General features: G+C 38.1%; 117 protein-coding genes and 2 long non-coding RNA genes across 208 annotated transcripts; 50 read left to right on the plus strand and 69 right to left on the minus strand.

Moving 5' to 3' along the window:
- Nucleotides 1–8,299: 8,299 nt before the first annotated feature.
- LOC6566570 (kunitz-type serine protease inhibitor 2) lies at nucleotides 8,300–8,916 on the minus strand. The gene is made up of 2 exons (XM_001993077.2): nucleotides 8,825–8,916; nucleotides 8,300–8,772 (listed from the first exon to the last, which is right to left on the minus strand). Exons 1-2 carry the CDS (start codon nucleotides 8,898–8,900, stop codon nucleotides 8,540–8,542), a joined length of 309 nt encoding a protein of 102 aa, XP_001993113.1. The 5' UTR covers nucleotides 8,901–8,916; the 3' UTR covers nucleotides 8,300–8,539.
- A 27,657-nt stretch (nucleotides 8,917–36,573) lies between these two features.
- On the minus strand, nucleotides 36,574–37,188 carry LOC6566571. Its single transcript, XM_001993078.1, has one exon. The coding sequence runs from the start codon at nucleotides 37,186–37,188 to the stop codon at nucleotides 36,574–36,576; it is 615 nt and encodes a 204-aa protein (XP_001993114.1).
- Nucleotides 37,189–57,903: 20,715 nt separating this feature from the next.
- LOC6566572 (lachesin) lies at nucleotides 57,904–81,721 on the plus strand. 2 transcript variants are annotated; one of them, XM_001993079.3, is made up of 9 exons: nucleotides 57,904–58,505; nucleotides 64,205–64,311; nucleotides 67,171–67,387; nucleotides 70,089–70,247; nucleotides 70,381–70,509; nucleotides 76,932–77,082; nucleotides 77,869–78,011; nucleotides 80,879–81,007; nucleotides 81,239–81,721. In XM_001993079.3, exons 1-9 carry the CDS (start codon nucleotides 58,208–58,210, stop codon nucleotides 81,460–81,462), a joined length of 1,557 nt encoding a protein of 518 aa, XP_001993115.1. In that variant the 5' UTR covers nucleotides 57,904–58,207; the 3' UTR covers nucleotides 81,463–81,721. The 2 variants fall into 2 exon arrangements, with proteins under 2 accessions (XP_001993115.1, XP_032595269.1); XM_032739378.2 differs by having other exon boundaries at nucleotides 57,905–58,505; nucleotides 81,299–81,721.
- A 20,775-nt stretch (nucleotides 81,722–102,496) lies between these two features.
- LOC6570697 (membrane metallo-endopeptidase-like 1) lies at nucleotides 102,497–104,844 on the minus strand. Its single transcript, XM_001996876.3, has one exon. It carries the CDS (start codon nucleotides 104,833–104,835, stop codon nucleotides 102,874–102,876), a length of 1,962 nt encoding a protein of 653 aa, XP_001996912.2. The 5' UTR covers nucleotides 104,836–104,844; the 3' UTR covers nucleotides 102,497–102,873.
- Nucleotides 104,845–117,950: 13,106 nt separating this feature from the next.
- On the minus strand, nucleotides 117,951–119,206 carry LOC116805684 (mitogen-activated protein kinase kinase kinase 7-like). The gene is made up of 6 exons (XM_032739266.2): nucleotides 119,143–119,206; nucleotides 119,071–119,072; nucleotides 118,698–119,003; nucleotides 118,464–118,643; nucleotides 118,256–118,403; nucleotides 117,951–118,186 (listed from the first exon to the last, which is right to left on the minus strand). Exons 1-6 carry the CDS (start codon nucleotides 119,204–119,206, stop codon nucleotides 118,035–118,037), a joined length of 852 nt encoding a protein of 283 aa, XP_032595157.2. The 3' UTR covers nucleotides 117,951–118,034.
- A 7,230-nt stretch (nucleotides 119,207–126,436) lies between these two features.
- LOC6566574 (mitochondrial 2-oxodicarboxylate carrier) lies at nucleotides 126,437–127,505 on the plus strand. Its single transcript, XM_001993081.3, has one exon. It carries the CDS (start codon nucleotides 126,526–126,528, stop codon nucleotides 127,465–127,467), a length of 942 nt encoding a protein of 313 aa, XP_001993117.1. The 5' UTR covers nucleotides 126,437–126,525; the 3' UTR covers nucleotides 127,468–127,505.
- Nucleotides 127,506–141,437: 13,932 nt separating this feature from the next.
- LOC116805734 lies at nucleotides 141,438–142,307 on the plus strand. The gene is made up of 4 exons (XM_032739597.1): nucleotides 141,438–141,522; nucleotides 141,587–141,769; nucleotides 141,835–142,158; nucleotides 142,229–142,307. The coding sequence occupies exons 1-3, from the start codon at nucleotides 141,465–141,467 to the stop codon at nucleotides 142,122–142,124; spliced, it is 531 nt and encodes a 176-aa protein (XP_032595488.1). The 5' UTR covers nucleotides 141,438–141,464; the 3' UTR covers nucleotides 142,125–142,158; nucleotides 142,229–142,307.
- Nucleotides 142,308–143,424: 1,117 nt separating this feature from the next.
- LOC6566451 lies at nucleotides 143,425–144,294 on the minus strand. The gene is made up of 3 exons (XM_001993083.2): nucleotides 144,143–144,294; nucleotides 143,883–144,065; nucleotides 143,425–143,813 (listed from the first exon to the last, which is right to left on the minus strand). Exons 1-3 carry the CDS (start codon nucleotides 144,198–144,200, stop codon nucleotides 143,596–143,598), a joined length of 459 nt encoding a protein of 152 aa, XP_001993119.1. The 5' UTR covers nucleotides 144,201–144,294; the 3' UTR covers nucleotides 143,425–143,595.
- Nucleotides 144,295–145,819: 1,525 nt separating this feature from the next.
- LOC6566452 lies at nucleotides 145,820–146,577 on the minus strand. 2 transcript variants are annotated; one of them, XM_032739226.2, is made up of 3 exons: nucleotides 146,473–146,577; nucleotides 146,216–146,395; nucleotides 145,820–146,155 (listed from the first exon to the last, which is right to left on the minus strand). In XM_032739226.2, the coding sequence occupies exons 1-3, from the start codon at nucleotides 146,525–146,527 to the stop codon at nucleotides 145,941–145,943; spliced, it is 450 nt and encodes a 149-aa protein (XP_032595117.1). In that variant the 5' UTR covers nucleotides 146,528–146,577; the 3' UTR covers nucleotides 145,820–145,940. The 2 variants fall into 2 exon arrangements, with proteins under 2 accessions (XP_032595117.1, XP_001993120.1); XM_001993084.2 differs by having other exon boundaries at nucleotides 146,216–146,398; nucleotides 146,473–146,574.
- Nucleotides 146,578–152,801: 6,224 nt separating this feature from the next.
- On the minus strand, nucleotides 152,802–154,002 carry LOC6566453 (trypsin-1). Its single transcript, XM_001993085.2, has one exon. The coding sequence runs from the start codon at nucleotides 153,766–153,768 to the stop codon at nucleotides 153,004–153,006; it is 765 nt and encodes a 254-aa protein (XP_001993121.1). The 5' UTR covers nucleotides 153,769–154,002; the 3' UTR covers nucleotides 152,802–153,003.
- A 10-nt stretch (nucleotides 154,003–154,012) lies between these two features.
- Nucleotides 154,013–155,324, minus strand: LOC6566454 (UPF0585 protein CG18661). Of its 3 annotated transcripts, none has more exons than XR_004365332.1 (3): nucleotides 154,556–155,285; nucleotides 154,224–154,353; nucleotides 154,013–154,156 (listed from the first exon to the last, which is right to left on the minus strand). XR_004365332.1 is itself a non-coding variant. In XM_001993086.3 (3 exons), the coding sequence occupies exons 1-2, from the start codon at nucleotides 155,303–155,305 to the stop codon at nucleotides 154,559–154,561; spliced, it is 648 nt and encodes a 215-aa protein (XP_001993122.2). In that variant the 5' UTR covers nucleotides 155,306–155,324; the 3' UTR covers nucleotides 154,013–154,156; nucleotides 154,556–154,558. The 3 variants fall into 3 exon arrangements, 2 of the variants coding, with proteins under 2 accessions (XP_001993122.2, XP_032595118.1); XM_001993086.3 differs by lacking the exon at nucleotides 154,224–154,353 and adding an exon at nucleotides 155,301–155,324 and having other exon boundaries at nucleotides 154,556–155,201; XM_032739227.2 differs by lacking the exon at nucleotides 154,224–154,353.
- Nucleotides 155,325–157,079: 1,755 nt separating this feature from the next.
- Nucleotides 157,080–160,787, minus strand: LOC6566455 (inhibin beta A chain). Its single transcript, XM_001993087.3, has 4 exons — nucleotides 159,758–160,787; nucleotides 159,284–159,553; nucleotides 157,472–157,851; nucleotides 157,080–157,398 (listed from the first exon to the last, which is right to left on the minus strand). Exons 1-4 carry the CDS (start codon nucleotides 160,563–160,565, stop codon nucleotides 157,237–157,239), a joined length of 1,620 nt encoding a protein of 539 aa, XP_001993123.1. The 5' UTR covers nucleotides 160,566–160,787; the 3' UTR covers nucleotides 157,080–157,236.
- Nucleotides 160,788–174,278: 13,491 nt separating this feature from the next.
- LOC6566456 (voltage-dependent calcium channel subunit alpha-2/delta-3) lies at nucleotides 174,279–215,428 on the minus strand. Of its 2 annotated transcripts, XM_032739560.1 has the most exons (16): nucleotides 215,097–215,428; nucleotides 208,654–208,735; nucleotides 195,789–195,899; nucleotides 182,381–182,857; nucleotides 182,032–182,313; nucleotides 180,933–181,640; nucleotides 180,654–180,867; nucleotides 179,787–179,992; nucleotides 179,487–179,704; nucleotides 178,383–178,415; nucleotides 178,039–178,143; nucleotides 176,939–177,200; nucleotides 176,390–176,878; nucleotides 176,156–176,311; nucleotides 175,495–175,651; nucleotides 174,279–175,420 (listed from the first exon to the last, which is right to left on the minus strand). In XM_032739560.1, exons 1-16 carry the CDS (start codon nucleotides 215,207–215,209, stop codon nucleotides 175,227–175,229), a joined length of 3,807 nt encoding a protein of 1,268 aa, XP_032595451.1. In that variant the 5' UTR covers nucleotides 215,210–215,428; the 3' UTR covers nucleotides 174,279–175,226. The 2 variants fall into 2 exon arrangements, with proteins under 2 accessions (XP_032595451.1, XP_032595452.1); XM_032739561.1 differs by lacking the exon at nucleotides 178,383–178,415.
- Nucleotides 215,429–222,969: 7,541 nt separating this feature from the next.
- On the minus strand, nucleotides 222,970–244,758 carry LOC6566457 (G1/S-specific cyclin-E). The gene is made up of 6 exons (XM_032739523.2): nucleotides 244,643–244,758; nucleotides 238,164–238,296; nucleotides 234,023–234,329; nucleotides 224,809–226,106; nucleotides 224,337–224,562; nucleotides 222,970–224,262 (listed from the first exon to the last, which is right to left on the minus strand). Exons 2-6 carry the CDS (start codon nucleotides 238,181–238,183, stop codon nucleotides 223,861–223,863), a joined length of 2,253 nt encoding a protein of 750 aa, XP_032595414.1. The 5' UTR covers nucleotides 238,184–238,296; nucleotides 244,643–244,758; the 3' UTR covers nucleotides 222,970–223,860.
- A 2,605-nt stretch (nucleotides 244,759–247,363) lies between these two features.
- LOC6566534 lies at nucleotides 247,364–248,218 on the minus strand. The gene is made up of 3 exons (XM_001993090.2): nucleotides 247,841–248,218; nucleotides 247,674–247,775; nucleotides 247,364–247,603 (listed from the first exon to the last, which is right to left on the minus strand). The coding sequence occupies exons 1-3, from the start codon at nucleotides 248,093–248,095 to the stop codon at nucleotides 247,463–247,465; spliced, it is 498 nt and encodes a 165-aa protein (XP_001993126.1). The 5' UTR covers nucleotides 248,096–248,218; the 3' UTR covers nucleotides 247,364–247,462.
- Nucleotides 248,219–248,646: 428 nt separating this feature from the next.
- On the plus strand, nucleotides 248,647–251,086 carry LOC6566535 (ATP-dependent RNA helicase DHX33). The gene is made up of 2 exons (XM_001993091.2): nucleotides 248,647–248,814; nucleotides 248,939–251,086. Exon 2 carries the CDS (start codon nucleotides 248,954–248,956, stop codon nucleotides 251,048–251,050), a length of 2,097 nt encoding a protein of 698 aa, XP_001993127.1. The 5' UTR covers nucleotides 248,647–248,814; nucleotides 248,939–248,953; the 3' UTR covers nucleotides 251,051–251,086.
- Nucleotides 251,087–251,997: 911 nt separating this feature from the next.
- Nucleotides 251,998–259,701, minus strand: LOC6566536 (UDP-N-acetylhexosamine pyrophosphorylase). The gene is made up of 3 exons (XM_001993092.2): nucleotides 259,409–259,701; nucleotides 256,242–256,610; nucleotides 251,998–253,411 (listed from the first exon to the last, which is right to left on the minus strand). The coding sequence occupies exons 1-3, from the start codon at nucleotides 259,506–259,508 to the stop codon at nucleotides 252,306–252,308; spliced, it is 1,575 nt and encodes a 524-aa protein (XP_001993128.2). The 5' UTR covers nucleotides 259,509–259,701; the 3' UTR covers nucleotides 251,998–252,305.
- Nucleotides 259,702–260,270: 569 nt separating this feature from the next.
- Nucleotides 260,271–262,602, minus strand: LOC6566537 (transmembrane protein 115). The gene is made up of 3 exons (XM_001993093.2): nucleotides 261,774–262,602; nucleotides 261,274–261,630; nucleotides 260,271–260,856 (listed from the first exon to the last, which is right to left on the minus strand). The coding sequence occupies exons 1-3, from the start codon at nucleotides 262,295–262,297 to the stop codon at nucleotides 260,364–260,366; spliced, it is 1,374 nt and encodes a 457-aa protein (XP_001993129.1). The 5' UTR covers nucleotides 262,298–262,602; the 3' UTR covers nucleotides 260,271–260,363.
- A 333-nt stretch (nucleotides 262,603–262,935) lies between these two features.
- On the minus strand, nucleotides 262,936–266,632 carry LOC6566538 (protein transport protein Sec61 subunit alpha). The gene is made up of 4 exons (XM_001993094.2): nucleotides 266,440–266,632; nucleotides 266,137–266,204; nucleotides 263,742–264,833; nucleotides 262,936–263,673 (listed from the first exon to the last, which is right to left on the minus strand). Exons 1-4 carry the CDS (start codon nucleotides 266,444–266,446, stop codon nucleotides 263,410–263,412), a joined length of 1,431 nt encoding a protein of 476 aa, XP_001993130.1. The 5' UTR covers nucleotides 266,447–266,632; the 3' UTR covers nucleotides 262,936–263,409.
- A 288-nt stretch (nucleotides 266,633–266,920) lies between these two features.
- LOC6566539 (daxx-like protein) lies at nucleotides 266,921–272,183 on the plus strand. Its single transcript, XM_001993095.2, has 5 exons — nucleotides 266,921–267,193; nucleotides 267,885–268,069; nucleotides 268,253–270,717; nucleotides 270,802–270,982; nucleotides 271,043–272,183. The coding sequence occupies exons 1-5, from the start codon at nucleotides 267,146–267,148 to the stop codon at nucleotides 271,821–271,823; spliced, it is 3,660 nt and encodes a 1,219-aa protein (XP_001993131.2). The 5' UTR covers nucleotides 266,921–267,145; the 3' UTR covers nucleotides 271,824–272,183.
- Nucleotides 272,184–272,187: 4 nt separating this feature from the next.
- On the minus strand, nucleotides 272,188–273,824 carry LOC6566540 (kynurenine formamidase). Its single transcript, XM_001993096.2, has 2 exons — nucleotides 273,518–273,824; nucleotides 272,188–273,454 (listed from the first exon to the last, which is right to left on the minus strand). Exons 1-2 carry the CDS (start codon nucleotides 273,648–273,650, stop codon nucleotides 272,664–272,666), a joined length of 924 nt encoding a protein of 307 aa, XP_001993132.1. The 5' UTR covers nucleotides 273,651–273,824; the 3' UTR covers nucleotides 272,188–272,663.
- A 78-nt stretch (nucleotides 273,825–273,902) lies between these two features.
- LOC6566541 (coatomer subunit epsilon) lies at nucleotides 273,903–274,993 on the plus strand. Its single transcript, XM_001993097.3, has one exon. The coding sequence runs from the start codon at nucleotides 273,978–273,980 to the stop codon at nucleotides 274,896–274,898; it is 921 nt and encodes a 306-aa protein (XP_001993133.1). The 5' UTR covers nucleotides 273,903–273,977; the 3' UTR covers nucleotides 274,899–274,993.
- Nucleotides 274,925–275,788, minus strand: LOC6566542 (PHD finger-like domain-containing protein 5A). The gene is made up of 4 exons (XM_001993098.2): nucleotides 275,702–275,788; nucleotides 275,440–275,630; nucleotides 275,276–275,361; nucleotides 274,925–275,022 (listed from the first exon to the last, which is right to left on the minus strand). The coding sequence occupies exons 1-4, from the start codon at nucleotides 275,751–275,753 to the stop codon at nucleotides 275,016–275,018; spliced, it is 336 nt and encodes a 111-aa protein (XP_001993134.2). The 5' UTR covers nucleotides 275,754–275,788; the 3' UTR covers nucleotides 274,925–275,015.
- A 141-nt stretch (nucleotides 275,789–275,929) lies between these two features.
- Nucleotides 275,930–286,773, plus strand: LOC6566466 (coiled-coil domain-containing protein 102A). Of its 2 annotated transcripts, XM_001993099.3 has the most exons (10): nucleotides 275,999–276,205; nucleotides 276,261–276,331; nucleotides 277,905–277,944; nucleotides 278,634–279,154; nucleotides 279,787–279,910; nucleotides 279,985–280,064; nucleotides 280,132–280,468; nucleotides 284,034–284,200; nucleotides 284,332–285,025; nucleotides 285,145–285,213. In XM_001993099.3, the coding sequence occupies exons 1-10, from the start codon at nucleotides 276,065–276,067 to the stop codon at nucleotides 285,151–285,153; spliced, it is 2,184 nt and encodes a 727-aa protein (XP_001993135.1). In that variant the 5' UTR covers nucleotides 275,999–276,064; the 3' UTR covers nucleotides 285,154–285,213. The 2 variants fall into 2 exon arrangements, with proteins under 2 accessions (XP_032595419.1, XP_001993135.1); XM_032739528.2 differs by lacking the exon at nucleotides 284,332–285,025 and having other exon boundaries at nucleotides 275,930–276,205; nucleotides 285,145–286,773.
- On the minus strand, nucleotides 276,460–277,803 carry LOC6566467 (mitochondrial carrier homolog 2). The gene has a single exon (XM_001993100.3). The coding sequence runs from the start codon at nucleotides 277,726–277,728 to the stop codon at nucleotides 276,781–276,783; it is 948 nt and encodes a 315-aa protein (XP_001993136.1). The 5' UTR covers nucleotides 277,729–277,803; the 3' UTR covers nucleotides 276,460–276,780.
- Nucleotides 280,717–283,196, minus strand: LOC6566468 (glutaryl-CoA dehydrogenase, mitochondrial). Its single transcript, XM_001993101.2, has 2 exons — nucleotides 282,657–283,196; nucleotides 280,717–281,663 (listed from the first exon to the last, which is right to left on the minus strand). Exons 1-2 carry the CDS (start codon nucleotides 283,123–283,125, stop codon nucleotides 280,870–280,872), a joined length of 1,263 nt encoding a protein of 420 aa, XP_001993137.1. The 5' UTR covers nucleotides 283,126–283,196; the 3' UTR covers nucleotides 280,717–280,869.
- Nucleotides 286,774–287,228: 455 nt separating the features above from the next.
- LOC6566469 lies at nucleotides 287,229–288,954 on the plus strand. Of its 2 annotated transcripts, none has more exons than XM_001993102.2 (4): nucleotides 287,229–287,827; nucleotides 288,042–288,218; nucleotides 288,279–288,672; nucleotides 288,770–288,954. In XM_001993102.2, the coding sequence occupies exons 1-3, from the start codon at nucleotides 287,244–287,246 to the stop codon at nucleotides 288,577–288,579; spliced, it is 1,062 nt and encodes a 353-aa protein (XP_001993138.1). In that variant the 5' UTR covers nucleotides 287,229–287,243; the 3' UTR covers nucleotides 288,580–288,672; nucleotides 288,770–288,954. The 2 variants fall into 2 exon arrangements, with proteins under 2 accessions (XP_001993138.1, XP_043070470.1); XM_043214535.1 differs by having other exon boundaries at nucleotides 288,279–288,662.
- A 52-nt stretch (nucleotides 288,955–289,006) lies between these two features.
- On the plus strand, nucleotides 289,007–321,929 carry LOC6566470 (carbohydrate sulfotransferase 4). Its single transcript, XM_001993103.3, has 4 exons — nucleotides 289,007–290,118; nucleotides 320,942–321,124; nucleotides 321,293–321,494; nucleotides 321,555–321,929. Exons 1-4 carry the CDS (start codon nucleotides 289,151–289,153, stop codon nucleotides 321,684–321,686), a joined length of 1,485 nt encoding a protein of 494 aa, XP_001993139.1. The 5' UTR covers nucleotides 289,007–289,150; the 3' UTR covers nucleotides 321,687–321,929.
- Nucleotides 321,930–363,787: 41,858 nt separating this feature from the next.
- On the plus strand, nucleotides 363,788–365,483 carry LOC6566471 (short neuropeptide F). Its single transcript, XM_001993104.3, has 4 exons — nucleotides 363,788–363,922; nucleotides 363,984–364,432; nucleotides 365,080–365,340; nucleotides 365,432–365,483. The coding sequence occupies exons 1-4, from the start codon at nucleotides 363,817–363,819 to the stop codon at nucleotides 365,480–365,482; spliced, it is 867 nt and encodes a 288-aa protein (XP_001993140.1). The 5' UTR covers nucleotides 363,788–363,816; the 3' UTR covers nucleotide 365,483.
- A 4,397-nt stretch (nucleotides 365,484–369,880) lies between these two features.
- On the minus strand, nucleotides 369,881–373,408 carry LOC6566472 (condensin complex subunit 2). 3 transcript variants are annotated; one of them, XM_001993105.3, is made up of 4 exons: nucleotides 373,162–373,408; nucleotides 372,715–373,073; nucleotides 371,058–372,641; nucleotides 369,881–370,556 (listed from the first exon to the last, which is right to left on the minus strand). In XM_001993105.3, exons 2-4 carry the CDS (start codon nucleotides 373,036–373,038, stop codon nucleotides 370,212–370,214), a joined length of 2,253 nt encoding a protein of 750 aa, XP_001993141.1. In that variant the 5' UTR covers nucleotides 373,039–373,073; nucleotides 373,162–373,408; the 3' UTR covers nucleotides 369,881–370,211. The 3 variants fall into 3 exon arrangements, with proteins under 3 accessions (XP_001993141.1, XP_032595364.1, XP_032595365.1); XM_032739473.2 differs by having other exon boundaries at nucleotides 372,715–373,083; XM_032739474.2 differs by having other exon boundaries at nucleotides 372,715–373,111.
- Nucleotides 373,409–373,724: 316 nt separating this feature from the next.
- Nucleotides 373,725–376,780, plus strand: LOC6566473 (ovarian-specific serine/threonine-protein kinase Lok). 2 transcript variants are annotated; one of them, XM_001993106.2, is made up of 6 exons: nucleotides 373,725–374,170; nucleotides 374,844–375,001; nucleotides 375,070–375,178; nucleotides 375,244–375,684; nucleotides 375,828–376,062; nucleotides 376,127–376,780. In XM_001993106.2, exons 1-6 carry the CDS (start codon nucleotides 374,035–374,037, stop codon nucleotides 376,434–376,436), a joined length of 1,389 nt encoding a protein of 462 aa, XP_001993142.1. In that variant the 5' UTR covers nucleotides 373,725–374,034; the 3' UTR covers nucleotides 376,437–376,780. The 2 variants fall into 2 exon arrangements, with proteins under 2 accessions (XP_001993142.1, XP_032595136.1); XM_032739245.2 differs by having other exon boundaries at nucleotides 373,756–374,224.
- A 253-nt stretch (nucleotides 376,781–377,033) lies between these two features.
- On the minus strand, nucleotides 377,034–378,569 carry LOC6566525 (protein valois). Its single transcript, XM_001993107.2, has 3 exons — nucleotides 377,963–378,569; nucleotides 377,531–377,907; nucleotides 377,034–377,476 (listed from the first exon to the last, which is right to left on the minus strand). Exons 1-3 carry the CDS (start codon nucleotides 378,494–378,496, stop codon nucleotides 377,290–377,292), a joined length of 1,098 nt encoding a protein of 365 aa, XP_001993143.1. The 5' UTR covers nucleotides 378,497–378,569; the 3' UTR covers nucleotides 377,034–377,289.
- A 1,050-nt stretch (nucleotides 378,570–379,619) lies between these two features.
- On the plus strand, nucleotides 379,620–385,037 carry LOC6566526 (alkaline ceramidase). Of its 2 annotated transcripts, XM_001993108.2 has the most exons (5): nucleotides 379,620–379,822; nucleotides 381,842–382,098; nucleotides 382,165–382,302; nucleotides 383,774–384,066; nucleotides 384,744–385,020. In XM_001993108.2, exons 1-5 carry the CDS (start codon nucleotides 379,700–379,702, stop codon nucleotides 384,803–384,805), a joined length of 873 nt encoding a protein of 290 aa, XP_001993144.2. In that variant the 5' UTR covers nucleotides 379,620–379,699; the 3' UTR covers nucleotides 384,806–385,020. The 2 variants fall into 2 exon arrangements, with proteins under 2 accessions (XP_001993144.2, XP_032595559.1); XM_032739668.1 differs by lacking the exon at nucleotides 383,774–384,066 and having other exon boundaries at nucleotides 384,744–385,037.
- Nucleotides 385,038–385,164: 127 nt separating this feature from the next.
- LOC6566527 (6-pyruvoyl tetrahydrobiopterin synthase) lies at nucleotides 385,165–387,364 on the minus strand. Its single transcript, XM_001993109.2, has 4 exons — nucleotides 386,959–387,364; nucleotides 386,543–386,622; nucleotides 386,028–386,173; nucleotides 385,165–385,967 (listed from the first exon to the last, which is right to left on the minus strand). Exons 1-4 carry the CDS (start codon nucleotides 387,024–387,026, stop codon nucleotides 385,755–385,757), a joined length of 507 nt encoding a protein of 168 aa, XP_001993145.1. The 5' UTR covers nucleotides 387,027–387,364; the 3' UTR covers nucleotides 385,165–385,754.
- A 236-nt stretch (nucleotides 387,365–387,600) lies between these two features.
- LOC6566528 (kinesin-like protein KIF14) lies at nucleotides 387,601–404,481 on the plus strand. The gene is made up of 3 exons (XM_001993110.3): nucleotides 387,601–388,586; nucleotides 388,644–389,240; nucleotides 402,486–404,481. The coding sequence occupies exons 1-3, from the start codon at nucleotides 387,750–387,752 to the stop codon at nucleotides 404,385–404,387; spliced, it is 3,336 nt and encodes a 1,111-aa protein (XP_001993146.1). The 5' UTR covers nucleotides 387,601–387,749; the 3' UTR covers nucleotides 404,388–404,481.
- On the minus strand, nucleotides 392,069–398,387 carry LOC6566529 (stress response protein NST1). 3 transcript variants are annotated; one of them, XM_032739670.2, is made up of 2 exons: nucleotides 397,837–398,316; nucleotides 392,069–392,260 (listed from the first exon to the last, which is right to left on the minus strand). In XM_032739670.2, exons 1-2 carry the CDS (start codon nucleotides 397,997–397,999, stop codon nucleotides 392,106–392,108), a joined length of 318 nt encoding a protein of 105 aa, XP_032595561.1. In that variant the 5' UTR covers nucleotides 398,000–398,316; the 3' UTR covers nucleotides 392,069–392,105. The 3 variants fall into 3 exon arrangements, with proteins under 3 accessions (XP_032595561.1, XP_032595560.1, XP_001993147.1); XM_032739669.2 differs by lacking the exon at nucleotides 397,837–398,316 and adding an exon at nucleotides 392,988–393,156; XM_001993111.3 differs by lacking the exon at nucleotides 392,069–392,260 and adding an exon at nucleotides 394,566–396,230 and having other exon boundaries at nucleotides 397,837–398,387.
- Nucleotides 404,482–405,921: 1,440 nt separating the features above from the next.
- On the minus strand, nucleotides 405,922–407,369 carry LOC6566530 (PI-PLC X domain-containing protein 2). Its single transcript, XM_001993112.2, has 2 exons — nucleotides 407,193–407,369; nucleotides 405,922–407,110 (listed from the first exon to the last, which is right to left on the minus strand). Exons 1-2 carry the CDS (start codon nucleotides 407,266–407,268, stop codon nucleotides 406,230–406,232), a joined length of 957 nt encoding a protein of 318 aa, XP_001993148.1. The 5' UTR covers nucleotides 407,269–407,369; the 3' UTR covers nucleotides 405,922–406,229.
- A 388-nt stretch (nucleotides 407,370–407,757) lies between these two features.
- On the minus strand, nucleotides 407,758–410,109 carry LOC6566531 (protein nessun dorma). The gene is made up of 4 exons (XM_001993113.2): nucleotides 409,898–410,109; nucleotides 408,952–409,826; nucleotides 408,067–408,698; nucleotides 407,758–408,006 (listed from the first exon to the last, which is right to left on the minus strand). The coding sequence occupies exons 1-4, from the start codon at nucleotides 410,040–410,042 to the stop codon at nucleotides 407,850–407,852; spliced, it is 1,809 nt and encodes a 602-aa protein (XP_001993149.1). The 5' UTR covers nucleotides 410,043–410,109; the 3' UTR covers nucleotides 407,758–407,849.
- A 242-nt stretch (nucleotides 410,110–410,351) lies between these two features.
- LOC6566532 (transcription initiation factor TFIID subunit 13) lies at nucleotides 410,352–411,311 on the plus strand. Its single transcript, XM_001993114.2, has 3 exons — nucleotides 410,352–410,464; nucleotides 410,526–410,862; nucleotides 410,929–411,311. Exons 1-3 carry the CDS (start codon nucleotides 410,420–410,422, stop codon nucleotides 410,949–410,951), a joined length of 405 nt encoding a protein of 134 aa, XP_001993150.1. The 5' UTR covers nucleotides 410,352–410,419; the 3' UTR covers nucleotides 410,952–411,311.
- Nucleotides 411,312–411,379: 68 nt separating this feature from the next.
- Nucleotides 411,380–412,957, minus strand: LOC6566533 (pyridine nucleotide-disulfide oxidoreductase domain-containing protein 1). The gene has a single exon (XM_001993115.2). It carries the CDS (start codon nucleotides 412,919–412,921, stop codon nucleotides 411,488–411,490), a length of 1,434 nt encoding a protein of 477 aa, XP_001993151.2. The 5' UTR covers nucleotides 412,922–412,957; the 3' UTR covers nucleotides 411,380–411,487.
- Nucleotides 412,958–413,126: 169 nt separating this feature from the next.
- Nucleotides 413,127–413,945, minus strand: LOC6566543 (28S ribosomal protein S18b, mitochondrial). Its single transcript, XM_001993116.2, has 2 exons — nucleotides 413,571–413,945; nucleotides 413,127–413,511 (listed from the first exon to the last, which is right to left on the minus strand). The coding sequence occupies exons 1-2, from the start codon at nucleotides 413,846–413,848 to the stop codon at nucleotides 413,172–413,174; spliced, it is 618 nt and encodes a 205-aa protein (XP_001993152.1). The 5' UTR covers nucleotides 413,849–413,945; the 3' UTR covers nucleotides 413,127–413,171.
- Nucleotides 413,946–414,099: 154 nt separating this feature from the next.
- Nucleotides 414,100–421,854, plus strand: LOC6566544 (plasmanylethanolamine desaturase). 3 transcript variants are annotated; one of them, XM_032739602.2, is made up of 7 exons: nucleotides 414,100–414,171; nucleotides 414,692–414,830; nucleotides 418,016–418,235; nucleotides 418,850–419,061; nucleotides 419,120–419,338; nucleotides 419,428–419,597; nucleotides 419,667–420,154. In XM_032739602.2, exons 3-7 carry the CDS (start codon nucleotides 418,019–418,021, stop codon nucleotides 419,755–419,757), a joined length of 909 nt encoding a protein of 302 aa, XP_032595493.1. In that variant the 5' UTR covers nucleotides 414,100–414,171; nucleotides 414,692–414,830; nucleotides 418,016–418,018; the 3' UTR covers nucleotides 419,758–420,154. The 3 variants fall into 3 exon arrangements, with proteins under 3 accessions (XP_032595493.1, XP_032595492.1, XP_001993153.1); XM_032739601.2 differs by lacking the exon at nucleotides 414,100–414,171 and adding an exon at nucleotides 414,294–414,470 and having other exon boundaries at nucleotides 419,667–421,854; XM_001993117.3 differs by lacking the exon at nucleotides 414,100–414,171 and adding an exon at nucleotides 414,315–414,411.
- Nucleotides 421,855–421,866: 12 nt separating this feature from the next.
- LOC6566545 lies at nucleotides 421,867–422,591 on the minus strand. Its single transcript, XM_001993118.2, has one exon. The coding sequence runs from the start codon at nucleotides 422,540–422,542 to the stop codon at nucleotides 421,880–421,882; it is 663 nt and encodes a 220-aa protein (XP_001993154.1). The 5' UTR covers nucleotides 422,543–422,591; the 3' UTR covers nucleotides 421,867–421,879.
- A 767-nt stretch (nucleotides 422,592–423,358) lies between these two features.
- On the plus strand, nucleotides 423,359–427,290 carry LOC6566546 (intraflagellar transport protein 88 homolog). The gene is made up of 8 exons (XM_001993119.3): nucleotides 423,359–423,687; nucleotides 423,744–423,943; nucleotides 423,996–424,239; nucleotides 424,655–425,399; nucleotides 425,722–425,921; nucleotides 425,976–426,879; nucleotides 426,948–427,067; nucleotides 427,131–427,290. Exons 1-8 carry the CDS (start codon nucleotides 423,571–423,573, stop codon nucleotides 427,256–427,258), a joined length of 2,658 nt encoding a protein of 885 aa, XP_001993155.1. The 5' UTR covers nucleotides 423,359–423,570; the 3' UTR covers nucleotides 427,259–427,290.
- Nucleotides 427,291–427,919: 629 nt separating this feature from the next.
- Nucleotides 427,920–433,360, minus strand: LOC6566547 (lysosome-associated membrane glycoprotein 1). Its single transcript, XM_001993120.3, has 4 exons — nucleotides 433,080–433,360; nucleotides 429,711–430,067; nucleotides 429,424–429,645; nucleotides 427,920–429,027 (listed from the first exon to the last, which is right to left on the minus strand). The coding sequence occupies exons 1-4, from the start codon at nucleotides 433,132–433,134 to the stop codon at nucleotides 428,684–428,686; spliced, it is 978 nt and encodes a 325-aa protein (XP_001993156.1). The 5' UTR covers nucleotides 433,135–433,360; the 3' UTR covers nucleotides 427,920–428,683.
- Nucleotides 433,361–433,897: 537 nt separating this feature from the next.
- LOC6566548 (transcription factor HNF-4 homolog) lies at nucleotides 433,898–465,644 on the minus strand. 3 transcript variants are annotated; one of them, XM_032739572.2, is made up of 8 exons: nucleotides 465,619–465,644; nucleotides 460,560–460,709; nucleotides 438,249–438,693; nucleotides 436,731–437,227; nucleotides 436,523–436,660; nucleotides 435,971–436,207; nucleotides 435,329–435,907; nucleotides 433,898–434,615 (listed from the first exon to the last, which is right to left on the minus strand). In XM_032739572.2, exons 2-8 carry the CDS (start codon nucleotides 460,642–460,644, stop codon nucleotides 434,569–434,571), a joined length of 2,028 nt encoding a protein of 675 aa, XP_032595463.1. In that variant the 5' UTR covers nucleotides 460,645–460,709; nucleotides 465,619–465,644; the 3' UTR covers nucleotides 433,898–434,568. The 3 variants fall into 3 exon arrangements, with proteins under 3 accessions (XP_032595463.1, XP_032595461.1, XP_032595462.1); XM_032739571.2 differs by lacking the exon at nucleotides 465,619–465,644 and adding an exon at nucleotides 464,607–464,939 and having other exon boundaries at nucleotides 434,156–434,615; XM_032739570.1 differs by lacking the exons at nucleotides 460,560–460,709; nucleotides 465,619–465,644 and adding an exon at nucleotides 439,531–439,824.
- LOC6566549 (catalase) lies at nucleotides 461,997–463,863 on the minus strand. Its single transcript, XM_001993122.2, has one exon. The coding sequence runs from the start codon at nucleotides 463,666–463,668 to the stop codon at nucleotides 462,148–462,150; it is 1,521 nt and encodes a 506-aa protein (XP_001993158.1). The 5' UTR covers nucleotides 463,669–463,863; the 3' UTR covers nucleotides 461,997–462,147.
- Nucleotides 465,645–466,167: 523 nt separating the features above from the next.
- On the minus strand, nucleotides 466,168–493,594 carry LOC6566638 (homeobox protein 5). 4 transcript variants are annotated; one of them, XM_043214451.1, is made up of 11 exons: nucleotides 493,401–493,519; nucleotides 485,003–485,807; nucleotides 472,374–472,480; nucleotides 472,197–472,308; nucleotides 471,769–472,132; nucleotides 471,038–471,252; nucleotides 470,817–470,975; nucleotides 469,857–470,290; nucleotides 468,307–468,522; nucleotides 467,561–468,228; nucleotides 466,168–466,868 (listed from the first exon to the last, which is right to left on the minus strand). In XM_043214451.1, the coding sequence occupies exons 2-11, from the start codon at nucleotides 485,590–485,592 to the stop codon at nucleotides 466,713–466,715; spliced, it is 3,021 nt and encodes a 1,006-aa protein (XP_043070386.1). In that variant the 5' UTR covers nucleotides 485,593–485,807; nucleotides 493,401–493,519; the 3' UTR covers nucleotides 466,168–466,712. The 4 variants fall into 4 exon arrangements, with proteins under 4 accessions (XP_043070386.1, XP_032595106.2, XP_043070388.1 ...); XM_032739215.2 differs by having other exon boundaries at nucleotides 467,561–468,522; nucleotides 493,401–493,594; XM_043214453.1 differs by lacking the exons at nucleotides 485,003–485,807; nucleotides 493,401–493,519 and adding an exon at nucleotides 473,741–473,877.
- Nucleotides 493,595–494,340: 746 nt separating this feature from the next.
- On the minus strand, nucleotides 494,341–496,549 carry LOC6566639 (serine/threonine-protein kinase RIO3). Its single transcript, XM_001993124.3, has 3 exons — nucleotides 496,418–496,549; nucleotides 495,631–496,361; nucleotides 494,341–495,567 (listed from the first exon to the last, which is right to left on the minus strand). Exons 2-3 carry the CDS (start codon nucleotides 496,342–496,344, stop codon nucleotides 494,482–494,484), a joined length of 1,800 nt encoding a protein of 599 aa, XP_001993160.1. The 5' UTR covers nucleotides 496,345–496,361; nucleotides 496,418–496,549; the 3' UTR covers nucleotides 494,341–494,481.
- A 419-nt stretch (nucleotides 496,550–496,968) lies between these two features.
- LOC6566640 (chorion transcription factor Cf2) lies at nucleotides 496,969–503,733 on the plus strand. Of its 2 annotated transcripts, none has more exons than XM_032739398.2 (5): nucleotides 496,969–497,144; nucleotides 498,409–499,671; nucleotides 499,736–500,001; nucleotides 500,955–501,133; nucleotides 502,584–503,733. In XM_032739398.2, exons 2-5 carry the CDS (start codon nucleotides 498,580–498,582, stop codon nucleotides 502,757–502,759), a joined length of 1,713 nt encoding a protein of 570 aa, XP_032595289.1. In that variant the 5' UTR covers nucleotides 496,969–497,144; nucleotides 498,409–498,579; the 3' UTR covers nucleotides 502,760–503,733. The 2 variants fall into 2 exon arrangements, with proteins under 2 accessions (XP_032595289.1, XP_001993161.1); XM_001993125.3 differs by having other exon boundaries at nucleotides 496,994–497,144; nucleotides 500,955–501,049.
- Nucleotides 503,734–507,380: 3,647 nt separating this feature from the next.
- LOC6566641 (probable G-protein coupled receptor 158) lies at nucleotides 507,381–538,266 on the minus strand. Of its 3 annotated transcripts, none has more exons than XM_032739574.1 (14): nucleotides 538,029–538,266; nucleotides 521,349–522,181; nucleotides 513,252–513,491; nucleotides 513,120–513,178; nucleotides 512,682–512,801; nucleotides 512,399–512,479; nucleotides 511,979–512,327; nucleotides 511,781–511,849; nucleotides 511,288–511,689; nucleotides 510,383–510,577; nucleotides 508,804–508,931; nucleotides 508,561–508,672; nucleotides 508,105–508,125; nucleotides 507,381–507,612 (listed from the first exon to the last, which is right to left on the minus strand). In XM_032739574.1, the coding sequence occupies exons 2-14, from the start codon at nucleotides 522,042–522,044 to the stop codon at nucleotides 507,415–507,417; spliced, it is 2,670 nt and encodes an 889-aa protein (XP_032595465.1). In that variant the 5' UTR covers nucleotides 522,045–522,181; nucleotides 538,029–538,266; the 3' UTR covers nucleotides 507,381–507,414. The 3 variants fall into 3 exon arrangements, with proteins under 3 accessions (XP_032595465.1, XP_032595464.1, XP_001993162.2); XM_032739573.1 differs by having other exon boundaries at nucleotides 508,804–508,985; XM_001993126.2 differs by lacking the exon at nucleotides 508,105–508,125 and having other exon boundaries at nucleotides 508,804–508,985.
- On the minus strand, nucleotides 522,803–524,620 carry LOC6566642 (aldehyde dehydrogenase, mitochondrial). The gene has a single exon (XM_001993127.2). The coding sequence runs from the start codon at nucleotides 524,539–524,541 to the stop codon at nucleotides 522,985–522,987; it is 1,557 nt and encodes a 518-aa protein (XP_001993163.1). The 5' UTR covers nucleotides 524,542–524,620; the 3' UTR covers nucleotides 522,803–522,984.
- A 2,179-nt stretch (nucleotides 538,267–540,445) lies between the features above and the next one.
- LOC6566643 (vacuolar fusion protein MON1 homolog A) lies at nucleotides 540,446–542,475 on the minus strand. The gene is made up of 3 exons (XM_001993128.2): nucleotides 541,828–542,475; nucleotides 541,613–541,764; nucleotides 540,446–541,374 (listed from the first exon to the last, which is right to left on the minus strand). The coding sequence occupies exons 1-3, from the start codon at nucleotides 542,400–542,402 to the stop codon at nucleotides 540,533–540,535; spliced, it is 1,569 nt and encodes a 522-aa protein (XP_001993164.1). The 5' UTR covers nucleotides 542,403–542,475; the 3' UTR covers nucleotides 540,446–540,532.
- Nucleotides 542,476–542,513: 38 nt separating this feature from the next.
- On the plus strand, nucleotides 542,514–543,501 carry LOC6566644 (28S ribosomal protein S2, mitochondrial). The gene is made up of 2 exons (XM_001993129.2): nucleotides 542,514–542,609; nucleotides 542,678–543,501. The coding sequence occupies exons 1-2, from the start codon at nucleotides 542,585–542,587 to the stop codon at nucleotides 543,454–543,456; spliced, it is 804 nt and encodes a 267-aa protein (XP_001993165.1). The 5' UTR covers nucleotides 542,514–542,584; the 3' UTR covers nucleotides 543,457–543,501.
- A 1,103-nt stretch (nucleotides 543,502–544,604) lies between these two features.
- On the minus strand, nucleotides 544,605–545,865 carry LOC6566645 (GATA zinc finger domain-containing protein 14). Its single transcript, XM_001993130.3, has one exon. The coding sequence runs from the start codon at nucleotides 545,770–545,772 to the stop codon at nucleotides 544,654–544,656; it is 1,119 nt and encodes a 372-aa protein (XP_001993166.1). The 5' UTR covers nucleotides 545,773–545,865; the 3' UTR covers nucleotides 544,605–544,653.
- Nucleotides 545,866–546,130: 265 nt separating this feature from the next.
- On the plus strand, nucleotides 546,131–552,056 carry LOC6566575 (eukaryotic translation initiation factor 4E-binding protein Mextli). 8 transcript variants are annotated; one of them, XM_043214575.1, is made up of 10 exons: nucleotides 546,168–546,188; nucleotides 547,441–548,060; nucleotides 548,134–548,470; nucleotides 548,561–548,632; nucleotides 548,933–548,993; nucleotides 549,098–549,450; nucleotides 549,517–549,590; nucleotides 549,663–550,056; nucleotides 550,130–550,248; nucleotides 551,617–552,056. In XM_043214575.1, the coding sequence occupies exons 2-10, from the start codon at nucleotides 547,659–547,661 to the stop codon at nucleotides 551,728–551,730; spliced, it is 1,926 nt and encodes a 641-aa protein (XP_043070510.1). In that variant the 5' UTR covers nucleotides 546,168–546,188; nucleotides 547,441–547,658; the 3' UTR covers nucleotides 551,731–552,056. The 8 variants fall into 8 exon arrangements, with proteins under 8 accessions (XP_032595297.1, XP_032595302.1, XP_043070510.1 ...); XM_032739406.2 differs by having other exon boundaries at nucleotides 546,131–546,188; nucleotides 549,098–549,590; XM_032739405.2 differs by having other exon boundaries at nucleotides 548,131–548,470; nucleotides 549,098–549,590.
- A 711-nt stretch (nucleotides 552,057–552,767) lies between these two features.
- On the minus strand, nucleotides 552,768–556,156 carry LOC6566576 (major facilitator superfamily domain-containing protein 1). Of its 4 annotated transcripts, none has more exons than XM_032739412.1 (7): nucleotides 556,115–556,156; nucleotides 555,001–555,542; nucleotides 554,338–554,865; nucleotides 553,789–554,266; nucleotides 553,422–553,540; nucleotides 553,260–553,359; nucleotides 552,768–553,100 (listed from the first exon to the last, which is right to left on the minus strand). In XM_032739412.1, exons 2-7 carry the CDS (start codon nucleotides 555,200–555,202, stop codon nucleotides 553,052–553,054), a joined length of 1,476 nt encoding a protein of 491 aa, XP_032595303.1. In that variant the 5' UTR covers nucleotides 555,203–555,542; nucleotides 556,115–556,156; the 3' UTR covers nucleotides 552,768–553,051. The 4 variants fall into 4 exon arrangements, with proteins under 4 accessions (XP_032595303.1, XP_001993168.2, XP_032595304.1 ...); XM_001993132.2 differs by having other exon boundaries at nucleotides 552,768–553,103; XM_032739413.1 differs by having other exon boundaries at nucleotides 553,045–553,100; nucleotides 553,189–553,359; nucleotides 556,115–556,154.
- A 260-nt stretch (nucleotides 556,157–556,416) lies between these two features.
- On the plus strand, nucleotides 556,417–558,932 carry LOC6566577 (etoposide-induced protein 2.4). The gene is made up of 4 exons (XM_001993133.2): nucleotides 556,417–556,686; nucleotides 556,787–557,088; nucleotides 557,319–557,993; nucleotides 558,053–558,932. Exons 1-4 carry the CDS (start codon nucleotides 556,672–556,674, stop codon nucleotides 558,546–558,548), a joined length of 1,488 nt encoding a protein of 495 aa, XP_001993169.1. The 5' UTR covers nucleotides 556,417–556,671; the 3' UTR covers nucleotides 558,549–558,932.
- A 541-nt stretch (nucleotides 558,933–559,473) lies between these two features.
- Nucleotides 559,474–564,344, plus strand: LOC6566578 (ionotropic receptor 25a). Its single transcript, XM_001993134.2, has 9 exons — nucleotides 559,474–559,576; nucleotides 559,756–559,905; nucleotides 560,029–560,304; nucleotides 560,407–560,845; nucleotides 561,730–561,844; nucleotides 561,933–562,178; nucleotides 562,629–563,221; nucleotides 563,292–563,807; nucleotides 563,865–564,344. The coding sequence occupies exons 1-9, from the start codon at nucleotides 559,474–559,476 to the stop codon at nucleotides 564,253–564,255; spliced, it is 2,829 nt and encodes a 942-aa protein (XP_001993170.2). The 3' UTR covers nucleotides 564,256–564,344.
- Nucleotides 564,345–564,567: 223 nt separating this feature from the next.
- LOC6566579 (THO complex subunit 2) lies at nucleotides 564,568–572,698 on the plus strand. The gene is made up of 16 exons (XM_001993135.3): nucleotides 564,568–564,872; nucleotides 564,932–565,100; nucleotides 565,163–565,410; nucleotides 565,518–565,651; nucleotides 565,709–566,109; nucleotides 566,172–566,921; nucleotides 566,991–567,380; nucleotides 567,446–567,793; nucleotides 567,864–568,148; nucleotides 568,203–568,511; nucleotides 568,574–569,291; nucleotides 569,483–570,187; nucleotides 570,264–570,307; nucleotides 572,113–572,287; nucleotides 572,347–572,390; nucleotides 572,477–572,698. The coding sequence occupies exons 1-16, from the start codon at nucleotides 564,643–564,645 to the stop codon at nucleotides 572,594–572,596; spliced, it is 5,070 nt and encodes a 1,689-aa protein (XP_001993171.1). The 5' UTR covers nucleotides 564,568–564,642; the 3' UTR covers nucleotides 572,597–572,698.
- A 320-nt stretch (nucleotides 572,699–573,018) lies between these two features.
- Nucleotides 573,019–573,575, plus strand: LOC116805743. The gene has a single exon (XM_032739707.1). It carries the CDS (start codon nucleotides 573,115–573,117, stop codon nucleotides 573,247–573,249), a length of 135 nt encoding a protein of 44 aa, XP_032595598.1. The 5' UTR covers nucleotides 573,019–573,114; the 3' UTR covers nucleotides 573,250–573,575.
- A 12,422-nt stretch (nucleotides 573,576–585,997) lies between these two features.
- On the plus strand, nucleotides 585,998–607,604 carry LOC6566580 (sodium/hydrogen exchanger 3). 12 transcript variants are annotated; one of them, XM_032739696.1, is made up of 20 exons: nucleotides 585,998–586,472; nucleotides 588,507–588,768; nucleotides 591,045–591,308; nucleotides 592,673–592,869; nucleotides 592,970–593,090; nucleotides 593,192–593,330; nucleotides 593,401–593,618; nucleotides 593,685–593,977; nucleotides 594,073–594,198; nucleotides 594,342–594,529; nucleotides 594,865–595,003; nucleotides 595,628–595,642; nucleotides 597,198–597,254; nucleotides 597,386–597,472; nucleotides 597,551–597,632; nucleotides 598,493–598,615; nucleotides 599,472–599,684; nucleotides 601,787–601,999; nucleotides 603,204–603,555; nucleotides 606,814–607,604. In XM_032739696.1, exons 1-20 carry the CDS (start codon nucleotides 586,005–586,007, stop codon nucleotides 607,334–607,336), a joined length of 4,080 nt encoding a protein of 1,359 aa, XP_032595587.1. In that variant the 5' UTR covers nucleotides 585,998–586,004; the 3' UTR covers nucleotides 607,337–607,604. The 12 variants fall into 12 exon arrangements, with proteins under 12 accessions (XP_032595587.1, XP_032595589.1, XP_032595585.1 ...); XM_032739698.1 differs by having other exon boundaries at nucleotides 598,523–598,615; XM_032739694.1 differs by lacking the exons at nucleotides 595,628–595,642; nucleotides 599,472–599,684 and adding an exon at nucleotides 604,534–604,848.
- Nucleotides 607,605–609,719: 2,115 nt separating this feature from the next.
- On the minus strand, nucleotides 609,720–619,645 carry LOC6566674 (intersectin-1). Of its 4 annotated transcripts, none has more exons than XM_001993137.2 (12): nucleotides 619,555–619,645; nucleotides 618,670–619,312; nucleotides 617,895–618,296; nucleotides 617,387–617,820; nucleotides 617,052–617,325; nucleotides 616,840–616,987; nucleotides 616,501–616,764; nucleotides 614,901–615,845; nucleotides 614,166–614,405; nucleotides 613,826–614,099; nucleotides 613,591–613,764; nucleotides 609,720–610,199 (listed from the first exon to the last, which is right to left on the minus strand). In XM_001993137.2, exons 2-12 carry the CDS (start codon nucleotides 618,831–618,833, stop codon nucleotides 609,874–609,876), a joined length of 3,645 nt encoding a protein of 1,214 aa, XP_001993173.1. In that variant the 5' UTR covers nucleotides 618,834–619,312; nucleotides 619,555–619,645; the 3' UTR covers nucleotides 609,720–609,873. The 4 variants fall into 4 exon arrangements, with proteins under 4 accessions (XP_001993173.1, XP_032595565.1, XP_032595566.1 ...); XM_032739675.2 differs by having other exon boundaries at nucleotides 610,140–610,224; XM_032739676.1 differs by lacking the exon at nucleotides 609,720–610,199 and adding an exon at nucleotides 612,270–612,968.
- A 312-nt stretch (nucleotides 619,646–619,957) lies between these two features.
- Nucleotides 619,958–621,955, plus strand: LOC6566675 (probable ATP-dependent RNA helicase DDX47). Its single transcript, XM_001993138.3, has 3 exons — nucleotides 619,958–620,223; nucleotides 620,287–620,545; nucleotides 620,764–621,955. Exons 1-3 carry the CDS (start codon nucleotides 620,038–620,040, stop codon nucleotides 621,873–621,875), a joined length of 1,557 nt encoding a protein of 518 aa, XP_001993174.1. The 5' UTR covers nucleotides 619,958–620,037; the 3' UTR covers nucleotides 621,876–621,955.
- Nucleotides 621,956–622,024: 69 nt separating this feature from the next.
- On the minus strand, nucleotides 622,025–626,039 carry LOC6566677. Its single transcript, XM_032739330.1, has 5 exons — nucleotides 625,821–626,039; nucleotides 625,408–625,749; nucleotides 624,111–624,389; nucleotides 622,332–624,053; nucleotides 622,025–622,134 (listed from the first exon to the last, which is right to left on the minus strand). Exons 1-4 carry the CDS (start codon nucleotides 625,968–625,970, stop codon nucleotides 622,374–622,376), a joined length of 2,451 nt encoding a protein of 816 aa, XP_032595221.1. The 5' UTR covers nucleotides 625,971–626,039; the 3' UTR covers nucleotides 622,025–622,134; nucleotides 622,332–622,373.
- A 429-nt stretch (nucleotides 626,040–626,468) lies between these two features.
- LOC6566678 (transcription factor E2F2) lies at nucleotides 626,469–628,538 on the minus strand. Its single transcript, XM_001993140.2, has 5 exons — nucleotides 628,008–628,538; nucleotides 627,830–627,939; nucleotides 627,225–627,483; nucleotides 626,822–627,155; nucleotides 626,469–626,759 (listed from the first exon to the last, which is right to left on the minus strand). The coding sequence occupies exons 1-5, from the start codon at nucleotides 628,335–628,337 to the stop codon at nucleotides 626,659–626,661; spliced, it is 1,134 nt and encodes a 377-aa protein (XP_001993176.1). The 5' UTR covers nucleotides 628,338–628,538; the 3' UTR covers nucleotides 626,469–626,658.
- Nucleotides 628,539–629,392: 854 nt separating this feature from the next.
- LOC6566679 (M-phase phosphoprotein 6) lies at nucleotides 629,393–629,984 on the plus strand. Its single transcript, XM_001993141.2, has one exon. It carries the CDS (start codon nucleotides 629,448–629,450, stop codon nucleotides 629,916–629,918), a length of 471 nt encoding a protein of 156 aa, XP_001993177.1. The 5' UTR covers nucleotides 629,393–629,447; the 3' UTR covers nucleotides 629,919–629,984.
- On the minus strand, nucleotides 629,916–631,275 carry LOC6566680 (ubiquinone biosynthesis O-methyltransferase). The gene is made up of 4 exons (XM_001993142.2): nucleotides 631,195–631,275; nucleotides 630,962–631,141; nucleotides 630,377–630,909; nucleotides 629,916–630,315 (listed from the first exon to the last, which is right to left on the minus strand). The coding sequence occupies exons 1-4, from the start codon at nucleotides 631,227–631,229 to the stop codon at nucleotides 630,176–630,178; spliced, it is 888 nt and encodes a 295-aa protein (XP_001993178.1). The 5' UTR covers nucleotides 631,230–631,275; the 3' UTR covers nucleotides 629,916–630,175.
- A 162-nt stretch (nucleotides 631,276–631,437) lies between these two features.
- LOC6566824 (NTF2-related export protein) lies at nucleotides 631,438–631,986 on the minus strand. The gene has a single exon (XM_001993143.2). It carries the CDS (start codon nucleotides 631,886–631,888, stop codon nucleotides 631,484–631,486), a length of 405 nt encoding a protein of 134 aa, XP_001993179.1. The 5' UTR covers nucleotides 631,889–631,986; the 3' UTR covers nucleotides 631,438–631,483.
- An 18-nt stretch (nucleotides 631,987–632,004) lies between these two features.
- Nucleotides 632,005–633,883, plus strand: LOC6566825 (5'-3' exonuclease PLD3). Its single transcript, XM_001993144.2, has 2 exons — nucleotides 632,005–633,387; nucleotides 633,453–633,883. The coding sequence occupies exons 1-2, from the start codon at nucleotides 632,206–632,208 to the stop codon at nucleotides 633,708–633,710; spliced, it is 1,440 nt and encodes a 479-aa protein (XP_001993180.1). The 5' UTR covers nucleotides 632,005–632,205; the 3' UTR covers nucleotides 633,711–633,883.
- Nucleotides 633,884–633,941: 58 nt separating this feature from the next.
- Nucleotides 633,942–636,627, minus strand: LOC6566826 (exonuclease mut-7 homolog). The gene is made up of 4 exons (XM_001993145.2): nucleotides 636,389–636,627; nucleotides 635,626–636,277; nucleotides 634,562–635,568; nucleotides 633,942–634,248 (listed from the first exon to the last, which is right to left on the minus strand). The coding sequence occupies exons 1-4, from the start codon at nucleotides 636,495–636,497 to the stop codon at nucleotides 634,118–634,120; spliced, it is 1,899 nt and encodes a 632-aa protein (XP_001993181.1). The 5' UTR covers nucleotides 636,498–636,627; the 3' UTR covers nucleotides 633,942–634,117.
- A 1,412-nt stretch (nucleotides 636,628–638,039) lies between these two features.
- Nucleotides 638,040–638,884, minus strand: LOC6566827 (adult cuticle protein 1). The gene is made up of 2 exons (XM_001993146.2): nucleotides 638,809–638,884; nucleotides 638,040–638,729 (listed from the first exon to the last, which is right to left on the minus strand). The coding sequence occupies exons 1-2, from the start codon at nucleotides 638,860–638,862 to the stop codon at nucleotides 638,346–638,348; spliced, it is 438 nt and encodes a 145-aa protein (XP_001993182.2). The 5' UTR covers nucleotides 638,863–638,884; the 3' UTR covers nucleotides 638,040–638,345.
- Nucleotides 638,885–640,188: 1,304 nt separating this feature from the next.
- LOC6566828 lies at nucleotides 640,189–655,248 on the plus strand. Its single transcript, XM_001993147.2, has 8 exons — nucleotides 640,189–640,312; nucleotides 640,380–640,468; nucleotides 651,440–651,590; nucleotides 653,186–653,320; nucleotides 653,396–653,586; nucleotides 654,103–654,249; nucleotides 654,311–654,698; nucleotides 654,778–655,248. The coding sequence occupies exons 1-8, from the start codon at nucleotides 640,253–640,255 to the stop codon at nucleotides 654,901–654,903; spliced, it is 1,287 nt and encodes a 428-aa protein (XP_001993183.1). The 5' UTR covers nucleotides 640,189–640,252; the 3' UTR covers nucleotides 654,904–655,248.
- A 2,277-nt stretch (nucleotides 655,249–657,525) lies between these two features.
- On the plus strand, nucleotides 657,526–667,584 carry LOC6566829. Of its 2 annotated transcripts, none has more exons than XM_032739325.1 (5): nucleotides 657,526–657,605; nucleotides 662,683–663,030; nucleotides 664,841–665,034; nucleotides 665,727–665,911; nucleotides 666,632–667,584. In XM_032739325.1, the coding sequence occupies exons 2-5, from the start codon at nucleotides 662,769–662,771 to the stop codon at nucleotides 666,801–666,803; spliced, it is 813 nt and encodes a 270-aa protein (XP_032595216.1). In that variant the 5' UTR covers nucleotides 657,526–657,605; nucleotides 662,683–662,768; the 3' UTR covers nucleotides 666,804–667,584. The 2 variants fall into 2 exon arrangements, with proteins under 2 accessions (XP_032595216.1, XP_001993184.1); XM_001993148.2 differs by having other exon boundaries at nucleotides 666,608–667,580.
- Nucleotides 667,585–668,960: 1,376 nt separating this feature from the next.
- On the minus strand, nucleotides 668,961–671,396 carry LOC6566830 (histone-lysine N-methyltransferase 2D). The gene has a single exon (XM_001993149.2). It carries the CDS (start codon nucleotides 671,344–671,346, stop codon nucleotides 669,025–669,027), a length of 2,322 nt encoding a protein of 773 aa, XP_001993185.1. The 5' UTR covers nucleotides 671,347–671,396; the 3' UTR covers nucleotides 668,961–669,024.
- Nucleotides 671,397–673,034: 1,638 nt separating this feature from the next.
- Nucleotides 673,035–674,062, plus strand: LOC6566831. The gene is made up of 2 exons (XM_001993150.3): nucleotides 673,035–673,396; nucleotides 673,455–674,062. The coding sequence occupies exons 1-2, from the start codon at nucleotides 673,192–673,194 to the stop codon at nucleotides 674,060–674,062; spliced, it is 813 nt and encodes a 270-aa protein (XP_001993186.1). The 5' UTR covers nucleotides 673,035–673,191.
- Nucleotides 674,063–674,135: 73 nt separating this feature from the next.
- LOC6566832 (bromodomain-containing protein 7) lies at nucleotides 674,136–677,442 on the plus strand. Its single transcript, XM_001993151.3, has 4 exons — nucleotides 674,136–674,415; nucleotides 674,498–675,195; nucleotides 675,271–676,981; nucleotides 677,048–677,442. The coding sequence occupies exons 1-4, from the start codon at nucleotides 674,136–674,138 to the stop codon at nucleotides 677,290–677,292; spliced, it is 2,934 nt and encodes a 977-aa protein (XP_001993187.2). The 3' UTR covers nucleotides 677,293–677,442.
- Nucleotides 677,443–677,460: 18 nt separating this feature from the next.
- LOC6566789 (multidrug resistance-associated protein 1) lies at nucleotides 677,461–695,570 on the minus strand. 26 transcript variants are annotated; one of them, XM_032739491.2, is made up of 14 exons: nucleotides 695,554–695,570; nucleotides 692,682–692,783; nucleotides 692,304–692,615; nucleotides 691,017–692,225; nucleotides 690,747–690,884; nucleotides 690,144–690,290; nucleotides 689,130–689,214; nucleotides 688,249–689,068; nucleotides 687,812–688,176; nucleotides 683,460–683,683; nucleotides 680,068–680,285; nucleotides 679,423–679,929; nucleotides 678,791–679,172; nucleotides 677,461–678,728 (listed from the first exon to the last, which is right to left on the minus strand). In XM_032739491.2, the coding sequence occupies exons 2-14, from the start codon at nucleotides 692,730–692,732 to the stop codon at nucleotides 678,537–678,539; spliced, it is 4,650 nt and encodes a 1,549-aa protein (XP_032595382.1). In that variant the 5' UTR covers nucleotides 692,733–692,783; nucleotides 695,554–695,570; the 3' UTR covers nucleotides 677,461–678,536. The 26 variants fall into 26 exon arrangements, with proteins under 26 accessions (XP_032595382.1, XP_032595389.1, XP_032595387.1 ...); XM_032739498.2 differs by lacking the exons at nucleotides 683,460–683,683; nucleotides 695,554–695,570 and adding an exon at nucleotides 681,244–681,464 and having other exon boundaries at nucleotides 692,682–692,800; XM_032739496.2 differs by lacking the exons at nucleotides 683,460–683,683; nucleotides 695,554–695,570 and adding an exon at nucleotides 681,788–682,008 and having other exon boundaries at nucleotides 692,682–692,800.
- LOC6566790 (PIH1 domain-containing protein 1) lies at nucleotides 692,969–702,078 on the plus strand. Of its 2 annotated transcripts, none has more exons than XM_032739518.1 (5): nucleotides 692,969–693,179; nucleotides 693,242–693,368; nucleotides 700,819–701,465; nucleotides 701,724–701,867; nucleotides 701,933–702,078. In XM_032739518.1, exons 1-5 carry the CDS (start codon nucleotides 693,111–693,113, stop codon nucleotides 701,966–701,968), a joined length of 1,023 nt encoding a protein of 340 aa, XP_032595409.1. In that variant the 5' UTR covers nucleotides 692,969–693,110; the 3' UTR covers nucleotides 701,969–702,078. The 2 variants fall into 2 exon arrangements, with proteins under 2 accessions (XP_032595409.1, XP_032595408.1); XM_032739517.1 differs by lacking the exons at nucleotides 700,819–701,465; nucleotides 701,724–701,867; nucleotides 701,933–702,078 and adding exons at nucleotides 696,551–698,572; nucleotides 699,058–699,920; nucleotides 699,988–700,157 and having other exon boundaries at nucleotides 693,000–693,179.
- A 427-nt stretch (nucleotides 702,079–702,505) lies between these two features.
- LOC6566791 (GATA zinc finger domain-containing protein 14) lies at nucleotides 702,506–706,106 on the plus strand. The gene is made up of 3 exons (XM_032739519.1): nucleotides 702,506–704,449; nucleotides 704,937–705,763; nucleotides 705,835–706,106. The coding sequence occupies exons 1-3, from the start codon at nucleotides 702,706–702,708 to the stop codon at nucleotides 705,910–705,912; spliced, it is 2,649 nt and encodes an 882-aa protein (XP_032595410.1). The 5' UTR covers nucleotides 702,506–702,705; the 3' UTR covers nucleotides 705,913–706,106.
- A 270-nt stretch (nucleotides 706,107–706,376) lies between these two features.
- LOC6566792 (phosphatidylethanolamine-binding protein homolog F40A3.3) lies at nucleotides 706,377–707,370 on the minus strand. Its single transcript, XM_001993155.3, has one exon. It carries the CDS (start codon nucleotides 707,275–707,277, stop codon nucleotides 706,510–706,512), a length of 768 nt encoding a protein of 255 aa, XP_001993191.2. The 5' UTR covers nucleotides 707,278–707,370; the 3' UTR covers nucleotides 706,377–706,509.
- A 138-nt stretch (nucleotides 707,371–707,508) lies between these two features.
- On the minus strand, nucleotides 707,509–709,456 carry LOC6566793 (magnesium transporter NIPA2). Its single transcript, XM_001993156.2, has 3 exons — nucleotides 709,339–709,456; nucleotides 708,798–709,143; nucleotides 707,509–708,644 (listed from the first exon to the last, which is right to left on the minus strand). Exons 2-3 carry the CDS (start codon nucleotides 709,087–709,089, stop codon nucleotides 707,785–707,787), a joined length of 1,152 nt encoding a protein of 383 aa, XP_001993192.1. The 5' UTR covers nucleotides 709,090–709,143; nucleotides 709,339–709,456; the 3' UTR covers nucleotides 707,509–707,784.
- A 261-nt stretch (nucleotides 709,457–709,717) lies between these two features.
- Nucleotides 709,718–711,030, plus strand: LOC6566794 (zinc finger protein 691). Its single transcript, XM_001993157.2, has one exon. The coding sequence runs from the start codon at nucleotides 709,794–709,796 to the stop codon at nucleotides 710,946–710,948; it is 1,155 nt and encodes a 384-aa protein (XP_001993193.1). The 5' UTR covers nucleotides 709,718–709,793; the 3' UTR covers nucleotides 710,949–711,030.
- A 297-nt stretch (nucleotides 711,031–711,327) lies between these two features.
- Nucleotides 711,328–712,559, plus strand: LOC6566795 (protein YIPF6). The gene is made up of 5 exons (XM_001993158.3): nucleotides 711,328–711,532; nucleotides 711,594–711,813; nucleotides 711,894–712,065; nucleotides 712,128–712,285; nucleotides 712,344–712,559. Exons 1-5 carry the CDS (start codon nucleotides 711,515–711,517, stop codon nucleotides 712,454–712,456), a joined length of 681 nt encoding a protein of 226 aa, XP_001993194.1. The 5' UTR covers nucleotides 711,328–711,514; the 3' UTR covers nucleotides 712,457–712,559.
- Nucleotides 712,554–718,304, minus strand: LOC6566742 (alpha,alpha-trehalose-phosphate synthase [UDP-forming] 56 kDa subunit). Of its 3 annotated transcripts, none has more exons than XM_032739521.2 (5): nucleotides 718,084–718,304; nucleotides 717,492–717,718; nucleotides 713,927–715,360; nucleotides 712,947–713,568; nucleotides 712,554–712,877 (listed from the first exon to the last, which is right to left on the minus strand). In XM_032739521.2, exons 2-5 carry the CDS (start codon nucleotides 717,656–717,658, stop codon nucleotides 712,638–712,640), a joined length of 2,463 nt encoding a protein of 820 aa, XP_032595412.1. In that variant the 5' UTR covers nucleotides 717,659–717,718; nucleotides 718,084–718,304; the 3' UTR covers nucleotides 712,554–712,637. The 3 variants fall into 3 exon arrangements, with proteins under 3 accessions (XP_032595412.1, XP_032595411.1, XP_001993195.2); XM_032739520.2 differs by having other exon boundaries at nucleotides 712,556–712,877; nucleotides 718,079–718,266; XM_001993159.3 differs by having other exon boundaries at nucleotides 712,556–712,877; nucleotides 718,041–718,266.
- A 264-nt stretch (nucleotides 718,305–718,568) lies between these two features.
- On the plus strand, nucleotides 718,569–720,594 carry LOC6566743 (probable DNA replication complex GINS protein PSF2). Its single transcript, XM_001993160.3, has 3 exons — nucleotides 718,569–718,684; nucleotides 719,638–720,027; nucleotides 720,094–720,594. Exons 2-3 carry the CDS (start codon nucleotides 719,783–719,785, stop codon nucleotides 720,458–720,460), a joined length of 612 nt encoding a protein of 203 aa, XP_001993196.1. The 5' UTR covers nucleotides 718,569–718,684; nucleotides 719,638–719,782; the 3' UTR covers nucleotides 720,461–720,594.
- Nucleotides 720,595–720,749: 155 nt separating this feature from the next.
- On the minus strand, nucleotides 720,750–722,087 carry LOC6566744 (transcription elongation factor spt5). The gene is made up of 2 exons (XM_001993161.3): nucleotides 721,111–722,087; nucleotides 720,750–720,981 (listed from the first exon to the last, which is right to left on the minus strand). The coding sequence occupies exons 1-2, from the start codon at nucleotides 721,884–721,886 to the stop codon at nucleotides 720,750–720,752; spliced, it is 1,008 nt and encodes a 335-aa protein (XP_001993197.1). The 5' UTR covers nucleotides 721,887–722,087.
- A 305-nt stretch (nucleotides 722,088–722,392) lies between these two features.
- LOC6566745 (vacuolar protein sorting-associated protein 53 homolog) lies at nucleotides 722,393–726,327 on the plus strand. Its single transcript, XM_001993162.3, has 4 exons — nucleotides 722,393–722,596; nucleotides 722,665–723,177; nucleotides 723,238–724,406; nucleotides 724,466–726,327. Exons 1-4 carry the CDS (start codon nucleotides 722,492–722,494, stop codon nucleotides 725,358–725,360), a joined length of 2,682 nt encoding a protein of 893 aa, XP_001993198.1. The 5' UTR covers nucleotides 722,393–722,491; the 3' UTR covers nucleotides 725,361–726,327.
- LOC6566746 (TNF receptor-associated factor 4) lies at nucleotides 726,273–735,284 on the minus strand. Its single transcript, XM_001993163.2, has 2 exons — nucleotides 734,750–735,284; nucleotides 726,273–727,862 (listed from the first exon to the last, which is right to left on the minus strand). Exons 1-2 carry the CDS (start codon nucleotides 735,023–735,025, stop codon nucleotides 726,666–726,668), a joined length of 1,473 nt encoding a protein of 490 aa, XP_001993199.1. The 5' UTR covers nucleotides 735,026–735,284; the 3' UTR covers nucleotides 726,273–726,665.
- Nucleotides 732,320–732,973, plus strand: LOC122322430. Its single transcript, XR_006246596.1, has 3 exons — nucleotides 732,320–732,475; nucleotides 732,535–732,625; nucleotides 732,685–732,973. It is a non-coding gene; the product is annotated as an uncharacterized LOC122322430 (long non-coding RNA).
- A 23,427-nt stretch (nucleotides 735,285–758,711) lies between the features above and the next one.
- On the minus strand, nucleotides 758,712–759,779 carry LOC6566748 (cytochrome b5 domain-containing protein 1). The gene is made up of 3 exons (XM_001993165.3): nucleotides 759,629–759,779; nucleotides 759,207–759,572; nucleotides 758,712–759,148 (listed from the first exon to the last, which is right to left on the minus strand). Exons 1-3 carry the CDS (start codon nucleotides 759,773–759,775, stop codon nucleotides 759,014–759,016), a joined length of 648 nt encoding a protein of 215 aa, XP_001993201.1. The 5' UTR covers nucleotides 759,776–759,779; the 3' UTR covers nucleotides 758,712–759,013.
- A 16,666-nt stretch (nucleotides 759,780–776,445) lies between these two features.
- On the minus strand, nucleotides 776,446–825,602 carry LOC6566749 (receptor-type tyrosine-protein phosphatase-like N). Of its 2 annotated transcripts, XM_032739721.2 has the most exons (12): nucleotides 825,533–825,602; nucleotides 824,112–824,250; nucleotides 799,246–799,713; nucleotides 782,900–782,953; nucleotides 781,015–781,072; nucleotides 779,533–780,930; nucleotides 779,371–779,454; nucleotides 778,599–779,223; nucleotides 778,324–778,545; nucleotides 778,005–778,202; nucleotides 777,778–777,944; nucleotides 776,446–777,706 (listed from the first exon to the last, which is right to left on the minus strand). In XM_032739721.2, the coding sequence occupies exons 3-12, from the start codon at nucleotides 799,697–799,699 to the stop codon at nucleotides 777,220–777,222; spliced, it is 3,747 nt and encodes a 1,248-aa protein (XP_032595612.1). In that variant the 5' UTR covers nucleotides 799,700–799,713; nucleotides 824,112–824,250; nucleotides 825,533–825,602; the 3' UTR covers nucleotides 776,446–777,219. The 2 variants fall into 2 exon arrangements, with proteins under 2 accessions (XP_032595612.1, XP_032595611.1); XM_032739720.1 differs by lacking the exons at nucleotides 824,112–824,250; nucleotides 825,533–825,602 and adding an exon at nucleotides 819,511–819,796.
- Nucleotides 815,598–816,715, plus strand: LOC6566766 (nascent polypeptide-associated complex subunit alpha). Its single transcript, XM_001993167.3, has 2 exons — nucleotides 815,598–815,644; nucleotides 815,730–816,715. Exon 2 carries the CDS (start codon nucleotides 815,778–815,780, stop codon nucleotides 816,585–816,587), a length of 810 nt encoding a protein of 269 aa, XP_001993203.2. The 5' UTR covers nucleotides 815,598–815,644; nucleotides 815,730–815,777; the 3' UTR covers nucleotides 816,588–816,715.
- Nucleotides 825,603–829,938: 4,336 nt separating the features above from the next.
- Nucleotides 829,939–862,424, minus strand: LOC6566767 (protein Star). Its single transcript, XM_001993168.3, has 5 exons — nucleotides 861,118–862,424; nucleotides 842,760–843,917; nucleotides 831,198–831,691; nucleotides 830,964–831,128; nucleotides 829,939–830,433 (listed from the first exon to the last, which is right to left on the minus strand). The coding sequence occupies exons 2-5, from the start codon at nucleotides 843,766–843,768 to the stop codon at nucleotides 830,200–830,202; spliced, it is 1,902 nt and encodes a 633-aa protein (XP_001993204.1). The 5' UTR covers nucleotides 843,769–843,917; nucleotides 861,118–862,424; the 3' UTR covers nucleotides 829,939–830,199.
- Nucleotides 862,425–862,616: 192 nt separating this feature from the next.
- On the minus strand, nucleotides 862,617–863,698 carry LOC116805716. Its single transcript, XR_004365354.2, has 2 exons — nucleotides 863,371–863,698; nucleotides 862,617–863,314 (listed from the first exon to the last, which is right to left on the minus strand). It is a non-coding gene; the product is annotated as an uncharacterized LOC116805716 (long non-coding RNA).
- LOC6566768 (protein asteroid) lies at nucleotides 862,860–865,806 on the plus strand. Its single transcript, XM_001993169.3, has 3 exons — nucleotides 862,860–863,668; nucleotides 863,835–863,991; nucleotides 864,058–865,806. Exons 1-3 carry the CDS (start codon nucleotides 862,860–862,862, stop codon nucleotides 865,627–865,629), a joined length of 2,538 nt encoding a protein of 845 aa, XP_001993205.1. The 3' UTR covers nucleotides 865,630–865,806.
- A 533-nt stretch (nucleotides 865,807–866,339) lies between these two features.
- Nucleotides 866,340–868,582, plus strand: LOC6566769 (cysteine protease ATG4B). Its single transcript, XM_001993170.2, has 5 exons — nucleotides 866,340–866,713; nucleotides 866,849–867,191; nucleotides 867,263–867,342; nucleotides 867,453–868,001; nucleotides 868,080–868,582. The coding sequence occupies exons 1-5, from the start codon at nucleotides 866,530–866,532 to the stop codon at nucleotides 868,124–868,126; spliced, it is 1,203 nt and encodes a 400-aa protein (XP_001993206.2). The 5' UTR covers nucleotides 866,340–866,529; the 3' UTR covers nucleotides 868,127–868,582.
- A 176-nt stretch (nucleotides 868,583–868,758) lies between these two features.
- LOC6566770 (serine/threonine-protein kinase SIK3) lies at nucleotides 868,759–873,510 on the minus strand. The gene is made up of 7 exons (XM_032739232.1): nucleotides 873,301–873,510; nucleotides 871,803–871,902; nucleotides 871,620–871,737; nucleotides 871,337–871,493; nucleotides 871,158–871,266; nucleotides 870,843–871,085; nucleotides 868,759–870,514 (listed from the first exon to the last, which is right to left on the minus strand). The coding sequence occupies exons 3-7, from the start codon at nucleotides 871,673–871,675 to the stop codon at nucleotides 869,709–869,711; spliced, it is 1,371 nt and encodes a 456-aa protein (XP_032595123.1). The 5' UTR covers nucleotides 871,676–871,737; nucleotides 871,803–871,902; nucleotides 873,301–873,510; the 3' UTR covers nucleotides 868,759–869,708.
- Nucleotides 873,511–890,031: 16,521 nt separating this feature from the next.
- On the minus strand, nucleotides 890,032–895,096 carry LOC6566771 (DNA-directed RNA polymerase, mitochondrial). The gene is made up of 8 exons (XM_001993172.3): nucleotides 894,827–895,096; nucleotides 894,640–894,765; nucleotides 894,170–894,578; nucleotides 893,918–894,070; nucleotides 893,089–893,851; nucleotides 891,878–893,026; nucleotides 890,560–891,785; nucleotides 890,032–890,493 (listed from the first exon to the last, which is right to left on the minus strand). The coding sequence occupies exons 1-8, from the start codon at nucleotides 895,008–895,010 to the stop codon at nucleotides 890,364–890,366; spliced, it is 4,140 nt and encodes a 1,379-aa protein (XP_001993208.1). The 5' UTR covers nucleotides 895,011–895,096; the 3' UTR covers nucleotides 890,032–890,363.
- Nucleotides 895,097–895,288: 192 nt separating this feature from the next.
- On the plus strand, nucleotides 895,289–899,033 carry LOC6566772. Its single transcript, XM_001993173.2, has 7 exons — nucleotides 895,289–896,486; nucleotides 896,649–897,145; nucleotides 897,211–897,405; nucleotides 897,578–897,726; nucleotides 897,780–898,296; nucleotides 898,353–898,769; nucleotides 898,835–899,033. Exons 1-7 carry the CDS (start codon nucleotides 895,289–895,291, stop codon nucleotides 898,970–898,972), a joined length of 3,111 nt encoding a protein of 1,036 aa, XP_001993209.1. The 3' UTR covers nucleotides 898,973–899,033.
- A 270-nt stretch (nucleotides 899,034–899,303) lies between these two features.
- On the plus strand, nucleotides 899,304–900,683 carry LOC6566720. The gene is made up of 4 exons (XM_001993174.3): nucleotides 899,304–900,191; nucleotides 900,331–900,466; nucleotides 900,521–900,601; nucleotides 900,655–900,683. Exons 1-3 carry the CDS (start codon nucleotides 899,347–899,349, stop codon nucleotides 900,554–900,556), a joined length of 1,017 nt encoding a protein of 338 aa, XP_001993210.2. The 5' UTR covers nucleotides 899,304–899,346; the 3' UTR covers nucleotides 900,557–900,601; nucleotides 900,655–900,683.
- Nucleotides 900,684–901,485: 802 nt separating this feature from the next.
- LOC6566723 (dedicator of cytokinesis protein 9) lies at nucleotides 901,486–928,103 on the minus strand. Of its 8 annotated transcripts, none has more exons than XM_032739132.2 (14): nucleotides 927,463–928,103; nucleotides 922,534–922,575; nucleotides 913,059–913,175; nucleotides 912,121–912,632; nucleotides 911,754–912,057; nucleotides 910,230–911,690; nucleotides 909,814–910,149; nucleotides 908,114–909,586; nucleotides 906,305–907,915; nucleotides 906,089–906,235; nucleotides 902,847–903,057; nucleotides 902,493–902,781; nucleotides 902,185–902,417; nucleotides 901,486–901,707 (listed from the first exon to the last, which is right to left on the minus strand). In XM_032739132.2, the coding sequence occupies exons 1-14, from the start codon at nucleotides 927,556–927,558 to the stop codon at nucleotides 901,685–901,687; spliced, it is 6,855 nt and encodes a 2,284-aa protein (XP_032595023.2). In that variant the 5' UTR covers nucleotides 927,559–928,103; the 3' UTR covers nucleotides 901,486–901,684. The 8 variants fall into 8 exon arrangements, with proteins under 8 accessions (XP_032595023.2, XP_032595030.2, XP_032595022.2 ...); XM_032739139.2 differs by having other exon boundaries at nucleotides 902,299–902,417; nucleotides 908,114–909,589; XM_032739131.2 differs by having other exon boundaries at nucleotides 908,114–909,589.
- LOC6566722 lies at nucleotides 903,195–905,932 on the plus strand. Its single transcript, XM_001993176.3, has 3 exons — nucleotides 903,195–904,774; nucleotides 905,430–905,577; nucleotides 905,646–905,932. The coding sequence occupies exons 1-3, from the start codon at nucleotides 903,363–903,365 to the stop codon at nucleotides 905,709–905,711; spliced, it is 1,626 nt and encodes a 541-aa protein (XP_001993212.2). The 5' UTR covers nucleotides 903,195–903,362; the 3' UTR covers nucleotides 905,712–905,932.
- A 613-nt stretch (nucleotides 928,104–928,716) lies between the features above and the next one.
- LOC6566724 lies at nucleotides 928,717–942,098 on the minus strand. Of its 2 annotated transcripts, none has more exons than XM_001993178.2 (3): nucleotides 941,964–942,096; nucleotides 941,707–941,781; nucleotides 928,717–929,930 (listed from the first exon to the last, which is right to left on the minus strand). In XM_001993178.2, the coding sequence occupies exon 3, from the start codon at nucleotides 929,928–929,930 to the stop codon at nucleotides 928,920–928,922; it is 1,011 nt and encodes a 336-aa protein (XP_001993214.2). In that variant the 5' UTR covers nucleotides 941,707–941,781; nucleotides 941,964–942,096; the 3' UTR covers nucleotides 928,717–928,919. The 2 variants fall into 2 exon arrangements, 1 of the variants encoding a protein (XP_001993214.2); XR_004365348.1 differs by lacking the exon at nucleotides 928,717–929,930 and adding an exon at nucleotides 933,236–933,278 and having other exon boundaries at nucleotides 941,964–942,098.
- Nucleotides 942,099–945,675: 3,577 nt separating this feature from the next.
- On the minus strand, nucleotides 945,676–957,388 carry LOC6566725 (protein timeless). The gene is made up of 13 exons (XM_032739599.2): nucleotides 957,136–957,388; nucleotides 955,495–957,070; nucleotides 954,928–955,069; nucleotides 954,351–954,856; nucleotides 954,080–954,278; nucleotides 953,888–954,015; nucleotides 952,885–953,038; nucleotides 952,674–952,826; nucleotides 952,233–952,593; nucleotides 951,586–951,841; nucleotides 951,417–951,518; nucleotides 947,221–947,598; nucleotides 945,676–946,687 (listed from the first exon to the last, which is right to left on the minus strand). Exons 1-13 carry the CDS (start codon nucleotides 957,230–957,232, stop codon nucleotides 946,588–946,590), a joined length of 4,152 nt encoding a protein of 1,383 aa, XP_032595490.1. The 5' UTR covers nucleotides 957,233–957,388; the 3' UTR covers nucleotides 945,676–946,587.
- Nucleotides 957,389–963,830: 6,442 nt separating this feature from the next.
- On the minus strand, nucleotides 963,831–964,732 carry LOC6566726 (trypsin-1). The gene is made up of 2 exons (XM_001993180.2): nucleotides 964,458–964,732; nucleotides 963,831–964,391 (listed from the first exon to the last, which is right to left on the minus strand). The coding sequence occupies exons 1-2, from the start codon at nucleotides 964,730–964,732 to the stop codon at nucleotides 963,836–963,838; spliced, it is 831 nt and encodes a 276-aa protein (XP_001993216.1). The 3' UTR covers nucleotides 963,831–963,835.
- A 329-nt stretch (nucleotides 964,733–965,061) lies between these two features.
- LOC6566815 (leucine--tRNA ligase, cytoplasmic) lies at nucleotides 965,062–969,350 on the minus strand. Its single transcript, XM_001993181.2, has 6 exons — nucleotides 969,233–969,350; nucleotides 968,248–969,083; nucleotides 967,620–968,191; nucleotides 967,097–967,555; nucleotides 965,706–966,955; nucleotides 965,062–965,637 (listed from the first exon to the last, which is right to left on the minus strand). The coding sequence occupies exons 1-6, from the start codon at nucleotides 969,233–969,235 to the stop codon at nucleotides 965,200–965,202; spliced, it is 3,558 nt and encodes a 1,185-aa protein (XP_001993217.1). The 5' UTR covers nucleotides 969,236–969,350; the 3' UTR covers nucleotides 965,062–965,199.
- A 134-nt stretch (nucleotides 969,351–969,484) lies between these two features.
- LOC6566816 (PAT complex subunit CCDC47) lies at nucleotides 969,485–971,327 on the plus strand. The gene is made up of 3 exons (XM_001993182.2): nucleotides 969,485–970,472; nucleotides 970,533–970,880; nucleotides 970,951–971,327. Exons 1-3 carry the CDS (start codon nucleotides 969,624–969,626, stop codon nucleotides 971,188–971,190), a joined length of 1,437 nt encoding a protein of 478 aa, XP_001993218.1. The 5' UTR covers nucleotides 969,485–969,623; the 3' UTR covers nucleotides 971,191–971,327.
- Nucleotides 971,328–971,587: 260 nt separating this feature from the next.
- LOC6566817 lies at nucleotides 971,588–974,314 on the minus strand. Its single transcript, XM_001993183.2, has 2 exons — nucleotides 972,968–974,314; nucleotides 971,588–972,607 (listed from the first exon to the last, which is right to left on the minus strand). The coding sequence occupies exons 1-2, from the start codon at nucleotides 974,128–974,130 to the stop codon at nucleotides 971,746–971,748; spliced, it is 2,025 nt and encodes a 674-aa protein (XP_001993219.1). The 5' UTR covers nucleotides 974,131–974,314; the 3' UTR covers nucleotides 971,588–971,745.
- A 467-nt stretch (nucleotides 974,315–974,781) lies between these two features.
- Nucleotides 974,782–976,749, plus strand: LOC6566818. The gene has a single exon (XM_001993184.3). The coding sequence runs from the start codon at nucleotides 974,849–974,851 to the stop codon at nucleotides 976,526–976,528; it is 1,680 nt and encodes a 559-aa protein (XP_001993220.2). The 5' UTR covers nucleotides 974,782–974,848; the 3' UTR covers nucleotides 976,529–976,749.
- Nucleotides 976,750–977,915: 1,166 nt separating this feature from the next.
- Nucleotides 977,916–980,557, plus strand: LOC6566819. The gene is made up of 2 exons (XM_001993185.3): nucleotides 977,916–980,078; nucleotides 980,400–980,557. The coding sequence occupies exon 1, from the start codon at nucleotides 978,082–978,084 to the stop codon at nucleotides 980,038–980,040; it is 1,959 nt and encodes a 652-aa protein (XP_001993221.1). The 5' UTR covers nucleotides 977,916–978,081; the 3' UTR covers nucleotides 980,041–980,078; nucleotides 980,400–980,557.
- Nucleotides 980,558–980,591: 34 nt separating this feature from the next.
- LOC6566820 (protein Spindly) lies at nucleotides 980,592–983,172 on the minus strand. The gene is made up of 6 exons (XM_001993186.2): nucleotides 982,630–983,172; nucleotides 982,407–982,572; nucleotides 982,128–982,343; nucleotides 981,918–982,059; nucleotides 981,664–981,762; nucleotides 980,592–981,602 (listed from the first exon to the last, which is right to left on the minus strand). Exons 1-6 carry the CDS (start codon nucleotides 983,155–983,157, stop codon nucleotides 980,612–980,614), a joined length of 2,142 nt encoding a protein of 713 aa, XP_001993222.1. The 5' UTR covers nucleotides 983,158–983,172; the 3' UTR covers nucleotides 980,592–980,611.
- A 437-nt stretch (nucleotides 983,173–983,609) lies between these two features.
- On the plus strand, nucleotides 983,610–985,700 carry LOC6566821 (intraflagellar transport protein 57 homolog). The gene is made up of 3 exons (XM_001993187.2): nucleotides 983,610–983,903; nucleotides 983,968–984,730; nucleotides 985,375–985,700. The coding sequence occupies exons 1-3, from the start codon at nucleotides 983,610–983,612 to the stop codon at nucleotides 985,518–985,520; spliced, it is 1,203 nt and encodes a 400-aa protein (XP_001993223.1). The 3' UTR covers nucleotides 985,521–985,700.
- An 8,700-nt stretch (nucleotides 985,701–994,400) lies between these two features.
- LOC6566822 (protein drumstick) lies at nucleotides 994,401–1,003,474 on the plus strand. Of its 3 annotated transcripts, XM_043214616.1 has the most exons (4): nucleotides 994,401–994,718; nucleotides 1,000,554–1,001,434; nucleotides 1,002,390–1,002,394; nucleotides 1,003,132–1,003,474. In XM_043214616.1, the coding sequence occupies exons 2-4, from the start codon at nucleotides 1,001,214–1,001,216 to the stop codon at nucleotides 1,003,233–1,003,235; spliced, it is 330 nt and encodes a 109-aa protein (XP_043070551.1). In that variant the 5' UTR covers nucleotides 994,401–994,718; nucleotides 1,000,554–1,001,213; the 3' UTR covers nucleotides 1,003,236–1,003,474. The 3 variants fall into 3 exon arrangements, with proteins under 3 accessions (XP_043070551.1, XP_032595460.1, XP_001993224.1); XM_032739569.1 differs by lacking the exon at nucleotides 1,002,390–1,002,394; XM_001993188.2 differs by lacking the exon at nucleotides 1,003,132–1,003,474 and having other exon boundaries at nucleotides 1,002,390–1,002,834.
- A 34,302-nt stretch (nucleotides 1,003,475–1,037,776) lies between these two features.
- On the minus strand, nucleotides 1,037,777–1,040,006 carry LOC6566823 (protein sister of odd and bowel). Its single transcript, XM_001993189.3, has 2 exons — nucleotides 1,038,754–1,040,006; nucleotides 1,037,777–1,038,411 (listed from the first exon to the last, which is right to left on the minus strand). Exons 1-2 carry the CDS (start codon nucleotides 1,040,004–1,040,006, stop codon nucleotides 1,037,979–1,037,981), a joined length of 1,686 nt encoding a protein of 561 aa, XP_001993225.3. The 3' UTR covers nucleotides 1,037,777–1,037,978.
- Nucleotides 1,040,007–1,070,520: 30,514 nt separating this feature from the next.
- LOC6566751 (protein odd-skipped) lies at nucleotides 1,070,521–1,073,340 on the minus strand. Its single transcript, XM_001993191.2, has 2 exons — nucleotides 1,072,665–1,073,340; nucleotides 1,070,521–1,072,522 (listed from the first exon to the last, which is right to left on the minus strand). Exons 1-2 carry the CDS (start codon nucleotides 1,072,735–1,072,737, stop codon nucleotides 1,071,345–1,071,347), a joined length of 1,251 nt encoding a protein of 416 aa, XP_001993227.1. The 5' UTR covers nucleotides 1,072,738–1,073,340; the 3' UTR covers nucleotides 1,070,521–1,071,344.
- A 13,761-nt stretch (nucleotides 1,073,341–1,087,101) lies between these two features.
- LOC6566752 (UDP-glucosyltransferase 2) lies at nucleotides 1,087,102–1,089,125 on the plus strand. 2 transcript variants are annotated; one of them, XM_043214582.1, is made up of 4 exons: nucleotides 1,087,102–1,087,254; nucleotides 1,087,291–1,088,358; nucleotides 1,088,420–1,088,636; nucleotides 1,088,761–1,089,125. In XM_043214582.1, the coding sequence occupies exons 1-4, from the start codon at nucleotides 1,087,179–1,087,181 to the stop codon at nucleotides 1,089,059–1,089,061; spliced, it is 1,662 nt and encodes a 553-aa protein (XP_043070517.1). In that variant the 5' UTR covers nucleotides 1,087,102–1,087,178; the 3' UTR covers nucleotides 1,089,062–1,089,125. The 2 variants fall into 2 exon arrangements, with proteins under 2 accessions (XP_043070517.1, XP_001993228.1); XM_001993192.2 differs by having other exon boundaries at nucleotides 1,087,102–1,088,358.
- Nucleotides 1,088,992–1,089,652, minus strand: LOC6566753 (PI-actitoxin-Aeq3a). The gene is made up of 2 exons (XM_001993193.3): nucleotides 1,089,362–1,089,652; nucleotides 1,088,992–1,089,297 (listed from the first exon to the last, which is right to left on the minus strand). The coding sequence occupies exons 1-2, from the start codon at nucleotides 1,089,468–1,089,470 to the stop codon at nucleotides 1,089,122–1,089,124; spliced, it is 285 nt and encodes a 94-aa protein (XP_001993229.1). The 5' UTR covers nucleotides 1,089,471–1,089,652; the 3' UTR covers nucleotides 1,088,992–1,089,121.
- Nucleotides 1,089,653–1,090,030: 378 nt separating this feature from the next.
- LOC6566754 (cGMP-dependent protein kinase, isozyme 2 forms cD5/T2) lies at nucleotides 1,090,031–1,127,832 on the minus strand. Of its 2 annotated transcripts, XM_032739631.1 has the most exons (9): nucleotides 1,127,470–1,127,832; nucleotides 1,111,823–1,113,398; nucleotides 1,105,219–1,105,385; nucleotides 1,094,088–1,094,307; nucleotides 1,092,339–1,092,575; nucleotides 1,092,126–1,092,275; nucleotides 1,091,437–1,092,056; nucleotides 1,091,182–1,091,371; nucleotides 1,090,031–1,091,106 (listed from the first exon to the last, which is right to left on the minus strand). In XM_032739631.1, the coding sequence occupies exons 2-9, from the start codon at nucleotides 1,113,334–1,113,336 to the stop codon at nucleotides 1,090,941–1,090,943; spliced, it is 3,264 nt and encodes a 1,087-aa protein (XP_032595522.1). In that variant the 5' UTR covers nucleotides 1,113,337–1,113,398; nucleotides 1,127,470–1,127,832; the 3' UTR covers nucleotides 1,090,031–1,090,940. The 2 variants fall into 2 exon arrangements, with proteins under 2 accessions (XP_032595522.1, XP_001993230.1); XM_001993194.2 differs by lacking the exons at nucleotides 1,105,219–1,105,385; nucleotides 1,111,823–1,113,398; nucleotides 1,127,470–1,127,832 and adding an exon at nucleotides 1,094,891–1,096,384.
- Nucleotides 1,127,833–1,134,784: the final 6,952 nt, after the last annotated feature.

Below are 1,134,784 nucleotides of genomic sequence, written 5' to 3' on the forward strand. Positions count from 1 at the left end.
ACTGCTTATTTTTTATCAGTACATTCTCCTAGAATACTAGGAGTATGTATTAAACACTTTAATATTCAAGAGTTTTGATTTGAACACACGAGCATACCCTGCTCATACTTGGGGTATAGGGTATAGGGAAAGAAATTACGCCCAAGTCATGCGTGTGGCACATAAACAAGTGACGCGTGCGTGTGATTGTGAATGTATATGTATATGTATTCACACACACACACTCACACACACAGACACACACACACAGACTCCCAGACACTCATACTCATATGTGTGTGAGTGCGTGCCCAGCCGGAGCTGTGTGTCAGTGTTATTTGCTTACGCTGTGGTTTCTGTGTGAGGGTGTGCCACGTCTGGTGGTGCCTCTTGGCTTTGCTGTGGCAGAAGGCCCCGCCAATCAATCTTTATAAAGTGCGCTAATTATACGCATTAATAATGACAGGCAGTGAGCCAAATATGGCAGGGGATGCCCCACAAAGGAAAAGGGCCACGAACTGTGGCAACAACACAAACAACAAATTGCTAACGCACAACACGACTTTTATTGTGGCTTAAAGTGCCAGAAAGTGCTGCAAGTTGTTCAATTTAAATGCCAATTGATTTGCATTGTTTTCCCTTTTTCATTTGTGAGTCTGAGTCTGAGTCTGCGTCTGAGTCTGGCTTATTTATTATTTAGAAAGCAATCTTGCAGGCGACAGATTTGTATGTGTATGTGATATATGCATCGCAGTCCTTTGTAGCCTTAAGTGCTTCGTGCTCAAGCGCAAAAATTATAAATAACTCTCGACCAGTTTTTAATTTCTTTTTTGGATGCCAGCGTCGTGCAGCGATGACAGCAAATTATTCGTACCACACGCAAGGATGTGGCAAGGATAAAGCAGGTGAAAGGCTCCGCAGAATAGATCAGAGCACGCCAGGAGCCTGGCATGAAATGGTATACAATTTCAGCAGAAGCATGCAAAGGACCAAAGGAGCAAGCCACAAACTGAAAAAGCTGGAAAGTAAGTTGTAATTAGTTGCTGTCAGTTGCCGACTGAAAACTGTGAAAATAATTTGGTCAAATTTAAAGCAAGCCAACCACAAAAAGTAGAAAGTTCAGCTTAGACTTATAAATATAAATGATTTTACGGTCTACGTGTTTGCAGCTCGTGTTGCAGTTGCACTTGAACTTCAATCTGGCACAACAACATTTTGCGTCCCTGACATTGGACAAACGTGCAGCAACAAAGCCGCAATCAAGGGGCGGGTAGAGGAGGTTTTTTTTTTTTGAGGGGGTTTGGGTTTTGAATTGAAAAGGAAACGGAAATGTTGTTGAATTGTCGGTTGACTCGCAAGCAGAGATTGCCTTTGAGTAATGAAAATCAATGAAATTGTATTAAAGAAATGTGTCTGGCTCGAAATTGAGTCATGAAATATATGGGAAAACGTGCTTGGCAAGCCAGTAACAAGTGCACAAAGGGGAAGCCCATTTCATTTTAAATATGCGTTGCCTGTATAAAATAAGTACCCAAGTCGCTTAAAAAATAATCATTATTTTGCCATGATGAAGTACTCAAATGGTTTATTGTTTAATGCTCATTGTTAATATACTTTTGGGCGACATTAGAAAATAATAAGAAGAATTTTTAATATTTTTAAAGTATATTTTTAGGCTGGAGGAAGCTGTGTCTGCCCCAAGTTTCTCACTTCTTTTACTTACAATATTTTACATCGAGTCTCGTTTGTTTTAATAATTTACGTTAAATTTATATTCTATAAGCTACCAAATCATCGATTAATATTGAGATATAGGTATAATATGAATATGAATTGATAAAAAAGGCTTAGAATTGCTAGCAAAAAAATAAAAATAAAAGAAACCTCAGCACACATCCTCAACCTCAATTTGTGGCCCGACCTCAGACGAAGAGCATCTCATTATTATGCGTAAGCTGTGCGCCAGCCGAAAATTACATTTTGATGTCGTCTTTGGCGACATCGTTGAGTTTTGTTGATATTTTAATGGATTTTGTATTGAGTCAATTTTTGGGCTCCAACTCCAACTCCGACATTCCCTTAGGCGCCAGTCTGTTGTCACATTGAATTCTACTGCTGAACGAGTTGAGATCCGGCAAAAGTTTCGCCAAGGCTCGTTAATGCTAACCGCAGGTGAAAAGACCCCCAAAGTCGGCTTTTGTGGCGAGGTAATCGGCAAAATGCGAATTAGCATATCTGCATGTGAAAGGGCCAAAGATGGAAATTCCTAGACAAAAAGTGCCGAAGGGCGCAGAACTTTTCTGTGTGGATAATGTTAATGGAATAAGAATAATATTTGACAAACGACTGAATTTAAGTAATGGACAGAAATCCTTTAAGACAAGCAAATGCTCTAACTCAACATGTGTCTGCCCGAAGATCCACTCTAATTGTTGACTAATGCCGTCTTTATTTGCTGGCCTTGGACAACCCACCCTGAAGCGGCCCCATTTGGCACCCTTAGCTTTACACGTCTCTGAGCTATAAATTTCAATTCATTTGTCGCATTTTATTTGAAATGACATTTTTTTTGCTGTTGTTGATGTTATTGTTGTATCTCATTCGTGACCCAGAAAAATAAGCAAATCATTCCCTTATGGCAATTTAATTTGTCCTTTTTTTTTTGGGTTAAGATGCGCAATAAATATTTAAAACAAGAGAGAAAACTTAATTCAAGTTTGAAGAATATTAAACACCCTCACAGGTGTCTGTGGTATACTGGAGACTTATGCTAGAATCAGAAGCAACAACAGATATTTTTATATAATTTATTATAAAATGATTTTTTTCATATAGCAAAATCTTCAAATATATTTAGATCGATGGAGATGATCAGCTTTTCTTAATTGTTTAATAAAGGGAAAAGGAAACTTACAAACTGGGATACATATTTATATAGCTTGTGAATATGGTGGGTAACATTTTGGGAGAACTTTCTAACAAGCCTCGCCATAGCAGTCATAAAGAGTGTTAAATTTATTGTTTAAAAAAGGGGAAACTAAATTTGAGACTCACATTTTTTATTCATTGCAAATGGCTAGATTATATGAGACTGTTTTCATTTAACGATGGCAAATGAAATGCTTTTGAAATATTTAAGAACAAGGAACTGGGGATTTCTTGGAAAATTCTATTAAATTTGTGTCAAAAATTGCAATAATGGTCAAGTAGTATTGGGTTATGTAGTCAAAAGGGGCACATAACAGATTCCCCCTTGTGCACTAAGCATGGCCATTTTGCCAGTTGCAGGTCGAAAACTATCCACAAATATAGCGCCAACTGCTACCAGCCATAAAATGCAACCAGACAATGCAAATTGCCAGCGAGACTGAGGCTGAAGGACCATCTATTGCTCTTCCTGTGGCCAAGCATCGTTGGGATCTGGATTGTGGCTCCTTGTGGTCTTATTGCATGCAAATATACAGCAACAACACACAGACATTTGGCCGAGACACGTGAAATGATGTGCAAATCTTATTAACAATTGCTGCCAACAGCAGCAGAAGCAGAAGCTGAAGCTGAAGCAGTTGCTGCATCCGTCGGTCGAGTGCAGTTCAGTTGAGTGGACAGAAGGGACTGGGGGAGTCCATTGGGGTCGCTCTTTTGTTGCTCCCTTCTGCCCAACTCCTGCCCAGGCTGTGCTCTTACTGCAATTGCAAAACTAAAGCGCCATTCAGCATAGTGTGTTCGAGTCCTTTGAGGGTTTGTTTGAAGGTTTTAGTCTTTAGTTTAAGGTGTGTCATAGACTTGAATAAGGCTTAACAAATACGAAAATCTTCAATTTAATATATTAGTTATTATAATTATCATTTCTATTATTATTATTATCCCTTTTATTATTATTATTTAACCTTTCTTGATCCGTCCATGAGAAAAGATTAATTGACGGATTGAAATGTACATTTTAATTTAGATTTCAAATAAATTGATAATATCAATCAAATTCATCTCACAAAATCAATAAAAGTAGGGAAATAAAAAACTCATTTTATATGAAAAGTGCTGACAACTTTTCCAAAGTTAAGTTTAAAAATTATTCACACAAAGTTAAAACATTGAAATCATTTAACTTTAAAGCCATGCTTAAGTCTTAGTCGATGCATTTTATTAATGACACTCCTTCCTTGGTATCTATGACATAATTGAGGAATATACTTAAAGATACTAAATTGTTCAAGTCATATAATGTGCTTAATTATGCTTTCCATTAAGTTTTGCATATATATCTTAGCTGTTCAGTGACATCTCCCAAAAAGGGATAACCCAAATTTCTTTATGGTTCCCCATTACTCAGCAGCCAAAAACAATTTTGGATGCCCAACTGTTCGCCTGTTTTTCCATTAAAGTCAACTAATAAATATCCAAGTCGTTTAGAGTGGAGCAGACCGGAGCTGAAGTCTCAGACGGATATTAAACACTTAAATGCTGGCATAATTTTTACTATTCCAGCGGCTAAGTATTTAATTTAATGCGTACACCCCCCAAAAAGCTAAGCTCAGAACAAATAAATTGAGTCGGGGGCGAGGCAAGGAGCTGCCAGTCGACATTTGGATAGACAGGCAGTCTGAAGGGGTGGTCTGGGTGGAGAGGGAGCACGTTGGAGTACGAGGGGAGCCACACAGTAGTGGGCAAATTAAAGATTAAACGCTGGCAAAAATATGCTATGGGGTCAGTGAGGGGAAGGAGTGAGGTGGGTGAGTCCAAAAACAATGCCCAGCTAGACAGACATAGAAATGGGGAGTCAGAGCCGGAGATGGAGAAGGATATGGAGCTGGAGCTGGAGCTGGTTGGGGCCAAGTCAAACAAAAGCCAAACGAAATGAACGCACGCGTGTCTGCGGAGCTGCCACCAGTCGAGTCTGTCCGAGAGTCAATGGTTGGGGAATGAAGCAGTCAAAAGGACCAAGGGGTCCGCCAATTTATGCGCATTATTAAAGCGAATGCATGAAATGTTTCACATGCCAAAGGTGGGCAAGTCTGGTCTCGTCTGGTCTCCCTCTTCCTTGCCCTGCCCTGCTCTGCTCTGGGCCTGTCCATTTCTTTCCATTCCATTACTGACTGGTGATGGCCACGTTCGTAGGTGTTGTAAACGGACATTTATTTATTTAGATTTTAGTTGAAGGCAACAGAGTGTTCCTTTTGGGGGAGAGTGTTCCAATGTTGTTGCCTTGCGTCTTATTAGAATTATTAAATCAAGTTGGGCTTGTGTCTTTGATAAGAAGCTGTTGGGTAATTGGGTCAGCAACGAACTTCTGATAATGGAATGAAAGAAAAGAGAGAATAGTTTTGGGAAAAGTATAGTCATAGGACAATATTTATTAGGTCTTGAAAAGAATAATAAAAATACAATGAAGATACCTGACAATATTTAATTTTTATCTTTAATATGCCCAAGAAATCTATTTTTATTACAAATATCACCAACTTATTTAGATAATATTTATTTTAACAAATTAGTTTCTTCAAGCGTAGTCGCTCAGTTTTGTTACAGAATCATAATATATTTTCAATCGCGTTGTGATTAGGTATTAGAAAACTTATCTTTGATTAATCTCAACAGATTTCAGATTTAAAGAACAATATTTTACAAATGGTTGAGACAATTAGTATTTATATATTTTAGTTACATTATTACATATTACATTAGCACTCATATTAACTTACAAAGATTAAATAACACTCGAGACTATTTTTGTATTTTTAAAAAGGCTTCAGGCCTAATATTAACTTACATATATTAAATTACTTAGCACAATGACATCATATGTTGTGTGATATTCAATTATTTTCCTCTTCATAAATTCATATTCCGAATTATTTAACATTTCAATTCGATCCGTTGGCCATTCGCAGCTGCATCATTAAACGCAAGTTTTTGTGGCATTAAAATTAATTTATGCACACTTCAAATGTGGCCGAAATTATAAGATTTTAATACAGAGAGGCAACTGCTGCACTGCGTCGCATTAGCAACGCGCCATTTAAAGGGGCCAGGGCCAACAATAGGCATAAAATCAATTATGAGCCATTAGCCAGGCACAACGGGAGGGGGAGAAGGAGGAGGAGATCCGACCTCTCCCCGGGCACAAGTGGAGCTCATAAATCATCTGGCAGGCTGTTGCGCTCCAGTCCAGTCCCAGGCAGTCAGTATATTTTCGTGGCAACTCCTCGATTTCCCAGTTGTTCACGCATTAAATATTTATTTAGCAAGATTTTAATGGAGCCGAATAAGTTAAGTGTGCAAATGTCGAGCAAACAGCAGGTGGGCCACCGAATCATTCACCCAGCCTCCTCCGACTCACGTGTCCTTTGTGGGCGTGTAGTAGGCGTATCTCCGTCTGTGTTTGCGTGTTTTCCATGTAGACGACAGCTGTAGGAGCCGTAGAAGCTGTGCCGTGGAGCCGAGAGCAGCAGACAAACTCATTTTATTTGTGCGGAAATTAAATGCACGTTTGACCTATTTAAATTTTGAGCGACGCCTGAAGAGCCTATGAAAATGAATTTATGGTGAAATTTAATTCAATGGTTTATTGAGTCCAAGTGTAAGTGGATGAAAGTTTAATTCAGACATACATTGGTCTATAAGTATGTGAATAAATTGGATTGGATCTTGTGACTGACATAGGATACGTTTAAGCTCATGAGACAGCTCAAGTCAAGTTAATGCCTAGAGGTTTCTTAGTAAATTTAAGAAGAGAAAGTCCGGAAATGTTCATAAAAATACTCGGATGGGATTATCATAATATATCAGATTGGTAAAGCTTGTTTTTAAATCTTTTTTTGCTGTTAGTTCTTCGCACAAATGAGTTGATTAAATAGTTTAATTTGTTAAATTTTTAAAATTCTACATTACTGTAAATATGTAAAGTCTACATTAAAAATTAGCTTTCGTAAATACATATCCTCAGTAAACTGTTTGCAGTTGTATTACCCATAACTTAAACCACAATATTTATGTGAATTTTCAAAGGATGCCCGTATTTTAAAATTGTTTGGAATGTATCCCTCATACCCAACATCATCGTTACAACTCGCAACACGCTTCCGCCCATTTGGGCAACTTTAACCATCCATTCACTTTAATTTATCTCAATTTTAACAACCCGAACATAACCTTATGCAGTTTATTGGACAGTTCGCACGCAGACAAGGGACCTTTCACGATGTTATTTACCCACACCAAAGATTTTAATACCACCTGATACACCTGATGCTGGGTGAATGGGCCAAGAATTTACCTCAAGCTGCTCATTAGCCATAAAAATAGTCACATCCACACGCAGGCCAAGTGGCAATTAAATGCCGAAAAACAACATAATCAGTCATAAAAGTAAACCCCAATCCCCAATCCCCGATCACAAAACCAGCAACGTGAGCGGCAAGTTAAGTAGCAGAGGGAGAGCCTCTTCCTGGCAGAAGTGTCAAATGACCAGATGCTGAAGGGGAAGGGGAAGGGGGGCGGCGGAAAGGGGGAATGGAATTGTGGACCGCAGTTAACTAGGTGTATGGGTGTGAGGAGGTTTTATGTCGCTAATTAAGCCACAAATGCCCTACGAGTCTCTAATGAGCGAACACTCTGAAAAGGCGCCCGAATGTAGGCAACAAAACACTTTTTGCATAGCTGGTTCAGCTTTAATATGGTGAACATGGCGACATCTGCGAAAATTGATTCTAATTAGCAGTAAATTTGAGCAACTGCCGCATTGCTCTATAAAAATCAAGAAAGCTGCCAGCTGCCAGTTGCCAGGTTGTGGCCTAGATTTATTCAGAGTTGGGAACAGTCTCTAGGAGCCAGGAGTTAACTTATTTAGCGTCTGCGTCGCAAATTGCATGTCAAAAATTGTCAAGAGTCTCGGAGTAAAATAAAATGCTGGAAACATGCCACGGCGTTGAATGCAGCGAAAGCTCAGCTATGTGCAACGGCTAAATTACTCGAGCTGTTTGACTTAATGGTCGCTCAGATTGGCAGCAAACAGACGTCTACACAGTTATACATCCTTGTACACAGACAGAGACAGGAACAGGCAGATAGAGAGAGAGAGAGAGAGAGGGGTGGAGACTGTAGATGGCATTAAGCGACACAGACATGCAGACAGTTAGCGTCAAAAGAAAAAGCATTACTTGCAACTTGACGGGGCAAAAAGACGAATGCAGAAATTTCAGCTAAAATTATGCGTTTTCACAAGGCAAAAAGAGTCGTAAAATATGAAATATGACAACGCAGCGATACCCTAAAAGTCAAAAGAAAATAGAATGATAATTATAAAAATATTGCATACAAATTAAAGATAAACATTTTTTTTTATTCTACCAATCATTAAAGTTTGCCAGTTATATTTAAAGCAGGTTTTGAAATTGTGGAAGCTTTGGATTTTTGTGGACGAGTTGATGGAAAGCCAAAGCCAATGAATTCCAGCCTTTTAAAGTCTAATGCAGTTTAGTTAATGTTTAGTTTAGTTAATCGTTTAATGCTATATTTGACTGCCTGCCGCTTCTCGAACCCGTGTTTAATTTTCCTTTTTTCACAGCTCATCCTTGTAGTAAAGATCAAATTTGGCGTCTTCCACCTCATCCCCACCCTCTGCATTCTCCACATAGCAGGTCTTCATGCATTCTGATCTTGTGGCAAAACGATTTGGATTTCCACCACAACCACCATAAAAGTAGTGCACACAACGATTGGTCAGGTAGTCGTAGCCAAAAACTCGAATACTTCCATTGCATGGACCGATATCAGCCATAAACAGACATTGTGCTAATCAATCATTGGTCATTAATAATAGATTTGCTGATGTGATTTTACTTACGTGCCCGAATAACTTTGTTGTAGGCAGCTATTGTGCCCGCAATGAGAATCACAAAGCCAAGTAACGAGTACTTCATGTTCTCATAAATGTATTGTTAAATGAAGCCTTTGAGATTGATATTTAACACAAGTTGCCAGCTTGGGGCAACTGTTGCTGACTATTTAATCATAGCTTACTCGATAGAATTGTAGTGTAGCTCGCATGAGGAGGAAAGAGAGTCAGAGATCAGAGTCAAGAAACTCACATGATACACCTGAACAGCTTCATAGTGTCATATCTTTTTTTTTAGAAAAGGATAACAGAAATGATGATTTTTTTTAATGTTCAACAAGCCTTCAATAGAGTTTGGCATGATGTCCTCATTTCGAAAATGAATGAAAAAGAAAATCATATTTTGCTGGGAATAATCACAATTTTTATCTTTTTTTTAATACAAAATATTGATACATTTATCCGCGTCGAATTCTTGCAACGACGTTTTTTCTTTCTAATACTCACTTTAATAACAATAATAATTAATAATAATAATCATAATATGAATAAAATTCGTTCGCAAAATCCCTGAAAAAATCAGAATACTCTATGCTCTTGCCCACTTCGAAGCGGGACTAACTTGAGGCAATGCTTACATTTATAGTCTCGAACTCAGCAGATTCTCGGTAAGTATGTAAGCTGCGATGCACTTTGCAGTACTCACGCAGTACTTCATCATTTTTATTGCCATGAGACCATCCCCAAGATCCCCTCACCACACTCTTTCGCTATAAAACTAGATTTTTTTGCGTATTTGACTAACGATTTGACGATGTTGATGGGGCTTTGAAATGCATTGGTAGGTGGGAAGAAAAAAACAAGCCAGAAAACGAAGTTGTCGCCGCATATTTCACACGAAAGTGCAGCGGACTTAAAGTTGGCGAAACGGATGTGGCTGTGGAAGTGGCAACGGAAACGGATATGAGACGCCATAATGTAAATGTTAAGTGCGGCGTATGCGTAACTTTTGCCAAAGATTCGTATCTCGCTTTAAGTGTCTGTCTGAAAAATCGATTTAATTTCATTTGTAAAACGATTTTCACTTAAAATGTGATTACGCAAATTTTCAATTTGAAAACGATAACGAAAATTGGCAGCGCAGCTAACTGAAAATGGGGCATCTAATAAGACCCTATCCCAGCCGCAGCTCCCGCTCCCCAGCCCCAACTGACATGCGTTGTCCCAGGGGATGCCATTCGAAATTGTTGTACACGAGATAAGACGGCTTTGTGTCTCGCGGGTCTTTCAACGGCACACTCTTAACAAGCATAATTATATCCCTTATTCATAAAAAGAATTGTGTAAGGAGCGTGGAAATTATTTTAAATAATGGCAAAATAAAATAATATAAAATAAAAAGTATATTTGAGAGGGAGCACCTGGCACCTAGATGATTCTATATTACTTGAATATAAATGTTTTATTTGTCTAGTGCTTTCTACAAGTTCTCTAAAATCAGGTCAATTTTTTTCAGAGCGTAACTGTCAAAGAATATGATAAAAATTAAATCTTTATATAATCACCAATGACCAGTCCTGTGTAACTATGTATTAAACAACTGAGAAATTTTTGGAAAATTAAAAATTGTTGCCTTTTGATTATCTAAGAGGTTCATAGATGTTAATACTCAAATTTAAGATAAATATAACTAGACTATTTCTACTTCCGAATTTGTATATTCATTGGCTTTTAAAACTATTTCTCCATCTCTTCTTGTATTTATCTAACAGATAGATCAGATTCCCAGGGGCCTGATTGAATGTATATTGAATACATATATTTTGAAATCAAATTACTAAAAGCAATTCCCTGCAGATGAAGTATCTTTAAAATTGCATTGAAATCAACTGCAATCCGCAAAAACCAAAACCGTTAACGTTTATCGACGGCCACCGAACAACATTTGCGAAACTTGAAAACTGGCCCAAAGGGCCTTCAACCAACACTTAATTAAGTTTCAGTTGCTGCCCCGTTAACAGTTTGCAGTTACCAACTCCAACTCCAACTCCACCCGGCTGCCCCCCGCACTTGCAACATGGCACGAGGCCACAGCAAAGCTTAGTGGCGACCGCTAATGCGGTTTGGCTTTGACCCCTCCACAAATCCAAGCCGGCCATTTCGCAATTGCAGTTGGCACCGCAAAATGTAACAAAATTCTGACAGTCGCTGATTTCAGTTCGTTGATTATCGTTGACCATTGCACCTGAGCAGGCGGGAAACAGGTGGATAAAGGTTACAGTTGCAAATTGCTACAAATTTGGGACACAAGCGATTTTATTTTTAAACTTTAAATAAATAAAGTGTAGTCGTAGTTGTGTGTGTGTGTGTGTGCATGTCTGCTTGTGGCCAATGCGGAAATGAACCCTCATCAAGTTCCATTAGATTGTCAAAGTTCAGTGTTGGTTGGCGTCGGTGTCGGCGAATGCGGCTCAACCGTGCGCAAAAGTGTCAAAATGTTTAACATATGCCCACATGAGACGTGTCCAATCCCCCTCCACTTCCGGCCTCTATTTGTTATTGTTGTAGTTGCTGCTGTTTATGCTGACATTGTTGATAACACTGACAATAACAAGCAGGCAGCCCACACCCCCAAAGTGGGATGCTCTGATAGAAGACCTGTTCTCATCGCCCTTGTATTGTGATTAGATACATCCCTGAGCTGCTTCTTGTGAGTAATCACATGAAATGGGCTGTTGACCCAGAAGGCAGCCGTTTTTTTTTTCGACTATGTTGTCACTTGACTTATATGTTTAATTTGTACAAAAAAAAGTTGTACTAAAGGCAAATAAGGGTGTTCAAAGTTACCATAGACTACTCGGAAATGTGGCATGAGTATCCCCAGAAAGAAATTTTAAAATATAAAATAATAAATAAATGCCAACGTTATTTTAAAAAATAAAGTTTTTATAATTGTTAATTTATTCAAGAACCAACTGCTGTCTTAGATTTGCCGCAGATAAGATATCCTTGCAAGCATTGGCATCGAAGCGGACAGACAGACATGGACATGTCTATAACGAGTTGACTGATTGAAAATATCAGTCTGTTTGTATGGATAAATCAGTTCCAACGAGCTTACTTGAGCTGGACTAAAGTAAAACATTTAATTTATCTATCAAAATCATCAGAAACTAAGCTTATAATATTAAATAAATAAATCGGGTGTAATTGACAGCTTTATTTACTTTTATTTTATGTATTCTTACATTGCAATATTGTTAATTAATTAAGTTTCATCTCATTGGTAGACATGTAAAGCCTATTTTATCGATCATTGATCTTTTGAATTAGACTTGATTTAAAATCTTTGGTACAAATTATTAGCTTTGGCTTTGCATTTGCTTGCATCCATTATGAAATTGGATTCAGATTGGCTCTACACATTTGTTGCAGGCATATATTTGAACTTGCCACACAGCGTAGCAGTTTCAGCGCACCTCGCACGCTGTCTAACTGTCTGATTGAATATCTTTTCGTATTATTTTTTGCTGTCGCTCGCACTTTTTTTTGCCAACCGACACTTGAACGCCTTTTTCTACGTTATGTTTTCAACTTTATGCATATTTTTTGCATTTATTGTGGCCAAAACATGAGAACGAGCTGTGGGTCTATGCCGGCTAATGTATGCTTGTCACGTTTCGCCACTTGTGTCCTGCGGGCTCCTGTCTCCTGCCTTCGTGTCTTTACATTCACTTAGTGGCAGGTCTTGGGTAAACCTCTTTTGCATATTGATATGCTTGCATATGAAATCCACTTGGTGGCATCCTGGCTCGCATCAGCCTTTTGCTTTGTAATGGAAATTAACAGCAGTTTACGTGTTGCCAGCACTGCAAGTTGCCAGCACAGATATGAGCTAATAATACGCATAGCATAAATTACATGCAGGTCAAATAAAGAAAACATTGAAGTTATTTGCTAACAACTAAATTTTGGTGCAACAAAACAATTCAAAATGCTTTTCAGCTCAAAATTTGTGCACTGCTTGAAATAAATGCAGTACGTGTTCAAGTGCAGTTTTGCACTGCTTGCGAGCGAATCAAATTAAAAGTGGCGCCCAAAAGAATGCAATAAAAAATGTAACTTTATTTTATGGTCGCTAAAACTGACCAACCCCAACAATAGACAGGGCGCAAACTGTGTGTTTTTTTGTATAGAACTTTGTAGTTAAATTTTTTGCCCGTGGACTATTAAAATGCACATAAAGGCCAAAGCGAACTGTTCTAAAATACTCCAACTCGCATATTCAGACAGCACGCAAAGCAATTAGAGCAACAACACTGCATGTGGAAAAACTTTTGGCGCCCAAATGGCGCACGAAAGGCGCCTCAATGCCAGCTCATTAAAGTTTATTGGGTGATTTTGCATATATAGCCAAAACACGCCAGACAAGTGCAGCCAACTGAGGGGTGTGCCGAAGTGGTAGCTGACAGACGAGCAACATGGCTGAAGAAATGGAAACTTTTTCGGTTGCGATAAATCAGATTTTTACTCGTTAAATTGTTCGTTAAAATTAAGCACAGCCTTAAAGAAAGCCCACACAAAAATCATATTCAAATTGTGTTTGCTTCAAAGTATTTTCTGGCATTTGGAAAGGGATAGGTTCTCTCTAAGAAATGCCCAAAATGCGGCGACGGCGTCCTTGCTGACAGCTAATGAACATTCTTGGCAACCTTGGCTCAAACGGTTAGCTGGGTAATTAGCGTAGTGCATATTCCGGGGCGTTTATTTTATCGCCATAAAATATGTCAAAGTGAGCGAAAAGTGATATGCTTGAAGCGAAACAAGAAGTGTGTCCGACTATGAAATACCCTGTGCACAGCCCCAGCAAAGTATTTGACTCTAACAGGACCAGAACCGTTTTGTGACACAAAAAGACATATCCGGAGAAGGACACACAAATAAATAATAAAAATTAATAATAATAAATAAAATAAAAATATTTCAATTGTACGATGACAGGCGAGTTATGAAATTAAATGAGCTTGATCTGCATATGGAGCTTATATTCCACTCATCTAATAAGACTTGGCTAAATCTAATCTAATCCACCTTATTATTGCACAGTTTTACATTCGTACAGGGTATTCAAAGTATCACTCTCTCTTTGATACGCCAATTAAAATTATTATTACAAATATGCTTGAAATATTCTAATCAGTTTTGCTTATTTTAAAACAAAAATCTAAATATATATAAATAAAAGTTTATAATTTTTGTAACATCATTTATTAATACTTTTGCAAAATTGTGTAGTCAAAAATTAAATACAAAAATATACTATAAATATTTATTTAAATTTGTATATACCACTTACACTTTAAGCGTTTAGTCAAGTATTCGGATAATGTTCTGCAATATTTGCTTAAATTCAAATATCCTTTAAAATTGCACTATTTAATATTCAGACTTAAGGCCATTCAGCATGTCCTGAGACACTAATGCCATTACTGATAAATGAGCGCCTGACCAGTCCCAATAAATTGCCGTCCAAGTCGAATCCAAGCCATAAGTTATTACCACATTTTCGCTCTAAATTGTTATTGACAGACACGCAAATGGAAAAGAGCCAACAAACATTTAATTATAACGATAAAGAAAAATAAAGGCGTGGCCCAGCAGGGCAAGCGAGTAAATCATATAAACCGCGAAATCGGGGCAACTTTATGAGTGGGTTGCTGATTATTTGGTTGTTGCCAAAAAAAAACATGTTTACGATGTCAGTTGCCAGTTTGGTGGTTGGCAGAGCCATCAAAGGGGCTATAAATTCAATAAAGCATTTTATATAATGCATAGACTGGACTAGAAGTCAATTCACAAAGCGGACTCTTGAGATTAATTTTTTTATTTTATGTATACATTTTATATTTTTCTTTTTACTTATATTTGTAATGCATATATTAATAATCTGATGCTTATTTCGTTTGAATGAAGTTAAGAGGCAGCTGGTAGAAGCAAAGCAAAAACCTTTGGCAAAATCCATTTGTTGTAAAAAATTCAATTTATATTCGATTACGCGACGATGTCTAAGTAGAAGTCGGAAAAATCTGAAGCACTTTTTTTTATATTTTTCTTTCCTTTTTTGTTGTTGTTGTTGCCTCAGGAGCGCATTGAAAATGCGCCGTCATGCGTTAAAATTGCAATTTTTCTCAACGCGCTCTCAAAGCAAAGGCGAAGCCATCTTCAAGATGGCAAAAAATGTTAAGCAAATTGATAAATGAAAAAAAGGCTGGCGAGAAACCACCCAAATCGCACCGCCCGATATTACTCTAATTGTAAAATGTGGATCCAATGCTGTCGAGGACTGAGCAACAAACATAACAATCATAGTCAATTGTAGCTAGTTAAATATTCATGGCCGACTTTCGAGGGCGAGAAATAAAACGGAACAGAAACAGTTGAACCCTCCACACACACACACACACAAACACACACACACATATAGATTTAGGATGGAAATGACACCCGGACACGGAAGCGGGCCGTTGATTGCCGATTGCCGATTGCCCACATGCCGTGTGCATAGAAAATGCTCATCGAGAGGCGTTCCGGTGTATTGGAAAACGATTTGAGTCTCAGCTTCGCAGAGACAAACAAACAAACAAATAGAGAGGGGCAATAGATAAAAAAAAAAGAGAGAGAGAGATAAAAATAAAGAGAGAGTGTGTAAAAATAGCAATGGCAGAACAAGGGCAGCACTTGCGAATTTCATTGCAAATGAAACGAAAAACGTTTTATTTTGATTTTCTGCACGCGTTCAAAACATTTCCAAAAAGGAACAGGAGACGGCACTTCAAAGACACACTTTTTTTTACCATAATATGCCCTGCTTGTGAGCGCAGGCAGGGTATGCTGAACTCATCGAGACATCGAGTTTCATATGTAAATGCGAATATTGAAAATATACTTTAGAGTTTATAGTTATAGTAGTTTTCTGAATATATAAAGAACAAGTTGTTTTGTCTTTATTTGCCGAACGGGGGATTTCTAGTTGTTTGTGTTTTCACGTGGCCAATTTGCGGGGAGGTGAGACAAAAAGAGAGAGCGACAGACACGAATAAAGACAAAAAACAAAGGAAAACGTGGCGCAGTTGGAGGCGCCACATGCTGACAGCCTGCCAGACCCGCCACATGGCGAAAATAAAATTAATTCATTTCAAATAGACTAAATGCAGGCCCCAAGCCTTAAAAGATTTAAATAAAAAAAATATTTAGAAATGTAATGAGAAAATTAAGTAAATTAAAATTAAGGATTTTAAATAGACAAGAATATTTTAAATGTAAAATATAAAATATCTGCCATATAATTAGGTAAAGGTATGCAAAATTAAGTGCAATTTTATATATATATATATATAATTTTTTATTTTATTACATTTAAAAATTCCATTTAATTATTTCTTTCTAATTTGATTACAAGCAAATTGTTTATTTTAACTACCTTTTTTTTTTATATATTTTATATCTTTTTATATTAAAAAATACTGCAGATAATATTTTGAGTTAAAACAACATATTCAAATATATAAAGTGATATGAAATTTTTTTAAAATTTTTAGAGAACAATGCGATTTACTCTATCGACTGCTGCATCTCTTTGAAATAGATATATTCCTTTGGACAACAAATGAACACAGCTGCTCCAACAATCGAAAACTCAAAGCCTTGCAACATAGACAATTGGCAAGTCCTTGCATTTCTCTGCCACAAACTCTAACGATGTAAGTGCAGACCACGGTTGGCAGAGGGCGGGAGGGTTGTCAAAGGGAAAATGTTGCCAATGTCGATTTATGTCATTCGCATCGATGCAGTTAAAATGCTTTCCATGTAAACTGCTCAGAACGCTGCTCAAGAACTTTGCTCAAGCGGACAAATAGCTGAACATCGAGCGAGAAGATGAGCACCAAGAAGGTGGAGAGTGGGGAGGGGCTGTGGTTGGGGTAGTTCTAAGGAGACATGTCGAAAAATATCAACTGCCTGGTATCAACTTATGTAAATTGTAATGTGAGGGATAGCTGTAAGAACTTTGAATTGCTCTCACTCACTCAGCCCATCCCCCTCTCTCTCTCTCTCTCTGGCTGCATAGTTGACACTATATAGGGGGGCGAGTCTGGTCCTTTAGTTGTCCTTAAGGAATTGCGGGCATGTTTGCTTCTGCTGAAATGAGCAAAAATAATTGCAAATCGTAAAAGAAAAAAATTTGTTCAGGCTGTCGTCGCTACTCAGTACTCGACTCCCAGGGCACAGTACTCATGTGTGTTGCCAGACATCAATGCAGACAGACAGACAGACAGACAGAGAGAGAGAGAGAGAGAGAGAGAGAGAGAGTCTGACAGACAGACAGACAGACAAACACGGACGGAAACGGAAATATGCAATGAAGCAGAAGTTGGCAGGAAATTGTTAAGACGCCGCGCCTCCGTTCATTCTACCACTCAGTCTCCCTCTCTCTCTCTCTCTCCCTCCCTCTCTCTCTCTGTGTCTCACTCACTCTTGCTCTGTTGTATTTTTCTATTTTTACGGCTGTACTTTATTTTGCATCATCGAAAGGGTTTCCCCCAAAAAGCGTTCCTTTGCCCGTTTTATGTTCTTAGACGAATTGAAAAGCCGCATGCAAATAAAATTTGCCTGTTTTTAGTGTTGTCCTTTGAACCCCGAACCCACAGTCTGCATTATTTTGCTATTGTTGTTGTTGTTGTTGTTGCTTTTGCCTGTTTTGTGGCTTTTATATTTCAATCGAGCTTGTTCTCTTGTTTCCACTTCTTTTTCATTTTTTATGCTGCTCCATTTTAAAGTACATATTTGCAGTTGTTTTTTTTTGTGGGTTTTCTTTTGAACGATTTCGACATTTCTATAACATTTATAAGCTACATAAATGATGATGTATTGTTGCAGTTGTACCCGAGAGGACAGCTCCAAGTACGACTTCGAGCATGTAATGGACTTGCGTGTGTAAACAAAATGTAATAGGACTCAAGATAAGAAAGAAGGGTTGTGACTTGGACAAGTCGAAGATTTCGTATTCCTGTGGAAACTATTTGATAGACTAGTCCCATGTTGATGATTTAATGCCTAGATATCTGTTGCATAATATTTAGATATTTATGTGCGCGATAAGGTTCTAACTTTAAAACTTAGCTGTAAAATGGCGGAAATATGCCAGAAAAATTAAAAATATTCAATAAATATGCGAAAGAAAGATTATTAAAATGTTTATTTTATTTTAGTTTTTTTTTTATTGTATTGTTCATTTGATGCCTTTACTTTTAAAAAGTGAATTTATATCTACAATTAATTTATATAATTACATTTTATGCGAAATTATTTTAGACATGTGAACATTTGATACACAGCACTTGCATCTTTAAAAATATTGCACACCATTTAGGAGCAGTTAACAATTCACTTTTTGGATTTGTATTAAATGAAAATTAACAAAAATTTAAAAGCAAACCAAAAACAGATAAAGGTTAATAATTTAAGGATGGAGTTCTTGTTCGATCAGTTTCTTCAGTGTTTTGCTTCTTTGCATTGAAATAAGGATAAAAAACATTCCTTAAAAATATAAAATACAGATTTAAGCATATCACATTATTTTCTATATTGTTTGCATATATAAAAAATATTCTTTTAAGTACTTGGTAGTTCTTTTAAAAATCCTTACTTTTGAAAGTATGTAATCCTAATGAATAAACGAATTTTATGTGTTATTATGGTTTAGCTGTGAGCTCAGTTTTCAGCCAATAAAACGCCAAAAAGGCCTTTACACAAAACGAAAAAAAAACAACGAACAATTTGCATAATTTTTACAACTGTCAGCATAAATTTGCTTAACCAAAAAAATAAAATCCACATAAAATTGTCGGCCAAATGCGAAAAGTTTTCAATGCGCCACTGCCAAAAAAAAAACACAATAAACTGGAAAAAAAAGAAGAAAACTCCATCAGACTGCAGAGATGCTGCCAAAAATAAGGATAAGGCATAAGTTTCGACATAAAGTAAACAATAAAATGCTGCAATTGTAATTATGTGTCGGTGCCATAAGCCTAATTAGCTACAGTCTTGCCTGCGTGGAACGCACACATAAAATGTACAATTTATGCCAAGACCGTTCTGCCGGTTATATCAGCAATTATTTATCCATTTAATTATAGGCTCGAGAATTAAACTGTTTCGCATAGCCAGTCTTCGCTGTAGTTGTGGCACATGATTTATTTATTGAATAAAATCCAACTGAGCGCTTTAAGCGACTAAAAAATAACATAAAATGTATAAAAAAATATTTAAAATTTGAAACTGCGCTTGAAAATATCGACAGATTTCGTATGCCCTGTCTCCGAAAGGAACAGGGCATATTGATTTTGTGCAATTTTCGCTTTGCTCCATGGAATGAAAGGAGTATATTTGGTATATATGTTTTATTAATATAACCAAATCGAATTTATACTCCGATTACGTAGCTTCAGAATAGCTTTAATATATTTAATGAAATTGAGCAGTCAGCAGGTAGGTCGAGGACTGGTATGGTATTTATTAAAAGTATTATAGTCGAAACCCGTTAGAAATCAGTGCTGAGTTTCCCCGAGAGTCCCAAGTTTACTTTCACTTCCGATACACTCTTTTCAAGTATCAAAAAGAAATTGCAAAATGATTGGCTCGCTGTTGATAAACATTATTACACTGACATTAGAGTATTTTCTCGTCGATCATGTCTGACTTACTCTTAGGAGTAGGAGGAGTAGGAGGGTTTTGGGTTAGTGCTGGGGTAAGGGAGGGGGTTTGTTGCACTTACACATGCACACACGTGCGTCGTTTTAGAATTTTGTCTGCACGCGATTCGCGAGTCGTCCCAAAAAGTGGCTAAAAACGTGATGAGCATTTCGAATTTGGGTTGACGCCGCCCTCTGTCTGCCCCCACTACCCAACCCACACCCCTCACCCTTCACTTATCAGTTATCAGTCCCCTGGCAGCTGTGCACCTGACCGTCCCCTCGGGCCACTCTTCGCCAAGGCATTTGCATTGCGTCGACATGAAACGCTTGCACTTTTCCTTTGGCGAGGCGGGGAGAGGCCTTTGAAATTGAAAAAGTGCCTGCCCCAAGAGGCAAGCATATGGACTGTTGGGGAAGATCCTTGGAGCTTGGAGCGTTAAGTGGCTGGCAGAGACAGCATTTGCATCAGGTTACATGGAGCATTTCACACGTCATTAGCTCGCTGACAGGCTGATGGGGAATGCGATGCTGTAACAGAGCTGAAGTTGGCAATAAGTTAACGTATAATATAAATGGGCGTGGATTGGCATGTTTTTCGTTACGTTCTGGTCTGTATGGTATGGTAGGTGCTCAAAAAGCATGAGATTAAATAATTTTAAGAGTTCGTTTTTAGTCATAGCAAGTGAATGCTTTGTTTAAAATTTGGAGGCCATTCTTTAATATTGTCTACATCATCAATGGAAATTGGTAAAAGTTCTTTAATGTGCAATTAAATACTAATTGGCAGTTACGAACGGGCATGGTTCGTACTGAGCTTTGATCAAAACAAAGGCCTTTTAATATAAGTGATTAATTAAAGGTAAAATAAAAGGTCCTCGGGTTAAAAACATACATTTTGACCAATCCAAAAAAGCCGACAGTTGAAACATATTTAAATTATTTTTTTCATTAATTTTTGAACAAGCTATTCAATACTTAATATTTAGAGTTCTAACTAAAATGCCTACAACTTTATGTTAAAATTAAATTCACTCAAAAATTCGTAACTTCCATTTGCCAAAATTGAACAGCAGTAACAAGCAGTTCTGTGCACTGCTTTAAGCAATGCATGTTCACTGCTTGAAGCTATACCAGTGCACTGCTTCAACAATGTTAAACTTGTTAAAAGGCGTCAATATAGATTCACACAGGGTTACTGCTTTAAGCCAAGCAGGTGAAAATATAAATTACGTCGACTTGTTTGGTAAATTAACCATGCCAATCATCAACACTGCTTTACAAAGTTTACAGCTTGCAACAGGAAATCTGCTTGCACCGAAAAATACTGCTAAGTAAAAGTTTAGTAAAAATAGGGAATTAAAGCATCAACTAGCAATTGACGCAGATAACTTTTTTGAAAGCATTCGAAATGCTTTTTTCAGAGGTTCTTATCAAGTCTTAACAAATATCGAGTTTCACACAATTTAACCTTTCAGAGTTGTTACCAGGTTATTATTATAAAAAATGTAACTTTTGGCTTCAATGAATTTTTCATACCACTCTAATCTGTTCTTTACCAGGCTGTCTGCCTGTCTCTTTCTAACCTCAGTTTTTAAAAATGTATTGCTGCAGTCAGTACTTACTGCAGTCAGCAACCTTATCGCATATAGATCCCCTAGTAACAATCGACCCGTCTTTCAAATTAGTTTGCAAACTTACAGGTGAATTAGACTCTGCTCTGCAAATTTATATAATCTTCGGCATGCCAGAGAAAGTTAATATTAAAATATTATTATTTTGAATCCATCAAACCCAACATTGATGTACACTATGTTTTAAATAAATGATTTCGAGAAACATATACATATATTATTATATTGTAAATAAAAATACAAATTTTTGATTGTATTGAAGAGTTAATAGTGTAGATAATATAATATTTTCTAGAAAAGCAATATGATTCTGTTAATAAACAAAATGAAGCTGTACAAAAGGGTGTAACAGGCAGAAGGAATCATCTCTGACCCCATAAAAGATACGTATTCTTGATACACATTCAACAGTCGAGTCGATATAGCCAAGTCCGTCTGCCCATCTGTAGGAACACATACATTTCAGGCACTTTAAGAGCTAGAGACTTCAAATGTAGGATATAAATATATTTGAATACTCGGTGCAGTTCAGGTCTATTTTGTTTGATCGATAGCTTCCCTGTTTCGCGAATATCTTAATCTTAAAGGAATGCCTTTCCAATTGTTGTATACATAATTTACACCAATTTATAATATCCCAGATCAACATATTTCCTATAAAGCAAACTTGCTTGTTTCACTCTATTTTTCTTCTCAAATATTTTGTTTGATTTCATAGGGTCTTTTAATATTATTTGTATCTTTAATTTATTTATAAAATATTTTGATAATTTTAAAAAACATTTTTTGCAAATTTCTGGACTGTTTAAATAATGTAAATTTTGAAGTGGCATACTGCAGAATTGAATACAATGTATATATGTTTTTATCTTTTATTTTACTTATATATGTTATGAAAATACATATTATACATTCATTGTGCTTCACTTATCTTGGACATGCAAAAACCACTGCCTCCAGTTGGGTTCAGTGTCCTTTGCTGCTCGCACGCTGCGCCAAATTGGTGTCAAATTTATGACCGACAAATACAACAAAGCTGGCACTGCACACACAAGACGGTCCTGGTTCAATCCACTGTAAATGTGAAGGAACACAGGAACACACGTTAACTACGCCCCCCCCCCCCCCCACCCTTTCGTGTTACCACCGTCTGATTTCAGGAGCACACTTCAGTTAGTACGTGAAATGGACTGTTTGTTCACTTTTCGAGCATCATTATTGCTTTTTGATTTTGGTGGGAATTTGCAGAGCGAATGTTTCACTACGTGTGTGAGCCAGTTTGGCTATGCTTACATATATATATATATATATATATGTGTGTGTGTGTGTGTCTGTTTGTGGCCGAGATGAGTTATGGGCCCTGGCCCAGGCAGAGTCGCTGCCTGTGCTGTCTGAGTGTGCCTTCGGTTGCATTTGTCTGCCTGCAGTTTGCAAGAACACTTGAATGCAATTTTATTTAAATTACTCAACATTTATGCTTTTTGGTGGTTTATTATTCATTTGTTTTACAAGCAGCGTCCGGGCAATCCATCGATATCAGCGCCAGCTAAAGCCATGTTGCAATGTCCTTGTCCTTGTTGTCCTTTTTTATCCTCCTCCCATAGGCTGAATTTATTATGTATTTATCAAACAATTGATGTTGGCGTGATAGTTTTAAATGTTCATTACACTTAGTGTTGCCAATTAAAACATTAAACAGTTGACATAAGTGCCTCGTTATGCAATTTAATTCACGCACTTTAAATAAAATGTGCAATTGGTAAGATGTAAAATTGTGTGCTCTCAAATGGGTTAAGTTATTAACTTTGCAATTGTAAACAAGTACAGTCTCTGGCAGAAAGTATCGGGGAATTAGCAATCGTTGCTAGGCGTATTGACTGGCTTTTGTTTGTGTATTAAAGGCTTTTCCGTCATCACAAGCTCACTTCAAGTATTTTTGACATTTTGCAAATATGTCTAATTCTTCTGTGGCTATAAATAATCTTCCATTCGTAATAAACAAATAAATAATCGTTGTTCTTCTTGATCTAATTACGGAAAGGTGCGCATTGTAGTGCGCTTGCCCAAGTTAATAGAATTTAATGCCTACGATTATGCCTTGGTTTATTTTAATACCAAGCCGAGCTATTGCCAACGCCCTCTATGAGACAGAGTACAATGTCAAACCCCTTTTGGTTAGTTGATTAAAAATTGTTCTGAGAGCTGCCCTTGAGTTTTTGTCTGCCGAAAGGGATAGTCAGAAAGTTTATAATTGACCAACAAATAAATAGAAGATATTAAACTATTTTGTGTTTGTAACATAATAAGCTTGGTCAGCCTAATTTTTAACTAAATTCTATGGATATTCTTCTCTTTCGATGGAAACTTTGCTGACACCTTAGAAAATATGTGATGTGATGATATATAGAACGATTGAGTAAATGATAAATATCTTTTTAGAAATTATATAAAAAATGTGGAGAAATTGTTGTACAAAACTGGTAATTAACAAGCCCAACTTGCTCAATATCCAGTCCCACTGAATTGATATGTTAAACATATTAAATACGTGTTAACTTTATAGCCGACTTTCATACTGAAATTTAAGCGCTTCACACTTTTACCTAAAAGTTGTTCTGGTAATTATTCTCTGCATGAATCGTTTCGACAACATACTTAATCAATTCACAGTTTTCTATTTCCATCATCAGCTCAATTTGCATCTTAACTAATTCATATCAACTGCTCTTTATTCTTGGCCCTATTTTCTGCAAGCCACGTTGCACCAATTTTGCACTAAGAAGACTCCCAGACAATTGTTTAAATGCCTAAAAATCAAAATCTATATATATATATCTATATATACCTTTCTCTATATCTATATCTATTTCTATGTATCTGTATATATATATCTATATCTATATCTATATCTATATCTATATCTATATCTATATCTATATCTATATCTATATCTATATCTATTTCTATGTATCTGTATATATATATCTATATCTATATCTATATCTATATCTATATCTATATCTATATCTATATCTATATCTATATCTATGTCTATAAATATATTTATCCACTGACTATTTAAATAAATTTGGCTATCGCACTCGCATTTAAATTTCAGGTTGAAATCCATTCATTGCAGCCAATAGAAAATATGGAAAGTGTTAAGCGAATTGCTGAAATTGAAAACGCTTAATTTGTTTGACATTTATTTGCATTGAAAATCAAGCGAAATCGCATTAAATTGGATAAACACATGAACACACTTGGAACTGGGCCAGAGGACGAGTCTCAATTGTGGCACATCAAAACCGAAAATGGTAAAGTGGCAAGCAGGAAACAAAAATGCAGATTTATATTAAAAATAATCGTCTACTTGTTTGGTCAAAAAGGGAAAGAAAAGAAAGCAAAGCAATCAGGGAAAAAAGGAAGCAAAAATGTTTCTTGAACTGCGCCAGAATTTTGCACGTGAGTCGTTTGTCTGAGCTGAATCCAGGCTGAATCCACTTGAAAGCACGCCACCCACTTGGGGCACGGCACCACAGACGTTAAGGGCGCATGGGGAGAGGGAGAGGCGGGGGCACTTCAAGTGTGGCGTCTGGCGTAAAGTTTATTTATGTTTTTTTTTTTGCATGCAACTTTGTTCCTTTTTTGAGCAAGCACAATAAATAAGAGGCATCTATACAAGATATATACAAAAATACAAACATGCAGTTCGCAAAGGTAAAGATGAGTTCAAATATTTTTTATAGATGGCAAACTATTTAATATTTTTTAATTGCACAAGTTTCACTTTTATTTTATATTTTTTGGAATACATCTATAAATGCATTTGCTATTCATATATGGAATATGGCTGTCTGCCCACAAAGAGCTGAGCTGAATCAGCTCAAATGTCAAAAACAGCCAAGCCCAAAAATGCATTACACAAAGGCTTGCCAATCCTTGTGTCTGTGCGAGTGGTTGCACAGGTGAAAAGTCAGAGGTTGCCGCATTAATTCCACTTAATTAGTTTTAACCATAGAAACCAAGAGAACCAAGAACTAACAAGCCAAATATTCATTTAATGTTGTGGCGAATGTTAAACGCATTCAAAAGCTGTTAAAGTTTCATTCAGTTTCAGATGCTTTTATAATTTAACAGCCGAAGTAAATTAGCAAGTGGTTTTAGTTAAAAGTCGAAGAGAATTAAGAATTAAATAATAGAACATGCAATATAATTCTCTTTGAACTTATCCTGTTGCCAAAATCTGTAAAGTAAATGTTAAGTGGTCATGTTATTGTTAAGTAAAACATTTTCTTTAAATCTTGGGCTAGCATTAACATACCCTGAAAGCAGACAAATTCAGACAAATTCAGTTAGCAGTTGGTTTCAGTTAGCAGCGATTGTTGTGAACATGTTATATTAGCAGGTAGTTTTAGTTAACAGTCAAAGAGAATAAAATAATAGAATATTTCATTTAATTCTCTTTCGACTTCTCCTGTTGCCTTAAACTGTAAGGTCAGTGTTAACTGGCCATGTTAATGTTAAGTACAAACTTTCTTTAAATCTTATGCTAAAACTAACATACTCTGAAAGCAGACGAATTCAGTTAGCAGTTGGTTTTAGTTAACATCAATTCTTGTTAACATGTTAATCTGTTAACAGCTATGTAAATGTAGTAACATTTATATTTTAATTCCTTATGCTTCTATGTTAACTCTTCTGCTGCCTCAAACTGTGAAGCCACTGTTATGTGGACATGTTAAAGGAGTTCCCCAGCTCACTGTTAAGCACAAACTCTCTTTAACTATCATGTTAAGCTTTACCTAACTGTTATGTAGCTTAACAGCTGCGATTCTATTACTCTTAGGCGCACATGTTAATAAACTTCCCCAATTTGACTGTTAAATAACAGTCGATTAACGCTAAAGTTTCACCCTCAATTACCCTTAAAATATTGGTAAATTTATCCCTTCGAAAAGCTCTTTTCCTGTTAAGCTTGCAAGCTCTGTTGCCAAGCTTTTGCTGGCATGAACGCAGCTTTCGCTCTCAAATCACGCTGAGAGCGCCCACGCCAATCCTGTGCTGCTTAGAAATTGGACGCGTTTTTCTTATTGGCTGAGCGGTGCTTATAAAAGTCCGGGCAGCACCCAATTAAAGTTCAGTTGGGGTCTGCACTTTGTCGATGAATGCCGCTTTTTTGTACTTAGGGTTCTTTTGTGGTGGTGTGGAACTTATGCGTTTGCCAGGCGTTGATTGATAGAAAGTTGTATGTCCTGGAGACAGTATTGGAATCGGTAAAATTTCTCATTTCATTTAATGCTTCTTATTTAAATGGATATTAAAATGTTTATGGGATACATGCTCAAAGTTGTAGAGAGCAATGGAGAACTTAAAAATCATATTTTGTATGTAAATGTTTGCAGATAATTAAGCATTCCCTAAAAAATTATTTTGAATTATTTCTCAAAAAAATCTATAATTCTTAAATTTTATTTATATATTGAATTCTTGAACTAATATTAGTCGACCCAGAAGAGTAAAAAATTATTCAAAGTAGACTTGAAATAAAATTAAATATTTAAATTTAAATGTCCTAAAATTTAAGGCATTGATTAAGGAAAACATATGAAAAAATAAATAATTATCTTAAGTGTCGTCAAAAAAAAAAAATATATAATCATAGATAATTTTTGTTATTGACTTTTTTTGTTACTTAGTTACAATCAAAGTAAAATAATATTTTTTGTTCAGTTGCATTTTTACATACATATTTAATTTTAATCTTGATTTAAGCCATGTAAATGTGTTTATTATTTGTATTCCATAAAAAATATTGATCCATTTTTTGCAATTTGTCTTACAGCAACAATAAATTTCAAAATTATATCTGGAAAGTTAAACCATTTTTTCAAACATATGTAAATATATATAGGGGTCATTTAGAACAATAATCTACTCTGTAAATATGATCTTGCTGGTAGTAATTTAGCTAAATACTGTGACTATGAATGCTTAAATACAATTAAAACAATTACACAATTTCAACAGTAAAATAAGAAGAAGTAATGTTAATTAAAGCATCAATTCATTAGTTGCTCAAATGGAGCTTAGCCAATTATTATATTCCCAGTAATATGCTTGAAGTTAGCAGCCAAATGCAATTTTTCCTTTGCTCAGCAAAATAAGCACTCGGAATGATTAATGCAATCATCATCATTGATTTGGTGGCACTGGCCTAATTGCAGACAATTAACCAGGTCAAATTACCGCAATCCCGTTGTAGTAATTCATGTCCAAAATACACGGCCAAAGTTCAACAAATACATGGGAAATGAAATGCTGCACTCTTCCAGATGGCTCTGCAGCAAATTGGAGAGGCACAGACCAAAATATATAAAATGCAATTGAAAATGCAGCCAGCGTGGCCATTTGCCGGAAAGAAATAAAATGCTTCACGCCAAAATGGTTTGAACTTGCGGCAATAAATTCATTTTATTGCTGGCCAAAAAGAAATAAAAACCCTAATGAAGAGGGCACAGCCTACAAATTGTATTATGGTTTTTCTACACAATTTGCCCTATTTTCTATTGCACAGCACTCAAAAATGTCGAGCGATGGTTATGCCCTAGAGAAAATCTCTATAAGATATCAGCTGCATCAGCTGAAGTTACTATTTAAATATTAAATATACTAGAAATATGCACTAAACAGTTCAAAAATTAAGAAAGAAATAAGTCAATAAGATATAGTTGGGCTGCTGTTGACAGATTCTTCGACACACAAGATTTTACATATATAAACTGGATCTGTTAAGAAGCTAGGATATTTAATAAAAATATTATATAAAAATTCGAAATTAAAAAAAAACAACATTCTTTAATATTGAATACATAATTTTATTTTTAAATAAATTGAATTAATATATATATAAGATATCAGTAAGAATTAGAAGATAACAATTTTTAATAACAAGTTTAATAAAGAGTCAACAAATAAATAAAACAACTAAACTATTTGAAGTTAATTTGTTTTTGGCAGATTCTTGAATAAATCAAGATGTATATAATTAAATACATACAATTATATTCTTCGCTACCAATGCTTATAGAAATATACAAATTACTAAACAATTTATTTATTTTTTTTTAAATCTGTTAAAACAGTATTTTAATTAGAGATAAAATTGATATTTGCAAATACCGTTGACATAATTTATATTATTGTTTGGCACGTATACAAAGTAGATATTATCTAAAAATAATAACAGGGTATTTAATAGTTGCAAAATACTTAACAGCAGCCATTGCTCTTTAGCATTTCTTTTCATTTCCGACTTCATAACGATTGGCAGCCATACATATAAATACATATGTATATATGTGTGTGTGAGAGAGTGTATGTGTGTGTGTCTGTGCAGATGAATGCTTTGAAAAATTACTCACGTATCAGAGAGCGCAGAGAGCCTTTCTCTAATCCCCGCAAGCGTAACAGGCGCTGCCCGCAATCGAAACGAGCAGAGAAAAAAAAACAAGTAAGAGTGCTGTAGTCGAGTGAGCTCGCTACGATATACCCTGAAGCCAATTGTTAAATATATTCTAGTTTTATTGGCAAATTTCCCTCTAAAAAGTTTTGCACCAAAATGTGAGCAGGTCTGCAAGCGCGCTCTGACGGCAAACACGTGAATAATCATACATATATATGTACACGCAATCGTAACGGGATAACGGGGCTTTGCAGAACACACACAAAAACATATTGACAGCGTCGATTATCATGCCATCTCTTTCTTGCTCGCATATTTAGGCATACAGAAAATGCTTGCAGCTGCTGATTGACATGTTGTTCGACTGTAACTTGGGTGTTTCTTATTCGATCTTGATGCAATTTGGCAAGTTGATCAATAATATGCAGATGTATTTTCAGTATAAGTTAGAAGATTCTGCCTTTAGAATTATAGCATTCATTGCTATCGGAAATCGAAATGCATCGATATTCGAGAAACGAAGACAGTTATCGATAAAACAAAGCAAACTGAACTATACAAGAATTTATATTCCAAACTTGAAGTCAATAAGTCTTATAGTCTCCGAGATCTGTGTGTGCACACAGACAGACGGACATGGCTATATCGACCCAGCTGTTGACCCTGATCAAGAAGATCAGCGTTGCATGTAGCGGCATTTTTCGCAAGGTGACGTTTTGTGGGTGAGGGAGATTTAGCACATGTGAAAAAAGCGCAAAATGAGGCAGGTCATGTTCCGTGGCGCGTAGATTTTTGTGCCGCGCAAGCAAAGGTTGGAGTGCCTTTTGGAGTGCACTAACCCTCCGTTATACTTTAGGCTTTGTATAATTTATGTTATGTAGTCTGAAGTTGACGCAACGACGACTTTGCCGGGAGTAAAATTGCTGGATACGGCCTCGTCACTACTGCGAGGGGATCACTGGGCAAATCCACCATCTTCTAATATTGGGAGCGCGCATGCGCACCGACGGCGTATCTTTTCAGCCGGTGAGTGCGCTCCAGTATGGAATAAGTGCCATCAGGATAGGATAAGCCTTCAGTAACCGAAGTCGCATAGTTCGAGCGCATTAAATTTAATCGAACCCAAAATTTAAATTCAAACGCATGAACGGAAGAAAATTATTGTCACGCTCAAACGTTAAATTGCGTACTTTATATTAAAACACAAATTGTATAAAAAAGAAAAGAAAAACACATGTAAAAAAAATAAAAAATCAAATACATGCCCTGTTGAGTGCAAGTCGACTGTGCGCATGTGATCAGAGCCAAACAATTGTGCCGAACCCAAGTTCAGCGCCCAGGCCGCAATGCTCCAGCGCATCCATTCCTCATTCAGAATATTTATGTAAATGTTATATGTAGGCATAGCTATAGACTGCCTACAAAGGCTCAAAGTTAGCCCTAGCCCCTATATATAAACATATATATTGACAGTCAGGCAGCAATTAAATCCATCAGCTCGATATCTTCAAATTCAATATCAGTAACAAGCTGTCTCAAGCAAATCTCTACACGAGATGGCTAAACAGCATGTTATTAGCCTAATATGGCTCCCCGGCTACCAGGACATTGAAGGCAACTGTAAAGCCGATGAGCTAGCTAGGAAAGGTACTATCTACTACCACTCCTCGCGGACAAGGAAGGTATAAGTATGCCTCTAGCTACCTGTAAGCTCAACATCAAGAAGGAGTACAGGCGCAGGTCATGCAGAAAATGGCAGAGTGCCACCTGTGCCCGGATAGCACACCAGACATGGCCAATTATCAACTCCAAGCGCAGCAAAGAGCTGTGCAGTTTAAGTCGGACCAACTGTTCTGCAGTGATCCGGGCTCCAACTGGGCACTGGCTGGTCGGCATTCATGGCAACAGACTCCAGGTGCCATACAATGACTTTTGCAGAAGCTGCAAATACGATAAGGAAGTGGAATCTACGGAACATTTCTTCTGCCACTGCCCAGAACTTGCCAGGAAAAGGCTGAAAATCCTGGGAAACTACTCCCTAATTGATTTATCGGAGCTCCGACACATGAGACCAGCTAAGATAGCGAAATTCATAAACGCATCTGGCTGGTCAAATGTTTGAATGTTAGAAATGCTTTGAAGGCACGACTGCAGGAGGAAACCCCCCTAGATCCCTTTCGGTATCACAACGGGCCAAATATGACCTAAGTGTGTCAGCCCATCAGGCTGACAGCCCATATAACCTAACCTAACCTAACCTAACCTGTGTGTAGGCAATTATCTATGTATTATGTTAAGTAATTTGTATATCTATTCGTTATTCATGTTCATATATTTATTTATTCACATATTTATTATTAATTTAAATATCTAAGTACCATTGTTCTTCAACAAAATCCGGCGTCCGGATTTTTGCCCAATTGGGGAAACAATTTTTGCACATGCAGTGTTGTGTAAGTAGTTTTTGTTTTGGAGTCTGTACCGTGCACGGGCGGGGTTGGAGCTACCCACCTCTGGGAATACTGAGCTAGCCGAGGTTGCCCACTGTGAAACACTGGACGTGTTACACTTTTTACCCATTTTTGATGGGTTCAGGGTATAAAAATAAGGAAATGGCTAAAACTTTAACCAAAGGGATGTAGCATATAACCTGGTATTTGACGAGCAGATGTTAATGTAGCCCACAAGAAGTGGTGCACGCGCTGGTTCCGGCTGTATGATCGGTAGTTGGTCGGGGTTCCTTAAAACTTCTTGCGCTACGTGCTCGTTGTATATAATACTAATTAAAAGATATCGCGTGCGCCCTCCTAGAGGGCGTCGAAAGAAACCAAGGCATAATCGTAGGCATAAAATTCTATTAACTTGGGCAAGCGCACGACAGGGAAACCGCATTTATATATAGAAATTAAATCGAGAGCTCAGCTCAGATACTCAATATCAACGGTAATTGGGCTATTTAACTATTCCTCAATTCAGTTAACTTTGATCTTTAACTTTCTGACGGCCCTCAAGAAAACTATCCAGTGTTAACTAACCATTTAACGATTCGCCCATTAACGTTATGCTTGACTTCATTCGAGTGTTGTTGTTGTGGCTGTTGTTGGGTGTTGGCGGCAAGTTGTGTTAAGGCCCCTAAACATATGACGCAAATAATTTGTTATTCAATACGAAACACAAAAAGTACACAAAGCGGCAAACGAGCTAAACACACACACACACACACATACAGTCAGACACACACACATTGGACATTTTTAGTAAATTGGCCAACAACTTTTTGCTGGGGACTCCTTTAACTTTTTGTTGTGCCTTGAATGCGGCTGTCTTTGGTTACTGGTTGCTGTTGTCCCGTTGTTGGCCAGCCTGTTGTCCTGTGTTGTGTTCTATTGTCTTGTGTCCTGTTAAATATGCTTGACCGCAAAGCAAAAACCGGATACATGCCAAATAATGGATTAAACAACAGTCGACACAGCCCGTTGCGACATATTTATTGCAGTGGAATCAACTAAATAAAATAATAATAAGCATATTAATATTTTTATTAAATTAAATTAGATGGAAATAATAAAATATTAATCATAATAATATTACTATTAGAGCTTATAGTAAGTCCTTTATAACTTTGACAAACACTTTTGAAAGTTAACTCTGAATAAAAGCGCGCTTCCTTGCACACATCAGGCCATACTCAGGATGGGCAGATGCTTCCTTCAGTCATCAGTTCCAACTATTGCTTACCAAGCAATTCTTGAATAGTCGCCGCATTCGAGGCTGGCCACCTGGTTAAGGACATGTTGCCGCTGCTCAGTTTCCGCTTGACCATCTCCGACATGAAGATCGAAGACGCATCGAGATCGGGTCGATTTTGCTGGAAATCTTTCGATTCAGTGAGTTCACGTTGACTTTACGTCCGGCAGCCTCTTAATGCTCTTATGATCCCTGCAAACTTTAGTGGTATTTATTTTATTTATTGGGAGTATCAGTGGTGCTGACCCGGTAGCACATCTCAAAAATTTGAGAAATACTTGTTATAAACAACTTGTTATATACAATCTGCATCATCTCATCTACGCATTGTATGAGACGAGATTGAGATGAGGGCAATATAGGCAGAAAAAATTTCAATCAATCAATCAATCAACAAGAGCCGTAATATAGTCTCGAAGCTAGAACCATTTGGGAATTATTTTAAGCCACACGTTGAATGAAGCGCGACATTTTATGCAACACTTTTTTCCATAAGTTGACATTCAGTTTGACAAATTTGAATTGTAAATTGTAAGCCATACCTCTAGGCAAATAATAGTGTATAATATATATATAATACTATCTGACTATATAATATGTATATATATTCTTGATAACCACATACAATTGCAATATTACCATTCATATCGTCAGACAATTAGAGTCAAAGGCATAGCTGGCACTTTTTCTTCTCGATATTAAGAACTGCTGCAGTATAAGTAAGGTATTAAAATATCTGATATATAAATATACCTACTTAGGTATATAACATCAGAGATTTTAATTATTCGCAATGGCAACTCTCAGTGTATTAGTTCACTGGGCTACTGTCAGGGGTAAAAGAAATATGCGTTTGTTCCCCTCTCCCTTCCCCTATCGGGATGCACATTTTGTAATGTATTTGTGTCAGGGCGTAGTCGTGACTGCAGTAAATTCTTGGTAACAAAACACCCGCAGATCCGAAGCAGCCGAACAGGAAATGCAACAGCAACGGAAATGCACATTTCAACAATATCAAGTATGTCTGCAATTTTTTAAGCAAACATTTTATTTGCAGAGTTGCCGAAAAGAAAAACAAACGAGACTTGAGACAACTGCACAATCCACATGAAAAAGCAAGAGAGCAGCTCCTTTGCCATTCTGCTCGCATTTCCTTGCTGCTGTGCGAGTTGCTCTTGTTGTTGTTGTTGACATAGGTTGCTGTTGACATTCTGATACAAATCTTCAATAAAAGAAAAGCAGCTCAAGTAGCCACAGCAACAGCAACAGCAACAGCAACAACAACGGCAACAACAATGGAGCAGGCGAAATATCTCAAATAAGCAAAACAATAACAAGTTGATGGATATCTGCTGCTTACAGAATGTGGCAAAGACCAAAAGTTAAGAGGAAAATAGCTGAATGTTAAATCATTCCATAAGTGCCACTACAGCATTGTCCGCCATTCCACTGGATGAGCCAGTTACGTGCAGTCAGTTTTTAATTGTAATCTTGATATTATTGTTATTAGGTTTTAATTATTATTGATATGCATTTGATAAACGTTCCCAACTAGTTTAGAGTAATTTGGTCGCCTTTATAAATGACATCTGACTAGCTTTTGTTTCAGAGCACATATATTGTATAATAGTTACTTATAATATATTATTATTTATTTATATTTAAACATAGTACTGCAATACTTTCATTTGTTTGTTCTATTGTTAACAAAAAATCAGAACTGTTTGCTTTAAGCTAATTTATATATATATACAGTACAGTATACTCAGATAAGAAATCTCCTAGAATTTTAGAAAGTATATTTCTAAAAATCATAAAATATTTCTAGAGTTTTCTGAGCTTAGTTTAATTTGCAACAGCTTCTGCAAGTAAGGTGTTTTTACCTGCTTCGAAAGAGACAAGCTGTTAATTCAACTATTCCTTATAGATAATTTATTTCTTTCCTTCAAATAATAATTGTTATTTTCTTCGCACCTTAACTTTCCGTCATTATTTTTCCAATTACATTTATCCTTTTGCTTTGAACATTCCGAGTTATACGCAAACCGAATTAGCTTTGTCTCAAATTTCAACCGTGCACAAGAATGAATTTTATTTGAAGAACAACAACAGCAGTAAGAATATATATTGTGCGACTCACAATACTCGACTCCTTGAGGCAAGTGGAGTTAGGATTATTTTACATAAAGCATACGCCATGTTGCCTAGATGAGGAGATCTGTATGCAGTTTGTAGTTAATCAAATTGCCAGCAAAAGAAACGACAAACATTGAAACAAATGTCTTGAAACAAAAAAACACACAGTATCTGATGGAATGCCGAGCTCCCCTCCCATTTAAGTGGCCCCCCCTCAGATCGTGACTGTTGGGTTTGTTTTGCGGGGGGGAGCGGGTAGGGGAATAGCATTTGTTGGCCATGTGTGCTTGGGCATAGCTGATATATTAAATGTACTGTTTCCACATTGACTTTGAGCAGGTTACATCAAATCAACACAAACACAAATTCAATTACTCAACAACAAGCAGCAGCAGCAGCAGCAGCAGCAGCAGCAGCAAAACAGAAAAAGCAAAATGGAAACTGGCACACGCGGCGTATGAGTGACATTAATGCGATTTGGGCAACTGTCAATCATTTTTGTTTGCCATCACCTAAAAATAATGTTGTTCTGCATTGTTTTTTGAGGGTTGCCTTTTGATGTCTGTTGGCTCTCAATTTGCAATTAAATTGATCTCTTTTAAACCTACAAAATAAATACAGATATGTTTTCTTATTGCACAGTTGCGTGGGCTACGATTCGTTTTCGCTTAGTTTTTGCAGCGAAATATGTTGAATATTTTCATTCAAACTTAATTTAAGTTTCAAAAGGAGAGGATTAATAAAAATATTACATTTAATTCGCTTTGACGAAATACATTAGTGCATTTTAGCTAGCACAGGGAGCTAAGAGCTTTTTATTGCATTTAAAAAAGATTTTAATTTATTTAATGTCAACTAAGATAAGTGCACACAAAAAAAATATATATAAAAAGTTTAAAATAAATTAAATTTGAGGTTTATATATATATTATATATTTTCAGAATAAATAATAAATAAAAAGCTGGACTGAAACCACCGAAACACATATTTAAATTATAAAAAGATGTCACCAAACAATAAGCAATTAAATTATAAATATTATTTAATATTTATGCTTTTGGTTTTAAGCTAAAGAAAAAAAAATATATTTAAAATTTCTGGATATAAATATATATTTAAAAACGCTCAGAAGCTGTTTGATGTCTAAATATATTCACTAAAATTGAGATATATTCTATTTTTTAAAGCTTTTAAATAATACACAACATTTCGGGCTATTCAACACATGACTATTGGTGAAAAAATCATACATTTCTTAACAGTATATCAAATATGTTTTAAAGAAAATAGCGATAGGTTCTTAAAATTATAATTAAATTATTTATCACTTAAAATTTGTATTTTTTTAAACTTTAGATTTAGTAATTTTCTTCGGTAACTTCCAGTAACTTGCATAGTTATTAACAACGTTTATTATTAACTGCTTTAGCGAAATTGTGGAAATTGGGTCGAAATCGTTTTGGCAATTGCTCCAATGTTGTTCAGTGTTCTTATCTTGATGCAGTGTGTGGGCTAATGAATAAATAACATGCTGGCACACTCATTAAGACCACAATCGGAAGGAAAAATAAACGACAACAAATACAAATAGAATGATAAATAGAATAGTAAAGGCAGAACAACAACATGCGAATTAAAGGTAACAATGTGAAACGCCTGTCGCAGATTAAAAATACAATTTACGGCAAATCAATTGCGGCTAACATGGCGACGACAGCCAACGAAAATTAAAATGGCCAACGGAGAACAGAGGCAAGATAAAAGACAAAGAGAGAGGGAGAAGGAGCAGCAGCTCGAGCAAAAAATTAAAAACAAACAGCAAAGTTGGCAACACAAAAAAAAAAGCAGCGGAGCAGAGCAAAGTGAAAACAACAAAAAAAAAACCTACCCCGCACCCCGCCCCCCGTGAAGCCAAAGGAAACACTGTGAATTGTGGTGGGCACCAGGATACTAACAACAACAGATGTTGGCATAAATTTGTGTGCATAATAAACAATTTACGACTTCGACTCCGACTTTGACTCCATTTATGGCTGTCGCTCCTCGTGCCGACTGCTTCGCTCCGCCTGCAACTGGAAGAGGCGCAGGGCACGCAGCCGATCCTCGCGCCTCAGCTGACAGAAGCAGAGCAGTCCGCGGGCATAGTTGGACAGTTCACGGGCACACGACAGCAGGCACTCGTCCGCCTCCGGTCGGGGCAGCTGCCACAGCAGCTGCACCAGAAACTCACGCCACTGGGCCGGCGCCAGGGTGAACAGCAGCAGACCCGAGGGCAGCAGCGTGAGCATGCCCAGCGTGAAGTACTCGCACCAGCGACAGTTCAGGTTCAGGTTCAGGCAGATCAGATGGCTCAGCTGGTGGACTAGTCGCTCGTAGCTGCACCAGCCGATCAGCATGGCCAGCTCCGAGACGAAGACGCTGCCCAGCAGCTCCACGCATGTGTGGATGCGTGGATAGACGCTCGCATAGCGTTTGGGCAACAGCTCACATCTCCAGAGCAGCAGCACCAGGCTGAGCCCGAACAGCCACTTCGCCTGGCAGGGAGCTGGCGAGCATGGCGTCTCCGCCGGCTGCCGGATGAACAGCGAGACGCCGCAGATCTGCAGCAGCGTTGCGGCCACTATCGAGGGCGGGGAAACCATCTCTGACGGCGAGCTGAAGCGGAAGACTATCGTGCAAATTGAATATTCCTCACTCTTTGCGTTGCGCTCGTCTTTTTTGGTGCCTTTTTTTATTTTTCTTTTGGAATTTGGCTTAGTTTCAAAATCATTTCAAAAATATATGTTCGAGCAGCAAGCGCCTGCTCCAAGCTGCCCCTTTTTAAAGTGACTTTTAAGAGTCGATATTTTTTAATTAGTAAAAGAATTAAAATATTTTGTGAGATGGCTTAACTTGCGTACTTTAGATGGAACCAGCTCAAGTTAATTATCACCAAATTAAGCACTCATCTGCTGATTCTTGGCAAGTCAAACAAATCTTAATTATAAAAGAAAAAGTTAAGATTTTTTGTCAAATTCCTACCTTTTATGCACTTATGGCATTGCTATTTGAGGCCTTTCCCCACAATCTAACTAAATAATATTCAACAAAAACTGAATGCAATAATTAAAATCATATTTTGGAACCTGCCACAATTGAGCAGAGACACCTCAATGTTGAACCTTAATAAAAATAGTAATAAATAAATTAAATTAAGTAAAATCTAATATCTTAACTTAAATGAACAAAATACTTCCGTTAAAATTTGTAAAATTTCTAACATAGCAAAATAAATAAAAAAGAAAATATGTGCAATATGTGTAACCAATAATATTTGTTTTCCATATTATTTTAGATATATCATTAAAATGTAAATATAATCAAGCAGCAGAATATCCCGTTATCCGTCAGTCTACATTAACAATTTTATAATAAGAATTGACTACTTAGATCAACAAAGTACACAATATATTGGGGTGGGAAATGTCTTCTTCTGATTGTTTTTGATTATTGTCTATGATTTAATTGCAATCCTGAATTAATACAAATATTTTATTTCATTAAACTACCCAATCCAATATTCTTAATATCAATTCTATAATCTTAAAAGAACATATAATTAATAATTAAATAACAATAATCTTAAATTATACCAAATGTTCCAAAAAATACATATATTATTGAACTTATTATTTCAATACTCCTGAAGAGGGTTTCAAACTGAAGTTGTCTTTTGCAATGCGTTCCACACTTAGCACCAAAGTTTTAAAAATAATATAAAATGAAAATGCGTATTAAACAAATGCAAAAGAGTGTTGAAAATCGTTGTCTACGCTTTACTTGGGTCTTTGTCCGTTTAAGCATTATCATTGTGGAAAATCTTATAAAGTGTTAGACACAATCACACTCAGACATACACACGCACAAATACATACATAATCGCACATTGCTTCAACACCTTTGAAACTGCTTCAGTCCAATCTGTCTGGGCTCAGTTTCACGCTTCACTGACTGTCATACACACGCAAGCACTCACACACATATATATATATATATACACACACACACACACATACTCACCTACGCACTCAACTACCTTCTGCAACATCTCGACTTTTACTTGGAGCTGTCGCTTTGCTTTTAACCACCTTATAAGCCAGCTTGTGGGAGGCCGCAATTGCTTGGCCTTAACATTTATAGCATACTTTTCAGAGCGCTTCAAATTACGAGTAGTTTGTGTGCCTGTTTTTGTGGCTTTGCCCATGAAATCAAATAGAATGTGCTTAAAGTGAGGTATGTGATGGATTGAGTAGCGTCTGTCATCAGCAGGGAAACAGCAAACAAAATTTAAAATATGAACTTGCAGTTGACCCCTAAGAAGCATGTTGGTTATTCATATAAAACATGTATTAATAATACAATTAATAATTATTTTTTGCTAACAAGTTGATAAAATAGGTGGTTGCCAAAACGAGGGCTGAGTTGCATATTCAAACTGACATTATTTCTTAATAGTTTATTTTTTATTTATTTATTTATTTATTCATACCATGAATTTAAGTTATCCCTGCTGCTGTTTGAGTTTCTTTCTTCAAAATTCTTAGCACGATTTGCAAAAAGTCAGATATAATCTGAGGGATGGAAATGATAAACTGAATTAATATTTGGTTACCAAAATAGAAACTTAGAGAATTACATTTTTAACATTTTCTTAATTATATGTTTTTAATATAAATTTAAGTAGTTACTCTAGGACCTCATTTAATTTAAATTATTTAAGCAAATTACTCAATAATTTTTTAAATTTAATTTGTATTTCAATTCCAATAATACACTCAGAAAAAAGTGCAAAGTAAAACACTTTATTTCAGATAGATACAATCTTTTAGAAACATACCTTCTAAAGTTAAGAAGGTTGGTTAAGAAATGGAAGTGCGATTAATTTTCAACTCTTACATTAACTTACTTATAGTTGATTGCCCTCAAAGTACGTCAAATTATTCCCAGCGTCTCAAGCAGACCATTTCAAAGTCACAATTCACTCAGAATGTCCTTTTAAGTTTTGCCGCAGAGCATTTCAATGTCGCAATGCGCTCAGAATGTCCTGTTAAGTTGTTCCGCAATTAATGTCCGGAATGTGTGTCTAAGCTTGTGGCTTTTGATTTTCATTGGTTTCAATAAAATAATTTGTGGCACTCAAATTTGAGATTGTTGCAATTTTAGTGCACACTTTGAGGAGCTTTGAGTGAGCAATCAAACAATTTGATGGCCCACATAAAGTTGAATAGTCGAAGGCCAGACTTTATCGGAAAGGCAACATTCGGCAGCAGACAGCACTTTAAACGGACAGAAATTGATTTGCATAGAGGCTAGAAAGTCAAGTTGGTTCACGCCCTAATTAGGCATTGGCCGAGTCAATGACAAAACTTTTTGGCAAGCAATAAAAATCAACATTATTATGTTAATTGGCCTGGATGGCCGCTGCGTAAGGATAGAGTGAGGGAGTGGGGGTTGATAGGGAATATGAGGCAGCCTCTGGCGTTTGAGGTGCACGGCGGCGGAAGCAGCTGCTTCGCAGATTTTAATCACTAAATTAGTTTACAAAAATAAAATGTGTGCCGTAGCCGTAGCCGGAGCTGGAAAGCGCCTAAAAGCATGCGGCCTTTATTTGTGTAACGGTTTCGGTTTTTCCACAGCGATGGAAAAAAAAGGTACACAAAGCTTTTGTTAACTGCGTAAACTTTGCGCCCCTCAAAATAATAAGTAAACATTATTTATTTTAAAAGAAGAAAAGCCGTTGCATAGCTCCAGGCGCCCCTCAACTCCGAGGAGGTCAGATGGCTTATGCTGAGGCGGGAGCGGGGGCGTGGGCGTGGTCTGAGTCGTGGGCTGGGGCAAAACGTCAAAGTAATTAAACAAAAGTAATTAAGATTAGCGCGCTTGGAGTAGCTGCAAGTCATCAAGAAGCTAGCGGTCCACGCTCGTCCATTATCATCATTATCATTATCATACTCATAGTGGCGCTGAGAACAGGTAACAAGGGCAAGTTGAGCTAACGGGCTGCTTGGATAACGGCAACAATATGAGTAAAAGTGCTGCCAAGTTTGACGTCATTATAGCCGGCACAGCTACGAGTCTGATATTGTTGGCCCCTCGTTATGGTCGCTTCCGAAAGTGTTGCTGCTGCTAATATACCCTGTAACTGTAGACAATGAGCAGAAGGGTAAGAGATACACAGTTAATCAGCTCTTATTTATTTTAGCTTGTTTTATTTATTTGTTTATTAGTAAATTAAAATTAAAGTTACAAATTAAAAGTTAATAATTAAATTTAAGTTCGAAATTAACAAACAAAAAAACTTAAATTAAGCTAGAGGTAACAATATGTCAAATGGTGCAACATTCATTGCAAGATTAAATTATAAAACATTAGTAGCTTTATAAGGAAAGTTGAAAGTTAAGAAGGTATAGATAAAGAATGTTAGAGAAAATATAGAAAATATAGCAGATCTCTGAAGATAAATTTACCGCAGTAAAGATGCATCCCAGAGATATTTTAGAATTTCAAATTTAATTCTGGTAAGAGAGATTTCCACCGAGAATACATTAGAAAAGGCATTATAAGATGTACAAATGGAACGAACAGGTTGGTGTAAAGCGTAATTAGTTGTATATGAAGGCAATACCAGGAGTACAAATTTCATGGTATTTCTACTAGGAATAAATAAAGTTACGACGAACTACTGAAAAACGGTATTCGATCTTGTTTGTTTTTATACGAATCGATCTAATTGTTTGCTTTATTCATTTGTTCAACTTGCCCTGCACATATTTCGAATTGTGGAAAGCAGACACACGAATATTCTAGCAGGATTTGCTATAGTCCTTAGATATATACAGCTTCTATATCTGAATCGATCTAGCCTTATCTCTTATTAATTTGCTCCACATTTTCTTTCACAAAAGATGCATACAAAAATATTTTCCTGGGTAATACATTTACCGCATATCGTCAGTCAGCCATATCTTCTATTAATATATTTATTTATATATCTTCGTTTAATATATTCCATATATCTCCTAATTTTATTTCCCAGTATTGACACACTGTCTACTGGGCGGAGCACATTTTTCAGCTTATCAAGTTCTACAGGGTATCTATAAGTCACGTATCTATCAGTTACTAATTCCAATTGTTGTTTTTGGTTTTTTGCAGCTCCTTTGGGCTATTTTCTGAATTATTATTGTTCGACAGCGAAGTTTCCCGCGTTGCTGAAACTTTCGAGCAACGCCTTTGGCCTTCAGGTGTTCGCATTTTTTTCTTCTGTTTTTTCTCTTTTTTTTGTTTTATTTTATTTTTTTTACGTACTTGTCAGAATAAAGTTTGGGTTAAACTCGCTTGCGCTGATCAACTGCAATGGGAATGGGAAGGAAAAAATTCGTTGCGCAACCAATCAGCAAGAGATCATAACCTCGCACGAGCCGTTGACTCACACACACAAAGACACACACACTCACACACACACACACACACTCTCACACACACACACACTCGCACACACACCCGCTGTGAATCCCATAAGACCCTTGGCTTATGTGGCAGCCAAAAAGAAATGCCGAGATTCGAGTGGAGCATTAACACTAAATAAAACTCTCTCATGGACACTTGTAGACAAGTTTCTCATGCATTGATTTTGGCTTGCCTTAAATTATGTTTGGCAATGGCAAAGGTTAAGTTTAAGCCTCCAAATGAGATTTATTAGCATTCAAAGCGGCATTTTAGCCGCATTCGGCTGGGCCTATTGGCTATTTTTCATCCCGGCCAACTTTTGTTTTGATTAAACGAAGCTTAACGAGCAGACCAGGCAGAAAGCAAAAAGCAGAAGGCACGTGTCAGGTAACAATGACTATGGAAGAGACGAGGCTGAAGGGGGGCTTCTGCCAACTTAACTAATGAGCTGATTTACTGCCCAACAACACGTCGGGGCCAGGGCCACAACTGCAGTTCAACTTCTGGCCTGGCCAGTACTATGCCAGTGTCGTATGACAAATGCGCTTTGCGTTATTTATGGTCACCGCAGGACAAGATGGCCTACGTGTGCTCATTAGGCGTTTCTCCGGTGTTTCTCATACTTTCTCTGGCGTTTCGCAAGCGTTTTGCAGGCTTTTTACCCAACTTTAAACTTGCAATACAATCACACAATGATAAAAGCAAATTTGACAAATACCCAATTCTGGAAAGTTTTAGCAAATGTATAATATACTACTTAAAAGTGTGCAAACAACTACTTTTGAGAAGGTAAGGCGACTATCTTTTAAGCCGATACAAAAAGCATGAATTTAGAGATTCGACGTAAAATGAAAATCGACCTGAAAACTAGAAAGAGTTTCTTACTTTTGTAAATTATTTTTAAAATAGACGTTCAATAATTAGAAAACTTTTGCATATTTTTGAGAATAGTGTCATTTATTAGGAAATATATTTCAAACAAAGTTAAAATTATCATGCCAAATACATATTTTGAGAAAAACTTTTTTCTGAAATTCAGTAGATAATAATTAAATAAAAACCATTGTTTTTAAAAATAGTTTCTAAATATACGATACAAATTAAAATGGTTGTTTTCTATTTCAAAAATATTTTCTATTAACAAGAAAAATATTTTCTAAAATGGTATAAGAGATATCAAATTAGTTATCTCGATTTCTATTTCCATTGCGAAGTCATTTAACTCGCTAAGAAAGCGTTAAGCGTTAATTATACATAAAATGTGTGAGGTCTTAAAGCATTAATGCTTAATAACTAATGATGTAAGTAACAAAAATGTGTACACAAATAAATAAAACTACGACAATTGCTTATTTAAATAATATGTAATGGGAAATAAAATTACCTTTTCAAAAAGTATAGCCTTATATGTGTAGTCATTCTCTAAATATAAATAAAAACTACAAAAGAATCATCGAGTTTAGAAATCTTCTATCTAAATTTTGCACAAATCTGTTCTTGAATTGGGAAAAAATAGATACTGGTTGCTTGAAATATAAATTCCATTTATTAAGGAAACTATTCTTCGCTGCAAAAGTAAGGCGATTTTTCCAATTTCAGATCGATTTCTGATTTAAGTGTACAAATAGCACAATATCAAATAAAAAGCAATAACTGTGTAATAAATTTAATAAAGTTGTATTTGTCAACAAATACAACTTTCTTATTGAACAGCAATCAATTTTCAATTACCAAAATATTTAAATTGTGAATTGGGCTTGTGAGCATTCTAATTTGTGTTGCGTAAGCAGTTTAGGCAGAGTTATGGTTAAAATCGGAAATTTGATAGGCTTTGACAATTTGGCAATTGGCAAAATGAAGTCTCAAATCCTGACAGACAAAGTGTCAATGTGACACTGCCACCGCCCGGCCGTCCTGTCGTCCTCCATTCTTAAGTCTTTTGTGTCCTTTGTGTTGTGTTCCATCCGCCATAATCCCTAATTAGGCATTTGATATATATGCGCCGCAGTTGGCAGTCGACGAGGCCAAGAGACAACCTGAGCCGCAAGCTGACAAATTGTAATTGCGTGGCAAACAAGCGGAAATCGGCTTAGCTGGCGAGGAAGTGAGCTGCTGACACATGGCTAGGGGGACGGGTGAGGGTTGGGTTGATTCTTTTATTGAGTTATTAGCCGCTGAAATGCGGCTGCATACTTTCAGGCGCCACGCGACTCAATCTTGGCCAAACGCTTAGTCACGGCGCCAAATAAAGCGTTGCCTACTTTTGGGGGCAATGCAAATTTTGTTGAATGACAAAACACATTCTAATCACAATTTCACTTTATTTTTAAAAGCATCATTTTACGCATGGCTTCGCCCGGATGTGTTTTTGGCGTAAGTTGCTGCTGTGGGGGCGTGGCATTACGAACCTCTTTTCGACACAAAATATACATGCAACTATATCTTTTGGAAGCTGGCAATTTTCGTCATGTCATTTTATTAAATTCGTGGAAAAAAAACGCGTTTCCTTTTTCCTTTTCTTGTCAGTTGCAAGGTGGTTGGGGGGTGGTGGGGGGGGGGGGGTGTTGTGGAGGTGTATGGCAATGATGTGGTGCAGTTATGCGTAGCATTGCGTAAGTGCAGCTGTCAACCAAAGCAGCGGCAAGTAGAAGACGAAGAAGAAGAGTGCATGTGTGGCATATGCATTGCATGGCAGCTTGACTCTGAAAATTGCTGATGAATATGCAGCGAAACTTGATTTTTTTGCCATTGCAGCAAATATGCGAGATTTTTGAGAGATTTTCTTTCATATGGCAGCGATAGTTGCGACTTGCACCACATTTTTGAAATGAAATTATATTTAAGTGGTGCAACAGAAAATATTTCTTTTTGCTTATTTTTGGCTGTAAAAATCATTTTTGAAGTGCCATTAAATTATTTCCCCTCACCAAAAAAAATTGTTTTGAAATTCATGTTACATAAAAACCAAATAATTATTATTCTTTATATATTTTATGAAACCGATGAGTAAAAATTGCTGTAAGCTAATAACATTCTTATTATCAGTTCTAGTTTGAATTTATATTTTATATAGACGACAATCAGGGTTGTTGATGAACTGATATGTGAATTAGAACAATTAAAATCTAACAATTTTTACATTATCAATCAAAATCAAATACAAGCTGCGAAAACATTATAAATATTTTTTCTTTAATATTATAATAATAATACATTTAAAGAATAAGATGTGAAATCATATCAGAAGACTGTTTGCAGCCGAAATAAATTTGCTACAAATATTATTGCCAACAATACTTTCCTCAGTTGAATAAATGATGTTTATATTTCTGCTATGCGGATGAAAACTTCATGACAGGAGTTTCTATTTCGCTTCTATTCACTCGAATACTACTTACTCATACACCTGAGAAATCTCAGGTTTTTCTACTGCTTGTTTTTTTTTGTGGCACAAAGTAACTTGAATATCTGCCGCATAAATCTTTATATTGCTGAACAAAAGTTTGCCCGTTCGTACAAGGCGATTTCCCAAACTATTTTACCTGATTTGCTGAAAGCTGCGACTAGACACATATTTAAGAGTAGCATACAAGTGTGCGAGAGACGGATAGAGAGCGAGAGACAGACAGAGAGAGAGAGAGAAAAAAACCAAGTTTTATATAAAGTTGCAAAAGTCGAAGCGCAACTGCAAAACAAAAAACTTTCCATTTTCAATTTCCTGCAAGTTTATTTTCATTTTTTTGCTAAGTATACTAACTGAATTTTTTCTAGGCACCGGCTGCTTTAAGCCAAGAGCAACAACAATAACCGTGCTGAACCGGAAGAATAAAATTGAACACCAAACAATCAGCAGTCAAAATTTTCATTGTCGAGCCAAACTGAAAGCAACAACAAAAACAACAACGGAAAGTAAAACTTTCAACAAGGCGTGAAAAATACAAAGAGGCTGCAAAAAAAATAAAGGAAAATCAAGCAAGAAGATAAAATACTCTATCAGAAGAGAGTTCAACTGCGCACATCCAAAATGCAGACTTAAGATTTGCTTGAGAAACAGATAGATGGACCCAAAGATCAGGCATATGTATCTAAAGGGAGTCAGAGGCTTCATCGTTATTGATTTTTAACCTGATACCATTGTCAACATTTATTATATTCCCGAGTGTATATAGAACTTAAAGTTGTTGACTGTTCTTTTTCCGATAAGGAACAACATTCTGTACATTCAACATTCGTAAAGTATGTTGCCCATTTTATTTTGGTATGATTTATTGAATTATGGCAATTTAATTGTCAGAAACAATTAATATTTCAAGAGAGGTAAGCGCTTATTAAGAATTCAATTATAATTAAATTAAAGTGATTAATTTTTATAGTTTATAATGATCTAATTCGATTAGCAACATTGAAATTAATTACTAAATTTGTTTTTTTTTTTTTCATTCAGTTCGCACATGAATCATATTGCCACTCACACGTTAACGGCAAAGGAGTATCTTAGTGGAATCGCGTAATATTGAGAATGTGAATGTTAGAAATGTTGGGCATGGTGGAATCTGGCTATTCTTCATGTTGTGACAAAGTTCAAATACCTTTTCCAAGAGTGTGGAAAAACAACTTTTTTTTTGCCGGGGCCAAACAACTTAACAAAGCAGCCAACAAAATGTTGTAATGGCCGGCCAAGGAGCTGCCCCCAATCATAGCAACCCCACTCCTCCCCGCTCCTCATCACTCCTCTCCTGGCCACTCCTTAAACACTCGACTTTTGGCGTCACAATAGCAACAAGAAAATGTGTTGCAAGAACCTTTGTGGCCTCTGCGCCGCATGCTGCACACACACACACACACACACACAGCAGACGCAACAGTCGGCAGTATGCCACGCCCACACACCCACATGTTGAAACCCATACCACCCCCCACCTTCCCCTTCCCCCTTCGCCTTGGGAAAAGGCCTTACATAATGAAGATGCCAAGTGGCGACTGAGTTTCTTCTTGTTGTTTTTGTTGTTGCTGACTGTGGCACGTTCTCTCATGTTTGACTGTTCCAACTACCACCCACCCCTGCCCCCACCCCTCCCCGCACTCCTTACTGGGTGTGTCTAGCCTTGTCAGTTTTAATGTTGTTGGCATTGAGCGATGCCTGTGATTTGAAAGAGTTCATTAAGCTTGTTATTTAGTTTGTGCCCCCCCTCCCCCAACCACCCCCAACTCCAATGAATTCCTTCTGGTTTTTTTCTATTTGCCACTCTTCTTCATCTTCTTCTTATTCTGCTTCTTCCTGATATTTCCACAGTTCAACGACAGCTGGCGATTGTCTGAGGAATTCAGGTTTTAAAGTTTGGCTAAGCTCATTTTGTGGCAGGAACTTAATTAAGATCAAATAAAAATATTGCTTGTGTTTTAAAGAGATTGAAAATCGAACTTGTCAGAAATGGGTAGAAAACTATTAATACGATGTCGATATGGAAAGATTGGATTTAAACATATTTGTATGTGGGTTTCATTATACAGATAATGATATAGTAATAGTAATTTAACAACTTTATATTGTGTTATATCGTCTTTGTTTCCGGGGATCGTCGTTGTTGTTAGGATTGGCCTCAGAAGCCACACACCATCCAACATATTATATATATGGATATATATTTTATAATAAAGATATATTTATAATAAAGAAATAGGTCATCAGAACAATACTCGATATAAATATTGGATAAAATATAAGTAAAGTAAAAGGTTAATAATCCGAACAAGAAACGATACAAACAAAGATTATTTAGCAGATTAACTCTGGTCTACAAGTGTATTTGATCTTTTATATATTTATTTACGATAAATGTGATTCATGAATTCGATAAAATTGTGCATAATCAATTAAATTTTAATGAAAGCATTGAGAACTTTTATTCAAATGGTATAATAAGAAATTTATTTATTTTAAAGTGATATGCATATTTAAGCGAAAATTTAAAATGTGAAAAATAAAATAAAATGCATAATTTAAATAATGTAAATTTAAAATATGCAGGATGAAATTCAATTTATCTAAAAATAATTGGCTTAAAATGAAGAGAAATGCTTACTTGAAATTTAAAGTGCACAACTGAAATAAAATCAAATTTAAAATATTTTAGCTTAGCAGTTTTCAGGTAATTTTTCATATTTTGTAAAATCAACATCACAATTTCAATGAGCCTTTTGAATACCAATTAATACAATTTTATTAGCTTTGAGCAAGAACAATTATTTTCAAATTTGCCACCCGAAAGGCATATTAAATGAATTTCACAGTTGACCACACACATCATGCGAAATGAAATAAAAGGCAAATAAATTAAATTAATTAACTTGCTTAATTAAATGCACCATATGTAGAGATGCAAAATCAGACGAACTTTGTTGCATTTTTGTTTTTTTTTATTTGCATTCATTCAATTAAACCGAAAATGGACAAATGGCCAAATGCACTGCCCCAAAACAGTAACAGAGCTGGCCAGCGACATGTCAACTTGTTGCAAGTTGGCATTGGTTTGGGTTCGAAGCTAACCAGGCGCAAGCACACACAACTCAAACCCAGCATCGACGCTCAACAGTCCGGAAGTCATTTACATGCCATGTAAAATGGTAACGGTATGTTTTTTGGGTGACGGTGATGGCTGCCAACGCAGTCGGGGAGCGGTATGTAATGCGGTCTGGCTCGGTATGGGAGCTCAGTTAACATTTTTGTCGCGTGTTTTGCGGTCTGTTGTTGCGGTTGCGGTTGCACGCAGACTACAAGCCGACCGACACGACACGGCTTGTGCCGGCTATCACAACAACAATAGCACCAGCAACCACAACGAACACAACGAACAGCGTTTCACACGATGCCAGCCGAAGCCACTTCGTGTTTGGCGCACTCGGCTTTTCGCCTGTTATCATTCGTTTGCCATGGCGCCGCTTATGTGTTTTTTTTTTCTCTCGCCCATTCGTCGGTTATTCTTTTTGCTGTTGGTCTTTGCCTATGACATTTTCTTATCGTTGTTGTTGTTGCTGCCGTTGTTGTTGTTGTTATACGACAGCCGGCTTAGCGTGTTGTGTGCGTATTGCGTCTGTCGACGAATCAGTTTCGCTACGGATTCTGCACGAAGCGGACGCGTCGAGTTGTAAGTCGCATTCACTTGCCGGAGGATCCTTTAACGAAATCTCGTCTTTTGACTGTTTCCACTGACTCTTCTCTCGAATGTGTTGTGCTTGTGATTTGAGTTGAAACTAAGAAACTACGAAAGAAAAAATATCAAATTCAGCCTTAAAATAGACGATAAATAATAATTTTTGCTCAGGTTAAAAACAATATGGCATATATAAATCCTACGTGAATAATCTGTGTTCTCTATATTTAGAAAAAAAAAGATTTAGAAAAAAAAATTCAACAATTATTTCAAATAATATACTAGGAACATTACATTCGTCATGAACCAAGAGGATTTCATTTTGGCTATTTTTCAAATATTTATTTAAAAAATAACATGTTTTAAATAACTTGGCCTTTGAGTTATTGATTTGAGTTTTTTTTAATAGCAGTTGATAAATTGTGATAAAGAATGAAATTCGTGCTCTATTTTTGATTATTGATTAGTATATTTCTTTAATGTAAGATTGATCGTTGATTGCCGATTACAATAAAATAATGGAGAATTATTTCATATAATATAAGGACCTTTGCACTCATTTCAAAACACTTAGAATGTAGTGCAATTTTAAACTAATTGTAATCCCGCTTTTCCTTCACTTGAGGCACAGTTCATAAATTTAAATATCGATCAGAGAAAATCTACAAAGTTTCATGCCAATTTTAAACACACTTTAAACTTGTATTTGCCTAAATATATAATTTGTAATTTATATGCCAGACTGTGATTTACATGCGAAAATTCAATTAATTAGGAATCGAAGAAGTCAAAGAATTAAATTAGCATTTAAAAATACAAAACTAGCTGATTTGTGAGTAAACTAAAATATACAAAACTTTACCCATGTATTCAGGGTCATATATATTTTTGAATTAAGAAAGCAAAATCTTGAATCGAATCAAGGCTCAACACTAACATGAAATTTGGCAACACTACAAAGTTCTTCGGCTGTGTTTTTAGTGCTTTGCATGTGCAAACAATTAACAGTTCTCTCAGCTAATGCACATTTCATGCCATAAAAGCAAACAGCAACAGCAACAGCAAAAACAACAACAGCAATCAGAAGAGCAACAAGAAGCACAAAAAACTTGAGAGAAACTTATGAGCGTCGTCTAAATGAATAAACCAAAGTTAATGGAGACTTGACTTCAAGCCCTACAATACACACACACACACACACACGAGAAGTTGTGAGTTTGAGAGAGAGAGAGATAGAGAGAGAGACAGGGAGAGAAGTGCAACTGGCAAACACAAACGAAAACAGCAAAGCAAATATAAACATAGAATTTAGCTTAAAAATACATTAAACCAACACAAACACACGCACACTCAGCCACAAACACACACACACACGCACACAAAGAGAGCTGCAGAAAATGAGCACACAAAAAGAGAGCTCAGTCGCAGCAATCAGCTTCAACTGCATACGTAATGTAGTCTCTGTGTGTGTGTGTCTCTGTTTGTCTGTCTATTCGTATGCGTATATGTATAGGTGTGTGCGTGTCTCTGCTGGCATCGATGCAGATCAATGACAGATGGCGCCACGCACAACAACAAAAAAAGAGGAAGAAAAAGTTTTTTTACAGCCAGCGTCCATTGAAGCTTATTGTTTTCTCTTTGGTTTTGCGACTCTTGCGTGCTGAGCTTTAGTTTTTGTGTCTCTCTTTTGACGTAACGAATTTACAAAATGTGCAGAGCAAGGCAAACAAATTGCAAAAATATGATGCCATTGCCTGCCAGGATGATGATGATGATGATGATGAGGTGAATGAGGATGAGGAGGAGGAGGATGCAGAGACAGAACTTTTGGTGCGATTGCCGGATTGCCTTTTGAACACTGCGACAAATTGTGTGAATTTGTTTTGTTGAGTGGGGGAAGCGGGGAGCGGTGAGCGGTGGGCGACACAAGTGGAAAGTTATTGATGCAACTCAATGGGGCACAATAGCTGTATTTGTTTTTTGTATAGATATTCCAGAATCTGTCGGCATCGGCATCATTGGCATTGATATGCTGGTTGCTACCAACTACAAATTGACAGCAATTTGTAAGGAGTGTTTTTTTTTTCCTCATCAGCTTACGATTTAAGACGCTTTTTATTCAGTCAGCAAAGGCAAATCAAATAAATACACATTTTAACGTAAAACAAAGATTGACAATTCAGAATTCCAAATCCAAAATGTGATTCTCAAAATTCGTCTTAGTTGGAGAAAGTTGTAAATTCAATTTAACTCAAATTCTAAAAAGCTAACATTTAATGTAGATTAAAGAAAAGTATTGCAATCAATCAGTCTGCAGATTTAATTATGATAATAAAGTACTAAATGATTAATTATTTATAATTTGCAACTTATAAAATTAGATGCCAGAAGAAGTGAATTAAACAAATTCGATTCAAAATAGTTCACAGAGAATTTTCGTAATAATCGGACTCCAATCTTTATTATTTAAATATAATATTTCAGAATAATTGAAGTGAATCTGGGAATTTACATTTGAATTTAGATTTTTTTTATTTACCTTTATTTATTTACATTTATTACCTCGAAGGGAGAATATAATTTAATTTATGATTGAATTACCAGACTTCAATTAATAATATATTATATGCTTATATTATGTAATATATTCTCGAGTTTTGCCGCTTTATTTCCTTTGTTTTGATACGAGTAGAACCATTATAAGAAATAAAGTCGATTTTTCCGTATGTGTAAAAAATAAAGTCGATTTTTCCGTATGTGTAAAATATACAATAGGGCAGTCTTGGTTATGAGCGTATATAAAAATGTTGTTTGTGCAGTTAAAAACACAGCGAAGAAAATGCCACAAAAGGCTAAAAAATACAGTGATTGTTAACTTTTAATAATTAAAAAAGAAACTCAACAAGTATATTCTCTTCATCCTCTGGATCACTTGGGTTTCACGTTATCGATGAAATCCAAATCGAATAATAAAAAAAATAGAATGTTGCATTGCATGCATAAAAATTTAATTTAAAAACAAAGTATAAAATTCTAATCAATTTTTGTTTTTTCAGTCGGTTTCGCAACTTTGCGTTCGCCAAAGATAATTAAATGAAGATAACAATTGTTGGGCAAATTTGCTATCTCAAAAAATAGTTGTTTTGCCTCTGTTAAAATCGCTTATATATAAAACTTTTCAACTTTGTGATAATACTTTATCAATTTGAGCTACAATATCTCAAAAATGTCAAAAATGGGATCTTTAGTGTTGTACAAAAATATGCTATATTTTATCAAATATTAAGGCTTGTGCATATTTTATGATTAATTAATATAATATTGATCAATAACCAAAGTGTCAAGCTCGGATTGAAATCAGATTCAGAAGTGAATTTTACCCAAATGAATTTCAGTATTTTTCAATTCCGAATACTTCATCTAATATTATTTGTATCGGACTGAGTGTAACGTAAAAATCAAGATACCAAAAGAGTAAAAAACAACTAGGAATCACTAGCTGTATTTGTATACTTTAGGCATTTGGTATTTGCTTCAGTTTGACATTCTTTTTTTAATACGTAAAGAATTGTGTTAAACAAATTTTCCAGCCAATACATGAATAAAACTAACACCCAGCTCGATCAGAATAAATAAACCTATATTTTAATCGGTTCTCCATCTGGGTTACAGAAAAAGGGATATTTAAAAGAAATACACACCCTATATTAAAAACAAAAAACAGCTGTAAAATATTTCATGTGCATTACAAATCAGCTAATTCATTAAGGCTTTAACGAATTGTTGTCATTGAGGGCAGCTCCAAAAGCCCAAAAATATTTGCTGGCACCTGAAATACTCGTCGAGCTTGAGGCACATTAAAGTAGAGCACACTTTGCCAAATGATAATTTGTTCTGTGGCGGCTTTTCATTGTAAACATGGCAGGACAACAATGAACCTTGTGTTATCCTCGACCTCTCTCATCCCACATCCAGCTCCCCCTTATAGTCCCTGGCCCTCTTCAACCGACAAATTCTATTACCCGCAGCAAATGTCGCAGCGCTGAAAGCCAAAAGCTGTCAGCATTTAGCGGCTGTGGCTTAGGCCAAAAAACAAATATATATATATATAAAAAAATGGGTGGGTTGGGGGATGTCGTTGGAGGGGGTGTATTACACTTAGGCTGGTGATTTTACATGTCCAGGAGGGAGCTCAGCTGCCCCAGCTTATTATTATCATTATTTCATTTTTCCTTTTCTGCCCTTGTTTACAATTTAAGCAATTTATGCACTCATTCTGCTGATTGAGAAGCTCTTTAAAAATATAAATCTTTAAATAAATTGCGGTTATATGCCATCCATCCACTCAACATTCTGTTAGCAAATGTGTCACACATTCTTTTAATTAGGCTGGCAAAAAAGGAAGTGCTGAAAGAGGAACGTGTGCCTGGCATGACTAACTAATGTCAGCCAATGCGACAATCGCTTTTCTGTTTGTCTTCTCTGAATCCATTTTTTGTCTCCCTGAAGAATTTGCCAGCTTGCCATCCTTTGGATCCGCCTCTCCAAATAGTCCTTCAGCATTTTGGCGCTAATTGGTCACATGTCTGGTTTTGTCTAGGTCGCAGTACCGAGCTACCCTCCCCCTTACTCATACCTGGCTTTATTTTATTTCATTTTGGGTTTGGGGTCAGTCGGTGCATTGATTTGATTGTCCTTTGCATTTCTGATGAGCATGGGAAAACTCGGCGCTGATGTAATTTCAGCTTACATAAGCATTGATTGCGAAACAATGACTTAAGCTAACATCGAGTTAATTAAAATAAATTGCCTATAATTTTCCATGCAGAAATTTAATGAAGTAACATAATCAATTATTACGAATTTATAAAAACTGCCAAAAAATATAATAATGAAGTAGGTCAAAGAATATATAAAAAAAAAGACCATCAATTTGATTTTCATGTTGAAATATCTATTTAATTATACAATTTTTTGTTTATATATATTATATGTTGTCAATAGAACAATTGTTTAAGGATTAATTTCTTAGTAGCCAGAACAGTGAATTAGTTTTTAGTTTTCCATATTAATAAGTTGGCTTCATTCAAAAGTTATTAATAATAAATATTAATTACTTATTTTCTATTTATTTTATATATCGTAGCGCTACAAGTTTCGAACTTACAATTGATTGTTATTTAAACAATATGAAGTTATAAATAATAATAATGCTTCAATCGAATTAATAAACAATGAGTTATTCGCAACATTAATTTAATTAAATTGTCAATATGTTGTACATTTATTCAAGAGAGCAATTGTGCGGCTTATCAAATTCAGCATTTTTACTTGCCTACTTTGAAGCGATGATAACAATTTTTTTTATAATTTAAATATGTTTTTTGCTGGCTTCAGGTGGCAAATCAACTAAATCAGAAATTAACCTAAATTAAATAATTAAATTAATAAAATACTGATTGAAATGCGTGACGCTAAATATGGATGTCAGGTCTGAGAAAAGAGCAACTGCCTCTTCAATCTAAATAAAATACGATATCGACAACTGATTTCAATTATGTGTTCTTCTAAAATGTGCAAACTTGAGTTTTTCTGCGTTGGCTCTTTGGTTGTGTTTACTAATTTGCATATATGCATATATATGTTAAGATTTTCAGTGACTTATTAACTCCGACATCAATGCCCTTTTTCGGTTCAATTTCAAGCCATATCCAAAGCATACTTTTTTGGCCCACAGCCTTCAATTTGAATATAATAAAATTTCAAAAACATCCCATAGTTTCTGTAGGACATTGATTGCTTAAGCTTATGATTGACTATAATATATTTTTAGATTGGGAATATATTTGATATTCCATAACTATGCAAGACTTTTATACTGTGATCTGTATGCATGCTCTGCAAGGAATGACTTTCTGTCAAGTTCTGATATCTGATTCAGCAATCGATTCTCCTTCTTATTTAGACTAGTAAATTCTAGTGCAATATGCTAGTCCCAGCCTTAAAAGATTTTTCCATAGCTTCAGGCAACATGTTCCTCAGTTTCCATGTTCTCTTGTGCATTGAGTAACTCACTGTTTAGCTGCATGTTTTTTTATATCCCTGGTTTCGGTAGTTTTTGCTCACTTCCCAGTAAATCCGAATAACAAGTTTCCCATTTCTTTAACCCCCCCTCCACCCTCTTGAAGAAAAAATTGTAAAAGAAATGCAAACCAAAAAGCCAGAAAGTATGCACGCAGAAATTGCTTAATTCTCGACTTTTCCATATGACTTTGGTGCCCATAAATTTGGTTTCAATGCACTACTCTGCCCTTGTCCCCGCCCTTCTCCCCAGCCCTTGCCATCTAACTGTGCCATGTCAATTGTTTGCTGTCTAGCAAGTTGTGCGTTCAGTTTCCCGACCATGCCGAGCCGGGCCGGGCCGGGTTGGGTAGGGCTAACCTTACAGATGCCACGCAGATTTGCCTGGGAATTCAATAAAGTTTGACAAAATATTATGGCGGGTAAGCCGCCATATTCCAGATACAGATGCCACGCCCATTTTTGCAGTTACTTCTGCTACTGCTACTGCTACTGCTGCTGCTGCTGCACGTACCACACAAAAGTTTTTGGCCATTTGCAGAAAAAAGCGAAAGAAAACCCTTTCGCCAGACCGAGACTCAGAAAGCCATAAAGATTTGCCTCTTAGTTTGTTGGCAAAGGCTGCAGCGCCCTCTGGCGGCCAATTGATATATGGTCGGGGTTATCTGGTCGCAAGGTATTCGAGTTTGTGGATACAATGCTGCTCCAGTTTCCAGATAACACAATTACTCGGCAGCAGGCACAAGGCTTGCCACACTATTTGCATTCGTTGTGGCAAATGGAATGGGAAAGTTTCTAATTCTCTGCATAGAAAACATTGTTTGAGCGGAGCCAAAGATTGGAGATGGGCATTGGAAGTCTACTTTTACTGTTAATTGTGGTATGTCTCTGCATATCACACCAAAATCAAGCACTAAGAGAAAAACTTATGAAAGAAGTATTCCCAAATCGAATACGTAAAATGTCCTTTATTTTATACGGATTATTTTGCGAAGCTTGTCAAAATAGGAATCGGAATTGGAACTGCATTTCGAACGATTAAAATTCAGAATCGGAATCGGAGTAAGAACCCAGATTCTAAATTTGTTTATATATTCTACATACCGAAGCAGATTATGTTTGTTTCGAAGATATGGTATCTGAATATCATTATAGTCTATCCCGTTGTTTAAGTGTATGTATTTGCACGTGGCTTTGTTCAAGTTGATATAAACGAATTTATATTCAAAATTTGAAGTTTGTAGCTGCAATAGTTTCTAAGATCCCCAACTTCATATCAAATTAAAACTATTTGAGGGTTAGCGAAGGTGCACATAGATAACTCAGCTGACAGGTAATTAATTTAAGAGATGTTTTCACTTATGTTTTTCTTAAGTTGGTCAGCAGCCTGCGCTTAACTCGGTCAACACACTTAGCTATTCAGCTCCTTCCGAACATAACTTTCTCTGCGCTTAGCAAAAATATGAAAAATTCTGTGTGTCATGCGTGTTGTTGGCAATTTGCCCATATTAAAAACAGAAAACAAAAAAAAAAAAATGAATAAACTTTCTCTGTGGCATTCATACTTTTTTATGGCTTTTAAGCATGCCGGGGGAGGGACTTATATCCATCCACAGCTTGCGGTACGAGGCAAAGCGCACAAAACTTTTTCCCTTATGACTCGCTTATGAAATTAAGCAAAATTTCTACCGGCATCCCCCATCTCTCACCCTCTTCCCCTTCCCCTTTCTCTAATCTCATGCATGATGACGTTTTGGCTTAGACAAAAACAGATTTACAAACAAAATTTGAAGAAAAAGTGTAGCATAAAGTAGGTATAACAAATTTTATGCACTTTTTATGAGTTTGGCAAGTGTTTGTAATTAAATTAATAAATTCTGCTTGGCTGCAAACACTTTTTATGTGACTGCAAATTCAAATTTAATTGCTGAGCTTAATTTGCTCTTTATGCGGTCATTTTGTAGATGTTTTATTGCTTCTAATCGCTTAAGTTTGATGTGTGGCAGCTTTGTAGATTAGAGCAAAGTGGTTGCCTCTAAATGAATTTGAATAGTCAATTGGGACTCAATGAAGTTTATCAAAAAGCATCAATAAAGCAAATCAAAATGTAATGTTTCTATTGCGAGTCTTCGTTGCTGTGACTGATTAAATTACTCTTTGGTTGTTAATAAAACCGATATGTGACCCAATTTGTTTTTGCGAAGTCAATGATAAAATCATAAGTAATTTAAATATAAGTTAAGCTATTACCACATTCTGTACACATTTCTTAAGACACGAGCCGCTGGTGATATTGAGATACTTCGATAAATCACCGCAGAAAACACGAAATCCTCGGGTCGAATTTTTAGTTTATTTTATAAATTCATTTAATTTATTATTTGACAATAAATAACAATTTTAAGGGAATACGTATAAGTCTGCATTTCTCTATTAATTTTATTAAATTCTTATTAAGAATTCTTATGGCGAAAATATTTTCATGAAGAAACAGCATATTTCAAATATAATGAAAAATTAAAGCATATATGTTCTTGATCAGTATCAAAAAATGAACAAATTAGAATGAAAAGACGATTCGAGATGGAGGCACTAAATGTTATATGATATCTGAGTTGTTCCTTTCCTATTTATAGCAGTGAAAAGTTCTCACACTCAAAAGGAATTTAAATTAATACGTTTTAAAACTGCTGAGTCAAAAATGATGTGAAAAAAAAGTTACGAAAATAGACCGTGTGAAAAGCTAAGCTAAAAAAAAAAGCGAAAATAAAGTACGAACAATATTTAATCGCACCGCTGGCCAAATTTGAGAGGCGGAGGGGAAGAGAAGCTAAATTGGGCGGCTCGCGGAGTGCTCGCGTGGAGAGATGCACTTAGGCCAGGCGAGGAGGCCAACGTTAGTGCTCCTGGCTGGGGAAAGTGGCAAGGCAACGGCAAGTTGATGTTGCTGCCGTCTTGGCATCTGATTGGGGCCCTCCTAGTGCTCATGGCAACAGCGGGGGACTCCACCAATAAGATCATCTTGCCGCAGATACTCAACGGTAACGTCGACAGCGGCAGCAACAGCGGCTTTGGTGCCTCCGGCACCAGCAGTGCCAAGCATAACAGTGGCACCAACAAGTCAGCGGCACCAGCAACTGGCAACGGTGGCGCCACCGCCAACGGCAACACCGTCCTCGGCAGCAACGGCATAATTGTCGCCGGCGGTGTGCCCAATGTGCCAACATCGAATTTAAATGGTAAGCACGCCCCACAATCAACTCTCAATAGCTACTTCAAGACATCAAATAAATATTGCATTTTTAGAATATACAATAGTTGATAATATCAAAAAGAGAACAGAGTTTATTATTTTTAAATTATAACTACTTTAAATATATGCATATCTGTTTAATTTATCGGAAGTAATATTTGTTTAGATCAGATGTGTCAGCATCAGATTATTTAGCATAGTTAGAGGTGTAAATTAAAATCATTTTTTTCCGTTTGGTAAATATAAATATTTGACTATGCATGATAAAACTAAAATTCCAAAACAAAATAAAAAATATATAAACAACTTTTAATGGTAATTTAATTACAATAATTGGTTCAAAATTCAATGCAGAGATTCGGGAAATCCCAATCAGACACAAAACAAAAAAGAGTTTGTAATCCTCCAGTGCTCATTGCCACCATTTGTTGGGCAAAGTTTTTTTTTCGCGTTAATTCCCTTTCAAATTTCGTGGAATTTGTTGTTTTGTCTGACATGAGCAACATAAAAAATGATTTTACGGCGTTTTTTGCTTTTGATTAGATTAATTATCGAATATGTGTTTTATAATTAGTGAAATTTGCAAAAAATATTTATTTTGCAAGAAGTGGAAATTTCAAAATTAACTAATACAAATATTCCTATGGACCTAGTGAAAGTTATCAATTTGCTTCCATTTTGTGGTAAAATTCAACTTACTTAAACATAAAAAAAAACACTTATTTTTAAGAGCTTTTCGCGTTATCCTTTCAAGCCTAGCAAATCAATGATAATTTTAACTAATTCGTGAAGAGGCAAAATTCAGTCATTGGGTAAACGAGCGTTGAAGGTCCTGAAAAAGAAAACCGCAAACAAGAGGTTCGCTATAAAAAAATGAGTACAACAAATTCAATTTTAAAATTTAAGAAACAAAATATAAACAAAGACAAAATTGATTTGTTGTTATCAATTTGACTGCTATTTAATTCGTTTTCTAAAAACATTAAATAAACTTAAACCATCCAGTAGCCAATTTTTTTTTTAATTTTATTTTGAGCAGCATTTATGTTTTAAATAATTTCTGTTTTTTTCTAGTCTAAGTCTAGGAAAAAATGCCTTGGGAAGGAATGTGCCAAAAAATGTAAAGAACTTAATTGTTTCGCACGAATGCTCTGTTTATTAGGCTGATAACAAGTATTTTTTATAGAAATTTATGAAAAAGTCACGTTTTCCTTTTATTAGGAATAGGATTGAAAAAAAGCTGATGAACATTTTCAATATTTGTGTAAGAAATATAAATATAATTTAAATATACATATAAATTTCTGCGATTTATTTGTGTTTTAAGTCGTTAGAGAAAGGCACAGGTTAAAACTAAACTTCGTCATACAATTTAAGTTTCGGATTGTGATATTTAGCAGAATTGTACGGAAAATAGTCGACGGCGATATCGTCTTCAAGAGGTATAAGATAATTTGCTGTATAATATAAATATATTGAACATAATATAGAAAAGATTATAAGGATTATATTAAATAGATCTGGTTAATGGTATATTTGATAAATAGGAACAGATCCTGTTGATTATTCTGTCTTTATTTCAATCCAATGACAGATTTTCCTGTTGGCTAGTTTTAATATCAATCCGAGTCCCTTGAACCTTTCTTGCTTTATTCGTTCGAGGCCATACGCAGTGTATTTGATAGCCAGGTAGTTGCTATGAAGCAATCCAATTGCTTGGGACTTTGCAATTTTGTGTAATATGGCATACTTATCTTGGTTATCTTTATGCCAGCTCTGCCTGTGGGTCTGACATGAGTGTCTGATGCTATCAATGGCACTCGGCTCGTAGGCGCCATACCTCGGGCAATCATATTTACACACTGACAGCGAGACAGACAGGCAGCCAACCAGCCAGACAGACAGACAGACAGACAGCCAGACGCAGATACAGAGAGAGAGAGGGAGAGAGAGAGAGAGAGAGAGAGAGGCGAGTGAAGTGCGACAGGGCGGGATAAAATGTCGCCGTGGGTCATAAGTGAAACACGGCTATATGCCAAAAATTGAAAGCTAGCTGCTGCTGCACAGAGACGACGCGTGAAAAAAGAAAATCCCAGACACAAAAAGGGATAGATAGAGATAGAGGCAGAGAGATATACAAAGAGAAAGGGAAAGAGATAGCCCATGCCGGCTGTCATTGTTCTCAGGTGCAGCCAGAGTCAGGAGTGGCAAAAAAACAACAACAACAACAACAGCAACAAATATCGCTTAACTGTGCGCAAAATTCATTCAGGCAATGCAATTTATGTCGCAACAGGCGACATCAACCATATCAACAAAGACTCCCCTCCCACCACCCTCCCAGCAGTCACCAACCATCAACCACATCCCACCACTCGTTGCTGTTCCGTTCTTTTCTTCCAATTACCATTCAAACTTGTCTCCCGCTCTGGCATCAATTGCTGCTGGCCAATATCATTGCCAACTTTTTTCTGCCAAGCCAGACGTAAAAACCTGCCAAAAGTGGGTATATTGCATAATGGAAAGAGACTGAACAGTTTTGGATATTATTTATAGCCCACACATATATTAACTGGCAAATATTTGGCTCTTATCGATCTATCTAACATAATGATAGGTACTTGTTTTGCCAGCTTTTTAGTGTAAACCAGAATAAATTTCAAGTTTCAAGGGTGTCAACCAATCAAGGCATAAATCTTTTAATACCTTTAAAAATAATATGTGTGAATAAATAAATTTGAATATTTGTTTATGGCGCAAGTTATTGGTTTATTTTCAAACAGTTTGAGCTTGAAATCCATTGCTGACTAGAAGACGAATCCCTACGGCCTCATTACTTTATATATAAGAAATAAAATACACACTTCTCTTAGAGAAAGCAACAACTATTTTTAAGCAAGAAAATTAAAATATTTGGCTGGAAAAAGGCTTCAAAAAGCATTGGACAACAGCATTTTTACAATTTTCTCCACTTAAACTTTGTTTAGTTTTAACTTAGTTGTGATGCATATTCAGCTTAATAATGAATGCTCTAAAACTCTTTTCTAATTTAAATATGTTTTTAAATAGTTTGCTCTTTTATAATTGACCAAACTTCAAGATAAACAGGCTGTTTCAATTAATCTAATTTAGACTTTCCAATCACTTTCACTTTTTCATTCTTTACACTTTAAATTTAAATGTTTTTAAGAAAATTCGTCAACTTAAAGCAAAATAAAGTTCCTTGTTGAATTTACATTGAGCAGGACATCAGTAAGTCGCTTTACTCTATTTTTTAGGCCTTGAGTTGTTGTAGTTTGCCAAGTGGGCGAAGAGGCGGGGCAGACAGGTGAGGGGTGTGGGTGGGCTGACAAAAATTTATATGCAGACACGCGCTCTGGCGCGAAAATTGCAGCTGGATGAAATCCCATGATTATGCAGAGAATTTGACGCTGCTGCAAAAAGGTTGCACGCTTGAGCTGCAACAGCATTTACAATTTCTTCTTTTTTTTTTGTCTGTTCGCTTTTCCTTGTTGCTATTGCTGTTGTTGTTCTATGCTTTATGTTTTTCAATTCAATTCAAGTGCATGCGGCACTGGATGAAAAAGAGTCGACATGAATGTCATGGTTACATTTGCCTTAGCTGCTACTAATTTATGCAACATTTTCCCTTCCATCCACTAACCATTCCTCTGCCTCGGCCAGCTGTTGTTTCATAATTAGATGGTTTCACTCATGTTGTGGGCGTGGCAAATACAATGCTCTATGTCAAATGCCAGAAGGCTGCATTAGTGCGCTTATAGACGAGTGTGTACATGTGTGTATGTGTGTGTTTGTGTGTGTTTGTGTGTGTGTGTGTGTATGTGTGTGTGTGTGTGTGTATGTTTGGGTGTGTTTAGACCCCAGGGTCCAGTGGAATTGGCAACGCTAACCAAATTGTATTGACTTTTGCCTTATGCACTATGCCATATTACATGAATTTCTTTGTATGTGTGTGGTGTGTGTGAGTGTGTGTATGTGTGTGTGTGTGTGTGTGAGTGTATGTTTTCGTGTGAGATTGAGTGTGAGGCTGCCGGGCATTATAAATATCTAATTAGGCCCAAAACTGTTGCATACAAGCGGGCTGCGTGAATCGCAGCCACAGAAAATTAAGTTAAGCACACACAAAAGTTTACATAAATAACAATAGAAATTGAATTCATTAGTGAGCTAGAGTTATATAAGCAAAATCGATACTCAATAATAATGTTATGTATTTCAAATTTAAAATGATGTGACAAAAAGCGAACATTTTATGAATGCATATTCGAAGTGTTAAAAATTATATAAATATTTAGATTATAGTTATGTACACAGACAGATACAATAAAAACGTGACAAAAAACACAACTAGTATATGCATATGTGAACTATAAAATATTACAGAGTTACGAACAATACATTTACTAAAATCTATGTATTTATCCATAAAACTTCTCATTTTTTGCAAACATAGCATTTTCTGAGATGATTGACTTTGTAGAATATAAACTTGTTTAAATATTTAACATATTTTAAATTAATTAATAAATATACGAATCGAAGTTAAGAATTATAATATATATTTGCCACACATTCTGCATAACTAATAAAATTCAAATGAATTTAGTAAAATCATCTAGAAGTACGAAGAAAGAAAATTGTCTTTAGTATATTTGACAACTTTGTAAATAAATTTATTATTTATTTTATTTGTTAATTAAGTAAAATGATTTTCAGAATTTGCACTGTTTTCATAATTATGCACATTTCACAATTTAGCTCGCTGATTAAAGCAATTTTGAGCCTTCTAAGCTTCATTTCTGCCTTTCGGCCATGTGATTCAATAACATTTCTGCTAAACAGTTAATTGAATTGCAACGGTATTTTATTAGTACACGGCTCAAAGCGATTGAATTCAATTAAACAAACATTCTTAAGCCGCACAAAGCAAAGCAAAGTATCTAATGAGTATTTATAATTTGCAGAAAATCAGAAATTACCCTGAATTATTGAAATTCACCATACTCTTGGCGCCTATTTTAGTAATTGTTGATGAATGGATACAAATCGATAGCTTATAAAATTATTTGAAAACTTTTATTGAATTGTATTATTTCGATTTGTGTATTTTTTACATCTTTTAAAACAGATTTTATATGGTAAACTTAACAAATCATTTTCATTGTATAAACATAAGTTCATCCCTGATTGCTTTTAAAATTGATTTTCTTTGTATTCCATATTACGGTAAACATCAAGCTTACTTATTTATTTTAAATTAAAACAAGAACTCAAACGTCAGCAAAAATTCGCAAGAGAAACAAACTGTTTGTTCATTAATTAAATATTAATGAAAGTTGTGATGACAAAGAAGAGAAATTTTAACTGATTGTGAGCAGAAAAATTCGAAGAGTAAAAATTGTTTAACTTGTTGATATTTAAAGTAAATAATTCGAGTCTGAGTGTATTTATTTATATGATTATGTTGACTTTCGTTTGAATACAACTTAATTATTTTACACTGATATTTTGTTTAATAATTGTTATTTGCCTATGAAAATTATGCGCATGCTTTTTTCATAATTCTAAAATTAAAATTAGAGAAAAACAATTTAATTATCAAAATATATATACTTAATTGTTGGAAATACATAATTGGTGTTCTATTTCTATTCATTGTTGCAGTTGTTGTTGAAGAACCCGAATTTACCGAATACATCGAAAACGTAACTGTACCTGCTGGACGTAATGTCAAATTGGGTTGCTCCGTTAAAAATCTTGGCTCCTACAAGGTGGGTACTACGAAAATCTAATTTTGATACATAGGTTAAGTTGCAGAAGTTTTAAGTTTTCGTTTTTGCTAATTGGAAACAGATCAAAATCTCGCAGGTTAAGATTGAATTACTTTCTGCTTAGACCTTAACTGACTAAAAGGAAGCCAAACTGGCACTTATTTTACGATAGCTAGGATCAGCTAAATAGCATTGAAATCCATAACAATTCCGACTGCAAGTCCACTATTCCAATATTTGGTTAAGAAGCTCACTTCACGAAATGCCAAGCCACATTTTTGCATACCTGTGCAGCGGGCATAAACACGTTTAGTGGTTTTCGCCCGGTTGTCCCTTTAAAAACTATTTAATAACATCTAACGACATGCAACATACCACGCTGCATACACCCAGTGTTGCAAGGAGCAGCGCAATGTGCACACGTAGACGACTGCAATTTCACAGCTCAGCATCAGCATCAGGATCACACACAAAAACCCAAAAAAAAAAAGAGAACAAAAATGAGAAAAGTAGGTGAAAAGTAAAAAAGAGAAAAGAATTGGTAAACCCAGAAGCGATGGTAAAAAGCGGAAGCGAGAAAATTGCATCATAGTGTCGCATATAAAAATAAACTCGACTGGTTTCATGAGCGGGCCAAAACTGTTTGTCTGTGTGTGTGTGTGTGTGTGTGTGTGTCTGATAGCTATGAATAACACGCATGCAATACATGTAACCGAGAAGCTGCCTGTCAACGGTTTGGCAATGGAAGGGGCTGGAAGGGTGGGTGAATGGGCAGACGGGTAGTCTTGCTCACCAGCACACAGACACAGCTACTTAAACATGCCATCAGTCGGTCTACGCTTTTTGCCACCTGTTTACCCCCCCCCCCCCTCCCTTACCGTTTTGGCCATTTCATTTACTTGATGCGGTGCACGTTTCTGGTGTGTGAAAAAAGACGCTTTGTCGTCAGTGCTCGTTTTCTTGTTGCTCGCATTTACACCTCAATTTGATTCTATTTCCTGGATATGGCAAGCCAAAAATACATCTAAGATATCAGCTGGCACAGCCACACCCCTCTCTCTCTCTCACTCTGTTTCTCCCTCTCTCTTTCCTTCTCTCTCTCTCTGTCAGTAAGTTGGGCTTAGCTCCTTGAGCCAGCTTTTAGAGTGCTCAGTAATGATGCTCGGAGGCGCCGCTACAGCAATTGAAGTGCTATTCACATTCATAGCATTGCTCCCCATTTTCCATGCTAATGATGTCTTTGGGGTTCAGCTGCAACTTGCCGTGATCCTTGCATTTGTGGTGCAACCATCGAAAAGCTGATTTTTGTGGCATTTAGTTGAAATGCTTATTTGGCTCTTGGGTCACAATGTGGGTCACCAATTAGTTGACTTCTGCTATCGTCATCACTTTGGCCTTTATTCAATCTGCCATCCAATGCATTTCCCTCACTTCATCATTTTCTGCTTCACATTTTATCTAGCCTCGTCAATCGGTTTTCTTTTGCCATTTCTGCCGAGTAATCAAATCATTAGCACTCATTACACGCTGATTTCTTGCAAGCTGCTTAATTAATAAATCATTTTGCGTTTTTTCTCTTTGCTTTTTTCACTTGCCGGACCTCAAGAAAAACAGCTAATAAAATTATTGACGTTTGAATTTGCCGACTGGAAAATACTTTGAAAGCACTGCAAAAAAAATAATAATTGTCTGAGCGGGTTTATCTATCAATTAATCATCACAAAGAAATCTCATCTTAAAAGGAAATCATTAATAAAATGAAAACAAATATAAACTTACATATATGTTGCTTGTATTCATTATTATTTAAGCTAGCTTTATTATCACTTGAGAAAAGCAACTAATAATTGATCATTATTAATACTAAAGCCTCTATCGATTCGAAAAGTGTTCATTGCTCAAATCTAATCCAACCTTCATCATAAAGTGAACAGTGTATAAATATGCTAATGGTGCATGAAAGGAAGAGGCGACTTGTTTTTTGTTTTGGCCCCTTGCTCTTTCTGCTTCATTGCACTTCCACAGAAGTTTTCCAAAGGAAGCGTGAGTTATTTGAATAAAAGAGAAAGCAGCTTGTTTATTAATCAGTTTCCGCAACGTTTGAATAGCTGGTCGAGTCTGTTAGCAGTAAGATTAACATGGAGATTGGTCTGGCAAAACAACTTGTTTACAGCAGATGCAGCTAGAAGAGAACTGTGATACTTGATTTGTTTATTTATTTAACCAGTTTTGTTAAATCAAGTATTGTATGGCACTAGCCTGAGCATTAGTTGCTTAAATGCATACGAATTGAATTTATAATTAGGATAAGACGATTGTTGATATTCGTTCTACTTGACTAATTATTTATTGTCGCTGCTGAATGCATCATTTGTACATTTCTATATTTATTTTCAATTAAGTAAGTGTTGTCTTCTCTTTCGAGAGATGGCTAATAAATGGATTTTGTAAAAACAAATGACAATAACTTTTGATCTTATCTGTGGAGGTGGATCGACTTTTTGATCTCTGAAAGATCTTACCAGAAAATGTATAGGTCAAAATTGAGAAAAAAGGTTACCAGCAATCTAGCTTCAAAATATGTTGACAGTTTGAGCTTTATAAAGCAGCTAAACTCTAATTTTGCAATCGAGAAGCCAAATTTCTGAATTTTATAAGCGAATTTCGAAAATCAAGTGTATTTATTCTGACTAAGAACCAATATAATTTATTAGCCCGTATTTCACTTTTATTATCTATCTCTGTTGCTATTCCTGACTGATGACTGATCGATTACTTTCCACATCTTCCCATCTATGCAAATATTAATATCGCATTTGCAAATAACGTCGAATTTACACAATTATTTTGATTTTGCAGGTCGCTTGGATGCACTTTGAGCAATCGGCCATTCTCACGGTGCACAATCACGTGATCACGCGCAACCCGCGCATCAGTGTCACGCACGACAAGCACGACAGACATCGGACCTGGTATCTGCACATCAACAATGTGCACGAGGAGGACAAGGGTCGCTACATGTGCCAGATCAATACGGTGACGGCCAAAACGCAGTTTGGCTATCTGAATGTTGTTGGTGAGTTGGGTCGGGTAAGGGAAAGGGAAAGGGAAAGGGAAAGGGGAAGGGGTCTAGCAAAATCAACAAGTAAGCGTGGCCAGCTCTAATCAGCAATCGGCCAGCCCCAAAGGTGGGCGCAAAAAACATACGAAAATCCTGTACAAATACTCTCCGTATTAAAAAAATTAATTCATTAGGCTTTCAGAGAGCTCCAACAAAAACAGGTAAAACAAGTAAGGATGCCCGACTATGGCATACCCTGCTAATAGAAATCAGATCAATGTAACAATACATTTTCGATTATAACTCGGGTGTTTCTTGTCCGATCTTAATGAAATTTTATCATTAATATGACTATGTATATAATGAGATATACGGGAGCTTGTATTCGAAATTTGTCTCTATTTCTTATAATCTCTGAGTTGGAAATGGCTAGATCGACTCGGCTTTCGATCCTCATCAATAATACACTTTATGGGGTCGGAGATGCTTCCTTCTGCCTGTTTCATTCTTTTGGACACAATCGTTATACTCTTTTTTATCCATTTTTAATGGGTTAAGGGAATAAAAACAATAACAATGGGAGTGGAAACGGGAACGGGAACAGAACTTCAAACCAGAGGAAGCCAAAAGCAAAAGCAAAAGCAAATTTTGGTGCGTTTTTTAATTTGTGTGTGTGTGTGTGTGCAGCGCACAGTTCAGTGATTCTTTTGGTCAGACGAAATTGTTTTCCTGGATGGCAAACAAAACAAATTATTAAAAATGCATGCGAGATTCGGTCAAAAGGGAGCGCATATTTTTAATGAAAAAATTATGTGCTGCAATAAAAGAAATTAAACAAAACAGCTTACTGTGAAATTGTGCAAAGCCTGTTTCACTGCCAAATATTTGCATTTGTTCTGGCCAAAATCATTTGCACTAATCAGAGCCCGTTACAATACAAATAAAAATAAAATAAAGACATGAAAACGCATTAATTACGTGAGCAGGTAAAAAGTTTATAATTTCATAGCGTTAAAAGGGTATTTTTTAATTTAATGACAGAATATATTTGCAAATGCGTTCGATTCATAAATAAATCAATTGTCAAACGTAAATTGAGCTATATTTGGATAGATAAAAGATAAGAGGATCAAGCTGCCCAGTATAAGGGATAGTAAATATAAAATAAAATAAACGAGAGGAATAATAAATGGAAATCTGAATGACAGCTTCAATTCCATTCGATAGCTCTTAAGCGATATTGGATGGAATGAATATTAGATTTTCTGAATATTGCAATAGCTTTTAAAGTTGTCTCCTAATTGGCCCTAACAAATCAATTAAAATAACGCGGATATTCTGCATTTGAATCAACTGCAAAATAATTATAAAATGCATATTCAATGCTGGAAAAATTGAAATTGAAAACATTTCAATTGCAATTTCCTGTTGCACACAAAACTGACACCAACAAACAATGAAATTTATTACCTATGTATTTTAGCTGAGGGACGCTTAAAATTCAGCTTATTTGGACAGAGTGGGTGGTGATTTATATATGTGTCTAAATGCAGCTGGCACATGCATTTATTACGGAATGCATTCTCTTTAATCTTAAATGGTTTTCATGATTACCACTTGCATTATTTCTACTTAAGCGGATTATGAATATAACAATTTACAGATGGTAACAACTAACTCTCAAACACAGTTGCGCCCTGTTGTTTGGCATTTAATTTGTGGCAGGTTGTCAAACCAAAACAAATTTATGTTCCTTTTTCCCTTTTTGGTACGTTAGATATAAGAAATCCGATTTGATTACGAATTGTCATCTTGATTTTTACCAGAAGTTACTGGTACAATATAGAAGTTTGAAGTGGGAACGTTCTACTCGGGCGTAACTCGGATACTATTTAAGCAAAAAAATTACTAACATTAAACAAATACATATAGTATATCATATAGGTCAGTCAGTTTTATCTTATTATAGGCTAAGCCCATTAGAAATGGGTGTGCAAAGATATTTAAAAAACAGACGCTAACATTTCCGACCCCACAAGGCATATGTATGTATTTATGTATATAGCCAGATCGCTTTGATCCTATATATATATATAAATATATATGGGATTTAGAATAGGTGATAAACAAACAAGAAGCGGTCAAAGCGTTCTGGCAACCTTGTTGCCATTGTCCCGATACTATTGTGAGCAAGTAATTGAGTCAATAACGATATCAGTGAAGTATCAATATCTGATTGGTATCGACATCGGTTGAAGCACTAAGCAGACAACAGTGGCTGCTGCCAGCGATGGAAGAAAGGAGCACGAATAATACATATCGCTAAGTCACCCATTATAATACAACAAATACAATGCATAGCATATTATCTACAAAAATATTCTCACTCACGGGCAAGAGCCGAGAACAAGCGCATCTCTGAGCCTATAAGAGCTAATGACTTGAAATTTTGAATACACATAAGTTCTCGTATTCCAGCTTGAAAAAAGACATTCACATTCAGCTGAGTTGTATTTCAGTCTGATACAGTCTGTTCCGATTTGTGGCTTTTAAAAAATTGTTTCGCTTAGGCTCTGATTTGAGATTCCGATGCTGAATTTCCATCAGTAAACATTCAGTTTTCTATCTCGATTTCAATTCCGGTTCGACTTCTTGATGCGTAGTGAATTTAGTAAAAATTCGACATACCTTTAACGTAACCAACACAATTTTGCAGTGCCACCAAATATCGATGATTCACTGAGCTCCAGCGACGTCATCGTTCGCGAGGGCGCCAACATTTCCCTGAGGTGTCGGGCGAGCGGCAGTCCCCGGCCCATCATCAAATGGAAAAGGGATGATAATTCGCGCATAGCCATCAATAAGAATCACATAGGTAAGTGCAAAAGCAAACGCAGTGGACATCGGCAGGTGCATCAATCATTTAAGCGACTTCAAACGACTCTGACTCTCGTTCTCTCTCTCACTCTCTCTCTCTCTCTCTCTCTCTCTGTCTCTTTCGATTACAGTGAACGAGTGGGAAGGCGATACGCTGGAGATAACTCGCATTTCTCGCCTGGATATGGGCGCCTATCTCTGCATTGCATCCAACGGCGTGCCCCCAACGGTTTCCAAGCGCATCAAAGTCAGCGTGGACTGTGAGTATACATCAAAGGGGGGTAGCTGGGGTATGGGATGGGTGCTTATCAGATTTTACTTTTTGACTGTTTGTCAGGACGAAAATGATAAAGTGATTCTTCCGTTCTACTGACCAAAATTCTGTATTTCATACTATTTGCCCAGCACTTGATGCGTTTACAGATTTGTTCGCACAAACCAATATTGAAATGTTTCAAAAAATTGAAAACATTTGCCTAAATTGTAGAAATTGACCAAAAAAGTAAACACAGCTTTATAGTTTTGGGCCTGGTACAATGATTTTCAATTTATTTTTTGTTACGTGTCAGCCAACATCGTTTGATGGCTAAAAACAACCTTTATGAATTCGTGGAGTGGCCGCTTTTTAGTTTGCTGCTGCTGTTTGCTTTGCTGTTCCGCAGCAACTCATATTTCCATTTCGCGGCTGAGGATTAAACTTGATCTGATAGCCACATTGTAAATGTGCACAGTGGTGGAACTCGATAAATTTTTTTATTTTTTTTGTGGTTAATTTGAATTTGTGAAACGGGAATTGAGTACACATCTTAGTAACTGTTTGTACTTTCGGCGATTTGTTTGCCAGTTTATAAATTGAGAATATATATATATATATATATAACAATTTTAACACTGTATTTTATATTTTACATTCCCTTTTGTTTGATACCTTTCAAATTGTAGCTTAACTGATCTTTTTAATTTGAAACAAATTATTTATTTCCAATTTTATAAATATATTTTTTTAAGTATTTATAAATGTATTTAACAATATTTTATTTGAATACCCACATTTTCTTTTATTTGTTACATTTTAAGTTTTATCTCAACCATTCCTTTCAAGTCCAACCAATTATTTTATGAGTAATTTCTTTTATTTAGGATCATATCTACTTATTTCACCCAATCAGTAAATATACATTTGTCCACTGTTCTTGGCTGATCGTAATTCAAGGCGCCACTTCTGGATGTTGCCGCAATTTTGAAAACAAAAAACTCAGCAAAATAAACGCAAGAAAAAAGGGGACAACTTCAAATCAGTGTGCAGTTGTTTTTAAGATTTATTACAAGCGACAGTCACATCAGATGTTGACCGTGTGCTGTCATGTCAGCAGCCAACAATCGAGGGGCGTGGCCGTCAGGTAGGCGGGTGGTCGCAGAAAATTTGCTCGTTGGCTGTCACTTAAAAATGCCGCAAGCATAAATCTATTTTTGTTTCGTGCTCGACATTCGCTTGGCAGCTAACAAAACAAACTAAACGACAGCCAAACAAACCCCGAGGCCACAGGCCAACACCAGTAGCCAGTATGCAGTAACTGGTACCTAGTACTTACCACCCACTAGGAGGTCACTCCCCAACAGCAACAGCAATAGCAAAAAGTGCAACACGAGTTGCACGCGTGCGAAGCGAAGCCATTAAAAAAGAAGTGGAAATGCCTGATTGCCACAGACGAACCCGGGAACAAATGTGCATTGGCATTGAGTGGGGCACTCAAAGACTGGGAAAATATGAAAACATGAAAAATACGAACAAAAACTAAACAGATTTGATGCACATGAGATTGTTTGAACAAATTATACAAAACTCAAATGGAATAGCATAATCTTGAAGAATGGTTAGCTTAAAAACGCCGAAGATTAAATACCCTTGCAGACCGGAGTCCAAATATCAAAATTTAATTCAACTTATCAAAATTAATGATCATCATTACTTTTTTGTTAATATATTTGTTTACGTTATATCTAAGAAAACAAATTAATACAATCTGTCAACCGCAAGTTCAGGTTTTCCGGCAGAAATATATCTTTTTCAAAAGGTAGTTTTCTAACAAAAATTAATACTCCTTAAATGTGTTGAGATTTTTGTTCTTGGATTTATCTTTTAATAAATAAACTGCTGAAAATATTTTTTTTATCGAATTTATGAAATATGAATTAATCTATATTATTTAGTATTTGTTTATCATGCAGATCTTTCTCTCCAAAAAGAAAAAAGTGCATAAGACCCGTTCAGATTTCAGAAAAATCTGAAAATAATATTTTAGTTATTAAGTAAACATGAATCCTTCGAGACTTGAGTACATTTTTATTCTAAGTGTGACAATATTTAGCAATTTTAAATTCTGATTGGTCTTCAAATTGCAAATATCCCAAAACCAGTGCTCGATTGCAATAGTTTGTATTGAGACCAGGCATATTTACTTAAGCATGGATTTGATTTTTAAATATGGTTGAGACAAATTTGAAAGTCATGTCTGTCAAAGAAAAAAAAAAATAGAATAAAATAAAATAAAGTGTGCAGCAGCTCCCCAAACAATTTGTTAAAACAACTGTGACAGCTTGCATATGTCCTTTAGCCAGGAAACACACACACACACACACATACATACACTGCTCCTTCTTCCTCTATTTTTTATTTCTCTTTTACTTTATTTTGCTGTGTGCTTCTGGCGTGCGTTGCTTAACAAACAGGAAGCAACAAATTCAGCTACTGTTTCCGGTTTGAGTGTGCGTCTGTGTGTGTGTGTGTGTATCGAATTTGTTTCTTACTTTTGTGACTGCATACTGATTTGTTTGCTTTGTGCAGCACCAGCAGCAGCAGCAGCAGAACATAAGGACGACATATGCTGCAAACGACCCTTAACCTGAGCCACTCCAGCAACAAAAAAACACACAATTTCTAGCCTTTTGGTTTTCTGAATCGTTAACTTAAGCAGCTAATTTGGTATGCAATCCAGATATTCAGCATTTATATAATTTCTTGGGACTTTTTATACAATTTGTCGACGCTTAGCAGAGCTTTAAAACACCGACAACTGACTGAGCTCAACTGGCTTACATTTCACCCAGTGCACAATATCTCATAACGGCACAGAAGAGGTGAAAGCTGAAAGTTGAATCTGATATGAGAATGGAAAATTATATACAAACTGTCGACTATTAAATATTATAGCTCACTTAATCATATGATCTGGGGTTAAATATATAAAGCTGTTTTAAAATTTGCGATTCATGATAGGATATGTAAAAATAAGGAACAAATTATGGAAATGCAATTATATTATTTTTTAAATGCTTATTATTATATATGGCGTTTTAACTTAAATAATCTCTTAATCACTTGTTGTATTTTCACTATCGATATTAATGCGATAAGGAATAACTCATGTATATATAAAATTTACTACTTATATTCGAAGATATTTTGGCGTCGGTGTCCAAAATGATTCCTTCTGCTTGTTGCATAATTTTGCTAAGCTGCATTACAACATTTTTATCAATCTTTAATTTAGATACGATTTATTATGTATTTACTTTTATTTATTTATTAATTTTAAATTAAACTAAAATTTTTATTTTGAATAAATTGCTTTTTTAGGCCATATTAAATAAATAAATCAATTTAATAAATATTAATTCCAAATAGTAAATTATCACTAGAATCACATGTTTATCGTAATTTTGTATGTAAGAGTAAAAAATAAATTTATTTAATACTTCAATATATATATAGATATATATACGATGACTGGCAAAATGATAATGCCCAGTGTAAGAGAATAGATGAGAAAATACTGAAGTACTTAACGACAGGACAAACATTTTCAGCATTTCCTGTCCAGTCCTTGGCGGTGATTTAAATTACAATTGAGTGGCGACAATATTGTAAGAGCTGAACTCAAGAAAGCAGCCAACGAAGTTGCTAAGTGGCCAGCCAGTCAGCCAGTCAAGTAGCTGCAAAAAAAGGTCCTGAGTCAACAATAATTTAGAATGGCAGTAGGCGGATGAGTGGCGGAGTGGTGGGTGGTGCGAGATGGGTGGTTGCGCTGAGTGGTTTGGTGCTTGCGCCTCAGTAGTCAGTGGACAGTTGAGTGGCAGTTTTGTCTAGCAGCTCCGAGAAAACTGCAAGGTGCCATTGCTGAGTGTAAACAACTTGAAAATTAGCAGTTAATGAAGCCTCGTTACGGCTGAAAGGAGGAGGATACAGCCAGAGATTGCCGTTAAAATACACCGGCATTGTTTGGCGTAAAGGTAGAGTTGATTGCACCAAGGCATGTTAGTGCAATATTTGCGGAATTAGTGTAATGGCAAGTGGACAAGATGATGGCAACGAGCTGATTGTACTGCGATTGACCGAAAGGGGTCGACAAAAAGGGGGTGCAGGAGAGAAAGTAGAGAGTAGACAATAAAAATGGACAAGGGAATTGGCCACTGCACGTGCCATTTGAGGAGAGTATGATAACAAATACAAATTGGAATTGAAAATCAGTTGACAAGCGTTGAAAAGAAAAAAGGATAATTCAAACATTTGATTCTCAATCAAATTAATGGGTTCTCTTAAAGCTTGCTGTTCTGTGACTTTGAGACTTCTGCTCTCTGTATCAATTCATATTTTAAAACGTATTTCAAGTTTCGTCTTTCTTGTCTAATTTAGAAACAATTATCATTATTTTTGCAATTTATGCAATTCGATTAAGGCATCAAAATGGCAGCTTTCATTTTGCTCTCAATTTGAATCAGATTATTCTATCATAACGACGGGAACTTCAATGACCATACAATCTCTTTAATCCATTTCGGTAACTTTATAAGTTGCTCCTTGCTGCATATTGACTAGCAAAGTTTCAAGCCAAATTTATGCATGCATTCTATTCATTTCGCTCGTCCAGCATTTATATATGTATCTGTGAGTATATAAAGAAATATATATATATATATATATATGGCAAATGCATGTATATAGTGGTTTTTTTCTGGCTTTGGTTTATGCAAATGCAAGTCGAGCAAGATCTTAAGTATAATTTTTTATGCAACTGATTTTCATTTAAATTGAGAGCCAAGACAAGTCAGAACTATACGAGGCTGCGCCTTTTCTTTGCCCGGTAGGAAAAGTTCGCCTTACCTCACACACACACACACACACACACACACACACACACACACAAACACACACACACACACACAAACACACACACAAGTCATATTCAAAGTGAGTATAAATAGGAAAAAGAGAAGAAAAAAAAAAACTATTTTTCTTTCAGCGAGCGCAGCTCATGAAAAATCTTATGAATAGCATTATTCAGTATTTTGCTTGGCTTGTTTTTTTCCTCAACGACTTGGAGTCTATTTGTTATTTGTTATTTGTGTGCATCTGTTGAGCTTCTGCGCCTCGTCGGTAATTTCTATAAAAGGACACCTATACAAAAATATGTCAATGTGCACCGAAAATCCCTAAAGGTATACAAGACATACTTAGTATCCCAAACAGAACTTTTGCCACACTTCAGGTGCACTACCGCGCACATTTTTAATTAAGAGATTAAATGCGAGTCGTATTTTCCACCTACTTTTTTCCTCAATGGGCACTAATGAACATTTTTTTTGTATTTCTTTGCATTTTGCATTTGCCACAGCTATTGTCAGAGAGATACAGAAAGAGATATAGAGAGAGATAGAGAGAAGTAGAGCATAAAAGAGAGGATCCCGAGTCTGTCATCATCATTAGACTGAGCAGAATGGCTTCTCCATTCATTCATCGGTTTTACCTTGTCATTTTGCGGCTGTTTTACCTTTTGTTGATTTATGCGACAGGCCATGAGCTGGCAATTAAGCTGCGGCTCAATTCTGAAGGGTTCTCCAGCCTTCCCCTCTTTTTCTGAGTCGTAATTCCCTTCTGCCCCAAGCCAATTGAAATTTTAATCAGCTTGAACACAAATTAGCGTCGTTTTTATGTTTACGAAAAGTAGCCTTAAGTATCTCTGCCTTTTGACGGTTTGGCTGGTCACCTTTTAGTTGTCTTTTTTTTTAATATCCTTAATCAAAAGGATATTAAGTGTCACGCGGCTTAAGTGTGACAAAATGCGCAACTTAATTAACTTGTCAACGGGTTAAGTGACGTGACTGGATATTGTGGACGCTGTAGTGCTTTGCAGCAAAGAAGAGCCTTGAAACCTGAAAGTTATTTGGATTAATGCCGAAACTTCACAGTGCTGATGATATCAGCCTAATTAGTTAAGTGAAAATTACTCAAGTATAGCATAGTAAAAGTACTATTATATTTGATAGCTGTTCTGCTATTGAAACCGATGTGCTCTCAAAGCAAATTGAAGTTGAATCACTAAGCAGACAATATGGATTGTATTAAAAGCTAAGGAATTGCTGATAATCTCAGTAATTTACATTGAAAATTGTTAGCCCTATTTCTAAAATAATAATTTGTTTGACATAAACAAGTATTTCAAGTGTTTGAAGTCTGAATTTTTAATAGTATCTAAAACATTTCAGTACAAAAACTCTTCAAAAATTATACACTTCAATAATACAACGCGCATAAGCATTTTGTTAATGCTTTTAAACATTTGTTTTAATAATTGCTTCTTTAAATAAATACTTCTATTTTTTTCTTATTCAACATCAATTTTAGTTCCGCCCATGTTGCTCATACCACATCAATTGGTTGGCGCACCCGAAGGTTTCAACGTTACCATCGAATGTTTTACGGAGGCGCATCCAACATCCTTGAATTATTGGACACGCGGCGAGGGACCAATCATACATGACTCGTATAAATACAAGTAAGTTGAAAGCACAAATTTGTAGTACGATCTTAGTAATCTGCCTTCCAAGTTTGGTAGCTGTAGCTCTTAAATTGAAGGAAGATATGGGCTTAGAGGTTACCAGCAAGTTACCTTTCAAGTTACCTTCCAAGTTTGGTTAATCTATCTTTAGAATTGTTGGAAATATGCTGGCTTATTGATTTATACTTTTCGAAATATCGGCATTAACGATTATGGGCGTAGGTGTGGGCGTGACCATAAAAAATATGTTATCGGTTCTTAAACGCGCCTACCAGTAACATACCTACCTAATTTGACGGCTCTAGCTCAAAAACTGCGGAATTTATAGCCACTTGAAATTTATTTCGGCGAGGGGCGTGGGCGCGGTGGAGGTGGGCGTGGCATATGCCGATCTTTGAAGGATATTGCCAACAACCTACCAACCAAATTTTGTGACTGTAGTCTTAAAATTGTGGGAGATATCTGGCTTTATCGATTTGCGAATATCGATTTTTATCGATTTCTTATAAAAATACTTATTGTGAAATAATCCCAACCATAAGTGAATGCTAAAATTTTATTCTTTATTGCCACAAGTAAGAAATTAGTTCACAATGGTTATTGGCTGGTTAAATTAACCGTGTATTTTCCAGATTAGTTTTATATGTGTGGCTCTAATTTAAGTTTTGATTGGTTAAATCATCAAGAGCAATTCAGTATAAATCGATAAACTTTTGTTTAATGTGTCTGCATACCAGAAAAGGTGATTTTAACCATAATCTTTTACTGTTCTGCTTTTTCTAGAGTCGAATCGAGCGTCGGCGTGCCCGCTTATAAGACCCACATGAAGCTGACAATTATCAATGTTGGCAGCGGCGATGATGGCATTTATAAATGCGTAGCCAAGAATCCGAGAGGCGAAACGGACGGCATTATACGATTATATGGTAAGTAAATAAGTTATAATCGCAAAAATGCTGACAGCAGACATTCAGCACACGTCGTGCAATTCGTCAGCTTGTTCAAAAAGTTGCCATCAAATGCATTTTGAGTTGTTTGACAAACAAAAGTTGAAAGAACTAAATAGCAAATGCATAGTGGAAGGCAGTTAAGGAAAGTATGTTGCGTATACGCAGCATGGAACATTAGTGTTCTGGAAATGAAAAGTCAGCATTTGAGTAAGTTGTTTGTGTTTTTATTTTAATGGAAATTGCCTTTTTCGTGAAATGTGTGTGCAGAGAGTAAATAAGTGCGTCTTGGGGATGTGTTCAAATTAAGAAATATGTGGAACAAGCAATTTTTAAAACAATATTTACACAAGTCGCACGCTGAAATGCGAGGCGTAAAGAAACTTTGAATAGCTATTATAATATTTAAGAAATATTTAAAACTTTATCATTTGGCTATTAAATCAAGACTCCAACTAACTTATGAAATCTTGTATCTTTTGTTATTTGTGTGAATTGTTTGTGTCTCAATTGCCGTTTTGATCACAATCAAATGTTTGTCTGTGTTTGTGTTTATCTTGGAATTAACCCATACAATTTCATGTTGTGGCTTTTAGCACTTCATAAAATAATTTGGGTATAACCACACATTGTGGCTGGTTGTGGTTGGTTAACTAATTAAGCAATTTAAATGTGCAATGATTCCTTCGACAAGCTGCCTGCTTACAAACAACTCTGTTGCTGTCTTCATAGATTATTCTACACGATAAAATAAAATATATTAAATAAATTCCTAAACAGAAGAAGAATCTAAAAACAGTATTGGAAAATGTGTTATCAAATATTCCCTTTTCACCGCACTGGCTAATTAACGGCGACGTAGATTACTATTTTTTAACCTAACATTCCTGTTCCCACTAGAAAGTAATCCTCTTCCGATATGCACGACTAACTACGCTCTGCGAGTTATTTGTTCATCTTGTAAATCCTTTTTGCACGGTGAAAGCATTTTTATTTAGCACAACTCTGGTAAATATCTGACCAAGCGTATCTGTGCTGAATATTTACATTAATGTTTTGATATAATGCTTAGCGACTACATTTAAATATGCTGAAAAGTGTTCAGATTTCGGTCAAGAAATATAAATTTAAGCAACTGAAGCTGAAGTGCATTAATTCAATCCCAATAAAATCGTAAAGTTACGTAACGAGCTCTGGCTACAGCTGGCTAATTAAGAGATCCATGTCCGGAGGTGAAAAAACCTCACCCACATATTGAAAAAGTGCCGCATTGGCCCTAACGCGAATTGACAAATTTCAACCAATTAGCCATTGAGGCGAAAAGCAGAACAAAGAAAATCTCAACCGCAATAGCCCAGAAATGGTCGGACTTAATTGCCTGGCGCTCTGATGACCAGCGTTCCGACCTTCTCCTTCCAAAGAGGGAGAGGGAATAAGACGGATGCCCAACACCTTGCAATGTGGAGCGGGGGTTGGTGTTGGCATTAGGGTTCGGGTTTAGGGCGAAACGAAACGGAACGGAACGAAATGCCCTAAAGAAAGTGGGGTAAGGCAGCTGAGCTGAGGCATTATCAGGCCACTGAAAATCAAGTCACGTGCACTCTGCCTGAGGTGTGGAATTGGTTGGGCAGGGTTTGCCGAATTGTCCTGACGGAAGTTTCAAGTCGATGCGTTGGGAAGAGATTGGCAATGGCTGGCCTGAGTTGGGCGGGAATATGCTGTATTTTTACTCACATGTGCTACGAACTTAAATTTTCTTTTGCATCGATGGCAAGGAAAGTGTGTAACTTTTCTTTTTGCAACTCTCTTGAATTTTGTAGTTCAAGCTGGGAGTTAATATCACGTTTTTAGTTTAATTACGTGATGGATTTGCTGAGGGCAGCTTAAAGTTGCCAAATGTGGTTTGGACTGGCTTCAACTACAAACTAAATTATACATCAGAGTCGGATTATAAATAATTGTGGAATGAAAAATAATAGGTCATCCATTTGTGAAGAAGGAAATTGGAACTAAATCAAGTCTGGCTAAAGTTCTGAGTATTGTTTAATTAAAGTCAAAATGATTTTAAGCATCATCCTTCAAAATATCGCAAAGTAAAATCAATGTTTTAATTATTTTCTAATGAGATTCGCACAATGAGCGTTCAATATTTAATTTAATAAGTACTATCGTGACCAATAGCCGTTTGACAATCAAAATGATTATGCATATTTAAAATAGTGGAAAGTGCAGAATCCTTTTTAGGCAAATGAGCAGAAAAATGGTAGGGGTGGCATAATTAAAACGTGTTTTCATTGAAAATATCTATGATGTTGTCGGGGAAGCTGCGAGCTTTAATATTAATGGGCAAATGCAATTTGCTGATGATGGGCAACAGGAGGACAGGAAAGGGGCGGAGCTGAGAACTGTGCATATTGTCACATAATGAAAACCCAAAATAATTAGCATTTTGTTATATCTACTCGGGCGTATGAAATAAATGGCGTGAGAGATGCCAAAGAGACAGTCAAAACAAAAACAGGCAGCACGAGTTTTAAATAAATCGCATAGCAAATCAAATGGAATGAAACTGGCTAAAAATGGCAAATTTGATAAATTTACATGCCAACTTGGAGGAAAGCAGCACGAATAAAAATAAATGTATGCAAATGAATCATAAACAATAAACGCAAAAGCAAAAACAATAAGACAAACTCGGCACCTACTGCTATTTTGACAGAGTAACCAGAGCATATGGCTGTTGTATCAACAAATTGAATACAGTATAATATCGGGGAATATTTACATTACTTGAACACAATAAATAAGAGGCTTTATTTGACCAGATCACAAATTCTCTTCAACAGTCTCTTATCCCCCAACAACTGCCTCTTCGGGTCTCTACACAAGCGAGTCGCATTGGAACGAGAACGGCAATAATATTCTCGGCTATGGCAACTCGGACTCGACGCGTTCGATTTACGGCCAGGATAAAAGTGAGTAGTTGGGCAGCTGATCGTCAGCTGATCATCAGAACAATTCGAGATACTCGCTGGCATCTTGTTCATTTTACCACAACATATTTTCTTTTTGTTCTCTCTCTTTCGTTCCCTCTGTTTATATTCCCTTCTTACTCACTCTCACTCTCTCTCTCTCTCTCTCTCTCTCTTTCTGTGTTTTTGTCTCTTGTGCTCTCATCATCATAAACAAACCAAACAAACAAAAAGATACGCGCTATCAATCGAACTTGAATGAAATCGGTTTATCAGAACAAAAATCCTTCCTAGATAAATCGCAGACTGCGATAAGCGGAAATGGCAATTCTCCGGGCGTCGCCGTCGACGGCAGCAGCGACAGCGCCAACTGCGCTGTGGCAATAGCGTGGCTGGCACTGTTACCAACATTAATGTTAATGACGTCACTTGGCGCGGTTGGCTCTGGACCTAGTTAAGTGTGAGTGTGTGTGTGTTAACTGAGAGCTACATATCCGTAAGGCTTGAGGCAAACAACTAGCGCAAAACAATATCTACATACTAATTATAAACAACGAGTACTCATATAGGCCCTAGTTATGACCTAACCAGACCCTAGTTATGATCCGCCCCCAGAAAACAAACGTATGCAACTAAGCCAAACAGAGCTTGCTGCACTGATATTGTGACAACCCTAAGAGTAACCTTAGCAAACATAATAGCTTAGCATTTATCTATATACACATCTATATATATATATACATATATATATACAAATATTTAAACATAATTACGTGTATAGTTAAAATTTATTAACTTTCATAAGAGCAAACAATTGCAATTTAATTTTGCATTAACGCTTTTGGGCTTAAAGAAGAAGCAGATTAAAAATGGATAATTAAACCTTTTAATGCACTCAAGTTGAGTAATGCTTAAATAATTATATGATGACATATATATACACACACACATATATATATATATATATATTTCTGCGTTAAACGCTAATGGCATTTGTTTACCCATATACGCACACAAACACACATACATGCAGACTTAAATGGACAAACGCCTTGAGGTATGCAAAATTAAATTGCGAAAATAGTAAAAGCAAACAACAACAACAACACATATCGAGTATAAAAATCATTTAAATTAAATAGCATATAGATACGTATATAAATACACATGTGAATATGCAACTGTGTGTGTTTATTATTAATTTGTAGAGTCCTCTGTGTTAAAAGTATTCGTCGGTATTATTAATAGCTCTCTAAGACGGTATATGGTCAAGCGCTTTATAGCTAATGCTGCTCTCAAATTGTAAGTACTTAACTGAGTTGACGAGTTGTTAATGTGCTTCAAGCCTAAGATTTTCAATAGAAAGTAGTACACATAATCATAGCTGCCACACTTGACTTAGTTCTAAATATACATATTTCCAGACTTTGAACAAATAAATCCAATCAGAAGCACAATATTTTGTATTGCCAGCAGTTTTCCAGTTTTTCTCATTTATCTGTTGAAATATTTAAGCATAAACTTAAGTAAATTGTAACTAAAGCTTATACATTATTGTAAAAAATACTTCATGCAAATGTTAAACATTTAAGAGTTGTGTTGCTTTCAATGCAAAACAAGAAGTGTTAATTATACATATAAATACATATATATATATATATATACATATACATGAATGAGTTACGAGTAAATGCAAAGCTAACGGCACACAAGAATACGCATATAAAAATACATATATGCATATCCATATATATATATATATACATATATATATGTACGAGTTTATACATAAGCCCATATAGACATACATATATATACAATATAACTATGTAACTTGTATTTAAGAATACGAAATGAGCTGTAATTGCAATGGCAATGGCGTTGATATAAGCCCAAATCCAAATGAGCAAATTAAAATAAAAATCAACAACAACAACAAACAAATAATAAGTGTATATGTGTGAAATGCTTGATTATCAACCAAATTAAACAACACCAAGAACTCAAACAGCCACCACAACAACAACAATCAGCACATATTTGCAATACGTAATGAAACAAATACGAAGGTTCTGGTCTGTTCTACTATTGGACCAAAGAATACCCTGTTTCTATGCAGATCTGAGAAATACTAAAAAATGTTGCTCCTTTCTAAGGTAAGTGCATTTAAATAATAAATATTTATTGTCGGTAGATCAAGCACTACTCATTGTCCTGCTTTTGCTTTTGAAAAGATAATTAAGATTGGATAAAGTTGAAGGATTCCACGTTGAATATATATTCTTGAAGCTGATAAAAATCTTTTTTGCTTACCAAGATTACCAGTCCAAGATTAGTCAATATAAATGTTGCCTCTCGCAATCGTGCGGGTTTTGAAATGTGTAAGAAAATTAGGAAGTAATCAGTCTGATACTGCTAGGCAAATATATTTTGCACACACGCTTCTCACTATATGCATACCCTTCTGTTTCGCATTTACAGGGTATACGAAATACATCACATTAATAAACAATTAGTTGTTTCGCAAAGTGTGAGGTAACTTCGAACCTATTGAACCGCAATTATTTTTTATGCAATTTAATTTATTCATTTTTTATCACGCAATTTTTTCAAGAGAATGCAAACATTAAAAAAAATGTGTAATAATAATAATAATAAATTTGTCATATTCAATTTAATTATCGTGCACGTAGTTTGACAGAAATTCGAATTTTTCATTGCAGTTTTTCAATATTTATTAATAAATTTAAGTGCAAATCTTTTGATATTGCTAATGGGAAAAGTGGATTCGGTTTGTAGCGGATAAATGGGAAATATGTAGGAACTGAGAGATATGTCAATTAAAGTGAAAATCGATGGACTTGGCAGTGAAAAGTGCCTTTTAATGGTCAAATTACATAAAAAACTTTCGATGTTCTGAATTTATGTAATTCCAGTTTTGCTGGACACACAAAATCATCATGTGATCTTTACATACACTCAGAAAATATCAACCCGATTTTTTTTTTAAATCGCCAATGGATACTCACCTTATTATTCAGAGAGTATATCGAAGACGGAGGTATTTTTACAATTTAAAGAAAGGAAAAGTTTCTAAGTTTCAGTGTGATTTTTTTAATGTTTTTTTTTAAAGTAAAGTTAAATCATTTGTGGAATTGTGTTAGCAGCAGCCGCTGACAAGTGCAACAAGGCCATTAATGCGCTTCAGCATAGACTTTCATGTTTAATTATTGTTTCTTTAAATATCATTATATTATTTAATTTCAATCAACATGCTTTTATTAATTACACTGAACATTTGTAAAAATTTATTAAATATCGTTAGACAATGTAAAATTTTAACTAAAATTTTCATGCAAACAAATTTTTTAACGTTTGCCATGGCTCCCATTCCACTAATGTTTTCTCTTAATAATTTACTTACTAAGAAGAGTCCTTCAAATTATTTAATATAATTAAATTGTAGGAAAACAAAACATAGTTATGAGAATGTTGCCATGAAATTATGTCAACAGTAACTCTATTCTGTCTACAGTCATCTCAGGCGTCACAGCAATTTAATAACATGCAAGTCGTAATTTTCTTTTCGAATTTTCTTATCTGCCAATTAAAATATTACATTTGATTTTAAAAAGTAACGATTCAATTAAGCTTTCAGTTTTTTTTATTTTTGCATACTTATTAAGAGGTCTGGCCAAGAAGCCAAACAAGCCGGAAATTGAATTGCAAGGCGTGCAAGAGTAAATGTTCAAATTCGGATGTTTGTGTTTGCCTCCTTCGATTCCGTTCTGATGATGATGGGAGTGCAGGGACCACAGAAAGCGCAGCAAGATAAATAAGGAAAAGAAAGCGAAGAACGAAATCAGCTTGAAATCGCGACACAAGATGTCAATTTCATTACGAGAGAGGACGTTGGCCATGACAGTGTGCAGAACTCATCTGCATAAGGGGGAAATTACTTTTGCTACCAACTGCCAACAACTACAGCAACAACTAAATGGCAAAAGCAATCGCAGCTGCTTGGACAAAGTTTTGTACGCCAAAAAATACGGGAAAAAAATTACAAAACGGCAAAAATAAATCCAGGCAAAAAGTAAAATGCTGAAATGAACTATTCACGACAATTTCCGCAGTGCAAGAAAAAAGCAACCAACTGAAATTTATGTAAAGCAACAACAAATACAAAGTCAACAAACAAATACAAATGAAGCCAAGTACGGAAAAAATAAATTACCCCCAAAAGGAAATAACAAGAAGAACAAGTCAAAAATAAAGAAACATTTGCAATTGGGTACTTGGAAAAAATGCAATTATACTTATGAAAAATGCATTTTACAACAACTATTTTCTATTAACCGAAAAAATACCCCGTGACCTCCTTAAAATATGCTACGAAATAGCTGCATACTTTTGAACCAACCAACCAGTTATTTGTGCCTTCCTCACAAGCCTAAAACAGTCACGAGAAAGAGGAGGACGAGGCAGAATTTTGATAAAGGACCTGTATGTGTATGTGGCAAAGTTTGTGCGGAACATGTTTGCCATACTTTTTATCTGCACCCAATTCCTTATGCGAGCAGTTTATTAAAGGATGCGAACAACAGCCAAGGAGTCCTGCATGGTAGTGCGTGTATGTGTGGGTGTGTGTGTGTGGGTCTAGAAAGTTGTAAGTGCATTTCGCATAAATGGAAAATTGTTCAATTTATCGACGCACAAAGGAACACACGATCTGGGAACGAGGCCAAGAAATAACTTGTAAAACTTTATGCAATTGAATAGATAAATGTTTATGTTGGTCAACTCGGGTAACTATTGTAACTAAGCCTCAGAATTATGAATATCATGACCATATCTCTAACCGCCCTCTACAAAGTACTCGCCTCAAGTAATTGCCACAAATGAGGCGCATCAAATTTGATTTGATTTGAGCTTTTAAACCACAACAACAATTGAAGAACAACATTTAAAGTGCTGTAAGCAGCCATAAGCAGGATAAAGAGCTGTGTAAGGAGGATGATAAAAATATCAACAAGCCAGCAATAAAACATTCAACATTCAAGGAGTGCACCGAACAGAGCAGCCAAGTGAACATTGGACCATTGTCGAAATGACATCAATAAAATATTTAAGGCGACAACAAAGAGAAGCTTCCACCAGCACCACATTCACATCGAGGAATGGCCTTCAAGCTTCAACTACCTCATCCACATGCCCCTGCCTCTGCCCCAACACCTACCCCCGCCCCTGCCACGCCCCACAGTTGGCAAAACAAACTCAAGGAGGGCGCTGAATGGATAACTCCACTCGACTAGCGCCGTGGCAAACGAGCTTAACAGGATAAACCGATGAGAACTGACGAAGGCAATGTGCAATGTGAAGCAACTTGAGATTGGGGAGGAGGACGAGTTTGAGTTTAAAATGGAAGACGAGGATGAGGATGGAGATGAAGTCGAGCAACTCACTTGGAACCAGCTTCAGGTTTTCACTCGTCTCGGTTTCAACTCGACTTTGAAGTGCAATAGCGGAATTTGAATTCAATCGCAATTGCAATCGCTTCCCTTTCAGCAACAGTCCTCCAACCAATCCCCCAACTTCATCCCCTGCCTTGAAAGCAACTCCATAACTGGCTTTTTATTGTGGCTCCCCCTTCTGTTCCATTCACTGTGTGTTATTTGTGGCTGCCTCGTGGCAAGCGGCTTAGACTTGTTAGCAACGTCTTCCAACTGTTTACGGGTCTTAGACTCTCACAGAGTGTGGTAGCAGGGATGGGCTTTAAAGGGGACTATGTTTTTGGTCTGGAAATCACAGCTGACAATCAGGGATAGCCCCAAGATGGGTTGCCACAGATAGGCGGAAGACAGCAATTGGAATTGGAATTGGAATCAGAATTGGGCAGTTGTTGACCAAATAGGCCATTGAGTGGATGTTCCCCCGGTTCGGTTTCGGTTTCGATTTCGATTTCTCATAATTTGCATCGTTATTTTAGTGGCTGCCTCCGGTTCAACAGAATTCTTATCTTTAGTATTTGTGCATTTTTTTTTATTTTACATTTACATATTTTAATCAGCTAGCGTCGATTTCCCAGCGGCAATCAATTTGCTGGCAACGAACGCTTCGCTTCATCTTTCTACTCAACAATCAGTTGAGATTTTCGCTTTAGATTTTCTTTGATCTAATTTCGCTGGGTAGTTGCAATTTGTAAGGCATACTTTATGGCTTCTGCTTTAATATTTGAAGCGAAACTTCTGTCCTCACCTTGGCACGTTCTAGGTATTATCTGATATGGATTTGCCGGGCTGTCAAGCGACTGTGGCCAGATATGATAAATGACGGTTTCCGTTCACGCACTCGATTGTCGCTGGTTGTGGCAAATTTGCATTTCATTTTAAAGTGTAGTGGACTATTAATATGCAGACAATTTGAGGGGTCGTGCTTCTGTGGGGTCAATAAAGTATCAAATTACCATTTCGGTCCGAAGGCTATTCGTCTAATGGGTTAACGCTTTTGAAGTAGTTGGCCGCTGGCGAATATTAGAATGGAAGCAATAAATTAGTTAAGACTTAATGGCCATCATTCCATTTAATGATAATTAAATATGGGTTTTCCATTAGTACACTAACGTAGTCTAGATATAGTAAAGATAATAATAATTATATTTTATTGTTTCTGATGTTTGTTTTGAAACGAGTCCTTGATAAATATGGGAGGCTGAGTTTCCATTTTCATTTATTTTATTTTTAATATAAGTTTAAGCTATTGCTTAGGCTTTTTTGGAATTAATACTACAACTTTTGCGCATTACAAAAAAAATCCTTTCCTTTTGCCAGGTCGAATATTTATACAACTTAAGCTGCAGTTTATGCCATTACTTTAATTTAAAAATGATCAGCTTAGCATACACAAAACAGAGTAGAATAACAATAAGTTCCAAAGTAATGATGAACAATCCAACTACAAAATAATTCCCAATGAATTGTATATATGTATGTATTTAAATATATGTATTTGATAAATAAATGGAAATGGAACGGATCACTATATCATATAAAAATATATTTTACAGATTTTCATATTTGGACAAAAAATCAACATCTGTTTTCCGGTAGCTGTTTTAACTTATGAAATTTAAATGTCCGCTGACTCCAAGTGAATAAACTTCGCCGATCCTGATTGATTTATTTAAAAGTTTAATTTTAATTTTAAATCTATAATTTTTTCACTTATTACTTGACCTCATTTGTAGCTTTCTAAATTTTTTTCTGACTGAATATGCTCATTTCAACGAAATGCATATGTATGAGGTGCTCTATAACATAAAGGATATCATTCGTGGAAGCACTTAAGCTTCATCTTGAGTGATTGACACTGACAAAGATAATAATGCTTACTGAATAATTATTTTATATGCATTGTTAGTCCACTGAGATATAAACTTGAAATGCCTTTCTTTTGAGTATTCTCGAATTATTTCTAATAATTAAATCATATTGCTGGCATTTTAACAGTTGTGTTTTCTGAGCATCTCTCAGCTATAATTTTTGCAGCTTGGCAAACAATATTTCACACAGGCGGCAATTAATACAATTATTATATTTAATGCCATGCCACAATGCATATGAAATTTCCTGCAGCCGGAAGCGGCTCATACACACACACACACTCGCACACACCCACACATGCACACACACGTTCATTTATGTAGCTCGTCGTCGTTGCTCACTTGAAATCTCGTGCCAAAAATGAAAACCCCGTTGGGAGTTTTGTAGGCAGGCGCCGGGGAGGATTGTCGGGGAAGCCCATTCAATTACACCTGCTTACGAGCATTACAACGCCATTATGCTCTGTGTCTGTGTGTGTGTGTGTGTGTGTGTAGCTATGTGTTGCCGTGTGTATGTGTGTGTGTGTGTGTGTGTTGGCATTCTTTTGACGTCGGGCACTTGGCAGCCAAAGCGTCGGCAGCTTGACTACGTTCTCTACCTTGTGCTTCAGACTTGGCAACAATTTTATTACATTTTCGGCTGTCGACACTTTTGTTCTGTTGTTGTTGATGTGGTTGCTTATTACTTAGTTACAATAGCAACAACAGCAACAACAATGCGGGCACAACTCGAGCCCAAAGTGCCAACAATAATAATTACAACGGCAACAACAATCACAGCTGCAACTGTCTGCCAAAAAGTTTCTCTGTCTTCGTTGCCGTGTGCCAAAAAATAAAAAAGAAGCAGTCGACGGCAAATGCCACATAAAACATAAATAAATAACAACAACAACTAGTAGAGAAATGTTTTATTTTCAACAACTACTGAATATCCTGCTTAAAATTGCGTTAAGAATCAATTATATTTTCCTAAATTAACAGATAAATCGTTTAATTAGTGTTATATTTAAATGCTTTGCTAGTAAAAAAAAAAACATAAAAAATGTTTTGATCAAATTTGCATAATATTAATTTTTTTAAAAATTCCTGCATTAATTAAAGTATTATTAAAAATTTTATTTAGCTAATCAAGTAATTGTAAAGTGAATAAGCTAGAAAAGAAAATAGTTCATACTTTCGATATTTTGCACGCTGATGTAGGGTATCTAGTGAGTACAACAATTAGAAACAGTTCCATAAATGCAAAGTGAAGGCGAGGACAGAGCCACAGAGATAAGGAGATGAAAGGGGGATAAGTGCAGGAGGGAGCGGAACTCACTGCAATTTGGCTCCTCATGAGAAGAGGGTAAGCAAAAAACAGCTGTTTTTAGCACTCCGTGGATTAAATGCTCATGCAGACTAGGGCAGTTGAATAATAAATAGAATATGTTTGCAATGTTAATTTTTTGTCAAAAATCAGATTTAGCCAGAGAGGAATTGTGGAAAAGAAAATAAAATATATCCATTAAAGAAGTCCTCTTTTTGTCCTATAGTATAGTAGTCAGATAAGGCTAACTCGTTAAGAGAAATACATTCAAATTATCTACAAGTTAGCTTCAAACCCAAATCGTACAGTTGGACAAAATTACAAACATAAATATTTATGTCAAATATTGATGACAAAATTAATATAATACCCTTGCCAAGGGTAAAAAAGAAGAATAACTGAAGCGAAACTCTGCTGCAAATTTTTAGTTATTAAATTTTCAATATGGATTTGAATTCGCGCTTGCAGCCCAAAGCCCAAAGTTTTTGGCCCCAAACCCAGACGCAAAGTGTTGAAACATGTTACACACTGAACACAGCAGCAACAATTACAACAATTACAACAATTACAACAACAAGGAGCTGCTGCTTGTTGGCGTGTTTTTCGTGAAGATTTAATTAGTTTTTATTGCCACAAAAAGAAAATGTGCCGCGTTTTGTTGTTATTGTTATTGTTGCCGTTGCTGCATTGCATAGCTGCATTTCATAGCTGTTGTTAGTGATTGCTGTTGCTGCTACTGCTACTGTTGTTGTTGCAGGCAGGCTGTGTATGTCTCTCTCTCTCTCTGTCTCTCTCTGTCTCTCTTCTTATACTCCTCTCTTTCTGCAGTGCTCGTTGTGCTGCATGCGATTTGGCGTTGGTGTCGCTGTTTAATAGTTTCATTTTATGTTGCATGCTGTCTGTATTTGCACAGTGTGTGTGTGTGAAATTGTTTGTTTTTATGCACAGCAAAAGAGAGAGAGAGAGAGAGAGAGAAAGAGAGAGAAATAGACGAGAGGTGTGTGAGAAAGCGAGAACTCTGCAAAGAGTAGAAAGCGTTTAGTGGACACCTTGTTGGTAGTTGTCAAGGACATGACGCTATATTTTCAACAGGGTAAACTTTGAATCGTTACGTGTTCCTTAAAAAATAGGTGCAACATTAGCACATGAATTCGACATAATCACCTCCACTTTTCACTCAATTTATTTGATCATCAATTTGAAATACATTAAGCAACATTTTTCATCTGAGAACTTTAAAATAATATACGGTTTTTTTTAAATTGATTTGTATTTATTAAATTCAAGTTTAAATTTACAATTTGTAAGCAAAATTTGCTATAATGCATTTTATAATGACTATTTCATAATAACTATTTTTCTAAATAATTATAAGGTATTGTATTCCTTTATTTTCAAAGTCAGCAGGTGAATGTTGAAATGATCGGGGCATGATTAGTCTTATCGTGCTCAAAATTCCTGTTTGAATTGCCAACAATCCAATCTAATCTTATTCAAATTATTATTAATATTATTATTACTATGATGAGGATGATTATTATTATTATTATTATTATTATTATTGTTATTATTATTATTATTATTATTATTATTATTATTATTATTATTATTATTATTATTATTATTATTATTAATGTAATTGCTATGCTTATTATTATTCTATTCTAAGTCTGTTTTTCCCATGAATATTAATCGCTTAATTTTATTCAGCTTAACGTTGCCTAAGGGAACTGAACGATTGTCGCAGATTTATTTGCCAATCCAAGTCTTTTTATCAATTTATAAGAATATTTTCACGACAATTCCACCGTGCTCAAGTTTATTAAATGTATTGCAACTTCAAAACAAATAATTATAATATATCTCCAAGCAGTTAATCTTTTTCCCGTCCGCTGCTCAACAATCTGAACAGTCCCAATTTGGCCAACAGCAGCAGCAATAACGAGGTGAATCGAAATAGAGTCGGGAATTCTGACGGCCAACAACAGCAAACGATAATGAAAAAGTGGAGAAACAAACTAGAGCCAAAGTTTGGCACTAAATTCACAAATTGCTCAAGTTTTAAAGTTTCGACAGCCCCATGAAGGGTGGATGAAGAGAGAGCATTACTGGTTTGGGGAAACTATTCAAAACAGAGATTTACGCCGCTCATGAAGGAGGAGCGAGCAGGAGGTGTGGTTGTTGGGGGGAACTATGAAGTTGGAATAGCATTGGGTGAGGATAGTTAACAGATTTGCTTGCATAGTTTGTGGGTTGTTGCCTTCATTTAACTACCAGCTGGTAAATTGAAATAGTAGCAAAGATTGTTGTTGTTCTTCTAGTTGTTGCTAGTTCAACTTGGCTTAGTTGAGTTATTAAAAAGCAATTTGTGGCCGTCAAGGCAAGTCTGTAGCAGATTGAGCGTAAATGCAGCTGAGCTCCAACAAACAACGCAAAACTTGCGCTGCAATTGGGGGCCGCCAATGGGTTAAATACCTTACGAGCCATGGCAAGCCAATCTTTAGCTTAGCCAAATCAATTAGAAATATGAAAGCAGATAACTTGTAATCGCCATCAAAAACATTCATGCATCCTTATCAAATTTCCTTTACAAAGCTTTGCATATTCAAGTGAAAGCATGCGTGGAAGAGTTCTAATTTCTTATAGAAAGCACATGCACTGACTTGGACAGACGGACATGGCTAAATCGATTTTATTGATCCTGATCAAAACTGGAATCCGAGATTGATTGCCAATATCTATAAGAGCTACACACTTATAGATATTGCCGCCCAACTTTTATCTCTGAAAATTAGAGTTTTACACAAGGCCCCCTTAAATGTCTGTTCGACAACATAACGGCTTCAAACTTATCTTGAAAAGTACTTATCAGATTTCATTAAATATTCGAAACACTTCTCTAATAATAAATATAATATATAAATTATAATATAACAACTTACAATATTAATAAAAATAATATAATCCTATTAACTTTCCACGCAGCTCAACAATAATAAAATTCACAAGTAAGTGTTTTTAAAATAACTTGTGAAAACAACTTTCCAAAGTTTTTTAACACACATCTGGGCAATAAATTATGAACTAAGCCGCGACTGAACCACAAAAATAAGGTAAAAATCCTTAGAAAGGGAAGGCAACTTCTACAGTATGGAAAAATCACATTCAAATAAAGCGAAAATCATTATCTGAGCATGAAAATCTGGTTAACTTCGTTTAGAGAATGCTAAAAATAGTAACGAAAGAAGTGTTTACTTAAGAGTGTCCGACTAGCAGATACCCCTTAACCACACACAAATTTATTTACATTATTTTCTGATGAATTTAAAATCACACGAATGACATTTAAAGTGTGATTACGTCAAGTTGCTGATCGTATATTAGAAATATATAAATAATAAATGTTCGCCTGATCAGTTGATAAATACAATGAGTATTTCCTGCATTTCACATGTAAAATCTGTATGTTTTATGCACTTGCCCAACATCATTTGAATGGGTACAGGGTGTAAATAGAAAACAAAATGGATGGCAACATTTTATCAAATGCAGTCGAAAAGCCAACAAGCAAACTCACGTAAGGAACTGTGGAGAAATGCAAATGCGCCGTCTGAAAAGTGCTGCCAAGTGGCGAAAGTGCGCCACGGCAACCAACCAGAGTTGGGCCAAGGGTGCCCGGAAGCAAGGAGGAGGTGCCAACAAGTTTGCGGCGTTAAAAGTTGTTGAAAGCGCCCAGCTTAGGCAGGTGGTGTGAAGGAGAGCGGTGGTGTTGGAGCCGGGACAATGTCATATATTATGTTAGTCAAGGCAGCTGGCAGCGGAACCTCCAACAACAGCAACAATGCAACTTGCATTAAATAACGGAAATGAAAACAAAAGACTTCAACTTCCGGCCAAGGCGCGAAGCAAAGAGAAACCAAAGCCACCAAATTGCACTCGAGTGAAAATGGAAAGTGGCAATGTGGCTTTTGTTCTCTCTCTCTCTCACTCTCTCTCTCTCTCTGTCTGCTCCGCCCTTTCTTCTTTACCTGTCTCACTCTTGCACTCTCTCTCTCTCTATGTCTTTTTTGATATCTGCTGTTGCTTACTTTGATTGCATTGCCAGCTTGTGAGTTTGTGTTTGCGGTGCAGGTGTGCTAGCAACCCCGCATGTGGCATAAATAATTTGCACTCAACGGGGAAAACAAACGACGCCAAAAGTCGGCACTTGTAGAGCCACCCAACGACAAAGGAAGCGGGCACAGAATGTGCAACTCCAAACCGGCAAACATTTCCCGCAGGAAACGTCCTCGGTTCTTTGTTCGTTTGTTATTCTCCCCGTGGCCCCCTACAATTTTTATTACAATTGCCACTGTTGCTCAAGTGCAAGGCCACGAGGGGGATCCTCCTTTTGTGGATGCGGTTCAACGCAATTCCTCTAGCTTTGACTGGAAAATGTGTGCGCCGTAGTCATTATTTAACACTATCTACTTTAAAGTAATTACAAGCTACTTTTCTTTATCCATTACAAATCCACATATCATTTTTACTCATCACTAGATTATCTAATTACTTAACTACTAATATCTTTTGAATATCTTTAAATTATTCTCTCTTTAGTGGAATAGTTAAAGTGACTGTTTCCATAATTGTTTTGAGTCAAAAATTAAGTAAACATATTTTTTAAATAATATTAATATAATATAATATTAATATACGAATATAATATTATATTAATATTTAATTTATTCCATTATTTTTTATTAATTTTAAATTTAATAACTTCATATAATTTGTTCTTAAATTCAGTTTTGCACTTTTCTTTTTAATTGTGTCTAAGTGTTTTAGTCCACATTAAATAATAAAATTAAATTTAAATTTAAAATGCAAAAAAACATTAAATAAATAAATAAAATGTAAATTTAAAATGCAAAAAAAAAGCGAGCACAAAAGCAAATGCTTTCCACATTATTTTTATCCTTGGTTAGTTTTATGTGCTACTAAAAATATGCTAAGTAATGGTAGCCGAGTAGCAGACCCCGGTCCAGGCCCAGTCCCAGTCCCAGTCTTAGTCTCAGTCTCAGTTATAACAGTCGCAGTACAGAACGGGGCTGTTTCCGCTTCCGCTTCTATGGCTGCTGTGTTGCACTCGATGCAGCAGCTGGTGGCACGTGTATGAATAAGTGGACTAGCTGGCTTGATAACAGCTACAATTTATTGGCAATTGAGAGTCAGGCAAGTGGTGTAAAAAAAAGGCCAGAGCTAGAGTGTTGCTTGTGGCTTGGCTGGGTTAATAGAATTGCAGCCGGAACAAAGGATTTAAGCAGCAAACAGAACAACGAAGAATGAAGTTCAAGCTCAAGTAAAAAGCAACTGCAAAAGTCTTTCAGCGCGTTGAATTTGTATTTATGATGACATTAAATTGCCGCCAAAATAGGAAAAGGACAAAACAAAGGGGGCTAACCAGGCCAAGATAAATAGCAAAACAAAAACCACTCAAAGCCGCGTAAATTGAGGCGCCACCCGTTACCCCTTCAGCCCCGCAGCAGTCTACAAAAAAAAACTTTTGTCCATTTTAGTTTTTGCGGTCAGCAGCGGGCCCAAATGGAACAAGACAGGAGCAAGCAGGACACAAAACGCAGCACAGAGCGGGACAGCAACACACTTAGTGGCAAGTTGCTTTTCTCATTTCTTGCTCGCGACTCGCTTCCTCCTCTTCCTATTCTTATTCAGCATGTTTACTATTTTATTTTATTGCGACGCGTCGAGAAGAAAAGATACAAAAATAACAGAACCAAAAAGCAAAAAAATAAAAAAAACTTAGCGTTAAATTACTGCGAGCTCTCGAGGGCATAAAACCGAAAATGGAAATTTATGTCCCAATTGCATTTCGCATGCCTTGTCGAGGGCACCACGCCCCAAAGTGGGTACCCAGCCAGATTATTGGTCTTTTTTTTTTTTGGCAGGCACCCCTTAAAGGTTTGCTAATTATATTAAATTTGCATTAAAATTGTAAATTTCATGCATCGATTAACACTCTGCTTCAAATTCTATTGCGGTTCTCCCTGTGGCCTGACAGCTCATTAAAACGTAATTTGATATCTTATTGACTTTTGACCCGTGCGGGGGCTGACAGCACTGCAGCTATTCGCTTAAAAACGCCTTAAGCGAAATGCCAACGCGAAGCAACAGTAAAGCGACCCATTTATCATTTCCTGTCGCACTTCTAAGCCGCAGTCGCGACAAACACCCCGTCACGCCCCCGCCCGCGCCCACGCCCACGACACGCCTGATAGCCCGGCGTACTCGCTGTCCGGCATTATTTAATGCTGGCTTCAAGCTCTGGCATCGTACAGGCAATTCTCATAAAAGGTAAGCTGCCCACAGAGAGCAGATCAAAGAAAATCGAAACAGAGTCTCTCAACTGATTTATAAGTTGAAAGACAATTTTGCCAGCAAATTGATTGCCGCTGGGAAATCGACGCTAGCTGATTAAAATATGTAAATGTAAAATAAAAATCAAATGCACAAATACTAAAGATAAGAATTCTGTTGAACCGGAGGCAGTTACTAAAATAACGATGCAAATTATGAGAAATCGAAATCGAAGCCGAAACCGAACCGGGGGAACATCCACTCAATGGCCTATTTGGTCAACAACTGCCCAATTCTGATTCCAATTCCAATTGCTGTCTTCCGCCTATCTGTGGCAACCCATCTTGGGGCTATCCCTGATTGTCAGCTGTGATTTCCAGACCAAACTTAGTCCCCTTTAAAGCCCATCCCTGCTCCCACACTCTGTGAGAGTCTAAGACCCGTAAACAGTTGGAAGACGTTACTAACAAGTCTAAGCCGCTTGCCACGAGGCAGCTACAAATAACACACAGTGAATGGAACAGAAGGGGGAGCCACAATAAAAAGCCAGTTATGGAGTTGCTTTCAAGACAGGGGATGAAGTTGGGGGATTGGTTGGAGGACTGTTGCTGAAAGGGAAGCGATTGCAATTGCGATTGAATTCAAATTCCGCTATTGCACTTCAAAGTCGAGTTGAAACCGAGACGAGTGAAAACCTGAAGCTGGTTCCAAGTGAGTTGCTCGTCTTCATCTCCATCCTCATCCTCGTCTTCCATCTTAAACTCAAACTCGTCCTCCTCCCCAATCTCAAGTTGCTTCACATTGCACATTGCCTTCGTCAGTTCTCATCGGTTTATCCTGTTAAGCTCGTTTGCCACGGCGCTAGTCGAGTGGAGTTATCCATTCAGCGCCCTCCTTGAGTTTGTTTTGCCAACTGTGGGGCGTGGCAGGGGCGGGGGTAGGTGTTGGGGCAGAGGCAGGGGCATGTGGATGAGGTAGTTGAAGCTTGAAGGCCATTCCTCGATTCCTCGATGCGAATGTGGTGCTGGTGGAAGCTTCTCTTTGTTGTCGCCTTAAATATTTTATTGATGTCATTTCGACAATGGTCCAATGTTCACTTGGCTGCTCTGTTCGGTGCACTCCTTGAATGTTGAATGTTTTATTGCTGGCTTGTTGATATTTTTATCATCCTCCTTACACAGCTCTTTATCCTGCTTATGGCTGCTTACAGCACTTTAAATGTTGTTCTTCAATTGTTGTTGTGGTTTAAAAGCTCAAATCAAATCAAATTTGATGCGCCTCATTTGTGGCAATTACTTGAGGCGAGTACTTTGTAGAGGGCGGTTAGAGATATGGTCATGATATTCATAATTCTGAGGCTTAGTTACAAGAGTTACCCGAGTTGACCAACATAAACATTTATCTATTCAATTGCATAAAGTTTTACAAGTTATTTCTTGGCCTCGTTCCCAGATGGTGTGTTCCTTTGTGCGCCGATAAATTGAACAATTTTCCATTTATGCGAAATGCACTTACAACTTTCTAGACCCACACACACACACACACACTCACATGCAGGACTGCTTTTGTTCAGGACACTACTTGGCTGTTGTTCGCATCCTTTAATAAACTGCTCGCATAAGGAATTTGGTGCAGATAAAAAGTATGGCAAACATGTTCCGCCCAAAACTTTGCCACACACGAACACATGGAATTTTTTGTGGCATGCCTCATTTAGCATTCCCTTAAGACTCTTGTTAGGCATGAACAAAGAAATTTTGTTTATTTTGATCAATAGTTTTTTTGTTTTCGCACGGAGGATAAAACTATGAAACTGTTTTTGATATTGGCCAGCAATTTGTCGCACAAATATGCAAAACTTTGAAAATGCCAACTATGGCAACTATATATTGCTTGCTACATGCCACATAGGACTATATATAGTGTGCTTCTTTAATTGAATATGTGAGCTTATTATTATTAAGGGCTAATCTGAGATTTAAATTATAATTGTTATTTAATCCTAACAGAAATGATCTTAATAGCTTCAGCTAACATCTCAGCATTAATATCAACCAATAACAAATATTATGTTTTAAATCGAAAGGCAGAACCCTTAACAGAAATTATACAAATATAAATTAAGCTACTTACAAATTTAAATATTTGTAGATACTCATCAGAAAGGAAGATTTTATTGAGTTGAAAGCAAACCCTTCTAAACAATAAACTCAGCACAAAAACTTATTTATTTCCTTTTTCCTAAGCAACCTTTATATTATATATAAAATATGAAATACAACATTAATAATGTACTTCAGCGATATTTTTCTTTACTACTTACTACTCTATCTTTGAAGGAGGTTCTTTATAATCTATTAAGTTTGGAAATTTTAATTATACCGTCGATATCAGAGTATAAAAATATCAAGTACAATTCAAGGCTGTACGTATCTTTAATAATTTAATTAAATCAGAAACACATGTGGCTATTTTCTGTTTCTGTTGAACCTCTTTAAATGGTATTGCTTTAAGAGGCGGCCCCGCTGCTCACTTTCGATAATCGAAAGCTATTATGCCCACATAAGTCTGTCGCCCCCCAATTTTTGGTCTTGTTGTTGCCGAGGTTTTTATGCAAATATTTACATATGCGCGACGACACACTTTTCACGCCCAATGTCCTTGGGGGCGGGCGGTGAGGTTTGAGGACACCCCGAAGGCGGCTATATTTATTTTTCGACTGTTTGCCAACGCTGGGTGGATTCTGGTTACTGTCTTGTTGTCCTGCTGCCTCCTGCCTCGTGCCTCCTGCCTCGTGCCTGCTTCCTGGCTGCCTTCCTGCTTTGTGCCTGCCAGTCTGTCTGTCTCGTATTTTATTGTTATTTTTGCTATTAAATTGCGTCGGCTTATCGCACGTTTAAATAGCAACAGCAACAATAACAACAATGATGATGTGCCACGCCCCCACCCGAAGCAGCCGTTTGAATTGTAACTTTTAACTCCATTTATTGTAAATTGTTGTCGCTCGCTTTGCCGCAGGCGTCGCGTTGCGTGTGTGGGCGTGGCATCTATCATTACAGATAAGACACCAAAAAAAAAAAAAACACAAGACAAGAAAAGAAAAGAAAAGAAAAAGAAAATCGCGCGTGTTCTCCTTGTCTTTAAAATTTCCAGTTGCCCCTCAGTCGATAGCCCCCACGAAGAGAATTCGCTGGCGGCACGTTCTTTATTTCTGGTTCAGCGTAGATGACGTTGATATGTTGACTCTGCCGTCCTGTCGTCCTGTCGTTTATCTTTTATTCTGGGAAATGAATATGCCAGCACCAGTTTGTAAAATATGAAATTGCTTCGAATTTTAGTTTGAATACGTGCATTCTATTGAATATTATTGGTATCAGTCAGAAAATATTAATAGCTATTTTAAAATCTGAAATAATAAATAATAATTGTAAAATTACAATTTTTAAATTAATTTAAATGTTAATTAAAATTATATTGAAGATAATAATACGCATTGCACATTTTTAAGCTTAAGAACCTTCTCTTTCAAGTCTTTCTTTTATAGCATTTCAATAGGTTGATCAATATTCTCAATATAAATGTTACTGAAAATCCAACCGACTTAGAAGTTACTTATAGAAGATATGTTTTTTTGTCTTTGTCTTTTTAGATATCAATCTTCTTTATCTACTGCTTAAATACATTCAGCTTGGTTGCTATTTTAATTTCATGAAATATTTTCTTCTTCTTTGTATTATATTGATTCAGTCCTTTATTCTTTTGATTATAGCATTATAGATAATTTGCGGTAATATATGTATTTATTATTATTTATTGTACACATAAATCGCGTATGTAACTTGTTCTTTGGAGGTGATGTTAATCGAAATACTTTAATTATGAAGAATGGATGTAAGTCTTGTTTACTGTTTATGGTTTAATTGTTAGATTTAAAAGCTGCCTTAACAGATACTATTAAAACCGCTGAGAGTATTTTTTTTGCAAATAGATATATGTTATTTATTATATTTATTGAATTAAAATGGATATACATTTATATGTTTGTGCTTATTGATAATGAGTTGGCTGCAACTGAGTGTATCGATGCTGCTCAGATATCGATACTTAACTTTGACCGCTTCTTGTTCGTTTATGCCCCATAAGAAATCCCATTAGCATATATTAATATATAATTCATATTACGACAATTACAACACCTCAATTAGTGTGATTAAATTTATTACACTTTTATTAATTCATGAAAAACGAATAAAAAGATTTCTTTGCATTTAAAATGTTTACAAATATAAATCGACAATGTATCATATAAATCTCAATTTGATTTATTTATTCGTTTTATACTGTTTCTTCGTTACTCTACACGGATACACTTATAATCTGTTTACATTTTTATTTACACTTGTCGAATCCATCAATTAATTATGACAGCGACTTCCCTGTAATCCATTTATTTTTCTGTTTATTTTCTGAATATCAGATGAAAATAGTAATCAACAAACAAGCAACTTTAAACATTTCTTTCGTATGTATTTTGTGTGATCCTTCGTAGATATAAAATAAGCTCATCGAGTTTGGTTGGTTGAAGGGAGCGGGTTTCATGAGTAGAATAATAGTTTACAATTGTTAGGTCAAGAGGCATAAGCAAGTTGTTTACTTCTTTGCGAGTCACCTGGCAACCGCTAAAGACAATATTTATAATAAAAAGCAAGGATACAAATGAAAGTGGCCGAGAACAAAAACGCAAACAAAATGAATGGGCTGCCTCGCAACTCTATCACTCTATGCTACACAGACCTGAACTAACTCAACTCAACTCGAGTCTGTCTGTCGACTTCTTGACTGACTTTGACAGCCCGTCGAGGCTTTTCAAATTGAATCAACATAATTTTCTTTGCCAGAGTTGTCGTCGTCTTCTTTTTGTGCATATACAAGTGACCGTGTAGGGTGGCAGCGGAGGGAGGGGGCGTAGAGATACGCTCGTCATGGCCGCACTTGGCAAGCCACTTAATTACAAAATAATAAAGATTCTTGTGGCAGACACTGACGCCTTCATTAACACAATTCTGGTGATGGGCCTACAACCCCAGTGTTGCCAACCCCGAAAACTTATTCTAATTTTCTGCGTTCTCCACAATGACCTGGTTACTTGTGTTGCCGCACACCCACACCCCCTTCACCATCCCCTTCCACGTCCCACGACACGATGTTAATTTCAATTTGTAAAGTCGTCAACGTTGTCGGCATGGAAGTGGGTGAGGCGGGCAGCTCGACGGTGTTGGGGCCTCTGGGATCCATGCAGGTGTGGGCGTGGTCGCAGCAGTGGCTCGTGTCCGGTTTGCCGATTTGATTATTAATTGAAATTATGCTTGTCGGGGCAACGCGCATTGAATTTCGGACAGTTTTGGCAGCCAGCCACTAATTTGCCAAACCCCAAATCGCAGCAATGGTGTCAATTAATTTGGGCCACTTTGGGCCACTGGGAGGCAACTATTGAGGTTGCCACAGCTTTGCTAAACTAAATTTTGTTTGCCGGATTTTTAATGTTTTTTTTTTTCATTTGCAGTCTGCCATTTGTAAGCAGCATAAACAGATTATGGCTGATAATTGTAATGAATGGCAAGCAAGTGTTAAATTTCTCAAGGACATTTAATGGATTTTGATTGCGAGACATTTGTTTTGCATATTTTGTATATTTTTGACGCTGCTAAAAGAAGATTCGATTAAAATGTTCGATTATCTTTATACTAAAATATATTTGACATTAAGTTTGACATAACTCTTAATATCTCTATAATCTTTTCATCCAACAAATTTTTGTATTATCAATATTTATAGTCTACTTTCTGTTTTATTCATATTTATAATAATATGAATAGTAATAACTGTTAGTTAATATAAATATTATGCTTCAAAATATAATACTTTTACTTCCCTAATTTCACTTCAATTGTTTAAAAAACCTTACTTTGATGAAAATTAAACAAACATAGATGGAACGACAATCTTTGGCACACAGAGGATTACAGAGTAAATCCTATGAGTAAACTATGAGAGCTATAAACCTTATCGGTGATCGGTGTTGTACCCCACTTTAGATTTTATTTGGCTGTAAGTAGCTATGCTGGTTATAAGAAATAATATATGGAGAGATGAATGAAATAAAGAAGACGACTCCGTTGGGCAAGGGTTCCATGATGAAGCTCCTCTTGGGCAATGGCCAGAAGAATCAAGTGGTCCACGAGCTGTCACAGGATGTGTATATAACGTTGAGCGGCACTTTAAAATGACGAGGGTGGTTTCAAAGAGATGAATAATCTGGCATTTGCTGCATAAAGGAGCTGGTTGAGCAGCAGCTGATCACCAATCTATGCAGAGTCAGGAATCTGTTATTGGTGATGAGTTACCAATAATAAATTCAAATAACAATGCTAAGTTAAAAGAACTTTCATTTTTTTAATTACAAAATTATATTTAATGACGTTGGCTTAACAAAAATTATACAAAAATCAAAATGCAATTATAATTTACAACTTAATTGGATTAACAGTTTTAAGTAACGAGTGAAAGAAAATATAATAATTAAATTATTCACTTGTAGAGTTTGAATGAGCTCAATCGCGAAAGAAATGCAAATTATTTACAGTTGTTTTTCAATCATTATATATTGATGGAGAAGAGATCCGCATCCCCTGCACAAAATATAAAATATTCAAAATCTTAACTCTTGTGCAAACTGGCTGCATATTAATAAAATACTTTCCATTCAACTCGTCCAAATTGATGATATTATTTTATTTCTTTAGAATAAACATGGCAACATTTTGCAGCATTTCACCAAAGTCGACACTTTGCGGAAGGATGCATATTATCGTCATCGGGGCGGCAACCGTGTGCCTCGGCAAAGGCTGGTAAGTTGATCAGCATTTGATAGACACGGATATCATCGGAATCGTGTTCTTCATCATCATTTAGCGGTTCCTTGTTGCAAAAGTATTGCATGGAGTTGAGGAAGAAGAGCTGCTTCAGAGACAGGCTCGTGAAACTGGGCTGGGACTGGTTGAATCTTGAGCCAGGGCCAAAATAAGCGTCATATGCCAGACGAATGCCAGCAATGTCCGCCTCACGTTCATCCATTCCCACTGTTTCATATTGATTGAGACAGCTTATTCCCGCCTCATGCAGCCGTAGGCTTGTGATCTTATGAATCTGCGCATTGTAGTTCCCGTCTCTATCGTAGTCCAGTCCAGATGAGTCGAAGCCGTGCATCAGCTCGTGGCTGAGGTGGCCCAGCAAGGTAGTCTTGAATATATCGTGTGCGTCTGGCTGGAAAAAAGGCTCCTCGAGTACACCAAAGGGCATAACGATGGTATTCTGATCTCTAATATAAAACGGTGTCGAAATCATGGACATGTTTGGGTCCGGTAAGAAGAAATCATGCGGCTTATCCAGCTGCTCGAACAGGCGACGAGTGTCGAACTCCAACAAACGCAAGAGATTCTTGGCATAGTCACGATCCTCAAGCAGCTGCAAGTCTTCATAGAAACTCGACACAATGCTGGAATGATTTGTATGCATCGGCATACTGCCAAAGCTGAGTTTCATCATCTTCATCTTGTCCCGCAGCAATTTCAGTTGATTACTCTTCAGACCCAGATGATTAAACTTCAACATCTTGTAGAACTGCTGGCGCAGCACCTCCAACAGCTCCGAAACATCCCTTTGAAGCTTTCGCAATTTGTCCGGGCCAATAAATCGCTGCTCATAAATTAGATTTGTCGCTAGTAACATGTGGCGTCTCAATTCCTGAACGCAATCAATGGGCTCTCTGCTATCCATGGTCGCCTCCTCCAGATACGAGACAAAGCGCAACATAATGTAGCTGGCTAATACCTCGGCATTCCACCTGGCGAGCGTCCGGTTTAGCTGCTTTAAATATGCCACATTCTGAACTTGCAGCACAAAGTCAGCGGACACGGTGCGATTCAGCAAGATTTCAAAATATTTTCGCCAATCTCCGCCAGTTTGCTGCTCCAGCTCGTGCACTGTTATCTCCCCAACCGTTTCACTCGATTGTGAATTCAAAACCAATTTACGCACACCTTGCTCCAGCATGGTGACCTGCCTAGCGAGAGAGTAAGTCTCTCTATCGTTAACGCCCAGCACGAGAAGCTTCTGGCTGAGGACATGAAGATCAGTCGGTAGCTGTGTTGATTCTGTCTTGAGTTTGGGCTTCTCAATGACAACAAGGTATTTGCTGTTGTTTTCTGTTTGCAGATCCAGGTCGAAGAGCACATTCGCCAGCCCGTAGCGTCTGAGGCGAGCCAATGTTTCCATCCACTGGAATTTGCTGCTATCCCAGTCTTCCCATCGGCGCTTGAACTGCGGCCAGAGTATTTGCTCATTTGGTGGCACCAGCTCCAGATAACCTTTGCTCGCACGTGTCGAATTCGCTGCCTGCCGACATGTCTGATAGAAGCTTAACATTTTGGCTTCCACATTACTTCTCTGCTGCTTCTGCTGCAGCTCAGCCATAAGCTTTACCAGATTCCCATTAACCTTTTGATCAATTAGTCCCAAAGGGTCCACAAAGTCATCGTTCTCATGCACTTCAGTCCACTTACCACATGCGTATCTGTAGTAATCATCGCACTCAGAGACACTCTCGTCCACATAGCTAAGTATCTCATTCAGTAGCAGTGTATTGGCATTATTTTCCTGGCTACTCGCTGACAAAATACTCAACAATATTAATATCAGTCGAAAAGTGCGACAAGTTGCTGTTGCTGTCGACATTGTCTTTACCAAACTGTTCTCGGAGCACGGCTGTGTTTTTGATTTTAGCATCAGAGTTGAGCATCTTGCTTATATTCTCAGAGAGATAAGCAGCAAGTAAAAACAAATTAAATCTCATATAGCTAGTAGAAGTGTGATCTTCTCTCATTCATAAAAAATTATCAATGTGATTTTTCAATAATCAAAACAATTAAGAGAACTCTTGCTTCCATTGCTGAGTAATATATTCATAAATTAATTATATTTAATTGTATGTATAATTTAACAAGAGTGTACAGTAATTGAAAAGTTCAAATTCTGATCAATAAATTATTAGTATTAAATACAATTTTAAGCTCATTAAACTCTTAAAAATAAATATTTTGTTATTCTATTAAAAATTTAAAAATATTTTTATGTAAATTGGATTGGATTTCTCATTCTAATTGGCTGTGTGAAATTAATGAAAAATTATAGAAAAGAAGCCAAGACTATAACAATTACTATTCTTGTTTTTAGAAAACGTATCAAGGAGCTTAGAAAACAATAGTCAATCAGTTGTCGACACGTTCTTTATAGTTTTGACAGGTTGCACATAGATCACATTTTACTTTGATATGCAGCAACATGTCAGTGCATGTATCGTCTAGTTGTTCTTCTTATTTTTTGTGTTGCCCCTTTGAACGGACGGTGAACCGCTCTGACATTTATGATGACAGGCGGTCATGTTGTGCGTCGTCCCAGTGCCTCAGCCAGTTGGTGTTGCAGTCTCGGTGGCAGCGCAACTGGCAGTCACAACTGATGTTGACACGTGCTACATCATCATAGCTGGTGATTCTTTTGCGTTTTTGCTCAGCTGTCGTTCTGCTGGGGCACGTACAAAACATAAAAGTAACTGCACTGCGCTTTGTTGAAATAGTTGCAAAGGAAACGAGCGCCAAAGCACCGCAGGACCACAGGATCCGGCACGGGGCACATGCCACTAGAAAAAAAGGCCAGCATGCAACGATGCCCAAATTCAAACTGGACTTCAAAGTGTTAAAATTGCAGCGTCACGGTGCATGTGTGTGTGTGCAATAGAGATTGTGTGTGAGTGATTTCCATTGAGAGCAATGCACCCAAAAAAAATGCAAGAACAAGAGAAAAGGAGCCGTGCAGAAAAATGAACCAGCCATAAGCCAAACAAGAAAAAACTGCATAGCCTAATGACGACCAGGCTGAGAGACCGTATGAAAAAGATAATATATCTCTTTGAGCAGCGAATGCGAATTAAATCGAATAGACAGCCAGCAAACCAAAAATTAGAAAATATACGAAATGAGAGAACGAACGAGAAACCCTCTCTTTGATGTGGCAAACTGGCAGCTCATTAAGCAAGCATAGCTTGAAAATACACGGTTAATAAATAACAAAGCTTCTGTTAACCAATCAGCATTGACTAAGTTCGATTAAAATTGTCAATATTTATATCAAAATAAAACAATCAGGAATATTGTAGCTAAATGAGCTCGATTACGATATACCCAAAACCTGAATATATTAAATATATTCTAGTTTTATTACCAAATGTCACTTAAAAAAAAAAAAAATGCAACATTGAAGAGTAAAAAAAACTATGGCATCGCATATATTTATTCCAATAAGCGAACTGAAATCACTGACTTGCTCTTGTTGTAGAGGAAAAGGTTCCTAGAAACGGTTGCCAACTTACGCATTTTGCACTTAGCTGATAACAAAATATATACATTATATTATATTATAACGGACAGCTTCCATTGGAATAATAGGTCGAAAATTGACAACTCCGTTTATTATGCTCAGAACATTTAGACAAAAAATCCTCAACATGCCTGCAAACGGCATATATTAGTTAACAAATTAAATATATTTGAATTTTTCTGGGTTTCAACATCCTTACAATAAATATTAGATCATTTTGTATTTTTAAATATTTCTAAATCATTTTAATTTGGAAAGTCTTATAAATTATAACTTGCAATAAAATAATTTTGTAGTCCGGCTAGCAAACAATTAAGCAACAAAATCTGCCTTATATATGTGATTGGTCGTGGTTTTGCTGTGCTTTGTCCAGTCATTTTGTCAATTGATATTATTGCGAGTATTTAAAGAATTAAATGAACAAAATAGTTTTTTTTTTTTTTGTTTTGCCCTGTTTGTGTTCTTGTTTATTTATCTGAACGAGCTTTGCATATTATTATTATTTTTATTTTATTTTTATCAATTTTAGCGTATTAATAAATTTTATTATTTAGACAAATATTATCAATATTGGATAAGAAGCATATAAGTTATAGTTGAAAAAGTATAACCACATTGATATCATTCCTATCAGCCGGATCAGATGCGATCAGTTGTTATGGCAATTGTAACAACGTCCTCAGTTCTTTATTTTATCTTAGCAAATTATTGGACGATGTCAGTTCGTCCATATTTCAATATATTTATGACAATACAACAAGGAAGAGCCATCATTTTGCTGGTCAGCTTATGTCAAACACCAAATCCATTTTCAACGTTGATGTTTATCACTGGATAATATTATATATTTTTCATGAGAATCCAGCAGCATTTTTTTAAATGTTCTTTGTTTCTTTGCGCGCTTTTTCTACCCTCTTTTTTGTGCTGTTTTATAATTTATGCAAATTTAAATTTCGCACTTGACGGCACTTGCGGCTTGTGCTTTGGCTCTTTGGCATTTTGTTTTATGAGTTGGTCGCTGCTCATTTGAAGCCACTTGCCTTTTGTCTCTTTACAATGTTTTATTTACAACAGCTCCAACCTCAACAAAAAATGACAGAAAAGAGAAAACATTTTACAGCTTCGTCTCATATAATATGTCAACATATGTTTGTGAACAGTTTCCGTGGCACAGTTTGCGGGGCAGCCAAAAATATTTGAAACATTTTCCGCAATTGGCAATTACGTTGGCCAGCAACACAGGTAATCATAAAAAGGTGCAAACATTAAATTTTCACGAGTAATTTCAAAGGGTTTTAGTGCGGGGGAAGCAGCGCTTTCAATGACAGGAGGAGAAACTCAACAAAATCTGAAACAGCATTGGATGCCGTTAAATTTTGTGATGCTTTTCTGAATTATATTCTCGGCAATAGTTAAACAATCATTTTAGTAAATTGCAGCGAAATCATAGTTGATTCCAAACCGGAACGAGGACAGAAAGCCAGTAATTAAACATTCTTTTATTGGTTGAAAGCATATTTATACAACTTAAATAAGATTTTAAAGTTAACAATGATGAAACTGAGTTTGCCAACTATTGATCAAAATGTGATTCACATTATAATCAATATATATTTGATTGCATACAGAAATAGTGTTTTCTTTATATGTTCTTTTGTTTTTATTTAAGTTTAATTTAAATTATATCAGTGAGAAATTTACTTAATTTTTAAAATGTATTTCATTTTAAACTATTTTGAATTCGACTTTTCAGAGCATTACGAGCTAAGAATTTTCTCGCTTAGTGCTTGACTTTATTTGGTCAAGACACAACACACACACACACACACACAGAGCACGATAAGTAAAGGCAGCTGCCATTTCTAAAGCCATCTGAAATCTCGGAAATGCGAGTTGGTTAGCTCATTTCCTTCTTTAGGATTGTTGGATTCCGTGGTTTCTGGATTGGAGCCTAGGACTGCATCAACGCATCAATCGTGTGGCCAATTAAGCGATTATCGATTGCCAGCGATTTCCTTGGCCGGATTTATCGCAGCTTCTGGGCGGAGCGTCCCTTTTGCGGTGCTCAAATTTCGTGGCACAACTTCAATTAGACGCTTGAGCGAGTGGCAGGGTATCTCATAAGCAGATTTGCAAAGCCCTGACTGTGAAATTCCAACGCTGCATATTCATAAATGGCTCAGTAGCAACCACCCCCCTATACTCCTTCCTTAGGTAGGTAACCCTAGGTAAACTTTAAGCTGCTTGCTTTAAACTAAAACTGGGTATGATTTAATAATTTATTCCCGACCAGGGCCGCTGGTTTTCGCACAGCTCAGTGAGCTGCTGAGCCAGCAAGGAGCGGAGAACGGGGGGTGGAGCGCGCAGGGCAAACAGATGCGCCGGGGGGACGAACGTGGGTAAACACAGCGCTGGAAAATCATTGCAAGGATATAACCGCAACAACAACAAAAACAATAACAACACAAACAAAAACAGCTACAACAGGGTTTGTGCAGCACTGACTGTGGTAATGGCATTGGCAACCTCAGAGGCAGTCCTTCGCAAAGGATCTTTGTTTTTGAGACTGTGTTTGCTTGCCCAGCTTCGCTTCGTTTCGCTGCTTTTCGTTTCGTTACGATTCCGTTTGCTTTTCGCTTTTGGCACTCAGATAGTTGGCACGGCAACCATGAAATCAGTCGGAATCGTCGTCATAAATTCTTAAAGTATCCATCATTGAAAAATTGCCAACAAACGGACGCATATATTCGCGTTAGTTTGTGTGCAACAGCTCAAGAATTGGACAAACGGAGGACAATCTGGATAAAAAGGGACAGAGACTGTGGCAACCTTTACATTGATTTCAACATGAAATGCACTTGCATGCAGCCAAGTGAAAGTTGTCATTGAGTAATCCATGTGTACAACGAATTGAGATTTGTAGAGTGGCTTATAAATATGCTTTTATATATAAAGCTTACTTGATAACATAACTTCCTAAATATGGAATTTTTCATCAGAAAGTTATGGAGAATGAGAGAAGTCAATAAATAAACATAATGATTTAATGCGATTTCAACAAAATCACATTTAAATCTAAAATTGGTTTGTTTCCCTGCACTTTTTAACTGTTTTTCTGCCTTTTCATCAAAAGTTACGCACAAAATACTTTTGTTATTCGTCTTAATAAAGATATTCAAATAAAATTTCAATTAAGTGCCGTCGGAAATCCGTTGCTCTCGAATATTAAGCAACGTTAAGTATTTTGCCCAATCAAATCATATTTTATTCTACCTCGAACAACACACAATTCCAATTGCCACAAGGCAAAGTTCCATTGCCAAATGCCACAATTGTCAAGCATATTGCCAGGCATAATCCTGATAACCTGCCACGTACACATTAATACTTATATGGACCCCATGCAGCCCTTTACTCCATCACGCCCACAAAGCACGGCACTCGCCACATAAATATGTTCAACAACAAAAACTATTAACACAAACACAACGTTGAGTTATTACAAGGACCCCAAACGATAAGGCAATCGGCGAGCCCAAAAACCGCAGCTTGTCATAATAAAGGACATGATGGGACGCACGCTTATATGGGCAGGGCGACCGCAGGACATCCATAAAAGAGTACAAAACGAAGGCAGACATAAACACAGACGGCCAAATGGACGCAAAGGACCAAAAGGAGTTGAGGTCTCCCCCTGTCCTGATGGACATGGGCCAAGGCGTTCCGTACGTGACTTTGTGATTTTATTGGCGTTGAAAATGCCGCACGTATTCGGCAAGGATTTTCCTTTGTGGCCAAAGCACACACACACACTCACACACACACACACACACACTCACACACACACACACACACTCACACACACACACGTACACACTTATACACAGACATTCTTTGCATTAACACTCAACTAGTGGAGAGTCCTGAATGCTTTTTATGGCTGTGTTTAGTGAAAAAAAGGGATTCGAGCTGATTGCTCCCTGAAGAAAAGTCCGACAAACGGAAACCGGAGTTCAACTGGCGATTGTCAAACTTAATTGGCTACTGGCTACTTGCCAGAGTTGTACCAATCAAGACTTTAGACAGATACGACTAATATAAATAATCATGTAAGTAATCAACAACAGAAAGAATATGGGTAATATAAAAAAATCAGCAACACAAAAAATAAAAGAATTATATATATATTATATTTGACAACTTAAAAAACATATTTTAATATTGTATTTGTACTTAACAACAAGGTTTATAAAACTGAAGTCTCAAACTAAAGGGGATGGTTTTCCAGTTATTAAAAACTTCACCGATTTCGATTGATCAATTAAGACTTACATATATGTGCATTTCTTACTCATAGAAATGACATTCCAACTCCATATCCAAATTGGTCAACAATAAAAAACTAAAAATAAGAGATACCCTATACCAAGCTGTATAATATTTTAATTTATGTAAGCACGCAATCATTCATATTGAGCATTGATTGATTCCAAGTTAGTCTCTAGTCGCTACATTAACTCGACTAGTAACGCTTATTAAATAATTATATATATTCGTTTTATTCATAATTTAAAACAAATAAATATTTTAAGTGACTTCTTTCTTCAAAGATTATTCTGAAACTAATTTACAAACGGTTCTCTTATTGATTAAGAAAGCATTTTGAAAGTATGTCATCGTCTCAGCAACAAGTTATCAATTCTTGACAAGATCTTTTGCTTAAGAGCAGAATAACGGCGATTATGATTATGAGGAGAGAATCTCAGTTATGAGAGATATTTCTTAAAAGAAGACAGGACGGCAAAAGGGATATTATTGCGGTATTTTCCTCATTTAAGTTCCTTCTGTGTATTAAGTATGGTACAAAATACCTTCAGGCGTATGTCCTGTCAGCATTTTACAAAATCTTTGCAGATAGTTTAAAATGCGGCTGCTAAGAAAAAGAAATAATTTAATTTGATTTGGCAAAAGGCAAAGACAGGCAATGGCAATGGCAATGGCAAAGGCAAAGGCGCCACTCAGAGACGCCACATCCGACGCTTGAACTATGCAACCAGGGGCAATTTAATGGAAAGTCGTCTGTGAAGTTTCCTTTTTAAAGCTATAGAAATGTTTCAAGTGCGCACAAAAATAAACCCGAACAAGTATAAAAAGAAAGAATACAATTTGACTAAGAGAATGGGAGAAAGAGGCAGGCAAAGCAAAGGCATTTTTTTGCAAAGAGAAGAAATTGAAAGACAGTCGAGTCTGCCACATCTTTTGCTGTTGGTGCTGGTGCTGGTGCTGCTGCTGATGCTATTCGTGTTGCTGTCGCTGTTGGTGTTGGTGTTGCTGTGTGGCAGCTGCAATTCTGGCTGCGGATTTCCTGATGATTTTATTGGGCCGCCAGCAAACATTTTTGAGTGTAGCCAGCGGCGCTCAGGACTGCGGAATGCGCCAAAGTATTTGGTAACTTTGTTTCCTTCCTTTTTTATTCACCCAACCGTTTGCAATTCCTTTTTTTTTCTTTTTTTTTTTTGTTGATGTTGTTGGTGTTTTTGTGTCCAAAGGAACAGGCATAAAGGATTAAGCGTTTGCGCCGCCAGGCCTGCAAATTGTTGGGAAATTTTGTTTTTAAATTTAATTTCCACTTGGTGTACCTCTTGTGGCCAGTCGCCGCTTAAATTGAAGCAGACAAATAAAATGCTACAAAATATTGAATGTAATGGAAATCAACAGAAACATTAGTAGAACACTATGGAACGAAATGGTGATGGGGCTGAGGGGGTGTGGCGGTGGTTGCCTTATATTTACACCCTCGCACATGTGCAACGAGGCATTGCCTACTTTAAGGTTCCAGCTGGCGCTCTGTGGCAGCTCACACAGCAGCTGTAGCTGCATCCTTGCCATTTTCACTTACTGCCACTGCTGCACAATATTACGACAGACAGTCTGCCGGCTACTTATAGCTCCAAAGTCGAACGTAGAAGCCAGACCAAGACCAAGACCAAGACCAAAACCAAGACCAGCATCAAGACCAAGACTATGACTGAGACCTGCAACAGCATACATACGACATACATACATACATACTCTGATAAGTGTATACAATATTTCGCAACAGTTTTTCTTTGCGCATTACGTATCGCTGCTTATAGACTGTGGCAGAGCTCGTGGCACTTACTTAGTGGTGAGTGCAAATGTTGCGGCTCCCCATATGAGTCTGCAAGTGCGAGTGAGTCCTGCTGAGTGCTTGTTTAGCTGCTTGAAACAGCCACTCGAGTGCGAGGCTTCGTTAAATATTTGCTCTACTTGTAACACAACACTTGACAGGTACGAGCTTAAGCCACAAATGCCACAGAGCAATACATAGTTTCTGATATCAGGTCTGGCAAAAGAGCAGGAAAAAACTAAACAAATAATCATTCACTAAAAAGTATATCCAATCACGATTTTGTAAATTGGCTTCAATATCTACTTCAAATACCATATGCCAAGTACACTAACTAACTAATAGTCGTATTATGACAGTTGTAATTTTTGTTGTTAAATTACTACATTTTGAAATTGACTCCGCTGCGCTGATGAGCCAAATTAATTTCTCTCTTCCATCTAGACTCTTCTACTAATCATTTTTTATTGAATCCTTATCATGTTATCAATTCAGAGTCTCTTATTTCTATCATTAAGAATTCAATTATAGATGCATCTTATCTTAGCATCTTGGCTAATTCATACTAACTATATTGCTTATGTTTGATTTTTTTGGGTTCCTCTAAGTTTTCCACAATCCAAGCAATAAAGATTGGACCAATTTTCCATTTATATAGCACCAGATATGTATAACATTTTTCATTATTTTTTTAGTATATGTAATTTTTAGTTTAATTACATTAATTTTGTATTATTTTGTGTCGGCTGACACTAGGCGATTTTAATTAAATAAATATAAAATTGCAGGTCGACATCTCTGCAGAGTTATAGAATTAGTGTAAGAAAAAATAAGTTACACAAATATATGATTTCATTCTTATTCGACATTGGCGTTTCAACTGCACTCAATGTTTAAATATGCAACCATTTAGTAAATCTAAATACTTTTTAAGTCGTACTCGTAAATCAAGTGTTAAACTTGAATTTTCTAACTAACAACTTTGCAACTTTTGCTATTTATTTTGAACTCTGAAACTAAAGTTGAAAGCTACTTTAAGTAGTTGTCAGATAACCAAAAGCCAAATGCTTGCAGGTAATTGGAGCAAGCGAATTCTAGGATAACTAAATTTACACACATGTGTGTGTATATATATATATAGTATATATAGTATGCTCTTTCAACAATTAACCAAGCTATAAGTTGTGTGTCTTTTGGTAAAATGTAGAATAGATTAAATCAATCTTTAGCGGCACTTTAAGAACGCACGGTAAATCAAACGAACTCAATAAACACTTTTCACATATGCTTCGCTTTTTTATGGGCTGCCCCCTAAAACCCCACCACCTCACGAGCTCGGGACTCCCACAACGCATTTACTGGTCTCCCCCGGCGACATTTAAGCGACAGCCGCGCGACACAAGAACACAGACAAACTGGCAAACTGACAGTTAAATGACAACACGGAGCAACAAGAGCAGCATGCAACAGCCAACAGTGGGGCAGACCCACTCGACACCATCCGCCACTGCTCCCACAACATTTTTTTTGCCTAGCTACTTTTTTATTATGCATCGTGTCAGATTTTTGTGCAGTGACTTTGATTTTCAGACAACACGTCGGATGCGCAACATAGCTCGGTGATATTCCCTTGTGAAAAACGTTTGCTGATTTAAGGATAAGGCGGATTCAAGTCAGTTCATTAATTTTGCTTGCCTAATTAACGATTGGCAAACGATACAGTCACGTATCCGACTTAGTCAACGTGCTTGCCAAGTTATTGATTTGGCTTGCCACGTTTGCACTTGAAAAACTAAGGGAAACCATGCACTGCAGCCTGACAAATTGTTGGCTCTTTAGTGGGCGGTCATTTGCATAATTTCACCTTGGCATCCTTGAGATGGGCACGAAGCCAAGTCAGGTGGCTCTGTTAGTCACCTTGAACCGGTTGAATGCTGAAGCTACAATCATTTATCAAATGAAAAGCCCTTTTGTGTTTTGTGCTAGAGAAAAGTGTCACTTAAAACGTTAACCTTGCCCATGCCGCTTATCTGGCCGGTTACATGTGACGTATACGTAATTTCCTGAAGCACATGATTAACGAGTCGAGTGCAAGATGGACGACGACGCCGTCTTGGCTTCTTGACATTGAAATAAAGAGTTGAATATCGGCTTCAGCAGGCAACTGCATAGACTTCACTGAGTTTGAGGGCTTTCACTTAGGATCTCCCTGGACCTGAGATATTATCGAGGTGATATTAAAATCGTCGGAGAAAAATTCTACAACCTTCTACAAGCGATATATATATATATATATATATGTATTTCTTTCCAGTATTTTTAGATAATTTTTCATATACGCTTATACGTATTTCAGTATACACAAAGATTATTAAAATTGTAAAAATTAATCTCAAACGATAAGTGTTTTATTTCGAGAAATTAGAATAAATAGAAAAAACAATTCAAATTGATTAAAGGTATAATTTCAAAAAATTAAAAAAAGAAAGTTAATTGGTTAGAGGTAAAATCTAGGACTTCGTAACCAGCTTTTTGATAACTTTATTTTATTATAAATAATCAAACAAAGTTATTTTTGACAAGCGTATAATTATATAATTGAGAATTGAAGCATTTATTTAGCCCATGATACAACCCCAGATTAAATATTGCAATATATAGAATATTTGATATAATCTTTCAATACAAGCGATTTTTAAAGTAGTATATTGAACTAATCATTCGACAAATCGCTAATTGTTATCTGTGCGTACAAAGGGGCCAGAGTAAAACAATCTGCACGAGTAATTCATTTAAGGGAATCCCGCAGACTTTGTCGTTCATCACTATCAATTTCAATGCACTAAATTAGCGAATTTTTGTTGTGTTCCTTCCTTGTTAATTGATTTCATCGTTCGGCGCTGTTTTACAGCATGCAAGGGAATAGCAATAAAATATTCAGCTGCAACGGCTTGACTGTCAGACAGGGAGCGAAAAGCTAACAGGGCCGTGAATACCCAATTTAGCCATGAAATTTATGCCACAGCACATAAAATGAACCGGCGAGGCCTTTTAAATTGCAACAACACGAACACGACAAAAGCCAGAGGGGGGAGGGGATAGAGGAGGGGGCAATGGCAAACGACAAACACAAACAATGGAGATAATTTAGTTGCCGCGGACAAAGCGAGGACAGACAACAGACTGAGATGCTAACTTGTTTAAAAATAGCAGCTGGTCAGCTGCAGAGCTGCAGAGCTGCTGAGCTGCAACCATTGGCCGCATACACGAATAACAGCAACGTTTAAATTATGCAGCCAAAACAAAACAGTACCCAAATACCTATATATATATATACTAGTCTATTCCATTGTCGGTTTTGTTGGCAAAGCGTCTGCGAAGCTGTTTGCTGTTTGCATTTGTCATTCAAAAAGTTGTGGCAAACACACAAAAATTAAGTTGACTTCGAAGTGGCTTTAATTCTCCAGTCGTGGCAAGTGCAGCTCATTTAAACACATGTCACAATACTTTCACACAGCTGTCACTTTGACAATTTTCTAGATGAGTTTCCTGCGATTCCAACACCCAGCACCACCCAACCCAAAAAAAAGAAAAAAAGACGAAAATAAAATAAAGATCTGAGCTAAGCTGCTGCCTTGCTTTGTCGCCTTGTGCGTAAGTTTGTCAACGTCATCATCATAATGCTGTATAAAGCACACACTCACACACACACACACTCAGACACACTCAGACACAGACCGCAAGGACATCTTGCCATCTTGCCAGCCTGTCTGCCTCTGACTTCTTGTGGCGGGTTTGTCGCCACTCATAATGAAAACTTACATCAATATTACGAGTATTAGAAAAATGTGGAAGCAGCTGCGCTTTTTGGCATCTTTTATATACATTTAAGTACATATGTACATACATATTTTATAGAGCTGTCCCATTTGTGCATAGCGTTAAAGTTATTGCAGAAATTATTCAAGCCTTGCGAATTTTATTGTGGATTATTCAAAATACAAATATATTATATGCTACTCATTTGGTTTTTGAGAACTCCATCTGTCTTGACACATATCCAATTGAAGAAGACTCCCATATCCTTAATAAATATATTTATTTATTTATACTTTTTAAATATTTATGTATATGAAGTATATGGCAAATATTAGTGCAAAAGCATTCAAATTTTAACAGCTTCAGTTTTTTCGATAACTCACCCAGCTTAAAATATTAATCGCCATCGATTTCGATTGAACCTTTTAAATCAACCTTTTACATTGTAATGGTCAACACGCAACTTAATAGTAATATATATAAATATAGAGTTGCAGCGCTAATCGTTTGCCGCAAGTTTGTCGCCTGCGCAGTAACGGAATAGTAAGCAAAGCAGTACATCTGAGCACGCGAAAAGCTGAGCTTCCAAAAAAATGAAACTTTTACGCAAACGGAGCATGCTCAATGTAAGCGATAGATCGCTTAAGGGAGCTTTCGCAACGCAGCCAGTCTCTGCTTGCATCCGGCGGCTTGAGCGAGCAAAACTGGGTACACAAGGGAGCTGATCGCAATAAATGGCGCCAATCGAAAGCTTTTGACTTGAATTAGATTGCAATGCTTACAGGTGCCAACAAAATTACATGCACACTTGACACTCGAAAAATAAAAACAATTTAAAGTCGAACATAGAAACAAATGTAACATTACAAAAATAATAAAAGAAAATAAATCTATAAATTCACTATTTAGCCATGGCACCTAGTAAATAAATAAAACAAAATTAATTATAATAAAAAAAATTACCCTCGGCAAAGAACAATTGAATATTTTCTTATATATTTTTTTTTAATTTGTTGTACTTCAACTATCTTATTCAATTAGGCTTCATTTTTTATAAAATCAAAAGAAAAAAATGTATAAATATATTAAGAAAACAAGACCAAACATTGTAAAAGCCGGGAAAATAATAATAAAATTATAAAAAAAAAAATTTATTAATAAAAATAAATAAATGATAAAAATATGGAAAAACAATTATTGATCCTCACAGCAACCAATCCTATTCCTCCCGAAAGAGCTAGGGTATCAAAGAGTCCCGACCTCCGCTGTGATTCTGTAGCTCCTTAGTAGGTTGTATTGGTTTTTTTTTTAATACCTACTAAAGCTAGTTAGGTAAAACATCAGTTATGACTTTGTTGACAGTTACAACATTTTGTGAACCTCAACTCGCAATTCTTGTATATTAAATACAATTTTAATCATTTAACGACATTCAATTTTGGTAATATAATACAATTTAGGAGCATAATAAATATAGTAAATTTGTATTTCTAGTTTCTTATCTTAACTAATCAAAAATAGCATTTCATCATCAACATTTTAAAATATGTAGCTGCAAAATGTCCACAATACCTTGCAAAGAAGGACGCTTTTTGGGATCTTTATCCCAGCACTTCTGTATTAGTGTCTGAATGTCATCGGGGCATTCGGCATCAGTTAGGTCCTTTAGAGGGGGCCTTAGATCTACACGTATTATTGTTAGTTATTATTATTTTTGTGATTTATTATGATTACTATACTTAGTATACATACCGTTCTCATCGATATCTCTTAAGAGCATAATATTATAAGATTTCTCGACTTGTTCCTCAAATGGTATCTTACGCACCAAAACTTCCCAGATCGTAATGCCCAAGCTGTACACATCAGATTTCTCAGTATATGCATAGCCATTGAAAATCTGTGCGTTGTAAACGATATTAAGTGACTTGAATTAAGCAACAATATTGAGATATATTACTTCTGGTGCCAAATACACGGGAATGCCCCCTTGTCTGCTCATTTCCGTTTGCACTTTTCGCACACAGCCAAAATCACAAATTTTAATTATTTTTCGTTCACCATCAAGTAACATATTTCCTGGTTGCACATCTCGATGGACTGCACCTCTTACTGAATTCGCACGCAAGTAGGCCACTGCCTATAAATAAAGTATGAGTCAGCATTTGCAATATATACATGAATATATATATACCTGTGCTGCTTGGTATAGCCAGTGAATACCTTCCCCAAGTGTATATTTAATATTCGTTTTTTCGTGCAAGAGCTCCGCCAGTGATCCACCCGCCATGTATTCCATAACCAAGTAGCTTTCATTGTCGAAGGTCGAAAAACCAAACAGTTTGACAATGTTCTCATGCCCATTGATATTTGCCAGACTGTCGGATTCCTTCTTAATTTGAGTGTCTATCTCAATATCACCTCTTATTTGCTTAATAGCTACTACATCGCCTTTATAAATGCCCTTCCAGACAACGCCAAAGCTTCCGTAGCCAATTTTCTACAAATTACATTCGCGTTACTTCAAATTAGTCAATTTAACATTTATTATGCATTTATATTCTTACGGCTGTGAAGGCAAGATCTTCATATTTAATATTCATCATTTTTCATCGAGATTCGAATGTCGACTGACTCACCGAATTGTTGCTTCAACATCTGGTTCGCATGAATTGAGTAGTATTTTTCCTCTGTTGTTCTCATTGTGTACGAATGAGACTCGCAATACATATATTTTACAATTACGAAATACAGATACGTGTATACACTGGCAGTTGTTCCATCGTGCCCATTATTGGAGGCACCAATATAGCGGCAAGTAAACACAAAAACCATTATCTCTATCAGTCTAGTCCGCCCGCTATTGGGTTGGCTGTGTGAACATTATGCAACCGTTAAGATTCTCTTTAAATTTTATTTGAGAAATTCGCTTTAATTTATTATTTAATTCTCGTTCGTCAACGACATCATTTCTGATTCGAAACTGGTTTCAGTCATTTAATAAATAATTTTTCATACTTATATTCTAAACAAAACTAAAATACGTTTTCTATACGACAACTTAATAACTCTTCATTTACGTGGTGATTATTTGTGTGTATATATATCATTATTTGTGTGTATATATATCATGCGCAAAACAAACAAAAGATAGTAGTATATGAGGGACAGAGTAGACAAGCTATGTAAACGAAAGACGAGCTTGCAATAACATACAATATTTAGAGATAAGCTTAATTTTTTTATATATTATATATATTTTTATATTTATATAATATACATTTATTTATACTGCCAGTTCTCACTCCTCTGTTGTTCTTTATTTATTTATATAAACTGCGTTTTGTGCACTGCGTCATATTTGTGGCTGATAACACAGATAACACAGATAAAACAAATTCTCTCTTTGAGATCATGTAAGTTATTTGAAGCTGATTGGGCCAACTTCTTGAATTGCCCACTAGGTGGCGTTGAGTACTCTACTATTCTGCCCGAAAGGTGGTGCTAACACATCCGTACCTAAACTTATCGATCTGTTCGCCGACCATTACACAACACACAACGATTCGTTTCTCTGGCAAATGTTTACATGAATCTGATAGCACTTTTGGCGAACATTTGCCAGATTTTCACCGAAATGTAACATATTTGTGGCATATTTTAAATTCATCGACGAATTAAATAGTCTGTACCCTGGAAATAAGAAATATATTAAGAAATATACAAAAAATAAAAGAAATATAACATTTCTCTAAATGGGAACAGTGTATTGCTCTTCAAAAATAACAAAAATGCGGTGTCATAAACCAAATTATAAGCCAAATACTTGGATTATACATATGTATCTGTTCAGAGACACTGTAATAGTCTGGTAGCGTAACATTTCATAAAGAGCAAACGCCGGAAATAAGAAGGATGCGCTTTGTCGCTACATTTTGGAGTCGTGTGTGTTTGTGACTTTCTAGGAAGTAAATTTCGTTATCGTTTATTATTATTATTATTCGCAATGTGTATGTATGTGTGTGTGTATGTATGTGCGCGCGTGCGTATGTGTGTGTGTGTGTGTGTGGTTGCGTGCGCTTCGTGCCTGTGTTGTGACGTGGGAAATAAATTTATATTCATAACACAGGACGAGGGCGATGTAAAAGACGTAGGTGGAGTCGAAGGCGCAGCGCCCACAATTCGACGACATGCATACAAAGTACTTTATGGGCATCACACGATGCTGAAGATGTTGTACCTCTCCAGCTCCAGCTCCAGCTCCATCTCCATCTCCAGCTCCTGTTACTACCTCTGTCAGATACGGCTCTAGCTTGTAGAATTTCATCAACTGGGAAGATTTTTGATTAAACTGAAGTGGATAGAGTCGGTGGTTATTTCCACGCCGTAGACTTATTAAAGCTCTTATTCCAGAGTAGCATGTGCAGTTAATGGGATCAGCATTGACAAGTGCACCAGCTAACAAACTGTATATGTGGACACAAATATTGATTACTAATTTACCTGCCGGTTAAGTTAGAAGCTTTTGATCAAAACTTCAAATATCACGTCTACTCGAATGCAGGTAACTCAATTGCTAATGATGCTAAAAGTTAAAGCCTGCGTCCAGATAAACATGTCCGTTGCAGTTGGCTTTCCCCCATAGCAACTTCGTCTTCATATAAAATGTACAAAGCGTCGGTGCAAAAGTCATTTTGGGATAGCAAGCACCAAGTTCTCGCAGGCACATGCAAACCCAATACGAAGTTCCACTCAAAGTCACTCATGCATAAAGTCAAACGGCAAGTGAAGAACCTCTAAGCTCGAACCTCGAACCTCGACGCTCGAACATCGAATGTGGAGCGACAGTCGCACAACAATCAAAAAGCGTATGGAAGTCAAAGGCGCCACAGGGCACAGGACCAGGCAGCCAGACATCCAGTCATCCAACTGGCAACTGGCAACTGTGCGCCTAAACCTGGTCCCATCAATGACTGGCATTGGGCTTGGGTTCGATGCAATGCAATAACTTGCCAAACTGACGCCATATCCTTGGGGCCCATTTTTTGAATGCGGCACATATGTGCTCGAAAATAGTTTCATTTTTTTTTTTTTTGGATTTGTATCTGTATTAGGAAAGGAAACTTAACGCACGACTTCTCATCATGTGTTTAAATAACACAGTCAGCGAAATATTTGGGTACATTTCCTACAGATAAGCACAACATCTGTAGGAAACTGATAAGAGTATTACTAAAGTCAGAAATAAATTGACCATTAATTATTACATTGAGAAAAGAAACACTAATGAAAATAAAGCAACTTTATTTTATTTAAATTCTTTTTTTGTCATTCATGCTTATTCTAAAAATCATTTCGCTGTCTGTACTTAGAGTCTCAGTGGCAGCAGGGCAATATCATGGGCAAATCGAGCAAATTGCATATGTCTTACGCTGGCGATTAATATTTTATGCGATATGCAAACAGGAAGAGAGAGAGAGAGAGAGAGAGAGAAACAGAGAGATAGAAATATAGAGCCGTATACACTGCAACTCGTGCACCAATTCGGGGCACTTCCATAGGTTTGCACTTGGCGCATTTTTGCTTTCAGCGCCGTTGCAAGTGTGTGACTTTTAAATTTCCCCAGTTGAAGCAGCAGTTCAGCTTCAACAGAAGTAGAGCCAGATGCAGCAGCAGAAGCAGAAGCAGCAGCAGCAGCAGCGCTTGATTGAGCGCACGTTCTGCCGGCTTTGAGGTGGACTGTCAGACAGTCAGCGCTTCACTTGACTTTTTATTTAAAATACACAGACTATGATATAGTGGAGTCGCACCACTCGAAATTAAACAAAAAAGGCAACGGCTAACTCATTTTATTTCCCAAGTGCCACAAGAAGACTTGGCGCAAATTTCGTTTGGTTTTCGAGTCCTGCCTGATGATGGCAGCTTGTACGTGTTTTGATCAATATTTATATATATCTATATACATATATTTATATATATATAGATATAGTTTGTCAGCTTACCATGCTAGTGCGAATATGGTGTTAAATTTTCTGATGACTATCAAGACCATTCGAATTTCTGGCTCCTCGCAACGCTAGTTGCTCTATGCATAGATAAATAGATAAATTTCGTTGTTTTGTTGGCATTAAAGTTAGTTTCATTGAAAACGGCTTGTGCCCGACAACCCATCACAATTTTTGCATGTCATCTCATGAGTATGTAAATTTTTAGCTATTTTCTCCCTTTATCTACACTCCTCACTTTCGCTGTCTCTCTGTTTCCTTCTATCTCCAAACAAAATACAGTATTAATGTGGAAAAGTATAGCGTTGATTTCACATGTCTCTCTGGACGCACTTGGGCACAAGTGACAGAACCCTCCACCATGTGGAGGAGTTGAAAAATGTTGCAAAGATGCAAAACAACTGTTGGCAGTTGGCAGTTTGTCAAATTTGATTTGTCATACATCAAATGACTTTAAAATGACATGAAACACGAGCTGTCAGCCAAACGGCTCTGGCTGACTCTCGAAAAGAGAGCTGGTCCCGCAAATAGATATCAACTGAGGTATGTAAAAATATGTGGTGTGAAAAAAGACCCCAACGCATTATTACAGAAGCAAAATGAAACGAACAAATGCAAATCAGATTCCTTTAGAGCAGAAGTATGTATGCATTATAAGTAAAACATAATTGAGTCTTCTTTAAAGATATCAAGTTCTATTACAAAGGAGGGGAAGGCAGTATACAGACAACTCGTGGTGAATAATAGCTTTTGGTCATTTTCAAATTAAAATTTAGTAGATAAGTCAAGTTGAATGGATTATAATAAGTGGAAATAACTAAATAAATTGGGATTGATTGTAGAATAATGAAGGCTCTACTTGACTGTTAGGTTGGATTATCATAACAAACTTATCATGATTCTTCACTTAGGTCGGATGACTCGGTGAGCTTAGGAAGTCGGTCAAGTGAATCTAAAATCGAACTTCAATATTCTAGTCTGAGCTTGGCCAGAGAAAACTCCACAATGTCCTGTTTGTTTATCAGTTATTCCAGTACTTTCGATGTCACCGCGTTTAGATTTGTGCTTAAGTGAAACAATTTGGACATTGTATAGTTTCTCAAACGTGGTACAAAATTGGTTTTTGTTTTGATAACCAAAGTGCCTTCTTAGTTTTAACGTCATTCTCGATTTCTAATGAGATATTGGCCAGTTCTGTGTTCTCTCTCCCTAGGTCTAGGGAGTCAGGTGAAACACAATACTTAATGCATTCAGGCTTAGACCGTTATTTGCTCCCAGTGAAGGAACAAAACTCAAACAAAGTAAATAAAATAGGTCTCAAATCCTGTGTACTGCCAGTTAACTGCATAAATAATTTAATTTAATTCCTTTTTTTTTGTATTTCTGTGTCGATAATTATTAATCGATAATAAATAAATAAATGAGTATAATATAATAATAATAGTTTCTTTCTTCAGTTTATTGTCCGCGACTCCGATATTATTTTTTCTACAATTTATCATATATTTTCCTTATTTAATTCTTATTCCTCTGCATAGGACAAGAAGACACCTGTCCATTTATACAGTTGAAGGCATAAAGCGCTCCTCAACAACGCCCCAGCTTAGATTGCTTTAATTAGATGACCGTGGAGCTGTAAGTCTATTTGTAACTTAAACTGCAAATATGCACTAGATAGGCACTCCATCATTTTCATTGGCATGATGAGGCATACATTAAGTGAGGTACAAACGCAAAATGTCGCTGCTTCTGTGCACCTAAGTAGCCCATTCATTTACTTAATATTGTAATATAAATTTAACGCACTTCATCATAAGTGCAGCACTCGAAAGAGCTAGCAGGGTCGAGGGGCGACATGGTGGAACGTGGCTGGAATCCCGTCAGGAACTGACGCCAGTCAGGCAAACACTTTGGGCCAACTAAGCCGGCCGCCTGCTGCTGGCTGCCTGCTGCTGGCTGCCTGCTGCCGGCTGCCGGCCGGACAAACACAAGTGCCTGTTTGAAGGACTTGAAATGAAACTCATTTGCCTCATTGGGCCTGGCCTGTGGGCTGGCAAATGCCACAGTTGGTTTCCAATCCGAACCCGTCTGCCTGGCTGGCATTTGTGCAGCGTGACACGCAAATTGCCAGGCTACACACACACGCACACACACAGGTACACACACGCACACACTCAGAGTGCAGCGTGTTAAAGTTTGCCTGCGACAAGTCAAGTGGGAGCATAATGGACTCAGACAGGGCAGACACTCATTTGTAGCTGTTCGAAGCGAACTCTCGGGCCTAGGACAAGGGACCTGGGACCTGGAACATGGAACATGGGACCGGGGACCTGTGACCTGTGACCATGACTAATTTGTTAGCAATTATGTCGGATTGACGTCGCCGGAATGGGCCACATTAGCATTATTGTTGTTTTAAGAGACCGTTCACAGGTGTGCATTTTTGTGAAATTACTCGTGACTACTGAGTGCGTCTCGTTATTCTTCTCTCTTATTCGCAAATTAAAAATTTCTAAAATATTGTGAATAAATCAGGCAAAAAGTTCTCAAACTGAGATTCCTAATGGATGTGACTCGAAAAGGATTTGGTAATAATAATTGAAGAGAGTTGCCAGTAATTTATCTCGCAAATAAATAGAATCGATCAATCTGAAGGACTGTCGTCTCATCTTATTTTAGGTAGGCGTCTTAAAATATATTAGTTTTAATTTTCAATAATAATAAATTAATTATTTTGAAATCTATCGGATTTGAACGATTGCTCACAATGCGATCCGCTTGTGAAAAAAAATGCGATCCGCTTGTGAAAAAAAAAAATATTACCCAAAAATGCCTCTGCTCAAATATTTTATATTCTTCCCTAACAAGAAAGATATTATATATTCATGTCTCTAGTAAATACACTAACATTCGATCTATATACAGCTATATATGACTAGGCAGACTATGCTATTTGCGAACAATGCAAGATAATTTTTTGTCACAGATATATTTTACGAGAAATTCCCTAGGATAAAATTTTTTTTTTTTTTTGCAACTGATGCCACACCAGTAAAAAACTCAACATAACTGCACAGTTGAAGTGACACTAATAACTCTAAGGCTATATTAGAGTTGCATCATATTTAAATAAACTGTCTATTTAAATAGCACAGACTTGCGTAGAAAAGTTGTTGCGTTTTGGGCAACTTGCAGACTTGCAAACTAGTTTACCTTAGCTTGAACAACTTAATCACTTGAACAACTAACTACCGAAAAGAGACTCGCACAAGGTTTTAGCTGTAAAGTCAAACAAACATAAAACCGCAGCTAGTTTTGGGTTTCCTGGTTCAGAGTTAATGAAACCAGACGCAGACAGACTCAGAGAAAGAGCCGTGGAGACGTTGGGATGGATACAAACATACAAACATGGTAACAAACCGCAGCTCTGCATGTTTTACAATTTGCACTTAATTGTTTAGCTCGACAACAGCAACAACAACAGCAACAACAACAATTACGAGACAACTGACAACAGCAACAACAGCAATTATACTGCACATTTACAAGCGTATTATAATTAATTTATGTGAAGTGTTTGGGGAACTGCTTTAAGTGAGCTACTGGATGGTTTCCTCCTTGCTTGTTCCTCTTTGGCTGCTTACTTTTGGCCACTTCTGCCATCTTTTGCCTTTGTGGGAGTTGGTCATTTGACACGACCACTTAATTGCTTAGTAATTGAAGAGCATTGGTCGGTCACGTGGTCACTAAGAGCAATTAGTGTTGGTTAAGGTGAAATAAACATACTTAAACAGTAAAGCGGGAAGAATAGTTATCGATAACAAAGTATACTGGGCATAATGTGCCACTAATCTATATCAGAGATGTCTTCACATTACGTGAATTATGATACTTCCTGCAAGCAAAGAAAAAATAAAGCATTGAAACATGCCTTGGATTTAGAATCAAATTCAAAAAGTGTCAAATAAAAATTATGAAAAAAATATGTGGAAAATAGAACTCGACACACATGGCTAAATGACTAAGTTATACGATACATCAGAGATATCTTATAAGGATCCGCTATCATTCGATATACACCCTTGGAAGAAAGTAGCCTTTCAAGTTGCGTCTAGCAGCATTTCAAGCATCATTGAGGTATTCCTCATGTTGCCGCTGGACGTCGTTAAGACCCGGTTGCAGCTGCAAATGGTTAAAACAACGCAGGAGCCCACATCCTATAAGGGGTTTATTGATGCCCTCTTCAAGATATATCGGCAAGAGGGCTTAGCCGCCTACTGGAGAGGCATAGCACCAGTGATGGTGTCCGATACTCCCAAACGTGCCATCAAATTTCTAATTTTCGAACAATCGAAGCCGTACTTTCAATTCGGGGCACCGCAACCGACTGCATTGACTTATGCGCTGGCTGGTGGATTGGGAGGCACCACTGAGGTTCTGTTTCAGAATCCCTTTGAGGTGATCAAGGTCACCCAGCAGGCGAATCGAAAGAATCAGCTCAGCACAATTCGCTTGGCTCGCCATATCATCAAGAACGATGGCTTTGGGCTGCGTGGTCTCTACAAGGGCGTTACCACAACCATGGCCCGGAACTGCTTATTTCATATCATTTACTTCTCATTCTTTTTCACGGTTCGCGAGGCCATAGCACCCTCGCAGGATTCGACTTGTGAGTTCCTACGAAAGTTTTCCATCGCTTATGCGGCTGGAGCATTGGGTTGCATAAGCAGCCTTCCCCTCGATATGGCAAAGACGCGAATTCAGGGACCACAGCCGGTGGCTGGCGAGATCAAATACGCTTGGGCGTGGAAGACAATTGCAACTGTGTATAAGGAGGAGGGCTTCCAAGCCATCTACAAGGGAATGGTGCCGCAAATACTGCGAGTGGGCCCAGGTGGTGCCATTTTACTGCTGGGCTATGAGTATTTGTACGATTTCTTAATCACAAATTTTAGCTGATCTCGTTTTATAAATCAATAATCAATATTTGGACTCTATTCGATTGCATCAGTATTTATCTTTAAAATAATACAGTCTATGATATTTTTTTGTGTAACACTGGTAATAAACGTAGTTGCAGAAAAAACCAGTTATGAGCCCATATGCGGCGTCGAGATCTAAATAAATTCGATTAATCATATCTTAAACTCCGCACTAGACTCGTTTTCATTTCAAAAACACTGGAAACTAATACAACATTTATTTACTTATGAGAACGTGCCGATCTCAAGGTGTCTTCTTTGTCCGTTATCGATAAAAATCGGTTATCGATATATTTGTAAAAATAATGCTTTTAAATTCGGAGGCACTTCACATTCAGTGCTATTTAATATACAATTTTATTTAACATACAATTTTATGCCATGTCCACTACTGGGATAATTAATTATCAGCCACGCCCGACTTCAACATATTTACTTGCTTTTTTAAGAGCTTCTTTTCCATGTCTAAGAACTCTCTCGACTAAAGCTTTCTCACCTGTTTTTGTGTAAATGTTTGATGAGTGCATTTAGAGCCAAGGTGATATAATAATAGGCTCTCTTCGAATTGTTGCTCTGGCATTATAAATTTATGCTTTTCGTTGTGAATTTTGTACGTCCTGAAGAGATTTAACTTACTTATTGATTGTTCAATATGTTGTTTTCTTTCTATCTCACAATTGACACGCTGCTAAGAGAGCAATCCAAGTGCAATGATTAAGCAATTGAATGGCAAACAACAAATAATAACAACAATAATAACAACAAACACTTCAAGTTGGTAGACAATTAAACAAGCCGAGCACAAATCGAATCGCCGAGCAACAACAACAGGACCAAGGGCAACAATAACAGCAGCAGGAGTAGATCAAACTATAAATGTGTTTTGGCATTTCTGGGCAATGAAAATGTCTCCAGGGTCAATTTCAAATGCATTTGCATAGGCACACACATACAAACAAACACACACACACACACACAACTGCACACACACACACAGATAAAGCTATATATAGATTAGAGTAATTACGAGAACTGCCTCTGCATTGGAATGAAGTCGATGTTTGCTCTAAGGCATTTGACTGTGCTTGCGAATTGCGGCGAGATAGCAACAGAGAAAGAGACAGAGAACGAGAGATTTTTCGCTCAATATTGAGAGAGAAAGAGACAGACAGAGAGAGAGAGAGAGAGAGAGGGACTGATGTGGGAGTAATTGGCATTAAGAACATGATACCAGTTACATATGGCCATATGGTCATATGGCAAAATAAGCTTTTGATTTCATTTCATTACCCATTGCAATTTCAACTATGAATAATTGAAAATGTGAACTGCATACTTTAAGGCTCCGAATTGGGATTGCAATTGATGGCGATGTAGTTGTTGTTGTTGTTTTTGTTGTTGTTGTGTCTGTGCTTTTGACTAATTCAGCTGGAATATGCTTATTACACATTAAAACTAATTAAGCATGAAATTTCTGTTTGCCTTCTCCCTGCTCCCCTCAACAACTAAAGTTGCCAAATATTGTTATTTGTGTTTGATTGATGTCGGTTTTAAATTAACAGACATTTAACATGGTCAGTTGCGATTTGATAAATTTCACGCTAAATAGGTTAACAATTTAGGCTCATATGATTGCAACAGATTCACATTATCCAGTGAGTTCAATAGAAAAATGTGAATTTCAATATATGTAATCAGTTATGCATCTATGCAAAGCTAAACAAGCAAATAAGTGTGTTTATCTATTTAATACGTTTATAATAATTATCATAAAGCAATTAATCTAACAAATTATTAATATCCATCTAGATTAAACGCAGTTTCGCTTGCGATGTATTTATATGCCTCCGGCAACAAAATATATAAATATTTTATGATTGCTTATGTATATTTATTTAGAGATCTTATAGATACTTTTGATTGCTTCGACTCATCAAATTAATTTTACAGACTAATAAGGCACCTAAAGAAAAAGAAAAAAAGTTTGCGCATGCAGAATAAAATACATTTTATTTATTGAATATTGCAAGACTTGGCTTTCAGCGAAAACAGGTGATTATCTCACAAATTTGAATGAACTATTTTCGTGATTTATTTTTATCCACTTTTACCTCTTTTTTATTTTATTTATTTATTTATTTCGACTGATTTTTACATCAAAACCCAGCTTAAATTGAACAATAGCCACATGCTTAATCAATAAAAGCCCAATATATAATCAAAATGCGAATTTCAAAATTGCAATATCAAATTGACTGGGCAGAATTCGATTGTTGTCGTATTCCGTTGCAACTCTATCTGAGGCTATCAGTATTTGGGCGAGACTGTGTATTAATTGTTTACTTTTAGTGCTCTATGCGGCTGTCTAGCTAGTCAATAAAACATGAAATATTTCGAATATTTGAGCGTAAAAAAAAGAACCAAATGCCAACACTCGGCACTTCACATCACAAACAAAATAGATGGAATGGGAAGCAAAATATTCCAGTTGCTGGACACAACATTTTTTATCAGCAAATAGCGCCAAATTTCGTATACGTCATGTTATTGTTGTTGACTGCCAGTTGCTGTTGTGCTTGTCTAAATAAATTTTTTATTGACCATGGTTAACGCTTCAGTGAGCAATAAACAAACGGAGGGCAAGCAGCAGCACTGCGGGTGGCTGAGGAAATTTTTGGTTCACACTCAGTGTGAAAAGCACAAAAACCACATTGAGCATTTTCTGGACTCGGCAACTGCCAGCGTCTGTGTTGGCCAACGCCTCGAAGCATGCCACAAGTTATTTCACACAACATACACACATATATGCCGAGAGCAGTGGAGTGTACGTCATTGTGTTTGCGTGTGAATGAAATAAAATGCTCGAATTACACATGTTATACAATTGTTGGGCGAAAATATGATTAAGCTTTTGGGCAAGGAGGCCCAGAAGCCAATCCAATGCCCAATAACAAGCCGAAACCAAACGAACTCAATGTAAAATGCTCATTGCCAAAGCTGGTATTTGTGATTGTGATTGTGATTGTGCGTCTCTGATATGTGGAAGTATATCTTGGAATGTGGGCTTTCGTAAATTTATTTGCAAATCAATACTTGACGTATTTTAAAGATGCCTGGCAAAGTGAATTTTTCATTAATTAGTTATTTTCAGGCATTTAAGAACTTTTGGAAAATTAACGGCATGTATATTTAATATAATTGACAGCAATTCTTCTTTGTATCTTGAATTTGTAGTTAACTAAAAAGTATGTTTTTTAGAAATATATCTTTACCAAATTCCATTTTACAGCAAGTTTGTATCGCACGAAGCTTATTTTCAAACCATATGAAACATTAAAATTAAGCATGAACTTATAATAATAATAACGAAGATTAAATCATTGGGAAATTCATGACACGTTTCAGGTTTGCAAGTCGATATGGAGGTGTTACACGCATTTTATTTCTTTTGACTTGGCATTCATTTTATTTTTATTTTTATGAGGTCGTTGACTCTGCAACTTTAAAGCCGCCACGTAAAGTGCTACGAAAATGAAATGAAATTAATATGAAGTTTGACTTAACGCCTCATAAATCATTGTCCAATTTTCATGTCGCATACCCTGCAGCAGTCAGCAACAGCAGCAGCAGCAGCAGCAACAACAGGAACAGGAGCGGCAGGAGCAGGGCCAGGACAATCTTGTGCTGCTGTCCTGGCTGCCTGTAACACAAACACACTTAAAGTGATTGAAATATATGTGTGTACGGAGATATATGCGTGTAACATGGTGCTACATTGCAGGAAAATGCGACCATCATAATGTGGAAATATGTTTGTTTGTGTGTGTGCATATGTTTCTCTATATATAAAGTCGGGCCACATATTGGCCCAGAGCGAAGACCTCAACTGGAATGGTAACAGGACCGAAGACTGAAGACTTGCTCATTACACGCTTGTCACGTGCACATTTAACGATTCGCTGCACACACACATACACACACACACACACTCATACTCATAATTACACACACAGACATATACACATCCATAAACTAACACCCCAAGCATGACAGTCATTCATATTTATAATGTTGGTCAAAAAATTCACAGACAATGTCAAAAAACAAAAATGAAACACTGATGCATGACTCAATACATGCATGAAAGAATACCTTTTTTACGTATAACTTTTATTAGTTATTATTTTCTTAGTTGTTTAGTGTAATAAATAAAATGTATTAAAATCAAATATATTTCTATTAAATGTCTACATTTGTCGCTTTTACAATTGTATCGCCTGCAAATTTATATTTATATTGTTTGCAATATATAGAGCTCCCACACAATATCAAGTCTTTTTAATTTATTTTGCAAGTTATGCAAAAGTTTTCGTTTCGTTCCCAAACAATATTAAACAGAAGCCGACTCTATCCTCTTGCAGCCAACCGAATAAAATTGAAGTCGCCGCAATTTATTTTTATCCCATTTAAATGCAAAAAATGCTCGAATAAATAAACTTAAAGTCGAAATTTTTCTTTTATCGTAAAAGACTCGGATATAGTTGCATTACATTTCAGGAAAGGATTTCTGGCTTTAACAAAAAATAAAAAATAAATAAAAATATTTTGTAAAAAATAATAAATAAAAATTATTTTATTTAATTCTATATAAACAACTACCCAAGAAATTCATGGATAAGCAGGATACCATTACTACATATATAAATTAAATTTTAATCAAGCAGATATCAAGAGTGCATGACTAAGAGATACCCTGCACTGGAAAATTCATTAAACAAGAAAACAACATTTGTATTTCATTCGGGAATTCTAGTCTCGTTGGTTTGACTCTAAAATTGTGGAAATTTTGTTGTAAGATCAAATATGATGCCCTTAAAGTACTCGCGTTCCCCAGAGAATGTCCCAAGACAACATTTAGTTTCAATTTAATGCTTAAAATTGGATATGCTTGGTGCCCAAGTTCACAGTACACCGTTGAGGGGCATTAAACTGGCGCTGACCACATACACCACATGACGTCGTGTACTACATACACACACACACACATAAAGCAGACACACATACTCACATACAGAGGCATCTATGATACAGATAATTAAACATGCTGCGCACGTGCAGCGGCTGCTTTCAACATTTTACGTCCCGATGTTGAAGCAAAGACGAATAAAATGCATGGGGCGTGTTTATATGTCTGGCCTGGTCCGGTCTGGTCTGGTCTGGGCCGCAAATTGAACCGCAAGTAGCACCCAACTACTACTAACTTTATGGCGCTGCCGACCAAGGAAATTCCTCCACTAACAACAACAGCAGACACACGAAAAGCGACCAAAAGCTAGCTATGCGACTGCTAGCAATTTTTATATACATATTAATTAAAAGGAATTTTACGTGCTAATGAAATAAAATGTGAAAAGCGTGAGCAAGGAGGACGTGCAAGATGTGTGGGGGGAGTGGAATACAGCTTTATGTATTATCAAAGAAAAGGAGCCGTTAAATGTTGCCGAGCTTTTTGGTTACATTTCACAATTTGTTTGGCAAGCGAAATCAAAATATAAATTCACATCAAGTATACGCCTCATCGTTACGAGCTTTTAATGATCAAATAAAATGTTTAAACGTGCCACATGCGCAACATTGTTGTTGGTTCAACAACAGTTGCAGAGCAACTGAATCAAACACGAGCTCCAATTTAATCAAGAGAGACAACAAGTTGCGTATACGCCGTGTTGCATCAGGCCAACGAACTTGTTGTGGCATGTTAATCAGCTGACAGCTGTAAAGATTTACAGGCATTCTGTTATAGGTATGGATTAAGTTATGCTATTGAAATGAATATCGAATAAAAACAACTATATAACTTTGTAATCGAATCAGAGGAAAACTTTTAATCCCTTGGATCATTTGATGTCTATCTAATTTTATGAATATAACAATTACATTTAAAAGCTATAATACTTGTCAAATATCATATTGCATACTCCCAATGCTTAAGTTCTGCCAAATTTGTGCTTCAATTAATTAATAATTGAAATTGTAAATAGAGGCACAAATTGCAAAATACACATTTTTATAACTTTCATTTTGAACACTTTTATTTTAATGCCGTTAGTATTTTATATCAATTCAAACTGTTTCATTTTTATTTTCGCAAGAATTCTTTTACCTGGCTCAAAAACTACAATTTAAGCACACGTTTATATCTGCACCTGTAACAATAACCAAAAGTCACTCTCGCTTTCACTAAAATGCAATGTTTCTGTCTTTCCTAAAAAATGCAATAGCAATCAAAAATGAATGGGCGAAAAGCAACAAAATTGTTCAGTCACTGAATTTGTTTGCACTCCAGTAAATATTTATCTGGCTCATAAATCCATAAAATTTAATATTAAGCAAATAAATGAAAGAATATATATTCAACCACACAATAATATTAGTCACAACTGTTTTGGGTGCAAAACTTGAAGTGCAGTGTTCACACTTGACAAGAACAATGGCCTTTTTCATAATTTACGAGACTTCTTCAAATGTCAAAAGAATGCGATGAAAAGTGAAAATTGCAAATTGTGCAACAAAGTCAGCAAAATAATAAAAACGTAAATGGCTTGAAAAATCTACAAAATCTCCTAGCCACAAACTATGCAAAAATTAATGTTGAAAGCTATGCAAACAACACTTGTCAAAGTATTATTTTTCAATATTTACCGAAAATATTTATGAAATTGTTACACATATTTTGCAGACACGAGATGACTTGACTTGAGAGGGAGAGAATTAGAAAATGTTGAGGTTTTCCACATAGATAAGCAAAATGTTTGCATAGCTTTAACTTAAAGTCAACTTTAAGCAAATTGCATTTGTTATTGTGGCTTGGCTATAAGCTGATATAAGAAGTTTTGCTGGTAAGTTTTTGGCTTGTTTGCAAGTCATTAGAGAGACTTCATTAAGAACACTTGCCAGTTGGTCAGTTAAAGTGATAAGACAACGTTTACTAATGATTTCCACATTTGCTTAAGGAAATGCGCTTACCAGACGCAAATCACATGCCAAGCAAATATTTGCTCAACGCAATGGCAAAGAAATTTACATATCTACAAAACATAAATAAAACAGTTTCTTCTGACTGGTTGACTGACTCACCAATTGACTGGTAATATGAGACTGGTGACAAGTGGTTAGGGAAATTAGCTTAAGCTTGAAATGAAACATTGGTGAATTGCAATACATAAGAAGTCAATTTGCTTATAAAAATAAATAATTTTTTAGCACTTACCACAGCCTACTCGAAAGGCTTGATGTTTCTATGTTCATCAAAAATTATCCAATTTGAAACCACACTTATTTATATCTTTGGTATTTGCTAATTGACTGACAGAATACAAGATGTATCTGCTGCAGACGTCTTTGTTATTTTGTATACTTGCTACGCTCAGATTCAAAAATTAATATATTAACAATTTCGATGTCAAGTCGACTCACGAACATTTTGCAGATTATTCGTCACTTGAATTTCTTCCATATCGAGTCGAACATGATATACAACCCATGCAGCCACTAATAATTATCATCATCATCATCATCATCATCATCATGATCATCATCGTCATCGTCATCGTCATCGCAGTTGCATAACTTGCACAATTTATGCATGAGAACACCAGAGTTAATCCCACAAGACTCCGACGTGCGTTGCCAGACTTTCGCAGTGGGGGCGAGCTTTGTGATGTGCTGTGGGTTGGGTTGAGTTGCTCTGAGTTGTTATTTTGAAAGCACAGCAGCTGAGCGAGCAATATTATTTACACCAAAATGACAAACTACAACAACAATAACAGGCAAGTGCAACAATCGTAGTCAAATTACTAGAAACACAGAGTTAAAACGAATATCCAAATTATGACTGTGTCCCAAAATTAATAACAGCATGACTTGCTGTTCCGTTGAAATCAACTTAAATCTCTCCCTTATGGCAATGATCCATAAGTGCAATTTTACCTTCAGGTTTATTTTGAATATCAGGCAAATTTAATGGGCCTCAATGAAAAATCAGTGCCGCATATGTCAACCCATAACTGACATTATTGACTGTTAATATCCGAGCAGCTCATAGCAATAATGGATTCTGACTTATTACTAAAGTATCACCGAAGTGTAAATACACTTTAAGTGACATCTTGGATCAAAACACTATAATATCTAGCAAACTTGAGAATATCTTCCCATTCCCATTTAAGTATAAATTAATTTTTTATATTAAAATTCTGAATTTTATACAAAAAAAGATTTGTCGCTGGCTGAACAAATTTCGATTAATTTTGTTGTGTGTTTGACTTGGTTCCTGAGAGTTTTTAGACAAATGTAATTTATTCATATTTTTCAATTTTATATATTATTTATATATAATTTCTTTGCTATTTATATAAAAAACATTTGAAATATTGATTGAATTATAAATTTAACTTAATTCGTTTCTTCCATTCGCAAATCTTCTCAGCTGCTTTCAGAATATCTATGTGGTGATCAAACCATTTAACATACTCAGAACACCCTTGCGGCAGGGGTCTAAAAGCGTTGCACGTGAAACATTTCAATAACTGAAACGCCAATTAAAATTGTACAATGGGTTCACGGTACTTGGTCAGAAAGTTGGCGGATCTGAATCGCGGCCATCGACGAATGTCAGTTAAACGAGCAAATAGCCAAAAACAAACACAAACGCTACATCTGCATCCGCAACCAGATATGAGTACATACATACAACATATATACATATGTAATTACATATACACAAGCAGAAATTATAAAGCTAAAGCTCGTCAACAAATTGAAATACTTTCATATGAAAATACAGTTTATCTATGATGGGATGATAAGGATACATTTTACCGTCTTCAAGTTTATTTTAACAATACCAATCCGACATTTTGTTAACCTTAATCATTTAGATATTTATCTAGTTCAATACACCTGCATAAATAATGTTTTCTTACAAATTGTTAACACATGTTATTGACATATTTAAAAATAATTCATTATTTCTTCAGCTTATTATATTTTTATTACGTAAACATTAACGTACTCTGCAAAGAGTGTTTGCCAAGTGTATGCATATCTATAAACATATGTATATCCGACTGGCGTCGAAAGAGGAAGCGTACACAGAGGGACAACCTCACCTTACGCATCCAGCCATATCCTGATGCATTGCTGATATGCGCTCGTAATTGGTATTGTTTGCCCGAACGCGTGGCCACCGAAACGCAACCATAGCCGGACAGTATTGCCCCACACACAAAACCAAAAAAAACACACGTACACATACTGACAGACAGACATGCACATTTGCACCTTTACGCCAAAAAATACAATAAATAAATAAAAAATAAATACACATGAAATCCAATGTCATGTAAACAGGCGTGAGAGATGTTGCGAGTGGGATGTTTCAGACGTACACAAAGCATCTGGCAACTATTATTTTCCGCTTTAAATTGGAGTACGGAAATGGTAACAACATTTTAAAATGGAATACTATGGAACCAATTTAAGTGCCAAAAATATAATAGAAAAGTGAGACGTAAGTGATAAATCGAAAATTAACTCATGCTCAATTTATTTCATTAAATAAAATAAGACCTAGAAAAATATAGTTTTTTATAAGAATCATGAAAAAGTAATATGAATAATAATATAAATTAGACTTCAATAAGTATTTATTTGTATTATAGTCGGATGTTAAAGTCTAGTTTATAGTTTAAATATATATATATATAGCTTAAATACAATTAAAATATATTACACCAAGATCAATAAATAAAATGTGTCTTTTTATACATTTTATAATTCACGCAATAAAATTCTTACTGCACAGAATTTCATGATTCGAGTTATGTTCAAATTTGTGATGCAGATCCTAAAATTGTTGAATCTTTTATTTTAATTCAACTTTAAAACCATCTTCAAAGAATTTATCTATCTAGGCACAACTTTTGCACACACACCTAAAATTAGCTTTTTAAATTATAACTTTCGATTCTGTCACAATATGTGACTTATGTAGACTTATGAATACTAAGAGCAAACCTTCGAAATATCTACGTTCATATATCGAAGGGAAACAAAATTCAACAAAAATGTAACCACAGGAAAATGCGATAACTGGGAAAAGCTATTCAAGTTTCACGTTCGCATTGTTTGCACAAGCACGAAAAGTTATTAAGATGCATAGACGTGATTTTGCATGTTTCAAAACAAGCAGGGCGAAGACAATGATGCAAATACAGTGTCTCAAACTGTAAGGTACACAGCACCTTCACGGCCTTAAATTTCGAGTGGCACGCATTAAAGAGACGCATCTATAAGGATGCCCAAAAATCGCTCTTCTCTGAATCTAACTCCAGGCCAAACTGAGCAACTGCTCAGAGCCAGCTCATTGACATGCCTGACAACAATTGAATTAAAAGTTTTCTGCGCTGCGCTTTTCACAGCAGCAGATGAGGAAAAAAAAATGGAAAATGCGCCGCTTTTTAATTTTCATTGTGACCAAAAGTTTCAGCTTCACAGCCGCATTTAAATTGATTTGTAATTCGCGGTTAATTCAGTTGCCACCCAAATCCCCAGTCGCCTCAGTCCCACTCCTCACTCCCAACTGCCTCGATGTAGCTGGTCAATGCGAGTGTTTTATTCAGTTTTCACCGTGTTGGTTTTTTCGTGTTCATATTATTAACGTAATTTGACACTGAAAGTGTGACAGCTGTGGCCATTTTGTCCTTTCTTTTTTTTTTTTGTGTTACTTTTGTTGAGTAAATGAGCGCATAATTGATAATCAGTAGGTGGGACATGCTGCCCGTCTGGTATTGTATAAATTAAATATTGATTTAATTGTTAACTTGTCACAAAATCATTCTTTGTGTACTTATTCATGCGGTTTTTCGCTAGATACTGGTATTAAATATTTAAATATAAAATATATCGATGTGATTTTGAACGATTAAAAATTGTATAATTTTTTTACATTGCATAAGCAATGTGATGTGGCATTAGAAAGCTTAACTTATTTAAATCAGATTATTGTTAATACAGCGCAGCTAATAAAGAGATAACCTGAATTGTTTAAATATTCCATTTTATTGTTGACTTCTTCCTACTTTATATTTTAATAATAGGACGTGTACCTCTACATCTGATGATGCAGTGTTTCTTATAGTTGTGGTCTCTTGGGTAGAGCAGTTTAACTTCCTATAATCTCATAGCAGTAAACGCAAATAGTGGTTTTGAGCTACAACTTAAAGCTTGTAATATATATTTGCTTATGTCTATGTTAGACCATGCAAGCTGGAGAGATCTATGAAAAAGATAACTCATCAATATAGCTCGAAGTTCGTCCTATTCTACAATATGATCTCTCAAATGAAAGGTTTATCAGGATATAATAACACCTACGCAGAAAACATTTCTACTATTTGCCCTCAATGGTCTTTACTTGAAAACTTATATTAGATCATCTGCGTACCGACTTACACCTTTATTAATAAATACCAGATCTTATTCGAATCGTAGAATCATGCTTGGTGTATTTTCTGGTAAAACTAATTCTTCAGAATGAATCAGCCAGATTAGCATTGCACTTTCCATCACGAGCTCTAGCAATTTTCTACGTATTTTTATTTAAATAGTAATGCGAACTATCCATAACACATGTCGAATCTTATATTTCAGCTATAATAACATGTTCCCCTTAATAAGTAGTGACACTTCTGTCTGTATTCCTGACATGAAAGTGTTTCTGGAAGCAGCAATTACCAGTTATCGTAATAGATATCGTTAAATTGACAGCAGAATTTGCCGCCACATTAGAAATTATATCTATAGAAACACATTAATCATATTGTATGTACATTGTACTGATATATCGGTATATTGCTTATTCATTTAAATCAGTACCCAATTTAATTATGTCACACTTGTCAGTGAGAGAAGTTTACACAATTAGCAGAGACAAGAACACATTTCAGACCCAATAAAGTATATATTCATATTCTAAGAATATTAATGATATTAAAATTATTATTATTATTTTTAATTTAGTAGGAATAAAGCTAGCTATACAAGCTTATTCTGTACACAAACACTAATATACATTTTCTAAGAAGTATCTCATAGTTGAGATCTCTCAAATACAGATTCCTCTGATTATACACTGAAATCGAAGGCGGAGTATGTTAAATTTGGTAAAATTAATATACGTCTGAAATAGTTTGTACTTTCCACAATTGTAAAGTCACCAAACTGAAAATGTGGGGAGTTATGTTAATGGTAACCGATCATTCATGTATTGGCTACACCCACCACACCCACCGCCCCAATTCAACATGAAATCACAAATATTTGTGATTTTAGCACTAAATGATGTTCTGTCAAGAGTGTGTTTGAAATGATAATCAAAGGCTGTGTCAACTCACTCAAAATAGCCTTAAAGCAGATAAGTCCTTAATATTTTTGCCCATTTTTCCAACACTGGACATCGGCAAACAGTGCTTGCAATGCCTAGCACTATGCTGTTATTGACGTTGTTGTAGTCGCTGTTGCAGTCAGTCATTTAATTGATTGATTGCTGTTCGCCTATGCCAGCTTCGATTTGCTTGCCATGGTGCCACCCAGCAGCACCACCAATCCCAAACCCAACACCACCAACACCACCAACACCACCCACACCTAAACCACATCCCTCAGTCGCTGCAGTCGTTTCATAACCAATGAATTTCCCCTTGGCCTTCCGTCTGTGGGGGGATTCACATAAATGCCATTCTTATTGTTGTTGTTGTTGTTGTTATTGCCAATTAGTGTTGGCGCGTCATGTGTGGGTGTGCGTGTGTATGGGTGTATGGGTGTATGGGTGTGTGTGTTCATGTGAGTGCGTCATCAATTAATTTTTGTATTGTTGTTTTTCTGTCTCGGCACAAAATGATGCATTTTCTGTGAGTCGTGCTGGGGTTGGACAAGAGGACTGCGAGTCATGTGGCATATCGTCAGTGTTTTCAGAGGTAACCATGTTGACTGATTGGTTTTTTGATTCAATTGTTTGCTTGTTTTTGATGGCCATGTGCTCTAAACTAAGTTTGTTATGTGTACCCCAACAGAGCTGCTCAGTTTATATAACAATGCCCACAATACACACAAACAAACTGGGATTTGGTGTCAAAAAAGTTACGTATACGCGTATTATGCTGCTTAACCATTGATTGAAGAGTTCAGCATTAGAGTTCGACTTGCAGATGCCTAAAACATGTTGAAAAATGCCTGTATTTTTAAGCCGGTCAAATGTTTTATTAAGTTTATTAATCTTTGTGGAGATATATTTCTGGCAAATTAAAAGTAATATCTCTAATTTGTTGAATTTTAAGTTAACGTTAACGCTTAACTTAGTTAAACTTAATCCGTTCGTAGTTGACAAGAACATTTGAAAACAAAACTTAATAGTTAATAGCACCGATATAGATTTAATAAGTTGTTGATGCTGATTAAGAATAAGTGCAATCTTTATGTTATACAAGGTTTTGATTTGAACAACTTCATGATAACCAGTTGTAGTCAATTTAAATGGGTGCAGGCAAATATGTTTAATACGTCATTAACCATTAACCATGCCGATATGAGTTGACATACTTCTGTTTAAATTTATTTAATGATTCACAAATTCTTTAATAACGAATCAGCTGTCGATTTCTTGCTTTTAACTCGGTTCTGATAACAGCACGCATTTGAAAACACATTCAACGATTATAGGATTAATAAAAATAAAGAGCTATGGTACTTTTTTACAATTTTGTCATACCCATTTCACAATTTTCATGTAGATAAGATAAGAAAATTGAGTTATAAATCCTTTAAGTCTTTGCATACGATTTTGTTTATTTATTTTATATTCAAATTTAATGGTTATTGGTCAGAATAGTTCAGTTTGTGTTGAACTGCAGAGCAATGGGGAAGTCAGTGCTTTTGGGTCTAGTGCTTGTTGCCCTAATAGGCATACAGTTGGGTAAGAGATGGCAATCCTCCCAAGATGAGTCAAAGTCTGTAATGATTTATTTTGTTTCTATTAGTGAACTCTTTAACCTGTTATAGCTGTAAATCGGAGGCGTCGTGTCGCAACCCTAGCTTCCAAGTCTGCAGCAATGCAACTGTCAGTGCCAACATGGCCTTTTTAAAGACCGTGTACACAGATGTGCCTACACTAATTGACAATTCTCAGTACAAATGCGCCAACCTTTCATCTTCATTTTCCAGTGAGTCACACCTTTTGAATATAATATATTATTTTATTTAATTCTCATGATCACTCGACCTGCAGGTAATATGACGGCCGAATTTCAAGGTTGCATCGACAAATTTTTCAACATCTGCTTTATGGCGTCAAACACTCCCCCATTCAACATTAACATGACCTGCGACATGTGCAATTGGAGCTATTGTAATACTGCGGGTCTCCCCCCTCCACCCAACAGTAACATTCCTGCGAGTCTCTCCCCTCCCCTAAATAAAAATAATCCTGCAGGTGCTCATAGCCAAAGCACTTACACAATTATCGCTACAGCAATAGCTCTCATTATTTTCAAGGCGATACTTTCGGAAATCCTATAAGTAAAGCTGGGTATGCCCCTGGGTTGGCACTTTTGTAAGTACACTCAGAAAAATCAAAAATAAATTGTCACATAATATGTACATTCAATAAATCTTAACTGCAGCTATTATTGGCTTGGCGTTGCCACATCGATAAAAATCTGTACCTTGTGCAGTCTGCACAATGTTGTTTCCTCGTCAAAATAATTTTGATAATGTTGATATGGATATAGTCAAAGTTAGAACAAGGAATATAATCTGCTCAGTTCTGCTAAAGGTAATCTAAAATGTGTACATAAAAATATCTAAGAATTTAACTAAAATATGTATGCTTAAATCCACAATTAAAAGATTTGTTGTTTGATCTAATAAAGTTTCACACAAGTGAAAATCTGTAAATGGCTAATTGTGGCCTAAAAAATGTCATTACAAATCATAAATTTGAAATTAGATCATATTATGCATACACGAGAGTATGACAATAGTTTCTTTCTTTTGTTCTATTCTCGTTAATGAAAAGTATACAAAACACAACTGGGGAAGCGCAGCTAGAGTTTCTATTGAGTGTTCGGTAAAAAACCAAATACGTATAGAGTTGAGCATTAACTGCAGGTTGTCATTAGTTGAAGAGGAATATTTAGATGGGCAACATGCTTAGGCGCGTTTTAATATTTCTTTTAATTATATTCAAAGAAATTTACTTGCTTGGATGCACTGGTAAGTACAGCAGCCATTATTATATTGGAATGTAAAATTGTTTAATTCTTTTAGAGTACAACGGAAAAATTATGAGAAGAGTAAAAGCAATCCGAAAACAATTAATGAATCTGCTTGTAAATTTAAGGCATAAATAATCGATGGAGTTCAAAAATTTCTTGTTGAAAGTAAAAAAATCAAAAAAGATTCGATAAATAGAACATATTAACTAAAAAAAATATTTTTAAAGTTTAATATTATTAATTTAATTTAAATATTTAATTAAATATTTGCCCGCGAAATATATGTACCAATCCTTCACTGAAGTAAGCCGCAATCTAACCTCCAAATAAAGTTTGGTTTTATCAATTTGCACTTATCAATATTCTTGATTTTTCCATTTCCCAGTGTGCATAGCACCCCAATTTGGACACTTTGTCTGACGTGACCAAATATATTTTAAGTTTCGAGTCTTCTTGAGGAAATCAATAGAACTTGCGTTCATTCACAATTATCAGTGAAACTTTTCGCTTATCAATCGTGGGTAGCAATAAATTAGAATTTATAATGTCATAGAAATATTCAGAAGGAATCCGGATTATCTTAAAATTGATAAACAGCTTAGTCACAATTCTAAAATCGTTGAGAAACACCGACTTTTATTTATATGGCCTCAATTCAGTTCGGAGGGGTTTCACTCCATACAATCATATCGGACGTGATAAGCCTGCTAAATGATTATTCAGTTTCAATAATAAAATTATACTTTATGCAATAGGTTAACGTGGTGATTCATTCAGGCATAGATTTTGGACAGCATGACGGCCAATGCGGTTGCTGCAATTGTGAAGACGCTGCTGCTCATCTTGCCAGCTGGACTCTTGTTACAGTTGTTACCAGAGCAGGTGTTGCACTTCGACTTTCTCCAGCTCGAATATTCTGGTTTCAGGTATAGCGAACAGGCTTGCGCGTTTGGATGAACACATCCATAGACTTTGTGAACAACGGAGTTATCTAAACAAAAAAAAAACGAAAGGAATTGAAAATAGTATTTTGACAGTATGCGCTTCCAAATAAACTTACTGGTTGCATAGATATAGTCAAGACCGAGACAATTGTAACTGGTGCTTTTTAGTTCGGGCACAAACTGATGATGAACGCGCAAATAGTTGCTCGTCAAATTGGCTGTAGCATCCGAGCAGGTATGTGTCCTGGGATTCTTGCAATCCGCTGGGCCAGTGCAGGTGTAACAAGTCAAGGAGTTGGCTAGAGTTGATGGGAGATGTATCGGTCAGTTTCATAGATACTCCTTGGTTTGGTTCTACAGCAATTATTACACTCACCCAACGGCAAACAGACGAATGCAATCAGCGCACAGACAACCAACAATTTACTACACATTTTTAGAATTCTATTTAATCGTAGAGCGATGTGCGTTTAAGTTTCCGAACTGAACTGAACTAAACTACTTGTATTTATTATTTCGGTTTATATTAGAGAACGTCGCTGATATTGGCTTATATACAAGCTTATCTGCTTCGAGCTTATCTGCTTCGATAGCAACGCAATGTCGGCGACTCTAGCCCGATAAACATACTAAAAATCTAATCTAATCTCTTTTAACTTCAATTTCATAGCATCAGTTCATATCAATAAGCAACCTTCAGCTGCCCCCCACATTGAAACTTTTGTTTTATATGCATTATTTACTTTTTCCATTTAATATTCGAAATTGATTTAAATTTTCCATAACATAATTTATTTAAATTATATATTTAACCCTTAATTTTATTTGGTGCGAACATAAATTCACCAGATGAAACACCTACTTGTATGTTGAATCGTTGTTTTATTTATTTAATTTATTTTATGTGTTTTTTATACCCTGAAAACATTAAATATGGGTAATGGTTTTGTTCAAATGTATGTAACAGGCAGATGGAAGCGTCACCGACCCCATAAAGTTTATATATTCTTAATCAGGGTCAACAGCCGAGTTGATATAGCCGTGTCCGTCTGTATGAACACGCACATCTCAGAGACTATAAGACTTATAGACTTCAAATGAAATATAGGTTCTCGTATGCCCGGCGCAGATCAAGTTTGCTTTATTTTATCGATAACTGGTTTCCGATAGCAATGAATGCTACAAAATTAAGCTTAATTGAATAAGATAGTTGAAGTACAACAAATTAAAAAAAATTTGCAAGAAAATATTGAATTGTTCTTTGCCGAGGGTAATTTTTTTTATTATAATTAATTTTGTTTTATTTATTTTCTAGGTGCCATGGCTAAGTAGTGAATTTATAGATTTATTTTCTTTTATTATTTTTGTAATGTTACTTTCGACTTTAAATTGTTTTTATTTTTCGAGTGTCAAGTGCATATAATTTTGTTGGCACCTGTAAGCATTGCAATCTGATTCAAGTCAAAAGCTTTCGATTGGCGCCACCTATTGCGCATGCGCCATCGACTTTAAGCTTTCTGTTTGCACCCGCACGTTGCAATAATTTTAAAAAGAAGGAGGGCTTTAGCTGGGATCAGCTCCCTTTTATACCCAGCTTTGCTCGCTCAAGCAGCCGGATGCAAGCGGAGACAACAAAATTGGCTGCGTTGCGAAAGCTCCCTTAAGCGATCTATCGCTAACCTTGAGCATGCTCCGTTTGCGTAAAAGTTTCATTTTTTTGGAAGCTCAGCTTTTCGCGTGCTCAGATGTACTGCTTTGCTTTGCTTTCCGAGTTACAGCGCAGGCGACAAATTTGTCCCAAACGATTAGCGCTGCAACTCTATTTTTTATTTATTTTTATTAAATTGCGTGCTGACCATTACAACATTCCGCCGGGTGCTAAACTAGCAAAATTAACAGACAAAAACAAAGGTGGCTCCAATCAACTTGAGTTGAAGGGTATCTTTATCATTTAAATACCACCCATAAATTGCTCAAAATTGATTAAAACATTAAATGTTCAGTGGTTTCAACTATCTGTATTCGGCACATCCTAAAAAAATGTGTTCTCAAGTACTTTTTACACTCTAATACCGAAGGTATCAGATTATATTGGTTCTATGCACTTTTATTTAAAACCATTTCAATTACTTTCGACTGCAATATTCACACTTGTTTAACATATTTATTACTCGCTAAATAATATCCTTAATGGACAGCTTGACCAGGAGCAGCGCCATAGTTGAGGCCATAATTGTATAAGTGCTTCTGCTATGAGTGCCCGCTGGGTTTCGATTGCAATTGTCCCAATTGCAGGTGCGGCAATTCTGGGTCCACTGGGTGCTCACGGTTAAATTACATACTGGAATTACACTATGAACACAACCCAATATTTCACGCACATTATTGGCTGGAAGCCGAAAGAGTATTAGAAGCAAAACCAAATATTCACTTACAAATTAGAGCTTACATGCATTATAGAATTGTTCCATGCACGTGAAATTGTTACTATTTACATCGGGGACATCACTGTGGATGGTACGCAGCCAGTTGCTGGTTTGATTGGCTACAGCGCTGTTGCAGACTTGGCTGTAGGGTGCATTGCAGCTTATTGTGGGCGAATTGCAGGTATAGCATCTAAGACCATCCACTGCTGAATAATTTTATGGTTAACATTCATTTAGCCAATTTTGTTGAAGTTTTAAAAACAGTGCATTGAGTTCGTACCAAAACTGCCGACAAAGGATGCAAGCACTAATGTAAATACCAGTTTCTTCCCCATTTTGGTTGATCGCGCAACTGAACTTGTCGGTGCCACTGAGGTATTCAGACTGACTGGATTCATAAGTCACTTTTGATTTTATAGTTAGTTAGTTTCCGGTTTGTAATAAAGATAAGGTTTAGTTATCTGAAATTGCAATTGTTTGTTACATAGAACTTCCATTTATTATCAAATGTTCTTCCCCTTACACAACGACTTCATAAACACCCTTCTTAACACGATTTTGATGAGCACGGGATACAAATGGCTTATTCTTTGATAATGTACACTTACGGGCAGCATAAATGAATATGACTTCGTCTCATTTATTCTGCAGAGATCAAAAATAATATTAAACCATATTCTCAGCCTGTAAGCATCATTGAATTGTTATCGTTATCGTTATTAAGATATTATTATTAACAATTATGTAGATGTGCCAAGCAAATAGGTGCACATATAAGGCTTTCTTTCATGTCAAAGCTATCTTGTTGAAACTTGACATATATCCGTCTATTTATTTTAGTCAAGAAGAACGTGGAAGTCGACCAAATCTGACCATTATACCCTAATATCAAAAGCCCGTCGTAAAACAGAAAACGTAACTGTTATCCCAACTTACAAGTGTAAAGGGATCTTTTTTATTAATTTTTCATGTGGTCTGTTTTTCTTATCTTCACTTAATCGATAACATTGTCTGTTTGCATAACTCGATACAAATCGGTAAACCACTTGTCACTTCTTATACCCTGAACCCATTAAAAATGGGGAAAATATTAAAAAAGGGTTTAATGATTTTGTGGAAAATAATGTGACAAGCAGAAGGAAGCATTTCAGATTTCATTTGCAGTATACATTCTCGATCTGGATCAACAGCCGAATCGATAATTCGATTATTAATCGAAATGCATGCTTAAATTGCGTGTGCAGGGAACTTAAACTAAAAAATGAAAACTAAAATATACTTAAAGCCTGGATTGAGGGCATATCGTACTTCAACTCTTACTTCCGAAGACATAGCTTACTAATTTGAAATAGAAACTCAAACACATACCAATGTGCATCAAGCCTATTTCCAACGAGCGCGTACGTATATTAAGTAAGCTGAAGCAAATATTGGAAGAGTACTCAGATACACATAATAAAGATAAGCACACATCGAAACAGATACTGAGAACTGATAGTGAATAAATGCATGGTGTAATTATATATTTGAGACCCACAGTCATCACCTACCTCGAGTCATTGTCATCACTTGATGACAATATCTATAAAACTGTGCGAAATAAGGGTTTCTGCAATTTTGTGTGTTGCCATTAGTAAATCTTTCAAGATTGGTGGTGGATGATGTAAAAGATATGCCCTATTCAGATTTGTATCTGATGGTATTTGTACTACTTAGCAGAAATATATTAGCGTGTGATAAGATACGTCATAAATGTAAATATGATATTGGTATACAAAGCATTCGTAAAATAAACATTTAATTTTAAAGATCACATGAGCTACATAAATGGAAATGTTATTGTAGCTCTTGCAAATATTCCATCAATAATACAAATGGGATACGCAAATATATTTACTATCAAAGATACTCTAACAAACGGAAAATACAACAAAAAAAAAACAAACAGACAATTTGCAATTGCAAACACGTCTTAATGTCTAAACCCAAGTAGAAGTATTTGCCACAACAAATAAACAAAACAAGATTGAGGGGAAAAATATATGTTAGAACGAGGCACAATGCTTCAAAAATTGAAAAGCATATATCAGTATCCTGGCTATTGCCAGGACATGTCACGCATAACTGAATACAAAACAAAAAAAGAGAGAGAGAGCGAGACACACAGAAGTAGATGCAGCACTCAAGAGGAAAAGGAACAGCAAGCATAAGCTTCAGCCAAGGATACGTAGAGGATATTAAATGACAGGACAAATGGCAAACGTCCCTACTTTTGACCTGCATATTCTCCAGAGGAGCAGGTACTCGAAGTTAAACGAAAAGCGCAAATCCTCTGAACAATTCTACCACGAGACAAACAACAAATAGCTGCGGGTTAGATTTATAAATATATATATATATATATAAGTATGTGTGTTGAACAATAGGTAAACAACAGAATTACAATATGCTTTTTTAAAAATTAGAAAAACAACGTGCAATAGACGCGGCGAGGCGAGGCTCTGACAGGACAATAATATTGTGATGGCCATGATAAGCAAACGGGGGGAAGGCAGGCCAAAGATAAACACAAACACAGACACGATGGGGACTGGAAAAAGTCGCAATGGCGCCTCTGTTCGGATGACAGTTGAGTTCTCTTTTCTCATTTGTTATTTTTTTTTTTTTTTTTTGTATTTTTGTGGGTGGGCGTGGCGGATACATGTTGCAACAAACGGAGTGATATGCGAGTCTTGCCGTTGTGCTGAGAAACTAGCTAGATGCCTTGTGCATAGCATTTATTTTCAAGTCACGTATCCTTTTTAATCCTGACAAGAATATTATTTCCATAAAAAATGGCACGCAGCTAGCGAGCGGCCTCCGGCTGCGAAATCGTTTCGAGCATCAAGCATACGCCACGTATAACACAGCCGAATCATAGACATTGAGCAGCAGAAGCAGCGACACATGTATTTAATTTTATTTCATACACACATTCAAACGAATTAAAGCATTAACCATACGGCCTCCTGACAGCTTAAAGCACACACACTAACTTAAGGCAACAACTGTCAGCGTGGCGTATGCATAATATGCGACACTTGCGGCTTAAAGGATCTTATGCTGTGCACATAGCAAACTATTGGTTTTCCGTTCACTTCAATTCAGTTGCAAAACGTTGCTGAAGATTTGGGCGAGCACAGATTTTAACCAGGCTGAAATGCACAGAAAAGCTTGAAAACAAATATATATATATATATATATATAGATATATTAAATTATTATTTCCAATGGTTGAAAATCTATATATTTATTTAATGAAGTCAACTATATATAAATATAAATCCAATCAAATATCGTTATCTCAATTCAAGCTCTATTTTTATAGATTTACTAATTCTAGCAGTTTTTATTCACTTTTAAATTAAATTGAGTCAATAACTTTATGGCACAAATGTTGTACATAGAACTAGTCATCAAATTTGTTTACTTACGTGAGACTGAGACCAAGTCTGAGACTGATAAGGCAAGTGACCCACAGACTAACGACTTGTGGCAGCACTTAAGCCATCGCATGTTGTTGTCTTAGCTTTTAGTAGCCTCTTGTATCCATTCAGCATTGTGCAACGGGTGCAGGGTCTGCACTAATTCTGTACATTCCCTGCTGATACGAGAGGACATTGAAAATGTAAAATTTGTTTGTTTCCCGCATTGATGTTGAAAGTTTTTGCAGCTGCTGCAGACAATGCTTGAGAGTCTGCTTCTCTCGGCGTATCCGTTTCTACTTATATCTATCTGTCTATCTATCTATCTATCTATATATCTGTCCATGGCATGCCATGGGACTGCCTTATTATTACAGTTTGTCGATTTGTTTGCATTGCAGTCTACATTGTTGTTTTGTCGCAACATCCGAGACAACAAACATAAACTTGTTGTCACTTGTTCATTGTATGTGAGCACGCAAGTGCGTGTCTGTGTGTGTGTGTGTCTGTGTGTGTGTGTGTGGATGTGTGTGTGAGTGTTTGTGCTTATACCCAGCTGGCCAAGTGACAGAGAACAGCCAACCAGTCGATTGTAATAAATTATTTGTTGCTATTGTAATTTGTAATGTTGGCAAATGTCTGACAAAAAAGCGAAAATAAAACCCATTTTACAGTTATCTATTCGATGATGCCATGTCAAATATTGCCACTGAATTATATAGTCCCGATATCGAATTCAGATACAAAATATTTCGAAATCGCAATAAGCCTATTTGATTCATAGCCTGATTTAATTCAGAATTGTTAAATTCTAATATTTTCTTAATAAAATAAATAGTCAAAAATTCCAATCGAGTTTGCTTTCAATATTATTAAATCCAATAAGTTTCAATCCGATCCAGTAATTTTTACAACCCTCACTTGAAAGTAATTATTTATGACAACAAAATCGATTTTTCTTTTGCTTTTAATATTATACAAAATGTTTCTTGTAATCTAACTTCCAAGTTTAGTAACTTAAGGGAGTCATGAGATATTTGGAAATTTTATGGAGTGGGCATGGTTAAAAATTTGTTTTACGGATTTTTTAAGGGTCTCATTAGCAATATACCTTTCAGATTTGGTGACTCTAGCTTTCGAATAGTGAGAGATATTTGGATTTATCGATTAATACTAATCTAATCTAATACTAATGTGTATCGATTTTGGGAGGCAAACTGGACGCGGTCATCCATTTTTTTATTGATCTCATAGTAACATACTTTCATAATTTGGTGACTCTAAAAGATCTTACAAATAGAGGAAGATATGTGCATTTTAGATCTTTGAAGGAGGTTACCAGCAAGTTATCTTCCCCGTTTGGTGACTCTATCTTTCAAATTGTGGGAGATAAGCAGTCTTATCGATTTAGACTTTCCGAAAAATCGGCTTTGACGGAAGGCCAGAGGAGGTGGAGATGGGCGCGGCATATGCCGATCTTCGATGACATCGCCAACAACCTACAAATCAAATTTGGTGACTGTAGTCTTAAAATTGTTGGAATATATGTGGCTTTATCGATTTGCGATTATCAATTTTGACACTTTGTCTGTCGCTGGCACAGACCAGTTCCAAAAGTTGTGTTCATATAGACCGACAGACAGCATGACGGACATTGCATTGCATAACCAATATACAATGATACCTTCGTTATCAGAGTATAGAAAAACAGAAGTCAAACAACTTTTCTGGTTTATTTGCATAGAAAACAAACCGAAATTTTGTTGGCCAACTCGAATAGGAAACAGTTGCTGTAATGTTGCGGCCATTCATCATCTGCACCTCGAGATATTTCTGTGCACAACTCGCAACTATCGTAATTGACCCGGAAATAGCTTAAAGCCAAATATTTACACATGGGAAAGGTGCTATCAATAACCGGAATAAAAGTCTCCAAGTGCAAGACACAAAAATAAATATTTGTGAACTAAAAGAGAAACCGAAACTGAAACGAAATTTGCATGAAGCTGTCGGAAAAAGAAGGGTCAAAGTATGGAAAAAATGCAAGTTATCATAAGTTGCTGGTGTCAACTGTCATAGTCCTAGTTTTGCCGTACACTCGTTCAATTCTCTTCTCTTTTTTCCTTCTCCCACACTAATTGCAAATTAAACGCTGCAAATTGACCCAAAGCTGCAGTTGCCACTCCCATTTCCATTTCCATTCCCCCACCCAATCCAGTTCCTGTTTCCATTACCATTCCCCGAGGCGAGCCAATCGATGGGGCGTTTCTCACTCTCACTCTATTTATCTCTCTCTCTCTCTCTCTCTTTCTCTCTCTTTCTCTCTCTCGCTCTCTCTCTCTCTCTCTCTCTCGCTCTATTATCAAAGCAGTTAGCGATGCTGTTCGACATGGACACAGAACAGTGTGTGAAACTGTTTATATATGTGTGTATGTGTGTGTGTGTGTGTGTGTGTGTGTGTGTGTGTGCGTGTGTAATTTTGCACGTGAACTTGTTAACAGCAAAAACCACGTGGACAGGACATGAGACAGCAAATTGAACGGTTGATGGAAAAACAAAGAAACAAGTAAAAAATACTCGAGTCGGGAGAGCTCGACAAGATGGCCAAGAAACCAGCTGGAATGTATCTGTATGTGTGTGTGTGTGTGTGTGTGCGTGTGTATGTATGTGTTAACCGATCTTGAACCGAACTTGATGCTAAGGTCTATTCTTCTTTAGAAATATAAACATATAATATTTATATTTTCGAATCGACGAATCTTTGGCCACAAATATTTACCAATATCTTTAAGATATCCATACTTAAGCTAATAATAATGGTAAGAAGCAAGCGAGACTCAAAAAATATTATTCTCAATAAATTGTTAACTTGATCGTCAATGGAGGCATCTATCTTTTATCTCTGAGATTAAAATATGTAGATATGAAAAAAATATATGTGTAAAAATATGCATTTATTATTCTCAATAAACTCTTAACGTTATCTGAACTGGATTTTATGTCTTTTGATTAGATACATGTAGCTATATCTCATCAAAATGTTGACAAGAATATATAGATACAGTATATCTAATTCGAATCAGAGAAATATAAATTGAAATAGAAATAATAGAAAAGATATAAAATATTTTTAAAAATACGCAATTTAAAATGGTAAACGCAAAAACAGATGGAAAAACAATAAATCGCAATTCATTGTTGACGTTGTTTAAAATGGAATTATCTCTCTTTTGCCTCTGATATAAATAGATAAATATAGATCCATCTTGTCAGATCGTCATGCTGATCATACTTCTGCAGAAATTCATTTAGTCATCAACGAATTAATCATTCTATTGGTATTCATTTTAAATGCCACGAACAGAATCGATCCAATCCCTGACGGCCGCCACTCTGGAATATACGCCCGGATATTCGGGCTTGGCACAGCCAAAGCCCCAGGAGACGACACCCCATAGCTTGCCGTGGGCAACGAGCGGACCACCCGAATCGCCCTGGCACGCATCCTTGCCGCCTGCCCGCAGTCCGGCGCACATCATGCGATCGGTAATGCTGCCAAAGCTATCGTAGTCCAGCTGGCACTGCGTCTGGTTCACCGTGGGCACGGTGACGGCACGCAGCACCTCCGTCGATTCGTGCACACTTTGCGTGTTACCCCAGCCGGTGATGGTGACGAGCGTGCCATCCGCAATATCCTCATTCAGCTTGGGCAGCTTCACAAACGCTTGGGTAACATTTGTGGCATCGTATTCCGCCAGTTGCAGCACAGCAAAATCGTAGTCGATAATGCGTGCATCGTATTTGGGATGCCTATGAACGGTGCGTATCTTCACCAGGATACCGTCGATCTCTTTGCGCGTGGCACCGATGCGCACCCTCAACGCATCCACATCCCGGCTCTCCACACAGTGGGCAGCGGTTAGCACCCAACCCTCGGCTATCAAACTGCCGCCACACATATGATAATGGCGCTGCAGGGAGACCTGATAAGGATATTCCTTAATGGTCGCCTCAACGCCGCCCACAATGCGTCCATCCAGCCGCAGGCAGGCAGTGCAGCCAATGCCTGCCAGGAGCAGCGCCAAAAGCAGCGTCTTATTGTTAATTGCCATGTTTGGTGTCCAAAGGCTGAGTGTCTTCAATTCGACATGCTGCTCAGCTTATATACATACGATAGAACTTTATTTATCAATAATACTTCATTGGTTTTCAGGGTCAATCACTGTCCACTTGGCCTAGTTATGTGGACGCCGATACTCGTTAAATTTATGGCCAGCTCATTGTCAGCGACAACTGTTATCTAACGACAAACATTAAGCGACAACTTTCATAAATCAACTTATTCTATCATTAGAATTATTATCAACTCAACTTGTATTTTATACAATCATCACAAATTTTATGCATGTGTTTCTTGTTCTTTAAATATGAGATTTTAATAGTCATCCAGCTGCCTTCGATTTGGGATAGGTCGGGATTGATCTCCACGTCAGGCTCTCGCTAGAAATAATATAAAATATATAACTGGTTAGTTTGTGCTTCGGAATACAAAATATTACATGAATACCCCTGCAAAGTGCGATATGATTTAATCGAATTTGTCCAATTATAGATGGATGATATAACTTCTTGCCAATATGTAGTTATGAATGCATAGAGGGTATACAATATGTGTGCTTCAATCCGGCCGTATATATCTATATATAATCATGTATATATAATATATATATATATATATATAATATATATATATATATATATAATAACATATTTGTATATATAAAAATATCTTTAAGACTGAGAACAGAATATATTGGCTTTATAAGATCGACGATGTCTCCGTTAATGCATTATTCACGACAAACTGAATAATATTTTAGACATCCTTTTTTAGCATACTTTTTATTTGGAGATCTTGAGCCAAGTCAAAAACTTGTTGTTGGACGGCATATTGGTGATTAGCTCCAGTTGCAGACCGTTTTGTTGGGCCAACACTTTGAGATTGCTGATATCCCTGATGCCCCAGGCGGGATTGCGCTGCCTGAGATTCGCATCGAAGTCCACATTGCTTTGGGGCGTCAGTTGGCCATCCTGGGCATATGGTCCGTAGGTGAAGAGTTTGCCGCCCGCTTTTAGCAGCTGGCCGGCAGCGCGGAAGAGACCCTCGGAGCAGGCCCAGGGGCTGATGTGCATCATGTTGCAGTTGAGCATGTAATCATAGCTGGCCACCTTCACTTCCTCCAGGGTCTTCGCTTCCCACTGCTGCAGCTCCTTGGAAATGTCCACAAAGAGCGGCGAGCGAATGTTGCCCGTCGGACAATCGGCGACGTAGGCACCAATTGAATCAAAGTCCTCCAACGAGTACTCGGTTGGCTGATAAACGACATTTGGAATCAGTGGTGCCAAAAATCCGGCATGTTGACCCGAACCGGATGCGATTTCCAGCAGCCGCATTTCCGGCGTTTTTCTGTCCACCTGCAGCAGGAGAGCTTCAGAAATGGGCTGCGAATTGCGATCGGCCGAGGGATGGGTTCGCTTCATTGCGCTGCGCAGCGTTGTTGCAGATAGAAAACGTTTAAATGGTTGTGAGAATCTGTGTGCAGAGATTAATTTAAATAAAACCATAAAGCAAATGTTTGTTTACCTCATGTTTTTTTAGATTTATTAGTGCTGGACGAAACATCGATTAAGAATCGACACATCGATATACCTATTACTCTCCAGCACGATACATTAGAGCTGTCACGAAATGTTCAATTGATCTACTCATTATTCTCGTTCATCGTCCGTTTTATTCGTTTGAAATATTTATAAGCATATAATTAAATAATGTTAGATTTGTCATTCACTCAAATAAATATAATTGATTTATTTCAATTTCGGAATTTGTTTTAATATTGTTAAGAGCAGATTAAAGGAAATTTAACAGCGCCACCTTGTGTTGAATGTTGCCAACTTAAAGTCAGAACTGCCAACTTATTACTTCTTTGGCAAATTTCCCCCAGTGTGGCGGTGTCCGATAATCTATCGCCACACTAAGGCAATTTTCTAGAGCTGAGCAACACTGCGCATCGAACGTATAAGTGTAGCAGTTGGCAAAGTTCACAATAAGGTAACCACGGTTACCGCAAGGTGGCGCTGCTTAGCTTTAGAAGAAGTCAGAACAAAAACAGACGGATATTAAGGAAATTAAGTGTTATGTTATATGCGCAATTTCTTTATAAATATATTTGGTATTGTCTATGTACCTATTTATTTGTATATTTGACAAAATTTAAAGCCGTTGTACTTTAATCATTTAAATTCAAATCTAAAACTGCCATCTATGGGCAACTTTCTTAAATTAGTTAATGAAAGTTCACTAAATCTCCGACATGTGGCTCCACTGCTGTGCTCATAGTTGAGTTTGCTAGAAAACTAGCAGATATTTGGTCTTATAACCAAATTTTGATGATTCGCTTAAAGTTTTGTTTTAGGAGGACATTTTGTATTTCTTGTGATACGAATTAGCTCCCTTTTTCACATTCAGAAAATATCAGTTTACTGCCGGAAGCAGAGTCTGCGAAATTCAAGTCGGAAAATCTAGGAATAATTTTCATACGGTTGAGTCCAACGAGGCTTTCCATCTAATAATGACACAATAAGTCTTTTCTATATGAGGCTGAAAGCAAATCAGTTTATAGCTTTATGATTCCGTATTTTGTTGGAAACTTATAAGGCTAAAAACTTTGAAACTTTGTCTTTGCTTAAACTAGTATACAAGAAATTAAATTCCAAATTTGAAGTCTGATCAAGACAATATTGTTTCATGTTGTAAAATGAAAGAACGTTTAATTGAGGAATTCCGAACATAACCTACCCATGGAGACCACAATTCACCTGCCGACATCTCAATTTCATTATAAATTTCAAAAACCGACAGTTGATCATTTTTTTATAATACCATAAAGAAGTTTGCCGGAATCGGAATTGGAACTTAAATTCGTTTCCATTTTTGACACCGATTATTTGAGATGTACTAATTATTGTATTTGATTTCACCCACTTGGAGCAGACAGGTTAACTAATTTTGACATTTGTTTTAAAAACCATTGTATTTTTTCTTTTATTGTTGCATTCAACTTGTTGTTGCGTCTTAATAGTTTATTAGGCTACTTAAAAACGAAGAAGCATTAGACAAAACGAACTAAAACTAACTAATAAGATTACTAGATGAATATTTGATGGGCGATTAAGTTAAACTAACTTTAAATGATGGCTTAAGTACACACACTTTAGCTTCAACTACTAATTTAACTAACTAATTGCGATTACGACTAATGGCAGCTTTTTGACGACATTTAGATGACGATTAAATTATGTTCATGTAAATGCATTGAAAATGACATTAAATTAATTGAAAACATCTATCGACATATATATATATATAAATATATATATATGCAGTTATGAAGTGGGCTAGCGATTGTGAGCTATATCTAATTTGTCCGATATTTTTTTGAGGGGGTTTCTCGATGCTGTTTGCAATATATATATACATATACTATATATCTATATATATATATATATATACTGTGGAACTATCTGCAGCCGCACGATTCGACGACCATGTTGGGCAGCGTTTTGACTGTCGCCGAGTTGTTGGAGTCCAGCACGACCAACTGCAACGAGGAATACTGTTTGGCGGTACAGCAGGGCACCAGATCCAATGGCTTCCGTGAACCATTTGTGGAGAGGATTTTCTGTAAGACAAAACCAAAAAAAAAAAAAACATTGAGTAAAAGATGAGTTGAATTAAAATAAAAAAACACCCACCAGCAAGGAGCTGTGATGCGATGCCGCCTGGGCAACACTCGCCACGGAGCTGCAGGAGCCGCGACAGAAATAGGCATCGTAGCCCTTCGGCTGCATTATCCAATTGTCCCAGCCGATGTCGGCGAATGAAATATATAGTTTCTCGCGGCAACATTCCGTCACACCGCTGGAACAGTTAATATTGCGCTTCTGGCGAGACTTGCTGCGGCGATTCTGGGTGTCGATCATGATGAAGGGTCTGTAGTTATTGTTGATGGATATGATCTCCTCCATGCTGCCAATGTCGCACGATTCGCATGATATCTGTATGAGATGACTGAGATCGCGATTTCCGAACCAGCGCTTGATCGGCCATTCAATGTTGATTTTCATCCACTCATCTGTTGAGCAAAATAGAAGATGTCCTGATTAGTATTGGTCCTTGTGAATCTAAATATTCTAGCAACTAACTAAATCCATTAGGGGGATAAAGTAATACTTATTTACTACTCGCAAAATCCTTTGTAGCTTAGTTTATATTACACTCAGAAAAAATATTAATTTTAGGAATTGGACACACTTTTGGCGTTTATCGATTTTCTTTTCTTAATTTCTTTTCGAATTTCATTTAATATAAAAGTTAGGCCAATAAATTTCTTTACTTCTTTCTGCATTTTATGAAAGATTTTTTCCAAAAATGATTGTTTGTATTTCTGTTTTTTAGAAATGCATTTCTTAGGAGTCCAACTCAATTTTTTTTTTAGTTCTTTGAATTTTTTTTCTTTAATTTATAAATGAATTCTAAAAACAATAAATACTTTCTAGTTTCAGGCGTTATTTTTTTCAATTTCTGTGCAATTTTTGTCTGTAAATTCTTTGTTTCCTCACCGAGTTCCACTGAAATTACGAATGAAATTGATTGTAATTTGATTTATTTCGATTAGGCATTATTCGTTGGATTTGATTCGATGTTGAGCTGTGCTTATCTCCAGCTCTCCATCCCCGTGAATAACTCGGCCATTTTTGCTTGCCAGCTGTATGGGGAACAAAGTTCATTTTTTTTTGCGACACACAAATATTTGTCAAGAAGAAAATATTTATAAATATAGATTTTGATCTCGAAGCCAAGTTATTCACCCACAATTCCCGTGCCTGCCTATCAATAACCTTTCGACCAACAAAAATAAAAAAAAGAAAGTACAACAATAAAAATAACAATAACAATAATAATAACAATAACAATGATGAACAATGAACAGTTGCCAATGGCCCTCATCGACACTTATCGGTGTGCTATATTATTATTATAATACCCATATTGTATATAATATAGAGCATGATATGCTGAACAGAAAAAGGACGCTGACTTTGGGTTTTTCCACTAAGGGCAAAGCTGGGCAAAGGTCGGCTGATTGATGGGTTTTGCTTACACTCACAAAAAGTTAGCCTAAAAACTTACAAAAATTGTATTTTTTGCAGAATAAATTTTTAAGTATAAGAAATAATTTTTCTGAAAATTAGAAAGGCTTGTCCAAAATGTAGAATCAAAAATATATAATTTATTTTTCTATTTTTTAGAAATATTTTCTATTATTATGAAATGCATTTCTAAAAAGAAAAAATCCTTAGAAAAAATCCTTTTTGAAATTCAGAAAATGGTAATGAAATGCGCTAATATTCAAATATTTTAATGACCTATATTTTCTTAGAAGAATTCAAACTAACTTGATTTTCTATTTTAGAAATTTACTTTCTAGTTTTCTAGTTTAGTCTTTCAAGTGGATTTTTTTTCTGAGTGTAGTGTAAGTGGGAAAATTCCGTATTTTGGCTTACCTTGCACATTCACCGACTGTATGGCTATCGTCTTGGTCAGCGGCAGATAGCCGGAGTCCAGCTGCTGCTCCACCTCGGAGACAACAATCGTTTGCTTCCTCTGCTCGCTGCTTAACTCGTTCGCATTGCTAGCTTTGGTGTAGTTCTGTTTGTTCTTATAGAGCCACAGCACAGCACTGCTCACATCAAACCCATCCGCATCGGCATCGTCGATCTTGAAGCTGAAACACATCGAGGGATGTCCGCCCAGACGACGGCACTCTCTTTCTTCTGTAGATGATAACAAGAAACAAATCAGGGATTAGATGGGTTGGTGATCTCCACTCTGTACAGAGCTTGCTCGAAACTAAGTTGATTTTTTTTCAATTTCTAAAATTTCCATTTGCGAATTTTAATTTAAGAATTCGAATCGAATTAATTAAGATTTGTAGAGTTCGAGCAGAATACATATTTTAGATGGATAAAAAAACTCACCACGTTGCAGGAGAATAAATTTCTGATTGGTGCGGGCATAGTAATCATCATAGTCCTTATTCTTGCTGGACTCATCCGGATGCTGCTGCAGCGCGATGCCCTCGAAAATGGGGCGGGGCAGCTCCACGCCGGAGACTTTGGGGCTCTCCTTGAGGCGCAGTTTCTCGAGTATTTGCTGCTTGACAAACTCAATGCGCAGATTACGCAATTCCTCCTCGCTGATGTGCTCCTCCTGGCGATGGCTCTCGCATTTGGGGCAACCGCTCGACGCTGTTTTCGTCGTGGCATTTCTGCTCTGTTGCAGCTCGTTCTTCACGTATTGCTCTGCCTCATCCTCTTGCAACATTGAGTCATCCACTTGATCATTGCCAGCTGGTCCATCCAGCCACTCATCGAATTGGTAGCCCTGGCTGAGCAGCTGCCACAGCTTGGGACTGGTCTTCAGTTGCTCGGGTGTGACGCGATGATAGTTGTGCTCCTGTTGCAACAGGCGCTCCTGCTTGCTGCGCAGGTGGCGCCGCATGCGCTGATCATACAACTGCTGCTGCTGTTGTAATTCCTCCTCCTCGCTGCTGCTCGGATCGGGTGCAATGTGCTTGGGCTGGCGATCTCGCTGCTGGCGTGTATGGTGCTGCTGCAGATGTTGCACGTGCTGATGCGGCTGGTGGCGCGGATGCGGATGTGCTCGCATCAGTGGCACGCTGCCCCCTGCCTCATCGGCGGCACTCGGATGCGATCGTGCATAGATGTTGTTGTTCTGCAGCGCCAGGCACAGGAGCAGCATCAGTGTCATATAATATTTCGCCATTTTTCTCGTCTATTTTTGGTTAAATCTTTTTGTTTTTTTATTTGTTGAACAACTTTTGTGGTGTGTTAGAAATTTAGTTATTGCTACAAGTTGTGAAATTGGCTAATTGTTATCTGTTTGGCAGCAGTTGAAACTCAATGTTCGTTGTCTTTTGGCTTACAAAACTCATAGATTTGCAGCGAGGCTCACTTTTTGTTGCCGTTTTGTTCACTTTTTGTTGCACTTTTCAATATTATTTTTATTTTCAATTTAATTTTTATTTTTATTGAACTTCACGCTGCATGGCGTTCAACTTTTTTACATGTGTTTTATTTTAATTTGTATTAATTGGCATCAAGCTGGAATTAAACAAAAAAATCAAAAATTAAATAATATTATCACTATTCGCAATAGAATTCCTTTGAAAAATATATTCCTCAGCAAATGTCAAGAACTTACATCGTAAATAGATCTTATATCTAAGTATCCTTTCATTTACCTTTAGATCTTTAAATATTTATTTATTAAATGGCAATTAAAATATACAAAAACAAAATAAACTTTTCAATTAAAAAGCAATATTAAAATCGGAATTGTCATTGTCAGCGCAGATCGGAAATTGCGCACGATTAAAACTGATTTTTTCCAGATCATCCCGATTAGGCGGAATTTTGAAAGCCATCACGTATACGCCGTATACTATGCGTAGAGGGACCACACGTACCGTAGAGCACACAAAACTGTATTTCGATGACTTGGCACGAACCCGCTAGCTAGTTGCGTTAGTCGCAGGGCCGGGGTCAAGTTGCGAACCCGGACACGAAACACGAATCACGAAATTCAAAATACGAATGTCGAACGGCGAATTGCAAAGCGACGAAGCAGGCGCAATTCTTTATTTTGTTTCTGTTTTTTTTTTTATGGATTTGCCTTCTGTGTGACAACGCAAACGAGTTGTGAATGAATGCGGCGTTCGCCCGATTAGTAGAACAATTTATGTCTGTTAGGCAGTCGCTGCAGTTGATTGATCATTGCCAAGAGAGCGAACACACACACACACACAGAGACAGAGAGACGTAGAGAGTGAGAGCAATGGAAGAGCGAGACTGTGTTGCGAACCCGAACTCTCTTCAAGCCGGTAAACGAACAGAACACGAGCGCTGTTCGCTGTTCGCTGCTCGCTCGTTTTTCCCACAGCCAGCACCCCCCGCACCGCGCAGACACAGACATTTACCCCTCATGGTTCGCTGAAGACAAGACAAATTCATATGCAAATATTCTGCCTCATTGCATCAGCTAAAGAAGACGTTGACGTTGACAGCGACGTCGACGGCGACGACGACGACGACGACGACAACGGTGAAAAAAAAACACAAATTGCATAAATTCCGAGTTAATTTTTTAGCTTAAAATTCGAATTGATTATTTTCTGCACACAACCACACACACACACACACACACACCTGCAAGTGGCAAGCCACGCCTCTTTTGTCAGCTAGTCGCCAGTGGATTTGGCTGCGGGTGATTCAATGCCATAATCGCATTCCCCCAATTCTTGTGATTGTCAATCAATTCGGGTGTCAATCAGTTAACAGCAGCGACTCGTCGCTGATAACGCCACGAATACTGATCAATTCGAGCTATCAAATTATATTTATGAGCTTTAACTTTATATATATTTATATATATATATATATATATATATATATATATATATATATATGTGTGTATGTGAAGGCAATTATTAAATTATCTGCATGATTGATGCTAAATCGCTGTGCACTGATTATGCTGCGATTAAGAAATGAATACAGTAAGAGGCGCAGTAACTAAATGAACCCGTTACAACTAATTGACCTTGTTACGTTCAACATCCACACACATGTATATATTTATATATATATATATTTACATGTAATGTGTACAATGTATAGCTAATTTTCAGTTTTAATTTAAAAGAAAGTTCGCGTGCTTTTGGCGGACTTTTGTAACATAAATATGCGTTTCATCAGCCCAGCCATGAAATTTGAATACGTGAGCCACAAATATATACAAAGAGAAGAGAGAGAGAGAGAACCGGAAATTATATAAGTAGCACTGCTAAAGAAAAGTATTATAAAAAAAATTTAGTTAAAATAGTAAAAATAAATATATAATTAACTCAGCAGAACAATATATCAAAAGTTGTAAATTTTAAAGTGTGTCAAAGATTTGCAGCGAACATTTTCAATATTTTTATAGTAAAATTATATACTACTTTACCAATTAGCAATTCTTTTTAGAAGTGACTTCAAGGCCTGTCACAGAACTCTCTTGCAACAAGACTCAAATTTGTCAATTTTATGGTTTATCTGTATGTAAATTTAATAATATTTTACTTGCTTCAATTATTTACTCACATTTTAGAAAATGTATTGCGTCAGACAAAGTGTTGAAATTTGGGTGCTACGTCCACGAGGAGGCAAGAAAATCGATCAAAATCGATAATCGTATATCGATAAAACCGCAGCTCTCACAATTTGAAAGCTATAGTTACCAAATTTAGTTGGTTGGCTCTTGGCGACGTCCTTCAAAGATCTGAATCTACCACTCCCTCCTAATATACATTTTTGGAGCACGCCCACTCCCACCCACCACCAACGGCAAAAGCCTATATTTTCCGCAATTTGAGAGCTAAAGTTACTAAACTTATAAGGTAGATTATTAGGAGTCTACTCCAACATTTTTGTTGATTATCAGCTGGTTTTACATATTTGCATCAGAGTATTTCACATTTATTTATTCATCTAAATCCAACCAATTTTATTATTTTTTTTGTAAATCACGCAAAATCTCTAAAGCCTATAATTTGCATTCAATGAAAATGATGTCGATTAATTTCTTTTCACATTATGTACGTTTAAAACACATAAATATTATCTGAATATATTTTACAGTCACACGATCTATATACATATATGTAAATAAACGCATTATTTGCTTCAAGGGGTGACACGTGACTTATTATCACTAATCTCAGCTTTGCATAGATTAGCAAAATAAATGCAAATGATGATAGTTTGTGAAAAAATCGCAGATCAATTAAGCGGCTGCCAATCAGCGGCGTGCGACAGAAGTGAACGCCACTTAGCAGGGCTTGGAAAGTGGAAGGTTACGGAGGGAGGTGGGGAGGGCAGCAAGCGAGCCAACACTTCATAAAATGGAGCAGCGCATTCAACGTCAACGTCAACGAATCAAACAAGTTGGCTACGTCACTGAGCACGCAAGCGAAGCGTGATGCGTGATGCGTCGAACAGACACAGTCAGACAGAAGAAGAGGGGAAGAAGCGAAGAAGTCGAAGTTAACGAAGAATACAACGAAGTTCGGTGCGAGAGTTGCGTGGAGAGTTTGCTGCTGGCAGGGTGCAAAGTACAATCGAAGATTGGCAACGCCAACTTCTGGGGGTTTTCCATGCGCTTCGCTGCTCTGCTCTGCGCTGTGCTGCGCTGCATTTGTTAATAGCGCGCAGCGAAGATTATCGCAAGTGCAGCACTTCGAACTGCAGTTGAATGCACTGCAAAAATGTTCTTCTGCTTTTCAATTTGAGTGCTTTATTTTTGGTGATCTTCACTCACTCTCTCTCTCTCTCTCTCTCCCTGCCAGTCTGTCTGTCTCTCAGTCACACATTGTCTTACTCTCTCTCTCTCTCTCTCTCTCTCTCTCTGTCTCTCTCTGTCGCTATGTCTGTCTCTGTCGCTGTTAATGCGCATTGTATTGCGATCAGCATATTGGAGCATGCCTCAGCATGAACTTTGGAATCGCACACGAAGATTGCTCCCATTTATTGGATTAGAGGCAGCAAAATCGAATTAAAACACATTATTTATTCATTTTTTAGCCTCACGCTTTCAATTAAGTGCTTTCGGATAATTAAAATCTAACGAATCTTTTGCAGCGACAAATCAGATGGTAGCCATCCAAATACGCTGAAGGTTGTGTGAGGTTATGTCACCAACATGGCGGTCATTTCAATATGGCGGCCGTCACAAAATTATAGTTGCACACTCATCAATCAATCAATCAATTTTTAAATAGCGTAGCACAGAAGTGATCAGATGTGTTTCCATTTCGGATTTAAAATAATAAAAATAATTTTCATTTAAAATGATATTCGCAAATATTTTTAGTCTTGTGAAATACCAGGAAAATGGTATATAAAATATGAAAGGCACTATTAATTTTAGACAATATTTTATTTTATTGTATCTTAAAATCAAAATTGATTAATTGAGTCTCAGTCATGCGATAGGAAAAGTATGTAATTATTTTGATTCAAAATATTTACATAACATTATTTTTGTATTTGATATTATCATTAGATCATAATAATTAAGTGGTAATTTTTTCCTTTAAATGACTCAATAAAAATTAAAATTAAAATAAAATTAAGATTAACAAATGCAAATGCATAAATGTTTGTCCAAATTTAATTATATTCCAGAAATTTTAGCAGCTTTGAATGGCATTTGATATTATTGATTATCTAATTATTTATTGGCACAAATATTTATTTATTTATTTTATTTGGTTAATAAAAATAAATCGTTTATTTCACAATTTTCTTATAACTCACCTTATCAAAATCGTTTAGAGAATTCAATGTTTATATTATTTTAATTGCTCCTTTGCAATATTTAAAAAAAATAAATCATGCAATTTATTGCAAAATCATTTTCTCAAATTAATTAAAATTGTTAATTTGAACTTGTGCACTTTTGAAGTGGCAATGACCACCGTTTTTATTTTATGTAGTAAACATAAATATATTACTTATTATAATATATATTTGTTTTTGTCTTTTTTTAGTAGCACTTGGATTTTTTTTCTTTATATATAAAAACACTTTGTATTTGTATTTGTATAATTGTGTATGCAATTAGTTGATGGAGCAAACGTTTTGTTCGATGCGATCAGTCCGACTGTCTACGTGTGAATAATTCGATGCTGGGCAGCCAGCGACCGCAAAGGCTGCCTTGCCTCTGGTTCGGGTTGCTTCGCGAGCTCCAATTAGGAGCACAGCTTGTAAAGGTGATTGGGTGCGAGAGAGAGAGAGAGAGAGAGAGAGCGAACATGGGAAGAGATGTTGTGGTTGTGGTTTGATAACAGCGATATCAATGCTTGGCATCGCTGCTCGGACACACTAAATGATGCGCAAATTTGAATGCTAAACTAGGCAAGCAGAGAGCCTGAATAGAAGAATGAGAATGAGAGCGCTTTGAGCTGATAAGAATGCCTGATGCTGCCTCATTGCTGCCGCCGGCTAACTTTCGCCCAACGACGAATTCATCTGCGTGGCCTTTTTCATCATGTGAATTTCAAATCCGGTTGCAACTTGTATGTTGGTTGCTTGTTCGCTGCTCGAATCGAACTCATACAAAACGTGAGCCGGCCATGCGGCTGCTGACGTAGTCACACTATTTGCGACGCCGCGAACATGTTCAAAGATCGACCGTTCAGACTCTTATTGAAACATAAATATTTTGAAAGCGCCTCGCCTCCACTCTGTGAAGCAGTTCTTTAATTTTATTTATATTATTGTTTATTTATTGATAAGCATTTCGCTGTCGGCGCATGTTAAGATTAATATTTCGATGCGATTGCCGAATTATTATTTTTCTGCATTATTGGTACTCCACTTATAATTGGTTGATTAGCATTTTATTGATCCGCTTTACACGTTCCCAATGCATGCCCAATAACATCATTGCAGGAAGTACTATAAAAATTGTCGGGAAACCTGTTAGTTATTAAAAGAGATATATTCCTGATCAAATGAAAAATATGTTGGAAAATCATCGTGAGTTCACCTTACCTTTCTGGAAGTATATTTCTAAAGAATATTTCCAATATTCAAACATAGAGATAGCTTATAAATTGCATATAGTTTAAGTTAAACGAAAACTGCAATTTGAACTCGAAGAACTTTGCTCTCGCATTTCATGATAATCTTTCCGAATTTTTCAAAAATTATTTCACTTCGAAATTATATATATTTCTTTTTTATATGTATGAAAAGCATTCTGGTAAAGATTCAATTTTGCTGCAGGCCTTTACTAAATACTCTTGCAAAGGATAATAAAAATATACAAATATTTCCAATGGCATCGATAAGTTTTAAATTTTATTAAAATATCAGCACTTGTGGAAATTTAGTTATTTTCTCGTAAAGGATGTGAATTTCAGAAGGGAATTCGATCTTCGTCATTTTGAAAAACAATTTTAATGGATTTTTTGTATGTTTTTGACAATCAGCAAAATAAATAACATGAATAAAAATGAGTTAACATAAACATGTGTTCTCAATTAATGTTTTATTATTTTTCCATAAATACATAAACATATATACACATGTATAAAGCAAGATAGAAGGAATGGGGAATGAGTGAGTAAGAAAAAGCAAAGAAATTTGATTATGGATGATTCGTTGTTGACAACCGGAAAGTGCCCAGACATACTTAAAATGAGCAATTGATAACCATTTGATAACACCCACGACTTTCGAATTAATTAACAAATAAATATAAATTAAAAACAAAAGCCCATAATTAAAATCGGCAAGTGGCAAACGCAATAGAAGAATAACAACGGCAACATTGTCCTATTTTAAACTAATCTGATATAACAATAATCAAAAAAAAAAAACTACAAAAGATAACAAAATTAAAATGAGGAGATAATAATTACAACCAGCTAGTGGCAAATAGAATAATGTCTAAATTTAAACTAATCTGATACAACAATATAAATAACAAATGATCTACTTTATATGGGGCATGACAAACAAATTCATATAAAAATATCCTAAAGGACAACAAAAATCGCAGTTATTGGAGCTTAAAACTTTTAAGAATACGAATTACTTAAATATCCATTTGAAATGAGTCTTAAAATAGGTAATAAGTAACGTGCACTTGAGCAGATGTTCAACTGCTCATTGATAGATTGATATACCCGATTTGAGGTAGTGTATGCTCATGAGTAATTAACACATTTAATGATGCTCTATCAGATCAAACGGATCAGGGCCACGATTTCAGGTGACACACGTGCCGAAAAACACTGAATCATTTCGAAGACAGTGGTAGCGGTGGCACCAGTGGAGGTGACCAGGGAGGGGGCTGACTGGGAGGGGGGGTGCCGATGGAGATGTGCATGTGAGCTTGGCGTGAATCCTGAACTCACTAAAAAGATAAATGAATGCTAAATATAATTTAACTGTTAAGCAAATGGGGCAAAGGTTTATTTATTTGAAGAGCGCAGAAATTTTCCCCAATCTGCTCGCGAGTTATTATTGAAAGCGAGAGTAGTCGAGTGCCTCTCTGTGTGTGTGTGTGTGTGTGTATGACGCAGAAAACGATATTGAGAATACGCCACAACTAATCGATTTTTGGACTTTGTAGCCAGCCACTTGGCAGCAGCAACAGCAACAGCAACAGTTGCTGTTGCTGATGCATCGCCAGACGCTCGAGAGACACTCGATTGGCCATGCCCGACAACTAACACATTGAGTTCATTGTTTAATTGAAACGTCTGTGTGTGTGTGCGTGTGTATTATAAGGCTTTTCTTTTTTGCCCGCTTGGTGCCAAAGTCCATTTACGAGTCATGCGGCAGAGTCATGTGAACATGTGAGCAAGCAGCCAACAGCCAGCAGCAAGCAGCAACCCAAAAATACTTCCATCTGAAATGGGTTTGTGCTCAATTTGTGTCAATATCTCAGTCTCAGTCTCAATTTCAATTTCAGTTTCAATTTGTGCTTCAATGCACTGCCTTTCAATTAACTACACTGATCACTTCAAATTTCACGCCTTACATTGACAGATGCGATGCGATTGTCATTCTGGCTAGTTTAGCAGCCAAAAATAAAGCAGCTGCCTAAAAATAGATCGAAATCTGTTGAAATCGCTGAGAAATATTGTATTATGTTGTCAGTTGAGGTGCTAATTGGCAGAGACGAGTGCCGATCTCAGTTGATAGTTGATGTGTTTTGGCCACATTCTGTTTCTGTTTCTTACCACACTAATAAATAATACAAATATTTGCCTGTCATCAGGCCTAAACATAGGCTCTTGTTTTTGTTTTTCTCTTCGCTCGGCTTTGGCAAAAACTATTCAAACTTTTTGTATCACGAGTTTCGGTTCCAGGAAATGGAATCGAGGGGCAGTGTTAGTAAACGATAATTATATATAATATTAATTCTAAACATTATGTGGAATTATTTTGGGTGTGCTACGTCAATAAACAACAAATATTTATTGCAAGAACTATTCTTTCCACTGATCGTGTTTGTGGCAGGTAAAAAATGTATTAATTATTTAATGTCAACTAATATCAGTGCACACAGCAAACAACAGAAAGTAAAAAATAATTTAAATTAAAATAAAACTATAATTTATTATTTACATTTCAATTAAGAAATACATATTTATAAGATTTATATATTCCAAGTCTTATCAGCCTGTAATTCGAAATATATATATATCCCCCATAAGGGTCGGAGACTTGACTTGCAATCCGTTACAAACTTCAAGTCACTTTTTCAAAGGTCACAATGAAATATGAAATGGGCACAATCTTCAAGCTCGAGCTTCTCTCGACTAGAGAAGAATTTTCAACAGGACTAGGCTATTTTCAAGAATCCCTTAAAACTTTTCAACGTGTACAATCCCTGAAAGAAAAGCGACGTAAGCAGTAAGCAATGATACGCATTTAAGGAATAGAAGCTTGCTAAAGACTCATTGTCCTTGGAAAACTTGACAAGAACTCACAGCTGGAATTTGTCTCCAAAAGCTCTAAGAGTTCCTATAGCAAGAAGATATTATAACATATTTTTAGATGCTATAACTCCACACACCCTAATTAATTTAATGAGTACTCCATCTGCACCAATTTTCTCTTCCGGCAAACTCTCAAATAGAACAGACTGGAAACTACAATAAAACTCTCAGGAGATGAGAAAACGCTCTCAAAATATTTATGTGACGTACTGAATCAGTTCTCGACATTTCAGCACGTATACCATACGCAGATCAGGTTTATTGGACCGATAATTGCATTAAATAAAATAATGCGATTCAGTGGGAAATAATTGGACTAATATTGAGCAACTGCGCAAGTTTCATTAGGATCGATTAGAAAACACGAGCATAACAAATACAAACGTATTAAGTGAAAAGATTAGAGTCCAACCAAAGTTAAAACCAAATCTTATTTTTCAGCTTACCGATAAGCAAAACGTGAGATAGTTTTCAGCGCATTTTGGGGGCAGAGTGCCTCGGGGCGGCTAAATTGAACGAGACCAGCCAATTTAAAGGAGATTGCAAGAAACCCACATTTTAGATTTTATGACGCACTTAAAAAAAAAACACCCAATAACTTCGTGTACCCTCAGTATGAACGTGATTTTGCTCAAGGATCTTCTGTAGTGCCTTTTTATTATTCTATTTTATTTCCCAGCACTTCTGTCAATTACATAATTACTCCAATGATGACTCAAAAATTATACTGCTAAATAATCAGTTTCTATATGCACAGCAATTAGCACTATGACTAAAAATTGGAACAGTAATCTACCAAAATTCTTATCAAAAAAAAAAAAACTGAATAATAAACTTAATAGCCTAGAAAATAATAATAATAAAAAAACGAATTAAAAACAAAAGCAAAACAATGTGAAGTGTTAAGACAAATTTGATGCTCGTGTCGCCTAGTCAGATCGATAAGAAAAATTATTAAAAAAGCAAATTGGCAACAACAAATCAAGCGCTGATTGGTCAAATCTAATCGAGCGATGCGACCAATCCCTGATCCGACATGATAAGGCTGCAAAAAAATATAAACAAAGATAACCCACTCCCCATTCGAGTCGGGTTTTTCATCTGTTTTTTTTTTTTTTTTTTGGTTTTTTGTTGTCTGAGGCATGAACGCAATGATGTTCCACCTGGCTCGTGCCAGTCGCTCTTATCAGCAGCAGCACAAGTTCATGCCCAGCCGATAAGAAGTGCGTGCCCAGCTGCATGTTTTGCGATCTCCTCCTCGCACCGATCAGTCTCTTCAGAGGCAACGATATCTCACTTACTGATAACTGGGCCAAGTTTCAAAAGAAAAGGTTGTTAGATAAAATGTAGTTTCTGTTATGCCATTCAACTGCGCAACATTACATTTCGAACGAACATCATGCGTGTCGTGGACGTGATAATCTGAACTTTACTGGAATGAAAGCATGCAGGCCTCATGGAATGACTTGTCATTTCTGGGAATGATAAGATCGATGTGGTCGAGTGAGTCAGCTATAAGATATATATTCTGAAGACAGACGCTGAAGAGTAAAATGAAAGGAAGATGGCAACCAAGATCAGATACTTCTTTCAATCTATCAAAATTGGTAAAACACTTTGTTGATGCTGAAATATGAGATAAATTAAAATTAATTTTTGATTAATTCAGAGAATTTAATAGGCAATTTAAACACACTTGAATTACTTGTAATATTTTTCATTTTATTCTCAATCATCGTTATTTTTTCAATTCTCATCTTATTTTGTTTTGTTTTTTTTTTGTTTTCCTTTTTATACATATGTATGTATGTATATATAATATTTGTAGTACTCCACCTGTTTCTGCGTTATTGTATTAATATAAAGTTGGTTTCATTGTAATTTAGGTATTACCATTTTCATGTTATTTTTGTGTTTATAAGTAGAGTAATGAGCAAGTTTTATTTTAATTATAATTCATTATTTAAGTATGCATTTTAATCTTAATAGTTAGTTTTTTGCCAATTCTTTTTTTGTGTGTTGTGTTTTTGATTCCTTTTTTTTTCTTTTTTCTTTTTAATTTTATATTTTTTTTTAAGTATTAGGTGACATTTTTTGTAGACTGATCATACAAAATAACAAAAGTTTTGTATATTCCTGTGGTCAAATGTATGCAATGTGTGTGTGAGTGATATCTATGTATGTATATGATTTGTGTGTGTGTGTGTGTTGGTGTGTTGTGTGTGTAAGTGTGTCTGTTTGTTGGTGGTCATTAATATTACAGATTTTCTTTTTGTATGAAGTAAATTAAAAGTCATTTTCACTTTATTAATTCGAAGCTTCTCAAATAATTTGGATAGTTAATTGTGTCCTTTCCAATATGTGTTTGTTTGTTTGTTTGTTTGTTGGTATGGTATATATATATATATATATTTTTTATGGATTTATCTATGCATTAAACGTTAATATTTCCTTCTATTAATGACAAATTTAATGAAACAACAATTTCTCTCACATATTAAAAGTTGTTTTTAATGCGTTTTACAACAATAACAAAATTTATGCTTTTATTTTTATATGCGCACTATATTAATTTTCGACTGATTTTCATTTTAGATAACTTTCTGGATTTATTCAATTTTGCATTATGTATCCTAATTATTCGTTTATATGTATGTATGTATGCGTAGTTGCCATTCCATTCCATTAATTAGTTCTTGACAAGTTTGCGATCAAAAGAATGTCAATATAAATAGTTTTGAAATTATAAATGCACTGGAAAATCGAATTGTGTGGATAAAAAATCTTGTCTGTGTTGATTTTGTTTTCATATGGATACGTTCTGTCTGAGGTGTGTTTGAAAAACGGCTTGTTATATGTACGATATAAGTATATTTTTTATAAATGTTTTCGTATAGAAAGTTGCTTGTATATAAGGTTCATAGAGAGCAAAAGTTGGTTTTTATAGCATTACGTGTCATATTCTTTTAAGTATTCTATTATGTTTTTGGGTTTTCTTTTCGTATTTTTCTTTTGTTTTTTTTTTTTAGCAAAAAGCACGATTTTCAAAAAGCAAAAATCGCATTGTCAAAAATTTGATTTAATTCGTAAGTTAATTTTGATAGATGTTATCATATTCGTTTTTGTCCGTGTTTCCATCCACTTAGACCAATAATGTGTGTATTCGCATTATTTAATACCTTTCTTCTTTGTTTTTTGTTGTCAATATAGTCAATATATGCATATGCCTTTAGAAAATTATGGACTACACATACAAACATTTAAATTTGTTTTCTCATTTATAAAAATAAACAAACATAGAAAATTTTTTGCTGAACAACTTATGTATTTTGCTAAAACTTTAAGATTTTATTTATTTTTTGTTTTTAATCTTTTATTTCGTTTTGATATGGAATTTTACAAACATTAGTACAAATACATAAATGTAGGTACTTTATAAGTATTATATTAATTTATTTAGTTGTTATGTGAAGGAATTAAATGCAGTGTTACATTTCAATTTGCAGGGAGGGACAGAGAGAGAGAGAGAGAGAGAGAGAGAGAGAGAGAGATAGAGGAAGATGAAGAGAGTTATCTGAAGTATGTTAATAATGGTGTTCCCCCCCCCCTCGTTAAGGGGATATATGTATCATGTATGCATGTTACGCGCGATTTGGCCTACCAGGTATACTCGTACATTAACTAGGTAAGAATTATATATATATATATATCTATCTCAAAACGCACGCTCGCCGCTCTCCTCTACAAACATCAGTCAATGATCCCACTCTCACACACACACACTCACACGCACATACACGCATACACACACTCATACACACACACACACACACATACACACAAGCACTCACTGTCGAATGTGTGGAACTAAGCTGCATTGAATTTATGTATTCAGACATTACACATACGCATTGTTGTTAAGTGTTACGACTTACAATTGCTAGTATATATTAATATTACAATTATATATATATATATATTTATATTATATATATATATTCGGCTAATATTTTGACTAATGCTTTTTGCATGCGCTTTCTTTTGATGCTGTTTCCATTGTTTTGGTTTCTGCTTTAACTTCGTTCGTATTGGTTTTGTCTGCACATTGCCAAAAGCCCCGACTCCACCATGCCTAACTATATATATTATGTACTATGCATTTAAGTCTATTGGCTTAAGAACTTTTCAAATGAGTTTTGTATTTTTTTTTTTACTTTTAAGTATTAAGTATTTTCTTTTCGTGTTTTTTTTTTTTTGCTATTTCTTGTCAGCTTTTAGCTGCCAGCAAAATGAGCCAAACATTTAAATTCTTTATGCATGGTTAATTATGTTCTTTAAGTTAAATATTAAGTATATTTAGTTAGTTAATTAGTAGTTATTAAGTTATCGATTTTGTTTTTGTTTTTTCTTTAAGTATTTGTAATGGAAGACATTTTTTATACAAGTTTAAGACACAGAAAATATTTTTTCTTTATATTATAGAGGTGTGTGTGTGTGTGTGTGAGTGTGTGTGATGGTATGTAAGTATGTGTTTGTGTGAGATAGTATGCAAGTGTGTGTGTTTAAAAAGTTGTATAAATATTATTGCCAAATTAACGATATGTGAACTTCTATAATTGAAAAATTAAATGCTACGCACATTTCGAATATGTTGCCATGTATATATATATATATATATGTTTTTTTTTGCAAATTAAATATAAATAAATAGTTAAATATTTATGTTAATTGATTTTTAATTGTTTTTATGGCTCTGGGGATTTATATATACATACATGTATTTTATGTATACATACATTTTTTATGCTTGTCAAAATGATGTTGTATAAAAATGTATATAAAATAAATGTCATTTCTTCTGCAAAACTAATTCCTATTCACATACATATATCGACTTTTTTGTTGTTGCTATATATGTACGTATTTATTTGTTCATGTGTTTTTTTTTATTTTATTGTATTTGTTTTGCTTATTGCTGTTCAAAATTGGCTGCCATGCATGTCGTCGATATGAACTGATTTCTGTTGTTTTTCTTTCATTAAATTATTTGTTTAATATGTGTTTTTGTTTTTGTTTTTCGTTTATACATTGCTGTTGGTATTTCAAGTCTTCTGTTTGTTCAGTGAATTTGTCATATAACTTTTGTGGTTTTAAGGTGTACTTTAATTTTATTATATTTGGTTTTTGTCGTAAAATATAATACTCGATATTTGTGCGTACGCAGTTAGTGAAATCATTAATTTTGCTTACATTTTCTTTTCATATGTTTTTGTTTTGAATTATTGAATTAAGTATTTCGGTAGGAATTTTGTTCTGTTAAATACTTTCGCTTGCTATTTACATAAACTGACTAGTATATATTTGATTTTCTTTTAATTCATTGTGAAATAATTAGTGTGCTTTTCGCTTAAATCAATTGCATGCCCTAATCGTAATTTTATAAATTAATAGTTGGAAAATGGAAATAAGTTTCTGTACTACAAATATTTGATTTAAATTGTGTTCCTCTCACAATTACACGTAACTAATATTTAGCTAATATTTACTTTCGTCTAATTGTCAATGGAAATATATAGATTTTTGTTGTTGTTTTTGTTTTTGTTGTTGTTGCAAATTATTGTCTACAAACATATAGATATTACCGTATTACGCGTGAACTTCTGTTTGGCTATGCAATTCAACTGCCCAAAGAAATCAAGAAACGGAAATTGTCTGCAAATTCGCCAGCTCGTTTCTCAATATCGTAAAGCCTTAACTTATCGTATTCGTTCTCGTTCTCGTTCTCGTTTTCCATCTGCTCCTGCTGCTCCTGTTGCTCCTGATGCTCCTGCTGCTTATCATGTCCTTTATTGTATTTAGTGCTCGTATCACGCATTGGCCAGCACGAAGGTGACGCTGACCATCAGCAGGTGCGCAGCTATAAGGGAGGCGGACATGTGCAGTAGCGTGCTGCCACGCCCACACTGCTGTATCTCAATCTCCTCGGGGTGGTAGTTAATACATTTCTTTGGTCGGCGACGCGACTGCTGCTCCTGACTCTGACGACGCGTGCTGCAGGCACCTGTTTGTTTTATATTGTAAATCCATCAAATACTAGCACGGATTTAATGATGAATCTCCATTTGTTTTACTCACCGACAATGCCCGACTCCTCCATGGGCTCAATGTCCAGCTGCTTGGAGCCGCAAGGACACAGCGTGTCCACCACAAGCAGAATCAGATTACTGTGTGGAATCTTCTGCACACTAAACGGCCGCTCACAGCCCGACACATGACAATTGGTTAGTTTACCCTGTAAGCAGAAAACATATATATATCATATATATATATACTTGAAATAGGCATTATTCGTATTATTCCTGCACAAGCTATACGATGAAGTAGTCTAATGTGTAGTTTATATAACTAGTTTTATTTGTTTCAAATATCTTGAAAGGCACTCATCTTTCGATCGTTGGTTTCTTTTGTAGCTTTATGATATAGTAATTCCCGGATTTATTCCCAGTTTCGCTAAGATACCCCAAAAACTGAGTGATTGGCTTTCATTAAAATAGACAGACTGACATATGCAGCTATATAGCTATATATACTATTCAAGATCAATTGGTATCCTATTTTTAATAAGCTAAATTAGACATTTATTCCATGTAAAAATATTAAATTCTATATTTGAAGTATTAATTAAAAATAAGAAAGACATATTTAGAACCACACAAAAGGATTAAAGTCAATTAATAAGGAATAACGCATATTTTTCAAATGATTATAAAATTTCTCAATGATCTATGGGACTCACCTTTAGTGGGTTATTTTGACCGCCTTGATTAAGGCGTTCCGGTTGCAACATATAAAGATCGGTGCGCAGATCACAGCGTCGCGCATTCTGCGGATCGGCCATGAATCTGGGTCCACTGTGGGGTTTATGCTGTTTAGGTGGTGGCGTCGTATAGTCCTAAGAGGAAAACCGATTTCGGATTAGAATAGCTATAGATAACATATGCATAACAACAGAATAGTGTTTGGCACGCACCGCATCGGCTGTGGTAAAGAATTCATCCATTTCCTGATCCACCTGCAGATGATACTCATTATCAAAGTTCTCCTCATACTCGTCCGCGTAGTTGTTCTCCACAAAGACAACATCCTCATTGTCATATGTCTCATAGTCGTCCTGTGGCCAAGCGCGCAGTGAGGTGGGCATCAGCGATAACCAACTGGCGCTGAGGGCCACCAAATGCTTGTAGAACCAGCTGCCAAGGCGATGTGGCTTTAGAATGCCACCAGCTGCCGTGTAGGGGTTATCGGAATCGGAGCAGACGCCCTGATAGTCATTCACCGTGACGCGCTTGTAAATGCGATCCTGGACCAGAGAGTCCATAATGGTTCCATCGATTTGGCCAAAAAACTTGCCCGTATGCTCCATTTCCTCCGAGATGATCACAAACCCACTGTTGTCCAGCACATAGCAGTCGAGATTATCCGAGGCGCAGGTTCGCTTACAGCCCGTCATCCCAGTGCACTGAACAAAGAAGAGAACTTAAGACAAATGCATCCCAAGAATAGCCTAAAGATCACTCACTGCCGATGTGATGTTGATAAAGTGCTTGGCCAGCGAGTCGTGTTGAAATTGCAGACCCACAACTCCAGCTGGGGCCTTGTGTCCGCGATGCTCCACAAAGATCGCATGCGAGGCTGTCACCAAAGTGGCGTTCGATTTGATGGCATATCCGGAACCGAAGGGCACACTATACACAAAGCTATCCGGCTCCACTGTGTGCTGATCCACGGCACGCTTGTACCACGAGGAGTCCATGGCGCGCACATTGTCCTCGCTGAAGTGCCTGTGAAAAGAAAACGATTTATATCGATTAAAAAGACAAGTTATCGATAAAATGAAACACACTTAATCTGCTTTTGCTATACAGTTTAAGTATATTTATTATTAATATTTATGCGCAAATTCAACTCCATTTCCAGGATGTAATAAAAGGACTCTCAGTCAATTATTTTTGCAATTTATTTTTTACCATACAGAACTTTATTATCCATATCTTTACTATTCGTATTGGGGTCAAGTATGTATACTCTGATTCTTTAGGCGTTGATCCTCCAAGCTTTATGTATTTGGTGCTCGCAGTATTACTAATTGCAAGGATCAAATTGAACCAGCTCAGAAGCAGTATTTACTATTTGACTTAAGTATTCTCAACTGGCATCTCAATATACGTTTTTCATCGAACTCAAGAATGCTACCATGCATATAAATATCGATTTTCTGTCGTTAATTATATTTAATTAAAATACATTCTCTGTGTGGAAGCAGAAAGTAACTTATCAGCTAAAAGCTGATACCCTCCGCTCCTCTCCCAGTTTGATGGCGACCTTATGGTGATAGTACCTTCAAGGTATACATTTTATTGCATTTCTATAAATAAATGCAATATTTTTATCACAATGATCGCGACGCTTTAACATTTTTATAAAATATTCTTTTCCATTTTTATAACAATTTGCTCTTTACGAATAACATATACAAAGTGATGAAATAAGTTTGGCCTGTCTGACTAATTGCCAAAACTATGATAAACTCCACAAGAAAATAGTAGGAAATAATTGATTCTCTCTCAGAAATATGCTCAAATTTTACAATCAGTCTTATGTCATCAACTTTCAACTTACGGTTCCGGGGTATCCTCAGGTCTCTTAATATGATCAATCCAGCGTAATAAGCCCGAACGCGTAGCCACAAATGAGGTAGCCACAACAAACTTTTGATAGCCTTGCCTGTGGAAGGGGATTAACAATAGATATCAGCAAGGAGACATAGCAATGTGATCAGCAAGAGATATGGATTAAGCTATTCCAAGCTTTTATCAACTGCCCACAGCAAATCTACAGAGCATTTCAATAAATGCTTAATGGTCATTTTTGGGAACTGGTTCCGAGCGGCTTGAAGTGTGCTGGTTCCTCAAAGCATTTGTAAAAACATTAACTACGTGACCATTAAAATACTTTTCATTTACCTCTTCAAAATGGCCATCAATGTGGCGATTGGACTAAATGTTTATAAAGGTGCATTAAAATAATGTTCAATTTGCATACAAATCAAATTTTGTAATTATTTATTGGTTGTGGAGAGAATGTTTGTTTAATATAATTTATTATATAAAGAAAGTTGGTGGATGCAAAGAAAAGTGTTTGCATTTTTGGAAAATAGAGTGAAGGAAATATATGCAAGAGAAAATTTTTGGTGCTTTAGTGCTTGAAAAAAAATGCTTAAACAAAAATGGTTTAAGTATTAATGAAATCATTTAAGCGTTGTCAAAATAGAATAGAAAGTACAACTAAAAAGAAATTTTGTAACTAAAAATAATTAAATGAAAAACTTGAAATATTGTTTTAAATCATGCTTTAAAGTGCCACAGTCGACAGAGCTCGACTAGAAGAGATCCTGAACCTATTCAACATAGAATCAATGTAATATATATTTTTGACAGCTTCTGTGTTTCTCATTACTTATGATTCTCATTGATTAAATAAATAACAAAAACATTTAGCAGGTAAGCGCGAGTTTTATTTGGTAGGTTGTCAGTAGTTCACCTTTTTAAATTTAAGGACAATTTTTTAATTTTAATTAGGTCAAAGGTCGAAAGCACTCAACAACAATACTTGCAACAATATTTGCCTCAGTCAATCTAAGTAACTAATCGGTATGAGCGTCGATATAAAACCACACTTCAAACTCATTTTGAAATGCAAATGAATAAATTTAGAAATTTAATAAAAAATTCGACGAAGTTTGGTAAATAACTCGAAGATGAAGTACTCCAATCATTTTAAACTAAGTTTAAACTGAGTTCGCTCATATCATAGAAAATTGATTGAAGTTTTTTTTTCAAAACAATAACAATTTGAAATTATATTATTATTATAATACTTTCTAAAACATAAATATGACAAACAGAATTAATAATTATATATCTTAAATAAATAAATAAATTGTAATATGTTCAATGGAGTCCGGTCTTAACGAAATGAATTAATTTCAATTAACAAAACGAAATTTTAAGGAAGAAAATGCACTGAAAAATTGTATAATCAAAATGAAAAACAAAAGCAAAACTTACTGCTTATCCTCCTTGCCATTGGAGGTACTCGTGGTATTGCGGTCAAGTCCATCGGTGACCATTGCATCGCGTACCAAGCTCTGAATGAGGGTTCGATCGCAATAATAGGGCTCTGCCTTGCGAGAACCCTGCACATTCAGATGCTGTGCCCCAAAATGGGAGGCACTTGACGTGGTGCCGTGCAGGTTGTGGTGTGGTTGCGGCGACTTGGGTCGCACCTAAGCAGTGAGATAGATAAAAAAAATGAGATTGTAAGCAAATGCAGTCAAGTTTATAAATACTTTCAGTTGGATTGCTTACCGACATCCACTTCCAGCCTGGACGTCCGGCGCGAGCCAGAAAGTGCAGTACCTGCTCCTCTGGCGACCCAAAGCTGGGCTCTTGATCGCGAGACGTATATTCACCGGAGCTCTCACGCTCCTTCTCCAAATCGCTGACGCTATTGTACTCACAGTAGACCCAATCGGGATGTACGCGCCAGTTGTCCCCCTTAAAGTACTCGGTAACTATAAAAATCAAGGATTGCTTGTCATTAATATTTAACGCTTTGAATAAGATCCACGAACCGTTCAAACTTATACGAATAATTAATAATTATAAAGGGTATATTGCAGCTGTGCAATTATGTGTATATATTGAGGTTTTAAATTTAGATGCCTATCTTTAAAGAAGGCTTCCAGAAATCAACCAACCAACCAACATTTGGTGATTCAATTTTATCACAGTTTTTTTTAGTTGATTAATTATATTTATCTTATCTTATCTTATATTCATTTATATAAAGTTTCCAGTTCTTAAAGGTCGATGACATTGGCATGCTCATTCAGATAGACACACAGAGTGAAATAGCTAGATATATCGACTTTGTTGATATTGATAAAAAAAATATACATTTACTTTATGGGATCGCAGAGGCTCCCACGCTATTTCACAACTTTTTAATGTACTTTGTTTTCAAGAATCGGATTAACTCTTTCTAAGTGGAAGGTGCACAAATCATTTCGAAAACTCAGAGACTGTTCCATCCGAAATTAAATCGAAAATGTATATTATCTATCTATAAGACAAATGTTTGCCTAAATCTGCATAACATATTGATACTCCTTTTAATCAATTTGCCATGAGTACAGAGAACCAACAAATTAATGTATTTCTTTGTTGACTCACCATTGTTACGCGAGTGCCTTATTTCCTGCTGGGAGACCAACTCATGGCTGCCGTACTTCTCTGGCAGCACAATAGCCAGCGTGAAGGGCGTGTCCTCGATGGGGCCATAGAAGTATCGATGTGTACGGGTCGAGACACGCTTCGACTCGTCGTAATGATTAAGCACGGTGAACTCTGTCTCACCCTCCTTGGGGCGAATCATGTCACCGCGCATCTGTCGAGCAAACAGGTATAATTATTAAGTAGTGATAAGCAGGGCTAGGAGAAGGCAGAGCATACCTCATTGAGTAGATTCTTGTTCATTTCGACTAGTTCGTGATCGTTGCCCACTTCCGTTTCCGGCAGTTCCAACTCCGTAATGTCCACTGAGGCGTATTTGGGTCGCAGCTGATCGATGTACTGATTGCCATCGCTTAGCGGCCGCAGATCCGGATGGTAGAGCACCCGCCCATTGTTATCGACGATAAACGAATACCCATTCGGTCCCAGCTTGTGCTGCGGTATCATTTTGCGTATCTCCTCGATGGGTACATCGGTGCCAACGACACCCAACAAATTGGCCACGCGCACCGAATGGTTTCGTCTATCGAAGACCGGAGTTGAAACTGTCGTCACCAAACGTCGCTGGTATTCCGAATCCCTACCCAATCCGCCTGATTTCCCACCAACAAAAACGGGACTCCAATGAACCGGATGATCCGCCTGATACATAATCATGGGTCGCGCCATCACAAGCGCATAGTCAATGACCTTCCGTCGCGCCTCCTCATAATTGTTGATCTGCACAAAGAAGCCCTTGTTGGAGCAGGCCATTTCATGCAGATTGCTGCGACTCCCCGAATCGCTTCCAATCAGATACGTAAAGATGCGGACGGGCATATGCGGCCAGTTGTACTGCTTGATAATCTCCTTGTGCGACTCCGAGGTGCTCTCCGTTATCAGCATTATTGCCTGATTGCACTGGCTGCCCGCTCCACTCTGATTGTACTGCAGAAAGGTCAAAGATAAGAAATCGATTCCAGTTATACGACAAGTATAAAAAATAAAACATCTATTAAAACGGGCACATATCAAATTTAGCATTAATATTCACTCATCTCATGCATAAACATAATCATAAACCGATAAACAATATGGTCTTACTGGAATCCAAGATGTACACTGCCTTCCATATTCTTGGATAGACATTTATTATGCTTATTATTAAATAATTTAACTAAGCTTTAGTATAGATTGAAGTAATTTTAAAAGAAAAAGTCTAGTAAGACACTTGTGAACAACCTTGTCTATTTTTAATCGGATTGAACTTAAATCGATAATTGCATAAAACCCTATAAAAATCATCGCATCCACATCCGCGGATTTTCCAGCCACTTACCTTGTGAAGTAAACTGAAGGCGTATTCCAGGCCTGCCGTAAAGTTCGCCGTATCCTGAAGTTTGATAGCTTTGACAGCCGACTTGATTTCCTGGACATTATCAGGAGTGGCACGCACCATACGATCCTTGAAGCACGGCACTGGCGTCTTGACCACATCCGAGAAGGTTATTAAATTGACATAGTCATCCTCGCCGAGAGTGTCCAGTATATTAAAAGCCGTGGATGTGGCCAGATCAAAGGACTTCTCTGACATGCTGGACGATGCATCCAGTAGAATCATCTAGACACAAGAGGAAAAAGATCATAAGTAAGTGCCAAACAGCAAACATATTTCAATTAAATCTCACAATATCCTTGGGGGAGGAGGCGGCCTGGACAAACCAGTTGTGAGTGCGAAAGTCATGGATTAGCTTGCTGCCCTTAGAGCCCTCGGGTGGCCAGGCAGTGCCGGGGAAGCGGCGTAGAAAGCCAGACGATGAGCCAAAGTACTGCCAGGACAATGCCGGATCTCGCTCCAAGTTGTTCTGGAAGAGTGGATCCAGGTGGGCGCTCCACTGCAATGCCGACTTCACGTCCGTCTCATCCAAATCGACGCCGTGCGGCACCAGAATCGAGCTTAGACTGAGATTCACCGGCAGACGCTCGAAGCGCCGCATGAATCGTATATCCATGTGGCGAGCTCCGTCCGCCAACTTGCCATCGGCATTGTACTCATTGATGCGTCTCGCATCGTAATGCTGCTGCTGCCCCAGTGCACCCCCCTCCGTGCTGCTCTGCCCCTCCAGTTCCGAGAGCGCCGCCTGCTCTGCTGAGTCCATCAAGCGCTGCAAACGAAAATATAAGAAAGGGTATTACAAAGGCATCAGTTTAAGTTTATATGTATAAATGTATGTATGTATGTATGTATGTATGTATGTATGTATGTATGTATGTATGTATGTATGTATGTATGCTATATGTGGTGCCTCCCACACTCATCAATCTGTTTAATCTGGCGCTGGTAAAGTTTCTCGTAGCTATTCTTTATGCAATTTATCAAGGGAGATGCCGTCTTAAATTGCACAAAGAGCTCTCAGTTCGATGAGCAGAGTTTGCTTTTGCTTTTGCTTTTGCTTTTGCACTAACCCCACTCAACTCATTGGAAACTCTCCAATATTGCATGTGTGCGTTGCTCTGTGTATTGAAAGCATTTCAAACTACGTGGAAAATTAGTGCGAAAAATTCCCAATTGCACAGTGGCTGCAAATAACATCAAATAACTCAAATCGAAGTTTGCAATTTATCAAAGAATATGCTTAAAACATTCCGTGTCGGAATGCGTCAAATGCCGAGCTCTGCTTTTGATAGTAATTGAATCTATTTTCAATTTATACTCCATATATATATAGAGTTCACTAATTAACTATATTTTTGGTGAATAAGATTTTAGATATATTTCTCGACATTTTTTATATTTTTTAAATGCAAATTCTGATTAATCTTTTCTTACTTATTGATCACTATAAATTTGGTATAATTTCTAAGATCCTTTAATGAAATTAAACTAAATCGAAGAACAATTATGTTAAAAAAAATATTTGTAATTTATAATTATTTAATATTCATAAAATATATAATATTAAGGTAAATATATTCAATTTCAATATTCCTTTAAATGTTATATATTTGACTATAACTCTTTTGGAGCTTTCTTATTCATTTTATATTTGTTTGCCCAGGTAAAAATAAAGTAAACGGAATTTACGCTGATAATAATTAGTTAATTCTTCTGCAGACCAAAGATTGAGCTCTCTGACAGTCCTTAAACATTTTCAAAACAGCTCGAGACCAGTGTTCGATGTCTGAAGTCAGTGGCGCTTTTGAAACTTGGCGCCCATAAAAATTTCACAAGTTAAACTTTGGCCTGTGTGCACTTTTATAAGAAACAAACAAAAACTTTAGCTGCATTGGAATTAGACGCACCGGAGGATGAGTTCCAGCCCGGAAGAGCTGAATGCAGGGATCATGAAAATAGAGGTTAGCAAATACCTGCAGTCATAGACATTGAGGCCACAAACACGAACTGATGTGAGTTTGGCTTAAGGCGAATAAAACAACATGGAGCGCTCTACTCGAGTTTGACCGACTAGAAGACACCTGGGAAATAGTCTAAGCATAAATAGACAAAATCTCATAAGACCAGTTGGGCTTTGTCAGTGCGGAAATTGATCCTTAACTTCTGTGGTTACTTTCCGAATAAACTGTACCACAAGGAACATATCAAAATTGGGGCCTGTATGTGATCTGTCTTTTGTCTACATGGCTACATTGACCTGGCTTTTGATGTTGATCAAGAATACATATACAGACACTACACATTAACACAAACTTATGCTTGTCTTGCTTATCCATTTGGGTTGTGCACTGGGTATAAAAGAAGAAAAAGACGACTGTCTTTTGATTGCGTGGATGCACCAAAAGACGCTGCAGATTCTAAAGACTAGGCAGAGGAGCACTGTTTCGCCAAATCTCCTATGTGTGGGCGCATTGAATTAGTTTAACTACTGCTGAGCACAATGGGTAAAAACCCAAAGGCACATTAGGTCTTCTGGGGTTCGCAACTCTGATGTTGATTTCAATGTAAATTTGTTGGCTTTTGAGCAAGCGAAGTGCCACAGGAATGTGTCAGCAAGGAGCTGCCATCTCGACTTTAAAAAGTCATGTTCAATTGGAATAAAGTTGAAACTTCAATTAAAAGAAGTCAAGGTAAGCAAGCTGCATAATAGCACAAGAAGGATATTTTCAATATGGTGGTCAGCAGGTGTTTCAATATTCCAACTTGACAGTGGATCTCAAAGGCATTATTTAATGCTGTTTATAATTCAAGAAATTGTTGCGTTATTGTCGATATATGTTGCAAGATGTAAGTTATCTGAGTTGAATATTCTTTTTTGCATTTGCATTGACATTTGAGTGTGTACAATGCTGGACGCTGTATACAACTGCAGGACATGTGTAATCGCAATTCGTCCGACATGTCTGAGAATACAAAAGAACATAAATGGACAAAAGTGATGCAGACAAAACATGGCCGTGTCTCATAACATATTTCTTCTTCTTTTTTCTTTTACAATATTATGCACTTATGACAACAGTTAGGCATTTTGCAAAGGTTGGTCCTGTTGCCAAGCAATGGTTGACCTTTTTTTGGGATGGGGCATGGGAAATGGGGAGACGTCGGTTAGCTGTGCACAATCCCTTGGCACACACACACACACACACACACACAATACCCATTTGACACCAGCTGGTTGTCTGTCGCCGGCGTCAGCATCTCTCGACATCTCTCGACATCTTAACATTCAAAAGCCAAAAGCAAATGCCAACGACAACGAGGAAGAACTGCATCAACGTCAGGCCACTGCCGGAATTGGCAAAATGCAGCTACTTGCACGCAATTCGCTTAACAAAGAGAGCGAGAGAGAGAGAGAGAGAGAGAGAGAGAGAGAGAGAGGGAAACAAAGACAGACAGAGGAAAGAACGTTGAAAAAGAAATCGGGACAAAAAGTTGAAAAGTTAACAAGAAAGCGTCCAAAAGAAAGGCGCAAAGTGCGTCGCCTGAGCAACAGCCTGAAAGTATGCAATGTCCATTTGGCTGAGCAGAATAACAGAATAGGAAAAAAATAATTGTCATTGACCATTTGCCAAGTCAACTGACAGCCGCAGACGACTCTCCTTATACACTTGCTGCAGAACTTATGAATTTATGGGCAACAACAAATATTAAGTATTATTATAGCCTTTTCATTTTAAAGTCACCCTGCGTAATGCTCATATATTAGATGAAAACGAGCATTCTTGCTTGACCTTTGGAAACTCTAACTCTGAAATACAACTGTACACATACGTTATTCCTACATAAGTGTTTTGCTCAAACAGTAAAAACTGTTGGAAAATAACTGTATTTGCCTATGTACACCGCAGCTTGTCTTGTATTCCCGTTTTGTAGTCTTAATCTGTTGTTGCCTGCGAGCAACGGTAATTGTAAGTTCCTTATGATCAAGACCTTCTTCGATGGTATGATTAAGCTACTTTCATGAAGTAAGAGTCAGTCGCTTTTGGTCGCTTGAATCGCGTAGTATATGTCGCATGAAGCGGACATATATTATGTATTAAATACAAAGCTCTGAATAAATATAAACCCCAAGTTATAATATTTACCTTGTAAATTTATATATCAAAAACTAGCAGGAAAAGTTCAATCTTATATTTTGAATTGGGAAAAAAACATTTAACCATAATTTTACATCTTACATGATTACAGTCCCTGGTTGAATATGCAGTCTAATTTTCATGTGTGTTTACTAAAGTTATATTTTAAAAGACAATTTGTTTTTGTATTGAAAAATATAAAATGTTCGTAAGCACAAATTTAAGATTGCTGGATTTCCTCTTTTCATTTCATAGCCATATATTTGCCGACTCAATGCACGTGCCAAATGCTGAGGCAATAACTTGTAGACGAAATTTATATTAACATTTTTTTCAAGACTGGAAGCGAAAAACTTGTTTGCCAGCAGTTCGCAATGGTTTTTTATTTTATTATTTTTAAGGTAGCAAAAACTGTTCTTTTTAGGTTTAAGCTTTGCTACAACAACCCTAACAGCCGCCCACAGTGCATCGGAAAGCAGCAACCGCAATTTTAGAGCTAAAGAGTAACAAACTCAGAAGGCAGTTTACTAGCAGTCGCCAACGAAGATTGCCAGCAAAATCTACCGAAAATCGCTTCCATTTAAAACTCGCACTTCCCGTATATCTCCTACAGCCAAAAGTAACCAAATTTTAACAATAGAGTAAATAGAGGTACGCCAACCCACTGAAGACCCAGGTTGTACTGCAATTTCTCACTTATTTTTCTTTCTAGTAGCAGTTCTTTACTATTTGCTGCTTTAAGGAACAAATAGAAGCCAACTTGTGAGACTCGATTGAAGTGTATTTCATTCCGACTGCACCTGGAGTTGCTGCTTCTGCGACATATTCACAGTTGATGTGGTTTACTTGAGGGTTATTAATACATATGACGAGTTACTGCAACTGCTGTCACAATGGACCCTTTGAATGCTTTAATGCACAGCTTGCAAAAGGTTATCTAAATATATTTCTTGTGTGTTTACCTTATGTCTGGAAAACTTACGCTGTCTTGTTTTTAAATTATACTTAAAAAAATATGTGTCGTCTGTAATTCATTTTTACTTATTAGTCTTTGAGAGCTTGTGAAGACAGTGAAATAACTGTCAAAAAACAACGTTATGCAATACTGAATTCTGCGAATTACATAAATTCACAATTGATTTGTCTTCTTTCTCAATTTGTTAAATTCTAAATTATCCTACATTTTATAGATATCTCGGACCTTCAGGCCAAAACTGAGATTCCAATCGTACTCGAGTAGATTTCTACATATTAACGTTCTTAAGTTGATTAATTCGAGTGCAGTTTAATAAATAATTTTTATATATTTCAAAATTTGTAGACATTCCAATTAATTAATACAATTTAGTATCTATAAATATTCAATATATATTCTTCTGTTGAATATTCAATATAAGAATAAATATGTACTTAAATAATAATTCCCAGATCGGTTGTCTTGTATTTTAAACATATTGGTCCTGTGTGTATACGAAACTTAAGAAAATGGTCAGTTCACACAATAAACATGCTGCAAACCAATTAAGTTTCGATATGTCAACAGTTTCTGGCTGATTGCAGAGTCAGTGAGCTGTGATGGCCACTTAAATGCCCATGCACATCCTCGACCCCAATCACATATACACACACACACACATACTTATATACATACATACATATATGTATGCATATATGTACATATACAGCAAAATCAACAGGAAGCACATCAAAATTGCAGCGAGACAAATGTCAACATTGTGCAATGAGGCTCCGAGTTCCATTCTGGGAGTCGGCTGGTTAGTTTGGGGTTTGTGCCAATACTTTTAGTGTGAAGACATTTGCAGCCTTTTTCCATGTTTCTATTTAAGAAATGCAGGCGAAGAGCGAAAAGAGAGCCACCTTTCAATACAAATACACAAATACACGCACATGCTTTCAATCCATTTGGCCCGAACTCAAACCTCGCACAATGTCAACGTCAAAGTGCAAATGGCACACTATGGAAAAGGAGTCAACAACAACAACACCAACAACAACACCAACAACAACAATAGCAGCAGCAACAAGGATGATGACAGGCAGCCAAGCGTCAGAGTAAAGCAGAGGAGCAAAACAGGGACCCAGAATGACAGCCAGCAAGCGGTTGAGGGAATGACTGAGAAATTGTCCAAAAGTGGGCGCTCATTTGTGTGGGCAATAAAAAAGTGCAATAAAACGAATGGAATTGCTCGTATCTAGAGTGCCCGACAAGGAGATACTCTGTTTAGTTTCCCACAAAAAATAAATATTCTCAAAAACCAAATAGGTGAAAAGGGGAAAGGTGACTGGTATTTTCCAGTCAATATATACAATCCGATCAGATCGAATTGTCCTAATTAGAAAAGTACCTGCTAAGAATTTAGTTAATCCTTCTGGCTTAATAGAAAAAAACTGGGAATAATTCAAAGTTTTGGCACTAATGGGGCTTTAACTGTTAACATATTATTTGTGTCCCAATCAAAAACTCCAAAACAAGTACAAACAAACTAGAGATTTTCCAACAAATTACCTTAACGATGTACATATAAAAAGTATTTTGTACCAGTAAAATGATAAGCTGATATTTAAAGGAATTGGCCAACAACCTCCTCCAGATTTGAATCAGGATGTATCTCGCCAGTAGGCGTGGCATTATAATCCTAAAACATTGTCTGCCGCAGATATGAATGAATGTATATTCCAAGTTTCAAGCCTCTAGTTTCAAAGGCGTCTATATAAATTGGGTACACACAGCATGACGAAAATTGTGCCAAAGCAATAACATTTACTCTAACCTTTGGTGTCAGATCATTAAAATATAAAAAAACATGACTTTTATATTTCGCAAGCTCTCCTTTATGGTGGGAAAATTGATGGAAAACTGTCGTATACAACTTCATTCAAGCGACTTCAAAATTATTTTCAAAGATTAATCACCATCATAAGCGCCTGCAAAATGTGCAGTCAAAGTAGTAAATTCGTAAGGTGCATTTTCCTTAAAAACTGTGAGTTTTTATTACTGATTATTAAACATTTATCACACGGGCGGAAAAATAATTGGAAAAATAGTAATAAATTAAATTCTTTTTATGTGGCTTTTCGTTGGAAAAATGATTTTGCGTCTTAGAACCAGTTCTGATGACATTTTAGTATGACTGTTTTACTCACTCCATTTAAATGCCTATCAAATCGTTAAATGATTTCTCTTTTATAATTGGCATTTGTGTCAGCAAGCAAATAACTCAATTTTTCATTGGTGGCTGTTATCTGGTTATCTGTTGCCTGCTTGACATTCTGGTTTTTCTCAAATTTACATATTTTTTTTTTATTTGCCAACGTCGTCAACGTTAGATTGACCTTTATCTGGGATTCCCCGAAACATGCAACAAATGTCGGACAAATATGGCAGTTAAATACCCACTTTTACAATATGTTTTGTGCCACATTGCTGCTGTTGCATGCAGTTTTATGAACAAGTTGACAGGTTTTCCCCTGATCAAGTTTTGCATCATCATGAATTGAGAAAAGCAAGTAATGCGAGATTTACAATGCACATGTATATATATATATATGTATATATGTTCCTAGTTGCTTCCCATTCTTATTAAGCTATTCATATTACTTGTAGTATTATAATTATAAACCGGATGTGACTAATAACATGCCCCACGCTTATAATTTTTCAACTTAGATATTAATCGATTCGAAGATTTAAGATTCAGGCGTAAGCAAACATAGGGCTTGAAATGTTTTGCACTGAGTGGTGTAATTATTTGTGCAGCAACTGGAACATTCGATAGTTGTGACTAAGAGGTGAACCGGACTTAAGATTAGAAACATGCTCTGCCTTAGATATTCTCTTTTTTTTTACCCTTCAGTAGCCATAAGAAAATGAGAGCATTTTCACAGCTGCTCACACTTGAGCACAATAAGCCGGCAAATTAAACTGCAACCTGTGTTCAAAATAATTAATATAATTAACTGCTGAGTTTAGGGAATCTGAACTGAAGCATTCTTACTTTTTCCATTTAACAAAAACGTAATCAAGTTCAAAATTTTAGAGTCTAATTCAAAATTTATACAGAAAATAATATTTTTTTCAAATATCAAATAATTAATTTATATATGTGTGGCATAATATATAAAAATAAAGAACAAAGCCAAAGCAGCATCTATCAATAGTTGCTGACCAGACAACCACTGAAATCCATTGGGTTACATATTCTGCAAAAGAATCAAGTTAGACTACAGCTCGACTGTTAGATACCCACTATCAAAAAGCTGTAAAACACTCAATGTATATAAATTGATGTGGATGCATTTACATCTGAAAGTATGCCTATGCAAATTGTATGCAGAAAATGATTGCGCTTCTGTAGTCGTTAAATATTAATAAACAATTTTCTCCAGTAATCCGGTTATCTATTCTCGTTGTTGGGGAAAACTGATGAAGCTATCCATGAAGTAAACCTGATCTGCGAGTAATATAAGACAACTGGTATTTCGCCAGTCCACCTCTTATTGTCGGTAGTATAATCATAGATTGGCTTGGCTATGTATATATATATCCATATATATATATATATAAATTCTTCTGCGTATTACATACCTATATTTTCTATCCTATGTTCATGGGTTCAGGGCATAATATTAGAAGTCAATAAATAAAAAAAATCAAATGCCAAAACAACAATAACAAGCTGTAATTTTTTATATATTTTATATATTGCCAGCTTGGGTCAGTTTAGTGTTGTCGTTTCTGTTGTTTTTTGCGCTTACCACCGAACTTCTGGCATGGCCGCATTGTGTATAAACCATTCTGGCCCGGTTAAACTTAAGCTAACGTATGCAAAAAGCATAAAAAATGGCCTGCTGCTTTTTCTTCCACATTCCTTTTACCATTTTTTTACCTTCCACTATTTTTGGTGCGTCATATCAGGCAAGCATTTAGGTATGTAACCTATCGGGAGGAGGACGCGTTTACGTGCCTCACTTTTGCAGCTCGTTGAACTTTAAGAGCTACCAGTTGCCAGTTGCCAGTTGTCGATTGAATGCCAAATGTTTGCTTTAGTATTTGTCTCATGTGTGACTGTGTTTGGTGTGTGAGTGGTTTGGTGTTTTCAGTGAGAACATCAGCTAAAAAATGGCTCAACTTTTAAAAAAGGTTGTCAGCAATTTTCCAATAAAAGTTTTGAATTTTAGATCTAAGACTGTGGAAGATATGGATTGTTAATTGTATAATTTTATTTATGATATGTAAGGAGCTGAGCACAGGGTATCTGCTAGTTGCAATCTATCGCCTTAAGCACTCATAATTGTTTTTCTAAAGATTATTTTCCCAATTTGCAATTGTGAATAAAATGACACCAGCACATTTGTAAATACAAACTTTATTTTATTATTGATTTAAAACTAGAACGCATAATAGCAATACAATTAACACACACTTTCTTCGTATATGTATTATTTTCACAAAGCATATTTGCATTTTTTTCGCTTGAATTAATACAAGAAATACATATTTTATTATTTAACCTTCATGCTCCCGCTTTACGCAACCAAAGAGCTTATTTAAATCGCCCAAATTGATGATCAAGTTGCCATTTTTGTTATAAAATCCATCGTTGCAAGCGCCCAAACATGCGAGAACCATGCAGATGACGTACAGGACCACAAATAGGAGTGAGATGAACTGCATCTTGTTGTAGTGTTTCGCTTGAGATTCCGAATCAAACTGGCAGCTCAAAGCGTGCTGCGGCCAGTATTATATGCTGTTCACAAAGTGACCCCCGAGCGCAATCACATCGGGAGATTCCCCGATTCAAGTTTTATGTAAACACAGAGATTAAGACAAACTCATGTCGCTCTGACAAATGTATATTGTACATATTTAATTATGGAAATATGTACGTATCTATATGTATTTCTATTTATATATATATATATATATATATGTATATAATTGTCTGTGCTCATCGATAGTGAGCCCATTATATTTATTTATATTAATTGACTTAACCCAAGCATTATCGTTTTACTTGATTGCTAAGCAAGAAATGCTTTGCTCTGAGTTTTGTAGCATAGTGTTTAAATTTCTAGTAGAACAGCCACCGTTTAAGTTAGTCATTATAGTTGCTACGCTTCACTTATCTGTGAACATGAATCTACGCTTCACCCATCTTTTAATGATCGAATCTTTAGATATAATTATATGTTATAAGGCTACAATTTAAAGTATTTTATGGTAACTCTTTTGATATGCATAGCACTAACTTTCATAAGCGTTGGTCAGTATACTTTATATAGTTCACAACAGCTTCTGCAACTGCAATTAGGTCATAAAAACAAGTATGTTCTGTAGTCAGGAAGCCTCGACTATAAGATACCCCACAAACAAGTTATTAATGTTTATCAAGACAATATAATTGATCTGCCTATAAATGCAAAATAATATATTTATATTTTAGTTCTGTATTTATGTAATTTTCTTTGTTATTTTAAGATTATCTTAATTGTCCAGTGCTTCCCTTCGACTTATTAAATGCTATACAGGGTATATTATGGCCAATCTTATTAATTGTTCGCGCGTTGCCTGTGGGTTTTATTTTTTTTTTAAATGTATTTTTGGATTTTCCGTTTTTCTGTTTTTGATGTTACTGCTCCTGTTGCTATTGTTGTTGTAAATTGTTGTACATGTGGGATGATTTTTAATTAATGGTGCTTCGTATGCGTTTTGCGTAGCCAAAACTTGCGGACATCGGGACCAAAGGACAACAGGACAGCGAGTAAGTGGCAGCTGTGCTCTCCGCATATGCTTATGTGTGTGTGTGTCTGTGTGTGTGTGTGTGTATCCAGACTGACCATAAGAATAAACCCACAAAAAGCAAACAAGAACTTGCAAGGGAACGTAGCCGACTACGCAATACTCTGATAACTGAGAAAGACAGTCGAAAACTGATCAAGAAAACACATATGGCTGAAAGTGAGCGAAGGAACATTAGTGGAACATTAGTCTTGGCATGGCCAAACACTTTGGTAAAACTTTTGTCGAAAATATGCATTTTTTATGGAGTTACCGCCTCAAGTTTGTGGCTCGAACTCTAAAATTGAGGAAGAAATAAATTTCCATTTTGTGGAGGCGAGTGGGGCGTGGCAATCTACTATTTTACCGGAAGGGAGTTCAATATTAAGTGCCTGTATATTTTATAATATGTTTTTTAGTTCTCTTGTAACTATAAATATTATATAAAAAATTTTCCAATCCTTAGTTTCAATTGAGTACAAAAATAAAGTTTAATTAATACGGACAGACGCATAAAAGGAAATTACACAAAACTAATATACTCTGCAGAGTAGAAAAAAAAGAAGAAAAAAACGAGGAAAAAAATTAAATCGATATTTTGCGGAAATCATAAAAAATTATTTATGTATACCCGCGCACATGAACGGAACATTGACATGGGTTCTCGCCCATAACATGAATCCAACGTGGCCATTCTGCCAGCCCCCAAAAATACAATGCACACATCTGTTTGTATGTATAAACAAACATACATATGTGTGTGTAAATAAATATACATATTAGTAGAACCAGTTGAGTCCACGACTTTGTCAGCTTAACCGCTTTTAGTTGTTACACGAACACACACAAATCCATTATTAACAAAAACACTTTGACGCCAATTACAAATTACGTCAGCATAATTCAACTGGTCGCTTAGAATATATAATAATAAATATTTACCCAATAAAAATTTACCCAATAGTCTGCCTGTCCTCCCGTTGGCAACTGCGCCAAAGCAAGTGTTAGGCATTTTGTGCCACGCCCCCTGGATAACTCGAATTATGATTCAATAAAACCCAATATATTTGCAGAAATCGCTACAGATGAATACATATTGAAGTGAGCAACTTTGAAAGCATTTTCAACACATTTTCACAAGTTTCTTTTGGAGCAGCGGGTGTTCTTTTGTGCAAGCCAAAATCATTAAAGGAAAAACCATGGGTTGTGACATTTACTGATATCAGAGTATTCCGGAGTTGGTTACGTCCATTCCGTGGACCGGAAAGTGGCAGGCAACGATTGTATAAAACTGTTTTGTTTTTCATCTGATTAACTCCAACAGCATTCGTATATGAAAGTTCATTAACGACTGCAAACATTTCTTTTTTTGTCACATTCAGAAAGTGGTTGGAAAACAGTTGTTTAAAGCTGTATGGGAGAAAATTCAATTTTTATGCGAATATTTTTAAGCTGAGCGATTCAAATAAAATTAAAACCGGAATATACCTTTTGGAAAATGTTTATTTAATTAATGATTTATTGTTTCAGCTGCAATGTTAGTTAAGCCTCGGTCAACTAGACATAAGTTAGCTGAATTATTAAACAAATTTAAGCCTTGCGACTTAACTTCTATAATCCTTAAGCAATTGAAGCAAAACAAATTCCTCTGACCTTCCCGGAGCAAGTTATCCCGACAGTAAGCGAAGTCTATTGATACATACACAGGACGGACGCGCGCAGTGGCAAGCCACAAAGAGCAGGGCAAAGACCACAATACCGCAGAGGTTCATTCCACAGGAGAGTTGAAGTCTGGGCGAGCCTGTTAAGCACTGTTAAGCAAAATGGCAGCTGTGCGACGGTTGACGACACCATCAGCATCAGTGGCAGCAACAGCAACAGCAGCAGCAGCTGCGGGCGCCATCCAAACTTGTCCTTGTGGCTTGCGCGCACTTTAATTTCACTTTGTCGACCCCTCAAACTAACTCTCTAACCGCTCACTGCCCAAGATGCTGTTGTTGAAACCTGCACCCATTTAAAATCACTAAAATGGGCGTATTTAAGCTTTGCCTGATTTCTTTTAATGGCGTAAACAAGATATCAATATTAACCAAATATAAATAATTAATAATGATGAACAATAAGCCAAGTTGTAACATATATTATATAATTATATGTCCAGAGCAATAAATAAATATGTATTATTTAGTAATTTGTCACTGTTAAAATACTTATTTAACAAGCTGATTAACACTGATTTTTAATGATTTGAATGTTTAAAATTAAATTTAATATATAAGAAGACCGTTTAAAAGTGATAACGACAGAGCTCAATAAAAAAAGAGCAGCTTGTGAGTGAGATTAAGCTTAAGCTGAGTTCATTTCAAAATGATAATGATAACATTAATAGCATTTCTTTAATGTTGACTGTGTATTTCCCTTAAAGCTGTAGCAGCTATATAACAACATACAAATATTATTTAGTGTACAGCAAAAGTTATCAGAGTATTCCGCAGTCGGATACGTTCGAGTGCAATGTTCTCACTTGTTTTAATTGCTGTTGCTGTGGCAGCTTGGCCCGCGGCCATTTATTGTTTTCCACTTTACGCCAGTTGCCCACAGAGCAGTGTCTCCTAGCAATTATTTTGTGTATCTTTTGTTGTGCGTGAGTGTGTTGTCCTTCAATTGTCAGAGTTTTTGCCATTTATGGCGTGCGCTCTGAGCTATTGAACCACTCGTCGCCTGTGGACGAGGATGGGGATGGGGAATGGGGGACTTTCACTTACCATTACAGCGTTACGCTTGAAGTCCATAAAATTCTTCACCTCGGCCGCTAATTCACGCAGCAGGATAATGCCATCCTTGCGCTTCACCTCGATGTCATTGTCCTTAAAGCGCTGTAAAAAACAAAAACCGAAAACAATTGTCAGTAATTCCTACAGCAAGCAATAAACTATGAAATTTATTTAGACCGCGCCCAACATTTGAGTAGGTCCTTTTCGGGGTAATTTCAAGGGTTAAGGGGTTATAAAACTTTTCCATTTGTCGGCATTGCTTTCATATTATTGCCTGCATACAATTTAAATGTACTGTCGTCTGCTACCCTCAAACTGTTATTAAAATGATTTTAATGTTTCTTATTAATTTAATAAGATTTTCATTTAGAGCGCTTTCGGTCTGCAGAGCAATTATCTAAGTTAACTGGAGACTTTCGCGCAGCAGAAAGGCCATTTGAATACCATTAAAAGCGGTTAGCTTAATCTTAAAACATATCTTAAAAAGTTAGAAATAGTCTCATAAGTCAAAATCGTACTTATCTTTAACATATATGAGTGCTTGCACATGGTTTATTGTATTGTTTGATTTATAGTAAACTTCTAATTACCTGAGGCAAGTTGTTATTTCAGTTTAACTTGGGAAATTTCATATATATAGTGATTTGTAAGCTGAATATTTATATGAAAAACGTAGACTGATTAAATTTAATTATATAGATAATTATTATTTATAAATAAATATTGATTTCATACAAATCATATTAAACAGCTGTTTCCTATCAATTATTGAACTGATTCACACATTTGCGTGAACTTTGAACTTTTTGATTCGAATTTATAAAATAATATTGCAAGTTGGGCAAGCGTCAGCTTAGCAATATTGAATTATTCAATTATTAACTGATTTACAACCTTAATTACTAACGAACCAAAGATTTGCATCTAACAACTTCCGTTTTTGTGCAATAATTTGCAATAGTCAAAGTCTTAGTGCCATTCTGCTAATATCCGGCAAATGTCCGGAAAATGTCTTGCCAAATGCAACCGACATATTTTGGGCGTTTTAAATCCGCATGTTGAATTTATAATGCTCTCAAAGACACATCTACCATTGCATTGGTTCAACTTTTTAGCTGCACTTTACACACAGCCAGCGCCATTTACACATTTACACACAGATTGCATGTGTTTTATATGTATGACAGGATCTTCAGCGAACTAACGAATGCCTCATGCCTCAAAAGACTTTTCCATGCAGTTTCAGTTTTGTGGCCGCACAAGCTGGATTTTGGCTCCAACCACAAATGTATGCACTATCTCTGAGCGAGTGTGTGCACTCCTAGAGATGGGTGAGTATTGAACTCAGACACGAACCACAAATCTGAAGCACCTACAGTCAAAAATTCGACAGGCATTCTCTTTAATTCGGCTCATCTCAAAAAGTATTCATTATATACAACAAATCTGACGTTTATTGCACAAAGTGTGGACTGTTCGACTATTTCGCAATAGTTCAGTTTATGATATTCAGTCTGCTTCGCTGGCGCTTGTCATATTAAATCTCTCAAAACAAAGATTTGGTTGTAGCTAAAAAGAATATTTTTTCTAACTTTTAAAACAATATGGTCAATAAAAATGTTATTTGAAAACGATTAAAAGGAACTGCAAATTGCGTCATAACTCACTTTCCAATACATTTTTAATTTTATTTTTAACCAGGGAGAACGGTCGGATTTGATTTTAATATCAACATACCAAATATCAACATTAATTGAATTGAATTTGAGTGCGGATTTGTAAGCCACTTATGAAAATATTGGTATATAGAAAGTTATATAGAACTTTGAAATTTCCATCGAAGCTCTTATGTAAATATTTTAGATTTATATCCCAACTAGTCAGAACACAATTATATATATAGATATAGATTTTTGCCAGATATTTTGTGCTGCGTTACACGTTTCACGAAATAAAACTTGGCACGCACCCGACTCTAATAGACCTATAAAAAACAGGTTCTGCCAGCTTCTTTAAAGGCGTTTACAACGTCGCAGTCACTGCTGCTCCTGGCACTGAATCAGTTAAGAAAAGTTTTCTAATTAATTCGCTGAGGACATCCACACCCAAAGACACGCACACACACACACATACTGACTGCTGCCACATCGTGGCGTTTGTGATTACAAATTCTGACAAAAATATAATTTAACTGACAGTTTCTCGTTCTGTAAAGTGACAATTGTTAAACGGCTCCAAGTAGGCGTTCATCTACGCCCAAACAGCTATCTGGCATGCAAACGCATGAAAAGTCATTAAATGCATCTGCAGCAATAACGGGGCGGCTACGTAATTCGCAGCTACACATTTAATACAGGCAAATGGATTGAAAATCACATCGCATTTCTACTCCAAAGGCACGAGTCAAAATTCCCAACTATTTGCCATAAATAAAGTGTGCTATATTTAAACTGCTAACAGAGAGTTGTAAGAGAAGAGAGATTAAACAAATGACCACAAATTATAAGTGATATTTTTATTTTTAAAGTTGAAAGAGGTACAAAAGGAACAAAAAAGAGAAACCTCTCTCTTTTGTGTTGGTATTTTTTATCTTTAATGAAAATTGCAAGCTTTTTCCTAGTGTCTCTTTTGCAGAATGTGTTCATATTGTTTGACATATAATGTGTACAACGCAGACCGAACAAGAAAGTTGGAGAGCATTTCTCCAATCTTATATGAAAATTACATTTTTCCAGGCTCTCTCGAACATTAAAACAAACGACGACACGTTCAATGGAAATATAATTATGTTTCGGAGTGAGATGTGTTTGTCTCTCGTCTGCCACAAGCCATCCTCCATCCTCCATCCTCCATCTTGCCCCATTCGAATCAAATCAAAATGTGTCACCCATTAATGTGGCCACTAAATGCGTGTCTCGTAGCATGGGTAAGTGAACATATGTATGTATAGATGTGTGTAGGGAAAAGTTGACTACCAAAAGCTAAGGAAAATTACAACAAAATTTCAGAGTGAGAAAGCGAATGAGGGAGTCAGAGAGCAAGGGCAAGAGGCGGGGCAAACTGTCTGCTGTTCAACGGCATGTGAAATTTAATTAGACACATTAAGCAGTAAAGTGATTTTTTAAGAGGGAAAAATCTACATCAAAATGATGTAGACAAAGTCGATGGCACGTAATGTGTGTCTTGAGCTTCCACCATTTATTAATAGTTACAAATGTAAGTGCCCATCTTAATACACCAAATACGAGCAACAAATATAGCTTAAGCACAAACGGCTTTTATAATATAAATATTATCGACTTGGCTCTTGGAATATCGATTGATTAATTTCTGTGGCCAACAAAGTGAAAAGACGCTGGGAAATTGGTAAATATTTTCCACAATTTTTCCACAAGGAGAATCAATGATGAGATATCATTATTCGCGTCTGCATCATTAAATAACTTCAAATAGTTATTTTATTAAATTAAATATAATTTGTCGTACTCCTTGTAGATGAATCTTTTGTTAAATTAGTATCTATACCATAATAAAAGGGCTTAGGCCATTTTATGAAACTTTTTTGGTATTCATCTGAACGATTGTAATAAGTTGTAGAACCGAATTTGTATCTTATTTTATTTTCAAACTTTAACGAAAAATTTGACTTCTAATTAAGGAAACTACGCTGCTTATAGTCGATAAACGTTTTCAAAAGAAGTTTTTACCCTGGTTAAATATTTTTACCTATCATAACTCACAATCTAATAATTGACTGACATGACTTTACCATCAAATATAAATTGGCAAAGCAAAAAATATATTCAAGATCGTAATTATAGTTTGTCTATTGGGGCGTGAGTTTGTTTATAGCTGCACTAAATCGACTGTTGTAAATCGGTCCGCATGGCCGATAACGTTTCCATTATTTGCGGCGATTGAAAATGATTTATAGCACCTCAAAACCATTAGGGACATTTCACAATCTCAAAAGCGATAATGGCTAATGTGGAGTAGCTGAGGAAATATGTATAGAAAATTAAAAGCATGTCAAACCGGGAAACCGCTGCAGGAATGGCTACAAAATAAAATAAGAAAATCTGGAAAAAGCGACCCCAAGCCTCACACAGCTTGCAACATTTTATAAAGCAATTTCCCCGGCAGCAGCATCGAAATGCAATGCACGCCTGAAGGACATACGAGAACTTGTGCATGCGTGTGTGTGTGGGTGTGTGTGGGTGTGTGTGTGTGTGTGTGTGTGTGAGTGTGAATATGAGTGTGAGTGTGACAGTGTCCTACTAGCAAGAAAAACTATATACAATATGTATACAATATAAAGCGGGTGTGCCAGCAGCAGCAGCAGCAGCCATAGAAACTTTTTCATTTTGCGGTTGACTCTGGAATTCGTAAATGTTGCGCAAGAAGTCGCTCGGCTCAAACGAAGGCTCAAACCCAATCCCCAATGCTAATGCTGCTGCTGCTGCGAATCCTGTTGACTGCTGCATGTGCTGCGTGTGCAGATGGCAGCAGTAAACTTTAAGTGGAGCAAGGACAACGGGTAAGGTGTCACTGCTCCGAGCTCCACCCCGTTACAGCAGACATTCCTGAGCAGCTCTGCTGAACTGCTGCTCCTGGCTGCTGCTGCCTGCCAGCTGCTACCTGCTCCCTGCTCAAATTCCAGCACAAGTTAAGCAGCTTACGCATGCAGCTCACCTGACAGCTCACCTGACAGTTCACCTGGCCACTCACCCTCACCTGGCTGATTATGCACTGCAGTCGCAACGCTCTCACCAAAAAAAAAAAAAAAAAAACAAGTCAAGGACTCCGTTTTCAAGAGGCAGCTCGGCTAGCGTCATCCTTCGTCGCCTCTCCTCGGCTCGCCTTGCCACGCCTCACAATTCGCTAATTAGATTTTAATGAAGATGTCGTCTGGTAACCATAACCTTTCCTACTTTTCTCCCCATCCGCTCATTGTCTGGCAACAATGCTCAGCATCTATGCTCATGTTTCCATATGCATTAAATCACAGATTCGCTTACACGTTCCTCAACTTCACATTTCCTTTACTTTAATTTGGTATAAGCCTTTTGTTAAAGCGCTTTTTATACTTTATTACATTCGCACTTGCTAGTCATGTTAAGGATAAAGTTCTCCATAGAAGTATAATAAAGTGATTACAATGTGAATTGACCTGAGTTTAATACTGATCACTCTTAAAATAAGCAAATGTCTGTAATGACAAAAGCATTTAAATACAGAAGCAAGGAAATGCCTGCCCAAAAAACGCAAAGATCTAATAAGTTTTAGCAATATTCGTATTGATTCCGATAATCACTAAATAGATTTTGCTGCACAGCAATCTGCAGAAATCGGGCCGTCAAATTTTACATAATATTGCTGAGCGGAGTTCGACTATCCACATGCCAATTTTAGGGTAATTTAAAAAAAAACAGTTAATTTTTCCTTTAAAAGCTGTTTGATATAGTGTATTAACTGCAGCAAAAATTTGGATATATTACCAGTTTCATCAAGATGGACCTTTAAGTTACTAGTTCGTATAAAATCATACAGATCATACGGACATAAGGCTATTTGGAACTAATTGCCAATATTTTTGCAGGACATACAATGTCAAGCAAAACTTGTTGTGTAACAAAAACTGGATCAGAATGATGGATTCATAATCGGGTGTGAATAGATGCATAATTTCTGTAGAAACTGTGGGACTAAAGATGAAACAGAGAGCATCCGAATACTCCAGTAAGACTGTATTTTCCTCGGAATAAATTGAAACAATTTGCAAAACTTAACATGCCAGTTTGTACTGCTTAAGAAGCTACTCACGAGTAGAAAATCAGCTAAAAGTAGATGACTAAAATCATAACTGCAGGCGGTAACTTATACCCTTAGCAAAATGAACTTTTCCATGTGGAAATTCGTGTGTGAACAAAATTCTTGTGGGAAATCGATTCCACTTTTTTTTTTGCCGTTAAGCTCGATTAGCCATTGATTGAATTAAATATTTAATTCGCTGTAGATTTACATTAAGAATACATACAGCAGTTGCCCACTGGACCACTCAACCTCTGCAAACTGCCAACAGAGCTTTACTGTTGATCATTTACATTTCCATTTGTTTGTGGGCGGGTTGGGCCCCTCTCTCAACTTCACTGTTGTAGTGTGTCATGCTCGCAATTTTCGCCACCAAATGACAACAACAGACTTTAACATTTGCATAGCCAGCCACTGCATATGCATACACACAAATACACATGCAAATATATATACATATATATATATATATATATGTAGTATATTGTGGGGAGTTTCAGTTGGCGCCAGACCCTGTGTCTCAACTTAAATGCTTTTTGGAGCTCTGGTGGACCACAAAGGGCACTAAACTCATGAACTTGAGTTACCAATTGCTAAAGGGGTCTCCTACCACCCGAAGGAGCCACACTCGACCACCCGTCCCTCAAATAGGGCTAACCATTTGCCTTGGCCCGCCCCTCGAGTCCTTATCCACGTTGTTGTCGTCGTGGTAGGCATGCCTTGATTTACGATTGGTCTCTTTGCAACCCGCAAGACACATACACATATACATACACAACGCCAACGCCAACGCACAGGTCTATCCATTCTTCTGCCCATTTGCCACCCAACGTAACGGTTTTAGCCTTTATCAAACACACTGTGTGTGTGTGTGTTGTGTGTCACCAAAGCCTACACACGGAGTCTGCGGCTGGAAGCGCAGGGGGCACAGATACGGTCGTTGGGAACACTCCAGCTGAAGTTAGCATTGGCACAAACAAATTGCCAGCAATCTGCATTTTGGGTTGCACCCAAAAATTATAATTGCATAGAAACGCAAGCACACACAAACACACACAGTTTAACACACAAACACACACACACACACACAAACACACACACACACACACACACAGACACAACTCACAAACAAACACATAACAAAATTTAATTTTTTGTTTATATTTCGCCAGCACAGACAATTGCCTGCCAGCTCTCATAGCTAATTGCACCCAACAACAAAAAAGATTAAAGCTAAAATTACATAAAATTTATTTAAATTTAATTTTGTCTACTACTTCAATTAAGTAAAATTTTTATTTTTTTTTTTTAATTTCAGTCGCAACTATAGCAGAAGCAACAAGAATTGTTAATTGCAACAATTGACATAATTAAAATTCAACAGCAAAGAAAAGAATGAACAGAAAAAACAATTGGAATTTGATTCAAGCTTTAAAATTGTTGGTAATCTAAATGCTTTGCCAATTTACACTTCGAGGTATATTGATATGATTGATTTGCCAACTGCCTGACAGAGTCTGACGTAGGAAAATAGGAAAATAGGAGAGCGTATAGTGACCACATTTGGGTTAATAACCAATTAATATATTGAGGTAAAAACAACAAGCAATTCGAATCTGCTGCCTACAAAATGATTTATTTTTAATAGCTTAAAAAATCGATGAAATATTTTTGCATTTATTTCACTAATCAGTTAAAACTGCAAAAAGTTGACCAAAAGTGGTCTAAAAATGTGGCGGATATATTTAATTAAAATAATTAATTCTTTACCTCTTGCGTACTGACAGTTCTCAACAAGAGATAACGCTAAGGTATATGCCATATATGTTTAATTTGATCATTCTATTTCTTTTAGAGATATCTGGTTGTAAACAGATTAAATTAGTGGCACTTATTGTTTTTTGAATAATTTTATTTTTTATTTATTTATTGTCTATTCTGAGCTCTTTCGTTTTCACATGATTTTTTTTATGTTTATAATTCTGCTACTTCTTCAAATCGCATTTCGTATATATCACATGCATATATATATTAATTATATATATTAAGCGTTAACATTACTCAATAATTGTTGGGTCTAAATCTATGGCTCTACATGATAATCATAAAGCTTCAACTAGATTCTAAATATTAACCGATATGTAAATTGTTGCCATATGTATGGGTTTTCTTTAACTAATAGATAATATATATATATTATTTTATGTATTTCAACAGATATAATCAGGCACAGGTCTTGTGAACGCTCATCAAATAGTAAATAATTATTGCAACTGGATATTCTGTATGGCGAATAAATTGACTCATATTTTGTGAAGAAATTTACTTATATTTTAGATTGATTTATTGATAATAAATTTTGTAATAAAATTTTTCTACGAAAAATAAGCTAGACATTAAAATAAAAAAAAAACTAATATATAAAGATCAAACACCAATCATCTCCTGTGGCATCTGAGGCCAACCAACTGAATATTGGCACTTTCGCACACACACAAACACACACACACACAGACACACACACACATACACACACACACACACACACACCCTTAGGGCAATTGCAATCAAGACGGCTTACAGTTAGTTTACGTCAATCTTCAATGAGCAAAGAGCGCCGAGTACACAAGTGGAGAGTAATTTGCAAGCTACTTTTGCACTGGCTACCAGTGGCAGTAAGTGAGCCAAAAAAAAAAAACCAAAAAGGAGAAGGAAAACTGTAGGGAAATGGGAAGAAAAACGACAGCACGCGCCGCTTTTCCATTTTGCCAGTAAGCAGTTAAAAAGTTTTGTATTACGTGCAAAATGAGCGCGTGCTTAAATTTATTTGCATGCGAATGCGAGTGATATGAAAAAGAAACCTGAAAATTATCAAGTAGAGAAAGCACGACTAGCAGATGCCCTCACATCAAAGTCTTCACTTATTGGTCGTAAACGGTTTCAAAATTTACAGAGTTTATGCTATCTCTTTAAAATTGTGTATTTTACTGCTATCAGCAATCGACTTTTATCGATATTTGTTCTTTAATTTAAAATTGTTGATCGAGTTAAGCAAACTTGATCAGCTTAAGGTAACTGAAAAATTCTCTCTGAGTCTATAATCTGAGATCTGCATGCTTAAACAGATAGTCGGACGAAATAGTTAGATGAACTCGGCATTTGATGCTGATCAAAAATTTTTCCAAGACTTTTAACTTTTGCACGACTTCATTAGAGCCATTTAACCCATTTTTATTGGGTTCAGGTTATAAAAAGCAACATTTGCTGGCAAATGTTGAAGAAACCAGGACTAATGAGCCGACCCCAAATACGAAAACAAAAACAAGAAATACGAAATGGGAAATGCCATTTCTTTTGCAATTTCGACATGTATTTGACCCATATTTCATTGTACCCAACATCCCGAGATAAAGAGTCGGTGAAATTGTACAAGAAACACGATAAACAAGGCACAAGACATGCTAATAATGATCACAACAATAACAACTAAAGTTGCCGACTGCATAATGCTCTGATACTAAAAGTAATACCAGCCGGAGAGTGAGCAGTTCTGGGTGCGACTTGGTTCGACCTTTAGAAAAGCTAATCCCTTATCTAAATTTCAAAATTGATGACTCCACGAATTTTAGGAGTACTTTGCATAAAATCAATATGCTCTTCCACCTTTTTGTATCAGAGTATAAATACAACAACAACAACAACAAAGAGAAAAACAGTGACAAGGAGCGACTTCATCATCGCCACCATTATCATCATCATCATCATCATCATCGCCATCATCATCATCATCGTTGGCAACACATCATTGTGTGTAATCGATGTCTCGTTTCGTCTCGTTCCATCTCGTCTCGTCTCGTCTCATTACATTTCATTTCGTTGGGTTTCGGCCCATTCGCCGCTCTATTTTTCTTTGAACGTATATGCGCATAATGTATACGCCGCGTTGGCTGTCTGTCATTTTGGGCTACGGCGCTAATGTGTAACACTTTGTACCCTGTCCTTCCACGTCTCGATCTATATGTGTGTGTGTGTGTATGTGTTTATGTTGTTTTGTCGCTCTCGGGAGTTACTAGAACAGTTCATGCGGCTTGTAACACTGCTGAATAAATATATTTCTAATGTAATCCGGGATTACCAATCCCATTAAATGTGTGCAAGTATTCAATACAAATTCATTCAGCTCATCAATTCTAAATGGCAACGCACTTGTGCACATTATATAGCTACACATTTATATAAAACATTGCCAAAAAAAATACTAAACATTTTTATTAATAAATTCTTTAATTAACTTTGTCTTAGCTGTGCTATTTGCATTTACCCTCTAATTGGATAATGATTAAGAAAAGAATTGTATAGTCCAAGCAAATTTCTTAGGGTGCAAACTATGAGCAGCAATGTATATCAATCTTATGAAACAGTTTGTCTTGACTGCCTGACTGACGCATCGGGGACTTCTGAAGAAAGCTAAGACTAAGACAAAAGATTTCTTGTATTTCTTGTGGGTAAAAAAGGGTTTCTATGCATCGGCTGGAAACCAATTTTCAAAGATTTATATTGGTGTTAAAGGAATACAATTTCTGACCGATTAACATCAGACTAATTACTGAAAAAAATGATACAGCTGGTATCTTTTTATAGATTGTGTTCTATATATTTTTACTTCTCGATGTTTACGGAATATTAATTTCGATTCGTTAGGGTATTTGCAGAAAAAGCAATTATTGCCCTGATGTGTGCATGTTTGGTGTGTTTGCAGAGATACCTCTGCCTATGTCTGTCTGAACAAGATACGTACAATATGGCTTGAGTTGTCTTCTTTTCTTTCCCTTTTTTTTTTTTTTTGTTTAGCTAGTCAGCGCAAAACGTAGCGAAAATGAAAATTAATGAATATGCGCCACTCACAGGCATCCAAAATAAGCACACACGCGCACACAGACATATATCAGGGCGAGTGCCTCTCGCTCCGTGGAACATTAAAATGCGTTAGTAATACCTAAAAAGGTGGCAGCCACCACCTACCTGGAGTTGACGTGTAGCCATAAGAGGCTTAATCTGTGAGTTTCTTATTGTCATCGTAAATGCTGCTCTTGAGTGACATCAACTTTTTTAGCTTCCACTTATTTTCACAATGACATAACTCCTGCAAGGGGTTGCCACTGTGGCACAGCAATACAAAAACAACTCAGTGGCAACAAAACCAGAGCAATTGCAGGGCGAGAATTTAGTATTTCTTTTACTTATACATTGAATAATATGGACATATCTCTACTGAAGATATTGTAGAGTGTGGTGTTTAGCACAAGTCCGACTAATATGCCTTTAGTTATATCAACACTAAGTTTTTTCAAATACCATTCAACTAGAAACATAATAAGAACAACTTCACTTGACGAAGGAAATCTTCACATAGACAGCTATCAATTTGACAACAACTTTTTTGAATTCCTTATTTTATGCTCATAAAACTTTAATTGCAAAATTTTGAAGGGCAACTGTCAAACAACGGTTTGCTCCCAATGTAATTAATGTTGAATTAATCTCAGTATAATTGACTAAAAACAAATTTCAATAGCCTTAGGGCAGGTTAGCAAAAGTTAGATAATGAAATAGATTATAAAAAATATATGTTGTTGAAAATCTATTATATTTATATATATATATATATTTGTCTCTCAGCATTTCTCTCTAATGGAATACGTAAATGAACAGTATTGCCTCAGTTTGTAATCAATTTTACTTGAATACATATCGTCTTCACTCGAATGTATTTCAATTTAGCTAAACCTGCTCCCAAACAGATGTTTATATATAAGCTTGAAATTGTGGGAAATAAAAAGCTGATATAAAAAAAGGTTTTGTTTGCTTTTATTTAGAATTCTGGTTTACGTTTTGAAACAAATAAGAACGCTCCAGCAAGAAGGTCAGACTAGGGGCATCCCTGTTACCAGATGTTAAATGAAGTACCACAGGTACTTATTTCATTTTATTAGCACACTTAGCTTTAAGCTGAGCGTCTCAATTTAGTGGTCGACAATTGAAATATCATTAAAGTAGGCTTTCAATTTAGTTAATGGAAGTACTTCTGGTGACAATTATGTGAGATATGTCTTCTCATAGACTTCCACTCATCGATGTTAGCGATTTACCAGCCCCCAGTCAGTCAGTCAGTTGAAGTCCCATTGTGACAGACAAATGAATGTTTCCTTAAGCAAAGCATAATAATTTTGATTGTTATTTTTAAATGAATGCTTATTTTGTGAGAAAATTAAAACCGTTTGAAGTGTGTTTAAAATTCTGAACACTTATTTTAAATTTCCCTACCAACTTGCTTATGCATGCAAAGCAAATGAGGAGTGTGTGTGCCACACATCCTTACACATACACACGCAGACACACACACACACACACACACAGACACACGTATATGCGTAAGAAGTGACTTGCAATAAAAGCAGCCCACTAACTCATGCATGTCTGATTACACGCAGAAATATACGCGTGAAATACACGGAGTGAAGAGCAGCCGCAGATCCGGCAATCAACCAAAGCCAAACAGTCATGCTTATTAACACAGATACACACACACACACACAACACACAACACACACACAACACACACAGAACACACACACAAACAGTCAGTCTCGAGCCCCGCCTCAATTAGCCTCATTTGTGTTTAAATTGTATTAGAGCAGAGCCAGAACAACAAAAGCCACCACAAAATAAAAGCAAGAAAATTCCGTTACACGAACAAAAAATTAACGCATTTGGTGGTAAAGCCAGTCACTAAGCCACTAAGCATCGTCTGGCCATTTATCGATAACCAGGCATACCCCACATTTCCATGTCAACATGAAAACCAAAAAACAATCGCAGCCATTTACAAACGTCACTTAAGCATTTGCCCTTCTTATCTGGGAATGTTGACTTAAATATTTATATGTTATTTGCTTAGGATTGTCTCAGTTATCTGATACCAAATATGTATTTGCACATTTATTCATATATGTATGTATCGTGGCCTTGCTAAGAATTTACTCACACTTTTGATTTCATTCATTTTGGTGAATTGGCGACCAAATTCCCATAAATCAACTCCAAATTTAAGGGCCCAGTTGCGCACTCTGAAATGTAAACGAACAAAATTAATTAATTAATTAATTTGCGTTAGGTGAAAAATGTATAAAAATCAGTCTTAAACTGACATTGTAGACTTAATTTAAAAAAAAGTGTTTCATTTAAGAAAATTACATCAAAGTTCGATACGAATTGATTAATTAATCACAAAGAAAAAGTTGTTAAAAACTGTATTTTCATATTGACAAAAAACAATTGGAAATTGTAATTTGATCTTAAGTGTTTATAGTATTTTATAAAACTAATATTGCTCGACATGAAATATTTGTGAGCCTTCTAGATCAGCTAGAGCACTGTGACTAGTCTTTTTACTAAATTGAGTTATTACTTACACGAATTTAGGTGAAATTAAACTTTTCTCTTGTCTCAGTGGTCTTTCCCTAATACGAAATCTTTATTCAAAATTTCGCTTCACATTTACATTCCCATTTGTGTTTAACTCCCCTTCCTCTCGACTACTTGTCGGTTCATCTCTTTGATATTATTAACACACATTTCGCGATTATTTTCTCATAAACAGACTTCGCTTGGACGCAACTGAAATTTCTGACCATTATCCAATTTCAATCACTTCTTTGCCACTTTATCTCGCCACAATGTTTACGCTTCATTCCCCTCTCCATCAGCATACAACCCCCAATCTGTAGTTCGAAGAACTTTTGTCGCTGGTTTGACGCTGCCATAATAGAATTTTCATATAATTTAAATCATTTTGGGCAACGTCGCTGGCCATAAAACTTTGTCTGCGTCTGCGTCTCTGTGAGCAGGCCACTTCTACTCCAGCTCCGACTCATCCCCCATTCCTTTAAGTTGTCTGACTGCCCCTCCTCTGTATCGGCAAGTTTATATACACATGCGCTTATTTTGTATCTAGATAGAATCCAAAACGTTGACGCTTACGATTAGAGTGTAGCTGCTCGCTCAAGATAATCAAAATTGCGTATACGCAGTGTTGTTGCTGCTGCTGCTGCTGCTGCTCTTGTTACTTGTGTATGGATACTCAAGAATTGGATATTGTTTATGTATCACGAAATGTGTAAAGCGCTGAAGCGGACATCAATGAAGCCGTAAATAATATATATATTCGTAGCCATTTGAGTGGACATGACCAGGTCTGTCTGGAGATCTGCCCACGCTAATATCTAAGTTCTTCAGCTGCATTGATTAAACAAGGCAAGAATTCTATTTTATTCTGGAGGCTATACATAGAGACTAAGAACTAGAAGTATTTTCGTTAATAACTGAATATTAATATTCTTAATATAATTTTAATAATCGGCTAATTTTAATTGAGACATTACACACTTTGTAGTTTTATTTTTACTGTGTGTTAGTTACAAATTGTTGACATTTTTTACGTATTCGAGTCTCATGGAATTTCACAATTATTGCAATAAATATTACAGCATTTGAATTAATTGCGTTATCTAATATTTTAAATTAAATTTCCATTTTATTTGAATTATGCAAGATGCAATTAAAAACACTACAATTTGTAAATTTAATTCTTCCTTTAATTTCTAAATTTTCAACATTTATTCTTAATTTGTGGACAATGCAATATCCACATTAAATAAATAAATAAACAAATATTTATCTTAACTGTTTCTCTGTCCTTACGTCGATATGGTACAAGCTCAACTTTAAATTTCAAAGAAAAACATTTTCCAAATTTAAAGAAAATCATCTGCAGCTTCAACAATTGTACAAATACTTTTATGTAGCACTATATGTATAAATATATAAATATAAGTTTTTATGTCCTTAGCAACGCTTCGACTCGTGTAGAAGGTTTGCTCTTTTTGGATGTGTGGTCCTTCTACGATACTTATTCAATTTTTGTTGCTATTTTTTGCCTTTTTCTCTATCTGCTGTCTGCCGTTTGTCTTATGAGCTCTGCGTTGTGATTTTCCTTTCGAGTTTAGGTAATAAATGTTTGCCAAAAGTTATCACATTGTGCTCTTTTTCTTATATTTGCTCTTTTTCTTATATTTGCTCTTTTTCTGTTGTCTAAATATCCTGCCTACCCAAAGTACTGACTGTATTTGCGAGTCTACTTATTTCTATCTTGATTTAATCTTGTAAAGTTTTCAATGCCAGGATTTTCCATGTGCTCAACTCGGCTGCAATTTTCTCGATTTCTTTTGAATTCTGTTGTTTATATAATAAGTTTACAAATGTCAAATTATACATTACAAAATATAATGACCTGCAAAAATAAGTTCCACGGAATTTCCAGCACTCGCGGAGTTTTAAATAAAATTCCCAAAGAACGTGGGGAGAAATTCAGCTATAATTTCTGAATGGAACGAGTTACTTAAAGAATTGAGTACTTTTGAATGGACTGGGAGATGTCTCCTTATGTCTTGTTGTTGTCTTGTCACTTGAAAAACATTTCTGCCCTTGTTTTATTGGGCATTGGGAAGGAAAAGGAAAGGAAACTCATTTCGATTTCAATTATACAAACTGAAAACTACAACCTGAAAACCTATTGACCTAGTACGTGTATAACGACAGAACGAGTGCCTGTCGCGGAATATAAACTTGGCAGGAAAAGTGAAAACCTAATGCTAAGGACCCGAGAAAAACTAGTTCGATGGCTTTACATATATGACACTCGAGCGTGACGAACGTGGTTCGTGCTTAAAAGGCAGATACACAAGACAATGCAAAACAGCACCTGAGCTGAGCATCAGGACAGGTGAAGCTGATGTGCTGTCATGTAGCCAAAAATCTTGTCCCCATTCCGCCTGCTTCACGTGGTTTTAGCCATTGTCAAGTTTTGTTGTGGTGCACAACTATCAAAATGGGCGGAACAAAATGCGACTTTTTATTTTCAGGGCACGACAAAAACGTCCTTCGAAGGCCAAGAGAGCCAAGATGACGTTGATGGTCTTTCATTGGTGCTTGCGGTATTTATGTTCTGGGTTTTTAGTTTGATTCTGTATTGCCTTGTGTGTGTGTGTGTGTGTGTACTTTATTCTTTTGTCTGCAATAGCTACTTGAATTGTATTTTGGCTTTCCAATTTTTATACTCTGTTAGGGAAGGTCTGTCCATTTATTTATTCGTCAGTCACATCGTTTGTATCGACAATGGTTAGCTGGCAAATCCATAATATCAATAAGTGAAAATCGCTAAAATAACATATGTCTCACATTTTCAAACTAGAGGCACTAAATGGTGAACTCCTTTAAGGATCAGCGAATATATTTCTCGACCATCTATTATCAGCTGCAACGTTCTCATTGGCATTCTTTTAAATTAGAAAAACTGACTATGAGTTCTGAGGATTTCACTAGATGTTGCTTTCTTGAGATAGCCTTAAAATCAATAATCCAATATTCATAGACTATTTTAATTTCGGAATAAAAAAAGTTTACTTTTATTTTACTTAGACGTTTACTTAACACCAATCAAATATTAACAATTGTGAGAGCATACTAAATTAAAGTGTACAAATTACAAAATTCTAATTATAAAATGTATTCTTCTGAAAACTTGGAGCAAGTAATTGTTAATGTCTGCGTTAGACAAAGTTTTAATTTTGGGATGATACTGGGAATCGGGGACGATCACATCGATCGTCGATACAACTCACAGTTCAGTCTTTTCGGACAATTCTAAAATGAGAGTCATAAAATTTAGATGGTAGATTGCTGGTAACGTCCTTCAAAGATAAGCAATTAAATTTCCTGTACATTCTTACATTCTGCGCCACACCCAGACTTAATTACAGAATTAAAAGATCCTATATCTATATCTATATCTATATCTATATCTATATCTATATCTATATATATATATATATATATCTATATCAATATCTTTCACAGCCTTTGAGTTCAGGTAAATTACTAACGAACTTTTCTCTATTGCCGAGTCAGTACTAAAACCAAACATATTTTTAACCCGTATTCTGCTGATATTATTCTGTTTACAGGGTATTTCGCAGTTGTCTCTGGACTCACATTCTCACTTGTTATTTTCTGCTTTTTGGTGTTAGCTGTCAGTTATACTCATTTGCAATTTGTTGTTGTCGCAGAGGCAATTGACACGAATGCTGCTTAAAACAATTAAGCATTCCCAGCACTGACACGGCCAGTGGCAAATATGTCTGTGTCTGTGTGTTTGTGGGCGTGGCAGATCTAATTACAGCCGTGGCAGCTCAAGTGAATAAATAAAAAATCACAATAAAAGCAAGCGTAAAAGGAAGCATAGCGAGGCAAAACAAACAGACAAACAGAGCTCTAACTACTTATGACAAATGACAGTGAAAGTGCATTAAGCGGTAAATGCAATGACTGGGGATAGGCCACAAAGGGGACTGAGCGGGGGGTATGCGGACTAAGAACATTGCGTCTGGGGCAATATATGGTCTTTTTTTTGTTGTTTTGCCTGTGCCTGCCTCGCACTTCTGTTGCAATTAAGTAGATTTTGGATTTGCATAGAACACGACAAGTTAATTTATAAACAGAGCGAAGCGCTGAGAATAAAATGCAGACCAGCAGTAAGCGTGGAAGTGAGCGACTGTGGATTGTGACGCAAATAAATGTACGTAATAGATTAAAGACAAAGTTTGCTAAACCAACACTGGAAAACTGCTAGAAATTCGAGTGTGTATTTTGTGCCTGTGCATTAAGCTCTGAGCAGAAAATATAATGTCATTTGAAAAGTGTATGCAGATTGTATGGAAATTTAGTAAACTTCGTTTTACAGCGGTGCAGAAAATAAAACTATTTTAATTGAAAATAATAATAATCAATTTTTTATTTGCGAAATGCGCTTATCCAACGATCATCCGACTTTCTACGCCTCTTAATTAGTAAATTTGGTGCTCAAATGTGCTCACTTTACTGAAATCTTTGTCCTCCAGTCTGTCCCCTGCTGTACTTTAGATCATCCGTACATCTTACACCTTATGGGATCGGAGACGTCAGCTTCTGTTCTGTATACATTTGAAAAACTTTTCTTATATACTTTTTACCCATTGGAAATCTGTTCTGGGCATAACAAGCACAGATGGTACAACAGCTAGCAGGAGCAATCAGCTGGAATGCGTCCGGGAACAAGGAAAAATCCGTTGAATGACCAAAGCAAAAATAAATAATTCTAGAAACTAGCGAGCATTAACAAAATTTGGGTCAGTTACTATGGGGCAGCTGAAACGTGCACAACTTCATCATCGTCATCATCATTTTGATTACGTGCCTCAAACATAATCGCCAAGGCTGTGCCCCAAAGGCTCCTTTAGTTGTTGTTGTTTATCTCGCAGAGGCAAAAGTTGAAAAAAATTTAATTGAATTTCTGCAGTGACACAGAAGCAAACATACAAAAATATACAAACAAACAAAAAAAATAACAGAAAAAATAAAAGAAAGCCAAACAGAAGTTTATATTTCAAATTAATGAAATTATTTTATACGCATGCGTCTCAAATTGTCAAAGCCATAGAATATAAAATGCTCAAGTCGAGGGAGCTCGACTAGCAGGCAGCTGCAATATCATCACAAGTTGTCAAAAAACAAAAATGTCGTTTGGTATATTTGAGCTTAGGATAGCTTAACAACTTCTGACCCCAACTGAGACAAGTTTTGTATATTTTGATCACATAGAAAATGTGTTGATTATTATTATTATAATTGGGGCTCGTGGACTGCGACCTGCTAGATCTATCAACCCCAGCTCCTTCACAAATGTTAGAATCCTTGTTGGATTGAGGGCTACTACTTCCTGGCAACACTGTGCATTGAGGATTCTTCTTCGCTTTTACAAAACCTGCAGAGCTGGTTAGTACAAATACCTAGTTTAGTTAGGTGACTTCTTTGTCCTACAGTGTCCTGTCAATAGACGGGTGAGTATTTTAAGTCTATTCTAAGTTGATTATTATTAGGCCACGATAAATTCCTTCAAAATCACTCTTATTTTCAAGAAAGTAGCAGATGACAATGTAATTATCATAATAATAAATAAGATAACTGTCAAATTTTACTGCTATGTGCATAAGTCATAGAAGAGTTTAATTTTATGGTTGTCATCAGACATAAGCTGGGAAGTCGTAAACCCAACTCATAAAGCAGCAGTCGTGGAAATTAAAAAATAATATATTTATTTAGCTATTAAGCAATATTTTTTTGCATTATCGATTTCAAAATTTGAAAGATAAATCAGTCTTAGAGTAAAACTACTAACATCCCAAATTTTAATTAATTAATTAATGATTATTTTAATATTGTTGACAAAAGAAGTAAGAGTGCTCTAGTCAAGAAAAAACTTGGTTAGATGAAATAACCTTATCAATTATCAATATCAAAATTATTTAAAAAGTGTTTACTATTTCGATTACTTACTCATTGTGAGGTATATCCTCATCCTGATCGGCGACAGCTGCACCTATCAGCCTGTGCAATAGAAGCACGCCCAGCAACAGGGCCAGATAACAGTTCACCTGTTTGTGCTCCATTTTGATGACGAAATTCGGAGAAATTTAACTCGTTGTGTTTTGATTTTAGTTGGGATTTAAATCTGTGGCTCCGTAACCAACACTCAATAATATATTTTCAATTTACTTGCACAATATTCATATTATTATTGTTTTATGGTTGTGTTCATTATTTTATGTTGCCACAAATTAGTTTACCAAACGAATTTGGAATTGTTTTTGATTTTTGTCGGTTTTTTTTAGAAAAAAATTTAATTTCCGATTTCAGTAAGTACAGTATTTATTTTTATTTTATTTATTTTTTAATTCAAATTTACTTATTTTTTATCGAGATATGAGAATTCCGCATTTTTGTAAATTGCCAACAACACTTTTTATGACATATCTGGCGAATGATTAACATTTTAATTAAAAGTTAATAAATTATCCTTTAGATGTATGTATGAGTGGGATGTGGATGTCCTTCAACTACTGTAAATAAAAGGGACAAATATATATACGTTTTTATTACAACTTTTCATATGTATTTTTTGTTAATAGTTAAAGTCAAGAAACAACGGGTATCTTATACATATCGAAGATTTCATACCCTTGCATTGCTTATTAATTTTGCTTAAAGCATCGAATTTGCTCCGGATTAACAAAATTGTTCATAGAAGAACTCTTCTTAGAAGAATATGTCTATGTAAGAATATGTTTTGGAGGGTCGGAAAGGAGACCTTTCAAAATTATAATACCCTCTATAAATTATAATAAAAATGAACTCGATCTGTCTCTGAAATCAGAAAACTTATACAAATAAATCACACCCATTTGCAAACCATTTTTAATGCGGGTTCAATGGAAAACTTTGTGACGAAAATGTAATTCCGATTGGAGGTGCAATAAAAATATGTTTGCAAGGGCATTTATTGAGCTGCTCGAATCGGAGGTTGAGTTTGACCTAGAAATGAGTTGTCCAACACACATACACACTCATACACACACACACACACACACATACAGACAGGCACAAGCATAAATTTATGCTCTGGTTTCGAAGTCGAAACCTTTTCGCTGAAGCTCGGCGCAGGCGCCTTGACAAAGGCGGCCCATTCAGTTGGGCCAACGAATGTTCTGCCAAGCGATTTTTTTTTTTTGTTGTATGAGCATGCCACCCCTAAAAAGGCGCACATAGCTGTACGTCCTGCGAGTCTCTATGAGTGTGTGTGTGTTGGTGTGTGTGAGAATGTGTGTATCCCCAAGGATATCGCGTAATAATTTTCATTAAACATGGCGCAAGCCTTTGCGGCCCTCACATAACTTCCACCCGAAGCACCCGCAACGACCGCATCCGCATGAAATAAAGACAATTTATTGTGACCGATACGCACACACACACATATGCATTAATACATACATACGTGCATACATACATATATGTATTATACTATACTAAACTGTGGCACGCATTCACACACTTTTTGTGTTGTTGTCTTCGCTTTTCAGTGCACTCGCTGCACATCAAAAACTTTGACAGAATTGGAACGGGGCATCCACGCACAGGATGCGGCCCCAGCGTTCGTTGTCATAGTTCGCAGCAGCAACGCCTAAAAGCCAGCTACACATATTCCAAATGCAAAAGCAACACATGCCAACTTATGTTCCACACACTCACAAACACATGCACATCAATATAGATCCATACATACTTATATATATATATATTTATATACATATGCCAACGAATCTCTCATGCACTTGCAACTGCATGGAAATAATTAATCTGAGTTGCTTTAAAGGCCTATACAAGCAGGGGAAACACGGCTGCCCAATTTTGTATGAACAGATTTAAATTCAGTGGTTTACTATTACAAAAAAATACATTCTCATCATACAACACAAAAGGATCTTTTTATTTTTGTTAGTGAATTTATTTGTCGAGTTCTGGAATATTTATTTAAATTTTCAATTTAAATAAAATGCTTTAATATTACAAATGCAAGCATAAAACTTTAAAAGAATTCGATGAAAAACTTGTGCAACTGCATTTTCATTTTATTGAATCCATGTCAGCAACTAAACTATTTAAATTAAAAAAAAAATACACCAAAAGCAACAGAAAATTATTTTTTAAATACTTGAGTATCGCAGTAAAAATTTAAATACATCAAGTTTACAAATATATTTATATGTGTACCCGTATTTTTATTTTATCTAAACATGTTGCATATGTGAGAGCTAAAAATATTGTAATAGCTGAAAATAATCGTGAAAGCATGTGCAGCATGGCGTATACGCAACGTTGAACTAACGGACACTGCTGAGAAGCGAAAGTTTATAGTTGGCGCACGTTTACAAAGTTTTGCGTGTTTTACAAAAGATTTATTATATCGCATATATCGGTTTTACTTCCACTTTGTTGTTGTTTATTCTCTTTTTATGCTGTGTTTGCTTTTTGCTTCTTTTATTCTTTTTTTTGCCATTTGCCATTTGCCATGGCTCTCGGGCTTGTTGTTTTTAGTGCTGCAATAACAACAACAGCAAATGGCTGTGCAAACATGGCCTTGGGAGTTTTCGTTAAGGAAATAAATGTGATTATCAAAATTTTCAATAGGAAAGTTTTAACTGAATCTGTGTGCATAAATACATATATGTGTGCCTGTGTCTCGATTATTATACAAATTGCTCATAAGTTTCATGTCTGAACAGCCGCAGGATAAGTGTGTATACAAGTATATAAATCCATACTTAAATAATCATGTTATGTCAAGAGGTCTTTCTTATTTCGTTCTGAATTAGATAGTTTCACTGGCATTTTGAACAAAGCGTTTTGTCACGATTCTGATTTGATTTTGTTGTATTTAGACATCGGTAAGATAATAAAACTGCACACAAAAAATGTAGTTTAAAACAGTTTACTTAATTGTGTAAATGTTGATAGTTTTCCCCGGAAACTGCAAAAAATGTTGATGGTAATGAGATTATTTGGAAGAAAGTTCCAATAAACATTTATGGATTAACTACTGATTAACTGACGAAAAATAATCGATAAGCTTGAAAAAATCCGAATTTGGTTATAAAATCAGTTCATTCTCATTTAATTATATTGAATTTCTAAGCTGTTGCTAGTATAGCATTCTCGAAAGTAATGGTTTTAAATATAAATCATTTAATCATTGAGAAGGTTTTTGGTGAATTAAGTTTTGGGAGATATAGGTTTACGCAATTACTTGCATTTGTGAACAAAATTGTGCTTATCCTTGATGTAATCTACATCTTAAGGTAAGCGCGGTAATTATGAGTGTCTGAAGTGTCTGAGTGTGGTAGTTGCCACAACAAAGGCAAACAATTTACTCAACGATTTCACTTAACTTAACAAGTCTTATCATATCTAATAATTGTTAAGCGGTTTGATATCGTATGATATCTTAGAGCCAATTCACTAATGGCTTTCTTTATTTATCTATTTATAGATACTTTGTAGCTGGGGACGACTGGGGAAAAGGTAACCTGCATATTCTCTTATTAGTTTTGTGAAACTTGCTTTAAGATAGTGCGAAATATATAGGTTTATTTCCATCGTGTGTAGGTTTTATCTATTTACTAACTCTCAGTCAATTTGAAATAGAATTTGAAAAATAACTATATTTTCCTAGCTTTTATTGCAATAGCTCACGGCTCTTGTTTAATTTACAGCAGTTAAAAAACAAGGCATTTTTTGTGTGAAATAGACTCAATTGTGGAAAACTGTAATCAACTGTTGCGTTGACTACGACAAACGTCAGTTGACATTGTTACTATATATACATGGTATGTCAACAGTTGCACTCATATTTGCAAAAAAGGCTGCGAGAGAAATAAAAGGTACAGGGTATAATTAAAAAGCGAATGCAGAGTATTCAATAAATTTTGAAGGAGAGTTATACGCGATTCTTTGTTATTGCAATTCGCTTTGTTTGCTATAAGTAGAAAATTTTAAATTTTAATTTCGATTGCGATTAATTTTTGGTGGTCATTTAATGTTTTAAATCTAACCCAAAAACAGATTTGTTTAATCCTTGACATGCACTTGCAATGATCGAAATTAATTTGTTTGGCCAAACAAGAAAATTCGTAGAACCCGAAGACAAATTTGTTTGCTGCAGCTTTTGTGGCCAGAAGCCTCAACTAAAGGGATGCTCTTCATACAGACCAACTTCAGTGACAGTCGACAATTAATTGACTTGCTCTGGGATGCTTTGAAAAGAGGCAAGCAATAAGAGATAAGAACCAAGGACAATGAAAATTGCTTAACCAGCCCAGGAGCACAGTCTTCCCAACCCAACTAGAGCTCGAATTGAATTAAATTAAATATTCCGTGCTCATATTAATAAAATTAGTAAACACGGGCGTCTAATGTATTCAAATTGATCAATTTAATTTCGGAAAAGTGTAATTTGTGAGCGACCTTAGAAAGATTATGCGAGACACACACACGTTTCGTAGGTGAACGGCATATTGAAGCTGCTGTGGGTCAGTTTTTAAAGCAGAGATTTGAGATTGGGTGTAGCCAGGGCGGAAGCTGATGGGGGTTTCGTAGTGCCCGCCTAGGCTAAGGGCATTGGTCAAGCCTTGAGATTTTACGCAGCTGCGTAAGCTGCATGGCTGTGTAGTACACGATAATACCGTTATTATGTATCGCACTATACACCACATGTATATCGCATATACACATATATACAAAGTGTATGCCTCTGTGTGTGTGTGTGTGTTTTTGTAAGCGTGCGTAGTAGTAAATAGTAGAATTCCATAGCATACTTTTTTGGGCGCGCAACAAACACACACACACACGCACACACACTCGCACACACACTCGCACAAAATGCGCACGCACACAACAAACGTATCACAAAATTTTTGATTTATGGCAACGCTTGAAACTTTTGCTAATTTATGTGACTTTGTGCAAAAAAAGAGAGAAAAAAACAACAAGAAAAACAAACTAATGATTTCAAGCGCTGTCCTTTTTGTCTCTGTGTGTGTTTAATTTTATTGTGCAATCAACGACTACAGCTTCACATACATACGCGCATGCAAAGAGAGAGAGAGAGAGAGAAGCTCCTTTCAAGTCGCTTTTTCGAACTCGAACTCGAGTTCGCTCAGTTACACTTACTTACTGCTGCTTACGGCTGCTCAGCGCGCCAAATTCTCAATTTCGAAGTTACAGTGCGAAAAGTGATGCTCGACCAAAAAACACGAAAAGAAGAAAAAAAAATGCTGCTATGTGCAGTGAAGCGCGCAGCGCAGTTGACGGCGGCGATGTTAACGTCAACAGATTTGCCGACAAAAACACACACGCTACGTTTTTACTACGCGACGCAGCAGGACGTGAATGTGTGTGTGTGTGTGTGTGTCTGTGTGTGCTTTCGAAATGCTCGCGACAAGAGACGATTTATATGGCTGCGCGGCGTCGTTGGCGTCGGCGTCGGCGTCTGAGTCGGGATTTGCTCTTCGGCTTTTTGGCGCTCACAAATATTGTACTTCTACATACATACTTATTTATATATAATCAAAATTTTTTCTACATTTGCTTTTGCCAAATTGTAGTGTACAGAGATTTTCACACGACTTTTCTAAATTGCACCCGCGTTTCTATTATTTTTTTTTTTTGTTTCCTTCTTCTTTTCTCTTTGCTAATTTGACAGCTTTTGAATTTTCCGTTGATTGCTGGTCAATTTTGATTGGCTTCTTTTCTTCACTGGTTTTCACACATTGCAATCACTTATGCCATCTTCATTTTTTAATATTGATATTGATGTGCTTTGTCAATTGAATTGTTGCATTTTTTTTTTAGGGATTGCTGCGGTATTATTTTTGTTGTTGTTTTGTATTGGCTTTAGATCCAATTCAATTTCATTTAACTTTTGGCGCTTTGCGAAAAAAACGCATCCACACTCGCCAGGCTCACGCACCGAACTGAAACCGAGAGCGTTGCGCTCTTTGGGGCCAATGCTTTTATGGGAGCATTTTGCTCGCCATTTCGAAAGTCCCATTTCTGGGCAAGCGGTGCGGTGTTGCAGCGGCCAACATTTCACTTGTCAAATACACGCGTGCGTCTTGTTGGGGTTGCAATGATTCTTTTTGTTGTTGTTCTCGCTGTTGTTGTTGTTGTTCTTGTTGTTGTTCCTTTTGGTGATGGACTGACACCCACACTGCATTCACAAACAGCTCGATATATCGCCATGTGTGCGATAGAAACAATGCTCCGTTACAAAAGCTAAGTTCTACGACATCTCGCTCACGAGCTATATTCCCAACATTTAAAAGCTCCAATTGTTGCAATGTTAATTCAAGCAAAATAAGAGTTGGCAGGGCTTTGCCAAAACGTAAATGAAATTCGTTATTAGAAAGAGCTTTTTAGCGTAAATTGAATGATTTTTAACTAGAAATTAATTAGCAAGAAATGTTTTCAAAGGTGTCTTTATTACATTTGTAAGTTTGAGGAACTAATTAAAACGTTTTATGAAGTGGAAGAGTTGAAAAATAATGGAGAAATAACAAAAATAAAATTGTATTCATAATTTTCTATGTATTTAAGACATGTTATGAAAAATTAAGAAAATTATCGAAATCAAAATATAAATAAACACTTAATTACATATTACTAATCGCCTGTTAAACTTTATTTTATATTATAAATTTAGTGTTTAGTTGCGTTCCTTTTGTTGGCATTAAAGTCTAAGCTACGTTTTGTCATTGAAGATGCTTAGAAGCAACAAATAACTCTTTGACATCTGCACACAGATTTTCTGAAACACCAGCGAAATATTTCCGCACTCGGAGTTATATAGAATTCAATTTTGTAGCTCAATTGAAGTCTTAGCTTTTTATTCGAACACCCAAGCAATCCACCGAATTCTCTATAGAATTTTCCATTCAATATAATTTTTTTTTATTAATTCGCGCTTTTGCTTTGATTGTCTTTTGATTAGAAAAATAAAAAAATATCTATATATATATATATATATTTATTTATTTAATTATATATGTGTATTATAAATGTGTTTTTGACCGTACACAGTTTATTTTTTCTGGAAAAAAAGTTTAGCTTTAAGCAAATATAATAAGTATATCTCTTGCTGGATTTACCTTCCTAAGCGATTATTATAATTATATCTATAATTATAATCTTTAAAATTGCATTAGGCTTAAATAAAAATAAAAATAAGAATAATTCAAGTGTCAAAGATAATTTTCAATCCCAAAATGAATAAAACTGATTATATACAAAAATATCAATATATATTTGTTTTATTTAATTTTTTTGTTTCTTTTGTTATTTAGTTGACATCAAATCATGGATAAGCGTACTAGTGAAATTATTTAAAATCAATTCATAACTTTAAAATCATTATTGCTTTAAAAACTAAAAATAAAACTTATTTGTTAATTTATTCTTGTTCTGGTTTTTTTGTGCATTTTTTGTTTGTTTCCATTCTAACCTTAAACATATGAACACTTAAATGTTTAATTTATGCCTTAGCTATGTAAATAATTTTACTATATTTGTTTGTTTGTTTGTTTGTTTGTTGGTTATTGAATTTACATACGTTGCCATTAAGAAATTGTACACTTGTATAATAATATATTATATGCGTTTCAGCTATGTGTGTGTATTTGTAAATGTGTATCTTATTCTTGATATATAAAGTTATATATATATACAGATTTGATTTGCTTAGCAAATTATGGCAAATTAGTCTACAGTAAAATGTTTGCAAATACATGTTAATATATTTATACTTGATTATATTTGTAATTTAATTCATATTACATTTGGCAATATATTGGCCATTGCCAAAACTCATTGTAAATATTATCTTCATGTCAGCTTAGTAATTTATACATAAATATGTCTTTGTTGTAGTCAGTTAGTTAAGTTTTAATTGTTAATTGTTGAATGTTCAGTTGAATGTTGAATTAATGAAATTATTTGCCGCATAAGCATTAGTCGTTGTTAGTTTTGGTGCATTTGCCCTCAACTTATCAGCTAATTTTAGTTTGTTAGTCAAGTATATATTGCGCACAGGCTTTTATTGATAAATATATTAGATTTGTTAATGTCTGAAGCGATGATTGTTTATGAATAAGCTAAATGTGGTTGTGATTGTGAGTGTGAGTGCGTTTTGTTTAGTTTTCTTTTCTTTTTTTTTTACATGTGGACATTCTCTTTAGATGCTAGATGATTTTGTAAAATGCCAACGCCAAGCCAGAAGTTACATAATAAATACACTGCTCCACTTTAAGTTTGCAACAAAACAATGAATTAATCTAATGTAGAATTACATTTTTGCCTTGAATATAAGCATTGCAATATCTCTATATATATGGGGAACAGTAAAATTATATTTTTGTTTATATACATACACAAATTTAAATGGGTATTTTGTTTTCTTTTGTTTTGTTATTTTTTTTTTTTTGTTGTGTTTTTTGTTTGTTTTGTTTTACGACTAAATTCTACAAGGATGCGAGCTGCGCACCAAAAAAATCCTAGGAATTAGGAAAATAATATCTTTTTCACTTAACATAAATAATTTATAATATTAGATAGAAATATATATATATATGTATACTTTTGAAACACTTAGACGTTAAAACTGTTAGGGCGGGCGTGTGTTTTTGAGAGTGACAATGACAAGACTTAAGAGCGCCTAAACTTGACTGCTGCTGCGGCTGCTGCTGCTGCTGCTGCTGCTGCTATTGCTACTGCTGGAGATGCTACTTTTGCTGTTGCGACTGCTACTTTTGGTGCTACTGCTGTTGGCTCCTGCAATCGCAGCATTCTTGTGACTGGCCAGATCCTGTAGTGGCAAAGGATTGCCCAAACTACTGCTGCTCAAAGCTGTGGCCTTAATCGCCGTGGATACGACTGCAACGGTTGATGTGGTTGAGGTGGCCGACACATCCTCCTCATCGCCCAGATACTCGTCCGGCTTGTGACTAGAGGCTGGCGGCGTTAACTGACTCTCTGGAGCGCGCAGTGCCGTCGCCGGCGAGGCCTGAGTGCGAGCGCGCATCGCATGCTGCGCATTTTGTGCCATCAGCAGCTCATCCTAAAAATGACAAGAACAAAAAATACATTTAATATATACAACTCATACAGCATAGATTACCCTTGAATACTTACATACATGTCCATTGTGGTTGTGTGCGTCTGAATGATGTGCGAATCATCGGTGACAATGTTGGGACAGACACTGGCCAGTCCAAACTTATTTGTCACCTGCTCGTTCTGCTCATTCATGTGCAGATAGACCGCCTTATTGGAGATGACACAGAAAAACGGTTGCATCCAGCGTGCGCAGCGCTGCACCACCTGAAAATCCAGGCCGGAGCAACGCAGAGCGGTCTCCCTAAAAAAATAATTAAAACAAATTATGAATATGAAATCAAGATTGGATTAAGTACAACTACTCAAAAGTAATACAAGACGTCTAACTTGAATATAAATTACTATTCAAAAATAATCTTTCCATTATTTTCTGTCTTGTTAACTGATTGACTTGAAACTGTTTATTAATGATCTTAACAAAAATTATTAAAGCGCTAATTTTTTATTAATTTCGAAGAGATATAGATTACAAAAGTGTTCAACTTACATATTGAATGTATGACTAATAGCCGCAGCCGTCAAAACCGAGTATGGATAGTTGGCCATGCCCACATCGAGTGTGCACAGATCGAGCAGCTGCGACGTTTGCACAAACTCAAAGCCCGAGAACTGTGGATAGATGAAGGCATCGTCGAATGCCGACTGATGTTTGCCAACCTGCGAGAATGTGGCCGGTGTGCGATTGTTCACATTGAGCTGCATGTAGACGCCCAACCAGCCGATGACGGTGATGGGGCAGATGTCCCATTCGAGCGCCTGCAGCAGCAGTTTCTCGTGCTGCAGTATGTCGTGCTCGGTGCATGCACCATCTGTGACGTAGGCAAATTCGCAGATTTTGGGCGGATAGATTTCCTCGACCTTGGCGGCGACAAACAGACACGTGATGCCAATCAGCTGCAGATGCGTCTTTTGCACCTTGAGTGCCTTGTGGAGATAGCGATCCAGATAGTCGACGGCCAGATAGAAGGTCTCCCGATGCAGTTTGTACACCTCGCAGACCTCTATCAGCCAGTCGAGGAGTATGGCGCGCATGCGTGGCTGCAATCCCGGATGCTGCTCCAACATGCTGCTGCTGCGCAAATGCGAATCCTCCTCATCCCGTTTGCACATCAGCTTCCACACATCGGCGGCATTGGCCCAGGACAACGCTGGCAGCGGACACTGGCGCTGCGTGAACTCCACGGCCGGGGACATGCACTTGTAGCTGTTGTGCCCAGCGAAGTCATCGAGAGCGCTGAACTTGCTCAACGCATCCTTGTTGACGGGACGAGTGCCGTTGCTCGCCAGCTGTTGGGTTGCCGGGGTGCGTTCACCATCTTGACTACAGTTCGTGGCCGTTGAGGAGGCAGGCGAGGAGCTCGACGAATTGATTTCCTCATCCACATCCTCCTCATCGTCATCTTCATCGTCGTACGAGTACTCATCGCTGCTCTCAGCACCCAGCAACTTCTCCTCCGCCAGCTGCTCATCAGCTTTGGGCTGATCCACTGACGCATAGCGCACCACCACCGCCTGCTGTTTGGTACCACCGCGATCCGGACTAGGCGGACTGTCTGGACTGTCGGGTAGGGGACTATGCGGCTCATCCGGCAGCTCCTCGGCGGGCGAACTGCGTATGCTGAGCAACTCCTGGGCATTCAGTGCATCGGTCGTCGTCGATGTCACCGGCGACGTGTACACCGAGGAGGCCACCGACGACTGATTGCTCTGATCGCAGCCATAAGCCATGCCTGGCAAACGCTGTTGGCGTTTCGCCGATGGCGGCTCGTAGCCAAGTTCAGGATCCTTTAAAGAAACACAATAGAAAGGACAATCCATACATGAGAATCATAACACAACAATTACTAATATATTTAAATAATAAATCAAGGAATTAGAGATGAGATTTCTTAGCAGTATTTATTATTATTATGGAAAATTTCTGAGTGGTTGAATCATAGTTTTACAATTCTATAAATAATGGCTAATATTTAATTGAATTTACAATATTGGAAATGATAATGAATTACTAAAAAATTAAACTTTTTGATCATGCTTGTTTTGGATGATCCTCATCCAAAAACCAACAACAAAATTTGTTTATATCACTTATGAGAAGAAAACTTTTTAGTAATTGAAAATAGTAACTTGGACTCAAGATTTTTTTTTTCTTAATTATATGCGATTTTCCAACCAATATCAAGTTATAAAGCATAACCACCATTCTGGCTAATCTCAACTGGTGAACATCAATTAACAAGAAAAAGATGCTAAAGCTAAACCACTTTGGGAACATGATCTTAAAATATGCGACGAATTAAGGAATTATTACCATTTGAATGAATTTGCGCTTCTGTTCCAACTTCATAGTAACATGAACAGCAATTTTGAGTAAAAGGCCGAAACAAAGATCAAGTTTAAAACAGGATCACAACAGCAAACGCGTTCGCACTGTGCCAGCAAAAACGTGTTTCGAGTTAATTGGCAGACACTGCAGAGGATCCCAAATTGTAAATTTATGTGGGCACGTCTGTCAGGAAGACTTTAATCCTGGTAGTCTTAATATCGGATGCACCCGCACAATAAACCACACACACAGACACACAGAAAATAATTCAAAAGGATATTTTCAGTATGGGTTTGAGTTGAGTTGATAACAATAACACTTTAGTCTCGGCTGATTGGATGCATGGGAGAGTGTTTAAAAGGTGTTGCAGATATAAATGTGAGAAATTTGAGAGAAACGTTTTGTATTGCACTTTTGCTAGAGATGATTTATTGAATATTTAGCAGCAGTCTTTGGTTGATCGTTATCAGAGTGTTCTTTGGTATATGAATTCAAGTGCAGTTGGCACTTAAAACATTTCTTATCGCTGCTGTGGATTTTCTTGACGTTCTCTCGCGAAATCCGGTTCCTAAACTAATTCTTTTTTTAGTTTTTTGCACTCAGTTCACAAAGTTCAGTCTGCGTCTCTCTCTCTCTCTCTCTCAACTGGAGAATGCTTGTGAGTTAATCGTGTTGACTCCTTTCAGCTTCTGCTCAGCAATAGCCAATCATTTTTCTAAATGCTCTTTTATTTTATTTTATTTTTATGTTTATCCGCTGTGCGCTTGCCGTGTACCAAGCGCGTTGACTGGCGCTGCGAAACTGAGCTGATCGCCGCTCGTTCCAGATCGCCGATCCCCGATCCCCGATTCCCGATTGTAGACTTCGGCTCGCTGTCGTTATCCTGCTTAGCGTTGCAACGGCAAATAGGGGTTGCAACGGTGAAACAGGATCGACAAAGGCAACACAGACCTCTCTCTCTCTCTCTCTCTCTCTCTCTCTCGCTCTCGCTACAGCTATCTTTCTCTTTTGCACCTCTATGAAATCTTTGCTTTCGGGGTACTTGTGTTAAATTTCTTGAGACGCTCGTTTCTTGTTGTTGTTTTTGCATTGCATTTTGCGTTTGCTGGGTGTTTATCAGCCAAAGCAGTTACAAATCCCTGTGACGGCTGCTCCTGATCCTTTTTACAATTATTTTTGTCAACTTTTCCAGGTAGACGCAGCTCAAATCTTTACCTACTGCAATTCCGCCCGGCCAGCGGTATTATCGCCTTTGGCTCGAGCTCTTTCGCCCTGGCTAAGGCGCAGCAAGCTGCAGTTTTAGCTCCCGCTTAAGAAACCTATTTTTTTCCATCTTCAATAAATGATCTATTGGCCAGAGGAACTATGAACGGGAGGGGCGTCGCTAAAGCCAACATGTAGAGCGAGGCTAATGCAACCACATTTCACGACAAAGATCGGCGAAGGACGCAAAAGACTTAGTTTTGCACAAACAATGAATAAGGCAAAAAAAAAAAATGGTTAGATTGATGATTTAGACAAAATTACAGTTTGCTTTGCAGCGCTTTAAATGAAGAATCTTACTTCTGTAAATGTATCAAATTATGGAATTAAATCTAAAGATGGAAAAAATAAGATTTTTTTCATTGCATAAAAAGAACATTTTACACAATAAATCAGATATTTTTCTAGAGAGTTTTGAGGAGTAATGTAGAATAGGGTCTACATGCATTTCTCATCTGCATATTGAAAGAAAGAAATCAATAATTATAACTAGAAGCTCTCAATAATAATAATAATAATATCTATAAGCTCTGGTATAATATGAAATAAGCTCTCAATAATAATATCTATAAGCTCTGGCATAATATGATATATGTATGTATGATGTATGATGTATGTCAAAATAATTAAAGGCAGTAGCTTAAAATGATTAGAGTTTGACACAAAACGACGAAAACATTGCTTAATTTAAAATGATTTCTCAACAAGCGACTTCAAGATTTCCCATATTCAAGTATTTTTATTTTAAATCGTAGCTAATTGTAATATAAATATGTGAAGCGTTCTTTGAAAATCATAAACTTAAAACAGTTTCATAAATGGCACATTTTAAACAAATCAAATTTAATAATTGTAAAATTCTATTCTGGGATCGTTTGTAATTTTGTAATGGAATCACACATAATAAAATCAAAATTGTTAATGTCAAATCTGTCTCATGATAAAAGCTTAGCCAATTCGAGATTGTTAAATCGTTAAAGATTTTTCACATAATTTGTACGGAAATAAGTCGCATGAAAATGAGGGGAAAAATTTTAACGATATTTATGTGACACATTTAATTGTTTGAGTAGGTTTGCCAAAACAGGAAGATCAAAAAGATCGAGAAGAGGGAGAATAGATAGAGATAGAGACAGAGATAGGAGAAGACGGAAGGCAAATAAAGAAAATGCACAGAAGTAGGTCCGCTTGTCAAAGTTAATTTCTTATTCTTGGCACACAATGCAACCCTCATCCCTTGGTTTGAGGAGGATGCCTGAAAATGCCAATGGAAATTTGCAATGGAAAATGGACACATGTCATGGTTATGGTTATAGGGTATTTATGCAGTGCTACGTAATTAAAATAAAAGCGTGCAATAGCCAAAAGAAACTGTGGACCAACAACTCCTGCCGAGTCCAGAGTTGTCAACATCTGCCGCTTTGACTGTCTGGTCAAGCGTAGAGAGCGATTTGAGCATTTCTTTGGCAAATCAAAATAAAATACAACATTTTTCTTGTGGATGTGTGAACCCAACTGATTGCATTGATCCCTACGACTATGTGAATTTAGTGAACTGTTAAGTGGGCTGAAAAGCGTCTGGACCACGCAAAAAAAAAAACAAAACAACAACAACAACAAAAAAGGGGTTGCTGCTCAAGTTTAACAAGGGTTAAACTGCGTTGCCCCCTTTTAAGCTGGCTCAAGATTGCCAGTTCTTAAATACACAAATTGTACGCAAGGAACTGCAGCTGCTACCTCAAGAACTTTGCTTGTGCCACAAAACCCAACAGCCCCCTGAGTGCACCCAAAACATCACTCGAAATAACGCCTGGGAGTCAATTCGAACAGTAAACAAAATCGGCAGCAGCAGCAGCAGCAGTAGAAGCAGATGATGTAATCGGCAATTGTCCCCGACAGCGTTGTCAACAACATCAAACCTCATAGTCCTTGTCGCTGTTCCTCGCTCGCTCGTCCTTTGTATTGGTCCCTAAAGTCCTACTATGCCGATGTGCCGTAATCTTTCGTCTACCATTCGCCTTGTAAATACCGAAACACCTTTCTATTTTTTTGTTGTTTTCGTTCGTTCTTTTTTTTCCGTCTGCCCCGTCTTGGTTACCTTGGCGTGGGTCCAGGTGTAACTTTTGATATTGTATTTGTGTGTGTGTGTGTGTGTTTGTGTGTATGTGTGTGTGCAACACACACATTCCATTGTAGTCTGTAGTTTCATTTTGTTGTGTTCGCCGCCCCCGTCCGCTCAACTTCTTTCATAACATTTAATTTCGTATTTTTCTTTCTTTTCTTCATTTGATAATTGTTAATATGTGGCAATGTGGCAAAATAGGCAGCTGTATGTTGCACGAGTGCCATTGGCTTATTTCAGCATTGGAATTTACTCAAAACTGTGTAACTAGCTGATATTGCTTGGGGGGGTTATCAACCATTTGACGTCTATTGAATCATATTCTAGGACAATCTCTATAAATGATTACAGGAAAATTACTTATTTAATTTATAAATTCGATTTTCAACTAGAAGAATGAATTTTTAAAATACCATATTGCAAAAATAAACAGAGTCTACTTTAGAAATTGCTAATCAGTAATCAGTTCTTCATTGAGTTGGATGACTCTGTTCAAGTAGATGTCAAATTGCGTTGACCATCAGTCTAAATTAGCCAGAAGGCTGTCAGATTGTGCCAAAGTTGCAGTTATAAATGATATGCAAACAAGCCGCATATCCGTCCCAAAGGACAAACACTCATATTTCCTCGCAATGATAGCTGTCACAGATGGAAAGTGACCCCTGGTCAACGGCAGCCGGAGAAAGGGGTTAATGGGTGTCATTCGCTTTTGCGCGGTTGTCCGCATGACTTGCAACAAATTAAACATCGTCAAGGAAAAGCGAAATCTTCATTATGTCTGACTGTCCGAGTGCGGTGCTATTGTGCTATTAATCATGCAATTGGTTAGCCTGCATGACAAAATGGATTAAGCAAAGGTCCTGCGGCTGTCTTTGTTGCGGTAGTTACGCAGGATTACGGCACGGATGGCGCGCAACCAGGCAAATGAATTTTAAATATGAATTTTGCCAAGGGATTATCAAGACGAAGAAAGAGATCCTTAAATATTTTAAAATATAAAATTTATTCGAATCACAGATTTTATTTGCAGTTAATTTTTATAAAATGGAAATTATGATATAAATCATAAATTATTATTATTTTATTCCATCAGTTCAATCTTACGAAGACTTAATTTGCGTACAACTTTAAGGATCGTCTTTTGCTAGAGTTTCAGCTAACGGTTCTTAATCTCCAAGAGAGCTTTACACACACTTATTCATATGTGGAAGAATGTTTCTTTTTTTTCTGTAAAATTCTAAACAACTTTTCTGCTTGCATTTGGCTGCTAAGCTAAATGAAATCCACTTAAAATTCGAATAAAGAAAGGAAAACACGTCAAATTACAAGCATTATTCCTTGTCTATCCCAAGATGGGTTGCCACAACAAATGCCTGGGAATCATCGACAGCTAAGCACAAAAAAAATACAAAAACCCAGCCTGAGAATCAAGTTTTCGTCAAACTGTGCCGGTGCTGACTTGACAGAAATCAAGCACAAGTCCTGCACTTGATTGCCGGTACAGAGAACTGAGAAGGACCCGCAGCGATTCAAGAGAGGGAATTCCTCCATCCAAAGGATACGATATTCGGGTGAAAAAATACAAGAAAACAAAGGTTGTGCCGATTTCATGCTTACAGGACACAACAAAAAGAAAGTTTTGGAATCTCTACACATATCACGCACAAAAGGGTTACACTACACTGACAAATTGGTAAAATAATACCATAATTTTGATCCTTTTTGCGCAAGCTAAACAAATATTGTATAATATTTCAAAGACGAAAACATAAGAAACAATATCCCAGCGCATAATTAGGGCTGAGAACCCATAACGTCCCGCAAACAGATGACACAGTCCTGGAGATATGAAAATGGTTTTGCATAAAAGTTTAACGGAAATCTAATGAGCAGCAGTAGACATTTGCATAAGGATAAGGATGGGATAGCTAGATAGATGGGCTACCGTGTCCCGTGTTGTGTTGGGACCGGTATCGGCTCGGATGCAACCATTTTTCATGTGCCCGGAACGCTACTGCTGCAAATGTCGTCTCGATGAATATTTAATTAGATAGAAACACATCGGCAGAGTGCGTTTGCGATCCTTGAGCAAGGATAACGGGCAACCCCGTTCCCCCTTTACTGTTTTTTTCTTCTTTTTTTTTTTTTGAATGCGTTGCGTTCTTGTTGTGGTTAAGGCGTTGTGTCCCATCCCGTCTTGATCTAGTTGCTCTCGCTTCACGCACGACAGAGCAGCGGACGAGTCGGAAGCTAACATAACCTATAATAATAACAATCGTACAACTTCTTCTTCATTTTCTCTTTTTGGACTTAACGGACATTTTGCCAAGGTCTTGACTTTAGGTCCTGAACGACTGCAAAAACCAACCCCTGAAGTTGTCCACGGCTCAGCTCAAGGTGTGCGCGTTGCGCATGCGCAACTTCAACTTCAACTTCCACGTCGTCATCTGTCCTTTGTCCTTTGTCCTACTGCTGTGCATGTGCCCAACATATTGCAAGAGCATTGGAATTCTTAGTTGACTGACTGCTTGGGGGGGCAACATAAATATATATATATATATGCATATATATACATATATACGGAAACAAAATGACATTTGTTTTGCAGCATATTATATAAACTGGGGTAGACGCGTATTTGCAAATACCAACACAGACACAAACTTTGATAAAGCAATTTTCTGCAAGTTCATTGCTCGCAGACTGTCAGTTTTTTTCTTCCTTTTTTAAGCAAGGAGTCAAATAAAAAATTGTATATCTATATATATATATAGAGAGTACACAGCCAGCAAATCCTTTGCACCAATACAGCTGCCAGTAGGCAACAACTGGCGTTGTCTGTGCTGGTCTCAGTCGCTATTGTGCCAGGCTTTGATTGCAGCTACTTGAAAACCCAGCACGCCAAATAGCCCTGACTTAACACGCAGCGAAGGACAAATAGAGATAGAGATAGAGAGAGAAAGGGAGAGTGAGAGAGAGAAAGTAGCGCCTAATGAGCCCTTTCATAAGTAGCATTTATTTTTGGGCTGCATCTTTTGCATTTTGTTTGCTTCTTGCTCCTTGCTTCTGTGTGCAGCCAAGTGGCTGAGAGTTCCTTGTACGTGACTAACGGCTTATTTGGTTAGAGATCTCTGCCAGAACTGCCAAAGATCGAATAGATACGAGAAATCCACACAATTTGTAAAATATACATGTGTGCATTTGAGTATTTCAGATACGCAAACATTAACTAGCTAATGTGGGTAAGTTTGTTGCAGACAGTCGAGCATGAAGGAACATTTCTATTTAGCTGATTAAAAGTACCTTAAAAAACCGATACAATCTACAAACAGAAATCTACCATCTAAATTAATATATTAATATTATCGATTATTGGTTTGTATTGATTTAAACTTTGAGAAGTAAGTACATGAATATAATCCGAGTAAGGATCTCTAGCTTCAAGATCGTTGATTTGACATTCCATTGAACCAGTTTACTCCTATATTTTCATTATTAATCCTAATACAGGACTATTCCAGCCAAAGTTTTAATTTAAAAAAGAAATGATCTTGATCTGCCTCTGGCATAAGAAATCTTCTTTTCCAAATTTAATCTGCATCCGTCAAAAGAAATCTTATTCTAAAATCTTGCCAACTTTTTAGTCTTCATATCACAATATCATAAATTAGTACAATTTGAATAGATATAGGAGGTTTATATTGAGTTGAGAATTTAAGTGGTGTTGTGCAAAGTTCTCTGTCAATTTGGGTAGGTAAACATGCTGATGATCTAATTAAATGAATGAATCAAAGTATCACATATAATATAGGTAGGATCATGAAAGGCATGACCCAAAGTGCAGTTTCAGATTGAAACGTGAGTGCCGTTTGATTGATAAGATTGCCAGTTTTAGTATAGCTATATAGCTAACTGTAGAGTATACGAGCACTGATAATCGCACAAAGAAGACGGATCTATATGTACATATGCAAGTAGATAGATACTAACCCGAGTGGAAGAGCGACGTTTGCGCTTGCAACTGCCGATGATAAGGTTAGTGGAAGTAGATGCATTAGTTGGACCATAGCATGGATCCATGTCCATGGATATGGATTCGTCGCTCCAGAAACATGGCTGATCAGCTCTGGAGGTGGCTTCTGCTGCTGATGATCCACTGTTATTGTTGTTGCTGCTGTTGTTGTTGTTGTTGTTGTTGTTGTTGCTGCTGCTGCTGCTGCTGCTGCTCTGTTTGTTGATGCTGGCAGGGGTGACTACGTGCTCATGATTTTCATTGCTGCTGCTGGTTCTGTTGGCACTGCAAATACAAAATGGAAAGCAACAACATTTATATTATTCGAATTTTGCAATATATGGGGAAATTCAATTCCACCTAATCAAAAATAAAAATTAAAAGGAGAAAGAAAAAGAGAAATGGAAAGAAAGGAATATCCAAGTATATATATAGGGGCGGTACAGAAGATACAAGCATTCGCGCATAAATTCATTGAATTTTGACAGGCACCCATCGGTTACACGAAAATACATATTTAACATCCGGGAAATTGTAATCGAGAGGTTTGTAGACGCCTCTCTAGTGCAAAGTCTTCGACGACCCTCTAAGATTGAAAATTAAGCAATTCGCCCAAATTTGCATGCACATTATGCATAATGCAAGGGCGGGCAAGCAAATGTTTCATTTATTTTCAGGCAGATGTTTATCTCGAGCATCAGACACGCAACTGATAAAAAAAAAGAAAAGAAAAGAAAAGGAAACTGCACTTCAGGCAATTCGATTCGCGAATTTTTTGCAATTGGAGAAGTCTCTCGTTTAACCCTTAACAGTAGATCAACAAAAGCTTGCCAAGGGTTCATTAAAGAAATGTCTATTCTCCGGCAAAATGAAAAGAACAAAATAGAATTCAGAGTACCGAAAAGGAAATACCCTTGCAGAAATCTGGAGCTGTATCATCTTAAAATGGTCGAACTATATTTGATCTAATATCTTAAGAAATTACTACTAGCAAAGTAGATTAGCTTAAGAGATTTCTGAAATGCACACCGCTCTTTATACTATATATTTGTTTATTTTTAATAATAAATAATAAATGTCTCCCGACTTTTTAATTAGCCAAAAATATGTTTCTCAAAATACCTGTACATTTTCTTCATATTTATTAAAAATATGCATAAAAGAAAACAAAATTGTTGATCTTTCTACATATTACTATATAATATATATCCATATTACTATAAATGTCTGTTCTTTAAGACCGCTCTTCATCAAAGTATTACATATTTCGTGATCAAATTGAAATACCCTTTGCAAAGGTATGGGTTAGAAAGGGCCTGCTGCACACACAGTTAGCTGCTAAGCCCTTTTTCCATTCCTTTTGACCAAAGGGGATCGGTGCAGAGGCATCTTTTGCGCGCTGCCTTATCGATCGCGTTTAATGGTTTAATGAACAAGAAAAAGTAATCACGTAGTAAATTACAAGGAAATGGAGTCGCTTAGAAATGAGTTATGGCAACGAGAAGTAAGCAAATAGTGAAGAGAAATGGCTCTACAGACTAATGGCGCGTACGTGCTACACACCGCACTCAAAAGTTTTTCCATTTTCAGGTCAGTAGGGTGCCCCAGTCCTTGGTTAAAGGTTCAAATCAAAGAAAATTTGTCAATGTTGATCGCGGTGAAAGTTCGTATAATATTTTGTTGCCTAAGGAGAAATGCTCTTTCGCAGCGTGGAAAAATTCATGGCTGGTATTTATTTTGTATCCACGACTGGGTGTGAAAATGTAGGTAGAAAGCGGCAGCTGTAGCTTCTTAGCGCAATCAAATCCGTGGAATGAGCAATTATGCCTCCTGGGGTAGCTGCTGTGTCTATGTGACAATCAACTGAGGCTCAGAGAAAGGTAAGAAAATATGAATTTCAAATATGCATTGCATATTGATTGTAAGGCAAGCAGAGAGTAGAGAGAAAATACCTCTAAACTAGAAGCAATAATAGTAGAAACAATGTTAAAAGATCTTTCGCAATTTCTTACTTTTCGCTCACGCATATTGACTCATTTGTAAAGTGATAATTATAAGAATAAATTGTTAAATATATTTCTTTAAAAGCTACATATACGTAAAAATAATATTTTTGACTGTTACACATAATTATGAAAACCATAAAAAAAAAGTTTAAGTCTGTTTAAGAAAATATAGTAAAAATTAATACATTTAATCAAAAAGTATGCGAGAAATAGAAGTGAGCTCTTTTAATCTGTCTAAAAAAAGACATTCAATTCAGAAAGCACTTAGATTTAATTGTTTTTGTGTATATCAATTCAAAAAAAAATATTTGTAATTTCAACAAAATATAAAATGATATTTAATGCTTTTTACAGCAGTAAAAGAGTAGTTAAAAATCGATTTGGCAAGACTTATTTTGAGTAAGTAAGCAGACATATTTGCTTAATGTCTTCTGAATTTTATTTAATTGAATTTTCCAAGTGTGGTTAATGATACCTTATTTTATACACTCAGATATCCCTTTAATTAACTTTGCCTTTTCATTTCCAATCATTTCCTCGCAACAAACTAGAAAGAAGAGAGAATGCGCTTAAAAGTATGCAACAGTATTTCTCGGAAATATAACCTCAAAATGTGTCCGAGTTGATCAGTTGATGATTAAGAGAATTCCGTTATAGTTTGTGTCGCAACACATTCCAATACTATAATAATAATGTCGCACACATGTTTGACCACGAATTATGTCCATAAAATGGACTATCACTTAAGTGATCGAAGGCAGCAGGCAGGAGGAGAGCGGACCCAGTTGCGAGGGTCGCAACTGACGAGACCCAAATGACTGGGCAATTATGCAATTATATTGAAGCGCGCACTGCCTGCAGGGTGGAGGGTGGAGGGTGGTGTCCTTTATCGGCTAGCGGCAGTATTAAACTCAATTAATTTTGAAAGCAACAAAAGCTAAAAAACCACAAAATATAGTCCCTGAGTGTGTCTGTGTGTGTGTGACAATATTATCAACATGCGAGCAACATGATGTGGCAATAAGGGCTGTGCAACCGCCCCTCGCAGAGTCGCCTCAACTGACAGCGACTAAACAGTTTTCTAATGACTTTTTCGCGCGCAATTATTTACTAATCACACGCAGGACCTTTTTATATATATATGTATATTTATATGTCACATGCCTGGCGATTTTTGGTGCAGTGCCGGAATGCGATGCGGATGCGCCACTTGGTTATCAGAGTGCACTTTTATTTTAACACCTACAACCAACAACAGCTGTTCGATTTGCGTCCTTTTTGGGAAAAATAGTTGAGCCTGTCTGTTGTCTGTTGTCTGCAGTTGCCGTTGCAGTGAAAATGCATTTTAGATTATCACACTGAGCTCGGGGCTAGGGGGTACTGCGGGTAGTCACCCATAACCAGTTGGCCCGTCACTTTATAATTACGAAAATGTTATTAGATAAACATCGTTGGTCGCCTTTTTCTTTTTTGGGAGGCCAAGGCGGCTGCGGCTACCAGGATAGTTGTGGTCGTCACTTGGCATAAGGAAGTGCATGTCGTTGTCGCCCCAGGAAGTCAGTTACGAAAGTTAGAATTAGAAACAGTTGGGTTTTAGTTTAGATGTGGTCTCTTAATTGTCTGGATCGGTTTAAAAAGGAAGTCAAAACGATGCAGCCATGCATCCAACCATGAAGTGCCAAGGAACCAGACGGCAAATGTGAAGAACTTTACAAAATATGAAGAAAAGTAATTGATATCTTGTGTACCTAAACCTAAACCAGAACTTTTGTTTATGGATAATAATACTTACAAATTTGATAAGCTTAAGAAAATCCCTCACAAGTTAACAGAAAAGACAATTTAAGATTCATTTATAAATTTTTATCCTAGAAACCTAAACTGCATAAAATACTCCTACAATGTATAAATAAATATAAATATTTGTTTAAACTTTTGTTTCAATATTTATTTAAGTATTTTTGTATGTATCTACAAAACGAAAATGTTAAAGATGAAAAGCAACAAAAAATAAAATAAGATACATCAAATAAATATAAATACATTGACAAATTGGCTTAAAAATAATAGAAATGAAAGGATTAAGTGCATTATAAATAAATGGAAAACTCACCTCTTGGCATTAAAATCCATAATTGTACGGCCTTGAAATGCCGTTGAAGTTTTGAATAGTATATGAATAATTTTTAAAGTGTGTGGAGCTGCTCGATAAAGCAGTAACTGATGGGCAGGTTATAAAAAAGGAACTGAAAATAAATAATCAAATAAATCAAAATAAATAAACTTGAATAATAAAAAAGAAAGAAAAAACTGTGGCAGAAAAAAAGATATTTAAAATGCTGCATATTCTTCGAGTTATCGATTTACAGAACTTATCGATAGCTAGGATCCTTCAACACATCTAATGCGCACAGCATGTGGTCCAAGGCAAAAACAAATTTGTTTACGTGCAGACAACATTTCTCACACATACTTAAAGACATTTTGAATGGTGTATTTCCAGTTTTATTTTAGCAAAGACCAAAATAAATATTTAACAGCATTTTATTATGATGTAAAATGGACGTGCCCAAAAAAGATATTCAAATTACAAGCCGGGAAAACGAAAACCAGGCAGTTGATATCAGGCACACATGGGTCAAGTTTGGATTAGACAGGTAGTCAATAGAATTTCCACGAGTCTCGATTAAGAGTCTAGCTGCCCGTTTTCCTGTTGATGCCAGGTGTTCTTTGGCGGGGGGCAGCGAACAACTCAACGACGCATGCGCAACGTCAACGTGGTGTTTTTCCTTTTACGACAAGCGGCGATGCATAATTATATCGAGCTGTAATATGCTGGAGAGATCAATGCACCTGTTGTTGTGACTGACACTTGGCCTCTTGCCTCTGCGGGCAGGTGAATGCCCGTGGCAGCTGTTGAACATTGGCCCCCTCCGCTCTTCTATCTCTCTCTTCGTCATGCAGGCTGCTGCCAAAGGACAACTCCTATTTTTATACCCTTTACACAAATGTTTCAAATGGGTATCATACAAATGCGCAAACTTATTTTGTAAATTAAAATTCATTTATAAATCTATATAAATTTTATAATTTATTTTTTTCAATTGTTCTTAAGTACAATAAAACCCAAAACATATTTAATATAATTTAGAAAATAAAATGCTTCGAATACAATACAAAAAAAGGGTCCTGTAGGCTGCAGCCAAAGGACTACTTGTGTTCTTATACCCTCTAGCAAAATAGTTGAGGCAGATATTAAGTATGTTACGGCTATGCACAGGGTAACTGCTAGTCGATCACTCTCGAGTTTGTTTTGCACTCTTGTTTTATTATTGTAGTCTTTACTTCTTTTCAATTCGCTGTAGTTGCGCCTTCAATTGACTTTGCCAGTGCTAATTGCTCCGCGTATTCGTATCCTGTCGCGTTTCCCCTGTTTTTTTTCCCCTTTCTTTCTTTTTTTTTTGTGTAGTTTTCTAGTTCCTGTTTTCCTGTTTTCTTCAACTGATGTGTGACATATGGGCTGGCGTTATTTTTGCCACGATTTATGTGCCGCTTTTGTTTGGCATTCCCTGACACCGCTGACACCTCCTCTGGCTCTGGTCTCGGGGCATAACTACCCCATTTGTACTGTTATTTAGTTAACGACTTTCTTTTCGCCTTGCACCTTCTTTTGCCGCCCATCGCCTTTTCTTACACAATTTTCCATTTTGTCGGAGTTTTATTTTATTGTTTTTTATATTTTTCTTGCCTGCTTTGCAACCATCATTTTCACACTAATTGCGGATATGCCTACTAATTAATTGCCGCCTTTCACTTTCCTTCGTTTTATGGTGATATTTTGCTTTTTTGTTACCTTACAAATTTCCAACCCTGCTTTTCTCGTTGGGTTTTTTCTTTTTACAGTTTTGTATAGTTTTTGTTTAAGTTCTTTGTAAAATCGGGTGTTTAAAATTGTTATATGTTATTAAACTATGTTTAAAACTGAAATCTCAAGCTGCAACAGTTAAAAAGATCAGCACAGATCAAGAAAACATATACTTCTTTTGGGTTTAGATTAGATTGCTTACTTTTGCATAACTTTATGAGACTCTTTCTTCTCAAAAATATTTAATATTAATATCTCAAATGTTTAATGTGATTGGAAAACATTCAAAGATATAAAACATTGACTGACTTAAATTTGTATCATTTTGATCACATCTTAATAGGAATAAATTTATGATGATCGCAGCAGCAAACATTGGGGGAGGTCCCCAAGACAAAGATTAAGCAAGAAGCGCTAATGAAGATTAAGTTGTGCTGCGAGAGCTGAATCCGCTCTCTTCCTCTCTCGCTCTGTCTCTCTTTCTCTCTCTCTCTCTCTCTCTCTCTCTCTCTCTCTCTCTGTGTGTCAGTTGTCGCTATCAGTTTGCGAGAATTATGCGGCGACAGGTATGCGCACAAATATTAATACATAAATACACATATACATGGATATACATATATATATATATATGTGTGTGTGTATATGTAAGTCTGAAGGAGGAGGAGTAGAACATGAAAGGCGCTTGCCAGCTTCCCAGGGCCTAATTAGACGACGCATAAGTAAATTGTTTACCTGAAGGCCAAGGTCAACAACAATGAGATGCGAACGGATTTAACTGGAATTATTTTTCAGCGACACTCAGCGAGGAGGAAACAAAAATTTTGGTTGAATGTAGAAATAGATATATATATTTATGTATATATATAAATATGTACATATGTTTGCTGGTGTATGTGTGTGTGTGCAACACACAATTTCCCACAAGGAAATGAAAAAGATACTCAAAACTCGAACTCGCAACTTGAGGTAAAGAGCGAAATTACGAAAAACACGCAAAATGTGCACAGAGAGGGAGATAGAGAGAGGGAAAGAGAGAGGAGAGAAAGATAATAGAGAGAGAGAGAGAGAGAGAGAGAGAGAGAGAGAGCGGGCGAGCAAAACATAAAACAGGTCCATGGTTTCTAGACCCTGGTCTGGTCCCTTGCCGAATTCCGAGACGACTTCTTCAGCTTGTCTGCCGACTAAAAACTGCAATTTTTGTACGTCCTTTTTTGGTGTGCTTGCTATGCGATGTGTGTGTGTGTGTGTGCGAGTGTGTTTGCGTTGTTTGTTGTTGATGCATGCATTTTGGGCTGCGCTTGCACAACGAGCAAAGATACATTCCTAAGATACTCAAGATAAATGCATGCACATAAAATGTACACATATATAAATATATATATATATATATATATATGGCCTTATGTATCTGTTGAATGAATTGCCTGGATTGTCAGTGCCAATGCATCCGCTTTGCTTGTGGTCGATCTGTCGCATGTGCGCCTTTTGCAATTAGTTGGAACTCTAAGTGCCTGCCGCAAAGTCGTCGTCGTCAAATTTATGTAAATAAGTTACAAGATTTTAGCACAAATTTTTATATATACAATAGCATTCCTCAACAATCAAACAAATTGTTAGCTGCTCATTAAACTTACAAATATTTAAAAATTCATTAATCTGCAAATTAAATAAAAATTTATGTAATTCATCTATGACACTCTAAAGTTTCATAGCGATCAGCTTCTGCGAGGGTCGAGATGGAGACAGTACCATCAAATTCTTCAACTGCCCACACATGCATACATACATACATACATACATATATTTCTCTCAGCATTCGCGTGGGTCAATTTACATACATCCCAGCAGCGAAGTAGTGAATGACCCCACATTACGGAATGCATTCTTTATGCACACAATATAATTCATTACCAAGTAATGCATACAAGCAAACAGAGCTGCATTCTGAAGCTTTGGCAAGAAAAGCTGTGCGCTAATCTCTAATATCTATCTCTAATTACATATTTTGTTTGTATAATCTTATCTTATCCGTTTTACTGTTCCTTTTAATTCTTGTAGTTTTTCCATTACAAAACTGTGTGTAGTAGAGCATAAAGTATATGTTATTTGTTTATACTTAAAAATGCAATATTATCTAGAATAAGTCAGCAAATTGTAAACTTTCTATATATTATGAATATATATTTATATAAAGACATTCCGATAGTAAGCCTGTAAAGCGCATAGAAAAGCTGTCAATGCAGCATATAAGTTGATTATTTTATGGAAAAGCGATATGGGTATAGATTACGAGTCGAATACTCGTAATGCGCTCTTTTCGCTGCTGGGATATACATAAACACATACATATACACATACACATACTCATACATATGTACATGTAAATGTGCCTGCCCAGAAATGCGCGTGTGAAAGTAACGCGGCGACCAAATCACAGAACAAAAAAAAAAAAAAAAGTTCTTCAATGGACAGCCGCGTTCCAGGAATTGCCGGCCTTGAAGTAGCCGTTAGGCCAGACACAGCCACAGACACAGAGACAGACACAGATACAACGATGCGCTCAATTGATTATTTAGTTTATATTTAGCAGCAGTCGTGTTTAAAAGGATGCGACTGCTTCAAGTGGCCACATATCCGTATCTATATCGCTCTCCCTTCCTCCCCCTCTCTTTCTCTCTTTCTGTCGCTCGCTCTCTGTTTTTGGCTGCTATCCTTTTGTGCCTTTTGTGTGTTTGCACGAGAATAACTGGAAACTGTTTATCATTGTTGTTTCTGCTGCATTCCCCACTACTACTTGGTCCAGGTCCACACGCATAACACACACACAACACACAACACACACACTGCTAAGGCTTCGTCGTATCATCTTCACTTTTTTCGACAAGACAATAAAAATGCTTTTCGATTTATATGCGATAGTCACGATCCTATTTAATATTTGTAAGCAACTCTCCACCTCCTCCTCGTCCTTCTCTATGCACAAATATTTATAATTGAGAAATTCCTTTACTTGGAATTTTGTCGTTAGGCTAAAATCAGCAGGTGATGTTCAAAATATAATAAATGACTTTAATATATATGAGCATATTCCGTTTGATTATATGCCCCAAGGACGAGTGTCAAATGAAACAGCCAAAAAGTATATATATTTGATAATATAAATACATATCTATAATAATAATAAATTGAACAGAGTAATCAAAATAGAATTTTAATCTGAACTTAAAATTACAATAAAAAGTAATTTTGATGTGCCTTTGCAATTCTTGTATTTTATGAAAGAAACACACAAAAAAGCATAAAAAGCCAAGTCAAATTACGAAAGCAAAAAGCAAAAAGCGCGAAGAAAAAAAAACAACAAACCAGCAATATTAAAAAGAGCGCAATTTATAAACCAGCAAGCAAAAAGAAAGTCGCAAAAAAATCTAATTGTAACAGGTAAATTGAAACCGGAAAAATAGAAGCAAAAAACTAAAACAAAATGCGAAAAGTACACACACACACACACAACAAATACATATTCATGTTTACTCGTATGTATGCGTGTTAATATCAATGAACCCCAAGCGGGAGCAGCTTAAGACCCCCGAGCGATATATGGTCACCTGCCCCATCTCTAGGAGGCAACCACCAAGTCCTATGTACAAATGTACATATGTACAAATGTACCTAAAGATTTTGCGCCACTTTTGACATAATTCAGTTGCTCTGCGCTTCGCTTCTTTTATGAGACTATTACTCATTTTATTTATTTTTGTTTCTCTTCGTTTTCGTCAAGTTTTCAAAAGGTTCGATTCGATGTTTCTTTTTCGCTTTGAACTTTTCACGTCGGCGCATATCTCAAAAGCACGCAGTCAGCGTCGACGTCGACGCCGGCTTCATCATGTACTAAGTTTTTTTTTGTTTCTTGTTATTGTTGTGTGTGTATGTTGCGAGAATGGTGAAAGAAAAAGTGGACGCAGAGAACAAAGCCGGCGTCGACGGCAAACGCTAACAACGACTGCGACTGCAGCGACAGCAACAGCGACGCTTTATGGTTATTCTGATTGGAACTAAAGAGAGGGTTTCGCTGTGCAGCAGCATACGCTCTCCCAGTCGACGTTATGAGTGTGTCACAAAAAAAGCTGGAGAGAGAGAAAGAGAAAGAGAAGCGCACACGTAAAGTAAAGTGGCGCGAATTGGGCGTTTGGTTGGCGCCCAAAATCTATTCGAATGGCGGGAAAGTGCAATCGACGACCGACATCATAAAATATATATACACAAATACACACATATATACAAATATATATTTGAATAAATGCGAATTGATTAGAAAGTGCGTCAAGCAAAAGAAAAACATGTAAAAAGAATGCTGCGAATGCTGACAATTTGAATTGGGTCAACTCCAGTTGGAGTTCCAATTTGATAATGCAGCCAGCGTATTGGTTCACTGAACCGTTCTAATACGCTGCCAATTGGCAAATGCAAGTGTCCATGCTGAACAATCCAATTTCCTTTCCAATAAGATTTTCTGAAAAGCACCGTTTTTTTGTGGGGGTCGCTTGTTGTATTTGTAGCAAAAAATGCAAAGACACAACGACACAGCGACACGACGACGACACACACACACACTCGCACACACACACACACGAGACACACTCGCACACTTGTCACACGCGTAATTTTTTTTTACACAAATCAATTTAATATTTTTCTTGGGTTTCCTGCCCAGCAATCATTTGCGTTACCTTTAAATTGTGCACACTTGTTGCGTTTTATGTGTGCTTTGAATTTCGCAGTTGAATTTTGCACTGGAAAATTGAAATATATAGATTTATTATTTTTTATTCGTCGTCACACGCCGGCCACGAACTTCACCAAGCAGCAGCTGAGCAGTGATCACTGATCGCCAGCAAGTGGCTCGACGGCAACAGAAAGAGAGTGCCAAAGAGCGAGAGAGAGGGTCGACAGCGACGTCTGCGTTGACAGCAGTAGCAGAAACAGCAGGCAGCAGGCAGCAGGCAGCTGTATGTGCGCGTGTGTGTGCAAGTAGATCCAGCGCCAAAAAAAATGCAACAAACACATAAGAACAAGTTGTGCTTGTTGTTGTTGTTGTGGTTGCTGGTTAGCCCAACTGACATTTAAGAGCGCAAAGCAAAGCAAACCAGAGAAAAATCGAAGCTCGCGAGCGCGCGCAAAGAAACAAAAACGTCAGCAAAAAGTTGTGAAATGCGTGTGGCAAGCAGCAGGAGCAGCTTATCCGACTCTCCTTCCCCCTGGATACATTTTATTGAATGAAACGGGCGGCAAGTGACGCTCCTGTTTGAAGCGCCAAACAGGCAGTTGACCTGTCTTTGTGTGTGTGTGCGAGAGTGAAACAGCCGTTCAAGTGGCGCTCACTTAACAGGCGTTGCCGCGCTACAGCTGTTAAGGCTGCCACCTGGGCAGAGAAAGAAACAAAACGTTGCCTAAGCAAAAATTTTTACTTAACATTTTCTTACCATAAGCTGAACAAGGATAATGGAATTTGTCAAAAGTATTTCAAAATACATTTTCATACAACAAAAATTGCATTTCCTACGCTTAAAACTCCCATAAATGTTATTTAATTTAATTGAAATTCACATTTTGAACATTATACAAATAAATTATTTTTGTTTTCTTGCAAATTTATACAAAGACTCCAATTTAGTCGAGTCAGTTAAATGTTTACATTTAGCGACTTTTTAATGACCTGCTGGCAACGCCGCTCAGAACACAAACAAACAACGGCAACTTTGTTGTAGCATTTTGAACGTTTTGGCCCCGACTTTGCTGGCAGCTGGCGTCGCTATTCTAACTGAAACCCTGTACCTATCCATATGCATTGCACAGATAAAAACTCGCAGAATCTAATTTGATTAAGTGCACAAAAATCAGCGCAAAATTGTGCAAGCTATGAATGGACAAAGTTGTGAATTTCCCGCGCGCGGGAAGCAACGTCGACGTCAAGCGCTCACTCACACACAGAAAAGTGACAGCTGACGCAGCACCAGCAACGTTGACAGCGACGCCGACTGCGAATACATTTTTTTTCGTCTTCGTAAAACACAAAGCAAAAAAAAAACGGAAAAAAGGGTGTTACCAAAAAATGAAACGCATCTTATTTGGAATTGGAATTTTGGGAAAAGAAATGTGCGAAAATTGGAACCAGCTCCTGCTTAGCAGCGTTTAATTGGCTACTCACCTGTTCCGGATGAAGACTTTCGTTGTCCAAGTTGTTGTTCTTGTTGTTGTTGCATTTGGGGGTTGCTTGTTGCGCTTAATTTATGCCTGACAGCAGCGAGCCACGCGCGCAGTTAGCAAAATGTGTGTTTCAATACCCAAAATGCGATCCACGCGGATGAAAAAATAAATTGCACACACACACACACACAGCCACACACATTCACACACACTTCGCACAGTTTGTTGGTTTTTTTTGTTTTTACCTTATGCCGGCTTAAGTCAAGGCCAAGTGTGTGTTTCTTAAAATGTTGTGCGTGGTTTTGTGTATGGTTTTAGCTCCGCAATTGGTGCAAAAATCTAATCCCCAAGTTTCCAGAGATGAATTCAAGTGAACTGCGCTGTCGCCGTCGCCGTGTGGAAGAGAGAATAGCGAAACAGAAGAGCATTTTCCACTAGTGACAATCGATACTCGCGAGCTGCACATCGCTTAAGCGATGTTTTCTTTTAGCACACTGTTGAATTGCCATTCACAGCGAACAATGTAAACAATGCATGCCGACGATCAGCGGGCCAATTTAAAGTTATTTATTAGTATAGAACTCTTTTATGCTTCTATCATGCATAAATCACTACTACAACTTTATACTTGTAATCACGTTTTTATTATGTCACTTTATTAGGCAATATACAAAAGCAAACGCATATTGTGAATTATGATCATTTGCCAAAAAAAAGTCTGGTAACGCTTTGTTTTATATATAATTAAATTTTGTATTCGTTAAATTCCCGTTTAAAGCGCATTTTAATTAAAAGCTAATATTCAAATATGAAATGCGGCTCACTTTAATTTAACAATTGAATGCTTAATGAATCAGTAAATTAACACTTCAAATCACAACTTTTATTTTTGTTGAAACTTTTGTGTTTAATTTGTTTTTGTATGCAAATTTATTGATGAAAATTGTCAAATGATTCATTTTGTCAACTAAATTCAAAAATTCTAAAAAATGTTAGACCAAAAGGAAACCACAACAAATATAAAACACAAAATAATTATGCGCTTTGATGATTTAACGTTCCCCAACTCGAATATCACAATAAAAGAAAAGCAACGATTAAAATAATTGAGTTCAGCTGCTGAAAAATGCTTGAAAAGCTTTTTGCAAAACGCTGCATAAAAAAAGAAGAAAATATAAAACAAATTTTTTGCCAAACGCAGCAGAAAAGCGAGCCATGGACAAATTGAGTTGCGACTATTTCGGTTTCTGTTTCTGTTTCTCTTTCCATGTTTATTGCGATTGCGTTTTGCTAACATTATTTTATATTATGAACTTAAGAAAAGGCATCGTTGGCGTCTCCACTTAGATGGGGGACTGCTTGAAGCCACGCGTGGCATAATCGGAGGGCGCGGTGCGATCGGAGACACGGGGATAACCCTCGTCACCGGGCACACAAGCCTTGCGCGAGGAAATCACACGCCAGCCACCCTTGCGAGTCCAATCCTAAAAGCAATACACAAATTATCATTAATTGTTGTGCTACAAATAAATAAATGTTGAATTATTTGCTCACATTCTGGTTGTATTTGAAGTAGTAGGCGCCCGCATAGATGCCCGTCAGCGCAATCAGCGCCTTTCCTGTCCAATAGCGCACGGTGTAGGCCCGTTGGAAGCCCTAAAAATCAGGATTCGTTGAGATTTACAAACATTTTATATGATTACATAATAATTGGGTTCTACCAGCGCCGGCGTCAGAATGTTGCAAATCTTGTCCAAGGGTGCGCGATAGAGGCGCTTAATGGGATTGTTCAGTTCCAGCTCCAAGGCGGGCACCTTGCGCGGTCCGTGATGCAGTTCCTGATCCTTGAGCCACTGTTTGCGCCAGGCGCGTTCGTCCGGCGACATGCCAATTAGACGCTCGCGTTCGCGCACCATGCGACCCGCTATGGCCATGGGCTTTACGCCACCCGTGTCTGTTGCGCCGCCAGCAACCATTTTTTTCTTTTTCTAATATTCTTTCCCGGAAAATGTGGCAAATTCTTTTGGAGGCAGGCAAAAGTGTTGTGAAAAATACGCACAGATGAAAAACAGCTGTTTGATTTGTCAGTCAGCGGGAGACGCGTGCATTGGAGATGTGCGTTGCGAAATTATCGATTACGCGGGTATTTTAACGTAGCTGGGCTCTCAAACTGTACTAAGCGAAATTGTTCCCACTATTTATTTGTGCGCGGCAAGATTTAGTATAAAAATGGAATATTGTGTGGAATATTTACCGACTTACAACGTGTGGAAATGTTGAGAGATATAAAACGTTAATGAAAAATTAGAAAAATACATCAATTTTGCAAATCTTAGAAAATCACTCTAAAACTCAGTTGCAGATTGTGAAATTAAAAAAAAGTAAAGAAAATGCATAAGGAAACATTATGATAATATTAAAATACACAAATACAAACATAATTTACAGATATCATGACATTTATTCAATTTCATATTTATCAATTGAAGCTTACTGTTATCGGAACGAGATGAACATTCACGAATCGATAAATGAGCCCGCTTTTGCACATCACTAAGTCACAAGCGTGGAGCGCCCGTCTCCCCCCACTCCACCCTCAGCCAACACCTGTGATTTGCGCACACATTTTGTGTTAGTTATTTAAAAAGCAATATTTACAACGCGATAAACTTGACAATCGACGACCAATGTGCAGGTAAAGGAATGTGGCCATCAATAGCAGCGCAAATAGCAAATATTGAGGCTGGTCGACAAGACAAAACAAGCTTTTGCTGTTTACACAAAAAGTGCCAACGAATTGATTTGTATTATTTTTGCAGTGGAATTTGCAGAACATGGAGTCCAAATATTTGATCAATAGCAATGGCTCCGCTGGCATCTCAAGTGCATTTGCCGTCAAGCGCAAACTGGAGCCGATGAAGGAGCAGAATGCCATAAAGAAACCGACCAACAACAATTTCAATCAGCAGCAAAAACCGAATCTTTACAAGAATGTTTTGGCTGCCAACAGCAACAAGAGGAGCAGCATTGATCAGGAGCGACGGTCGCTGCCCGTCTACAATTGCCGGCAGCGCATACTCAAGGAGCTGGAGGCGAACGACACCCTGCTAATCATGGGCGAAACGGGCAGTGGCAAAACGACCCAAATACCCCAATTTCTGTTGCAGGCCGGCTATGCGAACGGTGGCATCATTGGCATCACACAGCCACGTCGCGTGGCAGCCATCACCATAGCGAAGCGTGTCGCCCAGGAGCTGGCGACGGGCATTGGCGAGACGGTCGGCTACACGGTCCGCTTCGAGGATGCCACAACGGAACGGACACGCATCCGCTACATGACCGATGGCATCCTGTTGCGCGAAGCGATTGGGGATCGCCTGCTGCGCAAATACTCGGCGATAATGCTGGACGAGGCACACGAGCGGACGGTGAACGCGGATGTGCTGTTTGGCATTGTGAAGCAGGCGCAGCTGGAACGCGCCAAACAGCGACTGCCCAAGCTGAAGATCATCATCACCTCAGCGACGATGGACATTGATCATTTCGGGCAGTATTTTGGGGTGCGCGGCATGTACCTGGAGGGACGCACGCATCCGGTGCGTGTGCTGCACGCGAAGGACAGCCAGGAGGATTACATACACGCTGCACTCGTCACCCTCTTCGATATACATCGCCACGAGCCGATCAATCACGATGTGCTGATCTTTCTCACCGGCCAGGAGGAGATCGAGGCGCTGGCTCAGCAAATACGCCAGCTGGCGAGGATCAACAATACGGGTCCCTCGGATGTGCGCGTCTTCACCTTGTACGCCCAGCTGGCGCAGGGCAAGCAGCTCGAGTGCTTTCTGCCCGTTCCCGCGAATACACGCAAAATTGTGTTGGCCACGAATATAGCGGAGACATCGATTACGATACCGGGCATCCGGTGTGTCATCGATTGCGGCTATGTCAAGGAGAAGTCCTTCAATCCCGGCACCGGCTTGGAGTTGCTGAAAACGGTGCGCATCTCGCAGGCGCAGGCCTGGCAGCGTTGTGGTCGCGCCGGACGAGATGCGCCCGGGAAATGTTATCGCACCTATTCGAAGGCGAGCATGGAACAGTTTCGCAGCACCTCGCTGCCGGAAATCCTGCGCAGCAATTTGACCTCGACCGTGTTGCAGCTGCTCGCGTTGGGCATCGATTGCAGCAATTTTGATTTCATCGATGCGCCGCCGCCGGAGGGCATCAGCAGTGCCCACCGAGCGCTGGAGCAACTGGGCGCCATCAAGCCTGCGCCATTGGTCATCACAACAACGGGCCGTTGGATGGCCCAGTTTCCGCTTGATCCCCGCTATGCCAAGCTGCTGCTGTCGGCGCCCAGCTTTGGCTGCATGGAGGAGATGCTCAGCCTGGTGGCGGCGCTGTCCAGCGACAATGTCTTCATTGGGCACACGGACAAGAGCGAACTGGCCGCCTTGGCGCATGCCAAGTTTCAGTCCAAGCACGGCGATCATCTGACGCTGCTCAACGTTTTCAGCACCTTTCAGAAGACGGAGAAGCCGAAGATTTGGTGCCACGACAACTTCCTCAACATCAGGAATCTAACCTATGCCCGCAATGTGCGCAATCAGCTGGCCGAGATCAGTGGGCGACTCAATTTGGCCATCAATAGCTGCGGCGGCGACAATGTGGACGCGGTCAAGAAGTGCCTGCTGACGGGTCTCTTCGAGAACATCGCCCTGCTGCAGAAGGAGGGACACTATCTGACCGTCAGTGGCCGTGTCAAGGCCAAAATCCATCCATCCAGCGTGCTCCATGGCAAATACAAGCCGCAGTGCATCCTCTTCACGGAAATGGTCCAAACGGAGCACAATTTCCTCCGTCAGGTCACCGAAATCAGCAGCGAATGGGTCGAGGAGGTGCTGCCCGCCATGAAATCGTTTCCCAAATAAAGTCAAACATTTTCTATTTACTTTCTATCATTTGAAGAGCTTTTGGTTTTTCAACATTAATGCGGTGGATACACTCAAAAAAATATTGTACTGAATTTTAGCACAAGTTTTTCTTGTTTTTAAACAATTATTTCTAAAGGCAAGAAATATTTTCTATTATTAAGCAAGGCTCTTCTAAAAAGTAGAATTCTTTTTTAAATTCAGAAATAAGTAAATAAATTTACAGACTCGGATTTCATATTCGAATAAACCAATATCGTCTGTCGGAATCGCGTATTCGAATCGCTGTAAAATTGTACGTTTTTTTAAGTAATATTGTATAAAAACTATCGAAAATGTTTCTATATGTGATATCTTTAAAATACTAATAATAAACGAGTTTTTTGTGCACATATGAAAGATAAATCTTGGAAATTATATGTATTTTATGAAGACAAGAAAAGAACTGATTTTTAGAATTTCCCTTCTGAATGATAAGGTGAGTTATCCTTTGGCGCCAAAAGCATGCAGAAATTCAAAAAATCGAGGCGATTATTTTCAGAGCATGTTTCTTTAAAAAGGGACACAATTCAATGGGAATTGTTGAGTAATTAGAAACGTTTTTTTTTTGAGTGTATATATTTATACCCGAAGCAGAGCAGCTGTAGATATCCGGCATGAGGAAGCATCTTTGATCCCATAAGGAATATATATAATTGATGGGCATCAAAAAGAGTCAATTTCTTGCTTCTGATCTATAAGCGATTTTATCCAATTAGAAACCGATGGCATCAACTTTTTTTGGACTGATTTTAACACATTGCTCCATAAAGATATTTAAAATATTTGCTAATTTGGCAACGTTATTGATAGGGAAGTCATCCAAGCATGTTTACCAATGTTGAGGCTGCAATCTTGTACAAAAATCAACCATTTTGAAGTGAAACGCAGAGCCAAAAAGGCAATCAGTCTAATTAAACACAATTATAATTAAACAAACTTTGTGATATAGTATTTTACAATATTAAAATATGCAAATATTGTATTGTATGCATCGTATATATATATATATATTTAATTCTATTCCGATTGCACAGAGAATGATAACTAAAGATTAAACAAAATGTTCGCGACTAATCAAATATATATCAAAGAGTTGCGCTTAAGTACTGAGAAACTATGGAATTTTTCGATGAACCAAGTTTTGTATACAGAAACTAAACACATTCATCAGTCTATATGTACATTTATATATATATGTAAGTATGTGTGTGGTCTAGAGATGTCCCTGCATGGGATCGCAGAGATGAACGGGACTGGTGAACGATTTGCCACCAACGAGACGAGCGAGATTCTCTCCAGCATAGCTGACAAGCGGCGAAATCTCACAAATCTCACCGTGCACCATGCCACCAGCATCTTTGATATATTTGCGATGCAGGCGATGCAAGTCGGCGCGTGCTGTGCTGGGGCAATCCTTGCCAGCCGCATCGGCATTCTTCAGGGCGCTAAACTCCTCGTCCCGCGGCACTTCCATCACCACAAACTTCTCGGCAAACTCGAACACATCGAAGACGAACTTCTCGATCTTGATGCCATTCGGTTTGTCGGGCGTCAGCCGTTTGCCGGCATTGTCCACAAACGGTATCTTCTTTTTGGCCACGTGCAGCTTCAGTTGCCGCTCATAGGTGCGCCCGATCTTGTTGAGGAACGCGGCCGAAAAGAAATGATTGCATATGTTGCCAGCGCTAAACTTTAGCCGTCCCTTGGCGCTGCGCATCTCGGCCGTCGTGGCCGAGATTTCACTGTACTCCACCACCTGGTATTTGCCATCGACAATGGCAACGACGCCGACAGCCTCGTTGGGTGACGATTTCTCCACCACTTTGGCGGCACAATCGGCCTGCTCCTTCACACAGTAGCCAATGAAGATGGGATCGGCCACCTTAATCAATATGTTGTCGACGCTGTGCGCGTGCAGATAGAGTATGCCCCGCCGTTGTATATCGTCCAGAACACCCGACCGTTCCATGGCACGATAGATGCCACCATTGCCGTCGGGGGAGCGTGAGACGCGATGCTTCTCGTCGAGAATGACGCGTCCGTCGTAGTCAAAGCAGGGCAGCGAACCCTGCTCGAAGAGCACCACTTGATCCTCCCGTAGCCCAAAATAGTTGTTGGCCGCAAAGTAGTCGAGGGTCGGCTGCTTTGTGTGCTCCGATGTCATGATGTACCACACGATATGGCCCCGCTTGCCGACCACCTCCATGGCCAGCTGCTCCACCTTAAGTATGCGCTCCGCCTGTATGCGAAAGAGCGTCTTGTGCGACTGCAGACCCACATCGTACATCCCCTTGGGCTGGTCGAAGCCGAGTCGGGTGCCTGCAACAAGATTAATATTTATATTTAAATTAATTATTAATTTTTAAAATTTATTTAAATTAAAATTAATCAAAATATATACAACAAATAATTATAAGATGGGCTCAAATTTGTTGCATGGATTAAGGAAAGTCTAGAAAAAAACACAGTCCGACAAAAAAAAATAGTTTGTAGGAATATTTAAATAAAATGTTTGTGTACTACAAATTAATAACAATATATATAATAATAAATAATAAAAATAAGTCAAAGTAAAAAACTAAAATAAAGAAAGCTGGAAATTATTTTTCCTAAATTTTAGAAAATTGTACGCTGAAATTAAGTGAAGAAAAACACTGGTTTTAAGAAGTATACTTTCTGAGTAATAATAATTTATATTATTTTCTAAGCATGCACCAATATTACCAATTACCAATTTTTGAGTAATTAGGAATTAGTTTTATTTATTTATTTTTATTATTATTTTTATTTTTTTGAGTGTGAATTACTATTAATTTGAATTTGTAGCTTTTAATCTAATATTGAATATCTTAAACGGCTGCCGAAATCTCAGCTGTCAATTCAAATGATTAGTTTTTTTTATTGCAGTGCTATTAATCAGCAAACATAATTGAGCCAATCTGATATTGCCAAATTTATTGCACAATGCTGTTCATTTACTGATATTGGCCATATTTTGCTAAGGCCAATTTCCAAAGAACAACTTACCCTATATTTAAATTTCGACTTCCTCATTTCGTGCAGCTGATTTTATGTGTCAGAAATGCCAGTATTTCCATAACATAACAATCGAAAATTAAATATCTGTTTTAGCTGAAGTGACAAGTTCTGCCAACATTTCAAATATTTTGTATTGCTAGCGGCATTTATTGTGTTCCCACCAGCCGGTTGACCTTTAAAGCTTGTATTACTTATATACATTTCTTTCTTCTTCTTGTTGTTGCCACTCTTGTAGCTGTTTAACATACAAACCCGTCATAAGGTCACAAACTACATGCATACTACCGGTTTTAAAATAAAAATAATAACTTGTTCAAAGTGTTTTACGTCAGCAGCGCTAAAAGAACACTTAACATTGGGTTATCGATAACAGAAAGCCAAAAACTTTACAACAGCAGCAGCAGCAGCCGCTACCCACAACTTAAGCCAGTCTTCGTTTACGTTACGTGTGCGAAATACGTAATGAGTGTGTACGTTACGCACATACTTACATATGACAAACGTTTACTTTAGTATGTGCTGTGAGTAATGTTTGAAAAAGAAAGAAAAAAAAACACAAACAAACGGGAAATGTCAAATGCTGCGCGCAGCGATCAAAAAAATGAAAGGCGACAAAAAGAGACAGACAGACAGAGACGCAAAGAGTGCGACTGAAACCGAGTAGCGACAAGAATGGCTTAAATTGTTATTGCATGCCGTGTCTTGCGCCCTGAGTTACAAACAACAATGAGTGCGCAGCCTATGTGTGTGTGTGTGTGTGAGAGCTTTACATGTACTTCACTTGCATATGTGTGTGTGTGTGTGTCTGCGTTTGATGGAGCACTTTTATACCAAAGCTAATAAGCTCTTTAACCACACACAAACACACACACACAGATACAATTGCAAAGAGAGGGAGCGGTTTGGAGGGGGGTTAGGAGAGTTATTGCTAAAGTTGTTTTCTCTTTCCTTATTGCATCTCAAGGCAATTGCGAGTATAAATAATTAAAAATAACTCAAGCTCACATCATACACAGTCTGCCAGTGCAACGAGAAATAAATAAAGACTTTTTCGTGTGCCTGGAAGATATGTTTACTCAGTTTCTCTTATCTAAAAGATCATTATCAAGCAAGCGAAAAAAAAAAACAGAAAAAAATACACATTTCTATCTTGAATATTTGTTAATTGTGTCACGCAATTTGAAAATTGTGGAAATATAAGAAATAGAAACAAAGCTGTCTATATGAAAGCCAGAAAGACTCCAGTCTTGAAGGTTACAACAGACCAATACATCATTTATAATTTTGTCGCGAATTAGTCTATATAGTATAAAGTATACTATACTATATACTTCGATATATAGTTCTTCTGTTTCTCTGCGAACTTGTTCTTCAGTAATATTTACTATTTATCAGAATCACTATATAATATCACTATATTTGTAAGGCAGACAGGAACGATCGGTCATAAAATGAGTCGTTTTGTGATAAACCAAACCCACTAGTATTGAGTGTTTTTTATTATTATTCACTCTATGTTTATACTAAATTAAATCATACGAAAATTAAAATGGTTGAAGACCGTAACACAAATCCAATGCTAACATATAGAAATATTGTTGCTTAAAGATAGATTAACTATCGATTAGGCTCCACATTTATTACCAGTTCAGTCAGTTGTCACTGAGTCAGTTAGAAAACAATAGTAAACTTTATATTTAATTGATTTATGTGATAAGAGTCAGTTAGAAAACAATAGATGATAGATATGACTTTCCGAATGTAAATATTGGTTCTAGATAAAAGTGCTTGTAACGTTCTGAGTCAGTTTTCTCAAGCAGATTCCTATTGGCCAAAGCGAGCACAAGAATACATATATCGTTATAGATATATATATATATATATATATATAGAACTATTACAATAGTTTGTACATTTGCAGCAGAATTAATTACAGATAAGACAAAGAAATTGACGCTTGTTTTTTATATTTTTTTTCGATATTGAGTTCCCCAAAATGTGACAAATAACTTGGCTAAAGCGCAATTGGGCTCTAATCGTATATATAGATAATACTCTGATAAATATATACATATATATACATACTTTTATATTTATATATAAAACTCACCTTGACCGCCTGCCATGAGCAGCACAGCGACACGTCCGTTGCCAATCTGTTGGAGTCCCTCCTCCCGATACATGTTCAGTTTGTCCTCGGTGGTGCCAGCAATGGACAGAATTTTGCCATCGGGTATGGGCTGGAGGCGATCATCGAGCTTGACGCTGTTCTCGTTCATTGAAATTGTGGCACGATCGAAATATTGCTTGATTTCATCCAAATTGAGCACCGCGATGTCGCGCGCCAGACACGCACGCTGCTCCGTATTGAGCTCTGGCCAAAACTTTACCAAATGCTCCTGCTTCACCTGGGCGAGTCGCGCTCTTAGCTGATTTTCCATCGTTGGAGTCGGAATCGGAGTCGGAGTCAACCTGACAGCTGTTGCAACACAAACAGAGAGCAAATAGCAAATTGTGGCAATTAGCTGACAAATGTTCAAATTTGTTGTCGTTTCTTTTTTATTTTATTTTATTTTGTGTTTGTTTTGTGTTTTGCTGAGCGCTGAGCGATAAATACTAATTTGATAATGGCAAGAGCGGAAACTCAGCTGGCAGCGACACGAACCGTTATACGTGGTCACCAATGCGCAACTGAGCGCCAATCCAAAGCCCTCAACGGTTTTTCTTGCTCTCGAAAGTGGAGCTGACGTTGGCGTCGCCGTCGGCGTTGGCGTAACATTAACGCTGCCGCTTGAATGGCAGGAGCGCATGTGTGCAAGCGAGCAAGAGTATGCGACTGTGTGTGTGCGTGTCTGTGTGCTTGTGTGCGTGGTTTTATGACGAGATTTTGGACACATATTCTCTGTCTGAAGTGGCCTGATCGTATATATGTATGTGTGTACACACACACACATGCATGGTCTTCATAGAAATAGAAAGATGCATTTCAAACAGTTACAGCAAATATCTTATTAATTGCATCATATTATTTAATATAATATTTCTTTAATACAAGAAATATTTCTCTGAGATTTATATATAAGCTTTATATATATGTATGTATGCACAGTAAAATAGGTGTGAAGCCAAGTAACTTGTGAATTTGTTGAACATCATGTCAAAAATACAATATTTTAATTTATAACAATTAAATATAGCAAATTTGTTAAGTCTCTGGCTTGAAAAAGCATACAGTCAATTTTGTTGGCACATTTCTTTGTTTAAAGTCCATATTAAGCTGGACAGTGAAATAGATGCGAGTTGCATAAAATTAAGAAAACTTTACAATCTCTATTGGATTTTTCACAAAAGCCAAGATTTGCATATATTCATTATAATAAAGTCTTAACAGATCTATCAAATGACATTAAATGGGCCAAGATGCAGTGTAGGCTCTAAGATCAAATAAAATATTAACAAACGCACATCAATCGAAAGGTCTCAGAACCTCTTAACAAATAAATGGCGAGTAGAATTCAAGAAAAGTTTTTCAGCAACCGATGATCGTATAGAGTTATTGGCTAAACGTGATCATTTTGTGTCATCAAAAGCGAAATTTGTCACAAAAACCAAAGCCCCCAACGGTTTTTCTTGCTCTCGAATGTGGAGCTGACGTTGGCGTCGCCATTAACGCTTCCGCTTGAATGGCAGGAGCGCATGTGTGTAAGCGAGCTGTGTGTGTGTGTGTGTCTGTGTGTGTGTGTTTGTGTGTGCGTGGTTTTTTTACGTGCTTTTAGACACATATCTATGTCTGCAGTGGCCTGATCGTATATATGTATGTGTGTACACACACACACATGCATGGTCTTCATAGAAATAGAAAGATGCATATCGAACAGTTACAGCAAATATCCTATGAATTTCATCATATTAAATAATATAATATTTCTTTAATACAAGAAATACTTCTCTGAGATTTATATATATATATATATATATATATATATATATATATATATATAAGCTTAGAGGTTTGGGCTCAGAGGGTGCTAAAGAAATGACACAAAATGCTCTGGAGTGATGAGAAAGAAATATATTTATATATAGACTAATGCATTCCTCAGTAGATCAGCTGTTCAAATGCACTAGTTCAATTAATGATATCTTCTAATATTTTAGCCGAAACTTAATTTTGCCAGTGCTATGAAAACTAGTTGTAATATTTACATTGAATAATTATTAAAATAGTTTCGGGCTTAAATTGATTTACAATTCCGTAATATAATCATTATTTATTATTCCGCATTAATCACGCTATTTTCTTTCGGCGATCGCTTATGTAAAATTAAGATACAATGGGGAAAGAAAGAAGACACGAAATCATTTTGGATTTGCAAGTTTTTTGAGTTATTTTCGATTGCATAAAAATTTATTAATTATCACATGCTACATTTTTGGACATGGGTTAAATTGGCATAAGACAGAAATAAAAATATATAGCTTTTATGACAAAGCAGCGCTGAAAATGATTTTATTAATAATATATATAATACCGCAATTTGTGGCGTAAATTTTTAAGCTAGTTAAACAAATCATTTACATCGATTTGGGGGCTTGGTCAATGGGATTGGAGCATTGCAACTTTTCTGTAGTTGTGGCAATTGCGAGTTCAATCGACCATGAAGTACACTGACTGAAGCGAAAGCAAATACAATCGAATCATATTATTAATAATTAAGGGCGGACCAAGCTAGCCCAGTTTTCCCAGTTTAAGTTCCTGCTACGAAACAAGTTTCATTCAATGCGAACTAGTTTCTGTGCTATAAATAGGAGTGGAATATAATTCGAATTCACTCAAGAATTGTCAAAAGTTGAATTGTGGCCGGTTTGTTTGGTTTTTATGTGACTGTTGTTGCTGCGGCGAACAGTGTTGCCAACGACAGAAATCCGAGATGCTAATATACAAAATATCATTCATCAATTGCATATTTGCAGCAAACGATTCCAGTTATATTTCTGCTGCCAAACGTTCGTCTCAGTATTACTTATGACGTGGAAAATGTCAATCGGCAACACTGGTCGCCTGCCTTACGTTGGCAATAAGCTGCAAAATTCATAGACACACACCCACACACACACAAGATATACATACACACATAAACATGTTGACGTGCATGCGTGTGTGTGGCGATAAGTGGGATTTGTTTATGTATATGCCTTCTTTTTTTCTGGCTTATCGTTCGTCTTGATTTGTATTTTTTTAACTTTCCTGGCGTTATCAGAAAATTGTGAACTTACCATTTGGATGGAGGAGGCCATTTGTGTGCCTGCTTTTGTGTTGTTGCGCACTGCAATTGCCGTTGAGACCCATCGCTGCCAAAGAGCGCCCGTTATGCATCCGCAGCGAATAACCCGTATGTACACAGTGTGTTTCCCACTCGCTATCTGTCGGTATTTAAGGCAACATTTTATTGTGACTTGTGTTGGTTGTTGTTGATTTTGCGCGACATATGTTTGTGTCGACAAACATTCAGTACAAACAAAAAAAGACCTTAGCAAATACAAAGCGCACACGACGGTCAATATCCCCAATGCGAATCCAATTGGTGAATCGATATTAGTGATGTGCGATAACTATCGCATGCACTTGTCGCAGGTATTTTAAAGTAGCGGATCAACTTTTGATGTTTATGCGATTAAGTTTTGCGATATTCCTCAATATTGCAAATGTTGAAATGTAAATCATTCAAATTATTGATGTATGCGTAAATCGGCAACTGTGTTTCTAGCAGATAATTTGAAATTGTATGAGCAGCATAGGAGTCAAATACCTTTTTTCGGGCTTTTAAATATATTTACAGTAATTTTATAAACTAAATAAAGCAATTGTTTGTTTGTTTTTTGTTTTTTTCTCTCTCTCAATACAGGTAAACACTACAACAGAAATTATGCGTGTATATATATATATATATATATATGTGTGTATATATATGTATGTATGTATGTAGGTACTACAAGAGGCGCCTATATTGATGGAAGGTTTCGTGTTTGGTGCTTTTCTGGTGGCATAGCTTGGAGAGCAAGCAATTATTTAAGCGAATAGTAAGTAGTAAATACAGTTAATTAGCGCACGCACTTGTTGCAGTTATACACATAATAATAATAATAATAATAATATTAATCATCGTAATCATCATTAGCAGATCATTGCAAATATCCAAACAAATTCATTTATGTTAAAGTAATAAACTGTCTAGGCTGACTCTCCCCCATCCAGATCGATGAGCGTGTTCCGCGGACTTATCGCAGCTGGCGGCGGCAACAGCAGCAGCTTCTCCTCCTCCTCTTCCTCCTTTGGATCCGCCACCTCCTGCTTGGGCGGCGGCGCCGGCATTGGTATTGCAATGGTGCTCATCGTGCTTATCATGCGCGGTTCCGACCGCGCCGTCGTTATCGGCACCTGCTGCTGCTGCTGCAGTGCGTCTGGTTTGACGAAATCTGGTTGCGCTGCCTGCGCTGCCTGCGCCGCATGACTGCCATGACTGTGTCCATGTCCATGTGCCTGCCCATGGCTATGACTATGTCCATGCCCAGCACCATGGCTGTGACTGTGATGCTTGTGCTGCGACTGCTGATGCTGCTGCTGTTGCTGATGCGGCTGCTGTGGAAACGATTTCGGCAGCGGAGCATGTCGCGTGGAGTCCGTGGCCTTAAGTCGCTCGCTGAGAGCTTTGAGCGCGATTTGTCTAAAAAATAATACAATTTAAATTAGTAAAATATGCAGTACTAAAAGGTAACGAGTACTTATAGGAAAATATAGATAAATATTATTTAAATGATATATAAAACTTATCTATAGATGAGCAGACAATAATTATTTTCTATTTACATAAATCTTACTTCATTCATTCATTCATTAATTCACAAAAGTTTCAAATTAATTGTATTAAAGTTCACTCTAGGCAAGTTAGACTGTAATATGCTAAAAATCTAGTAAAATTCTCTTATTACTTTAATTTATATTTATTTTTAAGTTTTATTTTAAATTGAATTTTAACCATTTTTTAATTTTTGTAATTTTTTGTGTCGATTAATTTTTATCGAGATTAATTAAACAAATGTTCATCAAAGGATATTTCAAAACATTTATATACATTACTCACCGCCTGCGCTCAATATCATGTGGATCCACTCCGGGCATCTGCACGGAGACCGACGTCAAGCTGGCCGTCGAAATGGAACGCAGCGGCGTGGGCGTTTTGACCACGCCCACACGCAGACAACAATTGTAAATGGGATTGACGAGAATGCTGATAAACGGCTGCGACACATTTGGAAAGAAGCTGACGAAGGTGAAACTCTCGGAGCTGTCGCCACGCCCGTTCGGATGGTGCTGATAGAAGCGCAAATAGATCCAGGAGACAATGGCCCCCGATGCGAACATAGCCGGATATGTGCCATCCAGCATGCCAATGGCCCAGCCAATGATGGCCAGGATGAGCACCGTCAGTGGCACATTGCTGAAATGAATCCGAGCAAGAAATTAAAAATGTGTGCGTGGCAATATTCAAATGTGATTAGGATCAACACTAGTCGCATCATTTACTCAATTGGATATTTCCCTAGGAAATCTAGAGGAATAAATATAGATAGACCTACGCACCGATTGGTCAGGCGTCCGTAGCGTGTCTTGAAGATTAGATGATCGGGCATTATTTGCCGCACTGCTACACAGATGCCAGCCACGTAGCCGGCCAAGCCATGGATATGCACATCAAATAGTATTGTTGGATTCCTCGTGACTATATAGTAGAACAGATAGTAAAGGGTCGTCAGCAGCGAGACGCCAAAGTTGCTTAGCGCAAAGAACTTGAACATTTCGAATTGACCCCAGAGGGGCTCCAGCATTTTGCCACACAGCCCAACGGTGACCACATCGACAATAACTTCCCACCAGTGCAGCTCGATGAAGCAGAACGTGAACGCTGTCCATATCCAAAATTTGCCATTGGGCAGAAAGGAGCCGGGCGTAACGCTGAGCAGAAGGACGGCCTTCTCGGAGAAGGAGAGCAGATAGCCAAAGGTGGTCACCAGACAGATGAGCGTTATCACCGGCGATGTGTTGTGCAGCAGGGCCGTTAGCTGCTGCTTCAAATACGGCACATTTCGTATGAGTGGAGCTGACATGGCAACGCAACTCGGGCTCAACTCGTGCTCAACTCGGACTCAACTCAACTCCAGATTTCGATTGGCTGCCGATGATGATGAATTTAGTTTTGTTGTTGTGTTTGTTGTTTGTTGCTGGGCTTGTTTCGCACTGGTCGCTGCAGCGCTACTAAACGTAAGCGTAAACGTTGCTTGGCTCTGTTCGTAAATGCACATTAGTGGGTGTGCGTGCGTTGCGTTTAAACTGTTTTAAACTGCCGTCTCAAATTGCCTATTTTTATTTATGATTACTTTTCCATTTTGTGGCTATGCGCAGTGTGACCAGACTGTGCACAATTACAAATACTGCGCTTTGCTAGAGACGAGAGGCGATTGCTCAATTATCGCATTGCGATTGTTGACAATCGAAATTATCGCAATGCTTAAAGAAAATTTAAATTAAACATCACTTTTCTTCCTCTTTGTTTAAAATTAACTAAAAATATAGAGAACAAAAAATCGATTTTGGAAGAAAATCATATCAATTACATCGATAGTTTCCAGATTTGCTTCAGTGGCAGCATCCAACGTTTTATATATATATTTCTATCGTAAGGATCTTTATCTTGACTCAGCAAAGTTGAAAAATCTCTGGCAATAAAGAAAATGCGCTTGTTGAATTAAAAAAATCTAATTTACGTTTTATTATGATGACAATTTGTATGCATGGTTAATGTTCGTTTTTCATGTAATCATATATTATTCATCGTGTTTAATAGTTTCACGTGTAATCATTCGTGTTCTATTATTTTATATTACACACTCGGCTAAAACAATAATTAATTGCGTTGAAATTCAATCAATTCGGTGAAATATTGAACTTAAGCAATAAAGTCTCACATTTTGAATACAAACTAATAAAACTATTCAAACTAATGTTCTTTTTCGCATTAAACACAAATCAATAATTGTAAGCCCCTTAAAAAAAATGCCTTCAAATTAGGCGATATCGTTTGGAAGTAGTTTTTTCTTCTCTTGGTAAACCATGGGCGGGAGCGGGGAGGCGTGGCGAGCTGACATGTGAGAAAGGTATGATGAAGGATTTTCTTTACTGCTGTTATTGTGATTGTGTTGATTTTGGTGTTTTTGGCTGCTTAGAACAGCAGCGTGCCCATGCCACCCATTTCGGACTGTTCCTTAACGAAAATCTCAAAGTATTGATAGATGATCGTGACGGCGAGCAGGATACCCGTGCCGGAGCCGATGGCACCCAGGAAATCGGCCATAACGGACAATGCGCCAATGCACAGGCCACCAAATGCCGCGGCCGTTGGAATATAACGATTCAGCTCATGAATCATCGAGTTCTCGCGATGACCGCGCATCACCATGTGCTGTTCCTTCAGCTGCTTGGCAACCTGTCAAATTATTGATATACAAAAGATCAGTTGAAGCGTAGCTAGGCAAATTATAATGATCCACTTACATCCTTGGCTGAGCTGCCCGAGACATCGATCCATGTCTTGGAGAAGAACGCACAGGAGCCGAGCATGAAGACGATGTAAAGCAGCGCATGAATAGGATCGGTGAGAATGTGGCCAACGCTCTCCGGCGGCGACAGATAATAGCACAGCCCGCCAATGGGATAGGAGCGGGCGGGACCACCGCCACCAACATCGGCCCAAACACCCAGCAAATTGATGAGGAAATTGCCTTGGAATTTAACGGCCAACATCTGGGAGATGACATACAAATTGGAGACCAGAGCCGATTGCAGAATGATGGGAATGTTGGAGGTGTAGAACAGCTTGATTGGATAGCTGCTGTACTGGCCACGATAACGGGCGCTCTTGATGGGCAAATCGACGCGGAAGCCTTGGAAATAGATGACGACAGCAAAGACGAGAATGGTCGCCAACAGATTCATCAGATTGGGCAGATTCTGGCGATAGAACGCCTCGCGCAGAGCACGCACCTTATCGTTGCGTGTGGCCATCAAATGGAACAGTGCAATGACGGCGCCCTCGAACTCTGTGCCGCGTCCCGTTGTCACCGTCGTCGGTGAGAAGGCCTTCCACACGATCGTCTCGCAGATGTTGGTCGCAATGAACAGCGAGATGCCCGAGCCGAGGCCATAGCCCTTCTGGAGCAGTTCGTCGAGCAGCAGGACAATGAGACCGGCGGCAAACAGCTGAATGATGATCAACAGACAGACGCCGGCGCCAATCTCTGAGGGATCACCGTACATGCCGGTCATCACATAGACGATCGCCTGGCCAATTGTGATGACCATGCCGAACAGTTTCTGAGCGCCATTGAACAGGGCACGATCCTTGGGCGTATCACCGACCTCAATGATCTTGGCGCCAGCCAACAGCTGCATAATCAGACCGGATGTGACAATGGGCGAGATGCCCAACTCCATGAGTGTGCCACGATTCGAGGCGAGGATCACACGTATCCAGTAGAAGGGATCCGCCGAATCGGAGCTCATGATGCCGAACAATGGAATCTGACAGCAGACCAGGAAAATGAACAACGTGATGGCGGTCCATAGTACTTTTTCTCTGAATTGAATCTGCAACAGCACAAAAAATAAAACGCATTTAGAATTTACAAAATACATAAACAATAATATTTATAGTAGAAATATTTATTTAAGTCCAACTGAATGAAAATATTGAAACGTATAGGCGAAGTAAAAAAATAATTATTGTTTCCTTTTAAGATTTAATATAATTATAAATTTATTAAATTCCTTTTTAAGTTAAATAAAAATAAGGATGGAATTTTATAATAACATAATTATTTGTTGCAAGTCTAACTGAATTAACATAAGTAAACAGACAGCTTAAAATTTAATCAAATAATTGTTTTGTTTTTAAACTTCTCAAACGTATAGCAGCCAGAAATGATTATAATAATAGAATAATCTTTTATATGGGCAAAGTAAACACACAGTTTGCCAAACAGTTGTTTATTTTCAAATTTAAAAATAAACATTCAGCTAATGCCAAGCACAATTGTTGTTTATTTGTGTAAAATCACTTGCTGATTCTTTTAAATAAAATTGAAAAATAATAATAATTGAATTTATTAGTGAAGACGAAGACGAAGACAGGTAAGTAAAGCAATTCTCTGACCTAAATCCGAGTGCGTATAAATACGTGTAAATGTTTTAAATCAAGTTTTGCCTATCGTTGTGCTCATCATATGGTTGTCGTCGTCGTTGCGTCGTCAACACAATAACCCGAAGCTGACGTCGCATAGCGGCGAGCTGCTGCTTCGTGCGACCCGAAGTTTGACGTTTCCACGTCGCATACGGTTTCTTCGCATTGTTTGTGTCAAATATCGTGTCAAATAGTAGTATGGCAACAAGTAGCTTGCAAAAAGTACTTGGGCTTTTGATAAGAAAGGTAGTAGCTGATTCTAACTATTCGTTTTATGAATGAAAACTTGTCTAAAAACCAAAATACGAATTGGACACATTAACTTGAGACACAATTGAATAAATATCACAGATCAAACTGATAATATAAACGAACATTTTTCACTCAAGAGATATACAATAATGTTCATTTAAAACACAATTTTCTCCTTTCGGGTAATGAAATATTTCATTTTTTGTTTTCTTTTCGTTTGTTGTGTTCAACTTGCTGGTTCTGTGCCATCTACTACGAAAGCACAAAGTGTTTGCGTGGCGCATTCGGCTGGCAAGTGAAAGCAAAAACGTGCGCGCTGGCAACACTGGCGCCCAGCGTACCAAAAACGACATTGAAATGCACACATTAAACTCAAATTTCACAAGCACAGCATAAATCTTAGGTTTTAGCAACTTTTCATATAAATATTTAACAATATATATATCTGGGTTTACTCACCTTGCGCTCGGGCTTTGCAATTTCCGGCAGTATACTGCAAAAGGGCTTGATGACTTCCAGGAATTTGACTGCAAATTAATGAATGACAAGTAAATAAAATATTAGTCATGTTTGTTGCAATAACTTAGTACTTTTTTATTTGGTACTGCACTTAATATAATTAGTAACGGTTAATCTGATTTTTTTTGTATACGTAAGCAAGTAGTAGGGGGGTGTTGCCGAGGCGGCCGCTGATTTTTAGTATGCGGTTTTCCGGCACGTTCACACACAAATCGTATTTGACGTTTTTGATTTTATACTTACTTCCCATTGTGTTTGACTTAATGTAACGTACGGCAGGGAACTAAACTTCTGTTTTGTATTGCTTCACTTTCTTCCCGAAATTTAGAAAGTTGTACTACTCTTTTAGGAACACTCCAGCGGACAAAGCGACCGCTCCAAATGATGAAAACCGAATGAACGATGCCGAGCAAACGACAATATACGAAGCAGACACGACGTGTCATTTGCACATTTATTTGACGCTGCTTAGCACTGTTTTAGAGAGGGTACGGTATCGATATTGAAATCGATATGATGAATATATTTGACTTATTCGATTTCTATGCTTTTATTAATCACAATATCACTGATATTAAAATTAAGCGAAAACTTTTCAAATACTATATAAAAGTCATATGTAGTCGATAGCTATCGCAATATTCGATTAAAGCATTAAATTCAAAAACAAAACTGTATGGTGCTGCCATTGTTTTGAAACATATATGGCAACACTGTACGCAAAAGAACTCTACAAAACGCAGAGCAACTCAGCCTGCGAAAACAAACGGAAGGCAACAATACAAACACAGTCGAAACAAATTATTAGACACAGACGTAATATATATGCGTAAAAAAAAAACTAACTGGCAACATTAATAGTTGCGTGCGCTAAGGCCAAATGTCAAGAAAAAAAACAACCAAAAAGAGTCGCATCAAATAAAAATTGAGTGTAAAGTGATTTTCGACAATGACATCGGTTATATATGTGGATTTGAGCTCGGATTCGGAGGAAGAGGTAAAAGCGGCAGTAGCCACTAGCAGCGCCAACTATGTTCAGCTGGTGTAGAAAAGTACAGTTGTATTTTTAATAGGTTTTGTGCATTGGTGTGCGCGTATTAGTGTTGGCGTGCGTTTGCTGTGTGTGCGCGTGTGTGTGTGAATTTCTAACTGTGTCTGCGTGTGATGTGTGTGTATATTACAAATTCGTACTACGAATGTCTTTCGCGCTGCTTTTATTGTCGCTCACACATACAGACACACACACAGCGCTCACAACAACTCAACACGCACGCACACTTGCATATTCAATCCGGCCAGTGTTGCCACAGTGCGCGTAGAAATTGCTGCACTTGAGCGAGTAATTGGAAATGTTAAATATTCTAACTGAAATTAGTGGATATGTGTGTGTTGGTGTACTCATGTTCCACTGGTGTACAATTTGCGACGCAATTAATAACTGTTACTCATCAATAATTTGTTGTTTACATGGCTCGTCTGCATATTGTTTGCAACTCTACACTGCATTTAGCGGCGCGCCTTAAAACTCTACACACAGTTTCCACTCACACAGCTGCAGCAGTTTTTGTTTGTTTTCGTTTTTCTGTTTTTTTTCTCTTGTTTTTATTTTCTTTTTCTTGTTTAAATGCAGTTTCAAATAACCAAAGCCAACAGGTCGTTTTTTAATTGAAATTCTTTTAAATTTAAAGGGGCCACCCAATGCGAAGCGGGCGCGAGTGGAACAGACCAAAATGGCCACATCAAAAGTGATTCCAACCAAACTGTTGCACGCCCCAAAAACATTGTCCGCCGTTGGGATCAAATCCACTCCAATTGCAACAACAACAATAACAACAGGAACCACTGTTACTGGGACAGTAGTGGGAACTTACAGGTAACCCAGTGATTCCAATATAACGGCAGTTATTATTCAAACTAGTTCAATAAACTTTTCTAGTTTCCGTTTCCCAAAACTGAATTTGAGTATTTTGTGAGCATAAAATGCAATTCTCGATAAGCTTAAACTAATTCCCTGCATATCGTTTGAGTACGTATTTATAACAAATTTATTTTACAGACCGATGCACATTCCCAGCGGTATAACGGTCACAAAGCACAACAACAGCAACGGCAACTTGAACAACAACAATGACAATAACAACAATAATAATAACAACAACAATATCTTAAAATCAAAACCAATTAAAGTGGCAAGTGTTGGGCAAAATGTGACAATGTGGCCGAAAGCAACGACGACCACACTGGCGACCATAACCAGTGTGCCCAGTCCACAGATGCTTACGTCCAAAGTGGGAAACCAGAAGCCAACTGCCAACCAACATCAACAACAACAAAAATTGCCTGCAAAGCAGAAGCAAACTCAACAGAAAGTTGCAATTTTGCAGCAGCAAAAGCCGGCAATGCTGCAAGAGCAGCAGAAGACGACAGCAATGCTCCAGTTGCAACAACTCGAACAGAAGGCAATAAATTCAGTTTCAACGGTGCACAAGACGACGGCAATGTTGCAGCTGCAACAACTCGAGCAGAAGGCAATAACTTCAATTTCGACGGTGCAGAAGACGACGGCAATGTTGCAGCTGCATGAACTGCAACAGGCCAAGCAGAAGACAACAACGGCCACGTTGCAACAGCAGCAACACAAGACGCAACCACTGCAAAAGCAACTGCAACAGCAGCAGCAAAAGCCGCCAACGTCGACCCTAGTAAATGCCAAGCCCATGTTGATGCAACAACAGATGCAACAGCAAAAGACACAAACCATAATACAAAAATTACCAGTTAAACAGAAGACGCCGCAGATGCCACAGCGTTTGCTGCCCACGCTGCAGAAAATGACAACGTTGCAACCAAAGTCGTCGGTCACTGGTGGCCAGAAGTTTCCGCCACCGGCGCACAGTGCACCCAACACGCACACGTTGCATAAACAGAAGCAGCAGCAGTTGCCGCCGCCGCCAGCGCATCATTCAATGAGCAGTGGAGCAGGCCAGCAGCCACCGTTGCTGGCCAAGCTGACTCCAATGCCAATGCTGAGCAAACAGCAGCAGCCGGCGCAGCCTGCGGTTTTGGTCAGCGCGGCGCGACATTTGCCCTACGAGATGAAGGCCGCAACAAATACAGCAGCAACAACAGCAACAGCAATAGCTAAAAGAAGTGTGCAACATTCATCGACAGCTGCCATTACAACGCCCCTGCAGTCCATAACAGCGGGCGCCACGCCCCCTTTGCGTTTGTTGGCGACGCCGCCGCATTGCGCTGCAGCATTAAATGAGCCTCTGCTGCTCAATTTGCCGCCGACGACGAGCATCACGCCACAGTTGACGCCAACAACAACGCCGCCACCAGCAGCAGCAGCAGCAACGCCCTCCGTGGCAGCTGTTAAAATGTCGTTTCCCGGCGCCAGCATATCGCCAGTGAATAAGCCGCTGGCTAAGCGTGTGCAGCCCATAACGGTGCTGAAGAAATCCGACGAGGAGTGGCGCAGACATCTCGCCCAACAACAGCAGCAGCAACAACAACAGAAGCAGCAACAGCAGCAGCTGCAGCAACAGAAGCCAAAGGAGCAGCCCACAATTGTCCTAGTCGAATCGCCGCCCACAACGCCGCCCACCGAAAAACTGGAATCGGAGCAGGCCAAGAAAAAGGTGGCAAGCGAAACGATTGCAGCAACAGCAGAAGCAGCAACAACAACAACAACAGTAGCTCCCCTCGTCACGGAATATGCGGCACTGTTGCAACTATGCCGTGAGCTGGACAAATCGAAGGATATGGAACGCTTGATTGAGATTAAATTGATGAAATATTATTATAGTGTGCACGAGAGTTTTGTGCGTTCGCGCGGCTTTCGCAAGCAACTGGAGCAGACGATGGTGCGCATGCGCAACGAGCCGGACATGATCTATGTGCATCTCAAGGGTGTCGTCGAGGAGCTCAAAGTGCGACGCAAAGCCAAAGCAGTGCAACTGCCCGACGCAGAGCAGCAGCCGCAGCAGGAGCCACCTGCAGTAACAGTAAAGCAGGATCAGGAGCAGGAGCAAAAACCGAATCTGAAGCAGGAGAAAGATCATAACGAAACAGTTGAGATTGCTGCTGCTGCTGCCCCGGCAGTTACAGCATCCAGCCAACCCACAACAACGGGCAATAAGCGTACGGACGAGCGTATACGGAAACTGAATCGCACATTGTACACGATAACGAAACGTATTGCTGTGCTGGAGGAGGCGGCTGTCGATTGGAATGACGATGATGACTCCAGTTATCTGCAGGTGGAGCGCTACAAGAAGCGCGCCTGTCAAATCTACGAGAAAATCTGTGATCTAACCGGTGAGAGTAAGAGCGCCCATCGCCAGATGAAGCAACCGATTCTGTTTAAGGACACGGCATATCCGCAATTCAATCGCACGCTATCCGCTTTTGTCAATCGAATGCACGAATTTCCCGATTACCACGATGTGCTGCAGCTGCTCGAGCATTGCAACAAGGACAAGAATCTGGGACTGGCCACATTCGAAATGAAGCGCATAGGTAGGAAGAGATTTTAAAATGCTTTTATTTATTATATTATTATAAATTGATTAATTTGAATTTGAATTTGAATTCGTTGCGCAGCTCATGATGCCTTTGTCAAGGTGGGTCGCCTGCTGCAGGCACGGCGCAGGACTGATCTCTATGAGACCGTTACACATTTTACGGCCAATTCAAAGGATCCGGCGGCATCGGATTCCTCACTGCTGGCCAAGCTGAATGACAACAACAAGAAGCAGACCAAGATTAGTGATATCCTGGAAAAGCAAGTCAACCTATTGAAATCGAAAGTTAATCCTAGCTAAACCTTAAACTTCTCACACAGATTTGCGCGCGAACAGGATCTCACGACAGAGGAGCAGCGCGAAGCGCGCTTAAAGGAAAAACTACAACAACAGCAGCAGCAGCAGGTGGCAGCTGCGGAATCGTCAGCGGAAACAGCAGCAGCAGCAACTGATGAAACCACTGATGCCTTCGATGATGATAAGCCCTGCACCAGTGCACAAGCGGCACAAGCAGTAGCCCAAGAGCAGGCACAAACTGCCGTCGATACGGTGATGACCAATGGTCTGAAAATCGAGATCGAGAAACGAGATCTGGACAGCGAAATGGAAGGCGACAGCGATGACGATGAGGATGAGGATGACGACGACGATGATGAAGAATCGGATGAGGATGTCGATGCCTTTGTGGACAGTTTCAAGGCCAATGGCGATTTGAGCGATGCGGAATCGGAAACGGAAGCGAATGCAGCAGCACCAAAGACACCTGCCACTGACGCAGCTGCTCCTGTGATAGTTAATAATGTAACGAGAGTCAAGACTGCTGCTGCGGCGCCCAAATCTAACAAAGATGATGTTCATCTGGAGAATGCAACGGTTGCTGGCAAGGTGCTGTTCAATGGCAGCCTAAAGGATGCACCTGCCGCCCATATACTAAAGGTCATGTCCGTTTCTAGTCTAAATGCCACCATAAACCATCCCAGCAACAGCAATGGAAAGCAAAGTAGTCCAGCGGAGCAGCAGCAGCAACAGCAGCAAAAGAAGCAACAACGACAACAAATTTTAATTGACACGGAAATTGTCATTTCGGATGAGGAGTCATAATTGATGTTTATTCTTTACTCAACAATCAATTGGAGAGAATGTTAGCTTATTCATTCATTCATTATTAGTTAGAACATATTTATTTATCTCATCTATGCGCACACTTTGTTAATTCTTTCATTTACTACACACACACACACTCCATTGACCGATTTGTATGTATTAACTTTCAATTTAATATGTTTTACGCGGCACGTTTTTGGATGCTGTGTTCAATGTATTCTTCTTCTTCATCTTTAATTTTGTGCGCAAAAACTCTTAGATAGTGTACATATGGAATACAAATACTACTACGCTTAAGTGTATGTTTTCAAAAAACACGAACATAACATAAGAAATAAATGGAAAATTGAAAATAAACCCATTTTGTTTATTGATTAAATAGCTTTATTTTTATATCAAATTGCACAATTTGGAGTTTTAAAATTAAGACATAACATCTACTTTTTGACATTTTGTATCTTGTATTTTACAATTTCGATAATTAACGTTTAAAAGTTAGATAAAAACCTATACCTTTTTTGATTATATTTAAAATTTACTTTCATTATTTTAATCAAATTATTAAAATTTTTTTTTTTTTCATTTCGAAAATAACGCTGTAGTCGGACATATCCGACTGCGTTTTACTCTGATACCAAGAAATTTGAAAATCTTTTAAAATGATGGCAAATGTTTTCGGTTGAATTGGCGTGACCCAAAACCCAATTTTATATTCCAAAATTCAAATCAAGTCTCCGGCGGAGACGAATGGATGGATTTAAAATCAATGTACTCTATTGCTTTCGGTATCAAAGTATAATCTTATTTACAATTACAATTTCAAATATTCAAACTCTATTAGTGAGCTTTTTTGAGTCCATCTAACAGGTATTTAGTAATGGGTGAGTTATCGATGACAGTTTCTTCGAAAATATCGAAATGATCGTAGCTATCGAACAGTTTGAATGTAGCGTTAAATCCGCCCTCTTGCAATTTACGGGCAAAAATACGACTTTGCTCAATAAACGTAACACTTTCATGCCCCGCTACTATCACGTGCAACTGCACATTCGACCAGGATGAGCTATCCGCCTGCCAGGGCCAAAACATGGGCGACACTTCCTTGACCGTTTCAGCATTTAAGCCAAAAATATTGTTGGGGTTAACTTCTTCCAGTTGCCACAGTTCACGCAGATCGTAAACACCGCACATGAAAAATAGGGCGCCCACTTTTCTACGTCGCTCCTCCGAAATCAAGGCAGGCACATGGAGCAATTGCGACAGGAGGTGTGCACCAGCTGAATGGCCGGCAAAGTGGATCTGCGTAGTTTGCGTTCGCTCCGCATAATCAAAGGTCCAAAGCAGAAATTCGGTGAACTGCTCAAGCAGTTGTGGAAGTGTTACCGTTGGACATTTATTGTAGTCCATAACGGCAACGCGATAGCCCTGACGAACCAGTGGCGCCACCATCGAACAGGATCCCGATTTATCCAACATTTGCCAGTAGCCGCCATGAACATAGACAAAGAGCGGCGATGGTTCCGAGACACTTTCGTTAAAAAATACATCGACCACCTGCAGATCATCTGAACCGCCATAGCGCAAATTATGAACTTTGATCCCATATTTAGTAATGAGATCTTTGGAATCTGTATTTTGAGACAATGAAAAACAGACCGCAATACATATATTAATTTATTTAATCATCTTACGTTGCTTTGTCAACTGATCGAAATTATCAAGTATAGCGATCCTGGGATCGGGCTGATCCTGAAATCTCACTGTGTTGTAACTGGGAATATATTCCCTTACTAAATCAATGTTTTTCTCCTGAGGATTGTACATGTTGCGGCGACAATGCTGTAATTACAAATAAGACTATTTGCGAGCACAAACCGGTTTTTAACAATTGCAAAACCCTCCTCCGTTTCAAATAGTTTCGAAAGCAGATTAACCAGCTTATGAAATCAAATAATTCTTCGATTCAGACTTGTAATCGCTGATTAGTTCATATGAACTAAAGAACGATTGAGCTGTTTACAAACACATTTTGACAAAAACAGCTGGTAGCATTTTTCAACTAGGTGGCAGCATTGTTAACAAAAAGCCAACTCAGCTTCTAATTTAGACATCGAATATATTGTCACAGATAAATATACAAATTTAATAAAGATGAGCCGTGCCCAGCATAACGATGACGATGTCAATTCGTCGCTATTCGATGCACGCAATGAGTATTACATTGGCAATTTCATGGGCTCAATTAATTTCGTGCTGCCGGAGCAGGGATCAGCAGGTGCCGAGCTGGCTTCCTACATGTATTTATCATATTTGGCCATCGATTCGGGCCGGATCATTGCCTCCGACATAAAGGAGAACAATACGACACCGTTGCTGGCGTTGCGTCTGGTGCACGAGGCATTCGAGCAGCCAGCGAGGTGCGAGGAGCTGCTGGAGAAGCTCACCGACAAAGTGGCTAGCGACGAGGACGAGACAAACATTTGGCACATTGCCACCGCCATTGTCTACTGTTACGATGGCCAGTTTGAGAATGCCCTGAAGATACTGCATGGTTCGAATAATTTGGAATCGATGGCGTTGTCCGTGCAGTGCTTGTTGCGTTTGCAACGCGTCGATCTGGCCAAGCAGCTGGTGGCCAAGATGCAGGAGATTAGTGATGATGCCACGCTCACTCAGTTGGCGCAGGCATGGGTCGCCTTGGCCCAGGGCACCGAACAGATGCAAGACGCCTTTCACATCTATCAGGAGTTCTGCGAGAAGTTCAAGCCAACGCCGGCTTTGCTCAATGGTCAGGCCGTCGTCCATTTGGGCTTGGAGCGTTACGAGGAGGCCGAAGCTGTACTGCGCGAATCGTTGACCAAGAAGCACAATGATTACGACACCCTAATCAATATGATGGTCCTCTCGCACCTCACGGGCAAATCAACGGAGACGATTACACGCTACTGGGAACAACTCCGGCAATTCTATCCGAAAAGTGACTTTATCACCGATCTGGACAAGAAATCCGCAGAATTCGATAGGCTCTGCCTGGAATACGAGCCGAGCAGCGAGCAACTGTTGGCAGTATAAATTTAAATACATTCAATTCCAAAACATTAATTTCCATGAATAAAACTTTATGTGAATATGCATTAAATTACAAATACAAATTTATTAGCATTACACCTGAGGTAGTCTTTCATTCTTCTAATAGCTGCGAATGGAAAAGGAATAAATATATTATTATTATAAGATCAATAATACCATCTTGAAGTTTTTGCAATCTGATCCCGAAGTGAAGTGTAAATTGATTTGTGTAGTCTTTAAAAGCTAGTCATTACAGATTTAAATAATATATGTTTTTAGCAAAATGGAAAATGAGATCACAGGTGAACAAATATTCCCAAAATAATCGCCTGCTTTCAACTGGGATCAGAGTATTACAAAGCCGCTTAAGTCTTACTCACTTCTGTTTGAAGCCATATTTTTTGCGCTCATAGAACAAATCTGTTTTCGAACTGCCCAAATTGACAATCTTGGGACAACCGTCTCGCTGCATGTCAAATAAATAATAATTAATATTAATACCTAAAATTGAATATTGCTATCTAAATTCTCAGTTGCAACTTACATCCTTTTCCTGTATTGTGCAGGATTTGCAGTAGTATGCATCGGAGACGCCGGGACCGCCGCAAATAACGCAGCGTCCCTGATACGAACCATAATTGCACTCATCACAGATGCGCACCAAAGTGCACGGACGCACGTACGAGTCACAAATCACACATTTTCCATCATCCTTTTCGCACAGCCGGCCAATGGCTGCACGTGAAAAATAAACAAATATTTGCAATCGAACTCTATATAAAATAACTGCTCACTGCGGCACTTACCAACACCAGGCTGTTTGCGGCAGAAAATCAAATCGGGATGATGCTTTGCCATGATGAAATAGTTTTAATTTATAATGAATCTTTAATCTGCGCTTATTTTGAGAATTGTTTTTCCAAATGTTTACTTCAGTATGGACGTCAGCCGGGTAAACTAAAAATCCACTAGTTTCTACAAAAAATACTGTCTTCAAAAATATATAACATAACCTTGGCGTTGTCTGGCCACACTGCACGAACAGCTGTTTTCTATATTTTCTGTATACAACTTTATCAAAAAGTGCATAGGCAAAATGCAATTCAGTTAAACGCAGAAATCCAAATAAATATACATTGAAAATAAATACGTGCATAAAAAGCAACGAAATGTCACAAGTGACGTCGTCAACGGCACAAAGTGCAGTTACCGCCCAATCGGTAAGCAGGCGGTTGCCCAACAGCGATGCTGCCGTTTGCGTGGGTGTCGGCGGAGTTGGATATGGCGAAACCGAATGGGAGGCACGCGAGGTGAGCTTGAAACTAAACACAATTCGCATACGAATAATAATTAATGCTGCAACAGTCTCAGCGCCAGCGGGAGTTGCATGAAGCGCGCGCCAGAGCTGCCCAGATGGAAAAAACCATGAAGTGGTGGTAAGTAATCCAAGGAAGGAAGAGGAAAATGAGTGTTTCTATATTGTTCCTTATGCGCATAACGTATTTAATTTGTACCTTAAATTGTTCTCATTTGAAGTGAGGTGTATAAGAAAAAAGTAGTCGCGGCTGGCTAAATGTTAGTTTATTGAAAGCCTCATCCATGCCAAAAAAATAAACATTTTTAAAATTATACAATGCAATGCAATGAATTGGTTATTACTCGATCGATAATCATAATTTAAGCGATCACTTTAACATATTGATTTACAATAACGCTGGCCAATAATAGTTATGTCTTAGGGAGTCCGCGCTCGTCGAGCAAATCATCATCTAATTAAAATTGCAGGCAGACGCGTCTCTCGGTGGGCGTGTTTCCGACTATTATCATTATATATATAGATATATTAGGATCCTAGCCGTTTATCGCGTCTTTATGAACAACTCGTTTATTGATAGCGGGACAAATGTGGTGGGGCAAAGGCTGATGTGGTAATTATGGGCGACTGGATGTCTTGAGAGCGCCAGAAGAGCGAGCTGCCGCGTTTGAGTACTCGACGCGATTGCAAATCATTCCAACAGTCAACCCAATTTTTGTATCGCGGCATTATTGGCGGCTGGCCGGCCATCAGGCGTGCGCCGCTAATTGAGGAGCATGTGGATACCACTTGCAGTGGATACAGTATGCTCGAGAAGGCGAACTGAGCGAAGCCAGCATTATATTGCCGGGTCACCTTATCCTTGATGAGGTATTTGTTCAGTATGAAAACCGTGGAGCTCGATAGCACCAAACAGGTCACATCGCACAGCAGTTTGGGGATCAGGCCAGAAAAGAAGCCTGAAATGCCTTCGGTCTTCCAGATTTCGACAATGGAGCCCAGCATTGAATTGTAGAGCCTCTCACGGCCCACAAACTGGGCCATCATGCGCAACGACATCACATGGAACGGATGCGAGACAACAATTCCGCTCACCGTCAGCACAATGTCGCGTTTCAGATTGTACTTGAATTGCAAATAGTTCTCTTCCTCGGTCAGCTCGGATTCGTCCTTGTCCTCCTGTTGCGAAAGTCCCAGCTTCTGGGCAACGCACTCGCTCACAACCATGCTCATCACGGAGCCAACCAATTTGGGTGCCAGGCCGCGATAGCAACCATAAAAACCATCCACATTTTTGATGTGACCAGCGTACTGGCAAATGTTGGGCAGCCACATAATGGGTCTGCCCATCATCGATTTGCCGGGTCTGGCGCCAATCGGTTCGTAGCCAATCTGTATTAACGTTTTTGAGTATTCAAATGGATGCAGTGCAGCGCTGACAGCCAGGCGCATTCCAAACTTAGCCCAGCGATTTGCTTCGGTCTCCGCATTCGCTGCGTTGTCATTGAAATTTGCCATTTTTGTTAAAGGAGCGATGCGATGTGTGAACAATATTAATCGATCGACCGACTTGTTTGCACGTCTGCCTATTGTTTTTTTTCTCGCTTTATTTCAGTTTATAAAACTTTGACAAAACACGTAACGATAGCTGTACAATATTGTAAGCGATATTAAATTATTTTATCCTGTTGCAGGTCCGATTGCACCGCCAACTGGCGCGAGAAGTGGAGTAAGGTGAGTCTGCTGTCTCAGATAAATTTATAGATGTATGTATATATGTATAGCATATGCCGTTTATAGGTATATTTATTAATACACAACATATTCCGTCTCAGTCCAGGTCTAATCATGTTTTGCCCGTCGGTTCACACAACGTTAATCAGTGAAACAAACAATTTAAATCAATCCGTCGAAGATTAAATTTTCTAAAAATGATTTATGCCTTTTTTATTGAACTTTATTCAATACAATTTTCTTTATTAAATTAAAAAGAAAGGAAATCACAAACTTCTCAAATTCCGATTTGATTGAGGGGCACAAACCAAAAGAAAGTTTTCTTAAATTGCTGAAAATTCAAATTAATAATTTATGTAAGGCTTATGTTGCATTCCACATTTGATGTTGCGAAATTCAATCGGGATTCGAAACATTTTCATCAGTTAGCACTTGCTTAGTTTTGGGTTATTCTATTTGTAAAAATCGTAACCATGTAGGGATCTATAATTATTTGTAACTTTAATATTCAAAAATATCCCTTTTATTCAATTCAATTCTTTTTGTATTCCATTATTCCTCGAAATTCCTATGCCACGTATGATTACTTAATACAAATGCAACTCTTAACTTTGTTCAACTTTAGTTGCTATGGCATCCGTTGAATCAATATTTGTAGTTTGTTTAATCACACAAACTGCATTTTACAGGTGCGCAACGAGCGTAACAAGGCTCGCGAGGAATCCAAACAGTTGAATATCAAACTGGACGTCGCCATGAAGGAGGCATATTCGCTGAAGCGTGAGAAAAATGATCTGGAGCTGCAGATAACGCAGCTGAAGAAGGAAATGGAAAAGGTGCACACGCTGATGATGAAACACGCCGGGCAATTCCATCGTGCCGATACCAATGAGGATGCCGAAGCCAATGGGCGGGATGCCAATTGCTCGCCGGATATCTCATCGGATGGCTTGAAAAATGTGAACAGTGAGGATGGCTTGGTCACCAAGCTGCCCAGCGATGTCAAGGATCTGGACATTGAGGAGTTTGCACTTAAGGGCGCCATGCCCAAGCACTTGACCGATTTGGATGAGGCTGCTGCCGCCGAGGAGAAGCGCCTAATACAACAGCTATCGAAGGATGACTTCGACGAGGACTATTTGCTGCAAAAGATATCCATGCTGCAGCTGCGTTTGGATGAGGCACAAAAAACCCTACAGGCAGAGCGAGAGTGAGTCAAGGCAATGCCTACAAATAATTGTATGCCTGTGTGCAATATGCAATAATTTTTACTATATGTTTAATGGTTCAGCGGAGATACCTGCTATATTATTTAGCATCAAATTTGTTTAAAGTGGGTAATAATTATATATAAACTTGTATAAGCTCTTGGACATATACTCGTATATATTTGATCAGAATCAACTGTTTCGGGTTGTATTGCCTTTTTTGGAATATAAGTTTTCGTTTATCAACAAGAATCTAAATAGAAAATAACCCAATCCCGAAATTGATATTAGTTGTCCCGAAAAGATGGCTAAATCGACTTGGCTATTGATTCTAATCAAGAATATATAATCGAATACCGAAAAAAAAGTTTCGCAGAATACAGAAATCTTTAGCGGAATTTTTATATTTTACCTGATTGCAAGAATTAAGATTGAATGAAAATCGAGTATTCTATTTTACCAAACAAAAATTGATTATTTAAGTTGTGTACGGCTTAGTTACGGAATTGTATTTAAGATTTAGGACTTCTCCTCGTAGAGGAGGTCTTTCAAATAGAGTTTTATACTTCCTATTTTTTTGAATTTTGAATTTCACATTATTAATTTGATTTAAATTGAAAATCTGTATCTGCAGTGAAAAGCACGAGCTGCACAAGAGTATTGAGAAGCTGGCGCTTGAGCTGCAGGATGTGCGTGGACGCCAGGAGGAGTTGCGTTCTGCCAAGCAGGAAGCGGTGCGCGAACTTCTAACATTACAGGTGAGTCACAGCAAACCAAGATCGCTTGATTTCAATCCTGCATATATTATAAGCAAACATTTACTCTCAACCAGGAACAACATCGCGCTGAGATGCGCATTGTGAACAACTCGCTGCAGGAGGAAATAGCAGCACGCGAAAATCTGGAGCGTCGGTATGGCTTACATATATATATATATATATATATATATATTTATAAATAAATAACATGGTAATTTTAGGCTCAGTGAGCTGCGCACAGAGCTGGAGCATTTGCAAGCCGAAAACGCTTCGGAATGGGGTAAACGCGAGCGTTTAGAATCTGAGAAGTTAGCTCTTGAGCGGGATAACAAGAAGTTGCGTGCCGAGCTGCGTGACTATCAGGAGCGTTCGGACCGCAAATGTCGGCCGATGCAGGCCAACGATGTGGAGCTGCGGGCGCTGCAACAGGAGCTGTCGGAGCGCAACAAGGAGATCAGCGAGGTCAAGATGTCCCATGCCAAGCTCAAAAAGTTGCTGGCCGAGACCAACACGGAGCTCGGCCATGCGGTGCGACGTGCGGAGCAATATGAGGCAGAGGTAAGCTGAATTGACTATTAATTAATATGCTTGTTATTATAAATATTTGGATTGGTATTTGAGGAATAGAATTTTTAAAAAGTACCATACTGTCAGGGGGATTTTCTTATCTGAATCAAATATTTTATGCGTTAGCTGCAGGCCACATTATCCATGCTGATTGTTCAGTTTATAACTGATTTTAGCTGCGTTTAATAAAAATGAAAACAATTTCGAGCTTATTGAAATATGTTTAACACTGCATAGACTAAATTTTCGTATATAAACCGCCATTTAATTTACTAGAAAGTATTTAACATTCTTGCTTAAAAACGAATCAGTTTTGTCTAGCTAAAATTATAAAGTGCAAATTATGCATAAATGCCAGCGATGACAGAATCAACAAAACAACAAATAACAAATTAATTGGCAAATGCAGCCAGACCGGTAATGGCACGTCCCAGGATCAGGGCATGAATGTCATGAGTGCCCTCGTAGGTGTTGACCGATTCCAGATTCATGACATGCCTGATGACATGGTACTCATCGCTGATGCCATTGCCGCCCAGCATATCCCTCATCTGGCGGGCAATGTCCAGCGCTTTGCCGGCATTGTTTCGCTTCAGCAGCGAGATCATTTCCGGCGTGTGCAGTTTCTGATCCTTGAGTCGGCCCACGTGCAAGCACGCTTGCATGCCCAACGCTATCTCTGTGATCGCATCCGCCAGCTTCTTTTGTATCAGCTGATTGGCGGCCAGTGGTCGTCCGAATTGCTTACGATCCAGCGTATATTGACGCGCCGTTTCCACACAGGCCTCGGCGGCACCCAAGGCGCCCCAGGCAATGCCATAGCGTGCATTGTTCAGGCAGTTGAACGGACCGCTGAAGCCCAGCGCATTTGGCAGCAGATTCTCTTCGGGCACATGCACATCGTCCATGTGGATCATGCCCGTGGGTGATGCACGCAGCGAGAATTTACCCTCAATTTTGGGCGTGGCTAGGCCCTTACTGGACATTTGGCGGTCCACAATAAATCCACGCACTTTGCCATCCTCGCCCTTGGCCCACACGACAATCACGTCGGCAATGGGTGCACTCGTTATCCAAGTCTTCGATCCATTCAAAATGTATGTCTTCGTTTTGCTGTCGTATTTGGCACGAGTCTCCATGCCGGCCGGATCGCTGCCATGATTAGGTTCGGTTAATCCAAATGCACCTAGAAATGAAATTAAAAAGTAAATTGGATATTAGTTCAATTAGTTAGTTTGTAACAATTTCAAACAATGATTTTGTATTAGTAATACGTATTTATCATTTCCTTTTTATATTAGCACCTAAGTCGTGGTTTTTAACTTTCTTATACCCTGAACCCATTGAAAATGGATAAAAAGGGAACACGCGGATCTCGGAGATTCTAAATGCTAGTTAAATTTTGGATATAAGTTCTCTTTTATCGATAACTGCTTCCTTTTCTCAAATATCGATACATTTAGATATTTTGCTGCTTACATTTGGGTGCGGAACTTTTAAAGCGAAATGGAGAAATAAAACTAGAATACATGTAACAGCTTGGGTTCAGGGCATATCGTAGTCGAGCTCACTCGACTTCTGCATTCTTGTTAAATACCTAATAATCTCTGTTATTTTTACTGCTTGATAACATCGAATTTTTTTATAAGCTGTCAAAATTGTCTATTCATTAATTGTAATCCTTTATACTGTTAATATTTGCGAGAGAGGGAGAGACAGTAACAGTGATAAATATGTAAACTCTTTGTTATTTTTGCTGCTTGACAACATTAAATTTTTTGAAAGCTGTTAAAATATGTAATGTTAATATTAGCAAGAGTATTTTAACTTCGCCATGAATGCAACAGCTGTTTTGTTTCGATTTTCGCTCACTTATCAAACACGCACATACACACACTAATAAACACCCAAGTTGAGAGCGAGCTTTTTCAAAGCTCTGCTGTCGATTTACTTTTAATTTCTTCGGCTTCGCATTTTTCCACTATGTGATATGTTTACATCAGTGTGTTTTGTTGCTAAAGGCAGCCAAGTTTAATCTCAATCTTATCACTTTGCTAGCTGATAAACGGACAAAATCTGTAAATTATTTTTAAGAATCTGAGATACAGGTGAACGCTATGGTGCTGCTGAGAAATGCTGCACAATATAGATTATTTTCTTTTTTGGCAACTCATCTCACCTATTAGTTTGCCCTGCGCCATGCTGGGCAAATATTTCTGCTTCTGCTGATCGGTTCCATAATCGTAAATGGCGCCCATGGCCAGGGAGCTTTGCACGCTGACGGCTGATCGGTAGGCTGAATCGATGCGTTCCACTTCGCGGGTCAGCAGACCGTAGGCAACATTGGAGACGCCAGCGCATCCATAGCCCTGCAGTGTGCAGCCGAGAACGCCCAGGCTGCCTATCTCCTCCATGATCTTCTTATCGAACTGCTCCAAGCGATTGGCGGCAATGACGCGCGGCATCAGCTGCGATTGGCAGTAGCCGCGAAAGGCGTCGCGTATCGACACCTCCTCTTCCGTTAGCTGGCTCTCCAGATTGAGAGGATCCTGCCAGTTGAATTTGGGCGCAGTGCTAATCGCTTTGGTGCCAGTCGCCAGGCGACGGGCACAGGGACGCAGTTTCGCGATTACACTTTGCGCAATCATTTTGTTTTTCTCCTTTGTTGTTGTTTTTGCTTTTAACGCACGCCAAACTCACGCCTTCGATTAACGAGGAGAGACTGAAAATAGCTGGACGTCGACGAAAGCTTTTCGCTGTCATTGGTTGCTATAGGCGGGAATTCGCAACTGTTTAATTGTACACACTCTCTTTCATTTTACTCTCTTATGCTAAAGCTTTTGGGTGTCATTTGTTGCTATCGGCGGAGATTTGCAAGTGTCTCTCTTTTTACTCTCTTATGCTGTTTTGCGCGAGTTTGTTGTTTTTATAGCTGCGGGTTTTTGCCATAATCGCCTTCGCATCGTAATATTATGATTTAATAACACTGATAGTGGGGGAAATCAAAAGTGTTTGTGTGTTTGATAAGTAGCAATTCGTTGCTTAGTAAGCGATCTCATTGTGTGGCTCTTTAGATTTAATGATTAATTACAACAATCATTAAATCGAAAGCATCGGGCAGAGATCCATTTTAAATACAGATGACATGACATTAATTAGTGCACTAATTAATTCCTCGTGAACTGTAGAAGTATTTTTGTTGCGTTGGATTTCTATCGTATGTTTGCACGGTCACATCTTTCAGGAATATGCCGGCAAATCAAAAACTGAATATATTTATTATCATCTACGCGTGTTCCAAATTATCTGATTTTGAATATGTGTACGTCTTTGGCATACTTCGGAGTAATACAAATTGTTTATTGTTCGTTTGGGTCCTCATTTATGATCTCCGTCAGGTCTTTAGATATAAAACATGCTGTTGATTATTGCATTTGTATGTTAATTCTGTCTTGGAGTTTGTTTTTTTCCCATGTTTGAAATCAGACAATCTTTTGAACCGTAGTTTTTAAGTATCTTACAATTTTGTATAATTATTATTCTTATTGTAATGCAGGTAAAACGCTTGCGACAGCGCGTTGAAGAGCTGAAACGTGAATTGGCCGGAGCCGAGGATGAACTGGACTCGGCCGTTAACCAGGTGCGACGTCTGCAGCGCAGCAACGATGAGCTGGTTGGCCAAACTGAGGGTCTGCAGGTGCAGATACAACATTTACAGAACAGGTGAGTAATCGGATCAGTTCACTTTAACCAACTCCTAACACTAACATATCGCGGTGACGGCTTTTGCTTGAATAACCCAACACAACTAACAAAATCTACTAAAAACAAACAACCGACAAAAAACACATAAGACGCGCTCCAAGTCCGCAGCTGCGGGGAATCGGCGGCGTTCAGTTGCGCAACAAAATTGCAGTTGAGCTGCCCAGCGATTGTCTGCCGAATATCAACGATTTGCGGCAGATTTTCGATGATACACAGGCGGGTTTGCGCAACTCGCACAATGGCTGCGATGCGGCAATGGTGCATCATGCCGCTGCTGTTAAGCGTTCCAGCCACACGGAACGGACGCTGTTGCAGCAGCAACAGAGTAACGCAGCGGCAACAGCGGCAGCTGCAACAGCGGCGGCAGCAGCGGCAGCCGCTTTCTACGATGCCAAACAATCGCATTTCGAGGAGAACATTTTTGAGGCGAAATCCAGGAATTTGGAATTCGAGCGGGCCAAACAAAAGTTCGATAATCCACATGGACAGCATCATCATCATCATCAGCACCATCAGGCGAGGCAACAACGCTCGTCGGCAGCGGGACGCTACAACAGCTCCGGCAGCAACAGCAACAGCAACACCAGCACAGGTGGCAATCGCGCAAATCTCGCCTTGCCACTCAAATGCATGACTAATAGTGGCACCACATCCACATCCACATCCAATAAGGATGATATCAATAGGCAGCTGTACGAGACGCATGACAAAGAGCCACAGCCACATTCGGGCTATGCACGGAATAGTATTAATTTAGATGGTCTCAAGGTATCCGACGATGAGGTGAGAACTATCCTAACTAACTTTCCTTAGCTGCTCTAATTATTATTTGGTGTTTATTTCTTATTTTTTGTGATTGCATCTACTGTTTTCCTAGACTGATTTTTAAATATCTTTTACAGACTCCGTAGCTATGGCTCGACAAGTTTGCTGCTCGACGATGAAACTGAGGGAAACAGCGATTGATCTAAACGTAGAAGTTTCGTGCAAACAAACATTCGCTTTTAGTATTCTATTTACTGTTAAGTATTAATTTAAATTCTAAATCTAATTCTAATTTAGTTTAATATCGTTTCGAGGCCGCAATTTGCCACACTCACTTGGCCTTTGAAACTTCATCCTGGGATATGATATATGATATGAATAATGAGCCAGGTTTGTGCATTATACTGGAAGTTCAGGTTTGAAAGCAGTTTAAAAGACCTTTTAAAATTGAAATATTCTGTATTATTTTCATAGAAATCCAGTGCGAATGCAGTAGTTGAGTGAACTCGACTACGATATACCCTGTACCCAGCCAAGTTTCCCTTCAAAAGTTGTCCTTTAAAATTGTGGCTTTTGTTGCAATCGGAAATCGATAAATGTATCGATAATTGAGAAACGGATGCAGTTTTCGATAAAATTAAGCAAACGTGTTCTGTCTAAGTCTGTAGCTCCTATATGTCTGAAGACAAACGGATGTACAGACGGACATGGCTATATCGACTCGGCTGCTGATTCTGATCAAGAATATATATACTTAATGGGGTCGTAGATGCCTTCTTCTCTCTGTTACATACTTTTGCACAAAACCCGTTTAATCTTTTTACCAGAATTTTAATGGGTTCAGTAAATAGAAATCATAATAATAATAATTATAATGTGACCCGAAAATGTTGAATAGATTTTTTAACTTCAACATAATCCATCTATTCTAATCAGCGTAAAAAAGCATAGCATACAACTTAGTGGAAATTAAAAAATTACACTTTTCAAGGATATTCATTAGAATTACACAGTTTGTATTACAAAGTCTTTAAACTAGAGTCAAAAATGTTAATTTTGAAATGAAAATTACTGGTAAAGATTGATTAAAAAATGCCCGAGAATCCCTAAGTTATACACCCCCGTAAAGAGCATTTGTTCCACTTGTTTTTAGATGTTATTTTACTGGTATCGAGAGTATTTTGGAGTCGGTTACGTCTGACTTTTTTCCTCGAATTAGCGCCTCTATTCATTGTATGCCTAGTGCCATAACTCAAGCTAAAACTTCGAAAACATTTCACAGCATTTTAGGGTTTAGTGCGTATTCCATTTACTATACCCAATATTCAGATCTCCTCAACTTTTGTATTGTGCTTATACAAAAAAAAAAAAAAAAATTTACTTACTAAACACACAACCCAAAAACCGATTTTATACCAGAATAAAATGAGTTTCCTGTCCCTCTGTGAAAGTATGAATATTTTCATGACTCCATTTTAATAACTTTTCTACTAATGTGAAAATATCACTTATCTTGCCCTTATGGTCCTGCACCTGCATTCATTGCCAATAACCAATCGACAGCCTAAACTGTTGCATACATATGAAATATACATAAATATATTTGTTGGCCGTAGGAAAGGCTACAGTTTTACGATAAATATTGGGCCAGGAAAACATGAAATATTAAAATTTAAGATTGACTTTATAAACGATTTCGATGTGCTCTTAAATATTTGCGAACTTTTGCTGACTATGTTTGTATTTTCTGAGGGAAGTGGATTAAAAATGTGTAAATTTTTTTCTTCCATATTTGTTCAATTTTGTAGGCGTCTTTCTAGTCTTTATTTATATTTAATTCAGCAAAAGTTCACAATTTAGAGTATATCTTAATATTTTGTAATTATATTAACTGTATAACGTATTAATTTATAGCAATATTAGTGTTTTTATAATAACTTACTGCATTATGATAAAATACTGCAGAAATACAAATAATATGCATATTATAACATCAAATCGACGTCTTTCAATTCGTGGTAAAATGTTGCACAAATCTTCAAATTGCAGATATTATTTTTGAGCAAATTGCATTTTGTTTTAACATAAAAACATCAATATATTTTAAGTTACTACATATATAGTAGCCTTTAGTAAGTAGATTTACTTATTCTTTGAATTTTTCAAAATATTCAACAAAATTTGTAGTACATTAAAACAGAAAAAGTCTTCTTTATAAGCGATATTTTTGGGCAATATGGTTGAGAGTAGCACAAAATTCTCTGGCATTTGCATTGCCATTTATTTGACATATGCGCTTTTTGTTTTCTTTATATTGCCCATACTCTTGCCCGATCCGCTGACCATGTCGCGAACAATACTCGCTCAACAGATCAATCATCTGGGCAATCTGACGGCCAATACGCTGGAGGCCGGTGGACAACCGAAGCGCTCGATATTGGTTACATTCAAGGGTTCGGGGGCAATTAGTCTGCTGGAGTCCTTGACCCACGTGCCGGGCTGTTATCATCACTTTTCGCCTCTAATTGCATACAGGCGTCGTTTAACAAAAAAACCCCAGATTGAGCAGGCTCTGGACGAGCTGAAGGCGCTCCTCAACTGCGATTACAGTCGGTCGCAGTCTATGCTGAACTTGGGCATGAACACGCCAACGTTTCGAAATTTCTATGGGATGCAGTGGAAGACGTGTTTAATGTATAGTCCGGAGGTGTGCTCGGATCCGGAAACTTTGGCTAAGATTTGCAGGATTTTCCCATTTCTAAACATGTCGGTGTATAACTTGAGTCTTCGGAATTTAAGGGCATTGCTAAACCAACAAGAGTAAGTAACTAATTAATTGGTAGTATTGCAGTGGTCGATTGGAAATTAGTTATTATTAGTTATTGTTATTGAGAAGCATTTATTTTTGTTATTTTAGTATGTATTTGAACACATTTAAATATAGCATAGAACGTTGAATACAATAAAATATATATATATTGGCGAGCGACCACTGTATTAAATAAAATACCCTTACTCAATTTGTACCTCGTAGTCTAAATGTTCGAATGCTACTCCTGCTTCGAGATCCTCGTGCTATAATGGGATTGCGGGCCAATCGTCCATGGTGTAAAACCCCGGGCTGCCTTCAGCCGGATGATCTCTGTGAAAATATGGCCGATGATTATGAAGCCGCTCAGATATTATTAAAAGAATATCCGCAACGTTTCGGGTCTGTTATACATCACTTTAAGTAAATATAATATTTTCAGAGACCTTTTTTTAAATTTAGAATAATCCGTTATGAGGAATTGATGAAGAATCCCAATCAGGGCTTAGCATCGATTTTTGATTTCTACGGTATACCAAGCAAGCCAGTTAAGGAAATACTGAAGCCAAATGACGGCATATTGGACATTAAATTTAAAAGAAATATTGATATATCCTTGGAACCGACATTTCAGTGGCAGCATTTATTGTCAGCCAAGGAAATTATGAATATTCAAGCGACCTGTAAAAGGGCCATGAGTGCATGGGGCTATGAGCTCATCAAAGATTTCAAAATGAAAACACTCAACAATACCATTGATTAATTGTTTTTAAATTAAATGCCAAGAAAATATTTTAAGTGTGACCACATTAATCGGTAACGTTCAACAATAATCGCTAAACACAGGTATGCAAAGGTAAACTAGTATTTTTTGTTGGTATTTTAGTATTTTTGATAGTTTATAATTTGGTATTTGGCGACTAAAAGCTATGCGTTCGTCCTTTTGTTCACAGCTGTTCATTCTGTTTTTGCTGCTCTTGGAAAGCTTGCCAGACGTCGCTTCAACATTCCCAATTAAAAAGTCCGTGGGCCATAAAGAAAAAAATCAAATATAGCGCATACAAAATTGCAGCTTGTGCATCAAATTTGCAATGTTAATTTGCCAATAATAAAATGTGACAAATCTCTCGCAAAACGAGCTTACGTTGTGTGTGTGTTGTGTTATTTCGTGCTGTGCTGTGCTCTGCAAGTGTGTGTTGTGTGTGTTTTGTTTATGTAAAATATGTAAACAAATAAAGCGCATTGAGAGAGAAAAGTTTGTAAATAGTTTGTAAGTGCAAAAGTGTTTTTTTGTATTTTGCCAGTTGGTGAATTAAATAAAAAGCAAATAACAAATGAGCACAACCGATTTGGATCTGGAGTCGTGTGCACTGCTGACCGGCGAAGCCGACGAAACTGCTGCAACTGGCGACTGCTCCAATTCCTTGCTTGTCACAGATCCCGCCAACGTCAACGTCAACGCTTCCGCATCCGCATCCGCTTCCGGCACTGTCAGGACACGCACTAAGCAGCGCATCAGTTTAAATTCAAAACGTCGACGCAGCCGCATGTCAAGACGCGCTAATCTCATTGGCATCTGTGGCGTTAGCAGTTTGTGCATACTGCTGCTGATTGCCACCACACAGCACAGACCGCTAACCTCACCATTTGGTAGCAGCTCCAGCTCCAGCAGCGGCGGCAACGGCAATGGAGCTGCCAGCAATCTGCTGACACGCAATGGTGGCGGCTACTATGAGCGACTGCAGCAGCCGTCACAAACTGCCGCCATTATTTACAATATGACAGCGACCATAGTGGATGTCCTGGCGGCGCAACGCGCTCGCATTCTCACCGAAATGGAGAATTTCGAATATCCGCGTGGCGGCGCCGAGAAACTCAACGATATGACGCCGGAAACCCAGGGCACACCCGTGCGCAGCATTGTCGTCACCAGCTGGCGTTCGGGCTCCACATTTCTGGGCGACATTCTGAATGCGATTCCGGGCAATTATTATCACTATGAACCGTTGCTGGACTTTGGCATCAAGCAGGTGCGTGATCCGGACGATCAGCAGTTGGCCGTACAAAATCTGAAGAATCTGCTCAATTGTGATTACGGTGACATGACCGATTACTTGGAATATGGCAAGACGCATACGTATCTCTTCGAACACAATCAGCGGCTGTGGGACGTTTGTCGTGAGTTTCCACGTTTCTGTTGGCGTCCCGCCTTCCTTACGCCCTTCTGCCGACTGTTTCCCATACAGAGCATGAAGACGGTGCGACTGCGTCTCGCTCAGGCCGAGCAGCTGCTGCAGGATAGGTAAGAGATTAACAGCAATTTAAAAGAGTATATTGTCATTCACTACAATCCAATCAAGAAGTAAAATATTGACATATTCAAAATATAAAAATATAAAAAATCTTTAAAAATAACAAAATTATAAACTGTTTTATGTACATATGTATGGATAAAAGAGCTTTTTTGTTTACTTTACATAATTTAATTTATAAATAAATAGATATAAAATAAAAAGTTGCTTAAATTTGCTCGTTTCTAGTTGCTGCTAAACTTGAATACTTTTTATGGTTTGCAGCGCAGTTGGTAACACTTTTTAATAGTTCTTCAGTATTGAGAGGGAAAGAAACAGACAGAGACAAAGAGAAGAAAGAGAGAGAAAGAGTGGGACAGAGAGCGCGAGAGATCAAAGGGGGAGATAAAATCCGATCGTGTCGCGTACAAAGAAAGTGAAAGGCGAGTGCCGCATGCGCAAATTGTGGCGTCTCTTTTGACACGCGTCTTTGGCGCTGCCTGTTTTGCTTGTTATTGCGGTTTCTCGCTATCTTCGCGACGCCCATTGAACTGGTTGCTGGTGCGTCAGTTGTGTATTGCTGCATGTTTTTCCATCCATTTGAGTGTTGGCAATTCGGTTGACTTTTGGTAAATACAAATCCATTTTGTGCAATAATAAAAAAAATGTAATTTTCACTTAGTGTTGGCCTCAATTTTGATTATCGGTTAACGTGTTTATCCACATATATATGTATTTGGTGTTAAGTTAAGTAATCGCTGGTATAAGTATTATAACAAAGTGCAACTAAATATTTTAAGTGCTGAAACTCTTTGGAAATATTAGTGCTAATTACTAAACACATATCGCACTCGATCATCAATAATCTTTTGCAATCGATGTGGAACTAAATGTAACTTGGACTTCACAAAGCATATATATTTTCTTGACCAGCATCAACATTCTTGTCTGGCTATATATAAATTTAATCAAATTCGATTTCCCCATGCAATCAGATTAGTTATTTTTAAACTGCAGGTTTTATTTCAGTGTAATCCGGGTTGTCTTCAAACTGAATTTTAAACTTCCACAAATAAGCAATTAAATATTGCAGTATATTAAAAAATGAGTGAAATTCATTTGTAGAAATTGTGTTTTGTCTCTTTTTAGAATGAAATGAAAAAGTTGTTAATAGACCCATATATATTTGAATAGGCAAATATTCCATTTGGCTTATGGACTCAGTTTCAAATCCTTTGTCAACATAATTGAAGGAAAATGCAAAGCTGCTGGAATTTCATTTGATAATTTTCGATTTTAAATTCATAGACAAACAGAGCAGTCAAGAAAAGAATGAAAAGTAAGTAAAAAATCAATACTAGTTGTGGCTGGTTGTGCTTTGGGGCAATCTGGGCAAACAAACCAATGCGAGAATGTAAACAGAAACCGAAAACGTATTTGATTGATATGCTTTCTATTTTTCGGCAATTCTATTGGCATTTTGGTCTCAGTTACACAAATAATTAAATGACATTAGGGAAATGTTATTGTTGCCGTTACGCAAGGGGAAGCCCAACTGAATTTAGTTCAGCCAACTGATCTGACACGTTGGAGTTGGGTTCAAGATTTGGGTACAACAATGCAAACAAAGCAGCAGATACATATAGAAATCTCAATAGACTATAAACTATTCACATTTGCCATCACACCTTCCCTGAAGCACTTCAACACTTCACACTGCATCTGTGAAAATAAATTAATATATATTTTTTATTATCTTCAATGAAGGCCAAGTATTTAGGCACTTCATATCAGTTAATTAACTGGGCTCCACACTTGCTGTTTTGTCTCTTTGCACTGGCATTTCTCTTCTTTGGCACTGGCAATTTCGTTGTCTTATCTGCTTTCACTACAAAGAGTTCTAAGATGAATATGATTATTATTTGCCATTATTGAAACTATTACAATTCTCAAGTATAATTTACTAAAAGTACTCTTTACTTATTGTAAATCTTTTAAGTCGTTTCCAGAGTTTATTGTGTCGAAGAGTCTTTCTTCTATACTCTATAAAAAATAGTTTAAGAAATTTAAATTAACTTGAAAATAATTTATTCTTATTATTAATGGACAATATCAAACTTTGATCTCATCATCTAAAAGTATTTTTTTAATTAGGAAAACATACAAAAAAGTTAATAACATATTATAGGAAAATGAGCTGGCACTTTTTGTGAGTTGCTTCTTTCAGTACAGTTCAAAGACCCTATTTCTGATTTATTATTCATATATGAGTATTCCAATTTGAACATTTTTCAAGTCTCTAAGTCTCTGGCCTGTTGTGCATTAACACTTTCCACACTCTATTAACGCAACGTAGTTGAATGGCTTGAAGCACCCGTTCGTTGTCCAGTGAAATGCATCAAAATTCCGGAAACGTTGCTCGAGCGAATAGACTTCTGTTGGTCTGTTGCCAGTCGATGTGGTTGCCCCTTCACTTACCACCCCTCCCCACATTAGTTGGCTCTCTCGGACAATTTGGGTCAGTGCGAAGCGTTGGATGATGACTCATTTAACGGCCGCCAACTTGGCTAACATTGTGTCTAATTGTCGGTTGGGTTCTCTGGGTTCTCTGGGTGCGCCCGGCACGAAAATCATTCCTTATAATTATTAATTGCTCATACGCTGCATTGCACAGGCCATTTTAGTAAAGTGACTTTTATTGTGGAAAACTTGTGTGATTTGCTGTTTGTTAATTTACCTGAGATATGTCTAAATGCGAAGCACACAAATGGTCTTCAACAATATTTGTTTATAAAACCATGTGCTCCATTTGTATGTATTTAAGCACATTATTTTTGGTTTATTTTTGGTTTCATATTTACTTATACATAAGAGTGTACATGCTTTTTCCATCGTGCTGATTTGAAAATCTAAGATGTGTACAAGTTATGCTAGATCGACCTTTCTACACTATATTTATGTATTTTTATTATTTATTTATTGATTGTCTAAACGAGGTTTCCAAGTTTTATCTCACAATGAAATAATTATTACTTTTATATATATGTAATTAACTGGCTAGTTGTGCAGTTTTGCACGAAATACTTTTCAATTAGCATAATTACAACTAAAAATCAACATCTCAACCAGTTTTGTAAAATACATCTAAAAGTACAAACAATTTATGATATTTAAATGCTAAAACTTTTAAGGAAAACCAAAAAGCTGTTAATCAACTATTCCAGAACAGTTTTGATTTTAAAAAGTGCACAAGTACACGAATAACAATTTATAGAAAATAAGAATAGTGAACTCCCTAACTGTAATCCTTTGAAAAACTTTTGTCTGAAAGGTAATAGGAGTATTAATGCTCTGAAAATATATAATGATATATTATTGTAGCTGTTATTGTTTGTGTGGCAGCCAGTTGTGTTGCCCTTTATAGCTTCACATTCTCTTTGGAACACTTTTGTTGGCGTTTTAACTTTGAGCGGATTTGACATTAAGTAGATAAAATGTTGTGAAAATTGAAAGCACCCACAGCTCCGGGACAAAAGTGAGGCGCAACTCCGACCGCAGCTGCAGTCTTAGCAGCTGAAAACCAAAAACCGCAACCGCAAAGAGTTTTTGGCTTCAGTCTCTCTTTTAGTTGGCTTATAATGAGCAAAGTGGCCATTAGCCGTAAAAGTTTTGTTAGCTGCGTTTCCAACCCGGTTAGGTAGACAGACAACCGCCAGATAGATGGCCAGACAAATAGATAACAATGAGAAAAGAGTTTTCGCTCAATGCTAGACTGACAAGACCCCATTCAATAATGTTTTAAGTTTTGAGTTAACGAAACAAAAACCAAAAAAAAAAAAACCGTTCTAAAAATGCTTATTGCACAATAGACCTCATTCTCGGACATGGCTGGCATTTAACTCTTTGCTGTGAACTCTTGACTCTCTCAATGAGGGACACTTTTGACAGAGCCAAAGGGAGAGATCGGACTCGAGTTCACTGAACATTCAACTGGCTTTTTGCGCCGTCATTTACAGAAAAAAAACAGGTAAAAATGCTTTAGTCGATAGAGCACGACTAAGAGGTACCTCGAAACACTTGGTGTTTACCCATCAAATTTAAGCACGTTTTGTATAATCGAATCAACACTCTGAAAAACATATTTATACACTTTACGTCCGTGTTTTTTTTTACATTTTTTTTTAAATGAAATTCTTACAGTTAATCAAAGTGCTTCTGTTTAAAATTCGAAAAATATGCATTCAATGTGCAAGCTGATAATGAATATTATATATTAATATCCGTTTCGAATAGGTTAAGGGCATCTGACATAGAAATAATCACATACAACTAATGTTGCCATTTACCCAGATCTGAACTGAAAGTCATCCAATTAAAAATAAACCGCATTTAAAAGAAAGCTCAAAAAGTTAGCTCTTTAATCTCCGAACTGAAGGAGTAATGAAATAATTAAAATAAGTTTAATCGGCTTATATTATAAACTACAATAAAAATGGAACAAATAAATATATAGAGTATATATATATATATATTTATAGGCAATATGAAATCGGATGCGGGCAAAGAGTGTGTGTTACTCATTCAAAATGCATACAGGGTATACAATAAAGTAAATAAACGCATTTTGCATTCGAAAACGAGTTTTACACACCAGCCTAACTAAAACTTTTGGTACGTGTTTTTTTCTTCTATGGCGTAAATAGGTGAAAAGCGCCTATAAAAAAAAAACTAAAAAAAAATATTGTCGACAACGGTGTTGCAGTTGCCAGTGCCTCAAGACCGGACCGAAGCCGAAGCCGAAGCCGCTGTCACACAGAGCGCCTCAGTTCGCTGACAAACTATAGCCGGCAGTGAAAGTAATTGTAATAAATATTTGTTTTTAGCTGTGCTGAAAATTTCGCTTTTTATACTCTAATAACGCAGCTAGATGAGTATATTGGCTTCGAGCAGCTTCTGTCAGGCTGTGCGCTTCCACGTTGACCTTTTCTTGGACACACTTGAAGCTAGAGACTTGAAATTTGTAATATATAATCCCTTATGTCTCTGGTAGTTGAAATCAAAAAACAATTGTCGATACACCTTGAAGTGCACATTAAAAACATTTCTCGGTCATTTAGCGCTTGAGTTCAAAGGTAGCTCTGCTGACAACCTTTGAACCACACAGGTTGAGTCACGCTCCACCCAACTACCAACCCCAACTGAATATCGGAGTATTTCGCAGTCGATTAATTGTTTTTGACAGTTTGTGTGGCAATTGAAAAATTAATTTCTAATGTAACTTGAGTAAAAAATTGGTTTTTATTTCGCTTATTGAGCTATGACTATGGGCTATGAACTAACCTTGCCACCGCCAAGCGATCATAGACGATGTGGCTTTAGGCGGCTCTCAAACCGGTTTCAGAACAAGTATGCACATCCATAAATACTATTTGATGGTTTCTGTTGATCCACTGCATGACCACATGGTTATTGCTATTGATTTATTCGTATTGTTGCAAGTAGCTTGGTGCTTCTATACTCTAATACAGAAGGTAGTAGAGCATATTTGTGCTGTACAACGCAAGTCAGGTTGTCCCCTGAAGGTGGTCTTAATTATATATTCGTTCTGCGTCAGACTGAGTGTTAGGGGTTTTATATCCCTTATAGCCCATAATTTGTCAGATAGTCATCACAGATTGGCATATAAAATATATCCATAAAAATGGGAGAAGCATATATCTTCAACTGATTTTGAACATAAATCACTAAATTTGAAAGGTAGATCACTCGAACCGGCACTTGAATCGCAATCTGGTTTGTATCATTGTAGCAAGAGTTTGTCTACTCAGAAACCATATCTTGCAACCCATCCCAGATATATATTATATACACTTTATTTACATAAATTGTATAGATTCGTTTTCTTGTCATTTGTCAACAACTTCAATTTACATGTCAGCTTTTACCTTTGAATGCTACCGACTTGCAAAATATCTTTCAAGTGATAGAACATTTATCTTATCTCTTATCTCTTAGAAACTGGGAAAAAGCGATACAGATCTGACTATTAACTTGCGCTAAATTAGTTTATTTCTGGCAACTTTAAAATACTCTGTAATAAAAAGTACAAATGAGAAAGGATATTTGTTTGTTCTTGTCTGTCTTTCTCGTCGGTTGAGTAGTTCCGACATTGTATAGTCTCATTAACTAATGTGCCAAGTGTTGGCATTATTACCACACACATAAAACACATAACACACAGTCACCATCTATTTGTGTTAGCAATATAATGCTTATTTTTAAACACTGACGGGCAAAGGCATGGCTAAATACAAAAAAAAAAAAGAGAAGAAAAGCAAACCAAGTACAATACTTATTTTTGAATGCAAAAAGTATATGTTTTTGGCTGGTTCTTTTGTGGAGGTGTTTTCTTAAAGAGCTGCAGAGGCAGAACAACTCTTTGCTAACTACCTTGAGGGAACTTCTTAACTTGTTCTTTATTTTTTAATTTTTTTTCTTTTACTTATACTTGTACTCATGCTGTACAATTACCAAGCAGTATTTATCGTTGACGTGTCGCGTTGTAAATTTTTAAGTAGCATCGCCTAATGCGATTTCCCCAACTGCAACCGGCAATTTTATGACATTCGTTTTGCTTGTTGCTGTTGTTCTTGCTGCTGCTGCCACATGGCCAGTGTCTTCACGGTTCATCTATTCACTGTGCTGAGCTGTGCTGCGACTTTGGGCCCAGTTTATGTTCTTTGTCTGCTGCTGGCTGAAGTTGTATTTTTTTTTTCTTCTATTTTCTGCCTCTTTGTTTTTGGGTGGCTTTGTTGGTTGCGTCAGTTAGATCGATGGAGTGATTGACTGCTACTAAATTATTGCAATTTACATACGCTGCAAAATGTACTAACCAGCTATGATTAGTTGTGATTAGTTAGCTGTACTTTGTTAACGCTTCACTGCGTTTATATTCGTTATTAAAATGGAAATTTCCTGAGGCCAGATTGAATGTTGCCATTAGTTCTGGCCAGCTGATGGCTCGCTCAGACTGAGACGACAATAAGACAATAGAAATCGTAGACTATTTCCGACAAATAAACATATTTGAAGTGAATAACTTTAATTAGTGTTGTTTTTAATAGTTAACGTCTTTTCAAACTACATGCTTAGAAAATAATTGACTTGTTTAGTGTTTAGTTTAGTGATCAGCATAAAATATTTATGCACACAGACAATGCCAGCTGTTAATTATTTTGTTTATTTTATTATAGCTCTGGCCGAAATTCCTGTATGAAAACTAATATTTAATGGCGTTAAATAAGCACACAAAACACAGAATGTATAATTTGTGTAAATAAAAAGATTTTTAATTTATCTGCAGAGCAGCTGGCAACTTTTTCAGTAATAAATACCACATTAAAATTACCATTATTTACGGAAGATGATTTTATACATTTTGTATTCTACACATTCTTACCAGGAAAATAAAATTGTAGATATTATAGTTAATAAGTTAAGCAAATTTCATTTAAAAAAGAAAAACAAGTGATAAATAAGAAGTTGCTGACAATTTGCACGCCTAATTTACAATTTAAAAATATATATTTTTCTGCTAGAAGGCGTGCAAAATCATTAAAAACGCTGCAATACTAATTTTATAAGCTGCTGCAGCAATAATAGAAAAATAGAGAAATAGCTTTTGCTATTTTAGCTATTTGGCCTGGCCTTTTGTTGTTTTGTCTATTTTGAGAATTGCAGTCGCAGGGGCAACAACAGCTGCTGCAAGACGTGTGCAAAGCTCAAATGTCTTTGGTGCATGTGCAACAGAAAACGAGGAAAACAAAAGGTGTAAGTGTGTGTGTGTGTGTGGCAAACAATACAGTTAACCCGCAGTTAGGTTGCAGCAGTAAAAGTGTTTTAATTTACTTTTAATGACCTGTGCAAAAGTTTTCTTTTCTTTTTATTTTCTTTTATTTGTTAGTTGTTGTTTTTGTTTATATATTTTTTTTATTTATTTATTTATTGCATATGCAACGCACATTCGTGGAAAGTCTTTTGTTAGGCTTGTTTCGAATTTCACGGGAAAATACGATCAGCTGCAACAACTGTGAATGCCATTTTCCTTAAAGCTTCCATGCACGATTTTTAATAGCTGTGTGAATCCCAAAGCAACCGGAACTCTTGAATAGATTGCGAGCATCGTTTGTTATGGTTGTTTTAAGTTTCTGCTTTTCTATTTGCTTGTTGTTTTTCTCTCTTTTTTTTTTATACCCCATTAAAAATGGTTTACATCGTTAAAACCAGAAGGAAAAAAAACATCTCCGTCGCCATAATAAGATTATTCTCGATCAGCACCAGCAGTCGAGTTTATCCGCTTAAATCACCAAAACTGACAAAAATTGTGCTGCTGTTTACCAAACGCAGTTCACATTTATTTCATTCCATCGATAACTCTGCGTATCTCCGGGAATATAACAGCACAAGTTGTTTGAGATAAAGTTTTATGGAAAAATTTAGTAGGAAAGTAACTCGGTCAGTCTCGATTAGAGCGCTATTATTCGCTTTATGTGTGGGAAACTTTATCAAGTTGGTCGCCTGGTGTACTTAACATTTAGTTTGATTTTAACTGTCTTAGTTAGCTCCAATTTGGAGCCCTTTGAGTAGCTACAAAGTTAATAATCTGTTCTTATCTGCTGTGATATGACATACAATTATTTGATAAGAAGACGCAGTGCTGGCTGTGATAAGCTTGGGCTGTTATTGTTATTGTTATTGTCGCCGCTGTACATTTTATTTATCAGTTAATAGTTTTGGGAACTTTGCAGATAGCCACATATTTTATACACCTAATTATAATTATTTCGTGTATTTCGTGAATTATTCATATTGTTGATATCAAAAATATGTTGATAGTTTTTGACGTGACTCGGCTGATAAGTTAATTGCCTCATTTGAAAAACGTAACACTTTTGAGTGAAAGTATATTTGCTTCATTTAGAGCAATGCACATTGAGATATATTTAGATATTTATAACATGAGCTTCAAATATGCATAAAACTATTGACCCAAATATAACAAACTGAAACTATTATCATAAAGATGTAAATCTTTTTCTATCATTTACTGCACATTTATCAAACTGCAAATATTCTTCAGTCAATTGCTCCCGAGTACTTTTCAAGCCGTGCGGGGTTCAATTATACTGACACGTATATATTTCACTTGGCTTATGCCCACGGCATGGTAATAAATCTTGGGCTTGCGACCTTCCATCCTCCATGGCCTGAACCTGTGCAACCATTCAATCGGCTCGAAGGAGTCGCCGTAAGAGTAAGAGCGAGCGTGAGTCGCCCACAATATTGGCCGGCAGAAGACTTGCAACAAACACGGCATAGTACATTCATAAATAAATAGTTGCAGGCAGTCTGAAAATACTCGAATGTATACAAAAGCGAAGGGATTTTAAAAACAGCAGCGTCCTTCCGACATTGGCTGCAACTGCCACACCCAGAACTTATGTTGCAATTCCGTGGCCACAGCAGCAACAAAAACAAAATATAACTTCTCAATGTGGGGCAAAAACTGAATAAGGAAAATTTTGCGCGCGGTAAAAACGCTGCCAAAAACAGCTAAAAATGCAAAGCGAAAATCGCTTAGCTGAAATGTAGCGGAAATATTCTGGGAGGCAACCAAAAAAAGAAAGAGAAGTTGAGGTACTGGACAAAGTAAACTGAGAATTATAAGTTTGTAATATAATTCTTGCCACTTTTTATACACTGATAGAGAAGGTAAACGATGATGAAAGAAGTAATGAGAAATACATACGTTTATAATGCTTTTTTCTTTAGGAATTAAATTGGAGAAACAGCAAATAATTTGGAATCGAATTAAAATATTTATCATTAAAAACTTATTAACAGAAAAACTCAGTTAAATCATTAAAATAAATTCAAAATGTAAGTAGCATAATATGAATTTGTTAAGGAATAGATTAAGCTACAAATTAAATTTACATATTACCAACTTTGAATCTTTGAACAGTCTAAGCTAGCTGTTGCCTCTTATAAATTTTGTTTATGTTTTGTTATTCACTTAAGGCAAGTCACTTATCGCTGATTGCGATTAATTTTGCTGGAAAAGGAAACAAAAAAGTTGCCAAAGACAGGCTGCAACAAAATTACCTTAAGGCACAAATTCCAGGGCTCTGTTCGCCCGCACAGACAGACAGACAGGGGCAGGCATTGGCACAAGGTTGATTGTAGTCCACAATCCTAGATGATGGCCTCCATTCCAGCTCAGTCGGTGTTAAACACTGTAATCTGTGCGAGTAGCTGCACTATTTTTACCGCTGCCACAAGAAGAGATATTAGCCTAATTTATGCGCGAAAGTGTTTGGAGAGGACTGGCTTCGCTTGAATGCCTAAGCAATTTGCGTCACGACTGTTAATGATTGAGTGCCGTATGTTGCAGGGTCGACGACTGTCTAACTCTTGCCTCTTGCCTCCAAAATCAAGCGCATTTCATATTCATTTTCAAGTCGTTCACGCATTTCGGAGTCTCCACCACAATGCACTCGGCAGACTTTCTCTTTTTGCGTGGGGGAGTGAAGCAACTCGGGCTAAGCTTCAAGCTAAGAGTCAACTTTGACTCTGACTTCAACTCGATTTGTTGGATGTGACTTGACTAATGAATTCCATTTACACATTGCCAGCCAGCCAGCCTAATGTGTCAGTCAGGCTGGACGACTTGTAAGCACTGCTGCTGCTGCTCTCCATTTAGCCTCTAACTGGGTTATTGAGCATCAACCACTATCTTCTCTCTACCACAATGTGGTAGAGTTGAAGCATCAGGCCTGCTGAGGCTTTTGTTTTAGTTTTCCATTACTGCGGTGTGTGGTCTTTGAGTTTTTGTTGTTATTAACTTTAAAGATTGTCATTTCTTCGTTCGTTTTTGTGTACTAATTTTTCCTCTGTCTTTTTTTTTTTTTTTTTTACAATCATTGTGTATCCGCTTACAAAACACAAACTGCTGCTGCTGTTGCAAAAAAAAAAAAAAGAACAACATTAGAAAACTTCCGTTGCAACGTTTACAGTTGCTCTGATGCCCATTGCAATTATTGTTGCTGTTGCTGTTGCTGTTGCAGTTGCAGTTGCAGTTGTTGCTGTTACTATTTTGTATATGCCCAGTTGATTTGATAGGCCAGTTGTTATTCTTTGCCAGGAACCACCTGATCACTCTTGTCTCTGGTCTTTGCTTTTGAACCGCTGACAGAAAACATTGTCGACAGTTTCTTTCCCAAAGAAATTAAACGAAAACAGTGAAAAAGGTGCATCACTATGAGTAAAGGATTAGAGCAGCTTGAAACTGGTCAAATCTAGACCCTGGATCCATTACAAATGATTAAAATAAGCATAAACATGTGACAGTCGTAATGATGGATTCTCGTCCGTTTGTCGGATCAGAGAGACCAAAAAAGATATATAATTTCTTGTACACCATACAAGAGGAGAGCTTCGGCAATCTGTTAAGGGTATCACTAGAACTCTGCCTACAACATTTGAGGACACTATGTTGTGAGAGATATTCGTTTTCACAATTTACAAGACAGAAATTGAGACGATTTTGAATAAATAGTCTGGGAGTTTAGCTCTCGGTAAATCGAGCTTTAAAATTATGAATTGCTATTTTATATTATATTATTATAAAGCAATATTGCAACTATTTGTTGATTGGGTATTTTTAATTAGCATTTTCTTGGATTCATTTTCTTGGATTAAAAATTAATATAATTATGATAAAAGCCTTTTTTAAAGCAGACTTCATAGCACCTTAACACACACTTTGCTCCTGTCTTAAAATTGTTCGCAATGACCAAATAACCTTCTGCAACTTCCTTTCTGTTACAAAGATAGCAACCAATTTCGAGACAAATTGAATTTATTGCTCTGCGGCAACATTTCCAACTTTCCACCTTGGTTACCTGAGCTACTTGTTTTCCCAGCCCCAAGAAAGTAGCATTGGTATAGACAAAGCAAGTTTATGCAATGTCTTTCTTTGTGGGTCTGTCAACGCCGCCAGTTAGCAATATATTGTTATGATATAATAAAAAAAAATATATTTTTCGGTTTTTTATTTTTTCAGAGTGTTCGTGGAATTTGTGCTCTCTTTGTCTATCTCGCTCTCTCTCTCTCTCTCTCTCTCTCTCTCTCGCTCTGCTTAGTTTTCCTCATTTTTCTTTCTTCTACGTTGGCTTTGGGCCAAAAACATTTTTTCGTTGCTTGATATGTGAAAAATTCCAGTGCGTTCTGGCCTGGGTCTACGCTGGAATTCGTGGACTTGTGTGTAGTGGCCTTCAAAGACTCTACTTCATTCTCTTCCTTGCACAGAGCATAATGATTTTTTATGAAACCTTGTCAACATCCTTGTCGGGAATACTATATAATGTAGCTAATATAGAACGATCGGTTGAAAGACGAATAAATATTTGATATAACTAAATAATCCGACGAAACCCAATATTTGCGATTACTATTATAAAATCTAATAAATCAAATTTACTTGTAAACAAAATGAACTTCTTTCGCTAAGGATGTGCCATCTTCGGCGTGCAAAAGATACCTGATTTTTTTAGACTTTGTTTTTGCTTTTTCTATTTTTCCGCTAACAACTTTGCCGTAGGAGCTTTACGAACGTGTGAGTGCGAAAGAGATGGTATTACTATTTAAAATGGCTACATTTTTACATGGTATAAGATGAGTGTGAAAGGGATGGCAGATGCTTTGTTTTATATTTTTATATAGAAGCAATTATCTGTTTTTCGATTTATTTATTAATTGATTTAAAAGTAAAAAATTGTGAAAGACATCATTAAAAAAAGACAACATTTTATTCCAATTTAATATATACCTTATGGGGCCATAGATGCTTGGATGCTGCCTGTTCATTTTATCCTTGTCAGCTTTTGCAAATGAGTTCAGGGTATAAAAATGCTCATAGGACAAGCGTTGGAAATCGATATCCTGCCCGAAGTTACTAGTAACGAGTGCTATATTGCTTTCAATATGTAATAGCCAAAATATGTCCTCCGGCTAAGCGCAATTTGTAATCAAACCGTATGTATCTATGTGAACCTGCCTTCGGCCATCAAGTGTCGCATCTTATATTAATTTATTTTATGGCTTGATCTTAAGCACATTGCTGCAAACATTTGCACAATTGAATTTAATCCCTTATTGACTCTGCCAGCTTCAGTTCACTGCATTTGTTACATAAGCATTGCATAATGATACAGCAAAGGACTCCGTTGTCAGGTAAATTATGTCTTAAATGTTCGCTGCACTGTCAGCCTTGGTTTTTTTTAGCACGTGTCAGTGTTGCACAATCTGCCAAACGTCCCCTTCTCTATCGACTCTGTTTCTTTCACTTCCTCGAACACTGAGTCACGTCCTTTTGTTGGAGCGGTTGTCAATATAATTTTATCTTGTTAGGCATTACAGTTTGGTGGTAATGTTTCCCATTGAGTATATATATGACAAACCATAGCCTTAAACATTTTTACTAAATGTTATACTAAAATAACGCTTCTATATAATTGAGAGTTACTTGTATCTGTGAGTTAGAAATTTTAGAATTTGGTAGAGGGTAACGTTCTTTTGAGTGCATCAATTTCAATCAATTGTTTCCCATTGTCGAAGGTAGTTAGTGGCACTAAGCAGGCAATTGTTGTTATCATTTGAAATATTATGTGAACATTATTAAAATGATTTTAAATGTTTCAGATATTTCTAGAGAAACATTTAGGTGTATTTGGCATTTTCTATTAAGCTCTTCAGCAATGCTTTTTGTAACTTAAGCTGAACTTGCAGCTGCTGAGGCCCCAGATTTCTTCCATGTGATTAATACAGACACCACATTCACCTTTCTCTAAATATTATATCTAATGTACTCTTGTTAAAACTGAACTTGGTGAGCATCAACTAGAAAGAGGGGAAACCACCGTTGACATTTGCTTGGTCCGTTGAACGCCATCATTGGCTCATTATAATTATTATCAAGCTGGATTTGTTGGTGTGGAGCCAACACTGCATTGATGCCGCTTCGCTAATCACAATTTTCCCTCTTTCTTTTTTTGCCCCCTTTCTTGCCACATGTTTATCTAAGCAATTCACTCTTTGTTAAGTTGGTTCTCGTTTCGAGGTGCGAGCAACGCGTCAGTTTCTTGCTTCAATTGAAAACGGTAAACTGTGTGTTGCCACAATAATCGTAATAATTAAAAGCGCAGTCAGAGCCACAAATCATGAAAGCGCAGCTTGAGAAAATGCTGAGCAGTAATTGAAGAAAATGTAGAGCAATAAGTTTTCCAACAGCTGCCTCTGTTCTCTGTGCCTGGTGCCTGGTGAAAGGGTTAGCAGCTGCAACAACTGATAAAAAGCAATAAATAAGAGGCTTTGGATACGGGCTGCCAACGTTGCTACTTGCCACTTGTGTTATTCTTGACAAGCCAAGTGTAAGATTGGCTTCGTAAAGCTTAAGTCTTTTTCGGATTACATGTATCAAATTAAATTAAAGTAGTTTATAATTAATAAAACTGAACAGCTGTTAATAGTAGGAAAGAGACATGAAATGCTTTTCCCAAATGCATTCAGATTTGTTGAGCAATTTGCAATTGTTAACCAGTTTGCAGGATTAAGGATTATCGTTAATGAATTTTCTTGACAGTTGTAAGTCGCTAAAATCTCAATATAATTTGCTATTTGTTAGTAAATAATTATTTGCTGCTTCTCATAAAATTATTTACTATTTTACAAGAATTTCAAGTATTTCACTTCATACACAACTTCAGTGCTTCAGTTTCCAAATCGAAATCTTTGGTAGGCGAGTATCTTTTAATATTTCAGTTGCCAGGCACATTTTAGTGAACCCGCTTTTAATCTGACTCTTAATAATACAAATAGCTGTTGTGGTGGTGAACAAATATTCGCTTATCTGCCATGCCCACCCCTCCTCCCCCACATTTTTTTTTTATCCAGTAGCTTTTGGTTGTGCAAGTGGCACAGCGGCGTCTCGACCAACGTGACTTTTGCTTAACAACCTGTCTGGACGCGCTGTGGCAGAGGGTACGACAGCGACAGTGTCAACCCATCCGGGTGAAAATCATCTGGTTGCTGGTGGTGATGGTGGTGGTGTCAATGGGGCGTGGTGGGGCAAGCAGAGTCAGGCCATGTGGTCGCGCATAAAAAGCTACGTGCCCCACTTCGCTTTGCTGTGTGTAATTTGTTTGCATATGTAACGCCTGCAGAGTGAAGGCGACTGCTGGTGGTGGGCGTGGTTACGGGACTTACTACGTGCCACGTGCACCGCTGTGTGACGCCGAGCAGTTGTTCCGACTTCCTTGTTGGATAATTAAGGCCCCAATGTCAAGGATTGACATGCAGTTGTTTCAGCTGCTGCGAATACATATATATATATATGTATATATATACTCTCGATTATATGCGTTGTGTGTGCATATAAAATAACATTTACATTTTAAACGTGAAAATATGTTTTCTGTTTGGCATACTTTATGTAAGCTCTTTCTTTTGCATAACAAACTTATATAATAAGCCATGAATTTCATTTCATTATTTCGACTTTAATATTTACAAACATGCTGCGACTGTCTCTGAAGATAATTCGGTCTAAAAAAGACGAGTACAATTTTCTGTGAAATATTCTTTCATATTTTTAGCTTCTTACTCAGAGATTTCTTCTATCTGAAAAGATGAAAAGTGTTGGCTCAGATTGTTTAGCTATAGATTACTCATAATGCTTGACTTTTTTGAGAATAACAATTTGGATGATAGTAAATGTAGCCTGCGTGAATGATAATGGAACCATGTACTCGAGTTTTCTCTCAGATTCTCTGCTTGAGCGGCAATCGAGCTGGTTCCACTCTTTGGATTAAATAGAATTTTCCTTTCATCTGCTAGATCTTTCACAATTCAATTCTAGATTTTCAATTTTCTATTCTGCAGAGACGAACACACGCTCCATTTGATATTTGATGAAACTCATATTATTTTTTAGTGGTTTGTGCTTTTGTGGTTTCACTTCGGATCTGTCCACATCGAGACCAGATGTCCCAAACGTGGCAAATGTGACAGTTGTGCTGAGTGGACGAACAACCGAGCTATATGTTTCTACATAAATTTGATTTCACTGTGAATCATTTATCTTTTAAAGAGCAGCTAAATTGTTCCAGTAGTAAGCTAGCGCCTCCCCTCTTATCGTTAGTCGGAACATCAAAATTATAGCAAAAATACACTGCTCAAAGATTAGAAGGATTTAGTTTGTTTGCTACTTGCCAACTATCTCACTGACTATCGAGAAATTGTGGAACCCGTAAACTCAGTTATATTGCGTCAATATATTCGCCCTATTCCATGCCTGTCCAAGTTGGCTGATAGGTGGGTGCATTTGGTTAATAGCCTTCTTAAGTGCACCTTCACTTTCTCTATCGGACGTAGCCACAAAGGGAGATAAGCGGTTCAAACCACCGTTAATTGCCCGGGGACTTTGTCAATAAAGTTTTGATTTGTTTTTTTTTTTGCTTTGTTGGCAATTGTTTTATTGATACCATTTACAGCCGCCACTTACAGGGGCTTGGCCATTGTTTTTCCTATGCCAGCTAAGTCTGGCGTTGCTTTTCTTGTCGGTCGTTTCCACCAAGTTACTTCATTGTCTTGCTTTTTGGCTTAAGTACCTCTTCTTAGTTCGTCGGCATTTTCGTTCTGTATTTTGGTGACACATTCTTTGTTGCCGAACTCGTCTTTTGCCACATTTTAATTATAATTTTGTGCCAAGGACACACAAGTCACTCAAGTGACGGCTCCAAAACCATATGCTTCTATTATATTTATATTTTTATGTCTCGTAAAATGTGTTCCCCTTTAATGTAGTTTATACATTTTTTTAAATTTTAAATATATATATATATCTATTTTTTATATTGATATATGGGCAAAGATTATTCATTTTACATTTGTATCGATTAATATATGATAAATTGTATTTGAACTTTAATAATAATATTTAGAGCACAGGTATTTGAATAGCTATATCTGATAAAATATATGCATATGTTTCACTATCTCAGTTTTTGAAAACATATATAAATCTATTTACATTTTTGAATGTTTCACTGTCTCAGCTGCCCCAACTTGTTGTTACTCCTAAATAACAATTCGGAACACTCTCATTCATTTCTGGTATGTGTACATCTGTAGTTCTTCCAAATTTTGTACTCTATTTCCAATAACTTCTGCTCCAATATTCGGAAATATTAGCTGCAACTTATTTTGTACATATTACGCTCAGCTCAGTCACTTGCCAGATGCAATCTTAAAGCTTTCAGACTGCAGTTTGCACACAATGCGAGTAAGTGCAGCGAAATACAATACAATCAGCTTTAGTTCGACGTCAATGCATTTATCTACTATTGATAAATTTGGGCGCCTGTGGGGTGGATCACTGCCAATTGTGCCGCCCCTCTTAGCCTCTTTCTGGCCGTGGCCATTGTATAATTTGTATTGGCTTCGCTCGTTGGGCGGTTTTGTTGGTGCAGCTGGTGCTGGTGCTGGTACTGGTGCTGGTGCTGCGGTATCTGCAGGTTGTTTAAATTAGTTATATTCTTATGCAATTTTCTACGTGGCACCTTTGTGTGGCGCTGCGAGTGCCGCGATGCGCCTCTAGCTGCATTCTTCTTCTGTATTCTGTCTTCTAGCTTATTTTCATTGTTTGCCATGCTTTGGCTCTAATCCGGACAATGGCATTCGCACAATACAACTACATGCTGTAGATATATATATATATATATATATCTATATATTATGTGTTCTCGCAACATGGACGTGTGTCTGCGTTCTTATGTAAATTGCGTACATTTTGTAGTCCGTAAGATACGCCAAATGAGTTTTAGTTTTCTTCTTTTTCTTCTGTTTTTTTTTTTTGCACCTCGCGATAGTTGCAATAATACTAATAATAATAATAATCAATGTGCTCAAATTGATTTTATACTCTACGCTTTTGATGCACCACTTTTAGCTGAGTCGAAGTCATTTCTATCTATTGTAATTTGTTAGGCTCGGATTACTATACCATAAACCTGTCAAAGATGAATTCAAGCATTAGCAATTTTCTTGTTTTTCAACGTATTTCATCAAAACTCTCTTCTTACACATTTGCTCTTTAAATTTGATCACATCGCTGTAAGTCAAATACATAGCTTCAAACACAAAGTCATCACTTTTATATTTTTTGCACATTAAAAACATTTATAAAGAGTGTTATGAAGTTGAGGTATATTTGTTTTGTAAGAACTTAAAAGTTGCTAATTAAAACGTATTTTCATATTAAATCAAAGATATTACAACAATCTGTCGACTAGCGTTCTTATTTTTATGTCTGCAAAAGTATTTTGTTCAATTTGATCATCTTATTTTTATAATTAAAAATGAAAAATATCAATTAACTCATCGATTGTTGTATGAAGAACTTAAATATCATTTTCATTTTGATCAAATCGAATAAAGCCAATTGGTTTGCTGGCTCCACTTTCCAATTATCCATCCACTGCCTTTCACTCGCTCGCCATTTGTCACAGGGAGTCGGCTTGCAGGCAGCGGTGCCCTGCAATTTATCGCCTGTCTCGCTCCAAATAACGTGCAACGTGCAACGCGCGTGATGGTGGGCTACCCTTTCACCATGTTGCATTTGCAACTCCATAAACAACAACACAAGCTCCGGTCGTTGCGCTTTGGCTTTGAGGTTCGCTCCCAGACCTGGTCCCGTCCCAGATCAGAGATGGGCACAGTTGCAGATACAATTGCAGCTCTCAATTTGGCCATTCTTTTTTTTTGTTTTTTTGTTTTTTACAAGACCTTCCAATTGAATTTATGATTGTTTTTAATTAATTTGTGGGCGTAATTTAAAACGCAACTTCCCCTCCTTTACTTGTGCAGCAGAGTATACTAGCAAATAATTGCACAATTGAAATATCGAAGATAAGATAACTGAGGGTATTCCCTAGAGTATTCTTACTAATTTTGGTTTTGCTTAGCATGCTATGATAATATCAATCTCTTAATCTTGTTCAGATAACTCGGCAATTGGTTTAAGCATAACAATCAAATATTTAATCTCACACAATCTAATTCCCAGTTCATGTACAATTTAATTCGCATTGGGAAGGGCAGAGAAACTGCTCCGACGCATTTCATAAATAAGTAAATCAGAACCGCTGGGAATAGGAGTGGCAAACAGAGCAAAACCTAACTGAATTCCAGCTAAGTGAACAAAAAGAGAGCTGGCAAATAAAACTTTTTAAGTAAAGTGAAATGAAGTGTCAAAGCGTTGGGTGCGGCTACGCTAGGAACGCATCCGGCTCCTCTCCTGGCCAGGCAGGTCGAATGGCAATTGCAATTGGAGTAATTTGGCTAAGAGCTAAAATAGAGTGCATCGGTTGAAAGGGAGTGGGAGAAAGGCAACTCATAAATTGCACGTACATGACAATCAAATATATAGCAGCTGCATTATGAAGCCATGCGACCCATGCTGCCCCGCACCTTTCCGATATCCGAGAGGTGTGGCAATGACTATATACATGTGCTTGGATTCTGAGTGGAGGCGGCATTATTGTTATTGCTCTGGGCGACATTGATGCCCCCGTTCTGGGAGTCCCAGTCCCCGGTCCCCGGTCCCGGTTCCCCATTCCTGCAGCAGGATGACAGTCTCCTCTTGGGCACTCAAAACTGGTTTTTCTGATAACCAAGCGCTGACTTTAATTATCTTTGCTTTGCATAGCGTTTTCAAGATTCACCGATTAAAACTAAGCATTTTATTATTGATAGACTTGACTTTATGATACTTTATAGACTTGAATATTTATTATTTTAAATGCACAATTTATTAAATTTGATGTAACTCTTTTGAATATATGAATACATTAAATGAAGTTCTTCAATTATAAAATTCAATAGATGAATATTTCGGAGCAATATTTTTTTCTCATAATAAAAAGATTTCGCACATTAAAATTTAAGTTTTGGTATTTCCAGTCTCAAGAATATATGTGTTCTTCAGTTGTTTTATTTAATTTCCGAGAATTTTGCAAAAAAATGATCTCATATGCCTGAGATTTTGTTTAATTACTGAGGATTACTGATCAAATTATTTATGATTTTATCTGGCTAAATGAGCTAAAATTAAATGATGAGGTAAACTATTAAAAAAGATATGTGATGATTTTTGTATAGTTTTTTGTTTATTATTATGATTATTATTAATGTATTGCAGAACGTGTTTTCTTTTTAGTCTTAAAGTTTCAAAAAACCAAAGTAATAATAAACAAAATTAAAAACGTGCAAAACTTACTCACTAAAATATTTAAATATATTTAAAAAAATGTTTGTTTTGTTTTTGCTTAATAAATAATCGAGATAGTAGCAGACAGACGGAAATAGCTAAATCTCGGCTGCTGAGGCTTATCCAGAATTTATATGCTTGCTTCTGCCTGCTACAAACTTTTTACACATTTTTAATGGGTTCACAGAATCACAAGAACAAAATTTCGAAATGTGATGCTCTTTTATGCGCTCAGCTTGCAGTGTGTGAGTTGCTCAGAACTAGTTTTTGGTTATTATACTCTGAATCCATTAAAAATGGGTAACAAGAGTATAATGGTTTTGTGCAAATGTATGTAACAGGTGGAAGGAAGCATCTCCGATATTCTTGATCAGGGTCAACAGCCGAGTCGATATAGCCTTGTCCGTCTGTCGGTCCATCTGTATGAACACGCGGATCTCAGAGACAATAAGAGTTAGAGACTTCAAATTTGGAATATTGGTTCTCATATACCCTGCGCAGATCAAGTTTTCTTCATTTTTATCGATAACTGCCTCCGTTTCTTGAATATCGATGCACTTCGATATCCGATAGCAATAAATGCTACAATTTTAAAGGCAGATTCTTCTAATTCATATATAATGTGCATATGCATATTATTGATCAGTTACTCATTTTTCAACAAGATCGGATAAGAAGGGCCCAAGTTACAGTCACAAGTATATAATATTAAAGCCGCAAGCATTTTCCGTATGCATAAATATGCGATCGCATGTGTGAGAAAGAGATGGCGCGATAATCGACGCGAGCATCAATATATTTTTGTGTGTATTCTGCAAAGTCCCGTTACCTACAATTGCCTGCACATACGTATGTATGTATGCGTGCATAGGATCAGTTCGGGCTTCCTAATAAAAGTATGCGCTGCATTCGTTTTTTTTTGTTCTCTTCAGTGCCTCTTCAATGCACTTGCAGACCTGCTCAGGTTTGTGTGCAAAACATGTTAAGGAGAAATTTACCAATAAAACTAATATGCTTAACAGCTGGGTTCAGGGTATATCGTAGTCGTGCTCACTCCACTACAGCAGTCTTACTTGTTTTTAATTGCATTTTAGTTGTGCATGCAAAGGGAAACGGTTTGCTAAGCATAGCGTGTGTGTGTGTGTGTGTGTGGAGGGGGGAAGGGAAGTCATAGTTCTGGCTGAAAGTGTTATGGGCTGGCCAGAAAGCTGTGCAAAACTCGGGATTGCAAGTAGCATTGCACTTGGCTGGTATCCCTGTGGCACTTGAGCATCTTTCAGTTTAGGCTTTCTTAACTTTAGCCACAACTCAAGCCAGCCCAAAGACAGCAACGAGGCATAATGACTGCGATAAGTCATTAAGTAGCTCAGCCCGCACTCGAAATGCTGAAAAGTCAACAAAAGCTTAAGAGGCGGAGCAAACATTAAGACGCTGCATATTGCAACTGCTCCACTTGGTACTTAGCTGACAAGGGCTTTTGTAAACATTGCAAGTATTGCTGACTTGTGTGTTTAAGTTTAATGGTTTATCAATTTAAATTCGATTTGCACAAATTGTTGCAACAATTTGTCCAATCTCAGAATATGTTGAAATAAAGCCAACTTCTGTTTTGTGTCATATTTATAAATTGTTAAATTTCATTAAGAAATGTTTTATTTTTATACTGCATTTCCGACGAGAGAAACCAAATTTAGAAAGTATATTCTTGGTAACCTTCTGCAGATCGGTTAATGCATTTTTTCATCACGCCCATATTGCAGCTACCACGCCTCCAAAAATCTAAAATTTCTATAAAATCACCACAATCAATAAATGGGATAGTTGGTTGCATATATGTTACTTGTATACAAATGTTGTTTTTAGTATTTGCCAAAAAGTAATAAATCGCACAACAGAAACTAGAAATTTGATGCCATTTAATGCACCTTGAAAAGTGTATCTAATTACTCGGCTCATAACCATTTTAGATAGTATTGCACTCAATAAATGTGAGCTGCTCTTTGATGCCTTTGTTTCATTTATATACTGCTAGCTGCCGGAATAAGTCCATGCTCTATAATAATTTCACATGTCAGCTAAAAGCCCTGATTTCAGCTCTCTTTCTCTTGGCCTCATCAGCTGCCGACAGCACATTCGGTACGGTTCAGTATGATTTGGGTAGCCTGTCAAAAGCCAGGCTCTAAAGGCACAGAGAACAATAAATTTATAGCGTTGGCACAGCTCACAAAGAACGATGGGGAAAACAATGAAAGGAGAGAATAGATAACTTAGGGTATATATTGAAGAAACAATGCCCAATGCCTATTGATCACATAGTGCTGTTATTTTACTAGCCACGATGATAATACAAATAATTACAGTAATTTGAATACTAATAAATAGTAATATGAATAATCAAAAATGTATATTTAATGAATGCTATTAACCCAGTGTATTTTCACATAGCATTCAAGAACTGTACTCATCAGCTCAGCTAGATCATTATATTTTTCCAAAACCTATCATGCAATAAAAAACTTGAAATATCTGAGCCCAAGGACAGGTGACTCTAGCTGAGTGAGTAGAGAATAATACCTAATGCAAGAGTATACCAAATGTTGCCGGCTGAATCTTTGTGGACAGTATAAGATACTTGCTCGCCTTGGGTCAGTTGGGGAGAGGCGTCTGTTCTGGACTTGTTTCGGTTTGTTTTGTCTGATGGAATATGTCAAAGGTGGATTCTCACTTCATTTCAGCGTCGCTTAGTGTGTTATTAATGAAGTTTCCGAGAGGCATTCGAATCTTGGCTGTTCGGTTCGGTTGCTGTTGCCTCCGCAAAGAGACTGTCTGTGTAATGACGTCAAATATTAAAAATTAAATAAACAAACCGAGTAGAAAACTTGAATATTTCTGCAATTCAGTTGCAAATGAAAGCATCTCCCCTGTGGGTCTTTTTGTGTGTGTGTCTTTGCCTTATGTTGCTCTCTGACTTGGCGACTTTCTGCCTTTCTCTTTTGCCACTCAACAATGCTTGTTGCCTTCCCCAGTTGACATTGATTGACATGTTCCATGGCTTGCATTTACCGGCAATTATTCACCTTGATTTGATTTCGCATTTTGGCTATCCCTCGTTGCATTCTGCTTACAAAATGGTTCAAGCTCTTTGTACATGCTAGAACTTTGACCCAGTTTCGGTATTCCCCTAGCATACTATCTTACAAAGTTCCAGTTTAGTTTGGGAATGGGCTCTAAACAGTTATTAGAGTCACGCAATTCACCGCTTTTCTCTATTGCGACTCGACATTTTTTTTGTTTGTTTTTAGTATGTGGGAATTGTGTTTATTGTCAAGTTCAAGGTGTTCCTATAACGTGACAGAAGTTTTGAAAAATCACGAAAAGCCTGCGCTTGTGTTACGTAAATAATTTGAATATTTAAAACTTGCGTGACTTTAAATGAAATACGTAAAAAAAAGATAGAAGCGAGTACTTAATACTCTTGCTGTGTTATGCGAAAAATTATGCAATAATATTTATGGACAGATTATTTATTTTTTTAACATGTGTAAGTCTGCGGAAGACAAGGAATTTCCAGTATTTTACCTCTGAAAGTTACTATTTATTATTATTGTTTAAAAAAGATAAACTGAGTAGCTACCAAATAAATGCATATCAAATTACCACAACTATCTACTAAATAGATATTTATATTTGGTTACATTTGACTCATTATTATTGCATTGTTACCCGACGCATTAGCGGCAGCTGTTTGAGCAGTGAAATTGAACAAAATCCTTGACCCATTTGGCCACATTGAGATGGACAGAATGAGAGATAAGATATTGCATTGTTACATGTTTTATTGTAATTTACATTTTAAGTGGACGATGGAACGTGATAAGGGTTTCACTTTCGACGTTAGTTTCTGGCTCGCATGTCACTTGTAGATAACTAGCTTATATTACATTCAGACGGCCCCAAAAATGGAACCAACTGCATTTGTTGCTTGTTTCTAACATGCCCTTAACTGTGGCATGTTGGTTATTTGGAAATAAAATTTGCTTTCAACTGGCAACAGCCTGTTTTGAGCCTGTTGCGGCATCATTCGCTGTTATTGTATATATATTTTTAGACTTGAGCTCAGCGCCATATGCTTCTTAACTGTGGATGCACATTAAACAAAATTTCTATTTTAGCCTCAGCGTGTAAAGTAGAAAGCACTGATCTGGAATTTATTTTATGTGCCCGATGACTTCATTAAGCTTTTGTCGTAGTTGTGGTTGTGGTTGGGTTATTATTTGTTTGGCTTCAACAACTCGGCATAGTTATTGGGGGCCGTACAAAAATAGTTAAAGTTGCTCCTACTTGGCCATATTGGCCAACTGCTGATGGGGATAGGAACGGGAGCCAGAGCCGGAGCCGGAGCCGGAGCGAGGAGCGTGCACATACGTGTCTGAAATTTGTGTTCGTTAGGCAATTGTTAAATCGATTTTTTAGTTGTTTGGTTTGTTCGGTTCTTGCTCAGTTGCTATTATTGTAATAATAAATTCAAGTACAACTCAGTGAATTAAATGTAAAATAAATTTCGATTCTTAATGGGTTTCGGGTATAAAAATTCTATTTATTTCACCAATTATTCTTCTTTTTGTGTGTAAGTCAAATTTCGTACTTTGGGTACCCCAAGTCAGTTATTCTCGCCAAGAGCACTCTTAATTATTTATCCTGTGTCTTATGCATAATATATTTTTCTGTTGTGCATTCACAGACGACAGCACATAATATGTAAATGTAAATGTATGTATCTTCTGCAATATATTCACTCAGTGTTATTTGCAGTATAAGTGTGTGTTCGCATAAGTATTTATGTATGTTAATCACATTTCTTGAATCACGTTGACTGAGACAAAATTCGTAATGTAAAGAAGGCTTTTTCTACACAAAGGAGGACAGGTTTCATGGCCAAAAGACAGATGTTCTGATGAGTTTTGCCGAGAGCCAGACCCTTATTGGCATCAGTCACGATATCCACGCCATATTCAACAAATCAGAAATTAAGTTGAAATACATGGATACACAATTTAATATTAAATAAGCATTGCAAGCTAAATAAATCGAATCTAATTTAACTAAATAGTTAATCAAACTTATCTAAATAGTTCTTCAAATTATATTTTACTAATTTCCGATCTCCAAGCTTTTAGTGGAAAATAAGAATTCTTTTATAATTTTTTTTTTAATATTCCCGAAATATCATTTGATGCAAAACACTATTTTTAATGTGTATTATTTGCTTTTACATTCCCTCAACACTAGAGTTCTTCATCTATCATGATCATCTTTCTGTTCTTCACTTAATTCAATGGAGAATTAAATTTACCTAATGTCCGCACAATAAATATGTTAATGGGCTTCTTAAACTAGCATTGCCCCAAATTAATTCAGTGCTTAAGATGTGAACAGATGTGATTTTATATTTGTATTTGGATGTGGCAATTTGCGGCATTTTGACATAGTTGCCGAGATCAAAAGGCGAAAAGAAATAAAGAAATAAATTTAAAAAAAAAAAACATACAATGCTAATCTAAAGAAATCAATAGTGTGAGATATTTTGAATGCTTTGATAATGTATGCGTTTAGGTAATAAATACATGTTAAAGAACATTTACAGTTAGCTGAACTAAAATGAACGTCGCCAGTATTCACTTAGCTTCTGTTTTGAGGTCAGATCTAATGAATGCCAACGTCTAACGATTTATCAATTTAATGATATCTAGCACAATACGAAGATGTATATATATATATATATACAAGCTGGTAATATGTCTGCCTTTGTGTTTGCACTCTTAGATACATATTTACATAAATTTTGTGCCGGCTCTGAAAATCGAATAAAAGCAAAAGTGGCTAAGTTTTCTCTTATGTGGCTCACGTGTTGCTTGAGGCCTTGAACCTCACATGTGGACCTTCCACCAATCGATAGACAAAACGACTTTGGTCATTAGAGCTCAGCTCGGCTCAGTTCTGATTTCGGAAACACTACCATAAATCATGCTTACATGTGTATGTATTCACATATTTCTAATATAATTACATTTACATTTACATTAACATACTTACATACATATATACATACATATGCGTGACCCATTGGAACATTTCAGAGCTAAGCAGCCACATATTTATATCATTTGCAGTCTATGCTTAAATTAATTTTTATTTTGTAATAATTTGGTGGCAGCATTTAGGGCTTAACAAAGAGACTTGTATACCTGCTAAATGTAAAATATTTATAAGGTCAAGGGAAAAATATGAAAAAGAGTATTTAAAATTTGTATACAGTTTGCGTATAAAATATTTTAATTTCTATAAGAAACTTAAGGTTCTATTTAAACATTATTTAAAATGGGTTTTTAAGAATGCATTTATTATTTATTTATTATTATCTATTGAAATTATTTAACTATTATAATTAAACGCAGAACATATATAGGTAATTGAATTTTAATTTCTTTCATTTTGACGTTATGGAATCATATTTGTAAATAATTACAAAGGTTTTAGTTTACTTAAGTTATGTGGTTAGCCGAAAACCTAATACAGTTTTTCTATAACTAAAGTAAAGATTGTATTATATTGTAGAAAAAACAATTGCGTTTTTCTATAAGTTAAGATCACTCCAATTTTTATGTGCATTCCAAAGCTGGTTGGAGAACAATATATTTATGTAAAGTCGAGTCGAGTACTTTTAACATGACCAAGCCAATTTGTTAAAAAAAAGTGGCAAATGCGACGTTTATGTTGACTTTGTCAGGCTTTGGCACTGCCACTTTTCAAATGGGTAATTAGCATTTAACTGGATTAGTGGTGAAATTCCATGGATGCAGCTGTGAACCTCAACTTTTCTGAGGCTTTCATGGGTTTAGCTGACATAAGCTGATAAAGTTGATTAATTGCCAGGGGACAGGCAACAACAGAGTGAGCGCTAGTAAAAGTTTTATGGAAATGGAAATTATTTATGACTACTAAAGTCTTTTTATTTCACTGTTAGGGCTAACTGAATTATCATGTTTTCATATTTTTCGTCAAATGTTCTCTGCATCACTGTTTATTGTTAACAAACCCTTCTTGAAATATAACATTTTATTTTGTTACATAGTTCTTGGGTGTTTGAGGCGAGTACTCAATTTTTAATTGGATCTAATGCTTCTGCTTTGGGCTATTTTAATTCTGTCGTCAGGTTTTTAATTTTTACACATTATGTGTTGTTTTTTTTTTATTATTTGTTTTCATGTTGCGAATTTTCATTGCGCATTTTCCCATGTGCATATATTATATATAGTTTTCTCAATTATTTTTTTTTCTTATCCGCAAGCGACAATTATGCACATTTACAAGTATGTATAAATAAACCAAAAGCAGGCACATACATTAACATTTACATACATATGCATATATATATATATATATATATGCACTGCAAGCGCGCGCTTGGTCAGCGAAGCGTAGTTGTTAGAGATGAGCGTTAATAACCTACTCTGCAGTTTAGTTTTGGCCAGGTCTGGCACTGCCCACAATCGGCTTAAAATTTTGGTGCCGAAAAAACAAAAGAGGCACGAGAATGTGACAATTTATAATAGCTTGTAAATATTGCAGTTGGTTCTTGAATAGACATGGAAATATATAGAAGCATACCTTAATTTGCGTACTTAAATTTGCTGTTATGCAAAATGTCTCCCTTTCCATTTGTATTTGGTGCTCCAATTTGTGAAAGCGCAATAATTTTCCATTTTAAAAGCGGTCCTCATGGAACTACCGCTTTCAAAAGTAAATACTAAATTTCATATGAAAAGCAGCAGATTTTTTTTTAAACTAATGCCAACGAGATTATAAAGATATTTTGCGGATAATTTATTACTTCCTTATGGTCTGTGAATCATCACAACAACTGATTAGTTCCATGGCTATAAAATTACTCATTGCTTGTCCCGATTATGGATTGCACAAATAAAATCTTTGAATAAATTAAAATGTATATCGACAATTTATAATAATAAATAATAAATAAATTTTGGTAAATACTGAATTGCCACTGACTCTTCTTGAGAAACTTTAAGCTGGATCGCAATGTTGTTCAAACATTTTTAAGACTTTTTATTTTGATGAAAAATACATTTAAAGCAAGTGTTGATTTGAGTTTTGCATAACTACAAAAAAAAAAAAAAAATAATTAAAAAAACTACTCAAATATATAAACAGCCAAAATGTGAAATCTTCAATACTCTTGTGTGGGCTTTATAAAATACTTTTATATACATAAATATAAAGAGGAACTCAAGTTGGCACTTATGAGTTTTAAGTTGTGGGATCGAGATTGGAGATTGGAAATTGGAGTTTGCTGCAAGACGTGAAATCGAAAACTTAGAAATACTATTTGCGTAAAACTTAAAATCACAAAAAAATATTTTGAACGTCCTAATACAATTTAGTTCTCGGCATTTTATCTCCACACTATAAACGTATTTAATCCTATTTAATCTTATAATAAAGCTTAGATTGCGGATTCGGGTAGCAAAGCTTTCAAAATTTGGCGTGTGCAACAAAGCCGTTTAATCTTCTTTAAATTTACAATTAAATTTTAATATGAGCAAGACTAATTCCCGAGATTGTCCCGTTTTTTTTCTATATTTAAGTTGTGTATAAGGAAGCGGAACATTTATTTAAGAGCTTTGCTTGGAATAAACCAATAAATAAGTAAAGAAAAAAGACAAAAAAAAAAAATATAATAATAATCAAACAGTTTGTCGATAATTGTTTTCAATTTAGTGCATATGAAATAATATTCTCAATGAGCGAAATGAATTAGCCATTACCACTAAAAGTATAGCAATTATAGATTTGTGGTTGGAGTTGCCTTTTTATTAAAGCTTTGGAGGAGCTAGGGAGCAATCAACTTCCCAAGTTGAGTGACTCTAACGCAAAAACTGAGGATGACAGAGGCTTTTCCGATTTTTATGGGTGTACAAATCGATTTCCCAACCCCCCTGCATAGAAGGACCCCAATCTCTGTCTCTAGCTTCAAGGGTGCCAAATAGAAGTTGCGTGCAGGCGGAATGACAAACAGTATTTCGGAATTCTACCTTCGGCATCAGAGTACAAACAATTTGCAGACGAATTCCGTCGAGATGGATTTGTGTTTGTGACGTTTGCTCAAATTGTGGCAATTTGTGGCTTTTGTGGAGATGTAAAAATTAACCAGATTTGTTCGCAGAGGAAGACGTCTTTTGCGATATCATTATTATTAATAAAAAATATCTTGTGATTGTCGAGCATTCCATGTTAAATATAAGAGTATCAAAAATCACAAGAGCTTTGTGCAATTGATTTATAATTTATTATTATATTATGATTATAGTTTTAAATATTATGGCATATAAAAATACAAATATTATCGCTGGTGCTTTATATACGGTTTATCAACACATCAGTATCAATGACATACTTAAATCAAGATACTCTCCAATAAAACATTGCTTTTAATCGATTGGAATCGGAGAAGTAAGACGAAATTAAAAAAAAGTAGTTTTGTAAAAATTGTATACTTTTTATAAGGTTTTTTTCATTTCAACATATTACCTACATGCTTTTACATGTTACTTTATCAAAAGATATCTTTTACGACTTAAGTCACATTCCGTGATGCTAACTATTTGCTTGGAAAATGATGATATATATGTATGTATGTATGTGTTTTTACATAGAAAATAAATTAGTATCTAGATTGTTTGTTCAAGGGTTGACTGTGTTTGCCAATACCGCAAAACCATTAATATTGCGACTGTTGCTCGGAGCGGGCTAATTATGTCAGTTGCAGTTTGCTTTGCTGTGGTTGATTGCTTGCTGACAATAATGTTAGCGATGGCGGTAATGATGCACATGAGCATTGACAATATAAATGGGCCCGATAATTGTGTGGGTGGGGCGAATTTGATACCATTTTCATGTCATATATATAAAGCAAATATATGTTTTGCAGAGCATGTATAGAGCCCGACAATGTAATATAATTTATGGAATATTCACTTAGATAAAACATGTACAAATGCATGTTGCTTAATTATACTGATAGTATCATTATCTACCATACTCAAACCAAGCTATAGTCACAAAATTCAATATCACAAATATGGCTGTCGTTATTAGATTATTAGCTTGAGCAGAATGTTTTTAATTTGATGCATCACGTAGGAGACCATTATTTATTAAAATGATCTGGGATACAATTATCAATTAAATGCCAATTATAATAATTCAGTTGTTTATTTAACTTAATTGAATGCCACTTTAAAGTGACCTCAGCTGTTGATATGGCACAACGAGTTTCACGCTTCATGCACAACAATTATGCTGTTTATTATAGATACTAATGCTAATTAATTTTATAACACTTTCGAACCTTTTTTGTTCTGTTTCAGTGCATCCAATGTGCGAATTGTGCTACTAGTGCGGGATCCGCGGGGCACAATGCAATCGCGTCGCCATCGCGTCTGGTGCGGCGGCAATGAGGACTGCGAGGAACCAGCACTGGTCTGCCAGGATCTCGTTGATGACTACAAGACGGCTGAGAAGCTGCTCAAGACGTATCCAACGCGTTTTAGGTGAGTTTTGTTGTAGCCTCTCCCCATCAAAAATGGATAGTTGATATACTGAATATTACAGTCAAATATATATAGAGTCTTGATCAGTTATGTATTCTATTGATACATTTTATCTTAAAGCACTCTTAAAATAAATAGATTCTTAAATACTTTGTTTTTTTATTATAGAACTTTGCGCTATGAGGATTTGTCACTGAATCCCTATGATATGACCCAGGACATTTTGCAGTTTTATGGCTTGCCTTTTGATCCTGCTGTCGAGGACTTCCTGGACACACATACAAAGGAGAACAAAGGTGGCGTTAGTTCCACATATCGTGATTCCAGATCGGCGCCATTCCACTGGAAGCTGGATCTCAAGGCTGAAGAGGTGAGTCTGTGCAGCAATCCTAAAAATCATTATGCTTTACATTGTCTACATTTTTTATAGATCAAGCAAATTCAGGACGTTTGCGTGGAGGCCATGGATCTGTGGGGTTATCGTCGCATGGCCAATTTCAGCAATTTTGCTATGGTGCAGCAGACCTTCGATCCGATCGTGTTGCCGCCTCCGTTTACGTGAATGGTGTAATTCTGTGCGAACTGATAACGATAACTAATTCTTCTACTTGGTACATTTTGTTGTGATATCGTCGTGTTGAGCGAGCAAAAAGAAATTATATAGAAATGCATTAGCTAACGGTTTTTTGTAGCGGGCACATATTTTTGTTGCTAAACACGCAAAACACACACTTACTGAGCAATAGTTAATGATATACCACATACGATATACTATAAATATACATACACAATATGACTTATACAATATATATATACACACATATATATATATATATATATTTATATATGTTTGCGATAATTTTAGTAATTGGCGAATTTTGTGTAGCGTAAAAGATCGAATATCACATTTTTATATATTTAGGCATAGCATTTAAGCATTTAAGTAACTAACAACTGAGAACATCAACTAATATACTTCTAAAAAGCACCGGCTGGCGTTGTTCTTTACTTGGCTTTATTCTCAGTATAAATTAAACCACTAATATTTTGTAATTTTCTGCTTATAGAAAAAAAAAAAACGAACAAATGCAATCGCAAAAAAAAAAGAAAAATGAAGAGAAATTCAGTGATTTAGCAACTAAATACAAGAAAACGTATCAGCAGTAATTAAAAATACATTTAGAAATTTAGACACATTATCAAGCACAAATATATATACAAAATGTTAAAGCAAAAATACAAGTCTTTGGAAAATGTTGTGCAATAATAAATGAAAGAAAAAGAAAATCAAAATTGATCATTAACTAAAAATGGCAGCTAAAAAAATGTTAACGTGAATTTGGCATAGCAAAATTATCGTATTATGGAAAGTGTAGAGCAATGAGCACTCGACTCCTAAGCATAAGTTTAAGTGTACATTATTTGAATAATATATTTAATAATAATAATTACAATATTTACGGTTATTTATTTGTAATTAAATTGTAATTTAAATGTAATATATTTTTTGTCCATACCTTTTTTTGTAAGTTAAGTTGAACTTGTTTTGAATCAATGTTGAATACAAAGACCAGCAATGTGTGTTAAGGAACAGAAGTTAATTAAATTAATACCAAAACAATGAAATATTATTTAATGAACAAATCCGGCAATATTTGCATAATAATATACAACAAAATGAACTAATTAGCAATGGAATAAAGAGTAAAATATTAAATATTGAATACTAAATTACACACTTGAGTTTTACTCCAATTTTTAGACCATCGACTTCAGAGAATGGCATTAACGATATTTTTAATCTCATACTATATACACTTGCTTCCACTAAAACTGTCTCAATATATGAAGTAATGGAAAAGTTTTGGAATGCAGATTTTTGAGCAACGACCGCATTTGTAATTTGTAGAATGTTGAGCAAAAGATTCTGACAGGCAGAAAGAAGCCCCTTTTATTAGAAAAAATCAAAAGTCGAATCGATTTAGACTTGTCCGAGTGTCATTTCGTTATCGTACACAATAAGCACAAGTACTCGATAGAAATCTATTATCGACATCAATACAATCCACAATTATCAATATATTACTTTGGTATTCGAAAGAAGTATACGTTGGCATAACTTTGATCATCTGTAAACATTTCAATCCTAACTCTGGCCTCATATAGCAGTAACTATAGCAATAATATACAATTCTATTATATTAAGTGAATTATATTGGAGAATCGTAATCGTACAGTCCTTCATTTCAGCAATAATGTCCTTATTAATTCTGTTGGTTATTGATAATAATTTATTTAGATAGAGCTGGTATTAATTGAGTTTATTGTGGATATGGAAGTTTTGTAATAGAAATTGTAAAACTGTATTTTGTATGATAATGCAATCAGAGTGTTATTCACATATACGATCATTGGCACGTCAGGTTGGCCACATTTATGCCTAAAAGCAAAGCCAAAGAGTCCCAAAAATAGAGGTGTGCGTCGCGGGTTGCGATACCAGCTTGCCTCACTAAACATGGGAAGAGGACACGTGTGCCAGTGGTACGAAATCTGTCAGGGTGGCATTAATGGTGAAAAACTGCCCCCCTCAAAGCAGCTATCCAAGCCATGATCGATAATATGTCACTGGGGGAGCGAGCATTTGCGACGATGAGCTAAGCAAATCTAAGATTGAGCGGATCTTTACTAATGAACTGTCAAAAAACGCTCTAACTCTTTTAAAGGGGGATTAAAATGCAGATGTCCTGGATAGAGAATAAGAAACAGGACAACCTCAGATTAAAAGGAAAGAAAGCTGTTTAATGCAGCTTAGAGAAGATGGTACAAAATGAAAGGGAAGGCGATTGCTTAAACTCCAGAGCTGTGCAACGTATTTTTACAATTAAGGATATCCTTAATACCAAATTTAATATCCATATGTCCCCATTTGTTAATGTGACCAAGGGTGTACTCGGCTTTATTAAGTGCTATTGAATCGCGTTTGAAGACCCTTTCGACACCAAACTTTTCTTATGTTTCCTTAGTCTGCCTTATTTGTGAATCCCTCTCAAGTTCGGTTCAGGAGCAATTCAATCTGCCTGAGTTAAATCGGATCCCAATCTTCGTTTGCCAGCGTACTCCAATAGCCATTTTTCTCATTTATCTTGCAACATTCATTATATTGACATTAATAAATGGCGACGTAGGTTCTTCTTCTCCATTGGATTGTCTTAACTTTTGTGTTCCCAGTAGGCCTCTTAAGAACTTTGTGCCTTTTCAATTACTTTCGCATTTACTTTACACAATCCTGTTCGAGTTATTTTAAGTGTGTCACATATTTACCACAGAACGCTTCTTCCATTAATTGAAATTTTAACTTTAAAATATTTCCGGGTAATCTCTGAACAAATTTATTTAATTCAATATGATTAAATATTTTCGTATTTTTCTCTCTTATTGTTTTCTCTCTCTTTATTTCTTCCTTCTCTTTTGACCTAATTATATATGTTTTCGGCAAATTACTAATCTCTAAACATAAACATTTTTTGGGATGATTGGTCTATTTCTGCTTTCTCAATAAATAAATATTGTACCATTTAACAGTTTAAAGTCCAAGATATATTAAATTCCTTATTTATTTTTTTACATTCTAAAACTTTAAGTGAGTTTTTTTTTTATTAATTTAATACAGTTATATTTATTTTTAATTTTCAAAGTATTTTTTTCTAGGTTTTTCAACTGCATATAGTTTACTTTAAATAATAATTTAAATTCATTTCAATAGGTTTTTAAAACTTGAACTCTTCAATTCTTTAATAATATAAGTAGCAAATAAATAAAACAGGCAACTAAGTTAATAACAGGCTTGAGTTGCTTAATGCTACAAGCGGACAGTTAATTTCAGCCACAAGTGTATTTTATCCAACCGCTTAACCACAACACAAAAGCATCGCGAGCTTTTCATTGGTGTCAGCCGAAGGTTTTGCACGAACCGATTACTGCTTTGGCACACAAAAGATGAACATTTTGTTAAATAATATTTCTTTGTTGATATCAAAGCAAAAATAATTAAAACAGGACATACCTATTTCTTAGGAACTGAATTGATTAAAACCAGATTATTTAATTTGAAGCTCTATGAAATTATATAAGCATTTACGTATTTTATTTAATCAAATAGTTGTCACAATATCAAATATATCTTTTGCTATTTGCATTATGTATTAATGTGCACATTGATTTGTTTTTTAAGAGAAGTGTAATAGTTTATGTAATGCATAATGGAGCAAGACAGTGCGTACAAATACAATTTATTAATTTAATGATAAAGTTTATAGTAATTGTGTTAATTCGCCATCTTTAAAGCAGGCAAATTCATAACTTAGTTTCACAGAAATTATAGATTTCTTCTAAGAACAAGACTAAATATTCTTGCACTTTCGGAAATTTTGAAAATAGTTAATGGAATTTGAAATTTTTTTAATTTTACCAATTTGTGACCAAATCAAGAAGGATTTTCTCTAATTTCCTTGGGCTGATATTGCAGTGCGCTCTCTCTTAAATTACAACGATTTGATAAAATATTATTAAATTTTAAGTAGAAGTAAAACGTGAATGAAAATCCTTTAAATTCGATGAATCAAATCATGTTTCTTGTATCCCTAAGACATTCTTTATTGAAATATTATTGGAATTTACATTCAAATCAATTAAACGTATTTTACTCTTTGCATTCTCTCATTCCAAAAGGCGTATGCGTAATAATGAGCCTAATGGTTATTTGTTTTGAAATTACAAAACAGATTATCTTTCGTTTTAAGTGATTAAGCCAAACGTCAAATGTGAAATGTAAATACAGCTGCAAAATGAAATTTGAGCTGCCGTTTGCTGGATGGGATTTAAACATGGGGAACATTTGAAAGGACATAATCGCAACATTAGCGTGGGATTAAATAAAAGAATGTTGAGAGAAAAACTGCCACCGGTTTTTTGGGGCAGAATAAGCGCCGCCTGCAATAGTTTTACCTATTTCATTAGCTGCTAAGCTAAAAGGTGCCCAAAATTCTAAGCGCCGCCTACCACAAGTGAGTGTGTGTGTGTGTTTGTGTGCGTGGGTAGACCAGAATCAGCAGCAACAAGAGCAACAACAACAACATTGACTGGCTAAAACAAACGCCAGCGAATGGCAGGCGACTAGCACAGCTTTAAATCAACGCGACCTCGCATGGGTGACGTCAAAGCGGCCACTGCTGTGTGCTGCGTGGGCGCTGGCAGGAGCTTTTTGCTCAGTCGAGACAGCAACCAAAACAGCCAGTGACGAAGCTTTCATTGAAAGCGCAACAGGAGCCCATCAGCTGAAGTTGAAAGAGTCGGCGTGCGTGCTTGCGTGCGTTCGGCTCCGGTTCGCTATAAAACAAGTGGCCATCGTCGTTAGCGTTGCATTCGTTTCGTGCGCGTCGAACCAAGCAACCCAACCAACAGGCAGCCAGCTGCTCTAAGGGGTTTTAAGAAAACAGTTTTGAAAACAGTTAATTGTGATCACTCTTTGGATTTGCTCTGTCAATTAAGCTTCAGTCAAATTAATCCATTTTTGAATCCAAAAAACAATTTTCCTCTTGTTTGACTTTTATTTGGAAAAGATTTTGAAATACAATTTACGTGAGTTTTTCAACGTGTTTTTATGTTGCACACAAAACACGTCATCGTAATTATTTGTGAAGCCAAATCTGACAGATTTCAACTCTAGCGCTGATAACGAATAAAAAGTTAATAAAATCGCCGTATCGCGCTACAAACAGTTAACGCGAGTTTATCTAATTTGTATTCAATTTAATTGACCCATTGGCTCCCAGCAAAACAACAGAGAGCAAGCACGTGAGTTCAATATATATTCTCATTTTGTTGCCATTCTTTACTATCGAAAAAAATCTGCATTTTATACGTAGTTTGATTTTTATTTAGTTCTTTTAATATTCTTTTATGCAATTGTGTTTAAATAGAATAGGTCGAGACAATTCTTTGGCTTTCAAATTGTACAATTCATGGCAACAATTTCGATTTCAGAAAATTGTCGAAAATTTCGTAAAATGATTTCGCTATCTTGGCTTTGATAATAAGTGAATACACAATTACCCAAGATATAGAGAGAGAAAAATTTCAAATAATATTAATAATAGCAATAAAGCTAACTTCAGTTAAAATTTAGGAATTTCCACAGATGTCCTACAAATCAAACTAGGATCCTAGAACACTAAAATTATTTTAAAACAAAACCGTAATTCTTATTTAAAAACTTGAAAAAGTATAACAATTTTGTCGAGAAATCTGTCTCACCTCATTCTATACTTTTGAATGAGCACGACTCCTTTATTATAAAAAATATAAAAATACATTTTTTTTTAACGTACAAAACTTCAGATTAAAATTTATATCATTTATGGAATCTAATCGAGACAAAGTCAGTCGTTCTTTTTAGCTTATCGATGTATATAGAACGAAGTTAGCTACTTCTCTACTTCCATTGTAATTTGAAGTAATCAAAAAGTAATAACAAACAAGAAATCACTAAACAATTTTTGAGCCATTTCCAAATTGGATAATGTCTGTCGAGAGCCCACATCAAATTTACATCAACGTGTTTTAGGTCATGCTCATAAAATATCAATAATTGTCAATCAATTTTTTTCTGTTTGTCCACGCAGGAAAACCCTTGAGTCTATAGCACTCGAGTCCTTGTGTACTTTTCAAATATTTGGCTAATGTTGAGCCACTTTAACAACGTAATGCAGGATTGCGCTTTTATCGGATTTGTTTAACGAGTGCTGAGACTTAAGGCAATTAATTTCACAAGATATTAAGTCACTAGATAAAGTGAGTTAGTAAACAATAAATAATTTAAAGATGTGGGTTCACCTTACATCTAAAAAAAAGATAATTTTTATCAATTTATGCATACGTTGGCAGAGAATGTTTTAAATTCCCACAGGCAGTTTTATATCTTCTCTCTCCATCTGCAAATTATTATTAAAAAACAAATTACTTCCTTTTATGATTGCAATACCTATGCCAAGACACAGCAAACACTTGAACCCAGATTTGTGTCACTCGATAAGAACACAACGTGGGCGTGTCACCATCTTCGCGCCCCTCTGCCTGTTGTAGTTGCGATATAATAAACGAGGGCTAATAATAAGAGGAAAAAAAAAAACAAAAAACAGAAACAGCTGCAAGTCAAAACGAGAATAGAAACCAAGTGGAATATGTTTCTTAATACGCCCACAAGCACACACATTTACAATCGCATTTAGACACCCACTATCTGATTACTATTTGTGTTTTGCAGCAGGTTGTCAGTTGATTTTTTGCCGTCATTTTAAGAAGAGAAATGAGCATTTGATGGGCAAAAAGCAACTACTAAGATAAGATCTGGATAAATTCCAAGAATGTTTACTGTTCCCAGTTCTAAGTAGCTGCATGTCACTTTGACGGAATTATTTTCACTGCACAGATATTTTCCTAGTGAATAAGTCCAACTTATAAAATAATTGCATACTTATCAGAGCAGATATATAAACTATTGTAGCCAATTACCTTCTACTTCTAAGTCCTGGAAAAATTCCAAGAAAGCTTATTGTACCAAGTTATTGAGAATTGTATGCCCCTCAAATGGAAGTCACTGATTATTTTTCTAGTAGTTTAAACCAGGTTTAAAAATAGAATTGCATATCTTTGCGGGCAAGTGAATATACCAATTTTATTATTTGTCTTGCAATTAGTTGGAATTATCTAGGAAACAACATGTTGACAACATGCTAGTCCAAGTGGTAAACACATCAAGTAAAATAAAATTCGCAGAATATGCGAATATGCTTGATTTTAATTGTTGTTCAACGCTATTGCTTTGAGAGAAAATCACGAATTAGCTTACGGGAAATCTATGTATGTTTGTACTCCTCAGGCACTAAAAACCGGGGGGAAAGTTATTAAGTAAATTCAATGGCAATTGGCATTGTAGTCCTTTACAGACCGGATGTTTGTTTAAGTGGGTTGGTGTTAAAGTGAATTTGACATTTCGTATGCGAAATGGATCGTTAGTCCTTTAAATGCATTCGCGTCAGAGTCCTTCAGCTGTTTGCTGTAATTTAATAATGAATATGCTTCACTTGGGGCGTAAAGGTTATGACCCGAAATAACCAACTATTAAAAGACAAGCTGAAGGTAAAGTTGACAATTATTAATCATTACACTATTTCGGATATAACCTCTGGTTAGCATTTGCATATGACAAATTTATTTGCATATCTGCATATTATGCGAATATCCGTATCCTGTCATTTGTTACGCGATGCCTCGTTGCATCCGGCCACACATTTCCGTTCTTGGAATTACTGTACATATTTGATGAAACAAAGTAATGCATAAATTTGCAATATGATCAATGGTCACCACTGATTCAAATTTGTGTCCTAAATTCACCATTTTTCAGTCAGTCAATCGGACTGTATAAATATATTCAGTGGATTTTGAATAAGCCAAAAACAATCTGCGCATAAACCTAATATTGTATAGAGGCCTTTGGGAATTTACAGACACATTTGCCAGCAATTATCACGTAATTTTGCATATATTATGGGCATGTCAAAAAGTTTAAATTGATTTGCCTGCAAATTGTAAAATATGCGCCAGCGGCGCATTGTGTGTATGCGTAATGTGTGTAATATTGATCTGACGCCGGCAAAAAAAATATAATAAAAATAAAAACAGAAGTGGCCTCAGAAAAAACACAATCAATATTTAAGTGCGAATCACAAAATTCCAGACAATATAAGCAAATCGACGAGGCGACAAAGAAGCCGACGGCAAATGTTTTTCCTTGGCTTCAGGCGAATGTCAATGCCACAAATTTGGGGCAAACAAAATACAAATACAGTCAAGTCGCTTAAGACACAATAATAAGAACGTACTATGTAGTTGAAAGCAAACATCTGCCCAATCCAATGACTCCCCCTGTTTAGTCACATTTAACTCCGGGATGGTGGTCAATTGACAGCGCCACCTGGCGGTCAGATAATTTATCTTGCCTAAAGCTTAATTAGCTTGCCAGTTGCAATTTTCCACCAAATTAAACTGACAGAAAAGGGACAAGGCAAGAAGAAGAGCAGCCAAAGACAGTATAAACACAATAAGGAAATCCATGGACTAGTAAAAACAAGAATTTGTATTTATATAGTTTAATTAAAACAAGCAAAGAATTACATAAATTTGCAGGCAAAAACTAATTGGATATAAAAAAAAAACAAAAACTACTATGTAAATATACTCTTATATGAGTATATTTGGATATATGTATGAAAGCACATTTAAGATTCGGTCGTGAAGAATACCCAGCTCAACGCTTACACACTGACAGCCCAGCTGCACAAAATGTAATATATAATTTTTATAAATTCGAGCATTCAAATATGCACAGGATACACAGGTAAAACAAACAATCAACAGGTGACACTTTGCTTTGGATAGCTGTCAGCCCGAGCCAAGTTGAAATATGAGCTGCGATATAAGCACATATATATATTTGCATACTGCTATAAGTTGCAAGGCAGGCTTGTCACCGGCGGCGAACGGGTAAAGGTTGGCGACAGACACACAAAGAGACAGAAGCTAAAAAGGAGTCGCAGAAGTCGCAGGATCTACGGCTGCTTTTGACGTGTCATAAATTGTGGGCCAAGGAGCACGTGTTGATTCCGAGACGACACATGAGATGTTAGGCCATTAATTAAACTGAACTGAACTATTTAAGTTGACAGAATGTGCATATTATATAAGAACAGCTTTCAATATACAATGTAATTAATGGCATTATATTGGATTATGTTCTCTTATTAATTAAATGGGCACAAGACCAGCATTGTGACTTGGCATTAAACGCAGGCTGTGTGAAAATATAGAATTTGCGGTGTAGACATGACAAAGGAATGGATTTCAAAGGACTAAGCACACTTGTCATTTGGTTAGTTTTGAGCCAAGACCACCACAATAGGTATTAAAAGTAATAAATGAATATTTTAAAAGGTAAATGACTGATATATTGAATCGTCCATGCAGTTAATTTAATGAACATTTTATGATTTCTAGATAAGGCAGCAATATAATGCAATAGTCAGTAGTCAGTTGTTATAAGTTCATCTCTGATAATTGTTCATATCCAAACCTTCATTCGCTCTGCAAGAGAATAATAAGTAAAAGTGTTATTCCATAAATCGAATACATCGTATATATGCAAGCCCAGACGCTAAAATTGCACAAAAGAACATTTTATCATATTTGTCACATTTTGTGAAGCACTTTATTTTCAATCTTTTCAACAAAAATTTCAATTAGATATTTGATCTGGAATGCAAAGAACAATAAATATGAAATTTCAGAACTTGCAAATTAAATTTCTTTCGTGTTTTTTGGCGGTCTTCATATACAGGGTATTCAAGTGACGCACATTAATCTGCAAAAAAGTCAGTCAGTCGGGCAGCTTCATCGTTCATCAGAACGCAGACGCCGTCTAATAATACTTTATCAGGGTCGAGTGCTTGAAATAGCCGAACAGTTGAGCAGCTTAACTATTTATTAACTGCACAATACAAGGCAAATTGGCTTAGACCGCCTCAGACACGCCTGCACTGTTTGCTGGCAAACTAACCACTCTGTCCATAATCAGCAAAGAGCCATGTAATTTTCATCCTCTGCTATTTTTGCCGGTCAATTTCTTTGTTGCGTTGCTTGCGACGCTTCGGAATAAGAGCAACAAATTTGTTTGGAAGCTGGGGAAAGCTGTCATTGAGGCGATGGAGAAGATGTCGTCAAGTGGATTTGATTTGGCGATTGGTAGCCAAGTGTTATCAGTGAACGCTGTTCACGTGCCAGCTTGTGCCGAGATTATAATCTTCTGCTAATTACTTAGCCATTTAATCACAGCTACGCGCTGCCACTTGATGCTGCTAGCCAATTGAACTTGGCTTGTTAACCTGCACCAATGAGGGTCATTAAATCAGTTTGATGAGCTGTCAACAACGCACATCGAATTCCATCCTGCCAACGCAGTCATGCTGCCTGTTGAGTAGTTCCCATTTCCCATGGCGTGTCACGCAGGGCAATTAAGTTTTATCGCTTCCATTCAAAACAACGTCACGATACGCTCGGGTCCAGAAACTAAGCACATTGAGACAGACATGTGTTGGCTGCGTATGTCTGATATCCGAAAACTCAGCCAGCATGTTGTGGTTGCACAGAGAGCACCTAACTGAAATTGATGGGTGCTTACCATCAAGGCCATTAATGACCTCAACAAATGCAGACAGCTACTCGCGGAATGCAATAATGGCAGCAAAGTAAGCAGAATTTAAAGAAGTTAATTTTACTTCTTACTTCTCCTTTTTAAAGGAAGCTGACACCTTATGCATTTAGGAAAGGAAAAACATAATTCATATATAAATAATTTTACAGAAGATTAAGAGTAGTGTAATTATATAATCTTTGTATCCATCCCGTATAAATCAGGATACCAATTCGCAAGCCTCTCATTTGATTTATTTATGTGTTTGGACTGTGTTTTGTCCATTTATACACTGCAATGGCTAAAATATCAATATCTTTCTTTAGATTTTGACAGCTAAATAAAATGATTTCATTTGCCTTATTTGAAACTGTTATTAATTATTTCATATTCATTATATTTAACACGATTATTATTAATTTACTAAATTAATATATATTAGAGGCAGATTGACAGGCCTTAACTTCCTTGGATCTTATTTTAATAGAAGTTCGAGATATTATTTATTTTATTTGCTGTCACGCTTGAATGTCAAATAATGATGGCGAATTCCACTTTGAATAATTGTAATGAATGAATGCTAAAAGCTAACAAAATTAATTTATACGGGTTATTGGGCTAATGCGCTTCCTCGTAATTTATATCATCTTTGCTAATTATATCCTGGGGTAAAAGGGTACCATTAAGTTGTTGAAATCAATGTCTAACGCAGAGAGAAGTATATTCGACCCCATAAAGAACTTGTATTCTTAATTAGCATCAGCAACTGAGTCACTATAGCAATATCCTTTTATCTGACCATTCTTAAGAGATCCTTATAAATTAGAAAATTTAATAAGTATACGCATACCTCCATCGCTCTTCCCCTTAAATTGAAAACCATTAATTTTTAGAGACATGATATAATTTACAAGATGCATTATTTAAATCGGACAATGAACATAGAAATTAATTCATACTTAATTTTTCAGGGGGGAAAAAATGTTAAAAAAGTTGTGTTTAGGGTATTTGCTAGTCGGGCACTCATACCTTTTTCAGCTCAAGATTTATTTACAAATATAAATTATGCCTTTATAATTTTGCGTCACACCAAGTGTTGATGAGACGGCCAATTAATTAGCTAATGAATTTTCATTTTATGCGGCAGGAAAACTCAGAAAACTTTTGTGCTCAGGCACCCTGAAAGCATTTACCTGCAGTCTGTTTCATTTAACGCCAACAGTGCCCTGTCCGCCATGTCGCAGGACAAACACAGGCCTATCAGAGTGCGGCCTTTGGGCCCGACAACGACGGCATTTGACTTCCTCACATTTTTGCCAAGTAATTAAGTCAAGAGCGCTTAAAAAATTCAAATGTTGTGCACGGGTCATAAATTTGCAGCTGGTCTCAACTTGGGGATGCCAGTTTTGTAGTGTAGTGTTGGCATTTAATATTTATGTACTTAGATGGCTCATTAGCACACAGAAAGAGAACAGTCGAAACAATGCGGCCAAACTGGCCAGGCACTGTAGAACTTTCCTTTGTTACCTGTTTTGTGTACCCTTACAAAGGGTGTGATAATTTTGTGTTGAGGTGTGTACGGTGTGTGTTTCCTACGTTCCCATATAATATATATATACTAAACACATTCTGCATTTAAATTTTCGAAAAACTCTTTAGGTTTCTCCACAGTTTTTCGATTTTAAAATATGCCTGATTTATCAGAAATTTCAAAGAAAATCCTTCAATGGGAATAATATTTGTAAGGGGTCTAATTGGAGCCACGAACAGCATCGAATAACAATTGTTGCTCTGATTAAACAGAACAGAAAACAAGTCCGAAAAAATCAATAGAGCGTTGCTGAGTTGCCAGTACCAGCATTCCAGCAAACGACAGCAATCAAAATATGCAGTGCAATGGACAATGTGGTTGTGCAACTGGTCAATTGAGAAGCGCTTGACTGGCCGGGATGTGCTGCTGGGCTCAACAGGTTGGCCATGGCTGTTATATCCTGACTGCACACCCTCGTAAATCAATCAGAGGCATTGCTACATTTTAATAGGAAGCACACAGCAACAGCAGGTCAGGTCAGGTTAGCGCAGCTCAAATGTCGCCATGTGCCAATCGTTTCAGCAGTTTCACCAGCACTTGCCACATTCGAGATGCGGCCTTTTGGGGTCACGGTGAGAACGGCTCCGTTATCCACATGCAACACTTTTAACCTGACAGTTATGCGTAGGTCTGGGTATTCATACTCATACACACTCACATTGTCGATACTCGTCACAAGGTGAGTGTAATTGATGCTTGTTGTTTGCTGGGTCAACGCTGGCCAAATACCACAATCATTCATCACAGCCCACAGTCGCACAGAAAGAGCAAGAGTGGGCGAAACATGAGGAAATTGGCAATAAATCTTCCGCTTGATTTTTAAATAATAAAATTAAACAATAACAATAACGCTCTTAAGCATTCCTGCCGCAGTTTATTGGAAATAAATACCAATCAAATTGACAATCCTCTTGCGCATTTTTATTGAAGTATGTTCAATCAAACTCTGCTTTATTATTCCGGTTAAAAGTGTTGAAGTTTATATGCGTACTATATTTGTACAAATATTTTTTTATGGCACGGCAAATTAAAATCACGTAAATTCCATTACTCAGTTTTATTTCCGTGCGATATGCAAAACAAATAACATTGGACTCAGATACATGGATTTGAACGCATGTGTATGTGGGTGGGTGTATGTGTGTGTGTAGGTGTATATGGGGGTGTGTGTGGTTGTGTGTGCTGTGGAGAGTTACAATCAGCAGCGCACTGCGATAGCCTTGGAAAAAGGACATTAATATGCGACTTTTTATAACTCAAAGATATTAAGACTTGGACTGCTTTATGATAAAAAAAAAGTTACTGTAATAAAAAAGTTAAATAATTGTAAATTACACAAAATATTTTATTTATGCCGCCAACGTTTTGATTGCATTGGAAAATGGTTTGTAAATTGCAATCTTACATAAACCATATTTTATCAAAAGATTTCTTTTTTATTTAACCAATAATGCATTAGCCAAGCACAGACTCGACGCAGACTGTTTAAATATTTGTGAATTTTAAAAAAAAAATACATTTTTGCTGAAAATACAAAGACAAAGACAAGAAAAAGAAAGCCTTTTATTTTACCAATATCGCTAGCCACAACAAATCATGTCTTTGTCTTGCTTCATGTATGACAAAAAATATATGGCCACGCCCACTGCTGCCTAGAGTCACGAGTCCTTAGAGGGTTAAATATTGATAAAAATAACTTGTTGGCCTCACTTCTAACGCAATCTTAGAGACAAAGTCAACAACATCCTCCACTCATACCATTTATCAGCTGATATACTGTTAACAGGGTATTCCGCAGTCGGTCTCGCTCGACTGTAAAGCTTACAAATGTTTTGACTTGATGCGTAAGAAACTCGAAGTTTCCTTTTGTGCTGTATATCTGATTTTCTTTCCATTACCAACCACATGCTTCTATATAAAGTTATGATATGGCTATTGTCCCCTATTGTCCTGTGTGCGGCCTTCAGTGGATCATATAATTTGACTTGCAATCACAGCTTGTTAAGTTCTATTAAGGACATATTTTGCAAATTTTTATTCATTTCCATATACACTTTATCACGTGCTGAACTGCATAAAACACCCAGCCCACAAAACAAGACAATAAATAGATAAAGCTACGCGTTATGAGATAGTCCATCGAATACAATATTCACACTACTATATCTACATAATTGTATGTAATCGCAGCTTTATCTAATTCGACAAAAAAAAAAAAAAAAGTTATGTGAGTGCAAAGACCAGATAAGGCAAGTTTATTACGTGTTTTATGCGAGAACCACTCAAATGCTGCTCATTATTGTTCTTAATGTATCCCCCGCAAACCGCACCAAATTGCTACTTATTACAACAATGTTATATATATTTTTAGATACACGATGCTCGTTCATATTAATGAGCAGCTAGTAGTTGGCTGGTATTATAGTATTTCTAATCAAAACAGTGACGTTAATTTCAGATTAATTATTTCTAAACATTTCCACACAGCTGCCAGCTAATAGACTAACTCAATTAGCGAGCTCTGTAAAACTTCTCATAAGTAAGCATTTGTGTGTGTGTTCAAAAACTTAATTTGCAACCTTGAGCAAAATTCGTTACAATATTTTGAAGTCTTGCTTTAAAGAAAATAAATACATTTACTTCATGCAATATTTCTCAAAACTCAGTGAATGTGATTTGAAGTTGTCTGTGTGGGTTAAATTTAGTTTGGGTTAGGTTTGGTTTGATAGTTAAGAGTAGTTTATTCTAGTCATAGGCCATACAGGATATTTCTAAAACCATTTTTTTATCGTCTCAGTATCAATTTGTAATTTAAAACGATTTCCTAATTAAAAGGTTCAGTGCAGTGGACCACCTGGGTTGTTAAGATTTAATCTGTGTATAAGTGTCCAAATAGTCCTGAGGGCACAGGTTTCAGGTAATAGAATACATTGGCAGATGGTTGCTGTTGCAAGAGTTTCTCATTAGTCGAGCAAGTTGCTCTTCCCAAACGTTTTTATTGGGGAGTATATGGAGATTGTTGTCCAGAGTGTGACTTGGTGTTGTTCCTAGAACGCCTTTGATGGCCAATTCAGCAGCGTGCTGCACTGCCAAGTTTTTGGAGGCCCAGAAAAAACGTCATTAGACATTGAGAAAAGGGGTAAATAGCAATTTTGTATTTGTCTTAAGGCGTTTTACTTACTCTAGAAATTGGGGAAAAGCAAATATTTGCATGGTCTTCATTTTATGCTTGATTGGACGGCTAATTATGGCCTGGTTTTAACGAAGGCCCCAAGTGATTTGGTCTAGCGTTAAAGCAAAAACATTGATGCTTTTACTTTTTATAATGTATAATTTGTGTATAATAATGTAGAATAATAATAATAATTTTTATTTTACGAAACTAATTAGTATCTAATTATTTGTATTTTTAATGCAACAAAAATGTATTAATTTGAAATTAATTTAAAGTTCATATTTTGCCTTTCATAGGAGCACATTATTTTAAATTTTAAATTTCAAATTTAATCAGCGTGTAAATGAGTTCAATGATTTGAAGCCATCTAATTACACATAATTCATCTGTTTTGTATCTCGTTCTGCTTTTCTGCACAAGCGCTCCAAAAATTATGTTGTATTTGCCACAGTTTCATTGAAATATATGTATATATTTTTTTTGAATGCCAGACAGCCAGTGAAGCCAAGAATAAATCAAGCTGGAATGCCTGCTCTCAGCCTCAACCCACATCCTTCTGCTCCCTACCTTGCTTTATTTAGACAGACGCGTCTCACGAGACGTTACATAAATCAAAGAGAGACCTTTGGAAAAAATGTATGAAGCATTTGCTAAGCACTTAACGAGGATTTAGCGGCACGCCCACATTTATATTGTGATGTGATGATTATGGGCTACCATATAAATTGTATCAATTTCATTAGCATTTGTAATTATGGGTTTAACACGGCCAATATTTCGAAGACGCTACCATTAAATCAGTCTCATGAGGGACTTCAATTCAATATGCTTACTGCATGATTTAAGACAAACAAAACAACAGAATCAATATCTTCTGACAAATTTCAATAGCAGACAAAATACAATATATGTATATATCAACAGGTATTTACATGCCAGTTAAGGGTATGCATTTGGCATGGAATGCTCTGATTTACGATGGGCAATTCTTGATAAGCAGACAGTCAATTGGGTCTTGACAAGTTGCCTCCCGTGCTCACTCCTGAATGGAAGACTGCAATTTGCATGATATCAGCATGGGTAACATGCTAATTCCTGAGAATAAAAAGAGAAATGTGTGCACATCTACACAGAAAATGTTTGCTAAATATGAATATGTCATCGTCATCTGTGTTTCTAAATCGATATTAAGAAAGCTTTTACAATTGATCAATGACATACCAAAGTGAATTCCTACCGAAAAGGAAAGACGTATCTTGTAAATTATTTTTTCTTATTATCCGTAATCATCTACGATTATTTGCAATATCTATATTGGAAATAAACACTTAAGATCTACAGTTTTATCTTTGGTACCAGAGTAAATTCAACGTAATATTTATGCTCAAGAGATTCAATGTTTAAATTTAATTTTTGGAATAAAAAGCATCAGTATATATTTCAATTAGAAAATATATATTATTACTATTGAGGGACTGCACTGCAACCTACTCGATCTATTGTGCCCCCTTCTGAGCCTATAGCTCCTCCATCAACCCCAAACTCTCGCACGAATGTGAGAATCTTTGTTGGGTAGAGGGTTTCTATGTCTCTGAAACTCATAAAATGCATCCCTAGGATGCTCTATCTAATTTTTGAAAATATATAAGACACTAATGAATAATCAAGAAGAGTAAAAACCAAATATAATTTGGCGAGCTTAAAAGTAATTAAATACGTTTTCCTTGCTCGAGAAGGAATCAACTTCGCTTCCTCCATAAATCTCTTAATTGCAATAAATAAATTGTAAAACTTAAGGAGCACTTCACAGAGCCACAAAGACTTAAATCACTTTACCATTCACAAGTACATATAAAGTGTCGCAAAAGGTGCATCAAAAAATTGGCAGAACATAAACAAACAGAAAATACCCCAAAGAGCTAAAGTGAGTGCAAAAACATGTGTCAAATGCTATTAAATTAAAAGTGGAAGTGCATAACATATTTTGTGCACTCTTAACCATTATATTTACAGGCAGTCAGATCGAAAGAGGCAGTGTGAAGCGAGTAATGGGTCATATGCACAATGTTGTAAAACTTTTATTTATTTGCATTTACAACGTATTAAGTGTCGTTTTGAATTTATGTCATGTTATGTTAGGTGCAATTTATTTCAAAATGTGTATTATTTTCGATAAGGGGGCGCACAATTCAGTAAAAGCAAATGGAAAAACCATGGTGGAAAATTCGATATGGAGCGTTCTTGCCAATTAAATTGAAACGGAAGCAACAGCCGTCAGCGGCAAACCACAATGATTATTATTTTGAACAAGGAAAGAAGGAACAGGCGAATGTAATACACCGAAGACTACATAACGCAATTACTAAGCGTCATTTCAAAATTGTTTATGGTATGTGTGATATCTGACCTTTGATGATAATTACGCTTAGGGCCCATTTGACCTATTGAAATTCCCAGAAGTTAGTCACGATACCAAAACATTTGTCTGGTCTCATAATCGCCACAATTGAAGTGCCTTTTTGTGACTTGCGAATTGGAAACTCAGTAAATAATTGATATACCTTGAGTGTAATGGACAAGGCTCGTCAATTATTAATTAATTATCAATTAATTACAAAACCATTAAATAGTAAACAGCAACTTAACGAAGATCAGACAATTTTGAAAGAAATGCCCATTGGTTTAAAGGTTTAAAGGTCTTCTTGGTATTGTTGTTTTGCAATCTGTGTTTGTGCTCCGTGCATCTGCTTGTGGCGAGTCTGATTTAGTCTTCTGCGGTTTCCTAATACATTTACACTGCAGTCGATGTAAGCCCCAAGCAGGCGACAAATTTTGAACGTGGTCATTTCCGTGCCGAAATTGAAAGGCAAATCGGAGTTCCCTTCGGCCTTGGCCTTAAGCAAATGCGGCCATCCAATTTTGCCCATGTGATTGAGAGCCTGAATGTTGAAGATGACAAATATTGCAGAAATTTAATGAATGTGTTGCATTGTATTTCACTTACTTAGCTTGCCTTTATTGTTCTTAACAAATTAAACTTGATGCCATTTTAGTTTTAAAGAAAAAATTAATAAATTAATATTAATAATAACAAAAACTGTTCGGCAGTTAAATGAATGATTCATTCATATGTATGTCAGTATTAATAATAAGTGTCCATACTTTGGCCAGCTAGTTAAACTTTCGGAAACACTAAGTGAAAAGTTCTGTGAAAATTTCAGCTTCGTGACTTTTTCGTTGCGTGCGTGTTCGTGGAAAATTAGTTTACAATACATTAACAGTTTTATGTATAAATTGTCAGCTGCCAAAAAAAAGTGGTTCAATGGATTTGTTTATAACAATTTTCTTCATTCTGCCAACTTAATATAAATAAATTATGCGCATTGCTGTTTGCAATTTGCTTCTGTATTTGATACGGGGCTTAAGTTGCACTTCCGAGAAGCAATGCCTGTCACTGCATATTTTACGGATTTGCAACCAACTCAATCTCCATTACGCCATTTGTGCCACATTCCACAAAAAGTAAACATAAACTTTGAGCAAAAAGTTTGCACAGAAAAGCATTTTGTATTGCATTGCTGAAAGGGCGGATGCGTTGACTTCAGAATATCTTTTAACAATCGACTGGCAGCTGCAGCCGCTTTCTAAAAAAATAAACAACCCGTTACTATTGAGCTCATAAAGAGCCCACACACATTGACCCTCGAATTGCACACGCTCCTTTTTTGAAATAAAGTCAGTCAGTTAGTAAAGTCTTTGTGAACTTTTTTAGTATATACTGCTGCTAATTGGATGATTTTTTATATGGCAGCAAGTGATACCAACGAAACGGTTTAAAAAATTCCAGTTAATGCGAAAACTTGCTGAAGAACTTTTCAGAAAAGAATCTTTTTATATTCGCGACATTTACTCTGTAGCCACTTAGTAAATTCGCATTCCAATTAATTGCGCTTAACACAGCGACCGCAGTTTCATATCCAATTAAATAATTAATTGTTAGTCATTAATTTAATCACTCCATTTATCAACTAATTATCAATTGAGTAATGATTGGGGGTAATTAGTATTCTTCATTTTGCCAATTTTACGAGATCAAGATTAATTTGCAGAAATTCAGGAATTTTCAATTTATGAACTGATTTTTAAAGATGGATTGGTAGCCTCCAAATTCGAATAAACAAACATGGCAAATAGGCTCTTCCTGAAAATAAATAGTATAATATTAATAGCGGCAGGAAGGTTCAATTAATTTTATTTTGTTTAACCTCACTTATATATTCTATTTAAATAAATATAAATATGCATTTCATTCAATTTTTATTGCGGCTCAAGGTCGACAAATTATATGAACGTGTGATCAATAATGTACAGTTTTTTCTTGTTGTTAATTAGAAATTTTAATCAATATTTAAATTAGTAATGCTTTAATAAATTCATTTGAAAGTTAGTCATTTACCATTAATATAACTGAAGCGATATTAGTATTAAAATAATCCCTATTAAATGTGTGAATTTACAATTAGAAAATGCGATAGATTCTATCTGAACTTTGGTGTTGGTGATTTTAAATTATCTTTTATTTTTTCGAGATTCTTTTCACATATTTGTAACAATTATGTAATTGTCGAGGTTTGAGTTGCAGTCTGAAATCTTTTTTGGTCACAAATATATTCAATCTCACTAGTTATGAGACTCTTTACGTTCCAAATTTGACAAATAATTATTAGCACAGGACTAAATCATAAAGTCGATATTAATTTGATTTTGAATTTTACGAGCTTCTTAGGCTTAGACTCCGCTATGCAAATGAATGTAATCGTCAGTGTGACAAATATATTTGTTCTTTATTATTTATACATGCGACTTATAAAATATTTTGTATATATTAATCCATTTAAGACATTTCATTCTAATGGTATGATTTATTTCTTCTTTCAGGTCATCTTAAGGTAAGTCCAAGGCTCATAGAAAAATTATTTCAAAAATGTCTAGCTTTGTCTTTCATGGTAATTGCCAAAATGTAAACTGACATTTGGCCATTGGGCAAACTTTAGCAGGAGACTGGTAATTGAAATTGTATAAGCTCAGTTGATCGATGGCCTCTGTCAAGGTAAGAGTTTAATTGATTACCCGCAGCTGACATATGCTCAACATCAAATTTGAAGTCACAACTGAAATGCATATCCGAATGTTCTCCCATTGGAATTGTTAACCAACTGGTATACATTTTGTGTAAAGGGAGCCAAGTGGAGATTAGAAAATATGGTAAATTATGCACAACTTTTAGTCATCTCCAACATTGCGTTGGCTGCATTCATTTTGTGTTTTTGGGTCGCTTCAAGTGAAGGATTTCACACAGTGCCTGTGGAGCCCGCACACACACATATATATATACATATATATATATATATATATATATATACTAACACACACGAGAACTTAACATATTCTTACAGTCATTGTTGCCTGTCGAGTGAGCATTTTAGCACTTGAAGGGGATTTTTCAAAATCGCAAGCATGAGGTAAAAAAAGTCAGAGCGGTTTTCTTGACTATGCAAATATATAAGCCTTGAATAGGATGCAAATATATAAGCCATATTTCTATTTTTATATTGAATTTTTTGTTAAGAAGATGTGTAAAAAATACTAACTAAGAAAAAAACTTCGAAATTTAATAAATATAATTTAATACTAATTAAATAATGATCTTGAGGTGTTTATATCTTAAAAACGTAGCTTATTAATCCGGGAAACATTGAAACTGTTGAAAATTATTTGATTTTCGAACATGCTATTTTTCGAATTATTTTAATGATGCCCTTGTTAATTTGGAAGTATACCTCTGTAAAGATAATTGTTGTATGTTTCGTTGAGAATTTGATTGTAAACAGATAAAAGCAAAGTTTTGATAAATTCCATAATTATAGTAGGACATCCAAAAGCCCCTCACATGAAACACGCAGCACGCTGCACGCAGCACGCGAGAATTACGTGTGGCAACCTTTTAACCGAACTGTGAGCTACTTGTGCGACAGTGTCAAGTCAGGACAATTGGTACTGCTGACGTTCCGCTCAAGCAGGTGGGAGGAGGCAGGCGACAAAAGCATTTTATTATTATTATGACGAGTCCACAGGATGTCAACAAACATGCAACTGCGCTGCGAAATACACACGTGTCTAAGCTCATAATAGAAATTCATTCGCGCCATACACAGCTGTCCTCTTAAGGGGAGCATGGCTTGGAAGTTGTCAGCAGTTTTTAGACTATCTGGATGTCATTTAGAGGCACGTAATTTGTAACTACAAAGCAATAAGCGACGACAGAAACTCGTTCGACCTTGTTAGAAAAAACCTGACAGCTTGGCTACCACCACCAAAATATTTTTGTGGACGACGGACATTTTTTAGGTTGACTAAATAAATTTAAGGTTTATTATAAACTAAATACAAAACACTGCAGTCGGTTCAAGCAAGTTGGATAGGTTTAGAGGAGATTTTACATTTTTCTAATAATTCGAGTTATAATTTTCTCTACAACCAATAAATTGTAATTGTGAAATGTATAAATTTAAATTAATCATATCCATTAATATTCAAATTGGTAAGAAGATATATTTCAGAAAAATTACAGATTAGGTGATCTGGACAGATTTATCTCCTAATTTAATTTTTATATTTTAAAATACTGTAGTCAAACTTGATAATTAATAAAATTTGACTCAATCGAAAAAGCAATACTCTGGCAGCAGTGTAATATTAGCTGAAAACAAATAGAAAACCTTTATAATTATTATTTAAATATACATAAATATATATAAAGGCTCTATATATTTGAATTTCGATGTGTATCCATGTCTAATCGATTTCCCAAACTCCTCTGCGCATGGCTCGCACTTTTCAAGTCGTTTTTAGATGATAAATATCGAAAATAATTTGTGATATAAAATCTAAAACGGTCAGCTGCTTTGGTTTCTTTCTGAGTTAGCCTGGGCGAAATATTAAAGCATATTTTTAGCTTTAACACACACATTCTGCAAAGAGTCTGGGGGTTGTCAGCGAGGTGGTTATTTCGAAAACATGTGTCAAATTTAACAGCTTTAAGGCACGTTTAAGTGAGCAGATATTGGCATTGATTGGCTCCGGTCTGTCCAGCAGGATGCGGAACAGAGAACACCGGACCAACACTAAAACGAGAACATCTCGCCTGACAGCCTTTTTGACTAATTGACCTGTCCTGGCCTGTGTTCGGAACTGGCAACTGATAACCCAACTGAGTAGTTATCCCATGGCTACCATTGGCCCCCAAAGCGTTTCGTTGCTACACAAGGCGAAACCTATTAATACAAATATGCTCACGCTTAATTAACCTATCGATTTGTAGCTGCAGAAACCAACACACAAAAAATGCAAATATAAAAACAAACTGAGGACATGCAAAACCAATTTATAACTTCCAAACTTCCAATATTTTGGTAACACAATATATGAATGCAATATATAATTTGCATCTTAACAGCTAGTCTATTTGGGGTGTGGAATTACTGAGGTTGTCTGTAAAAAAGTAAGAGTGCTACAGTCGAGTGAGCTCGACTACGATATACCCTGAACCCAGTTGTCAAATAAATTCTAGTTTTACTGGCAAATTTCATACAGAATGCATACAGAAAATGCTTGCGGTTGCTGATGGAAATGAGATCAAAATGAGTTTATATTTTCGACTATAACTTAGGTGTTTCTTATCCGATATTGATGAAATTTAGGTCTAAAACTCCCAAAAATTGAATTCGTTGTGCAGTAAGATTTTAATAGCTAACAAAAATCCATTCTAATATGGGATCCCCTGAATTGAAATTTTAATTAAATTAATATAGGCAACCAATTCCAATGAACTTAAATCGTATTTCATGAAAATCAGTTTGAGGTTAATAATTAAAACCAAAATTTGTATTCTTATTCATATTCATTATTTCTATTTTATTTGTACGGTTAGAATTTTTTAAAGACAAAATTCGCGTTGAAGTGAACTTTGCAAGTGCAAGACAGTTTTTCAAATTATTTAAGCATAAAATCACAATAATTTATAACAAAATATGCAACATTTTTGTAGCGATGCAAGTTTTAATTCAATCCATAATTACAACAACTGACTTAATTGTAGCGTTGTGAATATATGGTTATATCGATTGGTATGTTCTCAATCTGCCAGTTTCCAGTGTCTACCGACCATTATTTTTTTGTATCAGAGTATAGAAATATTTTTGATGTCATCCAGTACAGTTATTGAATTATAATCGCTAAGATTTGCTTAAGCAGCACTTGATACAAATTCAAGTTCCAGCTAAGCACTCATAATACCTACTAACAATGATTGAAAAAGCGCACAGGGTAAGTCATTCACTTAACACTCTTCACCAAAAGTACATTCCGAAATTGACTTAACGTTATTTATATGAATGCTACATCTACAGGTGGAACTTGAAGTTATCGACACCTTTGTTAAGAGCGTTAGACTTTATTAAATTAATTTTTGAACAGGTTGATCGATGGGGAATGCTTCAAGGTGCACAGACAGAACGCAGAGCAATACGCACTATACGTAATTAATAACGCTGTCAGTCGCTTTTAAGCCAAAAGCAGCTCGAGACGTTCACAGAGCTATGATATAAGATACATTTCATTAGCGAAATTGCAAATGTGTGCATAGGGGAGAGTTGGAAGCAATGTGGGTTCATTGCGAATATTAAATTGAATTGTGTACATTGACAGCAAAGTAAGCCATAAATTGTATAAGCCATCAACTGAAAAATGAGCGTGCAACACGTTGACAGGACTTACGTAAAATGGGTTTTTTTTCGCCCAACACGTAACGAGTGCAAAATGTCAATAACATTTGCATAAAGTGCTCATGTGTCTCGTAGCTGCAACTTTTGTCACAGACAAAGTGTATCTAAACTTAGCCACAACTCGCTTAAGGCCAATGGCACAACTAGTTATTCACAATGCGCTTCATTTATTGAGCTATTACCTGGCACTTAAATACGAGTACGCTCCAGAACTGGCTAAGAATCTTTTGTGCCAGCGGTTAACAAACTTAACTCTCTGTAACAAAATGGATGAATGGAAAGTGCACAGACCTGCCATCTGATGACAGGTTATTTTCTTTTATTTATTTTTTGTCCAATGCTAATGCCAGCAAATGTCCATTGTTGACTTTGCGCGAGGGAATGTTCCGATATGTTTATATTGAATCGGTTGGCTTGGCTTGCAAAGGGCTTTGGCAAGCGAAAAGTTCGACAAGTGTCTAGACAAAGGAACCCCAACGTAAATGCATGCTGGCTAACAAAATATTATACAACTATTTGAAATCTTTACATACTGGGACCTGTCGTAAATGAAAATCTACTCAATACTTATTATTATTGGTCACAATTGACCAGGCACAGGTTGCAGTGCATGAACTATCCGCAATAATAATAAAATATGATTATCTATATCAATAGCTGTTATGTTATCATTGGGGGCAAATGCGGGTTCAACAAGGGTCATAAAAACCAAAGCTATTCTAAAGACTTCTTTATTGTTCATAAAACATATATACTAACAATAAGCTCAATAAAATTGCATTATAAATATAACATTTCAATATCTCTATAATGGGCGTATCCAAGCCAGCGAAAGCAACGATATCTTTTGCAATGAAAAGCTAAACATTATAAATACTAGCGCCGATTGTTTAGACCCAAAAGATTTCTTTGTCTACAACCCCAATCCTACATCAATTCCCTGATTAATTTTAGCTCATAGAAACACTACCTTATCCAATTCTCGAAAAAAAATACAGATTTAAATTTCGTAACCTGGGGTAATCGTGAGTATAAACTCCGACAACAAATAATTTTAATCGTTGCTGTTATTAGATGAGCAGTATTATGTTTGTAATTAAATTGTAGGTAAATTCGTCATATGGGCTTTCAACGCTCAGTTTCCAGTAGCAGTATTAGCTTTAAGCCGAATGGGCCACTTAACTCATGTGCTATGCATACTGAAACGCAAACTCATAGCTAAAACAGCCAGCAAATGTACACACAACACACACACAACACACACAACACACAAACACGCACACTCGCACATGTAGTTGTAGAGGCAACAGTCGCAGACAAAAAGTGGTACAACAGTTTCAGATTACAACTGAAAGCTGCTCCAACTCCGTTCCAGCTCAGGCGACAGCAGCTTATTACAACGCAAAGTGCCCAGTGTTTAGTACTTAGTGTGAAATTTGCGTTCGAGCAAGTTGGCAGACAACATGTTGGCCGAAACCATTCTCCGACTTGGGCTGGTTTATGTCTCTCCCGCTGTGCGTCGAGTGGCTCAGAATCCCCAGCAATTTGTCGCAACCATTCGCATTACATTACAAAGCGATGTGCAAATAGAAATTGTTCTCTTGCAAACTAAAGGGATTTGACCTTAATGTTCGCCTCAAAGTATGCAACGAGTTTGCAGTTTCGCAAAGTCTTTCATGCGTTCATGAAAACTCAAACACGTAAGTAGTGAGTGCTCAATAGAGAAATATAAATACAGAGAAAGAAAAGTATATACTAAATGGGAAATATTTGTGTCTCCTTGAAGAGAGTTACTCAATCGATATATATATAAATCAGCTAGTTAATTCTAGCCTCCCCATTGATAATTACTATACTGATTTAACTCATCTGTGGGGGACACATTTTGAATAATTAACATTTGAGTATGCAAAGCCTTTTACGGTGTCTTTTGCTTTGCTTCTTGCTCAGTCTTATGATTGTTGACCGATTGCTTGGTTAATTCCAGGACAAGGGACAAGTACTTGTTGAGTAACTGAAAAACCCTTAGAGACATTTTGTTTAATCTCTCACTTTCCATCAATAATCGCCTTGAGGTCGATTGACAATTGTGAGTTGCCTTTTTTTAAATTCTCCAACTGACAAATAATATTCTTCGCTCACGTTTATATTGCAGCTCCTTATTGTCCTATTTATCCTATTTGACTGCTACCTGTCACTTTGTGTCGAATTTTTAGATACGTTTTTCTGTTTTGTCCACAACCAAAATGCAAAGCTACTTAAGTCTTTGGGGACAATGCGCACAGTTATCAATTGGTAACAACTGTTATTATAGATAATACACTAAGGACCGGTCGTAAGCCACTGAATATTTGACTACCATTCAAAAATACCATTAATCTGAAGTGAGATCTTTTAAAGAAAGCATTTGATTTCTTACTCGAAGTCGTTTTACACACTTATAAGTCTCTTTCTTACATCAAATATTAATTCATCTAAATATAGCGAACAAAATGTATTACAGCACTTTAATAATACAGGTAAAACCAATGTGATTTTTTTCTTACCTTGCATTTCTTAAATTCAGCGATATATTAAATTAGTTTGGCATTTGGTTCATCGCAAAATGTTACTATTAGTTACAAAGAAGCACAAGATTTTTGCGCATCTTGTGGAATGTTGAACTGGTTTATATTAGAAATTCTTTCTAACTTTATTTCACAAAAAATATCAAAATAAAGTTGAATTTAAACATTTTTATTAAGTAAACTGCATAAATTATTCTAAAGGTGGCACACTAAATTAGTCCAAGATGCCTATTAGACTCGTTACAAGCCAACATGAAGTGCACCACAAAATTATGGAAAGGCAGATAAGAACAGCCCAGCAACTCTTTGGGGATACCACGAGCGACACATGTTGAGCAAAGACAAAAAAAGCACAACAAATTTGTGTTTGTCTACATAAAAAACACATTTGTGCAAATACAAATGGCAAATGTAAGCGTTGCGTGTTGCACACTCTTCTCATTGTTATACCCTAAAAGGAAATGCTTTTCATTTTTCGCTTGAAGTGTGAAAGGCAGTAAAAAAATACCTCCGCCACTTTACTGAGTATGTGTATGTCAATTCTTAACCAGACGAATTTTGTTTTGTTATTAAAAGTAGAAGAGAATAAGGAATTGTTCGAATTGAAGGGATATATTTATAATGAATTTTCATTTGAATTAATAGTACCTGAGAGCAGGTGGACTCCATTCTGCAAGGGTATGCAGCATTTGGCATACCTCAGAGAGCTGTTTTTTCTTGTCGTTTTTTAGGCAACTTTTTTGTTGTGCATAAGCACGATTCGCAGCACTCTCCTCCGCCCTTTAAGAGCATTGTGCGCTTGCGTTTGTTTGGTTTTGTGTAGTGCCACATTTATGTATCTTAAGGGAGCTGTGCCATTTACGATTCACATCATCAGATTACCACTTAAATATGGTTAAATATACCTTATTTTTTTAATAAAGGAGAATATGACTGTACACATTATTTGCACTTAATGAAATCAAATTGTGTTTTGCTTGTAATGTTTTTATTATTTCTTCTCGGTATGAAATTTTGCAGAAATAATTAATAGAAATAACAGACTTTATTATTTTTCTCGGATATTGCGCTCTCTGATCACGATTCGACTGCAATTCACATTCAAAGTGAGAATTACACATATTTAAATAGTAACAAGTTTGATTTTGCAGTCTGAAACTTGGAAACACAAGAATGCATTGGTCGGGAGTGCTTGACTAGGAGTTACTCTATACCCACCAGTTAAATCTTTAAGATGCTTTTTGTAATTGAATTATTTGATTTCTTTTAATTATTTGATTTCCGGAAACTTTTTGTGAAGGTCGAGCCATAACGAAAGGGCATCTCCCAGTCGATCACTTTGTGTGAATCAGAAATGGAAATTATTCAAAATGAATTGCAATTAAACTCAAAATCTTCGGGAAACGGAAATGGCGGCAGAACGAAAAGCTTTAGCGCAGCTGGAGGAATCCACATTAATTGTCGCGGCATTGTGAGTGATTTGCGAGTTAATAGAGGCAACTTTCTCCGGATATTATCAGAATAAAAGAATGTGCGCTAATTAGGCAAGAACTGTCAGAAGCTATCTAAAAGGGTGCGGCAACTAATTCAAGTGGAAAAATAATTTTAATTTTATATTTGAGTCGGAAGTTGAACAAAAGTGAATTAGAATTAGTCGCTTTAAAGATCCCTATAAAATTTAGCTGTAATAAATTAAAAAGTTCAAACTGCATGCAAAAGTGGGTGACAATTAGTTTAGTTTGCAAACACTTGTGCATATTTTTAAGCGTGACTGACAATGAGTTGACAATAAACCAACTACAACAATATTAACATGAGCAAGTTTAAATTAATTTTAACTTTGATAGTGCTGAAAACTGTCTGCAAAAAATTGTCCTGCAGCTGGAAGAGCTACGAATTTTAGTTACATACCATTTTTTAAATTATAAATGCTGGTGTGTGTTAAGAGTTTTTAATGTCTTAAAAGTGACTGCTTTTATGATGCTATTTATGAATTCTATTTATTGAGGAGAATACTGGAACTGAGCGTGGGCGTGACAGGAATAGTAAAAATTGTGTAAACCTTTGAAGAGGGTCAACCGTAATCTACCTTTCAGATTTAATAACTCTAGCTGTAAGACCTAAGATTCTTTATGCTTTATTTTTTAGTTTAAAAATTTCGAAATGAATTTTAGAGCAATTTAATTATCACAATTTATTCTCCCTTTTTCGAACATAAGCAACAATTCATAACTATTTAAAAATGTAATTATATTTCTACTGACAGAATTCCACAATTTAATGTCAAAATTAATTTAAACATGTTTGAATATAGAATCGTTTGTTTATCAAATGCGGTAAATTCACATTTAAGTCAACATAATCTGAAAACCCATTAATAACTCCGTACTAATTTAATTTGTTAATTTTTGGGATGCGCGAAATGTATGTATATTTAATTAACATAATTGGAACCGCAATAAAAAACTGTCACCAGCTTCACGCTTCATCGTGCAAATAATGTTAATAGGCTTTCAATTATGTTGGTGACCGGCTCAGAGCCCAAACCCCGCTGGACCAAATGTTTTTCACGCAGTACCGCCTCAAAGTAGGCTAACAGCACAGGCCACTGCACAATCAGTCGTAAACAATAACTATGACAACAACAGAAAAGGAAAAAAAATAAAACACGAGTTGAGTTTTTTTCGTCCTATACCCTTCTACTGGTTATCTGAACTATTCCGTGAAGAGCGACACATCTCGTATTTTCGAGAAATATTTATTTATTTATTGGCTAATCAAAAATTGATATTTTTTCTGGTAGATATCTGAATTAATAGTTTAAATAAGTTACTTGAAAATAACAAATTTTAAGCACTAGGTTTCAACTTAAATTCTTGATCTGTGTCCATATCTGAGTCAGTATCTTAATGAAACTGGAGATATAACCAAGCAATCTTGGGCCATACTATATACTTCTTTTGTTACTATCGCTTGAAAAATTGTTTATACTGTGAAAGTAATTTCTTTCATTCAAAAATTTAGTAACGTCAAAATGAAAGCGTATAAAATTGTCGGTGAACCGAAGCTGGGTCTATTTTCTTGTTTAATTTGCCAGCTTTAACAGTTTTGACTGTTCACTTTGCTCATCCTGGTCGCAAGAGTTTGTCAGCCATTCAGTGAGGCAGTCGGCCAGTAAAACCAACTTTTCACTAAACTGTCACTTGGGGTTCTGGCCATGTTATTTCGTGTGTAATTACGGCATTCAGCGACTCGTCTCCCTCGCTGGCTACGTTCAATTTAAAGTTTTCCACGGACTTACAACAAAAGAATACAAAAAAAAAAGTAAATAAAAAAGGTCAAAGGCAGTGAAGGCATTCTGATGGGCTGAAAACTTTCCGGAACGCGTCTTGGACATTGACAAGCTTCTTTGTCGCCCAAAGATTAGCAGTGTGCTATTGAAATTACACTTTGAGTAGCCTTAAACAACGTAAAGTTATAATTGAATACATATTATGAATATAATTATTCGACAGGAAATTCGAGAAAATGTTAAATCAATTGAATGAAATCCCAGAGAATAACTAAAGTCAATTAATAATCTTAATTGCAGACGATATTAAATTTATTTATTGACCTATACGTGTTCTGTTATTTTCAATTATATTATAATACCCATGAGGATTAGTTAAAATTAACAAGTACTTTATTGACTCATCCTCTCCGCAAAGGAAGTGTCAGAAGGCTGCCAACACAGAATCAACAAAAGCAGGGCAAGCTTAACCTGCCTTTCATAAAATTATTCATAATTCTTAAAATAAAAAAAATGTTATCAGTTCAATGAATTTGACATTAAAACCCTTTTTAAGTTTGACACGTAGTAAATAAATCTCAATGGGATTTTTGTTATAAAAATATTGTTTGCATTCTCATTTTCAACACTTTCCGCTAAAATTCCAAAGCTATAAATTCTTAGGAGGAGAAATCAGCTTATATATGATTGGTAAATAACATATTTATCAATAAACATGAGAAAAAGTAAATTATTCTTAACAAATTTTATAAATAACATATTTAACAATAACATGAGAAAACGAAATTTAATTTTAATAGTTTAACAGCTTGAAGTAAAGTATTCTTAAGCAATTTTTGTCTGTTTCATTTCGTGTATTCAGATTTGGAACTTGCTTTAATTTAACGCACATTAACTAGGCTTAATATGCAAAAACCACAAAAGCTATCTTCCCTCAGGACTCACCCACTTGGTGGTAACCATGATTATATCGAGGCAGTCGCATTTGGGCCCAAAGCAGCTTATACAATAATTAAAGTCTACTTTTTGCCGTATTTTCGTAATTAAAGCATTAATTTAAATTTCACGCTTGCCACAACACGGCTCAGCCGACGACTTGAGCAACATTTAACATTTTCATTTTACTTTCGAGGAAAGCATTAGTCCAAACATGCTTGGCATTAATACGAACACCAAATAAACGAAAGAAAGGTTTGGTGTACTAAAAGTGGGATGCCGCATTATCAATGCTTTTCAATAAATTAACATTGTTGATTTATGGCCCACATTTTATAGCAAGATACACAACGCTTTATTGCCTGATAAAGCAGGTATAAGAAAAATGAGAAAAACCGGTAGGTGTACTTTAGTCGAGAGTGCCCGACTACGACTTACTCAGTTCCCAGGCATAACGTAGTTACTGTTTGGTCAAACTAATTTGAATACAACTGATATTGAATGATCAGCTGTTAATTTGTCAATTTATCGCTACTTTACATAACTCTGTTAAATCTTATTCACTTATGTAAACACTACATTGTAATTTTAGTAAATATCGATAGTTTTTACTATCGAAGAGTCCGAGTTGGAGATTCAAGCAAGCCAGACGCGCGCTTTTGTTTCGGTCATAAATAAACTTGCTAAATTAAATAGTTTAAACACCGCCCGGATCTGAAGTTTCATGTTTGCATAAAAAGCGCTTTATGCATCGAACAGTTACTTTATTATATAAGCAATATTATATTATAAAATATTCTTGAGAAAATATGCGTGGTGCTCCACAACTGAAAATTGGGAATTTTATTGCTGCGAAAGTAATAATCGCTAATCGCGATACGTGTCTGATACAGGCTAACTGACACAGAAAGGCTTTTTCACTCGGCTTTTTCACTCGGCTTTTCCACTCGGCTTTCCATGTCAAACAAGAATATTTATATTTTATAAAGTCTGAGATGCTTTCTTCTGCCTCGCTCAAACCCTGATATATATTCTAATGAGTACATGGAATTAATTTATTTGCTTGAAATGCATTTTATGTTAAAGTTGAAAAGCTTTGTTGGGGTAAAATCTCACGTCTGGTTATTGATATAAACATAAACTCTGTCTTAGCTAGAATTTCTTATTCGTCTTTGTGCCATAATGGCAGACTTGTCTTGTGCTTATCAATAATACAATTTTTATCAACAATATCCATGCCGCCAGCAAGTTTCTCTGTCTGCTTTGACAAACCGTAAGTCTCAGTGGCCTACAGCTTAATGAGCTTGCCACGCTGATATGACAACAACCACAGCTGCGTGCTCAAGATGCCAACGGAGTAGCTTCGGTTGTCATTATTAAGACACAGGCACCGCTCAAAGTCAGCAACTAGACCGCTGCAAGGGCTGCTGGTCAATAAACTCTACTAGTTTCTACATGCCCTTTTCCACATTTATCATAATAGAAAATAAAACGATGAAATTGGATAACTGATGACAGCAAAGGCCACCATAACATTGATCAAAAATTCATTCATGATCGCATTAGAAGTTGTTAAGGAAATTGCATATTCATATTTATAAAAATACAGCGCAGCAGTCACCAGCATTTTCCCTATACATTTGCACACACACAAATATACATTCTTATATATATATTTATATACATATGCTGTTGTTAATACCCATCTAGACATTATTAACATTTTCTAGAGAAATTTGTAACGCATTGATGGAGGCGTCTCCGACCAAATAAAATACATATTTTTTGATCTGTATCACTACGCAGGACGGGCAGAGGGAGATGGCTATTTCGACATGTCTATATCGACATGTCCGTCTGTCCTGGCTGTTAAAGTATTTATACATGTGCCTCTTCCTGATACACTATACTTAAATAAATGTGGAAATTAAAAGCCAGTCGGTAAACAGAAAACATATTCATAAAATGTGTTTGCAATGTTATATATATAATGAATAAAAAAATTATACTTCAAACGCTGGACTCACATTTAATTGTCAGGTAGATTAACTACAGGCTACGGGGACATGTTATATTTGGGATGCCTTTTCATTTAATTTATAATAAAATTATGTACGCATTTGGTTTCGGCCTTTTTTGTCTCTTTTTTTTGTAATAAGAAACACATTAAGAAAGACAGTTAGATATAACTATTTTGGTTTTTAATTCAATGATACTCAAATTATATTTGAAGGATGTATGTATATAAATCATTGTACGATTAGCTTCAATCTTTTTGTACAGATGACAAACATTGGACACGTGCGAAACCGGACTCGATCTTCTGGTCATTAGTTATTGAAAATACAAAAAACTCATTCATAACTAATTCAAAAATCAATCTTGACAGATTGGGAGTATTACTATCAGTTGACTTCAGCAACTGTAACCTATAACTTGTCTGCCAAGTAATTTCCTGTCAAAAAAGTTTTCCGAGGATGAGCAAAATAAAATAAATGTGTCTATGTGTTATCAACTACAAATAAGCAGCACAACAATTTTGTGTGCTTTGATAAAGCGAAAAACGCTGAGAGACGGCAAAATAAACTTTTCGACAAGCTGTTCGTTGAAGGATTTACCAACATTTAAGTCCTGTGCATTTTCCGCTTGAAAAGTTAAAAAAGACACCAATTGCTGTGTAATTTGTAGACACATCTCGGCATTCCATGGGACCTTGGGATATATTGTCCAGTGGTTTTCGCTGTCTGTGTATATTGTGAAGTGGATACTAATAAATGGATATTGGATTTGTGTTGAGGCCGCAAATAGCTCTTGGTCTTTGCCAGGGACTCCTAATTCGAGCATTAGTGTTGAGTTCGAGTATTTGCCAGAATAACGAAACTGATGACCCATGTGGTCTGTCGGCTTTCAATTTGCCCTAACCAAAATGCGCTGAAATGACACGTGCCTGGGCATCGAACAAAAGTTTAAATAAAATCAAAGCCTGTCCATGTTAATCTCTTAAAGGGGGGCACTTCAACTGGCTAAAGCTGCTTATGTAAATGATTTTAAGTGGTCCTGCGCCTAACTAAAAGGCTAAGATGTGGTCAAAGAAGTGCCTGGCAAATGCCTTTGAAAGTGAATTTATTTCGCTAATTTTAGAATAAACAAAATAAGCATATGCAGCTTAGAATTTTAAAAAATATTTGTTGTGTGAAAACGAAAAGAAAATGCCCGAAATTATAAATTATTCCATTTAATCGAAATCATAAATTCCACCACATTCGAGCCATTCGCTGCCAGCGTTTTCTACAGCTTCAGTCATGTAAAAATAGATGGCTCACTCGCTTAAGAGGTTTACAACTCCTACTAGGCCACTTTCCACTCCCGTCCAGATTCATGTCTGTGATTAGCTTGCGGCGGCAGAGTTAAAGCAACTAAAGCAACTTTAACTTCGCTTTAAGAACTGCGAACGATGAACACTTGTCTGCAGCATGTACAATTTCTACAATATATATATTTTTCACTAAAAGCATATTACTCTAATATTGTAGCATATTTATGGATCTATTGGCGGTCACTTAAACTTTAAACATAATTTACTTCTGGGGCGTATTAATTGAAGTTAGTGTTAAGTAAAATAATTGAATTTTGTGTGATGAAAACTGATGGCTGCAAACTGATTAGATAGGGCTAACTGGGTTAGACAGTGGCAGATTGTTGAACTGGAAGCGGGTTGGATAAATTAATACCATGTGTACTCTGAAACAGGAGTGGGGTAATTCGTGGTCATCTAGGAAATGTGGTATGTGAATGCAGTGAAATTGGTGTCTAGAAATAGATTTATCTACAAGAACGTATATATGAAATTAGGTGTCTCTAGCTCCTATAGTCACTGCGGTAGATGATGGATAGAAATACGAACAAGACTAATTTGACCCGGCTGCTGGTGCTGACCAAGAATAATTACACATTCTGGCTGGCAAATGAACCATTTCTGAGCCTTCATTTGCCTCTTATATATATTTTCACAGCTTCATAATACACTTTTTACCCATTTTTTATGGATATAAAACAATTTATATATAATAATAATATGTAGAGCTTTTCAGTCTACTCACTTATGAATACACTTATTTGAATACCATTTTGTTGTCCCTGCTCTTTTCTGGTCGCATTCAGAAGAAGATGCAAACAGATTGGGTTTAAACCACTGTTGACGCCAAACGGAGGGAATAAAAGGCTTTTGGAACTGTTTCCCTTGTCACCAAGGGTCTTTTAATCCGATTTCAATTGTATATTTTGGTCTTCATTCAGTCTGGGTATGGCCAATCAGTCAATGCAAATCCTTTGCGTTTTCACAATCAAATTGAGGACAAATTCAAAAAAATTCAACTTTACAAACGTTGAATAACTTTAAATAAACTTCAGGTGGTAGTCAAGATTTGACTAAGCAAAATAGCCACCCGGCAAAAAAGATTAGTAGCAACAACAAAAAAATAAAAATGAAAACAAAACTTAGGACTTTGTAACGCCCTCAGGCCTGTAATAACATAGACAATGCCACAACAATTGGGGCGGGCACATTTTGGTGCTGTATAAAAACAGTAGCAAAATTACATTCATTTCCTTCTTCCGGCGTCACGTAGCCACTGTGTAATTCAACGTAGTCAAACTGTGCACCAAATTCTCAACATCCGGCGTTTACAAATCGTCCAGTTTTTTGAGGATGGCTTTTGTGTCAGTCCGAAATGCGACCGCGTTTGCTTGTTTATAATTTGCCAAGCTGCAGAAGGATAAATTAAACTTAATTATTAATTTCTTGCACTCTAAAATGCCAAACTGGAAAACAAAGTTTTCATTTGGTATTTGCATTTGTTGCATGTTTGTAGTTTTTTATATTAACACCTTGTCTTGTATATTGTATAATTATACGTTAAAGTAAGCAACTACAGGGTATCGCCTATGCTTATCACTTTTGCCAAAAACACTCTAACTTGTTTTAATTTCCTTCTTATTTATTGCTTCTTTGTTGGTGTCTTTTCTTGACTTGCTAATACACTGTTAGCAATTTAATACCATCTGAAAACGGGTGGATGAAAGGATTTTTGCGGGACTTTAACTTTTATTTTCAAGTAAATATTTAAAATGTTGGGAAATATATGTGTTTTTTCGTTTAGAAATGATAAATTTTAACGCTTTCTCAGCCTGCCATTTTGGAATAGTCATTGATGAATTTGTCTTTAAAGTTTCAAGTCTTTAGCTTCAGCGATCACAAAAAAATTAGTGTTCAAACAGACTGATATATATTGCACAAAAATAATATAGTCGTTTACCATTGGTATCGGAATATTGGTTTAAAAAAAAACCTTGAGACGATGCAGTTCGTATTTGATGCTTACACGCTGTCTGAAATTTAAATCTTCTGATAGGTTTTATATTTATGACCTCGTCAGATCGAGATTAATCTAACAAAAATTATTTATGGTCGGACCATCAACAGCTCATCATTAGACGAACAACGCCCCTCACTTCCGCTGGCCAAAGGAATCGAGATCCACGCAAATAATCGAACTGTTCCACATTTTATATTTTTTTTTGTTTTGTCGATGAAATGTTGGCTGGAAATGATTTGTTTGCATTTCAGCAGCGAAAGTATTGCTAGCTTTGGGCCAGTTGTTTGGACTGGTCGGCAAGTATGGAAATTGGCTGTGTGGGTGATGAAATACGCACAACGTCAGGGCGACATTTGTGATGTTTGTCAAAACTGAAAGTGATTTATCATCGTCGTCGTCGTCGTCATTCTGCTCCTCCTACTGCTTGTTGGCTAACGCATAGATGACGAATGAGTTGTGCTATCCTTCGAGATAATGTTGGTCTATGGTCATCTCGAAAGTAAGCTTTAAAAACTGTCAAATAGCCAATCGTGCGCCAAATTGAACATGACGAGGAAATAGGTTATAGAATAGAAAAACTGAAATATGTATACAATAAGCAAGCTATTAACACATCGTTAAATCACGCCTCAGCGAACAGCAAAAAAATAAAGAAAAGAGCAGAGTGTGTTTCTGACAGCAGACTCACACAATCCAACAAATTTTGGGGAATAAGAACAAATTGTAAATTACATTTTTCTACTAATTTGTATAGTTTAGTTAAGACTCAAAAACTGTTGCGCGTTTTTATTATTTCTATTTTAACTACTGACAGTTTATTGTTGTTTATTTTAGTGATATTATTATTTTATTATTATTATTTTTTTATTATTATTTTATTTTTTTATTCAAGGTTATCTATTTTGTTGCCTCGTGTAATACTTTCGCATTTGCTGCTTAAGTGAACGCTTAAATAGCCTTTTGGTCAAGCTAAACTAATACGTTTAACAGCCACGCAGAAACACACATACCCACACACACACACACACCCACACACACACAACAGGTTGCTCCGTGCCTGACATTGGCTTCGTTCTTTTTTTTGTTTTTTGCCCTCTTTTACTTGGTGCGCACATTTTATTTGGCTTTTATTTAACAATTTTTATTCTCGTTGTGCCAAAAGGTCATTTGTGGTCTGTTGGTCAAAAAATGCACAGCCTTAGAGCCGAATCGTTGTTATTGTTGTTGGCGTCTGCTTTATAGCACCCTGGCCATTGGCATTCAAACGTTTTGACAAACACATTAGATGGCCAGCTTTTGGGAAGCCTTTGGCTGAACCGACCCTTTTTGTCACACAAACCTTATTACATTTGCAGGAAGCTGAGCGGCATAATCTTTTGTGTTTTATCAACGTATTTGATTAAACCTTGTTGTTGTTGTTGTCACTGTTGTTGGCTGCCAGACTGCCATTTTGTGTAACTTTTGCGTTTGCCTACTTTGCGGCTTGAGGCGTTAATCATACGCCCCATTGTGTCGGTCGGCAGTCGTGCGAAATATGTGCGTAGTTTTTTATTCATTTATATAACTCCTTTCTAGCGGCTAATTTTTTGGCAACCAAAAAATATTTGACAAAATTAACACATAACTTATTGAGCATTTGGTAAAACAGAACCTTGATATACAATATAATTGCAATTAATAACAACTATAATTGAAGAAGTAAACTTAAACTCAAGTCTATGCCTATCAAAAATCATTGATTCTGCGATGTAATTATTATGGCGATTTTGTACATCAAATTGCCAGAGAAAAAACATAAATTAATTTGCATAATTCAAATGTTTCAAAGTAACAGATAGACAGATATACTTGGCTGCTTTTGACTTTTAAATTAATTTAATGCGATTATGATAGTATTTAAAAATAAAATTATAAGTAAACATATTTTTAAAAAATACTTGCAAACCATTAAATAATCGCTAATTGAAGTGATGGCTTTTATTACTATGGGCAAATGATTTTCTTCGAAATTCGCGAAGCTGAAAAGGTTATCTATAAAATTAAATAAACTTGCTTTGCACTTTCCCTTTTCCTTTAGTTTGCCAGTTTCTATCTTTTGGGTTCAGTGTAAAAAAAAAATATTTTTTTATCAATGACTATTGAAGTTGAAGCGATATTGTTTTCCAAGGCCCACAGTAATTAAACAGAGCTTGGTAACAGCTGCACTGCCTAGATCCATTGCAAAATTGTTTCGCTCTTGTTCAATTTGTATGTAACAAAAACAAAATATTTGCTTTCGCACAATGTGCAAATATTTTCACACTCGACTGAAGGCGGTGTGGGCGTGTCAGTGCCAGTGTCAGCCTGTTGCGTTAGCAAAAGTGAACAAAACCAACTGCACAATTGTGAAATCCAGTTGATTAAATAGTTTTGTTTTTTTTTGTAACTGCTGCTGCATAGCAAAATTCACAAATGGGGCTCCGGTACTCTACTACAAATTTATCGATAATTATTTCGAACATAGACATTTCCAAAGTATTCAAGAAAGAGAAGAAATATTATAGTGAATAACGCACACCAGGGGAAGGAAAGCAGAGAAGAGGGAAGGGGTCTGCTACCCCTCCACATGATAACTTTGCAACCGAAATAATTTTGCATAACTTCAGCAGAGTTTTCCTAAAACTTATATTTTTATTACATTTATTTAGAATGTATAAAACATGATTCAGAATAAAATGTATGAATAAATTACAATTCGGCTTCCATTCAATAAAAAGTTGAGAACGTTTTTTCAGACAACTACTGTGATTCATACTTTGTGCTCTTAATGGCATTTTCAATAGGTCAACTCATCGAAAGGTTAGGAGAACAGTGCACCTGTTCAAGGGATTTTATACACTATTACCGAAGGTAGTAGAGTATATTGCTGTTGTGTAATATTAACTTTGAGTTAATAGAGAGATAAGGGTGAAAGTTGCATTGAAAATGCAAAAATTCATCTTTAGAAATTTAGAAGTTATTTTAACTTGGGGTTTATATTTATTCAGAGCTTTGTATTTACTACAGAATATATGTCCGCTTCATGCGACTTATACCACGCGATTCAAGCGACCAAAAGCGACTGACTCTTACTTCATGAAAATAGCTTAAACATAGCATCGAAGAAGGTCTTGATCATAAGGAACTTACAATTACCGTTGCTCGCAGGCAACAACAGATTAAGACTACAAAACGGGAATGCAAGACATGCTGCGGTGTACATAGGCAAATACAGTTATTTCCAACAGAAGTGATCACCTATAAAACTGTTATATTATCATGAGTTGGCCTCCTTCATAGATTTGTTCTTAAGTTTCCTTGTCATGGCCACAGCCATCTTATGAGTAGATATTATAAACTTAGACTGCTGATAAATCATACAAAACATGTTTCCACTTGTGCAGAGCATAACACATTCGGTTATGCCCGACTGCAACGGTTTAAGTCTATCTTATTTAATTTTTGTACATGATTATATATTGACACCCATTAGTTCGCAAATGATTTATGCATGGGTTAGAAAGCGGAAGGCCTACAAAATGAAGTCATGGTCTAATGGGTGCAACACATACATGCCCCTTACTAAAGGACAGCACTGGAAGCAATCTGCCCTTCAATAAAGCCTAACCGAATCAATAAAATTGCAATTTCAATAGAAGGAGCAATGCACGTGTGTCTCAAGTTAGACACTGCGCAGATTGCTAGCCGTGGCAGGCACTACATATTTAAATTGAAATGCAAAACTTGCGGTGTAAATAAACCTGTGTAAATTTTGCTCAGCTCTTTGATGCAATGTAGTTCATTTCAAACGCTATAAATTCGTTTCACAGTAGCTGGAAAAGGCAACAAAAAGCAGTCAAGTGAATTATTTATAAGATGACGATGCAGATGCGAAAGTACTGCAAAAAACTGTTGAGCATAGACAATTCAAGAGCCCAACACTTTTCCCACTTCCCTTTACCCGAAACAAAAAAAGAATGCAGCACTAATTCTGAAAAGGGCTTGTGAATTATGTGTGTGTGTAAATTTAAGGAGTTGCCTCATGCACCATGGGCTCACTCACCGTGGCAGGTATTTGTTTCAAAAATATATACCTCAATGACAATGGTCGGGTTTAATATAAATAAGTATAATCCGCTGATGGCTAATGAATATATTTTCAATTATAACAACAGATTTTAATAGGGAAATGAAAATGAGCTTTATTTGCTTTGTATTAACAAATTGTAACATTCAATAATAATAAATCTATAATCTTTTATTGGATAAAAAATGCAGCTATCTATAAATTATGCGCAGGAAAAGTTACTGTAAGCATTAAAAAATCCCCCCCCCCCTATAAAAAAAAAAAAACTATTGAACTCGTCTAAAATACAAGGTTCTCACAATTTCAGATATACTTTAAAATTAAGAAAAATAAATTCTTTTTTCCTGACTGTTTTTATCTGTACTCAGAATGGACTTACAAATATTTTACGCTTGTTATAAAATTTAAGATAGCTTAAATATTCAAATAATTGCAACTAACTTATGACTTTGACTGCGATTTGAGCTGATATATGGTATATATGGTATATATATAGATATCACATGTGTTTCTGATACAAATATGATGAAGAAAGAGCGCTGAATAGCAAAATGTGTCAATTTTGCCCCATAGTCTGCAAAAGCACGGCAAAGGAAAATTTTGTAACAACAAAAGAGAGAAGATAAATGCTAAATCCACCCCGGAGCAAACTCTTGAATGCATAAGGATCGACGGCAGGCTCAGCTGAGGGGCGTTAAGTGCATGCGATATATTTTGTTGGGGCGCTGTTGATGCAACGTGTTGTCGACGTGATAGCGGGCGTTTACGTGTTGGCTATGGCAAGCGGAAATTGAGTCGTAAGCATTGAAAAAGGGCGCATGAGGCAATCCGATATTCATGACAAATAATGTGTCGAGTGCTGTTGCCAACGTAAAGATTTTCCGGAAGGAGCTAATTGATACGACTCACAGAAGACTCAATTTCAACGCCAACGTCAACGCTGAGCGACTTGAATATATGTATGAATAAATATATATATATATGAATCAAGCTGACAATCCTGAAAAAAAAACCAAGTGAAAAATTGCAATGCATAATCACTTATTTTGTGTCTAAGTAATAGAGATATGGGGATTCTATGACAAGAAGCTGTTTATTGTTTTTAATATTTAATTGCTTCAGTTGATTTATTGCATTAGCTGCAAAATCTTTTTAAGAAAAATGTCACGTTTTGGGTCAATTATGAAATAGATTTATGATAGAATAATGTAGATTTATGATTAGCTCTTTATGTAATGAAGACATTGTGACCTGTGGCGTGGAATCAGGTGGAGGATCACTCAGCAGCACTTGTGTGAGTGTACCTAATTGTGATTTTTAAAGAGGAGATTGTAACCTGTAACCTAAATGCTTTTTGAGATTCATAGTAATCTTGCAAGTTTGGTAACGCTAGCTCCTAAATGACGAGAGATATATGCTCATCTGAATATTGTTGTCTCCACGAATCTTGACTTACCAATCTTCTCTCTTTCAGTATCTGAATCTACCTGAAGAAAACTAAAAATGATGCAATCCAAACCGCAGAAGATCTTCGGCTGCGCCTTAGTGCTCTTTAGCATAAATCTGTTAATGATTCAGCAGTCCAGTGCTGAGCTATCCACAGTCCAAGGTGAACAACAACTGAATAACAAATGCCCAGCAAGAATCCAATTTGCTCTTCCATTTTGTAGGCGCTCCCATTAACAATCTGTACGACAATCTGCTGCAGCGGGAATATGCCGGACCCATTGTCTTTCCGAATCATCAAGTGGAGCGCAAGGCACAACGATCGCCATCGCTGCGCCTGCGTTTTGGACGCAGTGATCCGGATATGTTGAACAACATTGTGGAGAAACGTTGGTTTGGCGATGTCAACCAGAAGCCAATTAGGTCGCCTTCGTTGCGTCTGCGTTTTGGTCGACGCAGCGATCCCAACTTACCCCAAATGCGACGCACCGCCTACGATGATCTTCTCGAGCGTGAACTGACCCTCAACAGCCAGCAGGTGAATAAGCCAGCCACTGGCAATGACGCAGTGGTATCCGATGACGACGATGCAGCCTTCGAGCGAATGGTCCGCAATCCTCAACGCCTACGCTGGTTACGCAGCATCATGACCAATATTTTGGACCAAGATAAGGTAATTTTAGCTTCAATGTGAGGATTATATTTGACAAACTGCTTGGGTTGATTGTTGCTGCCAACATAATATTACTCCTCACTAAGAAATAAGTTAATTCCTCTTACCAATTTGTCTACACTTAACAAAAGAAATTAAAGTTCAATTCTCGGCCTTTACGATAGAGTATTTATCGCTTCAACTCATGTTAATTATGAGTTTTTAAAAATAACACGTGAATTTCAGAAATTGGGTTCACAGATTTATGCAGTTTAGATAAGATTAATTGTCTGTGAGAATAGTGAAGGGGAAGAAATTTTGGATGGTACTTAAATTTGATATATTGCCATCCAGTTTAATAAAAGAAGAAATAAGAGCTTTGCTAGACACCCAGAAGATTACATACCCAAAGCAGATGTCCACCTGCTGGCATCTAAATTTCATTATAAATTAAAAACAAAAACCAACAAAATTGTAGACCATTTTATTCCTATTAATTTAATATTTGTAATGAATATCATATATAAATGAAAATCGCATAGAAAATAAATACTCAATATAACGAAAAATCGATTGAGAGGAAACTGAATACTGTATACTGAAAGGAAAAACCCAGCAATTTGAGGATATGAAGCGAAAAACTTTTACAATTCTACATTTGTTAACAGAGCGAACGCCATCAATTGGAACGCGATCAATTGGAACGCGAGTGGCTGAACGTGCAAGAGCTGTCTCGCATGCTGTTGGCTCAGAAACAACAATACGAAAAATCGGCCGCCGAACGTGCTGCCATCGATGCCTTCTATGCCATCGACTCCGATGAGGACCAGGATGAAAATAACTCGGAGTATCAGTTCCAGCGGGAGGCTCGTAAGCCAATGCGCTTGCGTTGGGGACGCAGCACCGGCAAGGCGCCAGCCGAGCAGAAGGTGCGTGTAAAAGAGAGAGAGAGAGAGCGAGAGAGAGAAAGGAGTATTTGTCTATTCGGTTGCTCTAATGAGTTTTTTTTGTCCTTCGCAGATGCCGCTGGCTGCTGAGACTGCGTCGGTGGCGCCAAAGTCCCAAAACTAAATAAAAAAAAATATCAACTGTAAAATGGAAAGAAAACGGGACAAAGGACAATGGCAACAAAATAAATTGACCGAAAAAATACACACATAAGCAAACAAGATAATTTATTTTGAACATTTAACAAAGGGAAAGTTGTTTTTTGTTGGCATTTAAGTTAGGCGCAGGAAGCTACGGACACCGGCTAAAGAATACATACATATAAACCATATCTTATATACTGATATATACATAACCAATTTAAATCTTGTGCAGCTATTTACTAACGTGTATTGAAAAGTGCAGGCAAATTACATACCCAAAATAAAACTTAATATATTCAATAAAAATGATTAAATATATATATGTAATTTTTAGTTAAAACAGTAGAGGCTACAATATCTTTGTTTTCAATCATTTATTAAAGAAAACAGAATTGTGTAAATGGTTTTTAAAATGGTTTGATTATAGGCCTCGTTTTTATATGCCTACCCAAAGTCCCTAAGCGATTATCCAAGTCCAAGCTCAAATTAATTGCCTCTCTGACAAGTCAATCGAAATATCAATATTAATGTATATAAATGGCAACTGCAAAAAAAGGTTTTTAAAATGTTTGAAAAACTTATTAAAACAAATTAATCAGATGGAATGAATAAAATGTAACAGTTTAAAACCGATTTATTTTGCTTACATTTTAAGCATATTCAATTAAAATTACGATGAAAATGTTTAGAAAACATTTAAAGGCCCCCGAAAGGTGTATTACTGCAACAATTGTTATATTCTGTGTGCTAAAAAAAATTATATATACATATATCTACCACTATATTAAATGAGTATATAAAATACTACATACACTTAAACATTGCATATATAAAATGAATATTTGTCTACTAAATTTATTGAACTCTATTGATGTATTTTTAAAACTTAAATAAATATTAAAAAATGCTAAAATGATGACAACAGAAAAACTAAAAAAAAAATTGACCGCTAATAATAGAAACGATGTTTTTAAGTACAAATATTTTGTATATTTTATTTACACCATCACTGAAAGTATGACAAACATTTTAATTTGTTTGATTAAAGCCACATTTTATTTAATATCAATTTAAAAATAATATGTTAGGAAATCGGATGCAGGATCAGCAATTTTAAGAAAATTAAAGCTGTTTCTCCACGTCGCAAGCGATATAAATAGAAGTATTATATGAATATATGCATATAGAAAAAAACCTATAATAAAATGTAAATAAAATGCAGAATGCTACACACGAAATATTTTACCCGATATAAAAATACAAACTATATACGACAAAACACAGTATAATAAATGATGCAACTCCGGAAGGAGTTACCAACAATATTGATTTGTGTTATTTTTTGGGATGCCTTGGGACCTGAGATGCTATTGTAGACCAATCTCAGACCAATATCTTAACTGGCATTATACTTTTTCGCTTCAAATGTTCTTATTGTAACTGGGCGAAGTCAACGGGGAAACCACTTGGATGCCTATAATAGTTGTGGTCAATCAGTCACAGGATCTTCATGATATGCATATGGTTATGATATGGATTCACGAAAAATTTTTCACTTTTCAAATACAAATATCTAATTTTATTTGGCGATCTGAAAAATAACTCTTACTTAAGAACATCCAGATAGTTCTATTAGCAGCATATTTACTTCCGATATTTTCATATATTCTATTAATATTATTAGATTATTAGAAAATATATCAACAAATGTTTTAATAGGAGTTGATCTACCATAATAAATCTATCAGCTGGCAATGCATTTAGATAGTAAATATACGTTTTTTAGCTGGATGTCGGAAAATATGCAGACTATACAGAAATTCATTAAATTCTCGTCATCGACTTCATTTCTAGTGATATTATTAACGAAGTTCGTCTATTAAGGATTCTGCTCAATAGAATCATCACAAATGAATACAAATGCAGGCAACTTTACTGAAATTCCCTTCGTTTGAATGTTATCTACATGACTTCCACACGAGCACACTAATTCACTCAAATTCAATGGAGTTTGCATTCTTAATTCAATCATGAAACTTGGGTGTCACTTTGAGTGCATTCCTGCAGAGCTATTTTTACTTTCTATGGTATTTGAAAGTGGAATGGAAAATGGTGAAATATTGTTGAATGAAAATGTTTTTGCATCCCTTATTACCAATGCAACATTTTCCACCTGTAGTGGAAATGGGCACGGATTATAAACATAATCAGAGGCCAAGTTTTACTGCAGAGCTAACTGGTGCGAATGCCACCAAAGAACCCTGTAGAAATGCCAACAATTCCAGCAACTTCGTAAGCCGCCCTGCTTGCGTCACCATCCGTAATACAATTAAGCTACAAATGTAATATGACCATGAAAATTAAGCCAAAAACCAACAGGGTTAAAATGAAATGAGGACTTTCTGCATCATAATGGCTGAGGTAAAGTGCTGCTAACAACATCCTGGAGTGTTACGAGCAAAGACAAACAAGGGCAGGACTCTTGGCTTGTTGTCTACCTGTTGTTACTTGGCTTAACTCCATCACTGCTGATAATTAACCTTTCAACTGTAAATACGTGTAAGCTGTAAATGTGCTTTAACACATTCTGCACACATTTCTGTAATTTTCAAACATGGCTCTCATTTGTTTTAACGCCTGTAATTGCATTTGCTGCTGCCAACATCAAAATGCACTCAATTACAAAGCTAGCGAAAATGTCACTTTCAATTTTTGTAATTATTTTAAAACTCCATTCTATGCTGGAAGCATCAAAAAAGTCGTCATGCATAATTTAAACTACAATTTTCATTGGCGATTATTTCTATATCAAATAAGAATTCTCTTTAATAATAATTTAATACATTTGTGAACTTAATTAATGTATTAAAAGTATATCTAAAAGTTTAATTTGCAGCCAGTTGTAGATTAAAGCTATACAAAAAAATGCATGTAGAAATTATAGTGTGAGAATTAAACGGTGTAAAATGTATTTTCCACAAATGCCATTGAAAATTAATTAACAACTAATTAATTAACAATTAGCTCATCAAAGCGTCAAATGTTTTTGAGTTAAATATACTCAATTGATTAATTCTTTAATCAGATTATAAAAGATGTGTATCTTTTGTAAATAATTGCTTTATAGGACTTGTTAACTTTTCGAATCGAGTCATATCACTGCTTATATTAACTTAGTGTCATTTAAAAATAAATTTAACAAATTTAAAAAGTATAACAAATACAATTAAAACAAACCGACTAAATGCGGGCCTGGGTACAGAAGAGGTTAGAAAATGTAACTTAAAACTTTGCTGCTAATGTCAAAAGTTTGATGAAGCTATTCAAATGTTATGCGACTCTCTTGTTATTGTTGGAGTTGTGTTTTGTACTTTGTACTTAACAAATATTTATGCAAATAATATGCAATTACACACATTCACACACATATATACACACACACACACAAGCACTGAGCAGACGCGTAAAAGCCGCTAAGCAAACTGCAAACTTTTTAGCACACATGCAGCACAAACGTGTCAAAAACACACACAGTGTTCCTGTGTGCGTGTGTATGTGTGCGTGTGTGTGTAGAGAGAGAGAGAGAGAGAGAGAGAGAGAGAGCAAGGAAGCAACAACTTAAGTCTGTAACAGCAACAACAAACAACTGGCAAAATAAACAAAGGCGCGCTTAAAACCGTTATTGAAACGGGACCCGGCATATGCAATGAAAAAGCGACAGCCACAAAACAGAAAAGAGCAGAATCGAGTCAATGATTTCTGTCAAGACACTCCTCACTCAGTAAAAGTATGAAATAATATCATTTTTAAAAAATTTTCTTATCAATTCCGACTATATTCTAATATCAAGAGATTGCGTAGATCCGGCTATTCTCATTATCATCTTTTTAATAAAATGCAGACTAATCGTCTGAACTTTTATCCTTGCCTCTACTTAACACTCCTCCAAGTTAACAATAACATTTCAGTTTACAATCATTTTCATCTTTATTATTATTGACCATTATAATATTGTAATTAAAAAAAACATAACCAAATTAAAGTCTTTATATTATTGCAGTTTCTTGTATTTTTGGTTAGTCAAACATACAATACAAATTCACAAAATATTAATGATAAAATCATTATAAAAAGCAAGCATACACTTTCATCCAGCAACGCAGAGAAAAACAAGGAAACTGACTTCAACAACAGTTTCCGTTTTGTCATCTGCCCCCATCTGTGTCAACAAAATGAACATGGCCGACAAAACTAATGCGCAAGTTTTGCAAAGGCTGAAAACAAGTAGCAACAAAATGCACACTTACAATGGGAGAACAGCTGTAATAAAGGTTGACAGTAATAGAAACCAGCATAGAAACTAAAACGAAATTAGACAATAGATTAAATCGTATCTTATTTAAATCTTCTTTAATTAAATACAGTTAATTTTGTTTTTTTAAAACATAAGCAGAATTTTAAGGTATGATGATTCATTTGGGAGGACTATAACCATAAAAATGACCACAATGCTGACAGTGTAGAACAACTAAATTGAACACGATCTAATTGTTAGATACTTGTTTTGTGGGAATACTGTGATTAAGGAGAATTCAGTGTAGGTGTGTGTGAGTGTACATGTGTGTGTGTGTTGGTGTACATTTATGTGTGTATAGACTGTATTTTAGTCTATGTGTTTGATAATTGTAATGCTAAATAAATTTGCTATCTTATTCAGTTACTTGTCTTATAATAACATTTTCCAGATCATCCTGTTGTAAGAGACGCAATTTCATATCGTTGGCCAAATGTAGAACAGCATAAAACGCCACCGACGGCGACAGCGATTCGGCCATTTTTTGGGTAAGAAGGTTGGGTAGCTCGTTGTAGACCCCCTTAAAAGTGGCCATGCCTTTGGCATAGTGCTCCTGATTCGCTTTCGGGTGTGTAGGTATCTTCTCGTCATCGACGGCATTCAGCAATTGCTTTTGAATTAAGGAATTGCAGCTGCGCTTAAGATTCTTCATGTCAATAACCTTAGCACGTTTGGCAAAAGGCACAATGACTTTGGTAACCTATACGGAATGAGATATCGCAAAGAGATAAGTTAAGTTAAGTTAAGATACGCACAAACATCAGATATTTATACATGAAATAGTTGTTATCAACTACATATTATTAGATTTAGTTACATGATATAATGTACAAACTCTATATATATTTTGCATAGTATTTTTGGTAAAACAATTCAAGTTTTGTATGCCAGTTTTATGCATTCTAGATCGGACAAATTATTATGTCTGTCATATACTCCACAATAGCTACAATAGCCCACCGGAGCAGATGATTATTTTTGTATATTAAAAAGGATTCTTAAATGGATCATTAAAGCCGAACTTAAGGGCAGATGGGCAAATGAACGTAATTAAATTTCAAGATTTTCAAGCTGGACTAAACGAATATGGAACCAGTAATAAAGACCGAAATGCTGGGCGTATAATAATCATAAGCATTTAACTTATTTTGAAATGAGTCGCTAAAATATGCATTTTAATTGCCGAGTTTTAAACACTCACCTGCGTTGGTGCCCCCTCAAATTCGGTGGATATCTCGAGCACCGTATCATTGCAGTGGCGCAGCGTTGCATTCCCCTGGGCTGCAGCCGACTCAGTGTCCAGAAAGGTGTCGCCATTGTCACCACCAACACTTGTCCCTTGCATGGTGCTCACATTCATGTGAGTAGGCGATTGAGGCGTGTCCGCATCAAAATGATCATTGTCAAAGAGCTCAACATCGTCGGCAACATCATCAGCAGCCGCATTCGTATCGATATACATTTCGCCATCATCATCATCCTGGACACCAAATCGTCGACTAACCTTAATGCTCGGTGCATAATCGTATTTGTAGAAATAATTGGGCTCAAAGTCGAATTTGGTGGGCAGCATCAGTTTGCGGGCATCCCAGCGCTTTTGAAAATTGGCCTTGCGCAGTTTCGTATTGGCATCCAGAGTCTGAAACAGACTCTCCGTGTACACGCCAAAGTTGAGCTGTTTGCTGCGTCGCTTTGCCGCTAGCAGAGCAGCGCGACGTGCTCTTGTCGCGGCAGCTGTGGCACCACTGTTGCCACCGGCTGAATTATTGTCCAGCGCATTGCTCTGGCCAATGGTGCTGCGTGCTCGCATCCGCTTGAATTTCCAATGTGAGGGTCCCGCCCAGAACTGTGAGATTTTATCCATGGGTCTGTAGGAGTACTCCAGCTTCGAGCGGCCATCAACGGGTCGCAGATCTTCGACAACCACCGGCTTATTGCGCAAGGCACGACAGCGATTCAATGCTAAAAGTTCTTCGGGTGTTAGCTCCTCGAGCTCCTCATTGTAGTCCACCGGCAGAATGTTTGACTCCGGCTCATCCAGCTGCGGCATGGGCTCGCACTCGGCATTGATGTCAAAGGCCATGGATAGCTCTTTGGGATTGTCATGAAAGTCATCCGCATTATCCACCCCAAAATCATCATCCTCTGGTAACTGGTCAGCAGTCGGTTGTTCGTTCGCATTGGTCGGATTGGGCGCATCGGTAATGATATAACCGGAGTGCAGCGGACGCAACATCAACTGTTGATCGTACCGCCGCAACTTTATGGCCCACTCGGCACTGACCAGCGACTGTGTGTCCAAGTTTTTGATCTCCGGGTCCACTGAGATGTAATCTTTCACTTCCGTCGGTAGCTCCTCTGAGTTCCAAAAGACATAATTTGTACGCAATCGCAGCTCCGAGTCCAATGTGGGCAATACATTATGCATAAGCCGATTCGAGGCATTTATGGAGCCCACCGTCGAGTTGAGCTTACCAAATACCGGATCCTGCAATGGAGCCGTGTCCAAACGTGCATTCAGCGTATCTTTGTTCTTGGTCACCGTGGCTTTGCGTGTACGCTTCTTGGGCTTGGGTGCCGCTGCCTGAGCCGGTTCAATGTCATCAGCTGAACCGCCCTCTGCATTGCCAGCAATGCTATCGTCGCGATCAGCAGCCGCATTCAGCTGCTGTTCTGTCAGAGTGCGCGCACTGAGACCCGCTGCCATTCGCATCGCATCCAGATAAATGGAATCCACACGCAAGCCATAAACCTTTGAAGAGGCCTCCAGCGAAGAGCCAGCCATCTAAAAAATTTAACAAAAACAGGAGCAGGAAGTATCGATTATCCACTGGAAGAAGACTCCTTATTTTGCTTACCTTAAAGTTGCTAAGGGTCTTGTGATGTCGATCGAGCAGCGACGAGAGCGTATCGATCAAGGATAAATTCCATGCATTGTCCCGGCTCAGCTTGTTGCCGTTATAGATCGCCAGGCAATCGCGTATTGTTTCATTCTCCTCGATCGACTCCAAGACCATGCTCTCCCGGGGCCGTGCTTGATTCTGCAACAATGTGCGGCGACGCGCCTCTCGGCGTTCGGCCTCATCGTCGTTCACCTGGGTGGTGAGGTCGCGCAGCATACTCTCGCGGTGGCTGCCCACCGCTGAACGACGCAGTGGCGTCTCCGCACGCGGCAACGTCATGATCTCCAGATCTCTAAATCCCTATATCTCTAAATCTGCAAAGATCTGCAAATTCAAACCAAAATACACAAAACTATTTCGGTTCACTCTTAAGCGAGAATGGTGACTTTTTGCAGTACTCACAAATGCAGCTGAATCCTCTCGTTGAAAGTTAGGTTTTCCGAATGTTGGCGTTTATGAAAGTTAAGTTAATTATTTGCTTGTCTCTTGTTGTTCAGTTTTCTTTTATGCCTCTTCGGTTTCTGTATTATGCTTGTATTGGTAATAGTTTACAGTTGCTTTCAAACGACGCCGCAATCTAGGGCTGCAAGTAATCTATCGATACTTTAGTGTTGAACAACAGAACGCATGGGTAGCGCGTTCAACGTAATCGAAACAAGAACTTTTATCTTATATACGCCTTAAATTACATAAAATTATGCCTATACTTGTACAAATATTGGATAAATTTTTGATTTTTTAGATATTAGACAAAATATGTTAGTCTTGCTCCTAAGCCAATACTCAATAGACTACATTTTTTAAATAGTGACATATAGGTCTACGCCCAACTCTCTTTCCATAAACTTTTCCTGTGGCTGCTTTATGATTGAGATAGATACTCTTATCTAGTTACCATAAACCCGTTCGACGTTTACCAGCACTTGACAGCAACATATCTGTGCAGCCCTCGATGGCGGCAAACCGACGCTGAACACACGGACATGCATACATACATCTGACCGTCGTCGTGCGCAGCTCAGGAACATTGTTGTTTTATGTGTAAAAAATAATAGTTTCAAGTTGATTTGCGATCGCAACAATAATTCAATGTTAAAAATTTGTAAATGTAGTGACGCGCTTATGTATACAATTCAGTTAATTGTCATTCTGTGTGTGTACACGAATATTCATAAATAACTGCACATATGCATTGCGCAGCAAATTTAACGGGCATAGAAACAGTTATACCGAAAATTAACAGGAAGTGGAAGTAAAGATTAAAGAAAAAACAACATGGCCCGCGACACGCAGGGCACACAGGCTACCCAGAGTCAGGCGTCAAACATTTGGACGCAGGTCGAGAGCCAACCGATGGAGAATATCGTTTGGGGCCGACTCTACGGCAAGAATATTAAGATCAAATCCCTCGGTACGAGCCTCAGGCCATACAAAATTATCTATACGCATTCGTCCTTTTGTGTTGGTAACTGTTGCACTAAACTTACCTTTTATGTTAAAAATATGGTTGTTCTTTTGTACTTGCGATTTATTAAAGTTTTGTCAATGTATTTATGTATAAGGCTAAATAGATAAGAGGCCTATGTCAATATTGCCATATTCGTCTATCTCTACCTCATGCAATAAAAAGAAATGCATTGAACAGTTAAATTTGATTCTTAAAACAATTAAGCTTGCAGAAGTTGTTAACAGAGAAAAAGGCTACTTTGAGCTGCATAAACAAACATTTATATAAAATTTAAAACATTTATGTATTTAACTACAAATAGTACATAATGTATGTCAAAAGATATTTGTTCTTCTTTTAAACCACTAATTTCTCTTAATATTTGTTATGTGATTTTACGAAATTTAATTAGCGCTAAAATGTCATAATAAACTTATTATCTGTGTTGTAAAACAAATGTAAATTATAAAAATTATTTTCAGGGTATTGTATACATTGTAAATATTATTATTATTTTTTAATTAAAATTGTATTTTGAATTGAATTTAATATACTTTTTACTTCTATTTTTTGTGTCGACTAAATATATATACGCTAAAATAATCTTTTTTTATAACATTTACTTGTTTCTTTTCAGACTTAAACAACGACGAATTTTCAGCTGGACGTGGAGAAGCAAATGATTTAATATTGACGCTCAATGATTTGCCTGAGAAAATCTTATCGCGCATATCCAAAGTGCATTTTATCATAAAGCGTGCAAACTGTGATCTGACAAATCCGGTTTATATACAGGTAGGCAGCTACAACTGTGCACCCAAAATAATAATACAATAGATGAATTTTTATTTGCAACCCCCTAGGATCTCTCTCGCAATGGTACTTTTGTGAATGGTGAAAAGATTGGCACAAACAAAACGCGCATCCTACAAAATGACGATATCATAGCGCTCTCGCATCCCACCTACAAGGGTAAGTTATGTTCCCGATTCACAATCTGCAGCATTTACATTTCGTACCTGATTTTATTGTTTTAGCTTTTGTCTTCAAGGATCTTAGTCCAAATGAGGCAATTGGCCTGCCTGCGGAAATTACTGCTACCTATTATATAAATCGCAAACTGGGCTCAGGTGCCTATGGATTGGTCAGGCTAGTTTATGAACGACGCACTTGCGAGCAATTCGCCATGAAAATTGTTAAGAAAAACATGCTCGAGGTGAGCGCACATCCCAACAACAATCTCAACGATCCGGAGCGTGTGCTAAATGAGGCTAAGATCATGAAGAATCTTTCACATCCGTGCGTGGTGCGCATGCATGATATTGTCGATAAACCGGACTCCGTTTATATGGTGCTGGAGTTTATGCGCGGCGGCGATTTACTAAACCGCATCATCACCAAAAAACTACTCAACGAGGATACATCCAAATTGTATTTCTATCAAATGTGCCATGCAGTTAAATATTTGCATGATAGAGGTGGGTAAAATCTAAATCGAGCAACATTTCGATTAGGATTTCGATATAATCTTCAGCGGGAAGAAGAACTGTAAAAGTTTTATGTTCCAAATAAGCTTTCAAAAAATTACACTACTAATTAAATAAATTTATTCTATTCGCAGGCATTACACATCGCGATCTGAAGCCGGACAATGTGCTGCTGGAGTCCAACGATGAAGATACGCTGCTTAAGGTATCCGACTTTGGGCTAAGCAAATTTGTGCACAAGGATTCAGTTATGCGTACGCTATGCGGTACGCCCCTTTACGTAGCGCCAGAGGTGCTCATCACTGGCGGACGTGCATCCTACACCCAAAAAGTTGATATTTGGAGTCTGGGTGTGGTCCTCTACACATGGTAAGGCAATGCATTTTGAACAACTTCCAGCTACAAGTGTTTAAAACAAACTGATTATTTGTAGCTTGAGTGGCACCCTGCCCTTTTCGGATGAGTACGGGTCACCGGCTGGCGAGCAAATTAAAAAAGGCCAATTTCGCTTCCGTCATCCCGCCTGGCAGAGTATTTCACAGCGTGCCAAGCTGCTAATCAAACAAATGCTCATTGTGGATCCCGAGAAGAGACCCTCAATCGATGCTGTGCTCAAGTGCAACTGGCTGCGGGATACAACGATTCTGCAAAAGGCTAATCGTCTTATGAAACTGGAGGATATGGAGATCGGTGAAGACGAAAACAATTTCCTGGAGCCGCCCACTAAGCGGCGGCGGCAGTGATAGCGGCTCAGCGCAAGCGAGCTAACGTGAAAAAGTTTTAATTTTCTGGAAAAATTAATCGACCATTTTTTTCCGATCGCAACGAAGCAGGAAAAGCCGCCATATAACTGTAATGCATTCATTCCCCTATTTAAAAGTATTTTCCCTGCGTTTGTTTTTTTTTACATATTGTTTAGTGTAAGTTTTTCAGTTGCGTCTCGTTTAAAGTTGTTAAAAAGAAAAAGCAAATAATTTATATGAATTATTGCATTTATTGACGCAATTATAATATAAATATAATTATAATTAAATAAGATGACTTGAATGGTTGTTGCTTATTTGAAGTAAAGAGATTATTGTTTAAATATTTGTTTATTGACTTTTAATACTAACCCGAGAAAGGGTCATATTTTCTGTTCTCCAAAATAACGTTTCCAGCATACAACACACGCACAAGGAAATGTTCGAATAAATTTTGTAAATTCAGCGAAACACGCAAGGAGTTTAAAACCAATCCTTTGAAAAATACAATTTTTCTTGACTCATTTTGCCAAACAAAAATGGTTTGCAGTCGATCAATTTTTATATAAACACCAAAGTTGCACTTGTTAATTGCAAGTTGCCTGCCAGGTTTAGATATATTTATAAACGTAAATGCAAACACTTCTATGGATCAAAACAATCCTTAACTTAAAACTTATACAACTTTGTTGTCTCTGAACAAAAAAATATATATATATTTCATACAAGGCATTTTTTAAAAATACTTAGTACAATTTTTTTTAAGAATATGTATTTATTTTATGTAGACTAAAAAAGGGCAGAAATGTTGAAAAAAAAAAACAGAAATATATGCAGTTATAAATATTGTATTCTACAGCTTGTGCGTGGCCAATTTGCGGCCGTGTCCAATGGTCAGCAGTGTTTTCTCATCTCGCCAAACTGCATCCGTGAGGCGTGTGTGGGGATTCTCGTTGCTGTAAAGAAATTCGTGCTTGTTGCCAGCCACTTTGACAATCCTAACCCCAGCGGGCTGGTTACTCATGGTTGCCAAATGGGAGCTGGAAAGGATTCAATTTAGTTTAGATTTTACAAGTTAATCAATTATAATTTACCCATTCACGAGCAGCTGCGACACATGCCCCACATTGAAGTAGGCATCTGTTTGCTGCAGCTTGCGTGGCACACGTATATCCACTGTATGCACATTGCCATCGTAGTCGCCCAGATAAATGTAATTGTCGCCCTGAAGCTCACTAGGTGTTGACCAAGCGGCGCAACTGAAACTGAGCATATGTGTCTTGTCATCATAGAGGCAACTGGAAGCGGGCGACGTGGCACGCAAATCCCAGATACGCGCACACCCACCACGATCGCAGGTGATGAGCTGTGCGGCACTTGTGGCCGATGTGGCCAAGCCAGTTAATTTATTTGTATGAGCTGCGCTTGCGCGATACATGCTACGCAAATCAGCGCCGGACAGATCCCAGACCTGCAAAAAGTAAGCAATTTACAATACAATAAGATACCCTGTTTTACCAACTTACATTGAGTGTATTATTCAGGCAGGTGGAGACCGCTTGCTGTGGTCGCGACTTGAAAACGCACAGCTGGTTTATGGGCGCCTTGTGCGCCGCATCCTCACCGACGAGAAACAAACAATACGGCGAGTTGGGATTCCGCACCGAGGAGTACGTCGACCAGGCTTGGAGACGGGCATCACCCAGGGCCACCAGCAGCACATTGTCATCCGCGTAGCGCAATATATTAACGGTATATTCGCATTGCAGCTTGAAATCAGCATTGTCCACCGACATGTGATCAGTTCGGCTGTAGCCAAAGAGCATGCCCCACCACTGGACACCGTCGCGATGATTAGTGGCCAGCGCCACATGTTGCAGCTCATTTATGGATATGCTGTCGAAACAGTCGTGTAGACGAGGCGATAAATCCTCCAGGCGCGCATTCATGTCGGCCACGTTCAGATTCGGATAGTCCAGGTTGCCAGCCAGCTCCTTGGCCGGTGGCGGTTGGTGAGTAGCCGGCGTTTGGTAAGTTACCGAACTTCGTTGTGGAAACATGATTGCCGACCCAAATATTAAATCAGAAAATATCAAACCCAATCTCAATACAAACGCGTGCCGGCAAAAAAGAAATGTGAAAACATCGATTCCAAGCACTTAGCGATTTGTATCATGAGATGTATATCGATATTAAGCACGACCGTGTAATATCAAAACAATATTTGCTTTCCCTCCATATTTGAATGTACGAAATGTCTTGATAATCTGATATCAAATTTATTGTAAAAAATTGCTTAAAATCAAAGATTTTAAGGCATTTATGGAAACTTCGCTAACCGATATTGTTTTTCGGTATAATCGAAATCTGAAGACCTGTCAATGGACACCTTGTTGTCTTAAATAGTGCTAATTCAATATACTATTGATTGCCGGGCATTTTTAAATTTGGTTTGTTTCCATTTTCGTAGTGAATGTCAAATATTCTTAGTGGTGGACCAAATTTATCGAAAGAAATACTGACCGCATATTGCAACAAAATGATTTGAGAATGTCCTTTGGTAATGTAGGAATTATGCTGAATTTTAGGCATGCCAAAATCTTACGGCGCATCGCAAAAATGTATGTTATTTATATTTACAAAAACAAGAGAATACTCCTGGTGTATTACTTATCGCTTTGCCGAATCAATTATTCGTAAACGCGTTGTACAGCACTGGCTTATCGGCCGAAATACTCATTGCCGTAATTCTAGTAGCACTCCGAGAAGAATAACATAACATTAACAGTAAACAAAATGTACGCCAACGCGACAGACGTGCTTGTTCCGCGTTCCTAGCAATAATTTAGTTTTCACTTCTCATGCGGAGAAACCTACGCAAAATATAGCGTACAATGACAAAACATACAATTGAAAACTGAACCAACCATCCTTGAACGGTGTAAAAAGGAGTCGCAAAAGACACTTATATAAGACAAGTTGCATGCAACATTGAAAAGAAACAAGAACAGGCAACATGTAAACACAGAAATCCGATAACAAAACAAATGCATTCAAAATAAATTGCAAATGTATATGTAAATTCAAGCAATTATGCAAACAATTTCTCGAAATAACTGCTCAAATTTTGCTAACAATAATAAAATATAAATATACAAAAAAGTCGGTTCAAAATTTAGCACAAAAAAAACAACAACAAAAGACCAAATCAAAACAAAAGAAAAGCGCACAAATTAATTCTATTAACTTCAAGTGAACTCAACATGGACACGGGCAATGTTATGGACATTTATGCAATTTATTTATTCCGACCCGGAAGTTCTCCCGTTGATTGGTGCGAGGGCAATTATTTAATATCATCGAATATTGCTGAGTTCGTCAACACGGTGCGTATGTGTAATTAACTCTGATACATATATAAATATATATATGTATATAAACATCTGTACATTGCGTTGACAAAGGAATTATGCTGTTAGCCAGCACATGCCATTGCCAGCTGCTGTAGTTACAACGGTTCTTTGTACCGTTTGTTATTGCATTTCATTATCTGCGTTTCGCATTTAATTTCTTAAGCTATCTGCGTAGATTTCTATGTAAATTTTAATGCGTATATTCATTTCGTCATATTTATCACAGATACACCGAAGGCTCTTTTCATATTATATACAAATAGTGAGTAATCGGCTTTGTCATGATTCCTTTGTATAAACCCAAGTACGTGTGCAATCGGGCTTATACCCTGCTCCCATTGAATATGACCAAAAAGGGCATAATTAAGTTGTGCAAAAGTAGGACACATCTGCGGCCCCAAAAAATATATACTTCAGTTCTTCATCAGAATCAAAAGCCGAGTTAATTTTCCATATCCATCGAATATTCTTGAGTACTGGGTATAAGCTAGTCGACTTCTCTCGCCTAAAGAAATCTTACTTGTTTCCATCGTTTTGCTTCTAAATCTTTTGCGCAGTTCTTATCAACTATTTGAAATTACAATACTTAGTATTCTAGAATTTAGGACACCAAACAGTAGCTGCTGAAATAAGCGTGTAACCACTAAAATCGCAAATAATATATGATTGAAAAATTAGTATTATTGAATATTACTGGAATTATTTTGGGCGATTATTACACATTTATTTTTATAGCGAATTCATCGAAAATTCGAATTTTTGCCATGACCTAAATGTAGATGATTTAGCTATTTGGCTAATGGATGAGTTATAAATTAAATAATATCAAACTTGCTAAAAGTACAATGTAAAAAGCGTCTATATAATTTAAGTGCTATAACTGCATTTATATTTAAACATGCGATTTGGAATTCTAATTAGAACAGACTTTTATTATTTTTTCTCATATTTCTGTTGATTGATGACTGCTCTGATTTCACACGATCTATCATAATATGATTGTATGAACCATTTACGTTAATGTAGGCGCTCCATCAAATAGATAAGAAAAGTAATGTTTAGATTAAAAGTAGTTCTCGCGCACCTAAAGTCAAATCGTTATACAAATATAACTTGACTCTTGTTTGTTCACATTTACCTAAATTGGCGTAAAGACTAGGTATTATTTATTTGGTTTATTTAAGTGTGTAAAATAGTAATTGATCAGTGTTTTTCAATATGCTTCTAATGTAATGAATCTCTAATGATGATGATGATACACATTCAATTGTAATTGTTTACACTGTCTAATTGCCAAATTAATTGCCAGCTGCAATTTGTTTATAGCTATAGTGTGAAGGGCGATGAGTTGATGAACTACTTTTAGGTCATTTACTGAATTGCCTTGTTTGCCGACTTTCATTATGACGAGTTGCACTTAAATTTATATTTATTTTTGTTCTCTCTCAACTTGCATACATAAAGTGTATTTAAATATTTTTATTTTGCTTGTCGCACTTATTTTGTCATTATTTTGTTAATTATGTTTTTTCTCGCATATCTTTTGACTCATTCTTTGTTACCCTGTTTCGTGTTGTTTAAATAAAACACAAATTGTACAAAATTGTTTAATGTGCTTTAACAAATGACACGGCAACCCTTTTGACACACACCACATACCTCGCAAAGTGGTTAATTCACTTGGCATGATGCCAAATTATGGCACAAAACTAGTCCCAACATTTAAAAATAAAATAGGCGCCCAGTGGTCAGTGGATGAAGCTCTGCTTATTAAAATATTCTTATACATATGTATATTTCTTGATCTTATTAAAATGCTGCCCAGCTTTCTATTTGTTAGGCCTATTAATTTATACAGTTGAATGTGATTAAAAATTGTATATTCTTTCAGCAAAATAGAATGCTGAATAAAATATTTATATTCTGGTTTATTTATGTTTCTTATATAATCAATAATCGAAATGTGCTAAATTTATCTCTTGGCTTTTGCAGTTCAGCAACTTTCTGTTCATTCTACTGCCGCCAGTATTAATTGTGCTGTTTAAGGAATACGGACGATTTGTCACGCCCGGAATACACTTGCTGTGGGTGCTGCTGATTGTCGTGGGTCTGAGTTCCATGTACTTTCATGCCACGCTCAGCTTGTTGGGTCAACTGCTGGATGAACTGGCCATTCTGTGGGTGTTTCTAGCCGGCTTCGCGCTGTTCTATCCCAAGCGATACTACCCAAAGTTCGTGAAGAACGATCGGTAAGTTCATTTAATTTATTGAAAAATAAAAATGATAAGCCCAAAATACCTTTGTCTACTTTACAGCAAAGCCTTCAGTTGGCTCATGTTACTGTCGGCCATTATCGCAACGGCTTTGTGCTGGTGGAAGCCCATAGTTAATGCCTTTGTTCTTATGCTCATGGGCGTGCCGACAATGATAATGCTCTACACTGAGCTGCAGAGGTATGATATGATTTGGTTGCTTACCCAAAAACGTAACTTTATCAGTTGCACTTGCCTGCACTTGCTGGCTTTGACCGATAAGTCAAACAACAAGCAACTACTGTCGCCCATTATCAAACAATCTATACAATATATATATATATATATATATATATATATATATATATATATATATATATGTGTACATACACATTCATATAAATCATCCAATCCTTATCAAGTTTTGTTTTGCATGTTTAACACTCGGTTCTATCAACTATCAAATATATTGACATTTCCATTCGCAGTATCGTAATTAGTTGAACGAGTCAAAGTTCAGTCAAGTTACCCTTTAATTTATTACGTCGCCTGATTATATCTTATCAAAACTAGGCATCGATCAAATGCTTATAAATGACGGATCGACCGATATTAATAGTGTTGGAGTTGGAGTAAGTTTTCTAATTTGTGCAGCAACTTCTAGAAACAAACTAAAGAGAAAAAATAAGTAAGACTTGCAACTAGTCAGTTTTGGTAAAGAAGAACTTATCTTTCGACAGACAACAGCTGTCAAATAAAATGATCCGACTCAACTCCGATAGCAAACAAGAATAGAGATATTCCAAATTTTTCAATAACTGAATAACTGAACTGACGGATCGGGCAAACAGACAATCGCAACTATATCTAGTCGACAATTAATGCTTATCAAGAATATATAATAAAACTATCTGCACGTGTCTAAAAAGGTATAATAAATGATTGATAATGATTAAGATTATTAAAACAAAAACAAATTACAAGAAAAAATATTGCACAATTATGAGAGTCTCTGAAATTGTAATTGTCTTTTCTGTGCCATATTAAACTCAACTTCGTCGTTGCAGACGTTTTATAAAAACGAAATAAATAGTAGAAAATAATGACTGTAGTATATATAATGGAGTGAATATAAATACTTATGCTTAACTCAAAGATATTCGTGACAATTGAATTTCGAAAACAAAATAAAAATAGATAAAACAAAGTATTTTTTGCTTGTATATTTATGTTCTGCTTGCACTCATATTATTTTATTTATATTTATTCATTTTTCCCATTTAATTATTTCTGTTGCTTTTTGTGCATTGTAAGTTTATCAACGATTCTTTTATTCTATAAATATAGATTTATTTTGTAAACTATTATTTTTTTAAAGTATTTATGTGTGATTTGCAATCTTAAACTGTCAATCAATTGTTTATGTTTAATAGTAAATCACTAAATATGATTGGTATTTTACGGTAACATTCCATTAATTAAAACAATAATGTGCCTAAGTTAGACCTTCTTTCTCGTATTTAATTGGGATGTCTTCTAAATTGTAGATCTCACTTACATAATTAAGCTGAATCATCATTTTCCACGTTTTCATTTTAGGTTCACTAGTTCATCAGCAGTTGTGAACCATAAGCAGATTAAAAAACTATTTAAATTATATTTTCTTTGATAGAGTTCGAGATCAGCGAGTTTATCGCTTGGGCCTGCGTGCCACAACCGTTTGGGGCGTGGCCGTTTTCTGTTGGATCAACGATCGCCTGTTTTGCGAGGCCTGGTCCTCAATCAACTTTCCGTATTTGCACGGTTTTTGGCATATATTAATATTTATAGCCGCCTACACGGTGCTAGTTCTGTTCGCATATTTCTATGTAGAGTCCGAGCTGCCACAGCGCCAGCCGCTGCTCAAGTATTGGCCAAAGAATGAGTTTGAGTTCGGCATACCGTTCATATCTATAGGAAATCCAGGTAAGGCACTGCGGAACACTATTTAAGCTCAACAATGACTACAACCGATAACAATTGCCTTCATAGACCAAAAATATATATTTAACTAAACCAAAAAATAAGACGTAAAACGCTTTAATTAGTTGGTAAAATTGTAATTTAGTTTTTAGTACGCAATCAATTTTTAACTAGTTGTCAAATTATATTTATTATTAAAATCGTAGCTAATTTGTTGCATTGCGGTTAAGTCTGTAAAAGCATTAGGCCTTTGTTAAATTTAGTATTGCTTAGTACTAAAGTATAGGCATATTAGATATATAACATATATGTATATAGTACTACCCCTTAGTTGTGCTGTGAAAACACTCGCATATCCCAATAATTCCAATCCTCTTATATGGGTTCAGTCAAGCCTTCAAAAAAAAATGGTTTTCCAATCTGTACAAACAGACTGTGATATGTTCAATTGACACATGAACCCTGAGATTCCCAATAAATCGAGAATCTTAAACAAATTGCTTTGCTTTCCCATATTTATTTAATTTCTTGACTGCACTCATATGGTAAGCAAACTAATCCAAACCTGTAAAAGATAACTATGCATCCCACTTTACTAATCCACTTACTTTCCGTTGGCCCAATCACAAAAGTTTCCAATTCCTACATTTAAATGCATATTTCATTGCTGATCCCCACAGATTCGAAAGATTGGCATATCTACTGCAGCCTATACATGCAACATATCGACACAACAGACTAAAGCTCAGTTAAAGAATTCTAATTTCTATTTAAATCTATGCTTAATTAATGATAGTTGAAAGTTGATGAGATATTGAGATAGTTTCATATTTGTAATTGGGGGTTATTATTTGCATCAAAAATGCTTGAAACTTGTTTATTGTAAAGTTTCTCAAAAAGTTTATTAAATACACTAACCAATAAATAGGTTTAGTGGTTATTTTGTTGGATTCCCGTTCTATAAAGTTTGTTATAAAGTTTAGCATAAATATCATTATTTGTGTTTGTTTGTGCGAAATGGTTGATAAATATAGCACATATAGCAAATGGATTCCTTTGTATGAAAATTGTTCAATATCTTTAAAAACATGCTCATCTGTCAACTGCGCGTTCACTAAGGAAGTATTGTTAATTGTTTGGAGAGTTTACTATAGACAACGTGATATATATTAGTGTTACAGCTAATGCCTAAGCAATATAAATAATTTATATATGTATCTAAATACATGTGCGTATGAGATAAGTTATGCAGAACTTGAACAACTAATTAGCTTACCTGTCCAACAAACAATTAAATACATTTCAATAGCGTGTTTAAGTATTTAGCTGCCATTTAGAAAGTACATAGGGGCAATATTAATGATATACATATATACTATATAATAAGGACAACATGTACTAATTAAATAAATCACGCAACTGTTAAAATGACTATTTCTGCATAATAAAAATTGTAGGAAACACAAATGGTTTTTGTTACAATATTTATTGCATATAATTCTCATAATTGTAATTTGAATGTAATGAAGGCTATGCATATTTATATATATATTATATATTTAAAATCGTATAACTCACTTGATAATATTTAAATATATATTTATATGCAGTTTCACAGTAAGTGTAAGTATAAAAGTTGTGCTTTACTGAGCATTGGTCCAAATAAAAAATTCATAAGGAAATCCGCCGATTTAGTCTGAATCGGATGAGATATTGGTACAGGAATCACGCGCGATGCGTTTAATAATCGGATTCGATAACCCATTCAATTGATACGGGCCACGATAGGTTACTATATTCTTTGGTGTCTCGAATATTCTCACCTCATAGAGAAGCTCGGGCTTCTTGAGATGAGTGCGTATATTGTCCCAAATATATACGGCCAAATTCTCAGTTGTGCTTGGCTGCAATTATGGAAATATTATAATACATACATATTATATTCTTATTGTGCATTTGTTTACTATTTTGGCAAAATATTCAACATCCTTGTCCAGATTCTTGTGATCCAAACGCTTCATGATGACTGTTTCGATGGCATCTTTTAATTCTGTTATGTTAAGCACCATTCCAGTGCGTTGATCGATTGGTCCGCGAACAGTCAATTCAACTAGGAATAAAAATAAATATAGAATAAATAATCTACATTTGGAATTTAAATCGATTATAGATTCAACACTTAATGCACCGATGTTATTTGCCAGACAGTTCTATTTCCCGATCGACCTCGAAATAACAATAAATTTCAACAACCTTGCCATTTGAGATTCGCTTAATGTTGAACTTGAACATGGGTTGATAAGCGAGCTTATCGGCCAAGGTTTTCTTTCTGTGGTTCCACATTGTTTCGTATCAAATTGCCCATAACCGAGGCGGTTGTGCCACAAGCAAATCGGAATGTAATGCAATATCTCCAGCTAAATCGCAACTAATCACGCATTTAACTGCAACATATTTGTGGAATTATATATCAACTAACCCGTATAGTTGTGGCCGTGTCCGTGAAGATTGTTGCATTTGCCGAATACCTCCAAATTTTCAGCATCGCTTAGTTGAGGACTGCAAATAATAAATAAATAAATGTCGGATTTTAAGTAAATATAAATAACTGTCCATCATAGATATATTTATTAATTTTAAATCAATAAAATTAATTTATTTAGCTTTGGTTTGTAAATTAACAAATTAATTGAAATATTTAATTGTAAATTGTAGATAAACAAATTATTTTAACTGCAGTTTTCACCACTTCGACAAGTAATTTTTTGCAGTAGTGCTATAGCTAAATAAATTTCTTTATGTTTAATAATTAAATATAATAAAAATAAATATAGAATGCACTAAAAATGTCATACGACATTTTTCGAACTATTCTAATTTCCTGGTTTGTATTACCTGTGCAGGCGATGACAAGCGCTGAACGTTTCGCGGCGCGTCAGAAATGCCACAGGTTGTTGAGACATTCTACTCTGACTCAGACTCTGTGTTGCCGTCTTTTTTTTCTTTCTTTTTTGTTACTGGAACCCGACTTTAATTGCGTTGCACGTGTGCCGAGCACTGTTTTGCTTCAAATGCAAAACCTGCTCTCGAAACGCGCTTATTTATATTATATCGCTCGTTGGGTGTGTGGGGGCAAAACTAGGAAGTTGCTAGCGGCTGGCTAAAACGTCTGCTTGCTGATGCACTTACAATAGTAAATTTCTAATTGGTGTTCTGTTAATTAGTGTATTTCTCTACTTTGTGTCGAACATGCAGTGCCAACTGGGATCTATTTAGTTTTTGTCGACGTCGGCTACATGCAGAACTGCAATGCAAAACAACAACAAACATCCAAGAGTATCGATGCTGCACAGGTATCGATAACACGATATCTGAAGTACTTGACATTTACAAGAATAAAAAATTGTTGGTTAAATTGAAGCTTGTGTTTACTAGCACAATTAGTATTTTTAAGTAGACAAATAAAGTAAATTATGAAAATACTGTAAAGTCAAGTCATCGATAGGCATAGCGTTGCCAGATGTCTGTTTGTAGAACACACATGTTGCTCACGCAACGAAAACTCACGCACGCTTGGCTATCGCAACTTGCACATCACTAGCATGAAAAAACTACAAAACAAACGACGCGACGCGCGCTATTTCGAAACATAACAAACATTTTCATTTGAATTGAAAGCTAATAAAATGAGTAACAAAAGCACGCCCGTGCCCGTGCAGCAGCGCATCCATCAATACCAAGCACGTGCAGTGAGCAGTGCCCACAAAACGCCATCCACAGTTGCCGCCGGCCTGCGACGCAAGGTGCTCTGCCGGACGCCCAAGCGGAGCACGGAGAAACCGGAGCAGCAGCTGCTAAATACGGGTTTTACTAGCGGCATACCGACACCACAGCCACGGCCAAAACCGACCGCTTTGAATGCCTGCTACACACCCTCCTCCCTCTATCGCGGCGTAGGCAAAACGACGCCAAGGCGACAAACGCCCAGCAAAACGAAGTCAGCGTGCAAACTCAAGGATAAAGAAAGGGAAAAGGATGCCCTGTTGGAGTCCACTTACAGCCTCGCTGAGGAGAGCAATATGATTGTGGCGGTGCGTGTGCGTCCGCTAAATGCAGTTGAATGCACTCGCAACAGCGTCACCAATGTGGTCCACGTCCATGGCCACAACGAGCTCAGCGTGCAGGCGGGCAGCAGTGCGGATGCCTCGGCTGGAGTCTCGCACTTCTTTAACTACGATCAGGTGTACTATTCCTGTGATCCTCACAGCAAGAACTATGCGGATCAGCTGGCTGTGTTCGCAGGCACAGCTCAACCCCTGATCGACACCGCCTTCGAGGGTTACAATGCCTGCCTATTTGCCTACGGGCAGACGGGATCTGGCAAATCCTACTGCATGATGGGCATTGAGGCGCTCGACGATGCTGCCCTCGATGGCAACGCACCGCATGTGGAGGCCGGAATCATACCACGTTTCTGTCACGATCTCTTTCGGCGCATCGATGCCGTCAAAGATCAACTCCAAGTAGGTCATTATACATGGACATATGTATATGTTGTTACCTAATTCAATTATTTTCAGGTGGAGGTGGAGGTCAGCTACTTTGAGATTTACAATGAGAAAATTCATGATTTGCTGAGCGTGCAGCAGGCTTTGGCCACTGCCACAGAAGCGCCTGTGCAGCGCCAAGCTTTAAAGGTGCGTGAGCATCCCATTTTTGGGCCATATGTGGTGGATTTAAGCGCACATTCGGTGGACTCGTATTCGGCGCTGCGCAACTGGCTGGCGGTGGGCAACTCCCAACGCGCCACCGCCGCAACGGCAATGAATGACAAAAGTTCCCGCTCCCATTCCATATTCAACATCGTGCTCAATCTGACCGATTTAAGTAGCGATGATGGCCAATCTTCGGACACGGACTCGGGCACAGTTGTTTCGCTGCGCCAAACGCGACGCAGCAAGATCAGTCTGGTGGATCTGGCGGGCAGTGAACGCATCAGCGCTTCCGGCTCGAATGGCGAACGGATACGTGAGGGCGTCAGCATCAATAAGAGCCTTCTGACGCTGGGCAAAGTGATTGCAGCGCTGGCGGATGCCCGCAAACCGGCTGGCGGCGGTTCCCTCACACCCAGCACATTTGTGCCCTATCGGGAGAGTGTGCTCACCTGGCTACTACGGGTAAGTGTGCACAACGACAAATTCAGCTTTCGAAACATTTACCCTAGTTTCTTATCAAATCAGACCACGCACTGCATTCACTTCTTGTACCCTATCAATAATAATTTGGTTGTTCCGCTTTATACACTCAGCAGAACAAAAGCGCACTGAATTTTAAAAATACGCTTTTCAATTTTAGCGCCAAGGGTAACTCACCTTAACTCCAGAAAGATTATTATTAAAAATCAGGGTTTTTCTTTTATTAAATTCATGTTTTTTTTTCTTCGATAAATTCGAAAAAAAAATATGTTTAATTTTTACAGGGTTTTTTAATACGTGACTCGTAACATTAGCTTGTTGGTAGCTTATATTATTAATTAACATTAGTGTTTTCAGATGCCGCATATACAAACCATTTAAAAGGCTTATAAAAGTAGACAACAGCTAAAATCTAACATAAAAGTTGAGCCAGAAAATTGCATTAATTGTTTCTGCATTGTAAGAAGGATTTCTGCTAAAAATTAGGGTTTGCACTTGTACTTTTAGAAATGCATATCTTAATAATTTAGGGCACACCGTTCCAGTTTTCGCAAATTTTCTTTCTATATTTAAAAATATTTTCTAAAAACAAGACAAGCAATTTAGTTTTCAGAGCAATTTTCATTTTAGGACCGGTTTTTTCTGAGCAACAGATGAGTCTTACATCAATTTTATTATTGAGCAATCACGTGCAACACACTCATCCCATTTTATTTGAATAGGTGAGAAGGCGAGCAAAAACAAAAAGAACATCAAATGAACTTGATAAATATTTATTGTTTCAGTTAAGCACTCATTGCTGGTTGAGCAATACATCTTAAAATATTATTTCGGAGACTGTGACAAATGCGTTATTTACATACCAAAAAACATACAAATATAAAAGTAATACTTCCTAGTTATTTTTTTTTTAATTTTTGGCCCTATAAAATGCACATTATTTGTATTGATTGTATTTATCAATGCGCAATTCACTTGGTATTTGTTCAGAAATATACTACGTTTAGGTATTTGAGCTCGGGGCAGGTTTAGTTAACAATTTCTGGTAATGGTGTGTGACACACACAGAGGCAAACAATAAATAAAGAAAGAAACAACCTTTTATGAAGGTACTCAAGTATATTTGCGTCTTAAACTGATTTTACCTCACTTTGCAATCCTTCTGCACATATTTAAGAACGCAATAAGCCATTTTTCTTAGCATGATAAATCATTCCGAGTCAACGCGATCTGTGAGATAAAATATATGATAGATAAGAAGCAGTGCTACCTTCTGTGGAAGGTTACACAAATTTCAATTATATTGATAGCCAATGCATGGAATACGTTTTCCGTTTGGTTGGCCTTTTTCTTATCGGTCTACAAAATATTAATTTTATTATTTGACGGGCGCTCGTGTGGCAAAATGAAGTTTTTTATTTTGAATTTTCATAATTGATGGTCGATTGAGCTAGAGAAGTTGCACCGTATATGTATACATATATAATTAAACAATTTATTTTGGCGATGTCAGTTTTTTATTCTACATATTTATATTTCATATTAAAATTCTTTTTGTTGTCTCTCAAGAGAGCTCTGAAAATTAAAACAAAATTCCATATAATTTACCTATATTGAACAACTGGAACATATGCTGGAAAATAGTGTGTTAGTTTCACCAAATACAACCGACAAAATCGGAAAACAAAACTTAACGTTTACATGCAATTTTTAAAGAAACCTTTAATTATTTGATTATAATATATGAAACGTTGTTTAGATGAAATATGTGAAGAAAAAAGTACAAGAGCATATCGACTTTGTTTAACCAGTTAGAAAAATAGCCACAAAATATAGGTATGAATATACCTTGACATACTATTGATCAACTGTAGAAATTTAATTAAGATTGGATAAAATATATTTAAGGGTATCTCTTAGTGCAGTATTCCAGACAAGAGCATTCTTACTTGTTTATCTGCTCTCCGATAAAGCTTACTCATATAGATAAGTGTATATTTGGTTAGTTTTATCCATGGGTACCCAAACTTAAAGTATACTCAATTTATGATGTTGTCATGAACTTTTTGAAGGACACGTCTACAACTATTCCAACCAACTTTCAATATGCGTCTTATTGTGCTTTTCACATGTGGAAAAAAAAAACAGCTTATTAAAATGTAAGTTTCGACTTCGGTCTACAAGAGCATGTAATCTTTTGCGTTTTCCCTAATTTAGCTAATTTGTTTTTTCGTTTACAAAACTTCACACAGGTACTCTAATTCAGAGTGCTAACACATTAATTATTCAAAGTCGCACACCTCTTTTTAGGTTGAGTTACAACTTGCACAATAAAACCAATTGTCTTATTTGTCTGACAGTTGTAAACAAGTTAAGTACAACTGAAGCGCTTTAAAAACAACCACTTAGTTTACTATATGTACTTATTTTACTATATATACTACTGTTTACAAGAACACTTGAAAAATTGAAGGCGTTGTGCAATCAAATTGAAAACAAAAAATATTAACAAGAAGCAGCTCAGTCTTTCGAGAACATATCCCAATTGATTACCAAGAATAATTGTGCAACAGGTTTTGATATGGCGTCATAATCAATTGCGATTCAAATTAAGAAAGTGTATTTCAAAGTATATTTCTTAACAAATCTCTCATTGCACTCTATAGATAAGCTAGGTCGGGAACTTTAACAACCATTTAAATTTAGCTTTTTTATAAGTTAACTTATCTTAGAAGAGCCCAAAGTGTATATGTATTCAAATACCCACCGCGTTTTCAAATAGTTTTTTTACTGTAGTTGTTTATGGTTGTTATTGTTGTTTTTTATTTATATATTGCATAGAGTATACTAGAATAATATAACACTTGATAAGTTATCAGCGCCCCGTCGCCGCAGTTGCGACAACAACAACCTCTGATAGTCCCCTTGCTTCTTTTTGTCACACTTGCAGGCCGTTGGATCACATTTGCAATAAGTTTTGCTCAGCTTTCCATCCGCATGACCTGTAATCAAATAATTACACAATTACACAGTGTCATAAATTTATACACCCAGCCAGATTGTGCACTTTGATTTAATATGCCAATTTAAACAGATTTCAACTACGATTATTTGCATCATCTTCGAAGAGAGATGCACAATAGCCACAGGATGTTTCTACAGCAATAGTAATCTAGGAAAAAATCTACATAAAATGAAAATCGTCTTAAAAATAATAAAAAAAAAATGTAAGAAAGCATTCTTCTTAAAATTAGAAAGACTGACAAAAAATACGTTTTTTTTTCTAGACATATTATTTCAAAATTTTAGAAAAATCTATCCTGAAATGGAAGCCTTGCTTATCAGAAAGCCCCAACTTTCAAAGAAATATATTTTTCTGAATAATCTTTTTTCTTAGTGTACTTTCAAAAATAAATGACATAGTTTCAAATCAGAAATGTAATATATAAACTAGATGAATTAAATCAAGCAATTATATAGAACATTTTAATGAATTATTCACATAATTTGATGTAAATCGCACGGAACTATTTTATTTAGAAACTGACAAAATTTTACACATATTTTTTATCAACTTGAAAAGTTTTTTGTTTTTTTTTTTTGCATGTGCATAGAGTTCAAAACTTTTAAAGCTTCTGCATTCTCTGTCAATTGTTTAAGCACTGATATCTAATGGGTAAACAGAAAAATTCTCTTATATGAGATTAACATATTTACGTGATAACTTACAAAACTGGGATTTTTTCAGCACACCTATATCATGTTGATTGTTTTGTTTGCGTTTCGAATTTTTACCCTTAGCGGTTTCGAGTTTTTCCAGCAGGCGGCGTAACATTTTCTAATTAAATTGGTATAGCCTTGGTACTTAATTTTGTTATTTAATTTATTTTTGATTTTGTGTTCACTCTCCAAATATAACCTTCACATTGCCAACTTTATTTCAAACTGTAGTGAATACTTCTACGCTTCTTTCTAAATAAACTTCCAGTCGTGCGAGTCCAAAATACTTATATACAAAAAACACATACACAAAATATGTATAATTTTTGGGTTCGTGTGAAATGTTCTTAAACCACAGAGCACTTTCTGGTTTCCCCAAGCGAAGTTTACCACAAATTGTTGCTAAGCGAGTCATATTATCTCTCTGGTTTTTGTTAAACTTCGTTCTAGAAAACTCTCTGGAAAAAACGGTGATTCTTAATTCGCTCAAGATCCAATTAGGTTTAATAAGGTACCAGAAAGTTTTTACAATTCTTTTATTGTTTGTCTATTGACTCTTGTTCTCTTATTCAATTTTGATTCGTGCTGATCTATATATATATAGCAACATCTATACTCCTAATGATCGTCTGTTGATATTTTCATATTAAACACGAAATTAAAAATATGTCTGGTAAATGTTTACTTCCTTGATAGCTAATTTCTAAGTAGTTTAGCTAATGAAAAACGCGTGCAGACACATTTTTTTGAGAACATTCATCTTTTTTTAAAAACTTGAGAATTAGTAACACGTTTCACGGCATGACATTATGATTATAACCCGACTAGATATATTTTATATTATTTATGTTCAACAATTATGAGCTATAGCTGAAAATATATATATAATAAGAAGATAAATCCATTATTACCATATATGCATATCTAGTATAAAAATAACTCTGTTGTTGCCACGTGCCCTCAACACCTGCTCAGCTTAAATAGCATTCTGTAATACTTGAGAGACTCGTTTCGTTCCCATGCACAAACTAGTTAACATTGAATTCTAAATGAATCAAATTCATTTTATTCACAAATTGCACATGCCATATTCCTATGGCTTCTCCATGTGCGCCTGTTGCTTTTGTTGTTATTATTGCGATTGACACGGGAGGCATTGAGATTGAATTTTTGAAATTATTTGCGTTCATTTCTGAAATATTTTTAATTCAACATCTTCGAACGGGAGAGAGATAAAAAAAAATAGACAGATGTCTTAGATAATGATAAAAAGTATAAACTGAATTTGAGTTTTGAAATTACCCTTGAGCATCGGATGACAACCAAGCAGATTTACACAACTACATCTCCATTTTCCGAGATTGGGCATAGAAATCCCTTCTCTTCTCGGCACTTCAATTTCTAAGAATTTTTTTTCTAAAAACCATTTCGCAAAAAGTAGAATATTTATACCAAAAATGTACTAATATCTATACCAAAAATGTACTAATATCTGTCCACTTCCGATCGGCCTTAAATTGTATTAATTTAAATATTTCACATCGAATTAAAATTCCCTTCACCCCATTAAATAAAAATTCTTTAGACTTTTTTTTTTTTGTATAAATACCAATAACATATTTTTTATTGATTATTTTGCATGCTTAACATTGTTTTTCTTCAAATATATTAAACGTTAACATAAATACAATGGTATATAATAATAATTTATAAATTGCAAATTTTTTCAATACCCGCAAGCAAACTGTTCAAAAAACATTTCAGTTTCTTAACATTTAACATTTTATTTTGTGTATTTTTAGTTTCATTTTTTGTTTTGAATAATTTTCATAATTTATCAAAGTTAATTGTTTAGTTGAGGGCTTAATATGTATATTTATTCCACTGCTTGCATGGATTGTATTTAATAAAATCAATTCAACCGACAATCGCAGGGGGTATTAATTCTGTTTACAACTTTTACTTGTGTTATAGTATTTTTAGGTTTTAAAATATCTTGTCACAACTGCCAATCAGTATTTGGCCCGAAATATGCCAATATTTTTTTGTGGCACATGGTTGCTTTTTGGACTTCATAAATACTAAAGTGTCTAATATAGACAAGGATCAAAATTGGGGTCAAAACTATATGTTCATATAGCTAAACAAAAGTATGGAATAAATTCAACATATTTTGTTGTTTTCTTGGCGCCAATGGAGCGGTTTTTTTTTAACTTTAAATATAATTTTCCTGTAACTTGCCCAATAAGAGGGAAAATGAAAACCAATGTTTAAAAATATATATATATATATAATAAAATTAATAAAAAAAGACAATGGCATCCTTAGTGAATGCCATTTACTCCCATTTTTACTCAGTCTCGGTATGCAAAATAGAAAACTATTTTCTGGTATTTCTGGCGATTTTGTTGCTCCCTTTGTTCATATATATATATTTTTTTTTGTAATGCTTTTAGCCTGGCTTTGCTACTGTTTGCCTAAAAAGTTATATTTTTGGGTTGGCGGCTGCTTGCGGTTTGTCTCCATGTCAATTAATTACAGTATTTTTATACTTGTATAAAAACTGCGACATGTAATTGTAAAGGGAAAAAATAAAGAAATAGTGAACGGCTTGAATACGTTAGAAGTATTAAGCTAACAGCAAAATCAAAATAAATATGTTTTGCTGTCTTTGTTTTGCTCCTTGGTAGTAAATGGTAGTGTTGTTGTTACGTCATTGCCGGAAATGCACTCAATTGTTCTTTCTTGTTTTATGTAGGTACAGTTGCATTGCATTATTGTTGTTGTTGTTGTTCTTGTTGTTGCACTTGTTGTCTCGCTTTTGCTCTTAATGTCTGACCAGCAGGCGCAAAGCTTTGTGTTGTCTTTATCTAACTTTATATGGCATTGTAAATTGCTGTTGTTGTAGTTTCAAAATTAATTTTCTCTTTTGTGTTTTTGACTATATAATTTTGCCACCTGTCTGTCTGTCTGTTTGTCTCTCCTCTTCTGATTGCTGCCGCTGCGCATTTGTTTACACCTTGCAGCTTTGCTGCGTTGGCACCACAACATTAGTCATCTTTCGCACTTCGTGCTCGTGCTCATGCTCGTGCTCATGTTCGTGCAGCTCTTCGTCGTCCTCGCAGATGCTCTCGTGATGCTTGCGTGATTCACGTTTACGCATGTAATTAATCAATGGCCGCTTCTTGTGCTCCTTGCAAAAGGGACAATCTTTTCGCAGCTGCTTCTCTGATTTTAATTGCCTGCATTTTTCTGTAAATAAATAAATAAAATAGAATACTCTTTATTTATTTATATTTAATTTGCATCTTTTTTAGTTTGCAGAAGGAAATATAAAATCTGGCAGCTATATCTATTAAAATCTGTTAATTTGTTTACTCATACGCATTGTGACTTTTGACATACTAACACACTGTACATATTACATACACACATACTACATATGGCCTCTCTCAGTCTTCCTCTCGTTGGCCTACGTGCCGCTTGCGACGCACACTACCCCTGCTCCCAGCTGCTCATGTTACGTTACGTTACGTCACGTCACGTCAACAATTTTATGTGGCGGCGGCAATCTTTTTTTTATGATTGACCCCGAGACATGTTTTGACACAGGGTGTACATTGTTGATAAAATCCTACCGATTTCTACATATTTCTATTGATTAAATCGCTGCCGGGAAAAAAAAACTAGGTGCAATTTAAGCAATTGATTTGCAACCTTGCTCATTTTTTTTGTTTATTAACAATCTAATCAAGATACAATTGCTGCCGCACCAAAAGAAAAAAAAAACAATCTTCAACCTCACATCTAATCTACGTTTCATTATTTTATTTTAAGAAAACGACCGATTTTTATCAGTAGTCTATCGTGGATCATGTTTTCCAAAAAATTTGTTTATTTCCAACAAATTTGTTTATTAAATTATTATAAATCCCGAGCTAGTTAGTTAGTCATCTGAGCTCTGCTCGAAAATCAAGAATAGCTCTATTTTGTTCTTAGTTATTCAGAAGGGAGCTATTTAACCAAAACAAAAAAAAAAGAGATTGTTAGTACGGTGATATTTTTCCCGTCCCGTAAACAAATAAACAGACGTATATGTGTTGTTGACTTGAATGGCACATGCAAGACCATTTATGTGTTTGTATATATATATATATATATATATATGTACGTTGTTATTGCGCCGTAGTTTTTGTGCTGGTTTTCTTTATTTGGGCACAAACAACACCTGCTTAGAGTTATAAGCGGATGGTATTGTCATCATTAAAGTGTTTGCATATCCCACTAACAGATCTAAACACAAACATACATATATATGCGTATATTCATGGAATATACTTCACGTTGATTAAAATTGCGATAAAAACTTTAATAAAATTAAGCTAAGAATAGCCTCAAATGATATTGCTATCTTTTTTAACACAAAAAAATTCAAAAGAATTTTGCAAATTAAAGGTATGTGACATGGATCACCCTATGATTGCCAATAGCCTTGTTTTTTACAGTGCACACGCAATCCACCCACACATACACATGTATATGTATTTAAGCACATTTGCGCAAATTGAGGCGTGTTCCACACACATATATAACGAATATTCAAAAAAACATCGCGGCTATTTTTAAATGAGTGCAAAAACAACTCACAATGTGGGTAATCAGAATCAAGTGAACATAAACTGAGTGTGTGTGTGTGTGTGCGTGCTTGTGTGTGTATGCGTTTTGTTCACGTATACTTTACACATCTGCATATGCATGACAAAAAGCTAACTGCCATGAATAATGACTGCATTTGCCTGACGCACGCTTGCATTGTGAGTTGCCTTTCACCAGCATTATTTTTTTTTTTTTTAATTACCTTGCACTCTGCTGTATGAATCCTTAGTTGAATACGGACTGGCGCTGCTTGAATGCTCAAGCGTGCCATACGGAAACTGTTCATAGTCACGATAATAGCCGCTACGCATGGAGCCGCCATAAGAAAGCGTTGAATCGCCAGAAAACACGCCCCAAACGTCCATTGTTGTTATTGTTGTTGTTGGTGTTTTTCGATCTAGGTTGCACTAAAAATATTGCTGTCCTGCTTTAGTTCTGGTTGCTTTTTGCGCGCGTACGTTGAGCGAGGTCGTTTCACTTTGCCTTTGTTTTTGCTGTTGTTTGAAAGCTGTACATTCTTTTTTGTAACGTGCAATGAACTTTGTCTGTTCGTCGTTCACGTTGGCAACTTTACATTGCCTATCCAAATAACGCGAATTGTTAATTTCTTAAAGAAACACTTTTAGTACTAAGTCAAGATATAAAACCAGTTTACAAATACATTTGAATTTTAGTGCATTTAGTTAGTGTTTATTTGTTGTATAAAAACACGGATAACTCTTTTCTGCTCTTTACGTATTCAGTTCAAAACTGAAACTGAAAGCCGAACGGCGTATTACTGCATTTTTGTAGCCCTCGCGTAGTATGTTCGCCTCGCTTCGTGTGTTGTTTTCGTCGTCGTCGTCGTCGTTGTGTCTCGTTTCGCTTTGCGTAGAATTGTTTTTGCTTTTGCGTCGCTTTGTTTGCTTACTTTTCTTCTTCTATGACTTTTTCGTCCGTGTGCAAAAACGGGTATATTTGTTCTTCCTCTTGTGTGTGTAACATGTAACATGCAGAATAAGGAATTGGTAAAAGCGGTCATTGTTTGCTTTTCTTGCGTCTTTCGTCGATGAAAATTTGTTTAACAATCCCTTCTAACTTAATTAAATGAATAAATAATAATACAAACAAAACATCAAGTAAGAAGCGAATACAATGGTCGCAAATATTTGGCTATTTTAAGTCGTACTCGTTTCAGATGTTGAAATCTGGACACTGCACACGTGTGCTTGTATGTTTGTATGTGTGTGCACATCTACACTGCTGTGTTCTTTTTACAGTTTATCAATGTAATGCCAAGGTAAACTTATAGCAAATTTGAGAGCTTTTTATTGATATCGGTAAAGGAGCAAGTTGTCAAAGCATAAGCCTCTTATTAAAAAGCTTACTCTAATTATTTGTTGGATCCATATAGTAAATAGTTGCGCTTTTTGCACAATTTTGGGGATTTTGTTAAGAGGAATCGCTTGGTCTATAAGAACTTGTTTTTCATTACGATAGTATGCATGGCGTATTGCTATTTCTCTCAAGCCTATGCAGTTAATACGCACAGTGGGCAACATGTTGTTATTGCAGAAAAATTCCACATATTTTGAAATGTGGAAAATTCGCGTTGTTTTATGAAATTATTAGTTTGTTTGCGAAATGAATAATCGAAATTTAAGTTGAAGCAATTAAATATATGTTAATTTGTTTGAGGAATGGAAAATATTTTTCCATCGGACTAACTTCGGAAGTTTTTCTTATTAACATCGAGTTGCTAAATTAAATGGCTGAAATACAAATTGAGCCCATCAGCAAAAGTCGATGTCATATACTATATACCTAACAAGATGCAATATTAAAAATTTTGGAGTTACTCATTGCGTATGGCTCGAGGCAGTATTACCATTGATGTGATAATCGACGTCTAGACGGTGGGCCCACTATAATCCGTATATCGGAAGGTTGATATACCATGAAATTTTGTTGTCAAGAGAGAAATTTTTTGTCCATGGTTTGTCAATTAAGCAACACAGATTGTATAAAGTGGATGATTGAATTAGGTCAAAAATAGCTTGATGACTCTGGATTAGGCGTAGTAAGCGTACATGCTTAATTTCTACAAAACCTTGAACAATATTTTAAATTCACTTGAAAATACAATTTGTACGAGCAAAAATGTTAGTTTTGTTTGTTTTTTTTTTACTTCAACTTAGCTAAATGTTAAATATCGGCATAATTTGCGTACACAAAGTGTTAATTGATCTACCTACGTCATTTGGATTAATGAAGTTGTTTGCTGTTTTTCACTGTGCTTACCGCCTTTTAGCGACTTTTTGTGGTTTAAGTATTTATCGTACACGATGCTGTGACATTTGTGCGATATCGTGACAATCTTCTATAAGTGGGTGGGCATCCAGCAAATCTATATATAGCCCACAGTTTCATCAGAAACAGGTTTCTAGACACAAATATAGCTGAAAGTTGCATATTCTGCGGTACGAAGAGACTAATTAACCACACTTCCATGACACATTAATTGTTTATTAATATTTCCAGTGACAGCGGTTGAACTGGCACCAACCAACTTCAATACAAACAGTTGATCACTTGATCGAATCTATAACATGTTCAGACCGGCCCCTTGAGGTCAGTCCTCTTTGGGGGTAATCGAGGCGAAGACTGGACCTTGTTGTCCTCCGATTGATATAAAATTAGAGCTTTTTTCTGTTGTGAAAAATGTACAATTTATAGATTATATAAATACTAAATGCGGAAAGATAATCAAATATATTAGACTTAATTTGAGAAGAGCTAGGAAACTTTTAATTAAGCGTTTATAATTATTAATTAATATATATAATATAATTAATAATTAATAATAATAAAAAAAACGGTGTTAGCATTGAAAAATGCGAAAATAATATCTGCAAAAATCTTGTCCCGGCATTGTGAATAAATTTACGCTATTTTTGAGCCATTACAGGTCAGTGTACTCTGTACATTGGCCACACATTCAAACATTCACACATGGACACGCCGTCAGAATCGTTTTTGCAGCTCTCTTTTGGTTGCTCATTCACATGTGCCTACGCCCACGCCGCTGCTGCGCAGTTTATGCAAACACTAACTCTCGTGACTAGTGCCGTGCTTGTTTGCTTTCTCTTTCTATCTCTGTCTTTGAGCTTCCCACTCGTTCTGTTATAGTGATGCTAACGTGCAGCAAAGCGTTAATCAAACAAGTGTCCAGTATGTGTATATGCATACATACACAAGTACACTCACACACATACACCAACGAAATATGTGTACATATGTAAGTAAATATGTATTTTTGTTGTGTTGGTACAACAAACTAGCTTGCCATCTCGCTCTTGATTGCAATCACCGCTGATAACGGCTAACGGTCGCCGTCTTTGTCTTGTTTGAAAGTTTGTCAAAAGCGACTACCCTGCCGACACTGATAAGACATCAGCCCCTATCTTTGGAGGTCACAATTCTTTGTTTGGTCTTAACTCAGGCATGTGAAAAGCATACAAACATATTTACACACAATTCAAATTATTAGCGGAGCGTGTGTCGAGATATACATACCTTATATGTATTCCTTATGTATTACACACACACAAATGTTTAATATTCACATTCACGTGTTTCATTTATGCCAATGGAATCGTTGACTTGTTGTATGAAAATCACTTATATCTTTTATATGTATTTCTTTGTGCCAACACGTCGAAATGAGAAATACTCTCACACTACTTGAATACCAGCTGACTCATAATCTTCTAGTGGAGATGGGTAGGGGTCGATGATCGCTAGTGAGGTCTCTCAAAGATCGATACGGGCAACTCTATTCTAAATCTTCTTACGTTTTTGAGCTAGAGTCAGTTATACAAGAAGTATTACATGTGTACTAACAGAGATATGAGTGTTCTAAATAAAGTATTTTATTTATATAAAAATAATATCATGAGTTAAACATCCTTCATTTTAAGCAATGTCAAATGTGGATTCGCCTCTAGATTAATACTAAATTGAATTCTTTTTTAATCTTATTTCAAATTTACGTCAATAAAACGAATAAACACATGTTAAGGGAGATTTGAACGTTCGATTACTAGTTTATACTATCTTGAATTTCCAAATATTATTTGCGCTTATCTTTTTAAATTGTGACTTCGAATTTTGAATCCGGATCCAGGATAAGGATACTGATTAGATCTAATAAATAGATGATCCATGCAATTTAGACTAGTAAAAACTAATTAAAATGAATTTGAAAATCAAGTTTATCATATCAATTTAAATAAAAAAAAAGAAGAAATATTTACAACAAGAGAATAGTTTTTATACACCATTTATTTCTTGACGATGTCCACAAAGCAACAACCTATAACTCCCATAGTTTTAGAACAAATTGAAAATGTTGATTTAATGATTTATTACATTTAATTTAATTCTAATCTATTAAGGTACTCAGTATATGTTAAGATTATTGCTTGTGTATATTTTAAGGGAAGCAGTCAGCACATAAACTGACTTGACTACAGACTTTTTTGCTTAGGATTAGTTATGTCTTTTGCGGGTTGACCTCAACAATCAATAGTTATCTATGCGTGTACAGATACCATGTCTTGAAATTATCTGGTGTGAACATATTTCTAATCGCAACCCATGGATTGGGTGTATTTTATTTGCTGTGTATCTGTGCTATTTGCAGTCTACAACTGCCTTATGATTTATATGAATCTAAACAATTATAATTCACTGGGAATCTCAAGCATTGCTTTTTGTCTTGATTGTAGCATGTTCTTCTTCCATTCATGCAATAATGAAAATAATGAATTCGATATTATTAATTATTATCCCATTTCTGTTGTTTTGCAGGAAAACCTTGGCGGCAATTCGAAGACGGTAATGCTGGCCACCGTTTCTCCGGCCAGTCTGCATGCGGACGAGACGTTGGCAACCCTGCGATACGCGTGCAAGGCGCGCTCCATTGTGAATCGGGTGAAGGTAAATGAGTCGCCGCATGACAAGATCATTAGGGACCTGCGCGCCGAGGTGGATCGCTTGAAATCGCTACGCAATGAGTACGAGCGACAACGTCGCCTCTCCTCGAACAGCAACAATCCGCCGGCGCCACGCAAAATCATCATTGAGACATCTGTGGATGATGGTGAAGTGGAGGCACTGCGTCAACAGCTCTCGGAACGCGAACGTGAACTGAATCGCGCACAGAAATCATGGATGGAGAAGCTCAAGGAGGCCGAAGATCAACGCAAATCCGAGTTGCGTCTGCTCAAGCGCAAGGGACTCGCCATGGAACTGACTGCCGACCAGAAGCAGGCGTGTCTGGTCAACCTGACCGCCGATCCCATGCTAAGTGGCACGCTCTTTTACGTGCTGCCCGTGGGCACGGTGCACATTGGACGCGGCGGACGCATGCCCGGAGATGCCGCCATGCCAGATATTGTGTTGGATGGTCCGCTGGTGGCGCTGCAGCACTGCAGCATTGAGCACGAGCGCTCGGGCAGATTGTATGTGAGCCCGGGCAGCGAGGACTTTGAGACGTATGTGAATGGCGAGCTGCTGCAGCGCCAACGCCGGCAACTGTTCCATGGCGACCGGTTGGTCATTGGTGGCTCCCACTATTTCCGCATCTCGAATCCGTTTTGCACCCAGCGCGCTGGCACAGCGCAACAGCAACTCGTCGACTTCCAGCTGGCGCATCAGGAGATTATGCAGAAGCAGGAGCAGCAGCTGCGCAACGAACTCGAGGCGGAGAAGCGGGCGGCGCTGACACGCATCGAACTGGAGCGTGAGCAGCATGCCCGTGACTTTGAGGAACGGCTGCAGTGCCTCGAACTGGAGCAGTTCAAGTACAAGTGCAACAGCGAAATGCTCGAGACGGAACGACAGGCACTGGCCGAGCTGCAGCAGCAGGAGGCGAGCAGCAGCAGCCGCTGCCACAGCGCAACGACGCCGGCACAGAAATCCACCCTGGTGGAGGATATACAGCGCATCATGCTGAATCCCAGCGAGGCGAGTCTGCACAAGACTCAGCTCATGGTGAAGGAGGCGACGCAACGCTGTCGCCAGCTGGGCCATCAACTGGAGTTTCGTCAGCTCCAAACACCGGATGAGTTTGGCTTACTGCGCACCGTCATTTTAATTGTGGATCGGCAGCGGTGCCTCAAAGCTGAGTGGCCCATTGCCAGACTGGGCGTCTGGCTGGATCTGCAGCGGGATGCAGCAGCGCCGAGTGACATGTTCCAGAGCGTTGAGGTCGACTGGCAGCCACTCGATGCGGATCTAAACGATACACTAAATGATACGCATAATTCCAGTCGCATTGGCCTGAATCTTAGCTCGCTGAAGCAGCCACTCAAGCGTCTCCTTAGTGGCACCAATACGCCCCGGTTGAGCTCGACGCCGGGCAACGCCACGCCTCAATATACAAAGCGACTGCTCACTTATGACTTGACCGAGGATCACCCGAGCAGCTACAGCAGTAGCGGCAATTTTGAACTCCATGCCCAACAGGAGCTGCAGGTGATGCAGCGGGCTGCGCACCGTTTGCGCCGTCATTGCGAGCAGGCGCTGCGCCAGCGGGAGAATCAACCGGATGCTGGTCTGCTGCCGGAGAGTCTGCAGGAGTCATTGGCACGCCTCGACAACGTACTCCACGGCATGCACACATGCATGCTGCAGTCGGCGGAGGCGGCGTCTTCTTCGATCACCTCGCCAAATAAAGCACAAAAAGCGGTGCGTTTTCTTATCGATTGACGGTCTCCCGGACAAGTGTGCTATTTATATAAATATATATATTTATATATATATGGTGTATTCATGTATGACGTTCAATAAAGTTTCTTATATTTGTTTTTAATCTGTTCAAATATATTTGTATATTTTAAAATATACATGTATATACACATATACTATATTTGTTTATTACTTTGCATTATCGCATTAACTATGGACAAGTGGGCAGGCGGGCTTATTCATTTGTTTTATTACTGATAATATTTCCTTCCATTTTTCTGTGAGATCCACAATTTGAGAAAGATCGGGGATTAATTACATAATTGTAGTAGTTGAATAAATGCGAACTAAATAATAAATAAGACTACGATACAGATTTTCTGAATGTACGTTTTACATATTTTTGAAATCGGGCTTTAGTTTTTAAGTTATCTTTTAATATTTTTGCAAACATTTTTTTAATTTCTGTATATTTGAATTTCGCGCCCTGCGACAAGTAGATAGCATAATGCTAGTTAATCGAATTGTAATTACATTTGCACACTATGTTAACTGCCTTTAAACTGCAGTCGCAAGTGTTAACAGCGCTCTGTCTCTCTCTCTCTCTCTCTGACCGTCATTGTTGTCTGTGGAGGTGACCGCTTTGCAATATCGCCTTGAAGACTTCCGGGAAATCCGAGCTCAGCTGGCCCGTTGCACCATCACAAATCGAAGCGATAACCTATTTTTACAATTTATATTTAAAAAGGTTGATTAATGATAACCTTTTTAACGGGCAGGCCTCTCCCAACCTTTCTCGTATGTGTAACTTATTTGTTTACTAAAATATACAGACCAAAGTCACTGAATATGCATTTTATCATATAACTTTCAAAGGTAGACCAGGAAAGTTGGAAGGATATTTAACCTGCGACTTTTTGATTTATGTTGCTTACATAATTTGAATATAATTTAGGATAATTGTGAAACAGAACATTTAAGATAATTATGAAAATTTACATAAATAATGAATAAGTAATCATTAAATTTAAGTTATAGATTAAGTAGAGCTCTTCAAAATCATCATTGCATAGCTTACACATGTGAAAATTATAAAATGATCATTAATATAATAAATAAATAAATAAAAAGTAAATATATAAAAAGGTAGTAGTTCAAATATAATAGCAATATTACAATAATTATTTCTTATGAGTTGAAGGCTTCGGCAGGTGGGATTTGTTGACTTAGGTTTTAATTTAGGATTGTTATTAAAATTTAAAATCCTTAGTTTATTTTTTTAAGGAAAATTCAAAAAGGCGTTATTTTTTAAATTTGTTGATAATTATGATTGCTACAAAAATCGATGTGTTCCATTTTCATTTATGTGAAAAATAAACATCTATATACAAATTAGTGAACAGAGGCCCGCATTCGATTGCATTTTTCTTATCTTTTGGTTGTTTGTGCTAATTGCATTTTCCAATTTTCGTTCACATTTGCCGACTCCACAATCAGCCGACCATAATTATTAGCATAATTGCAGTTTTAAATTGAGTACAATACATATTTTGTAGTGCATACAAAAATTATAAAAATAATTTAAGCTAACAATTTATTTCGTATATTTTGTAGAGCGTACAAAAATATAAAAATAATTTAAGTTTCCATTTCAATTTGCATTTTTTTTACTCCGTTCAATAAAGCAAATAATAAATCATATAATAATAATAGACTTATAAGAGCAACATAACATACATTCATAATAAAATGTATACTTAAAAAAATATCACCATATAAAATTAATAAAAATATTCGTACAAAAATACAAAAACTTTTTTGTTTTCGTAATGTGCATTATAAAATACAAATAGATATTAGAGATTAGAGAGTCTTCTCCGCAATTAGATCAACCTGTGACGGATCCATTTTATTGTTTAGGCTAATAACCCATTCACAGAACTGACCATCCTTCAAGTGAACAAAATCAGCCAAGAAGACATTTACACGAGGTGCTTCATCGCTAGCGAAGGGTCCTGGAAACTGCTCTAATATCCAGGGCTTTAGTTTCTTATCCACTCGCTTCGCTGTGCGCTTCAGCGTGAAGAAGAAACGCAAGGCAATATAACGCCCCGTGGGCGTGAGAAGGCACTGGGACACATAACCCTGTTTGGGCTGACGTGATAACAACGACGCTGACAAGAACGATTGCAGTTTCTTAATGCTGGCCGTGTTCGGCCAAGGCGTTGGCCACGCATAACTCGGCCAGAATGAGGGGGGCAAGCCAATCGGGCAGCGTCTGCATATGAGCACCACTTGCCACTTGAGTTGAGCACACCGATTAAGGGTGCACTCGAGCAGCGAACCATCTGTTGTCGCATACAAGCGATGATCGAAGAACTCTAACAGCTGCTTCTGCAGCTGCTGGTGCTGCTTAATGTTCATGTCGTAGAAATGCTGCAAATCCAGTATGACCACCTCCTCGGGATGGGTGTCGAGAAAGTGGCGCAGCTCGTGCAACGGCTCAAACACCTCCATGGCAAAGAGTCCATGGCAATAGTAGAATTTGCCCTCATTTTGTGCAATACGCAAATCAAAATAACGCACGCCCAACTGCAGCTGGTCCAAAATGCTAGCCGACTGATTGCGGGACCAGCGACGCACAAAGCAGGGAAAGAAGCGATGCCAACGACGTATGGCGCTATCCGCATCGGGTGCTAGCCGCGAGTTGCTGTCAATTCCATAAGTCATTGAATTGTGGGAACCTTTTGATAGAATCGCATTCCAAGTTAATTAAGTCAAATTAATGCGTCGCTGCTTGTGCTGGATGACCTCATATATATATACCTGGAATGGCTAAATTTACAATTGACAGATCGCGCAGCTCGGCCGGCAGCTCGCGCATCCAGTTCTCCATGGACATGCTGGCAGTGGACAGGTATATTTATGTTGCTTTTATCTCAACGTTTTGAAATCAATTAAACTACCAGCTATTTGTATTGGCCACTAACAGCTGTAATCGTTTGTGTGAACGGTTTGATGTATTTACCTATGTATATCGATAGGTTTGCGTGTGCTCGAAAGCAGCTAATCGATATTTGTGTAGGCAGTTCAATTTGAGCATCAGGCGCAATTTTGGATACAATTAAGAGCAGAAGTCGAAAAGTAAATAAATAAACATTGACTTTGCATTGAATTAACTCTGGCTTGGCCTTCGCTGTAGGGAAGGAAATTCACTTAGTTAATAATATAACTAAATGTGTTGATATGGGACGTGACAGTAGCAGATTTAATGTCAGTGATGCATATTTAACAAGGCGAATAATACAAGGATTCATTCATTCAAGGCTTCTTCGACTTTCTTTGCGGTAGCTAAGCATACAATATAATAAGCATCAAATCGACTAAAAACTGCGTTACATGCTCAGACGTCCTGATATATTGTATCAGGAACAATCCAGGTTCTTTTTATTGTACGATTTACATTGCATACATATACTTATTCTAGTTAATGTTCTCCTTGTTCTCCACATCCAAATCCTCCATCAGGAAATTCTGACGAGCGCGCTTCGCCAGCAGCTGCTGCGATTCATTGAAAATGCGAACATTACGTTGACACTTGTGAAAAGCGCAATTTCCCAGCCAATTGCTCTCATTATAGCTGCAAATACAGAGGATTAGTTTTAATGGCATTTTAAATGATTAATCAAAGTAAACGCACCGCTGTAGCTCACTAAAATGCTTTAGCGCCAATGTCTTTTCACTGCTATTTGGCAAGGCGATGCCATCTGCCAAAATGCCCAGTTGGCAAGTTTGAAAATTGCAATTGTTTCCTTCCAGTTTAAGCTTGGTGGTTTTATCCAGCAATTCCAAACCGGTGTTGCACTTCCTGATGTTGACATTACTCAAAACAGCACTCGTCTCCGGCCGCAACGATAAACCAATGGCAAAGTTCTCGAGCCGGCAATCGTGGAGCTTTAGCTTGGCTTGCGGCATGCACACAATCGCTTCCTGGGTGCTCGAGCTACCATCGCCCAGCAGCCGGCAGCTGCGCAGTGTCAGCGTTCCACACCGCAATAGAATGCCACGGCGCACATGACGACAATCCAGGACCAGATTGGATAACGCGTAATCGCCATCGATGACCAGCAAAGTGCTATCCTCATCACTCGAGCAAATCACGGGCAGCTTTCTCAGCTCGTCATCATTGTCGTTTTCACTGGCCATAACTGACTCGGCATCAATGAGGCCCTGAATGCTGCCATTGTCATTGAGATGTTCCAGAAATTTAATATTGTGTTGCCCGGGCGATAAGAGAATGTCATCGTTTGCTTGGCAAATGCTCAGCACGTCCTGACAGATCATTATAATTATTATTATGATTATATTAATTATGATTTGTATATATAGTATTTATTCTATTTTATTATTAATTATGATTATTATAAATATTATTATTATGATTGTTATACGTATTAATAATAATTATAATTGATATCCAACAAAAATATATTTCGAACTCGACATGTATGATAAGATCAAATGTAAATTTTTCAATTTGTAATTAAATAAGTAATTGATGATCTATCTGTATTATCCACATTACCTGCAAGGTGTTGCCCAACTGGACTTTTGTGTGCGGTTTCACCAATTGCTTGGCTAGCGTCAGCAGATGGATCTGTGTCTGCAGCTCAACTGGCAACGTAACCAAGTGGCACATTTGTGTCTGCTCCACAGCTAACTGGCCCAGGCTGCATGGGCTGCTGCGCTGCAGCAGGTGACGCTTCAGCCCATTGCTCTGGAGTTCGCTGTAGGCGCGTCGCATATCTGGATTTTCCAGAATTTCGAATTCGCTGCGGATGATGGCCAGCCTGAGATGGAGACACATCAGATCCGTCACCGGCAAAATGGACTTATTCAGGTTGTTTGCCGCGGAGCTGCCCAACTGCTTTTTGGGCTTCTCACTTGTCGCATCTGTAGCCAATTCCTCATCATCATCCTCCTCCGCATCGCTCATGTCCAGTTCCAAGTATTCGAGACGCTGTTGTATATAATGGGCCTCCATCAGCAGCGTGCGCATGTGCAGGGTCAGTGGGCGTGGCAAGCGATGCTTGCTCAGTTCACAGGCGAGCTGTATGCGCGACTGTAAATGGATTTGCACCCAATCGCGATCACCATCCGAGTCCTTGTCCCATGGCATCCAAACGTGCGTATAGAAGAAACGCAAGCGGTCAATGCACTCCGCTGTGGTGTCTACATTTAGCGCCGAATTCTCCTGTTGTATGGTGGGCCACAGCTCGATCAGCGCCACCTCGTTGCTCTCGGGCAAATGCATATCCTGATCCTGCACAGCAGTCACCGTAAACACCGCCTTCAGCTCATCGAACATGACCTGATCCACAGTGCCAAATACAATTGTGGGATAGCGCAGCTTTAAATCCTCGCAGATTACGCGCGGTATTTTCCACATTGCCTGCCAGCCTGCCAAAAAATTATATTTGTATTTGCGTGTGTGTGTGATTTCTGTATGTGTGTGTGTGAAATTCGCTTACCTGCTGGCTCAATTTGCAGCTCGACGTACGCTTTCCACTCGGAACAGACTTGCGAGGCGGGCATTGCGGCGCCATCCCATGAGAGCACCGCTTCGGCTTCTTTGAGCCGCTCCAGAAATGATTTTTCGAATGTGTAAACATCCATTTTGGAAGCTTCAAGCAACAGGCGTTTAAATTTGAAAGTGCGTGCAAAGAAGCTGCGCCTACTTCTGCAAAACACAGAGCTGCTGCCGCTCAATCAATCGATAACATCCATTCACAATGACTTCTTTTTTATCGGTTTTGATATGCCCGTATTTTGAACGAGTTACATACTCTTTAACTAATTCATTTTATTCTCTGCTGGAAAATGTTTAAAAGTACATTAATTAAAGTTAATATTAATAGTACAATTCAGCCCTGGTTTAGTGAAAGTATCCAGCTGCTGATTGTGTATCGAGTATTATAATACTTTAGTATCGATACTTGCGGTTGCCGTCTGCAATTATTGTTTTCATCAAGTTAATAAGTAATAAAAACACAATGGCTGCAAATACTTTGCCCGATGAACACTTTGAAGTTGCCGATGTAATTACAACTTGCTAATATACAATATTTATGTCGATAACTAGCTACTATTCCATTTTAGTTCGATGAGGATGCTGATGATGAGCAAATGGTGTCCACCAATTCGGGACGCAAGCGTCTCTTCAGCAAGGAGCTGCGCTGCATGATGTTTGGCTTTGGTGACGACAAGAATCCGTATACGGAAACAGTTGATCTCCTGGAAGATCTGGTCATTGAGTACATTGCAGAGACCACGCACCGAGCCATGGAAATCGGACGCACAGGGCGCGTCCAAGTGGAGGACATAATATTTTTGGTGCGCAAGGATCAGCGCAAATATGCCAGGGTCAAGGATCTACTGACCATGAACGAGGAGCTGAAGAAGGCTCGCAAGGCCTTCGACGAAATTAAATATGTTGGTAAGTACAACTCGCATTGAACTCAAATGCAGCAAAAACTAAATTTCTTTCTTGTGTGTTTTTCAGGCAACGAGGGGAAACTCAAGTGACGAAAGACCAAAAACCATAGCACAAACTAGAATTTACATTTAGGAATAATAATAACAATTGTGGAGCAGCCGAAATCTTATTTAGAAATTGTATAGAGCTTTAGTGTAAGATTATTTTCTTGAAATTAACTATTAAATTATCGCAGATTTTAGTCCTGAGTTGACTGTTCTTCAGAGTTTAGAATGTAATTTTAGAAATTTTAATATAGAAGTCTTTTGTATTCCTGAAAACAACCTTTAAACTATCGCAGATTTGACTCTTCAGCTGTTAGTTCTTTAGAATATAACATTGAAATTCATTTGACAGCTTTAATGTAAAATACTTTGCTTGAAAATAAATTCTAAATTATTCTTTAACAATATGTATCAGCAAAAACTTTGTGAGACATTTATAAAACAATAATTCTAAAATACAGAATTCAACAAAGAACATTTTAAAATTTATTGTGTATAAAAATCTGTGCTCGTAAATTTAAATCTTTTAAATCGAATTGGAACAGTTATATATTATATATACATATGTATTTTATGTTATGTCAATCGAAATAGTCTTCGATGTCTATGTCTGGATTGAGTATATCATCGCCATAGGGTTCTAGATCTGTGCCATTAAGTATCAGGTTCTCGCACGTCTCCGCCAGATCTGTGTCTCCAATTAGGATCGCACCGCGGAGTCGTCCATTTTGCAGCACGAACTTGATGTACTCCTTGTTGCGCGTGCAACGCACGAGCAGCTCATAGTCTCTGCCCAAGCCCTGGCCATTGTAACGGCCCAGCAGAACCACGGGAAAGCCAAACAGCTGCGTCACATGGCCAAAGAGCTCAAAGCAAAAGTCCTGATAGATTGTCTCGTTCTCTAGAGCGGCTGCCATGCTGCGTCCGGCCATGGCGCCCATTTGCCTGGCCTGCGTCCACAGACGCATTTGGAACCAGTGCTTCGATGCGGCTGACCACGCAGCTGTGCAAACATCTCCTGCCGCATAAACATCGCTCAGATTCGTGAGCATCATTTCATCCACCAGCAGACCGCCATCCTCAGCCAGCTGGAGCGGCACATCGCTGGTGTAGTCATGTCGCGGTTGCACGCCCGTCGCCGACACCATAAAATCACAGCTCAGCTGCTCAATACTGTCATCATCATCGTGTTTCAGCGTAATCCTCAAGGCATCTGGCAACTCCTCTAGTTTCTCAATGTGAGTTTTGCTGTAAATTTTGGGTAGACTTCTGACAGAGCTGCCGGCACCGCTCAAGTCGTAGCTTCGATGCCAATCCGGTCCCAAGGCGGCACCTCGCTTGATTTGTTGTTGCTCCTGCGCTCTGGGCAGCATTTCATCATAGCGCATTCTTTTGATGGCTGTGCTGGCCGTCGTCGTGTCCAACAGCCCCGTCTCCTTGTTGGCCAGTTGAAAGAACTCTGCGGCGCCCACATCCACAAAGGTGGCCGAGATGTGATCATCTCTTATCACCCAGTGCACATTGACGGACTGTAGCTCATGAGCCAGTTCGCTGGCAATGCCACCATTGCCCAGAATAACCACATCTTTTGCGCTCGCAAGCCGTCGCTGCAGTTCCAGCACCGAATCCGTGTCACGTATGCCAATAATGCGCTCCTCTTGACCAGGGCCAAACAATTTGGGTGCTCCGCCTGTGCAGAGGCACAAATAGCGATATTTGACTACCAATCCAGACTTGGTGCGCGCCCAATGTTCCTTGCTGGCAATATGCTCCAATTGATCCACAATATGTGCGATGCCGGCACGCAACTCAGTCACATTCTTTTCCCGAACATCGAACTTGTGCAGATAACGTGCGACGGGCACCAAATTTGTGACGCTCTTCACAATGCTGGACTCGGTGAGCAGCAGGACAGATTCGGTGGGGCAACAAATCGCTAATGTCTCGGCGCAAGAAACGCCGGCAATGCCACCACCCACAACTAGAAACGTGCAATCCCGTGTCATCGCCTGCATTTAAAACAACAACAAATACTTCAATCCATTTTCCATATGAGTAATCACATTTATCGATTCGAATATCGAAATTTATCGATTATACGGGGCAATTGGGAAGTTAACAATGAAATGCTGTCCAAATTGGGTCTTTTAATCCCAATAGGAATAATTGCTGAAAAGGCTGAGCGCTACGTAACTTTAAGGAAACAACATTTCCGTTCACTTTTTAACCAGTTTATTTAGTTATTTACATACATATATTTTTGCGTTATGATTTTAATTGTATTGGCTCCTCCTGCTTACCATAGTACTCGCTGTAGTCGTATTCCCGAAAAGGCACATCGTAGGTGAGGAGGCCGCAATCACGAGCCTGCTCCACGGCAACCTTTAAACGTAAATGACTTTTTTGGCATAACCCGGTTTTGGAGTAGCTCAGCACCTGACCGCTATATGGCGAGATGAACTGTTTCAGCAGATCTGTGTTGCGGTAATCCAGCACCAGATACTCATCCCGACAAATAGGACACGGATTCCCTGTGGAGATTTTGCCCTGGCGAACGCACGTTTTACGCGTCTTGCGCGGCGCATACATTCCCTTGTGGTTTCGACTGGGGTACAAGAATCTCTATTAGGACGAACTATTGATAACTAATTGCCAGCTGCTTACCGATATTGTGTCCACACGAACTCCTCGCCATAGGTTGTTCGGTACGCGGCACTCTTGAGATAGCGCATGGAAGTCTCCACGGGAATCACTTTCGTGCGATCCTTTCCATCTGGTGGAGAAGCATCTGAGCCGCTTTCTTCGCTGTTCTCTGCCGGTGCTTCATTGTCTACGACCGTTGCCTCTTTGCACCGAAGCGTGCTGGCCGTGTGCAGCGCAACACGATTGTTGCGCGAAATGCGTGCCACGCTCGAATAAAATGCGCGTGCTAAAGGTAACATTTTAATTTATTAATTTCAGTTTATTTTGTCAGCTAAAAATGCTTGCGGCGACGTAACAATCAGCCGTTCATGTCTCTTAGCACAAGCACAGGGTCACACTGTGCAAACACACACAATGTCACAAAGCTCGTTGATATGCCATCGCCACTGTTATCGATATCGATACGTAATTTTGCACTTATTTTATTTAATAAATTGTAGCTTTTAATGTGCATTTACTGTCAAAATGTTAAGTGTACATTGAATATTTATATTTTTTGTTTATGTAGAAAAAGAGTCACACATCAACTGTGTGTGGCGGACGACAAAATTCGTATTCAATCGTGAGTATTTGCGCACCAATCACAGCGTAACGGTAAAAGCTGTTCAAAAGCACGCACACAACTGCAAATCACAAGGCATGAATGAAAAGCTGCAAATCGTTTGAATCTGTTTGGTTTAGTTGCTTTCGAAATTTACGGGTGCAAAGTAGCCCATGCAGCTGCAGAAGAAGTCGCTGTCGCTTTTCCGGGTCGCATTGCGCTTGTTCACGACACTGACAACATAAAATCACGTGCATAAAAGTCAGCATTATTTAATTTTTACCCATATTGTGGAGTGTAGTGGGCAGAGAGTCGCTGACGTACGTAGTACTTCTTGCCTGTAATTCATGGCGTGCGTCCTTGTCTGCTTGTGTGTGTTTATGTGTGTGTCTGTGCGTGTTTTACTTGCTTCTGCATGCATAAAGTAGCAATAGTAGTAGTATCTACTCTAATTTTAATCAATACTACTAGACGATTAGTGTAAAAATTTACTTGCCACAAGCTGTAAGTGAAACCTAGAAATATCTGTGCTATTTTATAGGTACCGCTGCCACTAGCAACAACAAATACAACAAACGGGGCAAGAAAGTAACACAAACAAAGCACCTTGTTTGCCGTTACTTGCCGCTGCCGCCACCTGCCGACAACAATAACAACAAAACAGGCACACGCATAAAAAGGTGAGTCAAATGATTAAATGTATGAGAGAGCTTTGCTGCGTTATTTCTGTTAGGATTTTTATAAATAGTATGGCGAGTGCAAAGTATGTGCAAAAGCAGCGCCATCCACATTTCTTATCAATCGCAAATGGCTAACAGCACTAAAACTATAAATACAACTGCTGACTGACTGCGGTTCCCAGCCAGGGCAGGGCAGGGCATGGCTGAGGGCTGAGTTTTTTTTTGCACCCCCAAAACGAAAGACAAACTTGTTCGTGCGAATTTTCGCGCATTTCGTGTAATAAATTATATTTTCTTCGTTAGCCTATATCAAGCACACCCACAGGAATATAGGAGTATAGAATTATATAAATGTTTCCCAGCTCTTTTGCGCTAAATTGGCACCTGTTGGCTTCGCGCTCCTTTTTTTCGTCTTGCCTTAACCATAAAATGTGGCAAATGATGCCCAACTGTGCAAATACCCCGTTCTGTTGCTTACTCTGCGCTGTGCTTTTTTAAGTGATGCGATTGCGACATCTACCGGTTGTTGCTTCTTCATTCTTTCGATAAATTTAATTATGGTGCATTTTCGATAAATAATATGGTAAATATTATTATTATTTACATTATTTAATTATGTTTTGTCGTTTCTACTTGGTTTTAATTGCGGTATACAATTTCTTAGTTGCGAGCTAAATATACAAGTAATACAGGGTATTCGCAGGAGTTGTTGCCTTCGCTCAAATTCAGTTGTCGACGTTTTCATATTAATTTTCATTTATAGCTCATATTTCGGGCTATTCCTTTTCTTCCCTCCTCTCATGTGTATTTTCGAAATTTGAATCATCGCTTTTCTTTTATTTTGTTGTTTACTATTTTTTACATGCAAACATTTCGTTTGCTTTTTGAGGGGCGTTACAAGCTTTCAGATTATGGGTTTTGTTTTCTTGACCTCGTGGGTTGTGGGTCACCTCTGGCCATGATAAGCATTAGTATTAAGGGTATGCCCAGGTGCTTTATCAATAGACATCGTTACTTTTTCATTTTTTTAAATTCAATTCCACTAACCCGATTTCCATTTCTGAAAATGACAGGAGAGAGTTCCATACGTGTAATTTATTCAACGCAATCACTACTTACATATATTATTTATTCACATCTAGTTATGCATTAATTGTTTTGTCAATAAACGACATTATGTGCATTCCTCAAACTGCCATATAACGCCTTATTTGTCCTGCCTAACGTTATATATACATAATTATACATACATACATATGAATATAATATTAGCGCAGCTCTGTGGGAGACTTCAACTAATGCATAAATAATAGCCAACTTGTGTTAAAATCCTACAATTAATTGGTTTTTTATGTCCTTGCAGAGAGTATTAGAGAATTGTCGTAAAGTGTGTGACACATTGAGGTAAACAACTTCAATCCCGTAAAGTATGCACTTAATGCTTTTCTTTAATTTTCTATTCATAATTTCATTAGCTATAGTTATTTTTTGTGATGTTTAAACTTTCTGCTCGTTTTTTTAATACAAATAAAGTGAAATTGAAATGTCGCCAAATTGACTCCGGTCTGCAAGGGTATTTAATCGTCTTCATGCCCTATTACTTCTATTTTTTATGAAATACTCGAACTATTATTAACCCTATATCCATGAACTAGTCTTCATTATCTTCCTGACATGGCCGTCTGTCAAAAGCCTCATCTTTGATTACAATCGTGCTTATGGACTTGTCCAAAGAGTTGCACGACTCGAATTAATTATTTCCTATTCCTCTTCCACTATTCAACTCTGCATGACATGATAAAAGAATATATTTCAACCCTTTATTGGGTACCATATAATTAACGACGTGCTACTATCAGATTATGTAAATATAATGTGAAGAAGTATATTTCTTCGATTCAAGCAGAGTCAAAATATAAAATTAAATAAAATTGTGTTATGATGTGTGAATCTCAATAAAGTAAAGTAATAAAGCTTGATTGCAATCAATAGACAGCTCGGTGTTGTCAAGTTTATCCAAAATAACTACAAATGTGATATATAATAATAAGAGCTTATCTGAAGCACAACAAGCTAATCGAACTTGAAACTTGCTTGTGATTGCTTGGCCTCAAATTACATTTGGCTTGGACTCTTTAATTAATTATCATCCTAATATTGGAAAATGATTTTAAATCAAAGCAGATATTAAACAAAAAATAAATCATTCAACAGTTTTGCTGTCACTTTTACGAAATAGGTTCAATTGTCAACAAATTTGAGCATAAAAATAACATTGATTTGTGAGGTAACAATAAATTTCAAGAATGCTTCTTTACAAATATTTTGGGGGATTGGAAGAGGTATCATAAAATTGAGCAAACGTTGCAATTTTATTAATTTACATATTTGAAAATGAGTTGAAAACGCCGAAAATAATCGCAAGTCAATAATCGATTTATATCGATATTGACGATAAAATAAATTTAATGTGTGGTCTACAAAAAATAAGTCGATTGCAATGTCAAAGTCGCTTTTACCCATTTTTAATAGGTGAAGGGTATAAGAATTCCATTGACAAATATATATCTGTGCCTTTAGCCCACCTTATTAACTTAACTTAACTTAAGTTACTTAACTTGGAGATCGCGTTCGCAATAATTTAAATACCAATTTGCTTAATTAAGTCTCTTTTAACCGCTCCTCCCCCCGTCCCAAAAGTGACAGCTCACTCATTCGAGGAGTCAAAATTGCTCCCTGCCCCCACGAGACTAAGAATAAGTCCCAAAATATTGCGTGACACACACGCAGTCCGCACAGTCGAACCAGGATCAGACCAAGAGCTCGGGAGCACGGGGTGTGGGCTGAAAATGCAGGCCACGTAATGACATCAACATGTGGAGAGTTAGCTCAACGTTAACGGTTGTTGCTGAGCTCTTCAACTGGACTTTTAGAAATTCAACAGCGGTTGAAATTGAAAAACCTTTAAATATTTCACGCCCACTCAATGGGACTGTGCTCCTTCCCAAGAAGTCATTAAATAATGCAAAAGAGAGCAACAGCTGCCAGTTTTCCCGGGTTTCTCAAAACGACAGCCGACATTGAAAGTTGCCAAGCTATCATTCATGGCCAGTTTTTGTGGCGCTTCAGTTGTAAATTGAGGTCTAACTCTTATTGCATGCTTCACTATTTTGTTTGCCAAATAGATAATGATGGCCAAAAGCGATAAGGAAATACTGGCCAATTCCATGTATGAAGACGATCCCAATGGCAATTCAGCACCCACGTCAATTGATCAGGAGCAAGGGCAGTTGGCGGCGAGTGAAGCGGCAACGGCGGATCCAACAAATATTGCGGCAGCGATTTCCCCACGATGGGGACCACAAAATAAAGGTGCACAGGAGCTAGCATCACTCTACAGTCCAGGTGAGACAGTGCAGCAGATCCGTTCATAATTATATTTAAAATTCAATAAAATATGTATTTAATCAATGTATTGAAAAGTACACAATTCTAAATGGAATTCATTTGGCTTAAAAATCATACACATAATGTGAAAAATCATATTTTTAAATATATATTGGATTTCAAGATTTAAACTAATATTTAGCATATAAGTTGTAAAAGCCGGACTACAAATAGTTAATGTAAAAAACTTAATATATTAACTTAAGGAATTTTTTATTTTTGAAATAGCTTATCGATAAAGATTAAGAAGAACAGTTGAAATTTTAATTTATGGTATTAAGATAACAATCAATAATCAATAACACCTACTGAAATATAGCAATAAACCATTTACTATCTTATCGGTAATTGGCACAACATTATAAATATTATTATTATTATTATTTTTCTTCTTTCATATTTATATTTAAATATTAGAATTTATTTTTAATTAATTATATACTCTTGGTATTTTTTTGTGTCGACTGATAAAAAAGTAGATAATCATGATTAAAGAGAGTATCTAATTTCGAAGCCGCCTTTCGCACGTCCTAAGAAATAATTGATTGTAATGTAATAAATACAATATCCAGGTAAACGGGCCCAGGAAGTCGTTTGTGTTTACACCTGCATCGGCCTGATGATCATAAATTTGGCATTAATCATGAGTCACATGCGTTGGGAACGCATCAGCGTCACCTTCTTCTCTGCACTGTGTGGCATTCTGACGGCAGACTTCGCATCGGGCCTGGTGCACTGGGCAGCGGATACATGGGGCTCGGTTGACTTGGCTGTAATTGGAAAGGTAAGCGTAAAAACTTACAGATATGAATTAAAACATACAATTTAAAGTCCATGGCCAGAACTTTTTGCGACCGTTTCGTGAACACCATTTGGATCCCACGTCAATAACGCGACACGATTTTATTGAGACAAATGGCGATAACTTTATGGTTGGCATACCCATACTTGGATATTTAGCGCATTATTTTTATATCAAATCGCCGGGCGAGATACAACAGAATTTCGGATGGATAGCGTATGTGTTTCTATGCTCCATTTTTGTGGCTATGACGAATCAGGTGAGCTTACAAACTAACGCAGTTACTAGATTTGTTCTTCAATATAACAATTTATGTATTATTTACTGATAAAATGCACTATTATTTAGATACACAAGTGGTCGCATACATATTGGGGCCTACCCAGATGGGTGCTATTGCTGCAAAGCTGTCATATAATTCTGCCGCGCAAACATCATCGTATACATCATGTGGCGCCGCATGAGACGTACTTTTGCATAACCACCGGCTGGTTAAACTGGCCACTGGAGCTGCTCAGGTGAGTAGCTGAAAAAACTTAAAATCAAAAAACCTTAAACTAATTAATAACTGACATCTTTGCTCTTAGATTTTGGTCATCTTTTGAGTTTATTATTGAGCGTTTGACGGGCTTGAAGCCGCGTGACGATGACCTGAAATGGGCTAAGAAACTCACATAGCTATGCTGTCCAGCGACTGTATATAACTCTTGGACCAAGCAGCGTTTACAAAGCTTACCAATTAAAAAAACAAACCAAAGAAAGCTAGAACAGAAGTCACGTATAATAATTATAAATTATATTTTGCACAACGAAAAATATTGTATGTAAGGTCAACTTATTCATGTAAAAGCTGACAATTAACACAAGGAAAGTGTTTTTGAAGAACACTTTAGTTTAAGTAGAAATGGTTCGTGCATTGTCGTTTTTGTATTTCTTTATAGACTCGCGCAAACCTAAAGACACATTTGATCTCGCTACTTATTACCATATACAACGAGTGAGCCTTATAAACATACAGACTATGTGAAGCTAGCACAGATATATGCTTGTTAAAAATGTTGAGAATATTTTTTACTACTTTACAAATAAAAAAAAACAGCTTGAATAGCAAAAATTTTTATAGAAAATATAAAAACAAAATAATTTTCAATACATTTCAAAGCTTCTGAGGCTATATGAGTAAATAAATAATTATATTTGCTATTTATATATACGTATACAGTGATGGCCATATAATTAGTGACACCAATTATTTATTAGGAGTTTATGTTACCCTTGATACATACATTAAAAAAGCTTTTTAGCACCTTAAGGATGCGAAGGCTTACCCATCTAGTTACAGTTTGTTACAAGTGTTGTTTATAGTTATAGTTTGTGAGCACATTATTTTTTAAACATAATTATTAATAATCATTTTGAGGAATTTTATACTATAACTCTTTCCATGGACCAATTTTAATATTCTTGATAGACTTAAAAACGAAGGTAGTGTGCATAATACCTAAGCAATCGAAATGCATTTGGTAATTTATTGCTTAGAATTTGCCTTATTCCCAACCACGAGCGCATGTTCAATATTTCATATCTAAGAGTTACATTTTACAATCAGGATTAAAAAAAAATAGTCAAGCAAAATAGTAATGGATAAAATAATTTTATTAAGCTGTTCACAATTATATAGCTACCACTGTATATATAAATGATATATATGTATATACTATATACTATATAAAGAGCGCTGAATGCAATCAATAAAGTGACTTAAAAACTTGCCTTATAAGAAATCATTTATGTATGTGTATATGTGTAACTATAATAACAGAACCTAAAAGACAGTCAACATTTTTAAAAGTAGCTAAGCAAATATTTTAGTACGCATATTTTTAAGCAATTAAGTGGCACATGTAAAATTTAGAATTAACAACAAACACAAACTAAACTATGACAGTGTAATGTGAATTACAAGCCTAAGCAACTAAATTTATACATTTTGTAAACAAAAAACACTTTATAAATTTATACATATTCGCGCCTCGCAATGACTTGGACTGCTAAAAAAAATGTTGTTAAAGAAATTAATTCGAAGTGAGCAATATTTATTGTGATTAAAAACCATGAAGCTGATTTTAAAACGTAGTTTTATATTCTATATTAAATATAAATTCGCCCAGCCCTAAATCACAATAAAATAAGCAGAAGATATAGGTTTTTAGCATTTGTAAGGAAAGTAGTTTCAGTGCCTAGTTGCGTTCATACAAATGGATAAGCAGAACTTATTATAAAAGATTTTGTAAATTAAATTCGATAACCATTAAATTGATAAATGCACTTTACACAAAGAATAAGTTCTTGGTTTTTAGTTTTCCGTTAATAATATGAAAGCTTAAATCATCCCTTAGTAATCCTAACTCAATCACCTCGAGATATTTTATTAATTTGCAAAAAATTATTTAGTAATAATTTTTATAAATAAGCTGTAATATGAAGTAGTCCGATAATTATAATATACTGTCCAAATTTGAGGAACATAATAACACAAAATTTGTGGTATTTTGGTGAACAACTTTTTTCCATACAAGAACTTATATATTGAACAATTGTTCCTATAAGCACCAAGCATGAAGCATCCTTTGGGATCTTGTAGAAACATGTATAATTTGGGTTGCGTTCCCTGCTTCTTGTTTTTTTTTTGCAGAATAGACCCCCAACCTTTTGAGTAGTGGTATCAAGAGGTAAACAATATTTTTAAATAAATAAATATCAACATTAAATATATTTGATGACGTTTTATTGTTTACTTTCATCGTCTTTCTTGCTTTTTTTGTTGTTCCATCATCTTGATTGTATCCCTTTGGAACTGCCGCTTTCTTTCCACCTTTTCGCGCGCCTTCGTCCACTTGTCAATGTTCTTCTGCGTATGCTCCTCCCTATTAGCCTCGACCTCCTTGTACTTGGCCTGCTGACGTCTCAGTGCTGCCTCGTTATGGACAAATATGGGGCGACATCTATAGTGCAACCAGGACTTTAAGGACTTTTTGCGCTTCTCGCTCTTCTGGCGTGGCGGTTGGGCCTTTTCGGTAGGCGGTGTCGGCGGTTTGGCGGATTCTTCGTCAAACTGCTGAGCTCCGGCTTGATATGCTTTCCTACAATAACGAAACACGAGCACAAACAGCACAACGATTCCAATATAGACCAAGATTAACAATAACTTTTGCCACCACGTAAAATTCGATAGAATTTCTCGTTTGTGTATTGCAGCCACCTCCAGTTGAAGCAGATGTTTCAGTTTGCTGCAGTCATTGAAAGTCATGTCCAGCACATCCTTGTATACCGCTGGTGTCTCATCGAACAATGTGAATTCGCCGGCATGCCGGTTCAACAGCTTTCTGCAACGGGCACAGACTTCCTTCATCCATGTCTGGCACTCGGGTTTGTTAATGTCCGTCAGGCAAACTGGATTCATGTTGGCAACAGAAAGTGACTTACCCACAATTAGTAAAGAGAAATTTGTTTAAATGCCGATGTGATCACTCTTCGATATCTAATCACAAGTGAATAAAACACAGAATTAGAACTCGAATTACTTTCTGGTTGATTCTTTTTCCTGTTATACTTCTGAGGAATATAAAATGTGCACCGGAACTGAAGAATAAAATAACTGGCATTTATATGCATGCAGAATAAGCTTGCGGCTGTTGGTAGAAATTACATAAATATGAGAATACCTTTTATTATTATGTATAATGTATTGATAAGGAGCCTTTGCCTTTGAAATGTTTATTTTATTAGATTTTGTTTTTTTTTATTTTTTTATCGCCATTGGAAATCCAAAATTGGCGATATTCGAGAATCGGGTGTAAAATCAAAATTTTACTGACTCTCGCTATTAAAAAATCCTAAAAATTCTTTGAATTTACTGTTTCGATTTCTATCTTTTTGGAATATTTTGGGCGTTCGAATTTACATATTTACGACACATTTGCTATTATGGTTTGGAAAGACTTGGGTTGTATTTTATAAAATATTATTTTAGATTTTACATTTATTTAAATAATGTCCTGAATAAATTTGCTAAATTTCAATAGAGTTGACGCAGGTCAAGAAAGTGCATATTTAGTTTTATTAATATTAACATCCATCCGGCCTTTCCTAATATAATAGCAATCTACTTCAACAACAAACATGAAGCAAATTCTGTTGTGGAATTTCAGTGAAACATTTATATATTGTAAAGACTTCAGAGAGCTCATAAAATGTTCTGCTTGGTGCTTACTTTCAGCTATAAACTCAGTTCATATAAACTTATCGATTAGCCAACACTGTGGTCAATTAAAGCCTAGCAACGGGTTTTCCCGATGACAACAACATACTAAAAACCCAATTTCCTAGGCAACGCTGAACCATGTCAAATGATATTTACAGCGAGCTCTGTTAACAAACCTGAGCATAAATTAAATTTACAACTTAAGAAGACATTAGCCAAAATAGACAATGAGTGAAAAGGAAACTGAGGACAATCGAGTTGCCAGCAATGTGGAACCAGCTACATCAGTGCCACCTCCGCCTCCAACAGCTGCCGGTAGACCGCCAACTTCGCAGCTCTTTTCAGTAAGTGCAAAGCTTGAAAATGTTACTCGCCAATTTATGTGTTATATTTTTTATAGCGTGGCAATTTGGTCAGTAGTCGCACTGCCGGCGATCGAACTGCTCTGGCGAGGCCGTCGACAGCAGTGCGGGCTGTGGGATATGCGGCCAGCAGCAGCGGATCGGCGGGTCAGCGTTTCGATCAATTCTTTCTGGAGAAGGTCAAGCAACAGGCGCTGTCGTCGGCCAATGCCGCTGTCGATGCAGCCAAGGATGTCAAGTAAGTGGCACATTCGATTTCTATTAATTTGATACACTAATACGCACAACAGTCCGCAGATCAAGTACAAGAATATGGAAACAAAAATAGTCAAGCTGCTGGAATCATCGATAGTGCTGGCAGCCCGCTGTTCACCAAATCGCCCCAGTGGCCCCAATAATAATACTGAAGTGAAGTCTTCGCTGGCTGAAGCGCTGAACAAGGCAAAGGATGCATCCTCATTGGATCGCATACTGCATCATGAACAGGACAAGCAGGGCGAGAATGTGTTTCACAATTTTGAATTGACTTATGCGGTAAAAACAACTTTTGTTTTTGTGTGAAACTTTTGCTTTGAATCCAATCAGCTTAAAAATCAATTGCGGAAAATAGTTTCCAAACAATTTTTTGTATTTCATTTGAATTCGGATTAGAAAATCATTTCCTATGTGAGAGTTTCTTAAAAGCTACCTACTTAATGTAAAAATTTAACTTTCCTGCTATTACCTTAAAAGTCATGTTCAAATCAGGCAAATAATGCTTACTTAAACATGGTTCTGTATCCAGTGAAAGTTGGTAATCAACCTTTTATAAGATAGATGTAGAATTGATTTGAATTTGGATTTTAACTCTTAAAATTAAATCTCTAAGTCGACCACTCTTTGCTCTTTCACATATTATATATCTGTACATTTATATATTTAATAATTCTGTAATATAATGCTAACTTAGGTATTCTTCAATCTGGCCGAGCAATACGAGCACAATGAGATGCACATTGAGGCCCTAAACACCTATAACATAATGACCAAGAATAAAATGTTTCCCCACGTGAATCAATTGAAGTTGAACATGGGCAACATCTATTTCAAGATGGGAATGCATAAGAAGGCTATTAAAATGTATCGCATGGCATTGGATTCGGTGCCCAACACGCTGAAGCAGCTGCGTCTGAAAATCACCGAGAATATTGGCGTCTTATTCGTACGGATGGGTCAATATTCGGATGCTGCCTCCAGTTTTGAGTTCATCATGTCGGAACGGGCAGATATTCGCAGTGGCATCCACTTGCTACTCTGTTACTATGCCATGGGAGATGTAGACAAGATCAAGAGCACATTTCGCTCCCTGTGCGAAGTGCAGCCCGTTGAAAACGAACGCGACTTGGAGAATGAGAACAATATTATACGACTACAGCAGCAGGCGGAGCATGCCGAAAAATCGGGCACAACTCAGGCGCAAGTTGGAGACACTCATGCGGAGGTGGCCATCATAGATGCAAATGGTGGCAGTTCCTATGAGCAAGTCAATGAGACCAACAAGAGCTCCGCGAATACAAAGAATCGGTATGTTTTGCAGGCCCTCAAGACCGATGAATTGGCCATTTATACCAAACAGCGAAGAAATGTAGAGAAACGCTCCATTACAATGATTGTCGATCTGATATCCCCACTCATTGAGGAGAATTATAATGATGGTAAGTATAACGGGCTATTATGAATTCGATTTATTTAATTTCTTCACACATTCTTTTCGCTTAAAAATGTCGCCAACTCTTATCGATGTTTCCATCTCTCGATCATCATCACTGATAGCTTTTAATATCGATTAATAGAGTTGCCCAACATAATTAGATATATGGTCACACATTGAGTAATTAACGGTTATATTTAAATGAGCTAAGACTAGCTACAGACTATATACTATAAATTATAGATTTAGAACACAGACTAGTATTTCCATAATAGTTGTGACAATAGTAAATAAAATGCATAATTTATATTCGCTTTTCCACACAGGGTATAACTGGTGCATTGAGGTGATAAGGACATCAAATCTATCCTGGCTGGCCAACGAACTGGAGCTGAACAAGGCGCTCGTCTATCTGCGCCAGAACGATGTCAATCAGGCCATCGAGATGCTGCAAATGTACGATCGCAAAAGCGAGAGCTCCATGACTGCCAGTGCACTGACCAATCTCAGTTTTATCTACATAAATGTGCGTTATGTATAGAAATAGATTTTACTATTTACCTGACAATTTCCTTTGTAGCTGGGCAACATGGAGATGGCCACCCATTGCCTGAATCAACTGCAAGAGATCGGAGCACTGCAGACGAGTCCTTTGGCGCTTGTCAATGCCAGCATTGTGGACAAACTGAATCAGAATCTCAGCTCGGCCAGGGAGCGATTGCAGCGTGCATTGCAACTGGACCCGACTAGTTTTGAGGCCAATTACAATTTGGGTCTGATTGCCCTGCAAGAACAAGATTTCGAGCAGGCCGAGGAGCAGTTTGAGCTATTGAAGGCACAACTAATGGAGCCGCATTCGATGCAGCACAGCCATGTCTACTATCAGCTGGCCAAACTGCAGGAGCGCCGCCTGAGCAGTGCATCCGCCTCCTCGTCTGGTGCACTCCAAGCCTATCTGCAGGTGCTGGGCATCTCGGCGTCCGACATTGATTCGCGTCTGTTCGAGAAGGTGGGCAGCATGTACGAGCAGCGACAGGATCACCAGGAGGCGAATCAATACTATAACGAGGCGTATCGTATCAATATGAGTGACATAAGCATTGCCAGCTCCATTGGCTCCTACTACATAAAGCTGCAGGCCACCGAGAAGGCTCTCTATTACTATGAGCGTGCCGTCCTCGCCGATCCCAATGACCCCAATCTGATGCTTCGCATTGCCAGCTGCTTTCGCAACTCGTATCTGCCGCCCAAGCAGTATCTGGGCATGTTTGAGAACATCTATGCCCGCTTTCCCGACAACCTGACCTGTGTGCGCGCCCTGATGCAAGTGACCAAGTCGCTGGGTATGAGCGAATTGCACGAGCGCTATGGCCAGGATTATGTGAGGCTGCAGAAGCAGCAACAGGAGCGTCAGAACGAACAGCGCTATCAGCAGCAGCGCCTATCGTCTGCCACCTCCGGCAGGGCCAACAGTCGCCTCAAAAGTAAGCCATATCCAAAAAAAAGATGATCTTTGTTTTTAGTGTGACAATTGCCTCCATTTCATACACAGCACTGCGTCAGTCAAATGAGGAGCGCCTACAGGAGAACATCGACATCTCGGCCACTCTCATGTCGAGTCCAACGAGCTACAATGGCGAACAGTTCCTGCAAAGCGGCAACTCTTACCTGGGTAAGACACTTCCCCTAATCCAAATGCAAATGCTTAATAGTAATGTCAAATCCAATCATATAGTTAAACAGCATGTGGATCCCCTAGGCCCGCCAGCAGAACGTCCTCGCACAGGAATGTTTCGAGGACAGCAGAGCAACGACTCGGACGATGATGCGGAAATGAATGCAGACAGTTTGCTGCCCATTTAAAGAAAGTTGGCATTATATTGAACTAGTCATAATGTGTGTGAAAATCTGTAAATCAAAATACATTTTAATTGAAATGTTAATTTTTCAGGCAAACAGAATTTGAAGCTTAGCGAATTGACTACTTTCCCTCCAATATACAAGCAGTGCAATTGTCATCAAGCAGTTATCGCTCTCAATAGATTTGACGCGTCTACTGCACTGCTTTCCTTCCAATATTAAATACACAAGCAGCGCATTTGTCTTCAAGCAGTGTTTCGCTCCCAGTAGCAGTTTTTGCATTTTGCACCCATTTAAAATGGTCAAAAAGGTTATAAAATCATGCAATGATTGTGAAAAATAGCTGCACGTTCTAGAAATGCAACGGCACATGCTTACATGCCTGATTCAATTCTATAGTTTCCTTTCGCTTTATTTTGATCGTATGTCGCCCTTTTTCAACTGCTAATTTCCGCGGTCTGCTCGAGCGATAAGCACTGAATTTTAGCCAAATATTCTCGAATTTTAATATAATTTTTGGGATCTACCAATTTTCCAGATATCAAATTTATTTAAGTCATTTTGTATGTATATACGTATGTTTTATTAGGCACACATAAGCAACTGCAAATATATGTTAGGGCTGGCACAGGATAACTAATAGTCGCACACTCTCGGCACTTGCTTGGTTTATCGTTTATTACGTTTTCAAGGCAAATAATACATAAGCTGATTTTGTTTACAATTTAAAATCAATATATTATATTTAAAATTTGACTGTTTTTCTGTTTGCTGTTGCTGTTGTCATTTACGAAACAAGCGTGTCGCCCACTCTGCCGTCTCACCATGTTCTTCCCCCTTTTTTTTCGGTTCGCTTGCCCTCACTTTCACCTTTGCCACACGCCTATTTAATTTAAGCGAACATTTAATTATTAGGTAAGTGGTTTTTCTATTGTTTGAATATGCATGTGATTAAATTTGCGTTTGTCGTCGTGTGTCGTAAAGGTGGTGGTAAAAAGGATTTAGGTTATGATATATAGTAAAAACTGTGTTCTAAGTATTATTCGAATGCCACGCTCTTCCATTTCTGTAGGTCGGTCAGCAGCCAAACATACATCGACACAGATAATTTTGTCCCTCCTTCAAGCGCGTCATCCATTTAGACGAAGAAAAACAATTACAAAAGAAAAACCGAACAATTACAAGAACCGTTTACAAAATATTTATGATACACAACAAATGTCTAAATTTCTTTTCTCCTACAGTGCCTGCCAAATACAAAATCAATCTTACAACTCTCTCGGATTACAACGCACTAGCTATCCACGCCTGGACACACTTTATATCTGGTATCTCTTGTACATCTCCTCATACCTATCCTGCACTTACTGATTTCTTTCCGCTTCTTTATCCCTCTGCCTCCCATTCTAACTATATTTGTTGACTTGCTTAGAAGCTCATGTAGCCACGAGAGGTGGAACGACGACGTGCGCACAGATACGAAATGAGCACAACCATTATCAGTGCAGCCAGGGCAATGCCGACAGCGATGGGCACCACATCGGAGGTCTCTGAACTGTCGCAATCGTGCACCGCCGAGAAGCCGGTGGTATTATTGGGGCGGAACGCCTCCACCTGCACATGACTGAAGCTGATGGTGGCCATGGTCTCATTGTGGTTGAGGGTCTCCGTCATGTTGAACTTCTGGACGCGAGTGCAGTGGTACGACATCTTCTCGGGCGTCTTGAAGTCGCTGTTCTGGCTTGTGCGTATGAAATAAACAGTTTGATTCTCTGCAAAACAATAAAGGTATTATTTATAATTATGAATATAAATTGAATTGATAATAAAACTATGCAACACTACATTTTTTCTATGTCGATAACTATTCTTTTTTTTTCTGGTCGGAGATTACCTGATCGGACCAATATATCATAGAGCTGCCATAGGATAAATTGGTCGAAAGAGGAGCTTTAAGTAACATGACTCATCAGTGAAAACTGAAGAAGAATCATTATCTTGGACACGCCGATGATTAGATAAAATTGTAAATCAAAGTTAATCTGCTGATATCTACATTTTTGATTGGATTTCGAAATAGTCTGCTTTTTACAAACATCAAGGTAGATAAATAAAGTTTACTAATAAAAATGATGTTGCATAGCGTTAATATTATAAGTCAAGCTCACCCTTGGCATCGGGATAATCTTTGGTGGACACCGTTATTTGCATCTGTACTGATGTGAGTGAGATGGATTTATTCTTGTTATCCAGCTGCAAGGCTATAAATTCTGGCAAGGCAGCGGGACCCCAGTTGAGCTGCATGCTCTGCGAGGTCTGGCTATCGCAAATCGAGTGATCCACTTTCGCATCGGTGGGCACATTGAACAAGCCAGTGGTCATGTTGCCGTCTGAAAGGATAGTGAGGAGGAGTAAGAAGTGACTCGGCATTAAGATCATATTAAGCTTAACTTACCAATGGTCTCATAGGTAAAGTTCAGCTGTGCTGCCATATTGAGCAAAATGCAGCTGCTGTTCCATGATCCCATGCTGGGCGCTGGATAAGGTTGTGGCTTATGCGTGGTGGTCGGCACAGGAGCTGGAGTCGTCGAGGTTGTTGGAGCTGCAGTGGTGCTTGTTGTAGGTGGCTTGATGGTTGTCGTCGTTGTTGTTGTTGTTGATGATGATGTAATTGGGGGATTTGGCATGGTAGTCGTGGTAGTAGTTGAAGTTGTGGTCGTCGAAGTGCTGCTGCTGCTGCTGCTCGATGTCAGCGGCTTTTCCTGCTCGGGAATATCTGCATTTTTCAGGCTATATAACTTCTGGGAAAGTACTGTAAGATGTGCAAACAAAACATTAAACACATTTGTTATATAGAAATCTATAAACAAGCCTTAATTACTCTATTACACTTTGTTCAATTTCTGACTTAATTACTTGTTAAGTATGTAAGAAACTGGTTACATTTCAGGTTACATTGAATTTATAACATTCAAACTGGAATATTTTGTTTGTGTTTTAATTAACTTTCTTACAGCCAACAATCAATTTTCTTAAAAACACAAATTAAACAAAAGAACTAATTAATTATATAAATGCAAAATGTTATCAGTGGCTTAAGAAAGCAAAAATTGAGAGCGCAGCTTAAAGGCCTTATATATAATTAAATTTCCCACAAAATCATATAACTTTGAAAAGTATTAATTTCATTATGTTTATTTATTCTACTATATTTATCAGCATTCTTGATTGTGTTCTTTCCTGCACGACTGTTCGAGCAGTATCTGAGTGAGTCATATTGATTCATAATATAAATATTTGCACAGGCGGCAATTGATAAGCAAATATCATGTCAGCGAAACGTTACAAAGTGACGATTTAAGTCGAGTGTAAGCAAAAAATGGATACGATTGGAATTCGCTCCAGAAAAGGCTCAGAACATTTACGAAAATCATAGCTAATTGATACAATTGACAACTTGTGTTTGCAACTTGTAGATTCTCTTTTATCAACTTGTGCTGATGTATTTCCGCTTGTTTACATTGTGAAACGTGATAAATTGCCTTAGGAACGCCCCAAACTAACAAATAAAACAACATCACGCTGACTCCACCGATAATAGATTTTATTATCAGTAGAAGCTACTAGCATTGAACAGGAGACTTTTTCGATTAAATCTCACTTAAGATATATATATATTGTAACAGACCACTAGTGACATAGAGCTGGATTCATAACATCTGTTAAATAACATGAAACACTGTACGCAAATTACGATATCGATATCAATCGATCAATATCGATTATGCGATCAACTGCTTGAGGAAGACGAGTTCAAATCAATACGAATAAAAAGAGGTGAGCAAACGTGTTTGTAAGAACTATTCAACTTAGCTGTGTAAGTCACAATTTGCTTTAGCTAATTATGAATGACTCAAGAAACCTTTGCTATATACTTTGTTCACATACATATGCATATATTGTCAAAGCCTAGCTATTTTCTGCCTCTATCTACTTGCGGTTACGCTTATTCATTCCCCCGTTCTGCCAGTCCGCACTTTTGTATCAGGGCTCAGATATGACCTTTAAACACGAGTTAATCGACAACAATACAGCGAATAATCAGACAGTTGGATACATAACTCGCCTGCTTTTCAGACATGCATAGTATGCACAAGTTTAGAAGATTTATTTGGCACGAGCATGCAAGATGAAAGACGAATTTAAGTTTTCCATTTTCTTTTGCTTTCGCCCCTTGCTATTAATGATACTCCAAAGTTTCCATTTCTATGAACGTCTAGAATGTTTTCTTATTTTCTTCTCGTGTTTCCCTAGTTTTAATGAATGATTAACTTGTACAACTTCATAAAAATAATAAAATACAACATTTTAAATGCTAATATAAAAAACTATTATAAGCTTGAGTTGACTTTTATTATTTTTATAAATTAAAATAATTTCTCGAAAATCTAAACTTGTTAAAATTGTAGATAATAATCATACTTAGTATTCATTTGTGGTGAAATAATTATTTCTGAAAAATACTAGATTTGATTTCACCAGCTTGCTGTTCAGAGCTTGCTTAGCGTCAGTGTTTTGTTGTCTCTCTAGAGAAATCTGCTTCTAAAATTTTGATTCGATAAATCTAAGATGTCTAAAAGCAGACCAGAAATGCTTAATAGGATAGACTCCATGATGTGGAACCATAATTAGTCAAACCTTTCAGAGCTACTTATTGACTTATGCAAAGTAAAATAACATTAACAGACGCGATGCTGCGTGAGTTGATAAATGGGTAATTGACAAACAATCAACAATTTGTTTTTGGGGGTGTTATCGAAGCAGCATATGAAAATACACACATCATACTTATATGATTGAGTTTATATGTGCATCATATGTACATGTGACTTCAGAAATCACAGTTAGGAGAGTAAATGAAGAGAAAGAGAGAGAGAGAGAGAGCGATGGACGTGAGAGCAAATGTGCCTCAGGCGAATAAATAAGTTAAATAAATAACAATTTAAATGTAGTTGTGATTCAGAGATAATTATATATCTGTATATGTGTGTGTGTATATGCAGTTTATGACTGTCACTCAACAGAAGACAACAAAGTGTTGAAAGAGAAGAAAAGCAAATAGGAAAAAAGGCAAGACAGAAAAATTGAATATGCCTGCATTCTTAGTATAGATAGAGAGGAGAGGAGAGGGGTCGATGCTGCCGGCAGAACATGCCGGAGAGAAGAAATACAATTGCTTTATCTGAGCGGCTTCTGAATGCAGGTACAATTGTTGTTGCTTAGAGATAAGGGCATCATGCGATACCCTTCACATATATCCACTCATGTATACATATGTGAATAACTTTCTGTGTGTGTGTGCTATAGTATAAAGTTCAACAAGAGCTGAAAGCGTAGCTCTGACTGCAATTTGCATTTGCCTTCGTCTAAGCCACCATCTTTTTAGATTTGTGGGGTTTTCTTATGCGCCTTGTCCCTACACTTCACAAGCAGTAACAAGAGTGTCACAAGAAAACAAGGGGAAAAAATAAGTGATAAGTGTCAATGCGCTGCAAATACAAATACATACATACACAGATGTGTGCACTCACATACATACGCAATAATTATTCTACATGCGAGTTAGTTTTGTATATTTCCACAGCAAAAACCAAAACAACAATCAGTCCGTCGAACGGATTATTACGTGTGCAAGCGAGATGACAATAGGCGAACAATAAAAAAAACAATATTGAAATTAAATCGCGATGAACAGGCAGAAATAAATTGAACAAAGAGTTGCACAGGTTTTTTTCTTTTTTTTTGCAGTTGAACAGTTACTTACCAGAGGTGCTCAACAGGAGCAAAGTCGTGCATATTATGAACTTATGTGCAAACATATTGATTATGCTAGTTGCTGTCTAGCTAGACCTTCTTGCAATATTAATATTTGATTGGAAACTTTTGAATCTAAAATAGTTAAAAATATTAACAATTATGTTGCTGATTCACCAGTTAATATTGGGTTCAGCTAGTTTACTGGGAGCTCACTTTATTGCGCACAATGAAAAATGAAATGGCATTAAAAAATAGTGTTGGGTTGCTCGTCAGCTGTGAGTATTCTCTAAATATATCGGATCAGCATTTGCTCACGAATCATGCGTATCGATAGTAATATTTGTGGCTGCTCAAATGATCTGTTAAGTTACAGGGGTATATCGATATATGTTAATCAAGTTGCAACTCAGCGATGGCGATAGTATGCGCGGAATTTCGAATTAATAATCAAAAATGTCTCAATTAAAACGTTTTTTCTGTTTGCCCTTACAGAGGGTATTATAATTATGCCCTGAACTTTATAATATCCGACCCCATATTCACACATCATATTTTCTATTTATGTTAGACTGCTAAAATGTAATGAAGATCGGATGTGAATAAAATTGTGCCTCAAAACGATTTCAACATTGACTGACATAAGCGAGCATAAATATAAATACGTGTTTATATAAATACATAATGATGTATATATATTTATGTAAAAATGTAGGAAATGGAGGCACTTGCACAACTGCTTACATTTGTGTATGTAATGCTTTTTAGGGGGAAATTTCGTAATAAACTAGAATAATATATTTAACAGCTGGATTTAACATTCTTACATTTTTGTTGCATATTTCTTTGTGTTTTTTATTCACTCATCCACATTAAATTATTCTGTATTTTATACATACATGTGTATATTTATATTTCCATATAAAAATAGTTCTTCATTATTTATCAGGTAAGGATTAAAAGTACTCATATAAAATATGTCTTATCACTAAACAACACCTTAGCCTAAAACAAAGTATTGCATACATATGTATGAACATGTATAAGCATGCATCATGCATATGTACATAATTTTATCCGAATTCTATATATGTATGTATATATATATATTGTATATTGTATAGATAACAAACAAGATGAAAACAGTACGTATAGAATAATTTGAGCAAAATCCTTTAACTTCAGTTATGTTTTTAAGAAATATATATAATAAAATACAAAAATATATTGCAATTGTGTGATTTACATATTAAGCAACAATTTCCAAAATACCTACTTAAAGTCTAAATAAAAAGGTATCAAAAATTTCAAGGCAATAACAATTAAGTAAGTTTTCTGTGTTTTATTTCTACACTTAGCAGCTAGCAAGTGCGACCTGTCGATGTGATGAAGAGCAGGAATCAGAACAGGTGTACAGTAGTGTATGTGTGTGTTGTGTGTGTAGTGTAGTATGTGTTGTGTGTGTAGTGTAGTGTGTGTAGTTTGCCTTATTGCACCAGTTAATAGCCTGTCTCGGGCTCCTGTTTGAGCGTCATGCGACATGGCTCTGTAAAAAATAGAATATTCAGATAAGTTTAAATTTTCATATTAAGAGATTCTGATAAGAGTTTGTAGTATATTTAAATAAATAAATAAATGAAAAGTTAACTTAATTCGTTCGGTTCTAATTATAATGACAATAATTATCATTAGTTCTGACAATTATAACGCTTACATTTTGATATAAGTTATTCTCGGACTTAATATTTAAAAAGATTAAGATAGTAGTAATATCGTATACCAAAATGGACATAATGGTTATATTTATATTTTGCAATGGGTGCAATTGTTGTGAAGATGGTAAGATGTAGCCAGTTCCATCGCCTTTTTAGAATCAGCGAATAGCGAATAACATTTGTATGCCATAAAATGTAGCTATTTTTTATACAGGTGTGGGAACAGAATTTATTCTTGTGCATTTATGAACAGAATATAATGTTTTAAAGCTATTTTTAAGCGATGCCGACGGGTGATCGGTTCCCACATTCAGAATTCTGGATACGTGCCCACCTCCAGCTTTATTGCACAATCGGATCATTTAACAGTTTCAGTTCGGATAAATTACTTTACTTACAATTATATATTATTTAAATAACACGTAATATATACAAATTTCCAATAATTTTCAATTAGTTGTCAATCCGTGACTTTCGTTCGTTGTTTTTTTACTTGAGTTTATTATTTTATTATTGCATTAATATTATTATTGGTGTTACTCACCCATCACATAGGTAGGTGCTAGCAGTTCGGGAGCACGTATTTTGAGGGGGGTGCGCCGCAGCAGCTCGTCGGCGCTGTTGCCCTCGCTGCGGTTGTATTCATTGAGAGTGATATCCGCCGGATTGCGTATTACGAGTCCGGCATCGACCGGCGATGTTGGCACTCTTTGGTAGGGATGCACGCGTTGACTTTGATTGTGACTGTGCACTATCTGGCTCTTATGCTGGACATTGTATTGGCGTTGGCTTGCATCCATGTAGGCGTTGCTCTCCTGCGATTTTGGACTACAGGCAGCAGTGCTCAGGGGTGGCGTGACTGCGGACGTTGGCATGGCAGCCGTTGCTGCATTGTTGGCCGCATATTCACGGAAAGTGTCCTCCGTATTGTTGGCCTCGATGAGCGCCTGTATGTGCTGCACATCCAAGTCTAGGCCATGGCTGCCGCTAGTCACTGTCGCCAGCGTATCCAGAGCGGTGCTCGCCTGGCTGCTGCCGTCCAGATTTACAGCATGTGTGGGACTCTGATAATCGTTGGACTGATTTGGTGGCGACAAGGGCAGTGTATTGTCCGCGAGTTCACCTACCGGAAGCAATACAAAAAACTATATCAACTGGTTATATTGGATAAAGCGGGTGCACCTACCACCCAGGAGCATCTCCTGCAGCAGCGAATCGATGTGCGCCACGCCAAAGATTTTGGCAAACTGTATTTGTTCGATCATCTGCCAGGTGATTGACTGCAGCACCGGCAAAATAAGCAGAATCTCGCCAAATCGGCCACGTGACTCATACTGCCGATCCGAAATGTAGTCCTCCAGATTGTTGAGTATCTGATGGCGCAAGGATTTGATGCGATGCGGCTCATTGAGACCCTTGGCATCTGCAGGGAAGAAAGATGCGAGCTACTTGAATTGTATGTATAAAACTATAAAATCATATAAATCTCATTTGTCTGGCTATTTTAAAATTAACACGAAAACTAGCAAGTTTATCTTGTTTTTAAAAATGAATTCTAAAAATTACAAACTTTTTCTGAATATTAGAAAAATGTACAATACAATTGAAAGATTAAAAACCCGGGTTTTTAGAAATATACCTTGTGAATAATAAGGAGATTTACCGAAAGTATGGCGAATTTTTTAAATTTAGGGTGAATTTTTTTACTCAGTCCCCAAAAAAAAACTATTTAACTCACTGGGGTCAAAGAAGACCAGCGCCTTGATGCAGGCAAATTCGGTCTCATCAATGCCGACATCCTTCATGACGACCACCAGCTCATCAATGATGCGCGCTCCTATGCGTGATATATCCAAGTTGGGCGAGACGTGAGGATCTGTTGCAAATAAAACTGTGCATTGAGAAACGATGCAACAACAAAAGCTGGTTGAATTGATTGACTTTACCTGGACAATGCCTGGTGATGACACAATTATTGCTAAGTAGCAGCACATCCTTCAGTTGCATGGATCGACGTGAGAGGCCAAGGAGCAGATGCTCACCCGCATGGGCGCGCAGCAGGGCGACCTGATCGTCCAGCTGGAGTTCATTGAAGGCTGGTATTTGTTTGGCCCATTCGACTAGGGTGAGCAACTGCTGTTTCATTGACTCGCAGACATCGTTGATACTGGCAAACTGCTTTGTGGAGAGATCCTCGTGTATGTTGGGCTCCATGGCAGCCCCGGCTTTCGACTGTCTCGATTCGTTCTCAGCCTTGACAAGGGATACCACAGACAGGCCATTGCCGGGATCGGGATCATCGTTGGAGGTGCGACGGCAGCTGATGCGATCACGTTCATTCTGCACCGCCTCCTTCTTCATGCCCGCCTTGAAGCACTTGCGCAGCCGACAGTAACGACATTGATTCCGCTTGTCCTTGTCAACCACGCAGTTGCGCGCGAATCTGTAAAATATTGACAATTATTGCTTATTGTTTGATGATCTCTTTTTTTTAAATTTAAATATTTCGTTCGAAACTTAAATAAACTAGAGCAACTCACAAGACAAGACCTAGACTAACTCACAAATTGCACTTATTGAAGAACAAATTTCGAACGCGTGATGCATGTAAAATATTCACAATTATCTTTTTATTGTTTGGTGACCTCTTTTTATTATTTTAGCTGGCTCAAGGTCAAGTTTATTTTTATTATTTGTGTACTCCAATATATTTTGATTCCCATCAGATAGATAGGCTAGATTTACAGCACCAGTTCAGTCAGCTGTGGAAACTCAACTAGACCAAGAGATTAGTTTTTGTTTTTCAAAATATCTAAATATCTAAATTACAATTGTAATTATATCCATTAAATATACATATATTATTAGTTGATCTAGCAGCTATGGACTGAAAAACCAATTTCACTAAAAAGTATCTTTGTGAAGCTATTTACATTTTACGTAAAAATAATCCGTTTTTTTTTTTTTTTAATTAATAATTAAATTTAATTTCGATGTGCCTTCTTTTCTTTTTAATTTGCTATATACCCATTTTATTTTGCTTTCTGATATTCTATAATTGTGGGGGGCTTAACTAATTCATACTAATTATCTTTTTGGTCTGATTTGTTTTCTACAATTTATGCAACAAATGTTGGACCATTTTGCATTTAAATAACCTCAAAAACCTCATAAATATTTCTTATTTTTTAATGATTAAATATAATTCTAAATTGAATTTAATCAATTTTTTAATTTTTGCATTTTTTGTGTTGACTGACTTTAGTTGACATTAATTAAATAAATAAATAAATAAGCATGAATTAGAATTTTAGATTTGTGACTTCTGCACAATGCAACATATTTAAAATTTGCGTTGCCAACTTGACGATATCTGCGCATTTATTTACTTATACATATGATGTCGGAGATCTTTGGCTATACCTGTCTGATTTCTCTCTGGTCTCTGGTCTGATCACACTCACCGGCAGGTATATTGATGATTTTTGCGCACGCTGCGCCTGAAAAATCCCTTGCAGCCATCACAGCTGGAGGCACCATAATGTTTGCCCGTCGCCCGATCTCCACAAATTGCGCAAACTGTTGGCGATTGTTGTTGCTGTTGTTGCTGCTGTTGTTGTTGCTGCTGCTGCTGTTGCTGTTGTTGCTGATGTTGTTGTTGTTGGTTGTTACTGCCACCGCTGGCAAGATTGTTGATGTTTGGTGAGTACATATTGTTGTTGTTGTTATTATTGTTGTTGCTGGCATTGCTGTTGCCATTGCAGATCGTAAAGTTCTCGCTGCTCTGGTTGCTGCTGTTGCTGAGGCCGAGGCCAACGCCATTGGGGCTCAGGGCATGGTCAATAGGTGAGCCAGCCGGGTGACCCACCGGCAACGCCTCTGCCTGCATTATTGGACTTTCAGCGGATTCTGTGCGAATGATAAAATAAATAGATCAATTAATTCAGTTGATGTTCAAGTGATTTTTTTAATAAGTTACAAAAACAGGCTATAAAATGAAAGAAAACACTTTGGATACCCTTATTGATGGTAGTATCATAGTTTTAACGCATTAAAGGAGATGACTATATTTATTCTTTATGTTTATGTGTACCCAAATGTGAAATATGCAGTTCGCCGCCAGTCGTAAGACAGAAACTCCGAACTAAAATTAAACTAAAAATAACTCCGGTCTACAAGAATATATAATATAAATATATATATTCTTTGGATATAATCAAAGAGAGCATTGTGCTGTGTTTACTTTAAATAAAAAGTTGATCATTTAAATTCAAATAAGCCATTTGAACTGCAAACCTTTGGGATTATTATCGAACTACTTTATAAGATGACATTTTATCCTGGAAATTTGCTTGTATTTAACAGGGATTTGTGTTTAATCTAAAATATAGTGGATTATGTTGAGGCAACGAATATCAAAGTTACAAAATTGTTAAGACTGCCACAAAATACATGTTTAGCAACTTAAAATCTTTTTTTTTTTATTTTGCTTTAAAATGCAATTAATATGCGAATTGTATTTGAGTTGGAAAGCTGGCAGCAATTATATTTGCGTTTGTAAATATGTATGTATGTATGTATGTATATATGTACATGTATTTATGTAACTGGGTTTGCATATTCATATATTTATAATAATTCATAGATAGAAGTAAAAGGTAAATTTATATTTTAATACGACACAAATGAAAACAAGGCAAATACACTAACACTAACACCCACGCACACACATAGATAAACACACACCATCATCACTTGAGAGTGAATTGCTTGCAATGCTGTCCCGTTGTCGCCGTCGCCTGACCATTGCCTCCTCCTCCTGCTCGACATGGTTAACACTCTCACCAACAGCAGCAGATGCAACAGAAGCAGCAGCAACGCGAGCAGCGCCTTTGCTGGTAGCAGCACGCAAAAGAACGCTGCCAACGGCACGACAAGTAGGAATTTTAACTCTAGCGGACTTGCGCACCATTTTAGTGCTACTGATTAATGAAAAACACGAACCGTCGACGACGACGACGACGACGACAAACAAATTATACACTGAGCGCGCGCGCTGACTGCGGCTAACCCTGCATACAGCTAGCTTCTGCTAATGCTTCTGGCGTCGCTCTGCCCCACATACATATACACACACATACACATAAACATATACATATACAAATATATCGTACGTTGTCGCGGCTTTCGCTCTGCGTGTGTCTGTTCATGTCTGTCGTCGCTATGTTCGTTAATCAACGCTTTAATATACTATGTGTGTGTGTGTGTGTATGTGTTTGCATATGTGTACATGCATATTTTTCTGTTGCTGAACTGCGCTCTCTCAAAACCAGACTTGGAGCACTCAAAAATGCATATATACATACATACATGTGTACGTGTGAAGAGAGACAGACACTTGCTCACACTACATTCACACTACACACACACACACACACGTATACAAATTAATTTTGAAGAAAACGTAAGCAAAAGCAAACGAGAAGGCAAGCATATAAACAAATAAATAAATAAAACTAAAAAAGCCGGCATTAAATTGTGTGTGTGTGTGTGTATTGTATATGTGCTAAGGCAAAAGATAGACGTAGACAGATAGAAGAAGAAACAAAGAAAAGTTGCTTTAATAAAAACTAGAAAAAGAAGAAGCAAATAACTTGGGCACGCCGTTGATTCCATTGCATAGCCTGATCGCATATCATTTTTATTAGTAATTTAAAGAATCAAACTTTTCTTATTACAAAACTAAAAATTCATCTATTTCCATTTCATTTGCAGAACAATTTAGTTTATTACAACTCAGTTGAGCTCTTACAACTAGCCTAAAAAAATTAATAAGATATTTTGAAAACCGAAAATTATACATTTTTTAGTCCTGCCCTTCGTTTGTGACCTCGGCAAACACATTCTATTCAAATTTGCCCATGCAAGATCACTTTGCATAAAAACCAACAGCATTTTATATGCCCGTTGGTAGTTTATAACACCCATATTAGTAAAAATTAATATCATATAAAGTAAATAATTACTTATTGTGCATGCTAAGAGGGAGGGGCACACAAACGTGCCTTGCATAAAAAAAGATTTAAAGTATTTTCGCCTTCAGAGAATCATAATGAATCACAACTTTTTATAGATCCGTTCTATGCATGTATAACTAATTAGCAGCCACTTTTATAATTTAAGTAATTCACAGGTATTAACAACACCATTCGAAAGACACATTCAATTAACACCTTGTTTTTTTCTACTTTGTAACTGAACTCCTCCTCCCTTGATTAATGAGCATTTAAATGTACTCATCCTTAATGGTTTACATACACAATTCAAATTCATTGATGGCGTTCGCAATAATATTTTGATAAAAACACACTTAGGACTATAACTTTAAGTTTTACATAAGAAAAAATTAAAACACGGCTTTTGACATCAATAAAAAAACAACATTGCAGATACATTAATATGAATTAATATTAAAATATATTCTGCATAACATTTTAATCATCAAAGGGTTAAGCGCATTACAAAAATTAAAAAAAAAAACTCATTTTATCTTGCTTATTTTTATTTATCCAAAATAAAAAGAAAGAGAAAATAAATGTTATATTATAGCGCATGGTGCTATAAATAACATGGGTTGTGCCATAAACTCATTTGCTTAGTGTGTTTGTCGTCGCTTTATGCGTTGCTGTCAATTCTAGCTAGGAAAGCAGTGGAGAGCGTATATATCTGCACCGTCATCGTTAGGTATCAGTTTTTTTTTTTTGCTGAAATGCCTCATCACCGTTAGTTTCGCAAAATGAGAACTTGTTGCCTGTTTTCTTCTCAGCTTGCTGTTGGGCTTATCGATTCATAGTCTCAGATTAAAAGCATTCACCACTCGACGATTGGATTTTCATGTTCTATTTTGAATTAAATATCTTGTTTTGTATTTTGTTCGCAAATATTTTATAGCCAATGCATACAAAATTCGTTGGAGTCAATGATAAGCGCAAAATGTGTGATTTGTGATATTGTTGTTTGCTTAGCGTGGCCGTTGTTGAACTATTATTTTTATTTTTGTCTGTCAGTCAGTCTGAAACTGAAGCGGACATATTTATAGATATGCAAAGCTTCATTACGTTCACATTATTTACTTATTCAAGCGTTCAAGTCGAGCCCCCGAAATACGCTACACATTTAGACAATTCATGTACATATGTATGTATGCATTATACATAATGTAGTGATGTACGTACGGATGTCATTGAGAATGTGGAATTTATAAAGCGTAATAATTGCTTTGATTATGTGTGCTTTATTTTTAATTTATTGTGTTCTCTTATGGGGGGCATATTAACATTTTTTCTTTTTTTGCTTTATTGGTCGATAAGAAAAAGTGTTTTGGTTTACTTGAAAATTAAGTCGATAATTGGAAATTGCAGGTGTTGATTTTGTTTATTCTATTTTTGTATTCCAACAGTAACCGTAAATATACTATAATTTTATAATTTATGTTGAACATTTATGAACTTTTAAATACATTTGAATATTTTGTGATGCAAATATAAATGGCTTTACGCTTATTTATTTATGCGGTGTCTAGCAAAACTTTTAATTAATTCTGAAGTCTTTTAACAATTCATACTTATTTTATATTCATAAGATAGACGCAAAATATTGTGTTTTCGTATATATATACACACAAATCTTATGTTTATTGTGGTTAAATACAATTACAATTGGTTTGAGCTAAAAGATTTTATTTCCACATTAACTAAAATTATTGCTGAGCATTTGCATTATTTTATTTTGTAGACAGTAATTAAACCAGCAGTAATAAACTATGTTTTTTTATAGCCCGCAATCTGCCTTGCTTTAACCCACCGTAACCCCCACATAACCCCCAGCCTACAATTATAAACTGCTATCGCCGCAACAGCCGTTAAAACTTGCCTAATGCCGCCACTGATAACTAAGAGCAAAAGCGAGAGTGAGTGCGACGCACAATACTTGATTTCAAATCAAATAGCCTGAAATATTGTGGCACAGAAATGCTCAGGGCCTGATATGCACATATTGACTATGTATGAATCGTCTCGTCAACGATAATGCAAACTTAAATAGTGAGTCAACAGTCCGATTTAGAAACAAATATGAAAAGGTGCCACTGTAAAGTCTGCCCGATTAGAAAATACCCTTAAGCCCCTACTTACATTCATAGCTATATTATATAGAATACATGGAATTTCCTGGCTTTGCAGGCAATCAAGTAAAGTTAAAGTATTTACTGTAATGAATTTTAAAGTATTGATCAAAAACATCAAACATTCACATCTTTTATATATAGAAAATTAAACTATTTCTATTTCCATTCAGGGTAAGTTTGAGCTCGAAACGATGTGATTTGAAAATCGATATGTATCGATGTCATCTATGTATATATCAAATTAAAAACTAAGTCTGCCTACTATATATTGTCTGAGATCAGCGTGTTTAACCAGACAGACTCTCCCTTATTTATATTTATTTAAGAGTTTACAATGCCCAAGACACATAATCAGCTCTCGCTTTTCCACATTGCCACATTACTTCTATATTATAAGATGATGTTCTCAGCTATATTCAAAACATTTAATTAACTATCCAATATAAGAAAATCAATCGAAATCAAAAGATACATATTCTTTTATTATGTGTTAGTTAAAAAAATAAAAAATAAGTGACGCAACGAATTTTTCTTCAAGCAAGTAGTCCTTCTTATGCAGCAATAAAATAGTTATATCCAATGAAACTCTTGATAAAATATTTGACATATAATTGTAAAATTATAAAATTGAAATACCTAATCAATTAAGTAAATAATTACAAAGCTAAATATTTCGAGACTATAAATGAATTTTAGTTTATTAAATTATTATTAGCCTCCTTTACTTTACCGCAATTAAAAGATTGGTAAGAAAGTTCTCCCGCACAATTTTCAATATGTTATTTTTATTATTATCTACTTTTTTTAAACATTTTTTTTTCAATTAGATTCGAATGCAAATTGACTGTTAAATAAATAATTAAGTCACCAACTTTTCCGTAGTATTGCCGCATATATATTTACCCAGACTGTTCGACGTATATTGCAATTTTAATAACTTAGAATCAATTCAGACCCCACAGCGATATTTTCAACTCTATTTACTGTCAAGTTATTTATTTTTATAGATGGAGTAAAACCTGAAGCCTGAAGGGTTTTTGTTTATTTATTTAAAATTATATATTGCTAATTTAAGTGTAAATATCGGGCGATCAAAGATATGGCTAATATGTAAATATTAACAATTCGCACCATGTGGTTGTGAAATGGTTAAACCAACTTATAGAACTAGCAAAGTGTAATTTACAATTTCCCATGTACTCACTCAAATATTGGATTGTTTAGCGAGTGGTTTATAAATGAATATACCAGTAGATTCCGAAGGCATCAATAGTATATTGGTTTTGTGCAACGTCCGTTATGCTGTTTGTCTGTCTGTATGAACTCAATTTTTTTCGACACCCTTGGAACACATACTAGTCTGTGCTCTTGTCTTAAAAGTCCTACGTCCACCAGGTGGTTAGGAAATCGATAAAATCGATATTCGCAAATCGATAAAGCCAGATATCTCCCATCATTTTAAGGCTACAGCCACAAAATTTGTTTGGTAGGCTGTTGGCGATGTCATTCAAAGATTGGCATATGCCAAGCCCACCATCGCCGCTTCCACGTCCCTAAAAATCAGATGGCTACATCCTCCGCAGTTTTTGAGTTAGAGCCAGTCGAATTGGGTAGGTATGTTAGTGGTAGCTGCCTTTATGAACCGATAACATATTTTTATGGCCACGCCCACACCTACGCCTATAATCGCTAATGCCGATATTTCAGAAAGTTTAAATCGATAAAGTATGTTACTGGTTGCTCCCCTAAGAGATCGGTTAACAAATTAGATGACCCCGCCCACTCCGCCTCCCTAAATCGATACAGCTGTTTGTGTAAATCGATAAGACCATATATCTCACACAATTTGAAAGCTAGAGTCACAAAATCTGGAAGGTATATTGCCAGTAATACCCTTAAAAAAATGTTGGACCATGCCCACCCCGCCCTAAAAACGTTCAAAGCCTATATCTTGTGCAATTTAACAGTAACCAATCTTGGAATGCAGATTACCAAGATCGTGCTAAAAAATTTTTTTTTGGCCCTGTCGATTCCCGCCTCCCAAATTCTCAGAAGCCAATATCTCCCACAATTTTTCAATTTTGATTTCAAATGTACACTAATGTTTTATCTGGCCGATTTTGGAGCTTGGAAGTATATGCCTATTAAATACTCTGAGCCCATGGAATTTGGGTAAAAAGCATGTTTTAAAGTTGTCCGCTTATTTCAGGTAAAGACCTGAGTTCAGGGTATCTAGTCGAGCTCTCACGACTATTGCATTCGTAGCTTTATTTTTTTTATTACAATTATCATTATCTTTATGACTAATAATTGAGCGCATTTTGTCTGTAATTAAAATACTAAAAACGTCTCAATTAAGTTGTTAATAAAAAAAAGTTAATACATCCAACACAATACACTGTACCAATCATATTTAATTTCTTGTTATTGCTGTTTTTGTTATTGTTAATAACTTGTCTAACGATATGTAATCAGAGTTTTGTAGACGTATGTGTTTTTGTATGTTAGAATCGGTGTGGCGCCTCGTAAGTAAAACCAGATAAAAATCTTGTCAAGTGTAATTTCCATTAACTATGTTCGTTATAGTCTTAGTGTCTGGCCTTTTTAATTGGGAGCTAACGTGTTCCACTCCGAATAGCCGACGTGCAATTAAATAACGTCTTTGCCTTGAACTGCTCTGCCAATGACGGTGACATTTAGAACTTGACTCAGTCTATGCGCTAAGTTGCTCAAAAATAACTAATAAGTAATAGGCTTGCCCATTAAGCCAAGCCTTTTCAACTATTTCACATTTCATATGTGTAAGATATGTATACAAATAGATATTAAAAACAGCCTCTGAATATTATAGTCAACACCTTTGAAGCATAATTTAATTTGACTTCACTCAGTAATCACGTTTATTTTAATTCTCAGCATGCTAAGCATTAATGTAAATAAATACAGACCTACCCCAAAAGTACAAGTTAAGAAAATAACATTAGGTGCAAAGACGCCAAAGCCCTTTTATTACTTCCATTTGTTTTCAGTTGGTATTTCACAGAAATCAGAGTATTTTGCAGTCGGTTCTACATTGTTTAATTTAGGAAGAATATAAGTTTGTCTTTCTATATAATACAATTACATCTATATTTGTACCATCACTTCAGAAACAATTTCTAAATCAGTACTTGACACTACTCCCTTTCCACAAACTCAGACCACATTGCCGCAGTAGCTTATCAATAAGATCGGTTATAGAGTATGATTACTAATTTAGCTATAGCATTCCTTCCGAATCAGTTAAATTGTTATCATTTTAGTTATCGAGCCTTCCTAATTTGGTGGCTTTTCAACAACTTTTTTGACCATTACTGTCAGCAAATAATTACGCGAGTCTGCCAAGTATGTCTTAAGTTCAAGTGCCCTCAATTTAAAATATTAAATGCGCCATTTTATTAATGTGTGTGTGTGTGTGTGTGTGTGTGGTTGTTTGTGTGTAGCTTTGTCTAGTATTTCCGGTTGGATCAAGACAACCTAATTATTATTTTATTGAAAAGCTGAATAATTAAAAGAAATTAACTACGAATAGGTACACAGAACATGTGTAATATAAATAGCAGTTGGGCAGATATAAATCAATAATTTTCACATGTGTATATTGTGTATACGTATATTGATTATGGGTGCTATTACTAATAAAATCATTCGTGTGTGAAATGCCAATGAAAACAAAATAATTAAGCCATAAACGATACACATTCAATGTAAAATACTCTGCACTCTAAATACTCTATATAAGCATAATTTTGTAATTCTAGTTTAATACCAACTGAAACCAGGTAGAAAATATCCTTCTAGCGGCGGACTACGTCTAAGTTTATTTAAATATACCGATATTATCAACAATAAGCTGTAGTTATAAATATGTAAAAGATATTATTTTGACTGTTTTAAAAAATTATAAATTGTATATATTTACGATGGGGTCGACGTAAGAAAATAATAATTCCTTTCAAAAGGTGAAAATGATCTAATAATATACCAAATTCACTATATTATCTTCAAAAAGAATTCAAAAAACAAGGTAAAATAATAGTTTTACTTGTTGCTTTCTTTTTTGTGATTGCTGTCAGCAATATCTAATCACTAATCTTTGATAAGCACTGCAATAAAGCTTAGTCCTATGTGGTCTAAGCCAACAACAAAATCTGATAAAAATGCTTTTATGCTGAAAAAAAGAAGAAGAAAAATAGAAACGATTAACACGAAAATACTAATATTACTCGTTGTAAAGGGCGTGACTGTATTTTTATTGTTAATCTGATCAAAATACATGTGCAAATAGATATAGGATTCTATATGTATTATATTTTTATGACAATAATAAAACTGCATTATCATGGATCCCGTGTATTTTATGCACTAAACCTATACAAAATGGCTAAAGTGCACACATTTCGAACAAATTCATATATATATATATATATGTTCTTGAGTCATCATCTAGACATGTCAAGCTTATAACATTTTATCGATAACTTCCTCCGATTCATTGATTTCATTTTAAAATCATTGACAATACTTTGACGCGGTTTTGACCTACGAGTTGGTTGGGTGTAAGAGTATCTTCTAGTCGAGCGCTCAGACAAAAGCATTCTAACTTGTTTGTGTGTTGTGTTTTATACAATATAATTTAGAAAATTACGCACCATTAAAATGTATCTTATCAGAAGTAAGACTCAGACCACACAAAAAGCAAGAGATTGCCTATAGAAGTATAATCTTCCTTGAATAGAGCAGAACAAGGCTAAATCAACACAATGCTCAAATGAACATGACCTGCGAGGTTAAGTTAAGGTGCATTTCTTTAGAAAAAATCATTAGTATTCAGAAAAAAATCATAAGTATATTTCAAGTAAAGTCTATAAATTTATAAACGAAAAATATTAACGTACAATATTTATATAAGTAACAAAAATTCGAAGGTAAGAATTCTCCCTGAAATTAGGAAATGCTAATACTGGTAGTTAAAAAGCAATTTTAATTTCCATTTTTACTCTCTGAATAACAAGGAAAATGTAGTGAATTTTCTAAATTCAGGGCGATTTGTTTCCGAGTGTACAAGTCTAATGGGACGTGAAAGATACTGCGAGACTCAATAATGTTCTGTCAAAAAGTCATGCATGCCCCAGAAATAAATTAATCATCATGCTATATCAAGAATGCCCACTGGCAATCTTCAGAGGATCAAAGAGCAAAAGATTCGCAACTCACGAGCGGTGGCATGAGTTAAGTCGTCTATGCTGTGGCTGATAAACATGAATCGCCTTCTAATAAAGCTGAATAGAAACAAAGTCAAGGCAGTGAATTACGTGTATGACGTGGTCATGTCTCATTCAGGCATATACAAAGGGGTGATAAGCGAGTTTCCCAACAGGGCGCTGAACTAACTTTGCAATCAGGAACCAGGAAGACCTGTCTCTCCCAAAAACAAATTTTATTGAATTTCTTAACAATGATATCCACCAGAGTGGACTGAGCTTTATTTACTGGACACCAAAAAAAAACTCTCATTAAATGATGTCAGTGGACTGACCAAATACTAACAGGATACGATTAGAAATTGGCTCACAAATAAATAATACTGCAGGTTAAAGCATAGTTAAAGGTTTCATTATTTTATTGCATAAATTGATAAGGTATGCAATGTTTTCGTGAAGGCTTCGGCCAATGTGTTGATATCGAATCTGAACCATACATAAAGATATATGTATAGCTAATGATAAGTTAATTGATTAAAAACTTGAAATTGCACAAGCAATTTTAAATATGTTTATGTGATTCAACTGATAATAAACTACAAACATAGTTGACTCAGCTTCACGATTGCATATTGTGCAAATACCCAAGGAGAAATACGTGCAATATACGATATATATTACAGGAGACCATAACTCACCCATCATTTGTAATAGATTCTCCTCCAATAGAAATGCATCATCGTAGCCCGAATTTGTTATATTTGCAGTATTTTCATATTAACAACTCGGTAAACATGAGGAGTACATTAATTGTTGAATATATTTCCAACTTCCTCAAAAAAAATATTCCCAGAACCGGCAGTTCCTCGTTTGGTTTGTAGACGCAACAATGAGTAAATATTTGGAAGCCCTTCACACTATGTGCAAATTTATTTTCTAACAAATTGCTGTTGTCGTATATTTTTTTCTTAATTTTATTTATTTTACACATATATACACTTAAGTAAAGTTAAATATTTGCACAAATTAAAATTAAAAATAGCAAAGAAAACACTCAAAATCCGGCGGCAAATGCTTTTAACGCTATATATCTATATATATATATATAGAAGCGGTATCGATCATCGGGGATGGTGGGGTGACGGTTCATGAGTGCACCATATAAATAAATAATCCAAAGCGAATTAAGAGTTTTTCGTTTATTTATTTTGTCTATTTGCTATCACAGTCCTTTGCGTACACACATTTGCCCAATATGCTAATCCATAGATTTGAAATTTAAATTGCTATTGGCAATATCTTATTTAGCGTAAATAATATTTTTCTTCTCCAACCGGCACAATACGGTCCGCTTTCTCTTTGGGCGACCCACCGGGAGTCTCTCGGTGCTCTATGTATTATAACCGCACAGTGCGAAACACTGACTAAACCTCAAATAATGTTCTCAGCACGTACTAACTGTCTTAATATTATTTGTTGTAGATATATGTAGAAGTCAACGTCGGGCGGCGACTCAACAGCAACAGCAACAATAAAAACAACAATAACAACAATGACAACAACAACAACGAGAACGCAATCGCAGTCGACGCTGGCATCGATGTCAGCGTCGGCCGGCTTTCTTGTTGCCGGTGCCGATCGAAGCTCGGCTGTTTGCGGGCAGCACAGCAAACACATAAAGTTTATTAAATATTATTACTATGCTTGTCGTTGTTGTTTTAGGTATTATCGTTGTAGTTGTTGTTATTATTGCGGCTGCGCACTTGCCTTAGTAAAATTGTTAACAATTCACTCCGATTACGACTCGGCTCGGATCGGATCGGATCGCCTCGTTCTACGTTAACAGGCCACCGTTCGTGCCTCCCAAACGCTCTCAATGGGGCATGCGCAGATAGACGACACACACGGCGTGCTATCAATCGTGGAGCACAACCACATACGTCTACAGGTTATTGTATACACACTCAGCAAAAAAATAACTCTGAATTTTAGAAATTCGCCATGGGTTCCTCACCTTATTATTCAGAGAGTAAATTACTAAAATTTAAAATTTTAGCTTTCTGAAAACCAGGCTTTGCATATCATAATTTCACGGTGGATTTTTTTTAAATTTAGAAAAATATGACTAATTTGCTGGTTGGTGATTTATATGTAGACATAGAATTATTATAATGTAAGCTTTTTTTTCTACGCATATTATATTATTAAACATCAGAATTTGAAAACAAAAAACATTTCACGTAACTTATAAATTCAGTACTTAATTTGAAAAAAAATAATTTAAAATTTTACGGATTTAATTGACTTCTCGTTGAGCTACTCTGCTCCTAATGCCTACAACAGATAAACTTTAATATAAAAGACGAGCCAGTAAATTTCAATACATCTTTCTGAACTTTAGAAAGGATTTTATCCACAAATGATAGTTAGCATTTTTATTTTTTAGCAATAATTTGTATTATTAAGAAATATATTTCTGATAAATAGAAAAAAACACTATATTTTTTTCGGTTTGCAGTTTTAATGCAAGCATAACTATTTTTACGAAATTTTTTTTCTTATTTTAAGAAATTTTTTGTAAAAAAAAGAAAAACTTTCTATTTTTTGGGGGGACTTTTAAATTTCAGTCTGATTTTTTTTCCTGAGTGTATAATAATTCTAATTTTAAACTGTTATACATACATCTGTTTATGTATACTACATGGAGTATCTCACATAAGTAACAACAAAATAAAGTTGTACAATAAATTAGACTCTTTCTTTTCTGAGTGTCTTAGATTTGCAGAGCGATTATCGCTATAGTACTTAAGATTTACCTACGCACTTTGAAGAATCTTATAGGAAACAAAAGTAAACTGCTTTTTATCATTTTTTCGCGAATTATACATTATCATTGTTTATATGAACAGAACCAACTATCAAAAAATAGAGCTTAGAACTTAAGCTCTATGAGCAAAAGTTCTTTATTTCTTTAGATCAAAGAACTACACAGGATTTTGAAAAATTGGCAATGAACTTTATAATTTGCTTACATGATATTCGAAAACAACTCGAATTCTTCAGATACTGAGAAAGCTGAATAAATGAACGAGTTTTTAATTTTTCATATATTAAGTTCAGGTGTAGAAGCAAATGTTATACCTAAGTAATTTATTAAATTACAAAAGTCATTTTATATAAATTACAAAACGTCATTTTATATAAATTGCTTATCAGCAAGAGAAGTAAAACTGAATAAAAATTACAATATTATACGTTTTACCAATTAAGTCAATATTGTCAATACGTCAATATTCAGTTTATAGGGCCGGTTGCTTTTATAGTCGTTAATCCACTTTTACACCCTGAACGCATTTAAGTAACACAAGTCATAATTTAATGATAGAGCTTTACAATTCGATAGGAATTTAGATTTGCACAACATTCATTATCTACAAATTGTGTATTTATTATTATCTCATTTCTTACATTAGTTGGCTATATTAAACACGTGTTGATATTCTATTCACATTCTCGTAGCAGAACAGAAAACTTGTTATATCAATTAAAAAAAAGTGATATTGAAGGGCGATATTCAAATAACGTCCTGCAGCCTCCAGATTTGTTCTATGTTTTATATATTTTTTTTGTAAATCGATTTGACAACGAATCTTCAACTTTTTGTCCGTATATATCCTTAACTGTAATAAACTTTTGTTTCTTTATTGTTTTGGCCACACTATGAGGAAATTGATTTATAAATAACTAATCAATATAGTGTAAAAAAATTCTAACATTTTTAAAATGGTATTTTCAATTGCATTTTGTGCAATTGCATAATGAAGTCCCCAAAGAGTTAAATAATCTTCATTCTCTGCAAATTGATGTTGGTTTAATTTTTACACACAAATCTCAAAACAAATCAGGTAAATTACAAAATAATATACATATATGTATTTCCAATTTACCAAGACCTTCGTGATAAAAGTTTCAATGTCATCTTAATATTTAATATAATATAATCATAACCAAATATCAATTAAATATAATTAAAAAGTATTAACAAAGCTGAACCCATCGAATTTTGGAGGCTATTTAGAAAACAATATTCAATAACATTTTTTTAAAGGGTAATTGAGGGTAATTATACCTAATAGGCCACCTATAATGCTAACCAAAATCTTATGTTTATTATTTGAATATATCACAAGATATATGTAGTTTCAAATGCATATTATTATGAATAACTTGTAAATAGAACTGGAATTTGGCTGTACGATATCCACACATTTGCTTAGGATTCGAATAAAGATCCTCTGGGTCAGGTTAGATAACTTAACGCGAAAGTATTACAACATAATACGAAATAATATAAATATAATATAATGCTACATATTTAAGTTTATGTTTACTTATTTGTTTTTTGTTGTTTTTTTTTTTTTTTTGCTTTTCTAGGGGCTGTAATCTTTGAGCAGAGCTGCATTTGTTAGTTGTTATTTTTGTGGAGGCACATTCATAATCCTCGTATATGTTAATCTGCTTATTTCAAGATTGGCAAACAGACACAGAACTGCTCGGGGACAACAACGACAACAACAACAGAGCGTCGAGCGTCCATCTTATCAGTGTCTGAATCCCGGAGCTCAGTAGTAACCAGCGACAACAGCAGTTACGACAAGTATATAAAAAATATATATATACATAATATATATAAATATATATATGTACATATGAATATAATAGGTCGCTCTGCTTGTTGATATGGCAGTCAGCCAAGCAGAGCTGTCAAAGGCGCTCGGTTATCAGTCATGAGCCATAAATACATATATACATATATGTATACAAAAACAAGTAAATGTGCTTTAGTCTAAAAAGAGAGAGAGCTCGACTAAAAGATACCCAGGTATGCAACGCAATTCCTATCAACACAAACGTAGATTTTTAAATCTTAAAGCCTTTTTCAGATCGAAAAAATTTGATAAATAATGAAAAACTCGCGAAATGTTTGATTGAGATCCAACCGGTTAACAAAATTGATATATTCTGATGGAGACTCGAAACGCATAAGATTTATTGTGAAAGAAAAAATAAATGAAAAATATATTCATCGTCAAGAAAAAAGTGCTCATATAAAGATCGTAGAGGCGAGAAAATTTATTTATTTATTTTTGGTTCTGAACAGGCCTCTTTGTTTTTATGTTCCACAAATGTGTGCTTCGATTAACCTTATTCAACTTATGAGCAGAGATTTAAATTTGAAAAATACGATGATAAGGTCAAGATCTGTTGTATAACGTTGCTATATTAACTTAAGTGAGAATTTTGCTGTCAGATGTAACCCTGGTGGGAGGGGCAGCAGTGGCTCGGGCGAGGCACGAGTGTGAAAATAGGTTGTCAGTAATCTGCCGTCCGTGCGGTAACTCTGGCACTAATATGTGAGAACTTAGCAGTCGGACGGAACCGACTGCTGAATACTCTGATAACAGAGTAACCCAAGTAGTTGTGGGATTAGTGCATCAGTGGCTGAATAATGAATAATCATTATTCGTTATTCATCATTCTTAATTTAATGTATCTAGATCTAAAATTACGAGAGATAAGGCTTTCCCTGGTTTTTGGGGGCAGACTGAGACATTTTCTTACCAATATTTGGAGGAGGTTTCAAGTAATCTATTTTCCAACCTATGCAACTTTAACTCGAAGATTGCGGGATTTTTATATATATATTTACATTTGGTGTCTCTATAAATGGAAGATATGAATTTGATGGTGCCTGGAGGTCTATTTGTGAAGGAGCATTGGTAGCAACCAAATGAATGGTGGAAGATATGTGGTTTTATTTATTTGTTATCACCAATTTCCTAGTTCCCTAGTTCCACAGCCACTACCGCCCCACAAACCCCTCCAACCTTGATTCATACAATTTTTGATAACCCCTTTTCAGATATGTAAAAATTTCCGTCCAACTCACGCTCTACAAATTGCGAAGACCTATATAAACCTAATGCTCTCTTAAAAAACATTATGTTAACATTTGATTATATTAATTCAAGACAATTCACAATTTGAGCACTCATTTGTGTAAATGCTTGCTGACTAGAGTAAATTCAAAAGTCCTATTCGAAATTTGTTGTCTTTAACTGAAGTTTCTGAGGACCTTGATCAATAACATATTATCCGGTGGGACGACCTTCGATATACTAAATTGATTAATTTTCATTTGGTTAAGGGTAAACAGTTAAAAGAAATTCTAAATGATAGGCAGCAATAGAGCTAAAATCTGGGATAGATGTTACTGCTCAATATAACGATCTTCTTACGCGGTATTTTGCTTATCATAAACTAAATATTTTTGTAAATGTGCTTAGATCCAAGCACGTAACTCATGTGTCAAAAGCAAAGAGGGTATGGCAATGTCTGTCCTAGTTTTAGATAAATCGAAGATCTAGCAACGTTAAATTCCAATAAAAGGAGTTAGAAACTTGTTATTCAACACCGATGCCACATCAATCATGCAATATAATCATGACTGGCCGGATTGAAGCCCAGAGCCCAAGTGACGTCAACGTCGTCGTCAGCGTCGGCGTCTGCTGTACTTTAACCAGTGCGACTATACGGCGGAATTTCCCTGGCGAGACCAACCGGCGGCATATGCGGCATTTGTCTTCCATTGTACTTTGATTTTATTTTAAATACCCGACATACTGCTACGTCACGGCCAGGGAAGAGGTTGTCTGAACTTCTGACGTCGCATCGTTTGGTGAAACTGTCAATTAAGTTTTGCGCTTATCATTCACTTGAACTTCGCTGATATACTATCACGAGAATACTTCAATTACAAACCGAAAATATATATTTACGTATTTATATTTATTTTACAAATAAATAAATTATAGAAGTGCAAATTTATGAACTGGATTATCGAGCCTTTTTTTCTTCTCAAGATATCTCTTTGCCGAATACTGTGCACGGATCGATTTATATGGCCTAAGTTTGATATAAATAATTAGAACTATATAGAAGTTGGTCTACATAATTTGGTAATTAAAAGAATGTTTCGGACAAGAACTGGCTTTTAAAAGATCCTTAGAGCTACGAGACTATTTTAGAGATATTGCTATATTAACTGTTATGTTGGAATGCTGATCAAGAATATTTATACCTTAAGGGGTAGAAGATATAAATGCTTCAATAGTAATACGCTTGGCAAGAATAAAGTTACGGTTCAAATATTTTTCGCTAAGTAAATAAAAATAATTCATAAATAAAATAATAATAATAAAAAAATATATATTCGAAATATATTTTAAATTATTTTTCTAGACCCTTTCTTCAAATCATTATTTTAAAATATCTCAAAATAGCTATCTATCATCTGACACTCCACATTAGTTGTTAATAATATTAAATGTGTAAATATGAGTGAATAATGAAGAAATTAAATTTGTCACAAATTCTCGCCTTGAAATCGGGGCGATGCATGTGTAATTGTAATATGGGGCAGAGATTACATTAATTGCAATTACAAAATATAAGCGCATAAATATGGAAACATACACCCTCGTTTATCATTTGCTTGAAACAAGTTAATGTGCACAGAATATGACGCATTTGTTTTGGTTTGAAATCGAACACCCAGCGCCAAGTGAATCATACGCTAGAGGATTGTCGCCCCGAAGTATCCAAAAGATACAAACAGCATTTCCTGCATGGCTATGTGGTGTGTGTGTGTGTGAGTATGATTGTTAATATGACGAAAGTAATGAAAACAAATAAGGAAAAAGCAACATCAAAATTGCTATGAAGTAAGAGTGCACGACTAAGACATATTCTGTAGTTAGGATGAACCACACAGATAGAATGAAGAAATAATTTCTAAATATAATATACAATTTTTGCTTAAAATTAGAAAAGCCTTAAATAAAAAATTCCTAAAAATATGGTGTTTTCACTTATTTTTTAGATATATTTTATAGCATTGAGAAATGCATTTCAAAAAAATAAAAAAAATCCTTTCAGAAAATAGCAAATACAATTTTATTTAGACTGCTATTTTAGAGTATAGCTGACACAAGTTTCTTAAAATACTAATATTTAATAATAATATAAGTAAAATTCTTCAATGTACATAGAAAAACAGAAGCCTGGCAATTAGATCTTTGCGCAAAAAACTACGAAAAAATTTCTAAAATTCAGGTATTTTTTCTGAACGTAATTGCAATTTTAGAGAAACATTTAAAAACAATTTAATTCCAGCATGATAACAGATGTTGGTACTACCCACAAATCACAGCAAGCCCAAAGTTCTCCTTATCGAATTGCCTTCGGCCGATTGTAGCATATTGTGTCATAACTTTGGCACACCACATTTTTTACTCATTTAAGAGGGTATAATAAAATGCATGTCATGTTCATAATATTGCTATGTGATGTGTTTTGCCTGTCGCACATGTGCACAGCCGAGTGCGAGTCCATTTCCAGCGAAATATGAAAATTACCCAACCTAAAGACACTTCTCAGGCACCCCTCCTCATTGCTTCCCGCCCATCCCGTTAACCTAACCAACACCAGTTTTGCACGCCTCCGTTAACATTTTCAATAGTTCGTTAAGTGAATTTTGTGCGAAAATTTATTATTTTATTTGCATACATTTTTATATTAACCATACAAAGCAATGGAGCTGCGTTTTTTTGCACTTGCTTATGAGTGTGAGTGTGAGTGTGAGTAATGAGTAAGTAGTGAGTGTGAGTAGCGAGTGTGAGTGTAAGTAACACCCATGGATAGTCAGCCATGTGATTTGCATGTGTTGTTCGTCATCAGCGTCATGAACAACATAATCATTGTAATTGTCGTTCATGATTGCCGACTGGTAATAATAATAATGAATAATGATGATATTGTTCATGAAGTTTGATTGCAATTGACTATTTACACTTCATTAGGCGGTGACAATTTTAAATGAAATGTGTCCACATTGTTAAGTGCATTCTGTGCATCTGTATATGTAAAAAGTATCATCTGTATCTTTAAAGTACATTTATACATTTATTTGTATGCATTTAGTATGGAAGACATTCTGAAAGAAACTATGGTTAAATTGGGAAAATATGTGATGGAACGTCTTGGACTTATCATTAAAAATCAGCTACTGCTAATTATTTAAAAATAAATAATAGAATGTTAAAACCAGTGAAAAGAAATGTTTCAAAGTCAATATAATTTCTACGGAGCGGTATTAAAATTGTTGACATATTTGTAGAAATTTACTTCTTGAAGATGACATTTTAGTTTTATACTTTTTGTTGTTTATGTTAAATATTTTCCTTATACTTACTACTTATAAATATACTTATAAGAGAAAAACGCATTATTATTATTGATTATACATGTATATTATACATACACATATATTTATATATATAATTTAATAATCATGCATAGCGATTCCAACTTATAAAATATTTCGGAACAAAACATTTTTTAGGTCGACAAGTAAATAATCATATAAAAAATTTGAAAAATTACTGAATCTTTCGTAAATAATAAAGCTTGTATATGAATGTTGCATTGAGTTAGCCCTTGATTTTGGTTGCTAGTTTATAACTATGCGCAATATGATTAAATACTAATTGCTTGTTATCCTTAATTGCATTGATTATTCAGATTCTGACACTCTAACAGATTTAATTTTATCTATATACTCGTATCTTTTGGGTGGTTATAATCATAAGCGATTCAAGCAGAAGAATAGACTTAGGATTGTTATCGGTCTATTGACAGAACATTGTAGACTAAGAAATCACCTATCTAAACTTGGTATTTATAGTAGCGAACTATGCCGGTTTTGTGAAAACGAGGAAGAATCCTAAAAGCACATCTTAGCAGATTGTGTCGCCTCTACTAGGAAAAGATTCTAGATATTTTAGGGATGCATTCGTTGAGCTCTAAAAACATAGAAGCCCTCAACCCTACACAGATTCTTGTATTCGTGTAGGAACTGGGGCTGATGGAAGAGCTATAAGCTCAGAAGGGGGCACGAAAGGTCACAGTGCATATACCCCAATAATAATAAATATGTTGAAATCTTACATCTGTTATAAACATCCTACAAATATGATTGTGAGGCATTTAATCATATCGGAAATTGTTGCAAGTGTGTATGAACACTTTTATGAAATTGCCGCAATCGCGTTTCAATTATCTTTTTGAAAATTAATGAATATCCAAACCGGAAATCAGAAAAAAGTATGTATGACTCTGGATGTTGATATCTCGAAGGTTTCTTTGTATTCAAGCTGCTAGGAAATACTATCTAGATAGACGCAAAAAAATTAATTATAAATTTAAGCAGTCCAATAAATATAATGAAAGCCAACAATTTTTAAAGAGACCTAGAATATAATATTGTTAAACCAAAACATATCATCTAAATATGTCTGTATATAGAAAGGTATAGTATATATTTATATATATGCACGTGTGTAAAATATATTAAGCATGGGTCAGTCAATTGCCTCAACAACTGGGCATGGGACGGTTTTATTTAGTTATTTTTTTGCATAATACTTTGTTCATTAAATTGTTGGAGCAGAGCTTAAAAATCAAAGTAAGTGCGAGTCCGAGTGCGTTTCAGCTGAAAATGGTTTTTGTCATGTCAGCGTGAGCTAAGGTGACACTAGAGAACCAGCCCAGTCAGGGGCTCTGTTCCGTCGACGTCTGGGTCTGGTCAGGCGGCAGTTATAAATATTCAACAATTAAATGCTGGGCTACGTCTGGGGGCTTGAGCTCAAGCTGTGCTTGGTTTTACTTTTTATTTTTTCTTGTCACTTGTGTGTACTTAAGTAACTTGTGTATGCATATTTAACCCTTTGGGGTTAAGTTAAACATTACGCTTACGTTTTATTTCGTTTTATTTTGTGCGCTTTTTGTTTGTGTTTTTTTTTTTTTTTTTTTGCTATTTATTTAGTTTTACTGTGTTTTTGTTCATATGCATTTCTGTAAAACTTTTGCTTTACGTATTTTTTACATTCGAAAATAGTTGCTTATATCACGACTAATCAATTTTTAATCTGCTCGCCAACAACAAGTTCTTGCTAATCAATAAGCAAATTATAAACATTTACAATTATTGTTCCCCATTTGGCCTATCAAGCGTTCATTCGCAAGCTGGTTTATCAAGGCTAACTCGCTACTATTTATAACACAAAGCCCAAGCATACTTATAAACTATTTGAGCAGCACATTGCAATTTGAGCACCTTTAAAATAAAACGTATTCTGCCCGTCACGTGCCACGTGCATGGAAGCGATTATGTGGAATTCTTTGCCTGAACTTTGTCGACCCATGGAGTTAATGACTTCAACATTTCAGTGGGAATCAAATTTACTTTGAATTGAGTGCTATCACAGCAATTATCATAAAGTGTGTCTCTTAAATTATGCTTCCAATTGTGTTATAGAATGTTGAAGAATATTATATTTAATGATTTACTTATTTTCTTGACTATGCTTAACTTTTTTTTAGTAGTAATTTGAGGGATCTTTTTAATGAGACATTTTGTTGCATTGACTAATTCTGTATAAAGATAAGAAAAGGTTTAAGAATATAAGTATTTATTTTTGTAATTATAATTATTTACTTAAAATACTTAAAGTACCTCTTCTGAACAAAAGTTATTATTAATATTTCGCTCGTTGTAGATGCAAGATTGTTTTTAACAATCTCAATATAAAATTTAATTATGATAGAATGTGCAATTGTGGAATGCAATCACATGAAAAAATCTTCACTACACTTAACCTTAGAATGAACAAATAAAAGATAAGAAAATCAAGTAAGAATGCTGTAGTCAAGTGAGCTCGACTATGACAACATTTTGGATCATTTGGGTGTTTCTCATGTGATCTATATGCAATTTGTAGAGTTGATTAATTAATTAATATGTCAGCGATTAAAATTATATATCTGTCCATAAGTCAGTTTTATAGTGTATTTGCATGGATTACGGTCTAAAATCCCGTCTTTAATTCTGAATGTCGGATGGATCTAGAGACCAACCCATGATCAAAAAGCCCTGAAATCGGATAATTTAATTAATTAATTAGTTCTCAATTTTTTTCTTCTGATTTTTAGGGATGAGAGTTGTGTTTTTCTGACACACACAAGTATTTAATTTGAGAACCACTCATTGAAATTACAAATGTATAATTTCAACCAAAAAATGTCCGTAATATACAAAAACTATTAATGCAATTCAAGATCCTGCAAAAATTATCGTTCCTAAATAATAAAGATTGAAATGAGATTATGCCTTATTTTGGACAGTGTGCATAATATTATTAATTTATATTATTATATGTATCACTTACCTGGCTCATTTAACTCCTGCTCCACTTTTTTGATCTCCATTAGCTGCTGTTCCTCGTCAATTGTCAGATCTTGCGGGTGCTTCATAATAAACGAGTGCAGAAGTGCTTATCACATAGTATTTACGAACATGTGCGAGGCATGCCTAACAACTGTAAATGAACGATTACGATAAGTGGTCAATTTAATTCAGATAATTGAATACGATAGCTGTAATACTAATCGAAGTACGAAGCTTTCAATAATTTTATTTTAATAATAATAATAGGTTTCCGATCTCTAACCAAATATTAGGCATAAAACAATGTGAATAAAAATACGAATCGCTGCTTCTTATTAGTTCTGGTTACATGTCAACGACTTTTCCTAATCCCTCCCCTCCCCCATCCAACACACACACACACACTAAGACAACATCAGGCACTTCATAATTTATGATTTTGCTACAATTTGTCATGTTATCTGTACTTCTACTTGTCCAGTTCAGCTACTCATTAGTCAGGTTATTCTATGACGCACTCCACACTGAAATATATATTATTTATTTTAGCGTTACTAGCCAGAAGTATATATATATGTATATATATATAAATATATATATATATATATATATATATTTATTTATATATTATATAAATTCGTAATCTTTGAAGCTTTATTGACGGCCTCGTCTAGATAAACGCCGGAAATGTGACTATGACAGAAAAGCTTTCGTTCTATCTTCATAAGCGGCAGCTCGTAGAAAGAACAACAAAATTCCCGGCTAGTGATATGGGGGCCCTGATTGTTATCAGCCGTTTATTATTTCTTAGCCATAAGAATTCAAAAGCCAAATGGTAGATAAATTCCTAGTCCCAAATATCAGATCTAGTTAAAATGAAACTTAACCCTCTCAATTCAATTATACAAATTTTGCTTTGGTTTTATTTATTATATTAAAGAAATCGCATAAGTCGAAAGAAATTACATATGTATATATATATATATATATATATATATATATAACTGTACAGTTCCCAAGGAATATTATCAGTAATCTCTTTTAAAGGTCGATAAATTATTTAAGGTCACGCCCACATAATTGAATAAATCGATAAATATAATCGATAAACGAAGGCTTATCAAAACTAGAACATAAATAGCTGGTGACGTCCTGCATTAATATTTCGGGGCAACTCCCACCCAAATAATAATCTATAAATAATAAATTTGAAAAGTTTATTGGTGGGAACTCCCTCCAAAACACATTAAAAAAATTATTAAAAAGAAGCTTTTATCTCCCGCAATATTAGAATTAGAGTAACCAAACTTGGTAGGTGGATTATTAATAACCTAAAACAATTTCAAAGCCGCGCCCACTTTATCAACGAAAATGGAGCAAGCCACTCACGTATTCTTAGAGCTACAACCAGCAGACATAAAAGGCACCTCGATGATCATTCAATGGTAGTCTGCTTTTGTTCTTGTATTTTTTTTTTTTTTGTTGTTTTCTACTCTACAAATTTAAAATGTATGCATATAATCATCGTTAAACTTAATAGACAAAATCAAATTGAAAACAAAAAGACACGATTTGACAGATGCTAGCAATTAAAATTTGGATATTTCAGCGGTATTCAAGGCTTCAGTCATGAGTCGCCCAAAGTCGGCATGGACCATGGTGAAGAGCTTTACGGCACGTTCCTGCAGGCATTTACTGGCATTTGTTAGATGCTCGGATATATTGCGGACAACTCGCTTGCGCCCACAATTGTCCAGGCTATAGGTCCAAAAGTTGGTGACCTGACTGAAATTATCCTCCGTATCGCCGCTCATATAGCGATAAACATCGCCAGAAACGGGACAACAGGTCTGCAGGGCGAGAGCCCTTGAGCTCTCCTTGGGACCACAAAATGAGTTGGGAAAATAATTGGGTGAACCGCTCTGATTATCATTGACCGTCATGGCGCCATCGCGTTGAAAATTCCTCACATTCACCCGATATGGACAATTCACCGGGATTTGCATGTAGTTGGTGCCGAGACGATAGCGCTGCGAATCGCCATAGGCGAAAAGGCGACCTTGGAGCATTTTATCCGGAGATGGTTCGATGCCCGGTACCATGTGGGCAGGGCTAAAGGCCAGTTGCTCGATTTCTGTAAAGTAATTGGTGGGATTGCGATCTAGGACCAGTTTGCCAACCGGTAAGAGGGGATAATCTTTTTGTGGCCACACTTTGGTTATATCGAACGGATTAAATTTGCACTTCTTGGCCTCCTCGTTGAGCATGATCTGGATGAAGACACTCCAGCTTGGATAGTTGCCCTTCTTGATGGCATTGTACAGATCTCGTATGGCATAATCGGGATCATGGGCGGCCAGCTCAGTGCAGCGGCGTGCATCCAAATTCTTGATACCCTGATCCGTTTTCATGTGAAACTTGGCGTAGAATGTCTCCCCGCTGGGATTCACCATGCGATATGCGTGCCCGCCATAGCCATGCATATGCCGATGACCATCCGGAGTGCCGCGATCACTGAAATACATGAGCAGTGCGTGCAGCGTCTCCGGCCGTAGTGACATAAAGTCCCAGAACATGTCCGGATCCCGGAGATGCGTTTGTGGATTGCGCTTCTGGGCGTGTACCAAACTTGGAAATAGTGAAGGATCACGCACATAGAACACGGGCATATTGCAGCCCACCAAATCCCAGATGCCCTCCTCCGTATAGAATTTGACGGCAAAGCCACGCTGTTCCCGCACCGTATCCGCCGAGCCACTCTCGCCACAGGCCACAGAGAAGCGCATGGCAACAGCTGTTCGCTTCTTAATCCGCTCGAACACAGAAGCCGCACAGAACTTGGTAATGTCGTGGGTGCACTCAAAGTAACCAAAAGCCCCAGCTCCCTTGGCATAGACAACTCGCTCGGGTATTCGCTCCGAATCGAAATGCGAGATTTCATCTAGGAATATAAAGTCCTGAAGGAGGGCAGGTCCTCGCGGCCCCACCGTTTGTATGGCATCCTTCACTCCAATTGGCATTCCACCCGAAGTGGTGCATTCCTTCTTCGACTCGGCATCGTTGTTCTTATAATCGATTAGCTGATTGGTGGCCGGATCGCGTGAACACATTTTTGAATTTCGTTTAAACGAATGGATATGTAAAACTATATTTTTTGATTATTGAGGAACAAACTATTTCAGAATTATAAGTCTAAGAAAATTTAAAATATGTTTGAATGATTCTCTGGGTTCAACTGAACGGCGATTTGTGAATATGAACTGAGAGTTTGGTGTAAAACTCAAAGTTGCTTGGGTGGAAAGATTTCAATTGAAAGTGTCTAGGATATATTTCGAATTCAATAGTAATCGAAAAAATAAATGTATCGAACTTAATATGTTATAATACAATTAAAAATCTGTTTATCTTCTACCTTTATCCTTTCAGTATTCAAAATATTTATGAAATATGGAACCATTTTTAAACAATATTATTCTTTATCAAGAATGCTCTAGTCGAAAGAGCTCGACTGATGGAAATGCGTAAATCGACAAACAGTGATGTGTCTATTATGATCCTGACTTTTCTCAAAAAATCAACATCAACATTAATTTATTTAAAATTCATTGATAAATCTCTAAATTATTTTTGTACTATAAGATCATTAATTCTACATTCGATAACAGAGTGAGGCTTACTTTATATATAAGGGGTAGCATCTCCTACATCTCAACAATGCACATACTAATTACAACACTGTAACGCAATTTATATTAACATGTGATTAACATTTTAACTAAACCTCCCATCTATTTACATATTCTAGTAAGATCTTCCCCTGTTAATCGATCTATTTGCTTGCGACACACGAGTCAATAGGCTAAGTAAAGCCTAAACAAAAAGTTGAACAACTAAAATGTTTAGCAAATAGGCAAAAAACATGCGCCGAGAGTTATGTATATACATGTATATATTTGTATATATGGATGTGCGTATAAGTGCAGCTGCATACACACACACACACACACATACATACATGCACAGATGTCTGTATTATATGGAAACTTACTTAAAAGCTCTGAATTGGAAGTTGCTGTCTTTGCCGCAATTACTTTTGTTTTTGCTATTGCTTTTGCTGTTGCTGTTGGTGTTGCTTTTTATGTGGCGGGCTTTTACTGTTGTTATGGCTGTTGACTCTTGTTGACCGCATGAATGAAAGCGAAGAAGAGCGGAAAATCTCACACTTGTTTGGTTTTCTTATATTCCTAAACTGAATCACATGCTTCGATTTTTTTTGTTTTCTTGTTTCTGTTTATTGTTTCTGTTGCACTCAAGTTGTAGTTAACACCTGTCACATTTATTATTTATTTTGTTATTAATATTTTAGTTTTTTTTCTTTTTGCACTTCTGTAAAGTAAATTACTTTTGCTTTGTACATATGCATGTATGTGTGTGTGTGTGTTTGTAGTTTTTGTTGCTGCGCACCAATTAAAGTCGTAACGGCGAACACTTGCACATTAAAGTGATTTTTTCCACTTGCGACTGTTGCTGCATATTCTCATTTATATCAATCAAACGGCATATTTGCTTTGTTATTGTTTTAGTCCCCGCTTTACGTTCTCAGCGAGAGAGAGAGCGAGAGAGAACACGACGTCGTCACTTGAACTCAACTACGGCTTCTGTTGTCTTTAGAGCTTACACAGCAACAAGTACACGCGAGAGAGAGAAACACAGTGAAAAAGAGAGCGGCGGCGTCGTGCAGTTATCACTCGCACCATGCTCGCTGCCTCTTTCTACTGTGTGCTGGTCACAAACACAGATGCAGCAGCAGCGCCGCTGTCGTTGTTACGTATTTGTATTTTTTGCAACAAATCAAACATTTTTAAGACATTTTTTTAAACGCTAAAACAACTTTTGGATTATCTATTTGTTTATTTTTCGCACTGCATTACTTTTATGAGCGCAGATCTGTTGTTAGCTTGATTAAGTTGATTGAACCCAAAACACACAAGCACACACACACACGCACAGGCACAAGCACAGAGACGGACGGGGAGAAACCACACACACAGAATACGTACCACAGACGATTGCGAGCGATGGGCGACGACTAAAATCAAAGCGCCAACGCAACTCGGTCAGAGAATGACGAGGGGAATGCTAAGAATGCAGCAACAGCAAGCAATTCAAATATTGGGAGAGAAATGGCATTTTAAACGGCTCATCAAATCTAGTCTAGTCAAAGAAATTTCAGCACAACAATTTCACAATATTTGTGGAGAGCGTAAAAGTATTACGCTCTTACCCCTCCCCATATTTGTCGGCCCATATCACTTGTCACGTCACACACTACATGCGTCTCAGTGTGAGCGGCTGATCGCGAGTGAAATCTGACAGCTGTTCGATAAAAGTGCCTGCAATTAGAACAAAGTATATCGATATTTGTGCAAGCGATATTTGCACGCGATTTTTGTATGCAAAACTGTAATTCACAATAGTGTGGCTCCAATAAGTCTATGTTAAGCAGATGTTAGTTAACAGAGAAAAATACTTATTGCTCTCTCAGTTGCAGCTGATCGAATGTTATCAGCTGATTTGAAGTATATTCTGTAAAATAAACTTAATTTGGGTTTGTTAGAAAAAGTTGTTTATTGAGATGTTTATGCCTGCTCGCTGGGTACAGTGGCACCACTAAATGTATATATGTATGTAGTTTAAGTATGTACGTATGTGTATATTGTGTATAATGTTGCCTAAATATGAAATATATTTTTGCATTATTTTCTTAAATTTATCGATTCTTTTTTTTTGTTTTGTATATTTACAGTTGTTCATTTAGCACATGGACATTTACAGTTATGGTATGTTAAATAAATAATAAATTATCATAAAAAGCAGAATGCTTTTTGTTGTTGTTGTTTGTGTTTGAAATGCGCTTTCTGGGCGACGACATTTTTTTTACAGTATTTTATGTAAATAAATTTATATATTAACATGATTTTACACATAGAAAAAGAGTTTAGTAGTTTTGCATAGCATCGAATTTGATTTAAATAGTATAGTGTTATAGTTATAGTTATGGTTAGAATTTTAAAAACGAACATAAATTTTACTAGATTGTTAAATATATAGCTTAAAATTGTCACGTGCTGGAACTGAAACAGGTACGAATATTCTAAGAACGCTCGCGATTATTATACGCCTGCACCTTGGCCACAGTGCACTCGAGCGCCCCCTGGATGTCATTAAACACGGGCACACCCTGTCGCTTCGCCAAATCAATGAGATACGACCGCCCACGATTGTAATCCTTGATGGCCGCAACGGTCAGCTGAAAGGATTCAAAATGAATAATTGATTAATTAATAATTGTAGAAAACTTGATAGAATATTTATATATAATATTGTTATTTAATATTAATTTAATATCGCTTACTAAAAGGACTAAACATTTTAATTTTATATATATGCCATGAAAATATCCAGAATTAATTCCAATCACCTCATCATGCTTGAAATTTTAACTTATCGACCAAAAGATATAGTAGATGTAGATAATTAGTAGTTGTGGTTTTTACATATATGCAAACTAAACTATAGCTAGAATCATGAAATAATAGGACAGTAACTCAAAAATTATATAATCTCAAAAATAAAATAAGCAACCAACAATTTTTCATTTTATGAATACGAAAAAAAGAAGACTTAATTTGAATCAGCTCAATAATTTAAATTTTAAAGTCTTCGAAGGATATTAAGTTTTGTAGGATTTTAAGAAAATTACCTCCTCAGGGCGGTTCTAATAACTCTTCATTTTTTGTAAATTACGTAAAAAGTGCAAAATAAATTATCATTTGTAGTTTTCGACACAAAAATTAAGAAGTGGGGCTGCATTTTAGGAAAATAAACTCTTCCCATTCCCATCTATATAAAATATATATATTTTTATACCAATGCTGTTTTTAGATATCCTTACCAGATAACCATATTTTAAATATTTATGCTATTTTTAGATAAACCTACCTTTTCACCACCGAGCACACAATCATCGGGCAGCATTTGCACGGCCAGCACCACGTTGTACATGAGTCCAATGCAGTGGGCGGCCAGGGTCATTGGGGCCAGCGAACGGGTCTCATTGGTGATGACGAAGAGGAGGACGCGACTGGATTCGAGGAGAGCCGGATTGTAGAGGGTCTGACGCATGACCATTTGGGGCAGTGACCAGCTGAGCGACTCCTCGGCAACGGTGAGCTCCTCCTGCTCCTCCAGCTGGAACTGAGAGCCGCGACACTTTCGACGTGTCCGCACAAATGAGCACTGCTGTTGCTGCTGCTGCTGTTGCTGCTCCTGTGGCCGGGATGAGTCCTTCTGCTCCTGCGGCGGCATCTGTTGATTTATGCTCTCGTGCAGTGCTGGATTGTGAAAGCTGACGCCATTCGCCTGCAAATAGGGCGCGGCGAGCTGTTGTCGCCATTTGGTGCGCAGCACACAGCTGCCGCCGAGATAAACATCTCGCAGCTCCAGACTAGAGCAGTACAGTGCATCCCCGGCGCTGGCAATGCTGCTGCTGCTGGAGAAGACCGAGTCATTTGAGTCGCTTTCCTCCTCCTCCTGCGCAGGAGTGGCGGCGGAGGCGGGAGGCATCGTTGTCGTACTGACAGCGCCCAGCAGATTATGCGGTTTGGTTTCTATTGTTTTGGTGGTAATTATTTCGGTTGTCTCAATCGATTCCACATTCAACAGTATCTGTGGCTGTGCCTTTTTACCTATACCCATGGCCGCCGACGACGTCGTGCTCGGCTGCGGCAGCGGCTGCGGCGATGAGGTGCCACTATCCCGACTCCGACTCAGCTGATCGAACAGATTCGGACGCTCCATCGAATCGTGGCCAATGCCGCTGCTGCTGTTCGACGGCACGCTGGCATTGCTTGAGGTGCGCGAAATGTTTTTGCTAGCCGAGAAGTAAATGTCCACATCAGGAGCTGCAATATCGAATATACAAAATGTAAGTAATCAGGAAAAGTTGGCTTGTAAATATCTACGACTTCTTTGAGTAAATATTATGAATTAAATGGTCGTAAAAAAATTAGAATAGATTTGATTTTAGCATTTATTCTAATAAACGAAATGAATTCAAACAATCACACAGCGAGTATAAACATTTTTGATTGTATAACCAAATCCCCACTAAAGTTATATGTTATGGAGTCAAAGATTCTTTCTTCTGCCGTTTAAATGCTATTATTATAATTTATAATAAATATATGCTAATAATAGATATAGGCTATAAAATGAAGTAGTATTCTTGTTGTTTCCAAGAATCTAATGTCTAAATATTATTGTTCAACATCCGCATCAGTCGTGGTCTCAAAATAGTTTTCTTTTGATTTTCAACTATTTTCTACACTCAACTAATTGTTCAGTTTTAAAGCTATATTGAGAAACATTAATGTATCCCCATTGTGCTCATGAACAAATTACACATCCTTCACTTAAAGCCATGTCAAACTATGGATTCACCTCTAGATTATGTGAGCTTAGAACGGTTATCAACCTGAAGGTTGATACACAATGTATACGGCCCATTTTTGGCCCGTTGTGATCCCACATGGGATCTAGTTTGGATTTATGCAACACTCATGTAAAACATAGAATCAAAGATTCAAAGATTTCACCAGAGATTGTGAAGTATTTATAAATTTCGCAATGCTGGCCGGTCTCATGTTCGCTAGCTCTGATAACCTAGGTAGGGAGTGACTTCCCAAGGTTTGGGGTCCTGGCAAGTGCTGGGCAAGACGCAGAAGCAGTGTTCTGGAGATTCTACTTCTTCCACTTCTTTACAGCTTCCGCAGAAGTCATTATACAGCACCTGGAGTCTATTGGCATGAATGCCGACTAACCAGTGTGCAGTTTGCGTTGCGCCATTCATCATTCGACCTGTGTCTACTCTCTTCGTTGATAATGAGCTTGCAGGTAGCTTGAGGCATGAGGATGGGTAATAGAGTTCCTTTCCTAGCAGTTGCCTTCAATGTCCTGGTGAGCAGGAACCCATATCAGGCTAATAACATGCTGTTTAGCCATCTCATGCAGAGACTTGCGACAGCTTGTTACCGATATCGAACTCGACACATCTAGATTAATACTAAATTTAATTTGTTGAATATGATTACAAATTTACGTCAAAAAAGACTATTTTACGTATATAAAGATGAAGCTACACACTACAGCCAAAATCATGCTATACATATATATAAATGTTATAGTATCTGATTCCAACATTAAAGTCAAAACTCTTCAGACATTCAACAGGACTCACCATTTGTAAAATAAACCTGCGGCGGCGGCACATTTGTTCCTTTGATGGGGGAAATGCAGCCACTCTCGTGTATCTCCTGCTGGAGCACCGAGAGATACGCTGATATGACGCAGAATAGATCGAAATCGATGAGCTCATGGTTTGGCATGGTGGATGAGTTGCAATTTTGCTGCGATGGTTGCTGCTGCTGCTGCTGCTGTTGCTGAGTTGAATCCAGCAACTCCTCCTCCTCGGCCAGCTGCTTGCTGCTAGCCTTTGTACTTTGCGTATGTAGCAATTTTAATGATTCGCGTTGATTAATTATTATTTTAGTTAGATTATTTAAATTAACTAAACTCTGAGCATAGCCTAAAAATAAGAGAGCACGTTTACACTGTTCCACAGTGAGTAGTTCGCCTTGCGGATTGACCCGGTCAAATGCGCCGCGAACCGTACTGCAAACAAAAACAAAATCAGAAAATCAGGAATCAGAGTTAGTCAATGCTTTATAGTTTTCTATAGAATTCATATAAATATATATTATATCTAATTATCTAATTCAGTAAATAAAAATTCTTTAATTAATCAACAAAGTTTCATTAGAGATATGCAATTGCCAATAAATCAATAAAGCAACTAATTTCATTATAATCTTAGTGTGTAATTTACGATTTTACAATGCAGATATTAATAACAATTAAATAATTTACGTTTTTTTAATTTATTTTAATATACAATTGATATCGAATTTTTCTTCTTGAAGTTTCAAAATGTTATCCAAATTCAGACTCAAATATTAGATTAGACAACAGACTAAACACTGACGACTGATATATCAATATACGAAAATATACTACAACATATAAGAATTAAGAAAATATCCTTAAATTCTGTTGCTTTAAGGCAATAAATATTTGAAGCCCATATTAAGATATCTAAAATTCCCTCTATTTATCATCATATTAATGCTGCATTACTTACTTTAATATAGACGATATTTTGGACGGTGGATCCCATATGCCGGCTAAAATATCCTTGGTGCGCTGCAGACCAGATGGTATGTTATCCAACACTGGCAGGCCGCGACGGGAGACCAGCTCCTTAAGTATCAACTGATTGCGAATTAAATCGAGGTATTCTCTGTGAAAGTAATTCAATTTGTTATAAATATAAACAATTTTAACTGGATATTGGAAACTCACTGATGTGAAATAGGCTCATTGAGGATATTCTGATTTGGTTTATACGGATGCAAAACCAACACTAGCTGCTTGCAGTTTTGACCCGCTATGTGTGCCGCCTCGATGGCACCAGCAGATGCGCGTGTTTCCGAATCCATAACAAAGAATAATACACGGGCCTTTTCCTTGGCTCGATGCTCGAGCTCGATGAGATCGGGCGTCCAATCGGATACTTGCTGCAGATTAAATAATTATTCATTGTGGTTATTTTGATTATTAAAGATGATTAGAGTGCATTTTGTTAAAAAAAAATAAATAAAATAAAAGAAATATATAAAAATTTAAATTTAAATGAGCTACGTAAAGATTAAATAGGAAATTCTCACAGATGCTTCGATACAGGACTTAAGATCAAGATTTTGAAAACAATAAGTTTGTATGAAAAAAATCGAAGAACTGCAGCGGTGCACCGCAAAAATAAGTATATCGAATATTTAGTCTGCACCTTTCTTATTTTACCATAAACAAATATATTCTTTTCTCATTTATAATAAAAAATCGTTATTTTTTAATTAATTAAATAAATCTAAATAATAAACTTTAAGTTGCTTATCACTTTTGGCCAATGCAGTGTAAATAAAAAAAAAAACTAATCAATTTCAAATGTTTCTAATATTTTAAATACAAAAGTGATTTGAAAAGAAAAGATGTTAAGCGAATTTCCTGTGTATATTTGCGGACTGCGGACTTACCGGATTATAGAATGAAATTCCCAGTTCCTTAAGGGCGGGTATGGCCACATCCGCCCGCCATGTGGTTGGATTGCAGGAGCCACCGAGAAAGACCTCGACCGGCTCATTGCTGACATTCTTTTTCTTTTTTGTGTCATCGACACTACTGAAGGACTTTGTACTGCGCAGCTCGGTGCCATAGTTTTCGGATTTTTTACTATAATGCAAGCCATTACCAGCCTGAAAAAGGTTTTGCATTTTATCCGAGCTGTTCGCCTCGCTGGCATTGTCCTGCTGCTCCTGCTGCTGATGATGCATGAGAGAGCTTGAGACTTGTGGGTACCTTACGTCAGAGTAGTTTATTGAATTCGATATTATTGAAGCGCTACAACACAAAAGCATTTCATTACTAAACTGTCACAAGTTGAATAATCCAAATAAAGACTCACCGAAAGCGCTTCAAATCTGCAGCAAGCACACAAAATTGTCCAAATGTCAAACCATTTGTTTGCCCTCGGCTCTTGCGGGCCACTTTCTTCGCCGTTTGCAGCATTTCGCTGACTGTGTGTAGGACAAACCATCCATTAATATTTACATATTATAGTTTAAGTATTTTAAGTACTTACTCTGCTTTTGGCTGGGATGAAAGCTTAGCTCGTGAAACAGTTCCTCCGTGCGCTCATCAGGCACCACATTGCAGCGCGCCTTAGCTCTCCAGGCGTTCAGCACCTCCCTGTATCGAAAGAAACGAGAAAATATGCAGATCTAGTTAGTGTTGTGAAAATAGTACTATACTGTGTTATTCAATAATATTTAATTAATTAATAAATGAATAGTTTAGCGTTTTTTCAGACTTATGAATATGATTAGAAGATTTATAATAACTAGATCATAATTTTGTATAAGGGCATTAAAGAAAACAACATAAATAATATCCATATGTTTTGGATATATTCCTGATCATTAAAAAAACAAAAACTAAAATACAGGAAATACTATAATTATACTACCTGTTTTCCCCAAAATGTCTCATCATATTTTCCATATTTGTAGATGATACAATGTCAATCAACTAGCGAAGGACGCAAATCAAGCCAAATATAAACAATATTCAACACAATTGTAAACAACGTTGAAAGTTGTATAAAAAAAAAACTGATGGGGTTTTAAGTTTGTTTTTAATGGGTATCGGATGCAAGGCACGTTCCATGTTTTGAGAACACCAAAACGAGTCAAAAGCGCTTCATATTCAATATATATATGCGAATCATTTAAGTGGCAAAACGAGAACTTGGCCATAAACAGAAAAACGAGACAAAAACCAAACATTCAACATAAACGACTCGTGATAAATCATGCAACACATATAAGGTATGTTAAATATAATTCAGACTGATCTACAGATTTAGAGCTCATCCAAAATGTACCCTAAAATTTGATCACATATACAAATAAAAATTATATACAATTTCTGCAGTTACTCAATTTTATGCCAAGGTATATTGCAACCGACTTGAAATGCTTATTTTACAAATCGGAAATCGGTTATTAAATATTGCAATTGGTTGCTTTATAGCTCTATTAGTCGGAGAGTCTAGTAAATCAACATGTTTATACACACGAACATATCAAAAATACACTCAGAAAAACAATTGATTTGAAATTCAGAAAATCACCCTAAAAGTTATATGCTTTTCTTGTAGAATTAATTTCTAAATATATGAATTATTTTCTTGAAATTGGATAGGCTCGACAAACCCATTATTAAGAAATGCCCTTCTAAAAGGTAGAAATTAACTTCCATGGAAATTAAAAATATATATTTTTTTCGAAATTCTAGAAAAATCCACCCTTAAATTAAGAAATTTAAACCTAGGTTTTTAGAATGCCACAATCTTCCATTTTAGAAATTTACTTTCTGAGTGATTATTTTTCCAAGTGTATGTACACTTAATGGGTATAAAAACGATAAACTAAACGCAAAAAGATTTACGTAATTTGTGTTGTGGCTGCTGTTGCAGCCTCTTCCATTGCATCTGTGTCTGCTTCCGCATTTCCTGCCAGCAATTGGCATCGAGACAGCGACAAAAACAACAGCAACAACGAAAACAACAGCAATTGCATCATAACAGCAATCTAAAAAGGCAATAATTTATTTAAAATATTGCGAATTATTTTATTAATATTGTAGTGCTGAAATTAAATGCGTTTTTAGTCGACTCGAGCTGGGAAAATATTTCGCGATGAATTTCATCTTTACACTTTTCAACTTTTAACACACATTCAAAGTATATATTAATTGTTCAATTATAAATTTATATTTTCGTTAAATGGGCACAAATCATCAATCAACCAATTTAAGTTATAAAAACAATTTCATTAACAAAGAAATCAAGGTAAAAAATTATATTTCTTTGTTTCCTTTTCTTGTGACAAAATTAAATTTCATCTTGGTTATAAGACTTTTAATTATAGTTGCTTATTGGTATGTAAATAAATAGAAAGCAAATTTGTGTATACACGATTTTAATTTTATTTTCGTGTTTCAATTTTGATGCTAGCTAATCAAAATATGTTTTGCAACTGATTTTAGATTTTAGTTGAATTTTTTTACGCAGCCCATCTTTGTGCAAAATCCGACTTATCAGTTGTCATTGACAGCAGCCGGAGAAGCTGACGTCAAAGCTACCTTTTCAATCGCTAAGTAATAAAAAATTAAATTAAATGATAACTAGAAAAAAATATGTATTTACTTCTATATATATAAATATATAAATTTATATATAGAAATGTACAGGGCGCCAGCTGATAAACATTGCAATGCAACTGTAATTTGAACAACACTTTCAAGATGCGTAATATTTGAAATATTTGTAACACAAAGTTGAGTTGGCTTGGCTTAAAAGTGTCACACAACATTTCTAAGGCAGAACAAACTTGTTGGTTTGCTTATAGCGCTGCCCACACAAGATAACCAAATATATGTATACTATAAGCTATGCTTAGACATTGCTACGCAAAGGGGAAAAGAACCTCAAATATATGACTAGGCTAATTCAATTGCAAATGCGGCTGAAACAGCAACCGACGGATGGATTATGTCATTGCCAAGAACAGCAACAAATAAACAGTGTGTGGGATCCTTTTGTACAATGAACACATGCAACTGAACTGATAGAAAAAGAGTTGAATTAAAATTAATTTGACAGAAGAATTTTGATTTCTGCCCCATTTAAGAGAGATAAGAGTGTATAAGAGTTTCCGGATTTGATATAGAAGGTTGAAGAAGGAAACTGGAAATATATACAACTACTAAGATGCTGGAAAAAGATTTGATGATTTGTCCGTTGCTATGCAATCAAAGACCAAAATAATTTTAGTATTTAAGATACAAAGCGAATTAGTTAAAGTTTAATTCATATGCGTTTGCGCCTAGGGAATTCTATTTTATATATGTATGCCTATTATACCCCTACTATATTTAGTCACTAATTCGCTATAAATGCACTTTTTAAGTGTGCTACGCAATTCATAAATATTTGTAACTTTCAATGAAATTAACTGTTGACATGTGCCAAATTGATTCTATTACAAACGAATAAAAATAATAATATGAGCGAGAAAATAAAAAAATGCGACTGCAAAAAATAATTTCATTGACCCACGCGCGAGTGCCTTTTATATGAGCAATCCACAATTTCCGAATGCAATAAAGCGGGAGACAAATGTACATTGTACATTGAACTTTAAATGACGCTGATGAGGCAGCAAATGACGGCGATTGTGTGTTTGATGCTGCAAATCATACCAGCCATACCAGAGACACAGTGGGGCGTGATGAGCAAAACAAAACAAAACAACAACATCAAAATATTTGCCTGAACACAAATCGCTGAGTATACATTTGCCTTTAACAGCTTGTAAATTCACAAGTCACACACACGCGCACAAACAAGCGCACACACACACACACACGCACACACCGCTGTCAGCAAAATATTTGCATACAAATCTGCAAAACAACATGCCACTACACATGTCACATAGCGTTGAGCTTTGGTCCGCCTTCTGTAGGATGAAGATTGATCTGCGGGCAACTGTACGCGAATCAAATATCCGCCGCCGCAATACCCTGTAGTACTATTAAGAGTAACTGATTATTATATACTGATTTATTTTCTATTACTAGCTGGTTCACTGATTCCAATCTTCAAATTCAAATTCAAATATGGAATTTTTTTCCAGTCAGTCTGCGCAGACTATTCTATTTATAGAACTTTTTTATAAATATATTTTTGTATATAATTAAATAACAAACAAAGTAACTCTAGCTCTTAAAGTCTCCGTAATTATTCAATGATACAAAAGGTGACAAGTTAACATTTAGTAGTACTTTTTACTAAGAATATTAGCTTTAATATGCCATCATTAAGCATAATTATTTTCAAAGGGTATAAAAAAAGACGCCGCTTCTACAAAAAAACAAGAGGTGTGTTAGATTTCTTTGCACAACACTCATGGCGCCCTGGCTACAGGTAGTCAGCCGCCTGGCCAGTTCCCAACCAGGTTGCAGCTGTTCGGCAACTACACCGACGACTTGTTTCCATTTACACACACACACACACACAAACAGACACACACACACACACAGTTAAAGCAATAATCGATGATGAGGTCATAACTAATAATAAAAATGACGCTGCTTCGTGCTCAGAGAGCAGCCGCTAGCAAAGCACATGGCAAGTCATCAGAGCAAAGAGCACACAATAAAATAAGATGAGGAAATAACTCAAAGAACTTCACTTTGACTCTCGCTCTCCCTTTGTTTGCAAATCCCTCTCTCTCTATTCCTCTCTTGCTCTCTTGCTCTATGCTTGATCTCTCACTCTCTTTTGTCAAACAGCTGTTTTTGGTGGGCCTGTTTTTCAAGTCAAACAATGATTGCTGTTAGCACATTTACTTTAGAATGCCTCAGATATGTACATATATATTTATATATATTAACTATCGCAACTTTATTGTTATCATATTTAATAGCAATTAATGCTCGAGTGAAACTCACTGAATGTCGTTGCTCTTTGAACCTTTGCGAATGCGTCGTTTGGGTCGATATACGACAGGGCTGGCGGCCTATTTAACCGACTCGACACTTTGTCAATAAATCTTAGTCTTAATGACTTAATGGTTACCGCTTGACAAACAACAAAAATATGTACATAGTAATAAAATGGTTAGAAGGTATCTAAGGAATTTCTACCTTAAACGGTTTGCCATTAATATAATACTGGATTACCTTGCATTTTTGTTTCTTTATAAGATTGAAATTCATCTAACATGAACCTTTTTTACAGGAAATGGTGCATTTATAATATAAACAAGTTGGAATGGTCCAGTCTGGATAGTTAGATTAGGATATTCTCTAAACTCAGGTGTTGAATATATTAATCTTGTCTCTTAAGCACAGGTTATATTTTTATTTTTTTGTTAATGAGTTTGCATGTTGATTCAATGTAAACTAATTACAGTTTAAAAAATAGTAAGTTAAAATTCAAATTTAACTTGCAAATTAAATGATTTGCATGTGTTAATTAATAATTAAATTAAAGTTTAAAATGTATTCAAGTGTAAAAGGGTTTAACATTTATTACAAGAATTGGGGAACCCCAGAATAAACCCAATAAACTAAAATTGTAAGACGTCAATTAAATACAAAAAAAAGAGATGCAAATCTCTGGGATTAAGAGTAAGATAAATTAGTCATTGTTAATCACGCTCAGAGATATATTAATCACTGTTAAATTTCCTGAGGCTATGTTAATATTGAATAGCTAATAAAGGGAAGAGAGTTCCAGTAATATATTAATATAATACATCAATTGAAACTCGATATTCTCAGACAATCATCTCTTATTGCCGAACCTTCCCTTAAACATATTTATATAATTATAAAATAGTATAAATACTACACACACTTTCATGGATGTCTAATCTAAGATGCAGTGGTATTCCCTCACTTAATAAATATCTAAACATTGCATTAGCGCATTGTTTTAGCACTTTAAAGCATTAATTAAACCTCTGAAGTTGCGTTGAAAAAAAACCCTACCCCAAGCAAAAAAAATCTATATCTGATTTGTGAGTTGTTTATTTATAACGCTGCTGTAACGCAAAGCACCAATACATACATATATAGTATTTATTAAAAAAAAAATATGTATATACATATATGGTATCAAATGAGCGCATTTCTTTTCCCCAAAGACAGGGAGGTGACACAATAGCTAGCTTTGTGGTTTCCGAGCGATGACTATCGCCCAACACCAAAAACAACAAAAACAGCAAAAATTTGATCATCAGTTTTTCTTTGCTCGTGCGCTTGTTTTGGACCAAGTCGCGAAATGTCGCTGTCCTATAAACTTTTGGCTTTAGTTGAGCAGTGACATCAATAGTTATTTTTAAGTTACATGCTCAATTCTCTTTCACATTTCTTTAACGTTTTTTGTTTTCTTGTTTTCACATTTTGTTTTCATTCATAATTCTATTGTAGCGGATATTTAAATTATGTTTTCAAATTTGCAACGCATTGAAGAAGTCTCCGACCCCATTAAGTATATAAATATATATATATTTTTTTTTTGCGTAGCATCACTAGACGAGCATATATATATATATATATATATCTATAATTGACTGAGCGTTTGACCATTTTTTATGCGCTGAACTAATATTGAATCCAATCAATCAAACGTTTGATTAAATTCATATTTTATCGTGATTCCTTCGTGTTTTCTTTTTAGTTATATATATTATATATCTCCGGTACCGCTGGTATACGAGTAAATTGATTTAGTTCTATTATGTGCCGACCATTGATAAATCGTATCAATATAATCGCGAAATAGTTCGAAGTGTAACTCAATAAGTCGATAATATATCACAATTTCAAGGCTGGGGTCAACAATTTTGAGAGGTTTGAAAGATTTATGGCAGCCCAAATCGACAAAATAGTATCTACAACAATTGCAAAGCGAGGAGTCATCACATTTGGAAAGCAGATTAGTGAAAGCCTTTTGCGTTCTATTGTTCTGTTTTCAGCTGGTCTAAATTTAGTGTTATGCAGTCGATTACGCTTCTATTTGCTTTATTATTTTTGTAGGCATACATATTGGTTATTGGTTATAAGTTGCGCCACAGTTGGAGTTAGTTTTTAATGGCCTATTGGTAATTGTGTTATATGATTCGATTGCTCTGCTTCTTACCTATTTGTCTATCGCAACTACAAATTGAGCTATCGACAAGCCGCAATCTAATCTTAACAATATCGCGAGTTGCTATTTAGCTTTTATGTCAGCTGGTCATGTCATTTTTTTTTTTAAAGGTCTATACTCGACCATGATGATTGTTTTGATTGTTATTTTTATTTATTTTGTGAAACATTGGCTGGCAATCAAGCGTTTCCGTTAGATTCTAGAACTCTATTTTATTTGGAATTGCTAAAGGATAATTGATTAAACAATTTGGCTGCAGTTCATTTTATGCTTTTACTGCATTGATCTGACTTGTTCTCAATTTCAATTATTTTTGTAATATTATTTAAATTTCTTATAAAGTTTATATAAATCAACAACGGTATTGACAAATGAGTAAATGTTGACTGGAGGCTTTGAAAACAATGATGTTCTTACAAAATTAAAACCTACTCTTACCAATAAATCATCAAGAATTTATACGCAGCAAAAGCTTGTTTCAGGTCTATTATTGAGTAATGATTGATAAGTGTTAGTTGAACTTGAACTATGCTTTTAATTACACCACTTATATTTAGATGCATATTATTATTATTCAAAACAATGCCACAAAACCTAAACCGCAGTGGCGTCAACTATCATTTATTAAATAATACTTGGATACTTTGAATTAGTATTACACTTATCAGTATCCGCTTTTTGTTTAACCGCACTGGAAAGGCGCACTCCATCAACTGAATGTTGAATGCGGCTGAAATGTGTGTTTTTTTTGCTTTACCCCAAACTACCAGAAGACTGAATACCTATAAAAAAAATAAAAAAAACAACAACAGCAAAGCATGCAAAATGTGTGTTCAATGAAATGCCGATTAAAGTGAGATGAAGTAATATTTTATTTTCTGAATGGTGCACGAATTTTTATGTCATGGCGAAAAATTGTATGCGATGAGTCTATAAAGCATGGATGGATTATATGTGTAAATATTTATAGGCATTACAAGGCAAAGCACTAGCCGAGGTAGCGTTTCGTTTCGTTTCGTTTATTTATAATTGTGTTAAATTACTAATTAAGCCAGCCACTCGAGCGATTCCACTCACCCAGAGAGTGCCTCTCTTTCGCTCTCTCTTCTCCCCCTCTCTCTCTATCGCTCTCTTTCTCTATCATGTTGCTGATGATGTCATGAATTATCGTTTTCTGATTGAAAGTATCGATAGCGGCAAAGTCAACCATACTGTCGGTTCAGAACAAAGCACCCTGTCAAACCTACAGATTGTCTGTCCGTCACATGCCACGAAATGAAGTTGTCATCGCCACATTTGGACGCTGCCGTTACTCGTTACTCGTTACTCCCCCGTAAATTTAGATTTTAAAGCACGCTATATAGGCTCGACAGACTTTGGCGGCGACTAGTTATGAGGTCAACATTTCAAAAATAAATGGGATTACATATACCACGTAGTCCAAAAACCGACTATTTCCACAATCGCAGCTTTGTCGCTGATGTGTGTGAAAGCATATTCGCGCTGGTCATATGCATTCAAAGTTGGCTCTAATCTTGATCAAATTAAATACTTATTTTCCCAAGTTTAATACAGTTACAATCTACAATCACAATTTCAGTGATTAGTAAAAATCAGCTATTCACAACATCATTTTTCGACGCTCTTGATGCTAGAGACTCGAAACTTGGAATATATATTTCTACATTTCCGCATTAAGCAAAAATAATATATAACTTGAAATGAGTTTTAAAAAAACCGTAGTTAACTTTTAATTATTTTATGGAATTGTAAACCGAATTAAAAACTGTGAGCATTCAAAAATATAATAAAAAACTAATAAAAGTGCTTAAGTAGTTATTCGATTTCAAAGGTTAAATTGCGATTGACATTAATTACCGAATGGAAACAGTTAAATACGCTCGTTCGAAATTTTGAATATCTATCTTGATGAAAAGTATATTCCCATCAAAAAAGCAAGCAATATATTGAAATCGAAGGAAGTTATCGTCAGCTTACACTCAAATTTAAAATAGATATATGAATAGATATTACTAAATCGACTCGACTATCAGAACACAAATATATACTTGTATATATTACAATTGTATGCTTATTTTTATGATTCGATTCATGAAGTTGGGTTTTCAAGTCCGTCAATGCAGGTGTTGAATCGTTGCATGGATCGTACAATTTTGTATACCATATTTCGTGGATAAGCAGAACGATTCTGCTGCGGATTAATTGTTTAACATTATCCACAGATCATGAAAGCAGTCACGCCTCTAAATACATATATATATATATATTTAAAAGATAAATGCTGATAATTAGCATTAGCATGGCTGGAGTCGCGACTCATTGTTATTATATTTAAATTATTATTATCTACATTAGTAGTCGTCATTACTTCTGATTCCCATATGTACATACATTTGTATTTGATTGTACCATGTCATAATCAAGTTAAAAATAAATCATAATATCACGACGCAAAAAGCCATAACAAACGACTGTTTATAAGCTAAAGCGATAAATGCAGCTATATAATGCGAAAAAGCCAATTTTATATACAAAGAAAAGAAGAAGAAATAAACAAGTACAGCTTTTTTATGTGGACACCTTAACTCTCTAGCTTGAAGAGGGCAAACACTTCAGCGCTTGTATCAACAGATGTGCATACAGCATAACGGATACACCCTTGTGGATCAAGAGTATATAAAGAGTATAAGCAATTTATATAACATTTAACAATAAAATGCTGCACTTTGCTTAATCAAAGTTTCGCTGATAGCCATTAAATATTTATATATATGCATGAGTAGACGGCCTTTGCTTTTTTGATTCATAAATACATGAAAGAATTGAATGGAATAGAAACCATAACCATAACCCGTCAGTCAGCGACAATAACCGACGATTGATGTGCGTTGTGACTATACAAATTGAATAAAGGCGACATTAAAAAATAACAAAGATAAACACATCTCTTTTAATTGAGCAGTGCATGCAGACGACATAATTTTTAATCATTGCAACTCTGTGATTTAAGAATTTAAATGAGTTGAGTTGACTTCAGTGAACCGCTTTTACGACATAGTTTCGCAACGCAAAGTCGCCAGTATAAAAAAATATCTACAAAATGTTGCATATTAAAAATCTAACTGTGTCTTTACTGCCTTTAAGAACGCTATAAAAAGCGCGCTTGGCCTTTTACAAAAGAATCCAAGATGTGCGACTTAGAATTCGGATCCGTCACATTATTAACGAAAGATTAGTTTTAAGGTCCCTCATAAAATGGTCTGACATTTGAGAGTTGCTTTGAAGTGAATTTATCACCCCAGTGGAGCAGAAGCTAGATATTCTAAGATAATAAAAAAAACAGTTGCAAACATCTCACATTTAAACTTCACTATACATTTATATAAAACAAAAATGCCTTCTTATCCACATCATATTTTACACACTCTTTCAAATTTAATAAAGTGGATATTATTGTTTTGCATTTATAGATTTTATTGATTGCCTAGCACCCTAGTGGACGTAGCACCCCTATTTTAATACTTTGAAGCTGTTTCGATTTTTTTCTACATATGTATTTCTTAAATAACACAAAGAGCTAATTCTATATTAATTTGTTGTATGGAATTTTAATGCTTAAGGAAATACGTCACGTTTGAGTATACTAAATAAATATATTTCTTATAAACGCTTCAGATTTCGAGTATAATATATAACAATTCGAAAAGCTATACAAATTGAACTAGTCTTGATTTGACTTATATGAACTCCGATTGATCGATTGATTAATTTTGAACGCTGCAGCCACAATAAATATGTTATGAATTTGTCAATTTGTCCTCTGACTTGCGAATATATTATAAGCAAATTGCGCAAAAGAAAAAATAAATAAATAAAACAATTACAGGCTAGAGAAGCTTTTTTTTTTTGTTTACAGAGCTTGACATTTTAATAGATTGTTATTGTTGTTTATTTAAATACAATTTATTTTTGTAAAAAAGCAAAAATAAAACACAAAAACAATTAATGGTCCTCTAGTCGACAGTTCACGACTAGGAGGTACCCTCTACAGACAGACTATAAAGCATATATAAACTGTTTGAAATTTTTTTGGGAATCGTGGAAAGGTTTAAAAAATGGAAATATTCTTGATATACACGATAAACACATGTAAAATTTAGTGATATTATTTGTGATGACCTTCAAGATATGTCAACAGAACTGAGCAGGAGAGCAGGAGAACCTCTATAAAAAATTTGGTGTCTTTAGTCAACAATATGCCTGTTACATATACTGAAAAACTCTTCTTTTTTAATAGGTGCAGAGTACAAAAATGCCTTTGCAATGTGCGACAAATAAAAGCAGTCAAAAGTTCCTTGCCTTGTCATTTAATTCAATATTTTAAGCGTTGTGCGCTGGGAGGAGAATGCGCAAAAATAAAATATATACATTTAATTTTAAAATAGCGATGACAAAATCTTGCTCGCTGTATTTTTGTGCAACGCCAAAGACTAAAACACAAAACACAAAGCGCAAAAGCAAGACAAGAGAAAGATATATTGAATTGTGTAGAATATAAAGAGAATTCATTGTTTTTGTTGGGAAACATCGGCATTCGCCCAGGAAGGCATCGCAATTAGATGGTGAGGCGTGGAAATATTTCAAATGATGCCGCCTACTAAGTGATTAAGCCCGGTTGATGTCATGTCATCAACCCGATGCCGAAAAAAATGTCAACAATAACAAAAACGACAACAAATTTTGGAATTTATCCTCTGAACATGTTTTCCATTGTAGTACATGTAGAATAATATCAAAACAGTATTAAAAGATTTAGAAACAATTCATCTAACTTGCATTCATATTGAGCCTAAAATGTGTAAAAGCCTTGCTTTCTCAAAGCTAACCTTTAAATAATTCTTAACACTATTGAACTCTTGACACGATCAGAATTTTCATAGCTTAGTCGTTTCAGTTGTCTGGCTTAAAAAAATGGCGCTTTGGATATGATATTGCTAACACAGAAATCGTGAGACACTCGTCATAAAACTTTCATTTTGCTCAGACATGATAATTTTCTATGAGTCACCAAAATTAACAATACAATAATTCAAGATTAATAATACTTTACTAATTGACTTATTTTCATATTTTTCGCTACGAAAGAGATAGAAACAAATTGTATTTCGAAATATATAAATTGCAAGCTTTTTTAAATATAAAAATAACATTTTTTTTCAATATATTTCTCTCTTTTTACGGATCGCTTCAAGCGGGAAAATACATTTTAAAAAATGTAACAATTGCATCTGAAACATTTCCTACTCATATTTTCGAATTTAAAATAGTTTATAAAATAGCTGCGAGCACAAGGATTTGATATAAGAAATTTTGAAATATTAATTATATTTTAAACTTTAAGCGAAAATGTACAAGATTATCTCCAATCTACAAGAGTATATAATCTTCACCGTTCTTTCTACGTTTTTTTAATGTGTCCGCAGATTTACATAGAAATATAGCTTCTCAGACTTTTGTTATGATTAGTTTGGACAGTTAGTTTATAGGAATTTATTCAGATAATTATCTTGCACAATCACTGGAACAACAATATAGATAAGACATAATCTAATAAATGTTAATATTTGTTATAATGCAGCTTTGAATTTCACAATATTTGTGTACTCTGAACAGAAAAGCTTTTAAAGCAAATATATCAATTAGATATATTTGCCACACTTATGCATTTAATTTATTTATAGAATATTTTTATGCAATTCCAAAAATTATGGCCGCAAAGGGTTTAACTTGTGTTTGAGTAGTGATTCACTCAGTTAAACTGGTTGGGCTTAACTGGTTTTCACAGCATAAATCTATTTAAAACTAATGTTAGTCACATTTTAAAGCGGGAATCAAATTAGAAACGAAGAATTGAACAATTTTAAGCCAAAACATTGAAATCAAAATAAACTGAAAATAAAACATACCCAAAAAATAATTGCGTTATTTGCGCCGGCGTCTGGCAGACATTGTGCACGTTGAGGGTGCGGGGCCGGGCATATAGTATGCTGGAACCGTTGCCCAGCAGCCCAGGCAACACGGCAGCCTCTGCCAAAATGGCCGATGTGGAGTTGCTGCGCAGGGTGTTATAGGCGCGATAATGCGTATCGTTCTCGCCAGCGCCGCCAGCTGCCGTCGAGCGCAGCTCCACTGCTGTTGTGGTCTCCTCCAGAGTTTCCACAAGCGAGCAATTGTTGTTGCTGCTGTTGTTGATTGTTGTTGTTGTTGCTGTTGTTGCTGTTGTTGCTATTGTTGCCGGAGCTGCTTTTGCAGCACTGCGCAATTTGAGGAAACCGTTGCGATTGCTGTTATTGTTGTTGTTGCTGTTGTTGATGAGATTTTGTATCTTTGCACGCGGATTGTTGAGTCTATTGTTGTTGCTGCTGCTGCTGTTGCTGTTGTTGTTGCTGCTGCCAATTGCATGCGCCGCTTTTGTGCCATTGGCGCTGTTGCTGTTGTTGGCGTTGCTGTTGCTGTAGCGCTGTTGCAAACGCATTTTGGCCAATTTGCTGGTCATTGAACAACGTTTAATCGAATTGTGCTTTAAGGTTTTATGGCTTTTTGTGTGTGGCTTTATTATGTGCACATTTGGATAACATTTCTCAACACATCGCAACTAATACTAGAAATTAGCATAACTTGCCTGCGTTGTTTATTTTTTATTTTTATCTTTTTGTTTGCTTCAACTTGCTAGTGACAACATTTCACAGACGACACAGCTTTCACTTTCAACTAAAGAATTTATATGCCCAAAAGAAAATAAACATTGGTTTTTGTTATACAAATCAAAATGCGAAAAGTAAAAAATATATATGAATATATCTATATAAAATATAGATTTTTAAATTGTTGATGTCGCTTCTAGTTTGTTTTTCGCTCTTTTCAATTTTACTAAGTGTGGGCGTGCCTTAACAAATATTATTTTTTATGTAAATATTTGGCTTTTCATTGTATTATTTTTTGCGCGCGCATTGATTTGATTTCATATATATATTTATATATATCAATATATGTGTGTGTGTATTTTTATTGCTGATTTGGGAGGGGCAGAAGAGCGCACGCCAGCGCAACTTATAGGTATGCGCGTATATTTTGTTTTATAAATTTAGAAATGAACGGAAATCACACACAATACACACAAAGCACTCAAAGCGCTCAACTTTTCTATATATACATACATACATATATCTGTACACATATACACAAACAAACAAACAAACAGACACACACGCACGCACACTCACGGCGAATACGCAACGTTGTGAACGAGTCGAGCCAACGTTGGCGAATGATTCGCTAAGCAGAAAAAAGCGCGCAGAAGTACTTCGCTCAGCGCAATGATTTTGTCTGCCTGCCCTACTGAATGAGAAAAGAGAAAGAGAGAGAGAGACAGAATGAGAGAGCGCACTCTTATCTCTCTCCCCTCTTATGCTTTTGCGCTCTCTCTCGACGAATTTGCTCTGTGAGCGGCGCGGCGTGTTTTATTTATGTATTTATCATAATATTTTTAAGCAAACATTCAATCAAATGCTGTCCATCTTGCGCTTTTGCAGTACGCCCCCTCTACTCTCCCCCTTTAGCATCCAGACAGCCAGCGTGGGCAGCTTTAATTTATTGAACTATTCTGCTGTTATTTTAAATCCTGCATCCATTTAAAATAAGTAAAATTGGTATCGTGTTGCAGAGCGAAGCATCTCCAAACCAAAAAGTTATTTATTTTCTTAATCAAATATCCGTTAGTTTTTCAGTCCATCTTTCATTATTAAAGTCAGAGTTAACAAATTTTCAATCAGATCAAGTTCATTGCATTTTTATTTTTTCTCTAAAAAAATATTTAAAATTATTCTCATTACAATAAAAGTCCCAATTTGGTATATCTTTCCCACTACACTTAAAAATCCATTTCACACAGTTTTAGTTCTAGTGTTACCAAATTTATCACAATATTGTTATCTTACCAACAATTTTTTTTGAAGGTCTAGCCACAACTAACCAGTCTTTGAAATAGCCAGATTCGCACCTGTTGCAGCTGCTATAACACTGGTAAAAAGTATTTCGCAGGTGGTTAAGAACAGTTTTATAAACACAACCCATTAAAAATGGGTTAAAAAAATATTTATTTCTTATTCGTAACAGAATCTAGAAAAAAAACTATGCTTACTTGTAAAAACATGTCCTGAAAAGGACATGCATCAAAAAATAAAATCACATTCATTCATTAACGATTAATTTTAAAACCATTTGAATTTCAACTGCTAAAGCAAGTCTCAGCATCATATCTTCAATATTAATTAAACAGCAATTCTTTGATAGTGAATAACTATTTATATGCTGATACCAAAGGTAGAGTTTGGCCAGATTAAGACAAAGATTAAACTATTCCAAAATGGTGTCAATTTATAAGTGAAATTAGTTTTGTTGAAGAACACAAATCTTCAAGAAGTAATTTTGTTTAATTGGGAAATAACAGTTGATCATGGAAAAGTGCACAATAATGTTAAATTATAATACCATCATTAATTCTTAGAAGTACAACTAGTTACAATTGTGATGACTCATGGTTTTTTTTATTGTTTAGGCAAATGTGACTAACTATCGCCAGATAAGTTACAATGATAAGGGTTCATGTCGTCAGAGCTGAAATTGTTCAAATCAGTCCATTAACTGCTCCTCATCAAATAGGACTTAAAGATAGATGAGTGAATTTCAAGGCATATCCGCAAAACAAAAATATGATTTTTGTGAATGTCAGCCGTGGCTCGTGGGCGACTGGCTGTCCTCTACAAATACATATATTCAAGATAAATACGTATGACAGCAATGTGCCAAAATTAAATACAAACGCAAACGGCAAACGGCAATTTATTGAGGCTGCCTCAAATAATATTATGAGCACGTGCAGGTTAATGAATACATACATATTTAATACATATACACACATTTTTTTTATTTTCAAAATACACAAAAAGAGGGCGTTGTTTTAAATATTATAATGTATGTCAGGGCTTGCTCGTGTCATGCGAAAGCTTAAAAAGATTTGCTCACAAAATTCATAGACTCTTTATACACACACACACACACTCACATGGTTCCAATATTTTTTGACCAAAATTATTTTCGAAACATTATTGATGCTGTCATGTACGCGCCTTAAATGAGCATTTTGCGATGATGCCATTGTGTTGTGGGTTGTTTTTCACTTTTTGATGATCTATTGAAATCACCGAAACGGCTTGATATTAAAAATGATTGGTCCGTAAATAAGGTGAATACGTTTATAAAACGCTTACAAATTGTGAACTCGCATAAGTCATCACAATTATTGCTATTAGTCAGATATGGATAAATTGACATTATGGCTGGGATAAGTCCAGATAATGTGAACGTTTACTAGAATGACTACAAGACTGAACAATTTGTAATATATACTGATCATTTGACAAATATGTGTTTTATTAATATTATTTACCTTGCTTAAATTCAAGCTATTGATTTATCTGAAATTGGTACTCGAGTAGTAGTTAAGATAATACTGTATATCGATAAGAAAGCAATGGATAATCATAGTAATTAAAATTATTAATCAAGATTTAGATAAGAACAAAAATTTATGAATTCATTTCGTATTTTTGAAGTACTTTTTTCACTAAATAAGAATCAATTTACATGAAAGTTTCAACAAACTGGGACAAATTTAGTAACACAACTCTTTGAATAACCAAGATCTCAAAGTCGCTCAAAATAATTGTGATTTTTTCCTTGACCATCAAAATTGATTAGAATATGGCTCTAATACGATATTGGGTTATTTTTAGCATTTTATGTCAGGTCTTTGTTTTCAACAACAGGTGCGAAACACCTTGCCAAAGATTTTGGCAACATTCCACAGGTATGAGTTGCAGGAACGCTTTATTACTACCCAAAATTGGAAAATATTATGCATCGCAAAACAACATTAATTTCGGTATGCGGGAATCTCGATTTGGTAGATTTTATTGGGTGCTTTGGAGGAGCTTCTTCGGGCTTAATGACTTAATCTTAGGATAAGTGTTTGGTGGTTATTCAAAGTATTGATTAAAACCCGTTTTAAATTTCAATGGAATAGTAAGATTAACTATTCCTTGGAAATAGATGGAACCCTATAATTTTTCATAATGTTTCTGCAAGCACTATTTTTATTCTGCTCTGTGAAATCTTTAGAAAAGTGCAACAAAAAAGCTAGAAAAAAATGAAAGATCAAAACTTGTGAACAATAGCAATACGATTAATTTAAGAGCAACTATATAATTAAGAGAGGGAAAATTAAAATAAACGATTAGAGCCAAACGTTTAGTTTAATTCATTTTTTATTCATTGAATGGATTTGCATTTTAGTCCCGGCGAAGAACGAGAGAGACTGACGACTCTCGCTCTCTCTCTATCATTCTCTCTCTCTCACTCTGCTTCTCTTTTGCAGTCACACATGAGCTGGCTGGGGGTAAGCGAGTTGATTGACAGCTGATAGCCAGTTGATTGACAAATTGTGGGTTTGTTTGTGCACACATTCAAAGGTTTGTAACCTTAGTCTGGCATTGCTCTCATTCTGATACCCATTTACTATTGTACATCCGTGCAGAGTATATATGTATGTATTCTTCATCAGATTATGATAAATGGAGTATGATAAAACTGAAGCGGGTCGAATGGTGATTTTTTTGGTATACATAGATATTCCGGTTAAAGTCATCATTTACAAGTTTTATTATACTCCATGCAAATTTGAAAACAAGCACAGAACAAATTAGTCAGTAGAGTATATTATTTTAAATTTAGAATGAATTTTACAATATTGTAGGTGGACTTTAGAGTGAGGGCCTCGGATAGTGTGTTATTATACAATGACCACACCTAAGGTAACCTACACATTTCCGACAAGATAAGGCTAGAAGGAAGGTTAGTATTACAGACAATATCCTTTTAATCATAAAAGATAAATATATCTTTTTACTCCTTTACTACGGTTAATAATTCAATATAATACTGCAAATATATATTTTCATACTCATTTGTGTATATAGCGATAAGTCTAGAAAAGCCTGAATAACAAGGCAAAGACAAAAACCCTGAAACAACCCCCATTATATGTATGCCATTAGACGCAAACAGTTACAATTTTCTTTGACGTTAATTGCTTTAAACAATTCTTTTTGAAAACTGCCTTTCCTTGCAGGCCATTGATTGCGTCTCTAATGCATTCCTCTCTCATTTTATTACATCAGTCAAAATTATGATGGTGACCAATTAATAGAGTCTCGAGAAAGTATACATAATCTTTCAGACCGGAGTCCATTTGTGCTCGCAATTAAGAATCTGGTCAAATATTTATTTATTTAGGAATTTAACAAACTGATCCAAAGTTCCAAATGATGTGGTAGCAGTTAATCGTTGCCGGTGGGTTTGGTTACGATAAAAATAATTTTGTAATACAAAAAGTTATCTTTTGATCGATTGCCCCAATTGAAGTAACATCAACTAGTGGTCCGACATAATAATATTATAACTTGATAAGCAATAATAATAAATATATACAATCTAAGTCTGGGAATTATAGTATAACAATTGAAAACCGAAACAGCAACCATGCTCTAAAGAATTTGTTCGTCTTCCGGAAACCGGAACAGATGTAAATGAGTAGCAATTGTTTTCGAAATTATGGATTCGGAAACAGGAAATGCTTGTGTATGTTTCACAAAGTTGGTGAGTATTCTACAGAATATATTCAGTCATCAATGTATTGTTAATCAGCTCATTGAACATGTGTTTGAAGCTGATAAAGCAGATGAAAACAGAAAAATATTCGTAAAAGAGTTTCTCGACTTTATCGAGTTCTTATTGTGGAACTTTGAAAATAATTGCGCAAGTCACCAGTTAATCGCGTTTTTATTTAGAGTAAAAAATGAGTTTACTCAAATTCATTCATATTCTTAATGATCTTAAATCGCAATGCTTTTATTCATTTGCATAAAGTCTTCGCATATGCATATGATAAGGCATTTTATTTTGCAAACTAGTTGAGATATCTACTTGTATTTGTATTAATATTCCTAGCTAATTTCGTTGACATTTATTAATGGAACTCGTGTTGTTGTCTAAAAATTATCAACTTTACAATTTGTTATTGTTTTCACAGAGCTTCCGTGTTTATCAAATTAGTTGCAAAAGTGGACTATTGTCTCAATGTGACAGCCAACAAAAACAGCCGCATTGCACTGCATTTAAATGAGTGGAATGCAAATGATAAATCGTGGGGGAAGAGTTTAGTGCTGGCTGGGTGCAGTTTCTGGTTTGTTTCGGATACTGCAATTTGTGGGCAAATTGAAATTGATGTGTGTGCATAAATAAAACGCGATATATTGCAAAAGTAATTTATATTGCCTGACTATATATCCATCAGTAATAAACAATCAAGCAAGCCTTAAGCACTGTTCCTGAAGGCAAACTAAATTTTAACAATTTGTTTATACAAAATTTACCTGTGTGCAGAAAATAATTGTATTGATAGACAAATCAAATAAAATAAACTTGATTTATGTATGGAATATATGTATAACTTATATTCCAAAGTTTTCAGTCTCTGAGATCAGCAGAAATTGGCTAGCTCGACTCGCCTATTATTTCTTATAAAGAATATAAATACTTTACGATCGAAGGAGATGCTTCGCTCTGCGTGTTATATAATTTTGCATACTTTCTTAACCGTTTTTATCAGTACCCCTATTTATTTTAATGGGTGCCTGAAAAGTTGAATGAACGTATTTGGGATTTTACGAAAACATACTAGCAGCTCTCCAAGATCTATGAGTAAGAATATATATGTAGGTAGTAGTATATATATGTAAGTAGGAAGAATATATTGTACATATGCGTGGATTAAATTTTATTATTTTGTTGAAATAAGGTTGAACGAGACATTTCCGACAGCAAGAATTATATTTATTAATAGCCGATCAAATACATATATAAGGGTTAAAGATCTCTTGATTTCAGGCCATAATTTGTTTATCCATTTTTAATGGGTACAAAATTATAGCTTCCTGAAGTAAAATATTTTACAAAATTACATCTTTATTTATAGACTCTGCTGGTAATGCTGATCATAAATATATTTACTTTATAGGATTGAAAACGCCTTGTACTTTACAGAACAATATAATATTATAGGATTTACAACTTGAAATAAAACAAATAACCTTTGATTTCATTTTTGCTAAAACTCTTTTTTAATTACATATATATTTAAAGATCGGCCAACAAAATCAATAGCTCGGTTGAAGATTGTTTATTGTTTGTTTTTAGTTTTGATGTGTTTACTTTGTAGATTTCATTGCTGGCAATTCTTTTCGAAGGACGCAACTACTCAAGGTATGCGCAGTGCAATGAGTTGACCTTTAACTATCTTGGCATAGATAATAAACGTAATTTGCGAATTTTATTATGGCTTGCAAAAATATGATCACAAATATAACGAAACTAACAGCATTGTTTAGGTCATTGACCAAAAAAAGAATTTATTATTTATTTGAAAAAAAAAAAGAAGAAAAAAACAGCTCTGTTGTTGTTGCTGGCACGCTCTCGTTCTCGCTCGCTCTTCCATTGAGAGCATGTTTCCCAAGCAACAAAACAAAAAAAAACCAACGACGCCACTTTGAAAGTACGTGTGTATTTGTGTGCATTTTGGGTATCCAGTAGGAATTAAGGTAGTCCAAAGAAATGCCTCCATGGAAGCAATTTTCCGCTACACGCAATAGATTTCCTAAAGTGGCTCGGCAAGTGACACAAATACAAATGAATAATAATAATAACAAATAGTACCATTTTTGTATTACTGTTATACTACTACTGCTACTAAATTGAACACTGGCAAAATGTGTTTTTGGGTTAAATTTTGGAACATTTCGGTTAGATTCCGACTGGGGAGCACACACCGCAAACACGCACACACAAACTACACACACACAGACACACATACACAATACAACACTCGTGTATATTTGTACCTACGGAGAGGGCTTCCTCTGCTTTTTAGGCGAAGCAAATAATAACAAGCAACAGCACCAACAACAACAATAACAGCAACAACCACACAAAGGAAAGTTGTTTTTTTTTTTCGTTTTGTAGCGGCACAGACGTGCGCGCTTACGTCATTCATAAAAATAAAAAGGCAGAGCAAAGAGCAGCGCCAGTCTTTTGTTGTTGTTGTTGTCGCTGTTGTTGTTGTGTTGTTCTTGCAGTTGGTGTTGCTGTTACTGCCTCTGTTTATTTGCTTGCCATGCCAGTTGAATTTACCTGAAGAATATTTTAACCATTTTGTTTGGCATTATTTATACGGCGGCTGTCGCTGTTGTCACTTCCCACGCTTATTTTGCAGATTCATCAATTTGAACTACATTGCTACGGATAGCGTTTGTTTTTTGTTTATTATATTTATTTCTAGCCGCAGGTTTTGTTTTGCACATTCGCTTCGACTTTCATGTAGCACTGAGCTTCTTGTCAACGGAGTGCGTTACGCTCACCGCTGAATGGCATTTATTTATCGACTGGCCACCACAATATTTAATTTACTGGTACCTTTCCCAGTTCAACTGCGTTTGTTTACAGGCTTAGGTTAATTATTTTTTGAAGAATTTAGATTCTCTAAAACAGTTATAGAAGGCGACCAAAATTTCAAGTATCATATAAAGTGAATATAAGCTAAAAGTATGAGCATTTTGTTATGAACCGAGTTATTGGCGCCAGCTAACTTTGAGGGGTAATCTATAGTTCAGAATTAAATTCTGGAAATTTATTTTTCTGAAATATTTGTGGAAAATCGCTGTTTAATCCAATTTATTCAAGTTTAAATTCCAACTCAAATGTCTGCGAAAAAAATGTTACGATATCCGAATTATTGTGACAACCATTGGCATTTAATATCATTTTGATATGCGTATTTCGTCTATTATCTCTTGAAATATCATATTTTCTATATAAGATACTTGTTTTAGATTTTTAGATAATTGATAATTTAGATATTATCAAAATCTATTGTTGCTTATTTTTATGCTGTGATAGTGAATTTTAAAAATCATTATAAATATATAGAAATAGTACGTAGATTTTTGAGAAAAAGCAGAAAGAATGATAAGAAAAAGTTGGATTTCCATTTGTTGTTCTCGGTTTATGAAAAACCCTAAAAAGGTAGTGAATTTAACTTAAAATCAAATGTGTGCAACAAAAAACGTTGTAATTACTTAGTTCTCAAGTCTGTAAATGTTTTAATAGGGATGAATTTTAAAAATTCCAAAACCATTACAGAATCGCAAAAAATATCAATGTGAGAAAATTTCTAATATAATTATAAACTACAGATTAGCTTCGTCTGTTGTTGTCACTGGACACATTTGGCAGTTTGGCTCTTATCCACATCCTTGTTGTCCTTCTGCTGGCCATTTTCCTCTTCCTCTTTCAGCTGCAGTTGCTTTGCCTGTTGGCGATCTAATTGGGACTTCTCCCAGGCGAGCTCAAAAGGATATTCGAGTGGTTTGAGCTCGTCGGGACACTCGAGCTGATTGGGCACCGTCGCCTGATTGATGGAGGCGCCACGCGTATGAATCCGCTCCAGCATCGCCGCATTATGCGTCTCCGCATTTAAGGCAGTGATGAACTCAAATAGCTGCTCCTTGCTGTAGATGTTGGCCAGTCCCCGCTTGTCAAAGAAGTTGACAATGTTGGCGCAATCGCGCATGAGGAACTCCAGCGCACTGGGATGCTCCGGCTCAACGCTCTGGGCGACATCGATGAACCAGCACTTGCCCTCAAACCAGAGTATATTGTATTCACTGAGATCGGCATGCACCAACTTGGCCTCGTTGTACATCTTATGCATGGCGGCCACAATCTCCTCGTAGGCGCAGCTCAGCTCGGCAACGCTGAGCCTGGCATCCTTAAGCTTGGGCGCCGCATTGTGATTGTCGCCGATGAAGCGCATGACAAGTACATGTTTCTTTAGCACCACAACATCGGGCACATTCAGCCCAATGGCCTGCATCCGCATCAAATTATGCATCTCTTTTTCCGCCCACATATTGATGACGGTACGATTATTCTGTTTGCTGAAACGATCCTTAAACCGAAAGTCATCCTTGATGTAACGATCACGCTGCTTGAACTCATTCAGCGTCGTCTTGAACACCTTTATGGCGCACTCCTTGGGCAGCAGTTCGGGCGCCACAAGCAGCGCATTGCCATGTCCATTCTCGTTGTTCCCCGTATAGTTGGCATCCGAATTGGCGTGCAAAATGACCGCCTCCTTGCCGGTGGATATAATGCCATTGATCTGTTCCAATATCTGATTGTTGATCAGCTTGTAGAGCAGCAGACGTGTGGCGGCATCGACGCCCATCTCAGCGGTGGCCATTTTCTCTTTGCGATCGGCGCGTCCTCGTCGCGAATACGCCTTTAGCTGATTGAATACCTGTCAATGGCAATCAATATTGAATAATAATAATATTTAAAGATTGCAGATCAAGCTGCTCACCTTATTGGACAGCTTCATGTCAAAGCAGGCGCCATCTCCCGTGGGGAATTCAGGTGGAAAGGACATCACACGCTGTGCATTTCGCACCTCGCACAATTGTGGATCGTGTTTGGTGATCATTTCCCCATCCTTGTCCAGCTTGGTGAAGCCACATTTGGGTATCGCATCGAGCATCTTTTCATTTGTCTCGAAACGATCCCAGTCATGTTTCTGTCGCTCCAACTCATCCTCATCCTCCGATACCGCTTCGGTGTCGTGCAAAAATTCAGCATCGCCGCTGCGCAGAAATTTATTGAGTGTTATGGTAACTTTGGATTGCTTGTTCTGCTGTCGCTCGATGCGACGCAGTTCCTCATTGTATTCGTGATCGAATTGGGATTGAAGCATTTGGGCAATGACTGCATCTGATTCTGCTTCCTCCTCCTCCGCTTTTGCCTGCTCCTCGAGCAGTATTCTGTAATCCTCCCACTGCTCTTGCTCCCCCTGACTGCCGTCTCTTGATGTACTCGCCACATCCGAGTAGCTGGGCGAAGTGGGCGCGGCTGCCACGGGCGGCGACTGTTGTTGTTGCTGCTGCTGTTTCCTTTTCTCAATTTGCTGCTGCTGTTTCAGCTCCTTGTCGTGCAATTTATGGGCATATTGCTCAGACATTATGTCCGCCAGACTGGCCGTCTGCACGGGCTCATTGCTGCCCTTGGACCAAGGCGACGTCATAACTATTTCAACTTAAACTAAAAGCGAAATTATAACAATAATGTTCCATAGAAAAAGAAAAACTTTTTACCACCTTGCAGTAAATTTGATTTGTTTGCTTGGTCTGCTGCTGTTATGGAATGACTGTTCCACCAAGTCGGCTACTTGGCCGTGTTAATATTGCAATGGCCAGCAATTGCCAACTAAATTGAAATAGTCTTTAAGAATTCTTTGTTTTCAATCACCAAACTTTTTGTGTTTTTGCTTAATTGTGAAATAGCAAAGCACACTAATAAAAGCTCTGTAAGGCGCGGAGCAATTCTGTTAAGTGAGGAGCATGGTTCAAGTAATTAAATAGGTATCGCCTAGACTGTTAAACTGTACACAAATTGTACACTTAAAAAATAAATAAAAATAATTTATAATTATGTGACAGGTGACATGTATTTTTTAAGAAAATCATTAAACTTCACAACCAAACAAAATTTAGAAGTTACATATTTTGAAGTACACATTGTAGAAGAATTTACGTCAGCTGATGTAATGCACTTCTGTTAATCTAATGGCTTAAGTCAGGTGGCAACACCAAATTGCATATATCGATAGTGGAATATGAGCGCAAAGTGAAATATGGAAAAGTATCGATGTCGTCGATACTTTTTGTTGTACTTGTACATTTTTCGCCAAAAATAATAATAAAAGTGAAAAGTTAATGTATTTTTGTTTCACAAATACAAAGAAAATGTTGTTGGATTGATTGGCAATTCCGCCATTAAACGGCCGTAATAAAAAACACCCAAGTGCAATACGTGGATACGCTGGTAAGGGCTAAGTAGCCAAAACGCGCAGCACACACCAAAAAAAAAAAAAAAATCAAAATAGAATTCCGAATTTAGAATATGACAGTGACGGACCGAAAAAAATTTTTTTTTTCAATTCGAACGCATTGTGTGTGGGGGGGAGACTTGGGGGTCAAACTTGAGGGGGAGCACAGAAGTAGAGAAACACAGCAAACAGAGATCGGTAGAAGCAGCAGCAACAGCACCAACAGAAGCAGAACAAGCATCAGCAGCAGCAGCCGCCGCAGCAGCAGCGAACAGTGCCAACTGATTTCCGATTTCGTTTCGGTTTTGCGCGCGAGGCGAGAGCCGCCGCCGCCGTTGTGTTTGCCGTTGCCTTTGCTGTTGCTGTTGCCGCTGGGCTCATCAAATTTCTGATTTTCTGTGCTAATTTACGCTTAATTTACGCCGCCTTTTTTGCTGCTTCTGCTTCTTGCTTCCACTCTTTCACTTACTCTCTTCTCTCTCTCTCTCGCTCTCTATGTGTGTGTTTTCTTCTATTACTTAGCTTTTTTTCTTCTCCATTACACACTTGCTGCTAAAAAGGACAGCGGGCTTTTCATTTTCAGCCTCGAAATCCAATCAGAAGCTCGCTTCGAATTTCGCTTTCTTCGCCTCCTCAGCACGGCGTCCCTCGGGGACACACACACGTGTGTATGCGTGTGTGTGTGTGAGTAATGCAGGAGAAGCGAAAGCAAATTTGCATGCCATACTTTTCAATTCTTAGCTGAGAAGCATATTTTAGTTAAATTCATTAAAGGACATCTACTTTATTGATGAGTGAATTTTGATCTTTGCTCAGGTTCGGCCATTTATATTTTATTTTTATTATATTTCTTATTTTTAAATAAATATAATAATTAAATTTAAAGATCATTTCATTAAATTGAATTTATTAGGCTGTCTTGACTTCAACTTTTGACAAATTGGCTTATTCATTTTTATCACAGTTGTATTTTATCCAATTTAGTTGCTTTTTATCTCATAATCAATCCATAAAATTACTCGAAAATGTTGGTTGATTTATGATTGATTATTCATATCATAAACAATACATAAAATGACCCAACATTTTAGAAAACTAATGAAAAATTGTATTGTTTCTTTATCTGAATTGGTTTATTACACAGGCATTTAAATCTTCATATTAGACTGCAAAATTCAATTATTTTGTTAAGCTTTACAAAAACGATTCATAAAATCAAATTGATTTGACTTACTTTCATTTCAAAATCCATCATTACAGAGTTTGTTCTGCTGAAAACAACACATATAAGCGCCTCATACTAATCAGCTACTAATCAAAAATAAAATAATTATATAAAGAAAAGAAAAAGAGCATCTAAAGCGCTTAAAGCCCGCCTGCCTGCCCGCCCGCCTGCCCACCTGCCTGCCTGCCAGTCTTGATAAAAGAGAAATGTTAAAGTCTAGCACAAATACACAGGAATTGCGTCTGCCACGCCCCGAGGAACATCAAGGAGCAACACATCCGCATCCACATACGCATCCACATCCGCATCCGCATCCGCATACGCATGCGCAACATCAGCAGCAGCAGCAGCAGCCGACACATCAAGTTGCCGCCGTGATAGCCAACAATATAACATCTGCATCAGCCGCAGCAGCAGCAGCAGCCGCCGCAGCAGCAGCAGCCGCAGCAGCAGCAGCAGGAGGAGGAGCAGGAGCAGCAGCAGCAGCAGGAGGAGTTGGCATCAATATGGATACGCTAAAGACAACGTTTCTACCCAATCTCAGCATGGATCCAAATGTACACAGTTCGCACTATTGCCCGATGTGCCCCCAACAATTCGATCGTGCCCAGCATGTTGCCGAGCATATGCAACTCTGTCACGGGATCACCCTAAATGCCCAGGGTGCAATAACAACACTCGGCCAGCATCAGCAACAGCAGCAACAACAGCAGCAGCAACAGCAGCAACAGCAACTGAAATCGCTTAGCTATGCGTGTTCCAACTGTGATGATAAGTTTGGTAGCGCCCTCGAGGTGGATGAACACCATCGGCTGACGCATCAGACGGCATTTCTTGCACGCTGCATTGTCTGCAGCATTTACGGTGTCAATTCTGTGACGCAGAATCCCAACGAATACAAATGCTCTCACTGCGGCGCTGTGTGCAATGCAGCCATGTTGGCCGCCGGCCAGCAAGCGTATATAGAACATCAGGAGGCGCCGGTGACACCCGATGATCTGCCAGCGATTGCGCCGCGTGACATGAGACTGACGCCCGAGGAGCAGCAACACCAACAGCAGCTACAACAGGAGCAACAATTGCAGCAGCAACAACAACAGCAGCAGCAACAGCAGGATCATCATCATCAGCATCTCGAGCAGCAGGAGCAACAACGACAGCGTGAACTACAACAACAACAGCAGCAGCAACAGCAGGAGCATCAGGAAGATTTGAGTGATCCGACAGCGTTGAAGGTGCCGCCGCTGACAGTTAAGCTGCTCAAGAATGGCAATGGTGCAACGGTAACTCATCCCCAGGTAAATGTCCCAATTCCCTTCCACATATACAGTTTCGTAGATAATTCGTATATTGTACATTCAGGTGATCATCAAGGAGGAGCCGCTCAGTTTGAGCGATAGCGGCGATGTTGTCAATGCAGTGCCTGTCTATGCCATACAAGCGAATCCTGGCGTTCAACCGGCTGGCACACCCGGCGCCACAACCAGTGTCCTGGTCAGCACAAATACGCAAACGGTGCCCGCTGATCTGGCGCACAAGATCCGGCACAAATGTCCCGATTGCCCCAAAACGTTCAAGACGCCCGGCACGCTGGCCATGCACCGCAAAATCCACACGGGCGAAGCAGAGTAAATCCATTTTTATATGTTATACACCCATCCTCTATATATACACACACACACACACACGATAGCACACCCACACACACACATACACATCTCCAGACGCTGCTGCCGGTATGCTCTCTATGTAAAGTATGGTGGATCTCTGGGAGCTTGCCCAGAAGTTAGAAAAATGCATTTACAATTTATATTTATTTTATTTTCTTTGTGTACACTTTAGTATTTTGAGAAAGCCCTTTGCAATTTGTTTAACTAATATTATTTAAATATTTATATCTAAGTAGAAGTTGAAATTTCTAGAATTATTCGTGAATTATTCACTGGAAGCATTTAAAATTGAGTTTAGTGTAGCACAAGAAACTAGAGATCTATATTTATATTAACTCTTTTAAAACGACATTGCAAATTCGCTTTGCGCATAAGTTTCCTTAATATGGGTTAATTAATATTATATAATAATATGTAGTTAATGTTCATTTGCTAAATCAGCTATAGCGACCACTGTAATAGGCTTTGAGGCTGGTAGATCTGTAAGATTTTACTGATTTGAGCAACTGGTTGGCGAGCGTCTTTGTTTAACATAACCGATTACCGATTACCGTTTACCGATTGACCGTTAACCATTTATTTATATTTTTGTTTGTTTTCCTTAAGATCAGTCCAGATGGATGAGCGCATGGGCGCGTCCTTCAAGTGCCATGGGGCGTGGCCCATGCGTTCTCAATGTGGTGTACTCTTTATCTCTCTCTATCTATGTCTCTATCTCTCTATTTTTTGCCCTGTTTAAGTGTGCAACGAATATTACTCAATTACGAATGTTACTAATCAATTTATTCTCATCTCTTTTTTCTCTCTCTCTCTCTTGTTCTCTCTTCTTTTTTTTTTTTGTTTCTTTACCCCGCACTGCAATAAATTACTCAATAATAATAATTAAAAAAAAATAAATAAAAAAAATACAGCGCCACGCCCAAAGAACGCCCCTACACGTGCTCCTACTGCGGCAAGTCCTTCACTCAATCGAATACACTAAAACAGCACACTCGCATACATACAGGTGAGAAACCATTTAGATGTGGCTATTGTGACAGGGCGTTCACTGTTAAGGATTACCTGAACAAACATTTAACGACTCACACGGGTGAGAAGCAATATATTTTCAAATCAAATCAATTCAGTCAGTCAATCAATCAATCAATCAATCAATCAACTCTCAAATCAACTCAGTCAATCAATCAATCAACTCAAACTCAATCTCAAATCAACTCGACTCGTTCAAGTGCAAATACACAAAACCAAAAAAAAAAACCAAAAAAAAATAAAATGTATTTAAAAAAATATATTATATATATATCAGTTAAAACTCTTATGCAAAATGCCTTCATATCCATTTGTCATACTCAATACTCAATATTCAATATTAAATACTCGATACTTTCGCTCTCACCGCGCTCGCTCCGCCCACACACACACCAAAACACACACACCAACACACACACCAAAACACACACACGCCGGAATAAGAACATGGCAAAATGAAAGAGAAACTGCGGCCCACAACACACACAGAGTCCACATGATCTAAAAATGTACAGTTGCGATCATTTGCACTTGTGTGCGTCACACTTTATTCAGAATAAGAATTGCTCTTCGTGTTTCGAGCTGATCTTGGTTCACTTTTGCCATAGTCTTCGTTTCGCCAGTGCACAACTGAATTTCGAAATTATAATTCAACATTAAAAAAAATAATAATAATAATTATAAAACAAACTATTTCGATAATTAATTAAACAAACTTGCAGAGGTTCTAATTTTGTGTGAAAATCTTCAAGTATTTGTTCTTCAAACAGCTGAAATGTTTTTATGGTTATGTTCATTTTAAAGAGAATTTAGTTACATAACTTTATAGCTTATAGAGATTTTAAAAAGGATTTCGTAACAAATATTAAAAGAAAATAATAATTTAAAATAATTTCTTATAAATTCAAATATATACAATTTTACTATATTTACACAAAAGTTATTATGGTACTTAGAGGTCACTTTATAAACAACAACTCCAAGTTTTTCAATATCTATACTTGGTTATTGCTAACTTTAAGATTTTTGCAGCTGGTTAATCCAGATCTAAGACTCAGAATTCTATGGCAAAATTAAAGATTCCTCTGCAAGTAAATGATAAAATATGAAAACAAAGAGAAAAAAATAAAGTAAAAAAGGAAAACCAAAAGCAAATACCAGAAACAACGTATCGCCCCGCCTCATCTCATACGTAATAATGTATCTCGTTAATTGCATTTTAACTCACAAACCAAACAACCAAATATATATTATGTTCACGCATATATCAGCATATATACATTTATATATATACATATATATATTTATATATTAGTTTGATAATTACGTGCAAATCGTATCTACATATGCATAACTATATATAATAATAAAAAAAATAATACTGTACCTAAATCTATCAAACGAAACGAAAGTTTTGGTACTGCACGGCATAATATCCAGATGAAATTTGCAGTGCAGGGCGTTTGGTAAATGCTAATCTTGGTGTATTTGTCTCTTGTGCGTTATTGCAGGTGAAAAACCGTTTCATTGTGGCTACTGTGAGAAGTCCTTCAGCGTGAAGGACTATCTCACGAAACACATACGCACACACACCGGCGAAAAGCCGTACACCTGTCCGTACTGTGACAAACGATTTACGCAACGAAGCGCACTCACCGTGCACACGACAAAGCTGCATCCGCTCTAGGATAGGCCCAGCGGTGGGCGCACAATAATAGTTGACCCAAAGAAACCCTAAGTAACGAGAATATTCGATTGTGGACTGGAACTACTACTGGAGTCGAGCAACTGGACGGGACTGACGGAGGAGCGAAGAGCAACTGAAATGAAAGACGTTTTCAAAGACGACACAACTTTAACAAGCATCGGGTGGAGACAAGCACGCAACCAACGACTGGCAAATCTTCAAAGTGCTGCTAGACTTAAAATTAGAATTTTTGCAATCTAAAATGAAAACAAAAATTAGTAAAAAACAAGATGAAAAAGAATAATAATAACAAATAGTAACAAATTGTACTACAACACACTCAAAAACACAAGAGAAAAATGGCGTTTTCTATTTGTTAAGTTAATGCAATCGATATTTGATTTGGTTAATTTGATTTTCCTTTTTATTGTAATTATAATATTTGTCATGTCATGTCATATACAACATTAGTCATAATTTTGTTATTCTCTGAGATTTTAATGCATATTATTTTGTATCGTAACGGATAAACCTTTTTATATACGCACACACATACATATACACCTACACCCATATCCACAATCACACCCATACACACACACACACACACACACAATTTTACACATCTCTACTATTTATACATATAAAGAGAAATATTTTTTATCAAATATTTAAATGATTTAAACTTGTTTCAAGGTAAAACTCATGTTGACGATATTTAACTACGCGCAAAACTTAAATTAATTAATTTGTTTTATAAACATTAAAACACCATTACACGCACACTTTATTCGAACAAGAACTAAAAAAAAAAAGAAAAAGAAAAAAAACAAAACAAACCCCAAGTTATTTATTCTCAAGCTTGAAAAATATGATGAATTTTTCGAAATTTTTTACTCAAACATAGATGAAAACTCTAAACGCTTTTGCTTAATTTGCATACGAGCAGGATCTCGTTTGTTTGGCTTTAAATTTATTTACGATATAAATTATGGAAATCGTTTTAAAACTAATTACATATTAATATTGTTTAGTGATTTCTTTGTAATTTTGTTTGTTTTCTTTTTTAATTTAACTGCTTAACGGTTCGTACATTCTAAATGTTAACCATTGTTTTTATAAATTATTTAAGTTCTTTGAGCGCATTTTGAACGCAAGACAAAAAGTATTTAAGAGCAAATTGAAATCGAAAAACAAAAACAAAAATCTATGCAAAATGCAACACAGCTTTACGCGCCAAACTAGTTTAAAAAACAAAAAAAAAAAAAAAACAAACATACAATATATATATAAATATATTATTAACAATTTTTTATAAATTAAGCTTTTAAAAAACAACAAGGAAAGAGAAAAAAACAAAACAGTCGTAACGTAACAAGCTTATATACATAATAATTATAATTGTTTTTGTAATATACTATAATTTTTTTTAATACAATTAAACGATTTTTAATCAATTAATTTACTTGCAAGTTGTATGTACTAAATCTTAAAACTAAAACTAAAACTAAACTGTAGCAAACAAAAAAAACAAACCAAATCAATTAAAGTGTACATTTTTACAAAAAACGACAAGAAAAACAAACCAGATATATAGTGTTATAGAATTGTATAATATATAACTAATATTACATTATTCTATTATTAATACACTCAAACAAAAAGTCTACCTAAAATGCACACACAGCACAGCAACAAACAAATGCGCAGCGCATGTAAAACCAAAATAATTTCTAAGTAACTACTAATTATTGTAATTTTTTTTAAGTTTTAATAAACCACGTTGACGATCAAAAGCAACCAAAACCAAATGCAAAGCTCGCTTCTCTCTAAACTGCAAGCTAATCTAATTCAAAAACTAATCTTGTTGACAGAAGAGAAAATAAACGATACGTACTATATAAATATATATAAAGTATAAATAATAATAATAATAACAACTGCTAGATCCTAACTAATAAACTAATTGACTAACTAACTACCAAAATGGCGAACAAAGCAAGCAAAGTGAGTAAATAGTGATTAAAACTGTAATTAAAACTAAATTTAAATTTAATTATCTAATAATTTGTATGTATTGAATGTAAACTGCAATTTAACGAAAAGAAAACAAATACTTGAAATCATGTTCAAGCAATATTTCAATTATATTTAAAAACAAAAAATTGAAGAGATAAATAGTATACTATTAATGAATAAAGGTCCGACTTGTAGAAATATAATAAGGACAGTGTTTGTATTAGATTTGTTTATATTCCGGCCTTTTTTTTATTGCATTCTTTAAAAATACTTACCGTGACTTTAGTTTTTTGTGCAGTGCATTGAAGTTCTCTTTAAACAGACTGGGCGACTTTATTGGAGTCATTTTTATAAAAGAAATACACAAAATGCTTTTGATTTAATCATTATTTATGTTTATTAGTACCATTTTTTTTATTTTTATTTTTCGCTCTTGTTTTTGTTTGGTTTTCTGTTTTGTATTTCATTTTGAAAGTATTTGCGTTACAAGTTTGCTTTTGCCCTGCCCCTTAGACTAAACGGGAATACACGTATATATGATGTATATATATATATATATATATATATATATATATAACGCAACGTTTAATGCATTTTAATTGCTATGACACACTTTGCATTATCATCTCATTGTTTAGTTTTATTACCTTTTTGTTTAATTACAATGAACGAATATTATGAACACTATCACACTTGTAAAATGTATTTTGGTTTTGTGTTTTGAATTTCATTTGCAATGAGCAACTAACTTTTAGTTTGCCTCCTTATTTTATTTTGGTTTTATATATTTATTGTAATTCTGATACACACACACATACATATGTCAATTACATACATTCCTATATAATTTATATATATAATATCATTAGTTATATATAATATATATATATCTATATATATATATTATTTTGGTAGAATTCCTTTACTTCAATTTATCAATATTTTTACACATGCCTTTTTGATCAAACGCAATCAAAAAGTTGTATTTTTCTTTATTGGTTTTTTCTTTTTAAATGCTCAACTTGTTGCATGCATGTTGTGTGTGTGTGTGTGTGCGTGTTTCTTTAACTAATTTAATAATTTTTTTATATAAATGCCTATGTACTGTATACTGTTTGTTATATGTTTGAATGGCTTGTATTTTTGTTTGTTTGTCTATTTTCATTTGGACTTATATATTCAGAATATTACGCTTTCATTCATTTCCAACGAGCATCAAAAACGTCTTAAATGGCTACTGAGTAATATATTTCCAATACATTTCAAATGTATGACGGTTTTCGTACAATACTAGAAATTTTCAAAAATACCCTACACCAAAAATCGTAAAACATGCCATAAATTTGTTTTCTTTTCTTTACATATTAATTTTTGGTTTTTTTTTTTTCTGGAATCAAAAGCAATTTTGTTGGAATGTGAAAAATGTTGATGGACAAATTTTCAGCTACTTGACTATTATTCATAAGTATTTGACTACTTACTAAACATTCTGAACGATCTTTATCCCCCCCAAAACATGCCCCCTTCCCGTCCTGTCTCATCTCCTTCTCTATAGTGTAAAATTATACAACAATACTTTTTTGATCGTTCTGTCACAAAGTTAACAAGTGCCTCTCTTTGGTATTGCGTGGCTTTGATCTCTCACAATATCGGAGTATTTAATGCGCATACTTCAGATATGCATACATATTATGCTATACGCTGATTAGTTGGTGTGGTTTTACAATTTATATTAAGTATATATATATATATATAAAGTACATACATATTTTTTAAAGTCTAGGCGTCGATTGTAGTTTAAAGTATGAGGGGAGAGGAATTTCTAGTATGTTTTATAAGTAAGTATTGCCTATAAGCTCAAATTTACAACTGATTTAACTAGCCATCATTCGACCATTAGGAATTGTCCTTTCGAGTTTTCTTTGTTTCAATTTATTGCGGATACAAATGAGTGCCAAATTATTAAGTATTTTTTCTTAGTTACATTTCAAGGAACTCAGTTAAGATTCTAACACATAATTACAAAAAAAAAAAAAAAACGGAAATAGAAATAGAAACAACAACAAATAAGTGTTGAGATATCTTATTTGATAAAACAGTTTAACGTTTACCTACACAGGTGGGCTCTGTTATTTTCTTCTTCCTTCTCATCCTCGCATTTTTTGCTCCTGTCACAAAACAAAAACGAATAAAAAAAAACTTAAACCACACGCACAAAAAACAGCTCTAAAAATTTATCAAAATTGTACAAAAATGTTTTCTTTGCTTACGAGCACATTTTTTATTTGTATTTGTATTTTTTTTGTTGTTGTTACTCAACACTTTTTCTATGCCATCCGTTAAAATAAAGTAATATTTTGTATTGTTTGTATATTTGTGTCTTTTTTTTTTGTTTTTCATATAAGTAATTAACATTTTTCATTTCTCATTGCAAAAATTAAAGTAATTTCTTTTATTGTTTGTGTTGTTGCGCTATTTGTTATAATGCTGCACCTAATTCTCAGTTACATACAATCATATACATATTTTTTTTAGTATATCATATACATATATATATATCAGAGATATATATATATATATCAGATATACATACATAGTTCTCTTGAGTTATATTATATTATGTACAGTTTGTGTTTTTACTTGGAGTGCGAGACAACGGAATGAGAGACCATGGAATGGGATAGCATTGAATGCGATATGCCCGATATTTCAGCATATGTATCTGTCGGCCCCTCCGCACTGCAGACTGAATCCTCGGGGGTGCGAGATGGTTCCGCTTCGGTTATTTCGATATCCTGATGATGCTTATTGCTGCGATGTTTGGCACTTAAAGCCTGCGAAATGGGGGTTTCTTCATATTATATTGGGCCATTTACGATTATTTTTATTAGCAGTGAATTTAGTGCATTTTTATTATTGTTGTTAGTTTTTTGTTTGTTTTTTTTTTTAGATTTCTTAGTTTTAGTTTTTGTTTTTAGTTTAGAGTATTTATGAAGTGCTATTGAGGACATGCGGGGTCAGAGACGCTCGAGTTACAAAAAGGACAAACAGGTTTTAGTTTTTTTTTGATTAGTGGGTTTCTTAGGCCTACATGCTAAGTACAAGGTTGTTATTAGATTTATCGATATGTTACGTAGATTTAGGCGCTACAAGACAAACGTGCGCAATTCTTGTATTTTACTGATTATTCACAACACATAGTTAGGTATTTTTTTGATTTTTTTTTTAGATTTAGGCTTTAGGTTTTTTTAAGGTTAGCTTTACGTGTAGGTGACAGTGAGAGAGAGAGAGAGAGAGACAGATAGAGAGTGACTGACGGTTCTTACCTTATCTTTGCTGCCCTTTTTCTACATTTAGAGTATTGGTTTTTGTTGGTGGGTTTGAGTTTTTTTTTACAAGTCATGACAAGAACAATGATATATATATATAGATATATTTCATATTAATATTTATATATTGACACAGAAAAGATATTACAATTGGAAGTGGTGGAGTTAAAGAGAGACAGTTATAGAAAGAAATTGGGAAGAGCTTAGGCTTTGATAGAGGGGGGCCGGAAGGGGCGGGGCACAAGATCTTGAATTAAGTTTGCAGTTTTTTTATAAAAAACATTCGAGATAACTTTTCGCTTGCTTTGGAAGAAGTAAGAGGTTTTTGTATTTTCTTTTCTTTTGTTTTCTTTTCGTTTCGTTTTCTTTTCACTGGCTGGATTTGGCCTTGATGAAAATGTATTTTACAGTGAACCGTCTGACTTGACGGCCAGTCGGTCTTCAGTCACTTACTTGCAATGAGAAGCGACGATGACCCGCCTTCCGACCGCCGCGTCTTTTACTAATGTGCGGATTATCCTGACGCAGCGTCTTATTCTTCAGTATCTCCAGTTGTGTGTACAGTCTACAAAGGGAAAAACAATGTGAAACGATTGGAATTGGAACACACTGCATAGGTGTTTTTGTATACCATGGAAAGATTGCTTCGTCTTCTCTCTGTGTATGTTATTTTTGGGGGGGTTTGCTGAATCTTACCTTTTGAGTTCGGCACGTATATCCTCGGGAGTCATTTCGGATATGGTCAGCTCACCGATGTCGGGATCGCCCAGGCACAGTCCCGCATAGCCGCCACCCAATCTCTGGCCGGCATCGTGTGACGTACCCTTGAAAGCATCCACAGGTAAACGCATTGATAGATCATACGCAAGCGAACGAACCTGCAAGCTATGAAGATGCAACAAACACCGCAAAACACACACTCAGGAAAGTACACAAAACTAAAACAGACAAAAAACTTAAAAAACGGATAACGGATAAGGGAAACGGAAACGGAAATACAACTGAGAGTCAAGGAATTAATAGAATCGAAAGAATTGAAAGTAAGTATAGTAGAAAGTTCGGTGCTCTTTGTGTCAATTGTGTATTTGAATTTTGATGGATTCTTAAGTAGTATATATGGATTATATATATGTGTATATATATATATATATATGTATGTGTATATTCTCTTATTTATGTGTGCTTGTGGGGGCGTTGTTGTGTCTCTTGTTGTGCTGTAAATGAGATAAACATAGGTCAAATTCTAATCATAAGTGACAACGACTAAACGTTTTTTGGACTTTTAGCTAACACAACTACTTAGTTAGAGAGTTAGGCACGGGTTAACAGAGAGTGAGAGAGAGAGAGAGAGAGAGGTGGACTGAGATAGACATATATAGATATATATATATAAAGATTATAAATTGTTGTGTAAGAAGTTGAAGAAGAAAATACTTTTATATAGTTTTGGTATGCATGTTGGGTTTTAAAAAGGAAACCGATTTTTGTCATTGTTAGCTGTTGTGATTAGAAAAAAAGTACATGCAGACACAATAAAGTTTCATGCAGCCAGTGTTAGTAAACGTCTTAAAGTACAGCTGTGCAACTTAAATGTGAGTGCAGTTAGAAAACACAATGGAAACGAGAACGAAATGGTTTGGTTTGGAATGGTAGATGAGATGAAATCAAATCGAAATACATACAGTAAACATTCTTGTATAAAAATGACACTTGCAGCAACTTCATAGCTTGACTAAAATTCATGAAAAATGTTAGCTTAATACTAAAATTGGATAATTTTCTAAAATTAAAACCAACAAAACCAAAACCAAAAATTCAACGCCACAAACGAAAACCAGAACAATTGACAAATAATTTGGTTTAGCAAAAAGCTTTCTTTAGCAGTTTCAAATTGTTTTTCTTTTTAAAATTTTTTTTGATGTTGTTTACAAAAATCGTTTCCTCAACCAAAATGTGAATACCAAATACAAAGGACGAGTACGTTTACGTTTTACAGTTTCAAATTTACTTTTATGTGGACCAACTACGAAGACGACGACGATGATTGCGGACAAATGAGCACAAATCAAGCCTAAGCTAAGGATTACCTCAACTTTCTAGTATATATCGTATATTTATATATATTTTATATAACTCGTTGTATGCACTCGAACAAACTTTGGACGCACTCTAGTCAGCAAGAAATAAATCTTAATTGGAAAACAAAAGTTAATGGAAAACCATAACCATAACCGAATAACTGAATAAATGAAAAATTGACAACAATTTTTGTTACCTGCTTGTGCTGATACCACAATTTTGGCACAAATATCAAACCCAAGGCGAGGCTATTTGTCAGCTGCGAGCGCACAAAGAGCGCCAACAAAATGGCGCTGGGACTCATTTCCGGCAAATAAACAAAGCGCAGAAAATAGAAACTGGACGATACGAGAAATTCTAGCGTCAACGCTGTAACCAGAAATTGACGCTCCTGCAAAAAAAAAAAAAACAGAGAATAAAGTGGATTTAAATCAAATGATTATTATTACACTCAGAAAAAAATAGTCTACGTTTTAGAAATTCGACATACTTTGGCAGTAAGATTAAATCAGCTTAATATTTATATATATTATAAGTATATTTATATTAACTTATTTTTTTCTTTTCTTAATTTGAGGGTAAATTTTTCTAAAACTTAGAAATATTTGTATTATTTACAAACATTAGAATTGGAGGATTTCACATATATAAACCTTTTAGATAGTCTCTAAAACAGACAACAGCTAAACTCTAATATAAAAGATAAGCCAGTAAATTTCATTGTATTTCTTTCATGTATTTCTTGATAATAGAAAAATTTTTTTTTTTAAATAATAACTCAATCCTTTCTCATTTTTAAGGCATTTTTGTTATATTTGGAAATTATTTCTAAAAACCCGAAAACTTTCTAGATTTCAGGACGATTTTCTGAAATGAAGTCAGAATTTTTTTCTGAGTGTGGTTTAGGTACGTGACTTTTTAGTCTACAGTGTCCTGTTAAGAGACCGGTGAATCTAAAAAATCTATTCTTCCCCGTGGATCTGATTATAGCAGTCCAAAAGACATTTTGGACCTGGTGCCTCTGCTCAGCTCGATTGTGACCAGTGTCCTTCCAGTGTCCTTTAAGTAATTTGTTTTTTTTCCCTCGTTTAGTTGTCTTACCCGAAACTGTGTGTTGGCATTGCGACTGGCAATGGCCAAGTGGAGGCCAAAGCAGAGAATGAATATCTCGCTGGTCTGCGTCACCAGCTCCCATTTGAGGGGACGGCAAGTGTTTGTGCTGGCCTCCCGTAGACTCTCCATTTGCGCGCTCTCCAGCAGATCCAGTGAGGATGCGGTAAATGCGGACATGTAACAGATGACGGCAAAGACCATGGTGCCCAGATACTTGAGCAGATCCACGTCGCGCAGCACCCAGCGATGAGCCTTGCGTGTTCGAAAGTCAACCAGATGGCGATATAGTTTCAATATAATGGCGCCATAGCACGTAATGAAGCCGATCTCACGCAGCCAAGGCTCCAGCAGGCAGCGCTCCGTGGAGGCGGGAAAGAAATGGACGGCAACCTAAAAACAGTTTGAATTAGTAAAATAAAGATATCGACAAGCTTATAAAAAATGGAAATAGTTTTCACTGAGTAAGGAAGAAATTACCCACCGATGCATAAAGTAAAACAATGCCGAGCAATATGGTCTCCAGCACGGTCCACATGCCCGAGGCGATGGCCTAAAAAATATTCCACAATTTATTTATTTATTTAATTAAATATACAGAAAGTAAAAAATAAATTACAAATTAAATGTAATATTTACTTTTAATAATTAAATCTTAATTGGAGCTCAAATATAAACGAACCTTGCATTTACGTTGCCTAAACACAATAACGCTGAGGACCACACAGCACAGAATGCATGCGCCCAGGACAATGGCAACCAGGATGCGCAGGCAGGCATCAACGTTGAGTGCATCATCCACCTGAAAGGTGAGACAAGCGCCATGCAAGTCGCAGTTGCTACATCCGCCCGGACAGGGCACACACGAGTAGTTGTCGAAGCCCTCCGACAGCTCGACGAGATCACCGCGAAATCCCTGCAATGTGGCATTGGGCAGATAATAGGATTCGCGACAGAGGCACGTGTAAAGATCACGAGTCGCCGCCGGCTTATTCTCAGTCAGCAGGCAGAATGTGGTGTTGCGATCACAACTGAAAGTTTAAAATAGTTTTGTAATTTACATTTTATGTTTTATGTTTAATGTATATTGCTATTTTCTAACCCGTGACGTCGACCAAAGACCTCTTCCAGACCATCGTTGCACATATCCTCGTCGGCTGCCACAAATGCAGCAGCAACAATTCTGTAAAATGTAAAGAAGACATCTTATTAAATATATAACACTTTTTTATTTATAATCTCTTATAGATACAATAAATTTGGCAGGATTGATAGTCAATCACTTAACTTCATTCATTTATTATAATTATTTAAAATCCATTTGGATATCGCTTAAGGCGTATATATGATACGTACATATATCGAATTTTTTATATATATCTTACTTGATTCGGTGGTTGGTGAATGATATGCGAAATGGCCACAGCCAGCGCCCCGTCAACAGGTTGCAGTCACGAAAGGGCGCTCCCCACTCCTGGGTGCCATCACTGCTGTTCCAGGCGGCCCTAGAAGTATTTTTTCGATAGGATCAAATCAATTAGAAACCCCAAAACCGCTGCACGCGAACTAAACAAATAATCGTTAAGTAGAAGTAACTAACGTAGTAATGACGAATACCAATAAAACCAATGATAAAAGGCTTAACCATAATTAAGAATTTGATTGGGTTTTTCAATCGGTTTAGTTGGTAAATTTCTATAAGAAAAAAATCTATGAAATTGAACTGTAAACAAAGTAAAACTATCAATTTATAAAACTTAAGTCTCCAACAAATCTAAATCTATATCTAATCTAAGCCTAGGTCATGTTACTCTTCAACTTACCCCAATTCCCGCCAATAGGAGCCCAAGTAATCCTTGTTATGCACCTGATTCGGTGGTATCTGAAGAAAGCATGGAAACACATTCAAATCCATTAGCTAAAATTTGTTTTTTTTTAGTAATTGCAAAACTGACCGTCACATTGTCCCTGAATTTGACAACAACTGCCTGTATGCTGGGCGCCGCAATGGCAAAGGCAAGGAGATTGTCATCCTCGTTGAGGGCATAGCTGGCGATAACATTGGCTCGCCGGCTCACCTCCTCCCTCGTCTGTTTATCGATGGCAACATTTGCGTCCGCATTTGGAAACTTATTCGACAGGTATTCCGTAAATTGGCGTGCGGCTTCCTCGGCGATATCGGTGAAGTCATAATACTGTAATTTTAATGCAATACATAAAAGGTAAATCAGCAACTGTGAGAACTTATGGCTTTTTCAGAGGCAAGTCAATTTATAAAACTTATGCCTTATGACTCCATAAATAATGTAACTATTTATAGACTAGAGCAGTTAAGGTGGGCGGATATTCGACAAAAGTGCTCCGAAAAGCACCTGCCAGATGCCCTCCCGAACAGAAGTTTGAATGGTGAGCTGCTAACCCGCTAGAGACAGTCAGAAAATACAAATTTTTGTCAATTTATAAATATACATGTGTTCATTATTTATATTATATTATGTATATACACATATGCCTACATATGCATAAATTTAAACAAATTCATATTTTTGTTTTAGATACTAATTGTATTTTAGAAAACAGTGTGGCACATTTTCTTGACTTTTACATGCCTTAATAATGCAACCGTTTCAATTATTTGTCGACTCAATTAAAGCAATTATAATTTAATAAATTTTGAGTTACCGGATAGAACAAACATCCCAGATTGGTCTCTGATTGCAATGTAGCAATTAGCTATGCAATTTCTCGAGCCACAGCTTAAATAAATTAAATATGAAGCCCTTCATAATAAGGTTTATTTAAAGTTCAAGACAGCAGCCTGAAAAAATACTTCACAAATGCAATCTATCTTTAGAGATACACTCAATTTAGAGAGTATGTTCAAGAAAGTTTTGCAGCAGAGAGTATGTTATCATAATCATAATTTATTCACGTGAAAAACTAAGTTTGCTTATAATAAGCCTCATATAAGTGTGACTCGGTCAGTAATAGTAGCTATAAAATTATTATTATTCATATATTTTATGCACTAACTATGCTTCAAAATAAAATCTGGCTTGAAATGCGTTCTAACGTTAAGTGTTAGCCATAATTGATGTAAGCGCAAGAAGAGAAACCCGTTCGTAAATAAGATGATCAAGAAAACAACCCCGAACCCCCTTCACCATCCCTACCAAACAAAACCTCTGCAGTCCTTTTTATGGCTTGAGGGATGAGTGTGTTTAGCTATTAATTATTCACATGTCACACGGTTTAGCACGGTCCAACACCTTTGCGTCTGTAAATGCGTACACCTTAAAAATATATTTGCCCTACAATTTAGAATTCACTGAAACAAAAATCACTTAAAAAAATAATAGATGTTGAAATTGTGACAAGGAAAGTTGGCGACAAAAGGAACCATCTTTAATATATAAATATTTATGATTAAATCGCCGAACAGACACTATAAGGCTCTTATATACACATGTATATACTTTGAATATGGAATATAAATTCTCTTCTAAGTGTTAAGTTGATTTCATTTTATCGATGACTCAACTCGTTTCGCGAGTACTGAGAAAAATTGACTTTCGTTGACAGTAAAACTTTAACAAAATATATAAATATATTTAGCTTGAAGTGATGGTGAATTGTAGTCAAAAGCCTTTTTTCTGAGTGTAGATCAAAAAGTTATTGCTGTCGGACTGCGTTGAAAATAATACAATTTAATGTCCAAGCAGAGCGGTGCGCAAAATGTATACTGTGCCAGTGACTGGATGGATCCTAGCACAGATGCGCAAAGGATACGCACTGAGGATATTTTCTGAGGTCGACACATCACAAAACTCCTGATGACATCATTATGCCTTTTGGAAACAAAAGGTAACCGCAGCACATAGAGAAGAAAGAGAGCGGATGGGGGGTGGACAGTGGAAAGTGGAGGATAGGGAGTGGTTGTCAACTGTGTGTGTGTGTGTGTGTGTGGGTGAGTCACCTTTGGCTTTTCTAACAAATATTTCCCATTAGCAATGCTCGAGCCGGTGGGGCGACCACATTGCGTATACGTTATGTGTGTCAGATGAAAAGCCAAATGAATTATTAACAAGAAACAAACATATTTGTGCACAAATAACACATGTATACCGGGGGTAGATTCATTCAGGCGTGTTGCGGTCTACAGCAGAGAAATAAACAAAATAAAAACAACAACGGCAAAAAATAAAAAGAAGAAAAACAGTGAAACACTTGTAAATAGCAAAAACCACAAAACAGAAGCGAGTGTGCAATAAAACATGCATACATTTGCAAGCACTCTCACACATACGGTTTATACACATGTAAATAAAGCCAGCAACTATGCCAAGTGTTGTATCACACACACACGCACACATATATACATATATATATATACACACACAGACCACCACACCAGCAGCAGCTGAAACAAAATCCGTAAAGCGCGTTTTACTGGCTTTTTAATGTCTCATTCCTCGACATCTCGTCGCGCGCTCGGCTATGCCGGCATTTGGCATGTATGTGTGTGTATACATGTGTGTGTGTGTGTATGTGCGTGTCTACACTGTCATAAATATTTGCTGGTGAATATGCGCTGCTTTGGCATTTAGAATTTGTTATTCAATTTAAAGTTTCACTTATTTCATTTGAATCGTTTTTCAAATAGATTTTAATTAAAAATAATATTTTTTCAGTAAAAGTGTTTAAGTTAATTTAAACTATCATCTACCTATTAAAAAAATGGAAATAAAAATATATAATCTAATTATGTCGCACGATTTTAAATTTCATTATATTTCTTATTTTATTTATTTATTTTTTGTTTCATTTTTAATTTTAGTTTATTTACAGTGGAAATAATGTTATATTATTAACATTTAATTAAACAATTAAATAAAAATCACGCAATGCTGAGGACTAAGCTTAAGATTTATTTTTAGAAAATTAAAATGTACGAATTTTAGGCTTATTTAATTCGCCTTAAATAATATTTTTGAAATCAAGCGTAACAAGAAAATGCTTTCAGTGCATGTTTATACTAAATTCTTACTTATGACCATAAAAATATTTACATGCTCATATGGCATTTGCATGTTGTTGTTGTTGTCATTGTCATTTGCATGTTTTGCCATCGTGTTATTCGCTTTGTGCTTAATGAATAAAATATGTCAGCTGCTTTGCTTTGCGTTTTGTTATTTTTTCCGCTGTTGCTGTTGTTGTTGCTGTTGACACTTACAAATCTCATCTGGGCAGCTTAGAAGTATGCAGCACTCCAGAGCACATCTTTCATTATGCAGAGCATCTTCCTGCGCGCCCCGTTTGCCTTCCAGCGAGTCTCGCTGTTTGAGTGTGTTGTGTTTGTGTGTGTGTGTTTTTCAAGTCTGAGCCGCAATGCAATTTAGCAAAACGGTTGCTTATTCAAGCAGCATGCAAATTGCGGGCCACACTTCAACAATTTTGAATGCCGTAAATTGCATAAGACGTGAGAACAGTAATTCATTTGCTTTAATAACCAGCGCATTTCAGCAACTGCCTGCAGCGACGCCATTTTTTTACTTTTGCGAGCATTTCTGGCATGCGCCTTCAGCGTATGCATTAATTATTTCACAGCTTATGATTTACAAGAAAATAGAATAGTTCAATATTAACATGCATTAGATAGCAGCCTAGTGTTACTGGAGGTAACAGGCTCTATGACTGTAATAGGATTGTAATAACATCTGTAACATGCAACACGCTACTTAACATAGGATATCGATATCAAACGATATCGATGATGTACTCATCAGCTCGAAGAAGATGAGTTCAATCGTGGAAGTGAGTTTGGAAAAACAATTTAATTTGAGCTTTGTCTGCTGCAATTTTGACTACAAGCTGTGACCATTTCAATGCAGTATAAATGGAATTCCCCCCTTCCTTAATTGAAGTAAGTTTTCTTTCAAAAATGAATCCGATTTCCGGCTGTGCAGTCAAGTTTAATTCATTTTCGAAACTAATCCAAGTTATTCTCAAAAGTGAGGGCTTACATGATCCGCAAGGTAGCAGCCCTACTCTAGATGCATTCTGCTCGACGGCACCGAAACCGCAAACTAGGTCAGAAGTGCGTTTCACTGGCATTTTTATTAACAACGAGTGGATAGATAGCAACTCGATGGAAACGTGCAGCACCCTTAATCCAGCCACAGAGGAATCTCTTGGTGCGATTGAAAGGGGGAACAACACAGACATCGATCTACCCGTGTCGGCGGCTAAAAATGCATTTAAATTGGGTTCTCCCTGGTATCGTATGGATGCTTGGACGTCTGATAAATCGACTGGCAGATCTCATCGAACGAGATTCATTCTACTTGACCGGTTTGGAGACCGTAAATAATGGGAAACCCTTCGCCGTGTCTTACAAGATGGATTTTCCACTGACTGTGAAGAGCCTGCGATAGTTTCCGGAAGAGCAGATAAGGCTCACGGCAGGACGAATACGGCAGATATGGAATACGCCGTTGAGATGTCCCACTTTGGACTATTTTTCAATATGGGTTAATGCTGTTGTTCAGCTTCGCGAACCTTTGTCGAGGATAAGATCTATGATTAGTTCGTTGAACAAGTTTGTCAGTGATCCCTTTGACGAGAACAGCCAACAGGGTCCAAACAGATGGAAAAGATCTTGGGAATGATTCAGACGGGAGTAAAGAAGGGCGCTACTCTGGTAACTGGCGGTCATCGTAATAACCTGGATGCTTTGTGGAGCCAACCGTATTTGCAGATGTTAAAGATGACATGGCAATTGCACGCGAAGAGATCTTTGGTCCTGTTCAGCAGATTATTCGCTTCAAGAACTCCTGATCTAGCCGAAGTTGGCTCTCGACTCGAAAGTAATTTTAGATATTGCACAGAATAAATTAGTGTTGTAGCAGTCAAAACTAAATTATATCTCTTGTAAACACGTCTGATCATTTTACTTTATTCACAGCGATTGAGCTCTTCTTCTTCAGGCTGGTGATCACACCAATGATATCGATCTACATCGATATCATATGTTAAGTGCATAGTTCCATGTTGTGTTACACTAGTGGCCTGCTACAGTGTGTACATATCGGACGTTTACGTCAGATGCGATTTAAATTCTTTGATTGTTAATTGGTTAATAATTTTATTACGATCTTCTTCAATCATAGATGAAATCTCTCAAAGTCTCATTTCGTAAAGAAGTCCGTGCTAGTTTCAAATCCTGTAAGTCGTTCGCAGTTCGGATAGGTAATTTGACAACTATCTAATCAACACTTTATTAAATGTTCTGATTAATTTTTAAATATCTTCTTACGACGAAAGAAAGGATATCAAATATGATAATTGCTAACTGTTACTGCAATTCATTTTGGGCATTTTGTTGGCAGTTGACAATTGTTTGGGGGGCTGTGAGAAAAATTGCAGCTTGCAATCGACCCCAAAGCGGGCAATTAGCATGAATATTTAAATCTGCTAGCTTGGCAGTTGAGAAAGTGCTTCATGGTCGAAAACTGCCAAGGAGGCGGCACTCTTTTTTCCGGTGTCCTAATCAATAAAGTTGCTGAAGCAGCAACACAGACCACCCATACACCATCCCCACCCCCACAACCAACCACCTAGCGCACTCCGCAAGCATAAGTTGAATCAGACTTTCGCATTTTCATGCTGACGAAAATCTTCCTTTTTTTTTGCGCAATTCGACGCGCATGAAAATTCGAAGGCAAAAACCCGCCCTGCAATGTTGTTGACGGTCGTAAAAAATATTACGCATACGCCATGTCTGACGCACATACTATCTCTAGCTGTGTGGGATGGAGGAAGGGAGAGCTGTGGCAGCTAGGAGGGTTACAGGTATTACATGAGGATTTACTTGACGGCGTGTCACGCGTTTTGCTCTCGCAAGTTAATTAAAAGATACTAAAGAAGTCAGCAACACAGCCACAGAGCCACAGCCTCCGGTTTTCCGCTCCGAGTCTGTCTGCGGGTCGTATCTGGTTTGTGTATCCAGTGTGCGGTCTATCAACGATATTTTAATTGAATTTGCATGACAATTTCAGTAAGGATTTTCAAATTTAAAGATAGCGACAATTCCAACCACGCAGCTCATCAGCCAAGCAACTAGTCACTTCGTGACTTATGAAAAGGTTTGTAAATTTCAAAGTGAACTTAAATATAATTTCTACGAGTACCTGTTTTAAACTAGCTCTTTCTTATTTTCTATATTCAATTTGTCTTAGCTGCATTTTGTATGAGGTGCTTTCATTTATATATTTATAAGAATATTATACACACTACTTGCACTTTTAAATAGGCTATTTCTTTGATTTGATATTTTTATTCCACGTGTGTTTGCTCAATATTCATGTTGATCTTATCTTAATTACAATTGTTATCGATCTCTAGTTGCATTGAGCGCAAGATGCAATCATGTATGCTATATTGGATTGTGTAATTTGCTTAATGCTAAGACTACTTTGCCTATTACAAGTTTACACTCAAGCGATAATAATACTTCGTTCCTTGTCAAACATCTATATATAGCCAACTACGTGTTTCGTATAAATATTCAATGGGACAGCCTGTAAGCAATGTACCACGTACCAGCTGTTCAACCCACTGCCACCCCCTGAATACACACAGATACAGATGCAAATACGTATGGGGTGTGGGAGCGATCGATGAAGCTGGCTGGCTGGCTGGCTGGCTGGCTGGCTGGCTGTCTTTCCAAGCGAGCAGCTGAAGAGCCATAATTAAAAGATACAATTTCAATTGCATTGAACAAAATGGCAAGCAAATTTGTAAATTGCCATTAGGGCGTATCTCCCTGGTATCTATACACACTTGAGTGTGTGCGCAACTTAGCCACGTAGTCCCCATATATACAGCTACTTATACATATATATGCATATATATATATAAGTGTCGTACAATGTAATGAATAAAGTGGAGCGCACAAGGAACAACAGCCGGCAGCTGGGGTAGGCAAAAAAAAAAAAAACATCATCGCTGTGTGTTTGCCTTTTGTTGTGGCTCTGGTCAACAGCGGACGCGTTGTCCAATGCCTGTCAAGAGTTATTGTTGCTGTTTGTTCTTATTGTTATTGTTTGCTGCTGCCCCGCCAGCTGCTGCTCCTTGCCATGCTTGCCTCACTGTCCACTTGCCAGCAACTGCTTTTGTACCGCTTTTCAACAACAGTCGCACAAATTTATATGCTGCTCTGCTTTTTGTTTCAATAACAACATCAACAACAACATTCAAAAAGCAAAAGGAAAAACATAAAAAATAAAATAAAAAATTTAAGTAATTGGATGCCAATGATTCAGCTTTGCCAAATGCATCAGCAAGCACCATATATAAAACTAGTTACCTAATGGTATTCTTTTCGATATGTATTTTATAAAAATCATAGTTTTTGACATATATGGCAAGAGTGGAGTTTTTTAACTTATCATCAATCTTAATGGATGCTTTAAAGCCACACAATAAAGTAGCATGAAATTGTTGGCAATCAGTTTAATTTTGACAAGGGCTTGAGTTTGAACATCAATTTAGATGATAAAAATTCTGTTTCAAATTTAAATGTAGTATAAATCTTTCGACTAAGGCATGATTATTAATGTATATCATTTAGAAAAGTGGCCCGGCTTATTAGAAATTTATAACAGTTGATAATTTTTCGTTTTAATTATTATTGCTGAATTAATTTTATTCTGCTTTTTTTATTTTGTTTAAAATTTAAATGTAGTATATATCTTTAGTCTAATTCATGATTATTAATGTATTTAATTTAGAAAAAATTTTCAGCTTTAAGAAAGTTTTGCAAGTCTACAATTTATATTTTTATAAATTTTGAAATTTCTTTTACTCTATTCATTTATTTGTATTTTTGATGCTTTGATGTTGGCACTGTATTTAGATATTTGATTGTTGCTCGACGCTCATACATCATAAATATTTAGGTTGCTTTCAGTCAGTCAGTCAATCAGTCGTATTAAAATTATTTAATTTATATATGTATAAATGTATATAAAGATAGGAAATTTTTAATTTACCGGTTCATCGGGCAGCGATTCCAGGACTTTGGGTTCACATTTTTCCGACTTTTTGCTGCCCGTAGCAGTGATTGTTGACGTTGCTGCTGTTGTTGTGGGTGGTGTTGTTGTTTGTTTTATTGTTGGTGGTGGTGCTATTGTTGTTGTTGTTGTTGGTTTTGATGTTGTTGAGGCGCTACGCTTACGCAAACGCTCCGCATTACTAAGGGCTGAGACCATGCTGCCAGTGGGCGTCAGTTCATCAAAATCGATTCCTGCGGATTCGCGCAACTGAAACTCCTGGACTCCAAGTGGCAGCATCTCGCGCAGCTGGGCACGCTTGTAGAAGGCGAGTAGAGCATCACGTCTGCTGCTGCCGCCAGGTGATGCAGTCGTGGTATGCTGGGCGAGTGGCAGCATTAGCAGCAGCAGCAGCAGACGCAAATGAAGTCTGTGGCATTGTGGATAACAATTGTTTTTGCTTCGATTTTGTTTATTGCTATTTTGTTGTTGTGTTGCTCGTTGGTTTTGTTGTTGCTTTTTCAGGTGGTCTCGATCTCTGTGTTTCATGTGGCATTTGTGGCTGATTTGTTGAGTATTCATTTGATTTTGGTGGCATCTTTTGTGAATATTAATATTATTTATTATATTTTGATAGTTGCTTTTAACATGCATTGAACTTTGAGCTTTTGACTTTGTTGCTATGCACAGTTCCATATCACTAAAGTTGTTCGGGTTGTTGTATAAAAATTTGTTGCGGTTGCTCCTCCTCCTCGCCAACTTCCTCCAGTTGCAGCACTTTGTGTTTGTTGTCGTTGTAGGCGTGGCTTCAATTTGTTTTTCAACTCGCACATCTGCAAATGAGAAAAGTTTGTCTCTTAGTTTAGCATACTTTAAACCAAAAATAAATATGAATTTTGTGCTCCAATTAAGTACAAGCGTTGTCAAAATCTGGCCATAATCGAAAATCGTAGAAATTGATACAGGAAACACATATACAGATACAGATTGTGAATAGAAAATGGTAGAAATTCTTTTGAAGTGTAAATTTGTATACATTAAATAGACCAAAAGGCAAAACACTCACAAATTTAACATATTGAACATATTTCCCTTCAGCAAAAAGTTGAAAACATCTGAAGAAGTTTCCTAATTAATAAAACTACAATTCCATCGGAGACTGAAAAAGTTTTTTGGCCTCTTTTGCAGTTCTTTTGCAACTTTTTGCTGGAATATGACGCAATCCACTTTGAATGGAACACTTACAACTTTTTGTCCATTAATAATTAAACGGCACTAGTTTTGCAACTTTATCTTTCTTAGCCTAAGAGCTTTTAAATACATTTGCCAATAATATATAATAAAAAATAATATATCGATCAGCAGAGTTGGTCGATTAATTCAGTTGTGTATCTTTGCCAAAGGCTCTTGCATTAAGCTACACTTCTTCTTCGCCATTACTAAACACATACTAATTAAAAGTGTTCGTGGCACCTTTTATTATTACAATTATATTTATAGTTATAGATTGTAAATTGTTTCTGAAGTGCAATTGACTTTTGTACACAATTTTTTTTGCTGTCTAATTACTTAAATTTAAAACACAGATTCAAACCTCGCGGCGGGAGCAAACTCCTGATTGATTTGTAAGCATCATTCAGGAGTTCTTCTCCGTCACCTTCACAATTACACTCTTAATCTCTGTATAGTTCGAGAGAGCGTATTCGCCGTTCTCTCGGCCATGTCCCGACATCTTATAGCCCCCGAATGGATTCTGAGCCCCAAGCACGTTGTAAGTGTTCACCCACACGGTACCAGCTCGCAGACCTCCAATAATATGGTTGGCTTTGTCCAGATCCTTGGTAAATACAGAAGCAGCTAAGCCGTATTGTGAGTCATTTGCTCGCTCGATGACCTCATCTATATTCTTGAAGCGAATAATCTGCTGAACAGGACCAAAGATCTCTTCGCGTGCAATTGCCATGTCATCTTTAACATCTGCAAATACGGTTGGCTCCACAAAGTAACCAGGTCCATCAGCTCGCTTACCACCAGTTACCAGTTTGGCGCCCTCCTTTACTCCCGTCTGAATCATTCCCAATATCTTTTCCATATGTTCTTTACTGATCTGTGGACCCTGTTCGGTGTTCTCGTCAAACGGATCGCCCACACTGCGTTTTTTGGCACGCTGACAACTTTGTTCCACGAATTTATCGTAGATCTTATCCTCGACAAAAGTTCGCGAGGCTGCACAACAGCACTGACCCATATTGAAAAATAGTGCAAAGTGGGACATCTCAACTGCGTAGTCCATATCTGCGTCGGCTAGGACAATGTTTGGAGATTTTCCACCCAGCTCGAGGGTAACTCGTTTCAGATTTGTGTCGCCTGCAGCCGACTTAATCTGACGACCCACTTCGGTTGAGCCCGTGAAGGCGACCTTATCGACTTCGCAGTGCTTAGCCAAATAGGCGCCTATATCCCCATAGCCGGGCACGATGTTCACCACACCCGGCGGAAAGCCAGCTTCCTTCACCAGCTGACCTACAAAGAGGGCCGTAAGCGGTGTCTGCTCGGCAGGCTTCAGTACTATTGTATTTCCAGTGGCCAGGGCTGGACCGAATTTCCAGGCGAGCATCAGGAGGGGGAAGTTCCAGGGTATGATCTGAGCACACACGCCTACCGGCTCGTGTAGTGTGTAGCAGAAGACGTCACCATCAGCGGCTATCGTCCTGCCGTGTATCTTGTCAGCCCATCCGGCAAAGTATCGCAGACTCTTCACAGTCAGTGGCAAATCCACCTTCTTAGACATGGCGAAGGGTTTCCCATTATCCACGGTCTCCAAGCTAGCCAAGTAGAGGGAATCTCGTTCGATGAGATCTGCCAGTCGATTTATCAGACGTCCTCGGTCCGAGGCATCCATGCGGCGCCAAGGAGACCCCAGTTTGAATGCATTTTTAGCCGCCTCCACGGCTAGATCGATTTCTTTCTTCCCTCCTCTTTCAACAGAGCAGATAGCCTCCTCTGTGCTTGGATTAATGGTGCAGAAGGTTTCGCCTGACTTGCTATCAAGCCACTCATTGTTGATGAAAATGCCAGACTGATAGATACTTGGATTTTTATCTGGTGTTATTTTTGCCGAAAATGCAGCTAATGTGATAATCTTTACACTACTTGTATGCAATAGTAAGTTGGCTCTTAACTGACGCAGCATCTTTAAAATTTGGAAAATACAATTTGTTTTATAATTTTGAAGTGTGATGTGTGGCCCGAAATTGTGTTACAATAAATCTAATATTAGTCATAACATGATGTTTTCCTTTTGTAAATGAAATTGTTTACTTTGACTAAGCCTGACTAACATGTTCAATAAAAATATTTATATAATAATATTCCCGAAGTTACATAATTTCAGATTTATAATATAGAGGGTAATTCTGAATTAAGTCTCCGACATTAAAATATATATCAAACTTCATCTAGATATTGCCAAAAACTTTCTGGCGGATTTCGTATAGGAGACACACAAACAGAAAACGGTCACAGCTATCTGGCAACCTTGTTTAAATTGTTCCGATACTATTAAGAGCAGGTAATCGAGTCAGTAGCGATACAAGTAAGATTATCGATAACTGATCGGCATCGAAAGTTCGGTTTCTGGCAGCGAAGTAGGAAGACGCATGAAGCGCAATAAAACATAAGTTTAATTTCATTATCAATAAGCACAAGCCTACCAATGTATATCTTTAAGCCGATCCATCATAATACAAAAAATAAATATAGTTTCTATATTTCCCACCCGAACCTCAGATTTGTAACAATTAAATTAACTCTGATTAATTATAACACACAGTTAACTGGAAATGGAAGCAATTTTAACTTTTCCACACATTTTACGACACATTGTGGTACACCAACAGTGCACCACGTCATGCATGTATATATATATATATATATGTATATAATGATGTATAATTAATTATGTATGGTTTGCTGTCACCGCCGCAGTTTTTACATGCAATTAATTTTAACTGCATTGATCGTTAAAATTATGCTGATTGCCGTTTCATGTGCATTTGCCATTTGAATGCATTTAAAAATGTCAGAAGTACCTCCCAGTAGACCCAATAGACAAACACACACTTGCAGACGCACACACACATACACTTACTCACACATGCAATCGCAATTACATCAATTGCAATTTTATATCAACGCAAATTGCAATTTAATTGAAAGTGCTCGTCCAACCATGAAAGCAGCATAAAATGTGCGATAAACTGACTTTTGTTTCGAATACTGTTTCGAGTGTGTGCTATTAACTATCTAATGCACCGCACAAATATATATGTATATATATATATATAGACAGTGAATTAAGCAATGACTATAAGAAATTACGTATACGCATATAGAAATATTGTACTAGTTTAAGGAACTGTCTTAGTAGATGAATAATGGTTTCTGTTTGGAATAAGTTAGGCGACTTTGAACACTCAGAAAAAATCGACCTGACTAGTAAGTTGTTCTTGTTTTTAAGAATAATTTCTTAATAAGAACGAGAATAAAAATGTCTTAGAATTAGAAAAGTTTGCCGTCAATCGACAATCCCAGTAATTAATTTCTAAAAAGGTCGCGGGTTCCAACCGCCGTATAATGTTAAGTTTTTTTTAGTTAAGTTGTATGAATTTTATAAGCTGTCCAAAATTAAATATTAAAATTCAAATGTTATAAGGCTTATTTTTGCACATAAAAAACAATGAAAATTAGCCATATTTTTTATAAAATGTACACTGTGATTAAGAAAAGAAAAATCTTTCTTTTTTTTATTAAATATACGTTTTGAAAAATAATAAAAATAAGGTGAGTTACCCGTAAATTCAAGCCGATTTTTTCTGAGCGGGACCGAGTGGATCTACAAGGGCTATTACACTTATTTTTAGTTAAAGTTGTTTATTTCAAACTGTTCCTGCTGAGGTTTCTGCACTTGCCAGCTTTTTACTAAGGGCTCATTCTTGAACTGCCTGAGTAGAACGTCAGCAACTTCGCATGCAGGTATCCAGTATTTGGTCATTCTATTGATCTTTCTAAGTTTATTTCGAATCTCTACGCATGCCATCAGTTTTGTGTTATTTTTGTTGGTGCTTAAAGTCAAAGTAATTTGCAGTCGTGTTTTGGCAATCAGTTTGGAATGGTCCCTTAATGGGAACCATCAGTTCCCATCCATTGTAGGGGCATAGTCTTTGGGTAATTACCAAGATTGTTCATATTGCCATTAGCAGCTTTGCTGTATGCATTGGGGACTGCTAGTCCCCTCTCCAGACGAGTGTCACATAAGCAACCAGATGGTAAGAGAAAGAGAAAAGAACAACAAAAAAAAAGCATCAAGCCAAACAAATGCAAATAATATGCGCGCAGAATATAACGGCTCCCAGTGGACGCCAGGAGCCAGGACCTGGTCGTGGATAAGCCACGACGATAACCACCCCGCCCCATCCCATTTGGGGCGTGGCATATGCGTTAAAGCGTTTTTCAAGTGTCGCCCTTTGTATGCCATAATTTTCGCATTTGCCAGAGCCAAACGCAAATGAAATAAGAGTTGTTTTTTTTAATAAATCAAATATAATCGCATTAAATTGTAATAAATGTGATTTTGTTGCAAAAATATTGTGATTGATTAAGGGCGTGGCAATTGGCCAAAATTGACGCTAATTACAATAAATTTCTTACACATTGCACAGAATGATTATTTTTTAATTGTTGTTGGCACATGCGCCATAAACAAGTCGCTGATTACGTGATTTGGCCCGATGCCAGTACCAGATATGGCCCAAGCAGTGCACCAGCTTATCCCGCTCTTGTTGTTGTTGTTTGCTAGTTGCCTGTTTTCTGCCTGGCAGCGTCGCACCTGGCCTCACCTTGACACTCGCTCAACTGCAGCTAATGTGGCTGGGGCCCCATTGCAAATCTTGAATCTGCTTCGCAGCAAATTTCTCCCCGTCTCTCTCTGTCTCTATCTCCCTCTCTCTATTTATATCAAGGTTTGTGTGTGTTCTCGTGCATGGATTGGCTTCACAGTTTTTCACACACGTGCATTGTTTTCAATTAAAATCACAAATGCGAAATCAGAAACATTTTCTGGTACAAATGAATAATTCGGTCGACTGAACTTTTATAAATATTACAATAACAATTTTGCATAAGTTATAGATATTGTTCTAATCAGTTTTTATTGTTATCGAGTGCGTCCTTTTTATTTGGAAAGTGACGGCAACTCTTATCGATATTTTTATCTCTCGATCAACAGAGTTGGTCGCCACACACTTCTAAACATGCTTCTTAATATCGATAAGCACAGTTGATTAACATAATTAGATATATGGTCACACACGCAAATACAAAATTGAGTAAGTAAAGTTATGACGGTTATATTTAAAAAAGCAATGCTTAAGAGTATTAGTATTGTAATAATATTTTGAATTTTTGTGCTTATTGTTAAATAAGAAAAGTATTAAACATCTATATCTTAACATTTCTTAGACGTGTCCTTATATTAGGTGTATTCTACGGTATATTCGAAATTAATGAATGTTTTTATAGAAAAACGTTCATTCATTGCATGGAACTTTCCAAAATTGACTTTCTGTCCGAAAAACTACTTTGCCGACAGTGCTTTGTGCGAAACTTTTGCAGCATACTTTTCTGCACCACTTGCAACAGACACACTCAAATTGAAACCACATCGTTGTTGCTTTGTGTCATCTGCGTGCGATTCGCCTGCACAGAATACTCCACTGTCCCCTCCAATTCACATTGGCCCTAGTCCTCACTAGTAATTGAAATTTTTGCTGCTTGTCCAAGGAACAAGTCCCATATCGTTTGCAGATGCATCAAACCTGGAGGTTTGAGTAAACAAATTTGATTGACGCCGTTTGTTGGAATGCAAAATGAGGTCTGCCATTATATTGATTGAACCAACGGAATTCGGTAGAAAGAGGAATATGCTTACACCTGAAATTATAAATAAATACACGCGTGTTTATACAAGTAGGCCTAGGTCTATTCTTAGTCTGACCTAACCTTAGTCAATTTATGGTTAATAAATATAGATTTATAACGTAGATTTATTTATTTATTTATTATTGCAAGGCTAAAAATAGATTAATTTATATTTGTACACTGAACTTATTCGAAATTGGAAAAAGAGTATAAATAAGTTGTGGAAAACTATGCAACTGGCAAATGTACATATTTTCTAAATCACCACTAATAGCCAAGTCGATGTCGTGTATATCGATATAAATCGAAAGGCACAATTTTCAAGATATAAGCATCCAATTAATAAATAATATAGCCTAACATATTAATGATAGACCGTAATAATGATCGAACAAGAAACACGGAGTTTATTAATTTTAAATGAGTATCTCCTAGTTGAGCTCTCCCGACTAGAGCATTCTAGCTTGTTGAAAATGAATATGAATTCGAAGAATTCGATTTAATATGGCAATAAAATTAAACCAAATTTTAGCTTGTTGAAATTCAAACAAAAATAAATTTTATTTGAGCTTGCTGAAATTGAAGTGTAGTTGAATTCTATTGCAAGGCTAAAGTCGAGTTCGTTTAGCTAATGGAATTTGTAAATAATTTCAGAATGTTTATATTCATATGCGTCGAAGGCTGCTGCTGTCTGCAGTTCGTAATTGGTTTTATTCACTCTATTATTTTGTCTTGTCGTCTTTGTGGTGTGTAAACATTTTGATGGATGTGCACTTATACAGTTACACAATTCGCTTCCGACTGCCGGCAATAATAATGATAATAATAATAATAACAATAATATTAAAACAATATGTAATATGCTTAAAATAGACACTGCGTGAACAGGCAGAAAAAGACAGAGACAAGGAGATGCTGGGCAACATATGGTTAGAATGGGATAGACTGAGCTATGACACTCTTTCATTACACAAATGTTATTTTGCCTGGCTGCACACACACACACACACACATACAAACAATACAGAAGCGTGTTACAATCAGACAATGCAATATGAGGGAGTGAAGGAGACAAAAAATGGTTAACAATTAGACAATGGCAAACAAGCACAAGCAACAAGCAAAAGCGATTGCAGGACAAATTGTGTGCCGGCTGCTGCTCTTCTCTCTCTGCCTCTCTCCCACTCCCTCTCTCTCTATGTCTCTGTCTCTGTCTCTGTCGTTCTTTGTGCTGCGTCCTTTGTGCGTCCAGTGCTCTGCTTAAATAAGCTCAAGCAGCTGCGCTCCAGCGAGCAGCAAACAGTCACCGCCCCCTCCAACCACGCCCCACCCCCATTCATTTTTAACTAAGTCCTGTCGCCAGGACCGAAGCGTACCCTCTTAAAAGCCAACAAATCGGACAACACATTGCCAAAGCATCCAACAATTTTGCCCACTTTATTGTCTGTCTGACATTTGAGCTAAAAGCATCGAGTGGCAGCCCCAAAACACTTTTCCAATTACGGTTTCTATAATGAAAAACTGTAACGCTTGTACCGTTATTGCGCCAAAAAGCCTTTTTTCGGGCATGTCCTTCTCCCATGGCTGAGCTTTGCTTGGAAACCTTCTCCCAAGGACATTAACGAAACGCTGTCAACGCCGCTGCTTCCTCAGCTTGCACACAGAGCTTCTTCCACTTCTTTCCGTTGCCCTACAACAAGTTTTTTTCTTCATGTTTTTTAATCACTTTTTCAGGGTCTAGCACCCGGTATTCCTTTCCCTTCCTATCCATCCCTTTTGTTGTTGTTGTTGTTGCTGTTGTTGCTACTGTTGCTTAACCCACTTGGCAGCGCTTCCTTGGGCTCTGTTTACATGCGCAATTTGCTCAAGTGTTTGCTGTTTATATCATTAAAGCATCGCCGGATGCATTCATTGTCTTCATATAGAGCTTTGCCAGCCCCAAGTTGACTACATAAGCTCATCAGCTCGTCCTAATCGACCATAGATTATCAACAGATATATTTTGAAGAGCTTTAGCTTTAGATTTAATGTGGGTATAACAACTTATTTGGCCATGGGCACGTTTTATGGATGAAGTGTTAACCTCAGCACACATCCAAATTGAAGATTAGAAGTTTATATTATTTATTTGTATTTAAATATTATTAATCGATTAATATCAGTCGACACAAATAATAAATATTATTAAGATTTCTGAGTGTATTTAAATGCGATCCTCTTCTGTCTATTTTTATTTGAAATTATATCGTATCATGCCATCTGATCTTTATCAAAAAAGTTGAGCATTTTAAGGCATAACAATTAAAACGTTATTTAACCCAATTATTGTACTCCCCTGCAACAAAAAAGAAAAATAAACAAAAATAAATAAATAAACTACACATAGTATCTATACTTGTACATATACACACACATATGCTGCATATGCCATCAGCTCTATGGCCGTAATCTACTTGGCCTACTTGGGCTAAGTGCGCTTTTAGATAAAAGTCGCTGGCTAGGCGGCACGGCACGGCACGCATTCGCATGGAGGCAGGGCAGTGCAGGGCAGGGCGGGGAAGAGGCAGAGGTAGGGGTACACATCCTTGAAAAACCCACCCCCGAAACGGAGCTCTTGTGTGGGTGCGTCCAATGTTGTGCTACGGCATAATTTGTTGCTTGAACTCAACTGAAAAATTGTCAAGCACATCTCAATGTTAATGTATACAAAAATTGAACTTTTCAAGCTTTAACAACATTTTATTGACTTTCTATATATATAAATATATATGTGTGTGTGTATGTGAATGTATAAATGTGTGTGTATGTATGTAGATGGGCGCAAATATATATCACATTAAATAGTCGCAAACATTTCCATGTTTATTTCGCTTCGAGGAGCGTAAAAATGTCGCTACAATTTCGCTGCTGGTGCAAAATTTCGAATGTTTTTCGCTTTTAAGTCAAATATACTCTCATACCAAATATCATTCTCATTTCTATATGTCCTAACCAAGAGGGGGTATTATGATTTTGATATAAAATATTTATAGTAAATAAAGTAATAAATAAACCAAAATATTATGCATGTATATTACATTTTGAAGTACGAAAGTGAAACCGAAAAATTTGTCAATGAAAATAATTGATCAGATTAATAATGTAAAATAAACAAAATAAAAGGCAACTGGTAATATTAAATAATTCATTCATTTATTTTACATGGACTAGAAGCAATAAACCAAATTTTAAAAATGCACAATAAATATATATTAAATAAAAAGGAATAATTAAATTAATATTTACAGTGTAAAAGTAAATTATCAAGTATTTATTCGGAAGAGAAATAAGCCATATGAAAATCCCGAAACATCAGATATTATTATTATTTTTTTTGTCGAGCTCACAGATAAACTTCCTATCATATAGAGATATAATAAAAACTCTTTTGCAACATTTTATTCTGTGCAAAAATAAAGCGGCTTAAGGGTATTTAATTCTCAACGCAACAAGGACATGTTTTGCTTTTAGTTTTATATACATATACATATATATATATATATATATATATATATTTTATTTTTGTCGGTGCTGTTGCTGTCACACAGCATGTGCGCTTGCCTCTCCTGTGTACCGTCTCCCGTCGTCCCGGGCGTAACTGTAAAACATGCATACCAAGTACATGTAGAAAATGCAGCCAGGCGGCAATGCCACACGGCGATAGAGACGGCAACAGACAAGCAGACAGAGTGAGGCCGACATTTTGGTTATATAATCAGTGGATGGCATTTAAACTAGAACCTCGACACATTTCTTGCCGCAGACGCAGACGCAGCCAAAGCAAAAGCCAAAGCTATATCTATGTCCATGCCGTGGGCAAACTTCAGTCAAACACTTTAAGTCAAGCTTTTAACCAAGCATGAATAACTCATTAAGTTGGCTTAGTTAAATGCCGCCCAGGGTGTCAAGTGCAACGAGACTTGCGCTTAATTAACGCTGAAGGAGTGCCACAAAAGGCAAATAGCACAGGGGAAATAATCAACGATTATGAAATGATTTGGTAAATGAATGAAATTTTGATTATTATTCAAGTCAGGTCAGGTCAGGTTGTTCGTTCACATTGTGTTCTTGTGGTGTTTTGTTCTTTACCTTAGCCTTTAGAGTCGCTTGAGATAACTTCAATTGGCACTTACAACTTTTCTTAATTTTCACACTTTCCACTTCTCACTCACATAAGCTTCTTCTATTCGAGTAGGTTTCCTTGGCTTTGGCACTTTAATCCAGTTCGAAGCTCTTCCGGTTACATCACATTCTAGACCGCAATTTTCCACTCACTAGCAACAAGCAACAGGCCAAGCAGCGGTGAAGCCAATCTGTGCTCTAGAGTCGAAAGCCATTAGGTCTGCCCTGGCACCACATAAAAAGAAGGCGGCCATAAAAAAAAAGAAAAGGAAGTCGAAGAAGGCAAACGAGAAAGAAGACCAAATGCGAAGTAAGTTAAGACAACAACTGCGAACGAGAGGCGGACACATAAAAACCAAACAATTGCTTAAAATCAAATGTGACAACTTTTACCAAAATTAAAATCAGCAAAAGTAAAAAGCCAAACAGTCAGCAGTCAGCAGTCCACCAGCGGCACATAAAAAGTGGAACTGGGGGAAATGCTTTGCAATCGACAAAAGAGTGCTCGACTATCAGATGCCCTGAGAATATATATATTATAACAGCTATAGAGAATATAGAATATAAACATATTATAAGTCTAGTATGTATAATACATATAACGTTTCGATTAAATGTCCGCTTTTTTTTTGTGATATTTTGAAAGAACAAGTCAAGTTTGTCTATGAATGTCTGGTATTAATAAGTTTCAGCTTTGGAAAATACATACAAGAAATAAGCAAATAAATATTAATATTCAAACAGATTATAAATACGAAAGATTCTCTTTTCCAGGAAAGAAATACAATTAATTAAATCAAATCAGCAAGTTACAAAACGTAAAATATAAATTTTAGCATTAAAAACAGAATGAGAGATTCTGTTTCCCAGAAATAAAATTTGTCATCGAATTTAATTGATTAAATAAAATTAGCAATTTGAAAATTGGGTAATAATCTGTAATCTTGGGTAATAATCTAATCTGGATTTTATACATGTACTTCTAAGAGTCAGTATCAGTTATCATTAAAACTATATTATAACCCACTAATGTCCACTCATATTATGGCTACAGAGCGTTAAAATATAAAAAAAAAATGTAGCAAGAGCAGAAACAGATGAGGAAGTCGAATGTTCTTGGCTGGGTTGTGGACCATGGAGAAAAAAGGGGACGGTGAGCCGTGGGCAGTGGGCGAATCATTGATGCCAAACGGAAATGTGCGCACTTTCGAGAAGTGCACTAAAAATGGCGACGAGCACTTCCGTTGATGGCCCCACCGACCAGAATTGACTTTGACTGGGGCTATGACTGTGGTCTGGCTTGTTTGTCGATAGCTCGACTCGCCTGGATGGCGGCTGTGGCAGCCAACACCCACACAGAAGGCACACACACACACAAAGCACACACACACACAAATAGAAACAGTGCAAATGTGCGCATAAAAGTTGAATGATAGTTTGAAGCGCTGGCAGCTAAAATCACGTAGCCGTAGAGCAAGTCAGAAACAAGTTTGAAAAAGAAAAACAAAAAAGAAAAATTCAAACCAAGATACTTCTTGCAACGTTGAGGCAGGACTGCAATCACAGAAGCTGTCGGCCAGAATAACGTGACAGCCCGCTTGCCCCAACGCTTGTATGGCCATGTAAGCAAGCGACAACATTTCAAATTGCATTTAAAGTGCCTGAAATGCTTTGCATTTATCTGGACGAAGACTGAGCTCGGATCTGCTTCATTAGCGTGCAACTTGAGCATACAACATGGCGTATGATTGATATGATTAGCTCTTTTCTATTGCCAGCTAATTGCTGCTCGCGTAATAACAGCAGCTCTCAGCAGAGAAGAAATTATAAACTGGGTAATACATGAGTGAAAGTTTACCTGAAAAGCACTCAGCGTTAATACAATGCTGAGCGTCAGCGAGGAACACAAGTTTAAACTTCACTTCACTTCAGTTAATTGTGTTTAATATTTGTAAAATTGTTAACTAAATAATGCTATAAATTCTATAACTAAAAATGGTCTTCAGCTTATCAAAATTTAAACTTTCTAAACTTTTCAAAGGCATTGCATTTATATAACCTGAATTCATTTTGAAAGGGAAAATAAATAAAACAGTTCTGGTACAGTATGTAACACGCAGAAGGAAGCCTGCCTGACACTATAAAGAATATATATTCTTGATCAGCATCAACAGCCAAGTCGATTTAGCCATGCTCTGTACTTCTGTATAAGCGAGTCGACCTCCAAGACTATGAGTGCTATAGACTTAAAGTCCTGAATACAAGTCCTCGTATGCTTTCGGCAGATAACGGTTATTTCATCTGATAGATAACTGCCACCGTTTCACGAATATCGATACTAATCGATATCCGATATATTATATTATCTGAAATATTATTGATGAACTGTACAAATTGCATTCAGATAGAATAATAAACATAGTTTTCGCTAACCAAAACGTATTTTCAAATTATTAATTAATTATTCAAAAGCTGTCTTCAGATTATCTTCTTGACTTGTTGAGCAATGCTTAGCCGCAAGATTAATATACATTTAAATATGGTCAAAATGCATGATCATTATTCAGCCAAACTACTATTATTCCACCAGTATATCTATATATATCGCACCCCCCGTCAATTCGCTTAACAGACCAATTTTTGGGTTCACGGCATGGAAAAAGTAACGGAACAAAATGTTTGGCCTGGAAAGAGGCAATAAAATTTTGGTCAAAAGCAGAGGCATAGATAAGCGTCAAACAGTTCACAGCCACCACTCCTACCAACCAACCCCTCCCCGCACCATCCCCTCCCATGTCATTCGCTGAAAATGCGCTCAAGCGTGAATATTAAACGTTTGCTCTGCCGCAGCAACAAAGGGGCGGGCTGGGGGAATTGGGGTGCCTGGAGGAGGAGGTGGCGGGGGACAGGACGATAGGCAAGCGTCCCTTACGCAACCGCAACGCAACGCAACACTGGCGACGATATTGAAAACTTTGATGGAAAACTTTGCGCAAAACTTACGAAATATATATGCAAAGAACACATATCCGCAGCGCTTGAAAAACGATTCCATTTCGCGTTATGAGAGTGACTACTGTAGCAAATGTTCACCGCAAAATAAACACATAAGCAAAATCCAACTAAGCTGGCGAAATCGTTTTTAATGAGTTGTCAAACTGGTAATATAACTTTCAAGGCTGACACACATTTTATTGGCTGGCAAGCCAAATCCCTTCTCGACCAAAACAACAATCAAACCAAAAGCTATTTCAAATGAAAGGTAAACTTGTGGGTCAAGGGTTCAAGGGTTATGCTGTGTATGGTTTTGATCTTTGCAGCGTAATAATTCCCATTTAAAATTTGTTCGGGGCCACATTGCGTGGCTAATCACGAGACCCCAAAAATGATGCTCCCAAATGTGTGTATGTGTGTGTGTGTGCGTGTGTGTGTGTGTAGAAAATCTTAAATGAATCTCGAATGGGGACCAAAAGTTGTAGTGATTAGGCAACAGGCAAGAGAACGCGTCGCTTTAAATCATAAATTGAACCCACAGGAATGCATATTAATATGCAAAGCACGCCAGCTCAAGAGGATGGGTGGCTGTGGCAAGGAGTGGAGTGTGAGTCAACATAATGAATTATGCCACGCCTAACGAGACGACAGCAGAGCAGTCAGCATGGCTATAGAATTACTGCTGCTGCTGCTGCTGCTTTTGCTTCTTCGTCTGCTCGCTGCTATGCAAGAGAAATCCAATAAAAATTCAATAAATTCCGCACAATGCTCGTAATGTTGCCCCGCTTCTAGGTGTGTCTGTGTGTCTGTGTCTCTGTGTGGACGTATGTGGGAGTGTGTGCGTGTGTGTGTGTGCAAAAATTGAGAGAGCACATGGGGTTAAACGAGCTGCCTGCTCGACACAGACACGATTTTGCCATGACTCTTGTTTATATACACACGGAGAAAAAGCGCATAAAATGTAAAAAATAAATAAATAAAAATTAAGTGCATCATTCAACTCAAGTTGAAAATGTTTTTAATATCACAGAGAGAAAATGCTGTTATAAATTCAAGCATAAAAATAAAAATATATATATATATATGAATAAAGTGCATAAGCTTAATCTGAAAATATTTTGAACATCGCGGAGATAAAATTCTGTTGTTAATTCAAGCATTAAATTAAAAAATAAACTGCTCCTTGCTACAACTAAATCTGGAAATATGTAATTAAATTATTTACGCTGATAACTGTGGCCAAACTGAACCGGTTTTCAGAAGCAATACAATTTTTAATATGATTTTAAGTGTAGATAAATTCAGCATGAAATATTGGAAATGATGTACAAAACAGTCCACTTGAGGTTGTTCTATATTTTCCAAACTCATAAATTACTGAAAACTGAACTGATATTCCAAAGCAATACCAAAAATTGATTTCATTGAGTATTTCTATATCTTCTGAGCTTAAGAACATTACATCTTCACAATACACAATCCGATACTTCAAGGATTCCTCGTCATTATCACAAAATCGGCAGATTTCGTTACTTATTAGACTAGCTAGGTGAATACAAAATATGCACATATTTTTCCAAGTGTAAACATACTCACACGCATTTAATTTATGTTCGTTATTTTCTTAACAATTTTCTTATGGCGCCCAAAAACAGGCAATGGCAAAAGGGCAAGAAAGTGACCGGAAGTCGCCGTCGACCCCAAGAAATATGGCGCACAAATAAAAAAATTAAATTTCAACCGAGTGTCGAGTCATTAATTGACGTCAAAAATAGGGTTAATATAGCTAGCAAGCACACACGCACATACTCACACACGCACACACACTTCCGCAAATAGTTAAATATAGAGATGCTGCCGCCTCCTTGCCCCTCTCTCCATCTCACTCTCTCCCCATCTCTATCTGTATCTCCATCTGTGCTCCCCTTTGTCCCTTCTTCCAGCTGCCTTATATCATGTCAACACAGTCATCAACTGACTGTCGTTTGAAATTGCTGTCGACCTTTTTGTGTTGCCTGGCAGGCAAATGATGCCTATTTGATCAGCAGCCGGGCAAAAGGATAAGCAAAATGAAGCGCACACCAACAACAAAAGAAACAACAACAATACAACAACAAAAATAAAAATAAATAAAAATAAACGAACAAAAAGAAAAAGAGTGTAGAAGCAGCATACGCGCCATAATGTTAAACGAATGCAAAGACGAAAGGGACATTTTTCTATGCCCTGGACACAATAATGTCCTCGAACAGGGTATGATTAGGCACAGCCCTTTTTCATCACGGCTAACGTTACAAAATCTTATATAAAATTTGTCATAAAATGCATTTTATTTGTTTTATTTAACAACCTAAGCCTTTATTTATTTCTCATTATCTGTTACAGAATTTTACAAAATATATGACTTACTCAAAAGAAAATAACATTGCAAATCGTATTTTCATTGGCTTGTACATGGTATGTGTTAGTCAAGCAATCTGCATTGTCAGCTGACTTCGCTAGGTTCTTTTTTTTTGCAATAAGTCGAAATGAGAAAGACATACTAACCTAAAGTCGTAGGCTGGCTGGGTCAGCAGTTAACCAGGACCCTCTTCTTGTACTCCTTGTTGCCATTCAGCAGTTGTTCTTGCTGCTGCTTGTTTTGGTGTTGGTTTCTATGTAAATTTTTATGAGCACGCGGCAAAATGTATGCGCAAATAAAATTAATACGAAATTGCCGTTTGTATTAGTCGGTGATAGGCGCTGTTGTTGCTGTTGCTGTTGTTTTTGTTGTTGTGGTAGTTGTTGCTTTTATTGTTGTAGATTGTTGCAGTTGCTTAGGGAGATTGGATTTTCGTTTTATTTTTATCAGGGTGGCTTTTTTTTTTGTTTTGGTTGTGGCAGCAGTTAGATAGTGTTTAGCTTTTGATTGTTAGTTTCAAATTAATTTAGACGCGACATTTTTGCTGTAAATTTAATTAAATTAGGTGCTTAAAATTTAGTTGTAGCATTTCTCAATCGATGAACTGAGACCTAAATTGCTTGTTAATTTTTCTCATTATTTATATGTGTGTTTCCATAGTGTATTTATATATTTATTTAGTTATTTTATTTTTTTTTTTTTTTCATTATTTGCACCCAGCCAAGCAATTTCTTGCATTTGCCTAGAAGTAGGCACCGGAATTTATTTCACCACGGCAGCTTGGCTTGTGTAAATAAAGTGTTGCCTACTATGTCGCGCCTACTATGTATAATAAAAAGAATCCCATGTTGCTTTTTATTCATTTGCGATCGTTGTTGCCATATTTTTACGAGTTGCTCTTTTTTTTTTATTAAAACAACTTATTTCGTTTGGCAAATGCTTGCACACCAAAACTTCCAATTATTAAAAAATTCAAGAATATTGTCTGCACTTAAAAAGTTTACTGCACACACACACACATACACACAGACACGCAGAAGCCATAAAAGCCAAAAAAGACAGGCAAAAAACTTTGTTGACGCAAAAATAGATTCCTACACTTCAGTTTTTGCTTTTCCCTTACACACACACACATACACACACACACCGAAAAACAAAAAAAGCAGCAGCAGCAAAACACGCGCGCAGAGTTTGCTGCTGCTGCTTCTTCTTCTTCGTCTTCTTCTTATTTTGCCTGCTGCTTGCTTTTCAAAAAATAACTCTAGGATACACAAAAAGACATGCCGTGTGCGTATATGTGTGTGTGTGTGCGCGTCTGCTTAGCACAAAGGTGAAACTTTGGATGATGTTGTTGTTGTTGTTGTCGCTTTTGCTGTTGCTGACTGGCTGTTGATATAATCATGAGAATACGAATTTGGCTTAAAAAGCGAACGACAAATTAACGACGAATGGCTGAGCAAACGGTAAACGATAAAACGGTAAAGCGGCAAAATGGAATGAAAGCGAAACGAAAAGTGCACAGAGAAATGTGTATAAAAATACATTTAGTAATAAATTAAATGATTTGCACACTAACCCCAAACACACACACACATACACACGCAGACACACACGCACACACACATAACACGCGCGCAAAACTAACGAAGCGAAGCAGCAGTGACAGCATAAAACACACACACACACACTGAAGCATACGCACACACCCAAAAGGACATGAACATAAATACATAAATAGTAGTAGATTTCCTTTGCTTGATTTCTGCCTATTTTCGTGTACAGTGGGCGCCACTGCCTGCCTGTATGTGTGTGAATATATGTGTAATGGAAGCAGAGGACGTGTATTAATGCCGCCTCTGCCTCTGCCGCGCTTCTGCCCGTCGTAGCTTAGCGCGCAAAAACCGACAGATACACGAACATTTAACACCCAAAAAAATGCGTGGCGCATGTTTCAAAAAATAGGGAGCCAAAGCAGCAGCAGCAGCAGTAGCAGCACGCAGCAGCTAAAAGGTAATAGACAGCTGCATACTCCCAGAAACGATTTTGCCAATTTATTAATTCATTGAAATTTTTGGTTTTGAATTTCGGCACTGGGTTCACTTTTTACTTGTATGTATTTGTGTAAGTGTATATGAATTAATTTTTTTTTGGCTGATGTTTTACCGCACTTTAATTTCCTGCCGCGCTTTTGTGTAACGCACACGCTGATATCCTGTACTCAACTGAGGGAAGCCTTTTTTATGTCAAGTGAGCAGGATAACGACGACAACGACGACGACACCGTTGACGAAGACGCAAAAAGCTTGCACATCGCGCAGCCAACATAAAGTGCGTCACAATTTGCGTGCAGCCAACTTAATATAGATTTTACGCAACAGTTGCACAACGGTGGTTATATTTGGCGCGCAATTTGAAAAAGACTTCAAGCAAAGCCATTTTATTATCAACTTTTTACAATTGAATTTCGAATTGAAAGAGCCAAGCTTGATTTGTATGGTCTGCTTAATATGTAATTTTTTAAACATATATGCGGGCATAATGGGCATACACAAATACACAAATATATGTGTAAGCATGTATTAAAAATATAACATAAGTCATTATTTGCTATAACTATACAAATGCGGGCTGCCTTGTTCTGGGAATCACTTTAGAATGTGGCATGATTACGTATAAAGTAAACATCGTATTCCTTTTCGATCCATTTGATTAGCTTGTCCACATACTTAATAACCGTTGCCTTGTCCACAATCGACTCGAATACCGCATATAACTCATAGGTGGCTGTTACCCAGGCAAGGATAACCTCTCGATCCCTCAGCTCGTAGATCAATTTCAATGGTCGCGACTGATTGTGGATGCGATGTAGCAAACTGCAATAGATCGCCTCCAATCGTTCAAATTCCGACAAGGTCTTGTACGGATGCCGCAGCATGGGGAAGAGCAACTGGGCCGTTGCCTTTGGCTTGTAGAGAAAGTGTCGCAATTCGGGCATGCTGAGCATCTGTTGATACAGTTTGGCATTGTGCGGCTCCTGCAGCTCCTCATTGATCGCCTGCAGGCACTGACTGCGTTCCAGCTTCTCTGTAATGCGCATCTTCACCGACTGCATTATGTCCGATGCATTCTTATCGACGGAGATGAGCAGCAAACAGGCCGGACAATCATTGGTTAAATACGAAATGTGCGCATGCCAAAAGCCATTCATATTGAATTTGGGCAAGCAAATTGGGAGCCAGTGGGGCGAATTCTTGAACGATTCCGTGCACTCAATCAGATTGAATATCAAACGCAAATCGGACGGATGAATCGAATACTTCTTCATGCGCACCAGCGCAATCAGTTTGTTGTCCGCTATCAGCACGGCAAACACCAAATCCTTCACTTTCGAGCAATTGCTCTGAATCGCGCTGATAATATTCGATCTGACAGCCGTTGGTAATGGAAAGACGCGTATCGAGTTGGTCAGAAAGGTGAAAATATTGCTGGAAACTGCAAAGAACAAAAAAAAACATTACAATTAGTTGCAATTGTGAAATTTGCTACAGTGATCGCTCGAAAGTTGTAACTGTTAATAGAAGAATTTAAATGGTAGTTTTGAAAGTGTTATCCTCAAACAAATATTGAAAATTCTTTTAAAAAAAATATGACTATAATTTGTGGACAATTCTGACAGCAGAAGTTCGCATTTGCGAGCGGTCACTGTACACACTTATATGTATTCTTTTACCCCTTGCATTGCTGCTGTCATTGGCAAGCAGATTGAAGATTAGACGCTCGCTGCCGGCAAGTGAACGCCTCAAGTCGAAATTCTTGCGACGTTCGAAAGTCTTCGACAGATGCGAATGAGTTAACAAGGAAAGTATTTGATAGTAGACATCGCTGAAAAATATGCAAATGTGATTAGCTTAGCAGTGGCTCCTACTGAGTAATCATTCAGCTCACCTCAGCTGCAGCTGCAGCTGTTGAATGCTCATATTGGTGCGCGAAGCGGCGACCAAAATCAGCGAATTGCGATGCATAAAAGCGAACTTGATGCCACCCGCATGGATGGATATGATGCCATCCTGGTCGCGCTGCACAATGCTAACCAGCACCTGAATGACACCAAACAGTGCCGCCAGCTTGTCCTCATTGCCGTGCAGCGAATAAATTGGTTTGCCCGCCTCGCTTAGTATGAAAATATGTTTCTTTTGGCCGCGCCAAACGCTGTCGTGCTGATAGTCATCCAGATCCTCTTCAACGGCATTTGTGCTGACGCTATCCTCGGTCTTGGCACTTGTCGATGTGCTCAGCGCCAGCGACTCCACGGATGTGGTCAAATCTTTATTCGTTTGTCCCGAAACTGCCTCCGAAATAATATTGTGGCCCTGATGATGTTGTTGCTCCGCATCCGCATCCGCCTCCTGATAGAGATCGCCAGTTTCGTGCTCGGAATCACCTTCGGCATCCAGGTATTCACATGTGGAATTCGTGTCCGATGTAGCGGTATTTGGAGTGGGCGTTTGTTCAGTTTCCATGATGATGTTCGCTAATTTTGTTTGCAAAATAAAACATTATTATTGCACAGCCAGTGGCGGACATCAATCGATTAAATGCTGTTATCGATATATATGCACACTGTTAGTTTTGTTGTTGTTGGTATTTTCAACTATACGCAGTGCGGTCACTCTAGCATGCATGTTATGAAAACAGCGGAAAAATGTTGAGAAAATCGTTTAATAACTGTGAGTAAATGAATTAAATATTAATTATAGTAACTGGTATATGCAACATGTATATTCAACACTTGCAGTGCCACGGTTTGGTCAGCTGTTCTCACGCCTACAAAGCACACAGAGTGCAGCGACAGCCGTCGAGGAACCGGAAGATATTGATGTGATTGAAGAACGGATTCTCAAACATCCGGATTACTTCCAGGTGAACAATTTGTTCACTGTGCGCGATCTGTTCAATGCCCGCGTGCACTATGGGCACAAGGAGGGCTCCCTCGACGATCGCATGCGACCGTATCTATATGGCAATCGCTTGGGCCACCTGATCTTCGATTTGGACAAGACAGCTACCCATTTGCGGCAGGCACTCAATTTTACGGCACACATTGCATTCCGTGATGGCATCATATTGTTCTTCAATCGGAATGCACTCAACGCACTGCTCGTCGAGCAGAAGGCCATGGAGGCGGGCGAATATTCGCACACGCGCTTCTGGCGCGGCGGCATCTTTACCAATGCGAATGTCCAGTTCGATGCCGTCACCAGGCTGCCCGATCTGTGCATCTTCCTCAACACACAGAACAATGTGATGGCCCAGCATACGGCTGTGCGTGATGCAGCCAAAATGGCCATACCCACAATTGGCATTGTCGACAGCAATTGTAATCCCAATTTGATTACGTATCCGGTGCCCGGCAACGATGATTCCCCCGCCGCAGTCGAACTCTACTGTAATCTGTTCAAGGAGGCCATTTGGCGTGGCAAACGTAAGCGACGAGAAGTGCTCGGCTTGCCTCCCATTAATGAGGCTAATTTTAAAGCCAGTCGCAGTCGCTCCAAATCCAACAAAGTCAATTAAAACTAAGCTATTTTAATTTTGAATATATAAAACCACAATACTTTATTGAACTGCTTAAAAAAAAAAACAAGAACTTTGAATAGCTTTGGCAAATGTACAATATAAAGTTTATGTTAATTAAATTTGTACTTGATGCGTAACTAGAAAAACAATAAGAAATTGAGCCTATTTCTAAATATTTTTTTTTCCGGAATTATACGGTAATTAAAATATACAAAGAATAGAACTCGATGAGCTAAGTGAAGATATTGGAAAAACGAAGGAAGTTGTTCATTTCTATGCTATTCCAAATTTATGGAGATCATCTTATGATCTTATTGTTATCATAATAAATAACCTCAGCAACGTTTCTAAAGAATCAAAAAGAAACAGATAAAGCAATAAAACACATTTAAGCATGCCTGCCAATCATAATATAGTTTACAGGCCACTAACAGACATAGAACTAACAGCTGTAACATAACATACAATATCGATAAGGATCGAACGATATTGATGAAGCGATCAACAGCTTTGAAGACGATCGATTTTATATTGCAAATAAAGTTTTTTGAGAACTATTCAATTTAGCTGTTGTCTGTTAAAGCCTTGGCATAAGTTATATGTATATATATATATATTATAATTAATTCATTTTGTGTGTGTATGTATAGGTATATGTATAAATAGCAGGCTCATAGCGCGATGACAATTTCTCATCTTATAAATAACTAGGTGTAACTCTCGCTCACGCCTTGGTTGTGTTCTAGGGCGGCAGCAGGGTGCCTCCTTTCACAAAGCTGGAGTTGTAGCTGTTGTAGATGGGGGTTGTTGTTGCTGCTGCTGGATGCCATATCCGCTGCATAAAGTTGTTGAGTGCTGTTGAAGCCCTGCTGTTGACCTGGTCCAAAGTAATTTGAATATTGGCCAATCGCTGCTGTTGCTGCAGGAGGTGTCGCTGTCGCTGTACCGGCTGGCAACGGTGGCATGCCACAGCCAGCCACATCGCCAGCGAGACCACCCTTGATGGCGCGACCCGTGCCAAAGATCTGTTTACGCATCGGCGCCCGTTGAAATGAATTCTGCTCGTTATTCTTGTGCCAACCGGCATTGACCATTTTCCTCACGTAAACCTGCCCCGTGACCGGAATTTGACCCGCGAGCGCTTGACCGGTGGCGTTTCCAGTGCCATCGTTCTTTTGGTTAGACTGCTGCTTTTCAATGCTCGGCATGCTTGATCGTCAGCATGGCTTTGTGCGCCCCAATATATTCCTCAGCCTTCTGCAGCCGATCCAATTGCTTCTCGTCCAGCGAATCCCGGGGCAGTTTACTCAGCCGTTGCACGGTTCGTTTCCAATTGTGAAATTCACGATTCTTGAACGGTTTCATAGCCTGTCTGTACTCCTTCCACTGTCGCTGCCGGTCTTCCTTTGTGCCCGGCGGCGCTTCTTCCAGTGGAGGCGGCGCTTCCGGTCTCTGTATCCATTTGCCATCGATTTCGACAAAAGTGCCTCCGCCTTTTTTCTTTTTGATAAGACGATTGTTTGCCGAGGAATTGCTATTGGTGGAGTTGCTGCTACTGCTCCCACTACTGCTGTTGCTGTTGGCTCCCGCTGTAGCTCCGCCAGGTGGTGGTGGTGGCGGCATTAAAGCTGCATCCAGTAAAGCATTGTTATCCGATTTGCTGCTGTTATTGCTGGATTTGTATTTCTTGTTTGGCTGACTGTTTTGCTTGTTGATGTTGTTGTGGTGTCGCTGCTTCTCCTTGGGCACCAGATTCCACAGACTCGGACACTTTGGCATGGGCGGCTGTATGGGCGGCGGTCGCAGCTGTGGCGACATCATATCCTCCCAGAACGGAGGCGGCTGCAATGGTCGATGCTTGCGTCCACCAGATGGTCCCGGACCCATGTTACCCATTTGGCAGGGCGGCATCATTGGCGATGGGCCACAGGGACCTGGCCCAAAATTGCCAAAGCCCATGGACATCAGGGGAAAAGGCAACGGCGGTGGTCGACTCAATGGTTGAAATGAGTTATTGTTGTTGTTGTTGTTATTATTATTGATGTTGTAGACGTGATGATTGTTATAGTTTCGATTGTTGTTGCCGTGCTGCTGCTGTTTGTTGTTGTTCTCGTTTTTATACGGTTTGCGTCCGTTGCGTGTGTTTGTTGTTGCGGAGCCTTCAGGCTGCTCCTTGGCCTCTTTCGTCTTCTTCCAATCGGCGAAGGACATTTGCAGTGGTTTCGCTACGCTATCTTTATTATCAGCATTATCATTGTTTATCGTTTCCGTTGTATCGGCTGTATCGGCCTCTGTGGCTGCATTTTCAGCCATTTTTACCGATTTTAATACAGAGAATATGCGGAAATATTCTCAGCAAAGTAGCGCTCAGAAAAAATGTTGTAGAATTTAGCCGATATTTTATTTGTGTTACCAGGGGTACTTCACAACCCTGTGTCGTCAAAAAATATTGCATGGGTGGCAACGCCACACTGTCAAATTATCGATGTGACCGCCAGTGAAAAGTGTTCATGGATTATCATTATTATTAAATTATTGCCGCAATGCCTCTAGTCGTAATTAAAATTTATTAAATAAGTAGTAGTGAAGTAATAATAAAAAATAGTAATGCATTTCAAACTAAACGATATGTTGTAATTGCGTTGCCCAATCGATTGTGACCCTAGTTTCGGTCACCATCGATAGTATCGATGACTGTTTCACAGATCTAGCAGTCGCAGAGATTTTTGGTAAGCTTGAATAGAGCTACTTCGTTAAAATAAAACAGGCAGAGCTAAAAAAGAAAAAAACGTTGCTCTTCGTTATAAACAAGGCTTTGCATAGTTTATCGGGATCGGGTTATTAGCAAAAGTTTTATTGTGGCAGTTCAGCTGCACAGTGGCCAACAGTTACAACAGCAAGTGGAGCGCTGCTGCGCAGCCAACGCGTAGTTTCTTCCATTGCTGGCATATAATACATAATATTACTTAATTTGCAACAAAATCCAGTGGCATATTTACTTGAAATACTAACAAGTTGCAAAAGCAAACCCAAAATTCTGTGTAAGTTCTACTGAAGTAATTTTTTTGTGGAATCATCGAGGGAGAGTTTTACGCCCAAGGCAACTCGAGCAGCGCTGCCGGCGTCGCAGTCGCAGTCACAGACATATTTGTTGTTGCTATTCTCGACATATGATTCAATAAGTGGGCATGATCGCTACGCGTCTGCCGCTAGTGCTGCAGCAGCGACGCGGCGGCACTGACAGTTTTTTGTGTAATATTTTTGTGTGTGTAAAATGCTATTTAAAATCAGAATCCGCCTCACACCCCTCGCACATAACGGCAATTAGACGCAGCAGTAAATGCTGCGTTTTTTTCTTCTTGTTAATGAAACTTAAATGCCGCGCGGACAAAAAGACGGAAAGAAGCACACATACACAGACATGGCCATTGTGCCCGTTTAATAATGCAAACAGTTTTTTTTTGGAGACGTTCACAATTATCATTCATACTTTGTTCCTAAATGATTCACGGCGGCTCTAAGCATTTTTGGCAAGAAAATGTGAGCAGCACTGAAGCAACTATCATAAATCTAATTTAATCAGCTTTGGCCTACCTCCGAAGCTCTTATCAAAGTTGCAAATGATATGCACACATTTTCATACAATTTAGTTAATTTATATTGTGCGCGTGTGTGTGCGTTCTTGGTATCAACAGCTGCGTCGCAATTCGCAGCAAACACTGCTGGCAGCAGCAGTTACTTGTAACAGTCAATATTTACCGTAATAGCGATAACCGATAAGAAGAAAAAGAACAGCGATAGATCGATTTCTTATCGCTAGTACGTTACATGTATGGATTTAAATTTTGGTGTAAATGCCAATTTACAAAAAAAAACTAAATGAAATTAGTGATATACGAATTAGGAAATTGGAACAGCAATTAGTAATGTAGGGTTTCCACTTGTTTTATACGTATATTTACCCATTTTTTTCTATTGCAGGGGGAGGTGCGGAAACGCTTCTACGACTTCTTTCACACACAAAATTTTCGCAACATTCAATACACACACTCACACACACATACATACATACATATACTGAACAAGCAAAACGAACGAACTCAAAACTAGAGAGAGAAAGAGAGAAAGATAACAAAACGGCAACTTTGTAATCAAATCGAAACGAGGGAAACCAGAAAACCAATCGAATCAGAATCAGAATGGCGCACACACATCTGGGCAGAGCGGTGAAAAATATTGAGGCACCGCGTCCGCTGAAGACACAATCGCGTTCATCGTTGAAGAACAGCTATTTGGTTATTGAGGAGCTGATCCAGTTGATTGACAATGTGACCGTTGGTCTGCAATCGTGCAATACGACATCGGAATCGATAACATTGTTATTGCATAATTTGCGGGTGCATGGGCCGCAGCTGGAGGCGGTATCGAAGGATACGCTGGATCGTGCTTTCGTTGTGTTCCGCAATGCTTCGCAGGACGAACGTCTGAACATAACCACACGACTCAAGCTCCTCGAACTGATCGAATTGCGTGCGCACAGCTGGGAGGACAATGACACAATTGCCTACTACAAGTCCAAGCAGCAAGTGTCCAGCGCTGAGGTGGGCTAAACAGCAATATACAAATTTAAAATATAAATATATAGATTAAATTAAATTAAATTTGTTACATCAGTTGCCCGCTGAATCATATCAACACGATGCTGCCGGCATGGTTGGCAACCAGCAAGCCTTTCTCAGCACCTCCCCCACATTTGGTGTCGGCGTCGGCGTGGGTGCACTTGTTGGCGGCGCTGCTGCCGCAACGGCAGCTGCATTCAATGCGGCCACGGTTGCCGCTGCCGCACAAGCGGCGGCCATTGCAGCGGTCGGCTCACCCAATCAGCAGCATATGCTGTTGCCACCCGGTGAAGTCATCCGCAACTCGGGCAAATTTCCCAAACCGACAAAAATTCCGGGCAAAACCTACTGCAAAGATGAGGTCGTCATACGCAACGCCGACTCGGGCAAGGGTAAGTATTTCTGAATTGTTACTCCTCATATATAGACACACGAGACTCTATTCTTCTGTTTTATATCTGCTGCCTGGCTGCCAATATTAGTTATGGGCATTAAGGGCCGACGCGTACACATGATCGAGGAACTTAGCGAAACAATAATTTCCTTTCAAAGAGGTAAAACCGACAGTAAACAACATTTTTGCACAAATTGAACCTCAGCGACGCATTATTTAAAAACTGTCTTGTCTGAAATTGGCTTGCTTGCATAACTCCCCCACAATTAACATTAATTCTCGCATGTCAAACTTTTATTTTTAATATGTTTCTCTAATTATTTTATTCACTTATTGGATCCAAGGCTCGTTTTTTATTATCATCCATATGTACATATGCATTTCTCATTATTCAAAATAAATAGCTGTTTTATTTATTAAGATTTTCGATTTGTATTAATATATATATTTTTTCGTTTAGTCAATCCTGGCGCCAAAGAACGTCTGGTGCAAATTACCGGACCAGATGAAAACAAAATTAAGTAAGTCAATTAATTAATTTTCAATTTGAATTTCTTCCACTTTGTTATTAACTATTAAGTTCTGATGATATTTCTGACTGACAAATTTATTTTAATTTCTGCAGTTATGCCAAGCAATTGATGGGCGACACCATACGTCGCAACGCCTCACCGGTGCGACTGGAGCCGGCACCATCCGCTGGCGGAGCTGGTGGCTCCTGTTCGTCGCTCAACTCATCCAATTCGGACGATGCTGTCCAGCCACGTACTCCTGGTGCCGGAGGCGTCAGCAGCAGTTTGGCCAATCGCTTGAGCTTCAATTCGGCACAGAATTTCATGACTGCCACAGCAGCAGCAGCGGCGGCACAGCAAATGTCGCAGCAGCAACAGCACCACCACCACCATCAACAGCAACAACATCAGCATCATCAGCAGCACCATCAGCAGCAGGTTGCTGCAGCGGCAACAGCTGCTGCCGGTAAAGTTATGCGACCGAATCAACAGCTGCTTATGCATTCATATTCCACAAATGATGCTTCCGTAGGTGAATACAAATTCACGGTCAATGTGGGCCAGCATCTTATCAAGATCACCGGCGGCTGCTGCGAGCTCGTCCGCGTAAGTGAAACATATAAATTAAATAACTCATCCAGCTCACCTGACTAATTCAAATTCCTCTTCTTGCTGCAGGTGGCCAAACTTGTGTTGGACGACTACTTCAGCAGCTCCGAGTTCTTGGCTTCCATTGAGGCGGGCGCCGCCTTTGATGGAACCTCGCTGGTCAGTCCGGTCACAACGCCTTCCACACCGCTGCCCGGCTCGGGGCCACCACAGTTTATGATGGGCAACGCTTTGCCGTTGGCAGACAGTGGCATCAATCTCAACTATGTCGCTGGGCAGGGCAACAATAATGGCGATGGCGATGATGAAGTGTTTGTCGAGTCCAATGGAAGCAGCAATCAAAATGGTCTGGCGCGCTCGCGACGCAGTCACTTCTCACGCAAGGAGTCCACGCCGGAAGCGAAGGCACTGCGCGAAAAGCTCGAGGAAGAACGCGCCGCCAATCTGCTAAAGACGAATACCTGTAAAAATTCAATCGTATGCCAAATTGTTAAGGATAAATCTAATTTGGTGCCTTGTTTGTTTTCCATTTGCAGCTCGCGTCTCGTATGATATTGAACATTTGATGTACTATTCGAAGAGTCCGCATGCCTGGGCGCTACCCACCGAGTGGGTGAAAATGATGGAAACGGTGCCATCGATTCTACGCAACAAGGTAATTCAACCCGTTGACCAGCACTTTATTGCTACTTCAACAAGCTCGCCCAGTGCCGATATCACCCACCTTGCACATAGCTCGTCATTAACAACAATAATATCCACAAAAACAACAACAACTGCGGAAATGTCAGCTTCCATCAATCAAGATTGTGAACCGAGCAATAATCGAATCGTTAGCAATCAAATTCTAATAACTAACAACAGCAGCAAGCAAGCACCACAATTAAAGACCATAAGTGTAACGCTCGATAGTTTAAGTGCACGAAAGCTAATCTCATGTGAACGTGGTGATAATGCTCAAATCATTAATCGCAAGCCATCTTTAGAATCTGATCGTAAGTTATATAACAAACAATTGCAAATTATAACCAACACAATGGGCGCATCTGTATCGGGCAAATGTCGCAACCCAACAAAAGCTGTTTTCCAGCGCTATAGCGAGATCGATGAGCTCTCCCTAGCCATGTGTGATACATGCTCCAATGAGGAGCTCAATAATAATAATCGTGCGTTTATCTAAATTTTATTCATATTCGTATTTTAATCATATCGTTTACGTAACGCCGACGTAAAGGATTTTTCTTATATATACATTCTTTTTTAATCAAATCATACGCTTAATTAATTCGAATAAGCAATTTTTGCATTTGACATCAATCATTAAGATATTAATCCCAGTATTATTGAATATAAAACAAAACGCAACCATTTTCTGATCTTGGGCTCGAAATATTAAATGTTAAATTGAAAATATACCAAAAAAATTAACTGAAAAGCAAATGAAAATTAATTTGTAATTTGAAAAAGAAGAAGAAAAAAAAGAGGAATCTGTATTTTGGCTGTGAAGCAGATTTAGTGTTCGCTAAGCTTATTCTAAAGTTGCCGGTCAACCTTAATTAGTATCCATATTAACACATACACATTACCACACACACACACACATACATACATACACACCTCTTATATATTTGTTCCAACAAACAAAGCAAAACACACACACACACTGTAATTAATGTTTAACAAAGACTAATTAACAATTGCAATTGCATACTTTTGTAGGCTTAAGTGTAACAAAAACTTAGGTGTAAGCGTTTTTTCAAGCATAACCCATTTAAAAATTTATATATACATTATACACATGCATATGTAAAATAAAAAAAAAAACTGACTTGCAAAGTCGAAATGCTTGGCTTTTAACTATTTGTGCATTTCAAACATAATACACCCCATAACACACTCACAAACACAATTTTGTTTAGTTTTGTATATATATATATATATACAAGGTAAAGCAGAGGTATAGCTTTTTATTTAAAGATTTGCACCCTTTTTTAATTGATGTACATTACTCTACTTTGCACAGGATCTACTTGATGAGAGCCAGCGTTTTGATGGTGAGAAATATCTCGCCAGCATTCAGAGTGCCACCAAACGAAATATTGATGCCGCCGACGACACTGAAAATGTGGATGAATAACAAAAACTGAAAAGGAAATCAAGAAACACGCGAGCGCATTACATTAACATATAAGTGAACGATTTACAGATATTGATTTGTTTTTTTTTTGTTTGTGAATAGGAAAGAAAAAAACAAACAACAGATCTGGCAATAGCTAATGTTAATGTGTGTGTCTCAGATATATAACTCAATTAGGGTTTTATCAAGTCCCTAAATCATATCAAACTACACACACACGAACTATCTTTCTGTTTTTTGTACTATGCTTTTAGCTTTAGCGTGTCGCGTACATTTCTTAATATATTATAAACGACCAAATAAAATCAAATGGAATAAATTCTAAATACTTAGTTAGGAGCTATACAAAAAAAAAGAAGAAAAAAATAACAAAAAAGTACGACGATTTATATATGAAAAAAGAAAACTAAGAATCACACCATCTTTCAATATAACAATGCTTTTAGTTAAACCTAAAAAACGATGAATACATACTAATATAATATGCTTACTATGATAATAACAAAATGCAGCTAATTGATGGAACGCTCGTTGAAAACGGCATTACTCACAATCCGACGAAGAGCGGTTTGAAAATTAACAACAACAAATGAACGTAAATGCATTTTTATTCAAGTAGTAAAAACAAAGAAAAATAATTAAACGAAATTTTTATTTTCTCATATGTATCTAATTTCAATCATCCATCTTTTGAATGTACTAGTTCCACTTCTCAAAAACGAAAGAAAAAAAACGATTGTATTGTTTTCATAATTAATTTTGTTTTGTTTTTAATTTTGTGCAATGATTGTATTTGAATTTTCTCTAGTCCAATGCGTTATGGAAACTTTTGTGTCTTTTTTAGTTTCTATATTTAACACGCCAACATTTTGGAATTTCTGTTTATGTTTTAGCTAATTTATTTAATTTATTATAAATTATATACTTTCGACAAATGGAAATCGTTCACATATGCAAATACACATAAATTGAATAAATATCAATATACCATTTTATTTTACTCACGCAAAAAGAAAAGCTCGATTTTCGCTAGGATATGTATAATTTTTATTTATCTTTGGCAACGGGCACATAACACATTTATACACAAATATCATCAAAATGTTAACACATTATAACAATAGTTTAAATTTTGTAATTTTTTTTTGATATGTTAGCGTCAAATGTTCACTTATAAATCAAACAAAAAATTGTGCGACTATTTCGAATGTGTGCGAAGAGAAACATATTTTGGTAAACAACATCACATTGGTTATCGTACATAGTATATATGTATCTATATATATATATATATATATAATTTGTATATTTTGTATATTCTTTATTTGCCCAATAGAGGCCGTCGATCCAAAGTGCGCCGATGCGTTGAGCTTCTTTCGTTAGCATTTCGGAAAGAAGAATGTAGAGATTAGTTAAATGCTCGAACCAACCGGCGAAAATATAGTTTTAGATACACACACAATATCAATACACCAATACACACACAACATCAATAGCTTGCTCACGAACTAGACTCAATATTCACGTACATTGATGTATGATATGTGGCACGCTGAGCCGGCGACATATTCAGATTGCCCTGATGCTTCCGATCATAGGCCCAGATAGCGCATGTTGCCAACAGTGAAACTGTGTGAACAGAAATATTATTGATTAGAGCAGGTGGTTAATTAAGTGCATTCACTACTTACTAAGCAGAAAGAGCATAAAGAAGAGCTGCAGCCAGAAGTGACTGCCGCCACTGCTATCCACAATGAGGCCAGCAAGAATGGTGACCACAGCTAGGCCCATATTTTGCACCGATTGGCAGCTGTGGTTAAAATATTATAGTATAAATATATAGTGTATATAATCAATTCTAGCTTATATAGTGTGTATTATAAATTATAGTATATACATTATAATTCGCTTAGTTGAAATTGTTAGCGAGAACGTAACAAATTCTATCTACTTAAAAGTGTAGTAACATCTATCAGTATTATCTATCATTTCTAGATCGTCTATACTGTATACAACTGTCTATAATATATATATATATATTTCATTGATTTCACTTACAAGCCATATGCCGTGCCCAGTTGATATTCGGGCACAATGAGCGCCACCAAGGGCCACAAACTGGCAGCCAGCATCGAATAGGATAATCCCATAACCGTCATGGCAATATACGGATTCAAATGACTGAAAGTGAGCAACATGTGCGCCACAAGCGTTGCAATTGTAGCCAGAAATACCCAGGTGACATTGCGTCCCACACGATCGATGATAAAACCAAATAGCGGCGATGCAATCGCTGAGATAAAATACACAATCGAGTTGACATTGTTGGCCTGATCGGGCGTCAGCTGGAAATTGGTTGTAAAGAATGTCTGGCCGAGGGCCACAAATGGAAAGATGGCCACATAGTAGGCGACACAAACGACCGATACCATCCAGAAGTCCAGTTTAAATGACATTACATCGCTGAGCTTGGTAATCTCACCGCCAGGATTATTATTACGCTTTAGTATGCGTTCGGCGCGTTTGTCCATCCAACCTAAAACAGTAATATATATACATCAATAATTGATTAATGGATAAAAATATTTATACAGATTATCCACTTACCCAGTATAAGTGTGCATAGCAATGACATGACGCAGGTGGTCGCGGCCAGAAACAGTGTGATGCCCAGGCCCGTGTAACCGGCATAAAACTTGGACACATAGGCGTAGAGCGGTTGCATAATCCAAAAGTTGACAGTGCTACCGAAACGTGCCACAGACAGCTGCAGGCCAAAGACCATGTTCAGCTCCTTGCCCTTGAACCAGAGCACCGCATAGCTGTTCTGGGCAACGGCCAAAGACTCGGCGCCAATGCCAAACACAAAGCGACCGACAATCATTAGCCAAAACTGACCCATCAGACTGCCAGTGGCGAATATCAATTGACCCAGCAGCACGATGACCATATAGATAATGGTGCCCAATCGTATGCCAAAGACGCGATCGATGAGAAAGCCGCCAACAAAGCAGAGCACAATATTTGGCCACGAGTAGATGGAATAGATGAATGTATATTCGGTGGCATTCAAATGCAGCTCTTTCTGAAAGACATCCTGCAGTGCGCCGGGATTATCATAGCAAAAATAGGAACCTGTGAATAAAATAAAAACATTAGTTTCCACATTTCGCTTATAAAAAGTAAAATAAATATATATATATGTTAACTTCAGAAACCATTACAAACGCAAGACAATATTTCATCTCTAAATCTCCAATTTCAACTCACCAAAGCCCAGCAGGCACATAAAAACCAAGGCCAAAAATCGGTGGGGCGTACTGCTGGGATCACAGCAGCCCGGCTTGTTCAGCGGCACAGCCAGTTGTTCGGTGTCCCTTGTGCTGCGCCTACGCACAACTGGCTTCGCCTCATCCTCCCCACTGCTGCTCGAGGCACATTCTACAATTGGCAGACGTTCCTCCCTCGACATGTTTTTTTTTTTTTGTTTTTTAGGGAAGTGCGTTGAATTAAATTGACTTTTGCAAATGCCAAAGGATGTTTACTATTACACTATTGGAGAGAGCTGTCTCAGGATATTATTTGAGTTCTAGCTAAGGCCAAGAGAGCGGTGCGTGGGACGCGGTGCAGGCGGTGTGGGCAGCTGCCCTTTATTAGTGCTTTTTATTACAGGCCAACATCATGCTAATGTATTTGATGGATGTTGCTGTTGTTTGTTTATTGATTATTTCAGTGCAAGTCGAGACGCACTATCAGGTTTTGGTGGGGGTTGTTTTTGGAGGTTTGCCTCGTCGCAGGTTTCAGTTGTTAATCTGCAATGAAAAGTGATGTAGAAATTTTTCTCATTTCACACAAGCTGCATGTGTTTGTGTGTGTGTGTGGGTTGTGTATGCGTTAGTCAAACAAACAGAATCTTGTCAGCATTTTTGCTAATCAGTTAAGTGCATGCATTGTGCTCTGGTTTAGCGAGGCATTAATTAACCTGACACCTGATTTAAAATTTCACTAAGCTTCGGGTTATTTGCGTATTGGCAAGTCAGGAAATATATACAAACACATATTTGTACATGTTTACATTGGCATTTAGGATACACAAAGCCTTTTATCAATGCACGTCACACACAATAATAAAATAATTAATCAGCGCCTGCTTTGCGTTTGTTTTGAATTTAGAATAAAGCGCGCGCTAGTCACGATTTGAAAAATGTCGCTGATAGCCGTAAAATAAATTAACATATATTATCATTGCTGTTATTGTTACAATTTCAAAACAAACACAATCGATTCACACCCACACACAGGAAAAATGATCAACAAGTAAGCACTGTGTTTCCTTTGGTAAAAAAGCAGCGGTTGTCAAATTTGAGCTGTTGCGGCCTCCTACCTGTTTTCCGCGAGCGGAGAAACTTAACTAACGTTCAATTCTTATTTTTCGTTTGGGCCAGGCTATGCGAACCAGTTCGTTCACTCCAATCACACACTGTGTATATCGATAGACAATGCTCGATTTGTTATCAATCGGTCACTGCAAGTGCACGATTGTTTTGTACTATCATTGGTCAAGCTTTATCATAAATTACATACACATATATATATATATATATATATATATATGGCATAAGGTTCAAAATTTCTGAATCATAAAAAAGATTAAACATTGGCTTACACGCAATAGGAAGTGCAACAAAAGAGCAACAAAAAACTATATTTCTGAACATATGTGCTATGCCTGCTAATGACGTCGGTTTCATCGTATAAACGGAGATTTTGAGTTACTATGAAATAATGTCATCGCAACAGCGCAAATTTATACGGAAACAAAACATTTCAAACATCACTGCAAAACTGTAAATACAAACACGCATCTATTTTTGTAATGCTCACAAAAGTCGTAGTAATATCAATTAGTGTTGGCTAGAAACAAGATTACACACACTGCAGATGGCAGCGATAAAGGTGCGTAACTATGCATATATAAATATATTATATATAAAAAAAAAATTGTAAATTTACATATGTTCGGATTTGCATGTGTGTGTGTGTGTGTTTTTTGTAGAACATAGCGCTGGGCATTATGTATGGGCTGTGGGACAGCATACGCGGTATGACGCTGGTGCTGTACATAGACAATGAGGTTGCCAGACAGAATGCGGAGCTGGAAACAATGCGCCAGCTGCGTCGCATGGACAGGGATCACTTCAAGCAATCACAGCAGACACGTTCAACATCGCCAGTGCCCAGCTCGGCGGCGGCAATGATGCGAGAGGAGTATGCCAAGCGGGCAGAACGAAACTCCGATGAACGAACGCTCGAGAAGATTTTGCAGAAAAAGCCACCGGAGAAGCCGCAGCCGCAAGCGTGAGTATGCCATAGAAAATAAGGGGCACTCCAACAATCGATTATGAATGTTAAATATGGACGATAAATATTGTTCGATAATCTGTTGTCGTTTTTTAAATGTCCAAATGCAGCTGTTTTTTTTAGGCAGAAAAAATGAAAAACTTTACCTTTCACATTTATTTTTCATGATTATTGAGTGCCCCTAACAATAGCGCATTACTAATCCAATTTTTATTACGCATTTGCAGCGAGAAGAAAATCGCCAAGAAATTATTTAAATGCTGCCTGCTAAATGGCGGCTTCACCTGGCTGAGCATTGTGCTCTTCGAGAATGTGCTCCTGCCGACGCTTAAATTCTCGTTAACCATCTTCTATGGTGCACAGTCGGATACACTGCCCTTTGTGTGGAGCTGGCTGCATCCGATATTGTCGCTGATATTTGGCATGATGTGGGTGCTGCCCATTTTCATGCTCTCAAAGGTGGTCAGCTCGCTGTGGTTCGCGGACATTGCCAATGCAGCGTATCGTGTGCGCAAGGGACGACCACAGTTGATACCTGGCATCAGTAAACTGGTCGCTGATTTCCTGTTTAGCATGGTGGTGCAAATGCTGTTCCTGGTGCAAAGCATGCTGGTGAATCTGGTGCCGGTGAAATACGTAGGCTCCTCGCTGTGCTTTATACACTTGTGCCTGCTATATTCTCTGTACTCCTTCGAGTACAAATGGTTCAACATGGGCTGGGAGCTGCATCGTCGCCTCACCTACATTGAGAAGAATTGGCCATATTTCTTTGGCTTCGGCATACCGCTGACAGTACTGACAAATATGTCCAGCTCGCTGATTGTCAGCAGCTGCATCTTTTCCATATTCTTTCCGCTCTTCATACTCAGCGGCAATGAGGCCAAGCCCATTGTGGACACCACGTAAGTACTTAAACGGAAGTAAAGATTCTTTGCTAAAAGTTGTCTTCCTCTTATTTTAGCCAATTTTCGCTGCGTCTCTTCTCGCCGGTGGTATTCATATCGAACATGTGCTTTGGCGGCAATCCGTGGAGCAAAACGAATCGGCAGCTGGCCCAGCAACGAAAGCAGATGGAGCAGCAGCGCCAGCAGCAGCGCGAGGAGCTGTTGCTGAAGAAACAGCAGCATATGCGGCAACAGCAGCGCCAACATGAAATGATGGCACGACGGGAGCAGTCGCATTCGCGTTCCCGGACGCCACAGCCCGGCCAGCAGTCGGGGCAGCATTATCGCTACGCTCAGCCGCCTGCATTCGATGCGGCGCGTGTGCGTGATTCGTCAGCGTCATCGACGCACAGCTCGAATGCAGCGACGCCCACGAGCTTTAGGCCACCGCCATTCTTTGGTGGATCGGGCATGCATAGTAATGTGCCGCTGGTGCCCACACCTGTGCCCGGGGCACCACGCACACCCATCATTGTGCACGAGGAGTCGGGCCCAGATGACTGGAATTTGTGAGATTTTATATGCATATACACAAACATAGCATAGGCTTCTATTATATATGTATATATATATTGATCTATATATATATGTATATGTATATTTATATGTTTACTGCAACCATGTACTGCGATCGAGAACTGTGTATGTTAAAGCTTACTTTAGACCTAAACTTACGCATAATGACAATGCACGCTAGTCGCCAGCAACTAGTAGCTACTTATCTAATGTTTGTATTTAAGATTACGCCCACTAGCTGAATAATTGATTGATAGCGTCAGATATTTGGGGGGGATTCTTTTTTTAAGTGCGCCAATGACAATTATTATTTACGCTGGGCATCAAAAAATGTTTCATATATAAATAAAATGTAATAAAATTTTTTGTATTTTCGTCACGTGAATCGAATTTTCTATATATGCATTGGTTAGTTACATTATATATAAAATGCAAATTGAAATAAAAACCAGCAACGACTTGTTCCATAAATATGAAAAAATATGTTTGATATAACAAGTCGTTTCTAGTTTTTATATTCGCCAGCAAATTTTCCACTGCCATAGCTTGGCTAAAGCTCAACAGATTTTGAAAAACAATATATTTTTGATCATGACTTGGCATATAGATTGAGCAGGATAGATTGGCTATTAATCCCGGAAATAGGATCAGGATAAATACCAAAGTCAAGGACACGTATGTGGTGTACACGTGAAGTCGATGAATCGCTGACCCATATCAAGGGGCGAGGTGTTGCCAATTAGCGCTTATGCATTGGGCACGAACCATACATTAGATTGTGTGGTCAACCAATTGATTATCACCAAGGATACACATATGTCCACACATTGGCTCGTTGAAAGCTCTGCGATGTCTTTTTAAGCGAGTTTTCAGTTGTCATTTGTGGTTCGTGGCGTGTGGTCAATGTGCGGTCCTGGCTATAATGTTGAAGAATTTAAAATATTTATGGTTGCTCTGGACATGGCTGCAAATTGCAAACCATTTGGAAATCGCTAACGCTCAGACAAGTCAAAACATCAATGTGTGTAAGTGTGCTAAATCGATAGATGCGAAAGCAATTCTAATTGATAGGGCCATGGACTTGTGTAAACTCATTAAGCATAAAGTGGTTGGGTGGTTTTTTTTTTTGGGTTGACAGTGCAAACAATCTATTTATATACTATATGTGTATGTATGTGTAATGGTAATGTCGTGTCCTTAACAGTTTTTATAAATGAGGTGGATAATGAGCCAGCCACGAAGGCCATTGAGGTGGTCCTTACCTATCTGAAGAAGAATCCCAGCTATGGTTTATCGGTGCAAATTGAATCCATTGAGGCGAATAAAACGGATGCCAAAATATTGCTGGAAGCAAGTAAGTTTCTTAGAGAAAATTATAATTAAATAATAAATAATAATGAAAATAATAATATAAGCTAAATATAAAAATTCAATTCTCCCAATTCCGTTTCTAATATAAACTGATTGATCTTCTCAGTTTGCATCAAGTATGTGGATAGCATTGAAAAGAAACAAACGCCACATTTAATACTGGATACTACAAAATCTGGAGTCTCCTCGGAAACGGTCAAAAGCTTTACCCAGGCACTGGGTTTGCCCACAATTAGCGCCTCCTATGGCCAGGAGGGCGATTTGAGGCAGTGGCGCGATCTGGATGAGTCCAAGCAAAAGTATCTGCTGCAAGTAATGCCACCAGCCGACATAATACCCGAGGCAGTTAGGAGCATTGTCAAGCGGCTGAACATTACCAATGGTTAGTAATACATACACTCAGATAAAAATTCATATAATTTATTTATTTCTGAGTGTAAATATGTAATTATCAATTCGATATTAATTGGTTGCCATACTTCAGCTGCCATTCTTTATGATGACACTTTTGTCATGGATCACAAATACAAGTCGCTGCTGCAAAACATTCAGACACGGCATGTCATTACGGCCATTGCCAAGGATGGGAAACGGGAGCGCGAGGAGCAAATTGAGAAGCTGCGCAATCTGGATATTAATAACTTTTTCATCCTGGGCAATCTGCAATCCATACGCATGGTCCTCGAGTCCGTGAAACCAGCCTACTTTGAGCGCAATTTCGCCTGGCACGCAATCACCCAGAGCGAGGGTGAAGTCAGCAGTCAGAGGGACAATGCTACGATTATGTTCATGAAACCGATGGCATTCACACAATATCGGGATCGGTTGGGCCTGCTGCGCACCACATTCAATCTGAATGAGGAACCCCAGCTGGCATCAGCCTTCTATTTTGATCTGGCACTCCGCAGCTTTTTGGCTATCAAGTGAGTTGGATTATTATTATTTAAGATCTAAGGATTAGGTTTACTTTTTGGCCTTCATTTGAAATTCGATAGTCATTTTAAATTGACTGACCACACGGCTTTTCAGGCGTCCATTGAATTTTAGGACCCGTATAGGACCCAGATGGAATACGAATCTTGAGTGTTGAGTTGAGTTGAATCCACAATATCCGTATCATAAAAGCAGATTGAAGTCTGTGTAAAAGAATTTATTACTTCCTATTATTTAATACCTCCATAGACACCTCCTTATTGATATTATTAACTATAGTGCTTATGTGTATAGTTGAATTACTAAAAAGTGAAATCGAGTACTGCACTGATAAGCCAAATTAATTTTTATAATAGACTTTATTGTATAATCAATTCAGAGTTCTCTATATCTATCATTAAGTACCAAATTTCAAGGTCTTTCTCACGAATTTGTAATTGGACATCTTAACTAACTTTCACCCAATCAGTCTTATTGGTTTTTTTTTCCTGGATTTTCCCCAACAAATTTTGGACCAGTTTCCTTTTAAATACCCCAAGAAATCTGAAAAATATTTCTTATTTTAAATTGTATTTTTAATTTAATTTAATTTATTTTTGTATTCTTCTGTGTTGACTGATATTAGTGGACAATAAATAAATAAATAAATAAATAAACCATATTTATTTAGTCAGGAAAAGCAACTTCCTTCTCTGGTGACAAATTTAATCGATTATTTACATATGTCCTGAGGACAACTAGCTACACATTAAAGAGTGCTTGTCAAATTTGACAGCAACCACGTTTAATTGACTTTCTTTATTATTATTGGATAATAATACATTGTGTCTTTGGTTTCTTTTTGACACATTAAATATCTAATTAATTATGTTAGAGAAATGCTGCAGTCAGGCGCCTGGCCAAAGGATATGGAGTATCTGAAGTGTGACGACTTTCAAGGTGGCAATACACCTGAACGCAATATTGATTTGAGGCAATTTTTTACACAGGTGTGCACACGGTTTAGAGTTTAAATGGGGAAACCCTTGAGCTCCACCAATTATGAGTAATTATTGTTTACAAAATGTGCTCCCAAAGGTTAGCGAACCAACTTCATATGGGTCTTTCGAGCTGGTCACGCAACCGCGGAAACCATTTAATGGCTTCAGCTATATGAAATTTGAAATGGACATAAATGTGCTCCAGATTCGAGGCGGCAGTTCGGTCAACAGCAAATCGATTGGCACCTGGACAGCTGGCCTCGACTCCCCGCTCCTCGTCAAGGATGAGCAGCAAATGCAGAATCTGACCGCAGATACGGTCTATCGCATATTCACTGTGGTGGTAAGTGTTATCTATTTAAGAGTTTATCGTGAGTAGCTTCTCTGGCTAACCTGATATCCATTGTTGCTAAAGAAAATATATTTGTGGAAAATATTTACTTCTTATAGACAGCATTTGCGATATCAGCTTAGTAGATTAATGGCTTGTTGCTGCTGCTTCCAACTTTTGTAAATTGATTAAATGGCAAATAAATGAATATTCTACAAACTAAATAAGAAATTTTACAAGTTGTAGTCAATTCTATTCGATCAAATATATTTTCTATGAACCAATTAAACACAAATTGTAAACGTTTTCTTCTTTTTAATTAATAAAATATTTATAACTTTGGTTTAAGAAAAATTGTATTTTAGATATCGATTCCTAGTGGAGCTGTTCGTACATGATTCTTATTCGACAAACTAGAATTGAGGGGCCATATTCTAAATTAATAATTGTTCTTAATTACAGCAAGCACCCTTTATAATACGCGATGAGACCGCACCAAAGGGCTACAAAGGATACTGTATCGATTTGATCAATGAGATTGCGGCAATAGTTCACTTTGACTATGAGATTCAGGAGGTGGAAGATGGCAAGTTTGGCAACATGGATGAGAAGGGCGAATGGAATGGGATTGTGAAGAAATTGATTGATAAACAGGCCGACATTGGACTGGGTAGCATGTCCGTTATGGCTGAGCGGGAAATTGTGATTGATTTCACTGTGCCATATTACGATCTGGTTGGCATCACCATTATGATGCAGCGTCCCAGTTCACCCAGTTCGCTGTTCAAGTTTCTCACCGTGCTCGAAACGAATGTCTGGCTGTGCATTCTGGCTGCCTATTTCTTTACCAGCTTTCTAATGTGGGTCTTCGATCGCTGGAGCCCATACAGCTACCAGAACAATCGCGAGAAGTACAAGGACGACGAGGAGAAGCGCGAGTTTAATCTGAAGGAGTGCCTTTGGTTCTGCATGACTTCGTTGACGCCACAGGGTGGTGGTGAGGCTCCCAAGAATCTATCGGGTCGTTTGGTGGCGGCAACTTGGTGGCTTTTTGGGTGGGTAACAGAAAAGAATATCTTAATTATTAGTTGGAATTTTTGTTATTCTTTTAATATTGGCCGGTAGCTTCATCATCATTGCCTCGTATACTGCTAATTTGGCTGCCTTTTTGACGGTATCGCGTTTGGATACTCCTGTGGAGTCACTCGACGATCTGGCCAAGCAGTACAAGATTCTCTATGCTCCCTTAAATGGATCCGCGGCGATGACCTATTTTGATCGCATGGCGAATATTGAGCAAATGTTTTATGAGATCTGGAAAGATTTGTCGTTGAACGATTCACTGACGCCACTGGAGCGTTCCAAGTTGGCCGTCTGGGATTATCCAGTGAGCGATAAGTATACAAAAATGTGGCAGGCTATGCAGGAGGCGGGTCTGCCCGCCAGCCTCGAGGATGCAGTGAAGCGTGTGCGCAATTCCTCCACAGCAACGGGTTTCGCATTTCTCGGAGATGCAACGGATATCCGATATCTGCAGTTAACAAATTGCGATCTGCAGGTGGTCGGAGAGGAGTTCTCTCGCAAACCGTATGCAATTGCCGTCCAACAGGGCTCACATCTTAAGGATCAATTCAATAATGCGTAAGTTATCATCATGATGATTACTAAAGATTCGAAATATTTACATTTACCTCCCAGCATTCTGACATTGCTGAACAAGCGGCAGCTGGAGAAGCTCAAGGAGAAATGGTGGAAGAATGATGAGGCGCAAGCCAACTGTGAGAAGCCCGAGGATCAGTCGGATGGCATATCCATACAAAATATTGGCGGAGTCTTTATTGTCATCTTTGTGGGTATTGGCATGGCTTGCATTACGCTCGTCTTTGAATACTGGTGGTACAGATATCGCAAGAATCCCCGTATTATCGACGTGGCCGAGGCAAACTCATCGCAAGCTAATCTCAAGGATGGCGACAAGATGACTGACGGGGTCATGCTGGGTCAGACGGGCGACAAATTTGAAAAATCAAACGCTGCGCTGCGTCCGCGCTTCAATCAATATCCGGCAACGTTCAAGCCGCGTTTTTAAAGTTATGAAAATAATATCATACCAAGATCTCTGTCTACGTCTATAGCAATTAAGTAAACATGCAATATTCTCTCACATTTGTGTGCACTTTAAAGCAATTTTTAATAAATATATGTGTTTTAAAAGACATTAATTATGTGCCGATTTGCCGATTGAACAGCATACCAAATTGTTTAGCATCCGTTGAAAGTGCAGCCCTGCAGTTTCGTTGCAGCCCTGGCTCGATAGATGCCTATCGATAAACTTGTTCCATACCATACACATCTCTCATACTCAAAAAGGCGGAGAAAAGTGTGAAAATTTGTAAAATCTTTCAATAAACAAATATAGTTCGTAACTAAAAGAAGTAAAGAAAGTGTTACCCGCGTGTGTTCATAAATAGCTTGCATGCGGCGCTTGAAGAAACTGTCCAAAAGTCACAGTGTGACGGGGACGCTAGAAACTGATGCGGCGCCGACGTCGACCGAGACATCGGCAACAACAACAATATTGGGGGGAGATGCAGCAGCGACCACGATGACTGCGAATGGTGGAGCAGGAGCAGGAGCAGGGGGAGGAGAGACTTTATTCAACGTTGATATATTCAAGCATTTCGATAAAACGGGCAGAAGTGAATTGTGTGTACATTATAATTATACAATTTAGTGGGTCTTAATTCTGTGTATTTCTCGCCCAGCATAAAATACCTGAAGCAACAGCTACAGGAGAGCCCGGAAAGTCCCGTCTTTGATAAGCATGGAGCATTTAAACAGGGCATCTCAAATGCCATATATGAGCTGCTGTGGCAAGCACTTCGCTTCAAGCTGAAAAAGGATGTTGTTTTGCATGCGCTTACCGATGTGGTCGTAAGTCTTGGCCAAAAACAAACAAGCTAAATCGAAACTAATTTTGTGTTTTTTTGTTTTAGGCTCTGCACAAGGAATTTCCTAGTCTCATATTGGATGTGGTGAATATATTGGACAGCGAGACATCGCTGATGACCGAGGGACTGCAGGAGGAGCGACATGGATTTGTGCAAATTGTCAAGGATCTGGACAAGGTGCTGCCAGAGGCATTGCTGAAGGAGCGACTGGAAATTGATACGCTCCAAGAAGTGGGCATTGTGAAGAACAAAAGTTTCTACACCAAATTCATCAAAGTGAAAACAAAGCTATAGTAAGTGCGGTGTCTAAAGATGGATAATTTGATAGTTAAGCATTTATATTCAAATTAGGCCATCTATAGTATTTTATTTTTCATTGTATTTAATATATATTTTACAGCTATAAGCAGAGGCGTTTTAATCTCTTTCGCGAGGAGAGCGAGGGCTTTGCCAAGCTGATCACAGAATTGAATCAAGATTTTGAGGAGCACACCACACCCGATGTCATCATGGACATCATCAAATCACTGATAGGTAACTCTTTATATTTCATTTTAATGTGTATATCTGATTTATGTTGTCGATTTGAAGGTTGCTTTAATCTGGATCCGAATCGTGTGCTGGATATTATAATTGAGTCCTTTGAGACGCGGCCCGATCGCTGGAAGCTATTTATACCGTTGCTACGCAGCTATATGCCCACTGGCTCCATAATATGCGAAGTACTCGGCTACAAATTCTGCCATTTTAAGGCGTCGCGCACGCCTCGCTCCTTGCACCATGTCTGTGCACTGCTCCTGAAGCACGGCGTCATCGAGCTAAATGATATTTATGTGTGGCTGGCGCCCAACGATGGCAGCATACGTGCAATTTGGGATGAGGAATTGGCAGAGGCCAGGGAAATGGTGCGCAAACTTCATGTGATCTCCACCAACAAAAAAGATGACGACAAGGAACCACCACCACCACCTACAACTAAGAAATTCGATGAGGTTTGCATGAACTTTTATAAAGAATTATAAAGAATCGTAGTTATCATTTATGTTTTCCACAGGACAAATACAATGCTAATCAAAAGTTTGGTCTATGTGAGGCGCTGCTCAAGGTTGGCGACTGGGAAAATGCGTACAAAATTATACAAAAGCTGCCGGATCAATCGGTTGTGGTGCAAGATCCGATTGCACGTGCCATCGTCGAGCTTGTGCATCTTTCTGTTGAGCATATCTACTACAAGAGATGCTTCAAAGCGCCCGCCGGCCGCAAACCCAGTCGCAATCGTCTGTACGATGATGCCAGCCTGGTGGCCAAGATGCAGGTCCGCGAATTTGCCGATCTACGCAAGTATACGTGGCCCATGGCGAACGTTTTGGGTCCGGCGATGCACTGCGACACGATTCTGATGTACAAACTGGTGCGGATCATGGGCAGCGTATTGCATGACATGGGCGTGGATAGTTTGAATGGTCCGCCGCCGAATACGGATCAGGAGCAGCAGTACTATGACATCATCAGTTGCCTGGATGCGTGCATATTGCCCTCGCTACTCTATTTGGACTGCAATTGTCCCATGTCCGAGGAGATTTGGTCCGTACTCAAATTCTTTCCATATCACTTACGATACAGTCTGTACGGGCGCTGGAAGAACGACAGCTATCAGTTGCATCCGAATCTTATCCGCCGTTGTGGTCTGGCGCAGCGGGACATCAAGGCGCTGATGAAGCGCGTCAGCAAGGAGAATGTCAAACCGCTGGGACGACTTGTCGGCAAATACAGCCATTGTGCGCCTGGACTGCTCTTTGATTATGTAACTATAAATATAAATCCTTGTCAAATGCAACACAAATTATACCCCCGCTCATTATTTTTTTTTAAGATTCTTGTGCAGATCCAAATGTATGATAATTTAATTGGACCCGTTTGCGATATGCTCAAATATTTGACAAATTTATCATTTGACTGCCTCGGATACTGCATCATTGAGTCTCTGACCATGACGGGTCGTGGTCGGTTTAAGGACGATGGCACCTCGCTCTCACTGTGGCTGCAAAGTCTCGCCTCGTTCTGTGGCAACATCTACAAGAAGTATAGCATCGAAATGAGCGGCCTGCTGCAGTATGTCGCCAATCAGCTCAAGTCGCAGAAGAGTCTCGATCTGCTTGTGCTCCGGGAACTCGTCCACAAAATGGCCGGTGTCGAGTCCTGCGAGGAGATGACCAACGATCAGCTGCAGGCGCTCTGCGGCGGCGAGCAATTGCGTGGCGAGGTGATGTACAAATTTGCACCTTTTACACAATAAATATTCACATATTTTGTACTTGTGATTTTTAGGCTGGCTACTTTAGTCAGGTACGCAACACGAAAAAGTCATCGAATCGCTTGAAGGAGGCATTGGCTAACAATGATCTCGCCGTCACACTTTGCCTGCTGATGGCCCAGCAGAAGCACTGTGTCATCTATCGGGAAACGGCAGCGCATAGCCATCTGAAGCTGGTGGGCAGTCTGTATGATCAGTGCCAGGATGCTTTGGTGCAGTTTGGCACATTTCTGGGCTCCACTTATTCGGTGGATGAGTACGTGGAACGCTTGCCATCAATTATCACAATGCTGCGCGAATATCACATCAATACGGATGTCGCATTCTTCCTCGCCCGGCCCATGTTCACGCATCAGATTAACGTAGGTATTAACGAGATTATTCTTGAATGCCATTTAAGCATTTGTATTTGTGTCTATTTTGTGCTTGCAGCAAAAATATGATCAATTACGCAAAGCGGATCCCAATGCTAAGAAGCTGACAACGACACAAAAGCTGCAAAAGTATCTGGATGCCACGCAACTGATTATGAATCCCATTGTGGAGTCGGTGCGTCCGCTGCACAGTGCCAAGGTGTGGGAGGACATCAGTCCACAGTTTCTGGTCACATTCTGGAGCCTGAGCATGTACGATCTGCATGTGCCCAACGAGATCTATCAGCGTGAGATTGGCAAGCTCAAACAGCTTGCTCAGCAAGCTGCCGATGGCAAAGATTCGGTAAAATCAATAACAACAATAAATAATTCTAAATAATTAGCGTATCTTTTGCAGAATCAGTCCAAGAACAAAAAGGAGCAAGAGCGTTACATAGCGCTCATGGAGAAACTGAATGATGAGCGCAAGAAGCAGCATGAGCATGTGGATAAGACGCTGCAACGGCTACAGGAGCAGAAGGATGGTTGGTTCCTGTTGCGTTCGGCCAAATCGGCGAAGAATGATACGATTACACAGTTCCTGCAGTTGTGCCTCTTTCCGCGCTGCACCTTCACTGCCCTGGATGCACTCTATTGTGCCAAGTTTGTTCAAACCATACACAATCTGAAGACTGCGAATTTCTCCACGCTGCTCTGCTACGATCGGGTATGCTTGTCCACCTCCAACTCTGAATGTTATTAATCCCTAACAATAATGTAAATCCCTAGCTCTTTTGCGACATTACGTACTCGGTGACATCCTGCACGGAGGGTGAGGCGACGCGATATGGCCGCTTTCTGTGTGCCATGCTGGAGACGGTGATGCGCTGGCATTCGGATCAGGCCGTGTTCAACAAAGAGTGCGCCAATTATCCTGGCTTTGTGACCAAGTTCCGCGTTAGCAATCAATTCTCGGACACCAACGATCATGTGGGCTACGAGAATTATCGTCATGTGTGCCACAAGTGGCACTATAAAATCACCAAAGCGATTGTGTTCTGTCTGGACTCGAAGGACTTTATGCAGATACGCAATGCGCTCATCATATTGATGCGCATCTTGCCCCACTATCCGGTCCTCTCCAAGCTCGAGCAGATCATTGAGCGCAAGGTAGACAAAGTGCGAGAGGAGGAGAAGACGCAGCGTCCCGATTTGTTTGCCATCGCCACCAGTTACATTGGCCAGCTGAAGCTGAAGACGCCGCACATGTTCAAGGAGAGCGATTTCCATCAGGTGGCTGAGCGTCCGGCCAAGGACAGTGTACCCTCATCGCCCGTTAGTAACGCCAAGGTGCTCTCCACGGAGAAAACAGCAGCAACTGCTGCTGCTGCAACTGCCACAACAACAACGTCCATGACACCAACGAAACCAGCCACTATTTCATCCTCCTTTTACAGCAACGAACAAAAGACAGCTGGTGGCAAAGAGCAGCAGGACGCTAAGGCTGGTAAGTTGATCTACATTTAAGCAGTAGTTTTTTTTTTAGGGGAACTATTGTGTTCCCTTTTTCTAGGTAATCTAGCCTATGGAGTCCTTTGGTTAGTGTTGTTTTTTCTGAGAGATTTATTTTTTAGTTATCTTAAGAGTATAGAAATAAATGTTAGATATACCAACTAATGTCGTGCAACTCTATTCCAGGTGGCGCAGTGCGAGGCGAGGTGAAACTTAGCAAAACGGATGGGAGCAGCACTACAACGGTGACTTCCATCTCAAAGTCCATTTCGGCGCCGGCGACAAGCGAGCGTGAACGCGAGAGTAAACGGGATGCGATCGGAGGAGGAACAGGATCAACGCAATCGCATCGCAGCAACGATGTCAAGGACGAGCTGCAGTCGAGCAGCAGTGGTGCCAACAACAACAACAGCAGCAACAACAACAACACGAGCAGCAGCAATGGCAGCGAGCAGCGACGCAGTCGTGAGCTGGAACGTGAACGCGAACGCGAACGGGATCGGGAGGAGCGTCACAGCTTGAGCAGCACACGCAGCTCGCAGCGTCCAAGCAACAACAAAGAAGGTCGCATCGAGTTGCGCACAGAAGCGGAGTTGCAGCAGCGGGCCCGGGAACGGACGCAGCGGCTTGAGGAGCTGGAGGCGGCCACTCTGCGCGCCCACAAGCGCGAGAAGCTATCGCGTCGCGATGAGCGCAGTCAGCATCGACACGATGGCGTCGAGACGGTGGACCTTGTTACGGGCAGCGGCAGCAGCAGCCAGGAGCATCTACGTAGCCACTACGAAGAGTACGAGGGACGCCAGCGAGATCGTGATCTGAGTTCGGTGTCCAATGAGAGCAACGGTTCCCTGCAGCATCGACGCAGTCACGAGACAATTGAATATGATAAAGGTATGCTTAATGCTAACAACTCTCGCTTCGAGCACATGCAACTAATCCTATTTGCAATATCCATCTATCGGTTTAGATTCTAAACGTCGTAAAATGGAATCGTCGTCGTCAAGTTCAAAGGTTAGTAGCATATGGTTGCATACATAGTACGCTAAGACAACGACCCGACAACGGAGGGCATTAAAACTGACAACAATAAAAAACAAAATGAGTCAAAATGAGCAATCAGCGAAAGACGATTGACAACAACAAATATAAATCACACACATGACTCCTCCACCAAACGAGATGTCAGACGAACTCAACGCAACGCAACTCCACAACCAACCAACCCACCAAAAAATAAAATCAAATTCTACTGGACACATATTGCGGATCTCGTCCTAGTTAAGCAAGTGCAATCTTCCTGGGGAAGGAGTATTCTAGTTTTAATATCTCCACATTTTTAGTTAATAAGCGCACAGTTGAACTGTATTTAGTATTTAAGTATGAATATTTTTAGTGAAATTGAATTTGAGGCAGCTTTTTTTTAGAGAGTAATAGGTTTTTTTTTTCTATGCAATTCAAATTGTTTTGTTATGTAGTTTAAATCTAAGCTAGTTACATAAGTGGCAATGTGGACGACAAAAACCACTACTGAAGGAAGGCAAAGACGAACGGAGCATACTGTCGTGGATGTCGCTGTATACCCTGTAAAGATGCACACCTTCACCAGGAATATCTAAAAAAAAAAAAACAAAGCAGACGAGGCAAAATGAAAATGATCAACAGTTTTCAAATAAATACAAATCATCATTGCATCACTTCCAACTATGAAACCAAGTGAAACACATTTAAAACGAAGCTGAGCCAAGAGGAACACAATCTGAATCTCTAGTTGATCCCAACAAGGAATCGAACAATATCCATCCATATCATTTGATAATGTAACCCAACGAAAGCAGTCGTTATCTTCGAGCACATTCTCCAAGCTCTTGAGGTCAATGCTAATTCAATCGACCACGCAGCGATATAATCCAAGTTTCCAAAATCATCAGAAGATAATCAGAAATCCATAACTGAACAGAAGCGAACAATATGTAATTATTTATCGAAACAACACCAAAATACTTCAAAGGCAGCAGCTAGACGATTTGAAAACCATATCACTACAAAAACGATGAGAACTTCTTCCAAACCATTCATTCAACGAGTAAAAAAAGGATCAAGCGTTCCCCAGAGCATTCCGCCGAAGCAGTATTCAATCCAACATGTTGAATCTTTCGATGACTTGAAAAAATCATCAATTGTTCATCCACCAACATTATTAAAACCAAAAAAAAAAAACAATGAAAAGTTTCGAGAAATGCAACAATAAATCTTCAAAGGCAACAAATACTACAAAAGATTCAACCATAATCCGAGCATAGCCGATGTACAATCTGAAAACAAAAACTGCTGAAGCACTTACGAAAAAGTATCCAGCTTAAATGAAGACCCAACTCAATCAACAAACCCATCTCAATTCCAAGGGACCAACAACTGGCAAAGAAAACACAATCGACAAATTACAAAATGGAAACCTTTTTGATGCTGGATATTTTACTACGACTCTGCAGCTTCTCCAGCTTGGTATGCAGCAGACCAGCGTTTAGTTGTTAAAATCCCGTTGATCTTGATCTCCTCTCGTGTGCGGACGGGTAAGTGATCAGCTCGTTGTGGGGATAAAGGACAATCAACTTTAGGGACAGAAGGGATGGGGCAGGGGCGCAGGACTGTTTAGTGGCTGGTTAACATGGTCTTTTTCTAAACACTTATTTTAATTTTATTTTTGAGTTTTTGTTTTGTTTTTTTTTTTGTTAATTTCTTACACAACAAGAAAAACAATCCGTTTAAATTGCACAAATTGTGAGTTGTTGCCAATTATTAATGTTGTACCATTACAGAAGGTTGAGGAGCTCGTAGATAGTGTGAAGAAGGCGCGAGGCCTCAAGACCAAAGAGCGCAACAAAGACAAGATGTCCGATGAAGAGCGCGATGCGCGCAGGGATCGCAAGATGGGGCGCAAACGGGATCGGAACGAGGAGTCCGGCAGCGGCGATCACAAGCGTCGGCGCGAAGGTGAGGCGAGAACACTGCAAATTTTATGCAGGACATTCAAGAATTAACGCAATTTTCAGCACAAAATGGCGACGACGATTTGCGCGAACGGGAACGCCATAGAGTAAGTTAAATATATATTTATATATTTATATATATATGTACATAAATATATGTTCTGACTAATATGTATCTACTATTTCCACACAGGATAAATCTTCCCGTGAGCGTTCGCATGAGAAATTCGATCGGGAACGCGGCGGCAGCTCGCGTGGAGATGATCGACAGTATGGCTCGAAGTCGTCACGCTTCTCGAGAATTAACTACTGAACTAAAATTCGAGTTTTATTTTCCGTACAGTGGAACGCATTTTGAATTGAGAATAACGAAACAAATAATTAAAATACAATTTTTTTCTATTTTAACGTAAAGTGAAACTAATTTGTGAAAATTGTACAATTTTCTAGTGTGTATTTTAAAAAGTTAAATAATTACAAAATAAAATCAATGTAAATTTAAGCAAAACTACGTTTACCAATTTCTATTGTTTTCATTCGGTTTTGAAAATTGATTTGGCGGTTATTTTCGATAAGCGGTCCGATCATCCTTTCTGCCATTCACACGGTTGCAGGAACCGTTGTGAATGCTATTATAAGAATCGATACTTTTTATAAACCGTTTAAAAAAATAGCAACCCTAATTTCACTTGCCACCGTTATGACAAATTTAGTACATTTTCTTAGCATAAAGGACATATCGCTACCAATGTCCTGTGGCCACACGTGAAGGTGAAGCTCAGAGGCAGAGAAAAAACTTCAGTCTTCAGTGCGTGTCCCATCAAATTGGCAATGGCAATGGCCCGGCGGCAGTTCGACATTAGTAAATACATAATTTTCCACAAAAATCAAATCAAATTGTTTGCTGTTTATATGAAAACGGCAAATCTAATGCAAAACTTCAACGTGCTAAAGCGTTCGCTGTAAGAAATCGCTGCTGCCGGAGGAGGAGGCAGGAGGAAGGAGGAGTTGGGGCGCTCTGTCGCTGCCGCCGCCTAGTTCCCCACCAATACATTCACAACAGTTTTGCTATGTTTGTGGTTGTGTGTGTATGTGTGTGTGCTGAAAGTTCTTAGTGTTACTAAAATTACATCAATTATTATTATGCGATATGCGGCGTCAGCAATAAGCAAGCCAAACAAGTGTTAAACCTCAATAGAAAACGAACAACAAACAAAAGATCTAATTTACAATACACATGTATATGAAATTCAAAATTAATTATTAAATCAAAACGAAATGGGCAGAAATACTGAAACTTTGGGCATATCTGCTAATTGGCACAATAAAAACTTTTTGCAACGGTAAGTTTTATTCATAAGGGAACCCCTACTTTCGAGTCATCTGGTATCTGCTTATTATTATATATATATATGTATAGCTTATATAATAATATACAGTGGTTGCTCGTCAATTAAATTTTTACAAAATCATCAGGTTGCCTTTCAAATTCTTTTGTTTTTTCAAAATTGACAAATATTTATGAGTTGTAACAATCTCTGAAATGTAAACTGTATTACTTTGCTTAAGCTTGATACTGTGCACGGTTTTCTTAAATAAGTACATAATTATAATTGCATAATAAAAAGCCAGGTTTTAATTAACAAATATACTATATAATTTCCTTTGTGATTTTTATGAGCAACACAAGGTTATAAATCTAATGAGCCCGTTTTGGTGCAACTAAAAAGCATTTCCTAGCTTTGATAGTGTTGTAAAAATGAAGCTAATACTTTTGCTGTCTCTCTCACCCTCCCTCTTTCGCTCTCACTCTCTCGATTTGTTTGCTCTCCCACGCCACAAAAGGCAAACATCTGTTTTTGCAGACTAACAGGCAGGCAGGCAGGCGGCGTCAAATAGTGCGCATGTCACATGTAATGCCCACGCTAACGTTACCTACGCTAAACAAAAACAAGTTGTCACAACGACGCCGAAATTGTCTCTATTTTTACGTCACAATGCTTGTAGCTACCGACGCTTCCATAAGGACTGCAAGCCATAATAACAACATACAAAAGCAGCTGCAGCGCTCAAAAGCATGCTAAGTTTTCACTGTGAGAGTTTGTTTGTATGTATATGTGTTTTTTGCTACAGCATTGCAGGCGCCATGTTGGTTGATGATTTTGTTTTGTCATGTGCACAATACAAACACATACATACATACATAAGTATTACGATTTGCTTTGCTGCATTTCACTTTGATCAGTGGAGCTTGACAAGTGTCTATCGATATCGCTTTTAATTATCGAATTGCTTTTCTAATCAATTATGCATGACTGTCATGAAACGTTTACCCACACATAAATATGTATGAAAGCGACACAAACCGTTGTGTGTGTGTGTGTTTTTCTTTCTTTTTGGTCTTTCCGTTTGACCATGCCCAAGGCAATAACTATTGTCTATTTGTCACGCCCCAACCAGTCTTACATATATTTGCCTCTCAACGCCACTGATTTACTAGACGACTATTGCGTGTCTTTCGTCCTTCGTACATAGCCATTGCCAAAGTCTAATAAATTCCTCATCCTTCTTGTTCTTCCTCTTCTCCTTCTTCGTTATTATCTCCATATTTTGCTTGCTACTTTGAACTACTACTGCTGCTGCTGTTTTCTGGCTATTTTCGGTCTTCGTCTCATTGTCAAGCGTCCTTGAGCAGTGCCAGCCCATTACATAACGCATCACAGCCTTGCTTTGTTGCTATTTAGTTGAGTGTGTCTGTGTGTGTGTGTGAGAAATATTACATTTTATTCAACATACTTATTACGATCTCGAACAACAAAAAGTTTGCGTCCACACAATGAAATGTTTAAGCCGATTGAACTCAAAGTTCTTCGCATTTCCCCACTTTTTATTCGACCCGTTTCCAGTAAAACATCTCTTTGAAAAAGTTTTGTGTATTTTGGAGCTATAAATACTGTACGCCAGTGGTTGCTGTTATTGTTATTGCCTAGGCGGTTTGGTTTTGGTAAAATCTTTAACAAGTAGCGGTCAGTCGCTGTAGAAATAGATGGAATGTAACTTTATAAGAAATTTCTTTTCAGAGGTTAAGTTTCTGATGGGTTGATAAGTGTATAACACTCGACTTGTACTTTTAATTTAAAACTCTTACAAAATATGCGTGACATTATTTATTCTTTGGTACTGTAAAATTTATTCAATTTTAAAATAGTTATCATATTCAGTTACCAAATTAAGCATTCACCAATGACTAAGGGTTCAAACTTTGCTTAGTCTTCACTTTATTGCGTCGCAGGATTGCGTCTCGGGATCTCAGTCACGTGTCCTTTGGTATCAGTTATGTGCACCCAAGTGCATGCTGCGTTCAAGTACAAGGATAATGTGTACACACAAAATAATTTGTGTGCATATTACAGATATCTCTCATATCTGTGGTGCAGTTTGAAGGCGCCAGTCAGTTTACCACCACCTTCATCCTTCATCCTTCTTCCTGACAACTGGCTAAACTGCTTGGCTGTCTTTTTTTTGCTTTTTTTTTGTTGCCCAGATATTGATCGATATGGAAATGCCATGAACCTGATATTGAAATACACAAAGCAGCACATTCGTAGACACATTGTGTGCATACATTTTCAATGGCAGGCAGAATGGAATCGCACACATTGGCAGGCATTGTGTACACTGTAATTACAAACGAATTACGTGTGGGTCTCATTATCCTTGCACACAAACACACACACACACAGTAATAATTAATGCAAACTGCATGTCGCAAGAATTCCTTCCTTCTGCTTGTTCACTCAATTATTAATTCCAATTAACAATGAAAATTGCTCAACAAAATAGATACAAAGCGAAATGCAGAAAACAATCGTAATGCATATGTCATAGTCGTTTCCACTATTTATTTATACTATATCTGAATCTGACGTTGAGCTATACGCTTTTCTGGTGTAACTTTATTATCGGTGAGTAATTTTAACAACGGGCATGGATTTATTCATTTTAAATTTTTTGACTTATTTATATTTAGCATTATATTTATAGCAAATCGTTCTGTAATATTCTTCAGCAAGCGTAAATGGCTTGTTTTATTTAAAAGCATTTTCTTTATTTATTCATATTTAATGTATTTTTTTTAAATTTAAATTGAATAGAAACCATCAAAATTTTGGTCTAATAAAATAAATCTGAATATAAAAAATGGTTGTAATATTTAAATTTACACGTTATTTAATATTATATACACACATATAAAAATCAATATATTTTATTTGTTTTTGGTTAGTGGCCCCTTTTTATGATATGATGATATGCAAATGCTTCCTTGAAGATGAATCCCGACTGGAGTCTAAATATATTGGAGTACAAATTAAAATACACTTGACCGGGAACTAGTCAAAATCACTTAATTACATTTTAATTATTTGTAATATTTTCATAATTATTAATATTATTATTATGATTATTATAATTTTCTTATTGCAATAATTATTTGTATTATCATTATTATAACATATCATATATTTATTTCATGTGTAATAATATTGAAATATTAAATAAATCTCTTATATTTAGAGTTCATTCATTATATATTTTATTTGCACATTGTATTTAGCTCAATATGAATTGTAAAATTGTTTGAACTAAGCAAGCCCACTGTGCAGCCGGCGTTTTTTCTCGCTCTCTCTCAACTCTCTCCGTCACTCACGCGCGTCTCGCTCTCTGGCTCTTTCTCTCTGCGTGCGTGTGTGCCTGTGTGTCTGTGTATGTGTGTGTGTTATGAGTTTTCCTGCTGCTGTTTTGTTGTTCTGTTTCAGTTCTCGGCTTTTGAGCGCGCAATGCAGTTTGTTTTTCGTTCGTTCGCAAAATAAATTAAAAAATAAATAAATGTATAAAATATTATAAACACCATGTTCATCTCTATATAAATATTTACAGTTATCTGTGGTTTTGCAAACACGTGTTTTGATTGTGTCAAAATTGCGCCAATTTTGCATATAGAAACTTAAAAACGCAATTGAATTTGTTGATAATATTACATATTTAAGCATGCTGTGCCAATAATTGATGTTATTTATAAACACCACAAAATAACTCAATGTTTGAATATCCAAACAAAAATCGGAAAACACCAGACTAAAGGCACAGCTGCTCTTTGACGTGCTGTCGCGAAAAAGCAAAAGGCAAAAAGTCACTTGAAAATATAAAGCAAAAATACAAAACGTGCGTAAGAAATACAATGTTATAAAATAAATTGTTATATATTTTAAATATACTATATATATTCTGTACAATATATTTAAACTCTGTCTGTATGCGAGTATTTTTAGACATATCTTTTTTTCATAATTTCTTTTCCAAATGCAATGAATTTTCCTCCCAAAAAGGTGTACTTCTCATGTTTATTTTGGCTTTTCAGCTCTGCAGCTCTTCACCCACCCGATCTCTTTAACTCTCTCTCTCTCTCTGTCTCTCTCCCTCTCCCGCTCTCTCTCTCTTTCTCGCTCTATATCTCTCTCGCTGTGTGCCGCTTCTGTTTCTCTTTGCCGCACTGTTTTGGCCTTTGAATGGTGAGCGCGTTACGCATTCCAACATCTTTTTCAGTCCAGTCATTGGCGGGGAACGAACTCTGTGCTACATTGTTGTTCTTCCAGGGTTAAGACAATAAAACTGTCAAAATCACAGAGTCTTTCTACGAAAACTCACCTACAATTATTGCGGGTATATCTTGCGCTGAAAGGTCTTAAAACATTTTTAGGACCACGGCTATTTGGCTCTATTATTCCGACAGTCAGTCAGTTTGAAAGTCTTTTAATCTAGGTCATATTTTCATCAAACGTATCTTTCGTTTCTTTGAAAGTCTTTTAAGCTTGCGCATTTTTTCATCAAAATGTGTCTTTCACATAATGATGGAATCAATTACTTTACCGTTTTATCAAATCTGACTTTGTTATCTGGAATATATTTACCTAATGCCTAAAGACCTTGAGACATTTTCGTTGTAAATTTGCTGACCACATTACTATCTATAAATATGACAAATAATAGATCACAATTAATAACAAAAGCCCAAAAAAAAAAAAAAAAAATTACCGATAATAGTTTCGATAACAACATTATGAACGTTATGTCTGGAATTCTGTGCATAATATCATTTAATTTATAATGAATAGCTTGGACAAAAGTCTACCTATATTATAATTCTATCAATATCTATAATTGTATATTTTTTTAAATGGTTTTTAAAGCTCCCATTTTAATTCAAAGGGTATGTGCTACATTGATATCAGTTTTATCAAGTTTCGGACCAACGTCTAAGCCCAAACAAAACTTCAAAGGTAAAAAAATACTTTGATATAATAAATTGTTTAGATCTTACTAACCGAAAACTCGAGACATCTTAGTTTTATTCGAACCGGTTTCGGTTTATGGGAATGTGAAATAATGAGAAATAACTTCAAATGTTTTTTAAACTTAATAGCGCTGAGAACTGGAACAAAAAATAAATCATAATGCGACGTGTTTTTTCGTGATAAGCATTCTATGAAATCAGAATGCTCGCTTTTGCCAAATGTTTTAATTAATATGTCAATAATGTTAGTTGCCATTGACCTAGTTCAAGGAACCTCCACTACTCATAAATATGTCGAGACTATATGGGGGTGTGAATTGATGGAACTTTAAATATTTTGTTATCTCAACAGCGATGAGAAATGGCACAAAACAAAAAACATCGACTTTTAAAAAGTAATGAAGTGTTTTTTGTGATAAGAATTCTATGAAATCGCAATGCTCGATTCCGCTTGATGTTTTATTCAATATGCCGCACAGTAAAACAAGTTGTCATTGCCTCAGTACAAGAAACCCTCGCCACACATAAATGTGTGTAGGCCACATGCCCCCTTCTTATCAAAGGCAACAACAAACCAATTATGGAGGCGCATGGTTGCCAAATACAAAGGCTACATTTATTTATGGGGGTTTATCCCCGGACCGATAAAACCGTCACACTCTTCCTGCTCTCCCCCTTCTCAAGCCCAGAATTCGCACTTAGCATTTGTCGCCAAAAACCGTAAAATGATTTTGAGGCGATTTGTGATATTGATTTGTTTGTTGTTGATGTTTTTTCCTTGCGGTCTTTTTTAGCCTCCATTTATTTCAGATTTATTTTGGTCATTTTTTTGATTGTGAACTTCGAAAAATTTGCGGGTTGTCTGCGAGGATTGATTGAATTTTGCTTAACGATTTTGTGAGAGCTTGTAATTGGAGAGCTGAGAAAGAAATATGAACGTAATTGGAATACAATATGTTGGACCAAAATATTAATAAATTGGATTGGAGAAAAGATATCAATAAATTGAACATTGATTATAAGTTTCTTAAGCAAGACGAAGATTATATACCCTTGCAGACTGGCGTAAGAAATAATTTTCTTTTTGTGCAAATTTAATTTACATGTTTAAAGTTTTACGAACTGTGAACTGAAAATTCCATATTTGTGTAGCTATGTCAGGCAGGGTGTCTCGGCAAGTGCTGATTGTTAAGAATATTTATTTAATGGGATCGGAGATGCCGTCTTCCATGCAAGCCAAAAATATAATACACTCTGTAAATGTATAAAACAATAATAAATTTAGTTAAAGTGGGAGCATGTACGAGTAGCGATGCACGGAAAAAATACCAATAAATGAGGCGCTCTTAGTTTGACTATTAAACCGTAACAATTATAATGTCTATTTCAAAAAATAATACAAAATATGTAATTAGCTTTTATAAATCATTACCCAAGCGTATCACATCTCTTAAAGTTTTCATTAAAACAGGCATTATATAATATCATATAAGCTCCCCTAGGAGTAGACGCAAAGAATTTTGTTTCCTTAAAAAATACGGTTATTTGGCTAAGGGCATAACTGTATCCTCCATAATGAGCTCCCCTAAGAATAAAAAGTAAGCTCACATAAGTTTGTTGCTTCTCTCTAACATAAAATGCGTAATAAACTTAATAAACTGACTTGTGCCTTTACTTGGCACTTGACTACCTCCTTTCAAGGATAAATGATTTGAAATTGCTTTTTACTACCCCTTTCTCCAAGCCACTGCTTAGCACTTGACACACATTCAGGGCTCAGAATCCGGAAGGCGGGATTGTGAGCGGTGCATTATTCAATTTTGTATTGCCATTGAAATGGAAACGAATGCATTCGAGTACCCACATATATACGTATATATATCTACATATATATATATATAAATATTTGTAGATATGCATTCATATTGTCTGAACATGAGGCAATTGTTTTAAAATTGTTTGGCATAAATAAATTGCATGAGTTGGCAGATGTTTCTCGTTTTGAATAAGTTAAAAGGTTCCCCTTTAGCTGGAACAGGTTAATACGGCTCATTACCGGTTTTAATCAGATGTATTTACAGTATTTTGCAGCTTGTTGCTATTCTCTGTCTGCCATTGATTTTGACTTGCTTAAAAATAAATGTTGTATTTGAGTTTTGTTTTTATTGTGCATCCATAATAAAAACAATTTCTAATTGACTCGGCGCGTGCAGCTATCGATTAAGTCTGTAGCCATGTGTAAGGTCAAAGTTTAAGGACTAGACACAAAAGTGTTGGCCCAAACTGAATTTGAGTACAACGTTGCTTTGCTTGCATAATCATTACCATAAATATATATGTATAAATTGTTATTTGTATATCGATCTGTTGATGTAGTAACAAACACATCTGCCGCGTGTAGTACGCTCCAATGACGGACTGCATTTTCGAAATTTATGTATATTATATATATAGATATACAATTTGAATATCTGCTCGAAAAAGACAAATTTTTTCTTGGTACACGTCCAAAAAATATCCGTCGATTACCCATGACCAAATGGCGTTTTTAATAATTCACATTTGCGTTTCTATGCCCTATAACCTTACTATGAATATCATGGGGTATATATCAATTGGCCTTGGGTCTAAACCAAATGCAAAGCATATAAGCCACTCAATTGAATCTAATCTGTTTGGTCTTTTCGCTATTTGATCTCCAGAACTATAACCTCCACAATATCGAAATATACTGAAAATATCATAATGAACTTAGCCAGACTATCAACCAGTCGACCACTTTTTACTGTAAATTTCTGATTACATAAAGTTTTGAGCCTTGAACAACAATTCCTCTTCAAACTTGAACTTGAATTTTGAATGCGAGTGACGCAGTCTCAACCAGTTTGCCAGCGGCAAAAAAACGACAATGTTCTATACATATAAATATTTGCATTATATTATTATTATAAAAAACAGACTTTCAGCTCAATGGCCAAAGTAAACAGTTAACGGCTGAAAAAATACGTCAACACAATTTGTGTTTAAGTCTAGCCTCAGGTGTCGGAAAAACCGGAAAAACACACAGCCAATAGTTCATAATTTATTGCTGACAGCAGTCAATATTGGGTAAGAGTCAATAAAATTATCAAGTAAATAATTTTCCATCGTATTTGCTATGGGTTCTATTTTTATAACCTGAATTTAATGACCATGGGCAAAAGGGGTCTAATTATGTTGTGCGAAATTATGTAATAGGTTTCCCGGCGTATTCTATCCATAAATGCTGGATCATTTTACAGATACCCCCAGATTTATTATATCCTTTATTTAATTTTGCCTTTAATTACTTTTTTGTAACTTAAAATAATTTAATTTGTAATTTTAACATTATTTTAATTTTATTATATTGTTATATAATTAATTTTTTTGTTTTCATTTCGATCTTTTTTAAAATAATTACTGCATTTAAATTATGTAAGTTAATTAGTAAGTTTTTTTTTAATTTCATTTTTAATTTGTATTTTGGAGCACTGATTTTTTACACATTGTGGGCTTTTTTAGTACACAATAAATTAAATATACATTGTACACCTTTTTTACTATACATTAATCTTTATTGTGTGTACCTTGACACAATATTGATCATCTGTAGAAATTTCATTAAGGTCACCTGAGAAACGCGGAAGACAATTGTGTTTGCACTCCACAAGCATTTCCTGTGTACATGCACACATGCACACACACACACACACACACACACATGTATACACACACAAACATGTGCACACAAAGTGTATGTGCAATTTTTAAAGGTGTTGGTTTGAATATCGGCGAATGTTTATGGGTTGGTAACGACTTGTGCTTAGGTTATCTCCTAGTCGAGCTATTTCGACTCAAGCATTCTTATTTTTTCTGAATAAAACAATTATATAATTTTATTGGGATATTACTTGATTGAAGATACTTTTCCCATTCAATCGGTCTTTGTATTCTAGCACTCATAACTATATTTAGAACTACTTTTCCTTCATTGTCAGTTCATATTTCCATGGCTCTCATTCTTGTGATTGACCTTCAATTGTTCAATTAACTTGTGTGCCCTTTGTTGAGGACACGTTTACTTAGTTGTTATCTATGCCCACCCTAGTAACTTCAGTTGATTTAATGATGACTAATTTAAGTCTTGCCGTTTTAAATTTATTCTATTATTTTTTTTATAGATTTCTTTAATCTATTTTTAAAACCAGACAAATTGGTGTTTCTGCAAATTGTCTATCTTTGCCAGCTGCTATATGAAAAAAGCCTTAAGTCGCTTAACGCCTTCGATTACCGGTTTAATGCGGTTAAGCGATTGGTTAACGATTTTATATCAGAGTCACTGAACTTGAAAATATTTGTAGATAATGTTTGCCCGGTCTGCTCAGTTTGCTGCTCATTTAATCACCTCTTTGGCTTACTGATGGGAAAAAGAATTGCGTTGGGGGGTAAATCAATTTCGAAGGCTATCCAATTGAGAATTGTAGAGTAGAGCATTGAGGTACATAGTTTATAAGAGGGCTGTGACGCAAGAGAATGAATACATTTTCCGATCATTGAGGATGGGTAAATAGAACTTTTGATTTATATTCGAATACAACAGCATATCATTTATCTGAGGCCATCACAACATCAATATGAGAAAAATTCCATTTTCAATTGATTTGAGGGTAAGGCAAAATAATTGAGAAAACGGTCAATAAACGGAGGCTGTTTGCAGTTTTATGGATATCGCGTCTCGGCATTGCACTTGACTGTTGACAAAATATCAACACATCAATTGCTCGAATTACTCGAATGCTCAGCTATAATTTGTATAACGTCTGAGCCCCGGGATCTATATAGATAAGCTGCAGCCGTAATGAGATCATATTGTATATATTAATTGTAATTGGGGTGTGCTATCAGGCGGCGGAATTTGCAGCTTTGCAGCTTTCGCGCCTCCAAATTAAAATCACCTGTTATCTTCAGCGCTGATAGTCCAGCAACAAAAACAGCAGAAATGAGAAAGAAAGACAAATCTTAGGCACGCCGAAGATAATATACCCTATATATTATGCCGACATCTACATTTTGATAGGGATTTCGATATATTATTTTATTTTTATAAGTTCTCAACTAATGCTATTTATTATTATGGAATGTATGTATATTTTGTATATTATATCAGAAATAGTGGCATGTGTGTATAGGTATATATCGGTGCTTTATGTTTTATATTCTTTGTTTATATGGGAGCAATTAGATGATTATGATTTTTTGGCCAAACGTGAGGAGGATAATAAGACGCATATTTTGTGAGTTTGATCTGGTTATCTTGTTAAGCAATAAGATTTTAGTACTAGAACTTTCCTTTTGACCGATTGTTCTTATGACAGCTATATCAAGAGAGCTTTAAATTTGTGTTCTGCTTATGTACAAAAATATATAGTTTATGAGTTCCACACTTCATGACAAAATTCTATTACCCACTAAAAGGGTTTTAAAAAGGAGATGGAATAGCAGAAGATATCGTTTGTGTACTTAACTTTTATTGTAGCCATTATTATAGCAATTAACAAGCGGTATCTAATTTTGTGTGGCGCTAAGTGCACTGGATCTATCCAGTTAAAAGTTAAAATATCGCGTGGTGTCAATATTTACTTGTGTGTGCAAATAATTCGGATACCATTTAAAAGTACTAACAAAAAAAAAAAAAACACTCGACTCTGATTAAATCGATTGCCACTTAACAATGGAAATTAACCAAAAAGTTAAAATGTGTAAGATTTCCAAGTTGGACTATACCAATTCAAATATCATTTTCGTTTTATTTTAGCTATGATTGGAAAAATAACAATTTTTATTAAAGTAAGCAGAGAACTTAGTTATAAAAATATAACAATTTGGAAATTCTTTGGAATTCTATATTATAAGAGATCAGAATACCATATAAATAATATGGAAATTTGCTTTATAGCATCTGTTTTGATAGTTTCTGCTAAATATGTATTTTTCAAGAATTTTTTCGATAGTCTGCTGCATATTGGTAGGCAAAAGTTTTCAAAAATAAGTCGTATCGCTCCAATATTTTGATTAATAACTTACTAGTTCCGTTTAATCGAATTTTTGATTTTCCGCTTCACATTTCAATCGGTTGATTTCGGTTAACGGTTCCGGTTTTATGTCATATTGTTAATAAACATATCGAAAATCTTATCACAAATAGCTTTCTTATTAGTTAAAAGAAATGGTTGAGCAGCATTCACACTCTGCAATTCTAGGAAGACTTATACATATATAAATGAACATTAATTTCACTTCTTCGGATCAACTTCCAATCACAGAAGCACTTTAAAGCAAATTGTAAATGATATGGCTTCAGTTGCAGTCCGATATTTTATTTCAACATCAACAAAGTGGGAGATTCTATTTGTTCGGCTACGCGTGATTTTAGCACATGTACTTATTGTTTACTACTTTTAATATCAATTGATTGCTTTTGATAATCTTTGGGCATACAATTGCTTTGGGTATTAAAGTCATCAAGTGGGAGTGGGAGTCTACAAGCCAAGTGAATTTTCTGGATCTTAACCAGTTTCCGTTGGTTATTGTGGCAGGTCGGTCGTTGAATGTGTGGCCTGATAAGCATTACGATTAGGATAGGTTAGGTTGTAAATGGTGATTATTGTGATCGACATTGAAGCGAAGTGATCAAAAGTGCTGTCGGATATTAAAAGGTTGTTTGCCGTTGATTTTGAGATACATTTGCCTGTTGCCTGTTCTATTCAGTTTCTGTCTGCAAGTCGACCCGGAGTGTACTGAAGTTACCAACCAGGAACCGAAGCGTTTGTTGTTTATAATGAATTACATAAAAATTTTGATTTTTATCTTAAAAATGTTAATGTACAAATTTTTTTTAAATTTCTTTTTGCAAATTTTTCTACTTGCCCCAGGTAAGTTCCAGAGCAGCTCTTCATAGAATTTAATTGCTCGAATGCCTACTCTGCAATCCTAAAATCCTTTTTATTTTTGTCTTCATAGTCCGTAAAAAAGTTTTTTTTTTTTAATGTTAAAGACTAAATTGAGTACTTTTCCTAATTTAGTGTTTCCTTGAGCAGACCCGTCTAAAGTGTTTTTTAATCTTCTGCTTGCAGACACTCGACAAATTGCACCTAAGCATAGAAAGAAAAACAGGACAGCTAAGGACAACACACGAAGTAGAAGGGCAACACACATGCAAACATATATTCGGAAAGTGTATTATGCCCGCAGAAATCGATAACTCAGTTGAGTTGCGAGTCCAAGTCGAAGCGAATACAAACAACATAAATCAACAAGGGGCAGCAGCAACAGCAGCGGCGGCAGCAGAATGAAGAGCCGCACGGAAAAAGATTACGATAGTGCTGCGACGCCGGCGTTGCAGCAACAAATGAATCTTGCCCGCCGCGCCTGCTGGAACAGCACCACAAATCCCAATAACAATCCCAATACAAATCCAAGTCCGAGTCCGAGTTCTCCTTATGCTGCTTTCGAAATTCAGCTGGCTGTGCCTTCAACCTGTCAGCTGGACAGTCCAATAAGTCTTAAGCAAAGTGAGCCCTGCCAGAACCGGGCAAGAACGCCCCCATCACCACCGAGTAAGCAACCAACAGCAACAACAACACCACCAACAACAACAACAACAACAATACACAACAGAAAGAGTCCTGGCTGCGGCTTGCAGCGACAACTGTTGCTGCTTCTATGCGGGATTTGCATGCTGCTGGCCAGCATTGAGGCACGTCCCAATGTTAGTGCCAGCTCCAGCTCCAGTTCCAAGACAACGGAAGCACTTAATGTAAGTATCGCAATTAAATTGATTTCGATCTGGTCGCCAATGTATTAAAAAAAAGAAATAGAGTTGAACAGTCGCAGTTACAATTAAAGTTTATTGATTGACTTTCCCCATTTTTAATCCAGCTAGCAGAGGCTTTGACGCCCTTTGCTTGAAATTGGGAATCATATTAAAAAAAAATTAAATTGTGTGCCTTTATATATCTTTATATATATATATATATGTAATACTTAAATTCAATCGCTCACATCTCTGTTAATATGCATCTACTCGTTTTTTTGACGTAAATTTGGAATCAAATGAAAAAAGATTAAGTGTAGTATTAACCTTGAGTGTAGACTCGGACCGTGCCCTTAGCTCTTTAGCTGATTGCACTTTAACCTTGGCAAGGAGTGGCAGGAAATGTCAATGCATTACAGCCCAGCTGTCGGCCATTGCAGCGTTTAGGACATTGTAACCTGTAATCAAAATAATTGATCTAATTGCTATGCAGCAACAGTTGTCGATTTATCATTGGCAATGACACTTGTCATGAAAAATTGCTAGAAATTTCAACTGACGTCAGCTGCCAGCTCGATCACAAATCAATCAGTTACTGATAGTCATAGCTTTAGACACTTACAGTTAGCCGCTGTGATTTAGAGATAAATTTAGTTTATTAATTATGAATGTTGGCACTATCGCTGGTCTACTTAGAAAAGTGATTAAAAGATAATTGTCGCTGGTTTATGACTTGCTCTACTTAGTTAGACAGTTTTTTATTTATATTTATTAATGACAAGGTTAGCAAATAAATACATAGCATCTACTCATCTAGCATTGGGCAAACAAGATAAATATAGTTTTTTTTTTTTTATTATGACTATTAGAAGAATATTACAAAGTTTGCAATGTTACGTGTTGTCTCAGATATGGAAATCATGGGTTCATATTCATGCACATTCGCTTTTATCTCGCTGTCATTCCTTAAGACTCGGTAATAAATTATACAAAATTGCAGACTAATTTTATATGCACTATGTGTTTATCTTTTTTATCTGCTATAAAATTTATTATGGGTCTAAGCAGTAGCTTTTTAATGAATATAATGTCTTATTATTATTTTATTTAATGTTATCATTGCAGAACACACGAGGAAAATAGATTATATATTCGCAAAAATGTGATTTAAATAAAATAAGGCAATCGAAATTTGTTAGATAGAATTGCTGAGTAATATCAAATTAGAATTCTTTAGTATTATACTTCGTTGTTAAAAATATTGCTTTCTGATTAAAAAGTTTTTGTGTAATATTTTTAGTAATCAAAGAATCTACTTTCTTTTACAATATTACGCTTTTAATGGACAATCAAAAATTTGCTTTATATTATATCCATATCCAATGACGACAACACATTAACCTTAAACAACGTATCGATGTCAACCAGAGTGTTCATTAAATATACATTTGGATTTCATTCATAAAAAAGAACTCAATAAATGCCGAACGACCTTTCATTTAGTCCCTGTTCAATTAATGTGTGTACTCAATCAGCAAAAAAATCGCACTGAACTTTAGAAAATTGCCCTAAAATCAAAATCGTCATGAAAACTAGAATATTTTTATTTATTTTAAAAATAATTTCTAATTTCTAAAAACTAGAAAAGCTTGCCAAAAATATTGTGTTTGCATGCGATGTTTTTCGGAGTGTAGTTTCAACGCATCCATATTTTTCCATATAAAAAAATTCGATTAATCTAATATTCAATACAATAACGACAGCCCATTAAAAGCACTGACCTATAACAATGTATCGATTACAATGTTCATTAAATATGCATTTGGATTTCATTCATTAAAAAAGCCAATAGAGGCTAAAGGATCTTTCCCTCGACACCATGTTCAATTAATATGTGTAATGTAATAAAATGTTTGCTTTACTTTTGTGTAGTAGATTTTTCTGCTCAACTTGTCAATTGTAATATTTTAAGGAAAGGTCAATATTCTCATTAATCATATCCCTTTCCCTTCTCTCTCTCTCTCTTTCTCTCATTAGCTGGCACAAACGACATCGTTGCCCGCCTCAACAGCACAATTTGCGACACCTTCTCTGCCTCCGCCGCTGCCGCATGCGGAATCGTTGACAGCAACCGATGGGGACACTAAGGACCTGTTTGATGTGTCGCTTGATGACGACGACATGCGGGACGGACACCATGAGACGGAGCGTTATCCACTGTCCCAGGTGGACTTTGCCCGGGTTAAGACGCCGTTCATCATTGGTATCTGGATATTATCGGCAAGCATAGCCAAAATCGGTGAGCATTATCAAAAGCGTTGCCAGCTTTTCTTGAAGTGGAACTGAATTTGGTAAAGGGAGGCAGCCGATTTGTAATATTATAGTGGGAGGGTTGCCCCTGCCTCCCCCTGCGTACAACCTACTTTTGTTTAAGTAAAAATTATTTAAGATCTGGCCAGCTGTCATTGGCACAGAAGCGTTTCTTTAGGACGTACTTATAAAACCGCTTTCTGACAAAGATTAGTTTAAAATGCATCATAAAATACGGCTACAAATTTTATGCTTCCATAACTCTTCTAAAAAGCAATAAATTTTAGAAAAGCAATGAATTTTTGATCAAATCTTGATGAATCTAGAAATAAACTGCTTTCATGGAAAAATTTTAGAATAGAAGCAGTATTTTTGGTTAAAATTAAAATTTCCATCAAACATCGACGAATTATTTTCCAACTACCGAGTCATTTTCTTCAGCTCGAGCAACAATATAAAAATATAGAGCTCATAATGTTGGCTGCCGGCTGCCAGTCAGGCAAAATCAATATATTTTATATAACGTCGACTTCGTCGCTGTCACTGACATGCAGATTTGCGTCAAGTCGTAAGAGAACAGAGTCTCTGTGTGTGTGTGTGTGTGTGTGTGTGTGTGGGTGTATAGGAAGCGTGTTTGTAGAGGTGTGCAGCCAGTCCCAACTGAAGGACATTGCATAAGCATCAGCCGAGTGCGCAACAAGCGAGCCTTGACACTGCCCCCTAAAAAAAAACCAAGAACAACCCACACTTGAACCTCCCCTCCAGGGAGCAACAATTGCCAGATTGCATAAGCGATTTGGCAAGCTGCAATGAGATTTGTTCAGCTTACTGCCACTGCCACGGTTGCCTTTTTTTTACTGGCTTTTACTGCTGACTTTGTTATCTTCCCGGCCTGCTGCTTCGGTTAGTTGGTTACCTTGGCTTTCTGCGCAATAATCCATTTTTTCAAGGCCCCAAAAACAGCGCACGCAATAACACCAAATACACCCTCAGGCAGTTGGTTCCTTTTTTTAGCTACCTCCCTCTGCATAACTGTTCCTTTTCGCGTCTGCAATTGAATAAGCCAAGTGAGCCAAGTGACAACTGGCACTTATATAATTATCGGGGCCATTTTGACGCCAGAACAAACTTTTTTTTTTTGGCGCAAAACGAATTAAAATGATACTTCGCCTATCAAATTGAATTATCTCTTTAAGTCTAAGCTTAGATTTGTTAAATGCAATTCTAATCGATATTTAATAAGCCCATATTTATTTGACTTGTTTACTTTTAAAATTTGTGGTAAAAGCACTTTCAAATATTCACAATTCTTAACAATTTTTCAAGTGGTATTTATTGATTTCACTCTCAGATTTTTGTTTTGGGTTTAACTTTTATTTTTTTTATTCTTTGATCGGTTTCTTTCTCACTTTAAAATTTAAAATAAGCTTAAGCGGTATTTTTATTGAATAAAGTTAATGGACTACTTATACACATCGTATTTCTTCACATTCTGAGCGGTCTATATGTACCCATGTAAGTGTAGCCATTGACCCAAATGCAAAAACCAGCCATAATCATGGTACAGTCCCAATGTGGGCTGTCTGGCGGAGTGGAGGTGTTGGAGGGGGAACTTGTTACATTTTCATATAAATGGGCCATAGTTGAAATGGAATTCATTTTTGTTTAGGTTTTTATAGGCACAGAACAAAAGCAAAAACACCAGCAAATGTCGTGTTTTATTTTAGTGAAACTATTTTTATACCCTTGGCCCATTAAAACTGGAAAAGGGCATAATGGAGTTGTGCAAAAATATGTAACAGACAGATGAAAGCAATTCCGATCCGACAAAGTATTTATATTCTAGATCAGCAACGAACATTGATTCTTTCTATATGAACAAATATATCTCAGAGACAATAAGAGTAAGAGAGTTTATTTGAAATATAAGTTCTCAAGGTATACGAGAACGCAGATGAAGTATGTTTAATTTTATCGATTATCAGTAAAAGAAACAATTATAAATATATAGTGTGGATATATAATATAATCAGACATATTAAAATTGTTTTTGTTATTTCATCAGCAAGTCTACCGGGTATTTAAAGTGTATTTCAGGGTATCTCGTAGCATTCTAACTGATTTTTTCATATCGTATGGGCGTGATACCGCCACGCCCCCTGACGCCCATAACTACATGCATATGTAGATTTATATGGAACACAGTTTTAAGCTTCCTTTCAGGTATTTGTGTATTTTATGCTAAATAAGTGATTTTCATTACAGGTTTCCATATGACACCCAAATTGCATCTGATATTTCCGGAATCGTGTCTGCTGATTGTGGTGGGCGTGGTCATAGGCGTTGTGCTCTACTTTTGCACAGATGTTGCCGTCTCCCCGCTGACGCCGAACACCTTCTTCTTCTACATGCTGCCGCCGATAATATTGGACGCGGGCTACTTCATGCCCAATCGGATGTTCTTCGATAATCTGGGTACAATCCTACTGATGGCTGTGGTGGGCACCATCTTCAATGTGGCCACAATTGGTAAGCATAATGAAATTGATTACTTTAATGGGACTCAAACTGCGAACGCTGTCAACGAGCGGAACGTGGCCTTAAAATAAACCGAAAGCTTTTGTGGTTGCTCATTCGAGACCACTGCACCACTTGATGCCTTTGGGACAACCACTCACTCATCCATCAAGTGGTCAATGACATTGCCATTTCGTAGTATCCTCAAAGGGCAATAAACCCTTGACTATTAAAGACAGCTCAAAAGAAGTTTCTTAATTACTCAGTTTTGTAATGCACACAATAATATTTGCCTGAAATAACAGGTGTACGTTAATTTATTTAATCTGCATTGTATAATTGTACATTTATCTATTATCTTAAATCTTATCTTAACTCTCTAATGCACACTTACATTTAACTATTAACACGAACATTACTCAGCAGGGAATTTCTAATCAAAAACAATTTTATCAAACAATATTACAAAGTTAACGCGTTAACCGTTTGGGAATTGTAAAAGAATTTGCGTATTTTGCTCATTAATTTGCATTTTATTTTATTTAATTGAAAAAATAAAGAAATCTTATTTAATTTATTGATTCAATATTCAATACATTTTATTTCGATTGTGATTTTGGCACGCTGGCAATGTAAACAATGTAAACAAAAATTAATGGAAATATGTGATGCATTACACATTATTTAGGACTAATTCCAATGTCGACGCGCTTGTTACACAAAATTTGTGGCACGCGAGCTATATGCATATATATATTTATATATATATGTATAATATAATGTTGTCAAGGGGCATGGTACGCGAAGAGCATTTGTTAACTTGATTTATACAAGTGTAACACACAACAAGCTATTTATGTGATTGTGTATTTGTATATATCAGAATGATACAGATGAGGGCAAGCATGGCTGAAAAACACCCCTTAGAAGACGACCATCTGAGATGTAATTTTGAAAAAAATGAATAAATAAAATTTAAAAAAATTAATTCTTAAAGAGTATAAAAACTACACTTAAAGTTTGGTTAGATTTGTAACAACGATTGCTTAAAACTAATAATCTCTTCGATGCAAAAATTGACTCTACAAATGCAAAAAAATAAAAATAAGAAAATAAAGGGTACAATTATATTTATAGTCTATATAATATAGACTGTATAATACTCATAAGATCTTCACTGTAGATGATATATTTGCAGCACACTTTTCCTTTCATATTAGCCATATTTTATATATAATTAGCATAAGGTATCTAAATATCAAAAACTGTATCAATCTAACTCAAGACAAGTCAATTTAGTTAATTACCAATTTCCATAAATTAAAATTAGTGGCAGTTATGGCAGTTATTTTCATAAAATAATTTCCGCATTGCAGGTGGCTCGCTCTATGCGTGTGGGGTTTTTGGCGTCTTTGGAGATGAGATGCCCAAGTTGCTGGATGTCTTTCTGTTTGCCTCGCTCATATCCGCCGTGGATCCGGTTGCCGTGCTGGCCGTATTCGAGGAGATACACGTCAATGAGATTCTCTACATTGTCGTCTTTGGCGAGTCCTTACTCAACGATGCTGTTACGGTAAGTGCTATTTCCAGACAGTTTTTAATGCGCTGATAAACCAGAGGGAAATCGAGCAATTGAATATACATTTATATACATCTGTGCCATATGCTTTCAGGTTGTCATGTATCATATGATGGAAGTTTATAATGAAATTGGTTTGCCGAACATTGTGGCACAGGACATTGTCAGCGGTGTTGGTTCCTTTTTTGTTGTGGCACTCGGCGGTGTTGCCATAGGTAAGAAAATTATAACAGAAAATATGTATACGTATAGAAGAAGCTCCTTAATGTTACTTTCTGAAATGCAATATGCAATAAATATATTTCACAATTTGCAGGCGTCATTTGGGGAGTCCTAACTGGTCTGGTGACACGCTTTACGGATCATGTGCGCGTCATCGAGCCCATCTTCATATTTGTCATGGCCTATCTGGCGTATCTGAATGCGGAAATCTTTCACATGAGCGGCATACTGGCGTGAGTATGAGCTGTGTACACCGCATGATAGCATTGATATATCTAAATCTATATCTCTTTGCATATTTAGCATCACATTCTGTGGCATTACAATGAAGAACTATGTGGAATCGAATATATCTCAAAAATCGCACACGACCGTTAAGTATGCACTGAAAATGTTATCAAGCTCGGCGGAGACAATTATATTTATGTTCCTTGGTGTCGCCACCGTCAATAATAAACACGTTTGGAATACGTGGTTTGTGGTGCTAACAATTACCTTCTGTTCCGTATTTCGTGTTATCGGTGTGTATAAGTTATACAAGTTCGATCAATTGTGAATTTTAATAAATTTTCTACTTATCGGTTCAGGTGTCATTCTGTTGTCGGCCCTTGCAAATCGTTTTCGATTGCACAAATTGTCGAGAGTGGATCAGTTTGTCATGTCGTATGGTGGTTTACGTGGTGCTGTCGCCTTCGCACTCGTTCTGCTCATCGACGAGAATGTGGTCAAGCATAAGAACATGTATGTAACGACGACAATAGCTGTGATTTATTTTACGGTGTTTCTGCAAGGCATCACCATAAAGCCCCTGGTCAAAATACTTAATGTGAAGCGAGCCAATAAACGAAAACCCACCATGAACGAGCGCATTCACGAACGTGTGAGTATATTAAATTTAAGTTGCTTGTTAAATACTACCTACGAAGGTACAGATTAGATATTGACTGTATTTCTTTCCAATTTAATTCCAATTAGTTTATGGATCACTTGATGGCTGGCATTGAGGACATTGTTGGCAAGACAGGCAATTATAATGTACGTGATAAGTTCAAGCGCTTCGATAATCGCTTCATACGTCCACTGCTAATCAGAGATCTAAAGGTACGAGTCAAATATAATTTATATACAAATTTCCTGTATAACTTCACAATTTATTTTATTGAAACTTCCAACTGTGTGTTCGGTGAACTTTTTACTTTAATTCTCTATGCTCCTCTTTCTTTAATTTCACTGCTGCTTCGTAGGGCGCTGAACCCAAGATTATTGAGACGTACTCAAAGTTAACCATGCGCGATGCCATGGAGGTGATGCGTCGTAATCCTTCGACAATTGGACAGATGACGGGCACTGAGTCGATGAGTGCGCTGTTTAGGAACTATACCAATAATTATATTGGTGGCAGGTGGGCACCGCCAACCATATACACCACCTGGTAAACGAATTTTGGATAATCGTTAATCGATAATCGATAACAATAACCGTACAAATGCATGCAATGCAAGCAATCAAAAAAATGTAGTAACATCTTTGCATGAAAAGCACAAAAGTTTTTCTAACTTACCAAGTTGATCCCCCTTCAATTTGTACACTGATTAATACTTCTCTATAATTTTTCTTACACTCTATATACTTTTTGAGCATATATTTACCTTTTTGTATATCTAAAATTCGTTTATGTGTATTTTTGGTTAATACTCTGTAGTGTATATTTCCAGCCAAGAACTACTTAAACTTTATTTACTTAACCTTAAACTTCAATTTGAATAGCCCCAGTCTAACGAATCTGGATAATACGTGCTCGCACAACTTGGATATGGCTGAGCTGGACTATAATCCATCCAAAAGGGATTTGACTGATGCCAAGATACATCATTTGCTAGCCGAAGAACTAAAGCCTTATAGGCGGGTATGTATCCACAAAAAACTCGAAATCCCTACAAAATAATCGATTTCGGTTTGGTTTTTTATAATATAGCAGTATCAATTTTACCCACTACTTCTATATATATATATATATATATATATATATATATATATATATATATATTTATATATATATCTTAAAGCATATTCACTCACACACAGCCCAAGTTTTGTTGAGTATATGATGTATAGATACTCCGTCACCTTTCTACTCGAACTCACCGAAAATACTTGATGCCTCGTAGTAGTATTCGTATTTTATGCTTTCGTCTGATTTTTCTTTTTGGGCATTTGGTTTGGAGACACGCTTCTCTCTCTCTCTGTCTCTTTCTCTCACTGTCTGTCTTTACCTCTATATATATATATATATACTGACTATATCTTCAACTAGATATATTTGTAATTAATCATTTATTTAATTTCTTCCCGTTGTAACAAACTCAACTCAACTTCAACTTATCGTCAACGTCACGTATCCAACTCAAATATAATTCAAACGCGTTCAAAAAAAAAAACAAAACAAAAAAAACTACTTCAAATTTTTGTGTGCTTTGAACAAAATTTTGCGAAACTGTACAAAATATATTCAAATATTTCGTAATGAAAGGCTTCCATACAAATGGTACGAATAAATTGGTTCATTTGTTGTTAAAAGCATTTTTGATTTGTTTATTTATTTATCTTTCAATTTTCTTAATTAACTAAACGATAATGTTCAACGTTCTTGTGTGTCTATACTCATGACTGCAAAACGTTCTTTGTAATGCATATAATTAATTATATTAATTAATTATCAGTTTCTAGTAAATATCTTAATGTATTTCAATTGGTGTCTAAATACAGTCTTTAAATAATCGTCTCGATAATCAATTAATTCTAAATGGCTAATAAAAACTTTCACATCTATATATTCTTAAATTCAATTGCTAAAACTCAAATTTAAAAATTTCTATTATTTTTCAACATTTTTACATTCATTTTACATCAGACATACCTAATTAGTTATTTTCTTTAGAAATATTTCATTAGCAAACAAGAATTAGATGAAAAAATGTATTGTTTTTATATAGGAAAAGACTATAATAAATAAATGTGCCTTATGTTATGTAAGCTAAAGTGTAAAATTCTAAAAATAAAAAATCGATTTCTTTTCAATTTTTAAAATTATTATCAAATATCTGTAAATGCTTAGAGCAGTTATAGCTTTTCATTTGTACGCTTTCAATTACATTTAGGAGATATTCAAGTAAATTTTAGACTTTATCTAGGAATTTGATAGCGGACAGGCTTGATTTATATTATATTATTCAAATTTATTTCAAAAGACTAAATTTAACACCGAAACTTAAACTTAAAACAACAACTTAAACAACATAACAATTAACTTTAATGTTAAAGCACTTTACAAAATTGTATTTTTTAATCGTTTGACTGCTTTGATAACAAAACACATTTAAACTACTTTCTCTATGTTCTTTATTTGTTACTTACTTATTTTAAATACACTACTCTTTTTGCAAGCTCCACTAAAAACTATATACCCATGATTATCAACATGAAATTATATATCCGTAAATGTTGTGTTACAGTTTTTGCTCCTTAAATTATATACTCTTTCCAAATTTTTTGATTTGTTGTGATAAATCTCGATTATCCGGATAGACGGAACGTCTAACGTCTCGTCAAGTGATATTGATCCGAACTACATATACTTATATATATACACAAATATTCGTGAATTTTTTCCCAATACGATTAAATTCTGACACCCTTTGCAATACCAATAATAAAGTATATTTGAATATAAAAATCGGATAATCGAGGCTTAGCTACTTTTGGATAGAGTATTCCTGCTTCGGTCATGACGAAGTTAACCCTCAGTTGCTGTGCCCAAAATGCACCTTCTCTAATAAGTATATATATTTAATCGTTTATTCAGATCGTATAATCTATATACCTAGCAATAAGCTGTATAAATGTTATGAGACGTCTTTACACCTTATGAATTGATGTTTATGCTAGTTTCGCAGCAATTTCCTGTTAAGCATTAACTAAATGCTACAATCTACCATATATGTATACCTAACAATTACCAATCAAATGACGATATATCACTTAAGAACACCATATATGATTTTTGGCATTTAATGTGCTTTTCGTACTACCATTCCTTACAGCACCGTCGTCTTAGTTATAGCCGACACGCAGTAGATGACAGAGATTTGTCCACACAGGTGAGTTGAATGCATAGACAAATCTCTGAATGCACCTATATATGCATATATACGTGTATACCTAATTAATCATTATGTAGTATAAGTTAACTAATTATATGTGTGCTTTCTATTTATGTGTTTATTTGTAGGTCAATTACAAAATGCAAATGAATTTCCGTCGCATGTTCAACGATCGCAAACATCACAAGCGCAGCAAACGTGGCGCCAACAATAAGGTGAGCACCATCTATAAGGAATACCCCCCTCACACTAATACTAATAATAATAACGATAAATTATCTCTCTTTAACTAGGAGACGAAGGAGAATGTGAAACAAAATCATGTCTCATTCCCCGATTTTCAACAGAACGGCACTACGAAGCAGCTCAGCAATGGTACGAATACGAATTCGAGTTCAAACCAGTCACGCAAAAAATCTTACAGAAAAAGACATACTCACAATTCACTTAACAAATATCGTAGATTAGAAATAGGTAAATGCAAGTAAAAATTCAGTAATGAATTACTTAAACACACAGCAATCTGTAGAAAGCTACTCCAAATCGTTTAGTCTCTAATTATTTGGTTCGTTTTCCTTTTGTTTAATGGACAGCATCCAAAGGATGTCGTCTGAGTTTATCAGTAGTGTTTTCTTTTTGATTTAAATCGACATTTTAAGGTCGCCTCTTATAACATAATAAATATACGTAGTCCACACATCATTTTCATATTTAAGTTTTTCAGCAAGGGCTCGTAAAATATTTTAAGAATCCTTATTATTTATAATATTATATGTCCAAATTTATAGTTCAAATTAAAACTCTATTTATTAAGTATAAGAAAATTTAAAAAACAAATGTATCTTCATTCTTTAATTATTTTCTTTTACGAAGGTTACGAGCCCTTCTTTAATTTTCATTTCATTTTGTTACTAATATTAATTTACAAATATTTTGTAATATTGTTAAATATTTTTAACAACAATTGGTCACTAATTATACAACCCCAATCTTTCTTTCATGTCTCCTTCTTTTACCCGATGCCCACAAAATTGGTTGAACAAACAAATCCTCAACTTCAATTTTTCTATTTCAACACCACCAAAAACTTACTCAAAACCACATCTGCCTTTGCCTAAAAAAACAAAAACATTTTGTGTTTAACAAACGCTTTAATCATGTGCTATTATTATTATATATGCATATGTAAATATACATATATATATAATGAAAACAATATACTATCATATATAAAGACTATATTAACGATGTGCTTAATGAAACAGCCGAGGAGGCGCCACAAAATCCGAATGAGATTAATGTCATTGGACCCAGCGACGATTGGGATGATGGTCTCACATTTACAGCAAAATCATCACGTAAGTTCGATCATCCACTCAATGTATTTTTTACTAACTTTAATCGATCACTAATTTGTAAATGTAAGTGATATTTATGTATCATTAATGGGGCTCCTGGTGGCTGGTCCACGCATTGCCCTATCAGTGTTATGATATTTATGTTTATTATTATTTGTCACGGTAACCTCTAGAGATACATATGATCGGAGGTTATATAGCGATAGCCGACTTGTGTTTACTGTTTCTCAACTCAATTGACTACACAAAAATGCCATCAAGTAATTCATTTGATGCTGAACAGAAATGAGCCTTAAGCGTTAAGTGAATGATGTAGTATGTAATGTATGTATTACACTGTCCGACACAACAGCTCAAAGTAAAGTCATGAATAATTCTTAAACAGGTTGAAACAAATCATTTGGTATAATTATCTATATGTAAATTACTTAGTTACTTATCACATCAAGTAGCCAAAGTTGATTTAACAAAAAGTTTCTAGACTACTAAACTAGAAAATATCTTGTGTGTGTGTGTTTAATCTACATCTATAATTTCTTTATAAACTCATATATTTTAAAAGTCACAGACAATCTGTAACTTTGCCCTTCAGCCAAAGCTTTGCTAGACTTAATAATTATTTATTTTCTTTTGATTTTAATTTAATTTGATTTTTGTTGTTAACAATTCCGTTTTCTAAAAGCGCCTTTAAATGCATAATGCCTACAATTTAAGAAATACCTAAAGTTAAAAAAAAGTTATAACGACAACATTTCTATATATTTTTTTATCCCTATTGTATGCCTATCCAATTTATTTGATTACCATATCAATATATGTTGCTCGATATACCCGATAACTACTGTTACACAATTAGCTGACTCGGATCGCGCCAATAATAACTCCCTGATAGCGCATATACAAAACCTGCCCGGTTTTGATGCATCCAAAGCGCGCATCGTTCAGCATTATGCGCCTAAACTTGAGGACGGTCCTCAGCAAGATCTAGGCTCGCCCGATCCACCAGTTGGACCAACAGCCGCTGAGCTGATCCTGCCCTGGCGACGGGATCGTTCATACCAGAGCATTGGTAAACCAAATCAACAAAAAACAAAAGCTACAACTATCTAAAAACAAAAACAAAAATTATAAAAAGCATTGGCTATAAGAAATATGTACAAGCACATCATATCATCAAATATCAACGATACACATTCACATCTATAGATCATCCGTCTATCTTCTTGATCATCTCGAATACATAGATACTTTAGTGACTTAAAAATTATAATTCATGAAAATATTCTATATAAATGTGTACAAAATAGTAGCAGTTCCTACTTGTACTAACTTCAGTATTATTTTACTATTCTATATATACTATGATCCTTCTAATCTATAACATTCAAATTCCAAAATCCTCAAATTATATATATATATATACAATCTCTTCTGCTTCCAATAAGCTAGTTATAAACTCCAATTTTTTCATATGTAATAAATTCATAGATGCAAGAAAAGTGTGAATATGGGAATAAACTATTGCAATTCTTACATAAATCAAGCAAGAAGCGAGAAGCGACAAGTTGCATTCACTTATCTCTTTTCTATCAACGCTTCTCGCTTCAACTCTATTTTCGTTAGCACCCCAAATCCATTCCACACTCATATCCCATTAGTCACACATACACAAACAAAAAAAAAAAAGATAAAGAAAATTAATTCAACTTACTTGAATCAGAATGTCATAATATTAGAAAAGTACAATTGTAATTTGTGCTAAGCGTTTGGTGCCGCTAATTAAGCTATACCGAGTAAATTTATGTTGCTTTCTTTTATTTATTTTGTACTTCCCAACTGGTTTATACTATACACACATACATATACACATAGATTTTACCAAGGCTCGTTTTCTCAGTTTGCTGTTAAAGTTAAAATGATGTAAAGACTGACCAAATGGACATGTTAACCAACTTTAACATAGACATGTGAAAACGTTCCTGAAAAATGCATACATTTTCAATGTTTTATATCTATCATATATATTTGTCATTAATGTCTATTAAGCGACTGGTTGTTAAATACCTACTTACTTACAAAAAAAAAAAAAAACAAACAAAAAAACACTCGCTGAATTGCTTTCTAGAGGCAAAACTAAAACAAAACAAAAAATCAAAAAACCCATATGAAGAAAAGCTCGTTGTTTCATACAATAGGTGATCATCTGAAAAAGTAATGCCGAAATTCAGTACTTACATGTAACATGTAGAAACGCATTATGATGTTACGCAAATCATTTGAAATTTGATTTGATTTGATTTGATTTGAAGAATTGAAAGCATTCTCAAGCATTTCAAACATTTCGAGCATTTTGAAGTGAATCAAAACAGCAAAAGCAGCATGGCATTTTTGTGCATGACAAAGTTATTTGTTGTTGCCCTCCCATAATCGTATATCGTACTACCTCTTGAGTTGAAACTGACGTTTACACTAACTAAGAAATCCAATCGGGCCAATCGATATTGCTAGCAATAATAAATTTGTCAACTTTTTTTTTTAGTGTAAACGGTTTCGAAAAGAAACTTTGACGTATTATCGGTTTACTCAGGGCATTAATAATAAAGTTGGGACGAATCGAATCGAAGATCACATGCCATTAAATGGAAATCAAACAATAAAAACAAATTAGTGTTATTAAGCAATTATTCAAATTTAAGTTGTAAGTGGTACATAAGTCAATATAAGCTGCTATTGTAATAAATATATTTTAGCTTAATCTTGTTTGTTGTTAAATAAAGTGTAATACTATTAATCTTACCAAATTTTTCTATTTGATATTGGAACCAATAGAATTGAGTAGAGACTTAAGCATTATTATTGAAGGTATTTCATTTTTCAAAATAAAACATACAAAAGAAACTTATTGGTATGTGTACCCAGCTTTAAATAGTTTGCAGTCCTCCGTTCCACTTGGTACTTCGATTCGATTCCGTTTAAGTTTTGTATGATGTTTAAATCGGATTATTATTTGCATTTTGGTTGAGCGCATTTTGTTCTTGTCCACTCCCTTGTTTGTCTTCATTTCCTTTTTTCGATTTCCCGTAGTTATCGATAACTGAGCAGCATGCAAAATTAATTTCGTTACCAAATTGTCAATTCTCTAAAAAGAACTTTGCGATTTATCTCACACAGTGGCCGAGCATCCAATACCCGAAGAGGATCGCAATTTGTCGCGCGACTCGGATGGCGAGAGGCGTGTAGCCACGCCCACCGCGACAGAGTCGCAGTTGCCGTGGAAGCGACAGGGTGACGAATCCACGGATGCAGTGCAGCAGAATGAGTTTCCCGCTTGGGCCTCGAACAAGGAATATTTGGCCTACAACTCGCCCAGTGCCACATTTCTAGGTAAGAAATACACAGAAAAAAAATATGTACATATACACTCAGAAAAGAAATCACCCTGAATTTTAGAAAATTGATCTAAAATTGAAACTAGAAAGTTTTTTTTTGTTTTTAAAACTAACTAAATGTGAAAAAAAATGGTCTAAAAATTAGAGAAGCTTTACCTGAATAGACAATCTCAAAATGATGGGGGTTTTTATACTTTTAAGAAATACTTCCTATTGTTAAAACTTGAATTTTTAGGAAGGCAAAAACTCATTTTTAGAAACAAAGGGTCGCCGGAACAGCGTACGTTTTTCAAAATAAATTATAAAGTATCTAAAATGTTTGTACATGTCAAATCTGAAAATACTATTGTTTATTGGTTATATTAATAATAGCTACAGAAAAGGTTCTGTATTCAGAAATTAAAAAAAAAAGGTCTAAAAATTAAAAATAATTGTATTTTGAGTTTTAGAAAAACTTACGTTGAAATCAAAAAAGAAAAACAATTATTTTTAGAAATATACTTTCTGATTAATAAATAAAATTCAGTGTGAATACTTTTCTGAGTGTATGAGAACGAATTTAGGAGACAACAAACGTTTAGGCACATTTTCAAAATTCTTTGACATATTAAGAAAATCCTTAAACCATTGAGAATAGAACAAATCAGGTCTAGTTTTAAGTGCGAGCGAAAACGAGCAGATTTTCAACACTAATTGTACAGTTTCCGTTTTGGTTTAAGTTTTGATTACAAACTTTTTGCTATTTGAGTTATTTGACTTGTACATTGGAAAGTATTTAAAAGAGAAACATGTGTAAATATCTAAGATTACATATGTATATAAAAATATAAATAACACTATATATGATTTACTCTTATGTTTCTCAAATGCACCAAATCTTTGAAACAATATGAAAAAAAAAGTTAATTGCAGCAAAATTTAAGATAAATGTGAATCACTTGTAGTTGTTATTCTTCTTTTTGAGTTCTTTTTCTGATTTCATGTTAATTTTCCTGAACTTTGTGTTTTCTTCTCTCTTTTTGCCGCATTGCTTTCCTTTTTGGTAACTGTTGCCCACAAAAAAAATAAAATAAAAACAAAAACACAAAAACACCTTCCACAACACACACGACACCCTGTACAATGTTGATGTCTCCTGTGCTTGCAACCTACAACCTACAACCTACAACAACAACAACAACCACGCCTCACATAAACAGGTGGTATAAACAAGCCTAAACAGCCCAAGTCCGTCATAGGTCTGTTCCGTCGCGAGAGTTCCAGCTCCAAGGCAGGCAGCCTCGGCATCGGCAGCAGCAGCAGCGGCACTGTGGATGCCGGCACCAGTCTGGATCCCATGGTCACCAACCCCGTTGGCAACAATCCCATAAATCCCAATCCGATGCCATCGACTTCAACGCATAATCCGCGCCTGGACAATCGATCGCAATCCATTTCGTCCGGCACATTGGGCTCCCATGTCGTCGGTCCGGACGGGCATGCCGGACCCTTTCCGGTCACTGCGAGTCATCGCCGGAATGTGCGACGTGGTTCCATGTTGGAGCTGAGCGGGTAAGTTCTTGCTACACCTGCGGCACATGCCAGAATCTCTATGTTGTCCACAACACACACACACACACACACACTAGTGTGTGTCTGTATGTGTTTGTCTTTGCATGTGTTTGTCTTTTGTATATGTTGCTTGTTCTTAAGTGTAGAACTATTTGTTTACAAGTCTGCTAATATCCTTTAACATTTGACATATTCATTGTGATGTCGCCTCAAATATATGATTTGCTAAAAGACGATATTTTTGTGTAGACTTTCAACATGCGTTTTGCTTTTGATAAACGGTTGAATTTTGACAAAGCTTAAATTGTGGATGATGGTTTAAAATATTATTAAAAATTCTATTTGGTTTACATTTTATATCATAGCCATGGTGAAAATCATATCTAAATGCTTTAAAAAAATAATAATAATAATTATTATGGTTAGTGTTATGTATATTAAATGTTTCTCATGTGTCCTGCAACACATTTCTAAAATTCTGAAATTGGGTAATGTTCGGTTTGACTTCTGCTCCTCAGGCCCAGAAGGTATCATCACGCTTTTAACACCTATTATAACATTTTACGAACAAGAATTAAAACATTATAATACTTTTTTAATCAAAATTCTGTTTAAACAGCATGAAGGATATTGAAAAAGCTGACAACATTAGTGTGTTCAATGTACAAACTGTTTTAAAAATATAAAATTTGATATTGTTTTTGCGCTATATAACTAAAGAACATAAGTTCGAAATTTCCTCGCCCTAATGCTCTTTAGTTTGGATTGATTTTTGTAACACTAAATTTTTAAATCTTGTACATAATTTCTTTCGCATTATAATGTATATATTCTTTATTGCGCGACCTTTGTTCCATTTTTTTTATATTTTGTAACACTCTACTATCTGTGTATTCTCAATCCAATGACCAAATCCCTACCCCGTAAAAAAAAAAAAACCAAATGTTGTCGACTTACTCTGATGGTTCCGATTTGCAGACTTATTGCAACTGGACGCAGGCCCAGTAGAATTTTGCTCTGTAGTCCAGGAGCTAATAATTTACTAGAGAACATAGCAACACCCACAACAACAGCAACAACAACCACAGCAACAACAACAATACCAACAATTACTACTTATATCAAACCAATAACAACAACAACAACAATATCCACTACCAACCCTGCAAATACAACAACAACAACCACAGCAAGTTCAACAGCAGCAACTGAAAATAATTCGCCGAGCAACTCATCGACAACAAACTACAGCTCGCCAACATCGGAAAGTAGCGATGCTACCTACTATTCCAAGTAATCCGAGTGCCCAGTTTAACTAATCCTATACAAAAGGGGACAAATAATGTCATAAAATGCAACCAAAGCCGGCCAATGTCGAATTTCAACTAATCGTATATCGTAAAGCAGACAACAACAAAATACCCAACACTATAACTTAATTGATCTAAGCCGTATAATTTGTATATATTATACATTATACATGATACATATTCGAGATCAGGCAGTGCATATCATTCGTAGCATCAAGTCAGAAGTCTGAATCACTTACAATCAAATTGGAAACTCTTGCAACCCAAAATATATATTTTCAAATTTTCAACATCTCTTAAAATTGGCATTGCTTTACTTTCGCATCATAATTGCAATTGTCCTAGGTAGGAAGTAAATATTTTGCTGAATGTATCAGTTATAATCGTTTTTTTTTTTTTTTGTTCCAATAATAATAATATTATGAATTGTTTTTTTTATTTTATTGTGCTTGCCTTTCAGTTACTCTCTTTGTTAACACACACCTAACACAAACGTATTCAACTAACTGCAATTTCTAACAATTAACTAACATGAAATTCGAAGTATTAACTGAAAACCTGCACATGGTGCTATAAATTATTTATTGCTTTCTTTTGGGTAACATTTTTCGTTTATAATTTTGATTATATTTTTAGCGCCGTTTCAATTGAGTCCCTATAGCCGTAAAGTCCACAGACAAACGCTTCAAATCACTTAGTAAACCCACACAAGCACAAGCACACACACACACACAAATACACACACGCGCACAATAATACTATGCAAATTATATAAACTATGTATTTATAATACGGAAGTAGAGCTGTTGTAAAAGTCTAGTATTTGTTGGCTTTTAGCATTTATATATATATATATAGATATATTCAAAAATAAAAAAATATGTGTAAGTATTTTCGTTCGCTTTATACGATTACCAAAAGTTGTTAACTGTGCTAACCCTCAACTAATACATGTGCAACTAATACGTGTGGAATATTTGGGGTATTCCTGCAACTGGTTAATTGCTTAATTGTTGTCTACTTAGTAGCGGAGAGCATTTAATTTCCACCAAAAATAGGATTTGCAACAAATAATACTAAATATATAGTAAATAATATTAATATTAATACGATAAGCATATGGAGTCCTTTTTGTTGAAGCGTTTCCCAGCTTCCTCCTTATATAATGTGACAATAACTCGATAAATATCAAAAGTGGGTCGGTTCTTTCAGATACAATATACCAAAAGCGATAAATTACATTTTTGCATTCTATTACATTTATAATTCAGCCATATAACTATTCTATGAGGAAAAAGTTTAATCAGTTGCATACAAAGGCCTCAAATATTATTAGTACATTACTTATCTGTCACAAAAATATATAAATAAAAAATATATATGTACATATCTTTCTTACAGTTATAAATACCAAAAAAACAATACCTAGCAGTTAGTTAGGAAATTGTATTATATATATATATTTGTAAAACTGCTTTAATATGTATTGTCTCTATTGTCAAATTATGCTTTAAGCTTTTTTTTCTATTTTTCTATTTTCTACTCTATTTACGCTTACGCTTATTATAATTGATTTACTTTTTCTTTACTTTAAAATATTTTCCCAAAATTTTTCTGCCATTTTGCTTTAAGCCTACTTTTGCTTTTGTAGTGTTTACTCTAATAAAAATACCAAATTATAACCTGGATTTTATTTGTGTTTATATTGTTTCTCTAATTCTTCGTCATCTTTTACTAATACCTATTGAATAATTGAATTTTTAACAACGATCCCCGAGTAAATTAATTAGTAGTATCTAATTTGTGGTTCATGATCATTAGTTCGCTGCATTTCAACAAAAATTATCGCACAATTGACATTTTACTTTCTTCGCCTTCTCTTCACATCCATTGCCCAACCAACCAACCAACAAACCAACCACACACAACAACTACAACACAATCACAGTGACACAATACCCGAGGAGTCAACTTATCAGCATGGACACTCCAAGTCGCTCTGCGAGCCCAACGATGGCGATGACTGGGATTCGGTGCCCCTTGCTGCCGCCTCCTCCTCTTCCGGCGTCAAGAGCGAGAAAATGATGCAGAGTGGCCGGGAACCGCTTCTGCCACCGCGTTTGACATCCACACCGCGTGCTCAAATCCGTCACAAGAACGCCGGAGCGGTAGGCGGGGCATCTGTGGGCGTGCCGGGCCGTAAGAATCAGGTGACAACAGCACTGCTGGACTATGAGGATACGGAGAGCGATTCGGATGAGGAGGACGTGGACGACGATGAGGGCGAGGATTTTGATTTGTATGATGATGAGAATATTGTAGTCACCACATTCACAACGCCAGCAACGCCACGCCTGCACGAGCGTGGCGGCCGTGGTGGGGCAAGCGGTGCAGCTGGAGGGGCGGGTGGAGGCACCACTACCACTACGACGATTCGCCTCACTCGGAATAATGATGAGAGCATCATTTGAGTAAGAGCTGCAGTTCCTTCTCCAGCCAGTTGGAGATCACGTTCCAAGTCAAGGCAACGTTTCCCATACGAAATGTTCTACTGAAATCAGCAACGATTATATATACTTAATATATATAGTTCAATATACACTCAGACAAAAAAAAATAAGGAAGAGAATTTTGTACTTAAACAAAGACAAATGTCGGAAATTCTAGGAACAAAATGCATATTTCAAGACCGTTTTTTTGCTATCCATTTGGGGATATCTTAATGATTTAACTACGTTAATTACGTATTTTTGATTACTTATAGAAAAATATTTAATTCGTATATATAATTCTTAAATCAATCATGATATCATCTTGAAATTAAACAATATCAGATTGAGTAAAGAATTTAAGTTTTTAAATTTAACTAGGACGTTTAACACTTATTCGATGTACAAAATTGATTGTAATTAGTATTCTGGTATTCTGTGCTTGATCGCGGTTTTATTTGAATTCAGAAAAACGTTTTTCTCTGAGTGTATAATATAAGCGAACATTATGAAATAAAAAAGGGTTTAAAACAAAAAAGCTTTACAATTATGATACCAATAACATATTGTATATAAATTGAACAATTATTGTAGGTACGAGTTTTAGTTAACAGACAAACAACAATTATCGCTTGCTTCTTCGATTGTTGACTAACCTATACATATATTATATTTCAACTAGCCTAATGCTAATGTGTTCCAGAAACAATTGTGTTATCATTAACAAATTTAGCCAAACTTCTGATTAAGTCGTAACATTTAGTTCATCGTGTGTAAGTTGTTCTTTTTGCTTTTAGTTTAGGTAAATTTGAAACATAGTATTCGATGCAGATATATGTATGTATATGTATGTGTTTATAATTAATTATAACTGTTTTGCTAACGGTACAGCTACAGTGTTTAGTTCAATTTTAGTCGTACTTACGATAACCATAAAAGGAAACTAGCTGAAACTAAATGAAGCGTGTAAAAAGTAATCCGGAATAAAAAGCCGCCAAGAGTCGAAAAGCTAGATAATAAAAAATAGCCTTAAGCCAACAAATAGTTAAATACAACTAACTATGTATAGCTATTTAGCAAGAGTTATGTAATTTATAAATTATTTTTGTAAACATTTACGAGCCACAACTAATGTGAAAGATAGAACGAGGGTCGTAAAAGGACTCCAAGAGTAAATTTAATCGTATAATAATGCGTGACTGTATAAGAAGGATCAACACTAAAAGATTCATAATTTCAATATGTTATCGAAATCACAAATAACACATAGAACACGACACGACTCCCATACCATAATTTAGCATGAGCGTTAATTATTCATCTTCAAGCTCAATTTGAAGAACCTAACTTTCAACATGAATTGAATACACGTTCAAGGCGCTTAGTAACAGATGATCTGTTTCTAATTTGTATAAATTGTAAGTGAGTCTTTGTGTTAATTTGTCCAAAAATTGCCTTCTAAATTTGCACATTAGCACTGAATTCAAATGCGAAATTTCAGTTACGAATGCGTATAATACCATTTTATTGTGAGCTGCTAAGTAACTATAAAAAATTCTGTGTTTAGTTATTATAATTATTCTTTTAAACGAAAGACAATAAACAGCTACAAGAAATTGCATTTCAAACTATGCACAATTTCTTGTAAATTGTCATTTCACACAAAACAAATGGAAAATCTTGAAAACAAAATAAATAGAAAATTAAAAAACAAAAAACCAGAGCTGTGTTACTTATGAGCGCGTTTTCTATATAAATTTAGCATTATGCACAAAACTATAAGATACAAATTGTGAAATTGGGAACGTTGGTGACATAAACCCTTTATATAAAAACCGACAGCTCATAAACTGAATTGCTTGAAAGCATAAGCTGAAAAAATTAAGATCAAGCTGACCATTGAAAATACTTTGCATTTTCATACAGTAGGACTTAAGTTGTGCATATTTCAAGAAATTAAATTAAAAATTACTAAACCTAAATAGTGAGCGAAAAAAATACAGCTAATTAAACCCAAATTCACAAACAAATATTAAGCAAAACACAAATTAAAACCGTAAAAAAACTTGTAAACTGTTAAACTGATTTTAAATATTGTATAAGAGAATTTTACTAAAAATAAAAGCAAATGAAAATCAAAAAACAGTATTTTTAATTTAAATGTTGCTTGTAGTGAATGCCTTTTTTGTAATCATTTTAGATAAATTGCCTTAACGAAAATTAAATACAACAGTTTGAATAAAAGAAAATGAATTGAAACTGCTTTTAATTGTGTTAAACGTTAAATTGGGGTTTCAGACAATCAATACATAAATACTTTTGCGATGAATCAAAGATGTTAAAATGATTTGTTCACAAAAATAACTCTCGCATCCTGGCAGATTTATTAAGTACAAAGTTCATTCGAGTTACAGGGAGCCTTATGTAAAAATGTCACTATCATTATAATACATTAATAATTATATTTAAGATCAAATTGTTCTATTCCGACGACGGTTCCCAAATATTTGTAAACACATTCAACACCAGCAGCGCCACCTAGTGGAACTGCGCTTCTTGGGCAGTTGCCAGTCCACGATGACGTCACGTCCCAACAGACGATTATCGTTGTCCTGCATCATTGCTCTGGCCATAGCCGGATCGCACCCGAATTTGAAGTAGCCACAGCCCATCAAATGTCCATTGCTACTCTTGGAAATTTGCACCGATTGAATCGTTCCACGCAGCCGCTCATCCGGTCTGGCAACGCGAGTCTTTTGTGCGCTGCGACAGTGTTGCCAGAGTCGTTGAAGAGGACCTTTGATTTCGATTTGATTTTGGGCGGGTTCGCTTTCAATCTGGAGCACTGCGTAAGTACAGAATACGAATATCTAAACAATTGAGAACCAAAGAAATACAAAACATTTATTTTACTTATAAAAAATATAAAATTATGGGGATAGATTTAAGAAAACGCCCAACAAGAAATTATAAACAAATTGCCCAAGTTATTTGTTGTTGCTTTGAAATTCCGTTTATACATTTATTTCACCAAATATGTGTTCAATTTTTTTTGTTTTGTTTTTAATTTCATTATCTTAATTCTTTTGAAACTGATATAGTTAAATATGTTTAATGATTTTTGTTTAATTATTGGTTTTCTTGAAGAACTTTTTATATGTATATATACTATTTGTTTAGTATGTATGTTATGCATGTATTTATGTTAATATGCCGATAACGAGAACCTGTCTCTGGAGACGTCAGGTTCAAGTTCAATATGCATATGTATTTTGTATTTTGTGTATTGTATATATATAGGTATATGTATATGTATGTATGTCGCTATGTATGTAAATATGTATATCGATGGTCATCATTTCGCATTTTGAGTGTGTCTGTTTGTGTGGCTGTGTGTGTGTGTGTGCTAGCTAATGAGTACATAAATTTTTACTATTTTTTTTTTTGTGTTATATGTTTTTAAATATTAAATTTAATAATATATCATTTACTGCTTAGTTAAATTCATGAACTCTTTAACAATACAGAAAACAAATACGCTTATATGAGCATTATATGTATGCAAGTGTGTGTGTGTGTGTGTGTGTGTAGGTGTGTGTGAATATGGGTGTGTTTTGGCTCTATAATAAGTGTGCTCTCATACTTGTAATAAACATAAATTGTTTTGTTTTCATGTTTTTTATTTTATGTTTGCCTCTATTTAACATTTTGCTAAAGAAATTTGTAATATTTACTAAATTTATAATCATATCATTTTTTTATATAGCATTCATCTTATTATAATTTGCCATTTATTTTTTTTTTAATTCATAATCAAACCAACATTAGCCACATATGTAAATATGTATTTTAAGTGCTTACGAAACTCAGCTAAAAACTGGCCGAGTTTAGATTTTAGTCCAGGCAAGTATTAAGCAGAGAATTTTTGACTTTTGGTTACTTGATTCAGTTGATGTATATGTATGTATATATATATATATAGTTATAGGGCCTATAAACGCATATTGTGTATAGCTTTGGTTTTATGCAATAACAAGTTACGAGTAAGTTTCATCATGTTATGTCAAGGTTATCATTTTGAAAGGCAATCATTATGTTTTTCATATAGCATAGATATAATAGATATTTAAGATAGACTATAACTGCAATTAGCATTGAACTGATGCACAGCATAACAGAAAATAACATATATATATATATATATATATATATATATATAAATATATATATATACATATATATATGTATATGGTATTTAGTATGTTAATAAGTTGCTAATTTTAATCGTGTAGCTTTAGTTAATTCCTTCCTCTCCTTCCAATTTACCCAAGTTTTATACAATATTCCTTTTTATACAACTTTATTCCCGCTAAGAACTCAAAAAGAGTTGCAAACCATATAACTAAATTATGGCAGTTAAGATAAGCGCTTAAAGTAGTAGACAATAATTAAAAAAAATAAAAAAATTCTAAATAAAAATACACACTCGAATAAAATGAAGCGATTAAAGATGTTTTTGAGTGTTGCCAAATACTGTTGTTTAAAAGCCTTAATTCCTCATTCAGAATATGACGTGTATCTGTGTAGATGTCTATATAATGTGAAATGGTCATCATGCTTAGTATTTAGTTAACAATTAATATTAAATACTTGTGGCGATATATATATCTATATGTATATACAAATACAATTACATACGCATATTATGGGAAAACACGGAAAACCATCATTATATATGTATGTGTATCATTAGGTAGTTAGTATATGTATATTTCCATCATGTCTAGGTTTTAACGATTTTGTTGGGGAAAAAACACTTTGAATATATAGTATGTATGTATTTTACGCAATTTTGTATTGATTTTAAACACATCTAATACAACAAACTTGTAAATGTCCTTTGATATATTTGATGTTTTGTTTTTCTTTTTCTTCTTTTTTTGCTCATTTTATATATGCATATTATCTAGTGTATACATATATATTTATGTATGTGAATATACTGTTCAATATTTTGTTGTATGTAACTTGATTTCGATTGCGATTTGTATTGCAATGGTAATTTGATTGATTACAATTATAAGAGCTTTAAAATTGCACGTTTGATTCTATGGAAAAGAGAACATATTTAGAAAGATGCCTCAACGGCGGGAATCCCACATCTTGTAGCTTCCGGAATATTATTCATGTTATATGAAATCTAGCTTTCCAAATAAAAACTTCAAAGATAATATCTATTTACGATTGAATTCATAGCATACAGCAATCATCTGTACTTTAAAAGATTACTAAATGTGAGATACGCATAATACAATTTCTTAGGAAACTTCCAAAAAGCTATTAAAACTCATAAGATTTATGGTTTCTGTTAGGATGGATGGCTGCTTTCTGATTGTGGCCAGCTAATTATTTACTCTCAGACAAGCATAGGAAAAAAAAACTAATATTCAAATTTCTCGCTAAATTTCGACTACATTTTTGGGTAATTTTTCTTGTGTACTGCTGCTGATGAACTTGATAAACTAAGAGACGACACTCAAGTCTCCTGGTAGTTGTGTGAGGCGTTATCCTGTCGCCGTTTAGAGACCAAAACCGATGGCTCGTTATACATTTCCTGTGCGCAGCATTGAAAGAGTTGGAAAATTTAAATTACAATTTGATTAGATTTTAGTTTACGTTTTGTTTATGTACAGAATAAATGTATAATAGTAATATTTAAAAAATACAGTAAATAAATACAAAATCGATGGACTACTATAATGGATGTGTACATACATATGCAAATCAATATCAATTAAAGCTGGAGATTGGCTAACAAAGATACAATGTGTTTGGGAGCTGGGAATGAGTACATTTTAACTTAAAATTAAATAATTGCTAAACAACTAAATAATAACAATTAACAATAATTTAGATACATCATCGTGAGGATAGATATTGCAACAAATTGTAACTAAACAGATAAGATAAGATATCAACTAGCGTACAAGTGGGAGGCGTGGCGAGAACAAATTGGCGTTACTTATTCGAAATATAAAGCAAAAATTATAAACAAAGAGAGAGAGAGAGAGGACAAAATACAAAATAAGATTGGAATGTGTATAAGAGAGCGCGTGTTTTCTGGGAAACTACTTAAAAAAGCATCGTCATGGTTGTAGTTGTTGTTGTTGTTGTTGATGTGTTGATTTGTAGTGAGATTCACTTTGCTTTAGTGCCATTCACTTTCGCTGGCTTACCGGACGTTACGAATGGACCCACATAGTTGCTGGGAAACAGTCCGGAGAGGCCACTTAGTTCGCCGCGCCACCATTCCGGCTCGTCGCGTCCAAGGACGCTAATGATGTCGTCCTTCTCGAACGATAGCTCATCATCGTTTTGTGCTTTGTACGGATAAAGAGCAATCACTTTGTCTGCAAAAAAATTGTATATTGAGTATAGACAATTCACAAGATTATTTGCTAGCTAACTAACCCAAAATCTGTTCGGTCATTTCAATGCGACTGCCGGATACGGGTGTATTGCGACCGCTGTTGCGTCCACCTTGGAGCACCTTCACATACGTGGCGGGGAACCAACCAATTTGACGGCGCCTGCCCTTGGCCTGCAGCTCGCCCTCCCACCAGCCGGAGTCGGTCTTCTTACGTATCATGATCAATTGACCGCGTGTCAGCGACAACTGCTCGGCGCTGGTCGCCTCATACGGGGCAATAACTTGTGCAATCTCTGAACGCTTCGCACGCATTCCCTGCAAAATAATTAAGATGCAATTTTGGATTAGGTTTGATATAAATAATATGAGTCAACTATTTACGGGTGTCATGGAAGAAGTTCGTGACATTGGCCGGCTGTAGCTTTCGGCCGGTTCTGTGCTCTGTGTCTTGGACTGTGTATTTATCTGCGATACTTCAGTGTCGAGATCTTCGTGCGACTCCTCCAGCTCAACGGGCTGTGCCTTTGGCTCTGACTCTGACGGCACCTGCTGCACCTGCTCCGGCTGTAATTGGGCCTCTGGTTGAGCAGCATACGCAGTGCTGCCATTGAGAGTGACCTCCTGGTACGAGCACGATGAGTTATGGTATTTGGGGTTGGCGGTCGTTGTTGGTATTGTTTTTTTTTGTTTTTTTAGCAAATGAAAAGCATTGGATTAGTAGATGAGTACATGATGGTTAGCCACGATTTAATTTTGTATACCCTTGCAGAGGATAATTGCATTTTGTCACGAAATGTTGTTAGAAAGATGAGCTACATTAACTACTAAATCAATTACTAAAGTCCTACATTATGTATCTGAATATACAATCAGACTACTGTATCTTAGGTACAAATTTAAGTTATAATATGAACAATTTTTTGTGCTTAAAATATCTATATAAAACTAACAAATTATAAGCTAATAATGCCCCAAATATATTGGCAATATTGTGTTAAGTTTAAATTATGGTATAGTTTGATATATAATTGATCTGCAAGGGTATTCGAAGCTTTGGCAGGCCGAAGCTGAGAGTTATTTGTATAGAGGTTTATGATGCACTCCACTCCCACTCACCTGTTCTGCCGTCTCGGGCTCAATGGCGTTCGCAGCAGGATTGGCGACGACGGATGTTCCCACATCCGCCTTTTGCACATAGTTCGATGGGAACATGCCAGTGCGATTGCCAATGGTGCCCGTCCACCATTCACCCTCCTTTTTGATGACCATGACCATTTCGCCGGCACCGAAGCTAAGGTCACCATCCTCGGCAGATTCATAAGGATATGCGGCTATATAGTATTCGACATCGCCACCAGCAGCAGCAGCAGTTGTAGCATCGACGGAAGCTGCAACCGGCGACTGTGCCGCCTTGGCATTATTGTCCAAGAAGCTATCGGAGACGGCCTCTGGTTGGGGTACAGCTGCCACCGCCGTTGGTTCGTCCTCCAGCTTCTCCACATAGGACTCGGGGAACCAGCCTGTGTGGCCGTTAATCTCGCCAGCCAACCAGCCGGGTTCCGCATTCTGTTCTAAGGGCACAAGGATCATGTCGCCTGGCACAAATGTAATCTCCTCCGCATTGCGGGCATTGAACTCATACACAGCACGATATTTGACGAAACCTTCGGGCGCCGGTCCGCTGAGATCGACAGGCGCTGTCACCGCAGCACCAGCAGCAGCGGCTGTGTCATTACTCAATCCATAGTCGCCATAGGCATCGGCAGCTCCTTCACCTGCTGGCACACTGTCTACAGTGCTGCCCCAGGCGGAGCTGCTCGTCTCCCAAGCGGATGTGGTCCTAGTTGCGGCTGCCTCATTCTTGCGATTGTATTTCAATTCCAGGACCGCAGTTCGCTGCATGTCGTACTCCTTGTACAGATCCTCGCATTTGTTGATCAGCGCCGAAAGTTCAGCTTTCAGCTCCTTCACGCTCTCATCGTTTGAGTTGAGATCCTCCTTCTTGCATTCGATTTCCTTCTTTATGTTCTCCACCTTGTCCATGATTTGCTTGATGAGTAGCTGCAAAGAACGAAGGAAGTTTGGTGTTATAAATATGAAGGATATGAATTTATATATATTATTATAAAAGACACTATCATGTAATCAATTCAGGAACTTAATTTTAAGAGTCTTGTCTCAGAAATAACATCTTAGCATGCATTAACTAATTCTCATTGGGTTTTTTCTGCATTCCCGAAACCATTCAACAAATATTCCACTATTTTACATTTATATACTCCCAAAAATCTTAATAATATTTCTTACTTTTGTAATTTAAATTTCAATATTATTATTTTAAATTTTTAATTGAAATTTTTTATACTTTTCTGTGTCGACTAATATTAGTTGCCATACTATAAATACACAATTTGAATTTGCGAACAATTCATATTTTATATTTACATCTTAAAACCATTTCTATTATTAAATATATTTCTGGTAAACTAAACTATCCAAACATTTAAAAAAATAAATAAATAAATAATGCAAATTTGCATTATTAGAGAGATAGACAAATTCCTATTCTACATCTACATCTTAAAAGCGTTTCTAATACATCCGAAAGATATTTGTGGTAAAGAGCAATGCAAACATTTTTTTCTATTTAGATGATATATGACTTCTTCTACTTCTACGTAATTATTCCTGACGAGGTCTGTATTATATAACTCACCTGCTTGTGGGCAAACGCTGCAGTTAGCTGCTCCTGCTGTGCGGCATCGCCAGCAACTCCACTGTTTGCTTTGGTCTTCGAGTCCCACTTGCCGCGCTCCTGGGTGAGCTGCAGCAGCTTGGCGTTCTGCTCCTTGATGCGCGCCTTCAGCTGAGCCATTTCGCTCATCGAAGTGTCGCGCTGAGTGCGCATGCCATCGATAACGGATTTCACATTGGTCACTCCGGCTCGTGTGTCACATATCTTCTGCGATAGATCCTTGATCTGAAATAGTTCAAATTTCAAGTGAATTATTAAAGTCTGCTTGAGGATTTGATGTAGTGTTGTAGTGTGTGCCACCTTCTCGTTAAGCGTGCTGAGCTCCACATTCAGTTGAGTATTGTGTGCCTTCTGCTTGAGCACGCGCTCCTGTTCCCGCTGCTTCTGTGCATTCATTTCGGCAATGCGTGCCTGTTCCCATTCCTGCTGGCGCTGCTTCTCTAGTTCCCTGAGCGAAACACAAAAGATTAATATAAATGAAACACTTTGTTGTGTTGTAGGTCGCAACTAACTTTCTGGCCACCTCTTTGGCCTCCAGTTCACGTTGACGCTGCTCCTCTTTTTCCTGTTCGATTTCACGCTGACGCTGCAACTGTCTCTCCAATTCCTCCTTCTGCTTTCGCTCGGTTTCGAGGCGCGCCTTCTCTCGCTTGTCCGCTTCCTCGCGTTCCTTGCGCTCGCGCTCCTCTCGCTCCTTGCGCTGCTGATCCTCGATTAGCTTGCGCCTGCGATCAAGTTCCACCTTGCCCTTCTCGTAGTTCTCCTTGCGCTTGTCCTCAAAGGAAGCTGTGTAAGAAACATACAATTATATTTATGTACATAGGAGCACTGTTTTTTTTTTACTTACTCTGAGGTAAGCCCGCTAAGGGATCCGCATCGGACATGACGCCACCTTGGGATGACACCGAGGTGTGTCGCGAGGCGGGCTGCGAGCCGGGACGTGAGCTCACGCCCGAAACGGAGCCCGGTCGTGACTTGATCTTGCGCAAACTTGGAGGCACCCAATCGAGTGGCAGACTGACGGGTATCTTTTCCCCGGCCATGGCCTTCTCGCAAAGGAACATTGCCAAAATGAACTCATCGCAGCTCAGCCGCCCGTCGCCATCAACATCGGCCAGCGTCCAGATCTGTGCCAGGGTCACCTGCGGCAACTTGCTCTGGACGAGCACGCTGCGTGCCTGTGCACCCGTCAAGTATCCAGAGCGCGTACGATCATTGGCATTGAAGACCTGCGTATATTTTCGTTTCTGTGCCGCCTGCACCGCCCACTCTGCTCCTTGGCTGTAAATTGAAGCAGATGAATACAGGTTAACTCAAGAAGCTCAATAAATAATAGAGAATTATGTGAAACTCACGGCGACTCAATGGAGGGCGCACGCTCTGAAATGGACATATGACGACTAGGTGGATTGCTTTGCGGTGGCGACACAATCGCAGCGGCGGGCACAGCGGCAGCAACGGGCACCGGTACCACAATTGGCGCTGCAATTGGAATTGGTGCAGCGACAACAGGTGCGACCATAGGTGCTGCCGGCACAGCAGCCACAATGTTTTTAAGTGGATCTATTGGACTCATCGAACTGGTTGAGCCACGTGGCGTCATCGTGGGCGTCGCTGAATCCGTCAGCGAGCTGAGTAATGTGGGCGGCAGTGTTTTGGGCACTTCCAAGCCGCGCAGCTTCAGATTGATTAGCTTGCATGCTATGCTAAACTCGTTAATATTCATTTTACCATCGGAATCCGTGTCAGCCAGTGCCCTGTATATATAATATATATAAAATACATAAATAATGCATTAGAGATGGGAGCGTCATTCGTGGCTGCAGTATTCTTATTTATGATTTCAATCCTTAAAAGATTCCACATTTAGTACATTTAAATCCGTTGTGTTTCATAATTTTCGTGAGCAAAAATTAGTCGGCATTGCTCAAATGCACACATCTCTAATCCATATCAATTGAAACCAGAACAAAACAGAGCTTCAGCCATATACATATAGATATAGAGTATATATATACTATATATATATATATATATATAGTTGTGTTCTTATCTTTCGTCAAGGCATGATAAGTGCAAGTGAATAACAAAAATAACAATGAGTCAGTCACAGTTAGTTTGAATGCTTACCATATTTGGCCCAAGACCAGTGGCGGCAACTGCGATTGCAGAAAGAATCCTTTCGCCTGGGCTCCGGTTACAAAGCCGCCCTGCGGTTGCAGTGCCTTAAACTGCTCCTGGTACTTGAGCTTCTCGCGCGGTGTCACCGCAGACACATCCACTGCTGGGTTCATTTTATTGGCTCTTTTCTGTGTCGACTTCCTTCGAGTGCGAGCTACTTTTTACTTCTTTGCTTTGCTTTTTCGCAAAGTATCTTCTTGCTGTATATGGATTTATGTATATGAATGTGTATGTGTGTGTGTGAGTTGGTTTTGGTGTTGCTATCGTAAAACGTGTGTATTTTTCGTAACCGACTCCGACTCCCCCACAACAACAACAACACTAAGCTAGCTCACAGCTCTTAGTTATTTGTGTGTGTGTGTGCGTGCGTTTGTGTTTTGTTCTTGTTTAATGCGCTCTCTTCGGCCGCTGCTGAGTACACATCAAATACATGTCATGCTCCTTCCACTGCACACACACACACGCTCGCTTACTCGTTCGCTCACTCACTCGCTCTCTCGCTCGCTCACGCTGGCTTACGCTCTTTTACTATTGAGTATCCGTTTTGCTCCCACCACCCCACAATTTTTCACAATGGATTTTTATGGTTTACCTAAAATGCAATTGTAAATTGTTAGAAATTCATTTCACTATTAGCAACAACTATAGAAGGCAATAAACAACAAATAAACACCTAGTTCTCAATATAAATGTTTTCGTTGTTGTATCGGAATTGTCGCTTGAATATTTTTGTGGGCGTTTTGATAACTCGAAAAATCCACATTCACTGAGAATGCTGGTATTGATTTATTCTTAAACTTTATGCTATAGTTTTGTGCTCGTAGAAATGCTTACTTTTCATTTGTACACGGAAATTTTGGTAAAATTTTACTATTTGTAACTTCTTTTTGTCGTGCAAATTAATTGTTCACGAACTAACCAAAACGAACTGTCCTAACGTGAACGAGCGAAAAGAGTCAACTTTGAACTAGTTTATTCATTCAATGGCTCAGGGTTCTTCAACACTGCTATCGATATGATTTTTTACCAGCCCTCACTACATTGAAATATTGCATTTTAAATAAGAACAAAACCTTCTGGGTAGTAAAATTTAAAATTTAATTTATATATCCAAAGGATGCCACATATGATCATATTTTTCAACAATACTGTAACCCTGGTATATCGATACATCGCTGTCATATCCTCAAAAAACATAAAATATTATCGATAGCGCAGGTCATCCAAGTAATCCATCTCTACGCTCTTTTCTCGCTGAGCACGTGTGACGACTGGTAATGTACGCTAAAACAAGGGCGTAAAAAAATATATAACACAATGTCGGAAACTTCAGAAGACGAACAAGCGCAATTGCAAACAAGTGAAGAAGAGCTAAGCGATGAGGAGGGCCAGGAAGAAAATGCCGAAGACGTGGATGAAGATAACGTAGATGACCAGTCAGCAACTAGTTCTGACGAAGAAGAGACACCCAAGGCGGAACAGCCACTGACATGGAAAGATCTTGTAAATTTACTCAACATAACCAAGTATTCAGCATACTAACAAATTGCGTAAAAAATTAATTAGGGCCTCAGTGAGACGCTGTGCAAGGCGTGCGATGAGCTCAAGTGGAAAGCCCCCTCCAAAATCCAAAAGGAGGCAATTCCCGTTGCGCTGCAGGGCAAAGATGTCATCGGCCTGGCCGAAACGGGTTCTGGCAAAACGGGCGCATTTGCTCTACCCATTTTGCATGCCCTGCTCGAAAATCCGCAGCGCTATTTTGCACTCGTGCTGACGCCCACACGTGAACTGGCCTTCCAAATAGGCGAACAGTTCGAGGCATTGGGTAAGTTATTAATAATATATATATATATATTATACACCCATTATCCAAACCCACTATGATGTGAAAACCCTTTTTGATTTTATGTTCCTAAACGAAAATATGAAATTATAATTTTCTAATTCGTCACTACCTCTGAGTAAATGTTGTATCTCATAAATGCATATACTCGAATCTCTGCATATTTTTCAAGAGTAGCTTTTGTTTTTCTCACACCACAGGCAGTGGGATTGGCATCAAGTGCTGTGTCATTGTGGGCGGCATGGATATGGTTGCCCAGGGTCTGCAGCTGGCCAAGAAACCGCATATTATTATTGCCACGCCCGGCCGTCTGGTGGATCATTTGGAGAACCTCAAAGGTTTCAATCTAAAGGCCATCAAATATTTGGTCATGGATGAGGCGGATCGCATACTCAACATGGATTTCGAGGTGGAGCTAGACAAGATCTTGAAGGTGCTACCACGTGAGCGTCGCACCTTTCTCTTTAGCGCCACAATGACGAAGAAGGTCAAGAAGCTGCAGCGTGCTTCACTCAAAGATCCCGTCAAGGTGGAGGTTTCGAACAAGTATCAAACAGTCGACCAACTGCAGCAGTATTATCTGTTCATACCGGTCAAATACAAGGATGTCTATCTGGTGCACATTCTAAATGAACTGGCCGGCAACAGCTTCATGATTTTCTGTAGCACCTGCAACAACACAGTGAAGACCGCTCTAATGTTGCGTGCCCTGGGATTAGCTGCCATTCCGTTGCATGGCCAAATGTCGCAGAATAAACGTCTGGCGGCTCTCAACAAATTCAAGGCGAAGAATCGTTCCATACTGATATCAACGGATGTTGCCTCGCGTGGATTAGACATACCCCATGTGGATGTGGTGGTCAACTTTGATATACCCACCCATAGCAAGGATTATATTCATCGTGTGGGTCGCACGGCGCGTGCTGGACGTTCCGGTCAGGCCATCACCATTGTTAGTCAGTACGACATTGAGCTGTATCAGCGCATCGAGCAGCTGCTGGGCAAGCAGTTGCCGCTCTACAAGTGCGAGGAGGATGAGGTGATGGCGCTGCAGGAGCGTGTCGCCGAGGCGCAACGCACTGCCAAATTGGAGTTCAAGGATCTGGAAGATAGCAAGGGTTACAAAGGTGGCAGAGGTAATAAGCGTACTGCCGCCAGCGATAATCAGGATGATTCCGAACAATTTACAGGCGCACGAAAACGCATGAAACCGATGGGTGGAAGGGGGGGTGGCAAAGGTGCGGGGGGACGTGGCCTAGGTAGAGGTGGTGCGGCTAAAAAGAATTGGGGCCGGGGCAAAAATAAAAATTAGCCATATAAGATTATAGTTAAGTCATTTTATAAATTGTAATTATATATATAAAAAATAAAAATTAGGTTAAACTAAAAAAACCTTTTTTAAAGTAATTTAATAAATTGTAATATAATAAAAAATTAAATACACATTTCAATTGTGTAAAACTCAAAAAATACACTTTTTCATTAAGTACTTTTATAAAAGAAACAAGTATGCGCTGCTCAACAGCGCTTCAACTGAAATTAATATCAAAATTCTGCAAGGCCTTCATGAGCTGAAACGAAAAGAGAAATTTTGAGAATTATAGAAATTATACTTTAATAAAAATAAATAATATGTTACTATAAATAATATATTTAATGTAATAAATGATATATAAATATATAATATTAATAAAAATAAATAGAATAAAAAACTTTAAATAATATAATAAATAATATTAGTTTAAGCATATCGGAATGAATAACTTACACGTTGTCTTAGGTAAGTCCGATATTCATCTCGACTTGCTTATCAAAACTGTTGATTCTGATGTGACAGAAATCTGTTGTCCGATCTCATAACAATTGGAGGAAAAGAAGGAGCATGTTGCGTGGATGATGATGACTGCCTGATAATGATGCCCGCTATCTGTTGCACCTTTTCAGCCAGAACTATTTGATTCTTGTCGATGGCATCTTTTAAAATAGATTTGAAGAATGCAGTTGGTACAGGGAAACCACTTTTGAACAGATGCTCCAGTTGCTCACTGTAATTAATCCAATTAGCCGAGGCCAATATGCGAAGTAGATGTTCAAATAATGCAGGATGCGTTGCTGCATTGTGTGGCTTCCACAAATGATTCATAAAGTGCGACGCTGCCACGTCCGGAGTCAGCCCACAGCGCACCAGTAGCTGATAAAGCTCCGTGAGAAAGGGCACACTAAACGCCAAATAGAGATCACAATCTTTGACCATTTCAATCAGATTTGACAACATGCCTCGCCTGGCAAATGTCTCGGCGAACAGTGGGAAATAGGCTTTAAAGAGGAGGCCATGTCGCAGCAGGAGGCCATAGTTCTCGCGCACCTTATCCGGCGGCAGATGATTGAGGGTACGTTGCACGTCGCCAATGTTATGGAGCAAATGATTGCAATTGAGTTGCTGGCATCTGCCATCCAAATAGCGCCAGCACTTAATGCCAAAAATTGTTGTTCTATTATCGTCACTTGCATAGATATTGAGTATGCTTGCGGGCATCGTGTTGACAACTGCCCCAGAGTGAGGCTGCAGGCGAAGGGGTGGCGCAAAAATGGGCACAGGCGGTGCAGGTTTAGCTGCTGGAATTGACTGCCTGGGGTTGCTGTTGGTTATCTGATTAGTCTGCTGCTGATGCTGCAGCATTTGTCTATGTTGCAGCAACTGCGGCTGCGCACTTGAAGCCTTAGGTTGCTGCGGCTCCTTTGCTCCTTGGCTCATAGACGACTCAATCACTTTCTTTGGTATGCAAAAGTTGATAAATTCTGTAGAAGCCGCTTTGGGAGTAGCTGGTGATTTTTGCTGCATTACTTTTGGCTCTTCTGTTGTATACTTCAAATCTGATTCAAAGTCATCTTCGCCATTCCAAGATGTGTCCACTGATATAGCATCAATATCATCATTGCCATCATCAAATTCATAATTGAGCACTTTATCTGCTAGTGTATCCTCTTCCAAAGGTGTTTTATCGCTGACAGTGAATGATAGACTGGGCAAATTATTAATGCAATTGACGGTATCACCTATTTCATGTTCAATCTCAATAAGCGTTTGGTCACTGAAGCCGGCCAAGCAGCGTTCGATTTCGGCAACACCAGGAATGTCTTCGGTCAGCGCATTGACTATATCATCCGATAATAGCAGACTGATATCCTGACAACTGGGCAATGGATCGGCCACTCGTATTGAGTCCTCAATGTGAATATCTTGCAGCTCATAATCAGATTTGCTATTTGGTAAAATCGATGATGTGGTTTGATTGATTAGCTCATCAAATATACTTATATTTGGCACACTCAGATTTTCACCCGATTCAACTGTTGGTATCAATTTCGATTGCGATGATAAGCAAACGATACCATCATCATCATTATCAGCTAGATCACCTGTTGCTCCACATGTCAAGTCAAGGGCTGACGGTGGCTTGCCCGCCGGTTCTTTATTGGCAACCTTCATCTGTGGTAACAAAAAAGATTGATTAGGTGGCACATACTCAAGTAAAGTACAACCTACTTTTACTGTTTTTGAACGAAAATTGTTGCGCTTTACTTTCGTATTTAGTTGCGTTGTTTGCTTCGCTATTTTCGCCGACGATTTCATCTTTATTTGCGAACGAGTTTGCCTCTTTTCGATAATGGGCTCCTTCTTTAAGTCAAGCTCTGGTTTTTGCTGCACCACATATTTCGTTATTTTTGATGGATTCCTCTTATTGTTCGGCTTCTTTGCTGCTTTTTGCTTTGGAATAATTTCATTTGGCTGCTCTATCAATTGGATTTCTGTTTTATTATTTATCTAAGGGAACATAAATTTATAAGCTTTAACTGTGTTTGAAGCAAATAGACAATAAACATTTTAATAGTATTGCAGGTGGTATAATAAATCTGTTAAGTTAGCAACGCATTTAAGTGTTTTATATATTATTGACCAGCTTCACTAACCATGTCCCTGTCTGAATTTTTTAGTCGTATATGCGGAGAACTATCTTAGTTTTAATACTATCTAGCTCAAACTTAATATATATTCAAATATTTTGCCTTTGCAGGCGACCGGATCATACAACTCTATTATAGTTGCCATGGAAACAATCGGCCAATGTATTGTTTCACGTATTATAAAATATATATACTTATTACCAATATATCGCAACCCATACTCATAGCTGTTATTAAGTGCCTTATTTTTGGAAATACAGATTCACATGATCGGACCATTATGTCACTTAGCCATAGGAATAATCGGTTGACAGATTGGTTTTAAAGCACAGATAGACATAGACATACAGTGTCTCACAGTTTAAAAGACGCAGTGTCTAGCCAAAAAAAAAAATTCCCCCCCAAAAAAAAAAAATAATATTTTTTAAAAAAAAAAAAAAAAAAAAAAAAAAAAAAAAAAAAAAAAAAAAAAAAAAAAAAAAAAAAAAAAAAAACAGTTTAATTTTTTTTTTTTTTACTTATAGACTTTAAATTTTTGTTTGACATACTATACATATCTGTCAAGCCTGGCTGATACATAAAATATAACTACAAAAATGTATTTATTGAGTTTGTTAAACAAAAAAACAGAAGTATCATTTAATTAAAAAAATTATATTTCAAACCGAATTAAAAATACGGTTTCTTATCAAAAAATTTCATTTGAAATTCAGAACAGATGGTCCAATTAACATAATTTTTTGAAACTTGATCCATACAAAATAAATATAGTCAAGAAGTTGAGTTCTATATATTTTGTATAACAAATGCTACTCACTTATTTGAATGAATAAATATTAAAAAAAAGGCAACCATATGGAATAAGCCCTTACGCTTACCTTGCTTTCCGGTTGCTCTTGTTTTTCTGGTAGTGCAATCTTCACCTGGCTCGAGCGATCTAGATTCAAAGTTGTTATTTTTGTTATTGTCTCCTTTGCTTTTTTTTTGGTATTCTTTGAATTTTTGCTGGTGGAAGCAAGAGATGGATGCTCGTTCACTGCTGCTGTTTTATACTGAGGCAGCATCATGGCATTTATGTCCAGTTTAATGCGTTTTCGCAACATGGAAATTGGCTCCAATTCATTCTCCCCTGTGTGGGAACAAGTTTTGCGATTCGAGCTCGGCGAATGTGGCTGCTCCTGGCCCAGACATGAGGATGCGCTTTTAATTAAACATTCCTCCTACAGGCGTGAGAAATGTAAATCAATTCTTGAAATATATTTCTATTTATACTTATTGAACAAAAATTTACACAATCAATTCGTATAAATGGCTCCGTTCTCGAATGCATGGAATTCCAAAAATTGATGTAGTGCTCCTGCCATTCCTTTGAGCTATATTTGTTTATGCCCACTCTTTTAACTAGTTGCACCCACACTCGTATAAAATCACGCCTACGCATTTCTCAAGGCAATTATTTCGATAAATCTTCAAATTAAATCTTCTACCAAAAAGGTGGACGACGCTGCGTCACAACTAATAAACGTTTCCCTCTTTTGCACAAGTGCCGTTATGACGGTGCTGCATAATTCGCAAAATAAGAAGCGATACCATCGCATTCGCCAATATTAATGATTACTTTGCAAAACCGTTATCGATACAAAGGACACTCACTGTCTTCTAAATGCAAATTTAAACTTAATTTTGAATCCGTAGCGTCTTATCCAATTTTAAAGTTTACTAATTACTAATTAATAATGTGTGAAACTTTAAAAGGCTCGTGCTCAATTATTATTTAATATCGATGATTTGGAGCGACGATAAGACAGATACATGACAAACTTATGTAGTAATACATGTATGCATCGGTTTATTCGGAGAAATACCAGGATTATCCCGAGTCGCGCTCAATATATATGTATAAATATAAATATAAAACATGGAGTCAATTTCAGGTGTGTTTGTATACGAATACGCATCGACGTAATTTATTGGCCCAAAAGTGTACATTACAATTAATCTAATTTAAAATGTCTACAATATAAAACAATATTAAAGGTCAAGAATTTTACTAATCTTAAATATTTGCACAACGCACGCGGCCAATTAAAACTGCGAGCTGCCAATCCAGCCAACAACACATGGTTTGCCTAACACTGTACGTCAAAAAGTTCGCAGATGCCTTCATCGTTTTTCAGCACGAAATTGAAGTCTATTTGTGGCGGATTCAGTTGCACTAAAGGCGGATTTTCTAAAAGCAAAAACGTTATTAGAGCCATAAATTAATTAGTGATATGTATATAAAAGTGCTACCTAAATCTGGATCATCGGGGTAAAATCGCCTCATTGAGTGGCCAGCCATATAATTTTGAAAGATTATCTTTGCCGTCAGTTCATTCTCCAGTGCCTTCATCTCCTCCTTCAGTTCGGGATTACAGGAATACGTATGCTCGTCCTTTATAATGTTGCCAGTGCCTCCACCAGTATCACTGGAATGCGACGGTGACGACATTGGCGACTGCTCATCCGAATATCGATCATCGAAGGGCCCATCTGCATCATTAGGATTCGTAGTGCCCTTACCCTGGTTGGTAACCAAACGGATGTCGATTGTGCTCCCATTGTCCAATGAAACACGCAGCTCATTCTGTCAACGCAATTGCAATTGTTTTTAAATAAAAAATTAGCATTTAATTGTTAAATTTAGATTACATACGTCACTGCGCTGAATTTCGACCTCTTCGTCACAGTTTGGTATGGTAAATACGGAATCATCACCAAACTGATTAAGTAGATCGTCTCGCGTGACATACGCGTACGATTGATTAACTGGATCCTGCATCACATAGTTCAGGTTGCGTTGCGCATAATCCAATTGCCTATCCAAATCCTCCTCTATTGATTTCAGATGATTCGTTTGCTCACAGGCGATGTCATAGTCCTTGCATTCCTTGGCATTGTTAAAGCCGCCGCCGCTATAAAAAGATAGTCATATTGACTTATTTAATTATAAGGTATTAAAAGATAAAATAATGACAAGATTGAGCCCAAACTTTGAGAGCTTCATAATTGAATCAAATATATATTTATATATTTGGTACTTTAAAATTCTGGCTCTGTAGAAAAAATTAGTTTGCTTCCTTTGCATATTTGCAATTGTTCATTAAATTATTGTTTGGGAAAGTTAAATCTGGCGCATTTAATTGCTGCTAGATTAAAGTCATCAAAAAAGCAATAAATAAACAATTTAATTTTGTTTATATACATAGTCATCTATAATAATAATAATAGATCAGCCAAATCAATTGGGTGAGTGCTTACCGCCAACGCACTAGCGAACAGTGTCTCCCCTTGTCAATTAGCCCGATGCCCTCCAGCACATTGGTGATATCATAGATGCGTCTCTTCTGCACGTCCAAGATTTTGGTGGCCTGCAACAATAAATAAATAAATATGTATATATATATATGGAATACAGTAATCAATTGCAAGGTGTTACTTCTTTCAGATCTATGGTGCCGCCATTCCGCTTCATTAGTTCAACGAATTTTTGGGTCAACAATACCAGCGAACCCACAGAGCGCTGCTGCTGTTGTGGACTTGGCTGTGCTTGAGTTGGTAGAGCTTGTGATTGTTGTTGTTGCTGTTTTTGTATTTTGGGCTTTTGTTGTTTCGCATCCAGAGGCAGGTCTATGTGGAAGGTGCCATAGGGCTGTTTGACAGCCTTCAGGTCATCGTGGACACTGGCGGTGTCATCAGTATCGGGACTGCTGCTGCTGGCAGTGATCCGCTGCTTGGTGACTATTGTCGCAGATTTACGCTTGTACATGGCGCGCACTCAAATAAAAGTCTCCGTTCGATGTTTGGTTACTAATTTGTTGGCGTTATCGATTTGCTGCGTGTTTCAACAATGAAAATATTCACGTATTTTTATTATAATTCTCAATTAAATACAAATGTTGGCGCTTGAGCACAATTCCGCCATTTATGTCACTTTTTTTCATTCTCCCAGCACTGCGCACCAGAACTGTACCCAATCAATTTATCGACCAACCGCCACCAATTGTCGTCCAAATGAGGTTGGCGCAATTATTTCCATGCGCGTTTACAAGGCAATAACATTTGCTTATTTTAAGGTTAAGCTCAATTCAACATAAATTTTGGTGCCTATGCAAAATTTTGCTGTCTTTATAGCAATTTAATTGAGTTGCACTGCAATCAATATACCTTTACCACACCTCTACCAATTTATCGAAGAGCACGATTTATCGAACAATTAAACATGACTATTTTTTATTTCAATATACATATTTAAAAAAAAAATATATATATATATAGCTAAGTCATTAGCGTTTATAGTGTTTTTTCAATGTCCGCCTATATGAAATTCTTTTCTACATGAACTAACACATTTCTTATTTACGCGCCACGAGGGGCGCGCTTTCTCAGCTGCTTTAATTGCGTGTCACGCTGTACGACCCATTTTTTCATCATTGTTCCAAAATAACAAATCCACATTTTGTGGTGAGCTTTCTTTTTGTTACTTATAACTTAACTGTTTATTCTTCTTTTTTTCACATGTGTTGGATGTGCTACAAGCTTTTAACCAGCCCTCCATTTAACTCATTGTCTCGAAACGTTGTTGTAAATTGCATTACTTATAACACGTAGACACTTATGCACTATTGATATGGCTTAAATATTATTTTTTTACCTGAAAAACAAATTTTTATAATCTATTCCAAGCAACACAATTCACAAAGTGATAGTTTGAACAAGTCAAGCGCGCCCACATGTCAATGCAGCTTCAATGTTTCCCAACACTATTGCTGTATTGTCCACCACTATAACTCAGTTTGTTTTGCTCCTTTATTCGGAATAAAAAACAACGTGCAAACTTTTCGAATTATTTCTTAAAGAAAAGCGGACAAATATCGAAATGCCTTCGAAAATGAAGCCCAGACTGTCGCGGGGCGTATTGGATATGAAGTTCATGCAACGCACCAAAGCCAAAGTGGAAAAGGAAGATGATGACGAGCAGAGCCGAGCCCTGTACTCGAATGAGCTAAACCAAAAGATGCTCAATAGTAATTCAAATTTTATAATCGAGCCCAGTTATTCGATTTGTGCCGGTCTCAGTGATGGACGACTTAGTTTTCGAGGAATGAATCCTGAACTGGAGCGCCTGCTGGAACTGGAGCGGGCTGAAAAGGAGGGCAAAACGAAACCCGAGCAACCAACCGAGGTTAACGACGAGCAAATGGCAGAAACCTATTATGCCAATCAAGCAACGGCCATAAGCAAAACAATCCAAAAAAAAATGACAGCGAGGAATGATATCAACAAGCGCAAATCCAATCAGAAGAAGATGCAATTTAAAAAGCCACGCCAGGACGATGGCGGTATATAATGTTCACGTTTTACTTTAATAACTAAGTTAATAAAATACATATCAGAGCTCCGACATATAAGACCAGCCAAGATAGCGAAATTCATTAACGCATCTGACTGGGCAAATGTTTGACTTGTTAGAATGATTTGGAGGCACGACTGCAGGAGAAAATCCCTGAATCCCATTCGGTATCACAACGGGGCAATTATGGCCTAAGTGCGTCAGCCCATCAGGCTGACAGCCGATATAACCTAACCTAACCTAATAAAATACAGTCAATGAGATGAGGCATATTCGTCCGGCTTTTGCTTAATCGCTTGCAGCGCATAACACAGCTGTGTGGAGTTTATCCAGCGCCAAGTGTTGTGCCAAAAGTCGTAGGTGCTGCCATTGATGAGCACCGTCTGGCAATTCACTGCAACGAGAGGAGAAATTCAAAAAGATTGCTCGCCTTATATTTATGATCTAATCCTTACTCGTATCCAATATGCGCTGCACATCGAGAGGTGCTATCATTTTATCCCAGTGATGTGTGCCCCTTGGAGCCAAGCTCAGCACATATTCGCCAAGGACAACGCCACCCATCCACATCGGTATTGTTTTATTAAGGGTGGTGATGAAAATGGAGCCGCCTGGCTTTAGTGTTTGCACGCAGGAGTTAAGCAGTGCCACCTTATCGTCGACATGCTCAAGCACTTCGGACACAACAATCGCATCGTAGGATTCACAATTCTGCATTGCATGTTGATTAATTGCTTCCGCTTCATATTGGACTCGCGAGCTGAGTTCTGGGCTGCAGTTGCTCAGGTGAGCACGTGCCGCTTTAACGAGCTCTTCACCCAGATCAATGCCAGTTACTTGAGCCCCTAGGCGAGCCAGTTGCTCCGTCAGCACCCCAGCGCCACAGCCCACATCCAATATGCGTTGGCCATCCAGCACTTTTGTGGTGTTTATATAATGGGATTTAACATTGCCACGAGCCACAATTCCATCGCGTATTAGGGGTACTCTATAAATCAACTTCTATAGTAAATATATCAATTGACTTAACAGCCACTTACCTGATTTCATTTAAAGCATGCAACGCTGCAAGCGGACCATTTTTGTTCCACCAATCGGTGGCATACTTTTCATGATGTTTGACTTCCCGATCAGTTTCTGCGCTCTGTTGTTGCTGTTGTTGGGAGCCATTGTATAAACAGATGTTCCTCGATAGCACGCTGACAAGTGCGTGACTTATCCTAGTTAATAATAAAACAATTATGTGCACCAGATTGTAATATGTTTGGCATACTTGATGCGACTTAAAAGCCCATAATTTTGCAACATCTTGCCTGTATTAGAAACGCTTATGTAAAACAGCTGCTATTATTATAATTATCGATAAGGCGATTATCGATTATGTCTCGCATAATAGCGAAAGGATCGATAATTGGAGGGTTGACACAATCGTAATAAGTTTTTGGCCTAGAAATGGCCTGTTGTTGCTTGCAAATAAAGGAATCGATAGCTAATCGATATTTAAAGAACACATTGATTTTTCTGTAAATCTAATTTATTTATTAACATTAAATTGCTACTAACTAAAATGGCTCCTGTATGCGATAACAATCCGAGAATATTTTCCATTTGTCATTTTCGGCGGTTATCAGAAAGGATTGCTGAAAATTGCGCACGGGGTGATCAGCAAACTTAACCGTTCCACTGGCCAATATCGTATATGTTCTCTGCTCCCCTACTGAGGGATCTAGAATGGGTTGCGCATCCAGCGTTGTCATCTGATGGCGCGACGTTGGCAACTCCTTCAAGAATTTCTCAATTGTCTCACGACCCTGTGCGCCATTGCCGTTCCAGCTTAAGTTTGCGCCGTCTAAATACAAGAGACCCATCTGAGCTCGCCGATTGTCCAAGGTTGCATAGTAGAGTCGAGTAAAGTCTTCAGCCGTGCGACAGCAGGCTTCAATTTTGCTCTTCAGATCGCTGTTCATCGCTTTTGCGTTCGAAGCGATGATGAATGCAAATACCGCAATTTTATAGCTCGTTCGATAACATTAGAAATCGCCAAAATCTACGATGAATCGGTTTAGACACGACACACTAATAAAAAGTTAACATATCACTTGAAAAGTCTTGCAACGGATTGCTAGAAATCGATACTTAAAATATCGCGGCGAAATACTAAATTTTTAACACTTGTCGAATCACAATTGCTGTGAGGCTTGCGATAAGGACACACTTGTGAAATAAAGGTCACGGTAATTGGCAAAACTGGCATAAATATATAGTATTAGATAACTGCAGTAGAATGTACAAAGCCGGTGAACCGCTGCTCAACCACGACGATGACGTTGAAAATGCCCCGGATCGGAATATGCAAAGGGGCAATGTGCATGCACTGCAAATGTTCCTGCTATCCACATTTCTGTTGCTCTTTCTGGCCGGTTCCGCGTTCCATCCCAAACCGTTGATGCTGCGGTCCGCGGAACATCGACGTGACGACCAGCATTACGATTGTAACATAAGCCTGGTCGAGTCCATACCCATTGGCCTGAATTATACACCAAATAGCCCCAAGTTCATGAGCACCTTTGAAGCGTGGCAACGATTGCTGGATCTCGGTAATTCCACCCTGGACATTGGCTCCTTCTACTGGACAATGCGGGGCGAGGATACGGGATTCAATCACAGCAGCGCCGAGCCTGGTGAGCAAATTTTCAACCGTCTGCTAGCTAACGGGCCAGATTTCATTGGCGGGAGTCCAAAGATCAAGATCCGCATTGCACAAAGCGAACCCTCGAGTGTGTCCCCCAATTTGGACACTAAAATACTGGAGAGCTATGGTGCCGCCAAGGTGGTATCACTGGATTTTCGCAAGTATCTGGGCGGTGGCATTCTGCACACAAAGCTCTGGATTGTCGACAATAAGCACTTTTATCTGGGCAGCGCCAACATGGATTGGCGTGCATTGACACAGGTCAAAGAGTTGGGCGTCTTGGCTCAAAATTGTCCGCAGCTAACTAGCGATTTGGCCAAGATATTCAAGGCGTACTGGTATCTGGGCAGTAATGCCGATGCACGCATCCCTTCCTCCTGGTCCTTTGATTACAAAACTGACTACAACAAGGAGCAGCCCATGATATTGAATGTGAACAAGGAGTACACAATGCAGGCATTCGCATCCAGTGCTCCTCCGCCCCTTTCTGCCCCCGGACGTACTCACGATCTAGATGCCATTTTAAATTCGATTAACTCGGCTTTGGAATTTGTGCACATCTCTGTCATGGATTACTATCCGCTCATTGTCTTTGGACAAAAGCTCCAGTTCTGGCCGGCCATTGATAACGCCATACGCTCGGCGGCCATTGAGCGTGGTGTCCACGTTAAGATGCTCATTTCGTGGTGGCAACATTCCGATGCTAGCATGGATCACTATCTACGCTCACTTCAAGATCTCACCATGAGCAATCGTCATGTGAACATTGAAATTGTGAGTAAAAATTGATTACATTATGTTTGTTTATATTTATTTTTATTACTCATTCGTCATTAAAGCGTCGATTTATTGTGCCCGCCGATGAGGATCAGAAGCGAATTCCCTATGGGCGGGTGAATCACAACAAGTATATGGTGACCGATAGAGTGGCGTATATTGGCACCTCCAATTGGTCTGGTGACTATTTCACAGACACCGCTGGCATTGGCCTTGTCTTAAAGGACACTGTGCCCAACATGACGGCTTCGATACGCAATGATTTACAGAACATTTTCGATAGGGACTGGAATAGTACTTATGCACATGCCTTGACATAAGCATTACGTCCAGCATTGTATTATTGTGCGACTGAAAGCTTTATCAATGACCTCATATCATATCAGTTCCATGCTATCTAACCATCTTTTGATAATTACAGTATTTTTACGATGCTTTGTCCTGCACTTTATACGCAGTTTTAATAAAGTTCTGCTCTATCTTTGTTAATGTAGCTTTGTACTTTTTACTTTTTTTATTTTACCTCGAAAATTAGCTTCATTATGATATTTGCACATGTTAAGATAAGAAATACAAATTTCTCGCATTGTTAATAAAGTTCTGCTCTATTTTGTCATTGTGTATATAATTCAAATACTCATTCCATAACATTAACTTTAAACTAATAATATGCGGTGCTTTTTAGAATTCAATACGTTTTTCCGAACTACCATTGAGATTTACACACTTATTTCACGTTATTTCCGCCACGCCTCAGGAAATTGTTGCTGGCAATGCTCTTCTCAATAATCAAATTAATATCAGACACACAGCCTGTTAGACAGTCGTAGATGTGCAGCAGGCAACGTGCATCAATAGCTATAAATAAGTAAAAAGAATTGATTCTTAATATGTTATTCTTTGGCTTAGGAAGTGATTTTAAATTTCAAACATTGACATAGAATAAAGGTTTTAATAACATTTGTAACATAACACGCAGCATTGTACCTAACAGACGTAATCGATATCGATCGATATCGATGATGCGATCGTTACGAATAGAGGAGCCGATGTGTTTAAACTATACAATTTCATTTTGTCTGCTACAATTATTAATCATTGGTAAGCATATTTGTTTAAGAGCATGTCTTGACTATTCTTATTGTAATATTGAAGAGTTCATTTTACTCACCTGCATATAGAATCTGTTCGCGTCGCAGCGGTCGATTTGCCCAATTGGAGCACTGATTGGCTTTGTTTAGCTTTTTGCCCAGACAAAGCATGGTTAAATCTGTGAGTGCATCGCCGGCACGATTTAGATTGCCAAAGGGCAACTCAATGCCATGGCGCTGTTTTTTCAGCTCCAGCCAAACAGTGCGCAGATCGAGATAATGGTGCGGCATGTGGAGACGCAGCTGCAGTGGCAGCGAACGTTGCAGCACCGACAGATCGTTGAGCATGGAGAAGCCCACCTTGAGAATGTTCACATTGTTGAAGACAGTGGCGCCGAGGGCACGCCAGTGATCTTCGTGTAGCGCCTGGTTGGCCAGGCAATCGATGAGGTACACATTGTGCGTGGTAGCAATCTGTAGCAGACAGAGCTGATTCTGTACGCAGACGTTCTGCATCCACTCCGCGTCCATGTAGATGATCTGCTCACGCTGTAGATGCTGCAGCATATGCTCGAATATCGGCGCTGTATCTACAATGATGAGGCATTTATCCGGCAGATCCATGCTCAGGTACACTTCAGACGTTGTCTCTTGGATTTGCTCCATGGATTTTTGATGTCGCTGTTGCTGTTGTTGCTGCTGCGGTTGTTGCTGTTTGTTTTGTGAAATTAGGGATTTGATTTCGTGCGGACAATCCTGAGGAAGCAGCTTGAACTCATTGTGCCAATAGACGGCCTCCGATGCATTCGGACTGAGCACAGTTGCCGCCGCCAGATAGCTGACAAAGTCCACCTGTAGTGCATAGTCATAAGCATGGACGCTCACCAACTCTCGGAAGCTGGCCAGATTGATGCGCGACTTTTCGTATTCGCGGTACAGGTAATGTAAGTAGCTGCAGGTCTTTGTGAATTTGTAGTTAGGCGTAATAGAGTCATCGAATTCGTATTTCTTGGCTAGGCGTGCCACGATCTTTGAGACGGGGCGATAGCTTAGCACATGATGCGACACCTTCAGATTCTTGTAGCCACTACAAAAAACAAAGCAGATTAAATATCATACGCTAAATAAATACAAGTCTGACCACCTTAGGATATTTTCACATAGCTCAATCACGGATTTCTCCTTGTGCAGCAGCGAGTCGAGAAACTTGACGAATGGCAGACGTTGATGGGTCGCCTGTTCCAGGTACTCTTCGGCCAACGGCAGCTTTTCCTGCGCAATCAGCGGAAAGGCCAATTCCATCATATCAAATTGATGCGTTAACTGCAAATTGATTGTCCACTGGGCGACCTCCTTGTAGAAACCGCTGTCGAGCATCTCGCGCAGCTTGGGCACCAGCAATTCGCGTATTTGATGGATGCGATATGCCTGCACCATGGCATTATTTAGCGATTGTAGTCCAGTTGTCTTCACAAAGTGAAAGGCAATCATGCTTGTGTTGTCATCGCAATGATCACTCAACTGGGGCTTATCCGATTGCAGTTGGCACACCGTGTCCAGCACAAAGTGCGACAGACTCTTGTTCTTCACATTGCTGCTGTCGGGACAGTTTGCGAATAGTTTGAGGGCCATTAGCATGGGATTTTGGTGGCGCATCAGTGCATTGATTAGATCCTGTCTCATGTAAGGTGATGATTTGCACTTGCTGTGCATGTTCCACTTTTCGCGGAATACAGTGAAGAATAACTGCGATTCGGAGTCCAGTGTGGCGTCGAAATCACCATTTATGCCAGCACCTATTGGGAAAGATTTTGCATTATATTTATAATGATCATCATTTCAGAGTTTTATTCGATGATCTATGTAAAATAAAAACTATTTTATTCAGCTTTTTTTTTGTTTCATACCTGTTGTAATATCTTCGAGACGTTTGATTTTCATGTTGGCCAGCATGTAATCGAGTTCTTCGTCGTCGGACTCAAAGCCAGCCGGTATAGCGTTGTAGGTTTTAGCCATATTTATTTATTTGTGGGAGCAGAGCCCCACACACAATCGCCAAATATAAGAGCACTTGCAAAATTGATAACTAAATTTCATACGCGGTGTAAAAACATATGTTTTTGGCATCTACGAAACTTTACAGTTTTGTGTACTGTTAATAACAGTGGACACTATTCAGTAAAACTGCTCAGTAGCTGGTTTTGTCAGTGAACAATTCGCTTGACGCTTTTAAAGATAAAAGTGAATGCCAAATGCTTCAAATTACTTGCACCGATGATTTAGCAAGGACAACCTAATAAGTTAGCTTAAGAATTTTAGTGAAATTTAAACTTAACAGATGTTAACTTAGCATAGATTACTCCTATATTTATTTAGATATCGATAGGTGTATATTAATAATATCGATATTTGTTTCTTAATAATTTATATTGAACTAGCGAACTTTATCTGAAAAGTTGCACACGCCGTTAATATTTAAAATGCTTAATTTTTGTATTTAGAATTGTTAATACAAATATTAAGAATGGATTTTTTCACTCATTATTAACAGTCATGCCCTTGCATTAATAATTTAGTTTCTTGAATTAATCGTATTTTAATGATTTAATTGGTTTATTATTTACCCATTTTAATGACTGACAATTATCATAACGTATGGCGAATATATGTCAAGTCGTAAAAGCATCTATCGCAATTCAATTAACTTAACCCTACTACAAATGATTCATTGAATTTTTCTATGAGTTCAAGCTAGTCGTTATGTAAGCTTGAATTCATTACATAAGAAAGCTATTAATATAAAATAGTTATATTATAAAATGCGATTAATATAATATTGTAAATTACGGTTGCAGTTCCAGTTCTAGTTCTATTTATGGACAAGACCGATGGTAGCACGTGTAGACAACCAACACTGGCTTGTCAAGATTTATGGGCTTAAGTGACAACATGACATGTACATATAACACCAACAACAACAACAATGCTGACCTCAGAGTTTGCAAAATTAGCATGCGGCAATATCAAGATTAAAAATAAGGCAAACATTTGCTATAAATTGTACAAGTTGCAATCAAGGTTAACTGGCCCTGCTCTAATTTAGCTTAGATAACTCTCTCTCTCTCTCTCTCTCTCTCTATCAAATATATACTATTTAGTTGGCAACAAGTTAGCTGAAGGTGTATAAATAACGGTATTAAGCTAGTGTTTAACAACGTTGCATATGCTATCTGCTAAACTATAATTCCAATTGATTAATTGATCTTGGTAAAGCAAGATTGCAAATCTTGAATTTACAAGATTTTATACTCTAGACAAAACTTGGCTTAAGATTGTTCAATCGATTAACAATATAGATCAGATCTTTGATAGTAAAAAAGCTCAGTAATTTTATTTAATTCAATCGATTTATGCTGACCAGCTTCCCTTAAATATATATTATACATATATATGTGTATATATTAAAAACGAGATTTTGATTTTAAACATGTTTTATTTAGAAACAATTTTTTATATGACAACAGTGAGGGTGTGTTTGTGTGTGAGAATTTCATTTGGTTAACAGATCGATAGGAATAGATAGATATATTCATAAAGTAGACCAGAATAAGTAGAGAATAGGAAAACCGTTAGGCAGTTACCTAAAGGTGAGAGCGGCTGCTGATTAGAAACGAAGATTGTGACTTAGATTGGCGGCAGTAAGTTGTGTGATATGGGGGAAAGTGGGAAAACCATTCGGGAAATAGAAATAAACAAAGGAATGCATAACTTAAAAATTAGCGTGAACTAAAAACAAATCGATGGCAAGGTCGAAGGCAGGTCTGGTGTTGTTGTAATCCAAATTGTAGCTCCATTGGCTCGTGCTTACAAGGTGCCTGGTGCTGGCTGCAGATTGACGGAGGCGGCGCTCTGAATATGTCCTGGCAGTGGAGCGACATGGACTGCACCCCGGGTCTTCGCCACATACGAGGCAGGTGCAGCGGCGACGGCAATAACAGCCGGTGCTGGGGCTGCAGCCACAACAATGGGAGAGGCATGCGCGATTGCTGGCGCGGATTGGATGAGCACAGGTCCAGCTGGAGAGATAGCAACGGGCACGGCAGCGGGCACAGCGGAGGCGTGCACGGCTACGGAGCCGGCAACAGCGGGTGCACTGAGCACCAAGGGTCCATGAACACCAGCGATCAGTGGCACCACTGAACTGTTGACGCCCCAGGCAAGTGCGAACAAGACTACGACAACTGCGAACTGGAATACAGAAAGGAAGAGGATGGTGGCTTAAGTCTCAGCTCCTTGCTGGCTATCCTCAGCTCTCATTCTCTCTCACCTTCATGTTAGCTTCTGTGAACTGTGCGACGATTGAAACGTTACTAATTGACATCTGTCCCGGTTGGTTGGGTTTTTATAGTGCCAACAGTACGGAGACAAATTCTGGTTCGATTCATGATTCTAGCCCATGCCAAATCCAGTTCTCAGACAATGCTTGCAGCTAATGCGGAAACTGATACAGATACATATGTGGACCCGCCCCTCCCGTCCCCTTGACCTTCGATTGACCACGGCCTACAGACGTAGTGCTTTGAGCCATTGGCAAGACAATTGGCCAAAGCAGTTGACAAGCACCAATGTATAAACGCCACCACAAACGACAAACACCCCGATTTGATTCGGTCAATCAATTCAAACACACATGTGCGAGTTTGCACTCGTAATACATACCTACCAATTGAACCACATACACACTCACACACACCCAAGCAACAATCACAACAGCAGTTCAACACAATTGTTACATGTGGCCAGAAAGATTTCATCAGCATTTTTTCAATGTGTTTGCGCTGAAGCTAAGATTTTGCCAACTCAACGGTTTAGTTAAACTGCCATTAAGCTACACTCAAAAAAAGCTCTTGTTTTGAGAACTAATTTCTAATATAAGAAAACATTTTTATGAATATTAGAAAGGCTTGTCCTAAATCAGCAATACCCAAAATATGGTGTTTTCCCTATATATTTTGTAGATAAATGTTCAATTATTCAGAAATGCATCACTAAAAAAACCCAGATTTAACAAAAAAATTCTTTCTGAAATTAAAAAAATTACAATGAAATTTGCATTCTTGAATGCTATATACAACTGTTCTGCTGCATGGTCTCGAGTTCGAGTCTCTATAGAATCGTAAGTTTTTACAAACTAAGTTATATAAGAATAAGAATTCTTCTATGTATACGAGTACACATAGAAAACAACACCCTGGAAGTTAGACATATTTTTCTCAATTTTAAAAAAATCCACACTGAAATTAAGAAATTCAAACCCTGGTTTTTTCAAACCTTCAATTCTATAAATTTACTTTCTGAATGAGAAGGCAAAGTATGGTGAATTTCTAAAATGCAGGGCGATTTTTTTATGAGTGTAATAAATAGCTAATAAAATATTCTCGGATTTGGATTTGAATGGAAAGACTTGAACGCACTTAAGAAAGAATGCTGGCTGATCTAATGGAAAGATAACTTAATCTGTAGAATATATTTGCATAATATTGATAAAAAAAAAGTTATGGCATATAACGGTTTGGGATAAATATTTATGGTATTTGCTTGATTAGATGAGGAAAAACAATGTTACCTTTAAGAAAGTTGTCAAAACGAAATCTTACGTTAAGATTGAAAAAATACAATTAAAGCATTATATAAATACAATATAAAGCTAAACTTTTTTATCACAACTTTGTGTAGACTTCGTGAGGAGGCTTAGATTAGAAAAACCGAAAATGGCGCGTCTGGTCTTCACCGAAAAGGATCAAAATGCATATGATCCCAAAAAGTATCGGGTATGTGAAATGTTTTATATAATTAAAATGGTTGAAATTAGTAATGAGAGTATCTATCGTCACCCAGGTGGTCCACAAGAATCACTGGCGTCAGGTGAGTTTGCGTTTGGCACCCACGCAAAAGAAATGGTGGGAGGATCCCGATGTAGTTGTTGCGTAAGTATTCAATATATATATATATTTATATACATATATATATTATATTATTACAATATTATATGTGGGCTGCGTTTGGCACGAACTGGCGCTAATGCAAATTTCATTCAATTAAAATTCCATTCGTTCAACAATATATTATTATTTGCCATATGATAGCTTTGAAATTATGACCACGCCGCACCTAGAATTATATATGCCAAGTGTAATTAAAGTTGGGAATGTGCAAGAAATATGCATGGGTCATTGCATCAGTTCATTGAATAGTCTTGAAGCAAACATTTGTTTTTCATAATATCTTCAATTTCGTGAAGTGAGAGAAAGCTTGAGTATAGGCCATAACGATATATATGCCACACAAGTCACGCGATGCTAACGAAGCGTTTAGATTGATGGCAAAAGTTACCCGAAGGTAGCGCAGCCCTTTGGACAGCCTGCCAGCAAAAGTTTGCCAAGTAATTGGCTGGATAGTCTTTACTTCAGATACATATATATATATATCGTATTGTGTTGTATGTGGACAATCTAAAGTGTTATTGTGGTGTTCATATAAAGGTTGGGATTAGAGTTGATGCACCCAACTAATGCACCTCTTAAAGAGCTATTTAATATTACAAAAGTAAACGAAAAGTTATAAAACTATTGTGTTCAACTTGCAGATACCCTTTAGGGTTAAATTATATAAAATCGAGCGAAATCGTGAGAGCCAATGAGGGGTATAGAAGGCATAAAACCCAATATTGACCATTATTCTTATAAATATTTCAAAAAGAGAGCGAAGTGAGGGAAAAAGTGCAAAGCAGTCTAAACTATAATAACATACAAATCTGTAAGTCTCACTTGCATTCACGAAAATCGCTTAGAATGGTGTTTTTTTTATGAAAGGTCTTTCTTCAGTGGTTATAAAATGCTTTGCTCCTTGTAGTTTTCAGTTTTCTCTAATAAGGTTTTATTTTAGTAGCCGAAGAGCAAAACAAAAATGAAATTGTTATTGTGGTAGCACAAGCTGTACAGTTTGGGTGCAACTCTCTTAGCTCTGATCCCGTTCCTTCTAATATGGCTACAACAACAGAGAGCACAATATACATTTTTTGATCTTGATACTGCTATTGTTCTTGTAAATGACAAAAAAGACCAGAGTGAATTTATTTCAGTAATCTGGTTTTGGCTCTGCTATTGCTTTGTAGCAGTAGCAGAACAGTATTTCTATTGCCTTTGCTGCTATGGAGTATTGCTTTATTTTAAAATGAAATTTTATGTCTTAGTACTTTTTTTTTTTATATAAATAACAAATAACTAAAATAACATCGAAATCAGGAAACCTGAATTGAATTCATGAAAATAGAAGAAATCTGTTTATTTTTTATTAAAATGCTTTTTCTTTAATTTGCAATGTACAAATAATAAAACAAAATTAATCTACATATGGTTTAAAAACCACATACTTTTATTTTTTTAGTATTAACGTATATGAAAATATTTTAAATATTCCAATATTTACATCATTGAGAAAACTGTCATTAGGCTAAAACTTACATTTCTATTTATCGAGGTTAAAGACAACTTTACCTCTATGCTGGCACAGTGCCTGAGCGTACTAAATGCCTATGCCGAGCTGTACCATTGAAATGTCGGTACAATGGGGTTGCTTGGTTGCTAGAGGTCTACCCACCATTAGGGGTCTTAGAAATCAAGGCTCCATTGAGCTGCGTAGCCGCATTGCTATCGCTACTAATGGCGATAAATGAAGTTCGGGTTGGGTGCAGACGGCTGCGGGGTTGTGGTTGGGAGGGAATAAGTGTAGCTTTTGAACACTTTGCGTGTTCAATAAAAAGGGAAATCAAAATCAAAAGCGGAAATGGTGTCAGTACCGAGTACGGGACAAAAGAAAGTACTTAAGCGGCGCGTCACTCAATCAGAATGATATTATTTTTAATGGTGCTGAATTGAATAGGTGCCCCCCCGCCCTTCCCCTACACCCAAACACCTCAAATACCACTAAGCCCTCTCTACATATATGGCAACCGTAAACACGATACGCGCCACGCAACTGCAAATTGGAAGAGTGGCTCATCCCTTTACTTTTTTTGCTATTTTTTTAATATTTTTTTTTGGGTAACTTGACTAAGACTCCGACCGGTTTGCAGCTGGCTACGGTCTCAAATGAAGTTTGGCCGTCAGCGGCGTCGCACGCGAGAGTGTCTTCCACCTGACCCCGAAAGCAGGCCTGAAAGTTTTTTAAACGAAACTTAATTACATTTCAATTTACGCTCGCCAAAAAGTAGCAATAACAACAACAACAACAACAACAACTGACATGTGGACGTGAACTCGCTAACCGTAGCCAACAGTGTTGCCAGCATTTGTAGCCAACAATTTTTTTAAGACTTGTTAGATATAAAGTCAAAATTTTGTAACTTCTCTGCACAAAAATTTTAGATTGAGCAAAAGATTTAAATACGATTTGTTTAGTAATCATTTTACATTCACTAAAGATTATCCAAAATTTAAAAGCAAAAAAAGGCTAGAAATGGATACACTTTTTTTAAGAATTGTTAGACATTCGTTCTGTCAATATATTTTAGATTGAAAAAAAGGCAATCATATTTAAATACGGTCTATATAATAATGAACCACTCTCAAAATCGTTTTAAATTCACAAATTTAGTTTCTTAGTTAAAGAAAGAGGAAATAGAAAAATGTAGAAAATCGACGAAAAGTTCGACGATAGTTCTCCAAAATATCCTTTTCTCAGTTCACTAAAAAAAAACGGACTACAAAATTTCAGATATATGCAGATTGGCTTGAAAACGACCCATATCGCAAAGTAAAAACTTGCTATTAAAAAGCCAAATCGGCAGCACTTTTACGCGACTTCAACTAGGTGCTGCTTTCCTGCTGTCTGCTGCGTGGCATAGGAAAACTGTTACAGTTATCCACATGCCACTCACAGCTGCTGCTGCTGCTTCTGCTTTTGCTGCCACTGCTGCTGCTGATGGCACTGTTGCGCGCTGCGACTCCGATGAATGGGCGCTGCCAGCGAATCCGGCGGGCGGAGGTTGTGCGACGGTTACGATGCTCCTGGCCCAGAGGATAGCACGCAACGATTGTTGGTCAGTCGACAACGAACCGCGCTACCGTTCAAACAAGATGAATGTGTGGCAAACTTTGGAGTATCTCTCCGGTTTGAGTTTACGCAAGCGTTACAACTATGAGGGATTTGCGGATACACAGCATCTAATACGGACTCTGACGCCATCGTGGCGCAGGGATAGCTACGCTGAGAGAACCAAAGCGGAGGCAGCCGCCAAAAGCAGTGGAGCTGGGAATGCAGCTGCCAAATATGAGGATCATCGCGTTACGAATAATGTTGCGGCTGTTGTTGCCACTGCAATAGCCACGCGTAGAGCCAGTGTTCTGTCCAATGATAATCTGGCCATGGGAGTGCAGGGTGCCAATTCCATTACGACGGCTGTAAGACGTAAGCGTCGCAGTCGCAATCGCCGGAGGCAACGAAATACACCCGAACAGGATGCAGAGTACGCCCTTACTTCAGATGATCTACAGGATCTGGTCAAGTGCACGTAAGAATAAAAGAATTATATAGTAAGCGATGTGGAGAATAACTTGGGAGAAGATTCTTTCTGAAGAAATTCACTTGTGAAATTTTTCAATTTCAAATGATTGTCAAAACAGAACAGGTTCTTTAAAAGCGTCGGCATTTAAATTGTAAAATACGATTTTTGGTTGGAGCTCATTTAAAAACTCCAAACAAATCATTAGTAATATCTTTTTGGTTTTGCAACTAGATTCCAGATTAATACAGTTTTTATTTATTAATGCAGTTTAATTTCGAAAAAATCGAATTTCGATATCAAAGTTAAAAATAAATCAGCCCTTCAATTTGGACTGATCCAAAAATTGATCTAATAATAAACCGTGAACAATCTCAAAACTAGCTGATAAGTAAAGTTTAGCGATAGCAAGTGCAAAGTAACTTGACTTGCTTGCAGTGTACATCGTTATTCGAGAGCTTTCTAAAGCTTAGCAACTACACAAACCAGCAAAGTGCGAGCTTTCTAAACTGCTACCAGACACTTATAAGAAAATTAAAAAATTCATAAGAAGAATGAAATATGCATTTTTAAAGAAAAGATTTTTCACACCAAATGCACCTTCAACTTATGGTGAACCACATCCGAAATGACCCTGCGCACAGCTCAGTGAACCGTCAAGGCGGTTCTCAAAGCAGCCGGGAGCAGTGCTTCACAAAACAAACACAATCTCGAGGAGAGGAAGCTGCATATTATTGCCACAGAGGAATTGATAAAATGCCGCAAGGCATTGTATAACAAAATGAACAAGAAAACATAGAATTTTAAATTTCAAAGTATCTGAACGGCAAAGACAGTCTATTTGTATTTGAAGTTGACTAGCTGATACATTACATAAATTTTAAAGATATACTTTGATATGACTGTGAAATACTTTGTGAGCAGTACAGAAGAATTTCTTGGATTAGGTGTTTTCTTGAACTCTCTGAAGCAAATACAAAAATGTCCGGCTTATACGAATATGGCAATATAGATGAGTCTTCTCATTATTATTTTGTCTGCAATTATACCCTGTTGGCAATTCAATTATACCCTTTCAACCTTCACAAACAGTGCATTGAATTTGATATTGCTGTGGCTTTCAAGGTGCCAACGGACACGTTTGCCCAATGGAAATGCAACTTTGTGGCCACAAGCTATTTGTTCGGTGTCTGAGGCTGTAATTTAAGCAGGCAGTTGCCATTCTTAAAGTTTAAGAAAAAAAAAACCAACAAAAAAAGAGACAGTTGCAGCACGATAGATTGCCACACGAAAAATATATATTGGCAACGGTAAAAGGCCCCTCACTTCCCCCGGGTATAAACCTTCGACAGTGGCCAACAAGTTTGCATGGCGAACGGAAAGTGTTTGCTCAATTTCTGCGCTCAATGTCGATTAGAGGGAATTATTGTATGACTGACTGGCATGAAACCTGGCCATAAAGTCAAATTGTTATCTGGTTTCAGCGCACGGGCCGTCACAGTTCCACAGCCGTAATGTGAAACTCTTTGCGGCAGGGGCTCGTAATAAAGAGCCACATATGATACATTTCGATAAAATACGGCGATGACAGTCATAAAATCTGGCAGAAAGTAAATGAAAGTCGAGAAACTGCAAATACTATTTCGTACTGCAACGTTTGCCATAGACGAACGATTATAAAAATAGAGTTGTCACCTAAAAAGCCTTCAAGCATTGCCACGTCATGCACTGCCGAAAAGAACTTAAATATTGCATATCTAGTAATAGTTGCCTATTTTGTTTTGATCGTCGTTTAACTCTGATCTATGCTTTTATCCCTGAATCAGCAGAGTTGCACGACGCACTTCCATACATGGTCCTTGATATCGATTAACGCGGTTGCTTAACATAATTATGTTAATTATGTTATGTAAGTAAATACAACTAATGTAATTAACATTATGACGGTTATATTGCAATGATCTATGCTTTTTAGTAAAAACTAGTATTGCTATAGTACTGCTATACATATGTAAAGTTAAGAGAGTGAAAAATATAATATTATCATTGCTTGTTTTGCAATTAATATTTTTTTTATTGGACTGGGTATATGTTGTATGTGAAATCTCTCTCTCATTAGGGCTTAGTCTCTTCTTAAGCTTACAATCATTTTACTTACAATGATCTCACCATTTCTTATGTGGTTTTTTCTCTCTTAAGAGCATTTGATTCTTTCATTGTATTCTCCGAAAGTGTACTTGAAGCTGTTCTTAAAAATAAATGAATACAAATCGGAAATGAGAACTTTTTGTAACATAATGTGAAGAGTAAGTTGAACAATTGTTTCTATTGTGTTGTCTTTGACAGCCGGTAAGTGTTTTTGGTACAGTGTAATATGCGAACTTGTTGACATAGAACGTTGTGTGTTTGTCATAATATTGACATTGGTGTCATGTCATTAAGGCAAACATTAAACGCTTAGCTCAACATGCGATGCCAAAGAGAATAATACGCCCACTTGGCCAATGCGAGAGCTGGAAGAGCTCTTGCCTCGACTTGGGCTCCGTATCAGGCATTATGCAACACGACACGGTTAAAATGTATCGCAGGCCAAACTCGACCCTTCTGTTGCCATATGTGTTGTGCAAAGGTGTGTTTCTGTGTGTGTTTTAGCTTCAAAAAAGAAAGCGAACCCGAAACAAAACAAGAATCCCCCGCATTCACATTCGACAGTCGCCGCTGGCGGTTGCAAGTGCCGCAAGTCGTTGATATTAATGCCGCGCGCTGCAAGCAACAACTTGATCTCCTTCGTTTATTCTAATAGCCTGATAGTCGACATATGCCAAATTATGGGCAATACAAAATGGCCAGCAGCCGCAGCAGCACCTCGAGGCGTCTTAAATCCAAAAATGCTGCACCTCTGGAAATTGAAGACGATTTTCTGTTCGATTTTGTGCAGTGCACACTGGAGCCGCTCGAGAGGTAAATTCTGGGAAATTATTTTGCAGATTGTATGTAAGAAATTTTGCCGATTATATATAAGATATATATGCAACTATATAATTGCATTGGCAAATTACCGACACTTATTGCCCTTTCACTACGTGTTGCAATTATCAATTTTAATGCGCTGCAAACGAGTTGGGGCAAAGACATTAATGTCAAGTGCTCGGAAATTTATGCACGTCTCTCGCATTAATTAACGTTGCATATTTCTAGGCGCTCCACCAGCAGCTCTCTCTCTGTCTTTCTCTCCCCGCCAGCTGCCAGTGTCACTTTTATGGCAGTTCGACTTCGTTTTTCAATTAGGCGCTGCAGTAGAAAAGGACTTCCGTTTTCTTTCCCCTCGATTGTTCCTCAGTAAACTAATATTGTTTGTCATATAGTTAGAGGAAGAGAGAGAAAGAGATAGAGAGATAGACAGAGAGAGAAAGAGAGCGTGCTAATTAAGTCACATTTTGAATATAAATAAGATAGTTTCTGCAGAGAAAATGTGTTTAATTAATAATAAATAGGAAGAAATAAATCGATTAAATCATATATAAAACAAAGGAATATAATATTTTAAAAAAATGGTTAACGTAACGGCAACTTTTTTGTTGTATTTAAAGTTTAGTTGATCGTTGGGAGTTAATAACATCTAAATCGATTAAAGAATAAATAGTCAAGTCGAAGGACCACAGCATTTGTTTAAGTTAGGTATTAGCTACATTCAAAAATATTTTGAGAGATATTATAAGAGAAGAGTTCATCATAGTATATTATAAGAGAAGAGTTCATCATGTATTACGACGATTCCTATTTCTTTCACATTCACCTACAAAATACTTTAATCACATTTCACTATTTTAAGCTTTCCCAGAATCTTCAAATGATTGGTGACAGAAATTTGAGGTTCTACCTTATAAGTTACTTTGCTTAAGAGGTAAATACTTGAGTATGTAAGTGAATAATGACATATATAATCCGAATCGAAGCAGATAGAACAAAGTCGCGTTTATTTGAGACAGCAACAATGTTTTGGGCTTTGATGTCTTAACCCCAACGACACTTTCAATTCGAAACGACATTCAAATTGTGTTCGTGTACTTCAAAGTCATCAAAGTTCAATTCAATCAATTTTCAATATGTGTGTGATAGCCAAAGAAAGCTGTTAGCCAAGTTAAGTGTTGTCTGCGTGGTCGAGACCGTGTTTCGATTGATTGTCGAGTGGTACGCCAGCATTGGCATTGATAATGAAATTCCAAACGTAGGTGTATCAATAAGTCAGCCCACATGCATAAATTATACCCTTCCAGGGCAATCAGTCATGTCATGTGTTGTGTTTGTTGTTCGAAACTGCACTAAATAATTGCAGTAAACGATGAAGGAAAAATCGAAACGAAACGAAACGAATCAAAAAACAATGAATTTGAATGGCAAGGAAACGGAAACATTTCTATGATAGTCAAATTTCCTGCATTGCCTGAGTTGGGGATGTCAGCAATCTTTTTATTACCGCCTTCGCTCCGTGACATTTGAGCATTGACTGCATCCGTTCCTGTGCCTGTCAAGCACGCACAGGCGGGCCATGATTTATAAATGCGCTCCAGCTCCGGGTTATTACTCGAACATACCACACACTCTATATGCGATTTTAATGCCTTGTGACATGTGGGGGTAGAGGTCATACTCGTTTTGTTCATGTGGGACGATTGCGATTGGATGCCAAGCAACGCGGCTAAAGGCTGTGAAAATGCCAACTAACATTTCTGCTAAGTATCTATTAAATAAACAAGGTTTAGGTCGCTAAAATAATAATTATGGCGGTCTAGAAACTTGTGGTTTTTATAGTTGGTGCTATTAAATATATTTTTTTATTTTCCATGTGATAAATGCCGACTGTTGGAACTGGATTTTTTTATTTGTGTATTATGGTGGGCTATGCAGATCTAGTTGTGATTTTTATACTTACGGCTTTTATATACTTTTTTTACTTCCCATAAGAAAAAATATATCATTTCCCCACAATTTCAATAAATACCGTACTGCAATAATTATTTATGGCTTTTGTAGACTATCTTCTAATATTTTTTATACTTTTTTTTTATTTTAATGGCATAAAGCATTCAATTCACTATAAGAAAATATTAACAATAAATATTGTAATATTAGCGATTACTGAAATTGAAAGTTTTTTTTATATTTTCTTTATTTGTATGTTGTGTTGTTATAATTTTAATTATGGCGTATTGCGTAGATAAACCTCTGATTTTTATAGTTACTACTATAATATATATATTTTTTTAAATTTTAATGGAATAAAACATTTAATTCACCCATTAGGAAATAGTAAAAAAATGGCAACTTATTATTGACTGTGAAAACTTAGCTTCTTAAACTTTATTTGATTATAAATTAAATAAATAATACCTGTTTATTAAAAATTTTAACGGTTAATTGTTAATCTTATATTTTTTATTTTATTAAATATTTTAATTTTATTTTATTTTGGATAAATCATTCAAGATTTATCTATAAGGAAATACCTTTGGCTCCCTAATATTAGCGACCGTTGAACTTGCTTTTCATTTGTCTTATATTCGTTTGCTTGTTGCTGATGTTAATCATTTTCAAACAACAATTTATCAAATTTGAAATTCATGTCAGAACAAGTATAAGCATTTATATAATTCAAATGCAAATTTCCTTTTCTCTAGAATTAAAAGTGCATTTAACTTTGGTTCCAATCGCATTAAATTTAATGGCAGCCACAAATCGTTTAACAACAAACTTTTTATTTTGCTCGCTCAGCACCAAAACCAAAAAGTGAAACCACAGTCAAAATCAGAATCAGAGAAATATCCCGTTAGTCAGGCAATGTTGTGGCCTGTGATTATTGTCAGTCATTCAGTCAGGCCATATCATTCAAGTCATTTAGCATTATTTCGCCACAAAGTTGGCCCTGTTTACTATTTCCCCGAATGGCCCATCCCCGCCTGCTGTCAGCTTAAATTTGGCTTCGTGCAGCAAGTGACACAAAAGTCGGCGGCGTGGTAAATACTCGTATTTATGTGCGCCATGTTGCAAATATGCTTATGCGGAAAAAAGGCAAACCGAATTTCGCAGATAAACCCATGATAATACATTACTAATTGCCACCCGCAGTTTCCTCGAGCACAGCAACAATAAAAGTATATAGTAAGTTTCGAAGAAATATACTTGCACACTCAACAAATCAAATGTTAAGCACAGAGCAAGCATATCATGTCTGGCTCCATTTAAAGATATATGGTATCTACTACTATATATCGCATGTATGAGCCCAATATGTTTTTCCAAATAAAAATTGTGGAGCACACATCAAATGGAGCTCTGTCAAATATGTATAACATATGATAGTTGCAAACGACTGTCTGTTGAAAAGCTTGGTAAATATATTTGACTGAGACTAAGACGACCTAGGATATAATATATATTTACCTATAAACATACCGCTCCCACACAGTTCCATTTCCCCGCTGCATGTCTAAAATTACGCTCAATTGTTGGATGTTTTTCTATTGTTCCAAAAGCACCAAAAGTGATATAAAAAAATAAAGTACAAAAATGGGGCAAAAGTTCAAGTCAACTTTTTAAATACACTATACAAATTGTTACAGAATTGCTATAATAAGAATATGAAATAGTATTCTCTTAAATATATTGTGGTTTCTCCAATTTTTAATATTTTTAACTTAGGTTAGAAAAATTAAAAAACTTTTTTTATCTTCTGTTACTACTATTTTAAAATATATTTAACTTTTTCTTTTTTTTTTTTGTGACCTCTTTTAATAAAATAATAAAGTCCCTATGTGATTCGAAATTTAATGGAGTAAAAAATACATATTTTAATATATTTAAGTTAGTTTAGATAAACTCGAAAGTATCTTTCAAATTCTGACATTAAAATTTGTCTGTATTTAAATTAGTTTAAATAAAGTCTTTGGTTAGGGTATTCCCCCGTCTACAGACAGAAATACTTGGACAAATTTGCACATTTAGATGGTGGCACGGAGTGGGTGTTCTTCTTGTCCTTGTGTGCTCGTCGCTTTCGGGTGTTTGGCAACCAAAAACAAAATAGCAAAAAGCAAAGGCAAAAGCCATAAGCCATCAGGCAGTAAAGTCAGTAAAGGCAAGGAACTAGAAGCTCTATAGAAACCAAATATGTGGCCGACCTCATTCGTTACCAACAGTTACAAGCGCGAAAGCGCCATTCGCGGTGTGTTCGTGACCCTTGTGGAAAAAAAGCTAAATAAAATGAATTAAATATTTTATGGATATTAACTATAAGCCAACAACGCAAAGTAATTAAAAAGGCAACCAAATGCGACTAAATTATTGTGTCACATTTTGGGCGCACTGATTAACCGGAGTGTTTTATTAACTTGGCCCACAGCTTCAATTTGCCGCGCATCAGCGCCCGCCTGGAGCGATTGATGGGCACCAATGTGGTCAAGCTAACGGACCGCGCTTACATGAAGGAACTGCGCGAACGCATCGACGAGGATTACCGCAAGCAGCTGCTCGCCCGTATTCGGGCCCGTGAGGTAAGTGTTCAAAAAGATGGCTTAGTCACATAAAAAAAAAAAAAACGGATGGACCACAAACAAATGTGGCCAATTTGTAAGTCGTCTAATTGAATTTTACGAGAACTTCTCGAAAATTGTCACGTAGGCGTCAGTTTTTTTTTTTGTGGTTGCGATTACTTTTGAAAAAGGTTTTCGTATACAATTCTCATCAACTGACAAATGAAAAAAATGAACAGAAAGTAAGAGAATAATCTGCTCGAGTGACGAACAAGTAGATACCCTGTATATACATTCATTTGTGCACCCATTCTAAAACTCGAAAATTACACTGAAAACTAGAAAGTTTTCTGGATTTTACAATATTTTTCTAAACATAAGAAAAAAAATTTCTAGAAAAGCTTGCCCTAAATTGACACTATCAAAAACATGATGATCTTTTCCCATTATTAGAATTATTTTCTTTTATTAAGAAATGCAATTCTAAAATGTTGAAATGTAATCCTTATTTTTAGGATAATTTCTTTCTAAAATTCGGAAACAAATAATGAAATTTACTGGCTAGGCTATTATATTAGAGCTTACCTGTTGTCCGCTTAAGAAATCGAGTATCTCAGTGGGAGTCAATCAACTCGTAGACCAAGATTAAATCGCCGTAAAATCTTAATTAATTTTCAAATAAATTAATTGACTTTTATAAGCTATATACAATTTTTGTATTGAAATTTTACTGTAGTTAAATCTTAAAATATAAACATTTAACCACAAATGAAAGCAATAAAAAAGGTAACACAAGAATTCTTCTTTGTACCCTGTTTTTTTTTACTTTTACTTTGTGAATAATAAGTTGAGGAAACCCTTGGTGCCGAAAGTCAACCCAATTTATAAAATTCAGTCAGATTTATTTCTGAGTGCAGATTCTATGAGATATTAGACAGAAATAATCTAGACAAAATCGAAAATATATATATATATGTAAGGTCGTCGACTGGTACATATATTTATACAACTTTATTATTCACTTTCTCTTTATGCATATTTTAAATGAGTGCAGGGGAAACCAAAACAAAATGAACACCAAGCAAGATACGAAGGAATTGGCAGGAAAACTTTTCAATAACAAAAGTCGCGCCTACTGTGAATTTTCTGGTTCTCCTTCGTCATCAACTTAGTCTAGTTTTTCTTATTTCTTCTTCTTCTGGTTGTTGTTTCTGCAGTGGCAAACAATTGAATTCAATGAGCTCTCGACATGAACAAATGGCAAATCCAAGCCGTCAAAATCATAAAAAATTAGACCATCGCGATAGGCACCAACGACTTGGCTTTATGTCACTGAGACATGCGAACAATATCAGCAAAAACAATAAAAGCAACAACTACAAATAGGTGTTGCCAACTGCAGTTCAAAAAGTGCTCCAAAAACCGGAAATGGCCACTTAGATTTTTGTCTATCTGTAGGCGTTGATATTGGATAACTATTTTTGTTTTTTGCGCAGTGCAGGCACATTTTTAGTAGGTGTCAAATAGAAAGTTTGGACGTATTTAAGATAACAGTGAAAGTGTAATAATTTGAATGCAAAATTGCAATATGCATATAATTGATGTCTTTTCTATAGTTAAAAGAGGTGGAGCGTGAGCGCATCTTGATTATTGAGGGCAAGTCGGATATAATACCCGATGAACTGGCTGACGATCCCATTTTTATGGTTAACAAGGATGCCAACACAGAGATACAAAAGGAGCGCTCCAAGGTACTATCTACTATCTATCTGGAGCAAGCTTGTGCCGAGCATAAAATAAATCAACACATTTACGCTTTTTATTAGCTGAAAACTAGCCGCGAAAAGAATGCAGAACGACTAAAGGTGCAGGGCGTGAAGTGGGAGAGGGAACGACTGCAGCATGCCGCCAAAGAGGCCGAGATGCTGGCCAAGAAGCACGAGCGCCATCGCCAACAGAAACTGCTTGTCGAACAGTACCGAGTCGAGGATGCGGAACGGGGCATGGACCTGCTGCGGTAAGTGAATAAAGCAACCCAATTCAAACCCAGTCAAATGAGATCTAATTAAAATTTATTAAAAAAAGCAAATATGAAAATAGTAAAAGCATCCTAAGGATACATTCTGTGGCCCTTAAAGCGCTTAATCCTTTAAAGAAAAATTCTTATAGTTTGAGTAACAAAAAAGTACTGATTAAATGCCCTACAAGGCATATTCATTTATAAGACTGCTATATTACAAAGCATTACAAGTTCAACACAAATCATATAGAGTAGACAGCTATAAAAATATTAACAGAAATGCAATTTAAAGTATTCGTTTTTGTAATCAAACTATGATTTCAATAATTACATGCTACTGTGTCTTAAATATTTTATAGCTTTGGTAGAGATATAATTAAAAGCAAATATAAATGTTGTTTAATGTTTTAATATCATATTCCGAGCCCATTTAAAATATTAATCTTTGTAAACAAAGAATGACTTAAAAGTTCACTACTCAAATCGAAATCCCTTTCAAAATACCGCCTACAGCATCGACAACGAGGATTGGCGCGAATGCGAACAGAATCTGAAGGAGTTCCTCGAGAATGAACGCTCGAAAATGAAGGAGCGTTCTCTGCGTGTGCCCATGCCATTCTCCTCCGATCCGCAGGATATACAGAACATAGTGCGGGCTCGGTAAGAGGACTTCATTTTTACTTAATATAAACCCATTTTAAATTCTCTTCTTCTTGTTAAGCCAAAAGTTCCGTGAAACGGAGCTACGCATACGTCACCAGCTAGAGGATGACAAGAAGGATGTGACTGCTCTGGTTGCCACAACCGATCTGCCATCCTTCGCCATGGATGAGACAGTGGGTGACACCATTGAACTGCAGCGCGAGGTGTCCCAAGAAGACTATCCGGGCGCCATACAAAGCAAATACATGGACGATGCCTCCGATATATCCGAGGAGTCTGTGAAGAGCGCTAGCCTAATCAGTCTCACTGTGGCCAAGGAGCAATATGCCGAAGTGCTCCAGGCCGAGATGGAGGACGAGTTTAATCGGGGACTGCTCATCTCCAAGCAGCAATACGATCAACTACGCTGCGAGGATGAGAAAATTGTCGCCCTGCGCAATGCCAAAGTAAGTCTCGAAAGTTTCTAATCAAATTATATACAATATTTGTTAAAAATATATAATATATGGTTTATTTCTCATCCAGAACATAATCGAGCTTTATGAGTTGGCGGAGCAGATAATCATGGGTGATCCGGTTGAGGAAGAGCCAAAGGAGGAGGAAAAGGAATCTGAACCGATTGAATACCACTCCGAGCCAGAGGAAGATTGAATAAAAAGCAGTTCGATTATTGTTCGTTGAATTTCGATCGATGGCCATCATCTTTTCCAACGATACAAAATTATTTCCGAAAAATCGATAAACATTTTCTAAGCGTAACATTTGCACAAATTGCGTACAATTTCGAAATTATAGTTAATACAAAAGCTAATATCGATAACGGGACTGTCGCCGTCAAAAAATCAAAACGATTACCTGTCAGTGAGTGTCAATGCATCAAGTTTAATTAAACCTGTAACGAGTTCAAGCTAATAAAACCCACATGCAAACACACACTCATCAAACTCCCATTACGTGGGAGTTTTGCAGTTTGCACAGGGGACGTCGTTAAGTAGACCACAAATATTTGCATTCCCATGCGCCATATGCGATAAGATCATTAGAGCAGCCACGGTTTTTTTTTTCTGAGTGTAGGGTGAATTTGATTTGTGGAATCAGACAGGTAACTAATCACCGTGTAATTAGCCGGGTTAATTTATTTATCTATTGCACGCCGGAAGTTTGGGGGCGCCCACTTGTGTAAATGACGACAATATATGTACATGAATCGCCCACAAGGTTTTGCTTGGGCGTTGAATACGAATCTGACCAACATATATATTTTTTAACTGCTTGAAAAACTACTGCAATCCGCAATTGAACGGTGCTCGAAAAGCGAAAAGTTAAAAATAGTCATATCTATTTGCTTTTGTCTAAAAATACGAATAAGATGTCGCCAGGACACGCCCCTTTCCCATTGCAACCCCACCAAGTCCAGGGGCAACACCTTAAACTTGAACTTTTGAATGTGTCTGTTATTGGTTTCCTTTAGAACACGATTGGGTATTGCTTGCCCCAGGCAACACGCTGGCCACTCTGCCAACCTTATTTGTTGTATTCCAGCCCCTAATCCCGCGCCATTGGATACCCTTCCTCTATACACTCAGAATATAAATCGTATTGAATTTCAGAAAATCGACTTAAATTAAATTAGAAAGTTTTTCTTGTTTTAAAAAATAATTTTTAAGTATACGAACATTTTGTAAAAATTATAAAGGTTTGGCCTTAATCCGATAAATATGGTGTTTGTTTATTTTTCTTATAAATATTTTCTATTATTAAGAAATAAATTTCTAAAATATAAAAATGCAACCGATTTTTTTTAGAAAAAATCATTTCTAAAATTCAGAAACAAGCAATGACATTTCATGACTCGGCTTCCTGTACAATAGGCCGAGTTACCAAAAGTCTGGCCAATTTCTAAAATTTAGAGCGACTTTTTTTTGAGTGTAGAGTCAAGAGACATGCAAATGATGTGCTTACTCACGCATTGCCTTCCACTTATTGACTTTAAAGTGTGGCTTGTGGCCACCAGCGGTGCTTCCCTGCTGCGCTGCAGATTATCTCTCAGAGGGACACTTCGTCCCCCGACCGCCCTTCTCCCATTTCAGTGTCTATCGTAGATTTGCATGGGCGTAATAAAACTTTACACACACAGACAGACTCTGTTTATTATTATGAGCATGGCAAACGATATTTTCCATCATTTTAGTGCCAATTTCTTATTGATAAGCATATGTAAAGTAGAGTATGTGTTTATTGAGGCTTGACTGGCTGGTTAAAGATAGCAGTTGAATTCTCGTTCATTTCCATTTCCAGTTTGGCATAGTCTGTTTTCGGTCTTGATTTGGAATCTAAAATAAAACTACATTAAAATCTAGAAAAATAACTTTTAGTTCGAATTCAAGCACAAAAATACTTTGTAATAATAGTTTATGTTTCGTGTTAAAATTTATTAACTGTATTATTATAATTTACCTTTCTAACTGCTGACAAAATTGTAATACCCCACGGAAGTGTATAAAAAATAGATATGATACTAACTGAAGCTAATTGCTGTGATTAATACGGCTGACAATGCTTGATATATGAGCGTAATGAAATATTATTTAGGACGACAGCTTTGTGATAAAACGAAACAAATAAATGTAAATCTGCGTTGAAATAAAGTTATGCATTGTACGATTGGCAAAAACAATAGACAGAGATAATTTTAAATGCAAAAAATCGCGTTCGCATTGCAAGGATTTCCGCGTCGTCATTTCTGCTGAGACAGTGGGACAACGACACCCACGCCTTAATATTCTAGGAAGTAAATAAAGCGTCAGCGCCTGAATATATATGCATAAAAGTATTGTTAACAATTACAGAACGAAAAACCATCCACATTCCACATCCCACTCACAATTGCGAGTCGTGCTGACTTGTTGCCTACTTAGTGGAGCTCAGTTATCTTGCGGCGTAAATAATGACGGCCACTTTTTATTGTGTCGCCTCCACGCTCCTGTCCAACTTCTGTACGATTTGCCTACCATTTTTCATAAGACAATATCGGACAGCGAAACTTACGCAAATGTGACGAAATTTTTCATTGATAAACACGACGAGAAAAAAAATAAAAAATAAATAAATAAATAAAACCCTCGGTTTGCTCATATGTCGCCCGAAACCGTAAAAGCTCGGGCAGCTTTACACACATTTTGGCGCGTCAGCTTCGTAAGTGTGCCGATTGGGTTCGTATGGACAATCGGGTCTGCACGTCCTTATAAAAGAAGTCGGCGCCCCTAGTCGGTCACGCAGTGTTCAACAAGTAGTAGGAGCAACAGTTGCCAGTCGACCATCCGCTGAATACGGATTCAGAACTGCATCGGAAAGTGAGTTCTTTCGCCTTCAGTTCAAAAAATAAAATAAAATTAAATAAATAAATGCAAAAATTAAAATAACTAATAATTAACTAAAAATGGTTCAAAAGGACTTTTTTTATGTTGAATTGAACAGTTAATAGACGCGGAAATCTTACAAATGCCGTCGCCATCATCAGAGACAATGCGTGCTTAGATAGTTCATTATATATATCTAATAGTGTTTTGGTGTGTGTGCAAATGCTGGCTGGACCTTAAGCAGCTATTAATAGAGAATAACTTCTCTAGCTGTGTAATTATATTTAAAAAAATCCAAATTCCTGAAAAGCACATTGATTCACATACTAAATTTAATTGTGTAACATTAATAACATTAATTGGCTTTAAAAAAAGTTTTGAAAATTAACATTTATGGATTTTTTAGTAAAATATATAATATAATTAAGCATATTTCGGAAATTAGTTTATTTTTCATAAATAAAAATGTTTAAGAAGTGGAAAACTTTAAAGACTAAAAGCACTTAATTTAATAACGAAATCGTGATTAATAAATCATAGACTGATCAATTTTTTTTTTAACAAATTACTTTTTCGTAAAAGAGGTAGACAAAAGTGAAAACTAACTTTACTTCCTGCCAAAAATAAGCATAAATCTAGCAAATATATGCAAATCAATCATCCATAGAAAGGAAAATGGAATTGTAAATTGGAAAACAAAGCAAAAGTTAAACTCAAGCAAAAAAAAAACCATATGTTTTATAAAATATGCAAGCCGCAAGTTAAACGAGAATCAATCAATGTTTTCATGCTTAATATGCATATATATAATATACATATATTGTAGCTAATTTGCAAAATATATACATGTATCAATTTACAATTTGTCTATCATCTAAGTTGAGGGTGAATTAATTTAATATCCAGGAAAGTTTAAAAAGAATCTTTAAGGGTGTTAGACTTAACGTTACAAATTTAATGTAGAGTTACATATGTGTGCAGCTTAGTTGAAATTTCTTAAATACATTTCCAAATATCTTGACAGACTGCTGGCCAGCTGCTGTCCCACCATAAATACCACGCAAGCAAACTCTTTGTGCAATGTAACAAAAAAAAAATACCTATTGTCAAATGCTTTTGTTACAACCTGTGAAAGTCAGCAGAAGAAACGGAAGAAAGAGTGGGGAATACTGTAGAAAAATCTCAGGGACAATCAATGCAATACGCCGGCTATTCAACTAAAAGTCAGGAAAGGAAAATATTCCGAATGTCGAAGATTTAATACCCTTCTTCTTAGCTCAGGTATAAATGCACTATATTATTGCCGTCGGCTCTAAATCAAATGTATTCGAGCATTTATTTAAAGCCGAAAAAGTAGGGCAAATGTTCATCAAAATTAAGCTAAAATCACTGCTGTCGAAAAATATGAAAAAATATTCAATTATAAAAACATAAGAAGACGAAGAGTACACAAAATAAAAGAAGTGTGTGTTTGTGTGTGTATGTGTTATGGGTGTGGATGCCAGGTTGTATCCTTGTAGCTGTAGGTGTATATGTTATTCCACATGGTCATCGAACAGGGATCAAATTTCATGCCGCAAGCATAGACATTCACATCGACCCACACACTCATGCATGATCGGTGTCTGAGTGCTTTTTTGTTTGTGAAAACTGAAAGCAGCGCTACATATCAAATTATTGAGTCCTTGTGTCAAGTACTTGCCAAGTAGACTGCCAAAAGGGAAAACATATTTGGCTTATTTGGTTTATCAATATGGCAGGAGTGAATTTATCAGAGCAAAACAACATTTGATACGAACACTTAAGGTGCTACGCGACCTTTTCAAGCTTAAGGCCAATAATACAGCATTTGACCTATAAGCTAATTATATATAAATAGAGCCTACATATAAAGTAATCATAGCCTTTTGCAACTATTCTTTTTGAATAGCTGATATGCTTCAGTCAAATATTATTATGAAATAACTCAATAGCTTTATTACAATTTTAGTCTTCATATGACTTTCATTAGTATTCTTTCTCAAGACTTGCTCTGCTTCACTTTAATGCTAAATGTATTTTCTGGAATTTATTCGCATACACAAAAAAATGATATATGCTTATAACATTTTAAAAATCACTCAATCGCTGCACTTTCCCTTACAATAATAATGAACCTTTATGTTAAAAGGCTTCCTTTTCCCATGCTCGTAAATATATGAATAGACCAACAGCCAAAAGCTTTCATATAAACTGATTATAGCCTTACGCCATGATTCTTTCTCTTTTCTGGAATTTATTCGCATACACAAAAATATGATACATACTTATAGAATTTTAAAAATCACTCAATAGCTGCACTTACCTTCAGGATCTTAAATAACAATGAACGTTGATGCTAAAGGGCTTCTTATTTCCATGCCTTTAAATCTATCAACAGTCCCAAATTGCTTTGATTTGCCGTTTGAGAAATGGCAAAATGGCGACAGCTGCTCTTCAATCTCATAAGTGCCCAAGTTGTATAAAAATAAAGTATTGAACTTCTGAACTTTTGGCAATAGAAGAAACATAATTCGTTTGCCTAATTGGCTGACAGCAACATGTGCATTTAGTTTGGCCAAGAAAGAAAAAAAATATGCCCAAAAGAGAACCCCATTCAAATAGGGTGCGTTGCGCTAATTAAACAAGTTCAATTTTTTTCATTTAAGCAATTAACTGTCCGTTTATTGCGAAATAGGTGAGCTGGAAGACAAGGTGACAGGGACAAATGCGCTCAGCCAACACACTTCCCCATTCCGCACTTTTGTGGTACATTTTATTTTACCCTCGGGAACGCAGCTATCAACAAGCGCAGCAGGAAAAAAAAACAATAACAACAATTAGGCCAAGTTTTTTCCTTCATTCCTTATTTTTTTTTTGGGTCTCGTACGACTTTGTGTGTATCAACAAGTTAATTAAAACAGTTTAACAACGATTCGTGTTTGTCTTCTAGTTACAGTGCCTATTTAACCCTCCCTCCCTCTCTTAATGTCTGCAGAAACGTCAGCTGTATAATTGCACAAAAGTAACACAAAATATATTCCAAAAGCTGCCTTAAAAAAATGGAATAATTGATAATATTATAGTTCAATTTGTTATTTCATGAGTGTTTTCTTATATGTCTGTATATATTTTCTTATTACTTCTCCTATTTCATACTCCATACCCATAAAATGGCCAAATCAGGTTTTATCCAGTTGTGGTTCAATTTGCTTATTTCTGATCAACTGACAAGTTTAACTTGCAACCACGCAAAGTCAAAAAGCTAACTGTAAATTTGCCCATAATAAATATTGATATAAAAAAAAATTAATTATCATTATTAAATGCAATTATAAATTAACATCTGGTGCATACACAATACTTATTGTCTTTCGCCATTTTAGCTTTTAACAGAATTTATATGCAAATGCTAATTCCCAACGCCTTTCCTCGATGACAACAGAAATAAAATAAAGAAAATATATAATTTGAAATATTTTCTTCACATCCAGAGTTAGACAATAATTTGACAAAATTATTATGTCACATTTAGCCAAAGAAATTTTCCCTGCAGTCCAATCAAAGCGTGCAGCGAACAAAAAAATCTGCTTCAACGTTATTTTAGTTGTTTCGAGACAATTTTAATGAGTTGCCTTGTTGAAAATTTTCTTTTTGGCTTGGCAAATTTGTGGGGCGTGTTTTTTTGTGGTTCATTTGTTGTAGGCGCTGTCGTTGACTCATGGTTCGTTTGGTAATTCCTCAATTGGTTTCACTTCTATATTAAGAATATTAAAGCAAGTCTGTAAAGTTTGTTTGAATTTTCTTTAAGAAAGATTACAAAAAAATCTAAAATAAAATAAGAATTAAGAAGAATCAAGTAAAAAATCTGTAAATATAACATTTTCCAAAGAAGATGAAAATTTAACTAATTTAACTAAAATTGAAATGGTTTTTAGAAAATTCTTAAAATTTCGAAAAATAAGTACATTGGATTATATTTAAAAATACATTTAATGATAATAATAATAATATACCTTTGTCAAAATTCTAGATGTGAGTCAAGATAATTATAAAATTTTGATTGTCAGAATCGGTAAATTGCTTATGCAGAATAGACAAGGTCACAAAAAACAAATTATGTATTTTGATGTGGTGCTCGTTTATTGTTTGTTATTGTCTGCCTTGAGAAATTAAACCGAGCAAACCAGACCCCAAGTGCCAAAAGTTTGAAGCCATCTCATCTATATTGTTCACCAGTGAAAAGTTCTATCCGAACGGAAAGAATAAGCTGAATGAGATGTGGCCAGGCTAATGGGTGCCTTGACATGCACATCGTCGGGGAGGGGCGAGGCGGGGCGCGGAGAAGGTGGTGGCTTAAGATGATGCTAAAGTTGTGCGTAGCAAAGGAGTTAAGCCGTGCTAGTGCCACGCCCACACCTAATTAAATGAAACGATGCGAACGGCAGCCTTAAAATAAAAACAAGCTGTACTACATAAACAACAAGAATAACAGCAATATATCTTTTCAGAACGTCGCACATTAAATACCCTTGCCAAATGGACTGAATTTGTAGTTTGCCTTATTACAAAGTAGATCCAACTTTATGCCTCATAAAAAAAATATTTGTTTTTTGTTAATGCATTTTAATAACTAAAATATGTTTTTTAAATAGCTTTAAAATCTGAAACAGTTGTATACGATTGCTGATCAAGTAAATCTACTTTCTGATGATTGATTAATTAATTCACTGCGTTACATTATTCTTGTTAATATTAGAATACCCCCAAACCAATGATTTAAAACCAACCACAAAGCAAGCAGTGAAAGTTGTCCAAGAAAACACGCTTGTTGATTTAAAACGCCGTTGGGTGTGTGTGTGTGTGTGTGTGTGCGTGAGTGTGTTTGTGTATGAGTGTGTGAGTGTGTGTGTATGTGTGTGTGCGTGTGTGTGTGATTGTTGTTTGCTTAAGCTTGAAAAAGTGCGAACGCCCACACGCAGGAAAGGAGGTTTATCAAAGCGGCAGTGATGGTAATTACCCTCAAACAAATTTCCATTTTTGTGCTTTGCAGATAGAAAGCGACCCGACGCGAAAGGACGCCAAGGAGCTCGCTAATCCCGAGGACAACAGTCAAGTCACACACACATAAGAGCGAACATGAAGCCAGACATATTAACGCTATGCATGCTGGCCATGATGATCTTGGCCAGTACGCGTCACGCTATTGGCTTTTTGACATCCCAGACGTCAACGGGGGTTTCACCAAATGATGGCCATGGAATCGCTTCAGCTGCGGAAAAGCAACGTTTACGTGGAGTAGGAGGAGTGTTTGTAGGCGGTGTTGATGACGAAGGCACAGTGACTCAACTGCGAAGACACTTGGATGCGCAGCAACGTAACGTTTACGATCCTGGCGATGGTGAGTCCTCTGATTAAATGACAGCGGCACTGCCTTTTGTTCTTGCTTGGCCAAGGATTACCGCCTGACATTTGAGCTTTGAGCTGATGATGCGCTGTGTAGGCTTTGTTCTTGTTATCCCTTTGCCTGCCTGTGCACAAAGTGGCCTTACCACATGGGCAAAAAACGGGAGACTAAGCGAAATGAAGATTCATTTCATATTGAGGGCACTAACTTGCAAATTGCAAGAAATTCTTTCTTATTTTAAAATTGACTGGTTACCTTGTCAGAGCAAAATCAATTGGCATTCGATAGAGAACTACTATTTTCGTGAATATTTCACTTTAATGTTAATTCTGCACCCAAAATTGACACCTATTAATTATGCGAATTTAGTTAATTTTTTTTATAGACATTTTTTCATATTATTTTAATTAGATTGTTTGTGATTTTTAGTCAGGCAAAGACATCAGAAATTTATTCATTTATGAGAAGAATATATTTGCGTAATCTGCCTTTATGAATTCAACTTTTTGATGAAGTCTTCTAACCACGTTTGGATGCACACTCAACATGTCCCACTCTTCCTTCACCCTTTATGGTAGCCTGCTTTTAGGCGCCCACTCGCAGCAATTGATTTCAATGGTCGCTGGGCATTTCCGGCCACTGCACAATTTTTGAAGTGCGTTTATCTATGGCCACACTTCAGACACATACACACACACACACACACCCGTGTTCATACACACAAAGGCACAAAGCACTCAAAAAACGCTTACCGAAATTTAAACAATATTTGACGCATTTGATATTTTGATATTTTGTTAATACGACCATATAACCAGTGAGCACACACACACTCGCACACTCACACAGTCGCACACACACACTAATATGGATATGCATAAGGAGTTTGGTTATAAAATTAAAATTTCAATCAAATTTATTGCGGTTTATTGGTCATAAATATGTAATCAAATTAGGTTTTCAATTGATTTGAGTTTCATGTGACGCTTTTGTTTGCAGTCGGAATATTTTACTTTAGTTAATCGATCGATTTTTTAACATGGTTATTTCTAATGTAATATTATTGCTTCAAATCCTAGCATTATATATCTGTGCTCACTTATTATCCACAGTAGATGATCAATGCAATAATCGATTTTTGTTGTTATTTATTCTTATCACGTATTTTTTTCAAGTGGAATAAGTTAAAGATCAGTTAAGGATTTGCTTAAAGTAAAGCACAAATAAAATGCAATTGAAAATATTAAAAAAAAATAAAAATTTAGGCGCTGATCCGCTTTGGCTTAAAAAAAATCAGCTTTATTGCTGAAGGCGGTAGGGCGTGGCTCTTAAGTTATAGATGCTGGTGGGAAGCTGCCAAATGAGACAAAAGGCAAGTCTCATGATAAAAGAGGCAAACGTCAAACACAATGAATGACGAATTGAATTGAATGACTGACTGAGCAGCGCTCAACTGAGCTGAGTTGAGCTGAAATGACGGCTGTCTGAGCTGCTTGTTATGGTGGTTATCGCCGCCGGTCAATTTCCGGCACTTCAGAGAAAATACTTGTACAACAATATACTACATATTTAAATATGTATGAGCTTTGTTCAGTGGCACTGAGCAACAAGCAGCAACAAGCAGTGAGAACTGCGCTAAGATGTCAAACAAACAATTCAAACTTTCAAATGCCTGTTAGCGGAAACTTGACGCCCCTTTTGAGCTACCACAGAGGGAGAGTGGGCGGGGTGCGTTTGTGGCCGGATTAGCGTCAAAGTTGTGCAAATATTCAAACACAAAATACAAGTTGTTTGTTGTTGACAGATCTTCTGCATGCTCTGAATGCGGAGTTGGGCCAGGAGCTGGCCCTGTCGCGGGAGGAGCCAGACTATGCGAATGACGTCTACAATGGGCTCGAGGTGGCCAACAAGTTTGATATGCTCAAAAGGCTCGAGGATGATTTGCGCGCCGAGCAGGAATTAGTCGACAAGTCTGCTATGCTCATGAAAATGCTCGAGGTAAGTCGAGGGGAACACACCGAGAAAAACAGTATCAATCCACAGAGTCTAGTTATGGTTTCAATTATGTTATTTTAGGACCGAAATGCCGAAAGTAGAAACAAAAATATGACTTATACACTCAGAAAAAAATTGTACTGAATTTTAGAAAATCGCGCTGGAAACGGAATGTGTTTCTTGTTTTTAGGAATTAGTTCTAAATAAAGGCAATATATTTCTAAAAGAGCTTTTCATATCGACAATTCCAAAAATATGATTTTTTTTTTGAAATATTTTATATTCTTAGAAAATGTATTTCTAAAAAATTCAAATTCAAACAGTAGTTTTTAAAATTCAGAAACATTTAAACATTTCAGAAACATTTTACTGGTTCGGCATTTATATTAGAGTTTAGATATTGTTTGCCTTAGGCCGAGTATCTCAAATTATACGAATTTATCTATCTAAAATATTTGTACATGTGAAATATTAAAATATTAATTTTTATGAATTTAGAGTTGCTTGTAACATTTAAAAAATATCTTGAAAATTAGACATGTTTATTACAATTTTTAGAAAATATATCTTGAAACTAAGACAAGTAAAAAAATGTTCGCTAAATGTATCGCGAATTTCTAACATTTAATGCGTTTTTTTCTTAGTGTACTTATGTCGAAACATTTAAGAATGAATTTGAAATTTTAATCCTACAGGACCCATCGTTGGATACGCTGCCGCTTGTCTATGTGGAGGAGGAAGATCCGGCAGGCGCAGCTGCTGCTGAGGACTATCCGGACTTGGAGAGTGGCATACAAAGTCTGATACTTGGCCCAAATAAGTCAAAGCGGTCGCGTTACTATCGTCGCTATCCCTGGAAACGTCATAACCGAAACCGCGGGTAAGCATTTGTAGCCCTGACATCTCCCACACACACACCCACACACACCCACACACACACACGCACACTCGAGAGCACATTTGTATTCAGACACACAGCAACCCGTCCAAAAACTATAACAGTTTTGATTTGTAGTTGTAGTGTTAGTTGATAAACTTATTTCAGTTGGAAAATTCAACAACAAAAATACTTGTGGTATGTTCCTGAAATCGCAATCGCATCAATTTCGAATTTGACGAATATCTTATAGCACACAAAATGGGAATTCTTGTGAAACTGAAAGTATCATAAATCGGTTAAATGGAGTTTCTTATGGATGCCTAGCAATTTCAGGAACAAACCCAAAATCACTATACAAATACATATATGCGGTTTGTTTCTGAAATTGATTTCACTCGTTTTTAGATCTAACATTACTACTACGATAATATTCTAAAGATTCACTAGATTCGATTTCAGGAACAAACTCAATGTTGTATATTGAAAATTAAAACCAAAAAACTATACTAAACTGCATTTCCAAGAGTCTCTCTAGGCCGTACACAGAACCCTGAAAACCGATACCGAATACCGCTAGCGAATACGAATCTATCTATCCAATAATTAATGCTTCGCCCCATATATATAAATATATATTTGATAAGTGGGCGTGACTTGTGAATTCTAATTCTAATTGCAAAATATCACTGTTATCAGTTCTTACGTGAATTCTATCAACAGCAAATATGAACCGGAACTGCGCTACGCCTGCACACCCAGCAAGGAGGATATATTCAAGCTTCTGGTCAATCTGCACGAGAATCGAAAGGGCAATCACAGCAAGACGGTCAACTTTTGCAATCGCAAGCGACCCGCCAAGGCTGTTTTTACCAATATACGATTCCTGGGCTAGATCTGGATAGTTATTGCAAGCACACAGATATGGACAACACACACGCAAACACACACACACACTAACAATGACAAGGACATAAACGCACACACACACACATATGTATACCAAGCATCAATTGTAAATTGCTGACAAAAAGCCAAGCGAGAAGCGAGAAACTGGAAAATAACAAGCACTAACAATAAGCCTAACTTAACTAACTAAACTCATGCACTTATTTTAGATACTTCCCTTAAATCTACCACCCATCCACTCCCCCCATCCTTTTCCTCCCCCGCTGCCCCAGCATATCTTCGAGCACCGAGTTCTGCAGTAATTCGCATTTTCCTAACTAAGCTAGCCAATTTACCAGCAACTATTTGCCCAACTCCAGTGTTGGACAATTACAACAAATTTTATGTCTCTTAATGTGTTGTATATACATACTAATCGTATTGAAAAGTTTTAGTAGCTTATGCAATTATCAAGTTAATCCACATTCCAGTAGCTGTTTCAGACATGTCATATCATTAGAACGCGTCAATCGGTGTCGGTAGTTGAGTATTATAATGAATATATATTTCTAAAAATATATACATAATCTAACCTAGAAATTGGGCCAATGCGTTGCCTGAGTTGAGCCTAATTTTAAATGAATATGAAATATGTATGTATGGATTCAAAATTAATGTGTATATATGTACATGTATACTTAACAAATAATTCTTAATATTATGTGCTATCTGTGTATGAAGAATCAGGAGATATAATTGCCAATAAACATATGAAATATATAACTATATATTATGCTTGCGCGCAATGATATTTGTAATTATTCTATTTTATTCATGCTTTCACTGATTGGGTTTACTTTTTGAGTTATTTGGGTATGAATTACAACAAAATTGTGTATTGGGAAGTATCAAACGTCAAGTTTAAATAAATCTGACATCAATGGTTTTAAGATACTCCAGTAAAATCATTTCTAATATAATTTTCATAGAAAAAGAACTCATCTATCGAATATGGCTGATGAAAAAACTGCTTTAAAACATCACTTAAATTTAGTCTTAAGCCAAACATCTTCAGACCGTACATTAAATAATAAAATTCATTTTTTTTTTTCAAATACAGCAATGAATGGACAAAAATATTTTCTTTTCATATTTATTTGGCATAAATATATGTTTATTGTTTATCTATGATCTCTCTCTCTCTCTTTCTCTTGAGTTGACTTTGCTGACGTCATAGGCGATGTGTACGAAAAATAGGTTTTTCTGCTGTCTCACCACTGGATCGAAGTCTAGCTTCATTGTTGTTTTTGTTGTTGATGTTGTTATTGTTGTTGCCATTGTTGCGCCTGCCATTTCCGATGTTGTCAGGCACAGCAGCTCTTCAAATAGATACCCTCAATGCCAAAGGTGTCGTCTGGAAGTATTGACGGTGAAGCCCACCAAAGCTTAAGTAAACAGTATCAAGAACTGGCCAGTCAGGAAACGGAGGGGTGGAGTGGCTTCAATGTCAGAGCGGTATTCTCGCACTTGAAGGTGTTGTGTTGTGGGCGGAGGGGGAGGCAGTGGAGAGGGCACACAATAGTCGCATTTATAACATGTTGTAAACAATGCGTCGCATTTGTATTGAAAATGAAAGTCAGCACTTGGCTGTAATATTCGCGGGTATCTAGTAATTTAGCTGCTTGACAAGTTAGTCTACTACATTTTTTGAAACTAGCCATAGTCATAAAAAAAAAACATGTGCGTGAAAAGTCATAGAATATCAATCAATATAGGTGTTAATTTCTAGATAAAACAAAATTTTAGTCAGAAAATTGTTTCAAAGCTAATATCCAGTTTAACATGTACCCCAAGCTCACATCCATTTTATATTTATATTATTTTTAACTGAGAGATTTTTTAGCCGTCGGGCTTAAGGTTAATCTGAGAAATATTATTTTAGTTTAAATAAAATAAAATACAAGATTAATCATATTTCCAGCATATGCATAAAAGCTGCAGCGTTGCCAACAGATAATAAATAATAGAAATGTCAATTGTGAGTTGATATTCACAATTAAATAAGCAACATTGCCAACATCATCATTGTAGCCTTGCCAACTCAAGGACTGATTTTTAAGTTAAAAGAACTGTTTAAATGTGTATATTATTATTAGAATTTTCTAAAGCACGTAGAACAAGTATTTATTTATTTTTATTTATTTATTTAAATTTAGTACATAGTATAACTAGCCGAAGATATTGCTAAACCAGCTACGCAGAGGTGCAAAGCAAATGGGTTTGGTTAACCACAATGTATCCACTGAGAGACGCAGCACCTCCATGTAGTCAAAGGTGCAGCTACTCTGCTCGAAGGCTTTTGTTATAGGCTTTGGCGTTGTCCTCTTAACAGCATCAGCATCATTATCGTCACCGTCATCGAGGGCGGCGCGTGCAAAAGCCTCGTCGGCATCAAAGTAATAGAATTCCTTGCGCGTGGAATTCGTCTCCACGACCCGAGCTGGCTGCTGGGCGTCCAGGCCGCGGGCATGGGCCCAGGACCGACCCGTGTGCCGCGATTGGCGATAGGGCGTGAAGGGTAAAAGTGGGGAGATTGGAGACTGAGGGAAGCTGGGCAGGCGTCCCGGGTAGAGTGGCGTCTGCGGTTGATAGCCTCCTAATCCTGTCTGGAATCCACCAAATCCTGGCTGATAGCCCAGTTGAGGTTGGTAGCCCAGCTGAGGCTGAAGGCTGCCCAGTTGAGGCTGAAGGCTGCCCAACTGAGGCTGAAGGCTGCCCAGCTGCGGCTGGAGGCTGCCCAGCTGGGGCTGAAGGCTGCCCAGCTGCGGCTGAAGGCTGCCCAGCTGGGGCTGAAGGCTGCCTAGCTGCGGCTGAAGGCTGCCCAGCGGTGGTTGAAGGCCGCCCAGCTGTGGTTGATAACCACCCAGTCCTGGCAGTGTCGGTATGGGATCACTTAGTGGTCCATTGCCAAACAGACCATAGCTAGTCGTATCCGTATCGTGAAAGATCTCCAGCAGAAAACCATTGGTTGAGCCACTGCTGCCCCCATGACCCATACGCAGACGCAGCGCCTTGCGTCCCTGGCGCCAAAATACTTTAAGCACAAACCCAGAGCGACAGCCACAATAACGCCGTCCATCCAGCTCCAGGAAATCCCCACTGCAACCAGTACCACTCGCTATGCCAAAATCAAAGAACTTGAACCGTATGCGCAAACCGGCAACACTTTGCGAACTCTTCTCCAGATAGAAGATGCAATCCCGCTGCTGATTCGGCAGCAACGCATTCAGCACGGTGCGTGGGAAACCCGGACTTGAGAGATAGAAATGTTCCTGATTAAAGCTACTCAGACAGCACAAATCCACCTGACCACCAAACTGTGGATCGTAATCGCGCAGATTGACGGCGGGAGACTGGAAGGAGCTTGTCTGATATTGATCTAAGACGTCGGGTAATTGTTGTTGTTCCTGCTGCTGATCTTGCTTTGGCTGCTGCTGCTGTTGTTGCTGCTGCTGAAGTAGTTGTAATTGTTGTTGCTGTGGCTGTAGTTGCTGCTGCTGCTGCTGCTGCTGTAGTAACTGGAATTGCAGCTGCCGCAACTGCAACTGTTGCTGTGGCTGTAGCTGTTGCTGTTGCTGTAGTAGCAGCAATCGTTGCAGCTGTAATTGCTGTTGCTGCTGCTGTAATTGCTGCTGCTGCTGTAATTGTTGCTGTTGCTGTAATTGTTGCTGTTGCTGTAATTGCTGCTGCTGCTGCTGCAACTGCAACTGTTGCTCGCTTGTACACGGCGGCAAATATAAACCACCGGCAGGGCTGGGCGCATACCAACTACCAGGATAGCCTGGATAGCCAGGAAAATTGGATTGCTGTTGCGGCAAACTGAAATTCAGTGTCGATTGCTGCTGATCTTGTTGTGGCTTCAACTGTTGCATCCCCTGCTGATGATGATGATGGTGGGCCGGGGTGGGCTTCTTGGGCGGCTGTTTGGCATTCACGAGCACCGTATCATCCTGGTCATCCTGATCAAGATCCAGACCGCGTGCTTCGTAATCCTCCCGTTCACAGGCCAAACGCGTGATGAGCAACTTGAATCCGCCACCCGTTGTCCAGGGTGAATCATCGCTGAGGAAACGTAAGCGGAGTATGCCATCCGGCGTTTGATACTTCTTAATACCCAGCACCTGGCCGCAAAGGACATCCATGTCGCGATCGTCGTTCTGCAAGCCAATGGCCAGATAATCACGACTACAATTATCCGACAACTCCAGCTGAAAGTCGAGGAACTGTATGTGGAATGTAGTGGGGCAGCGATATGGCGAACGTATCACATAATCCACACACCGATTGAATGGATATGTATTCGGATAATTGGGTGACTGGATGAGGCTTTGGCGTTCCCGATAAACGCCCTGGAGTTCACACTGCGGCAGCTCATCGTGGATGGATCCGTGAGTGCAGCTGCTCGAGCCAAGTAGGAGTAGCAATGCCAGCAGCCAGCTGCAGCCGCAGTAGGTAACACTTGATCCTGGCATATCCTTGGACCACAACATGTGCCAATTAGCGATGCGGCTTTGTAACCTGTAGAAACGCGCGACAAAACGCAACTAACTCGCAGCGGGTCAATCGTTGTGCTCTTTGGGTCGAAATTAGGTGCGACTTTTCGGTTTCACTTAAGTCAGCCCCATCCCCCCCCTCCCCCTCCGCGCCCTTCTTCTCCATTGGCGCCGACAACAATTTGCACTCTTGTTTATGGCCACAACAAAAGCGTTCATTTGTTTTGGCTTACACCAAAAGACACTCAAAAAAACAATCTCACGAAATATAAAAAAAAGTTTCCCTGAAAATTGGAAATATGTTCTTTTTAGAAATAATTTATAAATACTAGAATATATTTTCATTAAAATAGAAATGATTGGCAATACTAAAAATATTGTGGTTTTTATAAATATTTTACATTATTAAAAAATAAAGATGATGTTGTCTACTTTAAAGGCCAAGACTTATACATATTTTTTCAAGATTTTAGAAAAATACACTCTGAACTTAAGAAATAATTTTGAAAGCCGCAAGCTTAAATTTTAGACATTTTATTTCTGAATAATAAGGTAAGGAATTCTTGGTGCCAAAAAAATGTCTAAAATTAAGATATATTTTTTGGGGAGTGTACATAGTTTGATGATCTTTACCCTGTTCCATTCACAATTGGTCAAGCACTCGCGTTCATTGAACTCCCAATATTATACAAACATTTGGCAAATATTTTACACATATTTTAATTGGCGAAGTAAATACTTCCTACATTAAGTACGTGAAATTACTTGACAATGTGGTGCAAAAAGCTTCACAAAAAAAAAGAGAAGAAAATCTACAACTAGTAACTATGCTGTCAGTCCTAATTACTTGGTTTTCTGTGATTTTCTATGTTTCAAATAAAGACCAGAACTTTGCAAACATTCTAGTATTCTATATGATTATACGTTATCCATTTTTAATATGCACAGGGTATAGAGTAAACCATTTTATTATTAGTGGCTTTAGTGTGTAAATTTAAAATTAAATGTTTGTAATATTGACAAAAAAAAAAAAGAAAAGATTTTCTTTATGGCTATGCCACATAACTCTTCTGTAGTTTTATTACTTTTTCAATCCAATAAATTCAAGGCGGTGCTTCGAAAAGTGCAGCACAACAAATTAGTGCCAGAGTTCAGGGGCAACAAATTATGCTTTTTTTTCAAATATCATTTCACCTTTCATACAAATAAATCGTTGCCATAAAAGCCAATGCGCAAAGTGTTGGTGGTAAGCGCACTCATAAAACCAACAGCAACAAAAAAAGCGAAAGAAAAATATAAAACAGATGAAACAACAACAGAAAACTGGAAACACGAATCCAATAACTGTGTCTATTTACGATGGAGCCAACTTGCATAATACTACATAGTATTTGTCGTGGGAGAGAATGCTGCACTTGGACCACGCCTCAGTAAAAAAGTTGCTTTATCGGTGTCAAACAAACAATTGGGGTTATATCCATAAGATAAGACGTGTGCAAATAGTAGGCAATACCATCTTTCGTTGGGTAACCAATATTTTTTTGAGCCAGTTAGATACAAAAAAATATTTTTATTACTACTTTAATTTCTTGTACTAAAACACTTTCCCTTAAGCTTGTATGAAGATCGTTTTTAAATTTAAGGTTGCTTTATACAATGCTCAAACTATTCAAATGTTTTCTGACAAACGAAATTTTTATTCCGTAAGAAATGAGCTAAGGCCTATATCCTATTAGAAATTCCTACAAATTCAAAATTCCAAACTAACAGCAAACAATTTTGGCCTTTTCTTTCGCGACTTTTCGGTATTGAAATTCATCTATTTGGCTTGTAGTTCTTACAATGACAATGCGACTTAATTTGGGCTCAATTTTAAGGAGCCAAGTAGAGTATCCCATTAACGAGCCCGGCAATCATGATACCAATAAAATGGATGGATGCTCATTAAGATTGGGAGCTGGCGGCGGTCATAATTACTTCCCGGATAAGGTTGACGTGAAGGCTCGGGTGCACAGCATGATGGCCAATATACATAAGCATATGAAGAGTGAGTTTCAGTCTTAGAGCTATGTATGCATATTTATTTTTTCTTACATTGTCCAAAGCAACAATTCCACCGCGCAAGGCTGTGCCAACGATACCGGCTCCCATAGCGGAAATATCCACGTCGTCCACTGCAACCAAAACAACTAATGCAAAGAAGAATCGTCGCATTCGGGGCGGAGGCGTAGGCGCTCTTGCGGCCGGCAAGAACTCAACGTTGCCACTATCGCAGATCAAGGCTCGGTTGAGTCGTCAGTCGCAGCAGGTGATGCGACGAGGCTACACTGAAATTGGGCAAAAGAGTTTTACGAATCAGCGACGCATTCGGGAGGTGTTGCTTCAAAAAACTGTGCTAGAGAATATGTTGTTACAGCACAAGAGATTGCAGCGCGACAGGCAGACAATTGCGCTGGAGATACAGCAAATGCGTCAAGAGCTCGATAAGATCAAGAACAGGCTGGACACATCGCAACAGGCCCTCAACTCCACGCGCACCCTGTATACGGGCTTCATCAAGGGCAAAAAGGGCCTGATGCCGATGACTCTGCCAACGAATGTTGTCAACAGTGGCAAGCCAAAGTCATTTGATACAAAAATGTCTAGTGTATCTGCAAAAAGTCAGCTCTCGGTAATACCAAAGCGTCGCAATCGCCAAGTCAAAACAAAATAAAAAAGAAATAACAAAAACAAAAAAAAGATCAAGCAAAGTAACATACAAAATTGCGCGGCATTGTATTGAAGTGATGCAGCCCTCGCTTTACCGATTCACTCATACGGGTCTATCTTTATTTTGTGGCATCTATCGATTAAGAAACAAAAGTGACATCACTAAATCATGGCGTCTGTCTCGCCCGAAACAAGCAATAATTTTGTTTTCTCCATATATTTCCGTTCATACTCACTTTGTGTGGCACCATCACTGTTCCAATCGTGGTGCATCCATAAATAACAGCGATTGCCCTAAAATGGGCTCGTCGAAAAAGCACAAGAAGAACAAATCGGAGCGGCGCGAAAAATATGAAGGTAAAAAGCCGACACATGCGTGCTAAATATACGGCGGGCATTTTTCATACGTTGTTTACACTTGCATTTGTTGTTGTTGTAGAATATAGCCAACACCAGGATCCCGCACAATTGCAACGCGGCCTGAAGCTAATCCTAAAAGTTGGCTCGAATGCAACGCCCGAATACAGCGCCAATTCACCGCTAACAACTCTGGACGCTGGTCATGGACCCCCAACAGCTGCAGAGGCGATGATGGCGGCGGCTCCGGGCAGTCCCACAGTGCCCGATGAGCTGCAGTGCGACGGTGAGCTGGGCGGCCATCGTGAGCGACACAAGAAGTCCAAGAAGAAGAAGAAAAAGAAGGATCGCGAGAAGAAGCACAAACATCACAAGGAGAAGCGTCATCGCAGCCGGGAGAGACATCGCGACCTATGCTCCGAGGAGCGGCTCAACGATGAGACAACACGAACAACACCCGCACCGGATGACGCCGCCTGCAGTGGCTTCTCCTCGCAACAGCGGAGTCCGCGCAGTCAGGCGCCGGCGTCAGTGGATGCGGATTGCAGTCAGGATGGCTTCAGCTATATGGACGATGATGCGGAGCAGTCGCCATCACAGCCACTCCCCGAGAACATCTTGTACTATGCGGGTATTACCACAGACAATTCGCCTTCCAATTGTCCGGTCACGAAGCCGATAGCTCCGCGTAAACTGGACGATATGCTGCTCAGCTCACCAAACTCTTCATCACTGGGCATGACGGCAGCCGGCAGTAGTCCAACAAAACCGTTGCCCGATGTGAGTGTATTCCAGATTAGGAATCGTTTACAATTTAGATGATTGTTTAGCTAATGAATTGTTTTTGTCCAACAGCTACTTATACCTTCGCCTTCTGGTTCGACGGCTGCGTCCACGCCAGGCGGCGCCAGTTTACTGAATGCGCTGACACCCAAGGCGCTGGAGGCGCCAAAAACGCCCAGCAGCAGCAGTGAATCGGGACGTGAGCCCCGCAGCTGTGTGTTGAAGCTGAAGCAGCAGAAGTCGCCGCTCAATAAACTGCTGGAGCATCTGTTGCGCTTCCTGGAGAAACGGGATCCGCATCAGTTTTTTGCGTGGCCCGTCACCGATGACATTGCGCCCGGCTACTCATCCATCATTAGCAAACCGATGGACTTTTCCACGATGCGCCAGAAGATCGATGATCACGAGTATGCGGCGCTGAGTGAGTTCAGCGACGATTTCCGTTTGATGTGTGAGAATGCCATACGCTACAATCATGTGGACACCGTTTATCACAAGGCGGCCAAGCGATTGCTACAGATGGGCCTCAAGCAGCTGCAGCCGGAGAATCTAATGAGAACGCTAAAGCCGCTCTCTGTCTACATACGGGAACTGACCGCCAAGGAGTTGGGATTCGAGCTCAGTTGCAATGAACTGGCCTTGGGCTATGATCCACACGATTCGGCGGATGAGGGTGCGTCGACGGGTGCCGAGGAGCCCACGCCTGCCCAACTCGAGGAGGAGGAGCGCAAGCGGGCGCTTCGTTTGGAAAATGCACCCAAAACGCACTTTGAGCCGTATGTGGATGATCTGACCAGTGAGGAAATACTCGCTCAGGTCCAAGGTGCCGCACAGCAAGCCAAGCAGAGGATGAGTGCCAAGCAGCGGGCACACAAAATGGGCTTCCTGCGCCAGCACAAGGATGGCAGCACCACGCTCAATCTGCTCATCCGAGATGAGAACGAGGGACCCGAAAAGGTGGTCACAATCGGCGATTTGGTGGGTAAGCTGCCCGCAGGCAGTGTTCACCTGCAAGGCATCCACACGGATCAGCGGAATGCTGTCAAGCCGGTCAAGCCCATGAACTATGGTCCATTTGCCAGTTTTGCGCCCACATTCGATTCACGCTTCTCCACGCTGAGTGCCGAGGAGACGCAGCTGGTGCTGCGCACCTACGGCGATGCGTCCAGCGCCGAATATGCCGAGAGCATACTGCAGTTCACCAGGGACTCCAGCTATGGCACGAACATTGCAAACGGTCTGCTCGACATACTCACCAATGGGGAGCACAGTAAATCCCTCGACGAACTGTACAACATGCAGATACAAAACTACGAGCAGCAGGAGATTGAGAAGTGCTTCAGCAATCATCAGCAGGACCAGCAGCCAGCTGAGGAGGCAACCGCATGCAACGAGCAGACAAGCGAACAGATCGAATTGGAGTATGAGAAGTACAAGGACACTCGACTGGACTTCAAGCGGCTGCGCTCGCTCAAGGATCTGGGCATCGATGTCGGGTTCCTCGACAGCATGGAAACCGATATGAAGAACTTTGAGTTATCGCGTCGCATGCACGAGCACCTAAGCAATAATCTAACCCTTATCGAGAAGCTCCGTGTCATCCAGCACGAGCGGCTCTCGCAAACACTGCCAGCGCACTTGGCTCAGGTACCGCACGCTGGCCAGGAGGAGACGCAAACGGCACAGCAGCTAACGCAGCAGCTGAGTGACTTGGCCAAGAAGCTGCCACCTTCAGCGATTGCCGATCAATATGCCTTGCGCAAGGCAATGGGCATGTCCTTTGGTAGGTCTTCATATCAGTCGATAGTCAATCTAAAATTCCATATTAACCAATTCTGTTCTCTTGCAGCCGGTTTGCCACCACCGCCGGCCTCGCCTCGCGTCCAATTGCCCGAGCTGCTGCAACAACCTGTGTCGCTGCCACAACTGCAACCCGTTGTTGGCCACGTGCCCATGGACATTGATGAGCCGGACGTGCATGCCGGCGGCGATCTGGAGAACGAGCTGCGCGAATTTCTCGAAAGCGGATCGGGCATGCACGCCTCCAATCCGGCGGATGATAATAACATTGTCGCCCAACTGCTGCTCAACTAGACGAACGTACAATCTTCTGGCGAACCCAAAACGCCGCACGCAATGTTAATAATGCTAGATAACAAACTACGCTAAATTATTTTCATATATCCACATCGCTATGGCATTTTCAATAAACAAAAAAAAAAAAAAATTAAAGGAAACTAAGTAAGAAATAATTGCCTTTGATTGTAAAAGATTTAGTTATTTATAATTGAAAACAATGATTTCAATTTGTTGACAATTCTACCTTTTGTTTATTGAGGCTTTGGTATTTCTGATCTTTTTCTGATGTACAAATTTACTAATCCTCCTACGATGTCCGAAAAGTATTATAATAGATGGATGAATCGGATTTGGATTTGGTTAAGAAATAATAAATAAAATAGAAATATACATATATAAATATGAACATACACGTATATAAATATGAACTGTCGATTCACATTGGTTAGTTGAGTTTTATTTCTTTCTTATACACATAATTTCAATTGTTGTTTTTAAGTACACGTTTCAAGTATACACATTTTACAAAAATGTTGCAAAATTTAATTAACTACTGGGCATTATATCTTAGTGATTTAATCATTTGAAGGCAAATTCTTAAGAGGTTGTTTCCTTAGTTTGTTTGTTGTTTGTTTTCTTTTTAAGTACGTATCATATATATATTGCGTAATTAAGAATTTAACAAATGGACTCGTTTTTCGGTAGTTTGTAACATGTAAACTTTGAATAGAAAAATAAACTTGGCATGTAATTCCACATACAAATACATTATACATATGTATGAATTGTCGATGGTTACATACGAATACATTATCATATACACAAATCGAACGTAGGTAAGTACATACACGTACGTACATAAATATATATACACATTCAAATACATTTTAAGCACATTGTACTAATAAAACCGGTTTAACTTTGTTGGCTTAAACTAATGAACATTTTAATGGTATTTACTAATTGCACGCACATACATATTGTGTGTATTGCTATTGTTGTTGTTGTTTTTTTTCTTTGTTGTTGTAGTAATTTCTATTGCTGTAATTGTTGCTTCCGCTGAGGTAGAGCACATTAACTAATTAAGTAATTATTATTTCGTTACCAGTGTTTGTCAAATAATTTTTGTAAAGCTACCGTTGAATTTGGTGCCTAACTATTTCTAGTTTTTAGTTTTATGTTTTTGTTTTAAGTATTATTTGTTTTGTTGGACACACTTGTTGGGTACATGAGTTTCGTCAAATATAAGCATTAAATTACTAAACCAGATTGGCATCCTTCGCCATGCTATAGAACGCCGATTTCGGATTGCCGAGCAGCTCGTCGGGTGAGGCAAACTCGGTAATTTGACCCTTATCCAGCACGATCACCTTATCCGAGTCCAGAATCGTATTCAAGCGATGGGCAATTGTCATCACAGTACATTCCTTAAACTCACTGCGAATTGTTTTCTAAATAAAAAATACAAAATATTGTTTATTAACCTTTCTTGATTGGCAGCTCAAATGCTTACCTGAATGAGGTCGTCGGTTTCCAGATCCACAGCCGCTGTGGCCTCGTCCAGGATGAGCACTTTAGTCTTGCGCAGCAAAGCACGCGCCAAGCAGACCAATTGACGTTGACCCACGGATAGATTTTCGCCACCCTCGGAGATTTCGTGATTCAGACCGGCTGCTAAACTCTTGGCGAATGCCTTCAGATGCGACAATTCCAATGCTTTCCACAGCTCCTCATCGGTTTTAATCTCAAATGGATCGAGATTGGAGCGCAGCGAGCCGGAGAACAGCACGGGATCCTGTGGTATGATGGTTAGGCGCGAGCGCAGCATATGCAGACCCATGCTCGCAATATCCACTCCATCAATGAGAATCTTACCACCAGCCGATTCAATGATTCTGCAAGAGCAAGCAAAAGAAAAGATTTAATTTAGTTAATAATTATTAACAGAGAACTGCCGCAATGTTGTTAACATTTGTATGTTATGTCGGTAATCAGACAGATCTCTTTATGTTATGTTCAAGATGCGTTGCAGTTAATAAAATTTGTAATTTAGGATAGCTGTTATTTAAATGCTTATATTTCAATATTTGCATGGCAAGTCACTGTTACTGGTATGTGGCTTAACATTAGTTGTTTGCAGCTCACCTGAATAGAGCCAATGTTAAACTGGATTTGCCAGCGCCAGTGCGTCCCACGATGCCGACCTTCTCGCCGCCCGTTATGTTGAAGCTGACGCCGCGCAGCACCAGGTCGAGACCCTCGCGATAGCGCACCTGGAAATTCTGAAACTCGACTCGACCATCGGCGGGCCAATTCTTTGGCTTCTGCTTGTCCGACTCCAGCTCCCAGGGAGCCTCCTGTTTCGTCTCGCCATACTCCTTTATGCGCTCCACAGACACAATGTTCGTCTCAATGTCGGAGGACATGCGCACCAGCCAGTTGAGCGTTTGGGTCACCTGCAGCGCATAGCTGACCGACAGACCCACCAGGCCGGGATTCGTTTGGCCACCGAGCACCGCAAAGAGCGAGGCAAACAAAATGATTAGATTGCCAACCATCTCCAGGCGAACGGCGAGCCAACGATTGGCAATCAGAGATGGATATTTGCACACTTGATTCTTGTCCACCTTTCCGTCCGATTCATCAATGAAGCTGCAAGCGAACATAACAATCGATAAATCGTGATCGAATTTAAATTTGCCGCCATGTTTTGGTACGAATTTTATTCATTAAAAGGGCAAATTTGTTGATACAATAGATATTTAATATACCCCGATATTAAATACTCACCGATCTTGTACAGTATAGGCGCGTATCGTCGAAACTCCAGTGACTGTCTCGCCAAAGTGTGAATAGATTGGTGAACGGGAGACGGACTCCAAGCGCATCAGTTGACGCGATGTTGCCACATAGAATCGTTGGGCGAAGTAATAGATGAACGCAATGGGCACAATGACAGCCAGGAAAATTGGCGTTGAAATGCTAATAACCACAATAGTTGCAAGAACCTAACCAAAATATAATTTCATATTAATCTCCATACCTATAAAGTTGACGGTGGTTAAAAAGTGTGCAGAGTGTTGAGAGGAGTTAGTTGAAAATAATAATGATAGGAAACTGAAATTGTTTGTTAAAATTCATGATCCGAGTCGAATTCGATACGATTCAGTTGCATGCCCAAACGCTGTTATTTGATTTGAGTCCAGAAACCTACCTAGCTCAAGGATTTTATCTTAATCTCACTTTCCACTAAATAAATGCATATTTCAACGAAATGCTAACACTGGAGTAGATCAGTGGTATTCGAATTGAACTGGTTACTAAAACTGGAATAAGAATAGGAAGTTTATAAAGGATTGGTGGGAAAGTTTTCAATCATAAATCAGCTTCAGTTTTCTGTTTAGTTGTAGTTGTTTAAATGTATGTCAAATCTGAACTAAAATTGAAATTGAAGTAATTACGTTCGGTGCAATTTGTGTTAAGTTTTACCTCATAAGTCAGCACTGAACAGATCATCAGAAGTGCTGGCAAGTATTGATCAACTACAAGAATATCGTTGGAGAATCTGGTTATAGTACGACCCACCGGAGTGGTTTCAAAGAATTGCACAGGGGCATAAAGCACACCATGCAAGAGACTCCCATGTATCTTTTGAGCAGCACGAATGCCTCCAAGAGCCGGAAACAGGGACAGGAGATTCGATGAAATACCTGGCGGATTAACAATGGAGATAAACAAATTGAACTGGTGCCAAATGTACTGAAAGTACGAGTGCTGTCGGACAGTGCTCCACAAAGTGTGTAAATAATTCAAATATGGATGAAACACAATTAACCTTTTAAGTTGGGTTAGAAAAAGTAGAAAGTATGATCTAGTATGATATTTATAAAAAATTATAATCCACATATATATATATACAACGTGTACAATAATTGAAATCAGGAATATCTCTTCAATTTCTGTTACCTCATGGAGCAGCCACACAAAATTTATTATGAGATGCGGCAGTGCGTGATCAAGCGTTTCAATATCTTTCGAGAATCGCGATATTATGCGACCCACCGGCGTGGTATCGTAGAACTCTACGGGTGCGCACAGCGTACGGCGCAAGAGGAAGGCGTGAAGCAGGCTAGCAGCCCGTAAACCTCCAATTGCGGGCATCACAGCCTTCACAACGGATAAAAAACCTGAAGATTGAGGAATTTAATTTCGAATTTAATTTTAAAAAGTTCGAAGCAACTCGAAGTTAGAATTTGCTGTTTCCATGCTGAATATACGCGGCAAAAGTGCTGGTTGGGTTTAGACTCTCAAACCAAAGCGAAAGAAAGATTAGTTTTGTTTTTCTTTATGTTTTTGGATTAGTGTAACATAGTTGGGGATTATGTGATATACAACAAAAATACGAAAATGCAATATACAGTTGTTAATTTGTTCTGTAGCAATTTTGACCGAATTAAGAAAGGGGTTGGTGGGGGGATGTAGAGTTTCTATTGTTAGTGCTTAAAATTACCTCAAATGCACACCAAAGACAATCGGTCATAACCTCCACAATTTTCTGGTCAACCGTTTCAATATCTTTGGAGAAACGGGACATAATGCGACCCACTGGCGTGGTATCGTATAAGCTCATGGGTGCGCCCAACATACGGGTGAGGAGGAGGGAGTGTAGCACCTGGGCAGCGTGCAAGCCTCCAAGCTGTATACCCAAATCCGAGAAGAACGAGGCAATACCTGCGATTGGGATGGATCAGATGATCAGATCAATGGTCCAATGGAATCGTTAGTGCATACTACAACAAGTATGACGAAACAGTATTATTTGAACACTTTAGACTAAAATGAAGAAGAAATTACAAAGCATTCACGGCGCAGAAACTATAATACGGTATTGTTTACAATTTGGAGATTTTCGAATTTGGTTTTTAGTTTTAAACGGTCCTCAAATTGCTACAATTTGGATTTTTTGTATTTTTTTTTAGTAAAATGTTAGTCGCAGATATTACTTTAGGTTAGTCACGAACATCGCAAAGGCAACATACCCGAAACGCTTGTGAGCAAAAGACTTGAAATATTTGGGGCAATACCGAATCCAATTTGTACACATCATTAGCCAGCCGATCGATAATGCGGCCCCTGGGTTGTATATCGAAAAAGGACTGAGGAGCGCCCAAAATACGCCTAAACAATTGGCGAAAGATTCTCTGCGCACCTCGCAGACCCGCAATATAAACGGTAAGTGTGTTGCCTATTTGGCTACTAACTGCAATTAATAGTTGAGTTAAGTGGGTAGATTTGAGGTTAAAACAAAAACGTGTTAATTTTGTTTTTAGTAACAAGAACAATTTGCGAATAAAACGTTTAAAAATATGTGTAGATATGCATTGAAATTTCACAGAACAAACTTTAGATTGATGCTGTTTGCTAATGAATATGATAATCTGTAAGCCTATCTGAGACAATCAACTATTGGGAGGAACTGACAAACAAAGACTGACACTTCGCAGGAGAGACAACTTTTGTAGCAACCCCGAGGTTTCCATACCAAACTCAAAATAGGACTAATAATAAAAAGTGAAAAGTGCCGCAATAAAAGTGGAAAGTCAAAAGTGAAAGTGAAAAATCAAAATGTTAACTTTGAACTGATAAATGGCATCCTGGATTGGTATTAGTGGACAGGGTTTGTTACCTGAAACGCTGTGGACAGGCACATGCGTATATTTAGCGGCATGACCAGATCCAGGCAGCTGATATCGTTCGAACAGCGATCCAATATGCGCCCCTTGGGCGTCGTATCGAAAAACTCAGATGGGCAGTGCATGATATTATTAAAAAGCTGTCGAAACACTTTGAATGAGGCGTTAAGAGAGCATGTGAAGAGTGTGATGGCGGCGCCGTAATTGCAAAGACCTTCATCATAAAATCAATATGAATATGTGTATGTGTCGAATGCATGAAAAAAGAACGGAATATGGAGTAGAAAAAGAGAGAGACAGACAGAGATTTTGGTACATGGTGTGTAGATTAGATTAGGCAAATCTTAACTTCTAGAAACATAAGTTTTATGTTGTTGTTTTTTTTTTTTGTTGGTGTTTTACAAACCGTAACTCAAGTGGGCTACAAACGTAAGATAATAAAACGCGTGGGGGAGAGAGAGAGTCAAATAAAATGCATAAGAAAAATACCATAAATATAAAGGTCATGAAGGAGTCCACGGTGGCGGGCAACTCTTCGTCGATAACATCCATATCGGCGCTGAAATTGTTCAAGATGCGGCCCAGGGGCGTTACGTCGAAGAAGCGACAGATCGAGCCGCGCATTATGTAATGCAGCAGTTTGTTGTGCAACGTTTTGGCCGCATTGAGGCCGCCGCAGTATACAATCACGACCGCAATGTAGGCAAACACACCTGCATGGAACGGAACGGAATGGAATGGTATCGGCACGACACGAAACGAAACGATAAATCGATCAACATTAAATGTTTGGCATTAAACAGTAAGTAAGGCGAATCTACTTATGTAATGCGAATCAGAAAATGGGCGCGTGTTTATTTCTATGGTAGATATATCTATCCCAAAACCCACCCACCCAGCCAGCCCAGCTCCAATCCAGGGCCCCATAACTAATCAGTATTAATCGGCAAGGACTCTGAGACAAGTGCGTCCTCAGATTAAATATGTGTTGGGTAGTCGTGTGGTTCAAAATGAGAATTAGGCTTTATAATAAATAAGAAAAAAGCAAAAGCATAAGGCATACATAAGGAAACTCAATTATAATTGAGGTTATGACTCAAATCAAGTAAGAGCGTTTAGTTTTTTTGCAATAATGTTGTAAATGTAATAAGAAAATAATGGAATGGATATTGCTTTTTGTAATCTTGTTAGTAGCTTTCGTTTTGGGGGGGTAGAATTTTTTAACCAATTGTAGCCAAGCGAGAGAAAAGTGCTGGATTTGAGTTTTATTTGTTTTGTTTGCGCTTATTCTTAAAGTATCTTTACCGAATAGCATGTCGATAGAAACTGCGACACAATTTGGGGCAGGACGTTGTCAACTGTGTCGACATCCTTCGCAAAGCGACTGAGTATGCGACCCAATGGCGTTGTATCGAACATTTCCATTGGCCATTTAAGCACCATGCTTATCAGCTTGCTAAACACCTCCAGGGAACAATGTAATCCACCCAGGGCCAATGCTAGGCCGGACAAATAACGTGCCACAACTGCATTTGAGCGTTAAGGATATTGAATAACTACCCCAAATTAAATTGCTTATCAGTTATATATACACAAGTATTAGTATAGCTTTATAGCTTAACACAAGAAAGAGATCCCAATAGCGGACATGCTGAGCATGCGAGAACTAAAACTATATACTATACTACGACTATATATATACATAGACATGTTCGGACATGACAGTTCCCAACAGTTAGTCAGTTAAAATCGAGGCCGAATTACGTGGAATATTAGTTAAACTGAACACAGAAGGGGTCTAATCCGGAATTTCAAGTCATACATTTAGTTAAGAATATTACAAATTATCATGTTGACATTTTAAAAATGTTTTTAAAAATGAAAGAGATCATGAAATTTAAAACCGCCACGAGGGTGAAAAAGATCCCCAGAATTCCACAGCTAAGCTGGGAACATCGAGTAAACTCAATTTAGAGTTGGTCTCTATGGATTCTAGGTAATATTTGGCTTAGAAGTATCGTTGTGTACGAAAGGAGTTAAGCAGTTGAGACAACATTTACCGCCATTAAACAAAATAGGACAACTCGAAAGAGCATTGGAAGTGTACTGTCGACAACATTAACATCCTTCGAGAAACGATTCAGAATTCGGCCAACTGGCGTGATTTCAAACATTGCCATGGGCCAGCGGATTACACAAAGGAGCAGGATCCTGTGGAGTATGATGCCGGCGCGGATGCCACCCATGGCCAGCATAAGGGAGGATCCGATAAATGCCAAGACTGTGAGATAGGTAGGCTTATTACGATTATACTCTACAAAACTACAATACAATTGTTAAGACTGCAAAACTGTGGTAGCTACGAAACTAAAGCTTGCTGCAGGGTGCAGCCTATAACCTATTCGGATATGTAAAATGGTAAAGTTATTTGGGTTCGTCGACTAATGAGAGAGATGGTAACGAATTGAAATTACCGCAAACATTTGCATAACGGCTACGCGCAAATTAAGTGGCAGGGTGTTGTCGCATGTATCGACATCCTTGGAGAAACGATTCACAATACGGCCCTGGGGCGTTATGTCAAACAGTTCCATTGGCCAGCGCAGAACGAAATGCACAAGGGTCTCATGCAAATATTCCGCACTATAAATGCAGCCCAGCGAGAGGGCAAGGGTCGATAGGAAACTGGTCACAACTGCATTTATCGGAAGTTCAGAAAGTTAGTTGACTTTAACCAAACGAACAACAAACAGAATATATAATGACAAAAGCAAGGCCAAACGTTCTTATATATATATCCAAATTTCACCATTATGAGAGGGGGGTTGGCAGTATAATGGATATAATGAATCCCAATAGATATGATGAGGGTGCAGGAATAAGTACGTTAGTAGAGATCGTAAGTAGTAGAGGCAAGACTGTCTGTCATCGAAATAGTTTACCATGAAAGCCTGCATCATCACGACACGTATATTGAATGGCAGTACGGTATCGACGACATCGATATCTTTCGAATATCGATTAACAACACGTCCTTGCGGCGTCGTATCGAACAGCTCCATCGGCCAGCGCAAATTCGAATGCAACAGTGCGTTATGCAAGGTGAGGGAGCACTGAAGAGCGCCCAACGAGACCGTTAGTGATGAGAAAAATGTCGATCCGACTGCAAATTTTGTTGGTGGGGTACAGGTCATCGTTTTCGTAATGATTGGATAGAGGAGTTTTTTTTTTTGGATTTTCGTTTTTGGGGCGAAACACAATACACACAAAGCAATTAATTTTGTAAGTTCTGAATATTTTATTACATGCGCACATACACGATATAAAAGATAATAAAAACACACACAGATTATATTATCGAAAGTAATCGAGTGTGGACAGAACTGTATCAATTTCCAGTTTCGAAACCGAAAAATATCAGGCTATCGATAAATTTTAATTTATGCTGGATTCACATAGAGCAACATAAAGCGTCAATCATCACGGTTTTGCCATGCATTATCAAAAGATGATCTAAATCATTTTGTTACACTCAAAATACTTCAGTATTCTTCGGTCCAAAATTGAATTTTTTTTGGCATTCACTGCGAAAATGTAAGCAAAGCCGGCGCAAACAATTTAAATTATAATTTAAAAATTTCAAATGGGGAAACAAAAGAATTTGAATTAGCGTAGCAGGTTGCAAACAAGGTTGTCTTAGTTGTTATTTAAGATACAAACATTTAACTTCTTAAATAACACCCTTCCATTAATTATATAAATTGTAATTAATTATTTATTTGAATTGAGTAGTGGCCAAACGGACAAATGCATTTTCCGCAAATCGTGTGACTATGACAATTGTTTTTTGCGAACAGATTTTGCAAAACTGTGCAGAGTATTAAAAATAGCAACTACATCTAATTTCTCCACAAAATTCAATTTAAATTTGTTTGTCAACTAACAGCTTTGACGGATGCTGATGTGAACAGTGTCGCAGCTCCAATTCGTTCCGCTAGATGTCGCTCTGTGTGATTAGTCTTTAACAGTAAGTTAACAGTGTGGATTTAGCTTTGCCGTCTCAAACTCTAAGCAAAATTAAAAATGTTTCCAAGCGCTTTTACAGCGTTTTTTGGTTTATATGGAGTTTATAATTATCGATAACGTTAATTTTCGATCTGAAAACAGGCCTTGAAGCACAGCATTGTATCCAACAGAAAGTGAATTGTTATTCATATTCGGACCATGCCATAATTACGTGCTGGGCGAAGTGTTAGGTCTGTTTAGCGTGCAGCATTAGCGATTAAGTGCAAATTAAAAGGTGTTACTTGGCATATTGATAGCCGTACACTATATGTTTATATATATTTAAGTGTGCTTTGTAAATATGGGTACAATTGCGGTCGATAGATTGTTGGTCAGTGAGACGGGATGAACGGTTTAGGGTTTGTCCACAGACTAAGCTGTAAGGGGTTTTTTTTTTGCATGAATTAGCGGGTAAACATAAATAGCAACACATAAATAAGAATTAAACATAAATAGCCAGATACCAAATAAATACAATACTTAACTTGCAACCAAGACACAATGTGATAAAGAATAAGATGTTGTCGCTAGTCGCTATAAATCCAGTTTTCTAAAGCATTTACTCAACATAGATATCTATAGCAATATTTACTTTATTCGTTTCGAAAGCGATTTCATCTGATTTTCTATCACATTAGTTAAAAATAATAATTAAAAGCCATTGGAACATTAAACAATAACGGAACGGAAATGAAACGATAACGATTACATAACAATTACGTAAATGCGACAAAAACGAACACAAAATGCTATAAACTGAATCACAATGAACTCACCTTGTCCAACACCGAAGGCTCCGTAGACACCCAAATACATATTCCTCAGTCCCGTATCGTTCTCGACTTCTTTGTCATTTGACCATTTCGTAAGCCACAAATTGGAGCCGATTTGGAAGCCTTGGAACACAAAATTGAGCACTAGCGTTGCAACTGACAGAAAGATGCCGACACTCTTGATATAATGCTTATAGACGGCAAAGTCGACGCCACCCGTCTGCGATTTCTCTGTCTCAATCAGTTTGCCTTCGATCTCCTGTTTCTTCTTCAACGAGGCAGCCGATCCTCCAGAATCATACGAATTTTGTCGCTTACCGCGACGACGCAAACTGCCGCCCATCAAGCTGCTGGCGGAGTTGATGGATCTGAAATATCAATAAAAAAAAGAGCACTTAGTAAATGTTCTCGCTTAGTAAATGGTTGCAAGATCAACTCACATGGAGTCAGAAAGGCTTTCGGTCCGCGCCAGTGCAATCGCTTTCTCAAAGGGAACGACCAATTCGGGATCTGTCTGAGAGAGCTGACGTTTGATTTGATCGATCTCTTCTTCCTCAACATCGCCCTCTTGCAGATGTTGCATAAGGAAGTCGGAGAAGGCGCCCTTGCTCTTCAGCAATTCGCTGTAGGTGCCACTCTCAGTGATCTCGCCCAACTTCATCACATATATATTATTCGTTTGGGGTAGGAACGTAATGCCATGGGTAACAAGGACACGGGTCTTCTTGGCCAGCATGCCCTTCGGTCCGATCACCTCCTCAAAGATGTGTTTGCCTACGTGCGCGTCGACTGCACTCAATGGATCATCCAGCAGATACAGATCCGCATCGCTGTAGACAGCGCGCGCCAATGAGATGCGCTGCTTTTGTCCACCGGATAGATTGATGCCCTTCTCACCAATTTCGGTCTGATCGCCAGCCGAGAGTATTTCAATGTCGGTGCGCAGGGCGCAGGCATCAATGACGCGATTGTAGCGCTTGCGATCGTACGGCTTGCCAAACAATATGTTATCACGTACGGTCGCATTCTGAATCCATGCCTGCTGCGGCACATATGCCATAGTGCCGACGGTGTTTACCGAGCCCGAGATCTTTTCCATTTCACCAAGGAATGCTTGTATCACCGAGGACTTACCGGAACCGACAGTGCCAACAATGGCAACCAGATTATTCTGGCGCACCTCAATGTTGATATTCTTGAGCGTTATCTCATCCTCCTCGCCCCACGAGAAGAAGCCATTCTCAATGGTCATGGGATGTGCTATAAATAAATTGATAAAGATTAATGAATCCAATCCAAAATCTATATTTTATATACTCACGCTTTGAGGCATCATGCTGTACGTTATTGGGGTCCAGCTCTTCACTGTTCAAGAATTTATTTATACGACCAACAGAAACTTGCGTCTATACGAAGAATAAATCGATTAGAAAACTTTGCTCTCAACCCAACATTAGTTTCAACACACAGGAATAGTTATTAGTTAGTATTGTTTGTGGGATGTTTTGGAAAGGATGATGGGCGAAGCTCTTGAATACTAATGAATTGTCTCCAAATGTGGCAAGGTAAGCCCCAAAATTCGGACTTCCGCAATTTTTGTACCCTTGCAGAACTATGAGTATTTAGTGAATTATATCTATAAACTGCGAATAATAGCTTCCAATATGTCCTAAATTTCCTTGGTTCATAACTATTTTTCATTTTTTTTGTTAAGTTTTTCATAAGAAAATTCTTAAATCGGAAAATAGCTTAATGTATTTTTAAATTGTACGGAAATATCTAGCTAGTTTTAATTATAAGCAAATCAAATTCATATTTTTTACGTTATTATAAAAATTTCATAAATACCCTCTGCAAGGGTATGAATTTAGATCTCAATTGAATGAAGATGCTATTAGAAACGAATAGAAAAAGTACCCCAAAACCGGCTGCTAATCTGAGAATCTAATGAAATGTCCGACTAATTGTTAAACTTTCGTTACGTAGGACACCTGGATGATACATAAATGGACTCCTCTAATAACCCGTTAAGTTAACTTGATAATGACAGTGATGTTCGGGAGTTTAAGAAAAAGTATCTTGAGGAATGTTCTGGTGTGAGGTTAGGTAAGGGTTTAAAGTTGCTCTCGTTGCTGTTGCTAAATAAAATAATAATAATACAGTTGAACATAAATTACAATCACAATACGGCACAAGGGAACAATTTCACAGTGTGAACTGTTCTGTGAATGTTCTCCAGTTTCGGCATGTTATACTAATAGATATAGGTGTTAAGATATCATGCCGAAACTGGAGAAACATATGTTGAATTGAAATTGCAATATGATAAACTTACTTGCACCAGGTTGGTGATCAGCATGGGCAACATTGTTAACGGAAAACGAAGAATGTTGAATAATGATAATGAAACAAATGTTTTTTTCGCATCAAGCACATTATTCTCATCGACTAGAACATATGTGGCAAATGTGACTAATGATACCTAGAAAAATACATAAATCATTAAGGGTTAATGCATGTTTTTTTTTTCTTTTTTTGTTTTGTGTTCCATTACTGATGCTGATAGATGCCCATAGCCGAAGTAAATATGAGCGTTGATTATAATGCCAGTAGATCCTTTGTTTGCTGTAGCTTTACCTCGGCTATGTCAACCGTCAGCATTGGTATTATGGTGAGCGGCAATTTCATGATATCGAACAGTGCGAGACTGACAAAGACCTTCTCGACGCTCAGCTGATTCGCCTCACTGGACAACAGGTAAGTGGCAAATGTCACCAGAGATACCTTTTTTTTTGTATTTGTTTTTTTTTTTACATATTCATGTTTTTTTTTTGGGCAAGACAATAGACACAGAATCCACGATTAAAGCTCGTTCCATAAACGTCAAGTGCTGCAAAGAGAGTTCAAAGTGTGGCGCCGATTGGCTGGCAATTCTTACCAAAAACGGAGCACAGGACCACAAGAAGGATGTGCTGGCATTCAAATAGGCAGTAGAGCGTAGTGTGGCAATTTCCTTATCACGTATATCCAAGACTTGCTTCTCAAAACTGGGTTCCCAGGCGTACAACTTGAGCACCTGCAAAAACAAATGTGATTTGAATAATATTGTATTTTGTGAATAAATTCAAATATTCTGTGATGAAATGCTTAAAATAAAAGATGGTTTCTTAAACTATAAATTGAATACCAATAGATTGTTGTCACTCACCTTAATGCCACTGAGGACCTCGTTCATGAGCTTGACACGGTCATCCTTGTACTTCATTTGGCGTATCTGATAAGTCTTGATGCGACTGGCAATGAAGCCGTTCAACGGAATCATGATGATCATCACGGCGAGACCGGCCAGCACAGAGGGGCCCAACTGCTGCCAGAGGAAGTAGAGAGCTAGTGCAATTTGCAGTGGTGCCGACCACAACATATTCAAATAAGTGGTCAGATCCATGAAACGTTGCGCATCCACTGCCATCAGATTGACAATTTCGCCGACTGTCGACTGTTTGCGGGCGGCATTTGAGATGCGCAACGCTTTGCGGTAAATGCAATTGATTAGAGCTGTCCTAATGCGCAGACCGACAATGAACATGCGATGGAAATACTGGGCCAAAATGAAGGTCTGTGCACTGGCCAGGACGAAGAGTGCAACCGAATACAGTATACCCTTCCACTCCGGCTGGGGATTTTTTTCATAGTCCTCCACATAGCTAATGATCAGGCCAAGCACTTGGGGCTGGGCAAAGGTCAGGACATCAGTAATCAGCTTGAAGAACGAGCCGAACAGAAAGATTCCGCCGAAGGATTTGTAAATGGGCGGCATAATGCTGGCCAATCCCTTCTTCTTGCCACTGCTCTCCGGATTCTCGAAGGAAACGCGGCCATTGCTGAATTTAGCCTTTGGCTCATGCTTGGCGTTACTGGTCTGCTTGTGATTCTTGCGCACATTCTGGTTCCAGTAATGAGCAAAGGTGGGCATCACTTCCTTGCAACTATCCTGCGGCCGCAGATCCCACAAATCCTTCTCCTCCAGAGGATTGCGATAACCTTTCAGTGCCATGCCGTCGAACCAACGGTACGTGATGCGAGAGAGAAAACTGGCCGACAGCTCAGGTATCTCGTTGGGTCCACGATGGTATTTGGTCTGCCTGGGCAACTTGTCGGAGAAGCAGTTTAGCACCAACATCACGCACGAGAACGCAAAGAAAATGTAAAAGCTGACAAACTGATATTCCTCCCATGAGAAATCGTTCGGGGAGACCTGTTGCGAGTTGGTTATCTCATTGCGTTGATTATTCAGACGTGCCTCGGTGCGGCATCGTGGTATCGAGAAAATCACCAGCAGGAACCAGAATATGAACTGGCAGCCAGATGTCTGTACGCCGTACTTACGATTCAGTGGTATAAATATCAATAACATCAACTGCAATATGGGGAAAACAGTTATAGATAATTATATATGTGACAAGGTCAACATTGGGTTACCCAAGTTCATACTTACGAAGGTGGCAAATTTTATAATCGGTCCCCAAATGTCAAGGGCATAGAGTGGGCCCGAGCCCATTTCGTCGCCCTTCTTAACCAGTGCCATTATTAGATCCAGTGCGGTAATCACCAAAAGACCAAGATTTACAAATAGTTTTGCTGTGTTTAATTTACCCCATGGTATATTCTTATCTAAGCTGGCCTTCAGATACCAAAAATCGAACAACACAAATAGCCAGAAGAAAGCACAGGGAGTCCAAACAAGCACTGTTTGCTCGAAACAGGGCGTAAAATCAGGATCGGTTGTCCACCAAGTCTCGTTGGCATCCTATAAAAATATATATTTATGTGTAAATTAGAATTTGCCGATTTGTTACAAATAATAATACATTACCCAAAATGTGGAGCCACAAAACTGGTCCATGGCACTCAATTCTTCGGTCATGGTGGAGCTTTGGTTTTAGACTTTTGTGTAACCACTCGTCCACGTGCGACTCTGCAATTAAAACGATGCTGTAAAACATACAAAAATTACTATGCAAAAACAGCTGGTCAATTTCGCAGGAGGAAGCAGCAATAACAAAAATAAAATAAAAATGATGAGCACGAAACGATAACGATAAATTTTGGACAGATTGACAACATTTCACAGCACTGTTACTATTGTTAGTTATCGCACTTATCGCTTAGCAACATTGCACGGCGTTTGTACACTTTGTCATCCGCAGCATAAATAAAACACACTTTTTCTTGTCAAAAAAAAAGTAAATAGCAAAGGCAAGCTGCAAACTTACATTTATATGCTATATAAAAAAGAGCAAAGATGTCGCGCCGCACAAACTTTATCGATGGCAACGACAGCTTTCGCGAGCAAAATCTACGCTTTGTGCGGGTAAGCAAAATAAAATACCTGTACAAAAAAAAACAATAATTAATTTCTGTTGAATCCTGTAGAACGAGTTTGAGGATAACATAAATCAATTCTTTGGCTCTGGCAACGATGCTGGTCCTGCTAATGGTCCTGGTCAATCGGACAGTGGAGCCCCACCACGCGACTCAATAATTGCACAACCAACACCCGGTAAGTGGGTTGCTTCTTAGGGTCCACCTTATCGGGCTATTGTTGGTTACCGGGCATGATAATTGTTTATTTCTTATATATTTTCTAATCGCCTAATGATGCGTAATACACCTGGTGCTTATCTGTCAGAGCAATCTATAAATCGCTGACACATTGTTAAGTCGATCGCCTTCGATTTGGTCAAGAGTGAAGAGTATTGAAAATCGTATCTCGCTATCATTAGGAATTCCTTACACAAAATCAAGTTTCATTAGAGTGTTTATATTTTAGCAATTTCTTCATATACGTACATATATATACCACATATAGCATATTCATGCCATATACTTGTATTCTAAAAATCTGACGAAAACCCGTTCTGGTGTTCCCCACACTTGTTCTTTTTTTTACCAATGTCACATTTTTTGTTAGTATTGATCTAAGCCATATAGAAACAAGAAAACTGGTTTGTTTGTGCTTTTGTATTAATTTTTAGTTAAGACAAGAAATTTAATTAAAAATTAATCTTAAAGCACCGTTGCTTAAATACCCTGCTTAAATACCCTAGCATACCATTTATTCATTCCCCGAGCAAGCAATCAGTTTACATTTTATGCACTGTATTTGCTGCTGAACAATAATATTTTTAGATCGATTTAACAATCGGCTTTGCAACTATTTGCTCGCTATTGTTCATTGTACAAATCAGATAAGATTTGTGTGGGGTTCGTTGCAAATTAACTGACCAAGTAATTATACCCGAGAACAAGGTTAAAGTCAAAACAACAAACGAGTATTTTTGTTCAGACAACCCATCTGTAATTAATGGCAAACCTGTTCCGGACACTATTCATGGGTTATGTAATAAAAAGAAAAAATCTAATTCTGTGCGCGCGCAAATGCCAAAAACTCATTTTTAGAATGAAACCTTTTGTATTCCAATTTTTTTTTAAGAAACTTTCGACTACTGTTTCGATATTGTGTCAAGTCATCGTGAAGCTGCAGCCAAGAAATCACCCGGAAAAGCAGCCTGATAAAACGCCAAAGAGAAGTTCAGTAGCCTTTTATATGTGGTTTACATTTCGAGGTCAAACAAATTGAACTTTACAATTGTTGTCACACATAAGTGTATATATATATATATATATGGCTTGCTTGTCTTTGACGTTATCACTGCACATGTCATCTGTTATCACTTGGCCATCTGTTATCTATATTTCGTCGCTAAAGTTTCCTGATTTGAAAATTGCTTTTATTGCTGATCCTTTTTTGTAAAATTATCTGATCATTATCTTTCAAGATTTTTTTTAATACTAGTGCGTTGTTATCATTATAGTCCAAGTACGTTCTCCTATCAAGTATTCCATATGTATATATTTAACTACAGTGTTCACTGGAAAACTAAAACCTTTCATAAACCAACAATTTGTCATCATAGTTTATGATCTGGTTTCAATTTCACACTATTTTCACTATTTAATTTTGGATTTGTTTTCGAATGATTACTGTATCCTTGTTTTTATTTTATTTACAGTGGTTTTAGTCTCAAATTGCACTTTATAACTTTATTGTTTGTGCTTATCGCGCTTGTTTATAATAATAACTGAATAACTGCCCATGTGTGTGTGCGTGTGTCTGTGTGTGTATGCATGTGCGGGTGTTCTGTTAACAGCATAACAATAATTTCAGGGCCCTTTTTTCTTTTTCTTTTTTTGTTGGCACTCAGTTGGGTTTGAAGTGTACGTTAGTGACGTCATCGTGCTAAGTGTCTTAATGTCACAGCATAAAAACACGTATACGTTTATATGTATATATATATATTTTATGGATAATAATTCAAATAATGGTCGTGTGTCATTTCATTTGCCTTTATCAATTATAAAACCGCATTGAGCATGACCAAACAGAAAATCACACCGCAAATAAAAAAAAAACACACACAAAATTATGTTTGTAATTATCAAATTTTGCCGGCGGTGCCAGATCATTTAAATGATTAATGGAAAATCGTTAGGGGGCAAACCAAACATCGTTCTATGTTGATGTTGGCTGAAACCCTTTCAGAATACACTTATGGGGGGGAGGCGGCAGTATTTCACAATCTGTGTTAAATAACTTTCGCTCGCACTTGTTACGCTTGCGGTCGCGTCCGAATAACAACAGCCAGCATATTGCAACAACAACGATAAAAGTCACTTATAATTACCTCGGCGAATAAACTGCTGCTGCTGTGTGTGTGTGAAGCGACGGCTGGTTTTTATTTTCTTATTCGTTCCTTCGACCGGCTCGTGTCGAGCTAACAGAACCAACTGAATAGCAAACGCACTGCCCAGCAACTCTTATTTGTTTCTAATTGAAACGTGGGCCCTCTCTCTCACTCTCTTTCCACCAATACTAACGCACGCACTTAGTCAGAGCTGGCAATCGTACGACGTGAGCGTCAAACTAACTATTTCTGCCACTCTCTCTATGTTTTATGAATGAAAATCTGTGCTGCACTAAGCCGGACTTAGTATGTTAAAAGCGCACAACTGAGCTTGTCACATTGCAGTGCGCTCGCTTCTCGAGCATAGTTGGTGGTGCTTTTAGTTCTGCGCACACACACCTGCTGCCTTAATTGCCGAGTCATTGCTCATCGGCAATTTATACGCGCGCGCCGAAAGATACCAACAAAGAGAGCTGATAAGCGCTAAAGAGAGAAAGAGAAGGTGCTTATGAGTCGCACAGTCATAAAATAAAAATACATTGTTGCTTGATCAAATACTCGCTTAAGCGTTTTGCAACATAGTGCAGCCGATCAGTTATACCAAGCATACTAACAAGTATATACTTAGTATGGACATATGTATGTTTATGCTTACAACTGTTGTAATGTTAACCAGCTATTGGGAATAACAGTGACGTTCGACTTATGCTGTGTGAATCAAGCATGTGTCAAAATTCACAGTTAATGTTATTTAAATAGCAAGCGTGTTGAGTACTGTTTACAGAGATATAAATCCAGCACAAACAAATGCTCAACTTAAAACAAAAACCAACAAAACAATAAAAATAAACAAACAAATTCGAACGCACTCTTAATATTTTTCCAAAGAGTATTTGCTGTGTGTGTGTGTGTTCGTTGATTTTAATTAAAGTGTCTCAATTTTCTTTACATGTATTTGACACAAATATAAACAAAACGCCTTTCGAAAATTGAATAGGCAATTATAATGAATCGCCGTTCCGCAGCGCGGAGCTGGATCAGCGACGTCAATATCTGCGCCAGCTGGGCATCAGCCGGAATCGGGCTCATATCATGTCCATCGCCTCTTTTAAAGTGCCCGATTTCAATTTGGGCGACATTCGACGGCAAAGATATCGCCTGAGCCTGGAGGCCGGCGACAGTCGCCAGGCCGAGGTGGACGCCATCATTGTGCGCCAAATTACAGCCATGCTTGAGTTGCGGCCCGGTTTAAGGCACAAGGAGCGACCCCGAACTCCGCCGCCACCTCGTGACATCGATTGGCATGGTGAACTCGAGGGCTCACGCGATTTAAGGGATGTTGTGCCAAGGCAACGCGATGCAAGTCCGGAAAATGTTGGACTATTTCGAAGATTCGATGGCGACGATTGTGAACGAATCAATAGTTCTTGGCAGCGAAACGAAAACTTTGATCAGCGAAACGAAAATGTTCGCGATCGAAATGATCCTTTTCGAAATGACAATTTTCAACTTCGAAACGAAAATTGTCGTGGGCGGCATGAAAACTTTGATAGAGATGACAATATTCATGGGCACGTTGCACGATATGATAATGTTCGTGATCGAAACGATGATTATCGGGAAGTGGACAGATTCAATTATAACCATCCAAGATTTATGGATAATAATCGTAATCCAAGCATGGAAGATATTAATCTTAATCGTCGTCAAGAGCGATTCAGAGACGCTGAACCCATTATATATAGCAACCACAACAATCGTCAGATAAGTAATTCCAATTTTGGTTCAGATCGTCGTCAAGCAAGCCCTGAAAATTGTCCTGATGATAATTTTCGTGGCGAGCGTCGAAGAAGTTTCAGTAGAACTTTCGATGATTCAAATAGATTTAGTAGAAATTTCGATGATTCCAACAGTTTCGGTAGAAATTTCGAGAAATCCAACTTGAACGATTACGATGACGATTACCGAGCAGTTCCACGGAAGCTACACGAAGAAAACTATAGCAGAAATAGCCCGGAACACAGAAGGATGGAGACATGCTACCCCGATGACAGAAACGAACCACGATCTTACAATGAACGCAACGAAACTTATCGCGAGGAGGATTTCCGCGAGCAGCAGTCAGATTTGAGATCTCGTGGTTCCATTTTTGGGGAGTCATTTCATAATAATATTAGGAATGATGACGATCGATTTCAACGTATTGAAAATGCTGACAATTTTGCTTGTCGAAGCAATTTCGAAAACGATTTTAACGCAGAGCTATCAAATAGTTTTGATGACAGAAATGAAATTTTACTGTATAATCGAAATCAATATAATGCCGATTATAATGCTCTGTTAAATTTTGATGATCGTCTTGATTTTAATCAAGATTTTCGGGACAGGACGAACGGCAACCATAATAATAGCTCGACTGACTTTCAATCTGGCAATCAGTCCATCAATGATAACTTCAGAAGCTTTGACTTCTCAGAGCCCGACAGAAACATGATGCAAAGTGACAATCTGGATCTGGACGATCGTCATGAATTTAATCAAGATTTTTCGGACAGATCGAATTGCAACTTTATCCAATCTGGCAATCAGTCAGGCAATGATAATTTTAGAAGCTTTGACTTCTCCGGTCCAAGCACAGACCCGATGCAAAGCCAACTTCAAAACCGATATTCCCAACAGTCAATGAAACAGGCTGGAAAAAAATCGCTTAATCGCGCAAATCAAATGAAACAAAAACAGCAACCAAATAAACAATTCGCTGCCAATCTATTTGGCAACAACAGATCTAAAGGCCCAAACCCAAATAAGCCAAGTACAACGCAAACACAGAATTTGCAGCATCCACCAAATCGAGCTGCCAAATGGCCACTGCTGGCTGCCCCAACGGGCCCCAGGAATAGGTTTAATCAATCCAATATTAATGATAATGGCACAAATTTGAACGGGCCATGTACATGGCAAGCTGCTCATCAGATTAGGCAGCAGCAACAGAAGCTGCCATTAAAACCATTCGGAACTGGTAAATTACTTTATAAGTATATTATAAAGTCTTAAGGCACTTGAGCATGTTTTTCATTGATTTCAAGTTCGATATTGACTTTAAAATCGTTTTTCCATCATCGATTCAAAAAATCTTTAAATATGCAAAATCAGTTTTATATTTTCTCAATAAATTTATTTTAAATCGATATTAAATCCCATTTTTCTCGAGCAAAACGTTAACTTTCAGGATTTTACTTCTCAACCTCAACACTTATCCGAATAAAATTCCATTTCAAAAAATCAACTTTTTAATTCATTATTAAATACCAGTTCTCTCGAGCCAAACTTTAACTTTAAAGATTTTACTGCTCAACCGGATATATATCGTATATGTATAGAATTATTATATGTATAGAATTATATTCCATTTAAAAACCCACATAAATGTTTAAGTGCCAGACAAAACCAAAAAAAAAAGTGTAAGAAAAATAGAGTAGGTGTATAGTGCAATTATTTTTGCAGCCCAAAAGCGTAGAGCAGAGTCATCACATCCGGGAGCGCCAACGAAAGCAGAGATCAAGAGACGTAAAATGGCGGAGAAGCGAGGATTCCTCATTGGTGGCCACAAGTTGCCGTACATAAATCGAAGTGGGAAATTATTGCCGCAGCCCGAGGATACATCATATGCGGTCACATTTTTCGAACATGAACCGATCTACAATACATCCATATACGCCATAAACAACGACGAAATGGGCCCAATGACAGACATCGACGACGATGAAGAGGACGAGAATACGGATGAGGAGGCAACGGACAATGGGCCAACGGGCATCCTGAGGGTCGCACTTAGGAAACATCATGCCATCCGAAAGAAAATCAACATGGCCTGGACCAAGCTCTATCGATCGAGCAACTTTAAATGCTGGCCCACCTGGTGGAAGGCCTACAAATGGTGTGAGCCGGAAATGAATCGACAACTGGAGAAGTTCGGTTCACTCAATATCCGTCAGAAATTTCTACCCATTTATCCAAAAAAATCCACTGCTCATGTCATCAATATGGTGATGAAAGCAGCACATTTCGCCCTGGAGGAAAACACAGGATCGCATTATCGCAATGCGAAGGCTCTCTATGTGGTGATGAATGAGACGTTCCTGGAGAATCTCTCATTAGACGCCATGGAGCAGCTGCAGGACATGATACGGGGTGCTCCAAATCATTTGTGGGTGTACAAGATGCGCAGCACGGTCTATCTCTGGGCAGAATACCATAAAATTATAAACGCAAAACCGCGAAATGAACGTAACTTTGTGGCCATCCATGCCCAATGGAAGAGTCCCGTCTTCCATTGGATGTGCAAGCAGGCATTCGATGAACTGAAGGTGGGTCAATTGGCACACATCTATATCTATTCTATATATTATTAATGCTCTGCTTTTTTTGATGCAGGCCATTAGTGCCATTGAGTGGAGCGATCACAGCACAGAGTACCCACATCTGGAATCAACTTTATAGATTTTGGGCTTATCTTTAATATATATGCATTCTGTATTGTAAATTATATATACTTAATTGGAATAAAGCTTCAGGAGATTAATGAAACATTAATCATTAAAATGTTATACAAATATAGGTTAACCAACAGCAACAAATCATTAATTTGTTTGAATTGTTTGTGTATTTGAATTTGGCGCCTGCATAATATAATTATCGTAGTGTTAGTTGATTGAATTGTAACTACATTTTCATAATATGTTAAATGCATTTCAATTGCAGCCGCCAGTGTTAACAGCGCTCTCTTTATGCGGCGCACAACCTCTACAAAGGGCGCTCGCTGATCTACCGGTTACTGTTTATTTGATCTATTTAAATGTTATGCAAATATTTTTGTTGGCAGCAGCAAGCAGCCGACTGTTGCTTATTTAATCTATTTGAATTTAATACAAATATTGTTGGCAGCAGTAGGAGCAACAAACCGTTAATTTGCATAAATTGTTTGTATATTTGAATTTGACGCCCTGCGCATTATGATATAATATAATATATATTATAATATAAGCCGCCAGCGTTAACAGTGCTGTCTCTGTACAAAGCACGCTCGCTGATCTGCTCTCTGTTATGAAAATAAATTGAGGGTATTATTTTGAATTAAAGCTACCAAATGGCTTAAATACTTTGGTGTAAAATTAATATAATTTTATTTATTATTATTATTTGTGTCATGCTTTATTTTATTATATGTATTTAAATTAATTATTTCCTACTCCATTTCGTTGTCAGGCTACTGTGTGAAAAGCTTTAAGCTGAATAGCAATGAGAAGTTCTTCATTAATGTTTGCGTGGCTCCGGAAGTGCCGGCACCGAAAGATGTCACCGATGAGGAGCTCATTGCTATTTTGGAATCGACCAAGCCCGGCTCCTTTCGTGTGCCCATGAGCATCTCCGAGATGCGCACCACCAAGGATCGTTCGGACAACTCGGTTGAAGTTTGCGACATTGCCATTAATCCAAAGTTCTTGGCGAAAACTAAAAAATCGCAACTCTTCAATAATTTCTTTCTGCAAATCGTCGCCGAGGCGCTGAGCGAGAAACACAACATTCAAATATCCATGGAAAATACCATCATATTGACCAATCGCAAATTCATTGGCACCCTTGTCGCCCATCGTGTGCGCAACGATGATGTGAAGCAGGCCGAGAAATTTGATATTGCCATCGATTCCTCGGACTTCCCGCAGGTGCAGCTGAAGCAAGACAAGCAGTCCTCATCCAAGCCGGCCTCATTGGTGCAGGAAATCGATGAGGAGCATGCGGCCAAAATAAGGAATAGCTGGGCCAAAAGCAGGGAACCCATTTACAAGTTGCGTGCCCGAGTTCGTGATGAAATCGTCGATGAAATCCGTGCCGAACTCTATTTGCCCAATTGCGTGAGTGTTTATATTATACCAAAGACTACAGAGATACCTATATACATATATCTCTCTGTACAATTTATATAAAATTTCTCGATATACTCTATATTATATAGATATATATAGGTATATTTATATTCTTTCATTATGCTTACCAAAAATAACAGACTTTGTAGAATAATTTTTAGTAGTTGTTTCATCATCATAAATATATTATATATACATATATACTATAAATAGATATATAACAAGAATACTTACGGTTTTTTTCAGGTTTCCTCCCAAGAATTTAGCCTAGACATTGGCGAAGATCGTATTTTGATCGAGTCACAGAAGCATGGCTATTTTTTTGACAAATTTGTTAGCTATCGTTTGAATCAGGAACGTGCCCAGGCGCTTTTTGATAAAACCAGCAAGGTGCGCAGATTTTAAATTACAATTTCTATCAGTATTCTATAATCTATATATTTGGTTATTTTCAGATGCTTCAAGTACGCATTCCGGTTCTGAGCAATTAATTCCTGGAACTAAAGGCTACCAAAAATTTAAAATTTGGAATTTTAGTATCTTAAAAATAAATATAATAAATAAATAAGCAAACATGATGAGCAATGATCAAAATGTTAAATATTTATCGTTACTATTTTATTGCATTTTTTAAACTGTTGAAGTACTTTTCCAGTTGTAAGTTGCAAGCTACAGCAGCATGTAAACTAATAAGGACGATTCACAATGAATTGTGTGAATTGAAACTATCGAGTGCCAGTAAATTGCATCAGCACAGCCGATATTTGGAACCGATTAACAGCGCTTGGGCATATTTGCAGTGTTAATATACAAGATGCTACATGAAATAGTTTGCAAAATGAACAGGTTTTCAAAAAGGGGTTGCATGGTAATTTTTCCAGCCATTTCAAATAACAAAACCACTCATCTGACCTGCAAAAAGGGCAAAGAGGCTGCACTGCTACTGTGGTGAATTTTCGCCAGTTCACAAGCTGAACGGTACCAGTTCCGACTTACACCATTTTTTTTACGTTTCCCAACCCTTGATCACACATACCTGTGAGCGTTTGCGTGAGCGTGTGTGAGTGCGTGTCTGTCAAATGTGAAAATAAAATAATTCAGAACGGCTTCGAGCAGCAAACGTCGAGTAGAAAACAGAAAAAAAAGTAGAGAAATATAAACTAAACGTGAAAAGCCGTTGCAATTATTGCGTTGTCGTCGCGTAATATTTAGTGGAACGAGCAGCGCCATGGATTATAATAGATACAGCGCCTACGGCATTGGACAGCGTCGCCAGCCCAATGATGCGTTGTCTTTTGCGCCAATTCGTAGTGGTAGTGGTGGAAGCGGCGGTGGTGGTGGCAATGGCAATGGTGGCTCTGCTGCTCTCGATGATAATTTTCGTGGAGCGTCGCTGTCGATGAATTACGGCAAGAACAGCAATGATTTTAACATTAACAGTCAACGCTATGCAGATATTGATGGCAACAACAAATATGGAAGCGTGCAATCAAATAATCATTTTGGCGGCGGTGGTGGTGGTGGCGGTGGCTACTCAAATTTTACCAACAAAAACAATCAACGCTTTGGTAACAACAACAACCACAACACCAAAGTCAACAGTCGCATTGAAAACTACGACGATCATTTTCGTGGAACGCAACAACAACAACAATCGAGTTTTTTAGGACGCAATTTAGATCAGCGTTTTGCATTGAGTGAAAAAATCTCACGCAATGTTGCAAGCAATCTGGATTATATGCCACCACAACAACAGCAAACACAACTGTCAGCTAATATGGGCTTTGTTCGTTCCCTAAGCGATTTAAACAGCTACAGCAGCAACAATAACAATAATAACAGCAACTACAACAACAGCAACAACAACACTGACAACAATCAACGTTTTTACCCAAATAATAATAATGAACGCAACATTGATTCGTTTGTGCGACGTTCCGATAATTTCAATGACAACTTTTGCGGACCGGACTCGAATCTGAGTCAACAATCGAAGCATTTGAGTCGCAACCCTGGCTCTTCCAATTACGTGAAAGAGCGCTCCAACCCTGGCGCCTCCAATTACAAGCTGAATAATTTAAATGAACGTTATAATAATGGAGGCAACTTTGGCTACAACGAGCGTGGCTTTGACTGCGATTTTCGTGGCCAGCAGCAACAATCGAACAACAGTTATGCGACCAACTTTGACAATAAAAGCCACAACAATAATAACAACAACCACAACTATAGTAACAATTCCAACAACAGCAACAACAATCGAAGCAATCCGCAGCAGTTTCGGCGCCTGAACAATACTGGCGATGCGCTGGTCATGCTGGAAACCGTCAAAGCATTGATGATGAAGAACCAATCCAACTCGCAGGTCGGCAACAATAATTGCGGCTTTGGACAGGGCGGTCCGCCGACTGGCGGCATTCGCAAATGGCATCCAGATAATCAGAGCGGACAAAAACCGAATATGCCCATGGCCCATGCGAACAATCGGCCACAGATGCCTAATATGCAATCCAGGCCGCAAAGGCAGTTAAACAACAACAGCAACCACAACAACAACAACAACCATAACAACAGCAACAACAACAACCATAACAACAGCAACAACAACAATGGTAATATGCCACAAGCACCCATTATTGGCGCCCGTAAGCCACCAGCCGGCGCCAATAAGTTTCCGGGGAATAGACTTCAGAATCCACAACAACAGCAACAACAACAAAAACAACATATTAATAATCCAGCAAACAGGATCAACAACAGCAACAACAAGCAGCAACTGGCTGGCAACCAACCAGCTACCAAGAACATTAATGGTGGTAATAATAATGTTAAACCGAAACCAGTCCAAGTGCCGCCCAAAACCGTTTGTCCCCTCTCCTCCGGCGCCGTCGTGTCCCAAAATACTCAAGCAAAAAGCGCCAACAATAAACAGCCGGAGATCAAGAAAGAAACGATCGATGTCAAACCTAAAGGTAAATACGAAAAAGGAACAGATAACTTTGAGCTTAAGGGGAAATTAAAAAAGAGATTTATTTAAAGTCGAGTAATATCAAAAAAATGCAAAAAGCAGAAAATTAAATTTAACAACTAAATTTAAATATAAAAAAAGGGGAAAAATGGGGAGCGATGTGCATTATAAGGATATACTGAAGAAAATTATTTTGTAGAAAGAGTTGTAAATTCTGATCTACTAATTTAAATTTAACTACAATTTTTTTGACTTATTATGTATGGGAAATATAGAAGAAAAGTTGTCCATTTCTATTATTAAAAGCTAAATTTTAATTTTTTTTTGTTCTGATTGTGTTTATTCCTTGGTTCTCCAAAAACCATTCAGCATGAAATTTTGATAAACTTTTGCTTAAATGAAAAGTTGAATGAAGGTAGTTATAGATTAGTTTGCTTTAGATATTATATTAGTTCTTATTTAACTATTGCACTAACAAATCTTGTTTACAGTTGCAGGTCAAAAGCGTGTCGCTGAAATACCCACAGCACCGCTCACCAAGGCGGTCATCAAGCGTCGCAAGCTGGCAATTAAGCGAGGATTTTTACTTGGCGGCTTCAAGTTGCCGTATATACACAATAATAAGATTACCCATCCGCAGCCGGAGGACAAGTCGTATGCCGTCATGTTCTTCGAGCAGGCGCCCAATTATAGCACGAGCGGTGAGGAGCTGGACGACATGGAAATGGCCGAGATTCAGGATAGTGAACGGGATGGCAAAAATGTTGGACGCACCTTAGTTAAACGGATTCGCAAGCGTCTCCACCACGAGTGGACAATTATGGAGGAGGCGAAGACATACAAGAGCTGGCAGACCTGGTGGACGGACTACAAGTGGTGTGAGAATGCGATCAAGGAACAGCTCCAAACATTTGGCAGCATCAATCTGCGCAATTGCTTTATACCCGATTTGCCGCGTTTAACCACCGAACAGGTGGTCGATTTTATCGTTCAGCAGGCCCAATTTGGCTTGGAGAAGAACTCGGATAACTATTATAACAACATGAAGTCCATTTTTACATTGATGAACATAACGTTCTTGGAGAACCTTAAGATGCCCAACACCGAGAAGGTGCAGGAAATGATACGCGCCGTACCCAACGAATTCTGGTCGTACAAGATGCGCAGCATGGTCTATTTGTGGGCACAGTATCTAAAAATCTCAAAGACCTCGTCGCCATCGACGGAAATTGGCGCCAAGGAGCTGCAGGCCATTGAGAGGGACTGGAAGAATCCCCTATTCCATTGGATAGCCAAGCAGGCATTCGACGAGCTCAAGGTGACTATATCAATATTAATTAGATGGGGATTTCATATAAATTAATGCTCAAATCTTATTCATCTTCACAGGCAATTAGCGAGGTGGAATGGCCGGAGCACAATGAGCTTTATGCAAATCTGGAATCATCTGCCCCAACATCTTCCTAGAGAAATACACATGTGTGCTTGTATGCATTTCCCAATCCCCAAAACTGATTTGAATATATATACATAGACAAACTTCTATTTGTTATGTGTTATGTTTTTCAACAATCACAAAAACCAACGTAAACACAAATTGTAATTGAGAATAAAAGAAATCTAAATAAATGCATACATACCATCTAAAATAGAGTCTTGTAGAGATATGTGTTTCATATGATTGGCGAGATTGTCACAGTTACATAATTCACATGTAGATCGGAAAATGTGCATGTGTTTATCTAGATAAATATAATTACTTATAATTATATATTCTCCAATAGTAAAGATTTAATTATTAGTCTGAGAATTGCGAGATTTTTAAAGTTATATAATATATTATTATGTGTTTGTCTAGGCTTAAGTGCACACTCTCCAATAGATCTCGATAAATATTTATTTTTGGTCTGAGAAAGAAAAAACAGAACCCATTCCAAATGCAGATTTTTAGCAATTTTATTGCCTCTTTTACTCAACTATCTTTTTTTCTTCCAATTACAAACGAATTTTTGGATTAACAATCAAAATTATGTATGATTATTTAATCAATACATGTGAAAGGCTTTAAGCACCCAGTTGCTTATAGAGAATGGGCACATAGTCATCATATTCGGCCTGGTAGAAATTGCCGGCAATGGGATCGCCAAGAGCGTATTTCTTGGCAAAGGTGGCAATCTTGAAGCCGCCGCGTCCGTCGCCACTGTTGTTGGGCAAACGCTTCTCATCAAAGTCCAGTTTGCGCCGTTGCTCGTAGACCAGGAAGACGTAGCGATGCAGCCCTGTCTCTGGCGGTGGTCCTGAACCGACGTAGGCGGAGAGAACTTCGCCCTTGGCTACGTCACTGCCAGGAATGTTGCCAACGAGCCAGTGATGCCACTCCCGAAACTGGGGATCCTTGCGACTGGGTGCATCCGGATCGGTCATACAGAGCGTATACAATTTCGAATTGTCGGCTTCCCATTTCACACAGGGTTGATCTTTCACCTGGGTGGGAGTCAGTACCATGCCGGCTTTTACAGAAATACCGCCATCATATTCAACTGAAACGCTGCACTTTGGTGCCTTGGCGATCACATCGGGCACAATGCAATGCTCCTCCATGCTGCTGGCGATAGATTTACTCGAATAGCTGCGAATTGATTTAATTGTCTGAGCAGACAATTGCAAAATGGCGTAAATTTTTCGATCTGGCTTTGTTGTTGCAGTTCGAATGGAGCTTGGGGCATTTCCATTGACAGCTGTCACGTTGGCAGCCCTAGTTATGCGATTCCATTGCGAAGCTGATGGATATTTCAGAATGCAGCGCCCAAGTCCGCAGCGTGCTATATTCATATTGGTTGATTTTGTCTGCTCGGAAACCAAATTATAAGTCTAATTAATATTTAATACTAATTTCTTGCAAATATTTTAAAGTTGGCAGCTCTGCCACTCACGTTATCGATTGTTTTCCGAAAATGTTAAGGTCACACTCAATTTATATTACTCGAAAAAAATTGGCATTAGATTTCGAAATTTGTTAATGTGATTAAAAATACAGAGTACGATAATAAAAAAACAAGTAGATTGGCAAGGATAATGCTTATATTATATACAATTTAATCGAATACCCTTTTCAGAAAAGAACATCAATGTTGGTCAATCTTCCACTACAATGCTAGGGACTTAATTTATGAATGTTTAAATTAACAAAATGAAGCAACAGTCAATGGGAAATATGGTGAATATGGTTCCACACATCATTGTTTTTTTTTTTCTTTTTGGTTGGTTTGGTAATATTGTTCGCTTTGGGTCTCAAGTTAGAGCTATGGGAGATAACTAAACTTGATGACGCTGTTTGCGTCATGCCTTGCGAAAGATATCGCCGGAACCGTAAGAGTAGCGTCGCTGATTCTTCAGACTATTGCTGACTAGGACCTCCTCATCGAACTGAGAGACTCGCTGCATTTTCGGACGCATCAAACCGCGCACATCGTTCAGCGTGATATCAATATCCTTAAACGCATTCAGCATAAATACGGCCGTGATCACAATCAGAAAGCCACAAATATCGCCGAGAATATTTTCGAAACGCATATCCTTGAATTCCTTCAGAAGTATGGCAGATGCCGTGATCACCAACGTAGTGAACATCACATAATAAACGGGTGTAACAATGCTCGTATTGAAGATGTCCAGTGCCTTGTTCAGATAGTTCATCTGTATCGCAATAAAGGTGACAGTGATGACAATCAGAAACCATGGCATCCACGTCGAAAACACATTCGACCCATTGGCAATTGTGCTCCGGATGGCCAGGCCCAGTGCCTTGCACGACATCACCGTTAACGAACCGATGCCGGAGCATAGGAATAAGTAGACACAAACATTGGTGTGTCCATGCTGCGGTGCCACAAAGCAGGCAACGAATGCACTCGAGCCAAATATACAGATGACATAGAGTATAAAGACCGGTTCCTGCAGCATATCGAACAGCACCTGCAGATCCTCAATCTCCTTGTCCTTGGGCGAGTGTATCACTATTATCGTTGAGCCCAAAATGCACAGAAAGCAACCTATTTTGCCCAACAAATTGAGCTTTTCGTTAAGGAATCGGGATGCCATCACAGCCGAAATGATGACACTCAGTGCGCCCAGGGGCGTCACCAGCGAGGCGGGAGCAAACGCATACGCCGTAAAATTGGCTGCCTCGCCAAGACCCACTGCAAAAAACAGATATCAAATGAGTCACTGTTATCAAGGTACGATTTGGGGATTTCAAGTTAAAACGTTAATAATTTTAATTGATAAAAATAAAATATATGTATTTCTAAACGATTTTATAATCTGCAGAAATTTTTTAGTGATTAACTTACTTGTCAAGAGACCCGCCCACCAGATCCATTCACGTAAATAGCCAAATCCACCTGCTGCCGCCCGCACCTCGCCCTGCCTGCTTATACGCAGCAGGGCCTTCTTTTTGATGATAAAACTAGATCCGATGAAGAAGCATGAGGAAATGGCCAAACCGACACCGATGTAAAAATCCGTATACGAATATGGCTCCGTTAATGCTGATGAGGGCGTGTCTACGGCAACTGAGGCGGGGGACATGTTGTGGGCACTTAGCTGTTGGCCCGTAGGCAGTAATGAGGCTTCGTTATTCATTTTTCACTGCTCGTTTTTTGTTTGCTCTTCGTAACCGCAACTCTCTAGAAGAGACTAACCCAAAACACAAACACAATCAAAATACAAGCGTAAAAGTGCACACAAACTCATTCTCTAATCAGCAGAGTCCGCTGTCTGCATGACTCACACTCTCCCAGCGAGTCTGGCATACGGTTCTTAACACATTTGACTTGTGGCACTTTTCGCATTTATTATACGCTTTACTTGACTTCATTTAAGAAAACATACTTGTTTATTGTTGGGCCATGCAAATATTATAGATGCAACAAACACAGAGAAGAGCGTCCCACTTTGTTTTGTTTGCGCTGCGATTACAAAATCGATTGCCTTCCGCTAGGGCTGCAGTGCTACCAATTTGCATATTGAGTTATCGAATTTAATATTTCAATAATCTCGATAGTTGTCTTAAATAGTGCGGTAAGCAATAACTGATTAATTAAAATTAATAAAAATTTATTTTGCCGTTGTCGAAAACATTTCCAAACTGCATTTGATAAATAACTTGTCAAATTCCGTTTAAAATTTAAAAAAAAAAAAACCGCCAACCATTATAATTGCTGAAACATCTTTGTGCGCGCTGTTAATAACATTTCGGCAAATGTTACTGCATTTGGATCCCCAACAGCTGTTCAGTAGTGTCTCAAATAAGTTTGTTTTTGACGGAGGTGCACGAAAAGTTATACATGGAAGAAGTGTGCCGCGCCTGCATGACCAGTACAGTAGCATTGCTGAACATATTCGCCGATCAGCAGCATCCCAGTTTGGCCGACATGCTCAACGAGTGCGTCGCCTGTGCGATCAAGTTGGAGGATGAGCTTCCCAAGAAAATCTGCCTTGCGTGCATCTGCGATGTGAAAGCAGCATTTGAATTCAAGCGCAGATGTGAGAAGAGCCATCAGGTGCTGAGCTCACAATTAAGAAAAGGTGAGATGAAGCTGGAAGCGCCAGAAGAAGACATCCACCCGGAACCGGAGCATTTGATAAATGAGGAATGCGACACAGAAAAAAGCAGTAAAAGGGATGAATTGTCCCATATCCCGGATTCTGAACCAAGGCAAAAAGAAGCTGATGTGCAGTCCGAACTATTGATAACAGAAAACTGGGAGCTGGCTGAGAGCGATATAGATCTGGGCTGTGTCAAGGTTGAACATGATGAAGACATTATCAACGAGCAACAAAAGGAATCAAGTGCAACAGCTCCCCCCAAAGAACTGAGCACTATCGCATCCGATGCCAAAAAGAGTCAGTTTTTGTGTCCACACTGTGCGAAAAGCTTTACGCAGAGTTCACATCTGAATGCTCACATTCGTACGCACACGGGAGAAAGACCCTATAAGTGCCCGCACTGCCCCAAGGCCTTCAGTCAGGCCTCCAATTTGCGCAAACACATATGCATCCATTCGGGAGAGCGTCCCTTCAAGTGTCCACACTGTACGCGAGCATTTACACGGCACACGGATCTTCAGTATCACATTTCCACGCATCCGGGCAAACAGGTGTACAAGTGCACCCACTGCACCAGGTATTTCATCGAGCAGAGTGAACTGGACGAGCACATGCGCTATCATAATGGCGAAAGGACGTACAAGTGCACAGATTGCTCGAGGGAGTTCTCCTCTGCCTGGCAACTCCAGCGACATATTCGCACCCATACCGGCGAACATCCGTTCAAGTGTCCGCACTGCCCGAAGAATTGTATAGACAAAGGCGATCTGGGCAGACACATCCGATCTCATACCGGGGAGCGTCCATATAAGTGTCCACACTGCCCCAAAGCATTCACCCGGGCCGCTTATCTCAAATCACACATTAGCACTCATCCGGAAATTCTCATTTAAGTTAAATACTCTACAGAAATCCCTCCACTTTCAATAATAATAAATGAGATCTGATCTGATTTTCGCAATTTTTTTATACTAAAATAGTTATAATTGTAAACAAAATTTTAAAAAGATTCTTATAGATTATACATTTTCGTAGTATAAAAATGAAATAAGCAATCATCGTAATTTGATATAAATTGTATATTATTAAAAGTGTGTAATAATAAAATAAAATAAACAATCATTGTAATATTAAATTCAATGCGTACTATAAATTAATTGAAATAAATTATTTAAAAATAATATCTATAATAAAAAAAAAATATATATATATCTAATCAAAAATAAATAATACTAAAAAGTGGTGCACACATTTAATAAATTAAACAAAGATACGTTTTAAAACAATTTTAATAAACGATAACACTATTTGAGCTTATTAAAAGTATCGATATAAAACCAGTGTTAGCATCGATGACATTGCAATGATAACATGAGAAGAAAAAGTGTTGGCGATTGACTGCACTTAACAAATTCACTCCTGTTGCCTGCACGTAATCAAAACAAATAATAGCCCCAAAATGGACGCCAGATTAGATGTAAGTAATTGAGAGCAAGTGAAAATGTAGCACTTTAACACGATTGATACACGTTTCACAGATGTTTGAGGACGTCAACACGTCGCCGTCGCTGGAGGGCGATATGTCCATACCCGGAAAACGGAGAACGACAACAACAGCAACCGCCCAGAATGGAGTGCCAGATTACAATACGCTGGACGAACCGATACGCGAAACTGTGCTGAGGGACATACGCGCTGTTGGCGTCAAGTTCTATCATGTGCTCTATCCCAAAGAGAAATCCAGTCTGCTGCGAGATTGTAAGTGTCTGCGTTGAGTTTGTGTGTGCGTCAGCAGTTTAACTTTTGTGTGTCTTTTCTCAATTTCTGCTTGCTTGCAGGGGATTTGTGGGGCCCGCTGGTGCTGTGTACTTTTATGGCGACCATTCTGCAGGGCTCCTCGTCAGCTGACAGCATGTCAGACAATGGCCCAGAATTTGCCCAGGTCTTTGTTATTGTGTGGATCGGTGCCGCCATTGTAACACTCAACTCCAAACTGCTCGGTGGCAATATGTGCGTAGCTTTAGCTCAAATTTGTGAATTTTGTGTTTAAGTAACTCTTTTTTTCTCTTTAGCTCATTCTTCCAGTCAGTTTGTGTGCTTGGCTATTGCCTGACGCCGGTGGCGCTCGCCTTGATCATCTGTCGCATCATTCTGCTGTCCACGCAGACACGCTTTCTTTTCTTCTTGCGCTTTGTGACCACAACGCTGGGATTCTCCTGGGCAACGTATGGTGAGTGATTCTCATTCACGAGTTTAAATTGCCCATTTAAATTACATATTTCTTGCAGCGTCTTTCATCTTTCTGGGTCAAAGTCAGCCGCCACATCGCAAGCCGCTTGCCGTTTATCCGATTTTCTTGTTCTTCTTCGTCATATCGTGGCTGGTTTTGTCGCATAATTAGTACTTCAACTTTCCATAGCATAACCAAAATTGTAAATTTAATATTTAATTTGAAAACTGTGACCACGCCATTTGTTTAAGCTAAACATGTTGTTTCTTTTCAATTTTTGTTTATTTTATTCTTAAGATCTTACAAATTACATATGTATCGAGTGTGTTTGTTTTTGGCTGACTAAGCGGAACTACACGTCCAGGCTATTTGCCGCCGAGGCCACCTCGAGGGACATTTGCATTTGGACGCCATCGCCCTTGGTGGGGCGATACGTCAGCGAATTGGCCCGCGCCTTGCGTCCCATAAAATGCCGTTCCACCCACTTGAGCAGCGTGTAAACGGAATCAGTCGAGGGCAAACGATGATCGGCAGCGGTTTTCACAATATCCGACGTAGTCACACGGAACGTGCGCGCCATGCCTTTAAGAGCCTGTTTAAAAGAGGATTAGAGTTTTATGATTATTAAGTTCCAATTTACGACTCGATTATAACTACTTACCACCATGGCATCCTCATCGGTTAGATCGTCGCCCACGTAGATAATCTTGATGCGCTCATTCCAGTCGACGCCAAACGATGTGCGCAATATATAAATGGAGGCACGACCCTTGTTCCACTGTACCGGTGGACGGGCCTCGAGCGCACAATGTGCTTCCGTTGCCCGGAAACCGTATTTCTCGATCAGGCTGCGCGCCTTTTCGACCATTGCGGGACGCAGCTGCGTCGGCGTCTCTCGATAGTGAAAGGTGAGCAGAGCACCTTTGTTTTCGACCCAGGCGCCGTCACGGCACACTGAATCCTGCAGCGCTTTGAGCAGATGACTGACCTTGTCCTCATACTCGATAGGCATGGGATGCACAAATTTACTGCCATCGGGATGGAGAATCTCTAAGCCATGGTTTCCCGCATAGGTGATGCCCTCGATGCCGACCATTTTCTTCACATTGTCCACGTTGCGACCCGAAATGACGGCCACATACACATCCGAGTGATTGGAGAGCTTGAAGAGCACGTTCTTAATCTCCGGCGGAAGAGTGGCCAAATCCGGATGCGGCGCAATCGGCGCCAGAGTGCCATCATAGTCCAGCAATAACGCCAGCTTGTGATTATAGCCGATGTATCTACAAATATAGATTTAATTTAAGAATTTTTAAGAGACTTCAAATACTTAAGTTGTATATTAAAAACTGATTATTTCTCAATCTATAAATATATATACCTTAAGCATCTTAAGTAGAATTCAAGGTAAACTTAAGTTGGATATAAAAGAGTTATTTGTTTTTGTTTCAAAATAAAATCGAATATTGAGCTTAACAATTGATACATCAATTAATCAAACAATAATAGTAAAATAAGTCAATTTGCAAAAGTACAATAACATTTAAAATAAGAACAAAATTTCTATAATTAAGATCCAACTAAGATTTACTTTATCATAATTTAGAAATTAAGTAAAGATTGGATTCAAGGTAAACTCACTTCAGTAAGTAGTCATCAAAGTCGTCTACGGAGACGGGTTGCATGATGGTGGTTCCGACGTCGTCCATCTCGAGAGCACCCACTGCCTTGAGGAAACAGCGCATCCAGTGGCTGACATCGCACTCGGCCTCGCGACGACGGAGTCGCGCCATGCGCAGGATGCGCTCATCCTCGGGCATGGTCAGAGCACGATGAATGACCTCGGCGGCCTCATTTACCTCGTACGGATTGCAGAGCAGCGCCTCGTGCATCATTTCGCCGGCACCGGCAAAGGGTGAGATGACCAGAACGCCGGGCACCTCATTGATCTGGCAGGCGACAAACTCCTTGGCCACCAGATTCATGCCGTCCCGAAGGGGCGTCACCAGACACACGGCCGCATCCCGATAGAGCGCCGCGAGCTCATCCTGACTGACATAGTCATAGATGTAGCGAATGGGCGCCCAGTTAGCCGTGGTGAAGCGTCCATTAATCCGTCCGACCAGCTGATCCACCTCCTCCTTCAGCTCACGATATTCCTTGACATCGGTGCGCGACGGCACCGAAATCTGCAGCAGACTAACCTTCTCCTTGTGCTGCGGATACTTCAGTAGCAGTGCCTCAAATGCCATCAGGCGATGCACCAAACCCTTCGTGTAATCCAAACGGTCCACACCCAAGATGATCTGTTGTTTGGACGTCTTTAGCACTTTGGGCGCATTCTGTGCCAGATTGACAAACCGCTCGTAGGGTATCCCAATGGGCAGCGGTCGAACGCGAACGGTGCGTCCACCGTGCTCCACCAGCAGATTGTTGCGATCGACGCGACAACCGAGCGTACGCTGACAGCAGTCCACAAAGTTCAGGCAATAGTCCTGAATGTGAAAACCAACCAGATCACAGCCGAGCATGCCCTGCAATATCTCATCGGACCACGGCAATAGCCGGAAGATGTCCCACGGCGGGAAGGGTATGTGCAGGAAGAAGGCCAAACGACATGGTAGATTCTTCTCCTCAGCATGCTCACGCACCCAGTTGGCGGCCAACATTAGATGATAGTCGTGTATCCACACAATTGGTGGATTCTTGTCGCTGCCATTATTCTTAGCCAGGCACTTCTCCAGTGCCTCAATTGTGCGCACGGCGAAAAACTTATTAACCGTCACATAATCGCGCCAATGCTCGCCACCAAAATTGGCGCGTCCCGGCATCGAGTGGAACAAAGGCCAGAAGATCTTATTGCAGCAGCCATTGTAGTAGCTATCAAAGATCTTTGAATCGATGTTCACCGACACGACCTGATCGGATTTGAGGCCAGCTGTTGGCGTCTGATCGTAGGGATTCGATTCGGGTATCGCCTCATTGGGATCCTCCAAGTGGATGCCAGACCAGCCCACCCAGAGACCACTGCCCTTGATAACCACCGGACAGACGGCCGTAACAAGACCGCCAGCACTATAAAAAGACGAAAAAAAACCTTCAAGTTATTTGAAAACAAATGATAATCAAATTGCAAGTATTTGAAAACCGTTTATTCGAATTTGCTTATGCAAAAATTGATAGTTAAGGTATCGAGCGCAGTATCGATATCAATGTTATTAACTACTTTATAGGTTATCGGGATGTTGGACTGCCTTTGTATATTTTCAAAAAGAATAGTGCAAGCTTTTACATTGTTGCAGCAATAATAAGTAAAGATTTTCATTGCATGTTGTTTGATTTTTTGAATGTGTGTGCAAAAAGTGTGCATACCTATTGATACATATATATAATATATATATAAATGTATATATACATACATATAAATATATATTTATGTATATATATATATATATATACAAAAGCTTCTGTGTTCGAGCCCCAGGCCCACTTTACCACAGGGTGCATCACAATGACACTGACACTTAAGGCACTGATAAGCAGGAGCCATAAAAAAATGAGCGCCTGCCTGATACGGCACAAGTGTAAACAACCTCGACTCTGGCCGGCTCTGGCTTAGAGGCCGAAACCAGCAAAAAAATAGAAAGAGCAACCCCATTATGAAATAGCAACAAAGTTAAAAGGCGAATTCCAAAATGGAAACCGTTTCCCGGTCTATTTGTTTTTTGGCTGGGGTCAGTTCAGTTGGTTTTGAAACCCACCCAGCGAGTTAGGTGCACGTGCTCTTGTGTTTGTGTTTTTTCAGTGTCAGGTTCGCAGCTTTGCGATATGAAAAGCGTTAAAGTGACGCCTCTACTATTGACCCCTTTATATGCAACATTTCGTCGTAGTTTTTGTCGTCGTCAGGCGGCAAGGGTCAAAACCGCTTAATGGGCCTCCACTGATAAGGCCGAATTAGTTTATTATTGAATTTGGTTGTCTAATTTTTTTCACAAAATTTACTTCCAGCAAGCTCGAGACAATTTACAATTTGCTCATCTCTCTTGCTCCCTCGCTACACGCCCCTCATCCCATGTATATTTCTTTGTATCACGCTCTCTGTGTGTATTTTGCGCTGATAACAGAATGACAGTCTTAGAAGCGTGTAGAAACATTACTACCTATAGTTCCGTTCCCGCTGACCGCTCTGGTCCGAGACAGCTTATCTTCAAATGCAAATTGTACGTCCAAAATTTGAATTGGGTTAGTTTTCAAAAATGTTGAGAAATTTGACTTAAGCTAAGGCTTAACTTGCACCGATTTCACGACAATCTTGATAAGTTAATTCATGGAGACGTTTGTATTATAATATAATATACACATCTACATTTAAATTTACATTTACATTTAATATAAATATTATTTATATTGAGGATTATGACTTTGTTTTCGGTTCAGCGGACAAGACTGTACTAGTTCAGTGACCTTTTACCGTTGTTGCTTTGTTCGAAGTGTTGGAAACTAATTTGGATGAGAATATGTTTAAATTTTGAATCCTTTTGTTTTATTTCAGTATTTTATCGATTATTATATTATCTAACACAATTGACAATCTTTTAAAACTCAAGCCTTAAACCAAAATATTTGCAAAATAAAAATATAAAAGAATATTTGTTAAAATTATTTGTTCCTGGTCTTCTCAAAAATATTACACAACTTACATCTTATTTTACAATCTTGACTTTCAAATATAAATTCGTTATAAAACCTAGACACAGAATATTTAATTTTTTATTTATGTTTTTATTTAAATTTTTTTAATTTCATTTGTAACTAATACCAACACTCTTAAACGCTAATCAATGATTACCTACAAAATATTGGATTAAATGTGTTTTCTCATCAAAATTTTCATCTCAGCAACATTTGCGTCTATTTTCACATTGAACCCATTAAAAATGTGGAAGAGGGCACAATGAGATTGTGCAAAATCAGGTAACATGCAGTAGGAAGCAACTCCGATCCGAATCGATTTAGTCAAGCCGATCTCAGTGTGTACAAGAAGTAAAGACTTCAAATTTTTAATATTATATCTTGTATACCATAGAAACTTGTGCTGAGAGTATCTCCTAGTCAAGCATTCTAATTAATTGTGTTATGTAATCATTTAAATATGCACTTTTCACAAACTGCTTGCTCACATCTCTCGTTAATTTCTTGAGCTCACCTGGCTTTGCGTTCCAGCTCTTTGGTTTTGGGATTGCGCGTTAAGACAAATGGCAATCGATTGGAGACAACGATCAGACTGGCCTTCGTCGACGGCTCCCCGGCATTGGTCACAATGATCTCCGTGTCGGCCATATTTTGTTTGATTTTTTGTTTTTGCAAGTTCATTTACAATTGCAGTTGCAGTTGCAACAGTTGTCAACAGTCACCGATTTTTGAATGTCCTTTCTAAACGGATTGATTAAAAGAAACAATTCACACTGATTTAAAATCACAATTGGGAATGCAAAAGTCTTAGCACATATTCACAATTTCAAACAGGATGTTTGAGAAATGTTAACGGCGTTGTATTTATTTATTATTTTAGTATTATAAATTTTTTTTTTTTTTGGGGGGGGGGCCTTGGACTTGTGTGCGCTGCGCTGTGTGGCTAACAACTAATAATTGCGCTGGAAATGCACTGGCTCTGAGATGGTGAGAGATGCAATCGTTGTTGACGCCTGTCTGCTGGATTGCTTATCAATGAGCCACCTCTATCGCCTATACTTACTATATACGGACTATATACGGACAAAGCGAATCGCTTACCGCACCTCAAAGGGGCTCGTAGAGCAAGAGAAGGTTCCGCAGATCGAGAGAGGCCGACGCGTTTTCCGAAAAAATAAAACAAACAATTTTAGTTCTGCGTACTCTGGACTTATCAGTCCAAGATGCAATTCGCGAGCGAAGAACTTTTATATTTTCTTTTCTTTGAGCTGTCGACTACGGATTCTCGCGTTAGCCAGCAGGTCCGTACCCTGCCAAAAATAGACAAGTACTAAAGTTAATCTCTCACATAACTCGTACTTTTCTTCGAAAATAAAGCAAACAATTTAATTATTGTGATGCGTTGTCAGGTTCCACAGAGTCCACACTCAAGCGTCGCTTATCAGAACAGTATTGAGCAGTAAATTTCTAGTATTTTCAGCTCATTACGTATATGCGAAAGCGTGCCAAGTGAATCCAGAAAAATTGAGAATTCAATATTTAAATTCCACTTTTCTCTCTTCCATTTTGAGTTCTGTCCCCCATCGCAAAGGAGCTACAAAATCACAGCTGTTCCACTTACAGCAAGTAAAGACTAGTCTTAGATGTGTGGTATTAACTGCCCGCATCTAGTTTCATCAGCTTGGCAAACGTTTGTCTCTTAAGACGGTAAGTCAATAAGTCACTATGTTATTCTTGTTGTTTGTCGCTTCAGTTATTTAAGGGAGAAGTTGTCTATTTTTGGAACTGGAATTGCACTTGACTGCTGCTTATAGATAATTTTGTATGTAATCCTTGCATAACCTTGTCATAACCTTAGATTTATCAATTAATTCAGTTGCGTTGATTGAGAACAATGCTGATAAGAGCGTCTTTCGCTGTGCAACTTAATGCCATTTTGTTTATGCAATGCACTCAAGATTTGGATTTGCCTAATTACATCGCCTACGCATTAGGTATGTGTGCTTAAGGTGTTTTTGAACTTGAACGCGAGATCATGTCGGACATTCATGCGCTTGTCATCGCGACAAACTTACAATTTGCGTGATGCCTGGAATTTGCAATAACACATTCACAATTCAACCTAGCCTAGTCATGTGTAACGATGCACCTGATAACCCGATTCAAGGGTCGGCTGAGAACATTATATATAGTTTTCTTAACAGCTGTGGAGGTTTGTCGTTTGTCGTTTGACGCAAGTCATCATTTGTTGAGGCTGCAATTTAAATTAAATAGTAAAGTAACGGTCTTTTAGCAGCGAATCAGTTGCCATAGCAAGCAGCCTTTGTCAGCATTAGTCGATCGGAGTATTTTGAGTTTGGTATGGTATCGATAATTTTGTGTTTATATCTCGTTTATCTTACTATAAAAAAATTCAAGATTGCACTTGTGCATGATTAGTTGCCAGAATAAAGATACACATCACACTTAATTTAAGTAAATAAATGATAATGTAAAGCGACTGGTGCTTGATGGTATTACAAGGCAGCCATCAGCTGTTAAAATTAATCTCAACCTTTCTTTTCAGCTTATTTGTTTAACTAAATGCCAGCACGCTATAATTAACCTATCATTGTTTATGTAATTTTGCATCTAATAAATAAATACAAATTCCTTTCTAGAATGGAAACCGTGAGCAACAGTTTTTTTTAACAACAAATTTACGGTCGCTGTTAATAACATGTTGCGAAATGTTAGTTTTTGGTTGACAAGAAAATAACAGAGCAAAAAAGAAAGAAGAAGGATTCTCGCTGCGATCAACTTATCATGGATCCCACGATTGTTGAGTTTATTGGAGAGAAGTGCATGATCAGTATAATACCGAACTTCTCCAATGAGCCGCTGCACTTAATTTATGGATCTGTGGGTCCATTTCGTGCCGGTTTTCCCGTTTTCGTGCCATTGTGGCTGGCGGCACATCTGCGAAAACAACAAAAATGTCGCATTGTGCCGCCGGAATGGATGGAAATGGAAACACTGGAAGAGATCAAAGAGGAGGAGAAGCGCTCCAAGTAAGTTTACGTTTGTATGTCTATATAAAAGTTACCCCTTAATTGTTGAGTGTTATTGCTCCTCAGATTCTTTACCAAGATGCCCAGTGAGCATTACATGGTGGTGGCCCAACTGGTCATGAGTACAGCACCAGATGATGTGCCACGTTGCGAAGAGTTGCGTACCATTATCAAGGATATCTTCGACATACGCGAATCAAAGTTGCGCACCTCGATCGATGCATTCATCAAGGGCGAAGGCACATACGCCAAGTTGGACAATTTAACGCTGCTAGAGATGCACAGCGTGCGACCAATTCTGCCCTATTCCCTAGATCACATAGCACGCTACCAAAGAATGGCAACGGCATCGCAGCGAGACACTTCCATGATGAACACAACAGGCGGCGGCACGGGAACAGGCTCAATGAGCAACTCTTTCTTCACACAATAATAAATAATGTTAATAATTTTAGGTTTAGTTAATTGTAAATACTAGAAAATATTATAATAAAATAGAGCTAAGCAATACTCGCCACATTCCTGCAAAGGGGCAGCAATTAAAATTGGCTGGCATGTTAAAAATCAGGCATACAATTTGTACAACTTTATTTATCAAAAATAGTATAGTATAAATGTTTATTGATGTAGTTGCTAAAGTGGACAAATAGCATTAAACAAATAACACAATTCAATCGCGCTTAACATAAGCTTAAACAGTTAATAAAAAGTCGCATGCTGCATTAATCAGGAGCTGGTGAAGCCGATTCCGGATGAACCCTTTTCACATGTCGACATAAGTTGTCCCAACGTGGTGTCACAAATTTGCAGCCAGAGATTATGCACACATGCAGCAGGACTCCCTCAGTGGGCACATGCTTCACAATGTGCCGCTTAATGTTATAGCCACGATTGGTGCGATAATCGCAACTGTTGCACTTATACAATATAATTTTGCCTTGCATGTGGCTTCTTCTGCAATTATAAATATAATTTAAATATTGTATTAGAGGTAATATTTTGATAAAAAGTTTCCATTGTATTGAATATTATGATTGCAATTTGTAAACAAATCTAAAATTTCTTTTCTTTTTATTTCCTTACTTTGGTTTAGCAATATTTTTCTTCTGTGTTTTTGAATCTTTCTCTTTTTGAATAGGTTTGGCTGCTGAAGACGCTTCAGCTGACAGTGCTGTGGACATTTCATCAATTGTCATTGATCTTGTATCCTCATAGTCATCCTCATGCTCCACTCCTGGATATGCTTGATCCTCATCCTCCGCATATGCTTGATCGTCATCCTCCTCATAAACTTGATGTTCATCCTCCGGATATGTTTGATGCCCATCCTCCGGATGTGTTTGATGCCCATCCTCCGGATATACTTTATGCTCATCCTCCGGATATGTTTGATGCTCATCCTCCGGGTATGCTTGATGCTCATCCTCCGGATATGTTTGGTCCACATGCTCCAGATATGTTTGATCCTCATCCTCTGGATATACACGATCCTCATCATCCATATATGTTCGATCCTCATCAGTGGGCTTTGGGCTTGCTGGCTCCTCATCACATGGCTTTATTTCGGAATCCTCACATGTGGGTGGGGGAGTCGTCGAATCCTTAACTGCCGGTTTTTCCACCCGATGCAGTCGCTGAATGTGTCGCGTCAGATTATCCCAGCGCAATGACGAAAACGAGCAGCCCGAAAAGGGACACAAATGTTGCAGTTCCCTGGGAGGTTTCTCATAATGATTGGCGAGGTGCCGTTGAACATTGTAGGCACGATTTGTCTGATAGCTGCATTTTGTGCACCTATATAATTTTTTGGGTTTCGGCATCTTCTTTGGCCCAGTCACCACCACCACATCGTCATCCATTGTGCACAACTTTCAAAACATCTGAAGGCAGCGGCTAAGTTGGATATTTTTTGTTAATCTCTCATCATGCAGAGATGGAGCTAAATGGGCAAAATACTTTTCAAATAATATTATTTCCACAGAACAAGCTGAGAGCAATATGATTGTATATTATTTAATAGCTACAAGTTTTTATGTCCAAATGCATTTATTTTTATTGGCGTTGCCAACTTGCTGTACACCTTGTTAACGTTTCAATGTGAATGGCAGAGAGGAATGGCGCAAAAACTGAAAAGTGCTAAAAATTATTTCAGGAAATATGGAAAGCTTATTAAACTCTAATCCGATCCTTGTAAAATCGTTTATATCGAAAATGAAACAAATGTCTGTATAATAATCAGTTACTCTGTTAAAACCTCCTCAGTTGTAGGTGTACCCACATCTGGATTCACCTTTTTTTGTGTTATTAAATTTAACACATACTTGAGTTAGCAAATCAGCTGTTTGGTAAATACAATTATGTCCGCGTTTCAGTGTGAATGACAAATGTGACGCGGTAGGTGAAAATTGTGGACGAAAAACTGGCGAAAAACTAGAGAACCTAGCGAAAAGCGCAAGAACACAAAATGAGCGAGTCTGTGGCAACAGGAGCGGCAGATGCCGTTGCCGTTCAAGGAATGGGCATCAACAAAATACACTTTTCCAAGGAGGTGAAACAGGTCATCGACAAGGTGAGCTCAACATATGCCACGAACCTAAATAAAAGCAGATTACAACTGAATTTATCACATTTTTGTAGGTGCTGAAAACAGATGAACAGGATCCAATGGATGCACCCGATTTCAATACCGTGGACTACATCAATCAGCTGTTTCCCAACGAGCAATCGCTGGCCACCATCGATGAGACCATTCAACGGATGCAGTGCGAAGTCTCCCTCATCGATGATAATATCCGCTCTGTGGTGCGTGGCCAGACGAATACCGGTCAGGACGGACAATTGGCTCTGTGCGAGGCACAAAAGGTCATCAGTTCCCTATTCACGCACATCATCGATGTGAAGACACGAGCCGAGCGCACCGAGGAAATGGTCAAGGAAATCACACGCGACATCAAACAACTGGATTGCGCCAAGCGGAATCTCACCTCGGCGATCACGACACTGAATCATCTGCATATGCTTGTGGGCGGCATTGAGAGCTTGAACGAGCTGATTGAGCGACGCTCCTACGGTGAGATTCTAAATCCATTGCAGGCCATCACCGAGGTAAATCAACATTTTCAGCAGTATTCGGACATTGAGGAAATTAAGGTAGTCAATGGTTAAATCTGGCTAGTTATAAAATCTAAACTTATCACTCAATTCGCACAGAATCTGTCGCAGAGCGTAGATAAAATCCAAGTGACGCTGGCACAACAAATAACTGAGGACTTTAAAGAGGCATTCGCCAACAAGCCGTCAACGCAGCACAGATTGGGACTCAATCAGCTGGCGGATGCATGCAAGGTGATGTCCGTGCTGGATGCGAAGGTGAAGAAGGAGCTGCTCAAGTGGTTTATAGCCCAACAGCTGGAGGAGTATATGCATCTGTTTCACGAGAACCAGGACATCGCCTGGCTGGACAAGATCGATAAACGCTATGCCTGGCTAAAGCGTCATCTGTTGGACTTTGAGGATAAATATGGCGCCGTCTTTCCGCTGGACTGGGAGGTCTCCGAGCGTATTACGGTCGAATTTTGCCGCCAGACACGGCAACAGCTGGCTCAGATAATGGCCAAGCGCACCAACGAGATCGATGTGCGTTTGCTCCTCTTTGCCATCAATAAAACGCAGGCCTTTGAACAGTTGCTCTCCAAGCGTTTCACGGGCATCACGTTGGGCACCACGCCCGCCGAGCAGACACGTGTGCTCACCTTACCGGCCACAACAGAGGCACCGTTGTCAGTGACCATATTCCATGATCAGATTGGTCAGTGTTTCAAGCCACATTTGGACATTTATATACGCAGTATTGATCGCAATCTCGCCGAGCTGCTGGAGAAGTTCATTGAGATGTCCAAGGAGCCGTACAAATTTGCCGAGGCCAAAACCACGGTTTATCCCAGCTCTGGAGACTTGTTTGTCTTCTATAAGAAGTGCATGGTGCAGTGTAATCAGCTGAGCAACGAGCAGCCCATGTATGATCTGGCGCTAGTCTTCAAGAAATATCTACGTGAATACGCATCCAAGGTGCTCGAGGGCAGCACACCCAAACTGGTGCCGAACAGCACCAGCAGTTCCATTGGCAAAAGCGTCTCGCTGCTGACGCGCGACATGCAAAATCTCTCCACGGCTGCCGGGCAGGTCTTCCACAATTTCCTCAAGGAAGGCGACACGCAGCGTTTCGGTCGCGATGATCTTGTGCGCATCTGTTGTGTGCTGACCACCGGTGAATATTGCCTGGAGACCGTGCAGCAGCTGGAGGATAAGCTGAAGGAGAAGGTGACGCCTGCCTATGTGACCAAGATTGATATGAGCGAGGAGAAGGATGTTTTTCATCGGTTAGTCGAAACTTATGTGATTAAGTTTGATCTTTATTAATTATTTGTTATTCCCCCAGCATCATTTCCAACTGCATACAACTGCTCGTGCAGGATTTGGAGGCCGGTTGTGAGGCGTCGCTGCAGGCAATGGCCAAGGTGCAGTGGCAGCAGATCAGCAACGTGGGAGATCAGAGCGCCTTTATCAGCAGCATTTGCAGCAATTTCAAGCAGACGGTGCCCACAATACGCGACACGCTTGCCAGTTCTCGCAAATACTTTACGCAGTTCTGTCATCGCTTTGTGGCCGCATTTATACCCAAGTTCATTAATGTGCTGTACAGGTGTAAGCTGACGCTGTCGGATGGCTCCAACAATGTGCTGGGCTGTGAGCAGCTGCTGTTGGACACACATTCGCTGAAATCGGCACTGCTCGAGCTGCCGTCGGTCGGTTCGAGTGTGAATCGCAAGGCTCCGACTAGCTACACCAAAGTGGTGGTCAAGGATATGACGCGTGCTGAAATGATAATCAAAGTGGTCATGACGCCCGTACAGCCGCCGGCGCATTTTACGCAACAAGTGCTCAAACTGCTGCCGGACATTACAATAGCCGAATATCAGAAAATACTCGATATGAAGGCGGTTAAGCGCGTGGATCAACTTCAACTGATTGATCTCTTCAAGCATACTGCCTCGGCGGCGGCCGTCAGTGGTCTTTTGGATGCACCCAACAGCGAAGAGGACACGCCAAATCCAAGCGAAACACCAGCAACTGGCACAGAGGAGCCAGATGCAACGACTGCTGCTCCTGCATCGGTTGAAATTCCAACAACTAGTGCCTCCAGTTCCACGCCGAAGCGTGCCTTCATCTTTAGCGTGGGCAGTTTTACGGGCAGTGCGGATAAAAATGCCGATGGCAGCTCTCAGACGGGTATTCGCAAGCTGGAGAGCCTGCTCAAGAAACGTTTCCCCTAGTCAAAGCCACTAACTAGTTTATAAAAATCCACTAACATTCCATTAGTTCGCTGTAATTTCATAAGATGTTCCACATTTCGATAATTTGAAGAATATGTGACTTTTAGCAACAATTGGCAACTCGCGTCCATAAAAGTGTGTAAGATTTAGTAATATTTTATTTTTATACATAGAAAGTCAAGGCTATAAATGGCGGCATTAGTATAAATTTCGAATTGACAAAAACAAGTCTTGATTTACTTTTGATCGAAAATTTTCATTAAAAATGTCGATTCTGATATCTAAATATTATAATTACAAGAGATTCTAATTCTCTGTACTTGTACTTAGCAAATTCTAATTTATTTAATGCAGCAATATTTTAAAAATTGTAAGTTATTTTTAACTGCAATTATGAACGACTCTTATTGTTTATGAGTTTAGTTTATTCGTGTTTAATGACAATTCATTGGATTAATGTATGTTGTACCATTAAAAACATTTTTATTGGATGTTGAATTCCACTTCCAAGTTCCCTTTGGTAATAATGCCTTGAATAATTTTGAAAAGAATTGAAAGACATGTTATCGATTTTGTATTTGCTTTTATTGTAGACTTGACTTGTTAGCTTTAAAACATAAACTTATGTGACTATATTGAACGTTGTATTCTCATCGATTCATTGCTCTGTGTTCATTGTTCATGTTCATGGTACTAATGACTACGAAGTTTACTTTTAAAAGATATTTCTATGTTGAGAGCTCTTAAGTACTAGAGATGCGTTTATGCTATATAGTACATGCAAAACTAAGTAACTAGCGAGAGTTTCAATTTCTTGTTATTCTTGTTCATTTTTTTTGTAACGTACGATCTAAATTGAAGATCTTTTGAAAGTTTTGAAAGTCGCCCGAGGAGCGCACAAAAAAATACAAATCTCTATAACAAAAGACTTAAGACACGAACTAAATTATACAACTAAATACTAAAATAACTTTTGTTTCCGTTTTTGTTTTTTGTTTTGTTTTGTTGATGGATTGGATGTTATGTTAAATATGCTTTGGTTTAATTCCAGCACTGCAAAAAACCTAAAGCTATATATATATATATATATATATATATATGTATATGAGCTATATGACTATTACGCAGTAGGCGTGGCAATCGGCATTCAAAGGCCAGTTAGAACCCAATGGCTAACAACGCCCGAAGCCGACGCTTAACTTATAATACAGTCTAGATTTTTCGTAGATATATATCTCTTCACTCAGACACACAAATACACAGTATTTACGAAAGTCGAGTGAACTGTCCTGGGGTGTTCCATCTCTAGACGGCGACAATCTTGCTGGGATCCACTTTGACGCGCAGAAAGACCGTGTCGCTCTTGATGAACGGCCGACTGTGGAGCAGTTCGTGCGTGATGAACCGTGGAAACCCAAAACCGAGTTGATCTGGCTCATTCGATGGCCGCTGAAAGTTCTCCCATGTGGGATCGGGCACAAAGGATTCGGCCACACCACCTTGACCGCTTTGAGCACCCTGTTCGAACAGCGTGAATGTGATCGAGTGCGAAAATGGCCATTTGAGCAGAGCATCGTATTCACCGGGTAGCACTTTAATGTAGACAGAGACATGGGTATTCTCGCCGGGTCCATTGCCATTGAGGAACATGGATGCCTGCAGCTTGTAGCCATACTGTGAGGTGTAGAATGGTGGGGAGACCAGCTCGAGGCCATCTTTGCCGCGTGCCTCATTCATTTTGGCCGACCAGTCGGTGATCTTCCAGAGCAACGTGCCCGTATAGTTGATCGACAGCTTGGACACGGCCGACTTGAGCATCTGGATCTGTTGGCCCTGTCGCGTGCTCAGGGAAACCATCAGCGACAGATGTGCGGCGGCACTGTTCTCCAGATGGGCCTCGAGCAGTTGGCGCGGACCCTTGAAACGGCAGCCGGCATCCTTAAAGCTGCAGGCAACGGCCAGCGATTGGCATTCGTCGCGCAGATGCGCCTCGAGTTCCCCGCGTGCAATCAGACCCGCATCGCAGCGTTGCGGACAGGCGAGCGGAGTGCGGGGACACTGGGCCGCATGCAGCTGCAAAGTGTCCGCGCAGAATTCACGCTGACAGTGGGCGCAGCGACGCAAACGTTTTGCACAGTCCTTCGACTTGTGCAGCGTCATTCGTCCGCGCAGGATTCGTTGGCCACACTTGGCCTCGCAGTACACCGGCTCCTGGCCACAGCTACCGTTGTGCTCCTCCAGGCCAGCGCCCGAGAATTCACTCTGGCAGAACTCGCAGCGGGTGCGGCGCATGGTGCACGTGTACTGCAAGTGGTCGGTCATCATGATGCGCGGTATCTGTGCGCCACACTTGTTGGGGCACTGTGTGGCATCGTGCTTGCATGTGTTCAGATGACCCTTCAGCTTGCGCAGCTCATCCGACCACTTGCAGCCCTGCTTGTGGTGTATGCAAAACACCAGCGAACCCATTATCGCCTGCTTCGGATCCGGACCGGGATAGATCTGCAAGGAATGAAAAAATCCAGTTCAATTAGTAATTGCTTAAAGTTGTGAAATTATATTTAACTTTTACAAATTCGAGCTATAAAATCTTGGGCTATAATAGTTTAACTTCGAAAAATGTTATCGCCCTAAAACGTTAATCGCCCACAAAAGAGTTTCTTGTTTTTAGAAATAATTCCTAAATATAAGGAAAAAAATCTAAAAGTTAGAAAATCTTGAAATAAAATTGTTGTATATTTTATTACTTAGGAATGTTTTCTATCGTTAAGAAATTTATTTCTAAAAAGTAGAAATTCAAACGTTTATTTTTATAAGAAAATTATATAAACAAATAATGTAATTTTCTGAGTCTAGTTAAAATGCTAAAGTTATATTCAACTTTTAGAACGTCGAGTTACAAAATCATAATTAAAACAAGTTTAACTCTGAAGAATGTATCTCTTAGCTGCAATATCTTTAGCCCTTACTTTGTATTTGATTTTGCCAACACGTTGCCAAAAACCCATCGAACTGAACTGTAACACGCACAAATCTTGACTGTTTGAATTGGTCAGCTATCCGCACACTTTTATAGCTGACTGTAAGGACACTAGATTTGATAATGTGTTCTATTTATCCTACTGATAAGCCTTGTTGAAGGATAATTTGGAGATCTTCTTATCTTTTTAGCCCGCAGAAAAACTGTTTACTGTTTATTGTTTTACTGCTTTTCACGAGTTACCTCAGCAATTTGCTACCTGCCTTTTGCTGCCTCACGCAGCTAAGCCGTCAACTCTGTTTACGCATGACTGATCATGTTCTAAGACGCACAAATACCGACACGAACACAAACACACACATACACATACATACATATTTATATGTGTATAAAAGGCATGCACTTCCTGTCTACCATTTTGGGCTCTGGACAGTTTGGACCGCTTGAGTGCATTTTGTGCATGCGCCTTTGGCAAAGCTGCTCCCCAGTTTCTTTATCGTAATTACCAGAAGAAAAGGGGGAGTTGCACTTTGGGGGCGTGCCTAGCATCCATCAAGATTATAATAATGAATTGTGCGAATATGTTTATGACTAGCTATCAATCTAATTAAAATTCAATATATGAAATGCCATTCAAGTATACCAAAGATGATTTGTGGCTACACTAAAACAGTTAAATGAACATTTTTATGTGTGTGTGTGTGTGCTTGTGTGTGTGTCACACATGTGTGCAATTCCCCCACCAAGTGCCGAGCGTCGCGACATTTCCGGTTGACTCTTTTAATTGACCTTATCTGCAGTTTGGCTTTGCGGCGCCCGCGTCGAGACGAGCGTGGCTTGACTTTTTGATAAATGAACATGTCTCGACTTGTCCACGACTACAATTTGAGCGAGCTCCCAGTGAAAATGACATCAAAATGAAAGATATAATAAGCAATTAACACATAAGCCGGTCCCCGGGTCTCCAACTCTCTGGAATATGGGCGTAAAGCATGAAACCCAAAACAGAACAAATGAAGAATAATAATAATAATACATATGTACATACATACAGAGCTGTACATCTATACATAAATATGTATATACATTTCTATGGAATTGCCTTTTGCTGGTAATTTTATTTAACGTGAAAACAAGTTTTAGCTGTTTTTTTTTTATTTTTTTATGATATCTTTAAATGACAAAAGAGCATTAGAGAATAAAATAGAGCTGAACTGTGGCCAGCTAAAATTTTGAACTCTGGCAACGGGCCATGGACCAATTAGCAGTTATGAATTGGGTGAATAAGTTGTATATATGTACATATGTATGTATATATCATAAGTATACTCAAATTCAGGAAGTGAAGACCACATCTTCATATGTACGATAAACAAAATACAAAATGTTTACCAAATGTTTACATTAATTGAAAATGATGTGCAGGCGGGCGCACCGGTTCCTTCCAACTTCATCCAGTCAAAGATCAAAAAGCCGGCTGCCAACTGATGTTTGTCTGTTTGTCAACGTGGATGCTGTTTACAAGGAAATCAAATACGAGTTCCAGGCAGGGAAAATCTAAAGAAGTTGGGGCAAGTGTTCTCTAGAGATCATTGACTCTTTATTAAGACGATTAGTTTAGAGTTTCATGTACTACTTAAATGGCGGACCACACAGCGTAGCAGAAATTATTATATAATATCTATATAATTATCTAGGTTGAGCACCGGAAAAATACAAAAATCTATCTGGCTAAATATATGTCAATTTAACAAATTTATGCTGCCTTGAGAAGCTCGAAAATATAAAATGTTGGGGCGTCTTTAACTACAATCAACTTAACTTAAGTGCTCAACGAAAAACAGTTTTAAAAACAATTTGATACGCATTGTGCAATAAAACAAAACAAAAACACTAAAAAAAGGAGGTCCAAAAGTCATGTTATATAAAATCAGTTGATTTGAAATTCAATTTGTGCGTGCTATGAAAATGAAAGCGCATAGAAATAAACAAAACCCAAAAAAGCTGATATAATTAAAAAAAAGGCAAAAAAAAAACTAAAACAAAATCAATGAACTGTAAAAAACAACAACAGATTGTTGAGGCGAGTTAAGCAGTGAAGTGCATTGAAAAACAAGGCAATATTTATTTTTATAAGGCCTGCTAAATGCACTTACTCTGCCAGCACTTCAATCATAAGATTGAATTTTAAAAATGAGCAGGAAAGCAAAGATATTTTATAATTATAGACAAGCCATTTGTTTCGATTCGATGCACTGCAGAGTAGTTCGAACTGATCTTGGCATGGGTCTAGCATATTTCCACACGTCCTATACATAAAGATATATATTTTTATACATATATGTATGCAGATGTATCCATAAAGTTCAAGGCGCTCATAGAAATTGTTTTGGGGAGATTGCCGCACTGCTGACATGTCTGTTTTATTTTTGTTGGCTTTTTATGGCTTCGTTGGGTGGGGTTGGGGGCAGGAATTTTGGCCCCAATCAGGCAGCAATTAAAACTCATACCAATCTGGAAGTGGCTGATGCCAACGCATTGTTTATGTTTCTGTTTGTGTTGAAAGTTGCATCCAAGCACCCAATACATTTTTCTGTTTTGGTCATGATCTTTTCTCTTTTTTTTTTGTGTAGTGACTTTATTAATAGGAAAACTTTGGGGGTGCAAGTATAACTTCTACAGCTTCTTTCTTTTATTAAGACTCCATATGTTAATAAGCGATCGATTCGTATGTTTTTAAGATTATTACATGTAAAATTACGCTCATAATTTCTATTCCATTCCATAATGCCTAGAAATTGTTGTCTTTCAAAGTACTAAATTTCTAATAACAAAATAAACTTTATTTGGGCTGTCAATAAGCAAGCACGATTTTCAACATGCTAACTAAAATATCATCAATGGTGGCATTCCAGCTACCCAGTGTGGCAACGATTGATGGGGCAACGTTAGCACCTTGCCACCTATTAGAAGTGCACCGCGGGCAACTTCCGTTTGGTCTGTTAACCAAAAATGCATTATTCAAGTTGATTTTAACAAAAGATCGTTTTTTAAATGGGTCGATACAATGGGCAATGGGCCTGCAACACGCACCAAAAATATGAAGAAAAAAAAAACAACTTGGCATGGCTCTCACAATTCTCCAAATTGTTGTTGTTTTCATTAACAATTTTCGTCGTTCATATGACTGCTGTGACCAGTTCGAGTTTTGGAAACTGTGCTAAATGTTTTCATATCAAATTAGAGCGCCTTGGCGCTATTTGCTTACATATAAAACTTCCCACAGTATTTTTTTGCTTATGGTTTTTTTTTGTATTTGTTTTTTGCTTTCGGCTACCTGTCTCGAAACAGCTGTGCAACAGGTTTAAGCTTTGGTTTATGTTTTTTTTTTTTTTTTTTATTGTGGCTACGTTTGTTATGTTTATGATGATGAAATACAACGCCCCAAAAGGGGCGTAGAATGCGCTTGGCTGACCCAATAAAATGTATGCGGCTAAAATGCAACGCTAGCATAAATGGTACAAAAAAATTAACCAGCTGATGCGCAGTTTAATGAATTTCACAAAGAGCTGCAAATGCTTCAACGTAACAATTACACTAATACATACACACACACACACATAAGTGAAGACAGCTGCAAAAAGAAAAACAAAAACATGAGCAAAGCCACCAAACAGGTTTTGAGACTGTAAAGAGAGCGAGCAGCTGTTTTTTCTCTTCTCTTTTTTGTTTTGTCTTTTGCTTTGTGCTCTGCACCTGCACGCACACTAATAGCAGATATATGTGTTGTTGTTGCTGTATTTGCATGCATAGCTAAAATTGCAAAGATCAAATGTTCTAAATATTGTGCACAGTGTTGCCACACTGCTGTTGTCTGCACTAATGTTGCCCAACTGCACACGTATTGCAGCATCTCGACGCCATGTTGCAATTTATTTTGACCTGCTGCAGGTGAACTTTGTGCTGTGTTAATTTCGGCTATTTTTTGGGAGCAGCTGCTGAGGCTGTTTAGTGTTTTGTAATATATGCTGGTAGTCACAGCTTGGCAGCAGCAGCTGCTTGGACAGGAAGCGCGACAGCGCAACTGCTGACGCTTCGTTTGTTGGCCAAGTTAAGCGACGATCGCTGCTTTTGGGTTCGTCGTCTGGTATTTGGCTCGCCAAAACAACAACAACCAACAAATATGTATTTCAGCTTGTTTTTTCGTTCTTGACAAGGTCCAAGAGAAAACAGTTGACTCAGCTCCAGCAGACACACTCACATAGAAATTATGATTAGCAGCTGGGTGTGAAATGCCAGTGTTGCTAAATGCCAAAACGCTAATCAAAGTCAATTTTTTTACAGCAAGTTCCTCGTCGCGAGAGTGTGGGAAAATGCAATTGGAGCAGCGGCAATTTAAATTGTGGGAAAAGCTGGCGGAAATGCTTTTGCTAGCCGGATGCTGGTCAATACCATAAGCTGGACTAATCCAACAGTTATGCGCGGCAGACGCCTGCGCAAACCGGTTAACTGGTTTACCTTTGGCCAAGGATGTTTGGAAAAGCCGCCTGAACAACTTTTCCAAATGCAAAGCTAAATAAAGAAACTCGTTTGCAAAAAAAAAAACAACGACAAATGGCAAAGCGGCGAGATATTTGTGACTTATATAATCGCATTTTTCTAACGGTATTTGCTGGGCAGACGACGCCTTTAAACTTTGGCATTTCTTGCATGCCACGGCTATTTGTAGTTGATGCAACAACAGTAGCGGCGCCAAAGCAACCAGTCACGATTCCAATGCTGAAAACTGTGGCATGTTGTTATTAGTTGTTATTGCTGCTGTGGCACGTTTTGCGCCAGTTGCCCACTGGTCGTGGTCGTGGTCGGCGGGTGTGGCTCGGTGGCCAACATAACATGGCTAACTATGCGAACCAAAACTAAAATGGAATGCACCACTTGCTGTTCACTCTTAAATAAATAAGGAACTTTGCACTTTCTGCAAATTGTTGCACATTCTTTACTAACATGTAGCATATTGGCAATTTGCGAGTTTTTCAATTAACAAATTACCTTATCTTTGTAGAGAGTTGTAAAATAGTTGGTCTTATAAGATAGGAAAGAGTGTGTTACCTTCATAAATATTTATGCTACTATTTATTTATTTATAGCTAGATATTGATTTGGGTTATTTGAGAAAAGGAATGCAACTGCAAATATGAATTATCAGCATACAAAAGTCAACAATAAAATAAATGTATTCACTTATAGTTATATATTTTATCTAGTACAAAAGTCAACGAAATATTATAAATGTATTTATTTATTGATATAAAATATTTTGTTGACTTTTGTATTCACATAAATAGTGCATATTTGCAGTGGCATTTGTTTCTCTCGAATAACCCAAATCAACAGCAGCTATCAATTGCCTAGATAAACAAATGTAATCGTTAACGGTATTTGGATTGTTTATGTCGCATTTGCAATCATTTTTCCCACAGGCAACAGCACTTGAAGATTTCCAATTTAGCGGCGTTGCATGCAACATGTGCGCTGTGTGTTGCACCGTCAATTGTCAGTTTGCCACGTTGTGCACATGTGTGTGTCGTCTACAACAAAGTGAGCGCCCTTTCAGATTCAGATTCCCATTCCCATTTAAATTCCCATACCCTGTTCAAGCATAGCGACATCCTGTTTGCTTTTCAGCGTTTTCTTTTTTCTTTTTCTTTTTCTTGTATCTATTTTGTGGCACATGTGTCTCTCTAGATTTCTATGTATGTGTGTCTGTGTGCGGTGTACAAACTGGCAATTTGATTTTAAGACATTTAGTTCAAGCGCTCAATTTGGCAAATTGCTCTTAACTTGGACATCGACGGGGCATAGTTGGGTGGTCTCGAAATTGACTCGATAGTTGTTTCTATCATATAAATAAACTCGCTTATCTAGCCTAGAAATCCTAGTGTTATCAGTTAATTGCCGTCAAATGTACAGTGGAAGCTCCATTATAATAATTTTCTCAAAAATATTATTATTCAGCTATTTTTAAAAATAAAAAATGTTGAAATTTTAATATAACAAAATAAATACATTTTTTTTTTGTTAAATAATTTACTTTGAAATTTGAATTATGCATTATTTTGTTGTCTGGCGACTACTGTATTTATAATAATTTATCAGTTGTTTGGTTGATATTTGTTCTATTTGCTTTTGTTACTGATTGATTGTTAATGATAAGTGGCTTATCCGCATTTCGTTGGCTTTCGTAATGCCAATTGCAGTTCCCTTTGAAATGGGTCAATGAGCTTTATCGCTGGCATTTTATTTTATTTATTTTTTATTATGTTATTTTTTTTTATCAGCTTACGCCGTTTGCACAGCTGCTGCTTGGGCCAAACAGGAAGTTGAAGTGCGTTCTACTAATAAAACTTACGATCTGTTCCAGTTCCGTTATGGGCATATTGTTAATATTGTTGTTGTTGCCCGGCGATGGCGAATTGTGTGAAGCGGCCGATGAATGCGATGAGGACACCGTCGATGAGGAGGAACGCGATGTGGCACAATTGCTGTGTCCCTTGGTTTTGTTGCGCGGCGGTGTTGGTGGCGGCACCGGATTGGCCAATGTGGAGCAATCTTTCGAATTGCGATTGGGGGACAGACGTGAGGGAAAACTCAACGTTTTGGTCCACTGTGCCAAGCTGCGTACCATTTTGATTGTTGTTGTTGCTGTGCTTAATTTGATTGAAACTAATCCACAGGGTGTTTCAAATTGTTGTTCTTTGAGTGTCAGGTGTGTGTTGTACAACACTGATTGTTTGTTTTAGTTTTTGGCAGTTTTAAGCACTCATCATTTCACAATTTTGCGTTTATATTTCAACTCGCACAACGCACGCGCGACTTTGTTTAATTTTTATATTTCGTTTGTATCAATTTTAAAACCTGGTGAAACGCACAAAATAACGAACCGTTTGCGTCGCTCGCTCGAAAGCAACTGAAATGACGCAGTCGCTGAGCAAGAGACCTACCCGGTCTCACACACACATCCATGCAAACAAGCGACACTCACGCTCATACACATGCGCAAAGCTGAGTTATTGTGCAAATGAGATGGCAATAGATCAGCAGTTGACTGCATTGCATTTTAGAGCGAGAGAAAAGCAACAACAGAAGCAGTAGGCAGCGACAGAAGCAGCAGCAGCAGCAGCAGAGATAGCAGCAGCGCCTGCTGAAGAGTTTCCCCATATGGAGCGAGTTTCAATTCGTCAGTTGTTCAGTTCAAAAATATGTTGATGAAATGATGAAATTGGCACTGAGCCAGCACAGTTGCGGAACTTGTGTGTGTGTGTAAAAGTATTGAGAGCAAATGCAGGCTGCATGGATGGATTGACAAGAAGTACTCAAGAGGCATTCCGCAGAGGTCAAACTCGAAAAGACAAGCATTTAATAGAAATGGTTGTCAAAACTTTTACGAGCACTATGCAACTATACGAAATTTTTAATGACTTGATTTCAAAATAAAGATATGTGGCTAATAAATTAATTATGATTTAAATGTTGTATGCGATTTACAAAATATTATAGTAAAATTTAAATATTTACTAAAAATGTAGTAAATTTTATTTTCCACTAATTAAAAAGTTTTTTTTTTTTAAGAATTGATGCTTTTGATTTTTGAAATAAGTTTGGAGGATACATAAAATAAAATTTCCAACAGTTGGCTGGCAGTAAATTTAGTGTCTATTGCTAATGGACACAATTCAAGTAACGATCTGGGCACAGTTGTAAATTGCAGTTGGCTATCATTTAGGAAAAATCAACCCTAAATTTCCACTCAATTTGGCAGCAGGACACTCTCCAAACGTATACAGTAATTGCCATGTTGAGCCAATAGTCAGCAACGTGGTCTAATGATGGGCAACAAGCCATTTGCGCTGCAATTACGTAAACCGATCCCAAAGGAAGGCAACAAAAGCAGCTGTTTGGCTCTATGAGGAGAAGGGAGGGGCATTTTATGTTTTTGAATAAAAGGTGGATGCGAATTATAACGAAACGCACTTCCGTTGGCCACATACCAAAGACCCACGCGAACATCAATACACACAACACACACAACATACACAACACACACACACACGCAGATAGTAAAAAAGAAAAAGAAAAAAAAAACCGGCAACAACGGCCTTGCCAAGGTTGACTGAACATGTTGAGTTGGCCTGTTGGCCGTTGCCGAAAAAAAGAGTCATTAAACACAAGCGGCAGCAAGAAAAGTTGTTCAGACCACAGCAAAGAGAGCTGCGGAGAGAGAGCGAGAAAGAGAGAGAGAGAGTCAAAGATCTCTTGACTTGGCCAGGCCAAAACAACTCTCTCTCTCTTTCTGTGTGCCTCTCTCTTGTGGTTAATAGCAGAAGATCCGCTTAGAAGCTTAGCGTTGACAGCGATTTCATCTGGTTAGGAAAATGGGCTCAAACCTCAGCAGAAAGTTTCTGTTTTGTGTGACCAGGCGCTTGATGAACAGATTCGCTCCGTTTGCTTTTTTGGCCAGCTGCTAATTTGTTCCCATTTTTGCCGCCAAATTCCAGACCATCTTGCCGGCATATGTCGGCCATGATAGTTGCAGATGCAGCATACCAATCAGTTCAACTGTTATTGTCCTTACGTCCAGGCAGAGGACATTGTGTGGTCGGCTTGCCTTGGGAAATGGCAGCAAATGGAAACTGAAACTCTGGCAGCTGTTTTATTTAATGCGAACAATGCGCTTATTGACAGTTTGCCAAAGGTGTCGTTTGGGTTGACACAAAGGATCAGCAAAAAAGGATCGTGTGATTGTGCAGACTGTGGAAATGTTTCCGGAACTGTAGTTTTATGTTGCCATTGGAAATTCATTCAAAAAGCGTGAGGATTTTTGATGCAATCCTCATTTTTTGAAGGGTTTTCTATTTAAATGTTTTTGTTTTATTTAGAAAGATTTTGTATTATTTATATTTATTGGGGGTATGATAAGGTATAAATGTAATAATCATAATCCTAATAAAGCCTCAATTTGTATTCATCAGGATAGATTTAATTTAATTTTTTAAATATTTGTCTGAGATTCGAAGGCGCATCTTTGTTTCTTAATTCACTTATAAAATACTAAATATACAATACTTTTTTTTACTGTACCTTTTTTTATCATAATTTTGACTAATAAAAGGTTTTTCTTTTCCTTAAAACAAAATATTCTGAAACATATGCTGTGTGAATTTTTACAATGGCTTTGCAGCAACTATTTTAATAAGCATTCAATCTTTGCACAATAATTCATTAGCTATGCCTCAAATCATTAATTATTATAGAAAAAAGGAATGTAAATGGGTTTTACATTGTCTTAGGTAATTTTTTGTTATTGTTTTCCATTTAACGTTTTAACTAATTCACTCCAAGGCCAACAACTGTCCATTAACATTTAGTCTATGACTAAAAAAATGCCTAATTAATAAACTGAAAACATGGTCTATTTTCACTTTTAAGATGTTAAGTACATCCGCTGGCAATAAAACAGTTTCCTCTTCCACTGCTAATCAAAAGCTGATTTGCTTAATTAAGAGTTTAAGATCACAAAAAATAAATATTCCAAAACGATGATGCAATTCTCTTAAATTAAAGTCCCTCCAAAAATGAGAAGGCGTGCGCCTAACCATTAATCTCTTGCATAAATATTTAATATTTAACATATAAACACAACTAGGAGAAAATATCAAATATTTTCGTGCACAGAGCTGATAAGTTGGTTGGTTTTTTGATAAGCAGTTGAGAAGAGTCAGTAAACCCGCAATCAGTTTGTCAGTCCATCAAATGGACCCACATCAGTTGGAGCTGATCGCTGTGGGTTTTCATTTCTGATTACTCGATATTTTCCCAAATGATTTGCATTGGGCGTGTCCAGTTCGAAATGCCCTACCCTTATTTACTTTCCTATTTTTTTTGTTTTTATCTTTGCTACTTTTTTGCTTCTTCTTTTTTTTTATGTGTTTTGGTCTCTTCAAATGAAAATATTCTGCGGCTTATCTAAATTCCCGAAAATTCAGTTGTTGTTTATTGGTGTTGTGTGCGGCATAACAAGCGCTTTTGTTTACAAGCAAACAGTTTGTTCTTCTCGTTGTTGTTGTTGTTTCTTTTTTATTTTACAAATCAACACCTCGGGTATCAATTACCCAGAGCGAGATGCATAACTACATAAGACAGAAAGAGAGAGAGAGAGAGAGAGAGAGAGAGAGGGAGGGAGGGAGAGAGAGAGAGAGAGAGAGAAAAAGAGAGAGAAAAAGAGAGAGGGAGGGAGAGGTATGGACTGAGCAGCGTGAATCATTCTGAAATGTCTGCACTGTTTGCATTTCTCAGATCCGCTGAGACTCGCTTTATCTACACTAATTAAAGTGTGACCGACCAACTGACAGACCGACACAAGTCCGACAGCAGCAGCAGCAGCATTCCTCATCAAATGTAAATCCTCAATGCTATTTATTTATGATCTTTTAGTATTCTACTGATGACAACGGAGCACAGCCTGAGCAAAACTGAGCAAAATGAGCATCAGGAGGAGAGCCGGGGTAACCGCACACGCCGATCCCAATCCTTAGATGTAGCCCTTGATTTGGAAAGGTCTTGTCTGGCATTAGTTGCGGACGGTTAGCATGGCTAAATACTTCAAGACAGCCTGGGGAGGGGGCAAGCAGTTGAGTGCTTGGTTTTCTGGGAATGCAAATGCCCATTACAAAGGCTGATAAAGTAGCAATAATTAAAATTGTGGGAAATCAGCAATCATTAATTATGATATTTGCTAGTATACTAAACCTGAAAATCTTTAAAGGACATTTTAAATTTTGGTATAATCAGTAGTGGATCTTTAGATTTTGTGACAATGAGGCTGAAGACGGAGTTATATAGTCAGTAGGGGCTCTTAAAGGAAACTAGGTCGCAGTGCATGAAACCCCAATAATAATAATAAATCTTTATAAATTTATTATATGTTATATTACATTCAATTTTTTAATTAAACTTAAACTGTTTACTGTTCACAGACTTTTGATAAATTGAACAAATTCTGGGAATTTGGAAATTAAAGACTAAACTAATTCAAATGGGGGATCAAAATACTTAGAAAATAGTTCATAGTTCATATCTTAATTGAAAAAGTCATAGTATTTAATTTAAGATAGCAGACCTCATTCTTCTCATTTGTGTATTTATTTAGTTTAGTTTTACAATTAAAAGGTGTTTCTCGCTGGTTCCAGAGTATAAAAAAAAAAAACACTTCATCTTACATATTTAAAGTAATTATTTAGAGTAAAGATTGTATCTGCTCGTCGCATAAATGCAGTCGCATAATCTTCACTCAATCTTAGGTATTTTCAACCACCCTAAAATATAGTTGCGTTTCTTGTTAGTCGACCAGATGATCTCATTAGCTGTTAAGTTATGTATCATATGTCTAAATAATTGGAACATGACTGAGTTCAAATGGGGCAACGTCATGAGTTATTTTGTCTATGAGCCGCAGCTGAAATGCACCTGCCACGTTCCCATTAAGAGCCTGGCAACTTCATTAGAATTAGCGCCCCGTATTGTGTTGAACAAGTAAATATTTTGTTGAGCAACTGAAGAAACTATATATGTATAAGATACTTATGCCTATCTGTCTGTCTGTCTGTCAGCATTTCAGTCTATTTGACTGTCTGTCTGTAGCCACCCAAGCGCCGCTTTCAGAACGGAAACAGGTGCGGACACCTGAGTTCAAAACCCATCGATACAAGTGACACCACACGCGTTAATTTTCCAGCGTAGCGCGGGAAACTTTTTTAGAGCCTTGAAAAAATTTGATAGTGACTCAAAAAAAAAAAATAAAATAGACACACACAAAATATACACAAACAGAAAATTCTTGCGGCTGACTAATCGCGCATGACTCAATGCGGCAATTAAGGAATGTTGCACTCGGGGGCAATGGCTAGCAATAAAGTGGAGCAATAGCAATACCACTGTGCAACACTTTGAATTAGATTTCATAGTGCATGGCTGCAGTGTGGGAAAATGCCAGCAGATGTGATGAAAAATTCGCCTCCCCTCGAGCACAGTTTGCATTTGTGGCGCGCTGCGCGATGAAAAACAATTTTCTCCTCAAATCACAGGCGCCGACTCATTTTTGTTATTGTTGTATTTTCTTTTGATTTTTGCACCTTGCTTTTGCTTTTGCAACACTTTCACCTGCAGATTTGGCACGTAAATGGCCAAGATAAGCCAAGTTAAGCCAAGCAAAGCAAAGCGAAGCCAAAACAACATTAGCCAGCGGCAAGCTAAGTATCTATTCGATTTGTATACCCTGTAAATACTCAATATGTATAAATTAGCATAATTAAGTTGTTCCACGGAGGACAGATATCTCTCTGAAATCGTTAGGTAGTAAAAATTGTTATATTAATAACAAATTAGCGGATAAGTATTAATATCAAATGATACTATTGCTATAAATTATTAATTTGTTGTAATGACATTAAGTTATTACTCATATTTAAATAAGTTTGTCAGCGTTAGTATATAAAACAAAATGTTTTATTTGTCATTATATACAAATGTTTACTCCAAATATATTTATGTAATAATATTATATTTTTACGGGGTATCTTTTAGTTGAGCTGGCTTCCTAACAGTCAACTCGTATTTTTTTTAGCATTTAAGATTATTTTTTGCCCATTGAGATTCGAAACTTTTGCCTAGTCCTAAGTCTTTTGTTCAGGTTCTGCCCACTGGCTTTTTTTTTTGTCAACTTTTGCTTGCTGCGCGTTTGGGCCATGTTCGTTGACCTCATTTGTGATCTTTGTGTGTGTTTTGTTTTGTTGAGATTTTCAACTGTCAGTTAATTCACTTTCATTGCTTGTTGTGTTAAGGGTTTTTTTTTTATATATGTTTATATTTAAGATGGCACGGCTCAGTTTTGATTAAGTTGTGTCATGCAACGCTGATTTAATTATCATCAGCTTATTTCCATTGTGAGCAGAGCCCCAAAACTAACTAATGAGGAAGTGCTGTGAGTCTTGAGTGAAAATCTACAATGTAATATGACAGCAATAGAAAGCTTCAACTTGTAACCAAAAACCGTCAAATGGCTGAGTAGGTTGTGCATGGGTTTACCAAATAGTTAAAATGCTATCGATGGATGTTCAAATGATGAGAAACTGACAGCAGATATATATTATATGTTTTCATAAACTCAAATAAAATATTATTCATTTTTATTCAAATTTAATATTGAATATATGTCACACTAAAATGTTGTTCTTTTTTTCTTCTCAATTATAAAATATGAATTTAATGACGAGTGAGTATTAATGTCTTTTAATACAAAACGTTGAATTTAATTTGTTTTCTGAACTTAAGGTAGATAATTCTGTTTGAAAATATTTTTAAAAAATGTACATATATTATATTTAATTATTTTTCAAAGCAGTCTAATAAAATGTTTTGTAGTCACGTTCTTTGAGTACCCCATGCTATGCTCAGCGCATGCCGCATACCGCATGCCACAGGACTAACCCAAGCAGTGTTTTCAACATGCGATTGCTGGCTAATGTCCCGGCAGGACTTTCCCTAAACTCAAGCTGTGTGGCGATAGAGTCAAGTGCTGACCCACAACAAATTCCGGCTAAAAAGCTGTTAATGGCCAACAAAATATTTGGCAAACAGAGAAAAACCCATAGAAGAGATAACCTGGTTCAAATGGGTTTTCAGTGTGGTTCATTCACCAGTTTCACTCAGTCAGGTAGATTTCATTAGATTTGTTGTTGCTGTTGTTATGTCTGCTGTGCTTTTAACCTTTTTGTTTATATTTTTTTTTGGGTTGCGTATTTATTTTTCACTCGTTTCTGTTTTGTATTGTTTTTTGAATGATTTCCGCTGAATGTGATTATGATAAACAACGGCGCAAACTGACTACAGCTGAACGCGGGCATAGAGAAATGCGCAAAAGTTCACGCAAACAAAAGTTTTAGTTGTGAATGAATGTGTCTGATAGGTGTACACTCATACATGTGAGTATTTGAGTGTTTTTGGCTCATTTAAAATGCATTTTCGCATATAAATTTGGACAGTAACCGTTTGAACAAATAAGCAACGCGCGTCTGCCGTTGAGCGGTTGAGCCGTTGATGTTTTTGTGTGGGCTGGCATCGAAAAATTATTTAAATGCCGCACATTTCCTTTTGTTGTGGATTGTGGATAGCAAAAGCGTGGGATCTTTCTGCCGAACGGCCTCTTTTAATTGTTTCGAAACCAGTCTGAAGATTTGTTTTTCAAAAGTGTTGTGCGTGCTGCCAGTCAGCAAATTTTATTGACAATTGTCCGAGCAGCGAAGAATTGGGAATATTATTATCAGTTTCTCGTGCCCCACATGCTAATGAGGGAGCCCGCGCGGATAAGGAAGAATGAAAGAGAGGGGCCGATAAACCGTAAAAAGAAAAACGCATAACACCACAACAAAACAATTCACACAGATCCAGCTGCTCCAACAATGCCAACTCCAACTCCACCCCCTGATTCCAACTTATATTCTGACGTTTTTTTTTTCATGGGGGCTTCTGTCACGTTGCTTGTAGAAAGCCAAGAAGTTTTATGCCTTAAATACCCTAATAGGCTTTGAGTGGATGTCATCTATATATCACTTATACTTATTTACAGAAAATTGCCACTCATTTTCGGGCAAGTTCTCAAAGGCTTAAACAATGTTTTCAACAGTAGTTTTAGGAAAATACAAGTACATTAATTTTTAATACGGTTACAAATTGAGTGGCAATATGAGCATGCCCTCATTGTTAGGGCCAACCTGAACGCTACGTCTATTGTTGTCAAAATATGTTTAGCTATAGTGGCTCACGTTTTTAATTTTTTTATAATGTCACTAATTTATTGTACGTGCTGCACTACAAAGCACACAAACAACTTGAAGACGTAGCTCGAATCGATGCCCTGAGTTTTGCTTGCGACCCATTTAGGTGTTTTTAATAATAACACGAAAATTAAAGGAATGGCAGGGGGAGGTAGGGACAACAAGGAGGGGTCTGGGGCGTATCGCAACTGTTTGAATTTCAATGAGAGGGCGCTCAACCTCAAAAGTTGAAGAGTACTGCAGAGTGCACGGGTTGAACAGGGGGCATGTTGACATATTTTCAAGGCAATTTGTCAATTTGAAAATTAGACAGTTGCTGACTTAAAGCTGTCATTTATTTGGTCTATTGAAATGGGACAGTTTTATGGGCAAACATTTGGTAAAAATAATAATATTACTTACAAATGCAGCCCGTTTTTCACACGATATTGAAAGTGCTTTCTTAATGTATACACAAAGTTCTTTCACATTACAATGCATTGCACAAGTTGGAATTCAATATGATAATGTCTTTGATCTGATGCGAACCAAGTATAAAAACCATGTAATAAATATTGTGTGCATTATTTAAAATAGTGATAGCTGTTGCTTATTTACCTTGTGATTAGCTTGTCAGCAGAGTCTATGTGATTTACCATCTAAAATATGGAAATACTACTGCTTATAAGAAAACTCTTGAAGAAGCTATAGCTAAAATTTACATCTCCACTTATAATTAAAAAAAATAATAAAATTATTCATATTTTTTTCGAAGATTTGGAAAAATGTGCTGGCCAAAAGTAAGGCGAAAAATTCAGTTTGCATTTTTTCTGAGTGTATGAACACACAATTTACAGGGTATGTATTAGTCGACACCTTTACCATTTCATCTTTCGCCACCTCTAATAATATTTAGCACTATCTTTCTCAGGCGTAAATCAAATAATAAAATTCAAATTCAAATTATGCGATCGCCTCAACAGGCTCAAATGCCAAGCACTTCTAATTTATGATACCTCTCAACCTACCCATTCCCCTCTAACAAACAAGTGCGCTGATTAGCGTCTTATCAATGGCCACTGTTTGCAGCCGGGTTCTGCTTGTTGAGCACCCGGTGCATGTCAAATATTTGTGTGCAGCTATCAATTCCCAAAACGGAATCCGAGTTCAATTCCTATTCCGTTGCAGACGAGCGAACCGCAACCATAAAACCCAAGAGGCGTACAAACTACGTACACAAAATATACACATATGTGTTTATATATATATATATATATATATATATTTGATTTCTGATTAGGCGGACAAACAGTCGAATGTTTGACTTGACTTGCACTCACTTGCACTTTCCACATTAGAGATTAGCGAGCTTTGGTTTGGGGAGAGTGGTTTGGGGCGGGGTATGCACTGTAGGGTTCAGTAACTGCAGTCTCACTTGCCACAGCTAATTGCAACATGAGATGCACTGTCAATGCTGCCCCATTAGAGATCGTCGTCGTCTGCTTGCCACACGCTCAACTCAGTTTAGCTCATCTCATGTCATCTTCGTAGCTCCGCATTGAGATCTTTTGCAGCTGCGATTTGCGGTTGCTGCAAATGAAATCGAATCGAAGTAACATCAGTTGTTTTTTGTTGTTGATGCCACATGCATTCAGGCGTCGCAATTTGCAATTTTATGCGTTAAACACGCGCTGACTGCATGTATCCAAGTATCTCTATCTGAGTATCAATGTATCTAAGTCTCTGTAACCGTAGGACAAGCGCATCTCTAAGTTGCATGTGAGGCAGTAGCCTTGTCACATGGCAAGACGGCATATTTGCTGCTTTTGCGGTTGGCCAGTCTCAAATGGCGATTCCCATAGGATATCTAATGGAGTTCACTTAGTGTACATGGAAATAAATGCTGCGCAGTTAATGATCGGTTGGAAAATATCATATGCAAATGACTCTAATGTCTTCAGAGTTCAAAAAACTTTTGAATTAAAAAAAAACAATATTTCTCATGTGAGATACTACGATCCTGGCAAATGGAAGACTGTACTTTCTATATTTAGGATGACAATGACACCTCCTTTGTGCCGGAAACTGCGTCGCAATGAGCCGAACAACTTGGCAAGCAATAAAATTTACCCGGTTATCACCTTGCTGGAATCAAGGAAAATTACTTTCAATTAATGCACAGCCAATGAGAAGGACGCGCCCAAACCGAGGCAGATGTTTTACTAGGTAGAGCCGCAGACAAACCTGTGCCGGCTCCAACAAAAGGACAGGCAGCCTGTCGAACTGTGAGACGAGCGCGCCAAACGAGCGTTGCCTGTAATAACAGACAGCGACAAGGACCTCAAGACAGACGCGCCAATATCCTGATAGGTAGAGACAGAGAAAGAGAGAGAGAGAAACTCGTCGACAGATGTTTTAATAGACATTCCAAAGCAGGTCATTGCCTGCTGCTGCTGTAAGGATGTGTTGCACTGCGTTGGTCCTGCCATCCAGCATACAGAATTTTGTATCTTAAAGATACACACGGCAGCTGCCACACTTGAAGATCGGCATCGTCGTCATTTGGGTGCCTCTTTTGCCTTTTGTCTCGCCCGAGCGTATTCACTGAAAGTGGTTGCCACTGGCTCGGATTACAAGACGCGCACTTCTATACGCAGATACAGATACAAATACAAATACGGCTACAGATAAACAAACGGTACACTCGAAAAAATCGCCCTGAATTTCAGAAATTCACCATACTATCGTCGTCCGAGGTAACTCACCTTACTATTCAACAAGTATATTTCTAAGATCCAGGGTTTTCTTTTCCTAATTTCAGGCTACACTTTTCTTATATTTGAAAAAAAATATGTCAAATTTTCATGTTTTTTCTTTCATATTTGCACAACTTAAAAATTAGCTTTTAATTGTTTATATTAATAGCAATAATTAATATTTTAAGATTTTACATTTTTTATACAAAGATTTTAGAAAGCTTATTTAATTATTTTATTTAGTTTAGTAAAAAAAAAACTTATAATTTATCGGTGATTTGAAAAATTTTTTAAGTATTAAAAAACAAATCATATTTTTGATATTTTCAATTTATTTTATTTTTTATAATATTATTTCCATATTTTTCATATTTTCGATTTGTTGTATTTTTTATAATATTGCATTTTTATAATATACATTAAATACAAGAAAAACTTTCCAGTTTTCAGGGCGATTTTCATTTTAGATCGATTTTTTCAAAATTTAGTGCTATTTTTTTCTGAGTGTAGTCAGTTGCAGACAACCCCAATGCTTCTGTTTTGTTTATAAATAGTTGGCCCTGAATTCGTTTTTCTCTTGATGTGCAATGGGGTTCGCTAAAAGATTTGTGTGCTTGTCGCGAGTCTTGAAAGATTCGACTACTATTTGAAAAGTAAATGAACAAAATGATCGTTGCGTAATTTGAGCAGTTTTCATAGAACGCAACGCAAATTTATTTCTCCCCTTTCTAAATTTTGTTTTTTAAGCTTGGTTTTCCTAATGCCATTCTGTTTGATTAATTAGTTCCATTTTGATGGACAGTTTATAAAAAACGGATTCTATAGCAGGTAGCGTTGATCTACATAGATATTTCAAACAGCAGGGTGGTTGAAAGTCTACTTTTGATCTACTGCAATTCTTAGAAAACACAATGCATCATTTATTATTCAAATATCGGAATGTTCATAATTATATATATACTACGCTACGCTTATTAGGGAGTAATTTGAACTCACCTCCTCGTAGGTATTCTCCCTGGTACTCGACTGTGTGCTGCTGGCGATGGAGCGACGAAACATTTCGCTGTTTGGTAAAAATTAAGGAAAAGGAAATGTGTGTGAATATTTAATGGAATAGTTGGGTATGCATAATGAAATTAGTATAGTTGTTAATGTCGATAATGTCTTGTGAATATTCGAAAGTATATTTGGAGTAAGCAAACAAATTTAATAATTAATTTTAATAATTCAAGTTAATATTGTTATTGTTTTGTCTATCTATCTATCATAGATTTTAATAAACTTAATTTTTATAACGTTTTCAAAATGACAGTTAAACTCATGACCACTGTTTTTGTGGACTCCCCTCAAAATTTCTCGCCCTGCTTCCATTTCGTTCTGCACGACAAATCGGTTATGGCCCCGGCATTCTAATGCGACACGTTTAATACCCATAAATACCAATTAGTCGTCGATTGTATTGTGGAATCCAAGTGCCGTGTCCGATGTAATGCCAAAAGCGACCCACACGAAAAGCGCACGCAAACAATTAGCATAATTTATTAATATGGCAGCGAGCACACACAGACAGACAACACAGAACGCCCAAATTTCAAGCAAATTAAACTTGTTTCAAAACTAAATGAAATAATATAATAATAATAAAAAAATAAATGCGATTTTAGCTGTTAAATTGTTTACCTTAAACGCTGGCAGGCAGTGGGCGTGTTGACAGTGAGATTGGTCCTTGAATCGCTCAGATGGGCGATCGAGTTGCATAAGCTATTGTTAGTGCTGCTGTTAAGCATTATGTTGTTATTGTTGTTGTTGTTGTTATGTTTGTTGTTGTGGTTGTTGTTACTGTTGTTTAGCTTGGTCGTGTGACCGGAGGTAGCAGACAGCACCGTGGCGGGCATCTTGCCAGCTTCAAGCTGCCCAAATATGGCGCCTCTCATTAACCCGTCGATTTGGGGTTGGGTTTAGTTAGAGTTGCTGTTTTTGTTTTTGTTATTGTTGTTGTTTGATTTTTTACGGCCCACACGACAACGGCACACGAACGTCTTGCCCAATTTGGAGTGTTAAGCAGCGGCGGCTGATTGCAAGTTGTTGTGTTTTGGTTTTCTTGTTTGTTTAGTTTTTTTCTCTTTCGATTTTTAATTTATGTGCATCAACCAAAATGTTGCTAATTTTTCGTTGGCTTAGCACCTTATTTGGTGAAAGAATAAAGCTCATAAATCAGCACGAAGCACACGTCGTTTAATTAACTCGTTGCTTAAATCAAAAATGATTCGCAATGGGGGTTGGATTTTTTTGATGGCCTGCAAACATTCGTTTGTCGATTATGACGCAATTTTTGGGTGCTGCACAAGCTTAAGCACAGACACGAACCGGTCGCTTGGTTGCACAGGTGGCAGGCAGCATGTGGCGACTTTGACAACGAGTGCGGCACCGACTTTGACAACAGCTTCGACTTCTTGCTGCGCCGATAACTGAAACAAAACTGATTTATGTCTGTCACAAGGCAGCACTCAACTTCTGCTGCTGCAACTGCTGCAAATACTGCAACTGCAACTGCAACTGCTGCTGCGGCTGCTGTTGCTGCTGCAGTTAACCAATCCCGCTGCCAGTGGACGACAATTAGTTCTACATGTCGTCACACATCGTAAGCCACAGGAAGCCACAACAGAAGTTACATCAACAACAGCAATAAGTCAAGAGTGATCGATTCAAAGATACCCTGCGTGTCTATATATGTCAAATATCAATACGCCAGATATGAATTAAGACAAATTAAATTCAATTTAACATCTCTCGTTCTGCTAGTCTGCTTGAATTTTTATTGGGATTCAAGTGGCTTCCCTCTGCCTGTCACATACATTTTACACAGCTTCATATAACCCGTTTCAACCAATTTGTACAGGGCATAATAACAGCAGCAGCGACCGATAATTTTTTGGGGCGCAGCGGGGGGCGGCGTGCTTTTGTCTGCACTTTCATCTCTCTACTTACTTGCGCATTTTGTTTTGCGCTTGCTCTTCTGCCACACTCGTACTCGAACTCATACTCAAACTCATACTTATTTTATATTGCCCCCGTCCCCTCGCAGCGCCCTGGCCCACTCCATTCGCATTGCCCCTCTGGCCATATCTGTTGCGGTTGTGTAATGCGACAACAAAAAGCGATCAGATGTCCTTCTACGGATGTGCGCTTTGGCTCTTTCTTAATGATCTCCGCTTCAGCTGCGAACAACTCAAAAAAAAAAAAAGGGGCGAATGACTACAAAAGCTGCGACTGAAGCTGAAGCTACCAGAGCTGACAGCGCGAGTGAGAATGTGGCAGTGTTGCACTGCAGAGATATCTTCAGAAGCTGTCATATTCTCAAATTTCCATATATCAAAGTGGCTGAAAACAGCAGGAAAGGATTTGTGATTCTTTTGGTATTTTTTATTTTTTTTTTTATAAAATCTAAAATTAAAATCTATCCCAAGTGGAAGTGTTGTTAAATAATGAGGGAAGGGCTTAAGTTATTGACTTTTTAATGATGTGGGAAGAGAATTTATGAGTGAGCAGATGAGCATGAAACATAGAAGGATTAAATAGCTTAAGTCTGCTGATTATGCATAAGTGGAATAGATACTGTGTAGATATATTTGGTATATGACTTACCTAAATATTAAACTATTTATATATTTTCGTGTACTATTTCGTTGGCATCACTGTTGCCTTTAGTGTTGGCACTGTGTGCGGTGCTAACTAATCAAGAATCGCTGACCATTGCCAATTGCTCGTCCTTGTCATAACATGCCCCGTATGGAGTGCTCGTATCTACCACGGTACTCGGTTGATAAACTACATTAATGCCCCTTAAGTATGCCCATGTATGTTGTGGCAGTGGAATACGTGACGAGGGCCAGCTAAGCAACTACCAACTATCGACAATTGTTGCCAGATGCTGCAACTACCAAACTTGCAACTGAGCAAGTTGCAACTTACAACTGGCAGCTGCTACGGCCATGTAATTGCAGTTGCTCACACTGCCATTTACCATTGAAAGCTGCCGATTGGCAGCTAAATGGATAAAAACTGGCGCTGCTGGCTGCTGGCTGCAGGCTGCTCGCTGTCGATAGTTGCTTGCTGGTTGCATTGCATTGCTTTGGTTTCTGTGCCAACACAGATTCTAAAGGTCATTGGTAATTGCTGAGGCTGTCTACCTTTCTGTCACATTATGTATGTTGCATGTCTGGACACGGCGACACTTCCGTTTCCACTTTGCGGTAGGCCCTAAAGATCTCCTCCTGAAAAGTTGTCTGTCACCTGAAACTCGATAGCTACAGGATGAGTTTCTGGCTACGACAGGCATCAACGGAAGTCAAGCAATTTGTGCAAGTTTTTTAATAATTACACTGTAAACAATTTATAGGAAGCTGCAAGGGATTGATAATTAATTAAAAATAATATACTTATTAATTATTAAAAAAAAAAATGTAAAAATAAATAAAAATAAAAATAATAATAAAAAATAAAAGTTGAAGGTAAATTTGATTTCAGCACAACAAGAAAACGTAATTAATAATTGCCGTTAATTTGCTGTTTCTTGAACACTCAAATTTCTCACTCTGCACATTTGTAAATAACTATTTAAAATTTGTATCCGTGATCTGCAGCGATTGTTGTTGCTGCAGTTTGGCAACAGTACAGCAGCCCACGCGACTGGGTGCGGCGCCGGAGATTGTTGCCAAATATAAAGTTGGCCAAAAGCGCCAGGTTGTTGGCTGTCACACCCAGCCTGACATTTGCTGCACACTTGTTGCCGCTTTTAACTAAGCCAAATTAATTGCGATTGTCTTGAGGTTGAAATTTCTTTATAAACTAGTTGCCAACATGAGACTCTATATTGTCTGCGGTCACTCTGGTCAGGGACACGCTTGGCTGCAGCTCCGGCTAGAGTACATGAAGGAAGGAACCTAGCCAAGTGCGTCCGCATATCCAAAGATATGGAAATCAGTTTTTTTTCTGCCTGACGGTGACACGTGTTATCCAGGGTTCAACTGAGTTCAGTCTATTAATCGATAGACTACTTTGATCTGCTGTCAAGCAGCCAGTACAGTACTTGCTCGAAATGTGTACCCAGCTTTGGAGAAATTTAAATGAAAGTTGGGTAAGTAAGTTTATTATTCAATTATTATTAAGTAAATTATAAAAAAAATTGGTTCCTAACTGCACAGCTGACTGGACAGATGCTGTGAATGTCTGCGCTGAAGTCGAACTTCGACGGGAATGAAAAATATAAACATATTTAAATTATAAAAAGTGTTCACCAAACAATAAACAAAAAATCATTTATTATAGTGCTTACTGTAGCTACTAGCTAGTACCTTTGGCTAGCCCTTTTTGACGCCCAGTTAAATGCAATTTTTTTCGCAAAGGGCCGCGACTGGGGCTGCTTCTGTGCACGAACAACGCATTTTTGTGCTTGTCATGCCGGTAATGACTGCAACAATAATAGCAACAACAAAAGCATCAGCAGTAAAACAACAAGAAAAACAACAACAACTGAAACAACTGCTAAACAAAACATGCTACAAGTTTGGAGCTAGGCTAACTGCCCCAACTGAGCCATGAAAGCCAACCGAGCGCATCCATTACCAAGTTCTACTTGGCCGCGAACTGCGACTGCGACTGCAGCAGCGGCAGCGGCAGCGTTAGCGACGTCAGCGTCGCTGCATATGTTTTTGTTATGCTTTTCAAATTTTTTCGTGGCATTAAATGTAATGAAAAGCGGGCTAAAAAATGCTCGATAAGTACAAAAAATATGCACGTGATAATTATAATGGCCGCAAGACATGAAAACCAACTGCGACCTGTTTGTATGTGTGTGCGTGTGTATAAGTGTGTGTGTGCGTGTATGTGCGTGCGTGTGTATGTTTGCAGCTAATTTGGTATGTTGGGTATGGGGGCATGGTGGGAGTTTAGCTGTAAATTACTTGCTTTGATAATTTGTCTTATTAAAAAGTGCTTATTGCTTTTTGGAAAATGAGAGAAAATAAAACAAAATTGTTAAGTAATAAGGGCCAGCGGATGGGAAGACCTTATTGGCCACTTAAAAGTAGTCAACTTAAGCGAGCTGTCATAATAATAGGGTTGTAATCAAGATGATTAAAAAGAGCAGGACTTGAATTGTTGAAGATTTATAAGCTATATTGTTATAAGTGAACTTTTGTATTAACTCGAATTATTTTGAATACACGAAAATAATATTATATAATATATATATATATATGTGCTATACAAATGAGATTGATTTTAGATTATATGTATACAAGTAATATACATTCCATGTGTGAGTATATATAAGTAAACATATATAATGTATATAATATAAATTAAGTCGGAATTATCAAATTCAATGAGTTGCATACAATAGAGTGACAAAATTATAATACCCCTTGCAAATCAAACTTGTAACTATTTTTGATATAAATTGTAAGCTGATTTAAAGCTGATGATTCTGCGTATATGTGCCACAAATATTTCAAGGTTGAGGTCACGCTGCAAAATCGAAACTCGAACAGACCTTTCACAATTAGTAATGAGTCGTTAGGCAATATTTGAAAGTGTCTGGATCCGTTTCTCCATACCAGTATTCCAAATCGCCGTGTGGGAGCACAGACTAAAGTTATTTCCACTTTCTTGCCGAATAAAATGAAAACCAATTTGCACAGATCTTCTATATGGCAATGGATACTCTGAAATTCCAGACTGAGACTCGTGTAACTCGTTTGCCAACAACAATAACAACAAACAACAACAAAAACTCGCTTCACTTTCTAACATGATTAGATGGCAGCAACTGCTACTCTTTTTTCCTTTATTTTTTTGTATTCCAGCTAGACTCGTATGCTGAGTAATGAGCACTTTTTCTCAAGTTGATAATTACGATGAAATAGCAGAAAAACACACAGAGCAGAACTCATTTGGTTAGATGGCATGGGCAGAGAGAAGGAACCCTATCCATAGATGATTTGCCCTTTTAGAGGGCGCGTAGGGCAGCTTAGGTAAAATATTTGTTTATACATCAAAATACCAGTAGCCGATTTCAATTATATATACAGCTTGCCTGGCAAAGCCCCCAAAAACACCAAGAAGAAGAAAAAGACGAATTGAGGTGAGGTGATAGATTCTGACAGCAGCGTGGGAATCTGTGATGTGAGAGGAGGACTTATGTAACCCATTCGAGGGCATTGTAATTTATGTCTCTCGCACTTATTAAATACAATGAGCTGTTGTAATTTGAAATCAGCTTATTTCCAGCAAGGTCTTTGCAAATCAATCAAATCATTCAAACATGAAGAAGAACTTAGAGCAACGTAGAACATGTCAATTAGAAATGCAAATGCGAATTGGTTTGCAAAATCAGAAAGCACATAAAATAATTAGAATAAGAAGGCTTTGCAATACAGTCACTGGAAGGTTTAAGAAACATTTGAAAAAGACAAAAATTAAATAAACAAATATTAAAACGTAATGTTTTGTGTTCAAGCTATGATCAATTTAACCAAAGCGTCTTTTCCATTTATGATAGACATAAATTATGATCAATTATTGAAATAATATTATATTCTTAACTGTGGCTTACCCTTATGAACCCTTTTCATAATCTCACTTTAAGCCCACATATAACCGAACTCTTATCCGATCATTCACATGCACACGCCTAGCTAAGTACTCTTAATCTGTTTCAATAGAGTAAACCCTCTGAGATCACTTGTCGGCCATAAATCAAATCCAATTTAATGCGCGAGTAAATTTTAAACAATTTAATTTTGGCAAGGCCAGCAACCCATCATTATCAACCCCAAGATGCACACAATTGACAATTTGATAAGCCACATAAGAACACTTGAGTAAAACCAAAATGCATAAAAAAAAAAAATCAATTTGAAGCCCGCAGGCAGAGTTTCACACACATCTCGACATAAATCAATGAAACTTAAGTTGAGCTCATTGAAATGAAAATTCATAAATTCGCTCCCACGGTGCCGGTCAGGAAGGGCAAGGCCAAACTAACGGTGCCCAAGGGAACAGGAAGTTAAAAAAACAACCCAGCTTACTATAAAAAGGATACAAATATGATATATGGGTAGTAAGTTGTATGTCACGTGTGCTTTTTAATTGATTCCTGGCAGGCGATTTGCATGGGAAACAAAAACACCTAAAAATAAACCATACATTAAATGTGAAAATAAAAGGAGTGGAATTTTGCAGAGTTTTCCACGTAAAAGGGCTTGCTCGTTTGGTAATTAACAAACGCGCCCAACAAATATATTGTGGTCATATCCATAAATCTAGATCTAAATGCTAACTTTTAACCCTTTTGTCGCCAGTCAGTTAGTCTGCCTAGCCACTCGTCTATGCGTCCTCAGGCAATTTGCATAGAATATTTCTCAAAAAACCGCCCCATTGTCTGGGACATTCCTTTGACGCACTCGAGCGGAACTCGGACCCCAGGTCCACACCCGAGACGAGTTCTCAATGTAAATAAAAATGTATTTATTTTTATTTTTTCTTCTTCTTAGTTTTATTTGTATTTTTATTTAGGTGCACGCGTTAATTTATGCCAGAGTACATTGGATCGTCTGTGGCTCGCTTCGGTTAGCCGTTAAACCACATCCGAAAATTATACAATAAAATGTAAAATAAACTCGTTGGCAGCAGCAATTTGAAATTGTTATTGCTGTGGTTGTTGTTGTTGTTGTTATTGTTGTTGCTGCTATTTGCTGGAAATTTATACAAACAGCTGCGCTAAACTAACCGCAAGCAAACTGCAGCGCCAGCCCGAGGCCTCAATTCAGTTTTCTGCCTTCTGTTTTTCAACTCCCAATCAACGTATACTAAGTACTTGTAGAAGCTTCTTGTCTTCTGTCCATACCCTGAAGAGCTCAATGTCTGAATGTCAATCGCACAGTCGACAGTCAATCAGACACTGAAGACACTCGCACTCAAAACGGAAGCAGTTAAGCTTTGAATAATTTATGAAATCCATTTTGTTCTTCATGTTGCCAAAGTTGCATATTAATTTTGTCTGGAAACCTTTTTCAATTGTGTGCAACTTGATTTTCACACTTTAAAATTGAATATCTTATATATTTGCAACGCATAATTGTGAATATATTTCAAATGTATATTGCTAACAAAAATATTAAAGTATTTAAATTCGGAGAATTATTTTATAATCATAATATGCAATTTAAAACTTTAATATTATTTGTTACACCTTAGAATATATATAAATTTCAGTGTCAAATTTGTTGTAAATATTTTAAAAAAATCTCAAACAACCAATTAGCCATTTGATATACATTTTATAGTTTTAATACTATATTGTTCCTAACTTTTATCTAAGTTTTAGTCTAAATTTTCTTATCTTTTAAAAATCTTAATTATAGTCAAAAAGTAAGTTTATGTTTCATTCAATTGCTTTTGCCAGGTGAAAAAGATGAAATCCTATTAGATTTGTCCTCTCAAAAACACCAAACCGAAGGGTAATCAAACAGACCCCAACTTACATGTATCATATCATATGGTATTTAATATGCCAATGACAACGTTTTGGGTGGCTAACCACACAAATATCCACTTGGCGTTTGTTGTCGTTATCTGTTGCTGTTGCTGGTGTTGTGTTGTTGTTGTTATTATTGTTCAGTTGTTTGTTGTTTGGGCCCCAAATATGGGCAGACATTCAGGCAGGCAGCTTGTGGCTAGTTGGGTGATTTGTGGCCACTTCCTAATTTGGTTCCGCTATTTGCTGTCGCATACGTTTTCATATGTATTGATTATTTAATTCATTAAATGCGAGTCTTGAATGCCAAACAAACGTTAAGTATTTTGTATGCCAAATGCAAATGTCGGTGGAAGTTACCAGTAAGTGTTAAGAAAAATGCTGTTAAAAAGAAAATGAAATTGACACGCATTACCATTAAGGAAGTTTAGCCAATTTCGGTAGCAGCTTCGGGGTTAGGCTTCCTTATAAACTGAGTCTTAGCTTGACCTTCAGGCCAAACATTTTGAATTTTATTATTTTTTGGCTATACCTGCTTTCTATTTCTAGCAGGAGTCTTTGGCAGATTATGCAAAGCTAGACACAAAATTAAATCGCTTTAGCTGCGATAAGTTCCCAGTGGAACTATCTGCTCGCATACCAGAGACGCTCAACTTCCGGGACTGTGGGCTTTGGGAAAGAATGTGATTGCCGTACAACTTAGTTACGCATAGCTCAGCCTGTGAGAATGGGTCATGGCTTGCAGTTTATTGTTGTTGTTTTTGTTGATGTATCTGTTGGTCGCATACCAGAGCAACTAACTTAACAGAACAAACAATTTGAAGTGGCTTAGTTCTGGGTGCACACAACAATTGCGGGTTGTCGTTGGCATTGCTGCTCAGTGAGAAGTATATATATATATATAAATATATTTATATTGTTCTGCAGTTGATTGTTAGAGCGACAACAGAGTTTGTGGGAGGATTTGTTCTAGCAGTTCCACATTCAGTTGCTCAAGCTATGAGTAGTACAGATACAATTTGTTGTGCGTTATTTGGAATATTTTTTGTAACTCTTACTTAATACAATTATTAACATATATTTGTTATCATTAAATGAACTAATAGCTAATAAAATATTACATTTCTAAGAAAAAATTCATATATTCATGACTCAGTTAAATATCTAAGCTCAAGAATGCCTTTTCCTACTTTTGTAGACAAACGACATAACCATCTGTATATAAAAACGTATATTTAAGTTTATTGATCTTACTTTATGAACCATAAAATGCATGCATAGTACTTACATTTAAATGTCACAATTGATTACTCACAGTTATGTGTGCATTTGTGTGTGTGTGCGTGTTTGAGCAGCCAATGAACTCTATGACTGAATTTTATAGTCTGTGCAAACAAAAGACTTAGACAACGAACTTCGCGCATGCCAAAAAACTGGTTTTTGCCCCAGAGTCAAACGCATTTTGCACCAGTGGACAGTGCAACGGTTGTTTATATGTATCTATACCCTAAGTCAAGTGCGTAATATGCCAATAGTCGTACAACGACACCCACTATAAACATAACAGCCTCCCTTTGTGCTCAATTTAATACAAAACAATATTCTTGATCCATGGGCATGCTCGTCTGTCTGTGTATAACATCGGTCCCAGAGACTATAAGAGTTAGAGAGTTGAAGTTATGAAATTAAGACTGTATTTTTGGGAATGCAAACCCTAATTTTTTTATGATCTGCCTTAATTAAAGTTATTACACATCAATTCTCCACAGTGTTGAAATTAGTAGCTTAGAAAAATCCCAGTCCATGTTTTATTAAAAGGTATCTTCAAGTCTGGCACATTTCATTAAAGGGCACTTGTTTGTTTTTATCGGCACATTGCCTTTTTCAGCAGCACCAGCAGCAGTTCTCAATCCCAGACAGTCTTCCTCAAGGCATTGCTCCTTTTTCCCATGGCCCAAACAGGCATAAACTTGTTCGCTGCGTGACTCATGCTTAAGTCGGTGCCTGTTGTTGCCTGACACCGCTGCAAAGCAGAGCAGAGCAGCACATCTTTTTCTGCCCCAATCGATGGACAGCAACAAGTATTTCACAAGTTTCTGCTTGTCTGCAGCGTTCTGTTCTGTTTTGGTTTGGGCCTTTAGCCTGCCCTTTGCCAGCTGTTAATTTGTAGTTGCGTGGGAATGGCGCTGCTTTAGCTTTAGTACCAACGAGCCAGGCCGCTCTGATGGGCATCGTACACAGAGATTAGTTTTACAAAATATTTCACAACATTTCAGGTGCAAATTAATGGCTGGCCGGCTATTATAGCCATCTAGCTTTTGTTGTCACACGTCGCTTGTTTAATGTAAATTGCGAAAGCAACCGCGTCCATTTATGGAGGGAACTTGGAGCGGACTCCAACAAAAACTGGTTTACAATTAAAGTGTGTTTTTAATTTTTTTTTCATATATTTTTTTTCATCCATTTTATTAAAAAGAATGAGGCTGAAATTAATTATTTATGCGCGCAAGATAGCAAAAGAACAGACAATGGGCGGCTTGGACTTGTAAGTGCTGCTGCTACCAAGAATCTGAATCTGAAACGAAAGACTTAAGACACAAACTTGGCATAGCTCACTAAAAAGCGTTCACAGTTCAGTTGGCACCCCCTCCGGATCCGGTCGGTCAGTCAGTACTCAGTCTGTAATATGTAGTAGGCGCAACTGCTGGCGGGCCATAACGCGTGCCAGCGTCACCTACTACCACGAGGGGTAGCCGGTAGTCACTTGGGCAGCTGGGCAGCTGGGCAGCTGCAGGCGCTGTCTAGCGTCATACACGAGTTAACAGCCCAAAGCCCCTACCTCTTCCCTAAAGTCTAAATATAAAAAACCCGCATATATTAAGCAAGCAGGAGCAGTAAGGCACATTTTAAGCATGCATTACATACACTGAAAAATAAGAATGCCTATACATATAAAAGTGTAGCATCTACCTTATTATGTATATTCTATGCTTGCTCTATAGTTTTTGATTACTTAACTGGTTAAGTTTATTATGCGACTTTATGAGTTTATTAAACCCAATCTTAAGCCGAGAAAAAAATGGTGCATAAATATATATATATACATTAATATAAATTACATAGGAAATGCCAGAAGACAATTAAGTTATTTTACTAGAAACATATCCCCATCAATAATAAATATCGTCCGTATTTAATTTTTGAAGCAAAAGTATTTATTTCAACACCCAAAAATTTATCTCAGTGTGGCCCTGAATAAGTCCGCTGCACTTTTCAGTTTGTTATTATTAGCAGCGCATGTCGACCATGACATTTGTTCAAAATAAAAATAAATACCATATAATACCAGAGCCAGAAGCAGTCCCATGCCCAAGCTTAGTTTTGATGTTTTAATGCCTCTTCGACTCAAACGCAGTGTAGCTTGAAATGTGCCCTTTACTTGCACTATGCACAACCAATTTTCGAATAACCCAAAAAAACGGCAATAATGGTAAACAAATTGCAAAACCCAATCAAGCAATGGTCAGGTCATCAGTGTAGTATAGCCAGATGGATGGCGGCGGCAATTCCACATCACAATCCTCATCATCAGTGAGACCATTCTCATCTAAGGTGCCATTCAAGTTAAGAACACCACAGCACTTGGCCTAAAAAGAGTAATTATAAATAAAATCAGAATAACATCAAATTAATATCGAAACTAACGCCATTTGAGAATTTGCGCCACTCGTAGCTGCCTGCATGATGATTGAAGCGCTGCTTGTACTTCTCCTGTATGTCATAGATGCTATCCTCGTCACACACATTCATGTGCTGAACTTTTGCAGTCAGCGTGTTAATCAGTCGAATGCGCCGAGGTCGTCGCGTTACACGACCTATGTGATAGAAGGGATCCTGACTCCACATGGCATGCTTGGTCTTGGCGAATTCGCTGATGGCCACCTCCAGTATGGGTGGAAAGAGCACACGTGGACGGCCGGTGCTGAGTGAGATCTCAGTGCGTGGCTCGCCATTCTCATGAAACAAGTGGGTGAGATCCTTGCCGGCATGTGCCACCAAGTAATCCATGCTCTGCGGTGGAAAATATACCAAATATCTCAAGTCTTATAATTCAATTTCAGTCTTACGCAATTCCAGTGATCGAGACGATCCTTAATCATTGGCGTCAAATCGAAGACATTTCTGTAAATCACAATCCAGCAGTCCTCCTTTTTATTGTGTATACAAATCTCATCCATGAGATAGTAACGCATTTTTCTTATAGGTTGCGCCATTGCCAGCAAATAAATATTCAATAAAATATAAAATTAAATGATACAATTAATTTTCTTATGTAAGTTTGCTTACTTTTTCTAAGTTTATTTGATTTAAAGATATAAAAAGGCTTGGAAGAAAAATTTAGAGAAATTATACTCTGTTTATATTGAGTACTTATGTATAATGATAGATGGATAGGATTAGATATGTTAAGTATCTTTAATATATTCCATATTTACCGCATTCAATTGGTACTGCGGTAAGTGCGATAGTTGGTTGTAATTGTTCATATCTCTTGGCAGGCCAATTAATCTCGGAAGGCAGTTGCAGTGATGCGTCTTCAAATTTCATTGGAAAAATGAAGGCAGCTGGTTTTTCGTTGGACAATGCATAATTAGCCGGCAATTGTCAAGTCATCAGCGCCTCCCGAAGCCATCAATTCGTGGTTATAAATAGCTAAATAGATTAATGATTGCCAGGCATTTTGTGGTTGAGTTTAGAGTATTTACAAAAGACAGTTTTATTGATGGGCTTCTTACGGAATTCCAATGATAAATGTTCCGTTTCCGAGACGTTGAAGCTTCGGGCGTCAAGCTTCTGGAACGTGTCGAAAACGTGGGAACATTATAAACAAATATTCTTTGCCTCGTGGCTAAAATTTAAAAAAGAATGTTACAGATATGCCAGATGGTTTACTGTAAGCGATTGAAATGCTTACGTAATGCTGTCTAACCTCTGCCACATATGTTGGCAATTTTTGTTTTGTATCTATAATTTTTAGAACAGTTGTGTAGGATCTGCAACCCTCACAGCAGCCACAAACACAATTCTGACAGGACGAACGCCTCCCTAATTTCAGGCATGGTTTTTCGGTTTTCCAGCACAACAGTTGGCAATGCTGTTGGAAGCTATCTACAACAACAAACGAGACGTAAGTCAAACATAATGAGCTATATCTTCATGCATAGATCTGACATGAGCTGCTGATGTTGCTGTTCCTCTGAATTATGCCACACTTCTCAATTGCTTATGCAACCATTATGATCTATACTCCCAGCACCCTCCTGCCATAAGTGATGAACAGCGGGGGGTGGATGTGCGGCGCCCTTTTATAGCTGTTTACGTAGCCATGTGACCACGTCAGCTGTTAGCCAACTCAAATGAATTGCTTAAAGGTGATCGCAGTCTGTGGGGTGTTAACTGTTATGTAGCCTCTGAAAGCACCCTGTGGTTATGTCTAATTGTTTTTTTTACTATTGATAGCGCGTCATTCGAGTGTGTCTCATAAAACAATACAAATAGTTATGACTATCGTTGAAGTTTTCGAGTCAAAATGACGTCAATTAAAAGTCACTTAAGCTATTTAATGTTGGTCGGGAATCAGGCAATGAATTTTAGGTTTAGTTCACAGGCGGATATCGTATCAAAAGTATTAGTTTTTAATAAGTTATTAATTGAACAATTCTTTTTCTTTTTTCTCACAAATATCGAATCCATGAAACCCACTCTTTAATTATTTATATAGCAATTTAGTATTGCAATGTGCATAAATCATTTGTAAGTCAACACAGTATTCATCAGCTGCCAAGTGCTGATCTCGGTCTGCAAATGAAACCCAATGTTGTCCGCCAGCTAAACTCGTATTAGTTAATCTGTGATCGTTCATATATATATATATATATATATATATATATAAATATAGATATCGCTTTTTTATAAAGCTGGCGCCACACTCTGTCTATGTGTCAAGGCAATGAAAATGGAGACCAACATCTCAAATGTCTCAAACTTGTTTAGTTTGTTTTAGCCTACGCGCGAGTCTTTTACGGAGATTGCAATGCAATTTTAATTATTGCACTGCAAAAGAAAAACTAAACTAAAATTAAATAATAAGTAAAAAATGCAAGCAGCTGCTGTTATTCATTTTTTTGTTGTTTGTCACATTTTTTACTGCTGTAAAATCGAATTGTGAATAATGTGTTTTTGCTTTCAGCTATTTTGTTGTTCTTGTAATTTGAAGTTTTTATGCAGCGAAGAGCAATTATTGATGCTGTGTGTGGATGCTGCTGCTGCTGCTGCTGCTGATGATGTTGTTGTTGTTCTTGTTGCTGTCGTTGCTGGCACTCAAGTGCACATTTCCTGCCATTTACAACAATGTACACATGAGTATTTACTGCTAACAATGCCCTTGTTGAGAGCATAACAGTTTTCTCGTGTACTTTGTAATGTATTTTGGAACAGCTATATTCATATAGTTATTTCTTTTTGATAGTCTATTCTTATACTATTCGATAGATGCTATATACAAAATAGACAGAATATTACATTTCTATAGGGTCAGTTGAATTCCCACCTAAAAGTGTATTTAAAATTCGAAGTATCAAAAATAGCATTTCTTTCTTGTTATTATTTATGTTCATAGCACACTTAATGGGTTTTTTTCTGAAAAGCGCTGCCCATTGTTCGATTTGTAACGGGGCCGGGGAGCCCGGATCCCGGTTCCCGAATTGAGTCCCGAGTTCCTGCAAGTGGCTGCGCCTGCGCGTGACGCACGTGGTGCTGAGCGTAGGGGTTGCAATAGCACTAGCTGTGGCAGGAGGTTAGGGTAAATACAAATTTTATTTTTTTTTGGGGTTGCTTATGCAGCCAAGTGACCCGCAGCAGCATGGCTGAGTGCACTGTGTGGTATGCCAGCATTGTTCTACAGCTTCAGGTCTCGCTTGTGCCTGCCACACGCAGTCAACGCCTTGACCCGAGAGCTGCCAGCTGCAAGCTGTGCGCTGTGAGCTGCAACTCCTTGGCCAAAGATCACATAAACAGAACCCTACTTAGTATATCGAATGGCCAACCAGCTGTTGCGATTACTTAAACACTCCGCACATAAATCAAAACACGACGACGAGCAAACAAATTGAGCACTTTCGGTATATTGGAATATTGTTTTCTTTTTCCACAGCGTTTTCCTTAAACATATGTGCAACTTCATAGTTGAATTGCGGACAATTAGTGTTGTCACACCCTCCGGGCTGTCCACAAGTGGCCACATTTCCACTCACAATTCGAAAAAATGCAAATTAGCTTCAAATGTAAAAAACTTGAATCTTTTCATAGACCAGTTGCTGCTTTGCTGGGGTCAATGCAAATGCAGCTGTCCCCTATAGTGAATACTTTTTATTAAGTTTTATTAAGGGTTGACTATTGTTGTGCTGGCTACTCATAAAATGCATACAAAGAAGGGCTAAAAAAAAGTTGTTGTTTGCTGTTGAAGCAAAGAAAAAAGTTAAGAGGCGACTTTAGTTCAACATTCATTCAAAACTGAAACTTGCAATCCATGCGGAATACCCATTTACACATGGCTTATTAATTAGACTTATTTTTTTAATCTAAATTGAATAATTGAATAAGAAGCTAAATTTCATAGATTAATTTTTTTTTACTGTGGAAAGATCACAGTTTTTTTACCGAGAAATATTAACCGCAACGAATATTTTGTAAATGTGATAATATCCTTAATTTTTAGCAACGTCAACATATGTTGAGCCACCCCTAGAATAAGGAATTTAGTCAGTTGACTCTTGTTGCTTTATGTGGTTTTGTGTGATTAATTGCCATTGGACTTGATAGCTTTCATTTGAGTCCTGCTGTTGCCGCTGTGGTTTTGTATTCGTGCAGCCAACAAAAAGGATGTGGCAATTGCTAGCTTTTTGGCAAGGTTGTGCGCACAGCGGCAACTGATGGCTGATGTGTAATTTGGCAACAGCTGCTGCAATCTCGCAGTCAAACAACAACACCCAAAAGACCAATATTAAAATCCACTTAGAGAGAGAGAGAGAGAGAAAGAGAGAGAAGGTGACGCGTGGCGCTGGCAGACAAAGCAATTAAAGTAAACATAAAGTATCTGTAAATCCTTTTAGAGCTGTATCTTAGGTGTGCTTGCACAGTCTGGCAACCAGAGTTCGCCCTCACCCTCGACACATTATCCTTTCCACGCCTCTACCCGGTTGTTATTTGTTTTCCTCTTTGCTGTTGCCATAGCAATTCCAAATCCATCAGCTTCGTTGTCCGCGCATGCGCAACGGCAGCTGCCGGTTTAAAAATTGACCCCAAGAACCCGATATCGACTCCTACTTTGTTTGGTGAACCCGACTCTAGGGCGCTGACTTTGTAATCCTGCGGAAGTTGATTTTATCACGTGTGTCCATTAGTTTCCATTAAGTTACCTTTCTCATTTGCATTTGTACGAGGTGGCCACAACAAAACCAACGGCTCACAGAATGTCAAAAATTTGGAGTTCAAAGTTCACGCCAAAAAACTTAAATTTTGGACCAAATTAAAATTAAAAAATGTAGTTTTAATTGTAATTGTAAAAATTATAAATTAATCAATGAATGAATGATTAATTAATGAAAGCTTTGTCTTTATTTTTCATTTACAGGGTTTCCCAGAGATTTGAAAACTAATTAACCCAACATTTCTATTAATATTGGCTTAAAATTATGTCAGCAATGTTTTAGAGTAATACTAATAACTATACCCAAAATGGCTCATATTTATTCTTTAAATTATGCAGTACATATTTGTAATTTATATGTATATATAACTCTTGTACCCATTATGTTTACATTTCAAACAGTAACTAATTTGCTTGACTAGCAACAAATTGGACGATCTCCCAATGCAATTCAGTTTAAAGCGTCTAAAGAACGGTTGCAAATTGCATTATTATTAGCAATAATTTAATGGCCCTGCAATACTGTTGTTGCCATTCTTGCCACAAAGTGGCATGCAACATGCAGTTAGATAAGTTTATTCACATTTTACCTTGGCGTGTTGGAATGCAGTTGGGGGCGGCCCAAGTCCACACCAGTTAACAGTTAGTCGGCAAAATTATAACAAGCAACGATTGCAACAACACCAAACAGCAACATCATTATTACATATACTCTCATCATCATTATTGGCCTTGTGTTCATTGCGACATTGCAAGGTCGCTTCTCGTGCAGCTCCCCAAACTTCCTGCCTGCCACTCATTGCAGTTAATTGCTTTCATTGTTGTTGTCGCTGTTGCCATTAAATAAATTCCTTTTTGGCATTGCTTATACCCTTTCACAAGGTTGCTTGATTTTTCTAAGAAAACCAACAACTCGATTCTCATAATGTATAAATATGCTCTTTATCAGCATCAGCATCATTAGAATGCTTCTTACAATTTGGCAAAAAAAAACTTACTCATCGAACTTTCATGTTTAATAGTTGGAATTCCATTAAGCGAGGGTATTTAGTATTCGACGTACCAATAATGAAAACTCCTTCTTGCCTTCTCACATTGTCGTCAGCAAAACGCGCATATTTTAATATTATTTAAGCGCATCCGTTGACTTGCCTCAGTCTCAGCTACAACAGCAACATCAACAACCACAACGTTGTTCAGCAGATCGTCTGCACTTTTTGGGCAATTTAATTAAGTTTCATGCCCGCTTAGTTAATATGATTACCGTTACAGTTGTTTTAAAGTGTCTGGCGTGTTTTTTATGAGGATTTGCTTATTGGCTCAGCTTCGGCATTAAAATTGACTTCAACTTAAACACTTGCTTTTGTCGGCTTTTGCGGCTTTTGTTGAAGTTGTTGTCTTCAATTAGCTTCTTAAATATCTGCTCTTCTCTTTTTTGTTTTGTTTATTGATATTTATTGAATTTTTGTGCTTTAGAATGTGATCATTTGCTTGGTTTACTTCAGCGAACTGTTGACTGTATTTTGTGCCGCTTCTTTCTCTGTTGTCGTCTGAAAAGAATGAGTAATGAGTTGTCATTGGAATGTGCAAATAGCTCGATTTGCTTGAAATTTAAGTAAACTCCGACTGATCTTCTTAATGATTGAGAAGCATTTATTTGAATTTAATGATGATACTAAGTAATATTTGTTCTTAATATTTAAAAACATATTTAAAAGGCTTATATCAACAAAATATCAAATACAAATAATTTTTTTTTTGTTTCTTTTTTATATTTAATCTTAATCTTACAAGATTCTATCATATTCTCCATTTTATATAAAAATAAGGAGCACATTTAGTATACATTCAAATAATGTGCCTTTTTTACCACCACATATACACAATACTAAGTATTTTGAAGGCACGTTTCCACAATTCCAGAAAAAAGACCCGGTCCACCCACTTCTTGCAGACGTTTCGTCGCCACTCAGCAAAAGCTAAAAATAATACGAATTTATTTGCGGCACAGCATGCGTTGTTGTTGTCGAAATGATTGTTGCCTTAACCAAACGTGGATTGCAACATTTGTTTAAAATGCCAAAGCAAATTATGTTTCCCCATCCTCCAATTCGCTCTGTCAGCATTTGGCCAGACTAAACAAAGCTGTTGGCCAATGTTTAATTGGGCTGTGAGTTTTCTCATGCGTCTTGGGGCACGCGCCAAATTGAAAGTCCATCACAGTCGAGGCTCGAATGCGAATCTGAATCTGAATGTGAATCTAAATCTTAAATCCATAATGACTATGTTTTCCTGTGCCCTTATAGGTCAGCTGCTACTACAGACGTGCCAAAAGTATACAAATACTTGGGGGATTGGGGGAGGTATCGAATCGTTTGACACTGACATTTATATGAATTTTAAAGTCACGCAGCTGTTTGGAATTTGAAACACTCTGTTTTCTAGGCAAGAGGCAGAAGGGGTATATTGAGTCCTTTGCTTTTGCTGTATCTTAAAATAAAGTCTTATATATTAAAGTATCTACATATTGACTTTTGACTAGCTTTCACTAGCTCCATGCCCATTTTCGGATTTTCAGATGAAAATTCCTTAATTTTCGTACTTAATCATTATATTATCCATACAAAAATTTATTAAAATCTATATATGTTGATATATCTAAATCCCAGTTCTCATATCTTTATATTTCTCACTTAATTTTAGCTCTTCTCCCACATTGAATAGAGTATCTGGCAGTCTGGACATGCGCAACTTGATGTTCGATGCACACACGTGCTATACTCGATTTGGTACACTCATAAAAATCGCATTTTATTCACTTCAAATTTAAACATCAATTTATTGATTGTTTATGAATGAATTGTCCATTCCTCGCCCTGTTTCCCCTTCACGACAATCTATTGTCTACTTTAAACGTTGTCAATTAATGCCGATAGATTTATGAGTCGTCTTCTTTAATAACCATTGTTATGTTTTTTGTCTAAGGTCTTTTTGAATGAATTCGATTACTGATTTTGGATTTTTATGAGCTACCAAAATTGGTAGTATCGAGGCTTAGCGGCTCATAAAAGCTGACTAGTAGAAACTGATAAAACAAAATTCGCCTGTTTGCCGACGACAAGTGCGTTTTTCGCTCGTTGACAAATAATGACATCACTGCGGAAAACATGATGAAAAATCTCCAAATAAAAATACGTCGCTCGCCAAATGGATCGACGTCAGAGCTGACGTCGCAGCATCTCATCGATAAATCACATGTGAGTGTGTGTGTGTGTGAGTGGCACACATGAAAAGCGAATTTTCTCCCCAAGCGAAAAAAAAAACATCTATAACGTCGGAAAATTCATTGGTGTGCTGAGGTCGACTGTGTATATGTGTGTGTTTTTTTTATTTTGTGGCTTTTCTTGGTCAACTTTGCCAGCTGACGCTTGCTGTGCGCCTGCTACAAATATCGGAAAATTCCTTTGAGGATTTTGGCACAAAGGCGAAAACGCCGCTGCGGCAACCTTTGATGATTTTCCACGCACGCTCTCACTGGCAACCTCTCCCTCTCTACCTCTCTCCCTCTCGTTCTCTCTCTACATCTCTTATTTCCCCTATCTATGTTGCTTACTTGCTCACTCGCTCGCTGAACATTAATTTTCCAGATAGTGGCGGTCGAGACATTTGCAACCCCCTTCGTGCCCGTGCCACCCCGTCAGTGGCTATGAAAAATGTTTTATGGCCAACACATTCAGTCTGAGGCAGCAAGCAGCAGCTGCCGAGTTTATCTCTGCCTCAAGTGTTTGCTGACTGCTGCTGCTGCTGCTGCTGCTGCTTCTTCTTTTTCTTTCACATACTTATTACTTTTGACTTTTTTTTGGAGGAAAAGCATTTTCCGGCTACGCCAGCGGAGCGAGTGTGTTCTCGATTGTGTGTGTGTGTGGATGTATTTGTGTGTGTGTGTGTGTGTTTGCGCTCCTAAACGATTCTCAACTTCTGCCTTAGCTGCTTCGACTGCTGGCATCGATTTCTGTTCGCCTGCTACCTAATTCGCGTAATTTATTCAATTTTCAGAATTAATTTTTTACCAACCGCGAGTTTTTCGCTTTGCATATGAATTATTTGAGTTTTATCGAGGTGACACCTTGAATTTTTCTTATATATTTCGTTATATTTCTACTATGCAACCAATTTTATGCATTTTTTCAGAATCAAATAATATCTAAGTATTTTCATACATGATTTGAAATTTTTTTATTTTTTATTAATACGTTTGGCTGTCTAAACATATTATACAATTACTTTTCGACTAAATTGTCACATTTCGTGCTATTTTCATAATGAAAATGTTTGCTATAGATGTTATGCTGGCGCCATCTTTTGAAAAATGTCTGCGGCTTGCTGCTGCTGGCGTCATCTGGGCGCAGGTAAGTGACAGCTGAACCTACTGGTCACTTTATCCAAGTCAGCAACCATAGCAAATGTATTCTCGCTGCGGAAAATCATAAAAATCATCATGAAAATCATAAACTATCCAAAAGGATTTGAAATTATTTGACGAAAGTCCTTCTAAAAACAAGGATCCTCTTTAAAAACAACAAAATTATTGATAACTTGGATCCTGACGAGGCGAAAAGGCATCCAAATCGTCTCCAAGAAAACACGGAAAAGTATGCTTCAACTTTGGTTGCTTGAGGGCAATAAGCTAATACAGACACCTAATTTGTCACTGGTGAGTGTACATGCTTGCCAGAATAGCAACGTGCCAAGAAATCGATGGAAATTAAATAAGTATGGAATAGTTCCCATCCGACAGGAGAGAAAAACGAATCGGTAGACATGAAATTGTGTTTAATTATAACATGATATGTCCTTGTAGCACTTGAGCAATGGCTTAAGTGTTAGACACTGATCCGATTTACGCACTTGATACCAGTCCATAACTCGCAATTGCGAGTATTCTGCATTTGTGGCGCCATCTGGACTTCAATACCTAGTATGGTTTGCCTTTTGTATATGTCGAGGATAGCGACAGTGGGCAAACATATCAAATGCTCACCTAAATATTAGGTTTAAAATTGGAAAATCTTCGGCATATCAAATCTTAAAAGGTAAAATATTAGATATAAGCTAAATAAGTTTTAATTATTCAATATATAAAATATTATCATAATCCCTACGCACACTATGTCTGAAATAGTCTGATTTTTTAATTAAGTTGATCTAATTTGGGGATTCTATATAGATACAATTTATGTAATTGAAAGAGTACTAGCAATGTTGATATATTTACTTACACAACTGATCACAAATTAAATATACCCTCGCATGCCTTTCCGCAACATTGAATGCTATCTTTGAGGAATGGGCGTTGATAAATTAAGCATTAAAAGCGGCTAAGTGAATCAAAACCGCAATCAAAATGCTGCAGCTTGTGTTGTCGACCTAAAAGTCTGCTGCTCCTGTTCCACTTACACTCGTTCTTCCTCCTAGTCTGTCAAGTACCCGACCTCATACTCTTCCTGTTGCTTTTCCTCGGTCTCGGTGCTCCTGTTACTGGAACGCCCAGCTGCACTTGGAACAGCAACAGGAACAACAACAGAAACAATAAAGGAACTTTTGCCGCACACTCAGCAATATGTATGTGGGACATTGGGAATTGGGAGTGTGAGAAGAGTCTATAATCTCGTTCCGTAAGCGTCACGCATGCCACTCCCCTAAATTGATATGTGTGTGCTCATCGGGCCATGGCAAATGCAAACGCAAACACCGACAAACATCATCATCAGCAGGCCAAAATACAAAAAAAAAAAAAAAACTACATAAAAACGCGGTCATCAAAACGTTCCTTGTCGTTGCATGCGCTTGCTGCTGCTGTTGTTGTTCTTGTTGCTGTGGTTGATGGTGGTGGCAACGTTTTGGCGGCATGCGGAAAATCATCAAAGCGTTTGCACGGCGGCTTTTTGCCTTTCATTGCGGCATTTCAAAGAAATGTTCCGACATTCGTAACAGGCGAACAGCAACCATACGAAAGCTGAAATTCTGCCAAAATACCAAATGAAATCGAAAACTCGAAAAAAAAACACGAAAACACACACAGTGAAGGCTGGCACAGATGCGGCTGAACCACCACAACCACAGTCGAGTTGCTAGCATATAAAATTGGCTATGACCCGATTTTATACTAGCATTATTATTATTATTATTATTTTTGTTTTCGTTTTTTTTTTTTGGCGCGGTATTTTTGCTTTGTTCTGAGCGACGTGCTGACGGAGGGTGGCAAGAGCAAAGGGGTGGATTGCAGGGTGTAATTTGTGTGCTACATTTGCAATAGGGCGTGTCAGGGGCGCTAAGAATAAAACATATTGTGTAGGTCGGAAATGTGCGAATAATTCATCTAAACTGAGCTCAATGCTATAATGAATTGAATGATACTATATAAAGCTTATAATTGTCGTTAGAAATATATCATTACCTGACTTTTATAACTGAACCATGATATTACATATATATAAATATATGAATAAAAATTACGCCAAATTTTTTTCTTTTTCAAGAAGGTTTTCCTTTCTTTTATAATTTTTTTTGAATTTTTTTAATGCTTAACACCAATTGATTAAATATATGTGAATATAATAATTAGAGTAATTTGCATAATGAATTTGTTTAGGTTTTTTTTTTCTTCATTTTTTCTTGTTATTAGGAACTCTTTGCAGAGCTCCAAAAAAATTCATCGTCCGACAGGGAGCCTACCAGTTTAACCCGTCGCGTGCACAATTTTATCGCATATGAAAAAATGCAAAAAAGTTTCAATTAAATATAAGAATATGCAAAAATAAATCGCGGTGCACTCATCATCTTTTTATATGTAGATAATGTATGTAACACCAATTGAGTAAATATATGTGAATATAATTAGATTAATTTGCACAATGGATTTGCTTGGATAATTTTTTTGTTGTTTTTTTTTCTTGTGACGAGGAGCTCTTTGTATAGCTCCTAAAAATCCTCCTCCGGCAGGGTTCCTACTAGTTTCACCCGCCGCTTGCATTATTTTATCGCATATGAAAAAGTGCAAGAACGGTTAAAATAAATATAAAAATATGCAAGAAAGGCGCGGTGCACTGATCATTATATATGTAGATTATGTATGTATTTGTAAATACTCATTATTGATTATATAAAGCATTATGCTATGAATATTTGATATTATGGAAATAATTATGTCCTTCTGTCACGCACTACTTGGTCTAAGTGCATTTTTCATTCGATTCTAAGAATTTCACAAAATACAATAAACCAAAACAATTTAGTGCCTTTGCCGTGCGCTTTACTTAGATTTGTTTTCCTTTTTTTTTTTTGGAAGCTTTAATTGATTTACTCAATGCAATTGCATATTTGCATTTGATAAAAGATATGTGAAATAGCCTTCACTATGCATTACAATTAGAATTGCAAAATATTTATTCTAGATATTCGGTGTACTCTGTGTTGAAAAAAAACGAATCAACGTTAATTTACGTATTGCCAATTGGAAAATTAGTACAGGGTAAATTTATTTGGGGTAAAAATTGAATTTCTATCCCAACTTCAGCTATTTCGTATATTAAAGCCGATAAAATTCCTAAATACCAATTTAGAAACGAATTTGTAAAGTATATTATTGTAAACATTTTTGTATAAATTTTCTTATACAAAAATTAAGATAGAGTTTCAAATATAATTAAAAAAAAAAAAAGTTTTACAAACACTTTTTTATAATTACCAATAGATGCATAATAAAGTTTCCTAAAAAGTATTTTCAAAACCAATACCAATAATTTCTGTAATGCCAATTAACAACAAAAATTTTTCCAGTCCCAATTTCGACCCATTTTATTGGAGAATTAAAAAATTCCGCTAAAGCCAAGTTGGAAAAGATTTTAAAAATATAGGTATGGGATTAAAAAGCTTAGAGAAACTTGCCAATTTCAACGAATTTGCATATAAGTTAATCGATTGTCAATAATTTGTAGAAAAGCTGAAACAAAGGTATAATTTCTTTCAATTTTGATGCTGAACCATGTTAAAACTCTAAAAACAAGTGTGAATATGTTCTGATGATGGGTTTGAACAAAATTGTTGGATATATAGAATGTAAATAGTGTTGCAGTGCAGTATTGTAAAATGTATGTTTGCATATGTTGTTTAAGTTTCTTACTCCATTTGTGGAGGGTCGACTAAGCGGAAATTACATCTATTTGATTCCTATACGTCATTGAGTACAACACATTGTATTGGAACTTTGACTGGTGTTTCGTTTTACAGTAGTAGTATATCGGATTAGCTTCGATTACTTTGTTAAGCAGTTAAACCATATAATGGAGAGACATTTAGACTCACTAAAATAATATCGTGCGTTCAATGAGCGGTTGCTGTATGCATTTGTTTTGTTTTTGGGTCTTGGGTTTTTGGTTTTTAAGGGTTTCTTTATTATTTTGTTGTTTGTATTATAATAATAATCATAATTATTACCGGTTCTACATAATTGATGACATTATATCAAACTCAATTGTCTTCGTTTCCTTGCTCTGCTATTTATCAATGTTGTGAATTGTTCGCATTAGTATTTGTAGCGTTTTGATTTACATTTATACATCCAGGTTTATATATAGGTTAATATATATATATATAGATATATATGTATATATACATATATGTATATACATATATGTATATATATATATATATACGTATATATACATATATATAAATATCTGTATATAGCATATATTTATGTAGCGCATATTACACAATGGCGCGTTACATTTAGATATATGTTTTCTCGTTATCTCTAAATTTCTCTTGTGACCTCTGCTAGAGATAATTATACTAAGAATTCAAATCCAAAACTGGTTTTTATTTTTTGTTTGCTGAATAATTAAACCGTTTATATATGTGTTTATATGTATAATTATTTATATGTAGTATATGTATGCTTGTACTTGTCGTAAATAATTGAAGTATACATTTATATAGATTTATATATATCATAGTTATTTTTTTGCACAAAAATCCTCAAATAGGTATGTCCATAAACATGTTGGTTCATGTTTCTGTTAATGTGTGTAGTTTTGTCTCCATCGTATCGCATTTTTTTTTTTTATTTTGCAATGCTTTTTTTTTAATTCAATAAGTTGTTAGTACATTTAAGATTTTAAGTGGCCTCAGCCAGCATAAATTTTTTCTGCTGGATTTTACAATTTTTTTTTGGTAACATTTTTAATTTTGGTTTTTGTATTTTGTATAATCATGTTGCTTAATAACACAAATTGTTGCCAAGTGGCTAAACAGATATTCATATATATGTTTATATTGTACACACCGATAATTGTTAATGTTTTCACTTAAATTATATAATAATATAATTTTTTGCTTTTGTTTTCCAAAAATGTATGAAAGCCTGCGCTTGGTATTTGATTTTGCTTAATTATATTATTCAATTGAAACATACAGCAATAATATAAATGTACTGTTATTTGTTTATATGCATATTTAATTGTATCTGAATAAGTTTTTTTTTTTTTATATACAACACACATACTTTGTAATGTACGATAAATGTATGCTATAGATATATTTTTATGTTATATGTTTTTTGTATTTATTTGTATTTGTATATTATTTGATCAATAAGAAACCGAAACAATAAAATAATCTAAACAAATGTATATAAGTAATTAAGAAGTTGTTGTACGTATGTTCTTAATTGTAGTAGCATTATTTGTTTTTAGTCATGTTGAACGTCATATGTATTTCACACTAATCTATAAGCAATACTGCACCAGTATCGGAACTATAATCGAATCAAATCATTCAACTACGCAATCTTCAAGTATACAAAACTCCAGTAAATCTCATTCTGTAGGCCTAAAACTAAGTGTTGTCCGGTTGTTCGTCTGGGTCCGTCCATTTGTTTTTTTAATTTTTTTTGTTATCGTCAGTATTTGTCAGGTTTAGCTGTTCGAAGTTAAGATGTGCGTATTTACAGCAGGTCCAGCGTTATTTTTTCTTCAACATTTCCTCATTTAGTCAGCTTGCGTTAATCTAGGAACTCAAACCATTTAGTTTCCGGTTCGTCTGTCATTTAATTAGTCCGTATCCGTTTCGTATTATCTGCTCTTCTCTTGAAAGTTGCGTAATGCTAGTTTCCCTATTTGGGATCAAGTACCGAACTGGGCATATTGTTGCTTTTACACTAAATACACACAGCTCTTGTGGCTATGCGCTCCCTTATTTACGTGCATAATATATATATATATTTTTATTTTCTTATTTGTGAATATTACACGATGAACTCCAGCGGGAGTTGTGTTTCGAGTAAAACTCGTGGGTCAAAATGTTCCGTTGCGTCGAGCGCTAAATTTTTAGCTGTCCGTGCAGGTCAAGTTTTGCTGTTTCATTTTCATTTTGTATATCTACACCATCAATGAAATAGTATGTGGAAATAATAAGTTAGTTTCTGACCTTTAATCTCATACGAATGGTATGCATATAGTGTTGACGTAATTTCTAATATATTTATATATATATATATATGTATGTATATATATATATACACATATATATATATTTATATTTATATATATATATATATATATATATACATATTTTTTTTATTATATTTTTTATTATTAGTACTTGTATTATTATATAATTTAGTAGTTTTCATGTTATATGTAAGTTCCGTTCAATTTTCTACGCATGGTTGTTGTTTTTACACAATAAATTATTATTATGTCAAATATACATCAATAATTGTCTTTAATTTGTTTTACGCTTTTTACTACAATACATTTAGAGATTTGTTGTTTCTTCTTCTTTTATATTTTTAGTACACTTATTTAATTTGTTTGTCGAAGAACATTTGGAAATATTTTGCTGTAATTTGTATTTAATTAACACTGAAACTCTCTAATGAAAAAATGCACGCGGAAAAAATTAATTTCCATTTTTTGCGTCAAACTGTATATATTAATATTTAAGTACTTTCTACCACGTTAGTAAATTTTTGTGTTTTTCATTTGTTTTTGGAGTTTTTGCAAGCCCGAAGTTGTTGGTGGGCTTGCCACAGTTATTGTAATATTGTTTTTCATTTGCTTTTGTGTTGTGTGTAGTTTTTCTTTTTAATGAAATTTCATTTTTAACGAAGGAAATGCTAACAAATAAAATTTGCGTCTAGTTAAATTTGTTGGTATTTTCTTAATATTATTTAGTTGACATTTTGTTTTCAAAAAAGTTTATTTCAAACTACAATAACTCATTTTGGTTTTTCTTTTTGTTTGCATTATGTACTTTAACACCAACTGCTACAGAAAATGTTTATTATTCTTACACCGCTATTTTTTTTTAGTTTTTATTGCAGTATTTTTAGTGCCTGCTTTAACTCAATTCAACTTCTTCTTCGTCGTTTTTTGGTTTTTTGTTTGTTTTTTTTTTTAAATTTTTTTTTGGTTTTTGAATAATTTGCACTTATTTAACTAGTTTGTGTAATCTCGAGTCATTATTCTGTATCTTGAAGTCATTTGTATCTTTGTGGCTGTACCTTGTGGTGTATCGTGTAGCGTGTTATGCGGTAATTTGTATAAACCGCATTTAAACCATATGTTCATTTTTTAAGTCCTGTTTTACGTTTGCTATTAGTCCTTTTGAAACATTCAAAGGGTCGTGCCTGAGTATGGATTCATCTTGTTTGATAGTATTTTTTGTTTGTCATGTGTATGTGTGCTTTGTGTTTTTCTGTAATTAGTATATCTGTATGCTTCCAAAAGCATTAATTAAACAATTTTGTTGTTGTTATTCTAAAGCTTCGATTTCTAGATGTTGCTTTACTTAATATGTGTGTTACAATCCCTCCTAAACGCGATCCTTTTCGGGCAGCTCGCGATCCCAAACAATTTGCGACCAACGCTTCTAGCTGCCACAAAATCAGATGAGAAATATATGAGTTTAAAACGAGGCCCAGACATTGTTTGAAATCACTGCTCCTAAATTGATCTGCGTTTTAGAATTATTTTTCGTTTTTCGTTTGTAAATTATAAGTGTTAGGATCGGATTGAATGAACTGAATATAGTATAATTCGCATATGGTTTGGTAAAACAATATTCAAATATGTTTGTTCAAAGATACACGCAGATAGTATAGTTATCGATAAGTCATAAGATATATAAGTATTGACACTCATAATAAATATTATTGTATATGAATAATTTGTATACATATATATATTTGTTTTTATATATAATAATAAACTTGTATAATTAATTGTCATACACATCAATAGCGTCTTGTAGTTATATCTGGCTTCTTTGCGTTTGTAAATAGAACTTTGTGTTGTTTCTGTTTAGGTACAAATATTTCATTCATCCTATATGTATGTAGTTTATTCATATGTGTCATTTTGTATATGTATGTTGTATGTTGTATGTTGTATGTTGTGGATGCATGTATGTTTTTATGTGTGTTTGTGTTTGTGTTTCTGTTGTTTGGCTCTCTTGGCATATGTATACCACTTAGCCAGTTCGTATTTTGTTGTTCTTGTTGTCTTTCTCACTGGTTATTTCAAGCACATCGATTAGTGTAAGTGTATTCAGATGAAGCTTATGCCAACATCGATAAACGCGTAAGGTAAAATGCATTCATAATCGAATTTAAATGCTTAACAGCTACACATGTATAATATACTAGATGTATATAGATATATATAAATATTTCTTGTATATAACACTCAAATATGTTTGTATGTATATATGTTTCATATAATATAATCTGTGCATTAAGTGATGAACACCGCACGAGCAGAAACGCTTTAAAAAACCGCCGCCAGAAACGCATTTCAAATGTCACGGGCTGGTGTGTGCACAGGAAACAGCGTACTGGCCATGTGGCAAGCGATGCTGCAACGTTGCAGGCGTTGTTTAACTCTTGGTGCATTTGTGCGTAACTTAGGCTTTTCAATTTGTATTAGTAACTAAATGTGTATCCAACGCTAGCCGACCATAGTTTGCCTTTTTCGAACCTTCCTTGTGCTTATACCCAAAAATCATAAATTTGTTTAAAATATGTTTTAATCACTAGTTACTAATTAAATAAATCTAGACCCCCGAAACGCTGCAACAAACGTGATTTGAACTAAAAGTTGTTTTGTTTTTGTTATCATTTTTTTTTTTTTTTGGTTTGTTTTGTTTTTTTTATGTATTTGTTTTTGCCTACTTCTTGGCCGGCTGTGGCTCCGTTTTGGCCGGCGTTTTTTGCTCCTTCGGCGGCTCCTTTTCCTTTTTCTTCTCCTTCTCCTTGGCTGCCGCTGCAGCTGCTGCTTTGGTGCTGCTGGTGGGTGGCTCCTCTTCCGCGGCCTCCTGTGCCTTGTCCTCTTTAAGCGGCTCCTTCGCTGCGCCACTCTCCTTGTCCAACTCCCGCTTCTCGCCAGATGTATTCGCTGGCAGGGCCTTGAGTATCGCATGCACCTCCTCCGCGACAGCCATTAGCACAAACTCGAACTGTTGTCGGGTGGCCACCACTCCAGCTCTCTGATCCCTCAGATGCTCCAGAGTGGCGGCAATGTCGATTTCACGCGCTCCTTTGTTCATACGTCCCAGCACCAGATCCAGCAGGATATAGGATCCAGTGCGTCCCGCTCCAGCACTGCCGTGCACCACAATGGGACAGGAACGACCACGATACGACTTGTTCACTTTGCTGTGATATAAACAAAACAGAAATGATTGGTCCGATATAAAAGTTATATTATCAAAGGATCATCAACTGACCGTCTAAAGTCCAGGAGCGCCTTGGCCTGCGCCGGCACGCCCATCTGCGGCCAGGACAGGAAATGGAATTGGGTGACGGTGCGAGTTTCGCTTGTGCGCAGATTTTTCAAGTAGAAAGAACGTACGAGGTAATCATCACACCAAATGTGCTCACTAACCAAATGAACCTGAAATGAAATATGCAAGCTAGTTACTCAGTTTTGGTTAAGAGGTTTAAGGCAGCTCACCTCATAGATATGATAAACCTCGGCACCTTCTTCCGGCCAGTATCGCGCACAAGCAACCTCTCCATTCTCCTGCAGTCGACACAGGGCAACAATAACAACGGCGCCCTGCTCCCAAATCATTTGCCAGAAGTGCGCCAGTGTCGAGGGTAGCGGACCCTGGGCTGCCACATAGGCGGGTGCCCGCGGATCATGATCGGTCTGTTATGAGGGAGAGAGAAGAGATCAGATATCAGAGTCTATAAGAGCAAGAGATCTATAGAAGAGTACACCTTTTGTTACAGATCAACTCTATGAAAATTGTTACACCCGAACTACTCACAATTGTGGATGCATTCACATAATCCAGACCCTCAGCATTGGCCAAATGATTAAGCACAACCCGCGAATGATCATAGGGAAGCGGAGCGCCCGGACGATTGAAATTAGCACATTGCGGCTGGGAGGCGGCATCTCGAGCGCTGGGTTCCGCTTCATAGCGACACAGTGCCTCCCATTCGCGCTGCAATCGTCCCTTGTTGCGCAGATGATCCTCCATGTAGGACTGCAAGACGGGTAATTAGCTGAAGAACGGGAGGAGTGGGGGTCTACACATACCAGCACCATATGTCCAGTGGAGATGTCCATATTCGTCAGTGCTGGCTCCTCGCTCCACGATGAAGTGCTGGAGCGTGAGGATGGTGGTCGTGCTTCGTTCTCCTTGCTCAGCGATGTGATGCGTCCGCTGTGCGACTGGTCGGTAGTACCAGCACCGCCAGCACCAGAACCAGAACCACCATTGCCCGGCGTTGCGTTGCCATTTTTGCCGGCCATCCTTGCGCGACAGAGCTCCTGATAGTCCTTGCTGCAGCTCTCCGCGCCCGTCATACCCGATTGCAATCCACCCAGCTTATCACGCTTGCGATCATGCCGCTTGATCAGTATCAACGTGACAAAGATCACAATCACCGCCGCGGCACCTGCGCCGGCAAACATATAGGCCATAATGTGGGTCACATCCGGTCCCTGTTCGGCCAGCTCAATGTGCGACGCAGTGATGCTCGGATCTCGCAGATCCTTGACACGATCACCGACGCCGGCGTACAGCACATAAAAACCGACGCGCCGCTGGATGTTGTTCTTGACGCCGCGGTTCTCGTTGATGTAGCGTGCCACATCGGCGGCCGTCTTGCGATCGGGGTTGTTTGAGTCCACCCGGAAGCTTACTTCGTGTGGTTGAACGCTGCAACAAGTGTGATATTATTTTTAGCTTTAACAAAACTCTAGAATTCAATTGATTATTAAGGAAAGTCGCAATATTTGAATTAGAAATCAAGTTGGATGAGTCAATAAATTTCAAGGATTTAGATCAGTGCAAGTGGAAACATACGTTAAATAAGAAAAGTATCCCTGCATGTGTAGTATTTGCGCCAGCTCATTCATAATGCGCTGCCCATCGTACCAACTGTCAATGCTGCAAGAGAGAAGCATACAACAATGGATAAGTTAACACGGGATAAATGATTAAGATTTATTTGAAGTATTCGCTTACGGGTTCTTGACGAACACATGAGCATATTCAGTGTCTACGGTGTGCGGCGCATGATCCTCGTCCGAGTGTTGCTCCTTGATGACCTTCTTCTTCTTGTACGGCTCGTTGGAATCGCCGCCCTTGATATGCGCAGGCAGCACCTCCTTGTTGACATTGTCCGTCGGGCGTCGCGGCTTGTCCGTCTCCACTTGATTGCTCAGCTCTGCGGGTGGACCCAGCTGCGGTCCTGGCTTCTTCACATCCAACCGCTCGTGACGGGCAAAACCCAACATGTTGGCCAACAATGTTTGCTTCATGTCCGCTGGCTCATCCGCCTGCGCAGAGTCTTCGGAGAGCTGCTCGGGCAGCTGTGGCATCAGGAGCATGCCACCCTCGGTGTAGACGCGCTGATTGTGTTGGGCGCGCGGGAAGCTATTGGAGGCCAACATGGCCTCCTCCTCCAAGGGTGTCAGCGAATTTCGCCGCAAACTGGACTCCAATGCCAGCTCCTGTGCCTCCATTTGCTGATCCTGCGCTTCGTTGTCGTCTGGACGTCGCTTCACCAATTCGGGTGTTATCTGCTCGTTGGCCAACTCACGGAAGAAGGAGTGTGGAGCTACGCGTCGCTTCAGCGGTGCAAAGTTATCCGGAAAATATAGCTCACTGGACTCGTTCACCTCGTCGGGCATATAGGCTGGTGCTGGCTGCGGCTGATCTTGTTCCTGCTGCTGTTTCTGTTTCTGCTGCTGCTGCTGTTGCTGTTGCTGCTCGACAATCGCTTCCAGTTGATCCATCGCATTCGCTGGCTGCTGGTTGCGCTGATAGGGCTGCGGATCGGGCTCGGAGGCAGCCAAGATCTGATACAATTCCAGGCGATTCTGTTGCTCCGCCTTCTGGCTGGCATCCAGTTCGGCTAGACGCAATTGTTGTTCGCGTTCCATGCGCTGCCGCTCTGTATCGAGGAATGCATCCATTACACTTGGTAGCTCCAGTTGTGTGCTCTTTTCATGCCCCTCCAGCTTGCCAAAATGCTCCAGTTCGAGCGGATCATGACGCAAGCGACGACGTTCCTGCACCTGTAATTGTTGCAAGATGCTATCGAGACCGCCTTTCTGCAATTGTTTCTTGCTCATCGGATAAAGCTGCTCATGCTCCGGCTCATAGTAGTCCAGCTGCGGCTCCTGCTCGGGTGGTATGAAGCGTACGTATGCCAAAGCGCTTGCAGGATCAGCGTATTCGGGAGGCGATGGAGCTAAGTTCGCGCAGAGATTCGGCGGCAACTGTTGTTGTCGTTGCAGCGAGAACAGTGCTCCTTGGATGCGACACTGGACATAATGATGATCCCAGCCTAAGCCGGCGCCCTGAAGCTCCTCCAACATGGTGGCCAACAGTCGAGATTGGTCCTCGGTGAGTGGTGTCCTGTATAATAAATAAGAATTGTATTAACTCCATATGCTATTTACATTTACAATATTATGCATAATTGGCAACAAGGATAATTACTTCTCAATGTCCTCCACGTCGACTCCAGTGGTTGGTATGCACTTGCCAAAGATGTTGTCTGTGGAATGCAAATGATGCACAATTTTAATAGGCCTCGTAACTGTATTAATAGCCCATGTCTTACAATAGCTGCAAACATAACCTTCCGCTCTCTCTCTCTTTCTCTCTCTCTACCCGCTTCCCTACGTCTCCTGAATACATGTCATATCCCCCTCTGGGAACATTTTATTTTCACTCTGATTTACGAGCATTAAAATACATATCCTTGTGGCTTGTCTCGAACATCATTTGCATAATGTAAATGCGGACTGGGAGAAGAAACTGCCACCACAGTTCACTGGCATACAATACCTGTACAAACACTCCCATCTGTCTACATACACTGAGACAAATATTAGCTTTCCTGCCAATAATAGCATAAATAAGCCCTGTTTTCACAGACCTGGTATTAAGTTGTTATTCGCATAAATGAATAAATCAGATTTTCATAAGCATATAAATTTTATAAATTATTGCGCATTTTCTATGAAATTTCAAGCCAACATTTTTTAACAACACAAGTATAAAACACCCTTAATTAATTCCTAATTATGTAGTTAATTTGTTGTATATAAAATGATTTTAAACATATATTTAACATTTAATTTAGTTGAAATACTTAATCGATATGTAATTTGCAAAACTAAATTTATTAGCAATTTATTGCAAGTTATTTTTTAATGTATTCTAATATATTTTACCCATTAGTTTTTACATAAATAATTTCCAAATCAAAACACTAAATATTTTATGTTAAAACTGAAATTAATTTTCTGTTGAGTGTATATTTTTGGGTTTTGTGTGGCTGCGCGCTCATTTTCCCCCTTCTAAGGTCAATATTTCTTTTTCCTTTTTACCAATTTTCAAAACATTTTGCAGGTCTTCTCGTGCAGCAGCTGCAGCTGATGCAATTGTTCTCGCTACTTCTCCCCACAGCAGTAGCAATTCCAAAAATCGCACAGTGCTTGCATAAGTAATTGAGTGTGTTCTCGATAATGCACTGCCGTAGTCAACGCCTGCACTCAAACCATATTTCACTATTTGTTTGGGTCGCCTCCCCCGTTTTTGAATGCACTTGGTGCATTGTAGTGCTCGGCAAATACGCAAATATACTTGGGTTTGGACGGCTGCAAACAGAAATTTAAACCCAATTGTGAGCGTTGCATGTTGACCCACAATTGGAGTTTGTGGTATACCGAATCTAAAGCACATTTTGGCAATTGTATGGCAATCGTTTCCCTTTCCCGACAGGGGAGTGCCACAAGCACAGTTCTGTTTGTATGTGAAATCGTTTTAAATTGCATGGCGAGCCCCATTCGCATGTTACTGAGCACTTAGTGCAATTGAGAACCAGACCAGGTTTGAAAATAAGACCAGCCATTAGTTCAAATGTTCAAAAACAGAAGCGAACTGTACAGAAATGCCACAAGTGTGCTGCACTATGTTGTTCCCTAGCTCGATTGTTGTCTTACATTATTTACTTTGCTTTTAAAAATATCTTCAGTCTTCTTATTTCTCCCAATGATCATTTATTTAAATTTATAGTATCTAAAGCATCACAAGTAATCAGATATTCCTTGAAATTTAAGTACCGTCTCAACTCGTTATTTATTTGTAGTTAGCCAAAAGAAAAAATAAAAGAGCTGCAAATCCATTAACTGCAAGTAACCCTAAATATATGTATCGATTTCCATAAGCTCGCATTACCCATGTTTTATGTCATATTTCACAACTTATCAGTTGACAAAGACAGTCAGCTTACACTTCATAAACACAATCTGATGCTGTGGTTGGCTGTAGTCTATTGAGTTAATCGACTGTTTTCGCAGATAGTATCTTCACTTACCATCGTAGCAGACCTCGGTGTGGGATATGCAAAGCGTCCTAACAAACTGGCAGCCTGAAAGAAAAGAGAAGAAACCCAAAAAAAAAAAGACGACATGAAAGAGTTGTTAGCAAACATCAACAAAAAGAAAGAATGAAAAAAGAGAACAACAACAAGTTTCAGTTAAGACATAATGATGTGGTAAAAGCCAAATCACCATTACCATACTAAGCAAACCCGGGCAGAAACGCCAACCCTCAGACGCTTAAAAGCAGAACCCCTATTTCCAGAGCAGAGTTTTGGCACGTCGCCATTTTGTCGGTGCGTGTTTGTTATTGTTGTTGTTGGTGTCATGTGCCACTTGCCTGGCTCGTGGCTAAATAAACGCTTTTTACGAGCATGTCGCACATGACACACACACACATACACACACACAGACTCACACACACGCATACAAGCCAGCAACATCAACAAACAAGGCACAACTACAACATATTGCTCACACCAAAGATTGATGCTTAGTCAAATGTCTCTTGTCGCCACACGGTTTTATGTGCACAGGGTATTAAAAACCTGAGAAAGACTGCTGGCTCTTAATTAATTTGTAATATATTACTAATATTTTTCACATCGCGCCAAGGCTGTTCTTGAAAAACATTTTTTTTTCTCCAGGTATGCGTGTAATTCTGGGTAACCCATTTTAAACATCAGGTAATTGATATAGGAATGATCACTCAGTTTTTAAATTAATAATTAAAAGTTGATTGACTTTGTAGCTGCAAACCAGTTTGCAAGGGTATTGTAGTAGTCTGTTCACGTTGTGGCTGTTGCTTCTGATGCTGTGACGTCAAAACCCGCAGCTGAGTTTTCGGCAGCGTTGCGTGTGCCTGGAAATTGTGGCACTTTCTAGTCGTCGGCTTTGAGCCAAGCTAAACTCACGTAGGGGATGTCAACGCCTGTCATTACACAGTCCGCACCCCCCAAACAACTTTTTTTTGTTGTCAACAGCTTTGTGTCGTCTTCATTTCTTCTTTTATTTTTTTTGGTTTGGGTAGGCTTTTTCAACTTTTGCTTGTTGACGCACAAACATTTCTTGGCCATTAATTAAGCCGCAGTAATTTGTGTGCGGGTAACCACCAAAACCGTAGTTTCCCAGCAACCCACCATGACCCAAACCGTAAATTTCGCTGTTTCTGCAACGTTCTCAAGCGTTTGTTTTTAATTGTTGTATAATTGCAGCCCGGCCGATGTGAAAACTTAATCTCTATAGGGCCAGTGGTTATACCCTGTAGTATGTTTGCAATTTAAATTAACGAAAGAAAAATCTTTTGAAAGCTATACAAAAATATTTATCATTTAATAAACCTGAAAAGTATCTAAAAAAAAAAACAGTTTACTGTGAGAAAATGAATTATATAGGCTCTTGTAGGCAATAACAACTCACATTTAAAATCATTGAATTGTATGATTAATTGAACAACCAAAATCCTTCACAGGGCATTTTACAGTCGATTTCTCAGCTTCTGGTTCGGTGGGGCTGAACCTTCTCTGATAAGCGACTAAAATTAATATGCATAATTTAGCCATTTTCACACCATCACAATTTATATGTGGCTTCGCGACACAAAAAGTGTTGCCTAATTTGCGGAGCTGGCTAAACGAGTGGTGACATTTGTCAGACGAGTGATGTCAATGAGATAACTTAAGTGGCCGTTAAAAGCAATCAAGCAGATCGTCAAGTACCAGAATATCTTTTGGCACATTCTTTGCTATATTTTTCGCCCGCTTTTAAGGACACTATCAAATGTCAAATTGCGGGCAATTTTATTGTACACCCAACACTAACATTATTTGGTCAAATGACAGCACTAAAGAATCGCACTAGTTTTGTGCATTGTCAACTAGACAGATTGAAGCGTACTCCATTGTTGGGGCAATATTGTCAATAAAGGAAGCTTGTCAATATCTGTCAAATGGGGCCAATGAAGAACGTGGCATGTGGTACGTGACCGACAGTTGCAATGTGGCACGAAGCAAATGTTATGCCACCTCGAAAACCATTTTTTCTCAGTCTAATTGGTTTTTCGTCATAAGCGTCGGACAGTTAACAAAACACAAGCTTTATACTAAACAACCTGTAATTTAAGCTTTATACTCTAAATATTTTGTTTTAGACTTTACTTTATATCCTTTTCAATATTTTGCTCCATGTTTTTTGCGGAACTTCCTACAATTTAAGCCTTATTCACTCCATATTTGCAGGAAATATCTTAAATCCCGCACACGACTCTTAATACCCTTCGCTCTCTCCAGCATGTCTGTCAACATTGTTGCAAGGACTCGAAAAATAAATCACGCCCCACATCAAAGTCCAATAAGCAGTGTCCTTAGCCAAGGCTCATAAATATGCATGCTCATGTCCTGGGCTGTGCATGTGTCTAGCTGCCAATGCTTTTCACGATAAGGCAGCGCCCGCAACGGCGTATGCGCAATATTCAACATTTTCCTCTGCCACCTACGCCATGAAAATGTGCCATGAAAATGGTGCAGTTCACTTGTGGTCGATGGGAGATCTGGTCACAAAATGGCCTAATGCATAGGTGGATAGGCAATAAAACAAAACGAGACTAAAAGCCCTAATGCCCACAGCAAATGCGTTGCAACGACTAGCAAATTGCCCCACTCTGAACCCATTTCAACTTCACTCACTCGCACTCGCATTCTCCCTCTATTTGCCTCTTTTTTATGAGCTGCAACTTTAAGTTTCTATGCGCTCGATTTGTTCGACAAAATGCGTGAATCCTTTGGAAGTGGCGTTTAAAAAAAGTGAAGTGCAGCTCTCGGGGCTGTTACGGCAAGTAAATTGAACTCTTGCTAAAGGACGGTAAGCGTTAAAGAGATACGGTAGAACTTGCCCATATATATTCGTCACTATGACGGGCTTAAATTATAAGCTTCATATAGTTTATATATACATAACTTTTTCAAATGAACTCATTACATAACTAGCCGTTAATTTATCAAATAGAATTGAAATCTTATAATAATATTCATAGTACAGTATTCCATTTAATTTATTTTAATTTGTTTCAAGCTGCAATTAAAGCCAATCTAGCCTAGAATATTCATAGTACAATATGTTTCAATTTAATTTATTTTAATTTGATTCAAGCTGCAATAAAAGCTTTATAGGTACTTTAATATTCAACACATTAAGTGCCTTTTCAATGCCTAACCTGAAAAATTCACAGTATAAAAAACTTTTTTTATAAATGCATACTTTGCGAAAAGTAGAAAGTGGCAAACAAATTTGTTGTTTATCAAAATTCCTTACGAATTTGGGAGATTACTTTCGCAGATTCCCCAGCCAGTCTCAAAGGTTGTATAAGCAATGATTTCTAACTTTTTTAATTAAGCAAAACATTTCCCTTTTATAATCAAATATGATTTGGACTTGTGCTCAAAAGCATTGACCCTTCTTTTAAGGTGTAAATAAATGTTGTTTTCAACAGTTCTTCATCACTGTTGCATATTAATTTAATTTGGTTTTGGTTGAAGTGGCAGAAGCAAAAAGAAATCTTAGCTTTATTGCCTAGTAAATACTCATTTAATAATGGGAAGAATTATGCGAAAAATTCTGAGCACATTAGCGAGACATAAACTTAAATTACAATTGTAGTCATTTTCAAATTTCGACTGCAGCAACAAAAAGCCAGAATAACAAATCAAAATCGGGCATCCCATTCCAATATCAGCATAATGCCACGCCCCCCACCTGCAACGCCCAGTCGATTACGTCACGCCCATCGCTCATTCATTGTGACCGTTGTGGATAGATCTTCCATTTGATTGATACGTTGGCGCCGGGGCTCGAATGCCTGTTAACGAGCTGGAACGAGAAACTGGAGGAAATCAAGGAAGACAGAGAGAAAGAGAGAGAGGAAGAGAGAAAAAGAGAGAGAACGGGAAGGAGATAGAGGGGAGGATTCTGGGTGGCATTTGAAACAGAAGCTGTGAGAGTTGTTCCAGCGGTAACTGTTGCTCTGTGGCTGGAAGCAAGAACGTCTCTATGGAACTGGTCCTGACATTATTTTCTACACATAAATTATGGCAATGGTTCGCAAACAACGAAGCGACCACAACAATTTAATAAATTCTGCCGCAAGACAAAATTGAAAATTCCAACACCCAACACACCCACCACCCCCTGCACCCCCTGCACCCTACCTCAATGAATTGTGAGCAGCGTCAATTGAGGCTGGCAGCATCCACAGGGTGCTCCGCATTTTTGATTGATGTCCACGGCCATGCATATTTTAACACAATCCTGCTAGCGAGGTCCTAGGTCCCAGATCCCAGTTTCTGTTTCTGGTTCAGGTTCAGTTTCTAGGCAGCTTTGCCTGTTTACTCAACCGACCCTCTGTCGGGGACCTGCACCGCTGCTATTTGCTTTCGGGTCAAGGAATTTTTAAAAGATTTTCATTTCATAACAGCATTTTTTTCTGTCCACCCACACGTGTGAGCGGAGGTGCAAGGGTGGCAGGGCTAACGTGTGGTATGTGTGATGTGCAAAATAATAAAAAAAAAATATGAAACCGCGGCATTTCTTATGGGCGGATGAGCGGCACTGTGGTTCCTGTTATAAATTATTCCATATCAATTTTGAGCAAATAAAAATTGTAAAGCAAATATATTGGATCAGAAATTAAATTGAATATTTTGTTGGACAAAATTGAAAATGAAATTCAATCTTTATTCTCCAGTGATTTCATTGATTGCTTTCAAAGGGTTGAAAGAAAGGTATAACTTCCTTTTGCAGAAATTAAGATTAAAAGATTATTTTATTATATTTGTTTTGTAATTTTAACATGAAATTAGGGTGCATTAAGTTATACATTCATTCGCAAACCTTTCCTAAAAAATCACTGTAGCTTAGAACCACTGTGCAGTCGTGCGTGTGCTTTAATGCGAGTTGTTGCTGTAGATGCTTTAATGATGTTGTTCCGGGGGCATTCACATAAAAAAGAAAAACGCTCGACAACGTGTGTCAATGGCTAGGACAAGCAACAAGGCTAACATAACATGGCCAGAAGAGGAAGATCATTGGGGCGAACAACAACTGTCAGGGACGAGCACACAAAGCAAAATAAATAATAATAATAATAATAATAATAACAGGGCGACCATTAATCGTGACAAAGACAAGAGCCGAACCGAACCAAACCAAAGAGGAGCAAATCAGAGCGCGGCCACTGGCAATCTGAGTAAGCCAAAGGCAAGAAGGGAAATGTCAAAGGAGGGGCAACGGACAAAGGAGAGAAGGTAACGAAAACATGCAATACAAGAAATGATAGACACAAAGCTGTGTGCGAGTGGTGCCTAGCTCGTTAAAGGCCCACATAACAAGACATACGAGCCGTCAGTTATGCCACTCCTCCAACATCCCCCGCCCTCAACCCAAACTTACACTGACTACTGCGTACGTATGTGCCTCACTTAGCATTTAATGCTTTGCCGCACACATGCGCCACGCAGCAGCCCAGCTCAAAAGCAAAAGCAAACAAACAAATAGAACATAATGATGCCAGGACGCAGTGGATGGTGGGTGCAGTGCCTCCATCTACGGGCAGCTGTCTAATGCCGTGCAGCTGCTTATGGGCTTAGTTGCAGCAAAACAACGGGAACAACAAGTATAAAAAGTTTTCTTTAATGTGTTAAAGTTTTAATACCCTTATGAAAGTGTTAACAAAATACATGATAAGTCAGTTATACGATGAAATCTTTTCAAAGAGATGATATATACACTTTGAAAAATATCGACATGAATTTTAAGAAATCACAACACGCGGGTTCAAATCGCTGTAAAATCCTTTATGTTTAATAATAATATAGGAAACAAAATAGCTAATTTTGTGTAAAAATTCTCTGTGCACATCTTTTAAAATAAAACACCGAGAAATTTCAGAAATATACTTGCTGAATAATAACAGGAGTTACCCTTTGTGCCAAAAGTATGACGATTTTCTAATATTCAAAATTAAATACATCCAATAATTGCTTTTAGTTTTATTTTAATGAGCTCCCACAGTATAGAATCTTATGTAAGCGAGTGTTCCTTGAATTTGGTTAAGTTCTTTAGACGACAAACCCCTTAGACATATTTTACAACATATTCGTCATGCACCGAACAAGCAAAAAAAAAACTCATGCAGCTTTCTGTTAACTCGGCTTGCGGCATGCTTTTGTAGAGACTTTTTGTTGCAAGCTTATGAAGTGTAAATAAGCAGCGGTATTTCACAGCAGCAACAAATACTGAGACAACACTGACAGAAGGCAAATGCAGCATGACGAGGAGCGGCTAAACGGGCACAATTTTGCCAGTCTTGTTTTCATGACTTTCAGCTTCAACGCTCGCTGGCAATTCCTTTTGGGCTGGCTAAGCACTTTTTCATTTTGTATGCTGATTTATGCGCACTCATTTAATTCATAAATTTTGAAATGTTCAGGACATGCCTGACTGTACTGAATGCTGTCCTGTTGCGGCTGACCCCGCTGGGACACGTCAGCCTTTTGCCTAGCGGCTCTGATTTATCTAGCGGAATTTTGTTGGCCAACAAAAATGTGTTGGCCTAAAACAGCCACAAATTTAGCACGCAATTAGGCGGCCAAGTTGCACACTTCAAATGAACGTGCCGCATAAATATGAACTTTTTTTTATGCTCTGTTCTTTTCCTTTTGTCTGTGGGCCGAAAATATAAATTGAGTGTGGCAGCAACAAGCGGCAGATTAAACACATAAAGCTCGTCCTTGCAGCAGTCTCACAAAAGTGACTAACCACAGTGCACTGAAGTATAAACACCAGGGACCGCATATTCTGCTGACTGCTTTCATTTGTCTTGTGCCTGTTTGCCACAGTGGCCAATGCGACAAGGATGTCCTTAAACTGAAAAGTTGTATGCCTTAAATTAACATTAAAGAGAGTATTAAACTATTGCCAATAAATTTTAAACAGCAACTGAATATATTACTTTAAATCTTGTGAAAAGTTGATATGCAAAATAAAACTCTAAATGAGTTATTTCATTGCTGTTATAAAATTTAAGTTCTCAACAAATCAGTATTAAATAATGATTTTGTCCGGGAGAACAATATTTTCTTCTTCTTTTGCATAAAGGCAAATTGATGAGAAGTTTTTTACGTTCCAAACGAACTTATCAGTTGAATGCATATTCTGGCCAATTTATCGAGCATCTCTTTGGCTGCTATACAATCTTCTATTTTCCTATTGCGTTCTCGGTAAGTAATTGTGTGTAACTTATTTGATATTCGAAGTATTGCATTTTCCCAGAAATGCCTAATGAAAATTTATTACAGCTTGACAAGCATCGTCTATGCTGCTCAAAACTATCCTATGCTATTGCTGGGAAATTACAATTTTCTTGATGAAAGCTGTCATCCACAGTGACTTCTGACCGAAAGTTTGTGGAAATTTCAATTGAAATTAAATGGAAACGCGACGCCAGACGCGTTGCTTGATTGCAATCCAATACGCAGTCAAATACAAATGAAAATGCCAAATGGAAAATCAAAATTCAGATATTATGCTTGATTGTTGGCCGCCAGCCGAGAAGCCAGGAGATAGCTTCAATGTCATCGTGCATTTCGCCAGTCAGCAAAGGATATTAGGCAACGACTTGCTGCATAATACATAGAGAAGAAGATTTATGTCAGAGAGGCAGAAAAGACGAGGCAGGTGGGTGGGGCTGCTGTATTTAACTGGCTGCTTGCATAAGAAGCAGCATTCTCCTTCTTGTGCATGCAAATTTCCAGGCAATTGGCTTTATGAGGCTTTTAAACAAATAAATCCCCGAGATACCTGCATGATCCTAGCTAAGCACTTCCTCTTCTCGAGCCATTTAATTAAATCCAAAAACGCATTTCTTCGCTTAATGTGCAATTAAGTAGTTTGGCAAATTGCCATAAAAAAAATTATACACAAATCTTTATTGCTTATTATTTTGTGCACATTCCTCACCATTGTGCTCTCCTTCTAATTTGTATTTGGATTCTGCTTTTAATTTGCACTCGCTCCTATCCCCTAAAAGCTCTGCTTTCGCTTAAGACAAAAGAATTACTCATGAATTTTCATTAATTTGCACAGCGCGCTTCATCGTTATTTGCTGCCTACACTGCATCCCGCTCCTTCACCTTCTCCCTCTCCCAATCCCTGCCCCTTGCCCTATTTCGGATGTTTTTCTTTTTCGCTTGTGCTTTTCGGCATAAAAATTCATTAGATATTTCTACATAAATTAAAAGCAACAAAAACAACATCGACATTGTACTCAGGGTTAGAATATTTAAGAGCACAAGGTCCTGAAAGATTATTGATTTAAGAATTAAATTTCATCTATATTAATTTCTGAAAATTAACTCGATTATTCAGACTTTTACAATAGACTCAGATCTTCGACTGTTTAGCTTAAGTGCTTTTTAAAAATGGTCATACCAGATGTGGATCCAAAATGGTATGAAATAATTATCAACATTGTCTGATTCTAACAGTCAACAGCTTAATGCAATTTTCACAACATTAACCCTTTTCAATACATTACCCATTAATATATTATGACATTGACTTTGAACTAAAAACAAACTTAAATTGCGGCCATATGGCGACACATTTAGTTAATTGGCTTTCAAATCAAGCTGGCAAACTGAGAAATGTAAGTCAATTTGCGAAAGCAATAAAAGTTGAAAATATACATATATCCAAAATGGATTTTCGTTGTAATTTTTTTATAATGATGTTAACAGTTCTTTGGGCAAGTGTATTAAAAAGCACTAATTATTAAAAATTAACCCTTATTTGAAGTAATTTGAATCAATGCAAATAATTACAGGTGATACAAGATTTTTTTCAATGTTACTCTGATGACCAAATGTAATTTATTTATTTATTTATCGTGGGGCTGTGCAAATAATGGCGTTTGGCTGGATGCAGATAAATCAAATCATTAGCACAAAAGGTGAAGGTCGCCAGAACGAAAGGCAACAGAGATGGGGTTTGGGGTTAATAGAGAAGGGGCTGCTGTTTGAGCTTGTAATGGGTATTTATGCCAAATTAAGGACGCCCCATGGAGAAGGCGCCCACACACTCATTTATGTGCTTGTGTGTGGGTATGTGGGTGTTCACCATATGCCATCTAGTTGCGAAAAACATAAAAATCCAATTCTTATTAAATTTCCAGCACGCCCGAGAAGCCGAGCCTAGGGCCAAAGCAAATACCAAGGCGTGGCACCACAAATACACAAGCATACATACACAGTAAACAATTTGATAATTAATTGGCTCTTATTGTTTACTAAGCAGTAACGTATTTAAAACAAAAATAGAAGCTTACATTTTTTGAATATCGTGAACCAAATAAGTATCTTGTGGTAAAAATAAATGATTCAGAATTTTGTAAAGATTAATGGTTTGATATAGAAATGGCTAGAAAGTTATATTTTAACTAAGCATTTTTTACTGTGTATATACATGTGTGTGTCCCCCTTTACAAGTAAGTTTCCCACATACACAGCTGCTGGTGGCTTCAATGAATTTTACATGTTTTTTGTGTTTTGTTTTTATGCAACAGCCACCGGCTCCCCACAAGCAAGTAGGCAACATGCAAATACAAGTCAAAGCACACACACCCTCTACACACTTATATATATATATATATATATATATATATATATATATATACACATAAGTACCAAGTATATAGAGAGCTGGCATGTACGGAATGTACATCAATACACATTTAGTTGACTTTTGGTTTCTTGTTTGCTTAGTTTTTGCACGAGTTGCTTATGTTTAGGCTGGCAGTGGGGGCAGTTTACTGAGTTTACTTTTTGTTACACCTTGCAGCCGGGTGAACGATATTACCATGAAATTAACATTTATTTGCTTTGGCATGGCATGCCAGAAATCGCCTCATTGCCACCATTGCTTACGTTTTCTGTTGAATACTTTGCGGCGCGGCAATAAATACATTTGCATATATTATGCAACATATGAAAAGTGCTCGTAATTTTTAGTGTGGCTTGTTGTTGTTATTGCGGTGGTTGGCTGTGAGTTTTTGCGCCCGCCAAATGGGCTTGCAACTCGTCCTGTATATTCTCAACTTCTACTGCTGATCCTGGTCCAGAGCCGCCGGCAAATTAAGCAAACAAAAAGATACACTTCAAAAGCGAACCCAAAACAAAGTGCCAACCAGAAAGTAATTGCTCGCATTATGCCAGCGGGCAATGACTAAATTTAAATGTATGTGTGTGTGACTATCACGCCCATAGCAATATGCTAAATATGAACAAGTACACAGACTCAAAAATATGAAAAGAAATTAGAGATGGTCTGATTACCTAATGTGATACCCAGTGAAAATGCTCAAAGGATAGATATGATAGACATTTGATATGACTTGAAGCTTAATCTTCATATATATATATTGATCGCTTTTTCATAATATTCCGTAGTCAAAAATGTTACAACAAAAATGATGTATTATGTGGGGAAGATGTAAATTTAGATTTGTACCATCTGATTTTTAGCAACAGAGCTATGCTGAACTCCCACTGTTGATTGCTTGATATAATAAAATCTTCGTGTTTCCTCTGTTTCTTTTGTTGGTCGCGACATTTCTGTGCTTAATATGCCAAATGTGATTGTGTGCTTGAGTGTGTTTGTGTATGCTTTCCAAGTCTGTGCGCAATATGTGAGCAATTTTACGCATATTTGCACTTCGCTGTGGCATATTCCACACGCATATGGATATATATATGTAATCGTCCTTATATGTGTATTTATGGATATGTATAGCTGCAATATTTACGATGATACGTTAATTTTGATGGCGTGCCCGCTGGCAATTTGGCGGCCAATTTCAAGCTATACTTATTATAACACATATCATTTTTATGCATCTTTATGATGATTACGGATATTAGTCATTAGTCCCGCTTTTGTATCTTCCCCCCCATTATTGATGAGCTCTTCTTACTACCTTGCGGCTGATTGATTCCAATTCTATATTTGAGGCTGCCATTTCAAGGACTATAAAGTAAACTTATTATTAATTCTAGCTGCGACTGTCAGCTCAACTTTTTTTTCTACATCCTTGAGCTGATTGGCCCCATAATGCATGTGGGCGTTCTGCTTGCACACACAAACACACACACACCCACACACATGGACAAAACATTGTTTCGTTTTTATCTCTTAATTACATTTTCATCTTGATGCTTGCCTTTCAATGCCTTCAACTCCACAAGTTTAATTAACGCGCCAGTAGCTGCCACGCTGCTGCTACCCGATACGTCTAAGGAGCATGTCCTTTCAATATAGACACCATTTCATCCTGCTCTAGTGCACAACTTTATGAGGCTACATAATTGAATTGTTATGGCTTTTAACGTGTGCTCGTTTGATAGTTGGCTATTTAAAGACAATGTTTTCTATAAAATAAAGATAGATAATATAGTTCTAATAATCTAAGGACATTTCATTAATATATTTATTAACGATATATCTTTGAGATATGAGAAATAAAACTGACATTGGAGAATGAATGTGTATGAAATTCAATTTAGAAAATATTTCCATGCTTACGGATGAAATATTTTCTTTATTAAGCACAACATTACGACTTCAGATATTTCATAACAAAAAAGTCTCTTTGATCTGTAGGCTTTGTCATTATTTTTTTTTTTTTCATTTTTATTAGACATTTATTTTATCTCTGACTATAAATATTTTCAAAATAATAAAGCTTGGAAGCACTTACTAAAAGACAAAACATTTATATTTGATTAAACTCTTGAGAAAAGTACTTTGCTACATTTGACAGCCGCAAACTAAAATTTGCCATAATAAAATATTCGTACAGCAGTAATTTCCTACTGAATACATTTATCCTTGGCATGCCATTTTAAATTTGCACGAACTTTTAGGCAATAATATCGTCACACTTGGCTTTTATTCGCCACAAACAACGTTTATCAATAAAGGCACAGACAAATACTATTTTGAGAATATTAAGTAGCAAAGTATTCTTACGCGACTACTATCTACAGGAAAACCATGTCCTTGACTTGTCATTTGAGTGCTGGCATGCAAATGTGGCTGATACCTTAAAAACTGAAAGACAAGAATAAGAAATAAAACCTTGCTGACATTTAGCATATGTTGCCACAGTTATTTATTACACTTGCGATTAGTTTAACCTCAATTTCAACTTTGTGCATTTGTTCCACTCCACAAAACTTATCCTATTCTGATACTTGAGTGTCCTTCAAATTTCTGATTTACAGCTAAGTTGCTGACGTTGAGAGTTGGGATTCTGATTGCCGAGTTTTCTTCGTAATAAAAACCGTTTTCTGGCTAAACTGTGAATTTTCTATAGCACATCTTCGATATCTGCAAGGGTGTTAAAACTTCGGCAGACCTCAGAAAACTATACATCCCCTATTTGGCTGCAGGTAGTAAACAACATTGAATATGCGTGGCAAGAACTTTTCAAAAAGCTTTCTTAGTGTTTCCATCAAATGATAGCCGCTGGTTAGCTTGGGCAAAAAAAAAAGAAGAGCTATCTTTTCTCTCGCACACTTTGTGCTGCTCAAGCGAACAAGGATAACTGTCGAATGTGAGCCATGAAAAATAATTGAAACCCAGCAACGCCATGAATTTGAGGCGTCTCTAGTTGCTGCATGTGTCGGCAATTTAATTTATTAAATGCAACAGCTTTTTGTAACTAATGAAAATGTACTTAATTTGAGACTCTCTTCGCTCAAATTACTTGGAACAAGAACGCTTTCTGCTTAACTAACCCCCCCAACCTGCCTGCCACAAGACGTTAAAAGGGGCGTGGCATCCTTGTGCTCTTGTATTTCAGGCGATGCACATACACCATTATTGTTTTCCGCCAATGTTGCTGAAATAGTCGAACAGCATTTCTCATGTTGTAGACAACAATATTTGTTACTTCCGCCAGACCGGGAAACTGCTCGACTTTTCCGCTCGACTGCATTCCAAAAGTGAAACAGCTGCAACTTTTACGCTTTCGCTTTTTTAGCCTGCTGAAAATGGGGCACGGCGAACAAGAGCAAGCTGCCAACAACTGCAACTGGCGTCCACGAAAGTTGCCAAGTTTTGGAGGTGAGCCACGGTGGGCAATTTAACTGTTGCAATTACTAACAATTGCGGCAACTCTTGCCACGCATAAAAGTAAAAGCTGTTGCACTTAGAGGCGGGCACAAAGCTCCACTTAACAGGCACAACACATCAGAACAGCAGATAATGCGGCACTTATCCAAGTTTTAGCCACTCTTTTAACTAACTTTCTGTTGGCAATTTCAGACTGGCTTAGTTGCACAAAAGTTAAATACTTTTTGGTCATGTTTGACTCACGTTAGCACCAAATGGCACATTCAAATATTATTATTATCGAAACATGAACCAAATTACGAGAAAATGTAAATTATGGAATAAAATACGTTTAAATTTTTATTTAATATACAATATCCAATTATTGAAAGTAATAAACAAGTTTGATGAGTTTTATTTGTTTCAACATATTTATTTTGCTTTAGGCCAACAATTTTTCACCAAACCACAATCCGCACTACAATTTCTTATGTGTCTCAATTTTCTCTGTTTGTGCAATCAGTTGAAAATGTAATAAATTGCAAATATGTAGGAAATGAAATGGAAATGCACATTTAGCAATATTTTCTACCCTTGCATCAATAAATTCAAACACACAACACAATAATAGCAATTCAAAGAATGTGAATGTGAATATTTTAGCTCTTTGTATTTAATTATTTTGGGTCTACCTGCCAAACCAACTTTGCAGGTTACCACAACAAAGTCGAAAAGTGCACACTTTTCACTGCATTGTGAAAAGAGTTTGAAATCTGATTTGGTCAGTGTTTGGGTTTGGTTTTCAATTGGTGAGTGAAAAACATATCTGCTAACACTCAAATCGAAATGCAAATGCTATTAGCGCTGCACTGGCTTAAAAACTTTTACATAATTAATAATTCATAATAAATTGATGCAAAAATGCGCCAAATAGAAAATAGTCCTGTATTAGAAATGTAAATTAAATTTGTGCTTGAATTTCATTAGATGTGCCGCAGTGCAAACAAATATGGAGAACACAGCAACAACTAATGCAAAATATGCAAATATTTTTATTTATATTTGTTATATTTGTTTTTCAAATAAGACCAACAATTGCCATAGCAACCAGCTGCAGCAACAATGCTGACAGACACTTTAAGTCTCAGCCTTTGCATTGCTGTCAGTTTAATAAAGTGGTTATTGTTGTTCTTGACTGTCAAAGGAGTAGCAGTTTAATGCATTGGTAGGAAGAAGCATGTCAAACATATACTTTTCAGTTTCTAATTAAATTTTATGGTTGCCGCCAGCAAAAGTTGCAACTTGAGTGCTGCTAATGATGATGTTGCTGCTACAGTTTGCTGATAATGCAAGCTGCTTACTAATTTATACATGACATGCTCCACAACAAAAGTCGTGTAAGTGTGTGGCAGATACAGTCAGCCCATAGCTTCCACAGACAATGCCAGTTCATTTATCTACGAGTCTGCAACACAACAGCAACAGGATGCGTGCGAGACACACGAACGGCCGACAACAGCAGCTGGATGGCAATCAATAAATCCCAGGCCCTAGCTCCTGTTGATGCATAAATGCACAGAAACTCACACACACATATATATATATATATATGTATAGACAGACACACACAGACATCTCTCCACGCATACACACACATTCTGTGTGGGTTGATTGCTGACGTCCGAACTGCAAAATTTTCGCATCAGTAGCAGGCGCAACAGCAACAGTAATGGCACACAGCAACTGGTTGTTGCCATGACGACCGCACCAGGAGCTAAGGGATGCTTTTGGAGTGGTGCGGGGCGGGCCATTGCACCCCATGCGGCTCCAGCTCCAGCACCAGCTCCAGTTTCAGTTTTGAGTTGAAGCTGCTGACGTTTTGCTAATGGAAAAGTACAGTTGAGCCAAAGAGCTCCTCAGGTGGCTCGGGTGTTGCCAGGTTAACACTTGCTAACCGAAGTGCCCTAAACATGCATTATATATGCGATATATAAACCCCAGATGCACAATGCCAGAGTGCGCATTTAGATTGACTGATGAGCATAGTTTGCTACACAAACCAGAGTTTGACTTTTTGTAAAAGTATGTAAATAATAACTGTTTGTTGAGGTTTCTCAGTTAGCCTTACACCTACATACGTTTTAAACTCAGAAAAAATCGTCATCAATTTTAGAAATTCATCATACGTTTGTCGCCAAGGGTAACTCACCTTATTATGTATGAAAGTAAGTTTCTGAAACCCAATTCTTTTTTCACTTTCAGTCTAACTTTTTCTAAAATGTAGATATATATCTCATTTTCAGAAGAACAAATCAAGTAGTTTGTTATCTATATTAAATTAAAAATTTGTATTTTAAGATTCTAAATTTACAGATCAATTTAAGTAGCTTATAAATTTATATAATTGATTTTAAGCCAGCGCCCCATTTGATTAATTTCTTCACAATAACAATATACTTTTAAAAAATAAAAAAAACTTGATAATTATGAGATTTTCGACTTAGGGAACTTTTTTAATTTTTAGACATTTTCTTTATATTTATAAGTTAGTTCTAACAACAAGAACAGCTTTCTAGTTTTCGGGGCGATTTTCATTTTAAATTTTCTAAAATTCTGTGCGATGCAAATCTTGCAACGGAAATTTACATGGCATTAGAAAGAACTGAAAAAGTCAAATGATAATTAAGTTTTCATGTACAAAGCAAGCACAAATATGAATATAATTCAGGATTATAATAAAGTTTTTGTTTCGATGTGTAACGGTAATTTGATTACCTAACTTAAACTCGTTTAGCTTGTCACAGTTTTGTCTGTTTCCGGTCAAACTATCGAGTGACAAAATACAAGCACACACACACACACACACACACACACACACCACACACACAGGCACATGCAAGTTTATATAAGCCTGTAAGAGTTGTGTGTGGTTTTACAATGGGTGCAATTGGTTTATGCTCGACACGAAACTAGTTAAAAACATGGTTGCACTGCAAATCTTGTTAAAAGCTGGCCAGCAAGGCAGATTTGGGATTTGGATTTAGTTTGTCGTGCAAACTTTTTAATTAAACTAGTATATTTGTTGCTGTTGTCGCACGCATCGAGAGTGTCCCCAGAGTGTGTGCAGTGCGTGTGTGGCAGTGTTACAAAGTGGTTTTTTTAATGCCTGTTTGTGACTTACCAACATTGCCCTCCGCCTGCACAAAATCTCCATGCGTGGCCAGCAACAGCAGCAGTAGCAGTAGCGTTGCCCACGAACCAAATTGCAGCTGCCTCGAGGATTTCCTCAGTGCGTCCAGATTGATGCATAGGCGGCTCAGGCCGCTGCCGCTACGCAACGCTGATTTTGACGTTGACGTTAACGTTGCTGCTCTGCTCCTGATCAATAGACGACGGTGCTGCTGCTGCGATGTGGTATGCGTCGTCTGAGTTCGCAATTGTTGTTGTTCAAGCTCAAATTCTTGTTGTTGCTGTTGCCGTTGCAATAGCTGCTTAAACCATGCTCCTTGTTCTTGTTGTTGGCACACGGCTGTTCCTCTACCTGCCACCTGCTGCTGCTGCTGTTGCTGTTGCCCTCTAGTTGTTGTATTGTATTGCTGCCACACTTGTTGCTGTTGCTGTACATTGCTTGCCATGATAATCGGCCCACCTGTAAGAAAATATGGTGGTTGGGGCATTACTTATTTGTCGGTTTTCCCTACGGAAATTGGCAAAAATGTAACTGAATATTTAATATAATTTTTACAGTGGCACAAATATATGTTTTCAGTAGTAAACTTTCAAGCATTCGACCTTTGACCACTTTGCATTGCCAACAAAATGTATTTACTTAAATAAAATGTTTTTTCCACTTCGTGCATTAATCATTTCATCGCATTTGTGGCATAATTTGTAAAGAGAATCCCCGCTGTCTAAAAAATTATCAATTTCCGCAGAGGTTGCAACAAAAAAAAACTTTACAATTTTAATCATTTATCATGCGCACGATAACAGGAAAGACTAGCTGAGTCTTGGAAACACTGTGCGCTCTGCGTGAGTGGGTGTACAAATTTAAGTAAACGTCTTTTTGCTTTCCTGTATTGCTCACAATGTTTAGTTCAATATGTACAATACACAATCAACCTACATCCTTGGCGCCTTGGGGATACACACATTTAAGGTTAGGGGGGCCGTGTGAAGTTGTTCAGTATTGTTGCGCTGCAGTTTCCGGATTTTTCCCAGCGCTCCTTTTGTGCGCCCTTACAAATAATTCTTCCTGTTTATATGGTAATAAATGTCAGGCTTCATTTTCCAAAAGCGCCAGAAACACACTGCCAAAAGGGAAATTGATTTTCCTTGCCGCTTCAGTGGGCAGGCCGTCGTTACCTGCCCCATTCTTTCCCTTCTCCTTCTCCTTCACCATCGATACCTTCTCAGGGGTCCTTTTCTCATTGGCTTACATATTTTCTCGAAACGGAGGTCTTAAACTACGCATTGTATTTCATATTATTGCTAAACACTGGACTGGGCACTGTCTCATCAACTGTCGCCCCGTTACACACAACTCTGCTCAAGCTTAATCCCCGCGTCCCAACCAAAAACAAAACAACAACAACAAAAATGTCCACAAAATGTTGAACAAGGTGTGACGAAGGCCATGGAAAAACAAAAAAAAAAAAAAAACCGATATACAATTACCTGTCAATCTGTCCTAAGTCAAAGGAAAACTATAAAATAAATAAATGCCAAACTTTTATAGCTAGGCGAATAAATATGGGTGTTCGTTTTTTCTTTCTTTCCCTTTATCAAATAATTCTTTTATTTGCTGAGGGAATACACTAAATGCTGACCAATGTGATGAACTGTTTTAATAAAATGCAAAAAGCTTCCCTTAAGATGTTTGACAATAGAGGGGTTAATTTGTTAAAGATTGGGTTAAGTAAAAGTCTTAGGTTTTGCATAATTTATATGGGATTTGGGTCACAAAGCAGTTAATAAAAATGAATAAGAAATAAATGTTCAAAAATTCAAAGTAATCTGGTATTCAAAGTATGCGTCTTATTTAATTCAAATATACATTTTTACATCTTCCAATATGATACCTTTTCAATCCTTTATTCTGATACGAAATGCACAATAGTTCATTTAGTATTCATTTTACAAGGGTTAGATTAGACTTTATTCTTTTTTGACGGCTATCAAGCTAATAAAAGCTTCTTAGCAAAAATGTTTGTGATAAAAAACCATGAAAAAGAACTTAATTAATTTAATTTTTAGTCGATAATGATAATCAATGAAAAGTGCAGATTAGTCAATAATAAACATCTAACTAAAGAAAAGACTAACACATAAAAGATAAGCAAAATAACCATAAAATGGGCAACAATATTAAACCAAAATTTGTATATAGCCTGAGGAATATTCAAGACTTGTTTTAATTTAAAGTTAATTATAAATTTAAATGATGCCAATAAATTACAAGGGAACTCAGTTGTTAGCCTGCTGAACTGTGAAATTGAACGAATGCCGAGTATTGTGAATAAAATGAATATATTCGTAATTACGTATTCTGTTTGCTATGTGCTATTGGCGCAGAAGTTCAACTTTCTTGGAATTAAATCAAGTTTCGGTCGTCCTTTCTTGTTCTACTTGCACACCCACACACAAACACAGAAGTCAAAACCCTTTAGGATACCAGCACATCATATGTTTTCAATCATTTCGCATAAGCTGCATGATTAATGTGCTTACAGATTCGTTCCCACCCAAGCAGGACTTTATTGCCTTGACATAGTTATTCCCAGGACGTAGCGATGGCTATTATTCCTTTTCACTCTCGGATTCGTCTTGGCTCTTTCATTTTTCATGCGTCTCCCTATGCCATTACACTCTGAGAAAAATATGACCTAGAACTAAAAAAACCGAAAATCTTTCGACGCCAAAGCCGGATCATCTTATTATTTTTTATTTCTATGAATTGTAGTAAGAAAGTTTCGAAAAAGGATTTGCTTTGAAAAGGAGCAAAACTACTCTCCTTTCAAGATTTATTTTCATATTTTTTGAGTGTAGATGCGAAAACTAAACTTCACTAAACTGGGCCTCAATAAGTTGAACAAGCCTTCGGCGTCCCATTGCCGCATGACATTGCAACATATGCGGCGGCATAATTAATCATCGCTCGAACGTGCCAGCCTCAAAGTTTTCCCACCCAGCCCACTGAAGCCTACACCCCCCCAAAAGTCCGCAGGCAAAGCCTGGTGCTCGGAAAACTTACATAAGCTCTTTATAATATTATGTACTAATATGAATTTATTGCGCGTAAACGGAATATTTGATTAGCCGACAACTAAAGAATCAAATTAAGTGACGCCGCAAAGCGTTCTACATCATTTTGCTTAGTATCTTTTAGTTCACCATTTTATAATTTATGCAACTCAATTAAAAGCCCACCTAGCGATAAACTTTAATAACTGCAAAATGCTGAGCATTCCACCTTTTATTTAAAGTCCACTTTCCACCTCATGTCCCTCTTTAATTAAAAATGCCGAGCAATTAAAAACGCATCAGTGTCTGCAGGAAGGCAGAAGAAGAAAAAATAAATAAACGGAGCGCAAAAAAAAAAACAAAGTTGCACAGACAAAATGAAAACTACGTAATAAAAACGAGTAAGTGCCGTTCCTGGCTTTGTCCACGACAAAGAAAAACTCTACTAAATTCCCATTCAATTTTCAATTCTTAACGAACGATTTTAAGCAATGGAATAAATTATTAATGGCTTTCAATAACACTCAAATCAGTGGATTATAATCTGGATATTAAAACCCAATTGCCAAATACATTTTCTAATCTTGCTCATTTGATTTAGTCACCCAATTTTTGAAGAAAAAAAGTGAAAATCAATATTATTGTTATCAAATAGTGGCTGTAAACATTTTCAAATACTCTAGCAACAAGTTTATGAGAAAGTTTATATTTAAATTAAGAGCAAACTGCTGCCTTAAGTTGCATATAGACATAAATACGAGTATGTCCTTTAATTGCGCGGCACCGCAAGTGCACTTGTTTCAATGAGTCTGTTGCATGGCTGCATGCCGCAAATGCCACAGCTATGGCCAGAGGAAGCGCCTTTATTTCTTTTGCCATTTTTCGGTTAAGTACACGCAGTTCCAATTCACTGCCCCGCCTCTCCATCCTCTTTGGCAGCCATACGCCTCGTTGCGCGCATAGCTGCAATTAAAATTCTGGAAAATTACTTTAAAATACATTTGTTGCGCTTGTCAACTGGCTGCGTTGCTGTTTTTCTCTGCGCTTTTTGTGCATTGTTCGCTCCACTTCCGCCAAACACATTGCAGCCCTTATTCCCCCATCGTGCCCCCTTTCCATAGCAAAGCCATTGCCTTTCTAGTCACATCCGTTTGGCTTTTGTCAGCACATATTGCGCCCCGAAGCGACAGGCTTTAAATTTGCACTCAACTGCGGTATGACTCCCACAATTCCCCGAACCCCCATCTCCTCTGCACATATTCACTGCTTTGTCACCAGCAGCATTTTCGCTTTCCACACTTTGCAATTGGCTTACTCCTTATCCTTAGCTTGCACATATATAGACATATTTATATATATATAAGTATATATATACATATACATATATGTATATATATTTTTGGGCTTGATGCTTTCAGTCATTGAATTTCAATCAAATTTGCTGCGATAGCCACAAAATGCTATTGGCTTTGGCTATACAAATTTGAAGACTCTGCTGCCAAATGCAGCTACAAATCGTTTAATCCAATTAGGCAACGCAAAGTAAAATGCTGCAAGTGATTACGCTTTGGTCCGATGGACCGGGTTAAGAGCAGATTTTTTTGTTTTTTTTTAATGCACAAGCAGGCGCTCTAAAATGCAAACTTTTGTCGAAAGTCGAATAGTCTTGCAAATAATTCACATTGGCTCAAATAGTACACAAAATATAACATTTTAAGCAGGTCTAAATAAATATACGAGATGGGGGTACCTTTACAGATTATGGATGATAAGGCAGGTGCACAAGTAATTTTACAAGATTTTCTCCTACGTTCGAGGAAACAGGCTATCGGTGATCGCCATCTTCAAGTCTGTAGGCCCCACAAATATCGATAAATTAATCGTGGTTAGATCAAATGTTGCCATATCGCAAAAATTTCGTCATTTATTCATTTACATGAAAACTTCAAAAGTTAGACTAGAGCGTTTTATAGCGCTGTTATTGTCCACAACAATATTACCAAAATAAATCAATCATTAACAAATTGTAACACGTCCAGTGTTTCGCAGTGGGCAACCTTGGCTAGCTCAGTATTCCCAGAGGTGGGTAACTCCAACCCTGCCCGTGGACGGTACAGACAAAAAAAAACTCGACCTGCACAACACTACATAAAGACCTATATGCACACACAAAAACAAACGAAACAGCTGACGGGCCTGGTGTTTATGGCCACGACGTACCCGCCCTTCCTGCAATGGGTTTGCACGGATTCGAATTGCCAATCGCCCTTATTGTAGTTGACGACTAATTTATTCCATGCTCCCGGTGATTCTCCCCTGTATTTAACTTACTCACAGATCATCGTTATTTCCTTACAATTTATTAACAAACATTACATGGTATGAAGTATTAATTACTGAATACGCCGCTAGGTAGCGTTGTATTCTGCAACGGCTATTCAATTTTGAATTTAAATCGGGAATCTTGCCAAATCCGATAAAACCAAAATAAAAAAAAATGGAACAAATATGACTATTACTTTAGGTGGTCCTCAATCCCTATCCTACCCTATTAGAGCTCCAATATAAGTATTCGGTGTATGGGGGGGCTCGTGCAAAAAGAAATGGATTCTGCAATTTGGCAAAAATCCGGACGCCGGATTTTGTTGACGAACACGGTCAACTTAGAAATTTAAATAATTATTAGATGCATGAATAAATAAATACAGTAACGTAAATAACGAATAGCTTAACACAACATTCAACAAATTTGCTTAATCTAACATTCAACATTTACATAAATATACTGGAGTAGGGGTGGGTGTGCTGGAGCACTGCTCACATGCGCGCAGTCGACTCGCACCTTTTTTTTTGACATGTGTTTCTCTTTGTCGTTTTTTTTCTTTTTACAATTTGTAATTTAATTTGGACTCTGGGTCGATTGCGCGTACTGCGCTCGAGCTACGCGGCTGGTTACTAAAGGCTTATCCCGATGGCACTTATTCCACATCGGAACGCACTCACCGGCTGAAGAAATACCGTCGGTGCGCTTGCGCGCTGCCAATATCAGGGTATGGTGTATTCGCCCAGTGTTTCCTCGCAGTAGCTTCGAGGGCGTATCCAGCAATCTTTGCGCGACGGCCAGGTCGTTGTTGCATCAACTTCGGAGCATATGACATAAATTGCACAATTGCGGCGTGACCTGCCGTCGGCCACCTAAGCATAAACCACAAAATTAGCACAGCACAACATTTATTCAAACAGGCACACTTACGCCGAATTTGGCTTCACAAGGTCTATCGAATATGGAGAGTCAAGGCACTCCTGAATGTACTTCAACATTCGATCCGTACGGCACACAAATTTAAGCGCTATGGACCACGACCTGCCTCACTGCGTTTTTTCTCTTTTCCACATGTGTTCTTGTCCCTAACCTTCAACGCGCCACCTTGCGGAGAATGTCCTCACATGTTGCTGACCCTGCCAACTTGTTCCCGCTTTTCCGCAATGTGGACCTTTAAATCTCACTTTTGGTTGTGGCATACGATAATTGAGTATCGATATGTCTGCAAATGCAACACTGCACATGACTGTCGATCTACAACACTTCCTCTTTCTTTCTTCTTGAAACTTTTCTAGGTGAAGACGTCAGAAGGTCTGAGTGCAATTACTTTTTTCCAGACAATACACAAATTAATACACAATATTTTGAACTGAACTTTATGTTAAACAAATTGCAGCTCGTCATCTTTCCAGCGGGAAACTAATTTGGAATTTCTGTGAACACGATGGGTAACAAGAAAAGGATGAAAGAAGCAGCAGCCGCCAAGGCCGCTTCCGCTGCTGCTGCTGCTAACGTTGACGCAAAATCAGTTGCAGGTGCATCTATCAACAACATCAGCAACACTAACGTTGACGATGAAATTTCCAAGAAGTCGGACTTAATTGAAAATGTGGACGATGAGAAGTCCTTGTGCGAAGAATTGCAATCGAATGTCCCGAACTCGGGCAACACCTCACCCTCAACGGACAGCGATGATGAGACCTTGAGACCCATCCAAATATTTATTGATTGGCCTAAGATTGCGTCGATTGACGATATGAGGCGCATTCTGAATATGTCACATGACGAGAGGGAGTGCATTCCGAATCTGTCGAGTGACGAGACGGAGAGCATTCCGAATGTGTCGCATGACGAGAGGAAAATAATTCCGAATGTATCGCGTGGCGAGAGGAAGGCACGACGCCTACTCATGAAACTGGACTTGCAGCGCATTCCGAATGTGTCGCGATGCGTAAGAGCAACAATATGCTGCTGTACATCAATAAGCCGGATGTCTTCCAGTGCCGCAGGAGCAAGACATTCATATTTTTCGGTGAGGTGAGGTCGATCGATAATGCCTCAAATGCAGCCACTTCCCAGGCAGCCGAACGCTATATCAACGATTGGAGATCGTCGCATCAGTCACCGGATGCAATTATTGTGAACAACAGTGATGATGAGGACATTGATGTGCATGCACTTTTTTTTTACTCCGCAGCTCGCGGGATTCCATGAATAAGTTACTAAATATAAAGATACCGCACGATCTCCCTGCGGAACTTGTCGCAAGACAATTAGAGGGTCATACCCCTGACGGAGAACGACCCTTGCGTGTGGTAGACAATCCTCCACACCCTGCTGCTGCAGCAACAAATAGGAGAGTGCCGCAGGCACGAGGAACTCTGGCTGTGAGGCATGGGAGGCCGATGGCTGGTACACCCAGACCCAGAGCGAGGCAAGGCGCTCGGCGCCCAGAGAGGAAGGGAGAGCTCCTGCCACCAAGGGGTCAACCCGGTGGGCTGGATGACCCGAACCGGAGAAATCTCTGCGGTTCAAGGGTCAAGTGGTACCTCCGGTACCTCCAGCGGGGACTCAGCCCCGATGAAGCTCTGAAAAAGGCCAAAGAGCCCAGGGAGGAGGTTGCAGCACCTGCGCCAGCCTCGAAAAGGCGGAGCAGCAGTCTCACACCTCCGGTGGCCACCCCCAAGAGGATGTCCCCGGGGGTTGTGGGCGCTGCCCGCGGCTCGGCAGCGGCAAAGGTGCTGAAGAACAATGGAGCAGGTAATCTGGACCTGCGCCCAAGCACATCGCGTGCAGCGGCAACGAAGCCCAGCTCGCCGACACCCACCGAGCCTCGCCTGTCCTATGCACACATGCCAAAAAAGGTAAAGGTGGCTGTGTTGCCCGTGGGCTTCCCACGGGTCATGCTCAGTCACGGAGATTTATCTGTGTTGGAAGAGGCCATCATTGACGAAGTCATTGCGTCTGATGGAGATGTCGCGGTCTCATTCGTGGGCATTCACTTCCGGGTTGGATTCCTGGTAATTGAATGCTCCGATGAGATCTCAGCCGATTGGCTAAGGATCGCAACTTCGAGGCTACAGTCGTGGAAGGGCGTGCCCCTTGAGTGCAAGGTGGGGGACGACATAACGTCGCCCCACTGCATCACACTGTTCTGCCCCAGGAGTGCAGTTCGGTCTACCGAATCCCTGTTGGTTCTGCTGAGGAACCAGAACAGGATCGAGACCGACACCTGGAAGCTGATCTCCAGGAGGAACGAGGGTGGAGGAGCCCTCCTGGTGATCGGGATAGATGAACTATCCAAGAATGTAATTGTGGAGAAGGGGCACCAGGTCTTCTTCCGTTACGGGACCATCCCCGTAAGCGGACTGAAAAAGAAGAAGACTGGAGAAAGGCCCCAACCTGCTCCAACGGGCAACACCACCACATCGGACAGGGCAGTCCGACTGCGCAGCCCACCGACCCGTCGGAGGACCTCGCAGATGACGAAGAACTAGCAGATGCGACGCTCTGCCAGGCGGAGATGCTGGGGGACGACGATATCCCCATGTCCTCGCAGGAGCTGGAGGAGGAGCTGCAGGATGCAGCTGCAGCTGACGTCACTATGACGAGCAGCGGTGACGGGGACAGCTCCAGGCCCCATTCACCGTGTCAGCTAGCCTCCCAAAAGTAGATGTCAAAGGGCATCAACACAGGGCTAGCTCAGGTAAACATCCACCGAGCTAAGACAGCCTCGGCGGTCTTAGCAAGGATGTTTACCAACAAACACCTTGGGCTGGCCCTAGTACATCAAGGGCCTGTTCACAGTCAACTCAAAGGTAATCTGGGATCGGAGAGATCCAGCACCCAGAGCTTGTATCATGGTAAGGAAAAGTATTAACTTTACTATCCTTTGAGAATTCCTGACTAGAGACTGCGTTCCCATACTGGTGTACACCAAGGGCAGCGCGGTCTCTATTGTTATCGTATCCGCATACTTCGCAGGGGATGCACCCTGCCCACCACCAGAGATCGAGAAGCTGGTGGAGTACTGCAGGAAAGAGAAGATGCCGGTGCTCATCGGATGCGATGCCAATGCGCACCATACTATATGGGGCAGCAGTGACATCAATCTAAGGGGTGAGTGCCTAACTGATTTTATTTTCAAATATAATCTAGAACTAGGTAATGTCGGATCTACACCGACATTTGTCACCAGGATCAGGGAAGAGGTGCTAGACATCACTCTGATCAATCGGTCCCTAAAGCCTCACCTTAGGGACTGGCATGTTTCCCAAGAGGAATCCATATCTGATCATAGGACTATCCTATTTAATGTAAAATTAAATGCGGATAGTAGCACACCAAGTCGCAACCCTAGAAAAACTAACTGGGAAGGGTACAAGTCGACCCAAGGACTTTCCCTAGCCAACGGCCTGTCTGGTAATCCCAGAAGGCCGCTAGAGCTTGACAGGGCTATTGGTGACTTCAATAAATGCATAACCAAGGCATTTGAAGATAACTGCCCGGTAGGGAAAAAGTACATGGAAAAAGATGCCCCATGGTGGAACGACAGCCTAGAAAGGCTGCGCGTGACCACACGTCGCCTCTTCAATAAGGCAAAGAGGGACGGAATATGGGAGCAGTACCGTGAGAGCCTGACCTCCTATAATAAGGAGATAAGGAAGGCCAAACGGAAGAATTACAGAAACTTCTGCGAAGGCATAGTTAGCACAAGCGAAGGCGCCAGGCTCCATAGAGCACTGGCGAAACGAGCGCCTGATGCGAACTTAGCACTGAAGCGTGGGGATAACTCTTTTACGAGCAGTGATCTGCAGAAACTAGCATTACTCTTCGAGACACACTTCCCAGGAAGTACACCCCTGCAGGAAGAGGCTGTCGAGAGGGAAAGTAGATACAGGCCGTCAACTGACGACTAGGCATGCGCCAAGTCGACAGTCTCAAGGGAGAGACTTAATTGGGCAGTTGGAACATTCCAACCCTATAAGTCCCCTGGAATGGACGGCATATCGCCAGCCTTCCTTCAAACGGGACAGGAAATACTTTTCTCCCGTATTAGGAAAGCATTAGTAAGTAGCCTAGCCCTCGGATACATACCGGGCGCATGGAGAAGAGCTAGGGTAGTCTTCATCCCCAAGGCAGGGAAGAAAGACATTACCAGCCCAAAGTCCTTCAGACCCATCAGCTTAACATCGTTTTTACTGAAAACGTTGGAAGAGCTGGTGACTATAAAATCAGAAGCACTTTGCTTAAACAAAGGCCGCTGCACCCAACGCAGCATGCATACAGAGTAGGCAATTGCGGCAATTGATAATAAGGAAGTAGCACTGTGCGCCTTCTTAGATATAGAAGGTGCTTTTGATAACACATCTCACGATGCAATCAATGCTACTCTGGACTGCTAGGCCTGGACCATACCACCAGCAGATGGATACTGGCACTGCTACGGTCCAGACAAGCCACGGCATCATTACATGATAGCACTGTAACAGTCCTAACCACCAAAGGCTGTCCCCAAGGGGAGGTGTTGTCTCCGCTACTCTGGAGTCTGTTAGTAGACGAACTACTAAACAGACTTGCCAACAGTGGTATTCAATGGCAAGGTTATGCCGATGACATTGTTATCACAGCGCTAGGCAAATTTGAAGAATCACTCTGTGACATTGTCCAGTCAGGGATAAGGATAACGTATGACAGGTGTAGGGAGGTTGGACTCAACCTAAATCCTACGAAAACAGTCATCGTCCCCTTTACCAGACGACATAAGTTACAGAGGATGAGACAAATATGGCTCTCAGGGACCCTACTAGAAACAAGTAGGGAGGTCAAATACCTGGGAGTCACTTTTGACAGCAGACTTAACTTTGGCACCCATGTGCAAAACACGATATTAAAGTGCTCCAGGGCGCTTTATACATGTCGTAGTATTGCCGGCAAATCATGGGGTACATCTCCAAAGATATTAAGATGGCTGTACCTGATGGTAGTAAGACCCATGTTAACCTATGGGGTGGTTGCATTGGGTGACAGGGCGCGGATGATCACCGTGAAGAAACAACTACAAAAGTTGCAAAGAATGGCCTGCGTATGCAGCTATGCGCACCTGCGCTACAATGGCCCTTGAAGCCTTAATGGAGCTCACACCACCACACCACCATCAGGGCACCGGCCTTGGAGTGGTGGGTCCTCGGGTATTTTACCATGAATCCCTGGGAACGCACACCAGCATATTTCAGGCTGAGTTCGTTCAAAGCTAGACCTGCTCGGGACTCACAACAGGCTCACCCTACGATGGGTCCCGGCTCATAGCGGGAAACGAGGCGTCTGACAAGCAAGCAAGAATGGGGGCAGAAAGGCCCCTAACAGGACCAGAACCGTATTGTGGCATAGGGAGACACACTATACGACTGGAACTTAGAAACGAGGAGAGACAGTGACGGCATCAGAGCTGGTCAGAGGCAGTAGGACTCCGACAAGCCAGATGCCTCCTTGGTGGTTATAATCTTGTACGTTTTAAATAGATTATAACCATGGGAAAGAACAATCTTAGGATACTTACCGGTCTATTGACAGGACACTGTAGACTAAGGAGTCACCTGAGAAAATTGGGTATACACAGTAGCGATCTCTGCAGGTTTTGTGAAAAAGAGGAGGAATCCTCGATGCACATCCTGACAGAATGTGTCGCCTTAATTAGAAGAAGAAGCAGCATCCTAGGGGCGCATGTTTTGAATTGCAAAGACATAGTAGACCTCAACCCAACAAAGATCCTCACGTTCGTAAGGGAGTTGGGGCTGATGGAAGAGCTATAGGCTCAGAAGGGGGGCACAATAGATCAAATAGGTCTCGGTACAGCTTCCCCCCTAATAATAATAATAATAACATATTTAAGAAATTTATTTACCTCAGTTAAATAAATTTCAAATATTTGATTCGGCCATCTAGCTAAACCGGTTCATGTATTTATTTTTGAAAAGATTCAGTAAATATTGACTTGTCTTATATTAATGCCCACCTTTGAGCATTGAATGAGACTTCGCCGACCCTATGAGTATATATATTCTTAATCAGCATCAGTATCCAAGTTTAACTTTTATGCCATCGGAAAATATGTTAACATAGATATCATTTAGCTACTATAGAAACTCTCAATCATAAGATCAGAGAGATATGTCAAACGTCTTCACAGCTATAACTTTGTCGAAGTGAACCGGTTTTTTAAAAGAATGCTTTTTCTCTTGCCTTTTTTCTTTTCCATTCTTTTGTTTCTTGACAGATGACATTCTTTGCAACTGCCATCTTTGAGCTCCACTGGTAACTTGGTCCTTACACACAATTGCTCAGCCTTAACTCCAGTTTTCCCAGCTATTTTACTATATTAATAAGCTTTTCATGAAAGTGTTTTTGCTGATGTTGTTATTACTGTTGGTTTTTTAGTTGCCAGGTGCTGGTGCCTTTCACTAGAACTTACTGAATAAGTATTCATTCAATTAAAATAGCTTTTGTTGCGCGCGGCTTCTTCTTTTGACGCTCTGTTGTCAAGCAGCCAGTCGTCCTTTCGCAATGCAAAGCCACTTAATAAATGGCGGACTCTAAATTCGGCTTAATTTCATTCAATTTGCAGCTGTCGACGGCAGCCGTAAAAAGGACTTTAGGTTTTGCATTGTGACCGAATTCGCGTCTCCAACAATTTTGTGCGTGAAAATGAGCAAAAATAAAACAGGCTCGAATTTTGTAAAAGAATGGGAGACGGAGCTCCTCAAGGTGATACCCTGTTCTGAAGTGTGATTAAACACAATAGGACCAATACATATACTTTTATTTATTACACATGATTTCTGCAGACAGCTAATTTTTTGTGCTTCACATTACCAAACACACTTTATGGAAATGTGTAATTAATCTACATCTTTGTGTAAAATAATGTGGAAAAATAATATAAATCATACGGCTACAGCGCATTTAGTGTATGCAGCATTATTAAACTCTGATACCGAAAATTTGTGAGTAAATTTGGTTTGTATGATGCCACTGATTGTCCGTCTGGACGAGCGCAACTCTTTTCCAAACCCTTAAAACTAGAGACTTGAAGCTGTGTTCGAGTCGGCCTAACTTTCCAAATGTTACCAGGATATCAATAACATCGATAATCGCAAATCGATAAAAGCGCATATCTCACACAATTTGAAAATGAGAGTCATCAGAATCGAAAGGAATGTTACTTGTAGCAGCCTTTCGAAAGGCGAAAACTATTTTCCTGCCACACCCTCTTCCATAAAAAAAAAAAAACCCAAGAAAAATCTATCGCAATTTTCAACCTAGAGTTTCCAAACTTGAAAGGTAGACTATGAGGAACTTCCTCCTCCCAAAGCACTCCCATAAATTCCAGTTCTCCTTTAATTTTAAAGCAAGGCTAAAAAAACTCGGATAGTAGAAATCACCTGCTAAGATTGGCAAAAATTGCAAATGCATATATCTCTTGCAAATTCAGACCCAAAGTGACAAAATTCACAAAGCACATCACAAGAAGGTTATTTTCCACCTATCTTAAGCTGATATTACACTGGTATAATAGAATACCGCAGACGATGACGACTGACTAAAACGTTCTAACTTGATATATAAACTGAGGTCAGAGATATGTTTGGAAGAACCTTAACCTTGTGATTAGGATTTTCTTTACTTAGAACGTGCACAGCTTGTAAGACACAAATTTTTTTCAAATCTTCTTCAAAGCCACAGGATTTCTATGTACAGCTGGCTGTAGTGAAAATTAAACCGGAAATTGATTAAGTTGTGCGCGCAGAGTTTTAATCGGCGTTCGCTAGACGCGTGCGAAATACAAAATCAACTGACAGGCACAGCCAGAAAAACAGATGCCACAAGCGAAGACACAGTCAGGGGCAGCTGTCAGAGATGGCTGCCATCACCTGGCCACATGGCAAACGCCTTACGCTTGAGTAAACAGCTTAAGTAGCCAGAAACAACTGTGGGGGACGTGCCGTAAACCGTGGGCCACATCACCACTCCCTCTCACCCCCTGCCCAACTTTAACGACTGTAACTTTCTACAAACAATTTCAAGTTTCGTAGCTTTTATGGCCGAAATATTGTGCATTTTAATACACTGCTTCCGAAGGGAAAGAGCTTATTGAATTTATTAGTAAGTGCTGATAAACATTTCTTAAATATCTGTTCCAGCCAAAATTTAAATCTCTCAAAGTAAAAGATAGATTATTCACGATCTTCTTTAAAAATCTTTCATAACTCCTTCTCATCGCAACGGTTTTGGAGTTCTTCTAATACACTTCGAAGCTCATGAATAAGATATCTTTTCTAAAACTGTATTAAGCGATGATTACACTAAGATAAGAGCATCGCACAGTCCGATACATTGCAAAGCAGACTCTGCGTTTTGGAGCAAGTTGTTTCTTGTTTGTTTTAAAATTTTGCTACCTTTGAGACTAAGTTTTGCGTTCGTTCTTCTTGAGTTTTAGGCCAAAAGTTTTGAGCCAGTTTCTAGTTATTTTTTCTTTATTTTTCAAAGGTTTTAAGATGTTTTCTTTGCGAATTTCTTGACCAAAATCCGCAAAGGATTTGTTCTTATGTTTTTTTTTTTTATCCTGCTTGTGGCTGTCAGTTGCTGTCTGTTTGAGCATAAAACCAGCAATGTCAGGGATACAAAGTTGGATGTGGCGAAATAGGCGTTTTATTCGCTTGGCCGACTCAGCACTGCAGGAGGCAGTCCATCACACTTTAAGACGGACTTTGGATATTTCCGTTATGTGTTTTATATTGTTGGTATATTCACAACGTTGGTGCTTGGTCGCATATTTGAGCCGGAAGTGTTGGCTCCCGGTATTCTGCTTGCCTGAGCACTTCGGAGTCCTATTATTGTGAAAATCGAGTGATTTAGGGCTACGTCCAGCTCATAAAGTCTGATGTAACTGACTCGCAAATGCTGCTGCCTAAGCCCCATCAATTGCTTTTATCGGGATTTTATTACTATACACAAATCATCATCATTTCATGGCTGGCGCAGGTAATAAGAAAAGAATCTATGGCAGCAGCACACTTTTTTATTCACAAACTCAAGAAAGAAATCAGTTACTTGCAGAAGCGCATATCTACAACATTTTTGCATATATATATATATATATATTTATATATATATGTAGGTTTATGTGCATTCATAAATCTCAGGACAATGCATTCTTGCTCGCTTCGATTTTCATGCTGCTCGCTTCTTTTTTTATGCATACAGAAAATATTTGCGTCCATTGACAGTAGTTTGTTCAATAAGAAAAGTGGTTTTGGTTATAAAAAGTATATATTCATTCAAGGTATATTCAATATCATTGGGAAGTTGTTGCATTTTTTATTTGTAATCGGTACGTTTCACTAGTACCGAAGGGAGTTCTGCATAAAATTAAGTAAACATGATATCCGGCCAGACCATCCTTTATAATCTCTGATATTTTATTGTACCTGTTAAATACTTTTGCACAACTTCATTTCAGCATTATAACCCATTTTAAATGCGTTAATATAAGTTAATGTAAGACAATTAGATAGGCGTGAAACTGGCCGGAAAAGTCAACGTGGCAATTGGTAATGATATATAATATGATATGATATGATATGATATGATACGATTAAATACGCATATTTTTGTTTCTTCACCAAAACGAACAAGAACAAAAGAATAATGCAATTATGATTCATGATAATCCAAAAGAAATTCGTTAGCAGCAGCCAGACTATCGGTGATCGATTGATAATATTATATACTGAGCTGCAATATGCAATGAAATTAATCGTGGTTAGATCAAGTGTTGCTCTTATTGTCCACAACAATATTACCAAAATAAATCAATCATTAACAAATACTTAACTTAACCAGCACTGCACATGACTGTCGATCTACAACACTGCCGCAATCGCACCCAAGTTCACAAAATTAATTTGGTTTCTTCTTCTTTGTTGAAACTTTTTTAGGTGAAGACGTCAGGAAAGCAAGTTTGCAATTACTTTTTTCCAGACAATACAAAAATTAATAAAGAACATTTTGAACTGAACTTTATGTTAAATAAATTGCAGCTCGTCAACTTTCCAACGGGAAACTAATTTGGAATTTCTGCGAAAACGATGGGTAAAGACCAAAAGATGAAAAAAGCAGCAGCCGCTGCTTCCGCCGCTGCTTCCGCCGCTGCTTCCGCCGCTGCTTCCGCCGCTGCTTCTGCTAACGTTGCCGCAAAATCAGTTGCAGGTACATCTGTCAACAACAGCAACAACACTAACGGTGACGATGCAATTTCCAAGAAGTCTGACTTAATTGAAAATGTAGAGGATCTGAAGACCTTGTGCGAAAAATTGCAATCGCTTGTCCCGAACTCCGGCAGCGCCTCATCCTCAACGGACAGCGATGATGAGCCCTACTCCGAGCAGATGCTACTCTCGGACTTGCGCGCCGGCAACTTCATGTCGAAGCCAAAGTGGTCGCGTGGCGAGAGGAAGGCACGACGCCTACTCATGAAACTGGACTTGCAGCGCATTCCGAATGTGTCGCGTGTCGCGATGCGTAAGAGCAACAATATGCTGCTGTACATCGATAAGCCGGATGTCTTCCAGTGCCCCAGGAGCAAGACATTCATCTTTTTCGGTGAGGTGCAGATCGATAATGCCTCAAATGCAGCCACCTCCCAGGCAGCCGAACGCTATATCAACAATGGGAAATCGTCGCATCAGTCACCGGATGCACTTATTGTGAACAACAATGATGATGAGGACATTGATGTGCATGCACTTGGCGGCGCTTTGGATGAAAAGGATATCGATCTGGTCGAAATGCAGGCGGGCTGTTCCCGCAAGCAAGCCATCAAGGCGCTGGTGAAGCACAATAGCGATGTCGTTAATGCCATCATGGAGCTAACTGTCGGCGCAGAACAAAATGTCTAGTCACACAATTCTAATTCATAGATGAATATATATTACATATACGTCATGAACGCAGCTGATATATTTTCTTTCTTGTAATAGTCACCGTTCTAGATCAAACTCATTATAAAAAAAAAATGTCTTTCCAACTGTTCAGCTGTTGGAAGTCAGTTTCGGTTTGAAGCAAGTTGTGTTTTTTTGTTTACTTAAAAAATGTTCTACGTGAGCTCTTGTTGAGTTTTGGTCGAAAGGGTTTTTGCCAGCTGTTGGTCAGTTTTTCAACGCTTTCAAGTCGATTTCGTTGCGCATTTATTGGGCAAAAGCCGCAAAGGATTTTCTCTGGTGTATATTTTTTTATCCTGCTTGTAGCTGTCAGTTGGTGTCTGTCTGAGCATAAAACCAGCACTGTCAGGAATAAGAAGTTGGTGGTGGGCGGTGAAGTAGGCCCTCTTATGCGCTTGGCCGACTCTCAGCTCAAGAGGAGGCAGTTCATCACACTTTAAGACGGGTTTTTGTTGCTGGATATTTATATTCAACACAATGTTGGGGGTTAAAGGTCGAACACTTGAGCCTGAAGTGTTGGCTCCAGGTCTTCTGCTTGCCTGGGCACTTTAGAGCTCTTAGGAGTACTGTTATTGCGAATATCGAGCAGCTGGGCAAAACAACAAAATTAACGAACAGACAGCTGCAAATCTCGAGTGGAATCGGAAGGTGTTTTGGCCTACGTCTGGCCCATAAAGTCTTATGTAACCGACTCGCAAATGATGCTGCTGCTGCTGCTGCTAAGCCCTGGTTAAGTCAGAACAAATTGTTTTTCGGTCTTTCATTTCTATACACAAATCACAATTTGTGCACAGCGTGCAAAACAAAAAGAAAAGGCATTTCCGCTCAGCGGAAAATGAAAAGCAATTAGATAAGCGCTGGCCGCGAAACTCAATGCGGCAATTGGCTATGATTTGTGCGCTTGACAGGGAATGGCTCCAGCTGTGTAACAGTGAAATTTATCAGTGAGCAGCCATTCGGTGAAAAATAACGTGTTGTCAGTCCACATTTTTTTGTTGACCCCTATAATAATATTATCTCAGACAGCAAAGAATTTTTGGCTTATGTGCGCCATGAAAAGCAACTTATTAATAAATGCTTAGCCCAATTTTGCCTCAACTTGGCAAATATGTAAGCGTTTTTCATTCGGATAAGCATTTCAATTGTTTCTTTAACTTAATTGTAGAAAATACTTTTGTAATTTTTGGTTGATTTATTTGCTGAATTATAAATTTGAAACATTTGGGTGAAAATTCTACCGTTTAATCTTCTCTCATAACTTCGTCAAAAGACTATCGATTTTCAAAGCTGACCAACTATGTTTCGTCTGCAAAAGTTAGTTTGCTTCACTTTCGAAAATAAATTGTAACAAGTCATTATTAGTCTTGACTTTCAGAGAAAACTTATACTGCGGCTTATAGTTTGCTCAACAACTTTTTCAAATGAAAAGGCTTTCGGCCTGGTATTTGGAATCAACGCTGATCTTGGCCAAGCTGACCATTAAGCTGATTAACGAACTTTAACGCTTTGAGCCAAACAACTAAATGGGCTATTCGCAGCTTTTTGAAGCATATATTTAATTTTTGTTGTTTCTTTCTATGCTGTTTGAAGTTGTTATTTTTTTGTCTGGGTACACAATTTCCATATTTCTTGCATCCCTCTATTTAGAAAGCATGTTAGAGGGTAGCATTTTTCCAATTTGAAAGCAAACTACGTGGAAATTGTGCACATCCTGTGCACTGAATAGGATTCAGTGAGAATGCGGTGCTGCCAAAGCGGCTTACGTAGGAGGCACTCAACAAAGCGCAACAACTGCAGCAGCAGCAGCTCCTGTTGCTGTTGCCCAGCACAACAGATGCGAAACGAAGTGAGTCTCATTATGCCAGCTCCCAGCTCCCTCCCAGCTGCATATTGCGAGGGTCATCTGTGCGCTTCCATGGAATTTATGCACAATATTTTATTCATTTCCCGGAGAAAAAATATGCATGATAAAATGCAAGCATAATGAACAGGCTTTGTCAGATTCAAACATCTGTTAATGTGTATGATGAAAGAACTGAGTAATTTTCTATATACTTGAATCAGTATGTGTGTGTGAGTGAGTGTGTGTATGTGTTTGTGTGTGTGTGTGTATCAATATATGTAATCTGTGTGCAGAGAGACAACAGCAAACAGCAAGCAGCAGCAAGAAAATTGCATATCAATTGGAAATCAACATTCGATGCCTTCCAAAAACCAAATGCGCAGTTTTGTAAAGCGCACAACGAGTGGAGGAGGTGAGTGGGGCGTATGAGTGTCAATGTCAGATACAGTTGCACATAGCACCTTTGTGTGTGTATCTGTAGCTGGTTGTGTCTACACATATCTTATCTGTGTCATGAGTTGCTGCCCGTTGACAGGAAATTGATACACATAACAATTTGCAGGGGAATTTTTTTTTGGGTTTTTCTTTTATACATATATAATTATAATGAATATGTAATTTTTATCATTAATTTGTGTATCGCACTTACATTTCGCGAATTTTCCTAACTATTTCATAATGACAATTGACAAACAGACAAAGAATAAAGTGAATTATGTTATAATTGGAATTTATTTGCATTTTAATTGGAATGGACGACAAACGAAGAGCTTCCTTTAATTAAAGTCAATTATTGCATTATATCACGCTCCACGCCTTCGATCGTCACACAAAATGGCGACGCCAGCCACGCGAACAAATTATGCATAGAAATGTAATCGAGACACACAGAAAAGCTAGCATACTTTTCAGAGCAAAAATGCTTTAGGCAAGCGAAAAGAGAAATGGAAAGCAAAAGTTAAGCAGCAAAAAACTTGGGACACATTGTAATGTTGATAAACTTAGTTTTGTAAATTCGAAGTGTTCCAAGTGACTTACCAGGGTGAAAAGTGCGCAAAGTGCTTGTGATAAGTGTGCTGCATTTTGGCATCGATACCAACTGCTGCCATATGTTGAGCTTCATATGCCACGCAAGAGCAGCAGCAACAGCGTCAGCCCATAAGTAACCGAGCTCTGGCCACACTGGACGACAATCGCTGAATTAGCTGGCGCAAAATACTAGCTGGGAATTTATTCCCTACTTTCTGTAGGGAGTCACTTTTCTTATTTAACCGCTCAACACTCTGCCCAGCGTTCACTTCGCTGCGCTCACCAGGTTGAACTGAAATCAAGTCGAAGTGTCGCCTTGCTGCGAATACTCGCCGAGCATCAGGTAGACAGAGGCACGAGCCGACAACCGTTACACGAAGTCCTCTGAAAGCCACCCGACAGCGCGTCACGACACTGCGAAGCTTCACTTTCCAGCCTTCCAGTTGGCGGGCATGGGGTAATGTTGGCATACAGCTTTTACACGGAAAGCTTTTGCTGACGCTGCTGCTGCTGCTGACGGCCGATGACTGCTGGTGCTCCTGTTGCGTCGACAGCGACGCCCACGCTTTGAGCTTTCGTTTTGTGTTCGGTTGCGTGCAGCTTTCAATGCCCACGCACGCACGCAATGCAAAGTTTGCTTCTGAGCTGGTGGCGCCCGTCTAGAGTGTGAGCTCAGCGTTAAGCTTTGACGTTCTCTCTCTCTATCTCTCTCTCTCTCTCTCTCTCTCTCTCTGTCTCTGTCACACACACACATCGACTCACTCCCTCGTTCGTGCGTTACTTTCCAAAAATAACTGCCCTCTCTCCCTACCTCTCCCTAGCTTTCCCACTCTTTTTGCTCTTCTTTACATTTGGCCACATTTTCTTTTACATTTTCAACTAAACGTTACTCGCTACTTTGCCTCCTCAGCTGCCTTAAGACTTTAGTTGTTGTTTTTTTTTTTTTTTTGGCCAAGGCATTTTAAATTTGATATCTTTTTGCATTTGTCCAGCTATTTTTAGACATTTTGTATATGCGCAGTAGGGAACCCCCTATGCACCCCCCACTCCTACCATTGATTATTTTTTCATACATCTATGTTGTGGTTGTTGTTTTTATATTTTGGCTGGCGACGCCTTTTATGAATGAACTTGGCTCACTTAACTTACTATATGAGACTGGCCGACATTGTGCTGCACACCTCTCCCCCCGCCCGCAAGAGAGCTCGGTTAGGGAGCCCTAACTGTGCAGGCACCTCGAGACGAGTTTCAGTTTACAATGTCACTTGCAATCTCATTAAGTAAATGGATTGTCGTCGTTGAGGTTTCGTGATGCGCCATATGACGCCATTGTATTCTACTTCCAATTCGAATTCCAATTTTGACTCGACTCCCCCATGTCCCTAATGAGATCCTAGGGATATATGGCCAGACTTTGGAAACGTGCTCGGATTATGATTGATATTTGCTCAGTTTTAAATTAATTGCTTGCAACAACGGCTGCCGCCCAGAATGTTGATTAATAATCCCAAAGAAGCGGGCCGGGGAAAGAGGAGACGGACAGTATGTGTATGTGTGTGTGTGTGGTAAGTACGGGTAGTTTTGGTAGGGTTTGTAATGTTTCGCTTAGGCACTTGCAGAAGACGGCGACAGATTGAGCCGTTAATCAAGCAATGGACGACTTAATCGATGGCTAAATTTGATAGCTCGGCACACTAAATACTCAGATGTAGAACTTGTGCCTTGGCGATAAGAAAATAATTATGGTATACTTTCAGTGTCTACTTATCAGCGGACATCCAATTGGGCTCCGAGAGTGGTAAATGAATAAATAATGTCAAAGGAAATTCTTACAAATACAAAAGTTGGGTGCAAACAAGTAAGAATACACTTCCATGTTACTCAACCGACATTACGTTGAAATATATATATCTCTAAAGTTCAGGTTATATTTTTTATTATAACGATGTTCGTGAAAGTATACAAACTTGGTTTGTTTATGGTATACGAAAACTTTTCTCGGCATGTTCATAAATGTAGTCTAAAAAGACTCGCCGTTTGCGGCTAATCAAGAATATATTTAATATATACGGGGTCTATATATGGGGTCTCTCTGCCTGCTACATCCTTTTGCACAACTTCAATATACCCTTGTCTCTTTTTTTAATGGGTAATTATTGAGTTTAACAATTGTGTAATATAATGATATTAATAAAGCCGAATAAAATAAAGAAATAAATGCTTTCGAAGTCTGCGTATCATAACATATTTATCTGATTTTATTTGCTTCAATCAAATTGATATAATATAAGATAAATGATATGATAAAAATAACTTGATCGATAATTAATCAAATGACTAAAAGTGAATCACATATGTTGTGAAATACACTCTGCAAAATATACTTTAAATACCCAAAATGCAGTAAGAGCTGTTTAAGCAAAGTTTAAGTTACATTTTGTGTTTTGTTTATGCGCTTTTTATGAGAGCTAAGAGCTAGGAAGGCTCCCAGTTTATGGAGCTATTCAACAATGAAACGAGAGTGCTTTTCACGAGTCCTTTCCTTTCCTTTACTGAACTATGGCTTATGTGGTATTTTATGAATTGGTTTTTTATATGTATATGTAATATATGTATATGTGTGTGCATCCGTATTGTGGACACACAAATATTTGCGTTTCATTTATAATGCGGATTCGGAACGGACGCGGGGAATTAATGCCGCAGCTTCCTTCCGGCTGTTTACGCAAGTCTTAATCAAAACGAATTTCTCGCTGTGTGACAGAATATAAATGCTGTCATTGTTCTTCTTCTTCTTATTATTATTGCTGTTGTTGTTATTTTCGTGGCTACTGGTATTGCTGCTATTTTTAACACATATCCACAGAGATCCACAAATCCACATATCCAGCAGCCATCAGGCGGGACTCGTGTCAACAGCATTCAATCAAAGTAAATGAAGTCGACACAATAGGACCCCATCGACTTGCCACTTGCCACATTGACAGCTGGTGTTCCTGGCGCCTCGTTCAAAGTCATATTTCAAGTGAAATCAAGTCACATGTCCTGCCACCTGATCTGGTTTAAGAAAATAATGAAGGCTACGTGACTTTGGTGTTGTTGCAAATTTATTTCATTACACACTCAATAAAAAAGATCAGATTCTGACAGCTTTCATATTAACATGAACTGATTTTTCGCCATAATTGGCTGAATGGCGATGTTTGCTGAAGTGCTTGAAGTCAATTTGAATATGTTCGCAAACTAAGCATAGTTAGTTAGTTGACCTGAAACCAGCGAAACTCATATTTAAATTCCACAAAGTGCTCACCAAACAGTAAACAATCTTAATTAGTTATTAACACTATAAAATATGTTTGTGACAAGCCTAAATATATATATCAGAAAATGGAAACAGTTTCTTCTACCCTGACGACAATTTTTTCTTATATAACGATGCTTTCCCTCTACTAAAAATTTCGCAAATGCGACCCTCTTTTTAAATGAAGCCAAGGCATATCATGGTCTAAGGACAGATTTACTACCTGCGAATAATGAAACTGGTTATTTATCGCATTAATGTCTTTTATCTAGAGACAATCATTAAATTAATGTTGCTGCTTAGAAACATGTCTCACATAAACATGTTTTCACATTCTATTTGTTGCTGAGTTTTAAAGGTATCTTGATAAACTGAATATATATATATATATATATATGTATCGATTTACTGCAATCCCAAATTAATATTATACAGTTGTCATAAAAACAATCGGTCGAATAATTAATTCTTTGTTGTGGGATCGAGCAGAGGGTAGATATACAATAAAAAGAAAACATAATAAATATAATAAAATCTTCAACATAAAAACATAATAAATATAATAAAATCTTCAACTTCGCACTGAAATTATAAATTGACTGCTGTGTATCTTTGGAGTGCATAAGATAAATGTTTTTACTTTATTTACTGAGTTGCAAATTTCAGACATATACTCAATATTTCTCAATATTTAATTTGATTTAATAATTTCAATATATTTTTTATTTACTTTATTTTATATATATTTCTTTTTGGCTTCATCTCTTAAGCCACCTTTTAAATCAGAAAACTGCTGCTATTCTTTGGTATAGGATTTTTGTGATGCCTGGAAGTATGCTACACAAAATTAACATGAAAAATAAACGGAAGCGGAAACGGAAACGAATTGTGGCTCTTTGAATTTTTGCACCTCTTATGAGCTTCTTCGAAAGATAACTCAAAATTTGCATAATAATATAATCTATTGAATTTGAATAGATGATGATGATAATGGGAGAGCAGCCCCTGCACCTGTACAGTGACTACCACCTGTACACCACCTGAACACATTTTTAAAGAGAGAGAGTAGCACAAATCGCTAATTGGCGCTGTTGGGCAAATTTGCATTTCGCATTTGCTCTTGTGTGTTGCTTGCCTCTTTTATTCTTGGGCGGCAAATATAGAGGTTATTGCGGAGTGGCAAGGGGTAGCAAGTGGCTAGAGGCGAGAGGCGGACGCACCTGTTGCCACACACAGGCGCACACACAAGCGTCAAAGGTCAAATCATTTAACTGCACTCGCAATGTATATATTATATTGTGCGACTTACCTCAGTTTGACATTTATAGCGCTGCTCATGTAGTTTTTTATATCATTTTCAGCCCAATCGAACGAAGACATGCAAATGGTTGTTGTTTGTTTATTGTTGTTGGTGGAGGCTATAGTTTAGTTGCGGACTTCCTGACTAACTGAAAAGAGGCATAACACACAACACACATACATTTACAATATATATATGTATATATATAAATATATGACTTAATTTCACATTACTTTTCCTATTTTCTTTTTTTTACTTTTTTTTTTTGGTTTACTTTATGCTCGTAGGCAGCAACAACTTCTTTTTGACGCAAACAACGTCAGCGACTGACGACAGCAGCAGCAGCGGCCGCTTGATATTACTGTTTTTTTTTTCTGACTGCGGCTCTGAGAGAGAGAGCGCAAATCGAAGAGAGCCACTGAGTGAGCTTGTAAGAGCGCCGGCAATTCGATTTGTGTGTAAATATGTGAGCATATGTGTGTGTGTGTGTGTGTTGTTTGTATTTGTATTTGTGTATTTGTGTATGCGGGCAGGCGGCGAACCGCAGGTGTTTGCAGGCTCACGATGACGTTACTATGAAAAGAGAGATATATAGAGAGAGAGAGAGAGAGGCATAGAGAGACTGAGAGTGAATGTGTTGTGGGCGTGCGAGTGGGTAGCAGATTCCGGGCATCTAATTGCCCAGAGGGCGCCTCACCGTCAATGTTTATGGCCAGCAACAAAGCAACAAAAATAAGGTGAAAAATTGTCGCACGCCCACACACACAGACACACACACACACACATATGCACAGGCAAAGAGTGTGCGAGAGAGAGAGAGAGTATGGCGACGCAATAAGCGCACACACGCACACACACACGCATTTCTTAGATTGTATGTGTGTGCACAAGTCAAGTTTACATTGTTGTTGTTTGCACACATTGTCCGTTATGCTGTCGCCTGCTTGCTTTTGCGCGCACCCACACACACACACACACGCACGCACACATATACATTCTATAATTAACATGTACGTAATTGTTGTTGTTGCAGTTGGTGCTCCTGTAAAAATAGCAACAAGAGCCGCAACTTAAGCTCACCATATGCTTGCGCCATAGATTATGCAGCATTTTCTTTCGCGGCGCTCTTTTTCTTGTTGTTGTTGTTGTCACACATATCAGAATTATATTTATAAACATACATAGATATATACAGTTGGATTATATACATATAAATTTAGCAATTGAAGTTCAGTGTCAATTTTATATCAACTCGCTTTGCATTAAAAATGTGCAAAAAAAAGAGTCGAAAGCTTTGCCCTGTCGCCATATTTGTTCTCTCTCGTTTTTCATACAGTACTTTAATGTTATTAAATATTTGCTTGAATTCATAAATAAAATATAACATACACACTCACACACACACACATTTAGATAGAAACATGCTTTACATTTCTTTTGCTTTTTGTTGTATTTATCACTGTTCTCTGCTGGCTGATTTCATTTGAGTGGCTTTAGTTTTTTGGTGGCTGCTCGCGTTGACCGTCAGTCGAAGGACTGCCTGTCCTACTGAAATTACGTTCGTGTTCGTTATGTGCTGCCAGCGCAGCCTGCGACTCGTCGCTGCCTCTTCGGAGTTTCACACACACACACACACTCGCATATGTACAAAAGCAGTTTGTTGCCTACAAATTCCTACGCACTTTGCCCGCCTGCCAGCATGTGTGTGTGTGAGAGTGTTGCTCTGCTTGTGTGCTGTAGGTTAGGCACACGCGCCATCCAGCGAAAGCTCTGAGCAAGCTTTTTCTATTGCCCAATGTCTTTTATAAGTGGCCAAAATTGCTTATCATTAAGTTAAATTTTTGTATGCAAAGCCAGAACCAGCTGAATGAAATGATATCTGATTTGAGCAGTGAGAAAATCATGTCTAACAGAAGTAATTTCTTTTTAAATTTGTATTTTTTATTTTTATATTTATTGATATAATACTTTATATAAAAATAATAATTAATTAATTAAATAGGACTGACTAAAATTATTTATGGACAAGTTAATCCTTTTAACACTTTAAATTCTAAATTGTCAATTGTGACAGCTGTCGCACAGTGCTGGGCAAAAACATACGCAAAGCAAATTTAAAGGCAATAATAACCATTTCGCCTACTGTGCGCAGCACTAAAAGCTGCAGCAGAAGAAGAAGAAGAAGCGGCAGCAGCAGCAGCATACTTCAGTCTGGTCCGTTTCGTTCTTGTGCTTGTCAGTTGACGTAGGTTGACAGCTGTTTGCTTTAGCCAGCACCTTATTGCTATTGATTTTTAGCTTGAAATGCTTGAGCTTGAGCGCAACAGTTTGAAAGTCGCAGCTTTCACTTTCGTGCGCAGCTGCTCCTCCCACGCCGCCCCACAACTGGCTGCATTTGTGTTAGTGTGTCAGCTCGACGCTTGCGCATTTGAGAGAGAACGCAAGCTAGAAAAGCTCCGTCAACAGCCTGTTGCAGTCGCGAGGGCGGCCAAAAAAAAACAAAAATAAAAAGCTTCCAGGCCATTCTAGGCGCCACAGTGCTGGAAGGCATCTGAAAATCTATGTCCCAGACAATGGTCTTACCCTTACCAACCTCGGCTGCTGCTGCTCTGTTGCTCTCTTAATCCCAATGCGTACAAACTGCGTATAGCGGATGAATTTTAGCACTCGATAAAAGCCAAACTGCATGCTAAGGCCGTTTTAATGAGTTCTCGTCGCTGCTGCTGTTTTGTTGCCTGTCGGCTTTGTGGCCTCTTAAAAAGGGATCAATGCTTTGACTTCCGACCCACCCACTCCAAGCTAAGCCCTGACTAAGTGTTGGTTTAATGGCTTTCGACTTACCACATTTGCTTACAGGCGTACAGGGTGGGCACGTTAACTCGTTGCGTGCAACAGGTTGTTGCTGACAACGAGCTGCTAAAAAGTGTTGCCTACTTTTAGGGATGCGACTGAAGGCACCCGCATTGTAGAAATATAGCAATTAACGTGAGCAGCTTGAGAAACAAACAGATTAAAATCATTTCGATTAATGGTTGCTTGTTAATTACAACTCTTAATATAAAAATAAGAATATGAAGACATGCGAAACAGGCATTAGAACACTGTGGTGGACTACTAATTGTTGGCTTCACAAGTCAATTTGCTCAGTAATCAGAATCGTAATCAGAATCGTAATGCAGGTAAATTAAAAATAGATTATAAGGAATTACCTTTGGAAATGAGGCATTCCCATTTCTTAGCCACGACTGTATACAAAATACTTACACGTTTGCACATCACATCAAACCCATTTTGAACTGTTCACAAAATATGTGCATGACAATAAGAGAAATAAAATAAAAATAAAAATTAATCAAACCGTTTTTTATGGCATTATTCAGAAACTAAGAAGTTTTTTTTTACATTTTATGTAAATCTTTATTTCATTTATTGTGTAAATTTTGTTGGGTTTAGTTAATAAATTTCAGTAATTTCATCCCTTTATTTTTGTTTTGTGTAAGCCTGTTTTCAATTTGTTCGCAAGTGTCTAGCTATATGTTTGATTATTTTTAGCATTTACCGCATTTGGTTTTATTTTCGCATTTTGTATAGTTTGATTCAAAAGTTGTTTTTGTAAGTCATTTCTTTCATAAGATAAACAATTTCCCTTTGTATACGATATATAGTTTATATTTATGTAGTTTTAGTATATGCCTGTTGTGCCAGATAAAGTCAAATTTCTACATAATTCTTTTCATTTTTTTGTTTTTTTTTTTTTTGGAATTTTTCGTTGCTTTATTTATGTATTATTTACTAAAATGTATTCGTTTCTGCTTACTTTTATAAATAATTTCGAGCTTAGCCTTTTTTTCTTGTATGTGTTTCTGTTTGTGTGTGTGTATTTATGTATTGATGTGTGTATGTGTATGAGTGTGATGCCGAATTAAATGTATTGTTTATGTATATATGTAAATTAAGCCTACTTAAAATTTGGTTAAACGCTAAATGTACACAAAAAAATACACAACTAAATAATTAAAACTAGGCTTAAAACAGAAAACCTTCAAATTAGCGCTAAGCTTAACATTTAAACGTGATGTTTTCGTGTGTGTGTGTATTTGTATGTATGTGTGTGTGTAGTTGATTTTTTCTTGATTTTGTACAAAGCGTTTAAATAAATTGTTGTGACGGATTTGTTTAGTAACTGTGCGAGTTTTACACTTGATTAACTGACAGATCTAAATATAGTTATAGTTATATAGATGGGGCCTACTGACAACATCGATAAGGCAAGTTTAAGAGGCGGCAATTGTTGTTGTTTTTCTTCTTTATTTTTTTTTTTATCTAAGTGACGGTTGTTGAGTTGAGTTCTTGAGTGCTTGAGTACTTACACATATCATCATGTTCTATAATCATTTTTTAAGCTTAAACAATTTGGTTTTCATTTGTTTAAAGTCTAAGTAAAAGGCACTGATTTTTTGTTGTATTCATTATAAATAGTATATTCGTTTCCATAAAAAATTGTAAGCTGTGGCGGCTTGAGGGGGTAAGTAGGGGAGTGGTGCTAGTGCGAGGTGCAACGAGTTCACATTGCTGCAGCAACAACAACAACAACAACCGTCAACTGTGTTTGTGTGTTCGTTTGTGTGTGTGTGTGTGCAATGAAATATACAAAATAATAATACATTATGTAATTACTAAAAATGTAATTGAAATACGTGTGTAATTGTGTTTTTTTTTTTTTTTGTTCTCTTTTATATAAATTGTAATTATTATTATATTTGTTTGGAGCTACATTTAATTTACATACATTTATTTGCTAATACATAAAAATGTGCATGTATTTGTTGGTGTGTGATTTTTTTGTTTGTATTATTTTGCTAATTTTAAGTGCAATTCTTTATTTGTTTTGTGATATTTCAAGTTTTATTTTGAATGCTGCCTCATTTATAATTTGTTAATGTTTTTAATATTTATCAATTTCCTTGTTTTGCTTACTTTTAACTATGAGTATGAGATGAGTTTTGAAAGCAGATTTTGCAATGATTTTTGTTTTGTTTGTTTGTTTTTATTTATTTTTATAATCGTGTATAGGTGAGTGTGAGTTGTGTGTGTGTGTGTATGAATGTGCTTGGGCTTGGTTTGGTTCAATAATTTAATATAATTTAAATATTTGTATTTTGTGTTTTGTTTTTAGTGATTTTGATGTATTTTTTACTTATGGTTTACTACATAAAGCATTCAATTTAACATAAACTCGCATAGCTATAGTTAATAATTTATAGTTGTTTATCTATTCCGATATATAATATAGTATGTAGTGTAAGTAGTTTATGAAGTCTAAAGTGATATATATATTTATAGCAAAGCAGTTACAAATAATAGTTGTAAATTTATTAAATTTATACATAAATGATCAAGACAAGTTTAGGGGCGCGCCTAAATTAAATTTCTATATTTATGTAGCATAGCTTATAGCAAAAATCATAATACCTTAGCTAGAGCTTGTTTTCGATTTATATATATATATATATATATATAAAGAATCATAATCGTAATCATAATCATAATCATTGTGTATCGAACTTAGACACAGAAAAAAATGATAATATTAAACAATTTCGACACAAAAAAAAATAGAAAAAGGAAAAACAAAAAAGGTAATCAGTTTTCAAATTTGTTTTTCTGCTTACGACAAAACATAGCAATGAAAATGAAACTAAACTAAACGTACAATGCATATATATGTTGGTGTATGTATATATGTATATCATAATGGGTATACAGTTTTAAGTGTATTTATAATATTTAACATGTATGTATATGAATAGTGTTTGTTTGTTTTGTTGTATGGTATATATATATATATATATATATATATGTAATAATTATCATTATAACATAAACGTTTTTTGAGTTTTTCGAAAGTTGGTTTTTTGTATTGTTATTTAGTACGCGTCGTTGCTCTATGATGTTGCTAATTGCATTCTCTCTACTTTATTATCGAGTCTAACATATCGAGGACTAACATTTAACGCACATTTCTAATAGCTGAATCCTTTCTTCGTTGTTGTTGTTGTGGTTGATGTTGATGTACATGTTGCTGTTGTAGTTGTAGTTACTGTATTGGGGTCTTCAGCAGCAGTATATCTTTCTTGCGCGTACGACTGGCGCTGGCATTGAGGCGTTGATAGAAATAGTTGCGACCGATTTTGCGCTGCAATTTGTAGAATTTGCCCGCTAGGAACTTTGTTATGCTCTGCACATAGTCGCGCACATCCTCGTGATCATCCAGCAAATGTATCGAGATTATATCGATTTTGATCTTGTCAAAGGGCAGCGTCTGCAAGATCTGCAAAGTGGCAAGGAGAGAACGTTTAAATTACATCTAGATTACATTGACATTAATATGAATATATTTGAGCATTTCCACAAGAAATACTTTTCATCTTAATTATTATATATTTAAATAATAAAAGAGCGCGAGTTTCGAAATGTGCTTTGAATAGTTTGAAGAAAGGAAAGAGTTAGAAAATTCCTTGTCCTGCTGATCGGAACTGCAAAACTAGATTGGCTTATTAATTAATGAGGAACACTCAATATCGCCATTTATTGGATTGTGCATGAAGAATAAATCAAGCTTGGTTCTATCAGAAATACAGCAAGATTTGTTAGTAAAAGTCTACTACGATAAGTAGCTAATATGTCATTAGAAGTGTCCTGTTGAGAGCTGTTCTATACCGATAAACCGTCTAATTTGAAGATCCTACTATTCATTTGTAAACTAATCTAATCCAGTATTGAATCCAGTTCAGTGAACGTCTTGGCTTTTTATGTGGAAATGCCCAAATATGTGCAACTGCTGCACGATTGTGCGCTTACCTCCAGCTCATGCCCCTGCACGCCCAGACTGAGCAGATCGTATTCGGTGCGCTCACATGCCAGCATGATTGTGTAGAGCGGAAAGCATTTGACACGCGAATTGAACCACGATGTTTCCTCATCGTGCAAACTGTTTATGCGCACATCCTCATTGTGTATGGTGATCTGGCCAAATGAATAGATGAGTCATTAATATGGATTGATATATGGATGTTTAAAACAATTGGTAATTACCTCTTTGGGAAAGGGATTTGGGGAGACGCAGGCGTGCACCACCTGCATGCGTGGCCGTTGCGCATTCTGTTTGCGCAACGCGAAATACCAGCGTGGCTCCGGCTCAATCAGCACGCCCATCCAGTCGAGTTGCTCGCTCAGCCAGGGCGCCGTTATCAGATGCGCCAGCGGACCGCTTAACGATTGTATAACTGCCCCATTGAGTTTGCCGCCAACCAAATCGGACACATAATGCGCCAGCTGATCGGTGATGCTGTTGCCGCTGCTGCTGCTGCTGCTACTACTGATGTTGCCCGTACCGGCGGGCGGTACAGCTGCTGAGGCGGCCGGCGACTTGCCGCTGGAGCTGGAGACGGTGGCGCTTTTGGCCATATACATATACTTGCGCATGTGAATTTGGCGCAGGAATGCAATGAGTGCGGGATCGTCTTGGGCCACGCTATTCAGCTCGTAGTCGCGCGACATATTCAGCCGAAATTGCTGATGCCGGATTTCTGCAAAACGAAACGAAACGAAAGAGAAATATTATTATTATTATTTTAAACATTGTATCGTTGTGTTGTTGCTCGAGTGGGTAATTGGATTTAATTAAAAGTTGTTGCACCACTGGACACTGGCAAACTAACAGCAGGCAGCAGGCACCAGGCAGCAGCTGAAGCATCCTCCGCTTTTGATAGCGTGCACTGCATCAACTGCGATACGCTTCGCCAACTATTTGCAGATTTGCATTGGCCAACCTCTAATAACAATCGGTCAAGAATGTAATATACATATATATAGGTTCTTGTAATTGTTGCCAGCATTTACATAAACAAGTTTTCAGGTTAAGACACTCTACACTCAAAAAAATATTGCCTGAATTTTAGAAAATCGATCTGAAACTATAAAGTTGTTTTTGTTTTTAGAAATAATTTCTAAATATAAGAAAATCAACATCTAAAAATTAGAAAGGCTTGCGCTAAGTCGAAAATGCCAAAAATGCGTTTCTAAATTTTAGAAAAATCTACCATTAAATTAAGAAATGAAAAAGCTTGTTAGAAATATACCAAAAGTAATGCGAATCTACAATTTAGGGTGATTTTTTCTGAGTGTACACTCTACACTTCAAACACGTGCCTCCAACTGTTTCAATTCCATATTGTTTCACGGCAGAGCAGGCATGTTCCAATCCCAACTTGTTTACGTAGCTACCAAGTTAGTTTCTTTGAGCTTTACAAAACCTACAAATTTCCATAAATTTCATAATGAAATCCGTTTACACTAATGAGATTTGTCATCGCCAAAAAAAAAAAATAATAAATAAAAAAAATAATGCTCTTTTGGCATACAAATTTCGAGTGAAAGTGAAAAGTGTGGCGGTCTCGTATCGAAGGCTAAACGCCTTTGCCAAATGTGGCATAAGCCAGAAGAGAGAACCAGAAAAAATAAAAACGTAGATAACTTGGCAGCGACCTCACCTGACTCGAATGAGCCTTGAAACTATACCGCTGCGGTCGTTTGGGGAACCGGCCGGTAGGCCCATAAAATATAATGAGCCCACCACAACAACCTTTGATATTTAGCTCATGCGCTACTTCCCCAACTCATATATACATACATATATATATATATGCATGTAGTCATGATATATGCCATATATAGAAGTACGATTTGTTGTAGTTTAGTTTTATTTGCTTTTCACACTTTCCTTGCGCCAATTTCCACTTTTTGTTTCGTTTTTAACTGGCCATAGAAAGATAGAAAGAAAGAAAAAACCAACACAAAATGCTCGGTAAAAGTCAAAAGAAATTAAAATATAAAATGTACTCGTAATTGTGGCAATTGTGCAAGTGTTGCGCATATGCATGAATGGATTGGCTAGAGGGCCACAACATACAGCTTGCCTGCCACCAACAACAAAAAAAGCAGCAGAGGCGTGTCCAAGATAACTGCTCGCTTTGATGGCCACATCAATGTGGCATGAAGCATTATGGAAGCATTTTGAAGAAAGGGAAAGGTTTGACTTCAAATTTAAAGACTTTTACATCAATGAGTTACCCAACTGCGAAGGAATCTTTTTTTTTTATTAATATAAAACATGCTAGAATGCTCTAGTTGAGACAGCTCTGCCAGGAGATGAAATGAAATGAATATGAAAACAAGTTTTGCTTAACGAAATCTGCGATCTTAATCAAATTCGCACAGTTGATCAATAATATGTCAGGGTATATTATATATCACCTAAAAGGCTTTATCTTTATTGGAAATCGATTCGCATTGCTATTGACGAAACGGGGGCAGTTATCGATCAAAATAAATAAACACTTTCTGCATACTATAAGCAGATAGACAATATATATATATACGTTTTTAATCTCTAGCTGCTATAGACTTTAATATCGACTTGTTTATGCAGATGTACAGACGGATAAGGTCAGATCGTCTCGTCTGTTGATGTTGATCAAAAGTATATATACTTTATGGCTTCCCTCTGCCCATTACATAATTTTGCACAACTTGATTATACCAATATAAATATTTAAAAACAAAAACCGGCTACAAAGTGGAATGGAACAGTTTCTTTTCTATATTTTTGAGGGTTGCATATAGAAAACCAATCGATAAGTCTGACAAATGCTCAACGCTTCTCGATTCTCGATTGAAGTGCAGAGACCTTCTGTAACTAGTTAAGTTCGGGGCATGCTCAGTTAGCCCGGTTGAAGATCGACCTAGTTAGATTAGACACGCTTTGGGTTCGATACGCTTTGTCTTGGCCAATAAATCAGCGCTGTTCAGTGTAATTTATTAGCTTGTTGGCACATGCACAACACACCAGACAACAGGCACCAACAATTTAGCAATATATATAACAACAATAGCCTCTTATCACACACACATTAACAGACGACATGGAAACAGGCCATTTTGAATAGAGGGGCAGCAATTACACGCAAACAGCGACCCGGACTTGATGCGCGGAGTTGTAGAAATCAATAATAAAAGTGGCATTAGAAATGAATTATACAACAAACTAAATGAGTAGCAGGGAGCAGGGAGCGGACAGCAGAGTACAGGGGCAACATGCAATCCAGGCCATACAAATATTACACAACAAGGGTAAAATTGCCCCGCTTTGTAAAGAAAAGCAAATACAAAAGTTTTTCAACCATTTTTTTTTATATATTCATTTGTAGCTGTTCCTGTTTTTATTGCTCTTTGATTACGCTTTATTCAACAAACTTTAAGCGCTCTTGTAATTGAAAATGCATGGAAAAAAGTTGTGTGTGTGGCTTTTGTTGAGTTATTGAATAGGGCGGAGCACACAACTATATTTTGAGTCAGCAGCTACCCCTGAACAAGTCCTGGCCCTAACCCCGAGGGGGCAACAACATCGGTCTCAGGTTTTGAAGCTTAACGCCGTCGCTTAACCGCAATTAAACGTTGCTTCGAATTATTTTTTGGGCCTTGCCCCGTCATTTGTCTTGCCACCCCGAGACGACGCGACGACCACTGTCGACCCCTTCGCTCTTCCCTTGTCGCTCTAATTAGAAATGTCAGCGTTTATTTCTTCTTGACGCCAAAATTACTGCGCCCGAGGCCCGATTTCACTTTAAGTTCTTCTCCTTCTCCTTTTTTTTTTTTGATTGTGCCAAATGGGGATTTACATATGCGCACATTTAACGGTGCTCTTCAGCGCAGCTGCCACTGTTCCATTCCACTTCATTTCTTTGCCCAATGCAGCTGTTGCTGTTTCATTTCATTTCGGTTTGTTTCTATAAGCTAAAAGTCAGCGATTAAAAATGCTGGGATAACTCGTAGTTTTTCATTTTCTATTGCTACAGCTGTAGTTAAGAAATTTAACAGAGAATTAGCAGCGATCATAGCAAATAACTGAAATGGACTTGTAGCAATAGCAGAAACAACAAGAACAGAGCGAGAGCAATTGCACCGTTTTTAATACTGCTATAACAAGCGTATACTTGATTGCAGCGCGTAGCTGCTAACAGAACTGCTACGGGAATGGCTGCTAGAGCTATTTCGGGTATTGGCTCTGCTGTTGCTCTGTTAAAGTTCGCAGCAGTAGCAAAAGCAGAGCAAATTTCTGTTGCGCTTGCTGCTACGTAGTAGTAAATTCAAAAATAGGTTTCAAAAACTGCTATTTCATTTCATTTTATTTTTTTCCGCTGGCAGATTTGTCTCTAAGCCAGCTACAAATTTGATCAGTTAAGCAGTTTCTAAAGCAGCTGTCGTTATTTTATTTTATTCCCATTCATTTCGTCTTATCACAACAATAGCTATATTGAAATAATCTGCTGGTAGACGAGTCTAGAAACCACACTGTTAACCTCTAATCGCCCAATTGCTGTCGAGCTGATGCAATGCGATACCCGTTCCAAATACTATACAGTCTGTGATATCAGATTTCTGCCACTAATAGTGGGTATACATTTTCTTTCTTTTTTTTTCATAGTTTTCATTGTGGCTGCTGTTGTCTCATAAGCGTGGCGCACTTTCCTTTTAAATTACGGCCGCAGCACTGCGTTAATTAGTCCAAGTTTTCACTTGAGCATTTCATTTCATTGCCGTCGCGTTTCATTTTTTTTAGGCAAGACGGGGGTGGAGGTGTGCCTAGCCAAATTACTAAATTGTCGTCGTTTTGGCCAAAAAAAATTATTGTTGGCATTTTATGAGCCCAGCGCCAGCAACTGTTTCATACGTACAACATTATAATAAACTTTATGGTCATTTTGTGACCGAAAAAGTTTTTTATTATATATTTTATAATATACATTTATATATATATATATATATATATTTTACAATACTGTAGCGAAACTAGCATGAAGCGGAACGCGCAGGGAGGAGAAAATGTTGGGAATCAGCATTGCCTTAAATGATTAACAATAGCTAAAGATTTGGCCAAGAGGAATGCGACTAGTAACTCAAAATGGAGCTGTTAAGTTGATGGCGATTGGATGGTGTTTGATATATGTATAATAAATGCTTAAGGTAATTAAATTTTTATGGTTTTGGCATTGCCATTTATGCCTAACCTCAAAATGAAATGGTTCAAGAGGAACTACTACAGTGAACCCTTCCATCAAATTATTTGTCGTGAAACCTAATTTAATTATAATAAAGATGTCAAATTTGCATTATGGCTGCGTGACTTGAAAGTCTTTTAGCAAACTACTCAGAGAGAGAGACAGAGAGAGACGGGGGCAGGGAACCTCACACGAAGCAGAAGAAAGAGAAGAAATTGCGCAATTGCGCAACGAGGGTTGCTAATAACCTGAAACCCAAATGCGGGTGGCATTGAGCCACGTACCACCAACTACTGCAACCAGTGAAACCACATGGCGCATGCTGTGATAATGCTCGTTGAGCTTTGCTTTTCAAATTGAGCACTCGCTGCGCTTTAGTGCAGCAAGCAGAAGGGGAGCAGCGCAGAGCAGTGCGGGAGAGGAGGGAACGCTTTGGCAAGTCTCTGATCTGTGGCAGAGCGCAGCAGTGGCAACAGCGAGCGAGCTTGCGGGGGTGGCAAGCACTGCTAACATGAAATTATGAATCACTAGGCACAGGGCAAAAGGGCATCAGGGCGGCATCCGGTGGGCAAGGCAGGGGCGAATTGAACCGGCAGGGGGCGGGGGTTGTATTCAACTACAGTGCTTGCTCGAAAGATGGATTTGGAAAAAATTGGATTTTAAATTAAAAATAAATTTACCTGTATAGAAATATTTTCCAAATTTACAACAAATATATAGAAGTTTGACCAAGGAAAAAAAAGTTGTCTAATATTTAAAACTTTACAGAAACACTTAATTCGTTTTCTATAAAAAAAAATCACAATCTCTAAAATGTTAAATATAAATTTCATCATTTCTTGTATGAATTTCTGCAATTCTGCAAAGTTTTTTAGTTAACGGGTGACTACTGTAACAAGTACGTGCTGTAAATACCGCTTAGAAGCGAGTAACGGACACAAAATAATCAAGCATATGGAATTGCAACACAGTTGGGAGGAGGATGAATGGAAGTTGTCGCTGCGTGCGATTTAGCGGGAATTAAGTCATTAGTGTTTGCTAGTGTAAGTGTCAAAATGTGTGTGTGCGTGTGTGTGTGTGTGTGTTGGGTTGTAAATTTCAATTAAGGCGGCAATTTGCAAATTGTCAGAGCCACAGCAACAATGACAGTCGAGAAGTGTGAAGATAATGCCTGATTAGCATGAATGATTAATGCTTCTGATACGATTTGCCGCACTTGGCCCCCAAACAAGTAAACAAGCAAGAGACGCCAAAAGGCAACAACAAAATGTGGCAACGTTTCAAGATTTGGGCTAATGCGATTTATGCGGCTGTTGTTCTGTTTGTTCTTCTTCTTCTTCTTGTTGTTGTTATTGTGGTAGGTGGGGCTAATGACATTTGCCAGACATGAGTGCAACCCGAGCGAAGGCAAACACAAGAATCGTGCAGATGCGCCACGCGATGTCAACAAAATGCGAAATGTGGAAACCTTGTGGAAACGTTGACGCCAGCCCACCCCATCAAAGTGGGGCGGGCCTCTTGCCTCTAGCGCGCTGGCAGGCAACTCAATCTAAAGGTGACACCAAAGGTGTTGATAAGTAGGCTATGTGTGGATTATGGCCAAATCAAATAGGAGCAGAGAAATGAGCGAAACAGAGGGAGACTGAGGCAGCAAAGGGTATATTTGTGGTGAAGCACTGCAATCAAGACAACTTAAGTTAACTTTAAGTTCTTTAGCTCCCTGTATATTTAATAAACATATAAAAAAAAGAGAACTTGTATACCATTCTCTTATTCTTAGAGATCGACTTGTTCATACGAACGATATTTCTCCCATTTTAAATGATTCAGCTTTCAAAGCGTATACTAATAAATGACATCCAACACCAAATACAAACAACAATTGTAGGCTATTTAAACTTATTGCCACAGATTGTGTTAATAAGAAAAATACCTGACTGTAATTAACAACCTCTTATCAGAAAACAATACCGAGCAGAATGACAGATTGTATAGAAAGGAATGTTTATTGTCCAAAGAAAGTTGCAAAATAGTCTAGATTAAGTGGTGCATTCTTTCAATGGATGACTAAGAGCGCACTTTGTGCAAACTCAATTATCTATTTGTTTGCCATAATATTAAAAATAGAAATAAGCTTTTATTGCTCAAGGTTTGTGAAAGATAACGATAAGATAGTCACAGATAGTACAGAAATGCAAAACAAAAGAACGAAAAGAGTTTTGTAACTTTCATTGAACCGCACCGACACTCATCATTTTATCATCATTATCATCTAGATGGATCATGATCAAGTAGCGTCTCAAAGCTGAAACGTGACATTTACAACGAGCTGGGGGATTGTGGATTGGATTGGATTGGTTTGGTTTGGTTTGTGTGACCGGCCATAAAAAGAGGCCGAGGACGCCAGAAGAGAAATGTTGTAACAAAAAAAAAAAAGAAAAAGAAGAGCGTAGGCAAGCATAAAAATAAAAAATAAAGAAGACCAAAACGAAAAGCAGAAAAGTAGAGAAAAAAAAGCCGATGGTTAGTTTTGGAATTTCATTCTGTAAAGTCATGGTCGAGGTTACATTTTTGGTATGAATGAGAAGCCAAAGACTAAACAAAACTAAATGCCAAGAGACGTTGGGAAGCCGCCACAAGAATTTGTCACTTTAATAAGCGCTGTTTGGGGTTCACAATATTTATGTTTTGATCTGGAATGATTTGAAGAATTTTCGAAGCACCAGCCGCAGTCAAGCAACCTTTTGTGCCACACGGCGGAACGTGTTCGAAATTGATGTGACTTAGCGGCTTTTTGTTGCTGTGGCGCATCTAATTTATGCACAGCGTGCTCATTTATATTATTATGGTTTATGAATCCGTATGCTCGTATAAACCTAATAGAGCCATCAATGGAGTCCCATAAAACTGGAGCTGCCAGCCAGCCAGCCATCCAACCGTCCAGCCAAAAGCCACAAGCTGTCAAGCTGTTGCAAGCCAAGTGGCAACTACCACGCCCAACAGCGCAGCGCAGCGAAGCCAAGCCCCGTCTAGTCTACGTGGCGACAGCCAAAAACCAAAAAAAAAAAAAAAAAACATCAGATCTAGCAAAACAGCAGCCGACACTAAAAAGTGGGTGGCAAACAGCTGACTGATTGAATAACTGACTGAATGGCAGACACACAGACTGACTGAGTGACTGACAGACAGTCTGTTTACTGCAAGTTGGCACTCTGTCTTTATCGACTTTTAATTCACTGCACAATTTGCATATATTTCATTTCGTAAGACAAAGGCGGTAGGCGGAAGGAATCGTTTCATGCAAAGGAAGCTCACAGCAACGACAACAACAACAACAACAACGACAAGGAACGGCAGTAAGCAGAGAAAATTACTTGTACTTCAACGGAATTTACAATGCACTCCTTATCCATTAACGCACAGTGGAGTAAACGTATTAAATAATGAACAAACATAAAAATAACATGTAATAAGACAGCGCTTGTCGAGATCTTATCAAAATTCGTATTTAAACTACTAAACAACATATCGGCCTTGTTCGCTTCGGCCCTTGATATATTTTTCACAACTTCTTTATACAATCTTTCACATTTTTCAATGGTAAGTTAATAAAACTGTTAAGTTTAAGTTCTTGGATTAATTTTAATTTCAAGTAAAGCAAAAACTAATTGCCCAATCGGTGTTTATTTTAGTGGTGAGCGTAACTTTTGCCTTGCTTTATTATTTTATTTTAGCGTATGAAAAGAAAGTTTTACTGTTCATGATTATTTTTTAAGGATTTGTGTGATTAATGTTTTAATACTATATGCATATTAAATCCGTTTTTCGTTTCCTTTAGAGAGTGGCTTGCTTTAAGTATATATTTTGATATACTAAATAATTACTCAATTGTTCAATGTGCTTTGAGTCACTGTGCAATGAGATTAAGTGTTGCTTCACAGCTGCACACACACACACACGCACACACATGCACACACACACACACACGCACAATGGATTGCCATTGATTTTTTTGGGTCTCATTGGAGTAGAAAGAAAGAGGAGCGTTTAAGCAAGCAATCAAGCAGCCGCCAAGCAGACGTAGTTCGCCCTTAGTCATTTAGAAAGGGGTATGAGTCAGCGCTGATGATCCAACAGGCACATTTACACCACCACCACAAATCGTAGCCACTTGGCGAACAAGAAGAAGAAGGGCAAAGAAAAGGCCTCTGTTGCTCAGTGTTGCAACAGCAACAACAATTTCGCTTGTCCGCTTTCATTGAGAAACACACAGGGCCACAAATTAAGCAAATTTATTTTCGCCTATATATAACCACATCGTCGTACTATATGCACATATTCCACATTGGAATCGGCGACGTCGCCTCGCAATAACAAAATATTTGAGCGAATTAAAAGAAAATTGCCTCATCCGACTACGACTACGACGACGAGACTGGCTGATCATGGTGTCTGGGACATATAATTTGTATGGATGACATAGTCATAGTCATAGTCCAGTTGTAACTAAATCCACTTATGTATATATACATGTGGGCAAATCAGCGAGCGATGAGTCATCGCATTATAAGTAACTAAGTAAATCAACTAACAAGGTTTCTATGCTTGCACTAAACGACTAACTAGCTGAGAAGAGTGGTGAGGGAGGTGTGTATCAATTAAGACAAGGTTTCTCTCGTCTCTCAATTAAAGCAAGTACATTTCTCTTAATTACACGACACGATCACTTATCAACGGATATGATATTGTATGAATCGGGCAAATGTTGTAAGCTACTTACTAAATTTCATATCTCTAATAGCATTAGCAATATTACATTTAAATTTAAAAACCAAATGCATTTCTACGCATTAAATTGATTAAAATATTTGTTAAGAAATTATAATTTCATTCTAATATTATTAAAGCTTTGCCACAAAAAAATATAGTCCGAATACAATTAAAACGGCTTCACAAACTGAAACCGGAATCGGAACCGCATACCTTTATACACCTTCTAAACAAAATTTTAAAATAAAAAAAACCGGATTTTTTAAACTGTTGGTACCAGAATCGGAATTATAACCTAAATCCGTTTCGGTTTGACACTCTTTAGCGAAAGAACTTGTGACTTCTTTAATGCGTTTGAAGACCAACCAACTGTTGTAAATTTCTGTTAAGTTTCAATAGCTGCCTTTGCAGCTGTTCCTGTCTTACAACAAAGCCAGTTTATTTAAACTTGACATATTCATTAACGTATGCCAAACTTTTGCAATCAAATTAAAAGGTATCTGCGTGGCATGCACTTTTGTGCTGCTCAAACTTGCAACACTTCGGCGACACTTTGTGCCCCATGGCAGTTGGTAAGTGGCTGTTGTTGTCGCTGTTGTAGATGCAGTTGCTGTTGGCCATATCTGTTTGGGGCCACTGCCACTCATCAAATGGCAAATTAGAAATTCTTTTGGCGTTTGCAGCGGTGTCGCCTTTGTAGGCGGCACGTGTCGCCTTGCCCCGCCGCTGACATTATGACAGCAGCTGCTGTTGCCAAGTGAGACGTCATCGGCAAACTTTGCTGCTGCTGCTGCTGGTGTTTGCTTGTTTGTTTTTGTTGCTGTTGTTGTTGTTGACAGGAAGCGCCACTGCGCCAAGCCAAAGAAATAACGAGGCAAAAAAGGAGCCAAAACAGAAAACACACAACAAAAAAAACAAAAAAAAAAAGAAAGAAGAAAGATCTATTGACAAAAGATGCGCTGACAAGCAACTAAGCAGGTCACGTATGAGGTATGTGGGCAACGAGAGCTCGGCTCGTCCGGCTAGTTAGAAGGATGCGTAAACTAATCTGAGAAGTGTGCCCAGGAAAGGACAGCAGGCAGCCAAAGGCAAACACAGCCTACATCCGGTGGAAGTATACAAAAAAAAAAAACTTACAAAAAAGAAATTTAAATGAAGAAAAAAAATGGCAGAAAATAAACAGATGAGACATATGCCAAAGATATCAAATTTATATGAATAATATATGCAGCGAAGAGTGCCGAAGATAAAATACCCTAGTTGACATGAATATAACAAATGTGGCATGTGGCAGCTGAGTTAAGTTTGTTTTAACATAAATCATATGAAAAATATACTTTGAATAGCATAATTAAACTAATGGTAAAGTAAAGTTCCTACAAATGTATATTTTAGACTAAGACTTAATTTTCGTGTGATAACTTTAGACTATATTCTAAACTATTCTCAGTTCGATCTGATCTGATCTGACCAACAACAAATTACCATTTGTGTAAAATTCATTAGGAAAAGCTTCTCAGGCAGATTAGTTCAAATGGGTCAGGGCTATATTTGATATATATTAGCTGTTGATGGTGATAAGGAATATATATATACATGTATATATATATATATTGCTGCTTGCCCTATGCATATGATGACAAATATTCAAAATACCCCAGTGGGGGGAAGACGTTGGCAGGGGGCGGCATTTGCATGTGTGCTTAGAGCGTTTTTAAAATATTTTTTTCTTAATTTTTTCGTTTGCTTTTTTTTTCAGTTTTCTCACCTGTCGTGTCCATGTAAACAATTAACGTGGCAAAGACGAGCGCAAACGAGAGCAGGCACAGGGCAATGGGCAAAAGCTGGCGATACGGTGACGGACTGAAGCGCGGATCAAGTTTCTTGCTCTTGCAGGCTGACGAGGAGTTGGCGCCACAGCCCGCTGCAGCGGCTGCGGCAGAGGCAGCAATAGCAGCAGCAGCCGCATGATGATTTTGATGATGATGATGATGGTGTTGGTGCTGTTGCTGCTGCTGATTTTGCTGCTGGTGCTGTTGATTTTGATGTTTTTGTGGCTGGTGGTGTGATACGGCCGACGCTGCAGCTTTTGACTGCTTGTGGCAACAATGATGATGCTGATGCTGATGGCTGTGCTGCAATTGTAGCTGCAATGGCGCCGTTCGCGTCGGCGTCGACAGCGGCGACGAAACAGTGCTGGCCGATGGTGAGCTAATCACGCTGCTCAAATCGCTCATTGAACCACCTGTCGCCGTGCCAGCCAAACCACCCACTCCACCCGCTCGGCCGCCGCCGCCTCTATCTGACATTTGTCGACTGTGCCGCTTGTGACGCAGCTGCACATGATCCGTCTCATCGTAGCCATTGTCTTTGGTTGGTTGCCTCTGCTGCTGCTGTTGCTGCTGCTGTTGGCCAAAGTTGACATCGTCCACATCTTCGCACTCGATGTCATCATCATCATCCACAGCAGCCAAGTTTGTTCGCGCTGGTTGCGTTTTGCGCGTGTTGCACGACTCCTTGCCACTCGTTGCCGCTGTTGTTGCTGCTGCTGTCGCTGTTGTTGCTGTTTCTGTTGTTGTTGCTGTTGTTGTTGCTTTAGCTGCAGCTGCCGCTGCTAGCGCCGCACAGCTTCTGCTTAATGTATACTTTTTGGGCGTGGTCTTCCGCCTGCTGCTGCTGCCGACGTTGTTGCTGCTGCTGTTGTTGTTGGAGCTGCTTGGCGCTGCCAGCTGCTCAGCGGCCAGCGCTGGATGCGCCGAATACACTTGCTGTGACATGTTGTTCTTCTTGTTGCAATCTAGACTCGCCTCTAGGATAACACACTCACTCCTTCGCTCCTTCCTTCTCGCTTCCCGTCCTCGTTGCTTAGCTGTTGCTGCTCCTGGCTAATGCCGCCTCTTCTGCATCCTGGCAAACCACAACACAACTGAAAAAGTAAAGTAGAGAATCCAATTAGTTTCATGTGCGTGCGTTTTAAATTGTATGAATGGCATTTATGTTTACTTAGCATGACTTTAAGATACCCTATAAATATGCATACTTATTATAATGCTGCTTTCTCAAAGCATTCACATGGACATTAATGCTGCTCTTTCCAATTTTGATAAATATGATTGATTTGAACTTATAGTTGTTTTGGGAAAACTAAATCAATCAAAGCATGATAAATATAATTAAGTGCTTTCTCTCTCAAATACCTTCACATACCCCACTAATAAGACAGGGTATATAAAAACTAATTTAGTAAAGTGCATTGAACTGAATTCACAACTCAACTGAGAATTGAGTTCAGAGCCTGTGTTCAGCATCCTTCGAGCATGCGCTGTGTGTGCGTGTGTCTGTCTGTGTGTGTGTGTGTATAGCTGTGTGTGTGTTTGCCTGTTCTTTGGGTAATCTTTTGTTAGCTGTCGGCTGTCTGAACTCATTTGCTGTTTTATGAATAGGCAAAAATACATTCCAAAAAAAGAATAAGAAACGCACAAGAAGCAGCAGCAGCAGCAGAAGAGAACCCAAAAAACTCAACACAAGAGCCCAAGAGCAAAAGTCGTCGCCGGCGACGACGACGGCCCAAAAGAAATTGAATACAAACTGCACCACCTGTCAAAAATCGAGCCGACAAGCCGACCGACCAGACGGTGCTGCTGAAGAAACAGCGGCAGCAGCAGCAGCTCGAGTCTTTTAAGTGGTAGGGTAGCGCACAGAGAGCGAGAGCGAAGGAGAGCGAGATAGTTGGAGAGCAGAGCAGGGCAACTGAGACGAAACGAGGCGATTGCTAAAGAATTTCAACAACAACGCGCGGTATTTTGTGAACCAAATTAAAAAAGACACAGAGAGAGAGAGAGAGGTGGGCAGGGTATAGGCAGGCAGGGGCAGGGGCAGTGGTAGGGGCAAAGGCAAAGGCATTGCAGCGAGGCATGAGAATTATAAATGGAAAACATTGACGCGCAGCAGGCTGCAGAAGAGGGGCAGCAGCAGCAGCAGCGTGGAGTAAAAGTATGTGGAGGAGTCGATCAACAGGGAAAGGGAGAGGGAGTGGGAGAGGTAGAGACAGGGAGGAAGTGAGGGCAGAAGTAGGTGGAGGAGTAGGCAATTGTCTGCCAATTGTACACGCGCACAAAAACGGCAAATAAAAAATCGTAGATAATTACAATTTCTTAGAAATTATTTACGCAAAAAATAAAAACAAAAAACAGCTAAAAGTTGACAAATACTTGTGTCCAACAAAGTTTCTTAATTAGTTTTTGATAAATAAATTTATGATATAATAAAAAATAATCAAGGCAACTAGAGATTTTGGCAATAAAGCTGGTTTTCGTCCAGATCAAAATGTCAGAACTTTTCAATTCCTTTCCTAAGCACATATTTTTCTGAGTGCAGTTACTCTCGCTACACTCAGTACTCGATACTCTCCGGTACTCGATACTCTCGGGTACTTGCTGTCGCGCCTGCGCAACAGTCAAGCGAGACAGCAGTTGCCAGAATGGACAACAGACAGAGAGAGAGGGAGAGAGTGAAAGAGAGATAGAAAGAGATTGAGAGTAAACCGAATCGAGTTCATCAACTGTGGCAGGCAGCAGATGTTTTTCCAATGTTTGGGCGGCTGTTGCTTGGTCGCGTTTTTTTTCTCTGCTTCTTTTTCTGCCCGCTCGTTTGCGCTGTGTTCTGCTGTTATTCATTGTTTCGTTTCGTTTACTTTTTTTTATTTTTATTTTTTGCTTTATGAACCATAACGTCTTCAGGTTGGATATCTGCTCCTTGTAGCGGCTGCTAGGGGCAAGGCTGACTGGCTGACCATCAGACGTACGTAACCGACGTCGTCCTCATCATTTTCAGCCCGCATTTGCGCATTCATTTCGACCATTACGCGTGCTCTTGGCCAAGACCCATGTGTCTTGCATACATATGTATGTATGGGTGTGCATATGTTTTGATTTGCTGGAATTTATTGAAACATATATATCCAAAGCCCTTGGCAGACCTGTGATTAAATGCAGTTGTTGTGGCAACATTTAATGATACTCTCCTCTTGCAACAGCATCTGTGGCAATATCTTTCAACGATATGTTTCTTGGAATGTGCGGCAATCTCTGAATGAATTCAATCCTTTTTTTTTGAGCAGGTTGTTGTTGAGCACTCTACCCAGTAAAAACGGCTCACAATATCCTTTGAATTTGTGGAAAACTGAACCAATTTTGTTGATAAATCTCTAGAATATTACTTTATTTAAGTTACAAAATTAATGAGAGTAGAGTAAAGTTAATTTTATGAACTTTCCCACATTTAAATTTGGCACATCTCATCTTAATCAATCATACTAAATTACTGGCTTAATTGGCCAAAAATTAATATGTTTGGGGTCTTAATGAACTCACACTGAGATCAATAGACTCTGGCACTTTCACAATCTAAAACTCAAATGCTCATTAATAGGTAATATCACCAGGAGCACCAACAACTTAATAAAAATACCTGCAACAACAACATTCAATTGTTTACATTAATTTTTTATTTTTTGGCTGGTGCAACTTCAACGTTCGTTAATTGTGTGGCGCAAGTCGCATTTCAAATGCATTTTCACAGCTTAACATTTCTCAGTTGATTTTGTCCGTGGGGAGGTGTTAATTTTTTGATTGAAAAAAATAAGAGAAAAATGAAAAACCTTAATGTGCTTTTAATTTAGCAATTAGTTGGCCAGCATTTGACTTGTCCGAGCAAATGTATCTACGCTGTTTGCCCCCCAAAGTATCTCATGGATACAACAAAAGCGGCGTGTGATTTACAGCCATGTCACACAGCGCATAAAATCGATCGATTAAAACTGGAGAGATTCTCGCTGTGTGTATGCGTGTGTTGTTTATGTGTGTGTTGTTCATGTGTATGTTGTTTATGTATGTGTTGTTTATGTGTGTGTGTAGCCTTGTGCGTTTGTTTTTTATATCTGTAGCGTCGCTTTTATTGATGTTGAGTCGCTTTTCTCCCTCCACGTTTGCTTTTTGTCTTGTTGTCTGCCAACTGTCTGGTGAAAATTGTGCGACATGCGAAAGAGATTTCGTGACAGCGGCGCCACCTAAAAGAACGGCGGAAGCTCTATAAGATGATGATTTATTTTTGAACAATTGAAGCAAGTAGCTGGAACTAAAGACATGAGATACACACTAGATACAGGCTGGTTCTATTAAGAGTATTCCGTTGAATTAAAGGATCAGACCAAAAGCTGGAATGCTCTAGTCCAGACAGCTATAAAATTGATGCTGAACTACCAGTTTTTCCATTCTTAATGGGTTCTGGTTACAAATATATATTTAAGAATGGATTGATTAATAATTTGTAAAATTTTTACACTTATAAATTTTATTGATTATAGTTTTCGATATTTAATCTCGATATGTGAATATTTTATATACTCCTATGTAACACTCTTGATACATTATAATCGGTCTACTTTCTATACAAAATTAATACTGTTTTATTCAGATAAAATCGATTAAGATACATTAGCTAGACTTGTATTAAAATAATTATTTTAGGACTTGTTGTTCAGCGCTTTTTATAATCATTTTGTTTTGGGTTCACACTGCAACCAAATCAATTTCTGCATTATGTGTGTGGTGCGACATATTTTGCGCCCTGACTTCCAAGAATTCGCTAACCAAACAAACAGTCAACAGTCAAAGCAAAGGGGATGCAGGGCGGAAAGCGGCAAGGAGTGAGGCAGGCAGGCAGGCAGACAACATGTTGCCGAGTTGAGGATAGAAAGAGCAACCAGCCCAACATACCACAAGAGCAATGTTTTGCGGTTAATGATCGTGCGACGACCATCATTTCAAATGTAACAAAAAAAAAGCAGTAGTAGTAACAACAACAACAACACTAACAGCAAACAAACACACAGGTATACAGAGAGGGTCAGAGGGGGAGGTGGTAAGAACTTAGAGAACGGCACAAGACATTTTGATAAACATTTACAAACGCACTGGGGCAGAAACTTCATAGCCACATCCAAGCTACGACAACAACAACAATGAAGACTACACGAGGTAACCACCAAGTCGAAGAGAACAACAACAACAACAACAACGATGACAGACGGGCAACGCAAGAAAAGCGAAGAAAAAGAAGCAGAAACACAAAAAACCAACAGAAGAAAAAGCCTGGTCGTAGAATATGCTACGCTTTTAACCATATGGTTTATTTATACAACAACAACAGCAACAGCAACAACAACTCGACACACAGTGGTAGTAACAACAAAGTGGCAGACAATAAAAATGCAATTCTGAAAAACCTACAACAAAAACAGAGTGCGACCGACGACTATCGGCCACGAAACGTTGCTCGGAATTTTGCTGCTACATTTTCTTCACTCGCTTGTAAAACGGGGGCCCCCGATACCCGATGCCCGATGCCCGATGCCTCATGTTGATGTTGATGATTGCTGTATAGTTGTATGGTTGCATGGCCAGGGTTGCCAAATGCGAGGGCTACTTGGTGGCTACACAAAATGCAGATCAGCTAATTGGCAATTACAAATTGAAAAATGGGTTTAATTAAGTTGTGCAAAAGTGTGTAACAGGCAGAGGAAACATCTCCGATCTCATCTCATCTCATCTCAAAAGTGGAGTCGATCTATTCTATTATGCACTTCACATTTGGCATATTCGTATTCAAGTTCTCGTATACCATAGGCAGATGAAGTTTATTTAATTTTATAGATAACTGAGCAGGAATCGCGAATATCGATTAGAATCAATTTGCGATAGCAGTAAAAGACTCAATTGTACAGATACAATTGATAAATAATTTTATCTCAATAATCTTAATTTCATTAAGATCGTTTAAGAAACATAGACTTTGTTCACAAAAATGTATTTTCATATTGAAAATACCAATATTAGAAAGCCTACTGTGAATTCAATAGCTATATCTTGTCTAAAGAATTCTAGCGTATTTTTTTAATTTGATGAATATTTAAGCATTACAAATGAGATAAAAGTCTGAAATTGCTAATCACTAATTAAATGTCTAGTTTTTTGTTTGAATAACGATCGCTGCAGGTACAAGTACATACCGCATACTTTCTCTCTTTTTCTGTCTGCTCACGTAGGTAATTTTCGAGCACACCTCGTACCTGACCAGTCACCACTAAAAAGTTGTTGAAATTTACCGATTGTGGCAATTATTTAGTAGACGTTTGCACTCGTACTTGACCCTCGGCTACCAAGCAGGCCAGCAAACAATAAAACAACAAAAAACAAAAACCAACCCAAAACAGCTCAAACGAAGCGCTAATGAAAAAATTGCACTCGACGGTAAGTTAAGAAGGTATTTCGAAAATTTATTGGTAACGAAAAAAAAAGAAACTGAAACTGAATTACAAGTGAAGTGTGTAGTGTGTAGCATATGCTGTTTGTATGCCAACAGGGGAGGGGATGGGGAGGGAGTGAGCTACAAACTTGAAGTACCTTTGTGTGGTCGTCTGCTGCTGCTGCTTCTTCTTCTTCTTCTGCTTCTTGTTATCTGCCTTGTTTATCAGAGCGTCGTTGACGACGCGTCGTTTAATTGTTTGTGCTGGAGGCGTCGTCGCTTTTGTAGGAGTTGCACAAGCGCAAAAAAACCAACACCAACAACAACAGTTATTTTAGCAAGTTGTTTTTTTTTTCTTTTCTTTTAAATTAGCGCGAGTGACTGGCCAGAGTTGCCAGAAGTAAAACGGGTAAAACGAGCGAAACGAATAGCTATGTCGGAATCTAGGGTAACATCAACCACCACCCCCTATCCCCGCCCCTAAAAACTATAGTCAACACATTTCGCAAATTGCAAATGTGTCTACGGCTGCGCTGCTATTTTATAGCCTTTGCATGTTGGCAATTTATTACCAAAAAATAAAAAGAAGAAGGAATAAATATATACATATAAAAAAGGGCATGCGGATAGAATGGAGCATTCTTAGACTAGGCAGGAAAGTGTGCATATATCTACATAAATATATATATATTTTTTACAAGCAGTTGGCGTAGTTCCCGACAGCTGGCGTGTGCCAAAAAAAAAAAAAAACAACTTACAACCGGGACTTCAAGACGTTGCAACTGCAAATTTCATGCTTCTTGTTGCCAGGCGGCGTCACATTGCTTCCAGGTTGCATTTTGCATGCGACAATTGGCTGGTCACACTGAGATTTCTCACCCGAAATACCACCTCCCCTACCAATCGGCTAGTAAATCAGACCTGGCGACTGGCATATCTTAATGAGAAGTTGACGTGTTTGCATGCCAAAACTAAACTGAAAAATTACCGCATTCATAAAAGAGAAATAAAACAAAAATATATATATATATGGTGCAGATGGGCAAATTTATGGCCAGCAATTTGTATGTGGGTGGGCGGATCGAGCCAATAAAAATGTGTGGCCAGTCAATTTGCAAATTGCGTCATAAAGTTTTGCACAAAAAAGGGTAATGCATACTGACGCATTAATAGGCTTGGGGCTTACATATTTTGTGGGGTTATTAAATAGTTTGACAGGAAAGTTGACTTTGTACAAGTTTGTTACGAGATTCTTTTTCATAAGCAAGGATTGCCAGGGTTGCCAGGCTTGTTTATCGTGTAAGCGAGCAACTTTCTTGCACACACAAGTGGCAGAGAAGGGGAAACAGCATTAATTCAATCGGCAATTACGCAACTTGCTCAACTTTGCAAGCATGCCTGCTGCAGCAATTAAATTGAAGCAACATTGTTGAAATGATTGTTGCACACACACACTCACACACACAGAGCGCATAGTGGCTCACTTCCAGGGAAAAAGAACGTTATATTAATTTTACCACCCAGTATAGGCAGCGAGACAACAACAACAACAACATAAATCACGTAGCATTGACGTGACTGCAGCCAAGCAAAGCTCAATGAAGCTGGTCACAGCAACAGCAGCAGTAGCATCAGCAGCGCAGTAGCAGAAACAGCAGCAGCAGCAGCAGCATATGAGAAACAAATACGAAACGATTCAGAGACGCGTAATGAGCAACACGCACAAAATGAATAGAAATGGAAATGGATCAAGAGCAGCGAAATGCAACAGATACAAACAGGCAGGCAGCGAGAGAGTGCAAGACGGGGGAGATAGAGAGAGAGAGAGAGAGAAATTAACAACAACAACTGTGCACAGGTCAAGCAGGTACAAAACAAATGCAACAAGCGTTCGTTCGCTCGGCTGATTAGAAAGAGTGCAGCAATGTGCGTGTCCGCCTCTCTCTCTCGTCGGTCGCCAGCTCTTTCTCTTCTCTATATATGTGTGAGTGATTGAGCATGTGTGTGTGTGTGTTTGTAGCGAGTTCTATTTGTTGAAAACATAAACAATATTTGATGGCTGCGCGATGTGTGTGACTGCGGCGTCAGCGTCGTCGTCGTCGGCGGCTGCTTCTTGTGTGTCTACACATGCATGACGAATGGGAAAAAACAAAGTACAGCATGCGAGAGATAGAATGAGCAAGAGAGAGCGAGTGAGTGAGTAAAAGCAATGGGCGAGCATAATAGTTCACTTAATCAGGCTTGAGCGGATTTACCGACGACGGCACATTTATCAAAAAGACAGCATCAGCGAGCGATCGTGCGAGCGAGCGAGAGGGCAATACGAAAATTGGCCTGGCCAGATAATAGACAAATTGTTGCCTTTCAAAAACACAAGTATGCTCAAGTGTGTGTGTGTCTGTGTGTGTGTGTGTATTTTCTTTTCTTTCTTTTTTTTGTACGCATTTAGTTGGCCGTTTTGCCGCTGATAAGCAGCAGCAAGCAGCAACAGAGGGCTAAGTGCTTGCGGGTGCCGGGCGGGCCATTTGGGCAGGTGAAAAATTTTAAATCGAGATTATGCGGAAAAGAGACGGGTACACAGGGAGAGTGAAAAAGGAGGGGGCTATTCTGGCTCAGACTCCGTCTTGGACCTAAACTCAAACACATGTCGCTGTTTTTTTTTTTTTTTTGGGCAAACGGAAGACGCTTGTTGCTTGATGCATGAATGAGTCGCCGCCTTGAGGGAAAACTCAAGTGGAACAATTTTCCATCCACCAGGATGTGTTTTTTTTTTTTGGTCTCCTCATTCAATGTGTTTTGTTTGCAACACGTTCATATGGCATGCCATTGTTGCCAGACTTTTGGAATTTCTCGAACGAACTCTAGAATGACATGCCGATTTTACATAGATTTTTCTTGTTACTCAAATTGCGGACTGAGAATGGAATTTAGTTAGAATTTTGTAGTAAAAGAAAAGTAAAAAAAAAGAAGTTTGGCAACGTGGCACACACACGCACACAGCAGCAGCAGCTGTTGTTTTGATTTGTATCTGAAGGATACAAACGATCATGTCCTTAATAAGCTCTTGAAACTGTAGGCTGTAGGGCTTGCAGGAATCTCTGGTCTGAAATATTATCCTATTTGCAAATGAGAGATGATTTGGATTTGTAGAAGTGATAAGAAAACCATTTAAAATTTACGACTGTACATAAATTTTAAATATAGTACTATTATTTAAAATTAAGAATTTCTCTATTATGTGGGACAAAGCAAATAACTCTCAAAAACAGTAAAACCTGCTATCAAGTTTAGAACCTCTAGAAAAACTTCTTGTTTACTACATACTCATTTTTTTATTGCACGTCCAAACCTTATAAGACTTTTCCCTTAACGACATTTTTGATTTATTTATTTATTATATTAACAGAGCAGCCTTATTTTTTGGTTGATAATTTTTTAATCTACTCTTACCAAGGACATTCTAATTTTATCATCAAATGTATAAGGCATTAAAGAAGATATCTTTGTATCTTTGTATATATGAGAATGAACTGAATAGATATAGACAGGTATGTACATCTGCCAGATCTATGTGAACTGAACTTTCAGTAACGATCTCTTGCTGAATTTGGGTATAAATGCTGCAGACATCGGATAAGTCTACACGTATATGTTGTCAAAAGAACAATCAGTTGCCCATCAAGAATAAAAATATCAAGGGTATTTAAGTTCGTCAGCTCGAATTTTAACTGTTCTACCGTCTGGAAATGGTCACATAATTCGTAAGAGCGCCAACAAACGCAACCTGGCAACAGACAGAGAATGGCAATAAATGTCAGCCAGGGGAAAAGTCGTGTCAATAAATCGAACTATAAACTCAATTTACAAAATTGAAATTGAAGCAGAACTGAGCTGGGCAGAGTCGAGTCGAGTCGAGGGTTAAACGACGATGACAATATGCACCTGCGCTTCTTCCACAACTCCTGCTGCTGCCCTATGCGAGCCCGTGGGGAAGGCGGGGAAGGGGTTTCTGATTCAACTTTTTTTTTTGGGGGTTACTTAATGCGCAAAAATCAGTGTGAGGGTTGGAACGTGGAACGGTTTGGCAATGGAACGGCGAGCACAATAAAAAGGTGTGTGACCTTTTTTTGCCGTCTTTTTTTAAACGTTGACGTGTGCGAAGAAACATTAAGAAAACAACAGCACAGCAACAACATCAACAACAACAATAGCCATGACTGCGAAATTCGCATAAAAGTCGCAGAAGAAGTGGAACGGTTTTATGTACGGATTACAACAGAGCGCCCTAAATGGACTAAAACTGTGCAGATGCTCTGTGAAATCGAAACTAAGGGGTTAATTGACTAATGCTAACCATTTGACAAAGCAAGGCGAACCTCATCATTTCAATTAGCTTTAACAAGCAACAAATCAAGCAGACTTGTATATTAATAAAGAAAACCCAAATCATTATTGTCAAAAGCAACGCGAATTTCATGATTACATTAAAAACATGAGTGCAACTCATTTTTGATTTTCGACTAATCTTTATAAGTGCCAAGTCTATCCCTTATCCCTATCCCTTTCTGGAAATGTTTCAGAAAAAGGCGATTTTCCAATTTATAATATATATTGAATTGAGAACTCTAACTTTACAGAGCATTGACTAGTTGAGCTATTCAATTAGTTGCAAAGTTTTGGCAACCATTTTGACTTTGGTTAACCCGCTCACAGTGCTGGGGGCAGGCAACGAATCCGCGGCACGTGCGTCTCTGCCGCAGCTTGCTTTGGGTCAATTTGTGGCGTGGGCGTAATTAGTGGGTAGTATAAATTATATATATATACGTATATATATATGTATATACGACGCTGTTGCCACATCCTGGTCGTGTCTGCCACCGGGCGGCACCTTAATTTGCCGAAAAAAAGCAAGCAATGCTGATGTTGGCTTTGATGATGATTTTGTTTATCAATTGTTGTGGCACGCCACACGACGAGCGCATTGAACCCGAAACTGTAACCCAACGAACTGCTATGCCTCCTGTTGCAAAGTTCCGACTATCGCTGTGTGTGTGTGTCTGTGTGTAGCCAAGCGGCGCATGTGCAGCGGCTTGTTGCAGGAAGCCAACAAATTACGCCACAGACAGACACTCATCCTCAGGTGCGAGACGAGACGAGCGCAGTCACAAAATGATTGAGCTGCGGCAATTTCAGTGCCACAAAAACCAAAAAAAAAAAAGAAACAACAAATAAAACTGTGAAACCCATGACACATTTTTTGTCAGTAGTTTTTAGTTGTTATTTTCGGGCGCCTTTTCTGGAGCGCAACGCTCCGTCAACGAGCTGACATCTCCGCTGCCCCTTGCCACACGTAATTGAAAAAACAAGCGACAGCTAAAATGGCGGCTGCATTTTAATTGATTCAAACTGTACTAACGGCACATACATTCTGTCGCCGAGCACTCTCGACTATTTGTCTTAACCGCTCTTAACTATTTTCCGCACTGTTTGCAGCTTGATTTAAATGTCGCACAGTTTGTGCTTAGTCATTGTCATTGTCGTAGACTTTACTAAAATGGTTTTTAGTTTTGTTGTCATTTTTATACCCTGCACTAAAAGTTTCAAGAAATTACAAACGATCATCGTTTCTTTGGATTTTCGGTTACTTTGATAAATACCGATTTCTAACCTTTGTGCTTTCGATAACTTTGACGAAAATCGATTACCAACTCCACTTAAATTCTCGATTTCGTTATGTTCTATTTTTGAATGAATCGGTCAGTCTTAAACATCTAGTTTTTTTTTGTCTTTCGTTTAACACATTTTGAGTTTAATTAATTTAAATTCATAGGTCATCTTTTAGTCGAGCACTCTCGACTAGGGCACTCTTGTTATCGTTATAAACTTGATTTGATCCCCAACTCCCCTTCACACCACACACACACACTCACACACAACTACTCCCCACTCACCTTTCAATTCTTATCCATCTTGGGAAGTTAAAGTTTTTAAGGAAAATAAAAGAGCTGAGAAAAGTTTTGCGCTGTCTGTTTTGGACTGTTGCTTCTTCTTGTTCCGGACTCTATCACACACCCTTTTCTGCTTCTGCTGGCTCTTCTACTTCGTCATGGTTTTTTGTTTTTGTTATGTTTCTGTTTTTGTTTTGGCAGCGTACAAAAAACAAAAAACAAAAAAAAAAAAACAAAACTTCTTTGGCTTTCGGTTGAGAAGTTTTGTGGTCTAGAAAAGTTGTAACCACAAAAGTTTAAATTTCAAAGGCACTCTGATTCTTCTTTAGTTTCTTTCGCTTCTTCGTCTTCTTTCTCTGCTTCTTCTTTTTCTTTGACGAATGTGACGCTTGGATATCATTTCGTTTTTCGGGCTTTGTGGCACCGAGTGGCATTGTTATAATTATGGGAATTCTTATTGTGGTTTTTCACTCTTTGTCGTGTGGTTTTTGGGCAACGCAATTTTTTGGTTAGAGTGGTGCATTGTGGGGGGAGTGGGGATTTGGAAGGGAGGAACACAGAGAAACTGGTTTATTACAGAGGCTGAAGGTAGAAAAATATGTCTGGGAAACGTTGCTCGAGACACACATTTAGATATCAGCCAATCCACAGTTCAAAAACACCAAGCGTGTATATCAATCAAAATAACTGCAAATTGTGCACACAAAATCAAAATCAGAATAAAAAAAAAAGAATAGCGGCAAATGTTTTTTGGTTTTGAACGCAGAAATATTGTTTACATAAGCAAAAGCAAACTGCTTAAATTTGTGGGGCAAGATCGGTCTCTATACGAGGGCAGTTTAACAAGTATTTAGATATAAATATCACAGGTATGTAGATGAGCATGGAAAGATCAGTCGAATCTCAAGGAAGAAATTACGATTGTTGCTTAGAACAAAAGGAGACTGCTCAATTATTCGATACCCTGCAAGCAGCTCTATGTACATAGTAAGCTTTGCTGATATTAGTTTGTTCAATATTAAAATACGTTTTAGTTCACAAATCTGTGTTCTGCTTATCCGATCTTCATAATACTTTTACAATCCAACAAAAATTAGTCAGAAAAGTATAAAAATTATTCAAAATCACTTGCCAAATTATTAAATAAATTTCAATAAATATATTTAAAAAAAAAATTAAAAAGTTACGTTGACAACAATGACATGTGAGTTATCCAACTGGAAAACGATACTAATCATTATCATGGGGAATGGCTTGACGACCAATTGTTTATCGCCATAGAATAATAAGAGACGAAACCCCATCAGGAATGCCATAAGCAGATTCTCCGAAGCCATATCAATAAATAAAAAATAACTTTCTGGCTGAAAGAATCTAAATCTAAATATGCCGAAAGGATTCTACAACAAAAACAGTTTGCATTTTTTAGTTGCTATTTTTTCTTGCGAAACTGTAAATATATTTTTGTTTATTTGCGAAAATAATTCAGAAAATTAGTTCTCAATGTAAACTTATAACAAAATTGCAAAGAACAATAATGACCAAGGGAAATACCGGCAGAAATGCACATAAATGATTTACCTAGGTCCACAATCAGCCGTGCTGGGATCTGGGATCTTGCCAAGGCCTGCTGTTTTATGCGTAATCGAATCGAATAAGCCAAACAAAAGTGAAGTGAATGCATCATAATTTTTTTTGGCTAATCTGAGTTGGCTATAAGCTTTAAAAGGCAAGACGTATCCGTACATATATACATAGATATACATGTATTTATATATAGCTTTAAATGACTGTGGGTGTAGTTTGGGACTCATTCAATACTCATAGTTGTACTCATTCTTCTATTCATAGTTGTACTTATATAGACTGTGCCACTATTTACCCTGCATATTGAACATGTTTGCCTAATTTGTTGAAATTTCTTTGGCTTTCGTCTATTTAAATATCGATACCTTTATTTTGTAGCTATTTATAACTGGCATACTAATTTGTAATTTGTTTAATGATTCACTTAGAGCAACTTCTGACGCATTTTATGAAGTGTGGGAATCGAAGCCAGCTAAAGCCAAACAAGGTTTTTGGTACCCCTATCTATGACAATTGTATCTATGCTATTTGTATTTGTCTTGTCGACTTGTTGACCCAGCTCGTTAGCCAACAGAAACAGCCCCTGATAAGATTATAGACAAGGACAGCATTATTGCCCTGCAGAAGTGACTACATCAATTCCTCTATGCTAAGAACCCTACAAACTGCGGGCTCTATTAATTCGGCATAAAGCAAATAGTTCCCTATAAGTAATATTCATTTGCCGGTGTTTAAGCATTAATCTCCTTAATATGCTTCATTCTTCGGGCATTCCTATCAAATACTAATTATCATAAATTTCCAAGAAATCAGAGGAAAAAAATAAGGAAAAAACATGTGTTAAAAATTGCCCAAACTTTAAATTACAAACACAACAAGTTCGAGATGAACTAAGGTAGAAGAATAAATGATTGAATGCCGAATATTAAATACCCTATAATCTATATAAAAACTATCAGTAGCAGGAGACTGGCCGCTGTAAAAAGAAGTGAATGCGCTTCATTAGAAAACTTTAATACCCCTCACAAATATGTACAAACTTATTCATACACATATTGTTCTTATAGACTGTTTAATGTTTAGAGTATAGCCCCATTTACGAATCCATTCATGGATTATTTCATGAGTTATTTTCAAGCGGCGAATGCTTCACGCTGAAACGTAAACAAATCAAAACAAATATCCACATTATATTCACTTAACGAGCCAATTAATCGAAATTTATTGCATTATGAAAACTGTCTAGCCAAATGTAAATTCTCACGAATTAGAAAATCTAAATTTTTTAGTGCGGATACGCTTTTCGGTTGATAAATAAATAAGCCAAAATACACAAGTGATTGGGGCATTGAAAAATTGAAGACAAAAAAGAAACAGTAAACGATTGCTGTAAATAATTTCGATATATTGAAAAAATATATATATGTTGAACTATATAAATTTTGGTCATGTACTAGAAACTCATCGAAAAAAGTGATGACTCCAAATGTTACCTACTTTCAACAAAAGCCGTATGTGTTGACGCGAGCAGAATGTGTATTTTGGAAGCCCACAAAAAGTGGCCGCAGCAGCCAATTGACAACTGTAAAACATGGCAAAGAATTGTATGAATGTATGAATACGAAATACGAATACGGCGTTACAAATGACGTAAGCACACACACACACATACACACACGGTAGCTGAACGCCATATATGTATGTAAATAATAGCCAAGGCACACAGCACAGGAGGAGGGCCAAAACTATATCAAAACAAAATCAAACAAAAAACAATTTGAACTCACAATTTACAATCGGCTAACAAGAGACGTATGATTTATTAGCGACACAAATTTGCGAAATTACAACTCAACGTTCAAAGCGAACCCACACACACATACACACAAGCAATGAGAGGGAGAGAAAAACCAGATATTAACGTAACGTAGCGCAACGCAAGCTGCGCCGTCATCAATCAAATTGAATTCCGGCTGAGCTTTCAATTGATCAGCGATCAATGCAAAAAAAAAAAAGAAAAAACGTAAGGCAAGCTCGACGTAAGCGGGACAAGGTCGACCCGCGTTTCATTCACAAATCCAATTTCGTTCCGGTTTGAAATACCAGAGAGCGAGAGCGAGCGCGAAAGAGAGAGGGGTGATGGAGGATGATCAATGCAAATTCTCGCCTGCTTTTTTATTGTGTATTAATAGTTTGCCCATTGTTGCTATCAGCTATCACTTCTAATTTTTTTTTTTTTTTCTTCTGTGCTGCACGTGTTATTTACACCCGCAACGGCAACAACGACCATAATTACATACATGTATATTTCCATGTTGCTATTTTTGGAAGGAAATAATTACTTTATTTTTACTTTTTTGGCTTCGTTTTTATGTTTCTGATTAATTTTTGTGTGAGTGAGTGTGTGTGTGCGTGCGTTGCCTTGCCCAATACTTAAATTCTAAACAGTAAATAAAGAAAATGGACAGGAAATGCGAGCGTCGAAAATATAATTAAAGCGACTTGTAGGTCAAGACGTGGGTGAAACAGAGAAAGAAATGGGGGAAGGAGGTGTTGCAATAACGGTAAATGCATATAAACATAATGAGTGGAAAAGCTCAACGGATGAGAAAGTGAGAGGAGGGAACGGAAACGATCGAGAAAGAGAGGGACAAAGAGAGAGAGAGAGAGAGAGAGAAAGAGAGTGGCTGAGGCAGATCAGTGACAAATTACAAGTGGTCGACGATTAAATGCAGCTTTAAATGGCAACTTCCGCGCAAGAACATTAGACAAGTTTGCACATTTAATGAAAAACAATTGAATAATTGCGAGCATAAAAAGACACACACACACACACATAACTGGAGTAGCAGACGAAGACAAGGAATAAACCGACACCTACACACAAACACAGTTACAGTTGCTGTCGCTCTCTTGCCTAAGGCTGGCAGCAGGTGTGAGAGCGAGCGAGACAGAGATAAAGACAATTGTCAAGTGCTGCGTGGCTGTTGTTGTTTTTGGTATTGGTATTGTTATTGCTGCTGCTGCACTTCCTACTAGGAAATTCTATAGAAAAATGTGCAGGCGACAGCAGCAGCAGCAGCGACGCCGTCGGCAAGTGTCATTTGAGACACACACACACACAGACAGATCTTTGCTGCAGCTGTCACGGTTCATGTGCGTATGTGTGTGTGAGTGCATTTTATGCTCTTTTTATTGTATGCAGCAAAGCAAAATTCAGAAAATCAGAGAGAGAACCAGCAGCAGCAGCAGCTGTCGCAACAAACTGTAAAATTTAAACTCAACTTCTTCCAGTCGAGTCATTGTTGGATTTATGGAATGGGTATATGGAATTTATGTGGGGTTAGAAGCAGCAGCAGCGCCCCATGAACTTTTGTGCTCGATATTCCACTTGCCAAAAGTGCCTGGACAACAGCGAGAGCACAATAATATGAAGAAGAATAGATAATTGCATAATGATGCCAAAACTCAATTTGGCAGCAAGTCGCAATTCAATTTCGCTTGATTAATGCACAACAGCAACAAAAGCGCCCTTTGAAGTTTGACAAATCTCAAACTGTGCCAAATTGCCAACGGCAATGATAATCACCGTTATTTATTTTCCATTTTATATTCTATAGCCATTTAAAATAGGGTATACTAAATATTGATGGAAGTGTAAGAAAAGCCGAATTATATATTGAATGAAGCTGAAGATCTCAGCAGAGACTAGCAGACTTAACTCAAATAAATAAATATATATGTAAATCAGTTAGTTTATAGAGGAATAGTTCAAGTACAGACTAACTTTTAGCCGTGCATACCCGACTGGAGTAGCCTTGTTATTTTCACGATCTGCTGGAAACTGCGGGTGGCTAATTTTGCGCATTTTCAGTCACACACATGTGCAAGCAAGCATGCATGTGTGTGTGAGTCTAATTTTTCCACACTGCGCTGGAAGAACATTTCAATCGCCCACCTATGGAGGCATTCAACGAATTTTGTTCAATTTTGGTAATGCGAGAATTTTTGTTCCTTTTTTTTGCAGTGTTACCTGCCTGAGTTTGTCTGCGTGGTAGGCGTGGGAAATGCAACTTGTGCGAACAGAAAAAATTGCAATTGTCGCTAAGGGACGACGAGGACGTGTGAAAATTGTGTGCGAAGGAAGACAGGAAACGTGAGCGAGAAGAAAACCCGTTGCTTTATTGCACTCTTCCTGAAAATATTGCCGATTTCCATGCGCTACTTCCATTCGAGCAATATCAATAAGGAATAACTGTTAATGTCAAAAACCATTTGTCTACGTACCTTTTTGAGTACTCTCTCTCTCTCTCTCTCGCTCTCCCTCTCGGTGTGTATTCCTAAAGCAGCTTCCCGATGCGATGACAAATTTGATCGAAAAACTTTCGACTGACAACCGACAAGCGACAAGAACAACAACAACAAGACACGAAATTGTCAAAATTCCACTCAAAAACTCGCGAATCGGACGACGAAAGAAACGAAACACTTTTTTTCGGATGGGCAGCTTGAGAGCTTTTTTTCTTGTGTTGCTTTTGCTCTTAAGTCGTAACTCGTACTATTATTTGATCTTAATTTGTATTTTTTTGTAAGTCGACGACGATTTTTCACACTTTTTTGTTACGTTTTTGCCGTTTTTCTTGTGTGCAGCAGCATAATTATTTATTTGCTTGACGAGTGGCAACACAATTTATTTATTATAAATGCTTTGGGCTCCCACACACACACAGACACAGACGCACACATGGACACGCAACACGCACGCACACACTGAAACACGTACGCACCGCGCGCTCTTCTCTCGCTCACTCTCTCTCTCTCAAAACACACATAGACAAAATATTCATTCACGATACGTTTACGATACGTATAAATGATCTGCGCGCTCGCTCACACCCATTGGGGCGCGAAAGCATTTGTTGTTGTTTCTGCTTTTTTTTGTGTCTGGCGGCCGTTGATGGCTGTGGCTGCCTGAAGAAAATCCAAGAAAAAAATAATACTAGTATATGAAATGAATGCGACCGCAAAGCAAAGACGCACAAAAGTAATTAACACGAAAAAATAAGTGCTGTTTTTGTTGTTTTTCTGTTGTTGTTGGCGTTTTTTGATGCGCTTCTCGCAGTCGAAATTCTTATTCTATACTTTTTCGCTAAAGATTTTTTTATTTTGTTTTTAATCTTTGATCGTTTTATGGTGTCTGAGACGTTGTCTACCTGTGCTGCTGCTGCTGTTGTTTGACGTTAAACAAGCACAAAAACAACACACACACACGCACACGGACACAGGCACACACACGAGAAACGTAAGAGGGAAAAATACGATACGCTGCTTTGCTGCTTGCGGAACGAACGGAACCCGTATATATGCAACGCGTACGCGCTCGCATTTGGGAAAGGCACTTGATTTACATTAACTACATTTGTAGCATGCCGCTAATTTTCTATATTTGTATATTATTTGTTTATCGCCTTTTCTTCGTGGAGCATTTGACTTCGAATTTTAATTGCTCGCTGGGCACAGCAGAAAAGCCACTCGCGTTACGCGTTACGTTACGGACGAAAGACAAGCGTTTCATTTGCTTGACGGCGACAGTCTGAATGCAGGTGTGACTGTCACACGGTTGCGATAAAAATACAACACTTCTCGGCAAAATACCAAAAACAAATAGCATGCGTTAACAGTCTCAGCTGTGCGTTAACAGCTGCGTCCGAATAATGCGTTAACGTTCGCCTCACTACCGGTGCAATAGAGTGACCATATGTTGTGGAACAAATAAAAGTAAAATATGCTTTATGAATGCCTTGTTATTATTAAAAATTTGTATTCTCAATTCGAATTTTCGTTGCCTTTATAAATTGCTGGTGCATTCGAAGGCTGGACATTCAAATTGCCGCAGTTGCTGTAACAGTGACAATTGGGCTTATGGGCAGCACTTAATACCCGTCCAGCCTACAACACTGTTTCGCCTTTAACACGCGTTTTTCATGCGCAAAATATAAATAAACAAAAAAAAAGCCGCACAGCAACAAATGGGTGTCCGAGGCTTGACCAGTTACATAGCGCAACGCGCGGAGATCTATCTGAAACCGTACGAACTTCACAACACTGCTTTAGTCATTGATGGCGACAATTTGGCATGCAATTTGTACAAAGATGTGACAGGAACTTATTCCGCCTTTGGCGGCGATTACGATGATTTCTATCGGGCTGTGTTGCAGTTCTTCCAGGTGCTGGCCGAGTGCCAGATTCGAGCGTATGTCCTGATGGATGGCGGCTACGAGGAGCGTAAATTGCGCACAGTGAGCAAACGGCTGAGGGGCAAAATCGCTGTAATAAAACGCATTAATCCCTGTGCATCAATCACACTCTTCCCGCTGCATCTGAAGGAGGTGTTCGTCGACGCTGTCAGGGATTGCAATGTGCCTGTCATGCGCTGCGTCTTCGAGGCGGACGACGAACTGGCTGCACTCGCCCGGAAACTCAACTGTCCAGTTTTGTCTTACGACTCCGATTTTTATATACACAATGTTAAGTACATACCGTTAATTACGCTCACCGTCAAGGTGCTCACCAAACAGCTGACCAAGCAGCCCCGAACAGCTGATCAGCGCTCGTTGCGCCAACACGAAGCAAAACACGTCGAGAAACGCACAAAAGCCCACAAAATTATGAATGGCATTAAAAACAGCTCGGCTGAGCAAACATCCAAGTCGGGCGCAACTTATAAATATCTGGACTGTTGCATCTATCGCGTGGAGCATCTGTGTGGCCGTGGCGCACTCAGCGCCGAGAAATTGCCCCTATTTGCAGCGCTACTCGGCAACGATTACATTGCGCGGTAAATTTAAATTTCCCTTCATTAATCCAAAAGTCCCAAACAAAAAACAGAACAAAATCCAATAGGAAATCAAAAATCGATGACTGAATTTGAAATGTGCTTAATTAGAAATTGTGTGTTTTTAAAAATTAATGAATATTGATTAAAAAAAAAAAACATCTTTCAGCTCTGCATTCCGGAACTTCTTTGCCGTGGGCATGGGCAAAGCGGGTCGCAGTCGCAAGTTGAAGAAACAGCAGCGAAGGATTCGCGTCATTCTCGAATGGCTGCGCGATCAAACAGCAGAATCGGCACTGGCCAAAGTGCTCTCCAGGCTGAAGAAGGTTGATTAATTAAATATAAATTTATGTATATATAAATATGATCTAAATGATGTTTATTTTGTGCAGACACAACGCGATTCTTTGGTGTCTCAGGTGCAGGCGGCGATTTCTGGTTACTCGAATGAACTTTGCCATGCCTACGAATTCTTTGAGAAGCACTACGAGAATGCCTTCCCCTACACGGCTGAGACAGACAGTGAGGATGAGCAGGAGGAGGAGGAGCAGGATCTAAGTGAGCTAGAGGATAGCTCAGCAGAGGAGAAGGAAGACGAGGAGGAGGACGAGGAAGCAGAGCAAAAACAGCAGCAGGAAAATAGCAATGAAGAGGAGGAGGAGCTAGACGAGGAGGAGGAGGATGCCACTGAAGTGGAGGATAAAACACTGCTCTTTCCGCCTTGGTTTCTCGACAAGCTCTATCCGGGCAGTCTGCCACGTTACATGGTCGATCTGCTGCACCTGCGCAAGTACATCAATAACCCGCAAATCGAGCACTTTGCGCACCACGACGCCAATGCTCTGGCCCTGCCCATACTCACCTACAGCTTTGCGCTGCTCCATCATGCGACGCCTGTCAAGTTAGATGAATCGGGGCAACCGATACCCATTGAATACACTTATTTGACGCGTGCCTTGCGTGTGACAAATGTGCGTTATTATCGCCAAGCCATTGAGAAACCTTTGCCACTCGAATACGAACCATCCGCGCCAGATGCGAGACATTTGCGAGCAGTGATCGAGTCACAGCTGCCGCATGCGAATGTGGATAGATTATTCCAGCAGCTGGATGAGCTGCCAGCGGATCTGCAGTTGTATTTGCTGGCCATTGTCTACTGGCTGCACAGATCGGAGCACTGCGACATGCTGCACCTGCACGCCCTGCTCCTCAGCCTGGTCGTGCTGCGCACCGTCGATGTCACCATACCCGCCGAGCGGGAGCTTAAAGAGTTCCAGCGTCGCTTCGGCAAGATCCTCAAACAGGAGCGGGCGGTGCGTGACAAAGAGGCAGCGGAGGGGGTGAAGCGTGGTGTGAAGCCGGCGCTACTGGATCTGTCAGTGGTGGAGCGGATGGCACATGTGCCCAAGTCGGATTGCTATCTGGTGCAGGAGAAGCTGCTGCCCCATTTTCACATGCAGGAGATATTCAAGAAGAAATATGATTTGTATTCTACCACAGTGTTGCATGCCTTTGCCGAGTTCCAGTCGGTCATCTATCAGTTGAACGGACTGAATGCACTGCTCAACCATCCCCGTCGCAGTCCGCGAATGAATCAACTCTTCTGCGGTGCTCTTATCTATAATCTTTATGATCTGCTGCGGAATCGGGTTGATGTGCGCTTCCATGTGGAGCATTTTCTGCTAGCAGATTCGCGGCTGATGTTCGATTTCTATTGCTATCTGTGGGATTGGTGTGCGGCTTTCGTGCCGCCCTGGAAACGGCAGTCGGAGGCGGAGCAGGCGGCGGCCAAAGTGATCGAGAAGAAGCGTCTGAAGAAGCAGCGACAGGCGGCACGCAAGGCTGAAGCAGTGGCAGCCGATCCAAATGCGCAAATGTTGCACTCAAGCGATCGGGAAGAGGACGATGGGCAGCAGGACGAATTTTACGATTTGAATAACAAATTTTGCGGTTTGAAAGTGTGAATCGAGTTTTGTTTACTATTTCGAATGAGGCGCCGGCAATTGTGCAATTGCTCTGTTTGCCAGCACTGACAAAATGCGCGTAATATGTATATTGAGTGCAACAATCGAGGCAATACAGCTTATCGTTTGTTTGATTAGATAGTAAAATAATAAAATAAAATTTTTAAATGCAACAAATGCCTTGGTTTTAATAAAAAACATTTTGTTTACATATTTAAAATAATGCGCTCAGTTCAACGCAAGCAACGATTGCCAACACTGAAATGTAAATCGATGATAATAATCGAGAGCAGAAAAATCAAGAGGTCATAGGCCACTTATCGATTTTTATTTACATCATCTATACCAGAATGACACTACACTAATTTGATTGTACACAAATGTTTAACGATTATAGAAACAATTTGAACTGCATTGCTATTAACATAAATGAAAAATATATTTAATGATTTATTCAAGATTAAGTACGAGCGTTGCCGAAAAATGTGACGATAATATTAATACGCAAAATTGTTGCAAATGTGATTCCCGCATAATGCCAACGCAACGACAGCAGCGCAGCTGACGACGCTAATTTTTGTTATCGTTGTAATCAGCGCACACACATTAAAAAATACAATAAAAAAAATTGTCGACGACCATCACACAAGCGTATTCTGAGATTACATTGTAATAATAACAACAACGACACTGCCAGCAACGAAAACAACAAGCGAAAAAAGTCAAAAACAGCATCAGCAAAAACAACAACAATAACAGCTACAACCCTGGAAACGAAATTAACCAAAACAAAGACAACCAGCAAACAGAAAAAAACACAACGTCATTCTTCTAAAAACGACGCACACCCAAAACAACGGCGCGCAGAGGGCGGAGGAGTCGTGCGTGAGCTAGACGTAGATGCTGGTTAGTCTGTACGCGCAGTTGGCACGCGGCATGGACAGCGTTTTCGAGGCTTATCTCGGCCCGGACAGCGTTCTCGCTGGCGCAGTTGGCGGCGCAGTGGGCAGCGGCGAACCCGAGGATATTCCAAAGCGGAACGCAAACGTTTGGCTGCTGGGCAAACGCTACAATGCCATACAAGGTGAGCGAACATAATAATAATATAAATATGTAGATATTATCTACTATTCCTGAATAGAGAAATACACTTTTCAACTATTCTCCGCCCATATTTATATAAGGTAATCATTAACTGCAATGCTCAATTATTCCACAGAACTGGAGGTAATTCGTCGCGACATCCAATCGCGTCTGTGGTGCACATATCGCCATGGCTTCGTGCCGCTGGGCGAGGTGCAGCTGACCACTGACAAGGGCTGGGGTTGCATGCTGCGCTGTGGCCAAATGGTGCTCGCCCAAGCCTTGATTGAATTGCACCTGGGCCGGGATTGGTTTTGGACGCCCGACTGCCGTGATACCACCTACTTAAAGATCGTCAACCGTTTTGAGGATACGCGCAAAAGCTTCTACTCCATTCACCAGATTGCCCTGATGGGCGAGTCGCAAAACAAAGCCGTTGGCGAATGGCTGGGACCAAATACGGTTGCCCAAATACTCAAGTGAGTGTGTGCAGTAGGATCATCTAGTTGCTATACAAAGCTCTTACTATTAATTCTATTCTTATGCACAGAATCCTGGTGCGTTTTGATGACTGGAGTTCACTGAATGTACACGTTGCCATGGATAGCACTGTGGTGCTGGATGATATATGTAAGATTAGCTGCTAATTTTTCACTCACAAAACTGAGCATTCCCTCAACTGTGAGGATATCTAATCTTTGATAACTCGAAGTAAACTCCTCTATTTTGTTTGCTTTTAGTTACACTCTGTCAGGAGCCCAGTGAGTCGGCCTGGAAGCCACTGTTGCTCATTGTGCCTCTGCGTTTGGGCATCAGCGATATCAATCCCATTTATGTGCCCGCCCTGAAGCGCTGCTTGGAGCTGAACAGTAGCTGTGGCATGATTGGTGGTCGACCCAATCAGGCGCTCTACTTTCTGGGCTATGTGGACGATGAGGTGTTGTATTTGGATCCACATACGACGCAACGTGCCGGCGCCGTGGCACAAAAGACAACCGCAGCGGAACAGGAGCTGGACGAGAGCTATCATCAAAAGTATGCGGCACGCTTGAGCTTTGCTGCCATGGATCCCTCGCTGGCCGTTTGTTTTCTGTGCAAGACGCGCGACAGTTTCAATGAGCTGCTGCAGCAGCTGCGCCAGGAGGTGCTCAGCCTGTGCACGCCCGCTCTCTTCGAGATAAGTCAATCTCGTGCCGTCGACTGGGATACGGCGGACGATATTGAATGGCCCGCCATGCCCGACATCGATTGGCCCGCCAGCAGCGACTCGGAGCCATTTGCCTTGCTGGGTGAGTGTGACTCAAAAGAATACTGAAGACAATTTTCACTCAATTTTTGGTGTCTTATCAATGTGCTCCAATTGGCAGGCAACAGCAGCAGCGACGTCGACAGCAAACCGAGCGCCCCCATTTGAGACAGAGCGAATGAGAGAGAGCGAGAGAGAGGGAGAGAGTCGCCGCTCTCGGCGACTGCGCCGCTCATCATAATTGAAACTGGAGCAGCTGCTCAGCTGTCCAAGCAATCCAAGGCGGATGCTGCGTTTCCCGAATGGCTATAAACTATAAGAAAACCTAGACTTAAATTTTTAGATTGTTTACGAACAAATACATATATATACATATGCATATATATATATATATATATGTATGTATGTTTAATATGCTGCTTTATTGTACGAGAGATTGACTCCATGGGAGACAATTTGGCATACTCACACACACACACAAACACAAAGACAAACATACACATGAACACTTAGAAACACACACAAACGCATTGTTTATGCTATCTATTATGATGATGAATACAAACTACCTTAATAATTGATTAAAACGCCATTTTTTTATATGGAAGTTAAGAATAGTCTGAATCATTTGTTTTCCTTCTGTTTTTTATATAAGTATGTATGTGGATGTAGCTTCTTTTTATTATTATATGTTGTATATGTATGTTATTCGTATAATTCGTATGTTTATATAGTGGTATATATATATATATATATATATATATATGTATATGTGTATATATATGCTCAAAAATGGACCAACAACTAAATACATAATATTTGGACTATTCGTACGTATTTATATAAATTTCTCTAGATTATCCAAGCCGTATGCACTTTTGACTGCTTTTCTTCTGAATGTTGTACTTAAAAAAGTCAAAGTCTCAACGCCCCAAAATGTAGACTTTTGTTTAGCCTATGAACTATATATTTTCTAATGTATCCCATCCAATTTCTAGTGTCCTGCAGGATTCGTGCCGAATGTATATTCTTTCTGTAAATTACTTACTCGATGTTTATTCTTAATTCTTATTTTGAGAAATATTACGATTCCATTAAGAGTTAAATATGTGTACACTGAATATTCTATGCAAAGATTTTAGTAAATATATTTTTTAGCTTAAACATTTTTGCTTATCTTGTCCCAGGTTTATTCTAATTAGAAGAGACTCTTCCGAAAACTGACTTTACATTTCAATTGGATTATTTGACTGTTTTCGTTTTTTAATATCCTTTGTCACGCTACATTTTTCATCTTAAAGATACGTTCACCCTTCAATCTAATCTGTAAAGAGATGGAATATTGTAATGTCTATAATTTCCTTGACTATTGTTCACTTATAAATATTATACTATGAGTAAAATACTCTGTCAATTTGTTTTTCTTGCTTATGTCTTCCATTTAACTCGAAATTATTCTTCTGGGCGTCGAGACTTGCAATCGCTAACCAGTCAAGTGTAGCTTTGTTCTATATTATCATCATCATCGTATAAAATATAACTAATTAATAGTTTACAAAACTCAGAACCTACAGATATTCGAAATAAGGAACTCTTCAGCTCTTTCGCACTACGCTAAATAACAAGTAACACACAAATACACATTTATGCTTGGGCTATCAAATTGACACTAATCATTAATCATTAATCGTTAATCATTAATTAATTATATAAAACATTTAACACATTCAACAACATTGGGATTACGGGTCTACAGTATGCAGCAGTGACGCTCGATCCGCTTCTCCGGCTTGGGCTCCAGATGCAGAGCCATTTCCACATGTTTGCGAGCCAGCCAGGATTGTTTCTGTAGACGATTGACGACGATGCGATAGGCTCCGATTATGTCGGAGCGTGGTCCGCTGGGACTGGCATTGATTAGCATCTGTGAGCTGAGGCCCAGTTCGGCGAGCAGCTGTCTCGCCTCGAATTCTAGTGCGCAAAGCTGACTGAGATCTTCCGTATTGGTGGGCAGCATCACACAGCTGCCAGTCTCCGCATCGTAGTTCTTGAAGAGCGGACAATCGTCGGCGACCTCAATGCTCCACGGACTCAGCTTGGCCGGCGGACCACCGTTCGACAGCTGTTTCTCCGGCTCCGTTTCGATGGGGGTGATCTTCTTCTTCAGTGTGCCACAGAACAAATAACGACGACCGGAACTCGTACGCTTGGTCGCCTCACCATTTGCCTCCAGCTCTTTGGTATTGGACGGGGGCAAGTCGTGCGCCAGCTCGATGGGGTGCAGAAAACTGTCCACAAACAGCTCATTCTGCTGGCGCGTATTCATGCTAATCGCTGGCTTCTTCACCACCTCCGAGTAGCGTTCCCGCAGCGAGGCGCTCTTCCGCAGCCGATGCGATTTGCGCGCCCAGAAAATCGAACGCTTGGCCGGCTTACTATGCAGATTCAGCTCCAGCTGCATCAGCTCAAGACTCAGTTTGGGACATGTGACGAACTGGCTGTTCACCATGTCGTCAATTGTGGGCCGCTGGGCGGGCACATGGATTAAGATTCGTTCTAGAATTGCACAGAGAAACAAATGCCAAGAGAAATATAAAAAAGGTACAGAAAAACCTTACTTAAATATTGAAGGGTTTCTTATGTGATATCGCCAAGAAGACAAACTTATAATACTTAGTGAATTAGGCATAATGATAATGATAATAATAATAACAATAATGATAATGGAATTTTCGATTTTGCGCAAGCATTTTTTAATTTTTCATGCTTAAACTTTTCTTCTTTTTATATTTAAAAATTATTTCTAAAAACATGAAAAACTTGGTCTTCGGTGCGATTTTCTTAAATGGTAAATACTTGTAAATAATGCCAAGTTGAAACTTACGAATTAGTCTTATGCAGGGCAAGCTTAGCTGGCCAGGCAGCAGATAGTCGCCCTTGAGTATGGCTGCCTTGAGACCTGGTATGGTGGGTGCACGAAATGGCATATTGCCGACAACCATAAAATAGAGCAAGATGCCGAGCGCCCAGACATCCACTGGTGCGCCTATATAATGATCATCGGAGAACAATTCGGGCGCCGCATACGGCGGTGACCCACAAAATGTATCCAGCTTCTGATTGGCACCTAATTTGGTGGTATGAAAAAAGATACTTGAAGTGCTGCATAAGCTAGCTAATATTGGACCGGATGGCTTACCATTTATGAGCTGAGTGCTGAAACCAAAGTCCGCCAACTTCAAACGATCTTCCGACAGCAGCAGCACATTCTCCGCCTTAATATCGCGATGCACATAGCCCAAACTATGCTGTAAATCAAGAAGAAAATATCAGTGTTGCCATTAAATTCCTGTTTTGAATAGTTACTCTCCGGCTTACCATATGCTTGACGGCTAAGAGCAGCTGCTTGAACAGAGGCGCTGCATGAATTTCCCGTAGTGGACCACCCTGAGTTATGTGGTTATATAATTCACCACCACGTATCCACTCTGTGACCAGATAGACGCGTCCCAGCGTCTCAACCACCTCAAAGAGCCTGGCGAACAGATTAACAAATTCAATCAATAAAAAATAAGCCTACACTCAGAGAAAAATGTAGAGACTAAGGCTGCCTGACTTGGAATTCACTTCTAAACAAAAAAAGCTATATTTTTTGGCGCACCTCAATATGTTGGGATGATGAACACACTCCAGTGTTGCTATCTCGCTGGACAGCATTCGCAGCGCTTTGGCATCCAGTCCTGCACGATCCAAGTCAACTACCTTGATGGCCACCTTGTCTGCAATTTGGAATTCGAGTGTATATTGGATGGTTGGTGGGTAGTGGGGGAAGTTGATGGCTTACCTCGTGTCAACTGATGAACTGCCAGTTTGACTTTGGAGAAGTTGCCGCGTCCGATGTCGCCACAGAATCTGTAGAGGCCGATGCGACGGCCAATTGTTACCTAGTTTTGAGAAGTATATAAATGAAAATAAACTGATGGAAGATGCGCACTTGTTCAAAGTGTATATATAATTATCTCAGTTAATGAGAAAGCGAATAAGTAAAATGCATCTTCAACTTATTTCTTATATATAAAGCCATAATGAATATTGTCAGTCGATGAGAAAACGAATAAGTATAATGCTATATATAAATATAAAAGCGATGACTTTGATAAATACTCAAACATGTAAACCACACTGTGAGCGAAAGTTTTTCCCTGACAACACTCCAGATAATAATATGCAACTCGTTTAATTGACTAATGGAATTTAAGCAACCTAGTCAAGTTTCAGCTGCGTCTTCCTCGCTTGCTTTCAGTATGCAAATCTACTTAAAGCAATGTAAAGTGCATATAGATGTGCGCATATGACAGCTGAGGAGGATTTGGAAGAGCACTTAAGACCTCATTCGCGTATTCGGGCTTATGGTAAGACAAGGTCAAGTTGTGCTGCAATTTGGTAAACGTAATTGGAGCAACGCTGCTGCGCCTTTGTGGCTGTGCTTTTCTTAATCTAAAGCAGCAGCAACAGTAGCTGCAGCAGTCTTAAGCGTGGCAGCGGGCAACGTTAATTAACGCAATGCACAACGTGGCGTATACGTAATGCGGTAAAATTACATTTGCCACACGCGCATTCCGTATGCATACAAAGCGACAGCCAAACAACAAAATACAAATGCAATGAATGAGTGTATACACACACACACACACAAACACACTGAAACAAACACCCTGCTCATGGGGGCGCAAGAAAATTAGCCTTGAACCTCGACATAATTGCAGCGCAGCAACTGAGAAGCTAGCTGCAAATGCTGGGTTTGTGCATTAGCTAACCAAACTAGCGCCAGGGCTGGACTTAATTGGCCCGGCCTCATATCAGATCAGATTTCACATGATGCAATATTATATAATCTATTTGAGGTAGATCTTGGAAACCTTACACTCGATTTCATGAATTCCCACAGCTTTAATTCATAATTCTTAAGCTAAAAATGCAACTCGCATTGCCCTGTATTGAATATTTAGATTGTATATTTATAAAAATTATAAAAAATTATTTAGCATTATTAATTTATAAAAGTCAGCTTTATGGATAAATTCAATTTCCTTTTTTTAAGCCTTAAGCGAAAGGAAATTGAATTTGTCAGATTATGGAAAGATTATTACTTAAAGCTTAAGCTTTCAAAGATAGCAGCTCCGCTGTTGTTTAAAGTTATACTTTTGTTTAGATCCGCTCCTGGCTGTGACGTCAGCACGGTGAGCACACACCCAAAAACCCGCCACCTCTTTTCGCCGGTGGCATGCCGCACCACTCGAAACTTGACCGCAACTCGAGGCGAACTCTTTATTGGCACTCACCTCGTGTCCGCATCTCGGATCGCATTGCAACGCTTTGGTCAGCCGCTGATAGGGCGGCGTAGGCGCTGGCGGCTGACAAATTGTCAGCGGCGGCAGCGGCGTCGACAGCGGTGTCGGCGTCGTCGTCACTTTCACAGTGGCTGAACTGCGCAGCGTGTTGGTATCCACGGCTGCCGTTTTGCTGCTGTCTCTGTATCGGCGCCTGGGAGTGAGCTAAGGCCAGTCAGTCAAAGGGCGCGACGGCGTTGATGGCAACTTGTTGGTCTCTGCTTGTTGGTCCTCTGTCTTTCTCTTTAGTTCCCCTTAGTTCTGCTCTCCTTTTCCACTTTCCACTTCAATTGCCGGCTGTTGCCTTGTTGCTTTCTTTGCCTAGCTTAACTCGATTCCTGGTTGGCTGCTTAAAGTGTCGCCTTACATTATTAAATGCTTCGTTGAAATCTAAAAATATAATAAATATTTCAATTTAATTACCAAATGAAAATGTTGTTAAGTGCAATTTATTGTGGAATCTCTTGTTTTTCCAAATAAACCTGTATTATATTTCACTTTTAATTAATGCCAGTAATTGAAATTGGATAAGTGAAGGAAAAGAATGTAGACCAAATATTTTGTATAATTATAGCTAAATATTTATTAATGATATCGATAAATTGTATCCGAAATGAGAAACGGCTTTGATATAATGCAATAATTGAGGGCAAGAGGTTAGTTACGCGACGGATCGCAAACTTTTGACAGCCATTGTAATCAATATGCGCCGGCAGAACTGCCTCATCTAATTAGGAAAGGCCGCCGACAGCGACTAACAAGTTTAATGCCCAAAAGTGGGTCGAAAAAAAAGAAAAACAGAAAGAAAGGGCGAAAAGATTTCCAATCAAGCAATAAGCAATCCTGTGTAATAATTTAATAATAAAAGGACTTGACTGGCGTCTAGGTCTGGTGGAGAGCAAGGGCTGAGGCAAGAGCGCAATTTCATTTCGCCAACAGCAAACTCTTCCATAAAACATTCCCAAAACCCCCAAAAAAAAGGAAATAGCTACGGGGCACATTGTAGCGACGCACAGCAAAAGTTAACGTGAAGTAATTACGTAAATGGATTTTTGTGCGTTGCTCAAATTTCCTGCACGTCCTCTCAAATGAAACACAGACACCAACAACAAAAACAACAAACAACAACAACAGCAACAACAAACAGTGGTAACAATAATGTTTATATGGCTGTTGCCTTTAGAAGCGTGACAGGAAGTTGCCAAGGAAGGAAGCTAGCAAAACGCGCACTCTACAGAGATATGGCTCAGCAATATATCAACTATGAACAATTTTTAAAAATATTGTTAAGACCGCAAAGTGGGAATGGAGGTTGCCATAGGATTTTGCAAAGCTTTTATGACAACTGTGAGAAAAGTGACGCCATTTTTATGATTGACTGACAGTCCGTCCCTCCAGCTGCAATTCGCCGTTGCGGTGAGAAAAGTTGGTGATTGAGGTTGGGCATAGATTCTGAGGCGTGTCAGCGGCAACAACAGCGGCTTCAAGTGTGCGTGCAATTAAAATGAAATTCACATTTACATTTCACACATTTACATATCTGGATGGCAGCCGTGCACCGCAGCAGCCGTCATCGTCGTCGCACTCGCCATTTTTTTGTGTCGCTCAAAAGTATGCAACACTTTTTTGTTCGTACTTATCAAACATGGCGCAGGCAAAGCACTCGAATGTAATTGCAACTACGGGTGTGTGTGTGTGTGTGTGTGTGTGTGTGTGTGTGTGTGTGTGTGTGTGTGTGTATGTGTGAGATTACGTGTGAGTTACCTTGAATGCTTTTTTCATTTGCTACTCGACACTGGAGCGCATGCATTTGCATGCTAATGCTCAAAGTTCTACCTCTCCAGGTGCTTGTGCGTGCGTCTAGAATGACACTTTTAATTACAAAACTAAACATGAATGTATTTGATATCAAGCGAAAACAGAGACGAGCTCACTCCTTCACCCACTTACTCGAAGCTCATAGTGTGGGTAAGCTGATAGCTGACTATATGGAGCAGACAGAGTGTGCTTCATAGTTAGTTTCCCAAAGACAGATGCTCAGTCACATGTGGCAAAAAAGGAAGCAATGGGATATGCACTGAGACGGGTTCATATTTAGGTCATACATAATTATGAGCGGACAATAACTGAAGAAAGAGAGAGAGAGAAAGAGATGGTGAAAGAGAGAAATAGAGAGACACACTCTCTTGTGAAACTTGTCTGTCTCTGAAGTGCTTCATACATTAGTTTCTGAAACAGATGCTCAGCGACAGCCACAGCCAGAGAAAAAATGGTATTTGCACTTAGACTGGTCATATTTAGATCATATGAAACTGTTGTCTGTCTCTGAAGTGCTCCATAACATGAATAAATTGCAAGCTGAGATGTTTCATATAAATGGAACTTAATTGGAACAGCAATCGTTAGATGTGGCAACTACCATATGCTAAGAGGCTTATAACTTGCACAAAGTGATTTTTCTTAGTTATATTTGAACAACATTTTAATCTTCTTTGGTAATGAATATGAATATAGAAATAAATATGTTAATTATGCACGGCATTTTTTTTTGGTGCGTTTCATGTTTACGTAATTAGCACAATTTGTTAAGCTTTATTTTTCACAATTTCTGGCTATTCATTAAAAAATTAATTAATAAAATAAATAAAGGCTTATGACAAGCCCCTGTGTTTCTTCCTTTTTTCCAATCAAAATATTTCCAATTTTATTTATCAAATTTTGTGCTATAATTTTATGCAATTAATTGAAACCTTTGTTTGAGGCTTAAAGCATTTTTATGTAATCAAATTACATTGCCTTCATTAACGAAGAATGTAAAGATTTTGTTTGGAATTGTATGCTTTTAAATATAAAATTTGGTTGAAATGAGTGCAAAGTCTAGAAGCCATTAACTAACAATAAATTTCGCTTGAATGCCATCTAATTTAGAAACTATGTATTTGATATATGACCTTCTTCCTTTCATAACAAGCAATTATTTATGACTGAGTGGACACGAAAATGAAACTGGCTGGCATTATTTGTGTCAGCTTAGCAAATCAATTTGCAATTCAAGTCGGCAGGCAATCTGTGACTCCCTTCATTCATCTTAATATTTATTCATCTTGCAGCAGTCTCTCTGCGCCTCGTTAGAGACTGCAGCCAAGCAAGAGCATTTGAAGAGCTTTTGGTTTTTGGGTCAAGTTCAATTGGATACATTAATTATAAGGACTTGGCACTCGAGCAAGGCGCAAGTTCAAATGAATTGCATGCCTCGTAGAACTATGCGAGCGTGGCGCAGCTAACAAACTACCCTCCAACACCACCTCTCACCCACCCAGCACAAACCCCTATCAATGTTTCCATTTTGATGCGTAGTCTGCTCGCATAATTAAAAGATATTTGTGTACATGAATCATTTGTGAGTGCAAGTGAATCAGATTTGAACAAGTTGCGTAGATGTCACACCCGCTATAAATAACAAGCAGTGCATAATGTAATAATCAACGGGGGTGGGGAAGCGGTGAGAGGGAGGAAGGGGGTGTTGGAGGCTAGATGCTTTGGCATGAAAATAGAAATGCTCCAAAATAAGCTACAGCTGCCTAACGGGCACAAGGACACTTCATGTTGCTCTTGTTGCTGCTGCTGCTGTGTGTGGTCAGCTGCCAGCATCTGTGTTATTTGTAATGCCACGCCCCCAACACCACCTCCTACCCACCGGCCAGACGCACCCACTTGGCTAGAAAATCAATGGAATACTGCATAAATTTTACAAAAAGCCACAGAACAAGCGCAAAATATGTCGAAAATGAAATTAACAAACATTCAAAATGAAAAACAATGTGCGAGTACCATAAACAAAAGCCATAACTAAGCGAAACGGAAAGGAGCTGGGGCCAGGAAGCATACAAATGGCATTTATCACACAATTTGCACGTATAATTAATTAGTTTTTACGTTCAAGTCAAATAACCCGAACGGAGCCACTCGGAATTTCGCATACAAATTCAAATTCAATTTCAATTTGAATTTCATAAAGCAAAAGCGAAAACAATAAAAAAAAACCTAACTCGCAAGTCCTCGGACGTCCTTCAACTTCAATTTCAAAGAGAAAATAAGGGAATGGAATCAGAGGGGGGGGTTAGGTGAAACACTCATAAAATGCTCTGCAACAACATCTACATTCCCCGAATAATTGAGGACACAACAAATGTCCGAGCCATAAGAATAACTCCCTCGGAACATCCATGGAAAAGGTATGCGACAAACAAAGACCCTTCGATTTGGGGTCAGAAAGTTTTTGAGTGGATTTCGAATGAACTCTTAAAATTGGAATATTTAAAATTCTTGCCGACAGTTTGATGAAATGTTAAAGTACCTTTCTGAAGTGGCATGTTGTACTTGAAAAGTTTTAGCAAACAAATTACACACACACACAATTTCTGTTTATATCATTGATGAGCAATGAGCGTTTTTTTTTTTGTATAAAAATAGGAAATCTGAGCTGGGATTAAACCAAATTGCTTTCCATTCTAAAGCATAACAAGTTTTCTTAAAATTGAAAATGTAGCTGCTTCCCATATGGTTATATGCACAAAATGTAGAAATGTATATAGCTTAATGCGTCCAATAAATAACACTCGAGTTTGGGCCAAGCAGCAGGTAAGTTAAGTGGTTCTTAGTCTTGCAGCTGTTACAAGCAATTCAGGGGAACTAAAGTGCCCACAATTATAATTCTCTAATGGAGAATTCGCAGTAATGCAAATACGAGCACTCGCACTTCTCAGCCAGCCGGACCTGTAGGGGCGATAAGACCATCAAATTTCGCTGTTTTTTGTTTTTTTGCTTTTGACAAATAGAAGGGGAAGTTGTGGAGGTGGTGACGTCTACTTCAACGCGTTATTTTTTTTTTTGCCTCCAACGTTTGGCAAAGCAAAGCAGAGAAATAAAAATTTGCATACAAACAGAGAGTGAATACAAAAAAAAAAAAAAAAACCGCTGAGGAAAAACCGAAAGTTGTTTTTGTTTTCTTTTGCGGAAGTTGTAAGCGAATTTCGCATGGACGTATGTTCGAATGGGCGTGGCCAGAGACGCCGTAAGGTGTAATGACTGTAGAATGTCGTAAATTTTTAAATTGCTTTGGCTTTTGCAGCGCTGCGTTGTCTACGCTTGGGTAATTTGTGCACTTATTTTAACTGACCTCTACAAATACACACTTTCAAGTCCACACACACACACACACACACACTCACACTCATACACACCCACACCTTCTGGGAATGTTGCTTTGAACCACGAAAAGCCGCCAAAAGCAGTTGCCATTTAAGTCCAAACTGTTGCCAGCTACTGAAACGCCTTCTCTTAACTGAATGTCAAATCTATTGTAGCGATTAAAAGGTGTCACACACAAACACACACACACACACATACGCATATACACACACACACACTTGCACCCAAACAAAAACACAGGCAGATTTGTGCAGCGCAGGCGCAAATGAGTGCCACACACTGGCGACGCCAACAGATTAGTTTTCAACAAGCTTAAACAATTTAAAGCAATCAAAAACTGTGCAATAAAAACAATAATAACAACTACGAAGTAAACAAAAATTAATGCAGCTGTTTCATGTGCACGACTATAACTCATCCAATAAGTTAATTAAACAGCAGGATAGATTATCAGAAAAAAATGATTATAGTTTAGATAAGCGAGCATTGAACATTGAAGCTGGAGGTCTTAGTTGATATTCCCTCCGATTTATGGTTTGCTTAAGATTTTAAATAAATATATTGTATACAATCTCAGACTTCAAATCGCCAAGTGATGCGTACAACATTGATGACCATTTTCGCCACTTATTTTAATTAATTTTCCCTTCAAAAATTAATTAATCGTTTAGTTTTCAACCAATAAATCTAGATACCTTATTTCAATTTGGTGTACAGGGTATACAAAGAAATAGAGCAGTCTCAAAAGGCGTGTGAGGCAAGTGAATCAACGTCCACAGCGACACCGACACCGACACCGATGATGTCAAGCCTAATTTATTTGGCCATTGGAGCACCCGTGACCCGTGGCGGCACTCAGTGCCATTCCCATACCCATTGCCATACAGTTGAGGGCGGCTCAAGTACAGTTGGACGCACTTGTGAGGCGCTCACTTTGCTGTTAGGAAACCATTGATCACAATTGTTTTGTGTGTGGCAGCCTCATCGATAGATTCGCCTGGCCTTTTGTTTTGCTGACAGCCCGTACCAAAATACAATATACACGAATGTGTATATATATACAAATATAGACGCTAACTGAACGGCGCCCTCGTGTCGCACATATCATGCAAATTAATAATAATTAAGCGTGCTTCAATTTCCGTTAGCTTTTGTCTCATTTTTAGCGTACAGCAATATCGACTAATCGAGATGAAAGGCAAAGATTAGCCGGGTGTAGACAAAAGACTTGAATTTGTATATGTTGTGGGGTAAGTGCTGCTCCCATCTCAAGTGGCAAACAGCTGGGAAATGTCGTTAATGGTGCGAGTAAATGCCAAACAGAGATAAACAACCATTGTGCTAAGCGTCAAGCGTCAAGAGCTTCTCCATTATGTATCCTCTATTTATTAATAATCATCAGAGACCAAATTATGACTACAAAGGCATTGCTTTTGATCCAGCTCTGACAAACTTGTGCAATTGGAAAATTTGGTTTGTGGCTACATACGATTTTTGGCATTTTGTATCAAAGTTCGCCGAACTGTTGTGAACATAAATTAAATCAATTATATATAAGTACTCATTCTTACGCAAGACTAAATTCCTACATATAAACACAAGAGTAGGCGGGTATTTTTAATTGCTTCATAGTCAATATGGCTGCTGAAAATATTCGAACCAAAACCAAAACGAAGATCCGGCGATTTAAAGCCGCAATCTTAAGATATCAGTGGTAGGATGTCATTTCTAAATATGTACTTCAAATTGCTTATTAATATATTTAATGACATAATAATAGCAATTATTTACTGTACAATCATAAATCGATGCTGTTGCGTGTTCTTTGTGGGTGATTTTAAGTGAAAATTAATGTTACGGTCTCTGTGAATAGTTATGTTTATTACTAATTGAGGATTTCCTACCAGAGGTCGGGCTATGACGTTGAGTTCTTGTTGAACCATATATATATATAAGTAGAATCATCAATCATTATTTTAAAAAGTATGAGTTTTGGTAGAAAAATGTATATTAAAAGAAATAAATAAAATTGAGAATAATGTACATAGATTAAGAGCGACAAGCATATTATTTATCGCAAAATATTTGCTTCACTTTTGACAAAGCTATGCAAATGAGCCTCTCTGTAAGCCTACCCCAGTTTTTATAGACACACACACACACACACACGCACGAGTGTTGAGGCGCTTTCAAATTTTCACGCAATAAATTTCCATTTTGTTTGGAATTGCATGCGACGTTTAATTTAATTTGCACTTAATGTGTGTATTTAAATATTAAATATTGCAAATTATTTATTTAAAAGCAGCTTTGCTTTTAACGCCGGTGTGTATTTGTCGTGTTGGGTCTGTGTGCTGTATATTTATAGCGCTTGGAGACACCGACCATGTTTTATTTATAATATTTTAAGTACAATGAGCAAATGACGAGCGCACAGGCAATAAGTGTTTGCATAGGCCTCGATTTCCTCTCTCTCCCTCTCTATTTCTCTCTCTCTCTGTGTATGGGGATATGTAAATATATTATATTTATAATACATACTTAAGGGCAGCAACAGAACAAACATCCAGCAACAAACAACAAATAATAAGCTGCACGCCCATTTGCACAGCAATAAAGTCAATTTAGTTAGTGCGGCGCTGGCTTCATTAAGTGCAGCCAAATGCGCGACATCGTCAGCGACGACGACGACGACATCGTCAGCGACGTCGACGACAGACACACGCACATAAGCAACATTGCTCAAATCTTCCCCTAAATCCCAGCCCATGAGCAGGGTACAGCTGCCAGAGCTGCCCCTGCAGCAACACTTAGTGCTACATGTACAAATATTTGACGTAGGTGCTGTTGCCTCTTTTTATTATTTTTTCCTTCTTTTTGTATGTTTATTTGCTGCGTGTGAATGAGCTCTCAATTCGTTTGATAAGATGACAGTGACGCTGATGATGAGGTTGATGTTAACTGAGGCTGCTTATAATCAAATCTGCGTATATTATATACCTAGAAGGGCAATGCTGGGAAGATGAGCGGCTGCGCTGATAATCAAGATTAATCAATTCGATTACTTCAGATTTCACAATAAATACAATTATCTTATTGCTTGTCAACTGAGTGACTTACTTGTTTTAAACTTAACTTGCATATGAATTTGCAAGTCAATTTTAATAATTTGTAATTGAAATTCCACAATGCTTGATATCTTTCTGTTTGTGTCATTGCAAAGCTCAGGTAAAGCTCATTAAGTCGGCAACAGCTTAATAATAAACTGGCGCCGGTCGGGAAATTAAAATATTTAGGTTTAAGTTGTGGAGGTTTATTGTTCACAAACACTTAAGAACATGCAATGTTACGTGCCCAACACAAATATTTAACAAACTAATTAACTGACTCTTTCTTGCGGCTAACAATGTAATGAGAACAAAATCATAAAAATCATAATAGGATTAATAAAGATTGAGATTGATAATCTTCAGAACTCTGAAATCATGTCAACAACTTAATCTTACAATAAACCGAAAACTAAATCCAACTAAATACTTCTTACTCTTAATGTAACCAAATTAAACTGTAAGCTATATTTAAAGGCGACCTAAACTTGTTATCAAACACTTTAATTATGTATACACGATAGATGATAGTTGTCAAGGTTCTTTGAGAGTCGTATCCATGAATATTTGTCTTCATGGACCCCTATGTCTCAATTTGGTATGCAATACAAAGTTTTTTTTATTCTTTATTTTGCATAATGTGCGTTTAATAGGGCTGCCAGCGTTAGCTGAAGTTTGTGAAGCTGACAAAATGTAACGCATACGCCATGTGGCACGTAAGGGCATTGTTAAGGGCTTACCACCAGTATGGGTGTCTGTGTGTGTGCGTGTGTGTGAGAGGACTGTGTGTGCGTTGTTAACATTGCTGCCTTGAAACTGATTATTACTGTTTGACACATTCGCTTGACTCAACATCAACATCATCAAGCATACGACACGTTGAGCGACTTATAGACAATACACAATATATATCATGTGGGATATGTATGTGCAGCTCTGTACGCGTATGTGTAAGTGTGTGTATCTGTGTGTATGTCTGCGTTTGGGGCTCTCATCGAGTTGCACAGTCGTAATACGCTTTAGTTTTGCAATAGGCTTCGCGGTTGCCGACTTGACAAGCAAACAAGAAAGTGGCAGCGTAAATGAAAAAATAAATAAACACGAGAATTGAGAATAGACGTAAGACTATGAAATAGAATTTGTATATGAACGGGTAGGAGAAAAGGCAAAAAGTCAAAGACTTTTGGTGGATGTGCACTCATACAAGTATTCCGTCTTTAACATTTTGCAGTGTTTTATGTAACTTTAAAAAGAAATAGACCGAATGTGATAGTCTTGTAAATTTATCATTATACTAATTACAAATTACAAATTTTCTTTATGCTTTACTAACCAAAATTAATCACATACTACTTTTTTTTATATAGAATTAGTTCTTAGTTAACTTAAGTCTAAATATGTATAAAGAGTTGAGATAATTGTGAAATAACTAATTTAAATTTGCTTATAAACAATTTTTGATTGAAATTTGTCAGAATTAATTTAAGCGTGTGAATATTCTGACTGTTAACATTACTTTTATAAATTAATCAATTTTACTAATTTCAATTTTGCCATTGAGCTTCATGCTTTACTAGCCAAATTAATTCCTAATTCGTTTTTGTTGCCCTAGCTTAGTTCTATGTTAAATTAGGTTTAATACCTACAGAGAAAACTATGATGTAATTAATTTATAGATTTATTTTATGAAATAGTCATTTAAAACATTTTTTATATCACTTTCTCTGCGATGAATAAGCCTATTCAGTTAATTTAACGGTTCAATTCGACTAATTTAATAGTGCCCAACACTGAATAGTAAATTCACCGAAAAAGATCATGAGGTCAGGTTTACAGCGCATCGACAGCTCGTCTGTGGGCACATTGTAATTTTTTTCGCACTCGCATTTTATAATCTTTAGTCGGGCAAAGCTGTTGCTGCTAGTTGCGGGCTATTGCCCCACAGCGCATTACATTTGATTATGTGTCTTAGCGTGTGTGTTTGTGTGTGTGTGTATTTTAGTGTGTGAGTGTGTGTGTGTGTGTGTGTCGGGTCGGGTATTACGCCTTATAAATTCGTTTGTCCGCTTGTCCACTTTTCTCTTGTCCCTTTTTTTTTTGCCATTTTTCCCCCATTTGATGAGAGGCGCAGTAAAAAAGAGACGCCGACAGCAGCGGCAACGGCAACGGCAACGACGACGGCAGCAACAGTCACAGGAAGGAAGCTTCAAGACGCGATTAAATCAGCAAATAAAATAGCAAGTGAATGGCAAGAGAGCAACAAGAAATTGAAGGCAGCTTGAAGCGTATTTGCGAATGCAAACGTTGCAGAAAACAAATAAAAGAAATGCTCAAAATAAAGCGTGAGCCGGTAGAAATGCAAACCGCAACAACATCAAAAAAGAAACAACAACAAAATAGCAAAAAATAAAAATAAAATAAAAAGTAAAGTAAATAAAAAGGTCGAGAAATGAATTTTTCAACCAAATTTGTTATGAATAAGGCAAAGAAGACGCAGGGGCAGTGAAGAGGGGGAAGAGCGAAGCAAACGAGCATTGACTGACTAAGGTCGACTGCTTGATTGAAAGCATGGATAAACGAAGGACAGGAAACATCCACGCTTGAATGGAAAATTGATTACAGCATGTGCAGAATTTGAATAGGAGAGGGGGCAAATTATACACACGTGTGTGGTTTACACACATACATATCCACACACATAGATAAGCATGCAAATTTCAAAAGATTGTCTACATATGTTATCACCATCAATTTGATGAGTTTTTGCACAAACGTCGAAGCTACCACTCATGTTGCACAATAAAAAACAGAAAACAGAAAACATGCAGATAAGTGATAAGAGAAATTATCATTAAAAATGATATACGCATGCTGTTGAACTTGGGGTATCAACAGACTATTTTTAGCTGCATGTGGCGCGTTTCATGCATTTTGCATAATAAAATAAATACCCACAAATAAGTCAAATGAAATCTTAAGGGATATTGTAATTGCATTTGTCTTTAACAATAACCGTTTAATTTATTTATTAATTATATATATCATATTTGTATGTATATTATATTTTTATTGAATTGCTTAAGATATTTTTTCTATTGCAGCAATTTGTTTACGGATGACTCACACAGCAGAAGTGAATAATCGAGTGATTTAAAGATCAAAACACAACGAAACTGTGGGAATTTAGAGAGAATGGGAGATAGTAGAGGAGAACGGGAAAGAAAGAGCAAGTTTTTTTTCGTTAAATGTATTTGAAATATAAATTTACTTTTGTAAGTCAAAGAGTACTGAAGTAAAAGTAAAAGTTTTTCTTTTTTTAATTGGCTTATCTAAGGAAAGTCAAATCGCACTTGTCGTCATAAGAATTTAGTCATTTTAATTGCAGGTACATTTTAATTATGCAAAGACCGCAAAAATTGGATTTAATTATTTGCTCATTACTTGTCTAACTGTCTGTCAGCAATGCAAATATTTCAAGTGCTGTCTGCACAGCAATTGAATTGAAATGTTTCCATATGTATATAAATCAGTAATTTTATATTTATTTGCATAAGTGTCGCGTTTATGTTGCACTTTTGTTTTTATTTCAGTGAACGTCAGATTTAATTGAAATGTATTTCTATTTATACACAATTGCATTCAATTAATTACATTTTATCTAGCTGACTATGCTACGAGATTTGCTTTTATCTAGTATGTTACAAAGAAGCCACAACATATCCGCTTATACAGGCACAATAATTTACCTGGCCCGTGTTTTAGGGCGCAAATAAAAAAGGCCCTCTGATAGTAATGACACTGAATAAAATACCCAGTGAACTGCTCTAGTGTGGGTTGGGGTTGATAGCATACGCAACAATGACAACAAATCGCATTATTTTGCCATCTTTGGGCAATTACGTGGCCAGTTCAAGTGGCATTAGCCACAGTCCGTATTAGCCACAGTCAGCGGGCCAATTAGAGTCACAATACGCAGCACAAAGTTAATCAAGATCCTCTCGAAAGAAATTCAAGACCAACTTAAAGTTAAAGTCAAAATAAAGTTACGTGTCGCTGTCACGTCCCCACCCCCTTCCCCCTCATTCGCCTCGCCCTCCACCGCATAAAAAACACTTTGGCAAATCATTGTCTCAAGACAAGCTAGTAAATTGCTCCAACTGGAAGTTGGGGGAGATTTCATTCAGTTACTTTTTTGTATTTTATTTTATTTTGTTGTCTGTCGAAAGACAACTCATTCGCATTGGTAGTAGTTTCCCAAGCTTTTCGCGCTTGTTCTGACAGCGGTCTGTACAGGAAAACGGATGGGAGTGGGGTGAGCGGCCAGGGCGAAAGCATTTTTATAGCAAGTCAAAAACCTATTAATGCTCAGCCAGCGCGTTCAACTTGTTACAATTCTTTACGTTTGACTCTGTCTGTTTTTTGGTGCTTCCGTTTGTTTGCGAACTTTTTTTTTTTTTATAATACACTGTAGTATTTCATTTTATTTGGGGTATATGTATGGTGACAGGCACAACGTCCAGCTACTCAACTGTTCAGTTTCGTGTATTTCGATTTTCGTATTGGTTGTGAAGAACAATTATTAAATGATTTTCTCGAGTATTCCTTCGTCAATTATTAATTGCAAATCAACAATGCTTCAAATGTTGTTACAAATAAAAATACCATGGGAGACATACAAAATAATACAACATTTTCATAGGGCATTTGCTTGGACGGTCATTTTTAACTTTGATTTGTTAACGTTTCTATTCGGTTTTTTATCTACTACATAGCTATGACTGACAATGTGCAACTGTTCCCTAGAGCATTCCTTAGTCAGTCACTTAGAATTTGTATATTATTATTTATTTCAACAATTTCCGCTAGTTGTCTTTTCTATGTGGCTTTTGCATTAGACTCGATTCAGCTTTTAGTTTAAGGGTACGAGTTTTGAGTTCTCTGACTTCTGACAACCACACGAATTTATCTGCTGTGTGTATCTGTGTGTATGTGTCATGTGGCGCATTGTTTGATACGATACAAATTACAGTTACCATCCCGCTGCCGTTCACCCCTCCAACCAACTATCTGTTCACAAAATTTGGCACTGTGTCGCAACGTGAATCGATACATGGCAGCAATAGCGGCAGCAAATTTCATAAATAGCTTCATGTCAGTTGAAATTTTTGACTTTCAGCTTTGACAAGTTGTACACCCTTCCCCGCTCAGCCCCCTCGAATCGCTTGTCATTTGGGAGTAGCGTACATGAGGCCCGAAATGAATCAATTTCAATTAGGGTAAGTGGAGCACCTACACCGAGCACCGAGTACGCCTCTCTGTATGAGCAATCAGTAATTAAGCTGCGTGTGCAACTGTCCAGGATCATTTCGTTTAATTCAATCAGGCAGTGCGAGCTTACATCAAATGGACATTGGCACGAGGACTCCGAGGACGACGACAACGAAGCGTCACGAGTTGAAATAATCACCGGAAATCTGTGAAACGGAAATGGACTCAATTATGGTAGCCAAAAATGGACGTTGGCGGCACAAACAATCATGGCATCGCTTTTAGTCGAAAACAAAATGGTTCTTCGCTCCGTGGCCAATTGCAAGTCCCAAGCCCTCGACTAGCTGTTCGGCATGCCAATGGCTCATTAATTCGCGTTCATAAATTACGCCGGGAAAAGGAGAGGCGTAAAGGTAAACGTACAAATCAATGCAATTCCTCACCATGTTTAATCAAAATGTAGGCGAGAACTTTGGCTGAAACAAGCGCCTCAATTTGCTTATCACAAAAAAAAACTCGTCAGACAATTTGGGTATTAATCTACACAATAATAAATTATTGAAAATCGCGGAGACTGTCATAAATTGTTACGCATTTTTGGGGACTTTTTCTTGCCACTGGGGATTTTCTCATAATCTCATGCTTTTAGCTTAAGAACTTTGTGAATGGAATTTATAGCTTAGGAATTTTTTGTTGTCTTGGAAAATAAACGACTAAAAATATAATTTGTATAATATTTGAGTTAAGAGTTGCAGCAAAATATAAACAGTATTCATCAATTTATCGGATCTATTTATAAAACACGGATTAATTTATTTAAGAACACTTCAGGAGTATGAGTGCTATTTTGTGTAAGTATACTAGTCATAATAATAAGATAAGTTAATCCTGTTACGTATTATATCTCTCAAGGTTTTATAAGCTATATAGTAACCCATATTTCAGTAGCTGGCAAAGCTATAAAGCGTACAATAAACGAACAATAAACTTAATAACAAATGCTAAAAACAATCTAGGAAACTAATTTTATCTAATGAAAGTTTCGACGAGAGCTGGATAAACTTACACCAAACACACAAGTTACGCATACGCCCACTGTGCGTTGTGGTAATGGAATCAGTTGCCAAAATCCGACAAATAAAACAATTTGAACATTCAATCAAATATCAATACTTACAATTGTGGCCACTTATCAAAAAGAGAGAGAGACAGAGCGAGAAAGACAGGGAGAGAGAGAGAGGAATAGAGAAATAAAGACGACAGCGATTGCGGCTTTGGTTGCGCCTGCAGCACGGTTTGTTGCAGATAAACGGAGTCAAACATTGGCCCAATTAATGTCACATATACACACACACACATACACACCCAAGGAATATAAATTATATTTGAGGTGCAAGTGGTTTTTATTCAACTCTGCCACCACAAACCACCACAATCTGAGACATTTGGAAACTTCTGTTCTTGAGCACAATTTGCATGGCACATGAGTTTGTAATTGAATTAGTTTTAATACGATATGCGGCACATTTTGATAGTAGTAGCTGCAAATCGCTGATAAGAGAACGTTTTACTTTTGTTGTTGTCGCTGGTGTTGTTGTTGTTGTTGCATTTATGAGCGCACAATTGTGCACAAATTGCTTGCACAAAAACTAAACAGAGGCAATGCCAAAAATATAAAATCAGCAGCAACAACAACTAGAATGCAGCGTAAACAAAAACAAAACGTATTATTGTGCGAGTTTCTGATTTTGCCTTTTGTGCTTTTATTTTCGAATTTCGAATTGTTGAAAATTATTTGCACTGCATTTTGCCACTACAGTGAATAGGTCGAGCAGTAGCGGCAGCAGCGGCGGCCGGGCATCGGCATCGTGTAGTATCTGTGAGATACGCGATAAAAAGCTTACCAGCTGTTTTTTTTATTTGTCTTTTTTTTTTTACCTTCTTTATTGTCGCGTCAATTTTAGCAGCAGCTGCCACATGCCCCTCGCACGCCGAAAAAAAGAACCACAAAATTACTGAGAAAATGCAAATAACAATAAAGATGCGTTTGCTTAGCGTTAACACTCTTGGAATTGCGAATAAACGCTTTACGCTGACCGCTGCTCGCGATGTCCGATAGCTGTATAAACCGTTACGTTCTTAACGCGTCGCATGAACTTTTCAAACTGAGACCTCAGACCTCAGACAAGCCAGCGAGCGAGCGAGCGAGCAAGCAAGCGAGCGAGCAAGCGAGCAGTCGAAACGAGCGCAACGAGCGTCCCGCACACGAGCGACAAACGAAGAAAATTACGACGATTCGCCGGTCACCGGCAGAAGCGAAAGCAGCAACAGCAACAGCAACGGCAAAGGCAATGGCAATGGCAACGGCAACAGCAGCCGCAACCCCGGCAACGAAGGCATCCAAAAAGGAAATGTGGATATGGGGTGGCGCTCAAATGTTTGAGTGATTGTTCGTCGACATTTTTGAGTGAAAATTTACAGTGCATGCAAACTGTTAACAGCTGCGACGCAAATCCAAATACTTTACACTGTAACCCTTAAAAATGATTGATGATAAAACGTTGAATTCCTTGGATTTGTCACACGAATGTTACAGGTAAATGCCTCGAGGTCCTGGATGAGTCAGGCTGCAAAAGCTTAAACCATTCACGAATATGTTTCAATTCTACCATTAATAAATGTTGTAAAATTATGGAAGCGAGTGAAAACTACACTGTCCCACGAAATTCTGCAAGTATACGAGTATGTGTTATTAGAGGATTTTTCGGCTTTCCCCTGAAAATATACCTCAATTTTATTTTATTGAGTGCAGTGATAGCGAATGCATTTTTCGATTTCCCCATAATCCTTGCAGTTCGATAGGTTCTCATCGGATTCTCTCTTTAACAGATTAACAATGTTGTATAAAATTACACAAGAGAAGTTTTCATCTCAAATACCCCTGTAGTCCTTTTAACCAACGAGGTCTGCCTATTGGAAAAAAACAATAAAAACGACAATTTCTTACAATAAGGTCCTCTCCTGGCGGATCCTGGCATGTCAAGTGCCAATCATTTGGTTTTGATTCAGACTCATTTCCGTTCGCATTGTAAATGAAATTTTTTATTTTGGTGTTTTATTTAAAAAACAAGCTTCTTGATTGCATGTATAAATACTACATGGGTTAATAATTTGTCAAATAGTAATATAAGAATTTGTATAATTGATGGCTTGGCATTTAATATTCAAAATATTAAGTGTACTTTTTATGTGTAAACTCTTACAAAATCACATATACTGCTGCATCACTCACTGGTCGTTCTTATTTTTGTTTGTTTTTCTTTTTCTTTTTGGTATTAAAAGCATCAAAGTATTTACCAAACTTAACAGTGTCTTAGGCTCAACATAAATGACTAATGACTACAATCAGGCACAATGTTAGGAAAAAAATTAGCTGAAGAAGTAGACCGAGCTCAGAACATTGTTCAGATCAAAGTCACCTTTTTGTGGTAATTGCCGCAACGTGCGATTCAACTGACGCTTGGAAAGATCCTCAACAGAGCCATCGTTGGTGAAGTCGCTGCAAGAAGTTGAATATTGTGATTAGTCAGTGTAATTAACAACAAGCCGACAATGTGTAACTTACTTATCACGAAAGCTATACGTTTGCCGCATAAACTCAGACAGCTTTTCTAGTATGGGTTGCGAGTGTAGAGCAACGAATTGCTCGCGACAGGCGCGATTCAGTTCGGGCACCCTGCACGCATGTGTCCAGAAACAGTCGTGGACAGAGACGAAGGTAATACCCTGTCGTTCGCAGTGGAGCGAGGTGAGCATCATGTGCGACGAGTCCAGCGAGTGGATGAAATTTGGCGGAAAGGCGTTCTTCTGCTTGAGTATATTGGGACGCTCGTACATATCCATTGGCATGTTTGCATTCACGCGCAGTCCACTGTTGCGCAGGACAGGCTTGGCCTCCTGCCGATTGTAGGGCTGCACAACGGGCAAACCCAGCGGCGTTATCCACTCCACATTTTGACTGCAGACGCCGGCAATGAGTCGCGCACATTCCGTGAACCAGTCTTGAATCTCACGCGTTGAGGTGAACATTTCGCGCAGGCTTTCAAAGGTCTTGGTGGTCAAGTATGTGGACGCTGGCCACACCCAATCTTTGGGAAAATCATCAATGTCTTTCAATTGCCGTGCAATTTGTAGACGCGCTCCGTAACGAGTGACACCATAAACTGTAGTCATTACCGTCTGCTTGATCACCTTGCGCCGCACGAAACCTTCCAGAGCCTGCGCCACATGCAGTCCGCTTTGGGCATCTGTTTTGCGTGTGCGCTCCACCATCGTCGCCACAGCACTGTACACATCTTGGGGTATGGCAGAGGGTGATAGATTCACACTACACGCGCCCGCCTGATCTCGGCCGAGTGCCGCATAATGTTGCAGGCCATTGCAGGAGCCATCCTGATGGATGGGAAAGCGACTGAGATAGGCGGCAGGATCAGGTGAACGTTGCACCTTGGCAATCTCCATGCAGCAGCCAAGCGTTTGCCACGGCTCATCGGATTTGGCCCACCACATGCGACCCGTTAACGGATTGTCTGCCGAGTCCAGAATGTCGGGCATTATCTCCTCAGCGTACAGCAGGCGCTCGCGCACTGAGTCGCGCTTCTTCATGCCCGTCAAATTGATGCAGTGCAACTTCAGCCAGCTGAAGCCATCGACGCCCAACGGTTGTGCCTGATCAAAAATGAGCATCGATCGAGCCAAATCCGAGCCCAAGTGATTCAAATGCGGCGGGACGGGATAAACGCGACCACGAAAGTCCATATTATGTGGCAGCCAAAAGACCTTGTCGCGGTACTGCAAAAAAAAAGACAATCAAAAACGTCGGATTATATTATCTAGATTTTATATATAAATGTGTCAATAATTAAATTAAATTAAACACTTACATGTTGTGCCAGCGACAGGCGATAGAGTGCATCGCACCACAAGCTGTACATTTCGGCCTGTTTGCGTCGATGGCCGAGCTTATCGCGGAACTGTTTAGCCCGTTCCGCCGGCGATACTGTTTCGCTGTCCTTATCGGACGATGGCAACGTGGGCAACGGTGGCAATGAGCTGGGCGGCTGGGGTACATCCAGTTTGGCATTGCCGCCATTCCGGAATACTTTAATAATGACGTCCAGCAGCTGGGTGTTGACACGCCACGGCACACTGGCCAGCTGATTGAGGGAATCAATGGCCGGATAGAGATGTTGAGGATTGGAGGAACGTATGCGCTCCCACTGCTGCACAGCCTGATGTGGTAATCGTATCAGCTCCGATTTGTTCAGCAAATAGCCACCGTTGTGTGGCGTGCTCCACGGCTGCGGTGGACACAGCATGGGCACCAGATTCGAATCAAATGTAAGAGTTTGTTGGCGCGAAGCGCGCAGCAATCGTGATAGCACCGGATGCGGTTTAACCTCCTCCTTCACCAATCTGCCCTGGTTGCGAAAGAGCGTATAGAATGCGGGCAGCAAATTATGTGACGCCATTGTTGCAGATGTTGTCTTCGCTTTGCTCTTCTGGCGCATAATATGCGCATCGATTTTAATGTCGCGCATAAGGATGTTATAGAGGAATCTGCCGACACCAGCGAGCACATTCGTTGGCCACGGCACCTCCGGCAGATCCATGGAGGGTCCACTGTGGCGCTCGTCGTGCACCAATCGCTGCCACATCTGGCGCGTATTGTCCGTGGTGCGTCCACTGTCCCAGAGCTCACAATATGCGCTGTATATGTCACCGATTTTCTCCAGAATACCATTATGTTTCTTTTGTTCGATTTGATAGCATTGCTGCACCTTCTGACCCAGTTCCTTGTACAGCTGACTCACCGTCGGACTGAATGTCTCTGAGCCTTCGGCCAGTTTGTACAGCTCCTTGATCAGTATGTCAGCAAACTGTGTCGTGTCGAGTACTTTCAAGTAGGTGTAGTAATTCATATAACCATGCGGCTTGAAACGCACCTGAGCACGCAATGTGTTCAGATCTCGCACAATCGCTGCCGAGATTTGCTTGCGCCAGCCTTGCTCCAGCTCCTTGAGCTTCGAGCGCTGCCAAGTAAAAAAAAGGGAACATGAGAATAACAAAATACACTATAGCATGCACAACTTACACAATATTCGGCATTGGCAAACTCTTTAGTCTTCTCAATGGACTTGATGGTAATGTAGCCATCCAGTTCCACCTGTAGCTGCTCGCGTGCCAGCTGTTCCAGCTGTGTTTTGCTATAACCGCGCTTAGGATTCATAATGACACAATCTTCGGCTGTGACATCAGCCTCCAGCGTTGCACCAACGGGCAAAGTCTGCGCATTGAGATCGTTGAGCAGCTCGTTGTCATAGCCCAACGGGGGAGGCACATAGACGGGCATAAATTCCGCACGCACGCGTCTTATAGCATCCAGAGCAATATCACGTTGATCCGATACAAATTTGGAGCGATCCATGATTTGATTTAGACTGTAGCCTTGTTGTTCCGCCTCTGCTATGTACTGTTCAATTAACTGTTGATTCTGTGCATTCGACTCAACGCGGCCCAAACACTCGAATGTGGCCGCATACGTTTGTTCGCTAAACTCCAAGCCATCCTCATGGATGAGCTTAAAGAGTTCCTGACAGCGGTCAAAAGAACCCTTGCCCGCATAACCATGCAACAGTATGTTGTAAAGATCGATGGTGATAAGGTTGCTGCTTAGTTTTGGATGCTGTACGCTGCTCTTCTTGGTGCGACTGCGATAGGCAAAGATGGTGGACAGAGCACGGTTCAGCATGTTGGCTGAGACGCAAACATTCAGATATGTGGTTAAATTTATGATCAATGCACGCTGTTTGGCCATACGCTCCTGCTCCTCATTGACGTGCACCTTTGACTTGAAACTATTCAGAAAAATTATGAGATATAAATATGCTTGGCCGGACTAGAAGTGGAATTGTATAACAAACCGTTTCTTGGACTTGGCTGTCACGGCATTAACATTGGGCACATTAACTGCTGGCACATCTGTTTTATGCGTTTCTTGGACTTCAATATAAGGCTCGATTGCTTCGAAGGGATCCAACAATTCCGTTTCCGGTATATGCTTGGGCGTAGTTAAACTGAAATTCAAATAAGTTTAAGGATTCATTAGAGCGACTGATATAAAATGTGGAGCTGGGTCACTCGTTATTACACAACTTGAATCTGTAGTAACCTACCCAAAACTGGTCAAATCCGCTTCAACATTATCCTGTTGCTCGTTCTCCATGCTCTCAATAATATTTCGATAATTGTGAAAGCTCTTCAGTATCTTATGCACCTCGTCGGGATTGGCAATAACCTGTTTGGTGTACATCTCCTTGCCAAAAAATATCAAAGGCTTGTCGTCGTACAAGCCCGCCTCCAGTATAGAGCTATCTAATGGATCTATATCGATTTTTTGATACTCTGCCGGCTGTCGCGGTGCGGCCTCCTCGGTGCCAGGTTTTCCTTTCTTCAGAACACGCCGCTCCTCTCGGGCACGCTTCTCTAAGATTTGCAATTGCGTTTTCTGTATGAATTCGGCCAATTTCTTGGATTTCAAACGTTTGACTCGCGATTTCCGTTCACTGGCAGTGAGTTCGGTGACTATTGAAAGATTGGGATACGATGTAACAATTGTTTATATTTGTTTAAAAGTCGTTCATACCCTCTAAGAGCTCCACGTATTTTGCGTATCGCGGTTTACGCAAACGTTTCTTTTTGGCCAGCGCATGGGCGTCTGTTTGTGTGGGCGTGGACGAGTGTGTGCGCAGTGCTGATATTGTTGTCGTTGCTGAATAAAAAGTACACAATTTTATAATGTACATAATTAGAAATTAATTTGATCTACTCACTTGCCGGTGCTTGTCGGTAAAGCATTTGATAATATTGCTGATATTGTGTAAAATTATGCGCAGTGCTGCCGACGCTGCTGCCACCGCCGCAGCTGCAGCAGCAGCCGTTTGTTGAGGCAGGCGTTGGCAGTCGCAGCGTACGTCGCACGGCTGTTGCGCGATTGGCGCTCAGCAAACGATACATATTATAGCTGCGGAATTGTAATGTCGTCGTACGAAATTTAATTAATGTTCACAGAATAATGTCCAATGCTTGCATAATATTTTGTTGTCCATTGCGCGTTTCACGTGTAGCAGTCGACAGGGCTGCATTAACAGCTGTTCAAGTAATAGTATCGATAGTTGCTATCGGGATGATAATGTTTGGGGCAGGGCTGCCAGCTTGCGCAATAACAATATTTAAAATTTGAATTTGCTAATCACAGATTTTAACGTTAGAAAAGTAGAAATATCCCAAAAATTATGCCGCCAAAGCACGCCAACCAAAAGGGCAAGCTGCAATCGAGCACAGAGGTTGCCTTCAGGCCACCGTCACCAAACGTATTTCTATATGTGCAGCTGGCTCATGTTGGTCAACTGCCAGACATTCAATATCCACTGGAAATGCATTTGGATCAAGGCGGAAGTCTAATTGTCAAGTGTGTGGAGAACTACAATACCGAGGGCATCATTGCCCAAGATGAGTTCACCACCAAGCCCACGTTTACATTGATATTTCAGCAGGATAACCTCGATCAAATCAATCAAGCTGCCGATAATCCACTGCTTATTAAATTATACATGTGCAAGATAGAAGAGGTCACTTATGAGGAAGAGGCTGATCTGGGATTGGAGAACGAAACGTCGGATTTATTAACGCTGCTGCTGGACAAAGTTGAGGAAACCCAAACGGATTACTATGAGCCAAGAGTTGAAATGGTTTTGCTATCCATGGGGTATTTGGATATTATCAAGTTATTCGGTCATCATCGCTGCATGATGCGTGAGGAACTCTTACTTTATCCAGTGCCCGAGTGCCCAATGGATCTGCGCTACACAATGCACACCGAGTGGCATCTCTATACGCTGGTGCCCATTGCCAAAGAGGTTACATTCACCAATATGGGTTTCATCACATTCGAGTCCATCTACAACCTGAAGGAAGAGTATACGCTCGATCTGCAAACCCTCAATGTTCAGTTGAGCTTTCGCTCAGTGTTGCCCGTAAATCGCCAGGAATACCATATGATACCGTGGTGCAGCTTCACGAAGTGCAATCAAGACTGCATTGCGACACAAGATAATCATCATGTATTTGAATTCTTTCGGAATAGTATGTCTCATAATTCCTGCCCGGGACTCCGATCCCCAATGTCGGTGCAAATGCATCAGCTTTTCTCTCGGCTAATGCGCTCGGAGAATATGAACGTGGATTTTGACTTGATCAAACCGAATGAGGATTTTGCCCTTGTTTTTAACTCATTTCATCGCTTTATTTTGACTGAAAAGCTTTCCTATATACTGTTCACTGCCATCGCTCGAAAGCGTTACGTGATTGCAGTTGATGTTTGGAATATGGCCGAAATTGAGAAAAAAGTTGGGAAGAAGATCGTAAAGAAAATTGGCAATCAGAAAATATTCTCGGGCGTTTTAGATCCAGCTGTTCTACTCTTCCCGGGCGGTAAGTGGCTCTTGCATATCTATCCGACCACGGGATATCTGTGAGCTATTTTATAACTATCGGTCGAATGAAAATATTTTGTCACAGCTTAACCGATAAATTATTTTATTTTATTATAAATTAAAAGTATTCTAAAAGAAATTTCATATCATCTCCTTTCAGTGCAAAAGCTTCGTTTTGCCGTGGAGCTAAAGTATCTGGGCACAAGGAAGAAGTTACCCAAGATAAAAGCACTAGATGGAAGCGTGTCTTCGAACGGCCATAAAACCGATACTCGATATTCGGCATATTCGGATCCGGCATTGAGCACATTTGCGATTATTCAAATTTGTTTGCTGGCACCGCTGGGCGAGTTCTTCCCGGAGCTGAAGATCTTCCGCGAAAGTTTCATTAGCCAAAATCGTTTGCTCTTTTGTCACGGTCATTTGATGGACCCAAAGCCCGTGCAGCTAAGGGATATCCAGCACAATGCCTATTCACGATTTGATCAATATATGCGGAATATGATACATTTTATTGTCGAGAAAAAAGTGCATTCTGTGGAGGAAAAGCGCGGCTATTTCTGTTGTGCTCTCCAAAATCTGATCAACATACTGCTCAAAGTGGTGGGCTGTGATTTTAATCAGCGCGAAAAAACCACCAACAATGTGGAGTTTTCAGTCAGTCACTTTTAATTAACAATTTATACAGAACCCAATAATTTATTGTTGATATTTCCTCATAGAATTTGTGCGCCATTGCCTACAATGAGCTGGAGTTGCGTGTTCACAGTCTGCTGGAAAAGATCGAAGATGATGGTTTGGATGACCTAATCGCGGATAGTGAGGAAAAGATTGAATCTCTAATCGATCATATGAATTCAATTAAACTCTTGAACGCTGTTGGGGATAAACATTTGGCAGATTATTTTTATGAAGAGGTGATTGAATGAATATAATTTATTTTTATTTAAAAATGGGTGTTGCCTCAGAACCCCTAACTAACTACATATGTATATATGTTTCTATATAACAAACATTTTTGATTATTTAACACCATCGATTTGAGTCAAAAGACACACGGTCATCTACTTAAAATCTGAATTTTTATAGGTATTTTACTTTAACCGGGCAAAGAATACCACTGGCAATCTCTTTGAATTCTTTGACTTAATCGCCAAGATGGAGCGAGGCGAATACGCATCGGCCAAAACCTACTTTGAATCGAAAAAATTGCTATCTGAAGCTCATCAGTACTTTACGTTAGTAATTTAAATGCATTATTGCATTACAACTAATCGCATAATTTCCCCAGCGGTTGGATACGCGTTTATCTTGACTATCTAGCCACACGCGATGATCCTAATCCGGAGACAACGGCCAAAGCCACAGAGTGTCTGTTGAATAGCATTACTAAATGTGCGGAGCGTTATAAAAAGGAATTGGATGGTTGGATACTGCTCTATTGTTACTACAAGCATTTCAATTATCCTCCTGGATATTCGTTTGCACGCTGGCATTTGGAAGATAAATTAAAACATCAGAGGAGTATCACCGCCTCGGCGCCATTAAGTTTGTTTGGCATTTCTATGCGTCTACGTCCAAAATTTGAGCATCAGCGCAGTCGCACTTTGTTCGAGTCCTTTAGGATGTTTGTGCGCTTGGGTCTATATGAGTTCGCTCAGGTGATATTTCAGGAGATGCAGCAGGACTGGAGCAAGCCGGAAATCTATATGATTGGCACCCAGCTGAAAATACTGCTTAATCAGTTGGATGAAGACTTTGAGGTCACGACATTTAGCTTTGAGGATAACAGTGAGAGGAACCTGTTGGTGGGTTGTTTCTTTTCTCCAAATATCGTACATTTTTACAGATTTTCTGTCTCTAGGTTAGCTTTAATGCTCAAATAAATGGCAATGTGGAATATCATCGCGGTAATTTTGAAATGGCAGCCGAATACTATGCAGTCAATATCGATCATTCAGAATCTTCTGCAACCAATCCTGATCACTTTATGCTGAGCAAAATGCGACATGCATATTTGACTTTTGATGCTGGCAACTATCAGCAAACCATCGATGCACTGCGCCATTTTAACGCGGGTAAACTACTTTCACTGGTCAAGAGTTATTTGATGGGCAAGGCATACTACAAACTGAAGGATCTTAATAAGGCCACGGAGTGTTTTGTTAACTGCACTACATTCGGTGCACATGTGCCCAATGTTTGGGGTTTTCTTGCACTAATCAATCTACAAATGGGCAACAATTTAAATGCGCTCTCATGCTGGAAACATGCCAGAATCGTGAGTAATATTTTAACCAACTGGATCATTGATTGACATAACCTTGAACTCTCTACTTCCTGTAGGATCCAACGAAATGTATTACAGACGAGATTATCTTTGCTGAACTTGACATGATTGACGTTGACATCGTGGATCTATATATAGATGGACCTAGTCTCGACAATAGTGCATCGTCACTTTTGGAAGACAGTGATACTTAAAGTACATCATATATTATGTGTATAATTTTGTAAATGGCTTCGAAAACAATATGTGTTAGAAATTAAACCAAGTTTTTTCATTGTATAATTAAGATCTATTATAATTAAATAATAATATTTCGATTTCAATGAATCTCCCACTCTCTGTAACGCAGCAACAGAGTTTTGAGGCCATATGTTTCTGGGCTTATTTGGCAATTTACACAGGTATGCCATGGGTTTTTAATTCCAAAGGAGCTTCAGATTATTTAATCACTTCAAACACTACATTTTATTACGCTTGGATACAATACAATTTTACACACAGTAAATAACCAAAATATAAATTATTTTATTTACTTATAAGCTGCACACCACAAGATCATCGCCGAGCAATGCATTCTAGAAAAGCGAGAAACCGGAGTGAACCGAAGAAGGACATTCCTTTCCAGTCAATGCCAAATCTTTCGTTAGAGCCGTATTGCGAGAGCGAGTCATCCTTAAATCCGTATGCCTTGGAATTTGTGCCATCATTTATGAAGAGCGGTGAAATCAGTTCGAAAAAGAAGCAGTCGTTCGCTCAGAAAATGAAAACGGCGACAACCTCAACGACAACATTAACGCAGCGTAAGTTGCCTTGCGGAGATGCATCCTATTTGCAGGCCCAGCGGCAGCTCTTTGAGCTGATGCATCAGCTGGGCGAGAAGCTTATGCCGTTGAAGGCGATAAAGGTGAGTCTGGCGCCAGACGGCCAGGGTATCAATGTTCAGTTTAAGGCTGAGCACGGATCAACCGGCAAGCATATGCTGGACGAGAGCCTTTGCCAAGATGCGGCCCTTCATTTGGAGCTGAGCAATCGCTGCTCCATATCCCGAAGGCTGCCCAATGTGTTGGCCGCCAATTTCATGGCCCGTATGGGGGAAGTCCTCAAAGATAAAATGGAGTGGAATGAAGACAGCCAAAAGACAACCGCACACAAATTGCAGGAGACTAAACGCAAGATTCACACCACTTCCGTTAGCAAGGACACTCATCATTCACATCAAATAGATTTAAGCACTACCACAGCACTAGTCAGTGATAAGTTCACCACGAATCAATTGACGCAGGAGCCATTCGATCGCAATGGGGTCGTGACCAGCTTCTCAAGACTGTGCAATGCCACCACCCCTCAGCAAAACATCTATTCGAATAATTTGATGCCAGGAACTTCAAGTACTGAAGAGGAGCCAAAATTCGAGTAAGCCTGGTTACAATCAGAGTATCTTAGCGAGACTTTATTTTTAGGCTTTAGGTACTATTTTATTACCCATTTGCTTAGTACTTACTCAAAATAAAGTCCCTTCATTTCTTAAATTAAATTTAATTGTTGCTTTCAGAAAAAATTTAATTGGCGAAATCCTCACGCCCCGAAAAGGATTGGGTCATGTAGCAAAGAAATGCCTAACTGGCTCTCAGAAACGTGTTCCACGTAGCACTTTTACCTCTCAAATGCGCCAATTGCAGATACAAAAGGTAAACCGATGTATTAAACAGTTGAAGGGTCATAATCAATGTTTGCATTTACAGCGCTTGACTATGCAGAAGCCATTTAATAATAATTAAGTACTCGGTGAATAAATTGATCTGCGAATTCATTTTACTTACAAGGTAGGTCAATTAAATATTCCTCCGTGACAATTAACTATCATTGATATTTACAGATCTTTCTTCTGACGAAAGCACTTTATTAAATTCAATATATATATATTTATATGCACATAAATATATATATGAGAAACGTCGGGAATCAAGAGACCAATCATTCAATTTCTTCTGACTTTCTGAATTGTCCTATGTAAAGAGAGGAATAAATTTTAATTTGCCCAGTTCGGATATAAGAAAAATATTACAATATCATTTTGATTAACAAATATTTTATTTAGTACATTATTCGATTTCACTAGAAAATGCATGTAAATATATATTCATGTATATGTATCATAGTTGATTGAATACTTTGGTAAGTTCTGTTGCGTGTGGAACTTATGTCTAAGCATATCATAGGATTACAAATAATTGCTTTACGTATAAGGGGTGCAAAACTATCGCTGGTACTATCGTGAATGTGATATAAGTTTATTAACTGATCGAAAACAGGAGCAAATCTGCATTTTTCTGATTTCAAAGTAACTTGTTTCACACGCACAATAGTGCTATAGATAGTATTGCAGGTTTATTGGGTATGTGTAAATAATTTCATAATTAAACTCTTTAGTTTTAGACATTTAAGTTAAAGAAGACACAACGTTAGCAGATTTGATCTAATAAGGGAGCTCATTGAGATTTTTAAACAGCAGGCTAATATAAATATTTAAATATATAAAATGTATATCAGTTTTTTTAGGTATGCTTCACACTGGAAATATCATTATAGTCCAACTAATAAATAATATATTAATAAAAATCAATAAAATAAATGTACAATCATTATGAAGCTCTTATATGTATATACAATTAAGCATTTACTTAGAATTGAACAACAATAAATGTATTTGATAAGCGCTAAACGGATTTATAAATTAACAAGTTTTTTCGTGTGTACTGGAACTTGGTTCAGCTAGTTGAAACATTAGTTACTTCTATTTATTTTATCGTGTATGGATGTGTTCGCGTATTTATATGGTATATGTAGTTCAATATATGCTGTATGATTTGTGTAGGGTATATGGTATTTGCTGGTTTGCATGGACTTTAATAAACGGCATAACCAAAACCTAAAATGGAAAGTAAAATTGAATTAATTACATGAATTTGCTAGCTATTTTGTGGTAGGGTTTAAGCAATTAGTATATTTGTTGATTTTTCTTTTTTGTTAATTAATTGTTTAGTATAGTAATTGCTTACGGTTAGTTTGCTTTAGTAATTACCAAATACCTGGGAATTAGTCACATGGATGGCGTTTGTTTAACATTTGGATGAGACACAAACCAAGGGACGGGGCGAAATTCTCAGTTTACCTGCCACAATAACAACGACAACATCAAACATCAAAAGTCAAAGATCAAACATCCATTACAAAAGGAACACCGAACAACAATTTTAATGCTACGAATTACGCTTCTACATTGCTTTTGTTATGCGAATATTGTAAAAAATAACCATTTTTAGTAGCTGTGCGTATGTGTGTATTGGTATATGCTTTTCTTTCTATTAATTTTTTTTTTTGGTTTTGGCTTGAACTTAAGCAGTACTTGAGTTATGTGAGGCGCCACTGATCGCATTGAATAAAGCCATGCTATTGCGCTGGGCAGCTGTGTCGGCATCGTCGCTAAGCGGCTGGAATGACTCGTCTTGGAGTAACTCACTGAGCGCTTGACACAGCTTCTCATAGTTCTCCTTGAGCACATGATGATACTCTTTCTGATCGGCACTGATCATGCGCTCGTTCACACGCAACGCCTTATGACAGACGCCAATGAAGTCACTAGTTAAAGCAAGTGTAAAGTGTGAATTACTCATCTAAATGGAATCATTTAATCGCATTCAAACTGCTACATACCGAAATACATCCTTTAAATCCTCGACCCGATCCAGCGAAAAGTTATTGATCACCTTGGCGTCCAGGAAGGCATGCGCATATGCCAATGGTCCCGCATTCACCGTGACTGCTACGCTGCCCTGAAGACGCAGCTGCAGCTTCTTAACATCCGCAGGTGGCAGAATGATCTCCTCCAGCTCTGAAACCTTTGATTGCATCTCATCGATGGCCACCTCAATGGGACTCAGCTCGATGATTTCGCGCGATTTGACTGGTATGCGTTTGAGGACATATGGAAATGAATATGTGGCTGCAAAGTGATTAGAATATTAGTTCATCTCCAATTATTTTAAATCGAGCAACTCCTTGACTCACTCTTAATGACCGTTTTACGTTTCCATTGCTCCTCAACGTTGCCGCGTGCGGCACCAGACTTGGTGAATGGTGTCTCATACATGAATGTGTCCACATCATGATTCTGTTCGAACTCATTGAGACGTTGATCGAGCTCATCTTTGGTGAAGAAGGGTATCACATGGGTGACCTGTATGTAGGCAAGTTTGGCATCCAGTTCCTCAACTTTGACCTGTAAGCGAAAAACATAGCAGACCAGTAATTAAATCTCTCAACGAATCAACAAGCTAATCAAAAGTGTTTCAACTATATATTCATTAATATCAAAGCTGCTTAGAAAATTGAGATATTGGAATATTCTACCAAATCAGAGTAATATTTGTGTTTCGGCTAACTTCATCGTTCCAATGAATACTCCAATAACTAAATAGCACCGTACAAATAGTAAATTGTTTGTATGCTAAGAGAGTGCATTGTGACCAAATTAAGTTTAGAGTTATCATTTTAGTAAGTTGGACAAGCGACGAGCTTCCTAGCATGGACTTTGCCAATGAGATGCACGATCACTACCTGAAGGATTTTATTCATTCACTGCAGTTAGGCAGCGAGGATAGCAGCGACCATATGCACAGCCAAAACCGGAGCCAGAGTGAGTCCTCACTAAATCCCAATGCAGCCGAATTCGTGCCCTCCTTCATGAAAATTAGCGATGGCGCTTATGAGGTTAATGTTAATGATGATGATGACAATCAATTGATCAGCTCGACAACGACGCTGGTGAACAAAGTGATTAACGGTGATGGTCTTCACGTCAACAGAGATGATTCACAGAGCCGCATTCAGCGCCAACTCTTCTATTTGATGAAACAATTGGGCACATCAAATTTGCCGCTCTCTGATATTCAATTGAGCCTAACACCCAACGGCCAGGGCATCAATGTGCAGTTCATGCCCAAAGAGTATGGCCAACGAAATCCTTTGGACGAACAACTTTGCATGGCAGCTGGCTTTCGGCTGGAAATTGGGGATTCTGTATTGCAATCCAAGCGGCCCTGCAAAGCTGTAGCCGCACAATTTCTGAGTCGCATGAGTGAACTGCTGGAGGAGAAGAGTGAAGAGCAGACTCTCTGTCCACAGTGTACGGGAATGCCGAAAAAGTGTATCTACACCGAACTGGAGATTGAGCGACAGATCGAGGACATCAAGGGATTTGAGAAGCTGATCACAGAGGATGCGGGTACACGCTATCAGGAGGCATTCAAAGAGCTCTGCCAAAAACTAGGACTTACCACCAGTGGAGAACAATCGATGGAATCAACTGCTGCACCTGCTGCCCGGCAAAACGACGAACTAAATGCCGTTGAGGAGCCCTACGAATGGGATTCGTTTACAGCTAATTATGATTCAACGTACAACTGTGCGGCACCCAGTGGCTTCAAATTGCCCGTGAATAAGCTGTTGGATGTGCAGCAGCAGCAACGGAAACAGGACCAAAAAAAGCAATCCAGCTCAAAACTGAATGTGCCGACAAAAATACAAACTAATATGTCCTCCTCCTCGTCCACTTACCCCAAACTGTACAAGATAAATCAGGGAAAATGGACGGGTTCGCAAGGAACACGCGTAGCCAAAGCAAGCAAAGAGAGCAAAATCCAACGATCCCGCTTCAGCTCACTTGGCTTTATGGCAGCAGCAGCATCAGCGGCAGCAGGCACAGCAACTGGAACTGGCATAGCAACTGGCACAATTGGTTCGTCCAAGAAGCTACCAGAGCGACCGCAGCATGTTAAGGAAGATGGGTCGATTCGCTCGTATCAGCGTGAATCGCCTCAGAAATCGGGTATTGTTAGCAATATACTTGATATGCGGGCCACACAAATTGGGAAGCCAACACGCATCTGCAAAATGGAGCCACCGCGCTCACAGCAACAGTTAGACCGAGCCCAAGTGTAAGTAAATGACAACAAATATTTACGTGTCCTGTTAAAATTCACCTTTGTTAAAAAAAATTCAAACATATGGAACAAATTGCCCTGAATATTAGAGTGTTTTCTGGTTTTTAGAAATAATTTCTAAATATAAGAACAAAAAATTTCTTAAAATTAGAAAGGCAATCACAAAAATATGTTTTCTATTTTAGAAATATTATTAATCGAATTTCTATTATTAATAAGTGCATTTCTAAAAGGTAGAAATCCAAAAATTCACTTTAAAAATATCAGAAACAAGTAATGAGATTTACTGGATTGGCTTCTCTATAATTTAGCTGTTTAAAAATGTTTGTATTACAAACTAATGTTTAATATAAGTTACCAAAAGGAAAATGTAGAGGTATTTTTTGTATGAAAGAAGACTCTTAAAAATGCGATTTTTTTTTTTTAAATTGTAATAAAAGTTACACTGTAATTAAGAAGAAAAACCCTGGTTTTTTTAGAAATCTTATTTCTGAATAATAAAGTGAGTTACCCTTGGCGACAAAAGTAAGGGTATTTTCTAAAATTCAAGGCGATTTTTTGCGAGCTTTTCCTAAGCGTAATTCAAATTCATTTTGTATGCTAAAGTGGCCAACTGCATGGCATTTATAATCATTTCCTCAAATTCCAGCCAGAATGTAAAAACAGCACCAACCACAAGCCGTGCCAGCACCATGGCTCAAGGGCAGAGCACCAAGATTAGTTCAGCGGGAGCTCAACGAGTGCTTGCACCACGTAGCACGCATGCATCCCAGATGCGTCAGTCGGAGGTGAAGCGTGTAAGTCTCAAATTGCACACAACGAATATTTGAATACTCTCTAATTTTTGCACATATTCCCCACGCAGCGCCTCAACTTAATGCGAGGTGACAACGAAACTGATGTTCAATTTAATGAGTATCTATTCAAATGATACAGTTCGAAAATACTTTTTCAATTTATTTAGTTGGTTTTCAAAACAGCATCGATCGGTTGCCGCTATCTCAAAGTGGAGCTTAATTGTTATCAACAGAAGAGTTTGTTAGACGAGTTTTTAGTCAGGCAATAATTGCTTTGCTGAGGATTGTTCAGAATTTAGCAGGCAATGGATTGTGTGATTATAGTGTATACAAATTAATAAATCGTTTCGTGTTATTTCTATTGAGCATCTCATAAAACATACAGTTTCCTTTTTCACTTTGCATTTGATGCATAATTATTCAAATTGAAGTCAAGTCAAAAAGGTAAACTCAAAACTTATTTTCAACTTTTTTTTTTTAATGTAAATAGACTTGGAATACAGCTACATACCGGCGATGAATCCATAATAAGTTTGACGACATCGGCACCAAACTTTTCCTTATACTGTTTGTTCAAACGATCCGAAATCTCGCTTAGCGATGTCAGCTTTGGCTCCTTGTACACAAACTCAACGGCATGATCCTCCTCAAAGTACATCTAAAAAGCAGTCATATATGTGAATATATATAGCTTGAGACAGGCTCTGTTTGAGTTAGAGGTACTCACCATGCCGTAGAAGACGACGCGATAGAATCGACCCAACATACGCCTCCCAGACCGATTAACCTCGACAATTTTATTGTATGCCTGGGTGAGATGCTCATAACTTTGGGCCAGTTCGATGAAGTTGCGCGCCCGCTCATAGATGGGCAGGATGAGCTTGTAGAGTTCGCCGAGGCACTCGAAACGCTCTGCACGATCGAGAAAATCGGCGCATTGCTTGAGCTGCTCGAGCAGCATTTGCTCCGTATACTGCGAGTCCTGGGCACCGGCATCCAGCTTGAGGCCCTGCTCATCGCGCGGAATATTGCGCGATATCCGTCCAAAAGCCGTCGAGGACCAGCTGAGCGTGCAGCCGCCACGTAATCGCAGATATTCGCACATGAGCGCCGCAATGTGCAGATGACAGCAGGCGGCCTCCGACAGGTTGCCATTCTGTTCGTGATTACGTGCCATGGTTACTAGCCAGGTGTGACGCAGCTCCGGCGTAGAGGCATACGAATTGGCCAGCGAATATTGCAGTTCCAGCAGTCGTTCCGGGTCCATGTGATGCGCCTGCATCTGGGCCGTGGCCATCAGCACAGTGCGCACCCGTCTCGTCAAATCCTTGACCTCGAGTGGAAAGCCGGTGCCCTTCATGGCCTTGTCACTGTTGGCATAGCTGTTGATGATCGACAGGCTCTCTTGGAAACGCGCATTATTCAGCCCGATCACATTGCCAATCATTTGCGACACGGAGATGATGACCTGCAGATGGACACGGGTCAGTGCCTTGCGGCCACTAAACTCAAAATTACTGCGCATCAACAAGTAGAGCACTGCGCAGGACTCGTGACGTATTTCCACCAGGCGGCTATCGCAGGCCTTCAACAGCTCATAGACCATCTGGCCGCAGAGCATGGCATTGCCCTTGAACAGAGCCATGGCATAGTTGTTTATGAAAGCGCGCAGGGCGGCAAAGACGTGCTTGGAGAGACGCTCCGACTGGCCCAGTTGCAGGAAACGCAAATAGACGCGCGCCAGCTTGGGCAGCACCAGACTGTCGGCGAGTAGTTGACGGAACTGCAGAAGATACAGGCCCAGGCAGTCCAGTATGATCATGCCCACTTCTGTGGCCAGATTCGATTCATACAGCGCCTGCTGTGTTCGGGCCGAGAGATCCATATCCTCCAGCAGATGTTCCCGCGTCTGGGTGAGTGTGCCAGTGCCGTTGCTTTGCGGCTCCTGATTGCCATTCTCCAGCACAGGCGGCGTACTTCTGGCAGGCAGCGTATGGGCCTTAGTTGGTCGCTGCACACGCGCCTCAGTCGCCAGCACCACATGCTTTTTGCCCACGTAGCGGAACTGCAGGAGGCACAGGTCTAATATTGATAGGAACTGCAGGGTCTCTGTCTCGTTGCAGTTCTGCCACCAGGCGACTATTTGATCCTGCGACAGATGCTTCACAATAAACAGGAAGCCAAGCAGCAGATCCTTGCTCTCGGCAGCACTAAACTTATCGCAGCGCGACAGAATCTGTGCATGGGTCACACTCACGGATCGATTGTGGCCATTGCGCAGCGGCACATCCGTTTCCCCATTTGTGTAGGCTCCAATTGTGGTCGTGTCCTGTGAGTGCTACAAAAGCAGAATATTTTTTGTGGGAGTGTTAAGATTGATACATGAATGTGATCAGAAATTGGAGTTTGGAGTTACACTGGATCTGCAGATCTTTCTTAGCTAATATCTTGTAAGGATATGCGCATTTAATAGGTGTCTCTCATAAATAAATCGAAATTATGTTGAAAAGATTTAACAATTTATTGGGCTACTTACGCCTGAATCGGAGTTGGAGTTAAGCGACAGATTGGAGACGCCATTGCCAATGGCTGTGCCAGCGATGGCGGCCAGATAATTGTGATCCTTGATGTGCATCGAGGTGCGACAGGGACTCGCCTGATCGGTATGCACTGTGAGGCGATTCTTCGAGCGCGGTGTGGAGGTCAGCGAGCCAAACGTTGAGGAGTCCTTGCTAAACACATAGCTGCTGGAGCAGCTAAGACGCTTTGTATAGGATGCGGAGTCGGCATAGACGTGTCCGTTGGGCGTACAAGGGCTCGCATCGGACAGATCATCGATGCGATGCAGGTTATCCATGACAATGCCCAGCCAGGGCACATACAGCAGGGCGATGCGGCATAGCTGACCACGTTGCTGATAGCGTGCGTCCAGTTCGTGCTTGGCCAGCAAATCCTTGAAGATGGATAGGGCATGGCGACGCACGTGCCCGACCTCGTTGAGGCTGCTCTTTAGCTCCTGCAGCAGAAGGCCGGAGAGGAAGTGCTGGCGACAAAACTGCTCGGAGAGTGTGAGATGCTGCAACAATTCGGGCGGTCGATTCTTGGGATTGAGTACAAACGGCAGATTGAGTGGCACATAATGCTCGTGCTGGCAAATCTCCTGCAGAAAGTTGAACTTATACTCGTGCAGCACACGTGGATTGCCAGGCGCAAACTGTTCCATATAGAAACGGATTAGCTTGAACACAAATCCACGATCCATGTAGCTGAGACACTGACGCACAAAACGCGCCAGGGAACGATTCAGTTGCTGTGTCTCCTCGCCGAGATCATCGTAGCGGGTTGTTATGTACGTGACGAGCATCTTGATTAGCTGCTCCACACGATCCGCATACTCCTTGGGGAAACGCTCGTTGCGCAACATGCGAATGCGACCCGTGGCCAACAGATGCTGTGCCATGCTCTTCACAATCAGATCAAAGAAGATCGACGAGTAACGCATGATTTTGTTCACGATGAGAAAGTCCGGATTGTTGGGACTGAGCAGGTGGGGCAAATGACGACACAGCTCACCATGAACCGTGCGTAATCGTGCCGTCTTTTGGCTGTAGTATGGCGCATTGAACACATACTTGACGTACGCAGCCAGCAGCTCGGTGCGCTTGGCATCATCGCTGATCAGATGGATGATGTTCGTCAGCACACGAATCACATTCTGGCCAATCTCCTCGGACTGTGTGTGCACCAGCAGCGTGAACAGTTCGTTGAGCAGCGTGGGCAGAAAATTGATAAGTGAACGCATATCGATGGCATGTGCCGCCTTCAGGATCTTGCACGTCTCCGTTTCGGCGGGCAGGGCTCCAGTCTTTCCGCCTTCCAGCAGCCGCTCGCAGTGGGCAAAAAAGTTATGCAGATGCTGATCGGCCGTCAGCACCGTGGAGTCCAAGCGGAGACCAACGTTGTAAAGCGGTCGCTGATTGTCGATCCATTGAATGTCCGGACCGCAGTTCTGCTGAGAAATTGGAAAGGGTTTGTAGGCAGCCAAAGGGGGAATTCGAATGCGGATGCGGTGCATGGAGTATGAGTAAGAAAGAGAAAACACAGAGCGGATGGTTGTTTTTGGTTAGGCAAGCAAGGAATGGATGTGAAAAAAAAATACAAAACGATGCATGAGTCGATGATCGGCAACAAGCAGCGACAGCAACAACAACAATAACAACAACAACAGCAACTCACCCCCTTGCCCCAGCCCAGCGGCTGTATGGATAAATAACCAACGGGGAGCGTGGCAGCAACGGGCAACAGTTGCTCCTCCAGGCAGATGCGATTCTTCTGCAGCAGCGGCAGCCAGGCATAGCCAATGGGCGTCTCGAAAGCGGCGTGTGCGTCGCGTTTCTTGCTCAGATTGCAGGACACGTGATAGAAGGAGAAGAGCAAGTGATGCTCCGCAAACAGACCCAGTGGCAGACGCAATTTAATCTCCTCATACCAAGTGGGCGTCACATTGTGATGCAGCACCGGACTCGCAATCTGTGAGACCAACAAATCCTGACCGGGTCGGCCATAGATGCACTATAAACGAGCAAAAATATACCAGTTAGTTAAGATTATGAAAGGGATACAAGTTGAATACGAATCTCGATGATTTGTACCTTTAGGGGTTTACTGTACTCGCCATCGCCATCGCGCAGCTCGACAACAACTGTAATGTTGCGAGCGCGTGAGAATAATTTTTGGCTATCGAATTGCAGACTCAGTGGATACACATAGAGATGATTGCAGAAATTGGTGTAGGGATACGCATCGCGCTCGGCTTGGCTCTGAAACTCGGAGAGTTCCAGTGTGAGTTGCTGCTTGGTCGAGGCACTGAACGTGGACAAGGGCGCCAGAGATTTGCTGAGCCCGCACGGCGTCGTCTGATCCAGCAGCTGCAGCTGCAGCCGCATAAAACCTGGTATAATCGTCAATTTGCTCAGCTTCTCCGGCTTGCGATAGTCGACAAGCAGTTTGAGTAGCTCGTCATCGCGCAGCTTGGGCAATTCCTGGCGATAGATGGTATTGAACTCGAACAAACACTGCGACTCCACATCCAGTTCGTGGCTGTAGGCCTTGAACAGAGGCTTGGCCGCCCAGGCGAATGGCTGGCGATAGTGTCCGATGTGCTGGGCACAGTTCTTGGCCGCCTTGTACACCTTCTGGCCCAGTTTGGCATCGCGTGCCGCTTTCAGATACGGCTCGGCCGCCTGAGCGATGCTGCACTGCAGCACCTTCTCGATGCGCAACACCAAATAGATGTCTGCATGTGGAGCACTTACTGACAACAGGCACTGTCGCAGCTGCTGGAACTGCTGGCGCGGACACCGCAACAATTCCGATGAGACGCCGTCGAATAACGAATGTGGCGCCTGGGCGGCACTGCGCTCATCGCTCTCCGCACGCCGCGGCATGCCACAACCGGCCACCGAGGCAGGCACTGGGGTATTGGGCAGAAGTTGAGCCGCTGCCGACTCATTGATGTTGAAGTAGAAGCTCTCGCTGAGCTTGCGACCCGCCTTGGCATCGTAGAGTGCAACACTGGTAATGTACGGCTCCACCTGGCAGAGTTGGTCGCCCGCCGTGCCGCCATCTGTCAAATCCGCAGGCTGGCATTGCAAACGGAAGCGCAGGCACTGACAGCTGAGTAGGATGCGTGTGCCAAAGTGTTCGCGATACTGTTCGACATTGTCGACATTGGACAGAGCCTTGCTGGCACTCTGATAGCAGGCAAAAAGATGACGACGTTGCTCCCGACGCGCCAGCGCTATGGAGTGATCCGTCTCGCGTCCATATTTCATCAGCTGTGGATGCAGCGACTGATCCAAGCCCTTGAGCGTGCCAAACGTTTGCGGCTCCATTGCCGGTGGCTGCAGTTGTGGTGTAGGTGTCGCATTGGCAGCCGGATGCCGTTCGAGAGATGCGTTGCGCTTCTCCTCCTGTGCCTTGTTTTGTGCCAGCACCGAGGATAGTTTGGTTAGCCAATCTTTAAAGTCCTGCTCGTTTTCGGCGGCCAAGGTGAAGGATTTGTGGCCAGCTGTCATGCGCAGCTCAAAACAGAAACGACCACGTTTGGGATTCTGTAAGGGAAAACAAAGAACAGTGATTAGTTCAGAGAATTGCAGCTGAGATTTAAGACTCACCTGCACCACTTCCGTGCAAAAGTCCATGACAATAGTAGCCTTGGCATCGCCCTGCTTTTCATCCTTGTGCAATTCGAGCATGTAGGTGCCATCGATCTCTTGGCGCAGATAGCAATAGCGACGCTTGAAGGACTTGTTGCCAATATTGGCAAACATTCGATCCGATGCCGAATCGGGTCCTTTCAACAGATAACCCTGCTTGGTTATTGTGTCCGCTTGGGAGCGCGTCATTTCCTCATCGATACGATCCTGATCGGCATCGATTTCGTACAGCTCCTCCAACAACTCCTCTGCGGGCGTAGTGCTATGCAGCAATCAGAATGTCAGCATGGAGATCAATGGAGTATCAATTGTGTCAAATGCTCACCTGGGCAGATCGTGGCAGTTGCCACCATATGCATTGTACTTGTAGTGGATGAGATGATTTTTGGCACGATACGTGTAGAGAGCTTGCCGTGTGAAGCGCGTGCACTCGGCACGGCTTCCCAGAGCAACTGCATCTTGGCCAGCTGTTGGCTCCTCATCCGCATACTCGTCCACCTCCTCGGGCTGTGCCAGATTCGAACGGAGTGTTGTGGACGACAGCGCCGACTCATACGATGACTCGTGCGACAACTTACGACTCCCAGAGCCATTGGAGCACTGTGAACTCTTCCGGGACAATTGCCCGTTGCCATTGGACAGGCTGGTGTTACTGCTGTGTCCATTCTGCAGGCTGCCATTCGATTGCAGGCTGCTCTGTCGGCTCACCTGACTGTGTCCATTGCTGCCCAGCACGACAGAGCCATGCAGTGGACAAACAATGGCCTCATTGGGTGGCTCAAACCGATCTGCAACAGATTTGGCATTGGTTCGCTGCTTACGCGGCATGACAATCTCCTGCAATACATTTTAAATTATGAATTGCATGTCTAGATTATATTTTTGTAGCATTTTTAATCTATTGTCTAATTGAAGACATTATTGTGTGGAAAATTGTAATAGGCTAATTATCCACATCTAATTGTATTCAAAGTTAGACCATTAGAGATAAGAGTATACATATAAATAACTTTACAGTGACAACATTTTATCATTAATTTAGAATATCTTATATATAATAGACCTACCATTAAGCATTTAACACGACTAGTCTTACAAATAGAAATGCTTCGAGGCATTTGCCCATGATTTATAATATGGCATACATTTTTTTCGACTCGATCAAAAGTAAAAGTTTGTTGAATACTAAATTCAAATGAATAAATTATTCGTTCTGGCTTGTAGGCTAATTCCAAAAAAAATAAAATAAAAACAACAACTTACCGAAACGTCGTCTGCTGGATAGATGAGCAACTCCCGCTGCGGATCATTTTGTATGAGTGTTTTATTTTTGGCTATAAAGGCTTCAAAGTCGATCGGTTCTACGACGAGTGGTTTGCTCTGCAAGTAGAGAGAGGGTGCGATGATATTTTGGTTAGAATTTGTTTGCTAATTTATGTGTGCCACTTGTAAAAGCAAAACGCATCTATTAATAGTTCTCCTCCCCTCAAATAATCAAATCTCCATGTTCATGCAGCGCCCGAGGAATTTATTGAATCGAGGCACGCAATAAATTTATGGTTACTTTTCCATAGCCTCCCCCCAAAAATGCTCAGACCTTGACCGCATTATACGGCGGATGTTGACGTCGCCGTTTCGGTTTTGTTGTGTCTGGCTGCGGGTGTAACTTCTAATGATGTGTTCCATGCGATCGAAATCGACGTGGGCAGCGCTATTGGCATAACCAAGTCGATTTTATTTAAACATTTGGCATTTTGCAATGGTCCGCAGCCAAGCGCATGAGTTTCTTCTTTTTTTTTTAATTTGATTTTAGTCACGATGACAACATGAGGGTGGTGGCACGGAGTGTGCGACGGGCTGCTTTAAATAGTGGGCAGCAGGTGATATTAAGTTGCCCAACCCTTTATGAAATGGCGCCAGCCCGAAAGGTTAAAGTGTCATTTCCGGTGTCAAGTCTTGTCATTTGAGGCGAAACCTGAGCCTGGGCTTGGTTCTGCTTTCCAGTTAATGAGGCAATGAGAGCATCGTGCGACTACTGCGTAGTTGTGCAGCAATAATGAATGGTTTGTCAAAGGATGGCTGCCCTATAAAATCGATTGTCTTAGGTCAAAAGTTAGTTCTTCATGAATGAAATCAATATTCAAACTATTATGTTCATAAATATTAAATGAGATTGGCTAGGTAATAGCCAAACTTTAGTGAAATCTGCCGAATGCTTATATAACTAAAACTATATGGGAAACAGAAGCCACCAAAAGCTTTAAAAAATTTGCATATGGGCTCTTCCAATTTCCAATTATTCCCATTAAAACTTTTATACATTTTTAAGTTTTTTGCCAAACTTCAATTACACCCAATGGCAGCCAGCCAGCCAGCCAGCCAATGTCTAGGTTTATATTCATTTTATCGGGTTTATTGTACGCAGTGGAGCCTGTAGCCTGAGGCATTTGAGCGATGTTGATGTCAATGCACTTGTCGCCTGGACGCGCTGATTGCATGCCCCATGTAGAAAGCATTTATTTTGTAGGCCCAAGCCGCATCTGCTCTCTCCTTCACGCTCTTACACGCACTGCATGCAAATTGACTTCGTTGTCGTCGTCGTGGTCGTCACTTGCGTAATTAAACCCCCTCGCAAAAGTCTGAGCCGACGAATGCGGCGACAAGTGCATCAACCATTACGCAAAGCAATTACCAAATCAATTGGGCAGCCAAACAAGGCACTGATTAGAGAGTGAATATGTTCACATGCGATATACCCTGTAAGACAACCGATGAATAATGAACAATTTAATGGGGCATAAGTTACACTTTCGTATACCAAGTTTATGGTTTAAATTATTATTTAAAACGAGATGTAGGAGATATAAGAAAATCTAGCACAGAATATTTTCAAAAAAGGTAGGTATATCTCTATAGTCTTTGATAAAAGCCATTTAAATAGAAGTAAGAAATATTAGAATTGTGATTTTAGATTTGATGACATCACTTTTCAATTTTACTTTCAATAATAAAAATGACTTTGGAAAATTGAAGTGCTGTCGAATTTTAAACGTAGTCTTACGTTCAGTCGTTAGGTCTGTTTTCTAATATTAATTTTTCAAATATTAACTAGTTAAATTTGTACGTTAGCTGATTATGCCTTTCTATATGTATTTAACAGACAGTTCAACTACCTGTTAGCTATTGAATATGAAAATATTACGATTTTAATTATATTTTTTACCAAATTTATGGGATTTCGTTAACACTACAGCAAAATGCAATTAAACTGAAAGTCAAGCTTAACCAAATTCCTACAAACGTGAGTTTCCATAAACATGAAAGCGCCGTCCGGCAAGATTCCTCAATAAATTGTCAACAATTTTCTGACTGGCTTCGTAGCGAGTTCTTCTTTAGCTTGTTCCGCAAACGGCAGATAGACTTTCAAGCAGAGTGGCTAAAAAAAGATATGGGCGTTGCGTTAAACAAGCTAGAAATCTTGTTCATATCAGTCAATATAGGCGCGATCTATCAGTGGATATCATCTCCATCTACAGAGTCCAACACGCAAATTTGTTGTAAAAAAAAAAGTGGCAGGCAGGCAATGGAAAGCCTCAACGTCCAACCGCAGCAATAACAACTAGTCCAGCTGCCAGGCAAGGCGTGAAACTTGAGCAGAAGGCCTCATCACCATCATCATCATCATCATCAAAAGGCGAATGTTGGGCTCGGTTTGGGGCGCCACCATGAAACGTGATGATTTCATATGCCTGGCCATGCAATTGAAGCGCTGCCAAGTGGCATGCGGCGGCTGCTGTTGCTGCTGTTCACTTTTCTTGCGGGCTACTTGTCGCTGGTTATGGTTAATGGCTAATGTTCGATGGCTATGGTAATGGCAATGACCGTTGATTTTGATATGGCAAAGCAATGGCATCACCATGCCCGCCCATCACCATGGCATGCCTACGAGTGTAGCCCCACAATGTCACTTGAGTGGTGCAACCCCCAACAGCTGGTTCACCACTCCATCCCCCCATCCCACACACCGCCTGCAAGCGAACAATTTAAATTGCAACAATGCAGCCGCCTTTTCATATAAAAGAAAAAATCTTGAGCCGCTTAAATGAGCAGCACAAAAGCGCTTGGCAGGCAAATGGGGGGGAAAATTGTATCTTTTTTGCTTCGCTTTGAAGTGAATTGGAAACCATTGAAGTGGTCTGCATCAGCAGTCTGCCGAGAGTGATTTGCATTATGGGTATATGGAAAAGTTTTGACTACGTCTGGCGAACTTTTGACCCACACTTTTAGCCACCAAATGTTTTCCAGTTGTTATTTTGATATCGAAAGAAATACTTGTGTGCACAGTAAATTCTATGCCATCTAAAGATATCTCTGCGTAGAAATTGTGTTACAGTTTTTCAAACAAAATTCCAATTGACCGCTCCTATAAAATGTTTTTGTATTGATGCCAATGTTTTTTACCAAATGGCCAAAGTGGCCCATAGTAAAAACAATAAGTGTTTTGCATTTAACAAGAGCTTTCGTTTTTCCAATATATTTTTGTTTTACTATAGTGGATTTTACGGATGGCTTTTATGGCAAATATTAAATATTAGTCTAAGAAGCAAGACGAATCGAATAACAGATTGTGAATGCCAAGAATTTTTTATGTTTATGTTTAATTTTGCCATATTTTCATGGCTCGAATTAATTTTAAAAAAGTCAAAAATTTAGTTATATCTATAAATGGCTCATCCAAAAAAGGGCTTTTTCTATGCATCTGTGCAAACATATTTCCTAAATTTGTATTGATTGGGTTTCTTCCTGTTTAATCAAATAAAACAGCTTAAGTAAATTAGGTCATTTAAAAAAACCAGTGTTGTTCAATTCTTGGCTGCTTTTCGCCAATTCCCATGATTAAGAGGTAGTAACTTTTTAAATTGTTGTTAACTTAGTGGCTGTCTTTCGTCAATTTCCAAAAGAATACGTAGACACTTTTTAAAGGCATTGAAAACTGAAATAATTTGATTTAAAAATTGTCAGAAACTCAGCGAACTGTCGTTAAGCAGAACTTTAATCACTCATCTTAGGCCTTGAAATATCAAAAACTAAATTCATCAGAGACTCTTAAATTATATGGCAATAACAACTTATAAATAATGAGTGCTTTAATTTAGAAATAAATGTGTATAATATATATATATATAAATATGTATAAAAGCGAATTCTATAGAGAATGACACACGCTCTGCTGCAACTTCCTTTTGAAGCGCTTCATATCATTGTAAAACTTATATATATGCAAAGAAAATATTTGCAGCATGAGCTGAGAATTTGCATGTGAACTTGAGCCATAAAAGGGGCACAGAATGTCACTGATAAAAAAATTGCTTTGCATAGCAATGTCATCATACAATGCACTTGGTAGTTTCTTGTGTGTTTGGTTGTGTGTGTGTGTGTGTGTACATATTATTGCGTTTATATAAAGTTTCATTTTATCATTGTGACCATTTTTCCCAAGTGACGCAGCGGAAAAGGCCGCAAAAGGTGGGACGCTTTTGTTTTGGTCAAACGCCAGAGCAGGTTTTGGTTCAATGAACCCGATACTTTTGGGCCGACAAATATGTACATAGGTGTAACTGAAAACGTGTTAACTGGACTTTACTTTGCCATCATTTTAAATGTGAGGACAAGTCAGCAAAATTATCAAGTGGAATTTGATCATTTCTTGTTGTTGGGAGACCATATCACATAATCACAAGCGGCAAATTCCAATTGGTCTTTTGAAAATCTCTCGCATAATTTAAAATAGCATTGAAAATCAAAGTGACAAAGTTAAACTTTCTAAGCTGCCCGACAATTCTATTGAATTGTATTTGGAATGAAATTAGCTTTTGTACCATGGCAAAAAAATAAATAAATTTCACCCAGTCTCTGTCGTGGTCTTAAATCTCAAATCTCAATACAATTTGCTGGACGATTTTTAAACGAATTTACATGCGCGATTTTCCATACAAGAGGAAGTTTGTCATTAGTAGTCGATAATAGTTCGCATTCAAGCGCCAAACACATTCGATTGTTTGGAGTCATTTATTAGATGGCTTTTTGTTCATTTGCGCACAATACGATCCGATGTCGAGCAACTGCATTTTATTTAAATCATTTCATATAATGCCAATTGACATGGCATTATATGCAAAACATATTATAATGCACTAATCGCTTCACATTGCGCAACATGCGAGTGGATAAAAGTGCCGCAAGACTTTCATTCGATTGCATAATACTTTTCATATTGATGGCACTGGCTACTGTGTAATAATTTATCAGAATTATTATCGATCGATGAGAAAGTAAATGTTTGCCATAATCACAACTGCAAATCAGCTTTTTTTTATTAATGCCGGATTTATTGAAAGGAAAGTCTCTATTTTTCGGTTTGAAGTAGCTCACAATTTGCAACTTATATCAAATTGTATTTATTATTACAATTAAATCTACCAATTGTGTATCAAAGTTATGATATTTCACGCAACGATTCTGTGAACTTTATGATTCAAGAAAATGTATCTTTCTTGACCTAAGCTACAAGTTTCGGTAGACCAGTGTCGCCATAAAGATTAAGTTGGGAGCCTTGGGCGGCTTTGGGTTCTTGAAACTCGTTTGTGGTTTTTCTTGTTGCTTGTCGAAATGCCAACTTGAGTAGATTATGGTGGGTGTGTCGGCGTCGGCATCAGCGTCAGCGTCTCGGCACCACTCCATGTTGCAAAAGATCACGCTGCAGCTTTAGAGGTTTATTCAACTCTCCCTCGACTGTCTACAATTGAGCAATTAATGAGTGACATTTACTTTTGGCCATCTGCTTAATTAACGCTTATTTCATACAGACACAGCTGCATAGGAAAAGCAGAAAAGTGGCTCCTTGAGTCTTGACCATAATTAGCCAGTCGACAGTCGACAGGCGCTGACAGGTTCTTGTCTCGTAGTTTTACAAGTATTTATGACAGCGTTTACACAATTGAAAGTGCTAAGTACTTTTTAGAAAGTAGCCGCATCTATCGAAGCAACTATTGTATTGTGTGTATACACAAACTTATGATATGAACACACACACACACATACCCAATTATCCAGTAGAAACAGCAACAGCACTGAAACTGTCAACTTTCCCAAGCAAACAGCAAACGATTAAGATTGAAGACGTCGCAATATTCTTGCCACAATACACGCTTTTTTTATAATAATTGTTATTAAATCGTGTTTCATATGTGCTTGCTTTTCTTTTACTTTCTTTAAGACTATCTTGAGTCGTGCTTAATTATTTTCGCATACCCTTTAGAATTATTAAAAAGGGGAGTTAAACTATTTTAAAAGTTTCTCTAAGCCGATTTTGATTCTGATAGATACAAATGCGCTAAGAAATCAATATGCCTGTTGAAACTCGATACTAAAGTGTCTTATTCTTAACATAATTTGGATTTACACACAGGGTGTCTGCCGGTTGAGCAATTTCAAGTCAAGCTGTACAACTTGTTTCTTGTCTTTTTTGTTGTTTGCTGCACATGACCAAGAATTGAAAAACTATATGTGATATTATTGTTGTAGTAGTTGTTATAATCGTTAGTGTTGTTTTTTGTTAAATACTATTAGCTGCTACACTTTGGTCGCGTGGGAATTTTGTGTTTGTACATTTTGTGCTCTTTCTACTCTTTATTGCACTTGCTTTTCAAGTCTTTTTTCCACTGCTTTTGCTTGGAAGTTGTCCTCAAGGTTGACCCTCGGTTGAATTTCTAGTTCTCTAAAGTCTTGTTGTTGCTGCTCAGCCCGTCAACAAAGCAGTTGAGCAATTGCCGCTGGGCTTACTGCGATTTCGGAATGAGGTAGCAAAAGTTGCCCAGCTGGCAAGTATTCAACACAATAACTGACACATTTGACCTTGAGAGGTTAATCTGCAGACAGCTGGCATCGTTATGCACCTGTAAATGAGGTTGTTAAACTACTAAATATTTTAGAGCTAACAGAGATTCATTCACAGGAATTTGGTCGTTACTCAATCTAGCGTTAAGACTCAATCATTTTATCATTGCTTATATCGGTAATCCATCCACTTTAAAGAGAGCAATGCGTAAGACAAACATTTTCTCCATCTGCCACATAGCCACGCCCTGGAAAACAAAAAGCACTCCTCTAAAACCAATCTGGAGATCTTTTTTTTTTATAGGTGCCATCGCACTTTTTACAATCTTAATCCCAACTCTCCCCCCGCCAGATACCCTTTCTCTTTGCTCAGCTCACACTTTTGTTATTTGCAGATGTCTGCAACTTTTGTATGTTGACAGCGTAAGTTGTTGTTGTTTACAACTGTCTCTTCTCGTTATTGTTTTCGTTGGTGTGTCGCTTGTGCACTTTGCTCTATTGCATAATAGGCAAACAAACTGCAGTCTCCCATCTGGAGCAGCAGCAACTTCAATATTAATTTAACTCCAAGTCTCATTATACTTGCTTGCAGGCTCTCTACAAACTTTATCTATATGACAATATGTGATTAGAAACATTGCCGCATTGTAAAATGCATATTCCCAGCTGCACAACAATCATTTTTTACCACCATTTCCCCAATTGTCAATATTTGTGTGCAAATGTCATTAACTTATGTATTGAAAATGTGTTTGTATGTTGTTAGCACTTGCCATAGAAATTTGTACTCGAATCTGTAGAGTTTGCTGGCAAATATTTAGTATTCAGTATGGCACATTAGAATCGCCATTCTTTGTTGTGTTTCAAGTCTCGAGTTGACACAGTTACTCAAAGCGAAAAAAACAACAACAAACAACAACAAAAACAATAGTTAACTCGCTTCCGTATGGAGCTCTGACAATACAAGCTTTTGTCTCTGAGTCAGAAAGTTTAGATCTGTTCTGTGTTTCGAGTGGATTTCATTTGCATTCGCATTCTGCCTTTAGTTCTTTTTATCTTTTCTGTGTAAATGGGTAAGGGTATGTGAACACACAAATGACAATGCGACATGTGACATGTCAGCGACCTTTACTTCTGTGATTTATCACAGAATCTCTTCTGTTCATATCTGTGTTTGCGTGTTCAGAGCTTCACTTTGCTGCCACTGTCCTAATTCAAAGAGACATGAACTACAATACACCAGCTAAGGTCTGCAAGTCTGCAAGTTTCATCAGTATACAGTTAGGGCGAAAGTTTATTATGGTAATGTTTTTATGATATCAAATCATGTGAATGATCTTCATTAATAAAAATAATTCCCCTAATTTTTTTTGAAAAATAATACTCTGTTTATTAATATTACATTGACTTTTAGTCTAGTAGGAGAAACTAGCTGAAAGGTATTTTACAAAATTTAACAACTTTTCTACAATAAAGCAAAACAAAACAGCTGCAGTATTCGCACCTTTCACTTAGTTGAACGATCACTTCTGGAGTTTCTCCTACAACTTTACAGAAATGAGTTTTTAACACCTTTGAATATACTTGTTGTTGTTCTTTCACTTGTTGTGTGTACCCACATGTATAAATAATCGAAGCGATCCACAACACGTTTGTTTATCAAACATTTCGAATTTCTACGCTTCTCAAATTTATTTATCAGTGCCGCAAATCTGAGGCAAGCTCATAAATTAAGATGCCATTAAGTTTAATAATCTGGCAAACGCGTCGAATTCGCGTTATGGGTCAAGTGATGCGGCCAACACAAAGCATTTCCGCCGAAAACAAATTTCTTGTTGCTTATGTATACATGGAATATCTCTATTTGTGTGGAAATGAGAACCAAAAATTCCCCAGAAAAAAATCTAAACAAGACTATTTTTCAGCGCAAAAATGTGCGAAAATTTAGTTTGCTTTGTGCGCACAAAATATTTGTTATAAAAGTTTTAAATTTGTTTATTTTTTTTTAGTGTTTTGTTTTTCACTTTGGCATGCCGCTGTCGACAATTGTGTCATTTCCATGGGATTTTGCAACAATAATAATATGGACGTGTATTATCAACAATTTATATTATTAGCATCAATTGGATGCAACGGTTTGTGGCGCGAAGGTTTCTTTCCTCGGCCAATTTGTTGCCCAAATGGAGCATTTGGTGGCCATGACTTAAATAGTTAACAGAGCCATAAACCATAAAACTGAGTGCACCTGCAGTTTTACACTTTTTTCTCCATTAAATTGAAATAGAAAAGATAAAAACTTGACTCATTCTTAATAATTGACAGCAGTCATAGGAAACGAGTTTCGTATTCGAGTTTCGAGTTTCGAGTTTTTCCACAACAGACACCATTTTCAATGTCAATATTTGCACGACTGCCAGCATTAAATAAATATAAAGATGTATCTTGTGCTTACATTTATGTACAGCATTATTAACACGGCTCTTAACGCTTTTTTGCATGTGGAAAGTGAAGAAAACTAATGGAAAGTGCTTGAAAATGATGAGTTGTGATTATCACTGCGGCATTTAATTATACATGACTTGAGCATGACATGCATGAATTAATCATTCAGGAACTCATCTTGATGTGCATATCTAAGGACATTGTGTGACAGCTAAGTGAAGGTCAGCCGCTAGAGAATCAATAATGGACTGACATCAAGTGCAGAAAAAAAGAAGGAAAAAAAATCAGGTCAAATATTTTTGCCGTCGTTGTTAGCGATTGACATAAGACTGTTATGCATTATTAGATGTAGTTGGAAGTGGGTTATGGGGCTGGCAATTGTTATATCAATTTGCTTTACCAAAATGGAGAGACTGCGCTGATAGCTTCCAGGGCAGTGTAGCTAAAATGATAGAAAAGAATTAAGAGAAGCTTGGGTCAGTACAAGCTAAGTGTTAAGTATGTAACTGCTTAAGCAATTTATATATAGTTTGGATATATACAATATATAGTTTGTGTATAGGCTAGACTATATATTATGAAGGAGGGCCCATAAGACCATATTAAAATTGGCTACAATATGTAGATACTTATTTTGGACAGCTAGGCAGAATCAAGTAAATATAGCGCTCATTAAAGCACAAAAAACATACGTCATACATATATAAATATTTATATATATACATCAAATATACGCATACAAACAGCAAAAGTTCAGAGGCGATTCTTCCGCTGGGTTGAACTATGCCAGACAACTGAACAACACGAAAATACACAAAACACACAATAAAGAATACACGTATACCTTTATAGCAATAATATATAGAGAGGCAAACAAATAAGCATGATTTTTTTGGGGTTTTAAACAGGCAAATACCCTGCTAAGGCGGCGCTTTAAATGTGTAATATGAAATAAATAATAATCTTAGATTGTAACAAGTTGGAATGCTTTTGAATGCATGCCGATAGTAGTTTACTCAATATGAAAATATGTTTTGGTTCATAAAATGTGCGTTTTTTATTCAATACTAATTTTTTATTAGTATATTTTACATTATTTTTATTGTTATCGGATATCGATTTGAGTCGATATTCGCCAAACAAGGACAGTAACCGATAAAATGAAATAATTTTGATCTGCGCCGATATACGAGGAACTTATATTCCAATTTTCTCTAACTTTAATAGTTTCTGATCTACGTAAATCGACTCTGCTGATAAATAATATATATACTTCATGAGGTCGGAGATGCTACCTTCTACTTCATTTTGCACAGACTCAATACACCCATTTATCCGTTTGTAATAGTTTCATTGTATACAAATAATTATGAAGTAGTGTATGTTTTCCATTTTATTTACAATAAAGATTTACTATCTATCCGAGCAACATCAATATTATATTGATAATATTGAATCTTCTCTTCAGTAGAGCCCACAGCTAATCTACCCAATTCAGCAGCGCTCAGCAGGGAGTGCAAGCAAACAGAGCTGGAACAGTTGAGCCGTGACAAAAGCGCTGAACACGTGAAGCGTCTCTTTCGAAAACAATCAGACAAAATGGGTAATACGAGTGTACAGTCGTATGTATATAGGTATGTATGTATTTATATATGTATAGAACGATTAAATAGAGGAAGTGCTAAGACAAATACATGAATATATAAATAAATAAATCTGTATATGCATGTGGGCAGAACAAGTCTAGCAAAATGCTAACAGCTCTATACAATATAAGTTACAATTATATAAAAACAAATGCCGCTAATAAAATTACTACACATAATGTTCATTTAATATGCGTATATATGTAAATATATTCGCGCAACTATTCAAATAGTCGTTTAACACTCAAGTGGCACTCAAAGAGAAGCTGCTTAGCTCAGTTGAGTTCTATTTATTTATGTGGCGCGAAATTTTGGGCCTGTTTCTCCTGTTTTTATTGTACATTAATGGAACGCTGCTTATAATGCATGTTTTTTGTTTGTTGTGCTCAACATAATTGAAAGATGAAGTCATGTCCAAAGGTGGGCAACCAAAAAAAAGAAAAAAATGAAACGAATGAATGAATTTTGCTGGGGCATACGACTTAGGATAATGTTTATTATAAATCAAATATGGAAACGTTTTTAAGACCAAAGTGAGAATTATGAAGGCAAACAGGCGAATTTGCAAGTGTATATATATAGTCATATGTACATATATGTATATATAGTATATTTGTAATGGGTTTTTGTTTTGCGTTTGCATGGCTTGCAGGGCTATACGACATAATATAAATATGATAAAAATAATATATAGACAGCTGTTTTATAAATAGCACAATCATTTTTTTCAACTTAAATATTTTTACAAAATCGTGCAGCTGCTGTGCTATTGGAAACATTTGCTGAACTGAACACAACCTTATCTTTTTTGTTTTGCTAATAAATTCTAGACCCTAGAGTCGTCGACGTTATTCAAAGCTTAGACAAAGTGGCGGCTTTTATGATTTTCTGTTATGTGGTGTCATATGGCAGCTGTGTGTGTGTGTAAACAGATATGTCAACAATAAGCAAGTACTTTAATGAACATCAGGCGTCTAAATTGTGCATTTCCATGCTGGCAAATCTTGAGTGCAATGGGGAAAGTATAATTTACACTGTGTAACCAGTCAGAAATTGAGAAGGGAAGCGAGCAACTGTTACAATAAGTACTATCCACAAGATTTGTAGTGACATATATATATATGTATGAATCTGGTCTGGCCTTGTATATATTGTGATCTACTACACATTTTGTAACGACTTGGCATAAGCTAAGCAGATTTAACTAGCAGCGTTTTTAAAAGTTGCAATCATAGACTAGTTAACTAAAAAATGCCCTACTTATTAATTGCAATTCAGTATTATTGATGATTCAGCTCAATATTCTTGCATACTATGATAATAGCCTGACCCATTAAAAATGGAAAAATGGTATAATGAAGTGGTGCAAAAGTATGTAACAGGCAGAAGCAAGCATCTCCGACCCCATAAAGCATATAGATTCTTGATCAACATCATCAGCCGAGTTAATTTAACTACATCCATTTGTCCTCCTATGTTCACAAACCGATCTCAGAGACTATATGGGCTAGAGACATCAAATTTGTGGTATAAGTTCTCGTATTGTACGAATTCCAATTGATATATAATATAGCCAGACATATCAGTGATCAACTAAAAATTTCGTTAAGACCGATAATGAAACGGTGATTTTGTTCTACAAACAGTACTGATTCAGCTTGATATTCTTACTATCAATTAATTCGTGTTTATAAATCATTTATGCATAATTATGCATCATCTTATTAAGTTAAGAAATTCGAGGAAAGGTGCCAATTTATAAGCGAAAAAGTCAATATTGTAAATGCCAAGCATTACATTTGTATAAAAATAAACATACATTTCGAAAAATACATGCATAATGAATATATTATATGAGCTGCTCAAATGTCAATAAATGCAAATTTGAGGCGTATCTGGCGGAACGGGGCGTGACTTCATTCAGCCATCGAATGCAGCATTCTTCACGTGTCGCTGCTAACTGTTCCGCTAATTACATTACTTGGCCCGCAGCACACAAAATAATCATATTATGTGGAGGAGGCGAACATTAGACGCGCTTCAATGCCAATTAGAGTGAGCTCCAAGCTGAATCATGTTTGTTTTTTGGGTGGTCATAAATAGAGAGAGAGAGTGAATAGAGGGAAGGGGGGGCTGCCTCTCTAATTCAATTAGTGCGTTATAATGCGGCAAGTGAGAGTACACATTGATATTGGAGCACAAATGTGGCGAGCAGACTTATTAAGCCACAATTGTCCATTGGCAGTCAATCAGGTCATAAAAAAATATCAACACATACATATGCATGTATACTATGTATTGGGTATTTGGCCAAAAACATATGTGGTTATAAGAGTGAACGAAACCGTGTCATTCAGTTACGATGCTTGCACATTCTTCTTCTTTTTTTTGCACAAATTTCACTTTAGCTTCTTTTCGGTTCCAAATTTAGTTTTCCAAACTATCGTTTGCCTTTATCAGATGTCACATTACTTTATCAGCTGCCCTATCCATCTGCTAATCGCATTCATTAAATATATATGCTCACAACCGCTGATAATTTGGGGTCAGTGTAGTTAGATACAGAAGTTCACTGGCCCAAATTGTAATACTCTTAATTATTTGGAGCTGCGACATTCTTGATTATTGGGGCTGAAGCAGACATCGACTTCATGCTGTGGGAGACTTAAAGTTGTACTGTGTTTATTTATTAAATACATTTCAAAACATGAAGCACGACTTGTTAGAGGCGTGTCTGTGTAAATAAGCAATTGAATAATGTTTTTTGAGCGGCTTGTTTTTTGTTATTTACAGAGTATATAGCGCATATATACTGAACACAACATCTATATAATGAGGCATATTAGGGGACTTTTTGAAGTTGTGAAAATATTAATTTATACATTGAAATTATATAATCTTCATTAAATTCAATTCAAGTAATTAAAAATCAAACTATAATTTGAGAATTGATCCGCAAGGGAATGCTTATTTTTTTAAAGAATTTACTTTCAATGAAATTAATTTTTAAAATTGTTTTTGAGAATTGTCAATTTAACTTTAGCTGCATTCCACTGTGCCGCTTAAGGCAAACAGATAATTGTTTTTTTTTTCTCCAAACATGAATGTAAACAAAAGTGGAAGCTGCGGTATTTTAAATCTCACGGCCTTGCCGAGCTGGCTGCTAGCCCCTAAGATAATAATTATTATTATTAAGGCGCGTTGAGAGAGTGATGAACAACAAGTGAATAAACTTGTCCCTTGACAGTTGTTCTTGTTGTTGTTGGTTATGCAACGTTACAGTTTATCTGAACATTTCACAAACGTCATTAAAATCATTTTAAAAATATGCTTAAAGAGCTGCGAAGGAAAGACAGAGAGAGCGAGAGAGCAACATATGAGTGAAAAACGCAGATATCAAACATTTTGGATGTTTGCCAAAACTGACGCAAAATTGAATGAGCATTGCAACACTGAAAGTGAGCATAGAGAAAGAAAGAAATAAAAAAAATATTTGATGACTTGTCAAAATAGCCATACAAAGTAAATAAAATTCATATACAGCTATCATTTTTTCTGTGAGCAAGCCACATGCAAAGGGACACACCCACAACAACTACCAACAACTGCAACAGAAACAACAGGCACAGAATGAATAAGTAAATGCAACAACAGCAACTTCAAATATAAAAAAAAAAACTTACCAAAACTGCGCTCTCACGCACAACCTGAGAGACGCTCTCTCTCAGCTGTGCGGCCATGCCGGGCTTATTCAAGCCCCGCGTGAATTTACGCTCCATTCTCAATTTCCCTTCGTTCGTTCGCTCTTCTTCTTACTCTTCTTGTTCTTCTCCTTGTTGTTGTTACGCAGGGGTTAAACGGTGCATGGAGAACAAGTTGTTGTGTTGTTATTGTTGTTGTTGTTCCAGCTTTTTTGTTGGTTTTTGTTTTTGTGCTGTATGCAAAACAAGAACCGGCGACAACAGACAGGATGCGCTGCTAACTGCGCTGCCTCTGCTGATGACTAATGCGTTGTTATCCTGCACCACCTTCAAAGGACACTCAACACAGAATTCTTTTTGTTATACACAAAACTGGAACACACACGCACACACACCTACAAACTTTTAGGAAAATATTTTCGTTTTTGAACACACACACTCACACATACAGCATCCAACTGTTTTGTTAATTAACTTGAATTTATTGGCAGCTGTTTTGTATGCTATAAACAGCTTTTCGCGTTTTGTTTAAATACTTTGTTAATTGGTATTTTGCTATTCACTTTTGCTTTTCGCGTGTTTAGCGTGTGGCTTTAAGCAATAGATAAAGTGATGCTCTTAGCATTTTAATTTATCCGACGCGCACAACCGTACCGCACGAAAGTCGTAGAAGAATATTTTGCACTCTGGTCAAGTCGATAGCAGCTCGGCATCGATAACGTCGATAGACAAATATGTTGCTAAGCAGCATATGGCCAAGCACTTTCAACGCTAGCAACATTTGCTTTGCGATTAACAAGTTGGCAGCTCGGTCAATTTTAGCATAGTTATTTAACAGCTGTAAGCTAAACTGTTGCTTTTAACATAAGATTTGAATTTTTGCATTTGGTGCGCAGGATTATGCTATCAATTTTGTGTGATTTCGAACCAAATTTAAGTCTCAGATGTACTTATGCTGCATAGTTTTTTACTTGTATTTTTAAAGATATTCCTGCAATTGATTGAGAACCTGTGCAAAAATTCGTCTGTTGAGCTCAAAATGGCACTGTTAAAACACTGTTCATTAACATGAACAGTTTATGTGTATAACAGTGTAATTAACGCGCGGCACAAAATTTAAATGCTTTTTTCAAACCATCAACTGAAGTATGAGAAAATAATAAGCTAGGAAATTTCGTTTTAAGTAAAAATACTATATAAATATTTTCCATTCTCAGTTTATTTATTTTTGTCAGCTTTTTAGCGGTGCGCATAGGAAAACATACAAATGTTTGCAATTATGTACATATGTATATATAAAAGGATATATTTTGAGACGCTTAAAAACTACACAATAAAATTATTGCATTATTTTATTGGTTTATTTAAATATTTACAATAAAATATGTGTATTGTACAAAATGATAGCCGAACTCGTTGCTTTCTCTATCTCTCTCTCCTCATTTAAATCTCAAAAAGTTACCCGCTCCACCCAACGGTCCATGTCCAAAGTGGAGCGCATCTGATGTCAACTCGGATCGAGTACGTGCTTCCCGAACGGAGGCGATACGTTGCTGGCCACTGATGTAGCCCAGAGAGCCCGAGCCCAAGTACACATTGCCATTGGGCAGACGAATGTATCCCAAGCCACCTGAGCCCAATGCAACCGATTCCTGTCTCTGGCCCTGATTGAGTTGGCGCGGCTGCAGACTCAATGCCTGCTGCTCCAGGACCAGAGCATTCGCACGTGAGTCCAGTTGACGACCAGAACCAGCACTAGAGGCGGGACCTGAGCCGGCGAAGGCAGTGGCACCAATACCACTTGCACCCAAGTGTGCACGATAGCGATCAAAGAAAGTGGATTTAAGGAACGGCGCCGGACTCTCGCTGATATCATTGTCAATTATCTCGATGACCGCATACTGCTTCAGCTGTCGTCCAGAGGCGTCCACATAGGACTCCCCGGGCGAGAAGAGAGCCGTTTTGCCAAATGGAATACGCAGCGGCTGTGGAGCAGCCGGACCACTGGGCACATTAAAAGGCAGTTGCGGCTGGCCGGGAGCACTGGGCACATTGATGGGCTGTTGCAGCTGGCTGGGCGTCCTAACCACTGTCGGCTGCTGACCATGATAAGTGACGGAGGTCTGTGGCGCGGCTGATGCCGGATAGCTAACAATTTTAGTTACTGCTGGTGTGCCGGGCAGAAAGCGACTCAAAATGCTGCCCGCCGGCTGCGTTGGAGTTCGCTGTTGGAAACCATGTCCAGTGGGCAGTGAAGGCAGCGCCGGCACCGGTGGCAGCGGCTGGACCGTGGACAACGGTGCAAATTGATGGCCCGTGTAGGAGGAGGGTGGCGAGGGACCCGGCCGATCATAATGATAGCCAGCGGGCTCAGCACTCAGAGGTTGCACTACGACCACAAGCAGCAGCAACATCTTAGGCATATCCATCTTCAAACGATAGAGAGACATCTGCAAAGAGACAGAAAGAGAGAGAGAGAGAGATGTAGAGCTTGAGTATCCATAGCACATTACACACACAAACTTTCATGACATCATAATAATAGTAATAATAGCAGCCAATCAATCTTATAAATGTTTAATGAGACGCACAGACGTAAACATAATTGATGAAAATCACTTTACGTTTGCTGTTTACAGTTTACGGGTTATTCATATTCAACTCAACAAATAGGGTATGCTAACTAATGCATTAAGTTGGTTACTTTTCTCTTCAAATTATAGGATTTTAATAAAAATATCTCTCAACTATTGCAGTATTTAACATGATACAAAATATATACATTTTTGACACATTATAAATATTTGCGAATTAAAAAAAGATCCGCAAAATAAACAAAAAAAATGTATATATATAAATAAAACATGCACAAAAACACTTTTTAAGTAAAGCAAAGCTTCTTTCATAGCTAGAATAACCAGCTAGTAAAAATTTGTATTCCCTTTTCCTTCTTGAAAATCTGTCACGAGAGGAACAATCTTTAAATTATATAATAATACAATTTATATTGACATACAAGGTGGAGTCGGCTCTGTTGTTCAGCAGATTAATGGCCAGGTTGTTTGGATATGTTTAATGATTATGGTACAGGTAACATTAAAAAGTTGAGCATTATATATAAATATAATAATATATTTCAATAAAATTCAATTTATCTTCTGCAATAATTACTTTTAACTTTTATCACTTCCTTTTCCAATGTTATGCATTGATTTTCGTCCTAATTGAGTAGTGAATAAAAAGCTAAGCTTCAAGGAATGCCGACCCCAAATGGTTAAAACACAAAAACAAAATAAATTTCTTCAAATTTGTCATCTAATCAAATAACAAACATACAATCACATAAAAACACAAGTCAAAGCTACAAATTGGTTTTTATAGATGTCACAAAATTAATTGTAAGTATATATTGAAAAGCTATAGCAATAGCTAACTCTAAAAACATGATTGATTGGCTGTTTATTATTATTAAGTATTGCTTTTGTTAGGGTATTTGGAGTTTGTCAACGAGCTTGTAAATTGACTTGAGCGTTTTGCTTTTTGTTATTTAATTGATTTAATTTGTGGCGCGCGTTTACAGCAGCCACTGTGCGAGTTGTCCGCAGCTGAAGCTGAAACTGAGCTGAATTCGCGCTGTTTGACTCGTAATTGGCGTGATATTTCATGCATCGATTGTGTGTCTCGCATGTTGCCCAAGGCATAATCACAGCTATAACCACAAGTATAACCAATCGACATAATGAAGTGCAACTAATTAGCCGGCAGAGTGAAGTAAACATAAGCAAAGCTTTATTCGTCAGAGAGCAGCCAACAAAGCCACATGCAAAGTTGTCGCTGGGCGGTCATTTAATCTTAGACTTAATGGGCCTATTTAAGTGCTGTCATGTCTATTAACAATAACACGCTGGGTGGGATGGATGGAGGTGGCTAGTATTAACAGCAACAAAATTCGCGGCAGTCGTCGACTGATGATATTAATCAACACGGCGTTGGGGGCATTAAACAGTTGCCAAGCTGCCAAGTTGCAAGGTTCAAATGTGTTTGCCATTGGCTTGCGGACTAGTTGCCAACTTGTGGCGTGTGGCCAGAATTACCCTTGTTGTTGTTGTTGCTGCAGCTTTTGTTGTTGTTGGTTTAGGTTGCGCGTGGGCGTTGAGTCAGCTGCAGTTCATGGGAACATAATTCACTTAGTTGCCGTGTTTACATAAATGGCGCTTAATTAAGTTATCAACAACAACAAAAACACTAACATTGAACGTGGCGTGTTGTTGGGGTTAAAAGTTTAAAAGTTGTTGTCTTTTTTCTTGGTCTTGTAATCCATCATAATGCTTGATTATTTCAAGATAAAAATTTGTGAATGTAGTTTGATTATTTGCCAGTCAGAGCTCGTGAATTTTAGGTTTGTATTGCCTTTCAAGACTCTGTCAAAGTTCTTGTTGGTTGACAGATGTCCTTATTTGCAGTGCAACTTGCAAAAAGTCTAATTTTATTCAGTTTTCAATTAAATTTTATTCAAGTTTAAAGTTTAACTTTGTTATGCTTCGGTCTGCTATAATTCCTAGACTTATGTTTTAAACATATTTGTTCATATAGCCAACAAGGAAACCAAATTAATAAATATAATTAATTTATTAAATTTAGAATGTGCACTTACTAATGCAATTAACTGTATGCAGGGTGCGCCTTTGTCAATAACGTCCGTTGTAATTGACAAGCTTACTTTCAATACTATTTAATAGTTGACAGCTAATCATCGAGTGCAATTCTTTGTAAACAATTTAATAATAATCCGTTGAAAGTGGGCTTTTCAGACAGGTTTTATAAACTTCTAATAAACAGTTAAACTGGATTACTGCACATAAATATTATATATTAATCTGACCTTAGGATTTTCTTTATATTTTGGGCACTTTTGTTTTCGCAGAATGTTATCCAAGTGTTATCTAAATTGCTAAATCCTATAAATTTCAAGTTCTTTTTTATCGGCAAATATCTTTGCCGGCAAGTTTGTTACTTAAGTCTTTTGTTTTATGCAGTCCATAAATCAGCTGCTACGCACAAAAACAGAAAAATCCGAAAATACATATAGCTTATATAGGCTATATATATTTTCATTGCTGGTCCAGCACAAATAGATTTGTAATAAATTATGCGCTTCCAGCTCCGTAATAAATCAATAAATGTGGCCAAACGCAACTTTTTGTGCGACCCATTCGCAGGTTTTTATTTTCTTTTCGTTTTTGTTGTGCGTTTTTTTCGCTTGAGTTCTGTTTTTTTCTTATATTTTTTGCATACGCACCCAACGCATTTTTTTGTTTGTGCAGCAGCCGCAGCGTGTGCCAAAGTTGTATAGAAACACAACCGCATTCAACAACAACTACAAGAGCTGGCCACAGAGAGACTTGCAACGCGCTCGTTACGACTGTCGCCTGTGTCCAGCGTTTAGAAATAAAAAAAAAACATGCCACAAGTGAATTGCGCCTCAGGTATTCAGCTTTAGACTTCTTGGGACAGTTTATGCAATGGTCGAGCAAACAGATATACACGATAAGCTTGAGACAGAAACAAAAAGCAAGCCATAATGGATGAGTCTAACATGCATCGATATGCATAGCCGTGTGAATAAAATTGTTAAAAAATTGTATAATCTCAATTAATATATTTTATTTCGATTTTTCAAAGTAACTTACTTTTGTTTAGTACTGCATATGTGATGATTATAATTTTTGTTGATTATTATTTATTTTGTAAAATCACTGCTTATAATTTTTCTGGCTTATTCCTTTCTCCAATAAGTGCTGCAAAAATCAGATGATTATATTTAACTAGTTATTCTACCTACACTAACTAAAAATATTTGTCCAGGTAGTAATTAATTCATTTTGATGCACATATCTGTATTTTGGAAATACTAAGTAGTTTAACTTTAACTACGTTGAAATACCATTAAGTTAGAGTTAACTCTTGGCTCAAGTGTATATAGTCAACTATTCAGTTGCCACCTTCGCTGGCATTTACCATTATATATGTATGTACTTAGTAAATACTTTTCAATATTGTGCTATCAAAATTGCAATTGCAACATGGAAACACCTATTTCTCCCCTCCACCCTCTTGCCCCTATTGCAGTACACAAGTGACAACCACTGTGTGCGTGTGTGTGTGTGTGTGCGGCATAGACTTGAAAGGCACTTGGCAAAAAGGCAGACCGACCGCAGCAAGTCCCGCAAATCTAGTCTCAGATCTCTCTGGTCTCGACTCTCAGGTCTCAATTCGCGTGCCCATTTCAAACTCAATGAATGAATTGCATTGATTGAGCGACGACGTCGCACGCACCTCGCTTCGGGCTTGGGACTGGTCCATAACAACAGCAACAACAAGAACCACATCAATATCCACATCCATTTAAGCATTTTGAGTCTCTCTACGCGCTCTATAAATTTCGTTTCGTCGTTTGGATTTTCCACACGCTGCTCCTGCCCCGAACTGTGTCAAACTTCGGCGTTTGATTTGTTGTTAACTTTTGCGTGGCACTCAGCTTTTTTTTTTCTTTCTTTTTTTTTTTTTAGGTGCGATTGCATCAGCAGCATGGTCCCAGTTATACAGTATATGCGGGACGGAAATTAGATTTTTGTGCAAATAATTAAAATCCTTTGATAGTCATTTTTTTTGGGACTGCGTGCTCAGAGCGATTGCCGCTCACTTTCCGAACGGAGGCTTTGGGGCAAAATCTGGCCAAGATTGGGTCATAAAATGCAATCACTGTGCGCATATTAAGTTATGCGCAGTAGTCAGGATGTCACGTCAATTGTGCAATATTCATAGAGAGATCTCGGGGCGGGGACTTGACTTGAAAGTGCGTCACTTTTATTTGCAGTTAAATGGCGCTATGGGTTTTTTGTGGGTTGCCATGGGATATTACGACCAATGAAACCAGTTTAATAAACTGGTATAATTTGGCAATGCTACTTAAGTTAGCCAAATACTAACTAGTCGCTCAGGAGGGTGTCGTAAATTGCCACGAAATCTCATTCATCTAACCGCATGGCATTAGCCATTCTCAATTAATCATTTGGATGCACATCCTCCCAAAAATTCCACTGCAATCTGGCTACACATGTACCATGTAGATAAATATAAAAAAAAACGAGCGAAAAGCTAACATAATAATTAATTATCCCGGCCAAAGAAAAAAGTATGACGACTGTTGCGTATACGCAATATTAGCCAGCAGCAACACAGAAAAAACATCAAAAGTAAAACAAACACACAAAGCATACCGATGTGAGGATACTCTATTGCTTCGTCTGATCTGATCCTTACATATATATCTAATTTTAGAGCAAATTTAAATTTAATTGTTATATGTGTTTAGTACTAAAAGTAACCTTCAGCAATTGTGTAATTCCTGCACAAAGTAAATTCCTAAATTGCCATTTAATGAAAGATAGTATAACTCTATTTAATCATTTTGAAATTAAATTAATAAGCGGGAGATAAACTATAGCTATAAATATAGCTCATAACTGCAGCTGACCTTGTCTACTTAGACTGTCCATACAATTACTGTGAATATATATTTGAAAACTAATTTTAATTCGACCAAAGTGTAGCTTCATATTTTATGTTTCATCATAGCATTTAATCTTTTATGAGCTGAATTAATTTCCTGCTAACTTTATGGCTTAGTTATCGAACTTCTTCGCTATCAAGAGTATCAGAGAGTATTGAACGACATGTTTTTAATTACCAGTACCACGCAGGCCTTTCGAATGCGTAAACGAGTTGGTCAGGCAACGCAGATTTTCAATTAAAGCCATTGGTTGCTCCCGAGACAGACCACAGCCAGCGAGAAGGTAGATAGCATTAGGGTGTGCCGGCATTTACAGTCTTGGCCGCCAGCTCAGCACCTACGATGAGGCAGTAGCAGTGGCAACAGTGGCTTTTAGCATTTATGCCTGGCGGCGGCGTTCGAGAAAAATTTGCGTAAGCTGCCGCGTAATTCGAGTGCCGCCGCCTTTCCAAATGGCTTCCAATCTTGCATCGGCATCGACATCGGCATCGCCATCGCAATCTCCAAGGCTGCGTGGCCAACACTTTGGAACTTTGGCGCTGGGATTGGAGCTAGTTAACCTGGTCCAGCGTCCCGACTTGAGGCAACGTGGCTTGTTGTAATACGCGTCGCTGGACACACAACAAAACTGATTGACTTGAGGCGATTTTGTTTTTTCTTTTTTTTTCATTTTTGTACGCATTTTATGTCTAGATGCTTGGTTCATTTTGCAGTTTCACGCCAAATGTGGTCGCATTAAAAACTTTGCTAATTGATGTCGTTCACAAGCCATGTTGCTCGCTTACAGCTTGTTGCACGTTGCGACAAGTTGTGGCACACTGCTTGTTGTTTGTTGCAACAGCTGATTTTTTTTGCAGACACATCAATCCAAAATTCGGGCAATGTTAACTCGTTTAATTCCCTGAGGGGTTCCGACACTTAAAGTGTCATTAAGAACGCTTCTCTAACAAGCAAAAGGCAATTAATGCCACAAATTTACAATTTTACACAAATTTCATAATTAATCTAACTCTTTTTTTAATGCTTTTAACTGACAAAGTGTCTTGCATAACTCATATAAATATATATTTTGGTAGAAACTTTACAGTTTTCATATAACCTTTATAAAGCTTAGTTAGCTTATAATTTTATAAAATGACCAAACTGTGAGCAAGCAAAACCATAAAAAATACAATATCTGTTAAGTATCTTTAATATTATAATATTTACTAAAACTATAATTGCTTAAATTTCTTTTACCAGCTTAAACTATGTATTAAGCAGAAAATATATATATTTTTATGTGTTTCTCAAATTGCCACCTAATGAATCTATACGTTACCTGTTACCTGGAAAGTAATAAAAAAGCTATTTAATCCACATTGCTAAATCTAAAAAACAAACACACAAACAGTAAGCTGAAGTTTGTATGCACTTTCTGTGATTTAATAGACATATCGTATTTATTTCATTTAAAACAGATACATTTCTTTATAAGCAAAAATGTTTTTGATGAATTAAGATTTCCCGGGGTATCAAAAATATATATGTAGAATATAAGCATATATATATATATATATCTTGCATATGAAATAATAGTTATAGTTATCCGTAGTCGCTTTCAATATCCCGAAAAAGTATATAAGCCACATAAGAATACTCTAAGCTCTTTGTATTAAAGTTACTTCTTAATGACTTTTGCTTATGCTTTAATATCTAAAATATTTTTTGGAGTAATAATTATGTATATATCATAGAAAAATATAATAAGTTGCACTAACTATTAAACAACACTCCAACTTTCTTACAGTTCATGGTGAACAGCAACATGCAGTTGCTTAAGACATTGACTGTGTTTTTACATAGGAATTTGAATATAAAGTAACGCCTTGTGCTCAATAGCTTACAACCATACCACGCCCACATGCGTTAGCCACTCGCACAAGTCCCAATTTGTAATGGAACATGCTAAAAACATTGCGCAATAATTTGCATTAAATGACAGCCGTAGACAAGCCGACTTGACCTGGTTAGCTGATAGTAAAAATGCAGTCAATACTCCTCACGACAGGTGTGAACAGATTATATACTGGTCACAAGATTCCATCTGGCCACGGCTACTATGTTAACGAAGACCCAATCAAGTAATAAAAACGTTTTAATTACCCAAGTTCTGGACTAAAAATACATTTTATATCATTAAAGAAGAACACAGCTAGCTACTTGATATTAAGTCAATCAAGAATATTTAGTTAGCTACTTAACTGTCAAAGTCAAACACGAATATTGACAAGCGGATACTCTGTAGATTCATGTCTTAAGCTTATGGGAAACAGTTGCATCAATAAATTCTATTCAGCTGTGCAGCAAATTTCTCACGGTTTGTCACATCATCATAGCATAATAGATTTTTACTTATCACATACAAATATAATTTATATTCAATTTAATACATATTATATATTTTGATGCTACTTCTGCAATGAATCTTTATACATGCAGTCAAAAATCTATTAAAGCCAATTAATGTTGTTTGACTCAGTCTTTTGTTAATTAGCATTAAATTGAACCAAGTTCGCCACAAACTAGATACATAGATAGATATAAGAATATATATATATATATATATATATACATATATGAATCTAAGTAGCTGGCAATTATTGGAGGAGGAGACGTTTGCCATTCTGTACGCTGTCATTTCGAATGTCAAACTTGAGTTGCTACTAATTGCCCCAAAGTGTCAAGTAAATATTGTAAATACTGTTTTTGTTGCTGCTGCTGTTGCCGCTGAGCTTGGTTTGCCGGTGGGGCACATTCTAGCGCCTGTGACATATCACGAACTTTGTTTTGTGAAATGCAAATTCAGGCAAATGATAAATTTGCATTGCACTCGCATTGGAATTGAGTAATCACCACAGATATTCGTAGAAATCGAAAGGCATGCGTGACTCGCCAAATAACTGACAAACCCCAAAACTTCGCCAAAATCGGGCAAAACAAAACGATTGACTTACTGCCCAACTGAACCCGTCTTTGAACTCAACTCGGGTAATACTCATAATCACCAAATAATTGAACTTTTAACTGGCCAACGCCGCAGGGCGATGTTAACAAAAAACATTTTGTATAAATACAAGTTAAATGGATTTGATTACTGAATGAAAGTTACGCAATCAAAAATGAGATAAAGAGGCTTCTGTGCCATTCAAATTGGTGAGTAAGCATCATTTTGAATGAAATACAATTTAATGCCAGGATAAGCTGTTGAGTTATAAATTATTGTTCATTTACTTTGAACTATAAGGGTCATTAACATTTTGGCACGTGTTGTATAAGGCTTCTCGGAATAAAGAAAAACATAAATACATATAAGGATTTGTATCGATCTCAGAAAATGTGCGTATTCATATAGGATGAGTTTTGTTGCCAGCGGTCAAATCGTTTTAAAATATGTTTCCTTACTATTCCAAAGACGATATCATTTTCAAGTTTAAAATTTTCAATAATTTTCAATATCGACTAAGTAGTTTCTATGAAATCGTGACAAAGACATTCACTTTACAATGTTGGGTTCATCCAATAGATGGAATCATGAAATGACTGTAGGGTGAAATAAATTCTCAATGGGAATCTTAATCACAATAAGCAGCTGAGCTGTGACTAAGTCTTAACTAACGTTGAAGGTTATTTCAGCTACTGAATTTAATTAATACAATAGATTCCCAATCGTTTAGCGAAGATTCAATATTCCTTTTCTACGATTTGTAAAGTATTTTAGTTTAGATCGCCCGCAGTGCTTAATCACGAGCCTCTTCTTGATTTTAACATAATTGCATTAAATAGACTCGGCTGCTCTCGCTTGTTATGGTTGTAATTGTATTTGTTTTGATTTCTGATTTGTTTACAAGTCATTACGTAATGAATTTGAGTTTTTTTTGGTTTTTTTTTGTGGCTGACGCTGCATTTCTTATTGTTGTTATTGTTAACGCTAAACCCTTGTAATTGAACTTTGAACTAAAATCGATGTTGGTTAGTTTGTAGGCCAGAGCCAATTGATTTCAATTGTTACACAACTAACAGCAGAAACAGGGTACGCCCAGAAACAGAAACCGGGGCCTTGAATGCATTTGAGATTAACGGAGATGCCTGGCCAGAGCTGCTCCAAATGCGCTTTAGTCGGCTAGATCAACGACATAGAGGCAATCACAAGAGTCGCTCTGCTGAAACTCAATTATGTCGTTTAGTTTCACTTGAGTTTGTCTGCTAATGCACTTTTTTTTACGTGGTTTTGTGGTGCAGTGACTTGGTTCGCAAATGTCAATCAGACCCCGTACGCATTTCTAGGCGCAGTCTGGCATGTGGCATGGCTCGCCCTGCCCCATGCCACAAGCCTCAGCTGCTGCCAGCTGATGTTAGAACTGACTGGCAATGCGTCGACTTCATTAAGATAAATATCTGTGTTGGCTGTTCTATTAGCTGCCATAGCTCAGTGTATATATTGCCAAACGGTGTACAAGATAACCTCAACCACATACAATGGTATTTATATACCCTTACATATTCTCAAGCTTTTCATACGCTTGAAATATTCATATTATTTACTTTCAAGTGAACCCTAGCTGGTCTTTATATTAAATTTATTTAAAACGAATTAGTAATAATTTATTACGTAAATACGTATTTAATCATTAATATATTATTATAGTGTTTTAGAAAGTCGATCAAATGTTTGATTTTTTTCATTGGATATTTTAATGTCGTATTCAAATTCAATTACTTTTTTGCAACACTTAACATTTTGCAACATTCATATAATATACATATATTTTTGTTGATAAGAAAGGGATTGTCAACATATTTATTATGTATTTAAGTCGCTACCTTTTATAGTCAATGGGAACATGTCGTTTGACTCCATTATGCCAGGGTAGACGAATTGTGAATTAATTTCGGTTCGTTAACTTGAAGTCGGTACGCATTAATGACTTTGTTAATGGCGTTAATTAAAGTGCTCAAAATACATATTAAAGGCAGGCCAAACAAAAAGATGTGCAAACAAAATAAGCAAAACTTTTGTTCAGAAACTTTAAAGTATCTGATGCATCCGATAACTTAGTATTATGCTTAACTTCTGTTTTGTTTGTGAGCCCCTGACCAGACCATTAAATGTCAATCAAATGATCAGAATTGTTTCATATAGCCTCAAGTCCAAGCTCAAAGTTTTTTTTGTATAAATATAACTGGGGCTTTTTTTGTGGTTTTTTGTACACAATTAAAAGTCGTGGGAATCGAATTTGCATATGCAAATCGAATACATGTTGCTTTTATTTTAGCGAATTTTAGTTGTTGGCTAGTTTATGCATTGTGTTGCTTTGTGCTTGGCCAATGTCAAAATGTAATTATTAAAAATAGAAAAAGAAACAAACCAAAAAGTTACTTTCAAGGCGGAAGTGAATGTGTGTCCGGATGGCATATGCAGAATTTTTATGATCCATCCAAATTTTGGTGTGCATCAATTCGGAACAAACTTGCTCTACACTTATTTTTGAGAGCTCAATAGATTTTCGCACATATTTGAAATGCCATTAAATGAAATGCGTTAAGCAGTTAACACGCTGCAATTGTAACTGGATATATGTAAGAGCCGACAAATGTTTATCGACTGCAATACATGAATTATTCATTAGACGGGAGTTCAGGTCCCGAGTACCAAGACTCTGTTGACTTAAATGATATTTGGCACATTTTGGAGTCCACACTTCCCGAGCATTTGTTCGCCTTGGTGTTTGACAATCTGTCGCTCGCAGCTCGTATTGTATGTTAATTTGTGTTCATTACAAGCAAACTGTTGTTGCTGCTGTTGTTATTGGATCTACCGCAGCTGCGGCTCAAAATGGCTTATTCAGCTCGATTTCATTTGAATCTCGAATCAGGATCCGAATTTGACATTTTCAATTTCAATTTAGCGACTGCACTTCATCGTTTCGCATTTGCCATGCTTTGTGCGCTCAATTAAAATTAATATGCAAATTTGTCCAACTATCTTGGCTCTCCTGAGACAACTGACATCTGTCGGATTGATTAAAGCCAACTAAATGAATTGAAATCAAAACTTATTATTGTAATTGCAAACTTTTACTGATTTCATTGCAAAGTGAAATCTGGAATTTGCAGACTCAGACAAATCGAGTTGACATTGTTGTTTAAACAAAGCAGAAACCTGATCTAGAATATCAAACAATGTGTTGCGATAAATTATGTATTTATCTTGTCCAATTGTATATTTATACATTGATGACATTTCGAGAATGTATATTTTTTCTTTTTTTTTTGCATTGTTTGAACAGCATCAGCTGAACTAGCGTCAGGTTATATATTTAATTTTTTATTTAGAGCTTTGATTTCTGGTTTTATAGAACAAACTTGATTTTATGTAATTTTCACGTTTTATTATTAAGCAAATATTTGTATTTTCAAGTGGAAAACAAAAGGGGGAAAAAAAATCTTAAACCTATGAAAGATTAAAATTTTTTCCTTTTTTTTTTTATTTAAGTTCAACTAATTGTTTGAACAGTTATATTTCAAACTGCAAGATTTCAGATATTATGGTGTGATATATATAGTACTTATTTCATCATCAATAGAAGTGTCAAAATTCCCAGAAGACTCACCTTCAAAATTTAGTATAACAATTTATATCCGCAATAAAATATATATATAATCCAAATATGATGTATACGTCGCAGCTGCAAATGCAAATTTATATTTATAAATGTTAATTGACATATAGGAAATAGGAAATATTATGTTTTCGACAATTGTTATTGTGTTGCATAAAGCACATGCAAATATTAATTATTATTTATTATTTGTGAATATTAATCCCGCAATAAGGATGCGTCGAAAACAGCTTATAGAGTATACGTACAACGCCTACACTTCACTTCCGCGCCGTATACGATTAAGGTCTATACAATAAATTGAAGGCACTTTTCGTCGCGCACGCGATGCTTTCGGTCTGAAGCCGTTTGCTCCACTGAACCACTTTTTATGCAACGCCAAGTTGAAGTAGCCAGCGACTCGATCAGCTTTGATCCGTCTCGCAACCGAAGTCGAGGCTTAACTCACAACCGAAGCTGCTGCCGAGATGCAAGCGAATGCCGAAGCTGTCCAGGCCCCAGCGAAGATACGTGTACGGTTTGTGTCTGGTTTGTGTCTCGACTGAGCGTGTCCACAGCTTATGCAAACAAGTAGAATTGAATGCATTTGATTATCATCTTTATGCGAGCTGTTGCCCATGGCCTTTGTTTGACTTAATTAAATTTGCAAAAATAAAACAAAACTAAAATTGGATTTTTGGCAAGCTTTGCGGCCAATCGATAAGCCACGTTAGATGTTAGTCTGAGACAACTTTGCATATTGTTTATGGGCGTTTGGATAAATCATTTCCAAATTAGTCATAAATTGCGAACCGAATTCATAGTAAACGGATCGCCAGTGGCGCTTTGAAATTGGCAAACAATTCATTTTTCAGCTGCACGCTCCGATTTTTATGATTATAGAAATCATAAATTCAATTTAATAACTTTATTCGGCCAATGCAAGTGGAATTCTTAGTGCTGCTCATAGAAACGCCCCGTTTTGGCTCGCTGCATTATCAAGTCATAAACAATAACAAAGTGGCAGCGTGTGCATGTTAAATTTCATAATCACTTAAAGTTGTAGCATAATTTTCTGTTCGACATCTGCATGGATTGCATGGAGCATGTCGTTCGATCAGCGATATTGCTGTTGTTTTTGTTGTTAGCTGTTGTTGTCAGCCTCAACAACCTCAATGGGTCGCACCAAAGTGAGTGTGAAATATTGCACTTTGTCTCAACACGATTTCCCTGGGCTCAAGCTGAAGTATTAACGGCTTCGGCCAAAGCCATTGACAAAATATGCACCAAATATGGGATCAGTACATACGTAAATAAGTCAGTTCAGCCGGAATATGGTCAGGCGAATTGTGAACTACGCCAAGCTAAATGTTATCTAAATGGCATTCATTTCACTCTTGCATAAACTTTGACAAGCCTGTCTACAAAAAGGTTATGCAATTTAGCCAGACAGCCAAATGATGCCAACAACTAATTATTATTATGCATTGAATGCCAAGAGCTTCTTCTATTTTTATGACGACTTCTCTAAGTCATGAAATATGTTTTTCAGAACATTAATATTTTTATAATAAATATTACTTACTTTTCTCGGATTTAACATGTAGTCAGAAACATAAGAAATCAAATAATAATTTAGTGATTATATTCATAGTTCATAAGGCTATTCATTTAGCACCCAAATACTTTTCGAAGGGTATCTACTCTTCGAGTCAGTGCTGGAAATTATAAGATATATATTTCATATTTTCGGTATGCTATTGTCAACTACTTTTATCTTCATTTCTATGGATGAGGAACTTGCTATTGCTAAATTGCCGAACCAGTTTTTTGCCTAATTTGATTGATATTCTTTTGTGTATGTTGAAGTGTTACTGTCACTTTCAAATCGACTGTTGACAAACGGTCGTGATTGCGATTTCCTGTTTCATTTGAATAGCAATGCCGAAAATATGCATGATAAAACAAATTTGAACATTTCAACGCCTTCCATTTAATACCCCAACATTTAACACCCGACAGACAGCGAGTACGACTTGGTTAACATAGATGCATAGACCACCCTGAGTAATGTCTTGTCAAATAGCTGACAAGTCAATTGACGTTGATGCTGACGCTTTTTGTTTGCTTCCACCGCCTTTTGGTGGCTAATGCGATCCAGACACGCAACGCCTGAAAGTCATCGTCAAATAATTCCCACCGAAAATAGTCAACTTTAATAACAATAAAAACAACAACAAGAGGCACGTTTACAGCAAATAAAATTAGCTGCCTGTCTTAGTAATTGCGGCACGGCCAAAGCCAACAGCCAGCCAAGTTAGCCAAGTTACTAACAATCGCCAACCACGACGACGATGACGATGTGGACGTGAGCTCAGGTTGACTTTGAGACTGAGGTTTGAGCCTGCATTCTCCATTTGGTAAGAAGAACGAGGGATGGCAAACATATTTTCCATTAAACTATCAAGGTTCTGTATTTGAATCTGATTACGAAATATGAACCACAATTGGTAATCACCTATGACTAAGTAACTTGCCTTTTTCGTGTAGCTTTAAGTCACAAATAAATATTTGGGAATCACGTTTGAATTGTGGCTTATACCAGTTTGAAACTGTTTTAAATTAATATAAATAAAAAAAATCGCACTACGCACTTTTAAATCAAATTCGACATTTTCAAATTAATTTAAAACCCATTAAAATTTATTTCTAAACGCCATTTTTCAAATCAACCGACTACTTTAAAGGAAAAGTATATTTCATGGTCGATATAAATGACAAAAAACTGCAATCTTCAATTCATTTATTTTTTTTTGAAGGAAATTCAAATGGCATCTTCATAAAATACAGGGTCTCTAGAGGAGGATTACTCTTTGTGTTACTTGCTGGTTTTTTGACGTCGTACGAGATTAATTTTTCGTATTTACACCGAAAGTTTTAGCGGAAATTGAAAAATGTTTAAGCCAAAAATTTTTAATGAAAAAAGTGACAAAGCAAAATGCGTTTGACGATAACGCCTGACTCGGATATACCCTGTACTAATAAAGATGGTACGTGGCTGTCAATTATCCAGTCTAGGATGCAACCTTAAAAATGTTCAACAAGTTCTTACCCATTTAAAAAATATTCGTTCCAAATAAATTTTACAAGAGAAATATTGTAAATTGTAACATTTGGGTTAAAATTTTAATTTTAAAAATGTGTACGATAATTTTAAATTTTAAAAACATTAAGTAAATTAATAAGTTTATATTATTTTCAGTTGCTGATGATTGGAACTAGTTCACTGCATATAAATTGCTTGGCACTAGAATGTTTTGAGTGGATTTTGCATTTGAGGAAAAGAACAGCCAGACGGAGAACTTTTTTTGGCTCGCCAACTCGTGCAGCTCTAGCTGTCTTGGCCATGTTGCAATTAACTGCCAACTAAACAGCAATTGGCCACAATTATTATTATTATCATTTTCGTACGGTTATTTTTGCAATGTTTTTGTGTTTTGTGTTTGCTCGCGACTTTTGCAGTTCTTGTTGTTGTTTGTTGTTGTTGTTAGTAGCAGCAGCATTTGGTAATTGTTTTTGGCATGTTTACCATTTTGGTTAGCTGGGCTTTGGCCCGTACATTTATTTATTTATGTGCACTTGGGCCATATTAAGCATGTGTCTACTGCCAATGCGATTTACACTATTCGCTGCTGGCTACTGTTTGGCTGTATTGGGTGCGTGGATACACATGGGGCAGCCGCAGATTTAGAAACAGATTCCGCTTTAGACATCGGTTACGCCAATGACCTTAATTCGCAATGGTCAAAGCTCGTTTATCTTCTGGCTCCGCCAATTTGCAGCGCATATTTCACATTCGGCTTAGATCTATTCAGAGTTCAACTGCTGTTTGGTTTCTATGTCATTTGTTAGTCGCACAGCGTGTGGGCCACTGGCGGATCTGAACAGTTTGGAAAATGCTATTCAGTAATTCGCAAAACATTGATTACAACAAGAATAGCTTTATTTTTAGGAGTATCTAAGCATAGGTGATATCAGATAGAAAATACATGGTTTGTTAGTTAATGTTTTTGTTTTTGTGTTACATAATGCAAAAATTGCATCTTAATTATATCATCTTTTAATCTAACATATTTTGCTTAATATTTTAAAAATATTTTCACGGTATGTGTATATTTGCACTATTTCAACCAGGAACTGCCCATTTATATGTATTGTTAACTCGATAATCCATTTTTAAATGGTTGCTTAAAATATTACAGTATCCAATATTGATGCTACGTATACATATTTATTTTAGTATATACTAATATAATATATATTATTCATTTATTTTCAATATTATAATGCACCTTTTTATAGACTTGTCAATAAATACTAAGCCTGTTAATAAAAATGTTAATATTTGTATGCAAATAGCAAGGAAAAGAAGGGTTTTAATATTTAAGTTGTTGTTTTTTCAACGTTTTCACAGCTGTGGCAAATCAATTGCATTTAAATAAATATTACTTAAATATATTAAATTCTTTGCATTCAAGAGTTTAAATAAACGTTTGATCTCCAATGCTTATCTTTATTTTATTCTTGTAAACTGTAAATACAAATGTAATATTCAATATAGAGTTAGATATAGAATGGTATACGTTTTGATTAGGTAAAACATTTTCAAAGTTGAGGTACTTCAAATTACTGCCATAAATCGGACCTTTTGGACCTGCTCATTGTCTGCCTTTGTCTGCCTCATTTGAATCACTCGAATCAATCGCATAACTCGAATAGTTCGAATCATTCGACTCATTCGATTAACTTCATTTGGACTTAGTCTGTCTCTCACTCTGTTTCTCTTTCTCTCATTGTCACTGCCTCTCTGTCTGCCACACTCCATGATAACGCTCAATGATAAAGCGGCTCTCGCTCTCGGAACTCAAGATTCTCATCCTCATCACTGACATACATGCGGGTCAAGTCCGAAGCCACTGAAACATTGTCGCTGCTGCGATAAGAATTGAAGATGTTAAAGACATCGGCAAACATTAGCAAACATCGGTATTAACTTGTAACAACAAAAAAAAACAACATTTATACTAAGCATAAATGAAGAACCCTGTTAGTAATTTCCATCCCAAATAGCCGCGCCTTTAACGGCAGCACCACACAATTAAATAATATTAGAGTTCGACATGCAACCGCCTCCAATTTTGGATTGAAAATCGAATTCGCCTTAAATTGAATAATTGTCCGCCATAAATTTATGTGAGACACTGTAAAAAAATGCTTGGCATGCTCCCAACGGCCGACAGAGCGACGATCGTTTGGTCAATTGGTAAACCATTGGCTGTTGGTTCCATTGACAGCCTGACATTCTGTCAACATCTCGAATCTCGATTTTCCAATTCGATTTGATTTTGTGTTTTGTTTAGGCATTTGCGCAATGTGTCTAATTGTCAATTAGCTGACCGAACTGCTCTTGGCGTAGTGTCTGGTCTCGTTCTCAAACTCAATCACCGAGCTGCCTAACTCACTCACTTTGCCATCTCGTTTCCATAGACTGATGCCACCATAGCGCTGTACTCCTGATCCAAGTTGCTGGCCCGTGCGAAGTGTGCACCCGTCACATCAAGCCGTTCAAACGATGACTTCATCACCGCATCCAAATTGGCGTCCGCCACAGAGGTGCACATCAATGCACCTGCCAAGGATTGCGATGACACAGTGCCACCACAGCCGGAGCTGTTGCTGTTTTCGTTATGTGACGCCGAGAAGCTGCTATTGCCCATTTTGGTCAGGCAAGCCAGTGTGCTGGTCGGATTCGCAACACACAACAGTGTCTGCGATGCCTGGGATGCGGAGCAATTCGATTTGCCCATGCCCTCATCATCGGCCGTCAATGTCGTGGAACTGACGCTGTAAATAAAAAGAGTAAAATCGATTCTAATATAATTTGGCAAGAATATACTAGGCATAAAATTGATTAAGTATAAAGAATTAAGTATAAATTTTATAATTGTATTAAGATCAATATTTTAATAACAGGACAGGATTTTTAATAAGTTTTGCGCTGGCTGTAGGTCAATACCATCTTAAAAATTAAAAAAAAAGTGCCCACCAAACAATAAGGGATTTTGTCTACAGTTGAAGTGACTTTTAAACAACCATAAGCATAATTCAGACAATTAATTTTTGCTTAGTCACGTTAGACTTGGCAGCTCATCTAACAAGCCCATCTCACAAGCAAAAGAGTACAGAACTGAAAAGAACAGAGCAGAGCCGTATACTGTGCTCTTACAACATAAATCGTTGTTCAATTAACCCTTTGATTTTTTGGCTCATATATATTTTCACACCCTGTAGCCAGGCCCAGTGGCGGTGAGTCAGCGGCTCAAAACTTGTTTATTTAATAATTAAAATGATTTATGCGACTGATTGATGTGGTGCACTGCAGTGCACTGCACCGCAATACACACCACTCAGACTAACTGGTGTCCATGTTTGTCTGCATGTTGTGCTTAATGCCTCCTCGTCAGTTGGCTGCACATAAATTGCAGCCGCCATAAAGCAAAATGTTAACAACATTGTGGCCAAACCCAAGAAAAAAGAAATAAAAATGCGCCTCATAGAAGGTCGGCAGTTGAACCCACAGTTGCAGTCAGCATTAGATTTCGCTGTTGTTTGACCAACTCTTCTGCCTTCTTGCCTGCCTGCTGCCGTTTTTTTTTAGCGAGTACAATAGAATGCAATTCAAACTCATATTTACTTGAGACAGACATTTTGGACAGAGAGTCAACCCACACGGGCCACACAAAAAACTGTGCTCAACTACTGGGTAGGCAGTTTGGATTTGTCGGCTAGTTTGCTTCCTTGTGGGCCGCACATGAAAATGTCAATTTCAATTTTCGCCAGGCGTCACAGTTAATTACTTTGGAAAATTGCATTTTGTTAACGCCCACGTGCCGCAGGCGAATAAAGTCCATGAAATAAGTGTTTGCCTCGTGACGCCTTTGTGTTTAAAAACCCATTAAATAAAGTCAACAACAATGGCCACGAAGTGAATGCGCCTGAAGCTGAGATTGTTGCCTCAAGTAAATGAGAATTACACGCGCATTTTTGTAGAAAAGCTTCGATTTGATGGCAGTTCATGATGACATATTAAGAGCTGTTTACTTAATGTTTCGCACTTGATTGACATTCACATTTGGCAGACACTGGTTAGGTTCTGGTTTTCTAGTTTATGTGGATAAGTTAGTTTTTAGATAAAAAATTCATCGGTTTTGGTTGTTTTCACAGATTCCGCATGCCAAAATGTTTATTGACTTTAATTGAAACCTGTCGCCTGCATTCTTAATAGATCCACACCTTGAGTTAGTTCAACCGATCAGCTGAGCTTAAGTCATATTGGGGAAACGATTGGCATACACAATAGAACTAGTTTGTCATTTCTCGAATCGAGGGAAGCGATCCATGCACGCATTCGATCGATCTATGGGTGCGATCTCCAGCTGCTGTTGATTGTCGGGCCTTTGACCATCGCACAACTTGACTTGACTTTTACTTTCCGCGTGCTCCGACCAACAGCCAAAGACCCAAACTCGTTTCACATTAATGCTAAAATGCAGCAGAGTATCTTAATAATAAATGAAATATCAACAAAAATATTTCACATGCCGTCGGAGCGTAAAGCGCCAAAGACTATTTTCGGCTAAGAAAAAAAAACTTGTTCGGATATCTCACTCTAACTTTTGCTATTTCTCATGGGATTCAGATCCGCTGAACCGGCTGCGTACCTTAGAGATGAGGATGCAGTTGTAAAACCCGCTATTTATCATTAGGTATATGTCGGCAGTGGCTTTGATTTGGCCCAAAGCGTTGCTTTATCTGATTATTTATATTTATAGTCTCTATAAATGACTCCGTTCAATTAGTTTTTATCAGCAATGGTCAATTGTTAATTGGTAATTGGTAATTGGCAATTAGTATCGCTGCCTAACAAGCGTTGTTTAAATATCTTACTGAACACTGAGCGAAAATCTTTCACATTCTACGTTCTCCAATCAAGTATAACACTAAAGTGCTTTTTTATTGTAAGAAAAACTCAATATTTATTAGCTATACTAATTTATAAATATATTTCCTTATTATTTTAATTAATTTATATAAGAATAACTTTTTAATAATACTTTTTAAATTATTTTCCGATTGTTTTTGCGAGTTCATATTTTTTTTTTTTCATTTTAAACTTAATTTTAGAGTATTTTTAGATAGTTTAATATTAACTAAATTTTTAAGGAGTTCACATTTGATTTATTCCTATTTTAATAATACTATGGTGAACTGTTTGTGCTGAGTGAAGCGTTGATTTTTGGTATTAAAATAGCTGAGCTAGTTAATGAGGTTAATTATTTTGCACCGCGGCGTCTTAATAAATTCATATAAATATTGATATTTTTGCTACCGTCCGCAGCGCTGCACCGAACAGTATCCATCAGATACAAGATTCAAATACTGAGCGTGCTAATCGCGATGACTTCATTTCATGTCGCACTGGGAGCGCTGCTGACAGAGGTCGGGCAATGTATCTCATGGACAACATTGATTTGAATTCAGTTTCAGATTCAAACAACCGATGCGAAAACTTTAAAAAGGTGTTAAACGACAAAACTGTTCGCTCCTAAACAAAAATCTGGGGCAAAATGGCAATTGGCGGCTTATGAATGCGCTAGTTTTCATCAATATCTCGTATTTATATCAAACGAAAACATCATTTAACTTTAAAGTATTTTAATAAAATAATAATGCTTCTACATTAGATATTTCAAATCTACTTTCGTTCATTTCACTTATAGGTAACCAAACATCAACTCTTAAAATATATGCTGCTGTTCGAGACAAAGTATCTCAATGTTCGAAGCCAATCCCAAAATCACAAAACTCTTGCTGATGAGCTTGGATACATTAAAATGTGGGACCTAAATAATTTACTCAAATTTCGTAAAAACCATTCATTGCTTACGGTTAGTCTTGCAAAATATTAATTCGTTGTTTGTTTTTGTTTGCTACCCAAAGTGATATTCAAATCTGAATCACCATATAAATCGTTTTATACACTCCTCTCCACCTGTTGCAAGTAGCCTGTTCAAGCCAAGCAATGCTCCTACAGTAAGAGTTCACAGAGTGAACTTATCATCGATCTTAAATTTATGTACAACACCAAATATCAAATGCAAACACAACAACAAAAATTATACAACTATCATAAACTGTACGCAAAATGCCGTTCAATATGAGCAGCAGGCGATCGTGTGAGGTCCAAAAGGCCCAGAGATGCAAGCAGTTAGATAAATAAACACACACATGTGGCTAATACCGAAAACGGATGAACAGGCTTATGAATTTAGCGACAGGGAGACAATTCTAGTGCACCGTACAACTGCGCTCCACAGCCAAATAAAACAATGGCCAACCGAGCCTGACATTTACGCTAGTCCGAGCTGCGAGAGTTGCAAGCTGTAAGTTGCAAGAACTGCAAACTGGCGGGTCGGCTACAACTGTCAACACACGAAAGCAAATGTGGTGTGCCCAGGGGTCTTAAAGTTCATAAATTGCATTTTGAGGGCGCCATGTAAACAATATGTTGCAGAGCCAGCGTCTTAACGGCTGCCGTGTGCCATAAATCTGAACCGTTTTTTTTTTCAACATTTTTTGTCCGCTTTTGTCTTGGCACTTACCAATCGCTAATATCTGCAGCTGAACCCGGTCGCTGATTACATTTGCTGCGCATGACCACCTGCAGCCAATTGGGCACCGGTGGTGTCGGATCCGGCGTATATCTGCCAGAATGAAAATCAATCAGTTGAGTCTTTAATTCAATTACATTCTTTCCATGTGGTTACGCACCTGATGATGGAGTTACAATGCTTGGCCTTGGGCACGGCAAAGATGTCAGTGCAAGAGGCTATTGAGGAAGCTGCCGCGGCCTTCTCCACAGCTGAATCCACTTCGGGAATGACGGGCAGCTCATCAGATCCAGCGATATCGGCCTCCAAACTGCTCATGGATCTCAGAGAGTTGCGGGGCCCAGTATTGTGATAGCCCGAAGAACCGCTCAATGAGGCCGTATCGTCCAGTTCGCTGGGATCGAACTTGAGTGTCACTATAAGAGCCGAAGATGAGGAGAAAGAGAGAGAAAGGCACAGAGCATATCGAAATACACCAAATGACACACACACACACACACAGTCAGAGAGATGTTGAGAGATTCGTGCATGGAACCAGGAATATTTGGGGGTTTGATTTTAATTTTAATTTATTTATTTTTTGTTTATACCCTTAACCCATTTAAAGTGGACTAAAGGGTATAAATGAAGTTGTTTTCTTTTGCGAATGCGACCGAAGTCGGTCGAAGAGTGGAGGGGGTTTGGGATGTGGGGGGGCGATATTCCCATAATCAAAATTTGTGTCGTCGACAAAGAGAGCAAAAATTATTGATAACGGTATATACATCACCTTTTTCAATTTGATAGAGTGGTTAGGGTTTAACTCACGTTTATCCAATGATCCCAGTTTCTTAGCCAGACCATACAACGTCTCTGGCGTCCAAAAGTCCGGTATACGGGCAAAGATCGAACCCGCATCCGCCGGCAATTGTATTCCCAATTTGTGAAGTAGCAGCACAAACGGCTGATAGAGCATTGTTGTCGACTGCTCGTTGTTCCACTGTACCACCGGTACAGACTTGTGCTTCAAAATACAATGATAGGCCACTGGCTCCATGACGGGATCCACCGCGGGAAAAGTCGTGGTACACTTCATCATCAACTTGATGTAGCAGCACTCCAGCAGTAATTTCTGCAGCCACACCAAATGGTGTGACTTGTTCTCCTTAATAATCAAATCGCGCAGAATCTGTTTAAGAAATTGATTGGCCATTTAGAATATATATATATATATTCGTGCTAAGTACATGACTTCCTCCCTTAACTCACCTGCACATCGTCCGAGGGTTTGCCATAGGCGCTATCTTTAATGTCTATGCCGGATTCGGTTGAGGCCGATGAGGGCGTGGTCAGCAGTGTACGCTGATACTCGGCATCCTCAAACCTCATCAGATCATCATACTCCAGCAATGTTATGATATCCTAATTTAAACTCACTTGATTAATATGACTTTCACAATTGTATAAATGCCAGGCTCACCTGTTGCAACAGCTGCTGTATAATCGCAATTCTGGTCTTTATCTTGTTGCCATTGTTGCTGAAGAGCTTAACGATCTTGCCAACAATATCGATATTTTTCTTGCTCTGCACATAATACCAATAAAGTGTATCCATCTCCTCCTGTGACCACGTACTATTAAATATAGTTAAATTATACACATTATTGATACGAGAAAAAACCAAAAAAAAATCAATCTTATCTACAGTCTAAGGAATTAAGCAAGAGAGAACCGCTTTGACAAAATTAACCACATTAATCCTTTGATAGATAAATCTTAACAACTATTAAATATTCGTTTAGACAATCTTGAATTCCTGAACATATATTAAGTAAAAAGTATCCTATACACAAATATTTTTCTGATAATAAATATATTAGTGAAATAAGGGAAAAAATATATAGACTTGGGCTGAGACAACTAGAAATTTTAGTTTATACTCCAAAGAACTGAGAAAACGTTGCTTGAAAATATTTCTTGGCTAATTTCATAGACCAAACTTCTGGGTTAAGGCAACTTCAAGTAAATGCATGCAAGAATGTACAATATTAAATGACAAATATCTGGATCGGCCATATTTTATGTTTTTCATACTTAATAAATTTTTTTTCAAATATAAATACCAAATTAAGGCGTTACATTTTCGAATTTGGAATCCAGTTCATCTATAACCAGTTAACCAGTTAACCATGTGATCAATTTGGATAAAATATCTGCAAAAACAAATAGCTTTTCATAGAAAACAAAACAAGTTTCGGCAGAGAGCTCCCAAAAAATTTTTTAAATATAGTTGTTCGATATTACTTTCAACATCAAAATGCAATAGGATATCTCTAATAAAAACAGAACAGTTTTCCAATATATATTCGAAAATAATTCAATTGTAAGAAGGAAACTTTAAGGCCAAGCAACCAGATTGTTATATTATAAATGCAATGTTCTTCTAATAAGGAACTTATATAGAACTTTTGCTGAGTACTCACCATAAAGTATGCTCCTGATTGTGTTCCTTAGTCATTTCGGTTAAAGAAGTAGTTGGTAGCGTCAATGGTGATTTGGGCGGTGTGTTCATAAATTTGTGTATAACATACTCGATTAGATCGGACCAATCCTGCAACAAAAAATAAAATGTAAATGTAAGAAAAGTAATCCTTGAATGTTTAAGTTAAGCTTACATCGCATAGCCCATAGTCGGCCTCCCAAATGCGAGAGTAGGTCTTCAGTATAATCGGCTGAAAGAGAACACCAGTGTGGCCCAGATCGCCACCAATATGATGCATCATAGTAAAGATGCAGTCGTTAACAAACTCGCCATTATTATTAAAATCCTCCAGCAGAATACCATAGTAGTGCATCACCTCCAAAGTGGCGAATCTGATAAGCAAGCAAAAAAACAAAATAAACATTTAAAAGCCAAATATATTTCGTTTCTTTTTGATAACTCACTGTGAGATGTGATTCGCTATTCCAATAGTATGACCGCCTTCCAATTTGCCAGCGCTATCCAAAATCAGCAACAGAATGTGATTGGTCACGACCAGATCCTGCAGATACTGCTTGGAATGGATGCTGGGATTGAAGCGACGCAGCAACAAAACGAACAAGCAACGCAAATCGGTAGTGGAGGCAATCTGCAGCTGGAGATGCCGCAATCGTTCGCGATCATCTTCGCTGAGATGGGTGACCTTGCTGTAGGTCTCGATGGCTTGGAGGAACTCCCGTATGGCTGTTACCACCAGGTGCATGCGACGCAAATAGGGCCTCAGATCGCTGCCCTCTTGTCGCGCATTCAGCTCTAGTTGCTCACAGAGATTGACACCCTCATAGGTCAGATAACTGATAACATTGTAGGTGAGTATGGTATCAATATGTTCCATGTCCAGTTCCAGTTGAGCGGCGAATTTAAGAAAGTATGTGACCAGCCAGAAAAAATGCGATGTATCAATGGGCACCTATTTGGAATGGAAATAGACCTCTTAACAAACGGGTTCTTAAGTCATAAGTTCTATAAATGTACACCTACCGCATTACATAATAGCTGAGAGTGCAGCTCCTCCACCAAAAAGTTGTATCCTTTGAGCAAAAAATCGACGGTGAATTCCTTGAGTAAATTCGAAATGTCATCATCAGTGGGCGTGTGCTGTACCAGACCCTTCATGTTAATGCTATTGTTAGGATAAGGGACTTATGTAAATTATTCATTCTTAGGAAAAAAAAAGTAATCAGTTATTTAAAAGGATCTAAAGATGGAAATCCCTACAAAGCTTAGGCAGTTAACGATTCAATATGCTGCACTCAGCTACCCTTAAATGAATTTTGCACAGATACTGAGGGAATTATTATTTGGTTTTGAAGCTTAAGGATATATCATTGACTCTATAAGGTATATATATATTGTAACGGGCCACTAGTGTAGTATTCAGAGCTGTATCTAAAATTTAGAATGGTCTACAAGGGTATTTCATCTTCGGAGTGCCATTCCTGCTTGTTTACATTTTGTTTGATTGACTTTAATTAAACTTAACCGACCCCAATGTGAGTATTGCACAATCCTCCAACCAGATAAGATATTTATATTTAGAATACTTACAGGCTGCTCTTGCTGCGCTTCACCAGCTTCTTGCGACGCAGTTCCTTCTTGTCCATGGGTGCGTCCATCAAGTTGCGTGTTTTGTTACGTGGCTTCATATTGCAGGGCGGTTTCTGATGCGCCGGCTTTCCCTGTGGTCCATCATCATCATTGCTCGATGTAGATATGGACTCCTGATTCTCCACCTGAGTAGCATATCCACAATCGGAAAGCTCGGACTGTGAGGAGGGACATTCTCGCTTCTGCGGAGAGCATTTGCCCTTGGTCAGATGCAGTTGACCGCCATGCGGTGACTTCTGGCCCAATTTGACGGCGGAAATGTTTGGATGGGAAGTGTAGCTGTCGGACAGCATATCCTCCAAAACGGTGCGACGTAAGTGCAGCGGTGCAGGTGGCTTGAAGGGCTCGTAGCACTGACTGACACCAGTTGTGCTTGGCGACGATGCGCTTGGGTTATCTAAGACTATTGGGGTTGCGTATGGTTGCGCGGTAGTGCTGTTGACATTGTCAGCTGGTTGTGTAAAATCCAATGGTTCCGAGTTGCGAGCAGTCTGTTTCTGCTCGTAATTTCGAACGCGCTCCTCGTAGCTGTTGTCGTTCATATCCTCCTCCTCCTCTTCCTTTTTGATGAGCTGTTGCTGTACCGACAAATTGGTCATATCGCTGGCCGATTCGGTGTTGGCCTTCTTTTCTTTTTTGGCCGACACCCTATTCATGGCATTCTGATACTCATGTCCCTTGCGGCTGACCTCGTGCAGTGTGGCCTCGGTGCCATCGCGCAGCGCTTGACGTCGCTCCTCGCAGCCCTCCTTCTTGCCGCTCATGCCATTGTCCGAGGAGTCCGAAGTAGGATCGGAGGTCAGCATGGGACTGGAGTCTCCGCTACCCTGTTTCGGTGGCGATGTATTGCTCTCATTGTCCTCGGAACTTTCTGACAAGGAGGCCTCGAACCACAAATTTAATAGCTTCTGCAGTGTGCTTACATGCTGATCCTTATAAATCAACGCGATCAGCTGGACCATGGTCACGCCCCAGTTCGAACGCTGCGGACAGGTCATCAGATAGAGCATCAGCTTGTCAATGCTCTGTATGAAGAGGTTCCACAATATGGTGTTCTGCATGGAAACTTGGTGGCCACTGTTCGACTGCAGCATCGTTTCCGGTATATGCAAAATGTTGCGCAACAGCAACAGACAATTGTTGATTCGATCGCATTTCTGTGGCGATAGTTTTGATTCCGATTCGAGTATATGCTTTATATACTCAACGACGCTCTTGGTGACCTTCGGATCGGTGAAGGCCTCTTTGCAGTTGTAGAGCAACTTATTCAGCTCGAAAATGGTATGACGCCCCACCTCGGTACGGTACATTACATCCACGGAGAAGAGGCACTCCACTGGCACGGTGAGATTCACCAGGATGCGTATGACCGACTCCAGCACCGCATCATCCTTGGCATTCTCCAGCAATGGTATCAAATCCGATCGCACATTCTGGCCAAAGCCGATGGCGCGCCGAAAGGTGCGCAATGTCTGATCTTCATAGGTTAATTTATAGTTGATCTCCTCCAATATAGCTACAAGTGTAGAATAGGAACATTTTTAATATTGCTAGTGATATTTATGTTCTCTCCCCACTTACCAAACGCATTGGGACTGACAACATAGGTGTCGCCCTCGAAGGATCCCAGCGAGGAGAAGACGCTGTGCAACTGGGGCGTTACAAGTAAATAATCCATAACAGGTTATTTCTTATGCATGTAGTTCTTGTCTAGTATGTTGAAGTTAAACTCGTTGTAAAGTTTGTAATTCTTCAGCAACAAATTGTGGCACATTGTCAGATCATAAAGCGACGATGTATTGAAAATAGTAAATTAACAAGTTTGCTTCTGGTTCTACAAAGATCAAAGCGAATTTCAGAATAATTATTACTAAAAGTTATTTGAGTGAATAGAAACCATATTTATTTTGACTTATTATTTACTTAAGTATTTAGCAGATTCTAAAGCCCTGTATTATTTAAAATAAGCAAAAGGGTGCAATAAAGTTGTGCAATAGTAAGTAAACAGTCAGATGGAATCATGAATGGATTTAGCCACCATGTATATGATAAAGCTGATCTCATAGACTATAAGAGCTTTAGATTAAGTTTATTTAATTTATCGATAACCGTCTACGTTTCGGGAATATCGATTCAAATTCGATATAAATATAAGAAACAATTGTACAGATATAGTCTTTCATAATACCATAGGGTCTGACCTATTATTAATCAACTGTAAAAATTTCATTAAGATCGGAAAATAAACATCGATTTTGGTAATCATATTTTCATAATGATAAATTAAAACACTTTGCATTTAAGGGCTGATTATCTTCTAGTCGAGCTGTCTTGACTTGAGCATTATAGTTTATTCAGTAAGCAAAATGTATATTTTCGTATTTGTATTTATATTTTAATGTAATAGCCATTTAAGGGCCATTGAATCATTTACGATGCACGTTATACAACAAACAATTTTCAGTTTAAGTTTTTGCCTGTGACAAAAAAGCTGGCCATAAATAGAAATCCGAGCTGCCCACAGTGAGCTGCATGTGACCAATACCATTAAGCGCTGAGTCTCTCAGTTGTGATTGCACCCCACCTCTCCCTCTGACTGCCCGCTGGCATTGTGCATTCGCTGCATGCAGGATAACACAAAAACATGCACCATGGCAACACGTGCCGAGGCGAGGTGTATTGCCTCAATGAAAACTGAACCATTTACAGCTTTTTAGGGGGGTTGTGGGGCAATCAACTACAATGTTCGACCAAGCGTAATAATAAAAAGAAAAACAAAAAATGGTGAGCAACAGCTTTTCTGCTATGGTTAAGCAACAACAAAGTGAGCTCAACCAGAATTTGAAGCATAAGCATTGACAGATATTCAGAGGCATCCGCAGTCAGCATGTGACTTACACACACACACACACACATACAGTAGCAAAATAACCTACAACAACAATCACTTCAGCTTTGATTGTGTAAACGCCTCAGCTGGATATGTTTTGCCTCCCCTTCGTGTTATGTGCTCTTGTTTTGTCACTGAGAGAAATGGCTCAGTTTTTATGGTCACGGCCCTTTTTAGAATTTCAACGAAGCTTTACAAATGCCAGCAATTGTTAATTGTTTTCATTGAATGCATTGTGGTGCATACTTTTGGGTGCACTTCTAAATGGAAAGCGCTAAAAATACAAGTGGCACCAATTATTTTTAGATCATGTTGACGGTCTTTTAGAACACGTGAATAGACAATTGATTTACAGCCATACGTACATACAAGAGGGTAATCAATAAGGGCAAGGTTGTACAATTTTTACACATTTTTAAAAGAAGAGCAAAAACTGAATACAACATTTAATCTACATTTTATTTGAGATAATACAAAAAAATTAAGATAAATAATATAACAAGAATGAACGCCGAAACTTAAATATCCTTGTAGATTAAAGTTAATTTGCTGAAGTCTACATTTAGGTACAAAGTTCTTAATATTATAATATTTTTGTATGTTTTCAATAAATTATATTTAAATGCTTCCGTTTCATGACTGGACGAAGTGTCTATGGATATCGTGCCACAACTTTTATATTGATTGATTCTATTAGAGCTATATGATATATGAAATGTCAAGAACATAATACTGGGTAAGAAAAATCATTTGAGAATACATCTTTCGACCGATGAAAGCTTTCATGACAAAATTATAACGCCTTAACCGATTTTTTTGGTATTTTGATATAAATATTAATTAGTTTATGTTAATAATTTATCGCAATGAAATGGAATGAATAATTTTGTAAAATTTCATTCACATATCTATAGTAAATATATATTGGTATGTCTCTGTCACAACCCCATTTCCCATTTCCGCTGGCAGTTATGAAACCAACTACACTTACAAAGAGAGCTTACATAAAATCTACTTTGCAAACTATACAATGAAAATAACAAATGATATGCGTATTGTGTTTGTATTGGTCGACCTAATCAAAATGCATTGTCATTCTTTCGCAAATATAAAGGAAATTTCATTCAAAAGTGCTGGTGAATATTTTATCTGTGGAACACGGGGCCAAATAGTTTTTTTTATAGTCATAAAAAATACTCACTCGTCTATGAAAAATACAATAATCACCATCGACTCGCTAAATTTGTAATGCAAAGTGGAACAAAGTAAAAGTAAACATACTTCCTACCTGTGAAGACAAGGTGGCGCATCCAGCAATCGCTTTCTAGGGGGGGCTGTGAAAAACAGACCTACAAATCCCACTGAAATTACTGTTATCGACGATTAAATACCTTTGCAGACGATATCAACTGATAGCTCATATGAATGGATTTCACGATAGTAATCTGATATATACTCAAATCTGATAAACAGTATCTACGTCATATGCTATCATATTGCAATTTCGTTCAATGAAATTAAAGTAGAATTCTACGATGCGTTACACAATGGGCGATACAATTATTATACTATTTGACATAAACTCGGCACGAGTAAGTATTATATTTCAAATTGGGTCAATAGAAAAATACTTATGAGCCACCCTCGCTCAACTGATGTTTGAAGAGATATAAGAACACAACATGCAATTACGCAAGATGACAAAATCTTAAGGATTTTTATTAAATTACATAAAACAACATTTAAGAACAAAAATCTTGCACTGAGTGAATAAAATAAATATACAATTATGTATTTAATTTTAAAAATGTTGTACTGATTTTAAAGATGTTAAACCTTAATGCCACTATCAACATGCGTTATTTACTTATGTATTGGTTCAATGACTTCAAATCGACAACCTCTTTTTTCGCTGAGCTGTCGAGAATTCATTTAAGCGAGTATATCAATTTCTAGAGTGCGCTCGAGTGTATGTTATATAATGATTAACATATTTCCGCACAAGCATTCGAAAATTTGGTTGCCCTGTTGGTTGTGCAACAAAAGACGAAAAACAACATCGTCGCAACGCCTCGTCTGAACACAATACTTTGTCAGCAGATACGTAGTTTTGAAGTTGGCGCGTTGAGCGTGAAAAGCTTCTTAGCTGACTTGTTGCGTTGTGGACTACATTGTTGCTAACTGTGCTAGGTCGTGGGCCAGTGATGCTTCCAACATGAGACTTGATTCACACTTGGCTGATTGCTTACCCAATTACTTTTAAGTCGAATACAACAGCTAGTTATTCCACAGTGGCAGAATTGTTTTATTTCATGCGCAGTAATTTGGTAATTGCTCTAAGCGTTTTAAGTATTTTGTTTTGAGAGACACTTCTAAGTAAACACTTGTTATTTCATTTTAATTGCTATGAAGACACAATGTTGTATAATTGAATTTTGATAAGATTTGTACATTATTTAAATTCATTTATTTTTTTTTTTTCTTTCTTACACATTCACAGGCATTGTATTTTAATTAGATCATGCATGTCGTTTAGCATGATTCGTGTATTCTACGTATTTCAACTTACGTAAAATGCAAAAACAATAGCTACAAAACATATTTGCACATTTATAAATTGCCGTGTAAACGAAGGGAAGTAGAAAAACAACATAGTATTATTCACTAGCACCAATACACACAGAGCTACACACATACACATTTACAAGCCAATACGTTAGCCAAGCAACCTCAACTGTATTTTGTTGCCAAATATATTGCGCACAATTACGTATTGGCCCAGAGCAATTTTGCAGCCTTCAACTTAAAGGGCTTATTATCAATCAAGTATTTCACATACCACAATGTGTTATTCAGCTGTGAATGGTACTTTGACGATTCAATGATAATAATAATATATAATAATTGTAGAGGACGCGACACGAACCGTTTGCTTCAAGCGCACAAAGTTGAATGCTCAATATATTTGATTCTGGGCTCCAGCAGAGGTCGAGAATGCAACGAACAAGCTCCCACTCACAAACACTGACGCGTGCCCGATTCCCATTCACATTGCATTCACATGAGACGCAAAAGCTTCCATCCACAAGTTGTCGGCAATGCCGGCCCCTTCGACACTCTTTCTGTATATGTGTGCCAAAGCTCTTGTTGTCTAACTTGTTGCCTCTCGCTCTGGCTTGCGACCGGCTTCAGTGATTAAATTTCTCACGTGTATGCGCAACGTGCGGCACGTTTGTTTGCCTCTTGCTTGTTGTTTTCGTTTCTGTTCGTCTGGACATGTGTGAGTGCACAGCAAGCACAACAGTCACATCGGCATACCGTTAAGCGCTTGCTGTCTACACTTTGTTGCTATTGTAGACAACTCGCTGCTCAGATGAACGCTCTATTGATTCTCGATGTGGTGGTTTTGCTAGATAAGCTGTTGCTGACGGTGGTGGTGGTGGTGGTGGTGGAGCCACTCACACAGTAATATTGCTGTGACTTTTGTTGCCTAACAGTTTTTGTCTGTTGTTGCTTTTACACAACATCCACACAACAATTGCTCGATTAACGCGGCGTATGCGCAATGCATACACAAATTCAAAATGCGAAGGAACAAATAACTCGTAGAGCAACACTTCGGCTACCGGTCAGCGGCGCGAGCCACGACCACGTCAGCTCCTCACGACGGCGACTACACTTATGACGAACCCCCCGAAAATTGGCCACATAATCCGCAGACAATCAAACCGACGAAAGTCCGACGATCGGCGTAGCGATCATTTTTCTGAATATACACTTACGACAGCACTTTAAAAACATACTTGCAATGCGAACTTCACACTCAGAACATTACATAATCAAAATGAGTGTGCGAAATTGTGTGTGTTTGTGTTTAATTATGATGATTATCAGGTTCAGGGCGAGAGTGCGGGGTATTAGATTAAACACCTTTATAAATCATTCACATAACAAGTGTTTACATGTAAAATGTAGAGTTTGTCATAACTAATATTAATCAAGCTCATTTTTAACATATTAATACAGCAAAGATTAACATTAACATTAAGAGTTATATTCATAAATTCAAATGCAGTATTAATACACAGACCAAATCCTGGTAAAAAATACAAATATCTAAATCGATTTCTTCGTTTGACAAGGTTGCCTTTATTTGCTCTCTTTACTCCTTTTTTTGTAATCTGACTGGAAAATCAATTTATTAATATAATAATTTGTAGCAGTAACAGATAGAAATAGTAGCAAAGAAAGCTTACGTTGCCATATTATTTGCATGTAAAAATATAAAATAAACAAAAGCCGAGACAGTTACCTAAATGAAATTGGTACAGCACGCTGCAAGATTACGTCAAAGTGTATAAGGTGCGACATCTCAGGTATTACAAAAGCATCCAGTTAATCCCATCAGTGATGAAAAGCTTCAGGCAGTTTGCCCCGCTGAATCCATAAGATTAACTGAGTATAAACGGAGATTGCAAAACACCACTTTGGAATATAATCAGTATTATTATTACAAAAAGGTAGCCAAATTGTAAAGGGCACACAGCTTTCGCTCACCCCTTGCACACCCCTGGCAAACTGCTGTCAGTGCAACGCGACCCGCCACTCATCCGCATGTCAGATTGTGAGCAGTGCGAGAAAGTCGCATGTTTGCGTGCTGGCTGTTCGTGTAACGTGCAACTGCCGTGTGGCATTTAGTGGCTATTTTACGAACGTGTTCAAAAATCGTTGATCATTTATCGCCTACTTTTGACGCCGCAAAAAGTGAAGCTTAACACTTCAAATGTTAAAGTATAGTCTGATACAGAAGGCTACACACAACATTTTAAAACTAGGCTCATTAATTTCAGGTGGTTGATTGCTTGTGGAGTGCATCAATTTCAAAATAAGACAAATGTATCAAAACGAATTAATTACAACATTTTTCATAGGTATCAGAGTGCAAAACAGTTCAATATGCCCGACTGCAATGTTCTCACCTGATTAAAATGTATATGTAAAATACCTAATGTCTAGTTGATTATAGGTATAAATGTAGAAAATACATTCTGAGGAACCGAACATTTTTTTTGCCTGCTAGCAAGGTGAAATCGCACTATATTGACTCCTAAATTTGATCAAACAAAAAATTGGAAATGGCTGTGCATTTTTACTTATGAGAAATATATTTCTTAGAAATAAATAGAATTTAAAAAAGAATATTTAAATAATAACTTTTAGGTATCTACTATTTCCCAAGGTCAAACGTTTCTGCTTTTGATAAATTTGATTCGTAAACTTGAAAAATGTAAAAAAAAAAGGAAAACTAAAAGAAATTATGGATTCCAGGACAATTTTAAATCTAATGCAGTTATTATATGCTAGTTCAAACATATATTTTTCTGAATGTTGCTAAATGCCGCTGTGCTCCTTGATCCAATCACGTGCATAGCCAACTCTGGCATAGACGCCCGGATAGTCTGGCTTGGCGCAGCCATAACCCCATGAGACCACGCCCACCAGCACGCCCGCCTCATTCACCATGGGACCGCCAGAGTCACCCTGGCAGGCATCCTTGCCGCCCTCCATGTAACCAGCACAAATCATGCGCTCCGTAATGCCGCCATATTGTTTGTATTTGTCGTTGCAGACCTGCTGATTGACCAGCGGCACCTGCACCTGACGCAGCCATTCACGTGGCTCTAGCAGATTCTGAGTGTTGCCCCAACCGGTGACAAAGCACGGATCACCGTCCATAAACATTTGCTCCGCCTCTGGCAGCTTGATGGCCTTCTTCGACTCATCGAATTTGATGGGATGCTGCAGCTGCAGCAGCGAGAAATCGAAATCCACATTCGTATAGTTGAACTTCTCGTGCTGCACAATCTTCTGCACGCGCAGAAGTTCTCCATGCCGCGCGGCTTCCGAGCTGCCCAGACGCACCTTTAACTGGTTCGCTGTTTTACCTCTGAATAGTGGAAATGTTCGCGATCAATTGAGAGCGCTAACAATGAGAAGCCGCTTAGCTACTTACTCGGTGCAATGGGCCGCTGTTAAAATCCATTGCTCAGAGATCAGTGATCCGCCGCAAATGTGAGCTGATGTTTGCAACGAGATTTGATGTGGTGCATTCGTTATGTTTATACGTTGGCCACCCACAATGCGGCCATCGAGACGCGGCTGCGTCTTCCACAGCTCGTCGAGCAGCGAACGTTGGCGCTTCACAGGCTCTGGTATCAAACAGACGCCGCCCAGGACAATGGCGCTGCTCTGCAGCAGTAGAACTAACACCAGTTTCAATGACAACATTGTGAGTTGGCTTTTCATCGGGGACCTGGGCTTTTATAGGCACGGCCAAGACCATGAATGGGCGGCTCCCACTACCGATAGTCACCCACTGAGCAAACAAACCCGCTGAGACGCTATCTTTTCAGCCAACAATTGACACAATAAACTAATAGTAAAATTAAAAATGAACGTTTATTTATTTAAATAGGTCAAGAGTACTTACGCATAATGCATTTTATGTTATGCCAAAGCACACAAGTAGTATATTAAAAGAATTTGTAAATGTTTGTTATGATAGTTGACAGGTAGCAACAAGAAATAGCAACCTGTAAATAAAAAGATGTTCTTCATCGTTTGCATCCACTTTCAGGTTTGGTTTCTGTGTATTTCTGTTATTTTAATAGCTCCCAATTGTTTTACAACGTTGTTGTACAAAGTTCCAAGTTCAGAGTTAATGAATAAATTAATTTGAGCTAAGATGTCGTACTCTATTCTACCACATAGATCAGATTGCGCCCCAGTTCGGTCAGTTTGCCCGCCTGATTGACGCTCACTCGCTTCGCCGCCACATCGATAACAAAATTGCCTTCGGTGAGCTGAGCTTTGCCAGTCTTGTAGTCCTGGAACGTGGGCACCTTGCGTGGACCCAACAGAGGATCCTCATAGCGCCAGATTTGCAGCGTAGACACGTCTGATTTCAGGTTTAAAATCTTGGCCAGCTTTTCGCGCAGCGACTCAACAGTGTCACCCTCGGATATGATGGTGTTCACCTGGAAAAGTGAAGAGCGCTCTGTGGGATTGACCAGCTCGACGCTGACATGCGGCGCAACGCTGAAGCAGATAAAGGGCGAGCCAGGACGCACCTCTTCGCGTGTCTTTTCGGGCGCCGAGGGATCGTCAGTATATTTGATTTCCAGATTGTCCAGCTGGGCAGGAAGAATTGATGGTTATTATTAAAGTTGTGTAATTGGTTAACCTCACAAAATCTACTCACATCCAATGTGTTCTTCAGATATTCCAGATTGTTCATCAGCACCTGACCCTCATCGAACTCCAGCGTGACAGCCAGTGCGGCGACTCCCTTGCCGCCCGTCTCCACCTTCTCGCGTATCATTTGTGCAAATGGCATCACACGCTTCATGAACTTCTTCAGCTCGGCCTTCTGCTGCAGCGTTGCTGCGATGATTTTGTTATCGGGCAGTGATTTACTATCCTTGTTGTACAGCGCACGCATTGTGTCTAGAACGCAACACTGCCAGGGCGGATATGTTTTGGCCACCCAAACCAGACCACGATTGGGTTTGGCAGTCTGTGCCAAGTCCACAGCTTTCTCTTTGCCACCCTTGCCTTTAACTTGCAGCATATTCTTAAGGTTGAGGCGGAAGGAGTGAGCCGATTCCATCAAATAGTCGGAGCACATAATATCCTGCTCATTGATGGCCCCGACCTCGGGCCAATGGACGTGCACAATGGACTGCTTGTTGCCCAGCAATCCCCAGACGTGTTCCGCTGTGTGCGGACAAATTGGTGCCACTAGCAGCGCCTGGCGACGTATGAACTCCATGACTAGATCCACATGCATGCCCTTAGCGCCACAGAGTTCACGGTACTTGTCGCGCGCCAGCTGCAGCTCATAGAATCCACTGCGCAGCGCCTCCTTGAACAGCATGCGACGATAGTTCTCATCCGTCTGCTGTGTCTTCAGATTCAGTTCACTGAGGAAGACTTGATCATTGAAGGTTTTGGTCGCATCGCTGCGCAAGCTGTTGCGTGTGGCCAGCATCTCCTTGACCCACTCAATGAACGTATACAACCGGAGAATGCCCGCATCCGCTGTGCTCTCCACGAAATTGGCATCCTCAATGCTGTCGCCAGCATCAGCCATGGCAAGACGCATTCCATCGGCCGAGAATTTTTCGATAGCCTCGTGTAGCGTTAGGAAATTACCATCCGATTTGGACATCTTCATCGAGTTGAGCATCAACAAGCCATTGACACGCATACCCTTGGGCCACTTCGTATCATCGTTGGGCCAAATGGCAGCGTGATTATACAAGCAGAACGTCAAGTGGTTCTGTATCAAATCCTTGCCCGACACACGCAAGTCCATTGGATACCAGTACTCAAACTCACGTCGCATCACAGCCAAATACTCTGGTTTGATGCTTGACTTCTTGGGCAGCGGTGTCTCCTTAAAGAATATATAGTCCCAGACTTCGGCGGTCATATCAGCGGGTTTGATGCCTGCAAAGAAGGTAACAATTAGTTGTTTTTATGAATGGAAATGCAGTAAATATACAGATTTATGCCGCTTAAAGTTTCGACTATAAACTCTTTATTAATGCCTATATATATTTCGCAATATAAGCTATATTCTAAACTTACCGAATGGCCCGGGCTTCTCGCCGCGGAATGTGCCGCCTTGGAGCAAATGGCTGACAGTGTAGAAAGCCATATATATGGTTGAGTCCGACAGGGATTCGATGAGCCACTGCTCGTCCCAGGGCAGCTTAGTGCCCAGGCCGTAGGTGCGTGAGCAGGCGTACTCGTGCAACCAATTCAGGCAGGCATCAAAATTGTTGCGCGCCTCATCATGAAACGTTTCCATGTCCTGCAGTATTTTACTGGCCTGTGCCTGCCATTCGGGTTCGCCGTAGTTGAGATACCATTGGTTGCACAGCGCAACCACGCACTCATCCGCTGAGCGTGACATAATCGTTTTCTCGGGTTCATAGTAAATATCCGCATCCTTGGCATCGATAAGACGATTTTGCAAATTCTTCTTGATGTCCTGGATTTTGCGTCCTGAAAACTCGCCCACCAGCATGACTCCATCATAGAAGCCTGTTGAATATGAATTTAAAATTTTGTATTTATTTACTAAATACACCTTATTGACCACACATACTTTTCAGGTAGCACATATCCTTGGCTTCTGCCAGTTTGTCCTTGTCGTTTTGCGACTGAATCTTTAGCGTGTCGTAGGCATGCACCGCAGATAAATTGCCCAGCGTGGGCACTTCGATGATGGGCATGGGCTCATACGGAAGCACCATCTCATCTTTCAGTCCGTACTTTTGACGGAATGCCTCCTTCTTCTGCAAATCCACGAGGGCGGCATAATCATCGGGCGAATCCGATGGCACTGAAGTCACCACCCCCGTACCCTTATCCGACTTAATGCTTAGCATGGGCAGTGTATAAATTATTTTGTGTGCGGTCAACGGTGCCGATAACGGCACACCCAACAGCTCTTGGCCCGTTAACTCGGCCAGCACAACAATGTTGCCCTCCTCCGCAGTGAATCCCTGATAGGCCATGTTGCGAGCAGCACGACGCGTGCTTATCCATACCTCGTTATCCCGTGTAGTCTGCCAAGCGATGTACTTAATGTCCGGATGCAGCCAGCAATTGGTTTGGCCATACATCGTCTCCGGACGCAAAGTTGCAGCCACCATATAAATAGGCGTTTTGATGGAACTACAAATAGGAAAAAATATTTAATAATTATTATAAAAAGGGGAAACAGAACGCACCTCAGAGCCTTAGGTGACTGCAGCACTTTCATCTTGATGAGCGTGTACTCCTGGGGACCCACGCCTTCACCAGTGGAGCGATCGTGATCCATGCAGGGCTGTCCATCCTTGGGTGAATAGATAGTATACCGCTTGCCATACATTATCTTGCCGCGATGCTTCAAATGATTGAACTGCCAGCGGACAAACGAGTCAAAATAGGGATTGGCATCTGTGGTTATGAATGTTCGACGCCAGTCGACGTGGACACCGACGCGCTTCAGATCGTCACGCGCCAGCGGTGGGAAGTAGTCAAGCCAATGCTCGGCATTAGCAAACTGCTTGATGTCCTCATCCTGCAGGCCCAGGCTCTGCATGATCTGCCATTGGTATTTGGCAGTGCCAGCTTTGGCCACGGCCTTGCTCTTCTTGCCCTTCGCCTTGTCCTTGGGCACCTCGGACTGCGACTCGGTCTCTGCGGGCGCCTCTTCCTGCTGCGCCGGAAACTTGGGGGGACAGCCAAACATTTCCATCTCACGGGCAAGCTTATCGGCGCACGCCTTAATCGGCATCCCCGTGCAATGGAAACCGAAGGGCCACAGCACACGACGTCCCTTGAGGCGGTGGTAGCGCACCGCAAACTCCGCCTTGGTTAAGGAGAATGTGTGGCCCAAGTGCAGCCGCCCATTCATATACGGAAACGGAAATGTGACAAAGAACTTTTCAGCCTGTCGCTTTTTGGGCGCTGTCGGCGCATCCGTTTCGTGCACACGCTCCACCTCCCAGCGCTGTTGCACCTCCTGTTCGATTTTCTGCAGATATTCCACCTTGAAGGTGCCTTTGCGCTCCACATTTGCCTAAGTTTATTCAAATTATAGAAAATGAATTAATGTCTTCAATCTGGGCAAACATTGCATCAGTAATTTGCGTGGAAATTGTTTTCAATATCGAAAGCCCAACAAGCAAATTTACTTTGTCGGCAGTGATATTAAACGCTTTCACATACCATTTTGAACTGTTTGCGTGTGCAATCCACAAATTCGCTAAATTTTTAAATGAAAAATACGGATTGGTCAACAAATTGCAAATTGCAACGTGTTTAACTCGCAGCGGCGGCTAAAAGGTTACTATCGTTCGGCATTATCGAAATTTACGTGACTTGTTATCGATTTTTGGAATTGCGAGAGAAATTAACTCGAGCTAAACGGTTTGTCAACTGTTGGGCAACAGTGCTGCGCATTCGAATTCAACTTGTATTGATTATCGAGAACTGATTGTATGCCATGTATCGATATTTTCAGTCCACTTAACCTATTTTTTTTATTAGGTGAAAAATTTTTAGGTTTAGGTTAATATTAGCTGAATACGTTATAATTTGGGTGTTATTATATTAGAAAATGCGGCCAGTGTTTGCATTCTTGTTATTGGCCCTCCTGTGCGCCTGTCAACTCAACACTGCAAATAATGTGAACGCCGAAACTGAAGACGACTTCGACAATGATTTTGCCGAGTTCGATGATGACTTTGTGGAAGCCAGCTACGATACCGAAACGGCAGAGAATGCCGATTCATCCCGGCGTGCTGGGGCTGACAGCGCAGACTGGGAAACCCTAGAGGTGCCCAAGAAGCGTACCGTGGACATTGACGAAGAGGAGGACGGTATCGTCGAGAATGACGACGAATTCGAGCACTTTCAGGACGAGGAGGAATTCGAAGGCTACGACGCTGGCGACTCAATGGAGCCGCCCATCGATCAGAAGTCAGAGCCCAAACTGAAGATCCCCAATATACCATTACATTTACGCACCCACTGGGATTCGTACTGGATGGAAATGTTAATGGTGGCCGGTCTTATGGCATACTTTGCCAACTTCTTTGCGGGCAAGGCGAAAAATGCGCGTCTGGCTCAGCTTTGGTTCAGCACTCATAAGGCGCTGCTGGACGAGAACTTTGCGCTGGTCGGCGACGATGGCAAAGTGGAGAACGAGAATCCAGGTCTGATCAAGGAGAGCGAGAGTCTGTACACACTCTGGTGCTCCGGTCGCACCTGCTGCGAGGGCATGCTTGTGGAGCTGAAGATGATCAAACGACAGGATTTGGTATCGCTCGTTGCTGGCCTGATGCGACCACAGTTGGATCAGGTGCATATCAAAATAGATTTGACACGCGGACTAATGGATTCATTTGTGTTTGCCGTCGGTAGTAAAAAGACAATAACCAAGGTGTTCAAGGAGTACACAGATTTGGTAAGTGATTCACTTTTGAATATGACCCGTACTTAGTCTAGCCTTTTGCTCTCTTTGCAGACCAAGTTTTGTAGTTTAGTTGCCAAGCCAGAGGATCGCTATAATGTGCCCAGTGGTTTTGGCGTGCTTTCGGAAATACCGGAGGCCACATCCGCCATACTCGAGTCACGTGTTATTACCGCACTTAATAAATACCAAAGCTATATCGATTACCTTCACATCTCGGATCAGTTCAGCGGCCCAGTGCCTCAGGAGGAGAACAGCACACTGAAGCAGCCGGAGACAAGGCCCGTTCTGTTAGCCGGCTTCAATCTGCCGAAGCACGCCGAAATGGAGACCATTAAACCCTTGTTATTGTTGATCTTTTATCTAATGGAACGCTTGAAGACCTACCGCATGTCCAAGGAGGTAAATCCACACACACTCTTCCCATCTTTCTTCCAATCTTAATATATTGTAATACCTTGTTCGCTTGCAGGCCAAGGCCAAGGCGGATAAGAATCGCTTGCGCGTCGAGGAGGAGTTCCTCAAGAGCACTCATGCAGCACGCGCCGAGGCAGCTGCTCAGCGTCGTGAGGACAAGCGCAAACAGGAGAAGGAGCGCGTGCTCGCCGAGGAGGATCCAGAGAAGCAGCGACGTTGGGAAGCCAAGGAGCAGAAGCGCCAGGCCAAAAAGAATGCACCCAAAATGAAGCGTCTGGCAGTAAAATCTTTGTAAACTTTGTTGCACCCTGTTGTGCCATCTATTTGCGGTCGCTCATCCGTAGAACTGTTTGCGGTTATTCCTTAAATATGCCACATTAAAGCAATAAAATATTTGTTTCCTATTGAGCGCCAAAAAATACCACTTTGAAATAATTTCACTCAGGACCACTGCTTAAAAACAGAAAAACAAAATTATATAGCATATGGGTCTCAAGTCGTCAAGTCGTATAAAATAAACCAGTTTGGTGTTTTTAGAGTTCAAAGAAATTAGCATCACGCCTAACTTATGCATAATTAAAACTTTCTCCAAGCGAATTTCAAAGTTTTCGACTGTGTGCTCAAATAACGCCAGGTCATCTTTAATTATTAATGAAAGATAATGTAAACGGGTTTTAAATAATTAATCAAGGTTTCTATTGGATCGAAATAGGTATTATTATTATTATTGATTTAAGTAGCAATCGAAAATTGGACATCAACACATTTTATAGAGACAGAGACAAAATCGGGGTTTCTTTTGGTACTTGACAGCGGGCTGGGATTTGGGTTTGAGAAAATGGGAAATCGCCTAACACTTGACGGGGAAACAATTCTCATTGGACACGTAGGCAATGTGATTGCGGAGCGTTTTGATTTGCTTCTGGGCGGCATCGAAGCTGTAGGAGAGTGTATTGAGCTGGCCCTGCATCTCGCGGATGACGGCCTCGCGATCGTTGACGGAGAGCGATGCGGTGGCTCGGCATTGGGCCAGCTCCTTTTCGAGGCGATTGATTTGTTCCTGCTGCTGGGCTTTGATCATCTCGGCGCGCTCCTTGGTGCCAGCAATTATCTTGGCGGATTCGGTGCGCAACGTGTCCAGATCGTCCTGTGTGGTCTTCAGTTGCTCGCAGAAGAGGTCTCGCTGGCGGAGCAGCTCCTCAATCTCGTTGCGCGCTTGGGTCAGATCCAGCTGGCACTGGCCAAGCTGTGGACTTAAATCTGGTGTGGGATTCTCAAGATGTACCTTGCAGGACTTTAGCTCTTTGCAGACAACGATCAGTTTACTCTGCAGATCATCCTTCTCCTTGCACACCTGTGCCAATTTCAGTTGCTCGTTCTCCAGCAGCTTGGGAAAATGGAGCAGCTCGTTCAGCTTCTCCTGGAACTTGGAGCGTATCTCCTTCACCTCTGTATTAATTTGCTGCTCGATGCGCTTATTGTTCATGCTGAGCTTATCCAGCGAGACGCACTGCTCCTCGACCTTCTGCTGAGCCAGCATATACTTGTTGCGGTAGTCCTCCAGCTGCTGTGACTGCTCCTTCATGATGCACTTGAACTCCAGCTGCTCCTCCTTCAGCTCGTTGACACGTGCTCGCAGCAGATTCAATTCAGCTGCATCCGCATCAGAGATTCCCTTGGACGCACCACATCCGCCCATGAAACCCTTCATACTGTAATGGAAGAGAAAATTTACATGAAAGTGCGAATCATTTTGTTTGTGTAAAAACAATTATAATAACAGTGTGAAAGAATATTATTTATACACAAAGTAATTTAATATATTGATTATTTGCTAAATTTTTAAAAATGAGATGCATTTTAAGATATTTTTTATATTAAAATAATACTTTTTAAATATATAAAACTAAATTTGAAAAGAAATCAAATAAACATTTATGTATTTTAAGAGAACATTTAAAGAAGGCAAACTTTAAATGATGTATTTAACCATCTTGGCTGACAACTAAAGGTTTTTGAAATGCTCTGTGTATTATTTTAAATTACATCATGGATTAAATCAACTTGCTTACCGTTTCTCCAACTCCTTCATTTGGCAATCCTTGCGCTGAAATTGGGTGAGCAGACGCCCGTAGTTCCCCTTCATCTTTTCGAACTGATCAGCTTTGGTGTTGCGTTTGCCACCGCAAATGACCAGCGGATCGGGATCCTCGGGACATGGCTTCCGCGGTGGGCAGGGCGGGGAACATGGCTTAGCGTCATCTTCGTCATCATCATCATCATCAAAGGGGCAGGACGGCGGCTCCCTTGATGACTCACGCCTGCTAACCTCAGTGAGCAGCTTCCTCACCGAGCACTGCATGCTGACAATGCGACGCTTCAGCTTCTCCAGCGAATCGCTTTTAGTGCACGGAGGTGGACAGGGTGGTGGGCAGGGAGGTGGACGGATTGATTGGCAGGGTGACACACTACGTTTCTTCGATTGCCGACATGGTGGGGGTGGATACGGTGGGCATGGTCCTTGAACGCTACTGCTGCTTTCCGCGCATGTAGATTGTGGTTTGGCATTACATGGTCCTGGATTGCAAACGTGCTTCGGCTTGGACTTGGAGGCCATGATGGCGCAGGCGATGTTTTGCATCATTTTCAAGTCCTCGGGGCAGGCGCCCTTCATCTTTTGCATGGCCTTGCTGAGCGCCTTAATAAGCCGATCCTCCTGGCCCTCCACTTCGCAGCAACTGGAGGCGACATCGTCGCTGCATTCGGTCACACCACTACCGACCACCGGACCGCCACAGGGACCCACACAATACGGCGATATGTTGTCCTCGTCCATGGTGGTGGTCAGATTGACCTCGCGATAATGGCGATGCGATCCAAAGTTCTGAAGCTTCACCGCCTGGTTCATCATTGTGTGCAGCTTGATATTCTCCTGCTCCATGCAGATGCGCAGACGTTTGATTTCGCGAAGCTCGTTACGTGTCTTACAGGGCTTGCCGCACATGTCCATCACCTGCGTCTTGATGTCCTGTATGATGCGGTTCTGGCAATCGATCTCCTTGATCAGCGCCAGATACTCCATGTACATGCGTTTCTGCTCAGGATTATCGGAGGATTCGCCAAGTCGCGAGAATAGATCATCCTCCATGTCCTCTTCCATGCCACCCTCATCCATTGCGGCCATCGTTGCATCCTCCTCCTCATAGTCTTGCTCCTCAGCATCATTTTCAGCCATGTTGATCGTATAAGTTTATGACTCACAAAATGCTCTGGCGTGGTAGCTTCTAATGGTTTCGGGATGATTTCCTCTAATTAACTTATCTCGAATTTAAAAAAAAAATAAATAAAATTTTGTCAAGTTATTCTGGAATTGGTTACTATAAAATTTTTTTGTTGTGTTGTTTTAAACAACTAAAATGAACTGATCCGTTTTTAAAGGCTTTTCTGACTTCGAAATATATTTTCGACATAGCCTACTCCACTCGTAACCAAGTTGAAAATTAGTTTCAAATCAACTGGGCATTTTTAATCAAAATGAATTTAAACAATTAGTAAATGAAATAGTGTAAATAATATTTCACTTTATTTAACAACTGGAGTATTTCTTTCCCTGCGATCTATGCTTTGATTCGACTCTGAAAAAGCTATTGAGCCCAATAAAATAAATAAATACGAATCGTTATATTCAAAAAACTAAAACACTCAATTATTCTTAAGATTTCGCTGCATTGCCATTTTCTCACTAGAAAAATATAACTAATTTTTGATAATGAATGCCCTCTAACAACAGTGGCACTAAAATCCTTAGGTTTAGTAGGCCCTTACTGTAAATTCCTCATTAATATTTTCGAATTGTTCAAGCCGAACCAATTATTAATTTCGGTAAACGACTGTGAGACTTTCCATTTAAAATTATCTGTTGTTAAAAAAGAACCGTAGGAAAATTCTTGTAAATGTTAAGCGGCCAAAAGTGTGCAAAGTCAATGTTGATTCATTCGCAGGAGGAAAATGTAAGCGGTAGGAAACTAATGCCTCTGGCCAAGAAGAGCTACAGCAGCCAGCATCAGCTGGCATCCTTGCCCGGCGAGGACATCAACACCAAATGTGCCAAAGCGGATGATGATCTGGGACTCGGCAACATCGATCAGTTTGGCTTGGAGGACGATGAGCAGCCAAAGAGACGACACAACTCGCAGGGCGATGAGATTGGCGCCAAGCTGAAGCATGAGCTGTCCAAGTACAAGCAGGAGCTCGAGGAGTACAATGAGACGACAAGGGATCTGGAGAAGAAGTACATGAAGATCAATGACGAACTAAGCGAAATGCAGCAGAAACACGATCAGTTTGCTGACCGTCGCAGCGAAATGGATGTGGATGAGAGCGGAACACTCCAAGGTTATTCACCCTCATCCACAACCAGCATCGGTTCAGAGGTGACGGTCAAGCGCAAGACATCCAATTTATTTCACAGCAACACCAGCTTCCTGGAGGCAGCCAGTTCATGTGAGGAGTTGCTTAAGCACAGCGAGTTGAGACCGGTCAAGATTCTGCACAATTTGTCGGCACAGATAGACAGTGTGTATTCCAGACGGCATGTTGGGGATACACCAACCAATCGGCTAACGCGACGCGGTAAGCGTGTGGAGGATCAGGAGAATGATCCAACAACACTCAAGCAGATGTATCATGTGCTCAAGGACGTGATCAATACGCAGCAGGATAACAGACGGAAAAACGCATACGATCGAGAGAACGGTGACTTCAATCAGCTCTATACGACCATTAAGGATCTGAAGAGCGAGCAATTGGAGTTCCGTAACATAATACGGCATCAGCAGGATCGCATCTCCGATTATCACACACGCTGTGTGAAGGCGCACGATATAATGAAGACGCAGAAGCACGAGATCGATAAGCTGCAGGTGAACAACAATCAGCTGGAGTCGAGCATCTTCCATGACATCGATAGCCTGCGCTCCAAGATCGACATCAAGCTGAAGAGTGTTGCCCAGCTGCCGCTGCTGATGCACGAGGAGCACATTAAATATGAGAAGGCGCTGCGCGAAAATTGCCTAATGGCCGAGAAGATGCACACGCTCCAAAAGGAGGCCACACAGCTGAAAACGAAAATCGATGAGCTTGGCAAGCGCAAACTGATCACCGTCAATCGCCTGAAAGCGGCCGAGCGAGATCTGAAGATCTTCAAGAACTACAATGCCACCCTGAAGACAGAAAAGCGACGCATCGCCGACGAGCTGGCCACGATGAGGGCACAAATGGACTCGCTGCAAGCGGCCAGTAAACGACAATTGTCGCGTCATCGCGAGCAGACGGAGAAGCAGCGCCGGGAGCTGCAGAAGCGCATCTTCGATCTGGAGCTAAAGCTCAGCCGTAGTCAAAACTCCACATCGAGTCTCATCCAGGAGCGGGACAGTCTGATTGCCGAGCTGCAGACCCAACTGCACACGTTGGTCCACAATTTCGAGGTATCCCAGAAGCATATACGCGTCCTGCGTCGCCACATCTACACCATGACCACCGGGGGTGTAGTTAGTGGCTCTGCTGCTGGTGCCAGTGCTGGTGCTCCGCACTCTAGCAGCGAACCGAACGTGACAAGGACGAAACTTAATTGACTCAGGCAAACGGAGGATGCGCCACACGCATACTGAGCACCAGTGCCTCAAGAGACATCGACGTCGGCCGGTTCAAGCAAGTTGAGGATATGGCCGAGAGGAATCTTATCTGGGCCATACACTCAATTTGCTTGTAGCCTGTGTTGGCAACTGTTGTTATTCGTGTCGTATCTGCTTATTTTATTTGAAAGCTTTTGATTATAAATTGTGTGCAAAATGAATGATGTTTTTATTTAAATAACTAAAATGCGAATTTTAATTGTTTGGTTAAATTTGACAAAATGATGTCATTTCGAGTGAGTTAAATATTAACGTAATCTAAGTGCTGGCGAGTCTCTTTCTTTGAAAAACTTCTTTAAACGTTTACCACATATGAAATTAATGAGGTAACGAATTGTGAAGGCCTGTTCTATTATTGAACTTGTTCGCCCTTATCTTCACAGTCAAGGGTTCTTGTCGATCTCATGCCAGATGCCCAGTGGCTGACCAACAATTAGTAATCCAAATTCAATTCAACATACATATTCAAACCAAGTTGTGTAAACAATAATCGGATTCTCGCGAACTCTCGGCACACACAGACACAGCTGATGCTGATGCATAGAAATCGCATACGATCGTTCATATACATATATACATATATATATGTATGTACGTAGTATGTATAAACATTTTCCACAGCCACTGATTTTGAGTGGTCTCTGTGCTGCGAGAAGAGGAGCAGCAGGAGGATCGGGTATGGAGACGAAGACGATGTTGACAGCTGTGCTAAGAAGTGCGCAGTGTGGAACTTAAATAGGAAGCGCCGTCGGAGAGCGCCAACGGAATGGCTAAATATATAACAACTGAGAAATCATATAGCGAAATAAGTATGTATATTCATTGGCACACTGAAACACAAATCCAGTTCAATCAAAACACCTTAATATAAAATAAATAAGACTTAATTATTTACCTATGCAAATATAAATTGTTTAAATAGAATAAATTTCTTTAATTAATCTAAAAACCAAATATTGAAATATATCAAACAAACTGAAAAACAAATCCAATTCAAGCATAATGCATTTAAATTTAAATATTAAGCATATTAAAATAAAATATGATTTAGTAATAATACAACAAAATTATTAACAATTCGACATATTCCTGTAATTTCAAAGCTTTAACTAAATGGAAATCCTAACTAAAGCTAGTATTATTTTTTCTACACTCTTTAAACATATTGTCACCAAAAGAATCAGCTTTGTATTTGTATACTATATGTTACAATTAATTTGAATAAACAAAAACAGTGCTTTATTTACAAACTATAGACAAAGACACCTAAACAATATTGTACTGATTTTTTTTAATTATTGTTTTTTTTTTTTTTTTTTTGCTGTGCACAGCTGGTGGGAACGGCGGGGGATTCTGACGCTGACCTGCCGTGCGCTCTTATTGAGCAGAGCAGAGCCAAAGGCGCGACGCTGCAGCTTTTCCGCTTTTCCCAATGTGAGGGCCGCACAGTTGAGTATTCGCACGCGACGCGAGCGGGCTGCCAAAAGTCGAACATGCGCCACGCTTCACTGGCCAGCTGGTATGCCAGCAACACACCGATGACGCACTGCAGCACACTGTTGCTGTTGTTGTGCTTGATGCTGTCGCACGTGCGGGCAAACGACACCAACAATAATAATAATAATAATGCAGATGAACTGTGCAGCATACGCGCCACGTTGTTTGTGACGCCACCGGAGCAGCGCAGTAATGAGGACTTTGGTCTGCCGCTTGACATTGACTGCGCCGGCGCCAACAACAACAGAAGCAGCAGCAACATCGCAAGCGCCTTTGATTTGAGTGCGCAACGTGTGGCGGGCAAGCGACATGTGCTCCTAAATGGCAGTCAGACGCCACCGCTGACCGTTGCCAGTTATGGACTGGAGTATTTGGACAACTGTGCCGAGCTACAAACCATCGAGATTGTGCATTTTGTGTTGGATGCCAGCCTGACGCTGAGCTGCAATGGCTACCAGTTGGACAACCTGCAGGCGGTCAGCCTGCGCCACAATGAGCTGGGCATACTGAGTGGCCACAGCTTTGAGTTGTTGCCGCACTTGAAGCAACTCCAGCTGGAGGACAACACGCTGCGCCTGCTCGAAACGCTCAGCGGCGGTGCGGAGCTGGAGCAATTGATTATCAGAAGGGAGCGACAGCTGTCCTTAAGGCAGGCCGAGATCTTTAAGGAGCTGAGGAAATTAAAACGCTTGGAGCTCATACAACTGAAGCTGGTCGAGGGTGATTTTCTGGCTGTGCTGCCGGGTCAGTTGGAGGAACTGCTCATCCTGCAAACGCCGATTGTGCCCCGCCAGCTGAAGCTCGCCAATGGCAGCGATCATCTGGTTAATTTGACTTTAGTTCATTGTGAGCTGAATATATTTGAACTAGAGCCATCGGAAGAATCCAAGCTGTTGCATTTGAATCTAAGCGGCAACGCCTTGAGGCATTTACAAGTGAATACTAGCTCCCTAATCAGCCTGGATCTCAGCGGGAATTATTTGAGGAGTCTGAACAGCAGCTGGTTCGATAAGTTGCCGCAGCTGCAAACGCTGCTGTTGCAGGGGAATCAGCTGCAGCGGATCTCCTGGGCGCAGCTGGTACAGTTGGCGCCGCTAAGTCTGATCGAGTTGGATTTGAGTGGCAATCAGTTGCTGCGACTTGATGACACCGCCCGAGCTGGCTGGGATCAGCGGCAACAGCTGCGCATCAAAATCGATGATAATCCGTGGAGCTGTCAGTGGTTGCTCAACTTTTCACATACACAGCCGCAGCTCTTTCGATTATTCCGCTATGCCAAGTACATATCACAGATCAATGTGAATGGGCTCAGTTGCAGGCCACAGCTGGACGAGGAGCAGCGGCAACAGAAGGGTTCAATAGATCCAACTGAAGAAAGTGAAGAAATTCAACAGTTGCTGCAACGCAATTCACTCTTGAATGTCTCCAGTCATACGGTGCTCTTTGGCAATCCCATCAACCAGTCACACAGCCAGAGAGCGGAGGCACTCATCATTGTGTTCATGCTACCGCTGGGCATTGCGCTGCTCTTCCTGCTGCTGTATCTGTATCTGCATTGCGAACGACTGTTCCACTGGTCCTATTATTCCGGTGGATTTCCCTGCTGTGCGGGCAAGTCGGCGACAAGTCATGGCTATGTGGATCACTTTGATATCGTTCGTTATGGCAATAGCACTGTTAGCGTCGCAGGGGATCTGGAACCGCAGGCGGATGGCTATGAGACGCCACTGAGTGGCGCCACCTCCATTTGCAATTGTGCCGGGCACAGGCAATCGACGTGCTCGCGTAGCCATCACGTCACCTACGAAGCGATGCCCACGGAGCTGCCATATCAGTTGTACACAGAGATCAAGGATCAGCCAGACGTTGATGGGGGGGATCAGACGCCTGCCTCAACGGGGCCCATTTACGATCAGTTGACGTTCGAGGAGGAGGAGAAGCCGCTGGATGTCTAGTAGTAATATAGATATATATTAGGTAAACATGTATATTGGTAAGTTGGAAATTATAATTTGGAGATTTGAAGTTTCCATTACTTATTATTATTATGTGCTTACTATTATAATTATTGTTATTCCTCGAATTCCTTACTCCTCGATGGAACTAATGACATTTTGTTTAAATTATTATTTTCTTAAAATATATTACACATTTGCTTAAAGTACTTTAGAATTCATTGCATATCTGGTTATTTAGAGAAACTTTTTTGCATTCACAAAAAATATACATTTCTGTTAAAAAGTTAATTAAAATAATTAAAAGAGAATCGGCTGAAGCATCTTTAGCTTATATAGAAACAAATCTTTCGTTTCAGATATGAGTCTAATCTATCCTGACAGCTGGTGCAACCGGTGAGGATTGCTCCGTCTCCCAGTTTTGGCAAGAATTATCATGTTACGTCTTGTTGTTGTTTGGTGTGTAATTTATTGCTAAGTCATAATTCTAATTAAAGTTAATCAATCATTTACGATATATGCATCAACGATGTAAACAGTTTGTTTGCTTGTTTTTCTTGTTTGTTTTTTTTTAGTTTTCAGGAGCTCGCTGGCTTTTGGATGCAACCACAATGCGTCGAATTATGTTTTGCGTCTTCTTGGCAGCAGCTTTGACGTCCTGGACAACAGGTTGCTGATTCTCCTTGCTGTCCGGTGGCGGAGAGCATAGGTCCGGACTGAGATTGTGAACGATGGGAGCATTGCTGCTAAATTGCACATTCTTCTGGGTATCGGCAAATAAGTCGCGCTTTTTTGCTAGTATAGAACGCACTGCATGCATATCGATGGGTTCAGTGCCGGCCTTAGCTCTAACTGGTGTTCCCTTGCGCAACGGTTTCGCCTCGACAATCGCATCAATCTCAATCGGTTCCGCCTTGGGCTTAACGGGTGTGCCCTTGCGTTGCGACTTGGCGGGCGTCAGAACTTCTACATCGTCCTCCGCAATCTCGGTTTTTATTTGCGTTAATGCGAGGGGCTCCTCCTCAGGCTCAGTTTTGGGCGATTCCAGCAGCTGCTGCTCGCTTTTCACTTTGATTTTTCCAAAATGCTGCTTTACGGGTGTGCCCTTCTTAATGGGCTTGGCAGCGATGGCCATCTGTTCCATGGCCTCGCTCAGCATCTCCTCGGACTTAATATTGCACACTTCCAGCTGTGCAGTTGTGTGCGACTCCTTGGGCTCCGACAGCTCGCGTTTTACTTTCATTAAACCCAAGACGGGTTTATTGCCCCCCTGTTTAGTTTTTAGCGGCGTCACAATGACATCAGTTTGCAATTTAACGCTCACACGTGGTGTTCTGAGTGGCGTATCCAAAACTATGATCTCAGCTTGAGTGGTTACGCTCGTTAAGTTCGCTGCTGCTGGTGTTGGGGGCGTGACAATGCGCGGCAAGGCTGCCTGCAGCTGCGACTCCTTAATGTCAAACTCCATGGCGTGAATGGCCTTGAAGGCAATCTTGTGTTCCATGAGCAGATTCTCGCGATCAATGAGCACGCAGCGTGATTTCAGTGATTCAAAGCGCCAGCTGTTAGAGTAAAATATAAATATATTAAGTGCCACGTGATACTAGATTAAATTTCATCTACCGCGCCATTTCCTGTTGCACATTACGCATCTGCTCCTCGACGGTGGCCTTTTGGATGTGCATGCTGTGTAGTTGTGACTTCAGCTCGTCGGTTTCACGTCTAAATGGAATGGGAATGAAGTGAACTAAATCTACACGCAACCTACACTAAATGGCACAATCAACTACAACAAAAACAGTCTGTAGCTGGTGAAGCTGAGCAATTGATTGCCAAGTTTAGCAACAATATGGCCAAAACGTTCGGCCAACTCATACTTGCAGAAATCCAGCATGGAATCGAGCCAAGTCACCGACTTCTGGCTGGCCAGTTCGCGCAAACGCTCTTGCGACACATTTAAATTGCGCTCCAGTTTTGCGTTCTGCTGCAGCAGCTGGCGAATGCGTTCATTGAGCTTATCTGAAATGTTAAATCAAGCATCAGTTTCACCTCCAAATGAACTATTTAATATTCGGTTTGGGTCTCACTCTGATAGGTTTTGTCTGCGCTGCAGAAGATGGTGCTGCATGCCTGCAGTTCTTTGTGCATAGCAATGTTTTCACGCTTCAAGCGATGAATCTCATATTTGCTGTCATTGAATATCTTCTTCATGTCCAAATAGCTCTTCTTCTGGCTAACCAGCAATTGCTTCATCACCTGCCGCTGATCATCGACCTCGGCAAACAGTGAATTACCCTTGCGATCTGTAAGCGAAAAATAGTCTTGAGTTTTATATATACAGAGAGATCAAGAGATTGTTTAGTGACCATTATGTTCGGGTGCACTGGTGAGTAGTGCTATTTTGGCATTGGCATCCACCAGCTGCTCCTGTGCGCTCTCCAATAGCTGCAGCTTCTCCTCGAGATCATCGCGCTTGGAACGCATATTCTCCTCCAGGCAACTAACCTGATCCTTCAGTACTTCAATAGTTTTCTGTATAAGTAGAGCACATTAGTAGTAGTTTGTTGTTAGTGTTTAAAAAGGACGCACCTCCTGCTCGGCCAGGGCAAAGGTATTTTGCACTTTGGCATCCTCGTATTCGGCCAACTTTTGCATTAGCTCCGCATTCTCCAGTTCCAAGACGCTCAGACGTGAGGCAGACTCATCATGCGAGCTGTTTGCTTTCAGCGTCGCATTTAACTCCAGATCACGCGCAGCGCTCTCCAGTTTCGCTCTCAGGGTGGATGTCTCCTCAACCTTGGCGTCGTAATCCTGTTGCAGGATTTCCTGCTCCAGTTGCAGACTTTTGTATTTGCGTCGCACCTCCTCCAATTCCTTCAGCATTCGATCATCGGCGCTGGGACAAGCGGCCTGCGCTTGGGCGCTGAGATGTTCCAGCTCCTGGGTTAAATACTTCTCGGCGGCTAAGGCTGTGTCCAGGCTGCGTTTGAGCTCGTGGATGCGTTGAGCATCGTCCTCGCTGCGCTCCTTCAACTGCTGATGGCGGTCATGGAGTATTTTATACTCTTCGACAATGTCATCGATGCTGAGAGCGCTTAAATCTAAGTTATTGTACATTTTGATTAGCCTAAACAGAACGTTGTTTTCTATATGGCGTCAAAGTTTTGAATTAATTGTGCAAAAGTGACGCTCCCGCAGGGCTGCATGCCAATTTTATATCGATAGTTTTGTCTGAGTGTGCTGTCTATACCGATAGCTTATCAATCAATAGCATTGTTTTAAGTGCAGTCATGAGTCGAATTTAATTAGCGCCATCTGTTGATTATTTACTGGGCGCCAATAATGAATATATTTGAATCTGATTTAAAATGTGTGTAAGATTTAATAATTTATTAAAATGGGAATTTTAAAAAATGTACTCATTAAAATACTTTATTTAAAATCCATATAATTACTTATGCTTCCTAAGCGCATGCGTTGCATTCTCTTGTTGTGGTTGTCATGGAGATTTATTGAGTGTTACACAAACTTTTAGTCATTTTCAACAAATACTTCAAACCAGAAACAAAATGCAAGAAGATTCAGCGGAAAAAACGCAACAATTACAAAATTTTCAATCCGATGATTTGCTGGAAAAGCTAAAATTGCTCAACTATGAGAAGCATCTACTGAGGGAATATAAATTGAAGCCTTTGTCACGTTTCTACTTCGTCAAGGCCACAAATCCTGGCGAGCAATTCTTCATGTTCACCCTAATCTGCTGGTGGCTGTGCAAGAAACTGGGCAAGGAGATGGACAGACCGCAGGAATACGATGATCCCAACACGGTTATAGCCAAGATTATACAAATGCTTGAGGAAATTGTAAGTGTGGATGATGGGTTTGGAACAGGAGCAAGAATTACAATTTTTTCTTCGCTTTTTGCAGGATGTGCCCGTTGACTTTGCGCCCAACAAGCTGATCCGTGGAGCTGGTCCCATTTGTCTCATGGTGCTGGATATTCTGGCCACGCAGGCGGTGAAGCTGATCAAGGTGAATTATCAGCGGGTGCACATTGCCCAGGAGGAGGAGTTTGTGGGCGACTATTTGGAGGACAATGCCGAGATCATATTGGAGAAATTAGAGGATGAACAAAATGCATCTGCACTCAGCGATGACAGCGATCTCGAGCTGGAAGCGCACAATTTCAAGCAGCTCAATTGGCTGAATCGCCAGAAGCGTTCCATGGGCGGGGATCTGGCCGAGGAGCAGAATCGTGAGCTCAACGCTCAGCGGCTCAGCGATCATCAGGAGTGGCGACTGGAACTGGAGCGGGTACTGCAGCAGCTGAAGGTGTGTGTCAAGGCAGATGCTCGGGACTGGCGCACCCACATCACCCAAATGGAGTCGCTCAATGCGGGCATCTCCAACGTGGCGGAGCCGACGCAGATGCAGCTCAAGAAACTGCACAGTGAGTTCACCTTCAGCCTGGAGAAGATCGAGAGCCGCGAGAAGCATCTGAACAATGAGCTCCAACAGCTCATTCAGCAGTACAAGGAGCTCTCCATTGAGCTATCCACTGTGCAATACGCCCAAACACAGCTCCAAGCCGACTCCGAGAAGCAACTAAACCAACTCAACGAGGTGATGGCCGAGCAGGAGCTCAAGAAACAGGAAATGGAGCGACGTGGACAGGTCATGTCCGATGGAAGTAAGTCTTAGCAGCTAACAAATATGAAATTGATGTGCAGAAACATTAGTTTTCAAATATGTTTGCTCCCTATTTAAATATCATTGGAGGAGGTACAATAATTGAAGAAGATGTCAGATTGATCTGCAGTATATCTGCTTTAAATGTAAAGTAGTTTTTATGAGAATACAGATAGTGCATCTATCGGAGACAGCCCGATCGAATCACTATATTATAACTATAACTATCTGATAAGTTCTTGCCATTAAAACTGAATCAAAACTGGGTCAAAACTGTCCGCAAACAGATGTTAAAAAGCTGAACATTTATTGTCATTTTTTGGTCTGCACTTAAAATTGGAAACATGATTTATATAAAAATTAATTTTAAGAATTGACTCAAAGAAAGGCTTTCTCCCCAATCATAACTCGGTCAAAACTAAGTTGATTTTCAAAAAAAAAATCCTTTTAATTACCAATTACCCAAAAACTCTTCAACTTTATAAATTTCTTGCTGACTATTTGGGCAGATTTTCCAATTGCAAAAGTCAGTTGCAGAAACATATTTGGGTATTTGCAGACAACTGCTAAATGTTGCACATTGTTTTCCATTCTGCATGTCAATTTTCACATTCAACATTTAAACGCAAATATTTGTTTTTGCAGGCTCCGTGCAGCAGATCAAGAAATCGATTGTCAAGCTGAAGGATGACATTGCCCAACTGAATCTGGAGGTGGCTCTGCTGGTGCATGCCCACGATCAGGATATTGTGCGTCAAACGCTCGGCGCTGCTGAGCAGCTCAACAACTGATAACCGATAAGCGAATGAATATATATGTTTGTGTGTATATAGGAGTTGTATTTAGCATATGAATGAGATCTGTGGTCTCCGGCATATTTCACACTTTGTTATGGGTGCGTGTTGTTGTGTCTTGTTTACACCCAGTTCGATGCGTATCACAATCAGTTCAGTTCGAGGCGTCGGGGTAGGGGTAGGGGTACGTGTAGGGGTCGGCATTGGGATAGGGATCGGGATCGGGATCGGGAGGTAGACCACCAACGTTGCCCCGCCCCGTCGACGAGTGTTTGATTTGATTGCCGCCGAGTGCTGATAAGCATCGTAATTGGTTGCTAAGCCAATAGGGCGGTCAATTATCACCGCTATGTTATCTACACTTCACACACTTAGGGACACGCGTGTCCTGCACTGATCAGATAAGCGAGCCACGTCTCTTTATCGTCCGCATAGATGAGAAGATGCCGCAACTACCACATAACCTAACCACATAAACTCACCTAAACCAACCAAACCAATCCGAATACCAAAACCCAAAAAACCAAACCAAAGCAAACCTAGGACGAAACCGCGAAAACCCCGAGCTGCCTGTAGGTGTTGCTACCCTCTACCCTCTCTCGCCCTCCCTCTCTCTCTCTCTCTCTCTCTCACACTCTCTGTCTCTCACTCTCTCTGCGCGCACGCGCAAAGCGTTTTGTTTGCCCACTTGGTCGGCTTATCAGCCCAATTCCCAATTGCCAGTTTCAGGACCCGACAGCCACACACCAACTTGTTCTGATTTTCGCTGCGGCTAGCCAAAGGTGCTAAAAGGTTTTCCCAAAAAAAAAAAAAAATAAAAGAAAAACAAAATTACCTTGCACTCGTCGTGGTTTTTCCAACAATCCTTGAAATAGCTGTGCGTAAGCCAATAAATAATAATAGCAAGCAAACCCTGTGTTGAAAACCTTTCTTTACCCCTGCAAACAAATGCATGTCTTTAACCGTTTTAAAGTTTAGTTAATGTTAATAAAAATGTAAACAAATGGACCGTCAAAGCGCTCTGATTGTGCTTAACTTCTTAGCAAACATGGTCTGAATATGAAAGTAATGTAAAATAACTAAAAACTATGAACAAATAATAAATAAAAATGCTGATGATATTTGCAGAATATTAAGCTAATTTTCGAATTTTTAAATTGTTTTTTTTTTTTTTTTAACATAGAACCAAAAAAATTTTTGTTTTTGTGACCTCTTCTTAAAAATTTAAATTCAAAACCTTTTCTTAAGAAATATAGAAGAATATAGAGACGCTTTGTAAGAAATTAATTAATTTTTTTTTTGATTTAAGTGGACAATTGTCAATTTAGATAATTACACAATTTTAATGCAATAATTGAATTTAAATATATTAAATTTATAGGTTTGGCTATTTTAATATGAAAAATGTTTTACAATCTTTTATAAACATTTTAAATATTTTTTAGTGTGGAAGTAATGAAAACTTTTTAATAATCGTTATTGAAATACGAGATTGATAAATATATTTATGATAGTCCGAAATCTTTCAAAACTTAAAAGTTAAAATTCAAATAAAACTTTAGAAAACTAAATAGCATTGACCAAAATGCCAGATTTGAAGATCTTTAAGGAAGAGAAAAGTTCCTGAGTTTTTTGATTGATAATTGACGAATGCAAGAAACTGAATGTACAACAAAGCCAAGAAAATTTCAATTAATTTCGCATACATCTCGCACTCTGCCTCTCTCTCTATCTCCCTCTCTGTCACTCTCTCGCTGTTGCTGTCTCGCGCGCACCATTCCTGTTTGTCTCTGTCTGACTGTGTCTATCTCTGTTTGTGGCATGCAAAATAGTAGAGCAAGTCAAAAGTCATTTTGTGGCTCTTTTCGCTTGCTTGGCATAAATTGCATTATTATTAGGCTTATTTGATATGCGCCGACGACCGAAAAGCTGCAGTGAAATTGCAAAGCCAACAACAACAACAACAACAACAAAAATAACAACAGTAACAACAATAACAATAACAACAACAACAACAAACAACGGACTGTAGCATTAAACTTGTTGTTGCTCCAAAAGCCAAAAGCAACTACTGTTCATTTCCCACGGTAGGATTCGGATGCCATTCCACTGAGTGAGTGGCAGGCAACTCGCGACTTGCGACTTGCGACTCGCCAACTCGCTCTGGGGCTGGTTTTTTTTTTTCTTATATATATATATATTTTTGGTTTTGTTTTGTTTTTGGCCACAGCAAGTCAGAGTCGAGAGTCGAGAGTCTCGAGAGTCGGCTCTGAGTCGGGCAGCAACTACGACTTTGACTCCGACTCCGACTCTGACTCTGACTCGGGCTCGGGCTCGTCTCTCATTGTGTGGCGCTGCTGTGGCAGCGGTGGGAGGCAGCTGGAGCTGGGAGCTGTGAGTTGGAGCAGCTGGATAAGAGTGAGTACGCAGATGAGTTTCATTTTCTCATTGTTTGGCACGACCAACTTGCAAGCTGCCCCCAAAATACAACAACAACAATCAGAAGAAACCTGTTGCCCGCTTCAGCTTTACGTTGAATGAACAAATTTGTGTTCAGTTTTTTGGCCGCTGGCTAAAAAGCATTTGCTGAGCATAAATCGTGATTTGGCCACAGTTGGCCCGAGAGAGCCAAAGATAGTTAACTTAAAGACAACAAAACAGTGCCCATTCCCATACCCTATATATATATATACATATATATATATACACACATATATATACCCAACGCATAGACGCCACCTACAAAGGCGAAAACTTATATTTTGTTGTATTATTTATGATCTAATACAATGTTCACAACAAGCCCCAAAGAATTTCATTCATTTTCATAAGTTCATTCAAGAGATTCCTTTTGTTTGTCATGTTGTCAACATTTGTTGTCTGGTGACCGCTCGCTGTGCTCGTTATCATCAGTCCCGCAATCCCAATCCCTCTGCTCTCTCCCTCTCTCTCTCCATATATATCTCTCTCTCTATATATATAAATATATATATAGCCATCTCTGTCGGAACATCGATTTAAATGCAAATCAAAGTAATAAAACATTTTTTTTTTCTTGATCTTTTCACTCGTTTTTTGTTACCGATACCAGCCACGATTAATTTTAAATTCAATTTGTTGAAGCGGGACTGAAATGGAGATGAAGCTAAATCTGAATCTGAATCTGAATCCGAATCCGAAGCTGGAACTGGTGACACCTACGCGACAAATACAGTCACAGCCAAAGTTATAGCAACAACACCTCAGCTGCTAGTTTTATTATTATTTTCTGTTTTCGGAATTGTTTTTTATTTTTCCTTTTTTTTTTGTGTTTTGTATGTTTGTTTGATGGCTCTAAATCAACGGAAGTTCATGTGGCGCTTAGCACATGAAAATCGATCGTAAATCTTATTTCACAGCTTGGCAGCTTTCTAAACATCTCAGACATATCAGAGAGACTTGAGTAATGCGGGGGATTGCATTTTGGATCAGTTGATAATAAAACTGTTGAGCATTGACTTTTGTGGCCAAAACCCTTTTTTCTTTTTTTTTTTACCACACAAGGTATTTTTATTTGTAAGCTAATGCATTCAAATTGAGTTTTGGTAACTGTTTGGTTTATTGAAATCAAATGGCTTTAAAATGGATTTGCTCGAATTGGTTTTGCTAATGTTGTACTGAAATTAACTTAAGAGACATATTACTTTGCTCGACAATATTTACCTTTATAACAAGTCGTGTTAGTTCGATTTGAAAAAACCCCTGAAGATCGATTTCAAAAGCAAAGTCTGATTGCAGTTTGTTCCATATTAAAATATGTTTCAGTTAACAAACTCAGTTTTTTATTGTTATCGGAAATCGATTTGTATCGATGCAGTTATCGACAAAATGACATCAATTTGATCTGCATTGGTATAAGAGAACTTATATTCCAAATTTAAAGACATCAGCTCTTCTGATCACTGAGGTCAGATTGTGCATTCAGAAGGAGAGCAGGACATGTCTAAACCGACTGGGCTGCTGAATCTGACACAGAATATATACAAGTTATGGTATCGGACATGCTTCCTTCTGCCTTTTAAATATTTTTGCTCAACTTCGTTAGACGCTTCTCCCAATTTTCTTTGGGTTTGGGGTATAAAAATCATACGACAAACATCTTTAATTAATTTCTGTTGAATATTTTATTAGTGTTTATTAGAACAAGTATATTTCTGTCTAATCAATTTGGAAATATAATATATTATCAATGGAATTGGCTTTTCACATCCCTAATTATTTGCACTTCTTGAGCACTCATTCGCACTCCTTGAGAATTAGCTTATCGTGACAGGACAAAAGATGCTGGACTCTTTATGTATTTTTGTTTTTGAACGTTGCACTGTACGCAAAAGTATTAAGTTTCATTAATTTCGAAAATAAAAAAAAAAAACAGAAGAATAACAAACAACCACAATAACAAATGTGAATGAGTTGGAACAAAAAAAAGCACATATTTTGTGAAAAATTAAAAATTCATACGGCAGCGATGCGGTCGCATAAATTTCAACTGTGGCAGCGAAGACAGCAAACAATGCGAAAACGAGAGACGAAGTTGGAGACGTGGGCGTTATATATAAATATATATATAAATATATACTTTTATATATGAATATATCTGAGATCTGAGCTGTGTGTTGTGTCTTTATAAGACTGAAACTGGACCGCAGAGATGGCAGATCGAGGTGCGTTGTCAACAGCTGCAACAATCAGCCAATTTCCAACTGATGACGAAGATGACGAACTTTTTGTTGTTGTTGTTGTTGTTGTTGGTTTTGTTTACGGTGATGATTGCCTCACGGTAGTTGACGGCGCAGAGTTGCCAGGCATATTCATTCAAGGTGCCGGCCAAATTGGTGTGCTTGCCTCTTAAAAAGCTTGATTTATTTTGCTTAGCTGCGCCGTGAATCCATCTGCATAAATTTGAATTATGTACGATCGTAAATTTTCGGCCAGACTTGAATAATATTTGTTGCTGTTGTTGTTGTTGTATGCATCTCTATGTTTGAACAGTTAGCTGCCGTTATAGCGACACGATCCATCAATGAATTCGGAACTCAATGAACTCGTACTATGACCATAAAAACCCATCGTCCATAAAGCGCTATCCATCGTTGATCGTTGAGCAGCTTCCCCCTCGCAGCTTCCCCCTCGCTGCTAAATTCGACTCATTTCGTATGCATTTTAGTTTGTATGTTAATTTTTATGATTTTTTTTGTTGTTGCTGTTGTTGTCTATGGTTTCCAGTTTCCAGTATTTCTGTGTGTGTCCATTGTGTTTTATTTAATTTTAATTTTTATTTCGTAAATTTTAAATTTGTTGTCACTTCTGTAGGAGCGCAAAAGGTTTTTCCATTGTTCGATCAATTCTGAAGCGACAAAAAAAAAAACAAAAACAAAACAAAAACAAAAATTAATACCGAATTCGAAATCGATTTCGTTTGTATTTTATTATAATTGGGTGCGGTGCGGTAGTTTTTTTTGTCTCTCTTCATATATGTATCTATTTCTTTTTTTTCTGCAGAATCGCGTCTGAATCGCTGTCATTGTAGAGACAATTCAATAAAAAAAACACATAAAAAAGAATACGATTTTTTATGAATAGCTCTTTGCATATTTTATTTTTTACAATGTGTGTGTTTTATTTGTGGGTGCGAGGAGGGAAGGCGTCGCTTTTTAGTCATGCATTGAAAATTAATAAAATTTATGGTTTATTTGGAATTTTCGTGGCCTATTAATTTGCCATAAAGCCTGGTGGGCATGGTGTGTGGCAAAGCTAAGTGGCAATCGGTGGCACATACACAGCGAGAAAGCGAAAAAGCTGAAACAATTTAACAATTATGCAATTAAATATTTATTTTAATATTAATCACAGTCTGTTTGATTTTATATAATTCGGTTGTTTGCGGGAATTCATCGAGCTGGTAAATGAAAAGCAAAAACAAAGAATACATTTTATAATGTTAAATTTTATTTTCATTTAAACTGAACTTTAAATTGTATTTATATTATTCTTTGTTATGAACTATTTTGGAATTACATAATTAAATTTAATATTATATCACACGGCTCTTAAGGCCAACTGCAACCTGATTGCCACTTTAAATAAGATAAAAGCGTATTAAAATTTATAATACACTTGGTGTAAGTTCGATTTGATTGTTAAGGCTTCAGCAGCTGTCATTTAAATGTACATATATAGTATATTTAAATGTGCCTGCAGTTGTTTAGTAAAAAATTGCCACTTCACAGTCTGGAAATAAAAAAACAATTTGCGCATCTGCTTGATTGGATATATGCAAGTGTTGGCCAATATATGGAATAAAGCCATCAAAATCGAATCGAGTCTCGCAAGGAGAAACAATTTAACCATTTTTGTTTTTTAACTTTATTGATGCTTCATGTCAATGCTTGCCAGCTGCGCAATGCGAAAACTTAATTAAAAATACAATAACAGGCACCAAAAACAAAAAGAATAATAAAAAAATAAGCGGCCATCCTTTTTGGGGCCACTTAATTAAAATAACAAAAGGCGCAGAGTTGTGTAAAATTAACGAAATTCTTCTTATCTTTCTCAGCTTATATGTATGTGTTTCTTTCTTTATTTTTTTGTTTTTTCGTTTTGTGAATGAAGCGTTTAGTTCATTGAGCAGAAGATGAGGCGAAGAAAATGAAAGGCAATCAGTTAGAGCAGGCAGCGAGATAAGCAGACAATAAATATGAGCTCGGCCCTTTTGCGGCGCATTACAAAAATGTATTTCGATATTTCTACATTTGTTCATTCTTCTTCTCTACTCTCGTTTTGTGTGTATTTCTTCATGTTATTTGGTTGTTTGCTGGGCACAAAGAGGCCACACAGCGACAAAATACAAAAATAAGAAGAAACAAATACACGAAGAAGGCAATTCAAAAGTTTCCCATGGCGGCACATACACATACACACACACACACACACACAGATAGAAACACACGCACACAAAATGGAGCCGCAACAGCTAACAAAGTTGGCAGCGCAGTCAATGCGGCGTATGCGTAATACGGCTGCTTGGCTCGCTGCCACTGGTTTTCAGCACACACACACACACACACACACATACAAACACACACACACACAGAGACAGGCGAATGCGAGAGACGAGAGACATACGAGAAACGGGTTAAGGGCAGGCAGCAACTGACAGTTGAGCGCCAGCAGCGACGCAAACGTTGCTGCCATTGGCCGCCCAAAAGCGCCACAAGGCAACGCCCACTTAACAACTGAGCATGTGTGTCTGTCTGTGTGTGTGTGTGTGAAAAAGAAAGTTGTCTGCGTTGCACGGCAGCTAGATGACAGCCAGCAGCTGCCGAACAGAGACAGCACCACATGAACGCATGTGCTAGAGCGAGAGAGCGTGCCTACTGAGCTTTTTTCGCCCAACGACGTCTCTTTTGCATATACACACATATACAGCAGTTAATTTATGTGTGTGTGTGTGTGTGTGTGTGTGTGCTTTGCGCACGCTCTTAATTAAAATGTAAACCTTTTAGTTTTTTGTTGGTTTGGTTTCGGCGGGCGTGGGCGCATTTAGGTTTAATTAACAGGGCTGCACGCAACGCCCCAGCAGAGTGCTCAAAAAAAAACACACACACAAAATACTTAGCTCACCTGCTCTCGCGCACACACACACACACACACAGAGCGAGAGAGAGAGAGAGAAAGAGAGCGCGCGCGAGAGAGAGAGATGCGCGCGGTTGACGCTCTCATCCAATCAGCGGACGTTGCGCTCACTCAAACTCGTTTTTGCGCTCAATTGTGCTAGAGCGAGACGGTGCAGAGACAATTGAATGCGAGCAGCGAGCAGCAAGCAGCAGCGAGCAGCAGCAGCAGCAGCAGAAGCTGTTTTATGCTCTTGTTGTTGCTGTTGTTGCTGTTGTTGCTGTTGTTGCTGTTTCAACACAGGCAGCTGTTAAACCCATCAAGCTGAAGTTTCGATCGTAACTTTGCAGTTGACTCTCGCGCACAGAAGCGTTCGGAAGTGAAATATATTTTATTAATAATATTAGCAGACGAGCGCTGCTTTCCAGCTTTCCAGCTTTCCCCCCAGAGTCTGTGTTAACGCTTTTTTTGTGTACTAAAATTTGAAGAGCCGATCACAACTCAATGTGGAAAACGCAGCAAGCAAACAATCGTAACTAACAATTTTGGAGAATTTTGACGAATTGCGGACTAACACAATAAAAAAATAAAAAAAAGAATAAGGTAAGCAGACGCCATTTTGTTAGACGTTGCCATTTTGTGGCTACTGTTGAAAGCTGCCGCACTTACGCAGCAGCAGCAGCAAGTAGGTAAGAAAGACAGAGAGAGAGGTAGACAGACAAAGAGAAAGAGAGAGAGAGAGAGAGACAGAGATAGCGAGCAAGTGCGCTTAGAGCGCTACTCGTCTTGCGCATGCGCAGTAGCCGAAGCTTATAAGAACTTGCTTCGGCTACTGGTCTTCAGCTTCTCCTTCGTGTCACGAATGCATCGACTTCGTCTTCGTCTTTCGTATTCGGCTTCGGTTTTCAGCGCTCGTGCTTGACCAGTTAGAAAGAAGAGCTAGGCAGAGCTGCGACTGCTGCTGCTGCTGCTGCTGTGGCACTACAGTAGTCCGATGACTCACACACACACACACACACATTTACATACACTACTGTATTGAGCCGCACTCAACACACACACACACACACTCATATACACATTGAAACGCCTTGGTATTGACTGCGTCGTCGCCGCTTCCTCAACTTGGCAGCAGCGACGCAAGCAGCAGCAGCAGCAGCGCTCGGCAGCAGCAGCAGCAGCAACAGAGTTGACTACTATTTCTTTCAGTTATTAGTAGCATTCATTCATTCAACTTTGTGCCGCGCAAGCGTGCGTAGTTCCTCAGTTCCTTCGCGAGTACCTTTTTCAAGCAAAAAAAAAAAAAGAAAGAATTATCTATATACATAAATAATAATAAGTGATCAACACATACAAATTACTAAACACACACACACACACACCTACTTACAAGCCAGGCAATTACTCTACGTGACTTTAATGCAATCGTTGCCCAGTTGTCGTCGCGTTAATTCCAGTGATTAGCCGCAGTAGCAGCAACAGCAGCCAAAGCAGAAGCAGCAGCAGCAGCAGCCTCAGCACTTTACACGTATTTCCCATTGGGTAAGTTGGTTTCTCGTCGTCTCGTTTTTGTTTTCGATTCGTTTTCGTTTCGTTTTTGTTTTTTTCTTCTTTTTTGCCTATGCGCCTGCGCAGTTACGCAAACGTCGCCATTGCTTTGGCCCTGACTGCGCAGTCGGCGTCGCAACTAGGCGACGGCGTCGCACAGTAGCCAATTGTTGGCGCTTGTGTTCTACTATACCCCTTCTTCATCTTCTTCTTCGTCGTCGTCGTCGTCGTCGTTCTTGTTGTTCTCGTTCTTATGCCACTTCGTGTGTGTTTACTTGGCTACCAGTTTTACGCGCTTTCATTGGCCCAAACCAAAATGTGCGTAAGCGCCTCTCTCTCACTCTCGCTCTATGCTTGCGTGTGTATTTTCAAAGTAATGGATTGTCAATGGCGTTCGTTGAGCTTTTTTCGCCTGCGTATTCAAGGGTCACACAAAATGGCGACCATAACGGAATATCTAATATGCCTATTGGAAATGCACGCGCGTTGGGTGGGTGGTGGAGAGGGGAAAGCAGACAGGAGATATGCCATACAGAAGCTCAATTCACGCATATCACATTTGATCTTAACTTTCCTAGTGCCATGACTATAATTATAATCTTAGATAGTCAACAAATTGAGCCCATCATTTAAATACTTATACTATTTTTATTTTTTATTTATATTTTACTTTAATTCATTAAACAGCTTTCCATTTAGTTGTACTATTTAAATTCAATTATTATTTTTCTTAATAATAATAGTTTCATATTAATCTTTTGCCAAAATGCCGACGGCATCTCTGCACTTCATGACTTATGGGTTTTACTCTGTTCAAGTTATAAGCGCATGAGTCAGCACAACTTAGTCAATTTCTTATAAACGATCAAGGTCTGTGCGAGGTTAAACGAACTTGCCAAACGCATAAATCGAGTCATATACACAACCGCAAATGAATTGTTGCCTAAGAGAGTGCCTTGCCACACAGATCATCAATTTGATCTCGCTTAAACTAAGCACTGACTCACGCATATTGCGTAAACTTAAAAACTTTTGCTGCATGAGTTGAATAATGGAACAAGTATTCGGGTCTTTCAAAAGCCTTAGATTTGTTCGAATGGTTTGTTACTTCTACTAATTAGAATCTTCAGAAATGTGTATTTTTCGATCACCGTCGCTTAGATTCTGTTATTTTAATTGTCAATGCCTGTCTCTAAGATTCTGGTTCTAATTATTTGATTCTGGCATACTCGAGAAATCTCCAAAACTAATTTACACAAGTCTTTAAACTTCAAATATGTGTTCATCAGTTTTGCAAGCAAAGCGTTGACATTTGCGAGGCATCACTGTAATTTTACAATCTCTATATTTGCTGGCACCCCCTGGCCATATTATTGGACTCACTCAGCATAGCCCAAGGTGAGTTCGTCCTTTGGGACCACACGCTGAGTGCCATCAATTAGACATAAATTAGTTAGGCAAACGATCTAAAGGACATTTGGCACCTTGCGTGAAGGATGTCAGTCTTCAGTATCCCGTAATCCCGTCTAACTGTCTGTCACAACCGATCATGCAACAACCGCTTGGCACTTGCAACACAGTGCGTGCGTGTTTTCCCACAACCAGCCCTGTTGTTTGTCAGGGGTGAATCTATCTAACAGATAGATTCGCGTCGCTGTCAAGTATCTTTTGTGGTTAGGTGTTGGCTGCTTGTCTCCTTTAGTCCTTTTATTTCCTATTATATTTGTTTAGTTGTGTCCAGTTTCGCGCGCCTTTTGCTCCTCGAGCTGCACATTGTTCTCATTCTGGTGACTACTTGAGGAGACTAATTGTTCTTGGCTGCGTCGCTTTATTTTTCTCGAGAATTCTGCGCCATTAGCACAATTAGATTCGTATCAAAATCGTTTTCGGTGCCTTTGTCCTTTTCATTTATACGTTCGGCTTATTGTCATTTTTTCCACATTTCGGCTGTAATTTTTAATGACACCTTGCCAACTCACTGTCCGCCTACAAAAAAAAAAAACACACACACACAAAAAATACATATAAGAAAAGGAATAAAAAATAAAGGCCATTGGTAAGTGTGGTAATCGCTTTTGACCATGTCTGCATTTGGTCTGTACCCAGGGCCCTTAACAGCGCAACGTGTGTGTCACTCGTTCAGTCTCTCCCCCTCTCTCTCTCTCTCTCTCTCTCTCTCTCTCTCTATTCATATATATATCTCCCTGTCTCTCTGCCTGTCTGTTGCTGTTGCTTTTTAGATCCTTGCCTTATCGGCGTGTACCGCTACACATTATCGCTGGGCCGGGGTGTTAAACTGTAACTCTTCGGCACTTTTTTCCTGGAAGTCGCTGGCGCACTCACACTTATACAAACACACATACGCACACACACACACACACACACACACACACACACACACACAGCCGATTTAGATACGATACCCGATTTCTTGTGTGTTGCCATTTTTGGTGCAAATCTAATTTCACGCAGCATTAACGCCTTTCGCATGCCCTTCACAGAGACTCAACTGCATCTCCTTCTGCCCTCCACTCATACACACACACACACACGCACACCCCGTCTGAGTTTCATGCTGTGCGTGTTGCTTATGGCTTGATCTTTCACTATATATCGGCAGTATCTCTCTCAGACCACTCGTTGCGCTGTGTGTACAAAACACTAATTATTTTCACTTCGGATTAATGGGATTAGCTGCATGTTGTACAACAGTTTATTATACAATATTTTGTCCGTCTCATAAGCATGTACGGCTGTAGATAAGTCTGTGTGGTCTACCTTCTCGATCTGTGGGTGTTACTTTTTTCTTTTTGGCTTCAGCTAACGCTAAGCGGCTTAGCCAGTTGGCAAACAACAGCAGTTGGTAAACAGTTTGGCTAACACCAAAGTGATTATGAGCAACTTGACACCAGTTATGAAAGTGCTATGCGGTGTATGTTCTGCAATAAAAAGTTCAAGGTACTTTAGGACTTTTATGCAATATACCAAACGGAGTTTCACAAAATAAATGCTTCGATTTTCAAACTAATCAATAAGTTATATGTTCACAGAATGGAAATCACATATGCATTTCAAAGCTAAAAGTCTTTTTTAAGTTTTCTTTTTTCTACAAGCTTCTAATTTTAAAGATTAAAACATTTGGATTTATAACCATGAAAATAAGGCTCTGACATATTTCTCAACACCTTGATAACGATGAAAATTAATAATAACACATTTTTGAGACATTTGATTTGGTCATGTTAATTTTAAATTTTTCAATATTTCTCTTTGTCTTAGACCAGCTTAATCTGTACTTTTGAGATGTTACTTTTAAATATAGACATATATTGCTCTTTATTGTATACCATTTCAGTCTACTATAATACTATATAATACTATAATTTACGAATAGAAAGTACACTCATCAATCGATACCAAACTTCTTAACAAATTTGCAGAGTTTTCTTATTTAAATCGAAACAATTGTTAAGCAACACAATGAAACAGATTCCATCTTCAAATCATAACTTTAAATAGTAGACAAGCAGTTAAATATTATATTTAAATAGTCGAATAGAAGCATACAAAAATACTATACAAATGTGAAACACAAGTAGAACTTGGGCACATAAAAACAACTTAAAAGAATTAGAATTATGAAAGTGGGCCTTCAATGATTATGGCAATTATAATGATGTACTTCATATGTACGTGATGTACATATAATATTTATATATATATATTTATATATATATATTTATATATATATATTCAGGGCCATTCAATTGTTGTATGCAGATAAATGAATTTAGCCACTTCTTGAAGGCATTCAGCCAACTTAAATAAAGTGCTTAGGCACAGCCGTTAGCCATGGCTAATGTTGCTCCATTTAGGCCCACGCCAAAGAATGTCTAAAGCAGAACTCGGGAAACAGAAAACAGAGTGGAATTGGCTGCAGATGCAGCTCGTCGTAGCCGAATCCATATCGAATCCCATGGCCTTATGCAGGCGCCCTGTGTCGCATGATTAACGGCGTTAAAATGCCAATGTGACGCCACATTGTGTACACAAATTAACATGGAGCTTGGAACTGAAGTTGGAGTTGGGGTTGCGGTTGGAGTTGGACTACGACTCCATCTGCCCGCGCTAACCTGGACGCCAAAAGTCAGTGTTATAATTTGAATATGTTTAGTGGGCATTAATGTTATAATGACAATAACTACGTAGCGTCTGCGCCTGCTTGCAACACCCGCTGTGACGTTTGCCTTTTGTTGTCAACGTTTTTGCCCCCAGCCACAAAACCCCAAAGAGTTCCAGCTGCGAACGCTCGCAAAGTCCATTTGAGATTCAAAAAAAAAGAAGAAAAAAACTCTACATACTACATATAAATAAATATTGAAATCGGGGCTTGCCGAGAGACGTTGTCGCTACCAGTCAGCGCAGGCTTTTGTTTAAGCAGAAAAACTCTTGGTATCCCAATTCGAATGCCAAGAATGTATGGCATAACATTAAGGGACTGACACGTATTTATATACACATATTCATATGCATATCTGTATGGATATGTATATATGCAACATCCAGCGGCGCCGAAATGACAAAAATAAAATTACATAAAAAATAACAGTTATTAACTACCGAGCAGAGCCCAAATGTTGCCCCCAAAATCAACTGGCATAAATTTAACTTCCAGTTTTCTCAGTCGCGGGCGCCAATTAAAAATAAACTTGTTACAGCGCCACTTTAATGAAGCGACTCAAATATGGCAACTCAGACAGACAGTTGCCCCAGCGATCGACACCGTTTGCCACAGAGGCATAAACACTCGCCGAGTGCATTTGTGACGCCTCTCAGTGTGTTTATTGCCCTCGGTTGTCCTATGTGAACTAAGCTGTTCGCCTAGCCACGATCATTAAACTTCGTATATGGTCTTCCTATGGCAGAAGATGTGTTTTTATGTTGATTTCATTACAATCGCATCATTTTATTCCCTGGCTTTCATTGCAGGAATGCAATTCAAGATTTAGCGTTAGTGTGCGAACCGTGAATTTTTACAAATTTATTGTGGCAATTGTCTAAGAGAAATACCAAATTTTAAATTAATTAAAGTGAATTAATTCTATTATTTTTACTGATGTAAAAAAATTTATTATTATTTTATTTTAATTTTCTAATTAAAATATTAGCATTTGAGCTTACTGCTGATGAAGGATATGAATACCCTCTACCAAAACTTAAAGAGTATGCAAGTTTCGTAGTTTTATTTTATTATTATTATTTTTTTTGGTATTGCTAATTGAGCAATTGTGTTGCGGAAGTACAGTTGCCAACAAATAACGGCAGCTGATGACAGGGAAACTGATACTGAACGGGGTCAACAAACAATGCGCAAAGTTGGCATTAACACACACAGAACAACAGCAACAACAACAACAAAAGAAGAAGAAGAATTTTAATGGAAAAAAATAAATAAAACACAAAAAACCAAGTCACAAGTTGTCGTTTAAGACAAATTATAAGCGAAGGTTAGCAACTGAAACTGGGCGGCTGGTGATTTGTAAATGTCAACACCACCACCAAGACTGTGTGGTTGCGTTTGGGCCAGCAGCGGTTCAGGCTTTAATGAGTCATTTTCAATTTCATGTTGTGTGATTTAAGTTGACGACTTGTTGTTGTTGTGGTTGTTGTTGTTGCTGTTATTGTTATTGTCATTATTGTTGCTGATGTTGTTATGGTTGTTGTCGTGGTATTTTCGCTCAAATTTATTGGCACATAAAAGATGTCGCAGGCGTTGCTAACTTTATTTAACTTTGTTTCTTGTCTGTATACGTTTTTTTTTCTTTTTAGGTGTTTGCCTTAAAGTGCGCCATAAACTAAAAGGCAACGGCAACAACAGCAGCAGCAGCACCAGCAGCTGGAGAGACGGCCCACCCAAAACGCCTACAACAACACGGTGAAATCACAACAACAGCCAACAGCCAACGACCAACGACCAACAGCCAACGAGCGTGTGACAAGAAGAAAAAGCAGCAATAGCAGCAACAGCAGCAGCAGCAGCAGCGTTGCCACATTTTAACAGCAACAGTTAAAGAAAAAAAATAGCTTGTGTGTTTGTAGTTGTTATCTGTAATAGCAATAGAGATAGCGATTACGCTTCGAGTACCGTTAACAGCGTCCAAGCATTTGCGCTCATTGCACAGAGCAAAGCTCAAAGCTCCAGCACCACCACCAACAACAACAACAACAGTCAACTGAGTGCAAGAGATCGAGTAAACAGAGCGGCAAACTGAGAGTGTGTGTTAAGGAGAGTACACAGAGCAGAGAAGAGAGAGAGAGAGAGAACGAGAGAGAGTGAGTGTTCTGTGTATGTGTGACGGAGCAACAACAACAACAACAGCAACTTCACCCACTGATTGTGTGAGCATTGAGCGCACGTAGGCAAACGACACAGAAAAAAAGAAGAAAAAAAAAAAACGAAAAAAGAGGGAAAATATATCGTCTGTCAAAATGTTTGCTGTAATGCGAATCGACAACGATGACTGCCGGTCGGATTTCCGTCGCAAGATGCGTCCAAAGTGTGAGTTCATTTGCAAGTATTGCCAGCGGCGTTTCACCAAGCCATACAATCTGATGATACACGAGCGCACGCACAAATCCCCAGAGATAACATACTCCTGTGAGGTCTGCGGCAAATACTTCAAGCAACGTGATAATCTGCGTCAGCACAGGTGAGTTGCACAACAAAAACAACAACAACAACAACAGCAGCAGAACACTTACCATTTTCATATCCATAAACTTCAACATGTTGTACAGATCAACATATGTTTATGCATCTGTATGTGTGTGTGTGTGTGTGTTGCGTGAATTGGTTTTAGAATACAAATAGCACTCAAGTGGTACTATTACATGTGCATGCAAAACAAACGAACAATTATTGTGGTGTTGGTTACGATATATATTTTGGCTCTAAGTGAAACTTACATGTACATATAGAACCGTTTGCAAATATTTACGTATATATATAAATATTTTTCAGTTCAGTTACCACGCTATTATGGTTTTTTTTTTTAGTCTTTAGACTAGTATAAATTGTGAATAGCCAGATAATTCATTTAGTAGAAATTACTTTGATAAGTTTTCAGGGAACTGATCGCTTTCCAGTTCTTTGTATTAAAATCACTTAAGTCATGGCACGTAAATAAAATTATATATTGGTCTTTTGATAAAGAACAATTACCAAATTCATTACTTATCAATAAGAGGAAAATTCATTTGTCATTGTCAAAATTATTATTTTATATAGTATACTTATATTTATTAAAGGGGACTTTCAGTGAAATACAAACAAAGATTAGTCTGATGCTATTTTGCTAAATAGAAATATATATATTCATTCCATTAGGTTAATAACTATTTGTCAGTTTGATATTAGTTGGGTTACCTTTTAACCTTTTCTTTCATGAAAGCTCTTGAATATATATGGAAAAGCTTCTGCACACATACACACATACAACTTCAAGCACTTATACACATTCTATCCACAAGCACACACACACACACACATACACATCATATGGCGAAGAATGTTACATCTGATTATTATTTTGACTATTTATCACAACAACAACACAACTCTACTACATCACTATTTTGTTTCTCTATTTTCTCTTTTATTTGTAGATGTAGTCAGTGTGTTTGGCGATAAGCTAAAATATCATAAATACAATATATACAAAAAAAAAAAATATTTACAAAACCAACACACAGCAATATAAAATATATATAAAAAGACACCATCAGATATCTAAAGCACCGCAGCACCAACAGCAAAAGCAACAACCGCACGCAATATCACAAATATTTTATAGAAAAGAAAAAGAAAAGAAAAAACAGAAGCAAGGGGCAACTGTCTTATAAATATAGCGCTATCGATATATATGTTGGTAATCGGTAATCGGTAATCGGCCGCTGCAGCAAAGAACAGCAAACAGCAAGCACAGCATTTTACCAACTCAAACACGCCTACCGCCTACCGCCCACCCTCATGCACTGCACAAAAACACGCTTACTACCAGATCCAATCGTCATCAGCAGCAGCAGCAGCCGCAGCCGCATCAGCAGCCGCAGCCGCAGCAGCAGCATCAGCAACGGCAGCTGCAACAGGCAGCTGCAACAAGTGCAACTGCAGCGATAAACATCGGAATGCAATCGGGTGTTGGTATAATCGATAATTCGCTTATGTTTATTATACGGTTTGGCTGTCATTTTCTTCTTCTTCAATTAATAATTAATGGTCTATCGAAACGTGCACTTGCCACGCCCACCAAATGTTGCGCAGGCGCAGCACCAGCACTAACAACAACAACAACAACAACAACAACATCAGAGCAACAACAACAACAATTTACAATAATCTTTGCAGAAATTCACACATGGACACCTGCGGGCGTGCCTACAACAAATAGGCATGCAACAACATATGCAACATGCAACATGCAATATGCCTCAGCATCATTTCAAAGTTAGCTTTGTTTATGGAAAGCACAATTAAGCTCAAGCTTCTTGTGCTTTCCCCGGCCAACAATAAAGCAGCATTGAGTGCTTAACATCATTCAACAATAAATCAATCAACCATGCAATCAATCAATCAATCAATCAATCAATATTTAATCAACAGCTGCAATTCTCTTGCCTTATAACTCGGAACTTGTGCGATCCTCTCGCTATCTTATTAATAATACAATTAATTACAATTTAATAATAAAACAACAAAATAAATCTTAAGTATTTTTATTTTAAAATCACAAAAATAAAACAAACAAACAAACAAACACGTTGAAAATGTATTACATAAAGTTTATAATAATAATAAATAATAATAAAAACAAAAACTATTAAACTATATAATGAATGATATATGCATTGTTTTGTTTAAGTTTACCAATTAAAGATGTAAACATCAAAATGAAAAACATTGAAAAATATATACAAAAAAAAAATCGAAAAAAAATTCACTTGAAAGCATGAAAAAAGTTTTTTTTGAGTGCGATGCAATAAGATTGTAAATGTTTTGCTATTTATATGAAAATAAAACGAAAAGAAAATCTAAAAATACACAGAGAGAAACCCATACGCAATATGTATTACATGCAGCGGGCCACGCACACAAAGGGTTTGGGGCGGGCTTGTGGATATCGCTGGCATCGTCTGCATGCACATATAAATAAATAAATAATAAAATTAATAATAATAATAATCATAATAATAATAATAATAATAATATTTTATTTTAATGTTTTTAATATGTATGATGACTTTTTTGTTTTTATTTTTGGCATTTGTGGTAAAGACAAAAAACAATAAGTAAATAAATAAACATATTTATACAATGTAAACCTTTAAAGTGTTGTTATTTCTCTTTCTTAGCCAGTAACCAAACCACTGTGAATTACTGTGAATTAAGTAAGTATGTTGTATGTTTGTCTGTTTGTCTGTGCGATTTTATATAACATAACAATTTTGTTTAAGTGATTAGTCAATTGATTAAACGTGTTGGTTGATTATATTCTATTTAATGAATGACTTAATGTTTAATGCATTTATGCATGCACTTGACGTGCTTGTGCTTCTGTTAACTAACTGGAATCCATTAATCTATCCAAAGTCATCTCTATTACACATATTTTCTTGAATAAATAAATGAATACGAATGTATTCGATGAGTGAAAATGATTGATGTGTAATTGAGAGTTGGGTGTTGAAATTGCTTGTTTTTTCCACAGCTTTAATAACTAATAGTCATTAATTGAGACTTTTCCTTGGCTATTTTGGTCTTACATATTTTTATAAATATTTATATATGCTAATATTTGTTTATACAGAAGCTTACGTAAGCAGATCTCTAGCGGGAAAAGTATTTCCAAAACGATGTTGTCTGAGCTCAATGGAAACATCAAATAGTAGAATAATTTATAAATATATAATATATTTAAAAAGTTGAAATAGCAAAATAATTTTAAGAGGATAACTTAATAGAAAGTAGAGAGAATTCGTCTAGGAGATGCCCTGAAGCCAGCTGTCAAATATACGGGTGTCAATCACGGTCATATCTTTACAATGGTTTCTTTTATTGATATCGGAAATCGATTTGCATCGATTTTCGCGAAACAAGGCAGTTATCAATGAAATGAAATATACTTGATCTGCGTTTGGCATTTAAGAAGTTATACTCCAAATTTGAAGAATTTAGCTTATATTGTCTCTGAGATTATAAATTGATATACTTTATGGGGTTCCAGGTATTCTTATGATATTTATTAAAGATTCAGAATATAGGAAAGAAGAAATAAATTAATCTAAAAAAAAATAAAAGTAGAAACAGATAATTATTCCGTTGATATATATTGTTCTGTACTTTACCAAATAACTAACTTCTATTCTGCCAGATGGTAGACTGATTCTCCCCCATCCCCCTCCCCGCTCACACATACACACACACACAGAAATATTTGTAATTGCATTTGTGAATGTGTGTGTGTGTGTGCGTTGGTTTTATCTTCTGCATTGCATTATTTGCTATCATTATCATTGACCATTTATATGCATGCATTCACCCCTAGACACACATCATTAAATGCACCATTAAGTATCCAGTACCCCCACACTGCCTCCTCCCATGCACTTCTTGTGGAACTGTTACCTTTGTCGGCTCAATTGACCCCCGTGTGAGGCAGCGAACCTTTAACAAATTAGTAAGAACGACAGAGGGAATTTCACATTGAAAGCGGGTGTCATAAATCATTGGTGTTAGTTGCCACACGCTGCGCTTCGTGTTAATTAAATATTGACTATGTTTTGATAAGCCGTAACATTGCCGCATCCAATTTTCCCAAATGAGCAGACCAAATTTAAATGTGCCCAGTTGGTACTTGGGCCACGTTGCACGTTGCACGGCAGGATGCGCCACACTTGGACTCGGACTCCGACTTCGGTTCAAATGCGAACTGGCAGCCGATAATGAAAGCGTTTCCAAATGCGAAACGAATGCTAAGACGGCTACTGTGGCGAGTGTGTGTTTGTGTGCTTCTGTGTGTCTGTGTGTGTGAGTGTGTGTGTGTGTGTGTGGATTGTGTCTCAGGATGCAGCGCGCTGCAGCAACCGCATGTGGTCGCACTCGGTGGACTGTGGAAGCACGTGTGGTTTTCCGGCTAACCGCGTTCCGCTTGCCGCACTCCGATCGCCAATCTTGACTTAGGCTGCCGCTTCCTGCTGCTGCTTATGGTATTAAAACTAAACTGTTTCCACCTACCCGCAAAAAAAGGACGACAACTGGCGCAGTTTGACTTCTGCAATGTTTGCACAACCAAACACACACACACACACACATACGCACACTCGCTGGCTCGGCACACACGCACAGTGCAACTGGCCAAATCTGTATTGTGGCTGCGTGCTGCGTTTTTGGCCACCACCCGTCGCTTTTGTTGGCTTAGACGCAGCTCTCAATCTTACCAGTCAAAGTCTATCTCTCTCTCTGTTTTTCTCTCTCTCTCTCTCTCTTTCGCTCTCTCTCTTTGTCTGCCCACCCACTCACTGTGCGCTCTGTGGCCATCCTTCAGGCCGCCTTATCAATTGCGGCCATCAAAGTTGCTGATTCAACACTTCAGTAGCGCAATCTTCATTTCCGGCTTTTTTTTTTTTAGTTTTGCTCAGCTTACAGCTGCACATTTTATTTTATTGGCCACGTGAGTCATGCAACACTTGCTGGACGCTTTTTGCATTTGGCCAACTTCGGTTGCCACATCATAAGCACATTAAATAATCGTCACTTTGACTGAAAGAGTGTTTTGTGCTTTTCTCTCTGCTTTACATTTTTGTTGCATTTGACTCATCTCGGTGACTTTCTAAGCCAGTGGCCTTCGCATAAATCTCAGCGCTCAACGACAACAATATTTGGCAACAGTTTAACGGGTTTCAATTGCCCCGCTTCAAGGTGCGACATCTTCAGACTCCAGACTCCGACTCACACCTGAGCCAACGCTGTCTAACTCATTAGATGTCATTAGCTGATAAGCGCTGCTGATACACTAACCCAGCGGGTTAGCTGACTATGTAAGAAATCAAAATAGATCGCAGTATATATACAAAAAAAAAAAAAATAATAAAACATATTTATAATGAATCACACGATTCTTAGCTGCATATAACCAAAAAGTTCACTTCGGCAATTATGGAATTAGTAAAACAATTTCAGTACTGAAAAGTGAATATATTTGCGGAATTATGCCGATATTGTTTAATATTTTTGAAAATTAAATAAAAATAACATTTAAATCCTTTTTTCTTAATCCTTGAAGTCACACAACTTGCTACAATATGTTTAAATATAGTCAAAAAATAACTTTTATTTCTTGTGATTATTAGCTGAAGTGGGCTTGAAGGCAATATTAACTTATAACTGCAACTTTTTTCAATTTAAGCTACTGACAGATTATTTTATATAACTATTTTTTATTTGCTATTTATAGCTTGCACAGTTAGACTTAAAGAGCATACAGGATTCGCTATTGGCACGAGGCTCATTAATTCCGTTTAATTTATACGTAATATCTGACAGAGGCAAAGTCAGAGGCTGAGTCGCGTCTGGAACTGTGGCGGCAGTCAGGCAAGCAGTCATAGCTGTAGTCCATAGCTCTGTGGATGAGATAGCATCTGGGGCGACGTATTGGAATGCTCCACCTTGTTGTCAACACGTAGCATCGCATAATTTTGCTTTTACTGTTAAGAGACGACGACGCCTCCGTCTGTCCGTCCGCTCGTCTGTCGTCATTTGTTGGACTGGGAGCCGCTCCTGTGCCGCTGTGGGCTGCAATTAAAAAAGCGCAACTACCACAAAAATGTACAGAGCAAAATCCCAAAAAAAAAAAAGAAAAGAGAAGCAAGGCAGCAGTAGGCAACTTGCAACTGGTACCCAGAAACAGACCCAGCTTCAGCTTCAGCTTCAGCTCAAGCTCAAGCTCAAGCTCCAGAGTGCGGCACGTACAACGTGCGGCTATTTGTCTGCTTTGTTGTTCCTCGTGTTTGTTCCTGCTGTTGTTATTGTTGTTGTTGCTGTTGTTGCTGTTGTTGCCGGCATTGTGACTGGCCAAAGATTTGTGGGCCAAAAAGAAAACACACAAAATAAAACACCAGGCAAACAGACGCAACGGTTCGCTGCCAGTGTCTGTGGCACTGTGGAACTGTGCTGCATGCCCGCTGCCTGTCGCTTTTAATCTAGCAAAGCAATCGTTGAATGCCACTAAACTTTTCACCACAACTTATATCAATTGTCGTCCAATGTACGACGTCAACGCGCCTCTGATATATTGGATCTAAAAGTGATCGTAATCGCAAAGCGGAGCAGACCCAGCCCAGCTCGGCCCCAAGACCAGGACACCAGACCAACTGACGGGGCCAACTCTCCAATCTCTCACTCCAGCAACCAATTCTGATTCTCGGCTCTAGAGAGTCTGCATGTATGTGTGTGTGTGTGTTTGTGTGTGTTGGCCCGTTTGGCCAACAGTTAAGGGACCAATTTGTCCTCGACGGCGGCTATCACAAATTTCAACATGATCGCGAACGGATCGCGACTGCATCGCATTGCACTGTGGAATGCACATTATATATGTATGTGTGTATGTGTGTATGAGTGTGTGTGTATAGGCACGTCTGCGGAAATTGTGGGGCATTTTCCACTGAATTTTATTGGCATTTTTATCGATTTTTAAAGAACTCATCAATAGAGTTCACATACTTGAACACGTTTTATGTAAGATCTGCAAATTAATTTTGCCCTTTTTTCTGATTTTTATGAAAACTTAAAGAAAATCTGTTTTTAAATTATGGTTTTAACAGACAGAATATAATAGAGATTTTGCTTCAATTAACAAGTCATCAGAACAATCTGAAAGAGAAGCATTTATTTATAAATTTTGTATAAATTATACAGATATTCAAAAAATGATGTTAATGAAATTTGCATAGATTTTGAACGGCTTGAAATTATACAACTTGGCTTATACTTTCTTTGTTTATACTTTCCAGAAAAATGAGGTAGTGCCCTATATCCAAAGAGGTTTTAAAAACTTTAATTTAATTAATACTTTAGTATTCAAATACTGTCGACTACCGCAACAATACGTATTGTTTGACAAGTTATTGTAGTAAAATTTAAATTTGAACTTAAATATATAAAAGAATAAATTTTGAAACCGGTTAATTCATAATTGAATAAAAATATCTTAAAATGATTTTGTGAAATATTTATGGGTGATTTGTTATACTATTTTAATGTTCACGTAGGAAAAAAGCGAATACTGTGTTTGATTTTTATTAACAATTAGGAATATATTTTATATATTTAATTTACTAATATAAAGAATTTTTGCTTTGATTTTAAATTTAAACTAAAAATGTTTATATTTTAAAACCTTTTATTAACCGTGGACTGCTTTTAAATAAATAAATAAAAAAGGTATGTAATTATTTAGTATTTCTATTAAGTTAACAAGAAGTAGTTATTAAAATATAACTAATCAAGTTGCAAACACAACCCAATTCAAATATATGCAATTTCAACTCATGTATTGTTGTTGGCCAGTGTCCTCCCGAGCCATGGCCCTGACCCAACTCGGTGCTAGCCGAGTAAGCTCAGCCACTTGGTTGTTTGGTGGTTTGGCTGCTTGCCTTCAGATCTGCCTTCCGAGTTTGCATTAATTTATGAAGTGATGATGACAAGTGGGATAACGGGGTCATTTCGCGCTTAATGTCGCCAACACGTAAAATGATTTGCATCGAAGTGAGCCCCAACTGGCAAAAAGCCCCCAAAACCCAATGTCGCGTAATTCTAGAGCCTGTCGCAAGGCTGACTGGGACTGTGTGTGGACTTGGACTGGGATTGTGTGCCGGCTGCAAGCTTCAATCTCTCTCTCAGCTGCAGTTGCAGCTACCCAGCTGCAGATCTGCAGCAAGAACTTATCGCTGCCGCCCGATCATAACAACACATTTTAAAGGGCTTAAGAGGCGGCTTCATCGTCATCGTCATCGTTGTTGTTGCTGTTGTTGGAGTCGGAGATGGAGATGGAGACGGAGTCGTCGGTTGCAGCCGAAGCTGACATAAGCAGACCGCAAACGTGACAGCTCACTTCACCCAGTGACAGTTTGGGGGCTTTCTACTTATAGCCAGCGTTGCTCTGCTCTGCTCTGCGGCAATTGCTTCAATAATATTCCTAATTTGGCACTTAAATGCGTCGATGGAAGAGAGGATAGAGACGTGGCACGGTATGCAATGGGATATCCAGCGAATGGGCATCTTATTTATTTATTTTTCTCTCTTTTTCTTCTGCTTTTTTTTTTTTTTTTTTTTTTTGGTTTTTTGTCTTTTGGTCAACTGTGGTCTGCTGGTCTTTGCGCCGTGTGCGTTGACATAAATCAAGCGACTTCCAACTTTTATCACGATCTCCTAAATAAGGCGATGCGGCCTGAAATCCGCTTCATACATTACACGCCGCCGTCGCAATCGCTAAGTAAGCTATCATCAGGCTCCGTTCCCGTCCAGGCGAATCTCTCTGTCACAGTGGGCCAAGAGTGTCACTGCTGCTGCCTCTTGGACCTGGTCAGCCAAAACAGATCTCTTCTCGTTGCTGCTGCTGCTGCTTCTGCTGTTGCAAGTATGCTTGCTGCCTCGTAAAATGCGTGCGCGCGTTGCGCGCTTCTCTTAATGACAGTTTGAAGTTGCGGTCAACTGGACAGTTTCTTTCCCTTTTTGCCCTAGCCACGGACAACATAACTACTTCATAATGTTTGAAACAGTAGGCAAGTGATCAAAATCGGTTTATGTATATGTGAATATCAACATTTATATTTTAATTGTTTATTAATTATGCATATACTATTGAAGGCGATGCAAACTTTTACTTTCATGTACAAATTTATTTTTGTTTAGCATTAAAATCAACATTTATTTAGTTCTAAAATGATTTATCGCCGAATAATTAATATATCACCAGTAAAACATACAACTTGCAAAACATTTAGAGTTGACATTCGGAGACACAATTTATTATTCAATTATAAATTCAGCATTGGGCAAGTTGGAGCACTCAAACAAAAAATGTATGAAATCAGTTATAATCATGCAATTTATTTTTCTTTAAGTCCATAGAAACTGAATTGAATACATTTAAATAAATCTCAAAATAAATAAAATATTTATAACTGGTTCTTAGTAAAGAAATTAAAATAAATTAAAGGATTGCTTTTGTTTATGTGCTTCAAAATTAAACTTTGATCTTAATATGTTGAACTCCATATTTTGAATGCCAAATAGCTTGATAAACTTATTAAAAAACTGAAATGTACCAGAATTGTTTTCTCATTCATGTATAAAGTGTATGGGCTTGTTCGTAGTGTGGAAATTGTAGTTTTCTTGCTTATTTTCCTCAGTTGCCGTCTTGTGGGGAATTGTTCACTGAGTTTTAGCAAATGCGATTAAAATGTCAGAGAGACTTTGGCGACGGCCGCGTGTGAAGCAAATGTGGCGCAAATGTTGTTGGCCGTCTGTCAACAGGCCTTGAAGGCACAGACTCTAGGCATGTTATGTTGCAAACTACCTTACCCCCCGCCCGCAGCCAACCCCTCGCACAACCGTGTAAATTGTAAATGTCTGGGCGGCAAGCCTTGCATGTTAAGCTCAGAGAGAGAGAGAGAGAGAGAAATAAGTGGAAGGGAAGGGAAGTGGTTGGGTAGCAGAGGCTAAGCCAGAGGCTCTTTGCATAATGATGACATTCCGCCGCGTATTTGATTAAGAATTTTGACAGGCGACATAGTGTCGCTTTGATGGCCACCCAGGCCATTCATATCCGATGTCAGCGATCCCGATCCCGATTCCGATGCCCGATCTCCAATCCCCAATCGCAAAGCCCGAACATCAAGCTGAACCTGAACCCGAATACCGCTGACTCTGTCGTTTTAATCAACAGCGCTGATCAATAACAATCAATATGTTTGCTGATAATTTTGCCCAGACGACAGTCGACAGTCCCTTCTGCTTCCAGCTTCGCAGCCCCACCCCTCCGACTCCTTGACTCCCTCTCTGAGGCTTGTAGGTGGCGTTCCTTTTTTTCTTCTGCTGGTTTTGTGTTCTTTTTTTTTTTTACTCACTTTGCGGTGCATTCTTTTTAATGGTTTGATTGATGGCTGGCAGCTTTGTTGATCTTGCTGCCTTGAATTTGTCAGCAAATTTGTCAGCCACGGGGGGACGCCATGCAAAGAGCTAACTGGTTTTTTTTTGTTGGTATTTTTGGGTACTAACTGAATCATTGGCCAAAGCATTTTTTTGCGAGAAATGTGGCGAAAGTAAGTTGACGGCTTGTAATCAACTGGAAAGTTTAACTGACTCTGTGGGAAAGTCAGCTATTAGAACTGCCCTAGACACTGATTCATGCAACAAATTTGGAATAGTTACTTTAACTAGTTTCTATATGAGCTTATCAAAATTGTATTGCTTGATTCTTAATGATTTATTTTACTATTTTTTCATCAACTTAAATGTTTAATTTAATTTCTTCTTTAAATTGTAAATATTTATTTATGAAACCTTTTTAAAAACTGTGAACTGTTGGTGCACAATAAATAACTAAATAAATACAGACTTAATTTTATATCTTTAAGATGAATAAGCCACTAGAAAAGATAATTATATTTGATCGATATTTCTATTTCAAAAATATCATTAAAATAAACGTCAAGCTTTGTAATTCTAACTCTACAACATTTTAATTTATTTTAAATAGTGCTTATTCTTAAAAATTCTGAGAACTACTATTAATGCTTTTGCCATGTAGTTAGTCAAAATGTGGCAGTTGTTAATGATTGGTTTACAGCTACGTTTGCGACCACACATTAAACTAACTATAGGCTTAGATCGAATCAACTGAACTGAAACTGCGCCCACAACCGATTTAACAGTCGAGAGTGGAGAGCATTACCAAATCTGGACAAGGCCAAAGATAATTTGCAACAATTTGCGTCGCCCCAAAAAAGACGAGAGCAGAGCACAAAAGGCGAACACAAAATGTTGTTTAATAATTTAATTTGCCACAATTTAGCAGCGTTTATCAAAATCAAGAGCCATAGAAAGTCAAAAAAGGGACTCCATCTATTCGATGTCAGATAACTGAAACTCAAAACCAAAAAAACTGAAATCTGTGGGATTGGAAACTCGGATTACGATGCAGATAAACGGGCTACCTAAGTGAACGGCATGCAGGAACGTGATCAGCCCAATTTTAACGCCCATCCAAAACTGACGATGCTACCAGAGAGACTTAAGTCTCCGACACACAAAACTGTTCATTTCTACGAAATGTGGTGGGCGCACTGTTGAGTCCACAGCCAGAGACAGAATCGAAGTCCGAGTCGGAGTCGGAGTCGGAGTCAGAGTCAAAGTCAGAGTCCGTCATTTGGTCAGTGCGAGTGCAGCCTATTATTAAATTGTCAAAAGGTCGAGAAATATATGTATGTGTGGAGTAGTGTACACCAATGCTGAACCCTTTGCCAGGGTCAGGCATCAGCGTCTGCCATCATTCGACGTTCAACAACCAACATCCAACTCCACCTCCACCACCACCAGCAACTCTCCACAACATCTCCACCTCCACGGTTCGTCTACGACGCGCGTATCAGAAGCAAATCGAGCTAATTGGGGCAACGGGGCAACAAATACGTGCATCCCTCGTGCGGACCATGACCGGGGAGGAGAGGGCTGGGTAGTGGGGGTGTGGCAAGCTGCACATTAAGACAATATGGTCTGAAGCATCATCATCGGGTGTATCGGGTATGGTCCTGCTACAACATTTTGTTTATTTTGTGTGTTAGGCCGTGTGAATTTTCAAAGGCTCAGGGCTAAAATGAAAATGAAAAACAACAGCAACAGCAACAACAACAACAACTGCTCTCGAAATTCCAAACTGGATAATGGGGTAAGGGTTTGCGGGGCACGGGGTACTCTTGCGCTCTCGATTAGCGTCGTCTGCCGCCGCTTCTGCTGCTGTTGCGGCTGTTCCTGAGCAAATGGTGGGCGTATCGCGGCATTTATTACAGCCAATGTTACAATTTGTGGCTTTCGGATTTATGCGTTTATTCAGGCAGCGCCCCAAAAATGCCAGCAGACAACTTATGACTGGCCTGGACAACAGAGACAGCTGGGACAGCAGGGGCAGGGGCAGGGGCATCCAGGGGTAGACCGTTCCATCGACTAACCGTTCGCTAAGCTACCGAAAGCGCGGACTCTGCCGCCGTTGCCGCCTGCTGTCTGATTGATTTCTGGGAATCGGACACACATCTCCGCACACACAGTGCCACACAGCACAGAAACAGACACAGAGCTCTCGTCCACAACAAAGTTATGATTAAATGTGTTCTGGGTGGATCAAAAACAACAAGAACAACAACTCCAACTACAACCATAACGTGAACAGCAGCAGCCAGCAGCAGCAGCCAGCAGCAGCAACAGCAGCAATATTGTTAGAGCTATGCGCGGTGGCAAGTGTTATCATTATTTTGGTCAGCTCTATTATTAATTAGCAGCCAACTGGGATAGGTTCTGGAACTGGTTCTATGCCAAGGAGTGCGTATGAGTAATGTGTGAGAACTGGAAAGCTTTTCAAATGCTTTATTGATAGAGTGATGAGAACGATTTGTAAATCAGACTCCAACAAACATCACTCCTAACATAAAATACTTAATTGTCATAGAAGTCATAAGCGATTACTGAAATTGATGAGAAAGATTTGAAATCTAATTATAATAAATTCACTTTGTTTTGTGGTATGTATACTCTATTGCAATAAAATATATAATTGTTATTGATAATCATAAAGCATTCACCGAATTTCAATTACCAGTCAATAGATAGCAAATAATTAAATGTAATAAATGCTTTTAATAAGCGAATACAATTATTGTATTTCGATTTACAAATATGAACACTTTAATAACACGATTAGGAACTAAGTAAACTAATGCAATTAAATGAATATCGATTTTGAATCAATGTAATTCAACGTTTATCAAATTAGTGTGTTATCAATTTAATCATCTACCACTTATTAAGCAATTGCAATTAAGGTCTAATAAGTTCATTGTATCGCATTATTATCTAGATTAAATAGTGCTTATCCACACTATATGCTCATATCTATAGCAACGAATTATAGTCGGTTAGAAATATATTTATAATATTTAGGTTTTGTTTATCTTTCTTTTGTTTTCGTTGCCGATGGGGAGCTAACAAAACAGCAGCTGTATTTGACCCATTTAAAATGGAATACGATAAGTCATGCCGCTTTATGAAAATTTCCATATTTAAATGGACAAATCAATTGGTAATTAAGCAGGCAGGCAGGCGGGCAGTCAGTCCAATAATACCCGTTCCCTGGCAGACAGACGGTAGCATGTTGTCAGACGGATGATCAGATAATGCTACCAAAGGCTGCAATTAAAATGTGATCAGCAGGCGACAACAGATTCTCTTTAGCTCTGACTAAGACGGCAGCTGACTAAGCTGGCCAATTGACAAACTTAACGGGAAATTAACATAAGGCCAACAAATGGTCACACAGCTTGGAGAATTTACGATGCCAATTGACACACATTTCAACGAGACCCCATAGAGTGAGAGTGACAAAGAGAGAGGGATAGAGACAGAGACAGAGAGAGAGGGAGAGGCAACGAAAGGGAGAGTTGAACTGTTGCATAAGCTAAGGCGTCCAGATCTAATCGATTATAAATGTGCCTAGCAATGTGCGATTAAAATAAATTGCAAAATCCCAGGCGCAGCGCTTAAATTTCATAATTAATTCAACAGTTCCCAACGACGACAACAGCAACAGCAACAGGCACAGCAACCGCAACATCAACATCATTAACATTAAACTGAAGAGTAGCCCAAGCTCGCATAGTGATTCACTAACCGGCCCCCAGTTTTGCCCCACAGCCCGTTTCGCCTGCTTGTCAACTCTTGTCGCCCATATAAAAAAAGGGGGGGAAAAAAACAGAAAAAGCGTATAAAAAAGAGTCAGCGGCTGTGGCTCGTTTCATAAACTCTTGTCAAGCTATCGCCAGCTTCTCGTCCACAGCCACAACCATATCCACATCCACATCCATATCCACACTTACGTCCACATTCGGTTCGTTGTCGTAAAATCGCTGGCAACACCTAGAAAGCAAAGGCAGCGCGCTGCTTATGAGTGTATTTTCCAGAGGTGTCAGGAAACAACTTGTCGGAATGCATCTAACAAGGAATTCGATTTTGCCAGGCGTTCCAGTTGCTTGGTTGCTTGGTTGTTTGGTTGTTTGGTTGGTTGGCTGGCTGGTCACTCTGTCGGTCAGTTGTGTCCGTCCCTCTGTCGATCCGCCCGTCGGGCTAATGGCACGTTGCATGTTTTACCACGCTTGATGACATGAATGGGCGCGGGCCCAGACAACAATCCACGCACACACACACACACACACACTCAAACACACACACACTCGAGACATGCAGCTCCATTTTGCTTCCCTGTTTGCTGTTCGCTTGCTCGTTCGCCCGATAGTTCGATGGTTCGTATCAGTTGGTTCGGCTCAGTTGGTTCGTTGTTCGCTTGGCTCCTTCGTGAGTTGTGTTTGAGTTGCACTATACAAACATTGTGTAATATTATCGATTGGTTGAGCTTGGATGGGTGCTTTAGTGCAGTGGTAGATTATGGAAGAGGCACTTATGTGTGAATTATATAAAAATGTATGTTCATTTTTACTTATTAAGTTAGGTATTCCTTTCACTCAACTTCTTAGTTCATAACTAAATAAATTGATTATTATTAGTACAGATTTTCAGACATTATAAAGATTATTAAGACTTTTATCATTTTCTTTAAAATGCACAATTTTTAAAGGTAATTTTAATTTAATATTAATTGATCTTAACAAAAAATGATTACTGCGCACAAATAACGTAATTTTATATTAAAAACGAATTCAGATGCTACTTCAAATAAGAACATCTTAAGTTTCCTTGTCAAATGCATAGTAAATTATTGAAAATAATGTTAAATTAATATTAATTGATTTTAATTAAAAATTATTGTTTCTCACTCATAACTCATTCACAAAAATAAAAACAACAGAAAAACAGTCTTGTAGCTCATGCAATTGTTTTTCTAGCCGAAACCTTTTCAAACTTAACGTTTTGCTTAAAGTGCGTGAGACAGGGAAGAGGCATGATGCGTGTGGGAGTGAGCGAGATAGCTTATTATTAACAGCAGCCCAAAATGATTGAATCAACGTGGCAGAAATCTTTCGTGCTTACACACACACACACACACACACACACACAGACATGCGAAGAGGTTAAGGAGGCATGTCGAATGGAGCAAGCAGAAATTGTTGGAATTTTTGTTAATTTGTAGGACGACATTTTGGCTGCCGCTGTTGTCTTTAATGGTGATGAAGGTGATCATTTTGAATTTGCATGCAATCTACACTGCGCTACACAAAACGGATCGAAAAGGGTTCACACTAGATTGCAGATTACTGCTAAGGATTTTCGAGTTGAAGTAGTAATTTTTGCGAATGTATATTTCTTGTAAATTCTAAAAGTGGTAAAGAAATTAATGAAATTACCCAACACTTTCTTTAACATGTTTGAGATTGATTGGATTCCTGCGGTTCGCTAGAAAGTTCGTTAGATTTATTGAAAATCTGTAAGATTGCTCCAAATATTATTATTATACGGTTTTTGGTATTGTTTTTATTGTTATTGTACACTTTTTAATTGCATTTTTTTTTGTTTTGTTATGTGTGCAAACATTGCTTCAATGTATCGATTAATTTATGGCATTTCTTTCTGCAGCTCATATATCGATCACACTGATCACTTCGAACTTCATTCATCCATTTACTTTGTTTCAATTTTGTTGCTGGTATATTCTGTTGTGGTTGTTGTTTTTGATGGTTTACAGCTTGCGAGCTTGTCACCACTTTCCTGGGCAATTTGTACGCATTTTCAATGGTGGCGGCATATCGAAACTTGTGTATCTTGCCATACAACAACAGCAGCAGCAGCAGCAGCAGCAACAACAACAACATGGTCAATACAACAACACACTCGTAGGTGTTTATAATGTACACTTTCTTGTTGTTGGGCGATCGATCGACTCGCATCGCATCGCATCGAATCGCACCAAGTCGAAACGAGCGAGTTGAGTGTGGAGCGATTTTTAAGTTGCTGTTGCGCATTTTCGCAGTTTACTTTTTGGACATTAAAACATCCGTTTACATAGTATTCCCATTAGCAGTGCTCTTGTCTGAGTTTTGCGACGTCTTGTCTGTCCACTATGTTGTCGTTGCTGTTGCTGTTATTGTTGTTATTGTCGTGGTTGTCTTTTTTGGCCGAGCTCGTTGTTCGATCCTCAATTCGCCTTGTCTCGGACACGCGACAATCTTTGGGGGATAAGCCTCGATCCATTCGTGGCTCGTTTCCACAGCTCTCAGTTGAAACAAAAGCAAAATTAAATTGTTATGAGCACAAGTTTTCGATATAAGTTATGCGGTTGCCCCTACTTAACACATATTTATGGCGCGTGCAGCGGTAGCCCAGATTTTTCAGATACTCTTCATTCGGGATGGGGCATGGGCCCAATGTTGTAAATTACGAGGTTAATGGGCGTTGAGTCAGCGCGCCTGGAATGCGATCAGCAACCTTTCATTTGTATTTTCGCCAAATGACTGTCAATTGATGGGCTTAATCATATTATCCTCGGGCATCCCAAGATCAACTCTCATCCGAAATGTAGTAAAATGCGATTTTGTGTGCACTTTTGCGTTTCCACTTCAAAACAGAGTATTGTATAGATTGTGGGTATATATGTACAAATATATTGTTAAACATTGAAAAGTATTCATTTAGACTCAACTATTAGTATTTATTTAATTAATACAGAAGAGATTTAAATCATAATATCAGACTCAGCCGCAAAATACATATACCCTGCATTGCAGGTTCGCCGGGTATATGCCGACCAGCTATATAATTTGTTTGTGTTTGCGCGTTCCACACTCGAACCAGACTTAATTAAATATCGGTGACATTTATCGAGTCCCGTGAAGCTGTGGCATGCCACTTAAGCGATAAAAGTGGGTGCATATAAAAACCACATGCACCACGAACCCCACCAAATAACGTATCCAAAGTTGAACCCGGACCCGAACCCGAACTCGAACTCGAATCAGAATCAAATACCGCAAATCTGTCAAATATAAATCACCGAAAGCTCGCCTCGTCCCCTAGCCGAACATCAGCAGCCCATCTCATTTCAGCTCATTTCGACTCATTCCAGCTCATTCCAGCTCACTCCATTTCGGGAAGGAGGCGGGGAGTGGGAGCCTGCGTCTGGGGCACCAATAAAAACCGAAATTGGCTAACTGGCTAACTGGCTGGCGGCTGTGCAGGAATGTTTAATGATGTATAAAGCATGTTAGAGTTTATCTTTATGGTGGCGTTCCTTTGCCAATAAAATAAAACAAAAAACACAAAAAGAGTAAAAGTATTTTCAAAATTTGTCTCGATGCAGCGTTTTGAATTTATGGCGCTCGATGCTATCAAAAAAAAAAAAAAAAAAAGCAAGCGAGAGTGTTGCAGTAACCGGGCGTAACCGACAGGGGAATACTCTGGAAGCTGATAAAAGGTGGAAAACGCCTTATTTAATCAGGCATCATATGTGCACCATTTAAAATTATTTATATCCGAAGTGGGTGTGGCCGGCAAATGCATGTTTCCATCTTTGAAGGTCTTCGTCTTTCTGTTCATAAGCTCCCAACCCCCAATTCTGTATTAGAGTATAAATCTTCCCTAGAATTGCTTAAGTGACAAACCAAAACTTTCCAGATCCACAGCGTTGTCAAACTTTATCAAATTTCTAAGTGATAAAAACAGTTTCCTTAGTTGGAAACGCGATTCTTGCTCGATTGGCATGTTAAAGTTATATTCCGAAGGAGCTGGTAAAAATGTTCATAGCCATAGCTTTGGCAAAAGTGATCATGGTTTGACCTTTAGAATAATGCTAATTTTTGGACATGGTTTAACTTATAGATTAAAACTGCACTGAAAGGTCATGACGTAATTCTGGATCGATTTTCATGTTAAAATTATGACATTAAAACTAACTTTGTGAAATGTGATCCGATTTTAAAAACCACGGCAGAAAGGTAAGTAATTGGACATTTTAATAGGCTAGTTAAGTGCCTATTATCAATCAGAGATTGTCAAAGTCATCGTTGCTTTTCGGCAAGTGTGTCAGTGAGACGTGTTATCAAACAGCTCTAGATATCGCACACAAACGAGCTGACAGCCATATCATTGCTTCATATATTCTAATCTAAATTTCTTTGTTAATTATTGGTTTATCGGCACAAGTTCAAACTACTGGAATTGGAATTTCTACAAAATTGCGTGTGCATGCACTTCTCACTAAAAATGTAGGCAATAAGGAGGATTGTATAAAACAAAAGTATAAAGCACAAATTCTTGAAAATGGCTTGCAAGTGAATTGAATGAGTTTATGACAGTTAGATAAAGATTTCTGGCTATGGATATATTTGGACATTTTTCGGTCAGCTAAAAATGTTATTACAGAAAATTACTCACAATTTATTAATTAAAACGTAAAATAATTGTATTAATATGATTGATATACAGGAAATCTTCTAGTCAAGTTCAAGACCAACAAATTTCATTTTTGTATTGGTTGCTTTATTTTTATTTTGCAGTTTGCGTATCACAAATACTTTATGACTGCTATTCGAACTATGATTAAATAAAGATTTGGGGATTGTAATGACAAATTTCCCAAAAACTGATAAACCGATACTGTGTATTGTGTTGGGGTTGGCCAGCGGCGATAACTTTGGATTTAATCGGAGCACACGTGTTAAAAAGAAAGTGAGTGGCTCTTGCTAAAGAGAATAATCTCTTTGGTTTTTAAGGTCTAATACATTAAAGCAAATTTGTAAGTAAAAGCAGAGGGGTTTGTCTTAATTATTTTTGCTTTTTTTCTTTAACTCTATCTCTCTCTCTCTCTCTCTCTCTCTCTCTCTTTCCTTTTCTTTCCTTAAGTGATAACTAACACTTTCACCTCTCTATTACCACCCACATCTGCTCAAGTAATACATAATCATAGCTCCATCATTTGGCATAGGTTGTGTTGTTGTTGTTGTTGTTGTTATTGTTGTTGCTGTTATTATTGTTGTCACAATATTTGTGGGCAGGGCACGCATTGCCATCGATCGGTTGAGCTTCATCATGTCGCATAAATAATAATCAAAAGTAACATTTTCTATAACGCCGCTGAGCCAGCTAGCCACCCACACGGAGCAACAGTTCCCTCGCTCGCAGACCCGCATGTTAGGCAAGACCAAGACCATGTACCATACACATACACATACATACATATATATAAATTATATATATATATATATATATATATAAATGTGAATAAGTATATGTTGTACAACAAAGTAGCCGGCCGGCCACTTGAGAAACAGTCGAAATTTATGGCGCAAAGTACAGTGCCCGATTGTCACCCATGGAAGTGAGGGGCAGAGCGGGCGAGGGGCAAAGGAGTGGCATTGGTAGGAGAGGTGGCTTGGTGGCAACCAGTTTAAATAATGCTCAGTGCTCAGTTGGAGCAGTTGGTGCTGTTGAGGGGACTCTGTGCAGATTAGTCACATGTCAGTTTCAATTATCGTCGAGTCAATTTGTTGAAAGGCCGCAGCACATATGCAGCTTATAAGGCACAAGGCAGCCATTCGGCTGTGATGGGAACAAGGGCGGCGGGTCTGGGGCGATGGAGGAGTCAATCGATACCGCGCGATTCGAATCCGGGGCGATTTTCGCTTGAAATATTCCAACTGCGTTTGCCGCTGCGGGGGAAAAAAAATGGAACTTGGAGCCTTTTGAGTGGAGCTGGCCAGGAGCCACCAAGCGCGTCTGATTATCGGCAGGACAACAACGAAGAAGTCGCAACGTTGGCATAGGGCATAACTCAGATGCTCTGCTATGATAATTTCCAATAAGACAGAGTGAATGGGAGAGGGGGGACAAAAGGGAGACAGAGGCAGTTGCACGGTTTGAAATTGATGATGTTGGGTATGTTTGGAGTCAGCTTGTTTACACAATTCAGCGCACATTGAGGTCGTGGTGGTGGTGGTGGTGATGCTTTTTTGTGGTGTCGTGTAGCTCTTGGCCAGCAAGGAATTTGTTGTTGTTGCTGGCCATTGCCATCAAAGAGGCGCCGAACTGTATATCAAGATCAAGATTGAAGTCAAAGCGATGTGTCGCAGCCTCAGCATCGCCAAAGATTTTCAGCTAGACAAATGCCAGATCAATAGATACAAATAACAACAGCAGCAGCAGCCAAGCAATCACATAATCATCATTATAATTATCATCATTATGATCATCATGATCATTAGCATTAACATTATCAGCACCAGCATCAGCATCAGCATCAGCATCAGCATTGTTTGTGTAGTGTCACCCAGTTCACGTACGCGCTTTGCTCTCTCACGTACGCTCGCTATTTGTTCGGTTGACAAATTGGTATCTGTGTCCGTGAGATACACCGGCTGTGTATTTGTATCTGTATCTGTATCTGAGTCTGTGTCTGTGTGTGTGTCTGGAGCCTGGCCAAAAGCGTGTCAACACATTGTCTGCACCTCTGACTGTGCCTCTGCCTCTGAGCCAGTCGACTGCCTCATTTGTCAGCTAGCTGCTGAAGCTTTGCTTCGCTTCGCTTTGCTTTGCTTTGTTTTGTTTGCCTTTTGCCATTTGCTTTCCTTTGCTTTGAATGCTTGGCCATTTGTCTTAATGGCTCAATGCAATCGCTGAGTTTTTCCCCAGTTTCCCAGCCAGTTGCAATCCCACGCATCACGCAATTGACATTGGCCCTGGCTCGGGACTTTGTCACCTTTTATATTCATTGTCATTGTTGTTTAGGCTTTGACTCTGGCTCTGACTTCGACTCTGGCTCTGACTCTGGCTCCGACTGCACCGCTAATGCGAAATGTTAATCTGGTACTTTACAACAATGTCTGCGGTGCGAGCTTATTGAAATTCAAATAGATCGTAGTTCCGGTGATTTTTATTTTATTTTTTATGGTTTAGCATTGTGTGAGAATTGTGGTTGAGTTCGCGGAAGCGGATATTGGCTATTGATGATGGCAGCCAGCCGATGACTAATGATCTTATTGATCGATATGTGAACTTTTCTGACTTGCTTCTGCATATAACAAAAAAGTGTATACAAATTGTTTTAGATAATAATTGAGAACAAAAAAAAGTTGGAAAATAAAACTCAAACGTTCCGAACTCAATTGACAAATTATCAATTTAATATTTTATAATCAATGTTATCAATATAAATGCTATATAAAATAAAACAAATAGTAATAATTATTGTACCTTCCCCCTGGAAACTCAGCTCAAGCTTATTTAATTTTTTTATTTATATATTTAAAAAATGAGATTCACTGAAGATTGAATTTGATCTTTTATAGTATTTTTGTATAACTTGTTTATTTATTTATAGATAATCCAATTTACTTTTACTTTATGAATATTAATATTATTTGAACCGATCGTAAGCGTAAATTTTAAAATGTAATCAAATATTATTTTTAAGCAAGATATAAAACTTAGAGATTGGCAAACTGCACAGCAGCTGATGCTGCCACTTTCGCCAATTCTCAATGGAAGCGATCGTTTTGAAGGCATTAAGCCAGCAGCCGGCGGCAAAGGAAAGAAGAAGAATACAGTCGCCAAGCAAATGATTACCAATTTCTTCACACAATTCATGCATAAAAATAATTCCCAATTAGCTGTAAGCCCCATAAGGCCGAAAAGCAAACAGGCAGGCCTGCCATGCTGGCCAGCAGGCAGGCGCCTTTTGGATTGTGGCGTTAAAATGCCACAGCGGTAAAAAATAATAATAATCGTAAAAAGGCGACATGCCACAGAGAGCGAGAGAGAGACAGAGAGAGAGAGAGAGAGAGAGATACCTAAACTCAAAGACGGAGCCCAAAGCCAAACGCATAACTGTGGGCAGTTGTTGTGCGAGTGCGACATGATGTTGATATGTTAACAAGACACCCGAGAGTGCCAAGTGGTGTGTGAGCTAAGCTGCTTCTCCCTGCCCCTGATGACGATGATCAACTCAACAGTGAGTCGGAGTCGGAGTCGGAATCAGAGTCTGGGACTCAGTCACTGTCACAGTTGGCATCATATATATACTTATATACATATATACATATACATATATACCTTAATCCGGTAGCGATGTTTGGCATATGTGAATGAATGTTTGTTTTTGCAAATGCGCCAAGGATAACAAGCCTCATCCAAGTGCCAAGTGTGTCTGTGTGACTGTCCAAGCGTCTTTTAATTTCCATATGCATATATACCCAAAAGCGATTTCTTTCTCCGCTAGAGAGAGAAGAGAGATCAGTGGAAGCCACACAAGACAAAAATGTTATGACCTTAAGTTTATTTTTGTGTGAGTTGTTGTTGTTGTTGTTTTTTGGTTTTTTTCTAAAAATGCGCTTTGATTTATTTTTATTGATGAGCATATAAAAGCTGAGCACGATTGGGACACAGTAGTAGTAGTAGAAGTCGTAGTTGCCTGGTAGTAGTCATCGCACAACAGCGGGGGGGAAATGTCCAAGAGTCTTCCCAGCAACGGTCTCACAGAGAACATTTCACGCTGTGTGAACGACATTTTCGTATATGTATTCAGATATTCGGTTATTTGGTTATTCGTATGGGGGCTGTTCGTTAAGGATTCCCTCCTACATTTCATAATTCACGGAATATTATTTCAGCTGCCGAACAATGTGTTGGAGAAGTTTGGGGCCTTGGCCCTTGGCCTGTCATTTGCCTGCCTCACAAAATATATTCTCATTAAAATTGTGCTTTTTGGTGCTTCTTGTCGTCATCGTCGTCGTCGTCAGGCCAAGAAGGTGTCCCTGCTTGAGCGCCGAATTCGAGACTATTGGCCAGCCACCACGCCCACCCCCCGTGGTTTTGCTTCCGTTGGAGACGCCACTGTGGCGTGTCTGCCTCTCTCACTTCTTTACCCCCCTGCTCCCCTGCCAGCAACGCGATGCGACTCGGTGGAAATCTGAAATCAAAGCTTAACGCTGTTTATGTGCAAATGTCGAAACAAAGATATTTCTTTAAATTGATAAAGATTAACCATAAACAATGAGGCATGCAACAGAGCGACAAGCTCCAATCTCCGACCATCTGCGGCAAGTGGCTGTCTGCGGGGCGCATAGCTATGGGTGAGTCGAAATCTTTGTTGCCTACATTATGCGATATATTTTATGGAATTTGGTGGCAAATTCACATTATCAATGTATCTTAATTGTTATTTTCCGCAAGAAAGCGACTTAAGGAAATGTTATAGTTCAAAGCCTGAGTTATATAAACTATAAAACGCAAAATCAGCTGATTTTATCAGTTCTACGTAGTCTTTGCTTTTTTGATAACTTCAAGCTTTGCTTTTTACCAACAGAGTGTTTTCTAAATTATTACTAAAACTTATTGTTTTTGAAATTATGTATATTAATATATTAAATTAAAAATAAATATTTTTATTGAAATTTGATCGTTCTTTCATAATCGCAATGACTGTGTAAAATTTCAAATTGACTTTAAGCTAATTGTGCCTTTCTAATATTTGTAAATTGATTTATACATGCTGTCATCATATTTACCAGTTAATTTGTAATATTCTGATTGGTTTGAGAAATATGCATTTCCACATTTCAAATCCGCTTTTGAATAGTTGTACACCTGTATTATCTTGATTCCACTAAATTATATTCTAAAGTGAAGTCAAGCGAGTTTCATTCATTGAAAGCGTGAAGTGTTGGCCTCAGAGATCTGGCCTCGATCTCGTAGCGTCCAAGTTTGCACCGGATGTGGGCGTTAGCTGGCATGTAATCTGATCCCTGACAAATCGGTCTATTAGAATCGTCGAAGACTGTGTTGAAATATTTGTCGCATGCAACGACGATGACGATGGCGAAGAAGATGCCGCCAAATGGACGCTGCACATGGCGCAGTCAAACGGCGTAGGTGGCGCAGGGCAAATGTGCATTGGGCTTGGGACTTGGGACTTGGACTGGGTCTGGGTCTGCAGCTGGGTGCATAACCCATGAGCTTGCCGCAACTCATGAGTTTTGGTTTTTTTGATTTTTTCTTTCGCTTTTGCAGGCGCAGTCGAAGGGAAAACCTCGGCGCAAGTCTTTACCACAGTTTCTGGCGGCGCGTGTGCCTAGCCCTTATTTTAGTTTGGGCTTTGGTTTTTTGCTTTTTTGTTTCTTTCATTTTTTCATTTTATTTTTTTTGTTTTTTTTTTTTTGATTTTATGAGGCGCAAGTGGCGACGTTTTGTGGTTGCGAGGCAGACGTTGGCTAAAATGTTGCACGTTGCTGGTGGCGGCTTCAAGTTGGACTTGGACTGAAGCGGCGCCGCAGCAATTCATAAACGTGGGCGATTGATTCTCGTACCTCATGGCCTCATCCTCATTGCCAGTGCTGTGTTTTTGCGCTGTGGCTTCAGCTTTTGGGGCTTTGGCTTTGCCACTAAGGCTCGGCAAATGGCCCGCGGCATTGCGATTGAACTTCAAGTTATGATCGTCGTCGCAACTACAACAAAAAGCACAGATACAGTAACAACAATAACAACAACAACAGCAACAACAACAGCAGTAAGTACAACAACCACAGTGCCCACATTGATGGACGTTCGCTCACGAACGAACTTGGCTACAACAAAAACAAGAACAACACACGCTGTTACCACTTATTGATGGCACATTGTGATGCTGATGCGTTCGCTCCACAACTTCAAGACCCGGCGACGACCCAGCTTCCCCTCCCTTTCCCTCCACACCCCCGCTCCACATCACCTCCCCTGCACACTTCACTCATGAGCACGTCGAATAGAGGCGTTCTACTCAAATGTATGATACCCACCCACGAGCTGAGCCAAAGCCAAAGTCCCAACTATGATGATGACTGCGACTTGTGACTCTCTCTGTCTGACTATGTGTGTGTATGTGTGTGTGTGTGTGTGTTTGGCATGCTGGGCTCTGCCCTACCCTGCCCTGGCTCTGCTCAGTCCCTCGGTTGATGGTGCATCCATGAAGCCTAACTCTCGAGCAAGCGCCCCATGCATTCATTTTAAGAGCGGCTTGGCTTCATTTTTTTCTTCTTTTTTTTTTTTTTGGGCCCCAAAGACAATGCAAAATTAAGCGTTTCCTTTATTGTTGTTGCTGTTCGTTGCCTTTGTATTACTTTAAGGTGTGCTCCAGGTAATAATTTAGTTAAATCATATTTTCGGCAAAAGACAAAAAAAAACAAGAAACAACAATAACAACGAGCCGACAACTGCTTTGCACTGCAGTTAAAATTATTTGCCTTTAACACTCACTCACCTACTCAGCGCCGCCTATCCGACGGGGTCTTGACTCTCGGACTCTAACTCCATGAATGGCGCAACATTGTTGAACCCTCAAAAACAACAACATGTGTCGGAACTATGCTGAAAACGACATCAAATCAAATTTGAGAACAGTTTATGATGTTTGACGTTTAGTGCAAGTTTACCTATGGGTCATTCTGCATAATGGCTTTATTTTTGATGACTGCCCTAAGGCATCAGACATATGGAGTTGATTCTTTGGTATTCTTTGGCTCTCAGTTCATAAGTAAGATATTATAGACTTTATTTATTTGCTATGGTTTTAACTTTTAGTGGGGTTATTTTCTTTTCAATATCTTATATATGTATTACATAGATTTAAGTTTCCCAATTGAATTTAAATCGGATGTAAACCAAAACGAAAATCAATTTGATAAACAATATTTAAATCGATATAAAATTCCATTATTTAAAAGTCACTTAATTTGAAAAATATAAAATTTTTATTACAAACAATTGTTGTAAATTACTTATAACAATTTGGCTCTTTAGCAACTAACAAATATTAAATCAACAATTTCATTTCCTTACATTAATGAATAATAAAAATAATCAGATATTTTACGGCATTTGAATAATTTTCATTAAATAATAAAAATACCTTATATGTTAGATATGTTTTACTATCTTTGATATTTTAGTTAAATATGTGCTTAACCTGCTCTTAAATAAACATTAATATAAAATAAATTTAATTACATGTAATAAATGAAGATTTTTAGACATTGGTCGGGCCTCTAGTTTCGCATTGTTGAACATTCTTTGTGAATTCAAATCAATTTTTGAAATATTCCACACAGCTAGCTGAGACAAGCTATATATGTATATAATATTTAATGCCAACTAACGGCAACAACTTCATCAGTCAATCGAGTCTATCTCATCTCTGTTCACCTCAATTCATAGCACCTACCAGAGTCCCAGATATGTATAATCATAATTTTTGTTGTGGTTGTGTCTGGTGTGTGAGTGTCTTTTTTATAACCAAATATAAATAGATGAAAACAAAGCATTCACAATTTTTTGGCATGTCGTAAATAATCGTTATAAATGGTATCATATCGGATGAGGCAGCAGCAAGCAGCAAGCAGCAGCAGCAGCAGCAGCAGCCGCAGCAACCACATAGAGCTACCTCCTCAGCTTTAGCTTGCCGCTTGTCTTGTCTAACGATAAATTACAGTTAGAGTTGTACCTACCGTATACGCCGGCGACAGATGCCAAACAGTGGATCCCCAAAAGATATGTGGAAACTGAACCACGTCTCGAGCATTTTTAAGGTGTGACCAAAAAGCGAACGAAACTCGTAATTTTTTAAATTAGCATTTTTTTTATTCATCTCTCTTTCTCTCTCTCTCTTACTCTCAGTGACTTTTTTTCAGCCAAAACAGACGATCGGTTTTATTTTACGTGGTGGAGCGCGCCGCGTTGTCATAAAACCAAATTTACAAATTGTCCCCCACCCAAAAAAAAGAAAAAAAAAAGAAAAAAAGAAGAGCCCAAAGCACACAAAGAATCAACTCATATGAAGGCTATAGCTGCGGCGACATAGACATCATCGACATCATCAGACTGGATCTGAAGATGGAGCTGATGCTGATGCTGAAGCTGAATCTCAAGCTGGAGTCAGGGTTGTTGCAATAAACTCATCAATAAATTGCCGTCTGTTGCTTATATTGCGGTTCTCGCATTGGTTATATGACGCCACAAGAGAGAGAGAGGAAAGACAACAACAATAACAACAACAACGCACTTGATGATGTGTTGTCCCCGATCTCTGCCAAGTCGCATCTTTCCGGCTGGCAGCGATCCGTTTCGGGTGGCCTTTCTTTCTTGGTTGATGAAGCGCGTGGCTAAGTGGATTTGTGTGTTCGATGGTGCGAGAAAAATGTTTATTGTTTCAACATTGTTATCAACCTTAAATAAACACAGTCCCAAGACTCTCGTCCAGTCTGTGGTCAATTTTTGATTTCTAATTTGTTTACATTCAAAGAAGCAACAAAAATTATTAAGCTAGATGGCTGCAACTCTCCAACAGTTGCCTGGCTTCTTCTCTACCAACTGACCAACCGGAAGAGCCATAAACATACACACACACACACACACACACACACATACACTCATACACACATTAGTGATTATTCTTTTCGACACTTCTTTTCTTCTGTTTGGTATGTGCTCTTATCGCTTGACCACAAATTTCATTCATTTTGTTCGCCGCTTGAATTTGTCTGAATTTGCTCAGAATTTATTAGTACAAAGAAGGCGCGTGTTTGCATCATCAATCAGTTAGGACCAGAAGAGTTGCCGTGGCTTGGTGGATGCGATGCTCCCGACTTATAGAGGTAGCCCACAACAACATCTTTCACGCTTCTCGCGCGCCTTACAAATTAATTTCGTTCACTTGGCTCGTTCGCTGGAGTTTGGCTTTGGTTGAGTTCTTTTTTGTTTTAGGAAGCCGATGACATAAACAACCAAAGGACACCCACCTAGTCATACAATTTTCTATGTTAGCTTCAATATTTCGAGCTAAATCAATAAAAGTTTAAAAAATGTTAAATGTTGTAAAGTATTTTTAGATAACAAGACAAGACAAAAAATATGTAAATACATTTTGAATCACAATAGTTTATTGGTAAAAGTTTGACAATAACTTTTACTATTTATAGAACATTATGTCAAAATAAAAATATGTAAAATTGTCTGAAATGAATATAAAATAATAAAACAAATTCATAAGAAAAATTACAACTTAGCAAGAAGTAAATAAAAACGTTTTAACAAAACTAAAAAAATAATAAATTATTAGCATGCACGTTTGCAATGCTGATAAGGAGTGTAGCAGTAGTTTCTAAAAGCATTTGCTTCTTTCAATAATTATTCAAAATTATTTATATATATATATATATGAGCACAGGTTTTTTTTAGAACTGTCTATTGATTAGAAATATCCCCATTAATTTTTTTATGCCAGCTCTTTCAAAAACTCGTCTCTGACAGCTTGAATTCAATTCTTCATTGCCATCAAAAACACTTAGCTAACTCTTTTCCCATTTTTTACTGTGACACATCCCATGCTCATTTGTCAGTTGATTTGGTTCCATTTTCCATGCTCCTCCTCATTCCAATTTTGCTGCTGCTTTAGGTCTGGTCATAACTAAGCTGACAGTTGTGACATTATGGCGCTCAATTTATGCCTAATTAGGTTGAGCTATGTCAACGATTACGACACCTAATAACAAAGCGCATTCAGCTACAGATGCAGATACAGATACAGATATAGATATAGATACACTCAGATAGTACACATCAAAATCAAACGCTCAGAGAGAGACGCAGCTAAGCCGATACAGACGAGCGATAAGCCAACCTAAGTAGTACCAGTTTCCAGTTCCTTAAAACCCAACAGATGCACTCAACAAAAAGAACAGGGGAAGGAGATACAAACAGAGAGAGAGAGAGAGAGAGAGAGAGAGAGAGAGAGAGAGAGAGAGAGCGAGTGACTGAATGATGGGCCCTTTTTTTGTCGACTCAATTACGGTTATGTAAGCCCATAGAGTGTGCAAAAGATCAGCGATGCATATAACCAGAAATATCTATATACATATATATATATATGTATATATCCGGGCTAGCTAAGCAGCCTGCCGCTGACAGTTAACGGTGCCAGAAAGTGCCCATTTCGAGTGGTGGCCCAGGACATGCATCTATAGATACATTTCACGCTTATCAGCACACGGGGTAACCGTTAGCCGGTACCCAAAAACGGCTCACAAATTGCTGCCTGTCGCCGTCGCTTGTCCTTGCCTTGTTTTTGTTGTTTATTAGCTTCATAATTTGTGCCCACTTTGGAGAGGGTTTAGGGTACTTTACTACTACTATGATATCATTTGTAGAGATGGTGGTTGAAGCATTCCGGTAGGCGTGGCACGGTATAGATTACATGCGAAACAGTTGCTGCTAATGGGCCTGCTGCTGTGGCAGGGTTAGTTCTGTTGTTGTTCTTTGAGGGGTTGCTGCCCCTGTGGCAATGGCAACCATGCTGTGATAATTAAATCAACATTGGGGCGGGCAAAGCGCGTTAAATGTTTTGAAGTTCGTTTTGATTGCCGTTTATCGTGTATCATTTATCGCTTTTGGCGATTTGTTTATGTGGGGTGCTCTCTGCTATATCTGTTATCTATATCATTTAAAAATAAACAACCTATTTTTGCATATCTTAAATGAAAATCTGATTTCAGCTTTGAAGTAGAGTAAATATTTTGTAGAGAATAAGTGACTTTTTACACATGTTTTAGTACTGAAGATTGTTGTTAGCATATTGTCTCATATTAAACTTGGCTTTTATTCACTTGTTCTACTTTTGAATAATTTTACAGTGTTGGAAAAACTAACCTGTAAATGCCACATTTTACTGCACCACTAACAGAAAAAGAGAAAAGGGAAATGCCCGCACATAGTGTGTTGATGAGTTAATGTGCAAATAGCCAAAAAGATTTCACTAATGGCCCATTAATCACTTGTCCAAATATGCGCCTAGCATTAAAGAACCAGACCGACTATATTCACATGGAAAAACGTACAAAAATCCCACACATTGCTAATCCTTAAATACACAATTCAGTTTGTAGACCAGTCCTAAAGACGAACAACAACAAAAAAGTACAAAAATATTTCTTAAATGTGACATTTTTTACTTGATGATTGCGCTAACACAAAGCAAGAGAAAAAAAGAGAGAGAGAGAGAGAGGGAGAGGGAGAGAGAGTGGGACAGAGAGAGCGAGTGCAAACTGAACGGAAATTTACAACACCGACAACAACGACAACTGACGGCTATTACAACACCTTGGCCAGGGAGACAGACGCATAACTCAATATTTGTTGACAAATAAGTACTAGAAGACGAGGGCGGCGGAGCCCTAGAGAGAAAGCGAGAGAGAGAGAGAGATGGAGAGAAAGAGAGGGAGAGGTTTGAGAGGGTAGAGAATGGGGCAGACTGCTCAACCCACCGAACGATATCCGTGCAAAGCAATCTTGTCACTATATTATGACGTTAATGACAAATTGACGGCAAAATGCTTTTGAAGTCTGTGTGGCTATGTGTGTGTCTGTGTGTGTTTGTGTTGTTGTTTGATTGTTTTTGGTTCTAATCAAGCCGACTACCGCCGAGGTAGTTCTGAAGGGGGTGGTGTTTGGAGGTGGTGCCGGTGCTAGTGTCACTGCTGGGGCTGGGTGCTGCTGCTGCTTGCAAATGATTTTCGTTTAATTCGAACCGCATTGCATGGGCCCCATCAATTAGTCGTGGGTTGCTCTAGCTCTGAGTTGTTATCAGCACCCAAAAGTCATTTAACCAAGCATATATATACATATACATATATATATATATATATATATAGGTGGTCTCTCTCTCTCTCTCTCTGTCTCTCTTTAGGAGATAAGCTGCTTCACTATCTGACTTGTTTCTCTATTCAGTTGTGAGTTCTGTTTGATGATTATGTGTAGTACACAACTCGTTGCCAGCGACTGCTCCGTGCTACGTGCCGCGAACTTGTCAAACAAGCCCAGGGCAAATACTGACGAGCAACAGAAAGAGAGAGAGCGAAAGAGACAGAGGAAAAGAGTGTGATTATCCAAAAAAAAAAAGAAAAAAAAAGAAACTGCAGAGCTCATTGCCTGTCAATTATATTGTAGAAACTACTCTCAACTTGAAATACTTAGCCGTATAACATTTGTCACATTTGTTTACATTTGCGCCCTGAGTGTCATAAAAAATGCGGCCCAACAACCGAGTCGGCTGCATCAAGGCGCAACAGTTATAGGGTATATATTTAGAAGGTACTACAAGCACACACACACACAAATACATATTATATATATACATATTTATATTTATATATATATGTATATATATTTGTAAGAGTGTGCATACCTTGGAATATACCCGCTTTGGCTTTCCATCCATAACCCCGGGCCAAGCTTTACCGTCGGCATAAACTGCACCATCCAATAAAATCTAATTACCTCTCCTAGGCATACTGTATAAGCACTGCGTAAGCAAGGTCTATCTATTCATTTGCACGAGTTTCGGCAGCTTTTCTTCTCCAGCAACAGCAGCGTACTGCAGTTGAATACCAGAGACCACAGAGAATACTAGTTGGCTGCCAGTTCCAGAAATTGTGCCTCTCCTTCTTTATGGACGTTTGGCAAATCTGTTGTACACTTTACATTTACATGTCTCAGCCAAGCTAAGCCAACTAAGAGGTAGAGAGTCATGTTAAAAAAGTCTACGTTGTCAAGACATATGGAAACAACTTAATAGTTTTTAACTTCCAGCTGAATTTTTATTTAATCTAGAAGCTTGACATGCCACGAATCTGTTCCTTAGAAAACAAATATATAGTTGATGATCTAGATCTCCTTGGTCCACTGATTAAATCTTTAACTTATATACAAATAAAAAAGATGTCAGCAAGTTGAGATCAATAAAACTCTCTCTCAAAATATATGACCAGTGCAAACTCAATAAGAACAGATCAAATCAATTACAACTTTCTATCTTCATCAAAGCGTTGTTCGTACTCTAATTTATGGGAAATTGAATGAGGTTAGAGATCCCATCTTTGGACTTTGTGCATTCAGAAAATGTGTTAGAACCGTTTTATGCTCTTATGATAATTAATGTGTTGACCTTGGATACGGCTGTAGCTCAGTTAGTTCACAGATAATCGCAATACCCCCAATATACTCCTTGTTAAAAATTTTACAGCTTGCAACCATGTCTAAAACTTTTCCCACCTTTTCCTCTTGTGGTTCGAACGAGTTGGTAACACGTTTGCCTGGCCAACACATTGCGTCTTCCTCTGGCTGCCCATCAACTTGGTGTGTGTGCCTCCAATATATAAAAACGTTTACGATACGACACCTAATTAGGCACAAGAACGCCGCATAATTTACGTTTCGTCAAACGTTGGCGCAGTAACTCGTCAAAGTTGAAGTCCAACTCTGAGTTTGAGTTAGAGTTTGTGTCTTTTTGTTGTTGTTGGTATTGTTGGTGTTTTTGGTGTTGGTGTTGGTGTTGGTGAAGAGAAGGGAAGTGGGAACGCCAGCGGCGGTCTCCGGTTGGTCTTCTTCCCTGCGAGCGAGTGACCAACACTCAAAAGAAAGTATGACCTAATATAAAATTCCAACCACGGATCCAAACTGTCTGAACCGATTTGTAATCGCAGTTTGACCTCCGGCATAATATTTCAATTCAATTGGAAAACACGATTTTTGTTCGAAATTTATGTACAAATGCTGAGCAATAAATCGATTTCTCGGACGGATCCATAATATTGTCAAAACTAAACGCATTTTGTGCAATTAATGCAAATTGAAATTAATTGCAATTGTCAAAAACTATATTTGATGATCTTACCAAATTTCGACTTTACTTGCAACTTTTTTTTTGAGTGTACGCACATCAGCGCTGTGCAAACATGAATTCGTTCCCTATTGAGGTGCCGTCAGTATTGGCGCTTTGACGGGTTGTCGGGGTTGGTGGGGCCTCCTTCGGGCACAGACACACATACATCAAATCATAAAGCAAATGGTGCCGACAACTAACTGGCCTGCCCAGACCAGACGTTCATATAGTCAGCGTCATGACATTTACATTCACATTCACCCAAAACCCAACAGCAATAACAACAACAACAACAACAAGAACGTTCCGCTTTTTGCGTTGGTTCCGGGAAACGCAACAAAATTTCACAAGCACAACGAAAATATTTTCAACTCTTGCGAGCAACTTCAAAGAAACCAAACCAAACCAAACCAAAAAAAAGTTGCCACGCCTCAGCACTAGACAACATTGTTGTTGTTGCAGATCGAACTGTTGCTGTTGCTGTTGCTGCTGCTGCCACTGCTGTTGCTGGTTAGTGATGGGCTTATTAGAGTCAGTCGGTGCGAGAGAGCTGAATGGCGTCCAGGCCAAAGTCACTCTGGACATTGTCAATGGGGCGTTGCGGAAACCTCAAAGCGAAATTTAGTGCGCTCACTCCTAGTCTCGCTGTAGCTGTTTCTGTGGCTTTATGACGACAATGCGTTTGCTGTCATAATTATTAGTCAAACACAAACAATGAATTTCATAATTTTCCCATCAATATACGAGCCCCGGCCCGGGCCCATGCCCATGCCCATGCCCAGGCTCAGGCCCAGGCCCAGCGTTCAATGTTTAAACATCCGCTCGCCCGCACGCGCCTCGAACCGCTTCAGCTCGGACCTCGGTACTCGAGGCTGGAGCTGGAGTTGGAGTTAGAGTTGGAGTTGGAGCTGGAAATGAAGCCGTCGCGCATAAAGTGTGAAATTGCCGGCAATTCGCAGAGACGCTGCTTCAAACTGTAACCCAAGCCGAGGGAAGAGCAGTCATTCCAGCTGGAGTCTGTCGTCGATGCACTCAAAAAAACTCCAAATATGGCCACGAAATTATCGAATTCGGGAAACACATCTTAATTAGATATTTCAGAAATAATTAGATATTTCAGAAAGATTCCTTAAACATTTTGCTGTTGCGGAAGTTTTTCTTCTCTATAAATTGCATAAATATGGATAAAGTTAAATTATTGTTGGATTTGTATTTTGCTTCACGTTTCTAACGTGTTTTGAGTGTTTCTTCTTTTTTCAATTTATATGCTTCGTAAATAATTTATCGCTTAGTATAAAATATTGCTAAACTTAAAATTCGAAAGAAATAATAATAATGATAATTTATTAGGGCAGTTTTCTAAAGTTTTGGTCATATTTTTTTCAAGTGTAGTCCACAGTCTGTCCGCTGTTGAGCTCTTTGGCTAATGGCCCAAAACGTTGTCGGTGCTGGGACATGTCTCGTTCCGTGCTTGTTCCATTGAATAGAACAATATCCGCGCAAATATTTGCAGAGAGCAGCGTGCGCAGTTCGTGTTTAACTGTTGCCACAGCAAGTGAAGAGTTAACGGTTAGGAAAAGGGTAACGGGGCAAGGTGGTGGGCAGGTCTTAAGCTGGTCAAGAGCTGTGTACCATAATTGTTGTTTGATCGTTGTAATTGGTTTGTTGAAGCTGGCGCAGGAAATGCAACACCGCTGTGTCGTTCCAGGCGGCTCTACATTGATCCGTTTAACGATTGACAAACGCAACGAAAAAACGCCAAACGAGACAGCGAACCGAACTGCAAAAAAGAGACGGAGCTACCCTAACCAGTCACAGAGGTCGGCATCAGCTTTTGAACTTGCATCGTTTTCGTGTTGTCGATCATAAAAGAAATGATGGTTAACTTTGTGGCAACTCGAGCTGGCAGCTAGCAGCTGGCAGCTGGCCACAATTCTGCAAAAGCGTCTCGCTCTCGGTTCTCTGAGAACCGAACTCTGCCATGTAGGTATTCATCACCTGGGTGGGCGGTACGGCAATGATAGCGCCTGCTCTACAAATCGTGTCGTTGGCTTGTTCAACATTGTTTGGCTAGGCGATAACGTTCATTTGTCTCTCTGGTAGAAACTTCTGGTGGGAAAATAGTCAAGTCGAGCCGAGTAGTCGCTAGGCCTCTTTGTCTCTTTGCTCTTGTCGTCTGTTGTTTTCTGTTCATTTCTGTTGTCAAAGGCTTGTTTGGACTGTGGATGGAGTTTGTACACCTTAATGGTACATTAATTGCCCTTGTTGGCACTCGAGCGATAAACATCGCTACAAATATTTGATTTCTCGTTTGCTACAAGTGTTTATATAGTGTTAACTACATGTGAGAAACTACAACTGGGTGGGTGGGGGTGTAATGACATGGATGGAACGGGGTCACAACGGGATGCACAAGAGGTGCACAACAGGAAGCACTCGAGAATACTTGAGAAATTGGGCCCAAAATTGATTTATAGTTTCCGTTTTTCTTAAAGGATGGTGCTTTCCAAAGAAATCCCCACAGAACCTATCCCAACCTTATAGACTCATTGTCGATTTGTTTCCAATACCAAAACTTGTAAATTAATTGAAAGTCATAATAGTATAATTTCAAAGTAAATTTATTTATTCTTGCATAATTATCACTTATTCACAGAGAAACATTTATTGATTTTGTCTAGCTTATTGAAGTTATTGTATCTACTGAAAGAAAAATACAATAGTTTTTCAGCTGGTTTTCATACAGCTTTTGTTTAATTTCTCCAAAAATAAAACCTTCATATTTGGCAGGACCCCAATCTTGAATTAAAAGCTTCTGAGACGTATTTTTAAAGTTTATTTTCAGTTTTACCAAAGCTCCTTCCAGGCGATAAAGAATAAAACACTTTATATAAATGAGTTTCCATTAAGCTATGTTATTTATTCGAAACTACGATAAAAGTCCACAATTTACTTATAACTATAGTTTTATATGTATATTCAAATAAAGTCAAACTTTCGTCCTATTGCTATGCTTCAAATATTCAATAAACTACCAGCTAAAAATATCATTAGCTTAACTTTATTTAGTCACAAGCTAAAACTAAAATTAAATGCTGTAAGCTGTAAGCAACTTGAAGGCATCGAGTACAAGCAACACAGATCAGACACATTTTGTGGAGGGATTCGAATTCTTGAGAGCTGCAAATGAGATTTAAAAGGGTCGCTACCTTTCTTCGGAGAGAGAGGTGGGGAAGTCGAATTGAGTTCAATCGCTGACGGCAACTAAGTCACGTGTACTTGAAGGAGTTGGCGCTCCTGCGGCCGTTGAACTGGGCAGAACCATGGATACACCCAGATCGGAGCTGGAACCGTTGCTGGTGCTGCCACCAAACAGATCACCTAAGCCACCGCCCATACCACCCGTTGCCGATAGATTGTGCGTGAGACTGTGACGCCTCAGATCACAGTTGCGCCGAAACACTTTGCCGCACGAGGAGCAATTGTAGGGCTTGATGTCCGTGTGCGTGAGTAAGTGCGTCTTCAAATTCGAGCGCTGATTGAAGGATCGATTGCAAACGGGACACTTGTGCGGCGACTCCTCCATATGCAGTATCTTGTGGACGGCCAAAGTGCGCGACTGACAGAAACCCTTGCCGCATTCGGCGCACTTGAAGGGTTTCTCCTTGGAATGGATGTATCTGTGGCAAAAGAGAAAGAAAATTGACTTAGAACACTTTTGAAATGGAAAGACTGGCAAAAATTATCATTAACTTATTTTCAGCATCTATTAATGAATAAAAATACAGCTTACTTTTCTAATTTTAATTTTTGATATTTGATAATTGTTGGTTCTAGATTACACAAATTATATTTCAAATTAATTTTTTGTTTTTTTAAGCTTTTAATTTGATTTCTCCTGATTAACAAAATAGCTTATCGGTTGATGATCGAAAGAAAAAATATCATCTGAGATATTCTAGCGATTTTTAGTTTTAGTGATCGATATCGTCTAGCTAAATATTATTTATTTATTTTCTCACCGATGATCTCTCAGATGATCCTGTCGCCTGAATGCCTTGCCGCATATATCGCAGGAGTAGGGACGCTCGTCCGTGTGGGTGCGTTCGTGGATGAGCAGATTGTAGGACTTGGTGAACTGGCGGTTGCAAAACTTGCAAATGAACTGCTTCTTGGAGCGTTGAGCTGCCGCTGCTGTTGAGCTATTTGCCGCATCCTCTGCACCACCACTAGCACCACTAACACCGCCCCCAGCAGCAGAAATGACACTCAGCTTGTCCTGGTACATGGTCGCCTGCAGCGAGTGCAGTGATGTGTCCGCTTCCGTGGCGCCAAAGCTGTTTGGATTGAAGATGAAACTGCCATAGCTGCTGTCCAAGTCGCCCGCCTCAAAGGACAACGCATCCTCGCCGTCGAGCAGCGGCAAATCGCATTCGGCGGCCAATTCAGCGGCGGTGGCACAATCCAACGCTGCCTGCTGATTGGCAGCAGCAGCGGCAGCGGCGGCAGCAGCGGCAACAGCGGCGCTAACGGTACTTATCGATGGTAGCGGTGGAATGCATTTCGATGTGCTTCCACTCCCGCTGTTGTTGCTATTAGTATTGTTGTTGTTGCTGCTAGAGTTGTTGTTGCTGCTGCTGGCGTTGGGTGAGCTGACAACGGCTGTGCAGACACTGGAGGCGCTCGACGAGCAGCTAGACTTGAGCTCTATGCTGGCTAAATCAATGAGTGCTGGCAATGTTGCATTCTGTTCAGCATCGCTGTTGTTGCTGCTGTTGCTGTTGTTGCTGCTCAGCGTGCTATTGTTGCTGTTGCCATTGCAGCTGCTGTTGTTGTTGTTGTTATTGTTGGTGCTGCTGTTGCTGTTGCTGTTGCTACTAAAGCGAAACACATCCGATTTGCCAGTGAGACGCTGCAGTGCCAAATACGATTCGAGCGCCTGTAAATTGAGTGCTGCTGCTGCCGCTGAATTTGCCGGCAGCAATGCCGCTTGCTGTAGGCTGCTGACCATGGTGCCCTGTAGTGAGAGGACGACAGCAGCAGCTGCTGCCAGATCATTGGTTGCCGCTGCTGCTGTTGCTGTTGCAGCGGCCATTGCTGCGGCACTGGATTTGGTAGCAGTGGCAACTGTTGCTGTTGTTGCTGCTGTAACAGTTGCTGTTGCATTAGTTGCTGCTTTGCCTGCTGCTGCTGGTGATTGCTGTTCGGCTTCTGTCTTCTGCTGACTGCACTTGAGCTGCTGCTCGACACTTGTCGTTGTTGTTGTTGTTGTCATTGCTGTTTGCTGCTTGTTGCTGCCGTTGCTGCTCTGATTGCTTCGGCTGGTGGCTGTTGCTGTTGCTTCTATTGCAAGTGACTTATTGATGCAGGCGTCGGATGCAGTTGCTGTTGCTGTTGTGGTTGTTGTTGCTGTTGCTGTTGTCTTGCCTCGTTGTGGCAACGTTTGCATGGTGTTGGTCTTGTTACTGCTATTGTTGTTGTTGTTGCAGCTGTGGCTGCTGTTGTTGTTGTCGTGCTTGCCAGCTGCCGCAGCGGCAGTCAATTGCTTCGCTGCGTCCATAAAAAGAGCCAAATGCACTGAACCACTGATCCACGCACACACAGCAGGATATCGAGGCAGAGTCTTCTTCGCCCGTGGGCACAAAGATGCAACGCCTGCTGCTGCTGCTGCTGTTGTTGCTGTTGCTGTTGTTGTTGTTGTTATTGTTATTGTTGTTGATGTGCTTCGATTTTTTGTATTTTTTATTGTTTGGCGCACCTACGCAGGTCTTGTGGCTGGATTGTCCGTGGTTTTTGCTTTTTGGCTTTTGACTTTGCACATGAATATTAAAAACCACACGCCATCATAAATCACGCCTTAGTCACGCTTTCAAAAGTCATAAAAATCGAATTTGACGTTCCAAACGGCAAACAGGAAAATAACAACAAACACACACACAACACACAACACCAAACACAAACACAAACAACAACAAACCAATTCGCAGCACTGCCAGGAGGTTAGTGGTGGATGGGGTGGCGGGGAGGCGGGCGGCCCGAACTACACACCTCTGGCGAGTGGATCAAATGACGTCGCGTCGCACGCGCTTCAAAGCTTTCAAAGCTTGTTGGCCCACACAAAGAAACAGTTTTATTTTTTGGTGGTGGGCGTTATTGTCACAAACACACAAAGTTGAGTTGTCAGTGTTAAGGCTGGAGAAGCACAGTTAGAATCTATTCGCAATGGTACACAGGTTTTTGGGCGGTGTTTCCGCTGACGTTTCCGTTTTTGACACCAGCCTCAGCACTTCCGTGAATAAATATATGTGTATGCATGTATTTATAATGTATAATTTGTTTTTTATTGAAAAAAAACAGGGGCGGATTTGGCTGCTGTTGCTGCTGTGCGATCAGCCGACGTGCCGTGTGCGCTGCACAATATTGGTAAAAGATCACGGAATAACTAAAAGTCCATTGCTCTGCGAGCGGCGCGCGGACCTGGGACCTGCGCTCACTTGTTGCCTTTTCGCCTGCCCAAAACTGGCTCTCTCTCACCAACACATCAGCAACAAGCAGCAACAGCAACAGAGCGCACTCAAACTCAGCCAGCTGAGTGAGAGTGCAAGAGCGCAGCAGGCACACGATCAGCGCACACAGAGAGAGTGCTAGAGAGAGAGAAAGAAAGAGGGAGAGGGTCGCGATAACTGAGAGCAAGAGCACGCGTGAGCACAACCAGGTGCCCAGTAGAGGTGCAAACGAAACACGTTTTGTGTCTTGTGGTGAGTTAAGTGTTGTCATCTCTTGAGAGCACACACACACACACCAACACACACACATGCAGAGAGCGCGATCAGTTACACACACATGCACACAATGCTAACCGGTTATTGGCGCTCGCAGTTGTTGTTAATATGGCAAACGCTTATTTTTGAGTGGGTGTTCTTTCACAATTGCTTTAGAAGTAATCGTTGCGGCTGTTGTTGCTGTTGTTGCCCATAATTTGCTATTTGTTGTTGTTTGTTTCATTATTTACTTAGATATGCAATTTATTTTTTACAGTCTGCTTATGAGTTTCACTTTTCCCAACTCATTTGATTGTCATTTCTTCTTTCTCCGCTTTATTTTCAGTAATTTTGTTGGCAATTATTCGCAGGTATCTCTTTATTTTGATTTGGAAATTCAGGCCTGTTCGACTGCACCTTTCCAGAACTTGCTGGTAAAGTCTGACAAATCGCTGATAGCCTTGAGCGATAGTTGAAGTTGCCTGATTGCACTTGACGATCGTTGCGAGAGACTTGTTTTAAGATTGGTGTGGAATCGGCCTGACTATCCTATGGGAATGAAGTTATGTAATTGCAACTTGCAGCTATAAGGGGTGTGGATGTTGGCTCAAGATCTTAATTAAACTAATATTGAAGCCGTTGAGATACATATCGTCATAAGTTAGTTCCACAAGAGGTGCGTTAAAAACAACATTGATTTGATTTATGTTTATATTTACATTTCAATTTATATTTAATCTGGAGCTGAGATCAGTTGAACTTGTTCAATTATTGCACTTCTTATCGTTGTGTGCAACATATTCTTCATATTTTTATTCTCATCTACTAAGGTCAACAGTTCCGATAATCTCTTTGCTCCTTTTGCTTATGCTTTGAAGTCCTTTTAGCTGAAATGGGCTGATATCTTTTAATTTTTCTAATCAATTTTCCTTTTTGAAATCAGAACACTTCTGATCTAGCTAATTCCAATTTGCATCTAATATTATCTGTATGCATAAAAGCCAGCCTTAATAAAGTCATAAGTAAAAGCTTGAGGCGATTGAAATTGACTAAACACACTTCAAATTAAGTAGAAAAAGAGAATTCCCGACTTGCCGGTTTTGTGATCGTTGACAAGAAGAGAAAATTTGTAATTAATGTAATTGTAATTAATATTTTGTTTTATATATACAATTGTACATACGTATATAAACAATAAATAACTTTGCCAATTGACGCTTTTACACTTTTTATTATTAAGTATTTTTGGCATTCGATTAATTATCATGCCTACAATTTTTATATATTATATTAGCTTAATAAATAAGAATTATTTAATTAATAAGAAATCGTTTATCATTCCTATCTTGACAACCGCTCTTTGGGATATAAATTCGTATTTCCCTGGTCGCCTTTAGGTTTGCATATCTCCACATTTATTGGCATCTAATCGCCAAGCGGATTCATGCCTTATCATGTCATTGGTTGATCAGCCGCAGGACTTTTTGCTGTGGCATCCCAGAACAACTTACTTTCCAGCTGCCCAATTAAATATAACTTTATGCCAAGAGCACAAGTATAAAGTACAATTCTATTTTATTATTGTTATATGTATTAATATGCATAACCGTAAATTTGTGAAAGCTATAATTTGGTTTTTGTAATTTTTTATAATAGTAGTAAACCTTAACTGCTGCTCAGTAAATAATAAAGTCACTGTTCGAGGGTCTAAGCAATGTACCATTCTATTCGATCTCTTTGGGCTATAGTTTATTTTGTTCTTTCAGCTTGAGTTCGGAGTAGTTTGTAAAGTGTATTAATCGCATATAAATCGTTAATATGATGTGGATGTGTGTTAATCAATCCAATTAAAGCCGGATGACAACTAGTTTGTAGTCGCTCTCTTGGCCACCTTCCCTCATTGTTCCAGATGTGCTGCTCTATTCGTCAAATGAATTCACTCATCTATCATGTCTTCAATAAGTGGAAATCATTACTATTATGAAGGTGATCGCTACCTACTTATTGTCATAGAGAAAAGTTTAACATATATATATAAAAAATATGATGAGATTGCTTAGATTATTAATATCATAACTGCGAAATTCGACCATTTCCTATATTATTTTAATTATATTATTATTATGAGAAAATAAACAACATTTTATTTGGGATGCAGTTGCTAAAATTATTTAAATTTCGATTAATAATATCAATCAATACCAATAATTTTTCGAAGTGTAATAACCTGCTAGCTGATGCCCATTAGCGAACGCGTTGATTTCTTAAGGCTTAGGCGCTACCCCCAACGAATTTGTCTGTGTGTGTGTGTGTGTGTGTTGCACACAGCCCCTCCTTTGCTGTACCCTTCGACTGCAGCTACAACTCATTGGAATAATTTTGCTGGCACGCCATGGCAATGCACACGCCCCACAGATGCAGATGTAGTTGCAGTTGCAGTTGGAGTTGCCGGGACGGGTGCATGGAGGGTTAGGCGGGGGGACAGCGAAAGAGTTAAAGTCACAGTCACAGCTGCAAATCCAACGCCCAGAATTGAGCACGACTGAGACTTGAACTTGGGATTGAAGCTTCAGTTTGCGTTCCAAGTTTTCAACTGTCAATTATTTCTGTATGCATACAACTTGACTGTGGGACTGTGTGTATTCTTAGAGGTTGTGTGCTTTTTAATGCGCTAAACGGCTCAAGTAAATGACCAATAATCATGGGAGCTGCTTGCTTCGGCTGCCGGTTGGTCAGCTCCAACTCCAACTCCAACTCAAACTCCAACTACAATTCCAACTTCATCTTTTCAACTTCAGTTTCACGTTTGCAGTCGGCACTGCAATTTATTTTTGCATTAAATTGCAATTTGGCTGCAAACTTGCAAGGGGCAATGCACAGTTTTTTTTACCATTTATGCATTTATACAGATATTATAATGATTAATAATGCACAAACATGTCATACGCTCGTTTCGTGTGTGTTTGATTGGAACGCATTAGGAGCGCATCCCGTAATGATCGCAGGAACAGTGCAGCCCCAAGATCAGACAGGCAAACAGGCAAACAAGCAAACTGGCTAAGTTTCGGGGAAGCAAGGAGTTTTTGGCATTGGCTGTGGCTCTGCAGTCTGCAGTCGTCCCACGGTAGCAATTATGTCGCTTAGTGCGCTCAAACGTTCGCTTATGATGATCATTGCTGTGTCGGCGCCTTCAAAAGATTAGCGATCGACTGCAGCAGCGACTACATTCCAAGGTAAACTCCATGCGCCTTTAATATTGACACAAGCTTCCTTTAAATGGCTTTGCTGGCTGCTGCTGCTGCTTCCTCTGCCTCTCTCTCTCTTTCTCTCTTTCGCTTTCTCTCTTTCGCTCTGTTTGTCTTCCTCTCAATGTCGTTATATTTCGATAGTCGCGCTTTTAAATGCGCGTTTCCTGTGCCGCTCTGTCAGGGACACACGATCGACGACGAGATCCACATCCAGGTTAAAGATGCGACTAGTTGCTCCGTCTCAAGGCAAATGGTACATGATTTCAAATTTCAAGTACCAGTTTACATATACACTCAGAAAAACATATTGCTTTGAGTTTAAGAAATTGCTTAAAATTCTTGTAGAAATCGAAAGCTAAGAAATCAATTTATTTTGATTTATTTATTTATTTTATTTCTTGTCTACTTAGTACTTTCAGTAACTTTAAATAATTGTATGTACAAATTATATAATTATCATATATTTTCCTTATATTATAGATTTTTCTTTTAGTGTAGAGCGTTCGGCTAGCGAAAACCAGTCATCCGCTCCGTTCGAGTATCGAGTCTTGAGTCTTGGCTCTGAATCTGAATCTGAGTCTCGAGCCTGAGTCTGGGTCTGGGCACGGGAATGCCTTGCAGCCTTACACCATCTGTCACAGGGAAAGGCGCGCATTGAGATCGGCAATAAGAATGCGCTAAACTTGATTCCTTAACGCTGTGCGCGCATGCGTGGGCTGGAATTACATGATCACGATCAGCGATAAAACTTGATGTTGTACATAGCAAGCAACATGCCCAGCAAACGGGGACAACGGCAGAGGGCCAACCGAACAGGGACAGCGGACAGCAACGAGAGGAGGCAAGGATAAGAGCTGACAGACAACTAACTTCACTGAAGCCCATGGGCCAAACAAAATGTCGCAAAACTTTACAAATACACAAACACAACTCGGAAACGCAGGTTGATCAACAGCTGGAATTTAACGGCACATGCGTTTCTACAATTTATAAACTTTTCATCTTTTAATAAATGCGAAAAGTAGCTTCCTTTTGAAATTTTAATGTATAACCTCTTTTTAAAACAAAAATTGACAGCGGACCCTCAACAATATATATAAATCTTTGATCTTAAAGATTTATCCGATTCTATTGTTTTCCTCGGTAGTGGTACTATATACATTATATCGAGTACCCTTAAATGCATAAATTCAACTGGAACAAATCGGATACTGATGATACATTCCGGAATTCATCTACATGATAAAGGGCCGGCTTTGACATAAGTATTGCCTGCAAGTTGCATTAAGATAACTTTGAAACTGAGGAATTAGAAAGCAGTCAGTTAAACAGATGAAGCACAGACAGATATAGTTATATCAACTCGGTTGCGAGAGGACATACTGATTTGACCAGGGAGCCCCGTTCAATTTTGGCTGTATCCAAATAAAGCAAATATGCTGTTCAGGTTATGACAACTGCCATAATATAATTATAATTAAAATTGTTGGGTTTTTAAAGCGGCAAAAACTGATACACTAGGTTTGGCGGTTAGACTAAGAAGATTTATTCAATGTATTCTTAAGTTAAGGTATCGAGCGCAGTATCGATATCTTCTGTTATTAACATTAGTAATCGGAATGTTGTATTGATCTTTTACATAGTTTCAACAAAAATAACAATAATAATTATTATAATTATAATTCGAAGAGAATAAAACAACAATGCAATAAAACAAAAATATAAAATTATCACAAAATATTTATATTGTACATTATTGGTAGAAAGATAAAGAATTATCATGAAAATCAATAAAATAAAATTCAGAAGCAAAGAGGCTTTGAGTTTTCTGTCAGTCGGCAATTTGAAGTAGGATAACGTAGCAAACAAATTTCTCATTTATGTTTGTGTCTCGATTGCGACAAATAAACAAAAGAAAAAAGGATTTTATTATATTTCTGTAAGTATTGTGTACAAAATTTCTATTCTGAAAATGAAGACACTCATCAAATAATATATTTGTATATTTGCAGGGACATCGATTTAAAGAAAAAATGAATCCAAAGAAACGATTAGCTCACAAGAATGCTTATGCAGCAGACATTCTACGGGCTGATACACCCAAGATATTCCGTGTGCCTGATGTTCCATCGAAGCGCACTTCAGCTTGCCCAAAAACGGATCAGGAAAACGTTCGTCAATCGAGTATGCTTACTATGCCAAAAACTCCCTTGGTTCAGCAGCAACAGCAGAAAGAGTTCTTGGCAATAGGAGCAGGCAAGCATACAATTAAAAATGTGAAGACTCAAAAGCAAAATTTGGGCCCGAAGAATGTGTATGCAACTAACATTTTAAGGGCTGATACACCCAGGATATTCCGTGTACCTCATCTTCCACCAAATCGCACTTCAGCTTGCCCAAATGCGGATCTAGAAATCGTTCCTCAATCGAGTACGCTTGCTTTGCTCAAAACCCCCTTGGTACACCAGCAGCAACCGAAAAAGTTCTTGGCAGAAGCAGCAGACAAGCGTACAACTAAAAATGTGAAGACTCAAAAGCAAAAGTTGGGGCTGAAGCATCAGCGACAGGATACGCCGATGGAATGGATGGAATGGATGGTCCCAAAAACCAAAATGCTGAAAAGACGCAAAATAGCTATTGAATTTGACAGAGTTCGTCTCAAGAATCTTTTGAGGGAAATTAATAATGATCCGCCACCCAGTTGGCATATGGCCTCGATCATGTGGCTGGATGTGGATGTCTTGGAGCGTCGAATAGAAGAATTTGAAAAAGAGCAGGCCGCGGAAAATAAACCGGCTTAGTGACGAAATTGAATTTACTTTCAGCTATGTGATATAGATTAACGAACTTTTCATTCTCTGTTTCCTTGCAAATAAATAAATATATTAGTTGCAGAATGATTACAATTATCCACACCATTTTCTGGCAAATAATATTATAATAGAATATAATTAATTTATTTTCCCCAGAGTCAAAGCTATTTTCGATATTCCTAGGGCATCCAAAATATCTATATAACTGTCACATAAATCTAGCACTACGAGACATATTCAGCTACGAGCGGAATCTCTAAAAGTAGCTTGGTGAACTGCTTAGATGTTATCAATTCCTCTCATATACATACGTATATATTTATATTTACACAAATTGAACTCGATATAAATTTATTTACACTTTTGAATTTAAAACTTTCGATGTGGCAATCAATCAAAAAGCCCCCATCTTAAAATTGTAATTAATTTTTTATTGGGACACGGTGAAATCACAAATCTGGTCTGGTGACTATTAAAAGTATTCGTCTTCTATAAATTCGAATGCCATCTGCTTTTGCTGTAGAACCAATGTTAGTATCCAAGTATTTGTGCTTTTGCATATGTGATTTGTCGTGTCAAACTATTGATTGCTGTCTTATAATTTGATTTTGATTGTGTTGGCCCGCTTGTCATCTTTCCGATCGAAATATTAATCTGCTTTGGTTTGTCGCGCATGTCGGAACAGTCCAAAGAAAAGTAAAAGTCATAACACACATCTATTGCAGCGATAAGATCGACTATCGAAGATCTTGGCCCGGGATCTGGTCCATTGCTATTGTTTGTCGTGACTTTTTATTGGTACGACGAGTAATTACCAGGGGCGTTCGCCGAGTTCCCAGTTCACAATTCTCGGTAACAGCCGGCAGTGGCAGTGACAGAGGCAGCAGCAGCCGCTGTTCATTAGCCGCAGGCGTTGCCGCTGATTGGAACAACTAATCCCTGTCCCTGTCCCAGTCCCAGTCCCTGTTTCAGTCCCTAACGCTGCCGTCAAGATTAGGTGCTGCCTTACTTCTTCCACTTCTGCTTACAATTATCATTATTTTTATTCTCAATTTTATTTTGTATTTTTTTTGTCAGTTCAGTTTTCTGTTGAAATAGGCGGTCTGGTAGTCGATTTTGTGGTTGGCACGCACGGCCGTTACAATGAGTGTTTTGGGGGTTTTGGCCCAAAACATTTTTTCTCGATTTTTTTGTTCGATTTTTAATTTTTTCTTTCGTAGCTGTGACGCAGATCTCTTATCGTTTTTCGTGTGCAACACGGCGCAGAATTGACATATTCACTTGGTAATACGATCTATTGAAAAGACCTGAGGCCTTGTGCCGGCTGTTTTTTTTGAAGGTTACATTTCTTGTGACAAACAATGGGGGAGAAATCATAATTACAATGGATTAGGAAATATTAAAATTTTGCTCTTTGATGTGCGCCGTTGATCATTTTTTTTGTTTTTTTCTTTTTTTGGGTTCAAATACTTGAGATCTTGTGTTTGTTGTTGTTGTGCTTGTTGTCTTATATTGACGTTGTTCTTGAGCCGAGTGAGCAAACAACAAATGAGTTGGCGCATGGACAAAGATCTTAAGCAAATAGTAGAGTGTTGTCGAAGTGTATAAGGCGTTGGACAAAGGGAATTATTAATAGAAAGAGTGGGAGAGCAATGAAGTGAGTGTGAGCTGTACTTGAATTCGAATCAAAGTCATGATTATGCTCAATTTTAGCAATAAAGGTAACATTTCTTAGAATATAACTTTCGAATTTGAGAGAAACATAACGCAACTAAACTGTAAATATTTATAAAAAAAAAGTCGCATTTAAGGACTGATCTAAACTTGTCTCAGATATCTGTCTCTTTGATAATAAATAGTACTACATTAAAAAATACTGCAATTAAATTTGGAAAACTAGACTGATTTCGATTGCACGTAAAACAGAATTATGTTTATTTCAAATACTAATGGAACTGAAAATCCTTGAAAACACTTACTTTATTGTTACTATATCTTCCCAAGTTTAGTTGTGAAACCTTTTGTTTATCCAATTCTCTACTTATTATACTTTTCGTGCTTCGTAAGTCGATATGCCATCAAATTGAGCATTCGCCAAGTAAATAAAATTGTAACTATAATTTCAGCTGCCAATTTTGAAGCGTTTTGGCCATGTCGAAAGTGATTAAACATCGCACCAGCGAAGCAAAACCGATCCCGAAACAGTGTGAATGTGAAACATTTCTACCAGCCCTTCGTCAAACATTCCATGAATGATTTGCATGCCTTCCACGCAACAGCAGCATTAACAACAACAACAACATCAACAATAAGCAAAGAACAAAAACAACAACAAGATAAATCAACTAAGGACGGTTTGAAATCAAATCGAAGCCATCTGGCCAAAAGCGTCGTGGGAATCAGTTCAATATAATTTGCATGGGCAAATAAGAGTTGAGAGTGTGGTTCGGGCTCTGGACTCTCGATTGCAATTCTGTGGATTGCGAATGTCAATTAATTGCAAACAAACGGAGTAAAATTTGCAATGAAACAACAACAACAACAATAACAATGGAAAATTGTTGCAATTTTCTCGCGGCTGTCGGTCAGGTCAGAAGTAGAAGGAAGTAGTGCCGAATTATTGAGTGGCTGACTGTCTGACTGACTGCATGCCTGCCTGCCTGCCTGCCTGCCTGCCTCCATGAATGATGTGAGTGTACACGGTTCCCCCGACTTGAAACACTCTCCAGCTGAGTGACAGCCGAAGCATTTCGTTGTGCATCGCTGACCGTTTGGAATGAACATCACTCGGCTCTAAACATATGTCCGATGACCAGATACTCCCTGCACGGGTGTATCAGAATCGGTATTGCAATCGGTTTGCCGAATGGGGCGCCATTCGTGCTCTCTGCTCGTCACCCAAATGCTCGTCGTTTGCTGTTGCTGTTGCTGTTGCTCTTGTTGCTGTTGTTGTCCAAGAGGCCTAAATGGTCAAATTGATGCACTCGATTTAACGTTTCTCTGATTGAGCTAATGGCAGAGGCGACTACGTGAGAAAGAATTAAATTTCAATTTCGCATTGGCATTGGGTCAACATCGACATCAGCGGCAACACATCAAATTACATTTACACAGAATTGGATAATATAACGTATAGTAATGGAGTTGGCCTTAATGCAATACTTTGGCCTTAAGTTACGGAATACCGAAAGACATAAAGAGAAAAGAGAGAGAGAGAGAGAGAGAGAGATATATATAGAGCGAAATAATCCTCTGAAGTAATAAGTTGTTCATTAACAGTTCTTAGCTATTACTTCAAAATCAAATCCTCTATGAAGGCTGACGGACCCTAGAATAATATAATCCCTAATCTACTCTTCGGATATTAAGCGCTGTAGGTCTTGTGATTTTCCTACCTTATTCATTATTATTTTCCACAGACAATTTGATTTTATCTTGGACTTTGCAGAACTTTTGGTCGCCTTTTTTGATTATCTTCATAGTGAACCAATTTTTCGAACCGGATATGGGAAGCGTGCAGACTACCAACCAGTAGACGGTGTGACAAGCTTTATGCTGAACTCTGATTGTTGTGGATCAACCACCCCCTATGGTGCGTTATGATTATTCTATTGGCAACTCATTTCCTGCTGCCCGGTATTCACTTTCAATTTCGGAGGACTGTTGTGAGATACTACTACGATGGAACTGGAAACACAATGCGAATACACAAATTAATATAAAAGACTGTCTGGACTGGACTGGGGAGGCCTTTAATCATTTTTAGCTGCGCTCTTGCCAAAGTAGAGCACCGCAAAATCGCAAGAGCAGGAAGGAGAACCAGTCAAAAGCTGTAAAGCGTGGCAAATATACGCTTAATTGGCTGTAGTGCCAGCCAAAGAGAGAGAGACTTCACAGACCCGAGACGCGGGCTAGCCGCATTCAGCTCCAGTGCAATAAAATGCAAATTAAACGAATGGAGGCCGGGTAGGCACATTTATTTACTTAGAACCTCCTGCTGTGCTTCCGAATTAAGTTTAAGCCCGGAGGCTAAAAATGCAAAAATGAGTTTTACTAATTTCTTAACTTGCAGCCAACTTGATGGACATGCCACAGGGGCATAAGGTGAGGCAGTGGAGCTCTGTTTTTCTTCTTCGTTTTTTTTTTTTTTTGTTCTTCTCCTTTTCGTGCAGTAACTGAATCTTAATCCTTACATAAATCGATTTTAAATGAGTTTCTTGTGGTTCGAAGCCATAATCAAAAAATGAAAAGGCGCATGCAAATCAGCTGAAGCGCAAAACTGAAGAATTCTGCCGGTCTTATGATTTCGGTAGCGCACCAAAAACTCCATGGTCACTCCCACCTGACTGCCGAAAAAGCGCCCGAAGGACGACAACGACGACGAAGCTGTTGCCGAGCCGAGACGCATCTTCGGCATGCGTTGAAAGTGGGGCGTGCGCCGTTTAGTATGCAAAGTGGCCAATGGGCCGTACCCCGACGGTACCTGCTGCCCCGATTCCCCTTATGCCTGGACCACGTTTTTTTTTGCTTTTTTTGTTTCTTAAAAGCAAATGAGTTATGACTTGGACTTGGCATACGGCCGAGCGTCGGTCTCGACTCGTTTGCATATTTTAGGCCACCGTTTAATTAAAGGTTCCACAATTTCTGAACATTTGAAACAGGGCACGAGCACGAGGGTCTGTCAAGAGCTCGCGACTCGCCCATAACACTTCAACTCGAAACTGAAGACTGTAAGAACTGGAGCTGAAGCCTCCAGCTTGAAGAGTGTGTGTGTGTGTGTGTGCGAGTGTGTGCAACGGCGGCTTTTGTGCTCTCAAGAACCTGCCAATCTCTGTGTTCAGGGGGATCTGTGAAGTAGACGATTGTGGCCCTGTTATTTTAACGCAGACACGCACTCCTTACTCTCATATCATGTGAGATTTCAAATCAATAACCATAACTTTGGGCCTCTAAATAACTCTATTGTGCGGCGCTCAAGTTTTCTCGGAACTGCTGGAAATACACTCTTCATGTAAAAATGCATTCGCTGCATCGTTGCGCGATCGATCGATCGATTGAACGCTTGCCAGCCATAGAGCTGATCCGAATGCTGCGGGTGTCGTCGTCACTGGATTCTGTTCTGGGTGGCTTCACAATAAAGTCTAAATCTTTCGGTCTCCCCTCTCCCAGTATCTCCGTTTAATACTGCTTCACTCTCGCTGGCTGCAAAGAAAGGGCAGTGGTAACAACTTCTATCTATCGGCTATTAGCGCTGCTGCCTGTCGTGCATTTTATTGTTTCTCCTCTCATAATTTATACGCAGCGACACCTTCTCGCTTACGAGCAAGAGAAACCGAAACCGAAACAGAACCTGAACCTGTTTATCACACGCATTAGATCGCAACGCAATGCCATCAATTTTTTCAGCTGCAGCAGCTGCTGCTGTTAGCTGCGGAGACGCCACAAAGATGCACCTTTATATAAGTCAGAGAAGAAACAAAAAAAAATAAAATGAAATAAAATAAAATAAAAAGGCAATGGTAAAGGGGAAAACTCCAACTTCGAACAACGCCTTTTGTTCGCTGCTCTATAAATTCAAGTGGATATCAATAATAAATTTCACTAATTTCTGTCATTCCACTCAAGTGCTACAAGCGAACAACAACAACAACAACAGCTCGAACTGCTCTATGAGGCATAGCCACAGGCCCAGGCCCAAACCCAAACTCAGACTCCGGCTCCGACCACAGCTTCGACAGCGTTCCTCTCTTTCTGTCTCTCTCTATTGATGTTGTTGTTGCTGGCGTTGTTTGCTGCCTGTAAGTCTGTGTGTTAATGTCTTGCTTTTAACCACTTCATTGTTCGGGCGTCAAAGGTTAAGAGTCTCGCATGTTGTTGTCCATGGCTGTCGCCATCGTTGCCAGTTGTCTGCAGCATCAGCAGCAGCAGCAGCCACAGCCACAGCAACAGCAGCAGCGCCGCCAGCAACATTGCCGCAGAGCCAGAGCAAAACTCAAGCCATATAGATACGACCTCGCCCTCATCCCCGTTCTCGCCCCCGCTCGACATCGACAGATACACGGACATATGTATTTTGCGCTTTTGTAGTTATTTTTCTTGATTTTTATTATATGGTTTTTGTTTCGAGTTGTGTTGTTGCTGTTGCCCTGTTGCTGTTGCTGTTGTTGTTATTTATCTTTGTATTATTTTCATTTTTATACACATCATTTGATTTCATTTCATTTTTTGACTGCTGCCGTTGTCGTTGTCGTTGTTGTTGCTTGTTGCTTGTTGGGCTTTCTTAGTTATTGTTGTTATTCTTTAAATGCGCCTCAAAATGCAATTGTTGTGCATCCATTCAGCTTGAATTGTATTCGGTCTTTTGATGGGTTTTAATGGGTTTGGTTTACATGCATTCGATTGCTACACGAGGTGATTGTCAAAGAAAATTGATGAGTTTGGGGTGGATGTGCAGAGAGGGTTAGCTGTAAATGGGGGGATACAAGTGGAGAAAGGGTTTTTCCATGAAATTTGTCAATGGAACTCTAAGAAAATATAAACAAATACATGGACCGTTATATTGGCATGTTTTAACCATAATTTTTATTTATATTGACAATAAAGTCTTACAATAAATCAGTTTACAATGATTATGTTAATATATTCAATTACATCTTTAATAACTAAACATGATTTGTAAAAGGTTGATTTTTTTAAAGGTTTAATAAAATGAAATTTGATCGAAAAATCCGTCAAGCAAATCAAAAATATATGTGTAGCTTCAGAATATCATTTTGAAACTGTAGGAATGTATAATTTTAGCCTTCATTTGTTTCACGACAGTAGCTGGAACAGCCTGATTCCTTCTTCGGGCCCGCAATTAATTTGTTGAAGTCACTAACAATACATAAGCAAATCATGTTGCTTGCTCTACAGTCATCTCTAGGCACCTTGAGATCGTTTTGCTGTTGCCTGACTGTCTGCCAAGTAACTTCAATTATGAGCCGAACCAAAGCGAACCGAACCAAATTCCCCTTTACTCGATTTCTGACTGACTGGCAAAATGACGAAACATTTTTCCCATTCGGTATTTGTTGTTTTTTTTTTATTTTTTGGGATGCCATAAACAATGGATTATCTAACCACTTTACAAAGTGCGTGAAAATACTGACAAAGCGCAGACACTTGTGGAGGACTCGGAATCGCATGGAAACTCAATCCCATTGTGCCATGCTCATTGTTAGACAGCTGGATGATCACAATGCCAAACAATTAATGTGCTTATTGTTGTTATCGCAGCGCTCTCAATTTTTCCAACTATCTGTGGATATTATGTGAAAGTATTTTATTGAACAAAGGGGGAACACAAGAAACACTCGACAGAAGTCAATTCTAATCGAATTGTTTTCTAAATAGAATGTTGGTAACTTATTCTCTGGAATCGCATTCAACAAATTGTGGGAATCTGTGCAAGACAAATGCAGGGAGAGGGAAAGGGACACCCGGAGACAGAAAGATACATATAGAAAGAGAGAGAGAGTGATGGATAAATGTTCTGCCTTATAATGCCATAATAAACTGAAACTGCAGCAAAGTGAAAAATTACCTCAGCGCTCTTAAGCACAGCCACTAAAACGTTTAACTTGGCTCTCCAGACTAATGGTTGGGGCCCAATTTGTATACGGTCCTCTACCGCTACGGTGGACTTTCATCAAAGAATTTTCGGTGTTTCGCATAGCCATAAACATATTGTTGTTGCCCATGGTTTAGCTGTCTGGTAATTTTGGTAGCACCAGGCATCCATATCCAAATGCTGCTGTTAACTCTTCTTGCATGTGAAACGTTTACGTGCTGGCATCCTACACAGATGTTGGTTGATTTGCACACACACTCACACACACACCCAGGATCATCGACATGGCATATCCACAACGAACATCACTCCCCGACCCCCCTCACAAAAAAAAAAAAAAACAAAAACAAAAACAAATTCGCCAAAGTTGCCGTCTCGGTGGAAAGAAAGGTGCCCACAACGCATTCTTTTCCTTCAAAATTACAACATTATTATTATTGCTGTGCTCGGTGCTGTTGTTGTTGTTGCCGAACCAAAGCGTGGCTTATGGGGCTTACCAGTTGTTGCCTGCCAAATCCTGAGAAATTTGATTGAAGTTTAAAAGGCTTAAAAGCGCAGCCAACTACCATTTCGAAGTTCTGTGCGATTTCAGTTGCCATTCGTTTTATTGCCGGCATTATTATCATTCCTCATCGTTTGTTGTTCTTTCGTCTCTTCGCATCGGCTTGCGAATTTGAATACTTAATATTCCCTCTCTTTCTCTATCTATCTCTCTCTCTCTTTTACTTCATTTGGGCAGACTTTAAAAGGTCACAGTTCAAGCGCGTGCAACGGTCGCAATGTGAGAAGTTTTAGTTTGGCTCATGATTGCGAACCGACAGAAGCCATTGGCAACTTTCACGGTTCGAAGTTTTCTTTTATTTCTTAAATTAAATGCATGTTGTACTTTGGGGCTCCAACGAATAGAACTGGCTGAGTATGAGAATATTTTTACTTGACTTTGCTAAAAAAAAATGATATCCTTATAGAAACTAGCGAAGGCATTAGTTAATCACTTAAGCGCTGAAACTTAAATTTACTCATATCTCCAAATTATTCTCGAATCAATTACTTAAATAATATATTCAAATTAAATTTAAATTAAGATATTATTCACTATCTTAACATAATACAATCTACATTCACGTCCTATTTCTAAACCCCAATTCCCTTAATATATTCTGATCTACAAAGTCGCCGCTTTGATGTCACCCAGATCTCTATCTTTTTTAACTATCCTATTCGCTTTCCACACTATTTTGTCTTGATTTCATTCGATTCTCACACCCCTTCGTACCCAATGCACTTGTTTCCTTAATATGAGCGGCCCGCCCGGGGGGAGAAAAAAACAGCGCCTAGCACATCATACGACTTTTGGGTATTTTTTTATTTCATGTTTTTCGACCATCATTTGATTTATGCGCACCTCCACATGAGCCTATATATCACGGCCCGCTTGTACTACGATATATCACAAACGTATCCATCAGCCATGAAATATTGCGGCTCCTAGCGCTCTTCCCGTTCTCTCCATGTACAAATGTGTATGTCCGTCTCTGTCTGTGTCTCTGTCGCTCTTTTGACGGCTCCCCCACATGGCACGATAAATTCCACGCCCGATATTATCGTTGGCCACACAATGGCAAATGCCAATACAAAATTTATAGCCCACCCGGTCATAGACATCGACAGCGCGCCGACATGGACCCATTGAAATGATATGAGACTTGTCGTTGCTCCCCTCCTCCCTCCTCCCTCCACCCAACAATCTCATCTGCATTTAAGTTTTGGATATTCTTTATTCTGGGTTTTTTTTTGTATATATATATATATATATGTTTTTGTTGTTATTACTGTTGTGGCTTTGATGGTCAATTAAAATGGGTTATTATTATGGACGGACGAGGTGCGATATAAGTGCGATAAATGTCTGTATGGTCTCCGTGTAGAAATGGCGTTTAGAAATCTTTTTTGTACTTAATAAAAGAAACCGTTCTTTTACGAGCCTTATGACAGATAAACCTTTCGATTCTAATGCGTGTGCTGTGGCTCATTAAACTATAAAAGAAGCTGAAGAACCTCAGCATTGCTGTGGCAGTTGCTGCCGTTGTTGTTGTTGTCATTTCACAGGTGTGTGCGAAGGAGTTGCAGTTCCAATGGGGACCAATAAAGTAGTTAAGTGCCTTGGCTCTGGTAGCTAAAACGCTCGAAATGCAAGTTGCGTGTCGAGCGATGAGAAGAAGCTCAACTGAAAATATTTACTGCGACTTGCCAGCTCCAAAATGATGTCCATCTGCAGCAACATAAGCAGCAGCAGCAGCAGCAGCAGCAGCAACAGCAACAGCAGCATCCGCGGCAGCCGCATCGTCATCATCAGTTAAATGAAATGATTGAAGCTGAATTGAAGTCTTTAGTCAGCGGAACACGCAAGGCAACAATTGGCCTCAGCAGCGGCTTATTCCACTGATAAGCTGTCAGTGGAAACCATTGGCTGGTCCGTGATCCGTGCTGGCAGTCGCTTCATTAATCACAACATCATGCGAATTTCTTTGGAAGTGGAGAGACTTTACAAGGCGCTGCAGCGCACTCAATTTGCATGCGCCCAAATTGCGCATACGCCGCATTGACCCCGCATAGAATTCTCCCGCACCCCCGATTCTCCCTACCGCTCAGCCTTTCGCATAATGCGCCATATCACAAATTTATGTAGTCAGGCAAAATGTCTACATGCTGTGTGTGACTGGCTGCAGAAAGCTCAGTCGATCAGTAAAACATGGACGCGACTCCAATTCTGTGTTGGAGACGGAATCGCTTCAGTGTGTTCTTTTTTTTTTTGGCTGGGAGTTGCTGCTGCTGCTGCTGCTGTTGCTGCCGCTGCTGCTGCTTCGGAATGTGCAGCGTCATTATTTTTATGATTGTTCAGGTATTCAAAATGCTCTCGGTGCTTTATGAACTCCGGTCGAGCGCTCGATCGATCGCTCGATCCGCTCCGTCCGCTACACAATATTTTCTTTAGTCAATCGAAGTTGTCGATGTGACTTTTATATGCCACTCAAGCGTTGTTGTTGTTGTCTATCAGCGGTGCGGGTGTTAAAGACCACTGAAGACAATTGTTATTTTTAATATCATTGTTGGCACATTGCTGTTATTGCTGTTGTTGCTGTTGTTGCTGTTGTTACTGTTGCGTTTGCCGTTGAGAGCATTCACTGTAAAACTCAACATACAACACTCAGTCATACTTGGACTCTGACTCTGACTCTGTCTCTGTGTCTGTGTCTGGCCGCGATTGTTATTGTAAGCCATGTCTAGTGATATGATTTCATATTGTGCTTTGCAGCTTTTTCAGCATTTCAGAGGAGGCCGACGACGCCGACGCCGACGACAACTCCGCCGCCAACGTTGCCAGTTGGAACCCTATCATGCAATGCGGTATCAACATAGAAGTCGACCATGTGCAGACTGGGTTCTTATATTGGTTATACGAAATGGGGTTTAACTGATGGTTCAATAAAACAACAAAACTGGCAAATAATGAAATCACAATTTTATAAACTAATTTTAGGTATTTTTAATCTTTAAATGTGTTTAAATATATTTATATATATATATATTATCGTATAATCAGTTTGGGAGATCGTAGCAAAGAAAGTATGTCAAATATTACAAAATGAGACTTAATTTAAATTAATTGTAAAACTAAGCAAACCATTGAAAAACATCTTAGTGAACATCAAACTCTTAAAATCGATTCGTATATATTGGTCAAGGGTTCAAATAAAGCAATGATGAGAAACATTTGATCTAAAATCAGATATTTACGAGCGGCTCCTCAACATTTCAATTTGTAGTACATTTTAAGCAAACAACTAAAACCTGACGATTAAATAATCTATTAAAATGGTCATAATCGAATGTTATTTGATTATATTTCATTTGTGATCTCCCATACTGGGTAATACTTTTACAGGTTTTTTAATCGGTACAATCTTAAAAACTTTTTAAGGTTGTCAACTAATCGTCGTCAGTTCATTGTGAGTGCCATTAACCATCCAACGGGTCCTCAAATAAATACAAAATATTCAGTTTTGCAGAGTGCTGAGCTTATCAGCGGGTAAAACAAAAGATGAGATCTGTTATGTAAATCAGGCATTAAATTAGTGACCACCCAAAACCGAAAGATTCAACCAGAGCTCAAAAGCAATTTGCATTTGCATCGACAAGCATTAAAGACATTAACAATGGCTCGAAGTGATTTGAATACAAACTCGGTGCTGGAAATACTGGTTGAGACTCAAATTTTCGCTCAGTGTTTAATTAAGTGTTTGTTGATTTGTTGTCGATCATTGAAATGCGAAGCTAAAACGCCTCCGAGCTGGGAGACTTGACTACGTATTTTATGTGAGGCAAACGCATAAAAATCGCTGAAATTCAGTAATCAAAAAAAATTTAGACATTCTGTCGCTCCGGCCGTCGCTGATAAACCGGAGTCGCTGCAGCTCAAAGACAAGCAATGAAACTGCCCACACAGACGACACACAAAGTGGCAACAGGCACAGGCCGAGTCCGTGTCAGAGACAGAGAGGCAGAGGCAGAGGCTGAGGCAGCTGATGATAATGATGATGATGCTGGTGGTTGCTTCGGGGTTTTAGTAGTGGTTGCTGTAAGTTGTCTACCTTCCCTCTCCTCTGCTCCGCAACTGACCGCAGCCACAATTATCAAGTGTGAAAACCAGCGAATAACAAATTAAGCGAGTGATACGACGTCAAGAACTTCAACTCCAACTCCAGCTCCAACTCGGACTTGGACTCGAGATTCAGCTGGCAAATGTATTGAATGTATATGGACAAGAAACTCCACACAGTAAAAGAGAGCCGAGCCGAGCCGAGTCGAGTCGAGGCACTACTCCGATATCAGTTTTATGGGTGGCCCACATGTCGAGGGCCATAAAGTAGAAAATTATCACCTTTTAAATTGAAGAATCCAAACAAATTGAAACGGATATCGTGTTTAAGTGCTATCGACATCACTTCTATTAGCCCAGGCCAAGGAAGATGCCCGTTTCCCGATGCCCGATGGCCGATGCCAATGGCGATGCCAGCAGTGACATCTCTCAGCTCCAAGTCCAGACACGGTTACATGACTCTCCTTAACAGCTAACCCTCACCTCACCTCACTCTCCCACTCCCACTCTCTCCCTCACTCTCTCTCTCTCTCTCTCGCGCTCTATTTCTCTGTTTCCGTCTCTGTTGCTGCAGAGCGACAAGCCAATTAAAAAGCATAAGTAAAAAAAGAAGAAACGATGAAGAAACCGCATCGAAATGCGTGGGTTTGAACTTGAATCGTGATCGGGTTCGGTTTCGGTTTCCCAATGGAAGCCTGGGCCCATTAGCCAAAAGGTGTAGGCTGCTGTAACTCTGTGTGTGTGTGTGTTTGTGTGTTGTTGGGCATCAAATTCGCAGCAGGATGTGTTCGCTATTTGAATTGCTGGACATGTCGGACACTTGTTGCTGCAGTTGGCAATTATGCTGCATTACGTGCTCAGTTGACAGTTTGGTGACTGCGTCTTGGCCATTGATATCAAGCTATGGGCCTAATTGAACTACCTACCACCTGCCTGGCCATGTCATAGCCCTAGCAGCCGAAGCAGCAGCCAACTCTATGGTTCATGGCTCGTCCTCGATCAGTGATCAGCAGCAGCAGCCGCAGACCCGTGGCCATGGGTCGTCGGGGCAAGGCAGACAGCAGTTGCATGGCAGGCTGGCAGCAGTTGCAACCGCAACCGCCTCAGTCTCCAAGTCCCCAAGTCCAGGTCCCGCCATAAATGCTCGCTCCGTGGGAAATGGCGTGTGCCCTCGAGCGTGTGCCGACCAATTTGACTCCTCGCGAACTGGCAAAAATACGAAGGTAATAATTCACAAAAAAATATTTGTAGAAACTTGCATGGGAACAATCGCGTTGGACGTTGATTTCTCGAAAAGCGTTCGGCTTCAGTCCAAAAGACTCGACTCCAACTTCATGTAAGACTCGCTCTGGACATGATTTTATGCTTGCACTAGTGTGTGTGTGCTTGTGTGTGTGTGTGTGTGTGTATGGGTCTGAAGTGGCTGCTCAGTTTATCGGGCCAGGGCTGCATCAGCTGCAAGCACACAAATCGAAGGTGGAGTCAGCTTTTTGGGGCGTGGGCAACTGCAGCATTTTCCCTTTTTTTTGCCCAGTTTTTGACCGTGGAGGGAAGGCGAGTTAATATCTGAAAGATTCACTATGTGTTCCTTTAATGAGCTAACTTTTTAGTTCGCATTTATTAAACTTACTGTTAATCATTTGTTTTATTCGAGCTCTCACTTTTTTTCATACAAAATCAACTTAGAAATTCGAAATATTTTAATATAAATAAATAACTTTACATTAACTTCATTATAAATGTGTAATTTTTAATAATTGAAATGAAAAATTACTTAAATTGAAAACAAAGTAATGAGATTAAAATTTAATAAAATATTTCCACCGTAATTAAACGTTTTCATTCACTTTTGAGTTTGTTATTAATTTGTATTTGATATTTAAAAGGATAATTTTTAATTTCATTATGCGCCGCTTGGTCCCTGCTTCTGAAACGTGGCCCAGAGCTTTGGCCCCACTTGACTTGACTACCAAAAAAAAGCTTATTGCCAAGCCGCGCTCAGCACGCCCCCGTTTATGTCCCGAAATAGTACGCCCCTTGTCTGCCGCTCCACACTCCTCCCGCCCTCCAGTCAGTCCGCCACAGCCACTGACTAAGTGCGAATCTGTGGCGCAATCAGTTGGCAAGTCTCGACAGCGACGGCGATGGCGACGACGACGACGACGACGACGACGGCTGACTGGCATAGTTTCTGAATTTATTTCGCCAGGGCTCTCAATGCGAACGTCAGACGAACTGACCGACCAACTGGTCGGGTCACGTCCACTGTCTGCTGGGACTGCTCAAGCTGCTGAAGCTGCTGCTGAAGCTGCTGCTGCTGCTGATGATGATGATGGCGGTGCTGCCACAGTTGCTGCTGCTGCTGCTGCTGCTGCTGCTGCTGCCGTTAAAGAAGGCGAGTAGGTGGATCGTACGTTTGCTTACTAACTGCCGTGGTCAAAATGTTTATCAACTTTAATATTAAATTGTGTGCCAGTGCAGGCCAGTCCAGGCGCAGCACTCTGACCGGTCGAGGCTGCTTGCAAAACCATAAAGCTTCCACCCGCTCCCCAACATCCCCCCTCCTCACGAACCAACACAGCTGAACTGGCTGCCAACCGCACCGCCCGCAATTGCTGGCAATCAGATGTGTTGTTGCCAGCTATGGTTGTTGCTATTGTGGCTGTTGCTGCCTTGTGCAGCCGTTCAGCGATGCCTGGAAACCCGCCCTCCACGCGTTTTGGTGCTCCGCGTGCAACTTTCGTGCTGCACATGGCCGGCGGCCAAATTTGTCGCACGTTGGGTATATTTTTAAACCATGAGAAAATCCTTTGGCGCTAATAGCCCGAATTCCTTGTGCTTAACATAAAAATCGCCTCATGCTGCAGTGCATCATCATGCAATATGGCCTCGCTGTGTTTTCTGAAATTAGTTGGTTGCGCCACGAAGCAGAGGGGGCAAGGGGGAGTTCATGCTACGCATATCTTGCACATATGCAACTACAAAGCCAATGTGAGCTTTAGTTGCAACTTTTTATTGCCTGCGTTTTTTTTTTCCAAATCATGTGAAAATGGACAACGGTTCTAAGCTGAAAACAGCTCATGTATGCAGTATTAACAGCTGGGGGATTGCTTTCGAGTCCACGATTTCCCCCTGTGCAGTTTTGATTTGGTGTCTAGCTAATTTATGCATTATATCTTGCTGCGTAACGCCTCGGGGCATTGGAAACTGCCAAAAGATGTGCAATAACTGTGAGCACAAGGAGTTGTTAGATGTCGGAAGTTTTACATTATTAAAACTTGGGAGAAAGTTGCAAGTAATGCGTGGAAAGCGAGAAGCTATTTACTTTTTTTTGTTAACAAATTAATTATATCACTAATCAAAGTAATTTTATTTCAATTTCAAAACAAATACTGACAAGGATTTTAATTTAAACTAAATATATATTTATTGTTAAAATAAACATAAGATAAAAATGCACCTTTAATAAATAATATATGGGAGAATTCCCATTAAGCCCATGTTGTATGAAATTTATCCTTTCTCATATAGATTCATTTAATGTATATTAACAATTATTGGTTTTCTTTGGATGTTTTTTAGAAAGCAGTATTAATAATATTTAAAATTAAATCAAACCTGTTCCTAAAATAATTATACAAATTTATTCAAAACATCCGAAGGATTAATTAGTATCTAAAGACAGCACTCAAAATCTCAATACAAAATTCCACAATTCACTGGAAACAACTGATATAATACTAATCATTTTTTGTGCCGATTCATGGCCAGATTCCATCTTAATTCAAGTTTACACATAATTTGCCAAATTTTCAACGCGTTTCACAAATCCCCTCACAATGATCACTGATAATTAGCATAAGATAATGATCAGTTCGCGGCTTTTATGATCAGCCCGAAATCGATGGCGACACACAGAAGTGCACAGACAAATGCCAAAATTGTTGTTAACAAATTAACGTAGAAAGCGCAACGAACCCAAGCCCCAAGCCTCTATCCCCGACCCCGAGTCCAAGCCCGAGCCCGAAGACGCAGCGGGAATGACGTCGGCACCGTCACCCACCCAAAAAGCCAGAAATGCCAAACGCTGTCGATGCGATGATGACGCTGACGTTGATGCCGGGGGACACCCCGGTGCGCAGAACCCAAACCACCGTACCCAGAAAACCGAGCACAGACCAGGCACAGACCCCATGCCCAGTTCTCAGTGATCAGTGCTCAGTTCCCGGCTCCAGGTTCGTCTTGGAGTGCATGTCAGAGGCTTGTAAACGTGAATAAACATAATTTGTAGGCACGTACTGCAGCCAAACGCCAACGCCAATGAGCATTGCTACGGATGAGAGATCGGGGATCAGGGTTGAGGTTGGGGATGGGATGGAGACACACCACAGACATATGTAAATGTCGGGGCGTTAAATCGGTGCATAGAAGATGATGCTGTGCTATAGTTACACTTGGCAAAAAGCTGCCATAATTTCCGGTGTAAGGCTTACAACAAATAAACTAAACTAAGAAACTATTAACTGACTAAAAGTAATATATAAATATAATTAGAAACCCTTATCTAATTAATTAATTTTAATTGGCAATAGAATGATCATTTTAAATAGAATACAATTTAATACCCATTGCAAAGGAGATAAAACTCTAATTTGAACTAGATAAGGAGAGTGAAAGACAATTCCATTGTGCGCAGTGTAAGCGAGTGGTTCGGGAACCTGACGTACTACACCCAAACACCGCTAACCGTTTATGGGCATGAAATATCGTTTGGCATAGCGCATGATCATTGTTCGGCAAACCTGAAGACCGATGCTCGGCCCGAGAGCTGAGCCGAGCCAAGTCGAGTCGAGTCGAGTCGAGTTGACTTGAGTTGAGTATTACGCCCGCTCTGAGCATGTGAACGTTGGGGTATGGTTTGGGTTGTAGGTGTGCGAGCTGAAAAGAAAGATTCACATTCTTATGATTAATGATCGCCAGGCAGCGCTGGCTGCCCAAGGAATTTCAACATAACTACTTTGTGCTCAGATACAAATCGTTATTACACATTAAATGTTCCCAGTGAGTGGTTAATCAACAGCGAGCGAGGAATTGAATGTGTGGCGGAATGGAGGGGGGGACTGCCGAGGGGAGAGCACGAGGGGAATTGCATGAGGTTTTTTTTTTCAGGGTCAGTTTCGGTGCGCGGGTGTTTGGGCTTTTGAACTGTTGAGCTGCCAGCGTGTAAATCAATTGAAAATAATTTGTTACTTTTAATAATAAGTGAAAGAAGCTGTGCCGCATGAGACGAGACATGAAGCGTGGGCAAGCCGAACGGGGGATGGGGAGCTTGGGAAAGCGGCTCAGCTTGTGTAATTGATCATGTGTGGTTGTTCCATGTAGAAGATGCCAAACAAACAAACAAACAAATATGAGTTCAGTGCCAGTGCCAGTGCCAGTGCCAGTGCCAGACATGGAGACTCTGCAAGCCTCTGCACTGTTGTTATACCATAATCGATGAAATCAATCGATCATATGGCAGTCACAGAAGACGTAGATCCATTGCCATTTCCATTGTTTTCACTTTTTTCTTCTTCTTCATTTACTTTTTACGAACTTCTCAAGTTTGACTGATGAGAGGATGCGTCTGCGGTGGGTCCATATGAATCACTCGGTTGTGGCCTTTTGATTTCTTTTTTTTAGCTTTAGCGGAGCTTTACGGGAAGCGCCACATGTCGTCGCCAATGGATTCAGTTCCTTGTAATCCAAACAAATAAATTTTGTGTTTATTGTCGTTGTCGTTGCTGTTGTTGTTGTCGTTCTTGTTGTGGCGAGCACAGGCAAGTCGCTTATAATGTCTTATTTATATCGGATTATTGCTATCACACCATTTTCAAGTGTGCCCAGCTCAAAGTGACCACCATCAGCGTCAGGCGTCAACGCCAACGGGCGCATTAAAATGTCAAAGAACAGAGAATGGAGAATGGGTTTGGGATTGGGATTGGGAATGGGAATGGGAATAAAATGAAACGCATGCACACAAGTGAAAAGCGATACAAACAAAAGAGTTGTTGCCTCCCCAAGACTGCCATCTATACACTCGCAAAAAAATATCCTAGAGTTTATAAGATCGCCCAAATCGAGAACAAATATTTCCTAGACTCTACAATTAATTTCTATGCCTACGGAATTGATTCTCATTTAGATTGATTGAATTAGATGAATTATAAGACATTAGCAATGATGCTTTTTAGAATCAAATTTCTACAGTTTTACCATAAAATTTCATTGAATTCGATTGCTTAATTTTTCGTTGTGTAGAAACTCTGACTGACTCTGACACCATGGACGCGTTTGCCTGGTGGCTGGTACTAAGTCTGCGACTGAGACTATTGGACGTTTCATCTACATTGCCGCTTGTTGTTGGTGTTATTGTCTTTTGCTGGCCACAACAACAGACAACACAGACTACACAGACAACAACGGACAAGAGACAATCAACGGACATTCAGCGATACACTAGAACGCCTTGGGGACAAGGTGCGGGTCCCTCGTCTCTCGTCTATCGTCTCTCGTCCCCGTTCTCATTCTCATTCTCGTTCTCGCTGTGTAATTCAATTAAGTTCTCAATAAGTGCTTGGCTAACACACACACACACACACACACACACACACAGTGCTATACGAGATGTGTATTAGAGGGATGGGGTATTCGGAGATTCGGAGACCTCCCTAGTTAGTTTACAATAAAATTGATCGCTCTTTTAGGCCAAGTCAACGGCGTTTTCGGGTTACAAATTTTCCAAAACTGATTTGTGCCTGCCGATAAATTCAGCAACTAATTGACAGTCCCTTGTCAGGGTTCAGTTTCGGTCTTAGGTTTAGCCCTTGCCTGTGTGTAAGGTGTCAATTAATGCCCAGTGCCCCGATTGAGACCTGGCGATAAGCCAGCACGCATACCGATTAAATTGTTAGAGCAATTCGTATTGTTTGCCGTGGCTCTCATTGGGGTTTCTCACTCTCTGTCAAAGTAAGTTATATATTTAAAACACCTTTAGGCAAAACAAAAGTGTCAAAATAGCAGATAGATAGCCAGCTGACAGGGCGATCGGGATAGCAACCGGGGAACGGGGCCAATAAAATCTCAACTAAGAACACCCAGCGAGACAAGTTCAAGATGTTTGAAACCATTACAGTAACAGTAACAGTGACAGTGACATTTCTCGTAGTTAAGTGAGTTACAGATGCTTCAAGTATCTCCAAGTAAATATCACTTAGTGTGTGTGTGAGTGTGTGTGAGTGAGTGGGGCTCGTCTGCTAAGTAAGAACGCGTGTAATGCAATTAGGGAACGACAACAGTATCAAGTTGTGACATGTCCAACTACTGTGCGGAAAATGTGTGAAGGGACTCAAAAAAGGGTTGGGCCTCATGCAATTGGGAAATCCTACAGAAAACAAAGCTCGAGAAAATCAGGAGATTTTTGCTTTTTGTCAATTACTTTTCATTGCATGTTAAATTTAGACATCAGAAAAATCTGACTGATTTCATATACTATATGGAAAAGACTTAAAGCATACAAATTTAAACTAAAAATCATTGTTGCTGCTAAATAATAATATAACAATTATTATAAGTTAGTCTGTCAAATCAAAATTTCTCAAAAGCAGTTGAGCTTCCAAACAATATTTAACCCATTTCAAGTCCAAGCTACCAGCTAAGAAGTAATTAACAATTGATTAAATCACATTATATGATGGAGTAAAAGTTGTCGATTTTTTTTTCCATTTGTTTTCTACTCTTTTTTGATGAAGCCAAGTGGCATGGCGGCGCTTTTTTGTCATTGCAATAGGCGGGCGTCGGCATATCAAATGGTACAAGATGACAGCATCGACAATGTACAATTACCGGAGACAAGTTTTGGGCTTGGCCCACTTGAGCAACAAGTTGAGTCGAGCTATGGCCAGGCCGTGGATGCTATGATGCTGTCATCATCATCTCTAATCATCTCGCTACGCTCGCTTGGCTCGTGATTGTGATCATGGGCAACAACTTGACGCTGAGCACCACTCGATGGCTGGTCGCCGCCGCCGTCGCCGTCGTCGTCGCCCTTGTGCGGTGGCTGTCAACGAAGCCTCTAGAGAAAAATGGCGTTCATTTCTAATGTGGCTGTTGGCCATTCGCTGTGGCATTATTATTGAATGGCGGCAAATCGATTGGCAACGTTTTAATTGCCGCCCAAATTGAGCCGAGAGGCAACTTCATTTCAGACCCAGTACGAAATCTGGGTGGTCACAAGGCCACTTGGAGTGCGAACGTGCCCGGGACTCCGGGCCATGTTAACAGTTCCAGGGTCATATCATTAAGCAAGCCAGCGAGCTGGCAAGCAGTCAGTCCCCGGGGGTAGCTGCCATCGAGCAATAGAGGCTTGCTGCTCGGAGGGATGCATCTGGGCTGCTGGGCAGCAAATGGCTCACTTTTGGCAGACGTTGTCCAGTGCTGCCTGCTGCTTAATCAGCCGAATGTCGACAACAGGGGCAGTGGCAGGGACAGGGGCAGGGACAAGGGCAGGGGAAGGGACAAGGGGCATAAGAAGATGCCACCCTAGTTGCGGAACCGATGCATTTAATTGTGGCCTAAAAACGACACAAATACACACACACACACACACACACAGACGAACACACGTAAATACTCGTTGGCTGACACTGAGTGAAGGCGACAATATATCCATCAATCTGAGCTCACAGGATAACACGCCATTCTCCATCCTTGTCTGGCTGACTTGTCTGTCCTGTCTGCCCGGCCACCCGCTGTGACTTTCACAAAATATTTTGGTTGTACGCAGTGCGGATTCGTGCAATTATGGGCCTGTTTGTGGACAATGTGTGTCGAATGCTGCGACATGAACCGGGCCACAGTCTAGCATCCTCGCAGCCACGTATCCTGCGGCGATCTGTTGCCAAACACACATATCCAGGCGAACAGGCCAGCCAACTGTATAGCAACAAGTTCTTTGGTTGACCAAAAGATAAGACCAACAAAAAAATAGCACAAATACAAAATAGACAGTACCTCGCTGCGTTTGCTGGCCAACCCACTGGCCAAGAGAGAGCCGCAGGCTGTCCACATTGAAATGTGTATGGCACTGGGCGTGCCAGGAGGGCGCGTCCCGGTATACTTGTCCGGTTGACCGGTTGCCACCTAGGACGCCACAGCTGAGGCGCAATGTAGACGTCAATATATGTATGTACTTCCTGATGCCTTATTCCATTCCATTTTGCATGCTACAGTTGACAGTTGGCAGTTGAGAGCTGTTCGATGGTCGAAAATCAATTGTACATGGACATAATGGCAGTGTCATCAAAAAGATAAAATAGGTAAATAAAAGAAGATAGATATTTAAGGAAAACTGAGGCAGCAAATGAAATGGCAGCTGGACCAATCAAGGGAAAGCAACAACCACAAGAAGCAATATTTCTGCTTCAGCTTGTGGCATGCGGGGCAGACTCTGGTGCCGTTATCAACCCCTAGAAGAAAGGTACGACCTTAACCTCAATTAAAGACAAACTAAAGATAACTATCTCAGCTCGGAGCCCTGCATACAATTCCTGGTACTGCGCGTGCTAATAGCAATGCAGTTGACTGCAGTTCTAGATCCAGAAATCGAACCCACAGCATAGTTCTTAATACAATTGTCTTGATCTTTGCCATTTGGCACGTTCCTAACCACTGTGCCGATTTCTATGGATTTCTAAAGAATGCTTGACAACAATTTAAAACATGGCAACCACACCCCAGTCACAACCGAATAACATACTCAATACAAAATGCGAACATCAAATTCAAGAGTTATCATAAATTAAAATCGGTGACAGTTTCAGACTAAACCAGTTGCCTTATCCAGCAAGTTAGCCACTTAATTGGAAACTTGCAAATTAAAAGTCGCTTAAAATATGAAGTGTTTTGAGTTATGCATTTGCCTAATATAAGTTGACAACTTTTTCAACTAGAATACAATTTCATTTTGATTGTTGGTGAGGCAAGCTGAAAAATATTTGAAACATGTGCGACTGATAAATATATATACATATAATAATAATAAAAATACAAATTTATTTATTAGGTAATGCGTTTTCCAGGAATTCCTCATCCATTATTAGAATGTATACATAAATATTGTATTTATATTCTACTTCAAAAACCATAAAACAAAGAAAATAGTTTTTTATACATAGCCAAAAAATCATATTTTTAACAAATGCAGATTCTTCTAGGCAAATCCAGAAAAATGATAATCTTGCAGTTGATCGATTGATCGATTTAATGCACATTTTAGTAATTTCAGAGTTTTCAGATAAGCTAAAATAAAGCCATTTTTGTTGACCTGATCTCTGATATTGACTGTAATTTGCTTTCAAATTAAGTTTTTTATTTCTTCAGCATAATTAAAAACATTAACAGCATTTAGAATAGCTGTTTTTATTTGAACTCAATAAATGTAGTTTGACTCAATTTCTCCTAAATTACCTATATAAATCAATTAGTATAGCAGTTCTGGAAATTTAGATACAAAGAAACCCCCAATTTCCATAAGCTTTTCCCAGAAACTCGAGATAATATGGTAAAACAGGCAAATAAATTTCAGTTTTTGGATTTACTCATAACTCAAATATATTTTTCTTATCATGGTAAATACATATATATATACAACTAGACTAAACTAAGATAATGAGATCGTTGTTGTGTCTTTGTGCGCAGTCAGCCTACAAATATACATTGATATATAGAACTCGTGTGTTTGTCATTAGAAACAAGCATAACACTTAACTAAAATTAACAAAGCATGGATCGATTTAATATTGGTTTATGTATTTATAATATTCAATTAAAACAATCAATTAATTATACAGTCTTTGAAAAAATAACCGATAGAGGTCTGAGGTTTTCTCTGGGAATTGGTATTGGTATTGGTGTATTACAAACTGAATGCAGCTACTACAGGCTATAAGGTACATACGATTACATAACTATATACGTCTGATACTCATACTATTGAAGCTTAAAATATACTTGTATATATTAATTTATAGTGTGGCAAGAGTACTCCTCTGTGCCGTATTTTGGAATGGTTTTGTAGGAGGCGCTTCTTTCGCAATACATTTAACTAAGTTCTTTCTTTCGTTCTTTTCTTTTCTTTTCTTTTCTTTATTTATTTTTTTACTTTGGCATTTTGCAGTTGATAGCGCCAATGCGATAGCTATATAAGATTGGGTTTATATAGCTTCGATTGGGGCTCTTTGTGACTGTGATCCGTTCTCTTCATGAACTGGCTGGTTCACTGGTTGGAGATAGGGCGACGACGGCGATGACGAGTTGCGTGTGGGCGTCTCCCTCTCGACTCGAGCTGAGCTGAGCTGCGACTGCGACGGTTGCGACTCCAGACCAGGCATTTCCCATGCCTGGCGGCGCTCAGCATTCTGGGATGTGTGTGATGCATCCGGAACGTATAAAACCAATAAAGTTGCGACCAGCTGCCCAATCTATCTACTCATTATCTCATCAATGGTGAAGCCCAGCATGCGCTTCGGTCGCTCCACCGTAGCACCACCCGACGACGAGGACAGATCCAAGGCTGGTGGCTGAGCAGCAATTGGAGATGCAACTGATGCTGCTACTGCTGGCGGGGCTGCAGATGCTGCCTGCGCTGCTGTTGCCGACTCGCTGTGACTCTGCAGATGACTCTTGAGATTGGCACGCTGATTGAAGCTACGCTGGCAGATTGGGCACTTATGTGGACCCTCCTCCAAGTGAGTGACCTTGTGCACTGCCAGCGTGCGGGACTGGCAGAAGCCCTTGCCGCAGTCGTTGCACTTGAATGGCTTCTCCTTGGAGTGTATATAGCGATGATCTCGCAGATGATCTTGACGCCTGAATGCCTTGCCGCATATATCGCAGGAATAGGGACGCTCATCCGTGTGGGTGCGTTCGTGGATGAGCAGATTGTAGGATTTGGTGAACTGGCGATTGCAGTACTTGCAGATGAATTGCTTCTTGGGGCGGCTGCTGCCCGTTGTGGCGCCTGCTCCACCTGCTGCACCGCTCAACTTCAGATTGGGCATGACGCCAAAATGGCGAGCGGCGGCGTGAAGGGTATGCAGTCCAGCGGGATAGGGACGCACATGGGCATGAGCATGTGCATGATGATGGTGCGGATGATGTGGATGGGAATGGGGATGAGGATGTGAATGGGAATGCGGATGGTGATGATGCGCTGCAGCGGCAGCTGCTGCCTGTTGTTGTTGCTGCTGCTGCTGTTGTTGCTGCTGCTGCTGCTGCTGATAGATGGCCGCATTGCGTATCCACTGGTTCATCAGCAGCGCCTGCTGATGCACAGCAACAGGATCAGCATTAGCTCCAGCATAAACCGGATAGTGGGCATGTGGATGCTGCTGTTGTTGCATCTGTAGCCAGAGGCGATGCTGTTGTTGCTGCTGCTGCTGTTGTTGCTGCTGCTGCTGCTGTTGCTGGTAATGCGCCATGTGTCTCATATGCAGTTGCGTTGCCACCGACTCCTCAGTGGTGGCTGTGGTTGAGCTGGCTGAGTTGCCGGTCGAACGACGAAGTGGCTCCTCGGTTGGAGTATGCGGTGGAGTCAACATGGGAGATAAGCTGCTCTCACGCTCCTCTTTAATGACAATGAAATCCTCCTCAGCAAAGTCTACAAGAAAGCAAAAATAAATTCTTCAATTTAGTTCAATTGTGTTCAATCCAAATACTGCTCCAGCCTATGCTCAATGAATGAATGCACTAGCCACTAAATTGAAATTTTGCCGTCGGCTTTTTATTTAGCTGGTGCTTACCTTGTTCTCTGCTTATGTTAAGCTCGTCGTCCACGGTTATGTTGCTGATGGGCGAGGCGGAAGTAGAAGACATATTCCCTTTTGTTTTTCTTGGGTTTTGTGGAACAGTTTATGTTGTTTAGTATTTTGTTAGCACTTATTGATTTGGTTGTTTTGCACTTTCGTCACTTTGCACTAAATGTTTTTTTTGAAACTTGTTTCGTTGCTTTGGTTTGCTTTACGCCTTTTCTGCTGTCTGTGTGCGTGTGTGTCGCTGTGTGTCGCTATTGCGCTCTTCTCTTTGCTGCGACGTGCCCACGACAACGTCTCAACTCAAACTGAATTCTGTTTTCGTTTTGCGCTCTCCGACTCAAACTCGTGAAAATAATGTTCGAAGCGGCGACTCAAATTCTGTTTATCAAGTGCTCTCTAGCCCTCTCGCTCTGTCCTTTTCTCTCGCTCTCTCTCTCAGTTTAACTGATAGTATGCGTGTGTGTGTGTGTGTGTGTTGAGTGAAGTGACTTCTGCTGTAGCTGTGGCTGTTGCTGCTGCTGCTGCTGTTACTGCTGCCGCTGCTGATGTGGCTGCTGCTGTAGCTGTGAGTAGCGCTCGTTAATAACTGAATGCAACTGCGGCGTCGTCGACCGGTTTTGAAGCGAACCAACAGCAGCTGCCTGAAGTTGTTGTTGTTGTTGTTGCCATTGTTGTTGTCGGGGTTGGAATTTATTTGGAAATGGCAGATACGTACACGCCTACCTGCTGCCCCATGATGCGCCCTGATTGGCTGATTTCAACTCCCAGCGGCTGCCGTATCTGTATCGCTTTTTTTGTTCTTCTGTTGTTGCCGTTGCTGTTGTCTGCACTCTGCGCGCGTGTTTGGCATCGCACTGGGAGACTCCACTCCGTTCTCGTTTTCTGCTCTCTGCTCACTGCTCACTGGCAGTAAACAAGCGGAAACTGTTTGCCTGATGGTCGGACGCCGTTGTCGGCTGCCGTTGCTGCTGCTGTCGCTGCTGCTGACGTTGCTGCCGACGTTGCTGCTGTTGCTGCTGCTGCTGCTGGCTGGCAGGCAGCCATCAGGCCGGAGTCGACCCGCATCCCACCCAGGCGCATGCCCCGGCCAGCTGGGCCTGGGTGTCCTGCTTCTGCTCCTGCTCCTGGTCCGGCTGCTGCTGCTGCTGCTGACGTTGCCGTTGTTGTTCGTGCTGTTTTGTACTTTTCTCTTTTTTTTCTGCCTCGCCCCAGGATATTGTAATCTATTGTCCCTTTCGCATGTGTGTGCGTGCGCCTGATTCGATTTCATTTAAATTTTAATTTACCACACAAATCAGAAATCACTTTTTTGACTGCCTCCCACGTTTTACGCTTTTACACTTTAAACAGAAAATTCAATTACTCGCATCAAAGCAAATATTGGGCTAAACTCAATTTTGTCGGATAGGGTGATTGTGTCTCCTTTCTCCTATCATTTATGCAGATTTTGAGAACAATGATTTAACGTTACAAATACAATTTGCCGTCAAAATGCATCCCAAACTTCGCAAATTATATTAAAAAGCATATTTCGGGTTGACTTTACACAGCGATAAATGAGGAATTTTAAACAAACTATTAACATTTACAATCTATATGTTTATTAAATTTGTTTTCAAAGTGCACCTTCCATCGCCCATTGAAATTGACCTGTAGTGAATTTTAATACTTGAAATGCTTCAAACTATACACTTAAGAGGATCTTGAAAAGTCTCTTAAGCACATATACCTAATTGAATTACCGGAGAGTTACCAGTTAGGCAGAGGCACTTTACAAATTCCGCACAAGAGAAGCAGAAAACAACAGCATCTGATTGAATTTTCTGTAATTTTACAGCTAAAATGATTATATATAATGATTTTTCGCTAGATGATCATTATTTAATATGCAAAATTGATATAATGGATTTGCCGTAATGGACAAATTTGCCATAACAAATTGCAACACTCAAAGAAGAAAACATTTATTAAAGAAAAACTTTACCAGATTTTTATTTATTATTAAGAAATAAATTCCAATCAAATAAAAAGTACTTGGTTACGGAATATATATTCAAGCCATTTAAATATTTAAATTAAAATTTATTCACTTCGGCTTAAGAACTGATTTCAGGCAATAAAAATTATTTTTTATTTACATTTGGCTGTTATCGGCAGAGATTTTTTCGTTGAATCGATCTTTGGGAAACATTTTTTAAGTTTCTTATCAGCTATTGCTAGTTTCATTATGTAATTTCCGCAGAATGTATATTTATATAAATGTTGTACACAATTATATAAATGGTGAACACAAATGTGAACGTGTCAAATTGTTCATTTTTGATTATAAGACTATTTTATAAAAGTATTTACTTGTATGTACTTATTTTATATCTTAAATAAACACAGAAAATTCATATATAGATGGACAGAAATACAAATGGAAGTTACTATTTCTTTCATTCAACATCTAATAGACATTCTCAGTTTTAAATTTTCCCACAACGATTTCCTTCCTGGGTTTACCACACATTAACAAATGCTGCAAATCCATCAATTAAACAGTACTTTTCCCATGGGTTATTATCATAGGGTTTACCCGAAAGCAAACACCGACTTAGTCCTGGCCTAAGAGCAGGACTAAGCAAGGACTTTGGGAAGCTTAGTGGCACACTTACGGTGTTGTTGACTTTACCCCGGTGGGACTAATGGCAAAAGCCACTACTGTGTCGATGAAAGCCAATTACAAAATATTTACCCAACAATTTTTCGACAATTTTCCCAATTCCTTAAAACAACAGACAACAAGACAAATGCAAAGTCAACCGGCTAAATCAAATATCCTGGCCGAAAAAAAATAAAATAAAAAAAATTCCCGACTTGACGTCCGACGCGTGTGTGTGTGTTAGACAGTTGCTAGTTGTTGTTGTTATTGTTGTTGTTGTTGTCGTTGTTGTACTTAGTGTTCTGTTTCTGTCTTGGCACTGGCAGCTTTCTTGGCCGTTTGGCAACTGGCAACTCGCCGCTGTTGACACTTGTCAAACAGTCGGCGAACTTTTCCATTTCAAAGTGGTTCCCATAGCCAATCCCGAATGCACGCGTAGTAATTAACATCATGTCATAAGTGTACAAAAACAAATAAATAAATAGATAAAAACACAAACAGTCGGATAGTCAGACCCAGTCCCATATGAGTCACATGAAAGACACAGGCCGAATATTTCCCAGCACACACACACACACACACACACATGCTATGCGGCACCAACTGTCAACTTCCTGCTACTCCAACACTAGACACATGCAAAAAGGATTAACTTAACAAACACACACACACACACACACATCTGCTGCTGAGTATTTGCATATATTTATTTCGACTCGGAATCTGCTACTCGCAACACGGAAACGGAAACCAGCGGACTCGACTTAGCCAGCATCATAAAAAGAAGCAGAGAGAGAGCGAGTACGCAGGACCTGGCCAAGGATAGCATCCTAAAATGCTGCACCAATAAAGAAGTCATTATGCCATAAAACCATAAAAACGGCCAAAAAGACTGCTCAACTGCTCGACATTAGTAGCCCCGCTGCCTGCAGCAGGGTTTTGTTTTTGCCCCGAGGGCACAAAAAATGTAGAGCGTAAAAAATATAACAACGAGAGCAGCAAAAAACAAAATCATCATAAAATCAATAAATGGCAACTTACTTGGCTTTTGCTTCTGCTTCTTCTTCTCGCATTTCTTTTTTCTTTTTTTTTTTTTTGAACCATAAAAACTGTATGCGATTCGCAGAAGTCCCTTGGTGACTGTTGCACTGGTTTTTAGCAATTTTTGACAAAGTTTTGTGCATTATTCATGCATGCTCTCTTTATGATTTCATTTTGCTCCTATTTTTATTTTTTTAAATAGATTTTTTCGCAGAAAAAAATGAGGTTTTTTTAGGGCAAAGTAGTTTTGTTAATAAATTGCATGGCCCAAAACACAAATCGTTCAAAATTTGGAGTTGCCCACATGGATTTTGTAACTTTTCAGAGCTCTTGGTTTTTTTCACGCAAAAGTTCTTTCTTTTTATTTATGAATTTCCTATGCCTACGATTTCAATTATTTTTATCTGCAGTTGACTTTTAAGAGCATTTAAAATGACCTTCAATTAATTCTATGAAGTCTGTTTTAAGGCAGATCATTTAAACTTTTAACAATCGACATTATGCATTTTTTTTTTGTATAAGTGGGTGATCAGTAATAAAAAATATGATTTTTTGAATATTTAACTTAAGAAGATTTTAAAAAGAAATCATATATTTTAATCGTATTATTAATTTTGATCAAAGTGATAGCTAATAATATATTAACCAACAATTTAAGTTAAAATTGAAGGTTGTGAACTGTTTTCAAAGTTAATTTGTACAAAATTTGGGAACTTTCTTTTGTGATAAGATCTCCGTATCTTTAAGCAAATTTTACCAATTTTATGCTGTTTTAACTTTCAACCAAATTTCCGTTCTTTTGCAACTTCCTTGAAGGCAAAACAGAACAAAATAACACAAAAAGTAGGGAAAAGCGAAAATGCTTCCAATGAAAACTGAAACGGAAAGAAATTCTCCAATGGCAAAAAGTAAAAGTCGAAAAATTATCTCAGGCCTTGAGACTTGTGACTTGAGCTGAAATGCATTTCATAATTAGGTAAATATGCGCTTTATGGCTCGTATATGTTATATGGCAAATGTAGTTTATATTGGAAAGGGATGTGCAAAAGTAAAAGTCAAGGTTGGACGGGTGCATTTTGGCATTGTTGCGATTTGCATTGCTTGCGAAAAGTATCTAAACACACCATAAACGTGTCACGCCCGCGACTTTGCACGGGCCAGCAAATGGCCATAAAATCCGCCAAGGGCATCGTTGGGCAACGACATGACCAAAAACCAAAACATTGGTCCAGGCCAAAGCTGGGCAAGCGAGCAAAAAGGGGTGTACCCTTTACCAGCGTAATTAAACGGGGTTGCACAGGTAGCCATGCTTGCTGGCTGCTGTCCTGACCGGACCGGAGCCGGACACCCGGACTCCCGGAACCCTAAAACCTAACCCTAAAATGTGCTTCAATCGGTGATCGTTGCGCTCTCATTGTGTGCATCTTGTGGTGGGCGCGACGCACTTTTACTCCTTGCCTCGGCTCGGCTCGCCTCGCCCAGAGTTACCTGGAAAAAATGGCAGACTCTCCGCTTGAAGCAAGGGTGTAGCAGGATTAAGCCAGTCCTTACTGAGTGAGTATGTGTGTGTGCTGCTTGGTTGTTCTGACTTGTTATTTGTGCGTTGTAGCTGTGGCTGTATCTTGTTTTTGGTTATTGGTGAAGCTGTGGCGAATTACGAAAGGGTGAAAAACGGGTTGTATTTATTTGCCAAAATAATTAGATTAATCCCCAGGATCCGAGCAGCGACAATTGCTGGTCAAATTAGCACTGCAACGGACTCCTCCCACCATCCGCCCCGTGGCAGCTAAGACAGCTACTTAATGCAGCGTTTGCCCTTATCGCAAACTCTTTGTGGCCTGGCTGTGTTTGTGGTCATAAAATTGCCTCGCCTGATAAGCACACACAACAAAATATTAATGTCGCAAAATTGTATATATATATATATATATATATATATATATATAAGAAAAACAAACTCAGGTGGGTAATGGGTGGGTCTGGGAGTGGGGGCAGAGGGTTGGCTAGCCACCACCACAGCAACAGCAACAAAAACACCGTATTTTTATGATTTCAGTGACTTTGATTTTAGCCGCCGCGCATGTCATAAACTTCAGCGACTTTCATATTTAGCCGGCTGTTGGTTTTCATATATCTTTAACGTCGTTTTTGCTTTTCATCTTTTTTTATGCTTTATTTGCGTTTGTGATTTAGCAATATGGCGGCGCACAAGGGCGGCAAATGGCGGCAGCAACAAAAGCACGCTGGCATCCAATCAAAATGCGTGTCACCCACCCCTCCCATTCCGTCCGTCAATACACCCCCGCCGAAACGACGCATTGATTAATGTTCCCCGTTAGCCAAAAAGGCCTAATTGATTTGGCCTGAACGCGCTTTGGCCTGTCTCACCTCACAGACTCTTTTCAATTTTCGGAAACACTTTTGGACACCCGTCGAGCTGCTGATCTATTGAACTGGTTGTCTGTCTAATTAAAGCGCTATTAATGATACCGCCCACCCATTGATACGTGTGAGAGAGAGACAAAGAGAGACGAGTCAGTAGTGTAGAGTGTGATGGACCCCCAAAGGGCATATCGCTTACAGCTCTAATCAGCGAGTAAGCACCGCTAGAAATCCAATCCAAGTGTGTAATTAATAATCCTCTGTTGAGGATTGTTTTCCAGCGAAGGCGCAGGCCTTGTAAAGTATTCAAATTACGGGGCGACGAAAAGTGTGAAAATGCGTCTTGTATGCGACAATGAAAGACAAGACCAGAAAGCAGGCATAACATCCACTGATTTATGACTGCAAACATGTGCGACCCACCAGATCCTTTGGCGCGTCCTTCAGCGCCACTTCAGCGCACTCGGAGTGTCAAGCACTTTTGACCGTAGCCTCCTCCATCGATCGATCCGATTACATGCTATTGTTGGTTATTTGGTCACTTGGTATGTTTACAGTGCGGCGCTATTCATAAATTATGTAATGCACCAAGACCAAGACCAAGACCAATCCTCCTCCTCCTCCTCTTCCTCATCCAACAACTCCACAAAACAAGAAAACCAAACAACAGTTCTTCTGCGTAACCCGACGCTCAAATCCTTTGTCGATAACAATTCTGAAAATTCTCTTGCACTTTGTTTACATACTCCATGAGACTAATTGCCGCGACTCCTGACAGTTTTACACAATTTTCGGATTTTCTTTGGAGCTGTGGCTCCTTCAAGCAGCGTAGAATAAATGGCTATCCAAAGCAGCATAATCTATTAACTGGCCAATCACTAGAAATTTATTAACAACCAAACCAGGAAAAATCCAAGCAAGCCATCGATTCTTGGGTGGTCCTTTCGTTGTTTGTTACATTTGCATTTTCAAGTGGGTTTGCTCCTTCCCAGGACATTTTGCAGTTGCACTTTTACGACTAACTACATAAATGCTTAGAGCTAATGTGCATTTCGAGGAATCAATTCCAATGGCAGCTAAACGGTAGTTCCTCTGCTTCAATATTCGAGTGGTTTCCCCTCGATTTCCCTATGAGCCGCGCGGCTGTCAGATCTGCTTCAGAATGTTTTGGTTGCGTTTTGACAACACTTTGGAAAGCAGGCAGCGACTTGGGTTTCAAAAATACTGAAAAACAAATTGGGGAACGAGTACTATGAATAGTTAAACTAGAATCATGTGAACATTAAACAGAAATCTCATACTCATTCCATGCAGCATGCAAGTAAAATCTAAGAATCTGCAGTCGACGAGTATTTTAATATTTACTAATTGACTAAATGTCATTTAACTATAAATAGAAGTGTAATAAAATTTAACTATTTTACTTAAATATTCGCTAGTCTGCCTGCGAACATAGTAGCCAGATATGGGCAGCTGCCAAACTCTCCACTCGGCTCCAAACCTCTCCACCTGAATTTTACATTGGAGCAGCGTGGTTAAAATTCAAATTTGTAGAAAATTAGCATTCGTGCAATCCCAGGCTGTGCCCTTGAAATTTATCTCATTTGAAATCAATCGATTTATTTTGCCATATTCAAAATTTTAAAATCAAAATGGTGATTTTCACACTTAGGTAATTAATTATACTAATAAATAAATAATAATTAGATATTAATTGTTTATCTACTAGTTAACGCCTTATCTCGTGAATAACTTAACTAATACATACCAATTATTTTTTGGTCTGATTGGGTTTTTTCTGAGGTTTCCCCAACTCACGCAACAAATGTTGGACCATTTTGCATTTAAATATCCCCAGAAATATTAGAAATATTTCTTATTTTTTAATATATATATATATAAATTTAAATATTATCAAACGTTTAATTTAATTTATATATTTCTTACTTTTTGTATTTTTTGTGTCGATTGATTTTAGTTGACATTAAATAAATAAATAATTAAATAAATTAATAACCAAAGTTTATCATCCAAGTTCATCCAAGATCGCTCTGAGAAACGGTTCTCAAGGCAGATAAACCGTAAAAGAACATTTTTATATTTTATATAAAACAAAAATACGTAGATATTGACTAGGTATGCAGCAGAATAATCCATGCAATTAAGAAAAGATTTAAGTTTCTAAATCAAGCTGTTCTTGCAATGAGTTAAAATTGAACTTGACAGCTTGGCAAATGATATTAAGTCCTTTTTTGGTGCATCAAAGCAGGTTTTGTAATCCATTTCTATGTACCCATAATTGGTTACAAACTTATTTAGACATCACAGTTATTTTTTCCACAAATTTAATTACTTTACAAATTGCTCAATTACTTTAATGTGCAACTAATCGAAGTACGTAGTTTGTTTGGTTAACCCAAAATTTCATGTTCGTCTCCTACAGGAACTCTGTGGAATGTCGCTAGGATGGCCTGCTGCTAAATAGATACAAATAATTATCTGTTTGGCAAATAGCTGGGCAACTTCATAGTGCCGGAAATCAGAGAATGTCCTTAAGCTACAACACAAATATCCAATTGCAATTATGCATATCCTTGAGCCACGGATACACTGGGAGGGGGCACGAGGTTAGCCCAAGCAGCCAGAATTGCTGGGTTTTTGCCAGGCGAGCGCAACGAATCTGCAACACATACAAATACACTGAGAGAGAGAGTTCTTCTTCTGCAGAGTTCTTCAGATACGCTAGTCTGAAGTGGAATCTGCACGGGACTAATGTTGTGATTAGCATCTGCGTTGACAAACACAGTGAGCGGTCCCAAGGAGAGATGAGGCGAGGCGTTGCGAGGCAAGACGGACAGCATTGCCTTGGCCGATGTCCCCCACCCAAGATGAATAATTATAGCTGATCTTTATGTGCTTGCCGGCTCCTTGCTGCGACCGTTAATGGGTGCGCGTACCTTGTGCCTCGGCCTAAGAGGAGCTGGAGCGTTGTCGCTGCTGTTGTTGTTGTTGGTCTTCTTCTTGTATACCTGCGGCGTTTTGGCATTCCGAAAATTCCATTTTTCCTTCAATTGATGCGCTCAGTGAGTCGTCGCATTGTTAGACAAAACGAATTCACGCGTATTCCGCCGAAACTCGCTAATGGTCACAGCGTCCTCCTACGGCTGCCTCCTGCGTTGCAAGTTGAAGCTGAAGTTGTTGTGTTTCGCCTTCGCCTTCGCCTTCACCTTGGCCTCCGCCTGTGTTATTAATGATGGAAATTTGAAAATACAGAAGGTTCAATAATTGCAACATCATTGTGCGCGATGAGCGATGCCTTCGCTTAAAGGTGCGACAGAGCGAGAGAGCAAACTAGTGCCACAAACTTGGACTGGGCCTTTGCACTGCCTTTGCTTGAAAATCAGTGACTTTGTCTCAATAACAATGCTGTAAACAAATTGCCGACTTGTGCCCACACTCGAAAAAACAAATATTTTTACAAATAATATCTTAAAATTGTTTAAATATTTAAATCCTTGCTGTTGCTTGACTTTCACAAGACTTTGCAAGATCCTGTTTTGCATTTATAGAAACTCATTTTGCGAAGATTTTCAAAATGTAACCTTAATTTTAATTATTTAATTTCTGGTGTTTTTTAACATTTGTGCATAAAATGCTAGCAAAATTGTTAAACTTTTATTATGAAGTAAAAACTAAAAAGAGAAACATACTGAAAAAAGGGCGTTTGTCTGCATTTTTCTTAGTGTATTTGGAAGAGCTTCTGCTGCACACTTTGAGAGAGTAAGCGAAAGAGTGAGAGAGAGAGTGAGAGAGAGAGAGAGTGAGAGAGAGAGAGAGATCGCAGCCAACTCGCGTGTCCCTGGCTGCCATTTTTCCAAGCCCAAACGACAGCCACTCACAATGGAAGTGAAGATCAGCGAAAGAGAATCGTTTTATTGCCACATTTATGTGTCGAATACCTGACGACTGCCACACTGCCTCCCTGCTTCTCCTTCTCCTGCGTCTGCTTCTGCTTCTGCTGCTCGATCGGCAGCACTGCATTTATATTGCAGCAATTTCGTATCAATTGAATGTTTTCCACGAATCCGCATTGGCCATAAAGCGCGTCGCGTGGAGTAGGAAGGACAATCCAGCCAAGCAGCCAAGCAGCCATGCAACAAACAGAACCAGTACACGAAACTGACGACTTCTTAGCTCGTTGCACATATTTCCATTTGCTGTTGCTGTTGCTGTTTATGCCAATTTTTATGCGCTTCACCTTCACTTTGCCCATTCCCTGTCCCTGTCCCTGTCCCTGTTCCAGTCCCAATTTCCATTTCCATTTCCCTTCTCATAACCATTCCCGTTTATTGGCCTCGGCCGGCGTCTTTTTGTCATCGACAAATTCACGTGTAAAACATGCCTCAAGTTTTGTCTTGGCTTCGGTCTGCGCGTGCCCGCGACTCCTTTTTGTCCAGTTCCTGAATTTACATTGAAGGTACGTCCTCCAGGCAGTGTTGCAGTGTTGCAGTGCTGCGCACGCGCCTCTTTCAGCCAAAATCAACTCATGTGCAAACAAAACACAAGAATTGTTATTGACCCATTGTTGATTCTCTTAAATTGTAGGCGCACGAATCAACTTCCTGCCACTTAAACGCCAAGCCAAGTTTGTTGCATGACCTTGTCGAGGTGGCTCTTAGTGTTGCCTGTTTATAAAAGATTCAAAATTAAATTTACCAATCGGATTGAGAAACAATAAATCGAAACTGTAACTTTGTCTGGTAGTCAAGATAGATTCATCTTTTCCATATTCAGTCAGCTCTTTACAAATTCAAGAATATTTTATTCATAATCATCAAACGGCAGTTAATCAATTGAAGTTCAACAACCAAGCCAATTTCCACTATCTTTATCAACTGATTGCTAATCCGAGAGTTCCTGCTCATCAAGTAAACATGCTCGACAACAACCCCATTTGTCGGCATTTTCTGTAAAAATTGAAAAAGTTTTCAAGTATCTATGACTTGTTATAATTGCACAAAGAATGTCTGGCACTGCTATCTATCCACATTATTAGTATTCAAGTTCGATTTCAGCTCTGGCATTAGATGCATAAGTTACGGGTTTACAGGTGCTTTAGCTGTTGCACTCTGGAAATGGGAATGGTTAACGTTTGATAAAAGTATCTTTAATAGTTCTTATAAACGTCAGTCAGCAACTGTTTGAACTGAATTGTGATTACCTCGAGTACCCGCTGGCAATGGCAATGGCACCTGCACCAGACACCATCGAATCAATTCAAGTAGCGCGTGTACCACTCCAGTTGCATGTATAGATTGCGGTGCATTGGGCAGGCAGGAAAAGGCAGCTCCAACTCAACAGTGAGCTGCAGCCAAAATGCACTCGAGAAATGTGCAGTTGCAGCAGTTATCGTTTTGACACTCTGGCGCTGAACAACTGGACAACTGGACAACTGCGAGAAGTGACCGGCTACCCGTCATTGCCATTGTCCGGTGGCACGAGTTCGATAAGCGACGGGAGACACCCAGTCCCCGCCCCTATTTTGTCTTTATCCAGACCTTAATTAGATCTGGGGCGAGCCCCTGCGCCTGCTGCTGCTGCTGCTGCTGCTGCTGCTCCTGCTCCTGCTCCTGCTCTTTGGGCAGCTGTTTGACTGTCCAGTCCTGCTGCGCACACATGTCGCCCTCTTGTATTGTGGACACTGCTAATCCAGGGCATCGATGTGTCTGAGCGTCCGAGCGTTGGAGCTGCCAGGCGACAATCGAGCAAACAGCCAGACAAATGGGCAAACAAATGGCCAACGTATGTGTCCTTAAACGCACCAAATTGGATCATAACTGCAAAATGTCGAAATCTGCACAAACAGCGCTCTAATTAAGTCCAGCAGCGAGGCCCATTAAAAGGACAAAGGATGTGCCATGAGCCCACAAAACCAGCACAGAAATCTATCTATCTATCTGTGTATCTATCTATATATGTATCTATCTGGCAAGCAGCGGGCCCATCAAATGGGCGTCCATTAAAATTGTACAAACTCTGTCAACTCTGACGTCAGCGGGTGATTTGTGGGGTGTATTGACTTCATATGTGGCAATTTGTTACTAATAATGAAATCTTGCGCAAATATATATATATATATATGTGTTGAACTTATAGATTACAAGAGGATTCCAAAATTAGAAATTGACATCAACTTAACTGTGTAAATCTATAAGGGTGGACCTCTTTGATATTTGAGTGTCACTTTAATATGTAACCGCCAAGCCTTCGAATAAAGTCAACTAAGATAGTGAAAACTATAAAAAAGAACCTCTTTTAAATTAAGAGGTTCTTGAATAAGTATATTTACTTCGTAATTACTATGTTTAAGGGTAAAAAGTGAATGATTTTCTTTAAAAAATGTGAATGGTTCTTGTAAAAAATCGAAGCATTGCCCAAAATATAGATTCTACCCAATTCCAGATGTAGGAAAAAAAGGGTGCAACATAAAAACGAGTATTTGGAACGCGTCTGTCTGTGTGTGTGTGTGTGTGTGTGAGTGTGTGTGTGTGTGATATGTATGTGGTATGTTTTCGGCGATATCGGGGCAATCTGTAAGTGTGTTTATAGGGGGCGTCGTTGAAACTACCGAGAGTCAGCTAACAGCCAGCCAGCCAGGCAGTATAATGTTTCCCATGGGCATCGACTTATCGCGAGCACTCTCTGCTCGGAGCCTGTTCACTTTTAATTGCTCTGTTTGCTTAAATATAATTTTACACACACTTTGACTTCCCTGCCCCGCTCGGTGGTTGTTCTTTTTTATCGTAAAAAACACTTACGAGCATTGTTTAAGGTTGGCATTTTGGCTCTTATCGAGTGCTTGTGGCCCAATCGGCGCACTCGATGTGTCGCCCTGAGAAGTGGGTCGTTGACAACGCCCACAATCGCAAGCAACACACAATCACACACTCAATAAACCACCGACACCACCCTCCCCCACAAGTGGAGGCGCCTCAAGTGTGCGTCAGGCAACCAAACTGCAGAAATCCCCCACTTGCAATGCACTTTATTTTACAGTCAGCAATCTTATGACCACTCCCCGCTCTCCTCTCTCTCTCTGGTCCCTCTTGTGCCTCTTGCTGCACTTGTCCGCATTTAGGGGCAGATGTATTTGCAGCTGCAGCTGCAGTTGCCAGTCGAATTGCATTTTGTCTGTCAATTACAATTATTATTGTAGCGCCTCTTCGACTCATCGCTTGCGGTTTCAATTAACGCTTCCTACTGTCCATTATCTATTGTTTGTCGGGGCGTTGTCCAATTCAATTGGACCTACAAAATATCTTAAGGCCTTTGCCTTTGCACAAATTGCAGAATTACATTTGGCTAAATACGTCTTTCAGCTATCTTATTAGCAATTAATTCCATTATAATATTTAACAATATTAACTGACTAATCGAACTTAAGGCAAACTAGTTTTAATACGTATTGGTCTATATAGATATTAAAATTACCACTTTAAACTTGAACATATAAGAAATTAACCGATTTTCTTGCGAAATTTTGTTTGGGTTTCTGGAAAAATACTACGCTTAAATTGGAAACACCTTTTTTGGCGACTCTCGTTTAATGTTTCCGACTAACATAACTCTTTAAAAACCGAATCGAAACCATAGTCGAAACCCCATTTAAATTTTGAAACAGAATTTTCGATCGAGGATCATGTACAAATTCAAAGGTTAAAAAAGGCACTTTGGGAGGTGTCCAGTCATATTAATCATCAATCGATTACATTCATTGCATTCCAAAAATATTCATTTGCAGATGGCTATTAATCATAGCAATGCTCAAGCCAATAATACAGATTAGGTTGATGCATTGGCAGATAATAGATCATAAGTCATCCAAGTCCTTATGGATTTTCAAAAGAATTGCAAAAGAGCCAGATCTATCGAACTGCATTCGCGTATTATTAAGTCACTTGGGTAATTAATGTCGCAGCTATTTAAATTATCTTGTATTATCTCACAAAAACTAATATATTTTTACTCAGCACATTTAAATACAAACGGCTTTCTTAGCGCCATCTATACTTCGTTATATTAAAAGTAAAGGCTTTTGCGCCACAGGTATTTTGGACAGCCACACAAAAAAAAAAACGTAGCCCGCAAAGTATGCAATAAGCTTTCATGGCAATGAGCTTGATTGAAAGCACCTTAAGGTATGCAATATATATTTAATTTTGATCGATAACACTGCCAGTGTTACCACAAGAAGTGCACACTTGAAATTCAGAACAAGTGCAACTGCAATTTGATACGTCACATGGACAAGCAATCAAATTAACCACAACAACAATAGAAAATCGGAAAGAATATAAACCTTTATCAGGTCAGGTGTTGGGTAATCATGAAACGAGTGAACGTCGCGTTAACATTCAATCGAGAGCAGCGCAGCGATGACGACGCGAAAAGCAGAGGAGAGCAAACGCTTAGCGTTGATTGTTTTATATTGTGCGGTGTTAAGTGGTGCAAGTGGCGGGGCAAGTGGCGGAGCAAGTGGCGGGGCAAGTGGCGGGGCAAGTGGTGCTGCTGGTGTCGAAGCTGGCAATGTGCTGGCTGTGTTCCCTCACTTTGGCTACAGCCACTTTAAGGTGGCGCTGCCCATATTAAATGAACTCTCGCGACGCGGTCATCATTTGACTGTCATTTCATATGTGCAAAATCCGGAGGCGCCTCAATTGGCGAACTATGAGCAGCTGCTGCTGTCGAGTGCCACCGAGGATCAGTCGAGTACAACAATCAATGTGGTGCCACTGTCAGAGCACACGCCCACCCGTTCCCTCAAAGTGCTGCTGCAGGAATATTACGATCTTTACGGCAATGGCCAGATCTCGTGTGAGCTGCTCTATGCCAGCGGCCATGTGGAAACGGTGCTCGAGCGGCACAAGCAAAAACCCTACGATCTGCTGCTCACTGAGTACTTCAGCACAGACTGCCAGCTGAGCCTGGCGAAGCTGTTGGAGTTGCCCATCATTGGTCTGAGCACGTGTGCATTGATGCCCTACTATTATGATCGCATCGATCTGCCGGATACGCCCGCCTATGTGTTGTCCGAATTCGTGGGATTCAAGCAGCCATTGAGCTGGAGCGAGAGACTGCTCAACTTTGCCCAGGCCAAGCTGTTGAAGTTGATCTACAGACTGCACACGAATCGAGCAGATAATGCGCTTATCAAGCGGCATTTGAACTTGGACATCGATGTGGACGCAGTGGCGCGTAACCAGACTGCGTTTATATTGGGCAATCAACACTACTCCCACATGGGCAGTCGTCCGCGCACGCAACAGTTCCTCGAGGTGGGCGGTGTGCACATCACCCACGAGTCCCAGAAGCAGCTGACTCCGAAAATTGTGCAATTTCTGCAGCAGTCCAAGCACGGCATCATCTTCATTAGCTGGGGCTCCATGGTGCGTGCCTCCAGCATTGATGATGACAAACTGACGGCTATTATCCATGTGCTGCAACAGTTGCCCTTCAATGTGATTTGGAAATGGGAGGCGGAGGAGCAGCCCAAACCACAACTGGATGCCAGCAAGTTTCTGTTTGTGAAGTGGGCGCCACAGCTGGCTCTGCTGTGTAAGTTGACAGAGTGATCCTTTAATCCTTTACTCATGCTATGCCTCTGCTTCCCTTTTAGGTCAGCCGCAGGTGCGTCTGTTCTGGGCCCATGCTGGTTTGCTGGGACTCACGGAGGCGCTGCACTGCGGCAAACCACTGCTCATGACGCCCATCTACGGCGATCAGTTTCTGAATGCGTTTGCGGCCCAGGATCGTGGCGTGGGCATAAAACTTGACTATCAGCAAATCAATGTGGATACACTCCAGCAGTCGCTGCAGGAGCTAAGCAAGCCCAGGTGCGTTAAGGATTGAGTAGATGCAACTTTCATCCATTAATTATTATTTTGGTATTTATAAATTCATTTAGAAATTTATTTCCACTGCAACTGCAACTTTATTTTGTATATTTATATTTTACAGCTATGCGGAGCGTGCCTTGAAACTGTCACAGGTGTTCAATCAGCGTGAACGATCTCCGTTGGAGACCGCAATTTGGAGTGTGGAGCATGTGTTGCAACATGGCCAGCTAGCCGTTGAGCTGATACGGTCGCCGGGCATAGAGTTGAACTGGTTTGTTTACCATTCACTGGACTCACTGGCAGTGATCTTAGCCGCGCTGCTGCTGCTGCTGGTCAGCTGTCGTGCCCTGGCCATGCCCAAGAGCCAAGCACCGCCCAAGCCACAACGCAAGTCCAGAAAGGCTAGGAGGTCTAATACATAGTTTTAATTGTGAATTTCTGTTAACGCAAATATAAAAATAAAATGAAATATTTTATAAAAATTAATAACGTCCACGCTGCATGCAGTCGCGTCGGCATTCCTCATAGGTCAGGAAATTGTTCTCCGTTGAGGCACAGCCCGTATAATAGAAGCTCTCACAGTTGCCCGTCTCCTTGTTGTAGGCATAGCGCAGCTGCCTGCCCCTACACAATCCCGGTGCCTTGGGCTGTTTGCAAGCTATCAATGGAGACGAGCATTAGCTTAGATTTGTTCTTGTTTTAACTATAGTTTTACAGCTCACCGATCAGTTGCTTGACTTGCTCATGCGTTTGGTTCTCCAGGCGCAGACTTAGGCTCAACGATAAAGATAACACCAGAAGCAGGCACATTAAACTCCAGCTGGGCATCATGATTCTGTTTGCGTTCCTTAATATATTGTTTATTATTGGGAAATAAACATAGCTTTATACGATCTCCGCTGATTTGTGCTGGTCTCAGCAGAAGTCGCTTCTTAAGTTACTTAATTTTTCCGTTCCGACTGGTTCTAGACGTGCACGAAGCGAGCTATCTGCACAGAAGAATATTCTCTATAAAGTGCTGAAGCTATTGACGGATTTTGCTCAGCTTTCTCTGGATTTTTTTTGTTTTAATTTTGGATTAGGTCTCGTTGCGCACGTAGCCGAGTTTTGTTTATTTCCATTTGACTTTTATTTGCAACTGTTTTATTTTGCTGCTGTGCATATGCACCAGAATTGCATTCAGTTCTCATTGAGTTAAAACGTGAGTTTTTGCAAGAAAGTCAACCGATCTTCGAGTGGATCGAGTGCTCAAATCCAGGAAGCGCAAACATGAGTTAAATATTGCCAAGAGATGTTGACTTGCTATAAAGTAGTCAGAGGTATCTTTCTCTCTGCTTGATAACATTGCTTTTCTCATTCACATATCGCTCACATAATAATTCAACAGGTTGTTAAAGGCGCATAAATTTGTTATTTATTAAGTTTCTAGCTGAATTTACTTAAAAAGAAGTCAATTTAAAAAAAGCGACACATTGTACGCATTAAAATATAGAAATAATGATGTCTAAGCCTAATGATTGAAGAATAATTAGAATATTGATCCACAAGTGCTTAGAGCCATTACAAATGACAGACAGTTTGTAGAAAACAAAGAAGTAAAATTAATTGTTATGGTCATGAGGGTATTGGTCATATAATTTCTTAAACAAATTTGCTTACAGACTATAAGGCAACCCGATTTGTATCTATATGGGTGTATGTGTGTGTGTGTGTGTGTTTGCACTTGGTACATTTAACAAATATTATTGTAATTTTTACATAGTTAGATGGAGAAAACAATTTACACAATGCACATGGATTGACGAGAGCAATGCCAATATGCACAGGAACCTACTTACAATTTCTATATTGATATCCAATGAACTAGAAAATATAGATTTCTCAATCTTTACATAATAATAGTTTATAAACTCGTTAGTAAATTCATATTGTTGCACAATTTAATCGTGATACCTCAGATCGCTGTGACAATGAGCTGCTTTCTTGAGCTGTTTCAATGCGTGTGTGTGTGGTTGTCTGTGGGTGTCTGTGGTTGTCTGTGGTTGTGTGTGGATATGGACTTTTATGATGCGGACCCTAGGCGATGCGACTGCTACTTTTGGGGCTCAGCTTTCGTTCATCAAGCCGGACCCTGACTATTGCTTTGGCGTACAAAAATGGCGCACTAGTTAAGACCGTTCAGATCGTTTCATCGTCGTTATTTTCACAAATTGTAGCAGCTACGCGACTAAGGTCTCCAGAGAGAGACAGAGAGAGAAAGACAGAGAGCAGCGTCAACATATTCCCATACGTCGTCTACATTTAGAAATCCTTATCCCAGCCGCTGACATCATCGGGTGGCGGTCCTTCCGGATCGGCCGGATAGTCATCGAAATTGGTCGTATCGACAACGCTCTTTACGCTCGGCTTAATCGGCGGCTCCAGCGAACCATTCTGCAGACCCCACCAGTAGAAGCCGTCAAACCACCTGAATTGAAAGTGGAAAATTACATTTTTAATAAGAAATTTACTGCAGATAGATTTTTGACAAAATTGTACTGACTTGTGTTTCTGTATCTCGCTAATACCGCCTCGCTGATAGCCCAAACGCTCGGCGGGATTATCGCGACAGAGTTTCTTGATCAGATTGCTGGCGTTGCGCGTAATGTTGCGCGGAAATTCGATGGCATCGATGCCCTTAAGTATTATGTTATAGGTGCGCATCGGATCCGAACCCGTAAACGGTGGAGTACCTGCAAAATTTAACGAAAGTTTAGTAAGCAAAAGAGTTATGCATTCGCAATTCGCCTTGTCTTACCCGTTAGGAGCTCAAACATGAGCACACCGAGCGACCAGTAGTCGGCGCTAATGTCATGGCCACGATTCAATATCACCTCGGGTGCCACATATTCGGGCGTGCCACAGAATGTCCACGTTTTGCGGCCCGTTTGCAGTTTCTTGGCAAAACCAAAGTCTACAAGCTTCACATAGCCCTTCTCGTCCAGCAGCAGATTCTCCGGCTTCAGATCCCTGTAGATAATGTTGCGCGAGTGCAGATAGTCGAATGCCTCCACTACGCAGGCCGTGTAGAATCTCGTTGTGGCATCATCAAAGTTGCCCTTGTCCCGCAATATGGTCCAGAGCTCTCCGCCCAGGCAGCTCTCCATCAGCATGTACAGGTATTTCTTGTCCTTGAACGTCTTGAACAGCTTGACTATAAACTGGCAATTGGCCTCGCCCATGATCTCCTTCTCTGACATGATGTGCTGCTGCTGGCGCGTCTCCACAATCTGTGACTTCTTCATCTGCTTGAGGGCAAAGGAGCGCGAATTATCGCCATTCGTTTGCACCAGCTCAACGCGTCCAAAGCCACCCACACCCAATGTGGCAATCACACGCAAATCTGTCAGATTAATGTCGCGGAACTCCTCATTGATTCTGTTCAAGGAAATAACAACAACAAATAATTAATAATCAGTGTTGTACCAAGGCGTACAGCGGACTCACTTTCTGCGCTCCAAGGCACCTTCGTCGTCGTAGCGATGCTTGATCTCATCCAGACTCGAGATCAGCTGATTGAATGTCTCGCGATCAATGACCAAACAGCTGACACCCTCAGGGGATTCACAAATAATGTTGGCTGTGCGCATATCCTCACTACAGCAAACAAAAGCATTTAATTAGCTTCGATTTTTATTCATTATTCCATTTGTGACTTACCCTTGGAGGGCTTTCTCGCCAAAGAAATCACCCTTGCCAAGCATTCGTATGAACTTCTCCTCCTGCGTATCCTGCTGCTTGATCGTCACCTTCACCTTGCCCTTCGATATGATGAAGAAGGTGTCGCCTCGTGCTCCCTGCCGCACAATGTAATCACCGCGCTGATAGTGCGTCTCCTCCAGGACATCGGAGATTTTGATTAGAGTATCCTCGGCCAAGTCTTTGAAAATGGGAACGCTGAAATGGGTAACATGTTTAATTGTAATATTCAAAGTGCTGCTAATAGTTATAGTTATAGTTATAGCGCTTTAAGTGCTGACAGATTTCTATTAATCAATTTTATTGGAATTTGCAATCAAAGAAAACTATTAACATTATTATGAGTTTACATCAAATCTCGACGTTAATAAAAGTTTATGCAGAAATGGCCATATATCAAAAACAGCTCAAATTAGTTCCCCCACTAAAAGAGATAAATGTAAAGCAATCAAATAAAATTACTATGACGAAGTCGTCGCCGGGGGGGCATTTCCCATACAGGAGTCTTTTTTTTATATTATTATTATGATTTTTTTTATGTTGCATGTTAATTAGCCCACAGGCAGTATAGGAATTCTTTGTAAGGCGGCAGTAAATAACAAACATGTCTTTAAACAGGAGATGGTGTCAAGTTAATCCGAATCTCTTCTCTATATCTCTCTCTCTCTCTCTCTCTGATATCTCTCAATAACTAGATTAGTTTATAGAAATAGTGTTTCTTTAAGACAGTAACTTATTAATTTCATCAGTTCCCCATCCATGTGGCGCCCGGAGCAGTGCATCATCACTTTCATAGCGCAACGTGTAAGTCCAATCATTCAACACGCCCCCAAATGGTGCACTTTCATTTTCGTTTGGTGTAATGTGCATTTGGGTTTTTCTTTAATTTTTGTATTTTGTTGTTGTTGTTTATGTTTTTTGCGCAATTTCATGCTTCAAATGGGGCTCCATTAATGATGGCCAGATGCACACACAAAAAAACAACACCATCAAATGGTGAGTGGGGGTGGGGAGGGGATGGAATGAGGTGTTTCAAAGGCGCTGCTACCCTGCACGCGGGCCAATTAAATGCGATTAATTTGTCGGTCAGTCACGGCGCCAGCTCTGACAGAGATCAGAGTGGCTGGCTTATAGTCTAAAACTGGTTGCCAACTCGTGGGCACTTTGATGGAAAGCAAACAGAAAACATTTCTATGCGTTCGTTGGCCGGCGCACGATCGATGTCTGTCCGTCTGTCGGTCTGTGTGTCTGTCTGTCTGTCTGTGTGTCTGTCGTCTGTCGATCCGTCTCATTTTTGAGCAGTGCCCGTCATCATAATAGACGTATATGAGACGCCCATGACCATGACGCCGCCATCGTCTGATGTTGATGTTGATGCCGATGCCGATGCTGTTTGCCCATTTCGCGAAGTGAAAGTTGCACAAAAACAAAGTCCAAAATAATAATAAAAACAAAATCCTTAAGCAAAGCAGCGATTAATATGAATATGTACATACCAAAAATAAATAAAAAAAATTAAAAGAAATAAATAAATAACTTGGTCTGAATTGATATAATTAAGTGCAAATGCAATAACAACCAGTTGCAATGCAACTAATTGCTGTGGCAGTTGCAACAGCAATCAGTTGATCATATCGCTAGAGGAAATGTGAAACAAAAAAAAAACAATAAAAAAAAAATAGCCAAGCTTATCTAAATCAAAGTACAAACCTCTTGAGGAAATCCGTGTACTCCGCCTGTCGGATGAGGCCGGTGCGCATCATGATCGTCTGGAAGCATTGACGCTCAATCGCCCACAGATTGCACTCGCTGATCGCTGTGATTGTCGCCGTCCTCTGGCAGTTGTACAGTATTGCCAATTCGCCCAGTACCTTGGCGCCAGAGAGTGTGGATAGATATTTACCCTCGCGTGAGACCTCGACGCGTCCATCTGAAACAAAGGCGCGTTTGAAGTTGATTGATTAAACACAGAATTGAAAAGCGAGAATTTTGCATTGGCAAACTGCGAGAAAAACTAGAAAAGCAAATAAATCCGTTTGTCGCTGATATTCGAAGAGAGCTGCTCAACTTTCAGCATTAGCATCAATAACAAGTATCAATGGAATTTGTATTTGAATCAAGTAATGGGAGCAGAATCAGTTTCACAGAAACAGCCAAACAGAAATCGTAAGCAATTTTTATACTTTCAGCTAATCTCGCAGAGAAGCATTTGACACCCCTCCGAGAATTTCTAATATTTTCGCTGCCTTTGAAGTGGTTTGTTGTTACAGATAGAAGCTAAACCTGCAACTCTTCAAATGAGCAGACTCAAGACCAGAAAAACCAGTCAGCATTAAATACATATAAGATCTAATGGTGTTGATCACATTTTGGCTAACAAAACAAGGATTAAATTGGGGAATTGTAACAAGATCGCAAACTAGAATGCTTAGAAGAGAAGTCGGATTGGCAAGGCTTTCGACTCTTTCATATCTTGCACGCCCCCCAAAGAGATTCCCCTCTCGACTCCTTACCACTGGTGAGCTCCTCGTCCTGTGCCGTTGAGGATTGCTCCTTGAGATTGCCGGTGCGACGTCGTCGCGCATATGTGTGCACGGGCACAATGAGGCGTGGCCGGGGTATGCAGAAGCCCTCGCCATTGAGATCCTTGGAGCTGCCATTGCTGCTGCCCGCAGGCGAGATTTGTAGTTGCTGTTGCTCCGGCTGCCTGACCACCAACTGTTGCTGCTGCTGGTGCTCCTCCTCCAGCTGTAGTCCCTGCAGCGCCTGCTCTAGGCTGTGGCGCCTCAACGCTGGCGTTTGCCTCGATTCGCGCTCGGCCGCACGACAAAAGGACGCGGAGTGATTGGGCATTCGAATGGTGGCATAACGCTGAACGCTCGTCTGGGATCTGCTGAGCGGCTTGAAGGCACGCTGTTTTGTGGCCACGACTGGAGGAGCCGGTGGTGGTTCGATGGGTGGTGGCAGCAAACGCAACGGCTGCTGGCAGATGACCCGCTCCGGCCGTTGATCCTCGGCGGCGGAGGAGGAGAATGTGGAGTAGGCGGAGGAACTGTTGCTGTTGCACTGTGGCAATTTGGCGGGCAGCTTGGGATGACGCAGCGTCACATAACTGGGATGAGGATGAGTCGTCGATGGGGGCTGAGATTGAGACTGATGTGGGTGGCGCGACTGATGCTGCAGCATGGTCTGTGAGCGACGCAACGAGGGCGGCTTGACAGACACCTGTTGGCGTGGGCGTGGCACACGCTGACGTTCCGTCGGATCCATCACATAATGATTGACAACACTGGCCTCCGCTTGTGGATGAGTATTTACTTTAATTGGCTCCTGCTGCTGGTCGTGCTCCTGCTCCTGCTCCTGCTCCTGTTCATCCTCTGCTATCCAGCCATTGTGCAGTTGTTGCTGCTGATGATGCTGCAGCGCTGAGGGACGATAGCCATTCAGCTCCTTGATGGCGCTCACAATACGCCGATCCTTAGACTCCAGCTGCCTGATGCTCTCCAGCGTCATCTGATACTTGCTCAGAGCCGAGATGCCATTGAGCAGAAAACTGCTGCTGCCATTGTTGTTGTTGTGGCTGATGTTGTTGTTGATGTTGCCCACATTACTTGGCTGCCGGCCGAGTTTGTTGGCCATCGTCGTCGCAGCTGGCGTTGATATGATCGGTGTGGGCGTGGCAGTGGGTGCACTGTGATGCTGATGATGCGCCTGCAGCCAGTTGGCCTCGTAGAGGGCACCCATGGCGCTGTCGCTCTCCAGCGAGAGACTTGCGTCGACGGCTTTGCCCGGATAATGTTTGATTTTCATGTTGTTTTGTTAATTTGCCTGCTTTTAGCTTTTAGCTTAATTTCTTTTGGCTCGCCAATTTCACTGTTGGCCCAGCGATGACGACAACGCTGACAAATTTGACGTGATTTGTTTTGTTAGTTAAAATACGCGACTTGGCGACTTTCGTTGTTGTTGTTGTTGTTGTTGCTGTTGCTGTTATTTGTAGTCTTTTGCATAACAACCGAGCCATGAAATTCGCGCTTGGAATTTTGACGAGTCAGTGGAAGACAGAAAAAACAATGTAAGCAACAAAAAACCAACACTTGGCACTTGGCACAACAGCCTAATTGTATTTGCTTTTCTATTATTTATATTACCAAAGCGATTTGTTATTGTCATTGTTGCTGCTGTTGTTGCAGTTGTCATTGTTATTGTTGCTCATGTTGCAAACTTTCCAAGCTTGTCGCTTGCCTCACTTGTGTGTGTAATGTGTAATTATATATGTATGTAGTATAAACAAAGTCAACGGTTCGTTTTGTTTTGTAAAAGCGAAGCTTAAAAAATCAAACCGCACCCAAAACTGAACTGAAACAGAGCCAATATTTATGGACCCCACTGATTACTCCTCTCTCTCACTCTCTCTCTATCTCTCTCTCTCTCTCTCTCTCTCTCTCTCTCTCTCTCTCTCTCTCTATAGATTTAAAAACTTGAGCAAAGCGAAATGAAATAATAACAATTAGCCTTTGGTGTAAATTATTTTTGTGGCAATTTGAATAAGCGTGTGAATGATTGAATCGCGACTCTTTGAATAATCGAAAATAGCCCTGAAAGTGTGAAATACGTCAACAAATGAATTAAATGAATGAAATAGAGCATGTAAAAAACATATATGACTCAACTGGTGACAGTTCAACAAGCCAACATAGAAAATACCATAGTTAAGAGAACTGTGACCAATCAGCGAAAAATAATTGGGAAATAATCGTTACTTGAACGCTCAATAAATAGATTTAAAAACGCAAATAATACTAATAATAATACTAATAATCTTTTTAAAGACCATTTCATAGGAAAACTGTGCGCTACGTAAGCATTAAGGCAAAAGCAAATTAAACAACTTTTTGTGAAGTAGAACGTAACAAATTATTTTCAATGCATTGTGGCAGGAGAGGAAAAGACAAAACAAAAAGAAATTTAACAATGCTGCCAATATCTAGCTATTTGCAGGCCTAAGAAAATGGATGCATTAGTGAATACTTAACTTTCCAGTTTATAAGCGAGTAAGGCAAGTCATCATGCATCAAGCATTTAATGGCGCTGTCATTTATCGGATGAAAGTAAACTGGTCTGTGATCTGTGATCAGTTCGAAAAAAAATCTAATGTAAAAAGACAGCAAAAGTTAAGCGAAGAAAATGCATATTGATATTGAAATCATTTGTAGTTGCTCGCAAGATAGTTCGATCAGCAAATAATCAACTGAAATGTTAAATGATCATTGAAGAAAAGCCGATAGGCGATTCGAAAAAAAACCCACAAGTGAAAAACCCCCCGCACTTTTCAGTGGGGAAATACCCTATATATATTCAAAACAATTGAATGACATCAAGTGGAATTCTCGCTCTGTAAATTGCTAAAGACTGATATGCTACTTGAACTCAGGCTCAAATCTTTTTTTGAACTCTCAAGTCGCCTCAAAAATGTCTCATTTCCATTTGAGCATTTGAATGTGAGTAAAAAATAAATAAAAACCAAAAACGAAGAATTAATGACTAAGGTTAACCAACAAGCACCGCTGAGCCTTGTTTGCCAGCAATTGATTCTATCAATCAGTAAACAAATACAAATGTTTCTCATATTTGTTGTTTGCACTAACTATTTGCGAGACGAAGCCAAAAACAAAACAAAAAAAAAACATTTTTGCGAGTGAATGGAACTGTGTATGCTTATCAGGAACACAGCCGCGGGCCGCAGCACTGCAGCTGATAAGAGGCGAGAGACAACACGGCAAGAATTGACGGCATCGATGATAAACACAGCTGCCATGGGAGCTGCTAAACAACAAAAATAAAACAACAATAAAAAAATAACAATATTTTCATGCTGCTTTCAAATCAATGGAAATATTTTGTATTTAATTTTTTTTTGTGCAGTTCCAAAAACTAGTTTTGTTAATTGAAAGGTGCTGCCAAAAGGGGACATAGTTCAAAGAGTTTTCGATGAGCGTTGTTCGAGGGCAGAGGGGGGTGGGGGAGGGGAGGCTGGTGAGTGGGGCAATGCGGAAATCCGTCACGCAACGTTAAACAATTTGAACAAACAATCAGCAAATGCAGCTGGCCAAAAGATTTTGCAATGGCTTTAACGAAACTGCTGGGCAAGGTCAACAAGTTGGCTAAGCTGGTATATCCGACACTCCCCTCACCCCCCTCCCCCCTCAACCTCCTTTGCTGTCTTGCTTAGTCTGCGCCGGATTTGAATACAATCGCAAGAATTTGCAAAGCCGTTTCAAGCTTTAGCGGCTCAACATTTGACTCTTTGCTGTGGCTATTTATACATCGTAACGGTGTCTGAACCAGCGCCCAGTCTATTTTTCTCTGTCTCTGTCGCTCTTTTTCTGTGTCTGCCTTTCAGCGAGTTCGCCTTAATTAAATTGAAGTTAGTCACAGGCAGTCGCTTATGTGCCAAGGGCAAAAGTTCCATAATTTTGTTTCACTTCATGTCTTGATTTTATTTTCTGCCTGACAGTCTGCAATTACCCATAAAAAAGACAAACACGAAATCTGTCTCTCTCTCTCTCTTCCCATCCTCTCTTTTGCACGTTACAGTTGCACATTAAAAATGTCATCGACTGAGTCACTTTTACTGCTTAGGTTGACCGCCTTTTTAATAAATATTATTTCTTTGCCCATATAACTTGTAATAATAAATATTCATGGCTTCTTTTGTTTGTCTGTGCTTATAAAGAAAGCTAAAATTGATTGACATTTGTAGGTAGGTAGTGAAAAAAAGATCGTAAATCGATGTTTTTTTATTTATTTTTTGTAAGTTTGTTTTGAGATTGTTGTCGAACCAGAATCATCGTGAGCTCATTTGCAACAGCTATTTTTTAATGTATTTTTTTATAACTGCGAATTGGACAATGGATAGCCACATCTATAATATATAGGGAAACAGGTATTCTAAATGACAAAGCAAAAACAAGACCGTTTTATCGTATTCCCGATCATTTTTGATTATGTCTGGTGGATATGTAAAACAGACTGAAATTGATTGTATTCCAGTTGGCAACTTGGGAACTACCTTAACAAGGAGAGGAGCAAGTTTAATATGATTATTTATATCCACAGATATTCCCATTTTATTATAATAAAACACACCTTTGGTTTCCCCCTCAAGCTAAAGTGCTTAAATATCTCTTAAGTCATTGCTAATTATTAATTTATGTATAAAAATTGTTTGTCTGCTCTCATTTTCATTCTCCTATAAATATTGCCAACTCAATAACTCAATGTCAATGCTTGTCAATCCAATTAAGCAAGCGAAAGTTATATAAATTCTATATGCAATCAATACTGAGAGACCGTAAATGGTATTTTATGATATAAATTGGATTCTTACAAAAGTATCAAGGTCAATGTGATTTAAGTACATTAAAATACTTAAGATTGTAAACATGGCACGCACCGCACTGTCAAGCAAAACTCACAAAAGTTTATCTTCCATTTATTTATTACACCAATTCTGAAGTTTGAAACGTTTAAATGATAAATTCAATCAGTGATATATCCCAATACTGATTACTACGTTGTCAAACAGTGAAAAACGCACTAACTCATCGCTGATAAGATATGAGTTTTATTAGCCATAAGTACACAGTTAAAGGTTGTAAGTAGAATGTGACAACCGCAACAGATGGCATTTGATCGCAACACAAATGTAACACGAGAAATTTGATCATTATATATAACCTCAAGTCAAATTGCTGTTCATTTCCCAAAAGGGAGCTTGGCTCATTTTCCTATATATGTGTGTAAGGTATTTCGAATTTCGTAGCTCGAGGCCAGTTACTTAATCATTATTCAACCGAAATGCGCTGCTCATTTAGCATATCGCAAGTTTAATGGAATCTTGTCTGCCTCACAGCTACTGGGAAAGTGAGAGTTACCCCCTTGGTGGCATTTGTGGATCCGTTTAATGAGCGTAGCTCCCCCCTCAAGCTAAACGATCACTTGAGCCAAATGAGCGCTGTGCGGCAAAGAAGTCAAATGGGCCACAACACAGAATCCGAATCCGAACGTAACAAAACGCACGACATTAACACACTTTTCTTGTTTTCTTGTTTTGTTGTTTTGTCTCTTTGTGTTTTTCGCTCTTTGCAGTTTTGTTATACACTCGCGTTGAGTCTTATAATTTTATCAGGCATTGTGTCAGACATTAAAGAGAGACTTTTTTGACCCCACAAACATTTTATTTTTTTTTTCAGCTATCTTGATGAATTTTCAGATTGATCTTTGGAATCGCTTTGCTTAGCATTGAAATGATGAGTCATAAATGCTGTTCTCGTCTCATGTCTGCCAGGGTATTCAATCATCGACCCACACTCGATGGACGATTCTTTCTTGATTTCTTTTTCGTCATCTCGGGTGGGAGGAGCTCTGATTGTCTTTGGCTTTCGCACGATTTCTATTTTAATGTTGGATTTAATTTTGATATGTTTTGCTTTGGCACTCAGATTTATGAAATGCTGGCCACGTCTTCCGCATTTCTTCATCTAAATAATGTGTTGCAAAATCCAATTTACTTGTCGCTTCACATTCTTGCACGAATCGTCTTTATATCGTTGTACTCGGTACTCAGCACTCAGTGCTCAGTGTCCATTATCTTAGCGAGTATATCAATTTTATTGTTTGTTGGCCAGAGTTAAGTTACGGTTTTTTTTTGTTTTTATTTCGGGCTTTAAGCTTTTTGGTTTTCGGTTTTTGGTTCGCAGCGACATTTGGCATTTTTGTAATTCGTTTTTGTCTACACTTTTGCGGACCAATGACCGACAAAATACAAATGCGCCAAATGCGAGAGGGCAGACAGACAACATGAAACAAATAGCAGCAGCAAGCAGCAATAACAGCAATAACAGCAATAACAGCAGCAACAACAACAACTGTGAAAAACCACAAAAACCGGAATTCTTCAAGTGATCTTTTGCGTTCAATCGACACAAAAATAAAAAAATAAATATATATATATATATATATATGTAAAGAGTAAATGTACTGTAACTCCAGCTGTTGTTGCCCCCTTCCCCTTTGTCAACACCTCTCCGTTCTCTGTGTGGAGATCTATGAGCAGTCATTTAATTTGGCACGCCCACGGAATGCAACAAACAGAAGTTGCTTTATTTGTTTTGAATCCGAGTACAAAATACACTTTCACTTTTGTTTTTAGTTTGTTGTTGTCGCTTTTCAAGAATTCTTCAAGCCAAAAGCGAATTCGTAGAAACCGCATTGCTTCTCGTTGGCTTTTCTACATAATTTCTGGTTTATAGCCGGGTTTCGATTTGGTGGCGTAAACACCACATGGGGAAAATCGTTCGCTTGTTGTGGCACATTTTAGAATGGGGAGCACAAAACAACGAAAACGAACAAAATGTTTGTGTGTTTATGTAATTGTCTTGTTTAAAATAGCGCAAAAAAGATTTTAAAGGCATTGTAATTGTCGGTGCGTGTGTGTGTGTGTAATATGTGTATTTATATATATTTATTTTTTCTACTTTTGTTGATATGGCCCTCTTTTATTATGGTCTTTTGTTGTTTTTGTAATATTCCACGCGCGACGAAGCGTGCATGCAGTATGCAAAAACAAAAAACTGCAAGCGTCACGAACGCGACTCACGCACGACAACAAAACACGAGTTGTTTGCTGTTGTTGTAAATTGTTTTGCAGGCCGAGCGCGCATGCGCCTCGCACGTTTACTTGCTACGCTGGCTGCTGAACGAATGATTGCTGTTGTGATTCAAGCAGCCAGCGCGCAATATCGAGAGAGACAGACTTGAAGAGAGAGAGAGAGGCTAATTGGGATGTGGGAGAGATCAGCACCGCAGCAGCAGACAGCAGCACAGCTGAGCGACGCAATCCAATTGAAGGTGAGAGGGGGAGTGAGAATCGCATATGGCAGAAAACGTGTACGCACTGTGGAGAGAGACAATCGTCTCACACACACACACACACACACATTTCCATATTTAGGTAAAACGCAAGCGGAAACAAGTGCGTTGAGTACATGAGACAAGATCGATCCGCTGATCAGCTACTCATCATTTTTGAATAACCTTTTTTTGTCTTTGTATTTCCTTCATTTAGCACTTAAATGCCCCATAAGCTATTTATATTTGATTGTATTATCAGCAAAGTATATACATTTAGTATAGCATTGGTAAGTAAACAGAAATAGTTCTAGATCATATTATGTTACTAATCGGTAAACACAATATTTAATAATAAATATAATATGAATTCATTCTCATCTATAATAATTTGGTATTTATATTCTTTACTTTTTTTTATTTTTATTCGGTAAGTTTCTGTTTATTTGATATCAAAACGAAAGCACTGCTTCGAAATCATCTGATTCTATTTGCGTTGATGTTTAAATAGACGCAAACACATTGACCTTTATTTTAATCAGTTCCAATATATGTCTCTATTCGAATTCCTTATCTTAGTGTTTAATGTACGTAAATGTGCTGACTTCCTTATCGCGGTATTACTGTATGAGCCGCAACTGTCACAAGTACGAGTACTTGGTTATCAGTACCATTCATTCATTCATTCGAATGCAGCGTATTTGATTCACTCGCATGGCCGACCCTCGTGATTTTTGCACATCTGTTTCTGCGATCATGTAAGATGAGAGTTTCAACCGCTCTCTACCTCTCTGCCTGTTTCTTTCTCTCTCTCCCTCTCTCTCTCTCTCTCTCTCTCTCTCTCTCTCTCTCTCTCTCTTTTATATGTGTGCATGCGAGTGTATAGCCTGCAGCAACAACAGCTGCCATGACATCTGTGTTTCTTTTTCTTTCGGCTCCCCATAAACGGGTAGCGGGCCTAGGAGCAAACGTAGTTGATGCAGCCGACTTTCAAGTGCGGAGGTTGCACAGATTAAGGAAGCAACTGTCGGCGACGTTGCATGATCATCATCATCATCATCATCATCATAATGATGCATCGCTGAGTTTCGTTTTTGATGAGGAAGCATAGCTAAAACTTTCTTCTTCTTCGAATTTGGCGCGTCGTCTTCAAGTTTTTAATTTGTGCATAATGCAATTAGCTCGTCAGCTGTCTCAATTAAATGTTAAATTAAGTCGGTCACGAAATGAACAACAACAACAACAAATGCCAATCCTAGGTTTGAATCTAAAAAAAATGAAGCTATGCCGTGGAATTATTTAAAACAACAATTAGATACAAGCACACCCAGAAACATTAACAAGCATGTAAGAATGACACTGAACTTGAGTGCAACGACGGCAAGATTCCCTGTATCTGGACTAAAGTAATAATTAGGGAATAGTTTTGGAAATGAGTGAAATACTTAAATTATAATAATATGGAAATGGAAATTTCGACATATTTAGTTACAAAACATTTTAAGTAACCAACGTATCCTCAGAATATATGTACTCAAATAAATAAATTTTAAAACGTTTTTGAAGAAAGTAAAGTTACAAGAATCACACAAGTTAATATGCCAAGCTTAGAGTTTCTAGCTTCAACGATCAATATATACATATAAGCAATATGCTCTTTGTTAGCCTGGCGCACTGAGTATCAAAGTCGAAAGGAAAATCGAATGACTATGTTTAGGAGCAGCTGTGCAGCCGCTGACATTTCGCTGGTATGCAAACTTGTGAACTTTTCGCCGGATTGTGTGTGGGTGCAACCAACAACGCATGCGCATTGTTGGGAGGGCACAGCCAACTGGCAACATAAAGCACATAGCAGACAAGAGGCAAGAAAATCGATGCCACAGCTGTGCATGTGCTGAGTTCGGCAGCAGAAGTAGGCGCTACTTATCTGCAACGGCGAGTGGCACGATCAGGAGACGGAACTGCGACAGCGACAGCCGTGGGCGTCAGATAGACACAGACAGCCGAAATGAAGTGAGGAGTGTGTTCAAAATACAGCATGCAGCAACAGTTGAGGCAAGTTACAAAGAGTTGCATACCTACGGGCTGCTCGGGAAAGTGATGCAACATCACTTGAGATAAACTATTGCATACTTAGAAGCACAGTCAACCAGAGGGTCAATTCATTTGAAAGGGTAAACAATTTTCACATATATAAATATTAAATTAAAACAAATATATAAGAAATAAAATAATATATAATAAAAAACGCACCCATATGAACAGATCTTGTTTCGGTTAAATGAAAACGTCTGAGCAAAATTAAAAACTTGAAGACAACCTTCTGCTTAAGCTGTTTTGCAGATTTCACCAAAAACGCCAACATCTTAAACGAATTTTTGTAACATTTAACTGAAAATTGTTTGACTTGAATTTAAAAAAAGTTTTGATTCCACTTATAAAATAAAATGTAGTTAAGAAATCAATCTAGCTCCCTTTGAGTTGAAACTGTGAAAATAACTTTGCAAAAAAATTACCTATGAAACTTTAAAATATATGTAACACAAATTTCTAAACTATTTTCACAAAACAAATAATTTTAAAATTCTGTAAATTCTTCAAACTAAACAGTTGACTGAACGGACGCTTTGAATCTCTTCCTAAAGACGAATCCCGACGGGGTTCCAAATAGATTGACTTAAGAATAAGGAACACTTGACATTCAGCCAGAAAATAATATATTTTAGTACAACACACTCTTTTTTTATAATTCAAGTTGAGTTGATGAAGAAAGTGCTTAAAGCATTTGAGTAGAAAGCCAACGTCAACTAATTGAAGAGAAAACCAACAAAAACTAATTTATGGAGTTTTTTGTCCCCATAATCTACACATCACAAAGCTAGAGCTATATAAAAACCATATTCAATAATAAAGATTTAGTAATAAAGCTCACCTTCCATAACATATACAATGCTGCCGACATCTCCCTCCTTGATGATTAGATTTTTGGCTGGATATTTAACTGGATACATGCAATCGACAATTTCGCGTATTTGCGACAAGTCCAAATTCTTCATGAAATCGTTATCCAAAATGGCCGCTTTGATAAGTTCACGGGAGCTGCAAATTGAAATAAATGCATAAATATAAATATATATATCGATTTCTGTTTGCTTGTCCTATTATAATAGATTAGTTACGGTCACACCAAATTTGGTAACAAACTGTCATTGGTTAGGTCCCAAAATGATCAGCTTGTGGTCTTAACAAGCATTCTGCGCACTCAGCGCTGACAAAGCCAAAAAAGCCCAATTAATTTCACGACTGACACATATAAATCGATTTTTATCTGGTTCGCCAGTTTGGCTTACAAGCAATCCAACAAGTAGCTGTCGTTGTACGAATACTAAAAATATTTTTGAATGATATGAAATTGCTACAAATTTGAAAATTGTTTTCGGGCTGCGGATTGGATGGGAGGGTGGGTAGGGTTAACTGTAGCCATGCCATATTGCCAATGCAATGTAAATGTCAAATGACTTTATCTGTCAGCGAATTTGACAAGCAACCAAGTCAGGCAGCCAGCTAAACTGACTTGGGTCGATTAATTAAAGCCAACTCTATCTTTTATATCGGGCGTAACCCGCCTGTCGTCGTCGTCGAGGTGGCTCCGATCTGTGGGCACCCAATTTGTTACATTTGCCAACGTTGCACGTTGCACGTTGCACATGCTCAGAGTTAGAGTTTGGAGTTTCCGCTATCTAAGCACGACGTGGTCGCTGATGAGTTCAGCCAGGGAACAAGCTGTGTTGCAAGTTTGGCAAGTACTCGAATTTTTTGCAGACACAACACTTACAATTAAAATATAAAAATTTATGAAACAAGCCCGCTACCCGATACATAACACTTATGCACCCAACAGTGTTAAAGTCCAAGTCGTACACTGAAAAAAATTGTTGACTAGATTTTAAGCGATTTGCCTAACTAATTGAACTAGCAAGCTTAAAGGAAACATAATAAAAGCTTTTGAATTAGCAGTTCTATTTAATTTGATCTTAGTACAACATTTCTAGCGGTGTAGCCATCGTTGGTGCATTTGCAGCTGCTGCTGGTGCCTAGGAAGCGACCAAATTGATTTCGCCTCCTGCAAAGTCGCCGTCTTTTTATATTGTGCGAAAGAAAAATGCGTATTAGATTTCATCGCCCCTGCCGATAGTTTATTTGGGCACCCGAAACGAGTTCGACTTTAGGAGTTCCATGTGCCGTGGAGCTGTGGCAGCGATGCCATTGGTGCAACTCCCGGGGCGCTTTACCAGCGCCACAAGTCACAGTTAACAATACCCTCGGATCAGGTGCACAACAGGGTATGTGAAAAATCATGTAAAATGTATTCAATATGCAGATGAAACTTAATGATATTTATTTATACTTTGGATATTTTATCAGAACTAAGGGAACACTTAAGAACACGATTGATGTTAAGAGAACATTCAAGGGAGCTTTTTGTAAACCACAGTTCATTTTAGTTAAGAACTGACTTACTTAAAAAGATACTACTACTAAATTTGTATCTATTATTTAAACCATATACATTAATAAATAAAATCAATGAACACATTTGAACAAAGTAGATAAAGTTGAATACTAATCAAAAATTTTGAATCCAAGCAATTAAATTTCATAAGTACACCTTTTTAAATACTACTACTAATACTTTTAAGTTTTCAAACCTATCCTTAATATAGCTATACATTTTTAACTATTTCTATACATTTTACAGGTCACTCTTTTAGTCGTCAGCATGCCTGTTGATGGAACATTTGTTATGCGTAAATTATCATTGGCACAGCACGCATAAATGCATATGGTGTGCAATTTGTGTTACCCACGGTGCACGTAGCTGTTGGTGGCAGGGTGCCACTTTTTGGTCATGCCACCGCGGGCGAGCCAAACAATTAATAGCTTCAATTAGACCTGTGGGGCGTGCTCGCAGCAATGGTAGTGTTCCAGTTGTCTATCGGAAGCTTTAACCACATTATATGACTATATTTGTGGGTAATTTTGATTTTATGTGTGCCAAGGCATGCCAAGGCTGTTACACTTCTCTCTCTCTCTCTCTGCACCCAGCCCCCTTCTCACACCTATCCACTAAATAGACGCCATTGTGGCGGAGCTGCACCTTTTCCAGAGCACACGGAGAGATCTCAGAGTCTGCGAATTGCGGGTGCGTTCAATTATTTGAAGTTGACTTTTAGTTTCATTGCTGCCACAATTCAGTCTAAATTGAAAGTGCAAATAGTTATTGGCAGCAGTTGAAGACCGTCGGACATGAGGCATAACCCCAACTTAACAGTTGAAACCATAAACGTAGACCAGAGACAAGCTTGATAAATGAGCATGTAATGTGAGATAATAAAGATTTCTCAAGGGGTTTTTTGTAAGTTAGGCGTGATATGTAAGTAGCTTTTAACAACAATTTATGCATATCTGTCTAACTGCATTTAACACCTACAAAACTGAGCTGGATAATGTGTTGTGCGAACAAACAGAGAGATTTAAACAGATACCAGTTATAATGCGGTAGCCAAAAAAGATCAACTAGGTTACAGACGGACAGACGGACCTGAATCAATTCTGCTTTTGACCCAGATCAAGAATATATATACTTTATGGGATTGGAGATACTTTCTTTGCCTGTTGCATACTTCTGCACAACTTATCCCATTTTTAATGGTTCTAGAGTTTACAAATGCCTAAAAATCTTTAAGGAAAACATATCTATTACCCTATTGTTCATATATATATTCGAGATAAACAAAAGCAAAACCATTTCCAGCAGATCTAAACAAGATAAGGTATTTGCTAAGCAATATCTTATATATCTCACAATTTTGACTTGGCTTATTTGATTTAAAAAAACATTTTGTTTAGCAACATGTTCAACATTGTGTGCCCTTAATTTATATAAATTCTATAGCATACCTAAAAGGTGTATGCACTTATTCAAAATTTATACATTTATTTATAAATTTTATTTTAGACTATTAATAATTGGTACGCACAAGATGAATAAAGACGTTAATGACTTGGGATCCAGGCACAACGAGTCTCCTAATCGGGCGCTACTGAATACGCTTTAATGCGCCATTAAAATGGTCAAGAAAAGTGCTTGCTTTAATCTGCCAGATCAAAAATGTAATTAAAACACAAAATGTTAAATCTGGCTATAAATGTTTTTGATTGCCTATTACTTAAATTTCGTTTTATTACAACTTGCCATTTCTTTTAATTTACTAAAATTTTGTTTATTACAATTTGCCATTTAATATTCCGCCAATTTCGTGTCAACTTAATTGCTATCATTAAAATTCATTCTAATGGTTTTTCCATCAAATTTTTCGAATTCATAAATTTTCAAAAATGGTTTTATGAATTTTGATTTGCAAAAGTGATCACTGCATTTATCTAAGCGTCTCTCTTGGCCATCTTTGAGCTTGCTTTTGCAGCAAGCTCTTATACGACCCACTGGGACACACACACACACACACACACACACACACACTCACACACACACACGCATGCACCAGAGTTGACACAATTTCGCACAATTTGCTGGCATTATTTATTAGATGGTCACAATGCGGCATTAACAACGGCGTGCAAATGGCCTCAAAGACCACTTGGAGTGGAATGCCCCGATCTGCTGCAGCTTGGCTTGTCCAGCCAATGTTCGGTCAGTCGTGTTGAGAGGCGAGAGTCGAGTGCATGTGGCACGTAGCAAAGGCCCGCGGCGCATTTGATTTATGCCATGCAAGTGTCAAAAAATGTCCTGTTGCACATACGCGTTGCCAATGGCACAGATTGTAGTCATAGATAGAGTGCACAGCCGAATTGGTCAACTGGTCGTCCAGTTGCCAGTTGCCAGCCGCCTTCGCCCCCGCCAACCGCCGCCTACCGCCGCCCCACGACCCCTTTTGTCGCATTGAATTTGGCCATTAAAAGGCTGAATTGTTGACAACGCTTTGCCAGTCGGATTTCAATTTGCCGCGATTTTCTGCGATTGTGTCAGCAGCTTGCGATTGGACGCCAAATCGCATAAATTGCGTCTAGCTAACAAATTTGCAGCATTATTTAATGCCAGATGCACATTTGTCACACAAAGACAAATATGCGTATGCAAATGCATATTCTTAACCAAGATAACCAAGATGATCAATAAAAAACGTATTATCTAAATTCGAACTGTCGTTATTAAGAGATACTAAAAACACTTGGCTAACTAATATAAGCGTAAAGGCTCTTGGCCTGTGCAAGACAGCCAAATGAAGATTTTCTGAGTTTATTTTTAAGATTCAATCGGTTTTGTCAGAAACTTTGGTAGAAAATTGATGCTTAAATTACATAAACAAAACATGACATTTGATTTAATGGGAAGAGTATTTGCAGTTTTACTTTATTCATTTATTTAATGTCAACTAATATCAGTCAACAAATAAAAATATAATTAAAAAGAATCAATTAAGTTATTAAAAAAAATATCATATTTAACTTTAAATTAAAAGGAAAATAATAAAATAAAAAAAGTTGGGGAGCAACCCAAATAGATCAAAAATAAAGAGTAGTAAAACTAAAACATTTCTAGAGGAAGAAGAATCCGATTAAAATCAAGGGCTTCAATGTAGCCACTCTTTGACAACGAATTGGCAAATGCAAGTTTTCAACAAAATATGTTAAATTGACACCAACAATTAGAAGATCTTAACAATATCGAAAGTTTCCCTATAACAGCAATATAATAATTATTAACAGCCAATTGGCCGCACATGTAGCCAGCAAAAAAATGTTCTCGACCCTCGCTGCTGAAATGATACAGGAAATATCGATGCGCAGAACAAAAAAAACTAAAATAAAAATGAAAAAATACATATTTCTGTTTTCAAAGCAAACAATGTTAAAGAAGGCAAGCAGATTTGCGGAAAAGCACACAGGGGAAAAGCACTGGACCAGACCAGCATCCAGACAGCCGCCAAGTGTGAAAAACATTGGCCCAAAAGATCAGTGCAGATCAGAAAAACAAATAAAAACAAATACACTAAAACAAAATTCGCCCACGTATTTGCACATATCTCTCGAAACCTGGACAAGAGAGTTTGTTTGGCCATATATTGAATTTAGCTAGCCGATAAACATATGTATATAAATAGTAGATAATCGTATTAGGCAAATACCTTAATGAAACATCTTTAAATTTCTTTCCTTCTGACGGGATTTTAAATATATAAAAAATGAAAAATACTTGACCAGCGAAATAATAAAAAGAGGACATTAAACAATAAACCGTTATTGATAATTATTGTTTTTTTCAGAATCTGTTTTTCAAAATGAATTTGAATCCATTATGTTTTAAAGGGCAGACAATATTCGTTGTAATGAATAAATAAATTTACTTTTAATGAACTTGTAACAAAAATGGGGACAATTCTGCTCCCTTGAAAATTTGTCTAAATAAATAGTTAAAAAATCAAAATGTTGCCACATGACGCAATTAAATCGTGTGCGACACTGCATATATATAGTACTATATATATATATACATATGGTATATGACACTGCCCAAGGCCATTTGGTTTGATTTGTGGGCGCTGGGGGACTGTGAACCCCTGCGACTGTCAGCACAATTTGAATTAACGCATTTTGGGGCAGTCGAAAGGCGCTGCTCATATTCAGATTAAGATCGCCGCAATGCGACGCTAATGATGATCATTATCGGCACAGCCGACTATGTATATAAGTGTGTAATGTATATATACATATATATATAGTCATAATACACAGCTAATCTATAGCTAGGAGAAGCGCTGGCTGATCTTTCACTCGCTGTAATCAGTATTGTTCCAAATTTCAATATCACTTAAAATACTATATACAATTGCTGGGGGAGATCGGTGTAACGGAGAGGAAAAACCTTACAGATGATTTGACTTAGTTTTTATAATGAGCAATATAAACATTATTTAATTCAAAGTTTATTCAAGCCATGTTGCCATTGATAATTAGCAAGTGTTTCTTTGACCTTTAATTTGAATAATAGTCGAAGGTAACGAATCCAAAAATCGTACTTCTTGCTAAGAGTTAGTTTTGTAAAGAATTAAATATAGATCAGAAGAAGAAGGAGGGTTTTAAAGTAACATTCAAGCACCACATTATTCAAGATTTGTAAACATTTTGCCTATTGATAATTAGCTAGCGCTTCTTAAATTTTTATTATAAATAATATTCGAAAGACCTAACAGATGCTTTGGAATAGTTTTGTAAGGAATTCAATAAAAACAAGGCATTCTAGAGAAATTTTTGATATATTAAAAATTGTAAAGTTTATCTAGTAATATTCCAAGTCGACCTATAAATGTTTCTCATAATGTTTTAAGAGAATTTTACAACAATTTAACTAATTTTCTCAGCTAACAATTTATGACTTTTAAGTTTCAAATTAACTTTCCACTATTGCTCACGTATAAACCGAATTAATTAATTTGAATTTTAGAAATTTGACTCACCGTTCATCCTTTTCGTATTTGGGCAGGCTGACATGCTCGAGGAGCACCATGGTTTCACTTTGCGGCTCAGCAGAGATGCCCTGAGCACGTTGCCGCTGAAACGTTTGCCCCGACTTCCGTGTGGCACCCGTTGCCGAATTTGGACCCGCTCCGGCAGCAGATCCGTTGCCAGCGTTGGGTGAAGTTGAACCGGCAGCGCTGCTCCGGCTGAAGGGGAAGACACTCTGGAATTTGTCCAGGTGCGAGCGCAGTTCGGCAATTTCGTTGTCTTTAAACTGCAGGGCTCGCTGCATCTCCTGGATTTTTAACTCCTTTGCCTGGATGATTTGGATGAAGCGCTCCTCCTGCTGTGTGGCCGCCACATAGGCATTGCCCAGCATAAGCGTTGCATCGGCCATGCCCACCGGCGAGGGTGTGGCCGAGCTGCTGCCCGGCGTACAGCCAGAAATCCGCAAACCCTGCATATGTTGTGCCAGCGCCAAAGAAGTGGGTGGCAGCTGCTGCTGCTGCTGCTGTAGCTGTTGCTGTTGCTGCTGCTGCTGTAGCTGTTGCTGCTGTAGTTGCTGTTGCTGAGTGGTGGGCGAGTGACAGGCGCCAGGTATGGCCACCGGCTGACTGGTCGGCGTCGGCTGATAGTGCACCGGCACTGGACTACCGGATGCGGTATAGATGCCCTGTGTCTGTGCCTGCAACTGTTGCAATTGCTGATAGCGCTGCTGCAGCACCAGCTCCTGCTGATGCAGCAGACTGCGTTGATCTGTGTGCTGTGGTGTACCCGATGGCAGTGTGCCGTAGATCAGCGTATGCGTCAGCAAATCCGTATGGCAGGGTGGCGCGGGGGCGGGTATCAGGCGCAGACCCGCCGCTGTCTGCTCCAAACCGAGATAGCCAACGGGCAGCTGTACGATGCCGCCACTGCTCTGAGCAAAGCTATTATTATTAATATTATTATTATTGTTGTTATTGTTGTTGACGATGTTCACCAGACCCAGGTCGGGCTGAAACTGATAGTTGGCATTCGGCTCCTGCTGCATGCTGACCGCTTTGCGCAAATTCGTATTCGAATTCGCTCTCGGAATCGGAATCAGAATCTTCGGCTGATCTTCGGCGCTGCTATGGCGCCGATAGCGATGCTTTGCGATGTTTACACTGCTCGTTGAGGTTGTGGTGGTGTTGGTGCTGATGCTGGTGGTGGTGGTGGTGGTGGTGCTGGGTGGTGCTTGTGTTTGTGTTTGTGTTTGTGCTGTTGGCGGCTGTTCGCGACTGTTCTCTGAGATGTCCGGCGGCTTGGCCTCGGTGTCGTCTCTGCTGATTATCGCTGGCTGCAGCTTCTGGTATTCGGCATAGACATTGACGGGTGGTGCTGGTGGTGGTGCGGTGATTGCGGTGGTGTCACTGTTGCTGCTGCACGGCTCATTGGTGCCGCTGTGTGGTTGGTTGTGTTGGTGGCTGTTGCTATTGTTATTGGCTGGCCGCTTGGTTGCGAAACACAGCCGATCAAAGCAAAAACGCATCCAGGCGGCTTTCTTTAAGAACCGCCGCCACGTGGAATTCGCTCAGTGGGTTAAACGCACACCTGCAATTAAGAGAGAGAGAGAGAGAGAAAAGGCACGGGATTATTAGTTATAAGTGCATAAATCTTATCGGCAGCTAATCAACAGTCATCGCAGCTGATTTACGGCATTGGAGATAAGCAAATACAACAAAAAAAAAGCAACTTGTTAATTGAATTGCCTTCAATCTGGACAGGCTTTTGAATTATTGTTCACTCAATTGCCTGTTGCCTGTTGACACAAAACACAGTTTTGCTCTCCTACCCGCCACACCCCTGGCCAAGTCAATATCACCAACCTGAACCCAACCCAAATTCAAAACAATCGCTGTGCTTTAAACATGCTAAATATGTCCACCCACACAAATTAGCAGCAGCTGTTTACAGTTTCCAAGAAACAAAAATATTATCTTTATACGCAGTTTTTATTTATTTTATAATTTTTTTTTTTTTTCTGTAAGTGACAAACAGGAAACCTTAAAAAACGAGTGCTGGACTAAAAGATACTCTGCTCATTTGAAAACACGATTCGCTACACACGCAGAAGGGGTCGTCATTTTCAGACTGCCATAACTGAAAATCTGAAGCGATTTTCAAAAGCAGGGCTTGGCCTTTAGATTAATTTTATATTTAAATTTGGAAACATGTTTTTCATTCGAGGTTCGTGGTCAAAAATAGCACTTAAGAACGTATCCCAATAATATTATTTTGTTAGGTACACAAAACCACCCAGCAAACCACCCACTGAGTCTATCTAGCTAAAGGGTATTCAAAAAGATATCCAAAAATTACATGAGTTGGCCGCTATTCGAATGTCTCTATTGCCGCTAAATGACTGCCACGCCTCATGTCTTTCACGATAAGAGTGCGAGTTTTGTTTTTTTATGTTCTGAATTTGATTTTATTTATTTTTGGATTTTTTATTTTGATACGTCGATTCTCGTTTTGTGTATGTTGTATTTGTTATTAGACATTAATGCGTATAAAGAGTCCAAAATGCCAAGAACGCAGCGGAGAAACTGGCACAGACAACTCTTGACATATTTCTGTGTCGGCCTGTTTGTTTTGCTGTTGATTTTGGCTACGCTTAGACAATAATTCAATTCAGTTCAGTTCAGCTCGAATGAAATGAAAAGTCTAAAAATACGCCAGAAAAAATAAACACGGCAAAGGTGAACTATCATCGATTAGCAATCAGGTTTTTTTTAATTTTTTTTTTTTTTGAGAAAAATTCCCCGTGTGGGCTGGCAAACTGAGAAACGATGCGAAGATGCTAACAAACAATAACAAAAACAATAATAACACAACCAGGGGGAACGCAGTATCAACTATCAGTTTCAGTCGTATAATCAGCTTGCCACGAACAGTGGCAAGAAGAAGAAGACGACGAAGAAGCATCAACAGCTGGCATGCATAGTTGCTTTGATCCACATGTATTCAAGTGCAGAACACGCTGAGGAGTTTGAAGTTCACTTGAAGTCTCATCGTTGATAATGCACTGAGCAAAATATTCAATAAATAACAATATTCTCTCTGACTCACGATTATTGTTCACTCCGCAATTATTTAATATACAACCTCTTTTGTTCAGTGTGTCCACTTTACTTCAAAGTCGTTTGCGTAGGTGTTAAAACATTGAAAGTTGCCACTTAGCTAGTTGAAGATCACTTCGAAATATAAAAGAACAGCTGCTTGCAAAAAATAATATTTAATTTTGGTCTTGTCAGCCACTCGGAAAACGTGTTGTTTATGTACCAACTATTATTTTATTTAAAAATAAACAAACTTGTTGAATCTGGATCTTTACGTGCAAGTGATAAGCTTAGTATTATCCTTTGGACTTGATTGATTTTTTAATTGAAATATAATTTCTGATATATTTGTTTTAGGATTAGTGTTTTATATTTGTATAAATTTATAATCTAAAAGTGCTGTGCTTAGTAATATTAATTAGACTTTAAATAATATAACTTATGCTTTAAGAAACGCTCTAAAAAATTTTCAAATATATCGTAGTTTTGCTTGATTTATTAATCAGTATATCGTTTCAAATATTTGTTTTAGGCTTTATGTGCAGGGTTGACTTAAAGTCTATGAGTCTTCACTTTAGTAATATTCTTTAGACTTTATGACTATATATATAATTTTGGGAAACCTAAAAAGCTTTTGACTGATTTATTAATTGGAACACAATTTGTGATTTATTTGTTATGGGATATAAGTTACTGAAAAACTCGAAAAATTAGGTAGTTTTGCACACACAACGATCATTTGTCATTTCTAACCAATTGACATATTTATCCAGCCATTATCTATTATCAGCTGTATGCCAAATAGCGATCGGTCATTGAAACTAAACAGCTATGCAAAACGATCGAATTAAATCTAAATTAGCATTTTTATGATCGCACAGCGGATTAATGCTCGATTTGTATGCCAAGCCCGACAAACAATGCGAAAAGTGTGAAAAACGAGTAAATAATAATAAAAATACAAACACTTGAACACAATGGCAAATGTGTGGCATTGGGCATAGGGGACGCCCCCTACTCTGTCGTAGGTAGACGGGCAATTAAAGCGCGTAATTGGGCGCAAAAAAAAGCTAAAATAAAACTAAAGAACAATACGAAAATATCTGCCAAGAGGCCGAAAAAGAAAAACAAGTTGAATAATGAGAAACCTCGACTAGCAGATACCCTGAAGTCAACTGTCTGTTGCTTTAACCTGAAAATATGTTTTGGCGAAAAAAAAATGGGTGTTTCTTATTCTATCTTGATGAAAAATGTATTGTTAATTAATTTATTGCTAATAAAAAGCTACATCTTTAGAATTGTGATTTTTTTTATTGTTATCGGGAATTCATTTGCATCTATATTCGATAATATGAATATCTATACTTTATGTGCTTGGAGATGCTTCCCTCTGCCTGTCACTTAGATTAGCACATCTCCTTTATACCCTGCTTATCAAATTTCCATGTGTTCAGGGTATAAAAATAAACACATGTTGTATAAAAGGAAAAGTGTTGCAAAACAGTGAGAAATGAAAGCAATTGACTCAAAAGCGTAGGAATTGACGCCTTATTTATAGAACAATTGACAGGCCACTCAAACAAAATATGGGAAACGTTGCGTTCCATCAGTGCTCCATTGCTTTTCAATAAATATATCTATATATATATAGAGAGAGAGAGATATATATATCTAGATGGCCAATCTGCGGCGCTTTCGGGCCACTTAAGCGCAATTACGCGTGCAATTTGTTTTCATCTCGAGCACATAAATAATAAACACAAACTGGCTGTGTGGCATATACGTAATATTTTAAATGATTTTATACTGTTATTGTCATTTAAATGATGCTCTCGCCCCGCATTCGCCCCCTCAGCTTCTTCATTCCGTGAGCGAGTGTGGCAATGCCAATGGAAACAGGTTCTTAACTTAAATAAGTATTATGAAAACATTTATAAATACAGTCGTCATCCCCCCTCACTTATTGTCCATTGTTCCGTCAATAAAATGTGGAAGGCGCCTTGGAATGTCAACGCTACCCAATCGAGGGTATTAACATCAATCGATCGTGAGTTCATTCATGCCACACTGATAAGACCCCCATGACAAATATGGAAGCATGATTGACCGGCAGCTGGAAAGCACACAACATATGTTGCAACCATATTGGGTAGTTTTTGGCGATGTAAACAAATTAATCATGATATGTCAAGGGGTTGCCAGGGAGTGGATATGCAAATGTATGGGAAAAGTGTGGAATTTATTGATATTGTATATATATATATATATGCGTATTCCACACAACGATCGAGTGTTCAACTGATTTTTAATTCGTCTATTTTGCATTGCTAGCCAATTAAATCCAATCTAAATAAGCTTACATATATATATATATATATTTATATATATGGAAATAAGTTTGCTAATGACTCAGCACTTTAGATTTTAACGATTCGTAATGAATCATGGATTGATCAGTCTGTTGTTGAGTGATTAACTGAGGAAATAAACGAATTTCAACAAGGAACTATTTAGTAAACATTAACGACTACGCAAAGATTGTCAAAAGATTACATTGGCTCGATAAATGTAATGGTTGCAAATATATATACTTACAACTGAACAACGACAATAAGTTTTTGATTGACTACAAGCCTGATTCCACTTTCAAAGAATTTTATTTTTATTTTGATATTAGCATAAATTTAATTGTATTTCAAGATAAGCAACATTATCATACTTTCCACGAAATTCAATAAACATTCTTTACGAATGTTCAATGTACACACTGTACACATTTCTGAATGTAAGCAATGCTAATAGTGAAATCAGGTTATTAAAATGAAGCATAAGCCGATTAGTATTGGAGTAAAATAAAAAGCACAACTAAGCCAGGCTTAATAAAAACGTTACAATATCTAATAGTCTCAATACATGTGTGTGAAAAAATATGTTCGCTGAATTGAAGCTAATTGAACTAATTTAGCCAAACATGAATGTTAATTTGAATGCATGTTTTTGGATTTCCTGTAGCGATCATCAACGGGCGACATTCCACTGATTATTGACTGGATTCTTATGCGTACTCTTTATAAGGCAAACTAATGATTAAATTTACATTGGCCCCAAAAACTCAACTGGATTGTTTGAGGCACAATTGACATATTTTTATTTATTATTATTTTTTTTTTTTTGTGCGGCTTCCTGATTGCAATCAACATTGCCATCGTCATCATCATTTGCTAATCAAAAGAGACAGCAAACAAAATGCCACAAGACAAGTGCAATGCATGCAACATGCATGATTTGATCGCCCTGTCAGTCTGTCCGAGCTGTCAGTCAACAAGTTAGCGACAAGATAAACGTGCATACACACAAACACACACAAACACACACAGACACACACAAACACACACAGATACACAGCTACAAAAAGCGAGACACGAAAGCGAAGCATGCCAAAAATGCAGCTCATTCGAATCATTTAAACATAATTAAGCAGTTTGTCGGCCGTCCAATTTAGTGGGGGGAGAAGTAAGTAGTGTTTGGGGAGTGTGTGGGGGAAGTTAGGCTCCTCCTTGCTAACTCGCGAGCTCCTCCTTGCCTCTGCCAGCCAGCTGCACAAATTGAGACATCAATTGAAAGTTATGCCGTGACCATAACGGGAGCGAGTGTCTCAGTGTGTGTGTGTCTGTGTGTGTGTGTGTGTGTATTTGTTGTTGCATGTGTTCTACGATTGGAGAATGTTATAATTATAGGTTTCAATAATTGTCAAGTGTCGAACTTGCTGTCAATCTGTCTGCGCTTCCTCAACTCAAGGCAAACGCTACTCAAAACAAAACAATGCACACACATACACACTCACACACACATACACACACACACACTCACACACACATACACACACACACATACTCGCACACACACACGCACACTCACTCACAAGCAATTCCGTTGAGGAGACAATTGCCACCGAGTATGAGCCGGAATTTGGTGACTTTTATTTACAGTATATTCGAAAATTACGTAAATTGATCGAGGAAGCGACTTCTATATCAAAAAACGTGCTATTATTCAGGTTATTTTTAGCATATTGCCGGCATGCACTTAGTCAGGGTATTCCTATTGTTAAAGCAGAAAGTTTAAATTCTAATTACGCTTAGGCATACTTTTCCAGTTGTTGAAGTAAAAAATTAAAAGTTTATTTCTGCACGCTTTGCATAGAAATTTTAAAGTCTCTTTCTTAATCAGGGTATTTCTGTTGTTAAATTATAAATTACAAAGATTCCAAGCGCAGTCTAATTCTAAGAAACGTAATACTTATTTTTTTTCCACAGTCCCAAAAAAATTAATATATCATAATGATCAGCAGTAAATTGATTTCTTGTAAAAACTTTTATGGGAGCTTTTGGATAATTGACATAATCAATCAAATTAAATATTCAGTATACTCTACTCAAAGAATTAGATAATTATTTCATACAACATACATAAGTTTTGTGTAAGAAGGATGTGACTTTAAATCAAGGGTATTAAATCTTCGGACACCTGTTTTTATGCCCTGAACCCATATTTTGATGTACATTTTCAGAAGCAACGCATAAATTCTAAAAAAACGCGTATAAAAAGAAACGAAAGCTGTTGTTAATTGTGTGACTTATTGACAGAGTTGCCGATTGACCTGCTGAACAACAGATGACCCCGACTAATTACTCAGATATCGTCACTGATTTATGTTAAATTTAGCACAAACTGACTTCAATGCTAGCATCGATAGCTAGCTGGGAGAGAGGTACGATAGAGTATACGATATAAAAATGGGGTATTCAGATAGAGTATATGCCATGGATATGAAGCACACACTTAGGTTAATAGTAGCTAATATAGTTGATAACGGTAGATAGAGTATACGCAGTGGGTATAAAGTTCGTAGAGTTGTTGTTTTTTATTTATCGTTTGGGTCTTAGGCGAAAAAATACTCATTAGTCCAGGCGACACGCTCGCTGATCGATCGACGGCTCGATTGGTAGTGGCCGGCGAAGGCAATTGATCGCCTGATAACGTTTTAAAGACAGTCCGACTAACGAATGGATGCGGTGAGGCAACTAGTTAGTAGTTAGTTGGCTACCAACTTGGCTCGATTCGATTTGTTGGCATTAAATGCGCTCAGTCCGACTATCTATGGAGGCGCAAAACAGTTACGAGTGCATATCTATAAATGCATATATATATATATATATATATATATATATATATATATATATGTATAGATATACATTTAGATATATGTATATATATCCATGGAATTCAATTGGCATGAAGCTCACGTTCGATCAATTAAAGCCTTCGCACAACAAAATACAACGGGACTACAACGTTAAAAAACACACACACTGAGTGAGAGAAAGAGAGAAACAAAGAGAGCGAGAGAGAGAGAGAGAGCGAAATAGCGCAACCAGTGCGGAATTAGATTGGATTCGATTCGGTTTGGGGCGGCTCAAGGGGTTGTTATGTGTAAAAAATGTGTAAATGTGTTTGTGTGTGTGTGTGTGTGTAAGATTATGCCTGGCAATGGAATGCCAAGGCTAGGTCAGTTCAATCAAGTGTAGGAAGTCTCGTCCATTGCTAAAGACGAAGGTAGTTGAAATGGTAAGAACTGTAATATTGAATTTTAATAAACTTCCTGATTGCAGTGGTTTTCAATGCTTAAGGGAATTAAACCTAGAACATGAAGAGTGGGTTATCATAAGTTATCTTAAAATATAAACAGATATTCTCTCTTTCTTTATCTGTCTGTCTATTTAGAATATTCTCTTGAGTTGCTTTTGGATATGGCTTGAACAGACATACCCTGTTTGTTTTATGATTTTCTCTTATGTTTCTGAAAATAACTTTATGAAACTTTAAGAGCTTATCAATATTATGTCAAGTAATGTATATACTCCATAGGAAAGTCCCATCTGGAATATTGTATCTTCTACTACAATCGCTAATCGATTCTAAAGGATATTTTGGAAATGGAAGAAGTTGTCGAAAAAAGCTTGTAAAATTATATCAACCTCTTGCGTAATTTTAACAAGATCAAATTAATTGTACCAAATTTCTAACAAAATTCGTTTTAAGGTATAATAGGATTTTAAATTTTATATATTTTAAGAAGTTTCTAGAAAGTTAAAAGATTTGCAAAGAGTGTTTTCTCCTCCATTTTTTTTTGTTGGGTAAAATGCTTGTGCATTTTAAATTAAATATATTACGATAACTACGTCAGAGGCTGTACGGCTATAAATCCCACGAAAGCGAAAGACTTAAAAAACTGAGTAGGTTTCCAATGTGATAACAAGCAAACAAACATACGAAAACTTTTCCAAAAGGCATAGATAAACTGTCATAATCAAACAAATACTTTAAGGCAATTTACAAAATGAGTCACTTTAGAATCGTTTGCCGCTCTCAACCAAATAGAGCAATTACAACTTTCCATTATTTTGATTTTATTTCACACACACACATATATATATATACACACTCACGAGCGTTGGCATTTCCGTCATAAGCATTAGGCATTAAACAGCCCATCAAAAAATGCCATCAAACATGCAAGTGTAGAGCACTTTCCAGTTAAACATTTAAACGGGGGCAGGAAACGGAGATTAAACGAGATTCAGAACGACAAACAGAGAACTGGCTATCGGGCTTAGGCCACACAACACGCGCCTCTTAACGTGGCTCTGATTATGGGACAGTTTTGTGATTTGCTGTTGACAGTTTTGGCGGCTTCTGTGCTGCACAACGCGACGGTAGTTTCTCTTTATCTCTCTGTGTGTGTGTGTGTGTGTGTGTGTGCATTAATTACAACACCAATTTGGACATTGGATGTGGTCAAGAAATTGCACGTCGGGGACCCGAAGACTTTGAGAGACTGCAACTGCAAATGGGCATTACCTTTGTGGCGGAGTCGACAAAAACAATTTGCACACTTAATGAATAATAACAAGCGACGACGACGACAACGACAACAACGAAAAAAAAACTTGTTAATTAATTTGTGCGTGCGTTTTTTAACCGTTATAAAAATTAATTGAGAAACGCGTCGCTCCTCCCAAGAGGTCCAAGAATGCGCACCAAGAATTTTTGTGCAGAAATCCCGTCAGTTACTATTTTTTTTTCATTTTTATGTTTTGTTTTTTTTTTTTTTGGTGCGACTCGCGTATTTTGTGTACCGCAGCGAATGAGCGACGCTTGAGAACTGACGAGACAGAAGCGCACAGAGAGCGCGAGAGAGAGCGCAGCGACGACCGTAGACTGGCTATCGATAGTAGTTGAAAAAAGCGATTCAGGCAGCGACGCAGACGCTGACGCCGACGCCGACGCCGACATCGATGTTTGTTATCGAAGTGAACCCCCAGAAGCCGTTGTTGGCAGTTGGCAGTCGCCATCGTCGTTATTTGTTGTTGTTGTCGTTTGTATGTCGTTTAAATTAAAACTCGGAATTTGGCTAAAAACCAGTTGATTACACGCACACACACACACACGCACACACACAGAGTGCGCGAAAGAGAGAGAAGATTACGATCAGAGTTGTTGACGCCTTTGCGTCTTTGCTGTGATTCGTGCGTTGGTTCGATTCGTTTTAATAGAATGCTTGTTACAACAATACACACACGCACACACACACACACACATAGACACGCATGCGATCTAATTGCTCGCTTGCATGCTACAACAACAACAACAACAACAGCAATAGCAACAAGAAAGACAACAAAACAAGTATGGACGTGTCTTGTGAAATGATTCACTGACTTTTTAATACCCCTGCCCTGAAGCCTTAAAACAATTAACGACACATTCGATTATAGCGAACGGGAAACAACAATGTTGCTTTGACACTACTGCAACTCACTAAGATATATTGTTGGCTATATATATACTTATTTTTTATTTATTATTATTTTGAACAGGTTGTAAAAGTCCCTTCGAGCAGAGTTTTTCTTATTGCATACTTTTGGGCTGTGGTGTCGTTAAAAAGGGCTTTCGAATTATTTGAGGTGTTCCCATTGCTAGACAATCTCCCTCAACTTTTCCTCCATAAAGATATAGCAAGAATAAAATGAAATCCTACTGATATATTTAGAATTTTTGTTAGATCTCAATAGACGTTTGTTTAGTTTTAAACCAAACTCATAAGTCTATCATGCACCGTTGCAAGTCGTTTGTGGCACGGGTATCAGGCACCACATCACATCCACATCCACTTCCAGGCACGTATTGCAAGCTGGTCAACCAGCTTTGGACTTGGATTGGATTTGGTGTTGCATGCATATTTATGAGTCGCTTGGGGATCAGAGCAATCCACTTGACATGCTCGTTATTTAGAGGATGTGAGGCGAATATCTTAATTCTTTCTTTAAGACAGGGAGAGAAGTCGTCAAATAAAGAATAGTCTAAGCAGATAAAAAAACAAGAAAAAACCCGACAATGACAAAGATAAATTAAGTAGAATTAACAATTCAAGATTAAAATGTTTTGTTTAACTTCCCTTAAATTTGTTGCTTGTCTACGTATACGTAATAAACCAAACTAATAACTATAAGAATACTATGATTGTTCGCCTTAAGCCTGAATAGTCTTAACATGTATATAAATCAACTATACTGGCAAAAAAAAAATTTCTAAATCCCTCATAGATTACGAATACGCAGCGTTATCAATGCCAAGTTAATCGCATAACTTATTGATTAATATCGCATTAGTCTATTTTCAATTACTTTGGACATATTCAGTTGCATATCGTTTGACTCAAATGAAGTCTTAAGTGCTGTCAACTGACCATAAACCACTCCTCAAACTGGCTACCAAATGTTTTCCGAATGCAATTCAAATCCCATAAATCATACCAATTGCTGTGATATATACATATATGCAATTCATATAGATATATATGTTATGCGAATTTCGTCAGAGCCAATTGTCTGCGATTGTCGATTCTTTAGTTGTGTAATTGCAGAGGCTTGTTTTCAGTGCATGTCATTTAGGAAAAGTGATTTATTTATTATAAACAATATTACTGCGCATGTAAACAAAATGACTCGCTCAAAACTCGTGCAACTGGCCAACGGGACAGTAATGACAGCGCGGGTTCCTCAAGAAGTACTCAATTGATAAATGAGGGATATATAAATAGGAAATTTATAAATATTACAATATAATAAGTAGAAAATTCAATATGTTTTTTTCTTGAATTTGTTTTAACAGCTGATCGACCCTCATATTGAGACCTTATCAACAAACAGTATTTCAATTCGTGTGTATTTAAGCATATTAAAAAGTATTATTCATTTAAGTCTCCATTTACATTGTCAAAGCTTGCGAGTTTTACGTCGTACAATTGACGGGACACGCGACGTGTTTATTTGAGGTTAGGTTGGGTTTTAGGGGTTGGGCAGATGATCGCTGCTGGGAAAGACACGATTTCCACATATGTTGATGTTGTCTGTTGTTTGTTGTTGTTTGTCGTTAATTTGTTGGCATTGGCGGCATTGATAAGCTGACGTGAGTTTGTATGTAAGCGAGCTAGCTTATGTAATTATAGGTCTGTATGTAAATAGTTTATTTAATTGGCGTAATCGAAAGGTTATTTAGGCGGCAACGATAACAACAACAAATAAAACGATGCAGTCGTAAAAATAGATAATACTTTTAATAATACCAGACAGATAAATAACCAAATAATCATATCAAGGAGTGTAAATAAATAGTAAATATATATTCCAATTCGATGCTATCAAAAAAACATATTTCTCAACTCGATTCATTTAAATGCAGAGCTTTTTCTCTTCACATTTCCGTTAGCATAGCTGAATAGCAGCAGAGAGCTTTCAAAAGTAAGCGGCAAGCTTTGAGCAGCGGCTGAGCTTATTCCGCAAAAGCTTCTGCGCAAAGCGCTCATCGATATGCAATTTATCAAGCGTAAGCAAAACATTTTTGTAAACGTAAACAAAAAGAAAAAAACAAGCAAATGACAAAATAAAATTTAACAACTTAAGAGAGTTATATTTGTACGGGGCCATGCTCAATGTGGCTCATTAACAAATACAAATTAATACCAGACAAAACCAACAGCTGTTTCACATAACGTTGCAAGAGTTGCAACGAGCACGTTGCGATGCGCTTTACGTATGCACTCTCTTACGCACACTCTCTTAAATGATCAGCTCTCTCTCGCTCTCTCGCTCGCTCTCTTTCGCCACACACGCAGCGCAGATCTGGCCACATTCCACAACGAAAGTTTTGACATTTTGTTTACAGCATCACCTTCGCTCTCTCTCGCGCTCTTCCCGGGCCGCTCTTCGTTGGAAAAAAGGCGACCTGCCAGTTGTAAACGTAAACAAGCAGCAAACGCTAGCAGCGACGCCAGCAGCTAGTTTGTAAAAAAAAACTTGTCATTTCGGCATGAATTTGATATGCCGCTTATACAAGCGCAACGAATGAGCGAGAGAGAGAGAGAGAGATAGAGAGTGGCAGAGGGAGGAAGAGAGAGGGAGAGGCATCTTGTGACACGGGAAAAATGTGCTTGCAATGGGTTAACAGAGAGGGGCGCGGCTGCCTCGCTAGAAGACCCAAATTAAAATTGAGGAATCCAAACTAACCGTAAAAAATGCGGCCGCTTTTCTATTTTGCTTAGCAACAACAAAAAACTGTTTTGATATATTTTTTAACATTTCTGTTTCGATTTTGTAATTTGTTTCAGAACAGTTTTGTAGAAAATATTAAAAGTTTAGAAAATCAATTATTATGGATATTATATTTGAGTGGATTAGTGAACTTCAAGTAAGAACGAAAAATATGAATTCAAAAATGTTTAAATATATTTTAAATTTGATAAGTTTAGAGGCTACTAAATTAATAATTATACCTTTGGATATTACATCCGAGGAGATAAGAAAATATATTACATATATATATACAGTTATTAAACATTGTTCGACTCAAATTAATTATTAGTTAATTAATTTATTATTATACCTTGGGATATTATTTCCGAGTCGATAAGAGCTAAATAAGTTAGTTCGAGTACGTTCAATTAAATAATATATTTAAAAAATATATATTATTAGAATTCTTATATTGTTCACCTTATCTTTGAGTTTGTTTAAATTTGGTTTTTGGCTTTCGCTCACAATTTCCGCTGACGTTTTTCTTATGCAAATGAATGAGTGAGGGAAAAGCAAATAAATATACATATATTGATATCGCGCAAAATTGTTCACAAACTTTTCAGTTGTACAAAAATCATGCGATTGTTTATTTTGATAAGATTCGCCTGCTCGCCATGAAAGTTTCTTTTCGTATACCCTTCTGCCCATGCTTATCTAATATACGAATATATATACATATATATATTTATATATTCAAATGTACATATTTAGACATGCAGATATTTGGAAGGGTATATAGTGCATATATGTGCTATATTTAGAGCCGATTAGATTGCTAATTCAAATTCAAGTCAGGCCACAAGCTGAGCTGATTACATAATTAACAGAATAAATTATTTTATGAAAACGATTGTTTTTTGTTGAGGCTTATGCAATTTTTGTTGTTGTTTTTTTTTTTTTGAGTATTCATCGAATGTAAATGGTAATTGAAAGTATTTTTCTTTCGCTTATTGATAAGAAATGGTATTTTTCACATATCAGAAGAAATTACCACGAAGTGGATCTAAAATTCGATTTATTATTTAAAAAAATCCTATTAAGATGAAACATAATGTTATCAAAAAGCAGCCAATCAATGCAAGATAAACCAAATAACTGCAATAAAAACTGATCGCAGTCTTGTTTTTTATTGGCTCAGCTGCTAACAATATCATTTGCTTTTTATTTGATGTTGTTTGTAACATTAACCGTTATTCAATTGGTAATTTCCACAAGTGGCTGTAATCAGAAGATAACTTACAGTTACAGATACAGTTACAGTTGTATTTGCTTTTTGTTTGTTGTTTAAAGAGCTGCGCAGTTGTAAAACGACGTCGACGTCGACGGAGCGTCGCAAAATGCTCAAACCAAATTGTCAGCTATTTTGTATTGGTTTTGCTTTTGTTTTCGTTAAGTATTTTATTTTTTGCGCCCGTCGTTTGTTTGCTAAACTTTATGACAAAGGTCTAAAAATAGATGGCAGACAACAAAAACAACAACTACAGGCGCTCGCTTTGTGTTGGAGTGCGAAGGAATGAATATGCAAGCAATGCAACAACAGCAAGAACAACAACTACTCCAACAACAACAACAAGAGCAGCAGTAAGAGGAAGAAGCAGAGCAAGAAGGGCTTCAGACCCGCTGAGCTTCTTCATTAATTATTCAATGCAGGCACAAGGGCACACACACACACACCAACACACACACATACACAGATATGAGTTTATGGCTTAAGGGCGCTCAAAATGGCGATAGCCTTGCCTTCGTTGACTTTCCACTCGATTGTGAAATCGCGAATCGTAGGCGTATTGTCCACATCACACACACACACAAACACGCACACACACACATTACAACTGTAAACAATAATTGCATATTAATACTCACATTTTGACAACTTGTTGAAAATTCCAAAGAGAGAGTAATTGTTGATTGTTGTTGTTGTTGGAGTACACTCTCACTCACGCGCCTCTCTTTTTTTCCTCTCTCACGCGCAAGCTCTTCTGCTGCTGCTGCTGCTGCTTCTTCTTGATGACGCTGCGCAGCCGGCTTTTAAAGAAAGCTGTTGTTATTATTTCCACTTGTTGCTTTTATTTTTATGTATATATATGTATGTATATATTTTATTGCCACTGCTTGTTGTCTGTTCTCCACAGGAAGCACAAAATTAAGGCACACACATGCAGGCGACGACGTGAACGTCAGCGTCGCTGCACTTTTTAAATTTTTGTCACTGTTATTGTTGTTGTTGTTGTTTTGGATTACTTCTTATGCTTTGTGCGTAAGTTGAATTTAAGCTTAGCAAATTGACGTAGGCAAAGAAAGAAAACAACAACAATAAGAAGAGAGCAACAAGTTGTATAGCCTTGCGCGCTCTCTCGCTCTCTGCTTTTTGTTATCACCTGAGCGCCATGCTTACGCTCTCTCTCTATCTCTCTCTCTCGCATAGTTGGTCTGTCTGCTGCGGCTGCCAGCGTAGCGTAGTTAACTTGACAGGCAAAGGCAACAACAACAAAAAATAAATACAAAAAAATTTATTGCTAAAAATAGAAACGCGCGAGCAGCGCCAACAACAACAACAACACAAAACGAGACGAGAAACGACACGAAACGGAAAAAAATGTGTGTTGGGCCAAACAACACAGAAAACTACAAAAGCCCAACAAGAACAAGAAGAAGAAGAATGAGAGAAGCAGCTGTGAAGCACAAATGGAAAATGGAAAATGATTTGCAAAGAAAATGCGACGCAAAATTTTTACAGCTAGCAGCTGCGTGGGCTGCTGCTCTAATACGAGCGAGCGGGCAGGGGAGATATGCAGAGAGAGCGAGATAGGGAGAGAGAAATACAGTTTGTAAGCTGCTTTAAAAACAAAGCTTTTGATTTTCATTCGCAAAAAATGACGTACAACAAATCAACGCATTAAATGTGTCACTGACAAGCGAGAGAGAAAGAGAGAGAGAGAGGGAGGGAGAGGCAAACAAATTGAAAGACATTTTTTACACGCAACAATAAAGCTAACAAAACGTCTCATTTACTAATTTTCCGCTATAAATTAAAAAAAACGTGCATTGTGTTTGTGGTTGTTGTTGTTGCTTGCTGCAAGCGACTAACTAAAATGTCAAACGAGCGTGCGCTCTCCTTCACACTCTTTCTCCCGCTCCATCTCCCTCTCTCTCTCTCTCTCTATCGCTCTTCTTCGCATGCAACGCGAGGTTGACAAGTGCATTTTTCAGCTGCCAATGATTATTTTTTTTGTTATTTATTTTTTTTTTTGTATTTTACTCAATTGATAGTTTTAGTTGCATTTAATCACACTGAATTTGGGCATTTATATTATGGTTATCGTATTAAACATTTACGTTTTATGCTAAATAGTTGCACATATGGAAAATAGAACGTTGACTAAGGGAATTGAGAATTTAGATCGTTCGAGACTGAAAACAACAACGAAAGCAGCAATATGAAAAAAACGAACAGGCGACTGCGAAACGAACGCTGCGGAAGCGAGACACAAACTGAGCGCCAAGCACAGCGCCAACAGTTGCTTGAGCACCAGCCATAAGAACGAGTAAAAAATGCTCTCGCTCTCACTTCGCTCTCTCTGCGTTGCGTTTAACAACAATCAATGAGAGTTGCAGGGAGCGAGGCTGATTGAGAGAGACAGGTAGTTGTTTTGTGTGTGTTGATCTTTGAGAGCAGTTTGGAATGCATTGAGAATGGGGCGGGAGTTTTGTGATTGAAATCAAGTGGAATCAAGTGGAACGAAGTAATTACAGCATTTAATGGGCACTAAAGCAATTAATTTTAACGAAAATTTCCCACTATTGGGTCAAGTACACATTGAGAATCTGATATACAGACAATATATCTAAATATAACGATTTTAATTATAGACAATCCAAATTATTAAAAAAAGAAAAACTATAACCAATTTAGTCAATTCAGTACAGGATATGAGTTATTTCTTCATTAGTTGCATGCAAACTGAAGAGATTTGCAATTTGATAAGGATTAAATTGTCGCGTTTGTTTAAATTCATATTTAAATGTTATCTAAAATTAGAGATTCATTTAACAGTTATCAGACACGAGAGCGGAACGAGCTTTTAAGCACAGCAGGAAATATCATTTTTAGCAAGCGCACAAACCAAGCAAAAAGCACAGCGTGTTGGTTTGGAACTGGACTATATAAGATAAGTACCAATGCGGGAAATTTATTGCTCACTGACAGCAGCTGGTTAGCTATGCAATTTCTAGCTTTCTCGCTGATTGCCTCTCTTTTGCTCCCTAGCGCAAAACTTGAGGTGCATTGGCGTTGTGCTAACGCGCAAACGAGATGCAGCAACACAGCCATTTTATGCACATAGTTCGGGGCGGAGTCAAGAAAGGAAATTTAAAAGTGGGAAAAGGCAGCGCAAACGGGATATTATTTATTACAAGTCCCCAAATACAAAAAGTTGTGTTTTCAATAAAATATTTCAATTTTTTATATCTTGGAGCAACCATAAAGTATTGAAAATGAACGCTAAAATATCATCACTAAATTGGTATTCAAAGAAATAATTTGTATAAAAAAAATATAACCAATTACAATAAGTTATTTTAAATTAATTGCATAGAAAACAAGGCATTATTTGTGAATTGAGAAAGAAATTTCTCTCAATCCAAGTGGTTTTAAATAATATTTATTTATTTTCCTTATCATTTCTGGTTAATTTGACAAGATCTTGATAAGCAAGTATTCCCTGCATTTCACAATATTTCCCCATATTCTCAACCACCTGCTAAGAGGCGTTCCCCACCCACTAACTGCGCCGCTGCTGCTGCTGCTCTCTCTGCTGCTGCTGCTGTCTCTGCTGCAGCTGCTGTCGCCGTCGCTCTTGTGGTTTGGCAGCAGGACGACTGAGCTGTTAGGTGAGGGGAGGGTGGGACTTTGGGGGCGTGTGGCAGAGTACGACGATGGCGGCAGCAAAAGTTGATTAGATGGATTTCGTTTGGTTTTTGTGTTTTTAATCACACACCAATTTCATTTATTAAATCTTCGCATCAGCATTTCATTTTTCGTATTTGCTCCTTCTTCTTCTTCCGTTTGGCTGTGCAGCTGTTGTTGTTGTTGTTCATGTTGTTGCTGCTATTTGCTGCTATCCGACGGCATTTTCGCTGTGCTATGCTTTTGTTTTCGTTCCTTTTTTTGCTGCTGCTGCTGCCGTCGCTGCTGCTGCTGCTGCTGTTGTTGTTGGCTTTGGTTTTCTCTTTTTCGCATGCTTTTGTTTATTGTTTTTCTGCTTGTGTGCGTGTGTGTGTGTGTGTGGTTTTTATATTCCTTTTGCACTCACTCATTGTCACAAGCAATTTACGCTGCCTGCCCCCGCCCATCCATCCAGTCACTCTCTTCCACACCCATTGCTGCTGCTGCTGCTGCTGGGAAACTTTTTACAAAATGAAATTGTTTTCGTATTAACAATTTCATTAAAATTAAATTACTTTTATTATTACGACTGACTGCTGCTGCCGGCTGAGCTTTCGTTTCTGTTTCAGTTTTCTGTTGTTATTGTTTATTCTTTATGTGCTCATCGCTCGTCCGTTTCATTTGTCTATCTATGCGCCATTTAATTCTCCTCTCTCTCTCTCTCCTCTCTGCTCTCCCCCTCTCCCCCTCCCCATCTCTACCAGCTCTCTTGCTGAGCTTTTACTCAAAAGTCTGGCGTCTGTTTTCTTTAGCTGTCAAACAAATTAATTGCGCTTTTAATTGATTTTGTGGGCCAAATGAACGAAATGAAATTAAGCTTCTCGGCGTGATCTGCATGCCAGAAAGAGACGGCAATCATTACGCTCTATTATTATTTATTACTCGCCAGCAGATCGCAGATAACGGTTTGGATCTGAAATGGCTTTATTCAAGATTTAATTGGACTACATTTAATTTTTTATTATTTGTTTTATCTTTAGTTTGACTAGTTTTAGTTTATTTATTGTAAATAATAATTTATTTACTTATATTCATAGTATTTTTATAAACAATCTGCAGCACTTGCAACTTTTTAACTGTTGTCAACAATAATTAAATAATGTCTTAATAAGGCTAGTTACAGCATTGAAAATCATATGAATAATAATAAAATTAAGTTTTGAGTGTCTTAATGAATACGCTAAAAACAAACTTAACTCAAAAACAACAACTTTTCACTGATTTATTTCTTTGTTTATAACTTATTTCCAGTTGTTCTTTTAACAAATTAAATAGTTTTTATTCAGGTAATATGTAAATCGTAAAATACAAATAAATAAAAAATATTAATTAAATTCTAAAATTCTATTTTGAATGCTGAAAATATGAAATCAAATGAATAAAGGAACTATTTTCAATTTCAAACTGAAATTAAGAAACGAAACCGGAACTGAAAGTGGTTAAATGGAACATATCGAAATCATTTGGAACAGGAACAGGAACAATAAGTCTAAAATAGAGTATCCTTATGCTATTTAGCTATATTTAAAATATTTATATTTAAAATATTTAATATATTTATATGTAAATCTATGTGTATAATTTGAGCTCTATATTTTTATTCACCTTCTCCGAGCACTTACATCAAATAATCCCCATACCTTATCTTATCCCATTCGCATTTGGCATCCTTCTATTTTAAGCCTGGCAATTTGGAATTTGATGGGAAAATAAACACAAAACTTGCAACTGAATTTATCCTGTGCTTCTCGTCAAGTGCAATTTGACGTAAGGCTTTACGTCTTTTACGTTTTTCGGGTATTTATCGTAATTCTGTTTAGTCATTTATTTTATTATGCGTTTTATGCAAGACCAAAGAGAAAGAGAGAGTGAGAGAGAAGGGACGGAGAGGGGAAAGAGTGCTCTCAACAAAATTATGCGTTGGCCATAAAAAAGGCCAAGTGGCCAAAAACACCGTCCGGGCAAATGGACCACGTTACGATGACAGGCTGAAGGGGCTGGCAACAAGGGTGGGGGTGTGTGTGGGGTGAGGGGGTGGGGGCAAATAGGGCGGCAATAGGACTCAATAAAGGCGTAGCCCCAAAAACAATTTGATGGCGCCAATAAATTTTGTTTTCATGCCTCGCAATGCTGCTGAAATGTCGCACCATAAATAAAGATGCCCCCAGAGAGAGTGGAAGGGGGGTTGTGGCATGTGGCATGGGGCAGCATCTAATGACAGACGAATTTAGCAAAGGATAACTGAGCAGCTCAATAAAAGTGACTGCCGAGTGGCAACCGCAATGTAATTTGGCTCAACTTGGCTAAAAGAAGTTAATAACATTTTGCGCAGCGTGTGTACGGCAGGGGCGTGGTGAGGTGGGGCGGAGGGGGCAGAGGGCGCAGGGAGGAGCTGGAGTGGAGCACCGTTGTAGGCAGAGAGGCAGGCTATTCATTTCGTGTTGCGCCATTTTGGCTGAGCAAAATTTATAACCGTAATTGAGAAGCAGGCAGTCAGTGGATGGGTGGTTGGGGGCAGGGATGTGGTGTGGGGTGTTCGAGGAGTTCGCTTCAAGGGCCGCACGTAAAATGCATTAACTGCCAGTCGGTTGCTGGTTTGTCGGCTTGGCTTGGCTTGCGCCTGCTTCGGGCCAAGTCAAGTCCAAGGCACTCGCAATTTGTGTTTTTCCAAAAAATAAGCAATTTGTAAATTGAAAATGGTCGTTGGGGGGGCGTGTGCTTCACCGTTACCGTTAGACCAGCCAACCAGTCGACTGGCCAGTGGACGGTGGGCGGTGGGCCGGTGGGCGTTGGGCAGTAGATGGGCGTGTGCAGTTTATGTGCAGCGAACGTTGCTCGGCGACACGAAACGCGGAAGCATGAAATTAATTATTTGCCATTAGGGCTAAGTAGATGACATAAAAAGTGGCAGCAAAGCAACGAGCAAGTTTACCGAGGGGGGCAGTGGGCGTGCAAAGGGATGGGCGGGGGGAGGGGGGGGTGGTTCGTGTAGCTGCTTTTCTCCGCAGGCAATTTAGACAGTCAAGTGCCCATATAAATTACATAAATTTCACCCAGAGTTCCGCACAAAGTGCAAGTGGAAATGGAAGTGGAAGTGGAAGTGGAACAACACTGAGTGCTGGGCGTACCTCTCTCTCTCTCTCTTACTCTCTTTCTCTCTCTCTCTCTCTCTCTCTCTCTCTCACTCTCTCACTCTCTCTCTGTCTGTCTTCTCGTTCCCCTCTCCCTTCCATTTGTAGACAAACATTATTCACATTCTGCGTTTAATAAACGCGACGCGGCAAATGTGCACCATTCCATTCCCATTCCGTTCCGGTTTCCTCTACAAATTATGGGCCTAGCTCAGTTTATGGCAGGGAAACGGCATGGAAATCGCTGCAACTTTCTTCTCTATCAATTTGTCGGCTTCTTTTTGCGCTCTTCTTCTGGATTAGTTCGAGTTTTATCAAGCAAAGCCATAAAATGTTGGAATAAAATGAAGTGAAACGAAGTGAAATGGTGTTGATTGTGGTGGATTAAGTATTAATATAGATAACCGATCGGAAATTATTACAAAAATATATTGCTGGTGTTAAGTTATTTGGAAATTTGCACTGAATACTCCCGGATTTCTTGTAAATATATTTATTTTTTTTTTTTTAATATATTATTTCTTACAAGAATCTCTTATTTTTTATTTTATATTTAATTTGAAGTTTAATTTTGAATTAAAATAATATAATATATTTTTGGTTTGTCTGACTTTAGTTGACTTATTAAATAAATAAATAAAAATCATGATTGATCGGAAATTATTAGCATTATAATATAAATGAGTTATTTGGAAATTTGCATTTAACACTGAAAGTTATCTTATAAATATCTCATAAATATTTGCAATTTTTTAATATAAACTTAAATTGAAGTTTAATTTTTAATTTACTATGACTTTAGTTGACGTTAAATAAATAAATAAATCAAAATTATTTATTATGATTTGAAATGATTAATTATTAATAAAAATGAAATTACTAAATGATAAATATTTATTACTAAATGATAAATATATTTATATATTCACTTTTATTGTTAGCCCAATTATGTTTAACTCTTTTGTGACTTGCAATAATTTACAAATAAGGATAAATAATTAAATAAATAAAAATAGATTAATTAAATTTAAAAAAATTGTAATATTTTGTATGATCCGAGATAAACTAGAAGTAGTAAATCAATAACTTTTTAAAGACTTCA

The sequence above is a fragment of the Drosophila grimshawi genome, unplaced genomic scaffold (genome assembly GCF_018153295.1).
Source record: "Drosophila grimshawi isolate 15287-2541.00 unplaced genomic scaffold, ASM1815329v1 contig_1377, whole genome shotgun sequence".
NCBI lineage: Eukaryota > Metazoa > Arthropoda > Insecta > Diptera > Drosophilidae > Drosophila > Drosophila grimshawi.

Excerpts from the sequence above, each read along its gene's own strand:
- LOC6566472 (XM_001993105.3), bottom strand. The coding sequence starts at position 373,038 with ATGACGTTGCCGCGTGCGGAGACGCCACTGCGTCGTTCAGCGGTGGGC. Across the intron at positions 372,642-372,714 it reads AGACCCTTAGCAACTTTAAG|ATGGCTGGCTCTTCGCTGGA; the intron begins GTAAGCAAAATA and ends TAAATTTTTTAG. Across the intron at positions 370,557-371,057 it reads TTGAGGGGGCACCAACGCAG|GTTACCAAAGTCATTGTGCC; the intron begins GTGAGTGTTTAA and ends CATTCCGTATAG.
- LOC6566540 (XM_001993096.2), bottom strand. The coding sequence starts at position 273,650 with ATGTACAATCCTCAGGAGAAAAACATTGATTTAGTAAGGGAATATATT. Across the intron at positions 273,455-273,517 it reads CGATCAGTTGACAAAGCAAC|ATTCCAAAGATCTCATTACT; the intron begins GTAAGATGATTA and ends CTCAAAATACAG.
- LOC6566794 (XM_001993157.2), top strand. The coding sequence starts at position 709,794 with ATGGAAGAAGTGTGCCGCGCCTGCATGACCAGTACAGTAGCATTGCTG.
- LOC6566822 (XM_043214616.1), top strand. The coding sequence starts at position 1,001,214 with ATGTTTGCTGTAATGCGAATCGACAACGATGACTGCCGGTCGGATTTC.
- LOC6566533 (XM_001993115.2), bottom strand. The coding sequence starts at position 412,921 with ATGCAGGCGATGACACGGGATTGCACGTTTCTAGTTGTGGGTGGTGGC.
- LOC6570697 (XM_001996876.3), bottom strand. The coding sequence starts at position 104,835 with ATGTCGACAGCAACAGCAACTTGTCGCACTTTTCGACTGATATTAATA.
- LOC6566821 (XM_001993187.2), top strand. The coding sequence starts at position 983,610 with ATGCAAGAAGATTCAGCGGAAAAAACGCAACAATTACAAAATTTTCAA. Across the intron at positions 983,904-983,967 it reads TACAAATGCTTGAGGAAATT|GATGTGCCCGTTGACTTTGC; the intron begins GTAAGTGTGGAT and ends CGCTTTTTGCAG. Across the intron at positions 984,731-985,374 it reads ACAGGTCATGTCCGATGGAA|GCTCCGTGCAGCAGATCAAG; the intron begins GTAAGTCTTAGC and ends TTGTTTTTGCAG.
- LOC6566744 (XM_001993161.3), bottom strand. The coding sequence starts at position 721,886 with ATGGATGACGATGTGGTGGTGGTGACTGGGCCAAAGAAGATGCCGAAA. Across the intron at positions 720,982-721,110 it reads AAAAATATTGCTAAACCAAA|AAGAAGCCACATGCAAGGCA; the intron begins GTAAGGAAATAA and ends TTATAATTGCAG.
- LOC6566456 (XM_032739560.1), bottom strand. The coding sequence starts at position 215,209 with ATGGAGCACAAACAGGTGAACTGTTATCTGGCCCTGTTGCTGGGCGTG. Across the intron at positions 178,144-178,382 it reads TTGATGGCCATTTTGAAGAG|GCAAGGCTATCAAAAGTTTG; the intron begins GTAAATGAAAAG and ends CCCCTTCCACAG. Across the intron at positions 176,879-176,938 it reads TTATCAACATCACATCGGCA|TGCACTGGGATGACGGGCTG; the intron begins GTGAGTGATCTT and ends TTCTTTGTTCAG.
- LOC6566467 (XM_001993100.3), bottom strand. The coding sequence starts at position 277,728 with ATGGCAAATTTCAATGACAACGCAGCGAATGCGGAGACCGAAGCAAAT.
- LOC6566830 (XM_001993149.2), bottom strand. The coding sequence starts at position 671,346 with ATGTTGTGGTCCAAGGATATGCCAGGATCAAGTGTTACCTACTGCGGC.
- LOC6566527 (XM_001993109.2), bottom strand. The coding sequence starts at position 387,026 with ATGTCTCAACAACCTGTGGCATTTCTGACGCGCCGCGAAACGTTCAGC. Across the intron at positions 386,174-386,542 it reads ACACGGCCACAACTATACGG|TTGAATTGACTGTTCGCGGA; the intron begins GTTAGTTGATAT and ends TTTTATTCCTAG. Across the intron at positions 385,968-386,027 it reads TTGAATATTTTGCCAAAATA|CCAAGCACAACTGAGAATTT; the intron begins GTAAACAAATGC and ends CCATAATTGCAG.
- LOC6566645 (XM_001993130.3), bottom strand. The coding sequence starts at position 545,772 with ATGGCTGAAAATGCAGCCACAGAGGCCGATACAGCCGATACAACGGAA.
- LOC6566580 (XM_032739694.1), top strand. The coding sequence starts at position 586,005 with ATGAAGAGCCGCACGGAAAAAGATTACGATAGTGCTGCGACGCCGGCG. Across the intron at positions 588,769-591,044 it reads GGCAAGCATAGCCAAAATCG|GTTTCCATATGACACCCAAA; the intron begins GTGAGCATTATC and ends TTTTCATTACAG. Across the intron at positions 591,309-592,672 it reads CTTCAATGTGGCCACAATTG|GTGGCTCGCTCTATGCGTGT; the intron begins GTAAGCATAATG and ends TCCGCATTGCAG.
- LOC6566815 (XM_001993181.2), bottom strand. Across the intron at positions 968,192-968,247 it reads CAGTCACCTAAGGCTCTGAG|TTCCATCAAAACGCCTATTT; the intron begins GTGCGTTCTGTT and ends TCCTATTTGTAG. Across the intron at positions 966,956-967,096 it reads CGAGAAGCCCGGGCCATTCG|GCATCAAACCCGCTGATATG; the intron begins GTAAGTTTAGAA and ends CCTTCTTTGCAG.
- LOC6566570 (XM_001993077.2), bottom strand. The coding sequence starts at position 8,900 with ATGAAGTACTCGTTACTTGGCTTTGTGATTCTCATTGCGGGCACAATA. Across the intron at positions 8,773-8,824 it reads CAACAAAGTTATTCGGGCAC|CACAATGTCTGTTTATGGCT; the intron begins GTAAGTAAAATC and ends ATGATTGATTAG.
- LOC6566548 (XM_032739570.1), bottom strand. The coding sequence starts at position 439,756 with ATGGTGCGCAAGTCCGCTAGAGTTAAAATTCCTACTTGTCGTGCCGTT. Across the intron at positions 436,208-436,522 it reads GCTGGTCTTCTTTGACCCCA|ATGCCAAGGGTCTCAATGAG; the intron begins GTGAGTTAAATA and ends TCTTCCCTGCAG. Across the intron at positions 435,908-435,970 it reads GCAGGAGATGCTCCTGGGTG|GTGAACTCGCGGACAATACA; the intron begins GTAGGTGCACCC and ends TGCTTCCGGTAG.
- LOC6566530 (XM_001993112.2), bottom strand. The coding sequence starts at position 407,268 with ATGTCCATGGAGAACTGGATGCGCGAGCTGCCGGCCGAGCTGCGCGAT. Across the intron at positions 407,111-407,192 it reads TGTAAATTTAGCCATTCCAG|GTTCCCACAATTCAATGACT; the intron begins GTATATATATAT and ends TTCTATCAAAAG.
- LOC6566746 (XM_001993163.2), bottom strand. The coding sequence starts at position 735,025 with ATGGTACGCAGCTTGGCACAGTGGACCAAAACGTTGAGTTTTCCCTCA. Across the intron at positions 727,863-734,749 it reads TAACGGAACTGGAACAGATC|ATCTATCCCGGTCCGGATCC; the intron begins GTAAGTTTTATT and ends CATTCCTTGCAG.
- LOC6566751 (XM_001993191.2), bottom strand. The coding sequence starts at position 1,072,737 with ATGTCTTCTACTTCCGCCTCGCCCATCAGCAACATAACCGTGGACGAC. Across the intron at positions 1,072,523-1,072,664 it reads TAACATAAGCAGAGAACAAG|ACTTTGCTGAGGAGGATTTC; the intron begins GTAAGCACCAGC and ends GCTTTCTTGTAG.
- LOC116805734 (XM_032739597.1), top strand. The coding sequence starts at position 141,465 with ATGGGGAAGTCAGTGCTTTTGGGTCTAGTGCTTGTTGCCCTAATAGGC. Across the intron at positions 141,523-141,586 it reads CCTAATAGGCATACAGTTGG|TGAACTCTTTAACCTGTTAT; the intron begins GTAAGAGATGGC and ends TGTTTCTATTAG. Across the intron at positions 141,770-141,834 it reads CCTTTCATCTTCATTTTCCA|GTAATATGACGGCCGAATTT; the intron begins GTGAGTCACACC and ends CTCGACCTGCAG.
- LOC6566748 (XM_001993165.3), bottom strand. The coding sequence starts at position 759,775 with ATGGCGCAACCTATAAGAAAAATGCGTTACTATCTCATGGATGAGATT. Across the intron at positions 759,573-759,628 it reads GTCTCGATCACTGGAATTGC|AGCATGGATTACTTGGTGGC; the intron begins GTAAGACTGAAA and ends TTTCCACCGCAG. Across the intron at positions 759,149-759,206 it reads GGCGCAAATTCTCAAATGGC|GCCAAGTGCTGTGGTGTTCT; the intron begins GTTAGTTTCGAT and ends TACTCTTTTTAG.
- LOC6566453 (XM_001993085.2), bottom strand. The coding sequence starts at position 153,768 with ATGGCAATTAACAATAAGACGCTGCTTTTGGCGCTGCTCCTGGCAGGC.
- LOC6566790 (XM_032739517.1), top strand. The coding sequence starts at position 693,111 with ATGTCGCGCCGCACAAACTTTATCGATGGCAACGACAGCTTTCGCGAG. Across the intron at positions 698,573-699,057 it reads ATTAAAACCATTCGGAACTG|CCCAAAAGCGTAGAGCAGAG; the intron begins GTAAATTACTTT and ends TTATTTTTGCAG. Across the intron at positions 699,921-699,987 it reads AGGCATTCGATGAACTGAAG|GCCATTAGTGCCATTGAGTG; the intron begins GTGGGTCAATTG and ends TTTTTGATGCAG.
- LOC6566722 (XM_001993176.3), top strand. The coding sequence starts at position 903,363 with ATGGACTTTGCCAATGAGATGCACGATCACTACCTGAAGGATTTTATT. Across the intron at positions 904,775-905,429 it reads CAGTTAGACCGAGCCCAAGT|CCAGAATGTAAAAACAGCAC; the intron begins GTAAGTAAATGA and ends CTCAAATTCCAG. Across the intron at positions 905,578-905,645 it reads GTCAGTCGGAGGTGAAGCGT|CGCCTCAACTTAATGCGAGG; the intron begins GTAAGTCTCAAA and ends TTCCCCACGCAG.
- LOC6566466 (XM_001993099.3), top strand. The coding sequence starts at position 276,065 with ATGTCACAAGTGACGTCGTCAACGGCACAAAGTGCAGTTACCGCCCAA. Across the intron at positions 276,206-276,260 it reads CCGAATGGGAGGCACGCGAG|TCTCAGCGCCAGCGGGAGTT; the intron begins GTGAGCTTGAAA and ends ATGCTGCAACAG. Across the intron at positions 280,065-280,131 it reads CGCGAAAATCTGGAGCGTCG|GCTCAGTGAGCTGCGCACAG; the intron begins GTATGGCTTACA and ends TGGTAATTTTAG.
- LOC6566823 (XM_001993189.3), bottom strand. The coding sequence starts at position 1,040,006 with ATGACAACAACAACAACAACGACAAGTGTCGAGCAGCAGCTCAAGTGC. Across the intron at positions 1,038,412-1,038,753 it reads GATCATCTGAGAGATCATCG|ATACATCCATTCCAAGGAGA; the intron begins GTGAGAAAATAA and ends CTTTTGCCACAG.
- LOC6566826 (XM_001993145.2), bottom strand. The coding sequence starts at position 636,497 with ATGGCTAAAACCTACAACGCTATACCGGCTGGCTTTGAGTCCGACGAC. Across the intron at positions 636,278-636,388 it reads TCTCGAAGATATTACAACAG|GTGCTGGCATAAATGGTGAT; the intron begins GTATGAAACAAA and ends CTTTCCCAATAG. Across the intron at positions 635,569-635,625 it reads CTATGTGAAAATATCCTAAG|TGGCTACAAGAATCTGAAGG; the intron begins GTGGTCAGACTT and ends TGTTTTTTGTAG.
- LOC6566534 (XM_001993090.2), bottom strand. The coding sequence starts at position 248,095 with ATGGTTGCTGGCGGCGCAACAGACACGGGTGGCGTAAAGCCCATGGCC. Across the intron at positions 247,776-247,840 it reads ACATTCTGACGCCGGCGCTG|GGCTTCCAACGGGCCTACAC; the intron begins GTAGAACCCAAT and ends CCTGATTTTTAG. Across the intron at positions 247,604-247,673 it reads ACTTCAAATACAACCAGAAT|GATTGGACTCGCAAGGGTGG; the intron begins GTGAGCAAATAA and ends TATTGCTTTTAG.
- LOC6566577 (XM_001993133.2), top strand. Across the intron at positions 557,089-557,318 it reads GAGAAGCCGCAGCCGCAAGC|CGAGAAGAAAATCGCCAAGA; the intron begins GTGAGTATGCCA and ends ACGCATTTGCAG. Across the intron at positions 557,994-558,052 it reads AAGCCCATTGTGGACACCAC|CCAATTTTCGCTGCGTCTCT; the intron begins GTAAGTACTTAA and ends CTCTTATTTTAG.
- LOC6566576 (XM_001993132.2), bottom strand. The coding sequence starts at position 555,202 with ATGTCGAGGGAGGAACGTCTGCCAATTGTAGAATGTGCCTCGAGCAGC. Across the intron at positions 553,541-553,788 it reads CTGGGCACGGCATATGGCTT|CTGCCAATCGGTGCAAAATA; the intron begins GTAAGTGAAATC and ends TTTTAACCACAG. Across the intron at positions 553,360-553,421 it reads CTTTATGCTCTTTCTGCTTA|TTTCACTGTTGGCAACATGC; the intron begins GTAAGTAGTGAA and ends CTGTTCACACAG.
- LOC6566749 (XM_032739720.1), bottom strand. The coding sequence starts at position 819,595 with ATGAAGCTCAACATATGGCAGCAGTTGGTATCGATGCCAAAATGCAGC. Across the intron at positions 781,073-782,899 it reads CACCGAGGTCTGCTACGATG|ACAACATCTTTGGCAAGTGC; the intron begins GTAAGTGAAGAT and ends TGCATTCCACAG. Across the intron at positions 780,931-781,014 it reads GACGTGGAGGACATTGAGAA|GACACCACTCACCGAGGACC; the intron begins GTAATTATCCTT and ends TTTATTATACAG.
- LOC6566575 (XM_032739405.2), top strand. The coding sequence starts at position 547,659 with ATGGCGCACACACATCTGGGCAGAGCGGTGAAAAATATTGAGGCACCG. Across the intron at positions 548,061-548,130 it reads AGCAAGTGTCCAGCGCTGAG|CAGTTGCCCGCTGAATCATA; the intron begins GTGGGCTAAACA and ends AATTTGTTACAT. Across the intron at positions 550,057-550,129 it reads TCTGCTAAAGACGAATACCT|CTCGCGTCTCGTATGATATT; the intron begins GTAAAAATTCAA and ends TTCCATTTGCAG.
- LOC6566831 (XM_001993150.3), top strand. The coding sequence starts at position 673,192 with ATGACAATGCGACTTAATTTGGGCTCAATTTTAAGGAGCCAAGTAGAG. Across the intron at positions 673,397-673,454 it reads TATACATAAGCATATGAAGA|CAACAATTCCACCGCGCAAG; the intron begins GTGAGTTTCAGT and ends CATTGTCCAAAG.
- LOC6566752 (XM_001993192.2), top strand. The coding sequence starts at position 1,087,179 with ATGACGACGCGAAAAGCAGAGGAGAGCAAACGCTTAGCGTTGATTGTT. Across the intron at positions 1,088,359-1,088,419 it reads GCCACAGCTGGCTCTGCTGT|GTCAGCCGCAGGTGCGTCTG; the intron begins GTAAGTTGACAG and ends CTTCCCTTTTAG. Across the intron at positions 1,088,637-1,088,760 it reads CAGGAGCTAAGCAAGCCCAG|CTATGCGGAGCGTGCCTTGA; the intron begins GTGCGTTAAGGA and ends TATATTTTACAG.
- LOC116805743 (XM_032739707.1), top strand. The coding sequence starts at position 573,115 with ATGGCAATGGCCCGGCGGCAGTTCGACATTAGTAAATACATAATTTTC.
- LOC6566579 (XM_001993135.3), top strand. The coding sequence starts at position 564,643 with ATGCGGCGCTTGAAGAAACTGTCCAAAAGTCACAGTGTGACGGGGACG. Across the intron at positions 566,922-566,990 it reads CTGGACTGCTCTTTGATTAT|ATTCTTGTGCAGATCCAAAT; the intron begins GTAACTATAAAT and ends TTTTTTTTTAAG. Across the intron at positions 570,188-570,263 it reads GACAATTGAATATGATAAAG|ATTCTAAACGTCGTAAAATG; the intron begins GTATGCTTAATG and ends CTATCGGTTTAG.
- LOC6566531 (XM_001993113.2), bottom strand. The coding sequence starts at position 410,042 with ATGGATGTTTACACATTCGAAAAATCATTTCTGGAGCGGCTCAAAGAA. Across the intron at positions 409,827-409,897 it reads GCTGCAAATTGAGCCAGCAG|GCTGGCAGGCAATGTGGAAA; the intron begins GTAAGCGAATTT and ends ATTTTTTGGCAG. Across the intron at positions 408,007-408,066 it reads CATTTTAGTGAGCTACAGCG|CTATAATGAGAGCAATTGGC; the intron begins GTGCGTTTACTT and ends CTGTATTTGCAG.
- LOC6566789 (XM_032739491.2), bottom strand. The coding sequence starts at position 692,732 with ATGACCGAAGAATTGAGTGCCATGGACCAGTTTTGTGGCTCCACATTT. Across the intron at positions 690,885-691,016 it reads AGGTCCTCAGTGGCATTAAG|GTGCTCAAGTTGTACGCCTG; the intron begins GTGAGTGACAAC and ends TTGTTTTTGCAG. Across the intron at positions 678,729-678,790 it reads AAACCGACGACCTCATTCAG|AAAACAATTCGCAGTGAGTT; the intron begins GTAAGCATTTGA and ends TTTTTTATTTAG.
- LOC6566772 (XM_001993173.2), top strand. The coding sequence starts at position 895,289 with ATGCCGCCAAAGCACGCCAACCAAAAGGGCAAGCTGCAATCGAGCACA. Across the intron at positions 897,727-897,779 it reads GAAGCTCATCAGTACTTTAC|CGGTTGGATACGCGTTTATC; the intron begins GTTAGTAATTTA and ends TAATTTCCCCAG. Across the intron at positions 898,770-898,834 it reads GCTGGAAACATGCCAGAATC|GATCCAACGAAATGTATTAC; the intron begins GTGAGTAATATT and ends TACTTCCTGTAG.
- LOC6566457 (XM_032739523.2), bottom strand. The coding sequence starts at position 238,183 with ATGGATTTTAATGCCAAGAG. Across the intron at positions 234,330-238,163 it reads ATGGATTTTAATGCCAAGAG|TGCCAACAGAACCAGCAGCA; the intron begins GTGAGTTTTCCA and ends TTGTATTTGCAG. Across the intron at positions 224,563-224,808 it reads ATTAGTCATACATTCAATAT|GGAGACCGCTCTGCGTTGCT; the intron begins GTAAGTTGAACA and ends TTATTTTTTTAG.
- LOC6566828 (XM_001993147.2), top strand. The coding sequence starts at position 640,253 with ATGGCGCGTCTGGTCTTCACCGAAAAGGATCAAAATGCATATGATCCC. Across the intron at positions 640,313-640,379 it reads ATGATCCCAAAAAGTATCGG|GTGGTCCACAAGAATCACTG; the intron begins GTATGTGAAATG and ends ATCGTCACCCAG. Across the intron at positions 653,587-654,102 it reads CGGGGCATGGACCTGCTGCG|CATCGACAACGAGGATTGGC; the intron begins GTAAGTGAATAA and ends TACCGCCTACAG.
- LOC6566528 (XM_001993110.3), top strand. The coding sequence starts at position 387,750 with ATGAGTAACAAAAGCACGCCCGTGCCCGTGCAGCAGCGCATCCATCAA. Across the intron at positions 388,587-388,643 it reads CCGTCAAAGATCAACTCCAA|GTGGAGGTGGAGGTCAGCTA; the intron begins GTAGGTCATTAT and ends AATTATTTTCAG. Across the intron at positions 389,241-402,485 it reads TGCTCACCTGGCTACTACGG|GAAAACCTTGGCGGCAATTC; the intron begins GTAAGTGTGCAC and ends GTTGTTTTGCAG.
- LOC6566827 (XM_001993146.2), bottom strand. The coding sequence starts at position 638,862 with ATGTCAATTAGTAACGTTTCAATCGTCGCACAGTTCACAGAAGCTAAC. Across the intron at positions 638,730-638,808 it reads TCACAGAAGCTAACATGAAG|TTCGCAGTTGTCGTAGTCTT; the intron begins GTGAGAGAGAAT and ends TCTGTATTCCAG.
- LOC6566538 (XM_001993094.2), bottom strand. Across the intron at positions 264,834-266,136 it reads TTGCAAAGCCCGAGCGCAAG|ATTCAATTCAGAGAAAAAGT; the intron begins GTGAGTAAACCC and ends GTGCTGTTGCAG. Across the intron at positions 263,674-263,741 it reads CGGGCAGCTCAGCCAAGGAT|GTTGCCAAGCAGCTGAAGGA; the intron begins GTAAGTGGATCA and ends ATAATTTGACAG.
- LOC6566675 (XM_001993138.3), top strand. The coding sequence starts at position 620,038 with ATGTCGGAAACTTCAGAAGACGAACAAGCGCAATTGCAAACAAGTGAA. Across the intron at positions 620,224-620,286 it reads CACTGACATGGAAAGATCTT|GGCCTCAGTGAGACGCTGTG; the intron begins GTAAATTTACTC and ends AAAATTAATTAG. Across the intron at positions 620,546-620,763 it reads CGAACAGTTCGAGGCATTGG|GCAGTGGGATTGGCATCAAG; the intron begins GTAAGTTATTAA and ends CTCACACCACAG.
- LOC6566532 (XM_001993114.2), top strand. The coding sequence starts at position 410,420 with ATGGCTGCAAATACTTTGCCCGATGAACACTTTGAAGTTGCCGAT. Across the intron at positions 410,465-410,525 it reads AACACTTTGAAGTTGCCGAT|TTCGATGAGGATGCTGATGA; the intron begins GTAATTACAACT and ends ATTCCATTTTAG. Across the intron at positions 410,863-410,928 it reads CGACGAAATTAAATATGTTG|GCAACGAGGGGAAACTCAAG; the intron begins GTAAGTACAACT and ends TGTGTTTTTCAG.
- LOC6566769 (XM_001993170.2), top strand. The coding sequence starts at position 866,530 with ATGCTGGTTAGTCTGTACGCGCAGTTGGCACGCGGCATGGACAGCGTT. Across the intron at positions 867,192-867,262 it reads ACGGTTGCCCAAATACTCAA|AATCCTGGTGCGTTTTGATG; the intron begins GTGAGTGTGTGC and ends TCTTATGCACAG. Across the intron at positions 868,002-868,079 it reads GGAGCCATTTGCCTTGCTGG|GCAACAGCAGCAGCGACGTC; the intron begins GTGAGTGTGACT and ends TCCAATTGGCAG.
- LOC6566644 (XM_001993129.2), top strand. The coding sequence starts at position 542,585 with ATGTTGAGAAAATCGTTTAATAACT. Across the intron at positions 542,610-542,677 it reads GAGAAAATCGTTTAATAACT|TGCCACGGTTTGGTCAGCTG; the intron begins GTGAGTAAATGA and ends CAACACTTGCAG.
- LOC6566526 (XM_001993108.2), top strand. The coding sequence starts at position 379,700 with ATGGACACGGGCAATGTTATGGACATTTATGCAATTTATTTATTCCGA. Across the intron at positions 379,823-381,841 it reads TTGCTGAGTTCGTCAACACG|TTCAGCAACTTTCTGTTCAT; the intron begins GTGCGTATGTGT and ends TGGCTTTTGCAG. Across the intron at positions 382,099-382,164 it reads AAGTTCGTGAAGAACGATCG|CAAAGCCTTCAGTTGGCTCA; the intron begins GTAAGTTCATTT and ends TCTACTTTACAG.
- LOC116805684 (XM_032739266.2), bottom strand. The coding sequence starts at position 119,206 with ATGAGAACAACAGAGGAAAAATACTACTCAATTCATGCGAACCAGATG. Across the intron at positions 118,404-118,463 it reads CCGTGTATTTGGCACCAGAA|ATTTTCAATGGCTATGCATA; the intron begins GTAATATATCTC and ends TACAACGCACAG. Across the intron at positions 118,187-118,255 it reads AAGAGATATCGATGAGAACG|ATCTAAGGCCCCCTCTAAAG; the intron begins GTATGTATACTA and ends TAATACGTGTAG.
- LOC6566824 (XM_001993143.2), bottom strand. The coding sequence starts at position 631,888 with ATGAACAGCGATCTGAAGAGCAAAATTGAAGCCTGCTGTCGCACGGCT.
- LOC6566832 (XM_001993151.3), top strand. The coding sequence starts at position 674,136 with ATGCAGCCCTCGCTTTACCGATTCACTCATACGGGTCTATCTTTATTT. Across the intron at positions 674,416-674,497 it reads GCGGCGCGAAAAATATGAAG|AATATAGCCAACACCAGGAT; the intron begins GTAAAAAGCCGA and ends TTGTTGTTGTAG. Across the intron at positions 676,982-677,047 it reads GGCAATGGGCATGTCCTTTG|CCGGTTTGCCACCACCGCCG; the intron begins GTAGGTCTTCAT and ends GTTCTCTTGCAG.
- LOC6566574 (XM_001993081.3), top strand. The coding sequence starts at position 126,526 with ATGACTAAGTTATACGATACATCAGAGATATCTTATAAGGATCCGCTA.
- LOC6566720 (XM_001993174.3), top strand. The coding sequence starts at position 899,347 with ATGCATTCTAGAAAAGCGAGAAACCGGAGTGAACCGAAGAAGGACATT. Across the intron at positions 900,192-900,330 it reads GAAGAGGAGCCAAAATTCGA|AAAAAATTTAATTGGCGAAA; the intron begins GTAAGCCTGGTT and ends TGTTGCTTTCAG. Across the intron at positions 900,467-900,520 it reads GCCAATTGCAGATACAAAAG|CGCTTGACTATGCAGAAGCC; the intron begins GTAAACCGATGT and ends TTGCATTTACAG.
- LOC6566638 (XM_032739215.2), bottom strand. The coding sequence starts at position 485,592 with ATGACCAGCAAATTGGCCAAAATGCGTTTGCAACAGCGCTACAGCAAC. Across the intron at positions 471,253-471,768 it reads GAATTTCATTCTATAATCCG|CAAGTATCCGATTGGACGCC; the intron begins GTAAGTCCGCAG and ends TTTAATCTGCAG. Across the intron at positions 470,291-470,816 it reads AAAATATCGTCTATATTAAA|TACGGTTCGCGGCGCATTTG; the intron begins GTAAGTAATGCA and ends TTTTGTTTGCAG.
- LOC6566469 (XM_001993102.2), top strand. The coding sequence starts at position 287,244 with ATGGTTGAGAGTAGCACAAAATTCTCTGGCATTTGCATTGCCATTTAT. Across the intron at positions 287,828-288,041 it reads GCATTGCTAAACCAACAAGA|TCTAAATGTTCGAATGCTAC; the intron begins GTAAGTAACTAA and ends TGTACCTCGTAG. Across the intron at positions 288,219-288,278 it reads GAATATCCGCAACGTTTCGG|AATAATCCGTTATGAGGAAT; the intron begins GTCTGTTATACA and ends TTTTAAATTTAG.
- LOC6566795 (XM_001993158.3), top strand. Across the intron at positions 712,066-712,127 it reads AAACTGCTCGGTGGCAATAT|CTCATTCTTCCAGTCAGTTT; the intron begins GTGCGTAGCTTT and ends TTTTCTCTTTAG. Across the intron at positions 712,286-712,343 it reads ATTCTCCTGGGCAACGTATG|CGTCTTTCATCTTTCTGGGT; the intron begins GTGAGTGATTCT and ends TATTTCTTGCAG.
- LOC6566768 (XM_001993169.3), top strand. The coding sequence starts at position 862,860 with ATGGGTGTCCGAGGCTTGACCAGTTACATAGCGCAACGCGCGGAGATC. Across the intron at positions 863,669-863,834 it reads GGCAACGATTACATTGCGCG|CTCTGCATTCCGGAACTTCT; the intron begins GTAAATTTAAAT and ends AACATCTTTCAG. Across the intron at positions 863,992-864,057 it reads TGCTCTCCAGGCTGAAGAAG|ACACAACGCGATTCTTTGGT; the intron begins GTTGATTAATTA and ends TATTTTGTGCAG.
- LOC6566791 (XM_032739519.1), top strand. The coding sequence starts at position 702,706 with ATGGATTATAATAGATACAGCGCCTACGGCATTGGACAGCGTCGCCAG. Across the intron at positions 704,450-704,936 it reads GATCGATGTCAAACCTAAAG|TTGCAGGTCAAAAGCGTGTC; the intron begins GTAAATACGAAA and ends TCTTGTTTACAG. Across the intron at positions 705,764-705,834 it reads AGGCATTCGACGAGCTCAAG|GCAATTAGCGAGGTGGAATG; the intron begins GTGACTATATCA and ends TCATCTTCACAG.
- LOC6566468 (XM_001993101.2), bottom strand. The coding sequence starts at position 283,125 with ATGATTGCGCAAAGTGTAATCGCGAAACTGCGTCCCTGTGCCCGTCGC. Across the intron at positions 281,664-282,656 it reads GGCGCAGGGCAAACTAATAG|GTGCATTTGGATTAACCGAA; the intron begins GTGAGATGAGTT and ends TTTCATTTCTAG.
- LOC6566678 (XM_001993140.2), bottom strand. The coding sequence starts at position 628,337 with ATGTACAAGCGTAAATCTGCGACAATAGTCACCAAGCAGCGGATCACT. Across the intron at positions 627,156-627,224 it reads TCGAAATTCAGCGCAGTGAC|AATGAGCTGCGTGTTTCATT; the intron begins GTATGTAATCTA and ends TTGCGTTGACAG. Across the intron at positions 626,760-626,821 it reads CCCCGATGATCCAGATTTAG|AAAATCCGCCTTTAGTGCAA; the intron begins GTAGCACTTTTA and ends TTTTGCTTTTAG.
- LOC6566549 (XM_001993122.2), bottom strand. The coding sequence starts at position 463,668 with ATGTGTTCACGCGATCCGGCCACCAATCAGCTAATCGATTATAAGAAC.
- LOC6566726 (XM_001993180.2), bottom strand. The coding sequence starts at position 964,732 with ATGTTGTCATTGAAACTGGTGTTAGTTCTACTGCTGCAGAGCAGCGCC. Across the intron at positions 964,392-964,457 it reads ACAGCGGCCCATTGCACCGA|AGGTAAAACAGCGAACCAGT; the intron begins GTAAGTAGCTAA and ends TCCACTATTCAG.
- LOC6566817 (XM_001993183.2), bottom strand. The coding sequence starts at position 974,130 with ATGGCTGAAAATGATGCTGAGGAGCAAGACTATGAGGAGGAGGATGCA. Across the intron at positions 972,608-972,967 it reads ATGAAGGAGTTGGAGAAACG|TATGAAGGGTTTCATGGGCG; the intron begins GTAAGCAAGTTG and ends CTTCCATTACAG.
- LOC6566754 (XM_032739631.1), bottom strand. The coding sequence starts at position 1,113,336 with ATGCGTTTTTGCTTTGATCGGCTGTGTTTCGCAACCAAGCGGCCAGCC. Across the intron at positions 1,094,308-1,105,218 it reads CATTGTATATGTTATGGAAG|ATGGACGCGTCGAGGTCTCA; the intron begins GTGAGCTTTATT and ends CCTTTGTTTCAG. Across the intron at positions 1,092,276-1,092,338 it reads GGCGAGAAAGCCCTCCAAGG|TGAGGATATGCGCACAGCCA; the intron begins GTAAGTCACAAA and ends TGTTTGCTGTAG.
- LOC6566825 (XM_001993144.2), top strand. The coding sequence starts at position 632,206 with ATGTACAAAGCCGGTGAACCGCTGCTCAACCACGACGATGACGTTGAA. Across the intron at positions 633,388-633,452 it reads GTCATGTGAACATTGAAATT|CGTCGATTTATTGTGCCCGC; the intron begins GTGAGTAAAAAT and ends TCGTCATTAAAG.
- LOC6566639 (XM_001993124.3), bottom strand. The coding sequence starts at position 496,344 with ATGACGTCGCCTTGGTCCAAGGGCAGCAATGAGCCCGTGCAGACGGCC. Across the intron at positions 495,568-495,630 it reads ACATGAAGCTGTCCAATAAG|GTATTCAATCAGCTAAAGGC; the intron begins GTGAGCAGCTTG and ends TGCCATTGACAG.
- LOC6566544 (XM_032739602.2), top strand. The coding sequence starts at position 418,019 with ATGATGGCCAAAAGCGATAAGGAAATACTGGCCAATTCCATGTATGAA. Across the intron at positions 419,062-419,119 it reads ACTTGGCTGTAATTGGAAAG|AACTTTTTGCGACCGTTTCG; the intron begins GTAAGCGTAAAA and ends GTCCATGGCCAG. Across the intron at positions 419,598-419,666 it reads TGGCCACTGGAGCTGCTCAG|ATTTTGGTCATCTTTTGAGT; the intron begins GTGAGTAGCTGA and ends CTTTGCTCTTAG.
- LOC6566529 (XM_001993111.3), bottom strand. The coding sequence starts at position 397,999 with ATGGACGTTTGGGGCGTGTTTTCTGGCGATTCAACGCTTTCTTATGGC. Across the intron at positions 396,231-397,836 it reads TTCATACAGCAGAGTGCAAG|AAAAATGCAGGCAATTAAAA; the intron begins GTAATTAAAAAA and ends ATTTATTTACAG.
- LOC6566571 (XM_001993078.1), bottom strand. The coding sequence starts at position 37,188 with ATGGTTTCCCCGCCCTCGATAGTGGCCGCAACGCTGCTGCAGATCTGC.
- LOC6566536 (XM_001993092.2), bottom strand. The coding sequence starts at position 259,508 with ATGCATAACGGGCGCTCTTTGGCAGCGATGGGTCTCAACGGCAATTGC. Across the intron at positions 256,611-259,408 it reads TGGCCTCCTCCATCCAAATG|CTGTCAGGTTGACTCCGACT; the intron begins GTAAGTTCACAA and ends GTGTTGCAACAG. Across the intron at positions 253,412-256,241 it reads GCTCATGGCAGGCGGTCAAG|GCACCCGACTCGGCTTCGAC; the intron begins GTGAGTTTTATA and ends ATCTTGTTGCAG.
- LOC6566471 (XM_001993104.3), top strand. The coding sequence starts at position 363,817 with ATGATGCAATCCAAACCGCAGAAGATCTTCGGCTGCGCCTTAGTGCTC. Across the intron at positions 363,923-363,983 it reads TGAGCTATCCACAGTCCAAG|GCGCTCCCATTAACAATCTG; the intron begins GTGAACAACAAC and ends TCCATTTTGTAG. Across the intron at positions 364,433-365,079 it reads ATATTTTGGACCAAGATAAG|AGCGAACGCCATCAATTGGA; the intron begins GTAATTTTAGCT and ends ATTTGTTAACAG.
- LOC6566753 (XM_001993193.3), bottom strand. The coding sequence starts at position 1,089,470 with ATGATGCCCAGCTGGAGTTTAATGTGCCTGCTTCTGGTGTTATCTTTA. Across the intron at positions 1,089,298-1,089,361 it reads GCAAGTCAAGCAACTGATCG|CTTGCAAACAGCCCAAGGCA; the intron begins GTGAGCTGTAAA and ends CTCCATTGATAG.
- LOC6566641 (XM_032739573.1), bottom strand. The coding sequence starts at position 522,044 with ATGGAACTGTGCATAGCAACAAAGTCAAAAGCTCAAAGTTCAATGCAT. Across the intron at positions 512,328-512,398 it reads GTCTTTGGTCGACGTCACGG|TTGTGATCGCAACACCACAT; the intron begins GTTAGAAAATAG and ends TTAAACTTTCAG. Across the intron at positions 508,673-508,803 it reads ATACGTGCCGAACTCAAAAG|ACTGTACACACAACTGGAGA; the intron begins GTAAGATTCAGC and ends TTCCCTTTGTAG.
- LOC6566546 (XM_001993119.3), top strand. The coding sequence starts at position 423,571 with ATGAGTGAAAAGGAAACTGAGGACAATCGAGTTGCCAGCAATGTGGAA. Across the intron at positions 423,944-423,995 it reads GATGCAGCCAAGGATGTCAA|TCCGCAGATCAAGTACAAGA; the intron begins GTAAGTGGCACA and ends TACGCACAACAG. Across the intron at positions 425,400-425,721 it reads TGAGGAGAATTATAATGATG|GGTATAACTGGTGCATTGAG; the intron begins GTAAGTATAACG and ends TTTTCCACACAG.
- LOC6566679 (XM_001993141.2), top strand. The coding sequence starts at position 629,448 with ATGCCTTCGAAAATGAAGCCCAGACTGTCGCGGGGCGTATTGGATATG.
- LOC6566743 (XM_001993160.3), top strand. The coding sequence starts at position 719,783 with ATGGATCCCACGATTGTTGAGTTTATTGGAGAGAAGTGCATGATCAGT. Across the intron at positions 720,028-720,093 it reads GAGGAGGAGAAGCGCTCCAA|ATTCTTTACCAAGATGCCCA; the intron begins GTAAGTTTACGT and ends ATTGCTCCTCAG.
- LOC6566820 (XM_001993186.2), bottom strand. The coding sequence starts at position 983,157 with ATGTACAATAACTTAGATTTAAGCGCTCTCAGCATCGATGACATTGTC. Across the intron at positions 981,763-981,917 it reads TCCATGCTGGATTTCTGCAA|ACGTGAAACCGACGAGCTGA; the intron begins GTATGAGTTGGC and ends CATTCCATTTAG. Across the intron at positions 981,603-981,663 it reads GTGCAACAGGAAATGGCGCG|CTGGCGCTTTGAATCACTGA; the intron begins GTAGATGAAATT and ends TTACTCTAACAG.
- LOC6566535 (XM_001993091.2), top strand. The coding sequence starts at position 248,954 with ATGGAGTCCAAATATTTGATCAATAGCAATGGCTCCGCTGGCATCTCA.
- LOC6566766 (XM_001993167.3), top strand. The coding sequence starts at position 815,778 with ATGGGTAAAGACCAAAAGATGAAAAAAGCAGCAGCCGCTGCTTCCGCC.
- LOC6566742 (XM_032739521.2), bottom strand. The coding sequence starts at position 717,658 with ATGAACTTGCAAAAACAAAAAATCAAACAAAATATGGCCGACACGGAG. Across the intron at positions 713,569-713,926 it reads TTTGATGACTACTTACTGAA|ATACATCGGCTATAATCACA; the intron begins GTGAGTTTACCT and ends CTATATTTGTAG. Across the intron at positions 712,878-712,946 it reads CCGATGAGGATGCCATGGTG|GCTCTTAAAGGCATGGCGCG; the intron begins GTAAGTAGTTAT and ends TCTTTTAAACAG.
- LOC6566680 (XM_001993142.2), bottom strand. The coding sequence starts at position 631,229 with ATGTTGCAAAATTATGGGCTTTTAAGTCGCATCAA. Across the intron at positions 631,142-631,194 it reads GGGCTTTTAAGTCGCATCAA|GATAAGTCACGCACTTGTCA; the intron begins GTATGCCAAACA and ends ATTATTAACTAG. Across the intron at positions 630,316-630,376 it reads GCAGCGCATATTGGATACGA|TGAATTGCCAGACGGTGCTC; the intron begins GTAAGGATTAGA and ends CTCTCGTTGCAG.
- LOC6566770 (XM_032739232.1), bottom strand. The coding sequence starts at position 871,675 with ATGCTGTCCAGCGAGATAGCAACACTGGAGTGTGTTCATCATCCCAAC. Across the intron at positions 871,494-871,619 it reads CATCATCCCAACATATTGAG|GCTCTTTGAGGTGGTTGAGA; the intron begins GTGCGCCAAAAA and ends TCTGTTCGCCAG. Across the intron at positions 871,086-871,157 it reads CAGCACTCAGCTCATAAATG|GTGCCAATCAGAAGCTGGAT; the intron begins GTAAGCCATCCG and ends CCACCAAATTAG.
- LOC6566543 (XM_001993116.2), bottom strand. The coding sequence starts at position 413,848 with ATGTTACCTTTAGCACGCGCATTTTATTCGAGCGTGGCACGCATTTCG. Across the intron at positions 413,512-413,570 it reads TTCGTGTGGACACAATATCG|TCGAAACCACAAGGGAATGT; the intron begins GTAAGCAGCTGG and ends CTTGTACCCCAG.
- LOC6566454 (XM_032739227.2), bottom strand. The coding sequence starts at position 155,281 with ATGGTTTTATTTAAATTAATCTCTGCACACAGATTCTCACAACCATTT.
- LOC6566572 (XM_001993079.3), top strand. The coding sequence starts at position 58,208 with ATGTTGCTGCCGTCTTGGCATCTGATTGGGGCCCTCCTAGTGCTCATG. Across the intron at positions 67,388-70,088 it reads TGGCTATCTGAATGTTGTTG|TGCCACCAAATATCGATGAT; the intron begins GTGAGTTGGGTC and ends ACAATTTTGCAG. Across the intron at positions 70,248-70,380 it reads CATCAATAAGAATCACATAG|TGAACGAGTGGGAAGGCGAT; the intron begins GTAAGTGCAAAA and ends TTTCGATTACAG.
- LOC6566793 (XM_001993156.2), bottom strand. The coding sequence starts at position 709,089 with ATGAATAACGAAGCCTCATTACTGCCTACGGGCCAACAGCTAAGTGCC. Across the intron at positions 708,645-708,797 it reads GTGGGCGGGTCTCTTGACAA|TGGGTCTTGGCGAGGCAGCC; the intron begins GTAAGTTAATCA and ends TGTTTTTTGCAG.
- LOC6566829 (XM_001993148.2), top strand. The coding sequence starts at position 662,769 with ATGAAGCCAGACATATTAACGCTATGCATGCTGGCCATGATGATCTTG. Across the intron at positions 665,035-665,726 it reads TGCTCATGAAAATGCTCGAG|GACCCATCGTTGGATACGCT; the intron begins GTAAGTCGAGGG and ends TTAATCCTACAG. Across the intron at positions 665,912-666,607 it reads CGTCATAACCGAAACCGCGG|TTCTTACGTGAATTCTATCA; the intron begins GTAAGCATTTGT and ends CACTGTTATCAG.
- LOC6566525 (XM_001993107.2), bottom strand. The coding sequence starts at position 378,496 with ATGTTTCCACAACGAAGTTCGGTAACTTACCAAACGCCGGCTACTCAC. Across the intron at positions 377,908-377,962 it reads GCCTGAATAATACACTCAAT|GTCTGGGATCTGTCCGGCGC; the intron begins GTAAGTTGGTAA and ends TACTTTTTGCAG. Across the intron at positions 377,477-377,530 it reads TCGCAGCTGCTCGTGAATGG|CTCCCATTTGGCAACCATGA; the intron begins GTAAATTATAAT and ends AATCCTTTCCAG.
- LOC6566642 (XM_001993127.2), bottom strand. The coding sequence starts at position 524,541 with ATGCTGCGTCAGTTAAGAGCCAACTTACTATTGCATACAAGTAGTGTA.
- LOC6566541 (XM_001993097.3), top strand. The coding sequence starts at position 273,978 with ATGAGCCGTGCCCAGCATAACGATGACGATGTCAATTCGTCGCTATTC.
- LOC6566816 (XM_001993182.2), top strand. The coding sequence starts at position 969,624 with ATGCGGCCAGTGTTTGCATTCTTGTTATTGGCCCTCCTGTGCGCCTGT. Across the intron at positions 970,473-970,532 it reads TCAAGGAGTACACAGATTTG|ACCAAGTTTTGTAGTTTAGT; the intron begins GTAAGTGATTCA and ends CTCTCTTTGCAG. Across the intron at positions 970,881-970,950 it reads CCTACCGCATGTCCAAGGAG|GCCAAGGCCAAGGCGGATAA; the intron begins GTAAATCCACAC and ends GTTCGCTTGCAG.
- LOC6566455 (XM_001993087.3), bottom strand. The coding sequence starts at position 160,565 with ATGGCGAAATATTATATGACACTGATGCTGCTCCTGTGCCTGGCGCTG. Across the intron at positions 159,554-159,757 it reads ATTTATTCTCCTGCAACGTG|AAGAAAGAGAGTGCCGTCGT; the intron begins GTGAGTTTTTTT and ends TATCATCTACAG. Across the intron at positions 157,852-159,283 it reads ACAGTCGGTGAATGTGCAAG|ATGAGTGGATGAAAATCAAC; the intron begins GTAAGCCAAAAT and ends TTTGCTCAACAG.
- LOC6566677 (XM_032739330.1), bottom strand. The coding sequence starts at position 625,970 with ATGCGTAGGCGTGATTTTATACGAGTGTGGGTGCAACTAGTTAAAAGA. Across the intron at positions 625,750-625,820 it reads CATTTATACGAATTGATTGT|GAGGAATGTTTAATTAAAAG; the intron begins GTAAATTTTTGT and ends TCACGCCTGTAG. Across the intron at positions 624,054-624,110 it reads TTCGTTCAAAAACAGTAAAA|ATGAAGGTTGCCAATAAAGA; the intron begins GTAGGTTGTACT and ends TTGTTACCACAG.
- LOC6566545 (XM_001993118.2), bottom strand. The coding sequence starts at position 422,542 with ATGAATCCAGTTTGCCTGACGGACATTAACAAACCCGAGTGCCAGACA.
- LOC6566537 (XM_001993093.2), bottom strand. The coding sequence starts at position 262,297 with ATGTCAGCTCCACTCATACGAAATGTGCCGTATTTGAAGCAGCAGCTA. Across the intron at positions 261,631-261,773 it reads TACGGACGCCTGACCAATCG|CAATGTGCCACTGACGGTGC; the intron begins GTGCGTAGGTCT and ends GATTCATTTCAG. Across the intron at positions 260,857-261,273 it reads CATGATATTGAGCGCAGGCG|ACAAATCGCGCTCAAAGCTC; the intron begins GTGAGTAATGTA and ends ATTATTTTTTAG.
- LOC6566818 (XM_001993184.3), top strand. The coding sequence starts at position 974,849 with ATGTTAAGCGGCCAAAAGTGTGCAAAGTCAATGTTGATTCATTCGCAG.
- LOC6566643 (XM_001993128.2), bottom strand. The coding sequence starts at position 542,402 with ATGGAAACTGAACAAACGCCCACTCCAAATACCGCTACATCGGACACG. Across the intron at positions 541,765-541,827 it reads CAGCTGCAGCTGCAGCTGAG|CGATGTCTACTATCAAATAC; the intron begins GTGAGCTGAATG and ends CATATTTTTCAG. Across the intron at positions 541,375-541,612 it reads TGACAGCAGCAATGCAAGGG|TTTCCAGCAATATTTTCACC; the intron begins GTAAAAGAATAC and ends TGTTCTTTGCAG.
- LOC6566578 (XM_001993134.2), top strand. The coding sequence starts at position 559,474 with ATGTTGAAGAATTTAAAATATTTATGGTTGCTCTGGACATGGCTGCAA. Across the intron at positions 559,906-560,028 it reads CAAAATATTGCTGGAAGCAA|TTTGCATCAAGTATGTGGAT; the intron begins GTAAGTTTCTTA and ends TGATCTTCTCAG. Across the intron at positions 560,305-560,406 it reads GCGGCTGAACATTACCAATG|CTGCCATTCTTTATGATGAC; the intron begins GTTAGTAATACA and ends GCCATACTTCAG.
- LOC6566452 (XM_001993084.2), bottom strand. The coding sequence starts at position 146,527 with ATGGGGAAGAAACTGGTATTTACATTAGTGCTTGCATCCTTTGTCGGC. Across the intron at positions 146,399-146,472 it reads ATCCTTTGTCGGCAGTTTTG|CAGTGGATGGTCTTAGATGC; the intron begins GTACGAACTCAA and ends AAAATTATTCAG. Across the intron at positions 146,156-146,215 it reads GGAACAATTCTATAATGCAT|CCAATAATGTGCGTGAAATA; the intron begins GTAAGCTCTAAT and ends TTCGGCTTCCAG.
- LOC6566542 (XM_001993098.2), bottom strand. The coding sequence starts at position 275,753 with ATGGCAAAGCATCATCCCGATTTGATTTTCTGCCGCAAACAGCCTGGT. Across the intron at positions 275,631-275,701 it reads CCGCAAACAGCCTGGTGTTG|CCATTGGCCGGCTGTGCGAA; the intron begins GTAAGTGCCGCA and ends TTTCACGTGCAG. Across the intron at positions 275,362-275,439 it reads GCACAATACAGGAAAAGGAT|CGAGACGGTTGTCCCAAGAT; the intron begins GTAAGTTGCAAC and ends TTTGACATGCAG.
- LOC6566723 (XM_032739131.2), bottom strand. The coding sequence starts at position 927,558 with ATGGAGCGTAAATTCACGCGGGGCTTGAATAAGCCCGGCATGGCCGCA. Across the intron at positions 913,176-922,533 it reads AGCGCAGTCTCTCCATTTTG|AGCAAACCACTCGTCGTAGA; the intron begins GTAAAGCAAATT and ends CTCTACTTGCAG. Across the intron at positions 911,691-911,753 it reads TTTGCACGGAAGTGGTGCAG|AATCCCAAACGTGGTCGTTT; the intron begins GTGAGTCTTAAA and ends TTTCCCTTACAG.
- LOC6566451 (XM_001993083.2), bottom strand. The coding sequence starts at position 144,200 with ATGTGTAGTAAATTGTTGGTTGTCTGTGCGCTGATTGCATTCGTCTGT. Across the intron at positions 144,066-144,142 it reads ATTCGTCTGTTTGCCGTTGG|CCAACTCCTTGACTTGTTAC; the intron begins GTGAGTGTAATA and ends CATCAACTCTAG. Across the intron at positions 143,814-143,882 it reads TGACTATATCTATGCAACCA|ATAACTCCGTTGTTCACAAA; the intron begins GTAAGTTTATTT and ends TTTTTTGTTTAG.
- LOC6566767 (XM_001993168.3), bottom strand. The coding sequence starts at position 843,768 with ATGTCACAGCAAGTGTATTCGGCGCATCCAGCGCTGGCCGCTGAGCAG. Across the intron at positions 831,692-842,759 it reads TGTTTACATGGACACGACAG|AAATCCGGCATCAGCAATTT; the intron begins GTGAGAAAACTG and ends TTCGTTTTGCAG. Across the intron at positions 830,434-830,963 it reads TGCAGGGGCATGAGCTGGAG|ATCTTGCAGACGCTGCCCTT; the intron begins GTAAGCGCACAA and ends GCCACTTTGCAG.
- LOC6566539 (XM_001993095.2), top strand. The coding sequence starts at position 267,146 with ATGACATCGGTTATATATGTGGATTTGAGCTCGGATTCGGAGGAAGAG. Across the intron at positions 268,070-268,252 it reads ACAGTAGTGGGAACTTACAG|ACCGATGCACATTCCCAGCG; the intron begins GTAACCCAGTGA and ends TTTATTTTACAG. Across the intron at positions 270,983-271,042 it reads ATTAGTGATATCCTGGAAAA|ATTTGCGCGCGAACAGGATC; the intron begins GCAAGTCAACCT and ends CTTCTCACACAG.
- LOC6566674 (XM_001993137.2), bottom strand. The coding sequence starts at position 618,833 with ATGAACCCAGCAGTGGATGTGTCTGCGGTGACACCGCGCGAGAAGCTC. Across the intron at positions 615,846-616,500 it reads CAGCGTTTGCCCACAAGCAG|CTACTCATCAAGCAAATCAT; the intron begins GTGAGTTATATA and ends CGTTCTTTGCAG. Across the intron at positions 613,765-613,825 it reads AATGACCGAACAGATTTTGG|ACAAAGTGATTGCTCTTTAT; the intron begins GTTAGTTAGCTA and ends ATTTTTTTGCAG.
- LOC6566725 (XM_032739599.2), bottom strand. The coding sequence starts at position 957,232 with ATGGATTATTTACTTGTAACGCCCCAGTTGCACAGCGTCTTCTCCTCG. Across the intron at positions 954,857-954,927 it reads CTCAGCTATTATGTAATGCG|GTGCCCATTGATACATCGCA; the intron begins GTAGGTGTACAT and ends CATTCCAAATAG. Across the intron at positions 954,016-954,079 it reads CCGACTATGGGCTATGCGAT|GATTGGTCCGATCTAATCGA; the intron begins GTAAGCTTAACT and ends TTTTTGTTGCAG.
- LOC6566792 (XM_001993155.3), bottom strand. The coding sequence starts at position 707,277 with ATGAATATAGCACGCTGCGGACTTGGGCGCTGCATTCTGAAATATCCA.
- LOC6566473 (XM_032739245.2), top strand. The coding sequence starts at position 374,035 with ATGGCCCGCGACACGCAGGGCACACAGGCTACCCAGAGTCAGGCGTCA. Across the intron at positions 375,179-375,243 it reads CTCGCATCCCACCTACAAGG|CTTTTGTCTTCAAGGATCTT; the intron begins GTAAGTTATGTT and ends TTATTGTTTTAG. Across the intron at positions 376,063-376,126 it reads GGTGTGGTCCTCTACACATG|CTTGAGTGGCACCCTGCCCT; the intron begins GTAAGGCAATGC and ends GATTATTTGTAG.
- LOC6566547 (XM_001993120.3), bottom strand. The coding sequence starts at position 433,134 with ATGTTTGCACATAAGTTCATAATATGCACGACTTTGCTCCTGTTGAGC. Across the intron at positions 430,068-433,079 it reads GCTCCTGTTGAGCACCTCTG|TACTTTCCCAGAAGTTATAT; the intron begins GTAAGTAACTGT and ends CACATCTTACAG. Across the intron at positions 429,028-429,423 it reads AGATTATCCCGATGCCAAGG|AGAATCAAACTGTTTATTTC; the intron begins GTGAGCTTGACT and ends ATTGTTTTGCAG.
- LOC6566724 (XM_001993178.2), bottom strand. The coding sequence starts at position 929,930 with ATGTCTCTCTATCGTTTGAAGATGGATATGCCTAAGATGTTGCTGCTG.
- LOC6566745 (XM_001993162.3), top strand. The coding sequence starts at position 722,492 with ATGAGCGAGTCTGTGGCAACAGGAGCGGCAGATGCCGTTGCCGTTCAA. Across the intron at positions 723,178-723,237 it reads CGGACATTGAGGAAATTAAG|AATCTGTCGCAGAGCGTAGA; the intron begins GTAGTCAATGGT and ends CAATTCGCACAG. Across the intron at positions 724,407-724,465 it reads GAGAAGGATGTTTTTCATCG|CATCATTTCCAACTGCATAC; the intron begins GTTAGTCGAAAC and ends TTATTCCCCCAG.
- LOC6566771 (XM_001993172.3), bottom strand. The coding sequence starts at position 895,010 with ATGTATCGTTTGCTGAGCGCCAATCGCGCAACAGCCGTGCGACGTACG. Across the intron at positions 893,027-893,088 it reads TTGCCAATGCCGAATATTGT|CGCTCGAAGCTCAAGGAGCT; the intron begins GTAAGTTGTGCA and ends TTTACTTGGCAG. Across the intron at positions 890,494-890,559 it reads ACGTATAGCTTTCGTGATAA|CGACTTCACCAACGATGGCT; the intron begins GTAAGTTACACA and ends AACTTCTTGCAG.
- LOC6566640 (XM_032739398.2), top strand. The coding sequence starts at position 498,580 with ATGTTAAAGTCTAGCACAAATACACAGGAATTGCGTCTGCCACGCCCC. Across the intron at positions 500,002-500,954 it reads ATCCACACGGGCGAAGCAGA|CGCCACGCCCAAAGAACGCC; the intron begins GTAAATCCATTT and ends AAAAAAATACAG. Across the intron at positions 501,134-502,583 it reads ACATTTAACGACTCACACGG|GTGAAAAACCGTTTCATTGT; the intron begins GTGAGAAGCAAT and ends GCGTTATTGCAG.
- LOC6566819 (XM_001993185.3), top strand. The coding sequence starts at position 978,082 with ATGCGCCACGCTTCACTGGCCAGCTGGTATGCCAGCAACACACCGATG.
- LOC6566470 (XM_001993103.3), top strand. The coding sequence starts at position 289,151 with ATGAGCACAACCGATTTGGATCTGGAGTCGTGTGCACTGCTGACCGGC. Across the intron at positions 321,125-321,292 it reads ACGTATCCAACGCGTTTTAG|AACTTTGCGCTATGAGGATT; the intron begins GTGAGTTTTGTT and ends TTTTTATTATAG. Across the intron at positions 321,495-321,554 it reads TGGATCTCAAGGCTGAAGAG|ATCAAGCAAATTCAGGACGT; the intron begins GTGAGTCTGTGC and ends CATTTTTTATAG.